General features: G+C 39.0%; 8 protein-coding genes and 1 long non-coding RNA gene across 22 annotated transcripts; 5 read left to right on the forward strand and 4 right to left on the reverse strand.

Moving 5' to 3' along the window:
* Nucleotides 1-245: 245 nt before the first annotated feature.
* LOC134542399 (uncharacterized) lies at nucleotides 246-35,974 on the reverse strand. 2 transcript variants are annotated; one of them, XR_010076795.1, is made up of 6 exons: nucleotides 35,600-35,974; nucleotides 29,905-30,076; nucleotides 25,592-25,783; nucleotides 22,271-22,486; nucleotides 10,001-10,143; nucleotides 246-8,774 (listed from the first exon to the last, which is right to left on the reverse strand). It is a non-coding gene; the product is annotated as an uncharacterized LOC134542399 (long non-coding RNA). The 2 variants fall into 2 exon arrangements; XR_010076796.1 differs by lacking the exon at nucleotides 10,001-10,143 and having other exon boundaries at nucleotides 35,600-35,914.
* A 31,201-nt stretch (nucleotides 35,975-67,175) lies between these two features.
* Nucleotides 67,176-147,383, reverse strand: LOC134542406 (RNA-binding protein 39). Of its 2 annotated transcripts, none has more exons than XM_063386619.1 (11): nucleotides 147,229-147,383; nucleotides 129,106-129,161; nucleotides 114,471-114,535; nucleotides 112,066-112,335; nucleotides 110,066-110,189; nucleotides 109,885-109,977; nucleotides 104,506-104,775; nucleotides 86,174-86,378; nucleotides 69,711-69,846; nucleotides 69,212-69,396; nucleotides 67,176-67,578 (listed from the first exon to the last, which is right to left on the reverse strand). In XM_063386619.1, exons 2-11 carry the CDS (start codon nucleotides 129,157-129,159, stop codon nucleotides 67,466-67,468), a joined length of 1,515 nt encoding a protein of 504 aa, XP_063242689.1. In that variant the 5' UTR covers nucleotides 129,160-129,161; nucleotides 147,229-147,383; the 3' UTR covers nucleotides 67,176-67,465. The 2 variants fall into 2 exon arrangements, with proteins under 2 accessions (XP_063242689.1, XP_063242695.1); XM_063386625.1 differs by lacking the exon at nucleotides 147,229-147,383 and adding an exon at nucleotides 147,087-147,199.
* A 56,431-nt stretch (nucleotides 147,384-203,814) lies between these two features.
* LOC134542419 (anaphase-promoting complex subunit 15) lies at nucleotides 203,815-217,302 on the forward strand. Of its 2 annotated transcripts, none has more exons than XM_063386638.1 (3): nucleotides 203,815-204,104; nucleotides 210,796-210,855; nucleotides 216,530-217,302. In XM_063386638.1, exons 1-3 carry the CDS (start codon nucleotides 203,982-203,984, stop codon nucleotides 216,710-216,712), a joined length of 366 nt encoding a protein of 121 aa, XP_063242708.1. In that variant the 5' UTR covers nucleotides 203,815-203,981; the 3' UTR covers nucleotides 216,713-217,302. The 2 variants fall into 2 exon arrangements, with proteins under 2 accessions (XP_063242708.1, XP_063242717.1); XM_063386647.1 differs by having other exon boundaries at nucleotides 203,821-203,874.
* A 15,755-nt stretch (nucleotides 217,303-233,057) lies between these two features.
* Nucleotides 233,058-740,543, forward strand: LOC134542448 (ecdysone-induced protein 74EF-like). 6 transcript variants are annotated; one of them, XM_063386723.1, is made up of 11 exons: nucleotides 233,058-233,270; nucleotides 280,376-280,452; nucleotides 377,639-377,686; nucleotides 492,454-492,536; nucleotides 561,419-561,449; nucleotides 617,317-617,380; nucleotides 625,432-625,658; nucleotides 630,600-630,785; nucleotides 633,432-633,588; nucleotides 652,594-652,729; nucleotides 739,336-740,543. In XM_063386723.1, exons 7-11 carry the CDS (start codon nucleotides 625,584-625,586, stop codon nucleotides 739,337-739,339), a joined length of 558 nt encoding a protein of 185 aa, XP_063242793.1. In that variant the 5' UTR covers nucleotides 233,058-233,270; nucleotides 280,376-280,452; nucleotides 377,639-377,686; nucleotides 492,454-492,536; nucleotides 561,419-561,449; nucleotides 617,317-617,380; nucleotides 625,432-625,583; the 3' UTR covers nucleotides 739,340-740,543. The 6 variants fall into 6 exon arrangements, 4 of the variants coding, with proteins under 4 accessions (XP_063242793.1, XP_063242785.1, XP_063242815.1 ...); XM_063386715.1 differs by lacking the exons at nucleotides 233,058-233,270; nucleotides 280,376-280,452; nucleotides 377,639-377,686; nucleotides 492,454-492,536 and adding an exon at nucleotides 517,034-517,253 and having other exon boundaries at nucleotides 633,417-633,588; XM_063386745.1 differs by lacking the exons at nucleotides 233,058-233,270; nucleotides 280,376-280,452; nucleotides 377,639-377,686; nucleotides 492,454-492,536 and adding an exon at nucleotides 517,034-517,253.
* Nucleotides 420,594-615,648, reverse strand: LOC134542433 (U7 snRNA-associated Sm-like protein LSm11). Of its 4 annotated transcripts, none has more exons than XM_063386702.1 (5): nucleotides 615,163-615,641; nucleotides 612,764-612,839; nucleotides 593,892-594,013; nucleotides 587,712-587,853; nucleotides 420,594-420,675 (listed from the first exon to the last, which is right to left on the reverse strand). In XM_063386702.1, exons 1-5 carry the CDS (start codon nucleotides 615,343-615,345, stop codon nucleotides 420,653-420,655), a joined length of 546 nt encoding a protein of 181 aa, XP_063242772.1. In that variant the 5' UTR covers nucleotides 615,346-615,641; the 3' UTR covers nucleotides 420,594-420,652. The 4 variants fall into 4 exon arrangements, with proteins under 4 accessions (XP_063242772.1, XP_063242761.1, XP_063242744.1 ...); XM_063386691.1 differs by lacking the exon at nucleotides 420,594-420,675 and adding an exon at nucleotides 477,132-477,535 and having other exon boundaries at nucleotides 615,163-615,643; XM_063386674.1 differs by lacking the exon at nucleotides 420,594-420,675 and adding an exon at nucleotides 527,264-527,442 and having other exon boundaries at nucleotides 615,163-615,648.
* A 153,244-nt stretch (nucleotides 740,544-893,787) lies between the features above and the next one.
* LOC134542430 (ecdysone-induced protein 74EF-like) lies at nucleotides 893,788-973,112 on the forward strand. Its single transcript, XM_063386660.1, has 7 exons — nucleotides 893,788-894,350; nucleotides 932,386-932,580; nucleotides 941,042-941,149; nucleotides 942,496-942,648; nucleotides 963,964-964,212; nucleotides 965,496-965,688; nucleotides 966,757-973,112. The coding sequence occupies exons 1-7, from the start codon at nucleotides 894,143-894,145 to the stop codon at nucleotides 966,863-966,865; spliced, it is 1,215 nt and encodes a 404-aa protein (XP_063242730.1). The 5' UTR covers nucleotides 893,788-894,142; the 3' UTR covers nucleotides 966,866-973,112.
* A 1,257-nt stretch (nucleotides 973,113-974,369) lies between these two features.
* Nucleotides 974,370-996,784, reverse strand: LOC134542462 (zinc finger protein GLIS2 homolog). Its single transcript, XM_063386767.1, has 6 exons — nucleotides 996,274-996,784; nucleotides 988,500-988,591; nucleotides 987,818-987,909; nucleotides 984,561-984,704; nucleotides 982,675-982,793; nucleotides 974,370-980,835 (listed from the first exon to the last, which is right to left on the reverse strand). Exons 1-6 carry the CDS (start codon nucleotides 996,302-996,304, stop codon nucleotides 980,432-980,434), a joined length of 882 nt encoding a protein of 293 aa, XP_063242837.1. The 5' UTR covers nucleotides 996,305-996,784; the 3' UTR covers nucleotides 974,370-980,431.
* An 82,799-nt stretch (nucleotides 996,785-1,079,583) lies between these two features.
* On the forward strand, nucleotides 1,079,584-1,099,897 carry LOC134542471 (uncharacterized). 3 transcript variants are annotated; one of them, XM_063386779.1, is made up of 7 exons: nucleotides 1,079,584-1,079,683; nucleotides 1,088,317-1,088,393; nucleotides 1,088,540-1,088,667; nucleotides 1,092,702-1,092,815; nucleotides 1,093,530-1,094,413; nucleotides 1,097,282-1,097,390; nucleotides 1,098,747-1,099,897. In XM_063386779.1, exons 2-7 carry the CDS (start codon nucleotides 1,088,335-1,088,337, stop codon nucleotides 1,098,884-1,098,886), a joined length of 1,434 nt encoding a protein of 477 aa, XP_063242849.1. In that variant the 5' UTR covers nucleotides 1,079,584-1,079,683; nucleotides 1,088,317-1,088,334; the 3' UTR covers nucleotides 1,098,887-1,099,897. The 3 variants fall into 3 exon arrangements, with proteins under 3 accessions (XP_063242849.1, XP_063242858.1, XP_063242868.1); XM_063386788.1 differs by lacking the exon at nucleotides 1,079,584-1,079,683 and adding an exon at nucleotides 1,079,701-1,079,779; XM_063386798.1 differs by lacking the exon at nucleotides 1,079,584-1,079,683 and adding an exon at nucleotides 1,079,707-1,079,744.
* A 2,231-nt stretch (nucleotides 1,099,898-1,102,128) lies between these two features.
* On the forward strand, nucleotides 1,102,129-1,151,410 carry LOC134542718 (sperm-associated antigen 6-like). The gene is made up of 10 exons (XM_063387195.1): nucleotides 1,102,129-1,102,272; nucleotides 1,103,864-1,104,126; nucleotides 1,106,952-1,107,162; nucleotides 1,122,171-1,122,349; nucleotides 1,130,196-1,130,369; nucleotides 1,130,811-1,130,963; nucleotides 1,134,541-1,134,690; nucleotides 1,137,603-1,137,761; nucleotides 1,150,411-1,150,556; nucleotides 1,151,119-1,151,410. Exons 1-10 carry the CDS (start codon nucleotides 1,102,248-1,102,250, stop codon nucleotides 1,151,258-1,151,260), a joined length of 1,602 nt encoding a protein of 533 aa, XP_063243265.1. The 5' UTR covers nucleotides 1,102,129-1,102,247; the 3' UTR covers nucleotides 1,151,261-1,151,410.
* The last annotated feature ends 2,023 nt before the right edge of the window (nucleotides 1,151,411-1,153,433 follow it).

Below are 1,153,433 nucleotides of genomic sequence, written 5' to 3' on the forward strand. Positions count from 1 at the left end.
TAATGTTATAAAAACTACCACGTCTAATTTTTATCCAGACTACAGGCAGCAATGAACGTGGCAGTAAAGACTACATTAGCAGATATTATTGCCACAGCATTTAAGCAACCAGGATGGTGTGATTTGCATCCAACTACTGACAATTTCTACGTTAAAGAAACATGTAGAAAAACCAGCAATGGTTCTGTACAAGAATGTCAATCCCTGTACTTGTAAGTTGTAATTGGAGTAAATAAAAATAAATGTTTGATAAGCCAGTATTTATTGTACCAACACAACTTTTTTTATAACAACTCTTTTTTAACACTACTACACAGAATTTTAAAATAGTCATGGACTTGGCTGCAGTGCAAAACTATGTACACAGTGAAATCTGTGTCAATACAGTTGTGTACATTTACCGTATTTACCCAAAAATTATACGACCCCAAACTGAGTCTATGAAAAATTTTATTAAGTGAAAATCACAATTTAAACACAGAAATTAAGCATAACTAAAACACTTTTGTGGTGCTACTTTCACCAGATGATACCGTGTTTTATCGCATAATCGTTGCACATTTAATACTAAAATCAAATTTGAAAAGTAGGGGTGAGACTATCATGACAAAAAATGTTTTTGTTAGGTAAAGTTATTCATATAAACAAAACCCATTCATGGAAAGTATGTATTTAAAAAGTAGAGTATGCAAAAGCACGCCAATCAATTTAAATTAACAAGTCATGCAACAAAAACCTTTCTTCAACTTTAAATTAAACAAAATCCGTAACCCGAATGCAAGCCTGAACTAACGTGTAACTATTGACGTAGTAAAAACCACTAAAGAGTGCGGGCCATCAAATGTAGTTAACTCGGCACTCGACAGAGAGCACGTGTTGCATGCAATCAGACAGATAATATTAGACTACTTGTACACGCTCTATACGGGAAGCAACATAACCAAACCTGAATGATTCCAACTAGCGCTGGCTACATTTATATAAGCGGTACACCGCGGCGAAGCAAAAAAAAAAAACAGATAAAGGTTATAACGTTAAAAAAGTCTAAAAAAGAAAATTTACACATCAGACAACTTCGTATTTCCATTAATTAAATAAGTGGTAATGTCCGAATAAATATTAGATTCTTCTTTAAAATACATCGTTTTATACGGAAAAAAAAACCAACACAAAGGGATAGGAATTTAATTATGGGACCAAAAATATCATGGAATGATCACAGGAGGTTTTCTTATCCAAATTTTAACGCCCTAAAATATCGGTGCGATAAAACATGGTAGCCTTTTTAAAAACAGAAAGCAGCAATTAGAAAAAAAAGTTTTATAGCTTTAGTTCGAAAGCCATTGGTTGGAAAACAAAGAATGCTGCAATGTATGATGGTCTGCCTGGAAGGGTGGGAATAATAAAAAAAAAGAGGGGGAGTGCCTTGGCTAACAGCCAGTATGCCAGTAACAAACTCCATTTGGACTCCCTCACCCCATCAAGTTTCCAAAGAATTTTCCTGTCACACTCAACGGCAAATTGGGTAGTTTTTTTTTAACTAAGCGGAGGTTCAGAGACAGCAGTGAGAAGTGTCTTCAGTGATGCAGTGCATGTAGTTTTTGAACTAAGTGGTTCCAGTCACTTTTAATTCACGTTCTCCCAGCAACAAGATACAAGTTGCAATTATAATTAGACCCTCGCTTTTAGTTTCAGCAATTTTGGGAAAATCATAGCATTATTTTCAGGTACGTACGGCATGAAGGATATACATAGAATATTGAACACAAACATAATAAAAGTATATCCCATGAATGAGTTCACTTTTCTGAAAGGTTACTTTATCATTTGAAGTTAGACAGATGTGTATATTTCCATTTCTGTGAAAAATATAATGATTGAATAGCCTAGTTCTTTGAAAACCAGAGTACTTAATTTATTTCATGGAATAATTAGTGTGGAAACAGCTTAATCTTAAGGTCTCGCTTAAATCTGACAACAAAAAAAGTTCACTCATTCATTGGATAGACAATAACAATGAGCTTACAAGCCACTTACATGAGATTCACGCAACTACATACTTTGAATTTTGGTGCTCTTTCAACTGAATGCTTGCTTTTAACATGCTTCTTTGCAAAATATTCTCCCATGACATAACATACTGAAAGAAAATCTATTAACAAGTATGCATAAATCCATTTCTTTTACGCAGAGCAATTAACACACAATGTTTAAAATACTTCCAAAGTAAAATTGAATTGTGAATATTTTAATGATTATACTCATAAAATAACCATGCATACAATTAATGTTGTGCATTAATAAAAGCAGATTTATGTGCCAACTATTTTTTCAACTAACTAACTTTATTCACTCAAAACATATCATACACAAAAATTATATTTTTAATATTTTCTATCCCAAAACTATCCATTAACAATACCTAAGCAATTCAAAATGTATCAATAAGTACTAAATAATATCATAAAATCTATTGTAAAGTTTGTATTAACATTTTTAATAAACAAAAGCTATCCCATTTCTAAAATAAATACTATAAAACATTTTCTTGTTACACAAAGCTCAAAGAGCACACTTTGATACTATCAATTAGCACTCTAAAGAAAGAAATGAAAAGAATTACACTTGAGATATCCTAAATTTGTGTTAATCAATGTAAAACATTTTTCCTGTGAAGTGTAGTCATGAATGCATTGATTTAAATGTAAAATAAAATATACCTTCATAAAACTACACAAATTTCTGGAAAACATAAAAAGGTGGTTTCTTCATATTATTTTGGTTGATCATACACCAATCCCTCACTTAGTATGGCTTCAAAATGCACGAATTCATTTAGCACAATGTTAATTTTACTGCCCCAGTCTTGAATAGCACGTCTGTAAATTTCAGTTAGCATGAAAACGCCACAGGCAAAGAAAAAAGTCGGGCATGACACCAAGAAGTCTGCTTCAACTTCTGTAAACAACAGTTGTACCGTGGTATACAGTTAGTCATACAAGGGAGGAAGAGATGCGTGCGCAGGTGACTACACTATCGGCTGTTGTACAAACATCAGCCGTGGCAAGTTAAGTTGCGGCATGGATTGTAAAGGACCAAATGTTATTTTTAGGTCCGCGTATGCCACCATGCCGTACCGCTGTCGCCCGGCCAGACAGGGCCATGACGAACTTCAATCTAGCCAGTGGCAGGGAACTCGCATGCACAAACACAAAGCAACGTCTTCCTATCTGTTTGACGGTAAATGTATGTGCAGCAAGCACCTGCAGTTAGAATCATATTGGAATAATGGCTTCCAAGTGAGAGTGTAATGCATCGTGTTCAAGTATTTGAGATTGACATTAATTGTTTGCATAGAGATATTTTATGAGCCGGAGAGGGACAAATGCTCCTTTTCATCCCGGAAAAAAAAAAGTATGGTTCCTGTGGGATAGATCTGGAGCGTAAATCTGTATTTATAAAAAAATTGGTTGTCTGTAAAGTCGGTTTACGGACGATAGTTTAACGTGAAAACGTCATAACAAAACATTGATGAATTGATTGCATACTTTTATGAATAAAATTGAATCAAAGCTAGAAGTATTACGGCATGCAGAATGTCAGGAAGGCCACACTTAAAGGTAGTTAAATGAATGGTGCAATGAAAAAAAAAATCACTGGTCTGAAAGGATTGGTGTGAACCTTGCGATGATACATTAAAATGTAAATATCCGGACAGTAATATTGGTTTCACTGCCAGTTAATGATGGTATGGAAAGGTATGTGACGTGAGTTGAAGGTCACGTCCGGGCAGGCAAGTTTAACAGTTGACCGAGGATAAGTACCGTTATTCAATGTCGTATTTAACATACAAAGTATTCGATGGTAGGCTTATGAAGATAAATGGTGTTACATATTTATAGTTGAATGTTATTCTATGCATTTATATTTTGTGAAGAATGTTTCCCTACACATTTTGAAACACATGAAGTAAATTAGCCTTGCTATATATGGAGAGCAACGCTTCGGAATATGAGATTTTGGATAGCACGAACATTTTTAGGACCGCATTAGTCGTGCTAAGTGAGGGATTGATGTACCAACCTAACTCTTCATTTTAGTTATGATCATCTGTTATTGTGAAATTAAAACGCACAATTTCGAAACTAGAAATTTTGGCTTATAACTGAGAAGCAATTAAACTTAGGCTTCCAGTGTTTTTATGATTCACTACAAACAAAGTTGCACATCTGACGCAATGCTGCGCATTACATTTGAAGCTTCAAATAAAATTAAAACTTTCTACAGAAGTCAAATTTAAAATATTAAAAATAGCTTCGATTTGATTCACTTAGTCGAAGCTTCACACAGGTCCAGTAACTGGTAAGATTGTAATCTTAATTTCAAGGTAATCTATATTCATGTATTCATTTAACTACAATTTTTCCTATTACATAGTTACAAACAATTATTCCTTCATTAATTTATTTTCCTTAGAGATGATATTTGCTTAAAACAAATTCATTTATCAAGTCAATAATTTTTCTGACAAAATTTCATACTTAACAAAAGCCAGTAAATTATATATGGAAACAGCTATGCAATCAGAAAATAATTGACCATTATTAAATTTTGGATCTTAGTTTAAAATAAATTATTACATATTACTTTAAAATGTAATAATTTTGCCAAATTAAGTAAAAATCTATTTGTATGTCTTAGGAAACTTGTTTAGACCAAAAAAAGTTTTTTTTTAAGTTGGCTTTTGATTGTTATCTGATGTAAAACTTTACAGGGATAAATGTAAACAATATCAACACAATACAAAACCAGTACCTGTAGTTAGAAAATTATTATACTGTAAAAGGTCAACATCTTCTAAAGAAACACACCATACATACCTATGTACAAATAAACACATTCTAACCCTAAAGTTTTACAGAGTTCAGAATGCATCAAAAAAGAACAACCATATTATCAATAGAATAAAAGATAAAAAAATTGAATAGATGCACTCATTAATAAGATTGAATGATGACTGGTTTTGCTAAAAATTTCAGTATCTCCCTCATGTCTTTAATAAAACAGAGTACATATTTCACAAAATTCTCTTCCAAAGCATTACTTTTTAGACTGCTCTATTTTTGTAATCAATTTTAATATTCTCATTTGGCAGATCAACTTTCAATTTAATTTTAAAAACATTGTGCATCAAAATATAAACTTGCAACTCATGTTTAACTCTAAAGAAACATACCTGTTACTGTACCCTAGTCTGTCTACACTTCACGTTGACTGTACGCTATGTGGTTGGCAACACAAGTTAACAAAGTCGTCGTGAACTCTGCTAGATAAACAATGCGAATAGTAGTGACCACTGTCTCATTACTACAATGCAGAGTGAATGGTGCTGTTCTAAGTAATGTACAGTGGAAAGTCTTTAATGCAACATTCTATGGAGCAGCACATTCTGCGATCCAGCACCAATTGATCAGTTTTCGTTCAGATGGTTAACCTTGGCCGCCATGTCATTTTAGTGAAATGCCAATGTTTTTAGTTAGCTCAGAGTTTATCTTTACTGTCCATTTTCATTTCATTACAGTGATTCCTGTTTTCTAGCAGATTACATTTTACATTTCCGTAATGATTTTCAGAAGAAGAGATCTGAATCGCAGACAACATTATTGCAAAGACCTTTCTAAACAGTAAAGGTTATCTGTATTATCTGTATTTTTTGAAGTGAAACTTCTTTGCTGAGGGGGCTACAATTTTTTAGCGTTACGAAAATTCCGATTGCATAAGGGGAATAGTTAGGTACGTGGTGGAGGAACCGGTAGAGGTGGAGGGGAGAGGTAGAAATGACGCAGCATACTTGCACAATAGCATAAATTAGCTCTCACATACTTGCACACACACACATTTATCTGTGTCCTCAGCCAAAGAGAATTATGTTTCCTATACCTAATAATATAATAAGCAAGAAGTTTCACTTCTGTTACAAGTGGATTCCACACACACATTTTTTTCTTCAATAGATCAGCTTATTACAACTTGTTTTAAATACCATAATAGTGTATACTAATTTTTATTTGGTATTCCTGTTAAAACTATATTAAGGTTTAATAATCCAGCAAAATCTCTAATCAGGCATAATTGAAGTGTGTAACACCCGTTTATCAAAATACGCAAGTACTTAAAGTTATGGTCGTATCATTGTCAGCAGTTCTAATAACAAGAGTCCTATATGTTGCTAAAAATACAAAAATACTAAAACAACTAACTGAAACTATGACAGTTATGACAACAACAAAATCAATGAAAAAAAATTACATCGCCAATTTAATAGTTTATAGAATACCACCCAAACAACAAATAAGTGAACATGACTTCTTGAACACAAGCTTGGCAAATAATGAGCAGTAACACCCCAAGTTGCATGGCACGTGACTTATATCCGCAGTTAGCTTAAATGCTCACTGCCACAAAGGCGTCTGTGAAGGCACTAACTACATGAATGTGCCTGTGGCTGTGCACTGTGGCAGCCCTAGACTTTGCAGGACCCTGGACCAAGAACTTTAGCAAGGTCTAATATTTTGGAGAGGAAAATTACTGGGAGCTCCAGGAGAGGAATAGGCTATGGAATAGCCGCCAGGGAAAATGGGGTTTCAGGGGCATTTCCCATGAAAATTTGGGAGAAAAAATACTCTTTAAAACCACATTTTAAACCAACCTGGAACTTAAATTTCAATTATGGTTTTGATAACTTATCATAAGAAATTTTGTTATTCTTACTAAAGTAATAAATAAATAAATAAATCTTAATAAAGTGCAACATTATAGGGCAATAAAATCTTTAAATGTTTTTCTAATAAAAAATCTTGAAAACTCGATAGAAACCAATCGGCACTTTAAATTACATGCTAATAACAATTCAATTCTTACTTTTACTATTAAAGTCTGTATTTTTCTGAAGGTGCTGGGCGGTCTCTGGGCTTGTCGAATCTTGGACTGCCCCTGGCTGTGCATGTAAACCCAAGCAGCAGTAGCTGCAGACAGTACTCTGCAGTTTCGCTTACTGCCTCACGTAGTTTCCTGTCTGCACAAATTGATGTTTCAGCTGTCAATTATTTACTGCTAGAATAATGCCAAAACTAAAAAAAAAATCTTTAGCCTATAGATTTTTCCAAAGCAACATAACTAGACGGGTTTCTAAGTCAGGGCTTAAGAGAATACCACATTTCTATCAAAACACATGAATAAAAAGAACTTAATATTCATCAACAAATGTCTTATTCTTCTGTGGCAGAGGTTTTAAAATTGCCTTATGTCCCATGGTTTTATTTGCAGTAAAACAAGTGCTGCTCTAATAGGGTAGGCTTTTTTTTCCCCAGTGTGAAACGTAAATATGAGGCATTCATGGCATTCTGTTATGTAATTCTGATACAGGATCCTGCTTTTCCCAGAATTTAGTGGAACTTTGTCCATTTCTGTCTATCTTTCTCTGCGCATGTGCATATCTCTGCCTTTATTGAATATAATATTAACAAATAACAAGATCAATTATTTTTCATTACTACACAAATGTTTCATTTCATCATTCATAGTGAGAATTTGAGCTACAGTCATGAGCACATAAAATAAATCTTATATTTTATGCTATATGCAAGTATATGCAAAAGAACAAATATGCTCTGCCAGAACAAACATACATATTTTTTGAATAAATGTAGCGAATGAAAGAAAGAATAATAAGATAAGGGCTAATGCACAGAAGTTGATAATTAAAAACTAGAACAAGAAACAAGGGGAGCATGTCAACTGTCACATTAAGATGAGATATGTGTCTTCTGTTTATTTTAGGACAAAGAGCAGGGGTCTCCACTACGACCCACGGCAGCAGGCCGGACCGGACTTGCCCATTATCCGGCCCACCATACTTTGACAGTATGTTGGTATGATGAGGTAGCTAGGTCTTTGCTTTTTGGACTTAGTAGAGGAGTCAGTGTGGCCCTTAGACTAAAAAGTTTAGAGACCCCTAACATACGTAGATCACTTTTTATGTCAAAGACCAACCTCTCAATATCTAAGGTTGAAGCAGCTAAATAATCGCAAGGTAGACTATCATAATATGCACAAAACACGAATTTCATCATTGTGGGGATATTTAACTAATAAACAGAACTAATATACCATTATTATAATTCATTTGTTACAAAAAAAATTGAAGGAAACTTTACCTTTCAGAAACTCTAAGGATCAACAAAATTAGCATTTAATAATGACATCTTAACACAAGTAAATATGAAAATCATCTTAACTTGCAGTTTTTAAGAAGGGAAGTGATCAATAATTTAACTTCCACAAAATATAAATTACTTAAATGCCAAAAATGTAAGTTGAGGTGTTACTGTGGTCAGGTGATTATAAATTCCACTATAAACTAATACCCAAAAAATTATTTTTCTAGTTGCCCACACTTCACATGACCATATTTATAAGGAACTATGAACAGCCCAATACGTACTACCCCCAGCTTTAATTTGCATGCTACCATACTCATACTTATTGCTTTCTTGAATCTATGCCAGCAAGAATGTAAACTCTAGAATTATGAGTTGTAATACAAAACTGGTGAAATTTACATAAATTTTACACCCAGAATTATGGTAATTTCTAGTTAGTTCTTCAGCCTTCAACTTGGCCACATTGTCATTTGGATTACCATGTGAGCCATCAAACCATATCCTCATGCATGGTTGGTCATTGGGCACAACTTTCCAAGAGTGATCCCAAACCTGAAAACAACAAAATAAGAAACAAAAATTATTTAACCCTTTAATCTGACATTCTATGGTTTGGCACATTGAGTAATCCAACACCCTTCAGGTGGATTCCAACTGCTGACTTTGCCGCTAAGTTGATATAGTGCTGCCAGCAATTTTGATCCACTCAAGAGATTATCTTTACTGTCGATTTTCATTTCAGTACAATGTATTATATTTTCTGGCGGGTTGATTTTAGAATTTCAAGGGTATAATTCCGTGATTTTTGAAGAGATCTCGGATGTAAAGTGATATCAGAGACCTTTTTTTTTAACAGTAACGTTCAAGCAGCCTATTAAAATTTTCTTTAAGTCATTGTACTGAATATCAATCTTTCATTAGTATTGAAGTTAAAGAAAGCTCTACCGATGTTTGATAATCCAGCAAGATTGCTAATCTACTGGTCAAGGCCATGGTTCAAACAAGGGTCACACTATTAACCTTGACAAATTTTCCCTATTTACCCATCCAACCAAACTTCTTTTTATTCCTGTCTCATCAATTAATTTTGCAATATAACATTAATATATTAGATACAAATATTTGTTGAAACACATTTTTCAACCATAAATAAAATGTCACATTTATTATAAAATCCTTTCCGGTAAAATATAAAATTTGCAATGTTACCATATCAATCAATGGTACCCAGCCAATGTTGTTCGTCTGTGATGTAAAACCACTATATTTTATCAAACTTTGAAACAATACATTATTGATTGTGACCAAGTGAACAACTATTGGCATATTAGAAAGTGCTTCAAATCCACAAAAATAAAGGCTTTTCTATACCACATGAATTTGTGATTAAAATACAGCCTGGTTTTAGAGCATAAAAGGAATACATTAATATTAAAAATTACTTTTCCAGTTTGGCAAATAAAATTTTGTTTTTTTCCCTGTGTTTTTCAAGTTTTGGAGTAATATTTTCAATTCCCAGAGTTTTATCTGCTTTGCAGATTATCCATATCTGCGCGAGCCCTGCCCAAACGTTTCGGCTCAGAGCTCTTTCACGGTACTTAGTCTTTGCCATGATGGCAACCTAATATGTGAATAAATTCAGCTCCACGTCACATATCAAAAATGCACTACCTTGAAAGGAATTCCAAATTTAAGGAATAAATAAAAAAGAAAGAGCCAAAGAGACAAGTTAGACACACATTTTAACTAACAGAAGGAAAACATTTAGGTTTCCCTACCTTCATGCATTCTTGTTCACCATCTACATAAACAGGGTAGGTAGAAATGGCCAATCCAGCGGCCCACCATGTGTAATCGGGTATGTGATTTGACTCAACAAGTAATCACTGTGGTCTCATCTTGCAGGGAGAAATGACGTGCCCTGTGCATAGTTGGGGAAATGTTAATGAATGCCAGTGGAAAAACAATACGTATTATAATACCAGAGAAAATACAATTGTAATTGGTTTTTCAACAGCCAGGCTTATTGTCCTGACATTTCAAAAAAAATTTAAATACTGTATAGATGTTGAGACTTTTTTTCAGGATTGACAAGTACATATTTTTACGGACACACACAATTCACTGAAATTGGTTTGTTGTTTATATTAAATCTAACACATGATTATTTTTTTCATTAGAACCCCATGAGAGCAAAGATTGAATCTAAACTGTTAATTGTGCTACTTCAATTTATGAAAAGCAAATGTACGAGGGGCAACCAAAAAAAAAAAAACCCAGATTTTTGTTATAAAAAATTTAATTATTACCTTTTTTTTTACAAAATCCTTCAGTCACCTTCAAAGTACTCTCCATTAGATGTGATGCACTAAGTCTTTTTTCCCACTGTTTGAAGCACCTCTGGAACAATTCAACTTTGATATCCTCCAGTGCCCTTTGTGAAGCTGTTTTTACTGCCTCCACATCATTAAAACGCTTCCCTTTTAGATTTTTCTTCATTCTCGGGAACAGGAAAAAAATCGCACGGGGCTAGGTCTGGTGAATACGGAGGGTGGGGAACGACAGACCACCACTGAGAGGCCAAATAGCTGTTCACTCGTAAGGCAGTGTGTGCGGGGGTGTTGTCTTGATGACGGAACCAGTCACCTGATCGCCAAAGTTCCAGGCGTTTTCTTCGCACATCCTCTTGCAAACGCCTTAAAACTTCCAAATAAAAGTGCTGGTTAACAGTCTGGCCAGAGGGAACAAATTCCAGGTGCACGATTCCACGAACATCAAAAAAGACGTCTTAACCTTCGACCTCACTTATATTACATTTTTTGGTCTGGGGAGTTGGGAGTCTTCCACTAGCTTGACGCTTGCTTTGTTTCTGGGTCATATCCATAACACCAACTCTCATCATCTGTAATGACTTTGGTCTAAAAGTTTGGATAACTTTAAATTTTTTTTTCAAGTCCTGGCTCAAATTCAATCAAATGTTTTTTGGTCCTGTTTAAGGTTAGGAACAAATTTAGTGGCTACACGTCTCACTCACAAATTCCAAGTAAAAACCAGCTGGCATGAGCTTCAACTCATTCCTGTCTCTTCTGAAATTTCATCGATCGTGAAATGACAATCCTTGATTTTTTGGCAGATTTTTTCTAAGTTTGCACCATTTTGAGATGTTGAAAAGTGTCCGGAATGAGCATTGTCTTCAACACTCATCTCACCACATTTCAAGTGCCCAAACCATTCAAAAACTTGTGTGTGGCTCATAGCATCCTCCTTGAAAGTCTGTTAGAGCATTTGGTAAGCTTCCAATGCTGATTTTTCAAGCAGGAAACAAAATTTCAAAAACACTCTTTGCTCTTTTAAATCTGCCATAACGACTTCGCAGGTGAAACACGAGAACAGTAAGAGAAAAACAATACTACGATCAAACATTAACCTACAAACTGATGCCATCTCGGCAGCTGTTTAGTGAAGGTATATACTGACCCTGTCAATGAATGGCAGAGCACTCTCAGTCCGGTTTTTTTGGGTACACATTTAGCAGACATGCTCAAACATTAAGTTTAGTTGGGGCCAAGGCATTGTAATGGGTCATAAGTCAAGAGGTAACCTCTTAATAAGAAGAAAACACTACTGTACTAAATGTCATAAAAAAGGAATACATATGTGAACTTTTGGGGCTAAAGTGCACGGCACTTAACACTTACTCTGCTATTTTTCTCACTAGCATTGGCCTTTTATGAATGGCTGAAAAACATCTTTAATTGATAAACACCTAAATAAATATTAATTTAATATATTATATAATGTCCACCCATGATTTTTCCTGCACGCTACCTTTGCACGGTCAAAATACCCGACCATTTATGATTCATCAAAAATATTATTCCTTTTGGCATTTCTATTTTCTCCTATTCTTTTGAGTTACTCTATTTGTTTGTCCTACTTCATGCTTTTAGATTAAAAGTAACCATTCGAAAATGGTCTAAAACAAACAATGAAATTTTAATTTTATTTTTCAAGATTTCATTTAATGTTATTGCTGCTTTCAAAACCTATTGCAGTGCATTGCTTATTCCATTGCTTTGCACATATAAAGAAAACACTGTTACGTTACAGAAAAATTATAAATACTCCAACTACCTCAAACTCAAAGCCATCGAGTTAATATTTTGAAGTCGTCTTTCTTTGTATGGTTTAAAATTACATATCACAAGGCACTCTTAAGGCTAAGATCCTGAGTTTCTCCCGAGAGTGCAAAGAAAGAACACGACACACGTAGTTCCAAAATCTTCGATAGAGAGCACTAGCTGTACGGATGAGCGATGGACTGGCATGGATGGTGGTGATGGAGGAGTAGGAGGAAAGAACGTGTTTTTCTCAGAATTCCTTATCGCCCAGCGGGGTGTCATGTTCTTCGACGAGCATGAAAAGGGGGATGGGGGAAGCCAGCCGACTGCCTGCCTCGGAGAGCAGTAAGATTTCCGCTCGGTTTTCTCTGTCAATTCTCCCCAGACTTCTTCGAACGTTCGACCCTCAAAGCGCGTAAGAGAATAAATATTACTATTTTCGGTACATTTCAGTTCTAAACCCGTAAGTAACCGTATGCAACCCAGCAGAATTATAATAAATATTAATTTTGTACATACATATACAAACAAATATAAAGAACACTTCACATATACAATAAACATATTGTACATTTTACCGCGGTGGGTTGGTGGCGAAACTCTCAGATTTGGTCTCTTCTGCAAGTTACGCAAGATCAAGATTTTAGTTATTTATTATAACATATTCAACTAGTTTGACATGCTTATACTTAATAAGCTAATCCTTGAGATGACACAAGAACTCTCGTACACAGCTGACCACCAAAATCAGTGAGGTTGGCCAGTAATGCAGTCTTCCTTCCCGTAACAAAAAGTTTTGTTATAAACTGTACGATAAAGGTTTTGCGCTTCTACAGGTTTTCATGCTTTACACATTTTGTCACAGCTATATGATTGAACATCTAATTACGTGACTTTCTGTTGCAAAGCGGTATTTTTTTATATATGATTAAAATTTATAGTTTTCTGTACGATGATATAAAAGGTGACCTTTTTATACAATCAATTTATATTTATAGCTGAATATATGTACACAAAATATTGCAGCTTATTGCACTAATTTTAGTTGTTTGAATGTATTATGCATGTAAATATGTATACATGAGGATAGAGCTGAAGCATTTTTTTGTTTGCTTTTTTAGTCGACCTGCAGCTTGTGGCTTTCGATAACCCTTCAATTTTATTTATCATGTATGATGTTTGAAATCTATGTTATTAATTGCTCAATGTCCCTGGCATTTGTTAAAATTTATTCTTTAAAAATAAATGATTAAAATTTACAAAATAAGCTATCGTTTAGTAATTTATTATTGCAACATGAATATTGGCGTAAGTATAATTTACGGGTGTCACGTCTGACGAAATTGAGAGCACCTTCATGCTATCCCTATGGGTGACGTCAACCATCACCGGTAGTTCTCCTTGTAGGTATTTATTTACTGCAGGTCGGAAGGCATGAAATAACATATGTTGTAATTAATAATTAATATTTCTATAATTAAAATTTAACTCTGAAAATGTGCAGACCTATACCACGAACCGCCTTTACTACCCAGTCGGAAGTGTTGGAATGAACATATGTAGGGAGTGGGCTAATCATCATAGGTAACAAAGAATATTTCAGAGGTAGCTAGATAAAGTGATACGAGAAGAGTAGTAATTCCCCCCTTCCCCAAACCCCTAAAAAACAATTGACACGTCATCACATGCAAAACGCTGCTTCAGATCTGGACCTGGATCATTTAAGTAGGAAAAAGGCGTGCATAAATTACGACCACTGATGTAATACCCAGAAATCAACCAGAGTTTAAGTGACTAGGAGCGAGGAATATTAGCACAATAAATATAAGTCATGGTCGTAGTTTTATAGTAATTTATACTCACGTTTTAGAAATTGTAATTGCTGCATGCCAAATTTACATTTTATAATTGCATAATAAAGAAAAGTTGAGAAACCGTAAAAATTAGTAAGCTTAGTATATAATTAAATGTCTTCGAATAAATGGAAATAAACCAATTTGAGGACAAATTATTTATTAAATAGCAATGTATTAAGACAAATTTTGTAGAAAAATAACTACACATTCATTGAAAATTAATAAGAAATAATATAATTTTTTTTAGATGTACAAGTATCATTACATTATATTTTCGGCAACTGGTACACATAATTATGCTATGGGCCCTGTCAATTATACATTATCACTTTTTAATCAAGAATACATATGGGCATAAAACGTATGAGGCACAGAAAATAACAAATATTAACTGATTTACACTAAAATCTACCCTGTTTACATGGCATACAAACACCAATACTAATTTGAAAAACATTTTTGGAGGTAAACATAATTTTATTAAAATGACTCTGAAATTGAAGTAGGCTGTAATAGCATTACAACATGAGTACTATAGTGTGGTTCCTCCGAGCTCAGGCTTCAGGCTGAGGATTGAGGATGGGTGGGGTCAATGACCGATTGCTCTGGTCAAGGCGGCCATTTTTGGTGTCAAAATTCCTCAAAAATGACTCAAAATGACTCAAAAACCTAAAAAAAAAAAAATCCTATTTCGAGGGAAACATTCCCGTTTGAGGGTATAGTCCCGTTTTAGTCCTCAAACATTTCAACAGCTTGTAAATTCCTAAAAGCGGCTTAAATTCCTTAGCGTCAAGCCGCTCTAAACTGCCGAGGTCATGACCTTGACAATTAAGATGATATCACCGCCAGTGTAAATTATGTCGTAACTATTGCAATTATCAGTAAGCCTGCCATCTTGAAAATACGTAATTTTTATGCTAGATAATCGGGAAAAACTACAATTTATGAAATAATTTAATTAACGAAATTTAAATAAAAAATATTTAAAAACACTGTTACACATAGTTACGGCCAGTGTTGTTAAGTAACGAATTACAAGTAATCGGATTACTTGTAACGATTACTTTTCAAGTAATTTATACTTGTAACGAGTTACATTTAAAAAATGTAATTTGTACTTGTAATAGGAATACATAACATTAATTGTAATCGATACATTAAGGTAATCAATACTTTATATTTACTTACCGTTACTTTTATTCTCGGAGCGTATAATGAATACAATTAAGAACAAGAAGAACATACATTTTTGTATTAGTAAAGTTTATAATTTTACGCTTGTAGTGCTACGATCGTATGCACAACATCTATGATCAAAAATGACAAAGCACATAAGTGGCTTGTCAGGTTCTAGATATTTTTGCCTTCTTTAACTTCACTTTGTTTACTTTTGTTGTGTCCACTACTTGCAAATGCATCGCAATCATGGATGGTATAGGTAACCGAAGTGATACTGCGACAAATTCAAATGCTGAAGAAGTCGTTAATAATGAAGATAGAATTTTTCTGTTTAGTTACCTTGATAAATATTTTGAATTATCTGGGAAGCAGAGCAAAGAGAATATGTCTGTGAAGTGTAAGTTATGTTTGGGAAATAAAATACTTAGATCAGCATGGAGCACTGCTTCAAATTTAAGGAAACACATCACGGTAAGCAAACTAGATAATGAATTTTATTAATGATATGTATTAACACTGTTTTTTACAACATTTAATGACATTAGCTACTGTATTTCCATGATTGTAATTGTTTTGTATGGTCAATTCCCAAATTTAAAGAATATTACTTTTATTACAGGTAGCTACTTGTATGAAGTCTTTTGATGTTATGTTATTCACGCAAGTTTGTCCTCAAATATTATTCATTTAATTAAAGATAATAAATTTAATCATTACATGAAATATTTTTTTTAACAAAACATATATGTATGTATATTAATGTAATAGTGTGTAAAAAAATTGAATCATAAGTCAGTTTTAAAATGGTAGCGGAAAGTAATTGTAATTTTACTGATTACTTCTATGTAAAGTAATCTTTACTTGTAATTAGTTACATTGTCACCACAGTAATTGTAATTGAGCGAAATTACTTTTTCCGAGTACTTTTAACAACACTGGTTATGGCCACCATCTTGGATTCTAAAAATGTTGCATGTTTTGTTACGCCCACCATATTGGATGTGTATAACGTCATCGTTGCACTTTTTGTTACGCCCACCATTTTTAATTATAGATCTTTGCAATTTTTGTTACAGCCACCATATTGAAAAACATAATTATTGTCCATAAAAAACATAAATGTTTTTAAAATATTTAAAAAATAATAAAAATTTAAATAATATCACTTTGCCATCTTGGATTATGATATCACTACCACCATCTTGAAAATCCGTAATTATTTTCAGATTATCATTAAAATTTATAAAAAAAATCAAATTATAATAAATTATTATTTAAAACCACACTAAATGAAGCTCGGAGTCCTTTGTTCAAACCCGGTGAGAGCAAAAATAAAAAAATGGTGACCGATCCTTCCTCCATGTAAGCTGCTGTCAGAATGACTTCCCACCACTAATGCTAAGGTATATATATTGCCAGCTAGTATGACGTCACGCCCACCATCTTGGATTATGACATGACAGACGTCATCTTGTTTACGTCTGCTAGAGTGCGCTACCGCCATGTTAGATTAATTTTTTATACATACTATAATTGCAAAAGTTATGGCATAATTCAAAATTGCGGTGATGTCATCCTAATTGTCAAGGTCATGAACACAGCGGCTTAGAATGGCTTGACGCTAAGGAATTTAAACCGCTTTTAGGAATTTTAAAGCCGTTGACAGTTTTGAGAACTAAAACGGGAAATTTTCCCTCAAAACGGGAATTTTCACTCGAAACATGATTTTTTTAAGGAATTTTGAACTATTTTTGAGGAATTTCGACACCAAATATTGCCGCCGTGACGTCAGAACAATAGGTCATTGACCCCATCCTCAATCCTCAGCCTGAAGCCTGGGCTCGGAGGAACCAAACTATACTACTACTATTACTACTACATGTTTATTTAGGCCGACCCGAATTCAAGTATATATATGAGCTTGCAACCTTGCGTACTTCACTTGCCCTTGATGAATCTGGACAGATTCAATGTTTGGCCTCTTCACATGGTACTATCTAGCCAAAAAGGATGTTTAAATTTTAATTTTGCACACAATTTTTATTGAGAAAAATATTTTAGCCCAAATTTGTCATTTACAACACTTAATTTCTGTCCCGCGAATTTACGGCAATTTAATTTATTATTTTATCTACGTTTTGTAGTTACGAACAGTAGGCTGTGTATGTGCATGTATTTGTTTAAACTTCTTTGAAAACGTGTATAAATGAATGATTTCAATAAATTTATAATAAAAATAGTTTATGTTTTTAAGTGTTCTTCAATTTTTTAAATCAAATATAACCTACAAATCATTTTTCAAAATGGTGACGTGTTTTCAACTGGAAGTATGTGAGAAGTACACAGATTTGTTTACTTGCGTACTTGAATATACTTCATTTCCAGTTATGCAGCCCTTGTGATGTCACTTCCAGGGACAAGTACGTATAGTATTATATACTTCAGGCCAATACGGACACAGCCTTACAATCTTCAATTTATCTAGAAGAATTAATTTAAATTTAATAGAGTTTAAAATTGATTTTATGAAACACGAAAGGCTATTATAAAGTTTAAATCCACTGCAGAAACACTTGCCAAGGCAGTATTTTTTGTGGTTCTCTGTATGTGTACTTTTTGGTTGTTTCTGGTTCGATAATGAAGTATTTTTTTCATGTTGTTTTAAAATATAAAATGGATACAAAGATAAAAATACAAGGAACTGGATGAATCTTAACAATTTAAATAGTTCTCTGTAGTGACTGAGGTGGTTTATTCATTTAAATCCTTACTGTTCATTTTTTTTTTGTTTAAGTTGGATTTGTTTATTTCTCTAAAAATTAATGCCACAACTAATAGAGTGATTATAAAAAAAAATGCTGTTCGTATGCAATTGTATTGGCATGCATTTGCTAGCCTTTAAATCATTGAAATAAAAGTATTCTTTTTTTTATAGTTAGGTAGATTTCGGAGAAAGACTTCCTATTGTAGCAGTTACCACTGTGCGACTTCCAGAAAATTTCTACAAAGTTTTTCGTTACATGGTTCAGTGTCCCCAATTGTCATCTCAAAACATTATATGTGTGTGTGTGTATATACATATACACACATACATAAATTTTTATGGACACGATAAATACGTAAATTTGCACAAAACATTTCTAAACTAATGCATTGTGAAATCTCGGTCGAGTTTGTTAATGGCAAATATCTGACCAATGGGACAAAAATGGGGACGGTTTAATTTTTTAATAGGACAATTGCTATAACCCCCATATCCGATGAAGAGTTATAATACCTCGTTAAATTCATACCAAAAACTTTTGTCAAAATAACTGCAAGGAATAATAAAAAGAGATTAAACGACAAAAAAAAATTCTTAACTTCCTTAGCAGGCATGCCATCAAATCAGTTCAAATTGTTTGTAAACTTTAGATGTTATCTAAAAAATGTTTATAAAGTGATTTTTGATAGGCTAAGTCTAAACATTGTTGCAGGGAGTTAGAACGATTAGAATTGAAATACAAACAAAAAATACAACATTCTTGCCATATAAAATATAAAATACATTCTTATTTTCTGCAAACTTAATAAATAGTATCTACAGCTTTGGTCTGAAATAATACTTTATACGACCAACAAATACTGTAAGGGATTGAAAAAACAGTGGCTAAAGTAGAGGTGGGTCGAAAAGTATCAACCTGATACTTTGGCACTGATACGCGCCTGTATCAGGAACGGCAAACGAGTACACTTGAAAAGTATCAGGTACTTTAGTATCAGTTCAGAATTCGCCTGGAACAACACCACGGCCAATGTGCGCAGAACCCGATCGCAGATGACGGTCACTTGGGCAGAGCTTGTGAAAGGGGAGGGAGCAGGAACGACGAATAAGGGATAAAGAAGGGAAATAATGTAGGAGAGGAAGCGCAGGGGAAGGCGTTGAAGGAGAGGCGCAAAGCGAAATTGTTACAAGTCGTTTGGCTATTGTCCCACATTAAAGTACGCTCAGAGCGCAGTGCGTGCACAGACTCGTTCAATAATAAAACTAATGAAATTTTAATATTAAAAAGTACATTAATACAAGATATAATATTTATATTTGTGCACCTAACAGCTATGAAAATGCAAATAAATTCTCAGTTGACACTAATAAGAGATGTAATCAACATTAGGACTTTTTTTTCCGAAAACAATTAGTAACTAGTGTTTTCATACATTAAAACATTACGATTTTATAAAAAACTAAAAATTAAAAAAAAAACATACGTACATTAGTGAGCATACTATATCAATGTTTACGTTTCAAATGTTTCTTCAGATTAGTCGATGATGATTTATAACTCAGTTTTTGTTTACACAAATTACAATTAGCAAACTCATCATTTTCCGTAAAAAAATTCCACACAAATGAAGTCTTTTTCGTGCACTTATCCATTCCTTATTTCACTATAAAGATACTAACTACAAAGCATGACAGCCCGCAACAATGTACATGGTGATACACGGCCAGGACGAACTGCAGTGAATGTTGAACTGATTGATACTGGCTGTATCAGGCGGGCATGAGAGTAACAGAGGTAGAGAATTACCGGGCGTGATAAATAATGTATCAGATTCTCCTTCCGGTCGCACGGTCTGCGTACGCGGAGCTTTGTTACTTCCTGGGACCATCTGATACAGAAGTATCAGAGACTTGTAACTAGGTACATTACTGTATCAGTAAAAGGTTGGAACAGATACAGAAAATTGCTGTAACAACCCACCTCTAGGCTAAAGAACAGAACATTTCTTAACTATAACTACCTTACCAAATTCACAACCAAATCTGATACAATTTATCGAAAATCTTCTAAATAGTATCTAAAATGTTTCTCTGAAACAAACTTTTGTGCATTTGAGAATATTTGGGTTTTTTTAAAGAATTACCTTGGAGTCATCCGCAAAGTTAATGAGATACTTAGTTTTACTGATTCTTCCGCATCATTCACGTATTCAATAATAGGACGGGACAATGCTTCCTTGGGCAAACCCGATATTTGTTGTTTGGTTATCAGAATTGACAATGCGGACCCATCATTCAGCTTGAGCAGAATGAGTACTATATGCTTCAAGTCATTAAAATAAAACTGTAATAATATGTGTGTTTTTAAACTATTCCCAGTTAAAATTATTTTTATTCAACATTATATTTTGATTAATTGTGTCAAATGTGTTAGATGCTTTACAAAAAATTCCTATTGATTTATCATCAATTGCCTTGTATCGGTATCTTTTATACAAAAAATCAGCAAAAGCTGTTTCAGTGCTTCTAGCTGTGGTAAATTTGATAGTATTTTATAATTTTCATACATATAATTTTAGCACATTAATTAAATATTATTGCGAAACTAGACGTAACTGCTATCAGACGATAATTTTATATATTGGATTTATTACCTTTCTTATGCAGAGAAATAGTTCTTGCAGTTTTAAGATATGAAATGATTCCAGTAGTAAAAGATGAGTTTATTGAAGGAAATAAAGGAACGCATATACCATTAGAAAACAACCAACTATAAAAAAATTAAATTATAAAAATTACTTTACTACACATAAATCACAAATTTTAAATTGCCAAAATTACAATAACATTCAAAATATTGCGTAACCTGATACAGAGGCAGACCATGGGGCGAAAGAGGACATGTGTTGCTGTCAGAAGTAAAATAAAGAAAATACATTTATGTGGTTTTGAAACCAAATAATTCACATGTGTTAGCAAACACTGCTTGCTTGTAAGCGTACAATTGCTACATTGGTATGGCACAGTTTTGCTAGTATATCTTTCAAAAATTTTCTTAATTAAAAATTAATAAAAAATCATTTTTTGAGAAAATATTTTTCATCATATTTTAAAAATTCAAAGCTTTCTTCACAAAACTATGGCTTTACGTTTGTTTACCTACTATGATATTCACGGCAGAAATAATTTCCCTGGTGGCTGCAAAACTATGGATTTTAGCCTAAATGCTTTACTTTATTTTTGGACAATGGATTGTGAAAGTTATTTTCCCACAAATGCAACAACATTATACTCCACTTCTTGCACGTACAAATAAAGAATTTTTCTTCAAATTTTGAGTGTTTCAGTTTTAACGTCATTGCAATAATCATGCCACCCTTGGAATGGAAACTGTAATACAGTGAATGCAGTGATGCATGCAGATAACCAGATTCACTCATTCTATGTACAAGCTTACGTCCTGATGGTCAGTTTCAACCATAACAGCTACACGTTTTCACGTAGGGCTGTATTGCCAGCAGACCCCATTTTGGCACTCGTGTCCTGGTTATCACAGTCCTTGTATGAGATCAGATGTAATTAAGTCAGTTTTCAAATATCCTACACCAGGTGTGATGTTAAACTACCCCTTTTTTAATAGGAGACAGTGTGCAAACACTGATAAAAAGCTAGCCACTTTGTTTTATGAGGGAAAAAAAAATAACTATTGCACCAATAGCTTTCAAGAACATAAAGAATGGTTGCTATAGATTCTGTGATCAAATTTCCCTGACCACACGTTTCCCTGCGAAAAAAAAATCAGTATTTTTTTTTAAAGTTGATATTTCAAACAAATGTGCACATCAAAATATAAAATATTCAGCTGTTATTTTAGTTTACTCTTTTATTTCCATTTTATAATTGTTGACAATCATAGGTAGTGTTTTTGCAGTCAGGGAATTTTATAGTGATGAAGGAAACTATTACACACTGTATTTCAGATTCAAATTTACAACAAAGGTGGCTGGCTGTTTTCCTCTTGTCTTTCAAAATTTCCCAAACTTATTTAAAATCTGTACCTTTTTAACAGCAGAATTACAAGTACTTATGTTGTGATTAATAATTAACACACACTTCTGGATTGCATACCTTCTCACAGAAATGGCTGGCAGTTTCATAAACTTCTCTGAACGTCCTGCATTCTGTTCCTTTCAAGCAGGAGTTGCCTTCCTTTGTCCAGTTGAAATTTCTTCCCCAGTTATCTGTACATGTGTACTCATCCAAGCATGCATTGAACCAGGAATCACAGTCTTCCTGGCACAGAGGCACGTTAAAAAACCTTTCATTGCGAATCTTCATTTGCACCTGGAGAAAAGAATAAATATTCCAAATAAAAGATAAAACAACTCCATTCAGAAATCAGGCATCCAAATTTGAAAGAATACACAAATGTCAGAACTCTAATATTCTTCAAAAACTTGATAAAAAACATAAAATCAAATTAAGTTTGCAGGCTTTCACGGCCACTGTTTGGACTGACAACTACTACCCTGAATATGGTAACCCCAATGTTGGGAACGATTTCTTCCAACTTAACGTAACAAACATCCCACTAACCAAGCCAACTCATTGAAGTAAATGACAATGTATTATTGAAGCTCAGAATGGATTCCGTGAAAACTTTCATAATTTTTGCAAGGAAATATGCGAGAAGAATAATGTGGTTGGTGCAGGGTAAAAAAAGTTATAGTCAAAATAAGCTGATAATGGGCTTGCATGTTTCATAAATGTTTGCTTACTGATAATATAGTCAGCCCGATCGTATATAGCTAGCGAGTCGGATCTCGTAAGTTAGTGGTGAGACAGCTCTCGCGAGGGGAGGTTGTTGAAGGTTGCAGCTTTGAAGCCTGCCTTCTAGCAGGCATCGTTGTAAGGTCTTACAAAACTATCTCAGTCTCGCACTCTCTATATAGTTTTTCTAAGAGAGGACAGAGGGAAGCAAGCCACAAAAAGGGTCTTCTCCCCAACCTCTTGGCCTACATCCTTGGAACCCACAGCCATGATGTGACAACTAGTCCAAGCCAAACTTCATTGTTTTCTGCCTGCACAGGAAACGAGACCAAAAAATGCATACCTGTGAAAAATTGTCCTAAGCTGAATTTTTGCACTGTGGTAGAGTTGACAATGCTTAATGACATACCAAAGGTTTACCACCATTCATTGTGCATCACACAGAAAAGGTTCCAGTAAAGACCTAGATGACAGCATCTTACAGCATTCCATTAAAATGATTCTTATTAACTCAGATACTAACGTAGACTCAAGATAAAAATACCAAAGTATTATTGAAAAGATTTTGTACACAGCCATGTTGAAACATCCAAAGATTTATTTTAAAAACAAAATATAATTGATAAAGATATGAAATAAATAGTTTTTTCTCAGTTATGGAAATGAATATACAATTTAATAAAAAAATGAAGAAACAAAAGTCAAATTCCTCTGAATAAACGTTTTTGAAGTGAAACTTATTTTCTGAAGGGACTACAATTTTCTAGCTTTACAGAAATTCCAATTGCATGAGGGAATAGTTAGGTACGATGTGGGAGAACCGATAGAAGAGAAGAGTGCATCAGGGCCGAAGCTACTTCAACGCATGCAATAGCGATCGAATGGGAAGCCAGCAAAAGGAGGAGGGGAGGGGGATGGGTACGTAGCGTAAAATGCTATATGCTAGTGGTAACAGCCGGAAGGGGAGACTGCAGGGAAGAAATGACACAGCAATGATGCTATGAAATTCTCGTAATGCTGCTGCTGTTTTTTAATTTGTGATAATACCCACATTCTTACTATTTTCGATTATTATCTCTTGTTCAATAAAAAATACTAATAATTTATCTATATCTGTATCTAATAAGCAAGAAGTTTCACTTCTGTCGCGTGTGGACTCCATGCAGTTTGTTTTCTTATTCTTTTACCTTTAAGACGGAATGTTTACAAAGTGTTAGTTGGATCACTAAAGCTGCTCGAGCATTGCAAAGTGCACCATAGTGCTGCGATGCTGCAGCAGCTCGGACCACAGCAACATGGTACAACATTCATTACAAGTGACCATGAACAAAAATATTTAACAATTTGAGGGTTTTAATCATTATGGGATTTCTGCAAACACATATAGGCTAGTTTATCTGATTGAGTACATTTGAGTTATATTTAAGTATGGTGTATATAATTAATTTCCTAAGCGAAAGTTTTTATATAACTTATAAAATCAAATATTTACTACGTATGTCTTCCGCAATATTATAAATTTGAATGCTCCAAAAATAAATTAGGTATAAAAATTATTTAACATAACTGTTTGTTTTAAATACATTTTTAATTAACAAATAAAATTCTTATTTTAAAATTTGTGTTTTTAATGTGCGCTTTTGTTTTTTTTCCCCTTACCTATATGTAGGCATTAATTTAAATTAGTTTAAAAATTTAAATAATATTGTCAGTCCCTCTCATAACTCTGTGTACATCTTTTTAGTTACAAAAAAATCTAATGACTGTATACATTACAATAGCAATAACAGTACACATGATCTACGCATATTGCATTACTTATAAGGTTTCCTTTTAATTATATTAACAATACAATTGGAATTTTCATCCTATCAGGGTCAAGCCCAGCATTAAAAAATCTCGACACTTAACCAGGTCCATCCTAGAGTCTGACCCTTGGGTATTCACCACCTCCTCCTATACCCTGCACTATACCAATGGCACTTTTCTTTCACACTTCTCTAAAACTTTAGTTAATACTTTGTACTACTTTTTAGATTGCAATAAACTGAAGACTAAAATAAACTACAATCATGAATAATAAATAAATAAACTCCAAATGAATATCACATTACTTTGTATCAGCTCCTTAATTAAAATTAAAATTGCAATTACATTAAATAAATGATTACTGATAAAATTATGGTTTTTATCATATCTATAATGTCTGATGATTAACCTACAAAAGTTCCATCTCTAAATTATTTATAGTTTTTAACCCTACATTGAATAATAATAATTCCAGAATATCAAAAATAAATTTTGTTTTAAAATTTAAAAAAAAATAATAATAATTATAAACCACAATACTCCAAAACACTCTAAAAGCTATATCATTAACAAATATATTGTTTTGTTTACTATGATGTGGTGCACCATTCCTCTTAACATACACAATATTTACAATAAATACTACACAAATTATTGATGCATTATAACAAAAGAAAAGTTCATACAGAATCAAAAGATTAAATTAAATTATGTGGCACAATTTGTGTGTGTAATGTAAATTAAATATAACACATTTTTAAATCAATTAGTAAGTTATATGACCTAATGGCAACTTACGCAATCACTAATCAAAAACTTTTATGTAACTACATTTATTTATGAGTTAAAGTATTAAACACAAAGCCATACCTTCACAACCCAGGGACCAACATTTGGAGAGCATTCGTAGAAACACTGATCTTGAATGAAATGCCTTCTGCAGTCTTGAGATAAATTTTTTACATGTCCACAATGATTGAAATTAAAATTGTACAAGCTGCCATAATGGGCATGCTGTGTGGTGTTGTGGGTGCAACAAGAGCGATCCTTCCACGGTGTACACTGTGACAATAAAAAAATTTCACACATATGATCTTAGATGAACCATAACTGGATACTTAAAAATGATAAATGAGCAAAACATAGCAATGAAACACCACCCACAAGCAACTCTATGCTAGCAATGGACAAGCAAACTTTCCAGCCTAAGTATACTTTGCTTATCAAAAATAAAGACATCACGACATTCAAAGTCTTACCTACCCAAGATGAACACAAAACAACGTTTTAAAACGGCACTTTAATGTATACTTAAGAACAATCACAGAAACAGTTTTCAAATTATTTTTATGTATAAGTTATTCATGATTACTGCAATTGTATACAGTTTTAGGCCTAAAACCGCAATCAACATTTATTTCCAATGATGCCAAGTGCAATCGTAACAAAGTAAAAGACTTTTTCAATCAATGTTCTAGTGAGTCCTCTACAGCTGTGATCACTAACGAGTCGTGCTCGAGTCATGGGTTTGATCCTAAAAACCTGGCATGACTCTTTATTATGAGCACCGAGTCTATACCCAAGAGGGTCGGAATCCACTACAATAATGAATGTCTCTTCACCTTATGACTGCATCATATCATTTTCAATCATTAAGAAAGGACACAGAAAAAGATGTGAGAACCATAGAAGGATCACTTTAATGTGCCATTGTGCAAAGGTGTATGTGAAGATCTTGGAAAAGAAGATAAGCAAGGGCAGCTAAGGTATGGAGAAGGGAGGTCTACCAGACCTGATTTTTGCCATGCGACAAATAATGGAGAAAAGATACGAATTTGGGAAATATCTAGTAATGATATTCCTCGATGTGAAGAAGATGTAGACAGTATGAAAAGAGAGCATGTGTTTGGCAAGCTAAGAAGATGGCATTAAATAAGTGTTAATAAGTAGAGTGAGGAGTATGTATAAGGAAAACAGAAGCAATGTGAGAACTGGGAGAGGGATGGTTTAACCAAGCCAAAGGATTGAAGCAGGATAATGCATTGTCCCCATTGCTACTTATTAGTGTTTGAGAGTATGAAGAGTGGAAGAAAAGATTGGAGAATGAAAGATGAAAGCCATGCTATTTGCTGATGATTAGATGGTCTGAGGAGAAAAGGAAGGTGAGGTGCGAGCAACTAACAGCAAAGAGTGAGGAAATGTGGTATGAGATTCAGCACTAAAAAGAGTGAAGTGATGGTCATGACAAAGAACAAAAATGGAGTAAGGAGATGCATTAAATTAGATGGTGTTGAGCTGAAACAGGTGGAAACCTTCAAGTATCTAAGAAGTGTATTGGAGGGAGGTGATAAAAACAAGGAAGAAATTGTCAGGAGAGGACAACAAGGAAATGCATTCTACAGGTGTGTGAGAGATTTGGTATGGAAGCGGAGGTATCATTAAAATGCAAACAAGTGTTGTACAATACCTCTATGTGCCCATAGTCACTTATGGAGCAGAGGCTTTGACTGTAGATTAGAGAGAAGTTGGGGAGATCAGAGCAATAGGAATGAAGTTTATGAGGAGTATGTTGGCAGTTACAAGGCGAGACAGGATCAGGAATGAGATGGTGCAAGCAAGAGCAGGAATTCAAGACTTGAATGAGAAATTGGAAAAAAGAGAGGCTGCCAAGGAAAATGATGGAGTTGAAGTACACATGAAGAAGATCCTCAGGAAGACCCAGGAGGAGATGGAAACAGCAGATAGTTACACTAGGTGCAATATAACTCCGAGCTTGAGCTAGGTCACACATGAGAAGTAGGGACTGCAACACGAGTGGGGGGTCGGGTGGATGATGAGGGGGTATAAGCAGATACGGCGACCTTTCACAGCAGGTAGAGAAAAGCAGAAAACATTGACCACTTACCACTGACGTTCCAAGCACTACCTCAGTTCTTCAATGCCACTGACTGTTCCATCCGAAGAGTCTGATGTGTAAACGTCATGCTGTCACTGTTTGCATCACCTAACTGAACAATCACTTTATCAATTCCAATGTCAAAACGCACATCCTTATCCCAGTATTCGTTCTCGAGTATCTTGACGTGATTGCAAATCGGTATCCAATCTTCTGGACCCATTCGGTTAAATATCCCCTCGCAGTTTTTTTACATTTGCCAAATTCAAGTAACATTTCTTGAAGCGACTTCTCCTTTAACTTTAGCCCATATGCTTTCTATCGGATTCAAATCCGGATGATAAGGGGGCAGACGAAGTAATGTGTGGCCACTATTTACCAATAGTCTGTCTGCCGAGTACTGCACTTGCGAAGGTTTGTGCTTCTTTATGAGGTTATACAAGTTTGGTTTGAGCATGTCGCTAGTAAAGTAAATATTCTCCTTACTTAACCACTGCTGCATTTCCAATTTTGTCGAGCTGGAGGTAGGCGTTTTATTTATTTTTACATTGTGATAGGGAGCATTATCTATCACAACACTGTTTGGTGGAAGATTTGGTATTAATTGTTCGGTGAGCCATTTTTCATAATTATCTTTATTCATGTTTTTGTGATAAAACCTTTTTCGCCACCTGCGTGAATCATTATTAATCTTTGAACCTTCGCGACTAGTAAACCATTTGAGGACATGTCACTCCACATTTTATTTTTTACATGAGACGACAATATGTACGACTCATCCATGTATATAATTGTGCATTCATCGTTTCTATATTGACGCATACTCTTGAGATATTCTAGACGTTTTTGCCGAATATCTGATTTTTCTATTAAAAGTAAGCGCTGCGATTGGTTTTCTGCCACCTGAATCCTAGCTTCTTCAAAGTAGTCCTTAAGGTTGTATTGCTACCTTGGTAACTTATGTCATTCTTTAGTTTACGTCATACAGTTTAGACAGTCGGCACACGTTTTTCAAGTAAATAAAAATTGTACACATACACACTACGTTGTACCACAGCTTCATCAAAGGTGTCAAGTTCGTGTTTACATGTTTTCTTTCGCTTCTTGTTGGGCGTCTCGAAAGATGTTCCTTCACCAGCTTCATTCCTCTTAGCCTCCCTTTTAATTGTTTGAACAGTCGTGCGAGGCACACCCGTTGCCTTAGCTGTTCTCAGCTGTGCTTTCTCTAGTGAAATGGAGGGTTCCTGCAATCGCGCTTTGTTTCCCATAAACTGCAGAACGTTATAGACGATTTCCCGCGCCTGCACTGCACTACATATGTAACACTGGCTCTGAACAAAAGTGATACACTACATGCACACAAACCTCAGATCCAAACTGTAAACGAATATGTTTAGAAAGTACCACGGATGTGTTAACGAACGTATTCGTCGGATTTCACCGAAGGACTAAGTTTTCACTCTGTGCAGTAGCGTGTAGCGTGTAGCCCCTGTTACGCATTATCGCTTGTTACCGCGCCACGTCTGCCTTCCCCAATGTCGTGACTCACATACACACGATTTTCTAACCGTCACCCCGGCTTGGAGTTATGTTGCGTCTACTGTAAAGAGGTGTAGGAGAGAGGAGAATACTGGAATAGAATGAATGAGGAATGGTGGAGTGATAGAGGAAGCTGGAGGCATTTTACTTTGTTGACCCGGCCACAGGCTGGAATGAATTGATGATGATGATAAATAAAGGGCTCTTCCTGTAAAATTATAATGATAGCTTTCTTGCATTGGTCATTTCTTCATATTTTGCCAATTGACAAAATGTTGTTTTAGTGATTTTAAATCTCAAGTACGAACACTTGCATGACCTTTATAAAATACAAAGTAAATATCTGGTAACAAAGTTCTGATGAAACAAAATGCAAGAGAGCTGTTATGATAAAAATATAACTATAGTCCCTTAAATAATAATAAAAACATAAAAAACAAATAACCAGCATGGTTTTTGCAATAGAGCCTTGAACTATGTAAAACTCTATTATGCATATGAAAATAAGCTACGATCTTAACAATAATTTTACAAAACAATTAAATATCATGTATAAATTACAGTTCATTACTAGGAAACTGACAAATTAAACATAAATGTTTCATCCAACAAAATAAATTCCTTGTTTCTGTCTTTGAGGGACTAACATAAGAAATAAACAAGCATTGCTGAGCAGAAAATATTTCTATCAGTATAATCTGAAAAAAGAAATTACCAATGTCAAGATCTGTGGACCATCATACATTACCTGCTGAAAAAGTTCTGCTTCAGGACCTGGTTTGCTTTTGTGATGTTTGCTATCTATGCACATGTTAAACAGTCGATCTTGATCTGCTGCTACAGCCCTCACATAGTGAACACTGCATGTAATAGCAACACTAAGAAATAATGATGCAATCTTCATGTTGGCTTGGCCAAATCTGGTGGGAGGAAAATATTAATTGTAGATGATCAGTTTGGAAAGTCAACGTAAATATGAAATTGTAATGTTAAATTGAACCCTGTATGTTTTAAGGTAGGTCACTCATTGATAGCATTCCATTCTACTTAGTTTTCTTCATGTAGTGTATCAACATGCTGTCACATGCTTACACAAGCATCTTTGTGTCTTATATTGTGCTGTTTGCAGGCACAATATTAGGGTGGCTTATTTTATTTATTTAACCTTCAGTAAAATATATGTAAATTTTCTATCAATATGTGAATTATTAACATTTCTTCATAGTTAATTTAATCTGTGTTTACTTAAAATCATCTTTAACATTTGGTCGCTTTCGCACTAGCATCTGCGGCATAATTTAAAATTTATTTTAAGTTAACAAATGGTGAACAACCTGCAGTGCTGAACTCATACACATAGTACACATTCAAAAAGTACAATTTGTTTGTTTACTACCGTGCAAGTTGACTGTGTGTACGTAAGGAAGAGAACACCATGCACCCTCTTGCACTATGGCCTGAACACAATCAACATAAATCACAACACAGTACATAACAGTTAAACTCCATTATTTGATTTGGCTTCCTTGCTGAAATTGTAAACTGCAATAGGCATTTACACAAATCCGGTATTAGGATTAAGTAGAGTTTGCTCTAGGTTTAATGGTAACTGTTCCTTGTTGTGAACAAAGTTGTATTTTTATATAAAATATTAAAATAAAGAAAGGATTTGGTTGTGTTTGTGATGTAAAGCTATAGAATTATCAAAACATATTTGATTTTTGAAATATGTATAAAACTTTGAGGAACATTGTTCCCAAGAGCAATTTTCTTGTGTAAAACATTCAATTGTAATTTAATGTAAAAAATTAAAATACCTAAAGTAAACAGTTGAATGATTTTATGATTTGAAACTGGACAATTACATACCTACCAAAATATTTTTAATTTTGAGGATATTTATTATAAAGCTTTTATATAAACTGGATATGCGATAAGGAATATTGTCCCCTTTAAAAATTGTTTCGTAAAACGTACCCAATAGTATTTTAATATAAATATTAAAATCAAGTAAGCAGTTAAATGTTTTCGTGATGCAAAAATGTATCACAACCGAAATAAATTTAATTTAAAAAATATCCATTATTAAACTTTAATTTAAAGAAGCTACGCAATAAGGAACAATTACCAGTTTAACTCTTGAATTGAATGGATCGTTACGCTCACAATTGGGCTTTCACCTGGTGGCAAGGAGTCCTAACCTTAGTATAGTATAGTAGTTTTATTGTTCAAATCGACTACAAAAATGTACAATTATATTGTACATGTAGTATAGGACTCGTCAAGAATATTAAACATTATGAATACACATTTAAGTACAATCATATACACACAAACAAAAATAATAGTAAAAAACAAATAATGTACACCATATCATAATAATAATAATAATAATAATAATAATAATAATACATTTTTAGCATAGTTTTGCTTCCATAAAATCATTAATAGAATAAAAACTGAATTCCAACAGCAAATCTTTCAGTTTTTTTTTTAAATGCACAAAGTTGGTTTTCTGATTTAAAATTTGGTGGAAGTTTGTTATAAAGACATATAGCAGAGTATCTTGGACTATATTATTACTATGATTGTTGATTGGCTTCACAATTTGTGCATCAGATTGATTTGTATGAGAAATTTGATTATGTCTACTAACTGAAAAACAGCTGCCAGAGTACAAATCGTTATTTACACTAAAAAATTCTTTGAAGGAACACTAGACCTAGTTAGCCACTTATCTAATAATGTATATAGGCCTACAGGTTTTACAGTTACTGGTAACACAGTACCAATGTTTCCTACATTTCTCACACCACTTAATACCTTCTTAGAATTTAACCATTTATCTAAAAAAATGAGTTTTGATGCACGCACCCTAAATTCACAAACAGCATCACATATTTTTGTAGCAATTTAAAATTTTCCTTTAATATTTAAATGCAAGCCATGAGTTGTGTACATATTTCTGATCATAGTGTAAGCATCAACATAGGATTTCACATTTGGGAATTTAGCACATAGCATCTTATACTTACAATTTGTATCATCAACCGCCAAATTTACACAAGATGTACTTATGAGATCATGCCTTTAGGGAATATTTACCACGATCACTGATTTATGATTTATTTTTCTCAGATTCTCTTCCAGGCACTGAACAGCTTTCTCTCCATTTCGAGCTACATCAATTGCACCACCAATTAACACTAATATATCATAATTTTTGACACTTGTAGGATCTTTTTGAATGCACCGTAGCACTTCACTTAGAGGCGCACCTGGTTTAGTGAAGCCCACAGCACTGATGTCTGGTTTGATGGTTTTAACCTGCTCAGCAATGCCTTTAGCATGACTATCACCCACAATCAACATTTTTTTAATCTGTTGTTTGATAGGCTTTTTATCTGTTGAAAACTCAACAGTCCCTCGGTGATAGCTCTTAGGCCCATCTATCGATTTTTCTTTGTGCAATTTAGAACTTTTCCTTTGTTTATTGATAGAAATTTTACTGTTGTACATTATATTGTCTTTCCTATCAAAATTAGATGCAAGAGGTGGGAATTCAGATATTGATTCAGCTAAAACAGAATATTTATTATTTAACGGCGTAACAAGATTTTGTGATAACGAGTCATGGTTCACTAATTTACTTCGCCTACCATTTGCTTCACCTGTCCATACCTCTTCCAACTTGTTAGGAGTATTAAGCATCTTACGACTCACAGAAAGATCTTCCTTTAGAATACATATAGGTAACTTCTTTCAGCGAATCAATCTATTCTGTTAAAATCTGAATTTTATTTACATGTTTGGAGTCTGTTGTAGTACATCCGATTTATTCCCTTCTATTCTCACTGGCTTCTTCGCCAAGATGGTTAATATCTTCATCTAAATGGTTAGCACTTTTTACTGAACACATGGCACATTGCCATTTATTTTCCGGTATTTTATTTTCTTCAACATCTCAGCACTTGCTATAATGATACCACATATCACAATTATCACAAAGTATTCCATTACGTACATTTTTTAAGCATTTTCTACATTTAGCATCATATAACACTACATTTTTGTGCACAGTTGATACAACGGACTTTCTAGTCGGCACCATGTGTTATAAATTTGTGGCATACCTGGCAGCCTACTCATTCACCACAATTTTATCCTCGGATCCTTTGCATCTTTCACCGTTGGCATCTCTTCATCCAGCCAATTCCACTCCCTTCCTGTCATCCCGAGGATTTGATGATTATTGTTAGTTCTGTGAATCAGAAGCTCTTAACACCCTACTATGTTGTTTGAGAAGTTTATTTAATCAACAATAAAATATGTGTATTGACTAGATTGTGCCAAATTTTAATTTATTTTATTTAATATGTAAAATATAAAAATTGCATTGGATTTTGACTTTCCTGCACTAGATTTAATTCTGTTAATACAAATTGTTTTTATGATTATATACTATCAACCACAGTAGAATTAATTAGCCGAAGGCTGAAATACATAAAAGAGAAGGGTTAAGTTGTCCGTTGTTATCAGGCCACTGTGCTATTTCTGTTGTCTAAACGTTTATTGCTATACCTAGATGTGTGTTAATACTATGTAGATTGTGTCCAGGTCTTTTAAGTGTTACACATTGAAATTACCTAGACCTTTCATTCCCAAATTATTGAAAATAGAAAATATATTCTTAGGTAAAATACGGATGAATATATATCTAGAATTACAATTATACTAAAAAAAGAAATGTAATAAAATTTATATACATTTTGAGGATGTGGCCATATGGCAAACATTGGAAAACAGAATTTCCTTTATATTTGAATTCACAAGAGAGGTTTAAAATTTGTGTTGCCATATGGTGTCAGACTGAGGATAAGTTAGATTTGAATCTGAGATTCGAATCTGAAAAATTACCGGATGGTACCATAATTATCGTACACACCTTAAAAACCCAGAAATTCGTTCATGCAACAACAGCCTAAGTCAATTCCTTAAATTAATGTGTATAAAATAGGAAAAAAAAAAAAGTATATGCATGTTCATGAACATAGACGTGTTAATGAAATGGTTTGCAAGAGAGATCTTCAAAATTAAATAAAAATATAAATGTTTAATTAGGATAAATAAAATTCGAAACTGAGATTTGAATATGAAAACGAGTGTAATTTTGATATATAAAAATTAAACTAGACAATGGTGCAACATTCGGCTTGGTGCAAACGTTTAAGGAGGCCCTTGGGTACACCACACAACCTTCAGAACTGGGGGATATGGTACCATTTTTTACCACGAGCCCCCCTTTGTGGTAAAAGTGTGTATTTATTTCAGACTTGTTAATAAATAAATTAATAAAAATTAAACTAGACAATGGTGCAACATTGCTTGGTGCAAACATTTAAGGAGACCCTTGGGTACACCACACAACCTTCAGAACTGGGGGATATGGCACCATGTTTTACCACAAGCCCCTCTTTGTGGTAAAAGTGTGTATTTATTTCAGACTTGTTAATAAAAAAAATTAATAAAAATGGTGCCATATCCCCCAAGTTCTGAAGGTTATGTGGTGTATCCAAGGGTCTCCTTAAACGTTTGCACTAAGCCTAATGTTGCACCATTGTCTACTTTAATTTTTATTAATTTTTTTATTGACAAGTCTGATCAAAATAAACACAATCACCACAAAAGGGGGCTCGTGGTAAAAAATTGTGCCATATCCCCCAGTTCTGAAGGTTGTGTGGTGTACCCAAGGGTCTCCTTAAACGTTTGCACCAAGCCGAATGTTGCACCATTGTCTAGTTTAATTTTTAATTAATTTATTTATTAACAAGTCTGAAATAAATACACACTTTTACCACAAAAAGGTGGGCTCGTGGTAAAAAAATGGTGCCATATCCCCCAGTTCTGAAGGTTGTGTGGTGTACCCAAGGGTCTCCTTAAACGTTTTCACCAAGCCGAATGTTGCACCATTGTCTAGTTTAATTTTTACATATCAAAATTACGCTTGTTTTCAAATTCGAATCTCAGTTTCCAATATTATTTATCCTAATTAAACATTTATATTTTTATTTAATTTTGAAGATGTCTTGCAAACCATTTCATTAACACGTGTAAGTTCATGAACATGCATATATAATTTTTTTCCCTATTTTATACACATTAATTTAAGGAATTGACTTAGGCTGATGTTGCACGAAGGAATTTCTGGGTTTTTAACGTGTGTACGATAGTGGTACGATCCGGTAATTTTTCAGATTCGAATCTCAGATTAGAATCTAACTTATCCTCAGTGTATCAGAGGGAATGAAAGGGCTAAACTGAGTGTCTTGATTTATTAGAATCTGATTACCAATTAGCAAAGGTATTTTCATTCAAAAAATGACAGGGCAATAACACAAACTATGAAATAAAATTTGGCCGGTTACATAACATTTAATACTCACCCAATAAAAAATGCAATACAAAACGCAGCACTCAAACTTGTACTGTAAAATATTATTGAAAAACTTACACACACAATTATTTACACAACAAAATAACTTTTATAGTGATATTTTTGTAAGGCATAAACTAAAAGAGGAACATTTGACTAATCATTGAAACGACTGCTAAAGCGGCAAAACACAAAATCATAGACACCAGCTATAAAATGTAGAAACGCAAGGTGATAGAAACTTCGAGATATATCGGTATACTAGGTGATAATCAAAGAATTACGAGTAGAATATTCTTGATTTTAAATCTCCATACTTCCAGTTTAATGAGATTGCTTGTGGACACTTGCTTGCCAGAGTGCATTAATTTCTCGCGACAAAGGGCTTAGATACTGTGTTTTTCAGGTCCACAATCTTCTCTACCCTTCACACTCGTCGACGAATACAATACAAACAATTACACAAAAATGCGAGTGCTTAGTGCAGTGAAATTACACAATTTTCTGTATAGAGTCTTATTACATAATAAATCTTCGAAAAAAGTCGTTTGCATATCTCGTGTTCTTATTTCATAAAATATCAGTGTTTGAACAACCAATGTGAAAATAAATAAAATTAATTAAGTTAAATTCATAAAATCTGATTGGATTTCTATGCGAATTGAATGCATACTTTTCTAATCTGCATCCTGGGAAGAATGCAATCCTACAGATAATTCTCATCCCTAATCATTCCCAGAAATGGCAAAAAAAAAAAAAAAAAAAAAAATAGAATTTCTTCTTTTCTACCAGTGTTCATACAACAAATCAAATATTTATTTTCAACTAACTGCCCGACCCGGATTCGCACGGTTATACCAATTGAAAAAAATTAAGCCACACCTCCCATTTACGGTAATGGTAAATAAAAAAAATTCAGTGAAAATGTATTACAATGCTGTATAATGTACCGGAGAGAAAATGAATAGCACCAATGGTTTCCCGACTCGTGCACGCACGGTTATACCAATTGAAAAAAATTAAGCCACACCTCCCATTTACGGTAATAGTAAATAAAAAAAATTCAGTGAAAATGTATTACAATGCTGTATAATGTACCGGAGAGAAAATGAATAGCACCGATGGTTTCCCGACTCGTGCACGCAAAGTACAACTGATGTACCCGTACTTCGCTACGGCAGTCTACAGGCAGATCACTCTTGCGCCGCTCATTCTACATGCCCCTCCTTGTGGGTACGCCACTGCCGCGCGATGCCCGTTGCCATGGAGATGCAGAAGGCATGAACAATGCAAAATCCTGTTCTCATGCACACAAAGTACCCACTGTTGCCTTGTTTTAACCACCCATGGGATCTAATTTCGGAAAATGTCATCCTGTGTAACATAAGGAACATTACTGTGAAGTTACAAATCTGTAAAATATATATACTTGAAAAAAAGGGCAATTTTTGATATTTAAAGTACCCGCAAAATTTCAACGGTGATGAGGACTGCACTAACAATGAAATAGTCGTTGCCATAGAGACGAATGAAGCATCAACAAAGCAACAGCCGTTGCCATTGTGATTTCCTACCAAAAACTGGAAATTTTGATATATTACGCCCCCGAAACTCCCCTTGGGATCGGATTTCCACAGAATCCGTTCTTAGTGAGCGTCTACATCACAAAATGAGTAACTATGCTAAATTTCAAGTCAATCGGGTGTATAGTTTTAGAGATCTCGTGATGAGTGTGTCAGTGAGTGGTATTTCGCCGGCGCCATCTACTTAAAATGTTGGTTTGTCCTGAATTTTTCCTGAATTTTCTTTGCTATAAACCTCACGGAGCCCGAGACCTTTCCAACGACTGCAAAACCGTGGAAATCGGTTCGTGCGTTCTGGAGTTATAGCGTCAGGAAGGAAAACCCGAATTATTTTTATATAGTAGATAAAATAAAAATCTTGGCGATTTCTTCATGATACTAGTGAAGTGCTTTGCAATTGGATTAGCCATCAACATCAATAATCCAAGGTAACTTTTATCATTTTGCTTGTAGTTGCAAAAGTGCTATGTGCTTCTAGAAATGCTTTGCATGCCAGTGCCTACACATGTATACACAGTAGGATGGGTTCATACCACATATGTTCATCGACAAGTAAGCTCAACTTTCTTATCGTTACTCAGTAATAGGTATTCACAGCTTCATACAAATAGGCGAGTCTAATTCCTATGTTTAGGTATTAGTGATAGTGAGTTTGACGCCAACCGCCGGTGCTCCCTCTGGTCCGCTAAGACCGTTATGTCACAACAACACTTACTCTTAAGTGCATCGAACACGCCCGAGCGTGATGTCCGCCGAGTGAGTGTAAGTGCACCGCGACGAACGCCAAGTCGATTACAGCGCCTGGCCGGGTGTGGCAATGTGCTAAACTAAATCAGTAAATTATTCTTTTAACTCAAAAGCAACCAAATTAATAACAATTAAAAGATAATTAATTCAAGGGAAATTATGTCCAATTGCTCTATAATCATATATTGTGAAATATGTCATTTAAGTCCAAAACTGGTCGGAGCTGTTTTCCCGTGCTTCACGTGTCTCGGCGCAAGGTCGCAGGGCGCCCTCGCGCTCAGTTGCCGTCGGGGACTCGCAGGGGTTGGTCGCTCCGCGATCGCAGAGCCTTCAGATTTCGCGCCTCATCCAAGTCTCAGCAATAGTGTAAGTTCTTCAAATCCTTTAATCAGCTCTGCGCTGACCCCACTCAGTCGCACGTCTTTCGTGCGACTCGTTAACTAATCATTTTATCCCAACAGGGAGTTTTGCATTTATTACGTAATTTTCATGTCCAGAGTTTAAGGACAGCGTAAATAAGTTACGCAGTTTTCCGGCTTCAAAGCCAAGTAATCGTTATCGTCTAAGGCTCCTAGCCAGCCACGTGTGTCGAGTTCTTACTCGTTAATCTACGTATCTAACTTTCATCTAATTTAAATGTGTAACTTCTACGTGTAATCTAACCACATCTTAACTGTTTAATTAGTGACTGTAACGTGTATGTTTTTATCTAACCAGACTACGTACTTTTCGGGACTTTTATGTTTTGCAACAGGTTAGATTGCAACGAACTTTAGAACATTCATTCGTACGTGCTGTTTTACATAATAACGTCAATCTCTGCATAAGCTGTTGCAGCACTGCAACTCCGCGACTATCCGCCATATCTTTCACGTTGATAACGGCCACAGTATAAGTCCACACATACCACTTTGCACACTATCCTGGTCGCGCGCATTATCTACGCATAGAGACACACGTGCCACGACGGTCAACAACAGACGCGGCCAGTACTTGGACCAGTTTATGTAACGGTTCTTAATAAAGTGCAGTGTCGTGTCAACCAGTTTACTATTTATTTATAAGGCGTCCTAGGTGGCCTGAACAGCCCGGGTAGATTCCAAACCGCGACGCGCTCCTGCCTGCAGCCACGAGGCCGAACCCCCGTTAATATCCCTGAGATCACTTTTCAAATTAATAAATACTTAAAAAAACTTAGACAGGCAGAGGGAGTGGCGCCAAGTTCGTACTCATACGAAGAATTATGCAAGCCAACTGATTCACAAACAACATTAAAAATGTACTACACTAATAGCTTCTCAGGCTAAAATATCTTCTGTATAGGTGGCATGTCACTTCACCTTTAATACAGGAAACAAGAGGGAATCACACATCCGCTGAACAACAGGGTACTTTTCAGTGGCTGCATTACGCCTCACATGGCGTATTAAATCACACAATAACACTATAACACACTTAACATTCAGGATAGTCAGATCCTTGGTCTGATCTTCACACTTATACTGCGATCAGCTGTTCATGGTACTCGTGCTCATACTATAACGAGGTATCTTTAGCTTGCATCGGTCTTGTTTACATCGTGGTAGTACTCTTGTATGCCCTTAGCTGCGTTATGTTGTAGCGGCCTACTGGTCGGCGTGTTGCTGGCTCTGATAATGTATAGCAATTCTCCTGCACAATGTCTGTGATGAAATACGGTCCTTCGAATAACAAAAATAATTTCTTCGCTACATTTTCCCAGGCCTTGCTTACTGGAGTTGTCTTCTTCAGTACCTGGTCGCCGATTTCAAATTTTGAAATTTGGATGCTGGCTTCCACTTCCTTTAATATCAGCTTCTGCTGTTAGCTTCATTCTTACAAATTGTTCGACCTCTTCTCCGGTCGGTAATCTCGTGTCTTCAGGGTCTCAGTCATATCGGGGTAAATAATTCGGATCGATCGCCATCGATCTATCCAGGCTTATTGCATCTCCAGGGGTAACTCCAATTGAACCATGCACAGTATAGTTAATTACACACTCAACATATGGCAGTTTATCTCGCCATGACTGCTGCGAGCTGTAGCATAACGTGCGAAGTAGGCTGCCTATTGACCTCATAAGTCTCTCCACAGGATTTCTCTGTGGGTGTCGCACACTTATCGTCGTAGGTATAGCAACTAATCTACGTACACCCTTCTGCCATAAATCACTCGTGAACTGGGTACCTCGGTCAGATAATACCACTGACGTCGTCCGACCGAAGGCCACCCTAAAGCCCGACTTGCAACTGCCAGTATCCAACCCCGCTAATGGAACGCGCCCCTATCCATGGCCCAACCGAGACAGGCGAGCCACCAGCAGACAAGGTAGAACCCGGCCCCATAATAAACAGACTGACATTACAGTCGATCACTTTGATAAAACACACACAGAATATAAACAACATTACGTATAAGTTAAACGTTCGCTTAATGAAAGTGCGATGTAGGAGTGCCCGGGCACTCACGTGTGAAAATGTGTCGATACGTGTGTGAGTGTTCCCCTGGCGTCCTTCTACCTAGATTAGTTAAGTATTTCATGTGACATAATTATTACCCCCCTGTGTTTCGTTATTACCCCCCACCGGAGGAGTCCGGCAAGAGACGAACAGTCTCTGGTGTGACGTATAGTATAAAAAACATAATTCGTAAACATACTAACTCTAAATTGTAGCAGGGGTGAGTAATGTTAATTTAGCCTTAATAATTAATGTAGGAATTTAGCACCCTTAAAATCTCTTGTTAACTTGTTAAATTGGAAAATAACGTAATGAGGTCAACCCTGGCGCGAGGGACACCGAACCTCGGCCGGACGCCATGACACAACGGCAGTACAGCGCGACTCGCGGACCGGGGCGGACGCACGTCCCACGGAGAGACATCATCCATTGTCTGCATTGAACTCACTTCTGGTAATTATAGTCACTTCCTCGAAAACTCTTTTTTATTAATCTCCCCGTGCGTACCCGGTCCAAATTTTCGGTCCAGGACTTAATCCGGCCGCGTAAATTTTAAAACCCCCTGCACCACACTTGGTCTGCGAGGTAGTTTTCAGTATACGGCACGGGCCGCCTCCCGAATCACAGAACTTGAATTAAACCAGTCGCCCCAGCGCTGACAACACCCCGTAAGGGAACTTGGACGAATTAAGCTGTGGTCCGCGCTCCACTACAGTGGGCGCGAACACCGCCTCGAGACATAGATATACGGGATGGGCCGTCTCCAATCGTCCTCACCCCCTTTTGTGTAACCATGCTCAGAACCGCCTAGTGCCACGCTAATACGTAACATTTTAGTAATTTTGTGCGACGCCTTGAACCTGGAACATTCTTGAGTAAACTTGTGCAACGCGCCACCACATAACATTTTGTAAACTTGTACCCTGCCTTCATTACGTAACTTTTCAGAATAACTTCGTGTAATTGTGTAACTTATGTATTGTGTGATGTCACCCTCTGTACGACGTGGTGTGTAATCCACGGTATTACACCAAGCCCACAGTAGCATGAATAAACGACGCACGCCATTTGCCGCATTAATTCAGCGCCTAATCAATTAACCATACAACTCCCAACCACCACCAAGTAGGGAATCCCTCATATCCCACGCAACACCGCCGACGGTCCTAGTGGGCCACGCAGGGGCAACCGACCCCACGACCCACCTATCGACTAGAAATAGAGCTAGTCTGGCGCCCACCCGGAAACACTACATCGACAACAGCCATTCCCGCTAGGAGCCGCACCGGGATTCGAGCCCGAGACCCCGGACGATGGCACCACTTTAGGCGTACCAATTTCCTCGATGAATAGCTTCAACTTATTCATTCCTGCTTTTGCAGTAGGATTCACAATAGCATATAGTCTTGTAAACTTGGTAAACACATCTTGTATAACAAAAATATATTTGACACCTCCCTTCGACTGTGGTAGCACACACACATACATATATATATACATAATATGTGTGTGTGCATGTGTATTGTATGCAGTGCCAACAATTATTAAAATTAATATTTTTCCTTTTGCTAAAAAAGTGAGATAATTCTGACTTTCACTAATAAATGATTAAAATTACCATTGTGTTTTGTAATATTATAATATACCTATTATCAACTGTATACCTACACACAAGCATATGTGCATATATATAAATCTATGTGTCAATAAAAGACAATAAATTATAATAAAAGCAACAACAGTTAAGCTAGTAGCTGCACATATTAAACTGGCACCACAAGCATTGAGGCCATTAATAATTGTACAAAAAAATATGTCAGCCCAACAGTGGGGCCGAAGTGAGTTTAGAGTCCTACTGAATTATTTGTTAAGACCTCAAGTGTTAAGTTGTGTGTTCAATATTTTTAATGTATTATCTTGATTGGGTGCATTTGCACTATTTGGTAATAGTAATTGTGTCAACTAGATTAAATTCAGAAACATGTCTAACGAAAAAAAAAAAAACATATTCTCTCAGGAGTAGCGGTCCGAAAGTGTGTGCGAGGAGTTTACCACTGCACATAGCTCAGGCAGTGAAACCCTAACAGCACCATCTACATGTAATTACCCGAAGGAACCTGTGTAGAGAGGCCTAATGAATACACAGTTACAAATATTGAGAGGTTAGGGCGGCCCATGTCTCCCACGATAGTAGAGCAGGAGGACATGAATGTCACCGTTATCAATACCATGTCATACCAAGACGCCCCTACTAGAAAACCAGTAATATTGGAGGCACTTATGCAGACATTACTGCAAAACAATGCTATTCTGACTGCTAAAATGGACCAGTCTAATGTTAAAATGGACCAGGCTAATTCTCGAATAGAGCAGAATAATGCTACTTTGACTGCCCAGATGGAGCAAAACAATGCTACTTTGACTGCTAAAGTAGATCAGACTAATGTTCATTTTGCCTCCAATATGACTGATTTGAAAAACGAGTTAGAAGCCAGGTGGGAACAAACAAGCTCAAGTATAAGGAGCCTAGAACACAGCATTGAGGTTCGGTTGTCACAACAACATGGGGAAATCCAACAAACAGCTGAACAGGTAGCTCAAAACAACAGCCGTGTGGATGGTCTAGAATCCCACGTGACATCTCTGCGGAATATGATTTCAAATGAATATAGAGGACAGGCTAACACAAGGGAGGAGGTGCGAGGTCACATACAGCACCTAGAGACCAGGCCGGGGGATATTGAAATAGCTACTGCCACCTTACGGGACAGAATGAAACACCTTAGTGTCAACTATAGCCCTGCAGCCGAATCAGCTGACTGCCAAGGCCATGCGCTGTCACATGCGATCCACGAGCCAGCTATTTCGAGCGCCCCTGCAGGCAGACAACAGGGCAGCGCCGAGCTATTCACAGACCATCAGCCTCAAGTAAATACACAAGGCACTTCCAGCGTAGACAGGCCTATGGTATGGGCATTTGTCAACACATTCAACCTTGACCCTGCCACACTTATGCATCATTCTGCTAAGCATTGGGCCGAGCCAATGCCGAAGTTTGCTGGACGAGTCACCGAGAATCCTATCCGATTCTTGAAACGATTCGAGGAATACGCAGCGACATTCAACCTCAGTGACACAGAAGTGCTTAAGTACTTGAACAGCGCACTTAAGGGGCAGGCTTTCTACTGGTGGGAAATACTCAGTGCTACCACCCAAAGCTATGCACATTTCCAGTCTCTATTCCGTCAGCAATACTGGAGCCTGCGGATTCAGAGCAACCTGCATGCCCAGCTCCACACCGAGAAGTACGATCCAAAGAAATGCACGACCTTGGATGTGCATTTGTCGGCTATGTTAGACAAGACTAGGTATCTGGACTTTCCAATGACCGACGAGGAGTTCATCGCGGCGATCCTCACATAGCTGCCCTTGAAATACCAAAAACAACTGTCAGGCCTACCATACCGGGACGTGACAGAGTTCCAGGAACGTCTGCTGAACTACGATAAGTTGGAGAAGCTGGACAGGGCACAGACAAGGAAGGAGGATGCCGAAAAAGTGCCACAGCACCATCGTCAGGCACCCATGAATACCTATTGGCAGAATCGAGATGGCAAACAGAGAGAGCACCGACAGGCAGCTGTGAACACCATGAGCTGGCAGCCACGAGGAAGGGAACAGAGTACATACGGCTGGTATGCTACGAACTATCGAAAGGGCCCCTACCCCAAGAAGAGAACGTGGTGGTCCGATGCCAGCAATTACTCCAGCGATGATGAAGTCAACAACCGAAGGAGGCAGGACGACCGCAGCGACACACGACGTCGATCATACTCGCCAGAGGAACGGCCTCCCAGGGAGTCCCGTGACTGCCGACAGAGATCCTCATCGGTTGATGAGAGGGAGTACGCCAGGAAGTACCGCTGAACTGACGAGCCCCGCTACACCGGCAGGTACGAGGACAACCGCATGCCATACCATTGTGGCCCCCAGACACGCGAGAACAATGGCAGCAGTGCCCATTACAGCCATTTCTCGTACCAAGAAGACAACAGAATGCGACATTTCCGCCACCATTTACGGCACCATCGACATCACAGCAAGCGGTATATTATCAACGAGAATCAGGGAATCCAGTAGCAGCCGAGTTCAAGGCTGCTGTTTCGAATGCCGCAGGACATAAACAGTGGACCCACCACGACGGAGCTACACAGAATGCTTAAGGTGGACGTGCCAATCCTGGCATGTTAAACTAGAACGGGTTTCCGTGCGATCGCCCCGAACAGAAACCCTCTATCCAGGCTCAGGGTTGGACGAAACGACTCCAATCTACAGCTGCATATACGTTATCAGAAGTTTAAGTGCACTGTTATGCTTCGCGAGAGTGAGAGGGAATTTTTGTTTAAGGAGAATGATGAAACTCAGTTCATAAACTACAATCAAGTGACATTAAATGTTTGTAATTGTAATGTAGATGTCTTAATAGACAGTGGCGCTGAAGTCACTTGTATCAGCGAGGAGTTAGTGAGCTTCCTCGAACAGCAAGGTATCAATATACCTAAGATTCCAGTGCCAGCACTCAAAATAATAGGAGTGACCTCAAGGGCCAGCCCTGTGGTCAATAGACAGGTGTTGATTACAGTACACGGCCTAGGAAAACCTAAAGAAATGACTGCACTTGTAGTAAAGGCCTAGCGAAGCCCTTGATAGTTGGAACAGATTTTTTATCACAGTTTGGTGTGGTGATAGATTTCCAACTGTGTGCTATCCACTAGAGTGATTGTGAGACTCCAATATCACTCACTGGCAAGTGGCACGTGAGAAATAATTTTGTTGGAATTTTGTATGATGAACCTATACACCTACAAACATGTAGCAACCAGACCAGCGAGCAGCTCCAGGCATCGCTCGAAGACATTCGACAATCACTGCAAGATGTAAAGAGTATGACACCCAGCCAGCTGCAACAGCTGTTTAACATACTGACTAATTTCCAGACTGTATTTTCCGACAAGCCAGGCCAGAATAAATTTTACCAAGACAAGATTAGAATATACGAAGAGGCACCTTACCACCGGAAATAATATCCAATTCCAGTTAAGTACGTACAGGAAGCTACAGCCTACTTGCAGCTTATGATAGACTGGCAGGTGATTAGGAGGGAAGCTAGCCCCTATTGTGCTGTTACTATTTTCATAATGCACAGAAAGTAATGATTTATTTTAATGACACTATTATTTATAAAGTCTTATTATTTTGATTGCTATTATTATTATGAAATTTTATTATTTAATCTGTATATTGTTCGCCCGCAAAAGTTATTTAAATATATTTTTATTAATTATGTATATCTACGAGAGCTATGCTCTATGACCTGAAATGGACTTAATATGGACAGTCCATTGAGTATACACCTCTAAGGACTAATGAACTTAACGAATAAACGATGATTTTATTCGGGGTATTACTTAAAGAAATTTTCATTGTTGGAAATTTTCGTTTTAAATTTACTGCATTTCTGTGTTTTCAATTGTATTAATAAGTGTTATTTACGGTATTTATATTGTAAATTACGTTAACCGATTTTGGTTTCGGCCAATGAGAGGCCGTGTTTTAGATGGGAGGCTTCTAGAACGTCTTAATTATGCCATCCGACACTCAGGATGAGCTTAAACGACGTATAAATAAATAATGTGTAAGATTATAAGGGCATATTCTGACGGATATGTTATTAGGAGTGAAAATCTGTAAGTAAAGATCTTGCATTTTGTATCGCCCATAGACATACCCAGCTGTATGTAATTTCGTCGTAAATAACTCCGATTTGACTACAAATTGATTAGTTTTCACGTAAAAGGTGTCAATTATCCTGAACTACGTAATGAATTGATATTTCCAAGATTTAAATTATTATTTTATTTTGTGAAACCCAGAGGTGAAATGGGAGTACTAGTTTCGTGTCTCTACCATATAAACTGAGTTAAGCCAAGGCAAATACGAACCCAAATATAAACATAAATAGTAATCATACTAATTAATTGTGCTATGATTTCAAACATTCTTCTGTTATGTAAGAATGTGTCCGTAAAAACATCATTTGATTGATTTTCTGAACTTACACTAACGAACTTTTGTGAACGATTCATGTGTGCTACGTATTTTCCTGATGTTTAATTTACATAAGCACATATCCACGAGTCATATTCAATATCGTTAGGATTGTTTTTCTGTGATTTTATCTAATTATATTAATATTGATTTTTATATCTCTACACATATGTTAGTTGTCCCTGATGAATAGCCATTTTATTCTTAATAATAAAAACCTGAATTATATCCCAGATGTGTTGATATATGTTACCTAGCTACCTGTGTCCAAGAGTGTGTGTTTCATGATAATAACATTTTATGCATGCTTCTAAGGGTCACAGTACAAGAGCATAACAGTACCATTGACACATATATATATATGTCTATATATATATATATATATTTTGAAAAATAGTGACAGCCAGTGTATATCGTCCCGACAACACACACACAACAAAAGGGTCTATTTATAAATCAACGAGTACTATTAATGGTACTGGCGCCAGCAGTAAGCATACACCAACAAGTTTAGCAGCAGTACAGTATACTATGCTAATCCGATAGTGTGTGTGAGCAAGCGATATGGTACAGTGAGACTGTGTCTCGATGCTAGAGAACTTAACAAGATCACTGTGAAAGACAGGGAAAGTCCTGTGCAGACAGCGGAAATACTAAGACTATATCAAGGTGTGAAATACCTAACTACAATGCACTTGTCATCAGGATATTGGCAGATTTCACTAGAGCCTAGCTCGTGCCAATACACATCCTTCCTGTTCCGTAACCAGCAATATGCATTCACAGTCATGCCATTTGGACTGTGCAATGCAGTGGCTGATTTTACAAGATGTTTAGGTGCAACCTTAGGACCCGAGTGCCAGGGATTTGCAAGGGCATATATCGACGACATTCTAATTACAGCATCCAGTTTCGAGGAACACCTGCAGCATGTTGCCACAGTACTGCATAGATTGCAAGAGGCAGGCATGACCGTCAAGATCACGAAATCGGTTTTCTGCAGAGAGGAACTACCCTTCCTGGGACACATCCTCATGCCTGAAGGCATCAAGACAGCCCCAGACAAACTACAGACCATCCAGGATTTTCCTACTCTTAGGAATATAAAACAGCTGAGAGCTTTCCTAGGCATCATTGATTTCTACAGAATCTATTCTAACCAAGTAGCACAGTGTGCAGTTCCTCTGTTTACCTTGCTAAAGAAAGGTCAAGTGTGGGAGTAGACTGAAGGGCATGAACAATCCTTCGTCAGCCTGAAGAACTTGTTTTTAACAGAGCATATCATCTACCATCCAACCGAGGGAAAGGAATTTTTACTGTATACAGATGCTTCCTACACAGCCCTCGGATGCAAACTAGCTCATGAGGAGAATGGTGTAGAGGAAACTGTTACTATGACTAGCCGCACTCTAAGCCAAGCAGAGAGGAACTACACAGTAACAGAGCGAGAGGCTCTTGCTATAGTGTGGGTGTTACAGAAATACAGAGATCTTTTGCTTGGAGAAACTATAAAGTTGTTGACAGACCACCAAGTATTAACATGCCTTAAGGCAGGCAGGCAAGCTATTTGGGAGCCGCCTAACCTGATGGTTTCTTTTACTGCAGGAGTATGACATCCAGATACAACACATTAAGGGATCTACTAACACCACTGCAGATTACTTCAGTCGCCTGCATGAACTACAAGAGAATCCTACTTCAACTCACACTCATCAAAAGGAATTTTTAGTTGCTCCTGTATCCACAGAAGTTTTTCGAAACAACCCTAAGTTCCGAGAGATCCTGAATAACCTACAAGAAGAACAACAAGAAGACGAGTACATCAGGAGCACCACCAACCAGCTTCAGAAGCAATCAGCTGATAACAAGATCCACCAACATTTTTGCCTGTCCCCCCTTTGTGGTAAAATGGCCTGTCACAAAAAATGGCAAAGTGAGTTAAGCATGAAAATCACATATTATAGGACAGCTTCAACTAGTTATGCTGAAAGGGATTGAGTCACACGCACAGGTTAGCTAACATTAGCTAAGGAAATTCTTAATGTACGCTTAAAGGGTTGCTTAGACACAGATTTGTTATTCTCAAATCTGGGTTGCTTGGACTCAGGCCCTTTTTGCATGTGCATATTCAAATGTAGGTAGTTAATTAGGCACTAGACAAAGCTTGTGCGTTGCATGCAATCGGCAAGCTATCAACATCATTATTTGACTACGTGCACGCACACCATACGGTAATCAACATAACCAAACATGAATGATGCCAACTTTGTGTTTTGGCTACTAGCATGTTCTAATTTTTTGAAAAGGATGTTGAAAACAAATGCCCCTCCTTTATCTGTAGTTTCATCACATACCACACATATATCGACCCCTTCGAATTCATCTTTTAACTGTGCTTCCACTTTCTACCCCAATTTTGGAACATATGTTCTCCTAAGGGAACTGGTTGTAGGAAGATCCCCCCCACCCTTTACATTTTTATTAATCCAACCCCATAATTGGGTGTTGTCTAATTTCTGGAGTGGTATGTTGGCAGATATAAAAGCCTCGGTTGTATCCAAAATAAATGTCTCTCTGTCCTCTCGTACGTTTTCCCCGACTTTTGCGACTTCTAGTGTTGCAACATGTTTGACAACTACAGTGTCCCTTCTCTTGTAATCAACTCGGCAATTGCACCATTTGGAGAACAAAATGTTGTAGCGCTGGCTACATTTTTATAAGTGGTACACAGTAACGACGAATATGAACAGATAAAGGTTTTACATAGATGGTAAAAAAATGGTGTAACGATATTTCAGTTAATTTTCGCGAAAAAAACGCGAAAAAAGATTTTTATAACTATGAAACGCGAAATTCTGAAAATCACCGAAAAAAATTGGTTGTCTGTAAAGTCTGTTTACGGACGATAGTTTAACGTGACGTCATAACAAAACATTGATGAAATGATTGATCCAGAAGAAAAGGAAATATCATATTCGGCCTGAGACTGAGCTGTAATAGGCTTTCGCAACCAAATCATTTAGGCATTAAAAATATTATATTCTTTGAGGAAGAAATTTTTTTTAAATTTGAATCATTTTTTTGAATTATCACTATTTTGTATGGATACAAAGGAGTGAAATGAAATGTACAATTTAATTAATAAATTTACTTTTATTTGCATTCATTAATTCAAATATATTTATTACTATTGAATAAATGTTGCGTGCATCGTATTTATTTTTAAAAGTACAAAAAAAAACTTTGCACTTGCCAGGTTTCGAACCGACGTTCTTTGGATTGGAAGTATGCCACGCTGACCGCACAGCCACGAGGCCATACATAAAAGTTAGTAGTCACCAAACTTATTTATAATGTGTTACAATATTTTTTAAAACATTGTGCAAAAGATCCCGGGTGTAATTTGAATTATTATGTGTAACTGTAAAACACCATTGTTGGTTCAAAACGTATTTGAATATTCAACATTACTTTTAAATAACCGTACCGATTGTGCTGAAAATCAGTGGATGATCGTTAAATTACATAATATTAATAATTCAAATGACGAAAATATGATTGAAAAGTCAAATCGATGGTTGTTCCAATCGAGTGGAAGAGAGATGCCACACATGCGTAAAAATGAGCACGAAGAGAGATGCCACGCATGTGTACAATGAGCAAACAGGACACATCCGTAGTGGGACATCCGTAGTGGGACACTTTTTCGTGCGTGCAGCCGGCGTTCATCGAATTATTAGACGTCACGTCAAAAAATTTTAAAATATGAATTATTTGCGACTTTATAAAAGATTATGTGCGCGATGTCACAAAATAAACATTAGGTTGGAAATACCAGTTATTTTAAAACACCTTAGCTGTCTTTTAGCATCTTCCATTTGCCAGAAACATTACGCCTATCAATTCAGAAAATTACCTATCTTCAGCCGCAGCCTCCATATTAACACACAGCAGTCCTTACTCCTTTCCCTTCGCTGCACAATAGAATACAACATAATTTTTCCATTGATTAAATTTTTCATTGCTTTACTCCGCTGCTTAATTAGTTCTTTTCGAATACCTGGTACCGAAAAATTGTTATATAATGTTTTTGTAAACATTTATTACGCCATCCCGAATTCTCAACTCGATATTCGTTCGTTTTCGTTGACGCCAGATTGCAACGGCAGACAATTGAATGCACTAGCAGCGAGCACAGCGATAGTATACGTACCAACGTACCAATTTAGTATACGTACCAACGTACCAATTTTTCGTTAGCAAAACAATGCGTGACGTGTTATCTTTCGGGATACCTAGTTAATTTGCCGTGTTCATTAATATTCTATACTTTTGCAAAAGTTTACACGGGCAGGCAGTTTAAGTAAAACAAGAATCCTTGTAGTTTTCGACTTATTTACTGCTAGGCCCAATATGGCGATGCCAAAATTTAAACCATCTTGCTTATCGTGGGCAACGGAATTTAAATCGGAAGGGCTGTACGTTTCCAACAACATTTTGTTCTGCAAATGGTGCAATTGCCGAGTTGATTACGAGAGAAGGGACACTGTTGTCAAACATGTTGCAACACTAGAAGTCGCAAAAGTCGGGGAAACCCATACAGCACACAATGTTTCAGTAACATGTCTGTGATATTGCAGTAACATTACTATGTTTCGAATAGATTACATTTCATCTGTCATGTTTCTGGAATATTTCATAAACATTTCATTGGAAACATAGTACTCATGTCTATAAATGAAGTTTCAGATACATTTCAGCAAGATTCGTTTGGCAATATTACATTGTGGTTGATTCTGAAATGTATCTGAGACATTATATTGAAACTTCCCATCATGCTTGTTGGCACTGAAGTTTAGAAATCTTTGTCTTTGTGTATTATTTCTTGTTTTGGCGCAGTATTTTGGTACTTGGATTTTTATATGTGGTGAATAAATTGTAAGTTTTAACATTATTTATTTCATGTTAGTTTACTTTTTTTTTGTTTTTACTTCCGCACTTAAGCAAGTACCGGTATAGAAACATTCTTTTATGCGTCTTCGAAATGTGTAAAGCTGTAGGTTAAGGAATGTCTTTTTTTGTCGGTATGCTTAACATTCCCGTGTTATATTTATATGTGCGCTGTTTTCAGTCTGATTTTTTAATTTATGTGATGCATTAACAGGATATTCGCGATTTAATAAAATTGCGAAAGCATCTAACAAGTTTTCTACTTACTGTAGCTATATATGGTCGTTGACTGTAGAACACGAATGCTAATGTATGGGTTATTTATTATCTTTAGTTAAAAATCACACAAATATAGGCTTATAGGTTCCTAAATATTTTGGTTTTAATAGCATTTGATTAAACCAATTTATTTTATTCAGTTATCACCTTCGGGCTTTTATAATATACTTAAGTAAATATATTTCATAACCTATAATATGTAGTTAAGGGTAATTAATGTTTATTTACTGTGCACAACACATAAATTAATTATGTTGTGTTTATTTTAATATAAATATTGAAGTGTTTCATTTTAAATAATTTACAATTCTGCTGGTTAAGTAATTATTTTTATTATTTTCTGCACTATGTAGTAGTACTTATTGTATGTTGTAGGCGTACGTATTACTATTAATGGAAATTTAATAAAGCCTTCTATTATATCTGGCTTGTCATAAATGTAATTTATTGTAAGTGAATGCACTAGGCCTACACATATAATTAGACAGCGGTTTCATTAATTGCCATTTCGTTTTAACAAAGTTATTTCTGCAATCTGGCCTTCATGTTATTGGTGGGCTGGGATTACAGCGCAAAATAATTGAAATAAATTTTATCCTTTCCCGCAGAGAAGGTACAAGTCTTCGAGTTGTGTTGTACTAAGCATAAGCATCATTGGTATTTCTATTTAAATTAGTTTTTCTTATGCTAAATTATAGTAGTAACAAATTATGTTTGATTTGGAGAGTTTGACAAAACCTAATTCCATCCATTATATGACAATAAAGGAAACACATTAAGATGATGATTTCTTAGATTACATGTGTATAGTTATGTAGTGGTAGCAATTTAAATAATGAAAATAAACATTAAATGTGCACTACAAAGGATAATATTGAGAATCTGCTCAAAAAATTACTAGAAATTTTAGAGTATTATTGCACAAAAACATGGGCTGAATTGTAATGATGTAACATCACAGGCACTGTTCACACAGACACTTATTAGGAAATCATTAGGATTTAAATTTAAGTTTTCTTTTAAAACTTTGCTTAAAATGTGTTATTATACAATGTCATGGGCCTCTTTGCATTAACCAGACACCATTAAATTGATTATTAGGAATGTAAATAGCATGTTAAGAAATTCCCAGTGAAGAAGTATTCCTGCTTAATAAGTTTGAAAAAAAAAAAATGCATAGGTTGCAATACCAATTTGTCAATTTTAAGATGCTTTCAGTTTTGAAATTTATCATTGGCATCAGAAACTTTTTTTTTCTGTTTGCATGGTAATTTAAAAATAAATAATGTAACAACTTAGTGTCTACATGTTTAAAAATCTCACATACATGTCATAATTGACCTGAAACAAGTTAAAAATAATTGTTTTTTCTTCTTTTTTTTTCCAGCAAAAATCTCCAAGAACATCTGCATAGAGAGTCAGTTAAAAGTTTCATGTATTGTATATATTATTTATATATATATATATATATATATAGTTTTTTTTTTATTAAAGTCTACTTCTCAGACTACGTTGTTATTTGTTATTGAAAATACCCCTTTGCATCTTTGCCTCTATTGTTAAGTATTCAAATGGAAAGAACCTGGTTTGACCTGGTGTGGCTTTCTGATTATGGTTATACATGGTTCTTAACTTACTTCAGGTGCATTCTTGGCTGGTTTCATAACATAGATCATAGAAGTTACAATCCAAAACCCCATTGTCTGTTTGAATAAGTTTCTCTATCTCTAATGACTTCATTGTTGACGAGTTAGGCCAAACTAGCTACCTTCTATTTTGTACAAAGTATAACTCGCCATTCATATTATTTTAAAATTTTGTACTGCATATTATAAAATTATTTATATTATTTGTTTACAATAAATTTGTGATCTCATTTGAATATAGTTTGTGTGGAAGTACTGTTGTGTTAATATTATTTTGTGTATTTACTTTGAAAATTTGGATTTTAGAGACCCTATATACTATTGCCATATTGTATTTGTTGTTTTATCCTTAGACTATTTAGTCAATTTGGTAGTATTAAAATACAAATATAAAACCTAGCTTAATCCACGAACTTTAGGTAGATTAACATGCTATCTATAGAAAAAATTAAGGAAACCAGATTTTTTATGGACTGCCACTATTTATCTTCAGCAAGTCACTGGCCACTCAATGTTAGGGAAGCTGGATCAATTTGAGCTCTTGTCTGATACAATAAGTCTTTCAATTAGGGAAAGTGACATTGCAATGTTAAAGAGTATTTCTCATTGCACATTTGTTTCATTCCCATTTATATTCCACTACTACACCACCATCTCACTTCATTTAGGCTGGTCAGACAAGTTTTTTGTTTAGTGAGGACAGCCGATTCTAGTCCAGTCTCATTTATGTTGAGCTTGTGTGAAATGGAAAACAATATGTCGATTATAAAGCTATATGATGAAATTGTATTAAGACTGCATTGTTTCATATTTAGACCCTCTGTAAATTAGTATATGTGTGTTTAAGAAGAAAAAGACATTAATTATAACATAAAATTGTTACATGTCTTTTGAGGGTTTTCAAGCGCACATTTTTTTCTTGCAAATGTCCAAAAAACAAGCACCAGCCATATATACTTACTATAGCATTAAATAAGGAGAAAAGTACATCACAATACGAGCACAGGTCAAGTCTCATGGCTGTTCATTATGTTAATACCGGTTTCCTGTGCAACATACAAGTAGGAATTTTCTATTATAATATGTTAGTGTATTGTATATAGGTATATTATTTTTTATTTCTATAACATTTGTTTGAGGTTGAATGCGATTTTTTTTCTTGTGTGTATCAAGTATTTTAAGTTAATGTAATACCACATGATTATCTAGACCACTGATACCGTACACAATAACAGTGTCGTGATTTTTGAGAATGTCAACATCTGGAATGCAATAGAAAACCATACCCAAATTCTCAAGACATTGTTCAAATACAGATAAAGACATCGATGGACAAGTGCTCATTTATGATACTCAAAAACAAACTTGAAGTGGCCATAACACATTGGGTTGTGAAAATTATATTTTAAAATTCTCAGTAATCATGTCTCCTATGCAAGTGGGGTTTGGTTGTTATGGATTAAGTAAATATTAGCATACTTTCTGTGCTGAGCATAAGGAGATCACATCCAGATAGCTTGGGGAGCCTCAATTTAATTTATTCATTACAATATGACATTGTCATTGTATTTAATAATGGAACCTTTGTGCATTAGCTTGTCCCTTTTTCCCCATGTACTGATGTAGATGCATGCCTGCCTGCCACTATATCACATTCAAATTCCCCATTAAAATAAAATGCAATGGACAGGAACCATGGACACCAATGCTGGGCTACCTATTACATTCATGTAAGTTTCATTCACTTTGCAAGCATACTGAAGACTTATTTAAATTTTACTTTTATAACCATAATTTGTTTTTAGAATAATAAAATAGTTTGTAAAATTAATGTTAGGCAAGTCTGGTACGCTGACCTGGGAAAACATCTGATGTCTTTATTAATTAAATTATTTCTTTAACTTGGTTCATATATATATATATATATATATATATATATATATATATATATATATATATATATATATATATATATATATATATATATATATATATATAATAAATTAAGCTCAGTAGGGTGGAGAATATGGTTTCATTAATTTACCTGAATTGTTGGATTTTGTCGGCAGGCCTTTTTAATCTTACATTAGAAATTATAAGTAAATTTTTAATTATTGTACAAGCCAAATTATTAAGTAATATAATCAATTATCATTACATTAAAAACGACAAAAATTTACATTCTATGCCCTACCAGAGCACATCTTTAAAATAATTTCAAACAAAATAATATTACAATATCTATTTTTTTATATAATCAAAAAATGACACATTACTATGGACAAGCAAAACTTGACGATAACAAGAAGATACGAACAAGATCATATCAATCCACCGATTAACACTTTCTAAGGGTGTGGTCAAGGGGCATTATGCAAAAAGTGATCAAGAGGAAGTGTACGAGGGAATGCTGTGATGAATTGGAACACAGTCACTGCACTTCACTGCAACTAGCTGACCAATGCAGCTGTAACATTATGGTATCTGTTAAAGTGCAATACTCTTTTAAATTATAAATATACCCTCAGTCATCCTAATTTCCAGAGGTATTTTGGGTCACAATGATACATTTTATATGTATTTCAGAACATTTATGGAAATATTTCGGTTAAATGTTTCAGAAATATTGATGGGACATTAGTGGAAACATTTCAGAAACATTACCATTTGATGTTGCAGGGAGGTTTCATTGAAACATTTCAGAAACATTACCATTTGATGTTGCAGGGAGGTTTCATTGAAATATTTCACAGGGCGGACATTTGGACGTTTCTGAAATATATCCGAGATGTTTCAGGTAGGTTGCGAAATGTTTCAAACATGTTACAATGTTTCAAAAGTTATATTTCTGAAACATATCTGTAACATTTTGTGCTGTATGGGAAACGTACGAGGACAGAGAGACATTTATTTTGGATACAACCGAGGCTTTTATATCTGCCAACATACCACTCCAGAAATTAGACAACACCCAATTATGGAGTTGGATTAATAAAAATGTAAAGGGTGGGGGAGATCTTCCTACAACCAGTTCCCTTAGGAGAACATATGTTCCAAAATTGGGGGAGAAAGTGGAAGCGCAGTTAAAAGATGAATTTAAAGGGGTCGATATATGTGTGCTATGTGATGAAACTACAGATAAAGGAGGGGCATTTGTTTTCAACATCCTTTTCAAAAAATTAGAACCTGCTAGTAGCCAAAACACAAAGTTAGTGGCATCCATTGTTCTTGATGCAGCAAACCATGCAACATGTTCTAACGCAGTTCTGGACACATTGAACAAGTACAACATTGATTAGAATTCAGTGAAAGCCATAGTAAGTGATTCTGCTCCTTTCATGAACACGTGTTTCACCACACTGAATGGATTGTTGGTAGAAGCTGTTTATGTGCAGTGTTGGGCACATAAGTTGCATTTAGTAGGCAACACCTTCCAAAGTACACTGCTGCTTCTTAACAAGGCAGTATCTAAGGTTAAGAAGGCATTTCTTAACAGCAGGAGAAGAAACCTCTACTTGGTATTCTTGTCAGAAAAATATGGAACATCCAGTGGCAAAGTCAGGGCTTTTCATGAACCAGTTTTGACAAGATGGAATTCTTGGTTCCATTCTGTCACCTTTCTGAGTACTTTGATAACATAGTGGAATATTTTGAAAACATTGATGGCATCTTGGAATCTGAGAACAGTGGCATAAGCTGGTTAAAGGACCGCACTGCTGCAGAGGTGGTTCAAATAAAAATTGAAGCTAAATTTGCTTTAGTCCACTGCAGACAACTGTTTGAACTAATCACATTCCTGGAAGGTTCTGCTTACACATCATCACACATATTAACATGTAAACTTGATGATTTGGTGAGCAAAATGCAGCTGTTAAGTGTAGGGCAAGTTGAGCAGTTTGGTGAATGTATTGTCCGTTCATTGAAGTCTTACACTTAAGCTTAAGGCGGAACAAGTATCCCTTCTGAAAGCAGCAGCTGTGAAGGCACATACAAAGTTACAGGATTTAAAGAAAAAAGATCCAGCAGGAAAATTTTTTTCAAGCATGAGTTCATTACTGAATCCTAGAAAAATAACTCAGCAAACTCCTTCCAATGAAATGTTGCAAAGTTATATGCACAACATTCCATTCATCAAGCAAATGGAACTGCAGACATTTATAGGATACCATGCCATGAAGAATGTACATAGTTGTGGAAGAGCTGGGAAGGCCATTAAACAGGTCTTCTTTGTCAAAACATTTATTGCTTAGTATAAATCGATTTGACTTTGAATAACTCGAGTGTACTTAGACCCATTCTAATGGATTTATAGAATAAAAGCAAAAGAACGAATCAGTTAATATTAATGTGTGGGCACCAACTTCTAAGAAGTTGTACTTATAAGTAAACAATAAAAGTGTGTTAATACGTAGTCTTGAATATGAATGACACAATATACGTATCGTGATCGGAAAATAACAGTTATCAATTTTCAATGACATTCAATTACTACCAACTGATATTCATAATTTGTTTCATACCAGTACGATAGCATCAACCTCATTGAACCTGTTTTATTGCAAGTCTTCGATCAGTGAATGTTTACTATTCAAAATGAATTAATTTTTTTATTATCCTGACTATTCAGTAGGTAGAGCTGGGTATGTCGTGGTAAAATTCGCTAGTTCGTTAGATTAGATGACATACAACATTTAAACATTAACTCAAGTTGTCATCGACTTAAGCATTCTGGTATCGGTGAAAGAGGTATTTAAACTGAGTTTACGTGATTTTAACTATTCCAGTGTGTTAGTTTTGCAAAGCTAGTAAGTTTTACTAGATTCCTTTATAAATATATGACCGACCTGTAGGAATAGTTCAGCGTACTAGAACTATGCATTACGGTTTCTGTCTTCTTTATACGGGAACCCAGCAAAGAATATTCCGCATCTTCATCCTTGAAACACCTCTCCGCTGTTACGTGTCTTCGTCCTGGCATCGCCTCTCCGCCTTTCTACGACTTCGTCCAGGGAACGCCTCTTAGCAATTCCTCGTCTTCGTCCTGGGAACGCCTCTCGTTGTTTCCGGATGGTCTCATACTGTCGATTATTCAGTATATTTCTTTCTTCGTCCTGGGAACGCCTCAATTATTTCTTCCAATCTTCGTAGTTGTGATTCATATTCTTCATCCTGGGAACGCCTCAATGTTTCTTTATAATCGTCGTATAAATCGTAATTCCTCTTCAGGTCAATAAATATTTCCAAATTATCAATATTAACAATTTCTTCTATTATTTCATACTATTCTTCAAAGTATTCAAAATGTCTTAATTTCCAATTTCTTCAGTAATGTAATTTCACGTCTTGCTTCTACGAAGGTTCCTATATCAATTCCCATTTTCGTTTTTCCCTTAAAAATTCCAAACAAACTTTTATTTTTCCAGCAATAGTTTTTGTTCTATCGTCTTCGACCAATACCAGATTGTTTTACAAACTTTTAGTGATATATTAATCATGAAACTTGAAAATACCCTCCTTATTGGTTAAACAAAATATCTCATTCCTTGAGCAAAGAAGTTTTACATTAAAAAGATATACCTACAAAATTATTGACTTATGGTTCATAGAGAAATAAAGACATGTACACTGAAGTGAAATTATAAAATATGACACATTAATTTTGTTCCTCCATCTTGTTATATAAAGTTCCCAAGTCCAACCTTTATAGAATATTGTTCGGACATAGACATGGTAACCATTATGTGCTATCTAAAAAAAGACCACCCACATTTTGCTTCAGTTTGTTTGAAGGCTTTGTGGCTGCCTACAAGCAATGTGGACAGTGAGAGGTCTCACATTATTCACTCGTAGTAAGTGACCGGCGCCGCAGGCTGTTACCAGAAAATGATGAAATTCTGACAATGATTAATTTCAACAAGACCTGAAGTGTGTAGCATTAACATGACTAAAGTTTAACCACTTTTATTGTAACAAAACTTTTGAACATACAGCATTCATTTCTTAATTTTTAATTGTTCGTAATCAGAATAATAGAAACAAGTGCACAAATAAATTTTGTTCTAAATTTGTGATCATCAGTACAGTGCTTTAAACTTTTGAAGAAAATGCCATAAGTACTGGTAGTAAAAAATTTTCTTTTTTTAAATATCATTTTAAAATATGTTTTCCTATAAAATCACAAAACACCGCAATTGCTGATTATTTAAACGAAATTGGCATAAAAATAACACCGCTTTTTCCCATTACTAGTTATACAGTTTGAAAACGTCTTTAAAAGAACACTTTGTATTTTTGTTAGTAAGGGGCATAGCTGCCAACCCTGAGAAATCCAAAATCTTTAGGTATTTTAATTTGTGAATTTTTGCTGTGGTTTTGTGAAAAAATTAAATATATCCAACATCATACGATATTATAGGCACTGATATGTATAAATGCATATTTCACGTCAATCACTTAAAACTGTTTCCAACAATCAATAGGAACAAATGCAAACAACATTAGAAGATCATAATGGACACCTTCACAGTTCACACGTAGGTCTGCACATAAAATAATGTTATTTTAACTTGGTTACATTTGTAGTTTGTTAGAGGAAACCTCCTTATGTACAAAAAAAATATACTAACTGTAAACTAATTTTGATTATGAAATTGGAAATTGAGGTTGGGTTAAGGCCCTGTCACACTGTCAAATATATTGTATCCAATAAATTGGACAACAAAATTTGAAGGGTGATTTTTGATGAAATACGTCTTCAAATATATTGCATTCAATATTATTTGACGAGCAATGTAAAATATATTTGAAGTCATTTCACACTATCAATTTTCTTTGAGTGAGCTCGTTTTACCAAACATTCTGTAGAGAACTGTAAATGACAGTATTTAGAATCAAAAACAAATTTTGGGTCAAGGAACGCGGGCTTTTTTAAGTAGGTTATATTCCAATTTAGGTATATTGTGATCATACACAGTTTAAAATTTACGTTTTCCAGGTGTTTGCAATGCCTGCATTAATAGCATCAAAGTGTTTCAAAAGCTGTAGCTGTAATTGCAATTGTAGCAAGTCTCAGTAAACTAGAAGAGAAATCTAAGAAAAGGAAATGCAGATGGTGGACGAGACAGTGGATACTTTCCCGGCAAACAAATGGTGTTTTACCCCCTTTTGTCATGAACTTCGATACGAAGATGCCGATTCATTTCCGAACTATGTAATAATGGATTCTGAAAGTTTTGATCTTCTTCTTTCAATTGTGGAGTCTCGCATTGCTAAGAAGGATACTCATTTGTGCCAGTCTATACCAGCAAAGCAGAGGCTGGCAGTTACATTAAGATTTTTGGCGACAGGGGAATCATTTAAGTCCCTTATGTTCTCTACAAGTATTCCACACAACACCATCTCAAAATTTTTACCTGAAATTTGTAGTGCAATTTATAGTGCTCTTCAAAAACAATATTTAAAGGTATGTTTAGTAAGAATAAAACATATAATTAAATGAAAATCTGCAAGTAGGCATATCCCTTCTCATTCCCGCTTATTTTCTCACCCAACTAGCTGCTGTTGTATGGACACTTTCACTTGTATTTCATCAAAATTGTTCCTATACTTTAAAGTGAATGTGTTAATTTTTGCTGTGTTTAGAAATTGGCAATTTTGTTTTATTTTGAATTAAGTGTATTTACTGTTACAAACCTCAACCTGAGCCTTTAAGCTAACTTCACCTCAATCACATAGTCAGATAATATTATCTCTTTAAAATAATTTTTTAACGAGATATTAGACCAGGTATGCTTGTTTCGTACAGCCTGGGAAGTATAGGCTTACTGACAAGGATCTGCTACACAAATATTTACATTCACGAAAAATGGTATTACTTTCAAAACTTAAATAATAATAATTGAACACGTAGGCAGAATTTTAATATTTCTAGGCCTTTCTTGCAAATCACCAGAGCTACTTGCTTACTCAGAGATGCTGCTTTAACATAAGTCAGTACCATCTATTGTCAGGAAATTATGAGTCTATATTCCAGAAAATTCCAGACAATACTTACAGAGTAGCAGTTATTGTGAAATAAGGAGAACAATGACTTATAAGAAAGATTGATTGGGTAAGCCAAAATAATTTTAGTTACATTAAGTCTCTGAATTGAAATATTTTAAAATTTATTTTAGGTGTTATTAATTTGGATTTGTAGGTAAAAGTTCCGAAATGCATATCCTAGTTTTGATACCTCATTCCTGATGGCACATTTTGTACGCAATGCTTGCTGTTTTAATTTAGTGTATCAACAATACCTGAACATAAGCAAAACTGGTATAGCAATCAAATAATGATCGTAAGTTGAATAGAAGATGTTTTCTGGTTTAAGGACCATAATATTCCAAAACTACAGTAACTTCTTTTAGTCAAATATATTAACCTGCACTTCCGTACATACAGATTCAATTGGAGGAAAATATACAGTAACAATTACATATTCCAGCAGGAAATAAAATAGTATTAATTCAATTACTGCATTTATTTCCCATTCGCCATTGCTGATATTTAAACTATTACACTTCGGAAACGGAAACAAAAGCGGCCGCTTTATTTTAGATAACTCTGATTGGCTGATCCCATCCAACATCCAACATATTTTAGAACCAGTCCTATAAGTAAAATATTTGAAGGAAACTCTAGACATTCAATCTCTCAAATAAACATGGCTGCGATAGTGACGTTTAACATGACGTCACAACCCTCAAAGATATTGGATCCAACATATTGGAAGGTGTTGGAAGCTAAAATTTGACAGTGTGACAGGGCCTTTAGTATTTCAGCACATGTATGTGCCTACAAATCAAATGCAGATAATTTTCACTTCTTCAATGACATGCATGTTGAAGATTTAGCCTTCTTTAAAAAATTTGCATCAAAATTCTATTCATAGCAAAATCCTTCCTGTGATGATTTCAGTTTGACCAGTTTTAGAGTTGCATCACACATTGATGCTCGGAATTGAGTTCTTTCTTGTTTACTTAATTTGTGAAAAAATCCTTTCACACACTGCATTACTGTGTGGGATGCAGAGACCAGCAAGCATTGCCTTGGAAAGTCTGCTATATTTTAAAGTATTGTCTGGATTTTTAATTTGTCCAACCAATGACCACTTTGTATCCATTCTGCTCTGTTTTGCCACCTCTTCTGGAATCTCTTGCACTTGAAAAGAGCAAAACTCTGTTTCCAATAAATTTACTTCTGAATCCATACTTCTTCACCACAATGCTGGGAAACTTTTCAACAAAGAACCTTAGACTGCAGAAAGATACCACGATAAGATACAGCTTTGCATCACCCTGATTGCTTCCATCCATCACCACTGAAAAAACTTCACTTTTCAAGATCTCAACATTAGTTGCAGGAGTTTTCTCTTCCATTTTTACAATTATAGTTGTTTTTCGTTCTTGCGCAGCTGTATATTTTTTTTTTGCAATTCCGCTGTCCGGGAACATTTTCCTGAACGAGCCCGCGTGATCAACACAACTTATTTGACAAATTGAGTTCCACAATAGAAGACGCAAATAAACATTCTGCACTAATTTTACGATTCTCAGATGTATCAAAAACATAATTCAGCTTATTTGAATCAATGCACTTTACGCTATCAACAGGTTTTTTTTGTTTGGCAGTGTTTAAACACGTCGTTTCTGCCAGCATGCGCGAGTGAAAAATCACAACGGCACGCAACACAATACGCATAGTTTTCACCTTTATGAGACGATGTGCGGAAACTCTTATGCATATAACTTGTTGAAAAATTTTTTGTAGTGTTTCTTCACGCCGCACTGCTGCGACATCATAACACAAACAAAGAATATATATGATAATACACTACATAATCAACAACACAACTAGAAACAACCATGGCCGCCATTAACGATGAAAAGCAATAGGTCAAAGTTATTTGATCTCGAATCGAGGTCGCAAGCGATAATCTCCAACCAATCTAGTGCGATACGATTGTATCGATACAGTTACAACCTACTGACATGTAAACGTACAAGGTATAAAAAAAATTACGAAAAATCATGAGGAAGGGATGTTCAGTCGTGAGGACGTGACATATACCTACAAATAGTGAGCCTCACACCAAAATCGTAACAGTTGGCAGCTATGAAGGGGTGATATCCTAATTAATATTAGATTTAAACTTTAAAATACATTGTTTTATACAGGAAAACTACCTACACAAAGTGCAAGGAATGTAACAGCAGGAACAAAAACAATATGCAACATTTATGCAAGAATTTTTCTTTTACAAATTTTGACCTCCTAAAATAACGGTGCAACGATTATGTGACAAAACTCAGTACCAAACCTCATTTTTAGGAAATGTGCTTTAGCATCACTACAAAAAATAAATTAAACTGCATTTGCAGCAGCACCTACAGTGATAATCATCACAAGCATCTTCTTCGGTTTAACAAATGCGACTGGTACTGCGATGAGAAAAGTATTCAAGCTCGCACACCATTAAACATAGCACTGACTAGGTCAACAAAGCATCATTAATCAAAACCAATTTGGATGCTAAATGAGAGTTGATACTAACTCAGCTGGAAGAGAGGATATGGATGCTCACTCTTCAAAAATAACACCATATTATTTTAAAGTGTGAGAGAAACTGTTATAGCATGACCAATGATGGTTAAGTGGTGGGGAAAGTTAAGCATTTGTAATAAGTAGGGCCTGGAATTTTTCGCGATCGCGAATTTTGCGAAAATTCGCATGAAAACGCGAAAAGTAAGTACAGTAGAACCCTGTTATAACGAATCTGAAGGGAGTAGTTTATATGTTCACTATAGAGGGGAAACTTTATATCTGGGAAAACTTTTATATTGGCAATACATACTCAAAAGCAAAATCTTAACTACACATAGGCCTAAGCCAAGAAAATAACGAATGGAAATACTCAAAGCAACAGTTTAATGTGAAAATGCAGATATTATTTTTAATGAACTATACATGTACAAACTTTCTATTACCTAATGGTTCTTGGACATCGGCGTATTATCTTTTTTTCAGGCATTTAATACTCTGTGACGTTTTCGCAGCTTGATAAAGAAGATTGTTCAGCTTGTTTAATATTGTACTTAATGTAGATGTTGCAATTCCCAGTTCCTTTACTATTAACACGTGCGGGACAGTGGGGTTGGAGTCTATCTTTTCAATAATGTCCAGTTATCTCGCACAGATAATGCCTTACTTTTTTTACCGCGTTTTTCACCCATTTTTATGTACGTATTTCTTATTGAAGCATATTTGCAGCTTAATAACACGAAATTCTTTTTACCGTCAAAAGTAAATAAACGAAAAATAACCAGTCTGGCACATCAAAGATCACTACGTATCATTTAGTATCACAGTTGCTAAATTTGGAACGAAATTTTCTCACTTTCTATGGAAAAATTTAGTCCACAGAGTTCTATCTAGTGGTAGTCTTACGAACCTTACTCGATCAAAATGTCCGAAACGTGAACGATAAAAATGAGACGTAAAAATATTGAATTTGCTGCTATAACGTACATACGTATTTGTGTGGTGGTAATTTATGTTTAATTTTGATAACATATTAAATGTACACGCGTTCGTCCATTCTTTAATTATGCAGGGAAAAATATTTTTTATTTTCACCAAACTGATCACCATTTATGGCTACACGTAGCCTACCGAGGCCACTCAAATACGACTTGTTTTTAATATGAACAGTGGACAATCGAGTAGCGTATTGCCGAGAAAAACTTTAATGTGATCCAGAATAGACGTTTTGTGAAAAAACTTGTAATTATATGAAAATATTTGCGATAAATGTGCATTATGTCGGCAAAATTTGTTCGTGGTACACGGGAAAACGTATCAACATAGACAAAAGTTGTGCGCTATATCCAATAAATTAATACATAACCTCACATCATTTTGCCGGGACTGAGACGGAAATTCACAATATACGGGAATTCATTATAGGCGGGTTCACTATAAACGGGTTCTACTGTACATTCGCGAAAACCACAACATTTCTATATTACACTGCGAATATATCCCCGAAAAGTACCATTACAGTAGAATCCCGCCGATGCGAGCCCCCTCTGATGCGTCCATTCCGTTTATATGACAGTTTTTTGAGAAAACATGAAAAATTTGAGCAGAGAAAGTCGAAAATTTGAGTAAAATCGGCTGAAAAACAAGTCTGTTACACTTTGTTGGGCTCTATGTGTTCACGTTTATCTTGGCGAGAGCTGTACTGTAAGCAGCCAGGCATACAAAAGACGTCTAAAAATAGATACCACCCCTCTAGACTGGCCACGCGGCAGTGTCTAGACGAGCTCGGCGTGTCCATTATCGCACGAAAAGCCGTCTCAGCTGTCATGTTATCTTACCCGCCCGGCGGCTTGACGTCATACGTGACGTGACGCGACGCTTGCCTCTCCCATCCCCTGCTAATTCTTCAAGGCTCATCCCTCCCAGAGCCACAAACCATGTAAAAACAATTTCCCCCCCCCCCCCTCCTTATCCAACTAACATTTCAACACATTCCCTCCCTTATTTCAACCTTCTGCATGAGAAACTGTCAGCGTGTTTTTTTTCTCTTTTTTTTTTTACGCTGCGAAGGGACCTGGAAAAGATAATTGCTTGAGCTGTCAAAATAAACATCGCTGACGGCAAGGGCCGGAGCGCATCCTGTCGGTCTGTCGTTGTGATTATCTACTCCAAAAACATGTCACAGCATTTCAGGACAGCATTGTTCTTATTTCTTTCGTTTATAGCCAAATGTTTTCTACCTGATCCACACAAGGTTAAAGTATCCTTTAACCCAAGTCTTGTGTTTCAGCATAATTACCTTATTTTTACATAAGCCGTGTTCGTGTATGGTTTTGATGCTCAAAATTGATCTGGGGTATAGTTCACACTAAGTTTCTTCTCATTTGTGCGCTGGGGTTTGTTCAAGTGGCAACCTCGTGTTCCTCCACTCCATTAAATACGAGCATATCAGTCAGAAACATGGGTTTTATTGTACTGACAATAGCACAGTGATGTGCAAATTTTGCAACTGTAAAGTTTCATGGGATAGAAAAGATTTCATTGACAAACACCTAAAGTCGGCTAAGCATGTGGCATTGGCAGCCCAAAAAAAAAAAAAAAAAAAAAAAAAAAATTGTAGTTGCAAACATCTATAGCAACGTGTCTGTTTTGTGTAACTGTTTTGGATTTAATTGGCTGTTATTATGCATATTAGCCTATTCCTAGTATACATGGATTGTTTATTAAATATATATAAACTATTATATTCAATAACTGCACAATTTAGTCAACATTTAAAATAACGGTAAAATTTCCATTGCATAACGAAAATACCGACTTTAAACCACAGCTTTTCTAATTTGAAAGTACCGCTTTTTGCATACTGAAAACACCGAAATTTTCCAGGCCCTAGTAATAAGACTTGAGCAGGATGGGGTGTTGGTAGATAAGAATGTAAAAGGGTTCAAAGTCAGCAAGACTAAAGTTATACAAGCATCACTAGAAAGGGCATGAGATAGGAAATGTAGTGTGTTATAATTTGGGGCTTAACTACAAAACTATTTAGAATCATAATATAAGATACACAAACAAATAGAGACTGTTATCAATGACAAAGTATAGCAATGTTGTCACTCTCTCCTCTTTGCACACTTCAGTATTTCTATGAATTTGAAGTAGGCAAATAAGCTCAAAAGTAAACATAAGCAAAATCAAGAAGGAAGAGAAAAAAAAAACACCTTGTATGCTTTTATTACATTTAACTGTACAAAAACAAGTAGAACACAATGTATTCAGCATAATTAACTAATAAAAACAGACAACTAGAGATTTAATGTACATCCGATAGACTTATCACTATAAATGGTACTGTCAAATCTTGATGCAAGATATTAACAGAAACAAAGTCTCACTAGTAAATTATCAAGCCTGTCACGATAAGTAATCAGACTTAATATACAATGTGAATGAACAGTGAAGGCGCACACACAGTGTTCAAGTCAGTTCACCTTCCCACTACCCCATCTCAAAGTCCTCTTCTGGTCGCCGATGGCATTAGGAGGTGCAGCGCAGTCATTGCATCTGGAAAGAGGCTGTGATAGTTGATGATTGGGACGTACGCTGCAGTTATTACACGACCTACAATAAACATCACAGTTAATGTTTGTGCACTACAAGTTACATATCTACACACATTTAATAATCTTTTGCTAATGTCTCACTACTAAGATGCAAAATGCCAGTATTGACATCTATTTATATAGTAAAATATTCAATTGGCTATAAATGTTATCCACATAATCCCAACTGAAATTTAAGTTCTACAAATGAATCTTATTTTCCATATTAGGCTCTGAACATATGTTCACTGATTATGAATACAGTAGAATCTCGTTATAAAGTACATCAATAAAGCCTCAACTTTTATACTTAGTAATGAAAGTACTTTATTCTGAAAGTTACCTTTAAAACGTAGTATTTCTGAATTTTTAAAAATAAAGTAGTAGGGGATCAAATGTTACATTAGCTTGGAAGCAAATATTTGTAAAACAACAAGAATTTTAAAAAAATTACTGATTTTAATACAGTAGCCTAAATTCTAGGCCTACATACATTAAATTTATATTTGTCGAACACAAAATGACAAATGGGTTAAACTATTTTGCAGATATATACATTTATGGAGATAGAATTCCCTTGTTATCTCCTAGGCGAAGTCTCTTGCGACCAGCAGATATAGATGACTGTTCGTACAGTTTAATAATTTTTTCGCGATCTTTTATTATTGTTGACAGTGTAGTGGGCACCAAACCAAACGACCGTGCCACATCTGCATTTTTCCTGCCTTTGTCAACTTCTTTTAAAATTCCACTTTTTCCTTCAAAGTAAACTGCTGGTGTTTCTTTTTATCTTTTTGGCCATCCATCCTGATTAAAATATTCAATCAACAATATTGTTTTCCTCGTGCCATGTCAAACGTAAACAAACCTCATCCATAGATAACCATAGCTCCGCACTAGTAGCGCGCGTCGCGAGCATGGATGTGCCAGGCAACATTCCGACCTTCATGGCAAAACAAAGCGTGTCGGCCATTTTGTGACACCAAACAGTTCAAAAATTAACCTGTTAATTTTAACATTATTGGATTTTCTATTTTGTATGCAAGTTAAAATATAATTTTTATTTAACGTTTGTATCTGCGGTAATTGAAACTTTTAAATCGTGCTCTATAAATAACCAAAAGATGGCACAGCTAAAAACAATTGTCTTGAAGAGGGGCGAGAGAGCAATCGATTGTTTAGATCGTCTCGTGCACGGTGATCCATGGAGGAGGACGAATTGCACGTTATACTGTACTATGATTTTATGAATCGTTGATACAATGTTTGTTTACGTTTTATACTGGTTAACGATGCTTGAAAGTGATAAAAATTAATCATAATGTACATTTATATTAAAGAATCCCTGCGCAAACTCAGTAACTATTATGTAAAATTTTCCTTTTTAACTGGAAAAGAATGGTCGTTGTATTGAAAGGTAGGATACGTTTTAATGTTAAAGTGAAATATTTTTACATTGTTTACATTGGTGTTATGAGCGGGAATTTAAAAACATACTTTGAACTGAAAGATACGTTAGTCTGAAGTACGTTGTAAAGGAATTTCACTGTAATAATAAAACCTGCAAGTTTACAAATTGCTTGCATGCATGTACATATAACTGACATTTATTTCTCTCACGTTGCAACTAAATAACAGCTTATATTGTTCACCTGCAAACCATCTTCCATGCAAAGAATTGACAGCTGCCACAGCAGTTGCAATAGAAGGACATTTGACATATACATGGCCCTGTGGTGAGGCTTTATCCACGTACACATGCAGGACTCCACCATGCTTATTGCACTCCTCAATGACATCATCACGTATTTCCACATCCCACGTAGGATTAGTCTCTCTGAAAAAATAAAAAAAATAACACTCACTTGAGTAAAATATGGCCATGAACTTTTAGAATAATTTTAAAATCTATAATTTTTTATGATTTAAAATATACAAAACTGTTACAGAAATAATCTTGACAAAAGAGTGAGTAAAATTACAGCCTTAGTTTTTAATTTAGAAACTAAAACATAAACTTGCCTAGAGTGACAAACATTAACTATATGTACTTTTTATATTTACACTACACTTAATCCTACTCTGAAGACTTGTCATTGCACTTCTCAGCAAAAATGTTACGTTTGATTTCTATATAAAGGAAATACATACGTGAGGGGGTCAAACATATTTGCCAACATGAAACACTGCGTGGCAATGGGCGGAGTCACTTGTTGCAATGGGATGGTTCCCACTTGATTAAGGTTCAGGGCAGTTGCTGCAGCTTGAGGTATTTGCAGTCCTGTACCTGTTAACAAAAAAAGACCAGAATAATATTTTCGATAGCTCTGAATGAGGGTTATAATAACAACAGTATGCATTTTTGGGGGAAACCAGGAGCATCCCGAGAAAAATCCACCAGCTAACTATCCCACTTGCCCAACATCCGAGTTTAACCCCACTCAGAATCAAACCTATATGCATTGGTGGGTTTGGTAAATAATGCATCAAATGCTGAACTTTCTTTATGGATGTTCCCATGTTGCTGATAGTAAATGAAGCAACGGTAGTACTAAATTTCTGTGCATCTTGTCTGTAATTTATATACAATCACAACATCTTACCAACACATCAGTCACTCCATCTTTGGATCATGTGACTATTTTGAAAGTATGAAAAACAAGACTTCCACTGCAGGAGCAAAGTGTTTATATTATTCGTAGTGAAGTATAAAAAACATTCTGAAACAATGTAACAGCACAGTTATGTAATCCATGGTTCGTACCCTCTTGAGCAATAAAAAATTAAGAAGTTATTAATGACTCCTTAATTCATTGGCTTCAATAATAAAGTCTTTCTTGTGGTGGCACAAGTTCAGAAAGTTCTTGTTTTTATACCATACCTGCCAACTTGTTATGAGTGCAAGCAGTAAGATTTCCAAATTAACAATCTATAGCGTAAATCAGGCATGATGTTTAAAATAAGTGATCTGGAAAACACGTGTTTATTTTGCATTGATCACACCACGTCTCTACCCAAAATACGAAAGTTAAATAAAAAGTTACTGTAATTTATTAAAACTTCATTATCATGGAGACCTTGAAAGTCACGCAGCCTTTCCTTTCTTTGGAGCTTTTTTCCCAAAAAGTAATAAATGTCTACAAGTATTTCTTCCACCCTCACTGCAAACTTGCAGAAGCATTTTCTGCAGACAAATTAAGTGGTACAGACAACCAATGACTACTAAATTTGGCTGCTTTTCTTTTAATACAGAAATAACACCATTTTTAACTCCAACCATAACTGATTCATTATCACAGCCAAAACCTATACAATTATGAATTGGCACATTCATAATTTCAAGTTCTGATAGCAATAACTGCCCAATACTTTTACCAGTAGAAGCACCTTCCAATGAAGGTATGGTAAAAACACAACTAGTTACTAACCTGCAGTCAATGTTGTAATAAGTTACGAGAGGATATAACTTATTACTTGTGTCATTGCTTCCATAAGTAGCTAGTGTATATGGGCAACTTTGCAAGCACTTTACTACTGAAGTAGTAGTATTGGAAGCCATTTCTTTTACTATTGCTGCAGTTTTAGTGTGCCCACAGCTGTACATTTTTGCGATATCAGACCCTGGGAACATTTTTTGAAACAAATGTCGGGCGTGGTCGGCGACGCTATCCTGGGAACATTTTTTGAAACAGATGTCCGGCGTGGTCGGCGACGCTGAATGGAAGGTTATGTTCCACTAAAAAGCTTGTAAAATAACATTCCACCCTAATCACATCACTGTCACTGTTCACGGAAAAGAAACTCCAGTAATTTTTTTGTTTTCTTCTGCAAGCTTCGCGTTATTTGCATGTTTCAAGCTCTTGACGTGATAGGAAATATTGTACATGCCGCCATGGGAAACATTAATGTAGCAATGAAAAACACTACAAAACGCAAAATTAGAGCCTTTTTCACTCTTAGTAATGAAAGGAAATAATTCTGAGTAAGATGACTGAAACACCTGTCAATATTGTTTTTTACTACTTGTAGCCATTATGAAATCATATTATCTTACGTTTCGTACAAGCGCTAACTTACAAAATATTTACCGCACTCGTACATAAACAGTTAAGTCGTTATCACTCGTCTCCAGCCAACCTGCTGTGTACCAACAAAAATCACAAAAATTACTTTCATGACTCTTCCGCACAAAAGATTAGCACTTACAAAAATTACTTTCTTTTCGTAACGATTTTTTTTGACTCCATTATTCTCATATTATCGCGGACGCCATGTTGTTAAACAATAAAAAATGCTGCTCAAACGGTGCATTTATATGGGCACTAAAATATTATACTGCATTTTTGAACAAACAAAAATCATGTTCCGAATTTCCGTACAATCGTAATATGAATTATTTTCCGTACAAATTACGGGAAAATCGTAAACGTTGGCAGATATGTTATACTGTACACCAGACCCATATGGTAATTTGAATATCTTTATGGGAGTTAGATCTCTTTATTCTCTGCTTAAAAAAGTTTAAATAGTTTCTTCTGAAACAGGAACACAGCAACAGTGTTATGTTCCACACAGCCAGATATCACAACAAAGCTCATGTGTTTGATTTTCCCTTCGGAGTCCTTGTAATACACCACTAATGGATGCACAGTTGCTTGGTCATTTGTTCATCTACATCCCCGAGCTTCATCCTGAACCACAAATGAATAATTCTCTGAGAAGTCACAAACCACAGCCAACTCTTGAATGTGACAAATTTTCCTTTATGTATTTCATGAATCAATTTTGTTGCTTTGCAACGAAATCATGATGTAGCAATACTGAGATTATCACAAAATGAATCATCAAACTCTGAGGCAGTTTCCTGTATAGTTTTTAAGTTGCAACGATCTACAAAAAAAAACCACTGACAATAAGTGACAGTTTCAATTATGTTATCTTCAAATGTTTTTTCCACTTGCTGTTTGAGAACTGCAATTCCAGGGCTGCATGCTCACCGAAATAGCAGTCAATAGTTCCTTGGCTGCACATAATTTTTGCTAGACAGTGCTAATAGGTTTTTTTCTCTCTATTTGTAAGTGAAAGTAATCTAGAGTTGTCAATCATCAGTGTGTAGCAGTTTTTATGGCAGTAATTCAGCAAATTTTGAATATCCAACTTTAAGGTCTGGAAATTTTTCTTTGAATAGGTAATACCTATGCCTCTTATATGTCAAACACGCTTAGATGATGCCGGTATTATTTTTCTCTTTCTTTTATTGCCAAAATCTTTGCCATAGCCAGCCATGTCTATTAGTTAGAGTGAGCTATAAAAGAGACTACACAGTCTCAAGTTAGCCTACCACCATTATTTATGTAAATGCTGCCTGTTAGAATTGGTTAGCAGCCTAATTAATAGTTAAAATTAGGGATGGGGCGACCGAATCCAATAACCGCTGAATCCTAAGGATTCGAAGGTTCAGCGGGTCTGATATAGGATTCGTCAAAGGATTCTTTTTACTTTTTACGGGAAAAAAATTACAGTAAAACTCGCTTACGAGGTCCCGCATGGTAGGTTTTTCCGTATAAAGCATTTAAATTGCCCGAGGTCTCATCATTTACGCCATTAAATGTGTGATATAATGTCCGTTAAAATTTTTTCTGAAACTTCCCGTCTCAAATAATGGCGGAATGGAGCACGTAAATATGAAGAAAAGACAAATGAACAACAACATACGAAGAAATATGGATGATGTACCATAACTACAGTACAAACCAAACAGTTATTTTAAGATAATTACCATAAAAAGAACTAAAGATTCTTTGTAGAATACCATAATTACTTCAGAAGCAGGATAGCTACCATATTTGCACTATAGTTACCGTAACAACCGAGATGTATATTTACCGTGATAGTAATGTATTATTTATTTATGACATATTAAATTAAAGAACATTGTTAAAAAAAAAAAAAAAAAAAAAAAAGGATGTTAAACTTTGATATGTACGGTTGGCACATGTTGCTAAGAAATAATGCGATCTGAAAGAATGCAGTACTACTACGAAAAGTGAAAATGGTACTCGTGGATATTTAGGTTATGGCAGTCTCTTTCGTTTTTCAGTAATATCGGCCGAAAATTAACGAGCGTACTGTATCGGAAGTCGGCAGAAATGCCAATTCAACTAAATATTGGCAAAATCTGCTCCTTCAATACAGCTCTACATTTAATGACATGAGTAAACATATTTCAGACTTCAGGATATTGAAAAAGACTAATTTCCATGTAGGTTTATTGTATGTTTTTTTTGCAAGTGTAAATTGAATGAAGTAAAATGCTTTTATTTTTATTACTTTCAATTGATTAAACTTTAATGACCAGTTACAGATATTTATGACACTAATTTTGAGGTTAAGCAATTTTACTAAAGCATTCCAGCCAAGCAGGTTGCCAGTGAGAGACGCTTCTCTTTTGCTGGAAACACTATCTCCAATCGTAGAGCTAATTTAACTCCTGAACGTGCAGAACAAATTATTGTTCTGCATGATAGATTAAAGAACAGAATTTAATACTCTGTGACAATCTCTCTCAGAATTATTGTGCTGAAAAGTGGAAATGTTGAAACAATGTGAATGTACTTTTCAAACAACATGATTTTTGGTGCTAAGTTTGTTGAAGCTTAGTAAGGACTCCAGAAAAATTGACAAGGATGAAATTTTTCCAAAGATATGTTACATTTACACAAACATATACTTGGTTATATTAGTTGGATGATATCAGTTACTAATGAACCAATGGAAACAGGTAAGATTCAATGGAAAAAAATGTTTTTTTTTCTAGCAGTGCAAAATGTAAACACACTCTGTAAATAGTTACCCAAAATTAATAAGCCCACTTCATTTTAATACTTTATTCAAACATTATACTAAGTTTAAGATAAAAATAATTTCCCAAAACTGTAACTGTACCACAAAAGCTTGAGCTCGGCTCGAAGTAAAATTCTTAGGTTTGCAGACCTGTAGCTTATTTATAGAAAAAATCCTAACCGCTAATCTGTACTAAAACTGAAATTTCTCAAGAAAAAATTTCTGTCTTTATATACACTTATACCAGAAATGTACCAAACTACATGTGATAAAGTCAAGGGACTTTTAGTGCAAGCAGAATACATCTCACTTACATTAGATATGTGGACATCATCTATTAAAAGATTCGGGTTTGGGTTCAAGATTCGGCAATTCCAGTCGAGAATTTGAGTTAGGATTCGGATTCGAGGAAATCAGGATTCGCCCCATCCCTAGTTAAAATTTATATTTTTATAAATGTCTTTGTATGTGAGTACTTAAAACATCAATATTCATATTAAGAGTGGTTAAAAATAAATGAAAAAAAATTGGTACTGTTAAATGCCTGTTTTTAACGTATACCATATATTTATGCCTCATATATCATGAACCCATTATGATCCCAAAATGGTTTTTAATACATAAAATAATAGTACAACCAATTTTTGGGAAATTTTTAAAATTGTCACTTTGAGAAACCAAATTAGGAGTTTTCGATTTATATTTACAGCGGAACCCGGCAATTACGTTCCCGCGAATAGCGTTTTCCCGTCAATTAAACCATTTTTTGCTGGTCCCGCCATTTGTCCTATGTTTACAATACATTACATTCGCACTAATCACATGGTAAAATCAAATGCCTTCCCGTGATATACACCGTTGTTGTCATCGAATAAAGCGCTTGTTTCGTGTTGCCAATCGCAACTGTAGTAAGAATACATATTCCATTTCGATTCTATCGATTCCTCGAACATAGCATCGTTCCGTTACGCACATGCAAGTTGTGCACTACGTCGCAAATGGAAATTCGGGTGCTTTTATTACAAATTTTTTTCCGTTCTTCAGATCGTTCCATGTAGTGAAAGGAACACGTCCGCGTAGCACATATATGTACAGTTTCTCGCTCCTTGGCAAATATTGGCAACGTTACTGCGAACCGCTGTGTTCGTGTGTTGGTTTAATACCAGTGATTCTGGGCTTTATTTTTGTTTACCTTGACGTAAATTTTCGCGCTTTATTGACACGTTCTACAGATAATTTATTCATGTTTGTGATTAAATTTTCGCAATATTTGTGCAATGGCGAGTGGTCGTGAAAGAAACGCTTTAACAGTTGAGCAAAAATGTAATATTTTGAGGCAGTTTGACAACTACATTGGATCGCGTGTGGCCTTAGCCAAGGCATTGGATATTCCCGTGTCTACACTAAACACAATTGTTCGTAATCGAACATCCATCGAAAATGCCGCAGAACAAAGTGGACCAATGGCAAAAAAAAATCAAAACTTGAAGGTGTCCAAATACCAAGAACTGGACGGCTTAGTTAAGGAGTGGTTTGATTCTACACGGACAGCAAACATTCCAGTGGACGGCAGGTTGATTCGCGAGAAAGCAACGCAGATTGACTTGAAGAATTATACATCTTCATAAAGTTTTTAGTAAAGTTTTACTTTCCCCTCAATTACACTTTCCCTTGAATAACACTATTTTCAGTTTTCCCCTTGAAAAGTGTAATTCAGGGGTTCCACTGTCTGTCTGTCTGTCTGTCTGTCTGTCTGTCTGTCTGTCTGTCTGTCTGTCTGTCTGTCTCTCTGTCTCTGTCTCTCTCTCTCTCTCTATATATATATATATATATATATATATCTTTATATATATATATATCTTTATATATATATTTCTTGTGTGCGTGTGTATGTCACTGAACTCCTCCTAGACGGCTGGACCGATTTTGATGAAATTTTTTGTGTGAATTCACTGGGATTCGAGGATGGTTTAGATTCACAATTGGATATTTTATCTCGATTCTGAGTTAAGAAAAAACTAAAAAAACACGCTTTAAAAGCAAAAAACTAAGCATTGTTGATAATTAGCCTCCATGGCAACGGGCTTTTGCATTGTTGTTGCCTTCTGCGTAACCATGGGAAAGGTTTTTGGTAACGGCAGTGGCGTGCCCAAGAGGAGGGGTATGTATAATGAGAAGATAAAAAATGTCCAGCGTAGAAATACTTACTGCCATATCCATATCTCACAAAAAGTACATTTGGGCAGGACAATGTCTGTCGGGTCCGCTAGAAAGATATATAGAGATATATATGTAGAAAGATATATAGAGAGATAGAGATATAAATAGAAAGATAGAGAGAGAGATAGAGAATTAGAGAGATAAAGAGAGATGCTTAGTATACGTTTAAAAAATTGATTGAGGCATTGCAACGCATGCCGGGCATTATCTAGTATGTGTGTGTGTGTGTGTGTGTGTGTGTGTGTGTGTGTGTGTGTGTGTGTGTGTGTGTGTGTGTGTGTGTGTATAATGAAGCAACCTCTAGCAAGTCATATGTATTTGAAAGTCCAATGAAAATGCTTTAATATAAGACCTTTTTGAGCTTTCTAACATCAACCGTTACCGAATGACAAATATTTTTGCAGATCAGAAATATGCAAAATTTGTTTTATTTTTTTTTAATTTATTAAACACCCCCTCCCTAACCCACTAAAAAAAAAAACTAAAAAAAAAAAATCATTTATTTTATATTATGTATATAAGCTACAAACCAACAATCATTTAAATCTAAGAGTGTCAAGTAGAATGGGTGAGCTAATTTGACGTGGAATCACCCTATGATCACTAATTAAATTCAAAATGTTTTTATATACAAAATCTAATCACATTGCCCAAAATTCGCCAATTGTACTGGGCATGCACAAAGCGTCATTTGCTGCCAAGTTGGAAACAAAAGAACATTAAAATACCTGCATTTATCCATTACAGTCAAACCTCATTAATACGAATCTGCTTAGTACGAAATTCCTGTTTATGTGAATGCTACTTTCACAGTCCTGGAAAATGAAGTATGCTTTCTTATGTTATTCAGTACCTTTAATACGAAATACGAATTATACCAAGTTATTATGATCCCTATAGTTGCTGTTTACATTTATTAATTAAAGGTTAATAAAAATTTCACTGCCAAAGTTTAAAAACAATCACATTTTCGTTACCATCAAGTAAACAAACGTTTCTCCAAAGATGTATGTACATTTCCTACCACACAAAAAGGTTGAAAATCAGGATGAGAAATGTAACTAGTGACAATGTTAGTAACTAAACTAGAAATGATAACATTTTGTAAACTGAAAACTAAAAGGAAGGTACGCGATACGTTATTTATATTAGTTGTTGGAAGTGTACATAGGAAAAAGTATAGATACAGTAATATTTGGTAAAAAGTTCATGCATGTGTGCCATGACCTGAATTTTGGTTGTGTGTTATATTGTAAAATGACTGCAAAACATTAACATAATGAATGACCTTACATTGCAAGTTAAACTTAAAATTATCAAAGAAGTTGACAAATTGAGAAAAAATAAAAACTGACATCACTAGAGAATTCAACTTCCCGCAATCGTCCTTGTCGACTACATTAAAAAAATTGTAAAGATTGAATAGGCTTCTACAAGTTCATGCAGGTTAACTAGAAAAAGAATAAGAGATCCAAAACATGAACTGGAAGCTACCTTATTGCAGTGGTGTGAAGAAATATGTGCAGATGTGTATGATGCAGAAGAAGGCAGATTACTTAGCATTGAGGTTAGAGATTTCTGACCAATTCAGTAGTGGTTGGCTACAAAGGTTTAAGAATCACAACAATCTTTTTGGCAAAACTATATGTGGGGAGACTGCAGCAGTAGATATGACCAAAATTGGTTAGTCAGTTCAGCCAATACTTTATTAGTATAATCAAGATGACATCTTCAACATGGATGAGACAGGCATATTCTACAACTTGTTACTAAACAAGACATTGGCTGGATAATGGTGAAAATTGCCAGGAAGGGAAACAGCAAGAATGTGTGAATGCTTTGCTGTGTTGTAACCAAAATGGTGGCAAAACCAAACTTCCTCCCCTCGTTGATGGAAAATTCCAAAAACCAAAGTGTTTTAAGAATATCAGCAATCTCCCATGTGACTAAGAAGCAAACTCAGCTGCTTGGGTAACCATCTTTTAGATAGGTGTGCCACTTACTTTACTTCAGGACTTGAGCTGTCACACGTGACACTGATGTATGTACATCCCAGCCAACACAACAAGTTTACTGCATCCTTTAGATCGGTGGATTATCTAGAACGCTAAGAAAAACTAAAGGACTCTCCTAACTTCTTACTTGATTCGCCAGATAGAGTTTAAAAAGAAGAGAAGTAAACTTGAAGTGGAATGTTTTGTGATGTAATGACGTAGGATGCTTCAAATTTATTCAGAAAAGCTGGTATTGATGCCAGTGAAGTTCAGACTCAAGAAGAAGAAAAAGAGGATTGCAACGTGGAAGAATGGGACCTACTTGAGAATCATCTACAATTTAAAGAGCCATTTAGTGAGTTTGTGCAAGTTGATGACAATATGGCAACAAGTGTTGCAGAAACTAGAAGTGACTGCATTGAGTGTTTTCTACAGAGTTTACAAAGTCAGCTTAAATAATTTACATTATGGTTGTAATTATAGGCATTAGAAGATCAATAAATTTTTTGTCATAATGATTTCCCAATAGTCTGGTTAATACAAACCTCATTATTACAAAGTGCTAAAATTATGGTCCCTTCAGATTTGTAATAATGAGGTATGACTATACTTGCTAGCAATCAGTCATAAAGATTTTTTTAAGGATTCTTAGTGAAAATGAAGGCCTTTTAAGGGCCCTTACTAAACTTAAGACATTAAGAACTTTTTAAGGCTATTAAGGTATATAAACCTGTAGCATTGCATAATGAGTATGTTATATACATATATATTTTTTTTGGTGTCATAAGAATATTAAGAATCACTTTGATATGAAAGATAGTAATTATTTAATATGTAGATAATAGGGATGTGCGAAAGTGACTTTTTCCACACGAAATGAAAGTGAAAGAAAATTTATCAAGTTTCGCGAAAGTGAAACGAAAATGAATTTTTCTATGAGATAAATATATTCTTAACGAAAGTTAAGCGAAATTTTTTAATTAACAAAGAAAAAAGTGCCCCAAAATTTGCTCTTCAGTAATAAATTCTATTACATAAATCATTTTGGTACCTTTTGATATATATATATAAATATTATTATTTAATATAATCAACATCCGCCCTAGACCACACAACACAGCCCCATGTCACTCGTAAATTTCAAGAATCAATCCAGATCTTTCAGCGCACAGACTATTTCCTTTACAGTCGTAATGTCGCAGTCTATGATAATATATTTATCATGTGCATGGTACTGATGAAAAAATACGTGAATACTGCGGAACGGCCGCCATCTTGCACCACTGTCACACATGGCTAGCTCAGGAAGCTGTAGACCAGGCAAGGGACATGGTCAAAACAAAACATAACAAATGGTTGCTGCCAAGTGGTCATTACACGCAGTGACTTGTTGACCTTTTTGTCTAATTGGCTGTATATTATGAGGATTTTATATGCCAGTCAGAGTATGTAAAATTTAAATAAAGCAGACGACAATGTTTTTGTTTGGCTGTGCGCGAATAAAAGTAGGTAAGTTCTTTGTTTATGTGTATACGGTAAATACTAAATACTGTACTAACAGTTCTGGAATGTATGTTTTACGAATATAGTACCTACACTACTGTTTGAAAGCAAATGAATCAGGTAATTTTTCAAATATTGCATGATTTTGTTTTGATACCTAGGCCTACTGTAATCACGGTTGAATTTTGTTTACTTTATCTGCCATGTTTGTTCAAATTATGATTTTACCGTATTTTCATTAATGTGAGTTTTTTTCATCACCTTAATGGAAATCTTTTTTCTAATTAATGTCTTTATATGATTTGCATATGTTATTACATTATTAGTAATAACAAGCAAATCATATAAAGACATTACAGTAGAATCTCAGTGCTAAGTACTTACAGGTACCTCAAGTTTTTGTACTTAGTACTGAAACATGCATACATATCTTTACAAAAAGAAAAAATATATAAAAAATTGCTACAGGAGAGCCGCAATGCCATATGTATTAGCAACTGCGACTTGCTTTTTTCCCCTTGTCTAGTTCTCTGAGTATATCCACTTTTTCCTTAAGCGTGAATTGCTTTCGTTTCTTTTTATCTCCAGGATCATTCATATTGTAGCACAAATACAATGCGGTGTCTAAATAACGTAACCTGAAAATAAACTCAACAATAACAATAAACAATCCCGGCACAGACATCAAACAGTATTTTTAGCGTAGCGTAACACTTTTGTCTAACTAATTAATACTTCTCTCAAACTTCCGTCTTTCGATGTATCGAATGGTGTTGTGTTGCTCACGTCGCATACTACGTACGGTATAATCTATGGTTGTGCGCGCAACTGTTTGTTAACTTTGTTTTGAGAATTTAGAGGTTAGAAAATACGTTGCGGTGGTATTTGTGTATCTTTGTTCTACTACATTAATCATTTAGCTGGAAATTTATTTACCAGTTTAAGTAAATTTTGGTGTAGTAATGCCACGCTACTAGTAGAATTTTTACGTTATAGTGAAAATATGATACTTTAAACTGAAACCGTTTTGCATGGCGAAGATACGATTTTTGGCGGGGACTTAAAAAAAATTTGTTAAGTGAAATATACTTTATAATAAGGTACGTTATTGTACCGGTATTCTACTGTACATTTTTATTAAATTACGAGTTCTTTTTCAACTAGAACAAACGGAACTTCGGTAAGCTATTGAACTTTCGTTTGGCTCGAAATATTTCGCTAAAAACGAACTTCGACAGATGAAATTCTTACCGAAATCGAAAATGAAAGTAGCAAAATTTCGATTTCGGTATCGGTATACCGAACATTCGCACAACCCTAGTAGATAAGGATAGTTCAGAGTTGTTAAGAATTGTTATTAATTACTTTGGTTAAATTTCATGGAAAGCCTTAAAATACTTATTTCCTTGAGATACTTAATTATTAATTTGAGGGTTAACTCCAGTTCATAATAATTAATGATTGATAATTAATGATTGATAATTAATGTCAGTAATTAAAGCAGTATAGATTATAATTTTACAGGAAGTCATTTTTAAACAAAAGTTTTTATATGAATTTCAACTTTGTTTACTAAATTTTGTACATTGTATTTGAATTTTGTTGGGTAATTTTATATTCTATTGGATATTGCTAGTGTAATATTTTGAGAATAGTCTGGAAGGTACAGAAGGAAGAGCGGACAGGCGCGACACTGGCGCCAGAAAGCTATTTTTCACTTTGTAAATGCGTGTTTGGGATTTACGCGTCACGTTGTACGCACAGCTGTAGCGACCGTCTGGAAGGGTCTCTGGAGGCTACCACTAGCCAGCCAATCAGGGCAAGCCCTGGCGTCAAGTGATGTGCCCGTACGAATTTCCTTATATGGTCATGTTTTGGAATTATGTGCGCTGATTGGTCAGTTGGCCCACGGGGTTGCCTCCCTTGTTTTCACCTTTACAAGGGAAGGTAATCTCGTCGACCAAGTCACTTGTTGCTCGATCCTCGCCGAACTCGGTCGCGTCGTCGGCAAGTCGCAAGATAAATGAAAAATTACTAAGGGACAATTTAACGCCTAGGGGCTGGGGCCAGGCCGTATTTTTTCAAACTAAGTTCTTTTTTTCGGACTAATGCATTAGAAATTTAGGCCCTAGGCGTCGGCATCGGCCCGACTTCGTGTGATTTCGGTCCGCGATCAACGGTACCTTGAGTTAGGTAATTAACCAAGGGACATTACTAAGTTTTTTTTTTCTTCTTTGGCGAGTGACAAGACTCCTCGACCATCAACGGCAAGATGTACGGTGCTGTGGTATGTATTTGGACCTCATCCTATCAAAATTCAAAGACATCGTTAAAATTTGTATAAGAAAAGACAAAAACTGTGCAAGTAACGAAGTTTCACTAACTAAATTCTTTTGTAAAATTGTGTATTGAGGCCATGTAACAATGAGAAAAAACATTTTTTTTAAAGAAATAAACAAAGATAATTTAACAAACTCTTTTATTTCCAAATAAAGCAGAACCATAGTAATGAAAAATTCCTCAAGAACATTGTTTGTTTTGTTTTGTTAAGTTTCTATGTGTGCTTAGCCGGGCAAAAACATACAACGTAACAAACCTTGTTATCGAACATTGCCCTTGTTAAACATTTGTGTGAAATTGGAATAAAAATCCTTTTTGTTTAAGATTACTTAGCATATTGTTTATCACAATAAACAAAAGCATTTTTTACATTAGTCGTGGTTTTTTTAATCTTTCATGTCGAGACAAGTGTTTTGAAATGCCCTTTACCTGCCAAAATTTAATGCAACCTCCAAAAAAAAAATGCTTCTTGGATTATAGTCAAGAGTAGAGAAGTAACATTGGTCTTTGATACTGCTACTAGCACTCACATTTCAGAAGGGAAGTTCATAGATTTGTTTCTTTAAAAGTTTTTGTTGAGATAAAAATTATATTTATGTACTTAACTGGCAAAATACTCAAAATTGTGGAAATTTTTGAAGCCATTGAAATATTACATGAAATTGTATGAAAGTACATAATGAAACATTCAGTAGCATTGACTAAGCTTGATTCCAGTTCAGTAAATATTTTATTCTCTTTATTAATATAATCCACTAGGTTAATAATATAACTTTGGCAGCTAATTACACAAAATACACAATTAAATTATTTTTCAATTTGTGATATTTAATACAGTCAAACCTCTCTGAAACGACCCCTCACGGTTCCCAGGAATAGGGTTGTAATAGATGTTTTCCAAAATTTTCAGTTCATTTCAACCCCCCCCCCCCCCCTACCCAAACCGCTACTCGCTAACCAGCTGTACAATGGCAGGATGCTGTCACTCACAATGCTAGACAGCTTTGCTTTAAACCCACTTCAACCTTCATGACAAGTCCGTCGCCCTACAGGCCAACTCTAAAGAAAATATGTTAGTTTACATGTACGTTTTCTGCTTTCCGTAGTTAAATACACTAGAACCCCAATGTCACGAACCCCGGATTTAACGAAGCAGTGATTTTACGAATACATTCTCAGGAACCATCAAAAAATTGGATATTTTGACCAAAATGTGAAAATCAGAAAGAAAAAAAAATGAAAAAAAAAATAAATAAATGAAAGATCATGAAAATCTGTTACTTTTAACACACAGCGTATTTTTGTGTCGGCTTTAATACTTCCAATAATGTTCATGTAAGAATAACAGAAAAATAATGGGACATTTCCTTTAAAAATATGGCAGCTGTAGGTTCTGCAACACGAGTGGGCGCACACGAAGCTCGCCCGGCTGGCTGGCGGCAGCGGCTTCATGACGCATAAGCTCACCCCTCCCTCCCCTCGGTACCATTCTTCAAGGCTAGCTCATCCCTCCCAGACACAAAAAACAAACCATCTAGTGTCCTCCCTTATAACACCCGAACTTCGCTCCCCTTTGAAAAACCTTCAGTGAGAAAATGCTCATTTCACCCTCCCTTCTCCCGTAAAATTGGGCTATTATGAATGGGGTACTAAAGCGGCGAGGAAGGGGTCAAAATATGTCTCTTTTCACACCAAGTTCGAGTTCAGTCATCTATGGCAAGGAATTTACAAGCTTTCAAACTTAAATATAAATGTATTTTAATAGCAAGGGTCCTATGAAAAGGAATATACCGAATAAAATCAAGCTGCTGTCACCAAACAGCATAAAACGGCCCAATGCGTGGTTGCTTCGTTATTGCTCACGCGAGAGGTAAGACGTGGAATGTTAGAAGAAAGATAAATGCGAGGGAGACAGACAGCAGCCAGTGTGTTTCCTGCGTGGGGAATAAGTGGCGTAGCTTTTTTTTTTATGCTGGGTGAAGCGACCTTTTTCTGTCAACCCACGGGAAAAGATAATTGCTTGAGCTGTCAAAATAAACATAGCTGCGGCAGTTAAAACAAGTCGAGGCGGGCGTGTATTGTCAACCGATAGTAACAAAAATCAAGAGAAATCCAGCAGGTAGCTTTCTTTGCCTTAACTGAGTACCACACTAGACAATCGCAAAAAGCTAAACGTAAACACGTTGCCACAAAAACAAACCTTTATCTGCACCCTGCCGGCAAGGCCCCTTGCCGTGGAATGGGGGTTGTTAAGCGCTGACAGCGGTCGTAAACACGTTGCCACAAAAACCTTTATCTGCACCCTGCCAGCAAAGGGACATGGAATGGGGGTTGTTAAGCGCTGACAGCAGTTGACAGGAAGTGGTATCTATTTTTAGATATGCGCTGCCTACCGCAGTACAGCACTCGGCAAGAGAAACGCAGTAACACACTACTCACCACAATAAACTTATTTTCTGTCCGATTTTCTTCGGATTTTCAGCAATTTTTCACGGTTCCTCAAAATCGGGTTGTAATAGAGAGGTGGTCGCAATAAATGGGGTCGCAACAAAAAGGTTTTACTGTATAAAACAATAACCCGTAATGTTTTGCATGCTTTAGAATATTGCTGGAATAAAGCAACACAAACAATATTGATATGTTGCAACAATTTTTTTTGGCAGAAACAGTCTTGCCCCCCCCCCCCACCCCCCCCCCCTCCATGGTCTGTTCACGATAAAGAAGACTATAGACAACTTTTTTTGTCAACAACACTCATTGAAAAAAAAAAAAAAGTTCATTTGAAGAATTTTTAACTTGCACCAAGCAGTTTTTGATGTTGTAATAGCCTAATATCATAACTCTGTGGTAAATGAGGATTAAATGTTAACCTATAATCTTTGCCTTGCAGTAACAATAATTTTATATTATCACATTGCACCCACAAAAAAAAAAAAACATGAATTGGAGAAAACGTTTTTACATCTTCCACAGACTTCAAAAATTTCATGCAGTTTACACATTTATTTACCATCTCATATTTGCAATTAGTATAAACTTAAACTTCCTACATTATTCACTTTCCTCCATTGCGTTGACATTTTCCCTTAATCCCTTGAAAGTTAAAAAGCATATTTTCTGTATTTGCTATGTTTGGAAAGGAAATAATGGGACAGTAATTGAAGGTGGAAGAGGAGTAGAGTATATACAGAAAATCCCTGTATAGAAGTTTCTCAAGGTATTAAGATTTATAAACAGGGAAAACTTATTGAAGAGTACATATTGATATATTAAAAGCTCGTGCAAATATTTTAAAATTATTATACAGGAAAATGTTTTTACGTGAAATTTTCTTGAGAGGAATTCACTGCATATCTGAAGCTGACCTCTAATGACTTTTTGATGTTTACCATCACCAGACTACTAGAAATTTATTTGCTAAAAGCTAAAACAAAAAGTTTAAGTCTTGATTTTCCAGTACCAAATTATTCCATGTTTTATTTTATGTATTGGGAAAGAAAAAAAAAACCTCACCAAAATTGCTTGAAAAGTTCACATATTTGAAACATTTTGTGATAAAGTTGACCAAAACATGATTAAATTATTTTTAAAATTCACAACGTTGGACTGGACATCATGAAAACTAAATTCAAACAGTATGAAAACAAAAAATGAAGATATTGATGCCTATAAAAACCAAACATTCTTATATACACAATAGACTAGTGCACAAACCTTCTGCCAATTTAAACATCAGCTGAAGTCTGCCTGTTGCACCTAAATCAATGCCTGTGCGGTCAAGTTCATCAGAATCCAATATAGAGGGACCTTGAGCAGAGTCCGATCTCTCGGTAACATGGCCAACTTTCATTGGCCGGCCAGCAAGCTCAAATCCATTAAGTTGTTCCAAAGCTTTTTTAGCATCTTCAGAGTTGTGGAACTATAACAAAATAAAACAAGTCATGTAAATTTAAAACATAAATAGGTTGTGTCGTATATTTAAAATTTAATAATTTACTTAAATTTTGTTTAAAAGCTTTAAAGAAAAATTATGAGCAATATTTTTACCAAATATTTTAGCAAACTCAGCTGTTAGGTTTGATTTCATAGAGTTTGGCCTAGGATCTAGGGTGTTGGTGTTGGTGTTGGTGTTGGTGTTGGTGAGGTGGACCCGTAGCACTCGCAGCAGCCATCATAGTGCCTAGTCTTGACAGTGCGGCACTTAGTGACAAGGGTGTTTGCAAGCCGCGGAGCTGTGTTCCGGAGCGACACGGGTGGACTTTGGCGCACGTACAAGAGGCGTCTATGGCAGGCCAATGTGGAGGAGGTTACATATGCAGCCATCACCAAGTAACAGGGCAGAACTGTAAGTGACCGACTTTTTTTATATACTTTGGGGTGAAGGAATTTACAGTGCTGCTCTGAAGTTTCAACTGGCAGAACTCTAAGAGTAATCTTCAGTGATGCCATAAACTGTTTTAACTGCCAGGTACTGTGTTTAGGTTATTGGTGCTAGGAAAAAAAAAGGACTAAAAGAATTATTTGCAAATATTTGTTGAAATAAATTTTATTTAGGTGGTAAACTACCAACTGCAGGTAACTGCAAGTGTGTGCAGATAGACGATCATAATAATATTACGGGAATATTTTTTTATGTATATTTTTTTATGGTAGCTGTATATTCCTAATAAAATTACTTACTTTTGGTGAATTAATAAATTATAGTTGTCAGAAATTTGTGAGATCCTTTTCTTATTGCTCAATCCTTAGTTTTTTGGGTTTATTACACCAGGCTCCCACACGTAAGAAGTTTGCTAGTTTTGTGGATATTTTCAGTTCGTAGAATGTTAAGTTTGTTTTGAATAGCGTGTATCTTCTGGTCGGGTGTCTGGTTTTGCAGTACTCTTATCACTAGACAGTTGGGGGTGCTGCAAGGTTTAAACACAATGTAATACAATTCCATAACTTCTGTTTTACTGGAACGAACATTAAAAAACATGAATGAAATATTATTATTAAGATTTACTTTAAAAAACCTTTTTGCAGTTCATCACACTCAAGAATTCTTTTCCATTTCAAGTGAAATAAGTTTTGAATTGTCTGTCTCTGTACCAATTGAGTAAACACCTGATTCCAGTTGGTCTGACTACATACAGACCACATAAAAATTAATGTTAAAAACTAATGTTAAGCAAAAAATTACCATTATTGAAAATTATTTTTTGAATGTTTCATTTTGTTATGACCACATTCTTTAAATGTTACCATTAAAAGTATTTTTTTTTATACTAAAGATTGTAACATTTTGTTGACACAAATGCAAAATTAGTTGTTTTACAGCATCTCAAGTATTTGATGGGAGATAAAGAGACCTTAAAAACTTGTGACCATGGAAGACTTAAAAAAAAAAAAAGTAATTTGTGATGCTATTAAGTTAAAATGTGATAGTCTTAGTTTTTCATCTTTTACATCAATTCCTACACAAATAGGCTTTCATTTTACGAATGCTATGTTTTCAAGATTTTTGCCTCCAAAGCATGTCCAAAACAGTGCATCATCAGATAATAAAACACTTAGAACTGAATAAAACTGTCACAAATTTATTTTCAAACAAAACATCTCTTAGCCATTTTAATTTTATTGGCCATAACTTACAAAGTGCCACATACCAAAACATCAAAAAGAACACAATAATTTAGAAGGTCCCCTATGCTATCTTTCGATGACTAAATTTAACTGAATGATAAAATCTGTGTACAATTTTATTAAATGCAACTGTGATAAGACATTTTATTATATTTTAATTTGTAATATTAAGTCTTCAAATAAAAGGGCAACTAAATAAAATAAGCTCACATTTGACTGTAAATGTAAAAATCTGCTCTTTCCACCATTGTGAAACCTAATTTAATGAAGACTAAAAATGCAATGCATTACAAAATAGCAATACTGTTAGGATAAAATATATCTAACCACATTATGAAATCTTTTTGGCAAGTCTGTAGTATCACACTTAAAATGTATATGTGCGTAAGAAACCAACCAAAAAAGTGTGTATTTTATTTAAATGTTTCATATCTTCTGCTGATGGCTGCAGCCATCTTTCAAATGCTTTCATCCAAAGAAACAATGTATGAATTACTGTACTACAGCAATTTACTATAACTTAATACTAGTGATAGGTTGATGGGTTGAATCCTAATTTTCTCAAATACAAATCTCAATGAGTGTTGAATCCAATCCTTGAAACAAAATCTAGATCTCAAGGGTCAAAATAGAAATAATATACAAGAAATAAAAAGTGTTAACTAATATAAAATGCTTATACATAGCACATGTTGGTTGGCAAGGTTGTTAATTACATTTTCAACTGGTTATTCCTAATGATTTTACAGTATTTTCAATGTAGCTAACCTATATACCAACCAACTCATTTCACAATATCACTGTATTATATTTACATCTAACTTAACTATTTGATAAAATGATAAAACTATTTGAAGTATAACAATGGCCTTCTGCAGAATGATTAGAAAACATACCAGGAAATTAAGAAAAAATCCTTTAAGCCCCCCGCCCCCTAATACAGTTATTCAGAAACTCAAGATACAAAATATATACAGGATCATCTGTACTTTCATAAATTCAACCAAAAAACTAAAATACAAAATAAAACAGTACACTAACTCCTATCATTTGGCACAAATAGGACAGCATCTAATATGTGTAGCAGCTTCTCCTGTAAACAAAGCCATCCTGATTTTTGACTAAAACAATCATGATATGATGATACAAAACGTATACCTTTGGGTCATACACACAGCACAAAGTATCGCATTTGTGGTGTTCTTAAATAAAATGAATGGATGCTGTAGCAGAAAAAAATACTACAGATGAGTTGTATCAAAATACTTTGTTATTGAAATTTGTTTCCTGCCTTAAAGATCTACGACTTTCCAAGTGACGTTTTCAAAACTAACAAAACTAACAAAAACAGCAGTGTTTCATGAAAAACTTAAAAACAGCAGAATTTCATGTTTTTCCACAAATTTGATGCTTTACAAATCCTTGGAGTCCCTAGATATGGCAACTATAATTCTATATTAATTTCTTAAACTAAGCTTTATAGATCAGTACATGATAAGTATTGTAATTTTATTTACTTAAAACATATATATTAAAAGTACAATATTTTGAGGAACTGTATATAATAGGCACAAAGACAAACATAAATAACCATAGTAAACTTTATAGAGTTGCCATTGCTGCAATTTTTGCATCTCGAATCTTTCAAATACGAGATTTGGTGAAATTTGAGAATTCGACTGGCCTATCCCTACTTAACACTGTTGAACACACAAACTGGCTAAATTTGTTTCAATTCAGCCGATACGTTAAAAGTATTCAGTAGTTTAGCATCTGAATGTCCCCCCAAAGCACAAAATTAGATGCAACTCTGGGTCTACTAAGATGCATAAATGTTTACTAAATTCTATAAACTGAGAACCACTAATAACAGTAATTAGGTTAATAATTGTTTGTTCTTTAAAGAGCTTCATATACCGTGTTTTATCGCATAATTGTCGCACGTGCATACCTGTCGCACTGTTATTTTAGGACATCAAAATTTGGAGAGAAAAATATATTGCATAAACGTCGTATGATTATTTAGATTCTGATTGCTTTGTGTAGGTAGTTTTCCTGTATAAAACAATGTATTTTAAAGTTGAAATGTAATATTCATTCAGATATTACCGCTTAATAATTTAATTAACAGATATACAAAGTTGTCTGATGTGTCAATTTTCTTTTAAAGACGTTTTAAAACGTTATAACTTTTATCTGTGTACAGCTTATAAAAATGTAGCCAGTGCTAGTTGGCATCATTCACGTTTGGTTATGTTGATTCCTGTAAAGAGCAAGCGCACGTAGTTGAATATCAATAAAAATAGCTATCGATTGCATGCAACGCGCGCTCTCTGTCTAGTGCAGTGGTGTGAACTACGATAGTTATGCACTCTGACTCACGTTTGCGTCACAGTTTTGGTTTTTCTATGTAAAGTTGAACAAAATGTTTTTGTTGCATAACTTATTAATTTAAACCGTTTGGTGTGCTTTTGTATACTCTGCTTCTTAAATGAACGTACTTTTTTGAATAGGTTTTGTTTTAATGAATAACATTACAGTGAAATTCCGTTACAACGTACTTCAGAATAACGTATCTTTCAGTTCAACGTATGATTTTAAATTACCGCTCAAAACACCAATGTAAAAATATTTCACTTTAACATTAAAAACGTATCCTACCTTTCAATACGACCATTCTTTTCCAGTTATTAGGAAAATTTTTACATAAATAATTGTTACTGTGTTTGCGCAGGGGTTCTTTAATATAAATGTACAGTATGATTAATTTTTATCACTTTCAAGAAACGTTAACAAGTATAAAATGTAAACAATTACTGTCTCAACGATTCATAGAATCATAGTACAGTATAATGTGCCATTCTTCCTCCTCCATGGATCACACACTTTAGTGCACGAGACGATCTAAGCAATCGATTGCTGTCTCGCCTCTCTTCAAGACTATTGTTTTTAGCTGCACCATCTTTTGGTTATTTGTAGAGCACGTTTTAAAAGTTTTAATTAACGCAGATACAAACGTTAAATAAAAATTATATTTTAACTTATATACGAAATAGAAAACCCAATAATGTTAAAATTAACAGGTTAATTTTTGAACTGTTTGGTGTCACAAAATGGCCGACACGCTTTGTTTTGCCATGAAGGTTGGAATGTCGCCTGGCACAGCCATGCTCACGACGCGCGCTACTAGTGCGGCGCTATGGTTATCTATGGATGAGAGGTTTGTTTACTTTTGACATGGCGCGAGGCAAACAATATTGTTGATTGAATATTTTAACGAGGATGGATGGCCAAAAAGATAAAAAAGAAACGCAAGCAGTTCGCTTTGAAGGGAAACGTGGAAATTTTAAAAGAAGTTGACAAAGGCAGGAAAAATGCAGATGTGGCATGGTCGTTTGGTTTGGTGCCCACTACACTGTCAACAATAATAAAAGATCGCGAAAAAATTATTAAACTGTACGAACAGTCATCTATATCTGCTGGTCGCAAGAGACTTCGCCTAGGAGATAACAAGGGAATTCTATCTCCATAAATGTATATATCTGCAAAATAGTTTAACCCATGTCATTTTGTGTTCGACAGATATAAATTTTGTACATGTAGGCCTAGAATTTAGGCTACTGTATTAAGTTCAGTATTTTTTTTAAATTTCTTGTTGTTTTACAAATATTTGCTTTCAAGCTAATGTAACATTTGATCCCCTACTACTATATTTTTAAAAATTCGAAAATACTACGTTTTAAAAGTAAATATATATAGACTTTCAGAATAAAGTACTTTCATTACTAAGTATAAAAGTTGAGGCTTTATTGGTGTACTTTATAATGTGATTTTACTGTACCTAACAAAAAATGCTTTTTTCACATAAACGTTGCACCCCTACTTTTCAAACTTAATTTTAGTATAAAATGTGCGACGAATATGCAATAAAACACTGTAACTACCATAAGTTGTATCAACCTTCAAAATAATTTCATTTGAAGTCAAAGAAGGTTTCAATGGACTTCAGGCCATCTGATTTTCTTTAAACTAAGTTACATATTACAAACTATGTAAAATATTCTTCTTAATTTAAAATTTTACACTATGCTCATTATGCCTTAAAAGAAAGAAAAAAATACACAGAGTATTTGCTTACAGTATTGATACTTTTTGTTCTCTGGTAGTTCCATTCCTACCTTGTCTAAGTTGTTGTGATTCTTGGATATCAGCAGCCACATTTTTTCGTTCAATGAAAATAACCTTACAGTAACCAGTCAAGACTTTTAAAGAGTGCCAAAAAAATGTAACTGATATTGCATAAAAACTCAATTATTTTGCATACATGCTGTAATAAACATTTATGATTATGAGCATAAAAAAAAGTCAGCATTATGAATGCCACAAAATTGGAAACTACTAAATGCTTGTGACACCTGCAAGAAGAGTAATGTGGCAAAAAGTTTTTAATTTCTGAATGACACCAACCAAAATCATATATAACAGAGCTAAATGTAAAATTAAAAAAAAAAAAAAAAAAAACTGGAAGAACCATAACTGAAGAGAAAAAAAGTTCTCATATTGTACTGAAACATTTTCATGTTTGTGAAATTTTTAACATACTGATTACTCTTATAAAACATTAATTCCACGACAATATAATAACTGTATTTAGCAGTTTTAGTGTGTAAAATCTATAGAAACTGACCAGCTATAACACTCCTACAAATTGGTCAAACCCATCCATAAAGTACCCCCATATAAGGTAATGTCCAATTTTTGGTCTTATTAAGTACTTAATAGAGAATTAATTCACTCGACTAAATTTTCCCCTGAAATACAAGTTTACTTTGAATATGCAGGTTGTATTATGCATTGAATAATGCATTAAATAATGTGTTAAAGCAGAAAATGTTGGAACGGAAAAAATATAAGATAATCACTTTCGTTCTAAACCTAGTACACTAAAAGGTTAATAATGTTTAACTGCTAATGAAAAAAAATTGACATATACTCCACAGATACAAGGGTGCTGGGTAATTAAATTTTCTGTACTGCAGAAATCTATTTTTTACCCAATTGAAACAATATTTTCAAAGTCACTATTTGGTTGAGATTTTTTTTTACATACTACAGTAACGGAATATTTGAAGTTCTTATAAATAAATATTTTTTACAACTTTAAAAATTTCTTTTAATCATGCCAAGGCCATGCAGACAGGTTTCACGTTCAAGAGAATATTCTCATGTTTAAGTTATATAATTGCATGAAAGCATATATATATTTAAAAAAAACATTTAGAAAGTGAAACTTAAATACGAAGGTTGTCTGAAAAGTTTCCGACCTCAACATGAAGATGGCAGCACTCATTAACAAAAATTGAGGAATGTGTTGCTCATGTTTTGGATGTACCCTCTCAAATATTATAAAATTTTCGTACACAGTTGTTTTTAACAATCATTTGCACGAGTTGATGTGCATGTTTTTGTGAAATTAAAAAAAATTGCATAACAAGCTGTCATTAAATATTTGTTTATTGAAAGGCACAATTTAAAGATGAGTTGGATGCTGTGCAGGGGACGCTGCAGTTGAATTGAAACGAGATCGTACCAGCTTGGTTAATGAACGTTTAAGATGACCAAAAACTGCAACCACTGACGATAGCATTGCTCAAGTAACTAAATGGAGCTAGACAAGTGTTGAATTATGCTAGAGAGACAACAGATTATGAACATTCCAAATAACGTGTTTGTCAGATATTGAATCAAGATTTAGGCATGAGAAAGATGTCCGATTGTTGGGTACAACGTTTCTCACTCCAGAACAAAAATGTGTTCGAATTATCATTTCCAACACACTGTTGGTTCAGTTTAGGTGCAATAAATCAGAGTTTTGGCACAGATTAATTACTGCAGACAAAACTTGGATCCAACATTTCACCCTCGAAACAAAAACACAATTAAAACAGTGAACTGTGAAAGGGGAGATGAGCTCCAAAAAGGGCGAAGACTGTTCCTTTGGGCGAGAAAATGATGGGGACTGTTTCCTGATGTCATGGGAGTTGTTCCAATTGATTGTCTTGAAAAAGGACAAATCATGACAGGTGCATACTATGCATCATTACTTGACAAGATGACTGCAGAAATTGTAGACAAATTCCCAAATTTGCAGAAAAAAAAATTGTTTCACCAAGACTATGCTCAGTCTCCCACCTCAGTGGTTGCCATGGCAAAAATATATTAATTGCAGTTTGTACTGCTTGACCCTCCTTACTAACCAGATCTATCCTCAAGTGACTTTTTGTTTTGCTCAGAAGACAGATATTTATGTCTAATGAGGAGGCCAAAACCCTTGCAAACTACGATTTTGCAAAGAAAGATACCAAGTACTGTTTTTAAGAGTTGTAGAGACTGAAGCATTGCTGGAAGATTCATATAGACTTATTGGGAGGGTAAATTGTAAAATAAAAATTAATTCAAAGAATTTTTTTTTAGATCTGAAACATTTTAGACAACACCGTGTATAAAATGATTTCTTTAAACTTAAGACGAAAATATGTTTTTCTCTTTATCAAATACTGTGTTTGTAATCTTGTTTTCCATGTATGTATTTTTACTAGGCCTGTGCGAATATTCGAATTTTCGAATATCAAAACGAATAGTTTATTATTCGTATTCGATTTCGAATACTAACAATTAAAAAAAAAAAAAAAAAAAAAACATTTAGTCATTTATGAAAAAGGCTGAGCGGGATCACAGAAACCAGGAAACATTCCGGGATCACGGAGGTTTCTCTCGTTGGGCGGGGGCAAAAGTTCCGCGGGATTCTCGTAATGTTTTAGAGTTATGTATGTGGAGTTATCCACTATATCTGGCCACGTAAAGCCCGTTTGAACACAGTAATTCGGAGGGATAACTAACGTATTTTATGTAGAAGAATGTCGTCAGGTCGCTTAAAATAGATTTGAACTGTCAGCATACTGTTAAAGATAAATAAGTTGTCTGTAAAATCCACACAACCGGGGTGTTATAGGTGACAGTTTTCAGATTAGAGGGTGAAACATGGTTTGTCGACACTGTAATTTCGTTCCGAACATCACGGCGAAGAGAAAGAAAATGTACAGACCATGTGTCAAACATCTGTCCGCATACTCACAGCAAAGACTCCAAAAGCCTAACATGCTACGTCAATGTCAATAGGATAATACACAGTAAACGACCGGATGCAGGCGGCCACCCGCCCCACCCCCCTCAAACCCTTCCCAAATTCCTCGCGTAGTGACAGCTCAGGCAATTATCCTGTCCTGCGCGTGAAAAAAAAAAAGTTACATTAGGAGGGTGTTTATTAAAGTTCTTTTTTTTTTCAGATCCTATTTTGATTCCCATGAGAAATAATTATTTCCCAGCCCGAATTACAGGAAATGAAATTCCATTCCCACAAAGCGTATTTATGAAGTGTAGTTGCTGTACACATACAGTACCTTGTGAGTGTATCTTATAGTAACATTGACTGCTGAGATTTTGAGTGTATCTTATAGTAACATTGACTGCTGAGATTTTATCATTTGTGCAATAAGAAGGTGGCATACATAGCCATTACTTATAAGTACTTGCGCAGTGAACATCAGAATGGCTGATGTTCCAACAGTGGGACGAATTGTGATTTAGAAATTTTTTTGACAAGTCGCAAACAAGTAAACAAGAAACAATTTGCAAACGATGCAAGAAACGTTTGAAAACTCCAAAGGGTATGTATTAAATAGTTATATTATGGTCATTAACGTGAAACATCCATCACCTATGCACGATACCTAGATGATTTTTTTTAACAGTCCTTGAATATGATAAAGGATTACATTGTTATCACATGGATAGGTTAGCACATCTGTGATTGGCAAGTGTAGTTTTTAAGTATTGTTTCTTTGTGCTAAAGTGTGCTTATGTAGATAATAACAGAACTGCACCCTTTCTTAAACCTAATAAAAATCTCACACCTTATTTCAGTCTGGAACTTTTAATATTTTTAAAATTAAGCACCACAATATTAAACACACTCAAGACACTTATAATGATGTAAATGGATATTTCATGAAAATGGCAGATGTCTAGATTCATAGCATTGAAAACTTTTAAACATTCAAGAATTCAAAACTTTTTTTTTGCTTGAAACAAATTATAGATCTGATCTTGATATGCTTAAGTGAAATTAATTTAAAAAAAATAAGTGGATTTATGACAATTGCAATATTTATCTTAGTTAAAATCATGCAGTTTTTATATAAATTTTAATTTCTATGTAATAAAAAAAAAATTCTAATAAGTTTTTCATAACGTATAAATACATTTTCCACTTTTTCAGGGACAACTACTACCATGATTAACCACTTGCAGCTACATTATGATGAATATTCAGATTATCAATCACAAGTCAAGAAACTTAAGGTTACAAGGACACAGATGGAGACTTCTGCAGGTTCATCAAACACAGACAACAATTTCCAGCTTCATTCAGCCAACCAAGTGGGAGCCTTCAACTCTTAATGCAAAAAAACTAACTGACAGGGTAGCAAATTTCATTGTAAAAGGTATGCATCCCTTTGCCATTGTAGATGAACCAAGATTAAGGGCAATGTTGGAGGAAGCACAACCAAAATACACTGTTCCAAGCCGTACAACATTCTCACGCAGTATTGTTTCTAATTTGTACCAAAATTGCAAAAGTAAAATGCAGGAAACATTGGCTAATGATATCCAAGATGTTCAGTCAATGTCATTCACAACAGATTCTTGGACATCAAGAGCCTCAGATTCTTATCTGTCTCTCACTTACCATTATGCAAACACACATTTTAATTACAGGTCTCACTGCCTAAAAGTCAGCAAACTGAGTGGTGCTCATACAGCACTTTCCATAAAAGCTTCTATAGTTGAAACTTTGGAGGAATAGGACATATTAAGTGAAGGAAACACTATCCCACTGTTTACAGTAGAACCTTGATGATATGTTCCCGTTTCAAACATTTTCCCGTGTCTACGCAGATTAATTTTGGTCCAGCCGAAAGTACTATAATTACAATGGTTTTCTTTCCTGAAACATACACTTATAAATTCATTAATTTCCCGTTTCATACGTTTTTACAAAGCGGAAAAGTCCTAAAACTCACAATTTTTTTTTGTTATATTCCTCCTGATAAAATACGTTTTAATGCTTTATTTTGAAAAACGTTCATTGTTTACCTTTGCAAACGTAAGAAAATAACTTTATCGCACCATAGATATGGATAGTATCGGCCAGCACCACCAAGCGAGACTAGTGGCGCAAACTAGCAATGATTATGAAAATGGTGCCGCGCTTTACCAAGCCACGGATCTCATATTTTGTGCATTCATTAATCTTTGAATTGAATATACCCTATTGTAATTGTTTTCTTACGATCGGATTGTTTTGTATTTTACATTTCTCAAGTTAAAATTTTATTGAAAATTGTTCTGTTGCATAAAGTTGTTTGTAAAATGAAACAAACAAGCAAAAATTTCTGATTTTCTTTTTACAATAGCCTAATTTTTTTATTTCTAATTTAGGCTTGGTCAACCCCCCGAAAATGTAGAGCAGCTTGTGTTTCTCCACAAAAATTTAAATTAGCTAATATGTAGTGATGTGACAAGACTTTTTTTAATACGAACTAATTATAAAATTGGAGAACCTTAAAATTTTAAGTACTGTCAGTTTTTTGATTCTACATACATTGTATCAGTAAATATGTACCTGTTATCATATTGTAATGTGATGTGCTATAACATGTTTTATGGGATTTCAATTCTCCTTCCAATTATTCCAACTCAATATTCGTATTCGAGAATAATTTGGTATTCGTATTCAATTCAAACTAAAAAACTCATATTCGCACAGGCTTAATTTTTACAAATAACTAACCATATCGTGTATGGTAACATAATACTTCAATAAATTATTTTGTAAATAACTTTATACAGTAGAACCCCGATTATCCGTGTTAATGAAGGGGATGAGTGAGTCGGATAATCGAAAATCGCGGTTAACCGAGTCATGCTTGCCTCAAAGGTCATTAGCCCACAGACAGCCATCTGTGGACATTCAGAGATTACATATATACACATGCTTTGTGTGCGTGTGCGTTGTTGACATAGAAGCGGACTGCTTAGTGCTGGGCAGCAGTGGTTTTTAAGTCTTTCGTGTGCGGAGACGTGGGCACGCAAGTCGTTGTTGCACCGAGGTGTGTGACTAGCCGCCCGCCAGTCCGAGGGCCCAAGACAGCTGATAGCTGCCAAGGTCACGCATTCTTTTCATCGCCCGTAAGCGACGCTGCCACACTTCGCTCATTGCTCTGTTGTCAGTAACACCATCGGGCTGGTTATTGTTTTACAGAACGACTGCCTTCAAAATTCTTTTCGAGATAAGATTTTTCGTACCAGTGCATTGAGACTTGATTTGATGGTTTTGAAACGGTGTCTCTGTCTCGTATAATTCACGGTGTTTTTATCCCCCTTTATTTATATGAATTTAAAATGTTAGATTTTTTATTTTTAGTTTGCTGAACGTGGAATTAGTGCAAAAACGGCCTATTATGACTTAGTGTTGCAGATGGGTCGGAAATCTTATAACGACCACCTCTCTATAACGACCCTAATCTCGGGAACTGCGAGGGGTCGTTATATCTATTCTCCGTTCACTCTTAGCTGAGTTTTGAAATAAACAAACACCGTCGTATCACTGTGCCGCGTCAGCAAGTGATAGGCTGAATTTATCTTGCGTGCCAAGCACTATAATTGCTACACACACACTTCCGTACAGTCGGTGCTCATAAAATAACGGAGAAGTAATATAACAGGAATATGGTTCTTCTGTCAAGCCTAGTTTTTTTTAAAAAATTTGCGTCTGCTGTGATAAAATTACGCCACTTAATGGTACACCCTCCGACCTATTCTGTTGAAACCATTCAAACAAACAAGCGTCCAAGCTGCTAAATGTGGATTCTTTCATCGTCTTGTGTTTATTTAATCCACTTGAAGTGTCAGCCTGTGAAGCAAACTGAAGGATTTTTTCACGATTTTTTATGCTGTCGCGCACTGTTGTGTTACCGACATCAAACTCAGTCGCAAGTTTGCAATCGTTTCTCCACTCTGAAATCTTTCTATAATTTTTGTTTTGCTGTCGATGGACAGTACCACTCGCTTTCTTTTCTGTTCATTTGATGACATGATGAAATGTTGCGCTCAACACTTCCGCACAACACAACGGTATAATCCGTCGGAATGCAGATCACTGTTACAATACATAAAATTATCACCACCTTGACGCTTCAACAACGTACACTAATGGAATGGACTGTCTCCATGCGCCGGGTAATCTCTGTGGCACGGCGCCGTGCTGCGCGCGGGAGTGTACAGTCCGGTCATGTGGACGTGGAATCGCGCACCAGTGTATAATCTATTCACGTAACATGGAACACAAAAATATTATGTACATACGTATGTATGTACTAGTAATTTTTTTTTAACTTTCTGTGTATATAAACATAACTGAGTCAAAGTACTTTGACCAACATACATTTTGCAAAGTATTTTAACATTTACATACATTTTGAATCATTGGTTATATATAACTAAAAAATTGGACTTGATGGACATAAATCGTGGTTAATCCGCGAATCGGATGATCGAGTCGCGGATAATCGGGGTTCTACTGTATATATATATATATATATATATATATATATATATATATATTGGAATCTTGTTTTCCCTGTATGTATTTTTACACATAACTAACCATATGGTGTATGGTAACATAGTACTTCAATAAATTATCTTGTATATAGAAAGTTATTTACAAACTAATTTATTGAAGAACTACATACTATGTTACCATACACCATATGTCCATATGGTTAGTTATGTGTAAAAATGCATACATGGAAAACAAGATTCCAAACGCAGTATTTGATAAAGAGAAAAACATATTTTCGTCTTTTAAGTTTAAAGAAACCATTTTATACACAGTGTTGTTTAAAATGTTTCAGATAGAAAAAAAAATTATTTGAATTAATTTTTATTTTTCAATTTACTCTCCCTTTAAGTAAATATGCATCTTCCAGCAATGCTTCAGTCCCTTCAACACACACACACATATCTAAAATTAAATATGCAATGTTGTGCCTGAATGCGGGAAAAATATTTTATATTATTGATCTATCAATTCCTCGGGAATTGAGGATTCGCAAGATTCAACATAGAATATGTAGCAATTTGTTCATAAATCAATAAAATTGGTCACAGGCAAATTTTATTCATTGGCATTGAGGTTGTGTTTGTAAAAGAAAACTTGTGATTTGCATACATACCTTAGAAATTTATATAAAGTATATTAAATGCTTAAAAAAGAAACCCTACATTTTTCCAGCTTAACTTACGGAAAAAATAATTCTGTTTTCGTAAATAAACCATCTCAACAGTGATAGCCACAATAACACAAAGGATTAAGTTAGGAACTAAACAAGAAGTGCCAAATACAAAAAAAAAATACTACAGTTTTTCAAAGTCACAAAGTTTGATGCTATGTGTTGATTGATACCACTTCTAAAACAATCACCAGTACACCTATCCCTCACTTAGCACAACTAATTCGTTCCTAAAAATGCTCGTGTTATTCAAATCACATATTCTGAAGCATTCGTTTCCATAAATAGCAAGGCTAATTTATTTAATGTGTTTCAAAATTGTGCAGGAATATACTTTACGTAATATAAATGCGTTGAATAACACTCAACTATAAATATGTCACACCATTTATCTTTATATGCCTCTCATCGCACTTTGTATGACAAATACGACACTGCGTAATGGGAGATACGTGGTTATGTACTTTATCTTCAGTCGGCTGGCAGACTTGCCCGCCTGGGCGTGACCTTCAACTCATGTCGCATGCCTTTCCAAACCATCCTTTACTGACAGTGAAACCGATATTACTATCCGGATAATTATAATTTAATTTTTCAAAAATTAAAGTGCTTATTCGCGTATCACCACCTGGTTCACACCAATCCTGCCAAGCCTTTTTTCTTTTTCATTGTAACACTTATTTAACAACCTTTTCCACGTGAATCATCTGTTCATTTCTGTTCCAGTATCTAATGTTAAATATATTCCTGCTAGTACAAACAACAGCATCAGACTTATATCCAACATGAGCCTGGCCTTCATGACAATCTGTGCGCCATAATACTTCTAGTTTTGTCTCAAATACTTGAGCACGATGCATTATGAGCGATAAAGCAAGTACAGTTACCGGCAGCTGAATGGGCAGACGTTGCATTTTTTTGAGTGAATTCCCTGCCACTGGCTAGACTGAGTTCACGGCACGGTCTGTGGCCAGGCGACAACGGTACGGTACGGCACGGCACGGCGGCATACACACGGACGTAAAAAACATTCAGTCCTTTACACTCCATAGCCGCAATTTAACTTGCCACAGCTGATGTTTGTACAACAGCCGATAGCGTGGACAGACCTGCGCGCAATTCTCTTCCCCCCCTTGTTTGGCTAAATATATTCCACAGCACTGTTCACAGAAGTTGAAACAGACTTTGTGCCGTCGTGCTTGAAAATTTTCAATAGTGTATTTTGATCTCTCTAATGTATTTTCTCTTCCACAGTACAAATTGATGATATTAATGAATGAAAAAAAAAATCGAAGTTGCTATGTGTGTGGTGTTACACAATACAAAAGTTACATATCTTGGATTTTCACATCTTTGGTTATCTAGTAAAATTGTTGGCTGGCTTAGTTTACAAGAAAGACTACCACTAATTAATTTTATTTTTATACCTATTTTTACACTTAATTTAGAACATAACATGACACTAAAATTGCTGCAATTTAAAAGTTGTATAAAAAATTCATTGAAAAATAAAACTGTAACCAGGAAATTACAAAAAAAAATGGTAAAAAAAATTACTGAATGAACCCATGTTATCGTGTGTACCATTTGCATTTTAGTAATATTATTGTTTAAGCTAAGAAATACTTGATCATAGCATGAAAAGACCCTTACATCTTTAGTTGGCTTTAAAACATCTAGAAAAATACACATCTGCCCTGTTTATGACAGGAAGGAGCTGCTACTATATTTAGTATACTCTGTCTACATACTTCAGCAGTAGTTACCTACATTGAATTTTATGAAAGTTATGGAGATAAACTGTAGATGTAGATTAATTTTTTTAAAATATTTTTGGATTTATTAATTTAGTTTAATAGTGAATAGTTCTAAGTTATAATTTGTTATTTTGGGTAAAAACAATTTGATTGCTTGTGAGCTATGAAAAAATTAAAGCTTGCACAGCTTTTTCTGGATATTCAGGTTCAATTTGAAACACTGCAATCTTAGGAGAAAGAAAAAAAACCACCCATTCCTAATTGATTTAAAATCATTTCATTTATTGAAATTACACACATAGTCAGCACAATAATTGTGTTAAGTTTGTTTTAAATCATTTAAAATTACTTTCAAACTGTGTAACATCAAAACAAAACTAAAATGCCATATTTAAAAAAAAGAAAAGTGATAAAAAAATAAAACCATTTTACGGACCTCTGCTAAGCCACTAGCAACTTGACATACATAAATTTATCATAGCAATTTACTATAACTTGTTGAACACACATTAACTGGCTCAACGTTTTTCATTTCTGCCATAAGTAACATTATTCAATACTTTAGCATCTATATATCCCCCCAAAGCACAAAATAAGATGTATTTCTGGGTCTACTTAGATGCATTAATTTATTTTTCAACTAACATTTAAAAAAAAATTGATGAAAACTATTTAAAAATACATTTTGAAAAAAGTGTTTCATGTGAATAGTTGCCAAACACAAGAGGAATCAAAGAATAAGAATCTTTAATTCAATGAATACAATATTAAGTGCAAGAATTACACTATGGGCTAAGGTCTAACAAAATATTTTCCCAAAATATAAAGTTAATGAAAGTACTGTTACTCCCAAATTAATGTGGATATAATTCATGTTTAGAATGCCAGATTCTTTTTAATGCAATTTATAATGTAATAACAACTAAATATCAAAGGACATGATTTCTAATCTAACCACTGGTAAAAAAAATTTTGTATCTATAATTTTCCTCTTATGCTTTTATATGCACATAAATTTCAGAGAACTGATACTATCTAGACACAATGTTGCAAAAATAAGAGTGCCTGGAAAAAAAACAACCTAAGTTTTCACATTATTATCGACTATTTCAATAGCAAGGCACCAATACCAAAGGATTAAAATGATGAATGTAAAACAGCAACGAAAGTACAGTTAAGGGCGTGCCTCCCATGTCAGGTCAAGATTTTATATTTACAGTAATTACTGATAAACTTGTAGACTTTTTCAATTGTTGAACTTTCACGAAATGAAAAATATATACAGCGCATACTTTTTGCATAATTAGCTGCCAAAGTTACTTTTTTTTAAACATTTTTTGGTTGCACAAACAAGAAGAATTTAATTTATTGCAAAACTGAAACTTTTTAGGTTTAACTGCAATGCCACTGGCTACTTCAAGAAATAGTTTGAATTTATTTCAGAAAATATTAATTAATTTTACCTGGCATTTTAAAATTCTCAAATTTGCTACGATTTTGACAGCCAAGAAACATGAAATGAGTTTTTGTGACAGAAATGCAAACCATATCATAAAGTAGCCAGTGGCATTGCAGTTAAACCTAAAAAGTTTCAGTTTTGCAATAAATTAAATTCTCCTTATTTGTATAACCCAAAAATGTTAAAAATGTAACTTTGGCAGTTAATTATGGAAAAAGTATGCTCTGTATATATTTTTCATTTCGTGAAAGTTAAAAAATTGAAAAAGTCTACATGTTGATCAGTAATTAATATAAATACAAAATCATGACCTGAAATGGGAGGCACCCCCTTAAGTTCTGATACACCCTCTACATATAAGAAAGTGAACAACTTTATAATTATTCCATCAATTTTATTACCAAGAAGTACTATACTAATTTATTCATAAACTAGCCATGTGCCCAATGGGAAAGTATCTATTTGATCCTCATTTTTGATGAACCACCAAATATGCTGATACAACTGAGTTATTTATAAACAGAAGTCTTATCATCAATTTACATATTTCTAACCTTAAAAAATGACAAACTTCCATACATTCAACCCCTATATAAACCCCTTAGGGGAAGAATTTTCAAAAAACCTTTCTTAGTGCTCACCTATAAGGAATCCCTTTACAAAATTTCATGCTTCTAGACCTACCAATTTAAGCTGTGCATTGTCTGTCCATCAGTCAGTGTTAAAAGTTTAAGTAGATTCAGTTTTCCAACATCTACTCACTGAAAAAAAAAAAATTTATATACTTACTGTAAGAAATCCATAGCCTTTGGAACGACCTGTCTCAGGATCTGTTATCAACTGAATGTTGTCTATTTTCCCAAATGGTTCGAAAATTCCTCTCAACATTTCCTCTGTAATGTTGAAATGCAGGGAACCCACGTAAAGCCTCATTGGGCCAGTATTTCCCTTAGGCATAATCATATTTGGCATGGAATTACCAGCACGATTCTTCTCTGCTTGAGTATGCTGTACTATTATTGGAATACCCAATAATTTCTGACCTGACAGCCCCAGGGCCTGCAAAAAATAACAAAAAGACACCCAGTTGTTGAATAGAAACACTTACTGTCCCACACAGATTGAAGTGTAGTGGATGGTGCACGGGTTGTTAAAGGGGACAGAGTAGATGCCTTGTAAAATATTTTGTTTGGTAAATTTTTAAAATATCTAAATTCAGTGTGTAATGTAGTTTTGAGTTAGAAATTACCAAATTAATCTAAGTACATTTTGACTCTTAGAATTTCTGAATCAAACAAACTGTGTTAAATGGTACATATAAAATATCACTGTAAAAAAAGTTAATAAATAAAATGTGGGCACTTTGTAGATAAGATTGCATTAATAATAAAACCTCATGTGATCTATTCAAATTCATTATACTTCCTAAAATCGAAAGCTATGAAAATTGTACAACTGTATATATTATCGTTAGGGATGGGTTGGGTCGTTACTTCGGTTCCCCGGTTCTAGGCCCCCGGACCGGAACCATTTTCTGGTACTGAAAAGATCATTTTTTAAAGTTACGGGGTTAAGGTTCATTTTCAGTATTTTCACTACACTTCAAATTTAAAGCACAACCGTTTGGCATAATTATTGTTAAGACGTGTTACAAGGATTTATTTAATGGTGTTTTCCATTACGTATAATCGTATAAATAATAAATAGGTAAATAAAACATTCCACATAACTAAAACAGACAGACGTTACCGTACGTACATACCTCAGGCAACACAATGCGCTTAAGAAAATTGATGCAATCACAGCCATAACTATGTTCTATATTATATTTAGTGCCGGGATAACTTTATTCTGTATGTAAATGTAGCACAATACAGATAATTGAAAAATTTTCCGAAATTTCAGTCTTGGTCATATTGTTATTTTCATTTATTTACGGTAATATGCCGCGGCTTCGCTGCCATGTTTTTGTGAACATAATACCAACTTGCCATGGATTACACAACTTATCATACGTTTTAACATATAAACTGTAAACGTTATTTTACCATTCCAGAATTAAACCATATGGTTTTAAATGTATGTAAAAATTGAAGTAAACAATTAACAGCCTTTTAGATGTTACTTTAACATGATACTTATTTTACCGTAATTTTTCAACACATGCGACCAATAATACCGGGAGGTTGGAACACAGCCAGAACTTCGACGTTTTGTTTTGGCTACGGTCGTGGTTTAAGCGATAAATAATTTGTTAGTGGCACGTAAATTAATAAAGGAAGTAATATTTTCAGCTTTGTGCATGAGGAGTTTGTTTCGTTGCAATAATGTTGTCTGTGTGTGAACATTTTGTTCTTGTTGCAGATGAGAAGTTTGCTATATGCGAACATTGTGGAGCCAGAATTTCTAGAGGTGTATGGAAATCTACATCAAATTTAATTAAAAACAGGATAAAAATAAAAGAAATGTGCCACCTTCACAACAGACACTTAGTAAATTGTTTAAGTCACATGGTGACATAACCTCTTCTGAGGCAGGCGAGAATTCAAATTCAGCAAAGGAACAATTTTCTGCATCTACTTATTCATCATTGTCTTCATCTGCATCAACTTCAAGTGTTGTATCAGGAGATCCAACCAAGTGTAGGCCTAAAGTGTATACGAGCTCTAGGCAACAAACAATAACAGCTAGTTTTGACAAGCAAACCAAATTTCCTCGTGGAGACAATCGGCAAACAGACATTGTAAAGTTGATTGCCAAAATGATTTGTGTAGATGGGCAGCCACTTTCTGTCACAGAAAATCGAGGTTTCAAGGAACTGGTGAACCATATAGAACCTCGTTTTTCAATGCCTTCTCGTAAGAGTTTGGCAAATGAAGTCATTCCCCAGATGTACAATGATGTTCTGAATGAAGTTAAGGACAAATTGAGCATAGAGGAATATGTTGCCTTAACCACAGATCTATGGACATCGGTATCCAATGATGATTATTTGAGCTTAACAGTTCATTATTTAGATGAAAATTTTATTTGGCATCACCTGTGTGTGGAAGTTGTGTTATTTCCAGAAGTAAGCCACATTGCTGAAAATATTTGTTCATTTATAACAGAGGTGTTGGCAGATTGGCAACTTTCAGAAAAAGTGGTGGCAATTATGAGAGACAATGGCCGTAAAATAACAGCAGGTCTGGAGCAGTCTGCATTTGTTCATGTAGCACAGGGGTCGGCAACGTGTTGATCGCGATCTACTGGTAGATCACGAGAAAATATTTAGTAGATCACGAGCGTTATTGAAAATTCACGAATTTTTCCACCCACTACGAACCACTGCAAGTCTTAAATGAAATTTAAACATCAAGAATATAACAATTCTTCATTAGCTGATTGAGGAACAATTAAAAAAAAAAAAAAAATCGTTCGCGAATGATAACGATGATTTACAAATATTTTTGAGTAGGTATAAAGCTGTCGCCAAAGACGACTCTTCAAAGATTTGCTGGATGAATTACAACTGTAGTATGGAGAGCTACTTCTGCATTGTGAGGTGCATTGGCTGAGTAAGGGCAAAGTTCTTCAAGGATTCATTCAAGTGCTACCTGCCATTACAGCATTTTTGAAAGAACAGGAACACTCCATGGCAAATCTTATTGAGGATGCAAGGTGGCTTCATAATTTAGCTTTCTTAGTTGATCTCACAGAAAAACTCAATGATTTGAACATTAAACTTCAAGGGAAAGATAGGGAAATGGTTGGAATGATATCTGAAGAAGATTCTTTCATTGAAAAACTTAAATTTTGGGAGAAAAGCCTAAGAGGAGGTGATTTAAGGCACTTTCCTGCCCTGAAAGCTCAAGTAGAAGCATTGGAGACCCCATATGAAAAAGAAGAACATGTAAAACTTTTGTCTCATTTGAAAAATGATTTTGACTCCAGATTTTCAGAATTCAAAAAGATTTCTCTGATATCCCAGTTTGTCTCTTTTCCACGGGCAAACCTGAATCTTGAGGATTGTACTTCCTCAATGGAGACGACATTCAACATTGATAGAACAGCTACAGAACTCGAAATTATTACATTGAAAAATGACTTGCGTGTGAAAAGTGTTGCAGAACCAAAGACCTGTTCCTCAAGAGAAGTATCCAGTGCTCACTGATGTTGCACTTCGAGTGAGAGCCTTGTTTGCTTCAATGTACCTATGCGAGTCTTCATTTTCCAATATGAACTTCATCAAAAATAAGTACAGGAGTAGGATAACTGATGAACATTTGAAATCATGCATTCGTCTCAGTGTAACCAGCTATTCACCAAACATCAAAGCTATTGTTAAGGAAAGTTCCTGCCAAGTTAACCCAGTAAGTGGAGATATTTTTCAATGTTACTGTAATTTTTAGTGTTTCGTCTCCTTTAATTCAGTTATTTCTATAATTACTTCTTTATGTACTGTAACCATAAAAAGTAGGGTATTTTAAAACTACCAGGAAAAAACCAAATAGAGACTATTTTGAAAATGTGTGAAAGTAAACTTGCTTATGTATAATCAATAAAACAGAACAGTAGATCATTTCAACATGTGGCGACTTAACAGTAGATCACCTACATTTCCAGGTTGCCTACCCCTGATGTAGCATGTATGGCACATACACTGCAGTTAGTGTTAAAGGATGGCTTATTTAGCCATAAAATTGTTACCAACTTGTTGCCTCAATGTAGAAGACTTGTAAGGCACTTCAAGCACTCAGCACGTGCTACAAAGATATTAAAACAGTGCCAAATAACAGCTAGTGTACCTCAGCATAAGCTTATCCAGGACGAGCCTACACGCTGGAATAGCACGTTGCACATGTTAAAAAGGCTACAGGAGCAGAAAAGGGCTATTTTGCTGACAAGTGGCGAGCTGAATTTACCATAATGTCTGTTGAGCTCGATTCTTGTAGTCCCAAACCTATATTCTTGAACACTTGACTCCCAAACGCTGGACTGTAACTGCTGGTTCTCCTCACAAACTGGAATATGGTGCTAGCATCACCCTTGAAGTGGACTGGATCGTTACTAGTTGACTTTACACGTCAGTGATTCTCCTCCGAAATATCAGTTGTCGGTTGCTCTCTGACCTTACGTACTCCAAATATTGCCTTTATAATTGGGCACTCGTAGATACTTTTCGTAAGTCCTGCTATTACGTCGATACCTCCGCTGACATATACTGTATTTGAAATTGTCGAAACAAAATTTCTAATATTTTTGATGTGCGATTTAATATAAGTCAATGACGGTTACTTATTACAATCCTCGCAGAAGTCTTATTTTCTTGAAATATTTCTAGTACAATATCAATCTTGCATTAAATTTATCTGTACTTTGACTTGACTGCTATACCATAAAACTAGGTTTGTATTTCCGACAACACAGAAACACATCTCTTCCATATTATGTTCAAGATTTGATTGCTAAAAGTCCCAAATGAAAACCAAAAAACCAATTGTCCATGGTTAAAAGTGAATTGACCAATCACGGTTTGGCTTACAGTTCACCAATTACCCTACATATTTTTGGTTGAAAATAATTAATACAACAAATTTCAGATGACTTAAATAAAGTGAATACATGCTTCAGTTCTTTAAATACCGTCCACATAAACTGATAATCCACCAAAATTGTAACAGACATTAAAATTCACAAACTCATGAAAAACCATTTCGTAAAATTAACCCTGATTATTAGTTATAATATTATTGAATTTATAAGCAAAGTTATCATTTTAAAAAATGCCATGTAAGGAAAAAAATAACATATAAGAAATAAACGCACTTAATACTACAGATATTATGAATATTAAATGTATTTGGCCAAATTACATGTTATTCTTGTTCTTTGCTAGGAAGGCTGAATGAACTTCTATCACACTTGATGCATTTGCAAAACTTTTATCTATGTATGATCAGACAAAGATAGATTTTGATGTACATCACAATAAGTTACCTACTATAAAGGAAAGAAAGGAAAAAATAAAGAACAGGGTTTTATGCTAACCCAAAAAAACTAGAAACAAATGTTTATTCATAAAATTAAAGACATCCAACCATGAGTTTAATAATGTGACTTTTTCATGACTTCAGTGACCGGTAAACACCCTGCAAAAAAGTAGGTCACAACATAGTACATACTCACCAATGGAACTGAATCTGGATCCTTGAATTCAACATATGATATTCCTTTAAATCTCCTTGTCTTGTTACAAGTGATTAGTCTCACATCCCTCACCTGAAAAAATGTCAGGAATATCAATTACATTAAAAATGACTAAACTAGCATATTTAACCCAAAACTGATATAAATAGTTTTTCTTTACCTTTCCAACTGATGAGAAAAACTCTTCTAGATCACGAGCTCTTATCCTCTGAGACAACTGCATACAGAAAACTGTACGAGCGTCCCGCTCTTCCGGCGATAATTCCTCAGGGGGACCTCCACGGCTGGAAAATAAATATGATCAGCTATTAAATATTTGCTTCTACCAATTTTAAAAACCCTCAAAAATCTTTAGCATAAAAGATACTTACTTGTTCATGGAAGAACCTTGTTCAAAAGTTTGATAATAATTTTATATTATCAGTCACGTAAATATTGTTTTAGACTAGCTAGCTATACATTTTACATACTGTGTCTAATTTCCAAGCAAAATTTTAATACATTATCTTTAAGTAACAAAATGCTCGAGTTGAGTCCGTCAGTACATAAAACAACTTAACACTACTTAAAAAAAATAATTATGGAGTATGACTAAAAAAACCCTCATCCACAGCAAGACCAACTAGTATATGCAAGCAAAACTAGGCCTTGTGGTATCCCAGGATGATTTTAAAGGACTGGCACCGTGGGAGAGACAATGAGGTGTTATGAAATAATGAAGCACCTAAGGGATTGTCCATTAATCACTTGAGGCTCGAAATGGGGGGGGGGGAGGGGGGGTTGGAAAAAATCACGAAATATCACAAAGGGGGAGGGGGGTGTAGAGAGATATCACGTGTATTTATTTTTTCGCACGATTTCTACTAAACCAAAAAGCGACGCGTGACCTTGACTCGCCGTAGCCAAGCAACAAAATCCCCGCCTTCGCAACATGAACCACCCGGCTCGGCTTGCCAGTCGCCAGTAAGACTGTGATTTTGGCGCTGAATACATGCGTAAATCGTTGCCACGAATGTTATGCTTTAAAACAATGCAACAATGTCTAAACTAGTAGATCTGTATAAAGACCTATTTGCAGATTATAAGAAGGGGAAAAAAACCTAGCGTGGCTCAGAAAGAATTTAATGAGTTGTGGGCTAACGTGAAACAAAAATATACCACGAAAGAAGAATTTATAAAGTGGGCGAATTATCTTTTAATGGATTACCATCGTAAGCATCAAGCAAAGAAGTCTTCCAACATTCTCTATTACTGTTCTACTTCTAAACAGGTGAGTTAAAACTAGTACCTATCTATTAAAAATACAGCTTAACGTACATAAACACTATAAATTTCTAGTGTGCGCGAAAATGATGCCGCCGAGTGGCTTGATGAGACCGACGTTGATCTTCAACAAAGCACAGTGCCAACAGCTGACTTGCAAGATTCTTATCCACTTGTTAGTGCTGAAGAAAGTCTCACTAGTCCGTGGTCCGAGGATAATTTACATTAAATATATCCATGTACCAATTTAATTATTAAGTTATATGTTTTTTCACATATAAGTCTTTCCTTTATTATTTTTATGCCAGTGAGAATAAACCTGCAACCTTAATGTCTGTCTGGACATTTTTATCACTGTGCTCAATTTTCCAGAATTAAATTAGATTATACCTATATTAAAAAATAATATTCTGAAATTTTTGAAAATATTTTGTACCAAAAAAAATACACGTGATTTATTGGGGGGGGGGGGGGGGGGGAAGAGTCTAAAACCTCACCACAAATCACGAGGGGGGGGGGGGGGGGGTAAAAAATTTGCTAAAAAAACATCACGTGATTAATGGACGACCCCTAAGGAACTCCACCAGCTCACTGCAAAGTCCACCATGTTCCTCACTTGCAAAAAATGAAGGTTTTAACTTGCCAGGAATTGAACCAGGATCGCGTAAATGGGAGGCAAGTGAACTGAACACACTATCACCATGGACCCATGAGAAATTTTTAAGATGACATTTGTTTTACAGTATTGCAGTTCCCAGGGACACTGTAGCCAGTATTTTCCCTGGAAAATCAGTAAGTACTTTGGCCCTACCCAGTGAAATGCTGCACCTTTTAAATGGAAAGAGAAATGTGGGGTGATTTTACTGCACGGAATCATGACCCCAACAAAGTACTCACAACGCTAACGGGGACGGAGCTTTCCGGAAAGGCGGGAACTTTGGCCGCTGGAGGGCGATCGGTGACAGGCTCCTCTTCTTGCGTTCTTTCTCCTTATCCTTGTCGCGGTCCCGACGGCTGCTGTGGTGATCCTTGTCCTTGCCGCGAACCCGCTCCTTGTCTCGCTCGCGATCCTTGTCACGATGGCGGTCCTTGTCACGGTGGCGGTCGTGGTGCCGTGACTTGCCACTCTTGTCACGCGAGCGACTTCTGCTGCGGTGCTTGTTCTTCCTATGCGCACAGCACAAGTACTTTACAAACTGTAACTTTTAAGAGAATCACTCCAGAATATGTACACCAAAGCAAAATACTACAGCACTTCAATTCGAAGAAAGTTATCAATATTGTTTGCTATATAACATAATTTACTTAAGTGTAGGAAAATACGGCGCACATCTAAGTTCAGAAATGTTTTTATACTTTTTTATAGTAAGACACTTAGAGGGATGTAAGTGAAAATTATAACAATTTCCAAGATGAGTTTGAAACATGTTTAAAATTAGAATATTCAAATGTCAAAGACAAAACTCATAAAAAGATAGTAATGTCTCTTTATAACAGTGATTAAAACTCAAAATATTTAATTTTGCATAATACAGTAGGCCTAAATCCAACTTTTTTTAAATGGTTTAGGTTTGAACTTATAATGTGTCATAGATAACTACAACAATAAAATTGAGACTCATCACCAAATAACATACGTAGGAATTTTAACATGCTTTGGCATTTAAAAAATTACTAATATAATCTGCGTGAATAACTATATAACTGATAAACTAAGTTACCTGAAGTACTGCGATGTTAAACCTTTACTCTAAAAATCCATGGACAACAAGATGTAAATTAGTCAAAGGGCTGTTTAAAACCACAGTTCTTGTAACACCAGGGCAGCAAACTACCTGTACATTGAGCCAACATTCTATAGACAAGCAATGCTGCAATGTGCTGTACCGTTTGGCAACAAGCACTACAGTTATTCGGCAATCATTTAGACCCAAACAATTAATTAAGTCTCTATGAACACTCCTAACATTTAAATAAAACAATAGGTACTACTGTAGGTAGATATTCTGCAAATTAAAAGCCTCCTTTTAATATCTCCTACATATAATATCTGCACTGTAACACCAAAAATACTCCTCCATGTTTTACGCTGTACCAAGTTTTCTGTAAAAATATTACTGCAATGTTTAACCTTTTTTAGAAGATATTCAAGACTAAGTGTTCCTGATGAAATTTTATAACTATTTATATATACCACAGTAAAAGAAAAAAAAAACTAATGCTTAAAGTAATTATGCAACAACACCCCTATACAGCCAGACCTCTACATATAAATGTTCAGCATGTTTTATATATTTTTTGTTACATCCATATACATTTATGCTTTAAATCATTTGTAAATGTGAATGGAGCAAAGATTAATGAAGATATGCAGAAACTGTCTTTGAATCAGTTAAATTCAGGTCTTATAAGCAGCAATTGACAATAACATGATTTTACACTATTTACAACAAAAAAAGAATGAAAATGTATCTTTATTCCAGCTGTAAAAAATGCAAAAATCTGCTAAACCATAACAAATTTGCAAAATCTGTGATGTCTGACTAGGTGTTTCAGTGTTCACAATAAAATGTGATGATGTTTAGCAAAGAAGAAATAATGTGTTGTAACATAAAAATTTAAGACATGCAGATACAAATACTAATTAAAGTCAAACAAAAATGTAACCTGACCATGGCACCACTACTTCACTGTTAGTAGCTTAAACACAATGCCAGTTCCTGTCTCTTAGTGATTGCGAGAAAATGTAGGGGCATGATGATTGACATATTTATCTATATTAGACAAGTACAGAAATATTAAGTACGCAAAAGCGTGTTTGCAAAACCGCCTAGCATGCAGCACCTAATAGAACAGTGTCTCTCTTAATTAAAAAAAAAAAAAGATAAGTAATCACACTTCTATACCTAAAAAAGTGTGTTGTGTTCCGGTAAATAAATAATAGCAAGATCAGATAAGCAGACAACTGCACGTAGAAACATAAGTAAATCACGCTAAGCTTACACTGTAATGCCCTCTAAGAATTTCTATAACTGTAGTTTTCTGTAAGTCACTATTTTGTATAAAAGACCATAGCCGTATTAGGTTAACTTAATAACAAATTTTATAGGTCTGAATTTTAGAAATTTCTTATCACCTATATGACTGTGGATCTACAATGTACATACAACCAGATGTTCCAATCTATGACTGAGAACTTTGAAATTGCCAACGTTCAGGAACAGTGAATCCTGTTGACAGAAATATAAGTTGACGCGACAGTTCACAACAGTGATAAGGTACAATTTCACGCTAAAACTCACCCAGAGCTCCTGTGGCTGTTTGACGACCCATTTTCGTGAGCGATCCTTCCAGCTGAACCATCATCCTACGAAACAGCAGAATTTTGTTGGTAACCCACGGGAACCAGGCATCAACGCAGAAGGGGAGAAAAGAAAGAACACCAGCATTCCATTAATAACTAATTTCAATACTAAATATTTATGAGATAACTGCTATGTATTATAATTTAGTGATGTGGCTTGGTTTTGTCCTCTTCTTTGCTGCACCAGGTGATGAGCTTCTTGATTCTGCACAAGGTGTTGATGCTGTAGGGAAAGGGAAGTGGCCAATTTAAGTGGTAAATGTAGGAGAGAAGTTGGTGTTAAGGTGAGAGGTGTATACCAGCCTTGACAATTACTTACCTATTTCATTATATGGTCCTTCTGTACACCCATTTAGTGTATCACCCTTTAATTCTGCAAAGATACAGCTCATGAAAGATTTCATGTGCAGTTTTCATATCCACACGACCTCTATAACAAATTGTTTAAATGAAATTTTTATGTTGCACGAAACATGTACACAAGTATGCATTAATAAAAAAATGTACACTTGCACTACTAAAATAGTTAAAAATAATGGCTTGTATTTATGACACTGTAAGTTCAAATGCAGTGAATGGTAACAATAGTTTAGTTCATGTTAGCATTTTACAATCCCCAAAACTAAAAGAAAACCTTCACAAACAGCACTGAGCAAAAAACCTCAAAGGTGAACTAAAAAAATGTATAACAGAAAGCCTAGTTTACAGATTACAGTTGTTAGTACTGTTTTGAAGGACCTAAGACAAATTGATTTAAGGAATGATTCTAACAATTTTAACTAATGATAACATCATTAAAATGTAACTAATTTTCTTTCCCACCTAGGCAAAGAATTGAAATGATAACCAGTAACAGGTTATAGGAAGCATAACCTTAAACATATCTGTGGAAATTTCACTTTTTATTATTATTCTGTGATGATAACATACTTTCAGAGAAAATTATATTTTTGATGTATAAATATTTACATTATGAAAACAACCATTCTTAATAAAATATTGCCAACACAAAGTATTCCAATTCTAATGTTATTTATTCCTTTGGGTGCCAATGACAGTTATTTCTACTTAAGGACAGGCATTATCTGCCATGTCGGGGTTATAGGGTTTTCGTGCCATCCCCCCCCCCCCCCCCCAGATATGTATATACTATTAAACTCTATATAAATTACATTTTGTGATCTGTAGCAAATTTTTCAGCAGATTTATTCTACCAGTTATTTTCCAAGGTCAAACAAAAATTCATAATTTGAATTTCTGCCAGAAATGTCATTGTCACTCAATAAGTTCATTTTGTGGATTTTCACAGTGGGATAATGCAAACAAATTAGCTTCTTTAGAGTGACTTCTGAAATATTTCTTCATTAATACTGAAACTAGGAAACTAAAATTAAACATATAGCTTAGGTAGAGCCTTAATGTAAAATATTTAAAAAAAATTGCAATTAATTTGAAACACACATAGCATGGAACTTAATTTAACCATATATAATGATGCAGTACATACCAGTAGATTTTTTTAATTATAAGGATGGTTTCATAATATAGGATCAGCCATGAAGTTTACATCCTATGAATAAATAATTTGTGGTCTTGAGTCATACTGACAGTAATTGATTTTAAACAGTTGTTTACACAGACATGTTTTCAGTAACAGTAAAAAATTAATATAATTGGAATTTGTGGTGTAATTTGGTTCTTTTTTTTCTAAAAGGAAAAACTACAAAGGAAATTTATGAGAGGATTTTAAACCTACATTGAATGTATGTCATTTTTATGAATCTGTTAGACTTTGGGGTAGATGAATTTAAGTGTGGAAAAACAAGCATCGAAGATGCATCACATCCTGGAGTCTTGAAATTAGCTGTGACACCCAAAATCATTGACAAAGTCTACAACTTTGGTTTAACCAACAGACGAAAGTGTGCAAGATAGCAGAGGCCACAGGCATATCACCTGAGCAGGTTTACTTCATTTTGCATTATGATTTTCATTTCAGAAACCTTTGTGCAAGATGGGTGCCACGTTTATTCACACCAGTGCAAAAGCAAATTTACATGCAAACATCTGCCAACAACTTGCAACTGTTTCAGAAGAATCCAATGAAGTTTTTGAGCCGTTTTGCAACAATTCTGAAACTTGGATACATCACTCTCTCAGAAATAAAACAGCATTCAATATAACAGATCACAATTTGGTGAACCAGCTACAAAAAAAAGTCATTTAACCATGAAAATGCAAAGGTACATTGAAGCTGTGTCACTCAGAAAAAATTGGCCAAGCTGCAATTTGTTGAACTGCTTCCACATCCTGCCTAATCACCAGAAAAAGCGCCCTCAAACTACCACCTATTTCCAAAACCCAAAACATTCCTTGCAAGACAATAATTGCAGTCAAATGAAATGGTCATATGGGAAGTAAGAGTATTTTACAAGCCTCAAAAAAACTCATTTCCACAAAGGAATCAAGAAGCTGGTGAAAAGTTGGGGCAAGTGAGTTGAACTTTGTGTGGATTATGTTGAAAAATAAAGTATAATAAGAAACTCCTTTCCTTAATATCAAACCAAGCAACTTATCAAACCACCCTCATTAGTAGGGATGGTGATTTTTCGTTTTCGCGAAATAGATGCGAAAATATGCTAAATTATATTTTTTCCGCTATAAAATGCGAAATCTAGACTATTCCAAGATAAATGCGAAATCAAGGTAAAAAACGTAGATTCGTCTTCACTCTACACAATTTATTTACCGATATTATTTCGTTTCAGTTCAGTATCAAAAGAAACCATCATTTTATGGCATATTCAGCACAAGTATCTTATTGTCACGTCATTTACAACAACTATTGTTCGTAAATATTGAATGAAGAATGGCCATCCATGCCTCGCGAATGTAAACAAAGCAAAGAACAACTAGCTGGAAGATTGTCCGTCATCTTGCAGAGTACACGTTTTTAGGCCACCATATTGCGACATCTCTGCTTCGCCGCGCTAACAATTGTAAGTCCCATTTTCTGGCTGTTATTCACGTGTAAGACCCGTTCTTGTGTAGTCTGTGGAAGGTAGTATGTTTACAAATACGTGCATACTCGTGAATGTGTTGTATACTGTTATTTCTCATGGTAAAAATGGGACAAAATGTAATTTCCATTCGTGATCGCATAAATGAATACAAAAGTGAACAGTTCTACGAAAGTGATACGAATATTTCAATGTACAATTTATGTAATCGCCGTCTGGAGTGGAAAAAAAAAGATGAACTTGAAAAGCACATTAAATCTGAGAGACATCAGGCTGCAAAAAAAAATTCACCGAGAAATCGGATGAAGAAAAAAAGTCGGTAAAACTGCAAGCAATGGTTTCTGGCATGATCGAAATCCAAAAGAAGGCGAAAATTGAAAAAAAAAAAAAATTGCAAAAGCTAGTTTCAATAACATTATTTGTGCACTCTACATCAACTATGGCCATGAACACGACTAAAAAAAATTTATTGTAATTTTAAGTATTCAATTTATTGCACTCATAAATGCTAAAAGTTGTTTGGAAACCTGCCAGATAGGCTATCTTTGTAGTTGTGCTAGATCTGTATTTCTGTGGTTGTTAATAATTAATATGAGTATTATTTAATGCTTTTTAAAAATATACTTTTCTTCAGTAATGTAAAATGAGAGAATTGGTTAAATCTTGTTTTTAAAAATGCTACAAAATGCTAAATTTCAAATTCAAAATGCTAAATGTTATTATTTTTAATGCTATGAATCACCATCTCTACTCATTAGGTTTCACACTTAAGTGGAAAATTTTTCTCAGTTTATGAGAGAGTGCTGTTTGTGATGGTTACAGCCTTTTTTATACTCTTTTCTTTTGAGAACTAAATAATGGATTTACAACAAATTTAAACCATTTAAATCTGCCTATCAACTCCACCAGAAACCACTTTTGAATGTACTGCCCCTGAGTGATGTTTGCCCATTTATTTTGTCACCTACATTAATTACTCTATCATAATTAAAAATAGAATGGAATGTGGAATGCTAGGATGTACTTTAAAATGATCATTCAACTGCATATCCCAATGTAAATTATCACATTATGCAAAAGTTCTGAACACAGACAGTACATATATTTAAAAATTGCTGCATAACTATACCTAAAATATATGTTAAGCTAATTATATGCTGCACCATATAACAATTTAGTATTTTTATTAGACAGCAAGATTGACTTTTCATTTTAAATATAATGTGTTAGTCATTTTTATTGCTACCCATTTGTAAATTATTTTGTACAGAAATAAGTATGTTCCAATTAACCCTTAAACAGCCAAATTTTTCACATACTCTAACCAGTGTAAGAACACATCATCCATAACTCTCACAAGTTAAACAGCAAAAAGAACTACCAAACAGTGCCATAAATACTAAAGTGAGAAAAAATTTCTGAATTAATAGCTGGTAAGTAATGCCAATAACATTTGCAGCAGAAAAATAAGCCACAATAAATTGGTAATGCTGGATTTATTTTCAACTTCGGTTAGCAATATTATCATGTTATTTAAACTGTAATTTTCACGTGATGTTTTACATCATTTAAATATCCGTCAATAAAAATATTATTATTGAATCAACACAGGTTTAAAGTTCAATCTCATTTACAAGTTAACTAACAACTGTCAGCCATGCAAGAGAAAAAACAATTTTAACACATTCAGTAACAACACTACGAAGGATAAGTCAAATGAATGAAATTCATAAAATAAAGTTTTTAAATATTTTGAAAAGCACGCCAAATCCAAGCAAAAAAAAATGGTTAATAATTTGTTTTATCATTGCATTTTGTTATGTTTAAAAAGCGACGTATTAGCAGTTGGCATAACCTTGCTTTGACCAGAAAACTGCTTCTGAATGACCAGACTCCATCCATAGATGATGTCACAATGTGCCTACAATCACTTCTCAGTACTACAGTAGGTCCTGCTAAAACATGAACTTGACTCAATATTTCCTTGCGTGGAATTTGTTTACTAGATCAGTACATTCATTTACTTAGAAGCCCTGTATGAGGCTTAACTTTTTTTAATCATAACCATTTTTTTTTTTAGTGATGAACTGTACTGATACAGTAACTTAACATTTATTAAGTTAAAAATTTATCTGAATAATTTTTTTGTTTGTATGCCAAAATAATAACATTCAGAAACCAAGAAGATAATATTATTAGTAGTACAAAAAAGTCACAAATAATATGAGACAAAGCAAGTACTTGGAAAAAATTCATACATCAGTTTATACCCACATTTAGTTCGAAAATACTTTTGTTAATCTAAAACCTGCTTAAAACATAAGCTTTTAGATCAGCTAGAAAAACTCACGATTGACCAAATGAATTTTGAAAATTCTTGTCTGTGGCAAAAATTGACAAAATTAACTCACCAAACACACACACATATATAAAACCCTGCCTTCAAGTACTAATAAAAAAAATCATTTTTAAAGTATAAACTAGAATTCCTCTAAGAATAAAGCAATAGAAAATCTGTTGCCCACTTTCCAATATTGGCTTACATCATGCTCAAGAGTAGTACTGGTATAAATGTTGTAGCAGGATGGATACACAAAGACCAATGACGTAGCAGAGCTTATTTACTGTACCATCAAACACTTCTGTCAAAAACCAGTCTCATAACTTATAAAATAGATGTAATGTGTTAACTATGTTTGTGTGAGGGAAGTTGTATGATGAAGTGGGTTGTGATATAAAAGTAAAACAAGGGGTAGGATTATACATCAAAAAATGATGCTCAAAAAATCAAGGCTACAGGACCTTTAATATTTTGGTTGGTTCTGAACCACTTGGATACTAATCAGTGCTGACAAATTTAGTTATGCTCCGGCTGGCATAGGACCACTGTTTACCAAATGGGCAAGATCATTGTCATTAAGGCCGCCATAATTCTGCCATTAAGTATGTATGATGCCTATGGTGCGTATGTGTACAAGTGATAAGTAAAAGTGAACTACACCTTACTGCATAAATTTTTTTATTTTCAATAATTTTTTATGCACCTAATTAGTTATATAACAAGCATATATTATGCAGTTTAAATACAATCACAGTATGTGATTTACACCTTCCTTTGAAAAAAATAATGGCTAATTAACATTACATGTTCTGAATTGAGAACAGTATAGACTATTTCACTAACTTTTCCTCAACATTTGTATCATCACAGAACCCCAACAACAACTCCCCACAATCGACAACTATGCAGAACATTACGTTTAAGCAAAACCTCAGCCTCAGAAGATGGATCACCAAAAACAAAAAAAAAAGAAGATAATTACTAAGCTTCAGTACAGATCTTAACACTATTAACATAAAAATAACACAATCCACTAAAAATACTTATCCTACAGTTAAACCTGAAGACAAACTTTTTTAACACTTCATTTTCACACCCTTTTATCAAATAGACATACACTAAGAAAGTTGTTTGGAATAATTAATCATATTTTTAGGTTCCACGCAGCCTCCTCGGAAATCTTCTTGTCCATTGATGCAATCAAGGGACCATTTCATCTCTTGGTTTAGAGTGACTGTAGTTGGAAACCCTTCTGGGTGGGGAATCCTAGGGGGTGACAAGAAGGGGTGACATTCAGAAAAGTTGGCAAACAAATAAAACCAACTGTCATTACCCACAACAATACAACACCACTAAATTTGTTTTATAGATTTTGTTTATCAATTAAAACGAAAAGATAAAAAAATTAAGATTTTTTTCAAGTGAAGGGCTAATTGATGAAATTAATATCACAAAACTATCTTAAGAACTAAAAATGTGAATTTTGAAAGTATTTTAGGTATTAAATAAATAATATACGATATACCTATTTGCAGTACCTCTTTCTTTTGTTGCCAGACGATTTTGGCTAGGGTGCGAGCCAAGCTGTGACATGAGTTAGGGTCTACAAGATACAGAAATGGAGGACTCTGTATCAGTGAGACATTCAGCACTCAACACAATACAAAAATATTCAAACACACACACATTAAAAACACAAACAAATCTCAATTGCATAAAAGCAGCTTTAAAACATTAATAAAAAATCATAAACCCTTAAACCCAAAGATCTTCAAATCCATAACAAAGCTAGTAACCTAATTTTTTAAATTTTTTGTAAGGAGCATTTCATCAAGCAGCCAATATAATTATATTAATCACTTGTAGGGAAATACAGCGTATCGCCTCTCCCGATGAGAAGTTTGATATAATTAATGCTGAAGACCTAAGAAAAGACTAGCGCAGACTTGCACAGTCTGCTAAAAAAAAAAAACTGACTGACCGTGTAAGGCAACCCGAAGTTGGGTCAACCCATTACAAATAATATAATTAATATCAAGATCCAAGTTCATTTTATAACCATACAAACTTTAATATAAAAGTTTAAAATTTCATGACAAGAAGCTCGAAGTTGATTGAAACCATTTACAATTTGATAACCAACATCTGCAAGAAAAGTGTTTGATAAACAACTATAACGGCTACAGCGTTGAACAAAGTGAAAAGTTTTAAGTACTAAACCATAATTTCATTTGATTTACTGTAGCACTCTGAATCATTAAAAATGTGTATCTCATTTAAAAAACAATTTTCAGTACACCACGAAAGTAATTAAAAATGGGTCATCATTTGGCAAAATTTCTGCTTTTAAAACACAAATGTTACACAAAAAAGGGCAGATAAAAAAATTGATTTACATTCTTATAATTTGGCTTACTATTATAATAATGGTACTTGCGTACTAACACCAACGCAGCAGAAGTTGCGCTAAAAATAACATTTTGGACGGTTGGTTGGTTTATTATAGTTATCATAAAAAACTATAAAATATATCTAATGGTTGCTTAGGAATTACCAATTTAAGATGTAGCTATCCTGACCTAACCAACCCTTAATGTGATTTTATAATATTCCAAATCTGTAGCTGCAGTGGTGTTAATACTAAGTACCAAAATAACACATTTAACTTTATCAAAGGAAAAATTTAATGGTTGAAAATGTTTAGTTGGAACCAGAAGGGTACTTACTTAAAAACAATTACTAGTTAAGTAAAAATTTGAATCTAGAGAAAATTTCTGTCAACTAGAGTATTTTTCAAAATTAACTTAATTTGCTCCTACCAACAGTGGTTCTTGATCATTGCTGCAGCGCTCGTTCTTGAAACTCAGAATAATGTACGAAGTACATTTTAAATAAGACAGTGATATCGAAAACGTATTATAAAACATCTAGGAATGGAACGTGATTAAGGGCCGATATTATGACCTCCGGCTAAATCCTCAGGTTAGCTAGCCTTCAGGTTAGGCTAGCCTCCGGTTAACGAACAAGGGGTGTATTATGACCCATACTTAGCCTGCAGTTGGCTAACCGGAACCTGACGAAGCGTGTGGTGTAATAATGGGTGTGTTGGTAATGAAATAAACCAGAATTTGGTAACTTTTGTTGCAAGACAGTTTTTTTTCTGGTAGAATGTTAGTCAGCTGTTTGTATTGTGATTCGGAATGTTTACAGCTGCAGTAAATAAATATGCCACGAACTTTATCTTGCAACAGATATAATTAAATTAACCAAAAACTACTTCGACGTCAAACCTGCTTTGTATTAAACCATAAAATTACAATTTACGATTCAAAACCGTTTGTTTTTAACTTTACTCTTGTATTGAAACTCATGATTTTGTTAGGTTATAGCTATATTATTTTTCCTTCAATATCTCTTAACATTTAATAATTTGATTTTACCTGTATTAATTATGTTTGTATTTGTTTTTTATTTTTGTTAATGACCTAGTTGTTATTGTTCTTATTTCTATATATCTTTGTTTGTCTTGTTTATGTATTTGTGTTTCTGTGTTGTTATAAGCTTTTTTTTTTTGTGTTTTCTGTATTTTGTATTTTAGTTTTTTTTTTTTCGTGCCCACCATAAAAGTGTTTCAGCTGTCGGTGGGCATGTCACAAATACAAATAAATAAAATAAAAAATAAAAATATTAAGCCAAAACTAACGAAGTAATTCTATAGATACAAACAAATAAATAGGGATGACATTTTTGCTAGAGAACCCTTATTTCTTTCATAAATTTATTTCATAATCAAATAATATAGACCCTGTTTCGGGAAAATACTTGTCGATTTTCATTTCACTGGTGTAGGTTTCATTTTTGTACTAATAGTTTCGTATCACGTATCCAAATTAATCCGATCCTGATGGAATTAGTTTGTGGTATAGGATGCTTGCTGTTTTAATTTAGTAGTAGGTCGAGAGATCCTAGACATATTCACTGGGGAAATAATTATGATTGTAAAATGTATACGAAAGAAAACATTTTTACAAGACCTGACATAATTTGTTTGCATCGTGATATGTTGGGTATTTTGTGTTATGTACAGGATTTTTCAACATTCTAAATTAAAACAGCAAGTATAATGTAAAACAAGACCAACATATAAAGGGTCATGCCGATAGGTTCAAGGGATAAACTTGGATACGGGAAACAGAATAATTCCAGTGCTGTTTTCGTTTTGCACTTGCGTAGGAAGGTAGATATTAAGTAGGCCTACCTAAAGGTTTGTAAGATAAGGAAGGGATAATTGGGTAACATTTATTTTCACATTCAATTGTATTCATTGAATTATAACCACATCTGAAGTCGTATGAAGTGCATTTCATTCCCGGCATATGTCCACTGTATTACAAATAAAAATTCACAGATACAACTTCCAACGAAAACACGCATTTTATAGGTAATAATAACACTCGTTTTGCAATTTTAAAATTCACTTATTTACACATATTCTTAAGCAGGAACATTTAAGTTTATATACATTGCATACGTTTATGTACTTTGTGATCAATTAAAGTCAAATAATAATACACGACTCGACGAGAATAGAAAAGCGTGACTACACTTTCATGTCATGTAATTTTTAATAAAACTTTGACGAATACGGCGAAGCATTTTATATTTGGTAATAAATTATTCCATCGCATCCTGCAAATATTCAATAGAATTCCTCAAATAGTCATCATCACTATCAACAACTAACCTCGCCTGATACATCGCCATTTTATTTTCGGTTGCTTAGCCTCCGGTTAAGCAGCTAGCGGCCGGTTCATCCACCCGCTAGGTTAGCCGGAACTTTAACTGGAAGGTAGACGTTAACAGGGAGTCATAAAACCAAAATAAGAGCTAGCCTGCGGTTAAATTTTAGCCGGAACTTTAGCCGGAGGTCATAAAACCGGCCCTAAGTCACTCTAAATCATTATACTAGACTGACAGTCACAACACTCCAATATTGAAGGCTGAGTGATTGATGAACAGACAATAAAAACTGACTTCCATCTGCGCTGAGTGATTGATGAACAGACAATAAAAACTGACTTCCATCTGCTCTCTTTCAAGCTCATATGGCAGTATCCGGTTTGAAATTATGTAACATGATGAACAGACAATAAAAACTGACTTCCATCTGCTCTCTTTCAAGCTCATATGGCAGTATCCGGTTTGAAATTATGTAATATGGCAGTAAGAGATGGTCTCGTAACATGAACAAAATATGTTTACAAATGATAGCTGCATTACCCAGTTAAACTGAACTAAAGGAAAGAGGTTTTTTTACTTCATTTTTTTTACAACTCTGTTCATTGTGTACCATCAAGATATTATTTTGTTGTGAATGCTATCCATTCTTATTTTGCTATCAGTATCTTTGGTTCTCGTTCACACTCAGTTAATTTTTTTATATTAGGTATTTTCGAAAAATTGAAGAGTTCAGCAAAACCCACAAAATTTACCTTCAAAGAAGTTAATGAGATAAGTGCAAAATAAAGTGATCCAGCCAAACAAATGACAAAATTGTATCTGATTAACAAAAATCAAATGAAAACATGAAAAAGAACACAAGATAAAACTTACCTTTATTTATGCTTAAAAAAATTATTTTTTCAGCATCCAAAGATTAATCATCTTTATGCTCTAATGTTTTTTCCTTAAATTATTTAATCCTACTAATATTATAAACGCAAAAGTTTGTGAATGGATTTGAATGAAATTTGGCCTACAGCTATCTTATTACCTGGGTTAACACATAGACCCTATACTAATATGAAATTCCATCCCTAAGGGAGTTAAAGTGATAATTTCATTTTATAACAGAAAAAATCATAGGTCATAGACATACAAATAGTGAGTGAGTGTCATTTCTCTATGTCTGACACGATCATTCACATAGTAAGGTCTGGCAAATTAATATTTTTCTCCTTGCTGAGACCAATCCGCTTAGTGTAGCTCGCAGCGGCTAGCAAAATAAAGGAGCTAATAACAATTTTGTTCTTAACTTCGTCAATAGATAGAGTTGTCTTGAATTTTAAACGCACCATCGTTTGATGCATTTGTCATGTCTTTAATTTTCGTTTGTTTGTGCCGTATGCGTTCCTATACCATTCATCTGATTGCGATGAAATTTTGGTGATTTGTTATGCGCATGCCCATGAAGGTTACTGAGATGGTATAACTATTTTTCAATAGTTGGAGCACGAATCGTGTCAAAAAATGTGTTTAGTTCATTTTATATAGCGGCCCTTCGTCTGTTTTTGTTGTATAAGTGCGCACGCATGACAATTTATTTAAATATAAAAGAGAGATAGAGAGAGAATGAGATAGAGATGGAGAGATAAGTTGAGATAGAGCGAGGTATAGAGAATGAAATGGGTTAGTTAAAGAGATATACCTATAGATGTTTAGAGCTATATAGAGACTTATAAAGTAAACTCTCGATTATCCGGGCCTGGATTATCCGGTTTTCGGGTTATCCGTGCTTGATTTTTTTATGAAGTTGTAAAAAAAAATGACAGGGTGTAGCTACGCCACAACTGCGCTGCATTTTTTTTTTTTTTTACTGCTGTGTCAGAAAGCTATTTACCTGATACTTCAGACCCTCGTTCCCCCGCCACCTTCACCCGTCAATTTGTCACACTTTAAACCAAAAAGGAATGCCTTGACTGCTGCTGCTTCCGGCTCAAATCCCCCCCCCCCCCCTTTTTTCATTTTCTTTTCAAGAGCGTTCTTTTCACAGCGCCCCGCCACGCTAAAAAAAAAAAAAAAAAAGTCCCTCTACCTCTTTTACCTTCTCACACTCCTGACTGCTGGAAGAGGCATTTTTCACGCAGTAATTTACATCAGTTCTCCCAGGCACATTTGTTTTTGTAATCATGTCTGGTAAAAGGAAACGTAAAGTGCTGACAATAGCAGAGAAGTTAGACGTGGGCAGGTTAAAAAAAGGAGAAACTGCCGCGAAATTAGCACAGGAATATGAAATTGGAATCCAAACCGTGCGAAACATTAATAAAAGTGAAGAAAAACTTTTGCAGTTTGCTAGTAGATCAGACAGTATTGCAGGGCCTTCTAAACGTAAAAGCATGAAAACATCTACCCACGCAGATGTTGACAATGCTTTGTATGTTTGGTTTAGGTCGTTAAAAGGGTGGAGGGAGATGCTGAGTTGGGACTGCTGCCGCTCTCCCTCCCCCCTCCCGTAGCAATAAAGGGGACAGGAGAAGGATGGCGGCAACACAGTGCCAGTATTGTTTATGGTTCCTATAAGCTGGGACACGGTATACAAAGCCTTTGCTTGTACTCATAGAATTCTGCTGAAGAGACACTCTTTTGCCAGTAAATACACCATTTTTAAGTGGTGAAACGGATTATCCGTTTTTTTTATGGGCATTCAATTATCCGCATCGGAAGGTCCCAATTAACACGGATAATCGAGAGTTTACTGTATATAGAAGATATAGAGATAGTGGGAAGTATATATGTAGATATAAAGAGATAAATAGAGATAGAGAGATATATAGATATATATAGATGGATAGATGATTTGTATATGTGGAACTACTTCAAACATATTACAAAACAAAACTGAATGAGGCATTGCAATGCAGGCCGAGCATTACCTAGATAATGGAATCTTTTCAATATTAGTAATCTCTTATTTTTCAGCTTTTTTCTATAATGCTCTATAAAGTCTAAATTACATACAGACCAGGTACATAACTATAAACTGGCAAACGTCTGTCGGGATCCGAAAGTGATATAAATTAATTTTCACACTTGACATTCAAATTAAGAAGACAATTACTAACTACATCTGATTTCGAAAAAGGTCCCCTTCACCCTGTGTTCAGCCTGGGCAACGCCGGGTATTGCAGTTAGTACCTACTACCAGGGGCGCAACAACTAAATTTCCAAAAGGGGGGCAATATACCTTTTTATAATCATCGATCCCCCTATTGAAGCGAGGGGTCCGGGGGTCCTCCCCCGGGGAAAAATTGGTATATCAAGGTGGAAAATAGTGCTATTTAAGCAGTTTTATTATCTAAAAACTGATTACACAGCTCTTTATTTGCCCCCGTTTGCCCCCACTTCAAGGTTTCAGAGGGGGGGGCAAAATACCCTTCCCCCCCCCCTCCCTGCTGTTGCGCCCCTGCCTTCTACATATATTAATATAAAATTTTATAGCAATCTATGGATACTAACTGTAAGTATCTAAATAATATTATATGTTCTGTATTTACCTTAGTTACATGTAGTATATTCCAGGGTGTTGTAATGCATTATATTTCCAGTTGTATTATCTTCTACTTTATATTTCAATTATTCACACTAGGTATAACTTCAGATTGTGTGTCTGTTGTAAGTGTCAATGTTTTAATTCATTTTGTTTTGTATTTGTTAATTGTAATTTTTTTGTGTTTGTTTGTTTTTATGTATGGTGGCTACCACCCTGGCTCATCGCTGTTGATAGTCATCTCACAACATTAATAAATAATATGTGATAAACTTTAAACCACACATTAAATTATCCATCATGATAATTGCATTCATTTTCAAGCATGCTTGTTAGGTTGACAGCTCTCTTAAGGTAATACAGATATAAAAAAAAAAGGTTAATTCTTTTAATAAGTATGAAATAATTGAATACAATGGCATTAAATTAATAACTTTAATAACACACAGCCAAAATTATAACTGCATAAAGTTTCCACTAAACATTAGTAATAAAGAATACTGATAAAATATGTTCAGAGGTTTGGCATACTGATGAATTACTCCTTATTACCTGCAAGCTACAAGGAAATTGACATTTCCTTATTAATATATTGCACACTATTGTAAAAAAATACAAAAATATTTGTACAGTCTAGGGAGAATCACTTGGTACTTAAAAGAGTCATGTGTAAACTCAGCCTTATTAAATAAATTAAAAAGTGATTTCAAATTATAAATTTGGATTTGAAGAAAAGTGGATTATGAAAACGTTTATTAGTTACAACCTATTTGTAATATAAATCTTACTATTAATGCATTCTCTTAAATTATTTTATCATTTATATTTTGAACTAGTTTCACTTTAATTTTTGCTGCTTCCCAAAATCCCCATACCTAATGTAATGATACTTAATACTTATTAATTTTAAAACTATTTACAAATTTAAAACATAAAATAAACTTACTCCTTTTCTGTAAGGTGCCTCTAACATAGCCTCTACATCAAACTCTTCAGCCATTTCTGAAACATAAATACAATTTATGAAAGATACAATCCCTAAAAAATTATAAACATAACACTTTAATGGCAGACATTCATAATAGCGCAAGTGTTACTATCAGGTTATGAACATTACTTATAGAATTCTGTACCACAGAGCTCACTAGTATGAATAAGTATTTAATGTGTGACTTCCTCTTATTTAGTGGAGCCCATATACAGTAGAACCCTGTTATAATGTTCCTGCATATAATGTTTTCCTGCTTATAATGACATTTTTAAAGTCTCAATATTTCCCCCATAAGGACAATGTATTTATTTCCTGCATATAACATTCATAAATAGTGTAATTTCCTGCTTATAATGTTTGCTTTCTAACATACAATAAATGGGGAAAAAATGTTTCAAAACCAAATTATTCCAACACTTCCAACCCTTGCAATAATACTTGGTTACGTAAAATTTATCTTTAGACAAAAGTTTTAGACCAAAATTTAGGAAATTGAATAAGAACAGATTTAATAGTGTACATGGTATGGAAATTATGATTTAATTTTTTATTCTACTCTTGTTTCTTTTCATCCCTTTGCAGCAATGGTTTGTTTTATCAAAAATTGTGTTAGACACAAATTTTAGATAAAAATTATACAATTTACAAACAGATGAATCAATTCAATGGTGTGCCTACTAAAGAATTATGAATTTTTTTTGTATCCTGCCAGTATATTCAATCCCCTTGCTGCAATCCCGTTTTATAATAATTGTTTCAGACAAATCTACTATTAACAAACAATAAGAACAGATTCGATGGTGTGCCTATTAGATAGTAAGTTAAGAAGTTTTTTGTGTCTTCCAAGCCCCCCCTTTTTTCCCCACCCCTTGCAGTTATGGTTGGTTGTATCAAAAATGTAACGACACCTGGCTTTCTGAATCCTGTTGCAAGTGATTCCCTGTCGTGACGAGTGCGCCGGCCAGCCTAAAATTCAGGGAGTGAACAGGTTCTCACCTTGTAGCTTACAACAGGGGGCCAGTACAACAGCAACCCCGCGAGCTGTCGGCCGCTCGAGATGCCATTTAGTTCGGTCTATGTCGTTAAGGCACTGGCTGCTAAACGGCGAACCACTCACGAGTCGCTAGCGGCGAAGCGCGCAGTAGCTCTCAGACATGTCCGTCGCGGATGAGAGGCGAGCTACGACTGACTCCCACGCACCGGCGCATGGCGAGCGGTAAGCAGGGGAGGGGGACGCACGAGATGCGTGAGAGAGTATGCGGTCCGGGTCAGATTACACTGTCATTCGTCACACCAGCCACCGCGCTCGGGTGCGCTCACCGCTCGAAGCACCACTCAAAGCACTTTGTTACCCTCATGCCAGGACCAGATGTCAATGGGCAACAGTGGGCCTAGGGACCAGGATGGACACAACAGCTGTTGTCAAATGTATTCAGATATGTGAAAAATTATGGCATTCATTGTGTCCATAAAAATGTGATATATATATATATATATATATATATATATATATATATATATATATATATATATATATATATATATATATATATATATATATATATATATATATATATATATATATATATATATATATATATATATATATATATATATATATATATAAAAACTTTTGAGTTGACGATGTATAAAGGCAATATTTACGCTTTATAGAAAGTAAATATTTAATTTCATGTAATATTTATTTAGTTTCTTTATATTTCATTTCTTATGTTTATTTGGATTCTGTGATCAACCCAGACTGTAAATTTCTTTCATTACTGTTTGTCTATGTATTACTCTATATGTTTATTTTATTTTTAAATATTGTCAAAATTAGTATAGCAGTAGTATTTTGAATTAACGATTAATTTAAAGATAAACACGTCAGAAATGGTCAGTAATTTTATTATCTTCCGTTTTAAAACAAACTAAAGAAAATAGTCTATTAGTGAGGAAAAAATATTATTTTAGAATGAATGGAGACTTGATCGAGACAGCAGCTAAAATGCAACACATTTTGAAATTGATATATAATTTAATACATTTATTCGAAGATTGGAAAAAACTGCTACTTCAAATAGTAGTTGAGTTTGTAAGAGAATAACTATATTTAATCTACGGAAGATTATACTCAAATACCAAGATTTTAAATAATTATTTCTAAGAATAGTAATGGTAGGAAATCCGTCTTCAAGAGATCGTCAAATTCACGTGATATTCTATGACTACTACGAAGATTGAATACAGTTTGTAATACGAAGAAAAAAGAATGCTGTCAAAATGAGAAGTCACAGTTCGTGCCCAGGAAGGATGAACGTTGCGCAGTCCAGTCCTGTCGCAGCCCATATCCGGAAGGACGGAGGAGCTGCACAACTACCGCAGTCCTTGACGTGTTGAACCAAGGAGTCTCCGAGAGCCTACACGTCTCGTGGTTATCCGACATCAAGGTTTGGTCCCTTACCCCATCAACCGAAGATACGCCGTATAGAAGTCCCTGAACTAATTTCAGTTTAAGCGCAACGAACATTGTTTTGACAGATCTAGACTCTTTAGTATTATAATGGATATCCTCTGTAAAGAAAACATTCTTAACTTGTTCATTTTTAGATTTAAAATCAAATCCCGGAATCACGATCCCAATCATGATAGTATGACTCGGTACAGATGGAATTTGGTAGTATAATAATGTGTTATTATCTTTTGCTGACAAGTACTGCTTGAACGTACCCAGTGGTCCACGCTCTACAGGACTGATTTTAGTTGAGAATTGATAACTTACTAATTTTACCTTTCATTTTAATGTGTGACTTTAATTGTACAAAATACTTTAAATTACACTTAAATATTTAACATTTGATAGTGAAAACAACTCACTCAAGTGTTAATGGAATTGTTGAATGCATGGAAATACAATTAATATCTTAAAAAGAACCATAAAATGTAAATTATAACAAAATAAATTTCAATGCTATAAATAGCATAAATAGCAAGGCTAATTTAATTATGTGTTCCAAAAATGTATAGGAAAATATACTTTACGGAATATAAATGCGTAGAATAACACTCAATTACAAATACGACACCGCGTAACGGGCGATACATGGTTATGTACTTTATTGTCATTCGGCTGGTTGATTTGCCCGCCCGGGTGTGACCTTCAACTCACGTCATGTATCTTTCCAATCCATCCTTTACTGGCAGTGAAACCGTTATTACAGTCCGAATAATTACATTTAATATTTCAAAAATTAAAATTTTTACAGTTATTATCACATCATTGGCCAAAAATTTATAATAAGATCAAGTTTCAAAAGTAGGGGTGCAATTTTTATGCGGAAAAAAAAATTGTTTTTATGTAAAGTTATTATTAAAAACATAACCCATTCATGGAAAGTACGTTTATTTAAAAAGTAGAGTATAAAAAAGCACGCCAAACAATTTAAATTAATAAGTCATGCAACAAACACCTTTCTTCAACTTTAAATAGAAAAACAAAATCTGTGACACAAATGTGAGCCTGAACTAACGTATAACTATTGTCGTAGTACACACCACGAAAGAGTACGGGCTATCAAAAGTAGTAAACTTGGTACGAGACAGAGAGCGCACGTTGCATGCAATCAGCGAGATATCAGTATCGATATTCGACTATGTGTGCGCGCTCAATACTGGATGAAACATAGCCAAACATGAATGATGCCAAGTAGCGCTGCCTACAATTTTATAAATGGTACCTTGCGGCGACAAAGACTAGCAGATAAAGGTTATAACATTTAAAAACATCCTTAAAAGAAAATTATGCGCACAGTTGACTTGCTAAAAACTGAAGTGCTACCAACATAAGTGTGGCCTTAATGTCAATCTGTGCGCTGTAATGCTTTTAGTTTTGTCTCAAATACTTGAACACGATGCATTATGAGTGATCAAGCACGTACAGTTATTGGCAGCTGAATGGGCTGACGTTTCTTTTGTTTGTGTGAATTCCTTGCCACAGGCTAGACTGAGTTCATGGCCCGGTCTGTGGCCAGACGACAACGGTACGGCACGGCGGCATACACGCGGACGTAAAAACATTTGGTCCTTTACACTCCATAGCTGCAATTTAACTTGCCATAGCTGATGTTTGTACAACAGTCGATAGCGTAGTCAGACCTGCGCGCGCATCTCTTCTCTCCTTGTTTGGCTAACTGTATCCCACGACACATCTGTTGTTTACAACAGTTGAAACAGACTTCGTGGCGTCGTACCAGACTTTTTTTTTGACTGTGGAGATTTCGCTCTAACTGAAATTTACAGACGTGCTATTCAAGACTGGGGCAGTAAAATTAACATCGCGCTAAATGAATCCGTGCAATCAGAAGACATGCTAAGTGAGGGATAGGTGTATTTGAAGTTTTTAAATTATTATGTCTTTATTTTACTTGAGATGTTTCCCTTTTATGCCTGAGGGCTTATTGAGGTACATCATGGTTGTATAAGCTTGGAGTTCTAAAATCCCCCGACTTTTCCAAGTTTTCCAGAACTTAATTCAACAAATTTTCCTGACCTTCCAGACACAAATAATCCTGCAGAGCCATTCAGTGTTGATGGTTTTTCTGGAAGAAAAAGGTCATGTTACTGGGTGTTATTATGTGTAATTTTAACCTTAAAATGTACGCTTGCCAAAATAAACTAATAATTAAATGATAAAACTTCTTTTGTTAGACAAAGTACTAGCAAACAAGACTTCCCCGTCACTCAAATATATGCTCAAATTTATCACATTGTCAAATTAAGGCCAATGTTTTTGTAAAACATTAAACATATTTAGAAGAGTCCAGGAAAGTCAATATCATAAGTCCTGATGATTAGGAATGAACTAGAACCAGACACTAGGAATGACTACAAAAAAAAGTCAAATTTTTTGTTTTTTGAAAATGATCTAGAAAATTGTCAACCATATAAAAAAACCTTTTATGGACAAAATGAAATAGTTTAACAAATCTTAAATTGTTGGCTTAAAATTAAAACCTCAGATTTAAAAAAAAAATTAACATGTGCGTCGTACCCCATCACCGACACGCTGCATTATAAAGTAGAAAACCTTGAATCTCGAATGTGTCAGCCAAAATGACATTGATAATGTATGTTCTGTGTCCTGGCGAGGAAAAAAGAAAGCACGCTAAGTGAGAAAACCACAATTTCTTGTGAAGTATGCAATTTCTGAGATACAAGATTTCCGTTCCAAGCAGACAATAAAAAGTCCAATTATCAGTGCCCATGTGTGTGCACTAAAACACTTGGCCACTGCAGATTACAGGAAAGTTGACTGTGGGTTAAAGTTTTAAACAATACAATTCCCAATACTTTTACTTTCCCATCAACAAATAAACTAAAACCTGCATGCAGAAAACTTTGTTACAGATGAAATGTAAGTAGGTGTAAAACATGGAAAGTGCTCAGTCCCTACATTTTACCCACAAAGACAATGTTTTTGTACATCCTATGCAGATAACATTTGAACAAATTTCCTGCTTATGTTTGTTTTCTAAGATTCAAGAGAGAAAAAATTGAAAACCTTAGTGTGTTCTATATATCTAAGGTACATATATTGGTAGTTGTGTGTGTAGGCACCTTTAGTCTTAGAAAACCAAATAAATTATTCCACTCCTTGCCATTCTGGCGTGTTTTCAGATGGATATACGTAAGTTCTACAATAATCTAGTTCTGCGAAGGTACAAAGATTCATAATTTTTTTTTTATATTTCTTAAAAATTTGAATTTATTTCATGCATAGATAGTAATACACAAAGGACACATGTTCAAATGGTGAAAGAATTAAACTATCGTTGTGAATTGTGAAACAATTTACAGAAATGTGGCAGTGTGTCCATAAATTAAAAAAAAACCTAAAAGCATTATGAAGTTGAAGGAAAATTGTTATTTCGTTTAAGAAATTTGAGTATAGTGTATCCACGAGTGGTTTTCACATTAAATTTATTTATACACCAGCCCCTCGAAATAACGCTCTAATTAGTTCTAGGAAAATAGAGCGCTAATCAAAAACGTTTTTGCCATAAGAGTGCATGTTATTCAAAATAATTGGTTCTCCAGCCATTGAAATCAGTTTTTTTAATATTCCCTTTATGACTTTTATTTCGTTTAAATGTACGTATTTACATACTGTTAACACATCTAAATACAATTTAAGAAAAATATAAATCTATAAATTGCATTTAAAGTTCAAATAACCTAAAATAATACTATATTAAAATCACAGGCAGCATAATTGAACTAACTTCGTGTACGCATGACTAGGAGTCGCGCAGCCTGTCATGCAAGATGTGAACTAGCCTCGAAAGCTTCCGGCATTTCCCACTAGAGCTGCTACCGAGTTGCAAGACGGCGTAGTATGTATAAACATTAGCTAAACACACGTAGGCGTCGGAAAATGTATTTACGAAATATTATTTACTGTGCAATTTTAATTAGGCTTTAAAAATATGCGATGGAAGCGAATAACTATTACATAAAAAGGTAATAACTTTTTTTGATTCGTCATAAGTTTAAGTTACAAGTGCCGTCTTGTTATTTTTAATTTGTTGCATTTTTTTTGTTACATTGTGCACGTATGAAAATAAAATAAATTATGTGGATAAAAAAGAGCGCTACTTCGAATATATGACCACGCTACTTCAAATCATGCCCTAATTAATTGGCATTGTTACTTCAAAACAGAGCAATCGAACAGCGTTACTTCGAGGGGCTGGTGTATACCTCGAGTCCATTGGTAAAAATTTCAACTGACAAGTGCTAAATTGATATTTCCTACTTATGATTTTCTGCTTATACTGTTTTTCTTTTTGACCCCTTAAAAATGTTATAACACTGTTCTACTGTATTCATTTTCCTAGATCCAATTACACAGAATAAAACCAGTATAAAAACATAGCCAAATCATGAAAATTGTACATAACACCTGTGGTACAGCCTAGGAGTGGTAATTTTAGAAAGTAGAAGCTTTTCTGCAAAAATGGATATCAAGTTTGAAAACAATATTTTGGAGTTTACAGTTATAAACATTTTAATTATTAATTTAATTTCAATATTTATCTCATTTTTAATGTTTTTGCCTCACCCTCTCCCAGGACTGATGGCATCGCATACATCAATACCACCCCTACAATCTTTCAGGACATGTCTGGAAATATGAGGATTTTGTGCAGGAAACTGTAAACACAAATTTTCACACACGTCATGTTTATAATAATTTAATTTTCCGGTATCGTATACTAGAATACGATCTCTCCCGCTCGATTGAATTTTTCATAGAAATAATACGTACCTGCAGAAATTAAAATTTTACGCAGTATCGTGAACTATAAAACTATGTTCTATTTATTACAAATTTTCATGATTCTCAAGTATCAGCGTTGCGATAAATGTCGTTAAATCATGAGGAATAAAATACTGTTACCGTAAAATAGAACAGTCCAGATAGGACTGTATTCTACTATAAGATACAGATAAAATATTTTGAAACTGCTCATTTACAAAAATTTAAATACTGGTATCTGAAACTAGAATAGACTGAATGGGACTAAATTCTAGTTCCAGATACCCACAAAACATTTTGAAACATTTCATTTTCTAATTATTAATTATGGGTATCGCATAATAGAATACACCAGGTGGGACTGTATTCTACTTCACAATGCCATAAGATATTTTTTCGAGGAACACATTTTCACCAATTCATAAATTGATATCACAAAATTCTACTTCTCGATACCATGATTATATTACTTCTAAATACATTATCAAAACCATTAAATAACGGATGTCACAGCTTCCCCATAAGTTAAAATTTATTTCCGAAGGTATCGTGAACACTCATACCCAAATTTTATCCTGAAAAGACTATTTTCTAATTGCTTCTGCTTGAAGAGGAATAAGACTTAATAACTTACATTACAATACCTGTGAATTCATGCAACCGCCCGCATTATTTTTTTACTTGTGTTTTTTTTCTTTTTCTTTGATCACTTTTAGCAACTGTTCGATTACATGAATCTACCTACATTAACAGTACATTTTTTCCACATCACATATACAATTTTATCCCCTGTTCCTGATTGTTTTATTCTGTACTACCTGATGCTTGCTGTTTTAATTCAATTGGTCAAAGTATACTGCAAATTTTTTTAATTTTCTTTTAAACAATCGTAATTTTTTGTTATGTCAAAATTATTTTTTACATGATATTTCTATGTACCGAATTAAAACAGCAAGCAACAGGTACCACAGGATCAGTATTTATAAGGATAAAGCCATCAGGATCATCCCACCACGATAAACACTCTACACAGGTAAACTAGAAATATCTGCAACTTTGTAAATCCACACATTATTACAAACACACATCAACATTGCCACCTCCAATTCTACCAACACAACAAGTCTGCCACGCGTTTCTCTGGAACTGCAGCAAACAATGTGTCAGCTGGCCTGGCTGAAACGCGGTCACGCCTGCGTTCCCAGACAAAGACGTGCAAGACTCGCACTCTTCCAGCCCCGCGGAGACCCAAATCAAACAAAGGTTTTACACCATCTTAGCGTGAGGGAAACCAAGTCCCAAACTAGAGAAAAGAATTTAAAATTGTATTTCCAACAAATAAAATAATTAAATAAATTAATGATAATTTTGAGCCACGTGACATCATGTGACAAAGAAAACATACTTCAAAAAGCCCTGGATGAATGGTATGAATTTAAGGTGTGTGCAGGGTGTCTACCAGATCTAGTAAATGAAATTCCCTGATTTTTCCAGGTTTTCCAGGTCTAAAACTGAATTTTTCCAGGTTTTCTGTAACACAATTACGACATTCCACAAAACTGAAAAAACTGCATAACAGTACATTGACGGGTTTCAAAATATTTCAACTCACTTAAATTATTAAAAAAAAATACCTTCTTCCAGACGTGGCCAAAGTGACTCAATTGATGGCAAATAAAACATGCTGCTACAAATATTTCACACACTAACTTTTGCAAAAACATAAGTAAAAGGAAGCTCCCATCAATTTCGCAGTGACTCAACTTTTGCGTCTATTGCACTTGCTTCAGAACAAGCCAAATCCAACACTCGAGGCTTCTTCAACTGCAATGCCTTGATCTCCTCTTCAACTCTTCTTTTTCTGCCTTCTTCTTGTCTGTAGCTTCCTTTTCTTTTTGTTTTGTTTGCAGGGCTTCCTTACGCCTACAACTAGCATTTATTACATACTGTAACATGGACTTGGTGATATCAACATGCTCTACACCTCCAGAACGTTGAACAAAGTCGTACATCTGTCTTAGTGCGTTCATTATTTCTTCCTGCAAGTTTTCAGTCAGCAGATTAGAATTCACTGAAAATCCTCTTTCCAATGATGCATTTCCATTGGAAAGTACCAACATCATACTCACAAACTTTGGAAGGCCTGTTTTGGCAGCTACTGTATGTGCCTTAAGGATGAGCATCCACAATTGATCAAAGCGCCAGTCTTCTCGAGAAAAAGACGAGAACAGTGCTTCAGAATCTTGCGAGGAACATACCAACTGATATGATCACTCAATGTTATCAGCTTCTTGTCCTGATAGCCACCTGTTTTGAAGACAACATTCTAAACTGTACTTCACACGCTGTTTCCTCACACCCGAATTTAAAGCCACAGACGGACATAAGCAGGAAATTCCCTTGGTAAGTTTGTACTTCAGGGGACTTTTGTCTTGAGTTTTTTTACCATAACCTTTAGACAAGTCCTAACATCATTTTTCAGTAACAGGACAGACTTTAATGGTACTTTCTCTTTCTTGATGGCATGGCATACTGCATAACCCAACTTGATATTGTTAGCAGTCAATAGATTTTCCTGGTTATCTACATCCAATTGAGATACATTGCGTTTCTCCCTAAAGCTCTTCAGTACCTCTGGTTTCAAAAACTTTCCTGCCAAAGTTAATAAAATGTCTACCAATGAATCATAGAGAAAAGGTGCCATGGGTGCTTCACTTTGGAACATTGTAAGAAACAATTCCAGCTCTGATGCCAGAGTAGAAGAATGTCAATTTTACTTCTAGAAGATTAACTTCAAGAGCACTTTCCACTACACTGAAAGACACAGATGAAATAGAAACTTCACTAACAAATTTCTTTAGGTGGGGTAAAGTTTTCATGGCACGCTCAGCAACTGCAGTATTCCATCTGATTGCACAAAATTTCTTGGAAAAAAGCTCTGATCCAGTTATTCTAATGTAATCTGCCCTCCTTGCAGGTACATGCATAAACAAATAGTAACTGTGCCTGAAAAAACTAACAACATACAATTGTATAGCAGAAATTCCAGTTTTGAAAGCACCATGGACCGTATGAAGTCCACAGCTACCAATTTCTAGCAACGATGGTGAATCTTCACCAAAAGTGTCTGTGATATGTATTTTCAAAGCTAACAAAAATGCCCAGTTTACGTTGAGGGCATCCATAGATACTTAAAATTAAATACACCTGTCGGTATAATCCGAACGTGGGAAGCACATGCTGATCCGAACGTGGGAAGCACATGCTGCAGTACGTACATCAGCAGGATAACAGACCAGCTTGAACCAGTTTGTATCACGTGATTTAACGCCACTTCCGAATTCGATGGTAAATAAAAGAAAATGGACGTGGGAACTGTTCGTTATTTTCCATCCAAAAATAAAATAATGGGACGCGATACACTTGATGCTACACCAATGCAAGCAGATCAATAAACAAAAAACGTATTGACAACTACAACCTACCAAACAAAAATTCCCTGATTTTTAACAAAATTCCCTGATTTTTCCCTGATTACAATATTCCCTGATTTTTCCAGGTTTTCCAGGGTCAGTAGACACCCTGTGTGTGTTAAAGGATTGTCATCAACAGATTTATTGGGGGAGGCAATGTCAAATGGTGATAGGTTTCCTGTACTTTTGAAGCTCCTCAAAGTAGTCTCTGTTTTACCAGCATACCTGCCAACTTGTTAGGAGTGCAAGCAGTAAGATTTACAAATTAACAAATCTATAGGTAGCGTAAAACAGGCGCGATGTTTAAAATAAGTGATCCGGAAAACACATGTTTATTTTGCATTGATAACACCACGTCTCTACCCAAAATATGAAAGTTAAATAAAAAATTACTGTAATTTATTAAAGCTTAACAGGTTGAATGCAAAATAAATGATTTAATACACATGTACACAAATTAATGTATATATTTTTTTTTCTTACCGAGATAGGCCTCTATCATAAGTCCTTTAGTTTCTTCCCTTTGGAATACAAATCATAAAATTAAGTTCACTTTAGAGCATGTCATTACTATCAGTTCAGAAAAAAAAATATCACTTCTTGCCAATGTAGTTCAATTTGCTAATTATGAGTTAATGTTAATATGTACACAAAACTGCCACACAAACACACAGTGTAGGGAAAAAAACAGTAACTTATTCCCTAAGACCACTTGACTGTGCACTGGAATTTTGCAGATATTCTGTACAGTAGCATGTTTAGCTCTTTTTAAAAGTATTTCTTCCACCCTCACAGGCAAACTTGCAGAAGCCTTTTCTGCAGCCAAATTAATTAAGTGGCACAGACAACCTATGACTACTAAATTTGGCTGATTTTCTTTTAATACAGAAATAACACCATTTTTAACTCCAATCATAACTGATTCATTATCACAGCCAAAACCTATACAATTATGAATTGGCATTCATACTTTCAAGTTCTGATAGCAATACTTAACTACCCAATATTTTTACCAGTAGAAGAACCTTCCAATGAAGGCATGGCCAAAACACAACTAGTTACTAACCTGCAGTCAGTGTTGTAATAAGTTACCACAAGAGGATATAACTTATTACAGTTATTACTTGTGTCATTGCTTCCATCAGTAGCTAGTGTATAGGGCCACTTTGCAAGCACTTTACTACTGAAGTAGTAGTATTGGAAGCCATTTCTTTTATTATTGCTGCAGTTTTAGTGCGCCCACAGCTGTACATTTTTACGATATCAGACCCTGGGAACATTTTTTGAAACAAATGCCCGGTGTGGTCGGCAACGCTGAATGGAAGGTTATGTTCCACTAAAAAGCTTGTAAAATAACATTCCGCCCTAATCAGATCACTGTCACTGTTACGGTTCACGGAAAAGAAACTACTGATTTATTTGTTTTCTTCTGCAAACTTCGCATTATTCGCATGTTTCAAGCTCTTGACGTGATAGGAAATTTTGTGCTTGCCGCCATGGGAAACATTAATGTCGCAACGACAAACACTACAAAACGCAAAATTAGAGCCTTTTTCACTCTTAGTAATGAAAGGAAATAATTCTGTGTAAGATGACCGAAACACCTATCCATATTGGTTTTTACTACTCGTAGCCATTATGAAATAATATTATATTACATTTTGTACAAGCGCTAACTTAAAAAATATTACTGCATTCGTACATAAAAGGTTAAGTCGTTATCACTCGTCTCCAGCCAACCTGCTGTGTACCAACAAAACTCACAAAAATTACTTTCATGACTCTTCCGCACAAAAGATTAGCAAGATCAGTTGCCATCCAGCCTGCTGTGTACCAACGAAACTTACAAAAATTACTTTCTTTTCGTAACGATTTTTCTTTGACTCCATTATTCTCATATTATCGCGGACGTCATGTTGTTAAACAATAACAAATGCTGCTAAACGGTACATTTATTTGGGCACTAAAATATTATACTGCATTTTTGAACAGACAAAAATCGTAAGATGTTCCGAATTTCCGTACAATCGTAATATGAATTATTTTCCGTACAAATTACGGGAAAATCGCACAAGTTGGCAGATATGTACCAGTTTCAACAGCTACCTGTGAAAGAGGTTTCAGCCAGATGAATATGGTGAAAAACAAACTCAGATCCTCTTTAGAGACAGATAGTTTAGATGACATGGTGAATCTTAATGGACCAACAATATCACAATTTATACCTTCTAAGGCTATAGATAAATGGTATTTCAGTACCAAAACTACCAGGCATGGTCAAGGACACAAACACCATGCCTCTGAGAGTCCATTTGTTAATAAGAAATAGGATAGTGTGGTACAAAAATTTCAATTAATTTCTTATTGTGTTACATTGTTACACAGAAACAAAACAGACTGGTGCATATATATATATATATATATATATATATGTGTGTGTGTGTGTGTGTGTGTGTGTGTGTGTGTGTGTGTGTGTGTGTGTGTGTGTGTGTGTGTGTAATAATATATACCTAAATATAAATAAATGGTATTACGGTATTGGCATAAGATTACAATCCGTGATGCTTCTGACTGGTGAGCCATCCAAATATTTTTCAAGGCCTGGCTATGATCTTCAGTTTCCTAAGGTGTTCGTAAAAGGTAATTTCAGAATTTTATTATTTAAATCAATGAAAAGTCGCAACTTAAGAATTTTACAAATTTGTTTATTTACATACTAACCTTGCAGTACAATCACCCCTTCTGATATCGCTTTCAGATATCAGTACGTTTCAAAACATACTTTCGGTGAATTCGGAAAAGCCCCCAATAAAGCCAAGATATCTAGTATCAGTGGGAAGTCAAAGATACTCAACATTTGTCGGGTCAAGTCTTGTTTACGATACCAGATTTCTGATTGGTTGAGTAAAACGGAGGGTAAATTAATTATATATTAGTAGGGCATAGAGGTAGGGGAAGAAGAGTTTGGAAGTAATAAAAAATTTGTGGAACTGGAGGGCAATGTTTTGATTGTAGGTAGTGTCTAAGTAATGGAAGTTACGGAGTTGGTAAAACTGGAGGTTATTGTTTTGTTATTAGCAGGATCGTTTTTTTGTGACATTATTGGTGGTTTAAACATGTATGATCGTGAGGTAAGTAAAAATCGTTGTTTCATTAATGGAAGATTAAAAAAAATATAGGCTAGGTATATGAAAAATCACAACAAGTGCGTGTAAATTGTTAATAAACAACATTGGAATTGGTTTGAAGAGAAAAGGTGGAGACTAAAATATGTCCAAAAAGAGGCAAGTCTGATGACGGAACAGTTTAACATGTGATATGTTACATTCTAACGAGATGAGCAGGGGAAAATGGAGTCATGGCGAAATAACTGTTGGTGCAATATTTTTTTCATATTTCATTGCAGCATATTATGTGTTTAGGGTGTCCTAAGGAAGAATGAAAAGCTACCCGGTTTAGATTCTGGCATTTCATTATGTGAAAGAGAAAATTTCCAGATAAATCTCGGAATAATAAAGCAAATTGAAGTACCACCCGGTTAAGTCTATTTTGCAATAACAGTATTTAATTTTATTTTCTGGGTATCGTGAAGTAGACTACAGTCCCACCCCGTCTAGTCTATTTTGCAATACGGGTAATTTATTACTCAAAATTTACGACTTTTCCGCAACTTTTATTTTCAAACGCATTAAGTTCACAATTCCGCCTTAAGTTGTACCTAATGTCATTTTGATGATAACATATCTGGGTAAATATTTACAATCGCGGTAGATGCCAAAAATAATGCTAAAAATCTGAAAATACTTTTATTCTGTGCCCTTTCACTTCCTCTTTTCAAAACAACCGGCGGAGGTAAGAAATTCCAAATACTTTAAGAGATATCAAATTTTTTAATTTCATCATATGTAGAGTCGCGGTAGATGCCAAAAAAAATGCTAAAAATCTGAAAATACTTTTATTCTGTGCTCTTTCACTTCCTCTTTTCAAATCAACCGGCGGAGGTAAGAAATTCCAAATACTTTAGGAGATATTGAATTTTTAAATTTTCATCACAATACCTGTGAATTCAGGCGGCCACCATTGTTTCTTGTTCTACGAGACGAGTATGATTTTTTTTTTCCACGACGTAGGTGAACGACTACATTGTTGCTTGTTTAGGAGTATCTATTAAAATCTGAAAATACTTTTATTATAGTTATGTTATGTTAGGTTAGCCACATTAAAACACTATAGACGGTTAGTTAGGTTAGTATAGCTACATTAAAATAAACAGAGAAATATAAATATTAATAAATAAAACCGAGGTTGGCCGAAGGTAAATGGTTCGGGTGTAATCGGGAATGGCAGAACTTTATGTGCGTCTTGATTTACCGTTCGTGAATGCCTAATTAATTAAAATGGTCGATTAGGTCAGGTCAGTTACATTATTAATACTTTCAAACTAAGCAGACATTAAAAATAATATAAATTAATTTTAATGGTTGTTTAGTTTTAAAGTATTTATAATGTAGCTGACCTGACCTAACAAACCGGGACAAAGGATGAACGGTAGGAACTCACGTAATTTTTTTACTTATTACTTGCGCAACAAATAAAACATTAAAATTTGAAACGTTAAAAACTCAGATACGTTAGAGGCGGGTACATTCCTTTGCCATTAGTAGAAAATGATGTAGTCGTTCTACTTACGTCGCGAAAATAAAAAATCATAAACGTAAACAAGCAACAATGGTTGGTTCACCTACGCGGAAAAAAATCAGGTAAATCTGTATTGTACGGATTAGCGCCAAAAAAAATCGTAAAAATATGAAATAACTTTCATTATATGCTATCTTACGTCATCTTTTCAGAACCGCCTGCGGAGATTAAAAATTCCAATTACTTTTGGAGATATCGAATTTTTTAATATTCATTTTTTGGCGATTTTTTTAAAAATGTTTTTAAAAAATCCGAAAATACCTTTATTCTGTGCTCTTTAACTTCCTCTTTTCATTAAACCCGGCGGAGATCAGAAATTCCAAATACTTTAGGAGATATGGAATTTTTTAATTTTCGTGATGTGCACTGATGCGGAGTTCAGCGGGAAGCCTACGATTCACACATCCTTCTGGACATACCCGAATACTCACGTTGGCAAGACTTCTTTTCTTAAAATTAGCAAGAAGTAATTAAAAATACTTTAAAACACTGTGGATGGTTGGTTATATTAGGTAAGTATAGCTACATTAAAAAAACTGTAAAATCATTTTATGGTTGCTTAGCAAATAACTTTTTAATATGTAGCTATCCAGCGCTAGGAAACCGTTAACATGATTTCACAGTATTTTTAATGTAGCTATCCTAACCAAATCAACCATCCACAATGTTTTCAAGTATTTATAATATAGCTAACAATACCTAATTGACCATTAGTTTTCATGAGTTGCATATTTATTTACAATAAACAAAAAAAAAAAAAAAACCGAAGATGCACGATCGGGCGTTCGCCTCTCGTCTGTTGAAAGAAGGCTTGCCAACGTGAGTATTCGGGTATGTCCAGAAGGATGAGTGAATCGTAGGCTTCCCGCGTTCCCATTGTTGCTTGTTTACAAGTATGATTTTTTTTTTTTTCGCGACGTAGTTGAACGACTACATCACGTAAAAAGAAAATTACGTGAGTTCCTACTGTTCATCCTTTTTCCCGGTTTGTTAGGTCAGGTCAGCTACATTATAAATACTTTAAAACTAAACAACCATTAAAATTAATTTTTATTATTTTTAATGTCCGTTCAGTTTCAAAGTATTTATACTGTAGCTGACCTGACCTAATCTACCTTTGTCCCGTTTAGTTAGGTCAGGTCAGTTACATTATAAATACTTAAAACTATACAAGTAACATTAATTGATATTATTTTTAATTTCCGTTTATTTTGAAGTATTTATCATGTAACTAACCTTACCTAATGGAAAATTTCTGTTATTTATGCATTCACGCACACACGGCAAAATATAAAATGGCGCCTGTTGAATGATTACATAGGGCTTGTATTGCAAAATAAGAACGGCGATATCTCCAAAAGTAATTGGAATTTTTAATCTCCGCAGGCGGTTTTGAAAAGAGGACATAAAAGAGCATATAATGAAATTTATTTCATATTTGTACGATTTTTTTTGGCGCTAATCCGTACAATACAGATTTACCAAAAATCATACTCGTCTCGTAAACAAGAAACAATGGTGGCCACCTGAATTCACAGGTATTTTGATGAAAATCTAAAAATTCGATATCTCCTAAAGTATTTGGAATTTCTTATCTCCGCCGGTTTTAATGTAAAGAGGAAGTGAAAGAGCATATAATAAAAGTAATTTCAGATTTTTAGAATAATTTTTCGCAAATACCGCTACTCTACATGTTCAAAATTTAAAAATTCCATATCTCCTAAAGTATTTGGAATTTCTTATCTCCGCCGGTTGATTTGAAAAGAGGAAGTGAAAGAGCATAGAATAAAAGTATTTTCGGATTTTTAGCATTTACCGCGGTGGTAAATATTTACCCATATCTGTATCACAAAATAAACTATAGCAGGAGGGATTCCAGTTTGTTAACGATACCCTAAAAGCATAGAGTTCAAACAATTAAATAAATGAAAAATAGTGTTTATTGTTCCCGCCCAAATCCACAATTTTACCGCAGTTCTCCGGTAGGAATTTAGGGGTTGTAATGACGTAATCGACGCCATCTTGGAGACTCATCAATATTATGGAAATTTAAACAATACTCCTCCCCATTTGTCTTGCTATCAGCGAGTTGATGGAATGAGAATAAGAGTGATCATAAAGTGACTAATAGGTTCATGTAATAAACACGTATTTTGGTAATGCTGTTAAAAATTAATTTATTGTCCAAAATCGTCTTCGGTCTTTGTCCCCATCTCTTATAACAATCTCCAAACACCAATAATTACGTACAATAACTTTAAACAAAAAAAAAGTGTAAAATTGAAGATGCGTAAACTTTCCATAATGAAAATGTGTCACGTCATTCGACGTATTAGTGTCACGAAACGTGTTTCACTATTATCTTGACTTATCACAAAGAAAATTTAATTATTTAATGTAACTAATGACTAATCAATTAGTCTGCGATATACACACATTCAACTCACTCAATAAATTCTGCAGGAATAAGCCCGTAACAATGATAGTTTTGTGTAACACAAAATATATTCACAAAATGGCTGACAAAAGTCACCACACCGAAGGATCATTACACAAAAAAATTTAAGTCTCTAATCAACTGTCACTTACCTAATTTCAGTGTTAAGATTAATAACTTATCATAAAATCACTTCAGTGTCGTATTTCAGCAGAATCCTCCCGAAAATATTACAATTTTATGAAGAGTGCAAATTCCAAGATATCAATAACAACGATCAAGACAAAGATCATAGAAGAAAACTATTAGGAGCAGGGGCTCCACAAGGAAAAAATATTTCGTACCAACTTAGGCGAGAAAAAAATACTAGATTAAAAAAATAGGTACTAAATTATAATTTTGTTATGGTTTTTAACAATTTAGGAAGTTATTATGACATTGCAATGCTCAAACTTAAATATCACACCACACACACACATACATTCCATAGTTTTTTAAAAATAATTACGCTTAATAATAAAACATATTGGAGTTACAATAATATTATTATATTAAAGAAAAATGTACTAGATCTGTACTAAACCACTAATAAAGTTATAAAAGTACTAGATCTAGTACGAAAGTACTAACAGTGGAGACCCTGATTAGGGGACAATACTATGAAACCAGACATAGAGTATTAAAAACACTTAACCATATATCGACCTCAAGAACATTCCCCTCTCACCGGGGGAAAAAATCATAAGTTCTTTTCTAATTTTTTTTCGTATCCAATACCATCTATACCATTCTCTCGTTACAACTTCGAATAAAAAAAATTGCAAATTAAATTTTTCAAATACATCACAAAAAAAGGGGGAGTAAAATACCATTTAACATTTTTGGAATAAATATATTGTCAGTTTAAAACTAACTCAGGCTGGTCTACATGGAAGTATAGCAATAAAGCAGGTGTATATCGGTACCACTGCTGGTTGATGATAATGCCCGGCACCGGCTCTCAAAGGAAAAGCAGCCTCGTTCAGGAAGAAGAAAGTGTGCCAAAAATTCCATCGGATTAGCATTTCCAAAACCTTTTACTTCAATTTAAATTTACTTTGTTTCTCCTAAATATTTGTCATATTTAAACTTTTCCCTTCTAAGGCTCACTCCCATTTAAACTTAAACCAAGCTGCTGGCAGTCCTTTCCCAGGCTCCCTCAGCACAGAATAACTGTGTCCAGCCGACTCTGCAGGACAGACTTTAGTTCCCAACGGCCAGAACACGCCCTGGCGTGTTATCTAGTACCTCCTGATCCATTCTGTCACGAACTCACGTTTTGTTCTGTGCTTCGGCAAGCTTCTCAGGGTCGGCTTCCGACCTGAGACTCAGCTGTGGTAGGCGAGTTAGGTCAGGCCTCTCGGCCCAAGTTACACCCCGGCCAGGCACGTAGCCTCGGGCCGGAGCCCCGTTTTCCCACTGACTGTGGAACACCCCCCCCCCTCCTTACACCCCCATCTATGTTCCGAGAAGTGCTCCTACCAAGGTCTTCCTTTTCGCAGCTATACCGTAAACGGTACCTCTCGGTGGTATCGTGAACTAAAGTTTAAATCTCAATTCTGTCTTTACCCACCTGAGCGCGGCACATTCGCGCTCTCTGCGACCTATGTCTTGACCACGAGCCCATCTACTTCCCCAGCCTCTCGTCTCGGAGCGCCAGTGTCGCCCCTTTGGTCCTAGCTTATGTGCAGTGCCTCCACCGCGATCTCTCGTGGCGGCCTCGGCAACCAACTGCATTTAGTTTCGTAACTCGCCACGAGAGTGCCCCTCGTCCCAGCTTGTTACACCCATCTACGAGTTGCCCCTTCACTGCCGTCAACCTGCAATACACACATACCCCCCTTCCCCCGGTTGATGCATAGGCCCCTAACTGACAGGGTACCAGCCAATCTTTGCCCCCAGGCACCTTTCGGCATTTTAATGTACTGCGCTTCCCATGATGAGAGGAAGTCGTCCTTCTCTCTCGACCGAGCCCAGATCGTGTCCTGGAACGTCGTCCGCGAATTATTTCGCTAGTTAAATTTTGTTTCGAGTGATCTCTCCAGTTGGCTACTTAGTATTGACGTCGTACCGACCATGGCCTTTAAGCCCGTGCTCCGCACCGCCAGTACCGTATCCCGTTTTCGGAGCGCGCCCTTTGCCCAGCCGGATTGAGTCAGGCGAGTGCCTCGGGCGTGACCCAATAAACATAATGAAAGTTAAAGGTACGGAACCCTGGAGACTCGAACCCATAATTCAATTAAAAGAAAATCAATTAGTACGAAATTACTAATTAGCCGACAAGTAATAAGTGCGTCGTAGACACTCCGGGCCAGTACACCACGCACAGAGCAGACAAATAACCTCATTAACAGTCACTGCGGCTACTGGCCTTAATTAAAATGCCCGTGACTATGATCAAGTCAGAATAGGAGAAATCCCTCTAAAACAATTCGCAGTGGGACAACATGTTAGTAAATTTACAGTCGCCAACTTGATGTCACAATTTAAATAATTAAATATATTAAAACCATTGTTAAGCCTTAAGCACCCAATTACCAGGTGCTACATTTTAATTGGGCACCTGGAACATGTTTTAACTGGTAATAGAGTAAATTCAATTAATATAAGTTTTTTGACGCCGACTCACAAAGAAGAGAAAGTTTCTCTTCCTTGCGAGGCGGCCATGTTCGGCAGTCTCGAACCACTCCGCGCCGGGAACAGACGTGTGTCCGTGGGCAGCATCCAAGTTTTCTTTCATTGATCATTTTTACTCTGTACTAAATCTTTAAATTTAAAACCTTTTATTAATTCATCGCTGCCCACGTCGACTCAGCGCGTATTTTACGGAACCGGGCCTACCCCGACCGTCTTCATCGTGATACCGCGCTGCGGATCGTATCAATCACGTAAGTGTTTCGCCGAACTCAGGAGCCCGCTCATCGAACCCCCCCCCCTGCACCCGTTAACTTTCGGCGCTGGCCGTCTCCAGCGAGCATCGACCCACCTCCCGCGAGACTGCCACGGTAACCATTGTCACGTAGTGTTGTGTTTAGTGTTGGTGAGAATTTTTGTAGCGGGACTGAACCGCGGAGCGGACTTGTCACGGCTGAGCGGCCTTCACAACTAAGGGAGAACGATTCAGGTTACATTCAAGCTGTGTACCTGGCGGGGCACGCGGGGGCAGAGTACCCACGTCCCAACACCAACGGCCTAGCAACCCGCTAGCCTGGCGCCCCTCCGGACAACAAGAGCATCGCGACGCCCGTAGCGCCCGTCAGGTACCCCCCGGGCCTTTCACAGAGGTCGGGTGACGGCAGTATGTAGTCGCTTTTGACCCGGGAGTGTTCCCAAAATATTGTATTTTCATTATTGGTTTTAAGCAGTATTCGGTAGTGCTGGAAGTGTATAGTAGTTTTGCTCGACACCCGCGGTCGTGTCACATTTCCCACGATGTGGGTTTAAGTACCACCCCGGGCATCTCCCGAGTTCCAAATTCAACTACAGATGCAACCCTTGCTACCAGCGACCCTACAGCGGGCTTCTCTTTCTTCTCGGCCAGCAATGTTCTCCTTCTTGACGACATGCGCCAGCCAACAGGACTATGAAATTAGTCTGTAATCACTGTTAAGGGCAATAACATTGTTTTGTTACAACAAAAATTGTAAATGACAGCAGTATCTAAATTGATCTGGTTTAGCATGATTAAATAATAATGTTATTTCAGAAATAATTTAATATAAAGGTACAAGTGGAGTTGGTATGGTTAAAATTCGATATTGTATCCTACTTTTTATAATGTATGTTAACTTCCGTTAGATCCCCGGCCCGGCTAGGATAAGTTGCAACATTTGGTAACTTAACGAGAGAGTAACTTCGTAATCACACGATTTCACTTATATTCAAATGAGGTATAAACAAGTTTAAATTAAGACTGCATTGTAATAATGGAGATTTCTGTGAAACAAAAAGAGGGAGAAATAATTGGATCTAATATATATAATCCTATGTCAACAATAAAATGAATATGCTTATAAACTAACACCGTAGTCTTTAAGATTTTTTGCCTTGTCGATCCTCAAACACTCAACCTGTTCTCCAGTGAGTGCTCTAAATTCATCTTGTTTCCACTCGTGTCACCTCTGGGAGATGCTATGGTATTAGGGCTCGCTCCCAACTTTTGCTCAGTGCTTCCAAGCTTTTGCATTTAAGTACTTATATAAACATGTAAGACACGAGTTGGTTACATAATGGTAGCAGATTGTGTGGTTACCGAAGGCTGTGTACGGCCGTGATTACGGGTGTTATAAGCATATCTAGTATCAAAAGAAAATAATACTTATTTTCGTAATTTCATTTAATATGTTTTGTGTATGGCTATTTTAAAATGTTCGCTTGCGCTTTATATTTTGAATTCAACCTTAACTAGTTGCTAATAATTATAAAGATATTTTTTTAAACTAACTTCTTATTGTATATTTTGCTTTAATGTCCGTCTTACACGGAAGATAAGATCCCTTAATTCTGGTCCGCTGAGAGTCCCTTATGGTGAACCGGTACTTAAGTTTATTTTCCTAGTGCGCCGCCATATTGTCAGGGGCGCCAACCGTTTCATTTCAGACTGAGTCGCAAGTTGTGTAAACCCCCCCCCCCCCACTCTTTTAAACTATGCCGGGCGCTCCACAGTCGCGCGTGCGTTATCAGTTGTAAACACCTCCCTCCCCCTCCTCAAGACGGCGACCGACGGCCTTCATTACGTCACGCAACCTTGTGAGATAAAGCTATCTCCGTTCCCCCGCCTCAAGCCCCCAACCGCTCCTCCCCTGGTCTAACCACGAGGACACTGACTCGCTGTCCTTGTGGGTGATTAAAATATGCACTAGTAGCTTATCTACTAACTTTTAAACTGCATCAGTTATTGTATCTTTCGAGTGCAAGGTATTACCCTACTTAACACTCGGTGTTGCTCAGGGTGAGACTGAATTTGGTCAATTCATGATATCATAATAATAAGTACTACACTATTTTTCTAAACTTTAGTTTTAAGAGTGTTGAAGTGTCTAGTGATTAAGTCTAGAAGCCCATCGTCGAGAATCCGGGGCCGCGGCCGTGTGAGGTGTACGTGCTGCCCGGCCCCTGCTGCCCCCGAACCAGACACACCGCCTGAGACGTAAGCCGACCTGCTTTCGCGGGTGCGTGCGGAACAGCTCCAAAACCCAGACACCCAGTCCCGGCTGACCGAGTGCGGGGAGAGAGCGGTACTGGGCCACCGGAACCTCGATGGGGTGCTCCAGACCAGGGGGCCTCACAGGTCGAGCAGGTGGCAGACCCACGTGCCGCCAAGGGCCAGGCATTGGGTGCTGGAATACTTGCACGGCCACCCCCTGGCTGAACACCCCGGAGCAGAGCAGACGCTTCGGGAGATCCGGCATACTTTTCACTGGCCAGGTGACGTGGCAGAGGTGAGACGTTACATCAGAGCCTGCCAGAGTTGCCAGGAACGTAAGTCCCAGAGACCCAACGGCGAGGAGCAACAGATCCCGCGACGGCCCCGGAATCCCTTCCACACTGTGGCGGTGGATATCATGGGGCCGTATCCTCGCACATCCCGCGGCCGGCATTTTATCATAGTGGTCACGGACGTCTTCACCCGCTGGGCAGAGGCATTTGCTGTGCCAAATGTAAAGGCTGGCACCGTGACAGCTTTGCTTGATCGCGTTTTCTTCCCGCGATACGGGTACCCCGCGGTCCTTCTGACGGACAACGGGGTGCAGTTCACGGGGAGACACTGAGGAATGTCCTGTGTGTGGTGGGGGGTGGAGCATCACACCACGCCCACCAACCACCTGTGCGCGAATCCGACCGAGAGGTGGAACCAGGACATCAAAGCTCAGCTCCGCATCCGGTTGGACGAGGACCACACCAATTGGGACCTGCACCTGCCGACGCTGCTGTACTGCCTGTGCCGCCAGATGAACATGGTCACGGGCCACTCTCCCGCCGAACTGGTGTAGAGCCGCAATCTCGCCCTGCCCGATAAGGCAAACACACTCGACGACATGAACACAATGACTGTGGACGAAATACGTGACGACGCCCGACGGCGCCAGGAGCTTTTCCTGGTGGGACGAACGCCGCAGACGACCCAGCCTCCTGGCCGACTTGAGCCAGGAGAGTGGGTGTACGTTCGGTGCCAACACCTGTCGTCAGGCGACAGAGGTTTTTGCGCCGGCCTGGCCCCTAAGTGTGCAAGCCCGCAGGAGGTGGTCACCCGACAGGGTAACGCAACGTACCTCGTCCGTCGCGCTGACGGGAGCACAAAGAAGGTACTCAGGGATGACCTGCGACGGACAGACTCGACTGACGACGATGCACTTCAGAACACCGTGCCTACAGATGACCCGGAGGAGGAGCCCGATCAGGTCGGACAAGAACAGACGACCTCGGGGGGGTACCAAGTGGTGACCGGCCGCCACGCTCAAGCGACGCGGGAGAGAATGACGACTTCTGACATATCCGACGGAGGGAGACCACGGGGTGCTAGCCTGGACGAGCTGGAGCGACTGATGGACGCGATTCTCCCCGACAACGATGACGAAAAACATGAGGCGGACGTCACTATCGAATACGTGACCGCCGACGACACCATCCTCGGAGACCCGACAGACCTGAGCGACCCGACGGTGACGTTTCCGGAACACGGGGTGAGGCGCCGTGGGAGGCCCACACGCCCGTGGGAACGCCGGGTGGAGAGCGTGCTGGCAATTAGACACAACGCGACGACCGACAGGGTGACGATGGGGCTCCTCAGCGGGGAGAGCGACGTTGACCGGGCCCAACCCGTGGCCCTAGACATGCCTTCTGAGTGGATGACGATGGTGATGGATGTGGAGGACAGGCCAGAGGTGCGCCGGTCCACGCATCAAAGGACAGCCCCTCACCACCTCCAGGATTACGAATGGGAGGGGCGATAAAAGTACCGCGACATATGATGGACAGACATGGGGGGACTGCGCTGCAGCATTATGCAGCTGCTGCCGCAGTTCGCCCAACCTCAAACTCTCGACTAGAGTAGGCCGGACTGACCCAACGGACGGGCTGGACCGCGTCTGCCGGTCTGTTCCGACGTTGGTGGGCAGAACGGCCTCGGGGAGAGGGGGGCCATATGACGACAGTCGTAAAGCCCTCCTAGGCTAGAGGCCATTCCTGCCCATCGCCGTGTACCTAAAGGAACACGCCCTGTCCCCCCATCCCCCCCGCCAGTGTAGTGCAGTGTTCACCGTAAGAATGCACCCGAGTGCGCCTTAAAGTGCTAGTGTTTAAAGACCGCTCAAAGATGGACAACTATTGTATATGTGTAAATATTGCTTTGTTAATAGTGTCATGTTTATTAGGGTTCTTGTGTAGTGATGTAGAGGACGCGCCTGGTCCATGGCGAGCGCGCGGTCTCGTTCGTACCGACTTCCCCTCCTCCACCTCTCCCCCTCGCGCGGCGCAGGGCGCGCGCGGGGCGGGAGCAGTCAGTCGCTGCTTGGCAGCCACGGGGTGCAGACCTGCGTCTCCGCGCTCAGTGAATTTCAGCGTCCGCGACCATGTGTGGATATGCGTTTTCTACCAGTATAGTTCGTTAGTCTTACGTATTCGTCAAACTACGTATACGGTCGGTAGTTTTTTGGTGGTTTAACGTTTCCACGGTACTACGAGAGGCGAGCGTTACCGTTACCGCGGGACAGGTGCGGTTAGGGCAAAGGCGGACCAGCCACAATAAACCAGTGTACGAACAGTTAGCGAACTTTACCTAATTTCAAACTGGTTTCCACCCTCCTCAATCATTCCGAACCTCTTCTCCTCAATTTCCGGTCCCGGCCACAACAGGCCTGAACCCCTCCCTACTTGCTGGATTAGCCGGGCAATTTACATTAATCCACATTCCTGACTTTTTTGGATGAAATCGAAACCTACAATATTCTGTGGACAAAGCAATCAAAATATCACCCACAATATCCGACCACTACATCGATTCTTATGGAATTTCTTCAGCAAGTAACCTTCCATCAGCTGTTTGAGATGTTGGGATCAACAAACAGCACGGTAACTATAGCCAATGAGGTAGCCTACAATGTACAAGAGATGTGGACAATACCCGAAGACACCCGAAGAATTCACTTTGGCCAACATCGGGATTTTGTAAATGTTGTGCAGGAATTTAAATAAATCTGTAAGCATGGCACAATTAAACAGTGATTAAGAAAACTTGTTAAAAAATGTGTTAGGAAAAATGATTATATCGTGGGGTTTGTTGACACAGAAGATGGCTAGATTATAAAATTATTTCATAACATGCAGAAAATAATGATCTCGTCGGTATTTTTTCTGAGGATTTGCGATCTTAAATTTGCTATTGGTGTCATTCCAACCACCTATAAGGACTCTCTATGATGAGCACCTATAATGGGAAAAATACTGAACGTGTCATTATTTTTAAAACTTATTTAATATGCACCTAAATGGCAATAATATTTGATGGTGCTATTAATGAAACACTAATTTCATATTTTACATTTCACTCAAAATGCTTACCTGTCATCTGTATTGTTTCCAAAAGATAAAAAATGTCAGCAGCTATTAATAGAATGACTTCATAAATTCCGTTCTAAATGCGAAGTATAGAAATAATTTATCATTAAGTACCTATTTTATGTAATTTGTCCAAAGCTTTTGATATGTAAGTAATTAAATTAATACAGAAATATTATTTAGAACAGGAATAGTTGCCAAACTGTATTACCTACTGTAAATATTTTGTTACTCCAGAACTAATGATGTTACATATTAAGTCGAGTAAGTTCATCCAGTTACCTGCTTAAAAGGACAAAATATTTGATTATTACTTATGGTACTCATTACTATACACTCAACAGCTTTTAGAACAATTTTACATTGTTTTATTGTTGTATGGTCTCTAGACCCAAGAAATACACACACACACACACACAAACACACTTGCTGGAAATGTTTTAAAAACTAAAGAATCACTAACTATGATACATCTTGCATTTGCTTACAGTTGTTAAACCCCCTAAGAGTAATACAAAAAACCACTGAAATATATATTTTTAAGGATTAAGCTAACAAAATCGGTTGTCTGTAATGTCGGTTTACGGACGATAATTTAACATGACAACGTCATGACAAAACATTGATAAAATGATTGCATACTTTTATGAATAAAATTGAATCAATTTTATTGAATTATCACTCTTTTGTATGGATACAAAGAAGGAGTGAAATGAAATCTACAATTTAATTGATAAATTTTCTTTTATTTGCTCTCATTAATTCAAATATGTTTATTACTTTAACAAAGAGATTATTTTAACTTAAACTTTTATACATTTTGACGTCGTACTGACCATGGCCGTTAAGCCCGTGCTCCGCACCGCCAGTAAATGTATTCCATTTTCGGAGCGCAACCCTAGCTCAGCCGGAATGAGTCAAGCGAGCGCCCCGGGCGTGACCCCAATTAATTGAATTAAACATCAGTACACGAAACCCCGGGGGCTCGACTACGGAAAACAATTCCCAATTGAGGCATTAAGACAAAGTTAATTAATCACAAGCAGTGAGCAAGTTTGTCGTAGAGACTCCGTGCGTGTGCGGCACGCGCGGAACAGAAAACAAACCTCGTTACTAGCCACAGCGGCTACTGGCCTTGATTAATTGGCCTGTGATAGTGGTCTAGCCAAACTAAGGGAACCCAAACAGTGCACGTTGTGACAATTTATAGTTAAATTTACAGTCGCCAACTTGGTGCCGCTTTTTAAATTTTTAATTTAATTAAAACAACTATTAAGCCTTACGCAACTATTTACCAGGTGCAAAGTTTTAATCAAGCACCTGGAATATGTTTTTTACTCATAATACAACAAATTATGTTATTATAAGTTTTTGGTACCGACTCACAAAGGAGATGAAAGTTACCTCCCTTGCGAAGTGGCCATATTTCGGCAGTCTCCAACCACTCCGCGCCGGGAACAAATGTGTGTCCGTGGGCAGCATTCAAGTTAGTTTCACTGATCATTTTTATTCTGCACTATACCTTCATAACTAAATCCTTTTATTAATTCACTGCTGCCCACGTCGACTCGGCGCGTATTTTGCGGGACCGGGCCTATCCCGACTGTCTTCATTGTGATACCGCGCTGCGTATCGGATCACAGAACTTACGGTACTGGTCGACTCCAGCGAGAGTATTTTAATTAAGGACGCAGTGCATATGCCTGCCGGCTGCACTCACTCTCCGAACTTAGGAGCCCGCTCATCGAGCCCCCCTTCGCCCATTAACTTTCGGCGCTGGCCGTCTCCAGCGAGAATCGACCCACGTCCCGCGAGACTGCCGCGGTAATCACTTCAGTGTCGCGTAGTATTGTGTTTTTTTGTTTTTTGATTGTTTTGTAAATGTAATTGTGTAACCGCTAGACACTGCCAAGTGTTGGTGAGAGTTTTTGTAGCGGGACTAAACCGCGGAGCGAACGTGTAGAGCGTACCGTGTACTCCTGCGGACTCCCGGTGAAGCTCTTAAATTAAACGTAATTCTCACAAACTTGTGTACAGTCATTTCCGTAGTCTTCCGTCCTCCACACGGCCGAGCGGCCTTCACAGCCAAGGGAAAACCATTCAGGTTAGATTTCAAGCCGTGTACCTGGTGGGGCACGCGGGGGCAGAGTGCCCACGACCCGAAATTAACGGCCTAGCAGCCCGCTAGCCTGGCGCCCCTCTGGACAACAACAGCATCGCGACGCCCGTAGCGCCCGTCAGGTACCCCCCGGGCCTTTCACAGAGGCCAGGTGACGGCAAAGTTTGCTATTTAACTTATTCCAATCTGTATTATTCTGTTAAGGATAGGACGATGATAGGAAAAGTAGGAAACGAATGGGAGTGTTTCAAGTTTAATGTGCCTTGAAAAAGTCAAATCGAGTGAAAGAGATATAGATGCGGCGCAAGCGTACAATGAGCGTAACGGGACACAGCATAATGGGACAATGTGTGTAATGGGACACTTTTTCGTGCTTGCAGCCGGCGTTTATCGATTTATTACATGTTGTCACACCAAAAAAAAATGTTATCACCTGTCCTTGTAAATGGTATTTGTGTTAATTTAAATGATAGCGACAGTACTAATCTTTCTTGTGATGTTTTTAATTTTTTGTGCATATGTGTATAAAAACCATAAAATAATAAATAATATATTAAAATAAATGAAAACAAATATCTCCACACTTATAATCCATAAAAGTTCTACTAAATTTATTACTTCCTATTATGTTACAGGTTAAGTATAGATAATATTTTGTATGTTCAAGGCAAAAAGGTATTGAAAAAGGCTAGAATTTTTTTTTCGGCAGCTTACAAGAAATGTAATCAAACATTTGAAGAATATAATATATATAAATTATCTAACTGATTTTTCATAAACTATCATCACATCATTCTAGGTGTTATGTTAATATTTATTATTTTGACATGACAACGTCTAATAAATCGATGAACGCCGGCTGCATGCACGAAAAAGTGTCCAGTTACGCACATTGTTCCGTTACACTGTGTCCCATTACACTGTGTTCCATTACGCTGTCGGCGAGTGCAGTAATAATAGGTTTTGTTACAATTAACTAAAATATTATGGTGATTCATATAATTGATGATAGATATTTGATTACAGTTTATTTATATGAAAACTTGTTCATAATTATATTTAAACTTTATAGCTAAACACCAGTTTTTAAAATTAATTACAAGTCATCTACACGTGAACTGTTTTGTCGACTGTTTATAAAGTGAAGTGAAAAGTTAATGTGGTTTTCGTTGCTTATTACAACAACAATTTAGGCAATAAAGGTTAATTATTCTTGCATTTTAAAAATCTGATTACTAGTATAATTTCAAGTATTTATTCTTTTATTATTAAAATAAAAATGATTCAATTTTATTCATAAAAGTATGCAATCATTCGATCAAAGTTTTGTTATGATGTCACGTTAAACTATCGTCTGTAAACTGACTTTACAGATAACGAATTTTTGAAAATTAATTACAAGTCATCTGCACGTGAACTGTTTCGTCGACTGTTTATAAAGTGAAGTGAAAAGTTAATGTGGTTTTCATTGCTTTTTAAGCTTGAACTATGGACTGTTTGTACTCTCTTAACTGACATAAGATATAATAACCCACTAACTTGTAATCATTCACTGACTCCAATCCATAGCAATATGGTTTATCAATTTACTCACTCTAAAAGGGTCAGCATACAAAATAAATAGCTTCTTCATCACCTTTTCTCATAGTTTGCTGGTTGGTGAAGTACGCCTTAGTACTAAATTGCAACTTGGAAATTCTTCATGTGTGAATGAGACTTTTGTTTTATCCTTACGTCTGCTGTTTCTGTTAACCTTGCTGCACGAAGTACTCCATGTTTTTATGAATAAAAGTATATTGATTATACTCTCCTGCATTTTTGTCATACTTCAGTAAGACAATTAGTGGTAATGCCTCAGATCTTGTTTTACTGCTCCACTGGAATTTGGGCATTGCTGCTGGTCTGGCTGACCAGTTGAGCTTCACCCATGGGGTTCCTTAACTTCTTTTCGACGAATAGGTCAGAGCAGATAGGTTTAAAGCTTCCTGATATATTAAATATCTTTCTGTGTTTGCTGAGGATGATGCTTGATTAAACATGACATAGGCGTGTTGTTAGTAGTAAAGGTTTTACTGTGTTGCGGCCAATGTACATTGTTGTTTACTAAAGGGATTCATTAGGGGTGACTGATGATCTTCAAAAAACGTAGATCTGGTTGGCCCTTCGGATGTGGTCGAGGCTCCCTGTTGTTGAGACCTATGTCGTGCATCATTTCTTCTTCCTTGTTCGTCGGAATCACTCTCCTCATCCCATCGCTGTTAACCTACCATGTCTTCGATTTTCTATATGGTCGACTATAAGAGTGTACTCTGGGTCCTCTTGATAGTACTGCTGGTCTTGGATTTTCCCATAGAACCTCCATTTTCCTTGTCATTTTCATCTGTAGGCATTGATGTTGATTGTCTTAGGCTCTTGCCATAACAAGCAACATACTATTCGATGGATTTCTCCGGATTCGGCTTCCTGAGGGTTGCGATATCTTCGGGTACGCTGATGATGGACTCATTCTCGTTTCTGGTGGTTCCAGGGCTGCTCTTGAGCGGCGAAGTGATGAGATCTTGGGGCAGATTTCGTCTTGGGCTGACTCGGTGAAACTACGGTTCTCGTCGGGGAAGTCCAGATGCATGATGCTAAAGGGCAAGTTTAGCGGAGCCTGGGCTCACTACCCACATGTGAGCCTGGGGGGTGAGTGCATGAAGTTTACCACCACGCATAAGTATCTGGGAGTCTTACTTGACGACCGGCTCACATTTGCGAAGCACTTGGAGTACGTGTCGCAGAAGGCTGTGGTGATGTTCCATCGCCTCCGAGGATTGTCCCCGACCAACCGGGGCCTATCGTCACCTACGCTGGCATGCCTGTACAGGGGGGTGTTCATCCCAATCATTACCTATGGTGCAGTTGCATGGTGGCATCGATCAGGATTAGTACATATGAGGAGGAAACTGCAGTCGGCGCAGCGTGCTGCCCTACTTGCGGTTACCGGGGCCTACCGTACTGTATCCAATGACTCTCTGCATGTCCTCACTGGGGTGATCCCCCTGGATATGCTCGCGGCTGAAAAGGGGCAGCTTGCTGCCCTGAAAGCTGCGGGCACCCTCAGGCCAGAGGACTACAAAAGGCTCAGGGAAGTGACCATGGGGCAGTGGCAGCTTAACTGGGAAGCAAGTGACAAAGGTAGACATACCTTTGAGATTTTCCCAAGGGTACAAGAACGACTTCAGTGCAAGCATATAGAGCTTACGCGGGCCACGGTTCAACTTCTATCTGGGCATGGCAATTTTAAGGCCAAACTCCACCAATTTGGCCTAGCAGAGAGTCCTCTGTGTGGGCACTGCCACACAGAGGATGATGTCAACCATGTTCTGTACAATTGTGAAAAAATTGAGGATCTTCGAGAACAGCTGAAGTTCCATTTATGTCTGATTGGGTGTGATTATGACCTTGAAAATGTGGTGGTGCGGAAGGAGAGTTGGGTTCTCTTCCGTGAATTTGCTCGGCGAGTCATAGTGAGACTGCAAGTGGCTGATGAAAACGGGCCACCAGCTCCGTGAGTAGTTCTCCCCTTGCAGCTGCCAGCGGAGCAGTGTTCAACCACTAATGAGTTACTTGCCATATGTCCTCCTGGATTAAGGCACGCACAAGGAGCAATTGACTGACTACTGGTAAGTCAGGGCCCTAACGGGACCTGGCCCCAGTGGACAGTCCCCAATTATGGATATACCTGGATTGACTGATGGGTAGCAGTGTGCTGAAGCATGTCTGGCAATATAAGTATAATGGACATATAATGGACATATATAGGACATATAATCAATATATAATGGACATATAATGGACATATAGTGTATTTAAAATAATATATATCGCATGGCAATTAGTTTGCTGGGCTGTGGAAGCACCTGACTTGAACCCTTACCCGGATGTAGCTCCACCTGGGGATTTCAGTCTCCAGGTTCCTGTGAAGCCACTCTTCTAGCCCAGCGGGTGCTGTAGTGGTGGAGGGGACATGTTTTCTGGATCTGGTAGCTTCAGTAAGGCGGGGCTCTGGACTATACAGATCTGCAAGAAGACTCCCAATCTACCCTTAAAGGGCGCACATTTGGGAGGGGCGGAAGGAGGGTGTGTTGGCCTTCGGGCCTCCGAAAACATGTCGATGGTTACCTGGTAAAACTGTTGGGTTCTGGGCAGGTTATTGTGTAGTAGTTGTTTCCTAAACTAGTTTTTGTGCTCTCCAGACTCATGAAATGCTAAGTTCTTACTCATCTGCTCTAAACAATCGAAGGAGAGCAGTTATTCTCTAAATTCGGTGATGCTATTGTAGTTTCTTCCCGACAAGTGCACCTGGTAACGAATTGGTAGTTGCGACAAAATCATTGCCTCATATTCGTCATCACCCCTTGGTAAATCTAAGTACCTAGTCTTTTCGAAACTGGCACTCAAATGAGATTCGAGTGATTTGTTCTTTCGCATTTCGTAGCATTCTGTATGAATTTGGGCCCTCAATTTCCCTTGGATTTTCATGTTCCAGTATTGCTGTAGGAATGTACACAATGAAACAAAATCAGTGATAATGGCTTGTACTGCCTCCCACCAATAAAATACATGGTGTTTTAAATAGGGAATGCAATCTCGATCTCGCGAGATCCCGATCATCCGAGATCTCGCCTCATTTTTCGAGATCAATCTCGAAGCATAAAATGACGAGATCTCGGCCGAGATTGATGAGATCGAGCGGCAGTAGTCAGCGACGCATGACGCGTGTTCTCTGCGTGCGAGCGTGTCGCTGACTGGCGAAGGAAAGTGTCGGACTGCATACGCAAACTATCCAGACTATTCCCGAGTATTCACGATGTTGGGCGAGCGGAATAGAAAAGAATAAGTGATATAGTTCTGACTAGAGTAAGTGAGCGGGAAGATATTCGAGTGCGTGCCGGCACTTGTTTATCTACAATGGTTTTGGTTGTGCAGTTACTGTCATGGTGTGCTTAAATGATGGGTTTTTATGGGTTAATTGAATGAAAATTTGTATTATTTTGTTATGCAAATGCTAGACTGTTAAATTAATACTTTTAAAATGTCGACAAACAATCAAAATTAACCTTACATGGAGTTTAATAATTCATTGCCGATATGGAGATATAAGAAAGCGGTGAATAATTTGACAGCCCAATGCAAAATATGTAAAGCTATTCTGAAAACTACAGCCAGTTCCACAAAAGGAATACATGTCCATATGAAGTCAATCCACAAAATTGACACAAAAACATTTAATGCGGTAGTTCGAAGGATATCAACCACTCTGCAACTTGATGCTGCGTCGTCGTCGTCGTCTCTGCCGTCGTCGTCGTCAGCCTCTACTACAATGTCGTCAGTGCCACCATCACCTATAGACAAAGAGGCTTAAGAAAATAGCGAATGCCAAATGCCTGCTAAAAAGAATAAAATCAGTGATTACTTTCAATTAGACTGTGACGTGACTAAAGAAAACATTATTTCTCGAATGGTAGCGAAAGATGGACTGCCTTTTCGAGTTTTTTGCACATCGGAGGACATAGAGAATCTTTTTGCTTCAAAAGGTAACAATTATAAATTATCTTCTTCACCAAACACTATTAAATTAATTTATTGTGATGAATTATGGTATGACACTCAAAATGAAAGTGGAAGATCTTTGAAAGCTAAAGAACGAAGACTATGGATTTACACTCTCTTTTGATGAATGGACGTCTGGAATGAGTAGGCGCTTTCTGAATATTAATGTTCATACAACTATCAACAACCAGCCTACTTTCTGGAATCTTGGACTGGTGCGCATATTTGTCTTCAGAGTCTTGTGTTCAGCTTTTAAAAGAAAAAAAAAACTCTCAGATTATGATTTATCCCTAGACAATGACATAGTTGGTATAACCACAGATGGAGCCAGTGTCATGAAGAAAATCGGACGTCTAAATGAACCGCTTCAACAGCTTTGCTACGCGCACGGGATACAGTTGGGTGTAACAGACATCATTTATAAAAAAAAATCTAGAACCTAATCCTGAACAAAACACGAATCACAGCACAAAAGAGGAGGAAGAATTGGAAGATGACCCAGATAGTTACGATGGTTTATACTTTTCTTTACCTGTAAGACAAGCTGATCTGGCTTCGGAATACCATTCGATTGTAGCAAAACTAAGAAAATGTGTCAAGCTTTTTAAGAACTCTCTCACCAATAATGATATCCTTCAGAATTACATTCAGCAGGAGACTGGTGGCAAGACAATTCAACTGGTTCTTGATTTTAAAACTCGTTGGTCTAGCCTTTGCAATATGATAAGCACATACAATAAAGTAAAGCAGTGTGTGGCCAAGGCTTTAATCGATCTCTCTCTCAGTTCTAATTCCGATTACTCTTTCACGGATGAAGAACATGCAGTCCTTAGCGACTTCGAAAATACATTCCCGCCAATAAAACTGGCAGTCGAGGTATTGTGCCGCCGCGATACAGATTTAGTAAGTGCAGAATATACGTTGCGGTTCATGCTTCGCAAGTTAGAGGACCAGAAGACTCCACTTTCAGAAAAACTAGCGAAGTCGATGAGCAAGCGGATCTCCGAGCATCGTATAAATGCAACTGCTGCATTGTTGTATTTAAATAATCCGGCTAGTTATCAGGATAATTTAGAACTATTGAAGGGCGACGAAACTTTTCAATTACCTATCAAGTATATTATAAGAAAGGAAATTAAGAATATAATCAGACGATTACATCGCAGCTCTACACAACCAGATACTCTGTATCATGCCTCGACCTCAACTTCTGGTAATGAAATAAATCCCGGTATTGCAGCAAACTTGGCAAACAAGGATGACTTTCTTCTTTCAATGATTGCAGAGAATATTAATGTATGTGCTGCTGTAAGATCAAATAAAAGTTGACGTCAACCCAGGTGTCTCCTCGGCTCCTTCAGGCCGTTATGCCTCGTCAACGTCTTCCCTTGTTTCCCCAGTAAACCATCGGTGAAGTGCGACGGCCAGGGACGCACCCGCGTGCGCCCTAACGTGCCAGTGAGGTTTTCTCTGTGTAATTGTTATTCTGTGTTTATATATTTTCAAACGATCACGGGTCTTAAAAGTATGTAAATAACGTAATTGATTTATTAATTCTGTAAACTTATTGTTGATTAATGTTTCGTTAAGCTGTGTAAATACTCTGTGTTTCCTCAAGTATGCTAGTATGTAATTGCAGCCTGGCACGCCGCGGGGCGGGACCTCTCCCACGCCGGCCGATTTCCCCTTCCCTCCCCGCAGCCCGCGGGCGCCGGCCCGCGGGCGGGCGGGAAAAGTCAGTCGTGTTCAGTGGCTCGAACGAGGACAGTCGTGTACGCCGCTCCGCGCTGCTCGCGAGGTGCGTACCCGGAGCACGTGGCCAACCTTTCGTTTTCAGTTCACGAGTTGATACGGCAGTCAAGCTGCCTTCGCGAGTCATTCGCCGCGTTACTGAATTTACGAGTCGTCGAGTGACGTTACTAGCAGAGTGTTCTAGACAGCGGACGTGCAATTACGGGACTCAGAACTTCTATCGTCGTACGAAACGTTACGTAACAGGGCACGCGCGCACTGCGCTTCTTCACGGTGTAACCTTAAACAGGATCAGTATTACATATAAACACTCTCAGTCTGTGCCAGGACGTCTTAACGGGCTGTACGGTGTTACGGGAGTCTGGGTCGTCGCGGGAAGGGAGCTTGTTCCGCGGCGGTTCCGCCAGGCTGCAGCAGGCTATAAATCGTTAATAAAAGAGGCTTGTGAAATCGTCAACGCCAAATCGTTATTGGAACAGTTTACCAATATTCCTCTCCACCTAACAGCTCCCTCCAGGTCCGCAGTTCCTGGTCCCGGCCACATTGGCCTGGATCCACACCCCACAGAGCAGTACGGGCATAACTGGACAGTCTCGAAAGCAGGGAACCGGGGGCCTCATGCCGAGGGACGTCATTTGGCGCCCAACTAGTTGGGCCGTAAGCACACGCAAACGCACGCAAGCGTACGCAAGCGCACAGGTGCAGGACAGGACGGAAGCAGGTGCAGCCGCACGGCGTGGGAGCGGCGCGAACTCGAGCCGGCGTGCCGGCACGCCGGCGGGAGATAACACGGCGTGAGAGCGATGCGAACTAGAGACGTCGGCGAGAGTTATCAAAGCGCGGGAACGTCGCGAAACGGAGACGTTCGGCGTAAGATAACGTGACATGGGAGCGGTGTGAACCGGAGACGGCGGGCGACGCGACAAGGATCGGTGGCGCGACAGATAACGTGTCGTGGGAGCGCCACGAACCTGAGATCGCGACGCAGCAAGGATCTTCGGTAAAAGATAACGCCGCGGGAAAACACGGACTGAATTACCGATCAGCGAGACGATCCCGATAAGCATGGACGATTTCCAGGAAGTGTACGAGCGCTCTGCACGCACATCAAGGGCGTGCAAAAACTGCACGATACGGATGGCGTGCCACGACCGCCGCCACGCGGGCAACCTTGGACGCGATGCCGCCGCCTGCTGCCGCGCGCGCCGCGAAAGGTGCCACGCCCCTTCGGTCTGTCATGAGGGCCACCTTGGACGCGACGCCGCCGCCTGCTGCAGCGCGCGCCGCGAAAGGTGCCATGCCCCTTCGGTCTGTCACGCGGGCCACCTTGGACGTGACGCCGCCGCCTGCTGCAGCGCGCGCCGCGAAAGGTGCCACGCCCCTTCGGTCTGTCACGCGGGCCACCTTGGACGCGACGCCATCGCCTGCTGCAAAGCGCGCCGCGAAAGGTGCCACGCCCCTTCGGCCAACCATGCGGGCCACCTTGGATGCGACGCCGCCGCCTGCTGCCGCGCGTGCCGCGAAAGGTGCCACGCCCCTTCGGTCTGCCACGCGGGCCACCTTGGACGCGACGCCGCCGCCTGCTGCCGCGCGCGCCGTGAAAGGGGCCACGCCCCTCCGGTCTGTCACGCGGGCCACCTTGGACGCGACGCCGCCGCCTGCTGCAGCGCGCGCCGCGAAAGGTGCCACGCCCCTTCCGCCAGCAACGCGGGCCACCTTGGACGCGACACCGCCGCCTGCTGCCGCCCACGCCGCGAAGGGTGCCACGCCCTTCGGTCTGTCACGCGGGCCATCTTGGACGCGACGCCGCCGCCTGCTGCAGCGCGCGCCGCCAAAGGTGCCACGCCCCTTCGGTCTGTCACGCGGGCCACCTTGGGCGCGACGCCGCCGCCTGCTGCAGCGCGCGCCGCGAAAGGTGCCACGCCCCTTCCGCCAGCCACGCAGGCCACCTTGGACGCGACGCCGCCGCCTGCTGCCGCGCGCGCCGCGAAAGGTACGACGCCCCTTCCACCTGTCACGCGGGCCACCTTGGACGCGACGCCGCCGCCTGCTGCCGCGCGCGCCGCGAAAGGTGCCTAGACCCTCCGGTTTGTCACGCGGACCACCTAGGACGCGACACTGTTGTCGCCGCCCACCTCGGCCAGCCCCATGGCGACGGGTACGGGCTGCACCAACATCACGAGGGCGCCGGACTCAGCAGGTCAGTGCTCCAGTGCCACGGTCCAGTGTATCACGTCCATGTGAGTAAATGAGAGGCGTTGACAGACATAACCGCCTCGTCGGAGGGGGGGCATTTAACGTTGACCCAGGTGTCTTCTCGGCTCCTTCAGGCCGTTATGCCTCGTCAACGTCTTCCCTTGTTTTCCCAGTGAACCATCGGTGAAGTGCGATGGCCAGGGACGCACCCGCGTGCGCCCTAGCGTGCCAGTGTGGTTTTCTCTGTGTAATTGTAATTCTGTGTTTATATATTTTCAAACGATCACGGGTCTTAAAAGTATGTAAATAACGTAATTGATTTATTAATTCTGTAAACTTGTTGTTGATTAATGTTTCATTTAGCTGTGTAAATACTCTGTGTTTCCTCAAGTATGCTAGTATGTAATTGCAGCCTGGTGCGCCGCGGGGCGGGACCTCTCCCACGCCGGCCGATTTCCCCTTCCCTCCCCGCAGCCCGCGGGCGCCGGCCCGCGGGCGGGCGGGAAAAGTCAGTCGTGTTCAGTGGCTCGAACGAGGACAGTCGTGTACGCCGCTCCGCGCTGCTCGCGAGGTGCGTACCCGGAGCACGTGGCCAACCTTTCGTTTTCAGTTCACGAGTTGATACGGCAGTCAAGCTGCCTTCGCGAGTCATTCGCCGCGTTACTGAATTTACGAGTCGTCGAGTGACGTTACTAGCAGAGTGTTCTAGACCGCGGACGTGCAATTACGGGACTCAGAACTTCTATCGTCGTACGAAACGTTACGTAACGGGGCGCGCGCGCACTGCGCTTCTTCACGGTGTAACCTTAAACGGGATCAGTATTACGTATAAACACTCTCAGTCTGTGCCAGAACGTCTTAACGGGCTGTACCGTGTTACGGGAGTCTGGGTCGTCGCGGGAAGGGAGCTTGTTCCGTGGCGGTTCCGCCAGGCTGCGGCAGGCTATAAATCGTTAATAAAAGAGGCTCGTGATATCGTCAACGCCGAATCGTTATTGGAACAGTTTACCAATATTCCTCTCCACCTAACACCTCCCTCCAGGTCCCGCAGTTCCCGGTCCCGGCCACGTTGGCCTGGATCCACACCTCACAGAGCAGTACGGGAATAACTGGACAGTCTCGCAAGCAGGGAACCGGGGGCCTCAAGCCGAGGGACGTCAAAGTATTCAAGAGGAACTAGAAGATACGTTGAAAGCCTGTTAAATTCCTTTCTCGCTGATAGCTACTATTACAGACAGGCTTGAGTCCGTGCTTAAAAAAGAGATGAATCTCTATGAGTGTGGAGGATCGAGGGGTAGATTTTTCAATTTGCATACAACAGCTTGCTCATGCTGATACCAAATAGCGTTGAATCTGAGAGGGCCTTTTCAGCCACTGACTACATAGTGACTGACATAAAATACAGTCATTTGGGGTAACTTTGTTCCACACCATGAACATAATGTGCATTTATCACTACCAAATCATATTCACATATTTCTTAAGACCATAACTATTTAAAGATGATATCAGACTAAAATTTAGCCAACAAATAAAATTCATATAATTTTCATATTTAAATAATAATCATGATTTAATAGTGGACCAAAGTTACACTTATGTTTTGGATAACTTTGTACCAATTTTATATAAAAAAATTTATTTAACAAACAGAGATTTAAAACAATATTTTATCGTATCTAATACGTAGACATATTATTAACAGTGCAAATACAAATGCAAGTTAAATATTTTCTTTTAATTCGACCTTGCTGCACATCTTGGTACCCAAACACATGTGATCATCTACAGTGAAATGTAAAAAAAAAACATGTACAATTTCAACCATTCATGCTTCAATTAGACCTCACAAGTATTTCAAAATATAAAGAAAGGTATTTACTATATACACCAATATTCACAACACTTACTTCAGTTTTCTTTTTCACTAAAAACATAGTTTCTAATTCACTCATCATCATCATCAGAGCACAGAATTGGATGATTTATGCGCATCATTCCTCTTTTGTTCACAAGTTTCATGCAAGATTCGTCAAGTTTTTTAATTATATCTTCTTCCTGGTACCATATGGCATCTTTCTTCTCAGGCCACACCCACGTTTTCCCTTTTCTTGTCATACAGCTTATTTCATATAAAGTTGTATTCACTTGATCTTGTAGTTCTACTGTGATAACTTTTCCAGGGTAATGAGCGCCTTGGTATGAAACTATCACAAAGTCCTCTATATTATATTCATACGTCGGTTTAGCAAGTTGATTTGTCACGAAGTTAAAATTTGGAACTTATGGTATATATTCCAAAGCTGATTCACAGATATCAGTGTCTCGATCTGCAGGCTCACTGGTTTCGGCCACATCACAGTTGTTAACAACTATCTCGGCTAAGAGGTGTGAGTAGTATATATTGGGGGCTCCTGAAACAGGATGCAGGATGTGGTGCTGTGTGTCCGATCCACCATATTGGATTGTGACGTCACGGCGGCCATCTTGGATGAGTGTAACGGGACACAGCATAACGGGACATAACGTAACGGGACAAGTAGATCACGGCGGCCATTTTGGATCCGCCATCTTGGATCCGCCATCTTGTATGACGTCATTTTGTTTTCTCGAAATTTCCGCTAGTTTGTTTTCCGCCATTTTGAATTATGACGACACCGTTGCAATTTCCGTTACGTCCGCCATCTTTAACTTTTTTATTTATTATCCGATTTTAATGAAAAATATTTTAAAATTTATAAAAAAATTAAATTAATAAAATTTTAATATATATATTTTTTAAAAAACTTACTTTTTAGACACGGAGCTCGGAGTCCTCGGTTCGAACCCGATGAGGTCAAAAAAAATTAAAAATGGCGACAGGCTCCTTCCTCAATGGCGGTTGCAGGCAGACTGACCCCCACCACTTTTTACCATGCTTATATATTATCAGGTAGTATGACGTCATGTCCGCCATCTTGAAAATCCGTAATTTTTATGTTAGAAAATCGGGAAAAAATTTAAAAATCAAAAAAAAATTAAATAATTGAATTAAATAATAAAAAATCTTTAAAACCACCGTTGCTCTTTTCGTTACGGCCGCCATCTTGAAAATCCGTAATTTTTATGTTACAAAATCGGGAAAAATTTTAAAAATAAAAAAAAAAAAATTAACTCATTAAGGAAATTAATGATTCCTGACTTTGGTTCGATCCCTGGCCGATACAAATCAACTTTAATTTAAAAAATACCACAAAAGTGACAGGATTGAGTAAATAAAAAACACTGCAAGTACTTTTAAAAACTTTTATTACATAAATTCAATACACTACTACAAGTACAAAAAAAAATACACAGACATAGAACTAAAGTCTTGTGGATTTCTCGATTCAAACAGTCTTCTTATTGTATGGACTAAGTCCTTTACATGTTCGTAAATGTCTATTCAGTCTATCAGGTCGACATAATGGTACACCACAATTTTCACACAAAACCGAATTATCGACTTCATTAAAAGGACAGTGATATATGCCATTGTCCCGGTAACGGAGGCTGCGTTAGCGGGTGAGCCTAGTAGGGAAGTCGGCTGGTATACTGTTCGGTCCGGATGGGCGCCAGGCTAGCATGCAGCTAGGCCACGATGGGTGTGGGTCGTCAGCCCCTGTGCAGCTCACTAGGCTCGCCGGCGGTGCGGAGTTCGCGTCCGGAAAACACTCACATATCTCACTATTCGTGTCTCACGTCTCGCGGTCTCACGTCTCGCAGTCTCACGTCTCGCGGAGTCTCACAGGGTTACACTTCCGTCCTTGGTCGCGTGCGGGCGAAGACTGACTAGTGATGGTGACTGCGCGGAGGAGGGGTGTGAGGGTACATTTCGCCAGCGGGGGCTGGTGCTGGCGGGGTGGGGACCGTGCTTTACTGCCCACGGAGGTACGATGTCAAATGCCCCCCCCTGGAGAAGACCGGTCTTACCCCGCGCTCTGGCCCCCGCGGCGTGTTTGCACCCTCACTGCTGGCAGCAGGTCCAGGTGGGAGGCACCTGTGAGAGCTGCCGCTGGTAGGGTCTGCGCTCTGCTTCCCCCTGTGTCCCTCGTGGTGTACCTGGGGGCGGCGTCTCCAGACGAGGGCCCTTGGGATGTTTCCCATGTGGTATGCCTCCAGGTACCTGGGTGGCTGTCGTACTCGGCGGGGGTGGTCAGGTCGACCGTCTCCTGCCCGACTCCCCAGAGGTTTTGGGCTGTCATTGGTCTTTACGGTGGTTACCCCATATTCGGGTTGCCTCCGCGTTTGTTGCAGATGGCATGGACTCCTTTCCTGCGCTGGGCATCCTACCGAAGGGCCCATCTGTGGGTCCAGTGATGCCATTGTCTCTCTCTCCAGGCCGATTTGGACTGACAATGAACAGTAGGGCACCCTTTCCTGCTCAGGGATACCTGGTGACATGTCTGTATTGTTGGTTTCAGCTGCCTGATAGCACTGGGGACTCCCTGTTTTGCCACCGGGCCATGGGCAGTTCGGGTTTTGGCCTCTTGGTCCGGGTGTTGTGGGCCGGTCTCCTGCATAGTCCTCCACGAAGGGGGGGAGCGGTGACTGTCGGTGTGGTCCGATGGGTGGTTCTTCATCCGGATCGCTCACATACATTGTGAAGGTGGCTCCTTCTAGGGGTGCAAGGTGGCCCCAGGCACCGCGAGTGGGCGACTCCAGTGTTTCTGGGTCTAGCTCCTCCGGCTCAGTCACGACTGGTAGGGTGGGCGGCATGCCATCAGCTTCGGGCTCAGATTCCTCTGCTGAGACATCTGTGATGCTGAATTGCCCCAGGTTTTCTTGTTGAGGCTGCGGTCGGCACGGGGTTTGTACGTCGGGTAGTTCGCTATTCCTCCCAGCGGAGGGTGTTTGCGGTTCATCCGGTTCCCCCTGTGACCTCGTGTCGATGGATGGGCAGTTGGGAGTCGGTGTCCCCGGGAGCCTGTCTCCTGGGAGTGGGGCGAGTCGTAGGTCATCCCGGTGTATTTTCTTCACTCGGCGCCCGCCTAGGCATACCTGGTATGTCGTCTGGCCGAGCCGTTTCTGAACGGTGTAGGGCCCGCCCCATCGCGGGGCTAACCCCGCGCAGTAATTGCGAGGGGCAGCTGACAACGGGTGGACCCGGACATAGACTAGATCCCCGGCCCGCACCCCAGGAGGGGGTTGATTTGTTATAGGTGTGATCTCCTGCGCGTATGCCCATTGCCTCTGGCGTGCGCCCTCGTGTGCGAGGTTGCGACGCTGGGCCCGTTCCTCCAAATCTTCCGCTGTGTGCGGAACCCCATGAGTGGTCCACTCCCCGGGTAGTGGCAGGTTGCGCCCCTGGACCATCTCGGCGGGTGTCATACCGGTGGCGGCGTTCGTCCGGCGCCGGATACAAAAGAGTGCGTCTGTGAGGTGTTGGCCCCGCTGGGCATGGTCCTGGCCCAAACGGATGCGGAGTTGCACTTTCAGCTCCTGGTTCCTGCGTTCTGTGGGGTTGGCCCGCGGGTGGTAGGCAGGTGTAGTGTGGTGCCGGATTTGTTGCTCTCCACACCAGGCTTTCCAACACCGGCCCAGGAACTGACTGGCATTGTCCGTGAGAACCGACTGTGGGTAGCCCCAGCGTGGCAGGAACTCTGTGCTCAAGATCTTGGTGATCGTGGCCGCCCGCACATTCCGACATGGGTAGGCCTCCGTCCAGCGTGTAAAGAGGTCAGTTACTACGAGGATGAAGCGGTGTCCTCTAGGAGTTCGTGGTTAGGGTCCCATCACGTCGAGCGCTAGTGTTTGGAATGCCGTGGTGGGTTCACGGGGCTGCTGTTGTTCCTCCCCATCTCGTCTTCGAGCCTTCCGCGACTGGCATATCTCACACTCACGCACATAATCTCGTACATTGCGGGTGACTCCGGGCCAGTGGTAGAACTGACCCACTGCCCGTCGTGTTTGGTCAGTACCTGGGTGGCCGGCCAAGTCATGGTCATGGTGGAAATGTAGCACAGCCTCCCGTGCTTCGGGTGGTACATATGTTTTCCACTCGACATGTTCCCCGGGTGCTCGGTTCATCAATGTCCCGTCCTGGGTACTCCAGGTCTCCTGATTTCCTTCGGTCACCTGCTGGCGTCGACGGGCAGCTTCTGGTGAGAATTCTTGTGCCTCTAGTACCCGTCGGTGGACATCGTTCGAGGTACACGGAGGATCGCCCTCTTCCAGTGTGTCGGCTGTGATCCGAGTCCAAGTCGCATCTGGGTGAGGTAGCCTGTCTCGGCTGTTGGGGGGCAACATGTCTTCCCACTCTTCTGGGTCGATCAGCTTATTGCGCTTGTCCGGCTCACGGGACAAAAGGTCGGGCAGCTGGTTGTCTGCTCCGGGGACGTGTTCGACGTTGAAGTCGAAGTATTGTAAGAACAACGCCCACCGGATCAGTTTGCCCTTCCTTCCCTGCATTGTATGCAATCAGGTTAGGCACTGGTTGTCTGTGCGAAGTGTGAAGGACTTCCCTTCCAAGTGTGGGCGGTACTTCTTCATCGCCCACACAACAGCCAGGCACTCCGGCTCGTTACTATGATAACGACGTTCTGCCGAGCCGAACTTCGCGCTGGCATAATCTATAACTTGCCGACCCCCATGCTGGTCCAGGTGGAACAGCACGGCCCCTACCCCCAGGGTACTGGTGTCGGTCTGCAAGTACAAATGATGCTCTGGGTCGACCCGTGCCAGAGTATGGCATTGTGTGAACACCATTTTGACCTGGCTGAATGCTTTCTGAGCAATTGCATCCCACCGGTAGCGGTGTTGTGGGGACAGGAGGTCAGTCAGGGGGGCAATGACGTGAGAGAAGTTCGGTACATATCTCCTCAGCCAGTTGACGAGGCCAATGAACCGCTGCAATTGCTTGCGGGTCCGGGGAACCTCGGCCTCTGCGATTTTCTGCAGGTGGCTGGGCTGTGGGCGGTTACCCGCTGCGTCCACGACGTGTCCCAGGAACTCGACTTCTGAAGCGTCGATGTGGCATTTGAGCGGAGCTACCGTTAAGTGGTGAGTGGCCAGCCGCTCCAGGACGAGTGCTAGGTGTTGGACATGGTCTTCCCATGTCTCAGAAAACACAATGACATCGTCCAGGTAGGCCATGGCAAACTGCCCCAAATAGCCCTCCAACACTCGTGTCATCATTTCCTGGAATGTTGCAGGCGCGCACTTAAGGCCGAAAGGCATGGCTCTAAACTGGAAGCGCCGCCCATCCGGGATGGTGAAGGCTGTCTTTTCCCTGTCCCCGTGTCGTATGGGCACCTGCCAGTAGCCGGCCTTCAGGTCAAGGGTGCTGAACACCTTGGCCCGTCCTAGCCCAGCTAAGGCGGCCTCGACACTGATCTGAGGGGAGGAGCACTGACGGTGATGGCGTTCAGGGGCCGGAAGTCGACGCAAAACCGTAATAAGCCATCCTTCTTGGGGGCCAACACCACACAGGAATTGTAGTGACTACTGGATGGCTCGATGACGCCATCTTGCAGCATCTCTGACACCTGCTCCCGGATGGCACGCTGCTCCCTGAAGCCATACCCCCTAGGTGGCTGGTGAATAGGTCATTCATGGGTGGTGGGGATCTGGTGTTCCGCTACTGTGGTGCGTCGGAGTGGGCTGGCCGTGGCGAACACACCCTGCCTCTCGCAGAGTACCTGTTCGATGGCGGCTTGATACTGTAGGGGGACATCGTGGTGTAACTGTCTCAGAGTCAGCGGCTCACTAGGTGGTTCAGGTGTGAAGCCTATGCCATACACTGTGAACCGTTTCTGTATTCCCACGTGGACGCATGCTGACTTTAGCTCCACTACAGCATCATGTGCTGCTAGCCATGGTTGTCCCAGGACAAGGGCCTCATGTAAATCCTCCACAACAAGGGCAGTCACTGTGGTAGTAAGGTCCCGAAGGCTTACCTCAATCTCCACCTGGCCCACCGTCACTCCTGGTCGTGTGGTGGTTGCTAGACGCAGCTCCGCATGGTGAGGCCGGAGTGCCCCTGGTGGTACGAGGCTCGGGGTGATGAACACATGGCTGGCGCCTGTGTCCACCAGCGCTGCGGCCGGCCGGCCATTCACCTCCACCGGTATGCACAGCAGGTGGTCTTGCAGTTGGAACAGCTGGCCCAGGGTTGGCCTGGGGCCAGTTGTGCTCCCAGTAGCCAGTGGTTCCCCCAGTGGTGGGGCAGTTGGTGCCCGGGAGAGTGTTGTGGCAGGTGGTGCCGATGATGTTAATGGTGCTGGGTCTGTGGTAGGTGGTGCCGGCATGGCTGGTGGTGCGGATGGTGGTCTTGTGGGGGGCGGGCTCCTTAGTTCCGCGCCCCCGGTGGCCCGTTTCCCGATGAGGTTGTCGTCGGGTGCTGGCGTTGTGATGGAGGGAGGGGGCACTCACGATGCCAGTGGTATGTTCCGCTGGGACAGCCTCGTTGGCACTGTGGTGGCCGGTCATATTCACGTGGCTGTGAGTGTTCACGGTAGCCCTGTGGGTTGAGTGCCATTGGTGGTGCTCTCGCACCCTCGATGGCCCGCTGTCGTCTGGGCGGGGTTTGCCACTCGGTTGTCCTGACTGGCACTGTGTTGTGAAGTGGCTGCTGTTTGCCCGCTCTGCGGCTGGTGCACCTCGCTGCAAGATTTTCTGCAAGTTCTTCTCCGTGGCCACTGCCTGCTGCACGTAGTCTTCTACTGAGAGGTGTTGGCTGTTGTGGAGAAAAGGCTGGAGCTCGTCACGTAGCAGTGTGGTGATGGTCGGGAGCGCAGATGTCAGATCCGTGTTTGGGGCGATCCGCCAAAACAACTGTACTTTGTGGGCGATGAACAGGTCCACTTGCTCCCCGTCCCGCTGCTGTTCCCCGTAGAATTGGGACGTGCAGAGTACTATCGCTTGGCCGGTGTTGAACCGCCGTGTGAGCCGGTCCACGAACTCGGGCCATGGCATGTCGAACTAGCCCCAAAGGCTCCACCACTGCTGTGCAGCGCCTCGTAGCTGTTCGCTCGTCCGTTGCGCCCACTCGTCAACCGGTACCCTCGTTCGCGCCAAGTGTACGTTGCACTGTCGCAGGAAGGCCCTTGTGTCTTCGTGTGATAGTCCGCTGAACTCCGGTAGCGTGGTCCTTCCGGCACTCATCTCCACATGTGGTGCTGCTACCCATGGTGGGCTCAGGTCGACCAGTGGTGAGTACTGTTGCACGGGCGTCTGTTTGGAGCCGCACTGAGCACAGTTTTTACATAGGGTTGGTTTCGTGTCGATGGGTGGTGTCCCGGTGGAGGGGTTACCAGTGTTTGGGTTTCCTTGGGTTGGTTGCCAAGGAAGTGGTGGCTTCACCTCTGTCTCCCCTCTCCAGATGGGGTTCCCTGGTATGTCCCATGCGTTGGCCACGGTCTCACATTTGGTTGGGACTTTTCCCATGTCCGGTGCACACAGGCACGTGTTGTGCCATGGTAATGTTCCCGTCAGTAGATCCATGTTTTTTGGCAAGGAGCATTTCGCACAGAAAATGGTCATTGTGTGGGGTAACATTGTGTTGGTGTTACTATCAGATCTGAGGTGATGGTCAGTCGAAAATGTTTAATAAAATGTTTAAATTACTTTTAACATTGGAATGTTTAAGAATCAAAACTAATGGAGTGGTGTCTGGTGTTTGTTTTGATCGTAGTTGTTTGTTACATGGTCGTGCGCGCGCACTCTGAAACGAGGGGAGGCGTGGTGGCCCCTTGCCCGGACGACCGCACAAAGAGGAGAGTGATAACTCTTGTGGTGGGGGGGAGAAGTGGGAGGTTGGGTCGTGCTGTAGTTGTCTGCGCGCGCAGCGTCGAGGAAGGAGTGTGGGACGCTGCCCGGACAATCGCACAAAAGGGAGGGCGATAGCTGCCCGGACGATCGCACAAAAGGGAGGGCGATAGCTGCCCGGACGATCGCACAAAGAGAAGGGCGATAGCTCCGACAGGTGTTGGGCCGTGACGCAGGCCAGCAGCACTGCTCGCTCCGCTGGAAAGTTGCGAGGGTGGGGAGGGATGCTCTTTGTTCGCTGCGCTGGTCGCGCCGGCCTGTCTGACCCTAATCACGTCGCGCGCACGAAATGGCCGTTTCCCGCATACAACTCAGCTTGGATGTTGAAAAGTTGCTGTAGAACACTGAAATTTTCTTGATTTTTGCCACACGCAGGGGCGCCAAATGCCGTTGTCCCGGTAACGGAGGCTGCGTTAGCGGGTGAGCCTAGTAGGGAAGTTGGCTGGTATACTGTTCGGTCCGGATGGGCGCCAGGCTAGCTTGCAGCTAGGCCACGATGGGTGTGGGTCGTCAGCCCCTGTGCAGCTCACTAGGCTCGCCGGCGGTGCGGAGTTCGCGTCCGGAAAACACATTCACATATCTCACTATTCGCGTCTCACGTCTCGCGGTCTCACGTCTCGCGGTCTCACGTCTCGCGGAGTCTCAAGGGTTACACTTCCATCCTTGGTCGCGCGCGGGCGAAGACTGACTAGTGATGGTGACTGCGCGGAGGAGGGGTGTGAGGGTGCATTTCGCCAGCGGGGGCTGGTGCTGGCGGGGTGGGGACCGTGCTTTACTGCCCACGGAGGTACGATGTCATATATTTCATGTCGTTTTGCAAGTTGAATAGTTGCTAATGATTTGTTACAAAATATACAGCTTGATTCTGTTGAATGTACAGACAGTCTATCACAATTCCTGAGGTGACGTTTTAATCTTCCATAACGTTTAAACTTGCTTAAACACCTGTTGCACTGATATTTAATGCGTTCAGAGTTATTATTACAATATTGTGTATTACATAATCACGTAATTTCAAGTTTTTGATCTTCTCACAGTACGTACAGTTGGGCGATGGAACACCGTTGGATGCTCCTTCCTTTATCAATGACACTGGAACTGTTGACAACCATTGTAACACTGCTGTCATGTTAACTTCGGAAGCCTTTGAGGTCTGCTTTGCGGAAGATGATGCTCGCGTCGAAATCCCCTGTTGTGCTGAGAGAGCAGGTGTAGCTGTAGACGACGTAGTCATCGTGGTCTGCACTGATGATGGTAGACCTTCGATCCAGGTCGGTGTTGATACTGGTAAAGACGCTATCGAGGTCTCAAGAACAGCTAGATACTGGTCTATTATTCAAGTCTGACTACCCGATGCGTTCATCACCGCAGCCAGAGACGGACTAAAGTTCATATCACCAGGGTCTCACTTATATATTCACATCAGCTGGTACAACACATGAGTCAAAACAATAACCATGTTCATTATACTTGCACTTAACTGTCTCGGAGCATTTTATATAATGACGATGTAAGCTGTCGAGGCGTGAAATTAGTTTTTTACACTTATTGCACTGAAATTGTATTCGTTTCATTAAATTATTCGGACAACTGCTTCTTTCATGTCTGCGAGCGCTTGAAGTGCTAGTAAATGATGCGCCACAGTATTTGCACTGATTCGAAGTACGCTCTTCATTAATTGAAGTCTCCTCTGCAGTCGATATCGGGATCTCCGCGACTGTCGACACCGCAGCCACTGAGCTCTCCGCTGTCGTGGTCTCCTCTGCATCTGGTATCGGAATCTCCGACTCCATCATCATTGCTGTCATCGAGGTCCCCGCTGCTGACGGTAAACAGTCTATCCCGGTCGACATTGGAGCAGTAACTAAATCTCACGAAATTTACTGAAGAGAGCAGGTCCGTACTGCACCGCGGCCAGAGGTATACTGAGGGTCCACTCGTCTGAACTTCGCTTATATACCCGCGGTCTACTGGAATACTACATTAGTCAAAATAATGTCTGTAATTAAAATTAATTTTGATTAGGTACCTAAAAATTGTAGAAATAAAAAACAAACACAAGTTCAGGTTTTACACATTTATTTATAAAAAAATTACACAAATGCATGTTAGGTTAAGGAATCAAGCATTTTCGCAAGCAAAGTCTTTAATGCCGCACGAACTGCCTCTTCGACTCCAGTTCCAACTGGTTCGCAGGTCACGGGATCAGGAACACAGGTTTCCAGCTGGTCATCTTCTGCGATGTCGTCATCTCGAGCGAGACTTGGTCGATGACGTCTGTGACCACGTCTGCGCCTTGGCTCTACTGCAGTGCTAGTTGGGACAGATTCACTGCCTGAACTTCGACGACGTGACGCACGCCGTTTGGAAGTCTGCGTAGAAGCATCACAGGTAGCAAAAGGTTGCAACACGCTCATGTTTGGTGTTACACGTGCAGACGAGGCAACTACCTCAGCGATGCTAGCAGGAAGGATTGTGTGCGGTCTCATGTGATAGACGGCACAGTTTCCAGGTTCGCAACAATCTAATAGCTGCTGAGTCGGTTCGTAGGACACAGGAAAGTGCGAAAACCGCCAATGCTGAGCATCTCCATCACAGGCTTCTGTATATGTACGTAGATACCCGGAATCCCAGTAGCTGTACTCGACACTGCTGAAGCTAGGTCTTGCACTCACGTACACGTTAGCAGGATGAAACGTAATCATCTTCTTGCAGGCCGAACGTCAACTAAAGGCTCGTACGTAGGTACGTCATTTATATGCAGGCTCCTACTAACACTGTGTGTACCATTTCTGCATTAACTGCGAGTTTGTACAGGCACAGACACGTTCAAACTTGTCACTTGGCTGCACATCGTATATTGCACTAAGCTTGCGCAGGGAAGGACAGCCATAGTCGGTCTGTAGGTCTTCAATTTCAACTGTTCCGTCGTCACATAGATCTCGTAGCCATTTCCTCTTTTCAGGTCCGGCAACGTATATTGTTTCGTTTTGAACTAGTAAATCTTGCAGTGTGTTTTTCACTTGGTGGTATGGGATTTTTCCTTCGTCCCACTCTAGTCCGTGATAATATTTGCATAGCCATTCGTTCGAACGTTTACTTTTTTCGTCTAGTAGTTTCCAAGGATACGGAGGTCGGAAGCTGCGGGTTCGAGTCTTGTCTCCGGAGGTGACGGCAATTTCTTTGAGAACAAAGCCGTTTTGACTCTGAAAACCTTGCAGGTTGCAGTACATCTTGTCGCTAGCAATGCTCGATCGTAACTGAATTATTATCGCAAACGAAACAGTATTTAAGTCAGAATTTTCACAAGTTTGTCTCGACAATTGTATGATGCAAGCCGATCGTGAAGTATCAGACAAAAAGCATAGGTGTTTAGTGGAATATTTCCGCTAGTCGTTATCTCGATCCTACAGTCGATGATGTTTGAATTTAATCGATCATCCTGTTTGGAAACGTAAAACACCATTAACGGAGCCTTGTTCTTGAAACTGTCGGGACTCAGTATCGGTGACTGTCTCCGCCCATAGTAAGCTTGCTGAAACTTGGCATACATTTGATATGCGAGAAGAAATCTTCCACTTTCAAAGTCCATGTTCATATCAACGTACGGATAACTTTCGCTGTTTAAAAATATTTTTACATTACGTAATTGACAGTTATCGAATAAGGAACGACTTACTCCTGCATTGAGCTGTCTTCCGGTCTGAAGCCCGACGATGATGTATCTTGGTTTTTCCGTAGCGAAGCTGGACTTTACTATCCAATTGATACGCTGACTATGAGGCAAGCCAGGATAAGTTTCCAGGCTCCAGGATCGGAATGGCACATCGAAGTTCTTGCCATTTTCTATGTTCTTCAACATCTTGACTCGTTCAACGGTGCTCACTTGGATGTGGGGCAGCATCCACTCGATAGACTGTAGTGTTAGCGAGACATCTTGAGGGTTTTCTGCAGCGACGACAATTGCATTAATGTGCGTGTTGGCTAGAAGCAGTACGAGCTCTTGTTTCGAATTAATGATTATATGCCTGTAGTCCTCAGCGAATCCAAGAAGCATGGACAGAGGAACACAAACTTCGAACTTTCCTTCGGCATAAACCGTAAGCTTATATTCATCCTCGAGAGCCCAACCGGCCATCTTTGCAGCAGTCAGTTCATTTGGCGTTAGCGAAAGGTAATTTTTCATAGCAGATGTTATGCCTACATCTCTTGTCTGGTCTACCTCGACGCCATTGAGTACATAAGTAATGCGCTCGATGAGGTGAAGAATACCATTGCAGGATACTGTCGTCGTTGTCGGATGCGTACCATCCGCTTTTGTAAGCATGCCTCTTATACGTAGAAATGACTGTGAAGGTAAAGTACAAATATCTTGGTGCTGTACAGCAATGCGTACTTCCGATGGAAGTGCGTACGGTCCGAGCAGGAAAGGCTGGTACTCGTGCAATTCCATTTTCGTAATGCTGTCATCAAAAATGACCGGATCTTCCACGTTGAGGATTTCGTCTTCCATATTTATTCGGCACTTGACCAATACTAAGAAGATACTTTATGTTGTCAGGTGTTAATGCACCGATGTCTGGTAGAGAACTGTTATTATTCACGTCAATACGACTTCTTTTATAACTGTTCGGTGTTACGAACTTTATGCCCATCGCTTCAAGTGCAGCCGTAATGTAATTTCTTCGTCTTGAAAATTCACCAATCGTCCTCGCTGGTCAACGATTCTGACGACGACTTCGTGTGCGCACTTCACGACGACTGGAACGTAAATGATACTTTGCGGTACTTCGACCAGTTTATATCCTGGCGGGACCATCGGCGAAAATTCGTGCAGCATGTTGCTTAGTCTTCCGTTGAGATACGTTCCACTTGCCAAATTACAGTTTATTCTTATGACATTCACAGGAAAAATGTTTACTGCGCGCGTAGATTCATAAGTTCTTCCTGCATCATACACCTTTGATTCGAATCCTAACATCGAACCTATGGTCCCAGGTTTCGTAAAGTCGACAATTTCACTGCATGTTAGAATGCGTTTTTGAGTGTTTGGATTTCCACGCAGTTGAAAGTCTACATCCTGTGGTAACATATCCCTGATGTAATTTGCAATTTCGTCAATTTCGTAAGATCCAACAGGTAACTGTATTTCATGAGCGGTCCCATCGCTTTTCAGGAAGCAGATCTTGCAGTTTTCTTCGTCGATATTCGGTATGGCATTATACGTTTGAAAATCTACGAGTCCGATACACCATTCTCCGTCTAAATCCAGAGGCGGGAAATGAACCGCCCGCAGCTCAGATGCGTGACCTGTCAAGGTAAGTGTTATCGACATGACTAATAACTTATCATCACTGCACATCCTTTAAGTAGCAATTTTTATTTGTCAGCTAAATTTTTTTTTTTAGTTAAAAAGCGAAGACACAAGTGTCCGCAGTTTGTTTGATTAGGCATCTGTTCCGTTTCGTAATTGTAGAACAGTGTAGTGGTCCGGCCCAGGTACTGTCGCAGTTCTGGCGGAGGCCGTAAATTTCCAAAACTGTCGTAGTAAGTAGCTTTTTTCCCAGACTTTATGTACGCCACCCAGTGCGTGCCGCGACCTGCCGTCGTGTCTAAATTAATTATGGCGCGTACGTTGGTTTTTGGCTTGCTGGGTAAAGTGTCTCGCATAAACACGCCACGGAAGTTTGGTATTTTCAATTTGCGAGCGTACTTTATTAAATCTATGTTGGTGAGCGGTCGTTTCGGCAGAGAACTTAGGATTTTCTCTTTACTCGTTTCTTTTTCATGCCTCGGCCTGCCTTGTGAGGTCGTAAGTACAGTACTGCGCCGTTTTTTTTACCGATGGCAATGGCTTCCATGCTGGCATTATGTCGCTGTGCTTCTTTTAACTGCTTGCGTTCATTCTTCGAAGTGTTGACTGCCCGCACTATACCGCTCGTTGCACCGATGAGGCCGCCGAGAGCACCCAATGCAGGCAAAAGCAAAGGAAGAAATCCTCCTATAATCTTCTTGTCGAGAGTCTGTAATTTTTGCTTGGCTTTTTGCACGCCTGCACCAGTCTTGCGTTTGGTCTTGTGTGAGTTAGTCTTTGACTTGATGGAGCTGGCTCGTTGAGCGCCCAGTCCTAATTTCTTTGCCTTCATGATTTTGGAAACGCCCCACGCTGCGATTTTTTCTCCTAGACCCACATTCGACGATTTACTTATATCTTCGGCTTCCTGTGCCAATGTCTCGTCGGCCCGGTGCCTGGATTCCAGATCCTTGCTTAATGAATATGCGATATCGTGCTGCTTGCACTTTTCGTCCAGAGAATTAATGCCCACGTCATCGCGAGCTAACCTTTTCGCTAGTTTAGTGCCGGGGCCGCAAAATCTGTAGCCGGGAATGTGTAGCTCGAATGGTAGATTGTTTATCAGCGAGTTTACGAGTCCTGTACTCATGTGATTATTGTTCTTACCTCTTCGAGTCATTACGCGCAACTGACCAGAAAGTATAAATACGCTTCTTTTATACAATTACTTTAGTACAATGCAGGTCGTCAAGCAAGATGATTGTTTGCCCGTGCGCATTACGCAAGACGATGTATTTAGTGCACGTGAATCACGACATGGCTTACTGTTGCCTTCTGCCGTACGATGCATAATGGCGGGTCCGTCCAACTGCGGTAAAACGTGTGTTTTACTGAGTTTACTGGAGGAGCCAAACGGTCTTCGGTTCGAGAACGTTTACTTGTATTCCAAGTCGTTGCAACAGCTAAAGTACCAGCGCCTAGCAACTGTTCTACGCTCGGTGGAAGGACTGGAGTATTTTCCGTTTAGCGATAATACCGATGTGGTGTCTACCGACGAAGCAAATCCTAATTCCGTGTTTGTGTTCGACGATGTAATGTGCGAGAAGCAGGGCATTATACAAGAGTACTTTTCCATGGGCAGGCACGCCAAGGTAGACTGCGTATACCTGTGTCAGACGTACAGTAGAATACCCAAACATCTCCTACGAGATAATGCGAATGTTATAGTGCTTTTTTGCATGGACGAACTTAATTTACGTCACGCCTACGACGACCACGTAAACACCGACATGACATTCCAGGAATTCAAAGACATGTGCTCCTTGTGTTGGAAAGAAGAACACGGATTCCTAGTCATAGTCAAGGACTGGCCTCTATATAAGGGCAGGTACAGACGAGGTTTCGATCAGTTTATCGTCAAACATGAGTCATAGCATTTCGAAATTCGGTCGTAGCAGCAGACATACTGTATGCCCCGACTCTGATATCCGCAAATACATTATACTACTGGCTCAAAAAGTAGAAAGTGTGAAAAACGAAATAATAGAGTATCTCGTTGCCATCGACCAGCGTGTGGAAGTCTCGGATTCTCGCATTCGCGACATGATCGAAGTATCGAATGCACAAAGACGTGACGAATTGAGGAGTTTACAAAGTAGTCTGAAAGCATCACTATCGCACTTGACAACTAATTCAGATTTTGCCACACACAAGAAAGATGTTTCTGCGAACGAAACAAAAAGTATATAAGGAGGTCTTGCAATAAGTTTTCAGCCAGTACAATGTCGGACCTGGCCAGTGACCTTCATCGAGCTATACAGTCTGTTCGTGAAAAATATTTACTTGCTAGACGAACCAGACTTGCACGTGAGATGGAAAATGAGGAGATATTTAAACCAATCACTAGTCGCCTCGACGAACTTAAAAACATGGAAGAACCAGCTATCATTGTGAAGACAGAAGTTGAAGATGAAATGCCAACTGTAAAGAAGAGAAAGTATGAACCAGATCGAGAAGAAGAAGACTTAACAAGTACAGAGACCATGCACAAGAAAAAAATACCGAAAAAGGGACATCAAGTGAATGCAATGGTCCGACCATACCTGATATCGTTTACGAGTCGGAATAATGATAGCTGGTTCTTCCATGTTAGCCTCGGCCCGTAGTATGGCTAACATCTCGATCAGCTGACTGTTGGTATCTAAGCAGAGTTCTCCCATATAACGCAATGTTATCGCGGCATATATTTCATAATATTTTCAGTTTTATTGTTACCAAGAAAGAATATACGACTTATTTACTCATTGTAGTAATTAAATGTCGAATCCGTACACATAATTTCCATGAAATACATCAGATGTGCGCCGTTTATTGAATATTATCGGTCGTGAGACAAATGTTATTGTCGGAAGGTAGTGAAAGAAATGAGTTTGAGAAGCCAATTCAGCTGTTTAAAATCAATTTGCGTGGTTTATTGCATACTATAATTTTCTTTTTGTGTATAGAACAATGTTTATGAGCGAGAATTCATTCTTCATTCAACCATTTTATTAAAAAAAAAAAAAAAATTGAACTCTTGAAGATTGCAGGGTTGTTATAATATCGTTATTATATGTACACAGTCTAATGTTTTTTAATTTACACATTTGTAGACCAAATAATATTGACAATGATAAGTTTGTTTATTTATTTATTTTATTTGTATTACATTGAGCCTTCTTTTGGTAGAAACCATAAGGCTATGGACCATGTCATTTACATATTTACATATTTACAGTTTTACATATCCATACAGTTTTACATGTACACAGTTTTACATACACATAACTTTGAAGTAAAACAAATAGTAATACAATTTTTCAGATAATCTGAATTACAAATATAACATAATTTCTTTTATACATAGGTAGTACCCATAAACATTACATGTCAAGCAATTCCTATATTTTTTCTTATAAAAAAAATTAAGCAGGATTTAGGGTATTAGGATATTGTTCTTAGTCATTGTAGCTATACAAGGGAGTCTACTGTAACCAGAATGCTTCCCCTCTTTCAGCAGTATACTCCATAAATTCTTTTAAATTGTAAAATGGATTGCATACAAGTGTATTTTTTTTATGGAAGCTTTGTATTTGTGTATGTTGCTGATTTCCATTATTTTGTATTGTAAGGTATTAAATATTATTCTGCCAATGTGCTCTATTCCGATCTCAAATTGAGTAGTGGTGTGTTGTATGGGTCTCAATTTATTGCAGCCTCGAGTATTATGATGATGGACATCTTTATTTCTTTTAAATTTGGTTTGGTGTCTATAGCAGAAAATTAATGTTCTGTATATGAATTCATTTGTAAATGTTAGTATTCCTAATTTCTTAAATATTTTTTCTGCAACTAGATACATTTTTATCTTTAGTTTGACGTCGTCTGGCCGACGACCACCCCAGAGCCCGACCTGCACCCGCCAGTATACGCTCCCGCTAACGGAACACACCCCTGGCCATGGCCCACCCGAGTCAGGCGACCCGAACAGCAATCAAAGACAAAGCCGCGGAAACCTGAGTGGACAAGAGAAGAACCGTACCCATTCCTCCTAAAACATTAAATTAGGATTTTAGCGACAATAAAATCTCTTCCAGACACACCCGTTTGGAGTCTAGCGTAATGAGGTCACGCCTGGCGCGAGAGAGGCCGAGCCTCCCTCAGACGCCATGCCAGTTCGGCAGTTCAGCGCAGCTCATGGACCGGGGCGGACCTACGTCCCACGGAGAGGCAACATCCTTTGTCTACATTGAAAGTAACGTCCGGTAACTATAGCCACTAATTAACCAAACCCCTTTTATTACTTAACCTCTCCGTGAGTACCCGGTCCCTTTTTTCGGTCCCGGACCTAATCCGGCCGCATCAACTTAAGGACACCCCGCACCACACTTGGTCAACGGGGCTGCTCTTCAGCATACGGCACGGGCCGTCTCCCGCAACATACAGAACTTTGTTTAAGGTCACGCGCACGGCGCTGACCACAAACCCGCAAGGGAACTTGGACAAACTTAATTGCGGTGCGTGTTTCACCACAGTGGGCACAACACCCGCGCCGAGACATTTGCATACGGGATTGGCCGTCTCCAATCGCCCGCCCCTTAATTCAGTGTATTTTTGTATCCCGTATTTTGTACTGCTAACTTACGTTACCCGAGTAACGAGTGCCACGTAACTTGTGCGCGCCCCCTTAATCCAGTGTATTTTTGTATCCCGTGTTTTGTATTGCTAACGTACGTTACCCGAATAACGAGTGCCACGTAACTTGTGCGCACCACCTTAATTCAGTGTATTTTTGTATCCCGTATTTTGTATTGCTAACTTACGTTACCCGAGTAACGAGTGCCACGTAACCTGTACGCGCCCCCTTAATTCAGTGTATTTTGTGTCCCGCCTTTGTGTTACGAAATTACGTTACCTACGTACCCAGTGAGACGTCTGAGACATAACAGCATCCGAGGCCACGTAACGCGGAAAACAAACAATAAGGCGCCACGGAATAACAAGTAAAAACCCCCCGGGGACCTCTGTAGAGTGTTGTATCGTGTACGACTCGCTCCTCTGAATAAAAGGTACGACACCACCACCTCAACTCCACGTCTCTTATTTAAAATCATCTCACGCAACACCGCCGCCGGCCCTAGTGGGCCACGCAGGGGCACATACATCCACGACCCCAAATTCACGACTAGAAACGAGCTAGTCTGGCGCCCACCCGGACAACACAGATAAAGAACCGCCTTTTCCCACTAGGAGCCACACCGGGACTCGAGCCCGAGACCCCGGACGACGGCATTTGGCGCCCGCTGCGTGGGGCAGAAAATAACGTGAAAAAAATTTTTTTTTTCACTTCTGGACATTTTCGAAATAAATTCACCAACAGGCGACAGCGGAGACACGAAACGGCCATTTTGGACACAGGAAGGGTCGAAGGCCAGACAGACCGGCGCGACGAGGCGAGCGGACAAAGGACACTCCAACCACCCCCACCCCCGCACGTCATCACGGCGAGGCGAGCAACGGAGCGACGTCACCACCCCCACTCCGCGCGGACCGTTTTCGCCTCCTCTTTGTGCGGCTGTCCGGGCACCTACCCCCACCTCGTCACCCCGCTTCACGCTCTCCGCTTCGGGCAACCATCCCGATACCCCCACTCCGCGCGGACCGTTTTCGCCTCCTCTTTGTGCGGCTGTCCGGGCACCTGCCCGCCGCCGATCTCAAACCCGCGCGCTACAACACGCGCCCAGACTACGAACAGCCCGTCACAGACGGCGAACTTGAACGTACAACATACAGCTCAACATGCAGGCACCACCTACAGACCTCGTGTGCACGCGTTGCCTATTACCAAGGGAAATAGACCTATTGACGGGATCACTGCCGTGGTACAGGACATGCCAATGCGCGAACACCCGGGACAACGTCACCGAACAGACCTGGGGCAAGCCCTGGAGCGAGATGTTACTCGGCGAGCCGCACACCCAATTACCGTGGTCATGGGCACCGCTTAAGACGGAGGCACAAGCTAACGTCACACTGGGAGGCATACTACCGACTATGGGCCTCACGAGTGCCCGGACCAATCTGGCACCCAAATACATCCCACCACCAAGCGCAATCACCGGACCAAACACGGGGATGCATACACGCAACCCGTGCTACACAGGGAAGTTAGCACTACCCGAGTTCAGCGGAATAGGGCACGAAGTACCCAGAGACTTCCTAACACACTGCGAGGTTAGACTGGCACGGTCCGGAATACCGACCGATGAATGGTCGGGGCGAGCGAGCGAACAGCTGAAGGGGACCGCCCGCCAATGGTGGACCATCTGGGGACGCTTCGGCATGCCCTGGGAGGAGTTTGCCACATCATTCAACCGCCGATTTGACACGGAACACGCACTGGTCCAATGCACGACACAGTTCTATGGCGAACGCCAACGCGACGGCGAACCCGTCGAGCAGTTTCTGGCCAAGAAAATGCAACTGTTCAATCGAGTAGCACCCGGCGCCGCGCCAGCCACCGCGCTCGCAACCATTACCACCCTCCTACACAATGAACTGCAACCGTTCATGCGGTGTTACCGCGCAGAGGAAGTCGAGGATTACGTCCGACAAGCCATAGACACGGAACGGAACATCCGGGGACTGCGACACTACGACCCCCCGAACACCGACCGGGACCTGGCCAGACGCCCAATGGGTCAGAGAATAGCCAGCGTCCAGAACCGGGAAGCAGGGGGCTACCCACCCGACCGCCCGCGACGAGCCATCGAGGACGCACCACCACCTGGTAGGCCCGATGGGTCATCGACACAGCAGGAACCCCCACTACCGCGATGCCAGTTGGGCTGCCCCGCAGGTACCCGCCACTGGCATGTCGACTGCCCACGCCGGCAAACACCACCCTTCACCAACACGTCGGGAAACGCCCACCCGGGGGCACGGCGGTAAAACCCGCGCCTCCGAATAACCCGAGCCAACCCACACCCGCCGCGGAAGCAGCCACACCGCAGATAAACCAGCTAGTCCGCCCTCGCGACGGCCTACTCCGTATCCCAGTGGAAGTCAACGGGCAACCCACGGCGGCCCTGGTAGACACGGGCGCGAGCCACGTGTTCGTGGCCCCCCACCTGGTACCCCCCGGCGCGCTGCAGCCCCACCAAGCCGAGTTACGGTTAGCAACCAGCACGCAACCGGGAAGGACAGTGGGGCAAGCCGAACTCGAGGTACGCATTCGGGACGACGTCACCACGGTAACCGCCCTAGTGGTAGAGGACTTACACGAAGGGATAGTACTAGGCCAACCATGGTTAGCGAGACAAGATGCGGTGATCGAAATGAAACCCAGACGAGTTTACATTGGCACCCGCGAGCGGCTCACGGTGTACGCCATAGGCACTACCCCCGAGAGTCAGGGGGAGAAAGTAACCTTAGACCAGTTCCGCCACAACGTCCCCCACGAGTACCGAGCAGCAGTGGAACGCGTGTTGGCAGAAAGGCAGGACGTCTTCGCGGTAGCCGACCCACTGAAACGCACCACCATCACCGAACACCACATCCCGACCACCCACGACAACCCAGTACACGAGGCCCCGAGAGGCTACGGGTTCCGGGAGCAGAGGGCCATCCGGGAGCAAGTGGCGGACATGCTTCGCGACGGGGTAGTCGAGCCGTCCAACAGTCATTACAATGCTTGCGTCGTATTAGCCCCAAAGAAAGACGGTTCGCTACGCTTCTGCGTCGATTTTCGGCCGCTAAACGCGATCACGATTAGCTCACCCCCACCTCAAATCAGCGTCGACGCCGCCGTAGCCGGACTCGGCCGCGCGAAAGTCTTCAGTACGCTCGACCTGAAGGCTGGGTACTGGCAAGTGCCCATACGGGCGGAAGACAGGGGGAAAACCGCGTTCACGATACCAGACGGGCGGAAGTTTCAATTTCGCGCCATGCCTTTTGGGCTAAAGTGCGCACCGGCCACGTTCCAGGGAATGATGACCCGAGTGTTGGAGGGGTACCTGGGCCGGTTTGCGATCGCGTACCTCGACGACGTGATCGTCTTCTCCGAGACGTGGGAGGACCACGCCAGACACCTGGCGCTGGTCCTAGAACGCTTGGCCACACACCATCTCACGGCCGCACACCACAAGTGTCATATCGGGACCCAGGAGGTCGAATTCCTGGGCCACCTAGTAAGCGCGGCTGGCAACCGACCCCAACCCGTTCACTTGCGCAAGATCGCTGAAGCGGCACCACCGCGGACGAGGAAGCAACTCCAACGGTTTATCGGCCTGGTGAACTGGCTCAGGGGGTACATCCCCGACTTCTCCCGTACCATCGCACCACTGACCGACCTCCTGTCACCACGGGCACGGTACCATTGGGGCGAACCCGCGCAACGCGCCTTCGAAGAAATAAAAGCCGCCTTCACTCGCTGTCACACCCTCACACGAGTAGACCCCGGACGCCGCCTCTACCTTCAGACCGACGCCAGCGCACTCGGTGTGGGCGCGGTGCTTTTTCACACGGACCCGAACGGGGTCCGCGAGGTCATCGACTACGCTAGCGCGAAGCTCGGACCGGCCGAACGCCGGTATCACAGCAACGAGCAAGAGTGCCTAGCCGTAGTCTGGGCCATGAAAAAGTACCGGCCCCACCTGGAGGGGAAGTGCTTCACACTGAGGACGGACAACAGCTGCCTCACCTGGCTGCGTACGATGCAGGGGCGGAAAGGCAAACTCATACGATGGGCGCTATTCCTCCAGTCGTTCGACTTCGACGTCGAGCACGTTCCCAGCACGGAGAACCAGCTCCCCGACTTACTGTCGCGGGAACCCGACGACCGAACAGAGCTGACGGACGAGGACGACTGGGAGGAGATTCTACCCCCGGACACACCACACGGACACGCATCGCACGACTCGGCATGCGCGCGAATCACGGCCGACGCGGACGGGGACGAAGACCCACCCAACACCGTGGCCGACGTCCAGGACCGGGTACGTCGAGCACAGGAAACGTCAATAGACGCGGCAAGACGCCGCCAGCAAGCGACCGCCGGACACGAGGCGTGGCGCGTGCAAGACGGCCTGATTCAGACTCACACACCCGGACACCAGGAAGACTGGAGGACCTACGTCCCGACGGAAGCCCGAGAAGCGGTCCTTCGGTTCTTCCACGACCACGACCTCGCTGGACACCCGGGGACCGATCAGACACGACGAGAAGTCACCCGGCACTACCACTGGCCCCGCGTCACGTACGACGTACGTACGTACGTGCGCGAATGCGAGGTCTGTCAGGCGAGGAAAGCGAGGCGGCGTGACGGCGAGGAGCAACAGCGACCCAGGGAACCCACCACCGCCTTCCAAACGATAGCCTTAGACGTAATGGGCCCCTACCCCCGCACGCCGCGCGGCAAACGCTTCCTCCTCATCGTGACGGACCTCTTCACGCGGTGGACGGAGGCGTATCCATGCGGGAACGTGCGCACACCTACCATCATCAGCCTGCTGACCAGGGAATTTCTGTCCCGTTGGGGATACCCCCAGTCGGTGTTGACGGACAACGCCAGTCAGTTCCTGGGGCGACATTGGAAGGGCTGGTGCGACAAACACCAGATCGAGCACCACACGACGCCCGCCTACCACCCGAGAGCGAACCCGACAGAGCGCCGGAACCAGGAACTGAAGGCACAGCTCCGGATCCGGCTGGGGGCAGACCACACGCAGTGGGACCTGCACGTGGCTGACGCCCTCTTCTGTGTACGACGCCGCACCAACGCCGCAACCGGCCGCACACCGGCCGAAATGATACAGGGCCACAACCTGCCCTTACCGGGAGAATGGGCCACACACGGCACTCCACACCCCGACGAGACGACGGAGGAATGCGACCAACGACGGGTGACTCTGCACGACGAGGCAAGACGTAGGCAGGAGAGGTACGCCAACCGGATCACCCCAATCACAGATCATCCTCCACCCGCCGTGCAGGTCGGCGATCAGGTGTTCGCGCGACTACACCCACTTTCAGCCGCACCCCGCAACTATTGCGCGGGCCTGGCCCCGCGCTGGGGCGGGCCATACACGGTACGGCGACGACTAGGCAGGACGACGTACTTAGTCCGCACGGAGGGACGGCGCCTGAAAAAGGTGCACAGGGACGACATCCGGCTCACCGCCCTGCCTGGGGAGAGGAACCCAGACGGGGACGCAGGACCCCCCACTCCGGACGACAACGGACGCCGTACGCCGGAGAGCGACGCCGTCCAGGAAGAGGACAACTCGCCAGAAGCGACCCCCGCTAGGAGCCGACCCGAACCGCGCCCATACCGCACCCTAGTGTTCACGAACACCACGTCCAACAGGCCCCGCGACGAACTTGCATACACGCCCGGGACATCACCCGCAGAGGCCGCGTCAGACGACGAGGCGAGGCCACGACCACGGCGGTGGCGGCGCCCGCCCACGTACCTCGACGATTATGCCCTTAGCATGGCCACGGGGGACACCGGGGGCGACCCCGCCCACGACGTGCCAGACGAACCAGAAAAGGTCCACGAGAACGCACCGGAGACGGCAGTGGTACCCTGGGAGGGAAGCGGGGTGTACGAGAGCCCCCCACCGCAATGCTACCCACGGGGCGATGAAGCAGAGGCCGTGGAGATCGCCGAGCTGTCGCACAGCATAGGTCAATCCGATGCGGGCAACGACGACGGGCCAACGCCGATCGTCACGCAACCCGGAGAGACCGACCCAGAGATCGCCGCCTCAGCATCAGCCGCCATACCCGAACGGGAACGGACTCCGTACCAGTCCACGAACTGTCAACCGCCGCCGAAGGAGGACCTCCGCGGACCGGGACATCGACTGGGGACAAGCGAACCCGCCAGCGAGCCCGCAGAACGACCCCGACGGGCCCACAGACCTCCAGTTCGCCTGGCCGACTTCGACCTGGGAACAGGGCGCAGGGCCTGTCAGCCACAAGGCTACCTCGACGAGTCAACCCCCGGATGTTCGGCGTGGGACGACCCGGGACAGGTGCTCGGGCCCTACCAACTGCGGCCACCGCGAGCACCACCCGGGTGGAGCTGTTGCCGGAGCTAGGAGGCGCCACGACGCCGCCCCCGGCACGCCTGCCACGACGGCAACCGGGGCGGCGCGCACGTTGGTCCAGTCGACCTTGATCACCAGGTCCAGTGCGCTGACCCTATCAGCCGCTGACCCCACCCAGGCGCCACGACGCTGCCCCCGGCACGCCTGCCACGACGGCAACCGGGGCGGCGCGCACGTTGGCCCAGTCGGCCACGTTCACCAGGTCCAGTGCGCTGACCCTATCAGCCGCTGACCCCACCCAGACGCCACGACGCCGCCCCCGGCACGCCTGCCACGACGGCAACCGGGGCGGCGCGCACGTTGGCCCAGTCGGCCATGTTCACCAGGTCCAGTGCGCTGACCCTATCAGCCGCTGACCCCACCCAGACGCCACGACGCTGCCCCCGGCACGCCTGCCACGACGGCAACCGGGGCGGCGCGCACGTTGGCCCAGTCGGCCTTGATCACCAGGTCCAGTACGCGGAGCCAACCAGCTGCTGAGCCGCGAACCACGCCGGGATGGAGCGGTCGGAGCTAGGGGTGGCCCCATGTTAGCGGGACCATAAGCGGCGCAAGGTCGGGCTTCACAGGGGGGGGGGCGTTTGACGTCGTCTGGCCGACGACCACCCCAGAGCCCGACCTGCACCCGCCAGTATACGCTCCCGCTAACGGAACACACCCCTGGCCATGGCCCACCCGAGTCAGGCGACCCGAACAGCAATCAAAGACAAAGCCGCGGAAACCTGAGTAGACAAGAGAAGAACCGTACCCATTCCTCCTAAAACATTAAATTAGGATTTTAGCGACAATAAAATCTCTTCCAGACACACCCGTTTGGAGTCTAGCGTAATGAGGTCACGCCTGGCGCGAGAGAGGCCGAGCCTCCCTCAGACGCCATGCCAGTTGGGCAGTTCAGCGCAGCTCATGGACCGGGGCGGACCTACGTCCCACGGAGAGGCAACATCCTTTGTCTACATTGAAAGTAACGTCCGGTAACTATAGCCACTAATTAACCAAACCCCTTTTATTACTTAACCTCTCCGTGAGTACCCGGTCCCTTTTTTCGGTCCCGGACCTAATCCGGCCGCATCAACTTAAGGACACCCCGCACCACACTTGGTCAACGGGGCTGCTCTTCAGCATACGGCACGGGCCGTCTCCCGCAACATACAGAACTTTGTTTAAGGTCACGCGCACGGCGCTGACCACAAACCCGCAAGGGAACTTGGACAAACTTAATTGCGGTGCGTGTTTCACCACAGTGGGCACAACACCCGCGCCGAGACATTTGCATACGGGATTGGCCGTCTCCAATCGCCCGCCCCTTAATTCAGTGTATTTTTGTATCCCGTATTTTGTACTGCTAACTTACGTTACCCGAGTAACGAGTGCCACGTAACTTGTGCGCGCCCCCTTAATCCAGTGTATTTTTGTATCCCGTGTTTTGTATTGCTAACGTACGTTACCCGAATAACGAGTGCCACGTAACTTGTGCGCACCACCTTAATTCAGTGTATTTTTGTATCCCGTATTTTGTATTGCTAACTTACGTTACCCGAGTAACGAGTGCCACGTAACCTGTACGCGCCCCCTTAATTCAGTGTATTTTGTGTCCCGCCTTTGTGTTACGAAATTACGTTACCTACGTACCCAGTGAGACGTCTGAGACATAACAGCATCCGAGGCAACGTAACGCGGAACACAAACAATAAGGCGCCACGGAATAACAAGTAAAAACCCCCCGGGGACCTCTGTAGAGTGTTGTATCGTGTACGACTCGCTCCTCTGAATAAAAGGTACGACACCACCACCTCAACTCCACGTCTCTTATTTAAAATCATCTCACGCAACACCGCCGCCGGCCCTAGTGGGCCACGCAGGGGCACATACATCCACGACCCCAAATTCACGACTAGAAACGAGCTAGTCTGGCGCCCACCCGGACAACACAGATCAAGAACCGCCTTTTCCCACTAGGAGCCACACCGGGACTCGAGCCCGAGACCCCGGACGACGGCAAGTTATTATTCAAATGGCTTTTTTTGGAGTTTTTGTATATTTCCATTTAGTTTGGCATTTCCCCAGATTTCAATATTGTATGACATGATTGTATGGAAATATGCATGATACACAGTTTTAATTGTTTTTAAATCGACTAATTCTACAAGGTACCTCAAGACATAGCAGGCTGAATTTAATTTTTTCGCAATATTAGTTGTATGTGTTCCGTAAATTTTAATTGCTTATCAATATATACCCCTAAGAATTTTACTGAGTTAACCTGTAAGATATTGTTTCCATTGAATTTTATGTTAAACTTGTTTTCATTTACTTTGGTCCTATTTCTGAATTTAATATAATCAGTTTTAGAGACATTCAATGCAAGTTTGTTGTATGAGAACCAATTTTTCATACGTTCAATGGCTCTGTTGGTCTCCTATACTGATTTTGAAGTTTCCCCAGTGATTATAACTGATGTATCATCTGCAAAAAGGATAAGCTGACCTTGGTGCCCTGTGGCACCCCATTTCTGACAATTGACCAATTTGAATATTTCTTACCAATTACATTTTTAATTTCTACCCTCTGTTTCCTTTCCTTCAGATATGATTCCATTAATTTGTGTGCTGTGCCCCTTATGCCATAGTGATATAGTTTATCTAGGAGAATTGCATGATTGACTAAGTCAAAAGCTTTGGATAAATCACAAAAAATTCCTAATGATAAGGTATTATTATCCAGTGCATTTAAGACTTTATTTATGAATTCATTAATAGCTGCTGATGTTGTTTTATGTTTTTGGAAACTATATTGACTTCTATTTAATATGATGTTATGGGTAAAAAAAATGAAATAAGTATTTTATATACAACCCATTCAAATATTTTTGCCATTGTAGGTAGGATACTAATAGGCCTATAGTTTTCTGGATTTGTTGGGTTACCTTTTTTATACAGAGGCAGGACCCTAGTTAATTTTAAACAATCAGGTACCACTCCTTCTACCAGTGCTTCCTTAAAGATACATGTAATTGGTTTCACAATTAGGTGTTTGGACATTTTTATTATTTTGTTTGATAATAAGTTAGGAGGAGTTTTTGAGGGCATAACCTAAGAGCCAAGCCATTGAATGCTAGCTTCTGAGATAATTGTACATTGTATTGGATAAAAAACATACACGTTTATTTGAACAATAATCGTAATAACATCATGGTGTACAAGGTTGTTAATCTAAGAAAAGTTGTGAAATGACAAATTCCCAATAAGTGAACTTCAACCTGAAATAGCTTTTTACTGAATTGTTAAAGTTTGACCTAATTCTTTTACATAAGTAACATGAAATTACAATCTTCTTTGGAATAACAAAATATACAATGACCTATGTACTATTAATTTAGGATTCATCATAACAAAACTTAATTTTGAGTGATAGTAATTACAAATTTTTTATAAATAGTTGACAAGAGTTTTCTCCCTGCATTTTCAGCACAGGTTTGTCTTCTACTGTGGCACAACAGAGCCAGCAAAAAACTTTTATAGCAAATATATTTGTGGTCAGTATACCCCGCCAAACGTAAATGTTTGTTATATGTGTACGATAAATAGATGTTAGCATGTCGGCCATTGCCAAGAGAGTTAGGCGCTACCTGGTTCAGTGTTGCCAACTGTGACCTGATAGTACATCCTCCTTCCCTTATTTATTGATCAATGTATACATCAATTTACATCCATTTAAGAAGCTTCCTACATTTACATACAGTTGATACTGTTGACACGTTTCTTAGTTAATCCACCAAAGCAACGAACACAGATTACAAAGAACTTCATAGTTTTCATTACTACAAACAGTTATCTAAAGTTAATTGATTGAAACAGTCTTGAGCCATAAATAACTATTACATGAAACACAGGTTTAACTTAAAGTTAGAAATACAGCGAACCAAATGCAGTGAATTTGTCTGATTTTGCATTTGCATTACATTACTACGTTACCCAATAAACATACATTTTACACAAAGTCAGATATACAAGATTCTCTACGGTTACTCTATGTAGTCTTTCAACCACCTTGGTCTGTTAATGTTCCTTTTTAAGCTCTGCCTCTCTAGTTCTTTGGACCCTCCCTTAGAATTAGTGGCTATTTCTGTTTCCTGGTTATCAAAACCCCTAAACCCTTCTGTACTCTCACTATCCTCTGCATCACTGATACTTTCCAAGACTTTTTCTGTAGGCTGAATGTTATTACCTGGTTTATCTAAAATCTTTGGAGGTATTTCGGAACTTCCGAGTACCTGCCGGTAAGGGGCAGGTATAAGGAACCACCGATTCCTCCTGTAACATCCCCTGTCTGTGTCGATTATGTATGATCTAGGCTCTGGCCCAACCTGTTGGATTCGACCATATCTACGTAAATCAGTTATCCATACCGAATCACCCTTCTTCAAATTTTCTAGGTTTTGACATTATGTCTTTTGTCATACTGCTTAGCCTGCTTGTCTGCTCTTCGCTCCTCCCTTCTCTGAACCTCCCGGGGACTAACCTGCTTAGAAAGTTGGGATGGTAGCAAAGGAAGGTTGGATCGAAGCCTTCGATTCATGAGCAGTTCTGCCGGACTAAACCCATTCTCCAAGGGAGTACTTCGATAAGCTAGGAGTGCAGAAAATATATCCTCGTTTTTTTTAATGAGTTGTTTCGCTACCTTGACCGCTGCTTCAACCCCTCCATTTGACTGGTGGTAGTGCGGTGAGGAGGTCACTGTTTGAAAGTTATTTTCATCTGCAAACTGCTTAAAGCGATGTGACAGAAATTGAGAGCCACTGTCTGCCCTCAACTGTTCAGGAGTACCGAAGCGCGCAAAGACTTCTTTGAGTTTTCTTATTACCACTTTCTCTAATAAAGATGTTATGGGAAAGACCTCAAAAAATCGTGAGTAGTAATCCGTTATGATAATATACCAAGTTTGATATTTGAAAAAATCTACCCCTACTTTTTCCCAAGGGCGCCTTGGAAATTTTTTTTTCAGTAATGGCTCTTTGTGATTTACTCTTTCTTCAACACAGCGTGGACAATTGCGGATCAAGTTTTCAAGCTGAGATGACAAACCTATCCACCAGACTGAAAGCTTGGCCCTTGCTCGACACTTCACAATCCCTTGATGCCCCATGTGAATGAAATTTATGCATTTCAGTTGTAGGCTGGGTGGAATGACAATTCTTGTTCCTTTCAGTAAAAGGCCCTCTCCAAAAGAAATTTCATACCTGAACTGATAATATGGCTGCAAGTTTTCTGGAATCTCGCACTTTTTAGGCCAAGTCCCCAAGGAAAATTCTTTCAATTTTTTACAAATAGGGTCTTGCTCTTGTTCGGTCTGTATGAGAGAAAGAAATTTATCTGTAATAGGATATGTTGTTAGGGTTTGATGCACAAAGGCTTCAACCTCCCGGGTTAATTCTGGATCATTCTTGCTAGCAAACTCTTCTAAAGGATTTCTAGACAATGCATCAGCCACTACTAACTCCTTCCCTGGGACGTACAGGACCGTGTAGTCATGCCTCATGAGTCGGATACGGAACCTCTGAAGACGAGGAGTAAGTTCATCTATAGGTTTGGTCTGTAAAATTTGTAGTAAGGGTTTATGATCAGTTTCCAAGATTACATGCAAACCAATGATGTATTGTTGGAATTTCTCAGCGCCCCAGGCTAGGGCTAAAGTTTCTCGTTCAATCTGAGAGTAACGCTTCTCAGTGGGTGTAAGCGTTCGAGAACCATATGCCACTACTTGTCGAACTCCCGCTTTTGACTGCATAATACAACAACCTAACCCAAAAGAGCTGGCATCTGCACTCAGTATTATTTGCTGCTCTGGGTTAAAAAATGCAAGTGTAGGCGTTTCTGAAAGAAGTCTTTTAATCTCAGCAAAAGCCTTCGCCTGCGACGGTCCCCAAATAAATGAAGTGTTTTTCTTAAGAAGCGAAGACAATGGTTCAAGTGTTTCAGATTTGTTTGGGAGGAACTGAAATGAAAAATTCACCAACCCCAGAAATCGTTGTAATTCACTTGTGTTAGTAGGCTGAGGAAACTCTAACAACGACTGAACTCTTTCTGGGTCCACCGAAATCCCTTTGGATGTCAACACGTATCCCAGGTATTTGACTGCTGTTACCCCAAACTCACTTTTCTCTTTATTTATGGTTATCCCCTCAGTTTCCAGTCTACGTATAACCTCTCTCAATGTAGCATCATGTTCGGAAATAGTAGAAGCATAGACAAGAATATCATCCATGTGGAATAAAACCCCTTGAATGTTTTCCAGAAGCTGTGCAATTTTGCTTGAAAAATACTCCGGAGCACATGCAACGCCAAATGGCAGTCTTTTAAAGAAATATCTACCAAACGGTGTAATAAAGGTTGTGAGAAGCTGACTATCCTTATCTAAGACCATTTGGTAGAATCCTGAATTGGCATCCACTTTAGAGAAGTATTTTGCTTCTTTTAGCATTGCTAGTTTAGTTTCTACGCTAGAAATTGGGAAATGAGGTCTACAAACACTGCGATTTAACTCTGTGTAGTCACCACATAAGCGAACTGTATCCCCTTTAGGGACTACTACTATGGGTGCTACCCAATCTGTCGGTTGAGTAACTGGCTCAATAATATCCATTGCTATCAGCCTGTCCAATTCCCCTTTCAATTTACCTTGCAATGGTATGGCTACTACCCTTGGAACGGACTGAACAAATGGTTTTGCACCCTCTTTCATCACAATTTTTACCTCTCCTTTCATTTTGCCTAATCCCTTAAGTAACCCTGGGAACTCTATCGGGATTTTAACCTTTGTGTGTTCCGAATTTGGGTCTACATAACCTTCATAATTTACGTTAGAAACCTCACAAAAATCACCTCTGAAGTATACAATACCCAACCTTTGCAGACAAGCTCTACCCAATATTGCAGTTTGCAGCCCTGAAATAACAAACACCTTACATCTACTTTCTTGACCCTTTGTTTGCAAGAGCAAATCCAGAAAGCCAAGAACATTTAACTGGTGGCCATCTGGACCAGAAATTTTTACCCTACTCGTTTTAACAACCTTTAAGAAATTCTCTGGCACAACTGAAGTAGGAACACAACTAATGTCTGCGCCTGTATCTATAAGAAAGTCTACTGACATTTCGAAATCAACTATTTTCACTTTAGTGGTCCACTTGTCTATCACTCGACCTAGTGAATTTAGCCATAATCCTCCTATAAATGTACCCTCTTGCCTCTCATTCTCATCTCTATCCCTGTCTGAAACTGTAAAGACTTTACCCCGTGCTGGCTTCACCCTGGCTTTGCATACAGAAGCCCAATGCCCTAATTTATCACAATTGAAACACTTAGCTTTACGTGCTGGACACTTCATCCTCTCGTGTGCAGGTAATCCACAGAACTGGCACCGAGTTTCTTCTGGATGTGTCGGAAATCTGGACCGAGACGAGCCTTGTTGAGGAGAAACACTGCGTTGATTCGACGAACGAATTCCCTTATGGATCCTGTTGACATCACCACTGTATTGCTTCTCCCGATGAAGCACTGATGACTGCTGTGACTGAAGCTCTGCTTGTTTAGCTGCCAAAACCGCCTCTTCTAATGTCAGTTTTGAACGTAGTTGTAACTGCTCGCTAGTCTTCTTGTCCGCCATGCCAACCACTAACCTGTCCCGAATAAGTTCATTTTTAAGGTCGCCATAATCACAGCTTGCAGCCAAGGTGTGCAACGCCGTTACGAATTCACCAACCGATTCACCTTGAATCTGAACTCGAGAATTAAATTTGTATCTTTCAAAAATTGTATTTGTTCTGGGTGTGAAGTACTCACGAAACTCTTTCAACGCTTTTTCCAATGTGTTCGGCGTCGGGTGAAACTGTGTCCATATTTCCTCCGCACGTTCTCCCAACACGTACAGCAATAGATCAACCTTATCTTTACCCGGTTTAGAACCATGCCCCGACACGGACATATACCGCAAAAATCTTCTTTCCCAAGCTGGCCATGCTGCCGGCTGAGTGAAGTCCATTGGCTGTGGTGGTTGAAGATTGTTTACTCGCCCAGGCGGCGAGGCCGCCTCTGACGCGTCGCTATCCATACTGATTTATTATGTAGTAACAGGTACAATGAATAAACCCCGAGCGCCTCGAAACACAACGGAACCATTAACGCTGTTTACCGTTGCCACCATGTACGATAAATAGATGTTAGCATGTCGGCCATTGCCAAGAGTTAGGCGCTACCTGGTTCAGTGTTGCCAACTGTGACCTGATAGTACAATATGGTACAATACTACTTTAGTGCAAAATAAATTATTTACTTAGATTATCCATATTTGTTCACCTAATATTTAATGTGACATGCATCCATTTTTGCACTTTACCTAATAAACTTCTATTTACAATTTGGTCTTGTCGTAATTACACAAAATTGTGCACCACTGAAAAAGTAATGTCAATCTTATGCTGTATGACATAATGTATATAAACATGTGGGGAGACATGTTAACACCTTTTATACACCTAAAGAAAAACTAAGTTAGTAAGGAACTGAATGAAAAGCAGAAAAACCCACAACTCCAATATACCAAGTTTACTGTTAAATATACTATTCAAAATAAAACAGTAAACATTCAGAACAAATTTTTGGCATGACATTTTCAACTTTTTTCTCGTTGCACTAAGTTTCTGCTTCACAACTTGCATAAAAGCCTGTGCTTTTCTTGGTGATTTTACTATTTAATCACTGTTAGTAAAATCACCAATGTATGCTTTCCTTAACGGACGTGGTTTTTTCTTTGGTGGTTCAGCACTGTCAGTGGATGAACTGCTGTAAACAAATAGTTACAAAATTAAAATGGATATGTTACATCACCACACTTTTTATTATTAACAAAATAGTAAACAGTACTTCTAAATCTTTTAATGCAACAAATCATATGATTGAAAATTATCAATTTTTACACAAAACCTTTTCAACAGTTAACAAAACAAGTAGACATGAAAAAAGTGTCCAGTTTAATGCAATAGTTTGTATAAATTATAAAAGGCCTAGTCTTTCATCACCATAACCTGAGTATTAGCATAGCTCATAAAATTATAAAACGATCTTCACATTGACAGGCTCGAAATGTGCTAGAAGGCAGTAGCGGATCCAGGATTTTGGTTTGGGAGGGGCTTGACCCAGCTGAGGCTAGGCTTTATCAAGGCAAACAATAAAACAATAGTGGACTCAGATGCTTTTGGAGGGGGCTTGAGCCCCTTAGCCACCCCTCTGGATCCGCTACTGCTAGAAGGTCTAGTCATATACAACAGATTTTAGTAAGATTAGAGCAAATTACGCTGGAAATAGTCAAATAGGTCTATATAGTGAAATTTATTTAATACAAACCCCAAAGGATCTAAATGTTCACAGTTTGTAATAATAAGATTTGTATTAACACATATCATAAAAAAAATCTCAGAATTACCTAATTCTGATTATTTGATGTAGGCCATAAAAACACCACTTAGGTACCTTTCATGGCTATGTGACAATAATCATTGTGTCAATATTTCTCTTGTATATATTAAATTTACGCCAAATTTTATTCGGTCATTCCTGCTTTTAATTTATTAAAAACGAACTGTCTCTTAAAAGTTTACGACAACATTCACAACTACACTGTGCCATTGTATTATTTCAATACAAATAAACACGACCTTCGTCTTCTCTCATGACTACTACACTCATTACTATCGTCTATTCGTTTTTTAACCAATTAGGAACCTGGTATCGTAAAACTGACTAGACCCGATGAAAGTTGTAAACAATAAACAATGCATCCTTGGGATTACTAGCTAATAGACGTGGTCGTGTTTAATGTAACTATTAGCGAGTGAAACTATATAACGTTATTACGATTACATAGTAGTAATACTGTCTGCTAATAATTCACATTCGATTTATTAAACCCTATAGTAATATAAATATACACAATGCCGAGTGCTGACGTAACTATTAAATACTTAATGGTTTCTTACTAATATAACGTGTCTTAACTCACCTGTGAAATGAAATATTGCTTCCTTTTTTAAATGTTTGCGTACAACCATACGCGACACAAGAAATAACCATTTTAATGATAAAATAACCACGTTGATACACAATAACCCCATATACCCTGTGTACTCGTCACCAACAGTCAGCTGTTGCTCATCTTGCCCTCACAACAAAACGTTCAATAAGCAGTCTATAACTATCTATGGTCTAAGCCGACGATATATGCTCTCTTTTCTATGCCTAGGGTTTTCCAACCTGACGTACGTATGCAAGTTTTGTTTACACTCTGCTGAATATATTGCATAATATTGTTCGCTGGAATAACTCTCTGATTATCCTGGTAATATTTTACCTACGTAAAAGTAAAATGCCAGTTCCGCTCTTTCCAAGCCTTTTTCCGAAAGTCACCGATCCATTATGGTTCAACGTCGACAAGCCATGTGATGATGGAACTGAAATATCTCTTGTTGAGCAAGATCATCAAGCTTGGGTACATGTTTGTAATAAATGCGCTTGAGCTATCTTGCATAATTAATTTTAATGTTACTGTTTGAATAAGTATTTTACAAGTGTTGCTAGTTAAAAAATATTTACGTAAGTTGTATTTTTTTCTCATTATTAACCACAATGTGATAACTTCCAAGATTAGATGCTTTTCTATAACACATTAAAAATTCCAGGAAAAGTATTTTCGAGTACTACTTTTTAATTGGGAGTTGTCTTAGATCCTGATAACGTGTCTGCGATGACGTCATTACTCCCTACATTATTGCGGTAATTTGGGGTATTTTGGTGGGGAGCATTCAAATGCTTGTTTTGCACAAATTACGGTAAATATGTATTGTACGGATTAGCGCCAAAAAAAATCGTACAAATATGAAATAACTTCCATTATATGCTCTTTTACGTCCTCTTTTCAGAACCGCCTGCGGAGATAAAAAAATTCCAATTACTTTTGGAGATATCGAATTTTTTAATATTCATTTTTTGGCGATTTTTTTAAAACAAAATTTTTAAAATCCGAAAATACCTCTATTCTGTGCTCTTTAACTTCCTCTTTTCATTTAACCCGGCGGAGATCAGAAATTCCAAATACTTTAGGAGGTATGGAATTTTTTAATTTTCATGATGTGCACTGATGCGTCCCGCGTTCACTATTGTTGCTTGTTTACAAGTATGATTTTTTTTTTCGCGACGTAGTTGAACGACATCACGTAAAAAGAAAATTACGTGAGTTCCTACTGTTCATCCTTTTTCCCGGTTTGTTAGGTCAGGTCAGCTACATTATAAATACTTTAAAAACTAAACTACCATTAAAATTAATTTTATTATGTCCGTTCAGTTTCAAAGTATTTATACTGTAGCTGACCTGACCTAATCTACCTTTGTCCCGTTTTGTTAGGTCAGGTCAGTTACATTATAAATACTTAAAACTATACAAGTAAAATTAATTGATATTATTTTTAATTTCCATTTATTTTGAAGTATTTATCATGTAACTAACCTTACTTAATGGAAAATTTCTGTTATTTAGGCATTCACGCACACACGGCAAAATATAAAATGGCGTCTGTTGAATGATTACATAGGGCTTGTATTGCAAAATAAGAACGGCGATATCTCCAAAAGTAATTGGAATATTTAATCTCCGCAGGCGGTTTTGAAAAGAGGATGTAAAAGAGCATATAATGAAAGTTATTTCATATTTGTACGAATTTTTTTTGGCGCTAATCCGTACAATACATATTTACCCAAATTACTTTAATTACTAAACTTACTTTCGGGTATTGTCTTCTATACTATACTCTACCTATTCTAGTGTAGATCACAATATTAAACAGGGCCGGTGCAAGGTAAATTTGCGCCCTAGGCGAAAAATCTTAATGCCCCCCTCCACCCCCCCCCCTTCCGACAGACACCCCAAAAAATTTCCCTTGCCTCAAAATACATCACGTAAGCCTAAGATTTTGTCAACAATCAAACGTAAGCAGGCTTGTGTTTTTTTTTTTTTTACATTTTTACTTATTACAAATCATAAACAGGTCACAGTGAACTTTAAATAATTACTTATATCAATATAAACATTCCAAACTGTTACAAAAATCCATTTTCATCTAGTTTCAATAATCGTTAAACATATATCAGCTGTTATGTGTCGTGCTGCGCCGCCCCCAGCTACTTGGCGCCCTAGGCGTTTGCCTAGTTCGCCTATATGGACATGCCGGCCCTGATATTAAAGATATATTTTCCATGGTATTTTATTGTTTACTAAAATCCCAACCAGTGTAGTGTATTTTGTGGTAATGGCGGCTGTGACAGTGTGAAAACACAGATATTGTAATGTAAGTTTTAAACTGATATTTTTCATGAACCAGTAGGAATTAAGAAACCATCCCTTCAGGCTAAATTTAGGGACATGTGTAGTGTGTGAAAACCACTTTTACGATTTTTTTCTTTCCGTTCTAAAAAGCCCCTATATCCGAGTATTACCCCTATCGTGCAAAACAAGCATATGGTTCTTACTCGACTGAAACACCTGTTCCCGCGCTTGTACCGTGAAAACATACAGGTCGTAATTACTTAAGCAAAGCCTTGTTGACGAATTCATCAAATGCCATACAAAATCTAGATGTAAATATATAAAAATTTTTGTAATTAGCTGTCCTACCCTCACCAAACCTTTCTCTTTATTTTTATTACCTCACTGATTGTAAAATTAACCTAGGTACCTTAGGAAAACTTGCCGTTTTTAAAGAACCTAATAATTTTTATGATGGTTCTAACCAAAGAAAATAAATATTTCACCTATCATTGCAAATGAACACAACACACCTTTTTCCAAACAGCAAACAAAATGCAAGTGAAACACTACTACCAATCATGAACATTTTAAAACCATATAACCACTTACACTAATCTAACTTAGTTTAGTAACAGTTCTTGTTTGCTGTCAATATTACTCGTGTTTATAATAAATTAAATTAAAAAATCCCCATCCCACCATATAATTATTTCTGAATCAAGAAAACACAAATCATCACTTTCCTGGTCGCTACTACAATCACCACCACACATTCTTTCTCTACACTGTCACCACCCACCACCTCCGGCTAGCTCAAATTAGGTATGAGTGGAACATACAGTTTGCAGGTCACGAAGAATGAAGAAATTTATAAACAATGTTCAATGTAGTACCTGTTTTTTTTTATTTATGTAAAAATCACACTATATTCCATACAGTAGAGCACACAACAAAAAATTAAATGGTACCTCCATAAAAGAGAAAAACACGTACACTTATTACAAATTACATTATATTGCTCGGATAAGTTCCGGCCAGCGACGGCTGGACAAAACCCTTTGTCGCCTCGCTGTGGGCTTTGCCTACGACTACGGTCAAAAAATTCAAATTAATTTAAATGTCCGAAAGAAAAAAAGTTCTTAGGCGTCGCCCGGACCATAGCCGCAAAGTTGTAATTCAAAATAACATTGCTAAATGATGCGAGCCATCGCTCGACCACGACCTCTCGGCACGGTGCTCAGACAATGACTGAATTTACAGCCTTCTTCTTTGTGCGGGCAGTGTCCTGGGCTCGCTGACGTAATTTTCAGCCAATCACGGCACATGGTAACAGAGGCTTCCACGAAATGCTTCCTTCTGTTCCCACGGCACAGCGATTTTGTATCTTTCTCGCACTCCCGTGACCGTGACTCACACGCCTAGCGTGTGAAACAAAGCCTAGGTCGTGGAAAAAAACGAAGGAAAATCACATCAGCATGCCTTCCCACACAAAGAGGCCAGCAAATAATTATCAGAAAAATACTTGTGAATTTTAAAAATAAAAACAACAAATCCGGAGAATTATTTTCACAATAACTTTGAAAAAAGAAAAACTTTAAATCTAACCTGAAATATTACAAAAAATTTATAACAAATTATTATTGCTGGATGGCATGGGGAAGGCTGTAATCTGGGTTGTTACAACACTGGTCCATTTTATTGATTCAATACAAATAAGCATGACCTTTTATTTCTGTCATGACTTCTACTCATTACCACACACTTCCAATAAAAATACTCATTGTGTTCCTACCTATTTATTCACTTGATAAAGATAGTCCATTCCACTTATTACTTAACTCCTACTTGTATTACAACCGCTACTATCACTCCATAGCTCTTTCTGTCATTCATATTTATTTTCACAATGCTATCAAAACGCTATATTGTCTTTCACTTTTACCAATATTACATACTATATTTTCCTTTTTTCCTCCATTCTAGTTTGTTATTAGCCAACTTCCATGACATTGTAGACTTCCCCATCTTTCTTTCCAACCAATAGTAATGCACAGTATCATGTGAACTTGACCCTTTAAATTTGGCTCTCATAACATAACCTAAAAAAAACAGTTTACAATCCCTTTTGACTGAATAAACCACTTAGCAAGAATTCAGAAGTCTTCAGATTTGCAGGAATATTTTGGCACATGTTAGAACATGGCATATGAATGCAATGTTTTTGGCAATTGTCAAGGAGAGTGGTATGTGAAAAAAAAAATGTGTGTTGTGTGTGTATGTGTGTGTGTGTGTATAAATAATATTATTTCCTGTTACTCTTTTTCAAATTGTTCTGTTAACTGGCATTGCAATATTTAAAGTAGTTTAGTGTTTGAAAAGTTGTTTGTCTATGCATTTAACATTTGAGATTTGCAATTTTTGGCTTGTTTTACTGTGTGGTTGTAAATTTATCTTCTATCTTTGTTCTTTGGGGTTTCTCTATTACATACAGTATAAACTAGCAATGGTTTGTGCCCAAAATAATGTTAATCAATCTTCCCCAATTGCAAGGATCATTTAAAAAAAGTAGGATAGGTAAGCTACATTAATTTAATATAAACATTCATTATGTATTATGTATATTTTATGAATGTAACTGACATAACACAACTTGTGGGAAAAAATAACCTTGGAAACATATATTAAAGAAATTAAACAAGCACCAATAAATACTATGAAATATCAAAAAAAAAAATTAAATAACTCACCCTCACAATGACTTACATACAACCACTCACAACTACTTTGATTTAAAATAATATTTGAGCATCTTCTTTCATTTGACAATTCAAACAGTTCACCAAAACAAAAAATAAAAACAGGGAACCTAGCAGTTCAAAAGTTTAGCAAATGTTTGTCACTGTACATAATACCTTCAATTTTACAATCAGAAACTATTCACAGAATAAATTTAACTATAAAATATCATGTGTCAAATCATCTTAATTAAATTGAACTATGACAACTTTTCATTATAATTATAATTGCCTAAACTAGTAAAAACAAAACACATGCCTAATATTGCCATTTTTCCCACAGTAGGTAAGTACAAATGCTTGCTACAATACAAAGTATAAAGAAATTATTGGTTATATTGAACATAGCGAATATTTTTATCATTTCATTAACATGGAACTGGAAAGTAATTCTACCTCAGGTAATGAGATACCTAATATAATTATAATTTGTCCTTTTACTGAATGATTAGAAAAGTGTTTCTACGTAAAAAAAAAAAATCCAGATAGGTACTTGAAAATTACCACGTTTTCTAATTAATTTTGATAAAAACAGATTTCAGTGCAAAAAAATATATATCTTTTTGATTAATAATAATAATAATAATAATGTTGTTTCATTGTCCTGCAAAGAGCCATTTTCCAATTCCTTCTGGATTCTGAGGTACCACTAATGGGGAAGGTGATAAAGTCTAGGGAAATTATGGATTTAATAGCATTAAGAATTAAGAAAATAATTGAAATGTAAAGTATTAAAATTTGCTGTGACAAGTAAATTACAGCAATTTCAATAATTTTCCATTTATATTTTTATTGTTTCTAGCTAGCAAAACCACATGATTTTCCTCAACTTCAAGGACTTTAATAATTACAAAGTTTTTTTTTAGAATTCTTTTGAAATGAAAATACCATTTTGTGAAAATTAAGACATTGTCACAATTTAAAAGAATTTAAAAAAATCACTGACCTTACCTAACTTAAATTTCACTCTACCTTCCTGAGAAAAAATTTGCATGAATTTTAATACTTAAACAACTACTTGCCTATTATTTATGTATAACTAACAAACCAAGCAGTCACTTTAGTTGTGATCATCTAGATGTGCGAAAAACCTACCCTCTTGGGAAAAGAGAATTGACTTTCGCAAGAATGTAACTATTTTAACAAAAAAAAATTATGTATCATTTATGTAACTGACCCAACTTAACCAACCTTTCACTTTAGTAATGATCAGTTAGAAGTTTGAACACCTATGTCTTCAAGAAAAAAAATCACTATAAAACATACGCTTTGCAGAAAATGAACACAATGGACTATAAACTACAGAAGGACATATGAAAAGCTCATGAATTTCTGAGTCACTATCAATGGTAAGCATTGCTTGTACAAACATTAATATCCATCAAAAAAATATGTGTTGTACCATTAATTCAGCGAATTAGTAAAATAAATATGCGTTAGGTATCACAAATCCACACGATAACTGTTTCGAAAAATCTTTGTAAAACATATTACTGCCTACCACACCCATCAAAAAACTAAATAAATTTTCAAATGTATGTGACATCAATTTAAATGTCAAAGGTATAACGGTTCTGATTCAAACATACCACTTTATACAACACAAATTGACTTAAAAAAAAGATTAAACTACATGAAATAAACATATAACAATTAACAAACAATATTTTATTGATAATTTGATATGAATAATTATATCTAACTGGTAGGTACAATTATCATTCCCACAACGTAAATGACAATAGTATCTTCATTACCACCTTCAACGTGGTGTTAATGCTCAAGCATAATTAATAGTAGGTACTCAAAAATACCATATTTAAAATACATTTATTATATATATAATAATAATAATTTTTTTTTTTTATTCTGAAAAGTAATTCTGTTCAAGAATTACCTTTATGTATATTTTGAATGGCCAGGTTATAGGAAAGATATCAATAACAGTTGATATTAATTATTATGAAACTATTAACACAATAATGGTGAGCTGCTCTGATATCATGATTTTTATGATGATGATAAAAATTCTAGAAATGCATTTATCCTAAGTTAAGTATTAATGGGACTGTTTATTTCTGCAGGTGAGCACTATTACTCATGAAGATAGTGATGTCATTCCGATTGGGAAAGCTGCCTCTGAGGTAGGTTGGTTTTGCTAATTTACCTACTGTCTATAGAATTTTGTAATAAATTTACTTTTTTTTTTTAGTTTCAATAATTGAAAGAAAAAACCTGCATGAAAAATTTGCTTATTGAATTTTAAAAAAATCACAATAAAACATGCAGGTGTCTCACAAATACAGGGTGTATCTGTAACAGAATGTTATTTTTCTTACAGACAAGCATTTTGAAAATTTTTAGTATCTAATATTATTTTCTCCCAATGAATTTTTTTTATAAAATTAATTTTATCATAATGTTCAACATGTTCAGAATATGCTCAACATTTTTCTCACAAAGTGAAATTATTGATTGTCCATACATTTTAACGATTATTATTTAACTGCATGCAATACCAAATTTGAATGAAAATCTCTTGTTTACAACATTTTTTCATCACATACTTTCCACTTTAATGGATAAGCAGTATATACAGGATAATTATAAAGTCCGTGAAACATTTCATAAAATCGGTACAGCGAAATGGAAAAGAATAACGTAACAAATTATATACCGCGTGAAAGAACAACTCTCAAAGTTTTTTTTTAATGTAGTGCCAAAAAGCTATTTTAAAAAACAACCGACAGGGGCGCTAGTGCATGTAGTTGCTGAAAATGGCTGCGAACCAGGCAGAGAAATCCTTTTGTGTGCTTGAATACGCCCGTAGTGAATCGGTAGTGAGTGTCCAAAGAGCTTTCCATGGCTATTTTAACAAAACACCACCAGTTTACAATAGCATAATGAAGTGGTACAAGAAATTCGAGGAAGACGGCTGTTTGTGCGACGCAAAACGGTCGGGTCGGCCAGGCGTGTCACAACTGACAGTGGATTGTGTATGGGACGTGATGGTGCGGAGTCCCAAGAAGTCAACTTATCGGGCTAGTGCAGAATTGAACATCCCTCAGCCAACAGTGTGGAAAATTCTTTGTAAGCGATTAAGAGTGAAGCCGTACAAATTGCAGCTTCTGCAAGCCATCAGCCATGATGACAAATTTCTCCGACTGCAGTTCTGCATTGCCATGCAAAACCGTCTTGAAGACAATGACTTTGCAAGCAAATTAATCTTCAGTGACGAAGCCACTTTTCATCTCTCAGGAAGAGTCAACTGACACAACACACGCATATGGGGGACAGAGAATCCACATGCAACTCTCGAACACGTCCGAGATTCGCCAAAAGTTAACGTGTTCTGTGCCATGTCAAACAAGACAGTTTATGGCCCCTTCTTCTTCTCTGAGAGAACTGTCACTGGTATCACCTACCTCGACATGCTGCAATTGTGGCTTATGCCACAACTTGAAGCTGATAGCAGGGACTTCATCTTCCAACAAGATGGTGCTCCACCTCATTACCACAATGTGGTACGAGATTATCTGAATGAGACGTTGCCACATCGCTGGATGGGCCATGGGGCGGCCGCTGACCAAGTGCTACTCCCGTGGCCACCACGATCACCGGACTTGACACCTTGCGATTTTTTCTTGTGGGGATACATCAAGGATAGTGTTGTTCCACCTCTACCACAGAACCTTGACGAATTGAGACACCACATCATAGCAGCTGCTCTTACCATCACTCCTGATATTCTGGGTCGGGTATGGGCAAAATTGGACTATCGATTAGATGTGTGTCGTGTGACGCAAGGTGGACACACAGAACATTTATAACTAGTGGGAAAAAAAAACTTTGAGAGTTTTTCTTTCACGTGGTATATAATTTGTTACATAATTCTTAGCCATTTCACTGTACTGATTTTTTTTAATGTTTCACGGACTTTATAACTATCCTGTATATAGTGGTATGTTGTGTGGCTAAATGGACTAATGCACTATCATGTATGAGCTTAGTTGTTGGTCTAAGATGTAAACAACCGAGTTCTTTGCTTACAGCAAGCTACATATTGCCTTAGTAAGTATCAATTTTTGACTAGTTAATGCAATACGGTATATTATTAATTGGTAGTGTTTGCTACAAAAGGGAAAAGGAAATTTTTTCTGTACCCCATTTGACTCAAGGCATTATTTGTTAGTGTTCCATTTGGTTTGATTTAGGCAAGGGGCATTAGCTTGGCATAGTGCCAGTAGAGTTATAATTAAATATGGATTGACAATAGTGCTGATAAAAAAGAAGTTTTGTCAAGTGTGTGAAACCTGTTTATTTCCTTCTGTACAGCTGACCTTTATGGCACTATTTAGGTGCCATGTTATAGTACTAAGGTTCCTGTATTAGAATTTTTAATAAACCTTGGATTGCATGATTACTTGTCCTAAATTCCATACAGTTTTGCTCATAGCCATGTGAAAGTGCATTGCCAATGTTAATTTATTTTATCAGTACATTGTGAACTCATTCAAACCGTTTTGCACCAACCACTAAGTATTTGTGAGGGTGTAAACATCCATTGAAAGACATCCGCAGGTTTGTGTTGATGCCTTTAGTGCACGTTTTGAACACATCCTAAACTCTTAACACACCTCGGAAGTGTGCCTTATCCCAAATTATGGCTAATATACTACATTTGCCATAGGGCCACCTAGCTTAAGTATGCAGTTACTCAGCAGAGAAGCTGAATTTACAATGTATTCATAAATGCATTTGGCTTCATTTTGTACATTCAACAGACTTTATTAGCTGTTTTCATTTTAAATGACATAAATCGTAAATTAATCATTAGAATATGCATGTGTGTGTGCATGCGTGTATGTGCATGTATGAGTGTATGTGCATGTATGTGTGAGTGTGTTTGTGCATGTATGCGTGTGTGTGCACACGTGTGTGAGTGTGCATGCGTGTATGTGTGCGCGTATATATTATCTGAGCTAGATATTTTAAAAAAATTGTTGAAAATACCATACGTAGAATGAATCATTTAATTGTTATATAGCCCGGCAAGATACTTGTGAACCTGCAGAGACCCCAATTCGTGGCGTGATGCACACTACCGTCACGTTATAGCCGTCAGGGGAAGTGGAAGAGATCAGTTCCGCGCTTCACTCGGCTGCGTGAGGATTGCGTCAGCACGTTATGCCGGGATCTGGGTTACACGGTACAACAAGCGAGCCTATCCCATCAACCTCGGGAATTAAGTCGAACATTATTCCAGGACGACCCTCGCGAGGACTGGTGCGTGAAATTGTATACAACATTGCGACGCATCTGAAAGAAAAGAAGTTGCTGTACGGTTTAAAATACAATGTTACTGAAGCGACAAGTGCTGCAACGGGTGTGTCTAAATCAACGGTAAAAAGGATTTTGGCTGAGGAGAAAGTAAAAAGTAAAATTGGTCTGAACTTTTCAACACCTACTGGCAAAAAAAAAGAACACAAAAAACGGTTAGAAGTCGACGATTTTACGTGTGATGCTGTGAGGAGAAAAGTGCATGAATTTTACACTGTCAGGAAAACTGTTCCAACTTTAAATAAATTAAAGACTGCTTTGCGAGATGATGGTGTTTTGGACTGCAGTAAAGAATTTTTGAGAAAACTGTTAAAGAGACTGGGATTCCGTTGGACGAAGTGTTAGTCAAGGAGAAGGATTTTGATTGAGAAGCCTGATATAGCAGCATGGAGGGGGCGTTTCCTACAAGAAATGTGCAAGTTTCGAAACGATGGTTGTTCAATCGTTCATGTAGATGAAACGTATATCCATGCTACCCACAGCGTTAGTTCTTGTTGGCAATCGGACAATAAGCTGGGTGTTACAGAGCCAATCGGGAAAGGCCAGCGTTTAATAATTGTGAATGCAGGAGAGGAGGGATTTGTACAGGATGCATTGTTGATATTCCGGTCAAAATAAACAACTGGAGATTATCATAATGACATGAATTTCGAAAACTTTTCGAAATGGGTTACACATAAACTGCTTCCAAATTTGCCTGAATTTCCGTCATTGTTCTCGACAATGCAAGTTATCACAATGTACAGACAAATAAGAAGCCGACTTCCGCTAACACCAAACAAGTGATTCAAGAGTGGCTAAAAATAAACAACGTAACTTTCTCCTCTGACCTAACAAAAGCCAACCTACTATTACTTGCGAAACAAGTGCCCACTTCCAAAACTACATAATTGACGAAATCATTAAAATGAACTCCCACAAAGTAATCAGGCTTTCACCCTATCATCCTGATCTCAATCCGATTGAGTTAGTATGGGGATATATTAAAGGACAAGTGTGCAAAGAAATATCATCCTCACTCGAAGACAAGAAGACATTATGTGAACAGCTGTTCAGTAGCTACTCTAAAGAGCAATGGAAAGAATGCTGCCGGCATGTGGAAAAAATCTAGAATGAATACTGGAACAGTGATAGGTTATTAGATACTGAAATAGATAAGATTATTGTTAATCTTGAAAAATCTACAGACAAAGATTCCTCTAGTGAAACGGAAAATGCCAGCTTCACATCAGACTCAGATTAGGTAAATAACATAATATAATAACTATCTAACTTTTAAAATATTACGTTGGCATCTTAAAATTATGTATCTATAATCAACACACGTTTTTGCGTTGAACATTAGTGACTGAAAAAGTAGTGACAAATCGCATATGTTCTGTATTTTACCTTCAAGAAAATGCTATTTTTACAGAACCTTTAACCAAATGATAATTTGATAACCAAGCCTTCAAAGAAAGAGTTATTTTAACACATGCAGCATATTTGTTTATGATAATATAGTTTTTTCACAGAGAGGTTTTTTATGACTGCAAACAAATAGCGTGACTGTTAGCATGCTGATGTTCTGTTAACTTGATTTATTTTTGTAAATATGTATGTGTTTGAATGATTTGGACATGGGTTAACGATGTAGTGTATTTTCCAGTTGTGATTACATCATGCAGTTTATGTGTTATAACCCTTGTGTCGCGTTCGTGTAAGACGGGCTGACACTCGATCGCCTTTATTTGGAGGGGTCGCCACGCCTTCCCCTCCAGACACTGTCGTTGTGCTAAGGGGTGGTAAAGGGGAAGGCAGCCCATGAGCACAGCGATAAGAGAGATGGTTCAGATTTAACTGTTCCCCCGATACTAATTAGTCCTCCTTTGTTTTGCTAGAAGCAACTTTCTATAACACTAGCACACAATCCTTTTCTCATATAACAAATTGTAGTATTTATATGTCCTAAACCCTGAATAGACCCAATTACTCTCTTTTGGCAGTACGACAGTTTTTTTTTTTTTTTGAAGAAGAAGAAGACAAAGAGACTCAGTTTTACGCTGTCCGTGAGAGAATTTCCGTGTGACTAAATGCATTTGGCCGTTAGATGGTGCCCTAACCACGTGGGGTGTCAAGGTGCGGGCGGCAATTCTCGGCCCACCATGTGGCATAGCTGTAGCCCCAGGTTAAAGCTTCCGTAACTCGGTGCTCTCCGCAGCGGGGAGCTGCATTGTTAAAAAAACTGTTGTGTGGAAGTTGACGAATATTAATCCCAGTACAATAATGCCAGTTTGGAAGAAAGTGTTTCAATAGTTTTGTGCAATTTTTTGTCTGTTGGTATTATTGTAGTGGTATTCATCTAAAACTAGTATCACTTGCATTTTAAAACAAATTCCGTTTAGTCTGAACTTTTGGTGATCCGGACAGGGTCCGGTCCCATCTAGTCCGGAATATTGGGACTCTACTGTGCTTTATTATTATTTGGTGTGTTGACAGCACGTGGAAGAGGAGGAGGAAGACGACGAAGAGGAGGACGACAATGATGACGATTCAGACAGTCATGACGATGAAGAGGACGAGGAACTGGACATGGAAGTGACGTATGAAAGGGAATCGCCAGTGGACGTGGGGATGCAGCTGAGCTCTGGGTCTGGGCATGGTGTGCGATTTATCGCATAGCAGGTCTGCACCTCCTTGATTCAGGATGTTGGTTTCCTCAGACTGCTCTACATTTCAAGTTGTTACAAGAAAATGGTGTAAAATACAACTAAATAACCTAAGGTATTAAATTGTACTAAAACTACAGGCTTAATTTTAATTCAAATAGTGTTCAATTTCAAGTTAATTTTGTCTTATTTGTTTATGATTTTACCATTGGAAATCTATGTGTAGTTGCTGTTTTAAGTTCAAACATAATCAGCAGTTTTACAAACTAGAGGTTGTTTTGAAGCAATTAAAAATATTTTAACTAAAGTAATGTTCATTAATCATTCTTGTGTTTTAAATGAAATTATTGTACCTACAACTAATTTATTTGTTTCCAACCTTTTGGTTGGACATGTCTGTTTATTGTTCGTAAGGACTGAGACGATAGTTATGATTACATAGGAGATGTTCATCATTACGGAGTTCACAAAAATTTATACTAAATATGTTTGTGTGTGTTTGTATGTATGTGTATATAGTATCCAGGATGAAGAAAAAAAAAGGATGGATAGTAAAGTTCAAGAATGATTAGAGTTACACAATAAATGTTAAATGAAGCAAAACATATCTGTTTTTTTTGTGCAACCAGTTATGTTAAATTTAAATTTCATTGAATTGATTTTTTATATACCTTTAGAATAAAATTCCACTCCAGAATTTAATTAATTTTAATGCTTAATTTTTACATTTATATAAAATAGTTTTTGGTTTTTGTTTTCATATAAAATTATTCTTACACCAATAAGAGTTGGAAATACCTATTCATCATGGAATTGCATATCTAACTATTCATTATGTTCATTGAAGATTTTCCCATCCAGCATATCACTTTATTTTCTAGAGTAAATATTTAATTTTGGTGGCCGGCTTACTACACCTGTCGCATCCTACACCAGGCTGGTGGGACCACCACCTATAGACCATCAGGCAAGCCCGTAGTCCTAGCAGTGCAGCAGCCAGTAAAGACGCCTAGTCCATGCCAGCCGATGTCATTCATCTTCAGCTTCAAGCCAATAATGGCGGGAGCTACTTTACCTCCCACCATACTGAGTTTCCAGTAGCATTTCCTCTGCTGGGAGGCTGTGCACCCTCCTAAAAGATCTCCTCTGCCCTAAACTGTTGGACCCTGTAGGGAGTCAGGTTATTTGTCGCCGCCCGACATTCAGTATTGAGTCGCTGGGTCTACTCCTTTCCCGTAATAGATGACTGTGCCAGACATAGTTAACCCCGGATCATTTTACTGTGCTACTGTGTAAAGGTGTATGGAAAGATCTTGGAAAAGAAGATAAGGAAGGGCATGGCAGACATATGGCATGAGGAGCAGCATGGGTTTAGAGAAGGGAGGTTTACCATAGACCTGATTTTTGCCATACGACAACTACTGGAGGAAGAAACTAATTTGGGAAATGTCTAGTAATGATATTCCTGTATTTGGAGAAGGCATATAACATTGTGAAAAGTTCTACATTTTCTGATTTTATCTAACAATATCACATTGATAGTGTAACAGGAAGATACTTTGTTATTCTTCTGTTACAGCAGTGACGAGAACAAAGTGAAAATATCTACTCTTTATTTGGTTAGACTGTTGACAGAACATTTGCGTATTTTAAAAGAATAATGGATACAGGCTAGCATTTTCAGTAAGACAGTGAAAACATTTAATAAGTTGTTTACTAAGTGGGTACCCTGGGAAAGAGTTTTAAGTTCCAAACCTAAATGTTTACACTAAACATGTCATCATTATAGATATTATTTTTTGAAAGCAATATATAGTAGTAAAAAAAAGAATGCACTTAGTAATTTTTTTTTTTTTTAAATATTTAAACATGTTTTAAATTGTTTATAGATGTGCTTGAAATGTTCTTAAATATTTTTGTTAGTTGCTTAAAGGAACAATTTGAAGTAAAAATAAATATTCTATTAATAAAGCTTTAGAACTTAATAAGTTCTTGAAAAAATTTAAGTAGGTACCACAGTTCACTCTTCGTGACTTTTGATAATTTTATTGTGTTTTCTTTTGTACTGTTTTCTTCCAAGTTCGGTCTGTAATTAAAAGGTAGTTTCTATTTATATGTAGGAACTTAATTACAAGGCATACTGCAGCAGGTTTAATAAGAAAATAAAGGAAAGGTGAACTGAGTAACTTTATAAGAAAGCCTGGTGTGTTAGAAGGATTGGTGCATTTAAAACAAAGTCTACATTGTAAACTTGATAGTCAATGAACTTTTAAAAGTAGTTTTGTGATAAAATATTACATTTTAGTGAATACAGAAGTATGTTTCATTGTCGATTGTTTTGATGTTTCTGCTAGTGACTTGACTTTTTTAGTTGTTTGTTTTATAAATAAAGTCTCCTTAATCCTTTCACAATTTATTATGAAAAACTATAAATATATAGTATTGTCATTTCACATACTTGATGTAGGTACGCAAATAGGGTTGTTGACTTAGGGAGCGGTTACACGAGACCCTGAACTACTTCAGGTGAACATGTTTAAGTAAACACGTTTACAAACGCGAAAGTGTACGGTTACACGGTAGTTGCTGAAAAGTGTGTTCAGCTCTAAAACCGATTGTCTACTGTCAATGAATGACACTGTTGTTGATCGGCTCTATTTTGTATCCAGAAAAAGCGGGATTTTCTCACTTGTTTATACAGCATTACCAGTAAAAATGGAATGTGTTTTCATATTACTCAATATTTTTTTACAAATCGGGAAATCATACATCATGCAGAGTAAAATATAAACGTATTTTTTATTATTTTTTGAGCGAGAGTACCTATCTCAGTTTTAAGAAAATTAAGGTCAGGATCAATTAAAAAATATATATATATAATTACCTGTTGATTTTTTTTTGTTGCATTCGGTAAAATATTACTCGAACTTGTGCCAGGAACACTTTCCATCTTGAATTTCTGCAAAGGACTGTTTATATTCTAAACAGCCAATCAGAGGCTAATGTAGAAGATATGTCGATCTGAACTACTTTGCCAACCTGTTTAAGTTAATGGGAAATGGCCTCGAACGAAACATGTTCAGACTGTGTGTAACCGCACTCAACAGCTGAACATGTTCACCTGAAGTAGTTCAGACTCCCGTGTAACCGCGCCCTTAGTCATTGTGACATGATAAAACCCAGGCACAAAGGACAAACCCGTGGCATGGCATCATCTTGTGTTCTCCCACCAAACCCAAAGCAAGTCTGGAGTTCATCCACAAGGCAAGGGTTGTGTTCTGGGACACACTTGGTTCACTTGTTATTGAGCTGTATTCTCATGGTCAAATATGTGAATGCATGTTGCGACTCACCATAAGGATTGAGGAAAGATTTAAAAAAAATTCTAAACAAGAAAAAGAAGTTATGAATATATCTTGGAAATAGATGGTTCCATAGCTATTGTTTGACTGTATCAAATTACAAGCTAAATATTCCAGTAGTAAATTAATAAAGTGTCTGATTCAACTGCTCTAAAGCACAATTTCCTAAAAGGTCATGGTTGAGTGGTCATATTATGCACAAACTTACAAAGGTGGGGTTTGATCATGAAAGGTTGAAGCCCAAAATGTTCACACTTCGTGAAACTTGGCGGATGTTGCCGCTAGTCTCTAGATTACCTTGAGGTGATCCTGTTTTTCCCACCAGCCCATCCCTTCGCCGTTCCCTTTGGCCTTTCCGTCGCTACAGTCTATTTGTGTTTAGCGGAGCACTTTTGAAATCAACCTTTGGCGGAAGTAACTGCTCGAAACTGCAGGTAATTCAATGACCAACATTGCTTGTTTTACATCCTTCCCAAGTTAGTGTCAAAACAGAAGGTTCTCGGAGGTTGTGATCACTGATGTAGGGCCGTGGGTACGACCCCAACCCTTCTGCTGACTCGAACTGAAGAGCATCGAGCTGGCAACCAAGAGGTAGTCTTGGAGGTTCCTTCGCCGTAAGCCTGTGTCAGAGGCATCTTCAGGGCCCAGTGAGATGGCACTTTTCACTTCCTGGTCCATCTAGTTTTCTCTGAAGAAATATAGACACTCAAGTATAAAATCAAGAATTTAATTGAATTGGCTGTAATCTAAAGTTTACGTGTTTTCAAGGATTTCACTGTTCCGTATAATTATGCATTTCACCAGAATTTGATCGTTAGTATTTATAAGAATAACTAGAGATTGATTTGTTACAATAGAATATCAATATTTCTTAAGATAAATAAGCAAAACCAACGTATGAATTTAAGTTTAAGGTTGGCTTGAATTTTTTTTAAATGTTATAAGGTAGTGCCCCTGAAATCTCATTTTATCTGATCGTTATTCCAGGCCTTTGGTAAGGTTCTAAAAATATTTACCCCCCCCCCCCCCAAGTAAACAGACCAGGGCCCTGCAAATTCCAGGAATGCCACCCACTGGCCTGCATGTACAACAGTACGCCGGAACTATGAAATAAAACCAAAGACTCGAGTCTTACTGAACGGCCAGTGTTAAAAATGGTTGGTCACTGAGGTACGTTTATTATCGATATTGATCGTATGAGTAAGATTCGGCATGACAGTAACTTATTCATGTTTGTATACGTGCAATTCTTTTACAGTAATTATCCTGACTTAAATTTTATATTATGTTTGTTGTTACATAGAGTTATACATCTTTAGGTGCATTGAGGGTGAAATTTTAGTACGTGGCGGGAAGTCAGCAATCTGTCTGCGCGCGCACCATGATGTGGAAGTTTAACAGGTTGAAGTTAATGCGCATGCACGTTTCTGCCGAAGTCGTCCAGATAGAACACCGGGGGACGTAATAAGAGTATCGGTGCGCCAAACAAAACTTTGTGATAGCGAAACTATCCTTGAATAGCTACATTTCATAAATTTCAACAGTCACGAAAATAAATGAACTTTAATATTACTTTGTAATACTTGGATAACAATAATTTGTACTTATTTGAAATAATGTTTTGTAACTATTAATTTTAAAATAGTTTATTGAATGAAAATATGTGAGCGAGTCTTTCAGTACTCGCCAAATATGTGTATCATCTAACATCGGTAACGAGCAAATTCGTGTGTTCTCATTTTGTAAATATAATACCAAAATCCGACTCTGAATTTAACTTAAAATTCTTTAAAATAATGCCGAGCGTTATAATATAAGTATGTAAATTAGGTTTTTTCGACTAAATTTCTGGACGCGAATCACGCGTGCTAGAATTCTCTGCCGGAGCAGAGAATTCTATACTACGAATTATTCATTCCATTTGCAGACCGAAATTTTAAACTATGTATTGAAACAGCTCCAATAAAAACGAATTTTTTTTTCTAAACCTCGGTTTTGGACATTATTTTCGGCAAGGATTTTTTTAAAGCTGCTCATATTGTTAAAATTCATTAAACTGTTGATACTGTACTACAAAGTTTACCTTTGGCTTTGTGAACTTTGGTTCGTGCCATCCGCCACAGTTGGCAGCACCGTGGTTACACATTCCGTCCCATTTATGAAATAACTCCCACCAAAAGCCGCAAACGGAGAGCTAAGGTACGAAATGAACAGTTTCACGAGATGGACGCATGCACGCAGGTGACTCGGCCGTCGTGCTGAGGCAGATGTGTGCACGCCATTAGACCAGTTGCTGATCACTCGTCCCGGTTGTACGTTCGAGCGCCACCCGAATCATGTCACTGACGTATTAAGTTCTATTGTGGAAATGTGGAAGGAAGCCTTTGGTCAGGGGCGGATCCAGGCAAGACTTCTCAGGAGGAACTATGGTACAAAGAAAGGTTGCAGTTGCAAAACATCACATTAAATAAGTCAGCTTGGACTTTAGGTATTTACAAATTAATGTTGTCAGATACGGAACCTTAAAAGTTTTATACAACTTGTGATTAAATAAGAGTTTAACACATGAATTTAAGTATTTACGTTTACATAAATATACTCTGCAAATTAATTTTTACAATGGGGTCAGTAGGGGCTATAGTCGCGCCTGCCTGTGATTCTGATAGAAAGAAATTTTACTCGGGGGTTTCCTGTGGAAGGGAGCCACTCAAATCTACACATTGATCTTCGGTAAGTTTTTTTTTATAGCAGCAATAGGGGTATCGTCAACATCGCCTTATAATTTTTTTTTTAAATCCTTTTGCCGACTACAACAATCATGGGGGTTAAGTTTTCTCTCTATATTGGAATAAAAAGTTATATGAAAATACGTTCTAAGTTCGTTTGTAATATTAAAGCTCTTTCATAACGCAGTAGCCACACTACCTGCACTTTCATGATGACAATAACTACTAAGTATTTAATTGAAAGACTTAATTGCTCATAAATTATTTTGGTCATATTAGTAGAGCCACGATTATTTGGCGGATTCATTGGGTATCACAGTAGACTTGAAGTACATATGCGTCTGCTTAAAGTTTGGTGATTCGACTAAAGTGCTCTTGACGAGCCAGTTATAAACAAGGATAAGTGGTGGTCATACAATCGTGTGTTAGCCGCCAAAGGAAGTGACCTTGATTTCGAGGAAAAAGAAGCCTGATTATTTATATGTGTGTGTGTGTGAGTTGAGTCTAACCTGGAGTGAAACTTGTTATTTTATGGGGGATAGAGTGGTATAACCTCCTTTTTCTTTGTCCTTTGACGTTATAAAAAATTATATGCGAGATCTCGGTTAAGGTAGTGTGTCATCTTAGGTGATACAAGGTGAGCTGTTACATCTGGAATCTCGCACCACAAAGACAGTGATGAATGTTGAGAAAGATAATGTAAGTGTCCAAACCCTCCTGTTGGAGTAAGTTTTTTTTTTTTGCAAATATCCTGCCGAAATAAATTTCTGTATCCGCCACTGCTAAAGACCCTGTCAAACTGTTAAATATTTGTTTAATATATTTTGTAATAGATTTGGAAAGGAAGTATTGGACGGGAAAATGGCTTCCCATTTTCTGCATTTGAACATAAAACCACAAATGTGTTTTAAATCATGTCAAGCCGTCGAATTCTAATTTGGTCTGAGATATCTCAAACGTTTCAAATTTTTTCTCAAGTTTTAAATTAAATACTGTATCACGGTGCTTTACCGATTTTTTAAAACTTGTTTTATGTTTATGTATTTTTAAATTTTTTGAACATGAATAAATTTAAAGCACAATAATATTCGTTACATAATGAAATAAATTTTCAGAATTTTTTCTAAAGTTATAGAAACGTAATTTCATGGATACGCATAAAATGTTTTCGCATATGATTCATATTGACATTATTTTGGTTATTTAACTTTTATAACATCTTCAATCGGCCATGTGTTATTCGCCATTTTAAAAAAAAACCGTGAGACGGAAATCCATGTCATTTCTGTTTTCGCAAGGCACGATTTTGATTGGCCGATCGCATCCAACATCCAACTTATTTTGGTACTCGTCGTATATGCAAAATATTTTATGGAAACTCAAGTCATCCAACTTGTCAAACAAACGTGGTTGCGCTAGTGACGTTTTCGATGACGTCATAACCATTCAACTTTATTTTCATTTTATTTTGTCCAGTAAATACAGTATATCATATGTTTTGCACATCACCGTATTGGACATGTCTATACAATTTATTTTACAATTTATTTACAACATATTGGAAGGCGTCTGAAGCAAAAATTTGACAGTGCGACAGGGCCTTAAAGCGTATCATACAATAAGTGAGTCACGTGTATTTCTGGGCTGCAGCGGTGGAGGACAGGGTCTGGGAGGGATTTACGGGGGCGGCTCCATCAAGTCTTTTTCCGGAGAGGTTACGTACAAACAAGGTTGCCGTTGCAAAACATGACATTGAATAATTCAGAGATTGGCCTTGGGATAATATAAAAAGTTTCAGTTACTGAACTTTAGTACTTCCAAACATTTAATTCATCACATGAATTAAAATATTCAGTACATATAAATATACCTTCAGAAATATGTAAATATGTATGCGTGCATGTTAATTGGTCTCTGGAGGGGCTATCACCTTAAACAACCACATGTTTTCCCAGGGCCGCAACTAGAGTCTCTGGCACCCGGGGCATGAATGAATTCATGCGGCCCCCCCCCCCCCCTCTTTTTTTGCACTTACCACACCAATAAAGCGGGGGGTCCGGGGGCCCTCCCACGGAAAAATGGTGCTATTTAAGCATCTTCCATACCTACATGTAACAGTTTATGTGCTACTGTACCTTCCATGCATGAACCCACTATGTCCATAAAGTAGTCCGTATAATCACTAGACTTGTTCATTAAATATTTTGAGACGTTATATTGTAAATCAGATTAGACATTCCTGGCATGCAAGTTAAAAAACTTTTTACCAGTTACCAGTTGTAGTAGGAATTACAAAGCAAGCGATTTCGGCGCCCCCACAGCTTTGCACCCGGGGCGTATGCCCCGCTTGCTCCCCCCTAGTTGCGGCCCTGTGTTTTCCCCTCTTTGGAGCCACTCTTGGGTGTTCGCAGCTGTGGTTGCTGTTTAACATTAATGCTCTGTCACACTATCAAAGATTCGCTTCCAACACCTTACAATATGTTGTGTCAAAGTTGGAGGGTTATGATTATCGAAAACGTCACTAGCACAGCTATGTTTGTTTGAAAAGATGATGATTTGAGTTTCCGTCAATTTGTTTAGTTGTAGAACGGGTTGTAAAATATGTTGGACGCAAATAGCCAATCAAAACGAAAAAAAAAAAAAAAAAAAAAAAAAAAAAAAAAAAAAAAAACGCCCGTTTCCTTCACAACGAATCCTTAAAATGGCGAAGAACACATAGGCGATTTAAGAGGTTATAAAGGTGGAATCACTAAAATATTATTTATATGAATGTCGTGGGCGAAATAATTGTACGTGTAAATGGGAAATGATGTGTACTATATGACTGCAAACATTCATTTGACTATGTGGGTTATATGTATGGACGTTTTTAAATTTTGAAAATGCTCAAAAAGAATAACCAGTTCAAAAATTCCATCCAGCACCGGGATGTTTTATTTAATTTCAAAATAACATTAAAATTAAAATTTTTTATATAGCTCAAAATAAAAAAACGGACTTTGATAGTGTGACGTGATTTAAAACACATGTGATGTGTAACTTCCCGCCCAACTCTGCAGACCAATGTTCGGCGCCTCCCGCCACCCCCGCGCGGGGCGAGGGCTGGTTGAGAGTGGGGGGGGGGGGGGGGGGGGGGGGGAGCTGCGGGGCCTCCAGCTGGCGCGGTCGGCCCGCCGCGCCACAGCAGCGCCTTTGACGAAAATACTTAGTGTTTAAAGAGTGTGGGAGCTGCGCAGCGGGCAGCGCGGCGCTCAGGAGCGATGGCCGCGCCCGCGCGCTCCGGCAGGCACGCGGCCAGGTCCGGACCCCTCCTATCCCTTCCAGGATCAACACACAACAAACAAGAGCGAACACAGGATAAGAAAATTATACCAAAATAGCTAGTTGCAGATTATGTTATGATTACCGCAATCCTTAGTGGGCTGCAATAATGTATCACCCCCCCCCCCCCCCCGGTCCCTATTACAGCCCGACGTGCCTCATACACAGGAACAACAGGAATTGTGTTTCTAAGTAGTCTAAATTGAATGCCGGTTTGCTCAAGTGTTACTGTAAGCATGTATTTTGTACCAGCTTGATGTGTGTGATTTATGTGTTTGATAACATTAAATTTAAGACTTGTTTTTTTTTTTAAAAAAATAAATCATTAAATAATTTACTTAAGAACAAAGTGTTAAAAAACAATTAAATAAAAAAAATATTAAATACTAAGTTTCTTCAAGCAATATCTCCCTTAAATTTATGCTTGTAAAGGTTGGGGTTCTAAAAGTTGACTGTTCCCTGAGATTTGATTTAAGTGTAACCATCAACTTTCTTTTAAAATTTAAAAATAAAGAAAACTTATAAAAATATATAATGGTTGTACTGGCTCTTTGTCCGTCGGGCGCTTGCCAAAACCTTGATCCAGGGTTGCAACAGTACAGTACAAAAGAGACACAGCGAAACTTGTTTGAATGGGTAATATTGTAATTATTTTTCTTCTAGTATTGAGTGTTTTTTACATGATTTTCAATTAATTGATTGTTTACAAAAGGCTTTTTCTACTAACCAAGTCCTTTATTAATGTTTTCGTATAAACATAAATCAATAACAATTTGGAAGTTCCCAAAACCCTGAAGGACACAGATTCTATGGTTTTGGGAAAGCGTTAATTTTATTGATTTAATTAATGATATACTAAAAAATTAAGAGTTTTAAGACTACGGATAAATACTAACGGTTGATCCAAAACTGCATTCCACATTATTGAATGATTTCAGTACATGCTAGGACTGACATAAATAATTGCCTAGAAGTTCATAAAAACCATTAAATAACGACTTGTCTAGTATAATCAAAAACTTTTATAAACAATTAAGAATGGTTATATTATAACAATATTTAAAATAATTTGCAAAAATACGTAATATAAAATAAAAATAATTTGAAATACGTTTCTGACCCAAAAAATTGGTTCAAACATTTTTAATTTTGATTTACATTTGTTTGACTGTTATAGCCATCAACAAATATTTTTATAAATTAAGTCAAATTTGTATATTAGTTTTATGCAGGTTTTAGAAAAGTAGAATTTTAGTGTATTTTACGATGTGAAATAATAAGGGCAAAATAATTTTGCAAGTTTCTCAGTGTTGATTTGCATTTAAAATAAATTTAAAACAAAGAAAATATTAAATAGGTATGTATTTTTTTCAAAATACTTTTGAATTTAACGTATTAACCAAAATTAGCATTGAAAAAAATATATAGGTGTATATTATTAGATATATATGTATAAATATTCCACCATTTTAACTTAGCCAACAAGACACTATATTGAACAGGAAAACAGCTAGCGAACCCTGAAAACCCTGTCGATCAATTACTTAAATTTATAAAAATGTGTTCCGACGGCATTAACGGTAGAAAAAGTATTTAATAAAAAAAACAGAATGGTGGGCTAGCCTCGGTCTTTAGAAAATAAATATTTTGTATTGTATCTATTGGAATAATTTGTGTGGTATTACAACTTGTCAATACGAGTTCATTCGTTCGTGCGATAGACTATGGAAAGTTCGGCCGCTGTATGTGGTTGACTTTGCCGTGCCAGCTGGTGGGGGTTTTCTCGGAGTACTCCCGCCCCTTCCCTCCTTTAAGCATTCCGTCAGTACTAGGTTATCTCATCACCCCTCGCCGTATCTAATGACGCAATTTAATTTCAATACGTTTATTCGTCCAATAAAAGTATGTTCATAAACTACCAATGTCTGGAGTCCGTGATTTGCTTTGAAAGATTTTTTTTTCTTTTCGGGGACGACTTTCTTCCCTTAAAACCTTTTATAGTTTGTCGCTTGTGAACTAAAGGATCACTGCGTAAGGTCCACGGTAAAGGGTTGTCAGCCAACGTTAGTTCTTATTAGAATATATATAAAAGTTAATAAATACTAACTTCCCTTCAAATATGCCAATTTGAATAGTTTAGCACCACATTTAATCAAAATAGGATAAATTGATAAATCGATATATTGTTTCAAAAAAGTTTTTTTCTTTAGGTATTACAAACTATACCATTTATGAACCAACTATCACCAAAATAAGTTTTAATGAATTCATTCAAAAACGACGAAACACTAAATTTAATCGCTTGTGTAGAATTGTATTATATTTAAAGAAGCAATTTTTCAAAACGATGAATGTTTCATGGTTTTTGACATGACAACATCTAATCGATTAACGCCGGCTGCACGCACTAAAAAGTGTCCCGTTACGCTCATTGTCTTCCGCGGAAACCAGGCACTCGTTAATACATATTTTCCTTTGTTTATCGCGAGGGGCGTTATTATTAATGAATTATAAATATAATTTCGTGCCCGGGGCCACAATTGCATATCAGTTTAAGCACTGGAAGACATAAAAACGTAAAATATTCTCGACGAATTTTAATCTCGGCCCCAGCGCACCATGAACGTATGGGTTGGAGATTAAAGCCGAAATTCTTTCTTAAACTTACTAATACTTTTTTATTAACTTCAAGGGAATTTTTATTAAATTCTACGATTAATTTCACGACGAACGAACTTCTTCGTTAAATGTGTAATTGCGAAAAAGCGTAAAACTTTCTCGACTATCTTGAAGTTAGTATAAACATGGCGGCCGACTAGCAGCCGACAATACATTTTTAATTTTCCGCCTACCACTATAATAAATAAACATGGCGGACTACATTGGTTTTTAAAACTTCCACAACACAAAACAAATTTTTTATAAATATATATATATATAAATAAATATATATATATATATATATATATATAAATATATATATATATATATATATATATATATATCTGAAACTATTACTTTTAATATGGCCTCGTGGCCGTGCGGTTAGCACCGCTGACTAAAAAGTGTGTCAATAAAAAACTATTGATTTGAATTGAGTTGACTACCAATCCAAAGGTTGACGGATCGAATCCCGGCCGCCGCGATACATTCATTTTTGTACTTGTAAAAATAAATACGGCGCGCGCGACACTTCAAAAGTAATAAACATATTTGAATTAATGAGTGCAAATAAAAGTAAATTTCTCAATTAAAATGTAGATTTCATTTCACTCCTTTGTAGCCATACAAAATAGTGATAATTCAATAAAAATGATTCAATTTTATTCATAAAAGTATGCAGAGGTAGATTTTATCATACAAAAGATAGAAAAATTTAAAAAAAAATACTTCCTCAAAGAATAACATATTTTTAATGCCTAAATGGTTTGGTTGCAGAAACCTATTACGGCTCAGTCTCAGGCCGAATTGGATATTTTATTTTCTTCTGGATCAATCATTTCATCAATGTTTTGTTATGACGTTGTCACATTAAACTATCGTCCGTAAACCAACTTTACAGAAAACCAATTTTTTTTTTTAAGTACTATCTCAAATATTGTTTACGAAATAATTTTGATCAAATGTATTAAAATCATCTAAAAGCAGAAACACCCTTCAATATGAAATTCGCATCTTAATCAGTCCAGTAGAAACAAAGTTAATATAGACATATACATACATACGTACACAGACATCAGGGGCGCAACAACAGGGGGGGGGGGGGGGCAAGAGTATTTTGCCCCCCTCTGAAACCTTGAAGTGGGGGCAAACGGTGGCAAAGAAAGTGCTGTGTAATCAATTTTTAGATAATAAAACTGCTTAAATAGCACCATTTTCCACCTTGAAATACAAATTTTCCCGGGGGAGGATCCCAGGACCCCCCGCTTCAATAGGGGGGATCGATGATTCTTTATAAAAAGGTATATTGCCCCCCCCCCCCCCTTTTGGAAATTTAGTTGTTGCGCCCCTGACAGACATGAAGGTAATCTCATTAGCAAATGTTTCTTCAGAAATATGATAAAATGTTACTTTTTTTCTGGAGAGACGTTTTTAGTAATGTTTACAATAACAAACAACTGGATTTGATCTCCAAATTAAATAAGGGGGTCACGGTGGTGATTGGTCCTATCACTCGCCTCCCACCTAGGCAATGCAGGTATTGGATTCCCGACGGCTTCCTCGCAAGTGGGGAAACGTGGCGGGCGTTGCCGCGATCAGGTGGGTTTATCGGGGCTATTCCTGTTTGCCCCACACATTCATTCCCGGCAATGCTGCACCAGCATCTCATCACCCCTCATCGTCTTTGTATTGCCAGGGGGGCATCTGTGTTCCTGAAGCGGGATGATAAATGCGACGCTCGTTTGGTGCTTCTAGCGCGGTATCGCCTCTAAGCGCAAGGCTCTGAATTGGCGCGCAGTCTTCTTATCGGGCATATCATTATACAGTAAGGCGGAAAAATGAAGATAAAGGTGTGATGCAATGCCATTGGTTGCCTAGAATCTTTACCGGGCGTTTCATGTCTGAAAATTGTTCTAAAAAAAATGCATTTTAACCCTTCTCACTCTCCTAAGAAAGAATTTTAAAAACTAAATGCGGAAAACAGAACCACCCAACCGCCCTCAGCGCGTTCTTGAATGCTTTTCGTAAACAGACACCACTCGTACATGTTGAGCAGTTTTCAGATCGCGTGGTTTCTTCCGCAGCTCTGCACACCGCACACACGTGCGCCCGTGTAGGCGAGGGCTTTAAGCTAATTCACTAATTTCTTCATTCGTTCCATACAGTGACAACAAAAATTGTATACGTTGACGTGTCTCTTCGTACTGCCACACCGGGCTTGACGTTAGTCGCGGCACAGTGCGGAGAAACTGCCCCGACGTCCCACTGGACAAAATGCAGACATGGCGTTACAGGAAGTTTTCGGCAGGAGAAACAATTGGAGAAAAAAAAATTAAAAATATGAACATGTGTATTAAAAAAAACTTACATTACTATTGAAACAAACGCACTGATGTATGGACTTACAGAAGTAGCCGTAGGTGACGAGGCTTCTCACACAGTTGAAATTGCAAGTATTGTAACAACAGATCACCTTTCATCACCCGAAACGACATACGTCTCCAAAGGAAATAAGGGGTCACTTATATTTTGAAAAAAAAAATTCCCGAATTTGGGGAGGGGGGATTTAATCATCTTATTTCACCTCCCCCCCCCCCCCCCCCCCCCCCATTGCGTCCGCCACTGAGTAAGGATAATTTGCGGAAAGTCAAGATTTATATTTCACGTCACATGGACGCAGGCGATGCGATGCTACTATTGCTTTCGAACTCGATATCTTCAGGATCGATAGCAATGGTCCACTTTTCCCACTCTCATAGAAGTGACTTTTCCCTTCGCTTTAGTTACCGCAGCTCACTGAGTGCAGTCAGCTATGTGTTTGTTTTGAAGATGATAACACATTCCCGTCTTTAACACGCAATGTTATCTCAGTCGCTCAGGAGTTACATTTCGTTGCTGTGCGCATGCGCCCACCACCGTGCGAGTTTCTTAACCTCAGCAAATGGCTGGCAGTTATTTCCCCCTCCCCGCCTCAAATCATTTTACATCATGATTGGCACTAAGTCTTTAAAGAAACCAAGCCCTTGGCATTACTATGATGGTTGCAGGGAGAAGCATTTAGGTACTTTTATGGTTTTTCGTAAGAAATATTTGGACGTTGGTAAAATAACTTTCAGTACTGATGATATATATATATATATATATATATATATATATGCATGCATTGAAAAGTTACGATCTGTGTAATAATGGTGGCAGGGGCACACGCATTTGGGAAGGGGAGGGGGGCGAAGAGATGGAGGATAAATCCAAATAACACACACACACACACACACACACATATATATATATAATTCCCACCAACAGAATGAAAGAATTGGAAAGCAAACAGCAGGCAAAGATGTTCTACCCCCCCCCCCCCCCCCCCCTTTTCTTTGCTATTGTATAATAGTAATAAACCTTGTGTCCTAGGGGTATATTAATTTGAGAAATGATGTGGCAGATGATAAATATTATTTGTTGTTTTGCAAAAACTGTTTTCACTAACTATTTGTTCAATAATGTTGAAGAATAGTGGACATTTCCTGCCTGCCTTCATTTGTGTAGTATCAGGCTGAGATGCCATGCTCGGGCGCGCGGTCTGCGCCCATATTTAGTCCACGTTCTGGCCACGTGCTAATTGCCGCGCTGAATAAGTGCTAAGGTTGCGACCCGATAAAGCGCGGCGCGTGCAGTATCGTCGATTGCGTCAGGCAGCGCAACACCTGACCGTGCCAGCCCTGCAAAGGGGTGAGGTGAACCACCGAAATCAGTCATTGCACTCGCCGCGCGATCGATGAGGTCCGTGGGACGAGCCCGTAAAAAAAAATGAAAAGAAACGCTCTGATACGATATCCCGAAACAGCTGAGCTGGGGCCAGCAACCTTCTCCTCTCCTCCTCACTCCATCCCTCCCTCCCTCTCTCTCCACTGCCCCTCTCTCGCCCTCGCGCAGAGGTGAATGACTGAAATGTCAGCGTGCCGTGACGTCATGTAGCGTCGCCGGACCCCTCCCCTCCTTTTCCCCTCATTCCCGGCGACATGGCGCGCACTCGCTTCTCTCGCCTATCGATTAGTTGCGCAGCTGCTACGAATATGTATATTTTTTGTAATGTACGGTTTACAATAACCTCGTTTCTGGGACGTGCGCGCACGATGCACCTGCCTGCCGACTTTTCCACGGCCGTGCGGCAAACACGACCGGCTCTCGGCGGCGGCGGGGTTCGTGACGTCACGGCGACGTTCGTGCATGTTCGGGCTTCCTCGGCGCCTGCGAGTTTCAAGTGTCGGCAGCGCACGAAGTGGCGGCCAGTGATCTTGCATGCTTCTTCCTACCGAGGAGTGGATTTCCGCGCTCGTGAACCCGGGTGTTGTGGATCGACGTCTGCTGAGTTTAAAAAAAAATGGAAAAAATATCGGAAACGTTTGGGAAGTGACAACCCGTGATTCGTGACGAGTGATAAGTGTTGCCTCGCTTGGACGTGTTCGGATATCGGCGTTGAGGAAACTGATACGTTTTAGCGGTGAGTTTTCTACCAGTTACGAGTGTTGTTTTGGTGTCAATGACCTTGGAGAGGTGAACTGGGAGCGGGCACTTGTTACATAGCAAGGCCCACCCAAAGAGAAGAGAAAGTCGAGAAATCTTCCGCATGAAAGTAATTTCACTGTTTTTACTTTCTTCTTGGAATATATCATGTTAATAGGAGGCAGTACAAATTTATATTAGGTCTGTATAATTTTAACTGACTACATAAACACAAGCATGCAGCACACGTTTTTAATAGACCTATATAAATCTACTATAAGAGATTAATAAAACATTTATTTATTTAAAATATGTTTTAAAAGTAAACATACACACATGTTTGTATTTTTTTAGTACATACACCTAATCATAGTACACTCATACTTCATTACAATTGAATAGGTTCAGGCCCTCGGTATTTCACTGCCCCGCTGTTTTCATTTGCCTAACAGATCAGGTAAGTAATGTCACAGTACACACGTATATATTATACAGACATTAAAGGTGAACATTCAAAAGTTCATGACCGTTTCATGTTATATAATGCCATGTTTTTTTTAATTTGGAATACTTACGCTGTTTTTTTCGGTTTCGTGTAATATGAATGTGTGAGAAAGATTACAATGCGAATTGTTTTTATATGTGATCGTACTTTGAACAATTAACATCAATTCTAAATTTACTTTAAATACAAGACAAACTTTCAAGTGTTCAATTAATTATTGTTTTTAAGTAAAGTATGTCCTTTTTTTTGTTCTAATATTGGACCAAATGCCTTTTTTTTTGTATGTTATGCATTCTGAAATCCACGTGTGTCTATTTCCGTCATTATTAAAGTGTATGTTTTTATTAATATTACTAACATGGCACATTCTTGTCGGTGCATCTCGGAAGAAAGTTAGGCAAATATAAAAAATTATAATTTATACAACTCTATTGTTATAATTTATATAACTCTAATGCTACTAGGAAATAACTCGATGCAAATACAAAACACAACCACGTACATCTATCACACGTATTTATAATAAGCAACTCAGTTCAAAGAAATTTCTAATATTTCATGTTGAAATATATATTTTTTGTGATTTTTTTTTTGTGTTCTGCTTATAACAATTTATTTATAATATTCCGACAAATTAAAATAAAATTAACCATACCGGTAAACCTTTTCTACACTTTTAATATTAAAATCTTAAAACTACTGCATTTCGGTGAATATTCACTGGATATGTTTCAATTGATAAAATTTTTAATCTGCATCAGTGGCGTAACCAGGATTTGTGTATAGGGGGGTGTTAAGAAGCATGCCCGCCCCCCCCCCCCCCCCCCCCGTATTAAAGCGGGTGGTCCGGGGGTCCTCCCCCGGGAAAATTTGGATTTTAAGGTGTAAAATAGTGCTATTTTAGCAGTTTTCGGTACTTAAATTTAAATATTGTAATGGTAAAAATTTATTAATTTTAATATGAAATTTGTTTGAGTGATGAATAAGAAATTAATTAAAGATTTAGTGCTAAGAGGGGGGGGGGGGGTTGAACCCCTAACCCCCCCCCCCCCCCTGGCTACGCCCCTGATCTGCATTGAGTTGTTTTTCAGTAAAATTACACTTATTCCCAGTAATTTTTAACGGTTTCATATCGAAGTGTGTAATCACGAGAGATTACTATATTACGTGTAAAATAGCAGCATAACATAACATTTATGTCAACTGTCAACATTGGTTCTAGAGTTTAGAGATGCTATAATAACATCTGGATGCCAAGGCCAATTTTATCAAGTAGTATTTTATAAAAGTAGACGTGTATCTTTGTGCTTCAAGTCTACCCAGTGAATCCGCGAAAGCATTAAAACTGTCCATACCGGCAGGGCGCAAAACTGTAGGATTAGCAAGATGGGGAGGGGGGGGGGAGAGTTTTGCGCGTGGGTTATGACAGACACAAGTCATCTCTGGTTAGAGTGCTTGTATGTTGTACACTGCCTATATGTTGGCCTATGCAAAAAGCGGAAAACTTTAAAATGTAGGTACATAAATTATCCATAAAACATAGTTTTGACATCTAACCCTTTCCACAGTCACAATTTTGAAAGCGCAAGCGGACCCCCTCAGTGAGGGGCTTCTTAATTCCAGGAGGAGGGGCTGTGCCCCCTTACCCCTCCCCCGGGATCCACGTCCATGCATACCGGGACTCATTTATCGTGCGTGCCAACAGTGACTAAATGATCACTTATTTACTCGCGAGGGGGAAAAAAAAAGTTGAGTCATTTCGAAATAGGCTATACAAACACGTTGCTTCTGCGAATGGGCCACAATTCAGTCGAAAGGACTCTGAGCCAATGAGAAGCCCTCCGCATAAGAAGTGTCGAATCACGGGCATGCCAGTCTTACAAGTCAGTGACCAATAATTAGATTACAATTGTCTAACACTGTAAATTAAAAATAGTTGAAACTGCACTACTAGAATATGTGGATTACTACAGTTTATTTTAGTGAGTGGGTTCCTGATTAAATCAGTGATTTTGCACTTAATTCTCGGTGAATCACCAATTTAAACGTAAATTCACAGTGAAGATGCTGATTCATCAGTCAGTTGCTATCATATCACTAATTTCAATCACAGTTCAAATTTGATTGAATAATCCTATGTAGAGAATTGTGGACTCTCTCCTCGAATGCAATGAACCTGCGAATATTTTCAGCCCATAGCTTTAGGTCGTTTGATTATTACCTTGCTTGAAAAACCTTCATTGAAAGTTTAGAATTTCCTAGAAAAAATACGCACAAAACTAGTGGCGTTGCAGAAAATCATATTTGAAGTAGCAGTGTGTGACGTCGAGGCATCATTCTATTAGTATTATTTAAATATTTTTTTTGAAACATTATATCTATTGCGAAATTGTGTAATGGAAGATTTTGTTTGGCGGTTTTTGTTGACCTAGATAAATAATCTTTTTTTTACTCTCTTTTATTTCCACTTTTCGATAACAAGCCAGCTTCGTCACTACGATAACGAGTATGTTATTTGCGCGTCAAATAGTATACTATTTTAGCAATAAACTGGCTGCCTAACAGAAACAAATGTTATTAAACGGAATGAATTTAAACAGATCATATCGATGTAGTTAACTAGAGGCAAGAAGAAACCGTGTATTTTTTTATTTTTTTTATTTTCCCCGAAAGAATAGTTTGAAGTATGATATGCAAATTCGAGCCTCTATAGTTCGATGCCGGAAAAAGTGACGGTTTTATTTCGTGCCAAGGCTGAACTTCGAACATTTATACCTTATTGCTGCTTCTGTAATTAGATTGCAGTTCATGTGGACAACTGTGTACCAATAAGAGCCCGTCTACAATAGTCCGAACCTGTGCGTGGTCCGTGTCCTTATCCGAATGTGAGTGACGTCACATTGTCTCACCGAAAACTGCCCTGTCCATAATTGCGATGTCCGATGTCCGAATGTATTGATTTCTAACGTTGCTACCAGAGCGCAGTAAATGTGCCAAACCAAAGGTTTTTGTTTATTGTTTTGATGCTTTGTAGTTTGAGATTGAACTTTTGAAAGTTGTGGGAGTTCAATTTTATATATTTATTCAGTAAGGCAAAGTGGCAAATGTAAATGCTAAAAAATGAACTCATATCACAGCAATCGGACAGCACTAATTTAAATGTCGTCTTGCTCTTCAGGACTTACAACACCTTCCATTTCCTTCAATAACAAAAACAGACACCACGTTTTCAAACGGGAACCGGAAATTCAAATATCGTGAGTGTTCTGTTCTTTTTCTGTGTCCGAAGTACACAGGTTGGGACAAAATGTTCAAATTGACGAATGTCTTCGGACCAGGTAGGTTTGGACCTTCGCCCACTTGACGCATGACGTCAGAGGGTCACGTGGACCAATCAGCGACGAGTGTCCTTCGGACACAGTTTAGGACATTTCTATTGTAGACGGGCCTTAACAAACCTTCAAGAATCTGAGACAAGACACCTCAAAAAGTCAGTAGCCAATAAATTAATGGAATGATTACAGATAGACCTACAAAATTCGCGTGTTTTTTTTTTGTATTCGGTTAAACTTTACGCATTTGAACCCAAACAAGTCATTGTCTTTTGTAACTGGCTGCTTCCACATTTTACCTTTCGTCCGGATTGCATATGCTTGGATAATATTAATTTTTCTGTTTTAATTTTGGTTTCATATCATTCGTGTCGTGTCGTGGCCCGAAGAAAATACCATTCAAACGTATAATAAATGGTACACATTCTATCTCGTCTCCAAAAAATAATTATCGCGAATTTAACGTGTCTCTATAAGATATTAATGGGTAGGGGCATGTATTTTCCGCGAAATAATCTGTTCACCCATTAGACTACAATAAGGTATGCCTGAGATAGCTGTTATTTCCTTGTAATTGGCTGCCGTCTGCAAAAGACGCCATTACCCTAATTGTCCGGGCCATTCAGGACTCGTTTGCTCCCGCCCTGGATGACTATGATTGGTGAGCTGACAGTAGACATACACTACTTGAAGTAAACCCAGCCGACCACGAAACACAGACAACGCTACAGAGTTTTAGCACACAGCTGGTCTTGAAATCTTTTTGCGAAAAATACGTGGCCCAAGAAATGGGCCACACTGTATGCATTGTACTTTGGAGTTAAAGTCAAAGAAATTTCATGGACATACGCCATTGTTTGTTTACATTGGCTGTCGTAAAAAAACCAAGAATGGACAACAAAAAAACCATCAAGAATGGACAACAAAGATAAGTACATGAACACACGGAGAACAAGCCAATATCGTCTGATGTCAAATGTCATATGCCTAACCGGTACTTACAATTTTGTGAAGGAATTTAATCAGATAAATAATTACAGTGCAGACGAACTAAGTGGGCTGACAACGGCGAGAAAGTTTCAGTAAGAACAGTAACTACAGATAGATAAAAATAACAGCAACGCACAGACGAACCCAACGATGAAATCAGTCTTCCCCATTGTGAGAATCGTTAAAAAAAACGTACTTTGGAGTTCATCCTGCATTTCACCTGAGTCCGCGAGTTTTCCCACTCCCCATTCATAGCGCTGTGCTCTTTGGCCACTGCCAACCACGGTCAGAAAGCTCCGCGTTATTTAGCTAGACTATACCTCTCTCGTCCGAGGGGTGTCAAATTGTAAAGTATAGTGGCTATAAAGGAATTTGAAGGCTAATGTGCCATCGAATGAACAGCACATGTGCCATATCTATAGACGTAAATTTATTTTTATTTTTTGGGGATAAGCGGGAATGCCCTGAGGAGGATACAATAATTTTTATCAAGAGGGAATTTAAAAAAAAAATATATTTGTGTATTCCAAAACTTACGTCAGTAAAAAGGGGATTGGACAGTTACATTGCCATTCTCAAAATGCATCACTTCTTGTGTGCTTTGGAGTTACATGTGTTGTAACAGCTTACATTTCATCATCCAAAATAACATACTGCCTCTGTACGAGTTGTCGTACTTTTTTTTCTCTTCATAACTCCTAGGGGGCGGGGAACATTTTCCCTGTCCCCTCTCCTTGCGTCCGCCACTGGGGATGCAATTCATTAGACACTTTAACTGCGTTCTCATTGAAACGCCCTGAAGGACAATAAATCAGTATAAAAATTAAAACATTCAAATGACTTAACCACATGCAATCCGGCCGGAGGAAGCAGTCAGTGGATGATGTAAAATCCAGCAATGGGCTGGACTTGGTGGTACAGAGGAGGAATAAGTAGAGGCTGGAAAAATTCGCAGGTTCAATGACCTCCAGGATAGACTGCTCGATACTCTACATACTTGGGCAAACGTCACCTGTATCATTGGCTGTTGACTTGCTAGGCGTCTCGACTACTGGGTAACTTGTGATTCGATACTGCTAAGATTTGAGGGTGTTAAAATGGACAAGAATCTTCCAGATTAACAATGAACCAATAGAAGAAGCACCACAAAGGTATAATTATTTGAATTTTAGAATATCACGAAATGAATCTGCGTCTCTAGGAATAAGAGAGGGAGGGGGTGGGGGTGAAGCCAACCACCCACTCTGACCGTGAGACCAATCTGCCTGGTAGCTAAAGCACCCATTATTTCGCGGTTTCATTGGGTAGCACAGTAGACTTGAAGCACATATAGCCTACAACTGCTTCGCGTTGATCGTTGGATTACTGTGCTCTTAACTAGCTCTTGACGACTCCGAACCAGTTATGAACTAGGAAAATGAGTGTGGACCCACCACGTATAACCCGCCAAAGGATGTAACCATGTTTTTGCAAAAATTTCTTATTGCTAACTATAATGCATTACGATATGTCTGAACCAGCAATTTCCGCCTTGTGGTTGGCAGCCGTCTTGAAGAGGATAGGCCATTTTAAAAGCGTTTGCTTCATCACTGAATTGCTGTTATTTGTGTGCCTATAGCGGGAATGCACCTTAAAGAAACTCAACTTATCACGAAAAATAGACGATACTGCAGTGTTTTAACGCACAACTGGTCGGTCTTGAAAGCTTTTCGTGAAAAATGAACATTCTAAACGGCTTGTTTGAATATAGGAAAATTGAGTCTAACCTGGAGTGAAATGAACCCGCGAAATAATCGTATGTATTTTGAGGTTTGAAAAAGTTATAAATTAAATAATTTGAGGGGGGGGGGGAGGTGAAACAATTATTTAACTCCTCAGTTTCTTTCGACAGCCCTGGCCGTTCATGAGGCATATTTACACGTCTTTGGATTACATAACAATATCATAAAGTTAAATCTTAAGTCTAGTATTCGGTTCTTCTTTTTCTCATAAGAACTTCGGTAGTTTGCATCAAATGTTCTTCTTAGATTTAAGGTGTGTGTACACACATATACACACTCACACCTACACAGTGAATCCATTCACAGTGCAGCTCCGATGTTCCTCCGAACAGGAATGTTGGAGCGGGGCCGAGCCTGTTGGAAAGTTAATAGAGTCGGCACGGTTCACCCAGAAGGATTTTTTCCTAGCCTAAGTTTAAAACTTAAGTGTGATTGGGAGGGGTCTAGGGAAGACTGTAAGTGCGTCTCAGGCTGAAGCCTATACTTTTTTTTCTCGGTTGGAATGCTCTGGTGCCCGTGACGTGATATCTGTGATCAACACCACAGATGTTAACTAGTTTCCAGGAAAATTATTTTTGGAAAACATTTTCCTGTTTCCTGCATAACAGGGGAAAAAATTCCAGAAAGTTATACTTTCACAAAAACACACAAATAAATTGTATCAACGGTTTTATACAAACACAACCAAACAACAAAAGAAGTGAGCCATTAGATGGTGAAGAAAGACAAAATATACTACACAGTTCTATACCTACCTATTTTTAAACTTTAAAGTTTTTTTAAATACATTTACAAGTGGCATAAAAAGTTTGTAATAGAGGGTCAATATCAAACAACATACATTTTTACAGACTACAGTATAAAAAGATTGTAAATCAACATATTTTAAATTATGTAAAACTGTGTTGAATTCGGAAAAAAGGTGAATTTTCTAGAAAAATACGTGGTTAAATTTTTCCAGAAAATTGTCCGGCTCACACCTCTAGTCAACACCTACCATCACGTCTCTAGTCAACACCTACCATCACGTCTCTAGTCAACACCTACCATCACGTCTCTAGTCAACACCTACCATCACGTCTCTAGTCAACACCTACCATCACGTCTCTAGTCAACACCTACCATCACGTCTCTAGTCAACACCTACCATCACGTCTCTAGTCAACACCTACCATCACGTCTCTAGTCAACACCTACCATCACGTCTCTAGTCAACACCTACCATCACGTCTCTAGTCAACACCTACCATCACGTCTCTAGTCAACACCTACCATCACGTCTCTAGTCAACACCTACCATCACGTCTCTAGTCAACACCTACCATCACGTCTCTAGTCAACACCTACCATCACGTCTCTAGTCAACACCTACCATCACGTCTCTAGTCAACACCTACCATCACGTCTCTAGTCAACACCTACCATCACGTCTCTAGTCAACACCTACCATCACGTCTCTAGTCAACACCTACCATCACGTCTCTAGTCAACACGTACCACCAGGCACCACCAGACGCACGAGGCCAGCACACGGACTCACGGACTCACTCCGTCTCGACTCGCTGATTTGCAGCTCCGCTCTAGGACCACCGAAGCCGTGACAAACGTGCGAACTGAACAAGCGAAGTTGACCACGTTAATGCGATGTGCGACTTGTTACAGGCCTGCTACTTTTAATCAATTTTTCTCAAGATACATATGCTAGGAAGACTTTCCACTTAGATTTCTGTGGGTGTTTTGTTTACCTTACATAATCAACCTTCACAGGTACCGCAAATAATATATTTTTTTTTAGATTACATGTTAGGGTATATATTCAGGATATATTCCAGGAAGGTATTGATTGGGGAGGGCATAACGTTCAGAGGACGTAATTGCAAATGTGATTGAATAATATTATATACATGTAAAGCACAGAGACTTTATATATAATTTTTTCTTCAAAAACTATTTTAGATAAATATTTTTTTTTTCATTTTTATTTTAAATTCAATTAAAGAAATAGAAAAAAAAATGATAATCTGGGGAGACGTCCATGTCGAAAGGAATATTTTGAATTGATTTAATAGGGTAGACATATTATTTTTTCATTTAATTACTAGTCATTTCATCAAACGCTTTATGAGATAAAGTTATATGGTGCTTCAGTGCTTCTCTCGCTCTAGCAGGCGCCGAAGGGCGACCGCTGCGTCAGGAGCGCAAATCTCTGCCGCGTCGCGCGTCTGTAAGGGCATGAGCGCGACGCGCATCGCTCATGCCCGTTCTTGATTCACAATTGAAAAAAAAATGTGTCGTGAGCACAATATTTGACAGCTGTTGATTTCGACCTATTAATCCACAATCACGCATTCCTTCATGGGAGGGAGACGTAACTGTAATTTTTGTTGTAAATCGACATGAAATAATCATGTAAAATTACATATATTTGTACATTTGGTATTTTACACGAAAACAACTGTATTGTTACAAAAAAAATTCTTTTCGGCATACATTTTTATTGGACAAAGGTTTAAGGTCACATTGAGATGGTTATTAATAAATTCCGACGAATTCGATACTAAAAAGTTTTATTTTTTTTTAATTTCATAGCCTGTTTTACGGTAATAGTTTATTTAATCAAAAATTGTTTCAGTCAAAGGTTTTGGGATAAAGTTTAGGTGTTTTACAATTAATTATAATGGATTCGATAGAACATCCATTAAAAAAACTAAATACATTTTGTCTTTATAACCTTGTTTTTTCCACCTCATGCAGTAATGGATTGTATTATAAAAATTGTTTCAGATAACAATTTTTGGTAAAAATTATAAGATTTACAAACAATCTGAACGGATCTGATAGTGTACCTACCAAGAAAGTTGTGACTTATAAAATCCACCCCTCATTTTTTCACCTTGAACAATGGTTCGTCTAATCAATAATTGTTTCAGACAAAAGTTTTGGATAAAAATTATAAGATTAATACATAATTTGTACGAATTCGATGTTTTGCCTACGAAGGGAGTTAGGTTGATTTTTTCTTTGTCATCCAAAACTTGTTTTTTCAACCCCTTGCAGTTATGGTTGACGTGTCAAAACCTTTTTAAGACAAAAGATTTTGGTATTCACTATACGAGTTATAATACGTTTAAATGGATGTAATATTTTCCATATTATGGGAGTTACGGCGATTTTTCTGTTTTTCTAAAAACCTTCCCCATTCTACCCCTTTGGTCGGATATAGCCTATTAACGAATTCGACCGAGTTTTTTCCACTACTATATTTTATGTATTAGTTTGGAATTGATTTTTGACAGTTATCGTGTCCACTTTTGAGTTGAATATGGTGTTGGGTCTATGGACCATGAAACGAAGAACTATATAAAAAATTTCCGAAAGTCGCACCAAGGTAACGGCTACAATAAGGTAGTATTTTTTTGAAATCTACCAACAAATGTTTGCAGTAACACTTGGTTCGGATTCTTGCCCGTGAATTGTGCTTTGTATTATCCCAGTACCTACATTAGTTTAAGTTATTTGTAAACTGTTCACGAATAGCTTTCCAGGACTTATTAGTAAGTTATCATAGCTTAATGTAGTTTATGAGTTAAAAACAGTTTTTACAGGTTTCTCGTCAACTTTCGCGGAGATGCATACTTTTAAATACTTATTGACAAGAAATATCAACACGTGTTAGATTCATCGTGATATTTCATTGGCTAAATTAGCGCATAATAATTTAATCGTGAAGCAATTTCGCACATATGGTGCGTAAAGTTGTGTGTAGGGGCTAATTTTAACTCGCTTGCATTTTAATTTTAATTATATTTTTGAAGTTATACTTTTTTAGGCGCGTTATGGAAACAAAAATGAGAGTGAATTTTTACGATGCGCGCGCACCATGCAACGACATTTTCGCAGGAAGATGGTGGACCCACGGGAATGAACATAAACCGATAGATTTTACTTTCATAAAATTTAGGGGACATACCAAACGTATTAGTGTGCCAAATGAAACTTTATGATAGTGAAACTACCCTGGAATATATTTGGTAAACTAAAATAGTCATAGTAGTAAAATCCACAGTTTGTATAATTTATTCGCATTATAATTTATTACATCATTATTTTTTACATTAACTATAATTAATACTTTAGATTAAACATTCATAATATTTATTGATTTTCATTTTTAATTAAAATTTATCTTGATTATTTTACTAAATTAAATAATTATTTTTATATACATGTTTATATTAATATTGAATACTGAGTATTTATTTAATTGATTTTTTTTACAGTAAACTTTCCAAATAGTTTTGTGTCTTGAATCAAAAAGAAGTATAACTTGTAACGCGAGTACACAGGTCCACTTGCGAACACAGCTTAACTCGCGTGTGTTTGTGGCTGGGCGCGCCGAACAAACGAGCTAGCTCGCCGGGCCGTCACGCGCCGTGGAACGAGCCACGAGCGAGACGGGCTGCGTCCTGTCAGAATGCATGCTCGCGACCGACGTCATCTCCGAGGTAGAGAGAAAAAATATCCGGGGATTCCTCTGCGTCCGAATTCTGCGGTGCTGCCGAGTGGGCGTAGTCTTCGCTTTCGATCTGAATCATTGTCAAGGTAATACTGACAATGAACGTATCATTTAGGGGTGTAGTGGTGTTACGAGGAGGGATGGTAAGTGCGACGCTCGCTGGTGCTTCTAGCGCGGTGTCGCCTCTAAGTGCAAGGCTGTGGACTGGTACGCAGTGTAGGGCAACGATGAGATTTGAGAAGAAACCATAACATTATATGGCGGAGAAATTAAGATAAACGTGTATTGCAAGTCCCTTGAGTACTTTCAATAATCCGTACCGGATTTTCATGCCGAAAAATATTTTTAACACGCTTTTTAGCAATTTTAATCCTCGGCGTATTCTTAATTATTTTCGTAAGCAGACCTCAATGAAAAGTTTTCAAATAGCGTGCATTTGTTGGAAATTCTACACACACTATGAGTGTGGTTGGGTAGGCGTTATTTTCTTTTTATCGAGAGGAGCCGACATCTGTGAGTGCTGAATGCGCGTCTTGGTTTCAGCGTGAGGGGTCTTGGGTTCGAGACCCGGATAAGGCACGGATGTGAATATTCAATTAAATAATTAGTAACTCTTGTCACAGTCAATCAAGTTGTAGAAAAAAATTAATACAACCTTGTCGAAAATCAGCCGTTAAATGATTTTTCTCGTTGGTGATGGAACATTCACCAGCGAACCAATCATTTTAACAATAAGGGGAAACTGTCCGTTCACTCGCCTTCCACCAAGGCGTACCGGATCCATCCCCGGATTTTAAACCATTTTTATTGACTGGAAAAAAAACTTACAAAAAAAATAATTTAAAATTATGTGCGTGAATGGAAACAGTCCCTGATCCAAATTTGTACCCTGATTATTTTTTGTAATGTTTTTTTTTTTTTTAGTTGCTCATTTGTGCTTGAGTCGTTCAGTATGCGAATGCCGATAAACCTCCCTCAGCCGTGTGTATTCACCTCCGTGATAGCGGGGTGATGGGGAAGCAGAAGATTCGCAACGGAGGCAGCACTCTCTTTTCTCCCCCCCCCCTTACACCCGCCCATCCCTCCCCCTTCCGTGCCCCGTCACCTCCTGGAGGTCATCCACCCGGAAGCTAGGCAGTGAAGAAAAAAAAACTCGTTACGTACGCGCGAGTACGAGCGCGCCTCACTTTCTTCCCATTATCGCACCGCTTTTACGCCCGCTGCGTGTCTTCACGCGCTCTCTCTCTCTCTCTGTGACCCGCGGCTCGGATTGGCTACACTGCAGCCCGGCTAATAAGAAGCGTTTAGCCAGTCGACTACTGTTTCAGTCGTTCCTCTCAACGCCCCCGCCTGCCTGGTCACACTCAAGGTGCGCGCGCACTTGCGCGAAGCGAGGCGAGGAGAAGAGACGCGATTATTGGCTCCACGCTGTCAGATGCGTGCATGCCCCCTGCAGGCGGGGAGAGGAGAGGAGAGGAGAGGAGAGTAGAGGAGAGGAGAGGAGAGGAGAGGAGAGGAGAGGAGAGGAGAGGAGAGGAGAGGAGAGGAGAGGAGAGGAGAGGAGAGGAGCGAGCTGCGCGACTCGGCCCGTCCTCCTCGGCTACCTTCGGCCTTCGGATAGAAATAATTTATATGGCAAAACAACGTTTGCCGGGTCAGCTAGTATATCTATATATATACATACATATAAACCGGGCATTCGGTTTGCCGGGTTCTTAATTTAAAAAAAAAAAATTGTGGGGAGGGGGTAACCAAGCCCGTGAAGTGTAATTCATTAGGGAAGGGACAAGAAAGGAGTAAAAATGAATACTACTTATAAAAAGTAGAAACGAACGGACAAAGAAACGGACTATAATTGCCCGTGAGAAGAAATCCTAATTTAGGTTAAGCTGTATTACAAGTACGAAACAATCGTTGTTTCCAAAAGTAAAAAGAAAAAATTTGTAACAGCCTACTTGACTAAAACGTTAACTAGTACATACATATGTACATATTTCCAGAATTGTTTGTTGATTCAAGGCAAATTATTAGTTGAATTGTACGTACCTATGCATATCAAATTGTAAATATAATTAATAGTTTTCATAGAAACTGTGTCTTTTAGGTCATTACAAATAATTTCATTCATAAATATTAGTGTCACTTATACTTGTATATTTGTTTTGTATAAAATACAAAATGTTGTTGTATTTTATAACCTAAATACATTTAAATTCGATTATCTGTGATTTTCTCTTATCCGTGCTGATTCCCCCCCCCCCCAACCCTTTTTCCTTTCTACGGGTAATCATGATTCTACTTTGTGTGTGTATGTCTATATATATATACATATATGTATATATATGCAAGGGTAAAGGATTATCTGGCAATGGAAGTTGGTTTAGGGTTAAAAAAAAAAGCTGGTACGTATGTACACGTGTTAGAAGTTATACTTGTGTGGAATGATTAAGAAACTCAGAGTTAACATATATGTTAAAAGTTTATTAAAGTAGAACGATAAGAGGAGTGAAGTGAGATAGTAATAAAAATAAATAATACACATGTATAGGCTACATGCTTATAGCAAGGCGACGTCAGCCCGCGGGAGGAGATAATTTCCAGGCCTGCCAACCATCGTCGGTGGCAGTGTTACTAGGGCAGTCGTGCACCTGGTCGCATGCTGTGTACTAACTACCCACAAACATGTCTTAGCATATCAAGGTAACCGAGTAATTCTTCCTTATGTTCGTGGTGGAATGTTTTCTATCTGATCATTAGAAAGTTCCTTCACCACGTTTTGAACGAACCTTAGCACCGGGCGTGTACTGTTTCACACATACGTGTTTGCAACTGCTAGACTGGTTCTAACAACCATCTAAACAACCTTTCTCTGTTTTGGTTTTTTTTTTAAATTTACGAAGTTGAATGTACAGAAAATAAAAACCTTCCGCCAAAATAACCTTTAAAATCATCCATATAAATACACTTGAAATAATTATAAACAAAATTTGTATCACTAATATTTTAAATAAATAAATGTTTTTAACTATATGGACCAGCATTCTATATCAATCATTAAATTATATGATTTAAAAGCACATACATTTTTATTTGTATGTAGCCTTTTTTCCTCCCGTAAATATTTGTTGCATGCTGCGCACGCATCGTATAAATCCATTCACATAATTTTTTATAACCTGCCTAAAAGTGTATAAATTCAAAAAATTCTTACCTGTGAGATGTTATTAAATTACGGGTATTTTAATTTTCTAATATATTTTAAAATGGTCTGCCCTAGAAAATTTTTAGATAAATTTCATGTTTATATGTTTTAGTGTGTAAAGCTATCAAATAATTTGCACTTGCCTATAAATTATGTTTTTTATGATGAAATAGTACACTTCATACTTAGTTTTATTTTTGAATAATATTTTTATTGGAAATCAGCAATTTGATGTATATTTGCTAAGTACAAGCAACAATAATTCATGAACATTAATTTTTATATTTATATATTTTTAAAACAATTCCAAGAATTATATATTTAAATAATGGGGCTGAAAAACTTTCCTACTACATTTAAGTACTTTTTATATCATTAAACATTCAAAACTTTACTAATTATTAATCATGTTACATATAATGTTTCCTTAAATCAATTTAAAGGCTTTGTCCCAATTTTTGTAGTGCGTCGTACTGCCCGAAAAGCTTCAGTTTACCAGAAGTTGCGGGTAAAAAGACGCATTGCGGTAAGTCTAGTTTTCATACATCCTCTGCAGTACAAATGGTAAAAGCCGCACAAGTTATGTATGCAAAAATAATATTTATAAAGTGGGGTGTCCACAACTGTAATTACATCTCAGTATGTTGTTATTGAACTAAACTGTAAGCTTTTATTTTAAGGTGCGCCCTATTCCGTGACTTTCCCCCAAGCAGTAGCGCGAAGCGAGATCCCTGCTGCACTGCTGGCCCCGCGCCTCTTGGCTTCACGCGAGTGGGTGCGCACCTTTAAGGCGTGCAGAATGTCAGGGAAAACAGCGCCGTTTGAAAACTGCTCAAGATATCAGAGTGGTGTCTGTTTACTAAAAGCATTTAAGAATACGCTGAGGGCATTTCATTAATTCATTTTTAAACTATATTTTTAGAATAAAGAAAATAGCTAAAACGTGCATTTCTATAATGAATTTTAGGAATGAAACATCCGCTACAGAATCTTGAAAGCACTCAGGGGACTTGCATTATACCTTTATCTTTATTTGCCCACCATATAATGTTATGGTTACCGCTCACATCTCATAGTTGCCCTATACACGACAAGAACTGCTCACCAGCTCAGAGCCAGATACTGCGCTAGAAGCACCAGCGAGCGTCCACAGATCATCCCCGCTCACCAACTGAAATACACCCCTGACTAGGCGGGCCCTTTAACAACAGTTTGAACTGATAACGTATTGACGCTTGACTAAAAGAGACAGAGACATATAAATATATATTGATGTATTTTTAATTTTTGTAACCTAACTTAATCCAAGTGTATTTGTTTGGAAGGGGTCTGGGTTAGGGAAGACTCTTAGTGCGTCTCAGACCAAAGCATACACGCCTTAACATGCTGGGTTTCAGCCATGAAGGAAGGGTAGCATGCATCGTGTGCTTTAACTGAGGATTGGCCAGCCACGGGAGCGGCCCATGCCATCACTAACTCTCCTATCTTTATTCAAGACTGCAACTACACAAGATGATCCAGAAGAATAGTTGGGTTGGACAGACATGTTTATATGTACCATGGATTGTTTGGGTGCTCTGAGCGAGAGAGAGAGAGAGAGAGAGAGATAAAGCGAGGGTATTCAGAAGTGTTCAGATTAGCTGGAACGGACTGTACTTCGCTCCGTCTCATTCCCCTCCGCGGGGAGTGGAGGGAGGAAGGGAGCCCGAGCCAACACACGAGTGCAGCCGAATGTTGCCGAACGACAACAAACCCGGCCCGGCGCGCTTGCCGGGTCGTTGAACCCGGCCTCGCCGTGTGTTTACAGCGCTGCCCTGGTGTGGGCAGGGGGGGGGGGGGGGCTCCCGGTTCACACACACGAGCAGCACGCCTTCTCTCGCTTTAAGGGGGCGGGTTCCTAAATTATTTTATTCATGCGATCTTTTGTTTTTGCCAATGATTTAAGTTGTATTCATTAAATAATAATGGTTAATAGTCCATAAATTAATTAATTTATTAAATGACTCATCAATGCATTTCTCAAGGGTGGGCCGATCGATGGCGGAAAAAGGGAGAGGGTTATTGAGCGCCCCACTCAGCACTGTTCGGGCAAACAAAGAGTGCTACATTTTTTCTCTCACTACGCTGGAAACGACAAAAAGTTTTTATCTTTATTAAAATTTTAATTAAATTCAGTTAGGATGGTGAAAATTTGTTTCAACGCGTAGTTGTATGTGTTTAAAAAACATTTGTTCCCTAAAAATTTCCTGTCCAACTATACAGATATCCTTGAAGTTTCATTTTAACGGGTGTGGTGACCATACACCCATTTATTTATTTATTTATTTATTTATTTATTTAGACACGAACAAAATTCAGCCCTAGGCCGGATCACAATTTATCGTGTTTTAACAAAGTTCAAACAAATAATAACTTAATCTAGCACTGAAAATATTACGCCATTCATGTTTATTTTATGAGTTTAAGAATATTTTAAAGTCAATTATTATTTGAATCTTAGCAGGAACTTAGTGTATGTAGTCTTTATCGCAAAACTGTCAAGTTTCGACAATTTATTCATAAATTAGTACAAAAAAAGTTCTACTCGAAATTATGTAAACTTGAGCTATTCATGGTATCTATTAACACCCACGCCCTAATAGAGCTCGCACTGAATCAAACGACCCCACGAAGGCTAACCCCATGGAGTCGCCACGGCCTCTTGAATGCATAAACTGATGAATAATTTAGTTTAGGAAATGACCACGTATCACAGTAGATCGGACCTCGCTGGTGAGGTGGTCAATCCACTAGCCTTGTGCCCGTAGTCACGGGTTCGATTACCTTCACTGTTTAAAAATTTCACCTTCAATTAACGAAGAACGCTGGTGAAAATTTATCCATGGAACTTCTTAAATATGCGGCTCTGAGTTCACTTACTTTGAACATAAGTCCAAAAGAATATTCTTGGTATATTAACCAAACGTTCAGAAACTGGTTAAGTTTGCAGTAAGAACAATCTTCTTTTATCCATATTTGTTTAGAACGAAAACATACAACTTGGAAGTCGAAATACGGCGCAGTTTTTACGAAGATTAAGTTATTTGAAATTACGAGGAAATCTTCGTTTACAGTGTGCGAGGTGGCGAAAACCAGCGGTGGCTCTAGACTTTGCGGGGCCCTAAGTTTTGGAGAGGCGGGGAAGTTAGAAAATTTGTCAGGGAATTCACTTTAAATCCTGGAAAGTCATGGAATTTTCCCAGTAATAGTAATTTGAGGGATAAATATCATGCTCCTGCGTGCCATCACCACGACTGTGAAGGCACTTTTTTTTTATCAGATGGTGGTTTATCACATAGTCACAAACACTATAAAATGAGGTATGCAATGTTCTGTTTGATGGGGCGTGGCAGAGGCTGGATTTTCTGTATTTCTTTCTGAAAATTGCAAAATATAGGTAAATTATTTTTAAAATAAGCCGGAATAGTTTGCAACATTGGTCAGGAATCAGGGAAATGTCAGGAAAATGTTATCAGAGATTTGTGTGGACATCCTGATAGGGGCCACAAACGGGGGCCTGGTTACGGGGGGGGGGGGGGGGAGGGGGCGGCATGGAATTGCCCCAGAGAAAAGGAGGGTACGGGGTCTCCCCATGGAAAATTTGGAAAATTCACGTTTTTAATCTAACTAATTTAAACATATGCCATACCAATAAAAGGCTCCACGTAAAAAAAATATGTGGGCAGATCAGACTCCGATCCGAGGAGGGGGTCTCTACAAAGCAGTGCTGTGGTGTGGAAGCCTAGATTCTATCCATGGACCCCGAGTGAGACGCTAAAATAATCTGCGTTTGTGCTTCTTCTGATATATTTTTTTTTTTTGTGAAACTAAAAGCGCGGGTTAGGTTAGTTTAGGTTAGGCGTGTTACATAAATACAATCCTCACAAAAAATTATTTCTTTATAAAAATTACTAGTTAGTTATAAGGCACCTAAGGCGTTCGTTGAAAAATGATAAATATAACAATCACTGAAAAATTCTGAAACTATCGGCCTCTTAAAAAATATGATGCCCTGGACTCCGCAGCAATGGTAGGAGGAACAGGTTAGCAAGGAGAAATGAAAATGTTTCACTGTAAGTGCAAGAAAATAGAATTCATACAGTGTTACAGAGTCAAGCAGTGAGTCAGTGATGAGTGTATTCATATTATATATTATACGAGACGCAGAGCCGGCGCATCCATATAGGCGAACTAGGCAAACGCCTAGGGCGCCAAGTAGCTGGGGGCGGCGCAGCACGACACATAACAGCTGATATAATATGTTTAACGATTATTGAAACTAGATGAAAATGTATTTTTGTAACAATTTGGAATGTTTATATTGATATAAGTAATTATTTAAAGTCCACGGTGACCTGTTTATGATTTGTAATAAGTTAAAACAGTAAAAAAAAAAAAAAAAACACAAGCCTGCTTACATTTGATTGTTGACAAAATCTTAGGCTTACGTGATGTATTTTGAGGCAAGGAAATTTCTTTTTTGGGTGTCCGGGGGGGGGGGGGGGCATTAAGGTTTTGCGCCTAGGGCGCCAATTTACCTTGCACCGGCCCTGACGAGACGGTAGCTTTCCGTGCGTCTATGGGATTGTAACTAAAATGAAATGGTTAGGTTAGGTAGGTTACATAAATAAAACGTAGAATCGTTGTTGGGAATATCAAAATTTTCACAAAAATTCTTTGTATGTTTTCGCTTGTCTAGATTATTGTAACTACAACTAAAGGTTGTTTAGGTTAGATCAGTGAAATTTATACTATCGCAAATTGGTTTTTTCTATTCTGACCACAAAGTTTCACGAGCGAGTTGCAAACTTTGACGTGTTAGGGATATTACCGTGTTTAGTAATTCGTAAGCTTCCCTTCCCTCCCCCCTAAAAAAAACAATCTCCAAATCCAAAGATACTTTTATTTCAATTAGAGTAATGAGAATTCAAGTTACCCACGCTGAATGTTTTCACAACTAAATAACAATTTTAATCGCCTGACGTAATCCGTACAGGGAACAGGAAATATGCATGACGCTTAGAACCCAAGAGCCCTTTCACACGGGCAACCGAGTTGCAGGCGACCGGTCGCTCACGAGTTGCCGGGACCTGGCAACTGCAGTTGCCGCGCCGGGAACCTTTCAGCGATAGTTGCCCGACTGCTGAGGAGACCCCAGTCAGTAGCACGCAGTGTACAGCTGTTCGCTGAAGTGAGCGCCGCGCTCGTGTGCTGTGGGCGTTAAACACATTTTAATTGCATTGATAATGGGCCAATGTGTCTACAGGAAGGGGGGGGGGGGGAAATGTGAGCTTCCGATCGCCGGCAACTCAGTTGCCCGTGTGTTAAGGTTTTCACCGATCGATTAATTTATCGACCCATTTGGCATGCATAACGTGCTTCTGAGCTTGTCCCAATATTAATAAAAATAAAACAATGCAGTCGGTCGCAATGTTTTTGACGGACAATGAAAGTCAATACTCCGTGATAAAGTAACAATAAACCTAAATACAGGCAGACAAAACGACGCGTAATCATTTAACATTTTAAACCCATTCTTTAAACCAGTGAATCTGTATCAGTGACAAAACAAGTTCATCCAATGGTAAAAAGGTTCAATAACCAACCCTTTTATTATTATTTTTATTTACTTGCAGATTGAGTTAATATAAGTAGTTAAGTGAACAAATTTTCCTAAATTTTGATATAAGATGACGGTGTTGTACTAAGTCTAGTATATTTGCTATTTAATAAATTACTGCTCCTTGTATTATAATTGCGAACCTGACTTTCGCACTAGGTAGGTGAACCCTAAATTGGGAAGGTGGTTGCAGAGCTAACTAGATATAACGCTAATGGAAAAATAATATATTTGGGTGCTTTTAGATTACATACATTTTCTTTAAAGTATGTAGAGTGTTGTAGTTAAAGAAAGCTGTCGAGACAAACTAGACATTCCATGGAACACAGAAACACATTCTTTGTGACTTTACTATTTGAACTTTTATAGTTATGTCGCGTTTGATACCTAAAGTCTGTGCTTGCATAAATATAACGTATCTTAAGAGACTTTTTTAATATTGTGAACCAATAACTACACCTTTTGTAAATATATATATTTTGTATTAGGTTTCTCAGAATTACATATGTTCTACATGTCCTCTCCATGCCTCATAACGGAAAAATTATTTTATGGAACACAATTATTATTTTATCAAACCTCTTATCGCCAATGGTCTGAAAAGTGAGTTCGAAAATCTCGTTAGTTCCTAACTTAATTATATTTAGTAGTATACAAATGGGCATACTGGGACTGGCTTCTGGCGGTGGTGGTGGTGTCGGCGTCCGCCATCTTGGATTTGTGACGTCACGGCGCCAAAAATTCCTCAAAATTCCTCAAAAATGACTCAAAATGACTCAAAAATTCCCGTTTTAAGAAAAAATTTCCCGTTTTCGAGGGAAAAATTCCCGTATCGAGGGAAAATTTCCCGTTTTAGTCCTCAAAAATCCCAGCGGCTAGAAATGTCCTGATAGAGGCTTAAGCATCCTTAACTCAAGCCTCAGTTAAGCCTCTATCAGGATGTGACCTTGACCTTGGACCTTGACCCCGACGGCCATCTTGGATCCACCATCTTGGATGACGTCATTTCGTTTTCTCGAACATTCCGGCATTGTGTTATCGGCCATTTTGAATTATGACGTCACCGTTGCAATTTCCGTTACGGTCGCCATCTTTAACTTTTTTATTTATTATCCGATTATAATGAAATTTTTTTTAAAAATTATAAAAAAATTAAATAATAAAATTTTAATAAATTATTTATAAAAAATATACATTAACGACACGGAGTTCGGAGTCCTCGGTTCGAACCTGGTGAGGGCAAAAAAATAAAAATGGCGACCGATCCTTCCCCCGCGGTGGGTGCTAGCAGACTGACCCCCACCACTTTTACCAATGCACATATACCATCAGGTAGTATGACGTCATGTCCGCCATCTTGAAAATCTGTAATTTTAATGTAGATATTTTTAAAAATTATAAAAAAAATCAATTAATAAAATTTTAATAAAAAATTAAAAAAAACTAGAAATGTTCCCCATAGTGGCTTAAATTCCCCATGGTCAAGCCGCTCTAAGCCGCATGCTGTGGGGAGCTTCGATCGCGACCTTGGCGACCATATTGGATTCTAGATCATCGCTCATTTTATTACGGTCACCAACTTTAACTTTTTTATTTGTTATACGATTTTAATGTAGATATTTTTAAAAATTATAAAAAAATCAATTAATAAAATTTTAATAAAAAATTAAAAAAAAACTAGAAATGTTCCCCATAGTGGCTTAAATTCCCCATGGTCAAGCCGCTCTAAGCCGCATGCTGTGGGGAGCTTCGATCGTGACCTTGACGGTGTACACAAACGTGTACTTGTTGAAACTAAGATTTTCCATTTTTAAATTACTCGGAACATTATTCCAGGAATTAATAATAGGGCGCCAGAGGTAATCAAGAATTAACAACAAAATAACACAATAAGACTTATTTTATTGTTTTAACCATAATGAGAAACCTCGAGTCATGGAAATAATAACCAAACAAACAAATATTAAATAAAGTCTATGGGATGTCGTAGATAACCTGACTCTTGAATAAAATAATACAAAATAAATAAAGTTCCTGAAATTGTTCACTGAGTAAAAGTTTTGGGGTTTTGCTCCGGCTAGCTCGAGCATGAAACGCCTAACCTAAAGACTTCTGGACTTGTGTACATATAGTTTGTGCTAATGTGAGTAAATTTGCCGTTAATCGCCGAAAGTCAATGTTCAACTAATTTTATGATAATCCAAAGTTTATACAATTACAGTTCGCATACGTTGACGGTAAAATTTACGTCAATTTTATTATATAGCGATGATGCAGACCATACCTTAACTCTGGATGATTAAGGTCGCTCGTAAAATACTTCGTCACTCACGTGAATTGAATGCGATTCTTCTGCATTCATTTACAGGGCGTCAATTAATATTGCCCAGTATTTTGACGTAATTTCCAGAACAATAACGCCGAAATTAGCATCGCCACGAATAAAATATTCCCAGAGGGAATACACTACCACACGCACTAAATGGCGTCATTTTCCACTCTTTTTCTTCTCTCTTGCCGAAATTAAATTGTTAATTGAAAAGGGCCAATCACGGCCGCGACACGTTAGCGTCCTTTTTAATGAAGCCAATGAAATGTCAATATCAATCAAGCATAGGCTCGTTAAAGCTGTTCCAAACGCCGCGCGATTATTTATTTTAGCAGTTGTCATGACGACGCAGCACGAGCTGCGCGCGCCGCCATGCGTGAAACAAAACAAAACACTGCTGAAAGTATTGGGAAGCGGTATTAACCTCGAACGTAAAACAATAACAAACAGTTTCAGTTAGTCTGATAATACCGTAGTATTACAACGGACATATTGGATTCTAGATCATCGCTCATTTTGTTACGGTCACCATCTTTAACTTTTTTATTTATTATCCGATTTTAATGAAATTTCTTTTTAAAATTCATAAAAAATTAACTTATTAGAAAACGGATTGATTAGATCGATTCCTGCCCTTGGTTCGAAACCGGTGAGGGCAAAAAGAAAAAAAACATCAGATCCTTCCTCCACGGAAGCTACCTACAGACTGACTTACCATCAGTAACAAGGTATATATCGTAAACAGATATGACGTCATGTCCACCATCTTGTCTTCATACGCTGGAGACCACCATCTTGTTTTTGTCTGCTATAGTGTGCAGGCGACATGTTAGAATAATTTTCTGTTCACCATACCTTTAACCTCGACTGTTGGCATTGAACATTGACCTTGACCTTGAACTTTGACCTTGACCTTGAACTTTGACCTTGACCTTGAACTTTGACCTTGACCTGGAAATTTGACTTTGTCCTTGTCGACCATCATGGTTCCGACATTTCAGTACATGCTACCAGGAGCTACCACCTGCTAGTGCTCATTGCCACCATCATGTTTTCGTCTGCTGGTGGCCACCATCTTGTGTGTACTAGTCTTACCATCATTACCATCATTACCTTCATGCTAGTTTTATTCTAACCCGCTAGAGTACGTAATCATTTATTATTATTACTGAGGTATCCGACATCTTAAAATTTGGATGTCATCTTGAAAATTCAAAATAACTAACACACAAAATAGGGTATAATACCAAAATTTATTAAATAAATTTACCATCAATAAACTGATAAATCAGGTCGACTTAGGTCCTTGGTACGATCATAGTTGATAAAAAATTAAATATAAGAACGATTTAACATAATAGTGACAGGTTCGAGAAATAAAACAACACAAGTTCTTTCACAAAATAAACTTTATTACATAACTTCTACTTTACTACAGGATCACTTGCGAAAGCCAGCAATCTTATAAACATTTAGGTCCGCATAGGCGTGAAATGACTAATTCTTAGCTCCAATCTGCTTACACTAGAAAGAGTCCAGCCAGAACCTTTACAGACATAGTCCTCTTCTTGACAGAGTTTCAGGATACCATTTTTAACAGTTTGCTTCACATCGTTAGAACTGTAAATTACTGCCGCCGATGTCTTGAATGCACACTTCTTCACTTCGTCATCGAATAGATACGGCTTTCCATATATACAGTCCAACCACAAGTTATATTTTAATGGACCGTTTGTTGCTACGTCATCAGTAAGCTGATTGATTATGTTCTGTCTGATATCGTCAAGAAAATTACAAATGTCTTTCGACTCAGCTAACGTATTTAGATAATAGTAGTCTTTCAATGTTCCACGAAATGCAGACTGCGCCAAGTAGAACCCATTATCATTCACTTGTAATGCGCCGAACACAGTCTTATGTTTATTTTCCTGTTCAGACGTCATACCAATCGGTTGTTGCACATCGGTTTTCTTGCTTGTACGCTCACGAGCCTTCAACCTAAACCGAGGAGTCGAAATTTCTGCAGGTAGTTCAGCAGTAGGCACACGGACTTCACCTTTACAGTTTTTCGCATGTCGTCGCAAATTATCAATACGTGTAAACCATTCATGACACTCATCACATCGAAACTTCATGCGAGATGGATTCTTCGTGCATTTGCTCCGCTCATGTCTTCGTGCATCATGAGCAAATGCGAACGACGTATCACAGTAGCTGCAAGGATACCGTGGTGATGAAGACGAACCTTTCAGACCCGATCCAGATACTGACGTTGCCGCAGTTGCACCATCTCCAGGCATACTCTTATAGTAGTATAGGAAAGTATGTCCGGGGACTGGGTTCTGGGTGTGGATTGTGATTGTCGGTCCGCCATATTGGATTGTGACGTCACGGCGGCCATCTTGGATGGTTGTGACCTTGACCTTTGACCTTGACCTTGACCCCGGCGGCCATTTTGGATCCGCCATCTTGGATCCGCCATTTTGGATGACGTCATTGTGTGTTCTCGAAAATTCCGGCGATGTGTTTTCCGCCATATTGGATGATGACGTCACCGTTGCAATTTCCGTTACGGCCGCCATCTTTAACTTTTTTATTTATTATCCGATTTTAATGAAATTTTTTTTAAAAAATATAAAAAAATTAATTAATAAAATTTTAATAAAATATTTATAAAAAACCTACATTAACGACACGGAGTTTGGAGTCCTCGGTTCGAACCCGACGAGGTCAAAAAATTAAAAATGGCGACAGGCTCCTTCCTCAATGGTGGGTGCTAGCAGACTGACTCCCACCACTTTTTTTAAAGCATATATATCGTCACCTAGTATGACGTCATGTCCGCCATCTTGTCTTCGATGCTGGAGACCACCATCTTGTTTTCGGCCGCTAGAGTACGCTGACGCCATGTTAGTTTAACTCTTACCCGCTAGAGTGCAGTAATCATTTATTACTAAGGTGCCCGCCATCTTGAAATTTGGCCGCCATCTTGAAAATCCGTAATTATTTAGCTAGAAATTCGGGAAAAGTTCCAAAATTCATTAAATAAATCACTCATTAACTTACATATTGATTCGATGGATTCCTGTCCTCGGTTCGATACCCGATCGATGCAATAATGTTTAATTTTATGTAAAAAATAATAATTTCAATAAACCATGTTCAAAATTCATTAAATAAATTTGTAATCTATATACTGATTGATTAGATCGACTAAGGTCCTTGGTTTGATCCCAGGATGATACAAAACAACTTTAATTTTAAAAAAGTACCACTAAAGTGTAAGGTTTGAGAAAATAAAAACACCGCAAGTTCTATTTAAAAAAATTTTATTACATACATACTACACTAATACAAGTACAAAAAAAAAATACACAGACAAATTACTAAAGTCTTGTGGATTTCTCGACGTCTGCATCTGCCACCCACGAATTGAAGCGAGGTGGAAAGCCCCACCACTTGACGTAGGACAGTCCATTTCTTCGTTTTATAATCTTCTCCACCAAGTACGTATCGGGATACAACGTAGGCTGAATCTCTTCGGCATAGAAGCCGCCATGGATAGGTTTGTGGTCCAAATCTTCGAGGTAGTAGGTCCTAGGCTCTGATTCACGAACATGTGTCACACGGAAAAGTTCGGGACTCCAGTTCGCAGTGAAACCTTTCTCGAAGATACCTTTCTGCTTGGAGATTCGCACAATGTCGCCGACGTTAGCTTTACGCTTTCGTGGATCTTTCTTCTTCGTGTTGGGAAAAACTGTTTGAAGCAGGCGATTATCCTTTACGTCCTTTGGCTTCATTTTCGTGGTAGAATGCACAGTGGAATTATACTCGCTTATTAGTTTCGGCAAGATGTCAAGCCACTTGTAATTTCCGTTAGCCGTGAACTGCCGCCACATCTTGGAACGCAAAGTTCTGTTAAACCTTTCGACAACGGAGGCTTTGACGTTACTAAATGTAGAGTAGTGTTTGATGCCATACTTCTTCATCAAAGCCTTGAAGGTCGCATTGTAGAATTCTTTCCCGAGGTCCGTTTGCAGGTGCGACGGTACACGTCCATCACGCAAAATATTGTTCATGGCCTTGGCTACGTCAGTTGCAGTCTTTGATTTGACAGGTCTAGCCCAAGCGAACTTGCTATAAACATCGATGACTGTCAACATGTACTTGAAACCTTTATTCAATCGGGAATACGGTATCATCTCAACAAGGTCCGCCTGGAATAAATCATCAATTCCACGAACTATGACTTTGCGACGAAGGTATTTCCGTCTAGCAGGAGCATGAAGTTCGCGAGCGATTCCGGTTCGACTCATTGTATGTAGCCGGCTTCCTTCAGTTCTTCAAGTATGGAGACTATCTCGTTGATGTGCGAATAGTTTCCTACACTAAGCGATGCATGTAGAATTCTAAGGCGATCAACTAATTCATTAGGGTCGTCCCAATATACATAGTCAAATGTCTGACCACTTTCTAGCTTTTTTAAACCTTCGCCATGTATTGTTAGTTCACTGAAGAGATTAGCGAGAATGTCGATTTTTTCATGATCTACGTCTTTATATACACCACTATCTGGATCGTTATCGCGAAAATGTGCATTGGTTAGCTCTAGCAGTTTTTTGTACTCTTGTAAGTCGTTGTGAGAATATCCTTTAGGCTCCCTGCGAAACAGCAATTCGTACAGACCCGGAGTCCCGCGCGTTTTGAACTCTGCTACGCGCACGATATTTCCTGGTAGAAAGTCTATTTCTTTAGCACCAAGGAACCATTTATTATGTTTTCTGTACACTCCGTAGGTCGTGTCATTATTCCGGCTCGTAAACGATATCAGGTATGGTCGGACCATTGCATTAACTTGATGTCCCTTTTTCGGTATTTTTTTCTTGTGCATGGACTCTGTACTTGTTAAGTCCTCTTCTTCTCGATCTGGTTCATACTTTTTCTTCTTTACAGTCGGCATTTCATCTTCAACTTCTGTCTTCACAATGAAGGCTGGTTCTTCCTTGTTTTTAAGTTCGTCGAGGCGACTAGTGATTGGTTTAAATATCTCCTCATTTTCCATCTCACGTGCAAGTCTGGTTCGTCTAGCAAGTAAATATTTTTCACGAACAGACTGAATAGCTCGATGAAGGTCACTGGCCAGGTCCGACATTGTACTGGCTGAAAACTTATTGCAAGACCTCCTTTTATACTTTTTTATTCGTTCGCAGAAACTTCTTTCTTGTGTTTGGCCAAATCTGAATTTGTTGACGATTGAGATAGTGATGCTTTCAGACTACTTTGAAAAGTCCTCAGATCGTCCCGTCTTTGTGCATTCGAAACTTCGATCATGTCGCGAATGCGAGAATCCGAAGCTTCCACGCGCTGGTCTATGGCTACGAGGTACTCAAGTAATTCCTTTTTCACCCCGTCTATTTTTTGAGCCAGTAGCGAAATGTATTTGCGGATAACGTCGTCATGAGACTTGAGAGCAGTACGTAAGTCTCGACTGCTACGACCGAATTTCGAAATGCTATGACTCATGTTTGGTGATAAACTGATCGAAACCTCGTCTGTACCTGCCCTTATATAGAGGCCAGTCTTTGACTATGACTAGGAATCCGTGTTCTTCTTTCCAACACAAGGAGCACATGTCTTTGAATTCCTGGAATGTCATGTCGGTGTTTACGTGATCATCATAAGCATGGCGTAAATTAAGTTCGTCCATGCGAAACAAAACTATGACATTTGCGTTGTCTCGTAGGAGATGTTTTGGAATACGACTGTACGTCTGACACAGGTAAACACAGTCTACCTTGGCGTGTCTGCCCATGGAAAAGTACTCTTGTATTATGCCTTGTTTCTCGCACATTACATCGTCGAAAACAAACACGGAATTGGCTTTTGCTTCGCTTGGAGGTACAACATCGGTATTATCGCTAAACGGAAAATACTCCAGACCATCCACAGATCGTAGAACAGTTGCTAGGTGCTGGTACTTTGGCTGTTGCAACGACTTGGAATACAAGTAAACGTTCTCGAACCGAAGACCGTTTGGCTCCTCCAGTAAACTCAGTAAAACACACGTTTTACCGCAGTTGGACGGACCCGCCATTATGCAACGTACGGCAGAAGGCAACAGTAAGCCATGTCGTGATTCACGCGCACTAAATACATCGTCTTGCGTAATGCGCACGGGCAAACAATCATCTTGCTTGACGACCTGCATTGTACTAAAGTAATTGTATAAAATCAAACACATTTATACTTTCTGGTCAGTTGTGCGTAATGACTCGAAGAGGTAAGAACAAAAAACACATCGGCGCAGGACTCGTGAACTCTCTGATAAACAATCTACCATTCGAGCTACACATTCCCGGCTACAGATTTTGCGGCCCCGGCACGAAACTAGCGAAAAGGTTAGCTCGTGGTGACGTGGGCATTAATTCTCTAGACGAAAAGTGCAAGCAGCACGATATCGCATATTCATTAAGCAAGGATCTGGAATCCAGGCACCGGGCCGACGAGATATTGGCACAGGAAGCCGAAGATATAAGTAAATCGTCGAACGCGGGACTAGGAGAGAAAATCGCAGCGTGGGGCGTATCTAAGATCATGAAGGCAAAGACGAAATTAGGACTGGGTGCTCGTCGAACCAGCTACATCAAGTCAAAGACTAACTCACGCAAGACCAAGAAGCGCAAGATCGGTGCAGGCGTGCAAAAAGCCAAGCAAAAACTACAGACTCTCGACAAGAAGATTATAGGAGGATTTCTTCCTTTGCTTTTGCCTGCATTGGGTGCTCTCGGAGGCCTTATCGGTGCAACGAGCGGTATAGTGCGGGCAGTCAACACTTCGAAGAATGAGCGCAAGCAGTTAAAAGAAGCACAGCGACACAATGCCAGCATGGAAGCCATTGCCATCGGTAAAAAAAACGGCGCAGGACTGTACTTGCATCCTCACAAGACAGGACGAGGCATGAGAAAGAAACGTGTAAAGAGAAAATCCTAAGTTCCCTACCGAAACGACCGCTCACCAACGTAGATTTAATAAAGTACGCTCGAAAACTTAAAATACCAAATTTCCGCGGCGTGTTTATGCGAGACACTTTGCCCAGCAAGCCAAAGACACGTGAGTGCGCCATAATTAATTTAGACACGTCCGCGGGTCGCGGCACGCACTGGGTGGCGTACATAAAGTCTGGAAAAAAAGCTACTTACTACGACAGTTTCGGTAATCTACGCCCTCCGCCCGAACTTAGGCGGTACCTGGGCCGGTCCACTACGTTGTTTTACAATTACGAAACGGAACAGAAGCCTAATCAAACAAACTGCGGACACTTGTGTCTTCGCTTTTTAACAAACAAAAATTAGCTGACAAATAAAAAAAATTGCTACTTAAAGGTTGTGCAGTGACGATAATTTATTAGTCATGTCGATAACACTTACCCTGACAGGTCACGCATCTGAGCTGCGGGCGGTTCATTTCCCGCCTCTGAATTTAGACGGAGAATGGTGTATCGGACTCGTAGATTTTCAAACGTATAATGCCATACCTAATATCGACGAAGAAAACTGCAAGATCTGCTTCCTGAAAAGCGATGGGACCGCTCATGAAATACGGTTACCTGTTGGCTCTTACGAAATTGACGACATTGCAAATTACATCAGGGATATGTTACCACAGGATGTAGACTTTCAACTGCGTGGAAATCCAAACACTCAAAAAAGCATTCTAACATGCAGTGAAAATGTCGACTTTACGAAACCTGGCACCATAGGTACGATGCTCGGATTCGAATCAAAGGTTTATGATACGGGAAGAACGTACGAATCTACGCGCGCAGTAAACATTTTACCTGTGAATGTCATAAGAATAAACTGTAATTTGGCAAGTGGAACGTATCTCAACGGAAGACTAAGCAACATGCTGCACGAGTTTTCGCCGATGGTCCCGCCAGGATATAAACTGGTCGAAGTACCGCAAAGTATCATTTACGTTCCAGTCGTCGTGAAGTACGCACACGAAGTCGTTATCCGAATCGTTGACCAGCGAGGACGATTGGTGAATTTTCAAGACGAAGAAATTACATTACGTCTGCACTTGAAGCGATGGGCATAAAGTTCGTAACACCGAACAGTTATAAAAGAAATCGTATTGGCGTGAACAAGAACAGTTCTCTACCAGACATCGGTGCATTAACACCTGACAACATAAAGTATCTTCTCAGTATTGGACAAGTGCCGAATAAATATGGAAGACGAAATCCTCAACGTGGAAGATCCGGTCATTTTTGATGATAGCATTACGAAAATGGAATTGCACGAGTACCAGCCTTTCCTGCTCGGACCGTACGCACTACCATCGGAAGTACGCATTGCAGTACAGCACCAAGATATTTGTACTTTACCTTCGCAGTCATTTCTACGTATAAGAGGCACGCTTACAAAAGCGGATGGTACGCATCCGACAACGACGTCAATATCCTGCAATGGTATTCTTCACCTAATCGAGCGCATTACTTATGTACTCAATGGTGTCGAGGTAGACCAGACGAGAGATGTAGGCATAACATCTGCTATGAAAAATTACCTTTCGCTCACGCCAAATGAACTGTCTGCTGCAAAGATGGCCGGTTGGGCTCTCGAGGATGAATATAAGCTTCCGGTTTATGCCGAAGGGAAGTTCGAAGTTTGTGTTCCTCTATCCATGCTTCTTGGATTCGCTGAGGACTACAAGCATATAATCATTAATTCGAAACAAGAGCTCGTACTGCTTCTAGCCAACACGCACATTAATGCAATTGTCGCCGCTGCAGAAAACCCTCAAGATGTCTCGCTAACACTACAGTCTATCGAGTGGATGCTGCCCCACATCCAAGTGAGCACCGTTGAACGAGTCAAGATGTTGAAGAACATAGAAAATGGCAAGAATTTCGATGTGCCATTCCGATCCTGGAGCCTGGAAACTTATCCTGGCTTGCCTCATAGTCAGCGTATCAATTGGATAGTAAAGTCCAGCTTCGCTACGGAAAAACCAAGATACATCATCGTCGGGCTTCAGACCGGAAGACAGCTCAATGCAGGAGTAAGTCGCTCCGTATTCGATAACTGTCAAATACGCAATGTAAAAATATTTTTAAACAGCGAAAGTTATCCGTACGTTGACATGAACATGGACTTTGAAAGTGGAAGATTCCTTCTAGCATATCAAATGTATGCCAAGTTTCAGCAAGCTTACTATGGGCGGAGACAGTCACCGATACTGAGTCCCGACAGTTTCAAGAACAAGGCACCGTTAATGGTGTTTGACGTTTCCAAACAGGATGATCGAATAAATTCAAACATCATCGACTGTAGGATCGAGATAACGACTAGCGGAAATATTCCACCAAACACCTATGCTTTTTGTCTGATACTTCACGATCGGCTTGCTTCGTACAATTGTCGAGACAAACTTGTGAAAATTCTGACATAAATACTGTTTCGTTTTCGATAATAATTTAGTTACGACCGAGCATTGCTAGCGACAAGATGTACTGCAACCTGCAAGGTTTCCAGAGTCAAAATGGATTCGTGCTCAAGGAAATTAGCGTCACCTCTGGAGACAAGACTCGAACCCGCAGCTTTCGACCTCCGTATCCGTGGAAACTACTAGACGAAAAAAGCAAACGGTCGAACGAATGGCTATGTAAATATTATCACGGACTAGAGTGGGACGAAGGAAAAATTCCGTACCACCAAGTGAAAAACACACTTCAAGATTTACTAGTTCAAAACGAAATAATCTACGTTGCCGGACCTGAACAGAAGAAATGGCTACGAGGGCTGTGTGACGACGGAGCAGCTGAAATCGTAGATATACAGACCGACTACGGCTGTCCTTCCCTGCGCAAGCTTAGTGCAATATACGACATGCAGCCATGTGACAAGTTTGAACGTGTCTCTGCCTGTACAAACTCGCAGCTAATGCAGAAATGGCACACACAATGTTAGTAGGAGCCTACATATATAAATGGCGTAAATACGTACGTGCCTTCAGTTGACGTTCGACCTGCAAGAAGATGTTTACGTTTCATCCTGCTAACGTGTACGTGAGCGCAAGACCTAGCTTCAGCAGTGTCGAGTACAGCTACTGGGATTCCGGATATCTACGTACATATACAGAAACCTGTGATGGAGGTGCTCAGCATTGGCGGTTTGCGCACTTTCCTGTGTCCTACGAACCGACTCAGCAGCTGGTAGCTTGTTGCGAACCTGGAAACTGTGCCGTCTATCACATGAGACCACACACAATCCTTCCTGCTAGCATCACTGAGGTAGTCGCCTCGTCTGCATGTGCAACACCAAACATGAGCGTGTTGCAACCTGTTGCGACCTGTGATGCTTCTACGCAGACGTCCAAACGGTGTGTGTCTCGTCGTCGCAGTTCATGCAGTGAATCTGTCCCAACTAGCACTGAGCCAAAGCCCAGGCGTAGACGTGGTCACAGACGTCATCGACCATGTCTTGTCGGAGTTGTCAACGTCACAGAAGATGACCAGCTGGAAACCTGTGTTCCTGATCCTGTGGCCTGCGAACCAGTTGGAACCGGAGTCAACGAACCAGTTGGAACCGGAGTCAACGAACCAGTTGGGACCGGAGTCGACGTGTCAGTTCGTGCGGCATTAAAGACTTTGCTTGTGAAAATGCTTGATTCCTTAACCTAATATGTATTTGTGTAATTTTTATAAATAAATGTGTAAAACTTGAACTCGTATGCTTTTTATTTCTACAATTTTTAGGTACCTAATAAAAAATTTTTAAATACAGACATTATTTTGACTCATGAGGTATACCAGTAGACCACGGGTATATAAGCGAGGTTCAGACGACTGGACCCGCAGTTCACCTCTGGTCGCGGTGCAGTACGGACGTGCTCTCTCCATTAAGTTTCGTGAGATTTAGTTATGTCGACCGGAATAGAATGTTTACCGACAGCAGCTGGGACCTCGATGACAGCATCGATGATGGAGTCGGAGATCCCGATACCGACTGCAGAGGAGACCACGGCGGCGGTGGAGATCCCGATACCTGCTGCAGAGGAGACAACGATACGTGCTGTTCCATCATCAGCTGAAGTTTCACCATCTGCATTACAGACTTCAATTCATGAAGAGCGTACATTGCGTCAGTGCAAATACTGTGACGCATCATTTACTAGAACTTCAAATGTGCGCAGACATGAAAGAAGCAGCTGTCAGAATAATGCTCAAAGAATACTGTTTCAGTGCAAAAAGTGCAATAAACTTTCACGTCTCGATAGCTTACATCGTCATTATAAAAAATGTTCCGAGACGTATAATGAACATGGTTATTGATTTGACTCATGTGTTGTACCGGCTAATGAGACTATATAAGTGAGACCCTGGTGATATGGACTTCAGTCCGTCTCTGGCTGCGGTGATGAACGGCTCGGATAGTTAGACTTGTATAACATAATGGACCAGTATCTATCTATTCTTGAGAACTCGATGGCATCATTACCAGTATCAACACCAACCTGGATCGAAGGTCTACCATCATCAGTGCAGAGCCCGATGACAACGATGTCTACAGCTACACCTGCTCTCTCAGCACAGCGGGAGATTTCGACGCGTGCAACATCTTCTGCAGAGCAGACCTCAACGGCTTCAGAAGTTAACATGTCAGCAGTGTTACAATGGTTGTCAACAGTTCCAGTGGCATTGATGAAGAAAGGTGCATCCAACGGTGTTCCATCATCCGGCTGCACGTACTGCGAGAAGATCAAAAACTTGAAATTACGTGATTATGTAATACACAATTGTAGTAATAACTCTGAACGCATTAAATATCAGTGCAACAGATGTTTAAGCAAGTTTGTACAATATGGAAGATTAAAACGACACCTCAGGAATTGTGATAGACTGGCTGTACGTTCATCGGAATCAAGCTGTATATTATGTAACAAAACATTGGTAAATATTCAGAGTGCACAACGACACGAAATATATCACTGTCCTTTTAATGAAGTCGATAATTCTGCTTTGTGTGAAAATTGTGGTGTACCAATATGTCGACCTGATAAACTGAATAGACATTTAAAGTCATGTAAAGGACTTAGTCCGTATAGTAAGAAGACTGTTTCAGTCGAGAAATCCACAAGGCTTTAGTAATTTGTCTGTGTATTTTTTTTGTACTTGTATTAGTGTAGTATGTATGTAATAAAATTTTTTTTAATAGAACTTGCGGTGTTTTTATTTTCTCAAACCTTACACTTTAGTGGTACTTTTTTAAAATTAAAGTTGTTTTGTATCATCCTGGGATCAAACCAAGGACCTTAGTCGATCTAATCAATCAGTATATAGATTACAAATTTATTTCATGAATTTTGAACATGGTTTATTGAAATTATTATTTTTTACATAAAATAAAACATTATTGCATCGATCGGGTATCGAACCGAGGACAGGAATCCATCGAATCAATATGTAAGTTAATGAGTGATTTATTTAATGAATTTTGGAACTTTTCCCGAATTTCTAGCTAAATAATTACGGATTTTCAAGATGGCGGCCAAATTTCAAGATGGCGGGCACCTTAGTAATAAATGATTACTGCACTCTAGCAGGTAAGAGTTAAACTAACATGGCGTCAGCGTACTCTAGGGGCCGAAAACAAGATGGTGGTCTCCAGCATCGAAGACAAGATGGCGGACATGACGTCATACTAGGTGACGATATATATGCTTTAAAAAAAGTGGTGGGAGTCAGTCTGCTAGCACCCACCATTGAGGAAGGAGCCTGTCGCCATTTTTAATTTTTTGACCTCGTCGGGTTCGAACCGAGGACTCCAAACTCCGTGTCGTTAATGTAGGTTTTTTATAAATATTTTATTAAAATTTTATTAATTAATTTTTTTATATTTTTTAAAAAAAATTTCATTAAAATCGGATAATAAATAAAAAAGTTAAAGATGGCGGCCGTAACGGAAATTGCAACGGTGACGTCATCATCCAATATGGCGGAAAACACATCGCCGGAATTTTCGAGAACACACAATGACGTCATCCAAAATGGCGGATCCAAGATGGCGGATCCAAAATGGCCGCCGGGGTCAAGGTCAAGGTCAAAGGTCAAGGTCACAACTATCCAAGATGCCCGCCGTGACGTCACAATCCAATATGGCGGACCGACAATCACAATCCACACCCAGAACCCAGTCCCCGGACATACTTTCCTATACTACTTCTTATGAACATCAATGCATCGTTGTTGCGCCGAAACCTTTACTTTCTGCCGAACAGCAGGACCTTTGCATGCCTTCATGTGCGTTTTCATATTATTTTTCTGGCAAACTGCTTATGACATTTCTCACAAACAAACATTTTACGATATAGGTTCTTGGCACATTCTCTATTCTCATGTCGTCGAGCATTGCTGTTGTTTGAGAAAATCTTGTCGCAGTAACAGCACCGATGTTCGTTAGTTGTTGTCGATTCGGCATCCATTGAAGTCTCCATTGATGGCGAACCAGCGTTCGCCGAGTTTCCCTGTGCAGCCAGCACTAGCGGCATTAAAGTCTCTTCTGCTGGCGGTACCACGTCTGTTGAAGTCTCCTCCAGTGTTGTCAGAGGCGTTGCCAACGGGATCTGCTCCAACATCGTCGGCGCCGACGTCATGGTTCCCGTAGTCGATGGTACATCCTCCATCGAGTACGACGTTAAAATCGGTAAAGATGCCATCGAAGTCTCAAGAACAGGCAATTACACGACTTATGCACCAGATGAAATAATCTAGGTGATCCTTACACCGTCGTCGACAGTAACAAACTGAGTGACCTGCTGTCTAGGACTCGCTTATATACATGCACCGGATGGAATAATACTACGCTAGTCAAATCAAGAATCATTTACAATAATACTAGAGTCAAAACAACATTAAAAATAGAAGGACCATCAACGAAAAGGCAGCACATTTGGAAGCACCGACAAAGAAAAGGCAGCACCGCCAACGAAAAGGAAGCACATTTGGAAGCACCGACAACGAAAAGGCAGCACCGCCAACGAAAAGGAAGCACATTTGGAAGCACCGACAACGAAAAGGCAGCACCGACAAAGAAAAGACAGCACATTTGGAAGCACCGGCAACGAAAAGGAAGCACCATCAACGAAAAGGCCGCACCGCCAACGAAAATGAAGCACATTTGGAAGCACCGACAAAGAAAAGGCAGCACCGCCAACGAAAAGGAAGCATATTTGGAAGCAACGACAACGAAAAGGCAGCACCATCGACGAAAAGGAAGCACATTAATTTGTAATTGACTCCAATATTCATTGGCTCCAATATTCATTGGCTCCAATATTCATTGGCTCCAATATTCATTGGCTCCAATATTCATTGACTCCAATATCCATGAGCTCCAATATCAATTGGTTCGAATTGCTCCAAAAGGTTCCATCAGCCTTTTGGCTCCAACAGTCTTTTGGATCCGATAGTCATTGGCTCCAATAGTCATTGGCTACAATATTCATTGGCTCCAATAATCATTGACTGCAATATTCATTGGTTCCAATATTCATTGGCTCCAATATTCATTGGCTCCAATATTCAATGGCTCCAATATTCAATGGCTCCAATATTCAATGGCTCCAATATTCATTGACTCCAATATTCATTGGCTCCATCAGTCATTGACAACTACAGTCTTTTGGTCCCAAAAGTCTTTTGGCTCCAAATATATTAGGCTAGAATTCTTCGAGTCTAAGAGACTATGAGACCACATGGCTACGAGTCTAAAATTATCTAGCTGGTTACGAGTTATACATGGCTTGCGAGGCTACAGAGCTACGAAGTTTCTAGTACACAGGTTTACATGACTGCGAGGATACAGGACTACAAGTCTGCAAGAGTATTTGACTACGAAGGTACTCGTCTACATGACTCCAGTTACCGCATCTGTCTTCGACGGAATTTTCTCTTTTGCTCCAACTGCTCCATCAGCATTATGTTATAAGATTACAAGGCCTCTTGCTTACGTAGCTTCAAGTCTACGAGCCTCCAATGCATCATGACTACGAGACTACGAGCCATGAGGTTACGAGTCTATGTGATTGCGAGTCTTCTAGGTTACGTGATCGCGAGGCTATAGGACTACGAAGCTTCCAGAACACATGGTTACGAGACTGCGAGGCTACAATTCTACGAGGTCCCAAGACATCCTGGCTACGCGACTACGAGCCATGAGGTTACGAGACTACGTGACTACGAATCTTCAAGTTTACGAGACTGCGAGGCTACAGAGCTACGAAGCCTCTAGTACACAGGTTTACATGACTGCGAGGATACAGGACTACAAGTCTGCAAGAGTATTTGACTACGAAGGTACTCGTCTACATGACTCCAGTTACCGCATCTGTCTTCGACGGAATTTTCTCTTTTGCTCCAACTGCACCACCAGCATTATGTTATAAGATTACAAGGCAGCTTGCTTACGTAGCTTCAAGTCTACGAGGATACTTGGATACGTAGCTTCAATTCTACGAGGTCCTAAGACTTCATGACTATGCGACTTTGAGCCATGAGGTTACGAGACTACGTGACTACGAATCTTCAAGTTTACGAGACTGCGAGGCTACAGAGCTACGAAGTCTCTAGAAAACGAGTTTACGTGACTGCGTGGATACAGGAATACAAGTCTGCATGAGTTCTTGACTACAAAGCAACTCGTCTACAAGGCTCCAATTGACACATCTGTCTTCGATGGAATTTTCTCTTTTGCTACATCCACACCATCAGCATTTTGTTATAAGATTACAAAGCTACTTGCTTACGTAGCTTCAAGTCTACGAGGCTCCAATACATCATGACTACGAGACTACGAGCCATGAGGTTACGAGACTATGCGATTTCAAGTCTTCAAGGTTACGTCATCGCGAGGCTATAGGACTACGAAGCTTCCAGAACGCATGGTTACGAGAATGCATGACTAATTGGCCGCATGGCTACGAAACTTTATGTCTCTAACTGACTACAATAGCACTATTCAGTGGTGAGAGTTAATTTATTTCATGCAAAGGTACTTGCTGCAAGCAGTTCCGCTTTTCAACATCAGATGACGTCACGTTTTGCTTGCAGGTAAAATAATATTTATTTATTTTATGCGGGATGCGGGTTGTTCACTATCGATCGCATAAGAAGAATGGCATCGATAGTCTTCAAGGAGAAGGAAGTTCGTCCTTCCTGCTCGTGCTTCTCAGATTTCTAACGGTCCGCCATCTTGGATTGCGACATCACGGCTGCCATCTTGGATGGGTGTGACTTTGACCTTTGACCGAAACCGCAGGAATGATCGCAAGCACACGGATTAACCATCAAAATATTGATAAGAATAATCAGGAGCACACGGAGAAAACCATCATAATATTGGCAAGAATAATCAGGAGCACACGGAAAAAAACGACACATGTTTTCTTTGATGTCATAAAATTACAGAAAAAAAATATTTAAAAATAAAAATAAATTAATAAAAAAATTTAAAATAAAAACAAAAAATACATAAAATTCTGGCTTGTACTAGAATTCTATCTTTGCTCAACAATGATAAGTATACAAGCTAGCAGAATCTGTTTATGTATTTTTTGTTTTAATTTTAAATTTTTTATTAATTTATTTTTATTTTTAAATTTTTTTTTTCTGTAATTTTATGACATCAAAGAAAACATGTGTCGTTTTTTTCCGTGTGCTCCTGATTATTCTTGCCAATATTATGATGGTTTTCTCCGTGTGCTCCTGATTATTCTTATCAATATTTTGATGGTTAATCCGTGTGCTTGCGATCATTCCTGCGGTTTCGGTCAAAGGTCAAAGTCACACCCATCCAAGATGGCAGCCGTGACGTCGCAATCCAAGATGGCGGACCGTGAGAAATCTGAGAAGCACGAGCAGGAAGGACGAACTTCCTTCTCCTTGAAGACTATCGATGCCATTCTTCTTATGCGATCGATAGTGAACAACCCGCATCCCGCATAAAATAAATAAATATTATTTTACCTGCAAGAAAAACGTGACGTCATCTGATGTTGAAAAGCGGAACTGCTTGCAGCAAGTACCTTTGCATGAAATAAATTAACTCTCACCACTGAATAGTGCTATTGTAGTCAGTTAGAGACATAAAGTTTCGTAGCCATGCGGCCAATTAGTCATGCATTCTCGTAACCATGCGTTCTGGAAGCTTCGTAGTCCTATAGCCTCGCGATGACGTAACCTTGAAGACTTGAAATCGCATAGTCTCGTAACCTCATGGCTCGTAGTCTCGTAGTCATGATGTATTGGAGCCTCGTAGACTTGAAGCTATGTAAGCAAGTAGCTTTGTAATCTTATAACATAATGCTGATGGTGTAGTTGTAGCAAAAGAGAAAATTCCATCGAAGACAGATGTGTCAATTGGAGCCTTGTAGACGAGTTGCTTTGTAGTCAAGAACTCATGCAGACTTGTATTCCTGTATCCACGCAGTCACGTAAACTCGTTTTCTAGAGGCTTCGTAGCTCTGTAGCCTCGCAGTCTCGTAAACATGAAGATTCGTAGTCACGTAATCTCGTAACCTCATGGCTCGAAGTCGCATAGTCATGAAGTCTTAGGACCTCTTAGAATTGAAGCTACGTATCCAAGTATCCTCGTAGACTTGAAGCTACGTAAGCAAGCTGCCTTGTAATCTTATAACATAATGCTGGTGGTGCAGTTGGAGCAAAAGAGAAAATTCTGACGAAAACAGATGCTGTAATTGTAGCCTTGTAGACGAGAAACTTCGTAGTCAAGTACTCATGCAGACTGGTAGTCCTGTATCCTCGCAGTCACGTAAACCTGTGTACTAGAGGCTTCGTAGCTCTGTAGCCTCGCAGTCTCGTAAACTTGAAGATTCGTAGTCACGTAGTCTCGTAACCTCATGGCTCGTAGTCGCGTAGCCAGGATGTCTTGGGACCTCGTAGAATTGTAGCCTCGCAGTCTCGTAACCATGTGTTCTGGAAGCTTCGTAGTCCTATAGCCTCGCGATCACGTAACCTAGAAGAGTCGCAATCACATAGACTCGTAACCTCATGGCTCGTAGTCTCGTAGTCATGATGCATTGGAGGCTCGTAGACTTGAAGCTACGTAAGCAAGAGGCCTTGTAATCTTATAGCATAATGCTGATGGAGCAGTTGGAGCAAAAGAGAAAATTCCGTCGAAGACAGATGCGGTAACTGGAGTCATGTAGACGAGTACCTTCGTAGTCAAGTACTCTTGCAGACTTGTAGTCCTGTATCCTCGCAGTCATGTAAACCTGTGTACTAGAAACTTCGTAGCTCTGTAGCCTCGCAAGCCATGTATAACTCGTAACCAGCTAGATAATTTTAGACTCGTAACCATGTGGTCTCATAGTCTCTTAGACTCGAAGAATTCTAGCCTAATATATTTGGAGCTAAAAGACTTTTGGGACCAAAAGACTGTAGTTGTCAATGACTGATGGAGCCAATGAATTTTGGAGTCAATGAATATTGGAGCCATTGAATATTGGAGCCAATGAATATTGGAGCCAATGAATATTGGAACCAATGAATATTGCAGTCAATGATTATTGGAGCCAATGAATATTGTAGCCAATGACTATTGGAGCCAATGACTATCGGAGCCAAAAGACTGTTGGAGCCAAAAGGCTGATGGAACCTTTTGGAGCAATTCGAGCCAATTGATATTGGAGCTCATGGATATTGGAGACAATGAATATTGGAGCCAATGAATATTGGAGTCAAATACAAATTAATGTGCTTCCTTTTCGTCGATGGTGCTGCCTTTTCGTTGTCGGTGTTTTAAAATATGCTTCCTTTTCGTTGGCGGTGCTGCCTTTTCTTTGTCGGTGCTTCCAAATGTGCTTCATTTTCGTTGGCGGTGCGGCCTTTTCGTTGATGGTGCTTCCTTTACGTTGTCGGTGCTTCCAAATGTGCTGTCTTTTCTTTGTCGGTGCTGCCTTTTCGTTGTCGGTGCTTCCAAATGTGCTTCCTTTTCGTTGGCGGTGCTGCCTTTTCGTTGTCGGTGCTTCCAAATGTGCTTCCTTTTCGTTGGCGGTGCTGCCTTTTCTTTGTCGGTGCTTCCAAATGTGCTGCCTTTTCGTTGTCGGTGCTGCCTTTTCGTTGTCGGTGCTTCCAAATGTGCTGCCTTTTCGTTGATGGTCCTTCTATTTTTAATGTTGTTTTGACTCTAGTATTATTGTAAATGATTCTTGATTTGACTAGCGTATTATTTCATCTGATGCATAAGTCGTGTAATTGCCTGTTCTTGAGACTTCGATGGCATCTTTACCGATTTTAACGTCGTACTCGATGGAGGATGTACCATCGACTACGGGAACCATGACGTCGGCGCCGACGATGTTGGAGCAGATCCCGTTGGCAACGCCTCTGACAACACTGGAGGAGACTTCAACAGACGTGGTACCGCCAGCAGAAGAGACTTTAATGCCGCTAGTGCTGGCTGCACAGGGAAACTCGGCGAACGCTGGTTCGCCATCAATGGAGACTTCAATGGATGCCGAATCGACAACAACTAACGAACATCGGTGCTGTTACTGCGACAAGATTTTCTCAAACAACAGCAATGCTCGACGACATGAGAATAGAGAATGTGCCAAGAACCTATATCGTAAAATGTTTGTTTGTGAGAAATGTCATAAGCAGTTTGCCAGAAAAGATAATATGAAAACGCACATGAAGGCATGCAAAGGTCCTGCTGTTCGGCAGAAAGTAAAGGTTTCGGCGCAACAACGATGCATTGATGTTCATAAGAGTATGCCTGGAGATGGTGCAACTGCGGCAACGTCAGTATCTGGATCAGGTCTGTTGCAACGGTGACGTCATAATTCAAAATGGCCGATAACACAATGCCGGAATGTTCGAGAAAACGAAATGACGTCATCCAAGATGGTGGATCCAAGATGGCCGTCGGGGTCAAGGTCCAAGGTCAAGGTCACATCCTGATAGAGGCTTAACTGAGGCTTGAGTTAAGGATGCTTAAGCCTCTATCAGGACATTTCTAGCCGCTGGGATTTTTGAGGACTAAAACGGGAAATTTTCCCTCGAAACGGGAATTTTTCCCTCGAAAACGGGAAATTTTTTCTTAAAACGGGAATTTTTGAGTCATTTTGAGTCTGTGGCCGGCAGGGCCACATTTTTACTTGTAATTTATTTTTGTTGCTGGTCTCTAGTTTTATATGGTTTTTTTATTTCACGTATTTTTACGCCTTTTTTAATTAATGTTAATTTATCTGTAAATTTTTTTTAATTATATTTGTTTCTGTTAATTAGTTATACGCAGTTTGGTAGCTATCGATTATGAGTTTAAGAATATCGATTGTGTTTCACGTAAATACCACTTGGTGAGCGCCCGGCGGTTGGCTGATGACGTCAGACATTCGGCTTGCCGGGAAGAAAAAATCAGCTGGGCCGGGGAGTGCGTGCCGAGCGACCGTCGAGGACAGAGCCATGTGACGGCGCGGACTGGTGTGCCGGACGGCAACGGGCGACGAAGAGTATTGGGATGGAGGCTCCACGCTGGGTGACAGGGCAATGGATTGCCCTGTGATACTGAACTTATCAAGGTAAAGAGAGGCCGCAATTTTGATTTTTACCCTCGTGGTGCTGCAGTGGTTTTTGGCAAACCTAGTGAACTGTGTATTTTCCCATACTAAATTTTATTTGGACGGAACTTTTATTAGCCAGTTTGGTGAAGAGGCCCATTTGTTTTCACACGTTGTTCCAGTGTGGGATTTTTTTAAAAAAGGTCGCCCGTTTGCCTGTAGTTGTAATAAAAGTATAAGTTTGGAAGAAACGAACATTTTGCAATTTGTTTTTGAGAGTTTGTCTTCGGAATTGGCATACTTAAAGTTGCATTTAGCTAATATATCAGCTTGTGCAGTATTATTAAAAGTATGTGATCGGTATTGGACTACATGCGCAGCCTGATGTTGGTTGGTGCGGCCATTCTACGTTTTTATGAAATCATTGGCAAGTTAATAAAGAAGTAAGACTTTGTTTGAAGTATATGATAAAAACTTCGGTGGTAACATAGTTATGTTACGTGAAGAGTTTTTGCTACATTTCCCTTAAAAAAAAAATAAGATAATTTTTTTTTGGTCATCGTTCACGCCTTTGTGAATTCGTACCTATGGCCCGGCGTGGCATTAGACTCTGGAGTTGGTGAGGAAGGTCAGGAAGCCAGCGCACGCCTAGGATATTAACTTTGTTTTTTTGGCAAGTCTTTAGCAACGAACATCTGAAGAAAGACTAAACCGTTGATTGAGAGTTTAAGAACTTTATTTAAATAATTTGTTTGTACTTCAGTATTATTTTTGTAGATTTTTTATATATTTGTATTGATTGTCTTGTTTGATTTTTGGTATTAGGGCAGTCAGTAAATTTTGATATTTTATAGTGGCCACGCCTCACGCCCTTATATATTTTTATACTTGTTATCAGTATTTATATTTTTACGATTTTTTAAAGGTTATTGTTAGTATCGTAAATGGGGATAAGATGCTGCCATTATTAACGTCAGCTTTTGTAACTAAGCTTGTATGGTTATGTATAGTAAAAATTATTTTTGCAAATTTCTATTTTTTAATAACATACGTCCAAAGTCTTGCCTCTTGTTTGTTTAATGGGTACTCTGCTATTATAGCCTTTGAATTTTTTGGCCTGACCCCTGGGCAGTGGTGTGGGGAATTTATATTGTTTAGCTTTTTATGCCTGGTTTTAATATTTATTTTTTCCCTTCGCGCCCAGAGTGAGTCGGGGACGCAACCCCTCTTCCAATTAAGGAGGAAGAAGGGTTACAAGTCATTTTTGAGGAATTTTGAGGAATTTTTGGCGCCGTGACGTCACAAATCCAAGATGGCGGACGCCGACACCACCACCACCGCCAGAAGCCAGTCCCAGTATGCCCATTTGTATACTACTACTATATTTGTTTTTAATGTTTGATTGAATTCTTAATGTAAAAAATTCACGTATTGCTTTAAAATAAGCACTCATGAATTTGTGTTATCTTGCCTAACATTAGTAAAATTATAAAAGACAATTCAAACAAAGGAGTTTGTTACAAGGTATGCAAATTGTTACAATCAGTAGTAAAGTTGGAGTTACTAGTTTTTATTAGTTTCTTCTGTATAATTTGTCATAATTGGCTTATCTGACGATATACTTCACATATTAAATATGTATTAATCCATTGGAGTCATGCATGGGCGTCGCAAGGATATATATTTTGGGGGGGACTGCAATTGATTTAGTTGTTAAGGAATATCCATCCTCTGGGAAAAAAAGCGGGGGGTCCAGGAAAATTTGGGGTTTGAAGGTGCAAAAAGTTGGTTTTTAGGCATTTTTCTTTCCTAGATATTCTAATTATAGTTGGTTGCAATATATAATTTATTTTTTATAAAAAAATATTTTCAGAGAACAAATTTGTAAAAACACAGTGCTCACATTACCACGATTGGACTAAATGCACCATGCGCAACATATGGATTATATCACTGAAATCATATTTTTATTATAACTACGAAACTAAATATATTATTGGAGGGGACGAAGTTGAAGACTTATTATTGGGGGGGACGTGTCCCCCTCGTCCCCCCCGGTTGCGACGCCCATGGAGTCATGTATAGTGCCCATCTTTGAAAGGTTATATTTCGGTTTCGTAACGAAGATTGTTATTCTTTCAGTCTAGAACTTTATTATTGTTCAGTATATATCTGTCTTTATGAATCAACTGATATAACATGCAGTTTATTCACAGTACCAGTTTCATTGTATAACTGTAGGAGAAATTAAAACATTTAAATTTTTTTTCAAAGAGTTGAGTAATTAAAACAGAAAATAAACACAAACGAATATTTTAAACATATTTAATTTCCTGTGTCAATTTAATAAAACCATATATAATTTTTTATTGTGTTATGTCGTCCTTAATCACGGGCGTTTAAACACATAATTCATGTTAGTTACTAATTTTGCGTAAAAAACCTAGAAAATTTTACGCAATACGTTTATTACAAAAATATATTTTCTAAATAATTTTCAATGTAATTGAGTTAAAATAATTGAAACAAACTCTTTTTGAAGGCAAACTAAAATTTAATCCTTAATATCACTGACGGTGTAGTGAAATGTACCATCCCTTAGATATTACATGATGTTAAAAATGAATTTCGTCTAATATGATGAGGTCAGACCCACCTGAACCCAACACTCACTGCAATTTACCAACGCTCCAACATTCAAGGTAAAACTTGCTTGCCCAGCTGGGGCCTAACCTGCATATTTAATTAAAAACAGAAGGAAAAAAAAAACATAAGTCCAAAAATTCTGAGGGATGGGCGAACATCAACAACAGGATAGCGTATGTTTTTTTTATCTTTCTATTCCTTTAGCGAAAATAATCATAGCAAAAATATATATGATTTATAAATATAGTTTTTATCTCTGTCTTTTAATCTCAGGTACGTATAATTTGTTATCACACACAAAAGTATATTTTATTGTACAAAATAAGTATAATTAAAAGCTGTGATGGTAATCACAATATAAAAAAAAATAATTATATCATCAGTTACTATTAAAACATTAATAAATGGAAAAGAGTGGTCAAGAAAAACAAATCATTTGAAACATAATTTTTAAAGATAATTGTAAGGTATTTGAAGAGTTAAAGTATTTTTCCTGAAACAAAGATGGCCATCAAAACAACTTGCAATAGTTAGTGCAAAAGGTGCAGAAAAGTGCAACATGAAATCCTAACTTAATGAGTACCCATGTAAAAAAACTCTCTTATTTTTAACAGATGCATCACACAAATACAAATAAAAATACATAACAAGCAAAACACAGTACCTCTGAAAAACTTCTGGCCATTTTTGAACAATTAATACATTACCATACTTAGCTCTCCAAAACTGCATTATGTTCGTGACCTCCCTCCACCTTCTCACTCTTATTCTCTCTCTCTCTCTCTCTCTCTCTCTCTCTCTCTCTCTCAGCGCGGTTTATCATGTGTCTGTATCACGATTCTCTCTGCCTAAACTGCTCAAAAACCAAGTATATATATACTCTACAATCTCTCCCCTTTCCCTTCTACTGCCCCTAAAATCCCCCGGGAAATCAGAACGGCTGAGAAGTAACTGAAACCTTCTTGATCATTCTTCACTATTATGTATTATGCTCGGCACAATCGATATCAAGGTGATAATTCCGCTTTTATTCTTTGTCTTTATAAGCTCTCGACCTGTCAGGTTGGTACCCCTGAGTCCTTTTCATGTTGGAAACAAAAACCTTCACTCAACCTATCTACCTATTTTATGGTCGCTCTGAATTTTTACCGTTTTTGTAGCGCACAGCAGTACCCTATTTATGACTTCTTGATAATGTTTACGACGACACATGTTTTCGTTTTCCCCACACTAGTTCTGAGAAAAGGTTAAATATACTTATTTATCATGTCCCAACTGCATTTCTAATGTATGAATAATAAAAACAAAATATCTCAAATTTGTCGTGACCTTACATACGGTACAACGATCAATAGTTCCGAAGTTATTACAACAAACATTGCAGCCACACTATATATTTCCTCGTTAACGCCGGTATTTATACTTGTTTTTAGGTTGGATTATTGACACAAACTACTTGAGAATTAACTTGTAAAATTTTAAAATAACATAAAAAATATATATTGTAACTTTATTATACGTATACTGTTTCTTAATGCAAAAATTATTTGCTTTCAGGAACTTTTCTGACGTCAAAAAAGACGAGCGACATATGAAACTCGAGTGAAGACTCAGTGTTGTCTACAGCAGTTAAGGTAAACAAAACTCCTCTCTAAAACAGCAGATATTAGTTTTGTTGCTTGATCGAATACTATTCCTTTACTTTGTTGTAAGTAAAATAGAACCTCAATTACAGGGAATTTTTGTTTTATATAAAATAACTTTCAAGGTTTCCAAGTAAAAACTCTTTATTGATGTGTAACATCTTAGCTCTCGGTATATGGCATTTAACGGAAGTAATTTCGTGAATGCGACCAAAGTCAAGGAACGGAAATGTGTAACAACCACGTTGCTGCCATCTGTGGCGGATGGCACAAACCAAAGTTCACAAAGTCAAAGGGAAACTTTATAGTATAAACTGTGTAGTGAAATTGAACAAGATGGGCAGTATTGTAAAATTTCCGGTCGTAAAACTGATCCAAAGCCGGCGTTTAGTATTTTTTAAAGTCTTTTTTGCTTGTACCGGAGTCGTTTCGTTATATAGTTTAAAGTTTCGCCCTGCAAATCGATTGATTCGATAGTCGACGTTGTTGCTCCGGCAGTGATTTCTAGCGGTAGGTGCATAAATTACGTGTTATTCGCGTCCAGAAATATAGTTTAAAACACAATTTATCACGCTCGGCATTATTTTAAAGAATTCTGCATTAAATTGCGTGTCAGTGTTTTGTACTGTGTGTTTGTAACATGAGAACACGTGAATCTGCTCGTTACCGTGGTTAGATGTTACACAAAACTGGCGAGTTATGAAAGACTTGTTAACATTTTTTATTTAATTCGTACTTTATTGAAAATGCTTAAGGTATCGTGATGATTTATTAGCCGTTAAAAACTCTACCACATTTTAGCGCTAACCACGTGCCTATATTTGGCGATTAACATATTGCACGGCTTTTTATGTTGATGCGTTCTGGGGCTAGTGATGCGTTGAAAAATACAGTCTTTATTGGCGTGTTCTAAAACGACATGCAGCCAGTTATTTGCGAGCTCGTGTATGTCATTAACCCATGATTAATTAATATTTGTAAATACTTATTTCCCCCCACATAAGTGTCCTTTATTAATAAAGCTGCGCTTGTAAAATTAGTCCTCCCAGTTCTAGCCGTACGGATGTCCGAGAATCTACCAATAAAGTATAATAAAGTTTCATGTTATTTTCAGAAGAAAAAAGGGTGTTGTCTGTAAAGTCGGTTTACGGACGATAATTTTACGTGATAACGTCATAAGAAAACATTGATGAAAAATTGCATACAAACCACATTAACTTTTCACTTTACTTTATAAACAGTTGACAAAACAGTTCACGTGTAGGAGGTTGTGTGCTGCCGCTGTCATTCTTCTACTCGGACGCATCGGCCGATGGAGTAAAAGAGAGATAGATGCGTCATAAGCCGATCGTGCCTCTATCGCTTGTTCCGCGCTCTCGCTTGCACGCTCGGCTCAGGCAGAACGTGACAATGAGTCATGCTTTTTCGTGCGTGCAGCCGGCGGCGTTCATCGATTTATAAGACGTTATCACTTAAAAAAAAATAGAAGTATATATAACGCCTGTATGACGGTGTACCAGAGCCATATTTTATTTTATCTTTAAGACTACTAAGTTAAAAAAAATTACACACATTACAGTTCAGTATGAAGGTAGAAGTTCAACTTCCTAGCAAAGATTAAGAACAACATGTAATTTGGCCAAAGACATTAGGATATTCATCATATCTGTAGTATAATCGTATATATTTCTTATATGTCATGTTTCTCTTAAATTATATCTTTGCTTATAAATTCAATAATATGATAACTACCAATCAGCATCTATTTTACAAAAAGATTTTTCATAAATTCGTGTTTTTTAACGTATACATATTATAAGTGTGTTGGACTAGCAGTTTATATGAATGGTTTTTAAAGAACAGAGGCAGGTATACAAATTATTGAAATACTCTGAAATTTTCTGTATTAATCATTTTCAAACAAAATACTTAATGTTCTGAAACTGGAAGCCAAACTCTGATTGGTCATTTTATTTTAATTGCAGAGTATCGATTCATACGAATTACAGTTTTGTGTCTGATTTAAAATCACGAGAGTCACGATAAACAATGGATGATAGGTTTTTTGTTTGGAACCTTTAGCAGTTGAATCTCGAATACGATAAGAAATAGACGTTTTTAACGTTGTGTCGAGGACCAATTTAATTTAATTTGTATAATCGTCGAAACAGTGATCAACTCTACTCAAGAATGGGGAAACTATTAATAATGTTTGTAGAAGATAATAGTTCTACGAAGATTATAAGAAACTTAGAATAAATCGTCGTCGACTGATGTTTAATTATACTTCAAAACATAACAGAAGACAATTGCTGTTCGACGATTTACAATCCAGCGTATACAAGCAAAGTAATTGAACTGATATTGCTAATCCACGAGAAGTAACTACGAGTGCAATACTTGAAAGATCCGAAGACATGCTTACACGGGAGTATTGGGACGTGCATGAGGGCTCCGAGGGCAGGCCAGCACGTGAGGAGGACCAGCAGACGCAGTGCGGGGTTCGGGAGGCCACGTGGTGAGGCCACTGTGGCGTACGAGACGCTCCGGGGATGAAGCCTGAGGGCCTGCCTAGTCGACCAGGATGTTATTAATATTGTATTAATTTATACCTATATATAAAATATTCTAAAGTCAACACATACTTCTATTAGTTTGGTAATTTATAACTCTACAATACTTTACTGCTTGATTTTAGAGATTCGTAGAAACTGATCAACCATATTACTTCACAGTAGTAAATCTGGTGCCTAACGTGAGGCACACGATAGTTTTGACATATCAGTGAGGTTATTTGAAACTCACACAAGTTAGTATCAGGCTTAGAGATTAGATTAAAGAATGACGAAAGAAAATAGGGTTTCATATTTATTAAGAGTACAAGCCATACATCAGAATAATATCTGACTGAGACAGAAATGCATAGGGAAGGAGAATTGCGAAGCGAAGAAGAGACGAATGAAGACCTCAGTTGGACACAATCACCGCAGACACTAAAGGCTTCAACACAGGATTTCGAAAAGTTACTGAGGTTTATGCAGCAAGAAAAGGAGGAACGTAACCGGAAAAAAAACGCAAAGAAAAGGAAGAACGTAACCGTAGGGAACACGAAACCGAGAAACGACTAGAAAACATAACACTCATTCTAAACACAGCACTGAGTAAGTTTTCGACAGAAGCGGAACAGATTCGTGGAGACGTAAACAAAATGCAGCAGGAAACAGATCAAAACTTTTCTGTAGTACATGATGGACTAGAACAGCACCAAATACTTTTAAAACTTTTCACACAAAATATTGAACCGACTTCAAAGGTCAGGATTACGTACCTCTAGTTATCTCTACAGTTCTTTAAAAGTTTTTTAAGGAGGGGTAAAGATGAGTTGGAAGGCCTCTCACAGGGCCGCCACTCAGGCCAGAGACCCTCGGCAGCAGAGTGCTTCCCTGAAGACGGCGACTACCCGCGGGAGGAGCCGCCCAGAGGAGCGATGGTCGCCCTGCCGGGGTCGTTGACCGTGAACGTGAAAGTGGCACATCTCCCGGCGGCGGCGAGATAACGCACCCCCGAGGGCGTGCTCTTATCAGCCGGCTCCGAAGCGCGGCTCCGAGCCCGAGCGCGCCAGGGTTGTCCGTGTCTCGCGACTCGTCTCAGAAGTGCTACGAGTTCCTCTTCCACTGTTGCTCCGTCAATGGCGTTGGCGAACAAACATCCTGTGGTGCTTTGCAAGTGACAATTGCTACCACTGATGCTTGTTCACGACATGACGTTGTTGACAGCACTGTTGCCAGAAGGAAAACATAAGGCAATATGATACGTAGACTACTTGAACTAGGGACACATTTGCATAGCCCCTAGCCTAGTGTGCTAGATTTGCATGAACACTAGCATTGTAAGGACGTGCTATTAAAAAAAACTATTAAATTTTTTTAAAAATAAATCGGTACCAATTAAAATAAAGCTTGCGTATTTTGGATTCGGCTTCCTTTAGCTGCATCATAAATATGCGAAACAAATTATTAAATATAAACTTTTCCAACTCAGTTTCATTCACTGCGCGGTCGTTATGAGGATAGCCTAGGCCGGTGTCACTGTGCGGTTGCTAGTTTCTTCGACGTGACTCATTCCAGATCGATTGTTTACATGTTCGAGTTTGATGGGCATTCTAGAGAGACCTGCAGTGTTATCATTATGTTGCATGTTATCCGTCGCGTGTCATCGTTACGTTAATCCCGTGACACGACACGGTACGAAGATGTTGGAATTCCCATCGTGTAATTCATCCCTTACAGCGTATACGTATCAGAAACAAATGTTACATTCCGTAGATGCACCAGAAAGGCAGTTTATCAGTAGCCATGAGCACAAATTAACTTGCAGTGGCCGCCTTAATTTTTATATTTATCTCGCTTAGAAGAAGAAGAGGAAATCACCTCGATGGTGGATGTCAAAAGTATTTTACAAGTAAGTACGGAGCTGTACTGTGGTTCGAGTTTGTTGGCAGATTTAAAGTTTCAGGCAGTGAGTGTAGACTGTACAAGAACTTTACAAGAATGCATCTGACGGAATTAGAATTTTTTTTTTTTTCTGTTTAATTTGGGCTGAAAAATTAAAGGACACGCGCGTCACACTGCAACACTGGTTCTCTCGTCGAGCCGTAACTTCGTTTGGTGTGACGGCGAAAGACCGATAAATGACGGATCGAGCCCGTTGCGTATCTTCGTGTCAAGTTTCGGCGCGCAACGCTGCAACGAGTCCCGTCCACACATGCACATCTTGGCTACGCAAATGGGCTGTGTTACGATCGTTTAGAACAGTGGTCGGAAGAACACGAATCCCGAAAGCGCTGCAGCAGTTCTAGCCGCGGCGGGAGAGACGCAGAGTGTGGCGCGGTCCTGGACGACGGCGGCGATGCGAGCTCTCGTTGCACGGGAGACATCTTCCGAGTGCTTCTGTCCCGAGTCGCGAGCAACAGCGCATTCCAGACGCATTCCTCTCCCTTCCAGGCGCGTTCCTCTCCCTTCCAGGCACATTCCTCTCTCAGGCGCCACAGGCGATTGAAGGAGAGAAAGAACTACGGCTTGGTGTATCGTCGACATCTGGATCGTAAACCACGAGGGGTGACACTGTGAGAATGGAGCGTCGACTTGGGAAACAGGAGACCCTAGAGAAATTCTCACCGGCTACTGGCAACGTCCGCCATGTTTCTCATCTGCGATCAATTCGGGTTTGAACCCACCGGGAATATAACACCTTGGTGGGAGGGGGAGGCGAATTATCTGAACATATCGTAACACCTGTCGAAAATAGTAAACAATTTAGCAGATTTGTTATGGCTTGGAACTACTTACCCATGTGGCCGTTGTCCGAAACTACATACCCACGTGAATGTTGTGCGGAACTACCTACACATCTAGACATTGTAAGGAGCTACATACTCACGTGGAAGTTTTCCGAACATTTCCACATTTTTTCCACATTTCCACAGTTTTCCGAAGTTTTCCACATTGACGTGGTCCGGACCTACATACCCATTTAGACGTTGTCAAGAACTACATACTCTATTACTTACCCATAATAAAGTTGTTCTAAACTACCCACATAGACGTTGTCTGGAACTATCTATCCATCTGGAAGGTGTGCCGGATTACCTACCCACATCAACGTTGTTAGGAACTACATACTCAGTGGCCGTTGTCTGAAACTACCCGCTCATTTGGACGTTGCGTTGTTCGGAACCACCTACTCATCTAAACGTTGTCCGGAACAACATACCAATCTGTATGTTGTCCGGAACTACCTACCCATCTGGACGTTGTTCGTCTCGATACTGCATTGGTTTTATATCAAAGATTGGCAACGATGGTGCATAGTATCGATGGAAACGATAACTGTGCAAAACGTGTATTGTGTGCAAAAGACATGTCGTATGGCCTTGAAATATGTCTTGATAAATATTTGTAGTTTTAACAATATTTGCTTGTCTTTCGAGTTTGATTGATGAGAGAGGGGGAATATACATGGTAAACTCAGGGAGATTTCTTAGTAGGAGTGGGAACCCTGTTAATATTTTTTAAAAATATATTTTAGTTGTGTTTAATATCTCGTTGGCAGCGCAGCCATTAGAAACAACAGACGACGTCGTGCGCCTTAGCAATGAACCTTCCCAGCATTTGAATCGAGTTATATTTCGGGAAATCCAAGATGGCCGGTGAAGGGATTCGAACCCTGATTCTACAGGATGCTGGTCTAGTGTTTTTAGGCCATGTCGCACCGTGTAACCTTCTCTCCCAACACCTCCCAATGATGTTGGTCGAATCATGTCTTGGGATAGTAATGACGTCGCCTGAAACGTCACTAGCGCAGCCATGTTTGCTCGACAATCCATCAAATATCAGCCTGACCCGGGCGCCGAACTGGAAGGATGTTGGTAGACTACAAGACGTTTTATTAAAGACATATAGCCTAGAAAAAAATATTATTCAATATCTACAAATATTTTGATTTAACTAATTAACAGTAATCATGTTTTCAATGGAGATATTTATTTTATTACTCAGTTTTCGCAGCATACAAAACAAATTATGCCTTATACGTTTATATTTTTTTTATGTGGCCCAGGAAGGATGGGGGGGGGGGGGGGGGGAGGTGAAAGGGAAAATCACAATTTCTGCGCCGGGTGGCGAATAGACGCAATTATCTAGTCTGAATCATCCGACACACTACTCTTTAAAAAGACGAAAGACACATGTAAGACTCAACAAGTTATTAAGAGAACACAATGTAAATATGAACGTCGTATGTGAAGTAATTTATCGGGAAAAAGTGAATGGTGTGTATAAAAATTTTTAAAGATCGTAGAACATTCATTTATCGTACAACGAGCAATGATGCAATTCCAATTTAGTATCATTTTAAAAATTTAAAAGTGCATATAACATATAATTCATATAAAGTCCAAATTTTCTATCCACAACTCTGATACATTATTTTAGTTTTAAAATAAATGTTAAAAAGTTTGAGCAAGCTCAGTGGAATAGTAAACTCTGATAGTGTGACAGGATTTCAGATGTGTTAGGTGTAATCTGTCCAACTATTTGGTGGATAATATTGAAAACTATTTCGTTCAGTATTACCTCTCAAAAATTTGTTTTGAAATATAATTAGAGAGGAAAATCTGCCTGCGTGTCAGGGCCTTTCCCGCCGCGTCACCCCGCTCCGCTACACAACCCCCTCCCCACCATGTGAGCGCTGACGGGCCGGCAAACCTTCCGGGCGCGGGATGCAGGTCTGGTCAGTGCTCCACGCGGCTCTAACTTTAGCCGCTCGGCTTGGCTCGTGCCCTCTTCGGGTCGTCCCGTCCCCCTCCCCCTTGCTCCTCGTGCTCTAGGTGACGTCACCGCCGCGCGAGTCGGTCGTCGACCCCGCAACCTTGCCGGCCCGCGTCGCGGTCGCCACGCAGGATTGTTGTGTGTGCCGTAACCACGGTGTATTATACCATTATTACGGTACTTGTACCAATACCGAGCCTTGTCTGCTGTGTTATGCGTTATGATGAAACACCCATGGTGTGCTAATGTACCAAATTTTGACACCCGTCGAAAATTTATTTGTGCTTATATATATACATATATATCATATGGTATGTGACGCATTAGTAAGCCACTGGACTCGCATTTTCCATATTGTTCTCCGAAATAACTCCAGGCTGCTTCCTGCCTTCCTTAATTCATGCCGTGGCTGACTCCTCTCTCCAATATCCCTTATCTGTGCCGTCGTGCGTTGCCGACTCTGATGACGTTGTCAACGAGGAATACTGCACAACTTGAAATTAAGGCCCCTGCCTACCCGGGCACATATTATATGGTGTGCAATTGCGCTTGCTATCCGAGTGGAGTCTGTTTGCGAAAAGCATTTAAGAATACGCAGAGGGCGGAGGGATTGTTCTGATTCCGTATTTCGTTTTTAAGCTGTATTTTTTAGGGAAGTGAAAATGGCTAAAACGTGTGTTTTCAGAATAATTTTAAGGCATGACACGGTACAGATTTTTAAAAGCACTCAAGAGCATTATTGCATTACACCTTTATCTTCATTTCTCCGCCATATAATGTTATGGTTACCTAAATCTATTTCGAATGTTTCATGTTTAAAAAAAATATTCTGAAAATACGTGTTGCAGCCATTTTAACTTTCCTAAAATTACTGTTTAAAAACTTAATACATAAACAGAACTATTCATCCGTCCTCAGCGTATCGTAAACAGACACCACTCTGGTATCGTAAGCAGTTTTCACATAGTGTAGTTTCTTATGAAGCTCTGCGCACGGAATGTGTGCCCGGGTAGGCGGGGGCCTTAAAATAACATCAATGACGCCTGTGAAAAGAAGGGCTAGGGGACGGGGGAGTTGTGAAAACATTAGTGTTGATACCGGGCTTAGTGGCCTAGGGGTCAGCGTACCTGACGTATGACCATCGGCTCATGAGTTGTATCTCACAACAGGTCTTTCTAATTAGCACAGTTTTGAACTGGGTTCGCTGTCGACTGAAGGGTGACACGCGTAACGAAGGGAGCGGTGACCTCATGAACGACCCCGCTGGGAGGGCAGGGTCTGGAGGGGGAAGAGAGAGGGAAACAGCTGTACCTCCGCGGTAGCCCACCGGCTATCGGCCACGGCCTCCATGCGAAACTCCGGGGTTGACCTCGTCAGGAGTGGGATCCAAACCGAATCGGTAACAAGAATTAATATCATTATATTTTTTTCTCGAGACGAGGTGGTTGTGTTTTGAATGGGGTGAGGAGAAGGAAATATGTATGATTTCAGATGCTGACTACTTCGAATCGTTATATTTCGGGATGGCAGATTTTCCTGCAGAAAATTAAGTTTAACGACCAACACCACTTGTAAATTTAATTAGTATCAGTAATAAATTTCCTCTCTTTGGTAAAGGTAACAAGTACACCTGTCGTAATCGCCATTACTCCTTGAACTGGTGGCGTGTGAATATAATTTTGACATTTATGAGCCGTCATTCTCTCTCTTCATATGTTCATTGCCAGACTGTGCTTTTGTTGTTGGAAAAATTAAATCGTCATTAAGTCACTGATCATACGACGTAAAACTCTGCCATTGCCCTTTTCCACTAAGGGCTTTGAATTTTAAATATTTTTAGTGTGACGTAACTTTGATTTATTTTCTCGTTAATGATATTTATGCACTGTATTCATACGGTAAACTCACGATTCAGAAAAAAAAAGTGAGCCAGAGATGTGTAAACATCTAATCTTAGTAACGAGCAAATTCATGTGTTCTCATATTGCAATAACACTTATAATACAAAACTTGGACATGAAATTTAACCTATAATTCTATAAAATAAGGTCGATCGAGATAAATTTACGCAAATTGTGTTTTCAACTACATTTCTTGACGTGAATCACCCGTAGTTTCCGCATCCATTGCTAGAATTCGCTGCCGGAACAGCTATGTCGACTATAGAATCTTTTCATTTGCAGAGCGAAGTTTTAAACTACATGTATATAATGAAACGTCTCCGATAAAAGCGAACGAAAAAACTTGAAAAAAAAAATAAATCCCAGCTTTGGACCTGATTTGAGACAAGACCTGATTAACAAGACCCCTCTTGTTAAAATTCATTAAAAGTTAATGCTACAAAGTTTCCCTTGGCTTTGTAAACTTTAGTTCACACCTTCTGACACAGATGGCTACAAAATCCCATATACAGAGAGCTAAGATGTTTATATATCAAAAATCGAAAATATTGTTTTTTGGTGCCCTCGTTCGTTGGAAATTGAAGTAAGTTTCTTCTTCTACCTCGGTGAATTTGAGCTGGGTTTAGCGGGAACAGCTGGCGCCTCTTGTCAGAGACAAGGCCAAGAGAAAGTGTTTGGCGAAATGGACGCAAGGTGAAATGCAGCACGTGGTTTCGGAACTGCGATAGAAAAAAATGCAATGGTTACAGCCTCGACAGCGATTGCGAGGTCACCAGGCTATATTCATTGAGTTCAGGCCGCTATGTGGATAGGATAAGACAACTTCAACTCGCTAGTGTCAGCCCACTTGCTCAGTACGTTGCAGGTTTCATTGGTTTGAACGTTTCCCGCAGCACGGTTTCGCAGATTAAAGAAGGCCATGAACCACTTGAGTACCATCTGTGTTCGTTAGCGGTAGCGTATACGGGAATATATTTCGGGAAGGAATTATAAAAAAATTGTATTAAAAAATCTTGCGTCAACAAGGGGTTTGGGACAGTTGCATTGTCGTCCTCAACATGCATCACAGCGTTTGTGGGTTTTGAATGCAGGTTCTGTAACACACCTTGCATAATCCAAAATAACACCGAGATAGATGTCGCATTTCTTTTTCAATATTTCGTTGGGTTTGGGGGGGGGGGGGGGGCCGTAAGTAAGTCTGACTCATTACTGTACGTCGGGATCAAACCCACGCTTTCAGTCATTTTGGCCGACAGTCCTCGGTTCCAAGGGGCCCGCCTCGTCAGGGGTGTATGTGTGTTAGTGAGGCGGGATGATAAGCGCGACGCCCGCTGGTGCTTCTAGCGCGGTATAGCCTCTATGTGCAAGGCTCTGAACTGGCGCGCATTCGTCTCGTCGTCACAGGATAACTGTGAAATTTGAGCGGTGACCGTAACATTATATGGCGGAGAAATGAAGATAAAGGTGTTATGCAAGCCCCTTAAGTGCTTTCAAGAATCTGTACTGATTGTTTTATGCCTAAAAATTACTCTGAAAACACGCGTTTTAGGCATTTTAACGCTTCTAAAAATACAGTTTAAAAACTTAATCCGTAATTAAAAGTACTTTTCGGTCCTCAGCGAACTCTTAAATGCTATTCGTAAATAGGCCCCACTCGGATATCTTGAGTAGTTTTGAAATCGCGTTGTTTTTCCTGAAGCTCTGCACACCGTATGTGTGCCTAGGTAGGCGGACCCCTTAAGACTCCAACGAAAAAGCTCCAATGAGACCTGTTATTCTAATCTGCTTGCAAGTAGCTTTAGCCCGTTCGTGTATAACGTAAATCCTTGATACTTTCCAGAACCATTGACTTGCTAACAAACGAAAAGCAACAATAATAATAATCATCATCAAAGACTGGCGTACACCTATTACGTTTAACTGTCTAGAAAATTCACCAAAAATACGTTATGACACAACTGTCTTGCCCTCCGAGAGGCTTTCGTATTCTCCTCGGAGTATGACGTAATGGTCTTAACCTTCCTCACATCTTCGAGATGATTCCCCTTTGCAGTGGTGGCCGCGGTGAATGGCTGGGCTGTCAGTCATCTCCTCCCACCCCTTCACTTTTCTCCCCCCCCCCCCCCCTCATCCTGTCAAGCTGCGAGGGACTATCGTAACCATGAAATGAAGTTGAAACGTACATTAATTTTGTATGTAATTTTCAATATTTCCCCTATACCCTGCGGACAGGATGAAAGATGATGAATGAATGGGGGTTTAATGACTGGATGATCAGTTGAAACCGGGGACGATTGCCGCTGGAAACTGCGCTAATTTCACACGTCTTAAAATACTCGCAATACAAACAATTTCGTAGGAGCACCTCAAACTTTTACCTGTCCTACTCTGAATTTTAGATAGTGACTGTCTTCTTGTTTTATCATCTATTTGGTGTTTAAAACAGTTTGCGTATTTGGAATGTTTTTTTTTTTTTTTTTTTTTTTTTAAATATCTGTCCAGAAAATACAAGACTTTCCCAAAGTTTATCAGAAAGCCATTCTACTCTTCTTCTCTATTTGACAACTTCACAGTGATTTCTTTTCCGCACGTTTAACGCTTCGTAAATATCTTCCTCGCCACTGAAGCGTTGCAGATTGCCATAAAATGGCTTTCCATTTTTGCGGCTCCCAAGTGAAATTTATGGACAGCGAACTGAAAGTAGCACTGTTTTTCACGAGAGACTTTCGTTCTGCCAATGTTCGTTCCACTTCTGGTACATTGATGTGTCGTTATTCACAACCACTTCCTGAAGCGCCAAAATGTTCGCTCGAATACATTTGAATTGAGTTCTAACGAGAGCTTAGCATGGTTAATAGGCCGCAAATGACATCGCTTAGACATTGCTTTTTGCATGAGTGTCAATATGCTATGCTGTTGCAAAACAGTGAACTTAATCGAATCTTTAGCATAGTTACTTATTTATAAATCTGAAAAGTTCAGTTTTCATTTACCCCAAACGCTTTTCGTAGTTATGTTTATCATAACGCTTTTCATCAAACTCAGACAAACTAATATTTTAAGTAAGTAACATAGTTTTCAACAGTTTAAGATGGGAATTATATCTTATTGCATTGAATTAATTATTATTCCCTAAATTATTGTATCGGTAACAGACATTATTTTTACTTTGTTAATAATGACTTAGTAAAGTATTCCAAAAAATCTTATTAATAAATAATTTAAAATAAGTCTCGTTTTTGCTATAGAGATAAAAGAAAATTCACTTGACTAAAGTTCATCGTTTATTTTGTGAAAATACGATGCCATTTAAAAATTAGTTTATGAGCTCGAGTTTTTTCTTTAAGCCCCTGTCTTCTTATACCACCTTTATAGCATATTTACTTTATAATGTTTGTCATAATAACTTTAAAGATCCCATACATGATCTAGATCACTGTTTAACTCATTCGACATGTACGCCTAAGTATTCTACACTGATCAGCATTTCATGCTTCTTTTGAATTCATAAACAAGTCATTTATTGAGATACTTATATTGTTAATGTATTCTCAGGAAGAAAGGAAAATTGTACCACTTTTTTTTCTTCAAATCGCTAAAAGCGCGTTTTTAAACGTTATCAAAGCGTTGTTAACGGGAAACTTAGCAATTAAATATTAAATTCGAAACAACAAAAATATTTTCTTCTTTCTATTTTAAATAAATGCGTGAAGTTGAAACCTCGTCCGTCGCAGTACAATTTCAGAAATGTGATCGCGCGAGAGAAAAACGGCGTTCGCTTTTGCAAGTCACACAGACGAAGATGAGCTCCCCCCAGCCGAGTTATTTAGTTTACACTTATTTGAATTCCCACATATATATAGCTACTATATATATTTCAAAATTGTAATGTAGTTAAATGACACACGTCTCCACACGGACTCAAGCCACGGCCGAAAGCTCCTCAGCTACTAGTAAAGTTGAGTCGGCCGCTCTACCCGAGGTACAGCCCTGACGTTACGACCAGCCTGAGGAGATCGCGGGGTGAGATGATGTAAGCTGTGGAGCATCTGACGGAATGAATGGGCGGCGGGAAACGGGAGTACCGCGAGACCACGTTTCCCCGCTCGCCTTGATGGCAGGCGAGTGTTCGTCCACTCGACCACACGAAGTATCCTTTCAACATCCATCTCAGAACTGGAGGCAGTGGGCGACAGCCCGTCGCCTTGCTGACCTTGCGGTTTTCGATGTCGTAGTCCTGACGTTCGGACCACAAGGTTCCGCAGCAGCAGTTTTCAAATCGCGTGGGTTTCTTCTCAAGCTCTGCTCATTGTATGTGCGCTCTAATAGTAAGTTGCAACTTTACAAACACCATAGTTAAAAAAAGTAAAGTCTGTTAACGTTACCTTCTCCAAACTGTTTACATGATCTGCGCTTATCTCATTACTTGCAAAGTTATGTAATTTTTAAGTCCAAATAAGTAAACATATTCCCAAGGGTTCTCCCCCCTTTCTTTTCTCTTTTACTTGACGGTCCTTTTCACAGCGACACGTGTTTACTGGTTCTGTGAACCTACTGATTCTGCCACCACCAAACCTTGGATCGGACACGAGATTATATCAAGCGAGAGTCCATTTTGGAATACAGTTTCATCGTACCTTCTTCTTTTGGTTTGCCACTCTCTGAGCTCTACAGATTTGTGTTTTTTAAATTCATACTACTTAATAACTACACTAATTTCAAGCAATCAAATTAGTGTGTGTGTGTGTTTTAAGGAGGGTAGGTACAAGTCAAGTATGTTTATTTCCCGTGGCTGCATCACACGTTCAGCGTGTCTGACGACACGGCATGGTCTCGGAGCCGCGGGGCGTCAGTCAGCACTGCCACCGAGGTCAGTGGGTCAAGAGCTGAAGTGGCAGACGCGGGGATGTGGGTGACCCACTTAAGCAGGACCACGATCCCCCCTTCCCCTTCCCCCCAAAAAAACTGCTAGGAAAGTGAGCCAATGTCGCCGGGTGTCAAGGGCGGCGGCGTTAAAGGTTGATGGGCGCTGATTGAAAGCGCGAGTAGACCGGTTTGGCGGGGTCCCCCCCTCCCTGCCCCCCCCCCCCCCAACACACCGACACTGCACGGCACACCCGCGCTCTGCGCGAGGGGGCAGCGCCGAGGTCGAACCAAGCAGGGAAGAGCATGGAGGAGGGGGAGGTGGGAAGCATGCATTTTCCCGTGAAAATATTTCCAGACCAGACGTGCGTTAAAACTTTGTGGCATTGTCTGTTTTTCGCGGTTGGCTTGGGTTTAGTTACACGTCTACTGTCAGCGGAAGCAAACGCGTCCTGAATGGCTCAGCCAATTGGGGTAATGGCTTCCCTTGCACACGCAACAACGCAGGCATGCACCTTACTGCAGTCTAATGAGCTATCAGATGCCACTTCTTGTCCAGCTGATGACCTGCGCCATGTTTGCGGGGCACCCGAAACTTTGATTGAAGTGCTGTTTCCGCACTGTGAAAAATGTTTTTAAAGACTGTGTTTGATGACGGAAGTTCTAGCTCAAGCTCATTAACTATCACCAGACGTGGTCAAACAACATTTTCGAGTAGACACGAACCAAACACAGTCACCAAGAAGGTGGTGCGCATTTTCTTATATTGCCTGGTACCCTTTATTTTTGAGTTCGAGTGAACACGAATTTAATACTAGTCACCATGGAGGTGATACAGGTTTCTTGTATTGCCAGGTATGCTCATTAGCACAAACGATGCGATGTTTATGGGCGTTGAAACTTGGCGATGGCGAGGGAGGAAATGATTCCAACTACGTCACAGCATACCATCTTCATTAGAGGCGTAGCGTCCCGCTGGCCTGCAGCAGTGGCCTAGTGGCGAGTGTGATTGCAGAAGGTTTTTCGTAAAAGACGCGAAGTAGTTGCTGTATTAATTTTATATATAGGCCTACACTCTCATTTATTAAATGGGAAAGTATTCAATAAATAACTGTAAATCCCCAAGTAAAATATTTTAAAATACAAACTAATCAGAGAATATAGGTTAGAAACCTGTTTTACAATTATAATATAGTATACACTGTAATTGTTTGTACTTTTACAAGGAAAGCCCTTGGAAACTCAATTGTCAACGATATCACTTGTAAAACAGAGGCAAAGCTTTGTACCATTTGTAATTTTACAAAGCTCTGCTTTGTAGTTTTACATGTGATATCGCTAGCAACTGAGTTTTCAAGGAATATTGTTTGTAAAATTACAAAAATTTGTTTAAAATGTAGGTTGAACAATAATTTCCGCCATGTGTTACGATATAATCGTTGTTAAATAATGTGTTAACTGTATTATTTATATTTTTAGAATTTAAATTTTTATTTTAAATGCTTAAATATTTTTATAGAACGATAAGATCCTGTAAATCTTTATTTAATTGATTATTTTATTTTTTGGTTTATTTATTTAAGATAATAGTTATATTGTACAATACAATAGTTATATTGTACAAATTATTATAAATTGCTTTTTTTCTCGAAGTATTAATTATTTATTAATTCCATTTGGAAAAAAAATTCACTACGATGCACTGATTTAACGAATCGCTGTACCCTTTATATTTTTGCTGGCCAGTTGGGGCTCTTGTTGGACATCCTTGAAAGGCTTAGAAGTGTGTTCTGAAGGTGAGGGGGTGGATGTCCTGCTACTTCCCCACACCTCTTCATGCTTCCATGGAGAGGAATGCAGTTGTAAATGTTCGTTCATAAATTAGGTAGTTTATGTTTCACCAGTTAAATTTGCTGCATTCTATATTTTTTAATTCAATGAAATTTTCAACCAGGATATTAAACGCAAGTGAAAGATCGTTGATGACAAATGTATGTTCATACACGTACAGACTAAATCCTACATATATTCCTGATTTAAAATAATTACGTGGACATATGCCAATGATGGTACATAGAAAAAACCCTCACGAGTGGACATTAAAGGTAAATACATAAACAGCACAAACGAGCACAATGGCTGACAACGACGAGACAGATGCAACCTGTGTTCGTCTGGACTTATATTTTTTCTGTCTTAAGGGGGTAGTATTCTAAATTATTTTGCTTCCATAATTTCGCATATTTGTTCATTATTTTTAATAATTTCATAAATTAACTATTGTTAACTGTCTATAAAATGTATAAATTTAATAGGTATTTATTTAATGGTTTTTAGAAAATTCAAGGCCAATTTTTATGTCGATCCTCGCATGAACTAAAAGCATGTAATCGTGTTATATGCAGTTTTAAATTAACCGTTTGTATGTAGCCCTTGATACTTAATTTATTTCTTATCTGTCATATCTCAAAAGAAATTTCGTTTTCCACAATACACAATACTACCAGCCTGAGTTTTCCAAAACAGAAACACGGATATTCCACGAAATCTTTTGGTAGCAAGCTATACTGCCAACATGTTTACGTTTGCATTACTTTGATGATCGGATCACAACTCTCTCGCCACTCTCCTCTACACTGTGGGCCAGTCAACCAAAGACCAACCAGCAGTAGAGGCCGAATCAAATCGACCCATTGAAAAGAAGGGGAGTTCTTTTAGTAAGAAGAGATCAGCCCACCAGGGGGCCCCGGTTGTGTTTCGAGATTTTTTCTAATACTTGGGATTATCCTGATAGGACGAAAATTAATAATATATATTTTAAATAAAATTCACAACTAACCTTACACGTTATGCTGTAAGCACAGATTATTTTCATAGTTTTGGTGAAAGTAACATTGAACGACTTTAGAGATATATTTTTTAAATCTGTGGGTCCCTCAGCCCTTTGATTCTCTCAAAGAGTTCGCGCGGGGGGCAAACAAAATGACGCTCGATTTGCCCGAGAAGGTGACTCCACGCCCCACACCGTCTAGAAAGTTGCGAGCTGAACTCAGCTGCGCCTCCCGACACACCCTCCCCCTTCAGTTCTTACCGCGAAACCCCTTCGCGAGTGAAAGTAGCGCTACTGAAGCGTGCAGGCTAGGCGCATGTGTGCTCGCCGCTGCACACGAGGAGCTAAAAAAAAAAGGAAAACAAATAGAAACGCGTCCTTCACGCAACCTTGCACTTTTTTTATATTGTTACGAGTATACTCGTAATTTGGGGAGAAAACTGGGTTCGTAAGGAATAGTACAATTAAGTTTTATTACTTTTTAATTACTAAGATTTATATTACTAATAAATAATTGTACTTAAAAAGAGTCTGATCACCAATCACTTGCACTTAAAAATGTTTATTCACAAGTCACTCAATGTTTGTCAAGTTCCGCAGTTCGCACTCCTCACTGGAGCCAGGCTCGACAGTGGTTCGCCCCTTACCTCACGCCTGTCCTCACACACACAGTCTCGCACCACTCAGTCGCACTCTCACGGTCCCGTCGCTCCTCGTCGCGCCGCTTTCAAAGGGCTCTCTCACCATCTTCGCACTTTTCTTCACTCGCGGAACTCTCCGAACTCTCGGAACTTCCGCAGAGGCCGGCGTCGTAGCTTATATATCGGTAGCGTTCCTTCTCGAAGGGGCGAGAGCAGCTGTGACATGTTGCGTCATCCCGGGCCAGCCCGACGCCCGAAACACCCAGAACAGCGATGCTTATTCACGCCACTCCTCGCGGTGGCCTCTGTAAGTCCGGAATTCTCAGGCCGCTAAAGGTGATAATATCCCGAGGTGGGACGATGCGCATGGGCAGGAGGGGGAGGGGGGGCGAGGACCCTTGTAATCCGGCCAGGCACGCGTGGCATGCCATACGTCAATGGACGGCGCATGACGTCAGTGGCCGTGCGGGGCCGCCAGCCAGCTCCGAACCTGGCGAGCGTCGAGGTCCTGTCTGCGTTCGTAACAATATGTAAAAACTTAACTCTCGGTATATGGCATTTGGAATGTGATAGAACGGAAGTCGCATGGGAAAAAAAAGGGGAACCACAGTGCTGCCATCTGTGGTGGACGGCGCGCTTCAAAGTTAGCATGTACAACGGGAAACTATATAGCATTAACTGTTTAGTGAATTTTAACAAGATGGGTAGTATATTTATAAAATTCTTTGTCGGAAATCAGGTTCAAAGTCGGTGTTTAATATTAAAATATAAATATTTTTTTCGCTTTTATCGTAGCCATTTAGTTATAAATTAAAATTTCGCTCTGCAAATGGAATAATTCAATAGTCGACTTAGCTGCTCAGGCAGCGAATTCTAACGGCGGGTGCGGAAACTATGTGTAATGAAATACAATCGAAAACACAATTTGTGTACATTTATCACGCTCGGTATTATTTCAACGAATTCGACATTAAATTTACTGTCTGAGTTTCGTATTATAAGTATATTTGCACCTGTGAACACAAGAATTTGCTCGTTGCCGAGGTTAGATGTTACACATCTCTGGCGTTTTTTTAAATTTATTTATTGGATTACATGTTCCAAGTGTCTTCCTGGTTCGTTGTTTCGAGAGTGCGGCACAAAACTGACATCACACTACTAATGCCAAGGCAAATATTATGTCAGCCAGTATAACGTAATGGCGGCCATCTTATTTTCGTCTGCTGGAGGTCGATGCCGACATATTGTTTTTGTCTACTAGAGTGCGCTGCTGCATATTAGTTAATTTTTTCCCGCTAGAGTGCAGTATTTCATTGTCAGGTTGTTCGCCATCAGGAAATTTTGCCGCCATATTGAAAATAAATCATTTTTAAGCTTGAAAATCGGAAAAATATTCCAAAAATATTTTTAAAATTTTAGAAATTTATTTACTGGCTGATACAAATACCTCGACTTGATGCTTGACTGATGAAAAAAAAAGTTAATTTTAGGTAAAAAATTATTATTTAACTAAAATTACCAAAAAAGAAATGAATGAAAAGAAAATAATATTACAAATAAAAAAATTATTATGAAATTTCTACAAGTACAAAAACAAACCAATCACTAGCCTTTCTCGTTTTTTCTACAGTCTTCTTAGAAGGCAAAGCGAGACCTTTACATGACTTGACATGTATTTTCAGGGCAATTCTACATGCCAGTCGATTAACCATGCACATATATTCAGTAGGTGGCCAATCAAATCCAGTTGGTAGCCAGGTGCATTCAGTAGGTAGTCAAACACATCCAGTCAGTAGCCAAGATATATTTTTCGACGATACTTGCCGAACATTTAAACAGGTCATGTTCAATGTCAGGCGTTCAGACCAGGCATCACCGAACCACGAGATAATCATGGCCTGACTACAGTCTTGTCGATGCACATAGAAATAAAAGGAAGCCCATTAAAAAAAGAAAGCACATTGGAAGCACATTTAACGAAAAGGACATAGCATTGGTCCAAAATTCAACTCAGTAGGATACAATATCGTCGCAGGGATATAATATCATCGCAGGGATACGTTTTCGTACGCAGGGATACAGCACAGGGATACGATCTCATCGCACGGATACGATCTCATTGGAGGGATACGACGCAAGGATACGCCACAGCAATAAGATCTCGCCACAAGGATATGATCTCGCCACGAGGATATGATCTTTCCACAAGGATAAGATTTTATGATTGGAGCGTGATAAATATACGCAATTGAAAAAATACTTAAAAGATAGCACCGATTTCGTAATGCTTTAAGAACCAACAAAATGTTAAATATTTTTAACGCCTTGTTTGTTCCTACACAATTTTCCTGACTAATAAATTGTAGGTATTTTTTTAAGTTGTGATTACTAGAGACCTGTAAAATTCGCGGATTCATTTCGCGATAGGATAGAGTCCAAATACTTTTGACATTATTTTGCTTCAGTGATTGGGCCACAGTTTATCTGAAGGACTCTGGGCCAATGAAAAATCTTTAACAGAAGAATTAGCGTATCACGATCATTCCAGTCAACAGGTGTTACGAGTCGGTAACCAATCAGCAGATGTAATTTTCACGAGTGCATAGAGGATCATGAAGTCTATCCTTTAGGGATTTGAAATCGCGAATTTTACAGGTCTCTAGCTGATTACATATTGTTACGACTGTTTAAGTTTACAAAGTGTATTCCAGGATAGTTAAACTACCATAAACTTTACTTTGGCACTCCAACACACTTAGTACAGCCCCCGATGTTCTCGAAAGTTAATATTTATGGATGCATGTTTCCACACGTGGGCCCGCCATATTGACGACTTCGGGGTCGTGGCTATAGCAGATTCTGCATGTTTGCGCACTGGACTTATATTTCTTTCATTGCACTAAAGATCAGGCGATGATCATACCGGTCTAGGAGGAGATGTCTCATGTTCAGCGTTGAGGCATGTACTTGGGACGGGTTCGGTACTCCTGTTGTTCAGCTAGCTCTCAGAAATCAATAGTACCATCTTGTTAAATAGAATTATAGTTAAATTTTGAAAAAGGAGAAGAGTTTTACTTTTTTTCTTCTAAAATGATTACTTTTCGTATGTTTATCCCGCTCGTCATTATTTTAAAGAATTCTACTTGTACGATTATCGCATTATGTGTATTTGCAACATGAGAACACACGAATTTGCTCGTTACTGAGGTTAGATGAAGCGCACTGAAAGTCTCGCTCACATCTTTTTCTCGAGGTTGGTATCAGTTCAGGGTGGTGTTGGCTGGGCCCGGCTTGCCCGTCGTGGACCCCGGAGAGCGCGCGAGAAAGTTGCGCCCTTGGCTGCCGGCTGCATCGCCGGAGAAGATCGCCGGAACTGGACCTGTGCAGTTGCATCACGCTTTCCCTTCCGGACACTCCCGCTCGCTCGCAGCCAGCGTGCTGCACCGGGACAGCTGGCGCTCGGCCATCCGCGCGCACGGCTTCACCGCTCAAGACTCAAGATACCCGAGTGGGGGTCGTTCGCGAGTAATGCTGAGCTCTGGTCACGTATTTCGTTTTCAACCTGTGTTTTTAGAAGAGCGAAAATGGCTGCAACACGTGTTTTCAGAAAAGAAAAAAAAAAAACATTTTAAGCATGAATCTCCCGGTAGAGATCCTTGAAAGCACTCAAGAAACTTTCGTTACACCTTTATCTTCATTTCTCCACCAGTTAACGTTACGATCACCGGTTGAATCACATTTTGGTCCTATGCACGACTACAAGACTGCGCGCCAGTGCACAGCCTTGCGCTTGCTAACGCGCTAGTAGCACCAGCGAGCGTCGCGGTTATCATTCTGCACGAATACACTACTGGCTCTGCGGTGCCCTTAACGACGAAAATGCTGTTTCACACTTATTAATAATCACCAGGCGTGGCTAATCACAATTTCTGCAATGTTTCGGATATTGTAATATGGCCATGGTGCGGTAGAATTTACGTCACTACAACATGCTATCTCTTGAAAATTCACAATTATATGTTTAAAAGCCAAGAAATAAGGGAAATTTTTTAGACATGTGTCTTTAGAATTTGGTTCATGACTTTAACCCTCATTACACAATTAAAATGTACGTATTCCTTTTACCTTCGGTGTTCTAAACTTACAAGTGTAATTATCAATTTCCAGTCTATCATATTCGTAATAAATTTAAAGAAAAATTATACTTTTTATTTGAATCTCATAATGTCTCTCACCTAACGCCGCATAAACAAATCTTCTGGTAGGCTTCGATTGGTTTTCGGAAATCTGACCCTTTGAATAAACATTACGTTAAAATTTTCGAAAACGTACAGATGCCAGACTAATTTTACTGTGTAGATCTCTATTAAAATTTTGTAACTTGAGAATCAGTTAAATTTGAATGAGAATGTGTTAAACACTGATCCGTTGGTAAGTCAGTTTGGACCAGTTTCACAGTTTTTACCGTCTTGATGTTCGAGTGCAGGTATAGGAGTCAAACTCATCAACTTTTAAGTGTAATGCAACGTCGATCACAGTGTCAATTTGATAACAGTGCTATTTAATGATTACTTCACCAGTTAAAACTCATTTGTTGATTGCACCCCAGTCTAGTGCCTTTCACATATAGTCGATAAGTCTTTTTTGTGGTTGCACTATTTTCATCCCTAAGCTTTTCATTGCTCGCACCTTTTATTTGTGAAAGTTCTTGGGTGCATTAAATGCAACCTGAAACTCACATTTTTCTCTTCCTCCACAGATTTGAGTTCTCGTCAGTGGCTCCTCTGTGTACCACTTTCACGCCTTCGATTCTCCTCTTTCATTTTGTCTCGCAATTTAATTTTCTATACTCACATTATACACAAATATGTGTTAGCAAAGCAGTAAACTAGCAGCACACTAGAAGTACACACGTCTTCACGCTCTATTGGTTATTCTGGCGTTTGTTTTACTTTCCTAAACAGAGCGATTAATTTACGACCAGAATTGATTTGACAGATTGAAAACTAACAACCTCGAGAAGTATGCCATGGGTTTAAACGCTGGATAATCCCAAGCCATAACTAAAAATTTTATGATGCCATAATTACAAACATCGTGTTAAAGGTTTTAACGCTTAAAGTAAATGAATATCATGTTACATTATTAAGTTTAAAATTGTTTTTTACAATTGATTCTCTTTCTTTCAAATATTAAGTAGTAATTTGTCGGAATGAATATTCTCAGGCCCAAAAACCCAAGCACACCGCCGATAAGACGTTTACCGTTAAACACTTTAAACTGAAGTCAAAACTGTAGTCGAAATTTTTCATAAGCTTGGGGTATAGTAAAATTAGTACTTATATTGTGATGGCGCTGATAAGAGTCAAAATGTAGTTATTTTGGACTTTTGAGTTACATAATTTTGAGGTATCGCCAGGAGGCTATGCTAAAATGTTAATAATTATATTATTTGCTTTTACAAAATTTTGAGTCAAATTTTTGCATTTGTTGAAGGTACTGAAATTCCACACAAAAATCCACGCAGTAACCCCCGGGTTTAGTTAGTCAAAAGGAACCACACGGTGTTTTCGCTCTAGCTTCGTGTCAGGCTGGCCTCAGAAGTGACGACAAAGGAGTAGTTAGGCCCCATAGGTGGTTCTGCTTGAGTCGACGATGCCGTGGTTACTGCCAGGAGAAAGGGCGACTGGCGCGGGGATAGCAGGTGTGTTTCCTAAACAGCGGCATACTGCGGACTCGAATGTTTTAATAGACCGTCACACGTCGCGCGCGGCCACGTCGCTGCCAGCACGTTTGGCGGCTTCTAGCGAACCCAACACAAGCTAGTGTCGCGTCGCGGACGTGCTGTCAGAAGCTGACTGGCAATTAACTAGCGCACGTTCACTTCGATATTTCATTAACACTTTTTGTGAGTGCTACTCGGATGTTATATTAGTTAAACTTGATGTACGTATGAAATGTTCTAACTTAGTCATACTCTCTGTAAATTTTTGTGTTGTAAATGGAACAGAAATGTTCATGTAAAATTACAGGTATTTGTACATTTGTACATTTACATGAAAAAAAAAACCGTAGGGGAAGCCGGGGCACAACGCAACAGGGACAGCTCAATTTTCTCGGCGTGTATCAAGACAAGTGGCGGCACAGTGCGATGAGTTGTGCTTCACGTGACAAAGAAAATTCGATTTTTGTGTTGGTAAGTAGAAATTTTTCTTTCTGTAAATGTTTTGTTTAACCAATTGAACTTGTAATGTACAGGTGAAACACAGTAACTGGGTGAAGCTTATTTATAGCAGTAGGTATTCATGATGTGAATTTTATTTTTGTGTTTATAACTGTACACTACGGGGCACTTTGCAAACTTTGCAACTACGTGTTGCATCTTACCCCAGTCATGTTGCAACATGCCCCATGCAGTGTCCTGAACTATATATATATATATATATATATATATATATATATATATATATATATATAAATGAAACGTTTATTCATGTTTCTAGGTAACCACATAATTTAACGAGTATTTATGTGTCATTTTAATATTGTATAGGGTAGTAAAAATACTGAATTAAGAATAAGTATATTATTAGTAAATGTTAGATAAATGATGTGGTAGTAAACATTTCCTTAAATAATTTTGCGCAAAATTAGTTTTATTTTTTTCTGGTCTTCATTACATCATATATAACAGAATAAATTTATGTGGATTTTATTACTTCACTACAACATGGCTACGTTTTTGTTATTTAAATTATGTTTTTATAACATACATTAAATATAAATGTGCCCAGAAAGTTAAATTATTATATTGATTAAGCACCTGGTTTTGATTATCTTTTTTTGTATCTGAAAGTGTTAATAGCCTGTATGCAGTATTTATGCTGCAGCAATATTAATAATTAATTCTATATGCATTTTAAAGTCATCAGTAGTATATAATAGTTCCTTCGGGCACAGGGTGCAGGGTGAGGTGTGAGGCGGGGTCAATGACCGACCAAGTCTGACGTCACAGTGATTATCTTGGTGTCAAATTTCATCAAAAATGACTGAAAATTCCTCAATATTCTTTTAAAAAATTTCGCTATTTTGAGGGGAAAATTCCCGCTGTGAGGAAAATTTCCAATTGTATTCATCAGAAATGTCAATGGCTTAAATTCCTTATCGGCAAGCCGCCCTAAGCCGCTGAGATCAGAATCTTTACCTCGGTCACCGTCGATGCACTACACTTTTCGTTAAGGTCACCATCTTGAAATTCAGTAATTTTTAAGCTATAAAATCGGGATGAATTTTAAAATTAATAAAAAAAATACTAATCAAATATTTATAAAAACTTCCGCCATTTTATAACAGTCATTAAAATCAATAATCACCATCCGATTTTTATTTAAAAAAATTTAAAATTAAAAAAATATATTTAATATGAAATTTTAATATGAAAATTTTCCGCCATTTTTTAAAATCGTCCGGAATCTTGAAAATCTATAATTACTATCCGATTTTAACTGGGAAATTTTCTAAAATTTATAAAAGTTATTAATTAAATTTTAATTAAAAGACATCCGCCATTTTGGAAGTCGATCGCCATATTGAAAAACCGTTATTATCATGCGATTTTAATGGATTTTTTTTAAAATTCAATAAAAATTTAATTAATTAATTTTTAATTTTAAAACATGCCTATGCCATGAAGTTCTCTGTTCAAATCTGGTGCGGTCATTTGATTAAAAATGGCGGCAGATAATTCCTCCATGGAAGCTCCCTCTGACCTCCTACCACTAATGCCGAAGCAGATATTATGTCTGCCAATATGATGTCACGGCGGCCATCCTGTTTTTGCTGTCATATTATTCAAAATTTTACCCTTTAGAATGCATTAATTATTTATTACCAGGGTGCCCGCTATATTATCGGCCATCTTAGCCGCCATATTGGAAATCTTTATTTATTGAGCTAGAAATTCGGGGAGGATTCAAAAATTCATAAAAAAATCACTTATTAAAATAATGTTTGATTCGATTGATATCGTCCTCGGTTCGAAAACTGGTCGCTGCAAAAATGTAATTTTAGGTAAAAATATGTATTAAAAAAATATGGTGAAAAATCCTAAATAGCAGTTTAGGTTCCTAGTCTGTCAGCCTCCAGTAAGCCAGTGATGACATATTGGTCACCATCTTGAAAATTCGTAATAATTAACCTATAAGTTTGGAAAAAATAATAATCATAATAAATGTTGTCTATTTATGTATGTAAGATTGAGTCAGTACATTCCGTCATTGGTTTGATTATCGACCACTGATAAGAGTACCGGAAGCTTAACATATATTTTAAATTCTGTTTTTCATTACCTTTCATGGAGTTTATTAATCATTCTCTACAAGATTCTATACAAGATACCTGTCCGGCGAAATAACTATGTTGTTGCTGTGCCTATCACGTAAATCTAATTTTTCGATACTTGGAATCCTTTCAACCAGGGCCTGTACAATGTTAGGCGTATAGGCCAAGTGTCTTCAGATCACGAGGCCAGATCATGTACAATGTCAGGCGTATAAACCACACACAAACCCTTCTAGAACAATACTTGCTGTATATTATAAAACAAGTGTAACATTTTTCAAGCAGTCAAGACAGTCACTGTCACACCTAAAGTATCGATAAAATCAATTAAAAGCAATTAGACCAACGCAACATGTTTTCGTTCACTAAAGGACCAAGAATCCCTAAAAATGTTTTTATCAAGACCAAGAGGTTTTGAACCAGTAAACATTCAGAGTTGACTAAAGACTTGACTACGCACATTTAACGAAAATACACACATTCAACAAAAGAAAAGAACACACAATACACACACTTGAATGCAATACACTCATTGGACAAGCAATGGACATGCAATACACACACAGGACTCGCAATGAACACACAATACACACACAGGACACGCAATGGACACACTGGACATACAATGGATACGCAATACACACAGGACACGCAATGGACACACTGGACATACAATGGACACACATTACACACAGGACACGCAATGGACACGCAATATACACACTGGATATGCAATGGACACGAAATACACACACTGGACACGAAATTGACATGCAATTTACACATGACAAGCAATGAACGCGCAATACACACACAGGACTCGCAATGAACACACAATACACACACAGGACACGCAATGGACACACTGGACATACAATGGATACGCAATACACACAGGACACGCAATGGACACACTGGACATACAATGGACACGTATTACACACAGGACACGCAATATACACACTGGATATGCAATGGACACGAAATACACACACTGGACACGAAATTGACATGCAATTTACACATGACAAGCAATGAACGCGCAATACACTCACTGGACACACAATTCACACACTTGACATGCAATGCACACACCGAACATACAATGAACACACAATGCACACATTTAACACACAGTCGCGAGAACTCAGTCTTAGTTAGAAATCAGAAATGTATGTATAAACCAAAATATAATTTATTTTATTAATTTTATACAAATGCAGGTAAAAGAAGTCATAATTATATCTAGCCAGTTTTCCTTTTAGTATTTTGAGTATGTAGGCTACTTCGTTGAGGTGCGAGTAGTTTCCTCCACTAATCAATACCATCATTAGTTCCAGGCGATCGACCAATATGTTAGGATCTTCCCATGATGTATATTCAATATCTTCTGATATCGTCGTCTTCCTGTAATGTTTGTTATTAATATTTTTAAGATAATTATCTTTCCAGTGATCATCGTAAGCTTGATCAGAATAATTTATTTTATCACATCGTTTCCATCGTTTTAGTCAATCTTGCCAACTTTGAATGCTTCATTACAGTCTCCGATCGTGTCACCAGCTTCAGAGTCACTGTCACCATCATCTTAGAAATCATAATCTTCACCTGGATTACTGTAAGAATTCGAAATTGTTGACCTAGAAACTTCTTCATCGTCTAAAAGCTTCCGTTTTAAGTGTCGGTCAGTATTACTCTAAAGTATGAAGGATCTACTTGATATGGGCTTCAGTGTATTTTCAATTTTCACAGTGTTGATATTTCCATTCATTTAAGTCATCCTTAAACCGCCTGCTTCCTTCAATTGAATTTCTGTGCTGAGATCAGGAGAGATATGAACATGATCACATACAAAACAAGGAAAATTAGTTACATCATGTAGCGTACTCTTCCTTAGTGTCGTGGCTTTATTTTGTCCTCTATCTCGTAAGTGGGCTTGGCTTTACAAGTTCTGCAGCGTAAACAACAATGATACACCGAACACAACTTGTCATTTTGCTAGTAGGTTTTTAACACAGTCATTCTCGTGTTGTCTGGCATTCTTTCTCAGGACAAAATTCTTGCTGCAGTATCTACAGCGCTGTCCTTCCGATACAGATGCAGCCAATGAACCAGCTTCTGCGACTAATGCCCGATACAAACAGATTTTTAATTAGAAACAGATACTTAAATATAATTTTTAATATTTCGTCAGCGAGAGTTTTTTTGACGTGATAACGTCTTATAAATCGATGAACGCCGGCTGCACGCACGAAAAAGCATGACTCATTGTCACGTTCTGCCTGAGCCGAGCGTGCAAGCGAGAGCGCGGAACAAGCGATAGAGGCACGATCGGCTTGTGACGCATCTATCTCTCTTCCACTCCATCGGCCGATGCGTCCGAGTAGAAGAGAGACAGCGGCAGCACACAACCTCGTTAATGTGGTTTCCATTATTTATTACAAGAACAATTGCTGCAAAAAAGGTAATTAATTCTTGTATTTTAAGAATTTGATTAGCGATATAACCTCATATATTTGTTCTTTGATTATTAAAAAACAAGGAGCATCGGTCGGCGAGTGCAGTAATAATAGGTTTTGTTACAATTTTGACTAAAAAATTATTATCTCATATAAACGATCGTATAAAAAGTCAACTGCTTTTATTTAGTATTCAATGAAAGAAATGATCGTGCGTAGCTATTGATGTAATATTAAAAATTAATGTTTAACCTCACACATGTCATAACAATGTGTTTAAAATGACAATTTGAACCGGCCAACCACCGTGCGAGGAAAATCTTCTATAATATCAAACAGGTTAAGGCGGGCTTTTTAAAAGCAGCAATTTAAAAAATTTGATTTTTTTGTCCAATTTCGTCATTTCAAATTAACAATTTATTGACATTGATTTGATTTCATTTTATTTCTATAACTAATTGTTCGTGATTATATTTAAACAAATTATTTAAATTAAATTTGCAAAAAATGGTAAATAATATTTGAAAATTAAAAAGTATGCAATTTTACATCAATGTTTTCTTATGACGTTATCACGTAAAATTATCACCCGTAAACCGACTTTACTAACAACCCCCCTTTTTTCCAATTTTGAAAGACTCATGGCCAACAAAAAATAACGTCACGTGTTGTTTTGAGGTATATATTATTTATTTTTTTATGTGGGATGCAGGATGCTCACTCACGATCGCACAAGGAGGGCTACGCTAGACATCAAGGAGAAGGAAGTTCTTCTTGCATGATAACATTTCTCAACTGTCTCAAGACATTGTAATCGACTCAGTATTGAATATTTTATTCAATGTGTAAACAAAAACAACTGTTTTTATGTTGGATGCAGGATACTCTCTCACGAATACCAGAGGAGGGCTTCATCAAGGAGAAATAAATTCGTCTTTCATGATAGTGTTTCTCAGCTGTCTCAAGGCATAGTAATCGACTGATTAATGAATCTATTTTGTTTGAATTTCACAAAAAAAATATATATATATATATTGTAAGGGCTGAGTTAGTAATATGAATTCAGCAATTTATACGAAACTCTGAATAAAAATGCTTGTGTCATTACGAAAAAAAATTACATGTCGAGATTGTTTTCTCAGGAATAATCAGGATCACACGGAGAAAACTAATGCACGTTTTCCTAAATAAAGATCAGAGAAATTTAAAAAACAATTACAACACAACTTCCTTTAGCTTGCGAACTTTTCCTTTGTTCAGCAAATATAGTTTTTTTTTAATTTATTTTTATATACTGGGTACGGATTCTTACCCGGGCATTTATGGGCTGTGTTTTCCTAGTATCTACAATAGTTAAAGTTTTTGTAAACTGTTTCCTGAATAATTAATAGCTTTTCAGTATTAACTGCGCTCATAATAAGCATGATACAACAAAATAAAGTCCAATTGTTGAATATTCGATTATCTTTTCCATGGTTTAAAAAAAATGCTTGAATAAAACATCAATTAAAATACAAAATTATGCGCCAATTTTCGTAAAAAAATACTCAGTATTATTTCGAAAAATGTATTTTAAACATGCAAAAATAACCATAGCCATGGGTTGAACAAAATTAAAATATATTTCTTGTAGCAATACAAAATATTTCTTGACAACTGGTTTCCAAAAGAATCTTTTGTAAAAGTACAGAACATTTTTTTCTGCGCATTTACCTTTCCATATTTTATATCTTGTCTTTCAAATATATAGTGCCAAAAATCGGATTTGTCAAAAAGTCTAGTGGCCACTTTTTTTTTAAATGTTGTAAAACAAATAGTTTCAGAATGACTGTACTTACTGTTTCCGGGAAGAAAAGGTAAACTTTATAACCAGCCAGCAAATCCGTAACAATTTATGGGTATTAATTATTTCCTTGTAATAGCATTTTTCATTTAACCTCCTCTTGCTGTTAAATTATCAGAACTATTATTACTCTTTGTAGCCTGTATGATTCGTGTAAAAGCCTACTTGTTAGTTAAACAGTTTTGGAAACATCCTTAACACATCTTTGCTTATGTTGTCTCGGTTTTAATCTCCGCATTTCCACACAACCATTCTGCACGAAAATGAGAATATTATTTTCCAAAACAAGTTATTTCTGTCAAGTGTCACGAACTGTTTTCAAAGAAGCATATACTTTTTTCCGACGTGTGACACGTCTCTCGGTTTTGGTTTCTTGAACACCACTGGAGTTCCCAATCCTACCTTTTTGTAAACTTAGTGATTGATAGGTTCAGCCTTTGTTACAAAATTAATTATTTTCTTCAGACAGGATTTTTTTCTCTGATACCTTATTAGAACAATTTTATCGTAGACCTGTTATGAGACTCCAGTATCCACTCAACTTGTTAAGCTAAGAGCCTTAGGAAAAAAAAAAGAAGGGAAAGGTTAGAACTCAATTAAAAAATAAATATTACAACTGATTATTTTGTTCAAACTTGGTTATTTGTATAATCTTGTACAAATTATGAGATGATAACTAAATTGTAAAAAAATTTGCAATCGCTTACGTTAGGTGTTTCGTCTGGATTCTAGCCAGAAGTAAAAAACTTGTTACAGAGGTGTGGGTAAAGCTGGGCTTCACCGGGGTGCTGTCACAACTTAGAAACACACAACTTAGAAACACATAACTTAGAAACACACAAGATAGAATGTTCTAAGCTGTGTGTTTCCAAGTTATGACGTTTCTAAGGTGTGTGGTTCTGCGTTGCGTGTTTCTAAGTTATGGCAGTTTTAAGTTGTGTGTTTCTAAGTGTTGATAGTTCTAAGTTATGACTTTATAAGTTATGATGTTTCTAAGTTGTGTGGTTCTGCGTTGAGTGTTTCTAAGTTACGTGTTTCTACGTTATGACAGTTCTAAGTTGTGAGTTTCTAACTTGTGAATGTTCTAAGTTATGAAATCTAATTTTTGTCGTTTCTAAGTTGTATGTTTCTACGTCGTGTGTTTCTAAGTTATGATCGTTCGAACTTATGACAGTTCTAAGTTACGTGGATTTTTTCGAGGTTTCTAAGTTATGACTGTTCTAAGTTGCGTGTTTCTAAGTTATGTGTGGTTCCCGGCTTCACCAGCCATGTTTGAATTTCAGTTTTTGGCTATTTAAATAAATTTATGCAGAGATATTTTTCAAATATGAGACTAAATTTTACGCTGTACTTGCTGGGAAACTGACTGTAGACGCCACCAGTAAAATAGGGCGTAGAATATATTTGGGGACGAAATTGTAAACAAAAAAATACTGTACACAATGCTTGTATATCTTGTTCCTAAGTTTTCGCGATCAGACCAAAAAACCTACGATCAAGATTTAAGTCTGTGTGTCTTGGTGATTCCAGACAACTGGATAACCTGAAATTCTACTCAGCAGAATCCTGATTGGCCAGACCATCATTCAATCACGGCCACACATACGGACTAATTACATCTTGGCTGTGAATGGCCAAGATGTAAATACTATACCAAGTATTCAGTTGTTAATCACCCTTGAAAATGACTGAAAAATGGAAAGCTGAAACGTCAGGGCACATCATCATTTCCCCGGACCTCGTATTAACCAAAAATCCAAGGAATGCGTATAAAATGGGCTTAAATTACCCATCTTTCGGGGTAACACAGAGTCTTGATTCTTGTATACGTTCTCTAACATTTTCTTGTAGGCCTAATCACCGGTGAAACTTGAATCTGGAATCGGTCTTGTGACAGAACTATCGTACATGAAGAGTACAGTTGCAAAACATGACATTAAGTGGAATATTTACAAATTAGTGGTCTCTAATACTAAATCTCGAATGTTTCATATACCTTTTCACGAAAGAAAAGTTTAACATACGCAAATTTTTGGTATTTAAGTTAACACGAATTTACCCTCTAAAATAAATGAAACATTTGGGCCCGAGAGAGATTATCGCACCCTCCACTTTTCAATTTGGAGCCGGAACTGAGCTGGGTTTGCAAAAACCCGAGACTTTGATTTTTTTTTAACCCAACCCTTTGGGGTTTTTTCGGTTTTTTAAAATAAAACCCGAGTGTTTTTACATTACCTGTTTTTTTTTTACGTCTGAATTTTGGTGGGTTTTTCTGAAAATTATGTTTTTTAAAATAAAGAACACAGTCTTGAACATCAGTCGTCACCGCTGCTGTTTTGACAGACCAGAAGTTTGACCTCCTTCCACTTGGAGCCACGGATTTCTCGTTGCGTTGTTACGAACGACGGGAATACGGGTACATCTGCAGGTGCGCGCTAGCCTGCTGGCTGCCAGGGTGGACGTGGGTAAATTACACAACCTTCTTAGAAAATGATTAAGTATAGACAGCAAGACTATATCCCATCGGTATCTAATTTCAACCGAAGTGTCAGATTACAAGGTCAAAAGTACAAAGTTGTCACATAAATACAAGTAGCGCTCTGACTTGAGTTTAGTACAAAATTGTTACATGCATGTAGAGCCCTCGTTCAAGGAGTAGGCGGGTCGAAAAGTTTGGGGGAGGGGGGGAGGAGGTATCTTTCTTGGGTCTGGAAACCATTTTCGAGATTTTTAAGTAGATTTCAAAGAAATGATACCTATTGTAACCGTTACCATGGTGCAACTTCGGAATTTTTTTTATGTAGTTTAGGTTTCATGGTCCAGAGACCCCAAAACCATCGTCAACTCAAAAGTATATATGTATATATGTCACAATTTTGTGGATACGATAACTGTCGCAATTCTTCTCAAATCACTTCCAAACTGATACATAAAATCTAGTAGTGGAAAATCTCAGTCGAGTTCGTTAATGGGCAATATCCGACAAAAGGGGTAGAAATGGGGAACGTAGGAGCAATGCCAAAAACTTTTGTTTGAATAAGTTTTTGAGACGACCAACCATAACTACAAGGGGTTGAAAAAACAAGGGTTGGCGGACTAAAAAAATCGTAACTCTGTTCGTTGGCAAAAAAAAAAAACGAAATCGTACAAATTGTGCGCTAATCTTATATTTTTATCTAAAACTTTTGTCTGAAACATTTTTTGATTAGACGAACCATTGCTACAAGGTGTTGAAAAACATGAGGGGTAGAATTAAAATATATATATATATATATACTCCCTTTGTAGTTACACTATCAAATCCGTTCAGATTGTTTGTAAATTCTATAATTTTTTACCTAAAACCATTTTACCTGAAACAATTTTTGATAATACAAACCATTAGTGCAAGGGGTGGAAATAACAAGATTAGGAAAGCAAAATGTAATTACTTTTTTTTAAATACATTTACCATCATATCCATTATAATTTATTGTAAAACGCCTAAACTTTATCTAAAACCTTTGGCTGGAACAATTTTTGATGAAACGAACTATTACTGTAAAAACAGGGGTTGAAATTTTTAAAAATAAACATTTTAGTAGCAAAGTGTTCGGAATTTATTAATAACTATTTTAATATTACCTTAAAATTCGTGAAAAAAATTTATACGGCCACGTATTAGTGCAAGGGATGAAAAATAGTGCTTAAATATCAAAAATAGTTGCATGACTACCTTACTAGGCATATTATGAGATTCTTTAAGACATTCAATGCTGGATGCATTAAGTTAAAATCATGCAAAATATTTTTGCTGCGTGGAATTTAAGACAATGTTAAATCGATCTTTTTTGAATATTAACGAACATTATAAAATGTTATGTCGGCTACATTACGTTCTTTAAATGTTCCAAGAGTATATAGAAGTTTCCAAAATATTTCAAAAAAAGAATTAGGTATTTCGAAAGGGAATTCTTTAGTTTATGTTTGAGTTTATTATTATAGTGGAATGAAAATTGAAAGGTTATTGCTAATATAAATCATTTGAATCTTTACAGATTATGTTATTCACTATTACTGCCGGTAACGTTAATTTACAACCTTTAGTTTTTTAATTGTGAGGTAAAAGTTGTACATTAAGTGACGGGGAGAGAGCCGGACAACATTATTGGCCCCCGGGCCCTTGGTTTCTCTGGAAGCCCAGCGTGTCTGAAACACGGTGAAAGTAGATCGTCACAACACGTGGTTTAATAAATAAATAAATAAAAAGCTAGTTCTCTTGATCTGCGGCACTGTCTCTCTCACACAATCTGCCGCGTGCTCCTGTCGTTAGAATCCCGAGCCAGCTTCCAGCCTTTTTTCGTTGAACGGGGCCTTAAGACGGAATGACAATAGTCCGTCCGTCATCACGTGACCTGCAGCCAATAAGATGGCCAGAAAAATTTCATCCCTTAGTCCGTCAAAAGTTCGGTAATTTCATACTTTTGACGGACGGGCGGATAAAATTATAACCTCCAAATGTCAGTTGTCAAATCCTATTACAGTAGACGGTATTGAAATATTTTTTATTGTTTAGCTGCTTCCATAATTATTTTTTTAACTTACGTTTTAACACATTTTAAAGACTGCTTTTTTAAACAAAAAAACTTCCAAGTTGTAATTAATTACGCATAACTCTGGAAATATTTAAATAAATACCAGAGTGAAAAGAATAGTTTTTTGAGTTATAAGTGCTTACCTCGCATGATTGTTTAACTAATCTAATTACATAAGGTAAATTTTCTCAAAAATTTAAGTTTTCAGAACAGTTCGCTGTCGTGGATAAGTCAAAGGCTGCTCCAAGATGCTTGTCGAGAGGGGCTATCTTTCAATGAATTATGCAGTTGCAAACAATGACATTCACTGTCAGAGATTGGCCTTGGAATATTTGCAATTTCATGGTCTCAAATACTACATCTTGAATGTTTCATAACACCTTTTGACGAAAGAAAGGTTAATCACATGCATTTAAGTAGGGCCTATTTAAGTTTACATAAATATACCCTACAAAATAAATGAAAAATCAGGATCGGGAGGGACTATCACTCCTTCCCGCTTGTTTTACCCTGGAGCAGCAACTGTGAGCAGGTTTTATTTTAAAAAACCAACCCATGGTTTTTCAGGTTTTTAATATAAAACCTGGATTATATTTTGGCATTCCACGTTTATTTTCAAACCTTCTATAATTTTAGTTGACTTTCTCAAATTTATTTTTTAAAAACCAACTAGTGAGTCTTAAGCCTGTCAAAAACCTTCTGTTTAGTTTTCTAAACTCTTAGTTATTTTAATCGAAATATTATTTAGCTATTACTTGTATACATTTCTAAGGGATTAGTTATAATAAGCTGAAATCAGCCTATATTTTGTACTTTTTATGCATCTGTTATGTACGTAGGTATTTGCTTTGTATGTGTTATTTATGTGTCGACGCCGGGGGTGACGAGATGATAGTGTAGCATTGTAAACTAAATTCAAGTATGGGGGAAACAAGAATGTTCAAAAGAGACTCATAGGCTCAATGCCACGTCCGCCACGTTTCCCATTTGCGGAAAAGCCTTGGTTTCGAATCGAACCGAGATTGCTTTGGTGGAAAACATGTGGGAAAAATGTTCGGCTCGTTGGTAAACTTCACAACCATCGAGCCAACGATCTCCCCTTTATGACTTTTTGAAGAAACGCATTTTTAAAATTTAAAATAGTAATTTTGAACGTACGCCATTGCTGGATCACACTTGTTAAAAGCAAGTAACATTTGTCATCAATTGATAGTGGCTTAATTTCCTTGTGTTTATGTATACATCTTTGATGTCCATTCTTGAGCAGTTTTTTCCCCTTGTGATATCCAGCGTGAATCAGTAATGGATGTAGGGTAGCCTAAGGTTGACACCTGTCCATTCAATTTTTTTTCCTAACCTAACAAAAACCAAATGTATTTGTAATAGGGGTCCGGGTTAGGAATGTACCTATATGCGTTTCAGGCTGGTGCCTATACGCCTAGACATGCTGGGATTAGCCATGCAGGGAAGAGTCGCTCGCATCGTGTGCTTTGTTCGGGGATTGGCCAGTCATAGCAGCGATTGAAGCCATGACTAACTCCCCTATCTTAAAAATAGCTTCAAAAAATGCTAAGTTGGTCCCAGGTAAAACCTGCATAGACACAGGAAACCCCTGGGCACAGGCATGCGGGAGTCAAGGGCATGCGATAATATCGTAGGAGTGTACAGGATACAGAGGATGGCATGGATGTAGAGTTGGACAGAGTAGAAGAGAGTCTACCATGTGTGGGGTTGGGTACTAGGACGCGTTGTATTCTTTCATGTTTGTATACATTGCTGGATTTATGACCAGGGCGCTCGCACACCTAGTTGTGAGTGGCTACCCTGGCCACTCACTCCGCTGCCAGTCAGCACCTAAAACTAGAGGAGAAAGGAAACCAGACAATCTTACATACGAAACACCTGATTAAATAGTTTATACGTATGCACAGCTCACGGCCAAGGCGTGGGTGTACATTGCTTAAAAATAGACGTAATACAATATACTAAAACTAAATTTATAATGTTTAACCTGTCCATTCCGCGGCCAGAACAGTTCTGGAGTTCACCGAAGATGGCCGCTCGCTCTTGCGACTTCGGTTGGCACCTATTGTAGCACAAAAACACACGTGAAAGATGTCGATATCGTCTTTTATAGAAAAATCAGATAATTGGCCAGCTACACTAAAAATACGTTTAAATAGTGTGCATGTTTGGTTAGGTTAGCTACATTACAAATAATATATAATATATAGGGCAGTTGGTTACGTAAAGTTTGCTTTATTTAATTTGGTAATTCCTACCATCCATTAATTTTTTTTCCTAACCGATCATTTACACATTATCACAATTTTTTTAAATTTTTTCACCTAACCTAACCACTCATTAAAACATTAAACTACTAACATTTTGGAATATTTTTTTTGTTTTGTTTTCAGTTAATTAAATTTCCTTAAGAATTTCCAATAAACATAAAACTTTTAACCAAGTAAAACACATACGCTGTAAATGGAAATTCAAATTCAAATTATCGACTTTTTTATTTTAGGTAAACAGGGAAACAAAAAAAAACCGAACATATACGAACGTGGCCTCGGAACAGACTAGTGTGAATCTTTTGTATCCCAATGGCTTTATGTCCAAAATATTATTTTTAATCAGTCTTCCCCTTTGTGAGTATTATTCAAATAACGTTATTAATTATTTAACTTGATGGCGTTATTCACTTTGACGAATTGAAAATATGCAAGAACCCCTTGTGCCAAACTACCTACGTCACGGAGGCCGGCATATCTGCCGAGCTGAGCACAGGAGTGGTATCAAAAAAAAAAAAACATAGCTTGTGAAATCCTTTATTTACAATGAACTAATGAAGTTGCTACAAATTTAAATTTAAATTTCGTGTTCAAGGTTAGGTATAAGTTGTATTTGAATTAGGATAAAGAAAAAAAAATTGTTACTGATATACGTACCACTTTGAAACGCAAGTAACATTAGTAAACAACTACATAATGAAAACTGCTCATACCACGTTATTTAAAAGTATATTATCCCGTTCCTATACCACCATGAAATGTTAGCGTCGGACAGAAGAAATGCCGGAGAGCCATCTGCCGGCAATAACTAGATGTGGTCAGAAGAGCTGAAGGTGCCAAGTCTCGACGGAGCGAGCGGAGGCTTGTCGCCCGGGCCGGAGCACGTACTCGCGGGGGCAAGGGGGGCAGCCCCGCCAGCCGCTGAGTTCCGTCAGACGTGCCGCAGTGTTTGGCGCGACGTGTGGCGCTTGGTGCTGGTTGGGATCAGGCTCATCACATTGACTTATCTACTTGACTAACCGAGATTCGAACAGTGCGAGAAACACTTAATGAATTTAAAAAAAAAAAAAACAGCATATTAATTAGTAAGAAATGCTAAATTTCTGGTATGCCACGCCACAAAATATGTGGTTAGAAAAATAGAGTGAATTATATTTCGCTGGTTTGTTTACCTGATAATAGCTTGTGCATTACTCCCCACTATCACTATAGCTAGCGGGTGAGCCCAAAACTACTTCAAAAAACTTGGTCTCAGTCTCAGAAATTATAGTTCCTCTCGCATGAGCACCGTCGGCGGGGAACGTCCAGGTGAAGCACAGACCAATGGCTGAGTGTTTGTGTCGGTAAGACGGGGTGATGTCGCTGCTGCTCGAATAGTCTGTCTCGCGCTTAGACTGCAGTGCAGAGTGAATGGCGAACACTGCTGCCAGATTGACACTAGCTTGTTTGTAAAATTTAATGTATTATTTTGTATACCATCGTTAATCATAATAATTTTTAATATATTTTTATTGTATTTATTTTTGATTTTTAAAAGAACATAAAATAGTGTATATTGACATTATTATTACAGTTGTCATTCTGATAGAAACAATATTATTTCACAGGAGAATTTATTTTTAACAGTCAGTCACTAATAATAACAAGGCATTCCATGAAAGTATATGCATTGCTGAAAACAGCCAAACTCATAAAAATTAAATGATATAAACAAAATGTTAACAGAAACTGGTTGAAACCAAGATGGCGTCAAATGTATTTACACAATTCTCATTACAAATTTCACCTCACAAAATAACATTTTTCCGACACATTAAACAAATGTTCATTCAATTACAAAGTTGTGTCTGAAACTTATGCGCTCTATGGCGTTCCACTGCAAACTGAAACTAGGACAGCGCTAATAGCAGAAATTGTGCATTGGAAAGAGAACGTAAATGCTCCTTTAAATGCACACTGCGATCCAAGGATGAGATGCTGTATAGTGCTGTATCTGGCTCTGGACTGGCGCGCGGTCTTCTCGTAGTGCATAGGACAACTATGAGATCTGAGCGGTAACATTAGATTGCGGAGAAATGCAAGATGATTGGGTGCTTTCAAGAATCTCCACCGGTTCCTTCGTGCCTAAAAAATAATCTGGAAACACGCATTTCAGCCACTCTCACTCTTATAAAATTACATTTTGAAAACTAAGTACGGAAACAGAAGTACTCATCCGTCCTCGGCGTATTCTTAAATGTTTTTCCGTAAACAGACCCCACGCGGAATTCTCGAGCAGTTTCAAATCTGTGTGTTTTCTTCCGAAGCTCTGCGCACAGTCGGCGGGGGTCTTAACGAAGCAGTCCTGCCGCAGCCATGCTAGGAGCAGCTGGGCTGTACCGCAGCACTGTGGGACCCCGAGGCCTGGAACTCAGACTTGGTTCGAACCCCGGAACCCGCCGGCAGTACCAGGCGGTATGATTATACACAACACCTCGAGTTTCGAAGCTAAACGAATTACTTGTTTGTTTTTTTAGTAAGAAATATGCTGGAAGTTTGTGTGAAATTAGTAGGGGTTTAATTTTTAAAAAATTTAAATTTAATTAAAGAATGTCTAGTGTTGGAAATGTGTTCCGTGTTTGTTGATTAGTTTATCTGGGGAATGGTTGATGTGTTTTACATGTTCAGTGAGTTTCCTGAGACCGTGGGCCTCCATATTCTGTTTTGCCGGTAGCTGGGGCCTCCGTCGGGAGAGAACGTTCAGGGGTAGCGCTAACACTGAGGCAGTGGGCCATGCGCAGAGGGCTCGGCCACGACTAGTTGGGGGCTCTGAACCACTGACGTGATCGACTCGGTGCCCGCAGGTATGCGAGTCGCGCAGGGTTGTTGGGATCGAACCCGCGACCCCTGCCTCACGAGTGCGACGCCTCAAGTTGGACTCGCAATGATCCGTCACGTCCGCCATACGTCCGTGCGTGAGCAAGCCGAGCGAGTCACAATGATCCGCACGTCCGTCAACTACTTTTAATCATAGAAGGCTTAGATAGTGGTGAACATGTTTCTTATATAGGTTGACGATCATTAAAGTTAAGTACTTATATTATTTAACTAATTTTTTTTCGCTGTTATTAATAAATATAAGAGCAAACAAATAGTTTAATTTAATTTAGTTTAATATTTTATTTTAGTTAAATTAAAATTTTCCTGGCCTTCTGATTGGCTGCAGAGTCACGTGATTGACGGACGGACGGGTGACGGACGGATGAGACGTATCTATTTACACACTGATGGAAAATTTCCTTCGCAGGTTCAGGATCGAGTGTTGTGCTATCCTTAAGTTACACACTGTTGGAAGTGGCGGATAAAATATATTTTTTTTTAAGGAAGGGAGATTTTCAACAAAAATATATATCATTTAGAATTTAAAAACGTGTATTACAAAAAATTGAAACTAAGACACTGACACATTGGCATACAGAAGTAGTTGTAGGCGACGCGACTTCTCACACAGTTGTAGTTTGCAGGTGTTGTAACAGCTAACCTTGCATCGCCCAAGATAACATACTGCCTTCACAGATATTTTGCAAAATTTTTCCTATCTTCGGGTAACGGGTATGAGTTTATAGTGTGTTATGAGTGTATAATGAGGACTATGACCTCTGAGTCCGCCATTAACGGAAGGCAACAGTATCGCTCTGTCATGAAAACCTCATAAAGTCATAAGTAAGGCGCTCGGATGAATATAATGTAGTGTTTAATGTTTCTTTGGAATTGAGGTCGTCACGGAGTGAAAAAGACTAAAACGCGTGTTTTCAGAGTTATTTATAGACATGAAACGCCCGGTAAAGATTCTTGAAAGCACTCAAGTAACTTGCATTACACATTTATCTTAATTTCTCCTCCGTATAATGTTATGGTCACCGCTCAAGTCTTATAGTTGTCCTATGCACGACGAGAAGACTGCGCACCATTCCTCAGCCATGCTCTTAGAGGCGATTCCGCGCTAGAAACACGTGCGAGCGTCGCACTTGTCATCCCGCCTCACTAACCAAACAAACCCCTGACTCTAAGGCTGGACCCTTAAGAGTCACTATTTCCCAAACAGTCTCGAACATATCCGAAGTTCGCCTCTCTCTCTCTCTCTCTCTCTCTCTCTCTCTCTGCAACTTCGTGGTCAGGATGAAACAATAAAACACCATTTTGCGAGCATTCATACATCTCCACGATTTCAAGTATTTCAAAAGTCGGTGACCTAACACAACCAACCTTTAATTATAGTTATGATCACCCAGGCGTGCGAGAAACTATTTTTGAGGGGGGGAAAAAACGAATTTTTGCAAAGATTTTATTTACGTAACAGCTAACCCAAGACCTATAACCTTCTTCTCACTTTCTCGCAAAGGGGAGGGGTGGGGGATTCCGAAGATGCACGAACGCGGATTGTTCGGGCTTTCGCCTCGGGGTCAGCGAGTGTTAGGTTTCTCCAGCCGAAAAAATAACACGCTGGGGAAAATCACGTTCTCGTCGGTAGGCCGGCTCCACAGTTCCTTCCAGGGGTTCGCAGCGGTGGTATATTGGCCTGGTTGGGTCTGTCTGCCATTCCCACCATCCCCAGTTCCTGATTTACTTGCTTTATAGAAGTCACTCCAGACAACTGTTAAGGTCCCCACACATGATCAGTCCGAACTGACATTTCTGACTTATGTAGCAGTGGGAACCGAACAGTCTGGGAACTGCCGTGTGTGAGCAAGGACGGTGCACTTATCAGTTGGAACTGATGGACTGACGAACAAACTGCCGTGTGTGCGAACAGCTTCTCGCCAGTCAACCTGTCAGTCCACAAGAACTGAGTGTCGTGACAGACATCTTTGTTTATACTCTATGGTTACTTTGCAATTTCCCCCACCCCCACCCCATTTTTTGCAACTAAAAGTAGAACGGCAACTGAAAAATCCTAAACTTCTTCCATATTCTACAATGAAACGATACATTTATCAGCAACCGCAACCACAAGACTGATCGTTAAGTTGAGAAGGGTTCAGTCCAAACTGTCAGTTCCTGCTGAGCAGTCTGAACTGGGAGCTTGTTTGATAGCGGAAAGGGAGGGGGAGGGTTTAGTTTATTTGGTAGTTTACAAAGCCGGCCTGGCGGGGAAACTCGGAGCACGGAAACGCACTCGGCCCAGCTACCAGACGGTTCAACGAGCGTCATCAGCGCATTCCGTCGCATTCCGTCGCAGGGACAGCATTAGTGGCTCGCGTGACTCACCCGGGGTGCTCTCGCCTGCTCGGTCCACCAACCCCGAGCCGCTGATGGTATCTCCCGCGGGAGGCACAGGACTCCGAGGCCGGGTTCGTCCGGGACTCTGCCCCGGGGCCCGCTCCGGCTGTGACGGCTGCCCGGGACTGCTTCTGAGTCGCCTAGCCTCCAGTATACGGGCTACCCCAGAACTCAGCGTTCAAACATTTTGAATTCTTGCAACGCGCTATCTTTTCAAATAACCAGCCAAGTTACCAAAGTACTTTTTTTTACGGAATTAATCAAATTTTCTCGATTAAAATTGTTTTCCTCATGCAAAATTTATTTTTATTCCAAAAATGTAGCATAATTGATTTTTTTAAATTGTTTTCAATGGTAGGGTTATCAGGATTGCGTAAAAATTTTTTAATGAAATAATATGGACATTTGTAGTCACATTATATTCTAATATGGTAGAGGTGGAAATGTTAAAACTTTTGGATAACTAAGACACCTTTTAAAAAGTTAAATCAGGATCGCCACTGTCTTATAAATCGTTATTAGCTTGAAGTATAGTTCTGGAACATTATGTAGATATACTTAAACGTAGGCTGTTTACCCACAATTGACATCACAGGCTGTCCAAATTGGAAGCAAAGTACGTATGTAGGTATGTAATTAAACGAATCTGTATACTTAGCCATTTTTAAAAGCGTTTTGTATGTTATAGTAGACTGAGAACCTTTATCTCATGAAATAATTTTCACTATTTCTTACAAATGTTAACATTAATTAAATGAAACAAAATACTATTTTAATATATTTGTTTATAAATACGTTTCAATAAATATATGCAAACATAACGATCGTAATTTACGAACCAAACATAAAAAATTAAGAAAATTGCCATAAATTCGTTAGAGTTTATAATTGTGTTTAAATGCTTTCTATTTTTAACCAAAATTTCTGCTTGGATTAAATTTATTTATTGAAAAAATAAATGTTAACTTTTTTTTTTGACTGGCTAATACTGTTTTAGAGGCCAAAAATTATACGCGTCCGAATTGATCTGGTACACCCCAAGGGCAAATTAAGTACGCGTGTTCACAAATACATAACTATGTACTTGGATTTCAGACACGGCCTTATTTAGCTTTTACTGGTTACTATGGGTGGGTCCGTCCAACTCTCGAGCCTTACTTTAGTAATGAGCTACCGTTAATTCTGGGTCCCATTTAGGTTGTCACGCGGTAAATAAAACACTTTAAAACCCTTATTTAGTGTTTTGTTTCTGTCATGAGATGTTTCAATAAAAAATCACTTATATATATTTTCAAATATCATGGCTGTATAGCTGCGCGTTTGCGAGCGAAGATGATTTTCGAGAGTTGATTCCAGGTGTTCCGATTTGATTTCATGTCGTAGGGCTAATCAGAGGGCGGCTTTAATAAATTATTAATTAATTTATCAATGGAGGCCCAAAGTCGTGTCGATATCGAGGTCATCAGGGAGGATGAAAGATGATTAGATGCGAATAGAGCATTACGAGACAAAAGTGTGAAGGAAGCGGAAGTACCCCGAGTAAACCCACTTGATCACGGCAACGTCTGCCACGTTTGCCAATTGCAAAGAATCCGGGTTCCATACCGACGGGAATATAACCTTCAATCTAAAATTATCTGGCCACTTTTTTTAAAAATTTTTATCAATTTTTTTGTAGCTTGTTGAGGCATTTTGAGTTATGTGAAGTGTCATTTTACATTCAACACAATTTACACCCACGACCTTGCTCGAGACCAGCGTACATTCGGCTGTGCCACGGAGATGGAGCGGATATGCCGGAACGAATCAGTGACTGGTAGCAGGATGCAAGAGCAGCGTCTTCGCGAAATAAGCGTTACGAGGCTTTATTTATATATTTTTTTAGGATGCAATTTTTTTTTTAAATTTTTATTTTGACAGCAAAGTCATTAAATACGAGATTTAACGAGAAAAAAAAAGACCAGATGGCGACCCACCCCATAATTGGCCTGAAGTGATTTCCGGAAATCACCAGCCCGTACCGAATCGTCCAGTAGCTAGGGTGGAAGATAGTGGAGGGGAGGTGTATGGCTACCCGCGGCGGACTATGCTTCGAGTTGCTGCGGGTCACGTGAGCTATTTACCGGTTCTCGTCAACTGTTTTTTCTTCTTTGCTGCTCGTTCCTTCTCGCCCCCTCGCGGGGGCTTCCACCGCCCCCTCCCCCCCCCCCCCCCCCCCGGCACCAAGGCGCGGAGCAAGGACGCGTGTTTGTTTGGCCTCGACGCGGCGATAACGACTGGTCCGGCCGAGCGCCGCAAGAATGGCGAGCCCCGAGGTCTATTTCGAGGCGCCCCGCACTTCCTGTATACGAGCTATTTTGGACGAGCCTTTAAACCCGTCTCGGCCCGCGTGAACGAACTTTCTTTCGGCTAGGGCGAATGGGGGGTGGAGGGAAAAGAACATTCTACGCGCTCTTTTTTTAGAAGAGGACTTTCAACCCATCATGCTGACTGTTTGGCCTTCACGCTAATAGCAGATTCTCAAGACTCGATCGCACATGTCATGTTTCCATCTTAGCTCTCGCTAAACGGCATTTGGTGGGAGTAATTTCGTGAACGCGACGGAAGTAATGGAACGGAAATGTGTAGCAACGGTGCTGCCATCTGTTTACAAAGTTAGAGGGAAACTTTATAGTATTAACTTTGTAGTGAATTTTAACAAGATGAGTAGTCTTTTTTTATAATATTCCTTGTTGAAAATCAAGTCCAAAGTCGCCACGCTGTTATCGGAGCCGTTTCCAATAGTTTAATATTTCCGTCTGCTAATCGAATGTTTCGATAGTCGATGTAGCGAACGTGCTGCTATCTGCGAATGATGGTGGCAAGCCAAGTTTGCGATTCCGGCAGCGAATTCTAGCGGCGGGTGCGTTAAGTACATGTGTGAAATGTACCTGTTAATGTATTTGGCGTACATTTATCACGCTCGGCATTGAACAGCGAGACGCATTGCCATGTGGCTTTTCTAATACGTTACAATACATAGTGATACACTGATACGAATTCACTCCCGGAAGATATTTCTATAAAGTGACAATGTATTAATAAAAAAAGTTCTGTAACTGAGATTATGATATATTTTTAAGATTTAAGGTTTATTATCATTTTAGAAATGGTACATATAAAATTAAAGTATTAATTATTAAACCAAAACAAATAATTTCCTTAATACTACAACTAATAGTATTAATAATTGCATTAAAAATTAGTACTGAATTAGTTAAGTCAGCCCAATCAGTATCCGACTTTAATATTTTATCAATAATTGTGCTCGTTACAGAGTTAGATGTTACATATCCTGGTCAGTACTGAAAGACTAGCTCACAACGGCTAGCTAGGAGCGTATCTGTGTTAGTGCAGCGGGATGATAAGTGCGACGCTCGCTAGTGTTTCTATAGCGCGGCATCTCCTCTAAATGCAACGCTCTGTCGTACATGGGACAACTATGAAATTTGGGCGTTAAACATAGTATTATATGGCGGAGAAATTAAAATAAAAGTGTAATGGAAGGCCTTTGGGTGCTTTCAAGATTCTGAACCGGGCGTTTAATGACTAAAAATTAGTCTGAAAACACGCGTTTTAGCCATTTCACTCTCCTAAAAATACAGTTTTTAAAAACTAAATACGGAAACAGAACTACTTATCTGCTCTCAGAGAATATTTAAAAGCTATTTATAAAAACGCCCCACTTGGATATCTTGAGCACGCGTGGTTTATTCTGAAGCTCTGCACACCGTGTGTGTGCCCAGGTAGGCACTACCTGATTCACTTACTGCTATCCTAACTGACCAACTTGGCTCTTGGTCGTAGAGGGACGTGTCCAAATAATTGCGGTCCAGTAATGAATTTGCATTCTAGCTTTCGAACAAATTAATCCGCAAAAGTTCTCTACCTCTAATATTGGGAAAGCTTGCTCTGGCCATACATCGTAGCTGCTCCGAAACTATAGTGAAATGATAGCGTAAGACTGCGATATTATATATTTTTTTCACCAACCTTTGGAGAAAAAAAACAGTCTCACTTTCAAAATATGTCATTGTGTTCGTCCACAAGACTTTGGGCATCATATTCTCTCAAAAATTCAAAAATTGTATTTGCAATTTATTATAAAAATCTCACTTCCCCAAGAGAATAGTTCTTGTTCTTTACAAATAAAAAGTATTTCAATCCTTTGAAATTTTTACATATTAGTCATTAGTTTGGACAGTAATTGAGATTTATGGCTATCAGAAAAAAATTCTTTGTAATACGTCGAACCTGGCGTAGTTTCCATACGGAGACTTGTATTATGGAACTACGAATAACTCTTTGTTTACTTGAGGTGCATTGTTCGCTGTAATTTATGACAGTGTACTGATTGGTCTTATGCTAGCTTACAAGTGTAAAATATTAATCTGACGTCTAAACTAATGTTGGGTATATCTAATTAAGATAACATGGTAATGTGCACCGTTAGACTACCCTTGTTCGCTAACTTTGTGAGGAGCCCATTTCTTTGAGTTTTCCACGTGATTGCCCAGAGAAAAAGATGCTGACTTTCACAGAAGTTCCCCTGTGTTGTAAGGCTTCTGCTACCGAGTAAAGAGTTTTCTTTAACGACATTCTCTGAAATCAAATCGGTAACATTAAGATCACTGTGGATTCAGGGGCTTTCTAACCCAAAATTGCACAGTTTAGGAAAAGTAAAATATTGTATAATTTAGAAAACTTTGCAGTAAAATTTATTATATTAACGCAATATGTCTATGTTTGTCATTCATTTGGAGATATGATAAGTCCATTTGTTCAAATAAAGCATTAGTTTTTTCAAGAAACGGAAACTTAATGTAAAATTTCAAACATAAACTTTACTATATATATATATATATATATATATATATATGAGTAGCTAGTAGGTATGTCACAAAGTATTCTTTAGTATAACTTAACAAATATTATAGTGTGTTGCGAATGAGAGATGAATGCGGAAATACAATAAGTCCAGTAAATGAATGCTGAAAAAGAGGCTGTAGGTGGAAATGGAAGGAACACAATTTTTGACTTTGGGACTTTGCTTGGACTAGTTAGGAGGTAAACTTACTAAAAGTCCTCACTCCTAGAAGGTAAGCGGGTGGTAGGGGCACATAGAAGATTCCTTTTTTCGGTTTTCCTATGTATCTCGGAAACTATGCGTCCTAGTGATAAGATGACTCTGTACCAAATCAAAGCAGACAAAAATGTGCTAAAAGATTGAATCCGTTCATTGAATCCATCCATAGTTTCGGAGATATCCACCCTCAAAGTTCGCTAATTAAAAAAAAAAAAAAAAAAACATTTTTCGGCTCACTTTTTTTGCTTTACATATTTGTCTACCTAACTCTTCAGACCTTCGTCTTAAAAACAGCCAATAGAAAGGAGGCTATAGAGAATTACATTTATAGCTTGCTTTGCTTTTTTTATCTTCAACAGTTCAAAGGTTAGAGCAATTGTAACGCTTTGTGTAAATTCCGAGATTTTGCATAAAATCATAACTTTCGTATTTTTCTTTATTCCACTGCTCTAAATATAAAATAAAATTTACGTATTTACACATAAAAATTATATGTATTATATAATAGGTATATTTTCAGATATGTGTAGTTCTTAACAATAATATTGTTTGGTTTTGTTTAATACTATTTTCGATACCCTGAATATAATGGAAGCGCTTTCAGAGCACTATATTTTATCCTTGTAGATATACAGTGACCCATTGTATCTCTGGTCATTTTTGTTCTATCAGGAAAGTTCACACACAGAGTGATTTCTGTAGTGTCTGCTTTCGGGCTGTTCCCTCGAACCCCGCTTACAATCTGTCTTCAAAACTGACAACCAAACAATACAACAAATTAGTAAATAACAGTTACTTGACAATGTGGAGATCTGATCGCGAACCGATATGACCATCCAGACCACCCTCATTCGAGTGTTTTCAAGCCGGGGTGGCATGACCCATGGTAGAGGTGTGACAAATAGTACACTCAGCAAATGGGTAATTGGAATATGTGTGACCCATGACATTTGTACCTCTCCAGAAGAGTTTTGTGGGGTTCTATTCCCGTCAAGTGAGCGACACAGATATTTTGGACAAGCCCGCCAAACTAAAGATGCAGCTTATGTTACCCAACTAATTGAGTGGTTTGGGAAATATTCTCCCTTTCTGGTTACTAGAGAATTCATGTCTATTGCGACGGGGATGGTTATGACAAAGACAATCACTTGCTACAACGCTGTTACAGTTGGTGAACAAGTAATAGCTAAAATGGTAAATTCTCCAATTTTAGATATCAAACTGTCTCGGAAAGATCGAACACTCCCCCTTTGACTGTAAGCTCGTCAGTCAAGATCAACGACGGAAATGTGTATTTGGTCCTTTCTCGCTATTCCAGTGCATATCCATAAGTAAGAAAACCTACGAAAATTTGAAAACTTATTTGCAATGTGAATAAGCCCCTTTCCATTTGGCCTCCTTCAATGAAGGTGGTATGTGGAAATCGAAGAAGTAAGTTCTCTACAAAGAGCTCAATCCAACAAACAAAAAATGTATGTGTGACACACTTTGACACCGTTATGGATGGAGGACTTCCCCACAAAGTTATTTGGCAAAAATGTTCCGCGATATCTGCCATTTGTGATGGGTTCACCAATATTGTGAACAGTCACTATCGTGGAAGGAGTTGCACTGTAGTGTTTGATGGGTAAACGAGCTTATAACCAAGTACCAAGGTTGCTCAACAGCAAAGGTGGTATATCCTCAACAAGTCAAATCTCATACTTTTCATTCAGGAGACAGTCATAACTATGAATCAAGAAGTCTTCCCGTCAACCATCTACAACAAAAGTCGGCTGATTAACATGCTGAAATTCTCACTACAGGCACATGGAAGCAGAACTCTTCACGCACAGAACAATGTAGACATCCTCATCGTATACACGGACATGGCGTTGTCACATGCCACCGCTGTTGCTGTTATTGGTGAGGATGTCGACCTAATAATACTGTTAATGGCCAAGACACCTGGTGACCGGGACATATTTTCGTCAAGCCTGGATGTGAAAACAAAAACTTTATTAATTGTTTTCTACCCAAAAGCTTCAAACCCAGAGGGTGTGAGTCATATTATTTTCACACGCCTTCACTGGATGCGATACCACCTCAGCAGCTTTCAGAAAGAGTAAGCTGGGATTTATCAAACTGTATTTGAAGTCTCCAGATGTCCAGGGAGCTGCTGCAGTTTTCTCAGACCCTTCCTCAACCAAGGATGATATAGAGGAAACTGGGAAATTGTGTATTTTGAGGTGGTACAGGACCGCGCCTAAGGAAAAATCTCTGAAAGCTTATCGTTACCAATCCTTTGTTAAATCGGTAGCAATATCAAACTAAACACCTCATACCTACCACCAACTGAGGGGACAGATAAATAACATTCTATGAGGACATATCATCAAGTTCAGATGTGCTTGGGACATGAGTTGCTCCTCAGATGTGTGGGTGGTAGCTAACCACCAACATATTTCTAACCCTGGTGCATAGTAAGAAGCAGGCTGCACCGAAAAATATAAAAAAAATTTTTTTTGTCGGAGAACAAAGGATTGTGCCGCCACCAAATGCGGATGCAGAAAGGCCTCTCTCACGTGTGCCCCTGCCTGCCAAAACTGTCAGGGGAACTGTCTTAATGGACAATGAGGATCAAGAACTCGACATCGATCCTCTGCCAGCCATCCTCGAAGATTTATCCCTTTCTCAACGGATGAAGAAGAAAACGAAGCAGAACCCACTCCAGGACTAAGTTCCATGAAGAGTAAGGACCCTTGCGCCCTAAGGGAGCCAGGAATTGATAACAATTTTTACTGTGAAAGAACATTTACGAGTTATGCGATGATAAAAGATACATTTACGAGTTGTGCACAAATTGTGAAATCTGGAATCACCCTACCCCAATGTATTTCCGGAACAAATAAACATTTACTATATGTGATATATATTTCAACAGTACATTATATATTATATACATTAAATACAAATCGTATAGGGTTATTATGGCTCCTAATTGCACTAAAGATTCAGTGATCCTCGATGAATTGCCAATTTATAGTATTATTAGGAAGTTTCGATAGTATATTGTTATTGTATTTCTATAGGGGGTGAGATATGGAGCTCTCAAAGTAGTGCAATTAGATTCAGCGTGTCAAATAAAGTATTCAACGACACCAAACAATATTTATTTTAAGAACTACATATATACCGGAAAATATATAATATAGTAAATAAATACATATAATTTTTAACATGCCATACACAGGGTATACTACTTATACACATAAATACGTATATAAAGTTAAAATTGCTCTAACTTTTCAACGGTTAAACATAAAATAGTCAAATAGATTATATTATTGGAGGAAATGCAAATATTACTTTCTCAGGACATTTTTGCAAGACGAAGGGCTAAAGAGTTAGCTCGTAAAATAAGGAGAAAAAAACGTGAGAAAAAAGTTTTTTTTTCTTTCAAACTTAGCCAAATTTAAGCGTGAATATCTCGGAAAGTTTGCGAAATAGCGAAGCAACGAATGAAATCAATATTGTGTGAAAATTTGCTAGCTTTGATTTTATATAGAATGATCCTATCACTAGGACGCATAGTTTCTGAGGTATAACGGAAAAACAAAAAAAAAGGGACATTCTATGTGCCGCCTAGGAGTGAGGACTTTTAGTGTGTTTACCTCCTAACTAGTCCAAACGTAGTCCAAAAGTCAACAATTGTGTTCCTTCCATTTCCCTCTACAACCTTTTCTATGACCGGACTTAATTCAGAGCCACAACAAATAATTGTAGCACCGAAAACCTAACAAAACGGTGACTCATTGTGTATGTTCACGTGGTAGCTGAGACTGAGTTGAACAGCACCACAATTGTTTGTGAACTATTTTATGTTCTAACTAGTAGTTCGATAATTTCTTACCATAAATGTTCAGGGTATTGCGTAACGGCGCGAAGGCACGCCTCGTGCGATAAACAAATTAGTGTGGACATTGACTCGTGGTCATTTTTTTTGCCTTGTGATTGTGGTACTTCCCCCCCCCCCCCCCCCGGGTCAACAAATGGAATTTTCAGGAAAACAGCGCCCAACATTGAGGGGGAGAGGGTGATTGTCAGTGTACGTCACTACTAGTAACAAGGTCTTGTGTTCTAGTCTGAGCCCTGGCGTGATGTTCATTTTTTATGGTTAATATCTTTGCTTTCTGTATACGGCATTTGGTTGGAGTAATTTCGTGAATGCGACGGAAGTAAAGGAACGGAAATGTGTGACCACGGTGCTGCTAACTATGGCGGATAGTGCGAACCAATGTTCATAAAGCCAATGGGAATCTTTATAGTCAGTTAACTGTTTAGTGAAATTTAACACGATGGGCAGTATTTTAATTTATTTCCTTGTCGAAAATCATGTCCAAAGTCGAGGTTTAGTATTTTTTCAAGTATTTTTTGCTTTTATCGGCGCCGTTTCATTATATCGTTTACAATTTATGTTCTGCTAATCGAATGATTCGATAGTCAAAGTAGCTACTCCGGCAGCGGATTCTAGCGGTGAGCGCGGAAATTACTTGGTATTCGCGTTCAGAAATGTAGTTGAAAACACAATTTGCGTATATTTATCACACTCTGCATTATGTTAAAGAATTCTACGTTAAATTTCGTGTCCAAGTTTCGTATTATAAATGTATTTGTAACTCAAGAACTCATGGATTTGCTCGTTACCGGGGTTAGGTGTTACACATCTGTGGCGAGTACTGAAAGACTCACGATTAGTTTCTGTTCGTGAGCCGTCACGTCACACGCTGGTCAGTCCCCCCACCACTCTCGCTGGCCTGGTGTGGCAATGTGTAGATATCACATGTGTATGTATATGTACATATCATATGTATGATATCACGGCAATGTGTAGATGTGTAGCTACATATCCTGCATATTTTATATTATTTGTATATACACTTGTATACTCATATTAACATATAAATTCATACATGCAAATATTTACATATATACACATTTACACACATATATGCATGTTTACATTTACGTATATACCTATACATATTTAAACATACATATGCATAATAATATTCGCAGGCTTTCACGGCCATTGTCTGAAGTAGCTTGGCTTCTGGGTTGTAGCCGCGTCCTTGGCGAATAATTCACCGACGTTTCGGTCGACATTGCAGTCGCTATCATCAGACACTAATTTTTATTCTTTCACTAATATGTAGATGTATAAAAATAGTTTGTACCAAGGTTTAAATAATATTTATATGTTTTAAAATATATCCCAACAAATTTGATAGTAAGGAAGTATTGATTTTTTTATAACCCCAGTTTTGACGGTAATAGGTCGTTTAATGAAAAATTGTTTCAGCCAATTTATAGCTCCAATGATAGATAGACTGCTATATGTAAAGAGCAAAAATAGGGTCTTGAGAATGATTACCGAGATTGTAAAACAAGCGTTTAATGGATGTACGTGCGTGATGTGATACAATCTTTATGAAATGGTAGTGTTTGAGACCTAGCTGTATAACTGCTGACGGCTCCACGTCCCGCCACGCGGAGTGACCGGGTGTGCTTGCAGCTCGCTGTCCTGGCGCGGCGCTGCTTCGAGCCTCGCGGCCGACCAGGTCACAGGGAGACCTAACTCTTCCCTTAGAAGCAGTGCGTGCGCCCATCTTCGAGACAGGGTAGCTGCAGATATCGCAGCTGTAACTGCGGACACGAATCAGAACACTTGGAAGGAAATTTGGTAACGACTAAACATCACGCCCATATCGAAGTGTAGGTACTAAACTAGGTATAAAACTTCAAACTTTTGTGATAATTTTAAGACAACACATAAATACATCCTTAAAATAACAGTTTAATATCACGGCATTTAATCTAAGTAGTTAATTGTACAGATAAACCACTATTACCTTTCAATGATGGTAATATGTGTGTATATACATATATATCATCCTGTTCCTCTACACTTATGAAATAAACTTCTTATAAATAATGACTTTAGAAATTCCGTCTTATTTACTTCAAACCTTTTAATTATTTAATTATTGTCTAAAACATTTGTCTTGAGTAAATCTTTATGTAGCCAACCATTACTGAAAGGGGTGAAAATAACAAGGGCTAAAAGACAAAAAAATTATAAATTGTCTGGTAGATATACTGTAAAGTCTGTTATAATTCATTGTAAAATTCTATCGTTACCACCTTTGGCTGAAACAATTTTTCATGAAACGACCTATTACCGTCAAAACTGGGGTTATATAAAAAAAATCAATACTTCCTTACTATCAAATTTGTTGGGATATATTTTAAAATATCTAAATATTATTTCAACCTTGGTACAAACTATTTTTATACATCTACATATTATTGAAAGGGATAAAAATTAGTGTCTGAAAGTCAAACAATTCTTAACTACCTTAGTAGGAATAATATTAAATTAGTTCTAAGCTATACAATGCTGGATGCATTAAGTTAGAAACATTCGAAACACCTTTGCTTGTTGAATTATAAGAAAAAGTCTTATCAATAATTTTGGAATAATAGACAACATATGGAATGTCACGTACATTAAGTTATTTCATTGTTTCTTAAATATATAGAAATTTTCAGAACGTTTCCAGGATAAATAGGTACTTCTAATTCTATCTACTCCTGTAGGCTGTGACAAAAGGGATTTTTTTGGTTTTCTCATTGTTCCCTACAAAATGGCGAATGAAGAAAGAGAGATGATAATAGATATTGTGGAATGTTTTATAAATATATCAACGTTTGAGAGATGTAAAAAAAAGCTTCATTCTCAACTAGCGATACTAAGGAACGTGGTCTTCTAGTTATTCCATCAAAATGCCACCATTGACCTCACTTTATGGTCTTTCGCTGTCTGCGTGGTTCGGTTCGAAAGTGTTCTGGCGTCTTAAGCGATCTGGTGCGGCGTGAAGGCGGCGTTGTTAGTATCCATGTAAAATAAATTGCCAAATAAGTTATACACTGTGAATTCATACACGCGAATTTAATTTTTCTGATGAAAGTTTAATTTTTCTAAAGAAAGCGAGGGCGGCGGAACCGCCTGATAACCTACAGCAAGGGCCAAATTTCACTGCAGTATTTTTAGACTCTGTCTGATCTGATGTTTGTTTGCCAACGATAACAGTTCTCACATTAAAACTAAAATAAGCGTATACGCGTCATGCAAGCCTTAAGGGCCCCGACTATCTAGACACATATACAGTGTGTGCAGAGCTTCAGAAAGAAAAACACTCTATTTGCAAACTGCTCAAGATATCCGACTGGGGTGTGTTTACGAAATGGTTTTAGGAATTCGCTGAGGGCAGACGAGTAGTTCAGTTTCCGTGTTTAGTGTTGAACTTGTTTTTTAGGACAGTGCAAATGGCTAAAACGCTATTTATCAGAGTAATTTTTTGGCATGAAACATCCGGTACAGATTCTGGAAAGCACTCACGGGACTTTCAGTACTCATTTTTCTTCATTTCTCCGAGATGTAATGTTATGGTTCAATAGTTGCCGTATGCAGAACTAGAAGACTGCGCGCCAGCCCATAGTCTTGCATTGAAGTTGTAATCTGTTATTTTTTAAAAAAGTATTTTTATATTGCAGTGACGAGGTTTTGAACAACGGTGTCAATTATTCCTTTGACACCTCATCCGTGAGCTATACCACTACGCTATCGAGACTGACAAGTGCTACAGTGGAGACTAAGTATTAATAATATTAAATGCATTTTACCTATTTTAAAACTTGCGATTACTTCTTTCTACAATTTTTTTAGTTTACCAAATATATTTCAGGGTAGTATCACTTTCATAAAAATTCAATTGGTGTACCATTACGTTGGTTACGTCCTCTAATGTTTACAGAAGGGTCTAGGCCTATAAGTGTTTATATTGCTAAACGTGGGTCCGCCATCTTGACGACGTCCTCTCGTGGGCATAGCAGAAAAATATATCACGTTCTATTACGGTTTTGGCTAAGACTTCGGGTATGAAAACTTTTATACTCAGAGCCAGACCCCTTGGAAGGGAGCTGGAATGTTACCTACACGAGAGCAGGCACACTAACAGAAAACAGGTATGAAAACTGTTAAGGAAATGGGTATCGTGTGGGGCTGGCTGTAGGAGCGACACCGCTCTAGAAGCACCAGCGAGCGTAGCAGCATCGTCCTGCCTCTCTAACACAAACACACACCTGAATAGGCGGGCTCCTTCATGTAAAATACGTTAGCAAGAATACATTTCTGTGGTATTTTGATACTTGCTTGTATAACTTTCAGTTTTAAGTTTTTTTTCTTTCAATTTTGCAGAAATTTTTATATACATTGCCTATCTTAAAAAAAGAACAAATTCCTGTGGTACTATATGGAAGAGTTCGGATGCATTTGTTTCAAAATCCAAAAACATGAAATCCTGGTTGATTGTATTGGAGAGTCGAGGCTTCAGTCGGCACCCGGCGGCGGCGCGGAGTTCGGGTCCACATCCTCCCCCGGAGGTCCTGGGTTCCACCTGCTGGGTTGTTTCCCTGTCGACCCTCTACAGCCATCTTGCATGAGGTCGGAGTCGACGAGAAACTCCAGTTAGTTAAATGATTAGTTCTGATCCTCGGTCTGTGCATTCAAGAGCACGATGAAGGTGCAGTTGACATCCCAGCAGCAGTCCTGTGGGGCTCCCCGCCATAACTCTCTTAGAATTAAAAGAGAGATTGTTTACACCGGGACCTTGAAATAGGTTAAATGATTTTAATTTAATTTAAAATATTGCATTATACCACAGATTTGGTAATGAATTCTCAAGACGTTTTTCAAACCCTAGAGACACTCCATCTAACCGGTAGGTGTTTCAGGCCACCCGATACCCTCCAGTCGCCAACCTGCCACAATTCTAATCTGGGTTCGCCATTGTGACGTCCAGGGCCAGGGCTGAGGAGATCCTCCAGATGCCTTCCGCAATGCAGCCGTGAAGGGTTAAGGTTGTGGCACCCCTAATTGTTTTGCTTCTACTATTTCGTGTTTTTGCACATGATTCTAAATAAAATCATCATATAACCACAATTAATTCTTTACATCAAACAAGTCCCTATTTTATGACTTTTTATGAACTTACAAGGGCAAATGTTTTTGTCAATCCTAGCGTTCACTGAACGCATTAAATCATGTTCTACACAATTTTGGATTAACCGCTCGTATGTAAATTTTGTTTTCAAACACTTTGTTTTTTAGAATACCATTCATCACATCAATAAAAATTAGATTTTGTCCAAACTTATTGATACCTGAGTTTTTTTGCAGGGTTTTGCGAAAACCTAATTTTTGTTGATTGATGAATGATATACTAAAAATTAATAGTGTTAATATGAAGACAATATTTGAGCGATTAATCCAAAACTTGACCACATAATTACATGCTTTGAATACTGAGATACGACTGACATAAAAATTTTAATTTAAGTTCATAAAAAACGTAACATCGGAAATTGTTTAGTAGAAAAAAGATTTTTATAAACTACTAGCGACCCGCCCCGGCTTCGCAAGGGTGCAATGCTGATACTAAATATACTACAGAATGTCTTTATATACAACGTTCACAGCTATTTTGTCATTAGACAATACAAACATGTTTCTTTAGAGGTTACTCTTGAAAGAGCGACTTATAATTGGCCATGTGAAAAACACTCAACGCTCAAATCTAAGCCTGCAACGTTGAAAGTTTGACCCTGCGATTTATTAATGGTCATTGCAAAATATATCTTTACCGGAAATTGTAGGCGTTTAAATTGGAACGGTAAATCCGATTGTATCAGAGGAATTCGGGGAATCAATACATCTTTTCCGGTACCATATTATTTCGCGTAAAAAGTAAAGGATAAAAAATGGTTATTGTTGGTTATCCCTAAGAGATAGACATATTCCATCGCGTACTTTTTTGTAGACCTTTTTAAGGTGTACAATACTGTAGTACATTATTTTGATCTATCTCGTAGGGTTCAGCCATCGTTTGCAATGTAAGCGCAAAAAAAAATGTGTTTATTTACGACACCACATTAGAAACCTCTAAAATTATCAGTGTTTCTCTACTATATTATGCATGCATTATACATATAAACCTTCCTCTTGAATCACTCTGTTAAAAAAAAACGCATCAAAATACGTTGCGTAGTTTTAAAGATCTAAGCATACATAGGGACAGACAGACAGCGGGAAGCGACCTTGTTTTATACTATGTAGTGATTCAATGTGGTTGTATTATGAATTTATTCGAAATCGTGTACAAAAATACGAAATATTAGAAGCTAAATAATTTAGGTTACTTCATCCGGTCTTGGACACAGATAGGAAACTTTCGAACAAATGAGAACTCAAACCGGCCGGAATATAACCCAGAACTAATGACCCATCTGCTAGTAATTTGCATTACCAATGATATCTTCTTTACTAAGTTATTCATGTACGATTCAATTGACCGATTGACACGTTCTTTGATTAGTAACGTGCTTTTGATCATATTAAAGAAAGTTACAAAAAGTATTACAACAGTGAATTACCCGGAACTCAAACCCAGAACCTCTTTGCACCGAAAGCTGGCATTCAACAATTTGCGTTACGTTGGTGGGATAAATTCTAAATGATAAATACTGTGTGTTTATTGGGACGTGCATAAGTTCTATGTAAATTCATCACGATGACCCACTTGCATTTTTTTTGCATATATTTGCTAAATATGATCTGCTAGCGGTGAAAATTCCCGCATGTGTTCATAGTTATGACAACTTGAGTGAACTTTCACAGCCCCAATATACTGTTTAGAAAAATATGTTTTTAGGAAGATTGTGCTCCAACAACTAACGCAGCAGAGCTATCGAAGCAAACTGCAAGGAGCAATCCCTGAGCCAAACACTTGAAAAAAAATAAGAAAACGGAACCACCAGCGCGGCGTGCGAGACTGCGCCTTAATTACAGGCCTCGTTGTTCCCCTTCAAATGTCTCGATGTGTTATCGATTCTCGCACCTCGGCGAGTCGTTGACCCTGCTGATGGACCTGCCGGCGCGGGAAGGGGAGAGAGGGGAAGGAGGGAGGGGGAAGGGTAGGTCAACAACCCGTGTCGGGCGCGTGCGTGCGTGCTGGAGGGAGGTTGAGGTTGGTCGGGCACGCGGGTTGGGGGCGGGGCGTTCACCTCTCCCCCCTCCTATTCACAGTACTCACCTTTACACCCGCCCTGATCGGCGTAAACACAGGAGCCGCTTAAAGGTGTTGCACTCCTACCAGCTCATTAACTGTAGACATTAACCAGCGTAATTCTCATCAAATAAACACGTTCTTTGTGCACGTTTTGCATTATTATATATGTATTATTATCTGTCGTACTTTAGGCAAGTATAATATATTTCAAAAACATTAAAAAAATTATTTAAAAAAAAGTATTTCATTTTATGTTCTAGAAATGAGAATCACTTCATTAGTAGTTAAAGGTTTGTTTATTTTAAATACTTAATTTTCATTATGGGTAGATCGCCAAACTTTGGAAAAATATGATATTGACAGCAATCTATGAAAAAAAAATATCAACGAAATTGATGTATTTACATGCACTAAAAAGTTAAGAAGCTAACCAAATTACGACGTAATTATTTAATAATGAGTGGTTCCCACGTAAATCTTTATCTCTATATGTATAAAAATCAATTGCCGTGCGTTAGTCTCGCTAGAACTAGAAAACTGCCCGACCAATTTTAATGATTTTTTTTTTTGGTTCGCCTCATTAGAGGGATGGTTTAGGTGGGAAAAGCATTAAGAAAAACCCAAAGGAACAGCCGAAAAAAAAATTGGTTGTCTGTAAAGTCGGTTTACGGACAATAGTTTAACGTGACAACGCCATAACAAAACATTGATGATATGATTGATCCAGTAGAAAATGAAATATCATATTCGGCCTGAGACTGAGCCGTAATAGGTTTTTGCAACCAAACCATTTAGGCATTAAAAATATTATATTCTTTGAGGAAGATTTTTTTTTTTTTAGTCAGCGATGCTAACCGCACGGCCACGAGGCCATATTGGAACTAATTGTTTCAGATGTTATATATATAAATATATAAAAATTTTGTTTTGTGTTGTGGGAGTTTTAAAAACGTATGTAGTCCGCCATGTTTATTTCTTATAGTGGTAGGCGGGAAATTAAAAATATATTGTCGGCTGCAAATCGGTGGACGATCGTTAAATTACATAATATTAATAATTCAAACGACGAAAATATGATTGAAAAGTCAAATCGATTGTTGTTCCAATCGAGTGGAAGAGAGATGCCACGCACGCTTACAATGAGCATAACAGGACACATCCGTTGTGGGACATCCGTAGTGGGACAATGTGCGTTACGGGACACTTTTTCGTGCGTGCAGCCGGCGTTCATCGATTTATTAGACGTTGTTACGTCAAAAAAAATCTAGTTTGGTAATTTTGTATGGAAATTGCCACTTCGAATCATTTTTGAATGTTTCTATGTTTGTTCTCTATGCGTTCCTAAACCACTGATCCGATCTCGATGCAATGTTGCACACTTGACCTTCGAAACACGAGGAAGGTCACTGTCTAGGTGAGATTATAACACCAACCCATAAAGCAGAATTTAAGGTGGCGCGCGAGTCGCATGGATAGTTACCTGTAAGTATTTAATAGTATTTCCTCTTTGCTATAGTCTGAATAATAACGGTGGGAGGGAGGGTGGAACAGAGGAAGATAGAGCGAGGGGGAGAGAAAGGGAGAGGGATATATAGAGAGATAGAGTTAGGTATAGAGAGAGAGCTATACAGATAAAGATAAATATAGAGTTATAGAGAGTTTCAGAGAGGGATAGAGATAGAGTGGGATAGAGACACACTCACACACCCTCTGTTTATGTATACCTACTTTTAAAAATTTGGAACAAAAAATTTAAAGGATAATTAAAACGCATGCGCGGAATTAGTTAGTCTCTATAAATAAAAATCAATTATTGCAGTGCGCTAGACTCGCAAAAACTCGATAATGGCTCGACCGGTTTGAATAATTTTTTTTTTCGCCTCAATACTGGGGTGATTTAGGAAGGAAAAAAACATTAGGAAAAACCTCAAGAAACCGCCGATATAATGAAAAACTAGAAATTGGTAATTTTATATTAATATCGCACTTCCGATTACATTCAATAAATTTCGTACGTTGCACCTTTCGTTTGACAGCTGCGCCATGCATAACTGTTTTTCATTCCTTGCGGTTGTGTGAACTCTATTACATTTAAAATTGTTTTTTTTTTTTTTTTTTCGCTAAAGAAGGGTAGTGGATTTTGAGAAATGATTTGGTTAAAGCGAATTAAATTACATTTTGCGTACATTTATATTTGATCAGTCATTCTATTAAGGCAAATTGACTTTGCAGGCTCAGACATAATCACAAATTAATTCAAATATGTTTTAGCAAAATTCGAGGAATAAGTTTGAGGTTAGTAATAATTTTCATTTAATAACCAAACAAAACCCAAACAGTACACGATGCGGCTAAATTCTCGATCTCAATGAATTGGAGTTGGAAGGTTGATGAGGATTGATAATCGCTTATGAAGAATTAGAATCAAATTAATTTTAGGTGTTACGAAGTTCACCGGGTCATCTTGTATATATACATACTGTATATATATATATAATTTGCCTCTACGTCTATTGAAGTTAATATAGACTTAAAGATACGACAACCAGTACAACTTGAGCAGATTGGCAAGGAGGGGGAGGGGATAGGCCATGACTTATCGTAAGAAACCAGTTAGCATTGATTTCCAGAAACCATTGAAAAATATAAACAATGATGCTTTGGATTATTTTCCTATGAAATATTCTTCGCGTGTCCTCTTTAAGCCTTATAACAGATAAATTTTTCTATGGATCTTAATTCCCATTTTTAGCAAATATTTTAACTCCTATTGTCAATCTTAGTAGTAGTATCTTCTAAATGTTTCTCTATGTTATACATGTTTTGTCGGATTGCATGAAATTTGTTAATCAAGAGAGTTGCCATATCTGAGCATAAAATTATCTTAAGAGTAACTTGGTTGTTATGTATAATAATTTTTAAAATATTTTAAGCAATTAGCAATATTTACCATTTTTATTTATACACCAACAAATAAAATGTTTCCAAACACATATTCTCTTAGTGGTACTTTCATGTATAATACCCATTTTATATGTTTTTTTATATATATTTCGAGCTTTACCGTGAGAAACACATAAACCTTACAATTTATTTTCCGTGATTTTTTGCGGAACATAGAATACGAATTTTAATCTTTAAATTTAATTGGTGATTGTGAAATGAAATGTAAAGGGTTGGGCTTAAGGGGATTGGTGCACCAGCATCGTATTAAAAAAAACAATATATTTGTTAATGATTCAGCTACTAGAGAAGATTTGAACCATTCTGGTGTAAAATTATTTTTTTAATTTTTTTATTTTAATTAAGTTATTGCTGATTTTCGGGAATTTTTTAAATTCAAGCTTTATTAATAAACTATAAAGAATTCAGTGGTAAAACTTTCGCAGATAAATTTTCAGACACGGGAGATATGACTGTGACCATTATTTTATCTGTAATCATTATTAATTTAACGTATTTACAATTTGAATTTTAATAAATGAGCTGCTACGAAATTGCGTGATATTCATTTGCGAATTTAATAACATTCGCGTTTTCATTTGTAATTCAAACGCCAATATATCTGTCGGCTGAATGATTGACTTTATTTTAGTCTTTAGCTTATTGCAGTCGGACCTAAAGTAAAAACGTAGCTGTAGAAGTTTGAGCAGCGTGCAAGCTCGGATACGAGAAATTATGGAGCGCGCTGGACAGTAGTGACACCTTGCGACAGTTTCCCGAACTGTTTGCAGCCAGTGTTTTCTCTCGTTCCCACCCTGCCTCAGCTGTCTGCTGTTTACGAAGGAGAGACGGGATTTCGCGCGAAACTGATATGAAGGTCAACGTACTCATTTTCAGTAGATAAGAGAACGTGTTTGGTCTAGCTCGGCGTATAATTGAATGGTTATTCTCTGTTATTATTTAGCACAGTGATTTAGCTAGATGTTTTTTGTTGTAAGCGTGAGATTTATTCAGGAATAAAATGCCGAAGAAACCTCCACCAAGCATAGTACACAAAAGAACAAAACTATCGAAAGCCATTAGAGCGCTTAGAAAAAAGAATAAAGAAAGATAAGAGATTATTTCATTATAGCTTTTTTACCATACATTTATTTTTCAGAGTTGCGTATGTACAACGCGATGGACGCGATGCGACAACAAAAAGATGTGTAAAATTGTAAACATGCTTCTTTTTTTTCCAGCAATGCGTGAACCATTCATAAACTATACTCAACATGTATCCGTATAATTACGTTTGAATTTTTTTTTATGACAGGCATCAATGTTAACAAGTTTATTAAGCCACAATATACTTTTTTTCAGAAAAATAAGTGTAGCAGAAAACACTCAACATAGTCTCACACAAAATCAGTTTACATGAATGCAGTTTAAAGAAGTAAGCTACGTAAATAATAGTTAAACATTATTTAATATCTGCTGGTAACGTTTCCAAAGTATCAGCTTCGCCTTCATTCACGAACAATATTCGTGGCCTTATTTATTTATTTTGCTGGCGTTTCGTTGGTGACTGTTAGGACTGCTAAATTAGTAAACATTTTTCACCTTATCCTGAGTTAAATCTAAGTGTGCGCGGTTAGATGAGGACCAGATGTGTATCACGCTTACGCCTTTACACTCTACTCAGGGGTGCCCACAAGGGGGGGGGTAACGACGCAGACTGCGTCATTAAAATTTCATGGGGGGGGGGGTGGTTAAAAGACGAGAAAAATGTATATATTATTTACATAATTATAGCTTCTAATGTGAAAATACGATTCTGGTGCTTTGATAATTGAAAGGGATCTTGTAAATCAAATTGGAAACCCCGCACTTTCCTCAACAAAAGCAGTTTGGCATCTGTCGGTTCAGGATGGAAATATTACCTGATATGACCAAAATTATTATTAGAAAATCAGTTTTAATTAATGTAAAATGTGATAAAATATAATACTAAAAAAGTATAATATAAAATAATTGAGTAAATCATTTAGAAAATGGCATAAAAAAATTCCGGGGGTGGGGGGGATCATTAGTTTAGGGGGGGGGGGGGGAGGTGGGCACCTCTGCTCTACTCATGCGGGTATTAACCATGCGCGTAAGGGCGTGTTGCCAATGACCTGTACGATAGTCAATCCTCTACGGACTCGAAAAATGTCACCTGCTCATTGGCTACTTGACTTGTGACAACTGTTTGTTATAATGCCTGTGATTCATCGTTGATTTTGTTGATGAGTTTTCAGGGATTCAGAGCCTCCCATTTAACTGTGGCCGAATTGAAGAAGCAGTACAAATGTTACATTCTTGAATTCATAGCGAATGGAAAACACAAATATTTACTGATGTAGTGGTTGGTAAAAAAAATATTATTCGTATCGCGTCCATCGCTTCGCGCCATGGTGGCTCCTATATTATATGGATTTACAAAATATAACGATTCATTTACGACACTTAAGATAAGGTGTGTAGGATTTTAAGAATTCACTTGAATTAATATTTAAGAACATATTTCAGGATAACTTATGTAGACGCTCGTACAGACGGCACCGGTTGTGATGACTCATTGTTACCAGAGCAGGGGCCACGCATGTGAAACCTCAACACAACTCGAAAATCAGTAAGTGTTACATTGAAATGTGTCCGCTACAAATGTTCAGGAATTATAATTTTGAAATCGAGTATAAATATTCCTGCAATTAGCATTAGGTATATTTTAATAGACATTGAAAGCGAATCATTAAGTAGCTTCAAAATCCAAATACCAGAATACAGATAGTCGGTAACAATACAGACCTCACCGACTAGATATGGTCCAGATTGTTAATACTAACACATATGAAAAAAATTGACTAGTTACTGAATATGTTGAAATTTTGTAAACCTGTTACTTTAGATGATTGGTGATGTAATAATGTCTCTTGGAGACTACATAAGATTTTAACTGCTGTTATTTCTCCATAAATCGCAAATCACCATGGCGGCCATTTTACGATCACGATTTAGTTCTTAAATTTTAAATTAGTTTATTTGTTGAGAGCCTGGTACAATGTGTCTGACCACTAAAGCGATCCGAGCCGCGTAGTGTATACTACTGCGAGGTTGCCGAAGTAGGCTCGGGTCGGGACGAATTTCGCTGTGAAGAAACAAAGGTTTTTAATACATGGAAAATATCCCAAAGCCGAAAATTTGTACAGTAGTAGAATGAACATTTCTTAGTAACACGTCAAAAGTTTAAGTACTGCCGCAAACCTTGTGCGTCACACCAAAAACAAGCAGTTAATTCCAAAATGACAATTTTTTGCAACGATCCACAATAATGGATATTGCAAATGCAGTTTATGGAGTAGACCGTCAGTATGGAACCCAAATAATTTAGAAACATTGCCCTATCTGAGGATAGTGATAAAAAGCACAAAGTTTAAACATGTTTCTATAAAATAGACCATTCAAATCATTAAAGTTAACGAATTCCCTTTCATTCAATTTTAAGGAAATATAAAAACATCTTACATAAACTTAAAGAGCCGAACGTGGAAATCGCTTAGAGTAAACGTTGTTGCATATTTATTCATCTTTAAATTGGTATATTTTTAAAGTGTCTCATACAATTAGTCTGACCACTAAAGCGATCCGAGCCGCGTAGTGTATACTACTGCGAGGTTGTGGAAGTAGGCTCGGGTTGGGACGAATTTCGCTGTTAAGAAACAAAAATTTTTAATACATGGAAAATTATCCCAAAGCAAAAATTTTGTACAGTAGTAGAATGAACATTTCTTAGTAACACGTCAAAAGTTTACCGATGAAACCTTGTGATCACACCAATAATGAGCAGTTGAGTCCTTAATGATAATTTCTACAATGATCCACAAAAATGTTTCGTAAATTTAATAACTTTAATACTTTTTTAAGTCGGTTCTCATTATGGTACCAAAGTAATATAAAAGAATGTCCTACATGGTAATTGCGATAAACACCTCAAAATTTAAACGTCCTATTATTAAATTGGTAATTTTAATCATAAAAAGTAAGAAAAAATATATTTTTTATAGAAATTTGACTACATGTTACATAAATATGTTGAGCGTAGCGTCAAAATCACTTCATAAATATTGTCTGTTTTTTTAAGGTTTAAATGTGTATATTTTGAGTGTCTGGTACAATATTCTGACCACTGATGTATTTCAAGCTGCGTAGTATGTGTGCGGCAGTGTTAAAGTCGCTCGTGCTGGGACGTTTTTTGCTCCAGAAAACTGCGGTTTTTAATGTATGGTAATTCCAGACTGAATTTTACTCTGAAAGAATAAAAGTTTCCTAACTACAAGTGATTTTTGCTGCAAACGTAGATAAAAATCTTCCAGGATGCGATTTCCTTAGGTAAAAATGTTAGTATGATCGACTCTTTAATTTCTAAATTATAAATAAATAACAACAATAGAACTTCCCAGAAAGTTGTGATAAACTGACGATAATGCGCGAGTAGCAGACCCGTACGTGACTACAGAGAAAGGCTATTTTCCTTGACCGTTAGGATTTCTGGGACGAACACCCTCTCACAGCTAGAGTCATAAAATACGGTCAAACTCTTGCAAAAACATCCACCACCGCTCTTTGCCACTAGCAATTCAACGAAGTCAGCTAGGCGCAGCACTCCAATAAATTAAATTAGAAAAAAAAATAGTAAATATGTAATTCTATCAATACATTTTACAACACAACTTATGTTTTATTTATTTTCTGGAAAAAAAAAATTATCATACGAATTATGTTATAAAAGTGACAAAACTCAATAAGTAAATTTACGGTGTATCGTTTTCTTCAATTGTTATGTAGTAAACTAACTTTATACAATTAAAAATATATATTTTTATAATATAGGCTACATTAAAATTTTGCATAGTTCTGATCGAAAATAATATAATGTATTAGAAATAAAAAATAATTATATTTTTTTTGGTATTAAAATAATTTTTAATAATAAAATTTTTGTAACGAAATACGAACACACTTATATAAAACCAGAGGTCCTCTAGAATTTTGATTTACAAGTTCCAAGCAGAAATTGTTTATTGTTAATTTTATTGTATCAAAAATCATTCATATAAGAAAAAAGAATATGTATATCTCAATAGATGTAACATGAATACACCTTATCATATGCATTAAATATATTTTAAGTAATCCTTAAATAAGACCAAGTTTATTGAGTGTCGCAGTACGCAGCGTGTTTCAAAGCACGCCGGCCGTGAAAGATCAGTACGGCCGCAGTACACTGCAACGCTCGGGCAGCTTTAATGAGGCAACTAATTATGCTACACTCTCTATAAATATACTATCTTAAAGCTAAAAGTACAATTATAAACATTTATTTAGACATTTTTTCGCATCGGGCTCTTCAAATCGATGTAAATCGTATTTTTATCTGGGTGGCAAAGATAAAAAAAATATATGTCGTGAATTAATCGCTTTATATCATATCTTAAATATTAAAAATTTTAATTTTTTCTTACATTAATGGGTGTATTATAGTTTCCAGATTATTTTGGTAAGTTTACGGACAGTCAAAATTAAAAACTGTATAAATGGGTAGCATTTTAATGGACTGATGTGAGTTGCTGTCACCTAGGACTTAAATGCAAATTTTCGGTGATAACGCACAAGGTCTACAGCGGTAAACTTTCGGTATGTTATTAAGCATAGTCAACTCTACTACAGTACAAAAATTCAGCTTTGGACAAATTTTTCACAGGTTTGTGCCTTTTTAAGTCTTGGTTTCTTGGTAACACGAAAGTCTACGCGGGGAAGGACGGCTACCTGATCCGAGAATGAAGGAAAGGGCGAGATGGGAAGCGAAGATAATAGCTGGTTATCGCGGTTCGCTTTCCTTCCGTGTTGGAGAGAGAGAGAGAGAGAGAGAGAGAGAGAGAGAGAGAGAGAGAGAGAGAGAGAGAGAGAAAGGCGATATTGTGGAAGACCTTCGAAAGATTCCCGCTAGATGGCAGGCCTCAGAGCTGCAGCCTTCGACAACCTCCCCTCACAGAAGCTCTCTCGCCACTAACTTGCTAAATCTCACCCGCTAGCTTATATACGTGCTGGCTGGCCTTACAGTAGTAATAAACAAGCATTCATTAAACACTTAAGATCATTTCCAACAAATTCTGACGAATGACTGTTTTTTGTCCTGCACCAATCCCCTTAACGTCTTGGTCGACACCAGGGTCATTTAAGGCGATGGAAGATGGCGGAATGAATGCGTGTGGGAAACGGGTGTGCCCGAGATAACCCCCCTGCTGGCGGCTACGTCCGCGAGGAACCCGGTTCTGAACCGGCCGGGAACAGAACTTGGAACATCTCGGTGGGAGACGAGTGTCCCAGCCACTCGACTTACGTGGCTCCAGGCACTGACGAACAATAACTGTCACTTCGATCTACAGCTATATTTTAATTTAAATGATATAGGATTTTTGCAATACTTTGTCTGTGAATAATCATTTTTTATACTGATTAGGACAAACAAACGCTATGCCCTAGCATAATTTTATTTATTGTGCTATAACTAACTCACTGTAAAAGGCAGCTGGGTATATCTCGGCTAGAGTTGAAAATTGACCACCTGATTCTAAACCATTTAAACCATTCATTACCTCGTAAAATAATTGTAAAATGCCGTCGACAGATATCATTCTAAATAACTTGTTACGTGTAAATATTTTACAAATTCCATTGTGATATATATATATATATATATATATATAGTAAGAAGAAGCAAATACATATTTTAAGTATTAGCCACTACTTCGGGAAGATAGGTTAGCAAATTCAAAGTATAAAAATATTTTCTACAAAATATAATGTTCAACGCTCATGGGACACGTCTAGTTTGACAGTTCTCAAATGTAGTACCAATGTAGTCTAAGTATCTTTCTGATACTGTTGTTCTGTCAACAGTCATTGTAAAACTCTTAATGTGGTTGTAATTTTTCGTGAGCAAAATCATGCGATGCTTTGTAAGTGTGTTAGAAAATATTTGCCAGTATTAATAATACTTTTGAGAATTTTTAAGTTTTGAGACACGTTAAACGAATTAAGTAGACTATAAATAGAAATACTTACGATTTGCTCCTATAAGTTTTATTTATTCGGGTTTGGGAAAAAAAGGAGGGGACGTGAATTTGAAAAAAAAAATTAAATTTGAACTTGTGTATTTACATACTTTCATTACACTCGACACTAACACAGAAGTAGCCGTAGGCGACACGGCTTCACACAGTTAAAATTGTTAGTGTTGTAACAGTTCACCCTGCATCGCCCAAAATGACATACTGACATCGCTGATATTTCTAAAATTGTTTCTAAAATTTATCGTGGGATTGTATCCCCCAATCCTCCCTCCCTGCGCCCGCCACTGTCCACACTGGTACCTGCTTCTCGAAAGTCACACCCCAGCGATTGCAGTTTTGGGACGCCATGTTTTTAGCTTGCCTGTAATGGATGGTTGTAGCCACAAGATTTGAATTGCCCGACTAGAAGAATACAGCAAATTGAAATATATTGTGACTTTCTACAGCATTTGGCAATGATTATTTTTGCATACATGAAATATGTTTTTCGAGATAATACTGAGTATTTCTTACGAAAATTAGCGCATAATTTTGTATTTGAATTGATGTTTCATTCAAACATAAATAAATTTAAAATATGGAAAAAATAATCGAATATTCAATAATTCGACTTTATGTTTGTTTTATTATACTTAGTACCTGCGCAGTTAATACTGGGAAGCTATTCAGGAACGATTTACAAATAACTTTAACTAAGTATTGGATGTACTGGGACAACACCAATCATAAATACCCGGGTAAGAATCCAAACCCAGTATAACTGCGAACACTATTTTGTAGTGATGTAGTTGTTTTCATATAAATGTACAAATTCTGTATTCTTAGATGAATATTTATGTTCCATTTACAAAACAAATTCTGGGTAGACTGTATTTGGACTACAGCCGCCAGGGGTTTGTTTCATGAAATTCCTTCGCGATGAACGGGAATGTTGTAGTGAAATAAATAAAATAATTTAACAGCATTTATGTTGCTTTATTTTTGGCGTGAATTCGGCGAATATCTTACTTGACGGTCGGGCGGCCACGCCAGAACAATTGCGACACCAAAAACATGTTCTTTCAGAGGCTGTTATTCATAAACAATAAATGGTAGGCAAATAAATATAATTGCGTTATATAAATCATTACGGTGTCGAATTCATCTAATCATCGTATAGTTCATCGAATTCACGTCAAAATAATTAGTTTACCCAGAAATTGTTTATCGGCCGTCGAGTATTTACTGCTACTCTCAATCGTCTGCTCTAGCCGCGACAGACTCGGCCCATCAGTCACAACCACTGGCTCAACTGACTCCGTATCAACATCAGAATCATCAGAGAACGTATCCAAGTCCATTATCAAACCATGCTCTGCATTCTCGGTCGCATCTCACGAGGTAGACGGCTGAAGCTTGCTTGAGCGCCAATTTCACGCCTCGTTCAGGGACTCGTTTTGCTCCACTGGCTCATTTCTATTGGCTACTTTTTCCTATTCGATACCTACGACACTTTTCTGCATTTTTGATTGCTTCTGCTCGGGTGATTTTGCTTGTTTTTCTAGTTTTCTCCAACATAACCCGTTTTCACTTAGGCATTTTGCGATTAATGGCTCCAAAACCAAAGCTTTATAGTTATTCCACTCAAACTAGAACCACTCAGTGCTCACTCACGAACAAAATAAAATGTTTAAATTACGCAAATCGGTCTATTATTTCGGAGTTAACTCTCACTGACTTCAGTTCGACGCTCCACAATAACGCTCATTACTTCATCACTGCAAATGATAACCGGGGAAGTCATACGAAACGACAACGAACGATGTCTGCTCTACTAAAATATATATTTACTTCACCTCTGTAGCTTTCATAGTTTACGAGTGTTAAACGGTGTCGAATACTCAACCGAAGTGACGACCAACACGAAATTAGACATTCATATTACTGTCGGAAATTCATGTCAAAAACGTTTACGGTGCAGTTGGAAGTATGTTGGATGACCGGCGCGGTTTGAGGTTAGGCTGGACGTGGGATTCACTCACCTCCCCGCTGCGGGCTGCGCCTGCGCAGACATTCAGGGTGCGGTCTGTGCCTGTCCCATCTCCGAGGAACTCGCCCTAGCTCACCTGGAGTTCCGCCCAGTCACCACCGCACCAGGGCTCTAGAGCGCGGAGCTTCACCCTTCTGCCTCGCCAGGAATCCAGCCGCACTGTACTTCATTCTTGTACATGTAACACAAATATTCAAATACAATTACAGATGATTGTAAACTTGTACACTTACCATGAAAACAACTGTACCACTACAAAATAGTGTTCGCAGTAATACTGGGCTCGGATTCTTACCGGGTATGTTGTCCCAGTACCTCCAGTGGTTAAAATTATTTGTAAACCGTTCCCAGAATAGCTTTCCGATATTAACTGCGCAATTAAATAAGCATTATGCAACAAAATAAGGTCCAATTGTTGAATATTAGTTTATCTTTTCCATGGGTTTAAAAAAAAATATATCTTAATGAAACATCAATTAAAATATAAAATTTTCGTAAGAAATACTTTGTTTTATCTCGAAAAAATGTATTTCATTTATATAAAAAATAACCATAGCCGTAAGTTATACAAAGTTACAATATCTTTCTTGTAATCTTACAGGCTATATCTTGGCAACTGGTTTTCAAAAGAATCTTTTGTAGAAATACAGAAAAAAAAAATTGTGCGCAGTGTTTATTTTGATTTATTAATATTTTCCTTAGAGATATCGATACCATGCACGAAGGTCGGTAGTGGATGAGCAGACACAGCGGTTGGACGAGCCCCAGTCGTTAAGTCCGGACTGAATTTACGGCTGTTGTTAACCGCGAACTAAGAAAACATAAATTCCGCGTAGGAAACCGGTTCCTGGGGTACCGTTCAAAGAATGTAATAACTCACGGACTTCACATTAACAAGGCTTTAATCGGGAAGGGTACTGGCTCGAATGTGATTTGCTCGTTTTAGTAAACTGCATCATTCTGGCGAGAATGTGACGACCACAGTATCGTCAAGAATTTTCAAGGAGAGACACTTGTGAAATGAGTATTATCGAAGCCTCATACCTATATATATATATATATATATATATATATATATATATATATATATATATGTATATATATATATATATGTATATATATATATTAGCGAGTATTCGTTTGTTGAATATTCTTGTATGACTTAGGCATTTACAAACCACCTACTAGAAGATCCTATGCAATCTGTTGGTACGCCATTTTGTGCCTCAGGTATTTTTAAAGCAATGTTTCATGCAGTAGGTTTTTTTCTCCTTCATAATTCTTCATTGTGCTAATACATATATGAATTCTACAATAACGACGTTCTGATATAAAGTTTTTTTTTTTTTTTTTTTTTTTTTTTTTTTAGTAACAACAAGGCTCAATATGAATCGACTTGAACTTAGGTAAATGTTTTTAAGTGGGATAAGTGTATGCCAAAATTTGTTGACTTCACAGTTGGTCACGCCAGCTGCCGTCCCTATTCTACCGGACAACACTTGTCTCGCTGTCAGTGCAGCCAAAGGGAAAAATACTCTACATAAGGCTTGAATATTTAATCTGTACTCAGAACACCGAATTTCACTGGACAATGGGAGATTGTGCGTTGTTTGTGAAATCAGTGCCCGACGGATGATTTGAAAAGTGGAATTTAAAAATATGTATATATAATTAACAGGAGTGCAGACTGCAGATAAATGTGCATTAAATCTCTTTCTTTGGGTTTCACTTAATATCAATAGGTACAAGTAGTTTAAAAACTATCAAATCATTGACCAACAAAAATGTTGGATGTTTACTGGTAGCGCTACATTACGCCCGGTATCTCTAAGCATAAGTTATTTATTTATTGCTCATCAGGCGTATCAGAAGATTTTCAATGATTTCCTGATAGGAAAAATAAAAGGGGGATGAACCACCAGAAACAATTTTTCGAACACTCGTTTCGGTAACTTAAATATACCATTGTAGCTAGACCTATGTAGTTAAAAGTGTATTGTATTGATGTAGTCTTACTTGACGTATTTTTTTTTTTAAATTTATGTCTTCCATCAATTATAAGTTTAAATTTTATCAACATAGAAACAGTGATACTTATTTCTTCAAGTGAAAGAAAAGAACAAATTTTAATTTTGAAATGTACACAGAAAATAATTTTCTGTACTTATACGAAAAATTCCTCTGGAAACCAGTTGCCAAGACATATTGAGTATACTACAAAAATATTATGAACTTGTACAACACATGGCTAAGGTTATTTTTACATATATGAAATATAATTTTGAGATAATACTGAGTATTTCTTACAAAAATGGGCGCATAAATTTATATTTTTATTGATATTTCATTCAGGCATAAATTTATAAATCATGGCAAAGATAATTGAAATTGCAATCGTTGGACTTTATTTTATTTTATTATGCGGTTAATACTGGAAAGCTATTCAGGGAATAATTTACTAATACCTTTAACTATTGGAAGTACACAGACTAGACAAAGTAATAGTATCCGGGTAAGAATCCAAACCCAGTATTACTGTGAATACTATTTTGAAGTGATACAGTCGTTTGCGTGTAAATGTACAAATATGTGTAATTTTACATGAATATTTCTGTTTCATTTACAAAAAATACAGTATAACAGAAACATTAGTTTTATTAGCATCCCATAAATAAAAATATTAAAAATATTTGCTGCGGATGACACTGTGAAGTCTTGCCCAGCATGCTTCTACGCAGTGGGCAAGTGACTAGAACCGGGTAGCATTGCAGTTCTGGTGCACTAATGCACACGTAGGCTATTGTGGCAGAACTGAGCGCGCGACAGAAAATAAAAATGATGATCCAACAAGAAGTCCTCCAAAGGATCAATGACCGTTGAAGTCTGCAAGGGAACAAGGCGAGATAAGAGAAAAGGCTCAAAACTTTCGTCTGTCCTTTTATTGAAGGGTTTTCTTATAATTTTCCAAGATCGGGTTTTAGGATGGTCCCGAATATTTGTTCTGAGTTGGTTTCCTTGACGCTTTTCCAGTTGGTTTCCCGGACGCATTTCCAGTTGGTTTACTTGACGCATTTCCAGTTGGTTTAGTCGAGTTGAGCGAATCAGTTTTCCTTCAGACGCTAAGAAAAACGTTACGAAGTACAGCCAAATGATGAGGCGTTTATCGCCACCCTAAAAAAATGTAAACTTTTAAAAAACTTTAGAGGAAGAAAATCATCCACAGTATATTCACTTAAAAAAATTGTCAGCAGTTGTAGAAAAAAATTCAGATGTATTCAGTATATATCTTGATATTGTTTTATAAATATTTATTTAGATATTTATGCTGTTCGATAGCTCAACTTTAAGTGCACGTACAGGCCATCCGGTTTTTTATGTGTAATTCCGTATATGGAACGGAAGTGTATTGGAACGGAAATGTGTCCATAAACACGGTGCTGCCATCTGTGGAAATCATAGAAATTTCGAAAATATGGCCGACCCGCGTGATTCATCCGTATATATTAACTTACGCGAACATTTGGGGATGTATTAAGCCTTATTTATGTGCCAAATTATACTTTATAATATTACAACTATAGTTTAATTCTTCGAGTTATAATTTATAGTTACAACAATAAATAATGACAACTTAAAAAATACGCATTACAATTTTGACAATCATTTAGTTAATATTGAAATGCAGAGATAGCGCAGCGTTCCACATACTGTAGAAACAATAAACTGAGTGCCTGCATATATTTGACGCTATGTTAAATTAAAAAAATTCGTGATAAAATTTTTACTGTTAAATCTTAAATGTCGAATCAACTCAATAAGGTCAAGGTTGATTTGTAGGAAGTATTTACATACTAATTTCTGTCGTTTAAGCAAAAAAACAAATATACATACTTATACTTAGTGATATAATAAGCGATTTAAAATGTTTCAGTTTAATTTTGTTATCTATTGTACTGCAAATTTTATTTTGAAAAGTACTTAAAAAATAGCGCCGCGTTCGCAAGCTTTAGAGAATCAAAAATGTGTTCAGTATATTTGTTTCTTGACGCCATGTTTGTTTCAACATAATTTTCCTGGCTTCTAAATTATAGTTATTTTTAAAGTTGCGATTGTATTTTGTTATGACTATTCAAGTTTACAAAATGTATTTCATGATAGTTTCACTACCTTAAAATTTATTTTGGCACACCAATAGGCTTAGTACATCTCCTGATGTCCACGAAATCTAAAATATACGGATGCAAGTTGCCACACGTGTTGTACCAGTCCCTCCAATAGTTCAAGTTATTTGTAACCCGTTCCCTGGATAGCTTTCTAGTATTAACTGCGCACATTAATAAGCATGATGCAACAAAATAAAGCCAAAATATTGAATATACGATTATCTTTTCCATGGTTTAAAAAGTATGCTTGAATCAAACATTAATTAAAATACAAAAGTAACACTCAGTATTATATCGAAAAGACGTATTTCATACATGCAAAACTTACCATTGTCATGTGTTGTACAAAGTTACAATAACTTTCTAGTAGCATTTTAAAAAATATTTCTTGGCAACTGGTTTCCAAGGAAATCTTTTGTAAAGAACTTTTTTTTCTTCTGTGTAGCATTCTCCCTAAACACGTATTTAGACGTATTTAGAAGTAATCATAAGAATTCGCAGTGTAAGGATCTAACAAGTACTTAAGGACCCTTACATAGCCTTAAAAAACGCTTTCAAGCATCAAGTATTTAAAAAAAAAACCAGGGAGCCCCTCTGACCCTTCCTTTAAGGGTGGGAATATTATCCATACCCTTAGCCCTCCCTCCCCCTTTCCCCTCTTCACAAATTCTGGCTACGCCCATGGATAAAGCGCACAATAATCTAAGCAAGCAGCGAACCACCACGTGTCATTGAACCGGCGGGTCGCGGGCCACTCACGGCCCGTGAACAAAGTCTCAGCGAGCGCCACTCTTCTCGCACTCCGCACTCACCAGGCGGGCCTCGTGCAAGGAAGACTTCTGATGGCCCTTTTGTGACTGCTCATCTTCTGTTGGATGCAGTTCATAACGAATGCAAGAAATCTTGCCTTAGTTTTTCATTCATCAAATGAGCGAAATAAATTAAACCGTAAGGAAAAAAAAAAGTTTTGAAAATTTTTTATTGTCCTTAACAGGAATTGTAATTAAAATTTAATACTTTTTTTCTATTTTTAGTATAATTTTCTACTACAGCTTCTTGATTTAAGAATCGTATTTTATAAACATTGAAAAATATTGGTTGGCATATCGACAGTAAATAATAGTAAAACATGTTTTTTTAAAATGTCATTTATTTGATTTACGTTACTTTTTCCATTTTGCAAAAAAACCAACAAATCCTCTTGGAAAAAACAGTCATCCTAATGCATATTATGGTGTGTGTACGAAATGGTGCAACTACAATACATTAGCTGAGGAGACAGTTATTGAAGTGTGTCTGTCCAAAAGGTTATATTTACTCTTCCAAAGATAATAGTTTTTTTCTATCAATTACGTAGTAACGATAAAACCACTATAATATGCGCTAGATTCACAACAATTGTGCCATAAAACATAAGGGGTAAATTCTAATTGTTTTTATTTTTCGTTTATTTCGTTTCTGACAACATTTTAAAGAATGGATACAGCACATTTTGACTAAATCCTAATGTCATGGGATTCAAAAATGTTTGAGGACCACTGTCTTAGATGTTTTTAGATAGCATCATAGCTAGTCTCTTGTCTTCGTTTCAAGATATGTCTTAAATACATACGAACACACTTTGTCTGTGTAGTTCACACAATAATTTCACATCTATAATTTTGGACATCCTGTTTATTTTGGCACACATTGTTTGTATATACACAGCTATAAATGCCCTTGATACTTTAGAAGAAAAATCAAAAACTTAAAATCAACAGAAAAATGGGCATAAATTTTGCCCGCTAAGCCATAAACTTTATTAGGGGAGAGTATGTGACCCATTTATAATCAGTCGTAAATATTGTCGTATGGTAGTATAAATTTGTGATTTTTTATAAAGAAGTTGTAGATATATATATTTTTGTCGCACCAGTCACTTTTATGAACATGGTAAATATCTTCAAAATGTGTATTCCTAAATCAACATATGCCTAATGAATGTGATATTTTTACAACTAAACAGCCTGGGGCCTGTTTTTTTCAGTTGATATTAAAAACATACATTTTCCAAATAACACAATGCAGTTTATGAATGAGCCAAGTGGATTGGCGTCCTAAATTATAAACATATCCCTTTTATAGAAAACGGAAACCACACCATAAGTTGTGCACAAAATACGTTACCAAATCTTCAATACTCATTTCTACAGTTTTCGGACATGCTTTGAAATATAGAAAAAACTTGTGATTGTTTTATAAGAAAGATAACAGGAAATATTATTAAATACTAACATTTTTTATATGAATTTGGTGATAGTAAAACCGTTGTTGAAATCTATTGGTTGAATAAGGATCTAAAGAAGCCAGTAAAAAAATGAATAAGCCAGTTGGGAGTTTAAAAAGATGGGTAAAATGCTCGTTAAGTCCAAAATAAAAGCAAGTGGTGCAGAAAGGTTCTGTGACTTTAAGCGTGTAAAACATCACTGAGCTGATAATAAAACTTTTCTCACAATTAATCTGTACTCCCGACTCTGGAAAATGCGATCGAGAGGAATTCACCTGGAATAAGTTCTAGGCTCTTCACAAAAGGGTTTTATTAGTAATAAATTCCAACGCGATTTCCTCATGGAACAATTTCACAACTACTATTTAATAGTCATTTTTCACTGCTTACCTATGGTTACAAAAGACAAAAGGTTCACAAGTGCATATGCTCCGAGGTACAGCAACTAAGAAAGAACCGAGGTGATAATGATGTGACGAATTTTCACTACCTTAAAAAGAAGAGCACGTGTAGACCAGAACATTATTAGATGGACTCGTCGATCTGCATTCGTTTAATAGTAGTCGCAGTTTGATTACAAACAAAGATCCTAGGACACGAAATACTCCTTAGCGTGTGTTTGTAAACAGTCAGTAATTTACATAAAAGCATTCATACAACGTAAGGAAAAATAAAATTTTGGCCTTTAAGTATCATGCATAGTAACGCCAAATTGTATTGTTTAATCTATCGTAGTGTAGAGTTAATTCACTGGCATGTAAATAGTTAATGATATTTATGTATGCATAACGTACAGTATTTAAACACACTTTCGTGTCATGTAAAATTAAGAATACAGTAATCATTTTTATGGAGATTTTGGTTTTATTTCGTTGTTTGAAGTGTATATCATTCATTTAACCAAGCCTCTATCATCAGTCAGCAAAACAGTGACAGAAAGCCGCTCCACAAACCTTCCTGTGAAAACTATATGATTCTTTGCACTTGGTGGTTTAAACAAATACCGTCACGATGTTTGTTAGCATTTGAAATCAATAATCTTTTATTAGGTTTAGGAAAAAAGTGCATTATGATAGTACACTCTCTTTTTTTTTTGCCATCGTTACAAGAAGCGTTTAGTCGTACACATAGAGGATGGGGCAAGAAGGTTAAAATAAAGGGGGGGGAAACAGTAATAATCTGTAAACTGTGAAAATTGAATTCCGTGGAAAGATAAAATTCATTAATAAAATAATGAACTGATGGACAAGTATTTCCACACAAGCTTGTCTAAGTGGATGCGCCGCCGCTTTAAGAGCCACACAAACTATAGGTATATTTTTAAACACACATTTTGAACGAACAATAAGTCGCCTTGGGAAACGGAACATCGAACTTCAGCTTTTCCGTAAGCCATCATATTCTTTACGTTATAACGGATGAAAATAATAGTAGGTGCGTGAGCAAGCGACTGGTTTCAACATCAAAGATACAGTGGTTAGAAACTGAATAAATACTTTATGAAGCTTCGCTGGAACATTAATAACTTCATTAATTTTCCGCCACACAAGCAGGGACTATCACATGAAAGTCAATGAAACTGTCGATTTTTGAAAACAACTACATTTTTCTGTCATGTTAAAACTTATAAATATATTTTAGTTAGCTAAAAATATGAAGAAAAATAGATTACGTGGCAAACGATTTTAAACGCTGTGCTTTACATACTTTAATTTGAACGTAGGAAAGTAGTCATGTATCAAGTCCTGTTTGAGTTAAAATAAACGGGTAGGGAGTTCCTTAAATTTTTGGTTACAAGAATGCTTTAATGAGTGTCCATGCTTAATTAATAACTTTAAACGGCTGCAATGGGGATTTTTTTAGTTTTCCAGAAACCATCCTTATTTGGTCCGATTTCGCTCATTAAGGAACGTTTTAGGGATTAAGAAATAAGAACATAATCGTTCCTCGGTAACGAATGCAATAGGTAATATTTCTTCAAAATCCACCAAAAGAAATACTTTAGGTAACATTTTTATTTCCAATGCAAGTCACTGTAAAGTCCAGCATTTTCTGATCTTTGTTATTGAAATGGCGCCCGTGTGTTATTCGTCAGCCAAGACGTTGGCATGGCGAGAGGAAGCGAGCAGGGAGGTGAGAGTACGGCGTACAGCCACGCGCACGAGTCGTGCGGCGCGCGGGCATCGTACGTTAACCCTCGGCGGCCGGCGCGGGATGCTGCAGCTCGTCTCGCCGCGACTGTACGTGCCCCGGCGAGGTTCAACGGCCGGCCGGCAGTTCGGGAACAACTCGCTAGCGGCTCCCTCTCTCTCCCTCTCTCCCTCTCTCTCTCTCTCTCGCTCGCCGAGTCGTTACGTCCGCATCGCGCAGCCGGATTATGAAATCTCGGGAATCACCCATTCTCTCTCCGATTAAGAAAGCAAATCAAGGGACAGAAATAGGATCTCAAGATACACAATCATGATTTCACCCGTTTATAGGCATTAACTAATTTGTATCGCTCGATTTTTTAAAATTGGCTTCGTTAAAGCATAGTTTATGATTTACTCTTAGAAATTCCAGTATATATTTACGAACGTTTCGACGAATAATTAACCTTAAATAAACGAAGAGTTATTCGTAATTTCAGATAACTGGATCTTCGTGAAAACTGCTTCGTATTTCCACTTCCGAGCTCTGTTTATGGGGTAAGAGCACACGTAGAAGAAATAGGAGTGTTTTTGTAGGAGTCGTAGCAAGTTTTTGAATGTTTGACTATTATACCAAGAAGATTCTTGTGGATTCATTTTCAAAGTAAGTAAACACAGCACCCGTAATTTAACGAAGAAACCCGTAAGTTTACGAAGATCCCTGGATTAATTGTAACCGGCGTTCTCTGTAAATTTAAGAACATTTTTTACAATGTTGCGGTTACAACATGTTTTCACCGTGAATTATTTTGCGTTTAGTACAGCTGTAGTAATAATATCATTAAACATATATTATAAATATTGTAAATCATAACTATAAATATAATTTTCAATACTAAAAAAATATAAAAATTGTTATGGCTTGAAAACCGTAGAACACCAACATGGCATAATCGGTTTCTATATCTTCTCCTTAATGTGATCGGCACTGACACGTGTAAGCACTTAACGTTAAAATTAGATCAGCATTTCCTAAAATTCGACTCTTCGGCTTATCTGAAGTTTTAAAATACGTTGCGTTCGCTGACCTAATGATGTTGCTCAATGACTTAAATAGCCATAATTTTCTTCAATATATCATACGTATATTTGAAAACTGCATGTTAGAGTTGCTTGGCTTCCGGCTCTTAGCCGCGTCGAAGGCGAAGATTTCACTGACGTTTCGGTCAACCTTGCATTCGCCATCATCAGGGTTTCAGTTACCTGCAGTTCGACCGATAGGTCATTGAAATCTTCGCCTTCGACGCGGCCAAGCCACTCTAGACAAAGGCCTTGGAAGTCTGCGATCTTTGTGTGTCAAGAATTTGTCTGGCGTGTAACTTATTTAGTTCAGACACAGAAAAACAAGAACTGTTTTGTTATATGAAGTAAAACTTTCATTGGATTTATTTTTGTGTTCAATTAAAAAAAAAAAACATGAAATGAAAATGAAAGCAAAAAAAATATTGTTCACTCTAAATAAACTTTAATATGTATAGTATGTTTAATGCAATTTTCACTTTTTTTCTGCACTTAATCGATTTGTGTGCGAAAAACATATATTTTGCAATAGGTATATAATATGTGCTCATGCAAAGCAGCCAGTATAAATTGAAATTTTTGATATGACATAGTTCACACATTAAACAAAACATACATTCATTTTAAAAAGATGGACTAATCTTATGACCTAAATTCTAGTATGTTAAAATATTAAACTGTTTAAAAAAAATTAGAGTGATATTATAGCAAATTTGAGTTTTAAAATGTGTATTAATAATTTAGTAATTAGTATCTCTTAGGTTGTAAATATGAATTCCCGTTGCCGTGTTTACAAGTTCAAAAAGTTTTTTTTTTTTAAGGAATAATGACATTAAACACATTTTATTTGCTTTCTGAAATGAAAAAAAAAAACCTTGTTTGTGCTCCAATTTTTAAAACTTTACCTCCTGTTTCACTTTTCACAGAGGCTATTCTACATGCCAGTAAAGGTTCGCACACTCTCATTCATCTGCTACTGCTGACGAGCGCGGTTCAGCGTGGTCTCGTGCGGTGCCCCTAGCAAGTACGCAACCCGTCGCACACCAGCGCTGCTCGGAGTAGTAGCGGCTGCCAGGCGCAGGAGCGAGCCTAGCACGCAAGTGCAAATGAAGACGTATCGCCTGGCATCATCAAAGGTTCGCGTCACTTCTCGAGCTGGAATGACAATATCGCGGGGGTGCGGCGCAAAAAAAAAAAAAATTACAACCCATCATGCTCGTCGCTTCTGCGACATCAGCGCGACAACGTTTGACTATCAAGATTTCCTATTGGCATCGAAAAGTAGTGAAATAAGCCTCGGAATATTATTTTTTCCCAAGAATATTAGACTGGTGTATTGATAATACGGTTATTTTTCGGGTATTTGCTAAGGTTTAGCTTACTAAACTGATACGAGAAACCTTTTAAATGTGTCCACGCAGAATTTTTTTCCGAATCAATTTTAAATCTTAGCTTTAAAAAATTATTACAAAAACAACGATTAATATTTGTTGGTTGTTGTATGTTTGGTACGTATGAAATATTTTATATAAAATCGTTTATATTTGTTTGTCGCGCGTGTATAAACCAGTTTGTTCACAATAACGGATATTTTGCTGTCACGTAGCGGCCGTAGTGTCATTGTGAACGCAGCGTTATTATGAATGCTGGTTTGCGAACACAAGGGGGAAATTAACTACTGTAATTTTCTAAATCGTGTGTACGTTGATAGTTACTTTAAGCTTGATTTGAAAAGTCACAACAGGCCTGCTATACCGTTGCTGATCGTCACGACAAAATGATGAGTTCCGTTAAAATACCAAGCACACTGATGAATGTATTGGTCGGTACGTCTGTAGTGGTAATTATTATTGTTTTTGAAATGAAACTTCTGAACTGTCGGTAGGGTAAGTCGAGGCGATGATTCATAAGAGCGTGATGAATCGAAGGGCGAGGGGGATATCGAGCGCTCCCACGCATCAGTTACGCTGCTGACTCTGCTGACACACTCGTCCTGCCGACCGCCGCTCCTCGCTGGAAACAGCGACGAACCCACCCAGGCGTACCCCAGCTGCGCATTTCCTGGACTTTGTGGTATTCGCTGTGAAACAAACTGTGCACTGAACTGTTTGGTGTTACCGTTAAAGTGAATTATTGTTAAGAGTCCTGGAAATTTCGCGGATTCCTCTGGCCTCAGGATAGAATTCAAAGTTATAGGTGTGCTCGACCCATGTTTACTTTCCCATTGGTTGATTTCTTAGCGAGAACATTTTTATCCTTGTTATTTGGCACTACCTGATTCGCTTACTTCTCTCCTAGCTGGACATCGTTGGCTCACGGTCGTAGAGGGGCGTGTCCAGATAACTGCGGTCCAATCATGAACACAGTGCGACAGTGTGGAGGTTTGCATTCTAGCTTGCGACTAAATGAATACGCGAAAATTCCGTGGCTCTAATTATTGTAAATGTTGTTTTATTGTTCAAGTGTGTTACTGAAGCGGGAAGTTTCGCTTCTATCGCACGTGGTGGCCACGCGCCCATTTCTCGCACATAAATACCTAAAATACCCTAATGGGTTGAACCCACGCTTGCCGGGTATCTTGGGGATAGCACACGTGCATCCACCACAGATTATTGACGCCGTTGCCAGATTTGTGACCACTTCGCACGGAGCCAACGTTAGCTCACGATTCGACAACATAGCTGACAAAATAAGCTTATCTGTAAAGAAATGACACGTCTGTTTACTTGCATCTGTCACTCCAAAAGAAATACGCTTTTTAAGTCGTAAATATAATTAGAATATCACAATATCTTTAAAATATTGCTTAAAAAAATGGTAGTGTCTCTTACTGAAAAAAAAGTGAACCTATGGCTGGATAAATGAACTAATAAAGATATTTATTGACTAATTAACTAATTTTTATGTACTGTCTAACTTAAGTACTTGTACTTTTTTAAGTATAATTTTTTACTTTTTATTTATGTTGTATTTGAATTAATTGATCTTTTTAACTTTAAACTTTATTAACTAATTATGTAAGACTTCTGAATTTTTTAATTTATTTGTCAATTGTTACAATTTTTAATATGTTTAAATTAGTCAAAATATCGTACCTGGATCAAAGTTACTAGACGCACTCATACACAAGCTTGCTTTTGTGAGTGCTAAATTTCCTGTTTAATTTAGTGAATTATTTCAAAGTAAAAAAAAAGAGAATATAAATTAAATAATTCGACGTATTGTCAAAGATCTTCGAAATTCGCCCTATTTTAAATAGCCAGGCAAGACTTCACAAAAATGTGCATAAAAATGTTGATGTCACGTGTTCTTTGGCTACTACCACATTTCACATGTTTCTCCGGGGTGCACGTGATCCTGTCGAAAAATTTTCCCAGGCGTTTTTCATTGGTTCCTTGTTAAATAACCCGTTATCCAGTGACAAGTGTCATTCAATTGTAGAAACTTTTGCAATCTAGACTGTTTCCAAATAATAGTATTTCATGTAAGAATACAGCTACTAGTCATTAGTTATCAAAAACTTAACTGTCGTGAAACTCGGACATACGTGGTAAATGAGTTCGTAAATCGAACAAACCGAGTGAGGTAGGACCGGCAGCCATGAACCTGAACCACGGGTTTTGAGGCGTTTTTTTTCAATAAAGCCCAGTTGAAAACTAATGTAAATAAAAATGTAATTATAAAACTAACATGTTCTATTACAATTCACAAAGTAAGTATACGAAAATGATAAATGCACACTAAATTACAAAATACAGGCTGATTTCAGCTTATTATAACTAACCCTTTAGAAATTCATAAAAAATAATATTTTATTTAGAAAAACTAAGAGTAAAGACAACTAAACAAAAGGTTCAATAGGGTTAATATTAACAAGTTTATTGGTTCAGAAAAATCACCAAAATGCAGACTTTTTGAAGAAAAAAAAATCAAGTAATATCGAAAAAACGGGTTTTATTAAAAAAAAAACACATTTTTTTTTTAGATCGGGTTTCCGCAAACCCTGAGGTATTGAACAGTTGACTCGCATTTCTGGAGACCCGGGTTCGCACTGTTTTCCAGCCATTCTGGTTTTGGTTTATCGGTTGTTTCCCCCCTGCAATCACTACAAGGAAGTGCTGAGTTTGTTTCTTGCAACAGGCAAAAGGCTCGGACCTGGGAAAATCCGCGGGTTCAATGACCCACACAGTACCTCTGCACGCGCTGGGCAATGACACGTGTTCCTAGGTTCATGACTTCCGAAAATTCTCAGCTGGGTATCCGTGGACTGGATGCTTCACTGACAGATATTTATTATCTCACAGCCCTCCAAATTAACGCATCGTAGAAGAAACAAAAGGGTAAAAATCGTTTAAATTGTAGTCAATCACGAGAGCTACAGAAATTTCGCGGATTCATCTGGTCGCAAGTTGGAATGCAAACCTTTATACGCTTTCATTGTGTTCGTGTTTGGACCGCAGTTACTTAGATACGTCTCTCTATGACCGTGAGTCAGGAGCTAGATAAACGTAGTAGTCAGGTAGTGCCAACTAACGACAGCAAAACAGTTCTAAGAAATAAGCCAGTGTCAACTATTGGTAGAGCAAATATAAGGCTCTGAATTTAGCCTGATGCCAGTTCACAAAATTCCCGGGTCCTATCAGTTAACGAAATTAATACGCAAATTTTTGCCGATCTCCTAGTCGTAGCCGATGCCTTCTCCCAATTTTCCCTGAGGGGCATCCATTAATTACGTGACCTCATGATTGGGGGGGGGGGGGGGTGGAGGTCCAGAAAAATAGCACCAAATGTCATTTAAAGAGAAAAAGGGGTGGGGGTTATTGGAGATCTCAAGTAAACTTTTTAATTAAAATATATACATTATTATTACCGATTAAAATAATGAAATTTATTATTTTAAGTTTTTTTGGAGTACCTACTCCATTTTACCCGTATTTTGTTTTTCATGGTTACGGAAATGTTTGTTATTTAGAGAATAAATAAAAACGTTTAGAGTTTCAAAAAGAAAAAAAAGTTTTGAGTTCGAAGAGATTGATTTTGTATTACAAAAGCAATCTTGGGTATAGTCAGTATTAGTAAATTTCTATGGCCATAACAAGTAGCGCACAAGTGGATATTACATTCGGAAAATTCCCCGCTACGCAGGTTATTAAAATTTTTAGTTATTTAGAAATTACAGGGTAAAATTCACGTGAGGCGGATGGATGTCCCACCACATCTCATGAAATCTCACCAAGGTGAAAGGAGGGGTCCAAATTCCAAATTAAATTAAAAACACCTCTCGTAATTAATGGATGCCCCCTAACGAGTATGGAGTAGGTTCTTCTCTGACACCTCGCTGTCGACTATGTATATGTAAAACCTAAACAAACTATCCGCGTTCGCCGTGCACACATCTATTGGCAAGCAAGATATCCAATATTTGGTCTGGAATCATTTATCGCGTAGCTCCACCTCATCCCTAGACCCCTGTGCAATTCGCGCTATGTTCTGTCCCAGGCTTAACTCGGCACCTTTGCGCACAAATAAGTCGAGGTGTTTCGTTCATTGGATGCTGCTACATCCTGCTACACTCCTATGTGAATGTGTTATTACAGCCCTAACTTCCAGGGATCAATCATATGTGAGATTACAAGAAATACAACCAAAGTGTTACAATATTTCATTATTGGTTTCATGTCCTACGGGACGTGTCATGACCCAATGAAAATGCCATTCAAACCTATAATGGTAGTCATAACGCTAACTTTGCTGGTCCTTTATTCATCGCTAGTCCGTAAGTACGTCTGTTATCAGCGCTGTTACGGGAGTGTTCGTCCCCGGGGAGAGGTGAAAGTGGCCCCGAGGAGGGGGGTAGGGGGTGGAGGGGCAGACCCTGCAGAGGACGCCGCAGTTCGTCGACCCCATCCCCTCCCCTTCTAGCGTCCACCCCACCCCCTACCCCCCGGCGGTTTTAATGACTGTAATCACCCGCGCTGCGGCCGCCGCCGCTTCGTCTGCTGCCCCGGACACTTTCTTCTTCTGCGCGCGTCCGTCACTTTCCCGCCGCGCGGAGAAAGCCTGTTCCTCACCCCCCTCCTCCTGCTTCCCCACCAACCTGTTCCACACACCTCTCTGTCGCTCCTCCCAGCAGAGTTGCGCCGCGCGGGATGGCTGAACGATCGTGACTTCTTCGCTCGGGAGGACCCATGTTTGTGCGATTTGCTTTCCTTGAGTCCTATGACTTCCCCCGGATTGCTTTGAACTACAGAGTTCAGCGCATCCGTACCTAATGACCTCATTTGTCGAAGAGACGTCGAAACCAATAAAGAAATACATGCTATTCGCACCATTCTTTACACTTCTGAAATCAACCGTTGGTTTCTGTAACCCTTGTCCTTTTTTAGTCATCTTAAAAAAATCTACGTGATATTATTTGTCGACCCGGGTTTTAAAACATCAACTTCCGTAGATGCCTTCTCACGACGCGAAGCTTCGTGTCTCTCGCGCCTGGCAGGTAGGCAGTTCTCAATGCACACAGCGACCGCCAAACACCTACCTGAGAGGCTGCTCCTAGCTTCATCTGTTTTATTGTTTGTGTTGATTTTAAATCCAAAACATTTTTACACGCAATCTTGCAGCGGATGTTAAAACTGAAGGCTGGTTGCGGATGTTGCAACGTCACTGCACCAACCGGCGGACTCTTGTATCGTAAATGCCAAGTTCATTCTTAGCTTTGTTGAACACCTCGAGTATCTCCGCGGTTACCTTCGAATTGAGGTACCACGGAAATGTCGGAGAAACGACTGGCGGTCAAATGACATTATGTTAAATGACTCTCGGCCACTTCCGTGGCCCCGATTCAAGCCGGGGGAACCCCGACGTGAAGGATGTTGCCCGCGGCTCGTGAGCGCACTGCGGTGTGCCTGTCCACCAGGCGTGAGGCTGGTCCCGCTTCACGATGCGTCTAGCGCCTCATGTCACGACCAGGGGCACGCAGGATCTCGCTGATTCATTCCGCAGCAAAGTACCTTAAGGAAAGAGCTTTTTTAAATTCTTTCAAAGCTCTCCACGGGTGAGTTGTTCATATTTGTGAATACTTTTGTGCGTATTAGATTTTTTACTGTGGTTTAATAGAAAAAAAATTGTTATTATCGGTTTAATATTGAAAGTGAAATTATTATTATTATTTAGCCAGTGGTTAAGATTACTTATTTACAATTTAGACATATTTAGACACTACATAGATGATCAATCTTTACTAATCTTTTTTTAAAATTTCCATTACATCAAACACAAAATTTCCAAGCATAAATCGACACGAACTAACTCATCAAAATCTTTCGACAGTTGCCATGAAACTCTACCTCACACGTACTATGCAGTATGGAATAAATGAAACCGCCGAGTAGTAACTCGTCTTGTTAAAACTAAAAATATTATTTTGTGTACCGTCTTCAATAATAATTTTTATTTTTTTTTAATTATGCTTATTTTTTATTTTTCCAAGACCATAAATTAGTTTCTATTGACGGTATTATTACAGTTGTCATTCTGACAAAAAATATTAATTCAACGCTAAACACCAATTTTATTATTTCACAGGAGAAACTATTTGTAAGAATCAGTCACTATCAATAAGAAGGTATTCTATAAAATTATGTGCTGTTCTCAAAATAGAAAAATTTTTGTTATAAAATGATATAAAAAATATTGAAAAAACAGTTGAAACCAAGATGACATCTCTCAATTACGGCTCATTAGAAATAAAAAAAATTGAATATTATCAAATTATGCTCTTGATAATTTTCCTTTACAAAATACAATGTTTCTAATATCTTACACAAGTCAATATAGCGCAAAGTTTTATCTTGAGGGCGCCGTCTGGTCGGGGTTTATCTGTGTTAGTGAGGTGGGATGATAAGTGCGACGTTCGCTGGTGTTTCTAGCGCGGATCGCCTCTAAGCGCAAGGTCTTGAACTGGAGCGCGTCTTCTCGTCGTCACAGGAAAACTGCGAAATTTGAGTCGTGACTCTAACATTATATGGCGGAGAAATGAAGATACAGGTGTAATGCAAGTCCCTTAAAAGGCCGTTGACTGGTTGCCAAGAACTCCAGTAAAATATGAAAAATTGCCTATCTAAATGCACGGATGTATGACAAGTAGCATCTTCTGAATTTTCAGGCGAATTTGGCCTTACAATCCACCTTTGTCCCTCCAGGCTAATGACACGCCTTGTCGACCCTTGTCAACACAGCTGGGTGCTTCACTAATGGGGATTATCGTAATCCCTTGTTTGAAAAGAGGAAAGGAAGCATCTCATGCTGCTTGTCCTGGGGCGAGTCGAGGTGTTATGGGGAGCTCAGGAAAAACAAATGGTGGAATTCGTGAATTCAATAATTTAATTCAATAAGTTATAGATATCAAAATGCTACACAGAATTTAAAAATAAATACTTTGATATTGCGAACTCTGCAAAGTGGTACATATAATTAAGTTTTCACAGTGCCATATGTGTTTATTTTCTCTTGCTTGTTTGATATACATCTCCGTTGAACATGCCTGTAAAAGGCGTCGTACACATTCTATGTGCGACATCATTTGAAACTAGAAGGTCTTTTCAAAATAACACCGAAAGTTCGCGCAGCGACATTTAGGCCCTACATAGTCTGCCTGCCGATGTTGCAGTAAAAGAAATCATAAATAGTAATGGAAGGCAACGCATACGTGTATTAATTTATGTAGGGCCTATATCTACGCGTATCTACAATTCACCTTCGATATTTCTAGAATTACTGAGTATGTCTCCGTGTATATCTCTGACAAAAACAAGTTATTGTTTGAACGCAGAATCAAGGCTTTATCCCTGTGCGTAGTTGGGAAGCTTTCAGTCACGTGGAGTACACATTTGTATTCTAATTTATAAATGCATCACAGTTGCTTATAATAAAAGCGTCGTTTTTAAGGCACGCTAATTGAACTTTTTAATTAGCAGTTTTTTTCGTTTATGCCAAACCTAAATAAAATTGCCTACATGAAAAGTTTATTAAATTAGTGGTGTTTTTCTTTCGGTAGCCATTCGATTGTAGTTGCCTCGAGTAAGATATACCTACGTTTTTTTTCTTTGTGGCATAATTAATTCCATATGTCTTACTAAGTTGTGTGATATCCACTTTATCAGTTTTTATGCCACGCAGGTGGTATGGATTTATCACCTAATTTCCTGTCTGGTTTTTTAGCATCGTTCGCATTTTACTGCAGTTCTCTATCTAAGGCGCTTCCGTGATCACTATAATACTGTACTTGTACTTTTAAAAAAATGCAATACATGTCAAATTTCCAGCATCTGTGAGATTAAAAGTAATTAATGTGGCATTAAAGTATGTCAATACTAAATTACCACTTATAATTATGTAATATTTGGTGTAATACACAACAAGAAATTATTGAAAAAAATTTTGAATTTTATTTGACTTTAGTTGTAAATATGTCGCACGACTGTGGTATTACAGTTGTTTATAGGTGCCGCAATGTAACTTCAACGTTTTTGTTAGATCTACTTCTGGCTTAGATCTACTTTGATGCGTATTTTGCATCTTCCGATTGAAAGCATTTTCTTGTGGTAGTCACATGGCATTTCCTGCATGGCAATACTATTGTTAACGTTTGGCGGAATTATACATCATTAGCCTGAAAAAATATCTAAACCAGAAGCAGATATACCACAAAGGCTGAAATTGCCACGTGGTATGTAAAGCGTGAGTGAATATTCCACCACTGGATTTTTATAAGTTATTACTGGTGAAATAATCGTTTGTGTAAATAAATATTCAAACACTTCCCCTATTTGTTTAGTCCGTAGGCTGACTTTGTGGAGGTAATGAGGATGACTTAGTAATCAAACATCAACCTGACATTAAACACTCCCACCACGCTCATGCATGTCGCACGAGAAACTCGAACCCATGACCCCACCCTCCGCAAGCTGGCGAGTCTTCTACAGCGAAACGTATTTCAGCACTGTAATGATCCTTCTGACACTAGCAGAGATGACTAAAAGATCCTTAATTTTCTGTACCTGAACCAAACTCTACTTCGTACAAACTCCCACCAAACTTCAATTTAGATGAGCACGTACGTACTGTGCTGTAAATGTTATATTATTTACTATATTTTTTCATAACTGGTCATCCAGATATTTTTCGTAAGCCTAACTGTAAATAATAAGCTTGTGTAAGTGTCGTTTAAGAATAAAAGTAAAGATCAGTACTTAACTAGTCCCCAAATATATATACTTGAATTGTTGATGTTTACGTTTTATTGCACATTATAGGCAATTAACTTCCGAAATTTCGATTTGAATTTGAAGTGAAGACATTGAACAATGAAGCCTTCCTTTAATCCACAGTCAAGTTAATGACAACGTAGTTGGTTTGGTTACATCTTGTTGTATATGTGTACTTGAACGTGGGGAAGGATACAAATGGGCAGAGACGCACTAACTTTCTTGAAGACTTACGACGAGCGAGCTACATATCAATACCCTACTATTAAAACGGCATTGTTCATGTTATAATTTGCTATTTGAATTTGGAAAAACATTGTTTTCTAACTTTACGTGACAAATGAGACTTCTGTTAATCCAATAATGAGTGTATTAAATTAGTGAAAATACACTAATTAAGTGAGGATTATTTTTGTCTCGTGAAAAACAGTTTTAAATATTTAATACAATAATTTATTCAGAAATGAGCTGACCTAAAATTTTATACGGACGGAATTTCGATTATGCAATAGCACAGTGCGTTTAAAAAAAATAATAATAAATATGGGCAACTGTGTTATCATTGTATGGTTCAGGAGAGTAAAAAAAATAATTTGCAAGCTGAATAAAGTGTACAGTATGCAGCATACATATAATCTTTGCAATATTATTTTAACCTTTTATCATGATTATAATTACACAAATATATAAATAAATATAATTATGTAATTCTATTAAATTTGCATTTATACTGATATTGTAGATACACACATTTATTATACGAGCATACTTCAAAACTGTTTCAAAGGTCACCATAATGAGCAAGAAATTTCTTCGCTAGTAAATTTCCCTTTCGGTGAAATTCTTATGCCTTCGAAACAAAATTTAATATGCCAACGAATTACAGAGTGTACTAAAGTAATTTTTAATAATTTTTTTCATTAATTTTTCTGTTAAAAAAAATTACTGTTCATTCCTGCAAGAAACATAAATCCTTTCTCTTACCACAGGCATAATCTGAAACACTTGCACGACCTAAGACAAATCTTTGTACCTAGTAATCGTTATTCCGAAGTCGGCAAAGCCTGAAGAAATCTACTTATAATTTATATAAGCAAATAAATTTTTTTATATGTGATTTAGAAGTCATCACGTTATTGTGTAGTTATTATTAATTCAGCAACAAGCCACAAAAACATGTTGAAAATTGATTTTCACAAAATTTTTTTTTACAGAAGTTGATCAGAGAATGTGCGATGTAAAAAGGAGTGAGAGAGAGAAACACGCAGGCTTTTAAATTGCGTTATTAGTTACTTTATCGGTTGATAACCTTTTTTAGGCATTCAAAAACAAACATACCTACAATATCTACAATATGCCTACATATCTGTACATAAAGTACACGCATATAAGCTACACATTACCTCCCAAATTACATCAAATACTTTTTGTTCTTGTTTTATGTTTGTCAAGCTGCAGTTTCTTCTTTGCATCTTGAATGTATGGCTGATCTTTGATGCTCAGCCCTCGAGCTCTCCGCGAATCTATTATTTCAGGCAGAAGACACTCCTTGTAAAATGTCTGAAGTTTTGGAAGCACTTTACTGAACCAAAATTCTCTACTTATTCTGACTTCGTCGATCAGTAAACCTGTAAAATAATCCATATTTTTTATATGAAGATGAATTGTGTTATGAGTGCAACTGAAACATACACGGGACTTGCAATTTATCAGAATAATGGCTGTTAATTGTGATTAACCAAAAGAATTCAAATATAATAATTTCATCTATATATTGGCCTACTATAAATTGGGTAAGCACTATTATTTTTAGATTAAGAAATATAAATTAAAGTTTAAGTGAGTTGTTTTATTATTTGTATGGCGTATGTCCAAAAGACTTCACTGAATCAAGATTTACCATTGCATCAAACATTCAAAGAACGTATTATTTGTATAGTTTAATAACTTTTGTCTGATTAGATATTCACTTATTTTAATAATAATGTTTGTGATTAGTTCGTGAAGTAAATGCAACATTAATTTAAATATAACTCGCATATAAATTATATAACTATAACTTGTTCTATGTCCTCAGATATATTATGCTAATGTATGTATATAATGTAGGCATGTGTGTATTCAGTAGCGTAAACTTATATTGCTGAAATAAAGAACGATGCGACGCACATATGGTCCCGGTCCTACATTTTACTGTACACTATAATTCTACACTCTTCGCAATGCTGCAAAATATTTACAGCAATGTAAGTTGTCGTATATTAATATATATATTTATAATATACAGACAACTGGAGCAGTGAAACATATACGTTTAATGTTTAATTCCGTATTGGTATACTTTTTTCCTCCTTTTTTTAAATATGAACGCAACTGAGCGTAATAAATAATTACGTAGTTTTCTGGCTGATTTACCAACAATACTTGCTTTGCGCAATTAAGGTGAAATCATTCAAACATTGCAAAATAGTTTTCTCACTGACCCTACAATAACAGTTATGTATATGTTGTCAGATAACACGCAGGCCCAATGTACTAACGGTTTGTAAGCAATTTTTTTATTTGTATGTATGCTCACTCGCCAAGATTGCACGCGTAATCACACTTAATCTGCTAAATATAATAAATATTTCATTTCTAAATAAGTATACGAATTCGATAGAGGTATTTTAATGAATACTACTTACTATGTTTAAGTTTGGAAAAAATATCCTACTTTATCGGTCCCTAGTTAAACGATATGACTATATAATTTGTTTTCAGATATTTAACATTTTGTTTACCATATATATTATTAATGATACATATTTTCAATCCATTTTAAGTCCGCGATGTGTAAATAAAGCAGTTAACGAATGTTATGCTGAAGTTGTAATAACTTTGGCTATTCATTATAACTGGTTTATAATCAGTGTCACACAAATTGCACACATAGTAAATTACATAAATCTATTTGCATCGTCAGTAACATGGTAATATACACTTATAATTTGGTGTCCCACACTGAAGTGATATGGTATACCAGTTCGCGAAATCTGTTTTAGGGTCTAGGATTCAAACTGAGTCAAGTCAACTTGTCAAGAACGAAGGGGGGAAAATATACCAGAGTTTCGATGCCGTGGTGAGTCACGACCTACAAACTGTAAACAGCTCCAGGAAGGGATTAGTACCACCCCCCCCTCCAGTCATCAAGGCAGCTACCTGACAGCTTGCCTCCCTTCCTGCCCCCCTCACCCAGCTAGCCATCGCTCATCTGAGATATTTGCCCCTGCCAAATTATTTCAATAAAACAAATATAATATTATAGCTTTCCTATTACAGATAGAGACATGCGGTCTGAAACTTTTTTGATTTAAATAATTTGCAGAATATGCCTTAATATTCATTTTATATATAAAACGGGCAGCCTGTTTACAATGGAGTATTGAAAAATGAACAAGTCATTTAAAAACTATGTGAAAATGTTATTAAAAAATTGGGTATTAACGCAAGTGTATATCTGCATTATCTGCGTTTTGGTTTTTATTTCACCTTTTTATCTTATTTAGTGCCTACATAAAATGTAATTTAGTTAACATTGATTTTCCTATAATGGCAAGATGCCAGCGCCCGACCATCCAACAGCCTTAAGAGCTTTCATGAATCTGTACCGGTTGTTTTAAGCCAAAACATTACTCCAAAAACACGCCTTTGAGCGATTTTCACTCTTCTAATAACACAGTTTTAAAACTTAATCCGAAATCAAAAGTATTTTTCGGCTTTCAGCAAATTCTTCAATGCTTTTCGTAAACATTCCCCACTTGGATATCTTGAGTAGTTTTGAAATCGCGTTGTTTTTCCTGAAACTCTGCGCACCGTGTGTGTGCCCGGTTAGGCGGAGCCCTTAAATTGTTGTGCTATTTGGTGTATATCTGGCCACACAGCACTCAGAAACTAGGATAGCGCTAATGGCGATAATTGTTCATTAGAAAGAGAGGGAAAATGCTCATCTAAACGCACAGTGCAAACTAACGATGAGACGCGCTATAGCTGTACACGCACCTGAGACTAATAAACAAGGAATAGCGATGCCGGACTGATCCCAAGGTTGAGAAGATACAGCGCACGCGTGATTGTGTGTGGGGCGATTGAGTCCAGCGAGCATCCAAGAAAGAAAGGGGATCACTCCACCACGGGTAAACAAAACTGGCGCTACGTTCTGCCTGTTCTCTAGGCGAGGCTTAGTTCCGACAGTAACCGCGCCGCCGCAGCACACGCGCGCTTTTCCTTTCCCTCGCGGCTGAGGAAAGTAAAAGGCCGCCGCACTTTCTCCGACGCGCGCGAGCCGCGTAATACTAATCGCGGCGGGGAGCGACGGACGATAAGAAGCCACGCATCACGCTCCATGCTATACACCGTCTCACTCTTGGAGTGCAGTGCATGGCTCATGGCGCGCGCCGTTGCCAATCTCTACACATTACAAATCCCAGGAGACGTGTTTCTTTGATATTGTGATTGCACGAGAAGCATTTAATAACTCATTTCTTAATTTATTATATTTTTACTTTTACGCTTATAAATTTGTAATAAATCTCACATTTTTCTACTTTAGCTTACAACAAGAAACCGTTCACACACAATAGTGAAACAAATTCATACGATAATTGAAACGTAAACTTGATGACTGGGATAAATTGGATGAGGCTGAACTTATAAAAAACCTTTCCTCGTCATTTTGAAGTTGGTCAGCTCTCTGCAGCTCTTCTTCCATGTCCTCCAAAATTTTTCCAGTTTTTTTTTTTTTACGCGTGAGGCTAACCTTGTGTTATTGAGGACTCCATTGCTTGCGTCTTGAAAGTTGTGCTCATGAATGTTTACGAAGGCGCCCGGGGAACTCGTGCCTAGAGTCCGTGTCACGTGTCTCGTATAGCATCTGTTGGAAATTACAGGAAATTCACGTTCATTTCAGCGGAGAATGCTCCTAGAGTAAACGAAGGATTGTTCGTAGTTTCAGAAGACTGAATATTCGTAGTCACCCATCCGGTGTCCGATATCTGTGTTCCGTTTTAAACTGGGTGATCTTGAACGTTAAAAATGAGTGTCTTTGCTGTAGACTACAATTTTTTGAATTTTTAAATTAACGCTCCAAGACGATTCTTGAATAATCGTTTTCAAATAAAGATAGTTTAGTTGTTCATTAACATAAAAATAATACCCGTTAGATTACAAAGATGCTTTCGTAAATTTACAGTTAAAATGTTTAAGCGTGTCACGTGCAAAGCAACATTTCGAGTTTTCTTACGAACTCTTGACAACAAAGTGAAGTTTTTTTTCAAACAATTTGAAAGGAAAATAGCGGTAGAAGAATACGTGGTCCACTGGTACTACTTTTGTGAACTGTTTAGTTTGAGATAAGTTAAACAAAGCGAACAATACCACCTGAATGTAAAATCAAACCACAATACCGCCCCCCTTACTATACCTCTAATATGGTCACGTTAATTATGGAACATTTAACGTTACACCTTGAGTTCATACAATTATTTTTTTATTTTCTCTTAAGCCAAATTACTTAGAAAGAGGTTTTGCAGCCACGATTTTCCATTGCCCGTCGTTGAAATTTATTTATTTATTTATAAATGAAGAACATTTAGCACTATGCCGATTTACCTTTGTTTTGCGCTCTTTTACAGTTTAAAAAAGTCTTAATATCTCGTATATCCTAACACTGAAATTTTTAAGCCATTCTATAGAATAAAACACTGCCGCAGAAAAACTTAATGGATACAATTTTGTACATAAAATATCATATTTAAAATAATTAAACATCATGCAAAAACTTACACCTATATATTATACCTCATCTTATGAATTTTTTGTGACAATAGTTGCTGGGTAGTTAGTGTCACACTTCCATTACGATTTCTCTGTTAATCTGGTTGGCATTACGTTTTTTGACAATAAGCCATACGCAAAATAATACATTTGCGCTGTCTGTTTACTGTGTCTCTCTTTGTGACATTTGGATTACGATTAACAGATTGGCTGAATTACTTCCGTGAGTATGAGAAAGTATATAGTCGTAATTTTATTTCCATGATTTAGGATAGTATTGTGTGGCTGTTATGGTCTGCTACAAGTGAACTACCGAACAGATGCTTTGTTGAATATTGAATTAAGAAAACATTTTTCAGAAACATATTTTACCCCCTCCAGAATAAGACATTTCTCTCTGAATTTAAGCGTAACAACTACCCTAGTACTGTAGCGTATTACCCCCTCACCCAAAGGGCCATCATTTCATAGGATGTCTGGAACCAGATGTCACTAGTCATGAAGGTCTATATTCAAGCAAGGCGGTACGAGTACTGTCACAACTAGTGCAGACAAATCCTGTAGCATGCGGGGTGATCTCTGCACTCAGTGAATATTTTTCATTTTGTATTAAAGTTTTGTTCACGAATTAACAAAAAGGTAATTAGCCTGTAGTAAATTGTTCATACTCAAAACCAAGCCTTAATGACCTGCGTTTATTTTGTTACAGGTGTTGCAGCCAGTAGTGGGATCGACCGTACTCGTAGCATCAGTACAGGTGAGACTTGAACTTAAGTTATGAGGTCATGAATTCTACAACCCCCTCAATTATTTTTCCAGCTATATCCTTGAAATAGGGGGTGCTTACAGGACATATCACATAATGCAGAGTGCAAAACTAGTATGCTATGCTGCAGTTAGTACAAACTGTTTGCAATCAATCGTTCTTCGTAAGACGACACTATTTTTTATATTAATTTTTATAAAAACACATGCAATTATGCGAGTGTATGCCGTTCAAAACGCTTTATCAGAGAACATTTTAAAGCAGGTTCTCAACCTAAACCTAAATTTGAATGTTTGTACCTATTTTGTTTGAGTGTTACGTATCGTGCCACATAAAGAATAAAACATGATGGAATGCTAGAGAAACCCTCAGAGTATTTTTAAATGCTCTTAAAAAATAGACATCACTCGTATATTTTGAGCAGTTTTCAAATATGGTTCTTTCTGAAGCTCTGCACACCGTATGTGTGCCCGGGTAGGAGACCTTACTATTGGCTGGCGATAATCTAGCTCGTGTTAGATTCATTAAGGCCCAACCACACAATGCGAAAACAACGCGCAGATTTTTTTTAGGATGAAATAGCTAGAGGTGTTTTTTTTTTTTGCGAGAAAGATTTCAAAGCTCATTAGACCGCAATTAGGTATGTTTGCGCCAGCTTTTTTCCCCTTGTGATTGGCGACCGTCTATAACCGTCTATAACAGAAACCATTGCCTTAATTGGCCGGGCCATTAATATGTATTTTTATAAGAGTTTTAAAAGGGCTGAAACACTTTTTTTCAGGGTAATTTTCAGGCATTGCACACCCGGTAGATAATCTTGAAAGCACTCAATGGACTTGTATTGCACATTTATCTTCATTTCTCCGCCATATACTGTTATATAGTTACCGCTGAAATCTCACAGTTACCGTATGCACGACGAGAAGACTGCGCGTCAGTCGACAGGCCTGTGCTTTAGAGGTGATACCGCTCTAGAAGCACCAGCGAACGTCGCACTTATCACCCCTTCTCACTGACACAAATACACCTCAGATCAGGCGAGCCCCTTAATCGTTTAGTCATCATGCGAATCCCGCGTGGAGCAGCGATATACTGAAATGTCATAAACACTGTTAAAAATTTTCACCTTAAATTTACGAAGAACGCTGGTTACAAATTATCCAAGGACCTTCGTACATTTAAAGCACTGAGTTAGCTTATTTTAAACATGGATCAGCAATAATCATCTTTTCATATTAACAAAACCATTCAAAATATGTTTAATATACAGCAAAAACGTTCTTTTATTTTTTACATCCACGCTTTTGTTTGACCTGTTTGCTACGAAACACTCAATTCAGAGTCGGAATCAGGAGTAGTTTATACTTTTACGAACGCAGACAGGACCGCGATGCGCGCCAGGTTCGGAGCTGGCTGGCGACCACGCACGGCCACTAACGTCACGCGCCGTCCATCAGACGTAAGGCATGCCACGTGTGCCTGGCCGGGTTACAAGGGTCCTCGCTGCTTACCTCCTTCCACTCCCCGCGCACATCCCGCCTCGGGCTATTGTCACCTTTAGCGGCCTGGGAATTCCGGGCTTACAGAGGCCGCCGCGAGGAGTGGCGTGAATAAGCGTCGTCATGCACGATGTTTCGGGCATCGGGTCGGCCCATGGATGACGCGACTCGTCACAGCCGCTCTCGTCGGTTCGAGAAGGGAGCCACAGGTACTTAAGCAGTGACCCCGGCCTCCGTGAGAGCCCCGCGACGAGTTCCGAGCGAGTTCAGAGAGTTCGGAGAGTTCCGCGAGTGAGGGGAAGTGCGACATCGGCGAAGAAGGTGAGAGACCTCCTCGAGAGTGGCGCGACGCGGAATGACGGGATAGAGAGAGTGCGACTGAGTGACGCGAGCCTGCGTGTGTGGACAGGGACGAGGTAAGGGGCGAACTACTGTTGAGCCTAGCTCCAGTGAGAAGTGCAAACTGTGGAACTTGACAGACATTGAGTGACTTGCGAATAAACATTTTTAAGTGCAAATGATTGGTGAGCTGACATTTTTAAGTACAATTATTTGTTAGTATTGTAAATATTAGTAATTAATAAAAGTGTAATAAAACTTAATTGGGCTATCCCTTACGAACCCAGTTCTCCCCACATAAATCGTAATACGAACATACAGTTTCCTGAGATAACAAAGAACACTTTGTTTACATCAGGTAGTTTCTTCGTCGAAAAGTCAGTAAATTTGCTGTAATTTCTAACAGCGAATCAAGGGCCTCGATTATTCCGCTGATGTGTCTGACTCAAGGCTAGACTAGCATAAAATCAAGTCTTTTATGTTTGAAGAGTCATTTATCGATGACGAGGTCACTTGGCGGTTACTCGTGACTGTGTGACCACTTCTTCTCCTTGTTTATAACTGGCTCGGGGTCGACAAGATTATAAGCATATGTACTTGAAGTGTACTTGGTCGCTCCATGAATCCGGGATATTAACGCAGCCCCGCATCCAGAACAAGCGACGGCCAATCGACAGTTGCACAGATATTTTTTTTTTTTTGTATTTTTACAAAACATTTCTTTGGAAACCAGTTTCCAAGAAACATTTTGCAATACAAGAAAAATATTGTAAATTGGTGCAGATAATTGTTTTTTAATTGACAGTGTGGAATCAATACTGAATATTTATTGTCGCCATTACGAATATTGGCGCATAATTTTAAATTTTTATAGATGTTTTAAAAATATAAAATTATTTAACCATGAAAAAGAAAGTGAAATTATCAATAATTATGCATAATTATTTTCCGTGTTGATACTGAAAATCTATTCAGGAAACCTTCTCCTATGACACAATTCACTTCCCCTACCTACTCCCCCCCTATCCTTCGCCCCAGGCCCAATTAAGCTTTCTCAGTTGTCGCGAAGCTTCAGCGGCGGATGCGAAGCGCGCGTGCGACCCGCGTCCACAAATGCAGTTGGAAACAGCCGGAGTGCACTTGTCCCGCCCGGCGTAGAGCCTGTCCGGCCGGCGATGCGGGCCGCCGGGAGAAAGTGCCCGTCCCTCGACGCGCTCCTGCAGTCGTGCTGAAGTCACGGCTTCAGGCTGAAGGCGACACTGTTCCCACAGGCGCTTTACTGCTGGCTGCGAAGCTGCTCCTTCTTCTTCGGGCTCCTGGCTGCTGGCTGGCAGATAACTGGCCTGCAGGTGTAGAGGGAAGTGTCCAAAGAATTCCAGTCCGATCATCAAAGCAATGCAGTGGGTATGAATGTTCGCAGTCTACTTTGGGACGAAAGGAATCCGCGTAATTTCCGTATCTATATACCGATCACTAGAGTTTGGACAAATTCGCGGATTCATTACAAGGTAGGCTAAAATTCAAATACGTGTACCTTTGAGATGCTTTCTTTTATTGGTTCGCGGGTTACCTAGAGGACTCAAGGTCAATCAGAATTCCTCAACCAAAGCAGAATCGATTCACGAACAACCAAGTTTTGACGTAGGAACACAAGTCAGCAGCCAATGATCAGCAAGCTGGATCCTGGATTATGGGCAGGGGAGGGCCAAATAAATTTTTTTAATACAATTTTAGTACATTTAGAATTTAAATATTTAGTACATTTAATTTGTTGTTCAAAAACGACCTATTATCTATAGCACCTCAGTAAAATAATACTTTAGTTTGGTACACTATAATAAGGAATATGGAGAAAATCTGAAAATTATTCAGGGTTCAGCGGGAGGGGGCAACCCGCAAGCCCCCCCCCCCCCCCCCTTCTTTATGGATACTCCAATGCTGAGCAGGGGATGTTTGTTCATGCATGCAGACGACTGTGGCGTCTATCCCAGATGCAACTGAAACCGCGAAGTTTTCTGGTCCCTACCAATCACGTTCCACACTTCTTTGACGCCAGCGCGACAAAATTGGCGGACGCAACAGACTTCACGATTAGACATTTTTCTTTCTACTTTCCATCGTGTCGCGCGATCGGCGTTACTGAGATGCGAGTCAGAAATTTTGTTTTCGAAAGTTGTTAAAGTGATGCATTTGTAATTTTGTTGTTATTGTCGTATTTTTAAGGTTAAGTTAACTAAACATATCTGTGAAAAATCTTAATTGTTTTTACTTACAGTGATTTTTTTATAAATTAATGTTAAAGTATTAAATAAATTACTCTCTCAAACACACCTATTTAACAAAAAATTAAGAATTATTGGCTGTCGTGTGTAACAGTAAAAAACTTTTATATAAAATCGTTAATTTTTAAGTTTCCACAAGGGTAATAACTGTATGTTAAAAATAACGAAATAATTCGCTGTCTTATCGCGCCGTCGCGTTGTGATTCCAGCATTAATGTAGGGTTGTATACGCCACGCGTTTCTGCACATAGCCGTTAAACATTACAAGAGACCCCGGAAATTTCGCGAATTTGTTTGGTATCACGGTAAAATTCAAAGCCTTATATTTGCCCAACCAATACGTATGTTTGCTTTTCCACTGGCTGATTTCTTAGCGAGGATCTTTTTCGTTCTCTTTTGTTGGCACCACCTGACTCGCGCACTTGTCTCCTAGCTGGGCATCGCTGGCTCACTAGCGCAGAGGGGCGTGTCCAAATAACTGCGGTCCAATCATGAACACAGTGCGAGAGCGTGAAGTTTTGCATTCCAACTCGCGAAATCTTCGGGCCTCTTAAACGTTACGTTTAAGGCTCGGTCCGACACGCCATGTTAGCTCTCTTGCATTTTCTGCTTGGTCACAAACTTTGTAACCAAAATGTAACTTGATAGCTACGAAAAAAAGTGAATGTTCATAATTACATAATCCCATTTCAGGTTAAAATTTTATATTTACAGTAATCACAGTTGAACTTGTAGACTTTTGAAATGGTGTTACTTTCACGAAATGAAAAATACACACATTGCATACTTTTTTGCATAATTGGCTGCCAAAGTTACATTTTTAACGTTTTTTGGGACGTACAATTTGGAGAATTTAATGACATATAGAACTGAAACAATTAGGTTTAACTGCAGTGCTACTGGCTATATTATAAATACACTCATTTTATGCTGCTTGGCTGTCAAAATCCTCACAATTTGAGGATTATGAAATGCCAGGAAAAATTAAATAATATTTTCAAAAATTAATTCTTACCATTTCTTGAAGTAGCCAGTAGCATTGCAGTTAAACTTAAAAAGTTTTAGTCTGGTTTTCCAGTTGGTTCTCCTTATTTGTACAATCCAAAAAAATTAAAAATAATTCTTTGGCAGCTAATTGCGCAAAAAGTATGCGAAAGCTCGAAAACAACATTTAGTAAACATCTAGGGACAAAATCACCCACCAAACAACAAATGCAAAGGAGTTATCGTGATAAATACTACAAAAATAACCTTGTGAGCTAAGTAAAGAGGAAAAAAAATGTTCCACATGCCACTTCAGATCGAATCTAAAGCGAAGACTGCACCTCTGACCTCTTCTTAGTCCCGGAAAACTTGATCTTCTTGGACACAACGCCGCGTATTTACTTCCGAGCTGTGTTTTTGGTTGGTAAGGTTTTGACGCTCGGACGGATGGAATTTCCCTGGAAATCTGATTGGCTGCATAGTCATCTGATTGACGGGCGGACGGGTGACGGACGGATGAGACGGATCATTGTAAGTCCAGCTTTAGACTGCAAACCTGTATATCTTTGAATTGCTTTGATGTCTGGATCACAAGTTTTACAACACTCCCCTCTACGACCGCGAGCCAATCAACTACCAGCTAGAAGTAGAGATATCGAGTCGCATCTAACCAATCAAAATAAAAGGGAAGGTTCTGCAGTAAAAAAACCAGCCAATAGGAAAGCAAATGTGGGTAAAGTATTTATAGGACTTTTAATTTTATTCTGACGCCCAATATGAATTATACCAAGGTGATTCTTGATAGTTCATGTTTAAAGCTGTAAAGTCAAAATTCGTAAATTTCCGAAGCTCTTTTGGATATTTTCTAAACAGTTCCGTTCGTAAAATTTAAGGTGGTACTTTTTTTCAAAAGTGCAGAGGCGCATCATAGCAGGCCTGAGACCGTAATCGGGTTTCGCTTTTGCAAACTTTCCTTGCCAACCACGGCCAAAATACGAATAACGAAGATATATATGTTTATTCTTCATTGTTATACATCATCTTTCGGTACAACGTATTGATTAACTTATCATGCAAACAGTCATTCTATGCACGACTACTGTGTGTATGATATACGTTCGTATTCAAATAATTACTGAAAAATTTTCCTGCTGTGATCCTCGGGGACTAACCGACAAATTCTCTAATAAATAATAACATCTTGTAACTAATTACACAGAGTAAATTTGTAAAGAATTTCTTAAACAGTGAAAAAAAGCTCATGAATTGCTTTTTAAAGAAAATTAATCGTTTGTGTTTTGTCCACAAAGTACAGTCATAGTCAGAAAATAATGAGCGTTCGTCTCTAGAAAAGGAGGGTAGCAACTCGGAACACGCGAAGCAAAAACCAATACTGACGAAATTCCGACTGCGTCAACACCACTCATTCTTTCATTGGTAGTGCCTCTTGACCACGAGCGACAACACCTAGGCGTTAACCTTTCATTGATCGGAGGGCAAAAGCTAGCTTTTCAGCCAAATTGTCACAGTGAGTGGAAGAACGACATACTATATCAGATTTGTGTGGAGTGTAGTATGAACATATAACAGTGGAGGGCGTACGGGTCACGGAATTTTCATGGCCAACATCTACAATGCCTAAAACATACATGGCAGAGATGTTGAATAATCAGCATCAAGTATTTGCTCCGAGAAAGAAAAACCGCGAGAAACTGAATTCATTTCTTTTAAACACAACTATAGTAATATAACTCCACCTGGAACTCAAAACCGCTTTTAAATATCACTATCTGGTCGTTTATTTGCATTTCACCAGAAAAAATATATCTGCAAACAAACACATATCAATAAAACAAGTTATACAAACCTGTAAATACTCTAATATCACAAACTTTGGCTCGGATTTCATCATCATCTGTACAGGGGAAAAACGTTTTTTGTAGGCACGATACGGCAGATCTTGGCGTGGGCGCAATGTCACGAACTCGCGCTGTACCGATATCTACTCTGCGGCGTGAAGTGTACAATAGTTAATTAAACCAATTGAAGAAATATGTCCAAGCTAACAAAAGACACGAAATACTATTTTTTTTTTAAATCACATATAGCTAACAAGTGCTTATCATTTAACTATAGATTCTTGACTTTTTTTTACACTTTCTTACCCAAACTTTAATTACATTACATAACTTAAAATTTATTTTGATATTCGGCTTTTGACCTTTGTCCCTTGTCCTTCAATACTTAGCTAGGCTTATCTCACATAACCCCTAAACTATAATTTCTTAACATTTGTACAATTTTTATAGGTCGTATATTTACAAAAATAAATATTTGCCCATATTTAACATTAAATAAATACCAAAAATTGAAATAAAGTCGACCAAACGTAAAAAAAATTAGCAATACACTGTTGCCCAGATTTTATATCATAAAAAACCTTATCTAACCTAAACAAATACTAACCAAACAAAACTTAACCAAAAAACATAACCTGAAAACCTAAAAGCATAGGCCCTACATCTAAATAACAAAACCTAAGAACCTACACCTAGTAACCTACACCTAAGAACCCACGCCTAAAAAAATACCCAAAAACTTACACACAAACGGGCATTTCTCTGTAAACTGGACGACCTTTCTAGGAAAGCTGTCTAGGCAACTTTTTTGCGTATGTATTTCGTAAATCTTATTCAGGGGATATATATCCACCTATTTATTAATAAACGGCAGATGAACCAAAAATATTTTCATTACTTTAGAAAATAATGAGCATTTTCTGAAAAATCGATACAGGGGACAGTTGCTTTCATTTTATTAACACACTTATGACATTCTCTAGACAAACACTTCTCATTATAGCGGTCACAACACAGCTCCTGAAGCAATTTCTGATGGCTGTTATAATTAAAGATCTTTCCATCAAATAAAGCTGATAATTTCAAGTCTATGTTGGCGTGGTTAATGTGCACAAACAAGTATCACGCTTATCAACTTTGGGCATGACAATCCAAAAAGGTCGGAGTCTACAAAAGATTTGATAACTTAATTTGAAATTGCTCTTTTGTTGGAATTTATTGTATAAGCCGAGTAACGAGGAGACAGAAACAGACCCCTGTCCTGTTGAGGGGCAGGGCACTGTTGACAGGGGACAGTTTAATTTGATTTCATTGAAAAGTACGAGTCATGTTATTTTACTGTACATAGGAAATATTTATCTATTATAACGATAGGAAGTATCTGAGGTTTAATATAGTACAGTAAAAATGAATATAAATGATCCTCACCAGAGTACTGTTGGCTGTCAGGTTACATGACCTCCACGGAGGGACGCTCGTGCAGCACTAAACAAATGGCGTCCGGGCGGTAATGGCTGCCACCGAGCTAACTTCAGATCGTTTGCTTTCTGTTGCACGCAGCGCCGCCATTGTTTAACCTTTAGACTACGTGGTGCGTAATATTAAATATAGACAAGAGGACTGTTCACAAAATGCGGAGACAAAAATTAATTTACCTTTTTAGTATGATAAAATAACAAAAATAAAAAAATAAACATGTTCCATTAACAATGATATAATATTGTTTGAATAATCAAACAATTAGATTGATTCCAATAGTTATTGTCTTAATTAATTTAATCTTAAGTGACTGTACTGCTTCGGTGACATGCCATGGGACTATTTTTTTGCAATCTATAAAAACGTTTTTGATACAATAAATTTATTTTGAAGGATATTGTATGCTTAGTAGAGCTAGATTAGATTATTATCTTTTAAAGTTATTTACGAAACATTTATGATTTGAACTTTTTTTATACAATATTGGCCTGAGACAATGAGTTGCCCAGTTTGCAGAGAAATGCCCAAAAACACATAATCAAAAACCTACAACCTAAAAACTTACACTCAAAACCTACACTTAACCTATTCCCATGATATGTATACCCAAAATCCTACACGCAAAAACTTTCACATAAACACAATCGCAACTAAATATAAACACCTAAACCTACATATCTAAACTTAAAATTTCTAAATTAAATATCTAAACCTAAAAACCTTAACCTTAACCTAATAAACCGAGGTTAGGTTGTAATATAAACTCAAATAATTTCCTCAGAAAGTAGGATTTTTGAAAACCATATACTATAAATCTTACAAATTAAGCATATTTTTTACTCTGATACGCTTACTTTAACTTGGAAACTGCTGAACTCATTTTTGTAGAATTGCATCTGTCGCATCCCGGGCAAGAGAAGTAAATGTCATATTATCACTGTTTCTGTTGCATTAATACTAAGATATTTGCTAAACTATACAAAGTATGTGCAAACATCCTCAACTGTGGGTTAACTCTTGTGTAAAAGTAAATGTGTAAGTCAAGATTGTATAAATTTTGAGTCACATGACATTAAATCATACTTACATTCATTCATTTTTATTTATTTTTACATTCATACACAAAATAAGTTTTTAATACTACAAAGTTATGTAAAATTTACTGTAAAACCAATTTTTTTTGTTGGGCTGGGTGTGAGTTGTGTTCCCCTGCGTAAAATATACCGGAAATGGTTTACAAATGTTATAATACGCCCACAATATTATACATACTGATTGATTTTATTTCTTGCAGAGTAAACTTGATAACTGTTCGTAATAATGAAAAAGTACACACTATTTACGTGTGAAGCGAATTTAACTGCAGCAGCCTAAAACAGGAATAACTTAGGCAAAAGAAACAAGACATGAAATGAGTAAAATAGGTAGCTACTTCAAAACTAGAATCAAGCACAAACGAATTTTTAACATATTTACACTTTTAAATGGTATGCAATATACTTAAAATTATGGAAAGATATTTAATTAAAAAAAGTTAAATTGCAATAGACTTGTATTGAAACTAAACGATCTTATTTAAAAATATATTTTTTTTTTCACTTTGCACAAAAAATTTGATTTTATAGTAGCAACTTAAGTCCTTCACAAAACCTGATACGATTATTAGTACTCTTTACAAACATTTTGTTTACTGTAACAAACCTTTTGATGTGTAAAAATGTTAAACAACAACGGTAGCGCAATCTGTGACGGATGATGCGAACCAAAGTTCATAAAGCCATGAGTCACGTAATTTAATGTTGAGTTACTTTTAAATTGCGTATTTCTGCTACCAAACCATCACTAAAAAAATTTTTTTTATTAGGAGCAAATCAAACAATAAACATCCATTACTCAGTCTAATAATATGCCTTGAGACAGTTGAGTAACACTATCATGAAAGACAAACTTCCTTCCTCTTAATATCTAGCGAAGCCTTCCTTCTCTTGCGATCGTTAGTGAGCATTACGCATCCCACATAAAAGAAATAAATTATTTTTACCTCAACACAACACGTGACGACATCTGTTGGCAAGAATCGGCACTACTTGCAACAAGTTCTTTTGAATGAGAGATAAATTAACTCTTGCCGCTGAATGAAGCCAAAGACAGGTAGGAGCCATGTATCCTCGTAAACTTGTAGCTATATATAGTATCGTAGCCTCGTAGTCTTGCCGCTATATATAGTCTTGTAGCCTCGTAGACTTGTAGTCTAGTAGCCAGTTGAAGCCTAGTAGTCTTGTAGTAATGTAGTCTTGTAACTTCGTAGCCTTGTAGCCTCGCGGCCAGTTGAAGCCTAATAGTCTTGTAGTTTTGTAGTCTCGTAGCTTTGGAGACTCCTAGACTAGTAGCCAAATAGTAGCTAGGCTGTAAGACTTTTTTTGGAGCCAAATACTTTTGGTGCCATTGACTTTTGGAGCGAAAGACAGTTGGTGTCAAATACTGTTGGAGCCAATGACTGTTGGAGCCAAAAGACAGTTGGAGCCGATGTCTGTTCGAGCCAATGACTGTTGGAGGCATTGTATCCTATTGTAAAATTGACGATCGCATCTTACTGAGTTGAATATACCTGAATGTACCTCCTTTTCGTTAAATTTGCTTCCTCTTTGTCGAATTTAAGTACAAATGTGCGTCCTTTTTCGTTAAATGTGCTTCCTTTTAGTCGATTTTTCGTCCAATCGTCCGTCCTTTTCGTTTAATGCTTGTTCTGCGTATACATTACGTTTTCGGTGTGTAAAATGAATGTTCATTACATGTTCGGTGTGTACATTGCGTGTTCATTACATGTTCGGTGTGTACATTGCGTGGTCATTACGAGTTTGGTGTGTTCATTGCGTGTTAGGTGTGTACATTGCGTTGTCATTGCGTGGTCATGGCGTGCTCATTGCTTGTCCAGTGTGTGTATTGTGTGCCCATTTATTTTTTCGATTAGCTTCCGTTTGTACTTCCTGTTTTGAATGTTGCTTTGACTCATGTAGTGTAGTAATTGGTTTTTGTTTTGACTCACATATTTTTTTCGACCAGTTGCGCGTATATAAGATAGTTCACAGACGGCGGGACTTTCAGTTTGTTACTGGCTGCGGCGTTGTAAGGATCACCTAGTTTGTCTCATATGGTGCATAAGTCACGTAATTACCTGTCCTTGTAAACCTGATGGCATCTTTACCGTCTTTAACGTCGAACTCGATGAAAGTTGTACCATCTTCTACGGGAACCCTGGCGTCAGCGTCAACTATGGTGACGTAGATCCCGTTGGCAACGTTGACGAAAACACTAGAGGAGACATCAACAGTTGTGTTACGACGATGTACGACATTTCGCTCTCGATGGAGTCTTGTATGTTGCGTGTGCTCGCGTTGGCAAACCATCAAGTTTGTTCATTTATACACCCCAGGGACTGACGGAAAACATTGTTAATCAACTCGCATTAAGATAAAAACAAAATATACTTTATTTCTTTTAGTAGTACCTAGTAATCAACGTTTATTTCAATACTTTATTTTTTACATTAGTAAAAATATGACTGTCATGGAAATGATTTGAGTTGTTTCCTTTGTTTGCTATTATTTAGTCAAAATAAAAACCGTCCAAAATTGCTTCAAGTGTTATTGATAAGGCGTCGTATTCCTCTGCTACTCGCAGTCCATCATTGGTGTACATATAGTCAGAGTTGCAACAACTAAATTTCCAAAGGGGAGGCAATATACCTTTTTATAAAGAATCATCGATCCCCCCTGTTGAAGAGGGGGGGTCCGGTGGTCTTTCCCCGGGAAAATTTGTATTTCAAGGTGGAAAATGGTGCTATTTAAGCAGTTTTATTATCTAAAAATTGATTACACAGCACTTTCTTTGCCACCGTTTGCCACAACTTCAATGTTTCAGAAGGGGGGGGGGGGGGCAAAAAACCCTTCCCCCCCCCCCCCCTTGTTGTTGCGTCCCTGCATATAGTTCAGTGGAACCACAGCGTAGAAATACTTACCACCAATCTCTCGAAAAGTACGTTCGGGCAGGTCAACGTCTGTCGGATCCGCTAGTATTGTATGTATATATCTTGTTACCTAAAGGTTGTTGATAAACATTATTAACATTAAATAACAGCTACCGCTTCTGATTGAAAATACGAGTGCTTCGGAATCGAGTGCATAGCTTTGAAAGTAAGTCATTGTAGATGTAAAAGTACAGTTGGAATTTTTTTAACCCCCCCCCCCCCCCCCTTTTTTTCTGATTTCATGCATTTATTTGTATAATATTTCAGAAGCTGTATCTTGTTGCATACAGGTTCGATTAGCAATTATGTTGAGCTTTTAACGGTGCTTGTACGAAAACTTCCATCGTGGCATACGGGCTTTATCATTCCGTTTATATCTGTATATGAAAACATACATATTATAATAAAAATACAAAGGCTCCAGTAAAACCTTAGATTTAAATAAATACATAATCTAAGACAATTAATACGAAAGAACTGTTTGTAAAATACGAAGAAATGGAAGAAGTCCTTTTGAGAAAGTAGATAAGCTTAACTTAACCAACTGCACAAACGCTTACGGTTATTTGTGGACAAGTCAAAGTGAACCGAAAGAGATTCTCTCCCCCCCCCCCCCCCTTCCACTGGACTGTTTTTAAAAAGAGGAATAAATGACGATATAAGTTGATTGTAGGAGGAACCGTTCGTTGCATATTGTGATATTTATACTTTTTATTTTATCACACGGACTTCTCGCCGTCCTTGACACGTTACCACATATCACTCATTTCCTTGACTCATAGGGCCAGAAGATAAAAACAGCCAGCCGCGATTATTGACACAAACGATTCCACTGACTCTTATCAGATATCTGCCATTGACCAAACTATTAAATGTTGATGAGCATCTTTGGAGCTAATGCCAATTGCTCTGATACGAAAGTTTAAATAATGCAACAGTTACATGCATAGGTATTATTTTAAACAATTTAAAAAGAATTAACATTTTCTCATCCCAAAATCATTATTTTTGACAGATGAATATAATAATATATACAGCCCTATGTGTGCGACTCACTGACTCGGAGCTAAAGACTTTAAAATTCGGCCCGTTACTAACGGGACAATTCCATAAAGTTAAAATTTTTAATTATTAACACCCAAAAGAAAAAAAGAAAAATGGTGACACATCTTCTAGGTTGGTGCAGACCTTTCTTCCAAGGTCCACAGTGGCCAATAGAAAAACCTATGAAAAAACTGATTACACCATCGTATCGCTTTTAGCAAAATTTAAAACTTCGGCTCCTTGTTTTTTGTCGTATCTCTATCGGTTTTACCTCAAATAGGGCCACATGTTTAGCTCAAGTGAAAATTGTGCGCTTCTCTCGCGTAATTATTCGATGATTTTACACATTTAATGGATAGCCAAAATCAGCAGTTCTACCCACGTCGAAGATATTTAAATTTTTCCGATCATTTTTTTGACGTATCTTAATTGGTTTTACCTTAAATTGGTTTAGTGAAAAATTTCACACGTTATTTTATGCTTTTCCATGCTCATATGGCAGCTGTAAATATCAAATTAGGAGTGCTTGTGGCCAATGAACATAATGCTAGCTGTCATACAGGTGAGTAAAAAGTTATATTTATGTATAACTAGATTAAGTACTCGGCATTGCCCGGGCTAAACATATAATATAAGGAACAACACTATTGAGTTTCAAGTCTGTAGAACACTTGAAAACGGGAAAATTTGAATTTAAGTTCCACTGATTGCACAATCTTGGTGCATCGAGGCTATGCATCAGCAAAACCGGGACGCTAATCTTCAGCTTCATTATGTGGGAAGGCAGGTAACCCCTAGGAAAGACGTGACGGACGCACCAAACGAGATCCAAATTCAAAGCAACGCCATATATTGACTAAGTTCTAAATTAAACTATTATTAGAGCCTTTAGTTCGCTAGCTAATATAAAGAAGAAGGTTTTGTGGTTCGGATACATCTGGTATATACATCTGACATTGTATATGACCTGGTCTCGTGGTCCGAAGATGCTTGTCCTGTACGTATAGCATTGTACATGAACTGGTTGGAAGGTATTCCATGCATCGAAAAAAATAGACTTCCATTATAGGCAGCGCGAAAATGTATTTATTTCGTCGGACAGATATATTGTCCAGAGTTGTTTTTCGTAGAGTGAATGATTAATAAACTACACGGGAAACGGAACTAAAAATGTTATTTTAAGCTTTAGTTATCCTCATCACTGGTCGGGAATCAAACCAAAGATGGAAAGCTATCGCATCAATCTTTATTTTGGTAAGTGAATTTTTGATGAAATTTGGAATTTTTCTCGAATTTATATGTTAATTATTAGAGATTTACAATATGGCGGACATATCGGCTTACTAAAGGCTGGTTGGCTAGGAAACTAAGCTGATTTTAGGTTTTTAAACATTAATTATTAAATAAGTATTTTTTAAATTCAAATTGTTTGCTTCGATTAAATATCGTTCCAAGGACAGGAATCCATCGATTCAATCAGTTAATGAGTGATTTTATGATGAATTTTGGAATATATCCGAATTTATAGCTAAATAATTACAAATTTCCTAGATGGTATCCAAATTTCAAGATTGTGGGGCGCCATAGTTATAATTAATAATTACTGAATTCTAGTTGGTAAAAATTAAACTGTTATGGCGGCAGTGTACTTTAGATGAAAACAACTTTGAAAACAAGATGGTGACCTACAACATATGAAAACAAGATGGCGGACATGATAGTCTGTAATATATATATATACATTATTGGTGTGAAGTCTGTCTGCCGGTGGCTTCCGTGGAGTAAATATTCCATCGCTTTTTTATTTTTACTCTCACCGGGTTTGAACAGAGTAATCCATGACATAAGTGTATTTTTTAAAATAATAATTGTTAAAATTTGATTAATAATTTTTTTATAAATTTTAATTATTTTCCCATTAAAATCTGATAATAATTAAGGATTTTCAAGATGACGACTGTGACATCTAATCCAAGTTGGCTGAGTGTTTTTATTTAAATTTTATAATTCTTTTATAATTTTTAAAATTTTTCCTGATTTTCTAGCATAAATAACACGGTTTTTCAAGATGGCGGGCGTAACGAATGTTAAAACATTCTGGATTACATTATTGTGTTCGTAACTAAATACGCAAATATGCGTTATATTTATACAAGATGGCGGGCGTAACGAAATGTGCAACGTTTCTAGAATCCAAAATGGCGGTCGTAACGAAATGTGCAACGGTGTTTATTAAATAATATTTTATTAAAATTTGATTAATTTTATAAATGAAAAAAATCCGATATTGTAGCATAATAATCACTGATTTTCAAGATGGTGGCCGTAGCGAAAGTTGCAACATTAGGGAGTGGGGCATTAGATTCCTTTATGGCGGAATGTTCTATAAAACAAAATGGCTGAAATTTCTATAAAACAAAATGGTGCAAAGTTATAAAAAACAAAATGGCGGATCCGTGATGGTCGCCGGGGTCAAGTCAAAGGTCATGCAAAATGGTCGCCGTAACGTCACAATTCACTATGGCGGACCCCGATACCTGACGATAATCTGTGCTCGGAGAAACAATGTAAACAATCATCGATCCACATCCAGAAGCCAGCGCTCGGAGGAACTATTCTACACTACTATCGGCGACACATAACTCTTGCAGCACAAAAGTCTCGTTCAACTCGACCTAAAACATGATAATGCTCAAATGAACTGACAACGAATTTCACAGTTTGTGTTTCGAAATCTCAATACTGAAGTTTCGTGGTTGGATAAGTTCTGTGTTCATTACGAACATAAAACACCATGGGTACTCTACTCTATAAATCATCCCATACATATCTTGAACTTTGATGTTATCCAAACTTACTGTATTTAAATATTAAACTGTCTAAATTTAATTACAAGACAAATATCCAAATTTGTATGGTCTCTCTTATATATTTATGAGTCTCAAGACAAATTCACGACGAACACGCTCATTTAAAACAGCATTCTAGCTCTGTTCTGGAACCTTCTTATTCAATGTTCGAAAGAACAAACTTTTTTTTTTCGTTTTTAATGACGCTTTTCTTTTTACACGCTTTATAGCATGGATAAAATCAAAAATACACACCGCCAAAGATATTACTAGAATGGCACGTTCAGTGTGCATAGCAATTATCTGTCTTAGTGTATTCAGGTTTTTGTAATTACATAATAAAATATGTCTCCTTATCTTGCATAAAGTAATTAAATTCTCCTTTTTTATGAAATTCAGTACAATATATTTACACCTCCACCTTCCTATTAAATTATCACTCAAGTTAAAATGCCTTGCTCATAATGCTGGCATAAGTGCGCAAAATGTCCGTTTGCATGTGTCCCACGAGAATCATGGTTTAGTGCCGGAAGATTAGGTATGAGAATACTATAGCCCTTATTCTCTTAGCCGTAACCTTGGTAGTGGCGATGGAAGCAGAGAGTTCATATACCTACATGTAACCTATTACAGATTCAAGCTGGAAGCCTAGTTTAGTTTAATTCGGTGATTTTAAAGCTTTGCTACGAAGTTGATGTTCGCAAGTCTTTAGTACATTTAGAAAAATTAACAGTATTGTGAATATAGACTCCGTCAAATATTTTGTAGTGAAAACTTAATAATTTGTAGACTCTATGAACCATGTAAAGTTTGGAAAAGTCACCGCAAAGTATTTGGTGTGGTCTATATTAACAAAATATTTTTTTAGTGGCCACAAAAGTGTTTTTTTTTTTTTAAGCGTAAAAACAGAAGCATTCCATTTTGGGTAGGTTATTACTCTAACAACTCTGGCACATTTGACTATCGGACGTACCGGTTAGCTTTATTGTAATTATGTTGTTAAAACAAATTATAAGTTTCCCCTCTTTTTTCTTTTCTTAAGCAGGCTTTATGTTTTCGAACACTTGCAGTTATTATTAAACAGTGTCCCTGGATTTGTCCCGCGCTTGCGCCACGCCAAAGCGTGCCACTCGGCAGCGCCGCCACGCACGAACGCACTCGCAGTGCAAACAGTTGAAGGCTGTAATAACGGGAGAAGGCGGTCGCAAGGTTGCCAGATTGGAACCTGGCTTTTGGGAGGGGAAAGTTCCAGCGACGACGCACTCGCAGCCTGACCCGCCGGTGTGTAAGTGGTGGGTTCGCGATCACAGGAGCAACTATTGCATCAGGTTATCGTAAACCAGTTCAAGGCCGAGGGCTGGTTACGAATTCTCTCCGAAAATGCGACGATGGCGGACATGCGAGAACAGGTAACGAGTTTTGCAAATAAATTATTATTACTGTGCGATACATATTCCGTTTAAACCGAGAATAGTGAAGATAACGGAGTTTGATGACGTCTACACGGAACCATGGCAACGCTCGCGTGTTTAACCACAAATATTCTGCCAGCGCGTTATTTTTATTTGTTTTTCGTCCGTCAAGAGGAATGGAAGCGCGCGCGCGCACACACATACACACACACGCCTACACACATACACAAACACACACAAATATAAATATTATATATATATATATATATAGGTAAAAGGACGGTTACGTGAGTGAATTAAGGGAGATGTTTCGGAAACAGTTAAAACATTACAGCAACATTTTCTTTATTTACTTTGCATTGCAATTAAATGATGGCTACAAAATGCTGATGGAAGTTTTTTTAAACACTTATTAATTTTTTTCAAATCAAAAATATTATTTCAATTACTGTCCCTTGCGCAAGTTAGCCTGCAAGTGACTAAGTTCCAACTTGGGAACGATTATTTCTAAGATATTTAAAAGACAAAGTAATGCTTTTCTCTATCTATACAGTACAGCAACAAATTGATTATTTTTAAAAAGGAGCTGTAAGTTTTAATAAAAATAGCAAGTTTTCGCGGCCATTGCCTACTGAAGTTCACTGATGATGGTTACTTCAGTGTGAACTCTTCGCCTTCGACGTGGTTAGAACAAACAAGCAAATCAACTGTAGGTTTGAATACCAAAGAAAGAAAAAATAACTGAAAGCGGAGTGTCCTAATGCATTTTTTTTGCGTGTGTTTTTAATACCTAGTTCTAATTTTTATAAAGTGATGAAACAGAAATATTGAGCAAACCACGAAAAGGTCGACCATAAACAAAAACTTTACTTTTATAATATATTTCTTTGAAAATCAGTTGCCAAGAAATAGTTTGTAGTAGCCTACTACAAGAAAGATATTGTAACTTTGTACAACACAATGCTGTGGTTATTTTTGCATATATGAAATTCGTTTTCCGAGATTATATTGTGTAGGCTATTTCTTACGTAATTTGGCGCATTATTTTATATTTTAATTGATATTTCATTCAAACAAAAGTTTTCCAAACCATGGAAAAGATAATCGCAAATTAAATCATTATTGGACTTTATTTTGTTTTTAATGCTTAGTATTGTGCGCAGTTAAAAACTGGAAAGATATTAAGGGAACTGTTTACAAATCACTTTAACAATTGGAGGTACTGGGACAACACAGAGCATAAATTCCCGGGTAAGAATACAAACCCAGTATTACTTCAAATACTGTGTTATTATAAAAAAACAAAAAAACAGCTATATAGTAGTTTTCATGTAAATGTACAAATATATGTAATTTTACATGAATATTTGTGTGTTTCAATCACAATAAGAAAATGCCATTGCAGCGCGTCTCGCCCCGCGAACACAAGACCCCGTCTCACGCCGTGTCTCCCGGGGAGCGGGCGACTCGCGTACTGCAGCGCCCAGCGCCCGGGTTCGAGTCCCGGGTCACTCCCCGACACACTGCGGGAAACTGCTGGCCTGGATGGCCATGACGTTCACTCATCTTCAAGGGCAGTTCACAACTGGAGCCTGGTGTTCCGGAGCAGAATTCGCATGGCCATTCACAGCCGCAACCTCGGCTGTGCATAGCTTATGGGCTCTCGAAATTGCCTTGCGTAACTTTCCATCCTACATACTTATTTATTTATTTTTTTTATTTCGGTACTCACACATTAAACTTTCCCACGGGTGTTGAAGCTCGTGTAAAGCAGTCCAGGCACGAAAAAAAATAACCGCGCTCACAAAATGCGATGGCCACCGATGCGACGTCATCAAATTCCGGAATACTTCTGAATAATAACGAAGACATACAGGTTCGTTCACGTGTATCTTCCCATTGCGGTTATGTACTGATGATCACGTTACTAAAGTATGCCGTTATGTGGAGCACGTACTCATCCCGCTTAGAACAGGTCATGCGAAAACATTTCATTGTTTGATTATTTTATATTTACAGTATATGAGAAGAAAGCTATCAACATTGCAAACAAAGAAATGCTTTTATTTTTGGGTAGAGACCGTAAAAATTCGCGATTTCTATTACCTATAGGCTAGAGACTCCGTGTTCCTCTATGCACTCGGGCAAATTATATCTTCTCATTGGCTACTGACTCGTGCCACCTGTTAACTGGGATGCTTGTGATTCGATACGTATTTAAATTCTAGCTTATCGCGAAATGAATCCGCAAATTTTTCAGGTTTTTAGTTATGGGCAGTGCGTAATAGTAGGTATATAATTTTTTTCTAAACACCGGACTCTTACGAGAACTTGATACTATAAGTATCTACTTATTAAATCTAAGTGACGCCACATCAGTAGTTTGCATTCGTGCTATGTGGTTGTGGCTTCCCAAAAAGAGACACAACATCGGTGTGTTCGTAGTGCAGGTGCAACTATTTTGTTTTGGGCCTGTGAAAATAACGCCGATATTGAGGGATATTTTTTTAGTAATTAACTTATGGAAATGTCAGCTATCAAAGTAAAATATGTATTTTAATTTAACATTTTACATCATCTGATTTTGGGTTGTGTTTCTGTCTGTTTGTGTATTCATCTTTCTTTGTCCGTTCTTCAGAATTTCGATCTGACATACATTGAAAAATAGCAATGGCGAAGACTATGTCTAAAATAATGATTTCAATCTTTGTTTTACTTGCTTTGAACATAAACTCGCAAAAATTATCCTGGAACAGTGAAAAAACCTTCAAAACATTTGTTCGGCATACTGTATAAACATTGTTATTCCTTACACGTGCCTGTTTACCTTGTATACAACAGACGTACAACAGGGGTAGTTATATTGTGGAGTTGTTTCTACGAATATGTAATTATCTGTAACTACAAAGAGCGCTTCGTTTATTTGAGAGGCATTCTTCGTTGATAAATCCGTTTATTTAGGCCTGCTATGTTTTCAAACACTGCATTTAGGAACACACTGATACAAGTACACTAGCGTCGAGGCCAGCGAGCCATCTCACGCGTCTGCCTGCGGGAGTGGTGCGGTGCAGGCAGCGCTCGTCCCTCCATTACCGCTACACGCTCATCCGATCAGCAGCGGTGGCCGCATTCCCAGCGTCCCGTCTGCTAGGACGCCATTATTCTCAGAGCTGCCAGTGCGTAGTCGGGTGTTCTAATGAAGTGACGCTTCCAAGCGCTACGAGACCTGTCTAGAGCGAGGCTGAGAGGTGTAAGGGCAGTGAAGTGAAGAGGATGAGTTATCTCTTGGTGAGCGATAGCGGATGGCGAGCGACGGGCTTCGTGTGCCGGGGATCAAACGTGTGGGACGCTGTTGTGTGTGCGGCGGACGAGTGAGTGGTGCGAGGCAGTGTGTTGGGACAGCGGTGCGCGGTAAGAGACACTTAAAGCTAAGCTACAGTGGGACGGTAAATAGTGGTTAATTTGTAGGCAGACATTTAAATTGTTGTAATTTAATTAATAGATTAATATTAGTTAGTAAATATAACTAAAATGAATTATTTTATTATATTATTTTATTATATTATTTTATTATATTATTTTCTGGACCTGTTTTCCCACTCATAACAATATTGTTTGGTTTTTGGTCTGTTTAAAATCGCTTGGTTTTCTTTTCCGTTTAAGTAAAGTTATTAACAGTCTATGTTATTCAAGGAAATTTCGGATTTTTATGCATTATGTTGAAGTGATAAACTTGAAATATTTCATACCGTGTTTGGACATACAAGACTTAAAATGTTCACGCACTTTTTTCCTAGTGTAACAGGTTAATAAATTATAATAATGTGTAAATTTTCCATGGTTCAATAAAAATAAAATTTACAGGCGAAAACTCTTAAATAATAGTGGGTGATTAGTGTTAATAATATTTTGTTGTTCACATCGCCATAGCGAACTGGCCCTCCAACCAGGACGACTTCCAATGTCGATCGTCAACATCCGTCATTTTTTTTTATTTAAGTTCACCATCTCGATGTGGATGACCTCAATTAAGATGCTAAGTTGTTCCGCTTGTGCGACACTGTTCATGCCGTGTTGCGGTGGCAGCATCGTGCAGTCAGCCTTCAGACCCTCGCCTGCCCACGCGCTCGTGGCATGTGCAAGGCCTCAGATGAAACCGTGCGATCCAGATGTCCGACTTGTGTCTGTTTACGAAAACCTGTTAGGAATACTCTTAGGGCGGATGAATAGTTCTGTTTCTGTATTTCTTTTCTAAACTGTTTTGTTAGGAGAGTCAAAATGCCTAAAACGCGTGTTTTCAGAAAACATTTTTAGACATGAAACGCCAGGTATAGATTCTTAAAAGCTGCCAAAGGCCTTTATTTCTCTGCCATCTAAATGTTTTTTTCTCAAATTAAACAGTTGCCCTAAGCATGACGAGAAGACTGAGCTATAGTCTAGAGCCTTGAGCTTAGAGGCGATACCACTCTTGAAGCACCATTGAGTGTCGCACTTATCATCCCGCCTCACTAGCACAGATACACCCTTTACTAGGCGGACCCTTAAGCTGGGTTCAAAATTTGAATAACATAAGCAAGTGCATATCAGGCTAATCACACTACTGTGCGAAATCGGTTCAAAATTGAATTCTCACTTAAAGTATTGATTTTAGCAATTGGAATTTCGCGATTTATCCGACAGGTATTTGCAATTTAACTTTCTGGTAATCATTTTGCGACATCTGGGCGGCAGCCAATGAACAATTCTACCCTCATGACATTCTTTGTTGTTTTTTTAGTTACATTTTTTGCCTATTACGTTTCTCTAATTATTGGCTCTCTCTCTCTCTCTCTCTATCTCTCTCTCTCTCTCTATATATATATATATATATATATATATATATATATAAGGCAGGAATTACATGATAAAAATAATATCGACGATTTCTTGCTACCATAATATTTTGTCAAGAAATATTGTCTATATTATTTATCTACCATATTATGATAGATAATATAAACAATACTAAAAATAAATTTGTGCATTACTCTGCTCTAGTTGGTTGTTTCGCCATGCGTCCGTAACAAAAATAAACTATATTTATTTCTCTCCCACGCACACGACCGTACTATGTCTAGTTGCGAATCAGTAGGTTCGGAAACATGGCGATCAAATCTTAGTACGCACGTTCCATGTTCTTTGTTACTTAAAAAAAACCTGGGAATCCTACTTCAAGGAATGCACCGGTCACGTCTTCGACGACACGGGAAGTTTTTTTTGTCCCTCGTCTCGAGGAAGGACTTTTTTTCACGTTGCTTTTTTTTTTTTTTTTTTTCCTCGCTCGCTGTATCCCGACGTGTGGTCACGCCACTTCCTGTGTGCCCCCTCGCCGCCCCCGGTGTTTACACCGCGCGGCAGGCCCGTGTGTCGCGCGCCGTGTGCCGCAGACACTAATGCCGCGCCCTCCCCTCTAATACCTCAACCCCCGCCCGCCCGTCCACCTCGTGTGTCACGCCGACGCGACGTGGTGAGACGCCACAACTCTCGGCGGTCTGCGATCCGAGTCGAGCTACGTGCTATAACCACCGCGGAGTGTAGGAGCACGCTTACCTTGTTTACAGAAGTAATCTGAGCGCAAAAAAAAAGTTTCCAAACACGCAATGGAAATTATAAACTTATGCATCCTTATAAATTTAATATATTTTCTGAAAAATGTGATGTATTCGTTGGAAACATCTTTTTTCTTATCCCCATGTAATTGTCAGTAAGGTGGAATGATAAGTGCGACGCTCGCTGGTGCTTCTAGCACGGTATCGCCTCTAAGCGCAAGGCTCTGGACTGGCGCGTAGTCTTCTGTCATAGGACAGATTTTTATGACGGAGAAATGAAGATAAACGCGTAATTCAAGTCCTTTTCAATGTTTTCAGTTTCAAAAATCTGTTTTGAGTGTTTCATGCCTAAAAAATTATTGTGGAAAAAAAACGCGTTTTAGCAATTTTTCACTTGTCTAAAAAAGACATAGTATTCTTAAATACTGTTCTAAAATTTGACAGTTTTCAAAACTGCAGTTGTTCTATCAACAATGCTTGTAAACATTCTACATCGTAACTAAACGAAATGTGGATTATGTTGGGTCGGCAACGCGAAATTGATTGAGCGAGCGGCGAACTGCGGATTTTTTTCGGGACTGATCGTGAGGGACCGATGAATCGTGAGCTTTCTTCCCAACATGATTATCTCCCTGGCGCTGCGATTTTCTAAGCACGCAACCTGGCGGAATAATAATAACAACAACAACATTGTGATCTTTGAATGATTCTTGCTACTGTTTTTGTCATAGAACGCCTAATGTGTTTGTCCTGCTTGCGTCGTTGTTATCACCCAGATTATCTGTTTCATTTTATCACTGGGTTTGTCTGTCACTTTTCATCTGGTGGTTTTTTTCTTCTCTCTTCTTCTGTATTTACTCTTTTGGTTGCAACTGTCCCGTCGTTGTCAGCCTGCTGTGTTCATCCGAGACGTCGTTTTTTATCTGACTAAATTCCTTCCGTGGATTATCTGTGTTGTCTAAGCTTGTAACATTTGACGTCAGCTAACACTTTCTTGATTTCCGTTATTTTATATATTAATATTTGTTTTTTATCCCTAAAGGTTTTTTTTAAATTGACTGTGACAACCGGTGATAAAACATAAATGGCATTATGTTCAACATACGTTAAATAAAAAAACAATTGCGTGAATCTTTTAGTAGGTACTCACCAGAGACATGCAACACCTAATCTCGGGTAAGAGCAAATTAATGTGTTTTCATGTTTCAAATACACTTATAATACGAAAAAAGGACACACAATTTAAGTAGAATTCTTTAAAATAATGTCGAGCGTAATAAATAAATTGATAAGGAAAATAGTCTCTTTCCAAATACCAAATTTTCTGTATGCGGAAAACAAACATACTTTACGCGCCCGCCGCTAGAATTCGCTGCCTAAATCGTAAACTTTTTTTTGCGACTGTCAAACGCAAATTGCAATTAGCAGCACGAAACAACAGGAAATTTTAAACTATTATAAACGGCTCCGATAAAACCCATGCTTTCGACCTGATTTCCGACAAGAAATTTTATTAATATACTTCTATTATTGTTTAAATTCACTAAACAGTTTATACTTTAAAGTTTCCGCCCACGATAGAAGTTATACTTCACTGGAATTATTAAAACATTTAAAAACTTATGGTATAACATTAAGTATATGTATATTTGTTTTTGTTCAAACGACTGAAACCAGTCTGTAAAAACTTCCTACAAACAAAAATTTACCTTATTGAGCTGATTTAGCATTATTTTTATATTATATTGTTTTTAAAAAGTATTAAATTTATTTTTCCAGGGACGGACTTTGAACACCACAGTGCTACTAAGCCTATTGGGAATTTATAAGGAGAATATGTATTACAATCATTGCGATGCCAGTTTCTTAGGTGTTTTAAACCTTGTTATTACTTTTACTATGACTATTTTAGTTTACCAAACATATTCCAGGGTAGTTTCACTATCATAAGGTTTCATTTGGCACACAAATCAGTTTAGTATATGCCCTAATGTTTACGAAAGTGACTATATACGGGTTTATGTTGCTACACGTGGGTCCGCCATCTTTGTGACACATTTCCGTTCAACGAATTCCGTTCCAATTTGAAGACTCTGCTCCTGCCAACCGCCGCACGCCGAGAGCTGAGTGTTTGCACGGCAGCAACACCGGCCGCGACTGCCGACACCCGAGACGCCTCGCGCCGTCTGGAGCGTGTTTCCCTCGCGTGTCCCGGCCCGCGGGTCTGCCATCTGTCCCTCCCCCTCCCCCTACCCCCGCGCGTGCTTCGTGTCACCCGAGCAAACAAGCCCGACACCGCCGCTGCCCCACACCCTCCGTCCTCCGTGTGTGATGCATATCTCAAACAGAGACTGATGTATAACGCATGCGCAAACTGAGCGCTTAAAAAAAAAACCGTGGCCAACCTGGGCACTCTACACGTTGTGCAGTGCTCCAAGAAAAAACCGTGTGATTTGAAAACTGTGTTTGTTCACGAAAAGCAGTTAAGAATACCCTGAGGTTGTTTCAGAATTTTAAATTTTAAACTGTATTTTTAGACGAGTGAAAATTGCAAAAACCTTTGTTTTCATAATAGTTTTTAGGCGTGGAATATCCGGTACAGCACTCGGTGGGACTTGCATTACATCTTTATCTCATTTCTACGCCATATTATGGTATGTTATGGTTACCGCTCAAATCTCACGTTTGCCCTATGCACGACGAGAAGACTGCGTACGCGCCAATTCAGGAGCCCTATCCTTGACGCTGTCGGAAGAATTCCTCTAGAGGAATGACTTAAATCCGCGACAGAGATTTGCTAAACCTTATTCTTGAACACTCGCTAGCGGAATCATGCATTGAAATGACGTTACAAACTACCGGAATTATTCCGCCATTTCCTTTGCTGGCGGAATAGCAATCATACTAGAGATTTGAGAGTTTTTTTGTTTTTGTTTTTCGGAACTTCGATTTGTTGCAAATTGAGGCTCCATTGTGGTTCTGAAATACTTTAAATTCGTGTGGATGGTTGGTTAAGTTGGGTTAGGTATATTTAAATTTTATATAGTGGTGTAGACGCTTAAGTTACATTAGGTTAGCTACATTTAAAAGCAGCAATAAATTATTCACTTATAGTATGTGATGTATATTCACATAAAAATATGCGTGGTGATACTGAAGGTAGGCCTATCACCGAGTCGTAGGTTATATTTAATTGAAGTTTAATTTAATCCTAAAGAGGAAAATACATTATTTATATAAGCTTATATGCGATGGGTTTTGAAATATGTCCAATTCACTGTATTTAAAAATTGCAACTTTCGTGTCATTCCAACCTTTGAAATTCGTATGTTTGTGAGAAATAGCTATGTAAATGAACAACATTTTAAAGTTAAAGAATATTGCATTTGAATCTGCGATTTCCATTCAAAAGTTTCTTAAATATTAACCAAAGTATATTTGCATTATTTCTTTACGTTACATTTTACCTACTTTACATGATAAATATAGAAATTTTCGCAGTACTATTGCGTGGTTCCGTATAACGTAATTCGTTTTTCAAAAAAAAAAAACAATGGAAAAAGTGTTATGTTTTGATTTTATCATAATTATAGTGGTAGGCTTATATAGGCCATGAAAATTTATTCGTAAAACTGTTTACGTATTGCGGGATTGAAATGTATTCCAAATAAGTCCATTTATGTATGCATTATGCTCAATATGATAGAAAATATGATTGCTCAAAGAAATTTATTTAATAATTACATTGATTGTTCCCCAGACGCCGCTACTCAAAACAATTACCAATTTTCTCCCAAAATAATTGCCAAGAAATTGTCCATAAAATTATCATTTATAGTGACTTAAGTGATTATAAATATCTCAAATTACATATTCATAACTAACTATTTTGAACCAATAAACACTGCACAAAAATTATTTCACTTTATAGTATACTCAAAAGTATGATACGAGTTGAAGCCAATTAAGCAGAAACTGTAGACTAAAAATGTTGTTTTTAGAGATAAGAGTTTTTTTAATACTAAAAAATCTACGAATCAGTCAACATTTTCTTAAATATTTATGTTTTTGGAGTACTTTTTCAACAATAAATAAAGATGACATTAGAATTACAGGAAAATATATTTCCGTTTTTAAAACATCATTATTTTTCATGTAAATCATAGAATTTTCCATTTTTCGGGCGTAACTTTACAATTATTTTTTAATTATGACTTATCAACTGATACACATAACGTCCACGTACATAAACTAGAAAAAAGAAGTGAATGGAATGAAAAAAATTAACATTTTTTCATAAGAAATTCTCCTTTCCTCATTGTGATTAGCCTTCTACCAGTAACATCAACACTAAAAGCAACGTTGCCACACTTCCAAAGAGACTTTTCGTTAACCCCACACTGTTGATTCCGATGCCCGCTATAGCAGTTTCAAGAATAGGCTTTTAGCTCTCCACCGGAATGGAACTATCGGACCATTCATCTAGAGGAATTATTCCGACAGCGTTTAGAATAGGGTCCCAGAGCCTTGCTCTCAGAGGTGTTACCGTGCCAGAAACTGCGTCGCACTTATCATCCCATCTCACAAACACAAATATACCCCTGACCCACATATCAAAAACGTATCTCGGGGCGGACGCAGTTAGCACTTTGTTGAAACAGTAAAAAAAAAAAAAAAAAAATCTGGTATCGCTCAGATTCCTGATGAATAACCTACGTTAAAAATTAGAATGTTAAAAAAATATCATTATAAATTTACGAACAACACAGGGTTCTGCGTGAATTTAAGGATATCATTCTGAGTTTACGAATTCTTTGGTTACTAAATTTGAACACGAACTCAACCTTAAACATCTTTGAGAGTAAAAACATTTGTAAGAATGTGTTACACATCTACAAAGAAACACTCTTCTGCCTTTTACGTCCATGTTTTTTTTTTTCTGTTTGTAAACGGAACAAAGAACCCGGAAGTCGGAACTCAGCGTAACCTCTACGAAGAAGCAGTTATTGAAACTACGAGGAACCATTCCTTGAAATGTTCGTAAATTTACTGACATTTCTGACAATGTGTTGTTGTTTGCATCCGTCGATCTTGACAGGTCTATTGACCATACACGCCAGTATATTTGTTACTTTAGCTTTATACCGATTGTAAAAATAAACCAAACGATTAACTGAACTGAACGTTTGTAGCAACTGTTTAGTTTCTTGTCCAGTTTCTCCAGTTTTTTCCCCCTTCAGTTGTGTCAGGTTCTCCTGAAAGACGAGCGAAAGTTGTTTAATTTGTTTTTGTTTTTTATTGCCGATTTACGATTAGCATGTGGTTCAGTAAATTTTAATTTGCCTTCGATTACATCGTACATGGCAGTCTTTTTTAGCTCATTGCTGCTAGTTAGCATTATCCTAATACCACAGCTCGGGAAGGAATGTAAACGTTTTAATAAATGAAAGGAGGCTCTCCCTTTTCGATTCGGCCATCGCGAAATGTTTCAAGCAACTGACGGGACTAATGGCTAGTTGCACCATTCTTCTCTTCGATTCGCGATCCAATGAACTTTGGATCATTCCTGTAAACATCGCTTCAACACATACTTAGACTAAACCATCGTCTCTCATACACTGACAGTCTGCCACAATAGGTAGCAGCTGTGTCGAATAAATTTTAGGTGCATTTTTATTGGTGGGCTGGAATGAGTCGCTACAATCGATTGTAACACAGCTAGCCAATGATTAATACTGTTCACACAAGACAGCAGCACATGCGACCGCTGACTCAATGTTAATAACGACCGAAAACTGTTGTTTAAAATATAATATAAATCAAAGCAATTTGAAATATTAATGGATTTTGTATAAAATGCCTCTATTTTATATAGAAAGTAATTATAACGAAATTAAAAGTCTTATTACAGCACTAAACAAAGTAACAAGCATTTCGAACACTTAAAATAGGGTCTTTAACGTCATAAGTGGTTGTTATAACATTATAATAAGTCACAATTTTGATACCTGCCATGAATGGTCTGAGATTTTGTAAAATAAGAACGCTCTAATATTAACGTCTGATTACATTAACCTGCATAAAGTCCATAAAAATTCCGGACATGTCTGCTCACGCAGTGTCGATACAATATCATTGTTCATGTACCAGTGTCGGTTTGTATCGAAGTTCCCGATGATCTTCTTTCAGCATTCAAAACTCAATAGTGCAACAGAACAACGATCAAACTGGTTTCTGGCGATAGATCACGCTTGAACTCTAAGGGTGCAACTGGCCATTAGCAATCACCTGAACGACTGTCAGCTGACCGGAGGGATCTGAGGTCTCCGGCCGAATATCGGAGGTTTCGCAAATCTGCGCATTTACTTCAGTCACTCGTCTAGACATGACCGTCGCACATGGAAAACCCTACAGATAGACTAATCGTGCATCGGGGCCTTAAAACGTATGGCCAGCGGACATAGACATAAGGAAAGACCTATACATTGCTAAGATTTCAGATATCAGGCGTGGGGTTCTTCCTCGGGAGCGAATCAGGATCTTTCTTTGTCCTTTTTATCTTCTCCTGCTTCAAAGTGACTGGTCTTTTAACAATCATTGCAGTGAGAGTAAAAGATTAAGTGAAATGTTGAAACATGTATCTCTGCGTAACTACACTGGTCAAAATAATTAGGGGATCAGATAAGATGTGTTTTCAGCAGTAGTATGAGCTACAAGCAGCGACTATTACTTCCAGGAAAATAAAACTTCTATTCTCGTAGACATTACGTAACCTTTGCACTGGTGATGTCACAGGATGGTGAGGAAGTGTGTGTGTTGTTGTTGTTGTTGTTGTTGGTGTGTGTGCCAGTCGTCTGAGTGTAGCGATAGCATTCAGTTGGAGAAGTCACTGCCGCAACAACGTGATTTACCGGAATCGATGAAGTTGGGCCGACACAGTGTGAGATAGCACACGTCATTGGAATGGCTATGGACTTTTTTTCAAACGACAGGAAGTGTTCGCAGAAGGCAAGGCCAAGGTCGTCCATGAGCAACAACATTAAGGGAGAACCACTAACTCTTATTGACAGCCCGTCGCAACAGGGGGTTGAACGCAACGTGACTTGCAAACAGCAATAAGACCCAGGTGTCATATCAAACTGTCCGTAATCGTCTTCCTGCAGGTGTCCTCTATGTACGAAGGCCCGTGGCGTGTGTCCCATTAACAAGAGAGCACCGTACAGCCCGGAGAAACTGGGCGGAGGAACATCGTGGATGAGGGCACGCCGAATGTCGATCCGTTCTATTCTCCGATGAGTCCCGATTCAGTGTGGAACCTGTAATCGACGTGTTGAATCCATAGGAAACGTGGAGAACGAAACAACTTAACTTTTGTGAAATAAAGCGTCCCGTATGATGGCTTTGGACTGATGGTGTGGGCAGGAATCAGTTTTTTGTATACATATGACCTTCACATCATCCGATATGGCATATTGACAGCTCGAAGATATAGAGACGATATCCTCCGAACTTGTGTCGTTTCTTATGCTAGTGCCAATGGTGAATATTTCCGTCTAATGGAAGATAATGCTCGTCCACACATAGCTGGATATGTGGACCACATGCGTCTGCCGTGGCCAGACTAAATCCAATTGAGCACATCTGGGTTGCATCCAGCACCTCCCACAACCCGTGCAGAGCTGGGAAATGCACTTACGCCTGAGTAAGTAACCCGATACAGCTCATTGAGTCCATGCCTCGCAGGGGTGCAGCACTGTTGGCCGTTCGGGGAGACCATGCATGCACCATGCTAGAGGTCTGTGGCTGTAGTGTTCGTGTCTGTTTTGTGAGCTGTCATGCTGATGTCGTATCCCGTGTCATGTCAATAACGAGCATGTCCTTCTGTATCTGTCGGCATAACGTACTGTAACTAGTCTCTGTAAAGGATCTCGTATTAATCCTCCAATTATTTTGTCTGATCCCCTAACTATTAGTTAATCTATAGATATGATTGAAATTTAATAGATATAATTGATATCTTTGATTTAGGTGGATTTCCTTGGTAAATGATGTTTTATGTCAAAGTTTGGGTCTCACACGCCGAGTTGGTTAGATCAATTTCTGGTAATCACTATCATTTAAGGATTTTTCCTATAAATTAATTTCATCAGCTCTTTTGCATTTATTGTTGGGTTACAAGTTTTCTCGCCAGACATTTACTAAACATTATCTTCGAGCTGTAAATATCCACGCAAGCGATCGTAATAATTAACACGTCATGTTTTACCGCTACTAAATAATATTTAATAAAGATCTGTTAAGAAAATGTAATACGAAACCTAAAATTCAAGAACGCTATTGTGATGAATTTACAGGAAAAACCCTCAAATAATAGTAATGCCAAGAAAATTAAATAATAACCACCATGGTGTGTATTTGACCGAACTTTATTTGAGACACTTAAGAGCCATAGGCTGCATGTCATCCAAAATCATTGTTACAGTCATGTGTCGGAGATGGCAGCAATTAGAAAACTCGTCTAACCATTTGGTCAATGAATTTTGATTTCTATCGAAACTAAATTGGAAATGATATATAGTCTGAATTCCTCCTTTTCCAAATTTCTATGTTATCTCTCTTGAGCCATCGAACCGGTTTCTATACCACATATTGTAGATGCGAAGTAAGGGCCTCTCCGAATATGTTAGTATATTTCGTTTCTACTATGAGTCCATTAAACAAGAAGAAAGACATAATATGCAGAATCAGCTTGTATTTAAAATACAAGCCATACGTAGCAGAATTATTCGAGTGGGTTGTGAATATTTATTTTGGATAGTAGGCCAGTTTTTTCTATTCATTCTACTGAATATCTGTTTTTTCGAGCCCCGAACGCCAGGGGCGTTTAGCCAAAATCCGTCTTGACCCACAAACAGCAATGTATATTGTATATAACTGGTGACTGGTTCCACTTCGAACACTCGCGTGCCACTGCCTGTCTAGTCAGTCTTCTCGTCATGCATATTTGAGCGGTAACCATAACATTAAATGGCGGAGAAATGAAGTTAAAGGGGTAATTCAATGGTTTACAAGAATCTGTACCGGGAGTTTCGTGCCTAAATATTATTCTGAAAACACGTGTTGTAGCCATTTTCACTGTTATAAAAATAAAGTTAAAATGAAATACGGAAAAAATAACTCATCTGCTCTCAGCGTATTATTCAGTGCAGACAACTCGGATATCTTGAGCGGTTTTCAAATCGCTTAGTTTTTTATGAAGCTCTGGTCACCGTGTGTGTGTCCAGGCAGGTCGCGGTAAACACGTGCGTTAGGAAAACAAATTTTCCAATACCGGTAGGCTTACTTCAGTATTTATTTGTGTGTAGACGTGCACCTAATAAAATTAGTTTACAGATGATTTGGAGAGAAAGCACACAACAAATATATATTATTACTATCCATTAGTGGTATCACTAAGTCACAAACCTTATCATTTCTTCAGCAATCAATCATCGGAAGACTGCAGCTGCAAACACTGACGGCTCAGTGTATCAAGTCACGTTTATCTGTTACCGTGCAAGCAAGTAGTAAAAAAGGAAACCTGTAATGACCTCAGTCGGTCGCCATTGGCGCTGACCGCTGACCTCGTTGGGAAGGCCGGAACCAACTGTATCCATACACGTTTTCTCTGTGGCAAGGACGGATAATTTCTCAGCAATTAAAGCAAACGTTAGTCTTTAAAGTCTATTATTAAATGAAACGAAAAACACGAATTTATATCATTTCTGCCCTTTAACATCTTATCTCCACATGCTGGTAATAATTTTTATTTCAATGCAAAAATGCAAAAAAAAAAAAAATAAGTATTACAAATTCTCTTACAAATTTATTGATGTTAACATAAATTCTGAACCTCAGAACCAAACGAGTCCGTCATAATTAGACAAATTTACAAGAGAGTCTACTGTGCTTAATATTAGCCTCCATGTACTTGTAATTAGCCTTAAAGAACTTATAAAGAACTAATTTTCATAAATATAGGGGGATTGTAACTTGACTTACATTTATCGGGTTCAAATAAATTTATGGATTTTTGAGCGCTTTAGAAAAAAATGAGTGCGTTATGGTACTCTGGTTCGATAGAATACGAATTTTTAAGACATAATCAGCAATAACACAAAGATGCCACATTTGAACTTGGCTCTGTAGGCTCAGAGCTGCAGAACTACGGTGTTCTAAATAGAGCATGGCTGAGAAACGTCTGGGGATTTCGGTCAATTTATGAAATATCCGAAGTACTTATTCTTATAATTGACAACAACTCATAATTTTTACGTAGGAAAAAAGCGTAATCACATACATAATATACGAGGAAGGATTTAACACACTTGAATTATTTTCTTTCTAGAAATTAAATATAATATAATTTTGAAGATCCCTGAGATCGTGTACGCCAATCTCTAAACCCCGTTTATTAGACTTGACTTTCCACATCGAATTTTATTCAAATACTGAATAAGTATCTTGTAAACATTCACTACACAGTCAAACACTATAGTTTCCTTTCGTCTTTGTGAACTTTGGTTCACGCCATCTGCCCCAGAAGGCAGCTCCGTGGCTAAACATTTCCGTTCCTACGACTCCCGTTCCATTCACGAAATCACTCTTACCAAATGCTGTGTATTGATAGCTACGATGTTAAACATTAAAAAAATATAGTAACATGGCGTTTAGACCGAACCTTAAGAGACGAGTCATGTTCGACGAAGAGCAGGCACGTGGTCAGGGTCCGGACCCCTACCTTTAGGATTTATATATATATATATATATATATCCTTATCCTTATCCTTATCCTTATCCTTATCCTTACTAATATTATAAATGCGAAAGTAACTCTGTCTGTCTGTTTGTTACCTTTTCCCGGCTGAACGGCTGAACGGATCGTAATGAAATTTGGCAAGGAGATAGATTATATCCTGGGGATAGACATAGGCTATCTTTTGTCTAAAAAAAATAAATTTTAAACGGGTTAAAAAATATATCTTAATTTTATCTAATGTGTGTCATAGATATACAAACTGTTAGTGTCATTCCTCTATGTCTGCCGAGCAATAGCTTTCAAGCCATTACGTTACGTTTTGCTATTGTAAGGAACTAAGTAGAGAGTAAGAAAAAAATAAAGATCTTGACAGTTTGTAGTGTCGCCATATTTGTTTCAATTTTCAATACCGTTTTTATATTATTACAATTTAAATTGCAGAAAAAAATCATGTTTCATAGACACATTTATATAGTGAGTGTGTGTCATTTCTCTATGTCCACGAGGTACCGCCGCGTCAATTTTCTCCTTGGGGTGAACCCGTAAATTAAATGAACAGCTTTTATCGTTTATGATTTCATGATTTATTTCTTGAAGATCTGCTCTCTTAAAAAAGTTAGTTTTATAGACATTCAATAGGTCTCTCTCTCTCTCTCACTGAAGATCAATCTATGAATCGTTACAAATTTATTTCCTTTATTTTTTTAAGTTTGATTTTATACAATATGATTTCACTAAAAATCAATTTCTACCCCTTGCTATTTTCATTTCCACATTACGAAGTTTCACTTCTTCCACGCGGAGGGACTCCACGCAATATTTTTGCATGCAATTAAAAACTATTTTTTAATGATGCCAAAGAAGTATAACTTCTCATGCGCGTACCTAAGTACACGCACCCATTTTTTAAAATTTAATTTCTTCTATATATTTTTTACCTCCCTACCTAGGGCACTCATAATTCTTTTAAATTTCACGTGTATGTTTTCAATGTCATTCGAGTTGTATAATTTTTTTTGTCAAATTGGTCATTATTTATACTTTGTTTCATTTTGGAAACATACGTATTTTAGGTATTATGACAAATAAAAAAAATAGTTTAACTAACATTCTTAGGTTTTTATTGTGTGGATAGTTTCAAGTTTAATATTACGTATATACATAAATTCTTAAACTTATAAATTTCTTCGAAATTTATTCATAGGTTGGTAGGGCCTACTAATATTTTCTATTTGTCAATATTGTTATTTTTTTTACAGTACCTACTTATTTGCAAGGAGTTTGGTTTAGTGTTTATAATTTATCTGCTGAGCGTCAAGAGTCTTAGGGCTGCTGAGACCGAAGACCAGAAATATTTATCAATTATGTAATATATTGTTGAAAAATTTGAATTTTACTATTTCAGGAAAGTTGATTTTTTTTATTAATTAGAATAGTTACGTGTAATTGCCATCTTCCTTTATTTCATATTAAACATTATGTTTGGTTGAGTGTGAGATAATTTTATTTATGTATGTTTTAATTTCATTTAATTTCTTATATATATTCTTACCTTCCTACTTCTATTAAATTTCAGGTGGATGTTAACATTGTCATTCCAGTTGTATAAATTTTTTTGTCAAATTAGTTGTTATTTATACTTTTTTTTCATTTTGGACTTTTTTTTTTTACTTAATTCAAAGACTTGTGGTGTATACAGGGAGTGATATCTCTATTAATTTCTATACTCCTTTGGATAAGCAGAATATAGCCACCACAGTTTTACTATAAACAAAGCCTACAAATGTTTTAAACATTATGACAAATAAAAAATAGTTTCACAAACATCCTTAGTTTTTTTTTTGGTGTGTATAGTTTGAAGTTTAATGTTATGTATGTACGTAAATTCTTAAACATACAGTTATTTATTAATTTATTTAGATAATTATTTAGGTAGGTAATAAGCTTTCTATTTGTCAATATTGTTATTATGGTAGATATGAGTACAGTAAATGACTACATTCTTTCTCTTTTCTATGCTTATATTCCTTTATATCTCTTTCGATTTGGAGTGTTTCTGAGCCATTCGGGGTCCTCAACATTAACCACCCCCCCCCCCCCCCCCCAGGTGGTTAAAGCACCAAAATTTCGAAAGTTTAAAAATTTTTAAAAATCTTTCTCTTTCGACTTTAAGGGTTTTCAAGCCATTCAGGGGCCTCGAACCCCCCGCCCCCCTCTGGGAACAAAGCCCCAAAATTTCGACAATTTCAGGAATTTCAAATATATATTTTTTCGAGATGGAGTGTTCCAAACCATTCGAGGTCGTGAACATCCACTTTCCGCAAAAGTGAAAGCCCCAAAATTTCGAAATATAAGAATATATATAATTGGATGTTGGCATGTATGACGTCGATAAACTCTTACACCGTTTGACCGATCGCCATTAAAGTTGGCACATCGAAGTGTTTTTTTTATCATGGAGAAGGTTTTTATGCTATCCATTTTTTTGTAACTCGCCGCTAGATGGCGCTGTAGCGCATCAACTTCTAAACCTTTCAACCGATCGCCATGTGTAAACAGAAAATCATAGGTCACAGATACACAAACAGTAATTATGTGTCATTTCTTAATGTCCAACACACTGGACATATTGCTATCCATTTTGCTGTAACTCGCGGACAATATATCACCCGGTGTTCAGCCCGGGCAAAGCCGGGTACTGCAGCTAGTATATATATATATATCCTACTAATATTATAAACGCAAAAGTTTGTAAGTATGGATGGATAGATGTTTGTTACTCTTTCACGTAAAAACTACTGAATGTATTTGAATGAAATTTGGCCTACAGCTAGCTTATAACCTGGATTAAAACATAGACCCCATATTAATATGAAATTCCACCCCGAAGGGAGTGAAAAAGTGATAATTTCATTTTATAACAGAAAAAATCATAGGTCATAGACATACAAATAGTGAGTGAGTGTCATTTCTCTATGTCTGACACACGATCATACACATAGTAAGGTCTGGCAATTTAATATTTTTCTCCTTGGTGAGACCAGTCCGCTTAGTGGAGCTCGCAGCGGCTAGCAAAATAAGGCGCTAATAACAGTTTTGTTCTTAACTTCGTCAATAGATAGAGTTGCCTTGAATTTTAAACGCGCCATCGTTTGATGCGTTTGTCATGTCTTTAATTTTCGTTTGTTTGTGCCGTATGCGTTCCTATACCATTCATCCGATTGCGATGAAATTTTGGTGATTTGTTATGCGCATGCGCATGAAAGTTACTGAGATGGTATAACTATTTTTCAATAGTTGGAGCACGAATCGTGTCAAAAAATGTGTTTATTTCATTTTATATAGCGGCACTTCGTCTCTTTTTGTTGTATAAGTGCGCACGCATGACACAATTTATTTAAATATAAAATAGAGATAGAGATAGAGTGATATATAGATAGAATGAGATAGAGACGGAGAGATAAGTTGAGATAGAGCGAGGTATAGAGAATGAAATGGGTTAGATAAAGAGATATACCTATAGATGTTTAGAGCTATATAGAGACATATATAGAAGATATATAGATAGTGGGAAGTATATATGTAGATATAAAGAGATAAATAGAGATAGAGAGATATATAGATGTATATAGAGATAAATATATATAGAGATGGATAGATGATTTGTGTATGTGGAACTACTTCAAACATATTACAAAACAAAACCGAATGAGGCATTGCAATGCAGGCCGAGCATTAGCTAGATAATGGAATCTTTTCAATATTAGTAATCTCTTATTTTCAGCTTTTTTCTATAATGCTTTATAAAGTCTAAATTACATACAGACCAGGTAAATAACTATAAACTGGCAGAACAACGTCTGTCGGGATCTGAAAGATATAAATTAACTTTCACACTTGACATGTAAATTAAGAAGACAATTACTAACTGAACCCTGTGTTCAGCCCGGGAAACGCCGGGTATTGCAGCTAGTGTATGTATGTATGTATGTATGTATGTATGTATGTATGTATGTATGTATGTATGTATGTATGTATGTATATATATATAAGACAGAATAAGAAAATTACAGCAAAATCGCTACATATTGTAGAATATATTATAAGGATTATTGTAATCCTTAGTGGGCTGCAATAATGTATTCCCCCCCCCCCCAATTACAGCCCGACATGCTTCACAAACAGAAGCAACAGGAATTGTGTTTCTAAGTAGTCTAAATTTAATTCCGGTTTGCACAAGTGTTACTGTAAGCATGTATTATGTACCAGCTTGATGTGTATGTTTTATGTATTTGATAACATTAATATTTAAGACTTGTTTTTATAAAAAATCATTAAATAATTGTCTTAAGGACAAAGTGTTGAAACAATGATATAAAATGGTATATAAAATGGTATAAAAGTTCAGTATCTTCAAGCAATAACGTCACGTAAATTTATGCTTGTAAAGGTTGGCGTTCTAAAAGTTGACTTTTACCTTAGGTACTATCATTTAAGTGTAACCATTATTTTATTTTAAAAATAAGAAAAAAAAAGAAAACTTACAGAAACACACACGTGCGTGTGTATGAATGTGTATACACACACACACGCACACATACATGTAACGGTTGTACAGACTCCCGGCTGCGACGCTGCCAGGGCGACAACTCTGCGCTGGAAGGCGCCGGGGCCCGTGTAACGATGTTACTCGCGAAAGTGTGCAAAATGGCGGTCGCGCGCGGCCGGGTGTGAAGCGATTCGCCGGCGACTACGTGAGAGAGAGTTGGAGGCGACCGTGGGAGCATCATCACCCCTCTCATCCCCCCCCCCCCCCTGCATCATCGCCGCTTGCATGCAAGACGACGAGACAAAAAGAAAAAATAACTGCTCGCTCCGAGGAGACAGCTGTGCTAGCGCCAGAGTTACTGGGATATTGTAACTGTGTGCGACACATGGCTACGGTTATTTTTGCACGTATGAAATACGTTCTTCACGATAATACTGAGTATTTCTTACGAAAATTGGAGCATTATTTTGTACTTTAATAGATGTTTCGTTGAAGCATAATTTTTTTAGCCATGGTAAATATTTTCAAATTTTCAACAATTTGACATTATCATTCTTATTGTGTGCACAGTTAACACTGGAAAGCGGTTCAGGGAACGGTTTACAAATAACCGTTGGATGAGCTGGGACAATTTAAAGCATAAATGCCCGGGTAAGAATCTGAACCCAGTATTACTGCGAATACTGTTTTGTAGTGATACAGTTGTATTCATTTAAGTTTACAAATATCTTTTTTTATATGAATATTTCTGTTCTATTTGGAAAAAATTTCGTGCAGCGTTGTATACGCTGTGTCACGTGTCTTGTCTCAAATTTTGACGGTTCTCAATAAGCGGCATTAGTGGGGTTTCATTCTCCCAAATTGTTACTTGCAAGAGGCCCTCTTTATTAATCATCCATATGTTTTTCGCTATTTTAAAGATTTGTTGAGACTTAAACGAACGCCATTTCCGTTTTCGTTAGGTACGATTCTGATTGGCTGATTCAGTCCAACATCTAACAATATTTTAGAACCCGTCTTATATGCAAAATATTTGACTGAGTCTCAAGTCATCCATCTTGTGAATCGAACATGGCTGCGCTAGTGACATTTTCGGTGACGTCATGACTCTCCGACAATGTTTGACAAAGCATGTGGGAAGGTGTTGGAAGCGAAAGTTTGACAGTGCGACAGGGCCTTAAGCAACACGTGAAGGGTTATTTACGAACGCTGAAAACCATAATGAACACTGCTGACAGAACGATAGTGGCAGAAATATACGTAGATCATTGGAATTACGTCTGATAACTGTCAAATTTTGAACTATATCCAACCAATTACATGAAGTTTATGTGTGTAACTTGTACCAAGGGTGCAAATCTGTAGGATTCCCAGAGGAGGGAAAGGTAAAAATATGGGGGGAAGGGGGGCTGAATCTGCGGCCCAAGTTTTTTTTTTTAATGATTTTTTTGCGAGAGTAGGGTAAACTTCATACTGTACATCTCTCCAGACGGTCAAAAGTTTTTCCTTAAAACAAAGTTTTGGCGTTTATTATTGCGTTCATCATGCCTGTTCCGCAGTTACGATTGTTTCCTCGATGAGGGGCACCCTACTGTATCAGCCAAGGTCTATTATACAGGCGGCCCTAATTAAAATGAGCACTCTCAAAATTCAAAGTAAAAAATTTATTGATATGTGACTGCATAACATTGTACACTTTAATGGTCAATTTGGTAGCAAAACAGTCAAAATATTATATTAATTTACTTAAATGTCTCTGACTTTTATGCAATTGATTGTAAGGCATACTCTCACCCGCCAAGTTGATTTATTAATCTTTTTACGCGATTTCAGTTTTGAAATCACGAAAGCAGAGCTTTGCTTGTATGCATAGCTCGCCTTTTTGAAACATGTTTATGTGTAAATGAGTTTCGCCCAACTTAACACCGCAGAACACCTTGAGAATACACCACGCGCTACTCCTCTTGCGTGAAGGACATCGCGGTAGAAGGTTCACCAGCATGCGACGAATGGACAATGTTAATTCGTGTTGCGTGCTTACGACCACTGCTCGCTGGTTTTGCCAAATTACGGAAGTTTTGAAGCGGCCACGAAGATTGTCGTCCCTGCGCGTCTTTTTTTTTTTTCTACGATTTCTTTGTATGTGCTGGAAATGTATATTTTATAGCATATTTGAAATTTGGGTTGTACTCATTTACATAATTGTAGTAGGAATTGTGTTCTTACTTTGAATATATTTTATGTTTAACTAATTGGCGGTCCTTTGAATAGTACGAACTAGATGTTCTTCATTAAGTGCGAGCACTGAAGTTTATACTCCTAGAAATCACAGTGAAACTATTTATTTTTCAACGAAGATTTTACCTCGCATAAACGATAATTCCAGATGATTGGTTCTTCGTAAACTACTTCGTATTTCCACTACCGAATTGTGTGGTTCATTGTAATCAAAGTAAACACACACGTAGAATATTTTTTTTTCTTTTGGACTACAATTTTTATAAATTATTTGTTAATATACTATAATTGTTCTTGTAGATTCGTGTTGAAAGGTAAATAATTGAACACCGGCAAATCAACTGCATATCAGAGGTGATGCTGGATGATCTGTCAGCAGTGTTGTTCGTGGACTCGAGGAGAACCTCTCCCTCCGCGGAGCAGCGCGCCGAGCGTCCTCGCTCCCGACTTGCAGCGGCCCGGCGCCGACCGCGCTGCTGAGAAGCGCACTGTCAAAAATATCATCAAATAACGTACACAAACGTCTATAAAATTTACAGATTTCTTCGTGTTGTTTTGAAAAAAAAACAACTAAAACTAAAATAATTTCCTATACAAGAAATAGTTTGGAATACTACAAGAAAGATATTTCTACTTTGTAACAACACAAGGCTATGGTTATTTTTTCCCTGTATGAAAACTAATTTTGAGATGATTCTAAGTATTTCTTACGAAAATTGGCGCAAAATTTTATATTTTTATTGATGTTTCATTCAAGCATAAAGTAAAACATGGACAAGATAGTTTAAAATTCAATTATTTAGTTTTTATTATGCTGTTAATACTGGAAAACTATTCATGGAACGGTTTACAAATAACTTTAACTATTTGAGGTACTGGGACAACACAAAGCATACAGTAAACATCCGGGTAATAATCCGCACACAGTGTTACTGCGAACACTGTTTTGTAGTGATACAGTTGCTTCTATGTACATGTACAAATTCTGCATTTTTTCTTACATTTTTACTATATTTCTGTTCCATTTACAAAAAAAAATTACAGTGCAGTTGGTTAGAAAAAAATAATTGTAGTACAGACTTCGGTAAAAAAAAAATACACGCATGTACATCTGTTATTACTAGGGACCGGAAAAATTCGCGGATTCAATTACCTCTAGGATAGCCTCCATTATCCTCTGCACTTCTCAAGTAAACACGCGTGTTCATTGGTTACTAAATTGTGAGTCGTCTCCACTGGGTAGCTTGTGATTCGACGCTTCTTTGGTCGATAGTCTCTCATTGGCCCAGAGAGCTCCAGTTAAACCGCCAGCCAATAGCAGAACCAGCAGAATTGTACACATGTTTGAATTTCAGCCTATCACGAAATGAATCCGCGAATTTTTTCGGTCTCTAGTTATTACAAATACTGACATAAAAAACTAAACTTTTGGATGTACAGATTAAATTACACATAAAAATTAATCAGTGTTCTGTTTTTTTGTCAATACAGTGTACATGTAGGTGCATACAAACACCATTGTAAAGGTGCCAATTATTTGTTAAAGGAAAATAACAACTACCAAGTAACTGCAAACAATATATAAGGTATTGTTACCATTTATGAGGGGGGGAAACTGGGTTCCTAAGGGATAGCTTAATTAATTAGTACAGTTTTATTTATTACTAATGTCTACACTATAAATTTATTACTGACTCAAGATCTCTGTCCACAACAATTAGTCTTACACTTATCATTGAAACAATAACACTTTTCACTGGAGCTTGACTCGACAGTGGCTCGCTCTTCTGTCAGCCTCTGTCCGCTTCCTTCGCACACTCACCCACACCGTGCCGCAGTACAGTCCCCAACTATCGCTCGTCGCACGGGTATCGCCAGTACTTCCGAGGGGGAGACTCTCCCCTACTCTGAGACTCTTCGAACACTCGGAACTCCGCGGAGGCCGGCGTCGTTGCTTATATACCCGTGGTGACCTTCTTGAAGGGGCGAGAGCGGCTGTGACGTGTCGCGTCATCCTGGGCCGACCTGACGCCCTAAACACCCAGAACAGCGACGCTTATTCACGCCACTCCTCGCGGCGGCCTCTGTAAGCCCGGAATTCTCAGGTCATTAAAGGTGACAATAGCCCGAGGGAGGAGGGTGCGCGGGGAGCGGAGGGGGCTGGCGAGGACCCTTGTAATGTGGCCAGGCACACGTGGCATGCCTTACGTCTGATGGACGGCGCGTGACGTCAGTGGCCGTGCGGGGCCGCCAGCCAGCTCCGAACCTGGCGCGCATCGCGGTCTTATCTCTCACGTTCGTAACAGAACTGTACGAATTTATATTGACAAGGCCCCATAATTTACATTAGGTCACGAAAGGTTATCTTCCCCTTACTTCATAGTTAAGGGTCCGATACTTAATTCTCTTATTTACTAAGATCGTTATAGGAGTTATAGAACAATTAAAAGTTAAAAAATTAAAATTTTATGTAAAGTACTCATTGCTCATTAACAAAAGAGTAAATAATTTTGTACGTAGGGCTTAGTACAAATTGACATATTCATTGTTCAAATAAGTTTACTCAACGATGCAGTAAAATTAACTGTAAGTTGTGGTAAATTTACACATGCATGGATTTGTAATTTTTATACATCACAGAGTAAAAATAAAACAACAGCTATGACATATTTACCAAACCATATCTAAAAAAGTTTACACATTTGATAGTATTTCGACGTGAGCACAAGAGTAAAAACAGAGAAACACATGTAGGAGTAAAATTAAACTAACATCGGTGGAAACTCTGCTGCTACATACATTTAGTGTAAAATCACACAATTTTTTGTGTATCATCATAGCTCTGGGTATACGGCATTGGGTAGTAATAATTTAATAAATGATTCGGAAGTCGCGTGGACCAGAAATGTGTAACCACGGAGCTGCCATTTGTAGTGGATGGCGCGACACAAAGTTCACAAAGCCAACGGGAAACTGTATAGTATTACCTAACAGTTTAATAAATTTTAACAAGATGGGCAGTATTTTAATAATATTAATTATCGTAAATCAGGTCCAAGCTAGGGTTTAGTTTTTTTCAAGTCTTTTCTACTTTAATCGGAGTCGTTTTATTGTAGAGTTTAAATTTAGACCTGCAAATGATTCAATTGTCGACGTAGTAGCTCCGGCAGCGAATTCTAGCGGTGGGTGCGGAAACTACTTGTGATTCGTGTATAAATGTAGTTGAAAGCACAATTTGCGTATATTTATCACGGTCGCCATTAGTTTAAAGAATTATTACCTCATATTTCTTGTCCAAGTTTTGAATTATAAATGTATTTTCAACATGAGAATACACGAGTACGCTCATTTCCGAGGTTAGATGTTCTTCATCTCTGGTGAGTACTGAAATCTAGCTCACTTTTTTTAAGTGATGACTCGACTAATCGGAGCTCCACGTCGGCGTCGCTTACGCAAAGCAGGAGTCAATGTTTATCTGAGTGAACGTGCGGAATCCCAGTTACATTAATAGCATGCATGCATCGCCACTTAGATAGCAGAATCCCTTGTAACCAACTTTAAAAATAAATTTGAATCATGACAATTATGTTGGGTTGTGATTAATGCGTAACTATTATCTAGCTCGAACAACTCATTTTAATTCGTGGCCTGGAACGCTCACTTTTAATGAAGTTATGGCACTTGCGCCGAGAGACGCTTGCTCAGAGATGGAATTTATTGGCATTTGCCTAGAGAGTAATGGATTCAAACAAACCAATAAATACGATTATTGTAAACAATGATAATTGCGCGGAGGCGCTTAGGTGTGAACTAGAAGGTGGAAGTCGCTTGGGGGGGGGGGGGGGATGGGATGGATAGGGGCCCCCTAAAGTTGTAAAAAACTTAAGCGAGATCTCGATGACGGCAGTATGTTATTTGGGGTGAGGCAATGAGACGTGTTACAGCACCTGGAATCATGTATGTTGATAATTAGATTGTATGTGTCCATACTCCTTCTTGTTGACGTAGGATTTTGAATATGAAAATTCTCGCATCCGCCAGTAGCGTTCCGTTTGTTTTATAGCGGTGAGAAGTTTTCAACGGTAATTAGAGATGTGCTGTTTACGAATAGTAGGCATGTTTCCTTTACCCACGCAGCCTCAAACCAAAGGATCCTTTTGATTCCAAGGCTGCAGTCATTGAGAAACTAGACGTAAAAGGATACCAAAATTCTTTTGACGTTTACACAGTCTGATGTATCAACAAAATAAATGCATTTTTGGCAGTTAATCGTTTTCTTTTACAAAATTTTTCATTTACAAATTTTCATACGCACATTAAAATTATTTGACATTAATAAGTAAGCATAAAAAGGTGTAGACAGCAGTTGGATGGCTAAGAAACAGACTATCGGCACAGTTTGATAAACGATAGCGTCCCGAAACCCTCAAAGGCCACAAGGATGCGTGGAAAAGGACACCGGCGACTCGTCCTTTCACGAAAGGTTGCACCGGCGATGATGTAAGTATCCTTGCAAATATTCGGAAGGTCAACAAAGGGTTTGACATCCTGTAACTACACTTTTCAAGGATCGTTCAAGCTAAAGGATCGGTCAAGGAGGTATTCTGAAACAGCTAACCTAATCCAACCTAACGAAACTTGGTGTTTCTCGGGATTAACCTATAGTCGGCTACATTTTTCTTAAATGTCAATGCGTTTATTTTATTTGGTAGTATGTATAGTGGGCTTCGCAGTAGACTACCAATTTCTATTTTCATGTGCATTTCTAAAGTGGCTGGTGTGGACGTTTTACTGTCCGAGGTTGGCGGTCGCTTGAGTTGACTTCGTTTTGCTGTCGATAGTCATCTCAGATTTAACACAATTCTTTGGACATATGCCATAGCAGTTTTGCGCTGTTTGCCATGGGAAAAATTCAAGAATTTGGTCATAGGAAGCCAACTTTGTTCGTCAGTGCAGTCGTCGTTGTGTTGTGTGTAATACCTGTTTTAATTTTCATCGTCGCGTTCGTATGTTTGCTGCGTTGACCAGACTGTTGTCTTTTTGCATTTACTGTTCTTGTTGAAACTGTCTCGTCGTTGTTAGGCCGCTGTATTCGTCTGTGCTGTTATGTTTTCACGACTAAATTCCTTCCACGGAATTTTTGTTATGTCTTATATTTAAAGTTTTAGTGTGTTCATTTGTGCTGTAGTCGATTTGTTGTCCATAATACCTGTTTAGGTTCATCGTTGGGTCCATCTGTTCGCATTGTTGTCCAGGGTTTCTTATTTTCGTATTCTTGAATTTTTCCATGACAAACAGTGCAAAACTCAAATGGCGTTATGTCTGAATAATCGTTTTAAATCAAAATTCCCCATTGCATGAAACATTCAAAGAACGGATAGTCATTTCGCTGTACTTTCACTCAGCTCTCGTTACTCTACCCCGGTTGGTCGGTTTCAACGGAGCTGAACCTCTTATAGATTTTGTTTCAAATCAAACTGAACGCAGCGCAACGTATCCGCCGTTGAACCATCGTATTGGCAGGCGGGACATTTCGTGCGCGCGAGGCCAGAAACCGAGGTTTATAGAGCTCTTTTTTTTTTTTTTTAAGATGCACCCACAGACTTGTAGAACCACTTCACAAAAAAAAATTATGTACATTGACAAAAGATTCCTTTGGAAACCAGTTTCCAGGAAATAGTTTTTTTTTTTTTTTTTTTTTAATTCTGCAAGAAAGGTACAACACATCGCTATGGATATTTTTCTTGTAGGTATGAGATAATACCGAGTATTTCTTACAAAAATTGGCGCATAATTTTATAATTTAATTAATGTTTCATTCAAGAATATTTTTTTTAAACCATGGATAATCGAAAATCAAACATTATGACTTAATATTGTTTTATCATGCTTATTAATGTGCGCAGTTAATATTGGAAAACTATTCAGGGTATGTTTGACAAATAACTTTAACTATTGTAAGTACTGGGACAACACAAAACATAAATGCCCGAGGAAGAATCCCAACCCAGTATTACTGCGAACCATATTTTGTAGCGATACAGTTGTTTAATGTAAATGCACAAATTTACCAATACCTATAATTTTGCATGAATATTTATGTTCCATTTACAAAAAAAAATTTTACAGTGTTTGATCAACGGGCGGGGTGCGTATCACGTGGGATAAATTAGGCACACGGGCCTGATGGCGTATTTGTTGTGTAATGCTAAGTTATTGACGTGGGTGGGCGGTGCAGGAGGAAAGACACACAACACGCTAACTGGCGTGTTGTGTAAAGGACCCCACACACGATCAGACTATCAGTCGGAACTGCCGCGTGTGTGCAAGGACGGCGGACTGATCAGTCGGAGATTATGGACTGACGAACTGATGGCTGCCCATCGAATCGGACTGTGGGCTCGAGATACTTCAGTCCGGACTGACGTGTGTGGGAACAGCGTCTCGCCAGTCCAAACTGTCAGTCCAAACAATCAGTCCGTCTGTCCATCAGCTGAGTGTAGTGGCAGACATCTTTGTTTATACTGTTTATGTTTTTTTTTTCCTTTCCCTAACTAAAAGTGCAACTAAAACTGCAGCATGCAAACAAAGTTTCCTCCATATTCTGTGATGAAACTCCTACAGCAACAGCAACCACAAGATTGAACGAGTGTGGGGAGGGCTTCAGTTCAGTCCAGACTGTCAGTTCGGGCTGTTCGGTCCGAACTGAGCACGTGGACTTATCGTGTCAGTTCGGACTAACCTGTCCGCACTGGGAGCTGGACTAATCGAGTGTGGGGGCCGCAAGTGTATGCTGAGACTCGAGGGATGTACTGTACTGCGGTGTGGAGCTCCAAGGCCGCGCGTGACGGTACTCTCCCAGGCCAGTATGAGCCCGGCCAGTCGCTCTCGGATGCGCTACTCCGTGTAGAGTGTAATTTCGCCATTTGAACCGGGTTTATAAACTACGCAAGAAATGCAACTACGCAACAAACGCAAGAAAATCACAGTCGTTTGTAAAACACGCAAGTCGCAATACGTCACCAACCCTATTACTTAAAATTGTAAAACAGTAGAAAACCAATTTCTACTGCGGGCAGTTTTTTTTGTTACCAAGAAAATAAAAAAAGTCAATAATTTGATTTTAAACAGTTACTTTCTTTCACTGTGTAAAAGATTAACAAGTGTAAACATGATGTAGGTAACACTGTGATTTTCCATACATGTAATGGCTGCGTCTTAAAAAGTTTTCGGAATTTTTCTTTTCAAATTGGCTGTCTAAAATGCAAGCCAAAATGCAAGAAGGGCGAAAGTTAAACAATAACCGAGTTCGTTATTAAGCCTTGTTTAATTTATAAATCGGTAGTCTAAAATGTGTTTGCTAGACATTGTGCACCTGGGCCGGGAGGAACCATCGTGACGTCACCTGTGATGCGGCGGGGAAGTGAGGGAGGGGGTCCCCTACGCGCACACGTAACCACGCGGCGCACGCGTCCTACACCTTGGCCCGCTGACACACTTGCCGCTGGTACATGACCCACTTGCCGCGTCTGGTGCAGGTACGCCCTCCCCCCCCTCCCCCGGCCAGTTCCCCCACAAACCACAGGCACGCTGGCCTTCGAGGCGACCGACCACTCCTTACCTAAGGCTTGCTAGTTGAAAAAAAAATAATTAATCGGTCAAGTTGCTCAGAGCACTCGGTAATCTTACAGGATCCATCGCCTTTCCCCCCCCCCCCCCCCCCCGTTTTTGATTGAGTTGCATCTTAGGTCTCGGTATACGGCAATTGGTGGAAGTAATTTCGTGAATGCGACGGATTTCAAGGAACGGAAATGTGTGACCACAGTGGTGCCATCTGTGACGGATAGCGAGAACCAAATTTCACAAAAACAAAGGGTAACTTTATAGTATTAATGTTTTATGAATTTTAACAGATGGGCAATATTTTAATAAAATTCATTGTCGAAAATCAGAGCCAAAGCCGGAGTTTACTATTTTTCAAAGTCTTTTTCGCTTCTATCTGAGCCGTTTCATTAAATAGTTTAAAATTTCGGCAGCGAAGTAGCGGCGGGTTATTCTTGTCCAGATATGTAGTTGAAAACACAGTTTCCGTGTACTTATCACGCGTGGTATTATTTTAAAGAATACTGTGTTAAATTTCATGTTGGAGTTTCCTATTACAAATATATTTGCAATTGAATTTGCTCGTTACCGAGGTTATATGTTACAAATCACTGACGAGTACTGGAAGACTCGCTCAGTTAGTTTTTGTTATTACTTTTGTTTTAATGGCTATTTCTAAAATTGTTATCATATGCAGCCTTTGCATTTGTTGTTCTCCCATGAATATTGCCAACAGATATTAACTTAGTGAAACATCATGGGTGTGAGAAAGGCGCTCAGTTCTTCGTAATATTATCATCACACGCGTGACATTTTTACACTGCGGGAGGTCGCGTCGCGCCTGGATGAACGGCGTCCGTAAAGCAGTCGGCAACGCACCGGGTTGCGGTGCGGGGGCTCTGGGTTCGGACCCCGGGTAAGACATGGATGCAATTTGTGTTGGCCTGAAACTTCTCCTTGGCGTTTACCCATACACAAACAACTACAACTACAACTACACAACGACTCGGGGTTGCCTAAATAAATACACCATTAATGTGGGTAAGGGATGATTGGCTCACTGGGGACCGTCAAACTTGCCGGTGTGCCATTCATCTTTTTACACACGGCCCCTGCACCAGCACGCGCGCACTCGAGAGCACGCAGCCCGGCGCAAGCCGCCCTAGCCGTCAGCACGTGGATTTTTTTGTAAATTTAATGGAATATTTATGTCAAATTACAGATATATGTAAATTTACTTGAAAACGACTATATCACTACAAGTTAGTGTTTGCAGTACAGTGCAGTGCACGCACATCTACTCACCTTGGTAATCAAATCTCTGCGTGCGTAGTGGCACTACAGTAACATATAACATATCTCCACAAATCAATCTAAATGAATATGGTGATATCTCCTGATTTAGATAAGCACTAGAGCAAGAATTAAGTAATAACCTATAATGATGAATCTTTGAATTGCTCCGTTAGCACTCTATGAAATAAAACATTGTAATGTTAGGCGTAGAGCAGTAATGTTGGGTTCGGATTCTTATCCAAGCATTTATGCTTTGTGTTGTCCCAGTACTTCCAATAGTTAAAGTTATTTGTAAACCTTTCCCTGAATAGCTTTCCAATATTAAAAAGCATAATAAAACCAAATACAGTCCAATTATTAAAATCGGATATATTAATCATAGTTTAAAAACATTATGCAGTTAACTAATTAATCATTTAAAATATAAAATTTTGCGCCAATTCACATAAGAAATACTCAGTATTATCTCTCAAAATATATCTCAAATAAGCAAAAATAACCATAGCTATGTGTTGTACAAAGTTACAATATCCTATTTCTTGGCAACTGGTTTCCAAAGGAAACTATGTATAGGTATATAAAATAGTATGTTGGTGTGTATTAGAATGATAAACTCCGACACCGTTTGACCGATCGCCATGAAAGTTGGCACATCAAAAAATAATTTTGTGGAGAGGTTTTTTATGCTATCTTTTTTTTGTAACTCGCCGCTATATGCCGCTGCTGCACATAAACTTCTAAACAGTTCAACCTATCGCCCTGGATAAACAGAAAATCATAGGTCATAGGCATACAAACTGAATTTGTGTCATTTCTCTATGTCCACCACACTGTCATACAGCGCTATCTATTTTCTTTAACTCGCGGACAATATATCACTCTGTGTTCAGCTCAGGCAACGCCGGGTACTGCAACTAGTCCTTTGTAAAAGTACAGAAAAATTTTTGCTGTGTACGGAACGTACACAGATATATCAGAGACCAGAAAAAGTAGGGATTTGCATCTCGATTGGTTGAAATCCAAACACTCATATCTTTACGCGGCTTCTGCTATTGAATCTGGAGGACTCTGCGCCAACGATTGACTCCATATCAAAGAAGTATCGAAAAACAGGCCACCTAGTTACGACGTTTCACAAGTAAACATCTACTGAGAAAGCGATATTTGCCTGAGTATGCAGATGAATTCACTCGTATAGGTAATTGAAACCGTGTATTTTGTCGGTCACTACGAATTATTCAAAGTCATGGGACTGCTCAACTCATGTTTGCTTTCGCATTGGTTGATTTCATAGCGAGAAAATTTTTATCCTTGTTAATGGTCACACTTGATTCGCTTCCTTCTCTCCTAGCTGGGCATCGTTGGCTCACGGTGGTAAAGGGGCGTGTCCAAATTACTGCGATCCAATCATGAAAACAGTGCGAGAGTGTGAAGGTTTGCATTCTAACTTGTGACGTGTAAACCCACCAAAGATGGTGACCTCTCTATCGACAAATGAACATTTAAAATAGTTTTATTATGTATAGGCAAGTTTAGTCTATCCCGAAGAAAAAATTAATCCGCGAAATGATCGTGACTCTTACTATAGTTTTTTTGTCGTTGTAATTAGGATGTGACACAAATTTATGTCTACTGTATAAATTTTAGGAATTTTTTTTTAGTGTTTTTCAACCCGCGAAAGTTGGATGAAAAGATAAAAATCAGGTCTTTACTCGACAGGGTAGTTTAAGAGAACGGCTTCGCCATTATCATAACGGGTTCCAAACTTCTTTTGCACCGACTAGTGGCTGTACCGGGGTGCAGGGATCCAACCCATGGAAATACTGCACATCAGTCTATGTGGCGGGCCTAGTGGTGAGACGGGACGATAAGTGCGACGTTCGCTGGTGCTTCTAGCGAAGTGTCGCCTCTGAGCGCAAGGCTCTGAACTGACGCGCAGTCTTCTCGTCGTCATAGGATAACTGTGAAATTAGAGCCGTGACCGTGACATTATATGTCACAGAAATGAAAATAAAGGTGTAATGCAAGTCCCTTAAGTGCTTGCTTTCAAGAATCTGTACCGGTTGTTTAACGCCTAAAGACTACTCTGAAAACACGCCTTGTAGCCATTTTAAGTCTTCTAAAAATATAGTTTAAAAACGCAATCCGAAATCAAATGTACTTTTTGGCCTTCAGCGAATTCTTAAATGATTTTCTTAAGGAGGCCCCACTAGGATATCTGGAGTAGTTTTGAAATAGCGTTGTTTTTCCCGAAGCTCTGCGCACCGTGTGTGTGCCTGGGCAGACGGCGCCCTTAAGAATAAAAAAATCAATACAAACATTACAACATGCAATCCTGTCGGGAGGTAAAATGTGGAAGCAACGGATGGACAACATAAACGACTTATTTGTGTACAAGTATCTGGAGTTCATCCTGATACCAGAAAATTACGGGAATTTACAGTCATATTTTCTGTGTGAGGCAGAGAGGCTTTTTATTCGCAAAAAAGAATTTGCACGCATTGCTTTTCAGTCTAACATCAGCAATTGTAATATTCAATTTTCCAGAGGTTTTTTTTTTTTTTTTTTTTTTTTTGCGTTTCGGCAGCTACCACGTAAAAATTTTATGAATGGCCTTCTGTTGAATCCTTTTTTTATAAACTGTTTTATGTTAACAGATGACTGGAAAGAATGTCATTGTCTGTGATGGAACTTTGAGTAATTTCTGCTTCCTGGTGTGTGACTTTTCATTGGTAACTTACCATTTGCGAATATTTTGTTTCACGTGATTGCGATCTGTAATTATTCTTTCTTGCCTTACTTCCGGTCATTGTTTTTCCTCATATATCTGCGCGTTTCATTACGTGTTTTCACGTTTTATGCTGAAGAACTCATAGGATATAGTTTTTTTTATAAAAATAAAGTTACACTTAGCTCTTAGTTTACGCAATAAATTTAGGATTTTCATATAGCACTTTTAGATATGCTGGTTGTTTTAGTTAATATATTAATTGCTTAGAAAAATCACTTCATGGCCATGCGTCATTGCTAGTTAACAGTGGTGTCTTAGAAAAACCTCACGAATAAACAACAAAGACGAAATATGAAAACACTAGCTTTTAACCGCTGCTTCGCTCGCGTTATGTCCTTAAGTATCAAAGATCACTGCAAAGAAAATAAAATAATATGGGAATTGTTTTTTTTATTGCGTGACTGGAATCATTAGTATTTAAAAATTCTAACATCCCATTTAGCTTAAAAAAAACTGTAAACATGCTTTATTGAAATATGTTTCACTATAAAACAAATTTTAATCCTAACATTTTAAAAAGTTGAAAGTATTAACGAAGAATAAAAAAAAATATTCTGCCCCAATTGTGTGATCCGAAGCCTCGTTCCATTACAAAGTGGAGGAGCATCTATATTTCGTATAAGCTTAACTTGTATATTTAGTTTAATTTGAAGTTTATGTGAGGGTACACCCGAAAGTTAAAGTGAATTTAAAAACGCCGCAGGATATGAAGTGCTTTGTTCTGAATTCATGATTGTATCTATTGACAAATACTCCTTCATTTCCTCTTGCACACATTAAAAAATATGTGTAGATTTTATTAACGATATAAATTTTTTGGCGCCAATATCGCTCTTGCGTACAACCACCGATCACTATTCAAATTTTGCTGCAAGTCCGGGAAAACTTGAGTAATTAGATCCACATCATTTTCACTAAATTACAAAATTATCTTGAAAGTAAAATATAACCTTCAACATCAATGTCCAAACAACAATCACCGAAGAAAAAAGACACCTAAACTCAAAAATTAAAAAAGTTTAAGTATTGCTTGGCGGTGACAGAAAAATAAAATTGAATAGTAAATTTATCGTAGGTATTTATATTAATAAATTGGCGAATTATTTAATTTACTTATTGAAACGTCAGATGGCGTTAAATTTCATTCAAATTACTCAAAACTCGCAGTCGGACGATCACACATACTAATATCAATTTTTTTTTTGCCCTTCGGGAAAAAACTATTGTTTTTTTTTTCAATAAAAATTATTCTATGTTACTTCTAATACCTCCAAGAAAATGTGTACAAAGTTTCATGATGTTCGGTTAAGTAGTTTTCGCGTGAAAGCGTAACAAACAAACTTACATTCACATTTATAATATTAGTAGGGATAAACACACGGAGAACAAATCAGTATCAACTGATGTAAAAGGTTACATAACTAGACAGGACAAGTAATTCTTGAAAGGAATAAAGTCAGAAAAAATAACAGCACCAAAGAACATAGCGGGCTGAAAACGTCGATACAGTTGCAACGAGAACAATAAAACAGAAAAACATAAAAGTTTGAAAACACATTAATTACACTAAGCTTATTTTGGAAAGCGCTTAAAACGTTAAAAAAAAAAATCCTGGCAATAGATAGGTGATGAACTTTAACTTCTCCAAATGAACGCAGTAGTTCCAAGTGTGGGTATAAAACAACAAACCTTGGATTCTGAAGCTATAGAGTTCCGAGTTAAAGCTTTCCGGATTGGTAACGTTCCAAGAACAATCACACATGCAACACGCCGTGTAGTGACGTGTACAGTGTTTAAAGACACGCATGTCCACGAGGCACCAAGGACCTCTTTGGCTTCCGTAATGTCTACTTGGGTAGCAAATGGTTTGTGAACTCGCTGGGGCCTGTTTCGTTAAACTACAAGAGTAGTACATTATAGTGGTTCCTGCGGCTGGAGTAGAAGCGTGAAGCCGGAGCCAGGTGTTTGATTGCTTCTCTATGTGCAGGAGACTATCCTCGCACGGATGAGAAAAACTCCATTCTTGAAGTCCTGAGAGAAGCGAGTTTCATAGAATTATTGATATATATATATATATATATATATATATATATATATATATATAGGTTGACCGATTATATAGACTTTTTATATTTGTAGGTGAATAAAAAATAATAAATCAGTATTCCGAATTTTATGTGACCTATTGATTAATGTGTGTTCAAATGTGTGTCATAGATGACGAATGTGTGTATAAATGTGTGCTTAGATGGAAAATGCGTGTCATCGTTGTTGAATTGTATCAAATGTGTGTCATAAGATGACGAATGTGTGTCCAAATGTGTGTCCTAGATGACGAATGTGTGTCCTTTTGTTTAATGTGCGTCCATTAGTGTGTGTCCTAGATGACAAATGTGCTTACTTTTTGTTAAATGTGTGTCCAATTATATGTCTTAGATGAATGCGCGTAGTCAAGTCTAGACAGGACTGAAGATTTAACGATTTAGAACCTCTTGGTCTCGTAAGCATGAAACTAATTTTAGGGGCGCTTGGTCATATTGTAAGCGTAAAACATGCTTAGTTAGTAGGCATATGTGCTTGTAATAGGTTTTATCCATACTGGTAGTTTGAAGACTGTGGTCTTGTATGCTGGAAATAGGTCACTGCTGGTTTGAAAGGTTTAACAAGTATCGAAAAAGATGGCCTTGTGGTTCGGAGACGCTTGGTCTGAACGTCTGAAATTGGCAAACTGCACATGACCTGGTTGAATGGTATGTCATGTTTCGAAATAGAAGGCGTAGTGGTTTGATTATGTTTGGCCTATAAGCCTAACATTGTACATGACCTGGTTGAAAGGTATGTCAAGTATCGAATTAAAGGGCCTTATGTTTCAGATATTCTTGGCCTATATGCTTGTTTTTGGAAGTCTAGTAGTTATAATGTATGCTCGAATACGACCACCATGGTAGGTATAATGCAATTAACATAATTATTCAGATGGCCAGTTGTCTTTTATAGAGCCCTTTTTCATAGTGACGAATATTAATAGACAATTGGCCTGTATGTGTGGCTTTGTACATGAACGATTTATAGGTTATTCAGATTATCGAATAATTAGACTTTCATGTAAGGCATAGCGGTACTGTATTTAATTCGATGGTCAGGTATATTGTCTTGAGTTGTTTTTCGTAGAGTGAATGATTAATAAATTCCACGAAAGGTAATGGAAAATAAAATATAAAATATATTTAATATTTAGTTACACCTGTCACTGGTCAAGCAGTGCGTTCATTACTTCTGGAACTATTAAGCAAAGTATAATGTTATTTATATCAATTTTCTCTTTATTATGTATTTCAGAGTATATTATACTCTATGTAACTTGGATGTCCAGGTTCGATCTCAAGACACAATGCGAACATGCTTAGGGTTGGATGGTTGATCACCTCGTTCGAATGTTGGAGGCCGCCAGCTAGGCGCGTGATCGTTCACCAATAGAGTCATCACGTCAAGTTTTTGTAGACATAACCTCAAATCATCCTGCTCGTGAAACCAATGTTACCACCAACCATCGTTAGTAACGATGCTGTCGAACTACTGCCAATTGCATCTCGTCAATCACCTCCTACATCAATTACAGAGAGGCCATCACCTCCATCAATTGTGGGGAGACCAGCACGGACATCGCATCTCTTGCTAGGAGCGAATCTAACGTCTAACTGTATGAACGAGGGTGAATTGTCAATTAACATCTCATAGAGTATAACATACAACTGAAAATAATTTTAACAATAGACTGTTCTGATAAATGCTCTACTCTATGGAATTGCATAACAGACATATTTATCCAAGTGATACATATATTTTTAAATACGACCCTCGACTCGTGCGATGGCAGTCGAGCTGAAACTGTGGTGGTGTAAGGACCTACCGCAGAAGTAGTTAACAGAGATGTCTAACTTTCAACCGAACAGGATATACTCCAGTGTAACACCTGGGCTAGGCACTGTTGATTATAGTGAGTGGATCGACGGTGTTTTAAAACATTTTTCGGAGAGTTGTGACGCTGTGTTTCACGTGAAACAGGTTTTAAACCCAGGACCTCAAGATACACCTCTAGAAGTTATCAACTGCCTGGGCTATGGACATTGTAGTGTGAATATGATGAGAGACGATATAGTTCTCCCTGCAACACCTGAAGAGGTTTTCGCACATGCATTCAACCTACCAGCTATTCGGTCACCGCCAGCATCTGCATGTGGCCAGACTTCGCCAGTACAGACATCAACTGCCTGTACCCAGATGGGTGCTACATCGCCAGCACCTACTACATCAGTAGCAGTCCAGCCTAAACGCCGGCGTCAGCTTCGCCTTCCTACATCTCGCAAGAGTCGAACCCGAGATCTCAGTCATCTAGGTCCGATCAGTGAAGACACCACTCAAGTATGTTCCACAGAAAACACTAGTGATGAAAGAACTGTTGAGATTGCCCGTGTAGCTGTACGTTCATTACTTCTGGAACTATTGAGCAAAGTATAATGTTATTTATATCAATTTTGTCTTCATTATGTATTTCAGAGTATGTTTTTACTCTATGTAACTTGTAGTTATGCTTAATATGTAGGTATTGGGTCTCTGGTTTATGTAAATAGGTTATGTTGACTTTGTCACTATGATGTGCAGTGTGTGAATATTATGTACTTTTATTACTCGTTATTTACTTCTTTTAAATCATCGATTGTTCTTACCCCTTGCTGTTTGTAATAAGATTTAAATAAATATGTGTTTAACATTTACGTTGTTTGCTTTAATTTCAAAACATTTAATTGCCGCTATTATTGAATTGTAACTATAAGTTATTAGTCTCCTCAGCTAGAGTGATTGCTTTAATACATAAATTCTAACACTACCTTCGAGATGTCTTCCGCCACTACGAGAAGAAGAGAGAGTCTCTACACAACACCAATATTTTATAAATACTCTATCATATTTAATAAACATACATTATTAATTAATAATAATATGGCTACAGGTTCCAAACTTATCCCGACTTGTCTAGACTGACTACATAACACTTGGCGCCATCCGGCAGTAACTTTAAGAATTAAAGATGGCGACGGTGGCGCGCTCCGGCGGTAACTTTAAGAATTAAAGATGGCGACGGTGGCACACTTTGGTAGCAACACTAGGAACTAAAGATGGCGATGGTGGCGTAATCTGGTATCGATTGTATGAACTAAAATATTGCGACGGTGGCGCCATCTACCAGCCAACTTGAGAACCAAGATGGCGGCGCCTCTGGCAACTAATTTTTGAATTTGGCGCGCGATACTAGCGACATCTACCAGCCAACTTGAGAACCAAGATGGCGCGCGATACTAGCGACATCTACCAGCCAACTTGAGAACCAAGGTGGCGGCGCCTCTGGCAACTAATTTTTGAATTTGGCGCGCTATACTAGCGACATCTACCAGCCAACTTGAGAACCAAGATGGCGGCATGCGACACCTGCCTGCCGACTCCCTAACTAATATTTGAATTTGGCGCCATCTGGTAGTCTGTGCTGGAATTAAAGATGGCGATGGTATAATAATAATTTGAATTTCATGCATTTGGGAAGGCAAAGACACCCTCCCCCCTTTTATCATAAAACTTGACGTCAGTACGTGGCATATATAGATTATTTATTCCACCATATCCCAATTGGTCTCGTGGTCTAGTGGTCAAGGTGTCCGCCTCGTAACCACGACATCCTGGACGTTTTCACGTCCCATGGATCGAATCCCAGCCTCGGCACTGAAATTATTTTAGTTAAAGAAAAAAAATAAAATAATCCCTGCTGCTATCTGGTGGCGACCTACAGAACTATATGACGTCGCAAGATGGCTGCCTCCAGCAGACGAAAACAAGATGGCGGCCACCAGCAGACGAAAACAAGATGGCGGTTGATGTTTACATCGAATTTCAAAGTTCGAAAAAAAAATTCAAATCCAAGATGGCGTCCGTGACACAAAGTGCAACGGTGACGTCACGATTCGAAGTTGGTGGAAATTTCTTGAAATACAAAATGGCGGATGGATTAGCATGGATTGGCATACAGATTAGCATAGATTAGCATACAGATTAGCATAGATTAGCATACGGATTAGCATAGATTGGCATAGATTAGCATAGATTGGCATAGATTAGCGTAGATTGGCATAGATTGGCATAGATTAGCATAGATTGGCAAGGTAAAAGGTCAAGGTCAAAGGTCATGATGACGTCATCCAAGATGGCCACCGATGACGTCATCCAAGATGGCGGCCGATGACGTCATCCAAGATGGCGGCCGGCTCCTGCTCCTGTTCTTGAACCCCCTATTTCCAACTACTGTAACGGGACATTTTTTCGTGCGTACATGGCTGATGAACGTAACGGGACACTTTTTCGTGTGTGCATGGTTGAAGGAAGTGACATAATCCCTAATCCCCAGCCCCCAGCCCCTGTCCTCATACGAACCAAATACATCTACTAATTACGGATTTTAAAAATGTTTGAACACAAATAGTTGTGACATCATAGACCAAGGTAGCAGACGTTTGTCACAATGAAAAATTTATGGAAATTTCTAGAAAACAAAATGGCGGCTGCAACGTCGTATTCCAAATTAGCGAATTACAAGATGGCGGCTGAGGTCGATGTAGTCTAAGATGGCGGCCGTGACGTCACAATCTAAGATGGCGTCCATGGAGTCAAATCTAAGATGGCGGACACCAAGTTCGCTCCACACTCCGACGACTTCAACCGCAAGTTACCTACATGTTGCATATTTCAAGGAAATATTTTACAAGTCTAATATACAAGTGCTTCATAAAGAAATTCTTAACCACATTAACAATGCTAGAATAAAAATGATATTACCCACATGCCTCTTAAAAACTAATTGTTTAGGATTGAAATTAGGGATACGGATTCTCGTGACTTTACAAGTGCGTGATAATCAGAGACCGGAAAATTTTGCGGATTTGCATCGCGATAAGCTAAAAATCAAATACTCATACCTTTGATTTGCTTCTGCTATCGGCGCATTGGTTATCTGCAGGACTGTTTCAATGATGGATTATCTAGCCGTCAACGTATGAAACACGTCGGAATATCTTGGGACGTCTTATTTTTAGACGTTCAGAATACAGTGCAGGTTTAAAATGTAACTCAAAACATAACACCACAACTTTGAAACTTAACCGTGAGCAAAACACACGTTCCCGTCGATCTTCTTGCAATGCCAAACGAAACTCTGCACTAATATTGACAGATTAATGCTGTGCTTATCACCAAATTTTTGTAGTGACAATATAAAAATGTTAATTTAATTTCGTAAAAAAAATTGTACTGTTTTTTATTAGGCTAAGGCACAATCCTATAGTCAATGTAAAATACTAATTCGAAGCTGGACAATATCCCTACCTATATGAGGAATGTAACCCGTATTTTTACAACTCTGCGGCTTGTCTGATGATTTTTTGTGGAGGTTTGTTCTACATTTGGAACGTTTTCCAAACGCGTTACGTGTTAGCTTAAAATATGTTTTATGTCTAATATGTTGATCAAATAGGTACTTAAAATTTCCGAAACAGGAAAAATTCAAGAACGGAATTCGTCATAAAGATATACAACAATTTTGAAAACCTGGGTGTAAATTTTTAATAAACATTTCTAACATCTCAAATTAATTTTATCGAATGACTCCAAGCAATGCAGGCTACAATTTCCTGTGGAATCTTTATATCGCACCCGTGGGAGTGAAGGTGAGATTTGACGGCGATGTCCCGTGTGTTTGTTTATTTGCAAGTCACCGTGCAGTGCCGATGTCGCCACCGCCAGCACGTCAGCGCGATGCACTGGCTGTTGCGTCATTATTGACATACTTGTGGCTCGGGAGGACAGGCGTTTTGAAACCGCGGCCGGGGGCGGGCGGCGAGACTCGCCAGCTCCAGATCACGTGTAGCGCGTGTAGCGCGTGGAGCGCGTGGATCGCATTTACTCTCTCTTTCCGACGCGCGATCTCTGCCACTGGCGCTGTCCTTGTTGCCCTGTGCCCTGTTGCCAGGTGCACGCCGTAGAGCGCAGAAGTTTCACACACGACTTCGTAATTTGATACAAATTTATTTAATGTATCGGGAAACTTGTGTTTTGCAAGGTAAAATTCGGAGCGAGAATTGTGGCAATACATTTTTTTCTGGTGTGTTTCATCACAAGAGCATCAGCTGATAATTTCAAATTTTTTTCTTTTTCTTATGAGATGTAATTAAAAGAAGCAATTTTGGTTTCAACCGGTTATGTTAAAATTTTGTTTATGTCATTTAATTTTAAGAAATTTGGCTCTTTTGAACATTGCACGTACAGTAGAACCTTGATTAACTGAGTTAATTCGGGGGGGGGGGGGGTGGTGAAAGGTCAGCACGGATAAGCGAATCCAAATGTATTTAGGTTATAAATACAGCAAAATTTCGTACGTAATATTTTATACACGGGCAATTCTAGTCCATTTCTTTGTCCGTCAATTTCTACTTTTAATACGTAGTTTTTAGTTCTACTTCTTTCTTGTATCTTCCGCTATGAATTACATTCAGCGGGCTTCGTTGCTCCTCCCCCCTCAAAAAAAATATTTAATTTTTAATTGAGAACGCGTTTAATCGAATGCCCGGTTGATCGGGTCACGGATAAGCAATGTTCTACTGTACTTTCATAGAATGTCTTGTTATTACAAGTGACTGACTGTTACAAATAGTTTCTCCTGTGAAATAACAGTTGGTGTTTAACATTTAATTTTTTTTTCTGTCACAATGTCTACAACTGTAATAATATTGTCAGAACACACTATTTTTTGGTCTTAGAAAAATCAAGAAATACTATAATTTAAAAATGTATTAAAACTTACTATTAACGATTGTATACCAAATAAGGCTTTTAATTTTACAAACCCGGCTAGTGTTGATCTGGCAACAGTGTTCGCCATTCACTCTGTATTGCAGTCTAAGCGTGAAACGGATTATAGCTACCCTATGCTTAGAGACCGGAAAAATTCGGAATTCATTTCGCAATAGGCTAAAATACAAATAGTTATACCTCAGTGCTGCCTCTGCTATTGGCTCACAACTCACCTGGATGACTCTGGGCCAATGAGAAAAACCCGACCAAAGCTTTATCGAATCACAGACTGCTACGTTAGGACGTCTCACAAGACAGCAGCCAATGAGTGGGTGACATTTGACCGAGTGTACGTAGAACTATGGAGTTCATCCTGCAGGTCATTGAACCCGCGAATTTTTCCGGTCCCTACCTATGCTACGATCCTACTGCTGTATGCGGAAGCTTGGTTCGGAAGAGTGTCCAAGTTTTGTTTGAAGACATACGTTGCACCACATTCATGAACAGATGAACGTCTTTTATGTAAGTATACATGGCCACACATACCCAAATAAACGGGTCTTTCAGGATGGTCACCAATATCATTTTGTATTAATCTTTGTAACCACAAAAAGCTTCGTAGCAACATGTGTTTTTTACAAACATGTCGTGCAAGATAAAAAAGTAAGGACACGCAATAAAAAATACTTTTTTCTATATAATATATTCGGAAGTTTCCGGACCACTGCGCTAAATGACAGGATGAGTACTATAAATTGGCCAATTAAATCCTCAAACTCTCAAATACCATTTAATATTTTTTTATTCGGAGATGAGATATTCAGAGAAAACATAGTATAATAACTGTATTTAAGCAAGAAAAAAAATCAAAATTTAAACTCTTGACACCTGCTTGGTTGACAAGGACTTCGTTAGTTATTCCTACAGAAATTATCTTACCAGCTGTATGCTCTGGGAATTTTTATTTAGCATTTAAGGGAACATTTCTGACACAAGAAGAATTTGTCTGTATCCTAAACATATGGGTATTTTTTTTTTAGCTTAATAGCTATAAAATTTCATTGATTTTTTAATGTTTTTTAAAACTTATGTTTGTGTGTTTTTTGCTCTATGTTATTTTATTCCTGACTCTTAAGATCGGAATTTATAATCGAGGCGTTCGTTCATAAATCAAATTTCATATTTGGATTTGAGAAAAAATGTAATCTATCCACCACTTCTTTGTACTGATCACTCGAGTAGAATTAAGGGGAAATAGACCTTGCCGTCTTATAATTTCAGATATTTTGATACCCCTTGCAATAAAGCTTTTATGTTAATTTTTTTGGTTTGATATGGCACAGGACTTAGCTTTTTCTGCTTGTTGAAGTCAACACTTGTGAACTGATGTGATTATCATGATAGTTGTAGTCGCCCGCGTGCAACAATAAGACAAACTCTCTCATTTATTAATATAGATAATTTAATAGAATGCCTGAAAATGCTAAAATTGATGGCGTTTAGTACTTATTTATTTTTGGTGATGACTACAACTGCAGTAAAACTGTTAACGGACCCTATGTTATTGTGTTTGCAAATCCTTAATCCCTACTCCTTGTCTCGAATCGGACAGATCGCAAAATAAGTTAAAGGTTTTTAATCTGACATGTTTATGGTTATAAACATTCTGTAATCCTGTACCAATGGAGTCGCTCGCAATCAGATTTTGTTTCGGGCCGTATTCCGGCTGGTGCCATTGATCGCAGTTCGCAACATACAACGCTGCCGGCAGTTTTAGTTCGCTCAGAGTTCATATTCACTTTCGGTTTTGCATTTCAGTACAGTTTTTTCTTCTTCAAAAATGTTTTACGTTTGGTACTGCCGTTAAAACAACATCAAAGTTCGATAAATCAGGTAATCGCTTTATCCGGCACGAGCGTGCCGGATTAAAGACCGTTCACTGCAGCACCAATGGCCTGCGTATGACTTCCGCCACCGTTGTTCTGTCGACAGAGTCCATGAGATGGTCAGTTCTCGTGAGATGGGATACGGGTGCCGCAGGCTGTGTACGTACATCCCGCCATCTGGGAATCAAACCCGCCCCCTTTACTGTGGGGACGCTCGTAACTGTGAGACGGAGATGATGAACACAAAAACAGCAACGCCAGAACCATGTTGTGAGGTAAACTTACTGGCTGTGGCAAAGTTCCCCGGTTACTGCACGCGTATACACAGGCACAGGTTCGCCCAGTGTCGCTTGTGTGCTGGTGATTCCTTCCTGCTGGTCCCTGCGAACCCCGCAGATTCCTGTTCTTGCCGCTGGCACTGCTATCGAGGGGGATTGTCGAACTCCGAGACAAGCCGATTATTCCTTACGGCATGTTATCTTCCAGCTCCTCTCAGATGTAATCCCATTAAGGGGATGCATGGAAATAGACAGCCGAACTAAGTTCAGCAATAGTTTTAATTGATGCTGGATCATTATATTTAGCCATTACGATGCATTTAAAGAGGCTGTTTGCAACATAAAATATTAAACGTGTGTGTGAATGTATAAATATTTATATGTGTGATTATAAAAATATGAAATATATAAATAAATACGTTTAGCCGTGTGAATAATTAATGTACAGTATGCCCATAAAATAATGTCCCAATATTAAATGTTTATAGTATCGACTGTAAGTGTTGTAAAGTTTTGTTTCAAGGTACTGCTTTGTTGTGTTCTCGCTTGCAGCGCCACCTACGCAAAATGGCGAACCCTGAGCGTAAAGCAATGTGTGTTCTGCAATTTCCTAAGAGTAACTCTGTAATTTAAGGTTGGAGCCCCTCCCCAATTGGAATCTCTTAGAACGAGAGTGGTTGATCGTCTAAGTCCCTGACCGTTGGATTGGTAATAATGGTCGAGACGACAGAGATATCTCTTTCTTCTTCACGTTCACCTGACATAACACCATGCGTTTTTTTTTTACTTTGGGGCTTTATAAAAGATCGTGTCTACGTTCCGCCAGAGTTGAGACACAGAGTTGAAGAGGCTATTGCTTCCATTAACCAAAGTGTGGGAAGAATTTGACTTTAGGTTGGATGTGTGCCGTATTAACTAAAGGAGCACATATTTAACATTTGTAAGAAAAAAATTGATTAGTTTCCTTTCAATCGTATTTATTATTTGTTTTAACTAGCCTAAATTTAACTGTTGTATTATACCGTTGAAACAGGGACGTTATTCTATGGACAGCTTGTACTTAAAAGTGCACCAAAGTGGTTTAAAAGAAAAACAGAAGACCTGAGAAACATACGAACACTGCGTACAAGAAAGTAAACCCCGAAGCAAGCCTCATGACGCGGAAGAGCGGACGAGGCAGGCGCGACGTGTTGCGACGTGCCGCGCTGCGGGTCCCCGACATGGCCGTGTCCCCCCACCACGTGGGACGGCATCCGCCTCTTCGGCTTGGGACTTCAGTACTCGCCTGGGCTGTGTAACGTCTAACCTCGATAAAGAGCAAAGTCATGTGTTCTCATGTTGCAAATACACTTATAATACAGAACTAGGGCATTAGATCTACGTAGAATACTTTTAAAAATTGCCAAGCGCTATAAATATACGCAAACTTTGTTTCAACTAAGTTTTTGGACGCGGATCACACGTAGTTTTCGCACCCACCGCTATAATTCGCTGCCGGGGGCAGCTACGTTGATTATCAAATCATTGAATTTGCAGACAGAATTTTTAAACTAAATAATTAAACGGTCCCGAAAAAAGCGAAAAATGACTTGAAAAAATACTTTACCCCGGCTTTAAACCTGATTTTCGACAAGGAATTTTATTAAAATACTGCTCAACTTGTTAAAATCCATCATACAGTTAATACTATAACTTTTCCCTGTGGATTTGTGAACTTTAGTTCGCGCGATCCGTCACAGATGGCAGCACAATGGTAACATATTTACATTTCCTTGTTTTTGTCGCATTCCCGAAATTACTCCAACCAAATGCCGTAATCCGAGAGCTGAGATGTCACACATAAAAACAAAGAAGTCTCTTCAGGGGAAGATAAGAAGACAAGAGTATGTCCATCCGAAGTGTTAATATCGTGTTTTTCCTTTTGTTATTGTTAGGGACTAGGTTCAATGGCCTCTAGGAAGGAATCCACACTTATTCGTATTTACTCGGGAAAATGTCACCCTCTCATTGTCTGCTGTCTTGTGAGACGTCCCAACGTAGTAGCCTGTGATTCGATACAGCTTTGGTTGAATGTTTTTCATTGGCCCAGAGTCTGCCAGATGAGTAGTGAGCGAATAGCAGGAACAACACATAGGTGGGTACAACTGTTTGAATTTTAACCGATCGCGTAATGAATCGGCGAAATATTTCAATTCCGCGTTATTGTGTATTAGAACATGGCTAAAAAGCTATATTGGTGAAAACAGGTTAAATGGGTTAGCCACGCGAAGCATTCATAGTCACTGGGTTTTAGCAGATAAGGAGAAAGAAGTTATTTTTTAAAAAAAATTGTAACTAACTCACAAACCATTGTTAATTTTTTAAAAATTAAATGACTCTTTCCCTGCATTATTGCTTTTAATTGTTGGGAATCGTGGACTCTTAAAGAGTTGGAATTCCGAAAAATCCCTCCCTTTTTATTGTTTTGAGTTGGATACGCCCTTGGTAAAAAAGGGGTGGGGAGAGTTAAGTGCCGAACGATGCCGTTTTGGCTTAAGACAATTTTAAAGGAGAATTTTTTTTTATCGTTTGATTTAAAAAATTTAGTTTCGTTAAAGCATAGTATAACTTTTATGAAAATACCTGAAGTTAATAGTGATTGGTCGCTACAAATTCTGCCATAGAGTAAAGAAAGTATTGTAACTGAGTGGAAACTCAGTGCTATTGAATCTTCGTGTCTTCGTGTCTTTTTCCGTCATAATATTGTGCTACAAGATAGCAAACTTGACAAATATGAATGAGATTTTGTCACAATTTTAATTTACAATAAACGGGCGCAAGTCAATAAATTATGTATATTATTCATAGACTATATGTCTAAATGATATCCTTAGATGTAAGTATACAATTAATAGTCAAGAAGCATATAAAATGGCATGTGGAGTAGCAACAGAGCATTTTACTAGGGCTTTGTGCCTTTGTATTTAGTTGATACTTCTATGGTAGACAGGAAGAGTGAAGAAAAGCCTATCAATGCTGTGTCGTCTTCTGTCCTTGTACAACACATAGAATACTGTACATTTAAAATTAAAGCATACTTCACAAAAATTCATATCACAGAATGACATTCCTTGCAGTTAGCACGCCGATCACTTTCGCCACGTCATGTTATCTTATACGTTTTGTCATGATTCAACACGTAATAAAAATTAATAAAAAATTCTGTTTATCATAATTTAAATAATATATTTGGAGGTTTTATAAATTTGAAAATAAATTAAATAAATTACATTTTATAATAAAAGGTTAACTACAATAACTTGAAATGTTTTAATTATTTTTCTAAGGTTTAATTAGGCGATTAGTTCTAAGTAAAATAGGCTTCTTGTTCCTTATAGTGTCCACCCCCTGGGTGTACATTTAGCTGAAGAGTATTGTTGTGGAAACAGTTTTGAATGACTGTCTTTTATGGCAGTGAATGTGTTTAAGGACGGAGATTCTAATTCTCTATCCATCATCAGACGTGGTCAAGCACCATTTCCAGCAATGTTTTGGGCGTTCCAATATGGCGATGGAGAGGTAAGAAACTACGTCACGGCATGCCGTCTCTACCTCCGCGAGCCAAAGGCACTCGCCACACCGTGTGTGGCTGACTGGCGGCGCTGCGACTCGCAACTGCGTGCGCGCTCTCGTTGTGTAACGCGCGCGCTTCAGTAACGATTCTTGCCAGGCTGCAGTTTTTCACCCGCAGTTATTTAGGTTACAAAGGTCGCTCGCTGCTATTTAGGCTATAAACCCTGTCGTAACAGTCCCGCAGTTTTTTCTTTCCTTTCTAACACGGTCAGAACAGACTGTCAACTGCAAAACGACCACCGTGGTTTGTAATTATATTGGCGTTAGCCAACTCTCTGCTTTTATTTTGTTTTCGTTCGTTATGGATATTGTGCCATTTTTAAACTCATTGTGTGCCAAGACCTCGACTTTTTTTCTTTCCTTGCTTTCCTTTCTATGATTTCTTCATTGAACCACTACTTAGCTGTACACCAGCCGAACTGCATGACCTAAAGACGCGACTACAGGAGTCCGTTGAAGGAAAAATCAACACGTGTGGAATGTTATCGTGCTGATTAACAGAACTCTTGATATCTTAAATGTTAGTAGAACAGTGAAAATACCTTCACAAACACTGCATTTTAACGTCGTTATTTTTTGTTTCATTGCAGTTTGTACGGTTGTTTCACTATATTTAAGAAAAAAATTGCGCTATACAGTTTGCTGTTCTTTTGCACCAGATAAAATACCCTACGCGTTATATTCTATTTCTAAACACCTAGTCATACATTCATAAATACATTTTTGTTCTGACTCACTGCATCAATCGTGGCCACTCAATGGAAGTTAATGTTCTGTGTTTGTACAGCCGGGTATTGCACGTAACTTTACTTGTATGGTCCCATTTCCGTAAATATTTCATCATGGGAGTCTAGAACTAACAAATATCAAAGATTGCAAGTATGTAAACCTGTAATTCAAATTGTCGCACGTGTGCGTAACCAATATGGACTCTAAAACACACGGCTATAGGTTACAAGCTTAAATTAACTTACAATAAGTATTAATAATTTGCGCTGCACGCCATCTTTCTTTCCACAGTTTTAAGCACACGTGCTGACTGGCAGCAGCAGGGCGACGCCAGGAGTACCAACCCAGACGCACACACACCCAGCAAGGTCCAAGCTCCCGACTCCAGCACGGTTACCCAACTCTCTCCCTGGACCATGATTCTTGTCCTGTATTCAACCTGCCTGATTAATGCTTGCCATGAATGAGCCCATAGTTTTCCTTACCTGGGCCCAACTTAACTATTTGAAGTCTAGATTTAAGATAGGGGAGTTACCCATTTCATCAAATGCTGCCATGGCTGGCCAATCCCCGAACAAAGAACATGATGCATGCTTGATACCCTTACTCAGGGGCGTAGACAGGGGGGGGGGGGGGTTAGGTGTTCAACCCCCCCCCCCCCTTAGCACCAAATCTTTAATTAATTTCTTATTCATCACTCAAACAAATTTCATATTAAAATTAATAAAATTTTTACCATTACAATATTTAAATTTAAGTACAGAATACTGCTAAAATAGCACTATTTTACATCTTAAAATCCAAATTTTCCCGGGGGAGGACCCCCGGACCCCCCGCTTTAATACGGGAGGGGGGGGGGGGCATGCTTCTTAACACCCCCATACACAAATCCTGGCTACGCCACTGCCCTTACTACGTAGATGTAACCCAGCATGATTAAGAGTATATGCTTCGCCCGGAGACACACTTAGAGTCTTCCCTAACGCAAAAACCCCTCCAAAACAAATATACTTAATTTTTAATTAGGTTAGGAAAAATAAAATAAAAAATGCCAACAGGCTGGCACATCAACACTAAATTGGTCCACACTGTAATTCATGGCTTCCCACGGACAGTATAAATGCTGCCTGTAACTACTTTTGAAAACCAAAATTAAATGCTGGACGAATTAATTTTTAGAAGCATCTGGCTAATATGTAATGTATACGTACCAAATAGCCCCTACTTTTGTCACAGAGGATATCTCACGTTAAAATTGGCATTTAGTTGGCCATTGATCATTAATATTTCTACAAAAAAACGTTTTGGACTGAGGTGGTTTTTCACGTGCATAGTAAAAACAAAACATATTGATGAGAAATATTTGTTGAAAAATGTTTATTGAAGTTGAAATTTTAATTTGACAAGCAAATTTATACGGTGTTGTGGAGTTGCACAATTTTTTTTTTGTAGCATAAAGATGAGCAAGTTTAAATTAGTAGAGTTTCTCCGGGTCAATTCCCGGTAATCTGTACTAACAATAAAACAGTTCGAGGCAAAAAGTCTGCACATTGGATGAAATTATGAAGGGAAAAAAAACCTATTGGAAATGGCAATTTACATTATTGAGAAATCAAAAATATAGTTTTTAATATTTTTGTATGTTTATTAGAGCAACAATCGAAAACTACTGGACAGATTTTGATGAACTTTTTTTTTTTTTAATTAGAAAGGTATTTGGCTAACTTGATGACTATGCTATATATTTACAGAATTCCACCCCTAAGAAGTGCAAAAGAGGTAGGAAAGCTTTTAAGATTAACAATTTGACCTCCGGATTTAATTAAGCATAACAAATGTTTTTGTTTCAAATAATAGAGATACGAAAACTAACAATAATAACTTTTATATTTGGCCAAATTCAAGCCCTAAATAATTATATTTCCGAATTTTAGTTGAACATAATAAATTATTATACTGGGTACGAATAATAAACATACGAAAACTACCAACCACAAATTGTGATATTTTGCGAAATTCAACCCCTAAGGGGTAAAACAGGGGTAAGTATGATTTTAAGATTAATAATTATATCTTTGATTTTAATTAAAGGTAGTAAATAATTTTGGGTACCAGTAATAAACATATGAAAACTATCAACCACAATTTTTATATTATGTGAAATAAAAACCCTTTAGGGGTGAAAAAGGAGTAAGTATGTTTCTAAGAAAATCCATTATGTCTCCGAATTCAACTAATAATAATAAATTATATTGGATACAATAATAAACATAAAAAAACTATTAACCACATTTTCTTTATATTTTGCGAAATTCTAACTTTAAGGAGTGAAAAAGTGGTACGTATGTTTTTTAATATAAATAATTATATCTCCGAATTTAATTAAGGCAATAAATTATATATAATATCAATAATAAACATACGAATAAACACCAGCTACAGTTTTTATATTTCGCAATATGCAACCCGTGTGAAATAGAAAATTGTGGTTATAAAATTAATAATTATATCTCCGAATAAAATTAGGCATTATAAATTATTTTGGGTACCAATAATAGACAAACAAATATTACCAACCACAATTTTACCAGTTTGCGAAATTTAAACCATAAGGTTAGTAAAAGGGGTAGGTGTGTTTTAAAACAAAAAATTTAACACTTCAAATTCAATTAGAATCTATACTAATATTATAAAGTTGAAGAGTTTGTTTGTTTGAACGCGCTAATCTCAGGAACCACTGGTCCGATTTAAAATATTCTATCAGTGTTGGATAGTACATTTATCGAGGAAGGCTATAGGCTATATTATATTATCAATAACATTAAGGATCCTTACTAAAAGTCCAATTTAGAATCAAATGCGTTGGAGGGGGTTAGATACAACATGCAGTACACGTACGAAGTGTGTGTTGACGATGCCGCAGGCGCTAGAAGTTAACGACTATTTCATTGTTAGTGCAGTCCTCATCACCGTTGAAATTTTGCTGGTATTTTAAATATCAAAAATTTCCCTTTTTTTCAAGTAAATATATTTTACAGACTTGAAACTTCACAGTAATGTTCCTTATGTTACGCAGGATGACATTTTCTGAAAATTAGATCCCATGGGTGGTTAAAAACAGGCAACAGTGGGTACTTTGTCTGCATGAGAACAGGATTTTGCATTGTTCATGCCTTCTGCGTCTCCATGGCAACGGGCATCGCGCGGCAGTGGCGTACCCACAAGGAGGGGCATGTATAATGAGCGGCGCAAGAGTGATCTGCCTGTAGACTGCCGTAGCGAAGTACGGGTACATCAGTTGTACGTTGCGTACACGAGTCGGGAAACCATCGGTGCTATTCATTTTCTCTCCGGTACATTATACAACAGCATTGTAATAAATTTTCACTGAATTTTTTTTATTTACCATTACTGTAAATGGGAGATGTGGCTTAATTTTTTTCCATTAGTATAGCCGTGCGAAGCCGGGTCGGGCAGCTAGTAGAAGTTATAAACTTAAACTTTCCATGTAGAGTTACGTATTGCGTATTTTTTGCGTTTATTAAAATTCGTCGTTAATGGGAGTGTAAGTTGGGTAAGTTTTCATTTATTAAAAAAAACTTATAATAGAAACTAATTAAGACGTAAATTAATGGTAAAAATAATAAAACATTAAATAATCATTTAACTTGTGTGCAAGATTCCGTCTCTAAGAGGTGTAAAGGGGTTAAGTTAGGTTTAAAGAAGAAAAAAAGTATATTTCTGAATATACTAGATCTAAGGGTTAGAAATTAAGAATGAACATTACGCATGTAGAGTTAAAAATGATATTTTTTAAGTTTCTCGGATTTCGTCTTTTGAGGTTGTGAAAAGGGAGTAAGTTATGTTTTATCATAAAATTTCATATCTCCGTAGCAAAAAAAAAGCTATAAGTAAGAATCTTAGATTAATAACGTAAATAATTAATTATGCAATGTAGCTTGTGTATATTTATTTATAAAAAAAAAATATTTTTGAAATTAGACACGTATTTTTCTTTGAATGATAAGATTTCAGCAGTACTCTTAAACTGCGTGAGCGAAGCTACGTGTTTAAGCTAGTAATAATAATAAAATACTTTGTAATCTGTAAACTAAGCGAACATTCCCAAGGACATCAATAATTGCATCAGGACTTACTTTGTATTTTCGTTAATATTATAAGTTGGTATGATTTTTGAGTGTCTTAAATTTCACAAAATGATAGAAATATATATACATCTCATGACATGCGTTTTTTTCATTATTTGCCGTCTACGTTACATTTTTAATATTATTGGAGCGTACAAGCAAGGATAATCAAATGGTTAAAATAACTTAACTATTTAGGTTTAAATGCAAGGATATTGGCTACTTCATTATTTGGTTTAAATTTATTACAAAAAAAAAAAAGTAATTTTATTTTACTTGGATGTCAGAGAAAAAACCTCACAAATCTGAGTAGTTTAAATGGTTAGGTAAAATAAAATAAATATTAAAATCCTATAATAAAGTAGCAAGGAGCATTGCCTTTGAATCTAAAGCTTTCAGTTTTTTTTAAATTAATTTGATCTCACTTGTCTGTACACCCAAAGAAAAGTTAATAAAGTTACTTTGACAGCTTATTATGCAAAACAATATGTGAAATGTATTGATTTTTATTTGGTGAAAGTTAAGCAACTCAAAAAATATACAATCTTAAAAGTGTTAAACGTGAATACAAACTAGTGACCTGAAACGGACCACGCACCCTTAATAGTAATGTTTCAGAGCGAGCACCAGATAAAACCACTGGCGTTGTGGCGCCTGGCTGAGCCATGTGCAGAGCTCCGGGCCTCAATGCTCCATTTACAAGTCGCTCCAGCTTTCTTCAAACTAACTGACTGCAAATAGCATTTAAGAACTATTGAACTAGTCCATACAAGTTTCGTTTCATGGTTTCGTCTTTAACGCGGTTTTTTTTTACAGTGAAAATGTCTTCACTGACTTTTTAAGTATGAAAAATTCTAAGCACAGTGTGTATAGGGACTTGCAGTGAGTGTTTATCTTTAACTAGCTGCCCGACCCGGCTTCGCACGGCTATACTAATAGAAAAAAATTAAGCCACATCTCCCATTTACAGTAATGGTAAATAAAAAAAATTCAGTGAAAATTTATTACAATGCTGTTGTATAATGTACCGGAGAGAAAATGAATAGCACCGATGGTTTCCCGACTCGTGCACGCAACGTACAACTGATGTACCCGTACTTCGCTACGGCAGTCTACAGGCAGATCACTCTTGCGCCGCTCATTATACATGCCCTTCCTTGTGGGTACGCCACTGCCGCGCGATGCCCGTTGCCATGGAGACTCAGAAGGCATGAACAATGCAAAATCCTGTTCTCATGCAGACAAAGTACCCACTGTTGCCTGTTTTTAACCACCCATGGGATCTAATTTTCGGAAAATGTCATCCTGCATAACATAAGGAACATTACTGTGAAGTTTCAAGTATGTACTTGAAAAAAAAAGGGCAATAAAAATCAAATTAAACACAGAGAGAGGAAAAAAACAATCGTTTATGTTTGCGATTTAAAGTGATAAAAAGTATTTAAACACTAATTGAACTCTTATGATGGCAATGATTGCTTCGTTGTTAATATCACACGGGTGTTTTTTACTTGTATGGGAAAATTAAGAATGATAAGGCATCTAGTGCGTGGCAACAATGTTAATAGGCAATAGCGCCTGCGGCATTGTCAACACACACTTCGTAAGTGTACTGCATGTTGTATCTAACCCCCTCCAACGCATTTGTTTCTAAATTGGACTTTTAGTAAGGAACCCTAATGTTATTGATAATCTAATATAGCCTATAGCCTTCCTCGATAAATGTACTATCCAACACTGAAAGAATATTTAAAATCGGACCAGTGGTTCCTGAGATTAGCGCGTTCAAACAAACAAACAAACTCTTCAGCTTTATAATATTAGTATAGATATCCCAATTAAAATTTCATGTTTCCCGCACAAATTCCCACAGAGTCGCGTTACTAACGCTAGGACCGCATGCCAGTTCGGTGACCGGCGCGTAGAGGCGAAGAGGCGTGTGATGTGCGAGTCAGTGTCGCCCTTAGCGCCCCCGCGCTTTTAGAGCTCGTGCGGCCAGCCAGGCGGACACCTTAACAGCCATCATTTAACTGTCCATGCCGCACGTTTCAACGGTACAAATGTTTTTTTCTTTTAGGCGATAACGTGTCGTGACTCATCAGAAACTCTTGTTGTTTCGGTATCTTGCAGTGCCACATACACTGCATCGCAATTTTTTTTTCCCCGTCAGGTCGTAAACGTCTGCGTGTACGAAGACGTATTGCTTTCGTAACACCGTTTGGAGCTGTCGGGCGCAACCAAGCAGCTGTCTCCTGCACGTTGTTGGAAATTAGTAGATGTCTAATCACTGCGTGTTACCACAGTCCGCTGTTTTCCTTCCTACAATAATGGCAGGCTTTAATTGTATCAGGAGATCCCATGTTTTAGTCTAACACAAGAAACGTAAATATCTTATATTTAAATATACATGTAAACAGTACAAAATGTGTCATGTTTCTTGCGTAAAATTTGAAAGTTCTCAATAGTAGTACCAATAGTACCATTTCCCAAACATTACTTGAAAAAGCTATTAATAATGTTTGTTACTAACGTTGACAATTACATGTAGGATTTTACAAACACTGTTTACAGAAACAGTGGCAGCAATATACGTCGACCATTGGTAACCTATCACTTTTGTGGACTGTTAAATTTGAGAAAAGTTACAGCACACAGACTTTAATATTATAACACCGTGTGTACTTTTTTATATGTACCTTAAAATGATCTATAAATAAAAAGAAAGGTTATAATTATTTTTACGAATAAAAAACTTCCAGTACACAAATATAAAAATTTTAAGTGAATTATTTAAATTTTAATGCTTGCAACATTGCTATACAAAACTTCCTTACAAATCAAGCATTCGTGGTGTAGGTATACGCATTTATCTGATTGAATAATTACGGAATATTTAGAAACTACTGATGCATCACGTAGTTAAATCTACATAAAATAAAGTTATATGCATTGTTAGTTGTTCGTAGTAACATTTTCATAAAAATTTAGTTTTATTTACAACTCTGAACTGTGTACAGTCGGCAAAGCGTTTAAATCTTGATTGAATGGCACATCTCGTCACTGAAACGTATCCACGGCCATTTTATCTTTCAAGAAATTAATGCTAGGATTACAAACTGTGATTTTCTTTTCGGTCATGATTTTTAATGTTTTCGCGATAATCGTATGTGTCCAAAAAAACTCATTTAACATTCACAAATTATTTAAATTCATATTTGGTGCCTTAAAATAAAACAGTACATACCCTAAAGTATGTAAATAGAATAATTTCAATAAGTTCCGAAGTAGGATAATAAACCGTAAATAAACTAATTTTTGAAAGGAAATTGCTATCGGCCGCTTGACGAATCGTTCACGATCCGTTCGCGCTCCGTACGTGTTCCGTTGACGGGTGTCGTGGCAACGCGGCGGGCTGCACTCGCGCTGCACTGCGGCCGCCACGCGCACTAGCACTGCACATGCACCGCGGCCCGGCCAAGGTCGCTCGCGACGGCCGCGGCTTTGTCTCTGCGTGCGCAGAGGGGCCGCCTCCCCTCCCCCTATCCCTCTCTCCCACACCCATCCCGCTTCTAGGCCACGGGGCGCGAGTGTGCGTAGTGGTCGGCTCCTGATGAGCAGGGGCGCACCAACAGGGGGGGGGGGGACAAGGGTATTTTGCCCCCCCCCCCCTTCTGAAACCTTGAAGTGGGGCAAAAGGGGGCAAAGAAAGTGCTGTGTAATCAATTTTTAGATTATAAAACTGCTTAAATAGCACCATTTTCCACCTTGAAATATAAATTTTCCCGGGGGAGGATACCCGGACCCCCCGCTTCAATAGGGGGGATCGATGATTCTTTATAAATAGGTATATTGCCCCCCTTTGGAAATTTAGTTGTTGCGCCCCTGCTGATGAGCGCTGCGAACCGCCCTATGCCGGTTCTACCGCAGCGATTTTCGTTTGAATATTTTTTCGACCACTTTAACAACAGAGCGCAATTCAACAATTCACAAAGTAAATTTATCAAAATAGAACATTAAGCAATTGATCTAGAAGAAATAACCGTGTCTTTTTTTCTTATTAGTTTGCAGTGTGCAGTAAAATGGAAATTCACTCTCTCTTTCCAATACACGATTTCTGCCACTAATTGTTTCGGTGTGCACTGTTGCCAGATATTCACCATGGAGCACAATAGATTTAGACAATCCTTTGTAATGTTTAAGAAAAAATGATTACGTTGCTGAGAGTGCGCGAAAAGTCTTTGATAAAAAAAAAACTCTGAATTATTGTATGTTGAAAAGATAAATTGTGAATAAGTATTTTGAAAATAATGCATCTTCATGTTGCATTTCGTCAAAAACATTACACACACACACAATTCTAAGTAGACAAAACCGAAAGTTGCCATCTTCGTTTCAAATGCCTTCTTAATAACCCCCCCCCCCCCTTTTTTTTTTTTACCATTTAATATTAACATTTTGGCTTTGTTCGAGCATACCACATGGTTAATGAAATGTCTGAAATTAATAGACAGGTATTCTACAAATAGTTTCTATTTGAAATAATTTCGTTTAGTATTGAATAAGTGTTTTCAGAATGACTGCAAATGTAATTATAGTCTTAAAAAGATTGAAAAATATTATAATCTTAAAATTTTAAGTTTTTATATAATTTACGAAGGGGTACAAATTAAATTTTTAGATTAAATAAGCCATGTGATTGATTAGTGGAACGCAACTAATCTATGTCGCCGAGTATTATAACCCTGGCAACAGTGCGCGCCATTTACTCTGTAGGCTGCTGTAAACTAAGAGTGAGACACTCTAGAGGAACTGGCAACTCTCCGTTTCAACCGCACAGTGTGATACCGGGTCTAAGGTGGCACGCGCTTTGAGTAGGCCACCTGTCTTGCTGGTGACGCTCAATTATATTTCACACGATCATACTTCCGTTGAAGTCAATCCATTTGCACGCGTGAATGCTGTTCAAAGATTTGATTCAATGAAATTTGAACACGTTTATTGAAAGCTATATTTCACGCACTATTCATAAGCACTTCAAATTTGTGTAACTAAATTCTGTATAAAAAAAGAGTTCGGCATTTATGCTCAATGGTTAGAGCTTCTGGTTGTGTTGAAAATACATTAATAGTTACGTGTGTCTGTCTAGCTGCAATGTGGCATCCCTCTCACGTACCACGAAGTTTCAAAATATCTGTGTATTACATTAAACCAGTGATTGCGTACTACAAACGTTAATCTACCTTCAACATCGACAGGCTATAGTAGAGGATCAATCCATACTTGGCTGAAGAATATTTCTGACTGAGGAGTACATTTCCCTCTCAAGCTAACTTTTTTATATATTACATTAACCAGTGAAAATGTGTAGGTACTAAAACGTTAATCTACCTTCAAAACTGACAGGCTGATAGTAACAGTCTGTACTTAGTTGAAAAAGATTTCTAACAGTAGCAAATCAGTCTGCAGTTAGCTGAAGAATATTCATGGCACGTTTTCCTCTCAACCTAACCCATTGTATGTATTCCATTAACCAGTGAAAGGGTAGGTAAAACAACGTTAATCTACCTTCAGCACTGACAGGCTGATAGTAAAGGATAAGTCTGTACTTGGCTGAAGAAGATTTCTGATAGTCACGGATCAGTCTGTACTTGGCTGAAGATTTCTGATAGTCACGGATCGGTCTGTACTTGGCTGAAGATTTCTGATAGTCACGGATCGGTCTGTACTTGGCTGAAGATTTCTGATAGTCACGAATCAGTCTGTACTTGGCTGAAGAAGATTTCTGATAGTCACGGATCAGTCTGTACTTGGCTGAAGATTTCTGATAGTCACGGATCTGTCTGTACTTGGCTGAAGATTTCTGATAGTCACGAATCAGTCTGTACTTGGCTGAAGAATATGTATGATAGTAACGGATCATTCTGTAACTGGCGAAAGAAGAGTTGTAATAGTAATGGGTCATCCTGTACTTGGCTGAAGAAAATTTCTGATAGTCACGGATCAGTACTTGGATGAAGATTTCTGATAGTAATGGATCAGTCTGTACTTACCTGAAGAAAATTTGATAGAATCTGTTCGGTCTGTACTTGGCTGAAGAATATTTCTGATGATAACGGATCGGTCTGTATTTGGTTGAAGGACTGAAAGGTTTTCCTCTGGACAAGACGAGACGACGAGACGACGAGTTGCGCAACCCGGCGCGACGGAAGCAGCCCCGCACAGTGGAGTGCGTGAGGCTACGCAGCTGCGGATCCACGAAGCCGCCGCCTCGTGGCGAGGCTTGCGAGGAAGCAGCGGCGTCGCGGCCAGCTGTGGGAACCGATCCGCGAGTGAAAAGGTGAAAGCGAACTCGTCTGCGGTTCGTGTGAAAGGTGTTTTTGTCGAGGGGGAGCTTTTAATTAATCCGCGCGGTTCTTCGTATTCGGCGCGAAATTTTTCGTTCACCATCACGGCTGTTCGGATTTGCTGATGTTAAACTTCTCCCTGGTAGATCTGCAATACATTCAGTTTTCAGTTTTATGTAGATTGCGAAGACAGACTCGCTGTTGTAGCCATTTCCATAATGCAACTTCCGAAAAAAAATTTACTTTTTTTTTCATTTCATGGTCCATGAACCCCAAAACCTATTATATATATATATATATATATAGAGAGAGAGAGAGAGAGAGAGAGAGAGAGGGTAAATACGTATATCGCTTATTTATGGACACGATGACTGCCGTAATTTGGCACAAAGCACTAATAAACTGATACATAAAAAAAGTAATGGAAAATCTTGGTAGAGTTCGTTATTGGGCAAAATCCAATCAAATGAGTAAAAAATTGGAAAATTTTATTAATACAGTTTGTAAAATAAAATTATTTTCATCTTGAAACTAAAGAAGAGCTTTAATTTTATTGCAGGCTTTTGCGACAATTCTCTGGAAGTGATAGATCGTACCGATGCCGATTTCTCGACCCTGAAGATGCCAGTTAAAATGTAGTGTGAAACGTCGGTATACCTAATCTACCACTACAACGCAGCTCAGCATCAAAAGCCAAAATAGTTATTTTCGGTCTTTCTTTAAGCGCGAATATTCGTAGAAAATAAACTTTTGGTGCCTAAATACTTCCCTTTTTTTCGAAACGAGTTACGACCGTCGTATGACGGTTCCAAAATCTGAAGCATCCATTGTAGCAGAGTAGGTATGCTATCTGAAGACTTTCGCATACTGGGTGATTTTTACAGCGTTTTTTTTACGCAAGGAGACACTATAAATTATATACATCAAATATAAATAAATATATAACTTATATATTAGCTAGTTCTGCAGTAAAAAAGAAAGAAAATATTGCATATTGTTTTTCTAGTATTTTCGTAATTCTTTCAAGCGGAGACAGAAGTGGCTTTGATTGACTATAACCAATATTCGCTGTTATAATATTTTGTAAAGTGCATGTGCGGATTTCTGTTTTCTTTTATATATAAATATATATTTATTTACATATCCATGCTAAAACCATAGTGCTGAGATTTGGTAAGAAACAGTAGCTCTTCATCATAAAATAGTTTAATTACATTAAACGCAAGTCACTGCGTAGGTTTGAAAAGAAAATAGCTTATTTTTCCGTAACAACTTCGACTAATTTAATTACTAAATTTATAAACACGTGTGTGGAATCACAAAGTAATGTCCATTAATTTTCGCTAAATAACCTTCAATATCATTTTAAAAAATAGATATTAGCATAACGAATTTGGCTTAAATTTCATATATTTTTGAACGAAGGTGCAAAATAGGTTACAAGCGTGAAACTATTATATATTTAGTAAAGCAACATATATCTTAAAAATTTGTTGTCGCTTGGGTACTTTAAAAATAATCTCGCTTGCTTATAGTTTACTGCTTCATTCTTGGTTCTATTTTTCTGCTCTCAAGAGTTGTGGTAGTAATAACATTTTGTCATACAGAAACCTTTCAACGTGAGCTTTCACCAGCTATGTAATGCAACAGGAATAAAGATAAGCAGTTAAATCGTGAGTTGAAATCTCCAGCACTTGGCATCATTGACACTTTTGAAAGGAAGAAAAATATTAAGCTTTTTCAACCGTACTTTTTAATGTAAGTTATTCTGGTGATTCTTACAAAAAAAATACTGTTTATTAAAGCGTTCTTAAATAAAAAAAATACCTTCCTTACATTTCCTTATACTTTGTTACATCTTTCGTGAGTGAATTCTGTAAACCGTTGTGTACGTTTTATGAAAACAAACCTAAGTACAGCGAATACGTGATTAAAGATTCAACATCAACATGAAACGTGCGCCAGCATTGGTCAACACGGCATACCTACACGTCGCAAAAACATTTTTCGTTGTCACGTTTTGAATTTACTTCGCACTTGATATGAGCTTATTAATTAATGTAAGTTGAATCAATGAGAGCAGAAAAGGTTTTATGAGAAATAACCATCTATTATTAAATTAACGGCGAGCACAGTAACAGATTTATTTTTGGGGAACATTTTTTTAGATGTTTAATAGTTATTTGGGACTTTGTTTTGGTACGTCATCCGACTCAGCATTCACACGACACCTGTGGCTCATTTTATCATACCCTTTGATTGCAGTACAAACAAAACCTCAAATGTAACAAATTTCACACAGGTGTGTGTAAAATGTATGATTAGTTATATCACACAACATAGGGGCCTTGTTGGCTAAATATTTAAACCACACAGACAGTTCGGATTTAATTTCCAGCATGCTCGTAACAGGATTTTTCTTTGCATTGGGAAACGTAGCTGACGTTTCCATTACCCGGGGGGTTTGGTCGGCGTAGGCTCTGTCTCCCGTGATATCTGAGCTTTGCTCTCTCGTAAGTGTTAAGGGGTCCGCCAGGTCAGAGATGTATTAATGTTAGTGAGACGGGATGATTAGTGCGAAACTCGCTGGTGCTTCTAGCGCGGTATCGCCTCTAAGCGCAAGGCGTCGTGCGTAGGGCAACTATGAGATTTTAGCGGTCGCCATAACATTAGGTGGCGGAGAATGATGATGATGGTGTAATACAAGTCCTGTACCGGGCGTTTCATGTCTAAATATTATTCTGAAAACACGCGTTTTAGCCATATTCACTCTACTAAAAATACAGTTTGAAAGCTAAATACGGAAACAGAACTACTCATCCGCCCTCAGCGTATCATTAAGAGTTTTTTGTAAACAGATCCCACTCGGGTATCGAGCAGATTTCAAATTACGAGACTTCTTCCGAGGGTCTGCACACCGGATGTGTGATCAAATAGGCGGAGCCCTTAATTTATGATCACCGAGCTGGTACACAAAAGTTGTTAATTCGGCTGTAGATTAATCTTAGAGCTCCCGTCGTCTTAAGTCTCTCTTTTGCATTAGACCATCCCTTATTGCGTGTGTTTATTCATTCACGGGTGACTTGGTGGCCTCGGGCAGTAAGCGACATTACCTCCAAGCTTTCACCAGCCATCAGGCATGACCATTACAACGCAGAGACTCGAAGACGCTAATACGCGGCTTTGTGATTACCGATTAAAACGAATTTAATGGCCACGCCAGCGTGTTGAGTTTATGAATAATTGTTCCTTCACGATCTAAATAACTTCCCACAAGCTTGGAAGTCGGGTTTTACATGGTGTTGGAGGTCGCCGTCGTTCACAGGTTGTTAAGATTTTGCTGGTATCCATGAACACACGCTTAAAATAATACTTGTCTTAGATCTTTGCGAAGCCATGTTGACTATTTAATAGAATTTCTAGGCAATTAAAGCTTTTGGTGTATTTGAGACGATAAAAATAAAAACGGAACATTAAATCACGCCAGCCTTGCAAAACATTAACTGTTTTACATCTGAACTGTACTGACGTTTATCTCTTATTAAATAATACATAAATGGAATAGAAACTACGTAGTCTGTGGAAGCGAACAAATACTGCCGATGGCCATCGTCGCAGTGGGAGTACGTCGTTTGCCCTACAGGCGTTTGCCCTAAACGCATTTTCGAAGCATATTCTCGCATTCCTCATTCCATACAGGCGTTTGCCCTAAAAGTGTTTGCTCTAAAGGCGTTTGTCCTAAAGTTGTTTGCCCTACAGGCGTTTGCCCTACAGGCGTTTGTCCTACAGGCGTTTGCCCTAAAGGCGTTTGCACAAAATGTTTGATAATCCCATTCGGACCAAGCTCCGGCATTTGCCCTAAAGGCGTTTGCCCTAAAATAAGTTTTTCGACTGTCGTTTGCCCTACAGGCATTTGCCCTACAGGCGTCTGACCTAAAAGTTTGTGTGGTTTCGTTAATCCAAAACATAAGTGCTTTCCGGCGTTTGCCCTACAGTCGTTTGCACTAAACGGCATTTGCCCTAAAGTCGTTTGCCCTACAGGCATTTGCCCTACGTTTAGGGCAAACGCCTGTAGGGCAAACGATGTGTACCCGTCGCAGTGACTTCGGACAAAAATTTTTTTTTTCAAAAGCTTGCTTGTGCGTAGTTGGAATCAAAAGTTCAACCAGTTATGACAGATGGTATCTTCACAGCTGCCGCTGATCAGGATTCAACATTCAGCAGTCAGCGGCCCTGGACAGAAGGCCACTGACGAGACAATCCAGTGAGCGGCTTGCTCGCTAAAGGCAGATACACTAGAGACTCATATTGGAGAGTTCGAAGGTTTTTGCAAGGAAACCTGGCGTTGTCAGCCCAAGTCACCAGATGGCAGTATGTTATTTTGTACAGTATAAATAATGCATTTATTTTAAATAGATTGTACAAACATTATGGTGACGAAGACTCATGGTTAGTCTCTCATAATTAATTTTTTTATAGATGTCTAAAATTACCTTAGTAAAAACATACACTAAGTGGTCAAATTGCGTAGTTGCAGTCACTTTCTAAATCACTACTGCCTTATTGCATCCTCTGAAACATTGTGGAATTAGTGCTTTGACCACGCCTGATAAAAAATGACAGTATTAAATTTTCTTCATAATGCAATTACTATACTTCAGCCAATGTTTAGGGTGTGCCGCAAGCACGACGCACACCATTAGCAGAACATATAATGCAGTATCCATGTATCCATGCGTTACCACAGGATAAAAAAGAATGTATATAATTTAACATTTATTTATAAATTATTGTTGTAGTAACACTACCTCCCGCTAGGTTATTTGACGCGCTATTGCCTATGTTATTAGTATAGAGTTGTCCGGTATAGGTTAAAGAATTCCTAAGAGAGTCTCATGTGTTAAACTGTTAGTATTTTTGTTTCAGGTAGACAGCTACTATCAGAATTGGTCTTCACCATAACACTTGTGAAACATGTGGTCCCGCATTTTTACCGTACTCACTGAACTTGGTAACATAATGCGTAATCAGAGGAGTTTGTCCTGCAACCTTAAATTTTCAGCGGAAATACACCTAACTTCCTGTTTTGGGAGTGGAAAGTTGAGGAAGAGAGGGGGCCGTCATTTTACCCTTTTAAGAAACACGTCCTTCGGCGTTGTTGCCGCCAAAATAATTTCCGGGAGACACTCAACATGTAAACGAGGTCGCCACATCCGTACCGCCAGATATAGACTGCGTCGTATAACTTGTCTCAAATTGTGTTCGTATCCTTCTGCCTCTGTTCTTACGTCAAAAGTGTTTGTAAACAACCTCGTGGTGGTTATCAACGTTCTTAAACAAACATCATGTAATGCTTTGCAACTGACAGTTGGGAAACAGGCACCACTGGATATTCTTTTTAAGCACTATCATATTTGAGATGTCACATGACACAGACCTATATCTTTCTCCTGAAAGACTTGTCAGTCGGACATTTGAATAGAGGCGTGGGAATTGATGGCGAAATTAATGAGTATATTCCATCACTAAGCCCTTCTGGCCGAAAGAAAAAGTTAGAAAATAAAGACGGGAGAACATAAAGGAGGGGTTCGGTGTGTCTGCTCCCAAAATTTTGTCGAAAGTGCTGGAGTATGGACACCACTCGGTGGATTCAGCGATTTCCCTTGCTTGCAAAACACTGAAGGTTCCACTGAAATAACTACTGCAAATGGCATTAGCTAATTGAGCAACGGTTATTTGTTTTGGTTTAATTCTTGTATTACTCTTTTTTTGTTAATTTTAAAAGTCATTTGTATGCATATGTGTATTGCTGCAGTTCTTACAATGGGAATATTAAAAAAACAACTAAATATTCGAAAACAAGTTTTTAACGTTCCGAATATCGACTTATAATTCTTATTCATCAAACAGTAGAACAGTATATATACTTTAACCTTGAATATAATATAATTTAAGAGCTTCGCCTTAGACCTATCACAGCCTAACAACGGGGGTTATTGGAGATCGCCCGCGCTAGCAACCACTGTGGTGCGGAGCGAGGTGTCACATTGTTTACACACTGACCTCCCAATGTGGAAGACGCGGGTTCGAATCTTGGTCCGGCCATCCCGTTTCCGGATTATACATGGTTTCCCAGAATCACTCCTTTCCCAGCATCGCTGACATGCGTCGTTGGTTCACCGACTGCAATCGCCTCGTTTTTGAGCTCTGCTACCTGAGCTCACATTCTGTGCGTAGAGCTTCAGAAGAAATCGAAACCAAGCGATTTAAAAACTGCTGAAGATATACGAGTGGTGTCTGTTTGTGAAAAAAAAAAATACAAATACGCTGAGGGTGGATGCGTAGTTCTGTTTCCGCAGTTTGTTTTTAAACTGTATTTTCAGAAGAGTGAAAAAGATTCTTGAAGGAACACGCACCACTCATATATGCTATGGTTACCGCTCAAATCTCATGCTTGCCCTATGCACGACGAGGAGACTGCGCGCCAGTCCACACCCTAGCGCTTGGAGGCAGTGCCGCGCTAGACGCCTCACTAACACTAACTGAGCGGGCCCCTTAACTCCTTACTTATTTTGCTCGCTATGGGCAGGCTTCTTCATTCGCCAGCCAATTAGCTGGCGAGCTGCAAAAAGACGCTGGCGTGAAGTCGCTGCGCCCAGTGGTCCTTGCGGTATAGAAGTTGACCGTGTTTTAACTTGACCGCCCGCTCCAAGCGATAAGTCGACCGGTATCGTCACCGCCGAGTCAAAGCGGTAACTGATGAACCAGGGGGTGACTGTCGAGATGCTGGGCGCTACGTCCAGCCAAAACATAGTTGTTTTTTTTCTGTTGTTCCTTCTTCCTGAATTCGGAATGCCGCCAAAGCTCGAGCACACAGCGCAACAGTTACTCCGAAGCAATGGAAGCGTTTGGAGCTACTTCTCCGCGAGATTTCTTTCAGAACGCTGGCGACTTATGTAGCCCCGTCCAAGCGGTTCACCGCCAGCAGGTCTGCTCGCCGGCAGCCCGCCCCAGGGGCCGGCGCCTTGCCCGAAGAAGGCGCGCGAAGAGCGACCCTCGCCAGGAGGCCGCCCTTGACCCGGATCGCGACAGCCAGTCACTTCCGCGCGTGCCCTTGGCGCCGGTTGGGGAATGTGTGTCAAGATCAGCGGCGACGGGCCTCGGACGCCCCCTCCCCCCTCCCCCCCCCCCCCCTCCTCAAGCCGCGGCGATTAGCGGCGATGGATCCGCCAGTGATACACCGCGCCCGTCGTGGCGGCGAGGCTGCGTGCGCGCCGTGACCACTGGCTCATCAGACTGCAATGATCTATGTCCGTGCAAGAGCTCGGTCCGTTGCTTTGGCGGCCGTCCGCGAGAGACGCCATTGCCCCATTTGACCGGGCCGTCCAGGACGCGTTTCCTTCCGCACTGGATGGCCATGATTGGCGCGCTGACATTAGACATGCGCCTGAAATAAACCCAGTCAATAACGAAACACAAACAATGATACGCTGATCAGATAGAATATCGCTCCTGACATAAGTCTAACAATGTGCATACAGACGGATTCTTGTTCTGCGCGCCATGGATGAACTAGTCCATGGAGTGAGTGTCGGTTTCAAAGTTGAAGCAAATACACTAGAAACCAGCTCTAAGCTGTCAGTACAGGCGAGCTTGCGATGAATAACCTAGTGCCATGGTGTGACACTCCAGCAATTTTTGTATTAGTTAATACTTAAGTGTAGTATTATATTATCTGGCGACAAACATTTTTCATTTATGTTGGGAAATCCATACACTGGATTTTTTTTTCCAATCAATTTGTATGAGGTAATTCTGCATATATACATTTCCATCTATTGGACAGGTTTGTCGCACAAAAATCATGAAGCTCCCCTGTATTGGATTATAGTGTATTTGGTTGAAGTCACTCTGGTTAGTAAAACAAAATCGTTGTTTGTAAGTCTTGAAAGGAACTCACTAGAAAAAAAGTGAGCCAGTCTTTCAGTACTTGTCGGAGATGTGTAACACCTAACCTCGGTAACGAGGAAATTCATGTTCTCATGTTGCAAATACACTTATAGTACGAAACTCCGACACGAAATTTTTATGCCGAGCGTGATAAATATACGCAAATTGTGTTTTCACACGTAAATTTCGCACCCGCCGTTAGAATTCGCTGCCGGAACAACTACATCGTCTATTAAATCATTTGTTTAACATGCCGATATTTTAAACTATATAATGAAATGGCTCCGATAAAAGCCACTTTGAACCTTATTTTCGATAGAGAAATTTATTAAAATACTGCCCATCTTGTTAAAATTTATCAAACAGTTAATACTATAAGTTTCCCATTTGTGACAATTTTTTTTATAATCCTGTATTTTGTATTTTTGGTATTTTTGTGCCCTTTCATTTTGCAGCTTGAAGCAGAGTGCATTGCATCCGATTAAATATATTAGCATATTACTTATATTTGAATTTGGTTGCAATACGATGAATACTAATTCTGTGTCAAAGGTATTTAATCTTAGCACATGCTTACACGTATGTATTTTTTGCAATAGAAACTGAGGTTAAGATTTTAACACTAATAATTTACGGCTATGTAGTTTTCAATTTTTGAAACAAAATATAAAACATTTAAATTTAGTATTTTGGGTGTTCTGTATTGAAAAATGAATAGTCTTAAACATGATATGTTTAATATTACGGTCATATAGATAGGTCTTACGATTTCCTATCCTTCGCATTGGCGTTTATTGTCCGCTTAGTGAAGCTCGCGGCGGCTTGCGAACTAACGGCACTAGTATTAGTTCAGCTCATCATTAGTAGTGTGCTAAATGGGAGGTTCGTATAAAAATAATGTTATTCCTTATTCGGTCACAATTTTTTAATTTTTTTCCTAGCTAACTATTTTTTCATTCGTTTGGGTGTTTGGTAAATGCCTTATTTGTACCAATGCCTTAAATTTTTTCCAGATTTATTTGTTAAGTTGAAATTTTGTTTCAGGGATATATTTGAAATTATTGTTAAGTCGGGGAAGAGGCTCATTAGTCGAAAGCATGGCCTGGTAATCTGCCGTCTCAGGTTCGATACCCATGGTAGGTACATTTTTACATTTACATTTTTTTATTTTTCACAAATTTAAACTATAAATATATTTTAATTTCTATAATTAAAACAGTTAATTGCATATATTTAAACAGGAATTGTTTTAGATTGTACAATTTTAAATTGTATTTACTGTAGAGCGTGGTTTGTGATTTTATTTAATACATTACACAGTTATATTGTCACGATCCACCTTCAGAGGGGGGGGGCGAGAATCGTAGCTCTTTACATAGAAACAACTCGCTTGGCATCAACTAGTCTTAACTTCATAAAATACTTTACTGTACCTAGGATCATAGGTTCGTCATCCCGTACAGGATGTCTGGTGAGAGCTGAACTAAGGAGATTTTGCAAAATAACATAATACTTAATTAAAATTATTTTATTCTTAAAGTCAAATACTCAACATCATTTTAAAGAACATTTAAATAGCGGGATTACAATTTAAAACAATAATCTCTTTACTTCCTTAACGATTGAACGACCTTACAAGAGAGAGAATGAGAGAACTTCACTAAACACTTCCCTAGTCCTTCCGAATACCTCAAATCATAATTAATACTTAAAATTAAAACAAAGATAAGTCCATACTCACATTTTCCGAAAAGCCTTTCTTGATCGATTACTTAAAACTAACGTAGGGGCCTCTCCTGCCCTTAAAATCCGAACGAACATTACATTTTAAAAATTATAACTAAACGACTAGTGACGAAGGCCATTGCCTCCGCCCGAAAGCTTGAAGATGACTACATTATGACCTAACTTAAATTAAACGACTCGTGGCCTCTGGCGTCGGCCATAGCTTCTGCCCGAAAGCTTGAATTCCTACATCACGAACGAACTAACAACTCGTGACCACAGGTGAGACGCATAGCCTCCGCCTGAGTGAGCCCCGAGTCACCACTCACTTGCGCTTAAATTCGCGCGCCCTGCCGCGCCTACCATAACAAAAGCTCGTTATTGAAGTCAAATTTACTAAACAACTAACTAGAACATCTGGGAAGACTACCCCCCCTCTACCCCAATGTGCAGGCCACACCGCGCGGCTTGTTACGACAGCGCGCCCCAGTAACTGCGGCCCGTGGCTGCGCCAGCGCGCGGCCAAACAAACAAACAAAATTCTGCAAGCCCGCAGCGCGCCGCGCCGGCCCCGTGCCCCAATTACATGGTCACGCCACTTGCGCTGACGAGTGAACAGAGCAGCCAGCCCAGAGTCCCGTCAGTAAAGTCCCTAAATTTGATTTCAACAACCCTGCAAAATTTCAACCCGCGACATAACCCTCCCCTCACAGAGCTCGAGCCCCATCGAGCTACCTCAAAATTACAAATTGTCTTTTTCCATTAAACCATAACTATAAATTCCTCATTTCACAAAAATAATAATTTTCTTAGTTCCTTGCTGTCTGAACATACATCTAGATTCTGCATAAGATTTATTTTAAAACAACAAGTATTCATAAAATTAAATGTAAAACTTTTATCTGGTTTGTTCTCACAGGAACCTTCAGAGGCTCGAGTTCTCAATTCTAAAAAAATTGTTCTGTTAGTGAAGCTCTCTTTACAAATTAAATTACTGTTCTTAGTTTCTCAGTATTCGTTAAACAATGTGCAAATTCTTGATAATTATTATTATTTTTTTTTTTCGGTTTCTGTTTATTACCATACTTCTTTCGTTCTTCAAAAAAAATTAAGTGTCCTTACAGTGTTTCAATTAATTAAACTCTTATCTCGTGAAGGTTGGTGCAACTCCTCGAAGTCAGTGTTGTCGAGAAGAGTAGCTCCCTGGGCTGGCCATCAGCAAACACCACTCAACTCCAACAGCTACTGGACTGGCTTCCAGGGCAGCTCACAACTTCTCCCCCCATCTGCTTCGGAGTTGTGCCATCCTCATCACGAACAGATTACAATTCTGAAACATCATCAACAGGCATTACCATCACGCCTGACAAATACAAAACTAACTACTAAACTGCAATCGATGGGCAAGGATGCAAACACACAAAAAAATAAAATTAATTAATTCAACTGCTAACATAAAGTATCCCACCCTTAGCATAATCTAATCAGGCAAATAATTTGATAGGAAAAACTTAAGGAAGGGAAACATGACCTCCAATGATTTTCCCTAACTCTTGAGTCTTGATCTTCTCTATACAGCAAATAGTCCCCACGAAGTAACTGGGTTGAAGGTCAGTTCACATGACCCACCCATAACCTCTTCTACTCTTCTTTTCTTCTGGGGGCAACCACAATGCCCACCAATCTCTCTCCATGGTGCCGAACCAGCTATCCCATGAGAGTAAACAACGTAGTCAATAGAAGCGCAGAGGGGAAACACCAATCTCTGGCTTGTCGAGTCATAAAACTGCTTTATCTTCTTCTTCTTCTGAGTAAAAATATCTGACTAACCTTGCTACTATTCTTCCAAACAGTAAAAGTTCATCAGGTATCTTCATGAAAGAAACATTCTAACTAATAATTCTTCATTTTTCTTCTTCTTTATTTCTGTTAGTTGTAATAGAAGGCCATGTTAGGGAGGTTATAGGGAAAAAGAGTGGCCAATTCCCACCCCATCACCCACCTAGATCATGACTAATTAACTTTTAAACTTTCTATTTCAAACAAATAAAAAAAAAACATTTTTTTTTATTCAAACTTTTAAACTATAATTACTTTTACTTCATAACCTCAAAAGCAAATCAATAATTCTAAATGAAATTGTGATTTACTGCATCCTTGTTCCATCCGATCTGTTTGTTTATAACCTTTCTGGTAAAGTATAAAATTTTCAAACATTACTAATTCAAAAAAAAATTAAATTCTGGTGTCCTTTGAGTTACAATTAAATTTACTATTTCTTAGCTTGAAATAATTTAAGTTTTCAAAACTATTTCATTGTCTAATTCACAACACCTAAAAATCAACTCAAAACAACAAATCATCAAAATCAATAAGATCATCTGACCTACCTATCAGTACTGTGAACTTGAACTGTTCGTACACATTTATAATAAGCTATTGTATTTAAATTCCAACCTAAATAAGGTTTAAAAAAACTACTAATCCCTCTGTAAATTAAGAAAATTAACTTTAAAAATTAAACTTAAGGTATTAGTTCTTTTTGACAGCTACCACAACTCACTAGTTCCATTACATTACTATAACCTAAAAAGTTCTGTAAATAATGTTTATAACAAAAAAAACTCCAGTTACTGTCTTCCATAAAAAAAAATAAAACTTTACATGACCTTATTAATCTCCACTTGTAAGTCCATGGCTGCCAGCTTTCTCTTCTCTTGAATCTTCAGTCTTGGCTCTTGTTTCAGTGATCTTGTATCTTGTCTCTCGAACTCTTGTCATCTTGTAAACTGGACTGCTGCTCAGCTCATCTTAAGGAATCTGTAACAGTTTCAAAAATACATGTTAATTTAAATTACATAATTCCTGTTCTTTGGTCCTAAAAAAAAAATTGTATTATTAGTACACATTACCCTGAAACAACATTATTATTCATTGTTTATTACTTAAAAAAAATGCTTTACCATAAAATCCTTTTTTGTTCTTTTCATTAGGCCTATTTATTTTCCTTCTTCTTAATTAAATTCTGCTTCAAATGTTAATCCTAACTTAAGACCTACCATCTATTTATTATTCATTACCTACATTATTTATGTTACCCTAAAATTCCCATAAGTTTCTAATACTTCCTATCAAAGACATTCTCTCTAAAAAAAAATTTACTTGTGACTCTTAACTTAACAAACTTAAAAAAAACTTTTACACTAGACTTAACTTATTATTCATTCTTAGTTACTAAATTTCTATATGTAAACTTTAGTACTTACAAACAAAAACTGCCTATTTCTCTCTACCTCTTAATCTCTTTCAATTATTACAATAATAATGTTACCTTGCATCTTTAAACTTTCTTCTTTTCAATTAAATTAGACATCTCATAACAATAAAAATTCTGCCTATACTCTTCTTATGGGTGTACAAACCAACAACAAAATTTCAAATTCTCAAGTTTCCTTATATTTAAATTATGCAATGCACATAACCTCTGTGGTGCCTGTACCCTTTTAGGCCTACCACCTTCTTCTCATCATGACAACTACTATTCCTCGGGGTCTGTCTTCACTGTTCCAAATCAAATTTCTCAAAAAAATTAAAAACAAATTTATTATTTTAAGAAAACAAAAATTTACATTGAATTTACTATGGAGCCTGGAAATCTTAATGTCTCACAGCAGCTAACATGACTAAATCCCATGGAACCCCAGGTTTACATAACCTGTGCCCAAAAATTTAAGCATACCAGGCTTTCCCTGCACTGGTTTTACAGCATCACACACTATTTAGGGCCCCTGATCTGCCATCAGTCCCAAGGAGCTTTCCCACAACCCCTCTCTACACAAGCGCCTACCGCATTCCTCTCAATTGGCTATCGGTTTTACGGCATTCTTTTGGGATCCGACCATCAAGTTAGGGCTAATCGAACATTAAACCTCCATACTTCCAAACTAATGTAAATCAATTAAATTTTCTCTGTAAATTCTAAAAATCAAAAAAAATTATTCCAACATGCCAAAGAAACTTCCAAAAAAAATTCATAATCTTATCTTCAAACCATTAAAATAAAAATAAATAGATTACTCTGTTTTCTCCTTAATAACTGTAAACTGTCAACAAATATCATGTCGTAAATTTTAACTATGCTTACTGACTCTTAATCATAAAATCTCATTTGTCCTAATTAATAAACAACCGATTTCCTTAAAATCTCACTGTATCTCTCACACTCAAACTTCACTGGCTGAATATCTCAATAAATTCAAAAACAATTATCTAAACTCTTAAAGAAACTCCTCCCCAATTATTCAAATTACTTCACCTTATTTTATTTCATTACTTAAAACACCTTACTCAAAAAAAAATTAATTAATTATCTAGCTATCTTCCATTATTATTTATTTACCGAACAAAACTTTCTCCTAAATTAATTTAGTAAAATTCAATTTCACATTAGGCAAGTACACTAACTCTCTACAGCAATGTTTCTCATTTCCCTCCTTCCTAACTGAATCCAATCTTACTTAACCTCCAGGGAATTTACCTCACAAAATAACCAAAAATTTCACTGTAGTGCCTATCTGCTATAGGCCCACTACACAGGGGGCTCTAACCCCACCAACAAACTTCATTGAAATGGTACCCTATCCCATACAGGATAGCCACTTCGGTACTACCATGGGGAACTCCTGCCCCAATTACTCACAACTCTCAGGATTCTCCTGACCCTTAATTCCGTAGTCAGCCCATCTCCTATGGTCTGCGCTACAATTCCCTTTCTTCCCAGGGACACAACGCCTCACCTTAGGGTCCCTCGCCCTAATGAAAACATTAATTTTGTCTCTCTGTTCTTTTGGAGTAAATTCCCTCTACACACAAAATCTAGCCTTCCCATTTTTCTCAATGCTTATCGATTTTATAGTGTACCTCCTTATTACTGTTTACAAATCCCAAAAAAAATATTTTTAAAACCGAGGTAGAATTTAACTAACAAAAACATAAACAACTTACAACGAAACACTTCTAGCCTATACATCATACACTTCTTAAAATAAATTACTTACATACTGAAAGTTCCTCTTCTCCTAAAACACACTTAAATTTAAATTTATTTAACCAATAGTCTATTTTCTTATCGCTAAGTTACCGTACAGCTGATCAAAACAAGGTCACGGCCTGTCCACGTCTCCGTATGAGCCCGTGACGTCACCGAATTCCATCAGGTGCGCCAACCCTCGCTTGCGGTTCCTCCGTTCTCCGCTAGGTCTCAGCACCTCCCCGTCACGTGTTCACTCTGCCACGTCCACTGACGTGTCGTTCTGAAACAACTCTCAACATTTTTCTAATTAAAACAAAACATCACTATAAATTCTATAACTCTCTTTTACATAAACTCTCGTTTTCTCTTTAATTCCTTTCTAACGTTTATCCTTCCCTCGACTGATTTAATTCGTACGTCTCGTCTCCTACGCGCACGAAAACAAAACAAACTTCTCTTGAAAATAATTCCTATTTACGACAAAAAACTTTATTTTAAATTATAATTCTCTTAACCTACAATCTTAAAATGAACTTCAATTAAATTAAACCACTTGCATTATCTCTAATAAGCATTTAACTTATAACGTATTCTCCTCACGTAATAATCCCCGATATAAATCTACAATAAATTCAACGACTTAAAACAACTTATCACTATAAACTTTATCCTTACAAGTATACTCAAATAATCATCTGTTACGTCAAAAAAAAAATCTCAAAGACTTCCTCCACTTAGATTAAATTCCGTAATCCTCTCCTCAAGTAAACTCTTAATAACCTGCTATCAGAAGCTGAAACTAACTTAATAATAAACATAAAAATCTACCTCTCTCTCTCTCCAGAAATAGAACCTATCCGGCGAACTCTACCATTTCTGTCACGATCCACCTTCAGAGGGGGGGGGCGAGAATCGTAGCTCTTTACATAGAAACAACTCGCTTGGCATCAACTAGTCTTAACTTCATAAAATACTTTACTGTACCTAGGATCATAGGTTCGTCATCCCGTACAGGATGTCTGGTGAGAGCTGAACTAAGGAGATTTTGCAAAATAACATAATACTTAATTAAAATTATTTTATTCTTAAAGTCAAATACTCAACATCATTTTAAAGAACATTTAAATAGCGGGATTACAATTTAAAACAATAATCTCTTTACTTCCTTAACGATTGAACGACCTTACAAGAGAGAGAATGAGAGAACTTCACTAAACACTTCCCTAGTCCTTCCGAATACCTCAAATCATAATTAATACTTAAAATTAAAACAAAGATAAGTCCATACTCACATTTTCCGAAAAGCCTTTCTTGATCGATTACTTAAAACTAACGTAGGGGCCTCTCCTGCCCTTAAAATCCGAACGAACATTACATTTTAAAAATTATAACTAAACGACTAGTGACGAAGGCCATTGCCTCCGCCCGAAAGCTTGAAGATGACTACATTATGACCTAACTTAAATTAAACGACTCGTGGCCTCTGGCGTCGGCCATAGCTTCTGCCCGAAAGCTTGAATTCCTACATCACGAACGAACTAACAACTCGTGACCACAGGTGAGACGCATAGCCTCCGCCTGAGTGAGCCCCGAGTCACCACTCACTTGCGCTTAAATTCGCGCGCCCTGCCGCGCCTACCATAACAAAAGCTCGTTATTGAAGTCAAATTTACTAAACAACTAACTAGAACATCTGGGAAGACTACCCCCCCTCTACCCCAATGTGCAGGCCACACCGCGCGGCTTGTTACGACAGCGCGCCCCAGTAACTGCGGCCCGTGGCTGCGCCAGCGCGCGGCCAAACAAACAAACAAAATTCTGCAAGCCCGCAGCGCGCCGCGCCGGCCCCGTGCCCCAATTACATGGTCACGCCACTTGCGCTGACGAGTGAACAGAGCAGCCAGCCCAGAGTCCCGTCAGTAAAGTCCCTAAATTTGATTTCAACAACCCTGCAAAATTTCAACCCGCGACAATATAATTTAACTGTTTAAACGTATTTAAATTCTGTGATAAATAGTTTGATATCGTGAGAAATAAAAATATTGAAAATGTAAAACGAAGTACTGTACCAGTGGGTATCCAACCCGAGCCGGCAGATTGCAAGGCCTTGCGCTTGACCACTGCGCCACGCCATTCACTTGACGCGACATTAAAACATATTCCTCAAATATCACTTCAACTTAACTAACAAATTCGGAAGAAAAAAATAATGCTTTGGTACAGGTGAGACATTTCCAAGTACCTAAACGAATGAAAAAGTAGTAATCTGGGAAAGAAATTCAAAAATTGAGAGGGAATTAGGAATGATATATCTTATACGAAACTAATTTAACACAATGTTAATAATGGGTTCAACTAATACTAGCGCCGTTAGTTCGCAGGCCGCCGTTAGTTCGCAGGCCGCCGCGAGCTTCATTAAGCGGACGGAGAAAGAAGGTAAGTTGCCAGACCTATATATATACTAGATAATGCCCGGCATGCGTTGCAATGCCTCAATCAATTTTTTAATTTATTAATAATGTAATTTTTTAAACGTATACTAAGCATCTCTCTTTATCTCTCTAATTCTCTATCTCTCTATGTATATCTCTATAACTCTCTCTATCTTTCTATTTATATCTCTATCTCTCTATATATCTTTCTACATATATATCTCTATATATCTTTCTAGCGGACCCGACAGACATTGTCCTGCCCAAATGTACTTTTTGTGTGATATGGATATGGCGGTAAGTATTTCTACGCTGGACATTTTGTATCTTCTCATTATACATACCCCTCCTCTTGGGCACGCCACTGCCGTTACCAAAAACCTTTCCCATGGTTACGCAGAAGGCAACAACAATGCAAAAACCCGTTCCATGGAGGCTAATTATCAAGAATGCTTAGTTTTTTTTCTTTTAAAGCGTGTTTTTTTAGTTTTTTCTTAGCTCAGAATCGAGATAAAATATCCAATTGTGAATCTAAACCATCCTAGAATTCCCGTGAACTCACACAAAAAATTTCATCAAAATCAGTCCAGCCGTCTAGGAGGAGTTCAGTGACATACACACGCACACAAGAAATATATATATAAAGATATATATATATATGGTGATATTAACCACGGTCATATATATATATATATATATATATATATATATATATATATATATGGTGATATTAACCACGGTCATATATATATATATATGGTGATATCACCATCAAATAACGGGGAAGCCTATGATGTACATTCTATATTGCACTGACCCGAATACTCACGATGGCAACCTTCTTTTCACAGACGAGAGAGCCAAACGCCCGATCGTGCATCTTCGTTTTTTTTTTGTTCATTGTAAAAAAATATACAACTCATGATAACTAATGGTCAATTAGGTTAGGTTAGCTACATTATAAATACTTTAAAACATTATGGACGGTTGATTTGGTTAGGATAGCTACATTAAAGATACTGTGAAATCATGTAAACTGTTTCCTAGCCCTGGATAGCTACATATTAAAAAGTTATTTGCTAAGCAACCATAAAATGATTTTACAGTATTTTTAATGTAGCTATACTTACCTAATATAACCAACCTTCCACAATATTTTAAATTATTTATAATGTAGCTAACCTATCCTAATCGACAGTAAAATTTAATGCCACACCGATTTATACAATGAGATAGAACGGAAGAAAAAAGCGAGCATGAACTTCGGGGAACTTCGGGTTTGGCTCTCTCGTCTGTGAAAAGAAGGCTTGCCAACGTGAGTATTCGGGTCTGTGAATATATAATGTACATCATAGGCTTCCCCAAATAACGACCACAAAAAAATCAAGGTTGCCAACATTTGCTTTCGAAAAGTTAACTTTCAGGTTGTTAGGTTGCCTCTAAATCCCGCACAGTTCTCGGATTTGCAAAGAAAATAAGAGCGTTAGATATTGCATTGAGTTACCATTCATTTATCTTCCTTGCTTTGAGTCCATGCATCGCTATGGGGTCTACACTGGCTTACTTTTTGCCCAAAAAACTGGACCACAGGCTCACCTGACGGCCTGCAGGAGGCAGTCCCACCAGCCTGGTGTAGGACGCGACAGGCATAATAAGCCGATGACCTAAATTAAATATCTACTCGAGAAAATGAAGTGATATGCCGATTATGCTCAATATCCTTTATTTGCGTCACTGTGTGTTACCGTCCTTAGTGACCTCCTGAACACGAAACGTTAAGCCTTAATAAAATAATCTCTCTTTACTACGTTGATGGACTAACCTTGGGCTAGTAGATTCGTGTATTATCATATTAAGATTTTAAAAAAAGCTTTAATGGTCGTCGAATATATAGTCAAAGTGTGGAAAAACATTAGATTCTGCGGGAGTGAATTTTGAAGCATTTTTAAAATTATTATAGATACCGACATTTGTGTGAGGTTAAATGACAGGATAAACAAGTAAATGTGTAAATAAACGCTTGTAAAACGAGAATAATGCGGTGCATACAGTACAATTTGAAGATCGAACATCTAGAATATCGTCTGTTACTACTCCATTAAGCCGCAGAACAGTTTTATCGAGCGAGTTGGCAAGTTTGAAAACCTCTGCGAATCGACACGCACTTAGCTTCAGCGGCAGCACGCTCACTCGCGCGCCACTTTTTCCCCCTACTTTGCTGGAAAGTAGTTTCTGCCTTAGACGCATTCAGTGCAGCGCGGAAGGATATTCTGGCCCCAATTGTGTATATGTAACCACGACCACGTCCGGAAAGGGCTACAGTTTAATTCATTGGTCAACCGTTGTGCAATCAAGGGCCAATTGTTTACTCACCTAAGGCACGTTCTACCATGGCACGTAAACTCAGACGGATCGCGTAAACGGAGAACGGATTTCCCAGCAATTTTCACTATCGCGTCTGCTGCTTCCACAGAGCACGGAAACGTAACAAATGGCAACCAATGCGAATGCATTTCAAAGTTACGAAATATTTAATTATAAAATTAATAAAATGCTTATAGATCATAGCACGTTTATAATAAAAATAAACGACAAAGTAATAATAGAACACTAGGTATTCTTGTACTTGAAATCCTTTTTAACGTATTTATAACATTAAAGGAGTGGCTCTCGCAGCCAATTACTGTCTACTACTGGGTGCACAAAGCAACGTCGATGAAACATACAATGATTGGTTTTTATGGGGATTTATTTCCCGTTATTTTGCAAGATGACGAAAACAACATACTTCAAATCACTTGCATTTAAATTAAAGTTTTTACGTTATTATTATTTCTACTAATCAATACTTTTTCAGCGTTTATAAAATACATTCCAACACAAAAAAATATTTGGTTCCAAAATTATTTTGAAACGTAATAGAATAAAGTGATTGAATCTTAATTTGACACTACAATTCATGTTTAAAAAGCAAACCATTCCACAAGAACAATGATTTATTAATTTTTTCATTCATTGTAATATATTTCTATCTTTTGATGATTGAAACGAATAGGCAAATTTTCTTTTTCCATCAGTTATAAAATGCATCCAGTTGGCAGTGGGCAGTCACAAAGGTGCCACCAGACCGTGTTATTTAGACGTACTCGTAGGGGTTAGAGGAAGTAATAAAGCTCGCTGAAGCTTGTCCGTGGACCGCACAGCAGTCCTCCCCTGGCTAAGAGCTGCGCAGTGGCGAGGTAGGGCGCACTGCCGTTACAGAAGCAAGGCAGCGGGAAAGTGGGTCACTCCAGTTAGCAAGCACAACTGAAACTTGCCCTTTCGCGCCGTCTTCATTCCCGATACCGCTTCAACTCGTTAAAGAAAGCTAGCTAGTGAGGCAGTGGCGCAGCTAAGGTGACTGGCGCCCCTGGCCAGAACTGAAAATGGCGCCCCCTCTTGGAATAAAAGAGAGTGGGGGGAGGGTTCAGTAACGCTAAACCGTCGCGCCCCCCCCCCCCCCCCTCTTACACTGCTCCGGTGGGCCATTCCTGCCACCCGCTTTCTACGCCACTGTAGTGAGGGGAAATGCAACTATTTTGATTAGTATACAAACTTTCATTGCTGCTTAACATACCTATTAAAAAAATGCGAGAATTCTTGGTGTTCACAGCCCGTGTTCTTATTTATCAACATGATTTACGAACCTGTCTGAACATGACCTACCTTTTCTGATGAACATCCGAACATTTACTCACAGGGCCAAAAACCGGAACAGCATTACTTCACTAATTTAATAAAGCGTGTTTACTTAAACATAATGTAAGATAAGGAAAAAGCACTAGAAAATATAGCATCAACAATTAACAATGATTTGCTGTTCTTGATCAAAATTGTAGTTAATTAGAGTTATATATTTTCTTCAAATTTCTCAAAATGTCCGATGCAGAAGGTCGATAATCTTGACTTTCCGAAGAAAGAAAGGACAAACACAGACGTGGTGGCGTTGGCCGGTATAAAAGTATTGACTCCAAGTCCAAACAGAAGATGGAACAGACTTGAGGCTGAGCGGCCTGCGGCTGCGCTTCACGCTCAGCCCGGCATGGCGAGGCTCAGCCCGGCATGGCGAGGCTCAGCCCGGCATGGCGAGGCTCAGCCCGGCATGGCGAGGATAGCTGCGGCGCCACCCGCGAACCGCTAAGAACACAAATACAAAGGAAAATACGCGTCAATTGCTCCCAACAACGAGTACAGAGCATAACCATACTTACCAAACAAAATTAAACCTACCCCGAAGGCGATATTTAACGAAGATGTTAGATAACTGTATTGCTAGTTGTAGACCATAAGAATTTAAGCCATGTTGAATGATTCAGGACACAAAAAAAGCCGAGAGAAATACATTTAAAAGGTTTACCAAGCAAAAATCATAAGCCAATAATAAAAATTCAAATATAACATAACTGAAACGGAGCACTCAAGCACAAGCTAACGACACCAGCGAGTTTTCGTTTCTTCAAATTAAAAAAAAAAGTATTAGTGCAACATTTTAATATTACCAAATATTAGTGAATTATAAAGCATGATAAGTATAAAGAATGGTAATTAAAATTTGCATAAGAGAACAAAAAAAATTAAAATAACACAACATTTTTGACATAAAATAAAATAATATGTGCCAGAGCGCTCGTATCACAGTCTGCACACACTGAGTTCATTGGCATGAAGCATTGCACGGAACATGTCACGTGACCTAAAATCTTGAAAAGCTTCGGCAGAAAAGTATGCAAATGAGTGTGCAGTGTGGCAAGTCAACTTTCACCGTCCACACTTAAAGTACATTCGACACGCACTAAAAACAGCGCCATTATTTCCAGGAAACTTTACTGCCAAACCTTTCACGTATTTAGTGAAAAGGAAAAATATTTTGCAGCTGACTCAGTTTGCATGGGTGGTGAAACTTATAATACGGAATCGTTTATTTACGAGTTATTCGCTAGTGTACCTTACTGTATTATTCTATGATCAGGGTATGAAAATAGTTTGGAAATTTTTAAAATTTACTGAAAAACTCAATTTTTACAACACCTGGCATTACTTTGGTTCATTTAGCAATGTAGTTAAGCAGTATGAGAAGCAGTGAGTAAAGTTAACTGTAAGGAGCACAGTACTTTCGGCAAGCTAACCTTCACAAATTAACTGGTCCTGCCTATAATTCGCTGTACAACGTGTGTTTACAAATGAATATATGCATGTGTGTGTATGTGTGTGTGCGTGGGTATGTAACTTTCACATCATGACAAACTTTATTTTAGCTTGAGTATACACATATTTAATACCATTGCATGGTTATAACCATGTTTTTAAAAATAAATAAATAAGTTTTGTCCATGCCACCCGTAGCCTTGACGTTCAAGGTATGCTTATGAAGGAAAGTGTGCGTGAACCGAAGAATACAATGAACCGAAATGACGTGGTTTTCCTGTTGTAATAATTATCCACAGATTGTCTGCATGTGACTGTAGCCTGTTTCCTGATTGGCTAGTCGCATTGGGAAGAGGGCTCGGCATCGGCTGGAACACAGGTTCTGAAGAAAGGAGAACGTATGATTACAGAGTTAATACAAAATACACGGCGAAACTTTGGTTACAAACGCAGGACACGTGGAAGGAACAGAAATATCAGTGACCATAGTTCCGGAATGCCCCTGTTTATCGCTAGAGTCGTTGCCGTTTACATAGAGATGCATTTACTGTATCCCAGTTATAAGGAATTCCAGATACTCGGGAACGTGTGCACGGTACACAAAAAAAACACCATATATGTATAGTTAGTTGCGTATCTCGCCGAGATGGCATTCCATACAACAACATGTATCCAGTGTATCTACTTTCACACGACGACGATGACTCAGGAGATAAACAAAAGCATTTCCTGACATTATTATCTCATCTATACATGCCCTACTTTATGTGAGCTAAGTCTTAACGTGTATTTAAGATACATGTTGTAGAATTGTTGAAGGTAAGGTAAGGTAAGGTGCCACCGAGTGCTGGCGCTCTAGGTTCTGAAGAGACTGTAGTCCGCAACGGATGATAGTAAATGAATAAAACTATTTCTGAAGTATGTCTTCGACCCGCAGAAACGCTCGCACGTCCCAGGAGAGAACTGGTGGTGTGTCTGTGTAGTGAGGAGGGGTGATAGTGCGATGCCCGCTGGTGCTTCTAGCGCGGTATCTGGCTTCTGACTGGCGCGCAGTCTCACGTCGTGCAACGGCCAACAATGACATTTGAGTGGCGATCATAATATTACGCAAAAAGGAAATTTTAACCGACGGAAATTTTAATGACGGAGAAATGAAGCTAAAGGTGTAATGCAAGTTCCTTGAGTGCTTTGAAAAATCTGTACCGGGTTTTCATGTCTAAATAATACTTTGAAAACACGCAATTTAATCATTTCCATTCTTATAAAACTTCAGTTTAAAAACTAAATACGGAAACAGAACTACTCATCCGCCCTTAGAGTACTCTTAAATGCTTTTCATAAACGGATACCTCTCGGATCTTGAACAGTTATCAAATCCCTTGTTTGTTTGTTTTATTATTATCTGAACCTCTGCACTGAGTATGTGTGCCTGGGTAGACAGGGCCCTTTGTACTCGATCTCATTGGTATCAGGTCAGGAGCGACGAGATTAAAAAGGGACACTAAAACGGGAGAACCACGAGAAATAATGTGGTCGAGTCTTTGAGTACTCGCCAGAGATGAGTAACACCTAACCTCGGTAATGCGCAAACTCATGCGTTCTCATGTTGCAAATAACTTATAATACGAAACTCAGGTCTTGGACACGAATTTTTAACGTAGAATTCTTTAAACTGGATGCCGAGCGTGATAAATATACGCAAGTTGTGTTTTCAACTACATTTCTGGATGTGAATCACACGTAGTTTCCGCACCCGCCGCTAGAATTCGCTGCCGGAGCAGCTACGTCGATTATTGAATCATTCCATTTGCAGCACGAAATTTTAAAATATATAATGAAAAGGCCCCGATAAAAGCGAAAATGACTTGAAAAAAAAAATACTAAACCCCGGATATGGACGTGGTTTTCGACAAGGAATTTTATTAAAATACTGCCGATGTTGTTAAAATTCATTTAAACAGTTAATAGTATAAAATTTCCCTTTTGTCTTTGTGAACTTTGGTTCGTGCCGTCCGCCACAGATGGCAGCACCGTTGGTGTTACACATTTCCGTTCCTTGACTTGCGTCGCATTCACGAAATTTCTGCCACCAAATGCCGTATACCGAGAGCTAATATGTTACACATAAAAAAAAAAAAACAGATCCGACCTGCTCGCGGCGACGTCCGCCACGTCTCCAGCTTACGAAACACGGGCCGCGGGTGCTCCTCGCCGCTCGGGCTGAAGCGCAGGTCGTGCAGTCGCGCGCTGACCTTGTTCGCGGCCCGCACGCCCACGCGTGCACTGCTGGCGGGGGGAGGGGGGGAGGGGTTAAGTGGCACGGGGAAAGTGCACGCCCGCAGCAGCGGTGCTTTCTTCGGGCGCCCTCCGCCCCTCCCCAGCCGGCCTGCCCAGCCTGCCCAGCCTGCCCCGTGGCACGAGGGGACCGATAGCGTCGCCGGAGCGCGCTCGTTTCTTCTCGCCAGAGCCATTCGTCTCTCGCGCGCGAGTACCGATCACGTGCCACGATCGCCGCAGCTCTCAGTTCCTGGTTCACATCGTTTTGTCTTCTGACAATGTTATTTTTCAACAGGAAAAAAATTTATACATTTGTAGAAGTTAGGTCAGACATAAAGGGGAACTAGTTCTCAATGTTTTTAAATTATTTTTTTTTGCTACACTTTCCATATTTTATCTATTAAGCTAATTTTTGGAATGTCGTGGTGCCATTCTTTAACAGCTTGTAGAAATATGATACTTACTAACAGCTGGGAGAAAATAACTCATAACGTTAGGAGAACGATTACAATCGTCATAATAACCACCCTTGTACAAATCTGTTCCATGTCAAACCAAATAATTTAATACGTTGCAAGTTGTATAAAATATATATTTGAGAATCCAAGATGGCGGGGCCTAATCACCCCTTAAGAGTGCATATGTCTATATTCTTACAAAAGTACTTATGAGAATGTTTGAGACGCAAGTAAGTGAATCGAGAAACAAATAACTGTGTAAATTTCAATGAGGTTAATCAAGTTTATTTTGAAATCAGGAAATTGCCTGACTATGATACCAATTCTCGTATATATTATAATGTATATGCTATAATGGAATCACATCTGCGGAAAGTTCTCCGGCAATGGGCTAGCCTCGAATCGTCAGTGGGTGATTTAAAACAAAACTAGCTATTTCCTTTAAATACTTGAGGAACAATGCATTTTTAAATATTATTCAACACTATATATCAAAAATAGCTTGGATATATACAGCGGAATTCTACCAATCAGGTTACTTCGTTTCGAACGAACACTTTCCCAGGTTATAATATCACTATATCACTATGTACAAAAAAGAACTCGCGCTTATTTTAAATGACGGAATGGAAGCTGTTGCGTATACTGAACGTATCTATGATAATTCACAGATAAGCAGCTGAAATGGAGTTACTTCATAATTTTTTTTCCATAAGATAGTATAATAAAAAATATTAAATAGAATATCTGACATTTTGAATTAGGAGAGCGTCTTTTAGAAACCATTAACTATGAAGATTACAATTTTAATGGTCATACGAGAAGAAATATTAACCTAAAGGACTTTGGTGTGTTAGGAGAAAAAAAGAGAGAGAGAAACTCAGTTGGGGAAGGATACTTTATTTTTAGTATATCATTCATAAATAAATAAAAATTGTTCCTCTAAAACTCTGAAAAACTAAGTTTTTTTTTGTTTTTGTTTTTATCATTAACGAACGGTTATTTCAAAACTGTATACCACACGATTCCTTGCTTTCAGTACATACATACAATTTTTTTTCCTTTAAGGTAGTTAAAATTGTCTTGTAGAAAATAATGTTTTTATAAACAATTTACTGATGTTATAGTATGAATTAATTAAAAACCGTTTGCAAAACGCAAAACATTTTAAGATACTAGCCCCTTTAGAGGGATTAGGCCTCTCCATCTTGCAATACATTTTCCGTGCAAAATTTATTTTTGCTTTGACATGGCATAGGACTAGCTAGCTTTGACTACTCGCTAAAGTCAACACCTGTGAATTGGTGTGGTTATCGTGACAGTTGTAATCACCCGCGAGAAAAAAAAATGTTATTTTTTTTTTCGCAGAGCTTGTAAACATGTAGTCGTGAGAAGGCGTAGAAGGTCCGGGAGATACGGTATGTGATTGGGAGGGATAGTTGGAACGAGCCAGACGGCGGGTGGCTGGGGGGGGGGGGGGGGGAGTCGCCCTGGCCGCGACTCCGCGGGTGAGTGCCGCTTCCCCCCCCCCCCCTCCTCCACAACCCAGGGAGCAGAGGACAGCGCGCAGCCGTGCTCTGCGCAGGGACATTAGTCCATGTGCTTCCACAGAAGATTCCTTTGGAAAACACTTGCCAAGAAGTAGTTTGTAGTGATACAAGAAATATATTGTGGCTTTTGCACAACACATTCCTATGGTAACTATTGCATATATGAAATGCGTGTTATCTAGATAATACTGAGTATTTCTTACGAAAATTGGCTCATGATTTTTATACGTATTTTAATTGACTTTTCTCTCAAGGTATTTTTATAACACGGGAAATATGATTGAATAATCAATTATTTGACTTTGTTTTTCTTTTATTATGCTTATTAATGTGTGCCTTTAATACTGTAAAGCTATTCCGGGAACGGTTCACAAATAACTTTAACTATTTGGAAGTTTTCTGTACATAAAAAAAAAAAACTTTTCAGTGTGGCTGCAGTGGTGACTGGCAGACCATTTCACGACTCTAGTTGAAAGGAGCACCAGACAATCGTTAACTTCGGTCCCATTCATCATTACAACACGAGACATAAGAACTCGCTTAAGGTAGCAAACTTCACACATCAATTTACAAGCACCCTTTCGTCCATATGGACGTGTGAGATGTGGAATGATCCACATGGAGAGATAAAAAAAAATATTTCACTTGTGTCCTTCACGAAAAAGTCCTTCCTTCTACAAAACCACCAGCTTAATAGCAGGTAACGATAAAATTATTTTGTGCAATATTTTTCATATAATGATTTTGTTGTTTTAATTGTATCGTACTAGCGTGTAATTAATCTAATATTTAATTATTTGTTTTTATACGGTGGTGTATTCTCAATGCAAATATTTCGTCACGTACCAACTGTAAAACACGTGGATTGGACCCAGAACAAAAAAAAATAGCGTGAGATAGTCTTTTAGTACCTTCTATTAAGCTTGTTTTGTAGAAGGAAGGGCTTTATTTTCGTGAAGGACGCAAGTGAAATATTTGTTTTTGTATCCCTCCCTGTGGACGACCCCGGGGCGCCAGGGCGCGGGGCAGCCGCCAGCGCTGCGGCTGCGACCAGAGCCGAGGCCACCCCCTCCGCCTGCCGGGAGCACCCCGAGGCTACCCCCTCCGCCTGCCGGGAGCACCCCGAGGCTACCCCCTCCGCCTGCCGGGAGCACCCCGAGGCTACCCCCTCCGCCTGCCGGGAGCACCCCGAGGCTACCCCCTCCGCCTGCCGGGAGCACCCCGAGGCTACCCCCTCCGCCTGCCGGGAGCACCCCGAGGCTACCCCCTCCGCCTGCCGGGAGCACCCCGAGGCTACCCCCTCCGCCTGCCGGGAGCACCCCGAGGCCACCCCCTCCGCCTGCCGGGAGCACCCCGAGGCCACCCCCTCCGCCTGCCGGGAGCACCCCGAGGCTACCCCCTCCGCCTGCCGGGAGCACCCCGAGGCTACCCCCTCCGCCTGCCGGGAGCACCCCGAGGCTACCCCCTCCGCCTGCCGGGAGCACCCCTAGGCTACCCCCTCCGCCTGCCGGGAGCACCCCGAGGCTACCCCCTCCGCCTGCCGGGAGCACCCCGAGGCTACCCCCTCCGCCTGCCGGGAGCACCCCGAGGCTACCCCCTCCGCCTGCCGGGAGCACCCCGAGGCTACCCCCTCCGCCTGCCGGGAGCACCCCGAGGCTACCCCCTCCGCCTGCCGGGAGCACCCCGAGGCTACCCCCTCCGCCTGCCGGGAGCACCCCGAGGCTACCCCCTCCGCCTGCCGGGAGCACCCCGAGGCTACCCCCTCCGCCTGCCGGGAGCACCCCGAGGCTACCCCCTCCGCCTGCCGGGAGCACCCCGAGGCCACCCCCTCCGCCTGCCGGGAGCACCCCGAGGCCACTCAGCCCGTGCAGGGAAGTGCGGGGGTCACGCGGCCTCGCGCCTTCCAACAAGCGAGCCTGTGCACTACCTCAGGTCAAGAATATAACAACATTTCACTCTATGGTTTTTGGTATCAATCAATTAATAACCGTAACAAATCTTTAAAAAAAAAAACCTATTAAGTGGTTTCGAAATTCAGATTACGGAATTTAATAAAAATATTTTAAAAAATTACCGTTGTCTTGTGAGATGTAATTTTTTTACTACATAAAGTTTGTCCAAATATGCTCGATTATTTCCAAAACCTTTAAAAAAAAACGTACGTAATTATTTCTGCAGTAATTATTTTCTATAATTTGGCCAACTTTCCTTTGTTAAAGATATCACTAGGTAAATTAGGAATGATTAATAAGTAAATTAGGTATACCAGAAGCTTACAACCAAAATATTATCATCTTAAATCTACTGATGGTCGTAAAGTTTTGGTGGTACCTGTTAGTGCGGGTAGTAACGCAGTGTGCAACTACTCACCAACTGTACACCCACAACAGTCGCCTTACATCCAGCTTCATCCCCATGGAAGGTGTTCCTGTAGCTTCGCCGCGTTTGTGCAGGGATAGATTCAATCACACAGAAAGTGTCCTGAATTTTGCCGCGTCACGTTGGATTCAACATTAACAGCGTTTTGCCCTACATTTAAGCAAGCGTATTTATTGCCCGAAAGCCATGTGCTGAGATATAAGGTGACCCTTTCTAGCTTTCTTTATACGCTGGGAAGCTATTAGTAAATTGGCGACGAAACCGCCGGTGAGTTTCGAAACAGTCAATCACCAAGTCTTAAGAAAGACAGTGTAATTTTTTACAGTTATGTGTGATATTTGAATGTTTGTTGCTATATGGGTGGATAATTTTGAAAAGAGTGATGGACATTATATAAAAAGTCGATGTTATATATAAGGAAACACTTGGTACTCCTTGCAGCTTCTGTTCGGCTTTCAAACTCTGGCAAAACCTACTAACCAGGGGGTGGCCACACGTCTACGTGATTCACGTGGTAACTGTGTAAAGCCATATCGGTTAGACGCCCAAAACACTGGCTGAAGTATAGCCCTTGCTCGCATCGTGGAAACAGTTTTAAATTACTTTGTTTGAATGAACGTGTCTTGTTTTTAACGACGGAGATTCTAATCCATAATTACTAACCATCATAAGATGTTATCGAGCACCATTTAAGCTATGTTTCGAGTCGAACAACGTGGCGATGGCGAGTTAAAAAAGTTATTTAAACTACGTCACAGCATGCCGTCTCCTAACAATTCCTAGCTCCATGTTGAAAACATTAAAAGACAGAGAAAATGAATACACAAGGCACACACAGAAAACAAGCCAAAACCAGCCGATGTTAAATGTTAAATGCATAGACAGCACAGAGAATTAAATGGAATTAATTGGTCATAGCAATATTACAGCACAGACGAACAAAGTGGGCTGACAACAACGAGAAATTTGCAACAAAGCATAGTGGAAACAGACAAACAAACCCTTGGACAACACAGCGACAAACAGAGGAACCCAAAGATAATATTAAACAGATAATCTGGACTTCTTAATGGCATACTGTGTAAACTAGCAATTACGTTTGTGCAAAATAATGTTTGAAATCAGTCTTCCCCTTTTCAAGAATAATTCAAAAACGCATCGTCCAAAAAATAATTTCAATAATATCCAAAACCATATTCTGATACTGAGATTGTTTTTCAAAGGCAGGTGATGACAATGATCATACAACTACAAATTATATCAGATGCCCATATCAATTTCTGAATATTTATCTGCAAAAATGAATGTTAAGGCACGCAGTTTGTGATCCATATTATGCACAACAATAGTTGTGTTAAATCCAGTCGTTGTAACATTGCAGCATTTTTATTCACTCATAAATACGAAAATTTTAACACTTGATGTGTATTATTCTGAGGCCTGGGTAGTTTACTGACTAGTTCGTTAACTTTATAAGTGATTCCTGTCGTGTCTTATAAGGAGCGAATGATACTCACATTCGAGACAAGACCGCGACTCCCTATATGAACACAACCGCCAGTTACATTAATCTTATTAAAAATATAATGTTTGATAAGAAGGACAAAACTGCATAATCTCTTCAGCAATTCACTCTAGCGTTCCTGTCCAGACAGGAGCAGGTTTCAGTTCCGTAACAAAAAATACTATACTGTATCCACACGACCTAAATTTTAAAAAATAAAAAAATACTTGAACTATCACTCTGTAAGTTATAAAAGTGAATAATGGTAAATTTTATTCTCGTGAATTTAATATTTCGGTGAAGCGTTTCCTTTGCAGCACAGATATAACCAGGCCACTTCCACCTGTCATTCTTATTTATACTTAGTTTATCGATAGTCGTGTCAAGGGTGAACATTCACGCTCGGTCTTCGTCGTAGCTCATGTTGACTCATCAGCACCGAGTCAGATGATGGACGAGCACTTTGGCAGACGAAAACATTATGGCGAATCCAATGTGGCCGCCATGACGTCATACTGGCTGTCGTAATATATACTTCTTGCTATTAGTGGTAAAGTTCATAGTAAATAATGCGGAAGAAGGACCTGTCGCAATTTTGTTTATAAATTATTGTATACACCGGGAATCGAACCGAGTACTCAGTACTCGATGACATAAGTATATTTTTACTAAATATTTTTCATAATAATGGGTTAAACGTTTTTTTTTTTAAGATTTAATGCAAAAATGTGAATCAGGTGTCAAATTACACATGAGGAGTCATGATGAGGGTCAAAGTCAATATCCAGGCTCATAGGCTTGAATTTACTTTTTAAAATAATTTTTTGGGGGAATCGAAGCCTTTTTAGGGGAAATTTACCCCTGTAGCATTTTTTGAAGGAAAAAGTGGGAAATTTTCCCCTTCAAATGGATATTTTTCTCTCGAAATAGATGAATTTGTTTGACATTCTGAGGATTATTTTTAGTCGTTTTTGAGGACTTTCATGCTATTCTTGGCCGCAGTAACGTCACAATCCAATATTGCTGCCGACACCACGACACCCCAACCTTGAACCTGGCGCCGGAATGGCGTAGCCAAAATGAACATCTTCTCATTGCTATAGCGCATTGTTTAAGCATTTTAGCTTAAATATCTACGAGAATTCTCAAAGAGCATGCGTGTAACTTCGCTGCGCATGTCTTGACGGTACAATCACCGTGCCCGCTCGCCGCCTTGTCTGCGTCCACCTGAGAGGCCTCGAGCGCGCTCAAATAGTTCCAGGCATCCGGGTCTTTTCGACATCTGCCATCTCGGATTTATTATTTTGTTTGCTATTATTTAAATTTTAATTCATCATCCGTAGAATTATTGACCCGAAACACTATTTGCACTGGAACTAGTAAATAGCTGGGAATAAATAATTGAGTATTTCTCGTGGTCAGCCTGTAGTAAGACACAAATGTTGAATTCAACAAGAGAACAAAGCATTGGTGTGCCCAAAAGGGGAGTGTGTAGATGGGAGATATTCCCAACTAACAAAGGGAAAGAATTTGAAAGCAAACAGCAGACAAAGTGGATCTATTTCTCCCTCCCCTTCCCCTAATCGAAATAAAATATTACGTCTGCCCTTGGTCCAAAGCTAGGTATAATACTCTTGTCTATTTTTGGCAAGCTATGGTTAAAATTTAAAAATACGTACTCAGAGAAGCGTGTGACTAAGGAAGGCTACACGGTCTGTTTCACTCTTGTTTTCCCGCCGGAGCCGCTACTCGACATGCGAAAGCGCTGGTTTCGCGGGCCGGCCGACAGACAACCACCTGACGAGGCCACGCTCAGGGAGGGGGAGGGAGGAGCTGTGGCAATCGGGGTAATGAAGCCCTCCCCTCGCTCCCGAGCCGCGACACTGGGCCAAGTTCGGCGCGGACAGTGGGTCTAGGTCCCGGTGACGTCACCGCGCATGCGCGCGGGGGGAGAAAGTGCGCGAGAACGCTGGGTCTGGCCACGTGACCGCGCCGCGTTGGCCGCGGGTAGCGCAGATGCGGCGGACGCCACAGACTTCCCGATCAGAAAGATTTTTCTATTTGCATCGTGCCACGGGCGTTACGTTACTGAACTAAGCATTAGACTTTTGTTTTCGAAATACATATGATCAGACTGGTTCATTAGTCTTTTCTTGGTTAATATCTGTGCAATTTCAATATTTGTTGAAAATAAACCTGTGGTGATTAGGATTGTTAGGATTAAACCTAATATTAATCCAAAATGTTCTCTTGTTGAGATATTGGTTGTTTTAATACAATTCTTTGGATATACGCATATGCAGCTTTGCACTCTTTGTCACGGAAAAATTTCAAGAATTCAAAAAAAAAAAACACTCTGGATAATATAGCGAAAAGCTGGGCCCAACTATGAAACTAAACAGGTATTACGGACAATACAACGACGATAGCACCGCCGAAAACAGTAGGCTTCCGATGACAAAACAGTTGATGACAGACAGTCTGTTTATGCCTGATGACGGGATCAGATGCAAGTTCCCCAAACGTCGCGTTCATCAGTGCTGCCGTCGTTGTGTTGTCCATTATACCTGTTTAGTTTCATTGTCTGGTCCATCTGTTCTCTGTTTTGTCCAGGGCTTCTTTTTTTTTTCCTTCTTGAATTTTTTCAATGATAAACAGTGCCAAACTGCAGTGGCGTATGCCCAAATAGTTCTATTAAATCAAAATACACCAGTGCTTGAATCATTTCGAACAACAGATTGACTGGTGTTGGTACCTGGCATCCCTGACAGCCTCGCCTAACCAACTGTAGCAGCCGCGGCTTGCTCGCTGAGGAACTAACTGCACCGGAGAGAGCGGCTGCCCCGCGACAAGTAGCGACGCGGGCGTCAAGGCAGTTGTGATAACAGCAATCCGTCACGGTTCCGTCGTCCTTTGATTCACGGCGACCTTAAATCACGCTCCGGGAGGGAGGCGCCCGCCCGCACTTCGTCGCAAGCCCGGCGAGGGGTGTTATTCGTGTCGGCGAGGCGGGATGATCAGTGGGGCGCGCGCGGCTGCTTCTGGCGCGGTGTCTGGCTCCGGCCTGGCGCGCGTGGATCTCAGCGGTCCCCCGAGTGCCTTTCAAGAATCTCTACCGGGAGCACCATACCTGAAAGTTATTCTGAACACATTTCGTTTTTAGCCAATTTCACTCTCCGAAGATGAAGTACCTGCGCAAATAATACGCGTGGCCTCGCGCAGGTGATGCTGCAGAGCCTTGTCTCGCGACGTAACCAAACAGCGTATAAAAACGTACGACTCGGAACCATGCCGAAGAAAACACCCTCGCGCGATTAGTTTAGATATCAGAAACCATTGAGCAAAATGCCACAAAAAAAACTTTTAGTGAAAATAAATGAACAACCCAAGGATGGGATGGAGACAAAGAAAATATAAAGTGACAATAAAGTTATCAGCTGGACTTGAATTTTACGAACAAAATTTCTGGTACCGTACTTCAGTTTTTTTTTAAATTGGTAACTTAGTGGATATTTAATGACATGTGTTGCCTCTTAACACCCAACAACAGCCAACACATCGTGTGACGATGTCATTCTGACCTCAACATATTCTTAAATAATATTTTGTGAGTGGACACCATTCATACATCTCGAGCAGTTCATAAAGGGCGAGGGTTCTGCTGCATCTCTGCGCACGGCGAGTGCCTGATGAGAAAGGGGGGGGGGGGGGGGCTGGTCCCACTAGCAGAAGCATCGTGAAGCGACTCTGGGTTCCCGCACTCAGGTCGTGAACATCTTTGGGACGGTGTGCTTACTGTCGCGCGGTAACGCACAGCGGCTTCCGGCAACTTGACCACGATATACGAACTCAGTTCTCGTACGTTAGAGTCACGGAGGGGTGCCTGGTTCGAACCCACGTCGCAAAATTTAGTGCTTTTATCTTATGTATTATTATTTTACTAAGTATTTATAACGTATTAAAAAAAACCGCATGGCAATTCGTCTGGGTACACTTAGGAAAATTTGTTTTAAAATATTAAAATGGCTGTAACTGTATTCATTTTAGGGGAAAACAGTAAAATAATTTCACCTATAATCTTAATATTTTAAGACGCCATACGTGTTTATCCATTAAATACTTATTATACAATAACTGTTTAGAATCTCAGCAATCATTCTCGATAACTCTGTGGCATCTTCATGGCACTGACATATTTTTCCTTGTTTAATTCTGTTGTGTTAATATTAACGTATTTTAATTTGCCTTGTTTTCATGTATATGAAAAGAAATCTTTGGTTAGCGATTTTAATTTAACTTTTGTATTTTATTTTACCACTTTCCTTGCGCTTCTGTTTACCAAAGGTTGGCTCCAGCAGGCGCTAAAAGATTTATATTTTGTAATTTTAACTAGTGTGTATGTTTGTAACTTTATACATCAGTCTTTTGTAATATTTTTATCATTTTTTATGATTATCTGTGTGGGGCGCAGATTACTGTTCGATTATTTATTCTACGTGTGAGACCTTTGATTCGAGTCTTAATCGTGTGACGCGCGACACTAGCGCCCGTGCGCAGTGGTGGCAAGAGAGAGATACTGGAAATGAGGAGTCGAGTCGCGCCGGCCGGACTATACACATACACACATAGGCGGAACTTCGTGCGGCGCGAGTAGAAGGGTTTTACTGGGCGTGCCTCTTGTTCCGGCCACATGAAATGTGTTTAAATAGTTTTGGAGCTGCACGGTGGTTTAGGACTTCACGAGTGTAGAGAGTTCATGGTGCCAGCGCATCGGCTGTTCACGAGGTGTGTGTACCGTGCACTGGTGATGCAGTAGAGGGAGGCCCGAGTTGACTTCGTCATGGCTCTACTCGCAGGCTTGCTAAGCAGGGATCGTGAAGTGTGAGGGCGTTAGAAGAAGGTGGACCATGCTGAGGTTCGTAAGAAGGCTCCACGCCACGATGACAACCCTGGACTACAAAAAAGTGGATCGCAGTCTAAAAACCTCCGCCCTTTGCGCCGCAGTTCACCCATGCGTTTGCCCTTTCGGCATTTTGAATGCTCCGTCAGTGAAGTCACCTGTGACTGAACGTCTTCAACGTATATCGTAGAACTGTCAGCATAGTGCAGGGCTGTGTACGAATATTACTTTTTTTTTGTGAGAAACTGTTTTCAAATTTCTTTTGCTTGTCAGCTTAATGTCTCGTTTTAACTTTTACAATTAAACTGCTGTTTTCTTCGGGTCTGCTACCCATTACTCTTATTAACTATTTAAAAGTCTTGATTATATTTAGTTATGAAATTAGTTGTAATGTGGTTACTTTATGGTAGTTATTATTTTATGTTCTTTGCTTCAATATTTGGGGCCTGTTTCTTTTTTATGGAGAGATCGCGCGCCATGTTCGTGTATTTGTTCGCGCGTTAGCGCCTGGTAAAATACATTTCATAAATTTAAATAATTTGTTGGCTTGGAATTACTTTTTAAATCTCACTGATAATTGCGCAACCTTAGATTTTGATTACTCCACTCATTACTTTTGCCCACTCCTGGCATCTAGTCGGAGACGTATCTTCTTTACGGAGAAACGGCCAAGTCTGGGAGCGGAGACGGGGGTAGCTAACTGTGTGGAACAGTAGAGGGATTTTTTAATATATACCCTCAACCCTTAATCATGATTTAACTTGAATAAAACAAGTTTACGTGTATTTTGTAGACTTAATCACGCTGCAACACAAACAGAACCTTGAACTTGTGTGTTTCAGACGGCTCGGTGCTCGACCGAACTTCTCCGCCTGATCAGAGAGCGAGTGCCGCGTGAGACGCGACAAGCCTGGCGTATTTGAGGGTACGTTATTAAACATTCATGATACATACATACTAGGGTGATGCTTAAAAATGTAAAAAAAAAATTAATGGTTCACCCTCTCATTTTATTCTCCCACATGTAAAATGGTCTAGAATTTTTTTTGGCTGTATTTAAAGCGAATTTAGGGGTCGCTACCAGCATTTAAAGTTTATAAAATTACCAATATTGCAGCACATGAATTTTTAATATAAGGAAATAAGTAATTTTAAAATACTTGAGCAACCAACCACCACTTTGCACATTAAAGGGAACATTGTCGTGCTGAGACTCCCCTCCAAGCAACCTCACCCCTCCCCCCCTCCTCAAAATACCCCCTTTACACCCCTCAAACTAACCCACAGCCGAGGTCATGTGTGAGTTGCCTGTCAGTACCTGTCTGGGCAGTGTGCCTGTCTGATCTGTGCAGTTGTTCATGTAGCTTATCCAGAGTGTTTTTAAAAGTAATTATGATTGTGAGTGTGTGGTTAAAGTTGGTTATTGAAAGTGATTTTGGTTTGTGAATTCATAGTAGTGTTTTTGTATTCATTGTTTAAATAGTAAACCAAATAATTACACAACAAACTAAAAAATATTATTTACTTGAAAAGTTTTTATCTATGTAGGCTGCAAATTTATGAATTTAAACTGAAAAGTCATATAATTTATGGTTACTAATTTTATAACTATTAGTATTTACCATGGAACATAGTAAAAACTCTGCAATTTCTACAAGGAAAAAGACAGAAATATGGTTGGTCGGACAGATGTCTGAAACGTTCATTCATACCAAACTTCCATCTAAACGGGAAGTACTGTCCGTATTTTTTTATTATAAAGAACAAGTAAAGCAAAAGATTCGTGAAGCTGCTTATTCGACCTCTAAAGATTTGCTAGCCGTTTGGAATAAGGCTAGGATACCTACCAGACAGCAAATACATGTTGTTGATAAAGTAGAAAAGTTATTCAAAGAGTGGCAGAATCTGAACAAAAAAAAAGAGAACAAATCTAAAAGATCAGCAGTATTAAGACTAAAAGAAGAAACATGGAATTACAATTTAGATTACTTATTTGATGTAGCGCATGCAAAGGCACTGAAAATTATTCAAATTCAAGAAGATAGAGACTTTTTAGTGTTGCAGCGTGAAAAAGGACGTCAAGGGAAAATAGGTGGCATTGACAAGAAACTATCCAAGAAGGAAGAAGAGCAAGAGCGTAAAAAGGCTCGAATGGAGGTGCTTAAGACAAAAGAAAGTGATAGTATTAAGGCAATCACGTGTAAATAAGAAATTCCTAGCATTTTTTCCGATGATGAATCCTCACATGATTACGACAGTGACTTTGAGGGGCCTTCAACATCTATATCTGGGGAAATACAAAACATAGGACTAAAGAAAAGAGGAATAAAAAAGCTGCTTAACAGAGAATTGACTACAAGCTTGGATGTTGCAAAAATAAGTGATCGCAAAGCAGCTCTTGTCCTTACATCCACTTTAAATTGGCTGGGATGTGATCCTGCAAAATATAATCTAAATTTTTCTTCTATACGCCGTCAGCGAGTTGAATGCAGACAGAGTATAGCAGAATATATAAAAAAGGAGTTTTCAGCTGCTGTACCTTTAACTGTGCACTGGGATGGGAAAATGTTAGAAGATATTACAGGACAGGAAGTAGTCGATCGTCTTCCAGTTTTAGTTTCAGGAAAAGGAGTGGATCAGCTCCTTTGCATACCAAAACTTGAATCTGGAGAGGGTGAAAAAATAGCATCAGCAGTTTATGACTCTCTCATTTCCTGGGGTATAATTGATAAAGTGAAGAGTATGTGTTTTGATACAACTGCATCTAATACTGGATCACGCAAAGGGGCTTGTATTTTACTTGAACAGAAAATGGATAAAGAAATGCTTTGGCTACCATGTAGGCACCATATTATGGAAATAATGCTCGAATCCATCGTACAAAACCAATTAGGACCTTCTTCATTTGTTATTCAAGAGATTCCAGAAATGTTGGTCATCGTTCAATAAAGAAGAATATCCAACAATTGAAAATGATGTAGAATCTATGGGCAAGATAAAGAATCTTAAAGATGAAATAATTGCCTTTTCTCAAAAACAACTAAGTGAATATCAGCCACGAGATGACTACATGGAACTGTTGCAGCTAAGCATAATATTTCTAGGAGGAGTTCCAGAAAAAGGTGTATCATTTAAGAAGCCTGCAGGTCTTCACCGTGCTCGATGGATGGCCAAATCAATTTACTCTCTGAAAATATTCTTATTTAGAGAACAATTTAAATTGACGAAGCTCGAAGAAAAATGATTGCTTGAGATCTGTATGTTCTCAGTCATTATTTACATAAAGTTTTGGTTCCAAGTTCCATCAGCATGTTCGGCACCAAAGAACGATTTAGAGCTCCTTAAAGAGTTGAAGAAATATGAGGAAGTCAAGTGTTTTTAGCAAAAAAGGCATTGAACAAAATTTGTGGCCATTTATGGTACATTTCTGAAGAACTGATTGCTCTATATTTTTTTGATGATAACGTTGCAAATGCAACAAAGAAAAAAAATGGTGGAAGCACTGAATAAAGAAGGAGCTGAATTCTCTCCAAAGAGCATCACTATTGACCTGGACACTATTAATAAGAAAGGGCTGGAGGATTTTGTCAGCAGTAATACAAAACGATTATTTTCCATCGCCGGAATCGATTCAAAGTTTATTGGAAAAAAAGTTGAAGATTGGAATAAAGACGAAGAATATGTCAATATGAAAGAAATAGTGAAGTCATTCAAGGTAGTAAATGATACTGCAGAGTAAGGAGTGTCCCTTATACAAGAATATAATAAAATTCTTACTCTTAATGAAGACCAGAAACAGTACATTTTATTACTTGTAAAATCATTCAGGCAGAAGTATCCAGACTACAAAAAAAATCCACATTGTTGTCTGCCTAGTGGACTATAGCAGTTGGTTAGGTTTGATTTGAATAGTTTTTAAAAGACTCTGTGTCTGTACGTATTTTTATTGCATCATTACGTTAAAACAAAAATTTATACTGTTCGTTAAGAATCTAATATATATATATATATATATATATATATATATATATATAATTTCAGACAGACACTTTATCACAGCATTACAAGACCATTTTGATATCTATTTGTAAGGAAATGAAAATAAAAATAATTATTTTCAAATTGTGTTTTTTACCATTTACCAGTTATTTTCTTATGTAATTAAAAACCAAATAGAGATAATTTTAGCATTTAAATTAGGTTTTAATAACATTTTTATACTGAAAAACCACAAACAACTGGGTTGTAATAAAAAAATATTAATTCCTTACAAAAAAAAATTGTTTTTGAAAAATTTTATTTTTGCAATATTTTTTATAACTTCGAAGCTTGGTAGCAACCCCTAAAAATTGTTCAAAAAAAATTGAAAAAATTATATTTTGTTTCTCTCATCAGGTAGAACAAAATGGTGTGGTGAACTACAGCAAAAATAAAAAAAAATTTTTTTGTCTTTTAGGCATCACCCTAATACATACATACTGCCAAAACAATGACAAGAAACACTGGCATCCATGAGCACGCTTATTTTTATAAAATTAAAAAATACAAAGTATAGTTCATTCCTAAAAATAAAAACAAAAAAGTGCGTGAGTCGTTTAGTACTCGCAAGTGATGTGCAACATCTAACCTCGGTAACGAGTAAGTTCGTGTGTTCTCACGTTGCAACTACATTTCTTGACGCGAATCACATTATGTTAGAATTCACTGCTAGAGCAGCTATGTTGACTTTCGAATCATTCGATTTGCAGAACGAGAGATTAAACTATATAATGAAACGGATCCGATAAAATTTTAAAATATTTGAAAATTTTTTAAACCCCGGGTTTGAATCTAATTTTCAACAAGGAATTTTATTAAAATCGGCCCATCTTGTTAAAATTAATTAAATAGTTAGTAATATGAAGTTTCCCTTTGGCTGTGTGAACTCATAGTTCACGCTATCCGCCACAGATGGCAGCTCCGTTGTTACATATTTCCGTTCCATTCATAAATTTACTCCTACCACTTGCCGTATACCGAGAGCTAAGATGTTACACATCGAAATTAACTCTGGTGCAATAATGCAGTGCTAATATTTGCTTTATTGCAATAAAAAATAATCATATTAAATAAACACATTTTTTTTTTAGAAAAATTGAATAGCTAGGATATAATTCATACTCGAGGCTTAAATATCTCAATATGTCTGTGATGACGAAATAATTAAATATATATAGTTTTTTTTAAAGGATGTAACACCTCTTCAGTTTAAAATATTTGTAGGGGAATGGAAAACATGAAATTTCCTTTTGGGTCTACCTTGAAACTTTAAAACAAGTGGGTTCAGTGACTATATTTTTATATATTTGTAGTATAATAATTAATAGTCTATAAAATAAAATTGTAACACAACTTATTGTGTAGGTATGCAAGGTAATGAAGTAGATCACAAACTTGGTTAACATCAGTGCAGATAATTGTAAATTTATTCACGAATATTAACTCACGTGGTAATGATCTACACGTGTTTTAGGTATATAGCTAGATTAAAAAAAAATATTTTTTACCTGTGTAATACAGTGAATGTGTGAATTTTTTACTATATATCCAATGGCTTAGAGGTTTGCTTACCATCACAGTTTAATGTAGTTGCTTCATTAATTTTAATTTTTAACGACTCCTTTCCTTTAAACCCGTTTGCTTGTGCCTTCGGAAACTTTTATTATTATTTTTTTTAGCATTGGAGAAAGATTTTTAGATAACAGTTTGAGAATTTTAAGTTCATGAACTGCACTCCAGATTGGTCTACCGGCATGAATGCACGAGTTTTAATAGGCCCAAATAAAAATAACGTTACCCTAAATGAACTCGTCACCTCAGCAAATTTAATTCATTCAAGCCAGACCTTGTTGGAATCTCCTTCTGACACGCGCCAATTGTGAAGTTTGCTCCACAAATCAGAAATTTTTCACCTGCAAAATAGTAAAAACTGATTTAGGAGATGGCTCGATGGCTTTTTATTTCAACCCGCTGATTCACTGATTTCATTTCATTCCGCTGAGGTTAATGGCAGCTACTCTTCACTTCACCTCCCTCCTCTTGGTGTTACAGTATTTTCTTACTTCAGGCCATTAATACGACGAGTATTTCAATAAAATCACGATTGTGTCAATATCATACGGTATACAGGCTGTTTCAATATTCATGACTCAGATGGAGTGATAGAACACACTAGACAAGCAAAAATAATCATACGTTACACTTCTAGAAATTGCAGTAAGTTTATGGACTTTTAAAGGAAGACTTAACCTCAAATAAACGAAGAGTTCTTCGAAACATCAAATAACTGGATCTTCGTAGAAACTACGCCGAGCTCCAACTTCCGAGTTACGTATTTCGTTTTGAACAAGGAAAATACTCACGCGGAAGAAAAAAAAGTTTTTTTTTAAAGACTCAAAATTGTTTTTAAATTTTTGTTAGTATAATAAGATTATTACTGTTAATTCATATTCAAAGTCAGTAAACTCAACATCCATAAACTTACGTAGATAACCGTAAATTAACAAAGATCCTTGGATAATCTGTTACCAGCGTTTTTCGTAATTTTACGGTCAATTTCTCTAACAGTGTATACATCCGGCACTCAAGCGGTGAAGCGCTAGAGGGCGGTGCGTGCTGTGCTGTATGAAAGGACGGGGAAAAAAGACAGAAAGAGACGAGAATACAGGACACAGATGAATTTAAGAATAAAGTTTTATTCGACATCTTCCAATCATACAGATCCCACATCACATCACTTGGTAAACATTGCGACCGCCAACAGCGATGTGGGTTTCACGCTGGCGATGAAGTGACCGCCGTTCATTGGCGAAAACGAAAATCTTGGCAATAATTTACACTTGCAAGAATCATTCAAAGAAATAAATCCTTCATCTGAATCGATGGGAGTTTCATCATCATACGTTCCAAGAGGGGGGGGGGGGGCTGGGTACAGGAATGGGTGAGCGCGTTGGAATACGCTCTCCTAGCGCTTAATCGGTCCAGCTCCAAGCAAGCATCGTAGCATGGCTTGTGTCTATTTAGTTGCATTCCGTCACTCCTTATCGTATGTACCTATCACGAAATTTTTGAAACATGCTGTATAAAAATGTGTTCATAATGATGAACACCTAAAGAAATTTTTTTACCGCTACAGGATAACATGTAGTACAGGTAAACTAGTGGTGAGAAAATTTAAGATGAAACATAAAATGCGATTGTGTTATAGAAATAAATTTATTCACGAAAACCTGAAATATAGTATAGATAATAAAATGAAATGACCAACTCGAGCCTTACATTGTAAATTTTATTGCCTATGAAACAAAAACATTCATGTAAAATTACAGATATTTGTAAATTTGTATATTACATGAAAACAACTGTATCACTACAAAATAGTGTCAGCAGTAATACTAGGTTCTGATTCTTATCGGTAAATTTATGCTTTGTGTTGTTCCAGCATTTCCAATAGTTAAAGTGATTTGTAAACCGTTTTCCTGAATAGCTTTCCTGTATTAACTGCGCACATTAATAAACATAATAAAAATAAGTAAAGTCTTATTATTTGATTTTCTATTATCTTAGACCATGGTTTTAAAAATTTATACTTAATGAAACATTAATTAAAATATAGAATTATGCGTCATTTTCATAAGAAATACTCAGTATTATATAGAAAAACGTATTTAACACATGCAAAAATAATTATAGCCATGTGTTTTTACTGAGATACAATATCTTGCTTGTAGTATTACAAACTATTTCTTGGCAGCTTGTTTCCAAAGAAATCTTTTGTCAAAGTACAGAACATTGTTTTTCTGTGTAAGACGCACAAATCCCACCCCCCTTAATAATATAAATAGATCAGGATATGCTCTCTGCATGCCTTGAGGAATGTTATTTTCCAAGAGCCGACGGCTGCCGGCGGCGAGATGCCGACCCGAGCAGGATGGCTGGAGCCGTCTTGTTTTCTCACGTGTGGTCGTCACCGAGGCCCCAGGGATTAAAGGCTGTTTCCGTAGACTAAAGATGAACCCTTAACTGATACAGCCTTAACCCTACGATACTTTATTTGCAAGACTGTGTTCGGTGAAAAACTAAAGCGCGTCTCATCCTTAGATTGCAGTGTGCTGCACTGGGCATTTGCTCTCTCTTTCCAATGCACGACTTCTGTCATTGGCGCTGTCCTTGTTCTGGTGTTTTTTTTTTTTTGCCCGAACTACACCATCGAGCAAAAATGTTTCAGGCACAACTTTGTAATATAATCAAATTTTTTCAGTATGTAAATTGTTAGGTTAGGTCGATCCGAGCGCAGTGGCTGGTGGAAACGAATTCGGATTCGTGACTTTTAACCTCTGACGTTACCTCTAAATTTCCTAGAAATTTTCTGTTTTTCCCTCACAACTTCCCATTTCCCCAAAATTTCCCATTTTCCCACAAATTGTCTCATGCTCTATCATTCCACTTATTATGTAGCCATTTACGTCTGCCATTTTAGACTCTTGAACTTTCTGAAAATTTTAATTATTATATCACACCCACTATATCGTAATCAAGTGCCCAACTCCTATTTGATGAACTTTTCGTTACAATGACATCATTGAGCACCCACACAATCCTTTCCGTTACACTTTTTTCGTTATGGTTATATCGTAATTATTGATTTTTTTTCTGGATGCAGCCATATTGGATTTTTTCACAATCACCTTTGACTTATGACATTCCGACCGCCATTTTGGACCTTGTTATCATCACCAGCATCATCTCAACCTATGACATCTTAGACTATGGAATCAACATCTTTGAAAGACATCTACTATCTAAATACTCTTAGTGAGAATAAATACATTTGCACTTTCCTCGAAAATATTAAGCAGAATAATACATCAGCTTACGGATGATGTAGCAACACAGGGACCTTTAAAATATAACTTGTAATTGGACTGTATTTATAGCAAACCGGAGCCGCGCGATAATCAATTGAGCAAGCGAGCTTTCAAGACATTGGCTGCTGCAATTTACACTTCAAACGACGTGAAGTAGTCAGTTAAAGAGAGTATCGAAAATCTCTGCTTGGATGAAAATGAGTACATGGGTAAAGGATCACGCAGACTTCGGTGAACCATCTGGAGCAGAGAATTAGTCACCTCGACCCACTACATAAGTAGATGTATATTGATATGCTTATTTTATGTAAAACTATGTAAGATAAAAATATGGTAAATAAATTTATGTTAAATATTTATAATGTTTTTATTTCGCTTAGTTTGAGCTGATTAATATTTTATAGTGACAATTATAAATATAAATATAATGCAGGTCATAAAGTATATTCTACCAAACCTATGCTGAAATATGAATATTTTTTGGATGCAAAATGAGTAAATATACTGATATATGCAGGGATATTAATAATGATCATTTGTACATGTATAATATATATATGGTTATTACAATAAATAAGTAATTGTTCTAGCATTACTATGTTTTCTAGTTAAAAGGTCAATCGAAAAGGAAATTAGGAATTGGTTTTGAATATAAGAAATTATTTTTAAATAATTTTTAATTAAAGTCGAGTAAATAATGTTATATTTTCTGTAATATGTTTTTTAAGTTTGGTGTGTGATGTCAAATGCTTGGTGCTTATTCCCTTATTCCCGTTATGATAGTTGAGTGTCCTGTAATACTACGGTATTATCAGACTAACTGAAACTGTTTGTTATTGTTTTACGTCCGAGGTTAATACCGCTTCCCAATACTTTCGGCAGTGTTTTGTTTTGTTTCACGCATGGCGGCGCGCGCAGCTCGTGCTGCGTCGTCATGACAACTGCTAAAATAAATAATCGCGCGGCGTTTGGAACAGCTTTAACGAGCCTATGCTTGATTGATATTGACATTTCATTGGCTTCATTAAAAAGGACGCTAACGTGTCGCGGCCGTGATTGGCTCTTTTCAATTAACAATTTAATTTCGGCAAGAGAGAAGAAGAAAGAGTGGAAAATGACGCCATTTAGTGCGTGTGGTAGTGTATTCCCTCTGGGAATATTTTATTCGTGGCGATGCTAATTTCGGAGTTATTGGTCTGGAAATTACGTCAAAATACTGGGCAATATTAATTGACGCCCTGTAATTGAATGCAGAATAATCGCATTCAATTCACGTGAGTGACGAAGTATTTTACGAACGACATTAATCATCCCGAGTTAAGGTATGGTCTGCATCATCGCTAAATAATAAAATTGACGTAAATATTACCGTCAACTATTGCGAACTGTAATTGTATAAACTTTGGATTATTATAAAATTAGTAGAACATTGACTTTCGGCGATTAACGGCAAATTTACTCACATTAGCACAAACTATATGTACACAAGTCCAGAAGTCTTTAGGTTAGGCGTTTCATGCTCGAGCAAGCCGGAGCAAAACCCCAAAACTTTTACTCAGTGAACAATTTCAGGAAATTTATCTATTTTGTATTATTTTTATTCAAGAGTCAGGTTATCTACGACATCCCATAGACTTTATTTAATATTTGTTTGTTTGGTTATTATTTCTATGACTCGAGGTTTTTCATTATGATTAAAACAATAAAATAAGTCTTTTTGTGTTATTTTGTTGTTAATTCTTGATGACCTCTGGCGCCCTATTATTAATTCCTGGAATAACGTTCTGAGTAATTTAAAAATGGAATATCTTAGTTTCATCAAGTACACGTTTGTGTACAGTCCTGAGACTACTATCCTTGATATAAATTATTTTTAATTAGTATTTAGTATGTTTAGGTGATGGACTCCTATGTTTTATAGATTGCTTTGGTCTTTGCGCAATGGATGAAATAAACAGTACCATTTGTTATGCAAAGTCGGTTATCGTAAATAACGCACTAAATGATGACTGTTGAACTAACATTATTGAACAAACGAATAATACATCAGCATACTCTAGCAGAGTATAAATAATATAAGTTAGACCTAGGCTATGATTAAATAATTCAAGATGGTTTTTGGTGAATGAGATGATGGGGAAATGAACTACCAGATGGTGGTTGAGTTTGTGAAATGAGAGAGCTTGATCAGACGAAATACAGGTGGCAGCCACATAAGTACAATGAGAGCATTCGTAAAGTAAATCCAAGATGGTGGATGTATGAGCGAAACGGAAGGAGAATAAGGATGCTGACTATTTGGTGAAGGTGATTTTACCGTCAATGTATCCGAACTGTAATTGTATAAACTTTGGATTATCATAAAAGTAGTTGAACATTGACTTTCGGCGATTAACGGCAAATTTACTCACATTAGCACAAACTATATGTACACAAGTCCAGAAGTCTTTAGGTTAGGCGTTTCATGCTCGAGCAAGCCGGAGCAAAACCCCAAAACTTTTACTCAGTGAACAATTTCAGGAACTTTATTTATTTTGTATTATTTTTATTCAAGAGTCAGGTTATCTACGACATCCCATAGACTTTATTTAATATTTGTTTGTTTGGTTATTATTTCCATGACTCGAGGTTTCTCATTATGATTAAAACAATAAAATAAGTCTTTTTGTGTTATTTTGTTGTTAATTCTTGATGACCTCTGGCGCCCTATTATTAATTCCTGGAATAACGTTCTGAGTAATTTAAAAATGGAATATCTTAGTTTCATCAAGTACACGTTTGTGTACAGAAGGGAGTAAGAAATTACAAACCATTTTTCTGGTGCACGAACTGTGGGGCCGATAGTGTGCATATTTGTATTGTGTTTTGTGTTGTAAGTTATAGCAGTAAATATGGAAACTAGGGGAAGGAGTAGACGTGTCAGTCAGGACAGCTCCAGGGACAGTAGTGTGGAGTCTACACACTCTGTAGATGAATCTGTTCCCACATCACCTAGCCAAGTACATAACACAGATTTTGTTTCCCCAGTAACACATGCTGGAGCGGCTAGAGTGGATGTGACACAACCCCAAGCTACCACCACACCACACACATCTTTTCCTGTATTGCCAGCTGCAATAAGTAATGAAACAAGTGCTAGCTTGCTCATCATGCTGCAAAGCATGTGGCAGGAAGTAAAATCTAACCACCAACAACAACAAGCTAGTTTTCAAGAACAGAATGCTAAGCTGGAGGATAGTATTAGGAAGCAATTGGGAGAACAACAACGAGAACAGAGTGCTAAGTTAGAGGAGAGTCTCCAGGGCACTAGTGCTAGATTGGAGGAGAGTCTCAATAGTACTAAAGATAGTATCAAACAACAACTGGAAGTCATAGATAGCACCCTTAAAAGTGAAATGGGTGAAGTCAAGAGTAGTGTGTCTGCTATTTCTGTGCGGTTGGCAGAACACGAAAGCTACACTGATACACAGTTGCAGTTAATACAACAGCAGTGCAGTAGTACTACAACTAGGTTAGCAACAGAGTTGACTACCCAGACCAGCCAGCTGAATGACAGGTTAAACCAATTAGCTGAGCAAGCTGCTCAGAACAGCTGTGGCCTGGAACAAATTCAATCTACATGCCAGACCATGATTGAAAATGTGGTAATCAATCACACCACAGACATGAGGGAGCAGGTGGACACATTAGTAAAAAGGCAGGCCGAGTTTTCACTTGACATAGAGCAGCAGGTAGGCAAGCTACAAGAGAAGGTATTGCAGTTGAGGGTAGACAATCTTACTCACACCTCCAGTCACCATGTAGCATTGGCCCCAGCCCTGAACACCCATGCCAATGAAATCCTCAGTAGCTGTGATTCACCGCAGGTTGAGCAACCTGAGATCCCAATCACACGCTCCAACCCCGCTAACACACACACCACCTTGGATCCCGTTGCAGTGATGCACCACCCGGCACGCCAATGGTCAGAGGCGATGCCTAGGTTCTCTGCTCATGAAGGAGAGAATCCAATGAGATTCCTTCGACGTTTCGAGGAATACGCTGACATGTTCAGGCTAAGTGATGCTGAACGCCTGAAATGCATGGCAACTGCACTGAGAGACCATGCGTATTACTGGTGGGAGGTATTACAAAGTACCATCACTTCCTACCAAGAATTCAAAAGCCATTTCAAACAGCAGTTTTGGAATGTGAAAATACAGGGAACACTGAGGGCACGTCTGCATACCGAGCGGTATGATAACAAGAAGAACCGAACTCTGGAGACCCACTTGTCTCAAATGTTCGAGAGGACGCGATACATCGAACCAGAGATGGGTGATATTGAGTTCATGGCGATGGTGACTTCCCAGCTACCCATCAAGTACCAAGTACATTTGACCGGGCGTAGCTTCAACAATATCACAGAGTTCCGCGAACAGGTCCTCGCTTTCGACCGGCTGGAGCGGCTGTCCAGGAACAACAATAGTGAGGTGGAGAAAGACCTCAAGCCTACACATCAGAAGGCAGCACCACTCTACACACCCTGGCAGCGTGGTAACGACGGCGGCAAGGCCAACGTCCACTGCACGTCATGGCAGCCTGCGAAACAGTACCGGACAGGGAAGTGGAAGACCAGGAGGGAATTCCAACCTCAACATCAAGGAAACCGCCAGCCGAAGAAACCCTACACCCACAACCAAAACCAGTGGTGGGGAAAGCATTACCGTCCTGAAGATCCAAATGGAAGGCCACCCAGGTGGGAGTACAGGAGTTACTCAAACCGTCAGCCGCCCAACAATATGCAACAGCATATGTTGCATCCCCCTGTAGCAGACACCGCTCCTGTGAATCAATCACCAGCGAGTTTCTCTACAATCAACCATCCTCCAACCACATCGTACCCCATGCAGCGTGGAAACTTTGCTCGGCAGCAGCCGATCCCGCCCAACTGCACTGGAACGCAGCCTCAGCAGACTGCGAATTGCAGCTACTCTCAAGCTGTAATTGAGGAGCATCAAAATAATTATGCTCAGTAAGGTTGTAGTTATTACCACCAACCTTATACCCGGAAGAGACAAACCAGAACATGACATGGAGGGGCTAACAACTCAGGAAGAAATTGAAGAACTGGTACGAGACAAATTAACAAGAGAAGCCGACCTTAGGAAGAAAAGGAAGCCAGCATCCAGGATCAGTAAATTCACTGTAGGAGACTTAGTTCTACGCCGTACAGCACCAACTAGTAACAAGTGGGCTCATCTAGCGAAGAAACTATTTTTATTGTACTCAGGTCCCTACAAAGTAGTAGCTGTTGAGAAATGTAACTGCTACACTCTACAGGACCCTGATACAGGAAAAATTGTAGGGAATTACAACTTAAGTCAACTTAGGCCTTACAAAACACCTGTGGTGGATTAGAACACCAAATATGTACCATTATTACTTGTGTTATGCTAAAAACCATTGTATTGTTTATGTTGCTAAGGAAATTTAAATATATATATCCTCGTGAGTTGATAGAGGTAATCCAGGTGTATAGGTACCTCATTGCTTCGATATGGTAATTTATATTCGAAGAATTAGGGTGTTTGTCTGTTGATGATTTTATTCCAACTGATATTTGTGCTTGGAGCATATGTGTTGCCTGAGCGTTGGTTTGGTACATTGTCCTAGAGGGACATACCAAATATTATGTACTGTGTGTACAGTTACTGTGTTGAGACACAGTTATTATCACCCTATTAGTCGAGTTCGACCATATTAGCAATGGATATACACGTGAGGTTTAAATAAAATTTGGCATAAGATGTGTACAAACACTATGTGACATATTACAATGTATAACTAAGGCAACACACAACTAAATACTACATATAATTAATGGCCTAAAAGATTAGTTGACTAATTTCCTACTAAATGAACACACTTGTTGGCATGAGTACTTACAGTTTGATCCAGGCTACTGCCTTGCCCCTACCTATGCTTCTTCATCGTCTAGTAGTTAATAATGCACTTTAATTGGGTTCCCACAGGACACCCGAAACTATAAGTGGATATCAACTTCATCCACACTCTTATTAATAGGATGTAAAAACACTCCACTTTATATTGAGAAAAAGAAGAAATGAAAGATAAAGAATTTTAAAGATTGTCTTTGATGAACAGCTTTAAAAACATAAACACTATACACTAGCACTCAAACAATAATATTTATCTTGAAGTTATTGTCATTATTTCATAGCTGAGTAGCAAATAATGTCTCTTCTTGTAAATAAGTGTAGCTATTGTATAACATGTGATGAAGGACAATATTCACATATGATATGTGAGAAGCATATTAAATATGCTAATATGTTATTGAAAGCCCAATATTATTGACAAGTCTCAATTAAGGAATTGAATGTAATTATTTACTAGGTGAGGATATTATGTTGATAACATCCATAAAATATATTTTATTTATTCATCACCTACAACAAAGGTAAACAATAACATGTTGTTATTGCAAAGTACTATGCAATGTTATTGTTGCAAATACTGTTTATTTATGCATTATCTTATTATTTAACAGAGTTATTATGTGTTCAATTAATGTTTATATTTATTATTAAGTTGTTATGAATTATTAATTTTATGAGTTTGAGGAATCTCGAGTCATTTAATTTATGTTAGATTAGGGGAGCAAGAGAAGAAGAGGGGTTAGTGATAGCATGAGGCACGATCACAGGACGCTGTATATTCATATCGCGCGAGTGATAAGAACTGTTATAGGACGTGTGTTTAACGTGTGTGTGTCTTCTGATTGCCGACGAACTGAACGAGTTTTGTTGCGGTCCCCTTCGACACCGTCTGCAGCAGTAGCAGCAGCAGCAGCAGCAGCAGCAGCAGCAGCAGCAGCAGCAGCAGCAGCAGCAGTAGTCCAAGGCACATGTAGAGTCATGTGTTGGACATTTGACTCAGCAGCTCGTACCGGTCGGTACGACCCCAGCGAACACGCCGCAGACCCGGTGGGTCCGCATCAGCACGACACCACGGCATCCATCGTGATGTCATGGGTGACATCAGGTGATGCGATCATCGATGAACAGCACACTGGTCCAGCAGTCTTCACGACGTCGATCGCCTACAACAGGGTATTGTTGGCTGAACCGCAATCCCAGCACTGTGGTTTACACCGCAGTCGACCTCTCTGCTCAGCTGTCACTTACCATGTGAGATTGGTGAGCTGTCTTCTACATCCTTGCTTCGCCTAATCAGGTAACTGATACTCCACAACATGTAGACAGATCATGTTTACAAACAACAGTGCGACTGTCAAGCCTACGAAGAGTAGTGTCGTTTGGCAAGAGAATAACGTTTTTCAACTTTCATCGCAATGTTGCCAACTTGTGAAGTAACCAGTTCCAGTTATTTGTTTTAACGATCTAAATTGAATTTAACTTTTTGGACAGTGAAATATAAATTTATATCGGGAGCGGCACTGTAATACTACGGTATTATCAGACTAACTGAAACTGTTTGTTATTGTTTTACGTCCGAGGTTAATACCGCTTCCCAATACTTTCGGCAGTGTTTTGTTTTGTTTCACGCATGGCGGCGCGCGCAGCTCGTGCTGCGTCGTCATGACAACTGCTAAAATAAATAATCGCGCGGCGTTTGGAACAGCTTTAACGAGCCTATGCTTGATTGATATTGACATTTCATTGGCTTCATTAAAAAGGACGCTAACGTGTCGCGGCCGTGATTGGCCCTTTTCAATTAACAATTTAATTTCGGCAAGAGAGAAGAAGAAGAGTGGAAAATGACGCCATTTAGTGCGTGTGGTAGTGTATTCCCTCTGGGAATATTTTATTCGTGGCGATGCTAATTTCGGAGTTATTGGTCTGGAAATTACGTCAAAATACTGGGCAATATTAATTGACGCCCTGTAATTGAATGCAGAATAATCGCATTCAATTCACGTGAGTGACGAAGTATTTTACGAACGACATTAATCATCCCGAGTTAAGGTATGGTCTGCATCATCGCTAAATAATAAAATTGACGTAAATTTTACCGTCAACTATTGCGAACTGTAATTGTATAAACTTTGGATTATTATGAAATTAGTAGAACATTGACTTTCGGCGATTAACGGCAAATTTACTCACATTAGCACAAACTATATGTACACAAGTCCAGAAGTCTTTAGGTTAGGCGTTTCATGCTCGAGCAAGCCGGAGCAAAACCCCAAAACTTTTACTCAGTGAACAATTTCAGGAAATTTATCTATTTTGTATTATTTTTATTCAAGAGTCAGGTTATCTACGACATCCCATAGACTTTATTTAATATTTGTTTGTTTGGTTATTATTTCCATGACTCGAGGTTTCTCATTATGATTAAAACAATAAAATAAGTCTTTTTGTGTTATTTTGTTGTTAATTCTTGATGACCTCTGGCGCCCTATTATTAATTCCTGGAATAACGTTCTGAGTAATTTAAAAATGGAATATCTTAGTTTCATCAAGTACACGTTTGTGTACAGTCCTGAGACTACTATCCTTGATATAAATTATTTTTAATTAGTATTTAGTATGTTTAGGTGATGGACTCCTATGTTTTATACATTGCTTTGGTCTTTGCGCAATGGATGAAATAAACAGTACCATTTGTTATGCAAAGTCGGTTATCGTAAATAACGCACTAAATGATGACTGTTGAACTAACATTATTGAACAAACGAATAATACATCAGCATACTCTAGCAGAGTATAAATAATATAAGTTAGACCTAGGCTATGATTAAATAATTCAAGATGGTTTTTGGTGTATGGGATGATGGGGAAATGAACTACCAGATGGTGGTTGAGTTTGTGAAATGAGAGAGCTTGATCAGACGAAATACAGGTGGCAGCCACATAAGTACAATGAGAGCATTCGTAAAGTAAATCCAAGATGGTGGATGTATGAGCGAAACGGAAGGAGAATAAGGATGCTGACTATTTGTTGAAGGTGATGTTAAAGGGGTCAAAAGTTGACAATGGCGTAATCAAAGATGGTGATGGTGATTTCATGAGTAAAAGATGATGATGACAAAGTCCAATATAGCAGAGCTGATATCATAGCTCAATTTGATGATTAAACAGTCCAAGATGGTGCTGGTGATGACGATGTAGTCCAAGATGATATCAGTGATGTCATGAGTCAAAAATGATGAGACATAATCCAAGATGGCGGAAAGTTCTAGAATTCAAAATGATGGAAATAAATTATGTAATTCAAGATGGTGGAATATTCAATGTGGCTACAATGATGCCTTAGGTCAAAGGTGATGATGCCATAGTTCAAGATTTTATAGGTTGAGATGATACTGGTGATGTAGACAAGGTCCAAGATGGCGATAGGGATGTCATAAGTCAAAGGTGATGGTGAAAAAAGCCAATTTTGTAACGGATAGAATTGTGTGGGTGTTAGATGATGTCATTGTAACGAAAAGTTTAACAAACAGGATTTGTTCACTCGATTATGATACAGTGGGTGTGAAACATTAATTATAATAGTCTGAAAGTTCTAGACTCCAAAATGGCAGACGGAAATTACGTAATCCAAGATGGCTACATAATAAATGGAATGATAGAGCAAAAGAAAATGGAATCCAAGAAGGCGGACGGAAATGATGTAATTCAAAATGGTGGTCTATGTTCGTTCACTTAAACAGTATAGGGATGTACAAACCATAGCTATAATATTTATAAAGAATATAATATTAACCTATATGATGGGAAACTCTGAAAAAAATATTTAATGTATGAACCGATAAATCAGAAAGCATACTCCACACCCCTATAGGTTTATTGGGCGGTTGGTAGAGGGAATATAAACCTCTTTGGGGAGACTAGGGATCATTTAGAAAATGGGGCAAATGCCAAATTTTATAGGAAATTTTAGTGGGAAAGGGTGAATTTTTGGGGAAAAGGTACATATTGAGGGAAAACGGGAAAATTTTAGAAAACTTGGGGGCAAATAGGAAAATTTTCGGGAATGCGGTGACGTCAGAGGTCAAAGGTCACGCATCCGAGTCCGATTGCACGAGCCACTGCGCTCGGATCGGCCAAATGTATCCGAAACATTGTATTTTGTAAGGTAAAATTTTCAATCAGAATTCTAGAAATACTTTTTCTGTTTTATTTCGTCAGTAGCATCATCTAATTATATTAATAATTGATTTCTATGGAGTGGTAATTTAAATACGCCATCGTGTTTTCAAATTTTTCAACAATTTTTAATATAATATATATTTTTTTTTTGCTGTTTGGAGCATAGTGCATAATTGTATGAAATGTCTTGTTATTGATAGTGACAGACTGCTTCAAAAGGTTCCTCCATTGAAATAATGAATTGGTGTTTAGGTTTCTATTTTATTTTTCAGAATGACTACAACTGTGCCAATACTTTCAATATACACTAACGTATAGTCTTAAAAATCAACCAATTGTAAATTTGAAAAATATTTTAACTTATTATAATTAAATATTTTTTATCAAACATATTTAATGTTAACAAGCCAAGTAGTAGACCTATCAATATAGCAACAGAGATTGACATTTACTTTGTTGTGCAATATAAGCATAAGACAGACATTAGCCGTAAAAGAATATCCGAATTATTTCTCCAAGTTAACACAAATTGGTGTACAATTGAAGAAATACTTCTTTTTCTTTGGCAGTTATTTGGTTGCGTTAAAAGAAGAAATATTTTACACTCTACTATGAGGCATTTTTTTTTAATTTTTTACACTTTCCAGTTGATAACTTGACAGTTTTTATTGAACATAAAAGGGCGTAGGCAGCAGTTGGCTGGCTAAGGAACATGCTGTTTTAACATTTTGGCTAATAGAAAGCGCCACAAACTCCTCAAAGGCCACGAAAGGACGCGGGCGACTCGTCCTTTCACGAAAGGCTGCACCGACGATTATGTAAGCATCCGTGCAACCGTTCGGAAGGTCAACAAAAACGTCCGACATCCTTTAAGATGCACTTTTCAAAGATCGTTTGGGCTATAAGGTATTAAGTAACTTGGGGGGGGGGGGGAGGGAAGGAGACATTTTCATCCCAACGGTGTTTACCCAAACAGAATAAAAACATGGTCCATAGTAACCGCAAAAAAATTTTTATTATATTTAAATGGCGTGCTTCGTGTGCGATGATGACCTTAATTTTAATGACTCAGCGCAGATGAGAGAGTGGTGCGTCTGGCGTTTGGTTTACTTTGTGTTCTGCCTCAATACAGACAAGTAAAATTTTACTTTTTCTGTACTGTCTACCGTAAAGTGGTTTGAAAATATGTGGCACTTAGGAATTCGTTGGGTTACAATATGCACAATAAGATAGTGGAAAAGAACTTATTGCTATGAAAGAAAAGAAAATCATGCTGGGTTCCGATTCCGAGCCCTCCCGTGTGATCCCGAGTTACGCCCACTTGCGGAGTGGGGGAGGTGGAGGATCCCATCTTACGTTCTAAAAATCCATACATGTTTATTTACTCTGATCGGTTGCATGCCAATAGAAACAAGTAAGTTTCAAAATATTCACAGAGAAAAAAGTTTGATCGCTACAAACAAATAATTTTTGCATGTGGCGAAACCATGAAGTTATTAGTCTCTAGGAGTCGGTGTCCGTTCTAAAGTTGTAGTCAACTGGTTAGCAATTTGTTAGCAAAACAAAGCTTAGCTGTATAAAGGCTAATCTGTTCTAGGAAGAAACGTAAAAAAATGTAAAACTGAAGCAAGTAATGTTAAATAAACATCGTAACAACACGCCTGCAAGGAGTTAGCGTTAAACTTCATTATAACAAAAAAAAATTATATCCAGATAGGAAAGGGAGGTGGGGGGTCGTTCTCATTTTGACTTCAATTACTAACGTGCAAAAGATGGCACACAACTTGCTTAATTCTTACCTCCATGGCCGAAACAAATATTTACTTGCTGCAATAAAATATTTTGTTGGCCTAACAAAATTTCACATTTAGCAAAATGAATTTTGCCCATTAAAATATAAAGTGGAGTCGACGAAACCATTTTGTTGGGTCAGTCGAATTTTTCCTTCAACAAAATACTTGTTTGAATCAACTGTATATATTTGTTAGTCACAAAGAAACAAATGTTTTGTTCAGCCAAACAAACCTTTCTCTCTGTGTATATAATGGCGACTTTGCAAGCGGTTCACTAGCGACAGTCAGTCGTTCTCCCGCGAAATTCTCAGAGGCACCCGTGCTACTGATGCTCTCTTGCAATTTCTGAACGATAAAAAAAAGATGGGATTTTTCAGCGCATTACTAAATGAATGCTAAACGGTGCCTACGACCAACCAAGAGGCTAATATAGTTTATCTGTCAAGAATCATGGCTCTAACCAGTCACCTAATTAGTGTGTCCTTGAGACTTATTCTAGCATTGAAATTAGTGAAAATAATTTTCGGATGTGTGCCGTAGTAAATCTTTGTTCCGTGTTGCAGAGAGCCTGTGTTGATCAGTGGCATACAACAAAGCTATGCATTAACGTGTCCATACATTTTTTTTTTTAATCCGTGCTCTGGGTTCTTTGAGACTAGTGTTCTCCTGACATCTGGGTTCCTGAAGACAGCTTCCATAAACATCAACTTGAGGCAGGACTCAGTAATCGGATTTCGCCAGGTATACTACCTTCCGCGGGCGTGGGAATATCTACCAACGAAATTCAAATCAAATTTTTAATTGAGTAGGTATTGAAGGCATTTCTTAAGCTTGTTTTCCGTTTGTAATTTGTCACCATGTTTCCACCCATTACGTTAAGTGGAAGTCTCAGGGGCTATTCCTGTAAATTAACACTATATAGCTCTCTTACCTTGGTTGTTATGTCACAAATATTGTTAAACTTTAATCTAATGGATAAAAAGTCGTGCAATTTTTTCGTAAATATTTTCACTTTCGCGGCGTTTTACAGCTCGCAATGTTTATTGAATGACTGGACATAAAACTTGTCACCAGACAACAAATGCAAGAAATCTATAGTGATGAAATTTACAGAATTGGCCCTTAGAGCAAACAATGCCATGAAAACTAAACCATCCAACTTCTCTGGTGAGACCTAGCGTAAGAGGAATTAACCAAGCTCGCGAAATTCATTTTTAAAGGCCAGCACCCGAGAGGTTGACGGGTTCGTGAGGCGCATGTCTGCCTTCCTCATCATGGCGTAATGTGGGTCAGGCATGGTGGTGTATGGTCAAAGAGACAGGAGACCTTACAGAGAGCACAATGCTCAGGGCCTCTCGCGTGTGTCAGTTCTGGCAGGACCTAGGACTTAATCTCACAGCGTGAAGACATTCCTCCGGTAGTGGTTCTCCAGCCGGTATTCAGTTCCAACTAACTCGTGTTAGCTTAGAGGTCTGGCTCGCAGCCCGACAGCTTGTAAAGATCACGATCCAAACGAGAATTACGCTGGCTTGCACAGTCGTAGCTTGGGGCAAAGTAAAGTATTTCTCCATCTGATTAACCTACAAAGCTTTTGCTTGGATTTGACTTACCTTACTCTGCAAGCGGCCGTTGGCGCCTTATTATCTACAATGAGACCTGATGCCATTGAAATTGATGTGCCATTCTTCATCGTGTCTAGGACTGGATCTCAAGCTAGAGGAGTTGAATCTAATGAGTAGAAGAACATTATCGATCCTTTCTTGGGCGTGTAACCCATTCTCCTTCCCGCAGGAAAATATAAAGAGTTGAACTCATGCAGACCACTTGTTTGGGGGGAGAGAGAGAGAGAGAGAGAGAGAGAGATATGTATGCTTCCCGCCTCTACGAACGTGTTCTGTGACTAGTCATAGTCCCTGTAGACCACACAACGACCTTGTCTCTGGCAGGCTTCACGACTTCCCAGAAGACAGCTCCTCCCACCAATAGCAACATGTTCACTATAACCTGTCTCACGCTTAGACTGCAATAATACAGAGCAAATGGCAACCACTGTTGCCAGATTGTTACTACCCGGCTTGTGAACATTTAAATTAATATTTGATATACTATCAATAATTATGAAAAGTTTTTGTATATTTTTTAACTTACTGTTTCTCGATTTTTCTAAGACCAAACAATAAAGTCTATTGATAATATGATCATAATTGTATAAATTCTTAAAGAAAAATTTTCAATTCTAATCACCAATTATTATTTCACTGGAAAAACTATTAGTAACATTCCGTCACTATTAATAACAAGGCATTCCATTTATAATTCCATATGATCAAGCAGAGCCAACATTTAAAATTTTAAACTATATTTAAAAAATTGTGAACAAAAACTGTTGATCCAAGATAGCGTCCCTCAGTTAAGATTCCTTAGAAGTAAGAATTGAATATTATCAGATGATGTTCTTAATGAAATTCAACAAGAAAGTATATTTCCGAAATTCTCATTCCAGATATTCCGTTTAAAAATAAAACGTTTTAAGTAGATTTAAAGTTTTTTCCATGACATTACAAAGTTGTGTCTAATGTGTTAATCTGTTCGGGTATACGTGGCTACAGAGCACACTGAAACAGACAGCGCTAATACCAGATATCATGCATCAGAAAGGGAGAGTAATTGTCCATTAGACCTAGCCTTGGTTTGATTGACTCCATTCGGGTTCGCGGAGAAGATTCCCTCGCGCATGTTTGCGGCTACACGCGTCTCTCGTCTTCTCAGGTCGGTATTCCATGACAGGTGTGGCATATTGAATATGCTACACCTGTACCCTAACCATATTCCTAGTGCACGATAGGGCACGGCCAGTCCCTTATTTTTAGGCAACCGATTTTTTTTGTCATATCTGTTTCCGTTCTGTTGCGAAAATTACGCGCATGCGTAGAACTCACTTTTTCGTTTATGTCGTCCAGATGGCTGAATTGCATCTGACGCCATTAACTCGTACATGGTAATTTTTATGGTGATCGGGGGACGTACCAAACGTGCTGGTGTGCCAAATATAACTTCATGATAGCGAAACTATTCTGGAATATGAGTACATTTTGCAAACTTTAATGGCCATAACAACAAATGATCGCAACTTTAAAAGTACTTGAGAGAATTAAAATTACACAATTGAATTTGCGCGATAGTGCTGCTATCTGTAGAATATTTGGCGTAGCAAATGTATCGATGGCTGCCAAACTTCCGCTAGAATGCATTGAAATCAGTTTCTAGTCTCGTGCAGTTTATTAAAACGGTTGCTTTTTCGTTACCTAACAGGGACTGGGTTTGGACACGTTCTGGAATACGATCTGCGAGTTAGGTTACAGTTGTATCACAGCAAGGTAGTGCTTATTCGCTACCTTACCCGACTGTCTTGGATTGCCGCCCTAAGTGCCGGTGCCTGGAGGCGCGGGATCAGGATGTCAGCTCCAAGCCGCTGTCTGACATCCATACACATACACGTCATACTCAAGGTATCTAGAGGTGTTGAATGGGTATGTCCCGCTCTAGGTCATTATTTTATATTTACGTTTACCGCGTTTAATCGTGTAGACTTTTTGAGTGGCCGAGCTTCAACAAAATGAAGAAAAAAATTGTGCATACTTTTTTTTTATAATTATATGGCAAAGTTAAATTTTTAAACTTTTTTTGCAGTATGGATAAGGATGACCAAATTTAATAAATAACTTATAATTTATGGGTTTAAAAGCAATGCTGGTAGATATTGAATGATAGATTTAATTCTTATAGAAAATTTTATTTAATTCTTTTTAGTTTTTTAAAATAATAAAAATACATAGAATTTTAAAACGATTTGCTGAAATAAATGAAACCATATCACATAGTAACCAGTAAAATTGACTTTAAACCTAAAAAGGTTCAGATTATATGCCACTTCATTCTCCTTATCCATTCTGCATTAAAACGTTAAAATTAAACTTTGCTAGCTAACTATGCAAAAAGTTTGCGAATATATATATATATATATATATATATATATGTGTGTGTGTGTGTGTGTGTGTGTGTATATATATATATGTGTGTATATATGTGTATATATATATTTATATATATATATATATAAATTTTATGAAAGAAAGTTCGGCCACTCAACAAGTCGGCAAGTGTAACCGTGTGTAATGTAAATATAAAATAACGACCTGGAACGGGGCATGCACTCCACTGTGTGTCAGATGCAGTGCTGGGCCGTCAACCCATCACTGTATCACTGGGAGGGGACATCCCTCAAGGTCTCCTCCGGTTCAACTGTGTTGTGTGTCGAATGCTGGTGATTCACCCGAGCTGTTTCCCCGATGTCGCGCACTGCCGGCGGGGCGGGTGTTGTCGGAGGGCGGGCACGCCGGGGAGGTCAGCGCCAGGACCCGCGAAAAAGAGATAACCGCGGCCGGCCCGCGGGTCGGGCGTCGTCGGCGGCGAATGGGGGCAGAGCAGGGGAGGGCGAGCGTGGCCTGGCCTTCCCGCTGGTCCCTCCACGTGGCCCGCCCCCCTCCCCGGCGCTGCCCGCCTCCCCTCCCGCAGCCTTGCCCCGGGACGGCCGCGGCAACCAGTGCTGAAAGTGAAGCCTCGTCGTTCCCATGCGGGGCTTTCCCTCCGTGGCTCTCCGCGTCGCGCTCCCCGTGTTGTGCCCGCGTGTGCTCCGCCAGTGAACCAGTGCCGGCCCAGTGGTGCCGTGTGTTGTGTTTGTGTGAAGCCCAGGCGCCCATGTGTGTGGATTATCAGTTCCCCGTCGCCCCGGAACACCAGCTTCTCTCCGCCCGTCCTTCAGGTAGGAGAAAGTATTATGTTTCTAATGACAGCCATGGATTATGGGAGAAAGGCGCCAGCTCCTGTCTTATCGTGGCGGTCGGGAGAAAGTGAGGTTATATTCGCTGTCCTCGTGCAAATGTTCTTCGGTGGATACAATGGATGAAATGTCACGAACTAGCTTATCACACGAGTGTTCCATATAAAAAAAGATTTTAATTTCTATGTTTCAGTGAATATTGTCATTGGACGTCGACTGACTAAACAGACAGACATGCCTAGGTCAGGGTCCAGCCAAACTTTTCGATTGAACAAACTCTAGCTTGCCCATAACACCAAGTAGGCCCTAATTGAATTTATATAGGCATGCGTTATATGTTAGTTATATGGTCTTTTGTTGGTACCGTAAAAAATTGAACAACTGACAAGTACAGCTTTTAGTTGAAGAAAAATTTCAAAATTAAAAATATATATATTTGTACATTATTTCGGAACAAATACCCACGAACTATCATTCACGAAAGAAACATTCAACACTTAATTACTTAGGCTACTAAAACTGCAAGTCATGGTTGACTAAGCAAGTCGAGGATTATTTTGTCTTCGTCAAATTGCAGATTTTTTTTTGCCATAACAAAATTTAGTGATTACGTTTTAGATCTTTGATGATCTGCGACAATCTAGGTTTGAATTAAGGTGAATCATCAGTCTCTTCAATGCTAATTTTGAAACAATCCGGTTCATTAAAATCGCGGAAATTCCTATTGCAAGAACATGCTTAAAACACGTCTGAAATACTGAAATAAATCATTTTCTATACTATCGTTCTTGGGGATAAAAAAAATATAGTTCAGCTTAACAATTCGTCTCTTTTTTTTAACAATGAAGTATTGTTGCAGTCAAAAAACGCAATAGACATACGTGGATAGTTCCTGCATTTGAAGTTTTTAAGTTTAGTCTCATCAGAATGCCACAAACTTTACTCACCCACGTTAAAGAACGCGTTTTACGTTACGTCAAACAAACCAAATACATCTTTTAAGTATTTCTGGTCTCTTACTATACTTTTTTTTAGGTAGCTGCCTGTATACAGCGTGCTGGCGTTAAGATAAGTGTCTCAGATATGACTGTCCGCAACTGTCACTTGCAGAGCAACACGTGGTGCTTGTTTACGAACACTGACAGTCTATTTACAAACAATGTTGACAGAAACATGTGAATACGTTGTACTACTTTTGAGAACTGTCAAATTTGAAACAAGTTAAATGACAAAGACAACATATATAAAACTATTAATTTAAAAATTACTCAAAATTTTTGAAAAAAGCCCAGTTATGTATAGCATATATTTGATATTCGGTTTTCGTTTCGTTACCAATGCATATTTTCTGAAATAGTGAAAAATTTTAACTTTTAAGGCGTGGGAAATTTGGTACAGTATGTGACATTTTAAGTGGTGCGAAGATGTGCAATGAATAATTTTATTTTTAGATCGTTATATAATTCTATGATCGCCATTGAAAGTCCCACGTGGGTGGTTACAGACGAGCTAGCTCGTGTACACAGCCGAAGGGGCGGGTGTGTCCAGCGCCTACACACGTAGAGCACCCCCTGGACACTTGAGCTGGTCGGGTGGCGGCAAGCGCTTCCCTGGGCGGGGGTGAGATGCTCGAGCTATAGCCTGTCCCACGCTTACAGTGTAGTGCCCTGTGTCGCCAGACTGGTACCACCCGGTTTGTTTTCTATACAATGGTTATTTTTTATATGTTATTTTACTATTTGTTGATTTATCCAAGGTCATAAAATAGTGTCTATTGACAGTATTATAAACTGGTGTAGTCATTGTGAAAGAAAAGAAAAAAACCAATGCTAGCACAATTTATCATTACACAGGAGAATTTATTTGTACCAGTAGGTCACTATTAATGTCAAGGTATTCCATTTAATTAGGTGCTATTCTCAATCAGATCCAAACTTTTTAATATTAAATGATACAATACTCTTGTCGACAAAAATTGTTGAAATTGAGATGGCGTCTTTCAGTTACGTCCCCTTCGAAGTAAAAGTTGATTATTATGGAGTTGATATTTTTTTTTATAAAATACAACCAAAAATTTATTTTCAAATTTTCTTTCAAAAAATACAATGATCCGGATACATTTTTAGAAATTTTCATTACATTATGAAGTCGTGTCTAAGACTTGTGTGCTCTGTGGCGTAGGTATATCTGGCAACAGAACTCTACTGGCAGAAGTGCTTAGATACACGCTGCAGACTAGGAGAGACGGCGTGTGTCTGTTAGCCGCGGTCCTCGCAGTGCCTTGCGCGCTTCTCGCGTGGGATGCACTGACACCTGCGCTCGAACTCACGCGAGTATTAAGTCCTAATCGACAGTTTAAAATTCGAATTTTCTGTAGACAAACGATGCAATGCAAATTTTATATCTGTAACATCTTAGCTCCTGGTATGCAGCATTTGGTAGGAGTAATTTCGAGAATGTAAGTCGCATGGAACGTCGTGAATGGGAGTTGCATAGAACGGAAATGTGTAATCACGGTGCTGCCATCTATGGCGGTTGGTGCGAACAAAAGTTCACAAAATCAAAGGGAAACTTTGTAGTGTTAACTGTTTAATGAATTTTAACAAGATGGGCAGTATGATAATAAAAATTTCTTGTCGAAAATCAGGTCCAAACCCGGGGTGTAGTATTTTTTTTTTCAAGTCTTTTTCGCTTTTATTGGAGCCGTTTCATTACCTAGTTTAAAATTTCGGTCTGCAAATGGAATGATTCGACAGTCAACGTAGCTGTTCCAGCAGCGAATTCTAGCTGCGGGTGCGTAAACTACATGTGATTCGCGTTCATAAATGTAGTTGAAAACACAATTTGCGTGTATTTATCACACTTGGCACGATTTTAAAGAATTCTATGTTAAATTTCTTGTCAGAGTTTCGTATTATTTGCAAAATGAGTTCACATTAATTTGCTCGTTACTGTAGTTAGATTTTACACATCTCTGGCGAGTACTGAAAGACTTACATTTTTTTTTCTCAAATCCGGCTCGGAAAACAAAATATTCTGTTGTAATTAAAAAACAAAACATTTTACAAAACATGAAATTATTTATTAAAATATTTTACTGGCATAGCAAAATGGGTATATTACATGGTAGGGTATTGCAGAAAAACCAGATAAACGTGAAATAGAAAACATAATTAAACAGCATGCCCAATTATCCACTAAGCATTAGTAGAGTGTGTGACTGCTGAAACACGTCGCTTCCGGTCATGTGTTCTCGTTCGGTAACGACAACCTTGACCTTCATCATATCGTTGTTGTTGTTGCCCAGTATTTTTAAGGCACTTCCGCCTCGCCAGACAAATGTCCTCCAAACATTTCCTGAACATTTTGTATTAAGTAATTCCATATTGGGATATTGTAAGAACATTACTTTAAAAAAATAGGGGTGCGTGTACTTATGTACGCGCATTATAAGTTATACTTACTTGGCGTAATAAAAAAACTGACTGTAAATTAGCATGCAAATATTTAATAGATAACAAAAGGACTAGAGTCATATCTAAATACGGTTGGTAAATTATAAACTAGATCAAATTTAAAAATGTAAATAAATACTCAGTATTCAATATTAATATAAACACGTGCATAAAATTAATTATTTATTTAAGTAATATAATTTAGATGAATTATTATTAATAATTAAACTCAATACATATGCGGAAATTTTATTCTAATATATTAATTTTAATCATGCATATAATAATAAGGTAATAATTTATAATGAAAAATTATACATACGGGAACATAACCTCAAAAAGTATATAAACACAGTTTCTATTACTAATATTCACAATAAAAATGTTTTTAGATATATGGACCAGTATTCAATACCAATCTCTAAAGTATAAGATTTAAAAGCATATAAATAATTTTTATGTGTATGTATCCTTTTTTCCCATCCTGTGAAAATTTCGTTGCATGGTGCGCGTGCATTGTAAAATGTCAGTATTAATTGTTTTCATAGAGTCCTAAAGAAGTATAACTAAAAAAATACATATTTCAGTTGTTACCATGATGCGACTTAACAGAACAATTCTACCTAAAGTATTTCGTTTCAAGGTCACTAGACTCCAAACCCATTGTTAACTCAAAATATATTCTGTGTGTGTGTGTGTGTGTGTGAGTGTACATACATATATAAATGTCGGGCGAGTTTTTAGTCAATTGGTGACATCAGACCAAATGAAAGCTGAATAACCATAATAATTATCTTAATATAAAAAATATTGCAAAATTTTGAAATTATTCCTCCGATCAGAAGCACTCAAAACCAATGTTAGAAAGTTTATTTTAAAAACACGAACCATTTGCTAAAAAAAAAAAAAAAATATTACTGCCTTAGTAGACACAATATCAATCCCGTTGAAATTGGTTGTAAAATATTATAAAACCTTTTTCATACTGTTTTTTGTCTGAATTATTTTTAACGGAAAACCTTACCGCAAGGAACTCGTTACCATGCCATTCTTATAGAAAACTTTCTATAAATCAATGGAAATGCCGAATGCATTGAAGAGAAACCATTAGAAACGTTTTTTGTTTGATTGGAATATCCAAAAATGTTCCATCGATCTTTTTTTGTAACAGTCGAGAACTCATAGAGTGCTTTATACTAAAGTTTTCAGAATGTTCCGGAGGCTTCTAGAATGTAAGCAAATTAAAGAAAGTTCAAAATGATATATTCACTTCGAAATCTACCTGTGCCTTTGGGCCAAGCCGAAAGGAAGGAGGTTTGAATTTCCAAAGAAGTTTACCTTCTATCACATGACACGTGCTCTTTTTTTCTATTACGTTTTACATATTGCCCATTACGTATTACACATGCTGGCAAGTGAGGGCAATCATTTACTGTTGTGGTGATCCATCTGTGTGAAAATTATTATAGACTAAAAAGGTTAATATTTTCTAGTTTTCTTTAACCTACATAGTTTATAGAATCACTCAAAAATTAAATATTGACAAACTAACTCAATTCAATACACACAAAATACTGTTTATTTGGTAAAAAAATATTTTTAGGCTGAAAAAGGTTTTCATTTAAGAGAAAAGACCATCTTGATTCTGATAATCTTTACACGTCTGTAATAGCAGCAGGCTTCATCAGAAGTTATGATGTTGAATATCAGAGAAAGTACGACAGAACACTGATAGAACTTACAGTAAATACCTATACGGAATTTTCAACGAAGAATGGACCTCGAATAAACAAAGAGCTATTCGTAATTTCAGGTACCTGAATCTTCGTGCAAACTACGCCGGATTCCAAAACCGAGATTTGTGTTTCGTTGTAATCAGGGCAGACATGCACGTGAAGGGATGAAGAGTGTTTTTGCTGTAGACGTAACAAGTTTTCGACATTTTCGTTAATAATACCGAGATTATTCCTGTGGATTCGTGTGCAGAGTAGGCGAACGCACTACCCGTAAATCTACGAAGATAGCCTCTAGTTTACGAAGATCCCTGGATAATCTGTAACCAGCATTCTTCGCAAATTTCAGCTGAACGGTCTTATGAGAGTGTGGTCTGCACTTTAACCCTGACATGATTCGTGTTCGTTGACGAGCGCTGGGTCGTGGAAGGTCGAGCTGGACACCATCTGGCGACGCGCGGCCAGGCTGGAGGCTTCGCTCCGGCACTTCCCTCGCGAGCGGCACCACGGCACCACGGCACCACGTGGCGACTGTTCCCGCGCACTAACCGCCAGCTCCCGCTTGAAACGAACTTTTGTCGCACCGGCGCTGCACTTCAAATGTTCTTTTTCTTCGTAAATGGAACAGAAATATTCATACAAAACTCTACAAAATAGTGTTCTCAGTAATACTGGGTTAGGATTATTACCCGGGCACTTATGCTTTGTGTTGTCCTAATACATCCAAAAGTTAAAGTTATGTGTAAACCGTTCCTTAAACTGCTTTCCAGTATTAACTGCGCGCATTTATAAGCATAATAAAACAAGATAAAGTCAAATTATTGAATAATCATTATTTAATCCAGTTTTAAGAAATGATAATTGAATGGAACTTAAAATAAAATATAAACTCATGCGCGAATTTTCGTAAGAAATTCTAAGTATTATCTCGAAAAAGGTATTTCATGCATGCTAAAATAACCATAGCCATGTGTTGTACAAAGTTACATTATTTATATCGTATTATTCACACTATTTCTTGGCAACAACTGGTTTCCAAAATAAAGTTTTGTAAAAGTTAATAAATTTATTTGATGTGTGCTACCACGCAGCAAGAAAAATTAAACTGTGAAAAGATTGCGTGCTGAACAGTTCGGCCGTGATAATCGCTTCGGATGGGGCCGAATTGGAGGGGATGGGAGGGATTAGTTTGAACTTGTATGCATTGCAACACTGTACTTCAAACGGCTGTTTTGTCGTTGTTTAGGAGTGCACGCCTACTGTGCGACAGTGAGGCAGGGGACCTGTCGCTGTTCACAGGTGAAGCATTCGCCAGCGCCTCTGCTGTTAGTTGTGAGCGCGCTACGTTCAGTTCGTCTGCACGACGTAGCATCGTTAACTAACGTATTTCTTTTTCTATAATGATATACATTTCGTTATTTTGCAGTACACTGGGTAGGACGTTAGTATTAGTAGATCTTTTGCCGTAATTATTTCTAAAATTCAATGAGTAACTTTTGTTCAAGCTACTATCTATATCTCCTCACAATTTTCAACGTGTTTTAAGATGATACAAATGAATGACGAGAATATAAAAACAATAACAAAATCTGATTTGACAGAATTCGATGTGGTTTGTTTCGTCGGCTGGATATTTGTATGTACAGTTTAAAAAAATGTAGACCGTTTTTCATAAAAACGGACTTGAAACCAAAAAATAAACAAATATGAAAAAATTTGACTGTGAAATTATTTTTAAAAAGAAGAGAAAAACCTCTATAGAAACCAAATCTTACAACGAAATATATTTCAATGATTTTCTTTTAAAATCGCATAACAGAATGTTTTAAAAGTTTAAATAGCTTAAAATTGTAGTATATATATTTCGTTACAATATTTGATTACTATGGAGGTTTTTATTTTGAGATTTGAATAATTTACAGAAAATTTTTTTTCTTTTTCTTTTTTGGGCTCAAGCTCTTATTTTATGAAAAACAGTTGGCATTTTTTTTTAACTTTACACTGTATTGGCTATTTCTATACATTAAGATTCCGTAATGAAACTATCTAGCCGACAAAACAAACCCTGTAGAATTCTTCCAAGTATTTCGAAATATATGTATTGATTTTAGATTCTCGTCATTGATGCACGGTCCTCCTAAGTCTGCCTAGTCTTGTAGAGCTGCCTTCTTGGTTAGGGATGACGTGAAGCAGCCTCCTAGTTGCTCACACCGCCCACCGCGGCGCAGCTGCCAGTGCCGGGAGTCGCGGGCTCGCTCCACGCAGCATGCCCTCACAGGTCGCCATGCAGGTCATTGGAGAGCGGCCAGATGGAGCGTCTCTGCGACGTCCGTCACGTCTCCACCCCGATGTTGAAATCCATCTTGGTGGTGGGTGAGTGCTCCGACCACTCAGCCAGAGATACAAAAACTATAGTTAGCCTATATGTTTAAAACAAATATATATATGAGCGGGTCTTTCATTACTCGCCAATGACGTGTTACATCTAACCTCGTTAACGATCAAGCTCATGTGTTCTCATGTTGCAAATACATTTATAATACGAAACTCCGACGCGAACTTTAACCTAGCATTATTACTAATAATGCCTAGCGTGAGAAATGACTCAAAATGTGTTTTCAACTGCATTTCTGGACGCGAATCACACGTAGTTTCTACACCCGCCGCTAGAATACGCTGCCGGAGCAGCTACGTCGACTGTTGAATCATCTTATTAGCAGACCGAAATTTTAAACCATATAATGAAACAGCTCCGCTAAAAGTGAAAACTACTTTAAAATATACTACAGCCCGGTTCTGGAGACAATTTTTGACTGCCCATATTGTTTGAATTCATAAAACTGGTAATACTCTAAAGTTTATTTTGTCTTTGTGAACTTTGGTTCGCGCTCCGCCACAGATGGCAGTACCGTGGTTGTTACACATTTCCGTTATTGACTTCGGACGTAGTTACAAAACTACTCCCACTACCGAGAGCTAAGTAAAATGTTTCATATAAAAAATTCCTTTGCCATTACAAGCTAACTATACAGAATAAGTGAGAATTCGTCCAACCAACTTCAGCTGTAGGCTCGTCAAGAAAACATAGGGTTAAAAACATAGATATGATTGATAGCATAAAGTGCCTTTTTAAGTTGGAGATGAATGATTTTTTAATTGCTAGTTACAAATTAAGTATTAAGCTGGAACACTACGTCTAGATAAATTTTAATGAAATAAAGTTCTACAAACACAGTAAGTTGTGTCGCTGTTGAAGTTACAGGCTGTTATTCCAGAGAAATCATTTTACGAAAGCCTGAATATTTATTTCGGATGTTTTAACATTCTGTTAGCTGCTGAGAAGCTTTGACCTACCACAAAGAGCCGTTCTGGCTCTCTTATTTCGTGGCGTTTTAATGCTGAATTGTGTATCGTGTACTGTGATTTTTTCATCCTTACACTCGTCATATCGACGTTACATATGTAGATACTATTAAAAAAAGAACCTTGGGTCCCAATGTCAAAATCTGTGGCGGACAGCCGACGCGGCCAAGAATAACGCTGTTTGCTGGATTAAGTTTTTGGAAACTGGCCACGTCGTGATTCACGAAACGCAACCACGCCGTTTGTCCGAGGACGTATTTTGGAGCGTGGCTCTTTGTGGCTATTAGTAGCTCTTTTTGCGCCAACGTGAGCGATGGCCAAAACGTTAAGCGAATAAAAAACTACTAGTGTGGCACTAGAGAATACCGCAACGTCCCGAGGTCAGGTTTAATCTCGTCGGGAGAAAGCTATTAACTTTTGAAAGAGAGAAATCGGGAGAGTCTCTACAGACTCAGGAAATAACGAAGAGCTTACTTTAATTAGAAAATGAAAAATCTGCACGGAGGACAATCAATGCAGGATATACGACCAGGTAAATAGACAGCATGGCAAAGCATCGACGTGAACACTGTTAAAAAATTTTACCTTCATTTTACGAATAACGCTGGTTTAGAATTATCCAGGAATTTTCGTAAATTTAAGTCTATCTTCGTAAATCTACGGACACTGAGTTCACTTTCTTTGAAAATGAATCCAAAAGAATATTCTCGGTACATTTACAAACCTCTCAAAAACTTGTTACGAACACTGATATTTTGAACACGTGTTTGTTTAACTTTGCTTAGAACGAAACATACAACTCGAAAATCTAAGTACAGCGTATTTTCTAAGAATATCCGGTTATTTTAAAGTACGAAGAACAACTATTCGTTTATTTGAGGTTAATTCTTCGTTGAAAAGTCCGTAAATTTACTATAATTTTTGACAGTGAAGTGGGAGAGCGGTCTGAGAAATGTACATCCATCTCCCGTATGTAATCTCATCAATTATGTTTCCGTATTTCAGTTACCGTTTCTACAAGATAATTTGTGCTTAAGTCGCTGTCACATATCAAGCATTAAGGGGGTTTGTTTAGTCAGATGTGTATTTGTGTTTGTGAGGTGGGATGACAAGTGTGACACTCACTGGTGCTTCTAACGCAGTCTTCTCGTCGTGTACAGGGCAAGTATTATGAGAAATGAAGGTAACGGCGTAACGCAAGTCCCTTGAGTGCTTTCAAGAATCATTACCGGGTGTTTCATGCCTATATATTATTCTGAAAACACGCGCTTAAGCCATTTTAATTCTACTAAAAATACAGTTTAAAACAGACATACGTAAACGGAACTATTTTATCCGCCCTCAGCGTATTCTTAAACGCTTTTCGTAAACAGACATGACTCGGATATCTTGAGCAGTTTTCAAAAACCGAGGTGTGCCCAGGTAGGTACCGCCCTTTAGTGATTTTTTTTTATTTGTGATGGTTTACCTTGACTAGTGTTAAAATGCTGCGTGGGATGGCCGGTGAGAGAGACAGGAACGAAGGCTGACGGGGACCTCCCAGACGTCGCGGGCCACAGACCCCTTGCTCGCCGGCAGGTGCTCGGGCGAGGGTTGTCGGCGCGGACTCCTCGCCACACGCTGCCGTCCACAGAATCCAAGGGCCCAGGGGCAAATAATTTTGCTTTCGTGGTCCCCTCCCAATCAAATAATAAACAATTTTTAAAAAACCAAAATTTAAAAAAATAAATAAAGACTGGTTAAAGTTACTGGTAAACGTGATCTGTACGTACCGCATTACTTGTAAGGTTTCCAATTAAATCCACTGCTAGCTTTAGACGTGTGATTTACTTCCTCTATGATTAAGTCAAGAATTTAGAATTTTTTTTAACTCAGCCCGGGGGGGGGGGGGGAGAGGAAGGCAACTAGGTGGTCCCCCCTCCCCCCCTCGAGTGCGCGCCAGCTTCCCGACCCACGCGGACCGCACAAAGACTCCCTTCATCGCTGGTCGTCTCTCGCCGCATCACTTATCTCGGGCGCTCCTCCCCCCCCTCCCCCTCCAGCGCGTCACAGGACGCCGTCCTTGCCGAGTGGGGACGCCGGACCTCGAGTGCGGCGACGCCCTTCAAGAACATAACATCCCGCCGTCGAAGCGCCTTCGCTTCCGGCACCGCCACTAAACATCCATCGTCCGGAACCCGATACGCGGCGCGACTGGAGGGAGACGGCACTTTTTGTGCTCGCTGTGCGCTGGGAAGTGGCCCGTGGTGCGAGCTGGCTTCCGCCCACCGGGGCTCTGGCTGGCTCGGTCTGCGTGCCTGCGGCATGTACATTTAGCTCGTTAGACTGCAATCATCTATGTCCGTGCTAGAGATGTTACCCTTGTAGCTGGCGGCCGTCTGCGAGAGAAGCCACTGCCCTATTTGACCGGGCCATACACGGCGCGTTTTCTCCCGCACTAGGTGGCTGTGATTGGTGTGTTGACAGTAGACATGCACCTGAAATAAACCCAGCCAACCACGAAACACAGACAATGGTACAAAGTTTTAACACACAGCTGGTCCGGAAATCTTTCCGCGAAAAGTGCGTGGCCCTAATCATTAGTAGGGACCGGAAAAATTCGTGGGTTCAATGACCTGCAGGATGAACTCCATAGTTCTACGTACACTCGGTCAAATGTCACCCACTCATTGGCTTCTGTGTTTTGAGACGTCCCAACGTAGCAGCCTGTGATTCAATAAAGCTTTGGTTGGGTGTTACACATTGGCCCAGAGTCATCCAGGCGCGTTGTGATCCAATAGCAGAGGCAGCACTGAGGTATAACTATTTGTATTTTAGCCTATTGCGAAATGAATTCGCGAATTTTTACGGTTTCTACTCATTAGTTATTTTATACTTAGGGGCATGTATTTTTCACGAAACGATTTCGAGACGAGCTGGGAGCTAAGACACAGTAGCATAATTTTTCATGATTGGTCGAGCTTCTTTCTAGTGCATGTCTTCATGCTGTCGGCAGACCATTCACAATAAACACGTTCCTGAATGGCCGGTCAAGTAAGGCAATGGCTTCTTTTGCAGACGGCCACCAATTACAGGCGGTAAACCGCTGGGACGGTCGTACTTCAGATTTTTTTTTTCGCTAAAAATACATGGTCCTGAGGTATTTGAAATTTAGCCTATCGCGATGAGAATTCGCTAATTTTTTTTCCGGTCCATGCAAATAAGTTGTCTAGTGTAAATGTCCTGGCGCGCGTACTTGCCTGCCTGCTAGGTCTTCGTGCCGGGGCAGGGATGGAGGGGGGAGGTTTGGCCCGCATGCACGTGCGAGGCCCCGTGCGCACAGGAAGCAGCGTCCACGGCACGCGCCGCCATTGTCGCTCAGCCGCGCGGCGAAGCGAAGGTCGCGGCCCTTGTTGTGCAGCGCTTCCTTGTTCGCACGTCCCTTATCTCGCATAGGGCGTGGGCGTGTGTTGATGCCCCCCGCCTACCTGGGCACACGTGCAGAATGTGATACGCGGTGTGCAGAGCTTCAGAATGAACACCGCGATTGGGAAACTGTTCAACATATCCCACTGGGGGGCTGTTTATGAAAAGCATTTAAAAGAATGCGCTGAGGTCAGATGGGTACTTCTGTATACGTAGTTCGTGTTTAATTTGAATTTTTAGAAGTGAAAAGGGCTAAAAGGCATTTTTTCCAGAATAGTTTTTAGACGTGAAATGCCCGGTATAAGGTTTTTTATTACTCTTTTATCATCGTTTCTCCGCCTCCTAATGTTATGGTTGCTGCTCAAATCTCATAGTTGTCCTATGCACGACGAGAAGACACCGCGCCAGTCCAGAGCCTTACTCTTAAAGACGATAACGTGCTAATAAACACCTACGAAGGTCGCACTTATCATCCCGCCTCGCTAACTCAGATACACCCCGGACTAGATGGGCCCCTTAATAAATGAAATCCAAATTTGATAGCTAATGCCCAGCGTTGCAATGACTCATTCAATTTTTTTTTGTAATTAGTTATAAGTAGGTAAACATATTCAAAGCATCTCTATATCTCTATATACCTCCCCATATCTCTCCCTATATAACTTTAACTCTCCCTGTATATCTCTCCCTATCCCTATAATATCTATATCGCTCAGCATCTATATATACATATCTCTACATCACTATCTTTCTCTATTTCTCTCTATCCCTATATCTCTGCATCTCTGTATACCTCCCCATATCTCTCCCTATCTCTATATCTCTCAATTTTTATCTTACTATTAGTATCTATATCCCTCTACATTTCTCTATCTCTCTTTATCTCTCTACCTCTCCATGTCTCTCAATCTCTCTTTATCTCAATCTCTATACGTCTCCATCTATCATTAGCCGTCTCTCTAGCTCTATATTTATTTATCTCTCTTTATCTCTCTTCCTCTCCATGTGCGTCTATGTATCTCTCTTTATCTCTCTACATATCGTTTTGTCTCTCTATATCTTTTTTCTTTCTATCTCTATATCTCTTATCTCTCATATCTCTTACTTTCCAAGTGTGTCTATTAATCTCTCTTTATCTCTCTACCTCTCTCCATATATATTTCTATCCCTCTCTTTCTCTAGCTCTTTTTCTTTATCTCTATCATCTCTTTTTATCTCAAAACATCCCTGTCCCTCTTATTCTCTCTTTTTATTTATCTTTATATCTCTTGACTCGCGTTCCACCATTATTATTCGTATACTCATGCAACATATTAAATTGCAATGGATACGCAGAAGGCATAAACAATGCAAAAGCCCGTTGCCATGGAGATGAATAAGGCGTCACCAATAAATTGGCGGCATTTCGTAAAAAAATTTAATTTGTTTCAAGGGATGGTTTTCTTGAAATCTCACCTAGCCAGTGACCTTCTCCATGTAACTAGAGTGATATATCATCAGACCGCATTGATTCAAGTTGAGTATCACAATTGCGTCTAACATGCTTACAAAAAAAATATGTAAATGTTTCCGTCTACTTGGCTGCGCGCTTAGGTACTGCACGTGTTGCTCTACTTGGTAGCGCACGGCTGACTTCGACTACTGTAACGGCATGGATAGTAGTGCCTCACGTGTCTGTGCAGACATCTGGTAAACAATGTCCATCATCCATCCATCCATCCATCCATCCATCCATCCATCCATCCATCCACGCGATACGAATTTCATTGTGAGGCAATATAAGTAAAAAAAAAAATCGGATTTAATCCGTAAAAATTTGGGAAAAGTACTCTCGTTGATATTACAATCGGCTTAAAATGATGTCATGAATCAGATCCGTGAGTGGTGGTAACTCCTCTTGAATCAGCCTGTACGTAGGTACTCGTCTCTTGCTGTCATGTTGGTATCGGTCGGCTTGCAGGCTTACGCATCGCGGGTGTTTGCGGGGAGGGGGTCGTTTATGTGTGAAAGGAAAGGGGGGGGGGGGGGGGGGGAGATGAGCAAGCGTTTCTGCATCGCCAGCGCGAGAAGTGGGTCATCTGAGCGGCCGAAGTTTCTCAGGACATTCTTCCAGACCTCTTGCGCCGTGACGCTATACGCGGAGAGATTACGGTTCGAAGCCCGAGTTAGGCCCATGTCTAAAAATGGTTGAAAGTATGTCACTAGTCAAAATAATCGCCAGTAAGTAAAATTGCAACGTCCAAAACAATTCAGTAATTAAAGAGGGGAAAGATGGACCATGTCAGTTCCAAAGAAATTCTTTTCTATACTTTTACAAAATATTTCTTTAGAAACCAATCGCCAAGATATACAAGTTTGCAATACTAAAAGGAATACATTGTAATTTTGTGCAACACATCTTAATATATATAAATCTCGTGTCACAATGTTTGTCCTCAATGGACTCCTAAACCACTTAACCGATTATAATAAAATTCGCACACCATGTGCAGTTCGATCCAACTTGAGAGATAGGATAGTTTAAATCTCAAATTATAGTCGCAATTTTAATTTATTGCGATTTATAAAAGCGAAATATCACTCACTGACTCACTCATCACGAGATCTCTAAAACTATAAACCCAATTGACTTGACATTTAGCATAATTATTCATTTTGTGATGTAGACGCTCACTAAGAACGGATTCTGCGGAAATCCGATCCCAAGGGGAGTTTCGGAGGGGGGAGGGGGGGGTAATATATCAAAATTTCCATTTTTTGGTAGGAAATCACCATGGCAACGGCTGTTGCTTTGTTGATGCTTCATTCGTCTCTATGACAACGACTATTTCATTGTTAGTGCAGTCCTCATCACCGTTGAAATTTAGCTGGTATCTAAATATCAAAAATTACCCTTTTTTTTCAAGTATTTATATTTTACAGACTTGAAACTTCACAGTAATGTTCCTTATGTTACGCAGGATGACATTTTCCGAAAATTAGATCCCATGGGTGGTTAAAACAAGGCAACAGGATTTTGCATTGTTCATGCCTTCTGCGTCTCCATGGCAACGGGCATCGCGCGGCAGTGGCGTACCCACAAGGAGGGGCATGTATAATGAGCGGCGCAAGAGTGATCTGCCTGTAGACTGCCGTAGCGAAGTACGGGTACATCAGTTGTACGTTGCGTGCACGAGTCGGGAAACCATCGGTGCTATTCATTTTCTCTCCGGTACATTATACAGCATTGTAATAAATTTTCACTGATTTTTTTATTATTTACCATTACTGTAAATGGGTGATGTGGCTTAATTTTTTTCCATTAGTATAGCCGTGCGAAGCCGGGTCGGGCAGCTAGTATGGATATAATTATTTTTACATATATGAAATATGTTTTTCGAGATAATACAGAGTAATTATTACGAAAATTGGAACATAATTTTATATTTTAATTGAAGTTTCATTCAAGCATAATTGTTTAACCATAAAAAGGGTAGTATAATACGTAATAATTGAATTTTATTTGGTTGTTTAATGCTTATTAATGAAGGCAGTTAATACTGTAAATCTAATCAGGGAACGGTTCACAATAATGTCTTGAACTGTTGGCAGTACTGTGAACACTATTTTGTAGTTTTTCAGTTGTTTTCATGTAAATGTACAAATTTCCAAATATCTGTAATTGTACATGAATATTTCTGTTCCATTTACAAAAAAAAATACAGTTTTGGTAATGAAAATTACCAGCGAATAAAACAATATGGAAAGCTATGTGGTTCGAACTTAACGTTCGCACGTGGAGTAGAAGGGACATAACACCATTTGATTCAAAAACAAGGAAGGCAATCGAGTTTAGATTCCCCCGACTCAGCTGGGAATCAAAAGGCCCGAGACTTTTGGTCCCTAAGGTCAATCCTCGAGTTTGGCGACTAGCAGAGGAGATCGCAATATTTTCTCCGGCGGAGTGCTAGGACTCGACGACATGGCGAGGACTCGACAACAAGGCGAGGACTTGATGACAAGGCGAGGACTTGACAAGGCGAGGACTTGACAAGGCGAGGACTCGACGACAAGGCGAGGACTTGATGACAAGGCGAGGACTTGACAAGGCGAGGACTTGACAAGGCGAGGACATGACAAGGCGAGGACATGACAAGGCGAGGACTCGACGACAAGGCGAGGACTTGATGACAAGGCGAGGACTTGATGACAAGGCGAGGACTTGACGACAAGGCGAGGACTTGACGACAAGGCGAGGACTCGACGACAAGGCGAGGACATGATGACAAGGTGAGGACTCGACAACAAGGCGAGGACTCGACGACAAGGCGAGGACTCGACGACAAGGTGAGGACTTGACAAGGCGAGGACTTGACAAGGCGAGGACATGACAAGGCGAGGACATGACAAGGCGAGGACTTGACAAGGCGAGGACTTGACAAGGCGAGGACATGACAAAGCGAGGACTTGACGACAAGGCGAGGACTTGATGACAAGGTGAGGGCTCGACAACAAGGCGAGGACTCAACGACAAGGCGAGGACTTGATGACAAAGTGAGGACTCGACAACAAGGCGAAGACTCAACGACAAGGCGAGGACTTGATGACAAAGTGAGGACTCAACGACAAGGCGAGGAGTTGATGACAAGGTGAGGACTCGACAACAAGGCGAGGAATCAACGACAAGGCGAGGACTCGACGACAAGGCGAGGACTTGATGACAAGGCGAGGACTTGACAAGGCGAGGACTTGACAAGGCGAGGACATGACAAGGCGAGGACATGACAAGGCGAGGACTTGACAAGGCGAGGACTTGACAAGGCGAGGACATGACAAAGCGAGGACTTGACGACAAGGCGAGGACTTGATGACAAGGTGAGGGCTCGACAACAAGGCGAGGACTCAACGACAAGGCGAGGACTTGATGACAAAGTGAGGACTCGACAACAAGGCGAGGACTCAACGACAAGGCGAGGACTTGATGACAAAGTGAGGACTCAACGACAAGGCGAGGACTCGACGACAAGGCGAGGACTTGATGACAAGGCGAGGACATGACAAGGCGAGGACATGACAAGGCGAGGACTTGACGACAAGGTGAGGACTTGACAAGGCGAGGACTTGACAAGGCGAGGACATGACAAGGCGAGGACATGACAAGGCGAGGACTTGACGACAAGGCGAGGACTTGATGACAAGGTGAGGACTCGACAACAAGGCGAGGACTCAACGACAAGGCGAGGACTTGATGACAAGGTGAGGACTCGACAACAAGGCGAGGACTCAACGACAAGGCGAGGACTCGACGACAAGGCGAGGACTTGATGACAAGGCGAGGACATGACAAGGCGAGGACATGACAAGGCGAGGACATGACAAGGCGAGGACATGACAAGGCGAGGACTTGACGACTAGTCGAGGACTTGGACGACAGCGAGAGGACTCGACCTGCGCGGAAAGTCACCCGCCGCGGGACGTGACTCCACGCGCACGTATTTCCGTGTTTGGAGGACAGCTTTCCGAAAACACCGGCCGAGCGCGTGCCTCTTCGCCGCACCGCTGTCCACGCGCGGGGGTTGCCTTTCACCGCCTTCCCGCTTCCTGACTTTTCATACAACACCTCCGATGCCTTTTATTCATACAGTGCTTATTATCGTATATCTCCTTTCACATTTTTTATCTCTTGATAAATAAATTAAAAAAAAACTCCTTTAATAAATCTCTATCGTAGGCTTTCGTGGCCAGTCACTTAAGGGGCCCACCTACCTGGTCACACACACGGTGTGCAGAGCTTCAGGAAAAACAACGCGATTTCAAAACTACTCAAGATATCCGAGTGGGGTATGTTTACGAAAAGCATTTAAGAATTCGCTGAGGCCCGAAAAGTACTTTTAATTTTGGATCATGTTTTTAAACTGTATTTCTAGAAGAGTTAAAATGGCTGAAACGCATGTTTTCAGAGTAATTTTTAGGTGTAAAAAAAGTGGTGCAGATTCTTGAAAGCACTTAAGGGGCTTGCTTGCATTACACCTTTATCTTCATTTCCCCGTAATATAAAAATACGGTCACCGCACAAATTTCACAGTTATCAATTGACGACGAGAAGACTGCGCGCCAGTTCAGAGCCTGGCGCTTAGAGGCGATACCGCGCTAGAAATACCATCGAGCGTCGCGCTTATCATCCCGCCTCACTAACACACATACACCCCTGACGAGGCGGGCCCCTTAACTACTTCTGGTTTGTGACATGTCTTGTTGCAGCCATCTTCAAGGGCGAGTGACAAATGACTCTCTTTTTTTTAAATCACGAAACGCATGAAGATGCTACAGTGTTTTAACACACAGCTATAGTCTCGAAACCTTTGCGCGACAAATAAATGCTTCACCTGATGAACGTTTCGTAATATATATTTTTTGTACGGAATATAACCAACTCAACCTTTTTATGCTTAGAAAAGATTATTAATTTGTAATTCATTATTAACTAGTCATACAAGGTCCTATGTGGTTTTTGCGGGCTGAAAACTTTTTATCAGTGTTTTGTTTCACTTCTGCGAAGTAACTTTTGTCCTTCAAAGCATCTTCCTCAGATTGTCTGTGACCTATTATAAACGAAGGCATTTTCACACTTTCGAAAATTTTTACCAAAAATTTACGAAGAACTTTGGTTAAAAATTACCCAGGCACAGGAACGTGCGCAGAATTTCTTTTCAAAAAGTGGGAGGGGGGACGATTGAAACACTTTTCCCGCTGTTTGTTTTCAAATTATATACATTTGTTGGTGGGAATGAAATTTTGGGGGAGAAGGATTGTTAATATATACTCCCCATTCCTCTTCCCTTCGTACGCCCCTGTGAAAGAAAATCTTCATAAATTTGCGGATAATTAGTAAGTTAACTTTTTTGATCGTGATCTCGTAAGAATTGTTTCGGAGCATTTGAAACAATCTTCAAAAACCCTTCAAACCTACAACAAAAACTTTCTGCTTGCTTACACTCGCATGTTTACGTTGTTTAAATCGAAACACAAAATTGAAAGCCGGAACCTCCACAGGAAACATTTTCTGTACTTTTACAAAAGTTTCCTTTCGAAACCAGTTGCCAAAAAAATACACGTTTGTAATACTACAAGAAAGATGTTGTAACTCTGTACAACACAAGGCTATGGTTATTTTTACATATATGAAATAGATTCTTTCGAGATAATACAGAGTATTTCTTACGAAAATTGTTGCATAGTTATATATTCTAACCGAATTTTCATTAAAGCATATTTTTTTTTATCCATGGGAAAGATTACCAAATATTCAATCATTTGACTTTATTTTGTTTTATTACTATGCTGTTAATACTGGAAAGTTATTCAGGGAAAGGTTTACAAATCACTTTAATTATTGGAGGTTCTGGGACAAAACAGAGCATAAATTCCCGGGTAAGAATTCGAACCCAGTATTACTGCGAACACTATTTTATAGTGATATAGTTTTGTTTTATGTAAATGTACAAATTTACAAATATCTGTAAGGTGTGAGCCGCTTACTACAACTAATTCCATTACTCATAACTTTATTCGTGTATAGGCTTAGGTCGGGTTCCATTAATTACACCAAAGCACGAATGCGCATCCCCGCGATTTGTCGTTCCGTAACTCCGTGCGCTTGTTTTCGAAAGAGTTGCTAAAAGGCAGGCTACCGCGCACTCGTTTGGTCGTTTCGTCTTCAACATGGAGGCAAGCACACGCTTAAAATACCTCTCCATATGTTATGTCTCCAATTATCACTCTGTGATGTTCTTTTCTTATCTCGAGACTTATTCTTCTGTATCACACATAGAGATCTGGCTAGAGGAAAATAGCGGAAGTTGCCGTGTCTGGTGGATTTTATCGGGCCACTCCCGTTTCCCCAACTTATTTGTAAAATGTTTCATTCTCGTCTCATCACCCCGAATTAGATAAGACGTTACGTCCTAATTCAATCACTTACTTTACTTGTTTACAAATTAGTAAATGCTTTATATTTGTTATCCATAGCTTCAAGACTACGTCGATTGTGTGGTTCTACATAGTTGTAATTTCCTGTTTTGTTTGATCTATTTATCTGTTGTCTTAAATTATTAACGTCGGAAGTAACTGTGTTAATTATAGCACATAAAGGTTTTTTTTTTTTTTTTTTCAAATATAGGTGAGCTGTTGGCCCTAAGTTTTGTTCGTGCTCACATTTAAGAATCCATCCGGGAAAATTTGGGGGGGGGGGGGGGGTTGATTTTTGCGAGTTTCTGTTTCACTTTGAGAATGGAGTGCATTAAAACAAACATGCTTCATCACCGTATTCTTCTATTCCTCAGTTCCATTCGGATGTGACGCAATCGAGAAAGTGCGGCTTTGAATGAGGTCAATAAACTTACCTGATTGCAAAATGAAATAATACTTCATGTAATTATTAAGTTTTAAAAAAAAAAACAAATCAATAGCTCAGAATGCGTTTCCAAATTACTTACCCGCCGAAGAGCATTCGCAGAAAAAAGGTGGAGGATATATTTTTTTCCTTTGTTTCTGTGTGTATAGCCTAAGCCATGTTTTAGAAAGTAGGCAATGTGCGTAACTCAAAATTGTCTGCTGTCTACCTGTAATGAAATGGTGGTAGCACATTTGTATAGTTTTTTTTTCAATATGTCTGTTTAAATTTGACGCAATGTCATGCCCGGTGCGAGAGTGTGAAAGTTTGCATTCTAGCTTGCGACTAAATGCATGCGCGAAATTTCCATATCTCTAATCATAGGTGTAAAAAGGCGCGCAAATATCCGTAATGATCATCATCATTTACGCGCCTTTTTTACACACATATTGCAGTAAGTGAACGTCTGTTGAAAATATTTGTGGCAGAACAACGAATTCAAGGGAGGTGTCGAGTTAAAATGTTGGAAACAGCCCACAATGTGACGGTAGGAGAAACAAGCACGGCCTTAGAAGGAAGGCTGGAGGTGTGGGTGAGAGATGAGGGAGCAGGCCGTCAGCGCAAGAGGCGCGGGTCCGGCACAACCCGGCTGGGCGCGCCGCCGTCTCCGACACGTGCTTAACAGGATTCCGAAGAAGCCAGCCGCCGCCGCTGCATTAGTAGTTTTGTTATCGATCCCTGGAACGACTTTGTTGCGGCTGTCAAGGGTGTGAAGAAAAAAACTCATACGGTTTAGCAATGCAGGTTCATGGCATAACATTCCTGGTCAGTTATCCGTATTAAACATGTTTTTTTTTCTCTTCTGTATACAAAAACAAATTACACGTGTATTCTTCGGTATATTGCATTTGCACATGGTGTGATAAAAAAAATACGGTGAATGAAGTTTTCTAGTAGCAACTTCTGCTGTTTAAAGTAACAAGCCCGATAGCCTGATCCGTTGAGCTGGTCAATGTCGAGTTTGAACAAGTTGTGACTTGTCAGTCGGCTTGCAGGGCCGGAAGAGTGAGGTCGTGTTTGCCGTGTCTGCCGGACATCAAGGGGAGAGACCCGGAAATTTCGTGGATTTTTTTGACCTCGAAGTACCTATAATTCAAAGTCATAGGTGTGCTCAACCAATTTTTTTCCTTTGGTTGTTTTCTTAGCGAGATCAGTTTAAACCTTGTTAATTGGCATTACCTGACTCGCTTGCTTCTCTCCTAGTTGGGCGTCGTTGAATCACGGTCATAGAGGGGCGTGTCCGAATAACTGCGGTCCAATTATGAACACAGTGCGAGATTGTGAAGGTTTGCATTCTAACATGCGATTAAATGAATTCGCGAAATTTCCGTTTCTCTTATCGTGAATTTCTAAAAATGCATTAAGTTTGGTTTGCGGAACGGAGACCAGAAATATTTGCTTCCTACTTCACCACGACAACGCGCTGTGCCAGACCTCGCTTCTGATCCGCAAGTGTTTGTACGAATGAAAGGTTCCTGTCTGTCCACAACCAGAAATATCTCCAATCATGGAATCAACATTTGAATAATTGCGTATCGCTAGACGAGGAGAGTATTTTGAAGGAGACGAGTTAAAATATGACGTAAGCTTATTAATTTGTTCGGGAGAAGATTTCCAGACCAGTTGTGCGTAAAAGCACGGTAGTTCCTTCTGTATTTCGTTATTGGTTGAGTTTCTTTAAGGTACACGCCCACTATAAGCACACAAATTACATAAATTCAGGGAGGAAGCATACGCTTTCTAAATGGCCTTGCCACAGAAGGCAATAACTTCTTGTGCAGACCGCTGCCAATCACAAGGCATAAATTGCTGGTTCAGACATATCGTATGGAATTGTATTTAAAATCAGATTGTTTAGTGAAAAATCACCAAATTTTTTTATCCGCGTCGTAGATTTCAAATAAACCAATACCGACAACTATCTCGCCTTGTTGTTTGTTTATTTATTTGTTAGGCTTAATTTTCTGTAACACAAAATCTCTCCGATGCCATATGGCCGTAATTTTTTATCGAGTTACCTAGAACCACAATTGTTTAGTGAATTTTTTCTCTGTAGGCTAGACTCAATCGTTCTATACCTACGCAAGCCACAGCATTATTGGCTGTTACCATTACCGCAGACTTTCCATCCTTTGGACTGGGTTGCCTATGATTTCGGCTACACTATTTCTGCATGTTTGTTATTAGTTCGCGGTACTTACGGGCATTTAAAAAAGAAATTCGGGCCAATCATGAAGGCAGGACGTAACTATAAAAGTAGGAGGGGGGCAGACTGGTCTAGTGCCACGGACTCCACATTTGGGGAGGGGGGACGGCGCTAAACTGGTAGAGTAATTTTTACTATCGTAGTGTTAGAACACAGAAATAAAAGTTGTAGGGCAGATGACCTGAATTATTGTTATTGGAAGATACATACACGTATATCGTCAAATGTTTAAAAACTAGTATTTTTCACGAACTATCCAACTTGCGTTGTGTTAAAAATGAAATGACTTCCAATAAATATTAATTTATTATTTAACTTCATTATTATTTGGAGTTGTGGTATTTATGTGGTGAAGATAAGAGGTTGTTGTCGGGAAAGGTTTTGGTTTCCCTTTCCCCGGGTGGAAATTCTAGTTACGTTCCTGATGTAGGGGCCTCGATGGTTGAGTGGTCTGGTCATTCCCCTTCAACGAGGGTTCGGTTCCCGCCGGGAATGTTTCCGTGAGAGGTGAACGTGACAGACGTTTCTATGGGTCGGTTGGTTTTCTCGAAGCATTTCAGTTTCTCCTCCGCCCAATGCCCCGTTGTCACATAATCGCCGCTTATCGTCTCTACACAGTGTTACTTTGTACAACACATGACTATGGTAATTTTTGCCTTCATTAAATATGTTTTTTGAGTTAATACTGATTATTTCTTACGAAAATTGGTGCATAAGTTTATTTTTTCTTTAGTGTTTTATTGAGGCATGTTTAGTTTTAAATCATGGAATATTCGAATCTAATATTCAATCAGTGGACCTTATCTTGTTTTATTGTGCTTATTAATGTAAGCAATTAATACTGGAAAACCATTCAAGGATATGGAGGTACTGGGACAACACACAGCATAAATTCCCGAATAATAATTCGAACCTAATATTTCTACGAACACTATGTTGTAGTGTTATTTGTTTTTATGTAAATACACAATTTACAAATATCTGTAATTTTACATTAAATTCTCTGTTCCATTTACAAAAAAAAAGAGTAATGAACTACCATGGTTAGAGCCACAATCATCTCGCGGATTCATTGGGTAGGAAAGTGGACTTGAAGCATATATGCGTCTTCGCGTTTTGATGATTGGACGAGCTTGAGCCAACCAATTATAAACAAGAATAAGTGTTTACGTGTAACCCACCAAAATACATGACCTCTTTATGGACGAATGGGCACTCTAAAAAGGCCTGATTATTTATAGGTAAGTTAAGTCTAGCCAGAAGTGAAATTAATCGAGGAACATAATACATTCATTCGAGCAATCAAAAACGTAATACAGACACTTTGCTACCGAATGATTCCAATAACTGAACGATAGAATTAAAACGTCGTCGAGTAAGCAGTTCCTGTGCTAAGGTACTGTACTCGCATTCCAGAAGATTTTCCACGGATTTCCGAAATCACTCCACGCTAATGCTGGGGTGGTTCCTTGTTACAGGCCACGGGTGATTCCTTCCCCAACATCTCTGATCTGTGTTGTTTTGTGATATCGTGTCTAGTGACCTAGCTGTCAACAACACATTAAACCCAAAAATGTAATCACATCTCTTATTTTTGTATTTCATATATTTAATTTTTTTGGTCATAAATATTTCTTCGAGATTACAAAAATCTTGGCTTTTAACCTAACACATTTTTGTTCTCTTTAAAGCCACGGTAGCTTATTTCGTTATAAAAAATGTTATTATTTTGTTCTTTTTAAGGTGCCCATTTACCTGGACACACACACAGTGTGCAGGGCTTCAGATAAAATCACGCGGTTAGTAAACTGCTCCAGATATCCCACTGGGGTCTGTTTGCGGAGGACGGATAAGTAGTTCTGTTTCCGTATTTCGTTTTTAAACTGTATTTTTAGAAAAGTGAAAATGGCTAAAACACTTGTTTTTAGAATAATGACTAGGTAAGAAACATCCTGTGCAGATTCGTGATAGCTATGACCATGTATTTTTCGCGAAAATATTTTGAAACCAGCTAAGTGTTAAAACAATGTAACATCGTCTGTGTTTCGTGATTGGTTGATTTTCTTTCAGTTGCATGTATAACTTGTCGGCGCACGAATAGCAGTCAACCAGTGCGGAAGCCAACACTTCCTGACTGGACTGGCCAAATAGGGCGATGGCTTCTCTTGCAGACGACTGCCAATTACAGGGGAACAGTCTGTAGTTCGGGCATAACGTTTTGCAGTTCAGTGAGCGGCCAGATTTATTCGCGAAAAATACCTGACCCTAGAGCACTCAATGGAAAATTTCTCCGCCATATAGCTAATAATATGGTCACCACTCAAATCTCACAGTTGCCCTATGGACGATGAGAAGACTGCGCGCCAGTTCAGAGCCTTGCGCTTAGAGGCGACACCGCGCTGGAAGCACCAGCGAGCGTCGCACTTAAAATCCCGCCTCACCAACACAAACACATCCGTGACTATACGGGCCCCTTAGATGACAAAGGTAGTGTGCTTTCACTGTAAGTACATCACGCGTTGTTTAAAAATTATGTTTTCAATAGTATAACGTATCAATTTGTCGCAAGAAAACATTTGCTGCGGGCAGTAGTGGTCGCAAGAAGGAGGGAAGGGGGATATATAGTCGTCCTATCCCCTCCCCCCTCTCCGCAAAATTATGAAACATATTGCGACTTTTCAGTGAAGGCGGAATGTTATTTTTGGTGATGCATTTTGAGCTTTTTGAAGATCTGGAACAACATACTATACAGGAAGTGACACATGTTTAAAATGATGTGACAATATAAACCCCTTGAAGTCGAAGTATTTTTTTAAATACATAAATTATATATAATTTTTTTTCTTCTTCCTCCACATTTCTTTCTTTTTTGCTGAAAAGATGTCATTAGTTCTCATGTTGCAAATACATTTATAATACGAAAATAGCACACGCAATATAACGTAGAATTCTTTAAAACAATGCCGAGCGTGATAAATTTAGGCAAATTGTGTTTGCAACTACATTTCTCGCGCGAAACACTTAGCTTCAGCACCCACCGCTAAATTCGCTGCCGAAGCAACTACGACGACTATTGAATCATTCGATTAGCAGAACGGTATTTTGAACTACACAGTGAAACTGCTCCGATGAAAGCGAAAAAGACTTGAAAAAAAAAAATACTGAACCCCGGCAATGGGCCTGATTTTCGACAAGGAATGATAATAAATACTGCCCAGCTTGTTAAATTCAATTAAACAGTTAATACCATAAAGTTTTAATTTGTCTTCGCGCCATCTGCCACGGATGGCAGCACCGTGGTTGTTACACATTTCCGTTCCTTGACTCCAGTTCCATTCAGGAGATGACTCCCACCGAGGGCCGTGCACCGAGAGCTGGGACGCTGCACATCCACAGTCGCGGCGCGTGAAGCAGTTGTCCTTGTAGAGGGCGGGGCGGGGCGGGGCGGGGCGGGTGTGGCGCGCGGCGGCGGCTGACTCACGGCCGCCCTCCGAGGGCCGGTGCTCCGCCGTGCTCCTCGGCCCGCCGTGCTCCGGGGACAGCCCTTCTGGACTCATCCTTCCACGTCGAAATACACCCACGATAGTTAACGGATTCATTGGGTGGCAGAGTACCCTTGGAAGCGCACACAGAGTTCGCGGTTTCCCCGCGAACTGTAACCCGCCATAAGAAGTGGCCTTGAAATCGACCAATTACTAACCATTCTAAAATGTCTTGATTTTAATTAGGAAATTTGAGTCTAGCCTGGTGTGAAACGAACCAATGAAACAATTGTAGCTTTATCAATAGCAGTCTAATCGCAAGTGATTTTTTTTTTTTCGAGAAGATTTCCAGACCAGTTTTGCGTTAAAACACTTCAGTATTGTCTTTGTTTCGTGATTGGTTGAGAATTCTTCAAGTTACACACCCACTAAAGGCATTTCCGTTATGAAGCAAACGGTTTTTAAATGGTCTTATCAAATAAGGCAGTGACTTCTCTTACTGGCAGAAATTGCTGGTTCAGACATGTACTTATATCGTATTGCATCCTAGTTAGCAATCAGATAGTTGCGCGAAAAATCACTGTCTTTAGTCAGAAGTCAAAGTGAAACTTTTCCAAGTTATAATTCGTATGTTTGTTGTAACGCGGGGGTTGGTAACTCTGAGTAGAACGCCGTGGACATACCCAATGACATAAAAGTAGAGAGACCTCTGCAAAGTCCACACTATTATTTGGAGACAGGCTCTAATGCAAACCATAATATGACGTTTGAATTGCATCATTGACTCATGGGTGGAGGTACGGAAATTTAGCGGACTCATCTCGTCGAAATTTAGAATGCAAACCTTCATACTCTTTCATTGTGTTCATGTTTGGACCGCGTTACTTAGATACGACCCTCTATGACCGTGAGCCAACTATGCGTAGCTAGGAGCAAAGTAAGGGAATCAGGCTTAGTTCCAACTAACGAGAAAAAAATGCTCTAGCTAAGAAATCATCCACTGGAAAAAACAAATGGTGTTAGAGCAAATATAAGACTTTAGATTTTAGCTTGACGCCAAACGAATTCGCAAATTATTTGGGTCTCTAACAACCGTTCAGAAGGCCAAGCTGAAGCCAGCCATGTGATCTTTTTATTGTTAGCTGCAATGCTGAAGGTTAGCATCCCTGAGAAGAAACTTTGTGGATACGCCCATAAAAATATATATAAAGCCACACTATTCCACGGATTCATTGGGCAGCAAAGTAGACATGAAGAACGTATGCATCTGATCCACGTTGATTATTGGACTACATCTAAGCCTTTGACGGACCCTGGGCCAGTTATAGATGAGGAGAATTGTGGACCCACTCTTCGTAACCCGCCAAAAGGATGTGACCTTGTTATTGACAAAAAGGGCTTGATTATGTAAAGGCGACCTGAGTTTAGCCTGGAGTGAAACGAATCCGCGAAATAATTGTGGCTATATCGATTACAATTTGTTAGCAAACAAATTTTAAACATTTTTAATTGATTATTTGAACGTTTGTTGTAGTTAGAGGGTTGGTAACTCTGAAAAGAAATATTATGAACAAATCCACAGAGATAAACATAGATTGACCGACATTATACAACATTATGATGGATTTTTAATCCTTCATTGATTCATGTGTAGATACCTGCAAAATTCGTGTTGTTATTACAGACCGGAAAAATTCGCGGGTTCTTTTCGTGTTATGTTAGAATCCAAACACATGTACCTTCATATTGTTTCTGTGGTTGGCTCACAGTTTATCTGAAGGACTCTTGAGCTAATGAAAAACCTTCAACCAAAGAAGTATCGAACCGGAAGCATCCCAGTTGGCAGGTCTCACAAGTCAGTAGCCAATGAGCACATGGTATTTGCCCGAGTATGAAGGGAATTGCGGAGTCTATCCCAGAGGTAATTGAAACCGCAAATTTTTCAAGTCTCTACTTATTATCTGTTAACAGAAACATACTGCAGGCCATTACATATTTCAAAGCCTCTGTCACTGGCTCGTGTGCCGGGCATATGTCGTTTTGGCTAAAGGCGTTTTGCCTAATTTTAGGCAAAACGCCGTTCAGAAAAAAGCCGTTAGGCAAAACGCCGTTAGGAAAATCGCCTATAGGCAAAACGCCGTTAGGAAAATCGCCGATAGGCAAAACGCCGTTGACCAAAAGGAGTTAAGCAAAACGCCGTTAGGCAATACGCCGTTAGACAAAACGCCGTTAGGCAAAACGCCGTTAGGAAAATCGTCGTTAGGCTAAACGACTTTAGGCAAATGACTTTAGGCAAATCGCCGTAACGAATTCATGTTTAGGCAAACCGCCTTTAGGCAAATCGCCTGTTACTCCGTGTGCCGTGTGCTCCTTTACACTTCATGAAGAACTAGAAACAAAAAAAAGACTATTAGGAACCAGGACAGAGGGTGAAATGAGGCAGTCAGGCAATCATCTAACAACACTTCCTGGTTACGTACAATAATAATAATAATAATAATAATGTGTATTCTACCCTGTTGCCACATGATAACATGAATTGAGCAAGTCTACGCCAATCACTAGAGCCACAAATATTCCACGTATTAATTGGGTAGCAAAGTAGACTTGAAGCATGCACACATCTTCTTCGCGTTGATGATTGGACTACAGTTTACTGATGAGTCCTTGACGACCCGACCCGGTTATAAATTAGGAGAAGTGATCACCCAATAACGTTTATCCTGCCAAAGGATGTGACCTTGTAATAGACCAATAAGTAGGGGCATGCAGATTTCGCGAAAAGATTTCGAGACTAGATGAAAGTCAAAACACTGTAGCATCGTCTGTGTTTCGTTATTGGGTGAGTTTCTTCCAGGTACATATCGATTGTTACAACACCAATCACAGTGATTCAGTGCGGGAGCAAACGCGTCCTTAGTGGCTCGGTCAAATAAGGCAACGACTTCTCTCGCAGACGGCCGCCAATCACAAGGAAGAAACCACAGGTACGCGTACACCTTGTTGCAGTCCAATACGCATTCAGATCTTTTCGCGAAAAATGCCTGCCCCTACCAATAAGTAGAGACCTGTAAAATTCGCGGATTCATTTCGCGATAGGACAGAGTCCAAATACTTTTGACATTATTTTGCTTCAGTGATTGGGCCACAGTTTATCTGAAGGACTCTGGGCCAATGAAAAAACTTTAACAGAAGAATTAGCTAATCACGATCATTTCAGTCAACAGGTGTTACGAGTCGGTAACCAATCAGCATATGTAATTTGCACGAGTGCATAGAGGATCATGGAGTCTATCCTTTAGGTATTTGAAATCGCGAATTTTACAGGTCTCTACCAATACGCATTTGAGAAAAAGGCTTGATTATGTAAAGGCAAGTGGAGTCTAGCCTGGAGGGAATATCGGCCCATCAGCTCACCAGGATGGCTGGGTTATGAGCAGGCAGGAACCGCGACATGATCGCAGCGCTGCTCGTAATAACCCGACTCTCGCCCGTGTCCTCGGCTGCCGCAGCTATGACGTCACGTCCACGCGACGGCAGAGGCCAAACCACTGATGGCTCGAGGCCAGCCGCCCACTTGACTACTTATGCGTGCCGACGTGGAGATTTGAGTGGTTCGGAACCCCTTTGCACCGTCTTGTTCGCTGTCAGATGATGCTAGAGCCACGGTTATCGCGACGATTCATTGGGCAGCACAGTAGACTTGAAGCACATATATATCTGCCTCACGTTGATATTGACCCGCAGTACTCCTGACGAACCTGAGCAGGTTATAAACAAGGAGAAGAAGTGGTTACCGTCAAAGGATACGCCCTTACAATCGACCACTGAGTATGGACATGTAATATCATCGCTCAGTAGACTGCAGTAAGGCATGCCAGTAGTAGCGATTGTTCCCTTGTAACTGGCGGCCGTCTGCAAGAGAAGCCACTGCCCTGTTCGGTCGGGCCATTCAGAGCGCGTTTGCTTCCGCACTGGATGGGTGTGATTGGTGCGCTGACAGTAGACATGTACTTGCAATGAACCCACCCAACCACGAAACACAAGACAATGCTACAAAGTTTTAACATACAGCTGGTCTGAAAACCTTTTCGCGAAAAATACTTGGCCTTAGCAATAATTTGTTTATATGTTCAAAATAAACCAATAATTTTAATTATTGAGGTTAAAATCATCATGGCGCTATAGTAATTTTGTATTTCGTTGGCTTGTGAGTTTCGTTAGATGCTAAATATAGGACAACGAATTTACGACAGACGTAATTATTAGAGGTACTGAAATCTCGTGGATTTATTTGGTTACAAGCTTTAAAGCAGATCTTCATACTCTTGCACTGTGTTCATGTGGAAGTGATTTTAGGGGAAAAGATTTTCTGATAGTTTGTGCATTAAAACAAGGTAGTATCGTCTGTGTATCGTGATTGGTTGAGTTTTTTTTTTTGAGGACACGCTCACTAAAGGCTCACAAATCGCAACAATTCAGTGAGGAAGCAAACTATTTCTAAATGTTCTGTCCAAATAAGGCAAAGAATGACTTCTCTTGCAGACGGCTACCAATCACAAAGCAGAAATTGCTGGTCCAGACACACAGTATTGCATTCTAGTTAGCAATCAAATTGTTTCGCGAAAAGAAAATCACTGTATCTAGTCATTAAAAATAAAATAGTAGCCCAACAAACACGTGCGAAGTGGAAATGAGGATTGCCACGCCCGCGGTACGCTTTTGCGCGTTCGCAGAGTGCGACAGGAAACAAATGAAAGAATGGATGCATGTGCAGGGGTTTTACGTCTCGTCGACATCGGGACCATTGGAGACCTCGAGGGACGATGAGATGAGAATGGTGCGTTGACATAGTTAGTGGGAGTCCGAGCGGAAGAACGCAGAGAACACGGACCGGGAATCGCGAGGAGGCGAGTGCTCCGACCTCTGGACCACCGCGGCCCCTGGCGCCGCTCCAGCGCCAGCTGACACGGCCGGGCCGCCAGCCCTCCCCTCCAGGGGGGGGAGGGAGGGGCTGGCAGCAGGCAAGGTCGCCCCGCGCGCGGCCTGCAAGCCCGCCAAGGCCAGTGCATCGGCGCGCTCCTGCGGTGTGCCGCAAGCAGCCTCTCCCCCCCCACCCCGCATTGCCTTTCATATACAACAACAAAATAAACTTTTTACAAGCGTAAGAAGTTATACTTACTTGGTGTAATTAAAAAAAACTAACTTTAATTTTGCATGCAAATAATTAATAGAAATAAAATAAAATGAATGGAGTGATATTACAAATAAGGTTGGTAAAGTATAAATCCGATCTAATTTAAAAAAATAAAGATGGTACCTCGTCACCGACCAGAGCGCACTGTAAAAAGGCGAGGTCATGTATGGGTCAGTTGAGTCTAGTCTGGAGTGGAATGAAGCCGCGAAATAACTTGGCACCTATAATTAGGGACACCTGTATTTCGCGAATACATTTCGTGTCAAGGTATTTCACCAAATACTGTAGCTTTTTTCCTGTAGTTATTGCCATTGACTGAGGTCGGTGAGAGGTGTCGTCCCGCTCTTGACGGGACCAATTAGAATGTGGTCATCGTACTGCTGCACCCTCACAATTTGCCTTGATGACTCTTACAAAAAGCTACAGTGTTTTAGTTGCTTCCACAGTGAGTGGCTGTGATTCGTGCATTAAAAATTGTACCTGAAAGAAACTTAACCAATCACGAAACACAGGCGATGCTACATTGTTTTAACTCTTAGCTAGTTTCGAAATTTTCTCGCGAAAATATATATACCTCATATCCATCACGATAGACCTGTAAAATTTTCGTTATTTAATAGTTACAGGTTAGAATCCAAAACATTTTTCGTAATCAAGTCAATCACAGGTGTGCATTGACTGCTGTCACATTTAATTTTCTCTCCTCGTTGCGCATGATCCAGTAAGAAGATTTTTAGGTGTTTTCGACATTGACTTCTTGTCCTTAAGGCGTGTCAAGTAAACTGTGCTCCAATGACGAGGATAGTTCAGTGTACCAACATTTTCAGTCTAGACTGGCACCAAATAATGGAAATTTTGCATGAATTTATTTATACATTGAGGGAAACGTTTTCTTCCTCAACAAAACATTTGTTTGTGTATGGCCAAATAAATATATTTTGTTGATTCAGACAACTTATGTAGCAGGAAAGATTTTGTTGACGCAACAACCTGATTTTGTCACCTCAACTGTCTGTTTTTTTTTTTTGATGTAACAAATATATTTTGTTACTCACCAAATTTGGCTAGGCCAACAAAATATTTGGTTACAGCAAGTAAATATTTGTTTCGTCATATATAAACAAATATTTGTTTGATTCAAACAAACCTTTTTGTTCTCTGTGTCGCGAGTCACTTTCGCCAGAAAGAACAGCCTGCTGTCTGCGGGGAGCCGTGGAAACCTGGCTCGCTCAAGGCCTCGCGGAAAGAACTGCGGGCTGACTACTGAAGGTCCTTGATTCGAGCTGCCGACCAAGGTGACAGATACTTTTTACACAGAACTGGCTCCACTTCGTTTCGCGTTTCTGCTGTTGTGTTGTTTGCAACGCATTTATGCACATTTCTTTTGTATAATTTTTTTTTCCTCAAATACTCTTATCCCTTCCGTTTTACGTAGATTTCGCAACAACAAAAAAAAAACACTGGCGACAACAAAGTAATTGTGTGTTCTTAGCAAAAACTTCAATTCAAATTGTTTTTTGTTGTCAACACAATGTTTGATGTGATCTACGTTGACCGACACGTTTCAGGTTTAAATATAATATGCTGCTTGATCCCAATTGACCACTGCAAAATCAGTGCACATCGCTACGAAATTAGTACCTAATAATAGTGTTTAACAGAACAGTTCGACACACACAGAGACAGCTGTGTTAGAAGCCGCGACGCCTACGGCCTATATGTCAGTGTGTTGAGCGCGCGCCTTGAGAAACGAAAATTCCCTGTGTTATGTTTGTGCACATAAAACTAACCATTTTTATTTTCATATTTTACCACAAAACATTACGAAATCCAGTCTTTGACTAATGCCACCTAACCTACAGTGGCACATTTGTCATGAATTTATTTCCAACAATTTTTTTTGGTTAAATTAATTGAAAATGATCAAAAACGTTTGGCCCCATGACAGCTCATTTCTGCGAGAATCATAACCTTTTTTTACAAATTGCAAGAGTTTTTGATGTTTTTCACCGTATATATGTATAATTAATATTGTTAGGTTATGTATCCTACAAACCACTTCTACTTGGAATTGACACTTGTTATTAACTCTTGTTGCGGACACTTGTAACGGACAAGTTTTTTTTTTTATAATTTTTACTGACAAATAACTTGTTTTCTCAAAGATATGTGAAACACTTATTCGTGACAACTTGTGATCACAGGTGCTTATTTCTTACAATAATTGTTACTTACAAGTTACTTTGTGAAACAGGACCCAGGCGTATCGGGAAGGGAGCCGACCACTGCATACACATACAAACCTGCAAAATTCACTTTGTTTTTTTTTTTTGGTTCCAGGTTAGAATCCATAAACGTGTGCGTAAACAAGTCAATTTCAAAAGTTCATTGTCTGCTGCCACATTTCACCTTCTCTCCGGGAGGTGCATGATTCGGTCAGTACTTTTCGTAGTTGTTTTTTAATGAAAAATTTTCTGTACGTTTACAAAAGATTTCTTTGGAAACCAGTTGTCAAGAAATAGTTTGCATTACTACAAGAAATATATCGTAACTTTGCACAACACATGGATATGGTTATTTCTGCATTATGAAATGCGTTTTTCGAGATAATACTGGGACTTTATTACGAAAATTGGCGCATAATTTTATATTTTTAATAATGTTTCATTCAAGCGTAATATTCAATAATTTGACTTTATTTTGTTTTATTATTCTTATTAATGTGCGCAGTTAATACTGGAAAGCTATCCAGGAAAAGGTTTACAAATAACTTTGACTATTGGAGGTAGGTACTGGGACAACACAAACCATAAATGCCAGGATAAAAATCCGAACCCAGTATTACTGCAAACACTATTTTGTAATGATACAGTTGTTTTCATGTAAATGTACAAATACACAATTGTTTGTAATTTTACATGAATATTTCGATTCAATTCACAAAACAAAAATTTACAGTGTAGTCCTTTAAGGCATGTCAAATAATCTTGGTATCTAGGAACAAATGCCCATCAATCTCTAATCTAGACTTTGGCCAAATAATAATAATACGTTGTGGCAGGTATTTTTTCGCGAAATATCTGAACTTTCATTAGACTGCAGTGAGGTATGGGGTTTACTTCCTTGTGATTGGCTACCATGGGCAAGGGAAAACATTGCCCCCCCCCCCCCCCGCCTTTTTTTTGGTCGGGCCATTTAGGACTTGTTTGCTTCCGCACAGCATTGCTGTGATTCATATGCCGGCAGAAGGAATGTATCCTACCCACAGCATACATGTTTAAGGACCCATCCTAGCATTAGCCTGAAGTGGTTTTGGGTATATCACGTGCAGTGGCGGATATAGAAATTTTTTTTTTACGTTTGGGAAGGCGATTTTGAGAAAATTAAAAAAAAAGTACAAAAACTTGAACGAGTGTATTCAAGAACTTACATCACTATCGAGCTTAGGCGACGCTGTTTCTCACACAGTTGTAGTTGCAGGCGTTGTAACACCTCGCCTCGCATCGCCTAAGATATTTTCCGGACTTCATCCCAGCTCCTCCGGGGAGGGGGGGGATATCCCCCCCCCCCCTGTGCGCAACCTGGAGCTAGTGATGGTCGGAGCCGAGTCCTCCGGAGCGCAAGTCCAGCGACTCGGGCCTGCTGGCCGCCCGCGCGGCCTGAGCCGTGCGCCGCGGTGCTGCGGTGCTGCGGTGCTGCGCCGTGCTTTATTAATGCGTCCGTCGCGCCAGCCGTCGGCGATCAATCCCGCGGCGAGGACGTTACATCGCCGCTGTGCCGCTGCGGGGACGGGAGCGGGTGTCGCGCACGCGCAGCACGTACCTGAACTCAGCGTCAAGACGAGAACATTTATCATGCCTATTAATGACGGTTATGAATTTAAAAAAATTGGTTGTCTGTAAAGTCGGTTTACGGACAATAGTTTAACGTGACAACGTCATAACAAAACATTGATGAAATGATTGATCCAGAAGAAAAGGAAATATCATATTCGGCCTTAGACTGAGCCGTAATAGGTTTTTGCAACCAAACCATTTAGGCATTAAAAATATTATATTCTTTGAGGAAGAATTTTTTTTTAATTTTTATATCTTTTGTATGATAAAATCTACCTCTGCATACTTTTATGAATAAAATTGAATCATTTTTATTGAATTATCACTATTTTGTATGGATACAAAGGAGTGAAATGAAATGTACAATTTAATTAATAAATTTACTTTTACTTGCATTCATTATTCAAATATATTTATTACTTTTGAAATGTTACGTGCGTCGTATTTATTTTTACAAGTACAAAATAAATTTCGCACCTGCCGGGATTCGAACCGACAACCTTACAATTAGAAGATAGCGCCACTGATCGCTCACCCACGAGGCCAAATTCGATAATTAATAGTTCACGGTAGGGGAATAATATTATTTCGTTTTTATAACTCGATTTTATAACAAATACGCATCCCAAATACACCAAACTTATTTATAATGTGTTACAATATGTTTTTAAAACATTGTGCAAAAGATCCCGGTTGTAATTTGCATTATTATGTGTAAATGTAAAACACCATTGTTGGTTCAAAACGTATTTGAATATTCAACATTAATTTTAAATAACTGTACCGATTGTGCTGAAAGTCGGTGGACAATCGTTAAATTACATAATATTAATAATTCAAACGACGAAAATATGATTGAAAAGTCAAATCGATGGTCGTTCCAATTGAGTGGAAGAGAGATGCCACGCATGCGTAGGCCCTACAATGAGCATGAAGAGAGATGCCACGCATGCGTACAATGAGCAAATAGGACACATCCGTAGTGGGACATCCGTAGTGGGACACTTTTTCGTGCGTGCAGCCGGCGTTCATCGATTTATTAGACGTTGTCACGTCAAAAAATATAGTACTTTTTCGAGATGTAGGCTAATTCTTTTCAAAACCGCACCAAATTATTAGATAATATAACTTCAAATTGCCATCATTATCCTACTATTCTATTTTTTTTGTAAAATACATAATTATTATACTATAATCATTCAACTATAAAAAAATTTGTAGTACAGATTTATTGGTGATTTACGAAAATAGAAATGAAATGCCTCAATTTCCTACATAGTTTCCTTAAACAGAAATACCTACATTTTCAACATCAGATAGGAAGCCTTTTGATTCCTTTATGAAAAGAAAAAAAAAGATGGTTGCTCCAGTAGCCAATTGCGCACGTACTGTTCGACTGCAGCGTCGTTTTCATATTTTTCCCCTTCTGATGCCTCCTTCAGTGCTCCAAACATATGGCAGTCGCGTGGGGACAAGTCTGGACTGTATGGTGGGTGTTCAAGAAGTTTGCTGGATGCCGTTTATGGCTTTGATGTTCCACTTTATCACGACCATTTCGAAACTTCTGGGCCTTGGGTTTCACTCAGAGTAGCATCACCGAACTGTGCTGGAGTCTCTTCACAATTTCACTCGATTTAACGCATTTTGTTACCGAGAAAACTAATAAATACGCGTTGCGCAACTGGCGCTGGTACGTTTTGTAAATCATACTGTAAACAAAATGTACTTAGCTAACTTGGCAATTTATTTTAAAATATGGCTCATTGGTAGAGACCTGCAAAATTCGCGGTTTCGATGGCCTTCAGGATAGACTGCACATACCCCTGTACACTCGGGCAAATAACGCAAGTTCATTGGCTGCCGACTTGTAAGTCGTCTTAGCTGGTTTGTCTGTGATTCGATCCTTCTTTGGTTTAGGGTTTATAACTGGTTAAGATTCGTCCAGATGAACAGTAAGCCAATAGCAAAATTATCTAAGAGGTATATGTGTTTGAATTCTAACCTATCACCGAATGAATCCGCGAATTTTGCAGGTCTCTACTCATTGGTTAATGCTTATTTTAATAACAGTTCAAACACCACCGCAAAACTTGGCGCTGTCGTAAAAATTATTTTCACTGAAATAATTGGGAGTAACGTGTTTACTTCGCCATAAGCTAACGTCCGTGCGTCCACTGTTGTTTCAGACTAGTGTGTTTCTGCGATGCGGGTTGCCGTGTGCCCCAGGCAGAAAGAAACGCCCGGTGTGTATTGGCTGTATCGCGCCGAAATATATTCATTTAAAATTGACGGTATCAAGTTATGTCCATGCTTTTCTCTACAAACGGAACTTGTTTTTTATCGTAGATCTACTCGGTGTATTTTTAACGTTCGGCGTTTATTCTCTCTCGAACGCTATCAACAGGAACGGGCATACGCATTTACAAGCTACGTGCGTTACCACATAAGTACTTCACGGACGTGAGCAAACCAGCCTTTGGCAGCAATCGATTTTACGCCGTTCGACTATCGACCGGGCATTGGCCGCCGAGCAAAACCCATCGCGAGAACGTGACGGCAGTGAATTAAAGATGTCGGAAACGTGTCCGCCTTGTTGTGATCCGACGGGTAAGAAACGGCAATTAAATATTAAATGATCCGTCTGAGTGATCATTTAGATCGCGCTTTTAGCGTGTTGTGACGCTGCGATTCGGCCGCGGGACCATACAGTGTGACGGCCGCAGGTTGAAGACATAGGCTGACTCACAGAGAAAGTAAAGAGAGATAGAGACGCCACTCTCATGTTGGCGAAACTTACTTATTAGATCGTCTCTATTGGTGGTGGGGGGGGGGGGGGGTGAATAGTCTGTCTCCGTATACCTACCAGCCTCCGTTAATAAATGCGGGAAACAATACCATCAAATAATATGAAAGCAAATAAGCACTTTTAAATTTTAGCAGTGCTTATATTCTACATACTTGTGACAATACATTCGTGTTAGAACGCTTAATGTCTTATTTTTGTCAAAGTCAATTTTATATCTACATGATCAAAAAACATGGACTATTTTATGCAAGGTAGCATTTTCGTTAAATTTTTTTTTTTTTTTTTTTACATAAGCTAGTTATTTTCTCAATAGTCCATCGGTTCGTTTCAGGGAAGTTTTAATTTGTATCTATTCCAACCCATTTTTTAATTTTCGAAACGAGTTCAATTAAAATTTTCAAGTTATTTAACAACAAAAACCATGAAAGAATAAACGTGCGTAAGAATATAAACATCTGCAACATCTGTGACCACCCTTTCGAATAGTTTTATACATAGTTTTGTACATCCACAATAAAGGTGATGATTTAGATACACTAAAATTTAATAGCTGTATGACTATCAAATATTTAAAGATGCATTAGGTTATCGGAAAACAATTATTTTCATTAACATACAAAGCATAACGTTAAACCATACGGGTTAGTGCATTATTTCAAGGTTGGTAATAGCATAGGGACTAACCATGGGCGTAGATCCCGGGGGCAGGGGGGCTATCTCTCCCTCCCCCCGGAACTAAGAAGCCCCTCACTGAGGGGCCCCGCTTGCGCTGCATAAGCGTTACTGTGAAACAGGGGTTATGTCAAAATTATGTCCTCCATAAACGTTATGAATATATATATATATATATATATATATATAATTTTCTGCTTATTGCATTAATATAGACTGAAATGTGGGCAGTATTCAGCATACAGGCACCTAACCAGAGATGGCTTGTATCGGTTAACACCACGTGCAAAACTTTCATGCAACCCCCCCACCTTTTCCGTGTTTCCATATTACTCTCCGCGGGCCCTCCTTGCAAATCATACTGCAGTGCGCCCCTGGGACTAACTTCAGATACGCGCTTCGTGGTCGCTATGTAGTGTCAGTACCCTACCCTGGGCCGGCTGGCTCAGTCGAGACTTGAGGCCAAGTAAAGCATTTCTCCGTTTCATTGACTCGCACAGGTTTTGCTTGGATTTTAATTACTTGACTGCGAGCGGCCCATACACTTAAATATGAATAGGTATAGACCGTGCGCCCGAGCTGGCACAGGATATTATTTTTTTATTCTGTGATTGGACTATGTTATGTCGAATTCCTGTGTCATGACCAAAAAAAAAACAGCTCGTACTTTGTTGAGTTATAAGACCTGGTACATCTTTGTTTGTCCTAAGTTCATTGGAGTCGGAGTTTGATATTTCATTACAAGTGAAGTTTGGTATGTTCTGCATTACTTGTATTACAGTTGTTTTTCAACAAATGTTGAAGGATTATTTGTAAAATGACGCACGTGTGTACAGTTGCGGTGGGCAACTCGCGAGCGCGCATCTCATCCCAAGTGTTTGGTCGGAGGTGGTTCGTCACGAAGTTGCGTGAGAGATGGAGCGAGGGCATCAGCGGGGGTGTGGGCCGAAGGGGGGCGGGGGTCGCGCGGAGTCACTGACCTCGCGGGGATTTTGGGAGGGGGCAGGGGAAGGGAAGCATATCGAGCGGGCAGGTTCGTCCAGTCGGGCGGGGTGGGGGGGAGACACCCTCGGCGGTCATTAGCGTCTTCTTCTGGGTTTCTGCTTTCACCTCATCGCCGCGACAAGTCAACATCCAGCACCATGCCCTGCCCGTGCACCCCGCCCCTCACCCCTCCTTGCCCAGTTGATCTCGGGGATGACGCGGTGTTTCATTACAGGTCGCCAAAGCTGGCAAGACCCCCGCGTTTCCGCCGCTTCCCTCCCAGGCATTGGCGGTCAAGGCACGAGGGTTATGAACAAAAACAATGCATGTTATTTTGGGTGATGCGAGGTGCTGGAATCACAAACCACAAGTACAGCGATACGTGTTGAGGATGGTAATATAACTGTCGAAATCCCTTTTTGTTGACGTATGTTTAATGAATACAAAATCCTTTTTTGTTTTTTTGTAAAATACCCTCCCGAAATAAATTCCCGTATCCGCCACTGCCTCCCAACCTTCCTAATCGCGTCAGTTTTTTTCTTTTTATTCTTTCCTGAGACGTAATGAGACAGTGGACTCGTGTAGGCCTACATACTCGTACGTACTTGCAGCCCCACAGTCTCAGTAAAGATGACGTATCCGAAGACAAGCTTAAACACTACTAGTCGAATAAAATTATCTACATTAAACAATTATAAAATTTGAAGGAAATAATAAATTTTGAAGGAAATTATAAATTTTGAAGTAAATTATAAATTTTGAAGTAAATTATAAAATTTGAAGGAAAATTGTAAATGTTGAAGGGTAAGTATGAATATGTTTTTATAAAATTTATTTATTTTTATCCCACTGTTGCAAAAAAAATCTTAGATTTGTTTGGAAAACCAATTTAAAAGTTTCGTGAAAATATTTACTGAGTTATTTTGTTCATCGGCGTTTGAAAACGCTCGCTCTTAAAAAAATCGGTGTGTCCGCCAAAAAATACTTTTGCCGATTTATACCTACTTCCAAATATACCTATTGTGATGACTTTTTTTAAAGTCCACCAGGCTGCTAATTAGTGGTATAGATTTTCTGTTGTCATTAATAAATAGTTTTGTTGAAGCTCCAACTTTTATTGGTGTCACCAAAAAATATTTGGTGGGGTCTACATCATCAGCAAAACTAAACAAAAAGGATCCTAAGATGCACAAGCGCGGTTCATTCAGGCGTCCGACTCGGGGTCAGTGAATACAGTTAAAAGTCGGCACGTTGGGGACCACGGTCCTGTCGGATTAGCGTGTTTGCCAGATTATAGAATTTTAACTGGAATACCAAATGCGAAATATAACCAGCTACCAAACACGGAAATGGAAACAGATGGTAACGGTAACCTGTGTGTTCGAACTAAAGACGAGGGCAGCGCAGTAATGCGACTTGGCGGCTGAGGTTCAATAAAAAAATTCTGAATGCGAGCGGCTCGAAATTTGCCGGATCACAGAATGTACCGAACAATAGAAAGCCGGAATCAAAGACGTTTCACGGTAGTAGGTTTCCTGCGTAATGACCCACACGAGAATCACGAGCGCAGTTTAGATTAATTCGGGGTCGTTGTGTGTAGGTTGGCTTCTCTGGGCGTTTGCCGTCACTACGTAGTCGAGTAAGCGATAATCTAGTTTGTCCATCTGGTCGGTTGAACACGGCTAGCGTGGGATCGATTCCCTCGCGTTGCAACTGCCGTGTTTTATAGCTTCCCACGGGCGTGGTTACAACTAGACTATACATCGAAGGCTTGGTGTAGGTGACGATAGTAACAATCAACCTTTAACTTTTATTATTAAAAAAAAACCTGTGAGTTGGTCTTTCAGTAGCTACTCGCCAGAGATGTGTAACATCTAATCATGGTAACCAGCAAATTAATGTGTTCCCATGTTGCAAATAAACTTATAAAATGAAACTCGGACACGAAATTTAAGGAGAACTCTCTAAAATAATGCCAAGCGTGATAAGTATACGCAATTTGTGTTTTCAAGTACATTTCTGGACGCGAATCACACGTAGTTTCCACACATGCCGCTAGAATTCGCTGCCGAGCAGCTACGTCGACTATTTAATAACTCGATGTGCATTGTGTTATTTTAAACTATATAATGAAATAGCTCCGATAAAAGCGAGAAATAATTAAAAAAATACTAAATTCTGGATTTGTACCTTTTTTCCACAATAAATTTTATTAAAATACTGCCCATGTTGTTAAAACTCATTAAACAGTTAACACTTAAAAGTTTCCCTTTGGCTTTGCGAACTTTGGTTCACGCTATCCGCCACAGATGGCAGCACCGTGGTTAGATACACATTTCCGTTCCGTGCGACTTCCGTTCCATTCACGAAAGTACTCCTACCAAAATGCTGTATACTGTGTAAGTGGCCTGTTTTCATGTTCTATTAAAAAAATTTAGGCCGAGCGTAAAATAACCAACCAAAGCGCTTATGTTGTGAAAGGTTCTAAGGTCACGAAACACTTAAGATACTATGTTTTTTTTTATGATTCGTACACTCAAAATAAAATTGAGGACATGATAAATAAGAGTAATTAACTCTGCAAAAACGGTGAACTTTCAGAACAACCATAGAATGGATAGACGGGTTGAGTGAAGCTTTGCGAGTAGTTTTTTTTTAGAGGTAATGAGTTTTGCTTGTTGTAATGCTGGAGTTTTCTACGGATTTGTCTTTGTGTGATGCACTTGTTAAAAAAAAAGAGTTAGTGGTTTTATATGGGTGCTCATAAATTTAGTTTTCATGTTGCACTTTTCTGCGCCTTTTGCTCTAACGATTGCGAGTTGTTTTGATGGTCACCTTTGTTTCAGAAAAAATAATTTAGCTCTCCAAATACCTTATCATTATCTCTATAATTAAATACTTCAATTATTATTTTTTCTTGACCAATATTTTGATACAGTCTGATGATTGAATTAAATTTATTTTAGTGTGATTACCATCACAGCCTTTAGTTTTGCTTACTTTGTTCAGTAAAATACACCTTTGGGTGTGTAATAATAACAAATCATATGTATCTGAGATAAAAACGATATATATGTTTGCTAAAAGTAAAGAAAGATAAAAATAAAATTCAAACAAGCATACCTCATTTTTGATGTTCTGCCACCCCTCCGAGTTTTGGGACTTACGTTATTTTCCCTTCTGTTTAGAATTAATTAAGCAGGTTAGACACTATCTGGGCAAGTAAGTTTTTCCTTAATTGTTGAAGCTTTGGTAAATAAAGTTTCTCTGAGTGTTGGGTTCACGTGGGACCGGCCAGCTTAATTTGTACAGCATTGTGTTCCGATCATGGCATGCGGTCTGGCTGACGTTCCAGTAACATAAATAATTTGCTATCAACATGTTGAGAATGCTGATTGGAACTCATGTGTATTTCTTAATTTTGTTGATTAATTTTGCAGCACTAAGCTGCTAGCGTTTTAATTAATGAAGGTAAACTATATTGTTAATCAGTCTTATATAGGATTAAGATATCTGTTAGAAGAAAGGTCATTCGCTGATTGGTTGCTTATGTGCATTGTTTTAAATTTTAAAATATTATTTTTAATATAGTATGAATTTATCAAAACATTTAACGTAAATTTTTAAAAATATGTTTTCATCTTATCATCTCGTAATTAATACCTGCCGGACTTTCTTCAGGATTTTCGAAAACAATCTGTACATATAGTGATAAAAAATTATAAATGTTCAGTAAGTAGTGCTTCTATTAAAATAGAACAACAGTTTATTAATCACAAATGCGCATACGTGCAGTAGGTACTATAAGAGTGTTGGTCATGGTTAAATACTATAAGCCTATATTATATTTGTTATCGTTGAATAACATGGCATAAATAAATTTAACATTTGACGTCCCGTTGACACTGAGTTAATCAGAGGAGGATTAACGATGGAACAGCGGAGGAATGCATGTGTGGAAGAAACGGGAATACTCCCGAGAAAACTTATCGACTCACGGCAATGTTTCCTACTTACCATAGTTTTCATTTGGGAATTATTTATATACTTAGGTACACTGTTATGACAAAAACCCAAACAAACTGTCAACGTTTGATGGCTTTCACTGTTACAGGCCCTCCGTGTTCTTATAGGGTAGGGTATCTTAAAAAGTATAGTCTATGTCTTGTAACTTGTGTCACATTCGAAAGTCCTCAATAGTAGTAGCAATGGTCTACGTATCCTTCTACCACTGTTGTTCCGTCAGCAGTGTTTGTAAACAGTTTATTATGTTGTCAGTGTTCGTAAATAATTTGATACTGTGTAAGTGACATTTGGGAAATGGTACCACTGGTAATAATTTCGAGAACTAACTAGTTATATGATATACTATAACCAGCTACCCCGCGCATTCCAAATGGGGAAACATGGCATTACCAGGCCATCACTACAGCTCTAGAGAATTGGTAGTTCATAATGTCTTTCAGGATTCACCCCCGTGCCCATACGTTAGAATGTATGTGATTGCCCTGTATGCTAAATCTACACAGTTTTACCATCTACGGAAGTTCTAACGATGCTCTCTCTGATTGTTTCAGTGTCCGGGCACGTCGCTCTGAACTTGTTTGGGTAAGTACAACTTACGTGCCGTAACTGCATATAGGCCTAGGTAATTTAAGCCAAACGTAAGTACACTTAAGCATTTGATGCGTATGTCTGCTCATCTCAGATAATATCACGTTAGACTTTCGATGTAGTGGCTCTCCTGTATGATTACTGGTTGACAAAGTTACAGGAAGATCACTTCAAATCGGATTTCATGTGGACGGTTTTCCACGAGTTTGGATATAAGAGAAGCGGTTTTACTGTATTTTATTTTTTCAAGACACGTAATATTTTATCATACTTATTTATAAGTATATTTTCATATAGAGACTTTTTTCGAAGTGATTAATTTTATTAAATGCATAGTATGATAAGTTCCTGGTCGAATTACAGTTCTGATAGTTTCAATAAAGACTATGAATGGTATTAAAACTGTAGGGGTTCCTGTTGGTACTAAGTGTGTAAATATACTAACTATATTTTAAATCATCCAAATAGAATTAATGATAATCATAAAGGTAGGTATAATGACAGAGTTATTAAAGTCTTGTTCTTGTAAATATATGGGAATAATCCTAGAATATTATTAATTATGATTATTATATACATAATGAAACATATTATTTATAAATTTTGGTTTCGTGATTCTTAAAGTCAATTTCGCCATACATTTTTATTGACTTAAAAGTGTACATTCCTTTAACATTTAGTTATTGTTTTAACGTCTTGGTACCGGAAGGAAATGTAGATTTTATTTGGACTTAACGACATAGAACAGGGATGTTGAGAAAGGCACCGGCCAGGGAATGCCATCAGAGCATTTGCCTGGAGTGCCAGGATGGTCGTACCGGGGTTCGAACTTTGGTCCTCTAAGAAACGAATCCAGTGGCACGCCAATGCACCACCTCGGTACATCCGGAAAGGTAGATTAATGACGCCGAGATGCCTTCACAGTGTCGCTCGTGCGGTCTCGATCGGCTGGCATGAGGCAGCTGACGTCTCCATGTGCAGATCATGTCCGGGAAGTGACATCCCCATCCTCTCCCCTGGCCTCAGTGACCTGTAGGTCGCGGAGGTGTAACCTCACACTCGTGGATTCAATGCTGTTGCCTCCTCGTCTTGTTCGCCTTTCTTTGTTTTGATGGACGGTGAAAGTAGCCTTGCCTTGATCCCAATTCCTTACCTGGGCATGGCAACGAGAAGGTGAAGGTCTCTCACGTGGTGTTCAAATGTTAAATAAACTACGAAGGTTGCAGTGACAGTTGCACTATTTTGCCATAAATATAAACTGTTTTACAAAATAATTCTCGCAGAACAGTTGTTGTGGTATCTGAATGGTTGTTAGCCTCAGTAGCGTAGTCGGCAACGTTCCGGGAGCTCTGGGTTTGAATTCCGGGTAAGAAATGGATGTAAGTGGTATTGTCCTAATCGCCTCCTTGGCGCTTACCCATACACCAACAACTACAACAACCACAACTACACGAGTTGGAGTTACATAAAAAAAATACAACATTAAGTTGGGGGGGGGGGGGGGGGTGATTGGCTCCAACTGTGAGGAACTTGCCAGTAAGCCACTCATCTTTTGAATAAAAATGTCTGCAGGCCACTTGCCTTCCACCAAATTGACCTGGGTTCAATTCCTGACAATTTATGTAGAACCCGGATGATTTTTAAGTCGCCTCGTTCTCATTCCATCGCCCTTCATCGTCTCTAATGACCCCGATGACAACAAGAAGTTAAGCCATAATCGTGAGCCAATGTAGGCCTTGAGCGCAGAGGACAAAAATCAGGTATCCCGTCTCCCATTAACGTATGCAGAGGGTGGTCGAGCATACAGTACCTTCTACATGAATAGTGCGTGAAGCCGTGTTGTCCAACTGATGGTCTGCGTCATGCTTACGAGAGACCCTAAACATTGTTGTGAAGTGTAGTGTTTACATTGCGGAAACAGTTTCAAATACCTGTAGTTCATGGACGTGGCTGTGTTTAACTAATTGATACTTCTAATGTGGCGATGTTGACGTAGGAAGCCATTTAGTTTTTAATGGCTTTGCTGCCGAAGATGTCGAAGACGCCGTCTCCTGGCAATTCCTAACTCCCAAGAGTGTACGCAAAAATTCCTTTCGGGTGACAAGGAGTAGGACGGGTGCAACCACTTTGCCCGCTGTTTGCTTTAAAATTCTTTCCTTTTGTTGGTGAGAGTGATATATTTTTATAGTAGTTTTTGGGTTTCGGGTGAGGGGGGGGGGGGAAATATCCCCAATATAACTCCCTTCCTCCCCTACGTACGCCGCTGCAAACTCCATACTTAGATCAGATTCACGAGTTTTAGCACGATCGCGAGTTGCGGGGCAAGATGGCCGCCGCGCGTCACTGCAAGGGGTACCAACCTGCGCGCTCTGCGGGCGGTGAAAAGCGTGCCGCCGCCGATCCGCGCCAGAGAAGCCGTGGCGCGGAGGAAAGTGAAAACGTGAGATAGTCTTCCACGCGATTACATTCTTGGGAACGAAAGTGAAGACGCTCAGCCACGGGCGAGAACACGATAAGAGCTCTGGATAGTCGGTTGCTCGCGCGCGCAAACCCACACGCACGCTGGCTGCTGTTCCAGTCGCGGTCAGTGCCGTTCCTGTCGGGCTACAGGATGTCCAAAAATAATTGGCGAAACAATTTCACCAATTTCTCACCACCTTTTAGTAATAGTTTATAAAGTAATTTTTTTATATATAACAGGACATTATTGTATACAGGTTTTTCCAGAACTTACCTTTTAGCCAAGAACAGTTGATGAGCCAATTAATTAGACTTCAGAAGAAAAATTGAAAAAAGTGTCTTAGGTTTTGATTTAGGCTATAGGCATTCTTTTTTGAAGGTTTTAAAACCAACCTTACACTAAATTATTATTAGATTCTGAAACTACAAAATTTTGATACGCAATCATAAATAACATAACTATTGATAACAGTTTTTGATAAAATCAAACATACGATTTTTGGAAATTAGGGGATTCTTTCACGACCTGTGCGGAAAATTTTTTAATCGGCTAACTTTGTCTATTCATACTGTAAATATTTATTGAAAAATAATGGTTGCTAATAAAATAACTTGCTAAGTTAGCATAGCAAATTTTTTACATTATGAATAATCAATATTACCCGATTAATAATTTTTGTCGCATAAGTCGCGCAATGAATTTCCCCCCCCCCCCCCCAAAAAAAAAGTATAGCATTGATTTTATTTAGAATTATTATCAATATTAGGTTTACTCATGATTACGTTGTAAAAATTTGTACTCATTATCATATGGTTTGATGCGGGTGGGGATTTTACATTTTACGAAATAATGTCTGCCTATAAATTAACATTTTGGTTTTTGATTCAGAGCCATAATTAATTGGCCATCAACTTTTCTCGGCTTGACGTTGAGTGCTGGGGCATTCTGTATATGCAATAAGCAAAATAAAACACTTACCTTGTTTTTAAAACTAAGGGGCCACTTAATCACACCTCGCTCATGTTTTACGCCAAGCAACTGATTCCTACTTTATCATACAATCTTGTAGAGAAACTTTAGATGACCATTTCCGTTCTGTGTGCAACAGCATCGGTTGTTCTGCCTACTTTATTTATTTTTATTATGATGGACTCGAATTCCAGAGGACTCGGGTTAGAACACCGGCTATTCTAATGTATTTCTATTGTTTTTCTAAAAATAAAAAAAAATAAACTTTTTCAGGTAAGAGGTGAGATTGTTCCTTAATACAATCCATAACAGATTCCTTGCCAAATGTCCCTGATTTTTTTTATGGTCTTGCTGCCGCAAATGTATGGGTTTTTCAAGCTTATCTATGTCTAATTTAGAAAGGTCCCAATGGTAATTTCAGAAGCATTTACTCGGATTGTTTTTTTAGATCTAGCGATCTCAATAAGTTGTTACTTGCTTTGATTGAGGGGATTTAATATGACGCTTGCCAGAAGCGAAATGAGTTGAGTGTTTCTCTTTCTCTCTCTCAAAAATATATTTCGAATAAGTTGGCGTGGTTCTGCCAGCCTCATGTGCTGTAGGGGTCACTGTTGTGTCGAGTGTTCGTGTCCCTCCTCTGCTGGCTGTTTTTTTATTTTATTTTTTTTTTAAGGATGAGTTAGTTTATACGTCGTCACTTCACAAATCCTCCTTCCTGGCACGAGACTGGTGATTTTTTTTTGTACTTAGCGTGTAGTCTAGCGAGGTCATTAGAGGCAGGTATAGATTGTGCCATGTAACTTGTTTTTAATTTTACAGCCGTAAAAATTAATACTAATGGTCTAAGTGTCCTTCTGCCACTGTCTTCAGTCAACAGCGACTGTGGTCAGCACATGTTTGTAAAAAATTATGTGAAGGTTTGCAAGAGACGTTTGTGAAATGGGTACCACAGGTAGGCCTACTACTTTCTTGAGGACTGTCGGAATTTGAGAAAATTATGTGACACAGGCTATGCGCTCGACACCACGGTCGAATGATGCTGGGGCAGGTATCGGCCGTGAGCAATATTTATAAATAAGTAAACATCCCAGTATTTGCCTGGAGTTATTTCTGGAAAGAAGGGCAAGAAGAATACGGAAATGAGGATGGCGGGTCTGGGACTCGAACCCACGGTCCTCCTGGGATGCCAGACCAGTGACGTCCTCGCTCCATTCCAAATAAGAACAACAAATTTGGGTGGGCTGAGTCGGGACACGACCGCAAGTTATTGACGTGAATACGCGTGTGAATGGTAATTGGAAAACTAGTCCGGGCGACGTCCGCCATCTTAGCTTTCTTCCTCTCCCAGCTGAGTCTGGTCAGTTCGGCGTCGGTGAGAGGCTCTTCTTGGGATCTTCACAAGCCCTTCTCTCTTCTTATCGTCGTTTATTGCCATTCCGATTGTAATAATTCGTCATGTTCGCGACACTGTAGTTTTTTAGCATTATTATTCGTAATTTCGTCTCACTGTAAACTTTTTTTTAACTTTTCAAACAAAATTAATTGTATTTTATTCAAATTGGTTAACGCGGGTGTCCAATATGTGTACTGAAGGTAAAAGAGTCACCCGGAATCGAACGTTCGAAAAACTTGCCTATTACTCATAGTGACCTGTAAATGTTTGAAAAAAAAAATAAAAAAATTATAATGATACTCGCGTATACGTTTACCCTATTTATGAGCAAGTGGAACTCGATATAGTAATCCCAGTTTAAATTTTATATCGTTTCAAAATCTATCTTATTTTCGCAGTGGCGTTCCTGGAATTTTCGGGGGCCCTGAGCTATTTACTTTGGGGGGGGGGGGGGGGGGGTTGCCCGTAATATTTTTTTAGAGGAGCCTTACCAGAGGCGTGTACTAACCTGAGATAAAATGAGATTTTAGGGGCACTACACTAGAATATTTTGAAAATAAACTCTAAAAACAATTTACTAACGATGGTTCTGCTAATTTATCTTAAGAAATATTGATATTCATTCGTAACAAGTTAAACTCTGGTTAGTTTTATAAATACTAACTATAAAGTTCTGATAAATTCACACCACTATATGAGACAGTGAAATCACGTAAACTTTAGATTACATGCCAATAAAATCCAATTCTTATTTTTTTTTATTTGAATGTCCATATTCTTCAGAGAAAACTAGACGAACAAGGAAAATGAAAATGTAAAGTGCCGTCTCGGGGCCCTGGAGCCGCCTCTGCATTTCCCTTACACTCCGCAAAGGGCGTGGATACCGATGGAGGCCAGGGGGCCTGCTTCCCCCCCACCCTTCCGAAATTAAGAAGCCCCTCACTTAGGAGACTCGCTTACGCTTGCAAAATCGTGACTGCGAAACGGGATTGATAAATGCAAACGTCAAAACTTGTGTTTTAAGGAAACATTTCTGTGTATTTTGTATATTGCACGCATGTAGGCCAAAATATGGGCAGTACACAATCTATCCAGAGATGACTAGTGTCGGTGTGCCCAGAAACTCTCGGGCCGCGCGGAGTAACCCCTGCACGGCAACCCAGTGTGGCTCTATGCCGCACGCGCGCCCCTAGCCGTGACCCGCTGGCTTCCCGGCGGTCGACGGCCCCCCCCTGGCCTGGGGAGGAGGGTTGAGGGGGGAGGGGGTCACGCGCCGGCGCGGTCCGCCCGCTCCGAGTCACGGCCAGTCGCGTGCATTCCAGGGAAATCTGCCCGCCGCGCGCTGCAAGTAGGCCCGCGCAACTTTCACCCGGCCCCGTCCGTGTGACCGAACCCGCGAGTGAAAGTTCTCCGATGACGTCGAGGCATAGAACAAGGAGAGGGATATTGAAGTGCGACCATTACAGTGGAAACTGAAACCTTGCTGCTTTTGCGCGACATGTGACGCTATCTGTTGGGTGGACCCATAACTACTAGCAAAAACAACACGGGCGGGAGGTTCAAATCCAAAGTGTTGGGTTTTTATAATGTTCATTTAACGACCTGGCGGCTAACTGCTTAGCAGCTGAGGTTTAAGCTGTGTGAAAAACACTTACAGCTGTTTTGTAATAAAAGGGCATGTCCTATATAAATGAATAGGAGATGCAAAATTTCTTCTATGCCACACCACAAAATCTGTGGCTGCCAAAATAAAGTTAATTTAATTTTCACTAGTTTGTTTGCGTGATAATATATTGTGTACCTACCTATTATGTACTTCTCACGGTCAATGTAGGTAAGCTACTAGTAACATATCATGAAAGCTACTGTCTAGCGAGCGGGCCCGATACTACTTCAAAAAACTAAACCACTTCAAAACTACTTCAGTCTCAGCACTAGAGTTTCTCTCCCACGGCAGGGGGAGGATATTGCCCCCCCCCCCCCCCACCCCCTTAACCCTGCCGGTCGGAGGTGACGTCGACAGCGACACGGACGCGCTGGATTCGCCAAAAAAAAAAAAAAATGTATTAACTTGCGCTCTTCTTTACGACTCGTCTACCAAGTTTACATGCATGCCTATTTATTGCACTGACACATTTTTCCTCCTTAGTCGGTTGCTAATTGAGTTACGGCTCTACAGAGGTACCAACCCCCGCAATTGCAACAAACATCCAAAAGATCACGTGGAAACTCTTGACGTCTTTCTTTTTCGGTTTAAGCATGACTGGTTTACTATTTATTCTCCTGGCTTATAACTGGCTAAGGGCTGCCTTAAAGGTGCACTGAGGTCCAGTCATCCGCGTGAAGTCAGCGAATGTGAGCGTCAGGTCCCTTCGCTACACAACGGATCCTCGAAATAATCGTGGCTCTGCCTACAAGCAACGGGGAAGGAATTCGCCATGGCCTACTGTTGTCAACTACCCCGGCATTTTCCTTGAAAGCTTTCGGGAAACAAAAAGGTTGGTAGATGGGCTGGGATTCAAACCCGTGCCCACCCCGAGTGCGACTCCAGTTGTTGCCTTTGCCACTGCGTCGCGCGGTACATGGTGGCTGTTAAATATATTAAAATCAGCCATCATTTTGTTTTATGAGTAACATCTTATCTCTATGTATACGGCATTAGGAAGGAGTAATTTCGTGAATGGACGGAAGTCGCGTGGAACGGAAATGTGTAACCACGGTACTTTAAAAAGATGGACAGTATTTTGATAAAATTCCTTGCCGAAAATCTGGTCCAAAGCCAGGGTTTAGCAATTTTTTTTTTTTTTCAAATTTGAACTGCTTTTATCGGAGCCGTTTCATTATATATTTTTAAAATTTCGCTATGCAAATGGAATGATTTTATAGTCGGCGCGGCGTAGCTGCTCCGGCAGCGAATTCTAACGGTGGGTGTGGAAACTACGAGTGATTCACGTCAAGATTTGTAGTTGAAAACACAATTTGCGTATATTTATCATTATTTTAAAGAATTCTAAGTTACATTTCTGGTCCGATTTCGTATTATAAATGTATTTGCAGCATCAGAACACACGAATTTGCTCGTTACCGAGGTTAGATGTTGCCTATTTCTGGGAAGTACTGTAAGACTTACTATAAAACTTATAAACCTATAAAACTTATTTGTTTTGCTTAGAAATTACAATCACAGTTATTTGTGCCAAAAATTTAACGAGAAACACAAATTCAGTACAAAATAATTTTGAACATTTTTCAACATGTGTTTAATAAATCTTAATGTTTGATATAATACATTCTTTAATGAAGGCAAGGTTTTGAATATCACAGTATCGACCATAAATAACAAACATCATGTATTATACACACAAAAAAATGATCATGACACTACTCAAAAACTAACATACCAAAGTTGCATTTACTGTATTGGTTTATCAAAAGTTCACTTTTCACACCTAATCACTTTAATAACAGTAATAAGTAGAAAAACCACACTCTAAATTACTTTAAGGTCGTCAGTTTTATTTTCCAGTCTTTTAAATAATCATAAACAAAATCTTCTACATTACATTACCTCTATGATTCACACGTGTAGCGAAAGTAGAATCAGGAGTTCCTCCCATATGATTTCGACCTACAAACTTTGGCTGCAGGTTCAACACGAAATAAATGAATAAATAAAATTGAAAAAATACATACGACTATTTTTTGCGAAAAGATAAGAAAGCTCACTAGACTGCAATATGGTATGCACGCGCCAGAGGTTTCTTCCTTGTGATTGGCGGCTGTCTGCGAGAGAATACGTTGCCTTATTTGGCCGGGCCAATCAGGCGCGTTTGCTGCTGCGCTTAGGGATCGTCCATTAATCACGTGAGGCTCGAAAAAGGGGGGGGGGGGGGGGGTCGGGAAAAATCACGAAATATCACAAGGGGGGTGGGGGGGGGGGGGGTGTAGAGCGATATCACGTGTAGTTATTTTTTTCGCGCGATTTCTACTTATACGCCTTTCCTTTATTATTTTTATGCCAGTGAGAATAAACCTGCAACCTTAATGTGTGTCTGGACATTTTCATCACTGTGCTTAATTTTCCAGAATTAAATTAGATTATACCTATATTTAAAGATAATATTCTGAAATTTTTAAAAATATTTTGTACCAAAAAAAAATACACCTAAAACATCACCACAAATCACTAGGGGGGAGGGGGGGTTAAAAAATTGCTAAAAAAACATCACGTGATTAATGGACGACCCCTTAATTACTGTGATTGGTGTGCTGACAATAGACATGCACCCGAAAGAAACTCAACCAATCACGAAACACAGACGATGCTACAATGTATTAACGTTCAGCTAATCTCGAAATCTTTTCGCGAAATTTGCATGCTTCGCAAGCCTGGTATACCCCTTTGAAGTTTGAGCTGGAAAACTGTTTTACTGCAAATAATATAGAAAATATTTCAAATGGAGCACTAAGCATTTGGATAACGTTTAACTGGACGAAGTTGTACAACAACCGTTTAACTTGTTGCTGTAGAATAATAATTTTATCATAAACCACTTTCTTCAGCGTCAAAACGTGTTTGAGAAAACCGGGTACCGATTTCCATGAAATAATTTTACAACATCAACAAGTTTCGCAGTGGTTGTAGAACATTATTTGTTTTTAAATCAAACGTTATACAGGACTTTAGGGCCGCTTGCAGTGTCAGGTAAGTAAAATCCGAGCAAAAAACTTTGCAGATTAATCAAATGGAGAAATACTTTTCTTTGCCTCAAGTCACAACTGTGCAAGCCGGCCTTAGTGTTTCATCTTAAAAAAATTTCTCTGTTATTTGCAATATATAAGTTGTTCAGCTCCAACTTGAAATGCGTATAAGCCTCGGGAAGCCCTTTAGACGTTTTCTACATATTTTTTTGGTGATGAACCTGTAGCTGAAGTTAGTCGGTCGGATTCAGACTCGCACTGTCTTTCTCACTTGAATGAGAACACGCCTAAGTTGAATAACTACTCAGGCCTGGAGTGTCACAATTCGCGACTGTACCACGTTATCGGTGTCGGAGAGAAACACAATTTACAAACTGGGACATACACACATGCACTGAATGGCTAACTGTGATTCATTTGTCGACATCATGATAGCTCATTTTTACCGACTGGGAAATGTTGCATGTTCAATTACCTACAGGCTAGATTCAATGGTACTGTTGGGCTGCTTGTCCTCAAGAGAGGATGTATCAACCTCAAACGACCTGGACTTGATTCGACTCGTCTGTTGTTGGCTTGTTGATGGTTCACACTTGCTAACTTCGTGTTCGGACAACTGTGGCCCAATTTTAAAAAAAGGAAATACAAGTGTTCAGAGTTTTAACTTGTTTCGCATTTAAACTCTTTCTTAACTGGTGAAATCCACTTATATTCTGTGTCGCGTAACTTGTCTCAAAAGTATCACCAATCAGTGTCGGATGCTAAAAGTTAGGGGAAAAATTTTGAAAAAATATCAATGAATTTTGGGTGATGCAAGGTGAACTTTGCACCTGCCTATACGGATACTTCTGCAGGCCTATTAGTCGTGTGTGTCAGTGTCAATGTAATGTAAAGTTTCTTGACTACACTTGTTCAAATTCTGAATTTTTTTTTTTTTCAAATATTTCAAATTGCCTCCTCCCCCCTACAAAAAAAAAAAGAAGATCGCTGTACACGGCAAGAAGAGCGCAGACCGCAGAAGGAGGTGGAGGGCGGCTAGCTGCGGTCGTGCACGCACACCAGCGCCACCTGCTCGCCGCGCACCACCAGCTGGCCCACGTGGCGCTGGCACTGCTCGCGCGCGCCGTCGGAGCGCAGCACCGTCACCCGCGGCGGCTGCACGCGCCTGCGCACCGGCTGCTGGGCCCCGCCTGCGCCGCACGTCACACTCCCCTTCTTCCCCTGCTTCCCCTTCCTCTCCTTCCACATTACATATCGTCGGTCTAATTAGCAAACCTCGTAACTCCACTTTTTGTCAAAAATTGGTTTTTGGTACTACTATATACTCAGTTATGTGCTCTATTACCATTCCAAAAATCATAACAATAAACAATCCCTATGGGCTACAATCCTATTTTCAGAAAACCTCTTATCTCCAGCTGTCGATTTCCTGCATATTAGCATACCTCGTAACTCCATTTTGTTAGTAAAAAACACAGTGTTATTGTTGCACTGTCTATTAATTGTTTTTAAAATATTTTTTTAGTTGTTTCGATATTGTTGGTACATATGGAGCAGGTACATTTTATTATTATCTCACACTTTAACTATTGTCCATCGGTTATTTATGCATACAAAACACTTATTACAATAAATTATACTATTCAAACTTTTGTAATACAGGCCATAATATAAAATGTTTTTGGAGGTAATGTCTAAACTATTTTATACGATTTAGCTATCCATTCTTCATTTCAGAATGTCAAGAGCCAAGAATGATTTCGGCATGGATCTCATGAGTATCCCTTGTAGAACATCATACATTCTTTACGATATTGGCACTTCCATTGTTTTCTTTTACTGTTTTCGATTTGAAAGCCAAAGATGGCTTCTGTTATCTGTGGAACGAGACTGAGAGGGGCCTTGGTTCAAATGAGTTTGCTACAATAATTTGCAACTTCATCTTGTCGCAACTACCTTTGAGGAACGATGCCGACAAATTGATACTTTATAGTGATGGTTGCTGCTATCAGAACAGAAATATGACTCTCGCCAATGCACTCTTACATATATTGGTGACAAAGTGTGTAACGATAGAGCAAAAGTTTCTGGAGGTCAGACACAAACAAATGGAGGCAGACTCCATGCACTCGAAGATAGAAAATAAGCTGAAAAACAAGAAGATTAATGTTCCAGCTGACTACATCGCAACTTGCAGGGAAGCACACAGAAATCCAAGTCCATATGAAGTTCATTATTTGACTCACAGTTTTTTTTATTAAGATTTGATCATGCTCAAGTGTATAGCTTTATCAGACCAAGCAGAATAGCTGGGGATCCATGTGTTACCGACATCAGAGCCTTGAAGTACACTCCAGATGGGGTTATTTCCTACAAGTTGGGTTTCACAGAAGAGTGGAAGAACTTGCCTATTCGCAAAAAACATTACTGCTAAGCCATTTGATAGTTTGCCAGCACTGTACACTAAGAGACTGAAGATAAATAAATCTAAATACGACCATTTGCAGTCCCTGAAAACAACTATGGAATCAGACTATCACTTATTTTATGATAGCCTTCCTTTTCAAAACTGAAGCAGTGATTTTCTGAGGGGTAATTTTTTTTTTCTTTTCCCAATTTGTTGGAGCAATATTTATTGCCTCATTTATCAGTATTTATAAACTAGTTTTATCTTGATGTTCTTTCAAACGAATTCATAGTCAATGTTGATTTTATGTACCTACTATACAATATTGCTGTTGTGTATTGTATACTGTCCTTACTGTTCAATATCGGAAATAACCCTTGTATTGTTAGAGATACTTTTTTATAATACACGAATAAATTTGGTGCTATAATTATTCATCTCAAAATTGTTCTAATATCAATATTAAGTTTATGCCAATAAGAAGATTTATATCTTATCAAACCTCGTATCTCCATATTTAGTTTGAATTTATGATTGTAAAACCTCGTAACTCCATTAAAAAAAGGTTTAATAATTAAAAACTGACACAGAGTTTATTGACAAACGTCAGGGGGTGTTTTAACTATTATGTGATGAATTAAACACATATTTAGTACAAACAAAAAAGTTATTCAGTTTTTTTCTTCTCTTGTAAAATTTGTCTTTAGGGAGTTACGAGGTTTGCTAATTAGACCGACGATATGCAACATTTTCATTTCATTTGTTTTCGTACCCGTGTACTTACCAGTGTTTTTAAGTGTACGTTTTAATTTACGTACAGTATATTTAATTTATGTTAAATTAAAAAAAAAAAATTGTTTGACAAAGTACAGACACTAATATTTTACTGTTGCAATACCTAAATCCTAAATCATATACATATACAAGGTCCAATAAAAAAAGTTATGATAAGAATATTGATACAGAATTTTCCGTCACTTAGCAGATAGTGCATAATATATTTTTTTTTAATGTTCGCCTTGTAATTCACACTTTTTTTGTAGTCTTCAATGATTTGTCGTCCCATCCTGCGCTCCCTCTAACCCGGCGCCCCGGACAGCCTCCCCCCCCCCCTCCCCCACTTACCTTCCTCCCGACAGCCAGCAAGATCCGTGCATGTGGTCACCCACACTTGCATTCTTAGGAAACCAGCTACCAAACAGAGATCTCTTTGGCTTGATGGATTTTAGCCGCGTCAACAGTGAAAAGTTCACCCACGTTTCGACAGACATTGCATTCGCCATCATAAGGGTTACTCTGCAATATCGACCGAAACATAGGTGCACTCTACTGTAGGGCCGCGACGTCTTGGCGGGTGGACTCCCTAGAGCTCAGCGACCTTGTAATCGACACGTCCCGCCTTGTCTGCTCCGCAGATAGCAACGGCCTGGAAGTCTTCATGCCGTTCCGAAAACATTGGTCGAGAACAATCTCACGTACGGTGCAACACAGCGCAGATCTTAATGATACAAAGATGCGATAATGTTTTACGGTAATTTATTATTTAAAGGTAGTGCACCATTTGCTCGACTGGGCAGCTTAATTAAACATAGTTAAACATAGCTATACAATTCTTTAAAGTTAAGAACTAAATTTGTAATTGTAGGTTGCTGTAGGAAATACAATTAATTATGACTTGCATGTAACTCCCTCGCTGATGCTTTATTTTCCATTTGGTTTGGCTGAAATGTGAAGACGATCGCCATGACACTTTCACGCACTTCAAGAACCTTACCACTTTTATGCACACGGGTTGGTATTTTTTCCATAACAGCACTCTGAAAGAACCATTTTAGTCATTTCGAGCGGGCCGAAAACCATATTTATAACAAACCATCCTCGCGTATTTTATAGTTTCCTGTTGTTGTGCTTGCTTTATAAACAAGAGAGGCTCCGGGAAGGAAGCCCTCCTAGAACCAACGCTTACAACTATCAGTCTGTGCATTTCCTGTTGCCATTACACCTTCAAAGTCACCTTTCTTTTGCCAATATTTCTGAAAGGTTAAATAAGTGTCAACCCAGGATTAATCCATGTCAAATATCTTCTTCCCAGCCTCCCTGCACTGTTTCATCTGAGTCAGGTACTGTGATCACCAAGCCAGGGGCGCAGCCAGGGGGGGGGGGGGTGGTTAGGGGTTCAACCCCCCCCCCCCCCCCTTAGCACAAAATCTTTAATTAATTTCTTATTCATCACTCAAACAAATTTCATATTAAAATTAATAAAAAAAATACCATTACAATATTTAAATTTAAGTACCGAAAACTGCTAAAATAGAACTATTTTACACCTTAAAATCCAAATTTTCCCGGGGGAGGACCCCCGAACCCCCGCTTTAATACGGGAGGGGGGGGGGCGGGCATGCTTCTTAACACCCCCCATACACAAATCCTGGCTACGGCACTGCACCAAGCAACAACGTCAGATCTTTCGAGAAGAAGTATTCGCTTATTTTGGCTTCTTTCCCACACAAAACCCATTTATTTGAGTATTTAACGCAGCGATGTCATTCCCCAACTCAATTCGATTTTTTCTTTCAAAACTGGCAGTAATTTTCTTGTTGTGGGAACCACTTTTTTTACTGCATAAAATTCGTGGCTAGTGTCTCTGATCGCACTTCTATCAAAATCATCAACTGACAACAAACGTTTCCCTTTTTTTTTTTTTTTTTTTGGCTTGAAATGAATAATTAAACACGAGAGGCTGTTTCACGGTCAAATAAAGGAGTGTTACATATATGTAAATATAAACATATAAATTGTAAATAAATAATATATATCATAAAATCATATATATAATAAAATATATAATGCAATATATAATGTATGTGTTTGTATAATGTATGTAATGTAATATAGCGTAATATAATATCATGTAATATAATGCAATATAATGTGTAGCAATATTGGCTACACTTGTAGCTAACAAATATTCTAACAAGCGGTGCAGAAAGTTTGGAAAATTGCCAAATGCAAAACAAACAAACCGCGGGTGAAATTACGGGGAATGCGTTTAAAAACGTATAATGTTGTTGTTTGTTTTTTATTTGGCGTCTCTCTGTTGTGTTTTCGGATGCGCGAAACTGATCTTTGGCTTATACCTGTGTATCGCGCAGCTCTTTCGGTTGCTTTTGCAAGAGGTACTAGCAGACATTTGTTGGCAGCTTCATCACAACACTTGATTACACTAATTATAATTCCCCTCTCCCCACTATGTATTACTTTATTGTATCTTGAATGTCCTGCGTCGGGCTCCATTGATCACTTCAGACTTTGAGCGTGGCGCCTGATGTTTTTGCTATGAACCGCATAGCGGCTGATGTGCGCGCGCAGCTGCTTCCCCTCTCATTTACTCTTCCCCGCTTCCCCGCAAAACGACACGCCAAGACGTCGCGGCCCTACAGTAAAAGACCCACAAGCCGAGAAAACTCAGACATTTGGCCGTGATAGTCTGCAATCCTTAACGTGAATTAAAGAGCAAGAATAAATAAAAGAGAATAAAACAAAGTGCGAAACGGAAACATATCACCAAAGATTATAACTATATAAAAGGTAAGGCGTTCAGTGGCGTGCCCAAGATTTTGCTCTGGGGGGGGGGGGGGGTCAGGCAGAAGGCTAGGGCCTTTCCGGGGGGGTCTGGGGGGTATGGAATACCCCCTAGCTAGGCGGGGGGTCCGGGGGTCCTCCCCCGGGAAAATTTTGAAAAATTCGTGTTCAATATTGCTGATTTAGGCTATCTAAAAATACTGGCCGTAACTTCATAAAAGTCAGTTTTATGAAGTCAGTTTACTCCAACATTCTTTAATTGTGAGTGTCATTGAATTTATTTTAATATCATACTAAATATTTATTTTTTCATTTTATAAATTTAATATTAAAATATTTTTAGCCCTGGGGGGGGGGGGGGGGGTCCGGTCCCTCTCGTCCCCCCCCCCCCCCCCAGGCACGCCCCTGAAGGCGTTGGCAAGACGCCTGCAGTGCGAGCAGGTTCAGGCGCGAGTGTAGTGTGTAGAGGAAGTGGGCAGTGGCGGAAGCGCTGTCCCAGAGGCGACGCGGCGGACCGCAGATCGCGCGACAGCGGAGACGGCGAAGGCCACGCGCATGCGTCCTGCAGGCCCTGACCCAGTGTCCCGCCTCCCTCCGGCCTTGAAGTCTCTCACCCCCCCCCCCCCCCCCTCCGTCTCACGCCTCGCGCCACAGCCCGTCCTGTCGCAACCACGTCTGCTCGTTTTATAATGTTGTCTATCATTTTGTTTTATCTTTACGAATTTCCGCCCGGCCAGTCGGGGTTGTATTAGTGTTAGTGCGGCGGGATGATAAGCGCGACCGTCGCCGGTGCTTCTAGCGCGTAACCACCTCTAAGCGCATGGCTCTGACCAAGGCAACTAGGGGATCTGAGCGGTAACCGTGACATTATTTGGCGGAGAAATGAAGATAATGATGTATTACAAGTCCCTTTGAGTGCTTTCAATTTCAAGAATCTTACTGAGTGTTTCATGACAAAAATATTCTGAAAACAGGCGTTTTAGCCGTTTAAGGCTCGGACTCAACAGCTATGCTGAATTTTTTTCTTCTTTTTCGTCGATCAGGGTTCCCAGACTGTGTTCAATCATTTCCCCTGACTCATCAGTCAATCTGGTTACGAAACCGATTTATTATCAAAACAAACTTCAACAAACATACGTAACAAGCAGAATTGAATATAAAATGTTTTCCTGCGCAATATATAGGTTGCACTGACCTCTTAATCAACACCGGTCTGAAAAAGAAACTTATTTATTGGTTTGTTCCAACTTTGAAAAGTTGACAGTGATCAGATATATAGATATAGATAGGCAAATAAATTATTGTGCTTCAAAATTAATACACTGTTCTTTGTATTACTTTACGTTGAATGTTAGTAGAAATCAAATACGGATTATTAACTGCAGAAGAATTTATATAGGTACGTAATTAAAATACAAACCGGTAAAACGACAAAATATTAAATATTGCCTCTACTGTTTTTTAACCAATACATTGTACATTTCCCCGTGTTTTACCAAATATTTAAGGCACATTTTCCTATTCATGAGTTTACCCTGTTTTCCAGATTTTTTCCTGTCAGCGGGAACCCTGTTGATTGCACATTTTTATTAAGAAATGTTTCTAGAATGAGACTACAGACTATGTCTTGACCAGCTGAGAAAATCCAGAATATGAACTGCTGGTGTGTGAACTCAAAGCAATTCGCCAAACAAGATTTTAATAATGTATAGCTATTTGCCATGACATTTTAAAAATATCAGATAACGAGTAAAATATATACTTGGCGAAAACATCTGTTACAGAATGCAAAATACACTGCTTGTTTAGTGTAACATCCGAGTAAATTGTCTTGAATAAAAACATAGCTTAAAAATTCAATAACGCCACATGGCGGGTGAACCTCTTCACCCGCCATGTGGCGTTATTGAATTTTGAAGAGCCTCGCCTACTGGGGTAGCCATACGGTGTGCAGAGAAAAAACACCGAAAAAGCCACAAACACATCCGGGAAAAAAAAACACGCTATTTGAAAACTACAAGATATCAGAGTGGTGTCTGTTCAAGAAAAACAATTAAGAATATGCTGAGGGCAGATGAGTATTTTGTTTCCGTATTTCGTTTTTAAACTGTATTTTTATGAGAGTGTAAACGGCTTAAAAGCGTGTATTCAGAGTAGTTTTCAGGCATGAAAAAGTTGGTGTAGATTTTTGAAAGCACTCAAAGGACTTTAATTTTATTTTTATCTTCATTTCTCCGTCAGATACTGTTTTGGGTACCGCTCTAATCTCATATCTGCATTATGCACGACGAGGAGACAGCGCGCCAGCTCAGAGCCAGACACCGCACTAGAAGCACCAGCGAGCGTCGCACTCATCATCCCGCCTCACTATGGAAGCTTTCTAGTGAGCTAGAAAGAAAAAGAGGAGGCCTTACTTAACGTGACTCGTTAGCAGAGAAAAAAAATATTTTTATAGATGGATGCACTATTTTTTTTCTGGTACAAATTCAGCGAGAGAGATGAACAATCGTTGGGGAAATCCCGTACTATGGAACTTGGGGAATTCACGAATTGTGGAAGCAAAAAGCACGTCATTGCAATGTCTGTGCTAGATTAGACGACCTCACTGAGAATCTGTAAGTCCATGCAGGCGAAGTTACTCTAACTGGTTATCGTAACGTGAGTTAATGAAATCAATATTTTATTTTAATTGAAGTGTTTGCATGGAAAATATTGCCAAAGCAAATTCTGGTAGTTTCCGACTTTATTTTTACGTATTATATTTTCAATTCAGTTTCCGATTGGAATATTTTTGTTAACCTATAGGAAACCCTGGCAGCACACACCAGTAATCCTCAGTTAGCATCCTAGCCTATCACAAGTTCACCGCGTCAAGTAACTATTACATTTTCAAAAGCGTTTCCTTCTTTTAAGGGCACCGTCTGCCCGGGCACACACGGTGTGCAGAGCTTCAGAAAAAACAACGCGAATTGAAAACTGATCAGGATATTCGAGTGGGGTCTGTTTACGAAAAGCTGAGGCCCGAAAAGTAATTTTGATTTCGGGTTAAGTTTTGAAACTGTGTTATTAGAAGAGTTAAAATGGCTAAAATGCGTGTTTTCGTAGTAATATTTAGGCGTAAAACAACCGGTACGGATTCTTGAAAGCACTTAAGGGACTTTCTTTCCGCCTTTATTTTCATTTCTATGTCATACAATATTACAGTCACCGCTCAAATTTCACAGTTGCCCTATGGACGATGAGAAGACTGCGTGCCAGTTCAGAGCCTTGCGCTTAGAGGCGACACCGCGCTAGAAGCACCAGCGAGCGTCTCGCTATCATCCCGCCTCACTAACACACATACACCCCGACTAGATGGCGCCATATTTATATATATATATATTTTTTCATTTTTACGTCATTACTATTATTTAAGGGGTATTTCTGAATTTTTAACACGACAGCTTTCTTGAATTTGTGGCTGTTACAAATATTTCCAATAGATATTCACTAAGCGTAATATAATGGGCGTAAGAAGTCGCGAAATTGTATTTACAATCATGAATATATTTTCTAACTTTAAAGACATTGTATGGTGACTTGGAATAGATTACATTGGCAATACTTGAACTAATATTTATATTTTAAAGTTATATGAAAGAATATTGCATTAATGATTCTAGATTACGAACTGAAATGTTGCAATTTTTGGTTCAATCGAAGCCATGTGTCTTTATTTCAAGTAGGTACATAACCAATTTCAGCACGGATAAAAATGTAATATTGAACAAATTATCAATCCGCAAGGATTCCAAACTGAAATGAACTTCAAAATGTAGGTCGATAACGTACAAATACAAAAATTCAGCATAATTAACCTAGCTACTTTCTCACCCGTTTTTATGAGCTGTAATTAATGACCACTGATTCAATCATAAACTGGATATTACTTATCCATGTGCTGTCAGCGTACAGGTTATTTTTTTTTTTAATTCTGAAGCCCGGGAATGCCACATGCTGCAGATGACTGCAATGTGCCCAGCAGAGAGTAGCTGCCGCGTGGACCGTCTGGGAGTGGCCCAGGGTCAAACTGAGCCGGAAGAAAAACCTTGTGCAGTAAGTAGCCTACAGTAGGGACACTTTCGAAACCAAAATCATTGCGCGTAACTGCACATAATCAAACTCAAGTATAACCAGTTTTAAACCCTGTCAAGTTGGCAGAAATCAAGAAAAGTACTTTCGCAACTTACGGCTGGGTTGTTTTTGTCTCATTTACTTGTCATTGCTGTTAGTTGAGAGCTTTTCCTGTAAATTTCTTCCGATAGATCCCCTTGTTATGTGTCGTCCGAAATTTTCTCTACAGATATTAACATTATTATCTAATAACGGTAAAAAAAAAAATCAGGCGTGTTGTAAATTATAATCACTTGCGTGAACTTTGGCAGTTCTAAAACAAAGTTTAATAAATACGTTGTGAGAAAATTTGCTACCCAAGAACAAATACATGAAAACTACAGGAATAAATTTACAGAAAAAATCCATAAACTAATAGTATTCACAAGCAAATAAAATAATATGACGCGTTAGCCCTAACCTTAACCACTTGTTGACGGTGCTAGGTTAAAAAATGGCTGGTCGTTGAAATTATTTTATTTTCGTGAAAAGTCACATATTTATATTTGAGACAGTGACACTACTGACATCAGTAACACCAACCAGCAAATCACTCTACAGCTAGTAATATCCCTCATTGCTAGTGAGTTTCTCGTAAAACTTTAAAATACATAAATACATTAAATTATATAAATTTTTGTCTTTTTTCAGCTTACGGATGACAGTTTAAAATAATAATAAAAAACCTTGGCGTTTCTTTATACGTTCATTTGTGATGACGCAGAAGACAAACCGCTTCAGTCTTCATTAATGTCATAATCTCCTGATATCGTTATAGTGGACACACGTGGTACAATTAAAATATAACTAAAATAATTCTTATAAGCTACTCTTGAATAAGTCAAGATTCGACTGGGCTGTTATTATGTGGCGTATAGCCTGAACCAAAGTTTACAAAGCCAAAGGGAAACTTTATAGTATTAACTGTTAAATGACTTTTAACAAGATGGGCAGTATTTTAATAAAATTAACTGTCGAAAATCAGGTCCAAAGCCGGGGTTTATTAATTTTCGCTTTTATCGAAGCCGTTTCATTATTTAGTTCAAAAATGTTGGTGCTAATCAAATGCTTTAATAGTCGACGTAACTACTCTGGCAACGAATTCTACGTTAAATTTCGTGTCCCGAGTTTCGTACTGTAAGTGTATTTGCAACATGAGGACACATGAATATACTCGTTACCGAGGTTAGATGTTACACATCACTGGCGAGTACTGAACGACTCGCTCACAATTTAAAAAAAAAAAAAATGTCAAGTCCAAAATTGCCGCGAAATAATGTTTACTTCTCCTAACCTAAGTAAAAGTGTTGTTGGCTTGAGGGCGGTCCGAGAGAAACGGGAGTTGGCAGCACTGGGACCTGCGCGCCACCTGCCGCGGCAGATGGGACGGGATGCTGCGCGCGCAGCCGGCGGAGGGCATGATGGGTGGGGACAGTGAGGCGAAAGAGGCGGGCGGAAGGTCGGCCAGTCACCCAGGAAGCCCGCGCGCACCCGGAACGCGCGCTACGCGACGGGGAAGTACGGGGAAAGAGGGGGAGGGGGAAAACTTCTCGGCGGTGAAAGTGCGGGAGACGAACAGGCCGTGTGACGCCGCCGCGCGCTGATCAAGGTGACGCGACGGCAAGATAACGAGACAGCGTCGCGTCCTTTTTTTTCTACCCCCGCCTTTTATCTTTGACATCGGACAATCTCAATCACCTAAACAACCCACGCGCAGTCACTTCATATCCTTCCGCTTTACAAGTGAACCAGTTTTAGCGAACACGCGTTCGCATCAAATAAAATCAATTATTACCAACGTCATAATTCTTTTACGCTATTCCGTTTTCAAGTTTTCATTCCATCTCAATGAAACCAGATTTTTTAAAATCTTTTTTGAGGGGTGGGAATAGTGTTACGTCATAATTTAACAGTACCTACATTTAAAAAAAAATACATTTTCGTTCAGCGAACACGAATCAAAATGGTAATAAGTTGCCACTAAAGCCCTTTCGGCATGGTACGAATGTCTTGCTCCTTGTGTATAGTTGACTCTCCGAGGCCTTACCACGAAGTTCGTAGTGCCGTCACTCGACGCGACGCGCAGTATTACTTTCGCCAGTCGGTTCAGAAGCCGCGCCCTCCCGAAGGTCAGGACCCTAGCTCGTCGCTCCCTGCACTTCCTCAAACAACAACCCTCCCGCCTCTCTCCACGTTGGGTGACTGCATTTCCGTGGCATCGTTCTGTTCCTGTGGAAAATGTCTACCGATGTTTCACCATACAACCATTGCATAGGCCCATAATGTTTAGTAACAAATTTTGTCACTTTGTCAAATTTGAGCGCTAATGTTCGTGTTTGTGTTTCCGGACGTGTGTTGCTTGTTTTGGCATTCCCTGTCGCCCATTAAGATTCCGAACAGACTGTACTGTCTTTGCTTCCACACAACACCTTCCAAGAAATCTTGCAAGGAAATTAACATTGTGGCATATCCGCTTGACACCCGACAGAGCCAACGTGGATGGTCTTGTTGAAGACAGGTGCGCCGTTCACGATGCCTCAATATTGGGATGAAAGAGGGAGGCGAGGACTCGTAAACACTGCTTACTCATGTTTAACTGTCCTTTCTTCCCCTTTATCCCCTTTTTCAGAAAAATTGTACGAACCATTTTCTCCGCAAATTAAGTAGAAAAGCAAAGGGTTAGATTAAATCCTTAACAATAACTGAACACTCAAGTTTGAGGAACGAACACTTTCCACCAATGTGTGGTGACTATATTCGTTAAAGATCGGAATACTAGGAATGAATCGTTGTCTGAAGAATTTCTTGAATGTCACTGCAGGAAAACACTACTTCTTGCTCCCCCCCCCCTTCCCCTATTAAACTCACTCCCAGACAAAAGATAGTGGTGGCCCCAACCACCCTCTCAGTTAAGAGCTTCCGTCGCCACTGCTGGGACAGACCTGGCTTTTCCAGCTGTACAAGAGAATGGATGATAATAGAAAGAAGATGAGAACGGGTGGGGGAGGCAGCAAAGATTCTTTGGGGTGGAGTGGGACAGCGAGGTCATTAGACACAAACCTACGTCACAGCTTCGGGGAAAATGGGGGAAGGAAGAGGCCATTGCCCGGGCGAGGTACCGTCCCGCAGTTTGCCTGGGAGATCTGAAACAGCGCGGCAGTAGCAGGGCACGAACCTGGGTCCTCTACAGCCTGACACACGCGTAGTTGGCAGTTAAGAGACTGTTGCTTGACTCGTGCCGCTGGTTAACATTTTAATATTAATTCCTATACCATTTTAAAATATAATACTTTTTAAATTTGATTAAATGTTGATTTTTTAAGAACATTAATTAGTGTCCATTGACAGTATTCACATAGAGGTAATCATTCTAACAGAAAAAATAATCCAAATTCAAACATAAACTATTATTTCACAGGAGAAACTAATTGTAGTAGTTCCATAAAATTATGTATTATGCCCAAAAGAACAAAATATTTTCATATTAATGTTGTAAAAAAAGATGAAAAACAATTTAAACTAGGTGTATTTCAATTATTACTCCTTAAAAAAAAAAATTATATTTTGGGAGTCTGCTCTTGATGAAATACAAAACGAAAATATAATTCCGAAATTCTCATTCCATATATTACTTTACAAACTAAATTTTTTTTAGATATATTTCAATGTACTTTCATTGCATCACAACGATGTGTCTAAAACGTTTTCGCTCTGTGGCGTACATCTGGCAACAGAGCACACCGAGGAAAGGGCAGCGCTGGTGCACTGGAACGAGAGCAATGATGAGGAGACGCGCTAAGATGAGAGTTTCGAGTTTAGTTTGGTCTGCGACCCGAGGGAATACAACCGCGTTTCGGGAAACGTCCGCCACGTTCTCTCGCTCGCCGACCACCGAGGATCATAGCCGGGGCCGTCGAGAGGGAGGCCCCTGTTGAGTTTCCAGATTTTTTATAATTAGTGATGGGTCAAATCACAATTTTCCCGAATCCGATACTCCAATTCGAATCCCCCAGAGTACTTGGAATATACCCTTCGAATCCGAATCTAGGTCTCAAGAGTCAGAATAAAATAATGTACAAAAAATGAAAAATATTAAATATGGTGTTGAAATAATTGACCCTTTAAAAGTTTTATTCATAAAAATAGGTTTCCATAATCAATACGCATTGTAATTTGATTTATATAATTACCTACATCTTTACAGTACAATATCTTGGGGAATGGTAACATATTGTTACGAATTATTAAAATTAAATATTAATCGTTGTTTGAAAAATACTGGGTTCATAAATGGATAGCCCAATTAAAGATTCTACAACACAGTTTTATTGATTGCCAATGTTTACATCACTAGCAAATAATCTTAAAAAGTGTTTATTCCCTAGTCACTCGTTTTTTACACGCCACACACCACGCTGGGCCGCACCTCTGGAGCAACTCTCGCCGCAGCACTCCTCATGGACCTCCGTCACGGGACTCCGTCGCAGCAGCACTCCGCCGCCGCCGTCGCACTTGCCTTCACCGAGGATCTACTCGACACTTCGCTCGGATCCGCTCGACGCTTCGCTCGGGACTCTCGCCGCACCCGCGGCACTATCGCACGGACTATCGCTCAGACTCCGCCGCACCCGCGGCACTATCGCCCAGTCTATCGCCCAGTCTATCGCCCTGGAACTGAACTCTCTCGCCGAGGAACTCTGCCGCACCGCGACACTATCGCGCGGACTCTCTCACCCCGGAACTCCGCCGCACCTGCGGCACTGTCGCCGCGGGAAAAAAAACTCTCTCGGAGTCCGGCGTCCGGGGCTTATATAGGCCCAGGCGCCACTTCTAGAATTCACGAGCGCGGTTGGGGCCAGTCGCGTCATTCCGCGCCGACCCGACGCCAGAATTATCGAGACAGGCGTCGGCAGCTCGCGCGGCGACCCGCGGAACTCCCCACAGCTGCCAGGTGTCGGGTTAACGGCGCCGAGACAGAGCGCCGCGCGGGGAGTGGAGGGGGCAAGCGACGCCCCTTGTAATCCACCAGGCACGCGCGGCATGTCTCACGTTGTGCCGGCCACGTGACGTCAGTGGCCGTGCGGGTCCGCCAGCCAGCTCCGAACCCGCGTGCACCGCGGCCTTGCTTACGTTCGTAACAATACTATGTATGAAGAAAAAATTGACCTAGTACAGTTCAGAGGTTATCAGTGTTGAATTTTTTAAATTACATTATTGCCTCTGATATTTTTCTTAAAGTCCTTTTTCTCGAATAATAAATCCTTCGAATACTAAGGATTTATTGGTGTTTTGAGTATTTGATTGGCCCATCCCTGATTTAAATTCAAAGGTCCACCCTGACAGGAGGAAAATTAAAAGTCTGTTGTTAAAAGAATTCATAGGAAACCTTACAAGTAATTGAATACGCACAGGTATATATTGGAGGTAGGTAGGGTCTGAAAATACAAGTGGCGGGGGGGGGGGGGGTCTCCCCCCGCGACAAGCAGGCCCGTTGTCTCCATGCGAGGGCGGACATGAGGCGCGATGCACGTGGGTGGTCGCCAGGCCGAGACCCACACTCCGCTCCCGACGAGGGAAGGGCAAGGAGAAGCGGGGTGTCCGAACCCGGGTGGTTTTTCTCCTCTGTTCACCCCTGGCTCCTGTGAATTCTGCCGGTGCTCCATCCCCCCTTCATCCGTCAAGATACGTTTTAATAGTCTGTAATCATCTCGAAAAATTCTTATTTAAATATTAAAAGAATGATATTTTAGAAACGAAATATTTTTTTTAAGGAAAGAGGAGGGGGGAAATGTTATATGCATTGCCTAATATTAGTACACACTTATGGTCCTCCTTCAGTATTTAACTGTTTTGAGCAATCATCACGAAAGTCATTATTCTACAGGAAAAATTATTTTAGGAACAAATTCGTTTCAATATGGTTGAAGACAAAACGTTTGCTATAGGTAAGTAAATGGAAAAATATTTGTTTACGGCAAAACAAATATTTACTGGCTGCAAAAAGCTTTTCTAGCAAACTTTAACGGGTAGTAAAACTGATTTTGTTCTCTGCCAAATATACATATATAGTTGACTTGGTAAAATCACTTTGTTGGGTCACAATTTTATTTTATTTAAATTTTTCTTGAAATGGGGAACATTGATTTAAAACATTAATTGTCAAAATCAGGTCCAAAGTCGGGGTTTAGTTTTTTTCCCGAGTTTTTTTTATCTGAGCCGTGCTGCTATCTGCCAGTGATGGTGGCACGCAACGTTTACGATTCAGGCAGCGAATTCTGGCGGCGAGCGCAGAAAGTATGTGATTCACGTCTAGAAATGTCGGTTTGTACTTGAAAAGCGAATATTTTATTGATCAATACCATTATCACGCTCGGCGTTATTTTAAAGAATTCTACTTTCAATATCGTGCCCTAGTGTTTCGTATTAGGTATAAATTTATTGCAACATGAACATAGAACACGTGAATTTGCTGGTTAGCGAGGTTAGTTGTTCACGCATCACTGGCGAGTTCTGAAAGACTCTCTGCTACGAAAGAACTGCACGTATGTATCTGGCCGAATGCACAGACGTGTTATGGGGAGATGTACGCACCCAGCGCCGGGGGAGCCTTCCTCTTCTTCTTGCGGGTCCAGGTCTCGGTGACGTCCTCCAGGGCCAGGTTCCAGTGCTTGTCGAAGGCCGCCAGGTAGGCGACGCAGTGGCCGCGGATGCCGGCCATGTGCCGCGTGTACACCTGGCGAACAGCGCGGGCACACGGTGCTGGGTGCTCGTCTGCGCGACGCGACACGACACGACACGACACAACACAACGACACAACGACACAACGACACAGTCGTTGCCCACGGTAACAAAGCAGCGTTCGCCCGGGGAGAACGTGGCCCAGGGTGTTTACGAGAAACCACAATAAAACCGAAGTAATGACAACCGGTCCTGGATTAGAATCCCAGTCCTCTGGGATGCGAATCCGACGTCTTACTGCTACGCCAACTCGTTGCATTGTAACGTGTTAAGGGCCCCGCCTACATGCAATAATGACTTGTTTCACCTACATTTGTATAATGTTGAGGAATAAAATAAATAATTTAAATTACAAAAATTAAAAATATAATTAATTTTATTCTGATTTCTAACTAAGCCTGTGTTCTCGCTACTGTGTTTTCGTTCCCGTTCCGATTCCTGTGTGTACTGTGTGTTCGTTCCGATTCCTGTTTGTACTGTGTGTTCGTTCCGTTTCATGTGTGTACTGTGTGTTCATTCCGTTTCCTGTGTGTTCATTCCGTTTCATGTGTGTACTGTGTGTACTGTATGTTCAGTGCGATCTTTTGTTGAATGTGTGACGTTTCGTTAAATGCACGTATTCAATGCTGTAGTATCTCTAATTTTTAATAGTCCAAAACCTCTTTGTCTTGATAAATACTTTTTCAGGGATTCTTGGTTTTCTTGTAAGCGTAAAACATGTTACGTGGGTTTAATTGAATAATTAGCTGGAATCGAAGAAGGTCATGAGGTTCGAATAAGACTGGTCTATATGTCTGACATTATTCATGACCCGGTCTCGCGGTTCGAAAACGCTTGGTCTATGTGTGGATGGCTTTGTACATGAACGGTTTAGAAGTTATTCTAAGTATCGAAAAACTAGACTTTCATGTAAGGCATAGCGGCACTGTATTTATTTAGTTGGTCAGGTATATTGTCTTGAGTTGTTTTTTCGTAGAGTGAATGATTAATAAATTCCACGAAAGGTAGTGGAAAACAGAATATTAAATTTATTTAACATTTAGTTACACCTGTCACTGGTCAAGAATCGAACAGAGGACATGTATCCATCGATTCAATATGTAAATTCATGAGTGATTTTTTTCGGTGACTTTGGGAATTTTTCCCGAATCTCTAGCTAAATAATTACATGATTCCAAGATGGTGTCCAAATTTCCGAATGGAGGGCACCTCAATAATAATAAATGATTCCTGCACTCTAGCGGGTTAGAATAAAACTAGCATGATGGTAATGCACTCTATAAGACGAGTATACACACAAGATGGTGTCCTCCAGCAGACGAAAACAATATGGTGGCAATGTCCTCTAGCAGGTGATAGCTCCTGGTAGCATGTACTGAACACAAAATGTCGGATCCATGATGGTCGTCAAGGTCAAAGACAAATTTCAAGGTCAAGGTCAAATTTCTAGGTCAAGGTCAAAGTTCAATGCCAACAGTCGAGGTCAAAGGTATGGTGAACAAAAAATTATACTAACATGACATCGGCCACTCTAGCAGACGAAAACAAGATGGCGGCATCCAGCTTACGAAGACAAGGTGGCGGAAATGACTCATACCAGCTGACGATATATACCTTGGTACTGGTGGAGGGAGGTCAGTCTGTAGGTGGCTTCTGTGGAGGAAGGATCAGTCGTTTTTTATTTTTTCTCTTACCGGTTTCGAACCAATTGCGGGAATATATCTAATCAATCAGTATTCTAATAAGTTAATTTTTTGATGAATTTTGAACTTTTTTTCATTAAAATCGGATAATAAATAAAGATTTTCAAGATGGCATCCGTAACGATAATTTATACAGTGGTGACATAATTCAAAATGTGGGGTGTGACGTAAGACGTTTTTATTACTTTTTATTGATAATTTTTAATTACATTAATAAATTACTGGTTTACTCTCGCCGGAAATCGAACCGAGGACCGAAATCGTTTAAATAACTTAACATTTGAAGTAGGCAATTTTTAAAATATTTTTTGGAATTTTTTCGGAATCTAGCATTGAAATAACGGATTTTCAAGATGGTGGCCGTAACGATAGTTGCAACAGTTACGTATTAATACAAGATGGCGGTTCTGTCTCGAACAGGTAAAGATATTATTACTCCAAATTTAAAAAAAATTTCAAGTCCAAATATGCATTTATTTTTTTATAAACCTTATTTAATTTGCAGTCTGGTAATTGTTTCGATGGTCGTGCGGTTAAAGGTGTATGTTTTTCAACCTAAAGATCAGAGCGGCAATGGTTCAAATCAGCACTTCCAATATATTTTGCATAACAAATTAAATTTAATATGTCGATAAGGACCATAATAGCTCTGGTAGGTAATGGAACATCGGTTTTATGTGATGAGACAGAGAGATGCTGGCGCTCTCTAGGAACAAACAGCAGAAACAAAGTCGACGGTATCCAAGATGGCGGCCTCCAGCGGAACAGAAAAAAAATCAAGAGCGATGCTGACGCTCTCTAGGAACAAACAACAGAAACAAAGTCGATGGTATCCAAGATGGAAGCCTCCAGCAGAACAGAAAAAATCAAAAGCGACGTTGGCGCTCTCTAGGAACAAGCAGAAACAAAGTCAACGGTATCCAAGATGGCGTCCTCCAGCGGAACAGGGAAAAAATCAATATGGTGGTCGTGACGAAAATTTCATCAAGAGTGAGTGGGGCGCTCGATTTAAAGATGGCGGATCCAAGATGGCCGTCAAGGTCAAGGTCATCCAAGATGGCCGCCGTGACGTCATCGGAGATGTAGGTTTCAAGGCAGAAGAAACCGCCACACAAAAAAAAAAAACCGTACACTCAGCTCCTCACCCTTAACCCTGTGCCCGGACATACATTCGTATACTACTCCAACACACTTTTATTTCAACGAAACTACGTATTTTAAAACGGCAACAAGCTTTTAGAAGTTAGTTCAATTAAACATTAAACAGAAGCTTAGGGTGGTATTCCAAGATGTTAGGGTAAGGTAGCGAATAAGCACTGCCTTGTTGGGATACAACCGTAACCTAACTCGCGGGCCGTATTCCAGAACGTGTCCAAACCGTATCCCAGCAAGGAATCAAATCGGCAACCGTTTAAATAAACGATTCCCTGCGCGAGGCTAGAAACTGAGTATTCAACAGATTCTAGCGGGAGTTTCTCAACCATCTATACAATTGTTACAGCAAAAAATACTAGATGTAGCAGCACCATCGTACAAAATATACCCTGTTTCTAATTTTCTCAAGTACTCTTTAAGTTGCGATTATTTCCCTATCATAAATTTCATTTGGCACACCAACATGCTTGGTACGTCCCCCGATGATCACGAATGTGACCTACCTATACACCAGTTAACGGCGCCAGACGAGGGGTCCGCTATCTGGACGAAATCAACTAAGAAGTGAGCTCTTACGCAGGCGCGGAATTTGGGCAACAGATCGGCAACGGATAGGACACCAAAATCCGTTCCCTTCAAAGGGAAGCGAAGTAAGGTACTGGCCATGTTCTATCTTGCACTAGGAATACGTTTATGGCACGTAAAGTGTAGCATATTCAACACCAAAACCGTTATTTTTGTGTCTTGGAACACCGGCCTTAGTGTTGAAATGGCCAGGGGCGGAGCGGGGGGGGGGGGGGGGGGGGGTTAGGGGTTCAAATCCCCCCCCCCTTAGCACCAAATCTTTAATTAATTTCTTATTCATCACTCAAACAAATTTCATATTAAAATTAATAAAAATTTTACCATTAAAATATTTAAATTTAAGTACCGAAAACTGCTAAATAGCACTATTTGACACCTTAAAATCCAAATTTTCCCGGGGGAGGACCCCCGGGCCCCCCGCTTCAATACGGGGGGGGACCATGCTTCTTAACACCCCCCATACACAAATCCTGGCTACGCCACTGGAAAGGGCCGGGTGTCGAGTCGCGACTTGAAAGGCGTGCAGGCTGTGGGCCGACGGCGCGACACCCGTGGCAGCAGCCTCTAGGAGGATGTGCTCGCTGTCGGCGCCCGGCCGATGGCTCGCGATACGGCGGGGAACCACGGAAAGCTTTCACGGGGACCCCCCGGGCCTCTATTAGCCGCTCCCGGGGATATCGCGAGACACGGCCCGATGGCAGGTGGAGACAACCTGGCCGTCGCCATACAGACCACTCGCCATACGACCAGAATATCACACGCGATATGGACATGCGCCATTGCTGGTGTTCACTCTTCCGTCATGGAGAGACCACAAGAATGGACAAGAAACACGAATACAAGCCCAAATCGGCCGATGTCAAATGTGCGAAAGCATAGGCAGCACAGAAGGAAAAAAAATATCACGGCACAGAACGAAGTAGGCCCTAAGACGAGGCAGTTGCTCTTAGGGAAACTACAATGTTCGTCTGTGCCGTCGTCGTTGTGTTGTACAGAATATACGTTCTTTGTATCATCGTCGGAGTCGTCTGTTTGTCGCTGTATTGTCCAATGTTGTTGTTTGTTTTTTTGTGTCTCGCTTGTATTTCACTGACTCGTCGTTGTCAGCCCACTGTGAAGAAATGTTGGTCGGGGCAGGAAGTTTCAATAATGTCGGGGTCGGGAGCTTGGACGAACTCGTGGAGTGTATGAGATGCTAGTAAAGAGTGGAAACTCAATTTTATTAAATCTTCGTGTTTTTTCTTCGTAATTGTGCTACAGAATCGCATACTTGACAAACATGAATGTGTGTTTTGTCAAGCTTTTAATTTACAGTAAATGGGTAGCAAGTCAATAACTTGCCTGTTTTATTCATAAACTATATATTTAAATGCTATATTATGTAGGTATACAGTTAATAGTCAAAATATGATGTATGCAATCTGTATGAAGAAACTAGGGATTTTTTTTCGTTAGCATGTGGATTATCAGCCACGCAATGTATTTACAGGGCATTTAACATTTTACTTAGCTAATATGACGATGGTATATTGAATAAAAGCATATCAGTGTTGTTTAGTCTTCTTTTCTTGTGACATACTGTAGATATTAAATTCACGTATATTTCACAAAGATTGCTATCATTGAATCCTTGCAGCTAGCACGCCAGTCACTTATATCACGCCATGTTGTCTTCTTCGTGTTGCCAAGTTTCAACACGTGATAAAAATTAAAAGCAATTAAATTTCTCAAGCTTAAAAGTAATAAAATTTTGAGGTGATTTAAGGGTTGAAAATAAATAGAACAAAATATTTAATTTCTTAGATATAAATAAAATACAACACCTTGAAAACATGTATTTTTATTTGCAATGTTCCATTTAGCGGTAAGCTCTTATGCAAACTTGTTCACTGCTACATAGGCCGGTATTCCAAGACACAAAAATAAGGGTTTACGTTTTGAATATGCTACACCTGTAGCATAAACGTATTACTAGTGCACAATAGGACAAGGCCAGTCGCCTATTTTTAAGGTACATATTTTGGTGTCCTATCCGTGACCTATCTGTCGCTCGAATTCCGCGCATGCGCAGAGCTCACTTTTTCGTTGAATTCGTCCAGATGGCGGACCCGCGTCTGGCGCCACTAGCTTGTACATAGTCATTTTTGTGATCATCGGGGGACGTAAAAAGCGTGTTGGTGGTGCCAAATGAAACTATATGATAGTAAACCTATTCTGAAATACATTCTGTACACTTTAATGGCCGTAACAAGAAATACTAGCAAATTAAAAAGAACTTGAAAAAATTAGGAAAACTATTCCATTATTTTTGCGATGGTGCTGCTATCTCTAGTGTATTATTTCCGTAACAATTGTATCGATGATTGCGAAACGTCCGCTAGAATGCTTTGAAACCAGTTTTATAGCCTCGGGCAGGGCACCGTTTATTAAAACGGTTGCCGATTTGTTTCCTCATTGGGATTCGGTTCGGACACGCTCTGGAATAGGGCTCGCTCCCAACAATGCGCTACAGAGGCAGGGGCAGCAGGGGCAGCAGGGGCAGCAGGGGCAGCAGGGGCAGCAGGGGACAGCGGGGACGGGACAGCTCACCTTGACCCTGGCGCGCCGCACCATGCAGTCCCTGAGCACGGCCAGCGGTCCTTCCTGCGGCTCGTCCATGCGCGTCAGCACGTTGCGCTCCCGGCGCTGCGGCCGCTGTGACGTCACCGGCCCTGCGGACAAGCCACGTGCCGCGTCCCGCGCTGTACGGCTACTCACGGTGTCCAGTGCTTTCCACTGCGCGTCGGGATCACGACATGTCAGCCGATTTTATTTCCTTTCACACTTTTGTGAAACGCGGAAGTTGGGTGTGATGTTTAAAGCTGGATTATTGTATCTCCTACTGATACAAACGAATTTTTAATTAAGTTTGTTTGGTGTAATCGTAGTTTTCTTTTTAATTTTTACCCTGTCAAAATCAATGTTATGATTGTAGTTCACTTACGTGCCAAACACATATAAATCAACTTATTTGAGCCTTCAATGTTAGAAATTTTCACCTTAAATTTACGAAAAAAGTTGGTTACTAATTATCCATAGATCTTCGTAAACTTAACGGTTTTTTCTTCCGCGTGTGTGTTTACCTTGTTTACAACAGAACACAAAACTCGGAACTCCGCATGTCAAAATCAACTTTTATCATTGTTTTCTTCAAAGCACAACACAAATTTACGTCACCATATTTATACTACATGTAGTATTTACAATGATTTTACACCAACCTTTAACCTGACAACACCATTTTTCGCAAGTGGCTGGAATAGTCGTATCCAACGTTTACATTATCTCTAACCACACGATGACGCCCTTTTGAAACCATATGCACGGTTCTTAGCAGTAGAGCCAATATTGCTTTTAAAATATAAAAGGTTATGTTGTCACTCTATTATGATATATTTGTTTTAAAGAAGACCACGATATATTGTTACCATACTTTTTTTTGTATGTACCTGAATAACGCCCGAACTGACAACTTCTTGTACCCGAAAGTACCCGAATTTATAGGTGTGTCCTCGAAATGTGTGGACTTTAGCTGGCAACACTGCGCGCTCCTCAGTTGCCAGGCGGTGTGCCTGTGGTTGTCAAGCCAATGCTTTTTCTATTAAGGATAAATGTGATTTTAAGTTAATACTATTATTTGTTTGAATATTATTTTCTACCAAATTTAAATATTGAGAGTAAGGCTGAATTGAAGTGATTTGTTCACGTTAGTAGATACATATCGCAGTAAAAAAAATTGTAACACATAATTTTTATCTTTTTACGTTTAGTCACTAAAACTTGTTTAATTGTTCAAAACTAACTATCACTACTTCAACCACAGACTGCTCCACCGTTAATTTTAAATAAAACTGCCTAGTACCAAAAATACTCTCGGTTCCGTTGAAGACTAGTGCCGAAATGCCTGGTTCTGCAAATCGGTGACGGTTCCGAGTCCGCACCTCCCACCCCGCGGTCCCGCCGCTTCAGGCGATGACGAGGTCTGTTCCACTGCCGACTGAGCAGCGAGCATGTTGGAGCCAACTTGCGAACCTGTACATTACGTGTATCACTGACAGCGCTGATACAAGATATTAGAATGCACCTAGCCACGAGCCCAAAGTAAGAAAACAAAAAAAAAAAGAAGGTACCTGCATATTTAAACACGAAGAACCAATTAATTTGTAGAGAAGTATAGAAGTTATCAGTAAAATAATAAATAACAGTTGCTATTTTACTGAACGACAACACTAATATTCTCCATTTGTAGATTAAATTGGTCCAATAAGACGAGGCAATGATGCTTCTTTTTTATTAAACTTGTTTTTTATTTGTTGAATGCAATCGATTACGATACTGCCATTTTAAACTGAAGTAGTTTAATAAAGATTAAAATAGAGTAATTTTTTTATTTCAGTAGAGGGGAGGGGTGTTTAATACTGTTGACTTGTGGAGTTTGAAAGCTAGGGACACTTTATTGTCGAGAGACACTTTTTTTTACATAAACTTTTAAATTCCCCCTTCTCCCAATTGCCCCGCCGTCCGCGAGGGATGTACATTCAATAAAGGCTACGGTGATGAACTTCCCTTGGCCTTATTTCGCACCGGTACGTCGTGTCGAAACCCTCGTCCGCAGAGTAACGCAACGTCAGCAGCGGCGGTAAACAAAGAATCCGAAAACAACGTACACAAAACAATGGGACCCACATATCAAAACAAGAGTTGTCAAGCACACTGATATTCCTTCCAATGAACGGCCCAGCCTGCCCGGGCGCACACGCAGTGCGCAGAGCTTCAGAAGAACCAACTGATCGAGATACCCGAGTGGTGTGTGTTCAAGAACACGCTGGGTGTTGGCGTATTTCTAGAAGAGAGTAAGTGGTTAAAACACGTGTTTTCAGAATAGTTTGTATGCGTGAAACACCCGGTAACAATACTTGAAAGCACTCAAGGGACTTGCATTACACCTTTATGTTGATTTCTTCGCAATATAATGTTATGGTTACCTCTCAAATTAAATAGTTGTCCTGTGCACGACGAGAAGACTGCGCGCCAGTACACAGCCAGACACCGCGCTAGAAGCACCAGCGAGCGTCGCACTTATCGTACTGCCTCACTACACAGATACGCACCTGAACAGGCGGGGACTGGGTCTCGAGGCCTCATTCGCTATATTAAGTTATGCCACTTTCTTTTTTTTTCTTTTTAAAGGGCAATTCCTACCGATGGTTTACTATAGGTATAAGCATTGTTTTATACGTTTTGTTACAAATTTTATCACCGGTTATATCTTCACGTTATATGTTTCTCGCCTATTTGTAGAACGTCATACTTTTGGTGTGACTAAATGCGTCGCGGCACTCTTCAGAAGTTCGTTCTCTGTGATTCCGCTGCTCGATAATGCGCGCAAGTTAATTTCCACTGTCCCGTTTCTTAATAAAAATCTGTAATCAGTAAAAACACAGGAAATTCAACTCGGCAGTCGTAAAACCATTTTCCATGCTAATTTCCGACATGTTGTTACTTCCAATCATATCAAAGAAAACATTTTGCGACAGCGACAGTATTTGCAGTGATTATATAAATTTGTACAGTTAAACTTAATCCATACGCTTATTGTTCCATTTTTTTTTCTATTATTTGCAATAAGCCAGTTTTTCCAGATTCAACTTCAGAGTCGTGTCAAGTATCTACTTTGTTTAGACCACAAGTCGTATTAAAGTTTTCAACTACCCAACACCGTAGTTTGTTAGTCGATTTGAATCAACCTCTTTACTCTATCTCTCTTCAATTGTCTCGTCAAGGCGGAAGTAATTAATAGGAAACATGTCCATCTTGACTTCATTAAGGTTGCCTTATTCACTGACCAAGACTCTTTTTACCCACAAATTTTTATGAAGAAATGTTTCGAAACTGGAATTATAGAAGTAAACGTAATAAATAGCTACTAATGAAAATTGAAAACAGCTACTAATGAGAATTTTCCTGACTTTTACATACATCTGGCGACAATTTTTTTCTACAAAATTCGAAATTTCACGCTTGTAGAGTGAAACAACGGTAGACATAGTCGTAAATAAAAACTAATAACATGTTAATACAACAACCCATCGTCGGGGGTAGAGACGAGCCTTAAGACACGGAGGTGAATGCTTTTGATATAGAAACGAGTCTATTTAAATAGTATGCAGTCATTTCTCCAGGTTAAATTATGAATCCAGCCCAAGGTGCATCACAGGGCCGCGCATCTGTTGCATTCAAAGGGGAGTTGGGGGAGGGGGGGGGGGGGGGTTAAATCAACGCAAGTAAGATTTTTTCGTTCTCTTAGTACATTTTTCTTTGTTTTTTCTTTGTTTGCTGACCATATTCCTGTTTCGGAATATTTTGTGGTGTTCATATCCTTGTTGACAACAGCAATTGTTTGCTTAATTTTGTGTGTTTTTTTGTATCTTTTTTTGAGAATTTTTATTTTTATTTTTATTTATTTTATTTATTAGTTTTTCTTCAACAGAAAAAGTTCTTAGCAATGGCGTATGTCCAAAAACTTACATCAAGTAACGCAAGTAATCGCTGGATAAGGAGCTTGTAGCAAAGAACCAGATGGTTACGCAATTATTAATAATATTTTTACGTACAATTTATTCCTGTTTAATGAATTTTAAATATCTGCTAACATCGATACCGGCCAGGGAGGGTGGGCCCCTGCAGAACCGACAACTGGAGAAGTGCTCGTTCGTGCAGCGGCGCGGGCGATTCGGACAGCGAAAGTCAGGTCCCACCCTTGGAACGAGAGCACTTTCACCGTGTCGCTGGGAAGCAGCCGGTCGCACGGAGCGAGCACGCCCGGGTGACTTTCCTTCTATTCCTCTGGCGCGGGGACGCTGCCGTGGCGGGCTGCGCGCCGACTGCACTGCAACCAGCAGGAGCCCTCCATCGACTACGTCATGCGGTACCAACGTTATGACAAGGGAAAATTATTTATTTTTTATTATTAGAACTTTCTTTTATTATTATTATTCAGAATAGTGGTAAAAATAAACCCCCATTAAAAAAATATAACCATACTTGACGCAAGATAAAATAATGTATAATATAACTATAAATAAAAACATTTTTGTCGTCACACCCCTTGCCGCTAGGATATTTTTCACTCTCTCGCCTGCGGGTATTAGTCTCTAGTGCATTTGGTATTATATTCCACTAACGGACTGGACTACACGCGGTCAATTCAGGCTCGCTTCAACAATTAAGGGACCCGCCCAGTCAGGAATGTGTTTGTGTTAGTGAGGCGGGATGATACGTGCGACGCTAGCTTTTGCTCCTAGTGCGGCGTCGACTCTAAGCGCAAGGCTGTCGACTGGTGCGCAGTCTTCTCGTCGTGCATACAACTATGAGATCTGAGCGGTAACCATGACTTTACGTGGCGGAGAAAGGACGATAAAGGTGTATTGCAAGTCCCTTAAGTGTTTTCAATTATATCTATCGGATGCTTCATGATTCAAAATCATCCAGAAAAAAACACGAATTTTCGCCATGTTCACTCTTCTATAAATACAGTTTAAAACCGAAATACAGAAACAAAACTACTCATCCTCCCTCAGTGAACTCTTAAATGGTTTTCGTAAACAAGAGCCCACTCGGATATCTCGAGCAGTTTTCAAATCGCGTGTTTTCTTCTGAGGCCTTGAACAACCTGTTTGTGCCTAGATAGGCACATGTCTACAGACCACTCAGCTCATGGTACTGCTATTTGGACGTGCGGCAGAAGGATTCTGAAAATACATCATAATGGGGAGATAGAAAATGAATGCCGTGAAATTGGTTGTAGCTAAAGCAATTATTTATCGTTTATTGTTGAAATTTTGCTTCCGTTAAATCATTGATCATTCATTAAGAGATTTGTCAAAGTCCTTTAATATACGTAGTTATAATAGTATTATTTTACAGTTGATGTCATTCCAAAACATATATTTAAATACTAAACGCAAATGACTTCGACAGTTACTATTATCTTTAGACATTCCATTAAATTATACACCATGTTTTCAGTGGCGTAGCCAGGATTTGTGTATGGGGGGGTGATAAGAAGCATGCAACCCCCCCCCCCCCCCTCATATTAAAGCGGGGGGTCCGGGGGGGTCCTCCCCCGGGAAAATTAGGATTTTAAGGTGTAAAATAGTGCTATTTTAGCGGTTTTTGGTACTTAAATTTAAATATTGTAATGGTAAAATTTTTATTAAATTTAATATGAAATTTGTTTGAGTGATGAATAAGAAATTAATTAAACATTTGGTGCTAAGGAGGGGGGGGGGTTGAATCCCTAACCCCCCCCCCCCCCCCCCCCCCCGGCTACGACCCTGCATGTTTTAACGAAGCCAAATTTTGAAACTCAAACGACAGAAAATAGTAATAGTCTAAGAACTGTGATTGAGTCTTTCGGTTCTTATCTCTCCTCCTTACGCAAGGCTTCCGAAAACTGTTAATTGAGACGTGGAAATGCTGTAGACGCACACACACAGGGAGACTGGCCACCGCTTGAGTAAGACGCTGATTTTCTCGTGGACACGAACCACGCGGATTTGGCACATCCTACAGCGGTATTCCAAGACGTTCTGGTGAGGCAGACAATAAGCGCTTCCTTGTTGGAATACAACTGTAACATAACTCGCAGGCCGTAATCCACAACGTGTCCATACCGTATCCCAGTAAGGGACCAGATCGGCAACCTTTTAATAAACGGTGCTCTGCGCGAGGTTAGAAACTGGTTCCAGAGCATTCTAGCGGACGTTTCACAACCACTGATACAATTGTTATGGCAAAAATACAGGGATAGCAACACCAGCGCACAAAAATACAACCGCCTTTATAATTTGCTCAAGTACTTTTAAAGTTGCGATCATTTGTTGCTATGACCATTAAAGTGTACAGAATGTATTCACGGATAGTTTCGCTATCATAAAGTTTCATTTGGCACACCAGCACGCTTGGTACGTCCCCGATGTTCATGAAAATGACTATATACGAGTTAATGGCTCCAGACGCGGCTCCGCCATCTGGACGAAATCAACGAAAAAGTGAGCTTTGCGCATGCGCGGGATTTGGACAAAGGATCGGCAACTGATACACACCAAAATCCGTTATCTAACAATACTGCACTGGCTGTGTCCCATCGTGCACTAGGAATACGGTTAGGGTACAGGTGTAGCATATTCAACACCTATACTCTTATATTTGTGTCTTGGAATACCGGCCTATGAGTCTTTTTAAGGCTCGATCTCACACGCCATGTTGATTTTTCTTTACTTTTTATCGCAATTACTATCAGTCAAGGTCTCTTTCTGGAATTCCAACACGATACCTCTCTTGGATTTGTTCTTCTGTCACCAGTATTTTTAAAGCCTGCGCGATTTTATAAACTCATTATGTTACACTTAGTAATTATTCATTGAAAATACTAGTAATAAAGCAAAAAATTCAAAGGAGATATCATGTTTAAAGTTCAGAAAGAGTCCTTAAATAACAGTAATTACAAGAAGGAGAAAAAAAACTTTTCGTTTGATATCAAGCCTTAAAGACGGCCTTGCTCGCGATGTTTAAATTTAATTTTGTTGGTTCTAGATTTGTATGCCTTAAGGCGTGGTTAAAAAAAGCTATAGAAACGGGTTCGCCGTGTTATCCAGCTGTAGAAACACAGGATTTGAACATATAATGAGAGCAACCATGGCACAATTAGTCACCTGAATTTTGTTTTTACAATCAGCGGCTAATTTGTGGAAAAATTAGCAACAAAACATAATTCAAATCCTGTATAGTGGAACATGGAACATACGTAAAAACCGATCTAAAAATTTATTTCAAAAGAATTTTAAAAAATTTGAGTTTTCATTAAGTTTCGTCTTTCCTCGCCATATCGGTTTATAATAAACTATTTTCATGAAGTTTTTATATTATTTTTTAAAGACAAATTCTACTGATGTCTCACTACTTCTGTAGCGCATGTTATGTTTTGATTCCAGATAATTGCTAATATTGTCAATTATTCAGGAACATGTTCAAAACCAAAACATGATATTTTTACTTTTTCGTCGTGATCACACAATATAAGTTCGTTTTCTGTTCCCACCTATGGGTACAGTCCACGATACTTAACTTTTATAGTCTCAGTTTTCAAATAATTTTTTAAGAAATTCCCGCGCGAAGTGATTTTAAAAAAAATGCAGCCCAGCACGGGCTGGAATGTGCGATGGAGCAGAATAATGGAGCGTTGGACGGAACGAAGACAGGTCTCCGCGGAGAGTGCGAGAGAGAGACCCACATCAGAGAAGGAAAGAGAGAGAGAGAGAGAGAGAGAGAGAGAGAGAGAGATGGCATCGTCGGAACCGCAGGTGTGAAAGCTTAGCTCCGAGCACCGCCAAGACTGCGAGTGAGAAGCGACATTCCTAAGCTGCAGAAAGATACAGCGCTGTGGTGCTCTCGTTTGGTTTTTAAGTCACTTTATGACTTGCAAGCAAGAGAAATATCAAGTGAGTCTTATATCAAGGTGCCCACACAAATCTGAAATAAAATTTCCCTGACCTTCCATGACCAACATTTCAACCTTCCCTGATTTATATATATATATATATATATATATATATATATATATATATATAAAGTAAATTACTTATTTTGCGATTTTATGAAAGAAATAGCCAAAATACAGCCTCTACCATTTCCATAGCTGGTCGAGAATTTTAGACCAAAAATTAAAGTTCAAACATAACGTTGGATACTCCATTTTATAGTGTGCATGACTATGCTCTAAAACACCCTCTCAAAAAATTATTTCACAGTCTGGGTGATGGCAGACGGTAGCATGAAATTTACACCTAAAATTACTACCATTGGGTAATTTACATGACTTTTACAGGATCCCAGGTACTTTACCTGACTTTTCAGAATTTCGACAGCCTGCATATGAGTTACAGGTCAAAGTGGCTTGAGCGCAAACTTACAAAATAACGCCTAGACTAGGGGGGGAGGGGGGTAGTCTCGTGCCAAACTTACACATAGTTTTATGTAAACTTAACAGTATTAAATTCTGCCACCACGCCCTTTTTATTTTATCTTTAATTTTCAGAAAACTACAGATTAATATTATATGGTATTATTTTCACATCTCTATTTCCCCTTCGATTTAAAAATTATAAGCAAGTTTCGGTGTTTTCGTCATTTACAAATACATAGCCTACTTAGTATAGTTCAAAAAATATTAGTTTTTACTTGCGCAAAAAAATTTCATCACCATATCTGCAATAGTATTCAAGTGATTACATTAATAAGACCATCGTTGTTATCTCACTTAAGAGATGTAACCGTAGAACACTCTTTAAGTTGACGTACGCACTAACACATAGTAGCAGCAAACTAGAGCAATAGCCAGTAGCACCAAGCATTCTTGCCATAGATGGGACTTGAACCCATTCCGTTTTAATAACTCATACTGCTTGATGGTTATTGTCATAGGCAGACATTTCATATGTAGTCATATTCCTCAAATTTCTTTACAAACGAAAATGATACATGAATAGTTCACCGTCACTAACAACTTTATTGCACTGCAGATGATATGAACTGTTGTGTAAGTTTTGACTAACGTCATCAATACAGAACACAAACGTAATTTTTAGCCCTCTTCGTGGAAATTTTTTACTATTAAAACTCTGTCTTAACACGTATTTACGAGCTCGAGCTCGAATTCGCAGTGTCACTTCTCTCTCTCTCTTTTTCTTTCTTTCTCTTTCTCTCTCTCTTTCTCTCTCGCTCTCTCTCACTCCCCTCGGGGTGAGAGTTTCTCTCGAGTCACCGCTGCTGGGTCACGTGTTGTTTCCGAGGCGCAAAGGAGCCGCCTTCAGCGAGTCTGACCTCGAGCACGGGCGTAGATAGCACGTCTCATCCTTAGGTTGCCGTGCGCATTTTCGTGGCCATTTACTGTCTCTTTCCAATGCGCAATATCTGCTATTAGCGCTGTCCTTGTTTTAGTGTGCTCTCTTGCCAGATATATGCAAACAGCACAAAAGTTTTAGACACAACTTTATAATTTATAAAAAGTTTTTAAATGTATTAAAGAAAAAAATTATTTTTATGAGTAAAATATGTAATGAGAATTTTGGAAATAGTTTCTTGTTATACTTTATCAAGACAATTTATCAGAAAAACGCCATCTTAGTTTCAACCATTTTTGTCATGATTTTACTAAATATATTTCAATATTATAAAGTTGTGCACTGATCGACGATAGAAATTAATTAATGGAATGTTTTGTTATTAATAGTGACCGATTGCTACAAATAGTTTGTAAAATAATAACTGATGTTTAGAATTGATTTTTTTCCTTCTTTCATAATGTACCTATACATCTGTAATAACTAACAAAAAACACTATTTTATGGTCATAAAATTTGGTAACATTTAAAATATACCAAAACTTATAATTACCGATAGTATACGAAAGAATAATGGTGATGTTAACAAGCTGGGTAGTATCAATCTGGCAACAGTGGGTGCAATTTGCTCTGCACTGCAATAATAAGAGTGAGACAGACTAGACAAACCATCCCCGTCCCCTCAACACAATCCTCACAACTAAACTTTCGCGGCCAAGCAATTTTCAAATCTACTAACGCCGCCAGTTTCGTCTCGTTAGCTCACCGTCTGGACGAATGCGTCACATATTGAAACGTCACATAATGTAAGCTTCCCTGAGGGGGAGGGGGGTAGACTCGGATTAAAAATAAATTTTTACAATAATGTGGATTTTAAAATGTTGTGTAAAAGTGAATTTATCTTACTTATATAAAATTATTTTATTTTTGAGCAACATTCACAAATCGACCGACTGGGCCTAAAGAACCTTTAATAGTCGGGCAGCAACTGTGGACAGTCCTGTCCAAGGCCGTCGCGGTGGAGGAGGGGGGAGGGGGGGTTGAATTCCGAAATATTTTTTATGCTTCTGTTTACCTTGATAGGATAAAAACTAAAATTATATTGCCAATAAAATTTCTTTAGAAACCTTACATACAAGTTATACTTTTTTTTTCAGATCACATTTACAGATTACGTTTGCATAGTAACTTTAGCTTATTTTTTATTGTGGTGTTTGAGAAATTGTACTAACTCTATCAGTGTATTTCTAAACTTTATTCATAAATGTGGGATTGCTTGCCAAGAGGCACGCACGCAATGGAACCATAACTTAATTATTTATTTCCCGTCCACGCTCAAGAGGCAGACAAGGGCGTAGTCAGGGAGGGGGGGGGGGGGGCAGAGCGGCCATGCCCACTCCCCCTCTAAAGAAACTCATTAACCAGCTTCAAATATCGAACATATGGCTCAATTTATAGCCACTGAACAAGTATTAGGACACAATCATAAGCAGTAGTACCAGTGTAAGAATCTACTATTTACAAGTGTGTCGTTTAATTTAAAAATATGTCGTTTTGGAAAAAGGTCATCAGATAGCCAAAAATATGTATGAAAGCATCATCTTTTGAAAATTATTCTGGAGAAGAAACACCGAACCAGCCACTGCTTTTCTGTGAACCGCAAAGGGGGAGAGGGGTATTCTTGTTATAGCTTGTTATACGTAGCTTGGCTACGTCCACGGAGGCAGAAAGGGCACAGCGACGCGGTCCATAGCGGAGACGGAGCGATGCAGGCGAGCATCGTGTGAAGTTCAGCTCCGAGAGTCCGACCGGGCCTGGGGTGAATGACACCTAGCGCTGCGCTCCCGCGAGCCGGCCCCGCGCCCGCCCCGCCCGCAGGGGTGAATGACACCCCGCCTACTGCGGTGCTCTCGCCCGACGCCAAGCCTTCCTGGCAACGAGTCTTCCACGTTCTTGGGGCTACAGCTTAAGATGCTAGTATTTCGTGTTTTTGCACATCATTTTCAATAACTTCATAATATAACAATATTTAATTGTTTACAAAAATACCTTAATGTTTTTTTTTACGAGTGTAAAGGTAATATATTATGTTAGTCCTAGCATTCAGTATAGTTTTGGATTAACGGTTGTTCTGTTATCTTCGACTTAAAACTACTTATTTTTAGTATATTATTCGTTAATTCAATAAAAATTAGAGTTTCCTGAAACCACAGAAACCTGAGCAGCTACTTTAGGGTGTTGGGTAATCCTATTTTTTATTGATTTATGAATGATATATTAAAAATAATGAATCTTAAGACGAATACCATACACTAACAGTTAATCCAAAACTATATCACATGATTTTATGCTTTAAGTACGTGCTTACTGTTATGAAATAACTGCATATAAATTCGTAAGAACCATTAAATAAGGACTTGTTTGGTTAAAGAACTTGTGAAAATTAAATATGATTATATTAAGAATTTATTAAAACTATGTGCAAACACGAAATATTAGAAGTTAAATGATTTAGTATACTGCGTCTCTCATGCCAAGTTAGTTAGCTTATTTTCTTGCCTTTACTTTTAAGATATTTTCCTGTATTTATTCCGATAGCTCTATTGCTGGGTCACATATTTCCTCACTAGACATTTACTAAACGCTATCTCCGATCTGTAAACGAACTCGCAAGTGATCATGCCAATATTAATTATTAATAATCAATATTAATTAGCCACGACACTCGATTCACGCGCAACTCTATGCTGGCCATGCCCGCACATTCATCCAAGTGTTTGTCAGGATCTGCAACCACGAGTAGCAGGCTCTGGAATGAACTAGACCAGGCGACAAGGCAATCAAAAACCTAGCTAATTTCAAACACAGGCTGAAAAAAAAAATCTTCGAAACACCTACATTGTTACACTTTGCGACTTACCTACTGTTTCTATCTATGTGTGAATGTGCGAGTGACTGGTTTAAAAGTAATACTTATAATCTTTTTTTGTCAACGCGGGATTTTTTTAAAGTGTTAATTACTTTCCAGCACGTGTATGCCTATGCTCAGCTTTTAGTTACCTATAAATGAGCTATTTGGTTAAAATTTGGTAATGGTTACCTCTTATCTTTAAACATTTAGTTAAAGCTTAACTTTGCTTTCTATCTTATTACCTATGTTATCATCTGTTATGTTTATGTTAGGTTTATTTTTGAAAAATTTTAATGTATGATGTAATAGCAGGAAATGTGGTTAAGAGTAAGAAAAGGCGTATCGCCTTAACTTCGCCACCAATAAATACAATAGTAAATAACGAACATTGTCATGACTTTTTACCGCTATTAGCTATATGATATTTAGTAAATATGTTATGAGAAAATTTGAGACAAAACATAAAATGCAAGAAAGCTATCAAGATAAGTTTATAGGAAAAAGTTCTCAAATAACAGTTATGACAAGATAATGAAATAACCAACATGACTTGTGAGACCGTAAGATGTTTAGTCCGTTAAACGTAGGGTCGTTCAGTTGAGTAACAAGGAGATGGCGCCTTTTGACGTCTTTTTTGCGATATCAATCTACCCTGTAAAGGAGAAAACACAACACGAGGTACAACTTACATATACCCAAGACGTTGCATCTAGAGCCGCTAAGACAGCGTGACCTAGCGGTCAGAGCGTGTGATTACCACGATGGCGCCTCGGCTTCAAGTCCACTTAGTATTTTTTTATCGATTTTTCATCGATAACGTGAACATTCATATTCATTTGAACTATATTAACAGCATTTGGAAAAATGTATCGTCTCCTATGTTAAAAAAGATAAATTTATGCTCATCATTGATTCGTGGGGCGGGCATGATGAGATTTTTCACAGTGATAGTGGCGAAGCGACTTGCATCCTCAGATTCATCCCACCAAAGTGTACGCATCTTTGTTTGCCGTGCGATGTGTATTTTTTACGCCAGATTAAACGTTTCATGAAAAAAAATTGAAAAATGCCCCTATTACAAGAACAGCGGTAAATAGTCTCGCGCGAAGACACCATCAAAATAGTACATTCATTATTTCTTCGCCAACTGAGCGCTCCAAAGTTTACTAACATGTTGAAATACTCCTGGTGTGCTGCAAAACTGATGAAACCACGAATCACATTCCAAATGTTATTTGAAATATGCTTCCCTCTATCTTATTAAAAAAGGGGGGTTGTCTGTAAAGTCGGTTTACGGACGATAATTTTACGTGATAACGTCATAAGAAAACATTGATGAAAAATTGCATACTTTTTAATTGTCAAATATTATTTACAGTTTTTTGCAAATTTAATTTAAATAATTTGTTTAAATATAATCACGAACAATTAGTTAAAATGTCCGCCTTAACCTGTTTGATATAATAGAAGATTTTCTCGCACGATGGTTGGCATGCTCGGCTCAGGCGGAACGTGAAAATTTTTCGTGCCTGCAGCCGGTGTTCATCGATTTATAAGACGTTATCACGTCAAAAAAAGAATAGTTCATGCAACTCTGCCACAGCTATACAATGCGGTATGCTGCAAACAGAACATTTGATTTACGTGTTTTTATGATAATTATCACCCACAAGTGTGAACCAAATTTGTAGAAAATAAAAGTGACAGAAATGTAAGTATTGTCACACTTTGGCATGTGTTTTAAACAAAGAAATATTTACAGTGGGATCGAACCCCCAGCGTCGTATTCAGACGCTCTAACTAATGGGTCACGCTGTCTTAGCGACTCCAGTTGCAATGTCCATTTTTGGGCACATTTAACCATAAACATGATCATCGTTTAACGTTCTTTCTAGTGGCACACAACACTAAGTATACGATATGTCCAAAATGTACATATTTTGGGTAGAAAACAGTTGAGTAAATAAGTGAGGTACTCTTCAAAACTCTTTAAAATGCTCTCATGAAAAATATGGTTTTAATGTGACATAGTGTATTACGACTCCGAGTTACAGATATAAGTTGTGCCTCTTTTCTCGATCGGCTATTCCTCAAGAAAAAAAATGAGTTAATTTTTCTACTTTACATGGTAAGTTGCTATTGGCAAGTACTTCACTCTCGCAAAAGCTCATAGCAAAACAGCTGGAGCAATTCAGATCTTGGCATTCTTCAAATCCTAAAAATGCTTCAAAGCAAAAAAAAAACTCAAAATTAAAAATACCAGTTATGTACTCAAGCTGCTGTTATTACAAGCCAACACTAGATGAAATGCTGGCCAAATAAAAAAAAGTCCTCGTATTGCTAAAAAAAAACTACATGACACTATCGGCCGGCACTAATACGACACATAAACTATCAGTCAGGCCACTTAAGCGACTTAAATACGACCTCTGAAGAAGTCATGATGGCTGCAGCGATAACGCCACTAAACCCTTCGAATCGGCAGGGTTTGAATTAAGATTGCAAGAGCCGTTCCCCATGAAAAATCAGTCGATAGTGTGCGTGTGGTGAACATGTTCCCGCTAACTTGGATTATTTTTACTTATTACGCCACATCTCGCAACATGTCAACACACTGCGTGCTACTTGCCAGAGATGTGTAACATCTAACCTCGGGTAGGAGCAAATTCATCTGTACTCATGTTGTAAATACAATTATACAAAACTCGGACACGAAATTTAACGTAGAGTTCTTTAAAATAATTCCCAGCGTGATCAATACACGCAAATTGTGTTTTCAACTACATTTCTGGACGCGAATCACGCGTAGTTTCCGCACCCGCCGCTAGAATTCGCTGCCGGAGCAGCTACGTCGACTAACAAAGCATTCGATTTGGAGAGCGAAAGTTAAAACTATATAATGAATCTGCTCCGATAAAAGAGAAAAATACGTTTTAAAAATACCAAACCCCGACTTTGGACCTGATTTTCGACAAGGAATTTTATTAATATACTGCTCAGCTTGTTAAAATTCAGTAAACAGTTATGCTGTCTTTGTGAACTTTGGTTCGCTCCATCCGCCACAGATGGCAGAACTGTGGTTGTTACACATTTCCGTTCTGAGTGCCGTCGCATTCAGGAAATTACTCCCACCAAGTGCCGTATGCCGAGAGCTAAGATGTTGCACATCAAAATGTTTTCAGCAGCATTTTGATGTGTACGAGATAGCAACTCCCGAATAAGTCTTCACTGGGGCCGCTGATACTGTCTGCATCTGTGAGTCAACCCCCGGGATAGACGGACAATGTCGCCCACTTGAAATGTGTCTACACTCAACTTACTGGGCACCGGCCGACTAGTCGTAATGGCGGCATTTCTCCTTGGAGACGTTCGGACAAGGCTTGGCCGAATATGACATTTCATTGGCCCTGTTATAACCGCATCCATCTCGGCCTGGGAGGTACTCATTAGCTTACGATACACCAGGCAGATGTGTGTCTGACTAGCTCACCGAGAGTGCCGTGCCATGGGTACCAACACAAACAAGTAAATGTTTGCTCTGACCTTGTAAACTATATGAGAGTATTTTAGATAAATAAGTATAATACTTTAAATAATCTTTTAGTATCACGTCCCTAACTGTAATGGAAGTTTTTAATTCGAAACAATATTATGGGAAGAACGATGACTTGGTAATTTGATTTCCGACGGGGTCGAACCCTATTTTTCGCAGGTGGGAAACGTGGCGGACGTTGCCGTGGCCGGTGGGTTTTCTCGGAGTAATTCCATTTCCCTCCACTAATTTCTTCCGTCGCGTCGTTTCGGCAAGCTGGTTGGAACGACATATCTATCCCTCGGTAGGGCAGCCAGCTCCTATTAGTGTCAACCTCATTCCATCCATGTAGACCCTGCGTTATTGTACAAATTTGTACTTACACAACCTATTCGGTACTAAATTTTTTATCTTTTTTTACCTCCCTTCTAGATAATTTTACAAAATTCCATATTTATTTATTCAACCCCAACTAGAAATTTTTTTACTACCAACATCTCCAAACACTGAATTCGGCCGGCCTTCCTCGGCAATAAGGCCATTTTTTGATATATTTTACATCTCTATCTGTCGCCGGATTTTAACATGTTTAACATCCCTCCAACTGTCGCTGGGTTTTAAGACATGTTTAACTTCATCAACTGCCACTGTGCTTTTGAACATATTTAACATTTTTCCAACTATTGCTGAGCCATCGGCAGCCGTGTTCGCAGGAGTGTCGCTTGGCCAAATTAAAGTCAGTGTTCCTAATGCTCAGCACCCTCCATAGCTCATACTGGCTGTATCCGAATTCATAGGGATGCGTCCTAGCACAAACATCCCTACATCCCTCAGAAAATGCACCACCTGTTGACAGTTGATCGTACTAATGTGCACGTAGCCATTTTGAGTCGCGATATCTACGAATATTCCGCAAAATATAAATAACAAAGACCAATTAAAAATTTTTAATGTAGCATAGGTGTTATAAATGTTAACAATCAAAATATTTTTTTTAATCCCAAAATATTAAAAAAAGTACTCATAATGAGCATTAAATTCCTCTATAAATTTAAGTTCACCTTTTGGTAATTTTTATTAATGTTTTTATTTCTCTGAATTTGAGTTATCACTTACGCTTATTCTTTTAAACAAATTTTATGTCAAAACTCTTGAAAGTAATATTTTATACAAACAAAATAAAACAAGATTCCGAAACTAATGGACGTAGAGACGTCCCTAGACATTTCAGGTTAGTGGACGTATGCAGGGATGCATCGGCATCCCTTGTGAAAATTCGGAAGCAACGCAAAGATGGCCGCATCCACTACGATGACACGGAAACGTAAACGGATCTCACGAACAGAGTTTATACAATAACACGGAGACGGATCACGGATACGGATCAAGTAAACGGATTTCACGTAACAGAGTTTCTATAATAACACGCAGACGGACCTGTACGGATTAGCTCGGCATTGCTTAACTCTTCCGTTTACTATGTTCCGTGCGACCAGAAGAAGTTGAGTACCTACTTGGCTGCGGTGGTAGCCATGTTTATTTATGTTATAAATACTTGTTAAAAATTGTTTTAAGTACACTATCTAGTGCTCTATTATTATTTTGTGGTTTATTTTCATTATATAAGCACATTTTTACCTTTAAATGCAATCTCATTGGTTTCCATTTGTTACGTTTCCGTGCATTGTGGAAGCATTAGACGCGATAGTGAAATGTACCGTAAAATCCGGCTTCTTGTCCGTGCCATTGTACAACTGGCCTTAAGCTGGTATTCGGTTGCAGCCAGTGATGAGCGCAGAGTCGGTGACCAGGTTCTTCGGGGCTTACCGTCTGGTAAGTCTGAAGCGACGATTAAAGCGAGGCACGACTCGGCCGAGGTCTCGGAGGTGCGTCATGCACGTATACTTCGCAGGCCTTGGTTCAAGCCTGGCCTCGTACACCAGTTAACCTTCGGCGCAGCAATTCCCGCTGGAAGGCCGCGCGATCGTCGATGACGTTCACCGCAGTCATTGGCTGTTGCGAACCAGCCGGTGACCAACTTATTTCTCCGAAAGTCGGCATACAGACACACCTTGTAGTAATCGAAGCCACTATTGTATTGATTTCGTTTTTACGCTCGATGCTGTTAACGCCCTACTTTCAATGTGACTGACGGGTTGAGTCTATCTGCCGTTTTACGAGTCTGCCAAATGGCGCGGCCAGATAAAAATGGAAAAAAGGAAGGGAGGTGGATATTTTTTTTTCGGTACATATTCAATATTTTTCAAGGGGGAGGTCAACCTTACAACTTTTCACGGATACCGCAGTGTGTCTATTTCGTAATTCGTTTCTCTTTAATTGTTTGAATACCAGAAACCAACCTGTTAATAAACAGTTCTGAAATTAGTGGTTATAAAAATTTTATTCCATCCACCCTCTCTATTAGTCATTGAGTCTGCCTGACAGTGGGTTTAAATTAACTTCAGGCATGGTAGTAGCATCTATAGGGAGGACATTAATTACAATAATGGGGCATCATTCTGTTGAAAACTATTTCCATTGTAAATACAAAGTTAATTTATTTACTTACATGACATTGTAAGATATCGAGTGCAGAAAAACATGAGGCTAAACTTAAGTTTCAGGCGCATTTCTTGAGCGAGAAACGTACAGTCTCCCCTCTGGTACATTCCACAAAAAAAAACTTTCCTTCTAACAAGCTACGCTGGTGATTACTCAAAAAGAATCCCCTAAACACAACATTTATGCCCTGGCAACAGAGGCAGATCCAGGGGGGGGGGGGGGGGGGGAAGGGGGGTGAGCTGAAGCAACTTCCATTCAATATAATGATGTTTTCTGTAGAAAATGGCAGGGGAAAAAAAAAATTATTTTCTTCACAAGCTTCTGGATCCCCAACTAAAGGCTACTAATGTTAAATAAGGTGACTGGTGGATTGTTTGGTGACTGTTGTATGTTCTTCCTTTGTGACATTATAGACAACGCTGTGTTAAAACACATAATCATATAATATATATAAAAACTTGATTAAACAGTTTTACTTACTGTACATGTACATATGTTAATTAAGATAGTGTACCTTGGTGAGGCAGAAATCTACGCACTGGTGCCGCATCTTGTGATGTAGAAGCTTCTGGTTGTGATGTGGGCGTTACCTGAAAATGTGTGTGTAAACATACATTTACGAGTTTTATTGCGTGAAAACTTACATTTATAAGTTGTATGCAGGGTCTGATGGATTACCTACATGGAGAGGTATGGATGAATGGAGAACAATAAGGATGTTTAATTAATCAATTATTTAAGAAATACTAGAAATAATATAGAGACTCATGTGTTGATACATTAATTAGCATAATATACAGTAGATTAAAATTATTAAAAATAGACTGGGACAATGTATCAGAGGAAAAAAATGGGGTTTTAAGAAATTAGCTATTGGCTATATCATTCAAACTGGATCAATAATTGAGAAAAATTTGGTTAGGTTACAAAGTATCACATGAGATTTAAAAAAAAAAATAAAGTTCAGTTTCAGTGTTGAGAAAAGTGGATTGGATGGAGTTTAACGAATCATTTATTGATCTGGTTACAAGGATTATAGAAAAATCTGGGCTGTGATAAAAAGAGGGGGTGGGAATACCTGCTGAATTTTCAGCACCAAACAATAACATAATATCAGATAAACTCGATTTCTGTGGAATGTGGGATAAGATGAACAACCAGCCTTAAGTTTTCATATATATCAGCCAGACAGTAACACTCTTCTACAAAAAAAAAATAATTGTATTTTCTATATCTAGGAATATTGAGTATGGTTATATCGAGAATATGAAGTATGGTGTTTCCTGGGTTGGTTCTGTTCACTGTGCTGAATTCATAAGTAATTGTACAAAATTATGTCAAAACACAATAATATAAAACCATTATATTTTAGCTTTGAAAATTAAAATTCGTACTAAGAAAGCAAAACCACTGTAACTAGAAAATATATTTTAAAATGTAGGTTTCCATAAGTGACATGTTTTTCTTAACTAATTTAGTGATATCTAAATTCATGATTAAGCAATTCGAAGCAAATTTTCCAAGTTGACATCAATCCAATTCCTTAGTTTTGACTGTCATCTTAGCCAATATTTTTTGACAGCTGTAGGTACGGCCAAAGAGTAAATGCTATGAACAAGGCATGATTATGGTTTGAAAAAATTTTTTTATATACTTTGAGTAAAATGTCAAATAATCTACATTAAAAAATTTATCTTTCAAATGTTTAGGTATTACACTGTAGTTCAACAAGCTCAGTTTGAAAATTACTGGAAGTGTATTCAATATTTACACTACATGGAATGGTAATATTTTAACAAAGTTTCATTGGATTTGAAATATTGAAAAAGCAAAACATAATTGGACCTTCAATCAGATAGTGCATATTCATGTTTATCTTTATATTATATTACATGGGAAAGAATTGGGAAAAGAGAAGAAGTTGTAATCAAAAATAATGCTCATTGGAACATTGTCTTTTAACTGCGGGATGAACACCACAAGTTAAATTTATGATTTGCAGTAAACAAATTATTTCTTAAGTATGAAGAAATATAGATAGTGCAGTTTATAACACAAAATGTAATGTAAACAAAGCTACATGTTAAGTACTAGAGAGAATGAAATTAAAGAATACACAGACACAATAGTCTACAGAAAATACATTCTACGTTTTTAATTTATTTGTATCGTAACAATGTTAAGAAAAGAGACATCATATGCACTTTAAAGTTAAGGATACCATTTCGACAAAATTCTACTTACGTTTATTAAACTTTATGTACGTGAAAATACAAATATAATATTACTAGTCTAATATAGAATAAAAATCAAAAAAAAAATCCACTGGATTTGATAAACAAAACTAATCACACCTACTTATCACTTTATGACTCAAGCCATCATTAACTGTAGTGACATAGTTGATGACATGACACAAAGGTTGAGAATTTTCTCATAAATTGCAATTTTTTTTCTGATCTGTAGTGATGTAGGCCTACATATCATAAAGTAATTTTTGATGAAGTGATGATGGAATCAACTGTTATTCACCTATTAACTGCTGGGTTAGTAACATCCAGTATGATTTACAACTGAAAGTTTGGTAATTAAAATTTACAGCATTTTACTGATGAAAGAGATGTTATCAATAGTCTCTGTTATTTTACCACATTGACTAGGTTTGCAGTGTAAAGTGAAAACATGTGTAGTACGCAAATAAATTGTTATGTATTCTTGTACTGATGCATTAGGCCATTGTGTAGAATAATGAACACTTAAATAAAACAACACAGGACACATCTTAGACACATGTAGCTATCCACACAAGTGCGCTTTTAATAAAACCAAATGCACATCTGTATGTGATTTATATTTTTTGTCTTTTGAGGAAATTTAACTACAAGATTTTCAATTGCGGATACACAAACGTACCTTCTTTTGCTGTTTAGCCTGTGGATTCAAAAATTTTGAAGCATATTTATTTAGATTATCAAATAATGGTGCACTTGGGCAAGGTAGTTTAACACGAGACGGATTTAATAATGCCTTTATAGGATTAAAATTGTTTGAGGTTAAGTCATATTCGCTTTCATCGCTGTCGCTATCACTTTCCATCGTAGTGATTTTCACACTATCACATACAAATTTCGTTATTCATAATACGGCATTACTACATTTTCGAAGCTAATTTCGTAAGATACTTAGCAGCATAACAAGAACAAAAATAAGCTAATCAAGTTTATTTATTTACTTTAACATCGTCCGGCAGTGACGAGATTGTTACCATTTGTTACAATCAGAATGTGAAACATCACAGGTAGAAATATACTTCCGAATAAAACATGTAATACATGTTACTAAATAAATTATTCCATTAAAATTAGACATAAGTTAGACTTAAAATAACGAAAACTATTTGTTCCTTCTAAACCAAATGAATAAATAACATTATTGTGCAAAAATTACTTTGATCTAATAGTTCGCGTTGAAAATGGCAGATAACACTACCAGTCGAAATTAAACTGTCCTCTTCGAGGAGAGAGCGCGCCGTACAGCAGACACGGAACTAGTGCTATCTGTGAGGCTTGTAAGAACTTAGACCATTGGCCAAAAGGAAATAAAATCATATATTTAATTAAATGTTATACCGCGTCATGCTAACACAGATTAGATTTGTACATGTGAAATGTATTTCTAAACCAATTATTGTATAATTAATTAGTTTACTTCAATAAATTTATGCTTTTATTTTATTTGGGAAATTTATTAATTTTGTTGGTAGATTAGTATTTCATACGGTTTTGTTTTAATATACATTTAATTTTCTTAAGTTGTAAAATATATTTATATAGTATTTATCAGAAGGTTTTTTAATACTTATATGATAAGAAAAAAATTATGTTTACATATTTATTTTTAACATCATAACAGCATTTTCTAGGATGTTTAATAAAATATTAAAGAAAGGTATTAACACTCAATATTGGAAATAATATAGAGATTCCTGTGTTGATATATCAATTGGTAAAATATATAGTAAAATATAATGATCAAAAATAGATTTTCTCCTTAGATTTGATAAGTTTTTGAAAGTTTTTTTAACACCCAGAGATTAAACATCACTTATTATAGGCCTAGACTAAATGATATTTGTAGATTGTTCAGTTTTGGAAACCATTGTGAGACTATTTTATTAAAATGACATCATAAAATTATGTGTACATTAGCCTCTGTGTATTATTTCAATTCCTACTTGACTTCCCAAAAGGGTACCTACTCAACTACTTACTTCTTTCCCATTTTTGTCACTTATTTGTATTACAGCATCATTTTATGATGGAAGCATACAGATCTTAACAGCCTAGTTGGTCTTCATAGCTTTTAAGGTGCACTCACCATTCATTGTTATTTTTACACGTACTTAAACACCAGGAAATATATTTTAAGCTGAATCAGTATTTACACTTAATATGGTCCGTGGTGGAGGTGTTACCGAAATTTTTTTACTTAAATGTTTTACATAATTAATTAAATACTTTCTGGTGATTGACAATAATTTTTTAAATAGGTAACGTACATAATTTTTTTTTCTAAATTTCTAACTTTTAATATGTAAACCACTCAGCAGGACAACTAGGGAAGCCAGCATCTAGGTTATAATGTAGCCAAGACTAAATTAAATACAATTGCCATAGTCGGCTTGGGCCATCTTTTTTTATTAACAAGAATGTTGTTAACAGTTATGGCAAATGACTATAATGTTCTCTAAAAAAATTAAAATAAAATAAAATAATGTCTTGATCTTGAGGTATAGGTACCAAATATCTATATGTGTACTTATGTGTAGTCTCCAAATTCAACAATACTGACTGTATTTTTTTATAAATTTTATCTATAAAGTTCAGATGTTTAATACATGTAATTTGAAGTGTCTGTGAAATAAATACCACTTTTTCAGTACATTTACCACAACAAAGCCATAAAGATTAACTGAAATGATATCAGTGCAGAATTGACGTGTAATTAGTAATTAATTCTTTACTTACTACCAGTTATTCCCTACATTTTGTTCTTTCTTTCTTTCAGGAAGTTCCAGAAAACCGTTGTTCATGTTTTGGATAAGGTTCCAGAAACACCGTGATATTGCCAGGTAAAAGTTAGTTCCATAGCACTACTCGAAATGCACTCATACAAAGCTGTTCAGATACAATATAGATGTATGTATATTGCAACAATACACACATGAATAGGCCTAAATCTTCGGCTCATACTGGAGTAAAGAATTGCCCTAAAATATAATTACTTTATTTATATATTTACAACTAATCTCATATATATATATATATATATATATATATATATATATATATATATATATATATATATATATATATATAGACACACACACACACACACACAAATCTTTTCAATTAGTTTGATACAATTATCATATTATTTCCTTTTTTCTTTAACATCAATTTTTTGTAAATTAAAATTTTTTTGCAGAAGCTTAAGTACTCTTGGCCTAATTCAATAATATCTGCTTCCTTGTGACTAACATATTGGGTTAGCATGAATGGATCCATAGTGATCTATGAAACAAAAAATTTTTGTTGAGCCAAAAGGAAAATGTTTCACATCCAACTTAGTTAGGAACATTAGTTTTATGAGCACGGAGCAGGTACCTTTTGGTTAGGAACCCACTATAATTTAGAATGCCCTGTTGCTTAAAGCCATTCTGTACGTAACCATATAAAACAAAGTCCTGCTTTGTCTTTACCTTCTTACAGAGCTCGTTCCACTAGTGCCCTGTGTTCAGAAGTCCTCCATCTTTGGTTTGCCAGCTGGAAAAAAAATCCTAAAAGAGTTATAGTTACAGAAGTCATATATTTTACTCATGTCTCTTAATTCCTTTTTCAAATAAAAAAATTGCATTAATTATTAATATTATATTTAGTCGTCTTTGTCGGAAAGCATAGACTTAAAAATGTTCACACTATCCCATCACATTTGAACTCGAAAAATTTGCTGTACGTAGCCTTCAAGCAGTCCAATGGCAAGGATGCATGGCTGGGTCAAGTTTCATTCTGACTGGCTTGTTGAAAATCAGTTCACTTCTCAAGGACAGATCTAAGGAGAGCAGGAGGGCAGCCTGCCCGGGCACCGGGTCACAGGGGGCGCTAGATGGGCCAACTAATTTATTGTAGACTACAGATTGTGTGAAATAAAAATTGAATATAAAAACATTACTATTATACACACACAAAAACACACACACACATGATGAGTCTGAATGCGACTGACAAACTTCCGCTACAAGTTCATCACAACAAAATGAGTTCTATACAGTGGCGTAGCCAGGATTTGTGTATGGGGGGGTTAAGAAGAATGGTCCCCAGTGGCGAGGCGTGAGGTTTACATGAGGGGAAGCAATAACTCCGTTCACACCAAAACATGATGAGGTTTGGGGGGGGGGGGGGGGGTTTTGGGGGCCCTCCGCCGGGAAAATATGGATTTCAAGGTACAAAATGGTGCTATTTAAGTAGTTTTCTTAACTGAACATTGACTATTCCACAGGTAGAAAAATTGACATTTTTTTTAAATACATTATTTTTTTAAAAATAATGATTGACTTACATTATTCTGATAGTAAAATACCTACTCTACATTACTTATATACTAAATGGGAGTGTAGTATCATCGTTCGCCCACAAATCCCCCACGCACTGCCAGCCAACAGCCCGCGGGAGAGATGCGCGCGCCCCGAGAGACGACCGCCGACTGAAACGCGACATCGCCACCTGCCGTGCCGAACTGTACCGGACATAGCCGAAGCAGTCGGCGGAAGAATTCCACCGTCTGCTTCGGCCATGTTCGCTCCAGTTCGACAAGAAAGCGTTACCTTCGTAGCTTCTACCACGTATTTTTCCAGCCAATCCCCTCCCTGAACCTTTGTACCATGCCACCCCCCTTCCGAAAGGAAACTACTGCGGCAGCCTTCCTGCTGAAAGCGATCCTACCAGCACTTCTAAACCTAGCAATGCTTCTAAAACAGCAAGTTTTTGTGTCAACGAGTTCTTTTTTTATAGCGCACAGCGCACAGTATTGGGTCCCAAGAAGTTAGTGTAAAAAATACATACACCTAACTGCACGAGCCAAATTAAAATACTATTCTAAATAAAATATTTATTTAAAAAATACAATGTCTGGAAACTGCCTGGGCAAGCACTGCTTGCCTTGCTTGCCCTGACGAGATGCCACTGATGGTCTCCCCTCCCCCTATTAAAACGGGGGAGTCTGGGGTAGAGGTGGGTCGAAAAGTATCAACCTGATACTTTGGCACTGATACACGCCTGTATCAGGAACGGCAAACGAGTACACTTGAAAAGTATCAAGTACTTGAGTATCAGTTCAGAATTTGCCTGGAACAAAACCACGGCCAATGTGCGCAGAACCCGATCGCAGATGACGGTCACTTGGGCGGAGCTTGTGAAAGGGGAGGGAGCAGGAACGACGAATAAGGGATAAAGAAGGGAAATAATGTAGGGGAGGAAGCGCAGGGGAAGGCGTTGAAGGAGAGGCGCAAAGCGAAATTGTTACGAGTCGTTTGGTTATTGTCCCACATCAAAGTACGCTCAGTGCGCAGTGCGTGCACAGTCTCGATCAATAATAAAACTAATGAAATTTTAATATTAAAAAGTACTTTAATACAAGATATAATATTTATATTTGTGCACCTAATAGCTATGAAAATGCAAATAAATTCTCAGTTGACACTAATAACAGATGTAATCAACATTAGGACCTTTTTTTCCGAAAACAATTAGTAACCAGTGTTTTCATACATTAAAAGATTACGATGTTATCAAAAATTAAAAATTAAAAAAAAAAAACAGATACGTACATTAGTGAGCATACTATATCAATGTTTACGTTTCAAATGTTTCTTCAGATTAGTCTGTGATGATTTATAACTCAGTTTTTGTTTACACAAATTACAATTAGCAAACTCATTATTTTCCGTAAAAAAATTCCACACAAATTAAGTCTTTTTCCTGCACTTATCCATTCCTTATTTCACTATAAAGATACTAACTACAAAGCATGGCAGCCCGCAACAATGTACATGGTGGTAATTAATACACGGCCAGGACGAACTGCAGTGAATGTTGAACTGATTGATACTGGCTGTATCAGGTGGGCATGAGAGTAACAGAGGTAGAGAATTACCGGGCGTGACAAATAATGTATCAGAGACACCGACACCTTTTTATGCTGGTGATGACGGCACGGAGGATGTGTACCCTGTAACGAGAATGCTGATACCTTGTCGCTTCCTGGGACCGCTACTGAACTGATACAAAAGTATCAGAGACTTGTAACTAGGTACATTACTGTATCAGTATCAGGTTGAAACAGATACCGAAAATTGCTGTAACAACCCACCTCTAGTCTGGGGGTCCACCCCCGGAAAAAATTTGGATTTTAAGGTGTAAAATAGTGGTATTTTAGCAGTTTTGGCACTTAACTTTAAATATTGTAATGGTAAAAATATTATTAATTTTTTAATAAAAAAATTGTTTGAGTGATGAAGAAATTAATTAAAGATATTTTTATCAATCCAAGTGCCTTGTTTACGTCCATACAAAATCATAAATCATGCTCGAAGCTCGACAATACAAAAAAAAAAAAAAGAATAAAAAGGATTGGGTTTCGGCAGAACTGATCTATTCCTGGAAACAATTAGCTTCAGCTTGAAGAGTTCATGACACAATGTTGTCAACTCAATTCTATATACACACAGCAATCCTTACACTTTTGGAAGCCCAGTCAACACCTGCTTATAATTACCGCGCTGGTTAAATACAACAGGTGTAAGATATTTGAAAGCTTGGGACCCGTCATGGCGTCACAACCTTATAGCTTCTGCTCGCGACAGGGGTAGGGGAAGGGAAGGAGAATCGGTAGGGCTCTCTTACTCTTCCCCACCAGTGCAGTGGCCGGTGATAGCAGTAAGACACCCAGGCTTTTAGCTAACCTGCTTTCAGATAAGAAAAAAAATTGGGAGCTAAAGGGGGGGGGGGGGGCTTAGAACCCCTAACCCCCCCCCCCCCCCTGGCTACGCCCCTGGTTATATACGACTTATGGTCTAAAGTGCTTCCTAAGGCTGGTATTCATCTTTGAAGTTAGGGCTGAACAACATTTCTATTGCAAAAAACAGAGAAAGTATTTAAGATGGAACACTGAGTGTCTCGATAATGTTTAATTGAATAAGGTTCTACAATCACCGCACATTTTTCGCCTTAGCAAAATTATTTAATTGAAATAACTGGTGTGACATCTTTATTTTCTAGTTATTTTTGTGGCATGTTAATACCGCCAATTATTTCAATTAAATAATAATTTTTTTTTACAGTGACAAAATTTGTTGTGGTTGTAGAACATCATCCAATTAAACTTAATAAAAATACTCAGTGCTCCATGTTTAATACTTTCTCTATTATTCACAATAAATACAGTTGTTGAACTTCAAAGATGTATACCAGCCTTGGGAAGCACTCTAGATCATAAGTTTGACAAGGCCGCGGCTAGTCCCTGTTACTAGTGGCGTGTCTCCGGCTGCTCAGGAGCGGTAGAGTAGGGTTCGTGCCTCGTGGCCTAAGGGATCTAGCTTGCCCAGGATGATTTCAGGAAATAAAAGTCAGCATGAAGTTTCCGGGTTTTATGTATGATAAAACACACCCTTTACATGGGGCTACCATGGTCCCGCCTGTGGCAATCTCAATAAGGGCGATGCCCGGTTGCGCGTGCTTTGGTTTCCCCGCACACTGCAAGGGGCGTCCCATCCGTACTGTAATCGCGACTAATAACGGCTAAAAAGAAACATTAAGAGCTATTATTAATATCCAGGAAGCGCTCCTAGACAGCGTCCCGCGACCGACACAGATTGGATGGCGACTTGCTGCGTTGCCGATGCTGGCCTCACCCGAGCTGTGGAGCGACATCTCCAGCATCCACCTCCCTGCGTCTCCCGAGCGCAACTGACTCCCCCACGTGCCTCGACCGCGACTCCCCTCCTCCGCGAGCCCGCGGAACGCACGGATTGGCCACAGGCAGAGAACCACGACCTAGGTGCCCGGTGAATAATATGAATAAAATAAATAAAAAATAAAATGAACTATAAAAACAAATAAAATGTAAAATGAAATACAATACAAAATAAGTACCTGCAAAAGAAAACACATGTCTACACTGCACCCTCGGCGAGTAGAACCACTTCCGCGAATCACCAATTCACTTTTCTCATGTCTTACAGGATCATGATCTCAAATAACTTGTGCTATAATCATTGCAGCAATCACAGGATATCTTCACCCAGCCTTAGGGGTAGCAAACCTTCCAACCTACCCATCTATTTGTTTTATTGCATGATGATAATTGTAGGTGTATATTATACTGATTAAGATTTCTACCATTGCTATGGCACTATGCAACAATTTTTGTTTAGCATCATGCTACAGGGCATTTCACATAGCATTTAACATTTTAGTATCATCTTCTGACAGTCATTTCTGTTAACACCTACAGCCTGTTGTACTACTGTTTAACTGACAGTTATTTTGGACGGGTAGATTCATATATTAATGCTTTCTTAACTGAGAGGAAACACTTGGCAAAAATTCTAAAATTTTCAGATTAGGTGGATTGCAGTTTAGTTGGAGACTTGCAAAAAAAATGTTTGTGTGTGTGTGTATATAATGCAAAAAAAAATTGTCAAAGTGAACACCATATAACACAGAAATGCATGCTAATGCATTGTTCAGAATGTATAAGGTAGGTTAAATCATGAATCTATGCAGAATTTAAGCTAAACTTAGCTCAAAAGTATATATATTTTAATTTACAAAATTCTATTAGTCATCAAAGGTGGTCCTGGCCTTTTCCTTCGGGGCTTTGGGACATTTTCTTTCTCAGGAACCTAATATAGAATGTCCCAAAATTCACGTTTTAAATTGTGCCACAATTGTGTTGTAAAATTTTGCCAATAAAAAAAAACAGCTTGTCAGCTGACAGTTCAGAGTCAGTAAAAATGGAGCGCTACATTAAAGAGCAACACTTTTTCATTGTTGAGCAATATTTTAAAAGTAATGAAGGTTTTGGCAGCTACAGTTGGAAATTACATCTTGTGTGAATTTTATAACCTTTATTTTGCAGATGAGACTTAACTAGGTGAGGGCGTACCGGTGTTGAGGTGAGAATATCGGTGGAAATTAATGGGCGCCACCACGTGAGTGGGCACGTGGACCCGGCTGAAAGACTCTAACTCAGGGCGTTACGTGGCCCGTGTGCGGCGAGATATTAGCCCTCCTGATGTTTTACTCAGCTCCTGTCCCTACCTAAGCCTGCTCTCAGCGTCGGGCACGCTCCTAATTGTCGCAGTGGGCTCTCAGGGCGTCCCACACGCCGCCGACCAGGTTAAGGACCCACGTGGTCCCCCCCGAACACAAAACACGTAACTCAGTTAATTGGTTTTTATTCTACTCACGGTACACATCTTTACACGATCCTCCGTTGATACAACTATAAAACGCCCGAGGCACGAATCAGATTAGGTGAGGAGGCGAACCACGCACGTGGCCGCCTCAAGCCGTTACTTAATACACCGATGAGATAAAAACTCCGAAGAGTAAATAATTATTACTTATGCAGTCTCTCCGACCGAGAGAGGCCCCGAGGATGAAAAGAAAACGATTTGGATAAATTAATTTACAGAAACTACTAATCGGTGAACCAACGGTGATGTCCTCGGGGTGTCTGCAGAGACGTCCGCTCTCGGCCGGCTGTAGAAGGAGACTGGGGTGAGCTCATGGCTTGCGGGAGGCAACATGGCGCCCCTTCGCGCCGAACACAATTACCGTTACAACTTAGCTGTGGCGTGCCCTGGGTTACTATTAGAAAATACATAAATTATTTTACAAAAATTATTAAATTACTTCCATGTCCAGACCGTCTGTAATAATTACTTATAAGAATAAAACATGGTTCAAATGAGTTGCATGCTAGTTCCTCCGTCGCCCGCTAGGGAGCGTCCTTGTTCGTGCTTTCACTTATTAAATAACAAAACATCATAAATTCGTTAATTAAAAGACACTCACATGCATAGCCATCGTTACACTGTTTTGGGACGGAAAGAAAAAGGATTACAATATTTATTAATATATATTAGGGGTGCGGCGCACTGCAGCTAAGCGCCCTCTTGCCGGGCTAGCAACACACGCACACACGAGCGGGAGGTTTGAACAGAGATGGTGTTTGGGCGGTGGAATATCGGGCTCAAAGGGGCCGCAGGCCCGGACGACGTCATAGGGGTTAAATAAAATTTCAACTATTAATGTATATGTTAAAAGTATAATAAGAAAAAGTAATATTATTTTATTATTATTTAATTTTGAATAAATTATGTTTACATTATATAATGAACAGGACTCTACAATTTAATGACAAACATTATACATTTCAGGTGCATTAGCATTTAAAGGGCTGGTGCGAGGCTCTACTAAAGTGGCGGGGCCTGGTTTGGTTGACCTTGAATCCGCCCCAGAATGTCATTATTTTAGACTGAAGTCCGTACCAAAACATATAAAATAAATGTACCTATGGAAGAAGTTCGATTTTTCTTTGTTTCATAGTGTATCACTTAATGGCCTATTTTTTCATTTCTGATTAAAGTGCATTTTTCAAACACAAATATTTACAGATTTCATTTTATTGTTTTGAATAAATTTGTTCTAAACTATTTTATTATGATTACTTTGTTATAAAAATGCAGCCTGTTTCACAGTCAAAATTGGACGTAGTTATGCAAAAAGGAACCAACCCACATGAAACCTATTCTGAGTATTTTGAAGTTAAAGTTAATTATAAATTGTAATTTTCGTATTGATAACATAATGTGGGTATAATTTTAATGGTCTAGTATAAATACTGATATAATAATAGCAACAACGGTACGATCAACCTTGTACTATTTTAATTTATTTTCAAATAAAATATAACAAAATTGTGGGTTGGTTCCTTTTTGCATAACTACGTCCAATTATACTATTTTGGTGAAATGATTATTACAATATTCACAGAATAGCACTGAAAGAGTCTAAACATAAAAGGGTAAACTGCAGCGTGAATGTCGGGTTGCCGAAGGTCCCTGCTGGAGGAAGAGAGGGGCAGCGTGAGGTAACTCGGTCCACCCACCCTCCACGCTGGCAGACGCACTGCTACCCAGGCTGCAGCCCGCGGGCCAGGCCTTCTGCGGCGGCGGCGGCGGCAGTAGCGGCAGTAGCGGCAGTAGCGGCATGCCCTTCATCGACGACGACCTGCTGTGGTGCCCCGACAACGACGGCAAGATGGTGGACCTGTCCCAGTGCCTGGCAAGTCCACTCACATTCCCCGGTCGCAAACAAAAACAAAAGATGCGTGTCCCTGAGTGTTCAGTCGTTCTTTGTAGAGGTTGCTGTGGGAAGATGTGATCCTGGTTTAGTCTAAACTCTTCGCACTCAACTCCTTTTCAGAGTATTGACACAGTCATAGTGTCTAGTACATTTTATAATGTATTTGATGTGTACCAAGTGGTATGTCTTGCCCGTTTCTCTTCATAAATCAGGCCAGAGGTATATACCAAAATTCCAGCGAATACAAGTATTCTGCCGTTTATAGTTGCATTTCAAATACTGTGTACTGAATAATGAAGTTCAACAAAAATTTTCCCTCTTGAAATAGGTAATAAGCCTGCATATGCATCTGGTTCATTTATTTCTCAGCTTGCTCAAAACTCAGAAGTGTTTACCATAAGAAATAAAAAAATGTATATAGGTTTTATTACCTCCTTAATCACTATCACTGTGCAAGTAGTTTAAAATATGCCAGAAACGCATACAATGTATTTGTATTTAAATGATCACTCAAAATTTTCGAAGGTGACGATGGTAGACAAAGCGACAAAGTTTCTTATTGATAGTAACATAATGTCCATATTCAGATGGAATTGAGATTAATCCATACTTATTATTTTTAAAAGGTTATTATTTTTTAAAAAGGTTCCCTTTAATATGTATTAATAATTATTAATTAATTTTTGTACAGGTGATTAACCTGCAATAGTCCTATACTATCAATAGTTAAATCAGTATGTGATGCAATCACTTAACAGTAATGAAAAATTTTACCAGAACATTAAGAAGTTAGTTAAACAATTTTGTAAGAAATAGCTGAGAAAGTATAATTAGGTAAAACTAATAAACTGTAATTTGTTTAATGTCAGTGGCATCTTGGGTGTTCAAAATGTTTTACATTATCAATCACATCTGTCTGCTCTCTTCTGACACACACAAAATTTATATCCAGAATAATTCTAATTTTTGAAAAATGTAATTTTTGTTTTAAACAATGGAAACCAATAAAAAAAATCTTCTAAACCAGGATGACATTTAACACTCCAAAATATAATGTGTTAAGTGATTGGGTCAAGTTTGCATGTTACATGTAAATATTAATACGGCATGACTTAGCTTGAATTTAACATCGTTTGTTAAAGTTCAGTTAGTTTTTAATTATGTTTCATAAAACACATCAGTATATGTATATAAATGCACAACAGAACCACTTTCTCATACTTAATGTATTTTTGCTAAAAATATTTGGCATGCCAGAAAATTATGCATGAAAAGATAAATTTCATGTGTTTAAATTTATTTATAAATTGCCTTTTATGTTACTTCTAAACACTGCTGTCCTTTTGTTTGCTAAAGATACGTAATATTGCAGTAAAACCTCCATGTTGAACTTAAGTTTGTTTGGTGAGGAGTTCTATATGGAATGATGTTATTAAACCTTGTACCAGTGTCATATTCTTAAAGAAAATATTTTTTTTTGACATACATTATGTAGCATTTAATCTAGTCACGAATAAAACATAAGTAAATTTTTTGTTATTAATATCTTGGCTGTGGTATACAGCATTTGGTGGAAGTAATTTTGTAAATGTGACGGAAGTCAAGAAACAGAAATGTGTAACAATCATGGTGCTGCCATCTATGGCAGATGCCACAAACCAAAGTTTACACTGACAAAGGAAAACTTTATAGCATTAACTTCTTAATGAATTTTAACAAGATTGGCAGTATTTTATCAAATTCCTTGTTGAAAATCAGGTCCAAACCTGAGGTTTAGTTTTTTTTTCAAGTCTTTTCACTTGTCGGAGCAGTATATAGTTTAAAATTTCGCTCTGCAAATCGAATGATTTGATAGTCGACGTGCTGCATGACAGCTAATTCTAGCTGCAGGTGTGGAAACTACAAGTGATTTACATATATTTATCATGCTCTGCAATATTTTAAATATTTCTATGTTAAATTTTGTGTCTGAATTTCGTGTTATAAGTGTATTTGCAATATGAGAATACAAAAATTTGTTTGTTACCGAAGTGAGATCTTATATAGGCCTACATCACTGGCTAGTACTGAATGACTCACTCAATTTTTTTTTATTTTTTGCAGTGATAAATAAATTTTTACTTCATATTATTCAGGGCCCTGCCTACCTGGTCCAACATGCTGTGCACAAAGCTTCAGATAAAACCACGCAAGATATTAGAGTGGTGTCTGAGAAAAGTATTTAAAAATATTTAGAGGGCAGATGAGTAGTTTTGTTCTGTATTTTGTTTTTAAACTTTACTTTTAGAAGAGTGAAAATGGCTAAAAACATGTGTTTTCAGAATATATTTTAGGCATGAAACATCTAGTACAGATTTTTGAAAGCACTCAAGGGACTTGCATCTAATGTTATGGTTACTTGCATCTAATGTTACTGATTTATGGTTTCCATATGCACGATGAGAAGACTGCACATCAGTTCAGAGCTTTGCGCTTATAGGTGATACCACACTAGACACATGAGCAAGCGTCACTTTTATCATCCTTTCTCACTAACACAAACACATCTCTGACTAGATGGGTCCCTTAATGTAGTAGAACATTTACCAGGTTTCGATTCCTGCACAGGTCGGAGATGTTTCACTCATCGTTCAAAACTGTGTGTCGTGTTGCCCCTTCACCTCTATACTGCGAGAGGCAACTATCACAGAATCACCTCACCTAGTATTTTCAGGCGACGCCGTGGTCAGCTCTCCATAGCATCCGCAGGGGGTCAAGCAAACCTGCGGCTGTTCATCCAGTCATCAGTAAACTATTAATGGCACTAATTATCTTAACATTATATCAAAAAATCTTCTTTGATAAGAAGTTACAGGGCCGCCGAGAGAAACTAAAGACCCAGGAGCAAATAATTTTTTTGTCCCCTTCCCCAATACTTATTTTACAAGTTTTCAAAATACACAATTTTAAAAAAATGTGAGCCAGTCTTTCAGTACTCGCCCGTGATGTGTAAACATCTAACCTCGGTAACGAGCAAACTCATGAGTTCTCATGATGTTCATGTTGCAAATAAACTTATAATACAAAACTCAGACACAAAATTTAATTTAGAATTCTTTAAAATAATGCTGAGCATGATAAATAAACTGATAAATAGTCACTTTTCAAATAACAAAATTTCTGGATGAAAATCACACACATACTTTCTGTGCACGTTGCTAGAATTCGCTGCCTGAATTGTAAATGTTGCTTGCCACCATCAAACACATATATCAATTCACAGAACAAAAAAAAGTAGATTTTAAACTATTAGAATGGGCTTTGATGAGAGTGAAAAAGACTTGAAAAAATCCTAAACCCTGGCTTTGGACCTGATTTTCAACAAGGAATTGTATTAAAATACTGCCAATCTTGTTGAAATTCACTTAACAGTTAATACTATATAAAGTTTCCACACACATTAGAAGTTATACTTCTATGGCATTACTAAAATGTTAACCTGAAACATTTTAAAACACACATTATAACACTAAGTATATCTTATATATAAATTGTAAGTTAATATAATTTTTAATGAATTTGTTTAAAATAAATCTGGTTTTTATTACTTAAATCAGCCATGTACATTACTTCTTAAATCAGCCATCAATACTGTTTTTTAAAGTTAGAATGTCATGATGAGGAATCTTCTTTCCAAACATACCATTGGGAAATTCATACTTTAGGCTCAGTTTCACACACACTATGTTAAATTTTAGTTTTTTTTTTTTTTTTTTTTTTTTTTTTTTGAGTTTATTAGATTTACAAAGAAATAATTTAAAACCCAGAAAATGGACTTCTAGTAATTGGTAACGATGCAATTTTCAAGGTAAAAATTTTAATTGTGACTATTTTGCTGACTTTTTTACAAATAGCAGATAACTTTCAGAATAAAGCTGATGACAAAATTTGTTGCAAAATACAATACTTATATAGTGAAATCAGTAGAAATTTTTCTAGTTGAAATTTTGTGGCATAAAAATCCAATAACCCCAACATGGTGGGTATTGCTGAGCCTTCACTAATTATATACTTTTGAGCTCCCGCTTCGAAATTTGAAGCTCATTAAAGGTAGGATTCTCGTGAAATATCTAGCTTCGAGCGTAGGTCTACCCCCATTAGTGGTTACTCAATCTTAGCTTGGTTGACTTCCTTTTCTCATCTACATGGAAAATTCCACATCATCACACACGTGGGCGTAGCCAGGAGGGCAGTCCGTGGTGTCTGAACCCCTCTCTTCCAGGTTAAAAGGAGAAAAAAAAAGCAAAACAGAATAAGAAAATTACAGCAACCTAGCTACATAAGTTTACAGTTGGAAGGATTGTTGTAATTCTTTGTGGTAGTATTTTCTCCACATTCAAGCCCGACATGCCTCATACACAGAAGCGGCGGGACCGTGTTTCCGAGTAGTCTATATTTAATGTCGGTTTGCACACTTGTTACTGTAAGCATTACGTTTTTCAAACAAACTTGACGTTTGTGTTTTATGCATTTAGCAACATTAATGGATATGTATTTATGACTTGTTTTAATAAAATCATCAAACATGTGACTTAAGAAGTAAGTTTAAAAACAATTATATAAAAACCAAAATATAAAATGTTCAGTTTTCTTTTCTCAGGCAACATATTTACTTAAATGTCTCATGTGTAAACGTTGGAGTTCTAAAAGTTAATTCTTCCCTGAGATTTTAGTGTGAAAATCAATTTTCCTTTATATTTAAACTATAAAGAAAAGTTACTCATAAAAAAAAAGAAACAGTGGTTATACTACTCCGCCCCCTCGTTCACAAAATCCTGGCTGCGGCTAGGCATCAGCCAGTGAAGTGTCACAGTTAGCGAGTAGAGGGCTGTCTGGCTGTGTGTGTGGCCAGCGTGGAGTTGACTGTGTGGTGTGTTCTAGCAAGAGGGAGCTAGCGGGCAGCAGCAAGACCCGGGCGGGGGGCCCCAAGGCCTGGGGGAGCTGTCCCAGTCTGATCTCACAGGGCTCGTGTCCAGCCTGGACGAGGAAGAAGACGACTTGCTATTCAAGCAGCTCGACGACTCCAGCTTCGAACTGGACAACTTCTTCACTGACCTGGAGGAAAAGGTGAGCTGTTCATCAACTGCATCACATCACGTAGACAACGTATGTGTACTACTTACATCAGCTGACTTGTGTCACGTTTCCTAATCGATAGATGATTTTATTGCCTTATTTTTTTTTGTTTTAAAAGTTCTTGCTGTACCTACTCAGCTTTACAAATATACAGCTTCGAATGTTAATGAAGGGTCTTGTGCATGCCTTTGCAAACAGTTAAATAAAATTCAAGTTTATGACTTAAGGTATGATTGATGTGTGCTAGGGGGTACAGAATCTTTCTGTGGAATGTGAAGGCTGCAAATATTTTACAGGTTCATAACAAGTAGTAGCATGGGCATAGATCCCAGGGGGTCAGAGGGGGTCCTGACCCCCCTGGAATTAAGAAGCCCCTCACTGAGGGGGTCCTGCCTGCACTTGCAAAAACCTTGACTGTGAAATGGGTTTGATGTCATAACTATGTCTTATAGAAAACTTTCTGTATATGTTAAAGTTTTCTGCTTATTGCATGCATGAAGGCGAAAGTATGTGCAATATACAACATAAAAGCACCGTATCCAGAGATGATGTGTCAGTTAACCCCACGGTTAAAACTCTTGGGCTGGAAATTTCTGCGAGCCCCCCTTGCAAATCCTACAGACTTGCAATCCTGAGTAGTAGTAAACTAAATTCAGAAATCAAGGCCCTAACCTTTTACTTAATGTATAATTATTCCAACTCCACATTGGTCATAACTGTAAAGATGACCTGCATGTATTTCATGACTTATGAGTTTTCCAATTAACTCTATTAGCAATAGACTTGTAATTTTCATTCTACTAGCAGGGTAAACTAAGTCAGCAAAAAAATCTCAGAACTCAAGCGGGGCCCCACCTGGTTCCTGGGCTCTGGGGAGTTCTCCCCCCCCCCCCCCTTTATTCTCTCCCCTCTTGACTGTCTGCAGTAATGCTATATCTCCTCCGTTTACGAGCAGCCTTTATGCCCCTGGTGAATAAAGCAGAACAGAATAAAGCACCCACCCCAGGAAAATTAATCCATATCTGTCCTGAAACAACCTCTGCATCTTGTCAGCAGTCCCCCACCTGCTCAGTGGGAGAGCATGAGTTTCGTAGCTAGAACCTATCTCTCTCAACAACTGTGTGGTATATCTTGCCTGTCACATTCACCATGGATGGATTAGTTGAAATCATTGGCCATAGACTATTCGCACAATGGGTGTTGTAGAGGTTGGTCATGAGGTTGGTACTTGTGTATGGGAACCAGTCCTTGGTTATGTCTGTTATGGAGGTGTTTAGAGACTGGGATAACAGTGAGTATATACTTGTCAGACAAAGAATATTATTCAAAGTATCTGTTCAAGCTCAGAAAGGTTACGAAAATAATAATAAGAACGGTGAACACTCAGGCATTTCTTAAAAAGCACTATAAAAGTTGAAGACAAGGGTTTATTAAAATATTTGTATGCCACAGAGACCTAAAACATGGCCTTTACTAAAAAATTCTGTTTAAAATTTCAGAGATTTAGTGATTTTCAAACAGGCCAAAATGCATTAACGTCAATAAGTGAAATTTGCTTGGTGGACATTTGTTTTTGCCTACTATGTCAAGGCCGTATGTATGAAATGTTTACTGAGATTTGTTTTCATGCCAAACATATTTAACTATCTGCAAAAGTCTGTGCAATCAATGGTCATTTATCACATAGTTAGATGGTTTCTGTAGTGGTTAAAAATGCATGTATTTTCTACCTGAATAGAGAACCATTCAACTGTATGAAGGTAACATTAAAGTTCCTAAAACTTTTCATAGTTGAAAGTACTTTTATTGCCTTTCAGTAATTTTAAACTATGGCCTATAAACGTAATGTGAGAAGTAATTTTTAAAAGTCTCAGGTGTGGTTCTCTTTATTTGAGAATCCTAACTTAATCTATTAGTTATGTATGAATATACCTTGTTTAAGTGCACTTTATTATTTTTTATTGTAAATATACTTTTTGTGGTTGCTCCTACCAAAATGGCATTTTTTTTTATTACATCAAATTGCGACCAAGTCTATAAACAATTAGCTCTTCATAATGTGGAGAGCCAACCGGACTTAATAAGTTTAATAGCGTGCACGCATGGACTCACTTCAGTCTAGCCTTGCCGTCACCCAGCATAACCATTGGCCGGTGATTTAGCACATGCCTGGGGTGATTTCAGGAAACCATTGTATTCTAAAATCAGGATGGTCCAACTAGGAGTCGAACCTAGGCTCTCTGGAACGTGAGTCCAGTCAGGTTCGTCTCCAGGAAGACTTTTCAGGAGGGGCTATAATACAAAGACGGATGCAGTTGCAAAACAAACTAATAAGTCAGAGATAAGATCGGCATTGTTACAAATGGATGGTCTCAAATACTGAACTTTAATAATTTCTTACAACTTTTGATAAAAGAAATGTTTAAGACATGCGTTGAAGTACTTACGTTAACATAAATATGCTGTACAAAATAAAAAAAATTATAAAAATTTTGCTAAGGAGGGGCTATCGCCTCTGGAGTTGTGCTTGAGTCCGGTGTCCCACCTCGTGATGTGATGTGAAGAGTTCAGGTCGTGGATAAAGTGTAGCATTGTAAGTATTCATCATGACAAATAATGTAGCTGGTCTTGTCACAGGAGGAGAACAACAACAACGTGGTCCAGGGCGGCGGACGTGGGGCGGCATCGGCGGGAGATCTCGTCTCCAGCAGCACCCCTTCTCCCAGCAAGGCGTCCGAGGCCCGTGCCGCCTCCAGGAAGCTGAACATCGTGGCGGCCAACCCCCTCCTAGCAGGTCCGTGCCGGAACGCGGGTAACTTCCTAGACACTACTGATACCTGATAGGCTTGTGTGTGCAGCTCTGTGGCTGTAGACACTGCCACTTCACATCTGCGAACATCGTTATGGTCCTATCTCCAGGGAAATTGATCTACTTCCAACCGTCACTCAGTTTTACCGTTAATTAGGTACAACTTGCCACAAATGTCACAGGTGTTGCAATGCTTCAAGTAAACATGTATTATTTTTATCTCGGAAAGTTCAAAATAAAATAAAATGCTGAGAAAAATGTTTTCACTATTTAAGAGTTATAGTTTATCATTATGGTCAGTTTTGATTCCTGTTTTCTAGCGGGTTACATTTCACATTTGGTATTCCCGTTAAAACTATATTGGCGTTCAATAATCTGGCAAAATCACTAATTCATCATTACCATGTCCCCAAACGACTGGACTAAAAACCTTTCACTGTATTTATGTGAAACGTCCAGTTAGAGAAAATCTTAACAGCATGCACAACACTTCAGATGAAGTTTATACACAACATACAACATTATTATAATGATTCCATATGTAGTGAGTTGATGGATTTGAATTCAACTCCCAGTAGTGTCTTTCCTCACCCAGGAACGACTCTAGATATACATCACTGACTGTTAGGAATCTGTAAACATTTTTTCTTTGTGCATCAGCTCGAACCAGGCCCAGCTTTACTTTAGGGCAAACAAAACAAGCATCATCAGTTTTTCTGTAATAGTTTTTATTTCAGTACCTACCCTACCCAAATTTACTATTTAATTTTTGGCTGTGGAATTTTCCTTATTGACGTAGTACAGTTGCTCAGGTCCGAATCTCGCAACACTCCTCTTGGTGTTATCACAGTTAAGTCTTGTACACTCCATGATACTGCAACCATGCCTCACTCCTGCCGCTCTTGCTGTCTCTCTCCAGCAACACTAGAACTCCACACCACATCTCTAGCGCTGCCACTTGTCAAAACTGTCTTGAAAACTGTAACTTAACACCTTAATATAAATTTACCTAACATACAGTATAAATTAATTTTTGTGTTTATAGTAAAAAACGTTTCCATTTACAGTCAATTTACATACAAGTATAATTTTAGGACTACTGCATAAAATAATAAATTTTTTTCAGCATTTTTTTGTGTAACTTATTTTACAGTCTTTATTCTGAGGCATTGTAAAACAACTTTAAATAAAGTGAATTTCAGCAGCCACATATATAAAATTAAAATTTCTATAAGTGTAGAATTTTAATGGAACAGAGGTTACAAGTACTTGTGACAAGTCCTGTGTAAGAATCTGTGTAAATTTTTACCTATCAGTTTTATACTTTGCGAAAATGCATCAAGAGACACAGCCGTCAGCTCAGATAGGATATTACATGTTAAATTCTTATTGTTATAATTCAGCCATCTTTCACAATCTCTTTAAAAACAAAGACATATTGTACTTTGCAAAAAAATTACAGTAGAACCCTTTTATAACATTTTTCAAGGGGGAATTACAGTAGAACCCTGTTATAACATTTTTCAAGGGGAATTACAGTAGAACCCTGTTATAACATTTTTCAAGGGGGGAAAAAGAAAAAAAATTACTTTATAAGCAGGAAAACGTTATAAGAAGGAAATATCAGTTTAGCACTTGTCAGTGTTTGAACTTTTTATGAAAGGACTCATCAAGCTATGTAAACTAATTTAATGTTAAAACCACTGATGTGTACACTTGATGCTCGAATTTGTTTAACCAGGCCAACAATTTTTCTTCAATTTCATCCTGCGTCTAACTTCTATTTTATTGATCTCTAAAAACACACTGCCCCATTTCTGTAAAATTTGTCTCACGATTCGTGACGGTGATGTTTAGTGTGAAAATGTCTATGTCTAATTCCTTCACCACTTATTAAACATGTGTTTTTTGGGATTCAACTCTCTATCAGCAATAGAAAAAGTATTTTTTTTTTATCTTCGCTGAATAGTTTGCTAACTGAAAACACACCAGAATGGCAAGAAAAGAAAGGATTTCTTTGTATTTTTTTTTCAAGACAAGGGTGCCAACAGACACATAACTGTGAACATTACATACCTTAAATATATTGAATACGCATTTTTACCAGGCACTAACTTGTAACACTGGTGTTCTAGTACACTTTACAATCTGTTTCTGCACACAATCATATTTTAACAATCTACATCTATGGTATAACAGTGATTGAAAACAAAAATGTACTATGTAGATTGTAAAGTAAACTGTTTAACATGTTAAACTTTACAGATTGAATGAATGTTCAAACATTTAGGTTTTTAAAAACTTTTTTGCACTTATTTAATTTAAGAATGCAAACATTATATGCAGAAAATGCACCCTTCATGAAATGTTATACACAGGAAATAAATATGTTGTTCTTGGGAGAAATGTTAGGAATTAAATGCTATGGTGTTATAAGCAAGAAAACATTAAAAGCAGGAACATTAAACCGGGTTCTACTGTACTGCAAATTTGTGTTTCTATAGTTATAAAACTTGAAAAAAAAAAACTGAATCCTAAAATAACTGAAATAAACTTTTCTTGTAATACTTGTATTTTCCAATGCTCCTTATGGTTTTTGTTTAAAAGTAATTTTGTAAATGATAGCTAAATCCCACAGAAAATAAAAGCATCAAAATGTAAAACTCCAGCTAAGTTCGTGGCTGGGTCTCTAGATAGACAGGCCCATTAGTGACTTATTTAAGGTGCTTTCCACATACAGTGCAATATCATTGCAATTTACCTGGCTAAAACCTGCAGTTTTATTAATTAATAATGAAATTACTTCATACCAAACTTTCACTTAAGCAGGGTTCATAAACTATGCAAGAAACCCCAGAATGCAACAAACACAAGATGCAAAAAGTTCAATAAGGACTTTTTCAAATACCCATTTATAAACTACGCGTGACGCAAAAACTCAACGCGAGCATCAGCCAACTTTCAACTTCTTACATTTCGGCTCGTGTTTCAGCCATCCATACTTGAAGTGAGGTGTTCCAAGAACTTTTAAAGTCGTAGAAGTTATGTGTAGAAGTTATGTGTAGAGGCCACTATATTGTTTTTTATTATGTGCATCATGTTTTTGCTTGTACTTTTGCACAGTGAATAAAATTAACACTTTATCAATCAAATTATGGATGATTTTATATGTTTTCATGATAAACATGAACTATCAAAAGTAATCTACGGAAGAAATGTATTTTCTTCTATTTTCTCATCTCAAGTTATATGATTGGTGAAGTCTTACGACTTGCTTGCTTTATAAACAACCATAGTTGGTTGTGTCGTCGTGTTCTTGTGTGGTTTATAAACCCAGCCTGAATCTCTAACATTTTGTCGGGATCTCAAAATATATATTTTAAAGTGAGGTACAGTAAAGGCTCTTTTATCTATCATGGACCACGGCCTTATTACTGAATGTCAATGTAGTGGTGACGGAAATACTAAAGAAAAATTAAAATACAGTAATATTTAAAACAAGTTGTAAATATCTTCTCTGTGGCAATAAAAAATACACATAAGCTTTACTGTTAAGAAATTCTATGTCACATTGGGTCTGCTAAGAAATATCTGAATCCTGAAAAAAATGAACGCAAGCAGTTCAATTGATGCCAAATTACAGAATGTGTCAAACCGAAGAATAAATATAAGAGTACTTTTTAACGTGATTCCACTGTAGATACATGGGCTTCATTTGGTTGATAAGTTTATTTCTCATAAATTTTTCCCTAAAATTTTATATTTTTATTAGGTAGTTCTTAAAAATTAAAATAAGTTTTTTTCTATTTAGTTGATTTAACATTCATTACAAAAATAAACTTATGAAGCAGATGAAGTATTTTCTTTGCTATAGGCCTAGCTACGAAATTAATGTTTAAATAGTCATGTCTTTTATGTAGGTAGGTACTTAAAAAATCAATAACAATATGAATACTTTTTGCTCCAAATATTTTCTTATCTGTCAAAGCAGCTGACACACAGAATAAAATTGCTAATGAGTGGTTTTAAATTCTGGTATACCTTAACTTCTAAAATAAGTGCTTTCAAACATAACACATCATTAATACGTTAATGGCAAGTCTCAAATGTTCATGTTAAAAATTTACCTCTAATGCAATCTGCTGGGAGGTAATTAAGTGTTAAGACAATTGTTTCACATCTTTGACTGTTAAATTATTTATGTTAACATTATATTGATTAAGCACAGCAGTAGAAAAATTTACATGGTTTGAATTTTGCAATGTTATAACTTTTATTGTTTGAGGAATTCAGTTATAATTTTAAATTATCTGTTTATTCCATAGATTAGAGCTTGGGAACTGTTGCAAATAACAGAATTTCTTTATTATCTGTTTGGAATTTTTTTTTTTGCTATTTTGAAGTGTTCATGAGAGACTGCAGAAATATGAAAGTAAAAAATTGTTGCTATTTTCTAAGATGGCCATTGTAGTATAATATACCTACACAAAACACAAATATAGATTTTTGGTATGTCATTACTGAGTAATTAAGACCATCTTGCACAGTCAGATAAGGAAAATCTAAGCAACAACTTTGTAGGTTAATCAAGTGGAGTTTTATTTTCTTTTGCCCCAAGTTGCAAATATTCAAGCAGCCCTAACTCTATGCACATGCGAAGTTTGCATTTTAGAGTAATTATTTCCAATCAAGAAGGAATATTATTTTCCTAATGTGATAGGATTATAAATGCTTAACTCTAAGTTAAAAATGTTTAGAATTGAGCCATAACAAAATTACCAAGCAAAGCTATTAGTTGTTGCAGCTGTGATAAATGGGTTAGAGTAGAGTATGTTCTTATGTTTGCAGGACTGTTTGCTGTAATTCAGGTTCTGACTGTGGTGTTTTCGACAATGGCAGCCGGTATGGAAGAACACAAATGCACGTGAACACCCATTTTTTTAAATGTCTGTAAATGTGTTTTTATATATGTGATTTACGGCACAGTTTTATTTCCAAATGCGTACTTTTTTATGACAGATGTCTGAAATATATACCTACTCTATGACCTTTACTGACACGTACACAACAGATATGTGCACATTTTCAGGGCTGTTTGCACGTATTCATGACAGAATGACTTCATCTCTTTTGAAGTTTTACACTGGGGAGGAGCACAGTTTTGAGGTCGTGTTTCTGTTGGCACCATTGGTGTTGTTTGATTATTTTAACCTGCAAAATGGCAAAAACACACAATTTTTTTCTACTAAGTTGATGTATTGGGGGTTGTACATTATTATTATGCCCCAAATTCAGAGGGTTGTCGTGTATATTGGATATTACTCATAACATCGTCTGTCAATCCTCTTGTAAAAGCGCTTGGATCAGAGCCGTGACGTGACCCATGTGGGAGCTGTTGGAGGAGTTTCATAAGTTGGACACACTGGATAGAAAATGTGATGAAGTTAGATAATGTAATGGTGACTGTTGTTATGTAGTACAACAGAATATGTAAGAAGTTATTAAAGTGTTTTAAGTAATGTAAACCCTAAAAGGGTTCTGTAAACAGTGCTAAATATGTTGATATAATAAACACATGCTATGGAAGAAAACATTGGTTATGAACTTAAACATGGCGCAGTCGGTGTCGACCTACGCGACAAGGAACGAACACCAAGACCACCATGGTCTCAAATCGCTCGTCAAGTGTTGCATTCATGTGTAGTGATTGTGATATCAACATTCGTAAACGAACGTAAGTTATAATGGCGGAACTTGCAGGTGCTGGGTGCCTTAACCTCCCACCCAAACTTGCCCTCGATAGAAATGTACATGAAAATTGGCTTCGTTTCAAAAGACATTTCCAGGTCTATATGGGAGCGAGTGGAAATGACACAGCAGTGCCAGTTGAAGCTACGGCGGCCGACAAGAAGGCAGCATCAAAACGGAAGGAAATGTTGTTGCTGAACGTCGCCGGGGAAGATGCTATAGACTTGGCCTCAACATTCGGCTTGAGTGACGAAGACCTGGATAATTATGATAAACTCATGGAAGCATTTGATAATATTATGCAGCACCTAAGAGAAATGAGACATACGAGCGGTATATCTTTAATCAGTGCTGCCAACAGGAAGAAGAGACACTCGACCATTTTCTCACGGAAGCTAAAAAGGCAATAAAAAACTGTGGGTACGGGGATCAAACTGACAGTATGTTACATGACCATATTGTAGTGGGAATACTAGATAGTAAACTTTGTAAAGCCCTACTAAGGGTAGAAAACCTCACCCTGAACCACGCAATTCGTGATTGTTGAGCAGCAGAGCAGAGTAAGATGCACAGTAGGAAATTGGAAGAAAAGGATCACAAGTCCGTGGCTGTGGACGCTGTACACACTGCTAGATGGAAACAGCAAACAGGCGCATAGTGGTGCAAATTTAACGGTAAGCCCAATCTGAATGACAAAAGTGATGGGAGTACTCGTAAACACCAAGAAGAGAACTATTACGGGCACCAGGTATGTGGGAAATGTGGCAGGTCACACAGGTACCGAATGTGTCCAGCATTTGGAAACGTGTGCATGAAGTGCCAAGAGAAGGCGAATTTTTACAAGCAGTGTCGTAAGTTCAAGCAAAATTCTCAAGTACACGCAGTGTTTGAAGACAAGAGCTACAACAACATGGGCGACTCATTTTTCTGCGACCACATTTGAGTGGAGACAGTGAATGAGATTCAGCAGAAGGAGAGGAGGCAAGCTATCAGTGTTGGGGGACATACAGTGTTATTAAAACTGTACATAGGTTCCGAAGTTAACATTTTGCCAGAGCACATATTTAGGTCTATCAAAAGTAACAATAAAATGTACCAAACTAGTGCAACTTTAGTTGCTTATGGTGGTACTAAACTAGCACCATTGGGTATTGTAGAATGTGAATGTGTTATCAGTGGCGTGAACCACCCACTAAAATTCGTTATGTTAGAAACAAATTCTTGTCCAATCCTTGGCATTGAGGCTTGCATTGAGTTAGGGTTAGTTCAGCACCTGCACAATATTAGTGAGACTGACAACATGTCTACTAAAAGGGAATTCATAACAGCTAATAAGGATGTGTTTGTCGTCCTGGGTAAATACCCAGGGCAGTGTGTTATTGTAACACAGCCCAACTCAGAGCAGGTCATACGACCAGCAATGCGTAAGCCGAGGGTTATTAATGAACGTTTAAAACCAGCTCTCAATAGATTGGAGGCTATGGGTGTCACAGAACCAGTGGATCAGGTAACCTCAGACAGCTTCATTAGCAATCTGGTTGTTGTAGAAAAACCTAATGGCAGCTTAAGAGACTGCCTGGATCCATTAGACCTACACAAGGTCATAAAGAGAACGCCATATCCTATCCCTACTCTAGCTGACATTAGTGATCACCTTTGTGGAAAGAAAATTTTTACAGTCTTTGACATCAAAGACGGGTTTTATCATTTCGAATTGGACACACAGTCTGCTAACAAATGTTGTTTCTCAACACCTTTCGGTGTATATAGATTTTTGCGTCTCCCATTCGGTATAACTAGTGCTCCAGAAAAGTTTCAGAAAAAAATGATACTAGGTATATTTGGGAAACTTCCTAACGTCATTGTGTATTTTGATGATATTGTAGTATTCGGAGACACAGAAAAGGAACATGACGATGCTGTTCAGGAAGTGCTGCAACAAGCTCGTCAAAACAATGTAAAATTTAATGACCAAAAGCTGCAGTACAAACAACAATGTGTCCGGTACATGGGTCAGATATTCTCTGAAGTAGGTAAACAAGCTGACCCTGAAAGGGTGAGGGCTTTGCTAGATGTCAAACAGCTAAAAGACAAACAGGATTATGGGTATCAGAGTTATGGGTATGTTTAACTATGTAAGGGAGTACATACCAGGTTTTGTGAAAGTTGCAGCTCCTCTTAGGGACTTGCAAAAAGCAAAAGTTGAGTGGAATTGGCTAGAATGTCATACTAAAGCGTTCCAAGATCTAAAGAGTGCAATTGCAACGGCTGCAACTCTGAATAAGTTTGATCCGGCTCTCCCCATTACTATCCAAGCAGATGCATCCAAACTAGGCTTAGGCTGTTGTTTAATGCAAAACAACAAGCCTATCGCATACACATCTCGTAGTCTCACTGAAAGTGAAACTAACTACGCACAAGTCGAAAAAGAAATGTTAGCGGTAGAATGGTCCCTAAAAAAATTTCACAACATTGTTTATGGTTACCCAGTCACAATGATTATGGACCACAAACCACTAGTCCCTCTAATGGAGAAGGAACTACACAAGATTGGGTCTAGCAAACTAAAACGAATGCGTTTGAAATTGTACAAATATAATGTAGCCTTGGAGTATAAACCGGGTAAGGAAATGTATTTTGCAGACATGTTGTCTAGGGCATATTTAGCTGATCCTGTAGAAGATGATCCCAGCATGCTCAAAATGGTACACTCAGTGCAGTGTTTACCATTCAGTGGCCGTGCAAGGGACGAAATGAAAGCGGCCACTCGTGATGACCTGGCGTTGCAGGATGCATCTGGATATTACTATCAAGGGTGGCCAAAACATGTAACCCAACTGTCAGATAGAGTGCAACCATACGGGAAGCACAGACAAAATATATTTGTAGAAGACAGGATTGTATTGTTGAATGATGATGATAATGGTGTTAGAATAGTTATTCCCACACAACTTAGGAGTAAAATGTTTCATATATTACATACAGGTCACTGTGGCAGGGACAAATGCATAGCTAAGGCGAAGCAAGCTCTATACTGGCCGGCTATGAATGATCACATAAACATGTAGGCTATATAAAAATGTGCAAGATATGCGAGGTTTCCCAACCGGCTAAACAGAAAGAACAATTACTTAGCAAACTGCCCCCAATGCTAAGATGGGAGCAAGTGTCAACTGACATACGGATTTGACGATTTCGGGCCCAGTTACTTAACAATTGTTGACCATTTTTCACATTGGCTTTAAATCATACCAATGAAAGACAAAACGGCTCGTTCAGTTATCGAGGCATTCAAATCTGTTACTATCACGCATGGTAACCCAAAAGTAGTGTTCTCTGATAATGTTCCATTCAAGTCGTATCAATTCAAACAGTATTGGATGACATCCAGTGCACACTGGTAACATCCAGCCCACGCTATCCCCAAAGTAATGGGCAGGCTGAAAAGGCTGTAAGCATCGCTAAGAACATATTTAGGAAAAGTAGGTTGGACTGTAGGGATTGCCGAAATTTGTTACTTGAATACAGGAATACTCCTATAATTGCACTACAAGCCTCCCCGGCACAGCTTCTAATGAGTAGAATGCTACAGTCGAATTTGCCAACAACCCACCATAATCTAGAACCCAAAGTTCAGAGAGATGTAACTGCTAGGTTAGAAAAGTATCAACTAACAACTCAGCAGTGGTACAATCAAACTGCTTGCAGTACAACACAGACTTTCAGCCCATGAGAACCCGTTATAATAAGCACAGGTAGGAGAGAAGGGTGGGAAAATAGAAGGATCATAAGAAAGCATGAAACACCCCGCTCCTATTTAGTAATGACTAGTGAAGGTAGTGTTGTCAGGAGAACTACCAAACATATTCTAAAATCATACACCCAGTCATCAAATGAGGGAGTACATAGTGCCCATGAATTCATAGAGAGTTTTCAAGGCAATTTAGCAGAGTGTAAAAGTCTCAGTAGCCAAAGTGACTGTCAGAATGATAGGCCAACCCCAAACACAAGATGTACACCACAAGAATGTCAATTAGGAGAGTCATCCCAGGCAGAGGAAGAGGAAACATTCAGGGGATTTAGTGAGGAAGAGATATGTTAAGCTTACAGGGGCTTAGCTAAGGAAGGAATAAGATCAGGTGAAAACCCCACTGTGACACCTTGTGGGAGAATAAGGAAACCACCACAATGCTTCATTCAAACATCATAGTAAAGGGGGAAGGTGTTTGAGGAGTTTCATAAGTTGGACACACTGGATAGAACATGTGATGAAGTTAGGTAATGTAATGGCGACTGTTGTTGTTATGTAGTACAACAGAATATGTAAGAAGTTATTAAAGTGTTGTAAGTAATGTAAACCCTAAAAGGGTTCTGTAAACAGTGCTAAATATGTTGATATAATAAACACATGGTATGGAAGAAAACAGTGGTTATGAACTTAAACAGGAGCCAGACTCAAATTCCCCCTATACATCCAACCACAGGGTCCGCTATCAGTGTCGGGAAAGCTACTTACGGTTTACAAAAGATAAATAAATACATGGGCTCTTTAGTCGTCTCACACGCCTAAGCCTCTGAGTCGTCGAACACGTGGTTGTTTTAAAGATACATCATATTAACTGGCATGATTTTGTTTTATTTGGCACAGCTCTCATAAATTAATAAGTTAATTTACAATGCAATTAAAAAGTGTTTGAAAAGGGGAAACAGCACAGAATCAAAATACATTGTGGTCCAGGACACCACGTGACTCAAACTAATTTCAGCGAAATTCAATTAGATCAAAATTTCCTTAAATTGATAAATATTTCAGAAAAGCAGTCTACCACAAAAATTAGGCGTTAAGGAGAAACTAAAAGATTTATAAATTACTTAGATAAACGGCTGATGCGAACAGATCAGTCACGAAAGAGTTGATGTCCTCAGGGTGTGATGAGCATCCTACCTTGGGTGGCAATCTCAAAACGAGATGGGGCAATGACTGGAGAAAAGTGTCAGGCCACTGAACTTAATTATCGTTAGGGCAATTTCAAAACCGTGCCAATGGCGAAATAAAATAAACCATTCAATAATATCCTTAAATAAAACCTAAACCATTTTCAAATAATATTGTTTGGTTATTTAGTTACTTAAATTTAAACATTTGTTCAAGATATTTCAGAATGGGGTGCGTTCCAAAATCCTACATGTGTAGCACAGCATCCATAACTTTTACATGCTAAAAAAGAAATCATGTACACTTGGGGTGGCAAATGAAAAAAATGACAGTATTAATTTATGTTTATAAACAAAGGAACATGGCATTGGCTTTAAATGATAGGTACGTAACACACACATACACATGTTGGCGGAAGGTTTAATCACTGCAGAAGCATGATGAAAGAGTGGCTGTTGGTGGATCACATCGGGCTTGTAAGAGGGGGATAGACCCTGGTCAACATAAAAATATCACTAAATGTTGACAAAATTACATATCTGATATAAATAATTGCAGTAAAATATTTTTCATTCAAAATTATTTTTGTATTCATCCATAAAACACTAAAGTTTACAAACATTAGGTAAAAGATACAGGATAATATAAAATATAACGAAAAACAGATACAACAAAAATCACTCATATTTTTGACCACTTGGTGGCCTTCATTTGTAGTGACTTAGCATAATGGCAGCCTGTAGAAAATTTAGTCATGGATAACCATAACTAAAGAGAAGTGAACATTGAGCCGTTTAACAGATGCCACACGCCACTACCAACAATTTTTGAAGTCTGTGGGGCATGCCAGTAAGGGCTTGGGTTGATAATACATATTTAGAATAAACTACACCGTGATTTTTGTTTAATTCCATGAAAAATTCAATTTAAAATGTTAAATCCTAGTGTCCCCTTTTTCTCATTTGTTTTTAGGTAGATTTCAAAGAAATTATATCTATTGTAGCCATTATCAGTGTGAATTTCGGAAAATTTTGATGTTTTTTTGTTTCATGGTCCATAGACCCCAAAACCATAGTGAACTCAAAAGTTCATGTGTGTGTGTGTGTGTGTGTGTATCACAATTTTGTGTACACAATAAATTTTGCAATTTTTCACAAATAACTTCCAAACTGATACATAATTTATTGTAAAATGCCTGAACTTTATTTAAATCTTTGACTGAAACAAACATTTTTTATGAAATGATCTATTACTGAAAAATTAATACTTTCTTAGTATCAAATTTGTCAAAATTTATTAATAACCATCTTAAGGTGACCTTAAAAATTTGTCTAAAATCCATTTATGTGACCACGTATTAGTGCAAGGGATGAAAAATAGTGTTTGTAGATTAAAAATAATTGCCTAACTACCTTAGTAGGCATAATATGAAATGTGTTAAGACATTCAATGCTGGATGCATTATGTTAAATACATTCAAAATATTTTCGCTGCATGGAACAAGAGAAAATGTTAAATTGGTCTTATTTGAACATTGGCGACCATATAGGATGTTATGTATGCTACATTAAGTTCTTAAAATGTTCCAGGAGTTTATAGAAGTTTCCAAAATATTCTCAGAAGAAACAGGTACTTCGAAATCTACCTACGCCTGTAGAATGTGCAGAAAGGGATTTTTTTTTTTACTTAGTCTCAACCCCTTTTTTTTAACTTTTAAGCTTTAGACTGTTCCAATGATTACTAACAATATTCTTCATTAATAATTATATATAAATATATATTTTGATTTTATAAATCAGTAATACTACCACTTTAACAATACAAACTAAAATTAACAATTAATAATTTTACATAATACTAATCACATAAAAGATGGCCTCCCTTTTGATTAAACAATGTTGTTACAAGTTAAACTACCAAAAAAGAAAAAAAAAGTAATGATTTTTGCTGTTGTGGGCCAGAATTCCCATGATTTCTACTGGGGTCTTAAATGTAACAAAAGTCTTGATGATGAACAAAAAATGGCAGATACGAGCAGATCCCACCTGATCCTGCCTAAACACCTTCCTATGACAGGTACTTGCAGACTCGAGTTCACTGTCACAATGTTTGGAGCACTCCACGGCTGTGCACACCAACTGACACTCCCGCAGTGGATCCACCTTGTCACCAAGAATTTCTCTGTATAAAGTATTTAATACCAGCAAGAAGTAGTGATTAAAACCTCTCATTGTCCCTTAAAATCTCACACAGGCTTCACTTACATGGACCAATCTTCTTCTGTATATACAGTATAAAGAAATTTAACAGTACACTAAAATTTCCTTTTTCCTAAACATGGTTCCCTGCAAAGTGATTAGGCTAATTGCATTTTGACAAAGAGAAATATAACTGTTTGTGTGTGGCTAAAATACTATAAGAGAAGGTTTCTGAAAGTGAATAATAGTCATAACCACACAAAAATTTAGCAAAATAATCTACTTGCTAAGCAATATTGTTGTGATATCAACCACACAATTTCAAGACCAAGAAGTTATTCCACAAAAAAATTGTTCCACAACTGCCCGATCCTGGACACAGTGTACACTACCCATACCTTATTGAATTTTCCTCCAGTTGGCAATTTGGCTGAGCCTCATTTTACTGCGGCCACGTGTTGGAATCTCGCTGTCTGGAACTGGTCTTCCACTTATACAAATAAATGTTTTCCTCCTGAAGTCATTAATCTTGCAGTGGCTGCTGGTAGAATCTAAACTGCCAAAGTTGCCTTCGCCGTCGCATAATTCGACTCTGACCAGCACCTACAAAATACTGCAGTCGGACTTGGCTTTTAAGAACTCGCAGACCTGCAGCAAAATCCTCAACCACCTTGCTCATTGCAGTAAATCACCGCACACGACCTAAAATAAGCTTAGCCCTTTTCACTGTCAGTCATCGCGCATGACTCCTTCCGACTATCCTGCTGCAAGACCCGGCCAGGGTTAGACTGTCCACAACCACCTTTCTCGGCCAGCTCCTTCCAACACACTAAGGTCAGTCATCACAAGCTACTTCATCTGTGATTCTCGCACAACTGCTCACAAAAACCTACACCAACACTGCACTTGACGCAACAGACGCAACAGCACAACATACACTAAGCAAAACCCAACCACTGCTGCCACACAATCTACACAATGCGAAACTTCACGAGACTCCACACACCACAAAGCAGTGTGTTCAAACTAAACACAAAGCAGGAAAACCAAATAAAAATAAAATAATAAAAATAAAGGTAAAGGGTGAGAGCACCAGATAACCTACAACCACCACAGAATAAGAACAATAATAATACTGCCAAAGTTAGCAAAATAAATGTTTATAACTTACCATCAATTATAATTGTGAGGACATTGTCAGCTCAGCGGCTAGAATACAACGTGGTGCGTCTGTATTAAGTGTGTTTACGTATGAATTTAGTTACAAGCTGGGTTCAGAGATGAGCCATGCTTATGGTTTGTCATGATTACCCAGGCCAGGGGTGGGTTAGTCTATTTTCATCATTGCATCTTTTCATGACTTCTCATCGAGGACTACTTAGCTAGTTTAACACATGATGACTGCATGTAAGTTAAAGTATTGTAGCTTTTGCTACATGAATTGTATCTTTCAGTTACTCAGCAGCTTAAACCATTTGCAGTAAGGAAGCATGAGTTGTCTTTGGAGCAGCATCCAAGAGTGTTGATAAACTAAAACGTTTGCTTCAGCACCACCTAGGGATCAAAATTTTATGAAGTTAATGTAATAGCATTTGAACATACAATTCGATATGTTTCAACATCATGAGGTTTGTCAGTCAATCCTAAATTCTGCAGTCGTGACTTTGGCCAGGAAGGAGGTGGTTGAGAGAAAACCTAGATTTGGCAAGAAAACAAAAGTTTCTGTTCGCAGCAGATGTGTATTCAAAATTGGTGGAAGTGTTAACAATGTCAACAAGAATAGCTGCACATACATTGGGGAAGTTGCAAGCACTATTTGCAGCCTCTGGATTGCTGGAGGTTGTGTTTACAGAGGAATTTGACAATTTTTTGACGTTAAAGAGATGGAGTGATGGTGTTGTGGTTTAAGCAGAAGCAAGACAGCAAACGTGGCATAACTGAGTGTGCAGGACAGAACTGTGATACCACCAGGAGGAGTGTTACGTGATTCTGGCCTGAGCCTGTTTTCAAATCTACTACGTAAAAAAGGAAACATATAGAGATTTAACTGAATAGTAAAATTAGACAGGGAAGTACTGAATTAAGTAAATGAGTTAAGCTATCCGCAGTATAATCATCCATAAGACGTGTTTTGACAAGAAGTATTATACTCTTTTAAATTTAATGCAACAATCAACTACAACAAGCTATTTGATATGATGAATCAGAACACCTATTAATCTCAAGGCAATATATTAATCCTGATATGTGACAAGTTATTATAAGTCTGCGTAAATATCCGAAACAAAGTTTCTGGGCTAATCGAAAAAACAGCTCCAAGCTAAAATTGACATGAAAATGATAGCATGAGTTTGTTATGTCAGAAGCAAACACATTTTTTTTTGTATGCAGAAATTATCAAAATTTTGTTCCAAAAACCAATTTCAAGTTACATGCCGTGTACTACATATAGTATTTTCCTTTTCATTTTTAAATTGGTTGAGTAAACTTAATTGTAGTGGCTTCATGTAACTAATGTGTATGGCATTTGCACTTTTAAAATTGTGATGGTTGTGATGGTTAGAGGGTAATTGGTTTTTAGCTAAATGTACAAGATAATATTTACAACATTCAAGTACAAACTTCAAAGAGAAAAAAATGTGAGCAAGTCTTTTAGTACTTGCTAGTGATGTGTAAACATCTAACTTTGATAACGAGCAAATTCATTTGTTCGCATGTTGAAAATAAACTTTTTATACGAAACGCATACACAAAATTTAATGTAGAATTTTTCCGAGAGTAATAAATGATATGCAATCTGTGTTTTAAACTACATTTTTTAAACGAAACTTGCACATAGTTTTTGCACTCACTGCTAGAATGCGCTGCTGGAGCAGTTTACGTCAACTATCGAATCATTTGATTCACAGAGCGAAAGGTCAAACTATATAATGAAACTTCTCCGATAATAGCGAAAAATACTTCAAAAAATACAGAACACCAGCTTTGAATATGATTTTCGACAAGGAATTATTAAAATACTGCCCATCTTGCTAAAATTCATTAAACAGTTAATACTACATAAAGTTTTACTTTGTCTCTATGAACTTTGGTTCACCACATATGCCAAGATGGCAGCACCGTGGTTATACATTTCCATTCCATGCAATTTTCGTTCCATTCACAAAATTACTCCCACCAAATGCCATATACCGAGAGCTAAGATGTTTACACATCAAAAATCACACTATTTTGTTCATGCACTAAAACAAAACACACAATACTTATACACCGCAAAATACATGCAAGAATTCTTACTAAGGTACTGTCGGGCTGCACTGCTACCAACAGAAACTTGACTTGAAACTTAATTTCCACAAGAAACGGGGGACAAGATTATAAGCACACTTCAAACTATACACCTCTCCAAAGCTCACAAAATTTCATATCAGATAATGACACTTTATATTGCATATGTGCAGACAGCTCTAAAAATATATACAAATTAATTGTGCACATTTGTTGCAGCTTAAAGGCATAGCATGGATATTTTATACATCTGCGGTGAAAAGGAATGTTATTAGAAATACAGTGATGCTGCAAATCACAAATATATGAACACATTTTATAAACGTAGATATTTTTTTTTTTTTTAAAAAACTGGGTTTTCATGTGCATTTATAGGTACTGGCTGCTACTGAATGTATGCTTCCTTTGTTAGTTTGTAAATCACAATTGGGAAATTATTAATGAATGTGAATAACAAGAAGGTAAACTAGATATTGGTAAATGGTGATGGCAGGAAAGGAATATTTTGATTTCCTTCGTGTAGTTTACCTTATGTACTGGGACAATATCAAAATTCTATGACCTGTTCATTTTTCATAGTATATAAGTAGAAAGTATGTAATTATATCATACTTATTTTTAGCCCATATTGTATACATTCTGTTAATGGTAAACATGTTAAAATTTATAACAGATATGTGAACCCTAAAATATATGGTTTTAAATCTGTATGAACTAACTTAAGTGCTAAATTTCTGAGAATTGTTATATTTTAAATTTTTTGTACATATTATTGTGTTGCAAATGTATATTTCAGTTTCTCGATATCTCACTTTGATTTTAGCATGCTTTTGGATATATAAACTGTAAATATTACAATGATTCATGTTCAAAATTGACTTGTTCCATAGCTGTATGGAACTTAACGTAATTAAGGGCTTTATGAAATGCATGAATAAATAAATAAAATGAAACAGTAAAAACTTTTTAATTCGGCTCGATTGGGACCATGCCCGTACCGGATGAGCAATATTGCCGAATTATCAAATGTTAATGTAGATTTAATGGGAATACAAAAAAAATAATAATTTACAGTACAACGATTTTTAAAACAAGATGGGATCAGAAAAATTCTGATTACAAGCAGCTTAAACACCAGATGACAGAATGTGCAGAATCCAACAATGCTGGATTTTAGAACACCAACTGTACTACAGTATAATTTGTTTTTAAAAACTGAATGGATACAATATTTCTTTTTTTTAAAAATATATATATATGCATGTAAGAAAATTATTTTCAATCACGAAAGAAAATTGATAGGATGACTCAAGTAGCATGGACTTTTGCAAGCCTTTTTGCTAATAAAAATATAAACTATTTCAGCTACACTCATACATCTAACTGTCTTTACTTCTAAGTGTCTTTTTCAGTCTTGAAAAAGATAGAATATAAGAATACAACTTTTTATAAATTATTCTCAATTTCCATTATTTAAGATATAACCTTCAATTGAATTTCAAGTTATGTATGTATAAAAATACCCAGTTTTTATTTACATTTTTCAAATGTTTATTGTGCCCTCCACCGGAGGCATGGCGCGCGTCTGAACAGTGGTCGGACACGTCCCACAATCTTGTGAGCAATTCACGTGTACTGCAGCCTTTGGTGTTTCAATGCGGCGGTGCAGTCCACCCTCAGTTGTTGGTAGAGGAGGCACATGGACGGAGTCTTAAACAAACCTTCTAACAAAAAAAATCACATATGCTGAGATCAAGCAACCACGGAGGTCACCATTACGGCCAATCCATCGTTCAAGAAGGTCATTTTTGAGACACTGTTGTTGAAAATTTAAATCCTCAGATTGTGCTTGCTTCTGTGGATCTTCAACATATCCAGATATTAAAATCTGGCAACAGTGTTTTGTACGAAAGAGAATGGACCATAAACCTGCTGTATGTCTTGCTTGCTCAGGCACACATAAACAACCAGTCTCTTCAAATTTCTGGTGCCACCATCCAGTCAACTGTGTGGTAGCAGGTTCATCACCATTATGTTGATGGTATTCAGGCTGAACAATTGTAATTGACTCACATGTGTTTAAACTGAGAACGCCAAACACTGTTTGTTGCTGTGTTTTTGCCATCTCGATGGATACTGAACGTGCATGCTAGAAGCACCAGCTGTCGCTGCACCAGTGGGACGCCTATCGGCAACGTGCTACATGAGCCACAGAAAATTGTAACATTTTGAGGTTCTGTCACCATTCATGTAAAACTTATAGCCTTGTAAAATTGGATTAATCATTTTGAAAAACACTTATCAATCTAAAGAAATTAAATTACAAATAAGATTTTAATTTGGTGGACACACTCAAATTATATGAAATAGGATGACAAGTATTTCAATCTTGCTTTAAGTCAGTCCATAAGGGCAGCGTATAAGCATGATAAAACTATATAATTTCAAGTGATTTCTTTAGAAGGTATAGTTATGAAGAACACGAGAAGTAATTAAATAGCAAGCCCATGAACAATTAAAATATTTCATAGGAGTATAAGTATTTTTCTATGTTATGAAATACTGGAATTTTTAAACTTTAATTTTAGTTGATTCTAAGAGCATTAAATTATAATATTTTTGTTGGAACTTTAAAGCATACATATTTAGAATACTTTTTATCACCTTACATACTATAATTATTATATTCATTATAATAAATTAATGACAGCTGCAAAATTATTGCTGATGAATGTGAAGGTAAAATTATGTGCATGCATTGAAGTTCTTTCCTAGTCAGCTCCGTGCGAACAGTTCTGACTGCAGTGAGTCTGATTACAGAAAAGCTGGCCGCCCCACCTCCGCTTATTCCGATCAGACCACCGTCCGCAGTTCCACCGCCCATCCCCAGTAATGCTGCTACCCCCGTACCGAGTGACGGTGAAGACGGAGTGCATCGTCGCGGACACGTGTACAGGTGAGTGCCGGGACCTCTCTGTTAACTGTGCTCTGGGCAAATAATATTCAGCCCCCCCCCCCCCCCCCCCCCTAAATTCCTTTACCACTTATCACCAAACATCATAAAATTGTTCAAATTCATGCTTATTTACTATCAGTTTTATAACAGCACATTTATAACGGGACATAGGCTGTTTGTCTTTTTTCTTATTTAAATGTATTAAATGGTTGTTGCAGTTTTACAAGTAATACAACATGAGTTATAGTATACTGTATATTGTTAAACGAGTTTAAAATTGATTTCTAAAGTATTTGGTTTAAGGCCTAACATTTTTTAACGCACTACAATATTTATAATAAACTAACATTTCCCCTTGAATCTGTCTATGGCAGTACTCTGTGGTAATAAATAATGTTTTTTTACAAAAATAGAAACATTACCATATGTTAAAACAACTTATTTTTCTCAGCCCTCAAATGTTTTTGTGCTTATATTTTTTTTACACCTCAAATTCTTCCGCCTCTTAAAAACTGTAGCTGTGGGCAAATGCCCAGTTAACCCGTTTGTAAATCGGGGCCAGAGTGGGCTTCGTGTCACTGATACAGACAGCTGCAGTTCGCAAGAAAAGGTTCGTGCCGAGTCATTTCTCAAGGTACTATTGCCTTTTTGATACAGGTATGGGTGTAAGAACAAGTTATTTTCAGGCAAATAATGTGCATGCAGTGGTTCAGTAACCACATTCACATTGGTACAGTCAAGTGCAGAAAATCATTTCCAATGACCAATCGCAGTCAGTAATAAAAGCTGTGCAAAACATCAACACAGTATGTCTCGATCCTTACAAGCAGTCAAATGCAAACTGTTTCTAGCCATTAAGTACCTGAATCAGTGCTTAAGCTACTACTAAATGGTTTGCACAGCATATGACACATTTGGTTCAGGGTGAAAATGTGTTTAATCTGTGTCGTATAGATGAATAGGAGATGAGTTTCAAAAGATGTGAAAAATAAAGTGTCAGATGTATTTCAAATTCATGATTGTTTAATACTCTGCCAGATATGAGACAGATATGTCATGAAAAATTTATGAATGTTAATTCTCACGACTATTAACAATCATTTTGCTAGAACAATCAGAATAAAACATTTATACAAGAAAGCCTGATGTTGTTTGGTGTGTAGCTTATTTGAAAGTAAATATAGCGAAACGGTGACACTGCCTGAAGCAGCTGCAATTGAAGCCAAATTGTGTGTCCTTGTGATCCGTAAAACACAGGTAACACAGCGGTGCATAGCAAAGAGACACAAAGCATGTTGAGGAATCAAAGTATGTATATATTTTTGTTGCTAATAGCAGCAGCGGCAGAAGTTACAGTTTGAAGAATGTAAACAATTTTATACGTGTGCGCTCGTTTTGACAATTTAAAAACTAACAAACTTTACTGTGGTTAACATGCAAGGCTTATATTTTTTAACATTTTTTTAGAATTTGTTTTTTAAAAATGTTTTTGAATCAAATCTTGTTCTTGTATATTAGTATGCTACGTAGTTATAATTATAGAAATTTGTTATTATCAGTCGTAATATAACAAAATACATCTTAGAATAGTCTGCAGTTTAATGCAGTGTGAGCAAACATGTTAGAGAAAAGGTTTTGTCCATATAGTGTACGAGTACAAACTGACAAAAACCTGCACTCATGAGAATTGTCCTAAAAGGTTCCTGTTTAGCAGAATTAAGATTAATGCATTTTCCTTACTTGTATAGCACTACTAAAATCATATAAAAATTATGTTTTCATTGTGGTTTTAAGATATTTATTAATTATTTATTTTGCAATGTACATCATTGTAAACATTAATTAACTCTTAACTTCTTTACCGTGAAATTAGAAAGTCTACATATTACAAACATTCTACATGCAATAGCCTCCGCATGATCGGTATACGGTACAGCATGCAACACAGGCTCATAGGTAATGATGGCAACATACAATCATATGAATATTTCATTTATTTATTTTTCCAACTTAGCAAATAACTTTATTGGAAATGAATGTGAACACACACACATTGTGTTTAAGCTATCAGTGGGTTCCCATTTAAAAAATTTGGATTAAATAAAAAATTATTATGTTAACATTAAACTCACAGAAATGAGCATATGAAAGTAAACATGCATGAGATTGATAACCTGTTGAAAATATTACGTATTTATAAAATGCATAATGATAAATATGAAAAATTCATTACAAGTATTATTCAAATAAGTACATTCTCTCGAAATAAATTTCTATCTACTGTTTACATAACATTATTATTTTTTTTTTTTTTTTTTTTTTAGTTTTTGCTTCAGAGTGCTGGTTTTTAAAGATTGTAAAGGTATTGTTATATCATCCTCTCCACCCTTTCTAGTAGTTGACAAATTCTCGTAGTGATAGTACAGCATCTTTTGTTGTTTCACTACTATTTAAGAAAATTTTCTCTTTGTAAAGGCAGTCATCTGCTTTCATACAGTTCAGAATTTTGTCTATCAATTTATTGAGAAAGTATAAAAATATCAGTCTACTTCTTGTCGCAAGTTTTTCCATCTGTATAGCCATATTTATATTATAAAGTAATGAGGTATACCTTATTGTACGCAACGAAAATGTTTTGTTTGTATTATAACAATGATGACTTCCTTAGCTTTCTGGGAGCAGAAGACAATTATTGACCCTTTTTCAAGGAGATGTTAAATTTAGTCGAGGTCAATTAGCATTGTGGATTGGAACCCTCTTTGCTTTTTCGTACCTCCACTCCCTTCACTCTTTATTGAGAGAGAGCTCCATTATGACTGTCTTCCTTGAGCCTTCTCTTGTTCTTGCTTTGTACCTGTACTCTTTTTTCTTGTTTACTCGTGAAAATGTATTTGTTCTCAAGCTTCAGCCAGCAATCAGGCTGACGTGTGTGGGTGTGCTGTTTTTTGTTTATGTGGCTGCCAATTAAGTGATATTTCTCTCCTCAAACTCTTTATGCATTTGTCCGCGTAGTTGTGGTATTTAACATTTGTAAATTTAATGTTTCAATTTCACTTAGGTTTGCGACCACCCAAATTTTGCAAAGGTCTTAGTTTGAATTTAAATTTCTTCTGTAACTATATTGGCAGTGCATTTTGTATTTATTTATGTAATTATTTCACTGTTTAAGAGTCAAAACATAATATATTTAATTCAACAGCACATGAGAATGGGCTACTAACTGTGTATTTTATATGGCACATTGTAATTCAAACTTTGGCAAGTCTTTAGTTCATAGCAAGAGGAACTTGATTTTTAATTATTTTCCTAGTAGGTTCTTCTGGGGCTTTACAATTTTGTTAGTATCTCTAAGTGACTAGAGTGACGAGAGGGTCTTTTTTAGTTCTTTGTCACATATTTCATTGGTTCCATTATCCTTGTTTGAAAATCTTGTGAATTCATTAGATTACTTTATTTTACTTGTAGTTTAATTCAGATTCTTTGAATGTATGTAATTTTGCTAGTCCACATGACTTTGAAGTGTGTATTTTTTTGGTAAGATTACACATGTGTGTTTTTGTTCTTCATACACTTTATGTAAGTCCTATACTTCAGCACAGTGGTTAGGATTTTCTGTGGTTAAAAAAATTTGTTTCTGAGGTTCAGGCCAGAATGTTGTGTCATTCCTTCGCCTTCATACTGCAAAAGGTGGTTTGAGACCATCGCACGTTGGCCCAGGGCACACCATTGACAACTCCCCACAGCGATGGCTGATATTCCTAAACAACCTTAGGCTTATCACCACATTTTTGTCTCATTTTGTTATTAAACACATACTTCTGTTTGATCCAGCACTAATTAATAAATCAGACTTTGTTGATAGTAGTTATTAACTAAGACTTGTTAATGAAGATTTTGGTATGTTTCTCACTTATTTTCTGTGATGCTTTTGAGATGTTAAGTTAATGTGAAATTATTTTTAATAGTTTAATATTTGTAAAATTATTTTCTTGATTATTGAAAAAAAAAATTATATTGCATCAGCATTGACTATTAATTAATGAATCCTTTGCTTTACTGAAATTGTACATTTTGAAAATTATTAAAATCAAATTAGAATTTTTTTTAGATGCAATCAACTGATTTATAAATTACACATGTCTTTATTTCTAATTTTTACAACAGAATTTTGCTACACAATAATGTAGAATGTGACTTTGTGATCAGTAATGTGAAGAGGGAACCCTGTAAGACACTTTGTTCTTATTTTGAGTAGCATATTACGTATGAACAGTGGCATAGCCAGGGGGGGGGGGGGTTTTAGGTGTTCTAACCCCCCCCCCCCCCCCCCCCCTTAGTCACAATTATTTTTTCTTATCTGAAAGCAGGTTAGCTAAAAGCCTGGGTGTCTTACTGCTATCACCGGCCACTGCACTGGAGGGGAAGAGTAAGCGAGCCCTACCGATTCTCCTTCCCTTCCCCTTCCCCTGTCGTGAGCAGAAGCTATAAGGTTGTGGCGCCGTGACGGGTCCCAAGCTTTCAAATATCTTACACCTGTTGTATTTAACCAGCGCGGTAATTATAAGCAGGTGTTGACTGGGCTTCCAAAAGTGTAAGGATCGCTGTGTGTATGTAGAATTGAGACGACGACATGGTGTCATGTAACTCTTCAAGCTAAAGCTAATTGTTTCCAGGAATAGATCAGTTCTGCCGAAACCCAACCCTTTTTATTCCTTTTTTTTTTTTTTTTTGGTATTGTCGAGCTTCGAGCATGATTTATGATTTTGAGTGGACGTAAACAAGGCACTTGGATTGATAAAAATATCTTTAATTAATTTCTTACTTTATCACTCAAACAATTTTTTTATTAAAAAATTAATAATATTTTTACCATTACAATATTTAAATTTAAGTACCGAAAACTGCTAAAATAGCACTATTTTACACCTTAAAATCCAAATTTTTTCCGGGGGCGGACCCCCGGACTCCACCGTTTTAATGGGGGGGGGGGGGGGGAACAAGCTTCTTAAACCCACCCCCCCCCCCCCCCCCCCCCCCCCCCAAACACAAATCCTGGCTACGCCACTACGTATGAAAGTAGATGACTGACCACACACAAGTTTCATATCACCAAACTAAACATGCAGTGATTTAATTTTAGTTTTATTGTATGCACTACATTATTTCACATCATAATTTTTAGGCATACCAGTTTTTATTTCATGAACACAAACATTTCTCATTTTATTTCTAGTAAGCAGAATCAACACATTTTCTTTCCCTCACATGTAGTGAAAAGGTTTTTCTGTATTGTAAGTTGACACAGTTAAAACAGTATTATATGAGGTGTGATTAAAAAATACGTTGAATGAATGTTTATAGCAGCAAATTCTACACTATATATATTTGAAATAAGCCCGTCAGCCTGATCCTTTGAGATAATCAGTGTCAAGTTTGAACAAGTTCTGACTTGTCAATCGGTTTGTATAGCCGAAGAGTGAGGTCATTTTTACCCTGTCTGTCATGCAACATGGATTTTGAACAACGCGTTAACACTAAATTTTGTTTCAAGTTGCGAAAAAGAGCCCAAGATGCTCATGAAATTTTTAAATCAGTGTATGATGATTATGTGGTGACTCTGAAGACTGTTTAAAAGTGGTATGAGCAATTTAAAAGCAGAAATGAGTCGGTTGAAATCAAGCAACCATTGTGACGTCCTTCAACATCAAAAACAGACGAAAACATGCAAAAAGTGGCAAAAATGGTTAGTTCAAACAGACGATTAACTATTCTATAGTTTTCCGAAGAACTGAACATCTCGTATAGGGGTGTGCAAAGCATTTTAACCGATAATTTGCAAATGAGACGAGTGAATGCAAAATTTGTTCTCAGACTTTTGACTGACAAACAGAAGGAAAATTGTGTGTAAGTTTCCACGAAATTGAAGGATATGCATGGCCAAAATTATAACTGGAGATGAAAGTTAGGTGAATGGTTATGATCCTGAGATGAAAATTCAGAGTTCACAATGGAAAGGAGTGGCTATCCTTACCTTAAGAAGACAGGTCAGTCAAAGTCAAATGTCAAGGTCATGCTCATTTTTTTTTTCGATAGTGAGGGCATAGTGCGATCAGAGTTAATTCCAAGGGGAACAACTGTAAACTCTGAATATTCTAAATATTACAAGGGAGTACAATGTACAGAGAAAGAAACCAGAAAAATGAACCAATGGCTTCCTCCTTCATTATGTCAACACGCTGTACCACACCTCACTTCTTACCCACGAGTTTTTGGCTGAACAAAAGGTTTCTGTCTGTCCACAAACACCTTACTCTCCGGGTTTAGCACCATGCTTCTGGCTCTTCCCAAAAATAAATACTGTGCTAAAAGGAAATCATTTTGACACGATTCCCGACATTTAGAGTGCCATGATGGAGCAGCTGAAGGCCCTTTTGAAAGAATCCTTCCAGAAATGTTTACGATCATAGAATCAACATTGGAATTGAAGTACTAGCCAAGGTGAGCATTTTGAAGGAGATTAGTTCAATTTTGATGTAAGCTAATTATTTTATTCATAATAGAATTATTTAGCATCTACCTAGGCTAACCTCCATAAGAGCAAATAAAATCTGTTTCTGTGACACACTGCCTTATCAAACAGCTTCCCTACTGTAAACTAACTGGATGGACACAACTTTAACTGCAAACACTATATTTTACTGCCAGACTATAACAGTTTTATATAATATTTTAATAAACTACCTTACAGCTAGAGAGTTGTTCGAAATAACCTGTTTGTTATTTTTTAAAACATTGTGACAGAACCTATTTTTTTGACGTGACAACGTCTAATATATCAATGAACGCCAGCTGCACGCACAAAAAAGTGTCCCACTACGGATGTCCCACTACGGATGTGTCCTATTTGCTCATTGTACGCATGCGTGGCATCTCTCTTCATGCTCATTGTAGGGCCTACGCATGCGTGGCATCTCTCTTCCACTCAATTGGAACGACCATCGATTTGACTTTTCAATAATATTTTCGTCGTTTGAATTATTAATATTATGTAATTTAACGATACTCCACCGATTTTCAGCACAATCGGTACAGTTATTTAAAAGTAATGTTGAATAACCAAATACGTTTTGAACCAACAATGGTGTTTTACAGTTACACATAATAATTCAAATTACAACCGGGATCTTTTGCACAATGTTTTAAAAACATATTGTAACTCATTATAAATAAGTTTGGTGTATTTGGGATGCGTATTTGTTATAAAATCGAGTTATAAAAACAAAATAATATTATTCCCCTACCGTGAACAAAATTTTTATATATCTTTATATAACATCTGAAACTATTAATTATCAAATATGGCCTCGTGGGGTGAACAATCAGCGGCGCAATGTTTTTTTTTGTACTTGTAAAAATAAATACGGCGCACGTAACATTTCAAAAGTAATAAATATATTTGAATAATGAATGCAAATAAAAGTAAATTTATTAATTAAATTGTACATTTCATTTCACTCCTTTGTATCCATACAAAGACTCCTTTGTATCCATACAAAGTAGTGATAATTCAATAAAAATGATTCAATTTTATTCATAAAAGTATGCAGAGGTAGATTTTATCATACAAAAGATATAAAATTTAAAAAAAAATTCTTCCTAAAAGAATATAATATTTTTAATGCCTAAATGGTTTGGTTGCAAAAACCTATTACGGCTCAGTCTCAGGCCGAATATGATATTTCCTTTTCTTCTGGATCAATCATTTCATCAATGTTTTGTTATGACGTTGTCACGTTACACTATCGTCCGTAAACCGACTTTACAGACAACCAATTTTTTTAACTAAGTAGCAGTATAACTTTGATGAAAAATAGATCTTAAATTTGTTGTCAGTCTTTTACAAAAAAAATGACACGCAGTGATGCTGTTAACCATATCCTTTTATTATTCAGGGCCGCAACTTGGGGGGGGGGGGGGGGGGGGGGGGGCTAGCGGGGCATACGCCCCGGGCGCAAAGCTGTGGGGGCGCCGGAATCGCTTGCATTGTAATTCCTACTACAACTGGTAACTGGTAAAAAGTTTTTTAACTTGCATGCCAGGAATGTCTAATCTGATTTACAAATATAACGTCTCAACATATTTAATGAAACAAGTCTAGTGATTATACGGACTACTTTATGGACATAGTGGGTTCATGCATGGAAGGTACAGTAGCACAAACACTGTTACATGTAGGTATGGAAAATGCTTAAATAGCACCATTTTTCCATGGGAGGGCCCCCGGTGTGGTATGTGCAAAAAAATAGGGGGGGGGGGGGGGGGGCGCATGAATCCATTCATGCCCCGGGTGCCAGAGACTCTAGTTGCGGCCCTGCTTTTATTTACATAATAACAGTCATTCTCCCACACACCTTTTCCTCCAATTTCTAACTATCTGAACTAAAGCAGTGCTACCAACTCGGTAGCTACAACTATACCTATGACACAAAATATCTTTATTGCCATAAAACCTCCCCTCAATAAAATATTTTTAAGAAACAAACTATCTTTTCCTAAATTTGTCAAACAGTAGGCTACACCACCAAGAGGCTTGGTAAAAATATCACCTAGTTGGTCACTGGTATTAACATAGTCCAACCTAATGATGTTTCAAACAGTTTCTCTTTTACAAAACACTTCTTAATCTTTAGATGTTTGACTCTAGAGTTGTCAGTGGCCATATGTGCCAGCGTTATAGTAGACTGATTATCCTCTAACAGAGTGATGGAACCAACTTCTATTTTAAAATCATGCAACAAGTCTTTCAACCAACAAGACTCACTGGCAGCTTGACTAAGAGCAAAAAATTCTGCTTCAGTGGATGACAGAGCCACTGATTGTTTTTTTTTTTTTTTTTTTAAAACAGATAACAGTACAGCCAAAAACCTTAAAGCAACAACCAGTTGTGGACTTACAGTCATCACTGCCTCCCCAGTCACTGTCCACATAGCCTACTACATCATCATTCCTGTTCCCATAGTAATTTAAACACATATTTAACCTACCCTTGATATACCTAAGAACATTTTGCAGAAGTTTGTAAAGTAAAGTGCTTGTACAGTTCTGATATATACTTAAGATTGTAACAACAGCACACCAAATCAGGTATTGATCCCATTGCAGCATACATGAAGGATCCAACTAATTTTCTACACTTTGACTATATTTCCTCATTTTCTGAGCATTCCTTTTTCAATAACTCAAACTTGAAGTTTCTGTCGATGGGCAAGAACAAAGGTTTGCATTCTGACATAGGTACCATACAACCAGGGGCGGCAACAACTAAATTTTCAAAGGGGGGGCAATATACCTTTTTATAAGAATCATCGATCCCCCCTATTGAAGCGGGGGGTCCTGGGGATCCTCCCCCGGAAAATTTGTATTTCAAGGTGGAAAATGGTGCTATTTAAGCAGTTTTATTATCTAAAAATTGATTACACAGCACTTTCTTTGCCCCGTTTGCCCCCACTTCAAGGTTTCAGAGGGGGGGGGGGCAAAATACACTTGCCCCCGCCCCCACTTCAAGGTTTCAGAGGGGGGGGGCTAAATACCCTCCCCCCCCCCCTGTTGTTGCGCCCCTGCATACAACTCAAGTAAGTTCTGCAGATACTGTTTCTGACTTATGGTTGTACGATTACTAGCTAAATCCTGCTCGACATTAATACCTAGAAACCTTTTTACACAACCCAGCCCTTCATTTTGAAGGTGTTACATAGTGCATCTCTAAGATGACTGAGCTCATTTTTACAATTTCCAAAATATAGAATATCATCAACATACACCAACAAAAACGTTTTGGTGTTGCCTTTACATTTAGAATAAACACAGGCATCTTTGTCAGAATGTACAAAACCAAGTGATGACATTACTTTATCAAAATTAGAGTTCCACAATTTGGGAGCATTTTTAAGACCATAAATAGACTTATTTAGTTTACCATCAGGATACTCTGAATTTACACCCTCTGGTAATTTTAAATAGAGTTCCTCATCAATTTCACTGTTAAGGAATGCACTGCATACATCCATTTGTTGTACTGGTAAGTTCAGTTTGGTGGCCACACTCATAAATACTCTGAAAGTTTTAAGTTTTGCCAAAGGAGCATACAAATTATAAACATCACATTCTTGCTCGAAACCTCTTGCCACTAGTCTTGCCTTGTATTTAGTTTCCCCAGTTTCAGTCCCATTTTTTGTGAACACCCATTTTGAACTAACTACTTCTTTTCCTTCTGGAACCTGTGGTAAGGACGTTCAAGTGTTGTTTTCATGTAACTGCTGAAGCTCGGCCTTAATTGCCTCCACCCAACATTGTGAGTCTTCCCTATTCATTGCCTCTTTGTAACTCTTCAGTACCGCATCAGTTGCTACAAGTCCTAGATCATACTCTGAGCATCACGCTGGCTTTCTTACACTCCGTCCACTTGCTGCATCCTCAAACCCTTTAAAGGGAGAAGACATTCCTTCACTTTGTACTTCTTCCTCATCAGTACTGGAATTTGATTTTATTTGTTCATCTTCTTGAGTCAGGTCTAGGCCAATCATTTCAATCTCTTCTACTTCATTTTCAGCCCTTGTTTCACGTCCCTTTAGTCTCACAAACACCACATCCCTTTTTATTTCACTTTCTTCTTGTCTTTGAAGTAAATTCGATACCCTTTGGAATCTTCGTAACCAACAAAAACACCTTTCTCTCCTTTTGGGTCCCACTTCAGTATCTTTTCTTTCGTTATATGGACAAATACCTCTGTTCCAAACACATGAATTAGTTTTGTCAAATCAACATTTTTCCTTTCCCAGACTTGATATGGTGTCTTGTTATTTTCTCGAGCCTTTGAGGTCCTATTTAACACATACACAGCTGTATTTACTGCCTCTGCCCATAGCTGTTTGTTAAGCCCTTTCCCACTGAGCATGGACCTAGCAGCTTCCACTGAGGTGCGAATGTCCCGTTCTGCTCTTCCATTTTGCTCTGGTGTATAAGGTATTGTTGTCTGGTGTTGTATTCCGTGGTCCTCAAGCAGCGCTTTCACTTTCCTGATTCACAAAATTCTCCCCCATTATCACTTCTAAGCACTTTCACAGGCAGACCTGTAGCTTTTTCAGAAAAATGTATGTAGTATTTCAGCTTCTGGGACACCTCAGATTTACTCTTGGGAAAGTACACTTGCCGGTAATTTGAGTAGTCATCTTTCAGTAGCAGAAAGTATTGAGAAACCCCCCCCCCCCCCCACCCCCCCCCCCCACACACACACAGACTCTACCTCCATTGGTCCACAAACATCAGCATGTACCAATTGCAATGGAGCATCAGTGTGTTGTTTGCTTTCACCAAATGGTAATTTCTTCATTTTTCCCTCCAGACATGTTTCACATGACTCACTGTTATCTGAGTACTTAATATTGTTTTGATTCAAGACACTTTTCACATAGTCCAGCTCTCGCATCGCGTCTTTCGTGCTATTGTGACTAGCATAAATGAGGAATGGGTATGGAGAGGTGGCGCCCTAAACTACAGGCCAGGGGTGTACTGTAGGGGGAGAATGGGACGGGGATATATTCCCCCCTCCCCCGAAGCCCCGAAGTCCTGATAAATCCCAAACAAATCAAGTCGTAAGTGAAAGGTCTTCTTCCAGAGTATAATACTGTTGTATGTCTGCTTCCGAAAAAATTGTAATGTACTTAATTAACTATTTTATTATATAAATGTATCTCGAAGCCAGAAAAGTAATAGCATGAGTTACGTAGAGTTTTATTGGGTGTGCGATACGCTCCAGCCCCCGGCAACAGTCCCCGTACTGGTTAGGAGAAGGAGGGGGGATCCATGAGAACGCGTGCGTTGGGGTGGGACGAGGCAGTCGGCATCGCGGAGGGATATTTCTGAACCCGCCGCATCGTGCGTCACCCACCGGCGACCTTGCACTTGCCCAAAACAAACACACATGCGCGCGAGCGAGTGAGCGGGCATCCGCCGGCTGGAGTCCGTGCGGCCGGAGGTGCGGACCCCGGCGACGGAAATAGCGGCCGCCATCTTGTCGGTCGGCGCGAGAGAGGCAGGAATGCTCGCGAGTGGGAGGGGAGTTATTTATAACGCTTTTTTTTTTTTTTCGCGTCTGCTGTCCGGCGGGTCTCGGGCGGAAATGGCGGGCTTTGCGGCGCGGGGCGTCACGACATCGTGATGTCACGACACCACTTTCGTGACCCAGCACAGGAACTCTTACAGTTGGTTCATCTTTACGGGGGAGAATTAGGACCCGCAAGGCGCTACATTGGATTTCAGCTTTATTGCTAAAATATTTTTTTTTAAACCATATAATATTGAAAGTTTTCTCTGGACTCACATACGGTGTGTTCAGCTCCAGAAAATACCTCGCGATTTGAAAACATTTAAAGATAACCGAGTGGGTCTCTTTGCGTTAAACATTTAAGGATACGCTGAGGGCGGATGAGTAGTTGTTTCCGAATGTCGTTTTTACATTGTGTTTCAGAAAAGTGAAAATGACAACTAAGCGTGTTTTCAGAATGATTTTGATGCATAAAACTCCCAGTAGTGATTCTTGAAAGCACTGAAGTGACTTGCATTCAAAGGGTGGATACATAATGTTGAGCAGGAGAGGGCTAAATTAAATTTTCTTATACAATTTTAGTTCATTTAGAATTTAAATACTTAAATACTTATGAATTTTCTTTGTGGTTCTAAAACGTCATGTTATCTATATCACTGCAGTAGAATACTACTTAAGTAAGTTTGGTAAACTATGATAAGCCATTAGGAAAACATTTAAAAATTATTCAGTGTTCAAAAGGGAGGGTGGGGAGTATGCCGTTATGCCCCCCTTGGATCCGCCAATTCTTGCATTACCTATAACTTTATCTTCATTTCTCCGCCATATAATGAAATGGCTACCGCTCAAACATCACAGTTGTCCTATGCACGACGAGAGGACTGCGTGTCAGTTCACAGCCTCGCGCTTCAATGCGATACCGCGCTAAGAGCACCAGCGAGCGTTGCACCGGTGACAATATTAGCAGGAGCGTACGCAGAATATGTTTTTTTAAGGGAGGGGATATAACCACTTTGCCCGTTGTTTGCTTTCAAATTCTTTCCTTTTGTTGGTGTGGATGATAGATTTTTTTAAGGGCTTGGGGGAGTGGTGGGTTTACACGCTCCTGAGTAATGTAACGGATGAGGTCGTTCCCTGAAATCAATTAAATACTGAAAATCAATGGCTTCACAATGGATTCTATTCGTAGCAGCCAGTCGCTATTAACTTCAGGCATTCTACTTCTTTATATATCTACTGTGCTTTAACGATAGAAATCAGTTATGACATATAACTTTTTTTTGGAATAAAGATGGCGTCTTTCGGTTTGTATCGTTTCCCCGTAATGAACATTTTTTGAAACCTGGTTAAAAATATTCTTTAATTACGTGACTGAATTCGCCTTGACATGTATACTTATACGTACTTTTCCCCGAATGTGATATCACTAGGGTTGTCCGAACTGGTATTGAAGTATGCATGTGTGCAAGTAAAGGAATCTGTGTACTTCTCGTCTACTACGAATAAAATAAACGTCTCTGTTTTGAAAAACATTTTACAGGCTATATTCGATAAAACATTTAAGCAATTGTCACGAACGTAATGTGTTTCCTTCACACCAAATCTTAACTCAGTTGTTCTTGTTTTGCTGCCAACTTGACCAGATGTTTACCTATGACTGCGTTGAATTATGTAATTACGGGCAGTGACTTTTTTCCCAATGGTGGGTTTCAAAAGGATCTGTTTGTAGCCAGGTACCACAATTATAGCTTAAGATCAGTGGTGGATCCAAGAAACGCAACTTGCAGTAGATATAATAACTTTATTTTCTGGGGAAAACATTAGTTCCTAATTACGAGAACATTTCTCCCCCTCCCTTTACAAGATTCTTGACTGTCACTGTCTCGGACACACGCCAGCAAAGGCTTGCCATTGTCCTTTTTATTATTATTATTTACTTTGCTTGGTTCTTTTTCTTTCTTATCTACGTAAAAAATTATTGCTTCGGATCAAAAATTATGTTTAATGACTGCATTTTGGAAGCTCCAAAATAACATTTTATTAATGTTTGCTTTAATATCCACCCGGAGAACGGTTGGCCATTAAGTTAGTATCAAACATAAATCCTATGCTTTAGGAGCTCGCTTCATGGATCAAACAGTTGTGTGCAGCGGTTTAAATAATTATTTGAGAATATTTCTCCGTCGTTGAGAATTTCCATCCAATTTCCCCCGCCAACACCACCCCCACCAATGTCAAACAAAGATGTCCAACACTGGTGTGAAATTTTTCTTGAATTAGGAATGGGTAACGTTGCTGATTTTTTTTTTCATTTGAATTAGATTAAATTAAAATATCTGCATTAAAAACTAAACAATTTATTGTTAGCAGGAAGTTTTGATAAATTGTTCTACTTTTGTCGTTACAACAGGAAGATGATTAATTTGTATCGCCGTGGATATTTACGTAAATTAAAGACGGAATGTTATTGAAACCAGTGAAGACATAGTATTGTTTATGTTAATTTTTTTTTTTAATGTATCTTTTCTGCTGTTTTGTCGCTAATATCAATAAATCGTGGCCAAAAAATTAAAATCTGAAAACAATCCGACCGTGAACTACCATGTTGGCGAGCGCTGGAGTCGGAGTGCATTTATATCAGGGCAGGTACATAAAGTACGCAAGGAACGCGACGACGAAAAAACGCAACACGCAACCAGCGCAAGAAAATCTCGGATCGTTTATAAAGCACGCAAGTCGCAACACGTCACCAACTCTACAACTTGAAATTGTAAAACAGAAAACTGTTTATTATGATAATTTGCCTTTAACTGTACGAAAATTTAATAAGTGATGACATAATGCACGAGCGCAAATCTGTAGGATTCGCGAAGTGGGGGGGGGGGGGGGGGGTTATGGGGCGCCTCCCGAGAGTTCAGTGTGTGGGTTATAACCGACACAGATCATCTCTGGATAGGGATCTTGTATGTTGTATAGCCTCTATGCATGCAATAAGCAGAGCACTTTATACAGAAAGGTTTCCGTAAAACATAGTTTTGACGTTTACGTTTATCAATCCCATTTCACATTCACGATTTTGTAAGCGTAATCGGGCTACCTCAGACTCAGTGAGGGTCTTCTTAAAATCTACGCCCAACGCATAATGTAAACAGTAAAACAACATCGTGGCACATAACGCTTGCGTTTTGAAAAGTTTTCGGAACACCTTACCTCAAATGTGGACTGCGGTAACGCGAGCGGAAACGCAAGAAGTTGTAAGCTGGCCGGTGCTCGCGCTGCGTTTTTGCGTCACGCGTAGTTTATAGACGGGTATTTGAAAACGTCTCTCTTACGCAGTTTATGAACCCGGCCTTGGTGAGACAACGGAAGCGGGAAAGTGGTGCTGTCTGTGAAGTAGAGGCGGCAAGGAGATGGGAGCGGGGGCGTGCTGGGGAAATGGGAACAAGGGAGGATGGAAATGAAGAGCGGGACGGAGCGGGGCAAGAAGGAACGGGGAGAGGGGAGAGAGATGGCCCGCCCTTGACCCCTGTCCGGGGGAAGTGAGCGGGGTAACAGGTTCTCAGGCTGTCTGGAGGAGGAGCCCTTTGTCTGGGGCGAGGGGCGACCTTCAGCCGGCCGCTGGAGTGCGACAGCGCACAGCCGTGTCCGCCGGCCCCTCGGGCGGGTTGCCGCTCATGTCCCTCTGGTATCTCATACTTGGGCATACGCCAGTGAAGTTTTGCACTGTTTGTCATGGAAAAATTCAAGAACGCAAATTAAGAAGAAAAAGACAGTGCAAAACTGCAATGGCGTATGTCCAAGAAATTGTATTAAATCAAAATCCCCCATTGCATGAATTATTTAAAGAACGAATCCCACTGGTATCTGTTAAAGGAAAGCAATTAAGATACGCTAAGGGCGGGTGGGTAGGTCGGTTTTTTAACTTTATTTTCAGGGAAGTGAAAATGGCTAAAACGATTTGTTTTCAGAATATGTTTTAGGAATGAAAAGCCCAGAAAAGATTCTTTAAAGCACTCAAGTACTTTTCATTATACCTTTATCTTAATTTCTCCGCCACGTGATGGTATGGTTACCGCTCAAATTACATAGTTGCCCTGTGCACGACGAGAAGACTGCGCGCCAGTCCAGAGCCAGACGCCGAGCTAGAAGCGAGCGTCGCACTTATCATCCCGATTAACCAACACAAATACACTCCGGATATATATACAGTTAATAAGGGTGTCCACATTCCGGAAAGTCAGGGAAGTTAGAATTTATACGGAAATGTTTTTCAAATATTGGATAACAATCGTGGAAATCCCCAGTGTTAGTAATTTGAAAGAACTATGTCACTATCGAGTTTTCCAACACCCAGACTATGAAAAAAAAATCAGATAGTGTTTTAGTGCATAGTCAAACACACTATAAAATGACATTTGCAAGGTTCAGTTGAATGCAAAAAGGATTAAAGCAAATGAGAAAGCACTAGGCCAGCTATGAAGATGGTGGAGGCTAGATTTTCCTTTCCTTCAGAAAGTGGCAAAATAGTTAAATTATTATATTTTTAAATAGTCACTAAAGTTTAAGGGAAAAGTAAGTAATGGAAATTTTACCACAGATTTGTGTGTACATCATTTTTGATGACGTTTGTAATGCTTCACACTGATTGGTCCCCTGTCGTTGACCATTGCCTGATATGTTTCTACAAATATCACTTATTCGCTAAAATAAAAATAAAATCAATAAATAACCAGCCATATATTGGTACTGTATTTCTATATGGGTTTAAGTGACTACTTTAACCAAAGTATGTATTATTTTATTGCTCAGTATAGAAAAGATAACACTCGTAATTCTGAACATAGTTACCGATATTCAACTCTATGTAATTCTTTAAAATTGGTTATTGCACTCATTGGGACTGTTTACTGGCCTAAACTGATCTATTATGATGTTTAGAATTAAATTTACACATGCCAGAATATTCTTTGTTACGTTTTTTTTTTCTCATCGCCAAAATGTGGGAACACATTTAGCCAAACCAGTCCACCTCGTATGATGCTTATTCTTCTCATATAATATATAAAACTATGACCCAATATAATGTAAAACAGTTTTAATTTCTGCGTTTTAGAAACTCTTTGAAGAACTACTCTGATAAGGTGCAGGTATAGGAATCAAAGTTTCTAGTAGTTACACACTACGAACTATGTCGATGATTTACGGGAAGTATCTTGTTTGCAAGTCGTAATTTCTTACTGCGCCCAAAATTTTATGGCGAAAATTTCCGAACAGTTTCGTTGTGAGTTGACGAACTCAGGAAATATGTCCTGATAAAGAATTTGGCCCCGCGCTGCCAATTTTCATTTTTTTTGCTTTCCTTTTTTGTCTAGTTTTATGGGAAATATTGACATTAATGGATAATATATGTATTAAATTTTCATTACTGTGTAATTCAAATTACTGGTCAATAAATTTTGATTTCTGTTCATTTTTCATGATTTCGCATAAAATGGCACGATTTCACCGATTTTGACGATTAGGTAGTATTTATGAAACTTAGCCATTGATAATTCGTCATGCAAGAATATCAAAGTTTCTTAGCAAAATCATGAACGAAATTTAAGTTCCAGGTTGGTTTGAAAACGTTGTTTTGAAGAGATTATTTTTTCCAATTTTCCGGGGGAGGCCAATAGAGAAGGGGGGGGGGGCTGTTCACCCCCAGCCCCCTCCTCAATAAGGCCCCTCTGCTGAGCTTGTAGCGCAGGGCCGCCGACACGGGGATCCCGGAAGCGGCGGTGTTTGTCCGCAGGCGAGCCGAGTGGCAGGGGACACGGACTGCGGGAAGCTATGCTGTGCAAGACTCCTCATCTTTCGACCGAAGCGTGCCCGCCATCGTCAACACATCGCGACCGCGCCGGGCAACGATGTATCGATCGCTCGACCCATGTGAGCGATGGCGACGGTCATCCTGGTGAAACCGTCGCGCCGGGCGCTGGCATGTCGCGCGAGGCACGCGAGCACGGAAGTCACAATGTTATCGGAGGAAGTTACGAAGTTCGGCATCGGCCTTTTTTCCAACCCAAGACACGGGGAGCTCTGCCAAGGCCTGCTCTTTTGTTCTCCGCCACAATGCGACGTAGCCACGTGACATGAATCTCTTTATGCGGCCGAACTCGCCACATGCCACGTGGACTGACGCTTCGACCTGTGCCTTGCGGAAATGAGGATGCGTTTGAGAAATTATTGAATTAAAGCTTCTTTACAGTCCAGGCAATGACTAATCGGAGCATAACTAAAAGTCAACGCTCTAGAGTCGGTTGCTTGAGGGCGGAAAGGGAGGACTGGAAATATTTAGTGCCCCACCCCTCATTTTTGTGCACATTTCATTGAAGCGACGCTACAGTGCTGCATTTATCGTTACGGTGGAAACAACAAAATAGTTTTCTCGGAAACCCATTATTTCATTCTTAGATTCCACTGAAGATATAGGAACTAGAGACGAAATATCTCATTTCAACGCATATTTACATGAGTTTCAAATATTTGTGTACCTTACAAATTTCATATCCCTCTAACTGTGAAGTTTCACTTCTAACCCGCATGGTGCTCACGCAGCTATTTGTTTTACGTTAGTAAAAATCTTTCAGTATTTCGCCAATAGTTGGTTGATCCTGGTAAAAAAGGGAATTTGGATGTTTCTTTTTTCAAAAACTGTTATGTTTTAAAAGTACCTCCCACACTTTATATTATTTATACGGACAACATAAGGAGACCATAATTTAATTTTATATCATTTTGCCATTATTTTTCGTTCCGATCGGGGTTCGTTTTATTACAGATCCGTAAATATTCAGACGACCCGGAAGAAACATGATTAGGCAATAAAAAAAATTATTTTTGATTGAGCTCGTGACTCATTCACACTTCATTAATCAGTCTGATGGACAGAGAAGTCAGTCAACGAGCGACCTGTAAAGTAGAGTGCCTACTGCACGTACAAGGGTGAAATACGGCGCTCCTTTGACGTCGTGTTGCGAATCCCAGCGGCCCTTGCGGGTCGGGGGAAGCAACCGCAGAGGATCGCATGTCGAGCGAGTTGCATACTCTCTCCGGGAATCATCTGTCGTGTGTTTGGCGCGTATGGGACAGCAAGGCGCAGTTTATGTGCGAGTATTTATTTTTGGTTGTCACGCGTTTAAAAACCTATGTTAACAATAACGCGATATTTGCTGTCGCATCGCCGTCTTTGCATTGCGTCGTCGCGTTATTATGTTTTCAGCATTAACCTGCATAGACTCAGAGTTTGGTTATTCGCCATTCCTTGTACGATTATTTTTCTTTATTTAGTTATTATGGTCTTCATGGTGGCGAAGTTGCGATACGCCTTTGCTTACACTTAACTACATTTACTGCTATTATGTTGCTACAGGTGGGTCCGCCAACTTGGTAACACATTTCCATTCATTGAAGTCCGTTCCATTTTCAAGAAATTACTTCAACTAAATGCCTTATACCGAGAGCTAAGATGTTTACACATAAAAAATAAGTTTAACATAAACATAAAAGATGATAAAATAGTTAATAGTTTTCTGTGATCGTCAGATGAAAACACAGCTCTACCGAATCATATGAACTGTTGTTTAGCAGATGTTACTGCGTACAGTGATAAAAAAATCCTTCCTTCAATCTTTTTTTTCCCTCATTGTTTATTCGCCACTATCATTGAACTAATCATCATGCGAATTGGCCCATGCTGAAAGAAATGTCTTCATTCAGTAGAAGTTCAATCCGAAAAAAAAATTCAAGGGATTATGTGGAAAAATCTTGCTAAAAATATATTTTATACATACATAAAATTACAAGCAACTGACACATCAGTTAAAAAAAACAACTTCAAATTATATAATCCTATTCTGTATGGACTGATTCATATCATGCTGCGTTTACGAACCTTATGTTGTTCATGATCCAAACTTGGTGTGAGCGTCTTTCCTTTCCATTACATTTCAGTGCACTATTTGAGTGCTCGTGTCCATATCAGAAGTTTCCAATTGTGCTGCTGAACATTTTTGAATTCTTCTTGAGGGTTTACTTTCGGTCAAGGAAGTGTTACAACATGAGAAAACTCTTCACTATAAACAGGGGTGGGTCAGGTTATTTTTAGGCTCGGGATCACACTCCAAGTTGGTAATTTAATTTTCTCTTCATTACTATTATTTGAGGTATTTTCCGGTAAATCAATCATGATAGCTCTCTTGCAGTTTATGTTAATTTTATAATTTTCTCTGTAAACATTTACTATCGGTAAAAAAAAAAAAGTTACTCGAGTGTTCATTATTAAGATTACTTGCGTGCCCACTTTGACAGCAGTAAAATATCATTAAGTGAATATCTTGTGAGAAAATTCAAGACCAAGCGGAATAAATTTTCTCGGAATAATCCCTTAAATATAGCAGTGACAAAAAAAATGGAATACGTCGAATGCAGTTTGGTTGCCGACGGTAGTGGCTGTCGGAAAGTGCAGACGGAAGTGGCGAAGTGGCGAAGTGGGGAAGGAGGCAAGGAGGCGAGGGAAGTGTAGTGCGATCCGGCGGCGGTTGGCGGCGCTGCGAGCGGCGAGTGACGTCAGCAGGGGAGGGGGGCGCCCTCTATATTTACCCGGGTTGGCTGTCCGTGGCGCGCAGGGGCAGCGCTGGCCTTGGGAGCGTTGCCAGGCAACGAGGGTTCGACGGCCAGCCGGCCCGCGGTTTTTTTGCTCTTCTTGTTATTATTATTTCCTCTGTCGCTCGGCTCCCCAAGGTTGAAAGGTCCTCGGTTCAGAGCCACAACGTCTCATAGCGCAGTCACGCGCCAGGAACTGTTAGGCGGCGTGCGTGGGCCCGAGCCAGTGAGGGGAAGGAATGGGTGTTGATCCCGGGGGGGGGGGGGGGGGGGGGGGGGCACCTCATTGTGAGGGCTCGCTTGCGCTTACAGAATACTGATTGTGAGTTGGCTTTGATAAACGTTAACGTCAAAACTATTTGAAAAACCTTCTGTATATTTTAAAAGTTTTTTGCGTAGGTATTGTATTGATATGGACCGTATACAACATACAAGCACACTATCCAAGAGATGATTTGTGTCGGTTCACCCCACGCGCAAAAATCACGGGCTGCACGCCTCTCCGCTCCCCCCCCCCCCCCCCCTTCCCATGCCTCCGCGAATTTTCGCGGATTTCTTGCGAATCCTATTTATTTGCGCCCCTGGTAAGGGTGGACGTGGAACCATGAGCTAATTGGGGGGGGGGGGGGAAGTAACCCCCCTTTATTTTGAACTGGGAGAAAACAAAACAGGGAAAAAAAACAATTTTCAAACTATGTTTTTTTACTGGCATTATGGAGCCTCCCCCACTTAGCCACCCACTTGCCCTTGCGTGGAGCAATGCTCTACTGTAAGGTCATCACTAACCCTCTGAACAAAATTCATATATTTACGTATTTTAGGTGAAAAGCAGTAATTTGTATGGGTGTGTGTTTTTTCCTTCTCTGTAATATACATTATACATGCACTGTATATACTATGAGCCAATATTTTTTTTTTTTTTTTTTTTTTTTTTTTTAAAAAAGCTGTTCTGCACACAAAACCTATTATCAAGCTTGCGGCCGTAAGAGTTATTTCAGTGGTTTCTTTCGTGTGGTTCGTGTGAAACTAGCGCGTAGCGTAGCGAGTAGCGTGGTGGTAAGTATCCGTACGAATTGTAACCAATCACGAGCTTACTTCGTGGAAGTCGTTTCATCCGATTCCTCTTATTGGGATAAAAACAAGCACCAATAGTGCTTAGAGCTGATGTGCTTTTGCGCAGTTAAAAAAAAAAAAAAAAAAAAAAAAACACGATTTACATAAAGTTTTGTTCCAGTTAAGGCAAGCATTTATTTTGTTCGATTAGAGAAGGAAAGAAGAATTTGACTTCTGTCTAAAAACATTCTTTTTTTTCACAACAAGAAAACGTTGTATGCTACAATCCGAGCGGGGTTGTGCAGTGGTTTGCTGGAAGTATTTCCCGTGCGACTCGGTGGGGTTTTCTCCCGGTGCTCCCAGTTTCCTCTTATCTAACGTTAAACAAGAGCTTGTTCTTTAACAATCGTGAGCGTAACGGTGAAATTCTTAATTTTTTTTATTTTACAATTTTTTTTAAATAAGTTGTATATAATTCTTAATACATCTGTGGTTTATTGCTAGACAGTGTTAGGATTTTAATAATCGTTTATTTAGTGGTTTGGAGGAACTTAAAGACTAATAAAAATTTTAACCCTAGCATGAACCTAACATGTAATCACATTTTGTACAGTTTTGAATCAACAGTTCATATATAGCTTGTGTTGTATTCCCCTAAATCCTAGAAATTAGAGTTTTTCAGGGTTTTGGGAAAAACCGAAAGTTTATTAAAACATAAATGATGTCCTAAAATGAAGGGTTTTAACGACAAAAGCTACTACACACTGTTTATTCAAAATTGTGTAACACACATTTCCATGCTGTTAATGAATGCTAAGACTGAAATATGAATTTGCCTTTTTTGTTCTCCAAACCATAAACTAGACATTTATTGGATACATAAAGCCATTTATACACTATATATACACACTTTAATACATAAAGCCATTTCTACACACAATATTATTAATTAAATTATAATAATCGTTAAAAAATATAAAATTATAGAAACAAAATAATTTAGGAAACGACACCCATACAAAATTGATTCTATTTTATCTTTTATATCTCAGCAAGAACCTACCTACCATAAACTAGCAAAGATTTTGGTAAGTGAAATACGTCATCTTAGACAGTAAAACGTTATGTTTTTTCTTCAAGTTTTTTGTAAACATATTAAGTTACTATATAATTCAAAAAATATTTTTTGTACGTGATGTTCATAGTTTGTACTTTGGTTTGACTGTCAGTCGTAGTCATCCATAGTTGGATTTTATCCTAGCCCTACGAACTTAACACTACTTCTGTTGCGACCAAATTCTTTTTCGTTTCTTTTAACATCCGTAATTGAAAACCAGGCTTAAGGGCTATTAGTACCCATGAAACGAAATTTTTGGTATGGCAAGGCATGAAGGATATCTTCCCAAGCTTTGTTATCGTGTTTAATTGTGATATTTATTAACAAACAACAGTCACTAGCCACCGGCCAACAAGAAAGGGCGTATCCAGGAAGATGAGAAGTGGAGCAGCTTTCTCCACCCTTTTCCGAAGTGGAAAGGAAAAAAAATAAAACAAGGAGCTAGGAGCTGTAGTTACAAAATAAAAACATAGTAACTAATCTTCACAAACTAATTTTGATTTTTTTTTAAATAATGTTCTTTCTTTGGTTTTTTTTTGTATATTATTGTATGGCACCTTCGACCCTCCTTCCCCATGAAAGAGGTTTATTTTCGAAACATGCCTCCCCATTTTTTTAGTTTTGAGTTGGGTACGCACCTACCCTACAAGTGTGGAAGACTAGATAGTGTGCCCTTTCAAGAAGTCAAATGTACCTAATACGGTAGATGTGACAAACTATTTTTAAAATCCCAGATATAATCCCTAGATACCCGCAAAATTCCCGTTATTTTCTGGTACCAGGCCAAACACAAACAAGTCAAAGTCTTTTGTTGATTAGTTGCTGCCACATTTTACCATCTGTCCGAATTTCATGTGGTTGGCTCATAGGAAATTTGATTTTTTATTGCGTGTCATGACCCAATGAAAATGTAATTCACATGTGTAATGATATGCATCATAGCTTGTCTCCAAGTAGTAACTCGAATTTTGCAGGTTTTAATGCTGAGTCTCATAAGCCATGTTGATTATTTAATTTTCTTGTCCTTACGTTTAAGGACACTTCTTGTAATTTTATCACAAAACCTTTCTGAAAAAATATTTATTAATGAATTTTTAATAGCGGTAAAAGGTTTTTACATCTCGAATTTATTGGCTAGTAAACATATTGTGAGGGGATTAGTGACTCATCAACAAATGCGAGGAGCAATCGGAATTGATTTACAGGAAAATTCCCTTAATTAATAGTAAAGAAAAGAAAATTGAAATATCTAACTCGGCATGTGAGACCGATCCTTTAATATGTTTTGCCAGACAACCTTTTTATTTGCGCGCGCGTGAGAAAGAGCGAGAATGTTAACAGGAAGAGAGAGAGAGAGAGAGAGAGAGAGAGAGAGACAGGAGAGGAGGAAAAAGGTGTGTTTGCGCGGGTTTAGGTGGGTCCGCGGAGGAGGGGGAAGAAGCAGGCCGCCGTCTCGTCTTGGACGGGGTCCAGAAAACACCCGCGCGGCAGATAATTGGCCGCCACGAGTCCCCCCCTCCCCCTCCCGCAGGTCGCCCCATTGTTCCCGGCGAGGTCCCGCCCCAGCGTAGCCCGATGGTGCGTCATTATCACTGATCCTGTCGCCCGTCTACGACACCACGGAGTACTGTTCATTTATTACGGAAACAGAGAAAAATGATTTCACGCCTGAAACATTGTGTGTATCAGCGTTTAGTACTTACACTAAATAAATCTGGCTGCTGTAACAGAAGGGTAAACTTTTTGTAAAATAATTAACATTAATAGAATTCCTGGCACTTGTTTTATCATTTTAAATGTTTAGTGGTTTGCATACCTTTTTTTAAAATTAATTAAACTTAAATGTTATACCTGAAAACTATAAAACAGTATAATTTTTTTAAAAAATTATTTAATGGCTTAGTTTGCTAGTTACTGTATAGTAAAGAGTGTTATTTTGTAGAGTGTAGTATCTGGCGTGAACTTCATCGCATTAGTTTGACACGTGTTCTGCTGTATGAATGACTGTGATTACCGATGGTCGTGCCAGGCAGGTGGCAACATTGCTTCTCCGCCTGCGCTTATGGCCAGTTGCACCGTTAGGCCTCTCGTTCGCAGGACGAGGCAGGACACGTAAAGACGCGACATTTGCCTCGTGGTAGTTCACTCCCATGTATTTATGTAAATCATTGCACTTTCGCGATCAACAACGTTGAATGACTGCTCCAACAACGTCACAAGCAGACTGGCGGCTGTAGTGTTATGCGCATGCGCGAGTATAATTTTTTTTTTTCAATTTTCATGTTTAAATTGAGTGAATATTCACTTGTAAAGTATTTTAATTGATTGACCACCCCATCCCCCCAACACACGTATGTTTGGTACAGGAAAGACTTATTTCAGGTAGACTAATCCATCTTTGAAGGAGTATCACGACAACAATGTAGGAAGAAATATCGCAACGTAAACACGACGTGAAGCTGTGGCGAGCCACGGCTTTGAGACTGCGTGTGCGCCCGGCCTCAGAGCTGGAGCGTGACACTGTTAGAAATTACAGTAGATTTACGGACTTTTCAACGAAGAGTTCTTCGAAATTACAAATAACTGAATCTTCTTAGAAACTACGCCGTATTTTGATTTCCGAGCTGTAGGTTCCGTTCTAAACAAAGATAAAACTAGCAAGTGGACTAAAGGAAGAGTGTTTTTAACAAGTTTTTGAAAGGTTTGTTAATATACAAAGAATGTTCTTTTGGACTCATGTTCAAAGATTTTTTTTTTCCCTAAAAGTGTATTTTGTAGCAGGGGTCCGGGACCTAGGTGCGTCTCAGGCTGAAGCCTATATGCTTAGGGCCGAATTCAGAGAGCTCTTTCGACGGTTATCCACACACCGAAAGGCTTTTCCATTGAAGCTGCTCGGCAGAGACGTTTTTCAGTGGTTGGTTGACTGTTGGATAAGGAGAGCCAACCACTTGAAAGTGAATGTGGTCTGAAGCTCATTCGAATGCCTGTTCAGTTGAAAATCGGCGGAGCAGTTGATGGTTTTAATATATAATTCCCACATAAAAACGTGTTCATGTATGTTTGTAATTGTTTAAAACATTTTTGTCATATGGCAGATATGTAAAATATGGTTTGGAATTAAATATGCGTTTTTAAAGAAATCGTTTCGCCCGTAAAGTGTGCATCAGACACGTGTTTTGTAGCGATGGCAGAAGATTTGAATGAATTTCCAAATCACATTGACGAGGTTTTTGAATTTTTTGATGATCTTAAAAATGAAAATCCAGTTCCGCGAAGGTATATAAGAAATTTAGCAGACCCGTTTTATTTTTGTCGGGATCAAGAGTTCGAAACACAATTTTTTTTCTCTGTAAGAAACTGCGTCTGTTTTTTTTTTTGTTTTTTTTTCGATTACGGTTTTGTGATTTCTCACGAGATCAAAAATAATCGCTTTTTCATCTGGAGAAAACACTATAATTTTAGGCAACGTATCCATCTTAAGAACATTTCTCAACCTCGTGTAGGGTTACCAGACGTCCGGCAAAAGGAGAACATGTCCTCCTTTTTATGTATTTTTTTGCGTCCGGCCGGATTTTCTTTAATGCTCCAAAATGTCCGGCTTTTTTATAAAGTGAGATAATTCCTGCAGTTACACTCTGGGCAAAGCGCGCGCTGTCCGAAGAGTCATCCCACTAGTAAGTAGTACTATGACAGCTTGACAGGTAGCAGCACATGCAGAAGCACGTGTTTTTAATATGCTATATATGCGTAGTTTGTTTGATTCTTTATACTGAAACTGTATTAAATGCAAAAACATTGTAAAATATCGTACTCCATTGTAATTAATTCATGACTTTTTTAAAAAATATATATATTGTCCTCCTTTTTAGTGAAATGTCCTCCTTTTGCGAGATGAATGTCGTCCTTTTTTATTGTCAGTGTCTGGTAACCCTAACCTCGTGTCCAATCCAAACAAAATATTATTTTTAGCGGGAGAGCAAACAAAAGACAATCGAAATTAAATAGGGCGCTTTTCCACACACACTCCAAGTACTTGATCTAAGAAAATTTTTGTGCCATGTTGCCAGATCTTCACTGAAAGTGGATGGGAACAAGCTTTCAGCTGGCAGTCATTCGAAAGGCGTTTTTGAAGTATGAGAGGTGGAGAGTCTGCCAGATGAATGAGAGTTGGATGCGCTTTCGAAGGTCAACTCTGAATTCGAGCCTTAGTCATGCTAAGGTTAGTCATGCAGGGAGAGGGTCGCATGTATCGTGTGCTAGGAGGTTATTGCCCAGCCATGGCGCGTTTTGCAACTTGAATAACTCCACTGTCTTAATACTATCTTAAAACTATGCTAAGTTGGTCCGAGGTAAAACCTGCATAGAGTCCAATACAACCCTGGGCATAGACATGCGGGATGCAAGGTAATGAATTAATTGCGTGGGAGTTGTGCAGGATACTGATGAAGAGTTGGACAGAGTATAAAAGAGTCTACCATGTTGGTGGTGGTGGCGGTGGGCATAGTCCGCTTTGATAATGATATCCATTGCTGTATTTGTGAGCAGGGGCTCTCGCACCCCTGGTGGTGAGTGGCTGCACTGGCCACTCCGCTGCCGGTCAGCGATGTCTTTAAATTAACGAAGATCTGTGGATAATGTGTAAGCAGTGAAGCTGAGAATGGTTGACAGTCGACCCGGGACCCGGAGGCCGCCTTGACCTCGGCGCTGGCCGAGTCCCGGCTGCCCGCTGCGGCGCGTCTCGTCTCGGAGTGCATTTGCGCTCTTCGCAGCGCGATTCTTGCCGTCAGATTAGTTATGTGATAGCCACTTACTAGAATATCGTGTTTTGTAAAGTAACACTTCGAACGAAAATCATGAAAATACATTTTAACATTCTATTTCATCAAGAGCCTCGTCTGATAATTATTATTATTTATAAGGAGTCGTGATTGAAAGGCGCCATCTGGCTTTCAATTGTTTATATATATATATATATATGTGTGTGTGTATATATATATGCATATATTCATTTTGAGCATAGCACACTATTTTATGGAATGCCTTTTTTAAAATTAATAATGATTGACTGCTACAAACAGTTTCTCCTGTGAAATAATAATTAATTTTTAGAATTTAATTATTCTTTTTTTTTGTCAGAGTGACTAAAACTGTGAGAATACTGTCAATAGACACTAATTTATGGTCTTAAAAAAACAGCAAATAGCAAATTTTATAAATTGTTACAAAAATTAAAAATATAATATGGTATACAAAATAGTATTCTTAATGTTAACAAACTGGGTAGTTATTTCTAGCAGCTGTGGTCGTATGCTGTCTACTACAAACTAAGTGTGAGGGAGCCTATATCGCTGGAAGGACTAAATGTTTAAACGAAGCCGGCTGAGTTCAGAGCGTGGCGTGAGAGTCATCGTGCGTGACCTGGCGCGGGTCAGGGCGGCTCCAGGGCGAAGGAGGACGAGGCTGAGGGGGAGGAAAAGAAAACATGCTGCTTGAAGGGCCCGAGCGTCGAGCGAACGAAAGCGACTACCGTGCGACGTCTCGAGTCTTGTTGGTAATCTGTAATCCCCCACCCTTCACCCCGAGGACCGGGCACTGGGGCCGCCTTCCACCGAGCGTCGAGCTGGACTCATGTCTAATCCGAATTTAACATGTTCGTAAACGTATTTAAAAATTTCCAGAGTCTAATTTAATAAAAAAAACTATAAAAAATACACAGGTAATAATAGTAATACCAATGCACCAGTCTAACCATCTTTCTAAAACAAAATTCTGTCGCTCTTTTCAGTAAATTCGCGCCCGCGATGCGATGAAAATAGAAAAAAAAAAAATCTGGTTGGATGTATGTCACGATCGGTATTTTGTTTGTCGCGCTGACGTCACGGAAGTATCGAACACTTATTTTATTCTCGTCGAGCGCGTCGCATCGCGCCTGTCGCACCGTCGCGACACCGACTGTCGGGGAAAGTAGGCGGGCGAGAGTTCGACACGGCGCGCGAGCGGGAACACCTGGACTTACAGGCGACAACAAGCCATCAATCCAGCGCCGCGCCGAGATGCTGTGCCCTGGTACTGGCCCGCTGTTTCCCAATAGTGAGCGCGAGGACGTGAGTGTCTTTTGCCGATGCAGCCTGTATGTGCAGAGCTTCAGAATAAAACCACGCGATTTAACATCCGTGCTCAAGATATACGAGTGGTTTCAGATTACGAAAACCATTTAAGAATATGCTGAAGACGAACGAGTAGATCTGCATCCAGATTGCGTTTTTAAACTGTATTATTTGAATAGTGAAAATGTCTAAAAGGCGCGTTTTCTGAATAAATTTCAGGCATGAAACATTCTCTATTGGATTTTTAAACGCACTCAAGGGACTTAAATTACACTTTTATCTTCATTTTCCCGCCATATAACGTCACGAGTGCCTCACTGACACAAATAAACCTCTCGCTAGGTGGATCCTTTAACTTAAGGATTCGTCACTGTGAAGGCTGCAACCAGCGAGAAACCAGCCGTCAATGTATATCCGGATTATTTCGATACTTAGGCCGTCCACATCCGTGCCACTTCCCGGGTGAAGGAGTTGGAACTCGCCAACGGGGCAACACGAAAGCAATCTATCGGCGATCCACCCCGCCCGCGTGCTCTGAGCAACCAGGGCAACCTGCAGGGAAGCGTGCACCGAGGACGTGATTCTCACATCGACTGTTGATGAGAAGGCGTTTCATTTAAAATTTGCCGGCCCAAGACACGCTATAAATGCAAGAAATTTGGCGGAACGGAAACAGAGCGAGCTAGGTCGGACCAGTTACAGTAACCCCGTAATTACACACTCGCTGCGCGCGGCTTCTTCTTCGCGGGAGATGCGAGGACCACTTTTCACAGGCCACTTTCTTCCGTCGCTGTCGCTACTTTCCTCGTCGACTGCCTCGCGGCTCATCCCGCTACTTTCTCTGGCCCTGACCTTGAATCAGACCTCGGCGTCCCATGCAGGGAAGTAGAGCACACAAATAAACCTTGACCGGGAGCATCTGTGACAGGTGTTAGGAAGAAAGCAAGTGTCTAATGTTTGCAATGAAGCCATCTCTTCACTTCACACAGTGTGCATGTTGTCATTAAGGGGCCCGCCTAGTCAGGGGTGTATTTGTGGTTGTGAGACGGGATGATAAGTTCGAAGCTCGCTGGTGTCCTAGCGCGGTGTCGCCTCTGAAATAGCGCGCAGTCTTGTCGTTCAGAGGACAACTAAGAGATTTGAGCTGTAACCATAACATTATATGTCGGAGAAATGAAGGTATACATGTAATACAAGTCCCTTGAGTGCTTTCAAGAATCTTTATCGGGTGTTTCACCCCTTAAAATTATTCTGAAAACACGCGTGTCGACAATTAATCATTCTGTTGGGAAACAAGCTCGTTTATTGTTGGAATCGGAATTCGTCCTGTGCCTGCGTGACGTAAAGCTGAACGTCTGCGCTCCGTCGTGCCATTGAAAAGAAGTGGGTGGTGAATCCCCTCTTGAGCGGACAGACGCAACCCTAGCTGGCGTGCGTGTGGCGCGGGATGGTAAACAACGAGCCCGCAGAAGTAAGGAGAGATCTCTCCGACGTTTACTGGTCGTAACTGTTGCCCTCCTCCTGGGCCGGTGTTTGGGCTCTGTACCGAGAAGGGCGCCCGGAGACGTCTGGCCTCAAGATGGCGCCGACAGGCGGCGGCAGTCGGCAGGTCGTCGAGAGTGCGTGTCGCTGGGACCACTTGTTGCTGGAGGGACCAGCCCTGCGCTCCGGCGGTCGGCCTCCGTCACGAGCACTGGCCCCGTTCTTTGTCACGCAAAACAAGGTCGCGGACATAGGCCATAGCTGCCTTTTATGGCATGTCAAAGAGAAACCACAAGAATGGACAAGAACTATGAATACCCAAGCAAACAGATTAACAAAAAAAATCGGCCGATGTAAATTGATAAATGCATAGACAGCACAGAGAACTCCGTGGAAGGAATCATTCGAGAAATATATCCCGGCACAGACGAATAAAATGGGCTGACAAAGATGAGACAGTTGCAACATAACAGAAAATACAGACAACTGTTTCGTAGTTGTTAGCTGATTTTTTCCTTGTTTATCTTTGTGTTTGTGTATTCGTCTTTCTTGTCCATTCTTGTGGGTTCTCTATCACACAAAGTAAAAACCAATAATGGCGTATGTCCACAAAATAGTTTTTAATTAATCCAGTCATTGCATAAATCATTCAAAGGGGCGTGAAATCATGTAACTACGAATTCATGGAGATGGGAAAATAAAATTTAGCGAATTCATTTTTCGCGTTAGGCTGGAAAATCAAATAATTTTTACCTCCGTGCTGCTTCTGGAATCGGGCCACAGTTATATCCGGAACGACTCTGAGCCGATGGGAGCCAATGGGAAACTTTCTCAACAAAAGCAGTATCGATCTAATCACAGACATCCCAGTCAACAGGTCTCACAGTTCAGTAGCCAATGGGACGAGGAGAACTTGTGTTTGATATAATATATTTTCGCTTATTCGACACTGGCCGCGATTGCACGCCCTACAGCTTCATATTCCAACGGTTTTTTTTTATTTATTTTTTTGCTCAGGTGGTTCACGGCTTCCTCCGTCCTTTGATAAATATGACGGACAACCAGGAAACACAGATGGGATAGCACCATCCCTAAGTCTGGGTCTTGTTGGTGTAACTTATAACAGTCTCCCTTTTGTTTCGTCATAGCAGCTGGTTTTCCAAAGAACGTCAATTTCTTTGAATTGCAAATGACAAACCTATAAAATTGAAATACATTGTTAAGTTTAATTTTAGCCTAAAGCATGTTAGACAAAATGATTACAGTTATAAGCTATTCTCGGTATTTTCACACATTATAATTAGGCTTAAAAGGGTACAAAATTACCCACGAATAAATTATTATTTATTTGGTTGATTTTGTTTATCACATAGCATTTATAATCCCTCTGATAATAAAGTACTGTGCATTATTTATTAAACGGAACTTCCATAAAGTTTAGTTTAAACTATCATACATACTTTGCAAAAAAAAGTCTAACATTAAACGGTTCTAGAAAATGAATTGTAAACTATGGTTAAGAAATATTTATTTTGCAAATATTTTAAACGAAGTTTCCGTATGATATTTGCTATGAAACTGTTTCGTACCGACATAGTTATGTTTTCATTTAGAAGTCTTGAGAACACGTTCCATTTTTATTGCGATGAATAATTTAGACTGTTAATTTAGTGCACGGATGCTGTGCAGCAGGAAAAGGGGGGCGGGGGGTTGAACATATTTGATCAACGGACACGTATTGTTGTTTTTATCATTCATGACATTTTTACAGCAGTAGAATATATATCATTATATTAGTTACTTATAAAATTAAATAACATTAATTTCAACACCTTAAATTTTTTAAAAAGTTTCATACTCTTCTATTGCATTCGCACACTATTGGTTAGAGACCTGGAAAGTTCTCAAGCTTTGCTCATTCGAGAGAAGAGACATTCTTAAATGGTATTAATTTGATTCGACCGTTCAGGAGCTGTGTATTTGTTATTGACTAAGACTAAATTTGAATATGTCAAAACTATGCCCAGTTAAAGATGTAACATAATAAAATATTCGGATTTATCCTAGATTTCTGGGTACCTGGTAACGGTTAGGCCCTATTAGTTTCAGACTAAGAACATGTCACGTCCTTAATGCTTTAAGTATATGACAGATAAGTAAGACATGTCTTTTAAAATAATGTAACGTTGAACTTTGATGGTTGCCACATAATCACATGCCAGTGCTAATGTGGTGAAAGAAAAGGGTTGTTAGCATTTAAAAAAAACTTCGCCAAAGCTGTAGAATTGTGTGAAAATACTGTAAATGGATACAACAATGCAATTGTATTTAAAACATGTTTATGGGATTACGCCATTGCAGGTATGGCGTAGTCCATAAAAATGTTTTTAATCAATCTTTCCCATTGCCAGGATAATTCCAAGAACGAATGCAATTGCAGACTTACAAAAATACGTTACTTTGAGTCATTAAAATGTAATAAAATAATAAAGATATTAAATCTTGGGTTCAAAACCGTGTAACATCTAAGTATGATTTTAATAGCTTCCATTTAACTAGCAGAAAATAAAATGTATACACATACATATTAACTCTACGTCAAATGCGTTTATTCGTTGAACGATATCAATGATGATTTGATATAAAAGTCCAACGATTGTCATGGTTATTTTTCACGTATTCATAACACAAGGAAAACTTTATGCTAACACATTTTCTAAGTTATCGTAACTTCTGACCAAATTTAAGCCAGGTTATGTACTTATGCCCAATAAATTTTATTTTGTCTAAAAAATTTGGATGACATTTCATATTTAAAATAAATGTCTAATTGGGATTATTTTATATTTTCTGAAAAGTGTTGATAAACAAAAGAATAATTAATAAGTTTTAAACGAGGTAAGCAATAACGCACAAGATGTGTACGTCTTCAGGAAGGTATAGGCTAGTGCAAAAAATAGTGTATCTTTAATCGTTGTTCACAAACACACCACTTTAATTCCGCATTGAATGACACAGTTCGCAAACATTATAGATAAAACTGTAGAACAAAATATTTTTTTTTCTTGAAAAATCTAAATATATATTTGCCCAAATGACTGTAAACACATTTCAAACTTATATTTATGTATTCGGATGATTATCTAAATTGATTTATTTATAACAACGTTCTTACAATGGTTGTGAATTAAAATATCTCAGACTATTTAAAATATATTTCTTAACTATTTTTATAACTCGTATGAAAATGCAATTTTAATCATCATATTTTAAAGATGAACAGTTAATATAACGTTATGCATTTCATAGAAAGAAAACTGATTAAAACTATATCAATTTAGTTTTAATCACACAAAAAATACCAATCGGAGCAGCATGGAGACTTGAACTAATTAATTTTTACATTTAATATATTTTGTCTAAATGAACGTATTAATAAATGCTGATTGAGTTAACCACATCTGGTTTAACCGCAGTGCGTTTTCACCTTTGAAAAAAAATTCTTAGTACCATGTACGTAGTGTAATAGTACTATTACTTTTTAACAATAGCTACTGTTATTATCATTAGTGCCTAACCATAACATAACATTTAGCAGCACATATTATTTTTTAGCGCAATGTAAAATTTTGAATCACAGTTTTACTAGGAAATATCTACATTTTAAAACTTAAAAAAAAAATGTGTGAGCTTAAAGAATTAAAAACGATTTTTTTATGTTTCGAAATAAGAACTATGTATCTACAGAATAATTATCTTTTAAAATAAAAAACTAAAGTTTACATAAAAGTAGTTCTTACTTTCAAAACTAAAGATAAACACTTACTCGTGACCGTAGACTTGGTTCAAAATTTTCTCTTGGAATAGCTAAAAGCCGTTTCTTTTTAGCGTCTTCATCTTTAGGAAATTTAAAAACGTGTAGTGTTGGTTCTTTGGTATAATTTCCTCTGCAATTTGGAACACAGCACTTGTAGGTACACCATTTAAAAATATTATTACATTGCTACGTGCACTTGAACCTCCAACACTATACGCAAACTGCCGACTGCCACAGAAATCACAACACAACAACGCGTCAAGGCAAGTACAAAATGACTGCCTCGCTCGTTCAGGTAGCAGGGCTAAGGGTCCGGCCAGGGGTGTCGGGTCGGCCTACTGTGCGAGACGTCACGCCTTCAGCTTTCACCAGCGCTCAGGCCTTGTCATAAAGTCGGTGTTGGTTGTACGCTGTTTGAGAACGACGGCCTGCTATGAAGACTACTACTGGCGTGGGTAGTACTACTTGCTTGCACTGACGGATGCATGAATTAATTTTAAGGGGGATTTTAAAAACATATAAAAAATAGTGTCTGTAAATTCAAAAAACTTACGTCAACAACAAGGAGTTTGAACTGTTACATTATGAGTCTCAACATGAGTCACTTCCTGTGTAGCTTGTTGTTCCTGGCGCTGTGTTAGCTCATCCTGCATCGCCAAAAAAAAAAAAAAAAAAAAACCTGTTCACTGAAATAGCGAAATAATTTTCATAACTTCGGGGGTGGGATAGGCTATATCCCCCAATTGGGGTCTTTGCTGCCCGCTGCTTGGACTCGGTTAAGATCCGAGGAGGATAAGACGACGCCAAGAGGTTGGCCCAAAATAGAGAGGAATGGAGGTCTGCCACAAGTGGACCTGCCAGCGGGCAAGATCGTCGTTTTTATGACGGCTGTCATGATGTGCATGTCGTTTGAATGCCGAATGACACATATTGTTACTAACTTTAATTATTTAAAGTGAAATAAAAACATTCATTATTGCGTAGAGGATGTAGTGCGCTTGATGTTGGAATAAAAAATAAAACTTTTGTCGTATCGTAACGTTCATATTTTAAACGTTGCATTATGCAGCTCACTATAATATTGGCAGTACCGTCACATTAAGCCTATGTGCATGACTATGCGAAGTAAAACACAAACACGTTACGTTAAGGCAATAACATTTCCATAAATACGTTCCTGTCTTCAAACATTTGCTGTAATTGTTTGTAATACCTTTTCCCAACATTTTTATCTTTCAACACATTCAAGTTATAGAAAAGTTGAATTGTGGTACATTTTTACTATGTAGGAAAAATTGTGGACAGTTAATTTCCTGGTAACTCAGTGTTTTATATTATTTTTAAATTTCTTCTTGGTATGTATTTTAAACTAGCTGCCCGACCCGGCTTCGCACGGCTATACTAATGGAAAAAAATTAAGCCACATCTCCCATTTACAGTAATGGTAAATAAAAAAAATTAAGTGAAAATTTATTACAATGCTGTATAATGTACCGGAGAGAAAATGAATAGCACCGATGGTTTCCCGACTCGTGCACGCAACGTACAACTGATGTACCCGTACTTGCGCTACGGCAGTCTACAGGCAGATCACTCTTGCGCCGCTCATTATACATGCCCCTCCTTGTGGGTACGCCACTGCCGCGTGATGCCCGTTGCATTGGAGACTCAGAAGGCATGAACAATGCAAAATCCTGTTCTCATGCAGACAAAGTACCAACTGTTGCCTGGTTTTAACCACCCATGGGATCTAATTTTCGGAAAATGTCATCCTGCGTAACACAAGGAACATTACTGTGAAGTTTCAAGTCTGTAAAATATATATACTTGAAAAAAAGGGCAATTTTTGATATTTAAAGTACCCGCAAAATTTCAACGGTGATGAGGACTGCACTAACAATGAAATAGTCGTTAACTTCTAGCGCCTGCGGCATCGTCAACACACACTTCGTACGTGTACTGCATGTTGTATCTAATCCCCTCCAACGCATTTGATTCTAAATTGGACTTTTAGTAAGGATCCCTAATGTTATTGATAATATAATATAGCCTATAGCCTTCCTCGATAAATGTACTATCCAACACTGAAAGAATTTTTCAAATCGGACCAGTGGTTCCTGAGATTAACGCGTTCAAACAAACTCTTCAGCTTTATAATATTAGTATAGATGTAAAATAAATAAACATAGAAGGGAAACAGTTGTAATCAGTTTTTTGAAACAAATGTTTAATTTAACATTTAAAGAATGTGCTGAAATTCAATAGTCTCACTAGATTGGAAGGAAAACACAAACCTCAATCAATTGAAAGTGGCCAGTAAACGGCGACGCAGCTGCGGGCTGTTTATTTCTTTCTGTCGGAGACGTGTTTGTTTGTTGTGTACCGGCGGAGGGGGCTGCTGGACCCAACTGCGGTGATGCGCGCCTCGGGGACCAGAGCCTGCGTCATGTGGGTCGGCGGCGGGCGAAGCGGGTCGCGGGACTTTCCCTGCCGGAAACACACTTCCCCTTGTCCCTTCCCCCGGCGCAGTCGGTGCGGCCAGAGATCCCCATCCCCTCCGCCTTCATACGCCACTTCTCAGGGAAATAAAATAAAGTAAAAAGTAAAAATCGCACAAGTGATAGTAATTACCAACACTTGCTCGGCTATTTTACTTAGTGGGTATCTGTTAAAAAAAATTGGTATTAAAACAATAGATGCTGAAGGGATATCGTTTTGAAAGAAAGACTCTTTCAATAACAGTAATTAGAACAGTAATAAAAATTTAAAAAAATCATGGGTGTAAAGTATATTTTTAAAATTCTAATTTTTACTTTTTTTTAAAATAGTTTAAATAATTTTTTCCTTCCATTTTTTTAATTTTAATTTGAAACTGATACACCAGGAAATTTATTGTGTCTACATTTTTTCTACATAATAAAAAAGGTACCAAAATATACTTTTTAAAACTTGTGAAATTATGTAACTTGCAAACTAATAAACAGATTATTATAATTTAAATTCATATAAATATGTGTTGATTGCACCAAATTGATATTTAGCTATAGTTATGTTTACGTTTGCAAGCAAAATATAAAGTAAAAATATAATTCCATAATTATTTTATCTCTTTCGATAAATAATGACTCCGTCATCATTTATCTGCCACTCGCGTATTTGTACAAATTTCGTGTTGGTCATAAACTACTGACGGGTACGTATTTATATTTAGTGAGATTTATGACTCATAGACATTGTAGTAAGAAAGAAAGAATTCTCGCAGATACGTTTAGAGATAGGCTAAGTTGAAAACACGCTAATATTTGTGCTACTTTTCTTTGATCGACTCACGAGGTTCGAGCGAAAAGAGACCCTCGACCATAGAAGTGTCAAATCAACCACTGACAACCTAGTGGAAATGCCTCACGAGTCTGCAGCCAATGAAAAGTGCATTCAGAAAAGAGAACTGATGCTGAGTATGTATGAAAGGTAACTAAAAACTAAGTGTTTTTGTAGGAGGGGCCCGGGTTAGGCAGGGACCTAGGTGCATATCAGGCCGAAGCCTATACGCCTAGTCATGCTGGGATTATACATGCAGGGAGAGGGTTACATGCATCGTGTGCTTTGTGCGGGGATAGGCCAGCTATGGCGGCGATTGAAGCCATGGCTAACTTCCATATCTTAAAACTATGCTAAGTTAGGCCCAAGTAAAACCTTAATGGACACACGGGAAATCCTGTGCACAGACATGCGGGATGCGAGGGCATGGATTGTTGTAGTAGCAGTGTACAGGATACAGAGGATGGCATGGATGAAGAGTTGGACAAGTAGAAAATATTTTACCATACCGCGGGTTTATTTCCAATAAAGGTGAAGAAAAAAAACAAAACAAGACGACACAAATGATAAGGACATCGGGGTGAGGAATCGTCCGTAGAACTTCATTTATAATGAACCACCCCAGCATTTGCCTGGAGTGATTTCGGAAAAAGATATCATAGAAAACCTCAACGCAGGAATGCATGTTGTATGTTTTTAATTTTTTTTTGTGTATTTTATAATGACACGGTCTATCACATTATCCCCTAGTACCTTTTCCGATAGTATTACCGCTTGAGTGACAGTCATTATTTCTCACGTGAGATAAAAAAAAAAAAAAACGTGTGCGAGTCTTTCAGTACTTAAGAGTGATGTGTAACATATGAACTCGCTAACGAGCAAATTCATGTGTTCTCATTTTTCAAATACATTTATTATGTAAAACACGGACACGAAATTTAACGTAGAATTCTTTGAAATAATGCCGAACGTGATAAATTATACGAAAATTGTGTTTTCAACTACATTTCTTGACGCGAATCACACGTGGTTTCCGCACGATGCATGATAGTGATTCTCAGCTGTCTCAAGGCATCACAAGAATAATCAGGAGCACACGGAGAAAACCAACCAAATATTGAAAAGAATAATCAGGAGCACACGAGGAAAACCAATAGAAGTCTTGAAAATCCAGTTCAGTGAATGTTAGATTCAGACAATAGTATGCCTTGCATAATAATATGTTTAGCATATATCTGTTACAAATATGAATATGCATAAAATGTATATTATATCAAACATGGAAACATATATCTAAATGCATTCTCTGAGCTGGACTTTCATGTCTGGTATTGGTTTGCTCAGTGTGCTCCATATTATTCATTTTAATATTTTGTTGGTTTTTTTCTGTGTACTCCTGATTATTCTTTTCAATATTTGGTTGGTTTTCTCTGTGTGCTCCTGATTATTCCTGTCAATATTTTGGTTGGTTTCTCCGAGTTCTTCTGGTCATTCCTGGCGAGACTTCTGTTTTTCTCCGTGTTTTCCTGCTTATTCCTGATGAGACTTCTGCTGATGTTCTCACAGTGCTTCTGGTTATTTCTGAGAAAACAATCTCTGCGTGAAAATATTTTCACCTAATGAGACATGCAATTTTATTGAGAGTTTATTTTAATAATAATATCTTTATCAGGTGGAATTCAAACAAAAAAAAATCATTAATCGGTCAAATAATATGCCTTGTGACAGCTGAACCCTTGGATCGCGGATCGAAGAGCAGAATGGTGCAACAGGCCATAAAAGTTGCGATGAACGTACTCCCCAGTTTCTGCACTAGCAGGTGATAGAAAAACTTCAGTCACCGCTGATACTATCATGAAGACTCGAGGTATCCAAGGTATCTCCCTGACAATGGGCGCAAATCTGTAGGATTTCCAGGGGGGGCCCGTGAATTCTGTGGTTTAAGAATTTTGCGCTAGAGGTCAACTGAAACAAGTCTTCTCTGGTTGACATGCTCGTATGTTATACACTTTATGTTTACGTAAGTGATATTAACAATAAAGTAGAGCAACATAAGTTTTAGTAATTATTAATTAATGACTATAAGAAGTGATCTCTCAAACATGTTTGAATAATTTGCTAACCTAAATACATAAAATATCCATGAAAAAATTTATAAAAATAATATACGTGAATATAATGCAAATTGATAACACCCCACCCATACATTTCCATTTTCCAAAAGTGTTTATTATAATTTCAATTTAAAAATAAATGATTAAATTAAAATAAAACAAATATTTAAGGGGGGCTCCCATGCAACAAACGTGAAAACAGAATAAAATTTCACAAATGATGTATTTCTGTTGCCGCTATAACAAGAAATACTAAAACAGAATAAAATAAATATTTAAGTGGGGCTCCCATACAACAGACATTATTTTTTTTTGCCGTTTTTATAGATAATGGTACGGAACCCTTCGTGCACGAGTTCGACTCGCACTTTGTCGGGTTTTTTATGCCACATCACATAATTACTGCCATTCGAATGCTGTTCATGAAATTCTTTGTTCACAGTTTTTGATGCGCCCTAAAAACCCAAAGCACCAAAGCTAATAAACGGATCAACATCAAATGAACGATCGAATCATATTAAAACCCTTAAAGACTATTTTATTTAGTAAAGGCATCAACAAGGTAAAAAAGAAAGAAAACTTAATGGCACAAATGAAAAATCTCGGAGATAGAACTATGAAATTTATCCAACAGCTAATTGGAACCACATACATTTCTCGGCTTATATTTAGTATAATCAGTATTTTGGCAGTGAATTATTTAGTTAAAATATGCCACTTGATTAGTTATTAAAGAGACGCGTTTGCTTCCTTATTAACTTAAATACGGATGTGTAACGTTTAAATACGTCTTTCTCACTCTTACTTCTGTTTACTCATGCAGTGTTGCAGTCATCAAATAACAAATGTTATAAAGTGATTATCGGCAATGAATTGTGAAAATTATCGTTTGATAATAAAAGGGGAGTGATTTCAAATTCCATATTGACGAGGAAAAAATTATTTCCTGTATATTCACTTGTAACGTACAGAGCAGCTAGCCTTACAGAATGGAGATGAGCTAAAAAATTCCAGAAAATGGTATATAAGTTTCAGTTCGTAAATAAACTAAATTTTGCTATAATTACTGTTAAAGTATTAAGTTGTTTTTTTTTTTAAAAATAACGTTACATAATCACTTAAATAAAATATATTACCTAAATAATAGTCACTACTTATAAAACAATCAAGCTTACCAGGTGAGAATCAGATTCTGTTTTCCGTTTCTTCTGCGTCACGAACTTATCCATGTTGATGTTTGCCAAGAAAGCAGAAGACTGGCGCACACGAGAGCAAAACCACTTTAAAAACAGACTACCTGAAACCTATAATACTATCGTTTCAGAGGACAAGGTAGTGTGGGTAACAATGGGAAGGAAATGCTAACGGAACCCTACCCTAGCTTCGTCCTTTGAAATAAACGGTTTCTAGGAATTAAGGGTTTCAAAGTTCTCACTGGAAAACTCCATACCATGGCTTTCGCAGAAGGGGTAAGGGAAAATAGCTACGGAACTCGAAGGTAGGAGTGTAAAGCATGTCAAAGTGTCTGTCGTTGTAAATAATAATCTTATATATATATATATATATATATATATATATATATATATATGTGTGTGTGTGTGTGTGTGTTGTGTACACCATTAACTTTAAAATCACGAAGTGGGCCCCCCCAAGGAGGGGCCCATTAATTCCAGGGGGGGCCCGGGCCCCCCTGGCCCCCCCGGGATCTACGCCCATGTCCTGACTACTGCGTATGTCAGCGCGGGGCTGACATCACACACCCAGAAGTCGTGTTCTCACTCTCTGTAACTCGACTATCTCGTTCTGCAATACATGTCTGGGCATAAGTTACCTACCAATCCAACGAGAAAATACGTTGTGAATAAAATTTGCTGATTCTATAGCGTTCACAACTGCGTTGGAGTGTAAATTACGATGGAATACGTAAAATTGAAAAGAAATGACCAGACAATATTATATGATTAAACATAAAGCTGCGGCATTAAACAAATGATTACGGATGCTATTAAAAAATAAATACGATTAAGTTTTCTGAATGCTTACAGTCCATTGATTTGCCTAATGATACTTGCGCCGTGGTAAAATGATATTCAACCAGGCTTTGCTGCAAGAAGAAGAGTAGTTGGAAATAGGGGGTTCAAGAACAGGCGGAGGATCGAGGATCCGGCGGCCATCTTGGATGACGTCATCTAATCCGTATGCTAATCCATGCTAATCCGTATGCTAATCTATGCTAATCTACGCTAATCTATGCTAATCTACGCTAATCCATGCCAATCTATGCTAATCCATGCCAATCTATGCCAATCAGTATGCCAATCTATGCCAATTCGTATGCCAATCTATGCCAATTCGTATGCCAATCTATGCCAATTCGTATGCCAATCTATGCTAATCCATATGTTAATCCATGCTAATCCATATGCTAATCCATGCTAATCCATCCGCCATTTTATATTTCTAGAAATTTCCACCAACTTCGAATCGTGACGTCACCGTTGCACTTTTCGTCACGGCCGCCATCTTGGATTAGAATTTTTTTTTCGAACTTTTGAAATTCGATGTAATCAGCCGCCATCTTGTTTCGTCTGCTGGTGGCCGCCATCTTGTTTTCGTCTGCTGGTGGCCGCCATCTTGTTTTCGTCTGCTGGAGGCAGCCATCTTGTGACGTCATATAGTTCTGTTGGTCGCCACCAGATAGCAGCAGGGATTATTTTATTTTAACTAAAATATTTTCAGTGCCGAGGCTGGGATTCGATCCATGGGACGTGAAAACGTCCAGGATGCCGTGGTTACGAGGCGGACACCTTGACCACTAGACCACGAGACCAATTGGGATATGGTGGAATAAATAATCTATATATGCTACGTACTGACGGCAAGTTTATGATAAAAGGGGGAGGAGGGTGTTTTTGCCTTCCTTAATGCATACCTAAGGCGCCACATTTGAAATTAAAATTATTATTATACCATCGCCATCTTTAATTCCAGCACAGACTACCAGATGGCGCCAAATTCAAATATTAGTTAGGGAGTCGGCAGGCAGGTGTCGCATGCCGCCATCTTGGTTCTCAAGTTGGCTGGTAGATGTCGCTAGTATCGCGCGCCAAATTCAAAAATTAGTTGCCAGAGGCGCCGCCATCTTGGTTCTCAAGTTGGCTGGTAGATGTCGCTAGTATCGCGCGCCAAATTCAAAAATTAGTTGCCAGAGGCGCCGCCATCTTGGTTCTCAAGTTGGCTGGTAGATGGCGCCACCGTCGCCATATTTTAGTTCATACAATCGATACCAGATGACGCCACCATCGCCATCTTTAGTTCCTAGTGTTGCTACCAGAGTGTGCCACCATCGCCATCTTTAATTCTTAAAGTTACCGCCGGAGCGCGCCACCATCGCCATCTTTAATTCATAAAGTCGCTACCGGATGGCACCACTGTCGGCCATCTTTAATTCAAGGTATTGTCGCCGGATGGTGCCAAGTTTGAATTTAAAAACCTACAAGTGTTATGCAATGTGTAACCAGTCGAGATAAGTTTGGAACCTGTAGCCATATTATTATTATTATTATTTATTAATGTATGTTTATTAAATATGATAGAGTATTTATAAAATATTGGTGTTGTGTAGAGTCTCTCTCTCTTCTCGTAGTGGCGGAAGACATCTCGAAGGTAGTGTTAGAATTTATGTATTAAAGCAATCACTCTAGCTGAGGAGACTAATAACTTATAGTTACAATTCAATAATAGCGGCAATTAAATGTTTTGAAATTAAAGCAAACAAAGTAAATGTTAAACACATATTTATTTAAATCTTATTACAAACAGCAAGGGTTAAGAACAATCGATGATTTAAAAGAAGTAAATAACGAGTAATAAAATCACATAATATTCACACACTACACATCATAGTGACAAAGGCAACATTAACTCGAGACCCAATACCTAAATATTAAGCATAACTACAAGTTACATAGAGTATAATAAACTCTGAAATACATATTAAAGAGAAAATTGATATAAATAACATTATACTTTGCTCAATAGTTCCAGAAGTAATGAACGTACAGCTACACGGGCAATCTCAACAGTTCTTTCATCACTAGTGTTTTCTGTGGAACATACTTGAGTGGTGTCTTCACTGATCGGACCTAGATGACTGAGATCTCGGGTTCGACTCTTGCGAGATGTAGGAAGGCGAAGCTGACGCCGGCGTTTAGGCTGGACTGCTACTGATGTAGTAGGTGCTGGCGATGTAGCACCCATCTGGGTACAGGCAGTTGATGTCTGTACTGGCGAAGTCTGGCCACATGCAGATGCTGGTGGTGACCGAATAGCTGGTAGGTTGAATGCATGTGCGAAAACCTCTTCAGGTGTTGCAGGGAGAACTGTATCGTCTCTCATCATATTCACACTACAATGTCCATAGCCCAGACAGTTGATAACTTCTAGAGGTGTATCTTGAGGTCCTGGGTTTAAAACCTGTTTCACGTGAAACACAGCGTCACATCTCTCCGAAAAATGTTTTAAAACCCCGTCGATAGACTCACTGTAATCAACAGTACCTAGACCGGGCGTTACACTGGAGTATATCATGTTCGGTTGAAAGTTAGACATCTTGGTTAACTACTTCTGCTGTAGGTCCTTACACCACCACAGTTTCAGCTCGACTGCCATCGCACGAGGCGAGGGTCGTATTTAAAAATATATGTATCACTTGGATAAATATGTCTGTTATGCAATTCCATAGAGTAGAGCATTTATTAGAACAGTCCATTGTTAAAATTGTTTTCAGTTGTATACTATACTCTATGAGATGTTAATTGCTGATTCACTTACGTTTATAAAGTTAGACATTAGATTTGCTCCTAGCATGAGATGCGATGTCCGTGCTGGTCTCCCCACAATTGATGGAGGTGACGGTCTCTCTTTGATTGATGTAGGAGGTGATTGACGAGATGCAATTGGCAGTGGTTCGACAGCGATGATTGGTGGTAACATTGGTTCACGAGCAGGTTGAATTGTAGGTACATCTCTAAAAACTTGATGTGCGGACTCTATTGGCGAACGATCACGCTCAGGGGATCGTCCCCACGGCTCTTCACGTGACCAGCGTCGCCCATGTTGTCTGCAGTACTCGATTTCAAACCAATTGTGTAGAAATGTTTTCTCATCCTCTGCTTCACTTGGTATGTCCTCTAAGGGTATGGTCCTAATACATTCACACGTATTCCGCCACAAGCTGTTGAAATCATTGTCATAGCGTGAAGACATAATAACAACCGCACGAACCTTCAAATTGCTTCTTAGCTTACAAATTTAACTGAAGGGTGTGAAGCGGTAGAGTCTACACAGTAGAAAGCTGCAGGATGTGTACCAATGATGGTTAACGTAGGTGGTGTTGTGAATAAACCCGTCACACTGTTCCTTCCAACTAATAACTGCCTCCGGATCGGTGTTGCGCCGCAACTCGCACCTTACTGAGGAATAGTCTGGTTCCGAGCTTATAGTTTCAGTCGCTGATGCAGCCTTAAGCGCTTCTAATGTTGTAGGGAATGTACTGTCAGGTCTTAGATAATGGACGACACAATCTACCTTGTTGCAGGATGTCTCGATGATGTCCGGAGCCTCCTCGTCACAATCACTGGTCCAGTGATGACCGAAGTTGCAGACCTCTAGTTGAAAGTATCCATCCTCGGTGATGTAGTTCACACGGCGAAATCCCGGCGTTACTTCCGCATACTTTGCAGACGGATCGAACGGCATTTGCTTGAATTTGTAGCAGCAGCACTATACCCACTCGACTATGAGTTGACTGCTGTGTCTAGGGTGTTGATGTCAATTTATACCGTTAGGACCCCCCTCCAGTCCAGTCACATGTACCGTTGCTTCCGTTGTTGTCCCCACCGCCTTGCTGACGCCCTCCAACATTCCAACGCGGTGATCAACCATCCAAGCCCTAAGCATGCTTGCATTGTGTCTTGAGATCGGACCTGGACATGTATTATTGCACGTGTACAATTTATTTAATTCTTTCAATGATGGACAGTCATATTCTGCTTGTACATCTAATATTAGCACATGATGCTTACAAAAGCTAGCCAGCCACCGTTTCTGCTCTATTCCTACAACCAATACAGGTCCGGTCAGATGACTTGTCAATATGTTGGGTATTGAAGCATAAGGAAAGAGTCCGTGTTCCCAATGTAAACCATGAAAATTTCTAGTGAGCCAAGCATTTGTTTTTTGATGCTTCCTGGTGAGATATCGCCATTCAAATGGAGGTTGAAAGTTACGTGTTATTACATTTCCTTCTTCATCTGCAATGCTAAGTTCCTTGATAATAAACCCATACTGACTTGAGAAGCCTTGGAGGTTTACACATTTCGTCATGGCAGTCGAGACGAGACTAAGCCAATATCCTTTCTAGGTCAGTATTTTAACAGTTTTGTCTCTTGGGTTATACGATACAAGTCTATCATGTAGTATAATCGCAAAGGCTTGAGTTAAAGCAGGGATGTTCCTTGAAGTTGTAACTTCAATTTTGCAATCTATTACATTTGAAGCAATCCTTTCATCCTGGCGAGATACATCAAACATAAACAGAGTTGCTCTGTCTTTGAAACTTTGAGGAGTCAAAAGCGGTGCACATTGCCGTCCATAGAAACTCGACTGGAAGTTTGCATACATGTTATATGCAAGTAAGTAATATCCATTAGTGAAATTGTTTTCTAAATCAATGTAGGGGTAGCTTTCTGAGTTGAGGTATACTTTGATATTCTTTACGTCGCAGTGATCAAATCTCGATTTATCAGCATTAATGGTGTTATGTCTAGCAGTTTGAAATGCTACGATTATATACCGTGGCTTCTCTGTGGAAAAACTCGATTTCACATTCCAAGAAATTGTTTGAGCATGTGGTAAACTAGGATATGATTCTATGCTCCACGATCTAAAAGCTAGGTCGATATTTTTTCCCTTCTCCACCAGTCGAAGAAGCCGTGTTCTTTGGGATGGTGAAACAGTGATCTGTGGAACAAGCCATTCGAAGCTATTTAGAGTTAATGACACTTGTTGTGGTTGGACACTTACATCTACAATGGCATTAGTAAATGTATTTGCCAATACTATCACTAGCTCTTGCTTTGCATTTATGATAATATGCTTATAGTCTTCTGCGAATCCGAGCAGATGGTTTAGTGGCACACAAATCTCAAACTGTCCAGCTGCAGTAACAGGAAGGCTGTAGTTCTCTTCGAGACTCCACCCTGACATTTCACTAAGTCCATTTTCATCACTTGTGCGTGACAAGTAGTTTTTCACGGTAGATACAGTCCCCACATCTCGACACTCATCAATCTGAACACCATTCAGCTCATATGCTATCCGACTCATCATATGCATTATTCCATTGTTTATAATTTTTGCATTATCCGGTGCTGTACCATCTGCCTTGGTGAAAGTGCCACGTATGCGTAGAATGCTCTTGGAGATTAGAGTGTAGATATCAGCATTTTGTATTGAAATTCTTACCTCAGAGCTTGCTTCATAGGGACCATGTAGGAATGGCCTATAAGAATGGTATTCACTTTTGGTAATGTCATCATCGTATTGTATCGGCTGTTCAATTTCTAAAATACTATCGGCCATTTTGATTAACTTTATACCCCAAATTCTTAAGTAAGCGTACGTTTACACGTGTTAGTCGCTTGAGGTCTCGTGATCCACTGACTCTAGGTTTCGTCACTCCCCTACCTTTATACAGATTAAAGTATTTCACGCCCATATTTCCTCAGATGTAGACGTAAAGTGATTTGTTCGTTTCGAAAGTTAATTAGGTAACCGTCCTGGTCAACAACCCGCACAATCAGTTCCTGTATTCTCTTGACGGTGACTGGAGTATAAATGAGACTTTTTGGTAGTTCCGTTATTTTATATCCGGTTGGTACAAGTGGAGCAAACTCATGTAGTGTGCTGTTTACCTTTCCGTTGAGAAAACTGTTGCCGACGATATTGGTTGTAATACGTATGACGTTCACTGGAAGGATATTCACAGCCAGTGTTGATTCATGTACTATTCCTTCCTTGTAGATTCCAGCTTCAAAGCCAAGCATGCTTCGTAGAGTATCATTTGCACGAAAATCTATTGCTGCATCACTATACATTGCACACTGTAGTGTGTTGGGGTTGCCTCTTAGTGTGAAGATGATGTTAGCTGGTAGCTTTTGTTTCACATACATCTCAATGTCCGCAATTTCATAACTGCCTGTTGGTAGAATCAGCTCGTGGGACTGCTCTTCACCCTTTAAGATATAACGAAAATAATGGTTTGTTTCATGTACATTAGGAATGCTATTATAGCTGTGAAAGTCGACAAGAGCCATTTCCCACTCTCCACCACTAAGTTCCAATGGAGGAAAGTGTGTGGAACATAGTTCCGAACTGTTTCCCGTTAGTATTAACGTAATCGACATTTCAGGTTATACGATTACGTCTCTCTATGTGGTGCCACTTTCCCTCGTTTTTGAACTGTGAGCCTAAACTCTCACTTGTGTTTCTTATATACAGAGAGCAGAAACTGTATGCATAAATGACCACAGTTCCATGAGTTCATTCTCTGCTGCCTAGTATAGTTGTAGGTTATATTTGATGGATTCAAATATTGTCTTAGTTCCAGGGGTGGAGGTAAATCTCCAAAACTATCGTAATATGTAACATTCAGACCCTTCTTGCTAAAGGAAACCCAATGACTTCCAGGGCCTTCAGAGGAATCTAAATTAATAATAGCACATTCGTTATGCCATGGTTTTCTTGGTAGGTTGTTCCTCATAAACACATCTCTAAAGTAGGGAATTTTTAATTTTTTTATTGCTATCTTTAAGTCTACATTGGTAAGAGGTCGTTTCGGTAAGTTATTTATTATTGTTTCTTGTTTCCCTTCTTCTTGCTTCTTGGTTTCTGCCTTCCTCCTCCTCCCATCACTGGGTAAGGTTGCAAGAAGAGGCCGGACCCGTTTTTTGAAATGTGTGCTAGTGCCTGCATTTTAGCATTATGCTGAGCATTTTGACTTAGCAATTTCACCTGGTTCTTAGCAGTGTTAACAGATTTGGCTATGCCTGCAGCTCCACCAATCAAACTACCTAGCGCAGCCAATGCTGGGAAAATAAAGGGCAACAGTCCACCCTTCTTTATGGGTGCTTTCCTATTCTGTTTTTTCTTCATAGGTTTGTGTCTTATGCCCGATCCAAGTTTACGTTTAACACGCATGATTTTATTTACACCCCAAGCCGCAACTTTCTCCCCGAATTTCGTCCCTGAATTCTTTGCAATTTGCGCAGCTGTGTCTGCTAATATACCATCTGCTATGTGTCTATCACTTAGATTATTGCTTTGCGAATAGCTAATATCATGCTGCTTGCATGCTTTGTCTAGAGAATTTATGCCTGAGTCACCACGTGCTAGTCGTTTCGATAATTTCGTCCCTGGACCACAGTATTGATATCCTGGCAGGTGTAGTTCAATTGGTAGCTTGTTAATAACAGAATTTATTAACCCTCCACCTTTCTGTACCTTCCTTCTTGCTCGAGTCATAACAACGAACTGATAGTATTCTTTATAAGTATGCCTGTTTTATAGGTTTACACTCAGTGTCATGGAGCTCGTAGCACAGAGCGAGTCGTTACCAGTATGCATCACTAATGATGATGAAGTAGATGCTTGTGATTCGCGACATGGGTCTTTATTACCCTCAACTGTTCGATGCATAATCGCAGGCCCATCCAACTGCGGAAAAACGTGTGTACTACTGAGTTTACTAGAGGAACCAAACGGTCTTCGGTTCGAAAACGTGTACCTATACTCGAAATCACTACAACAGCCAAAGTACTTGCGCTTAGCCAATGTTCTACGCTCGGTGGAAGGAGTGGAGTATTTTCCATTTAACGATAATACCAATGTGGTGCCCCCTGACGAAGCGAAGCCTAATTCGGTGATTATTTTCGACGATGTTGCGTGCGAGAAGCAAGGCATAATTAAAGAGTACTTTTCCATGGGCAGACATGCCAAGGTAGACTGCATATACCTGTGTCAGACATATAGCTGTATACCCAAACATTTGCTCCGCGATAACGCGAATTTTATAGTACTTTTCCGCATGGACGAACTTAATTTACGTCACGCTTATGATGATCATGTAAACACAGACATGGCATTTAATATTTTTAAAGATATGTGCTCATTATGCTGGAAACATGAGCATGGGTTTCTGGTGATTGTAAAGGACAGTCCCCTACTTAAAGGACGATATCGTTGCGGTTTCGACCACTTCATAGTTGTGCATCATTGAAGAATGAACAATAGCGTCTCCAAGTTTGGTGGTGGGAGTCTTAAACGTCAGTATGAGTCGTGTTTGATTCCTACATATGATGGACAATGCAGTGCGGATGGTAAACGTTTGAAACGCGTGGCTACACCTAAAGATCCTGATGATGCTGTTAATAAAAAATATGTTGACGGTATTTCCGGATTGATTACTCATGCCTTAAGAACCATTTCGGATGAGTTGAAGCAATGGTTTACTGGACTCAATAGCTCACTCACTAACATGAGAAGTGTACAATTAGAGCTTACCAACTACTTGCATACTATGGAAACGAATAAGCAGCACTCTGTGGATCAACTGAATAAAAATCTTTCTGAAATGCTAATAAAATTAAGTGACATGTTTACTTCGGTGTTGGAAAATAAGCTCTTTTCATTTGAAGGAAAGTTGCGTGAATCGATTTTGACTAGTGTTAAAGATGTGCTAACATCAAACTTAACAGATGCTTTCCAGACAATAAGTGTAAGTAGCATAGATAACACTCAGCGGTTTACACAAATGGCTCGCACTGTCGATAGCATGAAGAATGATATACATAAATTACTTTCTCTCATCAATACAGGTTCGAAGCCTGCTGCTCCTAAACCAATAGCTCTACCGAAGCCTGCGACTCCTAAACCAATAGCTCCCCGTACTAAGCCTAAGACATCGTAGGATGTAAAGCTGGGTACACAAGTGCGATTGCCCTCACTTTTATCGGTTCGGGTTTAGAGCTATATAAGACTTCAGTTATCTCGTTTGTCTTCAGTTATGTCGCTCGAGGCAGATAAGCTAGACCACGTCATTAAGAATGTACGTGCTAAATATTTATTAGCAAAACGAGCTCGCCTAGAGCGTAATGAAATCAATGAAGCTATTTTTCAACCAATTACTTCCCGACTTGAAAAGGTAGCACCTGTGCCCATTGTGAAACAAGAACCCTTACAATCTACTTTTAAAAACCCTCAACCTAAGGCTACATCTAGTAGCAGCGATGATGATTTACCACTGAATCTATGGTATAGGAAACATCAGAATTCTGAACCTACTACATCAGATGAATCCAATACCGATGAAGCACAAACATATCTAAGTAATTTTAACCCTAGAGTAAATGATGTCATATATGGATTATATCGTCGCAAAAACAGATGGTTTATAGGAAATTCAGAAATATTCTTTCTCCCAAAAAGTGAGGTACATGTGAATGATGAAGTTTTTCGGGCTGCACCTGGCTTATACGAACTACTATTCACACGAGATCCATCTGTATACTCCGACATGGCCTTAAAACAGTATAGACATTTACTTGAAATCACGAATGGATATTTTAAAAATAATAATGCTTTGACTGGACAGTATAAGACATTGGAACATCCAAAATTCGGCATTATATACCACATGTTTGGAGGTATCGGGTCGCAGTGGAAAGGTAGTGGACTAGTGCAAAAAACATTTGATTTGAAGCGCAAAAGAGACTATATTTACTGGGATGATCCAAACGAGTTAGTTTCTCGACTTCGCTTGTTACTGGCTTCACAATCAGCCGGACATAGTGGTCACGATAACGAAATACTCTCTATTCTGGAAGAACTGCGTGAAGCAGGTTACATATCATGAGTAAAGCTGGGATTGCCCGAGAGCTTCATGCTCCTGCAAGACGGAACTACAAACGTCGTAAGGTTATAGTGTATGGTCTTAATGATTTATTTCAGGCAGACCTTGTTGAGATGATTCCATATTCACGAATAAACAAGGGCTTCAAGTACATGCTAACAGTCATCGATGTGTATAGCAAGTTTGCCTGGGCCAGACCTGTACAATCGAAGAATGCAGCCGATGTAACCAAGGCTATGGCAGACATTCTGCGTGATGGGCGCATACCGTCACACCTACAGACAGATCTTGGCAAGGAATTTTACAATGCAGCCTTCAAGGCTTTGATGAAAAAGCATGGTATCAATCACTACTCCACATTTAGTAATGTTAAAGCTTCTGTAGTAGAAAGGTTTAACAGAACATTGCGCACCAAGATGTGGCGTCAGTTCACAGTTAATGGTAATTACAAATGGTTGGATCTTTTGTCGAAACTTATAAGTGAATATAATTCCACAGTGCATTCTACCACGAAAATGAAGCCTAAAGATGTAAAGGATGATCGTCTGCTTGGGACTGTATTCACCAACACGAAGAAGAAAGATACACGCAAGCATAAAGCTAATGTTGGTGACATTGTGAGAATCTCCAAGCAGAAAGGTGTCTTTGAGAAAGGTTTCACAGCGAATTGGAGTTCTGAACTTTTCCGTGTGACACATGTTCGTGAATCGGAACCCAGGACCTACTACCTCGAAGACTTGGACCACAAGCCTATTCGTGGTGGCTTCTATGCTGAAGAGATCCAGCCTACGATGTATCCGGACACATATTTGGTGGAAAAAGTTCTCAAACGAAGAAATGACCGGTCTTTTGTGAAATGGTGGGGTTTCCCGTCTCAGTTTAATTCGTGGGTAGCAGATACAGAAATCGAGAAGCGCTAAAGGTGAATAACACCTCACTTACATTTTTTTTTTTCAAGTACTAGTCATGATTATTGTTTATACATACATTACAACATTTAAAGTATGATTATCGCACAGGAATTATCTCATGTCATTTATGAAGTTGGGTAGTCTAAATATATATTTGGCTATTCAATTGTTCTAGCTCCTGTAGCATACGCCTGTTTTGTCTGCTGCGGGAGTGACGTCTGTGCTCGGGAAGAGGCTTTCATAGCAGCGCGTGTTCGGGCAGGAGGAAACACGCAGAGCCACTCAGGGTGTTTGTGCCGTCAACCATAGGCTACGTCATGTTTTTGGAATGTGTTGTGCAGGATATTTCGAGCGAGTTCTGGGGTCTCACAGCATCGCTCCACTAAAGTGGTAGTCCAAACTTTTAAAGACTTATGGAAACCGCCTGGATAAATGTATAAAACTGTATGGCAAATTCCATTGTGCTCATTGTAATGTTCAGCTACTTAAATTCTGGCTATTCGACCACCCATACTACTATGTATAATTGGGTCTCGAGTTAATGTTGCCTTTGTCACTATGATGTGTAGTGTGTGAATATTATGTGATTTTATTACTCGTTATTTACTTCTTTTAAATCATCGATTGTTCTTACCCCTTGCTGTTTGTAATAAGATTTAAATAAATATGTGTTTAACATTTACGTTGTTTGCTTTACTTTCAAAACATTTAATTGCCGCTATTATTGAATTGTAACTATAAGTTATTAGTCTCCTCAGCTAGAGTGATTGCTTTAATACATAAATTCTAACACTACCTTCGAGATGTCTTCCGCCACTACGAGAAGAGAGAGAGACTCTACACAACACCAATATTTTATAAATACTCTATCATATTTAATAAACATACATTAATAAATAATAATAATAATATGGCTACAGGTTCCAAACTTATCTCGACTGGTTACACATTGCATAACACTTGTAGGTTTTTAAATTCAAACTTGGCACCATCCGGCGACAATACCTTGAATTAAAGATGGCCGACAGTGGTGCCATCCGGTAGCGACTTTATGAATTAAAGATGGCGATGGTGGCGCGCTCCGGCGGTAACTTTAAGAATTAAAGATGGCGATGGTGGCACACTCTGGTAGCAACACTAGGAACTAAAGATGGCGATGGTGGCGTCATCTGGTATCGATTATATTAACTAAAATATGGCGACGGTGGCGCCATCTACCAGCCAACTTGAGAACCAAGATGGCGGCGCCTCTGGCAACTAATTTTTGAATTTGGCGCGCGATACTAGCGACATCTACCAGCCAACTTGAGAACCAAGATGGCGGCGCCTCTGGCAACTAATTTTTGAATTTGGCGCGCGATACTAGCGACATCTACCAGCCAACTTGAGAACCAAGATGGCGGCATGCGACACCTGCCTGCCGACTCCCTAACTAATATTTGAATTTGGCGCCATCTGGTAGTCTGTGCTGGAATTAAAGATGGCGATGGTATAATAATAATTTTAATTTCAAATGTGGCGCCTTAGGTATGCATTAAGGAAGGCAAAAACACCCTCCTCCCCCTTTTATCATAAACTTGCCGTCAGTACGTAGCATATATAGATTATTTATTCCACCATATCCCAATTGGTCTCGTGGTCTAGTGGTCAAGGTGTCCGCCTCGTAACCACGGCATCCTGGACGTTTTCACGTCCCATGGATCGAATCCCAGCCTCGGCACTGAAAATATTTTAGTTAAAATAAAATAATCCCTGCTGCTATCTGGTGGCGACCAACAGAACTATATGACGTCACAAGATGGCTGCCTCCAGCAGACGAAAACAAGATGGCGGCCACCAGCAGACGAAAACAAGATGGCGGCCACCAGCAGACGAAACAAGATGGCGGCTGATTACATCGAATTTCAAAAGTTCGAAAAAAAAAATTCTAATCCAAGATGGCGGCCGTGACGAAAAGTGCAACGGTGACGTCACGATTCGAAGTTGGTGGAAATTTCTAGAAATATAAAATGGCGGATGGATTAGCATGGATTAGCATATGGATTAGCATGGATTAACATATGGATTAGCATAGATTGGCATACGAATTGGCATAGATTGGCATACGAATTGGCATAGATTGGCATACGAATTGGCATAGATTGGCATACTGATTGGCATAGATTGGCATGGATTAGCATAGATTGGCATGGATTAGCGTAGATTAGCATAGATTAGCGTAGATTAGCATAGATTAGCATACGGATTAGCATGGATTAGCATACGGATTAGATGACGTCATCCAAGATGGCCGCCGGATCCTCGATCCTCCGCCTGTTCTTGAACCCCCTATTTCCAACTACTAAGAAGCTACTGTATTTCGAGAAATAGCTTGCGTTGCGGTGAAAGTGTTTCCTACGAAAGAATGGCGTAATTGGTGTCGTGCTGATCTCGGGGCCACAGCTGTGCTCGAGCGGACAGTAGCAGGGCGGACGCTGTCAGCATGCGGGGTTTCCCCAAAGTCATCTGGGTCACGTGGTTGTTCCCATAAGGCGATCTCCCGACTCTACTCCTGGGGGCCGATTCTTGACGCTACCGGAATAATTCCGCTACCGGATTAATCCGCGAGTTTCATTCCGGTAGAGAGTAAAAAACCAATTCTTGAAATTGTTGTAGTAGCTACCGGAATCAACATTGTCGGGTCAACGAAAAGTCTTTACGGAAGTGTGGCAACGTTGCTTTAACTGTTGACGTCACTGGTAGAAGGCCAATCACAATGAGGAAAGGTAAATTTCCCGTGGAAGTGGATGAATACTGAATGTTTTGTTTTGTTTACTCTTTGCAAATATCCTCGTGTTGGTGTAAGGGTGTAGGTTGAAGATCTACATATCAAATTGAAATGAGCTGTAAAGTTACGGCCGAACAACGGGAAATTTTGCTATCATTCATGGAAAAAAATGATTCTTTGTTCAGAGGAAAATTTAATCCTGAATTTACCAAGAAACGTGCTGATAGTTTGTGGCAAGAATTTTATTAAAATTTACAATTCTTATCCCTTAAAAGTAATCGTTTCTTAGTTTGTTTCTGCTTATTTTGCCGCAACTTTTTATGTTAGTGTAAAATTTGAGGTGACAATAAATTTTATGCGGTGTTTCTTGATTCAGCAAACAATTGTCAATGTGTACATTAAGATTTTTATAACTGCAAGTCAGTACAAAATTATAACATTTTATGAACATCATCTGGCAATTATCTCATGGTGCGGGGAGAAATGCGTAAAAGTTCCGTATTGCGTATCCAAGTTAACCTGTGATCCTGTTGGCATGATCCTGTACACCTGATCCTGTGGTACATAATGCTTATTTTTTTAGCAGTGGGCAGGCGCGTAGCGCCGACGCATTTCGCGCGACAGCGCGAAATCTGAAGTTATTCCAACTGATAAGAAAGATAAGCATCATAGAACACAGGATCAGGTGTACAGGATTATGCCATTAAAATCAAAGGTATATCTAGATACACCTGGATAAGCAAAACGGAACTTTTACCAAAGTTTGTAATTGTTTGGTGTAGGGGCTTCTTGAAAACAATCTTATGAATTTATCAACAATCTTTCAACTATATCTCCTTCCATCATTTATTTAATAATACTTGTGTGGATTTTCATCGGTGTGTGTTGTTTTCAATCATATTATTTGCGTGGTAGGAATGTTGGCTCTGTTTGCAAGATAGGGAAGGGTAAATAGGATAACCTTTATTTTCACAATCACTTATCACTCTGGGAAATTCATATATAAATGGACTCATTTCGAGTACTTTTCAATTATTCCGGGATGGATGTACTTTTAACGAATACATGTGCATAAACTAACTACCACTATAGTTTTGTTCCATCAAAACATGACACACGATTGCAATATTTGGTGTCAAAAACGAATTACGTAATATGGAAACTACGTTACCGGTATTGTATTTATCACAATACACGTCAAATAAGCCACAAATTTATACACAGGAAAAATTTCAATGTTTTTTATGCTAAGTAGGTACAATATTAAGTACTTAATGGAAGATGGTAAATATAACTTTCGTAACGTAATATTTAAATACCTGCCATTGAAAATCACACAAACAAAAATGTAATACTTAAAACATTAAATATTAGTTAAATTGTTACAAAAGTTTTCTCGCCACGCACACACGAATTTTGAAGGTTGAAAGCATCACATGGCGTATTTTTATCTGAATAATCACATAACATAATGAGACGAATAAGTTATTTCTGGTTTTAAATGAAGTATTATAATATAAGTATATAAACACACGCATTATTAAACGAGATTTAAATGTAACTAACCTAAACTAACCAAACATACAAACGATTTAAAAAAAATTCAGAACCATACCAGAGACTCCATTTTGGACAAATCATGGTTTCAAATAACAAACAACGTTTAAATCTCTACCGGAATTGTGATTCCGCCAGCTCACGAGGTGGCGGAATAATTCCGGTAGTTTGTGACGTAATTCCGATACATAATTCCGCTAGCGAGTGTTCAAGAATAGGGTTTAGCAAATCTCTGGTGGAATCAAGTAATTCCGCTAGCGGAATTCTTCCAGCAGCGTCAAGAATAGGGCCCCTGGAGGGCCCGGCTCGTGACTCCGAGGAATGGGAGGGGTTGATAGCCCGGGAAGGGAGGGGGGATAGCCCGAGTGGAAGGGGGGGGGGGGGAGAGTGAATCGTGACGCATGGGGCACCTTCCTGTGGTCCTTGACACGGTTCGCTTACCACAAGCAGTCTCCCAATCGCACATGTTCTCCTGGCGTGCCATGTGTCTGTGTGTTGTGTGTGTGTGTGTGTGTGTGTGTGCACATTTCGTATATTTAGTCCGTATACGGAGTGTTTATTTATTTATTTATTTTTAATAATCTGGCATCATCAAAGCACAAATAATATTGAGACCATTAGAAAATGCATAATTTTTAACTGCAGCTATTTTCCCTTTTTTATATGTATATCTAACATGACAATGAGGTATGACTTAGACAAAATTAGGTCATTTAGGTGAATTCCATTGCTTTTTTTTTTTGTTGTGTCTTGCAGTTCGTGTTACGCGGAGGTATGTCTTCAATTTCGTTGTAATTTAGGTTTTATCGAAATACAGTTAAACCTCGTCTATCCGGACTTAGTGGGACCAAAGGCAATTCGGACAATTCAAAATCCTGATAACCCAGGTTACATGGGTAATAAGGAAAACAAAATCCTTATATAAGCAGACTTACAATTTGCTACGATAAAAAACTATGTTTTTTTTAACGAAACTACATAGTATACATGCCTTATAATGTTTACAAGTCGTTAAAAATATAAAAGTAACTTTTCACGTCATTGCTTAGCAAAGAATTCGTCAACTATCTTCTGTTCCAAACATGTATGGCGTTTGAATGAAGCACGGCCAGACACATTGTGGTATACTAAGTGTCTTTGTTTGCATAGATGTCGAACACAATTGTCAATTTTATGTTAACATTAAATAAAATCTGATCCGGATTACCCGGAGATCCGGATCAACGAGGGCCGGATAAACAAAGTTTTACTGTACATACACCTTCTACTCTTGCCTTCACATAGACCATTTCGTGGTAGGCTATATGTTACCAACACGTGGCCCTACAAACATCTGTTTCCACGTCTTGTGTGATTGAACCATCGTTAACTCTGACATGTGCTCGAAGACTTGGAACCAACAATCATTACCCATTGGTCGTGCGGAACCCATGCTCATTGGAGACGGCGTGTAACAATAGCGGCAGGACCGCACTGCATTATGCCAGGTACATATTTCCCCCCAACATTTATTTAATGGCTTATTTTACAATGGAAATATCAAAAACAGGTGTTACTGACAAATTTCTCTTCTTGCTAGACGTATATTCCGTCAAATAACCTTATTTAGTAGCTGGCGTTAAAATTTATCGATGTTTTTCTAAACGAAAAAAAAAAATGTTTGAGACATCACCTGTCCCTACCTATCTGTGAGTCTGGTAGTGCATATTTTTTTATATGTGTGTGTTTCCCTACTAACATTATTTCTACCAAATGGACTTAAGTAAAAATAATATCGATGGGTTTATCATTTTCTAGATTTGACGTTTGTGTACACTACCTATTTGTTCAATAAAACATAGGGGGTTTACTCGTATAAACTTAAATAATTACGTTTTGGTTGGTCACGGCATATTTGACAAAATGGCGTACATGAAATGCTATTTACTGTTGGTTCCTACAGATTTTTCTGCAGAATTTACACAAAATTGAGGTTGGAAGTCCACTACTTGTGCAGACACGAGAGTTAGAATATTTTTTGTTAAGGACTTTTCACAAATCCCAAAATGGGCCACACAAACCTGAGAAAAAAAACCTTCAAAGATTCGTAGCTCAATGATGAAGTTGGTGTGTATGATATTTCGCTAATATCTAAGACTTTTATGAAGAGTTTCTTAGAGTACGAAAGTGCCCAATATCTCACAGATATAGGTGAAATTACATAAACACAGGGCGTATCTAAACTTAGTACAAAAAAATGGAATCGCGTCATCTGTGAAGTAAATACCAAACAAACTGGGATTTCTATATGTACACAATGTTTCAAAATTTCACGGTACCAAAGTTATGGGGTAAGAGAATGAAACTACATTAGACAAGCACATGTAATTATACAACGTATGCTCGGAACTCAATCAGTGAAGCGGTAGAGGGCGCTTTTCAGCGAACTAAATATGCGCGCAGCTCACAGAAAACATCGTCATTCTGTACACCATTTCGCTTTGAAGTGCTCCACTAAAAGATACAAAAATATCCGATGTCCCGTTCAGAGCTCCGGTTGTCAGATTACAATTTTAATAGCCAATGCACGTTTCTATGGTATGTTCTTTTAATGTTTTCGTTTTCAAAGTGTAAACCTTTTTTACAGTTTTTAGGTCTTGGTTCTCAGTATTGTAAGTTGGACAGGTATTATATTTCATATTCTACCGTAAAATCATAGGGTGACCGCTTAAAGCCCTTTAGAGGCGCGTCACCTACGAGGAGACTCCACGCCAGTTCGTTGTATGGCGCATAAAGGCGAAGAGGCGTACGAAGCGCCCGCCAGTGTCGCCCTTAGCTCGTGCACCCGGCCGGACTGCGCGGGACGCACACATCACTTAGAAACACACTACCTACAACCTGCAACTTATTACTTAAGATTACAGAAACCCATAACTTAAGATTACAGAAAAATCACAAGTTATAACTATCATAACTTAGAAACACGTAACTTAAACACCCGCAAATGAACTACACGACCAGTAAACACACATAGTAAATTAAAAAGCATAACTTATAACTATCACAACTTAGAAACACACAACTTTGAACTGTCATAACTCAGAAACACGTAACTAAAAAAACATAAAGCTGAACCACACAGTCTATAATCGTCATAACTTAGAAACAAATTCTCGCAGGTTAGAAACACACAACTTAGAACTGTCATAACTTAGAAACACGTAACTTAGAACATAGGTTACCAATTTTTCGGCCAGGGAATATATGATCAACTTACTTTTGGCGGAACCCCGACTCCTTCAAAGAAATTTATTTGGCAATTGTGCCTGCTTTATACGACATACGTCCTGACTCCCGTAAGCGCTGTGACCCTGCCACAAAACCCCAATCCGCGGAACACATTTTAGGAACCGCTGACCTAAAAACACACAACCCCGAACCACATAACTTAGTAACATACAACCAAAAACAGGCATAACGTAGACAATGCTCTGTTGTGTGTTTGTAAAGCTGACTCACAATGGTCCGTCTCATCCATCCGACTGTCAAAACCTTATAGAGTTTTAACTTTCGACGGACGGATGGATTTAATTACCTCCAGAATTTTAGCAAGATACCTATTGCCGGCAACATTTACTATCTTAAAACGTTTTTAAGTAAGTTTATTCTTTTAGCTGCTGCCATTAAATGTTTTTAACATACGTTTGAACAGATTTTTTAAACACTGAAAATATTTTAATAAATATCAGAGCGAAAAAAATTGGGTTTAATGATTTATTAAGTGCTTTATTTCATTATCGCCATCTAATATACTTATAATGGTTCAATTTTCACCACTCTTTAAGCCTTCTAGTCTGTTAGCAGCACCAAAATGTAAAAGTAGTTGGACGTGCGGATCATTGTGAGTCGCTCGTCTTGTTGACGGACGGGCGGATGGCGGACAGACGGATAGCGGAACGGACGCGTAGGATCATAGCGAGTCTACCTTAAGGGTGTATGTTGCGTTCCAGATTATTATTGTATATTAACATTTACACGATTAAACTTGTAGAATTTTTGAGTGGCCGAACTTCATAAAATTGAAAAATATATCAAGTGCAAACGTTTTGGATAATTAGCTGGTAATATCTATTGAATTTTTAACATATTCGTGCAATATGGATAAGTAAAAACATGTGGAATAAATAACTGAAAATTTTTGGGTTTAAAGGCAATGCGTGGTATGGTTTAAAATTATTTCAGAAAAATCTAATTATTTTTAGCCTTTTAAAATCATAAAATTTCTGATGATTTGAAAAGGCTAGATAAAATTAAATAATATTTTATGAAAGAAATTAAATATCACATAGCAACCAGTAAAATTGACATTAAACCCAAAATGTTCGGTTTTATATTCCATTACGTGCAGTACGTGGCGTTGCCCGGGCTGAACACAGGGTGATGTATTATACGCGAGTGGTGGAGTAGAGAAATGACACACAATTTCTGTTTGTGTGTCTATGACCTATGTATAATTTTCTGTTTACCCATGGCGATCGGTTGAACGGTGTAGAAGTTGATGCGCTGCAGAGCCTCCTAGCGACGAGTTACAAAAAAATAAATTGACGTGCCAGCTGTCATGGCGATCGGGCAAACGTTGTCGGAGTTTATCAACGTCATACATACATACATACATGCATGCATACATACATCCTATTTTATATGTATAGATAATTCGTTCTCATTATCCATACTGCACGAAAACGTCATAAATGCAATTTTGACAGCTAATTATGCAAAAAGTATGTGATATATGCATTTTCGTTTTAATTTTGTGAAAATTGAGCCAGTGAGAAGGCGGGCGAGTGAACCGCGTGGAAGAGTGACCTGCCGGCGCCGCGGGTCGCACCACGGGCAGGTGTCGAGGCAGCTGGTCGCTCGACGGGCCTTGGCACGGTTAGGCCCGGGTCGCCGCCCGAGTTGCGAAGCCAGGCCGCCGCGAGCGCGCGTGTCGCAACCGCGGTCCAGGATCACGTCATCAACTAGCTGTATCCGTGTTCCTTTTCGGTATCGTCTTTTGCTATAGAATTTGGCCTCAAAGAGGTTTTAAAATTTTAAATATTTCACTATTCTCATAAATTTAATTGCTATATATAACTTATTTTTTGTAATTGATAATGATGCTTTTAAAGTGCAGTTTTAATTAATTATGTTGTCGGATATCGTGCGTTGATTTCTTTATAAATATGGATTATTTAAACAAAAAAAACTTATACGTAGAAAACCAGTTTTATATAAGATTTAGAAGAAATGCTGCTTATTGTAGCCGTTAGCATGGCGCGACTTCAGAAAATATTTATATATTTTTTTCATTTCATGGCCCATAGAACGCAAAACCATCGTCAAATCAAAAGTTTATTGTGTGTGTGTGTGTGTGTGTGTGTATATATATATATATATATATATATATATATATATATATATGCCTATAATCACATTTTTGTGTACACGATAACTGCCGTAATTTTTCATAAATCACTTCCACACTGATACATAAAATTTAAACATGGAAAATCACCGTCGAGTTCGGTAATGGGCAATTTCCTACCAAAGGGGTAGAATTGGGGAAGGTGATTTTAAAATAAAAAAATCTTTATAACTCCCATAATATGATTAATATTACATCCGTTTGAACGTATTATAACTCATAGAAATAATAACAAAAACGTTTCCTAAAAACATTTTTGATAAGACCAACCATAACTGCGAGGGGTGAAAAAAACAAGGGTTGGATACAAAAAAAAATCGTAACTCCCTTAGTAAGGATACAATCGAATCCGTTCAAATTATTTGTAATTTTTTAGTTTTGATATAAAAATTTGTTTGAAACACTTTTTGATATGAGCCATTGTTGCAGGGGGTTGAAAAAAGGGTAGAATTTTTTAAAAAATCATAATTTCCGTACCATGGAAACTATCAAGTTCGTTCTAATTTATCGTAAGAACTTGAATTATTATATACAACTTTTGTCCGAAATAATTTTTTTTATTGACCTACCTTGACTGCAAGGGATGGAATAAACAAGGGGTTGATGACAAAAAATGCATAACTCCGTTAGTAGGCACACTATCAAATCCTATCTAATTGTGTGTAAAACATATAATTTTTATTTATAACTTTTGTAGAAAACAATTTTTTATAATAAAAACTATTATTGCGAGGGATTGAAAAAACCTGGGGTTGGAATAAGAAAATACATAAAACTTTCCTACCATGTACACTATCGAATCCATTCTTATTATTGTTTAACTTTCTAAATATTTGCTTACACTACTGTTAAAATAAATTTTTATATAACCAACTATTATCGCAAAGAGTGGAATTAACAAGGTTTGAAAGTAAAAAATAATCATTACTTTTTTTAATATATATATTACGAAATCAGACAGGACCACAACACGCGCCAGGTTCTGAGCTGGCTGGCGGCCCCGCACGGCCACTGACGTCACGCGCCGTCCATCAGACGTAAGGCATACCACGCGTGCCTGGGCGGATTACAAGGGTCCTCGCTACCCCCCTCCCCCCAGCCTTTTGCTCCTCTCGCACCGTCCCGCCTTAGGCCATAGTCAATGATCCTATTAGCAGCCGGAGAATTCTGCAGGTTTCCCGAGGCCGCCGCGCGGAGTGGCACGAATAAACACCGCCTTTCTGGACTTTTCGGGCGTCGGGTCGGCCCAAGATGACAGACACTTCCAACCCCCCGAGTCGGTTTCAGAAAGTCTATCAAGAGTATAAAAGCAGCGACGCCGGCCTCCGCGAGAGTTCCGAGCGAAGAGCGGTGCAGCGGAGAGAGTCTCCCCCTCGGGGAGTGATACTGTCGATACCCGTGCGATCAGCGAGAGGTGAAGAGGGCAAGTGGCCCTTGCTGAGCGAACCGGATCTATCGGGAGGCGATACCTGCGAGTGACGGTCTGGCGAGCCAGTCGGGTGCGACGAGCGATAGTTGAGAACTGTGCTGCGGTGCGGTGTGCGTGAGTGTGCGATGGAAGAGGACAGAGGCTGACAAGAGCGAGCCACTTTAAAGATAAGCTCCAGTGGAAAGTGTTAATGTTTCAATGACCAGTGTACGATTAATTGTTGTTGACAGACATTTTGAGTGCATTAATTCAATTTATGGTGTAGACATTGGTAATAAATAAAACTGAACCAATTAATTGTGCTATACCTTACGGACCCATTTTTCTCCCTACATTATACTCGTAACAATACTATCAATTCGTTATAATTTATTGTATAAACCCTAAATTTCACCTAAAACTTTGGCAGAAACATATTTTGATGAAACGAATTATTACTGTAAAAGCAGTGGTTGAAATAAAAAAAATTAAAACTTTATTAGTACTATCAAATTCGTTCTAATTTATATTAAACCAAAAAAATTAAATAATTATCTTAGTTGGCATAAATATGAAATGTGTTCTAAGCTATTCTACACTAGATACACTGAGTTAAATATATTCGTAACATTTTCGCTTCATGGAAAATGAGCAAATATTTAATAAATAATTCTGTAATATTGGAGAACATAAATATGTTATGTACTTTAAGTCCTTAAAATGTTCCAGAAGTTTATAGAACTTGCCAAAATATTTCCAGAATAAATAGGTAGGTACTTCGAAATCTATCTACGCCTGTAGGCTGTGCCGAAAGGGATTTTTGATACTTTGTGATAGTTAATTTTTAAAAGATTTTTTAATAATAATGATTGTTATAACATTAACCAAAAATCATCAGATCCTCCAACATTAAATATGACTTAAGTGTTTTTTTTTTTTAATTGCCTGTATCCGCGTATCTTGTGCTCACTTGAAAATGTAACAATTGGAGGATGTTAGATCCGCGGACCTACCATACGTCAAAGAGTACTTGTTGCTCGGGACACGAACGATAAAGTCGGACTATACTAGGGTGCGTCTGAATTCGACCGACAAGATTCTGCTGCAGGTTCATCACAACAAACTAAGTTGAAATTTGTTGATAATCATGATATAATTTCAATGATATAATTTTGCTGCATACAGAAAATTCGAGTTGTAGAACGTAATTCATACGCTCAGTGATCCATCTTAAATATTTTCTCCATTATTTACAACCAGCCCCAACCTCACAGACGTATACCAGCCTTGGGAAGCACTTTAGAACATAAGTCGTATAAATGTTTTCAACATATTTTGTTGAGATGAACCTGCAGCCGAAGTTCTTCGGTCGAGTATAATCTTTGTACCGTCGCGTCGCCTGAATAACGTTGGAAACCGTGCGTTGCAAAAACCTATATCCCAAACAATTTAACTGTTTCATCACGATGCCAGACTGTCCTCCAAATATATATATATATTATGTCTGCTTGTACAGTCGCGACGTGAGGCAAATAAAAGGGGTTCTCTATTTGATCAACCTGCAAAGTTTTTTTTTTCCTTAGATGTTAATGGCCTGACTCTGTAAGCGGCCCTCAGTGTCTACGTGTCGTGTGATTTAACATTGGTTAATAACGTCCCAAACTAAAGAATCATTTTATTTTACTCGGGTTTAACGACTCGTCCGTCAGAGAAGCCATTAGAGACAGCATCACACAACGACGCAGAAGGACATATGGAGAGGAATCGTCTCGGGCCTAAGGGACCACCCCAGTACTGGCCTGGAGGGATTCCCAGGAACCACAGGGCAATCATAAACCAGGGAGGCCGGACACCGGTATTCGAACCCGTGGTCCTTTGTAGTGCGAGTCCGGCGTGTTGCTGCTGCGCCACCTCGCTCCGTCCGCGCTCACGGATAGCATTCAACTGTTAAGCTGTCTGATTACTGCATTCAAGAACCATTGCATGTTTCTTTACAAGTTTTGTTGCATGGTTTCGTCTATAACGTGTATTTTTTTTAGACAGCTTGAAAAGGCTAGAACGGGTGTTTTCACGAACATTTTAGGTATAAAAAATTCACCACGAAAATGATAGGGTCACCGCTACAAGTCTCACAGAGGCGCGGAGACTGCAAGCCAGTTCTGTGCCTGGAGCGTAGAGGCGAAGAGGCGTGCGATGCGTGAGCCAGTGTCGCCCTTAGCGCCCCCGCCGCGTCCGTCCGACATACGAAGCGATTTACAAAACGGCTTCGTACGCCTGTCAAAACAATTTCCCAAATCATTGCAACCAAGATTTATCTCGATGCTGTTTGCTATTTATGTTGTGTTTCCGTTCGTATTATATTAGCAAAATCTTGGGAAAATACAGTTATGTGTCAATTTTTCGGACCTGAGTTTCATAGAGACACAATGTTACTATGCAAAACACTTTACCGAGAAAAAAAACGCCACAGGCTTGCATTCTCAGAACAGATGCCTGCCGCAACCAACCATAGATATAATTCCATCCGTTCATCAGTCGAAAGTGTGAGTTTGGCAGACTTTCGACGGACGGACGGCTCGAACTTTTCGGACAATCCGATTGGCTGGAGGTTACGTGGTTGACGGAAGAAGGCGACGGGCTACTGTAGTTCCGGCATTAGTCTTTCCAGTTCCGTGAGTTCCGTGAGACCCAAGGATAATACGGAGAGACGTACATGAGAGGCAGCCATTGAACAGTTCGTCATGTCTGGAGTATGTGTAGGGCCCAGTGGTCCAAACACTCTCCAGCAACCACTTGCAAGGCTAAGCTCCGGTGCTGCATCTCGTGTTACCTCGTGCGTAGAGTCAGCGGTTCCGAAACTAGATAGCGAACACCAGTGTTGAGTGCTGCGTCTTTCTACTTCCGGCAAATCTCGGACATCATCCGCAAGTGTTTCATACCCTGACATCATAGGGAGCGAACGTTTGGTTAGCGAGTTAATAAGCATTCGAATGTTTATCGAAACTAGAGCAAGTGTGTTGCATACTTTCAGGAGACTCGCGGTGTCAGAATAACATTATATAGCGAATATTGCAGTGAAAGAATTTTGAAAAATGTGTGGCCTTCAATTCTAAAACAAAACTAAACGAGTAAACTGTGAGCCATTTCTTGTCTCATTCTAAATCGAACGCACGTAGTTACGGAACGACAAGTCGCTGGTATGCCACCTCATACTTTGGTGTAAGTAACGGAACACGGCCTATGTGTACACTCTGTTCTAGATGAGATGGTACTTTTTTTTGACAGATGCTTCAGCAATCATTCAGACCTTGACAGATAAAATATTGTTAGAAAATTAACAACTTAATGATTAATACACGATTAGCTAGTCTGCTGCTATATGAATCGGTGTTTGTTGGGTTTATTGCGTAAGACTATTGATCTGTCAAAGTGTGAATGTTCACTGAAAAATGACACCTTGTCTCGAACAGAGTGTAGCGTGTTGGTAGTGTGCTCGCTACGACACAAGCATGGCTAAAGATCCCATTCATGATCAGTTGGAACTGCCGTGTGTGAGCAAGGACGTTGGACTGATCAGTCGGATCTGATGGACTGGCGAACAGATATCTTCCCATCAAACTGCCGTGTGTGTGAACAGCTTCTCGACAGTTCAAAACGTCAGTCCAAAAAATGAGTTCATCAGTTGGGTGTCGTGACATATATCTTTGTTTCAACTCTTTGGCTACTGTGCTATTTTTTTCTCCCTTTTCTAACTAAAAGTGCAACTGCAATTGCAAAATCCAAAGTTTCCTCCATATTCTACGATGAAACGATACAATCACCAGCGACAGCAACCACGAGACTGATCGAGTGTGGGGAGGGCCTCGGTTCAGTCCAGACTGTCAGTTCGGGCTGGCCTCTCGGGGCAAGGCGGGGCTCGAAGGGCGACACCAGGAGGAAGAGTGTCCGCGAGACGTCGGAGCGCCTCTGTGCCCCGGCGACATCTCATATTACACTTCACACTGTCTCAGCGCACCACTAACTGCGTGCAATGCTGCAGTGCAACTGCGTCTACACACCACACTACCAGCAAGTCGCCAAATATAAACGTCTTAAATATTATATAGTAAAACAAGATTCAAATTAATTATGAAAAAGGAGTACCGAAGAATCATAGGTAAATTCAGGCTTTTTTGTTTCCGCGCTCATAATTTTTTCCCCGTTTGTATATATCTGTTGAATTCAAAGATTTAATATTATATATATATATACGTTATTAACCAGTGAGTTAGAATAAAAACGTTTATAGTTAAAGTTTAAAAATTTATTTATATATATATATACGTTATTAACCAGTGACATCAATAAAAAAGATGATAGTTGGAACTTAAAAAAATAATCTTTTGGCAACCAAGCACGCCGGACAAGCTTGCAACTGGAACTGCTTCCACTCACGAATCTCATCCATTTAATTTCCTTCCCGTCTCGGACTATTTACAGTAGTTAATGTTTATGGCGCCTGCTGACTGCTACTTCGCTTAATTAAACTGAAATTAATGATAATATTTCATGAACGCAATTATAACTTCGAGTTCCACACATCATGGGTAGAGGCAGTGGACGAGGGCCCGCGATTCGATGCCCGGGTCCGGGTGTCGGGTCACGAGACAGGGCCAGGCCCAGTGCCCCGTCCCTTGCATGTCCCGCGCCAGCCCCTTCAGTACCGACGCATCTGTTTCTCATTCAATCCTAGAATCTAGTCACTATATAACGTCAACGTCATTCATTATAATTTTAATAACGCTATAAATCATATTTATTGTTCTCATTATTTATTTGTTGTATTTTGAACTATTTTTAACATTTTAATTAATTATGAAAACCATCGTCGATATTTGAGGTACTCGTTGGCTTAAAAACTACGTATAAAGAGTTTATTTAGTGTAGAGGACTATTTCCTCGGTAAAAGTCATCTGTAAATATTATGCCCTCTAAAAAATTAACGAAACGCAAAGTCTAGGGCCGTCACTGCCACGAGGCTTGCTTGTCTAGTTCTCTCTGTAAAATATGGGCTTTAATGAAACAAATTGAAATATTTAGTTGTTATTAGCATGCATTTTAAAGCTTTGGTCAATATGTTTTGGATTTCAATTGCGTTTTCATGATTTCTTACTATAAAAACTTTAAAACATTTCATTGTCTCGTGTAATTACGCGACTTCACCGGAATTCGAAAATTAGCATTTGTAAAACCAACTCGAGTATAATATTAGGAAAGAGGATCATAATTTATTGATACAAATGAGGGAAACGTTCGCCGAAATTAAAGTTCGAGTTTGGTTTGAAGACGTTGTTTCAGTTAATTGTTGAACTGTTCCGGGGAAAGGCTATTCCGAACCCCCGGTAAGGCTCCTCTCCCGCAGAGTCCAGGGCCGCCGCGGTGTGTCCGAGCAGCCCCCCCCCCCCCCCCCCCCCACACGGCCTGGCGGGAGGCGGCGTGACGCGAACAGGAAGTGGCCCGCCTATATTTAGCTGGCCGACCTTGACATTACCGCCCTCCTGCCGGCCCGCCAGACACCGCCAGAGCAAGTCTCTGTCCGAGTACCTCTTCATTGGTGTATGCCCCATTCCCTATTTAAAAAAAAAAAATTATTAATTGCGTTTAATCTTCTCATCATTTATTTCTGGCTAAAGATGACGTATGGTTAAAGTATCTTCAAAATCTCTGTCGACTCCTTGTACAATGAAGCCTTTAAATTTAGTTTATTGTCCCAGATGAGAAAAATAGCATTTCAAGCATCTACTAGACGTGTTCTTTAACGGGTATTAGGCCTCGCCATATTGCGATTCCAAATATCTCGGTACAACTTGCAATAAAACTTCCATGTTAAATTTTTTGTGGCTCGACATGGCAAATGACTTAGCTTGTCTACTTGTTAAAAGTCAACGTTTTTGAACTGTAGCCCATTATAGTTTTTGAGACCCTATCGCCTCAAGCCTTTCCGCATAACCTTGTGACTTAAAACCCTACTTTTACTTTGTTAAAGCTTTCACGTAATTCATAAAACACTTTCCATTTATGTAGTTAGTTGGCCTCTACTAGCTTTAGAACGGTGCCCGCGTTTCTGTTATAAAATTTAATAACCATACGGGCATGTCTCAGCATTTAATTTGGCTGTATCCTTACCAATCCAGATGTTGCTTTTATAGGCCCGCTCTGCAATGTAACGGAAGTGGAGACAGATCACGTAAACGGTGACGTATCTGTCGGAACGGAGTATCTACAATGGCACGCACGCGGACACTTAAAAGTACGAATTAGCTCGGCAATGTTGAGCTCTTCCGTGTAAGTTACTTCGTTAGACATATAAAAGCCGAGTATTCGGCTGCTGTGGTAGCCATGATTGTGTATGTCCTAAATACGTTAAAAAATGGTTTCAAGTACCCTACAAACATACCTAGTGCTCTATTATTATTAGTTTTTGGTTTATTTTTATTATATATGTAAATCCTGTCCGTATTATGATCTTGAAGCTCAATTATTTAAAATTAAATTACTATTTTGTAATCGTGAATTTCAATATCATTGGTTGCCATTTGTTACGTTTGCGTGCGTTGTAGAAACAGCAGACGTGGTAGTGAAATATTCCGGGAGATCCGTCTCCATTGACGTGATCGTATCCGTATACGTGTCATTGTAAAACGGGCCCTGCCGCTTATATAGTTCGGTGGTTTTGTTCGGAGACGCAAGACGCAAAGATGGCTCTAAATGTTGCATGAAGCGGGGGGTGCTAGAAGACTCCAGCTAATTAATTAATAACGAAACAGGCGTGGGCTAAAAAAAAAGTTATAAACTTGTTTCTCAGCCGGCTCTAGATAAAAGCCGGATATAATAATTGAGACGGATGGTGGGGTGAAATGTCTGACACATTTGCGGTCTCGGAGAGGGGGTTGGTTGTGTCTGGCGGCAGACTCCTCTCGGCTCGGGGTTTTTTAAGTCTGTGTTAAGGGCGGTTGGCACCTGTTGTGCACGTGGGGGTCGGGAGACAGGAAGGGGTTGTTTCCACCCTCTTTAAGTGCTACTCATACGGCTCGTTTCCTGCCCCCTGGAGCTCTCTCTGTGCGCCCGCCGCCGCCCCTAAAGGCGTATTAATGGCATACACACACCCTCGACGTGCTCTGATGATTTATCACCAGCGCCGTTTGTGAATCGTCTACTGTCAACACTGCGTTTTCGACGCGCGCTGGCAGCTGATACAGCTGTTGTCTTCGAGTCGCTTCAAGGCTCGTCTACAATTGCAGTGCCCTAAATTGTGTCCGACGAACACTGATCGCTGATTGGTCCACATGACACCTCTGATGGGTGGTGTGGGCGATGGTCAGAATTCCCCTGGTTCGAATACATTCATTAACTTGGATTTTTTGTCCCAATCTGTGTCCTTCGGTAGCATAGAAGAACACTCGTGATGTTTGCTGTTTCTGGTTCCCATTTCAAAAAGGTAAACGGAAAATAGTGGACATTTATTTGCATTTACTTTTGCCTTACAGAATAAATACATATTATTGAACTCCCGCAGCTTTTACAAGTTAACTTAATATTGAAAACTTAGCTGCGTACTCATTTACAAAGTATGAAAACAGTAAACAGAGCAATTATTTTGGCGCTCTGTGTTTACTGCACAGTGGTAACTACTTTATAAATCAGTATACTCGGACATCGGACATCACATTTGTAGACAGGGCGACAATGTGACGTTATTCACATTAGGATAAGAACACGGACCGCCCACAAGTTGGAACTATTTTACCCGCACCTCCCTGACATCACTGACGCCTCCATGACCATGGCTGTCTGTCCTGAAGTTCAGTCACTTCGGTTAACAGTCAGTTGGCAAAACAAACGATAACTGTACACATGTTAATATCATACGTTTGTTTATTTCTAGATACGAGTCCAATGTCTCACCACCTTCTGTGGTGAGTCACGGTTAGGAGGTTTAGAAAAATTGTTCGTCTTGAATGTAGAAAACACAGTCTTTACATAAATTCATATTTAATTTAGTAGTAATATTATTTTTAATTTATGGAATTATATGAGTCAGTTTTCTACTAAGTACCAAGAAAATGTTCGTATGTGTTTTTTTATACTTGAAACGTGAGTAATTTACGCACGATATTTTTTTTATTATTTACTGTAACACTCAGTAAACGCTGTTATGCAAGTTTTTTTTAAGTTTTTTTTAATGTATGTAGAGTATTTTCGTCTGTTGACGGAGTAGTTTCCGCCTTAAAAAAAGAGGACGCGAAAACTAAATTCACTTGTGCTTCTTCCCCGTGTAGAGCTCTCTCTCTCACTCTGACAGTGTTTTTTTTGCCATGTTGGTTCGTGAAGGGGAGATACTTGGCAAGGGGTGAGACGCACGAGAGGATGCCAAGGTTGTTTTGCTGGGGTGGAATGCGAGGCGGTCGGAAGGCCGCCTTTGAAGGTGCCCCCACAACACCTGTCCGGGTGCCCTCCCACTCACACACACACACACACACACACACACACACACATGCGCGCGCAGCTCTCTGCAGACTCCGTGGCCCCAGGGGAGATCCCTGGTACTTCCTGCCCTTCGAACCCCTGCACCGCATGCGCTAGCTCGGCGCGGAAAAAACACTTGCTCTATAGTCAAGAAAAAAATACCCAACTTATTTATTGTTCTGCTTGAATAAATATTAAACTAACAGTACAGGTTGTCCATAAAAGAATGTCCCAGTTTCAGTGGTATATTATAAAGGTTTAATCTACAACAAATCATTAATCAAATTGAGATAAACTAACCTAGTTTTTTTCTTTCAAATTTTTCAATTTGTGCACATTTAGTTATATGGCACACATCCAATCTAAAGTCAAATTATCTCCACACTTTGGTTAGCACGTCCGGAGTAATGGAAGCAATAGCCTCGTCAACTCTGTGTCTCAATTCTGGCGGAATGTAAACACGATCTTTTATAAAGCCCCAAAGTAAAAAAAAACCGCATGGTGTTATGTCAGGTGAACGTGAAGGAGAAAGAGATATCTCTGTCGTCTCGACCATTATTACCAATCCAACGGTCAGGGACTTAGACGTTCAACCACTCTCGTTCAAAGAGATTACAATGGGGAGGGCTCCATCAGGTTTCCAAATAAAGTTTATAGGTTCACCCTCTACTAATTGCAAGCGAGAAAACAACAAATCAATATTCATGCATGCGCTTATCTAAAACTGTTTGAGTTACTCTTTACTTGTGGCCTTGAACCAACACTCTACAACGCTTACAAATGTATAACTGGGTCATTATTTTATGGAAATACTGTGTTATGATCATTGCCTTTAAAAAATTCATTTGAGACATGTCGTACAGGTATACGCTAATGTTTTTTTGAGGCTATAATAGTTTTTGCCTTGAATTTTTTTTTTGACATACGCCATTGCTGGTTTGCACTGTATGTCATAGAGAAATCCCGAGAACACGAGATAGGATCAGCTGACGTCGGAGTATAAATGCATAGATGCAGAGCACAAACTGTTGAGTATGCGCCTCCGCGTTCACAACCGCGACCGGCGTTAGCCTGAGCTCTGCGACTTGTCAGGGGCATACAGCCTGAGGTAGATTTGCTAAGGCGCCAATATGTTTCTGTTACTTAATCTCTGTGAGATCCAAGCCCTACTAAAAATGTTCGCATGGCGATTCACCAAGGAACAGTGTTCTTACCATCCAGCAAAAGGCTTTACGGAAAGGTCAATTATTTGTATCGCTTTCTGTTATTCAATAAAAGTTATTTTTTATTCATGCTGCTATCAGAACCCTACAATAAAGGCCCACGTGTGCACTGTGAATCTTAAATAGTTTCAAAAGCTCTAAATCAGTGGATTTCGGCTGTAATTCCATTAAAATTGATCCACTTAAATCTGTGAGTTCCTGCAATTTTTTTTAAAGTGACTAATGCCCACTGATTTATTGGTGGCTTCCACTTATTTTCCAGTGAATTAATATCTTCAAGCACAGATTTACATCGAAGCCTGTTGGCTACAACTCTCTAGCTAAATTTTCAGTTACTGTGATTTCACTATTTCATTCAATGATTCAGATTTAAAGTGTATACTTACACTTACAGCAACCCGGGTAACGCCAAATGTACCTAATTTCATCGTATTACAACTAGGGTATTCTAAATTCTCAAACAGTGACTGAGAGAAATATCATTACTAGACGAATATAATAAAAATTATGGCAATATTTTTAAAAATTCGCCCAAAAATTAGTATTTTAGCGATTGTTATAAGAATATAATTTCACAGCTTTAGTTGAGTCAGACAACTTTAACTCTAGCAACAATGTTATGCACCTGTGACACTTGGTAAAAAGTTTCCCCGTTTGAAGAATTTAATTACTTCTTCTTGCCAGTCCAAGGCATACGTAAGGTGATGGAAAAGGCAGTATCGTTGAAAGAGTAGTTTTTTAACCCCTGTGTAAAGTTGGCCAATAGTGACTTAGGCTCGTTTGGTTGTGAGGTACAGATATTATACTGAAAAGGCCTTTGATACGGCACATTCAGGACCTCGGCCATACCGTATTAGCGGTTTTGCCGGATTATCGAACGTCAGAATAGTTTAAACGGGACTACCAAATGTGAAAATGTAAATTATGAAAAGTAACCGGCTAAAAACAGGAAACACTACACTTAAATTAAAACTGTCAATAACGATAAACTTTTAGCGAACTAAAAAATTCCGTCAGCACAGTAATACGACCTGTTGGCCAAGTTCAACCACCGCAATATTTCCGATAAAATCTGAACACGTGAGCTCGACTGATGGCGGACTACAGAATGTGCCGAACCATAAAATGGAAAATTTAAAAAAGAAGTGTGTGATTCTTTCAGTACCCGTCAGAAATGTTTAACATCTAACCTAATGAACAAGCGAATTCATGGGTTCTCATGTTGCAAATACACTTATAATATGAATCTCGCACACAACATTTAACTTCGAATTCTTTAAAATAATTCCGAGCGTGATAAATGTACGCAAATTGTGTTTTCAACTACATTTCTGGTCGTGAATCACACGTAGTTTCCGTACTCTTCGCTAAAATTCGCTGCCGGAGCTACTACGTCGGCTATTAAATCATTCAATTTACATACAGAAATTTTTTTTAATAAAATAATGAAACGGCTCCGATAAAAGAGAAAAAGAACTGGAAAAAAAATCTCGCATATAAGTGATTATATTAAAAACTTGCTCATATTGCTAAAATTCACTAATCAGTTAATACTATAAATTTTTCCTCTGGCTTTGTGTAATTTGGTTCACGATATCCGTCCCAGATGGCAGTACCGTGGCTACACTTTTCTATTCCTTGACTTCCGTCGCATTCGCGAAATTACTTCCCACTAAACGCCGCATACCGAGAGCTAATGCACTGGGTTTTTCCGACTTCATTGTTTCAGTGTCATGTCAAATCATGTCTTAAAGACAGGGGTATTGTCGCGCGAGGCAAGTGGAAGTATCGCCGCGCGACGCCGATGTGAGCCATGCACATGTCCGCGAAGGTCACTCGGCTGGGTCAGCGGCGATAAGGCGAGGGGAAAACACTGCGCGGTTACCCAACGTTTCCGGGTGAGGCGTCAACAGTCGGCCTTGAACTCAAAAGGGTCTCTCCTCGCCATCCGATAAGACCGCCATGACGCCAGAAACTATAGCCATATTATCTCCCTGCATTTTCAAAGAAATTAAATTATGAAGCGTATCCAGCTCAAAACAAAAGGAAGAGGGGATATTATTTTTGGAATCCGAAAGGAGGGTGGGGGATTCCGAAATTCAATCTCCTTCTTGTGGATGAGGGTCTGTGAAGCCGTACATGAATAAACAATATTAAAGGAGAAAACATTATACACCGGTATTTAAAAAAAATAATAAATAGTAGTGTAATAGGATTATTTTAAAATGTTCTCTAACTGCAAGGTCTTTCTCCTGGTTTTGTTTACTTTTTCCACTTCAGAATACGTCCATGTGGGTATGTCTACAACAAAATAGGTGAAACATGTTCCTGGTGGATTGAATATAAACTTATATGGACTTCCCCGTTGGAATTTAAAGGCTTTTCGTTGATGACTTAGCCTGCAGATTCCGCAGCTGTCCCCCCCCCCCCCCTCCCCCCCTCCCACCATCACACACACACACACAATTTATTTTCATATCTGCGAATCCTGCAGATTTTCTCCCTTGATTGACAATGATGTTTGTGTTTTTTTTTTTTGTCTAGCGAAGTTTCTTTTACGGTAACAAACAAAACCACACGGAACTGTGATATCATTTTGCATTACTCAGAAATCTATAAATTACTGGCAGAGCATGATATATAATATTCCCGGTGACACGTCATATACATTCATTTAGTTTTTCGTGTCTTTGTAGGCATTCGCAACACATTTGTTAGAATATGTGGAGCGTACGCTTATGATATTATGATGAAAACAAGTCACTCTCGGCGGTTTTGCTGTTGGCCTCGAAGCACGTAAATGAATCTGGGTCAATGCTTGGTCGTCGGAAGATGCTGGGAACAGCTGTGGCTGGGGGAACTGCCGCGGTTTGCCTGAGAGGCTGATGTGGCTGAGTCACATCCGTGCGCCTTCACCTCGTATCTGGTTGTGCGAACAAAATCTCCGCGCGTGTTCCGTTTCGTGCACGAGAGGTTCGCACAGCCTACGTGAGTAAGCAAGCGGGTATGGATTTTTTCATGTTGACCTGGAGAAATCTATAACTAGAGACCTGAAAAATTCGCGGGTTCATTTCATGTTATGCTAAAATTCAAATAATTATACCTTAGTGCTGCTTTTGTCATTGGTTCACTGTTAATCTGGAGAACTGAGGGCCAATTAGAGACCCTCACTCATAGAAGTGTCGAATTACAGGCCACCCAGTCGAGACGACTCACAAGTCAGCAGCCAATGAACAGTTGGCATTTGCCAGAGTGTGTAGAGGATATTGGAGTCTATCCTGGAGGTCATTGAACCCGCGAATTCTTCCGTTCTCTACCTATAACTCACGTCACTTCTTTCACAACTGTATTTTTGGAATATCTCGTGCAAAACTATGCATATTATTTATTATTTTCACATAAATATACAGTTTCGCGTTGTTTAAAATAACGCTGATCATTAACCCTATATTATATCCCTGTAAATACATACCACAAATATTTGACTGGCTAAAATGCCCACCTTGTAAAGAAAATATTTCAGAGAAGACTGCCGTTGAGAAATTATCAACATTTATTTAAAACAGCAAGCGGTAGAATACTTCCCATATGACATTTCACGCTAGTGGCCTTTCAAGCTTGTGTGGGATATTCCCAGGAACCTTTTATAGTGTTCACATGAGCTTCACATGGTAATCCACTTTAGGTGGTACCGTTTCCTTACGCGCGTATGATGGCGTAGGTAACGGAACAACTATCATAAATTGGTTGTTGCATTTTGCCAGCAGAATGGAGGATGAACGCTTTTCGTTGTACTGCAGTAATTATATATCCATACTTCTATACTAATATTATAAACCTGAAGAGTTTGTTTGTTTGTTTGAATGCGCTAATCTCAGGAACCACTGGTTCGATTTGAAAAATTCTTTCAGTGTTGGATAGTACATTTATCGAGGAAGGCTATAGACTATATTATATTATCAATAACATTAGGGATCCATACTAAAAGTCCAATTTAGAATCAAATGCGTTGGAGGGGGTTAGATACAAAATGCAGTACACGTACGAAGTGTGTGTTGACAATGCCGCAGGCGCTAGAAGTTTATTTCCTATTGCCTATTAACATTGTTACCACGCACTAGATGCCTTATCATTCTTAATTTTCCCATACAAGTAAAAAACACCATTGTGATATTAACAACGAAGCAATCAGTACCCTCATAAGAGTTCAATTAGTATTTAAATACTTTTTATCACTTTAAATCGCAAACCTAAACTATTTTTTTTTCATCTCTCTGTGTTTAATTTGTTTTTTATTGCCTTTTTTTCCCAAGTATATATATTTTACAGACTTGAAACTTCACAGTAATGTTCCTTATGTTACGCAGGATGACATTTTCCGAAAATTAGATCCCATGGGTGGTTAAAACCAGGCAACAGTGGGTACTTTGTCTGCATGAGAACAGGATTTTGCATTGTTCATGCCTTCTGCGTCTCCATGGCAACGGGCATCGCGCGGCAGTGGCGTACCCACAAGGAGGGCCATGTATAATGAGCGGCGCAAGAGTGATCTGCCTGTAGACTGCCGTAGCGAAGTACGGGTACATCAGTTGTACGTTGCGTGCACGAGTCGGGAAACCATCGGTTCTATTCATTTTCTCTCCAGTACATTATACAGCATTGTAATAAATTTTCACTCGATTTTTTTTATTTACCATTACTTAAATGGGAGATGTGGCTTTTTTTCCCCATTAGTATAGCCGTGCGAAGCCGGGTCGGGCAGCTAGTCAGTAATATGTTTCGCATCATATTCTCTCAGCACCTTACGTTGAGGCCAGAAGATGTCCGGCTCTTCTTAACCTCTATTTATGAACTTTTTTAGCTAATTTTATTTTAATTGTATGATCCTTACATACTTTTTTGCAGGGAGTCCGTTGGTGGCGGAACCGGATGACCTCTCAATAATTTGATTAAGAGTCTTATGCTGGGATCATGATTACTTCACTTAAAAGGAAACCGTAAAAATCGAGACCCTTGCGTGAGATGTATAAGATTGACATGTGAATTCCTGTGACACCAATGTTAGGTTCATCTCAAGTACTTAAAACGTACGTTTACTTTAATGAAAGGAAGCAGTAACGTTTAACTTTGACGGCCTCTTTCCTCGTGCTAATGTTTAATATTTCAGGCTATCCCATTCTACCCAAGCTTGTGATATGGGTTACGACAAGCGAATTGAACGAATCTGTGTTATTTGTGAACCATTAATTAAAAAATGTATAGTTTTAGGAGATTGATACTGTAGACGTGTTTAAAAGTATAAATTTAGGATCTAAGTCAACAACATAACCAGGTTATGGCCTTATTGTATAGGCCTACTTTCCAACACGGATTCTACTGGAATGATTTTTGTCTCATGTGGAAACCCTTCATTGAGAATGCAAACATTTTAACTACACCACAAGCAATATCAGTAGAAATTGATACATTTTACGAAATATGTTCATGTGAAATAAATAAAATGTATTTCTCATCATTTATTTATTCACGAGTTGCGTTCATCCTAACTCCCGTTACAGCGGAATAATATATGATACAAATATTCTTGTAGCATATGTATTAAATTAATTTTAAAACTCAAAATTTTCAAAATTTTTTGACAAATTCAGCAAACTTTTAAGGGCCAACGTGAAGCACCGCGATATGATAGTCGACATGAGTAAGTGAACTTAAAAGTAAAGGGTTTACTTGTTACGTAAAGTTATCGCTACCCCGACCTTAAGATTAAACACGTTAGTAAATAAACTTATAGTTTAAAAAAATATAAAAATATATTTTATTGTTGAATAACTAAAAATTAAAAAATAAAATTTATATTAATTTTTTTGCCCAATAGCCAAATTGTGCCCCACATCTCTGTATAAATAAAAGCGTGGGTGCTCTCTGCTTTCATTTTCGTGATGACTATATTCTAAAATTTTTGTAATTACTATATCCTAATATTAGTGATAGAAAATGTAAGACGAATGTTAGCAAGCACCCCATTACTATTTTTAAGTTCATATTGATATTAATTTCATATATTCATTTTTGTAATGACTACATCCTAAAAAAAAGTGATAGAAAATTTTAAGACAAATTAAATCAAGCACCCTACTCTTTTAGTTATACAGAGTTATGGTGCATTATTTGGCTGTTGGACAAAAAACGTAAACTAAAATGTTTATTTTTTTAATTTTTAATTTATTCAGTGATAAAAACTTTTTTAAACTATAAGTTTATTTTATTCTTTTTAGTCTCAAAATAAAATGTCGCCATGTTTTATCCAGTTTGATCCTACTTTATTGTTTACCACAGCACATTAGCACTACAGCTCTACCACAGAACTGCAGACATTAATTAATTAATAAAAATTAAAATGACAATGGTCTTAGATTACCAGTTAAAAATCATTATGAAATTAAATAACAAACGTTTATGGTTTTGAAAAACTAATTTAAAGTAAGATTGGTCTAAATTTGTGAGTTCTAGTAAAATGAAAACTCTTGACCGTCTTCCAAAGTAGGTATATGTCTACAGACTTGAAACTCGGCAGGGATGTTCTTATATTAGATACACATTAACTGAGCGCGGGGTTTTCCTAAAATCAGCCTCCAAGACGGGTTACGGGAGCGTTAAAGATTTTGGGGCTTAAACCTCTCCCCCCGCACATTTTCCACCATAACCCAACCTTTTGGATCGGAAACACTCCAAATCGAAAGAAAAAAGAAAAAAAAACATTCATTTTTTAAAATTTTTGATATTTTGAGTCTTTTAACCCCACCCGGCCAGGGGCACAGTCGACCTCGGGGCAAATTGACTCGACCTCATGGGTACACAAAAAGCATGGTTATTACCCATAGCTCGAAATTAGTGGTTTTTAGACCCTCTGACCCCCCGCCCCCCCACTCCCCCTTAATTATAAGGTCTTACGTTATCAAAATATGTATTTTCAGAGGTTCTTTATATGTATGCAAAATTTCAACACACTCGGACGTCGAAAAGTTGGTAAAAATTGTATGGAAAAATTTTATTACATAATTCATTCATTCAAACAGGTCAAGCTAATAAAAAAGCGTGGTAAAACATAGGCATTAAGATATCCGCTAATGTTTCAATTTAAAACATAATCATGGTAAAATATCCAACAAATGCAATGTTTTGAAGCTCGACTCCCTTACGCCACTCTCGCATGAAGCTAGTGTGGAGTGGCTCACAAAATAATCTTATGTAATTTTACAGTTTGAAACCCAAACGTCATGCACATTCATGACGTACCTGGGATTTAAATCCAGAACTCTTCGCACCTAAGTTGGTGCGTCAACCAACTGCGCCACGGTGCTTTCTGTATGTGTGACTCGTTGGTAATGAAAACAACCAACGAGCCGACCATCCTCCATTTTTTAAGAACTTTTTATTGGCATTAATTTTGTTCGGATTTGGCAGTTAATTGTTGTATCCACCTTTTTTTTTGTGGCGAATATATACTTTACAAATTCAGGCTCTTGCCTTACCCAATACTCGAACATAGAAAGCCGACCTCTGGAGCTGGGTTGATTAGGTCGAAATTTCTAGCTTAATTACGCGCGAACTCGACCCCACGACCGAGCGAGGGACGACCAGGCGTGACGCAGTGTGCGTAGCTGTGGCGCCGCTGGAGCCGCAGAGGGCACAGCGCATTGCTGTTTGTCACCACGAGGGAGCGGGGAGGGGGGGGAGGGTAAAGTTGTGATTTGTCGAGTGCGGCGCCACCCAGCGTCGCGGCGCCTCCGGGCAAGCACACTGCATCACGCTCGTGACTGTGGCACAGCGTTCACACGACTTGTGTCATATAGTGCGGTTGGAAGACCGGAAAAGAAAACTTAAGTAACACACACAGATATTTTCTGCTAAGTGGCCTGTTAAAAAATACTGCATCCCAAACTTCTTATTTTTATTTTATTTTGGAATATGACAGATTTACTTCCGAGATGTTATGTGCGCTACTACACGTCAGTAAACTCCCAATTATTAGTTTTAAGTTAATCAGTTAAATATAACACTTGAAGTGAATGTAGACTTGAAAATATGTTTTCTGGGTAGTTTTTAAAAAATTATTATTTTTTGTGGTATTTGTTAATAGCTTTCTTTGCTGTAATCTAGCTGTTGATTATCACAAAAGTGTTTGTTTGGTAAAGTAAGTGATGCAGGTATAGTTAGGTGCTTGGGGGTGGGGGAGGGGCAGTGGGTCACCTCCCCTGACCGGCGGGCCCGGGTGCCGCGCGGGGGAGGCGTCCTGGGACAAGGCGCCGCTCGTTGCGGGCGGCCTCGCGCGCCGTAGCCATGGCGACGCCCCGCGCCGCGACGCCCCAGACCGGGGAAATGTCAAGGCTGGCCAGTGACCCGGGCTGACCTCGGCGCCGCTAGGGGAGGCCGGGGCGCGGCCTTGACGCCCGGCGCTGCGGCGCGCTGCAGCTACCCCCGTCCCCGCGCTCTCCCCGCTCTCCCACTCTCCCCACTCTCTCCACTCTCCCCACTCTCCCCACTCTCCCCACTCGCCCTCGATTAGCCATTCACCGCGAGTGCGTACCGGCCCCGGCACACTGGCGAATAAGTATTTGTCTCCAACTATATCTCACAATAGTTTACAATTTTATCCATACAATAAATTTGGACAGATAACCTCAAATGGGTTTTCAACGTGTATAAATTTAACTCACGATAATACCTATTCGTTACATAATAAATGTTCAGTGATTTTTTTTTCAAGTTATAGAAACATATTTTTTACTCATAAAATTATTTCGCATACAACATTCTTATTAACATATTTTAGTTATTTCACTTTTATAACCTCTCTAACCGTCCATTTGATTCGTCTGGCTGCCACCTTGATTCCGTGTGTTCTTCGGCATTTTAAAGATATGTTGTGATGGAAACAGATGTCATTTCCTTTTTTTCTTGGCACGATTTTGATAAGCTGATTGCATCCAACATCCTACATATTTTAGAACCCGTCCTATATTCAAAATATTTGATGGAATCCCTAAGTCATCCTTACTTGTAAAATATACATGACTGCTCTTAGAGACGTATTGGTGAAAGTTGGGCAGTGTGGCAGGGCCTTAAGGACCCGGAAATGGCGCTGTTTCGCTTTGCCTCGTGGCCCTGACTGAATTCGAATACCTCGGTCCTTGCACTTTATTGGCTGTTTTATTCTGGGGGAGGGGTAGGGGAGAAGAAACTCGCAATTATTGTTGCTAACGAACATACTCATAGAGTGTATGGTTTAGCTTCCATAACATGTTCACGAGCAGAACATTACAGTTTTCAGAATGCTGTGCTGAGATTGTGTACACTGAAGCAGAGTTCGCACATTTAAAACTTTTTTTCTGAACAATTCATAACTTACTAACCGCAACATTGTATGGGAAATTTTCCACACAAGTATGATAAATTTCCAATGAATTTTCCTTTTTCCTGGACAATTACAATACAGAAAACTTGTGTTCATTGGAAAATGCTTTACCATTCGTAATTTCGTATTTCGCCCCAACGTTTGTACGGTAAATTTTCGAGAAATCTTTTATAGTGAAGCTAAGTATATGCAGTTGTTTCTGTCAAAGACTGAAAGGTTCGTTACTTTTTCTCCGAAACGATGTAATTTTATGAAAGGCAAAGAGCATCGGTCACAAATAAAGCGAACTAGACACTATTGTAGTGAGCACTGTGCTCCAAATGGAGATAATCAATTTAACCAGCAGACTTTATGTACAGACTTTTCCTCTTGCGTCAATCGATGCCATTAATGCCCTTCGGATAGTTCAGTTTTGATTTGATTCGTACTGCTCTGCATAGAGTCCTAATAGAGTATTATCCTAAATTATTTTGCTTCTAATATTTCTTGTTTGTGCACGTTTAGTCAGGCCCTTTTCAATTTCAAGTAAATTCATCATATAAAGAATTTAATATTTATAACCGTTTTTTCACTAAACAAGTCCTTATTTAATGGTTTAATTAACGTAAAGACACATTTTTTTTTATGTCAATCGTAGCAAGTAGCCCTACTGAAAGCATGAAATCACGTGGTATACGGTTTTGGGTGAACCGTTCGTGTATACCTTCGTCTAAAAACTCTCTATTTTTGGTATAGCATTCATTAAATCAATAAAAATAAGTTTTCTTTAAAAAACCACGGCAACCTGAATTTTTAAGGGTTTCGGGAAAACCTATTGTTTTTATTCATGACTGATATACAAAAAATGAAGAGCATGAAGACAAAAGGCTACATACAATCGGTTAATCCAGAACTGCATACAAAATGATGTCATACTTTCAGTAAATGCTACAATTGCCATAAAATTTTATTTTTAAGTTCATAAAAACCATTCAATAAAGACTTGTTTAGTAGTAAACACCTTTTATAAACAAATATAGTTATATTATGGATTGATTTCAAATCATACGCAAAAACATGAAATATTATAAGCAAAATAATTTAAGATACTACCACCTGAAGACGAGGAGACCTGCGAGGTTTTATTGGGCCCCGAACCATTCGTGTAATGACTCAGTGCTCATGGCTGGACACAAATACCAGTCCGCGCAGATAGGTTTGTGAGAAAAAATGAACTGTGTTATCAACTCAGTCCAATACATAGATGTCAGAACGTATGCGTGGTAAAAACATCGTGTGTATTTAAAAATAGTGATAATACCGACGTTTTTAGTTATTTTTTATTAATTTACATAATCACACTTAATATTTCCAGGAAATGTAACAATCACAAAAGTACGTTTGTGTTCAAATGTTGCTATTTTCCTATGCTACGTGCGGTATTTTAACTTTACTAACCACTTCACAAACATGAAATGTTAATATTTCTTAGTCAACCAAAGTTTTTTTTTGTATATTTTCGAATTTACGGTGGCAAATACCGTCAGTTTGTCATATGTAATCAGTGTTTTAAAAAAATATGTAATCAGACTATAGACAAACTTAACAGCTTGTAAAATGTTACTGCAGTTACATATCTTGCCATTGGGGTAGTTTCCGCTCTTTTTCCCATGTGTTAGTAGGGAGGGTAGCTCATCTGGCGACATGGCGGAACCCCAGAGCCCTCCCTGCTGCCCCCTCCCAAAAACATACTGGTTCGGATCCGAACCAGAGTTCAAACTACCCGCAGGTTGATTTTTGTTTTCAAACCTCGAGGTTTTTAGATTTGCCCGGAGTTTTTTTAGTCAAACCATAGGGAAACCGATATCTGGATGGCTGGACTCTGAGATCGAGCCTGGCCACTCCTGCGCAAAAAAAAAAAAAAAAAAAAAAAAAGTCATTGACAGGATGTATGATTTAGACTTAAACTTTGAAAACACGATTTGAAAACGTTAAGAAAATAATCTTTCCCATGAAAGAGTGCATTTTTTCTACATTAAGCTCTAATTTCACACAAATTGTGTTATTAAATAAAATAAAGGACTTTGTTGAATAACAAAGCTAGACAACAATTATTTTTTTTTATAATAAATTATGGAAGAATATTCAGCTATCTAACTTAAAACTTTTTTCAGTTACCTGTTGGATAAGTGCTCTCGTTCATGAGATATTCTGCAACAATAGTTGTTAACTTTAAGGACAATTGTGTGATCATTAAGGGGCCCGCCTATCCAGCCGTGATCTTGTGTTAGTGAGGAGGGGTGATAAGTGCGACGCTCGCTGGTGCTTCTAGCGCGGTATCGCCTCGAAGTACTCTGAACTAGCACACAGTCTTTACGTCGTGCATAGGGTAACTATGAAATTTGAGCGCTAACCGTAATATTTTATGGCGTAGAAATGAAGATAAAGGTGTAATGTAAATGTCTTGTGTGCTTTTAAGAATCTTTACATGTTCTTTTTATGCCGAATAACTATTCTGGCAGCACGCGTATTCAAAGTACAGTTTTAAAACGTCATCCGTAAACAGAACTACTGTTCAGGCCCCGGCGTGATCTCGAATGTTCTTCGTAAACCGACACGTCTCGGATATCTTGAGCAGTTTTGAAATGGCGCTGATATTTCTGGAGCTCTGCACACCTCGCGTGTGCCCATTTAGGCAGAGGCCTTAATTCGCAAATGACAATTCCACCGGAAGAGTGCGAGTCGTTCCACTTGTTCTGTAGTTATCTCCGTCGAGACAGCCTAGGGCCTGCTCGTGGTAATCTGGAACAGACGTCTCGCGGGGGGAAGAGGTGGGCTAGTCGGGCGGGAAGCCTATCCAACGTGGTGCAGGCGCGCCCAGGTCTGCAGGGGCCCGCTTGGGAGTTACTGGCACTCTTCGCCTCCAATTTCCAGGGTTATGACGTCACCGAAAACGTCTAGCGCAGCCATGGGCTTAGATCCACGGTGGCCAAGCCCCCCCCCCCCCCCAACTTGAATTAAGAAACCCCTCACTGAGAGGGGTGTCTGCCTGCACTTGCAAAAGCGTGACTGTGAAACGGGTTTGGTGTAAAAACTACGCCTTATGGAAAACTTTCTGTGCATTTTAAAGTTTTCTGCTTATTGCGTGCATGTAGACCTAAATACATACAGTATACAACATACAGAGATGACGTGTCGGTTACCTACACTTGCAAAACTCTCGTTGGCGGCGACCCTCCCCCCCCCCCCCCTCCTCCTCTTGTAAATCCTACAGATTTGCGCCTCTGAGCGCAACCGTGTTCGTTTGACAAGTTGGATAACTTGAGTTTCCTTCAAATATTTTGCAAACAGGAAATAATAAATACTAACTCGCTATTCACTAAATAAAAGTGCTGCAGGCTTAAATGCAATATCGTTGACATTTTAAGGAATAAACTCTTTATATATCCGCAGGGAATTTGTAATAAAAATGGTTCTTGGATTGTTAGGTTGTAGAAGAAAGACGAAACTAAAATTTTAACAGGCATTTTATATTTTAATACGAACAAATGAGTGTCTTACTGATAATGTAAATACATTTTCGTTATTAATGTTTCGATAGATAAGGTTTTTTTTAAAGAAAGAAATATTGACAATTTTCGATTAATAATTTTTCTTTGGTCTGTTTCAGGTGAGTGCCGACGCTTTTCCTGTGATGAGTTTCGCAGCTTCATTTAGTAAGTAATTTTGAAACATTGTAATTTAATGATTATTAAATTCAATCAACAGTTGTCAGCTTGTTTGTACATATTTTACTGTATGCAATATGGTTAGCCGTTAAATCCCAGAAAAATAGTTTACAAAAAAATAATTCGATTTTTATTTCTTCGCAAACACTTTCGTTAATGCTTTGCTTCATCCCCAATGTTATCTTTATTTTAGTGTGAATCATAAGGATGTTTCGCTATAAAAGTGTTGCACTTTACGTCAGATGTATCTTAAACTTATCAGCAATTCACAAAATTTCAGGCAAGCATCCGCATTTAAAATGTTTTCCTGGAAAATTTCGTCCTGGTCACTCTCGAGAGTTTCATTTTCTGTGATTCCACAAATGTTTTCACGAAAGAAACGTACTTCTATGTTCCCAGTCTCTAAAAATTATTCCATAAATATTTTTCCACTGAAAAATTAACTTAATTACCAAACATGTTGGGTGAAGCCACATATTATCAGCTTTGCTAAGATGCACCAAAAACCCTTTATGGTAATTTGGACATTATTTGGGCCCTAACTGTAGTCCACACAATCCCGAAAAAACACACACCTGCAGAAATAATGTATACTGTGTATATAAATGCCTCAAGTAGTCGTTGCTTCTTGGAAGACAAACTATTAATTTTTTTTCTCATAGAATGCAATCATAATAACTTTCTGTGAGTAATCTGGGGAAAATTCGAAAATTACAAACAGAATTGCTGTTCTTTGCATTACATTAATTAGGATAAATAAATATTTCCTTTACTGCCATTACCACATACGGTGTGTATGACTGATCTGAGTATTTAAAAAGTGCGTGTGCCGTTAAAAATAAAGGATACGTACGGAAGAATAAATTAATGTATTAAAATAATTTTAGTTTGAACGTGGGTTTAGGATGTCCTATTTCACGCGTTTTGCGATCCCGCGCTATGTGTACCACAGATAAGTGGCTTGTTTTTTGTTTCCTTATGTAGCAACAGCGCGCCTCGCGCACGAGTCGTCGTACTTGACACCAATCCAGTCGCGCCGTCGGCTCCGGGCGGCCGGCGGAAGTCTGGGTTGCCCAAGTCCGAGTCGCGCAACGTGTCCCGGGGCCGACACTTCTCAGCACAGTGCACCTGTCTCGGAAAAGTAACGAAACTGAAAGAATGGTCACGAAAGTCCCGAAAAAGTAACTAAACTGAAGGCATAGTCACGAATCTCACGAAAAAGTAATGGAACTGATGAATTTTCACGAAAAAGTAAAAAGACTGAAGGACTACCCACGAAAGTCATGAAAAAGTGACGAAACTGAAATAATGGTCACGAAAAAGTAACGGTACTGAATAAATAGTTAGGAAAAATTAACAAAATCCGGAAGGACTGGTCACAGAAAAATCAGAAAACGGAAGGGCAGGTCACAAATAAGTCAGAAAACTATTGACTGGTAGTAAACTGAAGTACTGATCACGAAAGTCGCGAAAGAGTATCGAAACTCAAAGACTGATTACGAAACTCAGTAAAATGTAACGCGACTGATTGGCTGGTCATGAAAGTCACGAAAAAGTAATGAACTGAAGGACTGGTCACGAAAGTCACGAAACTGATGGACTGGTCATGAAAGACACTAGAAGTCCCAAATAAACTGTATCGGTGCTAATTCAGGAAACTTTGATTAGCATTTAATTTCTTTTTTGCTAACTTGCATTTCCTTTTTTTAAATCTTACTTCAGTGTTTTGTCACGCATTAAACATAAATAGTTGCAAACAGTGAACTTAAATTATAAAGATATTTCTTAAAACGTTTTAAAAATCGGCACGTTTCTGTGCGAGTAGTAGATATATTTCGTATTATGTTTAACATTGCTTATTACTTGGGGCGTGTATTTTTGCGAAAAGATTTCGAGACTATCAGTGTGTAATATCTCTGTGGCATAGTCAGTGTTTCGTGATTGGCTGAGTTTTTTTTTCAGGTAAAAGTCTAATTTCGGTACAAGAAATCACAGCCATTCAGTGTTGTAGCAAACGCGTTCAGAATGGCCCGGCCAAATGAGGCAATGGATTTTCTTGCAGGCAGCCCCCAATCACAAGGAAGAAACCGCTGACGTGGGCACAACTTATTGCTGTCTAATCAACGTCATATTTATTCACAAAATAAATACGTGCTCCTAATTATTATGTGTGTGTAAGAATTACACTATGATATAAAAATTCGCAAGTAAATTTTATTTAATGGTCCTGAAATAATCTTGAAATTTGTTCTCTGGGTATTTGTGGACGCACTGCAAAAGTACAGTACTAGTGGCAACACATTTTCCAACTGTCACTTGCAAGTTTTGACATGATGTTTGTTTACGAACACCTTCAACCACGTTAACATTGTTTACAGAACAACGATTCGTTGACCTTTACCACTACTTTTGAGAACTGTCACATTTGAGACAAGTTACATGACAAACAACTGCAAGCGGCCTTTGGGCAGGTAGTGGGGCAGGACGAACTATATTTGAGGCGGGTTCAAGTATAAACAATATTAAATATGTTGAAAAAAAAATGTATTGACATTTCAAATGACTCTTGAATTTTCCAGTTGTTTTATTACATGCATATGCTTATTCGAAACCAGCCAATTTTAGGCCCATTATTCCCTGCTTCTGTTTACTTGACATTTTTCACCTAGAAGGACCAGTAAGAAACTTTTTTTTTCCCTTTTCGGTCCAGGTACAATGTTCGGCAGCGTTTAGCAAATTGTTTCGCTCAGGAATAAAACTGGATTCTACACTCAAGGGTATTTCTTGCCCATACTCTTTCCGAGAGTTCCTATCAGGATTTCTCACCCCAGTCCGGGTTGAAAGTTCATTCTAAACGTAATACCTGCATGTATATTTCTGACCTTCAGTTTCGGTGTTTGCGTCACAAGCGAGCTGTTAACTTGTTTCCTGCGCAACTTCTTGGGAGTTTGCCAGAGACTCGTTCCCGAGTGCGGCGAGGAGGGGGGAGGGGGCTAACGGGTGCTGGGACTGCGTCGCAACGTTTTTTAAACCCGTATTTTTAATGTAAAACTTTGACTTGAATTTGTAAACTGTGTTCTTACTAAATGAGCACACAGTTATCCGAGAGATAAATGGTTCTTTCGAATCTTAACGCGTTCTAGAAACACTCAGTTTTAACCATTCATTTGGTTTTTTTTTTATCGTACATTTTTACATACTAAAATGTAACCGGTTAGATGTTGCTACAAACTTCAGACATGTAAAAACTACTTATTTTATTCTGGGTAGAGTTCGTCTGTAAAAAAAAAAGTCGATTTGCCCGACGTTTCGGCATACATTGTTTCAGACTTTTTCAAAGGAAGTTAACAACTGTTAAAGCCAAGAACCCAAAGTTTATACCTACACGCTGATTGATACAAGGACTGCACGATAGTTATCGTTCCGCCCCATCGGAAAAGAAACAAACCCCTAGCTGGGCGTGGAAGGAGAGAGGCCGCCTGAATAAGCATGAAGACCTCGCTGAGTGTCTCCGCTCGGCGCGCGGGAAGCCTACAACTCATGTAGTTTTGGTTCCCTACCACGTTTTTGCAACTTCGGATTTCTCTCAAAAATAGAAATTTAAAAAAAATCGAAGGGTTAGGTTAGGTTAGGTCAGTCACAACATGCTTGTTTTCATTGGAAACTTCTGATTTAGCGGCTGAAGTGGCGTTAATACCAAAACGCAAAACTTCGGAAATCTTCGTAAATTCTTGCAGATAACCGAAACTACGTGAGTTGTAGGCTTCCCTCGGCGCGCACCGAGAGCAGGAATGTGATCGCCTCGAGCTTGCGTCGCGGGGAACCACTGCGAGCCTCGACCCCCAGCGGCAAGCAGGTGCCTATTGCGAACCTACCCGACACCGTGCACACTTGCCCGGTAACTGTCGCAGTTTGGTAAACGACACCCGGCTGTCGTGCTGTCGGCGAGGGAAGTCGGCGGAGGCAGTGGGGCTGCGAGCAATCGGAGAACACATCTAGCCGTCACGTGCCGTCTGTAGGCTGCAGAAAGAAGAAGGACCATTGATTCTGGATCAATGTAACTGAATAATGAAACTGATGATAATTAGCATGAAAAATCAAGTACCAGTGGCCCGTAGAACATCGAGATGATAAAGAAGGTAGGTGGAAGATCAAGATGACAGTCTTGGAAGAAGAAAAAATGATATATGTAATTTTACTATGTTTTAATTCGTTCGTAGTACCGTTTGTAATCCCGTGTGTGTTTGCAGCCATTATTTGCTCATATGTTTTATTTGTAGAATTTATGAAATTAATAATATAATGAAACACCGTGTAGCCCCAATAACTCCAGTGGATTACCAACATTGCAAACAGTTAAATGGCAGTGTGGGACGGAATAATAATCATAATGATAGCAAGAAGATACAGAACTGCTAGTACGCCCACACTGGGGATAATGTCTGGGAGACAGCGCGGTGGGGTGGATGCAGCTCGTGGCTGGACAGCCGGGTGGGTGTGGCCTCAGGGCAGCGCGCGCGGCCAGGGACCTCCAAGGGCATCGCTGGCAGCCGCCTGTAGACGGTAGCACGAAGGGACACCGGAACCCGCTAGTTAGTCTCTCCTTCTTTATCAGAATCAACCAGACAAAGCGATGCACACTGCAATTTTTTTCTTTGTAAATGGAACAGAAATATAATGTAAAATTACAGATATTTCTACATTTGTGCTTTTACATGAAAACAACTATATAGTGTTCGCAGTAATACTGGGTTCGAATTCTTACCCGGGCATTTATGCGTTGTGTTGCCCCAGTACCTCCAATGGTTAAAGTTATCTGTAAACTGTTTCCTGAATAGCTTTCCAGTATTAACTGTGCGCGTTAATGGGCATAAAAAAACAAACTAGTGTCAAATTATTGAATGTTCGATTATCTTTTCCATGGTTCAACCAGTTATGCTTGAATGGATCACCAAATAAAATATAAAATTATGTGACAATTTTTGTAAATATACTTAGTATTATTTAGAATATTTTTAATATATGCAAAAATAATCATAGCCATGTGTTGAACAAATTTACAATATATTTCTTGTAGTGTTACAAACTGTTTCAAGGCATCTCGTTTCCAATGGAATCTTTTGTAAAAGTCCAGAATTTTTTTTTCTGTGTGCTCAATGTTCGTAAATATCAGTTTGGGGATCGAACCAGCGACCCTCGCCACATGAGCGCGGCGCGTGCAGGATCACGTCGAGGGCACGGGCGCACACGTGTGCGAGTCTCAGGGCGACCCAGGAGTTTCCCGCGAGTCCTCTCAATAGGGCGGTCTAGGCCTTTGTGCGTGCAATCAGCGGGCAACTTTAAAATAATCCACAAGTTCTTCTTATACTGTACATAGTTTTGGCGTTATTATTAAATTCGTCAGCCTTATCCGTAGCCACAGTGAGGGACCTTTTTGAGGATTAGACCTCGCCATCTTGCATTTCAAATATTTTGACACGGCTTCCAATAAAGCTTCCGTGGCTAAATTTTTTTTTTGGTTTGACATGACATGAGAATTAGCTTTACTACTTGTTGAAGTTATCACTCGTGAACCGGTGCGATTATCATGACAGTTGTTGTTGCCCGCGTGATAATAAGTTTTTTTGCTCGCGACGCTTTACAGACCGGAGCCTGTTAGTAAACAGTTGGTTACTACAAGGTAAATAAGGTCTGGCAGGTATGAATTATGCGTTGACATGCCAGTATCTCGGATAGCAAAAAAAAAGTAAAAGTCCAAGATGGCGGGATGTATCCCAGGAGGTCGTGGAAGGACCCGCCTGCGCGCGGGTGGACGGAAGCAGCACCCTCCTGACGGCGAGGTAGCCGCGTGGCGCGGCCAGACGGGCGGGCGACTGCTGGGGTTCCTCCTGGGTGAGGACCTGCTGCCCGCCTCCCCGCTCGTCTCCAGGCTTGTGTGGCTCCAAGTCTCTGTGCCGGGTGGCCGTCTCACTCGTTGGGGCGAGACGCTCTCTGCGGGGGCTTCCGTGTTGCTCCTCGTGTTCAGAGTAGTGGGGTTTGTAGGACAATCAAGAACTTGCGCATCACGTTACATATCACAATCACGATCTTTAAATGAAGTATTTTTGTTAACTTTCATTACTACAGGCTATGTAGAGTACGTTCGTATTGACGATCTTACATTAAAACACATACAACTTAATTTGATTAAGCTCTCATTATTTGTGGCACGATATTAGGTATTGCCTAAGAAGGGAAATTATCGGGTAAAATTTGCTTAATTAACAGCCTTTGAGTAATAGTAATGAAGATAAAATGAATATAAAATCAACATGGCGTATGAGACCGAGCCTTAAAAAATTTTATTTACCCATACTACCCGTGAACGTAAAATTCTAGATGAAATTTCATTGCCGAAAAGCAGAGACGCAAATCTGTAGGATTCTCAAGGGAGCCCGCGGGAATCCTTGTGGTTAGGGGAGGGGGTTTATAACCGTCAAAAGTTATCTCATGAGGGTGCTTGCATGCTGTATGCTGCCCGTATGTTGGCCTGCATGCATGCAATAAGCAGAAAACTTTAAATTATAGAGAAAGTTTGCCATGAAACATAGTTTTGACGTTTAAGTTCATCAATCCCGTTTCACATTCACGATTTTGCAAGCACAATCGGGTCCCCTCAGTGAGGGTCTTCTTAGTTCCAGGAGAGGGGGGGGAGGGTAAGGCCCCCTGCTCCCTCCTCCGAGATCCACGCCCATGCCAGAAAGTAACGCTTACTATTTCAATTGTGAAGCAACTTGGCGCAGTCGCGTGCGTAGCTTGATTTTTATTATGAAAGAAATGGCGAAGCCAGAGCTTCGGTCGCACCTCGCGCGCGGCCCGTCCAAGGCCAGCCGGTGCATTCCTGTACGGCACAGCGTGCAGAGTCAACGCCTGCGCCCAGGGACGTCTCCCTGCCGGCCGCGCGCCGCCCGGGCACGCACCTCTGGCGTCTGCACGTCAGGACACTTGCTGCACATCTGCTTATTGCGTGCACGCGAGCACCCCATCCAGGGATCACTTGTGTCGGTAAAACCCACGCGCTAATCGCGTTGTCCAAATTATCTGTTTGCCCCCCCCCCCCTTTTCTCGTCATCCATGGGTTCGTCTGTGCGTCACTGTGTTATCCAAGCAGGGGCGCAACAACAGGGAGGGAGGGTATTTCCCCCCCCCCTCCCTCTGAAACCTTGAAGTGGGGGCAAACGGGGGCAAAGAAAGTGCTGTGTAATCAATTTTTAGATAATAAAACTGCTTAAATAGCACCATTTTCCACCTTGAAATACAAATTTTCCCGGGGGACGACCCCCGGACCCCCCGCTTCAATAGGGGGGATAGATGATTCTTTATAAAAATGTATATTCCCCCCCCCCTTTGGAAATTTAGTTGTTGCGCCCCTTTATCCAAGAGTGTTGTTTTTACGTGTTTATCGTTCTTATCGCAACTGTTTCATCGTTGTCAGCAAACTGTTCTCATCCTTCCACAAAATTCTCTTAGTTATTGAGGTATGTAACGTTTGACCTCAGCTGGTAATAGCTTGTTCTCCGTGTTTTAAAGTATTCATCTTTGTTGGCCATTATTGAGGATGTTCTATTATAACCAATCTTCGATATGCAATACTCATCAAAGGAGGTAAAATAACGTAAATTACTCTCGCAAAATTCGTATTTTTAAATTGCACTGTCAATGACTTTAGATGGGAGATGAGATTTTACTGTTGTAATCCTAAGTTTCTTGTGCTAATGTTCTATCAGAGCCCGAAATGGCATAGGTAATAAAGGCGAATGCAAGATATAAACGTGACCGCTTGAGTTTAAATTGCTTTCTAATAGTCTCTCGTCAGCCCCGGCATGGGCCGTGACCTCGCACAGCTGGTCCGGCCTGTGGCGCCACCGTGCTCCTGCCATTCTCAGACATGTCGCCGAGTGTTCTAGCTCTACTCGCACTCGCCCTAACACACCACTCGCATCTCACTAACAGTTCCGGCGGAGACAAACCTAGCTTTTGATGTGCAACATCTCAGCTCTCGGTACACGGCATTTGGTGGAAGTAATTTCGTGGATGGAACGGCAGTCACACGGAACGGAAATGTGTAACCACGGTGCTGCCGCCTGTGCCGCGGATGGCACGAACCAAAGTCCACAAAGCCAAAGGAAAACTTTTGTAACCCGCCCTCTGTGGAAGAGACGTCTGTTTCGTCTCTGCCGCGGCTAGGCTCAGGGTATGATCACGAGACTGGCTGGAGATCAGACAAATGAAAAAAACACATGAATTTAAAAACGGCCACTCGTAAAAACTTGGCTGCAAGAGGTTCAATTTATGACGAAATTAACATATTCATTATTCATTTACCGTAAGGATTCTATCGTATCACGGATGGACTTATTATTCAATAATCAAAATATCTCTGTCCCTCCAAATGCCGATACAAAATCCCTGGGATCGGCGTTCACTCTTCAGTCCCTAGAACTGGACACGTCAGTTCGCCTCCGAGGCTCCTCCCCGCGGGTGCTGTTCGTGCCCCGTGCTCCCCAGGTCCACCAATCATCGCCCGGCAAACTCCTGGGCTCCGCCCTCGCAGCCGAACTGCATCCTTGTGTTACTTCAAACATATCAACATTTTCCTAATACATACATCCATTTATAATCACAATTAATATAAAATAATGAAATGGCCGTGTCTCACTTTATAGTATTAATTGTTCAGTGAATTTTATTAAGATGGACAGTAATTTAATAAAGCTCTTGTATAAAATCAGATCCAAAGCCGGGATTTAGTATTTTTCAAGTCCTTTTAACTTATATCGAAGTCGTTTCATTATGTAGTTTAAAATTTCTGTCTGCAAGTCTAATGATTTGACAGTCGACGTAGCTGCTCCGGCAGCGAGTGTGGAAACTACGTATGATTCGCGTCCAGAAATGTATTTGAAAACATAATTTGCTTATATTTATCACGCTCCGCATTATTTCAAAGAATTCTACGTTAAATTTTGTGTCCTGGTTCCGTGTTATAATGGTATCTGCAACGTGAGAACACATGAATTCGCTCGTTAATTAGGTTAGATGTTACACATCACTGGCGACCACTGAAAGACTCACTCACATTTTTTTTTGCTAGTAAAAAACGTGATGGACGTGATTTTACGTGCCCTAACAGTTTTTTTTCCTTCCCATTCATCCATTGATTCTGTCAGTATAGGTACCATTCTTTCCATTACCCGTCAGCGTTTTGAAATGACCCCGTTGTCGAAAAAACTTTGAGTTCTAATTCATTCGTTTGTTCATTGCCGTCAGTTGTGACAGGCGTAAGACAAACTAAAGTTTGTCTCATCTAACTTGTCAGCAACTTTGACAGTCTTCAAAAAGAAGTACCAGTAGTAGTCATTCCCTTAATTTATCTTGCAAAGCATCACACGATGTTTGTTTAGGAACACTGGCAACGACGTGAAGTTGTTTACAAAAACTGTAGATCATTGGCACTTATGTTGATAACTGTCAGTTTTAAGACGCGTCACAGAGCACAAGGTGTATGTTAAAGTTTTATTTTGTGCAGTTATTTGCATGAAAGACTGCCAGATGTCGATCCTATAATGTCCGGATTAGCTGTAAAGCACTGCACACACATCGGCGATGAGTTGTTTTTTTTTTTTAAATTGAAACTTCTTTGCACCCGATGACGCGTACCGTAATGAAGGTTAAACGCTCAGGAGTGGTGCGTTCGATGACATGTTCGCACTGCAGCGCACTCGCGTGTTTGCGCACTTTTGGTGCGAAGTTTCACTTGTAACGCACCTACGTGTGTTTGTTCTGGAAACAGAACAGGCGGCGTGGCCTTTTCCACTCCCTCCTCCTCCCCCCTGCCCCCGCGCCCACCGCGGCACAAGGATAAGGCGGCACGCACTTTGCGTCACGACCTGTGCGCCATCGAGACTTCCGCCGGCGGCGGCGGTTCTGGATTGGTGTCAAGAACGACGACTCCGGGCGCGAGGCGCTGCTGCCTGCTGCCGGTGCTCCGTCGCGCGGTGAGCCGACATTTAACACTGTGCGGGCCGGTGCTTATCGACATGTTTCAGTGTAATGGGGCAACATTAGGACTGGCGAAGCATGAGACACTTCAGTGCATTGCTCTTAAGCTATGTTCCACTCCACGCCGCTAGATGCCCCTATCGTGTAACTGGTTTCACGCACTTAAATGTACGTACACTCCGCACCACCGGGTTTGCTGACATCACTTCTCTCGAGTATGTCTTACTAGTTTTCCCATTTGCAATATTTGGTGAAATTTAATACTGACTCGAGAAAAAAAACAACAAAATGTGTTAACACATTCCAAATATTTCACAGATAAATTTAGTTAAAAAAAAACTTAACAAATAAACAAATAATATTATTAATTCCAATGCACCAGTCATAACATCTTTCAAAAACACAAAATTCCGACACTCACTTAGGTAGCGTCGCGTCATGCGTCTCAATGTAATATATATATATACATATATATGTATATATACATATATATACATATATATGTATATATACATATATATACATATATATATATATATATACTAATATTATAAAGCTGGAGAGTTTGTTTGTTTGTTTGTTTGAACGCGCTAATCTCAGGAACCACTGGTCCGATTTGAAAAAAATTTTCAGTGTTGGGTAGTAAATTTATCAAGGAAGGCTATAGGCTATATTATATTATCAATAATATTAGGGATCCTTACTAAAGGTCCAATTTAGAATCAAATGCGTTAGATACAACATGCAGTACACGTACGAAGTGTGTGTTAATGCCGCAGGCGCTATTGCCTATTAACATTGTTGCCACGCACTAGATGCCTTATCATTCTTAATTTTCCCATACAAGTAAAAACCACCCGTGTGATATTAACAACGAAGCAATCAGTACACTCATAAGAGTTCAATTAGTATTTAAATACTTTTTATCACTTTAAATCGTAAACCTAAACTATTGTTTTTTTTTCCTCTCTCTGTGTTCAATTTGTTTTTTATTGCCCTTTTTTCAAGTATATATATTTTACAGACTTGAAACTTCACAGTAATGTTCCTTATGTTACGCAGTATGACATTTTCCGAAAATTATATCCCATGGGTGGTTAAAACCAGGCAACAGTGGGAACTTTGTCTGCATGAGAACAGGATTTTGCATTGTTCATGCCTTCTGAGTCTCCATGGCAACGGGCATCGCGCGGCAGTGGCGTACCCACAAGGAGGGGCATGTATAATGAGCGGCGCAAGAGTGATCTGCCTGTAGACTGCCGTTGCGAAGTACGGGTACATCAGTTGTACGTTGCGTGCACGAGTCGGGAAACCATCGGTGCTATTCATTTTCTCTCCGGTACATTATACAGCATTGTAATAAATTTTCACTTAATTTTTTTTATTTACCATTACTGTAAATGGGAGATGTGGCTTAATTTTTTTCCATTAGTATAGCCGTGCGAAGCCGAGTCGGGAAGCTAGTTAATCTATAAACGTTATGGAAATTTTTCCTTCCGAGTATGATACATTGCCTATGCGATTTGCTTTTTTCTATACAGAAAAAAATCTGTGTTTTTAAAAAAATGTCTTTGAAAACCAGTTCTCGAGAAATTTATTTTGATATTACTATAAATATATTGTATCTTGGTAAAACACATGTTAAGGTTATTTTGTGCATATATGAAATACGTTTGTCAAGATAATACTGAGTATTTCTTACGGAAATTGGCGCATAATTTTATATTTTAATTGATGTTTCATTCAAGCATAATGTTTTTAAACCATGGAAAGATAATCGGATGTTCAACAATTAGACTTTATTTTGTTCTATCGTGCTTATTATGTACGCAGTTAGTACTGGAAAGCTATTCAGGGAACAGTTTACAAATGGCTTTAACTATTGGAGATACTGGGACAACTCAAAGCATAAATGCCCAGGTAAGAATCAGTACACAGTAATAATATAAATTATTAAGCTATATATTTTTATAGAAAATTCAACATACGAATATGTTACATTTCCTATGCGGTTGTCTTTTTCATAAACAAATGTAGGAGGTGTACCAAAAAATCATGAAAAATATCTTTGTCCCAGAAAAAATTTATAACATCCATTAAATGTTTTGGAATGTAATCAAAATAATTTTACTATGTAGTTTAAACAGCCTATGTATTTACACAATGCATAAATATGTCTATTACAAAAGAATTAGTAGTAGAACGATGCAGAGATGCCGTAGATGAATATCCGTAAGGAGTGTGGTATTACATCCTCTGGGTTTTATGTGGCGTGCTGGTAGGTGTGCGCCATCTTGTTGTTGTGTGATATGCCTGTTGGGGCATGGAACTAGGAATTATTTCAGTAGACGGCATGCTGTGACGTAGTTGGAGTCTTTTTTTTTTTTTACCTCGCCATCGCCGTATTGTCACGCGAAAAACGTTGCTGGAAATGTTGCTTGACCACGCCTGATGATGGTTAGTAAGTGTGGATTAGAGTGTCCGTCGTAATACACAGTCACTTCCTTGAAATACAGTCATTTAAAACTGTTGCCCCACACTTTAGCCATTTTTTTTTCGCTTACTACCAACATGGTGCAGGCCTTAAGCAGGGGAAGAAATAAAGCTTCGCCGGTTGCCAAGTTATGATGCAGACGTGAGGTGGAATGAGCGAGTAGCGAAAGCTGAGCGTGGTGATTATCTCGGCGGGTCGTGGCGACAAGCACTCCGTCGCCGGTGAAGATAAGGGGGGGGGGGGGGGGGTCCACATTTTTTTTCTTTCGCAACTTGGTGGTTTCCGCGGTCTGGCTCGAGAGTCGCGATTCCCCCGCGCGGGTGGAGCCTGCTCCACTGCTGCCCAGGCTCTGCGCCGCTCATTCCAGTGTTTGTCCAGCCGGGTGTGGAAAATTAAGTATTGAATTGTTATTACTATGTCATTCAAATTGCTGGTCGATACATTTGTATTTTCGATTCATTTTCCACGATTTATTATTATCAAAACTTTCAAAGATTTTACTGCCTCATATAATGACGCGATTTCACCGATTTTTTCCCGTTAGTATTTATAAAACTTTCCCATTAATAATTCATCAGGAAAGACTATCAAAAATTTCTCAAGCGAAATAATTGTCGTTGTTGGATTAATAACGTTGTTTTAAAGAGTTTATTAATATTTTTTCTTCTTCAATTTTCCAGGGGAGGTTCCCTAACCCCAGTATTCTCTGGGGGATATTCCACACCCCCAGGACCCCCAATTAGGCCCCTCTCCAAAATAATAAGGCACCGCTGTGCGTGTATTAAACACACCTCTGTCAAGGCTTCGTCTCACACGCCGTGTTGATTTTTCTCATTAATTTTATGTAAGTGTTATTTATAACATTTTAACGCCATACCTCCCTTGAAATTGTTGTTATGATATAAATTTTTTTACAGATATTCATTTAGTGCTAAATAATGTGTACAAAAAGTCGCGAAAGTCTTCGTAATTATCATCACTTCCGCGACTTCGAGTTTTTAGAAATAGCCCTTTAAAAATGTAATGATGAAAAACGAAAAAAAAAAAAAACATGACGTTTAAGCCTAGCCTTCAGGGGGGACTAAACCCCGCAATACATATTTTTTTCAGATATTAGTCCTGAAGCCGTGTAGCTTTAGCGTGTTGCGGCTCGGCATGGAAGGTAACCATAGTTGCCGACAAGTATCGAAGTCAGTTCTAATGTTCTGTTGCGATTATTATTTCGCTGTTAATTATTATCGGTTTGTAAGAACTTAAGTAAAGAGTATAAGAAGATATGAAAAAAAATACATCTAATAAATAACACAACATTTAAGATATAGCAACACGTACAAATCAAATCCACATGGAGAGAATGTAAGAATTTTTGGTACCTAGCTGCTGATTTATTTAACATTCACATGTAACATTTATCTTCTTGATGACTTTGTGATAAACGTTATTTTCATAAAATTTAAAAAAAATTAATGAAAAAAAATATTGCTGACTACCTGAAAGGAAAATAACTGGATTGCAGAACTAAAACATCCAGTATAAAAGTTAGTGATACTGGCAACTCCAACACGTAATTATTATTGATCTAAGGTAAAATTAGATAACTTTATTCAGGTATCACTCGCTCTTACGCGTAAGACACCGAACTAGCGTGCAGCGTCGCCGTTGACAGTTATCCTCTGTAGAGATTTCAGCTGAGACGGTTATCATGTCATGTCGCATGAATGAAGACAATGATTTAGTGGAAACGTCTCTACTGCTTGCAATGTTTCCTCGTCAGAATTTTCGTATCTAGGAACGACCAGAAAAACACTCGCTTTTAGCCATTTTAACTTTCTAAATAGAATGATTCAGAGACGAAGCGTAAGAACAAATACTAGCATTTCACATCGAGTGCTTATTGAATGATGTGTGTAATAGAGTTAGTTGCGCCAAGACCGTACATAAGTATTCTGTATTACATAGTCTGTGATAAAACACATGCAATAATTTGTTGACAAGTTTCGTCACAAATAAAATGGTACCGACCCATATTATTTACATGATGACGGTGAATTCTGCAATTAATTACGTTATGTTTGTGAATAGCTTGGTTTAATGCATATTTGACGTAATAAAAAACTAACTTTACTTTCGTATGCAAATAGTTAATATAAATAAAATAAGAGAAGGACTGGAGTGATATATTAATACAGTTAGTAATGTATAAATTCAATAAATATTTGAAATAAATACTGTATAGTCAATACTAATATAAACACGTGTATAAAATAAATTATTTAATTCAGTAAAATAATACAGATAAATTTTTATTAATAATGAAAATCAATAAATATGCTGGGTGTTTATTTAAATTATTAATTTGGATTATTTTCATTAAAATGTAATCATTTGTAATTTATGATTCAAATAAATTATACATACATATTAGGTGTCGATGATTCAAAAGGTTTAGCTAAGGGAAGGCGTTGGTAAGCAGGGTACTTAGGCTCGGACACACGCCATGCGATTTTTCCCCCCTTTTTTTCGTCGCTGCTCTTATTTAATGGCTTTTTCCTAAAATTTCACCTCGATACCTCCCTTGCATTTGCTGTTCCGCCACAAATACTTTCAACAGATATTCACTTAGTGTAATATCGCGGGTGTAAAAAAAGTCGGGCAAGGGATGATAATTGCGAAGACTTGCGCGTCTTCATCATCCACACTAATGGAATGTGTTGAAAATATTAGTTGCAGAACAACAAAAGTAAGGGAGTCACCGAGTGAACATTCTGTAAAAGTAATGGCGAGATTGAGGGCGGGGTGTGGGGTGGGGGGTGGGTGGCACCCTTCCGGCGAGGACCGGGCGTCTGCGCGGGGTCACGACCTCGCCCTTGCTCGAGGGGAGGTCACGCCTGTGCGTTGCCCCGTCGCCGGCCGTTGCGACGGGCGACAGCCTGCCCCCCGGCTCCCACGCCGCCGTGTCGCGCCGCGTCGCGCCGTGTCGGCAGGCGAAGCAGCACGGAACAGCACATCCCTCCCTCCCCCTGCCCCCTGGAGCAGCTCAATTACCTGGCTGCATACAATCCTTCAAGCAAGTTACATGCAGTCACTATTTAAAAAGGTGTTGTTTTTAGTCATTATGCGTGCTACTCTTCTTGCTCAATACATTTAGAATAAGATTGGCTGGAAAAAAAAAATAATGTTAATATATAAATAAACCTTTTTTGTTATCAAATGTTGTGTAAGTTAAAATTAGTGCACTATTCAAATATATAACACATACAAAACATATTTATTTTTATTACTCAAAATTTATTGCGAAGTAGACCATTTTTACATTTCAGTGAACAATATTTTAGCCGTTTTGAGAAAATGGATCTAAAATGTGCGCATTGCACTGCATGTGCATTAAAAGACATCTGGCAAGATTTTAGTTGTAATTCCTGAAGAGTATTTCGTACGTGGTTTGTTATGAATCACGCACTTACGCGCGCTTTCACACATGCGATAGCTACATCGTCCGTTAGGAGACCTCGAGCAATGCTGGAGACGTACCGGGCAGGCAGAAGGTTAAATTAAGTATTTTTAATACCTACATGATTACGCAGATATAGTTCACTCAGGTTACATGTCACCTTTTGAGATTTGTTTTTGATACTGTGTTATCGGCTTAGAAGCTGGTGTGGGTCCCCAACCATCTGGTCCGCACCAAGGGAGATGATTCTCTGGAGTTTCACCATTACCTTTCACTAAGGGCTTATCCAGGGGAGTTTCCCTTCCCCACCTCGCCAATGAAATACAATCAATCAAATTTATGAAAAAAAATGTACAGGTTGGTTGATGGGATTTAAACATACTGAAAAATAACTAGTTACGAAACAATAAAAAAAATAGTCATCTGTGAGAAGTTATAAGAACAACTCATGAAAGAGGTTGGATTAAAAAAATCCTCTCCCTTTTTAATTTTAACCTGTATACCATGCATTAAATAATTAAAATTTAGCTTAACAAAACCACAGAAAAATACGTTTATTAGGGTTTTGAGAAAACTCCTTTTTTTTTTTTGTTAGGTTTTAATGGTATACTAAAATATACAGTTTTAAAACAAATATTACATAAGAAAGGTTAATTCAAAACTGTCTACCACATGATCTCATTTTTCAGTATATGCTAAGACAGACATAAAAAAATTGACTTTATGTTCACAATAAACAATTAAATAAAAACTCTTTTATTGGAAAAAAATTAAATCTCTAAATAGTATAAAACAAAGTCGCTATCCACATCTGTTTGTTCGCTTACTTCTTCTAAACTAAACAATGGATTGTGATGCGGTTTTCACCTTCATTAAGAGAATTTCTTCCCGGAGGGTTTGTGTATACAATGCATCTATATTAAATTTTAAGATACTAGAGATTGTAATTTTTTAATCAAGTCGTTAAATGGCGCTTTTAGGACGCCTACGTGGCTTACGCTGTCTTATACATAAAATTAATGTACTACCAAATTGAAAGTCTTAGAAAGGAATATGTTTGAGCGTTGAGTGCTTTTCGCATGGACAGCTAAATGTAGCTCTTTCGCGTGTGACTTCCAAACAAAATCTGTTTGTGTTGTCTCGTGAGAAATTAACTGTCAACATTGTTTACAAACAATTTATTAGTCTTGGACAGTACGTGTTAGAATGTACATAATTTTTGAAAACACCGGACACCTACGAGAACTTGGTACTAATAAGAACTTACTTATTAAATCTAAATGATGCCTCATTAGTAGAGGGCTTGCGTGCGAAACAGGGGCGGGTCGCTAGTATGGTTGTAGCATGGATGTATTAAAAATCATGGGGAAAAATACGAAATGATAAGACGCATCGGCCTCCAGCACGTTTGCTTCGAGTACTCTGTAATTATTTTGTGAATGAAACACAATTATTCGTGTCAAATTACAGATATTTGTAAATTTGTACAATTACATGAAAACAACTGTATCACTACAAAATAGTTTTCGCAGTAATACTGTGTTAGATTCTTACCCGAGAATTTATATTTGTATTGTCCCAGTACCTCAAGTAGTTAAAGTTTAGTTGTAAACCGTTCCCTGAATAGCTTTCCAGTTTTAACGGCGCGCATTAATGGGCATTATAAAAAATAAAGTAAATTATTCAATATTCACTTGTCTCATTTATGTTTTAGTAAAAAAAATATGCTTGAAAGAAACATCAATTAAAATATAAAATTATGCGCCATTTTTCGTAAGACATATTCATTACTATATCTAAATATGTATTTCATGTATGCAAAAATAACCATAGCTATGTGCTGTACAAAGTTACAATATCTTCCTCGTAGTATTACAAACGTTTTCTTGGCAACTTATTTTCAAAGAAATGTTCTGTAAACGTACAGAAATATGTTGGTTTTTTTTTTCTGTGTAGGCGCACAGATGTGCAGGGGGACGCCAGACCTCACAGGGAGGAGGATGCGAGGTGATAAAACGCCGCTAAATGTTTTAGAAGCGCGTTCGTCGTCACCGTCGTTTGTTTTCGACGACGACGCTCGAGAAGGAGGGCGGTGGTCCCCAGTCCGCGGGGAACCACCGAGAACATCAGGATTCAGCCCTCCTCTCCGCTGCTTGCTGTTTTTCCCGCCTCCTTCGCGCAGCCTCCGTGTGTGGCAGCCACGTGTCCTGGGTGTCGAGTGCCACGTGTGGGGTCCACGTGGCGGAACACCCCCTCCCTCGACACTCCTATCCCCTCTCCACTCTCCGCCTGTGACGACGTGCACTCGGGCTTGTTAATCGTTAGCTCGTGGCATCTGTCTGCACTTGCAGTTCACGGAAACTCATCGTTGCGACGGATTAATCGCGACTGATGACGCGTTATATATAGCCTTTTTTTTATGGCCTGGAAATTATAATCCAGTAATTTTAGCACTGCATGGCAACCACTGAGAAATGAATGTGGTTGTAGAAACCAAATTTCGCTACCCTCAGAGAGGGGCTTTTAAAACCCAGGGGAGCAGCATGTCCCCTCTTCCCCCTCTTTTTGCGGGTATCACGCCCAGGTCCACAACATATGTCTGTCTAATGACTAGAAACCAGGCCCCAAGTTAGACTCAAGACAATGTATGCATAATCAAGTGGATGTCGTGTTGGTTGGCTGTTATCACATTTCACCTTTGCCCCGAGTCACACGTAATTTGATTAACTGTTTATATTTTTTTATTATTCGACTTTTGTTTGATGCATTTAAAGTGTGTACGACTTATTTTACACTGAGACACAAACAACGTGTAATTAGTTATATCTAGGAATAAAACATAAAATTACATACTACAAGTTACAAATTACAGTAATCTCTGATGAATCATCTACCAATTTATCATCCAAGATTAGTACTAACACAAACTATATTAAATATTCTATTATATATAAAAATATAAAAATATAATTACTAACCTAAAACATATAAAATATTGTTTTGAATATTAAAAAAATTGAAATATAATTAAAATTCTTATCATGATACCATCATTCTCTCGCCCACTCACACACACATTCCTCAAGTGTAAACATCTATCTAAACGACTTATTGTCTAAAGTGCTTCCCAAGTCTGGTACACGTCTTTGTAGTTGGAGCTGAAAACATTTTTATTGTAAATGAAAGAGAAAGTATTTATGGTGAAACACCGAGGGTTTGGGTTATGTTTAATTGAATGTGGTTCTACGACCACCGCGAATTTTTGTCGATGCAGCAAAAATATTTTATTCATTATTTCAATGAAAAAATTTTGCTGCAGTGAAAAAATTCGCAGTGTTTGTAGAAATTCATTCAATTGAACATAATCCAGATGCGCAGTGTTCCATCTTAAATTCTTTCTGTTTTATTTACAATGCAAATTGTTGTTCGACCCCAACTTCCAAGCTGTATACCCAACTTGGGAGGCACTTAAGGCCATAAGTCGTTGAAAGGTCTTCAATTTATATTGTCGTGATGAACCTCCAGCCAAAGTGTTTCGATCAAATTCAGACTCGTATGTGTGTGTGTGTGTGTGTGTGTGGGTGTGTGTGCGAGTGTGTGTGTTAGTATATGTCAGGACCTCTATCATCAGCAATGTGAAAAAGACGGCGGGTGGAGCCGCTGCCTTTGTCTGGCCGCTGACTAGACCAGAGTGCTTTGCTCCTGCGAAGAGCGGAGAAGGGGGTTTCGCACCTTGACCTTCAGGTTCGCCCGCCAGTCCTTGGCCTTGGAGCTGACCACTCGTTTCCGCGGCAGGTGGCGGCGACGCGAACAGCCGGCAGCTGGCCGCGGTCCTCTCGTCTGAGAGAAAAAAACAGCTTTCTTTTCGTTAGGCTCGGCGTGAGCGTAGGCACCCCTGATCATGCAACGCTAAGAATAACTAACACTTAAGGGACTGTAGCAGTGACGGCCAGGACCATGTATTTTTCGGGAAAACATTTTCAGACCAGCTGTGTGTTAAACATTTGTAGCCTAGTCTGTGTTTCGTGGTCGGCTGGGTTCATTTGAGCCACACGTCTACTGTCAGCGCACCAATCACAGCCATCCAGTGCGGGAGCATTCACGTCCTGAATGGCCCGACCAAGTAGAGCAATGGCTTCTCTTGCAGACGGCCGCCAATTATAAGGGAACACTCTCTCATGCAGGCATACCTCACTGCAGTCTAATGACGTACCATATTTATTTAGCGAAAAATACATCCCCCTACTTATTAGACTCTTTACATTTTTTTTGTCTTATAATGTAAAAAAATACAATTTTTGGCATAAAATGAGTAAACAAAAAATAACTCCCTTAAATTTAGTTAATAAAAAATAAACAGAACTTAAGATCTAAGAAGAATTATCACGCAACAATATATATTACACAAAATAAGTGATATTATATAGGCATTTCTGTTAGAACATGATGGCTTCCGAAAAGTGTCTGCTAACAACGTATTTCTACATACTGTACGTGCAAACAAAGACTGGATATCCAATATAGTCTACGAAATAATAGTTGCTTGTTGAAAGATTCTTTAAGTGGGCCACATAAAATGATGTGGGCTGGATCATAGTTGGCTATAATTTACCTATAGGTAGAGACATGTTTGTATGGTTTTATTTTTAGGCCGATTTTGTTTTTAAAACAAGAGATTTCAGTGTTATTGTTTTTAATTTTTATTGTCTCTGTTTATAAAGTAACTCTGTTCAAAAAGTTAATAATAAAGTAATAATAAGTTAATAATAATAAAGTTAATAATTATTATTTAATAGGTTAGCTCCATTTCCAACATATAAGACACTTACTTGTTCAATAATACTTACTTTACCAAAGGAAGTATCATTGAGTTATACATAATGCAATTTTACAATATATTAATATTTAATAAGCATGTCAAACAACTGGGAACAATACAAATTAATTTACAAGTATATGAACGTTCGAAAAATGTACCAATATCGTAATGGACAAATTTGTTAATAATTACAGTTACAGTATGAATAACTAAAAATGTTCCTCTTTATTTATATTTTAGTACTAACTCTATGCTGAATAATTTACATTTATTAAATTTAATATCTTAAAATATTACGTTTTTGTAATCTGAGTTAAGGTTTGATTAAAAATGCTGATTAATGTCATGATTTTTTGTTGCATTTCAGTGCTTTATGGTGTATTACTTTCATTTCGTGTTATATTGTGTATTGGCATGCTTTTCAGTGTTATTCCGGCTTTATCGCAATTTACCATATAATTAGGGACCGGAAAAATTCGCGGGTTCAATGACCTGTAGGATGAACTCCATAGTTCTACGTACACTCGGTCAAATGTCACCCACTCATTGGCTGCTGTGTTTTGAGACGTCCCAACGTAGCAGCCTGTGATTCGATACAGCTTTGGCCGGGTGTTTCTAATTGGCCCAGAGTCATCCAGGTGAGTTGTGAGCCAATAGCAGAGGCAACACTGAGGTATAACTATTTGTATTTTAGCCTATCGCGATATGAATTCGCAAATTTTTCCGGTCTCTACATATAATCTTGTCCCTACAGATAGTCTCTACATTCGTCTGCACTCTTAGGCCAATGTCCCCTTCCCATTGGCTGTTGATTTGTGAAACCTCTGAACTAGGTAACCTGTGGTTGAACACTTCTTTGGTAGACAGTCCCTCATTGGCCCAGAGTCCTCCGGCCAACCCATGCATGAGCCAATAGCAAAAGCCGCGCATAGGTATGGGTTTTTGAATTTTAGCCTATCGCGATGCAAATCTGCGAGTTTTTCATGTCCCTACAATTACTGAAGCTAGAACGATTCCCTAAGTTTATCGGCATTACTTTATGCATCTGTAAAGCTGTTATTGTATTAACCTCGAATCAAAAAAATAATTGTAAGCCACTGAAAAGTTACATAATAATAACTGTGCTCCTGGCTTCGCAAGGGTGGATACAGATTAGGTAATACCAGAACGAATTTTCCTGCAAGTATCACTTTAAAAAAAAAATTGATACCGAAATCAATGTAAATTTCCAGATAGTTTATCTGGCCTTCAAATTCATATTCACTTAGTCAATACTGGTCAATGTGATGACAAATATAATTACAGAAATAACATTTTAAGTTCAGAGGATTATCTTTGGCGAGATATACATGTAGGTGTGTAAGTAGAGGTATGTATTTTTCTCGAGAAAAAAAAATCTGTTTGCCTATTAGACTGCAATAAGGTATGCCTGCGCTAGTGATTGTTCCCTTATTATTGCAAGAGAAGCCGTAGCAATATTTGTACGGGCCATTCAGGACGCGTTTGCTTCCGTCCTGGATGGCTGTGATTGGTGCGCTGAGAGCAGACATGCACCTTAAACCACTAAACGCAGACAATTCTACAAAGTTTTAACACACAGCTGGTCTGGAAACCTTCTACCGAAAAATGCATGGCCCTATGTACAAGATATCTCGTATAAGGTATATAACATATGTTTCGACGCGAAATGACGTTATTTTATTATACCTATCTATAATGGCTTAATCAGCGTAGGAAAAAAAATAGTCAAGGTTTTTTTCTACGGTTTAAGTTAGACATTTTTCTATACCTTGTGGAACCATTAATAGTTTATAATAAAACATAGCATAAATACATCTGAAATGTTGTAGCTTTATAACAGTAAATTAAGTTTTGAAATCATTGCAGTAGTGTTCGAGTTTACCTACTTCTGACAAACTCGTATTTTCTATTTAACGTATCTAATATTAGTATGGATCATAATCAGCACTTTTATAGGTTCCTCAGAATATACTTATTTTTATATGTGATACCATACAAACCTTTCATTGTGACATAGATACAGTATGCAGGCCTATGAGCATTCAAAAAATTGTTATTGTTCTCCAAGGAAAACTAGCGCTTCGCAGACGTGAGTCATCTCATCTGATGTTCTGGCGGCTTTCAAGAAGACGACCGCGCGCCAGTGCTTGTATCCCTCCCCCCTCTCCCTTTCGTTCCCCTTGTAATATACCATAAGAACTATGCGAGACACAGACAGCTTGAAATTTTTCTTATCCAAATATATTTTAGTATATTTTGTAACAAATATAGTGACACCGATGAAGGGAAATTAGTTAGTTTTGTAACCTTTAGAACAGAAATACGTTCGATGATCTTAAAGTTTTTTTTTTTTTTTTTTTTTTTTGCTTTAAAACAGTTAGAATTTATTTTGTTATCTTTAGGAAGGAAAAATTATTTAACTTCTCATTATGATTATTTGTTTACAAACATTATTTGTATGATTGGGTTTATTTATTTTTAAAGGGATGACATTTATTTTCTTTTTCATACATTATTTTTTTTTTTAGAAAAATAGGTATTTACATGTAAGTTTTTTTCTAGTTGTGTATTGCATTATTCAATATTAAATATTGAATTATTTTTTTATTTATGTTGATGTGCGACTCCGTCCCAGTGCTGGTCACGTGATGACGGCGGGCCCCACTGTGCGGGCGCTCGCTCGCTCCTCGCGTCCTCCCGAGTCGCGATCTACCCACACTCATCTCTGGTCATTTACGGGTCTCTATTCGCAAGAATTAGCACGGTGTGCTAACGAAACATTAAAAAAACGTATTACATGTACGGGGAAATAAACACTTTTCTGTATGTTTACGTCCACAACGGAACACCGTAGTTTCTACAAAGATCCAGCTTTCTGGAACTACAAAAAACTCTTCGTTGAAAAGTCATTGAATGTCCTGATTTTCTAGCAGTGTATCAATAGTCTCGGCACCCAAAGTGTTACTTATTTCTTACTTCTTGTTATTACTACACTGGCTCTAACTAAATATACTTATGTTTTAACTTTATACTTAATACATAAATATTTGATTACGTCAGAGTTTTGGCACCTTAAAACTATGTATGTAAAACTTCTTAAATTACAAGGGAACGTTGAGCATCAATAAAAATCCTGACTAATTGGCTTTCCTAATGGGACTATCAACATGTAATTAATTAATTTGAAATGGTTCATCAGCGAGGCCGCAGATAGTCGACCGATAGTCGTAATGGTTCGTGCGCCTTCGTGGTGTCAAATGCTTTATCGGCTGTCCTCGTGACAGAGCTGGCCTGCAGGTTGATAACGACCTTCGCACGGAGTGGAAGCGGCCAGGCAACAAATGAAACAATAGGCTATGATCACGTTTGGACTATCACTGACCCAGAATACGGTTACCGTTTTGCAGTCATCAGCTGGGTAAAATACATTCCACCAACGAGTGTACTTATCTGACATGGAGCCTAACTTTATCATGGTTTAGAGCTTGACAGTTGGATATTCTTCCGTAATTCCTGAGAAATAATTACCAGTAACTCTCGCTAAACTCGTTATTTTGGAAATAATGAACTTTGTTTTATTTACTGGAATAATTTGTGTGGGATTACAGATTAATAGATGTGTCACCAAAAGTGCACTCGTTCGTGGTGCACCTTCATAAGGTGGTGTGACTTTCAATGTTATAAATACGATTAAATTATAAAATGTTTTGTTTAACGTTCCTAAAAAATTTTTGGACGTAATTACCGTGTACAGTTGTTTAGAAGATTAACAAATGCTATTACGGTATCTCTACTAAACTTGTTAGCGTCAGATGAGTAGGAAATGTAAATTTCCATCACATGTTTTAGAGCGATATCACGAATCCAGGTAAAATCGACTGGCTCTCTCCTGCATGGTGGTCAAAGTTCGTCTCATAGAGTAAAAACGTACCTACTAGTAAAAAATGGACACTTCAATACCAATCAATCATTGCAAGATTTTTCCTCGTAGTCCAACTACAAGATTGCAAACTTGGTAAACATTAAAACAGTTTCAATATGCTTTTAAAAATACGATACACGTATCGTAAGTTAATCTATTAACTATGGTATAGTTAAATAATATGTCTAAATAGGTATTCAGTAAATAGTTAGAATAAGTATCATATATGTATGAGAAGACTAGGAATTTTTTCGTTAGAAAGTGTAATAGCAGCTCTGAATATATTTTTAGGATTTGTAACGTTTTATGATGTGTAACCATCTTAGCTCTCCGTGTACGGCATTTGGTAGGAATAATTACTAATAAATACTCAAACCTGTTACATTGTTAAAATTGTTTCTCCTTAAATTAATGAACTACTCTTCTTACAGAGTATCCAGTGATCTTCATAAATTCACTAATGTCTTCCTTGTTTACGTTCTCTAAGTTTACTTTCGTGTTGGCGTTAAAACAAAAAAAAACTTTTTACGTCCACATCAAACCAATTTCTTCTTTTCACGTTGTACACTTACACAGCATACAGTTTGGTAAAAAGTTATGTTATTTAAATTTTATTTATTGTTTGCATTCATTAAGGTGCAATTCTGCGGCCGGGATTTGCTATTCCTTTGCATGCCTGTGCTATGGCTAAGTTTACGTTTTGGACGGTACAACAATATACGTCAAAATTATATCTAGGGTGCCAGGGAAAAAGAGTATAAGTCACGTTTTGGGGAAAATGAGATAAGTCAGCAGGCTACTCATAGGAAGGTTCCGCACATGTGGTCTAAGTAGTATAGTCAGCACTGCAAAACGTCTAATGTGTTGCTTTTGATCTCAGAGGTATAAGTCAATTGACGTGTATACAGTTTGAGAAAAACAGTATAAGTGTATTTTTGACTTATACTCTTTTTCCCTGGCACACTAGATATATGGAATGCAAATTTTATAGTAAAGTGATAAATTGAGTTTATTTTTTATAATTAGGTTTTATTTGGTATTTTGACGATGTGCGTTTAATCTCCAGGCAGATGTGGTGACCGGGTTGGCTTGCTCATGAATGTATTCGAAGTTTTTGAATTGCGTTGTTATGGTGGAAATTTGTGTTGTTTTACGAGAAAGGAGGCGGATTTAAAGAGAGAGAGACAAAGATTCCCGTTTGTTTAGGCCAGTCTGCGTCTCAGGTCAGAGGGAAAATTAATTGCGTCCAAAGACACATTTTTTTAGGTTGGTTCGTTCTGCATAGACTCAGTGGATTAGACCTTTTTTTGTGTGTTTTACTGGGATCATCTTCTTCAGATTGGTGAGTCACTCAACCACACTGACGCCGAACGAGTTTGACATTTTTTGGCCCAATTTTCGCATTAGTTTTGCTATTATAAATCGAGAGCAGACTGTAAGAAATAATTTTACTGACTTAATGCGATTAAACCGTCATTTACTGATTATTGCACTTCAGTAAAACGTGCATCAGGCGTAGAAAGTCTGTAGGTCCGGAGTGTCTAGACGATCAGGCACTGTTGAGTTTTGAGCTGGTGGACAGACAACATATATATATATATATACATACATACATACTTTTTAACCTTGTGATCTCAAACATTTTGTGTAAAAGTTTAATAAATGGTAGTGTTGCATTTTTTTTAATTTAATATTCTTCCAGATACTTTTGTGTTATTCGTATCCAGCATATAATTTTCACTAGCTCCTTTTATCTGATCCTTATGCATTGGAATGAGTTGGCAGTAATTATATATTAATGTTAAAGTTATTTCATAATTTGATTTAATTGAATTACAATTTTGTGTATTTTTTTAGTGCAGTCACTTTTTTTTTCAAATTTGATGTATGTGATTTAAAAGTCAATTTAATGCATAATTATTTAATGCAGCAGCATTACAATGAATATAAAAGCGAAGTTGAACACAAAAATGTTCTTGTTATTTTAAATATAAATATATGACTTTGGTTATTCTGAATACAAATCAACTTGATTCATTTTAATGCTACTTTTTTTTCAGTTGAAACAATTAGTAAAGTACTTTTAAATTGTATATTAAATATTCTGATCAAACACTGTTAATTTTCTGATTTTCTGTTTCACCAGCTGAATTTTCCTTTTCAAATTTCATTTCAAAGTTTTGTTGCTATAATAAGTAACATTTTAGCTTACATTTCTGTGAATAGGTTAACGGTAGGAAATGTTTAATACTAGTGCTGATATACGCCTGGCAGAAGATAATCCCTACACTAGTGTGAGTTTTACATTTAACGGGAAATTGTTTCGTTAATTTTAATAGTTGTTTAACAGTTATGCTGAGTACTCCATTAATACCTATATTTTGGTTCAATTCTGACCATAGTGTATATAAAAACTACTACACACAAGGTGCATGTTTACAGTGTTCAAAATGGAACGCAAAACTCGGAAGTTGGAATACAGCATAGTTTCTACGAAGATTCAGTTATCTAGAACTCCGAAGAACTCGGTTTCAGTTAGACACATTCTTCATTGAAAAGTCCGTGAACCATGCAACTGGAGAGCAACGTATCATGAGATGGCATTATTTCCCTTCATTTCTGAAATGTTTTATTAATTAGAGTAAAATAGTAACTGCCCCCCTCCCTTGCCCTAATCAGTGTAAGCGTGTTTTATTTCAAACAGACTTTTTTTTATGTGTAACATCTCAGCTCTCGGTATACGGCATTTGGTTGGAGTAATTTCGTAAATAAAACGGAAGTCAAGGAACGGAAATGTGTAACAATCACGGTGCTGCCATCTGTAGCGGATGGCGTGAACCAAAGGTCACAAACTTTATACTATTAACTGTTTCATGAATTTTAAGATGGGCTATCTTATTTTAATAAAATTCATTGTCGATAATCATAATCAGGTCCAAAGCCGGTATTTAGTATTTTTTCAAGTCTTTTTCGCTTTTATTATAGCCTTTTTATTATATATTTTAAATTTTTGATCTACAAATTGAATTTTTCAATAGTCGATGTAACTGCTCCGGCAGCGAATTCTAGCGGCGGGTGCGGAAACTACGTACGTGTAATTTGCGTACAGAAATGTAGTTGAAAACACAATTTACGTATATTTATCACGCTCAGCATTATTATTATTTTTTTATAATAATTTTGTCTGAGTTTTGTATTGTAAGTTTATTTGCAACATGAGCCACACATGAATTTGCTCGTATCCAAGGTTAGATGTTACACATCTCTGGCGAGTACTAAAAGACAACTCGGTCACGTGTTTTTTGTTAATAATTTGTGGAAGTAAGGTGTTTAGGAGCGGTGGTTGTTTGTTTGACGGCAGTCCAGTTGGTCGTGAGAAGACACTGCTATAGCTTTGTTCAAGCGGGGACCCACGCAGTTAGCCTGCTCACCACAATCACCGCCAGGATTAAGTAATTGCAGGAAGCAGCTACGCGGACATTGTCAGTAGTTTATTGGGCACTGTTCTGGAGGCGCCTCCCCCCCCCCCCCCCCTTCTTCGTTTTCTCTTCGTCCTTCCTCGAGTCTGCTTCCGACTGTAGAACGGTGGCACTTCCTGTTGGCGCTCGGGGTACTTGAAGTACTTGGCGGCCATTGTGCCGTACGAACTTGCAGTGCGCGAGGAAATGATTAAGGCTCTCGCCTAGTCAGGGGCGTATCTGTGTTAGTGCGGCGGGATGATGTGCGACGTTCGCTGGTACTCCTAGCGCGGTGTCTGGCTGTGTGGTGTTGGACTGGCGCGCAGTCTTCTCGTCGTGCATACGGCATCTGTGAGATTTGAACGGCAACCATAACACTATTTGGTGGAGAAATGAAGATAAAGACCCTGAGTGATTTCAAGAATTTGAATCGGGCGTTTCATATCTAAAAACTATTCTGAAAACATGTGTTTTAACTATTTTCACTCCCTTAAAAATATAGTTTAAAAACATCAGCCATCTGCCCTCAGCGTATTCTAGAATGATTTTTGTAAACAGACATCAGTCGGATATCCTGAGCAGTTTTCAAATGGCGTGGTTTCTTATGAAGCTCTGCGCACTGAATGTGTGCCCGGGTAGGCGGGGGCCTTAAAGGAACTGAGCTCACAGAAAACACCATATAACAACAGCCTTGTACATTTCACTAAAAGATTTCCAGACCAGCTGTGTGTTAAAGACTTTCTAGCATTAACCGTGTTTAGTGGTTGGCTGGGTTTATTTCATGTACATGTCTACTGTCAACACACCAATCATAGCCATACAGTGCGGAAGCAAACGCTGTCCTGATTGGCCCGGCCAAATAAGGTAATGGCTCTTCTTGCAGACGGTCGCTAATTACACTGTTAAACTTGTCACCTTAAATTTACGGAGAACGCTGCTTACAAATTATCCAGGGATCTAGGGATCTTCGTGAATGTGCGGTTATCTTCGTAAATTTATGGGTACTGATTTCATTTTCCTTGAACAATAATCCATAATAATAATCATGTTACACCGACAAAAACATTCCCTTGCACCTGCCTGTTTACCCTGTGTACAGCGGAGCACGGAACTAGGAAGTTGGAATACGCAGTAGTTTTTACGAAGATTCAGTTGTCTGGATCTAAGAAGAAAATAAATCTTTGTTTAAATTCTTTTTTTTTTAAGTCCATATAAGTATTTAATGTATTTTCCAACAGTGTACGAGAGAACATTCGCTAGCGCAGGCATACCTTATGGCAGTATAATGAAAATCAGAAATCTTTTCGCGAAAAATACGTGGCCCTACACAGGAGCGCAAATCTGAATGATTCGCGGTGGTGGGGCGGGGGGGGGGGGGGGTTGCCCGAGAGTTTTCGCGTGGGTTTTAACTTGTAACCGACACAAGTCATCCCTGGATAGTTTGCATGTATGTGGTATACTGCCTATATTCTTGTCTTCATTCATGCAATAGAGAGAAAACTTTAAATTATACATAAAGTTTACCATAAAACATAGTTTTGACGTTAAAGTTTATCAACCCCGTTTCACAGTCACGATTTTGCAAGCGCCAGCGGCCTCCACAGTGAGGGATTTCTTAATTCCAATGGGGCCCGGGCACCCATCCCCTCTGGGATGCCCCTACATATAATGATGTAGGCATGGATGCAAATCAGCTGCGCGAAATTCTCATTTCAGACGGCAAGTGGTTATTTTTATTATTTTTTTAACGCTGACGTTGTCCGCCCAGCGCGGTGTTGTCGCTGACTCGCTCTCAGGCACGTGCTGTTTGAGACGCGATGCCCGGCTGGAAACAAAACAAGCCCGGAAACCTCTCCAGCAGCGAGAGACTCCCTCCAGCTTTGCTTTGCATCTTCGGAATCATTCTGCTGTTAACTTGTTTCGAATTGGACAGCTTTCTAAAGTAGTACCACACTGTACATTTTTTTTTGTAAATGGATCAGAAATATTAATGTAAAATTATAGATATTTGTAAATTTTTACATTTACATGAAAAAAACTGTATCACTACAAAATAGTGTTCTCAGTAACAGTAGCGGATCCAGAGGGGGGGGGGGGGGGGGCTAAGGGGCTCAAGCCCCCTCCAAAAGTATCTGGGTCCACTATTGTTTTAGTGTTTGCCTTGATAAAGCCTAGCCTCAGCTGGGTCTTTGAATATATTCAAAGGCTGGGTCAAGCCCCTCCCAAACCAAAATCCTGGATCCGCCACTGCTCAGTAATACTGGGTATTGGATTTTTACTTAGTAGATACCTCTAATAGTTAAAACTATTTTTAAACAGTTACTTAAAAGCTTTCCTGTATTAACTGCGCCCATAAGTATGATACGACAAAAAAAATTAAATTTTTGAATAATCGATTATTTTTTACGTGGTTAAAAAAATATGCATTAATGAAAAATCAATAAAACATACAATTATGTGCCAAAGTTCGTATAAAATACTCTGTATCATCTCGAATAAAGTATTTAACGTATGCAAAAAAAACATTGCCATGTGTTTCCTCTACCTAGTTTTTATCTTTTTTAATCAATCATTCCAATTCCCTTGTAGGCGATAGAAAGAGAGTTGTACTATGGGAGAAGGATAGGGAATGAACTTCTTGAATGTACAGTCCAGAATTCTCAAATAAAAAATTGAAGATTCTGTGTACAGACGTATTATGGTAAAAATGAAATAAGTTCCCAGATTTGTGTGCGTTACACAGTTTCTCCCCCGTGAATAGATTCGATAACTCGATTATCCCAACCCTACGATCTTTGCCCATCGTACGCCGAAATGTTGAGCTCGGATGTGAAGCAGTGCGCGCGTGGACAGACGGGCCACTGTTGCGTTGGTCTGGAGTCTGGACCGCGACCGGTGCGTAGTTAGCACCCCCACTTTTGAAAACTAAAGTTTTCTTTACGTCAATCGTTAGATCATCGTTAGATCAGTTTTGATCAACAAAAAGTTTCGTTTGATCAAGTTTCAAACTTTGACAATTAAGCATGCTTTAAAAAATGCGTAGTTAGCACCCCCACTTTACTATATCAGTGAAGGAAATGAAAATTTCAGAGTTTCTCTACGTCAATCGTTAGATCATCGTTAGATCAGTTTTGATCAACAAAAAGTTTCGTTTGATCAAGTTTCAAACTTTTACAATTAAGCATGCTTTAAAAAATGCGTAGTTAGCACCCCCACTTTACTATATCAGTGAAGGAAATGAAAATTTCAGAGTTTCTCTACGTCAATCGTTAGATCATCGTTAGATCAGTTTTGATCAACAAAAAGTTTCGTTTGATCAAGTTTCAAACTTTGACAATTAAGCATGCTTTAAAAAATGCGTAGTTAGCACCCCCACTTTACTATATCAGTGAAGGAAATGAAAATTTCAGAGTTTCTCTACGTCAATCGTTAGATCATCGTTAGATCAGTTTTGATCAACAAAAAGTTTCGTTTGATCAAGTTTCAAACTTTTACAATTAAGCATGCTTTAAAAAATGCGTAGTTAGCACCCCCACTTTACTATATCAGTGAAGGAAATGAAAATTTCAGAGTTTCTCTACGTCAATCGTTAGATCATCGTTAGATCAGTTTTGATCAACAAAAAGTTTCGTTTGATCAAGTTTCAAACTTTGACAATTAAGCATGCTTTAAAAAATGCGTAGTTAGCACCCCCACTTTACTATATCAGTGAAGGAAATGAAAATTTCAGAGTTTCTCTACGTCAATCGTTAGATCATCGTTAGATCAGTTTTGATCAACAAAAAGTTTCGTTTGATCAAGTTTCATACTTTGACAATTAAGCATGCTTTAAAAAGTGCGTAGTTAGCACCCCCACTTTACTATATCAGGGAAGGAAATGAAAATTTCAGAGTTTCTCTACGTCAATCGTTAGCTCATCGTTAGATCAGTTTTGATCAACAAAAAGTTTCGTTTGATCAAGTTTCAAACTTTGACAATTAAGCATGCTTTAAAAAATGCGTAGTTAGCACCCCCACTTTACTATATCAGGGAAGGAAAATAAAATTTCAAATTTCCTATATGTCAATCGTTTGATCATCGTTAGATCAGATTTAATCAACAAAAAGTTTCGTTTGATCAAGTATCATTCTTCGCAAAAAAAAAATTTTCTGTGAAGTGCAATGTTGAAATAGATGTCACGGAATTTTTACGTCAATTTTTTATTAGATATTATCAACAATACATTTTTTATTATGTATTTTATTTCTTTCCCAAATAAACTTGTTGAAATTGTGGAAAAATATTTATTTTGTTGAATGTGATATTCTTTTTTGGATCAGATATGTTCGCAGTGCTGCCACAACTTAGAAACATGCAACTTATAAACATATCACTCAGAAACACACCAAATGGAAATTTTTTACTTATTTGACTTCTAAGTTGTGTTTCTTATTTATGATTCTTTTTCAAATTGTGTGGAATGCGAATGAACATTCAGTTGTGCATTATGGCAGAGATTTTATACGATTTTTCATTTTGTCCCTTTTTTACATCGTCTAGTTGAAAATTGATAACCAATTTGGCCATTAGTGCTCACGTCTGAGACAATTTTTTTTAATCTAGTTTTGTTTATCCACTTATTGCCTTTCCATATATCAAATTCATTTGAAGACAAATGTTCTATAAATATAAATAACAGAAAATGAAAAAAAAAATTTAGCATTTCCCCAATTCAAGCAAAAATTAAAACTATGATCTGAATAATTGGCGTGTGTTATTGGAAGCGATTTCTAACTAGAGTTTTCATAATCTTAGTTTTAAAAATATCTATATTTGAATATATCTAAATAAAAATAAGAAATAATAACGGCCATTTAAATTAGCTTTAATTAAATTATAACAATAGCTATTTCTGAACTTAAAATACAAAACATTTGTTTCTCAGAAACACAAAATTACTGGCTTGATTCTATTGCATGGTTATTTGTAATAGTGAGTGATATTAAAAAACTGGTACTTAAAAATTTATTTTAGAGTTATCTAATTCGTTTTATTGATAAAACTGCGCCAAATTAGTCGTTTGTGAAATGGATAAATAAATGCACAATCCAATGTTTAAAATTTTTTTGGTTTTGAACTTACGTGCAATAAAATGCATTCATGGCTACGATTAGTCACAATGTTATAGCACTTACATCGTTATTCCAGCAAAAAAAAACAGCGAATTAAATACAGCAAAACCTTTTTGTAAAGATGTTGCTATGCACAACTCAAAATTAGTCTTTTTTAATTTTAAATTTGGAAAAAATATACGTTCCTAGTAATATTTTTAAGTACGATTAGATATGGTACGAGTTTATATTTTGACAAAGGTTTGAAGGTAAAAAAATTCATTTGTCTTACCTGGAAGTGTTTGTTCATGTATGCAATCAAAGAACTTACCCTCAAAGACAGGCTAAAGAAAGAAAAAAGGAATTTTCATAGGACTTCGTTAAAATGACCACTTCGTGGCTTATCTAATGCATGAATAGTTTGTGAAAACATGTATAACTGGTGCATATGCAATGCCATTTTCTTTTCTCTCTCTTTTTTTTTTTGCACTGGAAACGTGTCGTGTTTTACCCTTATAAATTACAGCAGGTTTATGCCCGTACTAAGTTTAGAGTAATACGTGGATTAATTTTGTTTTGTATTTGTAGTGTAAACCTATTGTTTTAAGATTTTACCTAGCATTGAAAATTCGCCATCATATTATTACTTATATTATCATGAACTCGATCGAATAAATGGACAGCAGTGTTGTAGTTGTCAGTCAGATATAATTTTCTGCAGCACCGTGTATTTATTGTGTGTCAATAGTTGAGCCAGAAGAAGCATTTAGAGCAGAAGACAAAAACCCCAGCCAGATGAAGGCGCGCCTCCATCCCGTTATTGTTGCTAAGTTCCCTGCCGTGACAAGTAAATCCTTTCACACACACCCCCGCCCCCTTTCCACCTTAATCACTTCTGTCATTGTACTCATATTCAACACATTTTGACCTGCTTTTCTCGGGAGGGAATGTTGTCCCAATATTCCTGGAAACGCAAAGCTCCTCGCGCCTTAGACCCCCTGTCGAGTTTCTGTGAATAACTTGTGAATGGGATCGGGAAACTCCACCTCCCTCCACCTTTAGCTGTAAACGTATAATAATTGTTCGTTGTTGAAGCTGGAAAACCCACCCAAAAAGAATGAACGGTAGCCCAGGGGAATATCCCTAGATAGGGCCTGCCTACGCTGTGCTTATCGTACACTAACGACCCCAAATGTTCCAAAATCAGAATGTCATCCTTTTCAGTGCTGTTGTATAGTTATATTCCACGATATGACTTGTAAAAAATGTTCCTTTTTCTTTTCTTAGGGCCGATATTATGACCCTCGGCTAAATCCTCCGGCTAGCCAGCCGACAGATAAGGCTAGCCGCCGGCTAAGGAACGAGTGGTGTATTATGACCCATATTTAGCCGGCGGCTGGCTAACCGAAACAACACGAAGCTTCTGGTTTTATATTGCGTATGTTGGTAATAAAATTAACTAGAATTTGGTAACATTTGTTTTATGAGTGTTACAACACAGCTCTCTCCTACTGTGTTGATAGTCAGCTGTTCGTATTTTTTGTATGTGTGATATAGGACTCGTAATTCTGATTTTTGCGACAAGAAAATTATGTCGTAAATTTTATCTTGAAACAAAATTAGATAACATCATGATTTTAAAAAAAATATTACATTGACATGTAACTTTCTTTGCATTCCTTATAACTTTCTTTTACCTTGTAAATTATATTCCTGTACCTATTTCGAAATACTATCTGTGTTAGGTTATGCTACGTTAATTTAAAAGACCAAGTAAACTAAGTTTCTACACACAAATATGTTTCCGTTTGAGTCTCTCTAATATTCCATTAATGTAGACCTTGTCCCAAGATACTACATTAGTTTAATTTTCACTTATGTGTATTTTGGTGTGTCGTTTGTGTACTGTGAAGTTAGCTCTATCGGCCGGCTTTATCCGGCCGCCCGAAGGGGTCAGGTTTGGAACCAAAATGGCATGGTATGTTATTATCCACACGTAAGGCAAATTTGATGTAGAAATATAAAAAAATGCGACAGACATTGCCTTACGTGTGGTAAATAACATACAATACCGTTTTTGTTCCAAAACCTTCGGGCGGCCGGATAGAGCTGGCCGATAGAGCTAACGTCAACAGTGTTTGTGAGAGTGAGAAAGGACAGAGGAAGGGGGAAAATATTCTTTATTTTCACATTTAATTGGAATTTGGCAAAATTGATCCACATCTGGCGTATTTTAGAACTACATTTGTCCCGAATATAAATATTGTAACTACAAATTCACGAACACACGAGTAGGTGTATTTGGTTCATCCTGGGACAGGGGTGTGGGGTGGGGGATCCGGGGATCCGCGGCGGTCATCTTGGATTACGTCAGTTCCGGCGGCCATCTTGGATTACGCCACTTCCGGCGGCCATCTTGTATTTGACCTTGACCTTTGACCCCGACGACCATTTTGTTTTTCTAGAACATTCCGCCATTTTGTTTTCTAGATCATTCCGCCATTTTGAGTTTCGTCCACCATCTTGAAAATCTTTATGTATTATCCGATTTTAATGGGAAAAAAATTAAAATTTATAAAAAATTAAATAATCAAAATTTTAAAATAAAATTTAAAAATATATTATTTAATACAATTTTAATTAAATACCTGCGCATCGAACACCCAATTTCTCTATATTATGTATACACCATCTAGCACCCCACTCCTATGTTACAATGATATCGTTATCGAACACCCCACTCACCCCTGTTACAATTTTTCGTTACACCGCATTCTTTAAAATAAATTTACTATCAAAATAAAAAATATATACCATCGTTGTCTGCCGGAGGCAGCCATCTTATTTATTGGAGACCGCCATCTTGATTTCATCTGATGGATGTTATCATCGGGTGTAGGTTTCTAAAGTACGTTAGTGTATGTAAGGTCGATTTCCTATCCCGTACCAGCATTATTATGACCCTTATAGACGAAAACCTAAATCCACAGTCATTTTGCTGTTGTAACCACCATTTTTTCTTAAAGTCTTATCATTTATAGGTTTTAACTAAAATATATGTTATCGATACTATCTTTGTGGATGCGATAGTTAAAGTAATGATAATTTAAAAAAAAAACATTTATTAACCCATCATAGTGGACCAGAAATTTTTCAGAGTTCTAACTCACAAGTAATATTCTCTTCTCTTGTTTGCGTACTCGTATTTAAAAAGCTGCATGGTAGCAGATATTTTAAATGTCTGTGTATAATTACATTCCTAAACAAGTCCGTGTTTGCGTACTCGTGTTTAAAAGCTGCATGGAAGCAGATATTTTAATGTTTGTGTATAATTACATTTCACCATTCTGTAAGATATTTATAAGTATCAGTACCTCGTGGGATATAGGTTCTATATTAAAAATAATAAACAATATGTAGGTAAAATTGTATTTATTAAATTAAGAACATATTTTACACAACAAAAATGGAGCAAAACAGAAACTATACATCAAAAAACTTAAACTTTACAACAAAAATGGAAACTATTCAGCAAAAACACAAACTGTACAACAAAATGAAAACTATAAAACAAAAAACAGAAAAAAACTATACAACAAATGGAAACAACTACCAAACTGCCAAACTATTTAAATCAAAAACTATTTACAGGAAAAAAAAATTATTCGTCGCCTCATACATATCCGTGGGGGACTGTGTGGATACCATCTTCGCAGATCAACCGTTTGTCGTCCTCCCACGTTATGGCCAGCTTATTGCTGTACTCAGTATAGAGTATGTGCTGACGGGAGCGAATTGCTCTAACGCCTGCCCTCATTGTGCGGTGGTCTTGCAGGGCATCCAGGTAGTCGTCGAATGTTATGTGTTTTTTGACCACACATCGCTGGATGCCCTTGGCCTTTTTCTCGCTCTTACCACCACACCTGTAGGCGTAGAGTTTGGCCCGTAGGCTTACAAACTCCTCCATCACTTCTCCCCCACATTCATCTTTGAATTTACCGACAACTTTCTTGTTGATGGGGGAGAAGCATGGGTGGTCGGAAGGGTAGCAGCTGGTGTCGAATTTGGCCATCAGTGTAGGGTCGGCTTTGAGGTCTGAGTAAAAGTCTGTTGTCTGGATCTCATACACAAAACTGTCTGTATCCATATACATCAGGTGAATATTGTCATGGTAACGGGGTTTCATGGTATTGTAGTGGAAGTCGTACATGAGAGTCTTTGAAAGATCTAGTACGGCCAGTCCGGCATAGATCGGCTTGTCGAAAATGATGGTCTCGTGATTAAGGTGGACTAGAGACAAATTCGGTTCGTACATTGTACGGTCCTTGAAGGACGGACGACACACCAACTTCTTGAACCTCTTCTCGGAGCACACCAACTCCATTTTGAGCCTCCGCCTTTTATTTTCCATCAGTTTACCAAATGTCGAGTTCACAGCGAGCTTAAAGAACTCCTTCTCGAACTCGTTGGCTGCTGCTTTCCGCTTGTTGGTATTCAGCCGAATATAGGGCTCCAACCATGCCGACTGCTCAAACTGTAGGACTCGGTGTATCTTAGTCACTCTCAGCCCATGAGATACTGCTTGCTGTAGATTTTTGTAGTGGACAATGTAGTGCTCTTTATTTTCAAGAGTTGTCATCAGCTTTGATTGCTTTGAGCCGGGCGGGCACTGATTTACGGGGAGAAATGGCAGGTCTTTATGACTTTCGTGGAGCTCGGGAGGGTACTCCACATCACACTCAATAATGTAGCCTGTAGGAGAATCATCTGGGACAGACACGACATCAATTGATGTGACTGCCCATTGGAAATGCCGAATTGGAAGCGGCAGAGACATCGCCCACCCGTACAAATTATTTGCATCAATGTACTCCAGGAATGTGGATGGCTTGGATGCATCATATGTCTCAGGTATGTAGGAGTTATTGGCTACGCAATGACGTTTAATGCTTTGCGCTACTCCTCCCCTAATACCAGCCTCCACAAACATATACATGTCGTAATCTGTGAGAAGCTCTAGCTGTACACCTGTGGTTCGAAGCATCGCATCGAAAGCGAATCCAGGACAAGAAATATAGTGAGACGGATCTAAACTATATGTCTCCAAACATATGGAACGGAAATTCTCGAATACGTCCGCCAAAATCAGAACATCCGTCTTTAGGTACAAGTCAGCGTACTCCCCCAAAGTAGCACACTGAAACTTATCCCAGACTTTCACTGCATGAGCGTACTCCATCTCTGAAATCATGGAATCAGTCAGACTATTGTAGAAATCGCCGATAGGTGGAAGACTAGTATCATCTAGTCGAGCAAAAGAATCGACAAAATCATACGGGAAGACACCCTTGCGGGTAACCAACTCCATCTCATCAGGCGCGAAAAACTCAGCAGTACTGACAAACTTGTCTGCCGGCAAGAACTCAGCGAGCGAAGCAAGACCCCGACTCATGAAACGGAACGTATCGACAAACTGAATGCTGAACTTATCATGCAACTTCTTGGAAAAAGTTATCAGCTTCTCCTCTGAATTCGGGATTATGAAGATGTCTTTACTGTCGTACCCCAACTTCCTGATAATGAAGTTCTGGTCGTACGCCAGGTTGTGGAAGAACACAATTAACTTCTTTGGTCTGCGCCTGAGAAGGTTGCAGTCATTACATGCAGGTCCCAGATATTCACCGGTAAAGTGATTGTGATCACGAACTTTCATTGCAGTTCTTCCGAACTTTCCTCCACAGTAGCAACACACACCTGCTTGCAGAAAAGCAGTGTTCTGTGCATGTGTGAGCAGAGTCATAGGAACAGATGTAAAAAATATTTTTTGTACATCATGACCAATCTCCACAATGCGAGAAATGAATTTATCTTCTGCGTCACAACCGCGATACAATTCAGGCTCTGATGGAAGTGCTGAAGTGAGGTGTGCTGGAATGACTGTATTATCTTCTTTCACATAAATGCAGTAGCTGTATGCTTTATGCTTTTGGTACTGCAGCGTGTATGCTTCATCAGGATTTGGGTGACACATATGGATTTTCTCCAGAATTGCTTCAAAGTCGCAATAAACCACGATGGGCATCTTATCAGCATGGTGGAAGTTTTTGAACTGCAGAACAGGAGGCTGGCCATTTTCATCAAGCTGAGGCATCTCCATCCGAACAGAAGCATGCTGTTTGCAGAGCTCACGGTGTTTTTCCAAACACTGAAGACCAGTGAGCCCGCTAACCCTATCCCGATCATCATAATGCTTGAAGCATCTTTTGCAAACATGAATAGCATCATGATGTGTAGTTATTTAGGACCGAACAAGGGCAGAAAAATTTTTAATGTAGGTGAAATGGGAGGAATTGTCATTGACCAAGAGCAGAAGGTCGAAATGATGTTCTTTTTCTTCAGGAGCGACTCGTGCAGGTACAACATTCAGATTCTCGTCGATGCTGTAGATGTTGATGGAGACTCCAGGGTTCTGTTTTTCGAACAGCGGTATTTGTCTGATTGGAGTAGGAAACTCGATGTTCGTGAAGTTGAATTTCTCTTCCAAGTCATAGTATCGCTGGTTGACACGCTCTGGATGCTCTCCTTCCACGTACTTCACAAGAATAGACCACTTAAAACACATGTGGTCTTCGAGGTTTTGTGGATTTATCACCGCATGTCTTGACTCGATGGTGGTAGGCAGTTCGATGTAGGAGCTGGCACGGAGTGGATCGAGCTTGTTTATGCGAAGTTGAAGTCGCTTAACGGCCGACAAAGTCCATCCGGACCCTTTTCCCATGTAGTCTTCCTCCTCCTTGCAGATCTTAGAGATGGATTCAGTTACTGCTTCCTCCACCTCATGAACTGCATAGAGGGGCACATTAATGGTTTTGAATGCTCTCTTGTCTTCGCTGACATCCACAGGTTTTTCGTAATCACACTCAAGCACGATGTTGAATTTGAGTGGACCGTTCTCCTCTATCTCCTCTACCAGTTGGCTCATTATTTTTGCCTTGATGGAGTTCAGATACGAGCAGATATCCTTGGCAGTACTTGACGTGTTTTCTGCCACATACGTCTTCAAGTTGCCCTTGAATCCTACTTCAGCGATGATGAAGCCATGGAAATTGGCCAAACCAGTCCCAGTCACCACCTTTGTTCGGCTGGTCGAAGGCTTGGGCGTAACTGCAGGCTTAACTGCTACCATCCTCTGCTTCTTTGTCGGAGGTGGAGCAGGCCCCTTGCATATCTTGATGTGGGCTTTTAACTTATCAGCCCTGGCGAACTCCTTAGTGCAGTTTAAGCAGGAATTCACTATGCGGTTTGGGTTAAGACCGCAAGCCGACTTCTCATGTAGTCTGGCGACATCAGCACGGGCGAAGGCCTTGTAGCAGAAGCTACACCGGGTGCCTGATGTCGTGGCGACAGCTCCAGTACATGATGCAAGGTGCTGCTGCATCTTATCGCTGCGTGCGACCATCTTTCCACATAGGTGGCACTGCTGGTGGTTACGATGCTGGTTCTCAGCACACTGACGCTCGTGCCGGTAGCGGTTGTTGCCTGCCGTGAATGTAGCAGAGCAGAAACGGCATTTCTGGACGGTAGACGCCATCACGACAATCGGTAGACTGGTCTCAACGTACGGAACACGCGAAGGAAGCTCGACGTACGGAGAACTATAAAAGAAGAATTAAGAATACAATGTAGCTAGATGTTACATGAAAACAAACATAACCTCAAAACTCTAGCCCTCAAGCTTACTAACCTAAACTGATAGCAATGTTACTAAATAAAAAAAGTTGCAAACATAACCTCAAAACTCTAGCCCTCAAGCTACTAACCTAAAGTGTTAGCAATGTTACTAAATAAAAAAGTTACAAACATAATCTCAAAGCTGCTCCTTCATGTACAATCCTAAAAATGGTAGAATTTTTAAAGTACTGATAAAAGTTAAAGCTGAAAAAGTATTCAATGTTAACTAAAAATGATTGATTACATAACCTCAAAACTACTCTAATGCACAACCCAAAAATGCTACAATATTTAAAGTACTGTTAAAAGTTTAAGCTAAACAATTCCTGGCTACCCACACATAAGTGTACAGAGAAAAAACTAGCTAGCTGATAACCTACGAAAAAGCTGAGAAACATTCAATGTTAACGAAACATGTAGCATACCTCAGAAAATAATGAAGTGGAGTTGTAGAACACGAAGTAGCGTTGGTGGTAGAAATCGTGGTAGCAGCGAAACACACACGAACTAGCTCTCTCAAACTCCAAGAACACAATGAAGCTCCGACAGCTAATCCCGGCCTTTTATAGCCGCGGACCTGCTTGTTCTTGGAAAAAAAACAATTAGGAACATAGTATTTTTACCGAACCTACCAATAGGAATGTAGTATGTGGAGGGGAAGTACCATTGTCTTCGGAAAAACCCAGCATGACTCATGCGCAGGTCGTAGCAGGTCTGTGAGGGGTTGGAGGTAGAAATGTAGGTAATAACTTAACATAGGAAACCACTCTCGGGTAAAACCACTAATAGCCTAGGTATTTAGAGATTAGGTCGCGAGGCACTGCATGCATCGTGACTCATCACTCAGGAATGTCGTCTCGCAGTGCCGAGGGGACCCGAACAATAGACTTGACCGTGCATGTCACAACAGATCCATTAGTCGCCCGACTTTGTGGCGCCATGAGGTGCTCAGGTAGCAGTCATGGTCTATGGCAACAGACTCGTTAAAGTGTCATTACGAAGCACTCAAGCTGCGTTCGAGGAACATACAGCTAAATATTCATTATAGATATGTAAGGAAAGAAATAAAAATTAATAGGGTAAGTTTAATACATTTATTAAAAGTAAGAACACATTACAAAGCTATAACATTAAAAATTTATTCTACATTAGTTATGACCAACATTCGTTTAAAAATTTTAGCATTTCATTGCGAACAATCAGTTGAACATCCATAGTATGACACATTTTGCTGATGTTCCAGGAACCAACCCGTTTCACAACCATTTAAGGAGACTTTCCTTAAGCTCTCTTTTCATTGGTCAAATAAAACATCTCCCTCTCTTCCCCTCATACAATGATGCTGCTTCACCATCATGCTAAAATTCTGCAAGACCAAAAAAATTTGCTTCCCTTAAACCTTACGGTAGAAATTTCATCCTAGGATGCTGTTACTGCATCTAGAAATTAAAAATTATATTATCTCATACAGGTTTTATTTACATGTTAGACTTAACCATCCTACCACACACATGCACACACATGCACACACTTACACACACATGCATACGCATGCATGCACTGAGATGAAATACATACTCGCCCACATAATGTACTTATTTTTACAAAGGCAACATATTAAAACACATAATATTTAAATTTTGTGTAGATTGTATGGTACCAGAAACCATACTGCAAAACGAGCGGACAACACTAGAGTCTTTACTAGGATTGGGCTGATGGATTACCTCTGGAACGCCCTTGTTGCCTTCAACGACTCAGAATTAATACTTTTATCCATCAAAAAACAACAACAGTTTAACTATGCAAACATACACCCCACACCCCTCAAAAAATTGTTATTACACAAGGCATTATTTACATGCCAGGAGACCGCACATACGAAGTGCGCAGCTTCAGGTTAGAAATATTTATTAAAATAACCGCTAAAGATGCTAATTTGTTTATGAAAAAATTGCACATGACATACAGACACTTGGTTATTTACACACACACACACATACATACATACACACACCCTGCACGGCTTCAGAAGGAAACAATATTTTGAAAACCACTCAAGACTTACATCTGTTTATGAAAAGGAGCTAAAAATTAATATTTTTTCAAAGTTAATTTTAGAGATGAAACCTCATGTGCAAGTCCTTGCATGCGAGAACATTTTATTACACAATTATCTTCATTTTTTCCAAACCATAGGTCTGATGTCTGGATACCACACAAATCTCATACTTAACATATGAACTACGAGATGACTGCATGCCAGTCCAAGCCCCCTACGCTTAGAGACGAAACTGCACTAGAAGCGTTAGCAAGCATTGCAATTATCTCTTTTCACTAATGCAGTTTCACCTCTGACTAGGTGGACCTCCTGAAACAGCAAACATAGGACAGTGAAACACATTAAAATAATGCATTTCAAAATAATTGAATCATATAAAACACTGCATATTTCTCGAAAAATCACCACGCAACTGACAGCCCTTTCAATCACAATTCTGCGAATGCTATCACAGAATGTTAGATTTAGAAAGAAAGGATCATTCATTCCTTAATTATGGAACACAGTAATACATCACATGAAGAGAAACAAAAAAGGCACATACTTCGTTCTTAGACTCGTGCCGCCTCCTTGACAGAGAGAAAAGATTTTACACATAAAATAGTATATATTTCTTTTCCAGCGATGAAGCTGTACTAATATAACCTTGTTAAGCTTAGATGATCTAGGGAGAGACAAAGTAAATAAATATATTAACAAAAAAAGTCGGCTAAAAATCATTTACAAACAAAATACTTAATGTTCCTTCGATTACATATTTTTCTCAATTTAATAAATGAGAGAACACAAACATTTGCTTAAATCACTATTTATCAATTTTAAACTCTCGTGTACATTAGGAAAAAATTTATATTATCATTCATTATTAGCTGTAATGTAAAAAATTCAAAACAGTTTCTTTGTGGGATGTAGAATGCTCACTCACGATCGAAAAAAGGAGGGGTCTTCGCTGTAACTCAAGGGGAGGGGGAAACCATCTTGAAAGTTGACGTTTCTCATATATTTGGATATATTAGTAATCAAGCAAGTAATAACATTTGGTGGTATAATCTCCGTCTGATTAAAGTTTATTTGCTAACATGAATTCACAAATTAAACGAATCTGTGAGTACATTTGCATATATTTTATAGAAAAAAATGCACAGATTGTTTTATCATGAATAACCAGGAGCACACTAAAAAAAACCAACGAAATTCTCGCCAATAATAACCAACAGCACACGAAAAACAGAAAAAAAAAACGATTTGTCAGTAATAACATGCAGCATGCGGAGAAAATCACCAAAATATTGTCAAGAATAAACATCAGTACATGTAGAATACCAATAAATTCTTGACATGAAAAAGGCTGAAGTGCACGGAGAAAATCATCAAATTGTTGTCAGGTAAAAAAAAGCAGAAGCACATAAAAAAACCAACAAAATTCTAACACAGTAAAGTTGAAGCACATAATCTATCGAAATTTCACGTGAAAAAATAGGAGCACTTAGAAAAAACCACCAGGGAGAAGACGTCGTTTAAAAACATCATAAATTATCAACTTTTTAAAAAAAGTTCAAATTATTTCATGCTAGAACTCTCATGTCGCTTAAGCAAAGAGTTCACAAACTGGCTTGTGCCAGAACTCTCATGTTGCTTAAGCAAACAGTTCACAAGCTGACTTGTGCTAGAACTCTCATGTTGCTTAAGCAAAGAGTTCACAAGCTGACTTGTGCTAGAACTCTGTTTTTGCTTAAGCAAAGAGTTCACAAGCTAACTTGTGCTAGAACTCTGTTTTTGCTTAACATGAGAGTTCTAGCATGAAATAATTTGAACTTTTTTTAAAAAGTTGATAATTTATGATGTTTTTAAACGACGTCTTCTCCCTGGTGGTTTTTTCTAAGTGCTCCTATTTTTTCACGTGAAATTTCGATAGATTTCTACATGTGCTTCAACTTTACTGTGTTAGAATTTTGTTGGTTTTTTTATGTGCTTCTGCTTTTTTTTACCTGACAACAATTTGATGATTTTCTCCGTGCACTTCAGCCTTTTTCATGTCAAGAATTTATTGGTATTCTACATGTACTGATGTTTATTCTTGACAATATTTTGGTGATTTTCTCCGCATGCTGCATGTTATTACTGACAAATCGTTTTTTTTTTTCTGTTTTTCGTGTGCTGTTGGTTATTATTGGCGAGAATTTCGTTGGTTTTTTTTAGTGTGCTCCTGGTTATTCATGATAAAACAATCTGTGCATTTTTTTCTATAAAATATATGCAAATGTACTCACAGATTCGTTTAATTTGTGAATTCATGTTAGCAAATAAACTTTAATCAGACGGAGATTATACCACCAAATGTTATTACTTGCTTGATTACTAATATATCCAAATATATGAGAAACGTCAACTTTCAAGATGGTTTCCCCCTCCCCTTGAGTTACAGCGAAGACCCCTCCTTTTTTCGATCGTGAGTGAGCATTCTACATCCCACAAAGAAACTGTTTTGAATTTTTTACATTACAGCTAATAATGAATGATAATATAAATTTTTTCCTAATGTACACGAGAGTTTAAAATTGATAAATAGTGATTTAAGCAAATGTTTGTGTTCTCTCATTTATTAAATTGAGAAAAATATGTAATCGAAGGAACATTAAGTATTTTGTTTGTAAATGATTTTTAGCCGACTTTTTTTGTTAATATATTTATTTACTTTGTCTCTCCCTAGATCATCTAAGCTTAACAAGGTTATATTAGTACAGCTTCATCGCTGGAAAAGAAATATATACTATTTTATGTGTAAAATCTTTTCTCTCTGTCAAGGAGGCGGCACGAGTCTAAGAACGAAGTATGTGCCTTTTTTGTTTCTCTTCATGTGATGTATTACTGTGTTCCATAATTAAGGAATGAATGATCCTTTCTTTCTAAATCTAACATTCTGTGATAGCATTCGCAGAATTGTGATTGAAAGGGCTGTCAGTTGCGTGGTGATTTTTCGAGAAATATGCAGTGTTTTATATGATTCAATTATTTTGAAATGCATTATTTTAATGTGTTTCACTGTCCTATGTTTGCTGTTTCAGGAGGTCCACCTAGTCAGAGGTGAAACTGCATTAGTGAAAAGAGATAATTGCAATGCTTGCTAACGCTTCTAGTGCAGTTTCGTCTCTAAGCGTAGGGGGCTTGGACTGGCATGCAGTCATCTCGTAGTTCATATGTTAAGTATGAGATTTGTGTGGTATCCAGACATCAGACCTATGGTTTGGAAAAAATGAAGATAATTGTGTAATAAAATGTTCTCGCATGCAAGGACTTGCACATGAGGTTTCATCTCTAAAATTAACTTTGAAAAAATATTAATTTTTAGCTCCTTTTCATAAACAGATGTAAGTCTTGAGTGGTTTTCAAAATATTGTTTCCTTCTGAAGCCGTGCAGGGTGTATGTATGTATGTATGTGTGTGTGTGTAAATAACCAAGTGTCTGTATGTCATGTGCAATTTTTTCATAAACAAATTAGCATCTTTAGCGGTTATTTTAATAAATATTTCTAACCTGAAGCTGCGCACTTCGTATGTGCGGTCTCCTGGCATGTAAATAATGCCTTGTGTAATAACAATTTTTTGAGGGGTGTGGGGTGTATGTTTGCTTAGTTAAACTGTTGTTGTTTTTTGATGGATAAAAGTATTAATTCTGAGTCGTTGAAGGCAACAAGGGCGTTCCAGAGGTAATCCATCAGCCCAATCCTAGTAAAGACTCTAGTGTTGTCCGCTCGTTTTGCAGTATGGTTTCTGGTACCATACAATCTACACAAAATTTAAAATATTATGTGTTTTAATATGTTGCCTTTGTAAAAATAAGTACATTATGTGGGCGAGTATGTATTTCATCTCAGTGCATGCATGCGTATGCATGTGTGTGTAAGTGTGTGCATGTGTGTGCATGTGTGTGGTAGGATGGTTAAGTCTAACATGTAAATAAAACCTGTATGAGATAATATAATTTTTAATTTCTAGATGCAGTAACAGCATCCTAGGATGAAATTTCTACCGTAAGGTTTAAGGGAAGCAAATTTTTTTGGTCTTGCAGAATTTTAGCATGATGGTGAAGCAGCATCATTGTATGAGGGGAAGAGAGGGAGATGTTTTATTTGACCAATGAAAAGAGAGCTTAAGGAAAGTCTCCTTAAATGGTTGTGAAACGGGTTGGTTCCTGGAACATCAGCAAAAATGTGTCATACTATGGATGTTCAACTGATTGTTCGCAATGAAATGCTAAAAATTTTTAAACGAATGTTGGTCATAACTAATGTAGAATAAATTTTTAATGTTATAGCTTTGTAATGTGTTCTTACTTTTAATAAATGTATTAAACTTACCCTATTAATTTTTATTTCTTTCCTTACATATCTATAATGAATATTTAGCTGTATGTTCCTCGAACGCAGCTTGAGTGCTTCGTAATGACACTTTAACGAGTCTGTTGCCGTAGACCATGACTGCTACCTGAGCACCTCATGGCGCCACAAAGTCGGGCGACTAATGGATCTGTTGTGACATGCACGGTCAAGTCTATTGTTCGGGTCCCCTCGGCACTGCGAGACGACATTCCTGAGTGATGAGTCACGATGCATGCAGTGCCTCGCGACCTAATCTCTAATTACCTAGGCTATTAGTGGTTTTACCCGAGACTGGTTTCCTATGTTAAGTTATTACCTACATTTCTACCTCCAACCCCTCACAGACCTGCTACGACCTGCGCATGAGTCATGCTGGGTTTTTCCGAAGACAATGGTACTTCCCCTCCACATACTACATTCCTATTGGTAGGTTCGGTAAAAATACTATGTTCCTAATTGTTTTTTTTCCAAGAACAAGCAGGTCCGCGGCTATAAAAGGCCGGGATTAGCTGTCGGAGCTTCATTGTGTTCTTGGAGTTTGAGAGAGCTAGTTCGTGTGTGTTTCGCTGCTACCACGATTTCTACCACCAACGCTACTTCGTGTTCTACAACTCCACTTCATTATTTTCTGAGGTATGCTACATGTTTCGTTAACATTGAATGTTTCTCAGCTTTTTCGTAGGTTATCAGCTAGCTAGTTTTTTCTCTGTACACTTATGTGTGGGTAGCCAGGAATTGTTTAGCTTAAACTTTTAACAGTACTTTAAATATTGTAGCATTTTTGGGTTGTGCATTAGAGTAGTTTTGAGGTTATGTAATCAATCATTTTTAGTTAACATTGAATACTTTTTCAGCTTTAACTTTTATCAGTACTTTAAAAATTCTACCATTTTTAGGATTGTACATGAAGGAGCAGCTTTGAGATTATGTTTGTAACTTTTTTTATTTAGTAACATTGCTAACACTTTAGGTTAGTAGCTTGAGGGCTAGAGTTTTGAGGTTATGTTTGCAACTTTTTTTATTTAGTAACATTGCTATCAGTTTAGGTTAGTAAGCTTGAGGGCTAGAGTTTTGAGGTTATGTTTGTTTTCATGTAACATCTAGCTACATTGTATTCTTAATTCTTCTTTTATAGTTCTCCGTACGTCGAGCTTCCTTCGCGTGTTCCGTACGTTGAGACCAGTCTACCGATTGTCGTGATGGCGTCTACCGTCCAGAAATGCCGTTTCTGCTCTGCTACATTCACGGCAGGCAACAACCGCTACCGGCACGAGCGTCAGTGTGCTGAGAACCAGCATCGTAACCACCAGCAGTGCCACCTATGTGGAAAGATGGTCGCACGCAGCGATAAGATGCAGCAGCACCTTGCATCATGTACTGGAGCTGTCGCCACGACATCAGGCACCCGGTGTAGCTTCTGCTACAAGGCCTTCGCCCGTGCTGATGTCGCCAGACTACATGAGAAGTCGGCTTGCGGTCTTAACCCAAACCGCATAGTGAATTCCTGCTTAAACTGCACTAAGGAGTTCGCCAGGGCTGATAAGTTAAAAGCCCACATCAAGATATGCAAGGGGCCTGCTCCACCTCCGACAAAGAAGCAGAGGATGGTAGCAGTTAAGCCTGCAGTTACGCCCAAGCCTTCGACCAGCCGAACAAAGGTGGTGACTGGGACTGGTTTGGCCAATTTCCATGGCTTCATCATCGCTGAAGTAGGATTCAAGGGCAACTTGAAGACGTATGTGGCAGAAAACACGTCAAGTACTGCCAAGGATATCTGCTCGTATCTGAACTCCATCAAGGCAAAAATAATGAGCCAACTGGTAGAGGAGATAGAGGAGAACGGTCCACTCAAATTCAACATCGTGCTTGAGTGTGATTACGAAAAACCTGTGGATGTCAGCGAAGACAAGAGAGCATTCAAAACCATTAATGTGCCCCTCTATGCAGTTCATGAGGTGGAGGAAGCAGTAACTGAATCCATCTCTAAGATCTGCAAGGAGGAGGAAGACTACATGGGAAAAGGGTCCGGATGGACTTTGTCGGCCGTTAAGCGACTTCAACTTCGCATAAACAAGCTCGATCCACTCCGTGCCAGCTCCTACATCGAACTGCCTACCACCATCGAGTCAAGACATGCGGTGATAAATCCACAAAACCTCGAAGACCACATGTGTTTTAAGTGGTCTATTCTTGTGAAGTACGTGGAAGGAGAGCATCCAGAGCGTGTCAACCAGCGATACTATGACTTGGAAGAGAAATTCAACTTCACGAACATCGAGTTTCCTACTCCAATCAGACAAATACCGCTGTTCGAAAAACAGAACCCTGGAGTCTCCATCAACATCTACAGCATCGACGAGAATCTGAATGTTGTACCTGCACGAGTCGCTCCTGAAGAAAAAGAACATCATTTCGACCTTCTGCTCTTGGTCAATGACAATTCCTCCCATTTCACCTACATTAAAAATTTTTCTGCCCTTGTTCGGTCCCAAATAACTACACATCATGATGCTATTCATGTTTGCAAAAGATGCTTCAAGCATTATGATGATCGGGATAGGGTTAGCGGGCTCACTGGTCTTCAGTGTTTGGAAAAACACCGTGAGCTCTGCAAACAGCATGCTTCTGTTCGGATGGAGATGCCTCAGCTTGATGAAAATGGCCAGCCTCCTGTTCTGCAGTTCAAAAACTTCCACCATGCTGATAAGATGCCCATCGTGGTTTATTGCGACTTTGAAGCAATTCTGGAGAAAATCCATATGTGTCACCCGAATCCTGATGAAGCATACACGCTGCAGTACCAAAAGCATAAAGCATACAGCTACTGCATTTATGTGAAAGCAGATAATACAGTCATTCCAGCACACCTCACTTCAGCACTTCCATCAGAGCCTGAATTGTATCGCGGTTGTGACGCAGAAGATAAATTCATTTCTCGCATTGTGGAGATTGGTCATGATGTACAAAAAATATTTTTTACATCTGTTCCTATGACTCTGCTCACACATGCACAGAACACTGCTTTTCTGCAAGCAGGTGTGTGTTGCTACTGTGGAGGAAAGTTCGGAAGAACTGCAATGAAAGTTCGTGATCACAATCACTTTACCGGTGAATATCTGGGACCTGCATGTAATGACTGCAACCTTCTCAGGCGCAGACCAAAGAAGTTAATTGTGTTCTTCCACAACCTGGCGTACGACCAGAACTTCATTATCAGGAAGTTGGGGTACGACAGTAAAGACATCTTCATAATCCCGAATTCAGAGGAGAAGCTGATAACTTTTTCCAAGAAGTTGCATGATAAGTTCAGCATTCAGTTTGTCGATACGTTCCGTTTCATGAGTCGGGGTCTTGCTTCGCTCGCTGAGTTCTTGCCGGCAGACAAGTTTGTCAGTACTGCTGAGTTTTTCGCGCCTGATGAGATGGAGTTGGTTACCCGCAAGGGTGTCTTCCCGTATGATTTTGTCGATTCTTTTGCTCGACTAGATGATACTAGTCTTCCACCTATCGGCGATTTCTACAATAGTCTGACTGATTCCATGATTTCAGAGATGGAGTACGCTCATGCAGTGAAAGTCTGGGATAAGTTTCAGTGTGCTACTTTGGGGGAGTACGCTGACTTGTACCTAAAGACGGATGTTCTGATTTTGGCGGACGTATTCGAGAATTTCCGTTCCATATGTTTGGAGACATATAGTTTAGATCCGTCTCACTATATTTCTTGTCCTGGATTCGCTTTCGATGCGATGCTTCGAACCACAGGTGTACAGCTAGAGCTTCTCACAGATTACGACATGTATATGTTTGTGGAGGCTGGTATTAGGGGAGGAGTAGCGCAAAGCATTAAACGTCATTGCGTAGCCAATAACTCCTACATACCTGAGACATATGATGCATCCAAGCCATCCACATTCCTGGAGTACATTGATGCAAATAATTTGTACGGGTGGGCGATGTCTCTGCCGCTTCCAATTCGGCATTTCCAATGGGCAGTCACATCAATTGATGTCGTGTCTGTCCCAGATGATTCTCCTACAGGCTACATTATTGAGTGTGATGTGGAGTACCCTCCCGAGCTCCACGAAAGTCATAAAGACCTGCCATTTCTCCCCGTAAATCAGTGCCCGCCCGGCTCAAAGCAATCAAAGCTGATGACAACTCTTGAAAATAAAGAGCACTACATTGTCCACTACAAAAATCTACAGCAAGCAGTATCTCATGGGCTGAGAGTGACTAAGATACACCGAGTCCTACAGTTTGAGCAGTCGGCATGGTTGGAGCCCTATATTCGGCTGAATACCAACAAGCGGAAAGCAGCAGCCAACGAGTTCGAGAAGGAGTTCTTTAAGCTCGCTGTGAACTCGACATTTGGTAAACTGATGGAAAATAAAAGGCGGAGGCTCAAAATGGAGTTGGTGTGCTCCGAGAAGAGGTTCAAGAAGTTGGTGTGTCGTCCGTCCTTCAAGGACCGTACAATGTACGAACCGAATTTGTCTCTAGTCCACCTTAATCACGAGACCATCATTTTCGACAAGCCGATCTATGCCGGACTGGCCGTACTAGATCTTTCAAAGACTCTCATGTACGACTTCCACTACAATACCATGAAACCCCGTTACCATGACAATATTCACCTGATGTATATGGATACAGACAGTTTTGTGTATGAGATCCAGACAACAGACTTTTACTCAGACCTCAAAGCCGACCCTACACTGATGGCCAAATTCGACACCAGCTGCTACCCTTCCGACCACCCATGCTTCTCCCCCATCAACAAGAAAGTTGTCGGTAAATTCAAAGATGAATGTGGGGGAGAAGTGATGGAGGAGTTTGTAAGCCTACGGGCCAAACTCTACGCCTACAGGTGTGGTGGTAAGAGCGAGAAAAAGGCCAAGGGCATCCAGCGATGTGTGGTCAAAAAACACATAACATTCGACGACTACCTGGATGCCCTGCAAGACCACCGCACAATGAGGGCAGGCATTAGAGCAATTCGCTCCCGTCAGCACATACTCTATACTGAGTACAGCAATAAGCTGGCCATAACGTGGGAGGACGACAAACGGTTGATCTGCGAAGATGGTATCCACACAGTCCCCCACGGATATGTATGAGGCGACGAATAATTTTTTTTTCCTGTAAATAGTTTTTGATTTAAATAGTTTGGCAGTTTGGTAGTTGTTTCCATTTGTTGTATAGTTTTTTTCTGTTTTTTGTTTTATAGTTTTCATTTTGTTGTACAGTTTGTGTTTTTGCTGAATAGTTTCCATTTTTGTTGTAAAGTTTAAGTTTTTTGATGTATAGTTTCTGTTTTGCTCCATTTTTGTTGTGTAAAATATGTTCTTAATTTAATAAATACAATTTTACCTACATATTGTTTATTATTTTTAATATAGAACCTATATCCCACGAGGTACTGATACTTATAAATATCTTACAGAATGGTGAAATGTAATTATACACAAACATTAAAATATCTGCTTCCATGCAGCTTTTAAACACGAGTACGCAAACACGGACTTGTTTAGGAATGTAATTATACACAGACATTTAAAATATCTGCTACCATGCAGCTTTTTAAATACGAGTACGCAAACAAGAGAAGAGAATATTACTTGTGAGTTAGAACTCTGAAAAATTTCTGGTCCACTATGATGGGTTAATAAATGTTTTTTTTTTAAATTATCATTACTTTAACTATCGCATCCACAAAGATAGTATCGATAACATATATTTTAGTTAAAACCTATAAATGATAAGACTTTAAGAAAAAATGGTGGTTACAACAGCAAAATGACTGTGGATTTTGTGGTTTTCGTCTATAAGGGTCATAATAATGCTGGTACGGGATAGGAAATCGACCTTACATACACTAACGTACTTTAGAAACCTACACCCGATGATAACATCCATCAGATGAAATCAAGATGGCGGTCTCCAATAAATAAGATGGCTGCCTCCGGCAGACAACGATGGTATATATTTTTTATTTTGATAGTAAATTTATTTTAAAGAATGCGGTGTAACGAAAAATTGTAACAGGGGTGAGTGGGGTGTTCGATAACGATATCATTGTAACATAGGAGTGGGGTGCTAGATGGTGTATACATAATATAGAGAAATTGGGTGTTCGATGCGCAGGTATTTAATTAAAATTGTATTAAATAATATATTTTTAAATTTTATTTTAAAATTTTGATTATTTAATTTTTTATAAATTTTAATTTTTTTCCCATTAAAATCGGATAATACATAAAGATTTTCAAGATGGTGGACGAAACTCAAAATGACGGAATGATCTAGAAAACAAAATGGCGGAATGTTCTAGAAAAACAAAATGGTCGTCGGGGTCAAAGGTCAAGGTCAAATACAAGATGGCCGCCGGAAGTGGCGTAATCCAAGATGGCCGCCGGAACTGACGTAATCCAAGATGACCGCCGCGGATCCCCGGATCCCCCACCCCACACCCCTGTCCCAGGATGAACCAAATACACCTACTCACACGAATTAGTTAGAATTACATACAGTAGATTAACACACGTTTTTAGCCTTACACATGTACATTTACGTATTTATAAAATGATTAAGTATATATACAGATATTATATTTATGATGTCGCTTTCCTAGAAATATTAAACACAAAATTATTTTACGACTCGGCGATAGGCAAACATACATACATACATACATACATTATCATATCACGTAATTTTTAACCGAACTTAGATGCACGAACAAATGCATTTTGAGCACAGAATTAAATAATTTCGCCGAATCCTGCATAAACTCCGCTGAAAATTCCCAAATAGCCATCATCACTTTCACTGGCAACAACTAACCTCGCCTGATTTCTCGCCCGCCATTTTATTTCTGCTACTTAGCCGCCGGCTAAGCAGCTAGCCGCTGGTCCATCCTCAGTATAACGTAGCCGAAACTTTATCTTGGAGTTAGGCGTGAGCTGAGGGTCATAAGACGAAAATAAGCGCTAGCCGGAAGATAAATTCTAGCCGGAGGTTTAGCCGAGGGTCATAATACCGGCCCTTAGTGTGATTTGACTTGTACAGCTTTTTCATATAGAGGAAACCATTTTGTAGATGTTTTAAAATAAAATTGCTTATCAATGAATGTTTCACTGTCACTTTGGTGTACTTGTTTACTTAAGTCGCGTTCGTCAAACATCTTTGTGCTATCCAAGTCTGGTTGATGTGTTTATGATTTATTTTAAGTTATAAATTGAATGCCTAACGATTAAAAATGTGTCAAGCCTCAAATTTGAAGTTACCGGGAGACCTCGGTAAATGTTTAGGCTATGTACAAATACAAAAATTTATGTTTATATTTGTGTGTCCAAGTGAGTTTAAGTGTAAGAGTTTATTTGTAAAGAAACATACAGTTTTTTGACATGTTTTATTTACAGTTATAAATTTAAAATAAACTATGCGTGTGTATTGTATATGAAAACTATATTTGTGTAAGTGTATTGTGATTAAAAACCACAAAGGGTTAGAAAAATATGTTACAAAAATATGTTAACCCGACTTTCTTAGTTTAACACTTCCTTAACATTCAATACAACCTCATTAGACGCCTTTATTTGTCTATGACTATCAAGAGACGAAAGTATCGTTTTAAAAAATACATATAACAATGAAACATGCAAGTAGGTTATGTACATCTAAAACCAGAGTCCAAGAATGGTTAAAGCTAACTTAGATCGTAAGTTGTTGATTTTGGGGACAAATAACATTATATCAAAAAAAATGTTTAAATCTTTCATTTATGTATAAAAATAAAAGTAGAAAAAACTTTAAATTTAAGTAATTTTTTCACCAGTGACAAATTATACAACAACTCTGATTATGGTAATATTTTTTAATAAGTTTAATGTAAGAATAAAGTAATAAACAAAACCATCAATTTTTAAGTAAAAAATAGGGCATGAGGTGCTCTCTTCTTTCATTCTCATGAGACTATCCAAACGAATAGATATTAATGGTAAAAAAGCACCCCATGCCTTTTTTTCCATTCAAATTAATTGCTTTGTTTATTACTTGTTTCTCAATTTAGGTTATTCAACAAATTTCGTTATATAGTTTTTTAATTAATTCTGTCACTATTGTAAACATTGGACACATTTCCGTATTTTTATCACTATCATCTGTATTAATTTAAATCGTAAATACGTTAAATTGTCAATTTATATTGTCAACTAGATGACCCGGTGAACTTCGTACCACCTAAAATTGATTTGATTATAGCTCTTCCTAAGCAAATATCAATCCTAATCAACCATCCAACTACAATTGAAATCGATAGCATTAGCTGCATCGTATACTGTTTGATTTTTTTTGTTACTATAAGAAACTGTTTGTAATTCAAACTTTTATTTACAAGAAAGATAAATGCACTTAACATTCAACGCAAAGCTTTCTGGTACACTTAGTTTTGTGTTTGTTTTCTGGTGCATAAATAAACAAAGATAATGGTATTCTGGCATGCAAACGTGGGAAATACAGTAGTCCATGCGCGAAACACAAAAACTCATAGTTTATCCCGCCAGCTTAAAACGACTGGCCTTGTAATTTGTAGATGGTATTCGCAAAGGCCAGACGCACGGGGGCGCAACTACAGGGGGGCAGGCGGGGCTTGTGGCCCGGGCGCTAAACTGCCATTGCGATTTTTACTGGAGATATTTATTTGAATATCGTAGTCTAAAACACATTGGAGGGCAGATGAACTGAATTACTTGTACTGAAAAATACCTACACGTTTAGCGTAAAATTAAAAAAAAAAAAAAACTGGTATCTTTCGCGTACTAGGCCTATCCAACTTGCAGTAATTTAAAAAAATGCATTAAATCTACGTATTCAAAAAAACGTTGAAATAATGGAATTCATATGGGTGACGATAGGAGTTTGGTGGGGTGAAGGGAGTTTTGGTTTGGTCGGTTTGAAATAGCAAGAAAAAGAGGGGGCGGGGGAGGAGGGGCGCTAAGATGAGTTCTTGCCCCGGCTAGAAACAAGCCAAGTTACGTCACTGCCGAGACGCATTGTAAATTGCAGGAATTTAAAATAAAATTTGGCTGTTTTAGACGACCTGTGTCTACTCGTCTTCTCCTTAGCATTTTAATGAACACTACAAACCGACTTGGGATTGTTTTCACAATCACTGAAATTGGTCAAACTTAACTTGAGAAATGTACAACATTAAAATACGCAGACTAATACACTGAGTTTCGATAAAACAAGTTTGGATTAATTTGAAAAGTAAATTTACCTTAATAGAATGGCTCATCAAAATTCAATGTTCGCAAAATGTAATTTAATTCGCTTTAAGCAAATCTGTTTTCACAATACTTTTTTTTCAGGGACAATACATACGGGTGCATTATTTGGCTGTTGGACAAGAACCTTATTTTAAATTTTAGTTTATTAAATTTTTTAATTTTTAGTTCATTAAATGATTAAAGTACACGTTATCTAGACATTTCAGCGAATGCGTCAAGTTGAACCCACCCCCAACTCCTTCTTACCAATAAAGCTTTAAGTTATTAAAATGACATAGTCCATTTAGGCATGCAATTCAAATTAATTTAATTTTCACAATTTTGGGGCTTTACACCTTACCTGGCACATTTTCCACGATAACCCAAACTTTTGGAACGGAAACACTTCAAAAACTAAAAAGCATTAATTTACCAAATTTTGGAAATTATAGCATTTCACCCCTTCCCCTTAAACCTGTAGGGGCACAGTATATCTATCTCGGGGCAAATCCTTACCATGGTTATGGTTATTACCCACAGCTCCCACAGTTCTAATGAGTATTTTTATTTATTATTATTATTTTTACTCACTGACTTCCTTTATAATTGTGTTTTGTGTTTATGTGTAATTTTCTGTCTTGATCTCTATCAAAGTTAACGACTAAAATATTTTAGGGGTACATTTTAGTCAGGTCAGAGTCTGTAGAGACTTTGATTACAGATATAGAGGTTATAGAGTTATAATATTTACACGATTTTTTGTTTCTTTAGCTACCTTAAACTTGACAAATGAATGACTCAAGATTGAACTATATAATGTACTGAAAACTGCTAAACATATATAAATTAATTCAAATTAACTTACTTAAGCAGGTACACTTGCTTCAGAACTTAGTATGGTTTTCGTGCAAACATTCAGTAGTCTATTAGTAGTACTAATTGATTGTTTAGTTTTGTGTAGTGCTGCATTATTGTAGTTCTTAAAATACGCGTTATAGTAAATGTAAGTATCTGTTGAATGTTCACACTTTTAGTTAAGCATATAATTTTTTGTTAATAATTAATAATAATTATTGTAAATTATTGTTGTTTTGTAATGTAATCATAGGTATCGATACTTCTCAGTTGTGTAATAAAATACTTTCTAAAAAAAACCATAACGTTTTTGCAAAAAAATTTTATTTAATTTGCATTTAATTTTCGTTAGTGTTGGTTGTTCATTAGGGAAAGGTTTAAAATAAAAACTTTAATTTTTTTCCTGCAAACGTCTAGCCCACATAAAATTGTTGTGTCATTTATCTGATAATATTTAATAATAGGAGGGAAAACATTTTTACTTTATATTTATCCTAATAATAATATTTTTAGAAGATGTAACAACATAATTACTAATAAAATCAAGTTAAATACTTATATTAATTATTTAACAAAACTTGGTTTTCTGATAAGTAACAATGTATGATTTCAATGTAACTGTGATAATTATATTAATCAATAAAAATTATATCTGGAAAAAATTTTCAAATCTTTGCTTGATACCATTACGAATCAAAATATTTAATACTAAGTATTTTAATGCAAACCGTTGTCAAATATTTCTAAAATTCAAAAGTTATATCTAGAACTAAATACATTCACAATGGATTTTCGGTTTATGTAAGGCTGGAACCAAAATGTTGTTGATGGGGCTATATTAATTTGTGTCACATGGATGACTGAATCCCGACACCTCTATGAGAAACCCGCCGTCCCATAAGAGTCTTGTTCCAGCCAGCCTGGAAAATGCATGAACTGTCATTATTCTATGCCATAATCAACAAGTTACCTAACTATACATTCTTAAATTTATGTAAAATAAATTGTTGATAATAGCCTAGGACTTAAAAATACTAAACAGTATTTTATTTCACATATATTTAGTAGTACCAGGCGTCCTACATGTATATGTGTGCTTATACACATGCATATAATATGTACATTTAAATATATGGAATAAAATCAAAAATTGTGTTCACTAACGTGTTCTGTTATGATCGGTGCATCCGTCTGTGCATTTTAATCAATAAAGGTATTGTAATTGTAACGAACGACACACAAAAAACTCTGCTGATATGCCCGACAAAAATTCCTGAATTTTTTCGGTACAAACTATATTACTTTCGAGGTAGAAATGAAACACAGTAAAATAAACGTAAAGTTAAAAAACTAAACAGACATAATTTTATCGTTGAATAAACTAAAAATTAAATAAAAAACTAATATAAATTTAAGTTTCGTCCAACAACCTTATAATCCACCACAAATCTGTAAAGACTGATTATATCCTGAAGTATGTACGATTAGTTATTTTAAGTTCATTATTATTATTAAGTTCATATAGTTATGTTCGTAAAACATTTTCGAAATGACTATATCATAAATTATACGTATTTACTATATTCTAAATTTAAAGATTGAAAATATATTACACATCATATTGTTACTACTGACAGAAAATTTAAGACGAATGATATTAAGCATCCCACCTTTAATTAAACACAGCTGTGATGCATTATTTGGCTGTTGGACAAAAACCTTAATTTATTTTTAATACTTATGTTATACTTTTTAGTCCCAAAATAAAATGAAATTTTGAGTATGAACCGAAATACATATAAAAATATTAAATATGAGTAATATTATTTCTTATATTGAAATTTAAATTATTCAATGTTCTCAAATCTAGTGATTTCCATTTAACGGTCAAGTTGATAAAACCCTCCCCCGCCCAACACACCTTACCCTAAAAGGTCTTAAGTTATCAAAATTATATAGTGTATTCACACATACAGGTCAATCTAATAACTTGAATAAAAAGTCAAAACAAAATATAAATTAATGTTTTCCATTTACGGTAAAAGCACTACAAGGAGGTAGAACAAGTAATTATAATCTTTAGTTCACAGTTCTCATTCACAATTTAAACGACTGTGCTCACGATGGGAGAAAACTAATATTTTGTGCTACATAAAATAACTTATTTTTTTACATAAAAGGTAAAAAAAATTAAGTTTTAAAGCTATATGTTTCTAAAACCTCTCGTCCAAGCATTCTGAGTGTTACAATATTATAACCCTATGATGGCCATAAAAATAAACTTTGTGAAACATTTTGTTTTGAAGTTACTTTTGAGTCTGTTAGTTGATAAATTATAAAATGGTCTCAGTATTCTCATAAAACAAGACGGAAAATGCCAGGAAAATATTTTATCAACCAAGAGCTAACACTGACAATATTTGATACCTGAAAATATGTATTTACGTTGAAAGAAATGTGTGCACACCTAAAACCAATTCGTTTCTCAAAGCTTTTTGTGCTATGCTCAAAAACGTTTAATCTGCAAACACAAAATAAATATGTAAAATTTAATACTTGAAAGCAAGAATAGAAATAAAATAAAATCTGGATTGTAATTTAAATCTGTAAATATTATAACTGTATTATTTACCATAGTCCATAATTTATACATTTGTTATGTGAGAGAATATCATAATATATTTTCACACCTTATGGAACCAAAATACATCTGGAAGAGCTTCAATTAGTAAAAGTATTCTAATTTTTTTTTGTATTTCACATTTTTACTTTGTAGTAACCAGCTTTAAATTGTTATTACCTAATATACTATTGAGAATTTTGACAAAACAAAGTCAATGGCAAATAAAATCTGATATAACAATGATCTAACGACTGACGTAGAGAAACTCTGAAATTTTCATTTCCTTCATTGATATAGTAAAGTGGGGGTTCTAACTACACACTTTTTAAAGCATGCTTAATTGTCAAAGTATGAAACTTGATCAAACGAAACTTTTTGTTGATCAAAACTGATCTAACGATGATCTAACGATTGATGTAGAGAAACTCTGAAATTTTCATTTCCTTCACTGATAAGTATAGTAAAGTGAGGGTGCTAACTACGCATTTTTTAAAGCATGCTTAGTTGTCAAAGTTTGAAACTTGATCAAACGAAACTTTTTGTTGATCAAAACTGATCTAACGATGATCTAACGATTGACGTAGAGAAACTCTGAAATTTTCATTTCCTTCCCTGATATAGTAAAGTGAGGGTGCTAACTACGCACTTTTTAAAGCATGCTTAATTGTCAAAGTATGAAACTTGATCAAACGAAACTTTTTGTTGATCAAAACTGATCTAACGATGATCTAACGATTGACGTAGAGAAACTCTGAAATTTTCATTTCCTTCACTGATATAGTAAAGTGGGGGTGCTAACTACGCACTTTTTATGCATGCTTAATTGTCAAAGTATGAAACTTGATCAAACGAAACTTTTTGTTGATCAAAACTGATCTAACGATGATCTAACGATTGACGTAGAGAAACTCTGAAATTTTCATTTCCTTCACTGATATAGTAAAGTGGGGGTGCTAACTACGCATTTTTTAAAGCATGCTTAATTGTCAAAGTTTGAAACTTGATCAAGCGAAACTTTTTGTTGATCAAAACTGATCTAACGATGATCTAACGATTGACGTAGAGAAACTCTGAAGTTTTCATTTCCTTCACTGATATAGTAAAGTGGGGGTGCTAACTACGCATTTTTTAAAGCATGCTTAATTGTCAAAGTTTGAAACTTGATCAAACGAAACTTTTTGTTGATCAAAACTGATCTAACGATGATCTAACGATTGACGTAGAGAAACTCTGAAGTTTTCATTTCCTTCACTGATATAGTAAAGTGAGGGTGCTAACTACGCATTTTTTAAAGCATGCTTAATTGTCAAAGTTTGAAACTTGATCAAACGAAACTTTTTGTTGATCAAAACTGATCTAACGATGATCTAACGATTGACGTAGAGAAACTCTGAAATTTTCATTTCCTTCCCTGATATAGTAAAGTGAGGGTGCTAACTACGCACTTTTTAAAGCATGCTTAATTGTCAAAGTATGAAACTTGATCAAACGAAACTTTTTGTTGATCAAAACTGATCTAACGATGATCTAACGATTGACGTAGAGAAACTCTGAAATTTTCATTTCCTTCACTGATATAGTAAAGTGGGGGTGCTAACTACGCACTTTTTATGCATGCTTAATTGTCAAAGTATGAAACTTGATCAAACGAAACTTTTTGTTGATCAAAACTGATCTAACGATGATCTAACGATTGACGTAGAGAAACTCTGAAATTTTCATTTCCTTCACTGATATAGTAAAGTGGGGGTGCTAACTACGCATTTTTTAAAGCATGCTTAATTGTCAAAGTTTGAAACTTGATCAAGCGAAACTTTTTGTTGATCAAAACTGATCTAACGATGATCTAACGATTGACGTAGAGAAACTCTGAAGTTTTCATTTCCTTCACTGATATAGTAAAGTGGGGGTGCTAACTACGCATTTTTTAAAGCATGCTTAATTGTCAAAGTATGAAACTTGATCAAACGAAACTTTTTGTTGATCAAAACTGATCTAACGATGATCTAACGATTGACGTAGAGAAACTCTGAAATTTTCATTTCCTTCACTGATATAGTAAAGTGGGGGTGCTAACTACGCACTTTTTATGCATGCTTAATTGTCAAAGTATGAAACTTGATCAAACGAAACTTTTTGTTGATCAAAACTGATCTAACGATGATCTAACGATTGACGTAGAGAAACTCTGAAATTTTCATTTCCTTCACTGATATAGTAAAGTGGGGGTGCTAACTACGCATTTTTTAAAGCATGCTTAATTGTCAAAGTTTGAAACTTGATCAAGCGAAACTTTTTGTTGATCAAAACTGATCTAACGATGATCTAACGATTGACGTAGAGAAACTCTGAAGTTTTCATTTCCTTCACTGATATAGTAAAGTGGGGGTGCTAACTACGCATTTTTTAAAGCATGCTTAATTGTCAAAGTTTGAAACTTGATCAAACGAAACTTTTTGTTGATCAAAACTGATCTAACGATGATCAAACGAATGACGTAAAGAAAACTTATGTTTTCAAAAGTGGGGGTGCTAACTACGCATCGGTTGGACCGCGCCGTGGTCGGGGAAGGGTCCAGGAAACCAGTTATCCCTCCCTCTCCCCTTCGGCGATCGGAGAGCGCGCGTCTGGACTCTGGGAGTCGGAGGAGGAGTCCCCCCGGAAGACTGGCGACCCCTCCTGCAAGACAGCCCGGCGGTGGCGAGGGGCAGGAGGGGGTGCCCACAGCGAGACTCCAAGGCCACGGTGCCTTCGACCCTCCAAGGTGAGCCTCCCCCCTCCCGGCCGCCGTCCCCCTTGTTGCCAGCGTGGTGCACGTGTCGACTATTGTCATATTTTAATACAATTCCAATGAGTGCTCATAATATTAGTAACACCTCTAACATCTCCAGTTACAAACACGAAATAAAGTATTTTCAATGTTAAGAAATGAAACAAATTTAGGGAGACAAATGAAAAATATGTTTTAATTATAATTTTTAATACAGACGCCAGACTATCATTTGAAATCAACCTCTGCGTGTATTAAAATAAAACACAAGGAAAAATATAAACTCTTAGCAGTAAAAAATAGTATCATTTTACCAAATAAATAAAACACCATACATACAGTAAATAACCCAAGTTCAACAATAAATAAACCAATATAAGTTCTTACTTGAATTTTTATTTTAAATTTAATTAAGCATTATAGTTAAATGTACACAAGATTCATTTTTATATACACCTGTCAAGAAATGTGCTTTATCGCGAAGCACTCTGGTCAATCTCTTTTTTCCGTATGCTTCAGTGTAATTAAATTACAAACATTCAGTAAATTAAACTCGGAGGTGATTTCTCTGTCAGCTAGCAGTAGATTCTTGTGATTTAGAGTTTTTTACAAACGTATCAATGACTTAAATATATAGCTAAGTAAAATAAAGACCGGTCGGCTAATGTATACATCCTTAGTGCAAGTAGAGACCTGCTAAATTGCGGTGTTATAATGGTATTTTCATTGGGTTATGCGTAATTTGGCAAGAAACCAGTAGAAATATACCAAAATTATTATGCTCCAATCATGTTCAATTCGGGCAGAATATAAAATGTGGTAGTGTGAACAAAAGTCATTAACTCGTCTGTGCATAATTGTGTGGAGTCTAGTCTGTAACTAGACATTCACGCGAATTTTGCTGGTCTGTTATGATAAGGGACTGAAAAACTCTTGGGTTCAGTCACCTGTAGGCTAGCCACCACAGTCCTATGTGACCTAGGGGGAAATTTCACCTATTATTTGGCTATTGACTTGCGTAACATGATGATTCTTAGGGAACTGAATTTTTCGTGAAAAAATCTGAACGATCATTAGACTACAATAAGTTATGCCCGCACCAGATGTTTCTTCCTTGTGATTGGCGGACATCTACAAGAGAAGCAATTACCTAATTTGACCGAGCCACTCAGGGCGCGTTTTCTTCCAAACTAAATGGCTGGGTTTCTTGTACCAACAGTTTAAATTAACCTGAAAAAAAACACATCCAATCACGAAACCCGAACGATACTACAGTGTTTTAATTCAGCTAGTCTCGAAATCTTTTCGCGAAAAATACATAATAAAGGGTCTCTCAATGGGTAAACTGATGGGTCACGTGTTATATGCGGCGCTTGCTTGAATTGTATAGCATGCCGCGAATAAATCGAATCCGCGATTTCCCCCCCCCCCCCCCCTGGTTTTGCCTAGTGATGTAGGCGACAGTAGTTCACTCGTTATTCCCCTCTGACGACACTGTTGAGATCGCTGATTGGCTAACAGCGTTGCCAAATGGTGCGCCACTGAAGAGCCTTGTGTATAGATAAATACGTTAGTCTCTTAATACCGGTCATCTACACGCAGGGCCGTGTATTATTCGCTAAAAGATGTTTAGAACAGCTGCTTGTTAAATATTTGTAGGATTGTCTATTTCGTGGCTGTCAGCATACCTTACATTGCCTTCGAGTGCGGAAGCAAACGAGTCCTGAATGGCCCGGCCAAACAGGACAATGGCTTCTCTTGCAGACGGCCGCCACTTACAAGGGACAGTCCCTAGCGCTGGCATACCTTATTGCAGTCAAATAAGCGATCAGAATTTTTTTTTTGCTAAAAATACATCGCATCAACACAGGTGAGCGAAAAAAAAAGTTGGAACAGGTGTCACTATAAAAATATTTTATAAATAGTATATTCATCTGTTTAATAATTAGTAACAAGAAATTTGAAATTTTTTAATGTTTCTCTTACAAGATTTAAAGCACAAGAGGTTTAATTTTACTGTATATAACAGCAAACAAATGTTGATTTCACTGACATAATGTTGGTACTGCGGGAGGTCTTTAATGAACACGGCCATGCCAGGTGAAATATTTGGTCGTGCTATCGAACATGGGAATGCCGAAGATAAGTTAATATACAGTACAATGGCGTCTAAAACAGTTTTTAATGAGCTGGTCTATTGATTCAGACGAACGTTTGTCTTCTTGCATTATCATTACGGAATGTTACACGTGAAATGTGAAATGAAGCCCGCTATAAAACAGGAAACACGGCATTGAAATGAAAACCGACAGCGAACTAACAACCTCATCAGCTCAGTAATGCGACCTGGCAGCCTTGTTAACAACTGGAATCCTCCAGGGAAAAAATATTGGAACACGGGTGCATGAATTTGGTGCCGGATTACAGTATGTGCGGAACTACAAAATGCCTGATTGAAAACCTTTCACTGCATCCTATAATTGGAACAAGTCAGTTGTTGAATACTGCAGAGAGAGAAAAAAATTATGTACGTTTACACAAGATTCCTTTGGAAACCAGTTGCCAAGAAATAGTTGGTAATTTTACAAGAAAGATGTAAATTTGTACTACACATGACTATGATTACTCGAGATGATACTGAGTATTTCTTAGGAAATTAATTGATGTTTAATTCACGCATAATTTTTTTAACCATGGGAAAGATAATAAAATATTCAACCGTTTGACTTTATTGTTTCATCATGCTTATTATGTGCGCGTTTAAGGCCGGAAAGCTATTCAGGGAACTGTTTACAAATAACTTTAACTATTAGAGGTACTAGGTAAGAATCCGAACCCAGTATTACTGAAACAACTATATTTTTTAGTGATACAGTTGTCTCCATGTAAATGTATAAATGTACGTACATGTAATAAGCACCTGGCGTGCTTGTTTATAATCGCAGGTGTGTTGTCTGGGTTGGCGGTGGACGCCCTGATTGGCTGTCGAGGTCCTGGAGAGAGTGTCGGCAAGGGGAGGGCGCGCAGCTCGTCGCGTGCGCCGGCGGACCGGAAACTCCCAACAATTTCTCGTTTCCTTTTCCCTTCACTCGAACAATCTGGATCCTCCTCCTGCTCCTGGTCGCTCCTCAAGGTCGCGGGAGCCGCCCCGAGTGGCGGAACAGCGGTCTATCCGCCTCGCCTCCGTCGCCTCTGTGCAGTCTCGTTGCCGACATGTTCGCAGAGCAGCGATTATTCCTAGGACTTGCCTATACATCATCAGGCCCTTTTACTAAAGTACTCATTGGGACGGACCGGAAAAATTCGCGTTTTCAACTACCTTGCAGTCCTCTGTGCACGCGGACAAATGTCACCTGCTCATTGGCTACCAACTGGTGAGTCATCGCAACTTGGTAGCCTGTGATTCGATAATTCTTAGTTGAGGGTTTTCTCATTGGCCAAGAGTATTCCCTATAAACCGTGTGCCAATAGCGGTAGCAGCTTATAGGTATACACATTTGAATTTTATCGTATAAAGAAATGAATCCGGAAATATTTCCTGTCCTTACTCGATGTAAGCTTTTGGAAATACGCCCTTGCTTAGCAATGGCTAGAGACCGGAAAAATTCGCGGGTTCAATGACCTCCAGGATAGACTACAATATCCTCTACACACTCGGGCAAATGCCAACTGTTCATTGGCTGCTGACTTGTGAGTCGTCTCGACTGGGTGGCCTGTGATTCGACACTTCTATGAGTGACGGTCTCTAATTGGCCCTCAGTCCTCCAGATTAACAGTGAACCAATGACAGAAGCAAAACTAAGGTATAATTATTTGAATTTTAGCATAACACGAAATGACCCGCGAATTTTACGGGTCTCTAGCAATGGCGTATATCCAAAAGCTTTCATCAAGTCATGCACTCCCATTGCACAAATCTTTCAAAGATAATACTGTCCTTACTCGTTGGTCGAAAACAAGGTTACGTGTGATTGTGTAACCCCTTTTCTGCTAACTGGCTCAGCTCAGGTCGCAAGAGAAGGGACCATGTATTTTGCGCGAAATAATATGATCGGTCATTAGACTGCAATCATGTATGCCCGCGTTAACGATTCTTCCCTTGTGATTGGCGGAGAGAAGCCGTTACCCTGTTTGGCCAGGCCATTCAGGACGCGTTTGCCTCCGCACTGGATGGCTATGATTGGTGTGCTCACAGTAGACATGTACCTGAAAGCCAACCACGAAACACAGATAATGTTACAAATTTAACATACAGCTGGTGTGGAAATATTTTCGCGAAAAGTACATGGCCCTACAAATGAGCAACGTAAAGCCGATTTGTATGCGCTGAAGTCTCTCTGCTACCCAATGAATCCGGTAAATAACCGTGTCTCTGTTAGTGGCACATTTATTGTCGATATATCAGCATCACTTGTCTCTTTCTTACATCAAACCGGCGAAACAAACTTTTATACGTCCAAAACTGCACGTTTGAAGCTCCCTGAAAAACAGGAAGGCAACATTATTTTCTGTCACATGTATGTAGCAGGTTGAACTCACAGGGTCGTCGAGAGAGGCCTAGTTAACATTCTTGGTTGTTTTAACGTGTAAGTAGGGACTGGAAAATTGTGTGGTCCCAGTGATCTCTGGGCTGGACTTCACAGTCCTCAGTGTACTGGGGCAAGTTACACCTGCTCATCGGCGAAAGACTCGTGGCACCTGTTAACTAGGATGCTACGTGATTCGATCTTTCTTTGTTGATGGTTCATCATTAGCTTAGAGTCCTTCAGATTAACTTTGGTCAGATCACAGAAGCAGCAAAAGTTAACCTGTTTTTATTTTAACTTATCGCAAAATGGATCCGCGATATTTTTCCGATCTCTACGTATGAGTTTACACTGATAGAACAGGGAATTATAATAAACATTAGAACCCTTACAAATAATGCAATACGCTCAGATTTACTCCTGTGGCCACGTTAACGATTTGAAGTCTTATATATATAGTGACGGTTTTGAAAATTGTGCATAAAGTAGGTACCTAATGGGGAGGGGCCCGACCAAATTACTTGCAGCAGCCCCCTCCCCGGCAGTTTTTCTCTTGACGACCATGACTCCACACGCGATGTCTGCAGTTTTTAACTTATTATTTTCGTAGGATGATGACAATAAAGTTTTAAGAGGCCCAGCAATTAATATTTGTGTAACTAACATATCTGCAGGTATTATTTACCTGTTGATGCTGCGTTTATGTGAAGGAATACAAAGCCGGTGTCAGAAGCAAACCTTGAATTTATTTTCCGCGGAGGAGGGGGTAGAACCGCTTCCCCCGCCGTTTTCTTTCATATTCTCTCCTTTTGTTGGAGGGAATGATTGATTTGGGGGGGGGGGGGGGGAAGCGGGGAAGCCCCTGGCAGGTGTTTGTGTACTCGAGGCAGAGAGGGGTCGTACTTCCGAGTCGTAGAGGCTGGGCGGCTCGCCTCGCTCCGAGACACTTCCTGCGGAGTCGCCGGGCCGTGTCCTGTGCTCGGCGCGCCGGAACTCTCTTCCTGTCCTCCCCCTGCCACGGCTCGGTCAGGTGCGCGCCGCCCCGCTTCTTCCCCCCTCCAGCCGGTCGGCCGACCATGAAGCAACCGTCGCCCCTTCTCGCGGTCATGCATACGGTTGTGCACACCTTCAGAGACAAACTGCCCCAACCAATCCGAGTGGTGTTTGTTTACGAAAAAGCTGAGTGCGGATGAGTAGTTCTTTTTCCCGTACGGCTAAAACGCGAGTTCTCAGATCAATTTCAAGGTATGAAACTCCAGGTACAGTTGTTTGAAAGCATTCAGCTGGACTTGCATTGCACCTTTGTCTTCATTTCTCCGACATACAATATTATGATTACCGCTCAAAACTCATATATAGGTACCCTATGCACGACGAGAAGACTGCGCACCAGTCCACGGCGTTACCGTACTAGAAGCACCAGTGGGAGTCGCACTTATCATCCCACCACCTCACTAACGCAGATACACCCCTGATTAGGTGGACCCCTTAACATGTTAGCAGTTATGAATATTAGTTTCCAATTTACATGTGTATATTGTGTAAAATTTTGTTTGATATTATTATCTGAAATTTATCATTTCAAGACGAAATCTTCGTCTGTTTCTCCAAAACTTTATTTACGAATGATACATGTTGCAAAAAATAAATGCTTAAAACTTTTTTTTTTTTAATTTTCACCTGTCGTGTCTAACCTAGTGCCGTCTTCTCCCTCGAATTATTCTGTACGGAATTCAAAAATACATTTTCTTTAAGACTTGCACTATAGCAATTTTTTAAATTTATGATATAACTAGTTTACCCACTGAAACTTTGATCACAAACAATTAAAATTTATTTTGTTGCTGAATGTCGGTCTAAAATTTCTAAGGCGGGCCTCTGCGTCCCCATTACTTATTTGGAAGTGGTCGTTGGTTCTAGTCCCACGTTTAGCGCACCATAAATAACTAGTTTTTTTTTTAGGCGGTCTTCACATAAGCGTTACAGCATGGCTTGGATATGTAACTATTAGCTAAGTAAATGATATGTACACATATAAGTACCAGGAAGGTAAAATAAATCAAGTTGTGCGGAATACAGGCTGTCGCGGCTATTGCCTGAAGTTTCTTGGCTTGTGCGTTGTGGCCGCGGCAATAGTGAAGAGAGTTCACCTGTATTTCGCTTGACGTTGCAGTCGCCATCAGCAAGGCTGACCGAACAGCTGGTGGACTGTTCTCTGTTGTCGTGGCTCGAAGCCACAAGCCAAGTAATCTATGTGGAACACAGATTACTTCAGACGAATTCTTCACTTTTACAAAAGATTCCTTTGGAAACCAGCTACAAGATAAAGTTTGTAATACCACAAGAAAGATATTGACACTTTGTACAACAAATTGCTATGGTTATTTTTGCATATATTAAATACTTTTTGGAGATAATACTGAGTATTTCTTACGAAATTTAGTGCATATTTTTGTATTGTAATTAATGTTTCATTTAAACATTTTTTTTTGAATCAGAGAAATGATAATCAAATATTCAAAATTTTTATTTTATTTTGTTTTATCGTGCTTATAATCTGCGGAGTTAATACTGGAAATCTATTCAGGGAACGGTTTACAAATAACTTTAACTTTTGGAGGAACTGGGAAAACAAAAAGCATAATTTCCCAGGTATGAATCCGAACCCAGTGTTACTGCGAACACTATTTTGTAGTGCTGCAGTTATTTCATGTAAATGTATAAGTTTACAAATATTTGTTATCTTTTATTAAAATTTTTGTTCCATTTACAAAACCAAAGTTACATTATAGGTTGGGGAGTGGGACTTTGAGCCCGAGATTAATATACAAAGAAGGTGATCATGCAGACACACACAAAAGAAACTGAAATAAGAGGATGTTAAAAACTAAAAACGTAAACATAGTGTTTTTTTGACATCGGTTGATTTTATCCGGTTTTCTGTGTCTGCATATTTTTTGAGGTTTCTTATGACATACAGTGTAACCAGCAAGGTCGCGTGTCCAAAATAACATCTTGAATCAGTCTACCCCGCTGCAAGAACGCAGTGTCATTTCAACTACTGCACGTCCCTGCACGGCGAGTGGCGGGAGAGCGAGGCTAGTCGGGACGAGGGGACGAGGCGCAGTGACGTCACGGTGGGGGCTACCACGCGGTGCTGCCGTGACGCGGCCGGCGTGCAGACTTCCTCCTCGGCGGCCGTGAGAGCGCCACGTCTCTGGGAATTTCACGTTTTACTTAACAAGCGAATATTTAATGCACTGCAATTTTTATAAGACAATTAATTTGTAAATTTGTATACTAACATGAAAACAACTGTATGACTACAAAATAGTTTTCGCAGTAATACTGGGTTCGGATTCCTACCGGGGTGTTGTCCCAGGGCCTCCAATAGTTAAAAGTTAACTGTAAACCGTTCCCTGAATATCTTTCCATCATTAACTGCGCACATTTATAAGGATAATAAAACAAAATTAAGTCATTCTATTATATATATATTGTTACGATTTACCACGGGGGGGTTCGTAAAGGATAGCCCAATTAAAAGATTTTATTTCACACACACAGTTTTATTTATTACCACTACTTGTCACTTACAAATAATCTTCTAAATTGGTAGATAATTAATTACACGTAAAAAAGGTCAATTCCCCAGTCACTCGTTTCACACACCTCGCTGGACCGCACTTCCGGCGCAACTCACGCCGCAGCACCCCTCGTGGGTCTCCGCCGCGGGACTCCGTCGCCGCACTCCGACGCCGCCGTCACACCCTTCGCCGAGATCCCACTCGACGCCTCGCTCGCCTCTTCACTCGGGACACCGCCGCGCCCGCGACTCTATCGCCCGGAAACTCCCGACTCCACTGAACTCACTCACTCCCTGCCCTGGAACCTTCGTCCAAGGACTTCGCCACTCTGCCGCACCCGCGGCACTATCGCCCGGAAACTCCGCCGCGGGAGAACTCCCCACTCAACTCCTCTCTCTGACTGACTCGAAGGTCGGCCCAACCTCCTTAAATAGCCCTTAGGTTCCCATCCAGAACAATCGGGCATGTCTCCGAGATATCGCGCGACCTTCGCCGTCGAAATGCCCAGAAACGCATCGTGAGTCCTCGAAGGACGCGGTGGCTGCTCTAAGAACGCCGATAAAGGCGTCTGAGTCATTTTATTCCGCAGTGCGGCCTCTTTTAAGTAACCCGATCTGAGGCAGGTGCGCGCTGCGACGGTCAGGATGTCGCGAGATAGTATGGCACGAGATACCAGGGAGAGGATGCAGGTGGAAGGGGGCGCAGACAGGCCGAACGAGCGCGGCGACGCCAAGCACTGCAGCCAAGCGCGATCGTAACATTGCCCCCTCCTTAAACCTGTTCGTCCCGAACAGGTAATGCATCTCCTCCTGGAGGTCCCCATGCTACTCGAAGTTTAGGCCTCCTGCCTTTTCTCCATCGCGGGCTGTACAGTCTCACCAGGTAACCCTTTCTCGCAGTAGATGTTGCTTCTCTCGTCACCCAGTGACACTTCTGCGTTGCTGATGACCAATGTCGTTCAGTCAGCTGCCCGAGACGGGCCGACCGTTGCCTTGGACGGACCCGATTCTCTTGAGAGCATTGCTCGTTGCCTCCCAATGGTTCGCTTGTTACTTCCCTTTTTCTCTCTGTTCGTTCTCTCGTAGCTACTTGTTCACAAAGCATTTCTTCCCAGCTCTTCTTCGTCTCTTCTTGGTTCCTCATTCCCTCTTTGTTCTTATGAATATCGTCTGGACTGCTTTCAGTTACTCCTTGCACCATCTTCTTCACTCTTTTTGTTTTCATTTTCTCTTCTCGGTCTTTATTCCCCTGTTCTTGGTCCTTCTTCACCTCTTCTTGGTCTTCCTGTGTTTCTTCTTGGTCTTCCTTCGTTTCTTCTTTGCACTTCTCTATCTCTTCTTGACTCATGTACATCTCTTCTCGGCTTTTCTTCAGCTCTTTTGTGAATTTTGCCCTCTCTCTTTGGTTTATCTTCATTTCTTCTTGTTCAGTATTCTTTACTTCGTAACTCATCTTCACTACTTCTATGCTTTTCTTCAGCTCTTCTTTCATCTTCATGTCCTGGCTGTTCTCCTCTCCTTGGCTAATGTCCTCTTCGCAGTGTTCTTCGCTGTTCTCTTCACTGTTCTTTTCGCTGTTCTCTTGACTGGTCTCCTCTCGGCAGGTCTCCTCTTCGCTGGTCTTCTCTTCGCTAGTCTTCTCTTCGCTAGTCTTCTCTTTGTGGTTCTTCTCTTCACTGTTATTATCTTCACTGTTCTCTTCTTGGCTGGTCTCTTCTTGGCTGGTCTTCTCTTGGCTGGTATCCTCTTGGCTGGTCTTCATTTCTCTGTTCTTCTCTTCGCTGTGCTTCTCCTGACCGGTCTTCTGTTCGCCGTTCTTCTCTTCGCTGTTTTTCTCTTGGCTGTTCTTCCCTTCTATGCTTATCTTCACTTCGGTCTTCATTTCATTCCTCATTTCTTCTTGGCCATGCTTCAGTTCTTCCTGACCCTTCTTCATTTCCTCTAGGCTATTATTTGACCCGCTCTTCTTTTCTTCATGGTGGTTCTTACTCTCCTTCCTTCCACTCTTCATTTCTTCCGTAAATTTCTTTATACTGGTTACCATTTCTTCCTTAAAGTTCTTTGTACTAGATACCATTTCTTCCTTAAAGTTCTTCATACTGGCTAACATTTCTTCCTGACCCTTCTTCATACTGGCTAACATTTCTTCCTGACCCTTCTTCATCTCGTCCAGCCTATTCTCCATTTTCTCCTGGCTACTCTTCATCTCGTCCAGCCTATTCTCCATTTTCTCCTGGCCATTCTTTATTTCTTCCCTGTTACTCTTCATTTCATTCTTCATTTCTTCCCTGTTACTCTTCATTTCATTCTTCATTTCTTCCTGGCCACTCTTCAGTTCGGCCAAGAATGCCAGGACATTCTTAAGCTCATCGGCAGCCATCTTTCTTGTCCACATATACTACAAGCCTAAATAATTTTTTTTTCTAATACTGTTCTTAATTTTAAATGACCTAGCCGAACCTTCTAATTTAACTAACAATAACTCTATTACATTCAAAACTAACACTGACTACAGTATACTCAAACTAACTGTAGAAAATTTCAAATTCACTAAAGTTCTAAACACTAACTATTCTCGTAAACTAAATTCTATCCTTAACTAGTATTCTAATGATGTAACAAAATCCAAAATCTGTTAATTAGGGCTATCCCACTTCTGACACCAAAATGTTACGATTTACCACGGGGGGGTTCGTAAAGGATAGCCCAATTAAAAGATTTTATTTCACACACACAGTTTTATTTATTACCACTACTTGTCACTTACAAATAATCTTCTAAATTGGTAGATAATTAATTACACGTAAAAAAGGTCAATTCCCCAGTCACTCGTTTCACACACCTCGCTGGACCGCACTTCCGGCGCAACTCACGCCGCAGCACCCCTCGTGGGTCTCCGCCGCGGGACTCCGTCGCCGCACTCCGACGCCGCCGTCACACCCTTCGCCGAGATCCCACTCGACGCCTCGCTCGCCTCTTCACTCGGGACACCGCCGCGCCCGCGACTCTATCGCCCGGAAACTCCCGACTCCACTGAACTCACTCACTCCCTGCCCTGGAACCTTCGTCCAAGGACTTCGCCACTCTGCCGCACCCGCGGCACTATCGCCCGGAAACTCCGCCGCGGGAGAACTCCCCACTCAACTCCTCTCTCTGACTGACTCGAAGGTCGGCCCAACCTCCTTAAATAGCCCTTAGGTTCCCATCCAGAACAATCGGGCATGTCTCCGAGATATCGCGCGACCTTCGCCGTCGAAATGCCCAGAAACGCATCGTGAGTCCTCGAAGGACGCGGTGGCTGCTCTAAGAACGCCGATAAAGGCGTCTGAGTCATTTTATTCCGCAGTGCGGCCTCTTTTAAGTAACCCGATCTGAGGCAGGTGCGCGCTGCGACGGTCAGGATGTCGCGAGATAGTATGGCACGAGATACCAGGGAGAGGATGCAGGTGGAAGGGGGCGCAGACAGGCCGAACGAGCGCGGCGACGCCAAGCACTGCAGCCAAGCGCGATCGTAACAATATATATATATATATATAGTTACGAACACGAGAGACCAGACCACGATGCCAGGTTCGGAGCTGGCTAGCCGCCCTGCACGGTCACTGGCGTCACGCACGTGTCACGTGCCGTCCACTGACGTAAGGCATGCCACGCGCGCCTGACCGGATTACAAGGGTTGTCGCTACCCCCTCCCCCTCCTCTCCTGCGCATCGTCCTTCCTCGGCGCTGTTATCTATCGCTGAGCGTCCTTGGGAATTCCGCAGGCTGCCGCGCGGAGTGGCGTGAACGAGCGCTGTCTTTCTGGACTTTTCGGGCGTCGGGTCGGCCCGGGATGACGCGACTCGAAACAGCCACTCTTGTCGGTTCTGGAAAGACGACCCACTAGTATAAAATGGCGAAGCCGGTCTTCGCGGGAGTTCCAAGCGAGTTCCGAGCAGTTCCGGACGAGTTTCGAGAGTTCGGTGAGTTCCGCGAGTGAAGGGAAGTGCGACATCGGCGAAGAGGGTGAGATACCCCCTCGAGAGTGGCGCGACGTGGAGCGACGGGATCAAGAGAGTTAGACTAAGTGGTGCGAGATTGTGTGTGGACAGCTGCGTGGTAAGGGACGAACCACTGTCGAACCTAGCTCCAGTGCGGAGTGCGAACTGCGGAACTTGACAGACATTGAGTGTTTTGCGAATAAACATTTTTAAGTGCTTATGATTGGTGATCGGACATTTTATGTACAATTATTTATTATTAATGTAAATATTAGTTCTTAATAAAACTGTAATCAAACTTAATTGGGCTATCCGTTACGAACTCTGTTCTTCCCATATAGGTCGTAACATAATATAATGCACCAATTTTCTTAATAAAAATACTCAGTATTATCTTGAAAAACGTATTAAATGTATGCATAAATAACTATAGCCATGTGTTGTTAAAATTTGCAATATCTTTCTTGTAGTAGCCCTATTACAATCTATTTATTGGTTGTTTGTTTCCAAAGGAATATTTGGTAAAAGTACACACTTTTTTTTGTGCGATTGTGTGACAGCCAGGTGTACCTACTCAAACCAAGAAAACGCCAAACTGTATGGTATTTTTTTTGTAATGTATCCTAAACTTGTTTTGGAAGTTATTTTCCATTACAACTGTAATGGGAAGTTTGCCATTAAAATATATAACATTTTCTTCTCATTTGACCTTTTTCAGTAACAAAATTAGAAATGAGACCCTATATTTGTAGTAAATGTCACATACAATTTAATTGCTTTATTAATTTGCATTGTATGTTTAGGAATGTTACAAAAACATTTTTAAAGGCTCTATTCTTTATGTAAAAACTGAATGCGCGACCCAAACTGGACATGACCACCAATTCGCTATTCACATTCAAGCTATATTTATATTTTAAAGTTTTCTATCTCGTTTCTTTTACAAATTATCACTTCCTCACCATTTGCACTAGGAGGTCAGAGTAACTCTAACATCTACCTAGTCGGTATTGTGTCTCGTCTCAGCGTACATAGGCCCCTGTAGACTTAGTTTATATGTCCAGAAGTTGTGCATTAACGTGTCAACTTCTGGCCGACACAATGATCTAAGACTGTGTGTTACATGTATAGCTGTTAGACGGTCCACTTGTCCAGAATTGATTGTTTACTTTTAGTTTGGAAGAAGATGCTTCGCTTGAAGTGAATGTTTAATCCGTATGTTGCCTGACTCGTGTGTTGCTTCCATCGTTTTTGTGTACAAAAACCTTGCTGATCGCATGTTCGGAAAATGTTGAACGTCCGTAGTTGTCAAGAGCAGTCACGACTCGAGATATTACAGGAATTCTTCGCTTCGACGTTTTTTTTTAATGTTTCCTCCTTAATAAAAACGATTCTCGAGTGTTTGTGGATGGCTGTGCAGTGACCGTGATCTATCGTTTGCAGATAAGAATGTCATTGCCTTCGCCACCGGGACATGAGTTGCGCAAGGCCAGCTGCGGAAAGAATTAACAAGCGTCATGATCCGCCCAGTTGGAGCGTGTGAGCCGGACTACGCTTCTGCGTCTAAAGCCTGTCTCACACGATGGAAGGTTGCATACATACTCCTCTAGAAGCTTCCAGTAAAAAACTGCTAGCCAAGCCTCCATGGCAGCAGGTGTCGATGTTTCTGTGTAAGAAACAATCACTTGTAGAATTTTGACTTGTGTAGCTTGTTCAAATTGTTGTATTATTATAGTTAATACTTTTTGTATAGTACAAACATGGGTGTTTATCATAATTGTCTCATTATGCTGTAACTGCTTCAACAGACCTCATGTTCACCGAGTTTCAAATCATTCATCAAGATACCTTGAATCCCTCTAAAATAAATTACCATTTTTAACACTAAGAACACACTACCACACTACAAAACCTTCCACAGAAATTCGAACACGACCAATCAAAAATATTCCATGAAAATCGCCAGTGCTCTGCTAATTCTTCCACAGAACCATCCACACCAGCTGCCATGCGGCAAGACTTTAATTAATTAGCATCGAGTCGGTACTCAAGAAGTTGAGTCCACTATGATCTTTCCTTTAAACTTGTGACTTGAAAACAAATCAAAATTTCAGAATATTTACACTCCATGAATGTTACCGTGAAAACGATTAATGAATTAGTTAGATATTATGGGAAATGTTTGAATTCCTCCGCCGTATTTGTAACAGTTATATCTGTGTGCATTGAATACCTGCTGGTTTTTGATTTGTAGAATGTAGTTTTTGCGATTGAAATACTGCCTTGTGTCTCACTGCGACAGCCAAGGGCAAGTAATAGGCTTTCCAGCGAAAATGCCTAAACATGACTAGGAGAGACAATAGGAAGAAGACATTTATGCTCCATTTCTTTAAAAAAAAAATTGAGTTAAACCATATTACATTTTACTAGAGACCAGCAAAATTCGCGTTGTTATTATTATGAGAGAGGCTAGAATGTAACTATGCCATTCATTTTACTTTTGAATTGCATTTTAATTAGGTCTTTGGTAGTTTGACACGCCTCGAAGAAGAATAAATGAATTATAAAATACCAAAATACCTTCCGGACATAAGGTAAAAATGTAGCTGCAGCCGTTGAGTTAAAGGCATTGCTGATGAAAAACTCTCCGTACTTAGAAAATAATAATTTCCGTGAAACTTCGTTGAAGTGAGCTAACGAGATTATAATGCGATTGTTGGCAACCGCGAGTCTTTATAAGCTTCAAAGTGACATGTTCACAAAGAAAATAAATATTTAAAAATTTGAACATAATTTTTTTGAAAAATAAAATTATTTAAATAAACCGATTTGAATTGATACGAAATTAAATTATTTTAACGATTTGAATTGAAACGAAATTAATCAAAAGTAAAGAATTTAAATGTATTGAAATGATACATAACTCTATATATCAAAGTGAAACAAAGGAAATAATTGGAAACGAAATAAATGGAACCAAATGAAATGAAATTAATTAAAACCTAATGTATCAAACAAAATGAATTAAATCCAAACAAATAAAAAGTACCCAAATGTAATGAAATAAATGAAATGAAGTGATACAACATGAAACGGAATCGAAAGAAACCAATTGTAATGAAATAAAACGATTTGAATTGAAACGAAATTAAAAATGGAAACTTGTGTCTGACTTATTCATCATACATTGAAATATAATCAGTTTTCATATAAACGCCTCTTTCATTTCTACTTAAATATCCATCTAAGAAACGTACATCTTCAGTGTTATGATAGTTATATTGTGTAGGCTAGAGCCACGAACATTAAACAGAACCATCTAACGTGGAATTGTGTCACGTTAGAAGTGACACTGGGAGAAGAACCTCAACTTCAAGTTGCTGAGAGACTACATTATGTGGAAGAATTTCTGTAGATTAAAAAAATCCACAGAGAAGATGGATGGGAAATATTTAAGGGCACTCTAATATTTAGAAAACGCGTAATCATGCGTTGAAAATATGCCTTTACGTACTAGTGACTGTCCGTGTCTTCAATGGAATCCAAGCATAAATTAATGGGTTTATTATGGCTCAAATATGATACATAACCATATTGGAAATGTTGTATGTCACTATTCTAAAGCTTAAACCGGATACATCAGAGTTTAGAGTTGCGAATTACGAGTTGCGAAAGTATGCAAAAGTAGGCAAAATTAGGCAAAACTAGGCAAAACTAGGCAAAACTAGGCAAAAGTGTGCAAACTATCAAAAATTATGCTAATGTATGCAAAATGCTGTCACATCTATAATCTGCTAATAAGATTATTCAATTGAAAACATTTTTAAAATCCCACGTCATCGAGAGATAATCGTTACATTAATTAACTTTGATAACTTGGTTACCTACTCACGTTCGTTACCCTGTGATTCTGATGTTACTCTACCGGCTGTAAAAATGTTTACTTCGTATTCATTCATAACTCCAAATTTTAACTCTACAACAATCTCAAGTAATGCAAATTTCAAACTTGTTAATTACCTATACGTGCGATTAATGCTGGATTCGCACTAGCGTAGCAGTTGCAATGGACACGACGCAAATAAAATAATTTTCTAACCAATCATGTTCCAGACATCTATGACGTCAGAGCGAGAATTTTCGCTGGCGTGACGACGTTAGTGAAATACACGTCAGTTTTGTTTTCGAATATGGTGGGCCTGGTGCGTTGGTAACACTATTTTACTCGTATATTTTTTAAATGTTTTTTTCACTTAATTCATCTGTGACATCTTTAAAATATGATCACGCACAGTAATTTTTTTCCACGTGAATGTCAAATTTGAATGTATCATATTAGTTTTAAAAATGTCGATCTGTGAGCATTTGATGGTTGTATTGGTGCGTGTGTAAAGACAGGAAAACAATATATTCATAATTTTTTTTGCTCGTCGCGCGGGTGTAATCGGATGCTCACAATAACGCGATATTTCACGGTCGCGCTCATCGCGCTGTTGTGATTCCACCATCAGACAAGCACGCGACAGGAGCTACAGTAGAGGCGCTTTGCCCTTTGACGATGCCTCTACCTGCGGGCATGCCCCGTCCAGGACTGAGGCATAGTGATGGAAAAACTTATCAACACATCGATATATAGGTCTTTAGATATATCGCTTTAATTATAACGATACCTCTAAATATAGGCGTGAAAATATCGATGTTTTACATGTATCGATCTATTATAACACACAAACTTTTACCCGTGCTTTACTTATTATAATAGGCCTATTATTATTATTTAAGTATATGTTATTTTGAGTTATTGATGCGTCTAAGTTCATATAAAGAAATTACCTAATACAAGTTTAGCTCTTTTAAGCAAAAATGAATAGAGCTAATTTTTTTGTAATTTTTTCTTATTATTCAATAATAAAGACTATATGTTTCAATATTTATTCCCAGTAATTTTTGTGGTTTGTTTTTACTTGAAAAATCTTTTTTTTTAACTTCGATACCTACTATCGGAGCAAAATAACGATATAAAAAATATCGATATCAAATTATCGATATTTACCTGAAATATCGATATTTACTATGCATCGATATATCGTTGCCATCTTTACTGAGGCAAGAGCTGGCGGTTGGTAGGATAGCGTACCACAACGGCCACATCCGCAGTCCGCGTCGCCGTGCGGCTACAGTGTGTCTCGTTCTTATATTGCAGTATGTGTTTAAATGGGCATTTACTCTCTCTCTTCCCAACACTTTGTTTCAGTCAGCTCTGGTGGTAGATACACGCAAAGAGTGCAAATTTTTTAGGCGAAGCTTTATAATGCAATGAATTTAAAAAATATATATATTTTATAAAAAAACATTTGGATTGAGAATATTGGAAAGACATGCTCTGTTTGTATTTATTTGAGAAATTCAATACTTACTTCTAAAGAAACGTGACCGAAAAGTGCCGTCTTGGTTTCAACAATTTTTATCAAATTATTTCATACAATTTTATACCCACTGCTATAAATAAATTCTCCTGTGAAATATTAGTGTTTATAAATGGTAAATTTTTTAGAAAGTGGAAAACCGTACTAATACTGTCAAAACACTGTTACGAGTTTAATGTAGAGGAGAACTGGGTTGTAAGGGATAGCAAATAAAGTTTTATTAATTACTAATATTTACAATACTAACAAATAATTGTACTTAAAAACGTCCGATCACCAATTACTGGCACTTAAAAATGTTTATTTGTAAGTCAATCAATGTCTGTCAAGTTCCATAGTTCGCACTCCTCACTGGAGCTAGGCTCAACAGTGGTTCACCCCTTACCTCGCGCCTGTTCACACACACAGTCTCGCGCCACTCAGTCGCACACTCTCTATCCCGTCATTCCGCGTCGCGCCACTCTCGAGGAGGTCTCTCACCTTCTTCGCCGATGTCGCACTTCCCCTCACTCGCGGAACTCTCCGAACTCTCTGAACTCGCTCGGAACTCCCGCGGAGGCCGGCGTCACTGCTCAAGTACCAGTGGCGTCCTTCTCGAATCGACGAGATCGGCGGTGACGAGTCGCGTCATCCTGGGGTGACCCGACGCCAAAAACATCGAGAATGGCGACGCTTATTCACGCTCCTCCACGCCGTGGCCTCTGTAAGCCCGGAATTTCCAGGCTGTTAAAGGTGATAATAACCCGAGATGGATTATACGCGTGGAGTGAAGAGGGGAGGTAGGCAGCGAGGACCCTTGTAATCCGGCCAGGCACACGTGGCATGCCTTACGTCTGATGGACGGCGCGTGACGTCAGTGTCCGTGCAAGGCCGCCAGCCAGCTCCGAACCTGGCGCGCATCGCGGTCTTAACTCTCGCGTTCGTAACAATACACTATTTTATGTTTAAGAAAAACCAATAAATAGTAAAATTAAAAAATAAACATTGAAACTTATTATAAATATTTATGGTATATAAAACCATAATTTTAATGTTAAGCCAAGTAGTATCAATCTGGCAACAGTTTTCTTCATTTCCTCTGTACTAAAAACTAAGCGTGTGACAGGCTATACGATGTGTTTGTCAAAATTCAGCCAATTGGCTCTTCTCAATCTCAAATTAATCTCTATATCCACGGACAATTTTTCTAAAAATTGTTTACAATATGTAAGGTTTTCAGTGATAACGTAACTGTAACTGAAATTTTAAATTCTAAGGACTGTTCCCGTCCCTACAAAGATCCCTACAAAGATCCCTACATGTCTGTTATGTAAAATAAATTTGTAAAGAATAATTTTTTTCAGATAGAAAACAATGCTAAGTGAAAAGTGATAGCCGCAGAAACCCAGAGTGATATTTCAGAGGTCCAAAAGTGGCCTAAGGTATCGAACCTTGGTTTTTAATTCTTATTAACCAAGAACTAGAAGCTATGCTGTCATGGCCAATGATATGCGTGCATGCAAAGTCAGGAATTCGAACAATTGCATTCTGATTTTAGCCGGGAATATCGTTCCTGCACCAGTGATGGCCTTGCTCAACGACGGAAAAAAAAATCTCCGTCGCGAATTTTTTTTATTGTAAAGATAATGTGAAAACTTCGCCATTTATCACGTGGCCTTTGATTCCAAGCAATTACGTCGAGTGACAGAAAAATAAATGAGGCATTTCAAGTGTTAACAACATTATTATATAAGTTTGAAATTTTCAGTGTTTCGTGTGATTTTTATAGTTTGAAAACTACATGGCCTAGCCCGAAACATTTCAGCTCTCTCAAATAACAATAAAAAAAGGTAGAAGCCACATGCTCCAATTGGCCAATGAGACGATGCCATAGATGACTGACCGAAAGTAGCCAATGGCAGAAGAGCTGTCCGTTGATTAGCTGGCACTAGAGCCAATACGAGGAGGTCTCTCGTGATTGACTAATCGAAGAAGAATGAGTCGGAATCCAACCGACAAACTACGGCTGCAGGTTCATCACGAAAAAAAAAGTTGTAAACATAAACAACATAATGTTAGTAAGTGACTGTGCATAGATTTAATGGGTGGCAGTGAATGCCAGAACAAGCAACTTTTGTTAAGGAACAGATGTCCGAAAACGCAACCGTGCAAAGTTACAAACACGAACACTAGCTCGCAAATTTGAATTTAGCGCGCATTAGGCACTAAGCTACTCCACTGGCCGAGGTGCTATAATGTCAGCCTGTTATGTTCGTATGTGATGCAGTTTTTTTTTCTGGCAAAATATCACACATACACACCCTCCCTCTTGACCAGGATGCTCAGAGTTGTCTAGAAATGTTGCATTTATTGTCAATTCAACAAAGCTATTTTTTCTTATTAAAACCATCGCAAACAAGCAATGGCATATGTCGAATATATGATGTTAAATCGATTTTTTCCCTTGCTAGAATCAAAGGACTTTAAATGAACTGATCCTGAAACTTTCGTTGCGTTCATTTTATTTAACAAATTAAAGATAATTCTTTCTCTGAAATACCTTTCCATTCTAACCAACATATGTGGCTTCTTCATCTGAATCAATCACTTAACACATCCATTATATGTATTTCACACAAAAATAATTCATCACGAGAATTTTAATTCATAAAATATTTTTCCAACTTTATTTTTCGACTTGTAATGTGTTTTAGAATCCAAATGCCTTGTAATAATTATTATTATCTACAAGTGTTTTCTTACGAAATATGTTTTATGGAACACAACAGAGTATTAACTTTTATGAAACGGTTGTAAATGTTGAATATTGCACGTGGTTTGTAGATTCCAAATGTACTTTTATGAAACAAGCTAATTCACTTGTGAATTGTGCGTGTGTGATATCCACGCAAGCGGCTCCCATCAGTACATAGGCTTCGTGCTTTCGGCCAATGTAGCCAAATACGCTAGAGACAACACTGGACAGCTCCAAAAGCTTTGTGTGAAAGCCTGGTGTTGTTGTTACGTCAGTCAAATAGATGGCAGAGGGTATGCCAAGTGTGAAATCTGTTAAATACATGTGGTACCAACATTATGACAACGAAAAGAACAATTTTTTCTCTTAGTTTTTATTTTTTATTTTAATCGTCATACTGATTTAAGGGAGGAAATAAGCTTTCATTGCTTCAAATTTCTTAAAATAAAATAATATTTGACACCAGATGATATAATTTATAACAATTAATGTGTAAAATATTTTGTAGTCACATCTCGTGCCGGTTGTTAGTATCTGTAGAGCACTTGGATATTGCCGCCTCCGACTATTACGGTCCCCCAGGCGGTTTCAGCGAGAGAGGACGAAGTTGAGTGCTTCGCGCTCCGGGTGGAGTTGGGGAAGGTCTTTGCGCGCTGCTATTGGGCGCCGGTGGGGGAGGAGGCGGGGCCTTCGGGATGCTATCAGGCTTGCAAGCGGTGTCCTTGCCTCCCATTATAAACGCCACGCTTGACAGCAAGTCGGTGTCGTGTTAAGGGGAAAGGGGGCGGGGTGATTCGATGTGGCATGCTAGGAGGTTGTCAGGTTCGAGCTGGAGGAGGGGTTGTGGAGGGGGAGAGGGGAGCCGGCTGGCTGTATCGACACATGCCCGACGTGCATGCGCGGGAGATGGGCTTTCGCGGAACGAGGAGAAGGTTGTGCTACGCCGAGTGGAGGGAGGAGGGAGTGAGAGGGAGTGATAAACGGGGAGGGGGAAAGGAGGGGAGGGAAGGGCCACCGAACTCGTCCAAGGTCGCGAGCGCTCAGTTTGCACACACGTACACTCTCACACACAGTCGCGCTACAGGCGGAAACAGGGGTGGCCAAAATCGACGACGTGGCGATGCCGGTTTTTCTGACCGCAGGTCAAACTTTTTTTACATTGGACCTTTCTCTTTTTTTTTGTTTATCTTCGTTTTTGTTCAGCAATAAAAACGTTTACCCTCCGTTTTCCGTCCGAGATCCTGGTCGATTTTTAAAATTAATTTTGAGCGAGTTTGGAGACGAGTTAAAAAATGATATTTCCAAATTTCGTTTGATGTAACGACTATTGTCTTTGTCTTTTTTGCTTGTAGAATTATGTAGCACACTTTATTTAAAATATGTTAGCACACAGCAAAACAGAACTACGTCAATCCAAGAGGTTTTTTTTAAATTTAGTTTGGTACAACTGAATTGATCAAATAATTTACCAAAGACAAAATCTAACAAGATAATCTAGTTTTGAATTGCTTTTAGTTGATAGCCATGAATGTTATCGTATTGTTTGCATTACTCGTTGGACCTGTCTGATTCTCAAAGTATAATCTTACAGTATGGTAAATGGCATTATTTAGATACTTTGAATTTGGAATTTCAGTCGTGCATTGAAAAATTAATAATTTTGTACAAGCTGTAAATAGTTTGCACACCAGGTTTTCCCCTTATACGTCATGAAATATACATGTTAATAAGTGTATTACAAAAGAACATGTGTAAAATAATATGTGAACAAAACAAATACTCGTCTCAGTGATCAACATCGGAGCCACGACTTTCCAGCGGTCTTATCCTGTCTGAACAAGTATAGCTTTTACCTTTTCATCGTTAAGTTGCTATGTTAATTCCGAAACCACAAACTTTAGCACATATAACGTATTTTTTGTTACTCGTTCGTTGTAATCGAATATTGATGAGTTGTGAGCTCCACATTTCTACAGTTTGCGATCCGCTATCAAAACGGAGCGTTAGATATCACGTGGTATTGAGCTGATGAGGACAGGCAATAGGAATATATAGCAAGAGAATAATGAAGATTATTATGTCAAAAATAAATTTTAGCATTTCTGTTAAGTGGTTGCTGAGTGAATGTTAGTCGGAGTTGACGTCAACAAAGGCCGTTCGAACTGGAAGTGAAGTACGCAGGTGTACTTCTTGCGTCTTCATAAAGAAACGTCGCCATTTAGAGAAGAAAAAAAATGTTTTCTAGGTTTGGTATGAAAAGTTAACGGGTTTATAAGGAAGTCTGGACAAATACCTGCACATTTAATGATCGTAACTTACGGGGGATAAAAAAAAGTTGTAAACTTAAGTTAATTGCCGTAAATTCGTGTGTAATCGAATGTAAAATTATTTACTATTTTCAGTTAAAAATTTCATCTACGGGTGGCGGGTCAGCACTCGTCTGGCGAGGCGCCGCTCGTCGCGTCTCCGAGCCGCCGCGCCGCCCCCAGGGGCGTCCAAGCGGGCGCGTGGCTGGCAGCTGCGGCGAGCTCTCGGAGGCACAACACACTATGTCACATTCGTGAGAGCCGTTTACTACCTCGCAATATTGTACTCAACGATTTTATACCCAAAATACGTGCATTTTTGGCATATCGTAGATCTTAAGAGTTGTACGCCACCAGAAAGAACGTCAAGCGAAGCTCAAGTGCATTTTGACCACAAGTGGACACAATGTATTATGCCTACCAGGTGCATATATATGTATATATATGTGTGTGTATATTTACATATATACATGTGTATATATGTACCTGGGAGGCATAATACATTGTGTCCACTTTTGGTCAATATATGTATATATATACGTGGGAGGCATAAGACATTGTGTTCACTTTTGGTGTGTGTGTATATATATATATATAAAACCAACCGGTTGTGGTAATATATATATATATTACCACAACCGGTTGGTTTTTGGTATTTCAACACTTTGAAAGAATCTGGTTACGAAAGGAGATAAGATAATTTGCAACTAATACTATTGAAAATACAGTCAAATTTCACACTATTAATCAAGTTATACAATAACTGTCTGGCCGCATATTAATCATTCTTTCATTAAGTCCACTATTCACTCTCCCCACTGGAGCTTGGCTTGACGGTGGCTCTCTCTTCTGTTCGTCTGTTACCGCGCACCTCTGTCTCAACAGACTGCCTCGCATTACTCACTCGTCCGCCGCACACGCAACACCCAGATGCTTCGGTCCCCGGTGCACCAATCCTCGCACACGAAGCCCACCGTTCGCCGTCCACTATCGCTCATCACGGGGTCACTCTCCCTATTCACTTCACTGCCCTCGCAGGTCACTCCGAGGATACGCCGGTGTCGCCACCGGCCTCTGTCACTCTCACGCTGCTCGTCGCAGGTCGGCCCCCGTCTTACATGCCTGCCAAGTCCCGGCCTCCGAAGTGTCGCGTCATCAGAATCCAGAATAAACACTCGAAGCTACGAAAAAAAAATGGTTTCCTAATTACTCCACTCCACGCAGACGGCTCTGGGAACTTTCCGAACACTCGAGAGACATATTATTCCGACCTACGGCTGACATTCTCACATTCCCCTCCCACATATGCGCCCTATAAGGGTAGGGTGGGAGAAACCTCCAGTTCGTTTTATATACATTCCAGAGCTTATTTCAAACAGAACTGTTAGGGATCACTCCCTGTTGTTTGATCGGGAGGGGATTAGAGCTTCAGAAATGAGCAGCGGCGGGGGCCACCAACCCAGCATAGTCACCGCCTCAGCCCCGCACCTCACTCAGCTGACCAGACAGTTGGCTGTGTCCTGAGCCGTAAGACTTTATCAGCACTGCTGGAGCCTTCCCCGATCTCCCACATCACACTGGGACCCCTCAAAACACCCAGTGAACCCGTGGTCCGGTGGAGGCCTATCCAACCTCTGCTAGCTGTCCAGGCTAGTACCGGAGCTGTGTCGTCGCTTACCACGTCGACTCCGCATCGGGCTAGAGAACCCTTGGAGTCTGCTCCAAGTGATTGGAGCACCACAACCAAGTACGAGTCCTACCCAATCAGAATCCTGGGTCTTGGAGAAAACCTCATACGGACACCATTCAATCTTTCATGGATTCTTCCCGTACTACTACCAACTGGGTGTCTATGCGGCAAAAGACCGTTCGCCAACAGGCTGACCGACCGCCACTCTTCAGAGTCACTCCTCTGGATGTCCTCGTCTCCTCGGACTACCTCGGCCCGACATATTTCCAACCGATTAAGGCCCGGACGTGCCTGAACTCATCCGGCGGCGACCGCAGAGAGCCCTGGCTAGAAATGACAATCCGGTCATGCGTGGGCTGGAGGGCCTCGGGGTTATCTCGGTACCTCCCCGGCCTCTGGACTAGGGGAACGTATCACACCTAGGCGAGCAGTTTACAGCTCTTTTTTTAAACCCGGGTGCCCCGAACATTCCGGCGCCATTCTCGGTCGTTTCCATTACCATAGGCCTAATCCATTCATTATGGGGCCCTTGGGACCGAGACACCGAGGCTCGGCAGTCGAACCCCCCAGAAAGGCTTCAAACGCATCTGCTGTTGCCCGCAGATTCAGCCAATTCACCATTTATGGTCCCATACATGCAATTGAGGATGCACTGCGGCAGGGTTACGCCCGGCATTGTCCTCTTTAGTTAAGGCGATGATATGACTAGAAGTTGAGACTACCCATCCCAACATAGTCACTACTATTCGCCCCCAAAAGCGGTGCCCACGTGGAGGCAGAGGATTTTTCACTTAGTGCGGAGAGGCTGTGTGTTCACATCCTTGCACCCATTCCGTAAGCCTGTTGGATCATGTCTCGGATACTAGAGCCGGCAACAGCTCCGACACCTCAGGCGACAATCACCTTCCCCGCAGGGTCAGGTCCACTCCCTCCTACTCGAGAGACAGGAAGAGAGGCGCAGCTCCTAATCGGATTCCCTGGACCCCCCGCTGATCTGGCTGGCATGTCGAGTCGTCTGACCTGCCTCGGTGCCTCGCCTCTAGTATCCTCGTAACAATACTTAATTTGCGTATCCCGCACAGAAGTGAAATTTTTCGTATTAGCCTATGAGCAAATTTGAGTTTACTGTAATTTTCGTAATAAATAAAAACTGCATTTTGACGATGAGTATTAATAAACAAAAGAATCCAATAAATACGTTTAAAATGTCTATTTCAACAAACAATTACAATTATGTCAGTATTCCTCCATTTAACTAAATTAAAATAATTTACATTTTTTTAAAACTTGGTACAAATTTTTTTCTAATAGTTAAACGAGCGTTTCAAATGTATGTTTAGCAAATTTTTTTTTCAGTGTTTGAGAAACGCTAGCCAGAGTCATGGAGGAGATTGGAGAAACATAGATTCTTGCAATGGATAACCATACTATTTACCCTCCACGGAGCACGTCCTAATATTCCGATAATTGTTTTTAAGAGTTTATGAGGACAGGGATAGTGTGGACTAATAAACGTTTTGTTCGCGAGATTAGTTTTTAGGTAATCTTTTTGTGTCACTGTGTCACAGATGTGTTGTTCATACAGCACACTGAATCATGAAAAATACTGTAATCCAAGCATGCCCCACTAGAGATTTCGTACTTCATCCTGATATTTTTTTCCGGCGAAGATAGTGGATATCCTCGTAACTAATTAATTATATCCGCCTGAGTCACAGAAAGCTTAAAATTAGGCCAGATATGACGCATCAATTTATACCGTAAGTATGCAGGAAGTAAAAACAGAGCTTTAGCACTACTAACCTACAATTAAGACTGTGTATTAAGTAGTTAACACATATTTTTAATGCAAATACTGTTCTCATATTTCTAATAGGTAGTTCGTCCGACAGGATACGAAATATATGTACAATGAAATTTCCGGTGAGATCCTGCACATTATTTGATTGATAGTTGTTTATATTTGCGAATCTTAGATCTACCCACACGATTAATTTCCGTGAAGTATGGTGTTTCTATTGTGATCGTGCAGTACCATAATACTAATATCGTTAACGTTGCATCTAAGAATCGGATAGTGCACCTGGAAACTTTACAGATAAAATAGATCTAAAATGAAACAATATTTTTTTACAAGTAAACGAGGTTACATAGTAAACGACTTTCACGTCTAGCGTGTGCTACAAATGACAACGTGGGGTTAGAAGCTGTAATCTCGTACAGCAGAGACTTGCAGTGTATCTATCTGTACGTGCTACATTTCTGTTACCTAATTACATGATTCCATGAGCGTGGCTGAAATCAGTCGCCGAGTTGTCAAAACGCCCCATTAGTGAGTTATGCGCTCGGCACTTACAGTGACGTCAGCTGTACGGAAAGTGGGCCAACTTCACCCGGTTGGCAAACTGTTACGAACAACCGAACGTCGGCTATCGAGGCGAGGTGATGTAAATGCCAATTAACCTCAAGTACGACCACACAGGATATTGGGAAGCCTCTTCCTGCCTCCAGACTTCTATCGAGGCCCACAACAGCTCCGTTTTTTCATGATGAAGTTGATTACGTTTAGTTAAACTCTTTCGGAAGCCCTGCTATCGCCTTGAGTCAAAGATAACGTCTTCATACACTTTGTATCCATTTATCAGTCACGTGAAACTTTCATAATTATTACACTGAGGAAAATCTCGTTGCAGGCTACGAAGCTCTTATTGTGTGTAACATCTTAGCTCTTGGTACACGGCATTTGATGGGAGTAATTTTGTGAATGCGACGAAAGTAATGGAACGGAAATGTGTAGCAACCATGGAGCTGCCATCTGTGGCGGTTGACGCGAACATAAGCTTGCAAAGACAGAGGGAAACTTTATAGTATTAGCTGATTAAGAATTTTAACAAAAATATACAGTATTTTAATACAATTCCTTTTCGAAAATCAGGTCAAAATTTGGGGTTTAGTATTTTTTCGAGTCTTTATCGCTCTTATCGGAGCAGTTTCATTATGTAGTTTTAAATGTTGCTCTGCAGATCGAATGATTCGTTAGTCGACTTAGCGGCGGGTGAGAAAACTACGTATGATTCGCGTCCAGAAATGTAGTTGAAAACACAAATTGCGTATATTCATCACGCTCGGCATTTATTTTAAAGAATTCTACGTTAAATTTCGTGTCCGATGCCACAGTTTCATATTATAGGTGTATTTTCAACAAGAGAAGACATAAATTTGCTCGTTACCGAGATTTAACTTTTCACTGAAAGACTCGCTTACATGTTTTTGAAGTTAGTCCCCCTGCAAACACTAACCTCGAAATAAAGCACCAACCTGTCTTGATTCTGTTAGTACTAGGTCTGTTCGTGTTACTCACGGAATTATTTAAAAACTGTGATTTACAATGTTCTTTACACATATCGTTCTGGAGCTGGTACTATCGTTTGGTTACTTCTACTTGGCAAACGTAAAATGTCGATACTGGACAGCTGAAGCAGTTTTGCAGGTAAACTTCTTTGGTCGAGGGTTGCTTGTTGGTCCAGATAGGCTTTTTGCGTTAACTGCGGGCCAGTAGCAGAAACAGCACACAACCGCTTCGTGTTGGTGCGACACGCTTTCCGACTTGGCCCGGCCTGCGCCGCCTATCAGGCGCCTATCGTGCGCCGAGTTTCAGAAGACAACCAAGCGACGTATAAACCGCTTAGACCAGAGTGCTATTTGTTTACGGAAACCTGAGTACGCTGAGGACGGATGAGTAGTTCTGTTTCCGAATTTCGTTCTTAAACTGTATTTTTAGAAGATTGAAAGTGATTTGATCATGAACTCACAAGAATCATCTCGGAGTATTAATGAAACTTGAACATACATACATACATACATACATACATACATATATGTACATATATATACATATATATACATATATATGTACATATATATACATATATATACATATATACATATATACATATATATATATACATATATATAGTTTCAGTCTGCAGAAGAAAAAAAACATCTCCTACCTTCCACGGCATGCCTAACCTGTTCACAACGGAACACAGAAGTGTCAAAATGGAATACGGAGTATAGCTGGTGGTATTTAACACGGCATTCTTCGTCTCGGCACATTCTGTAATCCGGTTACGTAATTTGCGCTCGAATATTTTTTTCGGGTATATTCGGGAGTTAGTTGATTTTAACCGAAACAATTTAAAAAAAATAATACAAATCTTTTATTTATTCGTTTTTTTTGTATTAATAATAAATAATCTGGCAGAATAACTTATCATGGCTTGATGCCAGATTAAAGACCCTTTGCTGTAGTTAGAGACCCGGTAATTCCGCGCATTCGTTTGGCGTCAGCTTTATTTTCCTATTGGCAACCTGTTTGTTTTCAGGCACTACCTGGTCGGCTTAAATTTCTGCTAGATGGGCGTCATTGGCTCACGATCGTAGAGGGGCGAGTTAAAACATGAACACAATGCGAGAGTATGAAGATTTGCATTCCAGCATTGACCAAAAGAATCCGCGAAATTTCCATTCCTCTAAGGCTGGTTTTCCAAGACACAAAAAGGGTTTAGGTGTTGAGTATGCTACACCTGTACCCTAACCGTATTCCTATTGCTTTATAGGACACAGTCAGTCCATTATTTTTGGGGAACGGATTTTGATGTCCTATCCGATGCCGATCTGTTGCCCAAACTCCGCGCATGCGCTGAGCTCACTTTTACGATGATTTCGTCCAGATGGCGTAGCCGCGTCTGGCGCCATTTACAAGCGTGTAGTAATTTTTGTGATCATCGGGGGACGTACCAAGTGTGTTGGTGTGCCAAATGAAACTTTATGATAGCGAAACTATCCTGAAATACATTTTGTACACTTTAATAGGCATTTCTAATTTTTGTGCGATGGTGCTGCTGTGTCTAGTATTTTTGCCGTAACATTTGCATCGATGGTTGCGAAACGTTTGCTAGAATGCATTGAAACCAGTTTCTAGCGTCGCGCAGGGCACCGTTTATAAAAACTGTTGCCAATTTGTTTCCGTACTGGAATTCGGTTTGAACACGTTCTGGAATACGGCCCGCGAGTTAGGTTACGGTCATAGCCCAACGGCAGTGCTTATTCGCTACGTTACTTGAACGTTTTGGAATATAGCCCTAACTGCAGTTGCTGGATAGATAATGAATTGTAACTGTCAAGGGTGAGCTGCAGCAGGGCCGTAGCCAGGATTTTGTGAAGAAGGGGGTCCAGTATAACCATTATATAAGTTTTCCTTATAATTGAACTTTTTAAAGAATCTTTATAGTCACCCTTAAAATCACCTTTAAAATCCTGCTCTTACTCATAGAAATTTAAGTAATGAGTTTGCTAGAGAAAAGAATATTGGATATTTCATACTCTGGCTTTTACTTAATCTCGAGTGTAAACCGTCGTTAAATGTAGGCTAATTGAAAAAAAAAATCCGTGCTGTTTCTGTGTTTGAGGCATGTCGGGCTATAATGAGGAGGATGTAGGGGGCGCAAATCTGTAGGATTCGCAAAGGAGGCCCGCGCGGGTCGAGAGTTATACATGTGGGGTTAACCGACACAAGACATATCTGGATACTATGCTTGTATTTGGTATATTATCCATCCATGTGTTGGCCTTCATGCGTGCAATAAGCAGACAACTTAAAAATATATATTTTTTTGTTTCAATGAAACATAGTTTCGACCTCAAACCCGTTTCACAGTCATGCTTTTGCAAGCTAAAGCGGGCCCACCTCAATGAGGGGCTTCTTAGTTCCAGGGGGCGCTGGACACCCCGTCCCCCACGGGATACGCCCATGATGAATACATAATTGTAGCCTACTGAAGATTACAATAATATATATGTAATGTTAGGAACGTAAGTTGCTGTAATCGTATTATGTGCTCGCGTGTGTTTGTTTAATCCGGGGAGGGCGGGGTCCGAGCGGACTGCGCGCGCGTGGAGACGGAAGGGCGGCGGAATGCGCTGTCGGCGCGGCAAAGCACCGCAGTTGCGCCACAAGCCTCGTGCGCGGCGTGGGGAGACACCTCCACTCCGAACCACACTGCAGATTAAAGTGCTGTGGAGAGATATATAGATATTGAGATATCGTTAGAGATATGGCGATACATATAGGGAGAGTTAGAGCGATATAGGGAGAGATATAGAGATGCTTTGTATGTGTATCTACTTAAAACTAATTACAAAAAAAATGAGGCATTGCAACGCATGCCGGGCATGAGCTAGTAAATACTAAGAATTATCTGGAAAACGTATTTAATATGTGCAAAAATAACCATAGCCATGTTTGTACAAAGTGTTTGTATTATTACAAACGATTTATTGGCAACTGGTTTCCGTAGGAATATTTTGTAAAAGTACTGAATTATTTTTTTTTTTGTGCTCGTGCGTCCCTGTTTCCAATCGTAATGTCACCGCCGTGATATACCGTCACTTCTTCGGAGAACGTCTCGCGCTCGCGAACTCTCTGGGTTCCATGAACTGAGCACTGCTCGTCCAGCACACGCTGTCACTACAGCTGCTGTTCCTGACTCGCACTGCCAACATGCCGGATAGGAATTCTTCACACTCGTACCTTCCCTGTGCACCGCACTCGCACTCAAATACCCAGCTTCGAATTGTGGGGAGGGTTTTATGTTGTATGGACATAAGTCATCTCAATAGTCGGTTTAGGCCTGTATACATGCAGTAAGCGGAAAGCTTTCAAAATTAAAATCATTTTTCTTAAAACATAGTTTTGGCGTTATTGTGATGTTCATCTTCACAGGAACGATTACCTCGGCAATGAGGGGCTCGTTAATTCCGGGAGGAGCCTGTATTCCTCCCCCTCACAGTCTCAGGGCCACAGCGTCCTCCTGAGGGCCTGGCCTGACGGGACCTGGGTGCGCTGCTCGCGACCTCCGCGCAGGCCTCGTCCAGAGCTGGTCCGCGCAGAGGGTGCGGTCCGGCCGTGCTGAGGCCAGTCTTCCCCGCCGGGTTCATGCATTACGTAAGGAACGTTCGGCGACCACATTTTAGAGCACCCGTTTGTAAACTACACAAGGCGCAATAGCGCAACGAAAGTATTGTTCAACTTCCAACTTTCTTGCATTTACGACGGCCACATTGGAAGCAGGCCCGGTGCAAGGTAAATTGGCGCCCTAGGCGAAAAACCTAAATGTCCTCCCCCCCCCCTCCCGGGCCGGACACCCCAAAAACAATTTTCCTTGCCTCAAAATACATCACGTAAGCCTAAGATTTTGTCAACAATCAAATGTAAGCAGACTTGTGTTTTTTTTTTTTTTTACTTTTTTACTTATTACAAATCATAAACAGGTCACCGTGGACTTTAAATAATTACTTATATCAATATAAACATTCCAAACTGTTATAAAAATCCATTTTCATCTAGTTTCAATAATCGTTAAACATATCATATCAGCTGTTATGTGTCGTGCTGCGCCGCCCCCAGCTACTTGGCGCCCTAGGCGGTTGCCTAGTTCACCTATATGGACGCGCCGGCCCTGATTGGAAGTGAAGTATTCTGAAAACTCTTAAGGACCAAGTGTTATGTGCATAGAAGGCCACAATGTTTTTTTCCATCATAAACATGACTTTTCAATTTCTTTAATCTTTCGCTTCTTTAAACTATCATTGAAAATTTTCAATTGTTATCATGATGAACATGGATAAAGAAAAGAAGCCCGGGAAAGAAATTTGTTACCAACTGTTTTGCAATTTTCAAGTTGTCGGATTGGTAACGTCTTGCGACTTGCTTGCTTATAAATGACCATGAATTTCTTGGGGTGTTTGAGAGTTGCGTTATTTCGTTGTTAATAAATCCGGCCTTAGTCCGTGGAGGTAGTGCCTGTTCTACAGTTCAAGTCACTCTGGTTAGTAATTGGGTAGCAAAACAAACCGTAGCTGTACCAAAGCTAGTGCCAGAAGTTTGTTCACTAGCTTGAAAGGAGCACGCTAGTCATCATGAAGTGACTATTGCTAAACAAAGATTTTTACACATCAGCTAGGGATTGGCGTTAAACTTTTCTATAACCAAAAACGACGAGTGCGAGTCATTCAGCACTCGCCAGAGATGTGTAACATCTAACCTTCGTAACGAGCAAATGTGTGTTCTCGCGTTGCGAATATAATTTATAATACGACACTCGGACACCTTTAACGTATAATTCATTAAAGTAATTCCGAGTGTGACAAATATATGAAAATTATGTTTTTAACTAGATTTCTTGACGCGAGTCACACGTAGTTTCTGCAAATCGCTGCTAGAATCCGGCTGCCGAAGCAGTTGTCGACTATCAAATCATTTGATTTGCAGAGCAGAGCAAATGGTTAAATTATATGACACTGCTCTGACGAATGCGAAAAGACTTAAAAACATTTAACCCCAGTTTTGAACCTAATTTTCTATAATGAATTTTATTCAAATACTGCCCATCTTGTTATAATTAATCAAACATTTTATACTATAAAGTTTCCCTTGGACTTTGTGAACCTTTGGTTCGCGCCACCCGCCACAGATGGCAGCACCGTGGTTACACATTTCCGTTCCATGCGACTGTCGTTCCTCTGACGAAATTAGTCCTACCAAATGCAGTAAACCAATAGCAGAAATGTTACATATTAAAAAAAACTATCCAGATGGAAAACAAGTGTGTGGTACACTCTTGTTTTTACTTAAATTATTAACATATCAAAGACTGCCCACATCCACTCCTTGACTGCTTTCCTTAATCCCAGCAATCACTCCAAGCAAATACTGAGAATGTTCTTTGCAATAGGCTCTAGCTGAATTCGATACATTAAACCTCGATTAAAAAAACTATATTCTGAGTGACTCTACACACGGACACATCTCAGTGCCTTGAAATAAACTTGAACACAATATTGTGTTCGTTAGCTTTGTGGGCCATAGTAATGTTTAACTTGGCCGAAGGCTAAAACTTTATTTTGTTGGTGGTTATCGTTGTTTTGTTGTGTCTTTTTTTGACACTGCCAGTGAAATCAAAGTATATAATGCCGACTAAATAAATGACGGAGTCACATCAATCTGCATTTTATTTATATATATTTTCAGAGTATGAAAACTGTGACAGATGATTTATCAACCAAATTTATCTATTTTTAAATCCTAGAAACAGTATTTAAAATATGAAGCTTTCTCATATTTTAAAATGTTGACGGGGTTAAATTTTATTTACTATGTGTACATTTAATTTGTAACTATTGTTTGTATAATTCCTTAACTATATTCTTAGGTACATCGTAAGCTTCCTAAATGGTTATTCATGCTTGAGTGCCAAATATTTTTATTTAATAATGTACGTATTGTGTACAGTAATATGTTAATAGATCTCAAAATTCTGTTCATACTTTCCCTAAGTACATCGCTATACTGGAAACGCATTCGGCGATTTGCAATGTGATTTTTGAATGACATTGTCCCCAATGTTCATTAGATACTATTTATCAAAAGTATTTATCAAGATAACATATATCTGCCGATTTTGGACAAGAAGATTACCTTCTTAATAAATATTTTTTTTGATTAGGCACAGTCAGTATGCCAAGTTCATTTTTCAATCATTAATAAACCTTATGACAGAGTTATGATACGTATGTAACATAGAAGTTATGAAATGCCTATATTTTAACGTTTTTTATCATCTATTTTATTTTGTATTGATAGAAAGATGAGGAGACATCTACTGCAGCAGTATATATAAAAAAATTGTAGTCTTTTAAAACTAATTCGAAGTATAGCTAAGCAATACAAAAAAAATTTCAAAACATGCTTTCTCGTGAAATGGTGCTTGGGTTCAATCGGTTGTCCAATTTTCTCATTTTGCAACATACACACAAACACATGCATTTATTTTCTTCACAGATCCTTTACTAAAGGAAAAAAGGTTTTATTATATTGCACTGAAATGTTTGCGTTCAGGATTTAAAAAGTTGTGCCAAGTATAATTTGAAAATACATAACTGATGTATTCGATGTGTTGTTGCATAGCGTAGCCGCAATGGCAGGTGGTACGTAGGGCGGGGAGGATGCTGGCGGATTGCGCGCGGGTATCTGCCGGGCTCACTTTCCCCCTCCGCGGCGCGATCGATGCTCCACACTTTCCTCCCCGTCTAGACAGCGGGTTAACCCTGGGCGAAGGGGGTAAGAGGGGGGTGGTGCGATCGATGCTCGCCCGGGGAGTCTGCTCCGTGCAGCCCGCGCGACCTTCCGCCGCCCTCGCGCAACTGGGTCACTGGCCGACACGGCGGTGACCTCGTTCCTGCCGGCCCTGCCCTGCCCTGCCCTGCCCTGCGCGCGCGCCGCTTCTCCCGGGCCGAGCCCTGCGCGGGTGTGTTCCTTACGCTCCGTGAACATCCACCAGCAACTCATTTCACTGAGATCAACTCTCCCGGGTTAGGGAAGCTTTACAATTCGGTGTAGTAAGTAGGAGAGTGCACTTTATGTAGACTTCCATAGCGAAGCACGGGTGCATTAGCTAGTTTATATATGAATTATTTACGTATTTACTAACGACTTCATGGTTCATTTAAAGTTTTTAAACCCTTTCGTACACTTAACAGTTTGGCCATCTACACAAAATCACTTTACATAATCCTTCACACACACACGTGTCTACGTGTGTACGCGCGCGCGTGTGTGTGTATTCATGGCAAAGTAATGTGATGAAAATTAAATCATCCACATTCCGTGTGAGAACAAGCCTGTGACACTGTCAAATATTCGCCAGGTTAAAAACAAACAAAAAAAAATATTTAGTTTGAATGCCGTAAGTAAATTAATTTATTTTAAAAAAAGTTTTGTGTCCCCTTTTAAACATCGCAGAGCATTTATTTATTGTGCAACGAGTGAATATCCGGTTTACATTTACAATAGTAATAAAATTTGTAAAATGCATAAAACTTATAACAATTCAAAATCTTCCATTCTACCCTATGATGTTTTATTTTAATTTTTAAAAAAATTGAGCTAGCTCAGTCCAATAATATATTTCGATAATGTGTCACGGTTAAAACATGTTTGAGGTTATCTGTACAGCTTAATTTGATGGAGTAAACTGGAAGCCATCTTTCCTCCAATATTTCCTTTCAAATTTTGGTTTTAAATTATAGTTAAGAGACAAAATTTGACGGTTGGTCTGGACCTTAAGGAAGGCTGTCTGGTTAGTATTCAGCGTGAAGCCATTAACAGGTGATGGAGTGATGTCGCACCACCAGTCTGGGATAGCGAATGTACTAAGGCAATACAAAAAAACAGAAGGAGCCGAATTTAATGCCGTGTTACGTTATTTGCAATTGAGGTGATTATATAGTAATACCTATATATAAATTTTGCGGAAACCTATGCGTTTTTCCTAAAGGCTGTTCTTGTTTCATAGGGGTCAGCGTGTGTGGATGTTATCTGCGCGACAACTTCGTTTCCTGTTCGTTATCGGTTGCTAGGGTTACAGCACACAACTAGCAGCCGCGGGCAGGGATCCTGGTTACCTTGACTCACTTCTTGTTACTCGGGGGAAACTTACTGCGGGGAGGAGGTGAGGTCGTGTCGGCGCGTGTGCAGCCGAAAATGTCCGATGGCAGAGGCGGACTCAGGGTGATGGGGTAGACTCCCCCCCCCTCGCCCCCCCCCCCCCCACAGAAGTTAAGAAAAAATTTCCAAAATATCAGCGAACACAGCATGTTACCGTGTGAGAAGTTACTGTACGCCCATACTGTATGTCAGTCATCGTGTTAGTAATGTACACTGTAATGTACACTGCAATTTTTGTTTGTAAATGGAACATAAATATTCATCTTAAATTACAGATGTATGTACATTTGTACATTTACATGTAAACAACTGTGTCACTACAAAATAGTCTTCACAGTAATACTGGGTTTGGATTCTAACCCGGGCATTGTTGTCCAAGTACCTCCAATAGTTAAAGTTATTTGTAAGCCGTTCCTTGAATAGCTTTCCAGTATTCACTTTGCACAATGATAAGCAAAATTAAAGAACGTAAAGATAAAGTCCAATTATTGAATCTACTATTATCTTTTCTGTTATTAAAAAATATATGCTTGAATGATACATGAATTAAAATATTAAAATATGCACCAATTTTCGTTAGAAATACTCAGTATTAACTCGAAAAACTTTTTCATGTATGCAATATTAACCATAGCCATGTGTTGTACATAGTCACAATATATTTCTTGTAATATTACAAACAATTGCTTGACACTTGGTTCCAAAGTAATCTTTTGTAAAAGTATAGATTTTTTTTCCCTGTGTAAACCTTTTTAATACATGTTCAAATTTTATTTTATTTTTCAACCCCCCTCCCCAAAAATAATTCTTGTACCCGCCACTGTCCGACGGTCACCCGGCCAGTGAATGCAGCGCACAGGACGATTCAGAAGTCCTTAGAGTAGGTCAGGCTTGCAGAATCAAGTGAAACATGCGGTCGCACATGTCTGACGACGAGGCACCCGCCGATCAAGATAGCGTTGTGGACGCTCTGCTGCGTGGACATTTCCTTTCGCATGTCTTGTAAAGGAAAGCCATCTGCCGTCTCGTGACTGTAACTTCTCTTTTCGTACACCGGCAACCACTCGCTCGCACAGAGCTCCCCTCTAGCGGGCGCCCTTTGCGTGTGCTAACCCACCTTATTTTTTTAAAAAAAACATGACTGGTTTGTGAGTGCGTCATCCACCCTCAAAGGTTGTCAACAGCGTTTTGAATCATCATGTGTACAATCAAATATGTTTGGGCAAGATTTGCTCTTTAAGACTTTTTGATTAATCTGTGTGGAGTAAAAAAATATTTTATTGTTGCTTATCAACAAAAACAAATTACCGGGTGACCTTTTTAGTTTACAATTAACTTGAATTATTGGGAAAGCCCGCGAGTAATAATCCGAACCCAGTGTAGCTGCGAACACTATTTTGTAGTGGTACAGTTTGTTTTCGTGTGAATGTACAAATGTGCATGTAATGTAATCAGTGGCGTAGCCAGGATTTGTGTATGGGGGGGTGTTAAGAAGCATGCCCCCCCCCCCCCCCGTATTAAAGCGGGTGGTCCGGGGGTCCTCCCCCGGGAAAATTTGGATTTTAAGATGTAAAATAGTGCTATTTTAGCAGTTTTAGGTTATTAAATTTAAATATTGTAATGGTAAAATTTTTATTAATTTTAATATGAAATTTGTTTGAGTGATGAATAAGAAATTAATTAAAGATTTGGTGCTGGGGGGAGGGGGGAGTTGAACCCCTAACCCCCCCCCCCCTGGCTACGCCCCTTAATGTAACGTAATGAGACAAAGAAAATGTAGTTGAAGACGTTGTGTTGAAAGGTCGCGAGGAAGCAGATAATCGTCGGAATGTGTCCCCCCGCGGGGGTTGCGCGCGCGGGAAGCGCTGCCTTTCCCTTCCGGCGCGGCGGCGCGCGAGAGGAGTTTCACCGGCGCCGGCACGGGAGGATGCCCCGGCCGTGGTACAGGGAGGGAGGGAGGGAGGGGACTAACAAGCGCGCGATTGGGGCTGGCTCCCGGGGGCGCGCCCCAGTTGCGGCCAACTCTTACTTTCCGTGCGGCGCTCCAACTGGGTCGCGCCCCGCTTGGGACACAGCGGCGGCCGCGCGCAACAGCGGCCTCCGTGCCGCGCTGCTCCTCGCTTCCAACTTTAGCTGTTGCTTCTTGTTTTACCAAGCTCATGTGTGATGGCATCCAGTCAGTTTAGTCTATGTGCGGTATTTTCACTAATGTAAACATTTTAAGTATGTTAACGATTGATAGTTAAATAAAAATAACTTTATTATTTCAAATTAATTTTATATAGCTAAAAGTTCCAAAGAGCAATTAATTTAAATACAAGATAAATTATATAATTGTTTCAGAAAACATCTATACATAAATATACCATTCATATTTTAACTAGATAACACCATTAAATTTGTTTTGTTCTGGCACAAATTATTTTCAACATATAGTTAATACGTTAATTAAATATAATAGGTGTAATATGTCGCGTAATTCTTCGTAATTATTATCACTTATGCGTCTTTTTATGCCTTTTATAATTAATTCACGTGTGTAAAAAATTGCGTAAGTGATAATAATAACGAAGATTTACGCGACCTTTTAGACCACTATATTACACTGAATGAATATCTGTTGGAAATATTTATGACAGAAAGGGAAGGTAATGAGTTCAAATTTTAAAAATTTGTTCTTGAGTTAAAGTAATGACGAAAAATTAAAAAAAAATCTATATGTTGTGTAATACCGTACCGTCGTATTGTCACTAGAAAAATACAAGTACTATTCATTAAGGTATCTTTACTTCCGTCGATGTGATATATATATATATATATATGCATATTATACCGACATTCAAGAAGTTTCAAAGTGCTGGATTGAATCGCTTCGTTGTTTTTTCAAAGTTAGTTATGAATGTGTTTGCTAATAGTCGAGACAATTGAGGCCCCCATTTTTGAATGAGAATATTGTTCCTCTACGAAAAGACTAGATTCCCCACAGTTTCCGCCAAATATGTAAGATTTCCTGGCTGCTAGGGTTCCGCCTGCCCGGCACACACGCGGTGTGCAGAGCTTCAGAAGAAACCACGCGATTTGAAAACTGATCAACATATATGAGTGGTGTCTGTTTACGAAAATCATTTAAGAATTAGATTAGGGGGGATGGTAGCTCTATTTCCGTATTTAATTTTGAAAATGTATTTTTATTAGAGTAAAAATGGCTAAAATACGGGTTTTCAGAATATTGTATTGGCATGAAACAATTAAGGGATTTGCATTACACCTTTATATTCATTTCCCACCATATAATGTTATCGTTATCACTAAAATCTCATAGTTGCCTTATACACGCCGAGAAGACAGATCCTTGCGCTTAGAGACGATGCCGCGCTAGAAGAACCAGCGCGGGTCGCACTTATCATCTGAAGTGTTTCTGAAACTGAGACTTCTGTGAACCGTAAAACTACATCGAAACTGACAAGAATGTCATCGTTTTTCTATGACTAGGTTTTGTAGGGATTCTAAAAAAAAAAAAAAATTGCTGAGTTTTTGAACGTGAAGTGAGGTAGAATCGGGCAGACGAGGTTGCTGAAACATCTGGTGTTGGAGAGCCTGTTGCGCTGACAGCAGGGAGGAGTGACTTTCTGGCCGCGGCTCCACTTGAAAGTCAAGACAGTTTATTGAAGCGGTGCCCATCCCCCAATGATGATGGCGCATTTACCCCTCCGCCGCTAAAACCAACAGTGCCACCTCCCCTCCCATACAATACAATACAGCTTTGAGGTATTGTCAAACCAAGTGGTCCTAGCCGAGGAAATTTGTGAAAATTAGCTTATCAAAATCGTATTTTAATGTAAATCTAACGCTGAAATATTAATCGAAATACTGCACTTTTGGGCCAACTAATAAATTGGTTTTTGTACTAATCAACTTTAAACAATGTACATGTAAGGGGGATATTGATGAACTACGGACATTATATTCGTCGTTTTGTAGTATAGAAGAAATCGAAGCCCAACTTGGATTACAGGTTTTTTTTTAATACTATAGCACAAATTTGCAGATAAAAGAAACATATAAGATTCCCTCATCTGAAGAAATCAGATTTTTTTTTTTCATAGAATGGTTGTTCTGATCTGAGGCGACGACATTACGAACACAAAGGTTCTCGGGTTTAAAAGTGTATAGAACTCGGTGTGTTTTGTCAGGTCGTTAACGGTCGCCACAGGAGCATATCGCACGAGAGGAGTGCTGGAGGAATACAGATTCCTTTCTTCGCCCCACCCTGAAGAGTTCCCTCGTTGATTCCAAGGTCAAGCCGGCAGCGACTCCTCTCAGCAGTAACGTGCAGCGATACGTTAAACACATCCTCGCCATTGTTGGGACATCATTGTCTTGGCCGTGGCAAATACTTTTTTAAAAGCAGTAACACTCGCAAGGCAAGAAAAGAATGGATGTGTGAAGAGTCCATCGCGCAAAATGTTAAGTTGTGGCAAGTGTTGCAGACGGTTTGCTCGAACAGATAATTTAAAAAGCTATGTTATGGCGTGTAAAAATGAGACAGCTGGTGTGCACAAAACCAGTGGTGGGACACGGCCATCGAAGATGTGGAAAAGTTGAGAAATTCCTGCGTTTATGACAATGATGTGGTCCGTGTGAAGCAGAGGCGCAAATCTGTAGGATTCGCAAGGGGGGGGGGTGATAGTTTAGCGCGTGGGTTTTAACCGACACAATTAATCTCTGAACAGTGTGCTTGTATGTTGTATACTGCCCATATGTTGGCGCCTATATGCATGCAATAAGCGGAAATCTTAAAAATATACAAAAAGTTAGTTTTCCATAAAACTTAGTTTTGACGTTTCACAGTTACGATTATGCTAGCTCAAGAGGGCCCACTCAGTGAAGAGTTTCTTAATTCCAACCCTCCTCCTCCCCCCCTTCAATCTAGTAAACACGTAAGCAGCTTTGCAGATCAATCTTATGGATTATGTAATGTAATGTAATGTAATGCAATGTAATGCAATCTTATGTAATGTAAAAGTAGAAATGGGTTCAGAGAATTGTGGAAACGGCGAAGGGAAACCGTGTTCCAACACGGGAGCGGAGCGGGCCTCGTGTTCCGAACACCAGAGGCTCGCGTCGAGCCGCGGGCCTGGAGGCGCGCGTTCATGGTTCATCGCGGCATGGTGGGTGAGCACTGCGTGCTGGTCCCAACCCTCGCTGTGCCGAAATGTGGAGGAGGTCCCGCCTCTCGACTGAAGGCTAGCCACGAATTCACGGGTGTTGATGCCAATTCATACATGCACGTGGAAATTTGAATGTTTATACTGTAATTTCTTTTGTAAATGGTACAGAAATATTAATGTAAATTTACAGATATTTGTAAATTTTGTACATTTACGTGAAAACAACTGGATCACTACAAAATAGTGTTCACAGTAATACTGGATTCGGATTCTTACCCGGGCATTTATATTTGAGCTGTCCCAGTAACTCCAAATAGTTAAAGTTATTTGTAAGCCGTTCCCTGAATAGCTTTTCAGTATTAACTGCGCACATAAATAGCATTATACAACCAGATAAAATCAAATTGTTGAATAATAGATTATCTTTTCCATAGTTTAAAAATAATTATTCTTGAATGAAACATAAATTAAGTATAAAATAATGTGACAAGGATTGTAAGAAATACTCAGTATTATCTCAGAAAAAATCTATCACATATATGCTCAATTAAACATAGCCATTTGTTGTACAAAATAACAATATATTTCTTGTAGTACTGCAAACTATTTCTTGGCAACTGGTGTCCAAAAGAATCTTTTGTAAAATAACAGAAAATGTATTTCTATGTACATACTCTGAATCGCTCTAGGTAAATTGTATTTGTGGTGGTAAGATTTTTTAAGCGGGTAAGGTTTGGCAACCCCTAATCACCGAGACGGGGCTGTCCCTTACTAAATATACCTAACACTCTCTTCTCTTTCGTCCTTTTCAAACACAGCACGAGATATGTATTTCGTGATCTTTCTGCTCTCTTATACTACCGCTTTTTTTTTTTTTTTTTCCCCATTTGGGACTAAATCCTCTCTCGTTGATAAAATGGAGAAATATGTGGAGACGATGTGAGATGAAACATTTAAAATAATGGTTTCAAAATTTGACCACGCGTGCATGTATAACTAAAATACAATCTTAAGCGCCACATTTTGGGCAGCCTACAGTGTAAAAAATTAGTGCACTGATTTTATTTTTTTTGTAAATGGTACATAAATATTCATATAAAATGCAAGGGAAGCCATTTCCTCTTTTGGCCGGGCCATACAGGACGCGTTAGTTCTCACATGTACATTAAATAAGCCCAGCCAACCACAAAACACAGACAATGATACAATGTTTTAACACACAGCTGGTCTGGTCAATGATGTGATGTTTTGTTAGTGACTGTTGTGGAAATGGGCACGGTGATTTTACCTGTTGGTTTGATAGCAGAGCATATAAACATTCCTGCTGCTGTATTTCTCCTGGCTCAACCCGTGCTGCCCTGCCCATGGGTGAAAAATCTCTGTTATTGGCCAATTAGCACGTCTAAGCTCCATGAGAGAAATACCAAATACGTAGGGCCATGCACTTTAGCAGACCAGATATGTGTTGAAACTTTGTAGCATTGTCTGTGTTTCGTGGTTGGTTTTATTTCAGGTACATGCGTACCCTCAGCACACCTATCATAGCCTTCAGTGCGGAAGCAAACGCGTTCTGAATGACCCGGCAAAATAGGACAATGCCTTCTCTTACAGACGGCTGCCAATTACAAGGGAACAATCGCTAGCGGAGGCATGCCTTATTTCAGTCTAATGAGTTATCGGTATTTTTCGCGAAAAATGCATTCCCCTACGATTACGTAGAGACCGGAAAAATTCGCTCTTTCATTTTGTGATATGCTAAAAATTAAATTAATTATATATTTGTGCTGCTTCTCCTATTGGTTCACTGTTGATCTAGAGGACTCTTAGCAATTAAATACCATGATAAAAAGTATCAAATAACAAGTCACCCAGTTGAGACGCTTTACAAGTCGGCAGCCAGTGAACAGGCAATGTTGGCTCAAGTATGCAGAGGATGTTGGAGTCTATCCTGGAGGTCATTGAACTGTGGAATATTTCCAGTGATCACAAGTACAAAATGACACATTGGCTGGAGTGCAGTTGGCGGGGTGAGCGCGTTGCGCCCTTGTTGCGCGCCGCGGATTATCCGATGATGAAGCAAGTGGCCGCACTCACTGAGTCACAGCTTCCTCGCCAGTGGCCTCTCTCGGCCCCCGCCCCTCCCCGGGTCTTCACTCCGGCGCCAGGGTCCGCCTCTGTAGATACGCGGCGCGCTCGAACAATATGGGGAATTGATTTTCTTATTAATGTTCTTTATTGCGCATCCAGTTTTATTTTCAAATAAAATATTAAAATAAAAAAATTGGTTGTGTTTCTGATGCAGAGTTGTATAAATACCAAAATATATTTTAGGAACATAAGTAATTGTTTATGTATCGTATTAATATGTCCAATTGTATTTTAACGTAAAAACAATTTTTGAAGTAAGTTGTGATTGTAATTAAAAACTATACACTTACCAAATATTTTTTTATTTTTTTTTTTTAGGATATTCGTTAAAAGCTTTGATATATACTGGATACGCAGGAAGGAAGGAAGGAACAATTACAAATTTGTATTGCAGCAACTGCTGGTGCTTCATCTATTTGAAGTAATTAGCACGATGGTCTGATCCGTTGAAATATACCGTTTCTAGATTGTCAAGTTGTGAGTGAGGTCGTGTTTACAGTGTCTGTCGCGCATCATGGATAGAAACCTGGAAATTTCGTGGATTCGTCTAGCCTCAGGGTAGAATTCAAAGTCAATATGTGTGCTAAACCAGTGTTTGTTTTCCTGGTTGTTTTTTTATCGAGAACATTTAAATCCCTGTTAATGTCACACTACATGATTCGCGAAACTTCTCTCTTACCTGGGAATCGTTGACTCACAGTCGTAGAGGGGCGTGTCCAAATAACTGCGGTCCAATCAGGAAAACAGTTCGAGAGTGTGAAGGCTTGAATTATAACTTGCGACAAAATAAATCAGCGAACTTTCCGTATCTGTAGTCTTGGATTTTGAACAACACGTTAACATTAAGTTTTGTTTTCGAAACGAATACCAGAGAAATTGGTCGTGTTAAAACGAAAAAAAAATTGACACCACGATGGAGCAGCTGAAGGCCCTTCCAAAAACCTTCCGGAAATGCTTCCAGTCATGGAATAAACATTGGGATGACTGCGCATCGCTAGCCATAGAGCATTTTGAAGGAAATTAGTTCAAATTTGATGAAAGCTTATTACTTTGTTCGTAATAATTATCCACCGTATGTTTTCATCACATCTCGTATGAGGCCATTTTTGTTGGTGCTAAGGTTGCTCTCGGAGGTCCCACCGTCCCAAGCCTCTGCACTGTATTTTTTTTTTTTTTTGTAAATGGGTCTTTGAGCATTTTTACGTTTGTATGAAACCAACTGTACCACTACAAAATTGTGTTCGCTGTAACCGAGCATTCTTCGTGTTGTTCCAGTTCCTCCATTGTTATTTATTTGTGAACCGGTCCCTGAATAGCTATCCAATATTAACTACGCGCATTAAAAAACACACTAAAACAAAATAAAGTCTAATTATTGAATATTCTATTATATTTTCCATTGTTTAAAAAATTATGCTTGAACGAAACAAAAATTAAAATTAAAAAAAAGTATGCGCCAATTTTTATTAGAAATACTTAGTATTATCTCTAGACACGTGTTTCATATGTGCAAAAACAATCATAGGCATGAGTTGTACAAAGTTACAATATTTTTCTAGTAGTATTGTAAACTATTTCTTGGCCAATGGTTTCCAAAGGAGTCATTTGTAAAAGCACAGAAAAAATATTTGCTGTGTGACGTGAAACCACAGCGTCTACCACTATTGCCCCGTCAACTTTACCTTTCGCCACAGTGAAAACCATTAATTATGTACGTCAGTAATGGATGCCATCCGACGCCTGAGACTGTTCGCGGGCCCGTGGTGCCAACACCTGTATGGCAGAGCAAGCTTCCTGACGTGAGGGCCATTAAGTGTCATTGTAACATCAATTATTTTGCTTCTAATAATTTTTTGCACCATTATTTTAAATAAATTCTTAGTATTACCATATTTAATTGTTTACAAATATTTTGTCTACTAAAACAGTTCTTATTTAATGTTTATTTTTGAATTATGTGGTAAGTATACTGTTTTGTGTTAACCGTTGGTACATAGCCCTCGGCTTCAAACTGTTTATTTTTAGTATATCATTAATATACATATAAAAATTAAGGTTTCCCAAAATCATAGAAATCTGTGTTTGTCAGGGTTTTAGCAAAACATAATTTTATTTATTTAATGAACGACATACTAAGTATAAAAAGTTTCATACGAAGGCTACATACTAACGTTTAATTTAAAATACGATTCCATGCTTTCAGGATGTGTTAGGATTAACGTAAAAATTTACCTTTAAGGTCATAAAAACAATTAAATAATGACTTTTTTTAGTAGGGAAAAATTAAATATGGTCGTATGAATTTATTTAATGCCAGGAGAGAAAAACATTAGAAGCAAAATGATACATCCGTTATGATTGACCCTTTGAGGAACTACATGTGGAGCTGAAACAAGCCGTGCCCAGGGGGGGGGAGGCACCAGGGGGCCCCACGGGGAGGTAGACGGAGCACATGTGAAGGGCGCCGCGCGGGAGTGGGGAGGAGTGCAGGAGATGTAAACACCCCACACGTGTGTGTGTGGAGGAGGGGGGGGGGGGATGGACGTCTACTCGCGCAGACTCACAAAGGGAGACATTCTTCCCAGCCAGACTGCCGCGGCGACCACCGGCTGCACATGTGCGGCTGCGACCACCGGCTGTTGAGCGGCTACTGCACTAACGTCAACTCCCGTTCCCTCGGCTGTTGTTCTGTCCCTGGCGCAGGTCCGGGATGACGGGGGCCTCTCGCTCTCCAGCTTACTCTTCACCTTCTTCTCGGCCCACATTCATATTGCAACACACGAAAGAACGTTTCCTAACAAAACACTTACATACAATCGTTATACATAAACTGTTACAACTGCATTACATTCACGTGCTTGAAGCAAATATGATGAATTTGGGAGATACAGAATTGTAGAAGCCGCGAAACTACGTTTATCATCCCAGTTTCACAGGGGGCTTTTCAATTATAGCTTCTCCCCCTCCCCAATTCCCCGGCTTGGATTTACGGCAATGATTAACAGATTAACACGGAGTCGTAATGTTGCGCATCATGTACAGTATGTACTTGTAGCACCAGTTTCGTCGCTAGCTGTTGCAGGATCTCTCCTGAGTCAGTCTGCCAAGTTCTGTGTGTCTTTAGTGCACTCGTGACACGATCTTTTACTCGGCAAGAATGCGCCAGAAATGTCACAGCTGTATGTTGTTCGTGAGCTTCAGCCACTGCAATATTTAAGGAGTAATCTATTTTCGAACTCGCGCTATGTTGAATGATGTTTTTAATACAGGGAGTAAATAAATAAATTAATAAATAAATGTGATTGGGGCACTGGATTGGAATCCCTGTTCACAGAGCCGTCGAGAGAAATTATTATTTATTTATCATCGTCTTTATTAGTGGCGAAGTCAAGGTGATGCTATTACGTCATATTTTGAAATTTTACAATAATAAAATAATAGATGACAAAATAAGTAATAAGATAGAAAGAAGATGTTTAAAGATAAGAGGTACCCTTAACAAAATGTAACTAAAGATCAAGCATTGACATACACGTGCGGGAAAGTAATTACCACCTAAAAAATCCGGCGTTGTCAAAACGAGATGATAATAATAAGTAGTATCACATAAAAACCTCCGCCTCGGGGTAAATAATGTAGTTATTAATAATATTCAATTTTTTTAAAATCCTCATTTGAAATAAAAAAAGTTAACACTTTAAACATAACCGTGACCATAACTGTAAATGAGACCTGTGGTTTCCAGTGACTTCTGATAGTAACAGACTTGTTGTTTCGCACTACTGTTGGGGTGAGCGCGTGCAGTCTGGAACCTCGACTTCCCGCTGACGTGCGAGGATAAACGTGGCGGGTTTTCCTCGGTGCGCCGATCCGCGCTGCGACACGGCCTCGGCGCCCGGGAAGCCCTGGCTGCGCGCGACACCCGGGGGAGTAGCTCCGCCATCACTCGGGTCGAACACAGTGGTCTACCAAGAGACAGTTTCAACAAGAACAGCAAATGCTGACAGACAACTAAACCTGGGCAACGCAGCAAAAAAAAAAAATCGAACACAACTATGAAAATAAACCGGTATTACGGACAACACAACGCCAGTCACACCGGCGAACACAGAAGGTTTCCTATGACAAAACAATTGGCGACGTTAACGGGACATGGCATCTGTTCCCGTCATCACGTACAAACGTACTGTTCGTTGTTAGCTTACTAAGTTCGTCTTTGCCGTAAATTTTTCATGATTAATTTCCTTTCTCGGAATTCTTGTGCTGTTTCGTAATTAAAGTTTGAATGTGTTTTTCGGTGCTGTCGTCGTTGTGTTGTCCATGATACCCGTTTAGTTTCGTCGCTGGGTCTATCTGTTCGACATCAGCTGATTTAGCTTGTTCTCTGTGGGTCAATGTTTCCATTTTTATTTCTCATTTTTGCATTCTTGAATTTCTCTATGACATACAGTGTAAAATTGCATTGGCATATGTCCCAAAAAATTGTATTTAAGCGAAATGAGTGATATGACGAAAGGACGAAACACTCAAGTAACGCAAGAAAAACACGGTTGTTAGTTTATAAAGCACGACAGTCAGAATACGGCACCAACCCGACAACTAGAAATTGTAAAAATTTATAACACAAATTTATTCTCTGTACTTTTTGCATAATTTACGTTTGTAGTAGAAATGTACGAAATTATCAGTAATTATATTTGTAAGTATTTTTTTTTCAATGTGCGAAGTTGACCAAGTGAAAACTTCATTCATACAGAAAACATCGTAGCATAATGTCTGCGTCTTTAGAAGTTTTCGGTACTCTTCACATCAAATATGTGAGAGGGAAGAAACGCAAGAAGTTGAAAGTTAGCCTATGCTTGCGTTGTTTTTGCGTCTTGCGTGATTTATTAGCAAGTACTTATTTGAAAATGTCGTTATTTAACTTGTTGCGTCTTGTATTGCTTGCATGGTTTATATACCCAGCCTCAGTAACTCAAAATTTGAATCCAAAATGTCTAGATTAGATAATTATGCAATTTGTAGGCCCTCCGTAAACTTAGCCGAAGGTGTTTTATTATATTTTATTTTTTATTAATAGAATTCAGATTTTGACAGCGATTTATCTGGAGGATTTGCTTGTTTTGATATCTGGAATACGCTGAAACCCAAAATCAGGACGCCGTATCGGGATTAAAAACCAGCAACCAGTTCCTTCGGAACGCGCGTCCAGTGTTTTTCCAATGCGCCACTTGAAGCGCCCGGAGTACTTACTGCAAAATATATTGACATAGTTTTGTTTCGCTTCTTCAGCTTGTTTTGGCTGTGGTAGACGTAATCGCCTAGTAGTTAAAGTGTTCAGTTTTGTTTTGGTAATACTTCGCGAAGCGGTTCGTGGCAAAACCTCAAATAAATAAATATTTTTAACTCACTTTGGGGAAAAAAGATGCGCTCTGATTTCACTTTATTACAAGGCCTTCAATACCTTGTCGTTCTTGGACTTTCGCTGCGGGCTTTCACCGTCTTCTCTTGACTTCGCCACATCAAACCGCATCATTTTTCTTCTTATTCTGTGTATTTTACCACCGCATCACAGCTCTAACTTTCGTGTGCAGTTAAATCATTACCAGAAATTTTCCACGCTGGCTCGACGAATGCCGTAACCTCGTTAGCCAACCAGAATAATAAAGAATAACAGCCAGACCTAGCAAGGCTGCGTGGTTTTCCATGATTGAAACTACCGTGCCGTCGGTCACTTCAGCGAATAATATTAACGTTATGGAAGAAAAATATTTATCGTGGAATTATTAATGGGAATGAATGGAGCTATGTTAACGTAAACGTTCGTTTGAGTTCTTATTATAATTCTTTATAATTGTTTTTTCACTTTTTTTTATGGATTTATGGTGTCTTACCGAACACAACTGATGAAATAAAGCTGGCAGGCGTATTTCAATTCCATTCCGTTGATTTGACTCCATAAGTTCTGTTGTGGTCAGAGAACTAGTCACTGCGATCGGGGTACAATTAGCTGCAGGGTTTTCCGAATTTTCATGGGCTGATGGGTTTCATCGGCATAATCTCCTTCCCTCGCCTTTTAATTTTGTTGTGACTCCATCCTGTGGGAATAGGCGCTAGGATTCCACGGGTTCATCCGGTCGCACACTGGAGTTGAAACCATTAATTGAAGCCATTAACCAACAAGACCTTTCCACAGGATATTGACACTTGAATGTTCCTGCTTAGCTTTAAACAAGCATCAATTCTCGAACATAACATATCCCACGAACAAGTGCACTTTTCTGACAGGTGATTTCACCACCGTTTTCAGTTTGACACTTGAATGTTCCTGCATCGTTCCTCGGGTAAATACTGACAAATGTTTGGCTAGCCTTATTCTTTGAGAAAATTTTATTTTATTTAAAGGAATATATATATTTTTTTTTTTTTGGGATTTCAGATTAGTACCTAGGGATAGAAACAATTCGTTGATTCATTGACCTCTAAGATAAACTCCACTGTCCTCTGCACATTGTGGAAAATGCCATTAGCTCATTGGCGGGTGACTTGTAAGACCTCTTCACCGGTTAGTATCTGATCCGAAATTTCTCTGGTTGAGGGTTTCTCATTGGTTCAGAGTCTTCCTCCTTAACTGTGAGCAAATAGCATAATGGTATAAGTATTTCTAGTGAAATTAATCTGCGAATTTTTCCTGTCTCTGTCCCTAGAATCAAAAAGCCTATACTGTGGAGGTAATAGGAAATGGGAAACTGGGATGATCAACCGTTTTTAAGGAAATATTTTTGATTATAATATCGTTTCTCGCTAATTGCATGCACATAGACCTATACCGCCTGGTGAGATTACTTGTGTCAGTTACCGCCACGGGCAGTAGATACCCTCGTGTGCTGATTTGTGGGCCTCTCTGCGAATCATACAGATTTGCGCCCTTGCCTGACAGGCTAATCTCTCGGGATGTAGTTGCTCGGATTGTGGATTCTAACCGAGACGAAGGTGAAGATTTCACCGACGCTACCTCCAGGCAACTGCTACCCTGAGGATCACGACATATACGTCGGTGGAACCTTCGCCTTCGACGTGCTTACAGAACCCACAAGCCATACATCTTCAGACAATGTACCTGAAAGCCTGCGGTTATTAATGACTCTCGGGATACGCGCACGTGTGAAGTTCAGACACGGGCCGTGTTCGCGCTCTGAGAGGTTGTCTCGGCGGTAAGGATCCCACCTACTTGCGCACAGGAGAAACCACTCGATTTGAAAACTGCTCGAAGATAACAGAGTAGTGTTTGTTTACGAAAAGCATTTAAAAACACGCTGAGGGCGTATAAGTAGTTCACTTTACACATTTAGTTTTAAAGCGTAATTTTTAGAAGATTTAAAATGCGCGTGTTTTCAAAATAATATTTTAGCCATTAAAGATCCAGTAGAGGTTTTCGAAAGCACTCGAGGGACTTGGCCGTGCAATGTTGCGGTCACCGCTCAACTCTCATAGCGACGAGAAGTAGAAGACCGCGCGCTAGTTCAGAGCTAGAAGCAGCAGCGAGCGACGCGCCCTGACGAGGCGAGACGACCGGCGCGAAGTGTGTCAGGAAGGGCCCGGCGCGGCGTTCACACGTAACACGAGGCCACACCCGGCGCAGTGCCGATCTAGGCCTTCCTTGCTTCATAGAAGGACTCGGTTCCACTTAACGCGCTGACTAAGGTGGGGGCGGTCTCCGCCACGTGTCGCAATGCACACTCGCGCTGTGTGCTGAGGTCACCCCTCTTCTGTTGAGTTCACCGACCCCTCCGCTGTCCAACTATCCCGCCTGTGTCATAACTGATTTCCTCCCCGCGCTGATACGTTGTTTATGTTTATGTTTGTGTGGCCTAAATGTTCCTGCGTGCTTCAGGAAAATCGCATATGTGTGTTTCCTGACACTGCGGTATTTATGACATGTTCGTAAACATCGTGTTTCATGAAGATACTACTCGTTCCTGTGGCTCCACGAGTAATGTAAATTATGTTAATATTTACATATTATACATATTAGGAACTTTTACTTTTAGCAACCAGTTACACTAACGCTTCAATACAGAATTAACTTCATTATCTACAAGAAAAAATTTGATTTATAATTAAATACAAACCATTTCCTTTTTGAGCCGTGAAAAGTTTCATGTTCGTACCCAAACACGTTTTACATTTTATTGCTACTTATATTATTACCATAATATATCATTTTTCAGGCGTATTTACAGATTTTATTTAGTGAAACTCTTCTCCTCTTTGATAATTTGTCATTATTTACTCTTTTTTCTCTTTCTATTAGTGTTTACTTACAGTAAATACATATAATTATTTGTTCGTTATAAAAAATGATTTTGTTTGAAATGACTTTGGTTACAAAAGATAAATTCCTTCATTTTTTTTAAAATCCACAGTAGTGTTCTGTGTCATTTGTACAAATTTAACTGTCAATGTGTCATTTTATCTGGTATCATCAAAAATAATAAGTCTGACGTGGTGGATAAATTCAAGTTGTGATTCATTAACGATAGTGAATAGGATTCACGATTATAAAACAAACTAAAGAAAGTCTCTGTACTATTTTCTTAGTAGTCAGAGCTTCTGGGTGGTGATCTACAGGTTCTGGGTTGTATTTCCAGCTGGCTAAGAACATTTCTACCATTTTTTCCCCCGGAACCACGACTGGTTGTGGTATGATGTCACGTGTTCATCTCCATGCTACGAAAGGCAACGGGAAATCTTTCCCTTGCACGTGTCACTATGTTCTTGACAGCGCCGTTGCTGGAGTGCGCCTGCCTTCAGCTTAATATCAATAACAATTACTGAGGTATTTTTAGTATAAAAGTTTGTATTTGAAGTTTTTAAAAAGTAACGCAAAGGAATATCCTAAATGTCTGAAACCAGTAGCTTTCTTCAGTTTAATGGACGCTGACTGTACCAGACGTAGTTGTTAATTACTTTGTGTAGACGTTGGGACATTATCCTGCGTGATCAAGTCCTAGACAACCTAATCATCGATAGAATGGCAAGAGCTGACGTCGAAGATGTCTCATTGTGTCAGCGTCTCAGTTAGTGCTGTGCACTTGATGACTTCATTGTATTTTCGTTAAGGTTTATGTTTAGTGGTTGGTCAAATCCCAATTATATCGAATTCTAATCTCTAATTAAAATTGCATCAAGTACCGAATCTAGGTTTTAAGACTCAAAAATAAAGTAATGTACAAACCATTAAATATTATCTATGCTGTAAAAATATTCTACCCTTTAAATGTTCGTTCCAAGAACTCAGTTTCACGAATCAATACACAATGTGTATTTGTTTACATGATTTTATACTAAAATACAACCGCTTTATGGAATGGGTTCAAATAAAAGTAAAAATATACGTAGCAAACTTCAGAGTTTTCAAATGTTCAATTTACTTCATTTCCTCCACTATAATCTTATATTTTTTTACAAGAATTTCAAATTTTTAGTGTAGTTTTGAAGTTATGAGAGAGTATGAAGATTCTACAGGACAATCCCTATATTTATTTTTAATATAAACCTTACGTGCAGTAAGTTCATTGAAGTCTTCCGTATTCACCGTGTGTTTACTAAGCGACTGTACATATTGAGGTGATGTTGCAACCGCAGTCCAACACCTGTCCGAATAAGACACTCCTGTTTGCGTAAGCGAGCTGGTCACGAATATGAGCTTGTGAACGGTCCGTGAGCACTCCTCGCTGCTGACCACTTATGGTCGGGCTGGCCTGTCACTTGACCAAGTCTTTTGTCAGTATCCTTCGAAAATGTTTTGCTAATTAGGCTCAATGTGATAAACGAACAAATGTTTTCAAACAAAATATATTTATTTTTAAACCATCGTACCAGTGCAGCCCTTTTTTTGACGTGGCAGTTTTTTTTTTTTTTTTAGTTATTTTAAATTTCAGTATTTTACTTTCACCAGAGAGCAACTTTTGACTTTGTAGCTGGCTTTCCGTGTAACCCAATGACTTATGAAATTCAGATTTCGTAATTTTTTCCTACCAAATTATTTAAAAAATTAGCATCCGTATTTACTAATAAATACACTTAGCAATTGAGTTGACGTTATTATTTGAAATAATAAATATTTGAGAGTTGTTCCTCTTAAACAAAATGAACAAGCTTTAACTTAAATATGGCGTGGTTTGGCACTTATTCTCAGTGACAACATATTGGATGAGGCACGTAACTTTGCGAATTCGTCCGGGAGCAGAGTCGACTGTAAACACTTACACAGTTGCTTCACGCTGACCGCAGAGGTCTCGACACGTCCTACAACACGCTGAGCCGGCGACAAGCTGGGAGAAACAGTGAGAGCGAGTCTCGCGCCGCTAAAGGAAAAACAGTCTTTGACCTTAGTATGGGCCAGGGAACACACGAACGTGGCCTCAGTGCGTATATTACATTTGAGTCTAGCCTGAAGCGAGAAGAAACTACGAAATAACCGTGGAGTTACATGCTAGTCATATTACGGTGGTCATCCTAGCAACACAGAAAAAAAAAATCTGTACTTTTTCAAAAGATTCCTTCGGAAACCTGTTGCCAAGAAATATTTTGCAATACAAGAAATATATTGTAACTTTTTACAACATATGGCTATTTTTTTCATGTATGAAATACGTTTTTCGAGATAATACTGAGTATTTCTTACGAAAATGGGTGCACAATTTTATAATTTAATTGATGTTTCATTCAAGCATAATTTTTTAAACCATTGCAAAGATATTCGAAAATTCAATAATTGGACTTTATTTTGTTTTATTATGCTTATTATTGTGCAAAGTTAATACTGGAAAGCTATTCTAGGAACAGCTTACAAATAACTTTAACTATTGGAGGTACTAGGACAACACAAAGCATAAATGCCCGGGGAAGAATCTGAACCCAGTATTACTGAGAACAATATTTTGTAGTGATACAGCTGTTTTCATGTAAGTGTAAAAATGTACATACCTCTGTAATTTTACATGAATATTTCTGTTCCATTTACAAAGTAGAATTACAGTTAATCGACGGGAGACTAGGGCGCTCGTGGAGGAATATTATTGCTAGTGTTAAATCTCCGGGGATGCTTGATCCACCAGCCACTGTGACAACAAACAGATTGGACAACATGTTGATATTTTAACACGGTATTGACTGGAAGGAAACACGTAGTCAGGATTTTAGAGTATTCAGATGAAGCTGCGTGATACTGTGTACAGTGTGTCTATTCACTGCAAGTAGTCACATCTGAGATGTCCCATAGCAGAGTAGCGATTTTGACGGAAAAAACCTGCAATAGCTGCGATATAGACACGGAATGGTTTGAAATTACTCCGAAACTTTGGGATTTCTCTACGCCCCAGTGAATACGAATGGGTAGGGGCATGCCCTTTCCACGAAAACATTTCCAGACCAGTTTTGCGTTAAAACTTTGTGCCGTTGTTTGTGTTTTGTGGTTGTCAGGGTTTATTTCAAGCACACGTCTACTGTCAACACACCAATCATAGCCATCCAGTGCGGGAGTAAACGGGTCTGGAATGGCCCGGTCAAACAGGGACGGCCGCCAGTCACAAGGGAACGATCGCTAGCGCAGGCATGCCTTATTGCAGTCTAATGGACTTGAGGATGGAGAATGTTGATCAGTTGCCGGTTCGCGGGAGCTTCCCCGCGGGCGGACGCCTGGGGTGTCGTGGTTTCCGGCGGCTGTGACGCAACGGCGCGCCGGCCCGGGAGAAAGTGGAGCAGCCAGCCTCCGGGCGAGATGTCAAGGTTGCTGGAGGCTCGCGGAGGGGGAGGGGAGGGGGGAGATTCCACCGGCTCCCTGTCCCGCCCGGCGAGCATCGCGGGCACGAGGGGAGTTGCTGCGGTCGTGCGTGGTGCGGCGCGCCATCCCGCGGTGCTGGAGTTATCACGCGCCGTTACGCAATCCGCCGACGGCCGGGGGAGTCTCGTCGAGATACCGAGAAACCCGCTCGACGTCCTCGTGTTCCCGCTCGCGGACCGTAAACTCTCAACACTGTTCAGCTGAGCTGGGGCGTCGTAGCTCTTCCTCGAGCACCTGCGAGTCGCATCCTTTCCCAGTCGCCTCAGGAGGCGCAGTCGCTGGTCCCGCAACAGATTGTGTGGCGTGTAAGGGATCGTCCATTAATCACGTGAGGCTCGAAAGGGGGGGAGGGGGTCGGGAAAAATCACGAAATATCACAAGGGGGGAGGGGGGGCGTAGAGAGATATCACGTGTATTTTTTTTTTTCGCCCGATTTCTACTAAACCGAAAAGCAATGCGTGACCTTGACTCGCCGTAGCCAGGCAACAATATCCCCGCCCGCCGCAACATGAACCACCCGGCTCGGCTTGCCAGTCGCTAGTAAGACTGATTTTGGCGCCGAATACATGCGTAAATCACATATAAGCCTTTCCTTTATTATTTTTATGCCAGTGAGAATAAACCTGCAACCTAAATGTGTGTATGGACATTTTTATCAGTGTGCTTAATTTTCCAGAATTAAATTAGATTATACCTATATTTAAAGATAATATTCCGTAATTTTTAAAAATATTTTGCACCAATAAATACACGTGATTTAATTGGGGGGGGGGGGGGGGGTTTTGTCTGAAACCTCACCACAAATCACTAGGGGGGATGGGTGGTAAAATATTTGCTAAAAAAAAATCACGTGATTAATGGACGACCCCTAATTGAACTGATGCGTTACTGAACGCAGCGGAACGGCGGAATGCTGTCAGAGCCCGGTGTCACTCTGCGGTTGCCAGTTTCTACCCCGTGATTTCTTCTGTATCAATGGTTTACATGTTAGATTTTGATGAATTTGCTTGGTGCATTCTTGAGAGACGAGCATCGTACACTCTAAGAAAAGCTGTCGAAAGAATATTCAGGCACAAAAAAAAACGCCGTGCAAGATGAGGCCGCAGCGGCATAAACACACAGCGCGACACCGGCCTCAGATGTTATCACGAGAACGCGCAGGACCACACATCGGGTCTGGCAGCTGACACTGATTTCCTCTCCTGTGGTTTACAAATCCGGTAGAGTGAATGTAGCAGTAGGTATAGGAACGTCCTACACAAAAATGTGGCACAGCCGTTGAGTAATCAAATCAAGTATCAAGTGCCGAAAAAGACAACAGCGGGAAACATAATTAAAATAATCTGTGGGTTTCACATCTATTCCTAGGCATAGCACCCCGAATTACCAAAACTAACCATGCCTATAGATGAATTGTATTTTTTTTTTGTAAATGAAACAGAAATATTCATGTTATATTCAGATATCTGTAAACTGGTACATTTACAGGAAAACTACTTTATCACTACAAAATAGTGTTCGCAGTAATACTAAGTTCCAGTATTAACTGCGAAAATAATTTCCCAAAAGTTTTAAAGTTCAAATTAATATCTGTGCACAGTGTTTTACGCCACTGGATGGGCTAGAGAACTTTCATGTCTATTCATTACTAGTCGATGCACCCGCGCTTCGCTGCGGCAGTCTACGGGCAGAACTATAGTGCTCTGCTCATTGTGCATGCCCCTTCTCATGATTACGATACTGCCGCGCCTCGAACCGACTGCCGCGCCCAGAAAAAGCTAATTCGAATTTCGAAAACTAACTTGCGAAGGGGGAAGGAATGGTAAGGGATATAAACCAAAGATGCCTTCTTGGATTCTGAAATTATTTTTAAAGCCTTCAAATTCAATTTTATTATAACCAATACCGTGTCAATATGATTGCAAAAATAATAATTACCGTGTCAATATGATTGCAAAAATAATAATTACAAAATAATGGATTAAGATCCGAAAGTGAATGAGACAACAATAATGCAGCAAGTAACCGTTGCCGGAAGACGAAGAAAGCATCATCAATCACGCAACAACAGTTTCCATGGAGATAATCGGAAATATTTTATTGAAAATCGCTGAAAAAAAGTTTTAAACTAAGACGAATTAAAAAAAATCTCGTAGGTGCTGACGGATCCCCCTGGAGGACTCACGTGGCAAATTTCACGGCCGTAGGCTTCTCCGCCTCAGCTATCTGTTATTAATGTGAGAGCTATAGAGAGCGACCCAATTACCCGCGCTCCGGAAGCCAGGCTGCTGACGGAAGTGCTCTCCCTGGCGGGCTTGTTCCCCGCCCCCGCCCCCGCCCCCCGCAGTCGCGCGACCCATTTGCCGGCCCCGCCGCCGCCGCGTAAACACCGCCGCCCGCGCGCGGGAGAGCGGCTTATTCGCAACCCGGCTGGAACAAGGGCGCCCTGGGGCCGCGCTTATCAAGTGTCGCTCCGGACACGCGCGGCCTGCCAGCTTTAAGAGAAACCACACACAAGTGGAGGGCGGATGGGTGTGTCCGTATTTCGTTTTTAAACTATTTTTAGAGACTGAAAAGGGCTATAAAAATCGCGTGTTTTCAGAGTTATTTTAGTCATGGAACGACCGGTACAGATTCTTTAAATCACCCAAACGAGGTCCTTCCATTACACCTTTGTATTCATCTCTTCACCATATACTGTTTTGGGTACCGCTCTAATCTCATATCTGCTCTATGCACGACGAGGAGACAGCGCGCCAGCTCAGAGCCAGACACCGCGCTCGAACCACCAGCGAGCGTCGCACTCATCATCCCGCCTCACCGACACAGATACGTCCCTTGACTTGGCGGGCAGCTTTTAATGAACAGGTCGTTTGAAGCAGATGTATTCACAAGTCAGGCCACGCGGTTTCTTCCGCTAGCCGCATCCTTGTGTTGTTCGTCACACGCTGCGCATGCTGATGGTGGGCGGTGACGTCACTTGCAGCTGTTGGACGTGACGTAGCCCTACGTCTGTGCTGGCTGCGCTTATTGACACTGTTGCACTCGCTGGTGTGATTGGACGTCCGTCGTTAATCCATACACAGTGAAAAAAAGTACTTTTACAGTATATTCCTTTGGAAATCAGTTGCCAAAAAAAATTGTAAATTTTTACAACACATTTATATTGTTATTTTTGCATATATGAAATACGTTTTAGAAAACAATACTGACAATTTCTTGTCATTCTTACGAAAATTGCAAATATTATAAATAATAGAAAAGATAATCCAAATTCAATAATTGGACCTTATTTAGTTTTGTTATTATTAACGAGTGCAGTTATTACTGGAAAACTATTCAGGGAACGGTTTACAAATAATTTTAAGTACTAATGTATGTACTAGGACAATACGAACCCAGTATCAATGCAATTTTTTGTTTGGTAGCGATATAATTTATTTTCGTGCTAATGTGCAAATATAAATAACCCTCTGTAATTTTGAATGATTACTTCAGTTCCATTTACAAAAAAATGTTGAAGAGCATGCGAACGACCTCTGTCCGCGAGGCTGTAGAGGCTTGTGAGCTCCACCGGGAGCAGTCAGCATTCAAAACTAGGTCGGATCGCCAGCCCGACGCGTCGAGGAAGCAGCACGCCAGTAGTTCTGCAGCCTCGCATAGGCGAGTACTTTCCTACGAGTGCGACTTGCCGAGATAACGGCGTTCAGCGTGTGCGATCCGCGCGAAATAGGGTCGTGGAATGAAGAGTCTGACAAAAAAACTGTACCCCGTAAAAAAACATTAAGTGAAGATTCAGTTACTACTCACTTCGCAAAAAAAAAAAAAAAAACATTTTATGTGGTATTTTCCATCTTAATGAATCATTTCCTGTAGTTCTATAACTAAAAATGTTATGATTGACATATTAATGTTTCAAAGACATTGACTTAATAGTCGTATTCTTGTTAATCTAGCTAAGAATATTCGCCGGTGACAGTAGTTAACTTGTAGTTTTTTCCGTCCATAAAAAATTTGATGATTTTGAATAGTAGAATTGTGCTGTGGAAGTTAATCTTTGGTTTTCATTACGTAAAAAAAAAAAAAAAAATCTGTACTTTTACAAAAGACTCTTTTGGAAACCAGTTGTCAAGAAATAATTTGTAAAACTACGATAATGATATTGTAACTTTGTATACAACATACGGCTATGTTAATTTTGGCATATTTGAAATACGTTTTTCGAGTTATAACTGAGGATTTCGTACGAAAATTGGAGCAAAATTTTATAATTTTATTGATAGCTCATTGAATTATAATTTTTCAAACCATGAAAAATATAATAGAATATTCAATATTTGGGCACTGTTTTGTTTTATTATGCTTTTTAGTGTGCGCAGTTAATACTGGAAATCTATTCAAGGAACCATTTACAAATAACTTGAACTATTGGAGGTACTGAGACAACACAGAGAATAAATGCTCGGGTAAGGATCTGAACCCAATATTACTGCGATCACTATTTTGTACTGATAGTTATTTTCATGTAATTGTAAAAATTTACAAATGTCTGTATTTTACATTAATATTTCTGTTCCATTTACAAAATAAAATATTACAGTGTGTAAGATAAAACATTTTCATCTATCCTTTCCATCATAAAATTAATGTTCAGTGCCTCTAATATGCGTGTTCAACAAACATTTTGCTCACTTAAGGTAAAAGAGACAACTCAGACTTCCAGACGAAGATTTTATATTTGATAATTTTTGTGCACGTTTTCACTCGTGCACTTGGTCTGGCCGCCGAGACAAACGTGGCTTTTATCGCCAGTTAATCAGGCCTCGTAATTTCGCCCTCGCTCGCTCCGGCGTGTGTTTTGCAGAGATAAGACGTCTCAGCACATTCAAGGATAGATAACGCGACGTGACGCGAGTGGATTCGCAAGGCGTCCAAGGTCAGCCCGGCGGAGGGGCGTGTGGTGACGACAGCAGCAGCTGAGAGGCGCGGCGTGCTGCAAGGGGCTGCGTGCAGTCCGCGGAGGACGCAAGCGTGCTTGTTCGGGATGTCAACCTTCCAAGTTAAAAAAATTATAGAATATGGCTGACAATTATTTTATGTCACACAAAATTACAGCACAGTTCTGAAACGTTTAAAATTAGTTACTTAAAAATCGTTAAATTAAAATATAATTAGAGGCTGATTATGAACTTTCTCCGCATTTTATTGCTAATAATCACCTTCATTTTTTTTGCGAAGGTGGTAAATGTGCTTAGACACATAAAATATTAAATGTAAAATTGAAATGAGCTCACAAAATGTTTCTTGTATCGTTACTTTTGCTCAAACTATTAAAAATTGGAAATTTAAGTTAAATACCTAAAATACATTTGCTTTAATTCTTGGAAAAACGTTTAAACGTGCATTTGAGGAGCATGCATAGTCATATGATGTTGCCTTCTTGTCGTAAAAATTAAATTATTGTACAAATATTATAAATACATATCGTGTTAATTAATAATGTTTTCTTAAAAATATAATTTTGTGTACTGTAATGAATTTCCAATAGTGTCTGCATCGTACAAAGCTATTAATTATGGTACAGTTGCTATAATTATAATACGATTCACATCCCCCCCCCCCCCCCACAGGCTCGTTACCTACAGAAGACTGACTGTATGGTGTTTAAGCGCCTTGCTCGTAGACGTTAAAATTCTTGTGATGCGTGACGCAGCGCAACGCACATTTTGGACTTAATACGCAACCTTAATTTACGTTTGTATGCAATTCTGTTTTACAAAATGTTAGTCTCTCTCTATCTTGTCAGATCATGCAAACAACAAAATCAAATAATCTTATAAAGTAAAATCTGACACTACCAGGGCGAGTGCTCAGACAATTTGCAAGTCTTGACTCGCGCCGGTGAAAGAAAAAGTAACTTACAGCATGTCAGCTGCGCAGCTCGGGACCGCTCGTCATCAGTACTAATGTATAAAATGCGCGGTCATGCTCCCCCTCAGTTTATAAGTGACACTAGCGTATGGATATCATGACAATCTTAAATTTATTTTGTTCTGTTAATTAACACAATTCTGTTGGCCTCATAGGTGAGTGTTTGTGTGCATTAGTTAACATTTGTCTTGTTTATTTTTTTTTCTGTACAATTACGTATTCATTAAATTGATTTTAAAACTCTGACATTTTTTAAAACGTCTAAGGAGAAAAAAGAATGTGTTTGTAATATTGTGCGAGTGGTGATTGAGGCGGAGGTCGTTGAAGCGGATGCCTGTGGGTGTGGGTGTGAAGGTCACCCTGGCACGCGGTTGTCCTGGACGAGTGTCGCGTCGTTAGCATCGGAGATGGCGGCGCGGGCGAAGGAGAGCTCGTGAGAAAATGGAGGAAGCCGCCGACGGGCGCTCTTCATTCCGACCGCTCTCCGCGAATTCTTGGCTTGAGGCAGGCGGGAATGGTTGATTAAGAGAGCTCGAAGAGGGAGGGGGGAGAGAAAGAAAGTGAGATAGAGACAAGATGGGTGACGGAAGGACGTGGCGAGAAATCTTGAAGAATCTCTTCATATCTGGAGGCGTCCTTCGCCGTTGTTCTAGGCCGCGCGTTGCTTCACTCTCGTAGGCGCTTACGATTATAGCGGCGGATTGCCTTCGTCGGCTGAGACACACTGTGGTATGCCGGGAGTTCCTCTTCCAACCCCCCCCCCCCCCCAACTCTCCCCCCCCACCCCTTCCTTTTCCCCCACCGTTTGCACTTCTTTCCCGTTTCCATGCGCTGGCTGAAGTTTACCAAAATTTTCATTTTCATAATTGAGTTCTCCAGACAATTGCTTTATCGTTCGTAAGTCGAGAGCAACAATTTTCCTTTAACTATGCTTTTATTTAACGGTAGTCGGTCGAAGACCAGTGTCACGATATCAATAGCATCAATCTAATGGCCTTATGGCATACAACCAAAAAGCAGGGTTGGGTATGTTTTGTCTTTTCACCAAAAACGTTTCAGTGAAAAAGTCTTAATCGAAATCATACACGGACTGTACGTTTTAATCGTAGCAGCACTAAATATATTTAATGGCAGATTCACATTTTGTTTAAGGCCCCCACCTACTTGGGCACACTTTTGGTGTGCAGATCCGAGTGGGGTCTGTTTACGAAAATCATTTAAGATTACGCTGAGGACAGATGAGTACTTCTGTTTCTGTATTTCGGTTTCAAACGGTATTTTTTTAAGAGTGAAAATGGCTAAAACGCGTGTTTTCAGAATAATTCTTAGGCATAAATACCCGATAGAGATTCTTGAAAGCATTTAAGTGACTTGCATTACACCCGAATCTTCATTTCTCCGCCTATAATGTAATGATTACCGTTCAAATTTAATATTTTCCCTATTTACGACGAGAAAATCGCGTGCCAGTTCACAGCTTTGCGCTTAGAGGCGATACCGCGCTAGAAGCAAAGTGAACGTCACACTTATCGCTTCTCACCAACACAAATACACCCTTGACTAGGCCGGCCGCTTAACGTCTCGTTGACAATGAGGCCATAAGAAATGGAAACACACAATTCAAATCTGGGGTACTTGAAAAGGAATCGCCCATGTTATGTTGCAAGGAAACAGTCTGTCATTTTCCTGGAGAGATTTTCAGGAAATCACGGAATCCCGTGATCACGACGGCCCGATCACTCAAACCTGAGCTTCCTGATCGTGAGTCTACTGTCTTATAGCCAGTTGCACTATTCTGCTCTTCGATCCGCAATGCAGTGATCGTATCCCGAGAATGTTGTATGGTTCATTCCTTTGAACGTTGCATCGACACATTCTGGGACTACACGAACTTCGTTCGCGTGAACTATAGTTCATACATTTCCAATCTGCAACAGCAGGCATTAGCAGTGTCGAAGAAATTTTAGGTGCATTTCTATTGGTGGGCTGGAATGACACAAGTCGCTACAATAGTGTCTCGGCGAACAAATTGCACAAGTTGCCGACTCATCTTTTGAGTTTAATAACAACTGAAAACACATATTTGTATTTGAAAGTCAATACAAAACGAAGCAATCGAAAATATCAATAAGTTTTGACATAAAAAAGCTTATATTTTACATGGAAAATAATCATGACGAAATATTATTAAAAACATAAAACTAAAATAACAAGCATTACAAATATTTAAAATATGGCCATTTCGCGTGAGCAGAGGTTGTAACACTTGTAAGTATTGATAAGTGTGTTACTTATGATTTGAAATAATATTTATTTACGTCTGGTTAAATCAACCTGTTTGAAGACTGTGAAAACGCTGACATTATCTGCTGGCGCACAGTCGATCCGAGATCATTGCTGTGAACCGACCCGAGATTCAGTTCAAATCGAAGTTCCCAATGATATTCTTTCAGCGCTCAGAACACAAGGGCGCAACAGAAAATGTGGTCGAAATATGATTAAACCAGCTTATGACCTGAGATCACGCCTGAACTTTAATGGTGCAAGTGGCCATTACTGTTACGCAGTCTCGCTGCGTAGAGAAGCAATGTTTAATGATGATCACGCAGAGTTATTTACAGTTTTAACATTGTAATATTAGACATATTCCATTGCTAATTCACGCTGGTTAGCACAGAAAAAAACCCTCAGAAATGGACACTATCAAAAAACACGGATAATAAGCCAGTATGAGCTAGTGGCAAATGTTACTTGCCTACACAGCATAGAGAATACCGTGAAAGGAATGTGTCGGAAATTTGGCAGCACATACTAACACACAGCATGCCGAAAACGAACAGAAGACACGGTGAAACAACGCCAGAAAACACAACGACGCACAGATGAACCCAGCTGTTATAACTTGTTTTCCGGGTGTTCATATATCCACATTTGTTGTCCATTCCTGTCAAATGGAACATTTTCATAAATTATTTACGTCTATCATCTAGTATTTTTTTTGCCAATGATTCAGATTAATCAATAATATAACTATAGTTGATAGTTTATTTATAGTTTTGTCACGTTAGTAACAGTTATTTAATTGTAATGAGAACATTAAATGCCAATGGATATTTCAATGCTAGTATGAATTGGGAGCGTGAAATGGTGTTTCTGATAAAAATAATTTTTTCCAAAAACCCTGGAAATTTCAGGCCTCTAGTCTGTTAAGTAAATCAGATATTCCATGATTAACGAATTATATCCTATAAATAAGGAGTTTTACAACGAAGGCTACATACAAACTTTTTATTCTAAACAATTAAATATATACTGTATGGTCATACTAGGTATTAAATATATTAAATTGGTCTTTCAGTTTCTCAAAACACAGGAATCAACAGTATTAAATTGATAAAACCGTTAATAAACAAGTACCCATATTTCATTGTTACATTATGAATTTATTAAAATTCATGTTCATAAACACGAACTTATGAAATTATAATAATTTAGGATACTATACTATACTTGGGTGGCGAACCGCGGGTGATCTTTACGAGCATAGGCGGTCAGTTATTTGAACTTGTTTTCAAACAATGCAGAATTTCTTTAAGTATGTTGGTCGGCACTAGTTTTCTGTTTGGTATGGTATTCGTGAATATATTTTTAGAACGTACCAGAGTTAGTAGTGATATAGTCTGTGACACGTAACTTGGCTCAAGTTTGACAGTTATCAAAAGAAGTTCCAGTGGTACCCATTCCCCTAATGTAAATTGCAAAGCAACACACGGTGTTTGTTTACGAACGCTCGCAACCACGCTAAGTCGTTTACAAACTTTGTTGACATAAACACAGTGGCGGAATATACGTAGACTATTAATGATACTACTTTCGAGAACTATCAAATTTGAGACAAGTTTAACGACACAGGCTCTATCTGCACAAATGTTTTTTTTTTGTACTTTTACAAAAGGTTCCTTTGGAAACCATTTATGAGAAATAGTTTGTAATATATCAAGAAAGATATTGTAACTGTTTACAACACATGGCTATGTTTTTTTTTTTCATCCATGAAATTCGTTTTACGAGATAATACTGAGTATTTCTTACGAAAATTGACACATAAATATATTTTTAAATTGATGTTTCATTAGGGCATAATTTTTTTAAACCATGGAAAATAACATTTAATATTCAAAAATTGTACTTTATTTTGTTGTATAGTGCTTATTACGTGCGCAGTTAATACTGGATGGCTATTCAGGGGACGGTTTACAAATAACTTTAACCATTGGAGGTAAAGGGAAAATACAAAGCATAAATGCACGAGTAAGAATCTTAACCCAGTATTACTTTTTTCCCATGAAAACGTAAAACAATTTACAAATATCTGTAATTTTACATGAATATATCTGTTCTATTTACAAAAATAAAACAAATGTACTTATAAACGTATGTTCTTATCCACTATTGTCGGAAATTTTCCTCTTAAAATCGTCGCATGGCAGAGAGGCGTATCCACACGCATAATAATCATTTTTTGTTTCAAAAATGTATGCTGGATTTTTTAAAACTTGTTGTGAAGAGCCTTTAAATAATTAATCGGTATTTTGGTGGTCTAGACAAGTGATTACCTTAATGCATCAGAAGGATCGCTGAGGAAGGCTTACAGGCTTAAGTTACTTATTTTAACTCTAATTATTTCGTCCCCTCGAGGCTTGACCATGTTCCTTTAGTAAACTTGCGGATCATTTTGTCACGAGAGGACCTAACTATGTATGTAGGTGGGTTTATTATGACTTCCCAGAGTTGAGTCAGATATTTAGTTTCTTCACGCAGGCTGATGATATTCGATGCCGCACTTTAATTGGAATCTTCAAAATATTTTTGGGAAGAATGGGACAGGGGTTGAGAGGCAATGATCCAACTAATAGACGAACTGGAAAGTTTTACGTTGCATAAGCTTGCAATGAAAGCCTTGATGCGATCATAGTAGGCTCCTAACCGTCTGATCACCGAACAGGTGTTCATAGATTGATATGAGTCACGCCGACGGTTTGCCTCGAAGCATCGACCTTTGGTTCGGCAAAGCAAATTATCGTTTACACGCGGAACAATCAAGGACTCTAAGTTTGTCAATTCATGAAATGTTTCTCATGAATTCTAGAGTGATTATTGACGTGTAACTCAGCTGTCGGTATACAGCATTTGGTGGGACTAATTTCTAGAATGCGATGGAAGTCGCATGGAACGGAAATGTGTAACCACAGTGCTGCCATCTGTGACGGATGGTGCAAACAAAGCTCACAAAAGTCAAAGGGAAACGTTATAGTATTATGTGTTTAATGAATTTTAACAAGATGGGCAGTATTTTTAATAAAATTCAGTGTCGAAAATCAGGTCAAAAGCCGAGGTTTAGTATTTATTCAAGTTTTTTTTACGCTTTTGTCGGAGCCGTTTCATTATTTAGTTTAAAATTTCGGTCTGCAAATGAAATGATTTGATAGTCTACGTAGTTGCCCCGGCAGCGAATTCTAGCGGCGAGTATTGAAACTACTTGTGATTCGCGTCCAGAAATGTAGTTGAAAAAACAGTTTGCGTATATTTATTCTACGTTAAATTTCTTATCCGAGACACGAGTTTCGTATTATAAGTGTATTTGCAACATGAGAACTGATGAAATTGCTCGTCACTTAAGTTAGATGTTATTATGTCATTGGAGAGTACTGAAAGACTCGCTGACATTTTTTTTACGCTCGTTTTAGGGCGATGCCCTCAGCCATCTTGACGCGTCAGAAGACTAGGTATTTTAAAACGTCACAGGAGGTTCGCGGCCTGAAATGTCTCCCGGAATGGTCTTCCGTGACCAAGCCATCTGGTCGCTAATTGGCGGACTGCCGCCTCGATGGCAGCTCGCCTCCGCGAGTCACGCGCGCCCTCCCTGGCGGCCGGCGACGTCACTCGGCCGGGCGGAATCTCGTCGCTATCGGGGTCGGCATTCTCCGACCAGAAAATACACTTTCTTTGGTCATTTTTTTTTTCGTCCAACACGAGTCTTGATTTCGAATTTTTTTTTTGTCTTTGCAATTGTACAAAGAGGATAGTCGCAGTTACGTCATTGAAGTCTGCCTTTTTTTATATATTATTTCCTCCTGTTCGTCTGCCATCTTACCACCTCTTAGTTGCATCAACGCAAGTTCGTGCTTCGTGATCCAAGCGTGGGTAAGATTTCTGTTTCGAAATGCGATGGCATCATACATGGTCGTAGATCCGGGGGGTGGGGGGTCTCCTTCCCCTGGAATCAAAAAGCTGCTCACTGAGGGAGCCCGTGAACTGTGAAATGGGAGTGGTAAATGCCATCCCGCGGGCCCCTCCAGATGGCCGCCCATGGCCACTGCCGCCGAGTGAAGTGACCGCGCGGCAGGAATGCCTGGGTGAGGGCAGGCTCTTGCAGTGCGGGACCCGGAGGTGTCCACGAGGCGCGCCTGTGGATGGAGCATTCACGGGATAAACTGGCGCGTGTTTGCTTGGCAATTAAGAAAAAAAAGGAGGGAGGAGGAAAAACCCTCGAGAAAACTTGCCTGCTCACGGAAACGTATTAAGTTTCCCTCTTGCGAAAAAAAAAATCCGGGTGTGACTCGACAGGGAATCGAACTTGGATCGCCTTCGTGGAAAGCAAGTGAACAGACTATTTTTTGTAATTATATTTAATGGTGGCTTGTTGATGTTGGCATTTTGGCAGTGTTTTACCAGGGGGGTAGCCACGTCTGCATGTTTACATATTAACTCTGTGAAGACATTTTTTTCCTTCACCTATTTGTTGCGCCATATTGTTGGACGCCCAAAACATAGGCTGAAGTGTAGTGTTTTAATATACTTTTTTTAAAAATGAAATTAACTGTTACCAACGACGGGGATTCTAATTAATACTTACTAAACCTTATCAGACGTAGTCAAGCACCATTTTCACAACGTTTTTGGCGGAATAATATAGCGATGGCGAGGTTAAAAAGTGAATTTAACTACATCACAGCATGCCATCTCCGTGCAGTTCGTAACTCCATGGTGTTTCGGCTGTTTTATCGATTTCCATTATTTGTTTTCCTGGACAATTCGGACGATGCAGATTCCCAGCCATGCCTCGGCAGGGGCTCGTGCGGCAGAGCCGGCAGACAGACGGGGTTGCGCAAGGCGGCAGCGCAACTGTGTCATTGAGAACCAGCGGGTCGGGCCGGCGACCGCTCGCTCGCGCGCGATGACGGCAGTTTCTCCACGAGGCGGGCTCCCCTCGCCAACACGACAACCTTGACACGCTTCCCGGCGCCCCTCCCGGGTTCGAGGCCCTCCGCGGCCGCCACGCGCCCGGGCGACCCCTCCTTGCTTGGAATTCATTGCAAACCTTACAAATTATGCAATCCGTGCAAGTCTGTAGATTTGTTTGGTTATTGATTTTCGGGGTTGAAAAAATATTGCATTAAGTAGTGGTTAGGAGGCCCGACAAAATTAATTGCCCCAATTCGTATCGACAAAGTTAAGATGTAAATTAACCAAACATAACGTATGGATAGTTTGTATAACTGAAAACAAGGAGGTTCAAATAAAACTGTGAGCGAGTCTTTCACTACTCGCCAGAGATGTGTAATATCTAAGCTCAAGTAACGACCAATTCCATGTGTTGCCATGTTGCAAATACACTTATAGTACGAAAGTCGGACACGAAATTTGACGTAGAATTTTTAAAAATAATGCGAAGTATGATATATGGACGCAAATTGTGTTTTAAACTACATTTCTGGACGCGAATCACACGTAGTTTCCTCACCCGCCGCTAGAATTCGCTGCCGGAGCAGCTACGTTGACTATCGAATCATTCGATTAGCAGCACGAAATATATAATTACAACTATATAATGAAATGGCTGCGATAAAAACGAAAAATACTTTTAAAAATACTAAACTCCGGCTTTGGGCCTGATTTTCTGAAAGGATTTTTATTAATATACTGCCCATTTCTTCAAATACTATAAAGTTTCCTTTTGTCTTTGTGAACTTTTGTTCGCGCCATTCGCCACAGACGGCAGCTCCGTGGTTACACATTTCCGTTCCATGCGACTTCTGTTTCATTCACGTAATCACTCCCACCAAATACCGTAGGTATACCGAGAGCTAAGATGTTACACATCACAAATTAAATTTTTAAAAGAAAATAAATGTGTGCGTGGCCGCCACGTATGTTAGAAGTAAAAATTCACAGATATAGGGATAGGTTGTGTGTAGGGTAGAACACGTGAACAAGTGTTTAAGTATACAAGCATACAGGTGAGTGTACATGTAAGTGATTGTTTAAGAATGTGTGCAAATATCGGAGTGCGGAAGTATGAGCGTGATTAAGAATGTGAGTGAGTAATTATGCTAATTAACAATTATGGAAGTGCGCATATTTGAGAGAGTGCAAGTATTAGATTGCGCTAGTTCATAAGTGTGCAAGTTTGCTTTAGTGAAAAACATCGAGCGCTGCTGCTGCAGTGTGTGTTTTCGGCAAGTAATTAGAATGTTAAAGTATGGTACGGAGTACCGCCTTCAATTATGTACACGATGGAGGTTCACAATCGTAAAAATACCATCAAAACCTTAGTTTTTAATGGATTCGATATTCAAGGAAAAATATTTGAAGAAAAATATTAGAGGAAATAAATTAAGTTAAAAAAATTCAACAGTGATAGGTAACCTATAAAGTTAACTAGGTGTTTTTTTCCTTCATACATATCCTGTTACTGTCCCCCAAGATAATGTGTTTAAAAAATATATATATAAATAAAAACACAACACGCCCACCTTCCTGGTGGACGCCTTAAACGCACCACCCACACATACACACACGCACGCACACACCTCCGTGAGCCCAGGTCTATATACAGGTACTTGTGGCGTAAATTGTTTTTATCGTCATCAGGATGAGTCATCAAACACTGTAGATTTTTACGGGTAGTCTTTATTTTGTTTTTCATCACTTAGATGATATTTATTTAAAACTGTCCGAATTTTTTGATTCATTTTTTAGGCTTAAATGTAAAAATGCAATAGTTACTTAACCTCGATAGTGGGGTTTATATTCATATTAAAATGTAAATTTTTGAAGAAATAAGGGAATGACTTATTGTTTGTATAGTGTAGGTCACTTTTAATTAATTTATATATTTTTTTCTCCTTGAAAGTTTATGCATGTACATATCTCTTATATATCAGATTGAATATTGTATACAGTAAATTTAATTTTATCAAAACTATTTTCTTCAATTTTTTCCTTAACACAACATTGGTAACTTACGTAGTAATTATCGTTGCCTGGTGAATGATGTTGTATACTGTTGTGTTACATGTCGGAGCTTGTAAAAAACATCTACAACATTAATAATTGCTCACTAGTTGACCTCAGAACCCCTCGAGGCATCAGTGAACAAGCTTACCCGAGCTCTCCCGAGTCCGCTCGGAAATACCCGAGCTGCCGTTCGTGTAACTTGAGCAATCGCACACTTGACTCATGCGTGTCAAGCATCTGTTCTGATAAACTAACAGAATTCGAAAACAGATGCTTACATTTTTGATAAAATTTAACTTCTGCCATTAGTTATTATATGAGTTAAGTACAAGGAAATAGCGTGTAATAAAGAAAATTATACACGACACAAAAAAAAAAGTTAAGTCAATTTTTCACTCTAATTCGTATTTTAGATATAAAGAACGCCATTTTTTTTTCTCTTTCAAATTGCTGCGACTCTAGAATAAGAGATATTTAATTATTCATAACTGACTTGTTCAATCGGACGTCCAGCTTCAAACATTTAACAGTAACCTTCTTTTTTTTTTTAATCGTAGACATAGTGAGTCACAATTATTGGCACTTCTTGTTCTCCTAGACAGAAATGCGACTGTCAAGTGTTGTACGCTGTTGTAGGCTGTAATTAAAATAAATTATGCTGTTATGTTTACGTAGTTACAACTACCCTAAATCAGTTAAATATGTGCTTTAAACCTTGGTTATTTTTTCAGTGCATGTATGAATTCAATCGATTTACCCACTTCGTTACACTGGTCATATTAGCTAACATCAGTTTTGACTTAATTCATAGACAACCTTATCTGACTGATTGAAATTAATGACTTGGGTTTGGTTCGCGTGATGTAGGTCCATCTGACGGACTCTGCAGCCCGCGTCGAAGAGTCTGTGTTCATTAGCTGTGCGTTGATCGTCCATCGAGAGAGTTAAAACCTGCAAACGAAGCCAACTTATATACGACATTGTTAGCGGAGGGTCGCGGGGGCCCTGCCTAGTCAAGGATAAGTGCGACGTCCGCTGGTGCTTCTAGCGCAGTATCGCCTCTAAGCGCAAGACTGTGGAATAGCACGCTGTCTTCTCGCCGTGAATAGGGCAAATATGAAGTTTGAGTGGCAACCATTACATTATATGCTGAGATATGAAGACAAAGGTGTAATGCAAGTCCCTTAAATGCTTTCAAGAATCGCTACCGGGTGTTTTATGACTAATAATTATTCTGAAAACGTAAATTTTAGCCATTTCACTATTTTATAAATACAGTTCAAAAACGAAATTCCAAGACAGATATACTCAACTGCTATTAGCATACTCTTGAATGCTTTTCGTAAAAAAACACCACTCAGATATCTGGAGCAGTTTTCGAATCGCGTGATTTTAGGCCTATTTTGTTGAAACTCTACACACCGCGTGTGTGCCTAGGTGGGCGGGGCCCTTTAAGGCTCCGCCTCACCCACAATCTTGACATTTTTATTGCTAGTAACAGACTTGTACCTATGAAGAAAATTGGCACTGTGGAAGCTACATTGCATGCATCACCCAACTGGGGCACCGGAAAAAAATGAACTTCTGGTCATTAACCACGAAACAGTCAGATAAAAAAAAAAATTAATTTTTGAACATTTACCTTAAATTTGTACAATGTGACAATGTGAAGGAAAATCATAATTTTACCCCTATTATAGCCAATTTCGGTACTATAATACAAGTATATGGACAAGCGCGAAAAACAATTTATGACTACTTGAAGAAATACGAAATATGTAGCCTATGCAATCTGTCTGACTGTCATTTACGTAGCGCTGAAAAAGAAAAAAAAACCTAGTGCAGTGAGATTTGTTTATTATAATTTCCAGGTAGGGTCCATATCCACAATGAATCAATTTTTTCAACGTGATTAATTAATTATTATTTTTTAAATTTCATATTTAGTGATTTTTGACCCTCGCTATTCTGTCAAAACTGTTTCATCCAATATGGCGTCTGTGTGTTATTTTTCTTCCATATAAATATGTTCATACAATTTTTTTATAAGTTAATTTTTAAAATTCTATTTAGTTTTCTTTTCTTTCACTCGAGACGCGGCTGTGGCGAACACTCGAGGAGGGGTGTTTGTAATGAGCTGTTTTCTGCACGTACACTGCCGTAGCTACGCGCAGGCACATAAGCTATTATTACACAATTTAGTACAGATAATTATTGTGTACGAACTAAATTTGAGCGGATAAGGAAAGGCGATGGCAGTTGTCTGGCGCGGCGGTCAGCCGGCTGGTGTTGTGAGGCTAGGTGCTCGTCACGTGAAAGGCAGGGCGTCCCTGACACTGTTGCCACATGTCATGTTAACTACCCACCGTTTCGGCCACACGCCGGCCATGACATAGTAAACAAGCTTGTGCTGTCCGAGAGCTGGCGCACGCTCCTCCCTCCCTCCCTCCCTCCCTCCCTCCCTTCGTCGTACTCGCTGAGCTACCTCAAGAACCCTACCTCCTACTCCTCCACGGGTTGCCTTCTGCGGCACACGTCCTGGGAGAGATAGAGAGAGAAAGGCCTGGCCATGCGTATCAACACATGTAGGTGGAGATTCTATTATTTAGTGGTGTCTCTGACAAACACTCTGGTCTCCAGTCGCATCCGCCCGTCAATGACGTGACCTGCAGCCAATCATACACCGCGAATAATTCCGTCCGTCCGTCCGTCCGTCCGTCCGTCCGTCAAAACCTTACGAAGCTTTAACTGTCGACGGACGGACAGATGAAATTATAACATTGAATTGTCTAAACGGCATTGCCTTTATTTTAGAACTATTTTTTTACTTCCATATACCATATTATGTTTTAAACTTGCGTTTATGTTTTCAACTTTTTCAAGTTTCATTTCATATTTGGAACAAAAAAAACTACCGAGACACAAATGTGTAATTAATAACGCACGGTAACTCGAAAATTTATTTAAATAAACGTTAGAGCGAAAACAACTAGTTAAAACAACTAGTTTAATTAATTATATATAACTTCTTAGCGTACATGATCATCTAAATAATAAACATTTTCAAGAAAAAGTTTCTCACAAATTTAAGCTTTCTGATCAGTTGGCAGCATCCAAGTGGAAAAAAAATGTTATGAAGGACGCGCGCATCACTGTGAATTGCTCGGCTTGGCGGACAGATGGATGGCGTATCATTGATAGTCCGCCTGTAGGCCCTACTCACACTCGAAAAGCGAAGCCACGCAGGGGCAGCTCAGACCAGTTGCTTGACGATCTGACAACACTGCGACAAAGTGAGTTGCAAACTGCGTTGTCAGCATGATCGGGTGATACAGATGTCAGTGGCAGGAAAGCCTCGCGTGATTGGCTGTCACCGGAGCCAATAGGAGGTTTCGTTATTGGCCCCTGAAGAAGACATCTGACAAGCATGTACGGAGCGCTACCATCTTCTAGCTCTCAGTTGGTAAATCAACACGAAGATGCTTTGCTGCAATGCAGGGCGAAACCACTTCGACACGACTCGACCTTGAAAACCAAGGTGGTTTATTTTTCAATGGCCGCGAAAACACACAGTATTCTATATAAAGTTTATTAGCTGCCACATACCCGAGATTTAAATGTGCACCATTATTGTCTCGAGTTGTTAAAGAGCAACGGTCCACGCTCTTTGAATGATTCATGCTATGGGAAGATTGACTAAAATTACTATTTTGGACATACGCCTTTGGTAATTTGCACTGTATGTAATAGAGAGAACCCGAAGAACGGACAAAGAAATATAAATAAACAAACACACAGAAAACAAGTCAAAATTTATAGACCGCTCATAGAATTCCGTGGAAGGAATTTGTTAGAACAATATCACAGCACAGGCGGACACAGTGGGCTGGCAACGACGAGACAGCTGCAAAAAAAGAAAACAGACAAACAAAAACCTTGGACAACACCCAATGTTGGGTTCCTCTGTCTACCGCTGTGTTGCCCAAGGGTTTGTTTGTTTATATTTACTATTTTTATTGCAACTGTCTCGTGGTTGTCAGCTTTATTTGTTCCTCTGTACTGTGATATTGTTCTTATTTATTTCTTCCACGGAATACTCTGGGCTTTCTGTACAGTTAATATTTGACATCAGTTGATTTTGACTTGTTTTCTGCGTGTTTGTATATTCATCTTTCTTGGTCCGTTCTTCGGGTTCCCTCTATGACACTCATTGCAAACTAGCAATGGCGTATGTCCAAAATAATAATTTAAATCAACAACAGCCCAGTCGATCAAGGCGAAGACACGCCCGGATGTTTTGAAGGGCAGCCTGGTGGTTTGGTATCCAGGCCGACTACAGTCGGTTTCTCCGTCTCCAGAGCCCACGTGACGTGTTTCAGACCACGCGAACTGACGTGCTTCTAAACGCATTCCTCACACTCACCTCGACACTTTCACGGGCTCTTTAATATCGTTACACTCTATTTCTCCCGTGCTCTTCGTTATGTTTCGTTCAGGCTGTCTTACTTTCTCACCACCTGCAGTTTCACTCGTTGACTTATTTCATAATTAAGATTGATGATTTACCTTGGAAAAATTCGACTGTTAGGCTCCAGAGCGCTTTGTTGTTAGCAAGATTTTTAACCATGATGGCTTTTTTCCCAATGAAATAAGGTTGTATGGTGGCTCTTAAATGGGCGAATGAGAACGTAGCTGTGGCATTGCAAAACGGCAGTGAATCGTCTGAAAATAACTGCGTCATGTCAACAAACTAGTGCGTAAAAGTTGCAGTGTTTTGTGTACTATATAAATTTACCTTAAATAATTTTCGTGACAAATAATCATTTCTAATTATAAGCTCTGTGTTTCCGCCGATGCTGTAGCGTATCAATCAGAAGCTCATGTTCAGAAACTAACTTTTTTCTCACCCCCCCCCCCCCAAGTAATTTTATCGTATGTAAGTTGTTTTCAGTTAAATATAGGGCCCTTAAGCTCTCCTTGAATGCACCGCTGCATCCATGCATGAGGAATACACTCGAATTTTGCTAAAATTAGATAGTCACTAGATTTCATATTGTATCGTCGTGTTTATTGCAAATAATTGAGTTAATCTGTCACTTAGTTTTTTTTAAACTTCGTCTTCTTGCGGGTTGTCACTTGTGTTCAGAAATATGCTTGATCAAACAGTTGTAGCGATATAATTTAATTTTGGGTGGCAACACTCGTAAGATATAATTTAAGTGGAAAACGACAAAAAGTATTTTATTCAGGTATTTTTTTTTAAATTTAATTATGAGAGTCTTAGTACAGACACTAAGTGTTTTACTGTAAACTATATAACATATTCTCATTAGTTATTTCAAGTATAGAGTTGCAACTGCTGATTGAACTTTTTTTGCTTGAATGCACAGAAAATAAGATTTTAATGTTTCAAAACTGTAATTGTGTTGAAGGTTATGTGGTTTTCGTGCAAAAAATACAATAATTAAATCATTTGTAACAGTAGCGCTTCTTTGAAGTGTCTTGTGTTTGCATTGCAGCTACATGTTGTTTTTGTTCTTTTTTTGCAGGTGAGAGCGCGCTGTTGAGTGTGAATCCTGCCAGAGAGTCTCGACCCACGGTATTGTGACGCGCCTTTTCAACTGTTAACATTCATCCAGAACCCCTAAGGATAAACGGATAGCTTGCGGTACACAGTGATGAAAGTCACAATCAAAACCAAAACCGTTCCGAAGTTTACAGAAATAAAAGGTTATGTTAGGTTAGGTCAGTGTTTTTTTTTCGAGGGGGGGGGGGGGGGGGGGAGGTTAGTTTAGGTTTGGTCAAGTTAGGTTATCTGAACTAAAATTAAAGGTTGGTTAGGTTATTTGAACTTTATTTAAAAGACTTTATGACCGTAAAATATATAAATCCTTACAATATAGTGTTTTTTCACGAGCAATCGGAAAACTTCGGAACTGTTCGAGTGTGGCTCTCATCCCCGTGAAAATACGACTGCCAGTTATACCAACATATTAAATTCAAAATTTTTGTTTCAGATTGTATTGACATTTATGTATCTTTCATAGGTTTAGTAGAAATTCTATTGCAAAATAATGAAATACTACTTGAAACATAAAACCACACCCAACTCCTTTTCTTGTGTAAATAACTGTCCATTCTTATTTTTTCTATCATATTTAGCATTATACTATGATTTTCCTTTTAAATCTCAACAAAAGGAACATAGTAAAAACTATTTGATAGCAATTACTTGATAGCTGCAAAATTTCGACATGATTTGTATCTTGGGCAGTTTGATTCAGCCCAAAGGTTAAGAAAAAAACAAGAATATGATCCGAATACACGCAATCCAGACAGGTGGTAAAATGTGGCACCATCCACTGAGAAAAAGACAGTCCTGACTTGTATGTTCATACGTGTGCAGTCTAGCCAGGTACCAGAAAATAACGCTAATTTTGCAGGTTTCTAACAATCACATTAGTAGTTATATGTAACGTACCTGACAATCTTCTACTGAAAAACCATGGCGAATATCTGAATTCAATGTTTTTATCTGCTTGGGTCGTGGTTCAGGACTATCGTTACGGAGCCTTACCAACACACGCAAATTCTGAAAAACTAAATTTCTTTAGCCCTTGGAAACTTGCGAGCCAACAGCTCCTTGAACCACATCACGTTCCTGGCGCAGTGCTGTTTGTCTTTTTTGATTCAAAATAACTTCATGGACATAGACATTGCTGGTGTACACTGGTTTTCTAGAAAATACTTCAAGGATAGACAATAAATATGGAGACAAACACACGGAGTTCAAACCAATATCGGCTGATTTAAAATGTAACATTCCTAGTCATCAAAAGTGATTATAAAGTGTGTGTGTGTATATATATATATATATATATATATATATATATATATGTTTCGTCTAATGCTTAAGTCTCTAAATTAATTTTATAATATAAATACTTTGCGTTTTCGTGAATAAGGTAGGTATGATTACGGAGCCGTACTTAATAGTAACATTATATGGTCTGTTGGCCATATGCTGATATCGCCTGTTGTGGATTCTCCTCTGGCAGAGCTTGTCAGCTCTTGTGCCGGCGAAGGAGGGGGTACGTATAAGCAGTGACCACATTTTTGTCCTTGTTGTATATGTAGTGCCCACCTCTTAAATAGAGCTTTTGGGATTAATTTTTTTCTGTAGGTAATACCAGTAAAGATTTTTTTTCTTTTTTGGTGCATTTCTATTTTTGAAGTCGGTTTTATTTGTTGTAATATTAATTTATAAACTTAAGCAAGCCTTTTGGTGTACTTATGTCATTGGCCGATACCAATGTCAGAGGTCACACTATTACTGCTTGTTTGTTTCTGATTCGTGGTAGTCCAGGTCTCCAAGGCGTTTCGAGAGAACCATCTGATTTGCTAGCGAATGACTCCACTAAGTCTTTGTGCCTCTTGTGATTGGTGTTTTGGATAACACAAAAACGTAATTTTAAAATTTTGTAAATATTTATGAATGTAAAACCGTAAATAAAACTAAGTTTCTGAGAGGTTTGTAATAACAGTTTTGCAGTATGTAGGCTACTGTGAGGTGAAATTTGAGGAAACGTGGAGCTAGTATGCTAACCCCTGACGAAGGACTACCACTGAATACTTCCACACAGAAAACAAATAAATTTTACGTACTTTTACAAAATATTTCATTGGAAACCATTCTCCAAGAAATAGTTTGTAATACTACAAGAAATATATTGTAACTGTGTGCAATACATGGCTATGAAAATTTTGTATATTTATATGAAACACGTTTTTCAAAATTATATTGGATATTTCTTACAAACATTGCCGCATAATTTAAATATTTTAATTTATGTTCATTCAAACATAATTTTTTTCTAAACCACGTAAAATATAATAGAATATTCAATAATTGTACTTAATTTTTATTTCATTGTGCTTGTGAATGTGCACAGTTTAATTTTATTAATTATTTTATTTTATTTTATATACGAAAAAATTCAGCACTAAGCCGGTTTGCAATTTACTCGTGTTATTACACTACATTATAAAAATAAAACACTTTTACACTGAACATTGGGACCACACCATCGAATACAATAAATTAAGGAAGCTTAATGAATAATATAAATTAAGAAAAAAACACTAAAAACTATTCCAAAAAATCATTTGGAAAAATAAAACATAATTGTAAGGGTTCTTAGTTAGCTATACAATACAATATGCTACATCTGTAAAAATAGTCTGTTGTAATATTTACTGGGTAGGTCACATTTCCAGTGTGCAGTCACCATTATTACAGTTGTATTGGAAAGCTATTCAGGAAACTTAAGAGTAAAAATAAAATAAAACTTTTACTATTGGATGTACTGGGACAACACAAAGAATAAATTTTCGGGTAAGAATCCGAACCCAATATTACTGCGAACACTATTTTGTAGTGATACAGTTGTTTTCATGTAAATTTACAAATTTACAAAAAAAAACAGTGTAGTTGTAGATTATTCTGGCGAGTGCTGTGGCGGAAGTTTAGTGAGGCGTTAGTGCGAAACCAGGAATGTGTTTTGTTGGAGTGCGACCTTGAGCCTGTCGCCTTTAGTCACGGTGCCCAAGGGCATGGAGGGGGAAGTGGTTGGGATAACTGTTTGTGGGACATAACGGGACCCAACTCACCAGGCGGGGGAAGGGAACACTACCTGTGACTTGAGAAGGGAAACAAAGTTCTCTAGATCTGGTTCAGTGAAGTGGGATTAGGCCTAGCCATCTTACTAATTCAGATATTTTGAAACCGTTTGCAATAAAGCTTCCGTAGTGAATTGTTTGGTTTGACATGGCATAGTACTTAGTTTTCGATACTTTTAGAAGTCAACACTTGTGAACTTGTGTGATTATCATAATAGTTATAATCGCCCGCGTGAAATAATAACAGACTATATCCTGTTAGTAAATAGTGGTTTCAACAAGATGTAGAATGTCCAGGAGATATGAGTTATGTCTTGAAATGCCAAAATTTTCGATAGATAGTTCAAAATTATAACTCTAGTAAAAAGAGGGAAAAGTCCAAGATGGCGGGGCCTAATACACCTTAAACCTGGTGCCTAGTATCCGGGCATGTTGCCTCCCCTCCTTCCGCCCATTCTCTAGACGGCCCTGTGTGGCGTTCAACCTGCTATACCAGAGAATAATGTTGGCTTCCTGTATTTCAGGGCGCTTCAAAAACCCACGATTCAATGAAAATGCTACTAAAATGTATTATAGACTAAGTGAATCGAAGGCTATCAAAAAGTTGGTTTTCCACGGTAAATCACTATCTCTAATTATCGTACGTGCAGTTGTGAACAGAACAGATGCGTCTAGCCCGGGGCAATAATCGGGGCTCTATTGGTTGCTGTTGGCTTAATATTTGATGCCAGCTGTAAAAGGCGCAGATGTTCAGGATCTGCAGGGAGAGGGGTAAGGGTGGAATCAGCGGCTCAAAGATATTGCTCGTGGGGATAACCGACACTAGGCCTATATGCACGCAGTAAGAGGCAAACTTTATAGCAGTGGTTCCCAAACTTTTTCAGCTGGCGACCCGCCTTTCCTTATAGGAATACCTGCACGGTCTATCGGTCCATGGTGGAGTAAAAAAACCTTATTTGTATCGTATCCCTTCCTTATGTATATATTAATTTACCATCAAATATTGCAAATATATATATGCTTTTTTAAGATACCGATTGATTATTGATAAACAATTTGTGTTCTGATTTGAAAATGGTTGACATAATATAAGCACTTTGTAGCAAAACAGTTATTTATTTAACAAGTCGATTAGTTTCAATTTTTCTTATCACCCACTAGTGGGTCGCGACCCACCGTTTGGGAACCGGTGCTTTATAGCATTCAAAACGTTTTTCTTAAAACATGTGCGTAGTTTTGACGTTATTACTTCCGCTGCCATGAGGCATCCACGTCTGCGCGGCGCGGCCTCGCAGGAGCGCAGCGCCGCACGACGGCGGACACTGACGGACCACGTGCCGCGAAACAAAGCTGTGCGACTGTTTTCGCCCGAGCGCAGATAGCGCAGCATCGGAAACTGCGGCGGCCGAGGCGGGACGCGCGCTGTTTACAAACTGCTGCGAAATGCCGCCCCAACAGTGTTATCGTGTCGACCGTTCTCTGTTTACCAATTCCTTGGCGACTTGGGCTGGGCGCGTGCGCGCCCTCCCCGGGTGTGGCGATAACCACGCGTGCTGCACTGGAGTAGCTTTTTTTCTATAAATGGAACAGAAATATTTATGTAGAATTACAGATATTTGTACATTTGCACATTTCCATGAAAACAGCTGTACCACTACCAAAAATAGTATTCGCAGTAATACTGGGTTCGGATTCTTACCCGGGCATTTATGCTTTGTGTTGTCCCAGTACCTCCAATAGTTCCAGACATTTGTGAACCGTTCCCTGAATAGCTTTCCCGTAAACTGATCACAATAATAAGCAATATAAAACCAAATATAATCCAATTATTTAATATTTTATTATATTTTCCATTGGTTTAAAAAAATTATGCTTAAATGAAACATTTATTAAAAATATAAAATTATGCTCCATTTTTCGTAAGATATACTCAGTATTATCTCGAAAAAGGTATTTAATATATGCACAAATAACCATAGCCATGTGCTGTACAAAGTTCCAATATCGTTCTTGTATTATTACAAACTATTTCTTGGCAACTGGTTTCCAAAAGATTATTTTGTATAAGTACAGAATTTTTTTTTCTGTGTGGGAGAGTGAGCAGGGAGGATTCAAGTCCTCCGTATCGTCGACAACGGGGATAGCAATAGGCCACGTCTTAAAGTTAAAGGGGTGTCTCGCATTTCAGGTCGTTATTTTAAATTTAAACACTGGTCAAATGTAGACTTTTAAATAATTTACTTTTACGTAATGAAATATATGACCATTGCATAAATAGCTGTCAAATTAAATTTTTAACGTTTTTAGGGCCTACAAATGAGAATAAACTGTAAAACAGAACTGATACTTTTAGGTATAACGGCAATGCTACTGCTACTTCAAGAAATGGTTGGAATTTCTTCATGAAAATTTTAGTTAATTTTACCTGGCTTTTCTTAAATTTGTAAATATTTTTACAGTGAAGCAAAATAAAATAATATTTTGAAATAGAAATGCAAACCACATCTTGAACTAGCCAGTAGCATTACAGTTAAACCTAAAATGTTTCAGTTCTGTAACCAAATTTATTATTATTATTATTTGTACGCGCCAATATGTTAACAATTTTAATTTGACAGCGAACTATGTAAAAAGTATGAGATGTAGGTACATATTTTTCAATTCGTGAAAGTTAAACTATTGAAAAAGTCTACAAGTTTATATGTGATTAACATAAATATAAAATCATGATCTGATATAGGAGGCATTCCCTAAGGACTATGTATTTTTCGCGAAAACAAACATGAACGCTCATTAGACTGCAATAAGGAATACCTGTGCCAGCGGTTTCTTCCTTGTTATTGGTGACCGTCTGCAAGAGAAGCCATTTATTTATTGCCTGAGCCATTCAAAACGTGTTTGTTTCCGCACTAAATGGTTGTGATTCGTGTACCAACAGCAAACATGAAACTGGAAGGAACTCAACGAATCACGAAGCACAGAGGATGCTCTAATGTTGTAACCTAGTCTCGAAATATTTTCGCGAAAAATATATGCCCTTGACTATAGTAACAGCTAGAGATTTGCAAAAGTATGGTCATTTCTGGTTTATTATTAACCTCACACGCACGTACACAAATAAATCTTTGACTATTCCGCCATTGGTAGGGCTGTGTTTTTTCGCGAAGAGATTTCGAGACTAACAGCGTACGTCTTATTTTTCACACAAGCTGATATAGTTTTATACCCATTTATTGTACCGTTGTAATAAACAATACCTATGGCAGTTTATAAAAGAATTTTGAACACCTCAACACGCTTAGTTTTTTTTTTTAAATTAAGTTGAAGTACACCATTTTTCTATTTGGTTTCATTTTTCCAACTTTATGAGTTCAAAACTAATTCTTTAGTCGTTCATTACATCTAACATTGCCTTTCATAGATTAAGGATGCGTCAGGGACAAAACGTAAATTAAAAAAAATTAAATCTAAAATGCGCGACAAAACAACTATAGGGGTTTGGAGGTCAAATTTCGGTCAAGCGTAAGAACAATATTTAAAAAAATTATTACAAAAAATATTCAACCCCTAGAAACTTTTCGCTCAATATATATTTTTAAAATGGGTCCACCAACACGCCCGTTCAGTTTGTCTAACCCTGTACTAATCATTCTGTATATATAAATATGCTACTAGTTATCTGAAATTGAAAAGTTAAACAATTTACATTATTAAAATTTCTGCTTGACTGAATGTGCCATGGTCACTCACTGTAAGTCATTTTCTTAGTGTTCACAGTTGGAAAATGCCAAACAAATTTACATATAATGTCCAATTTTGAAAATATTTATTCGTTCAAGTTTGGAAATGAGCAAAATAAATAAAAATCCATCATACATCGAGTTGGTTATTTAATTTTCTTGTGGCCCTCTTGCATTTATTGCTGGTTCACAAACTTTCCCACCAGATATAAACTAAACTTTATTTCCTAGCTGTAAAAAGTGGCGTAAGTGATAGTGCAATGAAAATTTGTGTGACATTTTATGTCATTAGATCATATTCAGTAAATATGTGTTGAAAAATTTCGAGACGAAACATAATACGGATGAACGAAATCGTGATAAATAACAGAACTGACAAGAAAATGAAATAATCAATATGACGTGTGATACGGAAACTTAGGGTGTGCAGAGCTCCAGATTAAAAAAAAACACGTGATTTAAAAACTACTCAAGATATTTAAGTGGTTTCTGTTTACGAAAAGCATTAAAATAGTCTTTGTTTCCGATTTGCATTTTTGAATTGTATTTTGCAAGAGTAAAAAAAAAGGCTGAAACGCATGTTTTCAGAGTTATTTTTAGGCATGAAACTGCGGGTACAGTTTTTTGAAAACACTCGAGGGACTTGCACTACACCTCTAGCTTCATTTCTCCGCCATATGAAGATATGGTCTCCACTGAAATCTCATAGTTGTCTGCACGACGAGAAGAATGCGCGCCAGTCCAGAGCCAGAAGCAGAGCTGAAAGCACTGACACAAACACACCACTAATCAGTTGTGTGTAAGTGTGCAGACGCGCCCCAAGTCGAGCCGTGTCCCGTCAGCAGAGCGCTGGACTGCGCTGGCTGGCGTGGCACGTGTCGGCGCCAGCTGGCGAGCTCTGCGGGTGTAGTAACCGCGTGCCCGCGCCAGGCCGGAGCGCCGTGGGTGGAACACCTGTGTCTCGCCAGCACGTCCACATGTCCCTGCAACCACGGGCAGGCGACCCGTGTTTACTCTTACATTCTGACACACCTCACATCAAAAATAATAGTTATCAACTGTGGAAGCCAGATTTCATTAAATAGTTTGTGAATTACAAGAAAGATGTTGTACTTTTTTTACAACACATGGCTATGGCTATTTTTGCATGTATGGAATACATTTTTTTTGAGATAATACTGAGTACTTCTTACAAAAATTGGCGCATAATTTTATATTTTAATTCATGTTTCATTCAAACATAATTTTTTTAAACCATAGAAAATATAATCGAATATTCAATAATTTGACTTTTATTTTGTTGTATCAAGCTTATAAATGGGCGCAGTTAATACTCTAAAGCTATTCAGGAAAATGTTTACATATAATTTAAACTATTGGCGGTACTGTGAAAACGCAAAGCATAAATGCCCGGGTAAGAATCCGAATCCAGTAGGTATTACTACGATTAATTTTTTTTAGGGATACAGTTGTTTTCACGTAAAGGTACAAATTTATAAATATATGTAATTTTACATGAATATTTGTGTTCCATTTACATTTTCAAAAAAAAATCAGTAATGGCCTTGAGCCCGAGACGACTGACTGGAAAGCCAACTGTATCAGCCGCGAGGAAACGGCGTATTAGTTCCCGCAGAGCTGCACTGACAAGTATGAGTGGCGATACCTGCATGGATGTATGCTATGATTAGCATAGTCCATAATGTTTAGTATATGATTCTTAATCATTAAATTTTTTTAGTATCCTGATACTGGCCATGGCAGTAAGAATACGCTAGAGTATATCATGGCGCGTGATGTTTACTCGAAATACGAAATACACGCAGGTGTCGATAAAAATATTTTCTCAGTGTTTCGCGCGGATCGTTTGCCTGTAAGGCGGGTGTGTAGGCAACCTACACGGCGCGGGCGTACTGCGGCACGGCAGCGTGGTCATCTGCCAGGCGCCGGGTCGGTTTTCCTATTGGCCATTGCGTTGTTCGATCCTGCGCGTTGCAATGGCTTGTTTTAAAGTAGGTTGGGAATTTTTGTTCTTAACCTTACTAAAAACTAAAAGTCTGCGTTAGTGTAGACTAAGTGCGTCCCCGGCCGAAGGCTGGGTTTCAGCCACGCAGTAAGGGTAGCTAGCATGCATCATGCTCTTTGTTCGGGGATTGGCCAGCCATGGCAACAATTTATGCCATGGGTAACTCCCCTATCTTAAATCTAGACTTCAAATAGTTAAGTTGGGCCCAGGTAAGGAAAACCATGGGCTCATTCATGGCAAGCATTAAGCAAGCAGGTTGAATACAGGACAAGAAGCAAGTGCTGGAGTTGGGAGCTTGGACCTTGCTGGGTGTGTGTGCGTCTGGGTTGGTACTCCTGGCGGTGAGCGACTTCATTCGTCGCCCTGCTAGCAAGGCTTGCCTAGTAACACGAAGGTTTTGTTTTCGTGCTGGGTGGTTTTAATTTAAGCTAAGTGTTGTGATCTTGGAGGATAGTTTACAAGACAGTAATTAAATTTTTCGGTAGACATTTTTTTTTATTATTTTAGATACATGGCTCGAAAAACCACGGGTTTAAGCTTTGGACAGTTGTTGACGTTGAATTTCGTGGCGTAGTGTAACTTGTACGTCTGCTGCGGTCGTACTAGACGAATGGTTTGAATCAGCACAAGGGGTGCACAGCGCAGAGCCGATCGTAATGATATTATTTGTTGTTCGGCCAGTTGTTCGCGCAGGCTGGACACGGGGGCCGCAGGAGTGTGGGCTCGCCGCGGACAGCGTGTAGTGCGAGACTGCAGCGCACGCCTCGCGCGAAGGAGGTGTGTGCGGTGTCGGGTCGCGCTCCTAGTGTTTCGCTGCCGCCAGCCGTTCCGGCGGGGTCGCGCGGGGTCGCGAGCTGGCGGGCCCCTGGCCTCGACTAGGGCAGGGCGTTTCTTTCTCAGGAATTATACCTCTTGCGTGGTGCCATGCAGTAATATTCAATAACAAGGAGGTAAACATTAGTTATAAAAAAATGTTTTTATCAATATTTTTTTAGTTAGTTTGCGGTTGCACGGAACGCTGAAGTACTTCAGGTGAACAGGTTTAATTAAACATTTTTTTACAAACGCGAAAGTATGCGTTTACACGTGTGTTCAACTCCAAAACCGATTGTCCACTGTCATCAAATGAATGTGTTGTGTAGCCCATTTATTTTGTATGTAGAAAAACGTGTTTTTTTTAAATTGTTTTGTACGGTAATGTAAGAAGAGATGGAATTAATAATATTATTAAACAAACGCACTTAGAGATTTTTGGAAATTTGTTGAGCAAGTGTACCTCTGATAGAGAATTATCGTTAGCATCTATTTTAAAACAATAAAAATTTTACCTTTTGATCTTTTTTGTTGCAGTTGGTAAAATATTACACTAACTTGTGCCACGAACATTCTCCACCTTACGTTTTTCATAAAGGACTGTTTTACTCTCAACACACATCACCCAACCAGAGGCTTATGTATAAGAGATGTTGTTCTGAACTGCTTTGCCAACTTATTTAGGTTGAATGAGAAATGGCCTCGAACGAAACATGTTCATACTTGTGTATAACCGCACGCAAAAGTTGAACATGCTTACCTGAAGTAGTTCAGAGTCCCGTGTAACCGCGTCCTTAGTTACAAAGTTTCTAACAACTCCTAACACTTTGATTGCGAAAACCTATAGAGCATTTTAGCCATATTGTATTACACAACAACAAAATGAAGAACACCGTGCCCTCTCTCCTCTTGGATTTGCCCTTGGTTTAGATGCACATACCGAGCGAGGTGGCGCGAATCAAAGCTTGACTCACCTTCTAGAGGATCCGTGTTTGAACTTCCGGTCCGGTTATTGTGGCGTCGCATTTCCGTGTGTTCCTTGGACCTTGGACAGCGAAAGAAGGGTAAAACGGGTGTTTTAAAAGGCGATTCTATGTATAAAAAATTAGTACACAGTGTTATAAGCAGGATAGGTACGTGTAGGGAAACTTCATCATTATTACTCCACCTTAAAATTTTTTGGTCACCTTTTAAAATCCTATGGAGGCGCATTACTGACGCTAAAACTGCACGCCAGTTCGGTTCCTACATGCAGCGCGTAGAGGCGAAGAGACGTGTGGAGCTCGAGCACGGTGTCGCCCTTAGCGACACGTGCTTTAAAATCTCGTGCGCCCAGCCAGGCGGCCTCCTTTAACACGGATAAGTAAAATCAGAGATGGACCAGGCGGGGAAGCAGGTCACTTCCAGCTGGAGCGAGAGGAGTGTCGGCCGGGGGCGAAGGGGGGGGGGGGGGGGGGGTGGCTGGTTTCGCGCACGCGCAGTCGCCACTCGCCGCAGTTTCTCCCGCCCTTGAGTCGCGCCAGGGATGTCGAGGAGACGTGTATGGCGCAGGGGTTGGTATCACCGTCCTCGACATCGGTTAAAGCCCCCCGCCAACCTCCGCACATGTGCGTTGTGCAGAGCTTCAGAAAAAACCACGCGATTTGAAAACTTCTCAAGATATCAGAGAGGTGCTTGTTTACGAAAAGCATTGAAGAATGCGCTGAGGGCGGATGGGTAGTTCTGTTTTCGTATTTCATTTTTAAACCGTGTGTGTAGGAGAGTGAAAAATATTTGAAACGCATGTTTTCAGACTAATTTTTGGAAATGAAATGCTTGAAAACACTATGGAGCCTTGCATTACATCTTTATCTTCATTTTACCGCCATCGAATATGATGATTACCGCTCATATTTCACAGTTGTCCTAAGCACGACGGGAAAACTGCGTGCCAGTTCAGAGCCTTGCGCTTAGAGGCGATACCGCGCTAAAAGCAGCAGCGAACGTCGCACTTATCATCCCGCCTGACCAAACAGATACATCCCTGACTAGACGGGCCCCTTAAGGGGGCAGTGCCCTAAATAATAATACTTTTTTGTATTTCATGTTTTTGCAAAGGATTTAAATAAATTCATAATATAGCCATAATTTATTGTTTATGAAAGGTTTTTTCTGCAAAACAAGCTATTATTTAATGCCTTTAAGACAAATCAACAAAAAGTAGGTTTTCTCTATACCATAGAAACCTGTGATTCTCAGGGTTTTGAAAAAACTTAATTTTTATTGATTTATGATATATATATATTTAAAAATATTTTAAAACAAAAGCTAATTACGAACGGTTAATCAAAAACTCTATCCCTCATATACCATGCTTTCAGTACATGCCAGGACTGACAAAAAAAAATTACCTTTCACTTGATAACAATCATGATATAAAGACTTGTTTGGTAGAAAAAAGTATCTTATAAACAATTAAATGTGTTTATATTATGTATATATTTAAAACCATGAAATATCAGAGGCAAAATATGAAATATTAGAGGCAAAATATTTTAGGTGTGACTTTAATTAGGCTCCGCCGTCTTGAATGTTTGCATGTGTTTGTAATAATTCTAATTTTGAACTATTTATCTCAATTTTTGTCATGTCAAGGCATAAATAATATCTCCCAGACCTTCTGACCTTGTTGCAACCACATATATACTAACAGTCTCCAGTCTGTAATCGTCGCGAGCAAATAACTTATCATTTCTCACGGGCGACTACTACTATCAAGATAATCACACCAGTTCACGAGTGTTCACTTCAACAAGTAGCCAAGGCGAAGTCCTATGAAATGACACTCCAAAAAATTAATACGGAAGCTTTACTGCAAGCAGTATCGAAATATTTTGAATTGCAAGATGGCGAGGTCTGATCCCCCTGAAGATCGGAGCGGCGGCTTCACTGGTCCGTGGCGTCTGGCGACCGCCGGCGCGCGCAGCCTTGACTCTGGCCGCCCGCGCGGCTGGGCCAAGGTCTCCGCGCCGGGAGGTCGCCGATCTGCGCACGCGTGCCCTCCCGTGCCCTCCCGTGCCCCGTGTCAGGGGCTAGCGTGTCGCAGAACATGGCGAACTGAGTGGCGCAATCACAAGCAGTGGCACACACTGGCGCGTTTTTAACCCAGACACTTCCTGCCATATAGCTGTTTCTTCGAGTGGTGGCGGGATCCAGTTTACACACCGAAATCCTACTTTCTTTCTCCAAATCCATTTTTTGTACTAGCAACTGGCGCGCTCGCAGTGGCTTGATTGAGACCATTCTTGCGCGTTTTCCTGCGCTGGGGCGCCTATCCGTCTCCAGTGACCCAGCGAGGAGCAAAAATAATAGAGATGGACTTGTAATGTCCGCAAATTTATAGTCTCAATACTGTTGATAGTTACAAACTACTTTTTAACACAAGAGTAGTATGAAAATGTTCCTCCGGCGCCTGGTGCCGGTGCGTGATGGCGGTTGTGTCGACCGCCAACTTGGATTATGACGTCACGGCGGCCATTTTGGTGTCAAATTACCTCAAAAATGACACAAATTCCCTAGAAATTTCCTTATTTCGAGGGGAAAATTTAACAAAAATTAAATTCCCGTTTTTTCCCTCAAAAATTCGAGATTCTGAATACCTCAAAAGAGGTCACCTTGACCTTGACTGTTAACTCGAAAACCTTATTTTTTGACCAAACTATTCCGAAAAAATTCCAAATATATATATATAAAAATTGCTTACTTCAAATATTTAACTACGCAATCCATCTCAGTACTATGTTAGATTCCTGGCAAGAGTAAACATGTCATATATGTAAAACAAATTAAAAATGCTTAGTTACCATTAAAAAGAATAAAAATTGCTTACGTCACATCCGCCATCTTGGATTATAGAAACGTTACACTTTTCGTAATGCCTACCATTCGGAAAATCCGCATTTTTATGCTATAAAATAGGAAAAAATATTAAATTTAATACAAATTTAATAATAATATATAACATTCTGCCATCAATGATTATGACGTCATGCCCGCCATCTTAAAAATATGTATGTATTATCGTAAATATTACGAAAAATTTTAATATTTTAAAAATTATTTAATACAATTTTAATAACATTTTAATTGAAAAACGCACTAACAACATGGAGTCTTCGGTTCGAACCCAGCGAGAGCAAAAATATTAGCGACGGATCCTTCCTCCACGGAAGTCAGCGATAGACATTATTATTATTATTTTTAAGATTTTCTCCGGATTTTCAAGATGGTGGGCGTTACGAAAAGTATGACGTAAGAAAATTTTAGTCTTTTTAATGGTAATTAAGAATTTTTAAATTTTGTTACATAAATTACATTTTTACTCTTGCCAGGAATCGAATATAGGACTGGGATGGATTACGTAACTAAACATTTGAAGTAAGTAATTATTTAAATATTTTTTGTAATTTTTTTGGATTTTTTTGGTTCAAAAATTAAAGTTTTCGCGTTTTTATGGTTACGGTCAAGGACATGACCCCGGCGGCTAAGGGTGGCTAGCTTTTAGGAGCCTTAAGCCACTTGTAGGAATTTTGGTGCTTTCAAAGGCAAAAGTCTTTTGAGACATTCCAAATTTCGTAGTTTTGAATTTTTAAGGGGAAAAACGGGAATTTTCCCTCAAAACGGGAATTTTCCCCTCGAAATAAAGGACATTTCTAAAAAAAATTGTGTCATTTTTTAGGTAATTTGACACCAAAATGGCCACCATGATGTCAGAATCCAAGATGGCGGTCGACACCAACGTCACCACGCAATGGCACCAGGCACCGGAGGAACATTAATTTACATACTATTCAGATGATTTAAAAGTATTTTTGTTAACATAAAAATACAGTAAAAAATAAAAATAAAAACAATTTGGTTGTCTGTAAAGTCGGTTTACGGACGATAGTTTAACGTGACAACGTCATAACAAAACATTGACGAAATGATTGCATACTTTTATGAACATAATTGAATCATTTTTATTGAATTATCACTATTTAGTATGGATACAAAGAAGGAGTGAAATGAAATCTACAATTTAATTGATAAATTTACTTTTATTTGCACTCATTAATTCAAATATGTTTATTACTTTAACGAAGAGATTATTTTAACTATAACTTTTATACATGTTTGCTATTTAACTTCTTCCAATCTGTGTTATTCTGACGATGATAGGAAAAGTAGGAAACGAATGGGAGTGGTTCAAGTTTAATGTGCCTAGAAAAAGTCAAATCGATGGTTGTTCCAATCGAGTGGAAGATAGATATATGCGGCGCAAGCGTACAATGTGCGTAACGGGACACAGCGTAACGGGACAATGTGCGTAACGGGACACTTTTTCGTGCGTGCAGCCGGCGTTCATCGATTTATTAGACGTTGTCACGTCTTCTTTGTCTTTGTCTTCACTCCTTCTTTGTATCCATACAAAATAGTGATGATTCAATAAAAATGATTCAATTTTATTCATAAAAGTATGCAATCATTTCATCAATGTTTTGTTATGACGTCACGTTAAACTATCGTCCGTAAACCGACTTTACAGACAACCAAATTTTTTTTTAAAAATTGTTTTTATTCCTTCCTCGTCCCTGTAACTATTAGTTTCAACTGACAAATACGAAATCTTGTAGATCTGGTTTCGCGTTTCCGCGAAGAGTTATTTTGCAGTTCCCTCTCGGAATTGTTTGTCCCCCTTCCGCCGCTCCGTGACCAGCCGGACGCGAAATGAAAAGGATGGAAATAAAATTAAAAAAAAAAAAAGTAAACGAGTTTTCCTCTTTTCCTTTTCCTGTCGCCGTTTCACTTTTACCGGTCGCGCGCCCGCGTTGTCGGCGGACCGCGCCAAGCCAGCTCCCGACGGCGCCCGAGACGAGCCGAGCGCGGCCGAAGGCGGCCGAAGCGCGCCCGACTGGGAGATGTGAGTCAGTAGGACAGCTCCGTAGGTAGTTGGCGTGTGGAAGCGACACCGCGTAGTGGTGTTTCGCGATCCGCCGTGACGCTGAGTTTTTGTTTTGCTTTCTCGCGCGCTCCCGTGTATTTCGTCGTGCGACTATTGGACAGCGCGCGTGCAAGTGGAAAATAACTTTTTTTTTTCTCTCGTGGAGTGCATCGCCGTCTTTAATTTTTTTTTTTTAAATTAATTTTTATGTGCGCTGGTGTGGGGTTTTGTGTTGTATCGCGGCATGCGGGTGTTCCGAAAAGGCAGCAGTGTCGACTGATCGCCGCCCTGGTTCGCGAGATGACGTGTCGTTGGTGAGCGGAGGGCAAGCGGCCATGCTGTACGACGTACCGGACTCCTCGTGTGTGCCCCTGGACCTGAGTTTGAACTCGGCGCGGGGCAAGTGCGTCCCTTCCTCGACGTCTCCGCCCCTGAGCCCGTCATGCCGGGACTACTGCACGGACTCGGACGACTCCGACGGACAGACCTTGCCCGGGGGGAAGCTCTGCAAGGCGTACAAGAAGCGGCTCATCACGAGATACCGTGAGTAACCTGTCGGGACCTTGTCAAACACACCGAGTCCTATAGAAGTCCGTGGCAGCAGGAATCATCAGTAGTGCAACAATGCTTCGTGTTCAGAACATTCTAAAACATACGTTCGTTGAATGATTGTTGCACTGGGAAAGATTGCTTTGAAGCATTGTTTTGGACATATGCCATAGCTGGTTTACATTCCGTTACTGAAGTTATATTGGTTCGACTAATTCCTTCCACGAAATTCTCTGTGCTATCTTTGCGCTTAAACTTTGGCATCGACGTTTTCCTAACTTTATGGTTTTTTATATGACATAGGTACTGTGTAAACCGGTAATGGCCTATGTTAAATTCCAAACTTTATTTTATAACATTCAATGTGTACAATTTCAGTCTTTTTGGCTCGGGAGTACCGAAATTTTTAACTCACGATACATTTTTTATTCACCGTTTCTACATGTTGTTAGTATCGCTTATTAGTTACCACTGAGCGACTGGAACACAAAACCCGTAACACGTTTGCTCAGCTGTTTTGACGATAGTAAAAGTTTTTACTGAGAGTCACGACTCTGATTAAAGCTAGCCTCAAATATTTAAGTATTAGTTTGCAAACAAAACAATTATGTTCGTTCCCGGAGCACAGAAAAAAAATTAAAGCGACTTATTTAAATACAATTTTTAAAATTGGAATTCCTGTTTAATGTAAAATAAATTACGTCAGTGGTTGACTATTGTTCATTGTAGACACCCAACTTACACATAATTAGTTAATTAATTAATACGTTCAGTATTTATTTTACGTTAGCTTGTACGGGTAACGTCAATTGTCGTAGCTGTGATTGAAATCATCTTCGTATTTAATAAATCGAAAACTCAATCAAAGTTGTCAATGAAATAAATTTATTGAACATTACCGCTAATACTCGTGTGCGGTATATAACAAAATCTCTACCACCACAATTCAACTTTTTTTTTCAATCTGTTTTGAAAAAAAATTGTTGCAAAAATAAATTTCCTTCATATTTTTAAGCGTATCAGTTTTTTTTAGAATGTTTAAAAACATTTCTTTCTTGAAAAAAAAACTTTTTCCTTAGAATTATTTTGTGCGTTTTTTTGGAACAACTGGTTACAATTTACTCCTTTGTGCTCCTTTGACTTGGTCCTTCCACATATAATCAAAATCAACTAACACAACACTATTAAGTTGCGCGTAGCTTAAATTGAACGTTTCTATTCAAAGGCAATTCGGCAACCAAAATTAATTTATTTACATTCCTTAATAATGTTTGGATTGTAATTTATGTTCGGTTTTTGTTTGTGAATTCTGCATGTTTAATTTAAACGAACTAACATCTTAAAAAAAAAAATGTTTTTTCCAATTATGATGACCCATTTGGTAGGGATTGTCTAGAATTTCATTTTTCTCTGACTAGATTGGTCTTCGAAATTCCTCTTTGTGTTCCTTACTTCTCGTTGGAAGAGTATTCATTCAAAATGACTCAGTGCTTTCTATTTTGTTTTGATGTTTAGGACATTGTACATAATGAGATTAGGCTTAATAATCACTGAAGCTATTTGGCAAAGACAGCATTAGAGATAGTTATGTAATTCCCATTTCAATGCATAATCATCACATGAGATCTGTTGAATGAGGATGAAGGCCGCGAGTTACGTAGTTATGTAAGTTAACGCTTACGGGCTTGGGATGAACTAATTAATCCTAGACTATGTCTCGTCTACAATACATATACAATTTGCATATAAACGCTGATTTTATGCAGTTTAATGACAGCGTTCACAATTAGCTCGCGCCATAGCAGTGTTGGCGGTTGTTTCACCTTATGAAAACCCATAATGTCCGCCAAAAAGAATGTGAGCTTTCAAAACAAAAAACGAGATCGAACCATGCTTAACAAACACGGCTGTGACTGACCGTAAATGTACATGCCGATTTAAAATAAACGTTTGTAGGTAGTTAATTACAAGTGATTTTGAATGTTATCGTAGACCCTCTAAGAGACAGAATGAGAACAGTGTAAGGATGTAATAGTTCCACACGTATAACGGCAGGCCTAGTAATTGTTTATGGGCTAAAAGATGGACATTATTTTATTATTATATGTTAATTTTATTATATTTTTAAAACATTTTTAGTATTCCGCAAATGTGAGAAATTATTTTTTGTGGATATGATACGTAACGGTTACAGTGCCTCCTATTTACATCTATTTCCTTCAACTATCAGAAAAATGCAAGTTCCTATAGATTGTTAATTACTTTGTAAAAGCCTACGTAGTTCTTTCTTGTGCACAGCGTGTGTCCCGCTTCATTTCGAAAGTAACATTGTTGCAGTAATGGGCTAGTGACGTGTTTAGATGCGCGATCCGTTGTGGGTATATAAAATAAAATGCGCGATCAAGTTGCGCAGTAATCAGGTTTTTATTTGGCAGCAAAATTGCCGTGGCACACGTTTAGTTGGCACGTTAATAGTTCATTTTCATTGTAGTAAACGTTTAATAGTCGGTGACGGGTATTTGGAAAAAGCTTGCTACTGTTCAAAATTCGCCATATGTAAATCAATGACGGATGCGCGCGCATAAGAAGGAAAATTAGTACCGGTGTAGGGTCGTGGGTTCGAGCCCAATTCCCTAGCAACGCTCAAATTGCAGACCTGTTAACTTTCGTTTGAATTTGAAATCCCTTCCCCCCACTCTCCACATGGCGAGAATGCAACGGACGCCTCTGAAATTAAGTCCGTTACTTGTAACTTGTCTGAGTTGAAATTGGTACCAGCGGCAACTATTTCCCGAATGTCACACGATTATTGTTGCCAGAGAAACAATGGTAGAAAGGTACGTAGATCATTGCACTACATTTAAGAACTATCAGGTTTGAGACAAGTTACACCATGCAGACTGTACACCACTCAAACATGACCGCGTGTCCGGCAGAACTCGGAACTCGTCGACGGCCGCTGGAAGCGTCCTTGTAGCTCGTTTCCCGACGGGTCCGTCAGCATTCTCGTCCGTGACCCGAGGACGTCATAATATTTATCTCACCCCCTTAATACACCTGTGTGTCATTCACGCCAGCGACACCTTCCTGCAGGCTCTGTTTTGATGGACGACACGTGCTGAAAAACAGTAGCGCATTGAAACAAAGGCTTGTTTCTTGTTGCAACCACTTACACCGCCGCGGCACCTTTGTAGATCCCGGAAAAGAGGGGGGGGGGGGGAAGTCCCGGACCCCCATGGAAGTAAATAATACCCTTTCTGTGGGGGCAGTCGTAACTGTGAAAGGGACTGATAAACACAATAATTTACGTCAAAACTATACTTTAAATAGGCCTAGACCGCATAGTAAGATAAATTGAGTCGGTCACCCCCACGAGCAATACCTCTCTCCCTGTCTTCTCCCGCGCGAATTCAACAGGTATGCGTGCCAAAGGTTAAAAACCTACAATTAGCGAGAGCCAATTCAATGTTTGAGATAGCGAACCAATTCTTATATATATTTTATTTGTTAGTATAGTTTAGTTTAATCTCACTTTTTTGTGGATAAGAAAAGTTGGTCTAAAGGAACACAGTTGAGAAGTATTATATACAAATTGAAAATGGTTAAGAATGTTTTATCTTATTTCTTTTCTATTTGTCTAGCATTCGATTAGTTATGTCATATTAGTGTGGCGTGTCGCTCCCCGAGTCTCGATGGCCCGTGGTTAAAACTCACACCACTAGTAGAGTGTGTTTCAGGTAACTAGTTTCAAATTTGACAGTTCTCAAAGAAGTGGGCCTACGAGTGGTAGGTCCCATTTTCCGACTATGACGTGCAGAGCAACATACGGTATTTTTATTACGAACACTATCAACCACATGAAGTCGACAGTCCAGCAGTGGAAGGAGGATACGTGGACTGTGAAACGTTATACGACAGTCTACCATGGGCGTAGATGCGTAGATCCGGAGGGGGCAGGGGGGCTTACTCCCCTGGCATTAAGAAGCCCCTCACAGAGGGGCCTCGCTTGCGCTTGCATAATCATGTCTGTGAAACGGTTTCATAAACGTAAACGTCAAAATAATGTTTTATAGAAAACTTTTTTTTTTTTTTTTTTTAAGTTTTCTGCTTGTTGCATGTATATAGGCCAAAATACGGGCAGTATACAACATACAAGCACCATATCCAGAGATGACTTGTGTCTGTCATAACCCACGCGCAAAACTCTCGGGCAACTCATCCCCCCTTTGCGATTTATGCCCCCCCCCCCCCCCCACACTCTTCCCTCTTGCGAATCCTATAGATTTGTGCCCCTGGCAAATACTATTCGGATACATAGAATACAATATAATTTTTCAACTATATGATTTTTCTGTCATTAATACTTCCGTACACATGTCCAAGGATAATTTTTGCGCGTGTTCGTTTGCTTGCACATCCGGTTATGACGCACATGAGCTGATTGGAATTCGGCGATGAATAAAAACTAAACAAATTCTTAAACGAGACATTAACAGCTAAAACTATGCTGACCCGAAAAACCTTTGGAAGTTGTATTTTAGTTGTGACTAACGATTTTGGAATCGTTTAGGTAGCAGTTGATCCGTATCGTAAAATTGTAGAAAAACTATCGTGCCATTTATAAATCGGACGTGCACCTGTAATTTATTGTTTATTACTCGTGTTCCATAACATTAATTTTTCATATTTACAATTGTAGCCTAAGTTTTTTTTTCTTCTCGTTTCTACGTGGGTATGTATTTCTTCCTTGTTTTACTTTTCAACTATTCCTTCACATTTAGAAAACTAGAGTAGCCTTTTCAACATATTTTTTTTTATTCGGGAAGTTTTTTTTATAGAATTCTAAACTGCTTGGGTTTCTCTTATGATTTTAAAATGTTGATCTGATTGATTTTAGTTTGCTCACAGTAACAATAGGCTACAATGCTGTAAGAAAAGCCAGATCGTTAATCTGCTAAGATATAAGTTTAAAATAATAATAAAAAAAACCGTGGTCACATTTATCGAAAATATTTCAGCCGTTGCCATTCACTTTGAACTCTGCGAATCTCCGCAGTCTTTTTTTTTCGTTTACCGGACTGTACTTTCCCTTTCTCACAATAGTCAGGGTGGAGGAGGTCGGTGCAGGCTAGGGGTTGACCTGGTTCCAGGTATGTGAGGGGTATTTTAGGCTGTGGTTGGGGGAGGGGCTGGAAGTGCGTTGACAAGTGAAATATTCAGGTATCAGGTAAACTGCAGGGGGCGTCGGGGGCTGCGGCGGCCATGACCCACCTAACAAATAAAGCCCTAAAGGGGAGGGGGTTATGGTTTGCCGAGGTGCAAGCTACCTGTGTAGCTCTGTCCCCTCCCGGGGGGGATACCTTTTACCTGTTCGCAAGCCATAAATAAAAGAACGAAAAGAAGACCAGTTTTTTTTTCCGGTTCCTTTATTTCATTGCGTTCCGTGGGCGGCCGTAAATCTGGCGAACCGCTGGTGGTACAGTCTGTGTCACGTGACACGTCTCAAATTTGACAGTCCTCAAAAGTAGTACTGGGGATGCCCCATTTCCCATCTGTCGCTTGCGAAGCATGTTTGTTTACGAACTCTGACAATCACGTGAAGTTGTTTGCAAACAATGGTGACTATTACAGTTACTACAGGCAAGTAATTAGATTTCAAGCTCAAAAAAAAAAGTAAGGGGGAGAGCATTTTTTGGAATTCAGTCCCTTATCGGAGATGAGGGTGTTTCGACTTCTCACAGATGACACAATTAGTTAAATTTTATGTGCTTATACCAGCAAACAACTTGTAAGTAAATTTGTTGTTTATTCACATTTTTTGTTTTATTTTTTTACCACTGCAGCAAGAGGCAGCCCCACCCCTCCCCTGGTTATGCCTTTGGTTAAAGAAGGATACGTATACCATTGGTATTACTTAAGAGAACCTAAAACTGTGAGACAGTTTCGAGGCACACATTATGTCTTGAAGTCTTAAAAAATATGTTTTTTTTTTTTTTTACTTTTCGATTGTTGATATTTCCCAGCACCTTCCCCTCACTATGTTAATTTATTGCATTTTCAGGTAATTTTTTTATTAGGACTTCGAATGAATGTTCCACTGTACACTGCATTGCATTATGGGTTTTTCAAGTTCATATTCTAGGTGCCCACAGCTGGACAATGCATACGAATTAGCTTTTTTTCATGTAATTTTTTATCAAATATTCATTCTAAAAAAAACATGATAGTTGAAAGCAAGCTCTGCGATCATTTTTTCTCGAATAAAACCAAAGAATTTGTATTGCACTACTGGCATTTGAGTTCGTCCTCGTTGATATATGTATATGTTTTATGCTCCACTCTTAATAGTTACTGATTAATAATTGCGAAATCATAAGCTGGTAGTCTATTTTAACCTACATAACCGAGTTTCCCCCCCCCCCCCCCAAAGTAAATGAAATATACAACATATAAGCGCCCTGTCCATAGATGACTTGTGTCGGTTGTCGGTTAAACTCACGCGCAAAACCCTTGGGCCGCAGATTCCAGGCCCCTACGCCCCTGAACAGACACTCCTGGAGAGGCGGAACCAATAAGGAGTTTGTTGGACGCAACCCACACGGAGGCTACCCCTGGGCCGTTCGGCTCGATACCGAAATAGGGTCTCGTGGCGCGCTCGCGAGGCGGGAACCGGCTCCTTGTTGCGCTGAACGCGCCGCTGGCTGGTTGTGAAAGCCCCGGCCCGCCGATGTAGGTCAGTAGTTTAGGCGCTGTCGGTTTCAATTGGCGGATCTCCTCCCCCTCCTTCCTCTCGTGCCCAACCGTCACACCTCCCACTCCACTCCCCGGTCGGTTTCATGCCTCGCCTCTTTTTTTCTTTTTCCTCCCCGGCGGAGCCAAGGACGGAGTATCTCGCGCTGCCAATTGCCAAACTGTGGCGGGCCGCGTCTCTCTCGCAATGACGCCGCGCGCTGCCAGGTAGAGGCGGGCTGCCAGCTGTTCATCCCCGCGTCACGTCTTGTGCGCTGCTTCTCGTCGGCCTCGTTCCTTGGTGAAGCAGTAGCCTCCTGCGTTCGCAGTTGGGACAGGGCTACAACTGGCACCAGCTAGGGTGTTTGAAGATGGTGTCATACCCAAGCGGTAACAAATGAACAAACAGATCACCACTTCCAATCTAGCCTAGTAGTTAAACAATTATTATCGTCTCCTTTTATAATTTAAATTTGAAGTCATGTTTAAAAAAAAAAAAAAACTGGTCCCGCTGGGACATAAAATAGTACTGAGGTAGCTCTTAAATATTCTTCATTTTTTTCTGAGATATTTTTGTTTCATTATTAACAGTAATCGAAGCAAAATTGTTTCTGTTTTTTTTTTTTACCCCACAGAAGAAAAATACTAAACAATTCTAAGCATTAATTCTTACGGAGAAGTTGAAACTAATAGTTGTTTTGCGGGTAAGTTAACTGACCTTACATCTTGTCGGCAACGAGGTCATTTGTGACTTACCCACCACACATACAATTAACGCAATGCGAAGGAATTGAGGAAGGAATCGCCCATGGCCTATTATTGTAAAGAACTACCCAGTATTAGTCCGGAGTGATTTTCGGAAAATGGCGGTAGACGAAATCAGGAATAGACTAAGATTGGAACTAGGTTTCGTGGCAACTGCAAAAGGTGAATTTCAGTGTGTCAACAGCCGGGAAAGTGGAACGAAAGACGGGCAGTCGGGCAGGAAGAAGGAAGGGGGGAGGCTGGAAATATCCCGGGATATAGGACAGACAGCCCGCTGTCTCGCAACTTCCCCCGGGGTAACCCAGATCGACGGCTGGCGCGCGCCGGACGTGTTTGTACCTCGCGTGTGCCGTTTCGTCACCGCCGCCGTCCGGCCCCGCGATTAATTACCGCCCTTCCCTCCTCCCACCTTCCTTCCTTCCTCCCTCTTTCCCTTCCCTTTTCCTCACCACACCTCACCAACCACCGTCCGGAATGTCTCAATCACCGCATTGGCCTGTGCACAAACAGACCAACTCTTGGAGAATTGAGGTTGCTTGGCTAGTGGGTTTCTAGTCGCGTCGTGGGCGAAGAGCTCACCGACGTTTCGGTCGCCGCTGCAGTTGTCATCTTCAGGGTAATAGTGTGTATGCGACCTATGACATGGTAACCGTAACTAAACATTGGTTGTGTGAATAAAAATGGAAAAAAAAAATCACTCTTATTTTTTGTTTCTTCTGCACAACACCACGACAGCGTGTATTAAATTTCAAACTGAAACCTGAGCTACGCCTAATTCCTACTAGGACAGATGTTTTCAAATCATTTAGTTTTATGAGTAAAATAAAGAACTTTGCTAGTATTCCAGGATGTTCTGATTACTTGGAATGCGCTATAGTTGACGCTATCTACCGTTGCAATGGCTTTACAATTATGTTCTCCATACTTTATTCATTGCCGCTATTTCTAAGATAGCTATGTTTGGACATCGAAGAAAATATGTATTTGTGGTATGTATCGCTAACACTTCGAATGGTATATTTTCCATATGTAAGTGACCTAGTTTTGTCATTGCTATCCTAGGCTCATATTCAGGCATGCCTTCAACAATGGTTGTTGAGTGAATCCACGTCCGCGACCTTCTGCAGCGGTCGGAGGGCGAGTCCTGTCGTCTGCAGCCAGCCCTCTCTTCCGCGTCCGGGTGCGACCGCTCGCATGTGCTCACGTGACTCATCCTCGCCCCTGCCCCAGGGACTGTCTCCTTGGCAACCAGGCCGCGTCATCTCACCCCCCCTCCCCTGCACCAGAGAGAAGCTGTGCTCGCGTGGAAGGGAGCGTGCACTGCAACCTCGCTGGTCGGGGGACCTGCTGCGCCGGCCATCTGGGCGCATGTGGTCGCCCCTGTCTCCCGGAACATTGCACTGTCGCGTCTGCTGCTTCCACATAACAACAGGCAACCAAGGAGATGGCATTTCAAACTTACAAAATATTCATTTAATTTTAAAAAAATTGCTTCGATACCATAGCAGGTGCCGAATTTACATAAATAATAAAAATATAGTAGAACGCTAGATATTCTTGTACTTGAAACAATTTTTAACTTATTTAGAACATAAATAAACATGGCTGCCACCGCAGCCAAGTACTCCGCTTCTATTGGTCACACGGAGCAACGTAAACGGAAGAGCTCAGCATTGTCGAGTTAAATCCGTATGGATTCATCTTCGCATGCAGGCTACTGTAGAAACTGTTCCGTGAGATCCGTCCCCGTTTACGTGCTCCGTTTCCGTGTCATTGTAGAACGGGCATAAGGACGAAACTGGCTCGCGCATCGCACTGGTGTTTGTTTCTACGCGCCAGGCACCGAACTGTCGTGCAGTCTTCGCGTCGGTAGCGCGCTCCTGCGGAACATTAAGCGGTGACCTTATCATTTATTAATGGACTATCAAAAATAAGGGCTCCTTGCACGTTCCTATACAGCTTACAACAATGTGTTTAAACATTTTCATACAAAAAACTACGCGAAATCACCAGTTATAGTTTTTTTTTGCTGTCCAAAAAATACACGTTAAAGTCAAAACCGTATTCAGGCACTTTCAAGAAATTTTAAACAGTTCGTAAAAGGTGCGTTAACACCCAGAACTTTGAAGCCGTTTGGTGACCCCCACTCGGGCACACATACGACGTGCCGAGCTTCAGAATATTTCACGCGATTAAAAAAAAAAACTTCTTACGATATCAGAGGGGTGTCTGATTACGATAAGCGTTTAAGAATACGCTGATGTTGGATGTGTAGTTTTGTTGCAAATTAGTGAGTTTTGTCAAGAGTACGGAATATATTTAGTGGGGTCTGGATTGGCAAAAATAGTTTGTGACTAGCAAAAAACTGTGTTTTCAGTAAGTACATCGTGCTCAGCTGCAGTGTTGTACGAAGAACGCTGGTTACAAATTATTTAGCGATTTTCATAAATTTGCGGATACAACCGTAAATTTTTAAATACTCAGTATACTTACTTTAAACAAGAACGCTCTGAAGTATCGTCTTGGAGTTATAGAATCATATTTTAAAGTCTACAGTAAAACAAAACTTTCTTTCCACAAGCCAATTTATACAGGGCTCGAAAGTCCTTTAAGGAAAATCCAGCTGTCTAAACTACAAAAACGCTTAATTTATTTTAGGAGCGGTCTATGTTAAAACGTCCGTAAATGTCCTGTAATTTCTAACAAGTCTGGGAGTAAGCGAGGCCTGAAGACGTCCAGAAAGAAACAAAACATAAGCCGTACTCCAAGACACAAAAATTAACGCTGTTGAATATGCTACACCTATACCCTAACCGTATTCCTAGTGCACAAAACCTATCTCCAATCCTTACATAGGACACGGTCAGCCCCTTAATTTTAGGGAACGGATTTTTTTTTGTCCTATCCGTGACCTATCTGTTCCCAAAACTTCTGCGCATGCGCAGAGCTCACTTTCTAGTTGATTTCGTCCAGATGGCAGACCCGCATGTGGCGCCATTAACTCGTATATATTCATTTTCATGAACATCGGGGACGTACCAAGCGTGCTGGTGTGCCAAATGAAACTTTATGATAGCGAAACTATCCGTGAATACATTCTGTACACTTTAATGGTCGTAACAAATAATCGCAACTTAAAAAAAGTACTTGATAAAATTATAAATGCGGTGTAATTTTTGTTCGATCGTGCTGCTATCTGTAGTATTTTCGCCGTAAAAATTGAATCGATTGTTGCCAAACGTCCGCTAGAATGTTCTAGAACCAGTTTCTAGTCTCGCGCTGGGCACCGTTTATTAAAACGGTTGCCGATCTGGTAACTTACTGGGATTCTGTTTGGACACGTTCCGGAATACGGCTCGCGAGTTAGGTTACGGTTGTATCCGAACGAGGAAGTGCTTATTCGCTGCCTTACCCTTAACGTCATGGAATACCGCCTCTAGTCGTAATTTCAAAAGCCAGCAATCCTGTCTGTCACCGGAAAGGTCGATTAACGACTTCCTGCCGTCGCCCCTCTCCCCCCTCGTCCTGGCTCCGTCGCGATACCTTACGCAACCTCTCGAAGCCATCGCGACGTGCGGCGCTGGCCTTTCACTTCCTCCGGCCGGGAGGAGCCGGGGTTCCCCGGAGGTGCGTGTGTGCGAGCGCTGGCACGCCGCGGCAGCCGAAACAGTGGCTGGAACAACACCTACGCACAAAAATAGTTACAAGCTGTGTTATTTAACTCTTTTTTTGTAACCATCATACACGAACTGGATAACTCAATTAAACAAACATCTGGCTCGGTATTGGGCGAGACTTTAAATAAAAGGCAAAGACTAAAAAAGAACAGTAACAGGATTGCATAATTTACTTCCTTATTGAACTTTTGACTGGCCTAAATAATCCAAGAATTGAAACTTTGACAACTTTCTTGCACCGACTTGAAACACAACTCTTACTCCACCTGGGCCAATGTCCTGCCTCAGGTGTTTTAATTTATTATTTTTTATCCTTAACATTCCAAGCACAAATTCAGTTGTAGGCAAGTGTTTATTTTTAGGTCGTAGTCTTAATAAACAATGTTCCTCCTTCATTTAAATGAGCAGTTCTGTTTAAACGCCTAGCAAATGCACCACTATGTGTTCTTGAATTTCTGTTTTTAGTTTTAATGTGTTCTTGATAACAAGGCATTTCCCCCGCGGCATGCAGAAGCGGCATTTATCGCTCGTAACCCGCGTAAGAACCCAGGCTTTGTCTTCGCTATGACGTCACTGATACTGACTTTTTACCGTGACGCGCGCACTCGGATTTCTCTGCTGAGCGGTTAACATCACGTTCAACGATTTATATCGCTGCATGCATATGTTGACACAGGCGGATGCGGATATTAGTCAGGGAGGGGGGAAAGCTGTGGGTGGGGGTTGAGGTTCTCTATCGCAGGCGGTCATGAATGATTTTAGTTTATAAAAGAGAGAATTCTAGCTAGACTGAACATTTTGTAATACACGCGTAACTATGTAGTCATTTCCTGTCAGATACACGAAACTCAACTTCAACATAATTACCATACCGGTGACAACATACGAAAACCCATTGTTTCATTTTTAAAAGCACCACGGGACCCGCCCAAAGTGAGTTTTGTTCACATACGTTCGTCAACACAAACAAAAAATCTGAAAGTTAAAGATCCACAGGCTTATGGTAATCCGAGTGCAGTGTGTGATAGGCCAGTGTACTGCCGGCAAGACACGAGGCTTAAGGGTGTTGCAACGAAACTATTTGTTTTACATCCTTTGCAGTAAATGATGGTCGTATATAATTTTTTTTTGGCAGTATTCACCCCGGTGAAGGGGGGGAGGTATCCGACATTTCTCCCGAGTCTTGGACTTATGGTATACACGCCATGAGACGTTAATGTCCCAAATCGCCGAGAAATATTCAAAAGCATAACCCTCCGGCTAATACATAAGTACCCCCCTCCTGTTAAGCTATGCATATGATTCTCTCATCCCTCTTTCAAACTGTTCACGCTGATTTGGAACTCATTGATCACGTACTGACTTATACCTTGATCCAGTTTAAAGAGTTGTAAGTTACATTTTGTGTTGTTTATTCATCAACTAGTATGTATGATACACTCGTAGATGTTCAAAAATTATCTTATATATAAAATTCTCGTGTCACAGTTTTCGTTGCCATACTCCTCCGAAACGGCTTGACCGATTTTGATGAAATTTTTTGTGCTTATCCGGTATCTATGAGAATCGGCCAACATCTATTTTTCATCCCCCTAAATGTTAGGGGTAGTCCACCCCTAATTTTTTTTTTATTTCCAGTTTTTGGTAGGAAATCACCATGGCAACGGCTGTTGCTTTGTTGATGCTTCATTCGTCTCTATGGCAACGGCTATTTCATTGTTAGTGCAGTCCTCATCACCGTTGAAATTTTGCAAGTACTTTAAATATCAAAAATTGCCCTTTTTTTTTCAAGTATATATATTTTACAGACTTGAAACTTCACAGTAATGTTCCTTATGTTACGCAGGATGACATTTTCCGAAAATTAGATCCCATAGCATAGGTGGTTAAAACCAGGCAACAGTGGGTACTTTGTCGGCATGAGAACAGTATTTTGCATTGTTCATGCCTTCTGCGTCTCCATGGCAACAGGCATCGCGTGGCAGTGGCGTACCCACAACGAGGGGCATGTATTATGAGCGGCGCAAGAGTGATCTGCCTGTAGACTGCCGTAGCGAAGTACGGGTACATCAGTTTTATGTTGCGTGCACGAGTCGGGAAACCATCGGTACATTATACAGCATTGTAATAAATTTTCACGGAATTTTTTATTATTTACCATTACTGTAAATGGGAGATGTGGCATAATTCTTTTTCCATTAGTATAGCCGTGCGAAGCCGGGTCGGGCAGCTAGTATATATATATATATATATATATATATATATATATATATATATATATATATATAAAACCTCTGAGGCCAGAAACACTTGGCTGGCGATTGTAAAGCGAATTCTCAGCACGACACGCGTTCGATTCAAGTTCGGCTTGAGCACGACGCTACAGATGGCCGCGCTGTGTGAGAAACGCTGCCGGCACAGAGGAATAACGAGCAGACAGTATCAGTTCCGTGTGTTGCAGAATCGGTTACGTGGTACCAGCTGTCCATCATAACTTTCTTTACATTTACTGTCAGTATGGGTTGTAGGTACCGAAACTCAAGTAACTTTATTTCTTATTGTCACTTGCTTAATGTTTTTTCCCCCTCAGAAAAAAATAAAAGACGAAAAATAAGAAAATAATTGCTCTAAACGCCATTAATTAAAAAAAGTGAAAGTTTTAAAAATGTATTTTGTGCAGTCTGTGAGTAATAAATATTGTGATTAGCTGGAATGTACCATGTATTTCGTGTATGTTTGTCACTTGATGGAATGGCCCCGTCCCGATAGTCGCATACGGATACTTAAAGGGAATTTTTTAAAATTGTTTTTGATATAATTTCCATTTGAATTATCTGTATAGATTTGTGGCAATGAAAAGTATGGTCAGTAACCTCTTATGCATGATAATAGTCTGTAATTGTTCTGCTAGGCTAGTTGGGGTATAATTTAAAAAAAAAAAAATCTTAACCATCGCTAGATGTTATGTCCCACAAGCAATTGACGACCTTCTGCAACAGACGCCTTTGCCTTTATTGGGTCAGGCCACTCAGACGCGCTTGCTATCGCACTGAATGGCTGTGATACGTAAACCAACCGTAGACATGTTCCTGAAAGAAACAAAAACAGCATTACAGTGTTTTAAGCAAACAGCTTGTCTTGAAATCTTTGCGCGAAAAATACGTGAGTGTTGACTTCCACCAGTGTCCAAAGCTGGACCCTGAAGTTTATCAAGCCAAATATTAATAAATAAGAATTATGTACAGCACGATATGGCTAATGTTTAGGAAATCCAATAAAATTGACTGCCTGGCGTGGCTTTAATTTTTTTTTGAACTTTGAGAGTATGGTGAGATAACGCACAAACTTTCTTCAGTTAATCAGTTAGTAACGTTGGTGAAACATACATTTCAACATGAAAATATACTTATTTAGAATTAAAGACTTTTACTAGCTTGAAAGCGTTGTACGGTTTTTTATCACGGTTTTTTCCATTGAACTCTTGCGACATCGGAGACTAAGCGTTTGAAGAGTTAGCTCAGCTCTTTAGCTTGCAGATTTCGTGCTTTCCTTGGGAATCGCTTAATCATGTTTTATCTCGCGACGAGTGTTGGTTCTCGCAGCACCAACTTCACGTCTTGTTAATTTTCATTACGACAGTTTTGGTCTCGATCGTTGCCCCGACAGTGAGTTAAGCCCAACCGCTATGCCGACGTTGAAGACGATAGCGTCTGCCGAAGTGAATAACATGGCCAAGGCTCGCTTCTCGCTGGGTGAATTTTTGTGAGTACTTATCGACATGTGGCGTTATAGAGCGTTTGTCGCAAGAAAACCAATACTGACTAAATATATGCGTTTGTAGAATAACACAGTAAAAAGGCCAATAATAGATTTTTTACGAAGTAGAAACTAATTCGGTAGGACAAAAAGAATCATTAACCCGGAAATCAACTGAACAAATTACTGTCGAGAGGAGAAAAAAAAGCTGTGAACTATGCAATAACGAGAAAACTCATCAGGCCTACAAATAAGAACACAGCGAAGACGACACAGTCGAACATAATACAACGATTACAGTTGCTACAATAAACATTTCGTGTACTTTTTACAAGGAATATCCTTTGGAAAAATCGCTTGTAAAACTTCAATGTAGAGCTTTGTAAGATTGCAAATAGTACAAAGATTAGCTTTGCAATTTTACAAGTGATATCGTTGGCAACTGAGTTTCGAGAGACTATTCTTGAAAAATACAGAACTACACGGACAGTGTAGATGTCGGAACTCGATCAAGCAGAAAGCACTGGTGGTGTTGGCTTGGTCGATCACGTCACGGGGGTAGGGAATGGAAACGACAGTGACCGTTCAAGGCATCTCGATCGGGCGCGGCAGAAATAGCCTCCCCCTCCCCCTCCCCCTCCTCAAGGAGGTGCTGCCACTCGCACCACGCCGCGGCCTGCACCCGACCCCCGGTGACGTCGGCGCCCTTCATCGATTCGGCGGCGCGATGACGTCAGAGAGGACCGTGTTCGAACAATGCCTCTCTCGCGGCGCTCTGGAGCAGGTTGCAGGCGAGACGCGCTCGTTTGCAGTCGGCTTGCGGCTTCGTTATCAGTCGTTGTTACTCCACAGCTGCGCTGACAGAAGTAAACACTGCATTCAGCGGCTTCCAAACTCAGCGTGCGACTCCAAGGACTTTACTAATAGTTCAGTGTTTGTGACCACACATTTTGTACATGTAGGTAGCATGTGGCCAGTCTCTGACTTATGAAATAACATTGTTTGCAACTGCATCCTCCATTGTACGATAGTCCCTCCAGAAAGTCTTCCTGGAGCAACCCATTAAAATAATCATGTTAACAATGTCTGGAAAATTGGGCTGTGTATTTAAATTTATTATGAGAGTTGTGGTGGCTTTATGCAGTTTTGATTATTCATTGCCGTCATGAGCTAAGCATGAAATTAAGATAAATCGTATGTTTCGAAAGTTGAATAGGATAAACCACGGATGCTTGTTCTGTTGCTCCGAAGCAGATCATCGCTGAAGGGATGAGCTATAATTGTACGTGTGTGTGACCCTAACCACGTCTGGAACCATGGAACATAGACAACCCACATCGCAGCGTCGAAGTCGTGGTGCTCCCGCAGACGAGCGGCGGGCGCTATCAGATATTACAAGCGCCGTATCAGCTTCGCGGACAACCTTGGCGATATCTGGAGTTGTGTTTATCGTCGCGGGCGCTATCCTTGATACCGGCTGCAGTGCGCTCTTGATAGCACTGTTTGTTTGTATTTTGTCCCTCACTTGCGCTGGAGGCGTGTGTACGATGGTTAAAGAGACGCTAATCGAGACTGGAGGTGGGTTCGTTCTGTGGGGTTTGCATTTGTCGCCGTGCGAACAGTCTTGCCACTGGTATGCATGTTACCTTCAAAAGCTTTGTTAATCTCGAAAACGGCGTGCTATACAAATATAGTTCATACCTTCAGCGATTGTTTTCATCGAGGCTTCTGAACAAGAATCTGTGGTTATCCTACACTGTGTGTGTGTATAAAATAACAGATATTCGCAAATTTGTACATTTACACGAAAACAGTTGTATCACTAGAAAATAGTTTTAGCATCAATACTGGGTTCGGATTCTTTGTGCTGTCCCAGTACCCCCAATAGTGAAAGTTATTTTGTTAACTGTTTCCTGAATAGCTGTCCAATAAAAATTGCCCACATTAATAAGCACATTAACACAAAATAAAGTCCAATTAACGTTTTCACAGTTTAAAAAATTATGCTTGAATGAAACATGAATTAAAATATAATATTATGCGCCAATTTCCATAAGAAATTCTTAATATTATTTGAAAATAGTATTTCACATATGCAAAAATAACCATAGCCATGTGTTGTACAAAGTTACTATAAATTTTTTGTAGTATTACAAACTATTTTTTGTTAACTGTTTTCCAAAGGAATCTTTTGTTAACAGTACAATTTTTTCCCTGTGTGATTAATGTCAATCAAAACTGTGGCGTACTTGCTGCAGTTTTTTTTTAAGTTATTTAGGAATTGTGGTTCTTGTCAACAACCTCTTTGACGGGTGTTGCCTCGTTACAGTGAAATGTGTTAAATCCGGTAGGAATGCCGGATTGGCGATTTTGCCTAAACCTCAGTAAGTCTTAACAAACACCAAAATGTGAATTGTAACACGCTAAAAAAACAGGAAACCCAGTAACTACTGAAATGAAAACCAACAGTAACGATGAACTATGAACTGACTAAAAACGCGGGCAGCGTATAGTAATGCGACCTGGCAGCCGGCACCCGCGCCAAATATCTGAACGCGAGCGGATTACATAATGTCCCGAACTATATATATATATATATATATATATATATATATATATATATATATATATAATGCCCGAGTAAAGACTTTTCGCAGGTACTGTTCGTTTAACGAAGCCGAAACTTTTAAAAGTAAACGATAGAGGATTAATACAAACCTGTTGAAACCAAGATGGCGCATTACGGTTGCTATCACGTCAGCGTGAACCAGCTCCCTGCTCGCACAGGCGATCAGAGTGCTCGCTGTCGCTGGCAGTCTTCAGCGAGCCCCGATCACGCGAGATCAGAAGTTTTCTCCGGCGACGGCGAGAGAAACCGCAGCGTGGCAGGTCGCCGCAGGGAAACTCCTTCGGCGTCGATGTGGGGCGGACGCGGCTGTGATCCAGGGCAGAACACCGCCGACTTCACGGCTCTCGGCGTGCGTGCGTGCGTCGGCGCGGCTCTCTCTCTCTGCCGCCGAGCAGCTTAGTGGCGGCTACTCTGCCAGCACATGCTTTTATCTATAAGAAAAATATATATTTTAGTTAGCTGTACCCATTGAGTTCTGTTCTTTTTAGCCCAATTCAGCCAGGAAAAAATTTTCTATTATGTATTTTGTTTCATATATTATTGTGGGTATATAATTATATACATATACGAATTTGAGTTACGAAACGTTCTTAAAAATCGTTTAATTTATCCTTCTGAATTGACTTACACGTAAACACAGGGACTCGATCAGGCCCACTGCTGAAACACACAAACCCCGGCCCCGCGGTCGCTACCACCACCATCACCACCACTTTTTTCCTCAACGCAAAAAGAAGAAATTAAAATCTTGTATGAAACTTGGGGTCGTTATATGGTTAATGGAGTTTTCATTGATACGTTCGTCACGGCATTTCCGACTGGCAGTGCATTTGTTCGGCTCAGCTTAGCTCTGGCATCGAAGCGGGTTCGCACTGTGAGGGGGGGAGGGTGAGCAGGGGGGGGGGGCCGCCGACCCCACCGAGCGCGTGCTGCGCATGCGCGCGTCTTGTCACGCGACGCCCGGCGACCTTGGCCGATAACAGCTGGCGCGACGGCTACACGCCACCTCCGCAGCTGTGCTGCCACCCTCCTCCCCTCCATGCCATCACCTTTCCCCCACATTATACCTTTTCATACACAAGACAACGCTGATAAACAAGGCCATGTAATTTTCGCGAAACGATATCGAGACTAGCTGAGAGTTAAATCACTATAGCATCGGTCTGTTTCAAATTAGTTTAGTCTCTTTCAGGTTCCGTTTAACGTTGGTACACACAACCCAGCCATTCAGCACGGAAGAAAATGCGTCCTGAGTGGCTAAGGCAATTGCTTCTCTCGCAGACGGCCGCCAATTACAAGGAAGAAACAGCTGACACGGGCATACCTTATTGCAGTTTGATAGACGTTCAGATTTTTTTCCGCGAAAACTACATTTCCCTAGTGATAAATAACAAACAACTAGTGATACGCATTTTTCGTGAAAAAATCTGATCGCTCATTACACTGCAATAAGGTATTCCTGTGCTAGCAATTGTTTCCTTGTGATTGGCGGCCTTCTGCGAGAGAAGCCATTTTCCCTGTTTGGCCGGGCCATTCTGGATAGGTTTGTTTCCATAACCACCAACTCTGGTTGGTGTGCTGAAAGTAGACGTACACCAGAAGTAAACCCAGCTAACCACGAAACACAGACTATGCTACAAAGTAAATGGCGTCTACTGTTGCCAGACTGATACTGCCTCACTTGTTAACAGTAAAAATTATATTATATTTATATACCATCATTAATTATAATAGACTTGAATATTTTTAATTGTACTACTTGCATTTCTAAGACCATGAAATAGTGTCTATTGGCAGTATTATTACAGTTTTAGTCATCCTGAAAAATAACACCAATTATTATTTCACAGGAAGATACTATTTTAGCAGTCAGTTACTATAAACAACAAGGCGTTCAATTAAATTATGTTTTATGCTAAAAAAAGTGAAATTTTAAATGATAAAAATAAATTTGTTGACCTAATCGTTTGAAACCAGGATGACGTATTTCAGTTAGCTACTTCTCCTTAGAAGTAAAAGTTGAATATTATCAGATGACGCTCTTGATGAAACACAGCCAGAAAATTGTTTAAAACTTTTATGCGCTATAGCTTATGTCTAGTAAAAACCACACTCATAGGAACACAGCGCTAATGGCAGAATTCGTGCATTGAAAAGAGAGAGTGAATGCTCATTTAAATTCACGTTGTAAACTAAGGATGAGTCATGCTATAAAGACCCGATAATATCCTAACATATTTGCGACATTTTAAATTGGGCTATAGTTTGGTTTCGGTATGGTCCAGTGTATTCTAAACCTATAACAAACCAACAGTCACTGAACAGTCGAATCACGTTCAAGTCATTCAAGACTTAAATATTCTTTCTTGAGGACATCAGCCAAGTGAACAAATTAAGTTCAGAGAAAACAGCACCATCGCGTCTATTTCTGGGTCTCTAAATTCAGGTTTCGTTGTTTTTATAATAAAGCCATGCAGTTGCTAATACGCCACCAATGTTACCCCTTCATTTAAAAAATAAAAATAAGTTATCAAACAGAAGGTTATTCTGGTGTGCAAGAACGGAAATATAAACCATTTTGAAACAGGTAATAAAGACGTCAAGTTGAGTAACTACGGGTCTTGTGCTGTCAACCTGCGTGTGTGCCGGAACATTAGGCCCGTTCTACAGTGACACGTAAACGGAGACGGATCTCACGCAACAGAGTACCCACAATGGCACGCAGACGGTAGCCATGTTTGTTTATGTTCTAAGTACGTTAAAAATTGTTTCAAATACAAGAATATCTAGTGTTCTATAGTTCCTTTGTCATTTAGTATTATTATTATTTATGTAAATTCTGCCCGTGCTATGATTTCGAAGCATTATTTTTGTTTTTAATTAAATTATTATTTCATAACATAACAGTTGGTTGCCATTTGTTAGGTTTCCGTGCTTTGTGGAAGCAGCAGACACGATAGTGAAATGTTCCGAGATATCTGTTCTCCGTTTTCGTGCCGTAGAATGAGCCTCACAGTTCTCGAGCAGTGAGTTTTTGTGGAAGGTTGATTTGAAAAGTGTTCATGTAATCTCTGCGGAAGTGTAGTGGTTCCGTCCGGAACTGGAGGTGAAGTGGTTGCGGATTGCAGCCGGGTATCGATTACGTGTTTGGAGGGGGGTGCGATAGGAGAAGGGTAGGAGAGGAGGGGGCCCGTGGACGCGGCGGTGGTGGGGTTTCACTTTCCGCGCGGGTCTGCGGCCACAACGGGGTCAGTGGGGCAGGGAAAGTGCGCGCCGTCCGGTGCCTCTTGCCCCTTCGTCATCATCCTTGGCGTTCCATGCATCCGCCGTGCAGGGATGCGCCCAGGCTCGTGAGACGTACCATTACCGTGGTACTGGTGCCATTATCTTGGTACGTCTACCATTAAACTGGTACGTGTACCGTAATTGAGCCTTGTTTCCCATGAGCCACGATTATGCAGTCATGGTACGCAAACTTATCATTATTTGATAGCAACGGAATTAAATAGGCATGTAAATTATATATTATTTTTTCGAAATGGTGTATTGTTTAACATCCTTTAGCATTTTTTAGTCAGTTCAGCCTTTCGTTGAACGGCATTTGTTCATATTTTCTCAGTAGACATAAATCAGGTAGTAGTTAAATAATATAATAATAAAATTCATTGGTAACCCTACAAGTTATGCAATTTTTCCATATGACGTTCGAGTTATAGCCACGGTAACTTTAAAGGTAGGTTTACGATTGAAAAAACTTAAGAATTATAAACGTAACCTGTACGCCGGCCGACGAGCATAGGTTAAGTAATATCGCGAAAATCCAGTTTATGATTGAATTACTGGTCGTTAATTTCCGCCAATGAAAACGAGTGAGAATGCAGTAATGCTATGTAAGCTGCATTTTTGTATTCTTAGATATCGTCGGCGTTTTTGAGTGCATTTCGGATAGAAATTGTTGCTGATTCTTAATTTGTTCAACGAAACATTTTTATCTATGGTATAATTGGTTATGTAGGCCCTGCCTTCGTGTGTTTTTATTTGCAATAGAAACTATGCTTATGATTTTTAACACGAATACTTTGCAACTTTGCTGTTTTGAAACAAAAATTAAGATTTAAACATGTTTTGGTTGTCCATATTGTAAAATAAATCATCTTAAACATAATATGGTTAATATTCCCAGCTACGAACCACCACAAAAATCTTAAGCTGACAACATTTACTGTCGAAAAGTTAACTACTTTTTGGCTCGTAGGTTGCCAGGAAATCCCGCACTAGTTATAGCATTATAGCAGTTATTGCCACTCTTTATCTTCCTTACTTTGCGGTACCTGGAAATACCAGCCATATAACTACGATTGAACCTACACATTGTTTGCAACATTTCAGATCGTAACCAAAAATTCGTACACCAATTAGAATCATAAATATTTAAATTTAAATATTATTTCATGTAGCGCTAATATCATCTATAACAAGCTACCAAAAAATTGACGTAAAGTTAAATATATAAATTTTTATAGACTCAAATAACAACAAAATCCAACCAGAACACCCCAGGGTAAATAACTTCCGAAATAATGAAACCAAATAAATATTCCCATCAATATTTTTTTTAATATTTCGTGCAATTTTCTTCTAAGTATCTTATCGTTTCTTGACATTATATAATACGATATATATATATGATACTCCTTTCGTTCTATATCATAACCTGCTTTCCCAAAGGAAACATTATTTCACGCCACCCACATTCTAATGTACTCTGATTGGTGCTTCCCATAATTCTTAAGGAAAAATATACAATATAACCAACTCTATTAATTATTAAGTCAACAAATGATTCGCTGACGACCCGTCAAAACTCATTCACTACAATCATAAAACATTTCACTAGTGTACCGAGTCATGTCTTAAGTACAGTACTAATCATTAATACTTAATTTTCAATAGTAAACCCACCTTAAGTCTCTATATATATATTTTGAAAATCTTGGGGTTTGAAATAAAGCATTGTACGTTAAGTAATGAGGTTAGTTTCTCTGGACGGCCCTGCCCGGAAGGCGTCGGTGTTGCTGACGACACAGCGGTTACCGGCAGAGCTGCTAACCGCCTTCCTCCCCTTTCCTTCCCCTCTCCCACGCGCGCCTATTGGTTTAGCACCTCCGGGTCGCGCGTCACGTGGCCACTTCCTGTTCCGGCCAGCGCCGTCGAGGGTCCGCCCGAAGCACGGCAGTCGCGCTGTTCATTTTTCTTTCTTTTAATTAGTAACGTACCAGGTAGTTTCACGAGTTCTTTGAACGACGAGTGGAACTCCTGCGACGTCTTCAGCTGGGCCACAGTTTTGTTCGTACACGGTCCAGCACATTCGAGATTAAAATATTCTCTCTCTCGAGGGCAGTAACCAAGTGAACATATTAAATTTCGAGAAAAACCATCACCATTGTTCGGTTCCGTTGCATTTCTAATAAAACAATGGAATTAATACGCTTTTACCTTTACTAACCCCTTTCCTCTAGTTTTTTCCCCTTCAGTTTAACTCAAGTTTTGCCTTCTCGGAATCTTGCACCCAATTTTCATAGCCAACACTTAGGTACTTTAAAAAATACCTTTGTTTCTGGAAAGGGACTGAGTGAGAGAATTTGAATTCTCCATAATCCTCGAGATCTTTCTAAGCAATGGATGAAACGGCTAAGTGAACAAGAAAAAAAGTAGTCCACTTTTGTTTCGTATCAGCCAAATGGCGCTGTAATACTCCACGGAGCATGTTTCTGAATTATGTTTCACAGTGTATCACTCCGACCTTTGTGTGTGTGGGTGCAGAGGAGACGCTATAAAAGGTAGGAATATAACCAGCTGACACAAGTCATGAGTTGGGGCATGCATTTTTCTTTTTCGCGAAAATCTGATCGCTCATTAGAATACAATAAGGCATACCCGTTTTAGAGATTGTTCCCTTGTAATTGGCGGCCGTCTGCAGGAGAAGCCACTGCCCTGGTCATTAGCAGAGAGCTCGAAATGTGCGTATTTTTTTTTCTCACAAGAATGAACTCCGCATAAATAAGTCGGTGTCTATTTTCCATTGGTTGATGTCACATTTCGCCTGCCGGTCGGCCTGCGTGCGATTGAGTGATTTGAATTTTGTAATTTTTCGTCTTATTTCTTTGACCTTGGAGGGGGTGTTAAAACTACCGTTGGCCAAATGGTAACACAATGCAAGTGCATAACGGTGTTCATTACAGTCTCTCGTCAAAACGAAAACTTGAATACCGCAGGTATTTATTCATGCGCTATGATCGTTGGACTGGAGATCTCACGACGAAGACTCGAACCAGTGAGTTCTAATCGGAGTTTCGGCATGCGAGCTATCAACAGGGCCATGTGTTTTTCGTGAAAAGATTTCCAGACCAGTTGTGTGTTGAAACTTTGTAGCGTTATCTGTGATTCTTGGTTGGCTGGGTTTCTTTAAGACAGAACACCAATCTAAGCCTCCTGATTGTTCCGGCCAAACAGGGCAATTCTCGTGCAGACTGCAGCCAATTGCAAGGAAACAATCGTTGACATTATTGCTGTCTAGTGATATATCAGATCTTTTCGCTAAAAATACGTGCTAGCTATCAGCGGTAGCTGGCGTGGAAGGACGAGGGTGTGCAGGAAGGAAAGGGGGGCGGGGGGCAGGGGGCAGAGAAAGGCCCGTGGGACTGCTGATAGCACTCACTTCCTACCTGTCCTGGGCGGCGGGGGAACTGGGTAAGTGGGTCAGTCTGCCGCCCAACAGCGGCTGTTGGCTCCCGAGCTCGTGGCCTGACGCGGAGGCCGGTCTGCACGATAGCACGGGGGAAAAAAAAATGTTTACAATTGGTCACTCACTGGTAAATCAGTGGTCTTAATAATCAAACTGCGGAGCGACGATTATTTGAGAGAATTCATTGGGTCGCGATGTAGACTTGAAGACACGCATTTTTCGCGAAAAAAAATCTGATCGCTCATTGCACTGCAGGAGAGATTGTTGATCCTCGCTAGCGATTTTTCCCTTGTGATTGGCGGCCGTCTGCGAGAGAAGCCATTTGCCCTCTTTAGCCGGGCGATTCAGGGCCCAGATTGTTGTGGTACAGACATGCACCTAATAAACTCATTCAACTACGAAACACAGTCTCTGCTACGAGGTTTGAACACACAGCTTGTTTTTCGCTTAAAATACATGGCTTTACCAATCACATGTAACCCGCCAAAGGATGTAACCGTGTTATCGACCAATAAGCATTATCAAAAGGCTTTTATTGTATAGAGCCTGAAGTGAAATAAATCCGCAAAATAATCTTCTCTCTATAATATGCGATAAAAGCAATACAATTCACTGAAAATTATGTGAATTTCCTAGAAAATCTATTTAATAACTTGCAAAACAGTGGACATTAATCAATGAAATATCGCTTATTCTTTTGGGCAGTTTGGGTCTACGTATCTTTCTGACGCAGTTCTGTCAAAAGGGTTTTGTGAACAACTTCACGTGGTTGTAATTGTTCGTGAACAAATATAACTCGCTGCTTTGCAGTTGACAGTTGGGTACTGTTTAATTTCAAACAACAGACTTTAAGCAGTTCATCGCTACGGATCTGAAAAATTCGCGAATTCATTTCGGGATAGGATAAAATTCAAATATGTACACTTCTAAGCTGCTTCCGCTATTGGCACACAATTTACAGGGAATAATTATCTTGGCCAATGAGAAACTCTCAACTAAAGAATTACCGAATCATAGGCTATCCAGTTGAGACTTCTTACCAGTCGGCAGCCAATGAACAGGGGACAAGGAAGGGATTGTGTAATCTTTTCTAGAGGTCATTGAAAACGCGAACTTTACCGGTCTCTATTGATCGCTTGTATATATGAGTTACTATTATTTATTTGTCGTTTTTATTGGTGGCAATACGCCTTTTCTTACACTTAACCACATTAAAAGGTTGTCTACATTAACATTGCATATTGAAAATAATAATGTATAAAAATACTCGATAAAGAGAGAGAAAAATATATGAAGGTTAAATGTCCATAGATAAAATGGTAAACAAGAAACCGATCCATATGTAACTCGAAATTAAGAGTAAGTAAACACGTGCATTGTCTCGACAGCGTAGGAAATAAATTTGGGTACACTTCTAAAGGCCAGTTTTAGTAACTTAGATGCCTTTGTTTTTAATTGTAGTGCTACAAATAAAAACTTATCATTTTATAGAATATTCTGTGGCATACAGAATGTATCTTGACACAGACTATAGATAGAAGGTTAAATGAACGCTTAAGAATTATTAACAGTACTTTACACTCCTGTAAATATCATGCATTCACTGGTGCTGACTTGATGTGACGTCGCTATTGTCTTGCCCGTGATTCGGTATTTCTTCAGTTAGGGCCTGTCATAGTCGCACAGGCCTTCAGACAAACTGCGGAACAGTAGCAGAAACAACCAGAGTCTGCGATATTTTAAATTCTAAAATTTAATTGGTCGAATGTTTACCATAGTTAGTAAAACAGTGATATTTTCTTTTTAAGATAAAACAAAATAGTTAAACAAATTCCACGGAACGGCACTGTGAAAATTACGCTATTCTGTTTATAGATTTAAGAGGAAAATATTCTGGAAACTATTTCCAAATAATTTGTTTAAGAAATTACAAAACAAAATTTACATTATGCCAATGTTTACTGACATTTCTCTTTAAAAAAGAAACTAACAGTCCCACTTATACTGCTGGCGAGGAAGATATAACTATGAAACGGTTGTTACGGAATTCCAACCCCCCGGGGAAGAAAAAGGGGATGTTTTAATCTAGCTGTTGAACGATAGAGCGGAGAGAGCAGGGAGCAGGTGTGGATTGTCTGTTTGGGAGGGCTCTTTCTTTCTTCCCTCCGATGCCTCGATTACCGCCGGCCGTATCATTAGGGCGGCTACAGTTAACCGCGCCAATTAAGACGAGTGACTGACGATCAGCTGAGAGCCCTGCTTTCAGGGGGAGGGGAGAGGTTACCTGTTGTCGGGGGCTGGTAAAGTCTGGGCGCAGGGCTGCGTCTCTCGAGACTAGCTGTCGCCTCTCGCCTCCCTGCTTCCTTCCAGCTCACAGAACCAACAAGGACAGTTCTGCAAGGCACTCATAATGGCTAGAGCATTTTCACAAGTTCACAAGTGATTTACTTGTGGGCTACTATCAAAACCAAGCTGATCGACACTAGCACCTTACAAAACCTGTAGCTGATACTTGTTTACTACAGTGTTGCCGAGTTTTACGGATATTACTTAGTTATTACTGATTTACTCACCCTCTTACGAAAATACGGAGTGTCATGCATTTACTGCGGAAACAGAGAAACTTAATGATACGTCTGAAATATCGTGCTGTCAGCGTTTCGTGCAATAAATCTGGCTCATGTAACAAGAAGGTAAACTTTTTAAAAGTACCTATACAACATAAATATAAATCCTAAAACTTATTTTAAGCATTTGAAATACTAAATGGTTTGCAAACTAGTATGCATTAAAAAAATATATTTAAACGTAAATATAAATTCCGAAATTTATTTTAACATTTTAAACATTAATAGATTGGCATTCTTGTGTTTTTTTTTTTAAATTATTCAACGGATAAGTTGGCTAGCCATTGTGTAATAGTGAGTGATAATTATTTTGTAGAGTCTAGTATTTTGAATAAACTTTATCGCATTTGTTTTACACGTGTTACATTATACGAACGAATGAGATTACTGATGGGTGGTACAATCAGATGGCAGTACTGTCACTACTAATTTCATACCTAGCTCACACCTCAGGTAGGTTACGTTTACAATTTTTCTAATAATTCTTATAGAAATATATTGTGGTCTGGTTCTTCCCCCGAATGAGTTAAAATAAGAAATACAGGTGAAGCAGAATTATAACCCTTAGGCCATTGATCTGATGTAATTTAATTTTTTACGGTGATTGATATTGATCACATATCCTAGCTCCTAATCTCTTTCACTATTGCACCCCAGAAATATACCTATGTGCAACAGTCTCCACAAGCAACTGATTAGTCGAGACAGTTGATTACTTTTAAGAGTGTTTGATAGTTTTCAAGTTCAATGTGGTTTGAGCGTAAAAATTAACACTTTGGCTTTGTGGAGTCTCACGCAAAACTTACCCAAGATTTTATTGTAAACTGAAAATTAAAAGTTTACTGATTTAGGTGTTATCGTCTTTAAAATAAATAGCGTTGTCACAATATGAACAAGTGTTCTAGTGTTAATAAGAAAACAGCCCAATTATTTTATTATTTAAGATGAAACAATGAACCTCTAGAAGTCGTAATAACGTCAAGTGAAGGGTCGGGTCCTCCAGTGCACGCTGAGAGGCGGGGAGTGGAGGCGTGAGGGCGGTGCGAGGGACGCAGCACGCCTCGCCGGGACCGGGGCACTGGGGCGGGGCCGCGCGGGGCGCTTTGTTTACACCGCCGGACCGCCGCCGCCGTGTGCCAGCGCTGCCGGCATTCAGGTCGCGCGGCAGCCCTGATCCAGTCGCGCCTTTGGCACCGCCACCAGCACCTGGCGTGCAGCTGCACCGGGATTACAACCCGCGAACCACAATCTCAATCAACTGTTTGCTCCCACTTTGCCCTCGGCAGGGCGCGGATTTGAGTCCTGGCTGCAACCCCTCTTAATTGTTCAACTCACACACACCTCAGGGTTACCAAACACCGCTATAACCTCACAGCTATGGTCACTACTAGAGGCAGTGGGCGGCAGTGCGCGGGTCCGTGGTTCGATGCCCGGATCTGGCACTCGTACCCCGAGCCCCGCAGCGGCCGTGAAGGCGCTGTCTGACTGAGCAACTAGCTCAGAGCCAGAGCTACTAGCCTCCAAGAAGTAGTAAACGTCTTTGTATAAGGCCAAATAAATATACAAGGTTTATTCAAACAAATACAGTTTTGTAGGGAAGATTTGTCTGACCCGACAAAATGGTTTCCTCAACTCATCTATATATTTTGTTACGAGTACAAAACAAATTTCGCCACACACAAAATTTGGTTTGGCCAGCCAAATATTTTGTTACATGGAGCAAATATTTGTTTCACCAAATACAAATATGTAGCCTACAAACCTTTTTTTCTCCGTATGTTTACGTGTTTGGCACTCATGTGAACTGCAGTAATAACGATAATTTTACAAGGTAAAGATTAAAATTACAACTACAGTTAGATTGTTAAACTTGTTAAAGATTTTGCTTTTTTATGATGCACCTTACATTTTCTCGGATTTTCAGGGAAGATGTATGTGTGGGGAATGTGATTTGAAGGGGCCTACCGAATTTCTGCGCTGGCCTATGTATCACAAGTTTGTGGTCTAAATCGGCGAACTTCAACCAACCTGGCCGTTACATTGCTGATGGAAACCTTACAAACTGTAATATTGTATCTGGACTCTTAGTTTGTTTATTTAATTATTAGAACTAAAGACGGACACAGGCACGTTAATTTTGTTCCGATCGACTGAAACCTGTAAAACGACCACTAATACTTTTTTTTCCTCGCTCCCAACTTAGTTGGTCGCTTTTTCAAGCTACTTCGTTCGAAGCAACAATGTTGTATTCTCCTTTAAAAAGTTAATCCAAACAGTTCTCGCTTTTAACAAGGCGTCGTGACCTGAAATTACTTGCCCTAATTAGGCAGTTATCTCGTTCGTTATCACACCAGCAAGTGGAACAACAATACAAATTTTAATCGGCTTCGTGCGACAGGGATGTTTTGAATGTAGCACATCGTTGACTTACTTCTCACCATACATCGGCCTAGTTTGTGTTGGCAGCAGCGATGTGGGTGTAACCCCATGAGATCACATGTGAATATCGCTGGCGAATGCTAATCTTCTACGAATCCTATTTTTTTAAAATTTGAATCGAATATCAACTATTTTTCTAATAAAAGTTAAACATCATACTTCACAGAGTCCAAGGGAAAAAAAAACTATTGCCAAATATTGTATAATAAAAAACTATAGGAATATATCATTCATAAACTTGATCATGTGTTATACATAAAAAGTATGTAAGTGCTATGTTGTAGAAAGCAAAATGAAATTTCTGAATAAATCTTGGCTTCATACATGTTTTTTGTGTGTGAGTTACGCTTGCTTTGTATCGGTAAGGAATAATTAAGGGTGAAAACCAGTTGAAATGTGAGTTTGTAATAGGAAAGTATTATCCGCAGACTTGAGGCGAGTACAGAAGGGAAGGTTGTCCCGGGCAGGTGGGCAGGGGGGCAGGGCGGTCGGCGCTATTTGCGGGGCGAGTGATTGGCGCCGCGCCACGCCGCTCACAGTGTGGCACAAACTGTTTTCTAATCGCGGCGGACACTGCTGGGCCGCCGGCCAACCAGGCACTCTTTTATAGCCCCCGACCTCGCCCGTGTGTGCACCTAGCGCGGTTCTCTGAATACACACATAGGCCATTGAAATGTTACTTTTTTTTTTTTGGGCTTAGTGTGCGTTTGTCAGAGGACGCAATTTTTTTTTTTTTTTTAGATATGAAGGGGGGGTTAGTGTAAAGTTAAATACACGTTTGTGGGGTTGCAACCCTTGTCCCACGGCCGCCATCTTGTAAAAAGAGGTTCAAATGGTTTTACGGTTTATCTGCCAAACTATAGGTCTCACAAAAAAAAACTTATTTGATATTTTCACCGAGGAGGCCAGCTTGCGCTGGTGAAATAGTAACTGTGAAACGGGGTGGATAAATGTAAAGGTCAAAACTATGTTTCTGTTTAGGCAGAACAAGGGCAGTACACAACAGACAAGCACCCACCCTGCCCAGAGAGGACTTGTGTCGGTTAAAACCCTCGGGTAGGTAACTGCTCCCTAATGATGGTGACTGAAATGTCGACCGAAACGTTGGCGAATTATTTGCCAAGGACACGGCTACAACCCAGAAGCCAAGCTACTTCAGACAATGGCCGTGCAAGCCTGCGAACATTATTAAGATAAAATTTTTGTCTCGTCGTATAATGTAATTGTTGTCTCGTAAGTCGTGTCGTGTAATAAACCTCCCCCCCCAAACCCCCAAAAGTAAAGCATGTTTAAATGTATTTTGAATTGGTATCAACAGTAGGGTTATTTATGATTGCGTAACAAAACCTTTTTGTAACAATATCTAATAATTTGGTCCTAGTAGGGGATCTGAAAAAATTGGGTGAAAAAGGTTAATACTCGAAAAATTGGGCAGTTTTATTCAGAACGGTATTTCATTGGCCTATAAACTGTTGTCGGCTGGACTTTGTAAGAGTATCCAGACGCTGGAGTCGCAACGGCAACTCGAGTCCAGGTACACACGTCATGCAACCCGTGTGTGCGGTCCGGGCGAGTTGCGAGTTGCATAACCGGCGCGGCGCGGAGCGGAGCGGAAGGGAAAGTGGCGGTTGGCTGAGGCCTCACGGCTCACATCCCGCCCACAGGAGACTCCTCTCCTTGACCCACATTCTCCCGGGAGAGGGTGTCCCCCTCCCCCCTGCTCCGCACTGCACACCTGTTGGGCTGCCCCTCCTTCCCCGCGGAGCGCTACCTGGCCCCGGCTACCTGCCGCTCTTCCGATCCCCCCGAGGGAGGTTCTTACCCCTACTGTCTGCCCACCTCAGGGGACAAGCAAAAAAAAGGGCAACGTTGAGAAAGTTTACACTTTTTTTTTTCAGCCGAAATAGCGACGGCCTTGTAAGATTATTTTTTCCGCATTGAACAGATGAATTTTTTGTTATAAACACCCCCCCCCCCCCCTTCTTCGTGGAGATGCGACATGGGGACTCCCGCCAAGTCGATCGTGGTTGGATTCCCAACGGTGTTTGCCGTGAGTGGAGGTTTTCTCGGAGTAATCCCCTTCTTTCCCCGTTACTTACAAATTCCGTCAGTGCTCCACCCCACTTCTCGTCGTCTGTGATGACCCAGAAGTCGAGCCGTCGTAAGTTCCTTGGTGGTTTCGTGCCGCTGCGAGGCTCCCCACACTACAGTTACTCTCGTTAGACATCCACGCGCTCTTTCCGCTGCCCGTCTGCGTAGGATGGTTGCCTTTTTTTTTTTTTTGTTTTTTTGTGTGCAAATATTGCAGGTCTGTGCTCAGTGCTGATATCGAAGCAGAATGCTTCCTTAAATTATCAGTTTACTAACGGCCGTTACGTGATCGAGTCTAATCGCTTTCTAGCATTATCGTAGCGTCATTCCTTTGACGTTCTCGTTCTGGTATTCTAAATTTTTCTATTAGCAACGGGTCAGTTTGCTTATTGTTTTAGTTTACGCCTCGTTTTCTATCAATAATACTGTTTATTTATTATACATATGCTCAACCAGTAGTAACGCTTTTGTGTTTCTCAACACCTTCCGAGGTTGTGAGAACAACCATAATATGAAAGTTAACGTTTACTGGTTTCATTCCTTCGCTGAAAATACGTCGCAAATGCAGTTAGAGCTAGATCCGGTTTGTTTACGTGTTGCACTTCCCGTTTCTTATTACGTTTTTTACGTTTGGTTGTTCTGAGTGTGTATGTATGTAATATAAATATATGTATATGTATCTGTATATGTATATATGTGTGTGTGTACATACATATACACACGCGTATACGTAACAAGCTCAGGTTAGCAAGGTTTATAAAAAATTGTATGATAGAGTATTATTCGTTTTAAAATGCTTTCGTTAGGACAATAATTTAGGTCTAAACAAAATTTTGTACGTTCTTAATGTGTAAAATTATCAACCGAACATTTATGTTAAAATATTTCTCGCTAATCCATGGTATATTTCTGCCATTTGTTTAGGAAAAATTTAAATTGTGTAATTTTATTAACAAAATTCCTATCGTAAGTTTCGTGGAATAAATACAGTTATAAACCGAACCCGCAAACAGCAAAGTTACTTTTTGATTCCATAATTTAATTGTTTGCGTGCCAATAGGATGTTTGTGTGTGTATGCATATATATATATATATATATATATATATATATATATATAACCAATGTATAGTTACCAATGGACATTATATATATATATATATATATATATATATATATGTGTGTGTGTGTGTGTGTGTGTGTGTGTGTGTGTGTGTGTGTGTCTTCGAGGTTATATAATCCCGTGTCACTCAGTACCAAGTGTTTGATATTTCTTTATAATATAATTTAAATATGTTGTGTGTCAAATTAATACTTTATATTTACAAATTTAATTAATACTATGTGTCTTCTCTTTTGGTGTACCGTTAGCAAACCCACATGGCTTAGTTTTCTTCAGTTGAATTTGACAGTTCTTTTTTAAGATCGTAATTCAGTGACATCCGATATCCCATGCCGCCTATGAGTTAGTAACTTCCAATACATGTTTATAAACGTCATGAATTATGTTTGCTGTGATAGCAGGAAGACCGGGACCTCTATTGCTGTGGTCAGGCCGACGAAAAAGTCCCCCCCCCCCCCCCCCCCCTGCTCCGCACCGGAAATCCCGCAAGAGTTTGTGACAGAGCCTAGCTTGATGGTGGGGGAGGGGGGGGGGAGACTCTTTCATAACTCGCCGGCGATTCGCCCCGCCTGGGCCCTTGCGCAACTCACAGGTATAGTCCGTGCCACGTGTCCCGTCTCAAAATTTGACAGTTCTCCAACGTAGTACAAATTCAATAGTTTTCGTCAGGGACTGGGTGCATGGTATATTTTCCATGTTAATAAAATAGGTCAACTCACCTTTGGATAGCAAAACATTTTAAAGTTAGAGCGAATCTTAACGCTAATTCCTTGCTGATGTGTTGTTAAACATATTTGTGTAATAAAATACTCATTTCATAATGACACTTTTTTTTATGATTATTCCGAGAGAGCTCCTTTCAAGCTATTTAACAACTTCTTGTTTTAGCCCCATATACAGCTGCATTTTGTTAGCAAATTGCCAACTAAAAGGACTTTAGATTAACAGACACCCACGCTTTAATTTCCACACATTGTTTCTGTCGGGATTGTTTGGAAGAAATCATTTTGCTACAGCGACAAGTTTTGCAGTGGTTGTAAAAATTTGTTTTATTAAACATTATCCAGGAGCTCAGTGTTCAATCTTAAATTATTTATCTGTTTTTGCAATAGAAAAAAGTGGTTCAGCTCCAACTTCAAAGGGTAAACACTTTAGACCATAAGTAGTATTTTTCATCTATTTGTTTTCTTTATGAGCCTGCAGTCGAGGTTTATCGATTGAATTCGTGCTGTTCCTGTATAGGGGTGTGCAGTCTACGAACGCAGGGTGCAGAAATCCCGGTAGAACCCGTACTGCCTTCAGCTGTTAGTCACCATTACGGCCACGTACTACCAATATGAGTCTCGAACCTCGAGTATTCTTATTGCTCTCTCTCCCCCTCCTTCCCCCCTTCCTTCCACCAGTACCTACGACACGTGTGCGCCCGTGATTGCCGCCGGATTAGGGCCAAGGGCTAGGAGAATAAGGAAAGTAGTTTTACGAAACCGTTTAGTCATTGTACATATGGTGGTTAAGTTATCTATAGCAATAAATAAACACGCGCGCGTTAGTAGTGAAACTTCACACACAGAAATACGAATGTGCACAAGTATGCAAGTGTGCAAAAATGCCATCGAACGCTCCACTCCCGGGGGCGTAAATCTGTAGGATTTGCAAGGGGCCCACGGAAATACGTTGGGAGGGGGGGGGGGGATGAGGCAAAAGTTGCGCGCAGGTTTTAACCGACACAAGACTTCTCTGGATAGGATGCTTGTATATTGTATACTGCCCATATTTTTGGCCTATATGCATCCAATATGATTTTATGCAAGAGGTATACTAATTTTTTTTTCGTTGAAAAAACTGCTGTTGAAGTGTGCGTGGAACAGTTTTTAAACGGAGCTGAATGCGCGCTGTTGCCACGGGCGGCAGTCTCCGGAGCGCACCTTGCGTAGGCGCGTCGTGCACTGTCCCGACTCCCGCTACCCCCTCCTACCTCTTCCTCATCACTCTCTGCTCTGACATTTCCTCATTCTCCGCGCGCGCGAGTTCCCTCCTTCCCTTCGCTTCCTGTTCCTCCCGGCGCTCGTGCGAGAGGGGGGAGGGAGTGGGAGAGAGCGCACGGCGTTGCCAGGTCCACGCGCACGGCAGGGCGGCAACACCGCCGCGTCGCCGCCTCCGCGGGAGTAGTAGAGGGAGGGGAGGCCCTTTCTATCTCGTCAAGGTTATCGGGTGGCGCGAGGTCTACGGCCGACAAGTGGGCTAACCTTGGGACGGCGCGCAGGAAGCAGGAAAGCACGTGGTGTTGTGACGATACCTTAGCCCCGAGGCCCGCCCTGCAACTCTAAAATACCAACACAGGCGAGGATGTGCCTAGCGGTACCGGCAAGAGGCGCGACTACAGAAATATTTTACACTTACATTATTAAATTAAGTAATATGTAGGACCATGCATTTTTCGCGAAAATATTTCGAGACTAAGGAAGAAACAACTGGCGCGGGCATACCTTATTGCAGTTTGATGGACATTCCGATTTATGTTATCTGATGTCAAGCATGATTACCGTCTTGTTGAGAAATATAACTTCTTCTAAGTTAAAGGAAAGTTATTTTTGTTGTCATAATGTTGTTACAACATGAATTAAAGATAGTTCACTCTGGGCATATAGTCTGCCATCTATCGGACTGACGTAAATAATCAAGAAACAAGGCTCTTTAGTTAAAGAGCACTTGTAACTAATCATCACAAACTATTGTTTATTTTTTAAAGTAAATGTTTTTACTTTTATAATTGTTTATTATTCTATGGCCCCAAGAATTCTCTCCCCCTTTTCTGTTTTGAACTGTACACTCCTTGCTTCTGATCGTAGTATTGACCTATTAGCATGCCAAATGGCCATGAGTACGTATAGTGGATTCTAAATACGGAACTAATCATGGCTAATTGTAGCCTGCCTAATAATCGCCGGTCCCAGTCTGCGTGGCGCGGGGAAAGTGTCGCCTGGTGCGTTAGGCCGCCCCTACGCGCCAGTGCGTCGGGCAGGTTGCGTCTCGCAGGCGCTCGTCATCTCAGCGCGTCACACGGCGCGGCGCGGGAGAAATCTCCATCCCTCCTCCTGTCTGTCACCGTCTCTCTCCGCGGTCCGGAGCGCCCGGAAAAAAGAAACACCGTTTTCTATTTCCGTTCCGGCATCCGCGGCCGCGGCTTCGTTTTCACCGTGGAAACAAGGACGGCCGGCCTTTTCTGTGTCGCCCGCCGCTCTCGCTGGCCTAGTCCGTCCCGAGGTGCTTGCTGGCCGTGGATAGGCTAAACGGGGGCTCGGGGAATCGGAAATGTGTCTTCAATACATGGGAAAAAAATTAGAAAATCGTCAAATTCATAACTACCATAAAGTACCAATAAAATTCCATACTACTCAGTAGTGGGTGTAGAGAGCTCCAGGAGAAACCACTGTTTTAAAAACTCATCGAGATATCAGAGCGGTGACTACGAAATAGCAGTTAAGAATACGCTCATGGTGGACGAGTAGATCCGTTTCTTTATTTCATTTTTAAACTTTATTTTTAGGAGAGTGAAAATGGCTAAAACGCGTACTTTCAGAAAAATTTTCAGGCGTGAAAAATCCGGCAGAGATTCCTGGTAGCAATCGAGGGACTTGCATTACACCTCTGTGTTTAATGTTATTGTTACTACCCATGACCCATGCACGACGAGAAGACTGCGCGCGAGTTGGTGTCGCACTGTCGTCCCGCTGTACTGATTCAAACACACATACACCCCTGACGAAGCGGGCCTTCAGTCACTCGTCGCGCTGCCGTGGCTTGGCGACCGCGCATTTCGTGACGACACCGCGGAGTCCCCGCGCAGGTTTCTCCGGCGGCGAGTGCGTTCCGTCACGTCCTGCTAGCTTCTGCTCGTACTCTCGTGAAGACGAGCCCTCGATGCTTGTCTCCGAGCGCCTCAGTTTGCAGCTTGCTTTTGCCTTCCGCATTTGTCGTTATTAGGGGCATGTATTTTCCCAGAAAAAAAAATCTGATAGCACATTACATTGCAATAAGCGATTGTTCCCGTGAATTTGGCGGCCGTCTGCAAGATAAGTCTTTTGCCTTATCTGGCTGGGCCATTCAGGTGCGCGTTTGCTTCCGCACTGGATGGCTATGATTGGTGCGCTGACAGTAGACACAGCCAATCACGAAACACACGCAATGCTACTGAATTTTAACTCACTTCTAGTCTGGAAATGTTTCGCAAAAAATACAAGACCCTAAACAATATAGACCTAACAAAAATTATTTTGACGTGGTGGTAACAAACAAACTTATATTACATCAGTAAGTTATGGAATGGATTTATTCCAAAGTTATTTTCACCTGATTAGCTTAATGCTATTTTTTACCCACGTTATTTTGTTGTTCCAAGGTAGTATCTAGAAAGGTGTGCATTATCAGGGCGATGGTATATAGTCATTGTCTGTTCTCACATTTCACCTCTCTGCGTTACGATTCGGACAAATATTGTTTTATATTATTTAAAAAATATATCTTGCTGGTTTAGTAATTGGTTTGGAATGTTTTATGGGTTGTCAATAAGCCGTGGTCCTATGACTAGGGACCAGACTGCAAAATTTGGTTTACCTTCTGTCATTGAAAGACTGTAAACAAAGTGCAAACTTGCGAAAAAGAAAGTGACCCTATAATGGGGACCAAAGTAGAGTGTACAGTGCGGTAGTCAACCAATCAGCAAACGATACTGACCTGAGCACGTACCATCACGAGGATTCTACCCTGGCTTATAGAAAACAACACGAATGACAAGGGTCGCTAAAGCGTTCCGACAGATACGGTGAATCGTATTTAATCCGGCATTCTATGTTTCGGTACATTCTGTAATCCGGTACTAATAGAGTTGTTCGCGTTCAGATTTTTTCCGAGTGTATTCCGGATGTATTCTTTGCCTCCAGGTTACGTCACTGCGCTACCGGTGTTAGTAATACACCCAGAGTTTATCGTTACTGTAGGCGTAGGGTGTTCACTTCAGTAGCTTACAGTGTTTCCTGTTTGCACATTTCACGTTTACATTTTCGTAATGATTTCTTGAAGATGAACGCTCGACTGCACGCGTTTTAAATACTATTGCACTGCATATTAATAGTTTTTATTTTGTATTCACTTTGAAACTACATCGAATTTAATGATGCGGCGAAATGGCTGATCCAGTTGTGACGCTGCCCTCACTGCAGTAGGCGAGTGTGGCGGGCATGGCCGTTTAAGAGGTGGGGTGGGGTTGGATTTCGAGATTATTTTTGATACTTGGGTTTACCCTGATGGGCCGAAAATCAAAAGGATATTGTTTGTTAATAGGAAACTTGACAAGTTTTTGCAACAAGTGTAGATCACGTTGACTGTTTTGGCCATTGTAAATAATGTGGTTGGGGGCGGGGAGTGACGCAGGCGTGTGTGGTGTGCCGCAGTGAACAACTCGGCGGAGCTGGGCGTGCTGGAGCTGCCGCACTCGCCGCCGCCCGTGAAGCGCGAGCCCGGCGACTACAAGCCGCTGCTGCACGGCATCCTGAGCCAGCACCACGCGCACCACGCGCACCACGCGCACCACGCGGGGCTGCTCACCGCGCACCGCACCTCCGCCTACACCCCGCACTCGTCCACAGGTCGGTCCCAGCCTCCCTGCTATCTTATAACTTACAACTAGAGACCCGTGAATTCCGCGGGTTCATTTCGTGTCGTGCTAAAATTCTAATAATTGTACCTTAGTGCTTCTTCTGCCATTGGTTCACTGTTAATCTGGAGGACTGAGGGCCAATTAGAGACCCTCACTCATAGAAGTGTCGAATCGCAGGCCACCCAGTAGTCGAGACGACTCACAAGTCAGCAGCCAATGAGCAGTTGGCATTTGCCCGAGTGTGTAGAGGATATTGGAGTATATCCTGGAGGTCATTGAACCCGCGAATTTCACGGGTCTCTAGTTATAACTCATGACAGTTGTCAGTTACATTAATTTTAACTATACACCTGCAAAATTCACGTTATTATTTGGAGACAAGTTAGAATGTATGGAATTATACGTTGGGTTATTAAGAGGGACTGAGAAAATTCGCGGGTTCGATAACCTCCAGGATAGACTCCACGATCCTCTGCATACTTGGGCAAACGTCACCTGTTTCATTGGCTGCTGACTTGCGAGGCGTCTCGACTATTACTGGGTAACTTGTGATTCGATACTACTTTGGCCTATAGTCCTCCAGATAAGAGTGAACCAATGGACACTACACAAAGGTATAAGTATTTGTATTTTAGCATATCACGAAATGAATTCGCGAATCTTTCCGGCCTCTAGTTCTTACACACCCTGGAGGACATAACTCAATTATAAAATAACAAAAATTCACGTGACTCAACAATATGCAATCCGGACAGAATATAAATGTAGCAGCAGCCAGTCAAAAAAATACATTGACTTGTTTCGGTACAAGTCCGTAAAGTTTAGCCCTTTACCAGAAAATAGTTTTTGTATTTCTAAGGTATGATGGTTCTAAGATTTCATTTCTTAAAATATGGTTCTAACGTCAGTGTTTCTAACTCATGATAGCTCTGATTTACGAGAGTAAAAAGTTATTTGGTTTTTTTTATTCAAGCCGTCTCGAAACAGATTCTTCAGCACAATTAAAATTAAAAATATAAATATGTTAAATACAGCTAAGCAATTTTTTAGGGAACCAATTTTAGTGTCGTACCGGTGACCTATGTGCTGTCCAAATTCCACGCATGTGCTAAGCTCACTTTTTCGTTGATTTCGTCCAGATGGCGGACCCGGATCTGATGCCATTAACTCGTATATATTCAATTTCGTGAATATCTGGAACACATTTTGTACACTTTAAAGGTCATAACAAGTAAAAATCGCAACTTAAAAAGTACTTGATATAATTATAACACCACCATTTAATTCGTGCGATGGTGCTGCTATGTGCCGTAACGAGTGCATAGATGCTTGCCAAACGTCCGCTAGAATGCGTTGGAACCAGTTGCTTCCCTCGCGCAGTGCACCGTTTATTAAAACTGTTGCCGATTTGATCCCTTACTGGGATACGGTCTGGACATGTTCTGGAATACGGCCCGTGTGCTAGGTTACGGTTGTGTCCCAACAAGGCAGTGCTTATTCGCTTCTTACCCGAACGTCTTGGAATTCCTCCCTTCCCGGCGGTGGAGCCTGGGTGATGTGGGAATTGTGGGCGAAGCAACCGCCCCCACTCTGTTGTTGCCTGCGGGGAAAGGTCGCGTCTGGTTGGTTCCACTCGTCGCTTCAGTTTCCCTAGTGTTCGAGTTCAAGGACTGGCGTGTGAGAAAGGACACTGGCCGAAGCGTCTGTCCCCCCTCCCCTCCTCACAACCTTTTAAAGGCTTTGGCTCGCGGCGGGTGCCGCTTCCTGCCCCATTTCCGGCTTATCGTGTCCCTGGAAACCGCAGTTGAAAGAACGGGCTCTCGCGTCGCTGCCTCGCTCGGGAGGAACTTTTAACGGTTTAGAAAGCCCATCACAAAGAGACTATGCCCGTAAAACGGGGGCTGGAACGTGCTACACCCAGCAGGGAAGGGGGGGGGGGGGGGGGGCTCTGAACGGCTTATACCGAAATTTAATTATACCGAACCCCCTTCCCATAGAGCATGTCGGCTTGACTGTGGGTTCGCTGATGAGATCACGATGAAGGATTGCTCTCTTTCTGCTGACCGCCCCACAATAAACCTACATACACCTACCACGTCGTGCGGCCACTATGGGAAGTCGTACATTATGATTGGGCCTACATAATTCACGTTTTTTTACCAGTCTGGATTCCACACACGATGTATTTTGTTAATTGATTGCTGCTACATGTTACCGTCTGTCCATATTGCAAATGGTTGTATCATATGAATTTAGGTATTTTCTTATTGGTTTCTTGTACTTTGGGGCGTGTCAAACTAACCATGACTCAATAAAAGTGACATTTAAACGAATTTTGGTACGTCAAGTTAGGCCTGCGAATGTTTCTCGGATTTTCTTCGTGATATGCTTAAATTAAAAACACTTTTTTCTTTGTGCTGTCGATGCTATTGGTCCATAGTTTATCTGGAGGATTTGGCGTCAATAAGAGCCCACTCTCTTTAAGAAGTATCGAATTAAATGCAACCCAGTTAAATAGGTGTCGCAACTGAGCGGCCAAAGAAGAGGATGAATTCTTCTCGGTGTGCATATGGCTGCATATTCTATCCTAGAAGTAATAAAGGTTTTAGAAGTGGAAATATTTGCGTTTCCACGGTCCTCAACATTTTTGGTCAACTGGCACATGTTCATTGGCTACTCACTTGAGAGATGTTCTACTGTGTTACCTGTGATTCGATACTTCTTAAGTTGAGGGTTTCCCATTGGTAAAGTAATTTCCCTTGTGAACTGTAGGCCAATCGCGGAAGCAGTCCAAAGGCCTCGAGGGAACCGTGAATTGCGCCGGTTGCTACTAGGTGCCTGTAGCAGCGGTCAAGGTGTCGGCAATGGTCGGAACGCGCCGGAGCGCTGACAACGCGAGCTCCGTGGACTCGGTGGTGGGGTGACTGGCGGTCCCCCAGACCTGGGGCAACACTGCAGAGAGACCCGTTCGCTCTCCCCCTGGAGGCAGTACCGGTCGAACCGGGTCCCCCGCGCGACTTGCCTCGCGGGAAAGGGGGGGGGGGGTGCTGACCAGTGTCCGGCCTAACCCCTGACCCCCTCCCCTCCTTCCCCGCGGTCATTAATCGCGCCCGATGATGGGGTCGCGCAAGGTCGCCGGCTGACCGGTTCGCCGTCGACCGTTGAGGAAGAAGCGCGCACGCTAATAAATTGCAGCTCTTTTCAAAAACTTCCTCTCCCCCCCCCCTTTCCTTTTACTTTTACCACGGCCGGCTCTCCGTCTTTTCCCACACGTCTCTTTTGTGCCGCGCCCCGGAGATAAGATGATTATTATTTGTGTGTTGATTCCCGTCTTTCCTCCTTCGCCGGAAAGGAAACGGGCAAACCTGATCGAGGGTATCGAGGGAGGGGGTTGTGGGGGAAATCGTTACAAGACATCACCCGCTCCTGCCTGGAGCGTTGGGTGGCCAAGGGTGGCAGCCCTTTTGTCCGGCCGCGAGACGCTCCCTCTGCAGTTGACATCTTGATTCATTCCTTCCTCTCGTCCGCGACGCAGCATCTTTGTGCGTCCGGCGAAGAGAGCAGCTCGCAAATTAACTCCCAAAAAGGAGCGCGACGCCCCGGGGAGAGCTTAACCCCCCCCCCCCTTCCTCCCTCATTATTCTCCACTTGGAGCCAGCGGCAACGGTCACTGGGACCCGCGCGAGTGGACGAGCGTCGCGCCATGGATTCTCCGAAAGCCCCGTCTCGCGGTCTTGGGGAGTCCGCTTTCGTCCGGAGAACCCCTGCACCACCACTGCCCCGGGAAAAAAGAGCCTGTTTACCCGTCACATGTAGACTTCGTCAAATATTTTGGAACCACAGCAGAATAAATCTGTAGCCTTAACGAGATCATATATTAGTGACGACAAAAATTCTTCCTGTCACCAAATTGGACTTAAGAACATTTTGTTTCTGTCAACACACGATATTTGGTGTATTCTGAATCGACAAAGAATGTTTTGTTCCGGTCCCAAAGCTGTATTTGTTTGTGTACCCATTAAATAATACGACATCCTCACTCCACATCCTTACTCATTGTACAGATTATATTAAATATAAAAAAGTTTGCTTAGCAACGCTTTTTGTTAATTTTATCTGTTACTCTAAACGGGTTGTTGCCAAGTAAAGAGAAAAAAAATACTTTTTTTATACCAATTACGTCTGTCTCATCAATTGCTTCTAACATTATGGCTGCAATCATTTTGTGCGAAATTTGAATAGAAACATTTTTTTGCAGAGTTTTTTTTTAAATTTAATTCAGTTTGTTATATTTTCCTCAGAATACGCGTATAATTGTTTTAACTGAAGAACACTCTGAACTTAACCGTTTCCGGTGCATGAGCTATTTGAAGGTCTGATCGTGTATATGTCTAAGAGTCTGTAAAGGCACTGGATCAATTGGACTTGGCGTTAAGGTTTTACGCATGGTTCCGTCTAACATTAGCCGAGGCAAAACTAATAATTATGTAGGCCTACGTAGATTAGTACGGATCATGGTTTTACTACTTGTTAAGCTAACGCTTAGTTTTTTTAAATAGGGGTTTATGTCAAAAAGTTATGTACAGAGGCTTATGGGGCGCTAGTCAGGGGTGTATCTGTTTTATTAAGGCAGGATTATAAGTGCTACGCTCGCTGGTGTTTCTAGCGTGTATAGCCTCTAAGTGCAAGGCTCAGAAATGGTGCACAGTCTTGTCGTGTATAGGGCACTTGTCTGAGTGGTAATAATAACATGGGTGCCAACCATATTATGGTTGAGAAATGAAGATAAGTTGCAGTGCTTAAAAATAATTATGAAAACGCGTTTTAGTGAGACGGTTAAGAAATGAGATACGGAAACAGAACTACTCATCCACACTTAGAGAATTCTTAAATGTTTTTCGTAAACAGACCCCACTAGGATTTTTTGAACAGTTTTCAAATTGCTTGGTTTCTTTTGAAGCTCTGCACACCGTGTGTGTGCCCGGGTATCCCTGGGTTCCGACACATTAGTCATAAATGTCAGTCACACCGGGGTGAAGTGATCGAACCCTCGACACAAGAACGGGACGTGTTTGCGATCCCGGCTAGCGATTGTGCTTGTTCGAAGTTGCTTGAAAGCTACAACGTTTCTTAATCCAAGCGAAAAATTGCTGTGGTGCAAATTGCATTATTTCCTTTAAATTCTCTTTAAGCTATGTGGAGATAAGGTTTTACATGGTGAATATTAGACATTTTTCAAAATAAATCGTTTTTGAACAAAGATAACACTGTGCATCACAGTGAGGCGAAATTGTGGCTATGGAATGTTATATTAGATTTGTGCTTCTTCGTTTTAAATATTTTATCATTTCGAAACACATCCTAAACACACTACAGTGCTGTGTTTGTTGTAAGGCTGGCAGAAGGGTCAGAGCAGGCAGATCACCAACAGACGCGTGAGTCACCGCCTTGTTGTCGGGAGGTGCCTCAGTGCCGCACAGTTGCCGACCCGGGCAGGCGTGTTTACGCCCTGGAGCCCAGCATTGCGAGGAGGGGGGGGGGGCAGCAGCTGTGCCGCGCGGGGCACGCAACTCCGCACAACTGCTCACGTCACCCGAGTGACGACGCTGTTGCGTATGGACGCAGCTGTCCGTCGTCTCCGGTTTCCCTTCGCCCCGACGGGCAAACAACCCTTTTCTCTCTCCTCTCTCCCCGGTGCGACCTTCGTTCGCCGGAGTTTTCCAGAAAACTCGCGAACCCTTCTCCCCCTGCCAGCTGCGGCCATTATCTTCGGGAAACGTTGCGCGAGTTTGCAACCCCCTGTTTGGCCGCCGCCGGCAAATAAAGACTTGTTTTGCGGCCGGGCCGGGGATGGCATCTGGCCTTGTTGTGGTTGTTGCAGCATTTCGCGACCGCCTGCCCCCACCCCCTCCCCCCTCCCTTGCACCAACTGATCCGGTGCGCGCGCAAAGCCACGCCGACAACACCGACCCAGCTGCGGACCCTGGAGCGCGTCAACACCCGCGCAACGCCAACTCAGCCCTTTCTTCGCGCCTGTGCTCTCGTCTGTAGTTGCTGGTCGCCCGCTATGACACTGAGGTCTCGTCGCCTAGACTCCGTGCATGACTGAGCGACGCACAGTCCTATCAAGCAAACATCATGTAGGCACTAGCACATGCTCATATATCGAAACGTCTGTATTCCTATGCTTGTTCTGAAAACTTTATATCAAAATAAGAGACGAGGAGATTACGGCGGTATGCCTCTAACAAATATTTTTTCCCCATGTGATGAATTATTATTTGCTCATTTTAGTATTTATCGCTCAGTTTAGTTTTGTTTGAAATTAAGACTAATCTTCACGTAGAAAAATCTTAATTCAACCAATTGAGAATTAAGGAAGTTATTTCACTTTAAATAAATATATTATTGTGTTTGGCTTGGTTGTTATGTTTGTAAATTTTTTTCGCTTATTCTTCTGCATTTGTGATATGACGTAAGCTACATTTTTGATTTTCACAACTACTAACTAACAATCCTAAGGAATAAGTGTATAACTATCAGACTTGATTTCGCATGTATGTTCTGTGGCTAAGGTTATGAAATCTAACTGAAACTTTGTGAGAATCACTGAAAAATCAGTGTAACTGAATCAATGGATAACTCTGTGATAGGAATGTTCACTCTCTGAAATAACCAAAATCTCTGAAATAATGATTTCACGGAGTTCAAAGGAGCAGCTACAATTTATTTGCATCAATAATGGTCTGTTTTGAAGGGAATTTCTGTAATTAAATACAAAATATAGTTGTGTATAGTCTGTGCGTATAACTTGTCCCTAAATTTGAGAGAGTTCTCTGGAGTAACACCAGTGGTTACCGATGTCCCAATGGTGACTTACAAAACTACAAATGATATTCTGTTTACAAACACTGACAACTACGTGAAGTGGTTTACAAACACCGTTGACATAAACAATAGTATAATAAAGTTTGTTTCCCCCCCCCCCCCCCCCCCCCCGAAAAAGTATTTTTGGAAAAAGTTTTTGTAATTTACTGGAAATTTGTTTACAAAACCGGACAAATTTCCAACGAGTTATACTTTCAGAGAAATCGACAATTAAATTTGGTCAACCGGCTTATGCAAACATGATTAGATAACAAAATAATTGAGCCTTTAGGTGGAAAGAAAGTCTAATTGTAGGTACTGCTCAGTTCTATACCTAGTTTTTAACCTCATTTTATTTTTTACCTGTATTGTAATATAATGGTTGGTAATGCAGACCTGCCAACTCTCACGATTTTGGTGTGAGGCTCATGATTTTAAGGTCCATCTCACGCCCTCACGCCAAAATATTGTTTCCTCACGATTTTTTGGGGCCCCAAGATTTTGTTTGTAAAAGTTACAAAACAAGTTTTACGAAAGCTTACAGTAACGAGTTTCCATCAATACTCGAGTCACGTAAAGGAAGCAATTTTGCGTTTTGTAGCGTGTGCCGTGCTGATTTTTCTATCTCGCATAGTGGAAGAGGAGACATTGTGAAACATGTCGCTACAAAAAACACAACTAACACGTGAAGTGTATTGCTTCCAATAAAAAAATTAATTTTTAATTTTGCTGTGAACAATGATAATAGTGTTACACGAGCAGAATGTTATTTTACATCTTTTTTAGTTGCGGCCCTGCATGATCACTACACGACAGCGCTAAATTATGTTCAAATAAATTAAATCTGTTACCTATAATTTGTTGAAATAAATTTTGAAGCAGAGACCATGTAACATATGTACAGGTATGTCACTTAAATTTAAAGATTCTCATTTGTTGTTTTTTATTTCAAACCTGTGTTTATGGGCCTGAAAATTTTTATCGAGGACCTCATGATTTTTTAAATTTGAATGTTGGCAGGTCTGGTAATGTAAAATTGTACAAGTGATATAAAAAGTTGGTAATAGAGGATAAATACTAAACACTATACACGAGTTCAGACTAAAGCATAACAATATTGAACTATCATCTTAGTATATCAACATTTGATAAATTACGTAAATCTAAGTAGGTATTTTTGAAAATTATCCAGAAAAATACATGGTTATATTTTTCCATAAAATGTTTTTGAACGGAATATTTTACCATTCTCATCTCTAATCATTAGTGGGGGCCATGTATTTTTCACGGAAAAAAAAATCTGATTGCTTATTAGAATGCTGTAAGGTATGCCTGCGCTGTAATTGGCGGCCGTCTGCAAGAGAAGCCATTGCCCTGTTTGGACGGGTCATTCAGGACGGTTTTGCTTGGTGTGCTGACAGTAGACGTGTGCCTGAAATAAACACAGGCAACAGTACAAATTCTGGTCGCGAGGAGTGCGCGGCCCTAGCCTGAGACAAGCTACGCCCAGGTGGTGACGCCGGCTTGCCTCGCGCGCGACGCGGCCCTGATGTGACACTCACGCGGTGTTGTTGTTGCCGCAGGTTCGCTCCCGCCCAGCCCCGCCGACTCCGGGGTGTCTGACGTGGACAGCAGCAGCAGCGGCCACACCTCCAACGACGAGCTGAAGGCGAGGCTGCAGCCGACGCCAGGTGAGCTCGCCACGTGCCTTCCTCAGTCCGAGGTCAGCTCTCGTGCGTTTTACGATTCGCCTCAAACTTTCCCAACTTATGTATACTATATATATTCCAATAGCGGTAAAAAGTTGCGCAAATATTTATAATTACGATCACTTTCGTCAAGTTATACGGCTAGACAATAAAGTTTAGTAAATGTCCGGTGATAATTTGTCATCGAAACAACAAATGCACGATAGCTATCGGAATAAATTTACATGTAAATCATTTAATAAATATTAGTGTAAATATAATAATAATAATAAAAATAATTCGGCGTGTGAGACCGAGCCTTACACTATACAGTTTCGCAGCGCCAATGCGACAACGTTTGAAACCATACCGAAAAAACAAAAAATATCATTGCGCTTTATTGTGAATGAATATGTACCTCCTATGTGCACGCAGTCAAGTTAGTAGCAATTTAAGAGATGTGTTCCATGTCTCAGCACACATTTAAAAGTCGCATATTTATGTTTGAGACACTAAAATCGGATTTTTTTTTGTTTAGCGCCAATAAAACTATATATTAAAATTGGAGTAATTGTTACATATTTTGGTTTATTTTAATTTACTAAACTCAAGCTAGCTATCATTTTCTGCATTGAAAGGTGGACGTACAAAGAGCTACGTTATAATCTAAAACTTCATTAGCGTTCAAAATTAATTTTTGTGAAGGTTTGTTGAGATGCAAGCCGTCCACTGTCGGGACATGAGCTAACTACTGCGCAAATCGAGTGCGCACTCCATTCAAGTATTCACTGTAATATTTGAACATAAATTACATCAATAAAAAGTATTAATAAAATATTTTTTTTAATAAAATACAAGTCAATTTATTCATGTTATGGTCATTTTACAAAAAAAAAATTTTTTTTTCGTGAATACCTAAATGTCTTCGTAATCAATGGAATGGTACTATGCCTGAAACTACGTGATAAATATATACGAAAATTGAATTTTTTGCCGGAACAGATAAGTCGACTATTGATTAAATTTGATTAGCAGACCGAAATTTTTTAACTATATAATGAAACGGCTCCTATAAAAACTGAAGGGGGGGGGGGGGGGGGGAAAGACTCGAGAAATTACTTAACATGGAAGTTTCTTAAAATAATGCCCATCTTGTGAAAATTCACTAAACAGTTGGTACTATAAAGTGTTCCTTTTGACTTTGTGAACTGTCTCGCGCCACCCGCTACAGAAGACAGCGCTGTCTCCCACCGTGTGCTGTGTGCCGTGCTGGACACGAGGTCCGCGCGTGTCGGCACGCGGCACGTGGCACGTGTGGACGCGGCAGTGACAGGGGCGTGTGCTCGCAGGGCTGGCCGCGCGCACCCCGGACAGCCCCGGGCCGGGACACCCCCAGCAGCACCCCGGGTACGGCGTGCCTCACGGCGGCTTCCTCGCGCCCTTCTACCACCCGCACCAGCCGGCCAGGGTGCCGCCGCACCACTACGTGGGCAGGCAGCCTCGTGAGTACCGCTCTCCCTTACCATGCCTGCACGCATCGCGTGCTTTGTTCGGGAATTGGCCAACCAAGCCATGACTAACTCCCCTATAGCTTCAAAAAATGCTAAGTTGGTCCCAGGTAAAACCTGCACAGATACAGATAAAACCCTGGGCACAGACATGCGCGATGCAAGGGCATGCGATAATATCGTAGGAGTGTACAGGATACAGAGGATGGCATGGATGTAGAGTTGGACAGAGTAGAAGAGAGTCTACCATGTGTGGGGTTGGGGACTAGGACGCGTAGTCTTTCATGTTTGTATCCATTGCTGGATTTATGACCAGGGCGCTCGCACACCTGCTGGTAGTGAGTGGCTAAACTGGCCACTCACCAGGATAGCCTACAGTTCACATGGACGAAGCCACAACTACAATCCGAACAGTACCGAATATTACCGAAGTAAAAGTTAGGTTCGGTCAGTGTAATAAATAAGTGTTTTTTTTTTGGAGGGTAGGTTAGGTTATCGTAACTAAAATGAAAGGTTGGTTAGGTTAGACTAACGGTATTTAAAGTAGGTACTCTATGACTGTAAAATATATAAATCCTTGCAATATGGTGTTTTTTAGACGAGTGATCAGTAAACTGAACTCCGGAACTCTTCGGGCATGGCTCTCATCCTTGTGAACTGTGGATTATTCCCCTGACCAAGGCTGTCTACACCGAAGAAAAACAATCACTGTCGAAACGTACTTTTTTTTAATCCACCTACCTTAACAGCTAGAGCGATCGGCGTTTGTATGTAAGTGTATAACTTTGTCCGACGATAATTCCCAACCGTTCATTGGATTTTCATAAAACTTGTTAGATCGGTGGGTGTGGCCAATAGAATTTTTTAGTTCGTGTACGAGCAAAAACGGTTAATGAGTTTTTGATATGTTTGATAAATACATACGTAGCTTTCAAAATAAAAACATTGTTTTCATTTCTTGCTTTCTTTTCTATGCACGTAATCCAAACAGGATAGTGTCCATAGAGATCAAAGTAAACTAAAGAAAATAAGCAGTTAATCGTAACTGAAATTTAGCTGCTGTTTGTAAGAATGTATTCGTTGCGTTATCTTGTTAAAAAATTTGCACAGTTATCTACCTTTCGATTTATTCAGTTGTTAGTTTGGCGATTATATTGCAGTTATTAGTTATGGGGTTAAAGTATACGAAGGCACTAAAAACGGAACATCGCGAGATCTTAGTTCGGGACGAACTACTAATTTATTTACGGCCAAATTCAACCATTGGCTGTTTAGTTTGATTATGTATAAATACAATATATTTAAAACACTAACAATATCATGGGCAGCTCCAGTAAAACATTTTAGTGAAGGATGCAACGAAGGATACAGTTTAATATTTATTCAGAAATTGGCGTTCTAATATTTACAAAATTTATAGCTTCAAATACAGAACTTTTGTTGATGTTGGAGGAGGGGGGGGGGTGTAATTCCATTGGACCTATTTTTAAAATCGCCACTGGTGCCAGGCGTAAGTACTCACAAGGACTTCACAAGCTGAGCCGTGAAACAGTAGTGGAGTGCTGTCGCATATCGCCGGAAGGGCATCGAATGTGGTGGGCGCTGTTTCCGTCCTTGGAACATGTCCGGCCACACCCTTTCCGTTTCTCTCTCTCTCTCTCTCTCTCACACACACACTCTCTCTCTCACTCACTCTCTCTCTCTCTCTCTCTCTCTCTCTCTCTCTCTCTCTCTCTGTTTGGCGTGCCGCGGCCAATCTGGGCGCCTCTTCTCATCCGCCGTGTTCATTATTAGGTACGTTTAGCTAAAATACCCGATCTTCATGAACTTATGTGTGCAAATTGCGATTGACTAAAGAAGCTATTTTTCGTTCCAAATCCAGCCTTGGAGAACAAAGAAACTAAATATATACCAAGTGCAGACTTGCCAACCTTTACGATTTTATCGTAAAATGTACGAAAATCACGTCCGTATTACGATTGTACGAGGATGTCTGCATTTTTTACGAATTTTAAGTACGAGACGTTTATTAAAGCACGTATTTTTCGTCTGCCTTAAATGTTTTATTGTATGGTTTGTGAAAGCTGTTGCCATGTGTTGTTGCTGTGGAAACGAGTGCGGTAATTGTGTTATTGGTCGAAGGCCAGCGAACCACGTAATTTGTTGTTCGATTGTATATCTTTCCTTATTGGCCGCCTGAGTTACATTGATGCGCTTACAACCAGTCACGAACCAGTTTAAATAGCATTTTTAGTTTGGCAAGATGGTGTCGTGCACAAGCGTATGTTGTGATTCTTCAGTTAAAGTTGATCCAATTTTGATTTTGTTTATTACAGGTTAGGAAACAAATTTATTGCATGTTTTTAATAAAAACGTGTTATGTGCACAATTAACGGAAGTGGAATCAAGTGAAGAAGAAAATGCCCCCGAAACGTGATACACATTATTCTCAGGCATTTCGTGATACATACACGCGGGATTTTCCGTGTATTCTTAAATCAAGCAAGGGAACACAGTTCGCAGTTTTTTCAGTGTGTAGATGCGACATCAACATTGGGCACGGCGGAAGATATGACATCAATCTCCACGTGAACTGTTCAAAACATCTCGCAAATGTTAAAAGTGTCGCAGTCAGTTCAAAGGTTAGTGATTAGTTCGCTAAAAGTAACAGCACAGAAAATGCTAAATACGTGCAGAATGCATGTTTACAAACTTTTTGGTTGAACTTAATATTCCTTTAAATGTTTCGGATCACGCCGGCCCGTTATTCAGAAAAATATTTTCAAATTCTGAAGTAGCAAAAAAATTTGGTTGCGCAAGAACAAAGTCAACGGCTATCGTGAAAGAAATGGCAACAGATGCAACTATAAAATTGTTTGTAATTTACAAACTGGCATTTTCAGTCGCGACCGACGGCAGCAATGACTCTGAATCCAAATTATATCCACTAGTAGTAACATTTTGTAATGCAAGTTTGAAAATGATAGTGTCAAGGTTGCTTTCATTGCCAGTACTCCAGGGAGATTCTACTGGAAGTCAACTGATATCAGTGTATATTGTAACAAAGGTACACTCTGTTGATTTGTAGGGTACCACAAGGAACGAAGTTTTTTTCTTTGATGTGATACTAAGCAAAAATGTTTCCATAATGGCAAATAATGAGAATGATTGTTGGTCTGAAATGTTAATGTTTGTTAAAACGATTACATAATTTCGATTATTAGAAAAAAAAAAGTGATATGAAAGTTTATTAATTTTTCAATTGCCGCGAGCAGTTTACGCGTGTTATATATATTTTTTTTTTATGTATTGTACTAATTGAGGGTTTCAAAAGTTGGCAAGTCTGCAAGTGTTAACGACACAGTCAAGCAAAAAAGTTTTATTATGAAATAAAACCTAACTTTCAATCATGATTTGTTGCTAATTTGTCACCATCCGGTGACAAGACTTTGAAACCTCTCATAATGCCCGATATTTATGAAGTGACTTGTTCTATAAAATAATAATGAGAGTTTGAATTCCCCCACCCTTTTATTCACCCCCCCCCCCCCCCCCCCGGCCACATACACGTCGCAAATTATTTGATATTTTTGTTAAAAGTCGGGCAATATTACCGTTGAAACTTTTCTGTTTGACTAACTATTTAATATTAATGTTTACCCACTAGAAACTTATTTCATTTCGTTTCCACAACTGCATAATACACACAAAGACTCGCAGGGAATGGGCGGAATCTATTGCCGAACTGTTTTTGCGCGAGCGTTTGGCCAACACTGGGTGGTATACTTGCAATAAGCGGAATACTTTATAACATTAAAAAGACTACCTTAAAACATAGTTTTGGGGTTACTATCATGTTTATCATCCCCGATTCACTGGTAGAATTGCCTCTACACGAGATGTGGAGGTGCAGGCTGCTAATGTTGCAATGAGGAAAGGAACATGTGTGCGATGCGGCGTGTGTCGCAAGAGTCGCGCGTATCGCGACACGGCGCTCCGGCCTGCGGGCGACGAGTCTCGCCGGTGCTCGGGCACGAAGCCTAGATTAGCCGCGAGCGTGTCGACCTTGTGGCCCGAGCGGTGTTGCCATACCTCCCCCTCGGCTGCTGAAACCTAACATATTACAAACAAAAAATAAAATCCTCTGTGTTTTCCATATAAACGTATGTATATATTTGCTTCGTGAAAATGTCACGAATTACCCATGATCTGGCAAAACTGTTGCGTTTCTGCGTTATCTTTTCTACCATAACCCCTTCACACTGGCCGCATTTAGTCCACACCCTGCTACGTTTGGCTCTATTGCTCGGATAGAGGCCCTAAAATTGGTTTCATTTAAAAAAATAATAATTTGGAAACAATTTTAAGCTTGCAAAAAATGTTTCAAATGACTGATATAACGTTAGTTACCGAAAGCAGTGGCTGGAAGCTCGGGTTGTAAACCTCATGACGCCGGGCGCCGACTGCACCCAGGCTGTGCAGCTGGTGGCAGCGAGGCGCGCCTGTAGCCCTGTAGCAGTTTACACAAGAATTTATTATGTTTCTGAACGTTGCACGTTTTATCGCCACGAAGGCTGCGCTGAGGGGCACGTTTTGGCAAGTACTTACCATGCCAAATATTTGCTGTGTTGTTCACAAACCAGGTTTGTGCAATTGATAAAAAATACTTGGCGACCGCTACAAGATGATTATTTTGTTGACACAAGTAATTTTTTTAAAGGTGAAAATTTACGACTTATAAACCTTTTTTTTTTTGCGAAAACACAAATGTTTCTTCCCCCTACCCCCCTTTTTTTATGTGCCTTGAGAGTACGTCTTGTATCCCATTCCGTGTCGTTTTGTTTTTAATCTATTGTGCATGATTCCGCTTCTGTCAATTCGGTGAGATACAATCCAAGTTTTTAGTTATAAATATATATTTTTTTAATAATGGTTATTGAGTATAATGTATATAGTATTTTTTTTAATATACCTCGTTATTTGTTCTATAGCCCAACAGTAGCTACCTATTCTTTCCGAACAAATCTGTTATAGTTTATCACAAACAAAATGCACTTTTCTGAATTTTGAGTTTGTCAGCTGAATATATTCCCATGATTTTGAAGAAAAGTAAAGCTGAATGGTTGGTTAGCATATTACTCTGCCAAAACAAGTACTTTATTTCATATAGTGGATTTTTTTTTTTTGCAGAATGATAGCTTAAATGCATTACACAAAAATGAAAAAAAAAAAAAAAAACATTTATTCTTGCAGTGGAATATATCGTGGATGCATTTTAGACAGCAAAATGTTGAGTGCGCGCGGCGGCGTGTATTGGTGTTAAGGTCGTCGCCACACAATCCATGTCAGCGGGGCTCGACCTTGTGAATTATGGATGCACGCCTGGGTTCCCGGAAGGAAAAGGAGGGGGGGGGGGGGGGGGGGGGTGCAACAACTGGACATCCAGGGACGCTCGCAGTTTCGCCGCTCGGTAGTTCTGTCGTATACGTATACAAAACATTCCTTTGGAAGCCAGTTACCAGTAATAGTTTTGTAATACTACAAGAAAGATATTGTAACTTTGTACAACACATTGCTATGGTTATTTTTGCATATATGAAATAACGTTTTTCGTTATAATACTGATTATTTCTTACGAAAATTGGTGCATAATTTTATATTTTAATTGATTTTTAATTCAAGCTTATTTTTTTAAAAACCATGTAAAAGGTAATCGAATATTTAATAATTGGAATTTATTGTTTTTTTAATGGTTATTGATATGCGCAGTTAGTACTGGAAAGCTATTCAGGGAACATTTTACAAATAACCATTGGAGTTACTGAGACAACAAAAAAAACAACATAAATGCCCGGGTAAGAATCTGAACCCAGTATTACTGCGAACATTATTTTGTAGTGTATTCTTATGTAACTGTACAAATTTACAAATATCTGTAATTTTATATCAATATGTCTGTTCCATTTACAAAAAAAATATGGTGAAGTGACTGAACAGTTTAGGGCGATCGTACTGAGCCATATTTAACTATATCATTTTTTTATATAATCCCAATATTTTGATATACCTAATTATTGGCCCGACAAGATATAAATAACATATTCCGTAGCTTTATTTTTACGCTGTAATCGTCTGGTATAGTCTGTCTCATGTAACTATGTATTCTCATATCTGACAGTTCTCAAAAGTAGTGACAGTGGACTGACTTTCTGTCAACAGAGTTCGTGACAACCTCATGTGGTCGTCATTGTTCGTTAACAAACATCATGCGATGCTTTGCAACCGACAGTTTGGATATGAATGGTTACCACTGGTGGCACTTTTGAGAACCGCCAAATATGGGGTAGTTTACATGGCACAGGTTATAAGTGGGTCAATGTATCACGTGAATAAAATATCATGAGCCTATAGGTGCCACGCGTCCATTTTTTTTGTTTTGAAAAATATATTAATTTACTTCGCGAAACATGATTTAGTTTTTTTTTGTGTGTTGTGCTGGTTACAGGGAAAATAACAGATTATATTCAGTGCAGAGTTATAATTATCGACGTCATCAGAGAACATTAAAATTGGTCAGCGATCTCTTCACAAAAAAATTAATTTGGTGTCAATGATAATTAAATTTTACTTTTCTTTTGTAGTAACTTGTGTATAAATTATACACATTCTCCCAAATTCAAAAGAAATAAAATAATAATGCGTTTTAGTAATATGTACGTGCTTTCACAAACGTTATTACGACACAAAAACTTTGATTTCTGGCATTGATTTTCTTCTTAATATGATTGAAAGAGATATGATTCAGTGTAACATGAAACCCTTAACCATTTTTTTTTCTTAAAACCTTTAACGACACTAAACAGTTTCATAGAGTTTAGATTATGTGTTTAATATGAAAACATTTTTATTCCGACTAGTTTTAGTGTAGACATGTTGCCCTTTTAAACATATCGGAATTATTGAGGGGGGAAATCCTAAGAATCAACTTGTAAATGTTTTATATTCTATCACGCAGCTGCTGCGAAATTATTAAATTTCGATTTTCAAGCCAGAACACGCCTAATAACAATCTTCATTACTGTGCTCGAATGGCACATTACCACGACCTTTCACTATTGAGAGTGACATTACAGTTTCATTATGCAGTTTTACAAGGAAATTTGACCGACTGTTACTCTTAAATACACTTACGGTATTAATCGGCGTGAGGCTTTCACGCATTTCATTGGCCCAGAGAGAAAGTTTATTTCTGTACCACTTGGACGCCTGCGATACCAACCGTTGCAGTCAGTGTTTTGAAAAACAGCTTTGCAATTAACGTTTTCGCGAAATACAGGTATAGCTACTATTATTTTTGATACGGAATAGACTCAGCTGGTCTATGCATAATCAAGCCAATTTGATGTGCTCATTGGCATTTCATCCTTTTGGACTGCATTTCACGTGATGATATTGGCACTTCTTCTTGCTTATTACTGACTCAGGGCGTGTCAGGAGAATTGTGGACCAAAGTACAATGTTATATATGCTTCGAGTCGACTTCACTGCACAATAAGCTCGTGATATCAGCGTGCCTTAAAATTACGGTAGGAGCATAAAGTCGGATTAAAAAAAAATGTGTTGTAATTATTTCACCTAAAAGAATATTGTTGAGTGTGTATTATTGCCGTCATATTGGGAAGAGAAATTGTTTGGTTTGTTTGGCCTCTCCTTTGCTATTACATGCTCCATCTGGACTCTTCCAACTATTTGCTCGAAATACAGCCGTGTCTACTGACGACGCTGCACCAAGGGAGGCGGTGCTGGCACCTAGCGGCCGCGCCGCGCACCGCGACCTGGGGCAAGTGCCGCCGCGACGCGCACAGCGCTTCGTGTTGCTCCGCCGTCGTTCCTTCTCACTCTGTTTTACCAACATTTTATTCAATTCCAGCAACTTCAATCTGCTATGCTAAATGTATAAAGGAGACGAGTGTCTTATTCTTGACCAGCACTCGCCCCTTCGCATTCTTGCGACTTTCGTTCTATTTTATAATTTTTTTTATAGGGATCGATAAGTATTCTCAAATTAATTAAAAAAAACTATTGTTTTCTACTGCGCATCGTGCAGAAGAGTCGTGTTGTCTGCTAAACCAGTTTCATGAATGTGTTAACTCGGTTCGGTTGCACAGGTGTTGCGAATCACGCAGAATCGTTCCGTGCCGGGCAGCGGAGCGTTTTGCTTCTTGTTCATTTTTGCCGTGCGAGATAATGAAGGCGGACGGGAGTGTGTGTGTGTGTGTGTGTGTGTGTGCGCGCGAGCGAGCGAGAGAGAGAGAGAGAGAGAGAGAGAGAGAGAGAGAGAGAGAGTCTAATAAAAGCGGTGTTGTCGAAGCCCCGCCGCTCGCTGCGCACGCCCCGAGCCAACTTGACCTTCAGTCGGTCCCGGGAAAGTCAGTGTGTCGTTGAACCAGGCCATCACACGGACGCGGCCTCTCACACACACACTCTCCCGCCCGCCATAGAGCATTGCGGAACTGCCACGTGATCGCGCCTCCTCCACCTACCGAGAGTGAGAGGGGGAGCAGTGGGCGGGGCCCGCTTGGAGGGGAAGCAGAGAGTGAAATGTGAGGGGGGAGGGGATGTGATGCGATGCGCAGTGCGGGCTGCGCACTGGCTAGTGTTGCGCCCGCCACCGACGTCGCCGTAACTTATTTCGGTAGGCGGCGGAAATAACTTCCCGGTAGCGTCAGCTCGATTTTTTTTTTTTTTTTTTTTTGCCACGAGAGGGTACAACTTGTAACGAAATTCGTGCTTAGTTTGCGTTACCTACGTGTCCGTCCGCCGGGCACGCTGCGAAATGACATACACGTTATTATAATAACATAAATAAACTACCGATCCTGAAAATTACTTTGAACACTTGTCACTTCTGTTAAAAAAGAATTAAAAGCAAAAACTCTTAATTGAAGATGGCATTGCCGCTGATCTCAGACGAGCTGGTTGCATTAAAATTGATTATGTGAGAATAAAATTACAATTATTATTTCTGATTACTTGCGGTAATGTCGTGAACCATACTAGAAATGTTGAAACATTTTGTTATTGTCATTTTAACAAGTATCGTCTAAATAGCTGCGATTTTCTATAGTTATTATTTAGATAACTTACATTTGTGATGGACAGGCAAAGTCTAAAACAACATTTCTTCATTTGGTTTTGTTCATGAATTCTACCGGTATATTATATTTTGGAAAATTTAAAAATTAGAGAAAAACTAAATTAATTGCCATCACATCTTGGGTTTACATACATGCTCGTAAGGTCGGGTCGGTTCCGCAAATACTACAGATTTGCGCTCCTCTGTGCATAGATTAGTTAAACAGTATAATACATTCCAAACACGTGTACTACTTATATTCAAGCATGTTGGTTTATCCTGGAATAATCACGAAAGCAGCTGGAGGTCAATTTTTTGTGTGCGACATGTCTGGTCAGATATGTACACTTAAAAAAAAACGCGGTTGCTTAACTTTATGTTTTCATTCACTAAGTCTACTTCCCCCAGCTCCTTCATTTATTTGTGTTTCAAGCTTTTTTAATCCGGTGCTATGGTGAAATCTGTCTACGAACTAGCGGAACTCCCCGCGACGGTTTTTCAAGACGCAGGTATACATTTCTTTACAATGCGTCCTTGTGTATACTTTCAATAGTCCTTTAGCCTGTAATGGCGAGGACTTGAACAATAACTTTATACTCCTGTTGCATTCAGTAGGAATAACGCGTAAGCAGGTTAAGGTTATTTTCTGTGATTGTGCGTGTTACCATTTTTATTATGCTGCTGCTCCTAATGCTAAAAAGTAGTTCATAGTAGCAATCCCCCCTTTTTTTCTTTATCTTCTCCTCCCCATTACGTTTTTTGTATGGGCTTCTTATTGCTTTGGCGGGTATACTTGAAGTAAACATGTCCCAACAACTGAAGTTCAAGGTTATTGAGATAAAAGAATCAGTGCAATTTGCCCGAGTCTGATAAAGTTGATATCTTGTTTTTCTGTCTGCGCTTTTTTTTAGTGTATTAGAATATATTTGGGGGCTTTTGTGAAAGCCCAAGTAAACTGTCAAGTAATATGAAAATTACCAGCATGTCTTGATCAGATTTTTGCATAAGTTTGGTCTGCTCTTGTTTGTAAAACCAGTTTTCCACCGACGTGTTTCCACACCTATTTTCCTGGATTTCTTCCAGTGTTACAGGCCCACTCACATGACCTGGTAAAGGTCACTCAAGTGGACTAATACATTTTTTCCTCATGTCACGTATCAGACCGCCATGAGGCTCACTTCGACGGATCCTGTAGCCAATCAGAGATTTCTCAAGTTCTAACTTAACATTAAAAAAATACTCAAATTACGTAACCACGCGAGTCTTCATTACAGCTTATTAGCTACTTGGTTTTTAATCAAGTTTTGGTAACATGGGTGACGACCAAGGCTTTTCTTTCACGAGAGAAGTGTTTAGCACCCTCACTCCCCCATGGTAGATGATAACCTGTTAGTAACTGACAGTCATCACGTTTTCGAAGAACTCTGTTTGCGGTTTGACAAATCACTAAGAGTTGAACAGGAATAAAAAACAAGGTTGTAGGTAGTATTCTCTGTGTTCTTGACTACAGGTTGAATTTTTCTGACATGCAGGGTTGATGCGGGCATGAGAATTTACGAGACGTGAAGCAATGCATGAAGAGTTGTCACAGTGGTATTTTGTATCAAAGTGATGATCGTGCCATCATTGTAAAGCCACTTTAAGATTGAAAAACCAAAGCTCTGTGAAAGCTTCGTCTTGGGTTGGGTGGAGCGGGGAGGGGGCGAATTTATCACGGAGGTCGAGTGGTCAGATTTATCGGAGTATTCTTGGTTCCCTCACCCATTCATTTCGCCAATGCTTAATTTTTATCTAATGACCCCTCATCGATGTCGACTAGAAGTTAAGCTCATGAATATAACTTCAGCCTCAATGACTAGCAATTATGTATTATGGCACAGCAAGTGCAGAACGAAATTGTTTCGCCGATCGGCGGCAGTAAAGAAAGAAATGCTAAGACATGAACATAGGTATTCGATGACTAGTAAACAATAAGATTGACACGCGACGAATCAGTGCTTCCAAAATTATTATTATCTGTGCCGTGGGAGATGGAGCTATGCAAGACGAACGCTTGTCAATTTGGATTGGACGGCACGTGGAACTTGAAATCGCGACCCGTTGATATCTGGCTCATGGCGAAAAAATCTTGACATGTCGGTCTCGACGTATCGATCGCACCAATCTTTCAAAACCCGTCGACGTGCTACGTGACGATGTCGACCGCGACACGTCGCACAGCCTGAACGGCGAGCAGCGGGGAGCCTCCGGTGAAAACTTGTTGCTGCGCGCGTACCCGGCCCGGCTCGGGCGGAAGTCTGGGCGCTTGTCTCGTTTTTGATTGGTCACGCGCTCTGGTCTGCTGCGGTCATCCTGTAAGGCCGGAGAGCCTGCTTGCCCGCCCGCCCGTCCGCCCGTCCGCCCGTCCGCCCTTCCGCCCGCCGGGTAAAAATAATAATAAAAACGACGCACTTGAACAGGAAATAGCTGTGCCTCGAAAAACTGCTTACTATTCTAACTGCCCGACAAGGTGGTTTGAATGTTTTCCACCTGCATTCACTTGTGCATTGCCAGGCATGATATGTTAGTCGTACTTGCATAAGTTTCCAACGTTGAACGGCTTGTCCGCTAGTACAGTTGTAAAATAATATACCCGACATTGATTGTCCATATTTGTTAATTTTAAAACTAGAGACCTCAAAATTTCTGTTATTTCCTGGCTACGTGTTAGAATCCATATGTGTGCGCGTAATCCAGTTGATTTCTGGTGTTCTCTGGTTGCTGCCACATTTTACCTTCTTTACAGGTCGCTCATAATTCGTTCTGATGTTTTTATAAACATGTCCATATTCTGTAAAGTCAGGGAAAATTCAGGAAAGTTTGAATTGGCCAGGGAAAGTCAGAGCATTCACTTGGAATCCAGGAAAAGTCTTGGAAATTTCCTAGCGATAGTAATTTGCGGGCAAAATCTAATGCTCCAATTTGCCATAACCGAGGCCGCGAAAGCAATTTTTTTAGAGTATGTTTTAGTGCATGGTCATATACACTGTAAAATTAATAGTGTATGCAATATTTTTTTTGTTTCATAATTATAGTCTCAAGTAAGTATGCTGATTGCGGTGGCAGCTGAATTTTCTTTATTTCTTTCTTTCAGAAAATTGCAAAAAAATAGGCATATTTTTGATGAAATTAGTTCGGAAAAATGTATTAGGAATATATGTGGATACCCTGTTATGAAGTTCTCGTCCTTCACGATATCACGTGATCCAACTATGTAATTCACTTCGGGGGTAGACACGGTTGCATTCTAGACCGTCGCGAGTTAGTAAAGCGCGCCGCCGGAATTGCTACGGTCTCCGGCCGCGGGTCCGGGTCGCCGGGAAGAGGCGGGTTTCCGGGAGACACGGGCCCCCGGGCGAGTGACTCACCGCCCCCCTCGGCGGGGCAACTTTCCCCGCGCCTAAGGGCGGCGGGGGAGCGCGCGTCTTAGCTCCGGTGGCCGGCGTTGCGTCAGAGACCCCCGCGGAGCCCCGCTTTCGCCGCCGACCAGCCGTGTCCGGGTCTGCCGCCCGCCGAAACTGATCCTCTCGCACCCCCGCTTTTGGAAACCTCAGTTTCCTTTATGTCGTTCGTTAGATCAACTTTGTTCAGCAAAACGTTTGTATCATACTTTGCCAAATAAACATTTGGGTAGGGCATTGTGACGGGAACGGACTGTCGACGGAGTGAATTGTGTGTTTCTATGAAATAATGTATAACTCTTTGAAATTTTTCCGGTTTAGCAGAATTTTTTCTTGTAAATTAACGGGAAATGTTCCCAAAAATACTATTCTGGAAAACTAACATCTCTACTGACTTAAGTACTAAATTTCACTTTATCCAACGAAATAAATAGGTAAAAACATGTATTCGAGTACCTTAAATGGAAAACGGCAATGGAATAGCAAAATCCTGAACGAGAACTCGAATAACTATAATTAGATAAAACAGCTGGCTCGAAAGATAAAATGTTTAATGCCTTTGGTAGATCGTTCAGCCTACGAGCCTAGAGTGTTGACGGGAATCGGGATGCTTCTACCATGAAAATTATTTTGCATGAAATAAAATTTCTGTCTCGAAAATCTAAAGGCAATACCCATTATGTCTGGAATATCGTTTTTCATGGTCTTCATGGTCCAGTGATCTGCCAAGTTAATAGTAAGACATTTTATTTGACGAGGAGGGAGGTTTTATTGACTGAAAAGAACACGCCAACCATACGCTTTGTATGTTTTTTGCACGTTTATTTCTTCACCACTACACCTTGCCGTTGAGTAAATATTTCTCACGTTAGGAGTGCTACTTCTCAAAGTAGATAGTCAGGCAACTGCAAGACTCTGTGTAGGTTTAGCCTCCATGTTCAGTTCAGTTGTGAACTTCCATTGCGTAATTTTTTTTTGTCGTTTAAACGCATGATTTTTTTTTTTGTTTTATCGTTAGGTGGATTATTGCGGACACGCTGCCTTTGTATTTCGAGTGTATCGTACGATTTAATAAGCCATTATTGGAATGTTGTTCGCCCGCCGAGCGCGGAGTGAGAGCCTGGCCTGTGGCCGCGGCGTGCGGCTGACGGCCCCGCAGATAACAGCCGCGGGCAAACAGGAAGCCTTACAATGGGAGGACACGGGGCAGGTTCTGCCCCCCCTCCGCTCCCCTTCTCCCCGCCAGTCATCGCCGCGTCGCGCCACGCCACGCGCTGCCGAGGAACTACATCGCCGACCCGCCGGCGCCAGTGCTGCCACCCGCCCGGCTTGCGATTACCTCAGCCGCGATCTCTACACGCAGGGATTTTTCGCGAAACAATCTCATTTCTCATTGTTAACTGGAATATGCAATACGATATGTCTGAACCAGCAATTTCCGCCTTGTTTGGCCAGGCCATTTAGAATCAATCGCGAAACATATACACTTACACATACACAACTGGTCTGGAAATCTTTTCGCGAAAAATCACTGCATCTAGCGATTATTTCGCGGGTTCATAGGGTAGCAAATTATACTTGAAGCTCATATACGTCTGTTTCACGTCTGTTCTTGATACATCCATTATCCAGTTATAAACAAGGGATCAAAAGTAGTTACCCAATCACGTGTATCCCGCCAAATTAAGAGTCCTTTGTTTTCGATCGACGAGCACTCCAAAGATGCTTGATTATGTCTAGGCAAGCGGAGTCTAGCCTCAAGTGAAGTGAATCATGGAAATTCTCGTGTCCCTAATAATAACCAAATCTAATAATTCAACGTTTATATCGACTGTCGTTGCGATGCGCAAGCTTTTATACAGGCACGCGCGGCATCTAGTGGTGTCATGCCTTGAAGGGGAACCGCGTTTCCAACAGTTGCCAACTGTGATCTGAGTGGTAGCAATATTGTATTTGTTGCCCTTCCGATAACCGCCGCCGGTTGTGTCTAGAACCGTAATCTAAGGACGCGCCTGTGTGATTTGCTAGTGTTTTCTGTTTGCGTATTTCTATTTAAATAATAATAATTAATAAAGAAGGCGATTTATCACTAGGGCCATGTATTTTTCGCAAAACGATCTGATCTATTGTTTCCTCGTAATTGGCGGCCGTCTGGAAGAACAGCTCTATTTGGTCGGGCCATTCAGGACGTGTTTATTTCCGCACTGGATGACTGTGATTGTTTAGCTGACAGTAGACATGTTCTTGAAATAAACTCACCGAACCACGAAACACAAACAACGCTACAAAGTTTTAACACACAGTTGGTCTGAGAATCGTTTCGCGGAAATATGTTGCGCCAAGATATTTTCAAGTCCTTCAAGCTGTATCAGTATCATCTCTAAAACTGTTTTCTCACACGGGATGGGGAGCGGGTGGGGGTTGGGTTGGGGAATAGTGTGAAACCCTTAATCGACTGGTTTGTCGTGGCAGGGGAGAGGGATGGGGTTGTCAAACTCGAAGTTGGAGGGAAATCCAGAACAGGAACTGTGTGGTCCACGCAGCCCAGCCGAGAGCTGGAAGGGAGTCCAAGGGAGTCCGCCTCGCTGGTTGGGCCGCGCTCAGCCAACTCAGGGAATAGCGGAAGCCCCTCTCAATCAACACGCCGCAGTAATCTCACCCCCTCTCCCACCCACCGACCAGAAATGTAGAAGTTTCAGTTTTTAATAAGTTCCGGAAGTATTAAAAAAGAATTTCTTAACTATCTATCGGCATCGTTATTTTCCGAACTGTAGGCGTTTGTAATATACGATTATAGTCGACGTGTCGTGCGGTTCTTATAAAGTTCTTGTAATGACGTGAACGCAAGGTTGAAACGCAGGCATTGATGTCGTATCATTGACGATGATCATTACAGTGTGGTAATAAACGAGGGGCTCTAGAACATAGTGACAGATTCGAGTTTGCCATACCAAATTGTAATATGAACGTTTCAGAGGTGAAATGTGTAGCCGCACAATTATTTGCTTGCATCATCGCACCATGGTTCCAAGTTTCATCGCCGCGAAGAAGGATGGTGAAAATTTGTTGGGCTCGGTGTACCCGGGCGCGTCGCGTTACCTTGAGCCCGTGCTTCTTTGTGACGCAAGGCGGGAGATGCCAATGACCAGGAAACGCTCCGGCTCGCCGCTGACCTTCGCTTTACTTCACTTTCCCCCCTCCTCTTCGACGTCTCTCTCTCTCTCTCTCTCTCTCTCTCTCTCTCTCTCTCTCTCTCTCTCTCTCTCTCTCTCTCTCTCTCCAACGCTTCCCCCTCCCCAGCGTGTTCTTTTCCCCCTTCTTCAACGGCGCTCTCTCTCGGGCCAGATGGCGTGATGGCCACCCCCTCCTACACTTCCCTTTTTGCTTCTTCGCTCGTCTTCCTTACTAACTCTTTCTTCCTTGAATCGCAGGAGGTGGGGGAGGTGGGGGAGGAGGAGGAGGAGCAGAAGGAGAGGAAACCCTTAAAAAAACGGGCAAACAAGAATGCGAAGTGCAGGCGCGCTCACGCACGTACAGGGACAGTCGTCCCGGCTAACAAAAATAGACGAGAGACTTGCCGGATATCTGCGAAGCTAGCCGCCATGGAACAACACCCTCCTCGCTGGCCGTCCGAGTGCGCTAGTACTCGCCGCGCTGAGTTCTGGGCGGCTCGACTGTGTACAGGCTGGTACGAAAAAATCCAAACATGAATTTCAACCCGCCAAAATTCGTTTCATTCGCTAAGAGTTTAAGGTTTTTCAGTTAAAAAAAAAGCCTACGTGTTATACTTAAATATGTTTGTCACGGCATTCTCTTTTTCTTCTTGTTTTCTTTGTTACCGTCCCCTCTGATTGTGATAACATTGTCCTGTTTTTCTGGCCAAAGAGTGGCGTTACGTATAGATAGTGGCGAACGCAGGAGGGTAGATAGGTGGCCAACCAAACCGTTGCGCGTGAGGAGTCCATCTTACATGGTCAGCAACGACGTAACTCATGCATTTCATTTCATCATTTGACCACGCTCTAAGCCACTTAATCATGTCTCAGAATTTAGAAACCGATTTTCTAGATCGGATGGAGTCAGTCGAAACAGTATGGCCATTATGGCATAGTGTCTTGTTATTTCAATTTTTTTGTTTAATATTGTGATTAGTTTGAAAGTTTATGTATCGATTCGTTGCTTGAACCATAACTATTTGAAAATTTTAATATATATCTAAATTTAAAGGCTTATTAAAATTCATGGCTGAACAAACTTATATGCACCGAGTCTAATTACGGCATAGATAGCTAAAAAATTACATTTGCGCCGAGATTATACCGAAGTGGTTTGGAATCCATTATACATGAATGTCCCGCTTCAAAACATTGAAACAGGCATAGCATTTTACCACTGTGCGTAAACAAAGGGGGGGAGGGGAGCTAGCAAACAATTAAAATACTCACCAATTCCGAATCACATGGACATCTTTCCCCACTGTCTGTATCTCTGGCAGTGTCCCTGTAACTTGAACATCCGAAACTTATTATTATTTTATCAATTTCAATGTCAATCATCCCGTCACTTTTCACATAGTTCCCTTCAATTATTTTTTACGTGTTTGCAATACTCTTTCCAGTTGTCCACAGAATAGCTGCTGAACTACTCCTCGTACAAATTTTCTTTTATCTTGCGATGAAGCGATTCATTCCCGGATTTTGTTTTTGATTTCTGCCCATACCAGTTCAGTCGGGTTCGAGTCAGCTGGCATGGAGGCGGCGAGTGACATCATGGCCATGTTCTGTGATTGACGCATCTATTTTAAATGGTTTTGTTACTGGCGCACTTTTTACTAAAAGCAAAAGACTTGCTTTCGTCATTGTTGAAGAGAACGAAATGTTGCCTGTCAGGTAGTTTTGGATGTCTTGTTTTATGAATGATGCGGTAGGTTTTTTGTTCAGCTGTACATTATGATAACTGGAGTTGTCCATTACTACAACACACTTTTCAGGTAAATTTGGCAGTAAATTTACTTTTCACCCACATTGAAAAGTTTTCAAAATTAATATCGTCGTGGTAGTCTCCAGATTTCCGTTTTGTCTTAAAAATAATTAAAGCATTCGGAACAATGGATTCTGTGACGCCTATTTCCGTATTTCCCTATTTCCCTGCCAACAAGAACTTACGCTGTGTGTAGCATGGACATAAGTTTCGCCAACATAAACTACGGTTCTGCCAGCCGTGAAAAATTCACTTATTTGTTCAAGATAGCGCCCTCTCCAAATAGCTATTTCTGGCTTTTCAATAAAAATCTTTCGCATTTACACTTGTTCCATCGGAATCCTAGCTTCTTCAAGTTTTGCAAGTATTCCCTGCTACACTTCAAAACTCCGTCTTCTTGCAAAGCCTTAATCAACTATTGAATGTGAGAACCTTTTTTCTTACAGTATAAAACTTCTTAATTTTTCGCCGCACAGCACCACATGTAAAAACGTCTACTTGTATTATTTTCCTGTGCTATGTTTTCTGACCCGTCAGTGTCGAAGACGTCAACATGGTTTTACTCTTTTCCTTACCCTCTGCTAGAATTCGTTTAACTGTTGATATTGCTACACCTGTGGTAGTACATGTTTCAGGAACATTGTACATCAATATAACATTTTTTTTTTTGTTCACAGAAATGTGTTGCAACATTGTAGACTATCTCCCGAGCTTGTCCCCGCAGTGGCGTGCCAGATTAAACACGCGATTTAAGCCACAGCGTAGACCGGTTCGTGTAGTTAGGACTGCCAGACAGCCGAGCGCCATCGGTGTTATCAACCAGGAAGCGCTGCGTTGCTAATCTCCTTCCCCACTCGACGCTCTCGTCACGTGATCACCCAGAGACCTTGGGATCTGCGCAGGCTCTTCTGCTTCTTATCGCACTATAGTTTTCATACATTTTTGCGGAAAAAAGGACTTGCAATGCGCGCGTCACATCAGCAGTGTTGCCACTTCGGACCAATTACTACTTGTGTGACGACAGTCACCTGCTTGTTGATTTGTTAACTAGAGACCTGATAAATGCGTGGATACACTCCGCGATAGGCCTAAATCACATAAATATAATGTTCGTATGGCCATGGAGAGAAACCCTATTATTATTAAGTGTCTAACTTTTCATACTTCACAATTAATACATATTAAAGATGGACCAATCAAATCCTCAAATACCATCATATCCTTTGTACTCGAAGGATTCGATATTCGAGGAAAAAGATTCGATATTCGCGGAAAAGATTAGAAGAAAAATATTAGAGGAAATAAAGTAAATAAAAAAATTCAACACTGATAAGCTCTGTGAGTTTACTAATTCATTTGTTTTCTTCATACCTATCTTGTTACAATTCCCCAAGATATTGTACTTTTAACATGTAATTATATGACTGAAATTACAATATGCCTTATTTCTGGAAACTTTTGTGAAACAACCAATTAAAGCATAGAATGTTTCAACACCATAGTAATCAATTTTCATTTATTGTACATTTGTTTATTTTTGACACTCGACACCTAAATTCGGCTTCGTGGGGTATATTCGAGGTACTCTCTGGGATTCGAATTCGAGAAATTAGGGATTCTACCCATCTAATATATATATATATGTATATACATATAAAGACTGTAAATTATGCTGTGGCCATAACTGTAAACGTGATCTGTGAATATTTCATAGCTTGTAAAGTATCCTATGAATTCTCTTAATAATAGACTGGTAATTTTCGGCATATCAGGGTAAACCCAAGCATTAAATAAAATCTAGAAACTGAACCCCCATCCCCCCCCCCCCCGGCCAAAGCCTTGTTCCGGTTCTGCTATTGGCTCACAATTATCAGTAGAACTGTAGGCCCCTGAAGACGGTGGATTGTTCCCCGACTCGGCGGACGACTGGGGATTCTCTGGCAGTCGTTGAACCCGGCCCGTGGCTGCAGCGTCGACAGAAACGACGGGCGTCAGTTGTCGGGTCCTCGGCCGGGGCGGAAGTGCCCTGAACCGTCTCCGGTCCCTCGGCCCTCCCCTAACAGCAGCCCAGCTCCGCCCTGAAACACATACTATCTCTTATCTCGCTCTCAGAAATTGTTTCTTGGGGGGGGGGGGGGGGTGATAGGTGGGGTGGACAGCTTCTCTTTCCAGGTCGTTATTTCATTTGTTTAACATGGCTACATTTGTAGACTTTTTAAGTGGCCGAACTTCAACAAAGTGAAATATTATATATATATATATATATATATATATATATATATATATATATATATATATATATAGCATATTTTTTTGCATAGTTAGCTGGCAAAGATGAATTTTTAACATTTTTGTGCAGTATGGATAAGGAGAACCAAATGGAATAAATAACATGATTTTATTTTTATTTTTATTTTTTTAGTTTAAATGCGATAATGGTTGTTATAGCGTGATATGGTTCAAAATTTTTCCAGAAAAATTTATTTAACTTTATTTAGCCTTTTAAAATCATAAAAATTCTGATGATTGTAAAAGGCCAGGCAAAATTAAATAATTTTATCTGAAAGAAAAGAAACTATATCACATAGTAACCAGTAAAAAAACGTTCCTGTGGAAGTAGTTTATTTATGAATGGGTCAAGATTAGGAGAAGTATCGCCTACAAAGACGTTAAAAAAATAATGAATAAATTATAAGTAAACAAGAATTTTTTTTTTTGCAAAAACTGTGTTCCCGGGTTCCAGCACTGGAAAAACTATTTGTAATTGTTTGTTTTAATATTAAATATATATATGAGCATTTTTCTTTCAATTTGTTTGTTACATGAAAATGAAATCACGTGGTACGTTATTTATATTGATTTGAACACAGCTGGACGAATTGCAAAGAAGAGCGTACGCAGAATTTCATTTATTGGTTGTTTTTTTTTGTTTGGGGGGGGGGGGGGGGGGGGTTTAGATAGAAATTTTTTCTTCTGTGGGTGGGTCTGATAGATTTTTTTTTTTTTAGGATTTCAGGGGACAGATTTATACACACGCACACACGTATACATACATACATACATACGCCCCTGAACACGCACGGGCATTGTAATTCATCCTCTTAAATTTCCATCGAATAGTGTGAGCGTATTTCGTAGCATTTCACTTTGGCCACACCTGAAAAAGTTTAACTTAATGATAGAACGTGTGTCACATATGAGAGGGTGAAAAAGAGTAAAGGCCGATCCTTAACCTAATGAAAATGACGTCACAGTGTCTCACGGAAAACTGCGAAGTCTACTGATCCATAAAGTAGTCACCGAAGCTTAGTAAATGTATAGCGCCAGAATAAGGTTTTTTTTTCGATATTTTGTACATGCAATTTGAATATTTATTTGACTTTGTTAAAGTTGTTGGATTAATATTGAGTTATTACTTGATCTTCCTTTGTTGGAAAGGTAACTGTGACGAGCAGGGGCGCAACAACTAAATTTTCCAAACGGGCCAGGGGGGGGGGGGGGGGAAATACAATTTTATAAAGAATCATCGATCCCCCACAGGAAAATTTGTATTTCAAGGTGGAAAATGGTGCTATTTAAGCAGTTTTATTATCAAAAAATTGATTACGCAGCACTTTCTTTGCCCCCGTTTGCCCCCACTTCAAGGTTTCAGAGGGAAGGGGGAGGGGGGGGGGCAAATACCCTGCGCCCCTGGCTGACGAGTGTTGTATGCGCGAGGAGACGTGAGGAAGGACGCGTGGCGGTTGTGCGCAGTGGCGGACGGCTACGGCGGCTACCAGCAGGCGGGGCTGTACCACCAGCACCAGCAGTTCGCGGCGCCGCCCGCGCCGTCCCCGCCCAGACCCGCCGTGCCCACGCCGGTGATCCAGCCGGCCACGTCCAGCGTGGGGCCCGACGACCTGTACCTGCTGGAGCTGGGCTTCCAGCCGCGGCCCGCCAAGAAGAAGCTCAAGAAGCCCAAGGGCGGCGAGCCGGGCTCCGTCAAGCGGAAGAGTCGCGAAGGTACCTTACCATTTTACATTTTTTTTATTTCTTCTAAGATTTACTTATTAAAGAGATTTTTCTGATTTTCATAATTACACAGCCAGCATTTTTTCATATATTTTTTTTTTTGGTTACAAGTCCTAATTTTATGAAAAAACCGTTTGCATTTTTTAAAAAAATTAGATGTAGTATTTACCATTTTACATTCGGGTCTTTGCAGTAAAAAAAAAAAAATCTAGTTGACAAAACAAATCCCATCTAATTCTGTCAGACATTCAGATTTGATTATTGTTTTAATGCAGGATGCAATCTTTCCAATACTCTTGATATTAGACTTGTTGTTTCTGCCACACAATCTAGTGTTAGCTAGAGCAATGTTCTGACCTCTCGATCATCATGCGTACTAACAAATCACTAAGTGTTGGGAACAGCACTGTCAAAACAATGTTTTCAACTAATGCCAAACAAACAGTGAGAAATTTTTTTTTTTTTATGAGTTTGGTCTTGGTGAATTTACTCCGATGAATACAGTACACTTTTACAGTGACCTATGTTATCAAAAACTACAATGCAATAATAAAGAGTACATTAATTTAACGCTTATCATATGTGTATTCTCACAAGTTCAAAAAAAATGTTATTGTAATTTAACCAGGCCTGTAGTACTGTAGTTTGGTTTTCTAGGAACAATTATTCACAATTACACAATTATAACTTGGTTTTAGAGAATCACACAATGCTTGGGTTTTACAAGCATAAAAAAAAATGAAACTAAACAGGAGCCGGTCCGGGGGTTTCCTCTTGCTCGTTTCAAAGTTTCAAATATTAGAGTACCTTAAAAATTTACTATCCCAATTATCTCTGAAGTTTCACTTTTAACGCGCGGGGCGACCACGGACCCGTGTTTGTTTTTTATGTAGCTTCGGAAATCAAGGTAAAAAAAAACATTACATTCTTGGCCGACGAAACTTCGAAAATGCTGTTCAGTGTATGTACCCTACCTAAGTCAGGCAATTATGAAACAATTACAAAAACAAGATGAGGACATATGAAACCGAACTTATACGTCATCGTTTGACTGTCAGGATCTCATCCAGCGGATACATGCCACTGCCCCAAAGACTAATGATACAATATGTATTCATTGTCTTATGCGCACGAGGCCAACTCTGGCTTAACAATTTGCCGTCAGAGCTGTCGAAATCATATGCTGCAATTACTGGCATGAAGGTTTGATTAGATATTATAATGAAGTCTTGCTGGGTGATGTCGGTGGCTGAGGTGCGTGTGTGGCCCCGCAGGCTCCACGACGTACCTGTGGGAGTTCCTGCTGAAGCTGCTGCAGGACAGGGACTACTGCCCGCGCTACATCAAGTGGACGAACCGCGAGAAGGGCGTGTTCAAGCTGGTGGACTCCAAGGCCGTGTCCAGGCTGTGGGGTCTGCACAAGAACAAGCCCGACATGAACTACGAGACCATGGGGCGAGCGCTCAGGTGAGGCGGGCCGTTCCACTTCCTCAGGGGCTGGCCCACAAACAGATCGGGCTTGCAATTATTTCAAATTTATGGTCTCAAATACTAAACTTTCATACTTTCAATACAACTTTCGAAGAAAGAAACGTTTAAATTTATAAATTAAGTAACCATTAATATCCCTCTGCCTGATGGCAAATAAGATTTCCATGTGGCGAGTGACTTGCGTGCTACACATGGATCATGTGAAACTATCATTAAAAATAAGTATGTTGATTATACATAATCTCATTCCCTAGTGTTCATAAACAAAAATAAATCATTTCGGTGACCAGTCATTTTTAACATAGCACTTTCAAAATGATGCAGGAGTACTTCCTTGTTTTGCTGCCAACTTGACAGAGTGTAAATTGAATGTTAAGATGAACCTGAATGTACTGTGTCTACACATATGCAGTATGCCATCTGAACCACAGTAGCATCAATCCCTCAATCATATATATTTGACTGCTTGTGTGCATTTTGATGATTGATTCTGGTGATTGTTTTCCTGATCTAGTGTGTTCTGATTTTGATTTTGTTTGATTTTTAACTTGAACCTTTTTTGATGTATTTTCTATTTTTGAAATTGAAGATTCACATGATTTGAATTAAATCATTGGAAGTCACTGGAAAACTTTGTTAAATAAGTAAACTACCCTTACAAATCATAAGTGGATCCAGCAATCTTTTTACATCTAAAAATAAATACTGAAATGATAAAATTTTGGTTTGAAAACTTCGTGCTAGGCTGCATTTTTTAATTATCCTCTCATGTAGTGATGCAATTTTATATTCCATGTCTTATTTAGCTATATAGTTCAGTACTTGTGAAGTTAACTAGAGTTAATATCCTTGCTGTGATTAGAACTGCTTTTGTAAGACCAGTAATGTTTCCATACTTATTCATCATTACGTGGGTTAGTTCACATGTGCAGTATCATTGTTTTTCCTTATTCTTGTCACCTGCTGATTCAAAACATGTACAATTGTTTTTCCTTATTCTTGTTGCCTGCTGATTGAAAACATGTTGGTGCGTGGCTGCCGCAGGTATTACTACCAGAGAGGCATCCTTGCGAAGGTGGACGGCCAGAGGCTGGTCTATCAGTTTGTCGACGTCCCCAAGGACATCGTCGAAATAGACTGCACCGGCGCGTGACCTGTCGCAGCGGCAGATCTTGGCCCACGCTCTTGGAAGAGTACATATCGTGAGTGAACTGGAACTCGGGACACCTCCCTGATTGATAGTGCCTTTTGGAAACAAGTGCACACTTGCGTGTTGGACCATTTTTCTTTCGCTGCTGGATGCACACTCGGAACCTGCAATGTCGTCCATCGATTCCTGTGCCGGACGTTGCTCCCAGGTGTTTGTTACAACGCACCTGCTTTGTTCTCAACGAAAATTTTTTTAAGATGGAACAGAAAATTAAATAACTTAATGTTTTTTAAATGTACGTATGCCTCATTAAAAAAAAATAACAATGAAAGAAATTAATATTTTACAAGATCTCAGGAACTTCTCCGACTAAAAGAAATTCTTAAAAAAAATGATTTTGAAAAGAAGCTTAGCTATATTTTTGTAAGTGTTTGACTTTGGTGCTGGGTGCATGCAAAATGTCATTTTTGTAATGCAGTCTGTGAAAAAATATTGTGTTAAGAAAAAAAATCCTATTGTGGTCCAATAAATTCCAGATACCTTGATTCTTGATTTGATTCTACCAAAACTAATTTGAGTTTTCAGTAAAAAAATGTTCTTCTGTTTTTTAAACACTCATTTGCATTGCATTTTATGTGTCACTTCAGCTACCATTACTAAATATAAATGTTTCCAATACCCTGTACCGTCATAAGAAATTCTTTCGCTCAGAGAAAATATTGTAAGAAAACATGTGGGAAAAGAAACAGTTTGCCTCTAAATATGTAGCAAAGAGTTATGTAATATCTGTTGAAATCTTGTAACTCACTTATTTTGTAATAACTGAAATTGTAGGGCCTAGGTGTAAGGTATTTTTACTGTATTCAGCCACAATATGACTGTGCTATATTTTTGATCATGGAAAAAAAAAACATTTTGTGGTCATTATGGAAAAGTTATTAGATTAAAGAAAAATGTACTCAAATTTAATGTTGAGTGTTGCAATGCTTTTTCGCAGCTGGAACATAATATTTGCCATGTTTTTTATTCTTTTAAGCAATTTAATTCAGAATCAGTTGTTGAGATAAGTCAGTTATCTCTTGCAACCAGCGTCAACCTGCCCTTGTATCATAATTTTTGTAATTTGCCTTTCAAGTGCTGTGCTTATTGTCAAATACTGGGGAGCCTATCATGGTTGTGACTGTACTTAAGTAGTGAGTGCACTTGAACGTGTGTGTTTGACACACGGGTGGAATGGTCTGTTGTATTAGAACAGTGCTGAATAGTTGTACGTACACTGAAATGCAGATAGTAGTGTGTAAACATGTGTGTTTGGAAACTGTGATCAGAAAATAATCTTTCTTTTTTTATGTTCATAATTTTTGTTTGTATAATTTTGAGAATGCCTTTGTATTGTGTTGTTGATATTTTCTAAAGCCAGTTTTCTATAGGTGTTTCATTGCTGGTGTTTAAATGTGCTTTATGTAATGTATCTTCTTGTGTGCACATAATTTGTACGAAAGTATGAAAGTAAGTTCAGCTATGCCATCAGAAACACCAAGTAGGGTTGCCAACTCACTGAATGTACCAGCCATTTAATGAGAAGTAAATAAACAATCTGCCACTTGATATACTTCATTATAATGACTTTCATGTAATATTACTTCAAAAAATCATTACATGTAGGTACTGATGTAAAGTTTTTGGTATTGTTAACAATTCATCCCTCTGTAAGAAACAGTGAAGGTTGTAAAAGAAACATAATTTTGAATTTTAGAATAATTTTGAACATTTTTTTGTATACATAGAATATCAACTTTCAAGAGCTCATAAACACATGTTTGGCAACCCTGTTTTTTAGTGCAGGACTAAATTTTGATATGGGAGAGTTGATGTAACCATAACTAATATACCAATATTTACTCTTATCTGTTTCATGTTCAGAACTGTAATGTAACAACATTGTATTTTACTGTTTCTGTATTGGAATTAATGACATTCTGGATTAGTACTATACTAATAACTAAAATTTGATATTAAATATATATCTATGTTTCTGTAGGTAATGAAAGTTTTGCTGTATGTTTAATCTTGCTATGCAGTTGTCTTGTCTATACTGTCATACAATTTTTTTTTTTACACATAGTTGAAAATCATTGAAAGAATGAAATGCTTACACATTTAGTTAAAATTAATTATCAACTAAACATTTGATTATTTTTAATAGGATTTTGATGAGTTATTTATAGTGTAAATTCAGTTGTGAATATTTTTAGGTACTTCAAACTGAAATGCAAATGCTGTAGTTAAAATATTTACCTCTGGTTTTGTATTTTTTCATTCATGGTTTTCAATCATGAAAAATAATATATCGTACTCATTACATATTAACCATCTCTGTGCACATTTTTATGTCTTTCTCATCAGAATTGATGTTTTTGATGTTGTAATGATGCATTGATGGATATTTAATGTATGCAATGCACAATAATCCGGCCATTTAATGAAATTGCAAACCCCTTTGTTGACTGCAGAGTATTTAGTATTTTGTTTGGTTTGGAAAACTTCCTCATATGTATATGTTGCTAACAGAATAAATAGCCTATATTGTTTTATGAAACAGAAAGTAAGTTTAGAGTTTTTGTTTACAATGGATGATGGCAATATTCAACATTAACATCATACCTTAATGCAATGGAACTAAAAAAATCATTCACATTATCATTTTATACTTGAATGACTAGCCCAAATTGTGTGGACGTGACCAATACCTTTATCATTACAGCATTTAGTTTTACAAATGATTCATGATTTATTTAAGTATGTAGTAGTAGTAGTAGTAGTAGTAGTAGTTGTAGTTTTCAAAGCTAGAACATTCCAGTTGCATAGTGTATAGTCCACAACAAAATCTATGAAGATTGTATGCGGTGCTAAAGTTGTACATTGTCACAATGCACAATGAAGTACATGGTCATTAAAAACAATATTCAAAATGCTTTGCAGTCTACTTGTTGCAATTGTTGTGAATTATTTTTTGTAAAGTTAAAATTTATTCTAAAATTTATTTTCTGCCTATGTGAAATTCATTAAAGTTTCAAAATGATTCTTTGTACAAAAAATGCAAACATTTCTGTGATGTATTGAAACGGGAAAAGCGGGGCAGCCAAATTTGTGGTTGTTGAAGGAATACTTCTGGTGCTTTAAAACTGTGCAGTGTAGTTTTGTGGTGAGTGGGGGATAATCTCTCTTGGAAGACGTGACTGACAGAGTTTTTTTTAATATTGTAGGGTTTTTACCTGTGCCGTGCTGATGGTTCTAACTCCATCATTGGTGCTGGAAGGAAAAAGAAAATTATTTTTAATGATGAGAATTATTACGTAGTGAGGCTAGTTGATTGTTAATGCATGATGGTTTGTAAAAAAAATTGCGTCCATAATATTGTGATGTCATTTTTGAATGTTCATGTAGTTTTGTGGAAATAATTTTTTTTAAATAATGAATCCATCTATAATTTTAATTTTCTGCACGCAATGTTTGGAATTTTTCTTTTGAATCAGTGCTAGTTGCAGTTAAGAATTTTTCTCTCCATCTTGCATATGTCAGTAATACCACAAAAAAAGTAACTTTACCAGCTTTGGAATGGCTGTTTCCTCTGGGTTCCTATAAAAATAGTTTCTCACTTGGCAGTTTGTAGTTTTGTGTAAAGCCCAGTCCTAGGTCTTGTTGCTACTGAAAATGAAATCACTTTTATTACCGCATTTCTTTGGAACAAAGCAAAGTAATTAAATTTAACTTTTGAAAAAATCCTTGTTGAATAAAAAAATTGGAAGATAAAATTTTTTAACATCTCTACTTCAGGATTAATATTCATTTCAGGTCCTGTATTTTTTTTGAAAATCATTAGTACCTTCTTTTATCGCATAATTGTCGCACGCGCATAATCATCGCACCTATATTTTAGGGCGTCAAAATTAGAATTAAAAAAACCTCTCGCGTAAATGTTGCATGATGTTTTTGGTCCCACTATTAGATTCTGAGCTCTTTGTGTAGGTATCTTTTCCATATAAAACAATGTATTTTAAAGTATAAATCTAATATTTATTCATAAATTACCTATTACTTATTTAATTAACGGAAATATGAAGTTGCCTGATGTGTAAATTTTCTTTTAAAGACGTTTTTAAACGTTATAACCTTTATCTGTTCATCTGCGTTGCCACGGTGTACCACTTATAGAAATATAGCCAGTGCTAGTTGGCATCATTCATGTTTGGTTATGTTGCTTCTCGTATAGAGCGCGCACATGTAGTCGAATATCGATACTGATATCTCGCCAATTGCATGCAACCCGCACTCTCTGTTACGTGCCGAGTTAACTACATTTGATGGCCCGCACTCTTTCGTGGTAAGTGTCTACTACGACGATAGTTATGCGTTAGTTCACATTTGCATTCACATTTTGTTTTTCTATTTAAAGTTGAAGAAAGGTTTTTGTTGCATGAGTTATTAATTTAAATTGTTCGGCGTGCTCTTGTATACTCCACTTTTCAATAAACATACTTTCCGTGAATGTGTTTTGTTTTTATGAATAACTTCACCTAATAAAAAAATTTTTTTTTTGCGCTTTTGAATTTGATATTAGTATAAAATGTGTGACCATTATGCGATAAAACACGGTATTTTACTGCATATGTTAAAAAAAATGTGTATAAGAAATAAAAAAAAAACCTTTTTTTAAGTGACCTGAATTTCTAAGATTTCTTAGTGACTAAGCATTTAATGAAAAAAGTCAATAAAAGTACACATTGTATGACACCAAGACACACTGTATTGTAATAACCTAACCAAAACACAACCAGAGCTCAGAAAATTATACACATGCTTTAAAGATAATTGAGTGGGGGAAAAGATTTTTTAAGTAGTGACTTAATGCCGCAAGATAGACTGGGCCTGAACTCCAGCACCAAGATGTATTGTAGTGTTATATTTCTTGAAGTCTTGTACTTTGCCTTGGTAGTATTGTGATAACGGTTACAATTCAGTCATCAGACTTCACTTTTTTCTGGAAATTATAAACATATATAAATAATATTGTGCCTCTGTATCGTATTAGCAAAAGATTAATAGTAACACATAGATTCATCAAGTATAAACGCAAAAGAATGTTTGATAAACTTAAAAAATTATGTATTCTGCATCCGTGATTAAATTACGATTATTTAATGTCTAAAAACTTCTTTGATACAGCAAAGGTTATATTACACTGTACCTGTAGTACTCAATGGAAAGACAAACTTACTATGATAATTAAGACAAATTTCTTAAACAGCTTATATATTAACTACTTAGTGTGCACAGTTATTCTTCTGGCTGAAATCATTTTCAATACCATCTCTATCCTCTGGTATTAGCTTTTTTCCCCTTCAAATTTAATGATTATCCATAACTGCAGTAACTTATTCATGATATTGCACTTGGGCTGTGCATTTTCAATACTGTTTACTTCTTTGCTTAAAAAGTTTGCAAAGCAAAATTTTTCTATGCTGGCAAAGTTTTTTTTTTTCTTTCTTTCTGAACTGAAGATAACTACAATTATTTCCTCTAAAAGTGATGCTGTTTTAAAGTAGGTCTTGTTTCTAGTAAAAATCTCTCTTTACAGTTCTGAGACACTATAATAATTTTAAGAGATAACTTTATGCAGAGTTTCCTCAAAATTTCTACTGCAATTAAACAGAGAAATGAATGTACGTGCATGTGTGATCATTAGCATCAAGCAAATGTACTAATATAGTTGCGGGGAAGCGAGCAAAGTGCATTTTCTTATTTTTCCGTGGGTACCTTAGTGGGTATTGTGTCATCCTGTTTGTACTGCCGAGCATATGTTAGTGCAATGATGGACTTGGCGCTCAGTCGAGTTGCATCGACAGAGTGCCAAGACTTCATTATATGCAACTGTCAGCTGATGATTTTCAAAGGGAAGAGTTTTAGGTTGCGACGAATCAACTACCTGAAAGAAATACTTAATTTTAAGATACTGTATGTATAAAGCAAGATATGTATAAAACATTATTAAATTATGGTTATTAAGTGTTATGGTGATATTTTCTTACACACCATTGTAAATATACAGGTTGCAACATCTGTGCAGCAAGAATTCCTGTTTTCTGTACAATGTAGAATGTATTCTATTAATAATTATACATGTTATACTCAGTTATGGAGTTTAAATGGAATCTTTTACATGATGTGAAATAAAAGTTTTACCACTCAATCCAGCTGGTATCATTTGATATTGTATTTTAATTACACTATTAGCAAATATTTATCAAAACAATATTTCAAAAATATTTATTATTACTTAAATTAAAAACAAGTGAAGCAAAGAATTGATTCATAAAGTATTTTACTTAACTAATGCCGAGTTTTGTTAACATGCACTATGTAGAACCGTTGTAGTGGCATATTTAGAAAATTTATTTTTCGAATAATCACTTGAATTTAATCACTAACTTTGCAAGTTTCTACCATAATTGTAGTGTTTTGTAAATTATGGCTGTGTGCTGGATAATGCTGATTTATGACTTAGAATGAAGTTTAGATTCTTTCTGTAAGTAACGTACTTGGTTGATGAGGAAATAGCAATTTATGTTGCAGTTCCACAGTTATTAATGGTACAGTATACAAAATTATTTATATATGTGAGCCAGAAAGCAAAACGGGACCTCTTGTTAGCAATGTCAATTTTTCAATACAGTCAAAACTAGTGGTTTGAGTCAAAATTATCGATTTTTGTGATTTATCATAGTTCATTTTGTCCTTTACATCTTGTAATTAATACAAAACTTTTTTTTCATACCTTAATTATTTCTTAAATGTAAAAAAATTAAGATTCTGTGTTGTTTTGAATTTTTAAGTGTGTATTTCTCAAAATGTTCATTTTCATTTAAAAAAATTTAAATGCCTGTAACTTAAACAAGAATAATCATAGAGACATTATTTTTGCACCAAATTTGCACTAAAATTTGCTGTGCAGAATTTAGAGCTTATTAAAAAAATATTGATAGCAAAAAATGGGAAATTGCTGACAAGAAGTCCCTTTTTGCTTTCCTTTAAAAATTACACTATCTTAAATTAAATACAAATTTTAAGTAGATTTTTTTTGTTTGCATATTTTTTCTCGTCTGTGTTTGTATGAAATTCTGGAGAAGCAGTGTTCCGATATTAGTTATAATTGTTCAGGAACAAAAATTCTGCTCTGAAACAGTATTTACTAATTAATCAGAAAAAAAAAATTTCGACTAACTATGACACTAGTTATTAAAAGTATGACTTTCAAATCTAAAAAGAAAATAAAAACTCAGCAGTTTTTGAATCATTTTCAGATGTTATGAAGAAAGTCACCGAGTTCCAAGTTGTCAACAGGTTAGGAAAGTGCGAAGAGAGAAACGTGACAACTGATGTTAGGTTCTTTGAAAATTGAAAACTGATACAGAAATATATTTTTGTACATTTATTAACAATAACTCTATTTTCTTACGCAGTAAGTTTATTCAATATAATAAGAACTACACCACAAAACAACAAATGAAGTCCATAATATTAGGATTTTCAAACACAGGTCAATTGCAAAGTCAAACACACAGAGCTATAGTATATTTGTATAGTACATGTCTTCATTTAACATCCGTAATAATTAAACAATTGCCAAGTCAGAATCAGATTTTGGCTGATGACATTTGTTGAAAAGTGAATATGCAAAATACTGAAAAGAAAACTAATTTTTTTTCTTCATTCAATTCAAATTCATGAGCATGTATTAAAAAAAATATTTCTTCAAAAAACTTTGTCCAGTTTGAAGGTGACAATTATTTAAATGAAACCCTTTTTAAAATATATATATATTTTTTACCCTCAAAATGAATCTGTAATTTTAACAGGGATATGTAATTAATGATACTCTTGAAAATTATTTCTTATTTATGTATAGCACACTTTGACAGAGGAGCAAAAAAACAGTCATTCATGGATTAAAGGTAAAAGTAAATAAATATAGGCAACTATGGCACGACCCCAAAAGTAGTAATACAGGAGCTAAGTATGTACATCACAAAAAAATCACTAGAGCAGGTAACTGCCTGCAATAATTCTAATTTTTGTAAAAGGCATTGGAAGAATGATTGCACAAACATTCAAAACACTGGTAACTGTAGGACATCCCAAGTGTTTTATTAACTTTGTGGTTATATCCCTTTAAATAAGTAAACTTATGAAATCACTTGCCATGGTGCCAGTCGTGGATGGATTGGGTTCATTTTTGGACGCAATGTGTTACAGCTACATAAGCATATGGAAATATGTAACTATGAAAATAACATACCCACTATACCATATAGTTGTAAACAGAATACTACTTTTTGTTTTTCTTTAAACTGTACTATAAAATTTAAAATTAATAAGATTGGAAAAAAATTATTTATGGAAACTTCAAACCTAGGCAGTAGACTACATTTATGTATTTGCATCAATGCTTGGTCCTTACTTGTCGCTATTGTCGCACTACGAATATCTCTGTGAATGGAATTTAAGCGCTATTTCCTAAGGAGCTGTAGGTGTATGGGATGAATTGTATCCTGTTTTAATCTAATTTAATCCATAAATTTATTACATAAATTAATAACTATCAGTTCAATTGTAAATACTAAAAAACAACCATCCAAATTTTTACAAAAAGTAGGATGTGCTAGTCCACTTTATCTAATATCTTAATGATTGATTACTTTAGCTACACAAGTTTTATTACAAGACAAAACTTACCCCATTTCACCACCTTAGCAATTGAATTTTGAAAAATTAAAAAGACAAACCATGTAACTCTTTGAGTTTGTAATCATGCTCTCTTTCTTGCCTTCATCTTCGGATTATTTGTGATACAAATATTTCCAACAAAAAAAACTAATTCCATTTTCACCATTTTAGGGATGTAATTTCAGAAAATGGTGAAGAGGAGTTCAAAGTATGAGTATTTTAATTATGGCTTGATTAAACTAATATATATACCTATATGGGTTTTTCTATAAAATCAACACAACCACCCTTTCACTCCCATAGGTGAGGAATTTTAGAAAGGGTTAAAAAGTAGTTTGTAGTTGTGTGTATTATTTATATTCCGATAATATTAATTCCCAAATTATTATCTTCACAGATATGATTTATAATTATAAAACCAAACTTACGACCTTTACACACCCTTTGCATATAAATTTCAAGATAATAGACCTGACACATGACATAACTCTTAAAGAGTTTCTCAACTTCCACAGAACTGGTGATATGAGATACTCTGTATAGAACCAAACCCACCCCATTTCTACCATGTTAGGGGTGTAATTTCGTAGAGATATTTAACCTATGTGTTAATCCAGTATGTATGTTGTGTGTGTTTCAATTTTTATTGAAATTGATTCGGTAGTAAAGATATGACTCAGTAAAAACAAATCCAAACTCACAAACTTTCAAATTCATATTAATAGGAAGTTGGACAAAAGTGATTATACTCCATTAAAAAAGAATTTCAGGTACGTAATTAAAAGTACTGGTTGTCTATTGTTTACTTGTGGTAGGACTGTACAGGAGTCAACCACAGTTTTTTAGTAGAGACATTATTCATGAAGTCATTCTAATATATAAATATGAAAGTTTGAATGTCTGGAACTTTGTTACTCAATTACTTCTTTACTAATGAACCAATATTGAAAAGATTTGTAAAATAGTAGCCAATATATTATATTAAAATTTAATGTAGATTTTAACCAATCACAAAGCATATAACTTTATGTAAAACCCATTCAAATCAATTTACAATCCACCCAGCAACATGGGCTGCAATACAGGTTTTCAGCATACTGTCTATGTTTAATGTTTTAAAAATCCATTTCGGCACAGCCTACAGGTATAGGTAGATGTCGAAGTATCTGTTTCTTGTTCTTGAAATGTTCCAGAAACTTTAATAAACTTCTTGAACATTTTAAGAACTTATTGTACATAACATCATTTATGTTCTCCAATATTCCAAAATGATTGACAAAATTTTTTCACATAGGTATTCCATGTAGCGAAAATTTTTTGAATGTTTTTAACTCAATGCATCCAGCATTGAATAGCTTAGAATGAATTTAATACAATGCCTACTAAGGTTGTTATAATTTTTTTTTAATTTTCAAACACTATTTTTCATCCCTTGCACTAATATGTAATCATTTAATAATTTGTTTTGGACAAAGGTTGAAGATACTATTTAGTACTTTTACAATAATTGTAATGGATTTGATAGTACACCTACTAAAAAAGTTATGATTTTGTCTTTCAACCTTTGTTGATTCCATCCCTTGCAGTAATGGTTGGTTACATAAAAATTAACTTTAGACAAAAGTTTCAGATAATATTTCGGAAGTTTAAACTAAATAAGAATGGCATCAATAGTATGGTTCGTCTTATCAAAAATTGTTTCAACCTAAGTTTTAGATTGTATTTATAAGGTGTATAAACAAATCGAACACATTTAATAGTGTACTTTGATATTTTGTCCTTCAACCCCTGTTTTTTTTAACCTCTTGCAGTAATAGTTGGTGGTATAAAATATTATTTCAGCCAATAGATAATACTTTAAGGTTTTACAATAATTATGATTGGATTTAATAATGTACATGGAAAGGAAATAATGAATTTTTTTTAAATACTACCCCTATTTTGTTTAACCCCCTGCAGCAATTATTTGTCTTATCAAAAATAGTTTCAGACAAAATTTTTAGATAAAAATTATAAGATATGTAAAACATTTGAAGAATGGATTCAATGGTGTGCCTACTGAGGGAGTTATGAAATTTTTTCCCTCAAAACCCTGTTTATTCCACCTCTTGCAATTGTTGATCGTATTATAAATTTATTTGGACCAATGTTTTGGTATTACTCCTACAAGTTATAATATGTTCAAATGGATGCAATATTTTACATATTAAGGGACTTATACTAATTTTTCTGTTTTTCAATAAACCTTCCCCATTTCTATCTCCTTTGGTTGGATTTTGCCCATTAACGAATTCAACCGAGATTTTATATTACTATAATTAATGTATCAGTTTGGATAAAAATGTTATAAACACACATACATAGACACACATACATAGACACACATACATATACTTTTGAGTTGACGATGGTTTTGGGCTCTATGGACCAGGAACTGAAAAACTATATAAAAATTATCCGTAAGTCATACCATGATAATGGCTATCCGATATAAAACTTTTTGTACTCATTACCATTTAGTGTAAATTTTGTAAAGAGATAGATCTTTAATATTTTATCACAAAGTACTCTTTGTATGTAGTAATGGTACTGTAGATATAAGTTATTTTCATAGCTACAAGTATACATACAAAATGGAAATTGAACAAGTTTACGATGGTACCACAGTTAATCAGGAGCATAAGCAGAATTTCATTTCAGGAGGAACGGGGATAGAATCTGTTTGCCTACTGATTGGTTTCAAATTCTTTCTTTTGTTGGAGGGAAAGATAGGATTTTTAGGATTTATTGGAAAAGGGGGAGGGGGGTAGGGGGGTGGATATATCTTTCTTCCCCAACATTCTTTCCTTATACACCCCTGCAACTAGTATATAATATTTTATTTTTTAGTGTTGCCTCGTTTCTTACCTTTCACTTAGGTGAGAATGCAAAAATATTAAGAGAGTTTTGAAGTTTTTTTTTTATACGTTAGGTACCCAGATTTTTAACTTCTGCTTGATTAGCTTTGGAGGAACAGTTTTTTATTATGAAACCAAACTTACTCCCTTTTCATCCCTTAGCGATAAAATTGTGAATAATTGAAAAATTTTCACGTTACTCTTTATGCATGTTATTTTCCTTACTTTTTTACCTCTTGTTTGATAAGCTTTGGAAATATGTTTTTTTTGTTATAAAAAACTTAACCCATTTTTCACCCCTTTAAAGGCAGATTTTTTGGATATGGCTTATAAATGTTTCCTGATTTAGTATGTTTATTATACAAATACAATTCCTTAACATCAGCTTTATTATTTTGGGAAATATATATTTTTACTATAGAATTAAATTATCCATTTTACTCCTTGGAAATGTTATTTTGAAAAGTGAATAAAATCGCAAATTACTTTGATGTAACTTATTTTTCTTACTTTTCCATAGTTTCCTTAACACTGCTTGATTTACAAATTTTTAGTTATTTCATATCTATTCAATTAAATTTTAATAATATGTAATTATATATTTATTATAGCAAATATGAAGAAATATGATACAAAATATTAAGTTCCCACAATCAGGAAGTTAAAAATGGCAGTGTGTATGCTTTATTGAACCAAAATACTTCGGCTATCTTAAAACTTTTTGGGGTAATTAGTCTGTACATTACATGAAATTATGATAAAAATAGTAGCTAATTACTTTTTACATTCTTAAGATTTTAAATATAAAGTTTTTAGGCTTTCTGTCACTTTGTTTGTTCCCACATTATGTGAAAACCACCAAACATGTTTCTAAAAAACCTCATGTATTAGTAAGGTCTTTAACTAAATTTTTACACTAGCTATGTGTCTTTACGAAATTGTACTCCTAAAGGCATGAGAAGGCGGTAGTTGTATTTTATAATAATTAAGATCTGAAGCTCTGAAGCTAATGAAGCAAAAGTTATTATATAGGTTATGAATACTAAACATATAAAAATTACCAACTACATATTAGTTTTTTCAGAAATGCCACACTAATGGGTTGAAAACAGGGTAGTTTAGTTTCATAAAGTGAAAATTCATTGCTATTAATCTAATAGAGCAGGAGGATTGCTCTATTATTGTAAGTAAAGGTCATTATTAGCATTAGAAATTTTTGTTTTACCAAAATTTTCATGTCTTAAAAACTTGTTATGTTTTATATGGTTGTGCAGCTATGTGACAAAGCTTTGTGGCAGTGTGGATATGAACCATTTAAAGATTAATAGAATATGAGTATGGTACCCTAATGCTAATGGATGAATATAAAAAATATAATTGAAATATATTATTGTGTCTCATTGATAAAGACAAGCACTAATACTAAGTTCTTCATGGCCAAATATTTAAGCAAATTACTATCAGTCTTTGAAGCCTTCTAAGAAGTTGTTTTTGATTCATAGTACGAATCAAAAAATTTGGTATGTAGCGTGAAACCAAAATCTCAAAATAAACATTATTAATATCATGAATAAATGCATATTAAGTCAACAATGAGTCACACAGAAAATGAAATGCTTTCAAAACAGTTTATCATGTTAGACAATGACTAAACAACACAAATAAATAATTAATATAAAAACAATTATTAAAAAATACATTTTAATTTTAAAAAAACAACCTTTATCCTACTGCAATGTTCGGGAGATGCTAACAGTCCGAGTGGATCCAGGGGGTGGGAAAAACTGGGAAAATCACTAGTTTCCGGACCGCAGCCCTGCCCTTGCTGCACGAGATTCAGGATCCACTGCCGACAGTCAGTTTATCACAAGGTGCTTGATCGCGAACACTACGTGACGGTGCCGGCGCGGTGCACGGTGAGATCGAGGGGCAGCTCGTCGCTGCTCACCTCCGCCCACATGGACACCCCCCACGGCAGGGGAGGGGTGGCCCCTCCCCGCAGCCACGACCGCAGCAGCAGCCCGTACCTCGCGTCCTCCTCGCCGCGTCCCCCCAGCCACTCCGTCCTGCCCGCGGCGCCCCCCACTTCCTCCTCCGGGGCGTCCGGGAGGTGGCGGTACGTCTTGACGTGCTTGCGCAGCGAGCTGGGGTCCGTGTACCTCTTGGGGCAGCCGGGGACCTTGCAGCAGTACGGCTTGTCCACCGAGTGTGTCCTCGTGTGCTTGAAGCGGTCGCTGGAGTTGGAGTAGGCCTTGCCGCAGCCCGGGACGGGGCACACGTACGGTCTCTCCCCTGGAGTTGACACAACGTATCCATCACACTGCTGAGATGTTCAACTCTCACACCATGCTCAGTGCATGCTGGGTCAAGGAGTGGGCTTACATTCCAGAGGAGTCGGGTCATACTGACTCAGTGGCGTAGCCAGGATTTGTGTATGGGGGGTGTCAAGAAGCATGGTCCCCCCCCCCCGTATTAAAGCGGGTGGTCCGGGGGTCCTCCCCCGGGAAAATTTGGAGTTTAAGGTGTAAAATAGTGCTATTTTAGCAGTTTTCTGTACTTAAATTTAAATATTGTAATGGCAAAAATTTTATTAATTTTAATATGAAATTTGTTTGAGTGATGAATAAGAAATTAATTAACGATTTGGTGCTAAGGAGGGGATTTGAACCCCTGAACCCCCCTCCCCCCTGGTTACGCCCCTGTACTGACTTGTTTTACATGATTACCCAGAAATTTCCCAGGTAAATGTTAAAATGGTTCCTTAACTTATGCAAGTGGTTCTCAAAGTGTGCGACCTAGGGGATTTTTGGGTGCGCTCAGATTTAAAAAAAAAATGATAACACGTGAGCGAGTCTTTCAGTACTTAACAGAGATGTGTAACAACTAATCTCGGTAACAAACAAATTCATGTATTCTCATGTTGCAAATACATTATTAATACGAAACTTGGACACAAAATTCAAGGTAGAATATTTAAAAAGAATGCCGAGATGTTAAGTTAAGCAATATGTGTTTTCAACTACATTTTTGAATCAAATCACAAACAGTTTCCGCATCCGCCGCTAGAATTTGCTGCCAAAGCAGCTACGTCAACTATCAAAATGTTTAATTAGCAGACCGAAATGTTGAACTATATAATGAAACGGCTCCGATGAAAGCAAAATGACTTAAAGAAATACTAGATCCGGTCTTTGGACCTGATTTGCGACCAGGAATTTTATTAAAATACTTGCCATCTTGTTAAAATTCACTGAACTGTTAATACTATAAAGTTTCTTTTTGGGTTTGTGAACTTTGGTTTAAGCCATCCGCCACAGATGGCAGCACCGTGGTTACACATTTCCGTTCCATGCACCTTCGTTTCCATTCACGAAATTACTCCTACCAAATGCTGTATAACGAGAGCTAAGACGTACACATAATAAATAAATATAGTTAATCTATTATACCATTTCACTACTGATATACCACTCTTTTTGTTAACACATCATTATTATTTGTTATTTGAACGACTCTACAGGTTTTGTCCGAACAGTGATTTAGTTATGTTTGGTGCTGCAGTCGCTTTATACTATTTGTGAACAGGAACTAAAAGTATGTTTCATTAAACTTTTTTGTTATATTATTTTTTTTGCAATATTGGACTTATTTAATATAAATTATTTCTCAGAAGTTTGAATATGATAAACCTAAAATAATTTGCAGGGTTATAAATGTGTCCTTTTTTTTTCAAAAAATTTGAGATGCACTCATTCCTCAATATTCTTGGTGTGTGTTTCCCATTGCTAATGACTTTGCTGTTGACAAGATGGCAGTATGTACCCAGCCAGCCACCAAGAATGAGGGGTTGAGCCTAGCCACATCAGCCACCACACACACACACACACAGACATACGAATCCAAGTCAGAAAATTTTCTGGCCCGCTCATACCTGAGATTGAGTCCTGGACTTCCAGAAGTGTTAACTACTCGACGTCCTTTGGTCCATCAAAGAACTTATCACATCAACATGCAATGTTTTAAGAAGGAAATAAATCTTACACCACTGCAGCAGGGCTGCTGGTAAATACAACTGATAATATTGTACACAAATTAGAATGTTCAAGTAGTTAAGTCTGCGCGGTCACAAACCTGTGTGGGAGCGTGCGTGTATCTTGAGGTTCTCCGCCCGGCTGAAACTCTTGTCGCACTTGTAGCAGTGGTGAGGCTTCTCGTTGGTGTGGGTTCTCACGTGCACCAGCATCTTGTACCTTCGCACCAACAAACACACCTTCCAAATAAACCTAGATACAAAAATAATTCATTTATTTTGTTTCCTGACAAATGCCATTCAATTGTGTGTAATATAATAAAAAGACAAAAAAAAATCAAATATTGAGTCATTTTGTTACATAAAGGGATATGTCTGACACTCTATGATTCCACAACACTGTTACAAGAAAAAAAAATCCTACGTCTGTGTATTTTAACCAAAACCAATGCAGTTTTTAAATGTGCTAGTTAAAATAATTAAATGGGTTGAGACAGGTTCGTGGGTCAACACAGATGGAAGACAAACAATATTTGAACATTAAGACTGGGTAAGTAGAGATGCGATGGAGAAGCCAAGTAAGGTGAAAACCATGGTTGAAAATAAAAAGGAAGAAGGGTAAAATGTGCACAAGAAAGAAACATGTTCCTGCAGTGTCTACCTCTAAGTACTTGTGACAATCTGCAGAAAAATTAGGAGTAAAATAAATAGTAGGATTTCTTAAAATAAGCAGCATTATAGACTTTCAAATAGTGACCTCTATGAGGTAGTTAGTTCAAGTGCAAGACAATTTTGGCAGGAAGGGGTTCTGGTTTCAAAACTAGTAATGAATTTGTGTATCTTTTAGAAACGTTAAAGTGGATTAAATTTTATTCATGTTTTGTTTTCCAACCAGCTTATTAGCATGAAAGTAGAGGCATTATAAGCTCATCAATAATAAATAAAATACATAGCTAATGAACACTCACATTTTATTTCAGAGCCATCTAGTATTAATTTTATGAGGGTGCTATAATGTAAACTACTGTGTAAGCATTTTTTTTTGTAATATGCAACCAAAAAGTTAAATACTACTTAGAAATATTTCCAAGTTTATACTGTAAAAATTGTTGCAGTATTCAACTGTGGACTTAAATGACCGATACTTGCATAGCTAACTTCAGATACTTGGTCTTAAACTGTGTGCTCTCCTTACAACCTATTGGTTTAATTATAAAATTGTGCTAAAAAAAAAAGCTACCAGAAACTGAAAACGTTTAGACAACAATATTTAATCCAAATCTACTTTAGGTGGCAATTAGTTCATAAACATATTGTAAAAATATTTACCCAAATGTCTGTGAACTCTTTGCCTATGATTCAGCTCGAACAAGGGCATACACAGGCGGGAGATGGGGGAATATCAATTCCCAACCTTCCCCCAAATTCTTAGAAATCTATCATTCCCACCAAGAGTTTGAAATCACACAGTAGGCAAAGAGTTTCTATTTAATATCTCCTCCACCTCCCTTCCCCCTACGCTCCTGGGCTGAAAGCCACAAGCCAAGCAACCTCAGACAATGACCGTGAAAGCGCGCTATCCAGGGCCGGTGCAAGGTACATTGGCGCCCTAGGCGAAAAAACTTAATGCCCCCCCCCCCCTTACCGGACACCCCAAAAAATTTACCAACCTCAAAATACATCACGTAAGCCTAAGATTTTGCCAACAATCAAATGTAAGCAGGCTTGTGTTTTTTTTTTTTTTACTTTTTTACTTACTATTACAAATCATAAACAGGTCACCGTGGACTTTAAATAACTACTTATATCAATATAAACATTCCAAACTGTTACAAAAATCCATTTTCATATAGTTTCAATAATCGTTAAACATATCATATCAGCTGTTATGTGTCGTGCTGCGCCGCCCACAGCTACTTGGCGCCCTAGGCGGTTGCCCAGTTCGCCTATATGGACGCGCCGGTCCTGGCGCTACCCTGCGACCCACCTGGCGTTGAAGCCGCGGTCACCCCTGGCGCAGCCCTGCCAGCCGCAGTAGAAGAGGCCCCTGAGGCCCGCCGCGGCGTGTACCCGGGTCACGTGGACCGCCAGGGCTTCCAGCTGGCTCAGCCACAGGCCACAGCCCGCCCACCTGCAAGGTCGGGGCACGCCACTCCACGTCACACACGCGTTTGCAACCATTATCAAGGATGGTATTCCATTACAAATATTTAGTGAAGCATTAAAATTATACAGAATGTCTACAGACACCTGTTGTACCAATTTTAGAAATTTTTAGTAAGATTTTCCTACAATTGTTTTTTTTCTATTAAAGGGTGGTTATTTAAAATAAATATGTAAAAATAAATTAGGAAACAAGAGCAGATATAATAGTGAAATCATCTCAAATTTGCACAAATGTACAGACATTTTAAGTTATAAAGCAAAAAACTTTTTAGAGATATTTTCCAAATGATTTAAACTGATATAAACTGAAGACAAGCATCAATAAACAAAATGCTGCTGGAAATTAATGTTGCTTGACTTTCAGCAACATTACTGCTTATTTAGGGGCTTTTTTGTGACTTTCATGACCTGTACATCTTGTTACATTTTTTCTCTCTCTCAAAATATCTCCTAGTTAGAGCGACAGTGCTAAAAGTGTTGCTATGAAAATACAGATCAGTTCAGGGTCACTGCAACATTATAAGTTTAGAATAAATCTGCATTGTTCTTCAGCATTATTGGAAAACTGTGGCCACGATAACAATGTAGGACACATCCGGGGTGTACAGACTTGGATCCATCACGCCCTTTCTGCACTCACACCACCGCTGTACCTTGTAATCCTGCACAGGAGCATATGCATCGTTTCATTTCGGTGTTTGCGGGGGAGGGCGGGAATAGTACCTCTTTGCTTGCTGTTTGATTTGAAGTTCTTTCTTTTTGTTGGCCGAAATAATAGTTTTTTTTTTTTTTTTTTTTTTTTTTAGGAGTTCTTAGGATTTTGAGGGGAAGAGGGTATAACCCCTATTCCCCTTTCACCATCATTAAAACACAATGTCACACATTAACGTACACAATAACACTAATCTCAACACACAACTCAATATATATTCGACACACAAATATACACTCACCAAAAAACACTCTTCGACACACATTCACCATCATCGATGTACAATTCAACACACATTCGTTATCTTAAACACACATTCACGATCATCAAGACACATTAACACTCATCCACGCACATTTTAACGAGCATATCAACACATATTCATCATCACTTACACATAATTCAAGACACATTCGCTATAACATATCCCCCCCCCCCTTCACCGTGTACGCCACTGATCCTGCATCCCAGACTGGGGTAGCAGCAAACCACACTTGAGGATGTTACAATCACAAGTTTATAAACCGAGGCTTAAGGTACCACCACTTGCGAGACAGAAGTAAACTCCAAACCACTTCGGCTGCCAACTCGGCGCTTGTAAATTTGTATTGTGACTCAGGGTCGTAATTTTGATCCCAACCTAACTCTTTGAGCACGACGTACGGTTTCCGCCACGCTTCAGTAGTAACAGAAAATTAACAGTTGAATCATTTGGTCAATAAAGCATCACTCCGAACTGTTTAAACTTAAACTGTACCTCAATGTTTAAATGTAACGAATGAAATTGGGAATACCACATCCCAATTAAAAACAAAACATTTGATATAAATAAATTAAAAATAGTTATTCTTGAACTGTCATAGCTACTGAAAAAAAAATTGGTTGTCTGTAAAGTCGGTTTACGGACGATAGTTTAACGTGACGTCATAACAAAACATTGATGAAATGACTGCATACTTTTATGAATAAAATTGAATCATTTTTATTGAATTATCACTATTTTGTATGGATACAAAGAAGGAGTGAAATTAAATCTACAATTTAATTGATAAATTTACTTTTATTTGCACTCATTAATTCAAATATGTTTATAACTTTAACGAAGAGATTATTTTAACTATAACTTTTATACATGTTTGCTATTTAACTTCTTACAATATGTGTTATTCTGTTAAGGATAGGACGATGATAGGAAAATTAGGAAACGAAAGGGAGTGTTTCAAGTTTAATGTGCCTCGGAAAAGTAAAATCGATGGTTGTACCAATCGAGTGGAAGAGAGATAGATGCGGCGCAAGCACACTTTTTCGTGTGTGCAGCCGGCGTTCATCGATTTATTAGACGTTGTCACGTAAAAAAAAATTAAGTTAGTTTGATTCCAAATAGAAATTAATGAAGGTTGTTTATAAAATACACCCAAAAATATATATATATATATATATTTGACCCTTTCATGCAGAAAGTGCAGCTCCTTGGATGGGGGAAGGTGGGTGGGTGGTAGTGGGGGTGATAGCTCCATCGGAGATCAAATTTTATTTATTTTTATTTTGGAGGGCATATTTTTGTATGTAATTCATAAACTTAAGTTTTCTTTAATCAAAATTTGTATGAAAGTACATAAATTCAGCCTTTGAGAACATTAGTTTACAAATAATTCTTGACCAATCTCAAAATTATTTAATGTCATTTTTTGCAGCTGTACCCTGTTTTGCAGCTGTACCCTCCTTTGTATCATAGCCCCTCCCAAAAAGTCTTCTTAGGGCCGACAATTCAAAACTGCTTATGTTGAACTAGTACACTTTCACCCAATCTATCTCTAAGTACCATTGGTAGCTATATAGCCAGGATATGGAATAAACATTTTTTGTGTGTCGGAGAAAAACTCATTGGATGATTATTTACAAAAAATGTGTCCTATAAAGTTAGAGAAATGATTGAAATATAATAAAGTTATAACATAAAAGCTCACTATTATGAGAGTAATTAATCAATTTAAGTACCACACTACTTAATTTTAACAAGAATTGTTGATTATAGTATTAATAACCTAAAAAGAACTTGTATTAATATTGTATTAAAAACACTGAACTTTAAAACATTAACTAAACATTCATAGTTTATATGGTCTAATGCAGCTAGCAGTAGCACTAGTTATGGTATTGTATCCTAGCATAACACTTGAGGCTAAGAAGGTAGGTACTTTGCATTCACAATATTAATACAAGTTGTCAGTATTTCCAAAGTAATATATATGTTACATAGGTACAGCATCTGATAGTAGGTACTCTATACCCAAAAGAATGCTATGGTGGTTTTAGACTAACGTGGCCCCCAAAGATTTAACAATGTTTTAACAGATGTTTGTTACCTGCACTTGACTCCGTGGTATTTGTCCCGCAGGGAAATGTGATCGAGTTCTGAGCTCAATTCCACGCTGGAGTTACTTGCCTCAGTGTCATTCTGAAATAATCAGAGACAATTTTCCTTTATTAGCCATACTTGCAACTGCTAACCAGCACCCTAATATCTAATGTCTGGTATTAAAATTGTTTAAAAACAGGGGTCATAAACAAACAGAAGAAGATTAATGATAAACAACATACAAACTGCTGTGAAAAGTAGTAAATGTTAATAATGTAGGTAGGTACACACTAGCACCTATTTATGATGAGTTTTTATAGTGAGAAAAGAACTTACTAATAAGTTTAAACCATAAATATATCAGAAAAATCTATGAACATTTTTTAGAAGTTGTCGAAAATTTAAATTCCTAGTAATTTCACTTTATTTTATTTAACTTAAATTATTTAACTATAATAACTATTCGAAAAGTCACTTTAGTACTTTCTTATGATGAGAAGAACAAATTTGTATAAAAATACAAATTTCTGCAATCAAATGTCAGCTCAGCTCAACTTAACATCCTATTCGTGAACTCAGGTGCCAGCATGATAGATACGATTTGGATTAAAACAGATTACACAAACACATTGGATTAGTGTCGCAAAGCCAAGAGGTATTATGCGAAGGGATATAAAGTAATGGCGGACCTGCAGGCCGAGCAGGGCAGCTGCCCGACTGTCGGCTGGAGTCTCGCCCATGCTGGACCGCCGCGGCTCGGCTCTGGACAGCTGCCACGCTCCTGCAACACCCCGGCCAAGCTGCGTCAACAACCTGCCTGCAGTTCATTCAAAGGTCCATGCAGCAAGGAATTATCCTTGACGTCACGAGAGGACCGAGAGTGTTAAGGGACCTTCCCGAAAACCATTTAGTTTCAGTCAGTGCAAGATACATTTTTGTCCGAGATATATTTCTTGAATATATAAATTGCAAGGTCTGTACAACCAAAATAATTAATGATAAAGAGGATGTCTGCATCGTCGAGGTAGTGGAATTAAGGCAATATACTAGACGAATATTATGATCTCGAAGTATGTGAAAATGTTTATTCTATACTAACATCCCAAATCTCACTAATGATTTGGAATTGAAAGCTTGTGAATGTATTTAAAAAAGGAAAAAAAAAAGTCTACGAGCCAGCATGTTCACGACCACGGCCATGCCAGATTAGCGATATTGCCGGATTATGAAAAATCAATATACCAAAGAAATTGAATTAGTGCCTCAATGATATTTAAAACAAGTTTTAATAAGCTGCAAATAATATATATAAATAAAGATGAGCATTACTGTTTATGAACAGTATCTGACATCATACTGAGTTTGTGATTCTGATTTCTTCTTCAAAAAAATTACAGATACCGCACAAATTTAGTGGCTCGAACAGTGCTGGATTTCAAAATTTGCCAAACCGAAGAATTACAGATTAATGAGCTCAGAATGCAATAGCCGAAATTTTGCCAGCGCATAATGCTTTAAAGGCTTTTTTTATTTTTACTTTTATTTAAGGGCTACTTATAAAATTTTAACTCAGTATGTCCCTTAAATTTTTGTGTTCTGGCTCAAATATTTTTAAGATATGTTCACTCAGTGTAATCTAATAGGTGTGAAAAGTCGTGAAAGTGATAATAATTACAAAGACTTATGCAACTTTTTACAAGCACTATAGTACTTTAAAAACATATATGTTGAAAATATTTGTGACAAAAACAACAAGTCTAAGGGAGGTATTAAGTTAAAATGTTAGATTAGGCCCTTAAAAAAGTAATGATTATATAAAAAAAAATTATTAACATGGCATGTGAGATGGAGCCTTAAGGCATTCTGTGTCAGTTATGATTCAACTAATGGTTTAGTAGGCACCTGTTGTTGGGAGTGCGTCGTTTGCCCTACAGGCGTTTGCCCTAAACGCATTTTCGAAGCATATTCTCGCATTCCTCATTCCAAACAGGCGTTTGCCCTAAAAGCGTTTGCCCTAAAGGCGTTTGTCCTAAAGTCGTTTACCCTACAGGCGTTTGCCCTACAGGCGTTTGCCCTAAAGGCGTTTGCACAAAATGTTTGATAATCACATTCGGTCCAAGCTCCGGCATTTGCCCTAAAGGCGTTTGCCTTAAAATAAGTTTTTCGACAGTCGTTTGCCCTACAGGCGTTTGCCCTACAGGCGTTTGCCCTAAAAGTTTGCGAATTTTCAATAATCCGAAAATGAATGCTTGCCGGCGTTTGCCCTACAGTCGTTTGCCCTAAAGGCATTTGCCCTAAAGTCGTTTGCCCTACAGGCGTTTGCCCTACGAACCTTTTCGAAGATAGATGTCCTTACGTGTGTCACCCCTGTTGACAAATGTTGGAACCATTCTCCAAATGAGTACAAAGTACAAAATTCACAAATTAGATGGCAGCACATACGGTTTGCTTTCCCAACGTTGAAGTCTAAGAATGCAGCTGGTAATTGAACCTTACAACAGATGAATCTCAGTGACTGGATTGTATTTTTTAAATCATTTTTATCAAAGAGGTTGATGATGTAATATTTTCCAAGGTGGGGGGCGGGGGGTTAACTAGCGAAGGATATTAACTTAATTTAATATTGATGCTATATATAAAAACAAGCGTTAGCAAAAGAAGCTTACAAAATTTTATTATCCTTGCCTGCTGGAATTTTCACTTAAAGTCGTCCTAAAAACGATGACCCTAAAATAATTTAAGGCAGAAGATGATACATATGCATTTATAAAAACATTTTCAGTGTTTAAAAGTTACTGTTAAAATAGCCTCCGAGACCTTCATGCCTATTTTCAATTTTTATATAACATGTGCCCAACTGAATCTGTCGTTTTATTAATATGTTTGTAGAGTGCGGTGAAAATACTTCCATCGAGAGTGTGCATATTTTGCTAATTCGCCCAGACCATCTATAGCTTAACCCCTAATAAGTTTTATGGGAACAAGTGAAGAATAATAAAAGGCTGATTTTATGTGTGACAGCCAATGAAATGTACAACATTTCAAAATGCATTTAATCATATCATCCATATTGCCACAATATTTGAATGAATGTCATAGGTATGAGTGTAAACTAGGAACGATTTTGATATGTCTTGGAATTACAATAATGAATTACGTAAAAGTATAATACACAAAGAAAGATCATTAAATATAACTCTGTTTCAGATGCTAATGAATCAGCAAAAATAGTGCAATTTTAGTTAATATATTTTCAAAACAATTTAGTTTCAAAATTGCTTCGATCTCATTTTTAAACACTGAATCAACTTCTCTATATTTTTTGCAAGTGAAGATTAGAAAATAATATTTAAAAAAATAATTCACCGAATTACATAATTTTCAAAATAAACCCTTGCAATTATATTTAGTTAATTACATATTTGTCACATGCCCACAAACAGTCTTACGACTTTAACAGTGGGCACGATATATATATATATATATATATATATATATACAGTGTTGTTAAAAGTACTCGGAAAAAGTAATTAGGCTTAATTACAATTACTGTGGTGATAATGTAACTAATTACAAGTAAAAATTACTTTACATAGAAGTAATCAGTAAAATTACAATTACAATTACAATTACTTTCCGCTAACATTTTAAAACTGACCTACGATTCAATTTTTTTACACTTTGTTACATTAATAAACATACATATATGATTTGTTAAAAAATGATTTCATGTAATGATTAAATTTATTATCTTTAATTAAATGAATAATATTTGAGGACAAACTTGTTTGAATAACATCAAAAGACTTAATTCAAGTAGCTACCTGTAATAAAAGTAACACACTTTAAATTTTGGAATTGACCTTACAAAACAATTGCATTTTAAAGTTCTCATCAGATATATTCCCTCTCTTGATGGCAAAAACATCTTTACCAACACTAAAAAGACGCTCAACGGGAGAACTTGACGGCAGCGATGTGTTAAATTTTAAAAATGCATAGGGTAATGTTGGAGACACTGCAAGTCACTTTGGCTTTTCATTTTTGATCATAGATGTTGTGAATACGATCGTAGCACTACAAGCGTAAAATTATCAACTTTACTAATACAAAAGTGTATGATCTTGTTCTTAATTGTATTCATTATACGTTCCGAGAATAAAAGTAACGGCAAGTAAATATAAAGTATCGATTACCTTAATGTATCGATTACAATTAATGTTATGTATTCCAATTACAAGTACGAATTACATTTTTTAAATGTAATTCGTTACAAGTATAAATTACTTGAAAAGTAATCGTTACAAGTAATCCGATTACTTGTAATTCGTTACTTAACAACACTGTATATATATATATACATTATTTGGTTAAATGTACGCAATAGGTTTAGCCAACCCGACTTGCTTGCCTTGGTCGGCAAATATGTTGGCTGTTTTCTCTGTTAGAACTCTGGGTATCGTGTGTATGGAGTAATGAATTCTTTCTTCACTTCTGCTAATGAAATTTATATACCCACTTTTATACCCATGGGTATAATAGAATATAAAGCAGAAATTGGACGTCGTGCGGGGCGGGCTTACAGGACAGCAAACCATAACAAAAACTGTTAGCATAACAATCATGTATCAAAAAAAGTATTAGTTGTGCACGCGCAGTTCATCTCCACAAATTAAGTTTGTACGTGACTATAATTTTTTTTCTCCTGAGATCGTTTTTAGGTAGATTTCGCAGAGCGACTTACAGAAAATTTCACGATATTTTCTCCTATCTAGGTCCTCTGAATTTCAGAATTTCTAATTGAGGTAAATATGAATGTCTAATGTATTGTTGGATTGGATTTATATCTCATACATATTGTTGAGCCAACAATTAATTTGCAATTTATTGTTACATAGGATATTCTAGAAATATTCATAAGATTTTAAATAGTTATTGAAACTTCTGGAATTTTTCAGAAAGTTTTTTTTATATTGGTAGGCCGCACGGCGAAATCTACCTTTCCGACTGGCTGCCATCGGGGATTTTTCATTTATAATTATGGGATATATGATTTGACACTATTATGCACACAGACGATTCATATCTAAAACAATCTTGTTCAAACGAAAGGTTTTTAATTTTTTAATAAGACTTTTTTTTTGTGACAGATATCTCAAAGAAAACAAAACCAGTAATTCGGCAGAATTCTATACGAGCCTCGTTGCCAAATTTAATGGACGCAAAATAATAAATTACCTACACACATACACAGCGAGACTCTTTTCAGCGTAAATGTTACATGGCAGGACAAGATTCAAGAATAGTTTAGCTTGGGAGAAGAGTCCTTTCAAAAAAATGTCAGGTAGGAGCCCTGGTTCAATACACAAGAAAGTCATTCGTAAAAAGATTCGACACGGCACAACTCGGCGTAAACTGGCTTACCAAGGAGATAGTCGGTTGAAACTAAAACGGCGTGATCTCCAATCGACTAAACCAAATGTTGACTATGGATCCTCATCAGGGCAAGTTACTATTGTACAAGGGTGTGATCTTCCTGAAAATGATTAAGTAAGTGTCACTGCAAGTCAGTTTGGAAGAAGGAAGGAATATTGTGGAACAAACAAATATGCATACAATCCCGCAAGGAAAGTCGTTCTGTGTGCGGTGGGCTAAAGTCACATTATTATTATTATTGAGAAATACCATTACGTATCTTCATTATTTTATTTTGGGAATATAAGTGGAATCCACTATGTAAATATGGGAAATATTATGAATGTATTTAAATATATATTATATTACGGATATAGCCTATTAGCAAATTATGGAAAACCCAGAACAAAACGAACTAGAATACTTCTTCATTGTGTACTTCAGGTGTATGTTGTGTATACATTCCAGAATAAAATAGTATGAACAATATGTAGGAGTTTAACCGCATTAGTACTATTATGCTAATTAAGAAAATGTTTAACAGCTAGTAGTCGCATTATTTACCTATATGATCGTAATATTTTAAGTAATCATAGCGTAATGCGCGTCTGACAGCTGAAATTGAAATAAGCAAAGCCCCGGAAAAAAAATTGAACCTTTTTCCAGCGATATTTTTGTTAAATCGCCATTACTGTTTTTTTTATTATACGATTTCTTTTTTTGGTCGAAGACCTTACATCATCTAATGTTCCGAAATATTTTACAGAAAAAATATTCGATAACATTGAACTTAGTGCAGGGAACCATCTGTTGGTGAATCTAGGAAGTTCATACCACATGAATTCCCACCAAATCTCGATATAGGCTTACATAAGTGCCATCTAGCGACGGTTTTGTAAACTTTGCATTTAGAGGGAAAACATTTATTTAGGTACTGCCACCTGCGGAGGAAATATAAACTACGAGAACACTGTTTGAATGGATACATAATTGAAAAAACCTACATTACCCAAAATAACCTAAGCTTCGTTTACCCTAAAGTCATTTGCCCTACAGGCGTTTGCCCTAAAGGCATTTGCCCTACAGGCGTTTGCCCTACAGGCATTTGCCCTAAAGGCGTTTGCACAAAATGTTTGATAATCCCATTCGGACCAAGCTCCGGCATTTGCCCTAAAGGCATTTGCCCTAAAATAAGTTTTTCGACAGTCGTTTGCCCTACAGGCGTCTGCCCTACAGGCGTCTGCCCTAAAAGTTGGTGTGGTTTCGTTAATCCAAAACATAAGTGCTTGCCGGCGTTTGCCCTACAGTCGTTTGCACTAAACGGCATTTGCCCTAAAGTCGTTTGCCCTACAGGCATTTGCCCTACGTTTAGGGCAAACGCCTGTAGGGCAAACGATGTGTACCCCTGTTGTTGATGCATCTGACATATTTCTCAATGCTGTTGCGGTAATAAAAACCACAGCACTCTGTAAGTTCATACTGCATACAAAAACAAATTCTAAATTATTTAAAACTATATATTTTTTAACTTGAGGGGCTCTGCTGGATAGTCCTGCTTAGGCACGGATGCATGGCCACTGAGCAGCACACGTCGCCGGCAGCGCCCCTAGGAGCAGAGGCTCACATTTCCGAGAACCACCGGCGTCGTTGCTCGATGCCTGACTGCTCATTGCAGTGCGTTTTGCAAACCTTTGCAGATTGATTCCTCAAACATTTACACCATGAAAAACTTAAAATAAAATTGAAAATATTGTTAGTTGCTATATTGTTACAGGTCTCATTGAAATGCATACACGAAGACTTGATCTAAGATGTATCAATGTCACAAATATTATGTAAGCCTTTGATACATTACAATAACGCTGTTACAAGCACTCCGCCATCCGATGCAAATGATTCAACAGAAGTGGGAAGTGCATCAAGTAGCGGATTTAGTGTAGGTTGGGGGGGGGGGGGGGGGGGAGGATGGTCTACATGACACCTCTCAGATGATCATAAAATTCATCATCTAAAATAATATCAATTTTTTTAAATTTGTATTTCATAACAGCAAACAACCCGACCCAATAATGCTTCATTCATGATCTAGGTACAAATCCACCTCTGTGATGCAACATTTTTTACTTCCACCAGAGATTGTAAGAAACAGTTGTGATGATTGTGCGGCTTTATTTATTACCATTGCAAATGTTTGAATTTGAATCGCTGAGCACTCGGTACCAAAGCTGTCGAAAGACAGTAAGGGTCCAGGGGCAAAAACAATTCAAGGAATACAGCATGAATCTTAAACCTATGCTAGTAATATGTTTTTTTATGTAATAACTTTGAGAGTTTTATTCCATTCTGTGTCCTCTCCAGGAAGTAATCCTGGATCTGCTGCTGGGTGCATCTGAAATGATATGAGGCAGTGAGCTGAGGAAACCTCAGTTCCTGGTCTCACATCGCAATCAATACCTAATACTACACTTCAGCACTACAGGTAGTGGGCCACTTCAACTCCTGGGTCTCTGCGCGGGGCCCCTGGGATGCAATGCCCAGGCCCATCAAGAAGAAGGAGGAGGGGGTAGAGAAAAATCCCAGGGCCCAAGCAACAGGCAGGTCTTGGTGGAGTTAATACATCTCTTTGTACTTGGGTTTACCCTGCCTGATAGATCAAAAATTACTTATTGCTAATGGAATTCATAAACAACCTTAAAAGTAATGCAAAATGCACAGATCACATTTACAGTTACCTAAATTTACCATATTAAGAATTTTGTTTTTTTGAATTGTGAGATTTGAATATTTTTTCCCTTAAATAACAGGTAGAGGCAAGGGCGTGAATCTGTAGGTGGGCCGCAGAAGGAGGCCCGGGCGTTTTAAATGTAGGGTTAACCAATATGTCGTCTCTGGTGCTTGCATGTAGTATACCGTTCTTATTTTGACCTATATGCATGCAATAAGGGCAGAAAATTAAAAATCTACAGACAAGTTTTCCATAAAACATAGTTTTGACATGACTATGCTTATAAACCCCTGTCGCGAGTGCAAGCGGGCCAGAGGGCCTACCTGGGGCGCAGCAGCGCGCGAGGGTGCCCATGCTGCGGCTGGCGGCGCGGCACTGCGCTGCGGGACTCCGGCGGTGGCGGAGGGTCCAAGGTCGCCCGATACGTGCGAGTTGTTGCGCGACCCCCCTCCTTACTGACAACCGCCTCGCGCCGGTCGCAGCGCGGCTCGCCTTCCCCTTGGCCCGGCCGCCGCGGGGGTCGCGGGTCGTCGGCTCGAACCGGTTAGCGGCCGCTGATAAACCCTCCGCCTGTTTGTGCTCTGCGGTGTTTGTCGGGTGGCAGACTGGTGCACGTACCGTTATCGTGCTACGTACTAGTCAATGGCGCATACAGGATTTTTTTTCCCGGGAGTGGTGGGGGATTTTGAAAAAAAAAATATATATGTTAGAAAAAAAATAAATATTGAACACACGTACTAAAAAAAAAATTAAATAACTATTGACACTATCACAATGGCAACGGTGACTGCTGTAAATTGGTTGAATTTCGTATAACAGTACCTCGGAGCAACAGGTAGTCTAATTATAAATTTAGCAATTTCTGTTTTAAGATATAGCCTACCTCGAAACTCTGTTTCCCACTGAACCGTAATTATTTATTTGCAGCTCCCTCGCATTTGTAATGCAGCTTTCATTGAAAGTCGGGAGCTGCAAAATCACCTCACCGGATGTCATTCGCAGACGTAGTATATAATTTTCTTTAATGAAGACAGACTAGGTGTGACCACTATAACAGAAGACCGCCAACACAACATCCAATAAAAGAACTCGTGGAGGTTTCTGCTAAATACAAATTCAAGGCCAATACAGTTTAACTTTCCCCTACCGTCAAGTACAAACCTGTTTTTCCAATACCTATATAAAAGAGTAAAAACCAGCTCCCTCAAAATGTTCCACTCAGTCTGCGCTGCGCGCGGCAACTGTCGACAACATCTTATAGCAGTGTGTGAAGACAGAGTGCAACACAGCCTTAGAAGCTCAATGTACCTATGTTCAACACGCTGACAGCGAATCAGAAGGTGAGTCAAATGATTATTGGACAGAATACTTCGAAGAAAACATAAACTATCCACCAACACCACCAAATTCATTAATATCATTCTGCTCTGACGAAATACCATCATCACCAGAACGAAAACAAACTACTTTAGAATCATTTCAACATGGAATTCATATGGGAGGGCCAATCGGAAACGGATCAAAAATGCCCGTTGAGAATAAACAAACGGAGAATAACATTTCAAACACCACCACGCCGCTACAACATAGTAAAGTACAAATCGTTAAAATACCAAGATCTCCCAGCCCAATGCCTGATTAAAAAAAAAGAAAATAAACGAACTTCACAAACCAAACGAAGACGATCCACTCAACGACCTACCAAGTCACTTTCAAATACTATGACCAAAAGAAAAAGAAACAGCATATCTCCATCCAACAAACATATCCAGCAGAATACAAATAAAAGAAATACACAAATATCAGTGATTCTACAACCATATCAACCAACAGAATTAATCATTCAAATGATTAAAATTATCAAACCTCCACTTCGACTTCTGGTCAACAATCTACTACAACTGACGGAATTTGCTCTTCTTCCCTTAAACAAAATACCACAAAATCATCGTCTACCTCTCACCAACTATCCATGGACTTCTCCATCAACATCCTAGCGAACCATCTACGTCCAACAGCAGAACACAACATCAGCACTACACCTTCGTCATCAGATACTCTCAGGACGAATATATCAACCTCAGATCAAGAACCCTCAACAGAAAAAATTCCCCGAATTTCATCGCCTGATTCCACGGAGACCACCTCCACGTCATCTACACGTCAGCAACATCAAACAGTGCCAGAACAATTAAACGACTCATCCAACCTTAAGCCAAGCAGTACTGTATTTAGAGAAATATCGGTCGTGGAGGCATCCTACACAGGGGAAATGTCTCCAACGAAATAACAGACTTATGCAAAGAAATTGACACGACCGATACGATTGACCCATCAATATGTCAACCCTACATAGAAGAAAAAAAAGGAATCTTTCGACAAACACCATATTAATCAACTACAAAAAACAAAATCATCAATACAATAAACCATTTCTTAGATCAATACAAACCAAAAAGTTACGAAAACTTTATTTCTACAAATCCAGTACAAGATACAACCCAATTACTAGGGGAAATGACATAGGCGGGTAAAATGGCACACTCGCTTTTCTCCGAAACCAAAGACAAATTAGTTCCGAAAATGATGTGTAGATGGCCGTTTAGTTATTTGTCGCAACCTGTTCCGTCGTCAGTGGCGTCCGTTCAGTCGCGTGAGGTGGACACTAGTTTGTTTGATTTTTGCAGTCTCGAGATTTACTCAGAAGGATTTGGTTTCTCAGTAAAAATAAGAATTTTTCCACTTTCATTTTTTTTATTGACTTGAGTTCATTGTAAAATTACTAAATAACTCCCAAAATGTGTGGAAATCTCAAAATTCATATCATATTTTTAGTTATTATTTTCTAATGTTTGAGGTTATAATGACAAAATGACAAAATGACCTATTTTTATTTTTCCAGATAATAGAACAACATGCCTCGCAACTATTCTAGAAAGACAGACAGCCTGGGTTGGGACAAATCCTCCATGGAAAAACTATTTAAGCTATGAAAAAAAAATATGGGCTGGTTGATGGCTTCCAAAGTGTTCAAAGTCCCACAATCGACTCAGAAGACATGCTCTGGAACAAAATAAAGTCTTAGCTCCAACAACAAAAGTATGGGTACTTAATCTTTTCCAGACTTTCGTGGCTTGTTAGCATGATAAAAACGCATATAATCGTGTACCTTATTGTTTTAGAAATGGGTTGATATACGAGTGTTTTTACATATGAGATAGAACGAGAGCTGGTTGAACATATTAAGCTACTGGAAACGAGGTTGTTTGGATCCACACGGAAGTTCTGCAATTAGCCTACCAATTTGCAGACGTGAATAATATTCCTAATAAGTTTAATGAAGAAAAGAAAATGGCAGGCAAAGAATGGTTAACTGGATTTCAACGCAGACACCCGGACATATCTATACTAATATTATAAAGCTGAAGAGTTTGTTTGTTTGTTTGTTTGAACGCGCTAATCTCAGGAACCACTGGTCCGATTTGAACAATTCTTTCAGTGTTGGATAGTACATTTATCGAGGAAGGCTATAGACTATATTATATTATCAATAAGATTAGGGATCCTTACTAAAAGTCCAATTTAGAATCAAATGCGTTGGAGGGGGTTAGATACAACATGCAGTACACGTACGAAATATGTGTTGACAATGCCGCAGGCGCTAGAAGTTTAGTTCCTATTGCCTATTAACATTGTTGCCACGCACAAGATGCCTTATCATTCTTAATTTTCCCATACAAGTAAAAAACACCCGTGTGATATTAACAACGAAGCAAGAGTTCAATTAGTATTTAAATACTTTTTATCACTTTAAATCGCAAACCTAAACTATTGTTTTTTTCCCTCTCTCTGTGTTTAATTTGTTTTTTTATTGCCCTTTTTTTCAAGTATATATATTTTACAGGCTTGAAACTTCACAGTAATGTTCCTTATGTTACGCAGGATGACATTTTCCGAAAATTAGATCCCATGGGTGGTTAAAACCAGGCAACAGTGGGTACTTTGTCTGCATGAGAACAGGATTTTGCATTGTTCATGCCTTCTGCGTCTCCATGGCAACGGGCATCGCGCGGCAGTGGCGTACCCACAAGGAGGGGCATGTATAATGAGCGGCGAAAGAGTGATCTGCCTGTAGACTGCCGTAGTGAAGTACGGGTACATCAGTTGTACGTTGCGTGCACGAGTCGGAAAACCATCGGTGCTATTCATTTTCTCTCCGGTACATTATACAGCATTGTAATAAATTTTCACTGAATTTTTTTTATTTACCATAACTGTAAATGGGAGATGTTAATTGTTTTCCATTAGTATAGTCGTGCGAAGCCGGGTCGGGCAATTAGTCTTTAAGAAAACCAGAAGCTACTTCAGCTGCGAGAGTCCAAGCCTTCAACAAGCCGCAAGTAGCACCGTTTTTTAACACCTAATGAGACATAATGCAGAGCAATAACATTTATCCGCATAGGCTCTATACTTTATCAACAGTTCAGAGACCCCGAAAAGTGTTTGCTACTACTAGGTGTAAGCAGGTTGGGACTTTAACTAGTGCTGTAAAGGGGTCTCATGTGACAGTTGTTTGTTGCATGAGTGCAAATAGCCCGCCGTGCTTAATTTATCCAAGAAAAATCATGAAACAGGAGTTGATAGATGACGCTCCAACCGGTTGTTTGGGCATTGCATAGGAATCAGGTTGGATGGCAACAGTTGTATTTCATAAATGGTTTGGTGCACTTTCAGTCGCATGTGCAGGTGTGCCAAAACAGACGAAGAGATTTATTTGTGAACTCTGCATAGCGAAATAATTCCAGACTGATTTCCAGTACAAATATGGTATGCCATTTTGTTCGCACCACGTATGTCATTTTACCCACCTAGGGCGGACAAAATGATTTTTATCAAAGTTTTTAAAAATTATTCATAATTCTTTTTATATTGATATAAGTTGATTGATCTCTCGGAAAACCATCATCTTTGTTTATTTACGCGTCGAAAAACAAAACGTAAATTGTAGTTTACCAGAAAGCTTTGCATTGAATGTTAACTTCATTTATCTGTCATGTAAATAAAATACATTGAATTCATTTAAATTACAAACGAGTTTTATTTAATAACTAAAAAAAAAAACCAAACCGTACACGATGCGGCTAAAATTCTCGATCTCAATGAATTAAAGTTGGAAGGTCGATCAGGATTGATAATCGCTTATGAAGAGTTACAAAATTTATTTTAGGTGGTACGAAGTTCACCGGGTCATCTAGTGTGTCTATATATATAAATATATAAATATATATATATATATAAGATGGTTAGATCACTTTTATCACAGCGAGCGGTCCGGATTAGATTGTTGGCCGGCTGGAACCCGGATTGATCGCAAGTGGGGATCGTGGCGGATGTGGGGTCAGTGAGGCGGGATAAAGTGCGACGCTCGCTGGTGCTCCGAGCTGGCAAGTATAGAAGTAGTCTTCTCGTCGTGCATGGGACAACTATGAGATTTGCACTGTAACCATGACATTAAATCTCGGAGAAATGGAGATAAAAGTGTAATGCTAATCCCTAGAGTGCTCTCAAGAATTTTTACCGACTGGTTTTATGCCTAAAACGTATTATGAAAACACGCGTTTTAGACGTTTTCACTCTCGCATAAGTAAAGTTTAAATACAAAATGCGGAAACAGAACTATTCATCCGCCCTAAGCGTATTCTTAAACAGACACCACTCGGCCATCTCGAGCAGTTTTCAAGTCGCGTGTTTAATTTTCCTGAAGCTCCTCGCACCGCACGCGTGCCGAGGCAGGCATCGGCGTCACGACGCCAGCGCCGAGGCGTCGACGCATCTCTGACAGAACTTGCTTCTCGCAACACGACTCCTCTATCAGCGACGAGGGGCGACGCTATGTCGCAAGGGTTCCGGATACATCCGGTGCGCGTGGTTTGCGCAGACCTGCGCACTTTGCTCGTGTCGAATCAGATAACAGAGGAGCGGCGCACGGCTATACATAGAAAGGTTAAAAACTGTGTGTGTGTGTGTGTGTGTGTGTGTGTGTGTGAGGGGGGAGGGGGGGGGGGGGAACTCCCGACTTCGTCTTGATTACCGGCTTGCTTATCGCGGACGGCTTCGAGCCGTGGCAGCAGGGCGGCTCGCGGCGGGCCAGCCGGTAGCCACCCCGGGCGCGCGTCTGTTCGTCTAGCGTTCTGTTCAAATATGGACATTCACGGGAAAAGTAAAATAAAAGTTGTATCAGCATGTAGATTAAAGTGCTGGTCAATGAAAACTTCAATTCATAATTTCGTATCAGAAAAACTTTCAAATATTTTATTGCTATGTATTATTAGCCTACGTGATTCCACGTGATGCCGAAATAAAAAATTAAAAATGTTTTAAAACTTCATATTTGAGTTTTTACAAACCTAACGTAAAAGATAGGTTTCTAAAATTTTTTTTCATCATTTCATGTAAAGTACAGTTTTATTTCCCCATACAGTTTTATTTATAATAAAAATCAGTAAGATTGTGTGCTCTCCTCCTCCTTAGAGGACGAACACACAATCCGTACACTCCGCGCGAAGCATCACAAATATCCTCAATTATTTTACCAATTTTATATAACACCTTTTTAAAGAGAATATCTCCGACGGGGGTCGGGCCAACAAACAGAGCTGAAAGTATCAAACTAAAACTGTGCATTTGGATTGGGCAGAGAGTACAAAGAAAACAATCGCTAAACAATTTCCATCTACTGTTTATTTTATAAGCACGATCGTAAAAATATAAGTTCTCGTACTCAAACCGCCTAGCTGTGAATAGGATACTTGACTATAAGCATTCCTTAACAAGACTTTATACTGATATTATATTATAAAAATACTATAAGTACATTACTCCGGTACACGTTTTTACGAATTTACAAAATATCATAAATTACCTGGTGCCAGAATTTTTAAATAACTTTGTAGGCTATATAATAAAATGTATATATAAAAACTTAACTAACAAGTGATTAAAATAAATAATTATAAGCCAATGTCTATATTTACTATAAAAATTACAAAATTTAAAAGAATTTTTATTATAAATTATTACATCAAAACTCAAGTTCATTGTTTATTCTTAGTGGGGCTCATTTAAAATTACTCATTTAACAGGCGGTGTCACTGACTAACACATTATCTGTTTATTCGCACGAAAGAAAAGCCAAATTACTTCCTGATGACTTGTTTTGGGAGTATGCAAGAAAAGTATTCAAACCAACGATATATAATTCCGGAGCTAACTTCGTGCCCATGCTAACACAAACACTAGCCGGGTCCCAAGGTTAGTAGAAGGGGAGGTTGCCTCAGACGCGCGCGCATCTTTCTGCGCAGGCAGCGAAGTGACGTCACGTGCAGTCCACCGCCTCGACCTTGCTCCCATCCCGTCCCCCAGTCAAGACGCGCGCGCTTTCACAAATTTATCTTTCCGTCCCGACAAAACTGGACGCACTGTCATAGAGGCGATCTCATGACACGCGTACTTCTAGTTTCATCTTCATGTGCACGACGAATTCAGCTACTTTATGTGTACCTCGCGTGTGTGTTTAGAGTTTTATTTCCTAGCCTGATAAACGTCAACTTGTGCAGTGTTCGGCGTTTGAACGAATATTTTATAACATTAATGCAGCTTCAATACTAGTTTGCTGTGTGGTAAAATTCCCGGGACTGGGTGTGCTGTAGCTGTTTGTAAAAATCGTCGTGAAAAATCAAAAAACGTCATATACCACAGATTTCCAAAAGAAATTGTGTTCAAAAGCCAATGGGTGCAACGCTGCAAACGACAAGATAAATTCAATCCTGATACGTCTTATGTTTGTTCAGATCATTTTATGGTCGAGGACTATGAAAGAGATCTACAGGCTGAACTGTTAAAAACTGAACCGAAGAAAGTTTTGAAGAAATCTGCTGTACCATCTGTAAAATTGTTGTCTAAGGATCATATTCACCGGGAGGATACAAATTCTGTAGAACGTAATTCTCGGTACAATTCAAGACAAAACAAAAAAATTGCAACAGAGCTGATAAAAGAACCGCAAGAAATAAGTGTAATTGAATCTAGCAGCCTCAGTGCTAGAAATAAGGTAGAAAATAAAGAAGAAAATCTAAAAAAAGAAAATGAAATTCTGAAACATAAAATATTACTATTAGAAAATAAACTTCTCTCAGACGCCAAAAATATTAAAAAATTAAAGAAAGAAAATAATAACCTGAAGAGAAAGAATGTAAAAGATTCTAAAGAATCAAAAAAATGTTTCCAAGTGCTGTCGTCATTGTTTACGAAAAATCAAATAGGGTTGCTTCTTGGAATAAGGAAACATGTGAGGTGGACTAATGAAGAAATATCTTTGGCGTTCACATTAAGGTACCTAAGTAAACGTTGCTATCTTTTTCTGAAGAAAAAAATGAATATCCCTTTGCCAGGTATATCCACGCTTCAGAGGTGGGCATCATCTTTGGAAATGCGTGAGGGCCTACTTCAGCACATGTTTCAGTATCTTGAAGTTGCCGGATCAAAACTGATTGATAAAGAACGCATAGCAGTCCTGCAATTTGACGAAGTTAAAGTAAAGAGAACTCTGGAATACGATGTGAAAAAAGATGAAGTTGTCGGACCTTTTTCATACATGCAAGTTGTAATGGCTAGAGGCTTGTTTTCTAAATGGAAGCAGCCACTTTACATAAATTTTGACACAAAAATGACGAAAGATATTCTTCTGTCAATTATTGATAAGCTTCGTGGTGCAGGATACGTGGTGAAAGCCATAGTAAGTGATCTTGGGGGAGGAAATGTAGGCCTATGGAAGGAAATGGGAATAAGTACAGACAAGACATTTTTTAACCACCCTAGTGCAGAAACCGAGAAAATTTATGTGTTTGCTGATCCGCCACATCTTTTGAAACTCATCAGGAATTGGTTTTTGGATACAGGGTTCAATTTACCTGGTAACATACACATTAATAAAGGACCAGTCGAAGCCCTTATAAATGCAGAAGAATCCTCAGATCTCAAAATATGCCACAAACTAACAAAGACACATATATCGGTGGAAAAAACGCAGCGGCAGAATGTAAGGAAAGCAAGTGAATTATTGTCACGAACCACTGCTATCGCTTTGAAAACTAAAATGTCCGGAATGGACAAGAATGTGGCACAAGCAACTGCAGACTTTATTCTCCTGTGTGACCAATGGTTTGACACCATGAACTGTTATATACCCCGTAATATTGGCGAACCATCCCGAAAAGCATACGGCCAAGAATTAACTGCTCAAGACGAAATTTTAAACAAAATGATTGAAACAATAAGTAAATTGCGTTGCTGCGGGAAAAAAACTATGCATTTTTTCCAGAAAGGTGTCATTGTGTCTACGAAATCATTACAGCTTCTTTACAGAGATCTAAAACTGACACATAGTATTAGTTACATATTGACCCATCGTATTAATCAAGACATTATTGAAAATTTGTTTTCGCAGATTCGCACCCGTGGAGGATTAAACGATCATCCCACGCCTTTAGATGCACTATACCGCCTGAGGATGATAATTTTAGGAAAAAACCAAGGTGTGCTACGGACGAACACAAATACGACCGCTGCTTCAGATGACACGGAATTTGTGGCAAGCAAAGTGCTTAAACTTAGCGGTCTTTTTGATTCAGTAAGTGAAACTGAAAAATCAAAAACAAATTTTCTTAAAGAAGAAGGCAAGTCTGAAGGAAACGTAACTGCGGATGATATCATTACAACACAAACAGAATTTAAATTTTCTACCGATTTAGAAGAAAATGCTTTTGAATACCTTTGTGGTTGGGTGGCAAAAAAACTCAAATCAGAGTTCTCCTACTTAGAAAGTAGCAATGAGGCGAATACTCTAATACCAACTGAATCATCGTGGGTCAATCATCTGTCTTATGGGGGATTGTGTATACCGTCTGAACTATGGTTACGTCAAGCAAAGCAGCTTGAGTGTGAATTCCAAAATTATCATGGTAAAGAACTTCTAAAAGGCCCAGGCGTCGTGACGAAATTGGTGGATAAGATTGCTCCTTCCTTAAATAATATTCCAAAGAAAATTATCAGAGCCTTTGTTCTTCAAAGAACATTCATAAGAATGAAGTGTCTTTCAGAAGAATCCCGAAAATCTACCAAGAGAACTTCTAGTGCCATGTCAGACGACGGGAGGAAAAAAATTAAAAAATACAAAAGAATTGTTACATGAAGTACTTAGGCATTTAAGACCTGAATTTGTATGCTGCATTAAATAGCTGACTTCTAAAGTGACATTCGGAATATTTTATTAGGTCTAGTTTTGATCAGGATGACCGAATTTTTATTTATATGGTGCATTATCAACTAAACAATTTTTTTAAGTTACACGTGTGTTAAAGCAATCTCTCAAAAACTTAATGCTAAATGATTTTTTTTATTTTAATTTTTTATTTTCCAAGAGTAAAGAAATAATCCGACATCGGAAACTACGGACGATCAATGAGCTAACCAAATATGCAACGGTTGCAATGTTTGGTGAGTACCGAGATATTTTATTGTTTCCACATATGCTTGTTTTTTTTTTTTGTGTATTTCTTGCAAGGTACTCACAATCATCAGTGATGTGGAATGGTTTTCTATGTACATAATAATTTTTGTGCTTATCATAATAATGGAATCTGTTTTTCGCGTGTTAACTTACTTTATTGCGTTTTTTTTTTTGGGGGGGGGGGGATAATATTTATAATAATGGCAGCCATATCAGTATTAGACCGAGTATAAATATAATGGAACAATTATGGAAGGGTCGTTGTAATAGTGTTAACAACGTGTTCGATCTATGAGTTTATTTTAAGACGCGACACTTGCTGCTGTGGCCGGACGCGGCAGACAGATAACGGGCAGGCAGCTGCGGGACTGCTAGTGACGTCACCCACCCTCGGCCGGCTGGCTACACAGCGCTTACGGGACCGAGGCAACCTCCCTCTACTAACCTTGGCCGGGTCCCACCAACAATATCGGACCAGAATGCATCGCAGTTTGAGAAAAGCATAATGTAGATTTTGGGATTTTTGGTTGTTTGTTACTTAATGACACATTTATTATTGAACCGATTTAATAAATTAATGGAATAGTTGACAAGATGATTGCATTAAAACATAGATAACTTTTCATACTGTAAAAATCTCACTTACTTAAGAAATTACCATAAAAATATATTTATAAAAGTAACATATGGTGACACGGGCCGCAATAGCGAGCATGTGGGCAGCGAGAATTAATTTATTTGTATATCTAAATATATACACAACCCAATGTACGACTCACTGATTTTCTCACTCATTTAAATAAATTCTAACCCACTTCAAAAGGAAATTTTTACATTTTTACAGTATGTAGATCTCATTCATTTTAACCCACGAAAAAAGAAAACTATCAAAAACTATCAAAAATCTATCAAGCAAAGCCATCGTACTATTGTTATAGAAGAATCGTCAACGCAACACCATTGTTAGAGACGATGATAAATCGTCCAGTAACTATATAAAACAAAGATGGCGTCTCGGCCTCCAACATATACTGCTAATTATTCCTTCATATTAAAAAAAAATACATTTCCGAATGTGTCATTTTTATATATACTTTAGTTATGGTCAAATGCATAGTTTTCGATACCAGAGGTCCACCATCCTGTCATGGTTCGAATCACCTCGCTTCCAATGTATTTGGTAAGTATAAAAAATTAAATTTAATATGTCTTTCAGGGTCATAACAACACTGGTAGTTAATGGATCAACATTAAGTAGCACGATGCTGGTGCACTCTAGGAACAAACAGCAGAACCAAAGATGGCGCACATGATGTCATCCAAGATGGCAACTTCCAGCAAAAAACCATATGGTGGAACTATATAATCCAAGATGATAGCCTCCAGCAATCGAAAACAAGATGGCGGTCACCAGCAGACGAAAACAAGATGGCTGTGCTGCCAGAATACAAAATGGTGGAATCCAAGATGGAGGAAAGTTCTAGAATTAAAAATTGCTGAATTTAGGTCAAGGTAAAACAAGATGGCCACCTAGCCGTCACAATCCAAGATCGCGATAGGTATCTCTGGCATTTACTGGTGAAACCTGGCACCGGGCCGACATATCTATATTTCTAACGTCAACCACAAAAAATTCGGGTGTGTAACCCCACGACATTGCCTTGATGGATTAGTTTGTGATCACACAAACACCGTAGGCCCGGTCCACAATCCTCCAACACATTGCTTAACGCACGATGGGTTCGGCACTGTGGACTGGTTATATCAGCAACTTCTCGGAAACGGGGAGTTCCCCCAATATGGCTGGGGTACTGCATTTTTCCTCGCCAAAGTTTAAAGTGCGTCAGCTAGAGCAACAAACAGAGCCACACTATTTGATGCAGTGCAAATACGAATTTTCCAAACACGTTCTGATTTTATACTCGGCCATAATAATTGCTATGGACTTAAAATGATTTCGTGCACATTACACTATTGCTAGTTCACATTGGTTGACATAGAAAAACCTCAAAATAAACCACAAAGATAAGTTCATAAACACGCAGAGAATAAGCAAAGATCAGCTGATGTCAAATGTTATATGTCGAGACAGCACAGAGAATTCCGTAGAATGAATTTAATCAGAAAAAAAATATTACAGCACAGACGGACAGAGTGGGCTAACAACGACGAGATGTGTAGCACATGACCTCGGTAACGAGAAAATTCACGTGTTCTCCTGTTGCAAATACCCTTATAATACGAAACTAGGAACTCAGACACGAAATTTAACGCCGAATTCTTTAAAAACAATGCCGATCGTGATAAATGTACGTAAATTGTGTTTCAACTAGTTTACTGAAGCGAATCACACGCGAATTCCGCAACCACCGCTAGAATTCGTTACCGGAGCAGCTACATCGACTATGGAATATTTGATTAGCAGACATAAATTAAAAAATATATAATGAAACGGCTCCTATAAAAGTAAAAAAGGCTCGAAAAACACTAAAACCCGACCTTTGACCTGATTTTTGAGAAGGACTGCTATTAAAATACTGCTCATCTTGTAAAAATTCATTAAAAAGTTAATACTATAAAGTTTCCCTTTGGCTTTGTGAACTAAAGTTCGTGCCGTCCACCACAGATGGAAGCACCGTGGTTACACATTTCCGTTTCATGCGACTTCGGTTCCATCCACGAAGTTACTCCTCCCAAATGCCGTATATACCACGAGCTAAGATATTGCACATCAAAAAACCAACAGCCTTGGACAACATAGCGACGCACAAACGAACCCAGCTATCAAACTTCGGCAACCAGTCCAAACCATCAATGGCCATGTCCATAAAATTATTTAAAACCAATACTCCCCATTGCTAGAATCAGGAAGTGGCCACAGTTTGCATGATCACATGGTAACCGGGTGATGATTTTTTTTTTTTTTTTTTTCATTTTCAGCTCATTGTCTACGCCATGTTGGTTAGACGTCCAAAATATTGGCTAGAGAGTAGTGTTTGAATTGTGGAAACAGTTTGAAATGATTGTATCTTATGGAAATGACTGTGTTTAACGATGGATATTCTATCATACTTACTAACCATCATCAGATGTGATCAAGCACCATTTCCGCAATGTTTTGGGCGCTACAGTATGGTCAAAAAGTGTATTCAACTACGTTACAGCATGCTGTTCCTGTAAATTCCTAACTTCATGGCAAGAATCATTGAAAGAACGTATGAAAAGCTATGGAGTTTGATTAGCTAGGCAACATGTGAACTGAAAGCGCCGTGACTCACAGTGCCTCGACAGCTGTTGGCAATAAGTCTTCCAGCGCGAGACCCGCGACAGAGCACCCGCTGTGTCCACCCGACCGCGCTCAGCTCCGAGCTGGCCTGAGTGGTTTCAGCGATGGCCGAGCACCGTAAAAATGTTGAACCTCATTCAAATGTAACAGGCGTACGAATCCAGGAACATCCATCCAGGGCCGGCGCGTCCATATAGGCGAACTAGGCAACCGCCTAGGGCGCCAAGTAGCTGGGGGCGGCGCAGCACGACACATAACAGCTGATATAATATGTTTAACGATTATTGAAACTAGATGAAAATGGATTTTTGTAACAGTTTGGAATGTTTATATTGGTATAAGTAATTATTTAAAGTCCACGGTGACCTGTTTATGATTTGTAATAGTAATAAGTAAAAAAGTAAAAAAAAAAAACACAAGCCTGCTTAGTTTTGTTTTTCCCATCCATCTGTTCCTCTCGTCACTCTAGGTAAATGTTTTGATTATTCCTTGCTGTACTAACTGAAGAATAATAAGACAGTAACAGTCTTTTTCTTATTTTGAAAAAAATAATCTCTATTGGCCTTGCTGAAGGGCAAGGCGTAAAAATTTAAAAATTAAAAAAAAAAGTATGTGATACACGAGAATTGGGGAGGATACAGCCATGGCACGTAGTAAAACACTTATATAAAAAAAACTGATTTTATGGTTGAATGAAAATAAAATTTAATTTTAAGTTTTTTGTCTAACAGCTAAAATGTATGAACTTAATAACAATAATTAACTTGAAATTAGTAATAGGGTGTTTCAGGGGCGCAAATCAGCAGGTTTCGAAATGGGGCTCACGGAAATTTATAGAGGGAGGGGGGACAGAGAATTTTGCACGTGGGGTTAACCGACACGTCATATCTGTATGTGGTGCCTGTGTTCTGTACACTGCCCATATTTTGGTTTTACATGCATGCAATAAAAAGAAAACTTTAAAATATACAGATTCCATATGACAAAGTTTTGGAATCACACACGTGTCAGAGTCCCGCTTTTGCAAGTGCAGGCAGGCCCCCCTTAGTGAGGAGCTCCTAATTCCAGGGGGGGGGGGGGCTCCTGGGTGCTTCATATCATTTCTCTTACATTTTCTATCACTATTTTTTAGGATATAGTCATTACGAAATTGAAAGAAGAGATGACCCCACGCTTTTATTTATACATAGTGGTGATGCATTATTTGGCTGGTAGACAAAAAACTTAAATTTAAATTTTATGATTTTTTATTTTTAGTTCATTTAACGATAAAAGCAGTGTTATTTTTAGTTTTTTTTAACTATCAGTTTATTTTATTCTTTTTAGTCTCAAAATAATATAAAAATATTGAATATGAGTAAGTGAAACAAATTAAAATACTAAATATTAAAGTATTTAATTGTTAGTATGAATTTAAAATTAGTCGTTAATGTTCACGTAATCTAGTCATTTCAGATAATGCGTCAACAGTACATGGAACATTTCTTGTTATCTTAGAGCAATCAAGTTCTTCTACTTGGAGACCATCCAGTGACTTTACGCGACTAAGAGCTACATAAGCCTGCCCGGCAGCAAAGAGACGCGATCCCAAATAAACAACTGCATTATCTACAGTGCAGCGTTGCGTTTTATGCACGGTAGATGCCCCACTCAGCATTAATGGCAATATTCGGCTTTTAAGCAGTACTATAGCTGTATTTCGCTGGAAAATGAATAGCTAATGGTTCAGTTATAAGTACACCATCTGTGCCGAAATCAACACGGACTAATGGAATGTCCGTATCACGCCGGAAGAGTGACCAGATAATGTCAGATAAAGTACCTATATTGCCATTAACGAACCCCGGTTACATTTTCCACCATAACCCGACCTCGGAAACACTCTAAATTGTAAAAAAATTTATTTTAGAAATTTTAGAAATTTACCCCTTTACAGGGGCTCGAAATTAGTGATTTTTTGACTCTCTGACCCCCTCTCCAACTCCCCCATAACACTAAGGTCTTAAGTAATCAAAATAAAGTATTGTCAGAGGTTCTTTGTACGTATGCAAAATTTCAACTCATGCGGACGTCGAAAAGTGGGTAAAAATTGAATGGAAAGATTTTATTACATAGTCCATTCATACATACATACAGTTGAAGCTAATAAAATCATGGTAAAAAAAGATGCTTGAACTCACGTTAGAAGTTATGATTCTTTATTTATTTAATACACTAAACTATTTTTTTAATTTATTGCTACAAAAATTATAAAAAATCAATTACATAACTTTTGTAACAGAAAAAAAAATTACTGCACAATGAATCTAAAGTTAAAGGTATTATTGTTGACCGGGCTTCACCCTGTTTACACGAGATTTAAAAAAACAACCCCCATCTCAATTCTCCTCTTCAAAGAACAATTTTGGTAATTCTTGATAAAATTTTGTATTATTGTCTTTCCAAATTAAGGTACAAAATATGATTTACATTTGATTTAGAAAAATATCCCCATCCCTCCAAACAAACCTATTCATTCATTCTTTTTCTACTTCAATGTGACATTTTGTACATTTCTTTTTTTAAAAAATAAAAATTATTTTTTTCGTTTGTTTTTGAAAAGAAAATAAAGGTTCCCTTTTCCTTATAATGAAAAATGAATCTTCTCTTATTGAAGCCCGGGCAATTTACTCTATATCCATTGTTCTGTAAATTATATATACTTTTTCTGTTACAAAAGTAAATAAATAAATTTTTATAATATTTGCTTCAATTAATTTCTAAATAGTTTAATGTACTTCGCATTATTATATAAATAATTAAGTTTTAACGACTCGTCCGTCAGAGAAGCCATTAGAGACAGCATCACACAACGACGCAGAAGGACATATGGAGAGGAATCGTCTCGGGCCTAAGGGACCACCCCAGTACTGGCCTGGAGGGATTCCCAGGAACCACAGGGCAATCATAAACCAGGGAGGCCGAACACCGGTATTCGAACCCGTGGTCCTTTGGAGTGCGAGTCCAGCGACTTCCCAAGTTTACATCTTCTCTTTTAATTTAAAAAAAAAGTTTGCTGGGTTGGTAATTTTCGTCACCATCGAGCTAACCATATTACGACACACTTTAGTTTAATTTGACAATAATAATGACCGTAGACAACAGGTGTTTTTTATGAACTTAGACGACAAAAACTGAACACCCGGGACTCGAACCCAGATAGCCTGGAACAGAAAGCCGGTGCGCATCAAATCGCTCCTGGTTCCGTGTGAAGGCCTATAATAGCATGAATGTATTATGAAGTTACAGACCATTTCAGGAGTTCCGGAGATGTACTTCTTTGGAATACAAAGTGCACGAGAAGCATTTAAAAAAAAAACACTTTAATGATTTAAAATGTTTTATACGATCACGCTTATAAAACTTTTATAAATCTCCTTAAAAACAAGACATAAGCCACATGTCCATTGATACGACTTCACGCGAAAATTGTAATGTCAAGTTGATAAGGAAATTAATAACACCACATCCCTTAAATTTGAAATACGTGTGATGTTTACCAACAAGCGCACTCGGAAGCAAATGCGGCGCTCAGGGCAGTCAGAGAGCAGTAAGTATTCACCGGCTGGAGGAAGCGAGACGAGGTCCGTCGTGCGAGTAGCTACAGCAGGAGAGAGCACATGCAATGATGCACAGTAAGTATTCACCGGCTGGAGGAAGCGAGGACGAGGTCCGTCGTGCGAGTAGCTACAGCAGGAGAGAGCACATGCAATGATGCACAGTAAGTATTCACCGGCTGGAGGAAGCGAGACGAGGTCCGTCGTGCGAGTAGCTACAGCAGGAGAGAGCACATGCAATGATGCACAGTAAGTATTCACCGGCTGGAGGAAGCGAGGACGAGGTCCGTCGTGCGAGCAGCTACAGCAGGAGAGAGCACATGCAATGATGCACAGTAAGTATTCACCGGCTGGAGGAAGCGAGGACGAGGTCCGTCGTGCGAGTAGCTACAGCAGGAGAGAGCACATGCAATGATGCACAGTAAGTATTCACCGGCTGGAGGAAGCGAGGACGAGGTCCGTCGTGCGAGTAGCTACAGCAGGAGAGAGCACATGCAATGATGCACAGTAAGTATTCACCGGCTGGAGGAAGCGAGGACGAGGTCCGTCGTGCGAGTAGCTACAGCAGGAGAGAGCACATGCAATGATGCACAGTAAGTATTCACCGGCTGGAGGAAGCGAGGACGAGGTCCGTCGTGCGAGTAGCTACAGCAGGAGAGAGCACATGCAATGATGCACAGTAAGTATTCACCGGCTGGAGGAAGCGAGGACGAGGTCCGTCGTGCGAGCAGCTACAGCAGGAGAGAGCACATGCAATGATGCACAGTAAGTATTCACCGGCTGGAGGAAGCGAGGACGAGGTCCGTCGTGCGAGTAGCTACAGCAGGAGAGAGCACATGCAATGATGCACAGTAAGTATTCACCGGCTGGAGGAAGCGAGGACGAGGTCCGTCGTGCGAGTAGCTACAGCAGGAGAGAGCACATGCAATGATGCACAGTAAGTATTCACCGGCTGGAGGAAGCGAGGACGAGGTCCGTCGTGCGAGTAGCTACAGCAGGAGAGAGCACATGCAATGATGCACAGTAAGTATTCACCGGCTGGAGGAAGCGAGGACGAGGTCCGTCGTGCGAGCAGCTACAGCAGGAGAGAGCACATGCAATGATGCACAGTAAGTATTCACCGGCTGGAGGAAGCGAGGACGAGGTCCGTCGTGCGAGCAGCTACAGCAGGAGAGAGCACATGCAATGATGCACAGTAAGTATTCACCGGCTGGAGGAAGCGAGGACGAGGTCCGTCGTGCGAGCAGCTACAGCAGGAGAGAGCACATGCAATGATGCACAGTAAGTATTCACCGGCTGGAGGAAGCGAGGACGAGGTCCGTCGTGCGAGCAGCTACAGCAGGAGAGAGCACATGCAATGATGCACAGTAAGTATTCACCGGCTGGAGGAAGCGAGGACGAGGTCCGTCGTGCGAGTAGCTACAGCAGGAGAGAGCACATGCAATGATGCACAGTAAGTATTCACCGGCTGGAGGAAGCGAGGACGAGGTCCGTCGTGCGAGTAGCTACAGCAGGAGAGAGCACATGCAATGATGCACAGTAAGTATTCACCGGCTGGAGGAAGCGAGGACGAGGTCCGTCGTGCGAGCAGCTACAGCAGGAGAGAGCACATGCAATGATGCACAGTAAGTATTCACCGGCTGGAGGAAGCGAGGACGAGGTCCGTCGTGCGAGTAGCTACAGCAGGAGAGAGCACATGCAATGATGCACAGTAAGTATTCACCGGCTGGAGGAAGCGAGGACGAGGTCCGTCGTGCGAGCAGCTACAGCAGGAGAGAGCACATGCAATGATGCACAGTAAGTATTCACCGGCTGGAGGAAGCGAGGACGAGGTCCGTCGTGCGAGCAGCTACAGCAGGAGAGAGCACATGCAATGATGCACAGTAAGTATTCACCGGCTGGAGGAAGCGAGACGAGGTCCGTCGTGCGAGTAGCTACAGCAGGAGAGAGCACATGCAATGATGCACAGTAAGTATTCACCGGCTGGAGGAAGCGAGACGAGGTCCGTCGTGCGAGTAGCTACAGCAGGAGAGAGCACATGCAATGATGCACAGTAAGTATTCACCGGCTGGAGGAAGCGAGGACGAGGTCCGTCGTGCGAGCAGCTACAGCAGGAGAGAGCACATGCAATGATGCACAGTAAGTATTCACCGGCTGGAGGAAGCGAGGACGAGGTCCGTCGTGCGAGTAGCTACAGCAGGAGAGAGCACATGCAATGATGCACAGTAAGTATTCACCGGCTGGAGGAAGCGAGGACGAGGTCCGTCGTGCGAGTAGCTACAGCAGGAGAGAGCACATGCAATGATGCACAGTAAGTATTCACCGGCTGGAGGAAGCGAGGACGAGGTCCGTCGTGCGAGTAGCTACAGCAGGAGAGAGCACATGCAATGATGCACAGTAAGTATTCACCGGCTGGAGGAAGCGAGGACGAGGTCCGTCGTGCGAGTAGCTACAGCAGGAGAGAGCACATGCAATGATGCACAGTAAGTATTCACCGGCTGGAGGAAGCGAGGACGAGGTCCGTCGTGCGAGCAGCTACAGCAGGAGAGAGCACATGCAATGATGCACAGTAAGTATTCACCGGCTGGAGGAAGCGAGGACGAGGTCCGTCGTGCGAGTAGCTACAGCAGGAGAGAGCACATGCAATGATGCACAGTAAGTATTCACCGGCTGGAGGAAGCGAGGACGAGGTCCGTCGTGCGAGTAGCTACAGCAGGAGAGAGCACATGCAATGATGCACAGTAAGTATTCACCGGCTGGAGGAAGCGAGGACGAGGTCCGTCGTGCGAGTAGCTACAGCAGGAGAGAGCACATGCAATGATGCACAGTAAGTATTCACCGGCTGGAGGAAGCGAGGACGAGGTCCGTCGTGCGAGCAGCTACAGCAGGAGAGAGCACATGCAATGATGCACAGTAAGTATTCACCGGCTGGAGGAAGCGAGGACGAGGTCCGTCGTGCGAGCAGCTACAGCAGGAGAGAGCACATGCAATGATGCACAGTAAGTATTCACCGGCTGGAGGAAGCGAGGACGAGGTCCGTCGTGCGAGTAGCTACAGCAGGAGAGAGCACATGCAATGATGCACAGTAAGTATTCACCGGCTGGAGGAAGCGAGGACGAGGTCCGTCGTGCGAGTAGCTACAGCAGGAGAGAGCACATGCAATGATGCACAGTAAGTATTCACCGGCTGGAGGAAGCGAGGACGAGGTCCGTCGTGCGAGTAGCTACAGCAGGAGAGAGCACATGCAATGATGCACAGTAAGTATTCACCGGCTGGAGGAAGCGAGGACGAGGTCCGTCGTGCGAGCAGCTACAGCAGGAGAGAGCACATGCAATGATGCACAGTAAGTATTCACCGGCTGGAGGAAGCGAGGACGAGGTCCGTCGTGCGAGCAGCTACAGCAGGAGAGAGCACATGCAATGATGCACAGTAAGTATTCACCGGCTGGAGGAAGCGAGGACGAGGTCCGTCGTGCGAGTAGCTACAGCAGGAGAGAGCACATGCAATGATGCACAGTAAGTATTCACCGGCTGGAGGAAGCGAGGACGAGGTCCGTCGTGCGAGTAGCTACAGCAGGAGAGAGCACATGCAATGATGCACAGTAAGTATTCACCGGCTGGAGGAAGCGAGGACGAGGTCCGTCGTGCGAGCAGCTACAGCAGGAGAGAGCACATGCAATGATGCACAGTAAGTATTCACCGGCTGGAGGAAGCGAGGACGAGGTCCTTCGTGCGAGCAGCTACAGCAGGAGAGAGCACATGCAATGATGCACAGTAAGTATTCACCGGCTGGAGGAAGCGAGGACGAGGTCCGACGTGAGAGCGGCGGCTGCGGGACTCCGACTGTGTGCTGCCGCGCGTCGCCTCACGGGGCTTGCCCTGGGGGGCGCCGACTAAGAATACGGCCGGGAACCCCTTGGGAGGTCAGCGGTCCTCAGGTGAGCCCTCGGAGCTTGCCCCATAGAGTCTGGCAACTGGACCATCCAGCCTTTCACTCACAGCTTATAAATCATTCATACACATTTTTTGACTTAAATTTCTGACATGATTATGAATGTTTTTAATTTCGTGTTGGTTGCCACTTCGGTTGAGTATTCGACACCGTTTAACACTCGTAAACTATGAAAGCTACAGAGGTGAAGTAAATATATCTTAGTAGAGCAGACATCGCTCGTTGTCGTTTCGTATGACTTCCCCGGTTATCATTTGCAGTGATGACGTAATGATCGTTATTGTGGAGCGTCGAACTGAAGTCAGTGAGAGTTAACTCCGAAATAATAGACCGATTTGCGAGATTGAAACATTTTATTTTGCTCGTGAGTGAGCACTGAGTGGTTCTAGTTTGAGTGGAATAATTATAAAGCTACTAACTTTGGTTTTGGAGCCATTAATCGCAAAATGCCTAAGTGAAAACGGGTTATGTTGGAGAAAATAAAGAAAACAAGTGGATTCACCCGAGCAGAAGCAATTAAAAATGCAGAAAAGTGTCGTAGGTATTGAATAGGAAAAAGTAGCCGAGAGAAATGAGCCAGTGGAGCAAAACGAGTCCCTGAACGAGGCGTGAAATTTGCGCTTCAGCCTTCTTCCTCGTGAGAAGCGACGGGGAATGCAGAGCGTGGTTTGATAATGGACTTGGATACGTTCTCTGATGATTCTGATGTGGATACGGAGTCAGTTGAGCCAGTGGTTGTGACTGATGGGCCGAGTCTGTCGCGGCTAGAGCAGACGATTGAGAGTAGCAGTAAACACTTTCTGGGTAAACTAATTATTTTGACGTGGATTCGATGAACTAGCCCATGATTAGATGAATTAGACACCGTAATGATTTATATAACGCAATTATATTTATTTGCCTACCATTTATAGTTTATGAATAACAGCCTCTGAAAGAACATGTTTTTGGTGTCGCAATTTTTCTGGCGTGGCCGCCCGACCGTCAAGTAAGACATTCGCCGAATTCACGCCAAAAATAAAGCAACATCAATTCTGTTAAATTATTTTATTTATTTCATACATAACATTCCCGTTAAGCGTGATGGAATTTCATGAAGCAAACTCCTGGCGGCTGTAGTCCAAATACAGCCTACCCAGTTTTTTCTCTCTGAAGTAGGCCACTAACGGTTCTGACATTATCAACCACACATCATCAAAACAAAGAAATTTAGTTTTATCCCCCACGATATCTTCTCATCGTGATAGGACACCAATGATATTCTAGTGGTAACTATAACATTAGGTGGCGGATAAATGAAGATAAATGGTGTAATGCAAGGCCATTGAGTTCTTTCAAGAACTTGCACCCATTGTTTTGTGCTAAAATAACACGTGTTTTAGCCACTATCACTCTTACGAAAAATACAGTTTGAAAACGTCATACGGAAACATAACTAATTACGCCTTCAGCGTATCCACGCGGATATCCTGAGCAGTTTTCAAATCATGTGGTTTCTTCTGAAGCTCTGTTTAACGTATGTGTGTGCCCAGGTACCAAGGAAAAAATAATATACAGTATTATCTGCAGTCCCGGCGTTGCCCGAGCTAAACCCAGGGTGAAGGGGAATATTTTAAAATTGGTTGTAGACAGTAATTGTCTTCTTAATTTCAACGTCAAGTGTACAAAATTTGATGAAGAGTTGCCCGAATTCTGATTTGAGGAATAGAAAAGGTAAATGTAGTAAGGAGTGGGGTTAGGGGGAGCTGGAAGAAAGCAGTGTTTCAAAATCTTTTGTATTCAATCAACTTTTTGTTAAAATCAGATGTAGATAGTAGTATTCTTCTCATTTTTAACGTCAAGTGTGCAACATTTCATCAAAATTGCTCACTATATTGGAAGATGAGCGCTACCGCACATGTTAGAATTAGATTCCCTTTCTTCGATAGCCGGTTATCAGAAACCCAGCAACTTAACGAAACGGTTATTGCTTCATAACCTATGTATATACCGGTTGTCGTAAATACCGCTTATATCCAATAGCAGCAAAAAAAAAAAAAAAAAAAAAACTGGAAATTTTAAACTACTAGAAATGGCTGCGATAAAACTTCGGCTTGGGACTTGATTTTGTTAAAATTCACTAAACAGTTACTACTATAAAGTTTCCGCACACGTTGTAAGTTGTACTTCTATGTCACTACTAATATAGTAACCTGAAACATTTTAAAACACACATTTTTTAACATTAAATATATGTTTGTAGTTTTGTTTTTGCTTAAAAGACTGAAATCAGCGTGTAAATACTTCCTACTAGCAAACCTCAGCCTTACTGAGCTGATTCAACATTATTATATAATATTATTTTATTATAATGTAATTTAAAAAAGTGACGAGATATGAACCACATCCCCTGAAGTTAACAAGCACACGCTATACCGCTGTGCTACTAAGCTAGGAATTTAGAAAGGTAATATGTATTACAATATTTGTAATGTCAGTTTTATTAGGTATTTTAAAGCTTGAGATTAATTAAACTATGATTTTTTTTAGTTTACAGAATATATTGCAGGGTAGTTACACTATCATAGTGTTTGATTTGACACACCAATACGTTTGGTATGTACCCTAATGTTCACGAAAGTGACTATATACGGGTTTATTTTGCTACACGTGGGTCCGCCATCTTTGTGTCCAATTTCCGTTTATAGACTTCCGTTCCATTTTCAAGAAATCACTCCTACCAAATGCCGTATTCCAAGAGCTAAGATGTTTACTCATTATAAAAAAAACAGTTCATATCTAGCAATGTTTGAGCAGATATTTAGATTGAAATATAAAAACTAGTCATGAGACTACTGCTACCGAGCTATCAAAGCTGTGTTTTAGTTAGATACTTCGGGCTCTTTTTTTTTGGTCAATTGATTGAACTCATGCGGATGTGCATTTACTGAATTCGTTTATTTAAAATCGTGCATCTTATCCTGTATGAAGGGTGAGCGTGCGTATATTAGTTAAAGGTATTAATGTGTTCTGCCGTACATGTGCACGTAAAGAACCTACATGATTACAGTGCCTGGTTTTTTAATGTTATTTACGGCTGGAACTAAAAATATTTTTCAGTCTCCTTCGGTATTCGCGTCAGTCTAAGTGATTTACATTGTAATTGTCATGTATTGCAATATTTTGTATCCTCGATAAACGCCGCGTTTTATCACTTTCCGTATCTTTTTAAAATGTCTTATGGTTTAAACAATATTATTTTTTATTATAATGATACACCATTCGTACCATTAATGCGTATAAATCGTCTAGGCCAGTGCGCCTACAAAATTGTAGAAATATGTGTTTTTCTCAGGTCATATTTGTATGTTAACAAAAAATATTGCTAACTGATTTTTTTAAAATTTATCAGACATTTTAATGGAGAAAAGATTAAAATACATATATCATCCCTATTATGTACTTACTATGAGTGCAATTAAAGTAAAGGCAAGTTTGACTTGTCTTTGTTTGGTTTTATTCTAGTTTTGTTTTTATATTTAATTATTCCATATTTTATTTAAAACTTTTGTTTCAAGAGATATAATTTTATCAATGTTTTGTATGATTTCGCCCAAATTTGTCTCAATAGAATTTGTAATAAAATCAAAATATTGATATATTTTTTAATTTGGTACAGAAAAATTACCCCCTGTTTGTACTTACAAATCAACTGTATTTGTATTTAAGTGTGTAATTATTTGGGATTAAATAACACATGGATACGCTTAATAAATTGCTCAAATTGTCATTTATTGGTATTAAAAATAAATAAAACTTATTTAATTTTTACAAGAGAATTTTTAAAATCATGAATGGATATAATGTAAAATAACTGTACAAACAACTAATATAGGTCTGTTAAGTTGCAGATACACATTAAGGGTTTCTCTCATTTTTTATTTTTACCTGCTCTATGAAATGTTGGACACGTCATGATGGCCACTCTCATATATGATGTGGTAAATGGTAGCTGAACAATCTAGCGTTCCTGAACTGGAACAACCAAGACAGTTAAAATAAAGGATTCTTTATTCAACCCAATGGTAGGGTAGGGGGTTTGAGACAGTTTTAAACTTTTTTTTTTTTATATTTTCTTTTGATTGATATTGTTTTGACTTATTTGATATAATGTTTACAATACTAATGAATTAAAACATGTTTTAGCAGTGATTTGTTGGACAAAATTTTATAAATTTATTTTATTCTCTAAATTACATTCATCATAATACGTGGTCAAAATGTAAAAACTGGATAGTGATTGTCTTACTTAAGGTTTGGGAATTGTTTCGTAAGTCGGATATGTCTCAAGTGAGAGCAATGACCTGCAGGTTGAAGAAAACACGCTTCTTAGGGCGGCAGTAGTGGAAGTTTAGAAACACCCTATGACGGGTTGCGACTCTTCATGAAAAGGGGGAGGGAACTGAGGGCCCCCGGTGCGACCACAGCTGCAGATCAGTTCCAGCCCAGGCCACTGTCGCCCTCCAAGACGACCTGGCCGACGAGCGAAGTGTCGCTCATGCTGTCAGTGAACTTATTTATCTTGAATTGTATGTTCCCGATAAATTCCTTTTTCTTCTTTTTTTTAACGTGAACTGTTCAAAAATCAATACTAATTACAAATGTCAAACAAATTTTTTAAGGGGTAGTAATGTGAAAAATGAGGGGGGGGGGGGTAGTTATTTCTAGAATTCATGTAGCCAGGAAAAAGGGCAATTTTAAAAGTAATTTTATTTTTATTTTTAACACGAAGCAACAATTTCACCAAGGAGTGAATAATTCTTCTTAATGGGGTGAGAAAGGAGGATGGAGTGTTTTTTATTTAGAAATATCATGTACTAGCTGCATTACCCGGCGTTACCCGGGCTGAACACAGGGTGAGGGGGACCTTTTTCGAAATCAGATGAAGTTAGTAATTGTCTTTTTAATTTGAATGTCAAGTGTGCAAAATAATTTATATCAGTTTCAGATCCCGACAGACGTTGTTTTGCCAGTTTATAGTTATTTACCAGTATGTATCTAAATTGGTGGTCTGTATGTAATCTAGACTCTATAAAGCACTATAGAAAAAATCTGAAAAATAAGTGATTACTAATATTGAAAAGATTCCATTATCTAGCTAATGCTCGGCCTGCATTGCAATGCCTCATTCAGTTTTGTTTTGTAATATGTTTGAAGTAGTTACACATATAAAAATCATCTATCCATCTCTCTAAATATATATAAATATGAATAAATTTCGAAGAAATATATAAGTTTAAGAATTTATGTACCTACATAATATTAAACTTGAAACTATCCACACAATAAAAACCTAAGAATGTTACTGAAACTAATTTTTTTATTTGTCATAATACCTATAAAAAAACGTATATTTCCAAAATGAAACAGAAAGTATAAATAATGACCAATTTGACAAAAAAATTGTACTACTCGAATGACATTGAAAACATACACGTGAAATTTAAAAGAATTATGGGTGCCCTAGATAGGAAGAAAATATATATAGATGAAATTAAATAAAAAAAAACATAGGTATATAAATAAATTTACCTTGCGATCAACCAAACAAAATGTAACTTTTCTTTTCCTAACCTAACTAATAACTAAGTGTATTTGGGAGGGGTCTGGGTAGGGAAGACTCTTAAGTGCGTCTCAGGCCAAAGCCTATTCGCTCTAAGCATGCAGGTTATGAACCATGCAGGAAAGGAAGCATGCATCATGTGCTAGGAGGGGATTGGCCAGATTACGTATTTTTAGAGGTATTTACAAAATTCCACTGGAACCGCACATATGTCACTCTCCAGCCCATAAATTATCTCTATGCAAAATTTCATGGCGTAGCAAACAAACACATAAAATTAAGATATATATAATTTTTAACCCGTTTAAAGATTATTTTTTAGACAAAAGAGTAACAATTAATAAAAAAAAACTAACAGTGACATTTACTGGTGTATTGAGGTACTACGATGCAGAGATTTAATTTTTCTTACTCTCTATGCAAAATTTCATGGCGTAGCAAACAAACACATAAAGTTAAGATATATATATTTTTTAACCCGTTTAAAGATTATTTTTTTAGACAAAAGACTAAGAATTAATAAAAAAAACTAACAGTGACATCTACTGGTGTATTGAGGTACTACGATGCAGAGCTTTAAATTTTCTTACTCTCTACTCAATTCCTTACAACAGCAAAACGTAACGTACTGGCTTGAAAGCTATTGCTCGGCAGACATACAGGAATGACACTAACAGTTTGTATATCTATGACACACATTACATAAAATTAAGATATATTTTTTCAACCCGTTTAAAGATTTTTTTGAGACAAAAGATAGCCTATGTCCATCCCCAGGATATAATCTATCTCCTTGCCAAATTTCATTACGATCCGTTCAGCCGTTCAGCCGGGAAAAGGTAACAAACAAACAGACATACAGACAGACAGAGTTACTTTGCATTTATAATATTAGTATTGATTCAATAAACATTTTTTAAAATAAAGCAGTGCTGTTCACAAATTAGAATCATCCCATTTATCTTAACAATTGGTTATGGTTGTTCGCCGAACGCCTTCGATTCCCTCATTTTTCTCTGCCCTTTTGCAATGGTTGCAGTCTACCTAGCAAGGTCTTCGGGAGAAAGCGTCGGCATTGCTGTGAATTTGGTCTCTCCTGTGTTCTATCCGACAATCATACTGCTGTATCAGTTAAAACCACCGTTAGATGTAAACAGTATATTTCTCATCTTTTGAATATCAAGTGTGCATGATGTTCATCAAGTTTTAGCAGTACTATACTTAAAGTGGTGGTAAAGGTAGACGGGGGTGGTTTTTCGAAATTCCATGTATATAATTTGATGAGGGCAAATTTTAATGAAATGTGGACAGTTAATTTGCTCTTAACTTGAATGTTGCCGCTCGTGCTCCTCGCCGAACTCGCACTTCACTCACTCGCCTGTACGAACCCTCGGATCTCCCGCGGAGACCGGCGTTGCCGCTTTTATACCCTTGGTACTCTTTCTGGAACCGACTGGAATGGTTATGAAGTGTCGCATCATCTCGGGCCGACCCGATGCTCGAAGCATCCCGAATAACGGCCCCTATTCACGCCACTCAACGCGGAATTCCCGGGCCGGCAGAGGATAGGTAACAGCGTCAAAGAAGGAGGGCGCGGGGGCAGGGGGGAGGCCCGGCTGCTGTAATCCCCGAAGCCTGTTAATCATATCCTGGAAAGATTTCGCAAATGTTCGTTCAATGTATTTCCCACCACAATAATGTCATCCAGGTATACTAGGCAAGTTTTCCAAGTCAAGCCATGCAGCACAAATTCCATAAGTCTTTTAAAAGTTGCAGGAGCGTTACATAACCAGAATGGTAAAACAGTGAACTGGAGCAGCGAACTCACTGCTCACTGTTAAGAAAGCAGTCTTCTCTTAATCCTCGGGGTGCTGCTCCAGTCAGTGGCGTAGCAAGGTTTGGAGCGCCCTGGAGCAGAAATGGCTCAAAGAGTTCCCCCCCCCCCCCCAACCAACGAACATCACCCTAGGGCAAGACACATTCACTCCCATAGCCCCGCCCATTTTTTTTACAGTATTGTAGTCACTAAATTGCGTTTTTATCGTTTATTATTAGTAAACAGTATACAAGGTATTATATAGTATCCGGCATGAATTCTGAAGCTTGGCACTTTCGTAACTAAACTTAATGCTTATTTATCTTTATTAACTTCTTTTAAAGGAAATAGTAAAACATTGAGATTGAATGATCATGGACAGATTTGACATCCGTTTTGGGAAATGTTTGTAAAATGATTAATACCACATTAACTGCTCAGGACAAAGCTTCAGAATTTGTGCCACCTATTATATTTGATTAATTTTTTGTTTAGCTGTCGTAAATTTACACAAAGAATACTGTGCTACAAAGGAAATCTGCTTTTATATGAAGGCATAATATTATAAATTAAGCTATTCTTCTTTTCAAATCATCCTACTAATATTATAAACACGAAAGTTTGTAAGTATGGATGGATAGATGTTTGTTACTCTTTCACGTAAAAACTACTGAATGGATTTGAATGAAATTTGGCCTACAGCTAGCTTATAACCTGGATTAACACATAGACCCCATATTAATATGAAATTCCATCCCTAAGGGAGTGAAAAAGTGATAATTTCATTTTATAACAGAAAAAATCATAGGTCATAGACTTACAAATAGTGAGTGAGTGTCATTTCTCTATGTCTGACACACGATCATACACATAGTAAGGTCTGGAAAATTAATATTTTTCTCATTGGTGAGACCAGTCCGCATAGTGGAGCTCGCAGCGGCTAGCAAAATAAAGGCGCTAATAACAGTTTTGTTCTTAACTTCGTCAATAGATAGAGTTGCCTTGAATTTTAAACGCACCATCGTTTGATGCGTTTGTCATGTCTTTAATTTTTGTTTGTTTGTGCCGTATGCGTTCCTATACCATTCATCCGATTGCGATGAAATTTTGGTGATCTGTTATGCGCATGCCCATACTGAGACGGTATAACTATTTTTCAATAGTTGGAGCACGAATCGTGTCAAAAAATGTGTTTATTTCATTTTATATACCGGCCCTTCGTCTGTTTTTGTTGTATAGGTGCGCACGCATGACACAATTTATTTAAATATAGAGAGACAGAGATACAGTGATATATATATATATATATATATATATATATATATATATATATATAGAGAGAGAGAGAGAGAGAGAGAGAGTGAGATAGATACGGAGAGATAAGTTGAGATAGAGCGAGGTATAGAGAATGAAATGGGTTAGATTCAGAGATATACCTATAGATGTATAGAGCTATATAGAGACTTATATATAGAAGATATAGAGATAGTGGGAAGTATATATGTAGATATAAAGAGATAAATAGAGATAGAGAGATACATAGATGTATATAGATGTAGATAGAGATAAATATATATACATAGAGATGGATAGATGATTTGTATATGTGGAACTACTTCAAACATATTACAAAACAAAACTTTATGAGACATTGCAATGCAGGCCGAGCATTAGCTAGATAATGGAATCTTTTCAATATTAGTAATCTCTTATTTTTCAGCTTTTCTCTATATTGTTTTATAAATTCTAAATTACATACAGACCAGGTAAATAACTATAAACTGGCAGAACAACGTCTGTCGGGATCTGAAAGTGATATAAATTAATTTTCACACTTGACATTCAAATAAAGAAGACAATTACTAACTACACCCATTGTTCAGCCGGGCAACGCCGGGTATTCCAGCTAGTAGTTTATAAGTAAACAATGTATTTCTCTTTGCATTTAATTGCGAAATCAATATAAGATGACTAAATTTTCTCAGGTAATGAATAAAAACAAGCAAAGGATTTTCATTGTATAAGAGCGATTCGAAAAGTCAATAATAACATTTTTACACTAGAAACAAATATATATATATATTATATATATATATATATTATATATATATTATATATATATACACACACACACACTCTCTCTCTATATGAGGCTTGCTTAACTAGTCACAATTTAAAGGGTTTTTAGTGAAGCATCTTTCGTGACTTGGCACTTGCAAACTGTGTTATATGGTGTCATCTAAGTCAATGGTTCTGGCTCTAGCACGTTCAATAGAGATCGTTGATAAGTAGTGTGAACTGTCGCGTATTCCCCTTCCTCGGTCGGTCACAGTGGTTATGGTGGTGGCCAATTGTACAAGCGCCACGATAATGGGTGTCACTGTGAACTATTGGGGTTCTTTCGGGGTAGATATTGTTAAAGTCTACACTGCCAATAATTATTATCATAAAATATGAATATTCTCAGGGTTTTGTCGCCTATTCTCTCCGCAGTAGATCTCAGGAACGCTGCTGCTGGAGTGACTATCCAGACTGCTAATCCAGCTAGCACGTCACTGCATTGTATTACTGGCAAGAGAAAAAAAAAAGAAATTTGGTAGTGTTGTGTGACGAGTGAAAATTTGCATTACCTATGACCAGGTCTGTTTTAGACGTAATTGACATTTACCATAAATAAAATAGGAATAGCTTGAAAACATGCGATTTTAATGTATTCTTAGATATTGACGTGAAGTTACTGTCAACATGCAATTCAGCGAGAGGAACAACCAAAATCATTTATAATGTATGTTAGCATTTTTGTCAGACCTATGTGTCATTAAGTAAATGTAAATGAGGTCACAGGAACACATCGACTACCATGCCGGGTCTAGCTAGAAGCCGTCGGAGGCTTGAGGCTCTCTTCCTAGGACCTCCAGGTGGTCTACCGCGACGCTGGAACACTGGACGCTGGAAGCTGAAATTGGCGAGTTACAGAAGATCTGATATCGCCGGTTGTCTGGCTGAAGAATCGACTTCCCTCTCGTCCTAAAAAGTCTGTTTTAATTTGGATCGGACTCACCAAACGTCGTGGCCGATCGTAGCTGGCGCTGACATCAGTCGTCCGGAACCACTACGGGGACGAACGGGACCGACGCGGAAGTTGGCACTAGATGTCGCCGATACTCCCTATCTGAGACTTATTCAGTCCAGAACTATTCTTGCAAATCATAATATGGAGAATTCTGTATAGCACACGACCGCGGATGACGCGAGTCTTCAATTACTCGGGCGGCAACCAAGGCTTTGGTTCGCCCCAGCCCGAGAAACGTCTTCCCGTTGCAAGATGGCGATGGCGTCTCTTTCTTCTTCCTTCTCACTATTTATTTTCCGTCCCTAGCAACCAAGGAGCTATAGGGCCATCAGCAAACCAAATTAGCTGCATAGTGAAATAAAACTTGGATATTAGCGTGTAAGAGTGCTGAACTAAGGCAAATGAATAAAGTTTCCAAAGAATAGTGCTTAGATGACCCTGAAGTTAAAAAGTGTGTTGTCTCTGGCAATTAGATGTGTTATATATGTTAAACTTTGGTTGTCCTCTTTACAATAAAATTATTAAATACATAAGATCGGCTCATGAAATATACGATTAATGTTACAATAATAATCAAAATAATAATAATATGACTGTAAACAGTTGGACTGGTTACAGTAGCTTAACCGCTCTTGCGACATTGTGCTTCTTAGATAGTTCTTGATGATTTTCAGCTTAGAAAATGACCTCTCGGCACTTGCAGTAGTAACAGGTATTGACAAAAAAATTAAGCACGCATTGGCCAGATCAGGAAAGCTGGAACTAACTTGTACACGCACTATTATAGCATCCGCTAGGTCCCTAACGCTTTTCATTTATTCAATGTGTCTTAAAAAACAAGTTTGAAATCTAACAGCTTGTGGGCCTAGGTTGTAAGAGAGATCGTGTTGGTAGTTTTGTACTAAAACTTTGCAAGATTCTAATATTTGTTCATCATTTGAGTCCTTTAAAAACGAGGGCCTCAAGCACTTAAAAGTTGAACAGATTTCACTGACCGCGATAAAACGCTCTGTAACCTGGGTACTTATTATGTCCAAGCTTCGGCTGGATACTTCATCTTGAAAACGCTTCTCTTCATCTATAATTGGGTCATAAACACGCACTTCATCAATCATTCTTTTCTTCCTTCTTATTCTTGAGACGGGAAAGTGGGGCGGAACATTACATTTCAAGCAAAGCTCAGTTGCATCACTTTTTTACGGTTTGCCACCCTTTTCTGAGTTTACTGATTTTTGTTTTGATATTTGATCGCATCTTGCTTGCATATTCTAAATCTTCTTCAACACTTTGTAGTTTTTTGGAGATAATGTCAATTTATTCTAGTACAACACTTTCTATAAAAATCAAAATTAGTGTAGGAAAGTGTTCAAAATATTTTAAAAGTGATTTCCCTTGATCCATCTCTTCTTGGTCTTTACCATCAAAGCTCAATAGAGTTAGTATTTTCATAATATCAAAATAACCACTACGAAGAGCGTCGATGGATTGATTTCTCGAAGACCATCTAGTTGGGCACATCTTTTTATGATTTTTTCCTAACATCGCTAATTTTCTCAACAATGCCCATCTTGAGATGGCTTTTAAAAATACATAGAGATTTTGAACATTGTCGAAAAAGTTTCTGATATCAGGAATACTTGTTACACAATCATTAATTACAAGGTTAAGTGCATGAGCACAACAGTGCGCATATTTTGCTGACGAATATTTTTCTTTGATTCTCGCTTGAAGGCCTGAATAAACACCGCTCATATTTGCGGCTCCGTCGTATCCTTGACCTAGAACTTTAGAAACATCCGAGAATTCTTCAATTATACTTAGTACAGTTTTTTTCCAAATACTCTGATTTTTGTATACCTCAGTAAATACACAAAAAGCTTCTTCTATTACCAACTTTATTGGTTTTTCTTCATTGTCAGTTTTGGTTGTCACATAGCGAAACACCATGCTTAACTGGTCAATTTTTGCAATGTCTTGAGTTGTGTTAAAAATTAAAGTTACAAAAGGGTTTTCCTGAATTTCGTCCTTAATTTGTTTTCTTATTTCATTGGCAATGAGACTGACCAATTCATTTTGAATTTGAGGACTGAGGTAGTTGACACTTCGTTTGGGTTGTTTTATTAAGTCTGCTAGGACTTGGTCATATCTTGCCAACATGTGAATTATTTCAAGGAAATTTCCGTTGGATACAGTTTCGTCAACTGACACCCTATGCTCTCTCAGTGGCAAGTAATTTGTAGCTAAAGTTATAATTACGTCTACAACGCGTTTTAGCACTTTCCTCCAATAATCAGTAGCTTTTTTAATCTCTTCTAGATTTTCACAGTCAACAGTCAGAACCTTTTGCCAGCGAAAGTATATTTCACTTGAAATTGCGTGACTGTATGATTGTTCATGGTTTGTTATGTTTCGTCCTAAATGTGCCCAATCGGATGTAACATTGGTAAACCCTACTTCACTACAAGACATTATAAAAATGCAGTAACAAACATTTAGGACTTTTGAAGAGCATAAAAGGCTATGTTTGACTTTTAATTGGTTGTTTTTATTTTTCTGGAAATACAATTACTCATTAAACTCCCTATTTTTATTTCTACCGTCTTGGTCTTTCGAGAATGGACCTTTCGGCTGGTGAGGACCTAACTTTATTATTAACCTATTTTGTTCTAATGTGAGGGTTTCTTCAAAGTTTCCTCTATCACATGAAATAGTCTCTTTGCCATCCCGTTTTTCACCTCTGTTCACACTTTACCTTTTCATTTGCAATCTCAAAACTGTGCCACTAGGCCCTTGAACAATCACAGACTCGCACTCTGAGCTGGTGCTGGGAACAGTGGGAACGGGTGAAGTAGCCGATGTTTCAGTCTGTGTTACTAGTTCATTATCTCCAGGAAACTGTTTCTTTAACGCCTCACTTGTTTTCGAAAAATAATACGATAACTTTCTTGTTTTTTTTCCCCCAGTTCAATTAGTTCTGCACTTTATTTTTCCTTCGTTTGCGGTATTCTGCACTACACTTCTTTGACATTTTAAAATGGAAATATAACTCATTATTACCCATTATCACAATATATAACTTTACCGTGTAACTACGGTTTAAAACTAAATTGCACGTACTGTATATATTAGACCAAATAAAAAAAACAGCAAAGCAATCGCAAAGATCACAGAATTACGCGACACTGAGGACTCACTAAGTACTCACTACACAAGAATGAGCACTAACGTGTAGTTCGTTGAACGAGTGAAAACCCAACAGATGAGATGCGCAGTAGCAAACATCTAGTGCGCATGCGCCGACACACCGCTAGACAGCAGCCCTGCAACAGGGCTCAGTCTACATCCAAACCTTGACAAACCTTTTGGTGGGGATTCAGCTACAAATATTATACTTTATCACAATTTTTTAATTTATAATATTTAGTTTATAAAAGAGAAACCTGATTGAAGAAGAGCCAACTTTAGTTATATATATCCGATATTTGTAATAATAACAATAATTTTCTGTAAGAAGTTCCGCCCCCCAGAGCCTTCCGGCCTGGAGCGACTGCTCCACTCGCTCCACTGTCGCTACGACACTGGCTACACTTGCCAGTAACCATCATTCAGGTTCAGTGTATCGAACCATCCAGGGCCAGAGAGTGTATCAAGTGTGTCATGGATACGTGGAAGGGGGTAGCTGATCTTTATGGTAATGTCATTCAGCTTTCGGTAGTCCACACAGAACCTCAGTTAGCCATCCTTCTTTGCTACAAAAACGACTGGGTAACCCAAGTGCTCGCTGCTTGTTCTATTACACTGACCTTCATTATACCTGCAATCAACTTCTCTGATTCTTATTGTTCAGCTAGAGGCAGCCGCCGAGGTGCTTGTCGGATTGGTTCCGCATCGTTTGTGTTTATGTGATAGTAGACTAGGCTTTTATCCCAAGGTCAGTATCCCCTAAGGAAATCACATTCTGGTTGCTTACTAGAAAAACACTAACTTCTTTTATTCCTTCGTCTGTGAGGTTATTTTGGCATCACCTTAACAACTGTTCTAGATTGAGGTTCAGTGGCTGCATGGAATGTCTTATAGTTAAAGAAGATTCACACTGGCCTACCCAAGAGACTGGTTCACAGCTAGCTATTGGGTCTCCCTGTTTCAGAACCCTTGTTCGCTAATCGAGGTTGGCAATCCTGACTGGTACAAGCTCACCAGCTTTTGCAATGCTTCGAGCGACTAAGAGCTTCTCCAATCCTGTCATATCTCGCTCAATCAGATAGAAAATGTGGCCCATAGGATCTCCCTTTATCCTAGCTGATATTATCTACTCATGATTTGCTGGAATTGAAATGGATTCTCTAACTACCACTTGTATTACAGGAATTTCCAATTGGTCGTGGGTAAACAAAGCTACCTATTCCCCTCTTAAATGCAGTATCAGTTCTTCCATTACAATAACGAATTCATATCGATTCAATATGTCCAATTACTCGTTACTCTGTTGATCTTCCTGATTCTCTTCCTGTTGGATGTCTTCCGGCATGTTGGGCAATCCCACTGAATGTGTCCTAGTTCTTTGCAGACGAAGCACCATAGGCATCCTCCTGCTCTTCTGATCTGGGTACCTGGGGTGCCATTCAGTTACTTCTTCAATGCCCTGATAATATCTTCTACATTAGTAGTGTATCTATCATTTGCTTCATTGTAGGGTTCTAGACCAGCTCTCCTCGCCCTGATGATCGTGTTTCCTGAGGCACTGCATTCTGCCTCAATTTCCAAGGCATGGACCATGGCATCACAGCTCTTCTTGTGCCGGGCCAAAACAAAGAGTTTGCTGAACTTCTGCATCTCTGAGTCCATCTATAAAAGCACTGGTAGCCAGCTGCTGGCGGAACTCTGTTTGTGCTTCTGGGTGCACGAGTCACTCGATGTCGGCTTCGAATTCTTGGAGTGTTTCTGAAGATCGCTGTTTACATGTCTTCAGGGTTGTTCTATACACCTCGCCCATGTGTTGGTCACCAAACCTCAGCTCAAGGGCCTCTACTAATACTACATAGTCTTTCTGGTCTGGAACTGGTATGGTCTGCAGCAGCTCTGGTGGATATCCTTGCAGGGCCAACACGAGGCCCGTAGCCTTTTCTTCCTCGTCCCAACCATTCACTTCAGCAGCTGCCTCGAACTGTCGCCTGTAGACAGCCCACGACGATTGGCCATCAAAGTGTGTGGCTTGCAATTTAGGTGACCAGTTGCGCCTTCCACCTTCACTTCCCCGAAAGACCGCCTTCATTTCGTAGCAGCTGTAGTTTCCTTGATTATTTCCTTGGCATTCTTCAGTTACAGCTGTCACTCGCTGTTCGATGACCTGCTCGAGTTAAGCTAGCTGTTGCATCACTTGCTGTTCGGTGGCCTGCTCGAGTTTTGCTAGCTGTTGCAACATCAGTTCTTCATGTTCTGCTAGATGTTGCTCATGTTGTGCAAGATACTGTTCTAAACATTGCACTTTCCCTTCCACCGGAATGCTGGTTTCAACCATCTTCTTCATTAATTCCTCTTTAGCAGCTAGCAATTTGCCTCGAATTTCTTCCTGACTCCCTTTTTAATTCTTCTTGAGCTGCCACGAGTTCATTACGCATATCTTCCTGACCCCTCTTCATTTCATTGTTTCAGTCTTCATGGCAATCTTCATCTCTTCTTGGCAGTTTTTCATTACACTCTTCATCTCTTCTTGGCTATTTTTTGTTTCACTCTTCAATTCGATCTTCATCTCCTCTTGACCAGTCTTCATTTTTTCAATTTTATTAATCATTTCTGCCAAGAAAGCCATTATTTTTTTAAGTTCAAAAAATCATTCGCATTAAAAAATGTCCATTCATTAATCACTCAATATCTTTTCAGTCCATAGTTCACACTCCTCACTGGAGCTAGACTCAACAGTGGTTCGCCCCTTACCTCACGCCTGTCCTCACACACACACAGTCTCGAGCCACTCAGTCGCACTCTCACGGGCCCGTCGCTCCTCGTCGCGACGCTCGGAAAAAGGGGGGGGGGGGGGGGTGTCTCTCGTACTCCTCGCCGAACTCGCACTTCACTCAACTCGCCTGTACGAACCCTGAGAACTCCCGCGGAGGCCGGCGTCGCCGTTTTTATACCCTTGCTGTATTTCTGGAACCAAAACTGGAGTGGTTGTGATGTGCCGCGTCATCTCGGGCCGAATCGACGTTCGGGGCATCCAGAATAACGGCGTTTATTCATGTCACTCCACGTGGCATTCCAGGGCCACCAGGGGATAGATAACAGAGCCGAGGAAGAAGGGCGTGGTGATAAAAGGGAGGGGGGGGGGGGACGAGGCCGGCCCTTCGTAATACCCGAAGGAATGCACATGTGACATCAGTGTCCATGCGGGGCCACCAGGCACCTAGCGCGCGTCGCGATCTCCCCCCCCTCCTCCCCACGTGCGTAACAATGCAGATATATATATATAGTCAGTATTATAGCCACCACTATATATAACAAGTAAATTCGAATGTATTTTATTTTAAAACATCACATATCGTGATTTTAGTAGCCGAAGATGGTTATAGGTTAACATGACATACTTACTTTAACATCATTATCGAACATAACTCTTGGTATCTTAATAAAACCTTATGCGTGCCTTTAATTATTTTTCATGAATATCAAACCACGAAAGAATAAACTACACAATATTTTAATAATAGTACAAATATATTATTTGGCCCTACGTAGATCCTGAGCCCGAGTAATGTGTAACTAAACTAGATCCTGATACCGTGCGGGATGAAGCTAAATTTATTTGGTTTTATGCTGTGTGGTTGGTAGTGTCAGAATCATTAGTGACCTACTTGAGAGAAATTTTTTTTAGGAATTATGTTTAACCTGTGAGCGAAATGCTTCTTGTTCCATCTGCCATATGTACATATTTCCCCGTGATTAATAATGTTTCAGAACGAAATTCCTCCTCCACTGCCTTCCCCCCACCACCCTACCTCTGTACCATCACCCCCCCCCCCCAACCCCACAAGCGTGCTCCGCTACCTGGTGACTGGCCGAGACGATGCGGCGACGTGGGTGGCGCCGTGCCCCCCACAGCGGGAAAACTTCCTCGAACAAAAGGGTTTCGCTAGCAGAATACATCAGCCCTGCGTGTTGTTATGTGTAACATCTCAGCTCTCGATATACGGCATTTGAAGGGAGTAATTTCGTGACGGTGCTGCCATCTGTGGCGTATGGCGCCAAGCAACGTTCTCAGTGACAAAGGGAAACATTATAAGCATTAAATTTTTAATGAATTTAAACCAGTTTGGTAGAATTGTAGTAAAATTCGCGGTTGCCAGTCAGGTCCAACGACGGTGTTTAGTATTTTTTTCAAGTCTTTTTCGCTTTTATCGCAGCCATTTCATTATATAATTTAAGATTTCGGTCTGCAAATCGGATTATTCAATAGTAGACGTAGCTGCTTAGGCAGCGAATTCTAGGCGAGCCGGTGGGGGAGGGGGGGGGGGGGGCGTGTGTTTGCGGAAACTACGTGTGATTCCCGTCCAGAAATGTAGTTGAAAACACAATTCGCGTATATATTTATCACGCTAGGCATTATTTGAAAGAATTATAGAATTATACGTTAAATTGCTTGTCCAAGTTCCGTATTATAAGTGTTTTTTTCAACATGAGAAAAAAAGAATTTGCTCTTTAACGAGGTATAAATGTTATGACGAGTACTGAAAGACTCGCTTACTTTTTTTTTTTTTTTTTTTTTTACTCTGATGAAAATGCTCCAGACCAACCAGAAAATATCATTCTTATTCATATATGTGCTGGTTGAGAACTTACACTCGATGTATGGTGTTAAGTTCTCCCCAAGGATCGTGTACGCCTTTCAAGTAATAAAAAAAAAAAAAAAAAAAAAAAAAAAAAAAAAAAAAAAACAGGTTTTTGAGAGGAAACAACATTATTTTCCATACATAGTTTAGAGAACTGAAATTTCATTATCGTTCATCTAATCCACCAATACAATAGACATTTTAAACACTAGTAAGCCTAGTACTCTACTGACTAAAGCCACTATCACAATGCCGCCTCCGTCCGACATCCGTGGGTCCGATACTCTTTCATGCGTCAACGCCACGCACCTAGCCAAGCGATTAACCAATTGACTTCATCAGTCCGTCAAAATATTTTCTCAAATAAGTTCTGCCAACACTCAACTTTTTCTCTCAAACATTTGTATTGTTACGAACGCAGACAGGACCGCGACGCTCGCCAGGTTCTGAGCTGGCTGGCGGCCCCGCACGGCCACAGACGTCACGCGCCGTCCAACAGACGTAAGGCATGCCACGCGTGCCTGGCCGGGTTACAAGGGTTGTTGCTACCCCCTCCTCCTTCCGCTCCCGGTTCATCGTCCTGCTTCGGCGCTGTTATCTATCGCTGAGCGGCCTTGGGGGATTCCGCGGGCCGCCGCGTGAACAAGCGACGTTATTCTTTATGTTTCGGGCGTCGGGTTCGGCTCGGGATGACACTACTCGTCACGGCCGCTCTCGTCGGTTCGAAAAAAGCACGCGCGATTTCGTCTGTGTGGACAGGCGCGAGGTAAGGGGCGAACCACTGTTGAGTATAGCTCCAGTGAGGAGAGCGAACTGTGGAACTTGACAGACATTGAGTTATTTGGGAATACAAATTTTTAAGTGCCACTGTTTTACGATCGGACATTTTTAAGTACAATTATTTATTATTAATGTAAATATTAGTAATCAATAACATTGTAATAAAACCTAATTGGGATATCCCTTACGAACCCAGTTCTCCCCACATTATAAATCGTAACCATATCAATGTTGCTAGCTATAATTATGTCGTGTTCCTGTACATATTGCATATCTTAGGAAAAATTCAGTTATGATTGTATTGTTTAGACGTTGAGTTTTAACTAACGTAATGTTATTATGCAAAACAACTCCACGAACAAATTACTAACTCCACAGGTCTGAATTTTTGCAAACAATTAACTGGTGGAACTAAACCATAAATATAATCCATCCGTCCTTCCTGCAAAAGTATGAAGCTGAAATTACAATAGCCCGTCACATCTGTCCTTCATCCGGCCGTCAATCACGTAACCTGCAGCCAATCTGATGGCCCGAAATATTATATCAGTCAGTCCGTTTTTAGTGTATGCTAATACAATACATACAGGAACATGACATGAATAGCAAACTACATACATGCATTTTTCGCAGAACCTCTTTGGAAAAATATTCTGACGGACGTATGAAGTCATGTTGTAAATCGCGTGGCTGGATGCGTGGCGTTGATGGACAGAAGTGCGACGGCGGACGGATAAAATTTTTCTGATTGACGGCAGGTTACGTGATCGATGGATGGATTACGGACGGAGACGCATTTTCGAGGGTATGAAATCTTGTACCATTTTTTTGTATCAGAATTTGAACGAGTATTTTAAAAATAATATTATAGCCATAGGAATATGTACGTCCACGAAAAATTTTTTAACCAAACCCAATCTTCCCCATTGCAAAAACCATTCAAAGAACGCTTGAACGAGCAGGTCCAAGTACAGTGATTTAAATCTACAACTTTACGTTTAGTAATTTTATCAAAGGTACTTGACTGATGACATAACATTTGTAAACAAACCTAAATGTAGTTGTTTACTGTTTATCTGATTTTTGAGAATTATATTGGCGTATCGAGGTCGTGATCTAAAGAAGGTGGTCCCATGCAGTAGCGGATACAGGGATGGAGGGGGGTGGAGGGATGATTTGAAATAGAATATAAAATATATATATGAACACGTGTATTCAAAAAATTTACATCACTACTGACATTTACACACTAACGTATAGGCATACAGAAGTAGTCGTATGCGATGCGGCTTGAAATTGCAGGTTTTGTAACAGTTCACCTGGCATCATCCGAAATAACACGCTGCCTTCAATGATGTTCCTCATGTTTGTTTCCCAAGTGCGGAGGGTTAGGTCCACACCCCCTCCCCCTCCGGCGGGCGAGCACCCCTGGAACTGCCTCCGCGCGCTACTGGGGGTTCCTCGGGGGGCTGCGTCTCAGTATTTTGTGTTTATGCGCATGGTTGTTAATAAATTCATAGTACAACCATTATTGATTGTTTATAAAATGTATTTATTTATTACTAAAAACGTACTTATTTAATGGGTTTTGTGAACTTAAAGGCAAATATTTATGTAAGTCCTAGCGTATACGTAAATCATATAATCTGGTATACAGTTTTCGATTAACCGTTGGTATGTAACTTTCGTCTTAAATTTCTTTATTTTTAGAATATCATTCATTGAATCAATTATAGTAAGTTTTTTTTTTCAAAACCATAGAAATCCGAGCTTGTCAGTGTTTGTGGAAACCTATTATTTTTTTTACTTATTTTTAAATTCTACACTAAAAATAAAGAGTTTTAAGACGGAGGCTACATACGAACGGTTTTTCGTAAATTGTATACCGCATGGTATCATTCATTCTTTTAGTATAAACTAGAACTTATATAAATATTTTCCATTAGTTCATAAAAAACATTAAATAAGCACTAGTTTAATAAAAAAAATTATTTACAACTAGTGTCACTAAACTTCACCACCGCCGAGTCTGTGCCTAAGTGGTTTGGAGTCCAATATAATACGCAGGTCCCGTCAATTCACAAGCCTCTGTGCATGGGCGTAGCCAGGGTTTCTGGGGAAAAAGAAGGGGGAGAAGAAGAATATATTTTGGATAGGCCTGTTTCTGGGGGCCAGTAGGAAAAAAAAACCGAGGCTTGAAAACACATTTTTAGGTTACATATCTGAAGACTCTTGTGTGCTTTTGCAAAACCTGATATTCTTTTGTACAAATTACCACTTCTGAAAAGTAGATACTTACACTGCCCCTGCTTATGATTATGTTGTAATATTTACGTGTTTACAGAGAAGGCTACTCTCTAATTCTGCATATTCAGCGGCCATAAATTACGCCATGCGTTAGTGATTTTAAACTGTTTAATGAGGTGCATTATTATCGAAAAAATAATCTGGCTCCGCGTTACCCCTCCCTGACATAACCGCGTGACGTCAAACAATTCATCCATTAAGGCTTGGTTTTACATGCAATGATTTTTTATCATAATTACTATTATTTAAGGTATATTTATACAATTTTATTACGATGTTTCAGTTGCATTAGTTGTACTGTAACAAATATTTTCAACTGATAATAATGAGTATAAAAGTTACGATAACTTGCGTGACTTACTACAACTTGCATGTGTTAAAAATATTTGTGAGAGAGTAACACATACAAGGGAGGTGTTAAAATTTCAGTTGTAGACCTTAAATAATATCAATGATGAGAAAAAAAACTCAAAATGGCGTGTGAGTCCGAGCTTTAAGTATCTACTCCAACAACTCTCTCTACGGGGTGAACCTCCCTTTCCGAAATTCACCCTCGGTCTGTTTAGCCACGAGTCCCGATCGCAGGGGGCGTAGCGCCACTTGGGTTGCCGTAATACCGAGGGTCCTGTGTTCGACTCTCGGAGTCAGGCACCGGCCGACAGGCCACCCGAGCAGTGTCACTGTGTGGCGCCTGTCTGAGTCGGCAAGTCGGCAAGTCTTAAGGGCAGTTACTTTCAATTGCAGAATATGCCTTGGGCATGGACGTAGTTTCCACAATCAAATAACCTCTCACTGCGGTGGCAATCTTAACTGTGAAACCAGTATGATAAACGTGACAATAAAGTTAAAACTATATTTTAAAGAAAACTTTTTGAATGCTGTAATTTTTTCTCGTTTTTTACCGCAAAGTGAGATGACTTGTATCGGTATCCCCGCGCGCAAACCACATGGGTCGCCGCTTCTGATGCAACCTCTCTTCCCGACCGCGTTTCCTACAAGTTTGCGCCCTTGCTTTGGACATCGAGGTACTTGCATGGACATAAACACGTAGATAAAGGCACCCCTTTACTTATGTTTATGATTGAAGACATCGAAAGTGGACATTGAAGTAGTGTGCATATGCCGGTTCTGGAACATGTTTCAAGCTGTGGTGCGTTGTGCGGGTCAATGACCGAAGCCCGGGGTCACCATCATAGTGACCTTGACTTTCGAAAGTCCTCAAAATTCCCTAAAACAGAAAGTTCCCTAAAATAACTAAAAATTCTACATTTTCGAGGGAAAAATTCTTACTTTGAGGAAAAATGTCCCAATGTATTCTATAAAAACGCAGGTGGATTTAAATTTCCACAAAACGAAAAGGAAAGTTTTCAGTTTTTTCGTGGACTTTTGAGGTATTTTAAGATGGTTTCATTGATTTAAGACTTTTTGTTGGACAAACTCCATTACTGGTTATGTTCAAAAACATCTGAAATCGTGTAATAAATAAACTGATAAAATAAAATAGTCGCTTTTCAAATACCAAAATTTCTGGATGCGAATCACACACATTCTTACGGCGCCCGCCTCTATAATTGGCTGGCTGAATCGTAAACGTTGCTTGCCACCATCAAACGCAGACGCAATTAGCAGCAGGAAATTTTTAAACTATTAGAAATGGCTCTGATAACAACCGACCTGATTTTCAAGGAATTTTATTAAATTACTGCCCATCCACACGTTAGATGTCATACTTATATGGCATTACTAAAATATTAAAACATATATTAAAACATTTTAAAACATATATTATAACACTAAGTATATGTTTGTATATTTCCTACAAATAAACCTCAACATTATTAAAGTGATTTAAAATGAGTATTATATTATTATGTTATCAAACAAAATAAATAAATGCGGTGAAGAGATTAGAATCACGCCCCTTAAAGGTTACAAAGCGCGCGCTCTACCGCTGTGCTAGTAAGCATCTTGGGAATTTACAAGGAGAATATGTAGTAGTCTATTATAATCAGTGCAATGTCAGTAACTAGTGGTTACTTTTTACTATGACTATTTTAGTTTAACAAATATATTCCGGGTAGTTTCACAATCACAAAGCTTCATTTGACATACCAATTCGTTTGGTATGTCCCCTAATGTTTACGAAAGTAACTATATACGGGTTTACGTTGTCACACGTGGGTCCACCATCTTTGGGATACATTTCCGTTCATCGACTTCCGTACCATTTTTCACGAAATGACTCCTACCAATTGCCTCATGCCGAGAGCTAAGATGTCCACACATGAAAAACAAGTGAGTCGGAGCGCGCCAGAGTTGATCTCGCCCGTCGACCAACGAGCGTCCTCCCAGTTGCCCCGGGTCCACAGTCCTGCCGGCGAGGGGTCACAGCTGATACGTGCGGCCCCCTCCGGCAGTCGGCCAATCAGCTCGTGCCGTAGCCAGAGCGGCGGGGGAGCTGAGCAGACGGTTTTTTTTTTAATTTTTTTATTTATTTGTTTAGAGACCAGTCCCCACGGATGTTTCACAATGCATGCATTACATCTTGTGGTTTTTAACAAATTTTGACGTCAGATATGGTAACATGTTTCATGCTCATTTTAAAAGTATGAAGTCAGGCTAATCATTAAAATATTCGTCTGGTTATTACAAGCGCAGTGGTCAGTCCACGGTAAACGCCTGATCTATAATCTTATTTTCGGAAATAATTGTTCATAAAAATCTACAGTTTTAGAAAGGAAAAAAAATTATCAACAAGCCATGTAAGTTAGTTCATTTTCTCGTGAGTACTATTATTTAAGGGAATTTCCTGAAAATTTATTGCAATAGTCGATTTGCATTTTAGGTTTCGCTTCAGATTTCCTCAGCAGATAATTATTGAGTGATAATTTGCGTTATCTTTCAGAGTTCGTAAATACCGTTTAGCATGTAGGTATCTGGTGAGGCAATTTGTTACCAATCAACAACAAATACAAGCTGGCTGGCTATCCTGTACATTTACATATGCAGGAAAAGCCTTCAATTAAAAACACTAAAAACATAATTTATACTAATACAACCAGTATGGACTACCCGGGCACATATACGGTGTGCCGAGCTTCAGAGCGATTTTAAAACCATTCAAGATATCCGTACGCATTTACGAATGCGCTGATGGGTGGATGGATGGTTCGCTTTCCGTATTTCGTTTTAAACTTTCATTTTTAAAGAGTGAAAATGGCTAGAACACGTGTTTTCAGAAGAAGAAAAAATAGGCATGTAACACCCGGTAATGTTTTTGAACGCACTCAAGGACTTGCATTACGCCTTTATCCTAATTTCCCCGCGGTCACACAAATGAACTCCAGCCCAGGCCTCGAGCTTTGAATATATATACTGTATAGAAGTCGCGAGTGGATAGGATTTACTCTACGTTTATCAGAAGCGTATGATGAGCAGCTTGGGAACTTCACCGCTGCAGTGCGCTGCCGTAACGCCCTGTATCGTCTTAGTTGTTATTTACACGTTAGAGCGCAGCTCTGTCGCCCGCTGTCATTCCCCGCACCCCTGATCCATCATTCACTGCAGCTCTAGGTCGTTCAACGGGAGGGGGAAAGGGTGTTTGAAGAGTTCGACACTTGTCTCCTAGGGACCACCACAAGTCGATGCCCTAGAGATGGTGGCGATTGCGGCGGTGAATTAACCAACTACCTCAAAACCGTATTATAAATTTTAACCTGGGCTGGCGACTTCTATACAGTATATATATTCAAAGCCTCAAGCGTGTCTCGCGCACAGTCAGCTCCGCGGCGACAGTGTGGCTAGAAGCTCCGGCGACCTCCGGAACCAAGGACCACACAAGTAACCGAGATACCGCTCCCAGGTTAAACATCTTCCCTTATTTCCCCCCCTCTGAATTCGGCCAGAAACAATTCAGACGCTACCAACCACACGGCATAAAACAAAAAAAAATAGTTTTGTCCCGAACAATGTCACGAACTAGTTTTTTTTTTTTTTTTTTAATTTTTCTTTAGAACTCCACAGGGTTCAATATCTAGGGCTCTTTAATACATTCATACGTTTTAATAGAATACCGTCTAATTTGTATTTCCGTGTCTTGATATTCATGACAAAAAAATTAAGGATCTTCATAAGATCTTAGAGACTAAAAATCGGTGTTCTTTGATGGTCTAAAATAATGTTAGGTTAACCTAGTTGTTTCGCAATTCATAACCATCTTTAGCTTCTAAAATCATATTTACTTACATAAATGCCCATCTATTCAAGATACACAAGTTGGCTTTAATTAAAGAGGTAGCTATAAATACCGCAAATACGCAAATAAGAATACATAATTAGTGCCGTCAAAGAGTCGTTTGTTACATTCAAACACACATGTCCACACAAATATTTAACATAAATTTTGGTATTTAAACACAAACATTTACCGAGAATTCCAGGTTCCTTTACATTTGAGGAGCTACACTTTATTTAATAGTTACCTATGCATTCTATTTATTAATTTAAATCATCAGAAAGGCATGTGCAAAACACAACTATCTTGCTACTAGCGCTTTTTTTAAAAAAAAGAAAAGCTCCTTTGTTGATTCGCACCTTTATTTAAAAAAAAATTATAAAATGGTTTCCTTAACACTAAAATTTTGTACCTACGAGACAAAAATATCAAATTAAGAAAGTAAAATTACATTTTATCCACTAGTCACAATAATAAATTTGTCATTATTTAGCTCTAGATGTGAATACAGACGAATTGTTAGTGTACAATAAGCGCATCGTAGGCCCTATCTAGTGTCAGCCCCCTGTCCATAATCGTGCATGGGGTCGTGTTTGGACCAGCGGAAAGCCGCCCGTGGGGGATGAATGTTGTCCGGAGAAGCCGACCATAGCTGCCTTTGCTGGAGGTCGTCAACACTTGCTGTAAAAAGACTGCCAATTATAATAATAGGCTTAGAGTTAATGAAGTAATTAGTAACGGACGAGCGTTATCACACGTTTAACTAATTATATAATTCTAAGATGAAACAACTGTTAAGTGCCAAATTCATGTTGAATTAAATAAGGAAAAATTTCTGTCAGTTATTGGCAGTTCGATCAGTGGTGGGCGGGGCGTGTCAGGAATGTCCAACCCTGGTTGGTTGGCCAAAGTGCGGCAGGGAAATCTCTGTGGAGAGGTGGGGTATTTCGGCAAGAGCTCTGGTAGCGGAAATAAGCGGAGTTATCAAACACTCATCAGTCAGTCTGTCGATGTTTGGTGTCGCGAGCTGGCGGACCGTCGAGTGTTCGACTGATGCTCGACGCTCTTCCTCTCAAGCAGGAGTTGTGAGCATAGGCCGGTGGCATCCTCCCCCCTCCCCCTTTTAGTTACGAAAAATTAAGTAATATCTCTGTGAAGGTAAGGTGAGCTGCTACAATAATTGAAATAACAAACCACAAAGGCAGTGATGAATGTTGAGAATGATAACATAACTGTTCAAACCCCTTGTTGTTGTCGTAAGTTTCTTTTTAATAAAATTCAAATCCCCTTCTAAAAAAAATTCCTGTATCTACCACTGGTTGTGAGGAAAAACTTCAGCTATATTTATTGTTTACAAGGCAACAAATGAAAATCGAGGTCATTAGAGAGAGAAAGAGAGAAATGGGAGAAAGAGTAAAAGAGAAAGAGAGAAAGATAAAACGAGAGAAAGAGAGAGAAGGTGCTAATGGAGGACTGACTGAAACAAAACCCACACACCACACGGCAACGTCCGCCACATTTCACACTTGTGCGAAAAATCCGTGTTCTACTTCCACCGGGAATCGAACTCTGATCACGTTAGTGGGAGGAGAGTGATCGAACCGCCCCACGGACAGACGTCAATACCTAACTTTTTACTTAAGACGTTACCCAAGGAAAATATGCATTTCCATGCATTATTTCCGGGGCACGAATCATCCTACTAATATTATAAAAGCGAAAGTTTGTAAGCATGGATGGATGTTTGTTACTTTTTCACGTAAAAACTACTGAATTGATTTGAATGAAATTTGGCCTACAGCTAGCTTATAACCTGTATTAACCCCTAGACCCCATATTAATATGAAATTCAATCGCTAAGGGAGTGAAAAAGTGATAACTTAATTTTATAACAGAAAAAAAATAGGTCATAGACATACAAATAGTGAGTGTCATTTCTCTATGTCTGACACACGATCATACACATAGTAAGGTCTGGCAAATTAATATTTTTCTCCTTGGTGAGACCAGTCCGCTTAGTGGAGATCGCAGCGGCTAGCAAAATAAAAGCACTAACTTCGTCAATAGATAGAGTTGCCTTGAATTTTAAACGCACCATCGTTTGATGCGTTTGTCATGTCTTTAATTTTCGTTTGTTTGTTCCGTATGCGTTCCTATACCATTCATCCGATTGCGATGAAATTTTGGTGATTTGTTATGCGCATGCCCATGAAGGTTACTGAGACGGTATAACTATTTTTCGGGGACGCACCACAACGCCGAAATACCACAACGCCGAACGTACAATAACGCCGAATACCATAACGCCGAATTCCAAATTGACCACAACGCCGACGACCCGAAAACTGCCGTGTACCACAACGCCGAATGACCACAACGCCGAAATACATTAACGCCGAAAAATGTCATTGCAGTACTGCCACAAAAACAAACTCAGAAGAAAGTCACTAAATATACTGAAAGAGAATTCAAATGTACAACAACGCCGAAATACCATAACGCCGAATGCCACAACAACGAATCTACAATATGACCATAACGCCGAAACCATTATATGACCATAACGCCGAAATTCTAATATGACCATAACGCCGAAACCATAACTTTTTGCCTACCTGCCAGGCATTGAAATGCTGTATTCGTAAGATAAGCGCACTCTCTTGCAACTGTGAAGCTAAACATACAGCCAACATGTTTATCTTTTTGCACATTCAATATCAGTACTGATTTTTCCCCTAGTTAAAACATAACACTTTATTATTTTTTATAGGGCAAATGGAACATTGATCGAAATGAAATATATTTTTGAAAGAATAATTTTTTTTTTACAATTCAAGGTCAAGTTGAAGGTTTTTTATTTCGAAAATGCGACGTTTTTACAAGGGTTTCGAGAAGACGAGGCGGCCTTTTGAAATGTCAGCTCCTTAGAGTTGATTTGAGGAAATAAATTAGATATGAAGTAGTGCCGGGAATGATGGGCAGGAGAAACACGAGATCCCGAAAAATTTGCGAACTTTCGTTGAAAATCTGGAAGTAAATTGGACCCGGATCGCCTAGGTGGGAGGCTAATGCTGTAGCTAACCTCCACTCTTGCAGTTACTAATAGGTATATTATTCGATCCAGACTTACGTAGTTATAACAAAAATGATAGGGTTACCGCTTAAAGTCCCGTAGGTACACGCTGCACAATGAAAACGCTGCATGCTCGTTCAATTGCTTGTGCGTGAAGGGCGACTCAGAGTTGGAGGCACCGAGGATAAGGGCGGTATATCGATTTAGTCTCTCATTCACACAAGTCACCTGTAAGTGGACGAGCGTCTTAAACATTTGTCTCAATAAGTGTAGTAGTTTGTAGTTCGTAATTTACACATAAAGTATTTTTTAAAATGTACGCTTTTTGCAAATAGTGCACCACTTGTCTGCAAAAAAAAAGTATTATACCATTTTAGGCTATTTTCATAACAATATTTACAATACTTTAGGTGCATAAATTTAAAAACTATTTGATTCATTGCTATAAAATAATGTAAATAGGCTATACATAATTGTATAATACTGTCGAAATAATGAAGAGATTCTTTAATACCAATAAGCCTACTATATTTATATTTAAAAAAATTATAACCACTGTAAAACTAACTGGCATTTCCCTAAGGAGCTCGCCTACATGTGCCTAAACTGCATTGTAGCATGTCAGAATAATTTTTTACAGATTTAGTAAAGTATCTTTATGCTGTTTATCTACGAAAAAAAAACACACACTTCTTTCAAGAAAACATGCGCAATATAAACACCTTTTAGGTCGCGTCTAAATAGCCAAAACTGGGGTGTTTAGGGTGCTATTTCAGAAAATGTACTAGCTGGATACAAATGAACTTAAGGGCGTTGCAATAGGCGGGCCCCTTAAAGGCGTTCAAGTGTGAAATATTCACAGTTTGATGTTTATTATAAATATCGTTAATTCTGTATACATTAGTTGTAAGCATAGTTTGCATATTTTTCTCAAAACAGCTTGTTAAAGACAAAATATGCATGTTACACGAGCATACAATAAGTAAAAACCAATATTAAATTATTCAGAATGAAATTACATGCGATAGGCAATATGCTGAAATATACCCATAACGAAATAGTTTCTTCTTTTTTTTTATAATTGCTGAGTTTTCGAATTTTTTTTGTAAAATACGAGGTTCTTCTGGTATTCATGTGATATCTTTGGGTTATTATATCCAGTTACGTGAAGTTATTTAAGGTGGTCGTTTAGATTATACTATATACTGTGCAGAGCTTCAGCACTTCACGTATCACACAAGTGTACCGCGTGTGTGCTCGGCACTTGCTACCAATACCACTTAACATATGTTACACATGTTCCTAGACCATTGATGCCAGCTTATACAATCCTCTATATAAATAACCTCTTTTGGAAGCTGAAAATGGCTAAAATGGTTATTTTCACCGTCAATTTTAGGTTTGAAAATGAAGTTTCACTGACTTGAAAATGGTTTAGGAACGTGCAAAAAACCTTCATATTTAATATTTCGTCATAAAATGATAGGATCCCCACTGAAATTGCCTTAGAGGGGAGTCTTCGACAATGTTGCTGCATGTCAGAAGACCGCCTGGCGGATATAGGCGTTAGGACCTTGATGCGCGTGTCTGTATCGCTCTTAGCTCTCCCGCCCTTCCCACACCTCGAACATTAAAAACATACCCGCTATCAGGCGGCCACTTTAAATCGTTGCGCAATATTTAGGATTCCTGCGTAGAACTGTTTCACAGCGGAAAGTTTTCAACATAAATATGTTAAAACTTTCCGCTGTGAAACAGTTCTACGCAGGAATCCTAACCCAACAAAAATTATATGTCCGAAACCTCCACGAAATATAATATTGGTTGGTATTCAAATAGTAGTGATTTTCAAAGTGTCCACTTTACCGTGAACGGCCTACCTTGAAAATGAATTATGTAACATGTTAGAAAAATATTAGGTGTACTATGCTTTTTTTTTTGTTAAACACATTTATATCGCATTTAAGAACGCATTTGCGGCTAGAACAAGATTTATTCTTAACATGAAGAAATTCACAAACCCCTGCGATATGTAAGGAATTTATGAAATGTAATTTTCAAGACCCTAAAAACGCTCGAATATCTCAACCGCGCCATTTCAGCATTATCCTTTCGGGAAACCATTGAAAACCGGAATCAATGTTTAAAAGTTGGACATTGTTTGGTACAAATATAAAACTACAACTTTTATTGCGTCCAAACCACCTTAATACAATGCATAATTATGTTATGTAGTCATCTTGCAAGACTTAAATGTTTTCCAAGCATTTGAATAGCTACTTCAGTTATATGTACCTCCACAGTGCACAATGAAACTTAGGCATGCGGGTTAATAATGATACATGGAAGTGAGTTTAAATGCTATCATGAAATGATAACGAAGCATTAACTGAGGAGACAGCTCGAGAGGAATGATTTTATAAATAACTATTCCGTTCACCAAGTATCCGGGGCTACTAATCATCGCTAACAATTCATATAATAACTGACAATTATAACTTACTTTAATTAATTGTGCCACTTTACAACTACAGATAAGATTCTAAACTTTGCTGCTTTCGTTATAAAGAAAATAAGTTTCCAAATACTGCGTTTAGGTTCCTGGCTGGTAGGCAACACGCTAGGGATTCGGCGCTGTGGTCAAATACGGATTCGGCGTTGTGGTCAAGTATGGATTCGGCGTTATGGTCAATTTGGATTTCGGCGTTATCGTCAACATTGAATTCTGCGTTATTGTCAATTACCGATTCGGCGTTATGGCATTCGGCGTTGTGGTATTTCGGCGTTAAGGTACTTTTGAGAAACACACATAAATTAATTTAGTTGTTTTCAGTTTGCTCATTTGGCACTCCCGCAGCAACATTTTTCGGCGTTATGGTCATTCGGCGTTGTGGTCATTCGGCGTTGTGGTACACAGCAGTTTTCGGGTCGTCGGCGTTGTGGTCAATTTGGAATTCGGCGTTATGGTATTCGGCGTTATTGTACGTTCGGCGTTGTGGTATTTCGGCGTTGTGGTAACGACCCCTATTTTTCAATAGTTGGAGCACGAATCGTGTCAAAAAATGTGTTTATTTCATTTTGTATAGCGGCACTTCGTCTGTTTTTGTTGTATAAGTGCGCACACATGACACAATTTATTTAAATATAAAAGAGAGACAGAGATAGAGTGATATATATAGAGTGAGATAGAGACGGAGAGATAAGTTGAGATAGAGCGAGGTATAGAGAATGAAATGGGTTAGATTCAGAGATATACCTATAGATGTATAGAGCTATATAGAGACTTATATATAGAAGATATGTAGATATAAAGAGATAAATAGAGATAGAGAGATACATAGATGTATATAGATGTAGATCGAGATAAATATATGTAGAGAGATGGATAGATAATTTTTATATGTGGAACTACTTCAAACATATTACAAAACAAAACTGAATGAGGCATTGCAATGCAGACCGAGCATTAGCTAGATAATGGAATCTTTTCAATATTAGTAATCTCTTATTTTTCAGCTTTTTTCTATATTGCTTTATAAGGTCTAAATTACATACAGACCAGGTAAATAACTATAAACTGGCAGAACAACGTCTGTCGGGATCTGAAAGTGATATAAATTAATTTTCACACTTGACATTCATATTAAGAAGACAATTACTAACTACACCCTGTGTTCAGCCCGGGCAACGCCGGGAATTGCAGCTAGTATAAAATATATTTGTTTGAATAGGAAGATAGGCTAGGTAGTAATACTAAATTATATTTTCAATATCAATACCAGGCTAAAGACTGTCGTATTTGGGTTAGGCGATTGTCTCAAAAGTGTTCGTCTGGCATCGAAAAGGTTGAAATTTGACCCGGATTGTTTTGCTCCGGATCTTCGCGACCCCCGAGGAGCATATAGTCAGTGTCCTGTAACATGTTCTCAAATTTGAGAGCTCTCCAAAGTAGAACCAACGGTACTCAGTTCCCAAACCTCCCTGGCAAAGCATCGCGTGGTGTTTGTTTACGAACACTTAACAACCACACGAAGTTTGTTACGAACACAGTTGACGGAACAACGGTGGCAGAAGGATTCGTAGACCATTCTTACTACTTTATAAGCCTGTCAGATTAGAGACAAGTCACATGACATAGATTCAGTGAGACTGAGGCGGCCTCACACGAAGAAGAGGCCGTACAGAGGTTGAGGTCCGCTAATTAGGCACACACGTCAGAAAAATACGCGTCTTCGCAGGCGATTGAGTGAGAACACTGATTCGCTATACATTTCACCTTTAGTTTACGAAGATAATCGCTTACAAGTTATCCAGAGATAATCGTAAATATATACGGTTATGTTCGTATTGAGTTCCCTCGCTTCAAAAATTAAATCTGGACACACAATGATCCGTTTCATCCGTCCGTTGCCCGTCCATCCATCAATCACGTAACAATCAGATGACCCAAAAAAAAAATGCCACCCATCCGTCCGTCAAAATTATGCTAAGCTTTAAGTTTCGACGGACGGATGACATTTAACACCAAAAATGTCTGAAAGGCATTGTCTTGGTTTTAAAAGGTATTTTAGTTTGTTTATTTGTTTATCTGCTTCCGTAATGTATCTACGAACACGTTTTAAGTTTACTATTTAAAACAAAATTTATCTGAGACACAAAAGTAATTAATAATGAACGTTAATATATTTCAATAAATATTCTAGAACATGTTGAAAAACGGATGAGTGCTTAGTGTACATGATCGTCAAACTGGTAAACCTTCACAAAATAAATTTTTCAAAAATTAAGTTAGTTGGCAGCATTCAAGTGGAACAATATGACGGACGGCGTGTCATTGTAAATAGCTCGGCTTGTTGACGGACGGACGGATGACAGAAGGACGGGTGACGGACGGTCGTGACGGATCATTGTGAGTCTAGCTTGACTCACAGAAATCATGTTGGAGTTTGAGAAAACATTCAAAAACTTGTAACGTGTACACCGGAAATACTGCTTCCTACCACGTGCCTGTCTAGACAGTTTCTACCTCGTTTACTACAGAACCAAGAAATAGGAAGACGAATTCTGGCGCAGTTTCTACGAAGACAGAGTTATCTGTAACAACGAATAAACTGCCATCTATTTGAGGAGCATTATTTTTTGAAAAGGCCAGTAAATTGACTGTAATTCTAAACAGGTAGCTGTAGGCGAGTAAAAACTCACGATGAACGCGCGTAACATATTTCTGATCGAGACTCCGTATTATTTACGCATATTAAATTCTAAAAACAATCAGATATGTGGGGTGTGTTATAATGTACTCATTACCAATAATAGCAATAATATATTATTTAAAATCATTGATTTTAAATAAGAAAACACACACAGTAATGTAAATTTTATTTAAGTCTTCCGTTAACCTCCACACTTCAATTAGAGCTTGAACAATTCAATTTTAGAAAAATTAGATAATTATGTACTTGGCTGCCAATTTAGTGAAAAAAAAAATCAGATTTAAAAATATTATCTTGTTAAAATATCATTCAGAGCGGCTTACGTTTCATCAATTTAATTTCCTCGTTCCTCTTAAAACTTTAATTTGTGTTGAAAATTCTAGACCCAGCGTTTCCTTCATTATTTATAGATTTGAACATTTCCCCGTTTAGAATATTTAATGTACCTAGAACACACCGGTAACATAAGAACATTTACAGATACACCATTATAGCGGAATCTTGCCGACGAAGAGACTGAACGCTGGGGTCACAATGCTATATGAGGCACGTGCCTACGTCATCCTTAGAAGCGCTCTATCTCTGGCGGACCTCGAACCTTCCGTCATGCAGCATAATGTGCTATGTCTCTGTCTTGTAATTACCATGTGTACAGTGTTTGTAAACAACTTCATATAGTTGCCAATGTTATAAACAAATAATATATGATGATCTGCCAGTGACATTCAGGGAATGAGTTCCACTGGAACTATTATTGAGAACTGTCAAATATGATGCAAGTTACATTACACACATGCCAATTCATCAGCAGCAACTGCCGTAGCAATTTTCTTTAGGTAAAACCCAGTCATGAAATAAACCTAAAATCATTGCACTCCGCAAGTGACATTTGATCATTCAATGTATATAAACTTTAACGAGCATTAAAGAAATCACGAACACGTGTAAGTGTCGTGCAAACGCTTTTTGGAATTATTTTCAAAGCCGCATCTTACGCAAGAGTGTTTACTAGTTTTCCAGCAGTGACTTGAGGCAAAGGAAAACATTAATAAATCTGATTAACCTGCAAAGGTTTTTCCTAGCTGTGTGTCAGGTAAGACGCAAAACCGCACCGTTAATTTGAGTTTTTTTTTTGGTTCAAAAATATTTTGACGTTAATTTTTTTCACGGAAATTTTCTCTCCTGCTTTCGAATGACGTGCCTGCTTCTCGTCAAGGCATAAAGAAGAAATGAAGAAGGAGGAGGAGCGGAGGAAAGGCATTGTCGTCCTGTCTGACGGCGACGCAAACAACTCGCTTGTCCGCGATGCTCTTACCTGGAGGAAGAGACACGCCGCGCGCAGTCTCCAGGCCCCGCCGGCGTCGTCGCAGACCAGATCTTCAAACGCGCCGACGGCAACGACCGCCAGCCAGAGGAGCCCTCACCTCCTCTGGAAGCACCCGGCCCAGCCCGCCTCACCTCGCGATGCTCGCCTGTTTTCCTCCCCCTTTTGGGCGCGTATTCCGCGCCAGCGACCGAGGAAGGGACCTTCCTTCTTTTGTCTCTCCCTCCACCGCCAACCCTCACGCGGTCTTTCATCCTTCCTCTTTGCCTTTTTTTTATTCCTTGGACGGAATAAAAAAAACTGGTAACAGTCATTGGGGGGTCTGGTAGTAGTTCTGGCGGGAGAGCGAGAGAGAAGGGGAGAGAGAGAGAGAGAGAGAGAGAGAGAGGTTTATTCGCTGCTGGGGGCAAGTCGTGGCCGTGGTGTTGTAGGGGAAGTAACGGGTGTTCTGGAGAGGGGGAAGGGAGGACCTCCCGGGAAGAAGCGATGATGATGCAGAGCGTTGACAACAGGTGGTTGCAGCGCGCAGCGGGAAACGATAGTCAAAAGTCTGGGAGGAGGGGGGGGGGGGGGGAGGCGCAAAAGAGAGAGAGAGAGAGAGAGAGAGAGAGTGGATAGAGAGGAGGCGGGCTAGTGATACGTCATGTTTAGTTCAGTTGGAATCACGCAGACGAAGTTGGAATTTAATAAGTCCTGCCAAATAAGGCGTGTCTGATTTATCTGCCTAACCTTGTTTTCGACCTTGCTGTCTGATACTTTTTTTACAGCAGCGGGCCACATTCACCTGTCATATGCCTCTGTTCCACATCATAATACACAGAGAACAGCTCGGTAGATTGCTATAGATTTTTATTAGCTTGGCTTTCCTCGAGAGTTCTATACAAGATAAAGATTAATGGAAAAGTGTATCGATGTAAATTTCTATACATTTCTTAGCAATTTTACCAAGAAATTAATAGTATACATAAACATGTTACTTTCTTGGCTACATATTTTTATTTTGTATTTGCTGGTATTTCATTTACCATTTCAAATCAATTAACGCAAAATAAACACAACAAAATGGTGCTAAATATAAAAATAAAACGTTTGTTAGAAAAATTTTATTTTAGCGCTATGTAACGGTTTGTACTCATCACGCTTCTCATTGCCGAATATTGTTCATGACATCTTTCCGTCTAACCTGCCTGCCCCCGAAAATTAAATATTGCCAGCTCTTGTCAGGCAGATCTGCTGCACGCGGTTTCCACCATCAACATCTGAAGCAATCAAGTGCCACTTCCGCATCTACACCATCAGCTCCGATACATCAGCCAGATGCGACTGCGCGAATATAGCCCACACGACATGTTGTTAATCTCAGTTTTAATGTTAAATGTTATTCCTGTAACTGTATCACAATAACTCGCTTTTATTGTTTGGATGCTAATTTTATCACTGGAAATTTACTAAACATTATCTGCGAACTGTAAAACACCAAGCAAAGTGATAATAATTATGAAAATTTGCGTGACTTTCTACAACTATATCAGGTTACACTCGGGAAAGTTTGTCTTAAACAAAAAATGCAAGAGAGTTATTGTGACGAATTGTTAGAAATAATCGGTAAACAATAACAATGACTGTAAAATGAAATTACCAAAATAGCGAGTGAGATGTAGCTCTAGGGTCTCTCACAGGAGAGTTCGGGTTTTTCCCGTGCAATATACACTTTGCACTAGCTAGTTTCCATACATCTCCATGCACATGGGCTCAAACATTGTGACCCCACCAATATTTGAAATACTTATGTACAGTACGTACACTTGTCCACTGCAATAGATGAGGTACATTACTTATCATTGTGCAACGTAAAACTACATTTTTTCATGACCTTTTAATAACAAATTATTATTAATGAAATTACTCTAGGAAATTATTCGAACTTGCCAAATATCATAGATTTGTTACAAACAAAAGAAATAAAAAAAAAAACTTTGTCTTTTTCAAATCCAAATGTGCAAGAATGTGAGAATAACTATGAAATTTAATATTATTACAAGTGGGAAATACAGGTTCAGAAAGGCTAGCTTAAATTAATTAGAATTTATTTATCAACTACTGTGTAAACTTCCTTTTTTCTTACATTTCAACAATCTAAATGATAGTCCACAAATTAATCACACTTTCATAATTAGAGCTCGGCTCGACAGTGGCTCTTTCTATCGTTTGTCTTGTACTCTAAACCACGGTTCCAACACGCTTCTTCGCACTACTCACTCGTCCACCGCGCCACGACACCGTCCCCAATTCTCTCGTCGCCTGCTATCGCTCGCCAAGGGGTCACTGACCCTCTTAACTCCACTGCAGCTCGCAGGTCAGTTTTTTTTTAAACATCTCAAGTCCCGCCTTGGAAAGGTCACATAGCACTCCGAAGTGTCGTGTAGTCAAAGTCCTCTGACTTAACACACTACGTAAGCTGCGAGCAGAATGGCATCCTAGTAACACCACTTTAAGAGACGGGGCTCTAGGGCCATGACAAATCCTCGGGTACACGTCGTTTGTCCTAAAATCGTTTGTCCTAAAGCGTTTATCCTAATTTCGTTTGTCCTAAAAATTAGGACAAACGACTTTAGGACAAACGACGTTAGGACAAACGACTTTAGGACAAACGACTTTAGGACAAACGAATTTTAGGACAAACGACGGAACAGCTTCAAAATATTTTTACTCTGAGTTTTAGGACAAACGACTTTAGGAAAACGACATTAGGAAAAACGACTTTAGGACAAACGACTTTAGGACAAACGACTTTTAGGACAAACGACGGTTCCAGTATCGATAAATCCTTACTCTGAGTTTTAGGACAAACGACTTTATGACAAACGACATTAGGACAAACGACTTTAGGACAAACGACATTAGGATAAACGACTTTAGGACAAACGACATTAGGACAAACGACTTTAGGACAAACGACATTAGGACAAACGACTTTAGGACAAACGACTTTAGGACAAACGACTTTTAGGACAAATGATTTTAGGACAAACAACATTATGAAAAACCAAGTTAGGACAAATGACTTTAGGACAAAAAACTTTGAGTCAAACTATTTTATTTAAAAACCACAGAGCATGTGAGAACTTACAGTAAAAGAAAACGTTTGAAAAAATAATGTTATATACTGGGGAAATACTTTACATTCTATGTAAAAAAAATTCAGCGTTTACGATCGTTACAATTTTTAGACATCTAGGAATGGACTACTACTGTTTCAACGAGTTAAATCTGTTTTTTTTTATTTTGCCATCTTGGATCCGCCATATTTAAATAGAGCGCCCCACTCATTATGATGAAATTTTCGTCATGACCGCCATATTAAATTTTTCTGTTCCACTGGAGGCCACCATCTTGGATGCCGTCGACTTTGTTTCTGTTCTTTGTTCCTAGATAGTGCCAGCAACGCTCTTGATTTTTTTTTGTTCTTCTGGAGGCCGCCATCTTGGATACCGTTGACTTTGTTTCTGCTGTTTGTTCCTAGAGAGCGCCAGCCTAGCTCTTTATTTTATTTTATTTTGTTCTTCTGGAGGCCACCATCTTGGATACCATTGACTTTGTTTCTGCTGTTTGTTCATAGAGAGCGCCAGCGTCGCTCTGATTCATCACATAAGGTCGATGTTACACCATAGCTATTATTGTCCTTATCGACATATTAAATTTAAATTTTTTAACAAAATACATTGGAAGTGCTGTGATTCGAACCATTGCAGCTCTGATCTCTAGGTTGGAAAGCATACGCCTTTAACCGCACGGCCATCGAGACATTTACCAAACTGAGAATAAAATAAGGTATATATAAAAATAACATGCATATTCGGACTTATAATTTTTTTGATTTGAAGTAATAATAGCACCACCTGTTCGAGACAGAACCACCATCATGTATTAAGACGTAACTGTAACAATTATCGTTACAGTCACAATCTTGAATATCCATAATAATTATTGTTTTGTTAGAAAATCGGGAAAAAATTTAAAAATCATTAAAAAATTAATCAATATAATTCAATAATAAAAACCTTAAAAAAAAACACCGTTGCACTTTTCGTTACGGTCGCCATCTTGAAAATACATAATTTTAATGCTAGAGATTCGAGAAAAAAAAAATTACTTATTAGAATACTGATTAATTAGTTCGATTCCTGTACTTGATTCGAAACTATTAGAGCAAAAAAATAAAAACAGATCCTTCCTCCACAGAAGCCACCTACGGACTGATCTCCGCCACCAATAGCAAGGTATATATATCGTCAGCTGGTATGACGACATGTCCGCCATCTTGTCTTCATCCGCTGGAGACCACCATCTTGTTTTCGTCTGCTAGAGTGTGCTGATACCATGTTAGTATAATATTCTGTTCACCATAAATTTGTCCTCAACTGTTGGCATTGCACTTTGACCTTGACCTTGAAATTTGACCTTGAACCTTGAAATTTGATTTTACCTTAACGACCATCATGGATCCGCCATTTTCCGTTCAGTACATGCTACCAGGAGCTACCACCTGCTAGAGGTCATTGCCACCATCTTGTTTTCGTCTGCTGGAGGACACCATCTTGTGCGTGTATTCGTCTTATAGAGTACATTACCATCATACTTGTCTAAGTTTTACCCGCTAGAGTGCAGTTATCATTTATTATTACTGAAGTGCCTGCCATATTTAAATTTGGGCGCCATCTTGGAATCGTGTAATTATTTAGCTGGAAAATCTGGATAAAATTCCAAAATTCATCGAAAAATTCACTCTTAAAGTAATGATTGATTATATCCATTCCTGTTCTTGGTTCGATCCTTGGATGATGCAAAAAAATTATTTTATGTAAAAAATAATTATTATAATAAATTATTATCAAAGTCCTAAAAGAGACTTAAAATCATATATTACCATCATCCTTTAAACCATTACGACCGCCATTTTAGATATTTGTATTTATTGACTTATTAGTTCGGGAAAAATTCAAAAATTCACGGAAAGATCACACACTATTTTACATATTGAATCGAAACTTTCTTCGATATATGAACGAAGCTGAAAATAAATTTAATTTAAATACCAGAAAAAATGTCAGGTTCAAGAAATAAAACACCGCAAGTTCTTTTACAAACATAATATTTATCACATAATTTCTATCCTACTAAAGGATCACTTGCGAAAGCCAGCAATCTTATAAACATTTAGGCCTGCATAGACGTGAAACGACTAATTCTTAGCTCCAACAGCTCCAACTGCTCCAAATGCTCCAACAGCTCCAACAGCTCCAGAGGCTCCAAATGCTCCAAATGCTCCAAATGCTCCAACAGCTCCAAATGCTACAATGGCTCCAAATGCACCAAATGCTCCAAATGCTCCAACAGCTCCAAATGCTCCAAATGCTCCAACAGCTCCAAATGCTCCAAATGCTCCAACAGCTGCCAAATGCTTCAAATGCTCCAACAGCTCCAATTACACCAACAGCTCCAAATGCTCCAACTGATTTCAATTACTTTTTTTTATCGAACTTGACATGATTAAATGCATGACTTTATTAGTATACATTTTGGATGTCAGTGGTGACTTTTTTACACCTTTTAGTTATAAATTTATTTAGAAATGAGCTTTCGAGAAATGATAAAATACATTTTTAAAAAATCTTAATTTTTCTTCAAGTTTATACACATGCAATTAATGGAAACCATTATTTTATGTAGCCAGCTTCCCTCAGTTCTTTAAGTATGAAGAATATTTCTTTGATGCTCGAATAGATTCCTGCACAAAGCGAGCCATGTAGAAGTTTTAGCCTGTCAACCAATATGTTAGGATCTTCCCATGAGGTATAATCAATCTCTCTGCTACGTTCATCTTCCTTGTATGTTTATAATAAATATGATTATCCCTGGTGTCTTCTGATTCAACACCAACCACAAGGTCACTTTCGTCATCAAACCAGTGATTATCACAAGCTTGATTAGGATAATTTATTTTGTGCCGGAAATTATGCATTTCGTCACCTTTTTTAATTTTTCTATAATTTTAAATTTTATTTTGAAAATCTTATTTTTTTTAATTTATCTAGTTGTTAAGGGGGTGATTTACTCTTTGTTAGGCCGGTGTACGCCATGTGTTTAAACTTTGTGCCAGTGGACCGAAGACCCCTTTCCCAGGGGGCCTATCTGATATTTTGCTGTCAAATGTGGACGTGGGCAGCCCAGTTGAAATTTCTCTCGCCTGCAGTCACGTCCCGAGTTTGTAATTTTATTTCTCTTCATGACCAAAATTGCATAGAGCAGCTTCTGGGCTGCAAGCTGCTACTTCTTAGAGGCCTGCTGAGAATAGCAAGTCTCGTCACGAATGGGTCTCCAGTGGACCTGTGTTCCCACCTTAGTGGCTATTTCTGTCCCCCCTTCCTCTCACTCCACGTCACCTTAGTTCTGAGAAATCAAGTCGGGAGCAGTGACCTGACGTGAACTTAGCCAAGACGATGGGCTTCAAGGACTTTCTCCCTGGTCTTTCAGAGACGCCCACGACATCTAGTGGCAGAAAAAGTAACCGCGGGCCTGGTCGCCAGCGTACAGAGCTCACCCTCGTGACACCTGGTGGCAAGTCAGCTCACCGCCTCAATTAGTTCCACTTTACGCCGCTAGAAAGCAGCGTCGCAGCGCCATAAGGCACTATGTTTCTTCTCGCGGCCTGTAGAAGACGATTGTTTGTTGCCTTCTGTACTTGCCGGTAGAGAGTGTGCATGTCTGTGTTCTTGTCACGACCGCCACGGACTCCTTCGCATGTTTTCGGCCATGAGCCGAACCTTCCCCCTCTTTTTTCCTAGGGCCGACCACCCGATTTAATTAGTAGCTATGACCGTCATCGCCAGGACTTAGTACTCTGACCTCGGCTGCTGACCACATCTTCTCGGCATCCTCTGTGGGATAATCATATTTATTATAAACATACAAGGAAGATGAACGTAGCTGAGAGATTGATTATACCTCATGGGAAGATCCTAACATATTGGTTGACAGGCTAAGACTTCTACATGGTTCGCTTTGTGCAGGAAACTATTCGAGCATCAAAGAAATATCCTTCATACTTAAAAAATTGAGGGAAGCTGGCTACATAAAATAATGGTTTCCATTAATTGCATGTGTATAAACTTGAAGAAAAATTAAGATTTTTTAAAAATGTATTTTATCATTTCTCGAAAGCTCATTTCTAAATAAATTTATAACTAAAAGGTGTAAAAAAGTCACCACTGACATCCAAAATGTATACTAATAAAGTCATGCATGTAATCATGTCAAGTTCGATATAAAAAAAAAGTAATTGAAATCAGTTGGAGCATTTGGAGAATATGGAGCTGTTGGTGTAATTGGAGCTGTTGGAGCATTTAAAGCATTTGGAGCTGTTCGAGCATTTAGTGCCTTTGGAGCATTTGTAGATGATGGAGCATTTGGAGCATTTGGAGCTGTTGGAGCATTTGGAGCATTTAGAGCATTTTGAGCTGTTAGAGCATTTGGAGCATTTGGAGCTGTTGGAGCAGTTGGAGCATTTGTAGCATTTGGAGCCTTTGTAGCATTTGGAGCTGTTGGAGCATTTGGAGCATTTGGAGCCTCTGGAGCTGTTGGAGTTGTTAGAGCATTTGGAGCAGTTGGAGCTGTTGGATCTAAGAACTAGTTGTTTCTCGTCTATGCAGGCCTAAATGTTTATAAGATTGCTGGCTTTCGCAAGTGATCCTTTAGTAGGATAGAAATTATGTGATAAATATTATGTTTGTAAAAGAACTTGCGGTGTTTTATTTCTTGAACCTGACATTTTTTCTGGTATTTAAATTAAATTTATTTTCAGCTTCGTTCATATATCGAAGAAAGTTTCGATTCAATATGTAAAATAGTGTGTGATCTTTCCGTGAATTTTTGAATTTTTCCCGAACTAATAAGTCAATAAATACAAATATCTAAAATGGCGGTCGTAATGGTTTAAAGGATGATGGTAATATATGATTTTAAGTCTCTTTTAGGACTTTGATAATAATTTATTATAATAATTATTTTTTACATAAAATAATTTTTTTGCATCATCCAAGGATCGAACCAAGAACAGGAATGGATATAATCAATCATTACTTTAAGAGTGAATTTTTCGATGAATTTTGGAATTTTATCCAGATTTTCCAGCTAAATAATTACACGATTCCAAGATGGCGCCCAAATTTAAATATGGCAGGCACTTCAGTAATAATAAATGATAACTGCACTCTAGCGGGTAAAACTTAGACAAGTATGATGGTAATGTACTCTATAAGACGAATACACGCACAAGATGGTGTCCTCCAGCAGACGAAAACAAGATGGTGGCAATGACCTCTAGCAGGTGGTAGCTCCTGGTAGCATGTACTGAACGGAAAATGGCGGATCCATGATGGTCGTTAAGGTAAAATCAAATTTCAAGGTTCAAGGTCAAATTTCAAGGTCAAGGTCAAAGTGCAATGCCAACAGTTGAGGACAAATTTATGGTGAACAGAATATTATACTAACATGGTATCAGCACACTCTAGCAGACGAAAACAAGATGGTGGTCTCCAGCGGATGAAGACAAGATGGCGGACATGTCGTCATACCAGCTGACGATATATATACCTTGCTATTGGTGGCGGAGATCAGTCCGTAGGTGGCTTCTGTGGAGGAAGGATCTGTTTTTATTTTTTTGCTCTAATAGTTTCGAATCAAGTACAGGAATCGAACTAATTAATCAGTATTCTAATAAGTAATTTTTTTTTTCTCGAATCTCTAGCATTAAAATTATGTATTTTCAAGATGGCGACCGTAACGAAAAGTGCAACGGTGTTTTTTTTAAGGTTTTTATTATTGAATTATATTGATTAATTTTTTAATGATTTTTAAATTTTTTCCCGATTTTCTAACAAAACAATAATTATTATGGATATTCAAGATTGTGACTGTAACGATAATTGTTACAGTTACGTCTTAATACATGATGGTGGTTCTGTCTCGAACAGGTGGTGCTATTATTACTTCAAATCAAAAAAATTATAAGTCCGAATATGCATGTTATTTTTATATATACCTTATTTTATTCTCAGTTTGGTAAATGTCTCGATGGCCGTGCGGTTAAAGGCGTATGCTTTCCAACCTAGAGATCAGAGCTGCAATGGTTCGAATCACAGCACTTCCAATGTATTTTGTTAAAAAATTTAAATTTAATATGTCGATAAGGACAATAATAGCTATGGTGTAACATCGACCTTATGTGATGAATCAGAGCGACGCTGGCGCTCTCTATGAACAAACAGCAGAAACAAAGTCAATGGTATCCAAGATGGTGGCCTCCAGAAGAACAAAATAAAATAAAATAAAGAGCTAGGCTGGCGCTCTCTAGGAACAAACAGCAGAAACAAAGTCAACGGTATCCAAGATGGCGGCCTCCAGAAGAACAAAAAAAAAATCAAGAGCGTTGCTGGCGCTATCTAGGAACAAAGAACAGAAACAAAGTCGACGGCATCCAAGATGGTGGCCTCCAGTGGAACAGAAAAATTTAATATGGCGGTCATGACGAAAATTTCATCATAATGAGTGGGGCGCTCTATTTAAATATGGCGGATCCAAGATGGCAAAATAAAAAAAAACAGATTTAACTCGTTGAAACAGTAGTAGTCCATTCCTAGATGTCTAAAAATTGTAACGATCGTAAACGCTGAATTTTTTTTTACATAGAATGTAAAGTATTTCCCCAGTATATAACATTATTTTTTCAAACGTTTTCTTTTACTGTAAGTTCTCACATGCTCTGTGGTTTTTAAATAAAATAGTTTGACTCAAAGTTTTTTGTCCTAAAGTCATTTGTCCTAACTTGGTTTTTCATAATGTTGTTTGTCCTAAAATCATTTGTCCTAAAAGTCGTTTGTCCTAAAGTCGTTTGTCCTAAAGTCGTTTGTCCTAATGTCGTTTGTCCTAAAGTCGTTTATCCTAATGTCGTTTGTCCTAAAGTCGTTTGTCCTAATGTCGTTTGTCCTAAAGTCGTTTGTCCTAAAACTCAGAGAAGAAGGATTTATCGATACTGGAACCGTCGTTTGTCCTAAAAGTCGTTTGTCCTAAAGTCGTTTGTCCTAAAGTCGTTTGTCCTAATGTCGTTTGTCCTAAAGTCGTTTGTCCTAAAACTCAGAGTAAAAATATTTTGAAGCTGTTCCGTCGTTTGTCCTAAAATTCGTTTGTCCTAAAGTCGTTTGTCCTAAAGTCGTTTGTCCTAACGTCGTTTGTCCTAAAGTCGTTTGTCCTAATTTTTAGGACAAACGAAATTAGGATAAACGCTTTAGGACAAACGATTTTAGGACAAACGCCGCACTCCCCAAATCCTCCTGAGACACCCGGACTCTATGGGAAGGCACTGGGTGAGAGGGGGTGTGTGGTTTCCGGAAAGCAATTGTTAATTTGCCCTTTTAGTTGTAAGAGGAGGGGAAGGGGAAGACATATGCGCTACCTTCGTGGCACTCTTCTCACAGACGGGCGCACCAGCTGGTTGGCCGGCCTTGTCGCTAGCAGCTTCGTAATAATTGTAACCGGCCCTGTGACAAACTCTGCTTGTTGTCTTTTGCTCCGGCTGCTACTGGGTGAACACGAGAGTGGTTGCGGGGTTCAGCGAATATAATAATTGTAGTATTGTAAATGGCCGCTTACATAATTTGGCTGCCATGGCTCAGGTTTAATCTATGTTCGTTTCCATCTAATTTGCGTATCATTAAATAATTGATTATAAAATGTCCTACGGAAACTGATAAAATATTCTGGGGCGACTTTTACGCTGCAGCCCCAGAAATCTTAAAACTAGAACTATGCCGTGACCCTTCGAAGGTCGGACATGTCCTTCTGCCTTCGAAGCTTGATTCAGACTCCCTCCTTATTGTCTCTCCTGGAGGCCTGTTCGGTGCCCCCGGACCTCTCCCGGTCCACCAACCAGAGCTCCTGGACTATTCTAGGTCCCGTACTCATAGCCAATTTACATGATTGTGGGCAGAGTTTTATTTAGATCTTTATGAATTTTTGCATAATTTACATTGGTGCACTTTAACATTATCTTAGTTGATTATATTTTACAATTACTTGTCAATTACTTCAAGAATTAGTTTTAAAAGTTAAAAGTGAATTGGCCTTTGATATTAATTCCTTATTGGCCAGAACCGAAGAAAGAGACTGGGTCAATCAACCCTTTGGACCGTTAGGCGGGGTAGCCCCACCACCTCCGAATGCAGGTCAACAGGTAACCCAGTGACAATGTAGTTTCGTTCGGCCCCGCACTGCATGGTTCGAATTGTTACATTTAACATATTACATATAACTTAAAACATAGCATAAATCAATTTCTATCTCAAACAATAATAATAAAACATAAAATAAAATTAAGGAAATGGGCACATTACACTTGATGATCTGAAACAAAGCTGACACTGCAAACTGAGCAACTATCACCAAGTGCATGCATCTTTTTTTTTTATGTTAGTGAGCATAGATTATATCTTGTAGCATCGCTATATATGCTATTTATCATGTTTGATGGATATAGCTTTATAAATAAAAAATCTGCTGTGGATATGTTGGAAGGCAGTAACTGTAACCAAGATATCCATGAAATCCATAAACACAGAAACATCACATGGTACAATTGCAAAAAAAATCACGTATACTCCCCTCTAAACATGCTGAGGCACTAAGGGCGACACTGGTTTGCGCAGCACACTCCTCTTCGTCTCTATGTGCTGGGCACAAAATTGGTATGTCGACTTCGCGTCAATAATGTTCCTCTGACTTTAAGTGACCTTGAAAATTTATGGTTAAATATTAATCCCTCCTGACTTTGATTTTCCATGGTTTCCCGAAATCACCCGAAGAAAATGCTGGACTCGATCCTTGCTACAGGCAATTCCTTCTCCAAGTTCCCTTAATTGAGCTAAACATATCCATCTATAAGGATCGGTTTCATGCTACAATGAAATTTGTATGGCTAGTTTCCAGGGCCATTGAGGATTGTAGAAGGTAAACAGAGGAATAGGGGGTGAGTTACAAAATCCCGGGGCCTGGGAACCAGGTACCAGGGGGCTCGGTTGAGTTTCGAGATTATCTTTTGCTCGGAATTACCCTTACAAAAATTTAAAAACTATTGTTATTCAAATTCATTGGAAACCTTACTAGCAATGTGATAGACCTACACACAGATTGCACTTACAGTTATGTCCACAGTGTTGTTTACAGTCTTTGGATTTTTTTTTTTTAATTTGTGAGGTATGAAAAGTTGAACATACAATTGATGCCGTCCCCGCTGCCTGTCCTGAAATTATTATAATTAAATTATGTTAACTAGACTTTGGTCTCGAGGGCGGGGTTCTTTGCCTCATGGCTGCAGGCAGGGACGCGTCTACAAAGGGCCCCCCGGGCTGTTTTGGCCACCCAGGACGCCGTAACTATTGAAAAACACACGTAAACGTGACTGGTTTTATTGCTGCGTCACACGATACAATACTTCACCTTGTACAGTATGTCTTCACGTGACTGGCCGTATCATCGTCTACCTTTTCATCTCCGCTCTCACGGCCCTCGATTGGCGTACTGATTAGCATCTGGCGGTGTTCCGGAAGACTACCACATCGAGGGGTGCAGGCTATCCTGAGAGTGATGGCGACGACGATTATGACACGACCGATTTTAGTGGTTGGGAAGTGGTAGTCCAGATGATAAGTTACAACGAAAGTACACTAGTCACTAATTAAGGAATTAAACAAAACACTGAAATTACAGTTTACACATGGCTGTGGGCGAATACTAACACTAACACTTAAACCCGATACACTAATATTTACTAAAAGAATGTCCCGAGGCTCAGGATGATACTAGTCTCTCCCGTTCAGGGAAATTACGCGATAAACGAGGGCTCGTCCTCGTGGTGGCGTGGGCCACGTTAAGCTGGGTACGGGCATGGAGGTACCTGATGTGGTAACTCACCCGCGACCGTGGCACATCCCAGGAATTGATGCGTTATACAGTTCGTGGTCGCTTTAGGCGAAAAGCTGCCCTGCGTGGGCAAAGTTCAAGTTCTCCATACGGAACGATAAATGCGTGAAGCGCAGGCACCTCGGTGGGCTGCCTAAAAACACTATGAATTACGTAGAACACTAAAACGACTCGTAGTCGAGTCACACATATTTATTGTAGAACCGTACGACACGTCTTATGGTCGGTTTAGGGCCGGCCGTGGAGCAGATAAAAAAAGGATTTGGAAATATTACCTATTGAAGCTACATGCTGTATCTGGCGCGAAAAATGGTGGCTCCACGTGCGCGGAGCTGCCAGCCCTGGTGAGTGCTGGAGTCTACTGACGACTCTCTCTGGCAACCCGGCCAGGGAGGGGAGAAAATCCGCGGAAAGTTACAGAGCATGGGAAGATTATGCCGGCCAGTTTTGTGTACCAAAACCATTAACAATTACATTAATTAATAAGAAATATTTGACATATTAAAAGTTTTAGTTAATGTTTGTAATTTAAATTGCATATGCACTGAATCCCCTTTTGCGCATTGCCACACCCGGCCGGGCAGTGGCGGATTCAGAGGTTCACCTCGGAGGGGGCACTCTAGGATTTCAGAATAGCCAGAGAAAAAATGTCTTAAAATTACTAAATTTGTATTTAATCTACTCACACTACACATAACATCCAACCACCAGATTTTATGATTCTACAAGAAATTCATTAATTATTATAAAATATTTTATTGGTTTCAGAAACAATCATTTTTGTCGGCAATATTAATGTAGCAGACAACTGGTTTTTCGGGGGGGGGGGGGCACTTGCCCCTGGTGCCCCCCCTTGGATCCGCCACTGTGGCCGGGTGCTTCGTGTACACAGCCGGCCGTGACTTACGTCACGCTGTTCGAGGCACTGCTCCCCCCTACACTCTGCTGCACGTGCGGGCGTGTTCGTAGCACTGGCCCTAATTCAGGTGTTGAGGACACATAACGGCCTGAGCTCTCAGAGGGAGCACTGACAGCAGCATCACAATAGGTCTAATAAAGGGGGTCCGACAAAATTATTTTCTTCGAGGCTCCTGGTTTCTCTCGATAGCCTTGCTTGTTTCCAGTAGTGGTATACATACTTGGTGATAGTTATACGTGGTGGAGGAATTCAGTATTAACTTCGGTCCATGTATGTGTCACTTCACAATGAATCATTTATTCAGACACAATATTGACAAAGTGTATTAAAATAATTAATTCCATTAATCATTATCTATTATAGGCAATACACCGAAGTAAAAGAGTTGTGTAAACAACTCATATGATCTGAAAATTAATTACTTCAAGATAGCTCCTGTTTCTCCCTTGAAAAATATTAAAAATTGCGCTAAATAAATGCAGTTGCATAAAGTCCAAAAAGGACCAATTATAAGCTGTAGCTCGTAGATGTTGATGATACACTGACGCGAACCCCGCTACCTCTATGTGAATTTAAGTGACTTAAGTATTGTTCGGAATCTCAGGGTAGGTTCGGCCTTGTGGCTAGAGGCAGTGGTTCGACACAGTAGGGCCCCCCGGGCTGTTTCGGCCACTCGGGATGCCTGAAAAGAACAAGAAAATACCGGCTGATTTCTTATTAATTTATTCCGGCACAGCCCTATACAAAGTGCTGCCCATCCTGGCCGTAACGGTTGTCCCGAAAAGAATCGTCACACGCGCGACCACTCACTTAGTGGTGGCTCACGATTTTACTACCCGGTAAGGTCATTCACTTTAAAACACGATGCGTTGATTACAAAACAAACCCTAACATAACACGCTAAAATCCTGAGCAAGATTACACTTCACAATTATAATTGCGTAGTACACTGGGCTAAGAACGCGTAGGCCCATAACTCCGGCGACGCTACATGAATCTTATGACTGTCCCAGAAATTGATGCGTTAGTAAGATGGTTTGTTACGTGTTGCCTACTGGCTGCCCCGTGCGGGCTGCAACTAATTAGCCGATTAGCTAGGATATCGCGTGAAGCGCCGACGTACCATCTCGCAGTTCGTACCTAGTACTTACGTATCACATCGAACGCTCGTCTTGGAGCACTGATAATTAGGTTACATACCACTCGGTAAGTCGAGGCCGACCACGGGACTGGAAGAAAAGGTTTACGGATTTATACAACTATTGAAAACTACATATCAGCGAAAATAAGAAATGCTGGTCCCGTGTCGCGCGGAGGCTGCTGGCCTCTGTGAGCTCCGGAAGGATACTACCGCTCTCACCACGCGCGACCCCCCTCCACGCCAGCCGTCCTGCGGAAAACGCGTGATTTTCACGGGAAACTGAACCGGCCAGGTTCGGGACAAGGCGCACGGTGAAACATAATTTTGAAAGAAATAAAGTGTTAATCAGTGAAAATAAAGTCTAATATGTTCCTGTGGAAAAAATTCATAAACACTTTTGTAGTTCGGTGGAGGGATATGCCACATCCGGCCGGTCTCCTCCGCCGACATGGCACTAATTATGTGGCGTTCGCCCCGTTGCACTTTCTACACTGCGGTGCGCGCCCGAGCGCGTTCGGTGCACATGATTTCGTGAGGCATTGATGAGGCATAGCGGTCTATGCGACAAGAGGAGCATTAGCGGTCGGCGTCAACACTAAGCATTTTTTTACTGAAGCAATTGACGCCGTCCCCGCTACCTCTGAGTATTTAGACGTGATTTTGTTCAGTTCGTGATCTCAGGGAAGGTTCGGCCTTGTGGCTAGAGGTAGGGGTCAACGCAGTAGGGCCCCCCGAGCTGTTGAGGCCACTCGGGACGCCTGAATAATAACACAAAACTTCTTCAGATAGTTCGTGAATTTAATACAGCACAGCCCAATACATGGTGCTGCCCGTTCTGGCCGTAACGGTTTGCCCGACGCGACTAGTCACACGCGCAGCTCACTTCCTCAGTGGCGGCTCACGATTCTTATGCGCGTGAGGGGCAGACTCGTTTACGTGATGCGAAAGTTACAAAAGACACTCTGACATGGCACACGATATTTTGAAGCACAATACACTACACTAATACCTAGCTCTGGATTAAGTTTGGTGGCGCACTGCCGTACGACGGTGATACATAAGCCCTGACATGACGAATTACACTTAGGCGAACAACTATTCCACTAATACATTACACTTGATAAACTGGGCTAGCAGCACGTAGGCCCGTGTTTCCGGCGACTCTACGTGGTGTCTAGGTGTGACCCAGGGACTGAATCGTTATTAAGTCTGATAGCACGTGTCGCCTGCTGGCTGCCCCGTGCGGGCCAAAACTAAATAGCCTGTAGGCTAGGTTGGGCGTGAAGCGCCGACGTGAAACCACATAATCTCCCCACAGTACTTACGTATGACGTGGAACACTCATCTTGAGCACTGATTGAATTAAGTTAAGTACCTCATGGTAAATTTAGGCCGACCGCGGAACTGTACAAAAAGGTTGAAAAGAAATTACACTATGGAAAACTACATGTCGGTGAATGCAAAGTTTGAAGGTTCCGCGTTGCGCGCAGGCTGCCGGCCTGGTTGAGCTCTCGAAGGACACTACTGGTGTCGCCGCGCGCGACCCCCCTCCCCCGCCAGCCCTCCCGCGGAAACGTGTGAATTTCGCGGGAAACTGAACCGGCCAGGTTCGGGACAAATCGCACATTGAAACATGATTTTGCAAAGACTTAATTATTAATTAATAAAAAATAATGTTTAATAAAATCCTGTGGAAAAACATAATTATAACAATTTGTTGTAGTGCGGCGGAAGGATATGCCACACCCGGCCGGATCCTTGCGCCGGTGTAGCACTCGTTGTATGGCGTTCGCCTCGTCGCACGAACTGCACTTTGCTGCGCGCACGGGCGCGTTCGGTGCACACGCTTTTGCGAGACGTTGATGAGGCATAGCGGTCTATGCGACAGAGGAGCATTGGCGGTCGGCGTCAAATGCCCCCCCTTCTCTGAGACCGCTATGTGCATCAACGCCTCGCTTCACACGCTGAGCACTTCACTGACGTTCGCCGCACTGCGAGCCCTACACTACGCGGCGGAGTGGTGGTGTGTTGTGATGTAAACATTCTGCCCTGAATACCTCTCCCACTCAATGAATGATAAGGGGTTACGCCCTGACCCGTGTCCTTTCCCCCCCTGGGACTGGGCAGCGACGTGCGCCTCTTCTAGCTCAATATGGTGACAAGTGGGTGGGGGGGTCAGTGTGGTCGGGGTGTGGCAGGGTGGTGGAATGGATGACGTGGGCGGGGGGAATGATAGGGGTCCGGCCACGAGTGTTGGCACACCTGGATCGCCCCTTACGGGCCGCGCCCGGGTGGAGTAGCTCGACGGGGACCTGGACCACTCGTAATCCGCCAGGTAGGCCGGGGGTCGGCGGGCCCTCTGTGGTCGTGTGGTGGGGACTGTGCTGGTAGGGGTCTCCACTGTGCAGAGTGTGGTAGGTCCCCTCGTGTCCGGTTGGGTGGTCGGGCAGCTCGCCTCCATGGCGGGGACAGGAGCGAACTCTACCGGCTCGCTGTCGTCCGCGCAGTACGTCCTGACCGGGGCCCGACGTCTGCGGGTGGGGCGCCTATCCCTACTGTCCGGCTCCTCCTCCCCCTCCTCGGGCTCGTCCACGGATACCCGGAACGTGGCGTCCGCCAGGCTGAGGTCCAGCGGCCACAGTGGCTCGACGTCCTCCTCCTCACAGACCTCCTCCCCCTCCTCGTCAGGAAACCAGACCAACGGATTCCCCACCTCCTCGGGGACGTGCGGAACTGTGGCCAGCGGCACCGGGGACCTGCTCGGGGTGTCCCGGAGGTCGGGTTGGTTGCACTCATGTGCCTGATCAGGGCTACCCACGTCTGTGTCGCCCGTGTGCATGTCCCCCCGGGTGGTGGGTTCAGGTGCTGCTCCTTCCCGCGGCGTATCTGTGGCTTCCTGGAGTGTGGGGGATGGTGAAGTGGGGGTCGTTGGGCCAACTCTGACCCCGTGCGCGACTACGCGCAGGTCGTCCCGGTCCCCTTGGCGTCCGGACCGCATAGGATGAGGGGCCCGTCCTCCACAGGACCTCCCGCGGCTCCGACCATCGAGGCGCCAACCCCGCACAAAAGTTACGCGCCCCGGACGACAAGTGGTGCTGCCTGACATATACCAGCTGACCTGGCTGGATGGGGGGTGGGGGGTGGGGGGTGACTAGTCATGGGCGTGTGGGCCGCCAGGAATTGGGCCTGCCGTTGTCTGGCGTGCTCCCTCCCCTCCTCATGATTGGGGCGCGCCACCGTGCCCATGGCAACATCGGCCACCCTGCTTTCCCCGGGCAAAGCCAAGTTCTTCCCGTACAGAAGCTTGGCAGGGGAATGACCGGTGACAGCGTTGGTGCGGCGCCGGAGGCAATACAACAGCTTCGGCAGGTGGACGTCCCATTTGGAGTGGTCGTCCCCCAACCTCAGCCGCAGCTGCGCCTTGACCTCCTGGTTCCGCCTCTCAGTGGGGTTGGCCTGGGGATGGTAAATGGGGGTGGTGTGGTGGTCGAGACCCCAACGGCGACAGTCAGCTCTCCAGCGCCTCCCGCTGAACTGACAGCCGTTGTCCGTCAACAGCACGCGCGTGAAACCATACCGCGGGAATATCTCGTGGTCCAGCAGGGCGGCTATGGTTCCGGCGCGCACGTTGGACACCGGGAAGGCCTCGACCCACCGGGTGAAAATGTCTGTGATGACGACCAAGAACCTCCTTCCCCGGGTGGTCCGCGGGTAGGGCCCCATTATGTCCAGGGCCAGGGTGTGAAACGGGTCGCGGGGCCGTCGGGGGCGCTGCTGCTCCACCCCGTCAGACCGCCTCGTCTTCCTCTGCTGGCACTGCTGGCAGCGCCGCACCAGGTCCCGTACGTCCCGCGTCACCCCCGGCCAATGGAAGGTCTTACGGATGTCTAACTGGGTTTGGTGCGCACCTGGGTGTCCCGCCAGCTCGTGCGTGTGGTGGAAGCCCATGACCTGCTCGCGGGCACCGAGCGGCACATGAAGGCGCCAGGCGTCCATGTCCCCTGGTACCCGGGTCTCCAACACCCCGTCCACGCACCTGTGGTAGGGGTGAACCTGCTCCCCACATGACCGCACCTCGGCCTGTGTGGGGTCGTCTGTCCGCTGGGCCTGTTTCACGAATTCCACTAATCCGCTCAGGGTCTCCACAGGCAAGACGGCGGGATGATCGGGGGCCCTTGGGATGTGGAATAAAGTTGCGGGCGCCTCCCCTGGAGTGACCGGCGGCGCGACTCCCCCTGGCGGCAACAGCCCCTCCCAGTCCTGGTCATCCTGAAACGTGTTGTGTGGGTCGGGATGGCGCGACAACTCGTCGGCGAACTGGTTGTCCCGTCCAGGGACGTGCTCGACCGCGAAGTCGAAGTTCTGGAGCATCAACGCCCACCTCGTGAACTTCGACTTGCGGCCCTGGGCGGAGTCCAGCCAGCGGAGACACTGGCTGTCCGTCCGCAGCGTGAACCGGCGGCCCTCCAGGTGGTGGCGGTAGCGGCGCATAGCCCAAACGACGGCCATGCACTCCTGCTCGTTCACATGGTACCGCCGTTCGGGCTGGCCGAACTTGGCGCTGGCGTACTCCACCACCCGGCGCACGCCTTTGTCCCCCACCTGGTATAGGACGGCCCCCATCCCCTCCTGACTGGCGTCTGTCTGAAGGAACAGGGGAAGGTCAGGCTGCAGACGGGCGAGCTGGTGGCACTCGCGGAACTGCCGTTTCACCGCATCCAGGGCGGCGTCCGCTTCGCTGGTCCACTGAAACCGGAGCTTGGGTGACAGCAAGTCCGTCATCGGGGCGGTGACGCTGGCAAAATGCGGAATGAACGAGCGCAGCCAGTTGAGAAGGCCCATCAACTTCTGCAGCTGCTTGCGGGTTCGAGGGGCGGGTTTGGACTCAATAAGGTTCAGGTGCTTTGGCAGAGGGCGGCAACCCTCCGCGTCCACCATGTGCCCTAGGTACTCCAGTTCAGCCGCGCCCACGTGGCATTTCTGGGGGGCACACGTGAGGCCGTGTCTGGCCAGCCGCTCAAGGACCAGGCCGAGGTGCCGGGCGTGGTCCTCCCACGACCGTGACCAGATGATGACGTCATCCAGGTACGCGGCGGCGAACTCGCCCGCGTACCCGTCTAACACACGCACCATCATGGCCTGGAAGGTCGCGGGGGCGTCCATCAGCCCGAACGGCATGGCACAGAACTGGAAACGCCGGCCGTCAGGGGCAGTGAACGCAGTCTTCGGGCGGTCCTCTGGACGTACCGGCACCTGCCAGTACCCGGACTTGAGGTCCAGGGACGTGAAGATGCGGGCGTCGCCCAGCCCTGCCAAAGCGTCTGTTATGTTGATAAGCGGTGGTGGGGCGGGTATGGTTACTGAATTGACTGGTTTGAAATTCACACAAAAACGCATGGAGCCATCTTTCTTGTTCGCCATGACAATCTGGCAGTTGTATGGCGACTCACTGGGTTCGATGACTCCATCGCGTAACATTTCCGTGATCTGGGTCTGGATGACGTGCCTTTCAGTGGGTCCGAACCCGTATGGTTTTACGAACTGGGGTTGGTGAGGTCGGGTGGGGATGGTGTGTTCCGTGGTTGTGGTACGGCGGAGCATATCTGTGGCCGCAAACACCTGTGGCTGTTGAGACAAGACATTGTTTATGAGCTCTACATGGGCAGCGGGCACACCGTTCCTCAAGTCCGCGAGCGTGATGGGTGTCCCCTGCTCGGCGGGTGGCTGATAGCCCAGGCTGTAAACTGTGCGCCGCTCGTGGTGGCCAACGTGCAAACTCCCCTCCCTGACTTCCACAGTGGCGTCCTCCTGCGCCAGCCAAGGCAGACCTAGGATCAGCATCTCCCGTAGTCCCTCTACTACTAGTGCTGTTGTGTGACTAACATGGTCCCTGATGGAGAGGGTGATGTTCGAGCGGCCAACGATACGCGCTGTCGCCCCCTGCGTCGCTAACTGTACCTCCTCCACATCTGAGACAATGTCCCGTACGCTCGAGCATTGAGCCGACACATACGTGTGGCTGGCGGCCGTGTCGACAAGAGCATGCACCGGCTGTCCATCCATCCTGACGGGAATCCGGAGTAAATGCCCCGCCCCAGGTCCCAACTGCCCTAATTGGAACGACTCACCACACTGCTCCCGGGGCGCTGCCGCTGCCGTCAGGCGGTCCGCAGGTGCTGCCGGTGTCGCCGGGGTCACCTGGTGTCCGGTACTGCTCGCCGACGACCCGGTGCAGACCGCTGACGAGTCGGGTGCGCCGCGCCCGTCCGTCCTGACAGGGCGTGCCGGTGTATCAGCGGACACCGCAGGTGCTGCCGGTGTCGCCGGGGCCACCTGGTGTCCGGTGCGGCTCGCCGACGACCCGGTGCAGGTCGCTGACGAGTCGGGTGCGCCGCGCCCGTCCGTCCTGACAGGGCGTGCCGGTGTGTCAGCGGACACCGCAGGTGCTGCCGGTGTCGCCGGGGCCACCTGGTGTCCGGTGCGGCTCGCCGACGACCCGGTGCAGGCCGCTGACGAGTCGGGTGCGCCGCGCCCGTCCGTCCTGACGGGGCGTGCCGGTGTGTCAGCGGACACCGCAGGTGCTGCCGGTGTCGCCGGGGCCACCTGGTGTCCGGTGCGGCTCGCCGACGACCCGGTGCAGGCCGCTGACGAGTCGGGTGCACCGCGCCCGTCCGTCCTGACGGGGCGTGCCGGTGTGTCAGCGGACACCGCAGGTGCTGCCGGTGTCGCCGGGGCCACCTGGTGTCCGGTGCGGCTCGCCGACGACCCGGTGCAGGCCGCTGACGAGTCGGGTGCGCCGCGCCCGTCCGTCCTGACGGGGCGTGCCGGTGTGTCCGCGGACACCGCAGGTGCTGCCGGTGTCGCCGGGGCCACCTGGTGTCCGGTGCGGCTCGCCGACGACCCGGTGCAGGCCGCTGACGAGTCGAGTGCGCCGCGCCCGTCCGTCCTGACGGGGCGCGCCGGGGTGACAGTGGAGGCCGGGCTAGGGTTCCAGGGACAGTGGCCAGCCATGGCACTACCCCCTAGCGGGCGTTTCCCGACGTAAGGCCGCCCGCCCCACGGGCTTGCCAGACAGCTGCCCGCGTGGGACAGACGTCGTGCCAGTGGTACCGCTCCTCACGGCAGTACTTGCAGCGCGGAGCCCCCTGGTTTGGTGCCCCGGTGTTCTCCCTGGGTGCGGTACGTCGGGACGGCTGCTCCCCCTGTTGCCTCGGCACTGGCTCCACGTACGGTACCAGAGCCCTGGAGACCTCGGGGGCCGCCAACATCGGTGGCGACGCACCTGGCCGTCGGGTGGGCGGCTCGCGGCTGCGACGGACAGCTTGCACGTCGCGCTCCACCTCGTTCGCCAACCGCACGAACGTCTCCAGTCCCTTGTCGGTGGCGGCCCTAAGGAATGGCCGCAGTTCGGGCAGCATCAGCTGGACGACTACCCCTAGCATGCTGCTGTCGTCCTCCCCTTCCGCCAGCCGTCGGTGGAGCCGCGCCTTAGACCTGATGAAGGCCTCCGCGCTCTCCCCCGCCTCCTGAGGCCGGCAGAACAGTGACTGTTGACACCGGGCCCGGGCACGGGTGTCGTTGAAACGCTCCTCCAGTCCGTTGGCGAAGTCACCCCACTCCATGCCGTATTCTCCGGCTGTGGTCCACCAGTCAAGGGCACACCCCCTCAGCTGATCGCACGCCTTCTCCGTCCACTCATCTGTAGGCACCGCGTATCGTGCCAGCCTGTCTCGGCATGTCCGCAGGAACTTTGCGGGGTCCTCGTGCTCCTGCCCTCCGAACTCCGGCAGCTTGAGGGTGCCGCCGGGGCGCGGTGCGACAGGGGCCGCCGGCGTCGCTGACGGTCTGTCCAGCGCGAGCTCGCACGCGCGGCACATGAATAGCCCATTCCGGAAGTTAAGGAACTCCCGGGCCTCGGTGCACGAGCGGTGCCTCACGGTGCCGCACTGGTGGCAGAACGCCACCTCATCGGGCCGCCGATGACATCCCCTCGCGCCGCACTGAATTGTAGACGTCGGCCCTGATTTTCTGTCGTCAAAGTCTGTTTTGTGCTTCCTATCTGTGTCGCAGGTACAGGTGGCGAAAACCCCTGCCGCGGCATGATTTATTGGCAACCCTGGCAGAAGGCATGCGTGGCATACCCCTTCCATGTCTATCTTTACCGCTCCTTCACGGCTCATGTTCGTGCTCCTGTTCGGCGCGTAGCAGCTGCGCAGCTGCGCCACCTGATCCGTGTGCGAGGCGCGCGGACTTCCGCTCCCACAGCCGTTATCTCGCCTGACGCGTAACTTGATGCGCGTCTGGCGTGTAACTTGACGCGCGCCTATCGCCAGGTGCCCGCTCCTTTGGCTGTCTGCGCGTCGCGTCCGTTTCCGCGCGATTCCCGACTTCCTACGCGAGCCCTTACTGGTACACTAATTTGAAGTATAAAATTTGAAAAATTTGAGAAAAAATTTGAAAAATTTGAAACAAAATTTGGAAATTAATTTTTAGAAAATTAAAGCCACACTAGTCGGGCGCCAATTTGACGCCGTCCCCGCTACCTCTGAGTATTTAGACGTGATTTTGTTCAGTTCGTGATCTCAGGGAAGGTTCGGCCTTGTGGCTAGAGGTAGGGGTCAACGCAGTAGGGCCCCCCGAGCTGTTGAGGCCACTCGGGACGCCTGAATAATAACACAAAACTTCTTCAGATAGTTCGTGAATTTAATACAGCAGAGCCCAATACATGGTGCTGCCCGTTCTGGCCGTAACGGTTTGCCCGACGCGACTAGTCACACGCGCAGCTCACTTCCTCAGTGGCGGCTCACGATTCTTATGCGCGTGAGGGGCAGACTCGTTTACGTGATGCGAAAGTTACAAAAGACACTCTGACATGGCACACGATATTTTGAAGCACAATACACTACACTAATACCTAGCTCTGGATTAAGTTTGGTGGCGCACTGCCGTACGACGGTGATACATAAGCCCTGACATGACGAATTACACTTAGGCGAACAACTATTCCACTAATACATTACACTTGATAAACTGGGCTAGCAGCACGTAGGCCCGTGTTTCCGGCGACTCTACGTGGTGTCTAGGTGTGACCCAGGGACTGAATCGTTATTAAGTCTGATAGCACGTGTCGCCTGCTGGCTGCCCCGTGCGGGCCAAAACTAAATAGCCTGTAGGCTAGGTTGGGCGTGAAGCGCCGACGTGAAACCACATAATCTCCCCACAGTACTTACGTATGACGTGGAACACTCATCTTGAGCACTGATTGAATTAAGTTAAGTACCTCATGGTAAATTTAGGCCGACCGCGGAACTGTACAAAAAGGTTGAAAAGAAATTACACTATGGAAAACTACATGTCGGTGAATGCAAAGTTTGAAGGTTCCGCGTTGCGCGCAGGCTGCCGGCCTGGTTGAGCTCTCGAAGGACACTACTGGTGTCGCCGCGCGCGACCCCCCTCCCCCGCCAGCCCTCCCGCGGAAACGTGTGAATTTCGCGGGAAACTGAACCGGCCAGGTTCGGGACAAATCGCACATTGAAACATGATTTTGCAAAGACTTAATTATTAATTAATAAAAAATAATGTTTAATAAAATCCTGTGGAAAAACATAATTATAACAATTTGTTGTAGTGCGGCGGAAGGATATGCCACACCCGGCCGGATCCTTGCGCCGGTGTAGCACTCGTTGTATGGCGTTCGCCTCGTCGCACGAACTGCACTTTGCTGCGCGCACGGGCGCGTTCGGTGCACACGCTTTTGCGAGACGTTGATGAGGCATAGCGGTCTATGCGACAGAGGAGCATTGGCGGTCGGCGTCACAATTATCATGGACTAATGAGATAGACCACTTCAACCGAATTTTGTACTTTATGGGATATTTCAGTTTGACATACTAATAGTTTGATTTTATCACGAATGTTAACTTCAATAAATTTTTGTGGAATGTTTAAATATAATATTAAATTGCCGTCACCCGCGGTCTCGTGATCGAGACTCGGGACGGTCCTAGTGGTTTTAGTGGCTCTTAATGAAATCTCCGGCGGGCGCCAGGTTAATTTGAGTATTAACCGAGGTGGTCGTGGGTTTTTGCCCCTGCGTGTTCCACTAGGATCGGCGGCTGTTGATGGTGGAGGGGAGTCCCTGATTTTAATACGCACTGGCCCTAAACAGTGTAGAGGACTGTTTCCTAACTGTTCAGGGGACGTCTATGAAATAAAGAACACGTTAATTAGGTGCTGGTTTTTAATCCCGCATCTCACAAAGTGTTGATGGGCACAAGTTATACAATTACACTGGACAAATACGCTGACACTACACACACTCGCACTGAATAATTAATTACGTGTTACGTTGCGGCACTTGCAAATAAGATCCCTACATGAGCTTGGGGGTCGTCGAAGAGTTTGAGTGGGTTAACGGCCACTCCCGTGATAAACTGGAATTAGTTTCGTGCCCGGGCTCATCTGTGTGAGTCGCGGGCCCACAAAGGTAATATTAAAAGAAAAGTCTTTACGTTTATAGCCGGCAGGCGTCTGCTCGGCGAATTAAATTAAGTTCTGTTCGCGGGAGTCGGCCCGGACCGTAAGGTGACTGCGTCGCAAACCGTTGTTGCGCGACGAGCAAAAATTAACGCGGCCGGGTTAAGCCCTACACCGGAAAAGGGCACGGGGGCACGCGGGGAGAGGAAAAAGGAGGTTTTAATGAATTATAATATTTACCAGTATGAAGAGATCAGTAGCACAAAAGTTGAAGTCTCCCCGCGGGATCACGTGTCCGCCCCGGCCCGTGAGTAAATATCTACTGCCGCTTTGTGCCGGCTTGAGGGTGGGGGGGGGGGGGGGGGAGGAAGCGTCATGACGCGCCGAACTTTCTAATGTGCCGTTATTCCAAATTTATAATTATAATTAGACATTATTATTTCTAGAACCCTCGTAATTTAATGACATCTGTCTGAATTAGTTGGCGGAAGGCCTATAATAATAATACATAATAAAATTGAGATTAATAATATTTGAAAATAGAAAGTCAAGCTGGAGACTGTCTGTCACTTGTTGACTACTCCAGTGGCTATTTGCAGGTGAAAACGGGGAGGTTAATTAGGTTGATTTATGCTGTTGTTAATTATTGGCGGAAGGCCGCAAGGGGTGTTCCGAACGTTTATTAATTGCGGTTTCCCACGGGGAAAACCGCTGCACCCCTACGACTCACTTTCACTCTTAAGGGTTGTTTTGATAATTAAAAATCACTTAATTACTCCCCGTAATTAATGAAGCATAAGAGTTGTTTGGTGGAGTTGGCATACGGGCGCAATCTATTTAAACACTCACCGACGTCGTCGGCTCGCTTGACTCACGTGACCTGGGCTAGGGTTGCGTTCCGTTAGCGGGTTTAATACTGGTGGGTGGAGGCCGGGCTTTATGGCCTCCGGACGGACGACGACAAAATATTATCTCATACTGGAACATGCGAAGCCATGCAAATACTGCTACATAGGTACTGAAAGAAGCCGTTCTTGTTCAGCTGATGGTGTCCGTCATGTTTAAGGGATACATGCTCAAAACATTGGTTGCGTGTGGTGTTTAAATTAAAAAAAAAGTTTTAAATCAGTGTATTTAACGATGGCAAGTATAATTCATACTTATTAACCATATTCAGCTGTGGTGAAGCATCGTTTACACAATATTTTGGGTGTTGAAAAATATCGATGATAAAGTATAAAGTGACTTCAATTCAACTAAATCATAACATTCAATATCCTGAGAATTCCTAACCCCATGTACTAAAAGCCGTTGCAAATTAAAAAATCAAAGATGGCGGAATATAATCTTTCTAAAATGTTGGGACCAAACATATTCTACTTTGCAGTTTGTAGTTGTGACTGTATGCTCGTTGATACATACCTACTCTATGAGTAAGTTAAGCGGGAGAAGTCAACAAAATAATATTCCAACAATTTTAAGTTTTGCAACAATATTTGCGTTAACTTCTTTGAGGAGAGGTAATAATAAAAATATGGTTTATCTGAGTATCTGTTTTGATTTGTGCTTGTGGAAATTTAAGTGTGTTTTTATTTCTCATTTAGTAGTATCATTAAGTAAGCTTTATAAAAATAGTAAATGAGAAGTTATGTGATCTTTATTGATTTTGGGGAATTAAATTGATAATTTTATATTACTTCATAAAACTCAAGATGGCAGATGTTTGTCTAGGTTAAGTTATTCTACTAAAATGTGAAATGCCCTTTATCTCAATTACTTATTTAACAATAAACTGAATCTTATCTAGCCATATTTCTCTTGTAGATAGGAATCATTACGGAAGTTCAGACTGAGTGTATTGTTGATAACTGTATCACATATGTATGTTCATCCATTAAGTTATAGGTTAAGAGAGGGTAAAATTTCTGAGGTCGGCTCTTTAAGCATTGTAGTGGCAATGTCTCTCTCAAATGCCTTCACAATTAATATTGCTGTCAGCCGGGGTCTCGAGCTCGATTCCCGCGGCGAGTCTAAGGGGCTGGTTGTGGATTATGGTTTGATTTTCCGGGAGGGCGCCAGGCTATCTCGTGCGTCTAACCATTGGTGTGGGTCGACCGGCCCCAGCGTGCTTCCCTAGACTCGGTGGCTTGGATTTAATTGTGTAATCTAGCTGCTAATGAAACATGATGGCACTCCCTATTCAGCATAGATGGCTGGTGCCTAACTACGTAACGGAAACACTCTCATTTGCACTCGTGAACGTGGTTTACACGTATTATAGACGAACATGGATTGTACACGGCACTAGACTGGATTAGTTCTTTGGACAGAAATGGATACACGAGAATTACACGACACTATACTCTTGATTGTGTTACGAAAATCTCTCCCTAGGGCAGTTCGTCATAGGGGAGGTTTAGTGGTCACTGGGAGTAGGCCACGTCTGTATATTAAAGATAACAGGTGGTAAGCCTAATTCGCGTGTGCGAATTATTCACATTAAATTAGTCCCGAGGGGATGTGGTTGAGGACGGCAGACCTTTGCTCGGCTGCGTTAACTAAAGCTCTGTCTCCTGGAGCCGGCCAGGTCCGGATAATGGCTGTCCTTCAAGGCGGCCCTGTGGCCTGTGGCCTTAAGGCAGAAATTTACGACGGTCAGGTTAATCCCTGCACCGTAAAAACCGATCCGGGGTCGCGTGGGGAGTTGACGGTAAAGAAGGTTTGAGACATGACTATAATTACCTGTGTGAAGAATCAGAGAATTGCAAGTTGAAGGCTCCCCACGGAACGAACACTTTCGCCCCGGGCCGCGAGCTGATCAGAACTGCCGGAGGGGGCTGTGTTGCGATGGGGGGAGGGGGGGGGGACTGTTCCGCCGCGCGCCAAGCCACGAGTCTAGAAAGAGATTACTGTTATTTGGTTTAATATTTGATAACTTACTCACTAAATGTACATGACCCTTGTGTGATTAATTATTCAGGTGATAATTTAATTTTGAAACATTGACTAAAGTTGTAATTGCTAACATTGAAACTTTATTATTTTAAAAAATGAGTCAAAGGAAAGACTCGCAATCAAATGTTAAAAACCACTCGTTCTGTTTATGTTTGTGGTTTGTTCTGAATGTTGCTTCAGCACTTTACCTTACATTAATTTAAGCCCTTGGGCCGTGATGAAACTTAAGGGCGTTCATTAATTACTGTGCCCTGAGGGGGCTTGCACTCGTGTGCTACGACGCACTTTTTGAATTACGTGTTGATTAAATGGGATTGTTTTACGAGTGCATTCAACGATTAATTGACGGTTGTTCGTGTTAGGTGGAGTTCTGTGGCAAAATTGTAACACTGGGAGTACTTGCCTCACAGCTCCGCGCTTGACCTGGGTTGGGTTTGCTAGGGGTGCATTCCACCAGCGGGAGCCAATACTGGCGGGCTGAGACCGGGCTCGGATGGCCTCCGGCGGTACGACGTCAATATAATTCTTATTATTATGTATTAAGGTTTTAAAAAAGTATTAACTAAAAAGTATAAAAATAAAGTATTCTGGATTTTATTTGTGGTTATTAATTTCTCATGAATATTGGAGTAAATGTATTAATGTATCTGGTGAAAAAGCAGCTTTGAAGCTAGTCGATTTGGCCGCTTGGTGTCTTGAAGCAATATTGTGGCTTCTCAATTTTCGTCACACTCATTCTGTCATAAATCAGGAAATAAATATGTATGCTTTATTGCTGTGCTTAAATAGATTTTTAGTCAACATTAATTCCTAATCATTTTATATGAAGATTTTTTCTAATCCAGGAATCTGATTTTTTTAAATTTGGTCTTGGAAATTGGACTTTGTGTAAATTTCCATGATCGTGTTTAATTATTGGCTGTATATTCACTGAATGTATTTTAAGTGAAGTTTCCAATTAATAAATTTTATGTTTAAACAAAAGACCAGTTATTGTGATAGGGGCAGGTGGGGCAAATGTAGATAGGGACATGCTGTACTTCTAAAAGTCAGTGGAATGGTTTAACTTGTAGAATATGTTAGCGTCAACCTTCTTCTACTCCATAAATGTGTTCGAAAATTATTAAGTCCTTCATAAAATGCATTGCACTATGTTTATTCAAACCCCTGAAAAAACCTTGTTTTGCTTTATGTATGGCCATTGTTTGAACAATTTTATTTTAAGGAAATAGTGGAAGAAAAATTACATAATTAATCAAGTGTGCAATTCAGTAGTTGCTCTACAATGTCTTAAGTGGTATTTGTTTTATATGTTTTCACATTATTGATTAATTAATGTGTATACATATACCCCATTTTTTTAGAAAGTTGGGTAATTGTACACAGTTTGTGTGGGGTCATTGGAGACTAAAAAAATATGTTACGGGGTAATTGTAGACATGGGGTATATGTATACACTGCTATTGGGAAGATAAATATTAACTGTGAAGAATAATTTTTTTCCGTTTAGGTACACCAAACACTGTGTGACTAGTGACCAGGATGCAGGATGCCTATGTTCTTGCTTTAATAACAAAGGGAAAAAAATAGTGTGTGTGAATGGTGAGCTGGATTTGTGCTTTTTGAACACTTTGTCACGAAAATGCCAAGGACATATGTAAAGAAAAGGTGTAAACCCAGTTACGAACCTGCAAACGTGAAGGCGGAGTGTGAAGTGGTGCGCGCTCATTGTATGACTTATCGGCAAGCAGCAAAAACATTTAATGTAGATTGGGGTGTTATATATCACAGAATAAAAGTTAAGTGCAGACTCCTATAGAGAAAGTTAATAAAAAATGAAAGAAGAGTTTCTTTCACCAGCGGGTTCATCAAAGCCACCAGGCAAACAAATAAGACTAAAAAAAGATGCTTATGGGGAAGTTCTCTCTAGTGATGATGTGATGCAATGCCTTTTGGAAGAACAAAACAGAAGGCAAAAGAAGATCAAACCTGCAACATCTAAAATAGCTAACGTCAAGTCAGTAAACTGTAAACCAAAGTTGAACACAAAGAAAAGAAGATTGGTTTCCACTGATGAATCGTCATCCGACTCTGAAATTGATGGTGAACTAGAGCTAATACAAGAACTAAATAAAGGAGACCAAGATGGCACTACTCTCAGCCCTTTGTCCTCAGATGATGAAACTCTATGTGTGACTAGCAGTATGAAACGTGCAAAAATCTCAAAACCTTCAGCACCAGAGAGTTTCTCAAGTAGGCCTATAGAAATAATTCCAGACAAGTACTATGCAGTTGACTTTGTTTCCAAGTGGTATATTGGCAGAGTAATCTTCATTAATGGTGATAAAGTGGAATTGAAGTTTTTAGAACGCATTACAGATGGCATGTTTAGATGGCCCACACGTGACAATATAGACAAAGTTAGTAAAAGTGCAATTTTCTGTGGACCTATCACAGTCACTGGTGTGATTATTTTCAAAATTGACCCCAACCCTAAAAACATCCAGAAGATATGGTTAAGTTGTAAAAATAAGTGTTAGGGGAATTTTGTAAACCAAGAGTCCAACAGACTTTACAGTGAGATAAATTATTTTTGAATAATGAGGCCAAATAGGATCTAATTAATAAAACTACTTAATTTGCATATTTTGTACTTCACTTCAGATTTTTAGGTAGTAGTCTATTAGGCCTATTTTTCTTTTTTTGGGCAGCCTTCATTATAACCATTATGGCTATTTACAATCAGGAGGTTTGGTCTAATTTTCTAGAAAAGATTTTGTGTAAGTTAATGTCAGTTTTCTTTGATTGTGTTTGTGTTCAATCTTTTTGTCATACATCATCATATTTTGTGTAACATGTCATTTTTTCTATTATTTCTTTCGTTTAATGTAAACCTCTTCTCGTGGGATTATTTCAAGGCCATAAACATGTTTGTAAATGTGTTATATTGAGAAATGTGATTTAGCATGAATATTGTATTCAAAGGCCTGATATACATATCTTTCAAAGAACACATCTTTTTTGTTATTAGAGATAGAAAGCTGGGACAAGTGGGGTCTTACAGAGAAAACTTAAATCTTTGTCACTATTTACCCCACATACTGGCCAATGCATACTAGACTGGAGCAGAGTGGGTGTCTACATTTACCCCAACGATGGGGTAATTGGTGACACTTAATTAAACAAATAAAAATAATAATTTTAAATTTCTGTAGTATTGATTACATATTTTAGCTACTAAAGATATTCATAAGGTCATTGCATGATACTACCTGCATGCAAATTTGTACACCTTAGAAATATTTTATTTGGAAGCAGCAAGCTATTAAACAATTTAATGTACAAAAGTGTTTACATTTACCCCATCTGCCCCTACAACTAGGGATGGGTAAATGTCCAAAATTTTATCTATCTGAAATTTTCATGGAAACTTTCCAAAAACCGAAAAACATAGGAAATTATAGGAAACTTTGATGTTGGTTTATAAATAACCATTTCAGAGAATTAGACATGTGACTGTCTCTACTGTATGAAATTTTAATATTGTAAAATACAATATTCATAGTTGCAGTATTAAGAGGACATTAAAATATCTTTCATTAGCGATGTAGAATTTACTGTGGGTGCTGTTCTAAATTAATTTCAACATTTAGGTGGAATTATTCTTTTTAAAAATACAGTTCACAAATTCATTGCAAGTAGGCCTAATCAGTTTTTAAATCTGTAAATTATTTAATCAGCTGCTTTCAACATTACAAAAAGCTAATGTAGTGGAAGAAAAATTAAGGTAAAGAATACTTAACTGCAGATTTAAAAGAAATGATTCCTTCTGAAAAAACAATTACCTGGTCAATAACAGTTAAAATATTTGACTACATAGATTTGAAAATATTAACACTATATTATTACAATTTATCAACTGATTGGAAATAAAGACAAATAAGCTGTAACAAATAGAACACTAAAAAAAATATTGATCAACAATTAGTTGCATTCATAATAAGAAATCATACATATGTTACAGTTTTAACTGAATTGGAAACAAACATGTCTTTATTTAAGTCATATTGGGTCTTAGAAACCAATGAAATCATCATTGTCCTCATAACTGAAATCACTGTTTTCTTCCTCTTCAGTTTCATTGTTAGAACAAGATGCACTGTCTTCTTTTAAAACACACTGTGGTAGTTTTTTCTTCTGCTATACTTTCTCACATTTGTCTTCCACAATGACAGTAATAGAATCTTTCCTTTCCAATTTTTCAATGTCCTCCAGGATGTGGTGACACAATTTCCAGTTATGGGCAATGAATGATATTTTACCTGCTCTTTCAGTGGTCAAGCGGTTTCTTAGTTTTGTATGTATACTACAATGTGTACTGAAAGACCTCTCTGTAGCAGCAGAGGTTACTGGCATACCTAAGATTCTGTTTGCTACTTTTGACAGCTGTGTATGACCACACAGACCTTTCCACCAAGTACAGGGTTCAATTTTACCTTTTTCAAGCGCCATCCAAAGAAATTCTTTGGCCCACATACCTTCTCTACTTCGGTACTGAGCTAACTCTGTTAAAACTATACCTTATTCAATGTGTTCCATATCGGTTGAAATTTTGCATATATACTCAACAGCACTCAACTGTTACAGCTAAAAAAAATTCAATGTTTCCCAATGTTTCCACTTTTTTTCAAAGTTTCCATGAGGTCTGTAAATTTTCCATTTTTGAAAGTTTTCGGCAGGAAATTTCAGACTGGAAACTTTCCACTACCCATCACTACCTACAACACATATTTTTAATGTATAACTGGTACCAACTATAATCTATTCAACTCATTTTCCATTGATTTTCTATTTTATATGATTTTTGATTTGTTTACACTATTTAAAAAAGATACACATTTTTTGCATGACAATTAATTTTATATCATTGTAGTGTGTGCTTAACAGCTTTTATTTCAATTTTCTTTTGTTACGGATGTGGAGGGTTTTGTCAGAGAAATTTTGCGTGATCTTTAAATAAATAATTTTTAGATTGCTACCAACTTTGTCACTTCTTCCAACAATATTCACAATGTAAACATCATTTTTGACAAGTATCAATGAATTTCGAAAATAATATTATTAAAATTTAATTTTGGTAGTTATTGGACGTCGCGGCTCTTTGAAACAGAAATTTAAAAAAAAAATCAGAAAACATGGTTTTCACAAACATGTCCCTAAATTAAACTGAAGGGATGGTTTCTCAATACCTACTAGTTTCTGAAAAATAATTGTTATGGTTTACATTACTATACCAGCATCGGATGTCGCGGCGGCGTGGAACAAAAAGTAAATAAAACTGAAAATATGTTTTCTAAGTACTAGAGACGTTCCTAAATTTACCCTGAAAACTTGATTTTTTAATTCCTACTGGTTCGTGAAAAGTAACAGTTTGAAGCTCACATTACAATAGCTGTGTTTTCTCACTGTGGCACCAGTTATTGTTTACCTGCTATCATGTATCTCTTTGCTAGGACAACTGTAGCCAACTATGGACAATTAAATATGTGTTATTTTTTCCATTTTCTATATGGAAGTTTATCCCTGGATCCCGAAGGTTTGATCCTGATGGCATGATCCTGTTGTACATGATGCTTGTTTTAGTTCAGTACGTCGAAAGATCCTGATGGTATGATGCTTGCTGTTTTAATTCAGTGTGTCATAAGATCCTGTACATAAAAAATATTGTCATAAAATGATGATTTATGATCGTAAGTCAAATAAAGGTTTTTTTTAACCTACAATCACAATTCTTTCTTATTTCGCGATTTCTGTGCAGTATCTTCCAATGATACTGAAATAAAACAGCAAGCATCTTGTACCACAGGATCAAGCCACCAGTATCATGCCATCAGGATTAAGCCTTCAGGATCCATGTATAAACTGCGTTAAATGAAACATCAGCTATATCAAACAAAGAATACACAATGTCTGTAAACAAATAATTTCCTGGTAAGACTGCAAAATTCAATGTGTCAGCTACTTCTGTGCACAGCACGTATTCCTCACAGAAAATTAATGACATTAAAAATTTAATTCAAAGTTTTGGCTCCTATTAGACTCATTCATTTCAATGTTACTCAAAATAGTATGTACTTTAAATTAAATGTAACAAAACAAACATTTCATAATACAATTACTTGTTCTACTAAACAACAAACATGAAATATAAGCATTAACAATGCCTTACAATTGCAATACAGTTATTATTTAAACAAATTTAAGTATTACAACACCTACATTGACTAAAGTTCTTCAAAAAAATTTTTAAAATATTACATGAATGTTGGCGATTGCGTGAATACATAGGTATTGTAATTTAAGCTGTAAACTGTAATTTTTTTCACAAACCAGTAGGAATTAAGAATCCTTCCTTTCAGGGTTTATTCAGGAATGTCTCTAGTATATGGAAACCATATATTCCTACTTATCGCGGGTAAACAATAAATTGCGGCTGCAACGTAAAAGCACAGTTATTGTAATGTAATATATAAAATTTTAATTTTTTCACAAACTAGTAGGAATTACTAAATGATCCCTTTGGAGGAAATTTAGAGGCATGTATAGTGTGTGAAAACTAGGTTTTCAGATTTTTTCTTACCGTTCTAAAAAGCCGTAACATCCGATAAGTACCTTAATTTTTGACATCATATACTAAAATAATAAATATAATTCATCAAGGACGGCTAGAAGCTAAGTTAAAATATTCTTGTGTTGTATACTTGGCACAACAGAGGAACTTAGAAGGAAGAATGATTAGTTTTGATTTGAATAATGGAACTGAAAATCATTTTCCTGCTAAAATTTCCTTGCTATTGGTAAAACAAGTCTTGACTTAGGTTTTTTTTAAAGCAGCTCGCAGATCTGGCAAAATTAGGTCATTATTTCCTCAACTACTTTTTGGCTTCTAGGTTGAGACCATGTCTCTCTCTCTGAAAATGATGTAACTTTCCACTGGTTCTGCATGCATTGTTACCACTATCTTTAGGGGTGATTTTAACCCAGAAGCCAAGCACTAGGTTTTGACTCTGTTCACGAAAACCTATGATCTATACTATTGCCTTGTCTACTATAACCGTACTGTAGTAAAACATTTGTGTGAAAAATAAGTTTTAGTAGCTATATAATGTAATTAGTAATTTGTAAATTATTATTTCAGTGTCGCAATGTGGTTAAGATGATGGTGGATTCAAAACGTGGATCTCTAAAGTATTTTGGAAAACGAGGATGGCGAAAGTAAGTCTATAGCTCTTACTATATAACTGTTTTTGTCTGTAAATTTTTTATTGTAAATTTTATGTTTCAATCTTGACCTAAGAATATAAGTGTTAGAAGGTATTCTTATTTATGCTCTTAAGTAATATTTTGTCATTTGGTTACAGGAATGCCAATTATTACACTCACGAAGAAGATATTTTAATTATAAATGAGGTGTTATTTAGAAGTGAGAAATACCCTATAGGTGGTAACAACATTTGGATTTCTATTGAAGAAGCAGGAGTTATACCGGGTAGGTTAGTTAACTACTGACAGTGTGTGACACTAATGTTTAACGTATAAACAAATAATTTTGTAAAAATAAGTCACACATTTTGCTTGTTATTAAAAATTTATATTTAACAAATTAAATAATTGTAATAAGGTTGCTGTATTTTTTATCATATGTAAACATTGTGTTTGGTGATTCACTTTATCATAAAGTTGACATCGCTATAAAAACGCAGACTAGTGAAAGTTGGTTGTAGTAACACTTGGAATAAAATTTAGGTATTTTTAATACAATTGAAGTTTAAAAATTTTACTACAATTAGTGAAAAAGTAATGTTTGTTAACTTATGAGTTAAAGCTTTTACTCACTGCCAGTTTTTTCATATTATAAACCATTATTAATTGAAAGTATTTCTAATTAATTAAATAAATTTTTAATTAAAACATTACCCTATTAACCACAAATTTCATATTAAATTATTAAATTGAACACGGCACAGATACCCTGATTGGTACAAGGCAGCAGTATTGACTTCTGTATACCAGAAACCCATTCAGTTACAAGAAAATCAATAAAAATGACATACGGGAATCAGTATGTTCATATCTTATCAAATGCAAACACAAAGTATTTACAAGAGTAGATGATATTCACCAAATTTTCGAACCTCACACGTTGATTTAATTCTTTAGCATAATTTTCTTCAGAAGAAAATTAAAACTGTATTTCTTATTTAATATTTTATTTACACAATTTCATAAATAACTCTTGTCTCTTTATACTTTTTACTCATTAGTCACTTAACACAAAAAAAGCATCCACTCTTCTCTGGTTATAGGTTTGCATCTTGTGCAAACACATTCCTTCGCGTTATGATCTTGAGAGAAGAATATGTCCAGAAATCTGCTCTCACACCAAATATTGATAATTCTAAACATATTTGCCTTTTCAAATGAACCTATCAGCAGTAATTTTACCTAACAGCAGTAATTATATATTAATCATCTCTTTCTGTAGGTAGTGTTTCGAATGATGTATCATTTTGAATGTACATATATATAACTAGCTGCAGTACCCGGCTTTGCCCGGGCTGAACACCGGGTGATATAGATATTGTCCGCGAGTTACAGCAAAATGGATAGCGATATGTCCAGTGTGGTGGACATTAAGAAATGACACATAATTACTGTTTGTGTATCTGTGACCTATGGTGATCGGTTGAAAGGTTTAGAAGTTGATGCGCTACAGCGCCATCTAGCGGCGAGTTACAAAAAAATGGATAGCATAAAAACCTTCTCCTTGATAAAAACACTTCGATGTGCCAACTTTCATGGCGATCGATCAAACGGTGTAAGAGTTTATCGACGTCATACATGCCAACATCTAATTATATATATTCTTATATTTCGAAATTTTGGGGCTTTCACTTTTGCGGAAAGTGGATGTTCAGGACCTCAAATGGTTTGGAACACTCCATCTCGAAAGAATAGATATTTGAAATTCCTGAAATTGTCGAAATTTTGGGGCTTTGTTCCCAGAAGGGGGCGGGGCGTTCGAGGACCCTGAATGGCTCGAAAACACTTAAAATCAAAAGAGAAAGATTTTTAAAACTTTCGAAATTTTGGGGTTTTAACCACCTGGGGGGGGGGGGGGGGGTGATGTTGAGGACCCCGAATGGCTCGGAAACACTCCAAATCGAAAGAGATATAAAGTAATATAAGAATGTAGGCAATTACTGTACTCCTATCTACCATAATAACAATATTGACAAATAGAAAGCTTATTACCTACCTATGAATAATTATCTAAATAAATTAATAAATAACTGTATGTTTAAGAATTTACGTACATACATAATATTAAACTTCAAACTATACACACCAAAAAAACTAAGGATGTTTGTGAAACTATTTTTTATTTGTCATAATGTTTAAAACATTTGTAGGATTTGTTTATATGTAAAACTGTGGTGGCAATATTCTGCTTATCCAAAGGAGTATAGAAATAATAGAGATATCACTTCCTGTACACACCACAAATCTTTGAATTAAGTAAAAAAAAAACATAGTCCAAAATGAAACAAAAAGTATAAATAACAACTAATTTGACAAAAAAAAATTTATACAACTGGAATGACAATGTTAACATCCACATGAAATTTAATAGAAGTAGGAAGGTAAGAATATATATATATATATATATATATATATATATATATATATATATATATATATATATATATATATATATATATATATATATATATACTATATATAAGAAATTAAATGAAATTAAAACATACATAAATAAAATTATCTCACACTCAACCAAACATAATGTTTAGTATGAAATAAAGGAAGATGGCAATTACACGTAAATACTCTAATTAATAAAAAAAATCAACTTTTCTGAAATAGTAAAATTAAAATTTTTCAACAATATATTACATAATTGATAAATATTTCTGGTCTTCGGTCTCAGCAGCCCTAAGACTCTTGATGCTCAGCAGATAAATTATAAACACTAAACCAAACTCCTTGCAAATAAGTAGGTACTGTAAAAAAAATAACAATATTGACAAATAGAAAATATTAGTAGGCCCTACCAACCTATGAATAAATTTCGAAGAAATTTATAAGTTTATGAATTTATGTACCTACATAAGATTTAACTTGAAACTATCCACACAATAAAAACCTAAAAATATTAGTGAAACTAATTTTTTTTATTTATCATAATACCTAAAATACGTATGTTTCCAAAATGAAACAAAGTATAAATAATGACCAATTTGACAAAAAAAAATTGTACAACTCAAATGACATTGAAAACATACACGTGATATTTAAAAGAATTATGAGTGCCCTAGGTAGGGAGAAAAATATATATATAGAAGAAATTAAATTAAAAAGATGGGTGCGTGTACTTAGGTACACGCATGAGAAGTTATACTTCTTTGGCATCATTAAAAAATAGTTTTTAATTGCATGCAAAAATATTGCGTGGAGTCTCTCCGCGTGGAAGAAGTGAAACTTCGTAATGTGGAAATGAAAATAGAAAGGGGTAGAAATTGATTTTTAGTGAAATCATATTGTATCAAATCAAACTAAAAAAATAAAGGAAATAAATTTGTAACGATTCATAGATTGATCTTCAGAGAGAGAGAGAGAGAGAGAGACCTATTCAAAGTCTATAAAACTAACTTATTATGAGAGCATATTTTCATGAAATATATCATGAAATCATTCAACGATTAAAGCTGTTTATTTAATTAAGTGAACGGGTTCGCCCCAAGGAGAAAATTGACGCGGCGAGACCTCGTGGACATAGAGAAATGACACACACTTACTATTTATGTGTCTATGAAACATGATTTTTTCTGCAATTTAAATTGTAATATACCAAAACGGTATTGAAAATTGAAACAAATATGGCGACACTACAAACTGTCAAGATCTTTATTTTTTTCTTACTCTCTACTTAGTTCCTTACAATAGAAAAACGTAACGTAATGGCTTGAAAGCTATTGCTCGGCAGACATAGAGGAATGACACTAACAGTTTGTATATCTATGACACACGTTACATAAAATTGAGATATATTTTTTTTAACCCGTTTAAAGTTTATTTTTGTAGACAAAATATAGCCTATGTCCATCCCCAGGATATAATCTATCTCCTTGCCAAATTCCATTACGATCCGTTCAGCCGGGAAAAGGTAACAAACAAACAGACAAACAGACAGAGTTACTTTCGCATTTATAATATTAGTAAGGTTAGTGTATGTTTACAAAGTGTTAATTTTAAATTGAGCACATTTACAAAGTAAGGTGTAATATTATTATTTTGTAGCTACTCCATATAGTATGTAATTATTTGAGTCTAATAAATTGCCTGTCTTCATGTTGGGCTTTGAGACAGTAGTTTACTGTAGGTTAGTGCATTCCAGCACATTATTTTACCAGTATAGTTAACCCATCTAGATTTTATTTAAAGGTGATAAATAACCTTTTTAAGTGTGTGGAGTGTAATGTCTTGTTAAAACAATGTTTACAGATCGAACATGGCAGTCTCTAAAGGAGAGATTTCGTAAAACTATCGTTCCAAGGTTACATAAATACAAAATCTCCGACAGTGACAAAAAAATCCTAAAAGCTGGATTAATGAAAGGTAATAATACATAGTTTGTTATATTGAATTAATCAGATGTAGGTATATAATTTTAAAACCTTGTTTTGAACATGTGAACATGATGTTTTGCTTTGCAGTTTGGTATTTGTTTGAAGATTATAAAGTATATGTTTTATCACATATCAAACAAGAGAATATTTATTGATGTTTTTTATGTTTATTGAGAAGCAGATGTTTTGCTGTACAACATTTTGAACATGCTTGATTTTTTTAGAAGCAATAAAAATTATATCTTTGACATTATACAAGCATTTTATGCAGTTTAGCAGCTGATGACACTTCATTCTACATAATGATATTCCTCCATTTGTTGCACTTTAAATAATTTTTTGTATTTGTAAAGTATTTTATTGCATACTCTGTCAAATTTTGGCAAATGTAATTGTTTAGATGAACAATGTTTTTAAAAAATTTTTTTTGCTCTGAATCATGTAAATTGACTTGATGTAAGTTTTTGGACATACGCCATTGCTAAGAACTTTTTCTGTTGAAGAAAAACTAAAAAATAAAAAATAAATAAATAAAAAGACAATTTTTTTTATTTTTTAATTTTTTTATTTTTTAGTTTTTCTTCAACAGAAAAAGATCTTAGCAATGGCGTATGTCCAAAAACTTACATCAAGTCATGCACTCCCATTGCACAAATCTTTCAAAGATAACATGTAAATTGACTTGTTTGTGCTTATTTTTCAGTGCATATCAATTCTCGAAGGAAAAAGGTGTACAGTTTAAAACTTGGAAGGAAAACTGAGACGCAGAGATTGAGGAAACCACGTGGCGAGAAGAGTTCGTCTTCCCATTCCTCTGTTGAGATCGAAGATGACTCAGACTGGGACGAAATGAACCACACGAGTAAAGCAAATAACCCAAAGCACAAGAAACGGAAGCTGTTCTCAGAAGAATCAATTCTGAATCCGACGACTCCAATAGCAGCGTGTGCTACGCATAAAGGTGTTCGAATGCGTGATTGCAAGGTTAAACTAGAGAGACTTTTTGCCGGGGAGGATGTTTCCGCATCGTCAAGCTTTGCAGTGCACTCGAGGCTTCGTCCCCAGCGCGTGAGTGATGTTGGGGATCTGTTTAATGTTTCAGAGAGTTTGGGTTCTTGTGATAGTGTTGGAGGTAAAAACATAACTGGCTGCAATAGCCAGCTTGTGACCGCTGGAACACTTGAGGACGAGGTAATGACGGACCTTTGCAGTGGTGTTGTTGAAGCGGTGGCATCTAGAGAAAAGGAAGCATGTAATGCTGGTGTTTCTCTTGAAAGTCAGAGTGGTAAAACTTTAAGGTTACCTGAACAGATTGTGAGTAAGAAAAACGAAATAACCACTAGTGGATCTAGGGCAGTTAGTTCAACCGAGTCGTCGGTCTCGGTGGAGCAGGTGTTGTGTCAGAACAATGCTTCAGCATCTGCAGGACATTCGAAGCAGGCATCAGGCAGTAGTGCGGTTGAACTGAGGCTTTTGAAGGACTCTGCCAGAGGAGATCCGTCAACCTTCGAGGATAGCAGTAGCAGCATCATATCCTTTGGTTCTGTGGAGAAGCGCCTGTGTGAAGAAGTAGAAAGTGAGGAAGATGTAAGTAAAAATACTTAATTCAAATAAATCTGTTGTTACACAGATAGTAAAACCAATGGCAGTAACTAACTTTTAAATACTGTAACTTATGTTTTAAAATTTTTAATTAATTTAAAGTGATTTTTGATAATGTTGAATTTTTGTTATAGTTGCAACATTCTAAAAGTGTTTCTAACAACACTCACCTAATAAATAGATGCTCTTTTACTGTAGAATCCAAATAATACTTATAATAACACTTAATGCAAATAGTAGGTGTGTGACCGTAACTTAAGTAAATCTAATTGAATTAAATCAAACATGAACTGTGTAATAATTAGCATAAAAAAAATAGTCTACACTTGTTTTAAAATTTGGTTTTCCAATTACAATTGAATTCTACTTGTTTTATTAGCAAATGTTTAGGCTTAGAAATTATTTTATTCAATTTTTATGGAACTTAATAATTATATGTTAAATAGTGAAAAATACTTTTCACGTTTTCTTTAATCTGAGTCTTTGCAGTAAAAGATGTACTCCTATGCAGAGTAATGTCATTGGCTGAGGCTTCCTCTGCCACTATTTAATGTTACAAACGTAAACAGTCGTGTAAGTTAGATGTTCTGCCGCATGATTAAACTGATGTCCTTAATATGTACCTGTAATATTGCATTTTAACAATATGTGCTTCTGCTGTGACTTACACTTTGTACCCAGCTATCTATAGTTCTTCATAAGTGTCTGTTGCCATTTAATCTGAATCTTTGAGAAATATTAACTATATATTTTTGCATAAAAGATGAAGTCACCATCTTGCAGTCTTGCATTGATTGTAATTCTAAGTTTGAGAGAGACAGTACTAGTACCAGTGTGTTTTTTGGTTTGCTTAGAGGAAAATTTAAACAGTGGGGCATTAATGAAGTATGCAGCACAGGATTCAAGCCCAAAAGTTTGCGTAGAGGAAACATGAGAACCTTAATAAAGATTTGAATGAAAATGTTATTAAAATAAATAATTACAATCTTAGCTTGAACCAAAACAAGTTTCTTGTGATGAAACAATTCTGTTAGTGGAACAACTCGTGAAAACATAACTACCAAAAAAAAAATTATGTGTTGACAGATTGTTTTATTATGTGCAGCAGAGACATTACGATAATAAATGTTTTTCAAAGAGTTAATGTGTTAGGCTACCTGGTCAATTTCAAATTGGTTGTGTATTGTTCTGTCCACTGTTAGGTTACGGCGGTACATTCGGAGCAGCTCGGTGCATAGAACTGTGAGGTCCAGCTCACAAGACTTTTGGTCCGCACTGTTCAGTACTTGTATAGTTATAAAATGAGTCACACATGTTTAAATTTTCTTATTGTTTTAATGTGAAACACAGATGGTGCTGCTTTTTAGTGGGGCAGCAGTTAAAGGATTTCAAAATCAGTGAAAAAATATACATATCGTATTTTCCAATCTTTTTATAAACATTCTCATTAAATTTAAGTAGCTTTTTTTTTTTTCGAAGATATAGTTTTTACATTTGTATATTTAGTCTTTTTTTGTGTGTATGCGTGCGTGTGAGCCTGTGGCTCGGTTGGGTGCATGCGTGGGGGTGGGTTGGTGTGTACGTGCATGTGTGCGTACGTGTTTCTTTTAATTGTGACAAAGACCAAAGGCAGATTTAAGGGATTGGCAATGGTAACTGGTCCTTTTTCTCGTAGAGATAAACTGTAGAGAGACATATTTTTAACTTCTAATGATAGTAATACAACAGTATGAAGCTAAATTCATGATACCCAAATGTTTCATAATAACTTACACTCCATATTCACAAATTTACCCTCTGCCTTTCAGCTAGATATTACGATAGTGCTTCTAGCGTACTGTTACAATCCAGAGTTGGCCTGGCTCGGCAACCCGGAATAATAATGAATACAAGTGAAAACACTATTAAAGTTTTGTTTATATTTGAACAAAAATAATTTCTTGTTACAAGTTACATTTTTTTTTACAAACTGCTGCTGGTACAGCCGCACCTTGGGCCGACCGGATGTCAACGACCACTACTGACTGACTCACGACTGCTACTTCACGACTGCTACTCTGATACTGAACATGCACCATGCAGTTACCGTCCCTTTACAAGACAAAACAAAGGGAGGCAACCCCGTGGGCAAAACTGACCAATCACATTATTTTCTGAAAAATACTGGCATGGGGAGACACATCACGCCACCTCAAGGTTCGCCCTGATTGGCTGGCAAGACTGCGTCCAGCGAAAGTTCCAGTTTCTTGGTGCGCAGTAACACGTCCATGTGCTGGGATTTTTCAACGACGCACTATCTTCAGGTGTGACAAATGACGTGCTGGTGACAGTGTGTCGCGCCCATGTCCTTTCTTTTCACTCCTTCTAGTATGTTCTCGAAATTTACCGTCCAACTATCCATACTATGCTTTAAAATATATACAGAACTTTAATAATGCACATGTTAATTTTAAATTATAAAGTAAACAAATAATAAAACACTACTAAAAATAACCTAAATTAATAATAATCATTAACAGAATATTAAAAATAAAAATAATTATAAAAATATTCACAAAAACATTAAACATAAAATAGTCTCATTCAAATGAGTAAAATAGTAGGGGGTGGGAATTCTGCAATGTTACAGTGTACATAATATGTTTTGTAAAATAATCCTTCAGGTATATTACCAACTGCTTTTCAAATGCCTATAGTAATTGATGGAATTTGTAAGAGAATTGTTGTGCCCTAATTATTAACTGCTTCTTTCCCAAGGTACTTGTCCCCCCTACCTTTGCGCTACCTTATTGGGTACTTAAATCTGCCACCGGTGGAGACAGTTGTTTATAAAATGTTTTGGTAATATTTCAGGTGAGTAGCGACTGTGAAACGAGCAGAGTATCAAATACTACAGACACAATGCGTGAGGAAAATGAAATTTCTAGCCTTACAGATGAAGATAGTTTATCCGAGGAGAGCTGTAAGATGTTTTTTTTTTTAATACCATAACCTTTTCAGTGTATTGTCAAATTAATTTTTTTTGTTTAATTGCCATGTTAGATTTTTGTAAAAGAGCAGTTACAGTGAAAGGTCAGTAATCCAGCACGTCTGCGAACACGACCATGCCGATTTAGCGATTTTGCTGGATTATCGAACATCAGAATAGTTTTAATGGGAATACAATAAAAAAATGTGAAATGTAATTCTCTGGAAAACAGGAAACACTTTTCTGAAATGAAAACTGACTGTAACAATCAACTCTGAACAAACAAAAAATGTCATCAGTGCAGTAATGCAACCCAGTGGCCAAAATCCACCTGAAAAAATCTGAATGCTAGCGGCTAGATTCGTGTTGGTTGGCAGAAAACGTCAAACCATAGAATTTTGAATACCTTTCACTGTACCTTGTGCACTGAAGGAATTATCCAACATTAGATTTTAAATGAGAACCCCATGCTCATTTTACCATCACTTCTTCCCTATTCTTATCAAATATTAATTGTATAAAGTTTAATATATTTTTTTTGATGATTGCTCAGGTTTTTCTCACCATACTCAATGGCATGCTTGTGCTCTTACTGTCTGACTGCTATATGTTTTTACGTGTTCATGACTACAATGGACAACATGTGATGGATTTCATTGAAATTGATTAAAAAAAATACTTTTTGAAAACTTATTTCAAAAGTAGACAAGCATAGTTATTTGCATGAAAAACAGTGTGGACAAAATTATTTACAGTTAAAATTGTGTATTTATGTTGTGGTTATCATGTAAAAGTAAAATGTTCCATTATTGGTTTTGACGTCCTAACTCGTAAATGGTGGCTGCTTCATTACATCACAACTGTAGGCTAAATTCTAGATATCATAATTTGCCGGATTGAAAGACAAGTTGTATCTCTCCCCTTCCATCCCTGTCATTCCATCAGTTTACCAAAACTATCAAACTGCTTGCGAGTGCGTGTGCGTGTGTGCAAATGGTGAGATTGACTGCAGTTTGAAACTTTTTTTTATGCTCCTGTAATCTGTTAAGTAATTTTTTGTCCTTAAAATTAAAAAAAAAATTATATATTTTTAATCTTTTTTATTTTATAAGCTTTTATAAAATTATTTTATTCTAATATAACTGAAATTTTATACTTATGAGTGTATAGGTAGAAAATTTAGCAGTATAAATGTAAATAAAAATATAATCTAATTAGGTAGTTAACTGTACGAGAAGGCATTCGATGTCTTAAATTCTCACTTTCTGAAGAAAGACAATCTCATTTAACATTATCACTGCTAGCGTTTTAAAATGTTACCTAGTAATTCAATGACTTGTATCATTTCAGGTTTTGAGGTTCTTTCACAGAGCCAAGCCAGTGCTACCCCGACAGCATATGTCGTGTCGAGAGAAGAGGATCCGGTGAAAAATGATCAGGCCGATTACAACAGTAACGATACCTATGAAGAAAAATGTTGTCTGCAGTGAAGAATGACAAGTGGCTAGTATTTTCTCCTACTGGTTCAGACCTTAGATGCGATGGAACGTTTCATACCGTGTAATATTTTTTCAATGAAAATATATTGGTTGTTGCCCTTTTTTTTACACTAAATGATTCTGAAAGAATACGGATTATAACTGGTACAGTAAAAACTCTAATCGTTTTTGGACCACAGCCGTGTCGGATTAGCAATTCTGGTGTATTATGGAACATCAGATCCTGAAGTAGTTACTGAATAAACTTAGAAGTTTGTTTGTGGTTGAAGCATAGTATATTAACAGTTGGTTTGTTATTGATATTTAGAGGTCACAATTGCCTTTGCAACAGGAGTTGAAAAATATCTTGAAGGCAACATGTTTTTGTCCGTCATGTGAAAGCAAGAACATGAATTGCTGTGATTGTGGTAGTGGCGTTATCTTTTTCAACTCAATTTTTATGCAATAAAATATTTCCCTTTTATAATTAAAAAAAAATAGTAACTTGTAACTTTATTTCATTATTTGTTTTATTAATATTTATCATCTGGTGGCTTTTTGATTTGAGTGATATATTTTCATCAAATAATTTTGTTACATATTATATGTGTACAGAGTGACTACCGCTCCTGAAAAAGTAAGTGAATGGAAGTACTGGTTACAGAAGTCATAAAAAAGTCGATGTATCTGTGAAAACGATTTAGATTTCTACATAAAAATTGGCATGTCCTGTGAATAGTAAATCTACTTTGTATTTATGTTTAGTAAATTTATTAAAAGGTTTTGAAAGAGTGCTGCAATTGGTTCACCATGTATTTATCGACATGTTTTTATATTATAAATATTTTAATTTTCTACATTTTATAAACTAAGAAGGACATGTGTGTTCTTATGTATATCTCATGTGTACTCATTATGTTAATGTTACATGCTCAGGATAGATTTTATATTGGTGTTATTAAAATAACATTTTGTATGGAAAATTGAATGGTCATTGAATAAAAGTTTTGTAACTGTTTTAAATGTTATCTTTATTAAATGTTAAGAGATTGTTGGAAGATAGATTTGAAGATAAAAGCATTTTAATCTTGCCTCTGTTTTAAAATGTGATTTTTACCCTTTTTAACAACTTTTCAGCTCCTTAAATTAAAATTGAGGTCCAAAATACTTCATGGTTCTTTAGGCAATAGTATGAAAAAGCAATTTATGCAAAAATCAGTAAGGTTATTCATGGGTACTAAGCATGGGGCAAGGAATTGTCAAGAGACTGCATGCTGTGACGTAGTTAAAATCATTTTTTTTACCTCGCCATCGCCATGTTGTCCCGCCCAAAACATTGCGGAAATGGTGCTGTACCACCGCTTATGATGGTTAGTAAGCATGAATTAGAATCTCCGTAGTTAAAGAGAATCACTTTTATAAGGAAAAAGTAATTTAAAACTTTTCACAATGCAAAACACTACATTCTGCCAATGTAGCACAACAATTAGCTGAAGAAACATGGCTTAACATACTTAACCATATAATCATGCAGATATGGCCACCGCCTAGTACTAATGTAAGTGATATTGAATGCATTAGAAGTAAAAAAAAAGTAATACTTTTCTCTCTTTTAAGGATGTAAATATTAGATTGTATCCCTTAAATTTCATGATTTTAGGTCCAGTGTTTTGGTATGTGGAGGTGTTCACTCTAAAGTTGAAGTGTGTGTGATAACAATTGGTTATCAAAACAAATTGCTGCATAAAGTCTAATGCTAGAAGTTTAATAGTTTGAAAAGAACTTGCAGGAAAAATTGTCATAATGCCATCATGTAGATTATTAAACAAACGTGACAATAAATCAATCAGTAATCAGCATTAAACACCATTATAACAAATTCACTAGAGACTAATACCGGACAGCTCTAGACTAACAACACAGGGGAGAGTGAAAAATAACCTAGTGACAAGATGTGTGACTAAAAAATATTTTATAGATAATTTATTGTATATGATATATTATATTATCTGGTTTCAGACATAAACGTTTTAAGGAATTTGATGCACTGGATGTTAATTTTCCCCCACAAATCTGTACAATGATTAAAAACAGGAAAGAAAGTTATTTTTGTTTTCATAATGTTGGTACCAAATGTATTAAATGGATACATTGTTTATACTGAGCATACCATTTGCTATCTGTCAGACTGACATGACAACAATGCCAGGTTTTCACACACAAACCCTGGAGCTTTTGGTTATTAGTCTCTAATGTACTTGATAATAACCAAATACTATAATAGGACAGAATGAGAAACACTGGTCAATTAGCATTGGCGAAACGCGAGACAATTTACTGCAGTGCTTTCAAGCTATTTTACACTCTATGCCACTATTGTAAACTAGTTTCACGCACTTAAAAACGTAGGTACACCCCACACCGCCAGGTTCGATGACATCATTTGTCTCGCACATTACTTAACCAGTTTCCCATATTGTCTGTATTACAATATTTGACATAACCACAAATGTTTTGTTATCCAGAAGGGAAAGGTAACATGGAACAAGATGGGAGCTATAGAAGTGCAACCCTTACAGTGGAAACTGAAATCATATTCTGTGTGACATGTGATGCCATCTGTTGTATGGGCCCATAAGTACTAGCAAAAAAGTCAGGAGGTTCAAATCCAAAGTGATAGTTTTATAATGATAAGTTAACTACTCACAACTAATTGCTTAGCAGGAGGAAAAAAAAAAGAACACTTAATTCAGGTTTTTTTATAAAAAAAAAAAGTATTTTCTATATAAATGAGTTGGAGGTGCAGTATTTCTGGTATCCCACACCACAAAATATGTGGCTATCAGAATGAAAGTGAACTAATTTTTCACTGGTGTGTTTGCCTGGTAAAAGCTGATGCATAACTTCTCTCAATAAATGTAGCTATGTTGGTAATATATTATGAAAGATACTATCTAGTGGGTGGGCCCAAAAGTACTTCAAAAACTATGTCTCTGCAATTACAGTTTCTCTCCCATGAAATGGAAGTCATTCTCATTTTGATATAAGTTATTAACATGGCAAGGATTGAACACTTCCTCTCTCTAAAATCTTACTTCCATGGCTTTGTAAGTGTTGCTGTGTCAATTAAAAATTCACCTATAAATTTAAGTTTATTATAAATAGTGATTTATTAGCATATAATCCTTTTCTCCATGGTGTGTTTCACATTGTCTAAGACTTTGTGCATCCTTAATTTATTTATGTAAAGAGGTGATTTGTTTTTTTATGGATATTTGGTAGTTATTTCCGAAAGGTATTTTTATATGTTCTTTCATTTTTTTGTATAAAAATATTGTGTGATTTTTGTATAATTTTTCTAAGAAGCTTTTAAATGACTCCAAAAAAGATTTTGCAAGGTAAGTTGCAGTATAATTTTTTAATTGTTTACCATTAAAATGATAATGTCATTGTAAAATAGCCACTTGACAGCAACTGAAATGAAAGAGTTACTTCAAACACTACCTTATAGGAGCATTTTACAAATTTGAATAATTTTTTTCAATCTGTGTATCTTTTTAATGATTACCTTGCATATATTGTCTTTATCATGTTGTCAGTGTTTGTAAACAAACTTCGTATCATGCTTTTCAAGTGATGACACAGGTAATTTTGATAACTGTAAATTTTAAAACAAGTTACATGACATACTATATTAATTACCTGTCTTGGCAAAAGATTTGCTCTGCACGTTTGATATCATCGTGAGGAAATTTTTTAATCCACTTGTGTTGTCTTCCTTCCCAGAAATCATGTCAGTTAAATATATAAAGTGTGTGTGTGTGTGTGTATGTATATATATATATATATATATATATATATAGAGAGAGAGAGAGAGAGAGAGAGAGAGAGAGAGATAGTAAAAATATTGTAATTTTTAAAAACCCATTATTTATAAGCCCATAAGTAGGTAAAATCATTCCATTCTTCGTTTCCCAGTTTCTCTTCAATTCTTTTAACTCTTGGATAAGTAGTGTTAGAATTATTAGTATTATAAGTGGACTAAAAATATACGTACATTAAAATCCTCTTGAGAAAATCTCTTTTGAGAAAATTTCCTGCTTAATTTAAAAAAAATTTAGCGCTTACAATTTGACACTTATAATAATATTTTCCTGTTAATATGCAAGTCTGGATTTCGAAGTACTGTCCTAAAAACTTATCACTTCCCATTATTTGTTTTGCAGCAGTAGCTAACCATCAGGTATTGTAGGTAATTTAAGAAATTTGTTTTGTGATAAAATACAATTCTGTTTAGTAATTACCATTTGTTAACCTAAAGAGATAGAATAATTTTATTTAGCATTAAAATGAGGATGAAATTTTGTAACTATAATGACAATTAAATGTGAGTGAGCAGCTTTGGTTATGTTGCTCATTAAGGTAACAGGAAAGAACAAGAAAATATTTTTAATGGTAATGTAAACTCTACCTTTCAATGTATTAGTATGCAGTATTTTGGACTACTTTTTTTTTAAGAGTTCCACCTAGTCAGGGGTGTATTTATGTGAGGTGGAATGATACGTAATGCTGGCTGGTGATTTTAGTGCAACATTGTCTTTAAGCGCAAGACTTAGAACTGGTGCACAATGTTTTCGTCAATAGGGAAACTATTAGAAATTGAATGAGTACCCTAACATTTTATCACATAGAAATTAAGATAAAGATTTATTGCATTTACCTATTTAGTTTTCAAGAATCTGTACAAATAATTTATTTCTTAAAAACTATGCTGAGGAAAAAATTTGTTATTTAAATTTTTAATAGTTACATTTTAAAAACTAAGCCTGGAAACACAACTGCCTTTACAACCTCAACGTATTAGATAATGCTTTTCGTAAACATACACCACTTAGATATCTTAGCAGTTTTTAGAAGCTCTGCACTCTGTATGTGTGTCTTTAAGGTTCCTTTCTATTTTTAACCTTCCATGTTATTTTTCTTTTGTAGTGTTTGAGGACTATCAAACAGCACGACATAGTTTTGTTCAGAATGTTGGGAAGCTAGCGTCTCGTCCTAGCAACATAGTGCTTTTAGAAGGCGCAAGTGTTCTAGAACTATTACAGCCACTTTTGAGCGATGTTTTCGCTCCCATCAAAGCAGAAGCCATCAATACCATCGGGAAGCTTGCCACTTCTAGTCAGTCCTTGTCGGAGAACATTGTGCGAATGAACATGCTACCGAACCTGCTTTCTTCACTTCAAGCTGGGAATGTGAGTATGTAACTAGGAGAATGGCAGCTTAGCACCAGTAAGCTTCGCTTTTCCCACCCACCACAGGGAAAACTAATTAAAAATCAATTAAAATTTTAATTGTATGAATGATGATATCTTTGTTACATCACAGTACTTGATTCAATGTTAAAAAAAAAGAAATGAAGAAATAAATTTATACAAACTTTTATATTGTTGGCACTTCTGCAAGAAGCGACCACGAAAATTGAGTTTGAATGACTTGAGTTAGTTAAGTTTTAAGAACTCTGTATTCAAACCGTTAAAAATAACACATAATGAGAAAAGCTGTGAGATGGAGTAAACTGTATGCACTGGTAGAAAAAACAGGAGTACCTTGAGAATATTTATGGAAACCCATCATCTTATTTCAGTGAAAGGTTTTTGATCCACCATGTATTGGACCATGGCTATGCTGGATTAGCAAACGTCGATATAGTTTTAACTGGTGTGTGCCAAATGTGAAATGTAACCCTCTAGAAAACAGGAAAACCAACAGTAAGGATAAATTCTAAGTGAACTAAACATGTTGGCCGTGCAGTAATGCGATATGGTGGCCTTGCCTGCCAAACCATCATGACCCACACAAGGGCTTGAAGGTTGATGAGTGTGAGCTATAGACTGCGCTTGGATATAGACCGTATGTGCAAGTTGTGCAGTTGGAAGTTTCTGAGCCCAGTATTGAATTGCTTGTTTGCCAAAGGAACTATTAAAACAAATGAGTTATGGCAGACGGCAATCGACACGTTTTTGAGATAAAATGTCTCTCTTTGAATGTCCGAGTTTGTTTCATACTTAATTTTGAGCATATTCAAATATGTTCTAGATAAATTATAGTACTTTCTTTGAACTAATACCTTTTTCTGAGGCTTAACTTTTTCAACTTTTTACTTTGACAGCTTAATATATTGTTACGAATAAATCGTCGTGGGAAAACGGCTGGGTTCGTAAAGGATAGCCCTTTGAAGATTTTTATCACACACAGTTTTATTGATTTCCAATATTTACATCACTAGCAAATAGTCTTCTAAAATGCCTAATAATTAATTACACTTAAAAATGTTGCTTCCCCAGTCACTCGGTTCTTACACACTGCACACCTCGCTAGGCCGCACCTCTGGCGAAGCTCTCGCAGCAGCACCCCTGTGAACCTCCGTCGCAGTACTCCGACGCTGCACTCCGCTGCTGCCGTCGCACTACCCTTTGCCGAAGATCCACTCGAAGCTTTGCTCGGAACTTCACTCCGAACTCCGCCGCGCCCGCGACACTATCGCCCGGAACTGAACTCTCTGCCCTGGAACCTTTGTCCAGGGACTTTGCCGCTCTATCGCCCAGAAACTCCGCTGCGGGAAAACTCCCAACTCCACTGAATTCACTCCCCGCCCTGGAACCTTCGTCCAAGGACTTTGCCTTTCTGCCGCACGCACGACACTATCGCCCCGGAAACTCGCCCGCGGGAAAACTCCCAGCTGAACTGAACTCTCGGAGGCCGGTGTTCCGGGCTTATATATCGGCCCAGGCGCCCTTCTAGAATTCACGAGCGCGGCTGGGGCCAGTCGCATCATTCCGCGCCGACCCGACGCGAGAAATCTCTAGACACGCGTCGGCAGCTGCCAGGTGGCTCGCGGAACTCCCCAGCTGTCAGGTGTCAAGTGTCAGGTTATCGGCACTGCACGGGGAGCGGAGGGAAGGAGGGGGGAAAGCGACGACCCTTGTAATCTACAGTCGCGCTCAGCACGTCTCATGTTGCGGCGGCCACATGATGTCAGCCAGCTGTGCACCTGCACGTGTCGCTGCCTTGCTCACGTTGGTAACAATATTTTTTTTTAAATAATAAATAATATTGGCTAGCTTTAACAGAATGATCAGTGTGGAATGGCAGTTTTAATGCTTCGCCTGAATTTGTACACTCTTTCATGAGATAGACTACATATTTACTATTCAATAATTTTAATATAAGTGCATGTTTGAGGAGTAGCCTCCGTAAACAGATAAATATGGTAGTGTTCACACCAGCTGGTTTTGACAGTACTGTCAGGGAAATGGCAAGCCAACGGTGGCCTCGTGTGCAGTCAGTATCATACTTCAGTACTGTGGCGGTGGCAGTCAAGCAGCAGCTGACGGAACAGTGGGGCAGTTGGCTTGTCGCACCAACAGGAAATCAATACTTTATTCATATACTACTTAAAATCAAATAAGATAACACATTACTGCAAAAAATTTATTTCTTTTACTTTTCAGTTTCTATGGATTCTGCAAACCAAAATATCTCACAAAATTTTTTTTTTTTCAATATACACTGTACCAGTGGCTGTCACCCAAAATTATGAGTGTGGTTTCTCTGGTAGTTCTGAGTGTGTGTGTCTTAAGTGCACTTGTGCACTTGTGACATGTAAAAATGGCTGAGTCTCACGAACAACGTGTAGCTGTGAAGTTTCCGCCGTGTTCTTGCAGAGTAAAAAAACAAAACGCTGCATGTTGTTCGTGAGAATCAGCACTAAAGACACACACACAGAACTGCCAGATAAACCACACTCGTCGATTTTGGGTGATGCCACTTGGCAGACTGACTCAGGAGAGGTCCTATAACAGCTCCCTAGCGGTGAATACTGGTGCTGCAAGTGCGTGATGTGCAACATTATGATTCCAGATGTTTTGGGGTACCCCCTCGTATTGTTACTGCATTAATGAAGTGTGAAGTTTCACATCTAACACACGTGGTAGTCACGCATCCATATTTTTCCGTGAAATGTGTGTGATTGGCACCCTGCTATCTGAAGGTGTCCATGGTGTGAACGGCTTCCCAGAAGTACCACAAGACGGCGGTGCTGAGCCTGGTGCGTGCGGTGAGCAGCTACACCCCGGAGACGGCGGGGGCCGCGGTGCAGATGGGCGCGCTGCAGGGCGTGGTCGCTTGCCTCGAGGACTTTGAGCCGAACGTGAAGACGGCCTCTTGTTGGACCATCAGCAACATCGCTCGCCACCGCAAGGACCTCGCGGAGGCCGTGGTGGATGCAGGTGATGCCTCGCTGCCTTTTTCCAAGTGAAACCTCTTTACAGCCGGTAGCTCGCCAGGGCTTAACTATTAAATGCAACATTCAGGAGTGGGGTGCTCGATGTTGGAGAGGGTAAAGGGGGATAACGAAAAACGTAGGAGTCAGCTAACTATAAGACTCTTGTAGTACAGTAGAGCACCCCTCAACCGGAATCATTGGGGAGAGGTCTATTCCGGTTATGGGAAAATTCAGGGTAAGGGGAGTTGCGGTAGGGCCGGCCTCCTGGCCGGTTGAATGACCTTCATTCTAGCAAGCTGTCAGGCACGTGTTTCTTATCTCTGTGGGTGGGTGCGTGCGTGAGCAAAGAGGAGGGTGAAGAGGGTTCGGGGGAGGAAGTAGGACTACAGCTGCAGTGTTGTGTTACTTCTGTGTTGACGTGCTAGTGATTCATTCTTCCGGAGAGTGTATAGTCACTTCCACGCACAGTTTACATTTCACATACACAAGAATAACACTTCAAGCATCTTGTTTAAAAACACAGATATAGAGAAATACAGGTAAATGTAGACTGTTTAACCATATATTAACGTATAAATATGTACATAATACATATTTGTACACTAAATTATTATCTACAAATTGAAAGCATCACACGTTGGAAGTAAATGTTACTCGCTATCACGTGTGTCAGCGTGTGTAGTGGGAGTCGGTGTACATACTCTCGGGCCGGCCGGAATTTTCCGTTTACTTGACATAGTGAAACAATAAAACTACTTATAGCATAAACATCTTCATGTCCGACGCGAAAAGCAGCGGTGTATTTACGCAATGCGCGGGAAAGACTGGCTATAATTAGCTCTCTGACAGACATGCGCGCGCGTGCCTACAAGACATGTACAGTCAGGCAAAAGCAAAAACGCCTCGTTCCAGTGCTGAAATGTTTTGGAGATGTTTTGTAATGTTTTAAAGTTTTAATATATTTTTGGAAAATTAGTTCCGGATATCGGGAGTTCCGTTTGTTAGAATTACGGTTGAGGGGTGCTCTACTGTATTTCATTGCCATGTTATTGTGAACCTACAAAGTGAACCTTTATTGTCTAAATTTATCATTCAGGTTAACTATTAAATATTTGGTTTTATTGTTCAAGGGGATTATTAATGTGAGAAAGTTTCACAACTAATGCATATGGTGCCCATGCACCCTTTTTGTTTTTGCTCTTTAAAAGGAGCAAGAAATTACTTCAATTTTGTGTGGGAATGCAATAAATCTCATTCAAATAAATTAGGATTACGGCCACTATGTGTTTTCCTGTTGTTTGGAGGGCCGTGTCCGTAGAAAATAAATTTTGGTATTATTTATTTTTATTTATTTATTTATTTACATATTGTCAGATGCCCATTAACACTCCATGGGAAATTGCAAGGAATGTGCACAATAAAAACAAAAATAAGTGACAAATGATACAAGCTACAGAGAACAAATACAACATAAACAGAAACACAAACTACAACATAGACACACAGCAACGTAAAAATGACAAAAAAACAAACAAATAAAATAATAATGACATGAAACATACAACAGAAGTATCATGTTATGTGTTAAATTAAAAAAAAGTTAAAGTTAAAGTCAAAAAGTTAAGTTCACAGGACATGGATGAAAAATATATTATCTTTATTATTACATGATTTTATTTTATAGTTAATCATGTAATTACGTACTTTATTTATTTAACACTTGAGAATCTAAGGATGAGCAGAAGTAAAAACTTTTTTAATGAATATTCTATTATTTGTTGTCTTTAGGAATTCATCATATTTATTGTAATTGATAATTAATCTATAAGCTATATCATGTGTCTTATATAAGGTACATAAAAAGGGGTTTTATGACTGGTGAAAGAAGAAATTTTCATCCCAGTAGTTTCAAAAATTGTGGGGACAAAACAGTTTATAAATATAGCAGTTATGAACAATCATTGCATCTAGAATATTCCTTCTATCAGAAAGATCTATTAAATTGTTTTTTTTTTTTTTTAACTATATATTTAAATACTTTGTTTTGTATTGAATTAAGTTTTTCACTATCAGTACTAGTAATACTATTCCAGATTATTGATCCATATTCAAGTTTTGATTGAATCAGAGCTGTGTAGAGGGATAGTATAGAATCTGGATTGGATGTTGTTGAGTTTACTGTTACACATTTTATTCCTTATTGTAGGTATTTATTTGCCAGTTTACAACACAACACGATACATGACGAACGCCATCATGCATCCTGACTCAACTGTCTTCCACACAACAAGCACACCAACTCCGCCTCCTAAACAGTGGTGCCAACACACCACATTTGTCACCAGTCCACAATTACCCTACATACACAACACCCCTCCCCTTTTACATGACACAGCCCTTCATCCAGCCTGGCTTAACAGATTCTCTGGCCGGTCTGGTCCGTTTTGGTGTACGAGCTTCGCTTGTTTCCCTTGCAGCTAGTGGAGACTGGAAGGTGCTTTGTTGTTCTGCAGCCATGGGTACTCTTGGCGAAAACCCTTTGAAGTCTGCTTCTTCACCTGGAGACGGTGGTGGTAGGTCCTGACTTGCTCTCTCCTCCGCTCCCTGGCCTTGTACGGCCTGGTCCTTTTCTTCCTCTACTGCCATTGGTGACCTTACTTCACTGCCTGCATATGGGGTCATTTCTATGGCTTCTTCCGGAGGGTGGGCATGTCTGGACCGTAACTGGTCAATGTGCCGCCTCATCAACACCCCATCATTGGTGATTACCTTGTATGATAATGGACCGGTTACTTCAATGATTCTAGCAGGCAACCATTTCTGCCCACGCCCCATGTTTCTGACGTACACCAGGTCCTGTGGCCTGAACTTCCTTGGTGGAGATGTAGTCATGCTGTCTTCTTGTCTTTGCTTCATGTCCTCTGCCAGATCTGGGTGCACTTTATCCAAGCATGTTCTTAGCCGACGCCCCATCAGCAGTTCCGCTGGACTTGTCCCTGTAACTGCTGTAGGTGTTACATGTTGTGTTATCAGCATCCGAGCTAAACGCTGTGAAAGGTCACTGCCGCTCATCCGCTTCAACATCTCTTTTGCCGACTGTACCATCCTTTCTGCTTGTCCGTTGGATGATGGATGGTACGGGGCAACTTTAATAAGCCTGATCCCATTGTTATCTGCAAAGGTAGTGAATGCAGCCGAACTGAATGCTGTTCCATTGTCACTCACAATTGTGTCTGGAATTCCATGGGTAGCCATCAAAGACCTCATTGCTGTGATAACGCTTCTAGCATCTGTGGATGGCACTGGAAGCACCTCTAGCCATTTAGAATACGAGTCAACGACGACCAGAAACACCTGCCCCTGAACAGGGCCAGCAAAATCTACATGTAGGCGTGACCATGGTTGCCTGGTCCATTCCCAGGGGTGGTTTGGGGCCCTTGGTGGTGCATGGCGCGTGGACTGACAAACCTCGCATTGCTGTACCATTTCTTCGATTTCCTTGTCCAGTCCTGGCCACCACACATAACTGCGAGCCAATGCCTTTGTTCTTACTACTCCCTGGTGACAAGCATGTAAAGTTCGCAGAAGGGGATTTCGGCCCTCACTTGGGATGACTACCCTCGATCCCCACAGCAAACATCCACGGTGCAGTGATAGCTCATGCTGCCGCCTCACATATGGCTGGAATTCTTCCCCTAACTTGTCACTTGGCCAACGAGTTCCCACCCACGAACAAACTCTAGATAGAATGGGATCTTTCCTAGTCATACCTGCAATGTGATGTGCCCTGAGGGGGGGAGTGTCTAACACTTCCAGAAGCAGCACTTCCATGGGTGCTGGTACCTCCATCTCTGGGGTTGCTCTTGGTAGCCGACTGAGGCCATCCGCATTCGCAATACTAGATCCTGGCTTGTACACCAACACAAAATCGTACCCACTTAGTATTACACTCCAGCGAAGCATTCGGGGCGAGATTATGTTTGGTGTGACTTTATCGGTCATGAACAGTCCTAATAATGGTTTGTGATCAGTGCGTATTTCAAACTGCCGACCATAAACATAATTATGGAACTTCTTGACCCCCGCTATAATGCTTAAAGCCTCCTTGTCAATTTGGGCATACTTCCGCTCTGTTGACGTCATGGTTCGTGAATAATAGCAAATTGGCACTTCTTCCCCCTGATTATTCGGTTGGCTAAGAACAGCTCCAATTCCATACTGAGATGCATCACACGTTAATATAAGTGGCTTTTGTGGGTCGTAGTGAGCTAGTAAAGAGTTTGAGGTTAACAGAGCCTTTGTAGCCGCAAAAGCTGCATCCTGCACCGTGGTCCATTCCCAGCGAGCGTCTTTCTTCAAAAGCTGATGCAAAGGTTCTGCTACACTAGCCTTATCCAACAGAAATGCATGGTAAAAATTAAGAAGACCTAGATATGCCTGTAATTCATCTCTGTTTGCTGGTGTTGGTGCATCGTGAATGGACTGCACCTTGTCGGGGGTGGGCCGTAACCCATGTTGATCCACCACATAGCCTAGAAATGTAACTTCTGAAGCCCCCAGCACACATTTCTCTGCCTTGACATGTATACCAGCATCTCTGAAACGCTGTAGTACCTGTCGCACATTGATGAGCAACTCTTCCATGGATGTGCCCTTCACTAGTACATCATCAAAGTACGGCACGACGTTCTCTAGCCCCGCCAGTAGGTCTTCCATGAATCGTTGAAACTTCCCTGGTGCTACTCGCACCCCAAATTGCAGACGATTTACTTTGAATGCCCCCTTATGTGTGATGATAGTTTGCGCTGCTGCCGCACTCTCATCCACTCGTAACTGTTGGAATGCTTGTGCCAAATCAATTTTTGCAAATACTTTGCCTCCACATAGTTTTGCAAGCAGTTGGCTGATTGGTGGAACAGGATATAGATCCTCCTTCAATGCCTTATTCAATGTGCTTTTATAATCAGCGCATATTCGCACATCACCATTTGGCTTCAAGACTGGAACAATGGGTGTGGCCCAGTCTGAGTACGTGACCGGCGTATATACCCCTTGTGTTACTAATCTTTCCAGTTCTTTTTCAATTTTCGGTAGCAGGGCGTATGGTACTGCACGAGGTTTTAACCTCACCGGAGCCACATTAGAGTCTAGTTGGAATCTTATAGGTTGTCCCTTAAATTCGCCCAATTCTTCACTAAATACCTTGGGAAATTCTGAGACTAACTCTGATAGCACCCCCGTTACTTTTAACACCCCCTTCACTTCAATCCCTCACGGTTGCATCCAGTTTCGGCCCAACAGAGAGCGATGACGCCCCTTGGAAACTATCAATGAAAGCATGCACCTCCGCCCACCATATGTCACCTGAACCCTGCACGAGCCTAATGTCTCAATAGAATTTTTGCTATAGTCATACAGCACACAAGTGGTTCTAGACAGTGCAGGTTTTCTGTTTGCATAAATTGCCTGGAAAGTCAATTCATCTATAATTGACACCGCAGCCCCTGTGTCTAATTCCATTTCAACAGCCTGACCATCTATTAATACAGTTGTGCACAATTCCTCACATCCTGCTGCTGTTATCTTCCATAAGTTGTAAATATCTGGTTCAGTACTACCTGTCACTGTGCCCAACTGCACCTCCGGGACTTCCTCCACTGTGTGAACATTACCCTTAGAGTTCATCTCACGTACCTTCTGTCTACATACCTTTTCCAGATGGCCAGGCCGTTTGCAAAAATAGCATTCCACGTTCCTGAACCGACAAGCAGCTCGTAAATGTTGTCCACCACATCCAGTACATCTTACCCCTTGTTTGTATCTGGGAGGTTGCTTAACCTTGCTCACCCTGTCGACCCCCGCTGCTTGTTGCACCCCATTACCCTGTGGTGCTTCTTGCCCTACGTAGTCAGTGTACACCGGCTTGGACACAGCCCCCCGGATGTCTCTGGTATTTTGGTTTGCTGCCTCCGCAACAAGGGCTTTCTCCTGTGCCTGTGCGAATGTCAATGCCGTTTCTGCTAATAGCCGACGTTGCACTGTCTCGTCCTTCATCCCGCACACAAATCGATCTCTGAGAGTTAGGTCCAAATTAGCGCCGAAGTTGCAGTGTTCTGCTAGCCTACGCAATTCTGCAATGTACTCTGCTACACTTTCATCGTCCTTTTGATCGCGACGATGAAATTTGAACCGTTGGTAAATCTCCGACGGCCTAGGGGAGAAATGATTTTTCAAAATTTTCATAATATCCGCATATGATGTGGAGGCCACAGAAGCTGGAGAATTAAGCGATCTTACTACCGCATACGTTTTCGGACCGCACACACTAAGAAGCACTGCACGTTTCTTCTCTTCGCCTATAACCTCGTTTGCTTGCATGTAAAACTCAAGACGCTCTGCATAGGCATCCCAACCTTGCGGATTTGCCACATCAAATTCTTCTATGTTGCCTAACAAAGAAGCCATTGCGGAGATGCCGATATAACGACTCGTTAATTAAATACTAGGGCGAACCGACGCATGCATTAAGCACTGGGGCACTTCAATCCCATCCTCGTCGCCAGATGTTGAGTTTACTGTTACACATTTTATTCCTTATTGTAGGTATTTATTTGCCAGTTTACAACACAACACGATACATGACGAACGCCATCATGCATCCTGACTCAACTGTCTTCCACACAACAAGCACACCAACTCCGCCTCCTAAACAGTGGTGCCAACACACCACATTTGTCACCAGTCCACAATTACCCTACATACACAACAGATGTATAGGAGGTAATGAATTTTATAAGTCCAAGAGTTTTTCTTGAGTGAAATACAAGGGAATCTCTATGTAATTGAGAATCAAGTAGGATGCCAAGATCTTTCACAAAAGGGGACTTAAATATAGGTAAGTTATCTATTTTATATTTATATTTTATGGGAAATAATTTTCTAGTGAAAGTTATTATGGTGGTTTTATCTTTGTTAAGATGAACTAAGTTTAAATTGCACCATTCAATAACAGAATTCATGTCCAACTGGAGTAGATAACAATCATGGATGAATTTTCTTTTATATTTTTAGGTTGTCTGCAAAAAGAGTGCCAATCAAATGATTTACACCAACAGTTACGTCATCAATATACATAAATATTAAAAAGTAGAAGTGAAAGTGTACCACCCTGTGGTAAACCAGAACTAACCAGATGTAGATCAGAGTGTGCTTTTTGTATTGATACAAAAAATTTTCTGTTTTTTAAATAACTAGTCAGCCAGGATATATATTTATTACATGAGCCAAATTTAGCACATTTATATTGAAGAATTTGGTGATTTACAGCGTCAAAAGATTTTCTAAATCAAAATAACAAGCATCAACTTGATCACGAGTTATTACTTGAGAATAAATAGGGTAAAGAAACTAAACTTAATTGGTAGTAGTGGTTTTACCAGTTATAAAACCATGTTGAGCGTCAGTCAGTTGATTTTTTAAGTTAAAGTTTAAATGTTTAAATATTATTTTGTCAAAAACTTTAGCAAAACCATTTAACAGAGAAATTGGCCTGTAATTAGAAACGTTTAACTTATTACCTTTTTTATTTATAGGTCTAACCTTAGCTAGCTTCCATTTACAAGGGTAGATACCATCGTTAAAAATGTGCATAAGGACAGGAGTATAGAGTAAAGAACAACCTTTTTTAAATAAAATTAGGTATATCATCTTGTCATGTTGAAAAAGTAGATTTTAGAGTTTTAATACTCCATAGAACCAGACTTTCTGAAATGTTAGTCATAGGAATGAAACATTTAGTAGAATAAGAAGTGGGTAAATTAATATTTGAGGGTGGAGTAACATAGACACTTGAAAAGTATACAGCAAAACAGTTTGCAATGATAGCAGGGTTATTTATAACTATCATTGGTTCTGAGAGAGAGTTGTTGATTGTAACCCTTTCTCATGATTCGTACTAATTCCAGAATTTTTTTGGATTCAGTTTAATTTTGTTATTAATATTTTGCAGCCAAAATTTTTTATCTCTTTTGATAAAAGTAGTTTTGAATCTCGACGTGATTGAGAATATAATAAATAATAGTAGGGATTTTTATTTCTTTTGTATAATTTATGATAGTGTTTTTTTTTTCAATTTTAATGACTTGATCAGTTGATAGACGAACCAATGGGGATATTTAGATGTAGTTTTCACAATAGTATGAATATACAAATGTATAAAATGATTCATTGTAGATGTCAAATGATCGACCATAAAGTTAACATCACAAGTATTATAAATAGGTGACCAATCATGTTCTTTTAGAGCATTGTATAAACCAAGATAATCACCGTTCTTATAGTTTTTAAAACATGAAGAAACATTTTGAAATAATTGTTCTATGTTAAGTTCAATGTTAATCACAATAGAAGGATGTAGTGGATCTTCTTTGACGAGGGAATCCAGAGCTTTGTTAACAGTACAATGATCAAGATTGGTGAAGCAGAGATCCAGTAGCTGATTAGAAGGTTGAGTGAAATTAAACTGAGATAAACCCAATGCTGAAATGAAATTGATTAAAGTCCGTGCTTTATAGTTGATACTTGAATGAAGAATTTTTAGTGTATGAAAGTGTGACCAATCAACGCCAGGCACATTGAAGTCGTCCAATATTAATAAATTAGCAAACGTATTTGTCAGTTTAACTTCAATATCATCAAAATAACATGCATATAGAGAAGGAGATGTTTGTGGGAGAATATAAATATTACCAATGGTTAAAGACTTTGATTTCTGGGTTTTTATTTTTATCCAAACAGCTTGAACACCTGGGTGATTGAAATTAAACAATTGCATTACATTTTTTAATTTATATTTATTTACTGCAATCAAGATGCCGCCACCTCTTTCCATCAATGTTAGGGTAGGGTCTCTATCTGACCTGAGTATGAGATAATTATCGTTAAAATAATGAGAGTTGATGCTGTTGTTGGTGAACCATGTTTCAGTCAGACATATTATATCTTGATCAGTACTTAAGATACTATTTTCAAAAAATTCAACAGCTTTTGTTCGTAAATCTCTGACATTTTGATAGAAGATTTCACATCAGAGGACACAGACACAGTCATAACAGACATGGGCTAAAGTGATCCTCCTGCCACCTTCATGGAAGACGTTTCTTTCAGGCTGCAAGCAGTACTGCTAGTTGATTCTTGACTCTCACTGGTTGATTTGTGGATAACAGGATTGGTTTATATCAGGTTTGTAGAGATTGATGTAGTTTTCCGTAAAATGGACTAATGAGACATCCGTTGGGCCAGGAAATGGTGTTATAAATTCTGTTAAAATCTTCTTCCAATACCAAGACGTGGAAGGAAGTGTAGGTGTTGTACTTGGAGCAGAGTTTAACTACTTGAACCTGAGTAAGATTAAGTTCTTGTGTAATGTAATCAACTTCAACTGATGGGTCAAAGCGAGTTACATAAAGCGCTTTAGTTCTTTTGACTGAAGGCTTAATGATAGTTTTTAAAGAGGAAGTATTCCTGATTCTAGCTTGCATAGGTGATATTTTCTTTTCACTTGTAGAGGATAATGGAGCATGGTTCACGTTTGAGTTGGACTTGCGAATGTTTTTCACTAAAGTGAAACCTTGGTTGTCGACCTGCTGGTTGTTGTTACGGTTGGGCAGGATGTTATTGTCAGCACGAGAGTCCCGCTGAGTTGTAAGTAGGTCAGCCGTTCGGTTGCCGTGTGAGCCGACTGAAAACGTGACATGTCTTGACGCCTGATCATGTTTACTGATGGCACTCGCTTTCGTTACAACTTGACTATAAGACTTTTGAAATTCCTTTTGACGATTCAGCTGTTGCTTTACTTGAACTAATTCATTTTTTAAGTCACAGATTTTGTTTCTCGAATCATTTAGAAGCATTTTTATTTTTTATTACTTGATTCTCACTTATCAGTTCGTCAACTTTACTACATAATATTTTAGTGAGATCCAATAATTCAATTATCTTACTCGATTCCATTGTAGGAGGTATAAAGGCGGCCGTTGAAGATTATTTCCCGGTTAATAAACACTTCAGTGGAGAGTTCTTGTTTTTAGTAATATCTTCATTATAAATGATGGTACAGGGTAAAGATTCATTATACTGGGGCATCGAAAACCCCAGAAATTCCTGACATTAGATTATTGACGAGTTAATCTTATAACTATCACTAATTTGTGTTAGAGAAAAAAGTTAGTAACTGCCAACGCGGGAGCGCACAAGTATAGCGACCATCATCGGCAGACGTAAAATTGATATAATTTAATTTAATTTGTAACATGCCCACCAACAGCAGTATACATGACAGGACATGACATGACATACATAACTATACAGACATAACAATATAAAATAACATAACATAAAACATGATTGGACATTGTATGTCATTACCCACCCTGCATCGGTACCAAGAGCAGCCAAGCAACTGCCTGGGGTGGGAACCCCAGCAGGTAGGCATCACCGCAAAAGGCCTACGTAAGGGAGGTAAGTAGCCACACAGAAGTAGCGACCGGTTCCTGGAAAAACAGTTATACATATATAAAATAAAAACTAAAAACAATTATAGAGATGTGTTGTGGCCAGGGGTTGTTCGGACGGCTTTAAGGTGATATGTTAGTGGGCGCCACCACGTGGTGAGGCACGTGGACCCTGTGAGACTCCTAACTCGGGGCGTGACGTCGCCCATGTGAGGCGTGATTTTACCCCCTGAAAACACCTAGCACTAATTCCTGCCCGCTCTCAGCGTTGGGCACGCTATTATCTACGCAGTGGGCTCTCAGGCATCCCACACGCCGTCACACTCCACGTGGTCATACATTTTTAAATAATAAAATAATACGTTAGATTTACACACCTGATTTATTCGACTAATTCAACTCGCACACGTACATGATTGAAACTATAAAACACCCGCGGCACGAATCGGTTTAGGTGTAAAGACCCTTCACGTGGTCACATCTCAAATTACGTAATACATAGAAGAAAAGACCGTTACTGGTCATAAGACAATTAATTAAACAGTCCCCCGACCAAGAGGAGCTCCAAGGACGAAAAGAAAACAATTTGTAAAAGATTAAAGTTAAACAGAATTACTTAGCGGTGAAAACAAGCGGTGAGGTCCCCGGAGTGCTGAAGCGTCTACTCTCGGTCGTTGATGGCGGAAGACTGGGCTGAGCTCATGGCTCGGCTCGACTAACATGGCGTCCTCCCGCCGAAACAATTGCTGTGTAAGATATTTATGAATTCGTGCCACGGGAAACTAAAGTAACATGACAAGAATGATTTAAAAATTACATGACATTTTCTGAATAATGCAAAAGAATACTACAAATTACAATTATTAAGAATGACATTTAATTATTGTCTGGCTTCGGGTTTCCTCGGGAATGTCCGGAAATGCTATTATATTTTGATACCTTATTTTAATTAAAAGTACATAAAACCCTCCCGGCCGGTCTGCCGTCACGTTGTACTTGGGGAACATAAAAACAAATAACACAAATACATTTAATTATGCATTAGGGGTGCGGCGCACTGGCTCTTGCCGGGCGAACACACACGCACGCACACGTACGCACGGGTAGGCAGGAGGTTTGAATGGCGGGTGGGTGGTGTTTGGGCGGTGGCTTATCGGACTTAACAGGGGCCGCAGGCCTGGACGATGTCAGATGATAAGCTTTTAGATAACAACAGAAAAGGTTTTTATTATACAATATTTAGAAAAGAAATAAAGTTAATAATAAATAACAGTATAAATATAATAAAAAGGTAAAATATAGATATAAGTGAACTGTGTGTCTGTGGAGTGTTTGTGTGTATGTTGCATGTGTGTGTGTGGGGTGTGTGTGTTTGGGGGAGAGGTAATGTGTTGCATGCGTGTGAGGAGGGGGGGGGGGGGTGGTGTGTGTGGTGCACTTATGTTGTGTGTGTGGGGTGTGTGTGTGTATTTGGGGGGGGGGGGGGGGGGTTTGTGTGTTGCATGTGTGTGTGTGTGGGAGGGGATCATTTGTGTGGGTGTGTGTATATTAAAAATGAAACAAAGAAAATATCTAATAAAAGGATTTCATATCAAATTGGTTATAGTTATTGACAAGTCTGTAAATAAGGTCATTGTTTTTTAGCACTGTGCCTAGGGTAGATTTCAGACGGCTATTGATCTGAGGGATTTTCAATCCTGTATTTTCAATAATGTACTGAGATTTTATTTTTTAACAGTAGCAATTATTTACAAATAAAGCATCTAGGTAATTTTTTCGATCAAAGAGGGAGATCAAAGAATTTAAAGTAAAATTTTTTTAGTTGACTTGATCAATAATGTTATTTTGAATTGAAAGTTGATTGCTATAATTCAATGAAATATTGTTCCAGACTATGGAGCCATAGTCTTATTTTGATCTAATCAGAGCAAAGTAAAGAGAGAGAATGGAATCCAAATTATTCGCAAAAAAAGTAATGTATTTAATTAAGGCAAGAATTTTACGTGAAGATGAATACACGTGGTGTACATGTTTGTGATAAAATAATTTAGAATCTAAGTAAATACTACCAAGATCTTTGATGAAATATGTTTTAGAGATTAAGTTATTTTTTAAAGGGTAATCAAATATAATAGGGTGATATTTCCTGGAAAAGGTTATTATCTTGATTTTTGTATTATTAAGGTTAACCAGATTATCTTTGCACCATTGATTAATGGAATTAATGTCATTTTGTGATAACAAGCAGTCATTTAGAGTGGTAATTTTTCTATAAATTTTTAGAACACCTGCAAATAGTGAGCTTGTTGAGTGATTAAGGACCATTATTATATAATTGATGAAAATATTAAAAATCAGGGGTGACATACCTCCCTGGGAACACCAGAACTGTCATTAAATAATGAAGAATTATGATTAAAAATTGATACAAATAATTTCTATGTTTGAGATAGCTAGAAAACCAATTAATATAATTATCGCACAGAATGAAGCTTGATAATTTAATAAGTAGTAGTGAATGGTTTACAGTATCAAAAGTTTTTGCTAGGTCAAAACAGCAAGCATCAGCCTGTCCCCCCTATATGTTACTTTATTGTAGGTAGGATTGAGAAATGTAATTAAGTTAGTAGAGGTTGACAAACCAGATCTGAAACTGTGCTGATTATTAGATAGTTTATTACTAATATGAAAATTAAGAATTTAGAATATAATTTTTTTCAAATATCTTAGAAAAACCATTAAGTAAGGATATTTGTTTATAATTAGCAACATCAAGTTTGCTTCCAGATGTATAGATTGGAATAACTTGACAGTTTCCCAGTTGCTAGGATACACTTTCGATTTCAAACTACTGTTAAATATACGTTGTAATAGTGGTTTGGTGCTAGTAATTGAGAGCGACCCTTGTGAATAAAATTGGGTATACCATCTGGACCAGTTGATTTGGAAGTTTTAATGGCCTTTATACCCCAAAGTACAAGGCTTTCATAGATGAATGTTATAGGGATAATCCCAAGGCATAGGTCAGAGACAGGCATCTGGGGTTTAGTACTCGCAGAAACATAAACACTAGAAAAAATTGAGCAAAAACATGTGTTAACACAGCTGATTCGTTAAGAGAGTTAAGAGAGTTCATAATAACCATCTTTCATGATTTTTAACATATCTCCAAAAATATTTTAGGGTTTTGTTTGGTGTTGTTATTGATCATCTGAGTGCATTGAATTTTATCATGTTTGATTAGAACTTTCACTTTTTTTCTATAATGAGAAAATGGAGAGTATTAAAACATTTTTTGGATCTGCTGTATAATTTTAATTTTTTTTTTTCCATTTAGAGCGTAAATTAACTCGTTAGAAAACCATAGCGGATATTTAATGGCCATTTTTCTTGAAATTGGCATGTAGATGTTATTTTTTTCACTTGTGTAATTATGTAATTGCTCAACAAGATAATTTACATCAGAAGAGTTATAAATGTCAGTCCAATTGTGGTTTTTAATTGAATTGTAGAGATCGAGACAATTACCTTTTTTGTAATTATGAAACTCAGTATGTGAATTATTCTTGTGTGAGAAATTGTCCATTGAAACAATAATGTTTAAAGCAGGATGGTACAGGTCTTCTTTGATCAACACATTGTTCGCAAAAGTTACAGAACATGGAAAAATATTAGAGAAGCAGAGATCTAGAAGATTCTTGGATGGTTGGTTATTATTGCAAGGTATTAGCCTTAGGGTAGTTGTAAAATTAAGTAAATACTGAGCCTTGGTTTTAACGTGAGGATGAACAATGTTATCAGCTGAGTTGTTCGCCCAGTCAACACCAGGACTGTTAAAGTCTCCAAGTATAATGAACATTAAAATAGTTTTTGTTTAGTTGTAACCAACATAAAATGAGTCTTATTTCTAAAATCATGAAACTTATTTTTCACATACTCAACTGGTTATTGCAGGTAATTTATTTTCTGCAAACATTTATTAGTATTTTTTGTATTTTTCAATTTATGGGCCACACACACACCCTGCAGGCCACCTGTGCACGGCTCTAAGGTGAATGAATCATGGTTTTAACATCTTGTCAAAATCTGGCTTATTAGAGAGGTTAAGGCGTGATGTGATGAGAATGGAAAGTTTAGCACTGACAGAATGAATTTGGAGGGGTAGGGGTAATGGGAGTACCGCGAGAATGAATTAACCACCTCATGGCAATGTCCACCACGTTTACCATTTGCGAAAAATCCGGGTTCGATTCCCGACGGAGTGAAACCAAGTTTTTTCGCAAGTGGGAAATGTGGCGTACATTGCTGCAGGCCGGTGGCTTGCATTTCCCCCACCCACTTAAAATGCCAATGCTGCAGTCTCTTCTCATCACCGCTCATTGTATCTAATAACCCCGGTGTCAATTAGATGTCGCTCCCGGTGGTAGGGGCCGTCAGGTCCGTCGCGTCGCACCACGGCAAAGGGAGCGATGGTTTCCGACAGCAGAGCTCTCGCCCCTAGGAGCGGTCCCGCTGCTGGTGCTCTGCTCCCAAGAGCCGGAGGCGTGCTTGAAGCAGGGAGCGGCCTCCGCGCTGGGCGAGATAGCCAGGCACGCCCCTGAGCTGGCCCGGCTGGTGGTGGACGCCGGCAGCGTGGGCCCGCTCGCCAGAGCCGTCTGCAGCAAGGACACCAAGCTCAAGGTATCCACACTGCTGCGTCTACATTGCACGCTTATGCACGGAGGAGTGAGGCAAGACGGCTCCAGGAAGGCTTTTCAGGGGGAGATACAGTTGCTAAACATGACTTTAAATAAGTCAGAGATTGGTTTTGGAAAATATACAAATTCATGATCTCAAATGCTGAAACTTAATAGTTTCATTCTACCTTTGAAAATTTAACAAATAAATATAAGCATTTAAGAATATAATAAATATACCCTCCAAAAAAAAGAGCCAGTTTTTCAGTACTCGCCAGAGATGTGTAACATCTAACCTCGGTAACGAGCAAATTCATGTGTTCTTATGTTGCAAATACACTTATAATTTGAAACTCAGATGCTAAATTTAACGTAGAATTCTTAAAAATAATGTTGAGTATGATAAATATATTAAAGTAGTAATTTTAGGGAAAAAACAGTAAAAAATTATTCCCCTTATTTAAACCTAACTATAATTCTGTTTAACAAGATATTTCTTTCGTTTTTGAGGTTATAGTTCTTTATTATGCACCAGAAATTCAATGAAATATGTGCGCATTACACAATGGAAATCTGACAGGTTGAAAGTCTAATGCACATGCATGCAGTAACTACTATAGCCATGAGCTGAAAGTTGGACCCATGGGGAATGTACTAAGTGTATTGGTGTGCCAAAGTAAACTTTATGGTAGTGAAACTATCCTGGAATACATTTAATAAACTTTAATAATCATAAAATATAATAGCAACTTTAAATATACTTAAAATTTATTAGCCAGGAAAATGGCATCAAAGATATTTAACATTTTGTTGGTACTCTTAAGGCATTTTGAATGTGGTGCTTTCTTTGAAGTAGTTTTCAAACTAAAAGTTGCTGTCCAATAGATCCCGGATTTGGACTTGATTTTCGACAAGGAATTATATTAAAATACTTCCCATCTTGTTTAAATTATTTAAACAGTTGTTAATACTATAAATTTTCCACTCTAAAATATTAACCTGAAACATTTTAATACTCATAACACTAAGTATATGTTTTTTATGCTTAAACGACTGAAAACAGTCTGTAAATACTTACTACAATCAAACAAACTTATTGAATTTATTCAACATTATTATTATATAATATTATTATATTATAATGTTATTAAAAAATTCTTCTTTAAACAAGATTTGAACCACTGACCTCATGCTTACGAAGCATACACCTTACCACATTGCTACCAAGACCATTGGGAAATATTGAGAAAATTTATTATAATCATTGCAATGTCATTAATTTTTGTAATTTAAAACTTGGGATTACTTTTTATTTAGTTTACTAAATATATTCCAGGGTAGTTTCACTATCATAAAGTTTCATTTGGCACACCAATGCATTTGGTATGTACCCTAATATTTACCAAAATGACAATATACAGGGTTATGTTGCTACACGTGAATCCACTATCTTTTTGAGGTTTCTGAGACTTCTGCGCAAATGCAGCACTGTTGTCTTGCATTTCTGCTCCATTTTTACAAAATTGCTCTTATAATCCGGCAACTTTGTTTTCGACCTGCACAGACCCCAGTGTCAGGCGGCGGTCATGTGATTCTCTAGCGGAGTGGAGTGGAGGGGATCAGTTGACGGTTGTGCTTTCTGGATACGCCGCTCCCGAGATAGTGCTTCGCAGGTCGGTTTACACGATACGGTTTGCGTTATGGCTTCAACTTCAGGAATTAAGAAACGCATTTCAGCCGGTACACCATTAAGTCGACAAGCAAGGGAAATCGTTTACAATGTTGTAACACATTTAAAAGAATAGAAACGTTTATATGAATTAAATTACAACGTCACAGAATCGGCAAGTGCGGCGACAGGTGTTTCGCAATCAACCATTAAAAGTATAATTGCGGAAGGTAAAATTAAAAGTAAAAGTAGTTTATCATTTTCCACACCCATGGGTAAGAACAAAGACCGAAAGAAAAGAATTGAAGTAGATGACTTTTCCGAATGTGCAATTTGTAGGAAAATTCATGAATTTTATGCCGTTAGAAAAACAGTGCAGACATTAAAGAATTTGACAAAGTCCTTACGAGATGACGGTATTGTGAACTGCAGCAAAGAATACTTGCGCAAACTGTTGAAACGTCTCGGTTTTCGATGGAAAAAATGTCAGTCTAGAAGAAAACTTTTGATAGAGAAACCTGAAATTACCGCATGGAGAGGAAAATATTTACAAGACATTTGTGTGTACCGAAATGCAGGGCGGAATATAGTATACATATCTACACGCTACTCACAGTTAAGTACTTGCTGGCAATCCAGCACTGAACTGGGGGTCACAGAATCTATCGGTAAAGGGCAACGATTTATAATTGTGCATGCTGGTGGCGAACAAGGCTTTGTCCAGAATCCGTTATTGATTTTTAAATCAAAACAAAAATCCGGTGACTATCACGATGATATGAACTATGCAAATTTTTCGTTGTGGCTAGAACAAAAGTTACTACCAAATTTTCCAACGCACAGTGTCATTGTTTTAGACAATGCTAGTTACCACAATGTTCAAACTAATAGAAAATCTTCATAGCTTCTCTTAAACATGACATTCAAGATTGGCGTAGGGAAAAAAGCATCCAGTTTTCTCCTGACATGAACAAAGCAGATTTGTTGTGTTTGGTGAAACAGCATCCTTCCCCAAAAATATTCAAGGTAGACGAAATCATAAACAAATATGGCCATGACGTGATTCGATTGCCCCCCTACCATCCGGATCTAAATACGATCGAGCTAGTTTGGAGGGACATCAAGAGGAAGGTCTCTGAGGAAATAGGTAACTCGTTGGACGAAAAAAGAAAACTATGTGAGAAATTGTTTGCTTCGTACTCCGTCGAACAGTGGAAAAAGTGCTGCGAACATGTTAAAGGTATTGAAGCTGAATATTTCAGAAGTGATTAAATCATGGACATCGAAATCGACAAAATTATTGTAACCTTTCAATCATCATCTGATGAAAATTCAAGTGGAACAGATACTGCACATAGCTTCGACTCGGAATTCGACTCGGACTAGGTAAGGTTAATATTTCCTATGGTTATTCAAAATATTAATTAATTTTTCTAATGGTTCTTTTGCAGCTGTATGTGATAACTATGCAGGTTGCATAGCCTATGCGAATTAATGTTCTATTGGCTTGATATATTAATATTACTTATTAAGGGGAATGGTGTACTTATACCTGACAGCAAACATTTTGACTCAACTTGGTTGTCAATTTTGTTTACATTTAATTGACACTTTACGATTTCCGGGTGCATGTGATGTATAGTTTTTTATGTCCAATGCTCTAAATAGACATGCAGTTGTTTCTCAGAGGTCCCAATGTCCTATGAGACTTTCATCGGTGCCAGTGACATTTCATTAATGGGATATATTTAGAAAAGTTAAGTGCATGCTTCTATAGATGTGCCCGTGCATCTGATCAATATGTTCATCTAGATATAGAAGTGGGAATGAATATGTAGTTTTCGTAATTTTGAGGGTTTCCAAAATACATTTCAGGAGTCTTTTCCCCCTCGATTACCAATTTCGGACGTAGATTTCATTATTGCATCAACCAAATGACCCCCATAATGCTGCGTCAAACGCAACAAATATTTCGTTAGTGCGAATACCTTTCAACCTCACCGCGAAACGAGTGAAGTGCGTTCGTGTAAGTTGTCCTTGAGGGAGGAGTGGCTCTCCCCTACCTGCAGACAATTCGGAGGGGTAGGAGGGGTGGAAGTTAGGGAGGGAGGAGCTGCGCGGAACAGAAACATACAAGGTCAATTACTAAGTTGCTGGGCTATACCAAATGCAGTATACTGAGAGCTAAGATGTTTACACATCAAAAATTTGAGCTCAGAAGGGGCTATTGCTCTCACCGCCTCCTCCCTTTAGGATAGGTACTGGCCTCAAACCACTTGGGTACTAACACAGCACTCATATATTTTAGCTGTGCCGGTAGGCTGAATCAATCCCACAACTCTTTCCAGGTAAGCGCAACGCATTAGCGCTCACTGCCACAAAGGACTCCGCTGAATGTAGTCAACGCATCTGCCTATAAGTGCCTTGTGTCATTGTGCAGACATAGACAATGAGTCACTCTTGGCTGGAAACATCCAAGTTCAAGCGGGATTTAATTTTTTTTCTCAATATTTTACAAATATTTTATTTTATTTTAATAAATAGCTTGACACCCATTACTGGCTAGTTATTATAGAGGTAGGAAGAGAAGAAGATATATTCTTAGGACTCGTGTTAGCATTTGTCTGAAGGAGGATGTTTTAAACTTCTGGAATACAAGCCAGACGTGATGTTGCATGACTGAACACGCTTAGCACCCAAAACACACTCAAATATGTTTCCATGCAGTTAGTTTGAATTTAAAAAGATCATATTAAGATACAGCTGTGCTGTAATTTTAAATTACCTCCTTTATTAGTATTTAAAAATATGTGTGTATAGATAAACTTTCTGCTAAAGCACATTTCAGCAAATTCCTGTAAACAAATATGTAATATGAAGATACTTAAAATTTTAAATGACTCCTTTTTCCTAAAACAAAGCGAAGTGCCGCAGTGACAAGGCGCCGTCCTATCTGCGAACATAAACCGTGTGGAGATCGAAACTGTTCAAGACATCAGACTGGTGACTGTTTACGAAAAGCATTTAAGAATACGCTAAGGGTGGATGAATAGTTCTATTTGAGTATTTTTTTTTTTAAACTGTATTTTTAGGAGAGTGAAAGTGACTAAAAAGTGTGTTATCGAAATAACTTTTAGTCATTTAACACCAGGTACAGATTTTTGAAATCACTCAAGGGACTTGTATTACACCTTTATCTTCATTTCTCCACTATATAATGTTGTGGTTACCACTCAAATCATAGTTGGACAGTGCACGGAGGGAAGACTGCTCGCCAGTTCGGAGCCTAAGAGTTGATAGCGCCCTAGAAGCATCAGCGAGCATTGTATGTCATCACACCTCACTAACACAGACTAGCACTAACATGACTCGATGTGCCCTTAAGGCAAATGCTAAGTTAGTTCTTTCTTATGGGACATGGCTGGTTCCCAACTCGATCCCTGAAGTTTGTTGTTGGGCGTTACAGCCTCCAGTGACCACTTTGTCAACCAGAGTTAAAGCCAAACTAAGTAAGCAATACTTTCTTGCGATGCTGTTAGATTTTTCAAGCAATACATTTCAATATTCCAAAAAGTTTTTTTTCTATCTCATCACTATGTAATGAGAATAAGACAAAATTTCAATATGATTCCTACAGTAACATTTGTTGTGATTGGTACATTGGAGTCTTTGTCGGGATCATACATTTTTACTAGGAATTTTGTGCATTTAAATGAATCATTTGCTAATTGGATACACACTAATTAGAAAGTTTGGGAGGCAATTATAAACCATAGCAAACCAGGATGTAATCTTACATCATTAATTGAAATTGTTTTGGATAGCTGTTGGTATGAGTTTTCAACAAAGATAATGTGTAGTTAATTGGAGCTGAAATTTCTTCCTTAAACCCCCTTGTCATCAATTTGACTTTTACCATCTTTAGCTCTGATGTTCATGCTGAGTGGATGTATAGGATGATAAGATATTTAACTGGTTTCAAAATTTCTTTCAAGACAATTTACACCCATTCCATAAACTCACCACAAACTGCCATCTGTCTCTAGAGTTGGCACTCTGGGCCTTGTTTTACTTCAGTATGTTATTAATGACTAACTTGTTATACTTTTTTTTTTTTTAGAATAGCTTAAGAGTCACATATCATCTGTTACATGCCCAAAGATCTGTGTTCGTGAAATTTCAGAATTTTTCTGTTGGTGAATTAATGGATTGACCTGAACTACCCGTCACTTGAGTTACTATCACTTGGACCTGCAAGGGGAAAAAAGAAGCAAAATTCCAAAATTAAAACATTTTGGTGTGGAATTAAGGTTAAATGAATCTTAGGCTACCTATCACAAGATCATAGGCATAATTGTAGCTTATTAACAGGGGTGGCAAGATGCACGGGGGGCCGGGGGTGCTCCCCTGGGAAGTTTTAAAAAACTAGCATTAAATTCTAATTTTTTAAAGCTTTTTTCAGACTATTTTCACCACAAATCAAAAAATAATTGCTAACATTCTCTATTTTCCTAAAAGATTCATTGTATGTTACTTTAATTAATAGCCATACCATATGTAAACACAATATATTTACATATACACATATATTTACACACAACTCAAGAGTTTGCCTGATCTTTTATCATATAAGTTTGTAAATTATTGATATTTTTACTTCAAAATAGGGTGGCTAAATATTGAGTTGACCAATTCTGGGTGGCAACTGTCACCTTTGAATTACGCTTAATGTACAAGATTGATTGCTTCCTTGTTGTGATTGTAGCAGAGTACTGTGCAAAATTTTCACATAGTAATTTAAAAAAAAAAATTTGTAGCGTGGTTAGTTTCTTGCAGCATAAGTTTATTCATTATGACCTTACTTAAGGCTTACAATGATTATATGTCTTTTTTTTAATGCATGTCAAGAAGTTGTAGAGAAAAATTAACTTTTTGAGGGGAAAAAAATGTAAAGAAGCTTTACTTCAATTATTGTTTTTGAAGTGCTTGCCAAGTGGTTTCACTTCTCATATTTTGAATTAAAGTTAATGTTAAATTAAGTTTAACTGCTTTACAGCTTTTTTTTAAAAGCTTTCTCAAACTCAAAATAATATATCACTGCTAATGATGCTGTTATAGAGTTTTAATATTATTGCTCTAGGAAAATAAGAAAAATGTGTCCCAAAACAAAAATAACTAGTGATGTGATTAATTAGTACAGTGGCGGCCAATCCACGGCCAGCGGGCCTTTTCCACCCGCCAAGGCTTCGCTAGCGGCTCGAATCATTAATATGGAATCATCACTCATTTGATAAATAAGTTTAAATCGAACAAGATGTTATTCTTACAAAATTTCAATAGGTAAATCATACTACATAAATACTAAATAACTATTACATAGGTATGTATGGGAACTGTGATTTTCCTGAAACAATGCCAAGTAGAGTTTATTTATGTTCTTTCACAAGCCAAAATAACATAATATCAAAGAAAAAGGTAGAAGGTATTTGTTGTTGATACTAAAATGATTGTGTGAGGTACAAGTTCGCCTCTTGATATTTATGAATTTTAAAAATTGAAGAGTTCATATAAAAACAAGTGGTTTGCACTAAAAAACAACCATTGTCACAGTGTCCTGTCAGAATCAGGGATGCATGACAACTTGGCGTAATGTATGTAAGCACAGATGATGATTGCAAAACACAATTCAGTAATTGTTATGTATCATGTATCATACATCCACGTTTATACCTTGATCCTGATGGCATGCTCCTGTATAAGTGATCCTGTGGCACATGATGCTTGTTGTTTTAACTTAATTGAAAGATCCTGGCCATTCAAAAATATAAAATACAAATTGTCAGGTCTTGTGGAATTTTTTTTTGTATTCAATTTTAGATCATAAATTATTATTATATCACAAATTGTTGTTATATCCAGGATATATTAACATAATAAATGAAAAAGCAAGCATCATGTACCACAGAGCAATGTATACAGGATCATGCCATCAGGATCTAGGGATCTACTTGGATGTGTTATACTGAAATTTTACAAATAATTTGCTACATCAATAATTTGGATGAAGTTGTTTCCTGAACGATTACGTTTTTCACGTGGGTTGGCCACTACTGTGTCAGTGAAGTGGGCGGCCGTGGGAGGCGACGGGCAGTCTGGTCATGAGGCGAGGGGTTTGTTCCAGAGGCATGTTTTTGCAGCTCTGGGGAACATAGCCAAGCACTCGCCGGAGCTGGCGGAGGTGGTTGTGGAGGCGGGGGTGTTCCCCGACACCCTGCTGCACCTCGCCCACACGGACGAGAGAGTCGCCAAGTCCGCGGCCGTGCTGGTCTCCGAGGTCGCCAAGCACAGCCTGGAGGTGAGCTCACGGCGGGTTCCGCCCTGGCCGGGTCAGCACTCCAGTCTTTGCAAATGGGAGACGTGGCAGGCATTGCATTGAGACAGTGAGTTTTCTCGAGGTACTCCTGTTGCCCCCACCAGTGCATTTCTTTTGCAGCTTCTTGTTATTGTTTTCTCTTCATGTCTTGACATTCACAAGATATTAAACCTAAATTAATTTGTATACTCTTTTTATATGTTAGTAAAAACCAAAATATAACCTTTGGTTCTTACATATTTGTCTTTTATACCTGGTTTTTGGTTAATTTCCTGTATGGGTAATGGGTAAAAAAATGTTACCTCTGTAGTCAATTTTTCAAAAAAACTGTTTTATTCTAAAAAAAAAAAAACTGAAATGAACTGGAAAACCACAAAATCCCGCAGGTAGAGCCTCGAGTGTGCTGGTGTTTGTTGGTGACAGATGTGTGAACTGCTCGTCCATCTGGGGGCCATCGGAGCGCTCATCGAGGCCGTGGGGAGGAGCGGGAGTGACGTCCAGATGTACGGCATCATGACCCTCGGCTTCATGGCCGCCCACTCGGAGCAGCTGGCTCTGGCCATTATCGAGTCCAAGGTCTGTCGCAGCTTGGAGCAAATACCACCCTCTCTTGCCAGCCTGTTAACATTACAAATATCATATTCTGTACCATCTTTAATTATAAAAAGTTTGACTTTTTTTTTTAATTTTGATATTTGTTAATTTTATTCTAAGACCATGAATTAGTGTCTAATGACATTATTTTTTACAGTTATAATAATTCGGACAAAAAAATAATTCAATGCTAAACACCCATTTATCATTTAACAGCAGTCAGTCACTATTAATATTAAAGTATTCCATAAATTATACACTATGCTCAGAAGAGCAAAAAAAAATTACCCATATTAAATTATTTTAAAATTATTGTTGACAAAAACAGTTGTAATAAAGATTTACGAAATTATCATTAGAAATTATTCTTGTATAAAATACTGTATAATGTTTCAGATAAATTTAAAAAAAAATTTCATTACACTACAAAGTTGTGTCTCAAACTTTTATGTTCTGTGATGTAGATCGGGCAACAGAGCACACCGAAACAAGGATAGAGCTAACGGCAGAAACCTTGTATTGGTATGAAAGAGTAAATGTCCATTAAAATGAAAACTTCAAACTAAAGACATGACATGCTACAGACACGAGCGCATGGCAGTCGTATTTTGGTTGTCAGCGTGCGAGGGCAAATTTGTTTATGGAATTAGGTTACATTCTTTGAGAGTGATTTTTTTCCAGTTGTAGGAATAGAATTCCTCTCGGTTAGATGGAAAGTTCATTATCTTGAAAAATATAAGGCTTTTTTAAAACATTTATAACATTATTATCAGAACTATGGATTAGATTTTTTGGTTATCCCTCCATTTTTATTTAGTTCTATGGGGGTTACGATAGAAAACGTGTTGTGCCACCAATTAGTATTTTTCGGCACAATTGTAAATTTGAATTTTAAAATTATTATTTTAGCAGTAATTTTGTAGCTAAACTTTTTCCACTCACTGCACACTCCCACTTAATCTTTGTCAGGCTAGTTCTCCAATTTGTTCCTAGCGACATATGTGATTTTTTCCAACCGTCTAACGAGCCAGCAGTTAGGCTCGTCTTATTCAAGCTTTGGTGCACATCTGGCACGGTAACAGAGCCCTTTCACCGTGACCAAAGCCACTTGTTCCTGCAGTCTCCCATGACCTAGCTTTTCTCAGACCTCCTTACGCAAGCAACTTCAGACATGTCCAAGTCTCAGTTTCCCTAACGTTCTGGCATGTCCTCAGGCTCTGTAGAGCTAGTTTCCCACCGTCGTTGCAATTTCCACCTCCCCCCCCCCCCCCCATCCAGCCTTTCCTGGGAACACTGTCCAGAGCTTTGACTGGTCCTTAACCCCGACCAGCGACGACCTGTCTCAAGGTTTGGACACAAGCGTTCGAATGTACCACCTCTTACCTCTAGTGGCGGTTTTGTGAGTTATTTCTCCTGGGTGTTTGAACACTCACTAAACGCCTGCCCCCTGGCGACTCATGCCACAAGCAGAGTCCTGTAATTCTTTATAAAGCCATTAGAGCGCTCCACAAGTCTCCTCCATAAGCCCCATGCTTTTGAAACAGCCTAGTGTGTGAGATTCACAAATCAACTTCTCGGTTCGGCCACTCCTCAGTAGATTGCGCTGCGATCGTACACTAACGTCGAGATATCGAAGTTAGTATTTCTCGACCAACCTCTCGGAAGTCTTCGGAACCTTTCGGACCTGAAGCCGAAGTCCTCCCTTTATTTCTAAATCAAGCGCTTGTTTTTAATTGTCACCTCGCACTACCACGCACTTGTTGGCACGACGTCAGACTGACTACTTTGTTTCTCGGCCCTCCACTTCCGTCATTGTACGAGAATGTAGTCATCTCATCAAGGGATGTTTCCCTAAGTTAGATAGTAGTTAGTCAGTCTATGTGTTCTATGTAGAAATTTTTATTTTTTTTGGCTTAATTTTAATAATTATAAATTATGACTTTATGAGTGCTTCCGCGTCAACTGCACTTGTTTGGTATTGTCTTCACTCACCTCCCGGCGGGCCCACTTCCTTAGTGCTAGGAGCAACACCCTGTTTTGGTGAGTTTTCGACAACCTTTCTCTTCCCCGACCATCACCGTTTTTGTGGGAATGTTTCCTCGTTTAATGTATGTCTGTGAAGTAGGTCTAATTCTTTTGGATTCTGCTTGTTTACAGACAGGGTCCACAACCTCTTCCTCGTCCTCGGTGACTAAGGACTACTACGGTGCCCTGGTAGCCCATCTCTAGTATAGCATCATCCTCGGCCAGCTAGTTTCGACCATCATACCTCCAAATTCTCCATGATATCTACAGCTTGCCAGTTAGGCTACTACTTTGACAATCCTGAGAGATTTGACAATTATATAACTACAGGACTTTAATTAAGCTATGTTCTAAGAATAAAATTATGGGATTGTTTATTTTTATTTTTATTGTTTTACTAAGACGAAGAAAAATCTTAATAATATTTTGATTAGGGCTGGCCCATATACCAAATTTTATAGTATCCATGTATTAGTAATCACTTAATCAGGTATTTTTAAGTAATCAACTTTTTTATCAAACCCATGTATTGTTAAGATAATGTTTTGGTGTATTCATCTTCCCTCATCTATAAAAGAAAAATAAATAGAAGCACAGATATTGACGAAATTGCACTTGTTATTTATGCATTTGAAATTTAAAGATCCACCTTCTCCCAAAATGTACCCAGGGAGTGTATCAGCATCCATCAACCCACCCATAGGGCTGCCACTGGTATCCTGTCTGGCTTGTATGTATTTCAAAGAGGTTTCTGTATTGCAGACTTCTGGCTGTGTCTCCTACTCTGAATCATACATCATTTGTTCAGAACTTTATGCAAAAACTTGTTGCTCTAGGTTGTCCGTGTTTAACTTTATCGTATATTCATTCATATTATATTTTTGTTCTTTTATTGTCCATATTTGACTTTATATTGTAATCAAATTCCTACTATATTTTTGTTGCTCCTAATTTTTTTTGTTTGGGTAGAATTGATACAATTTTAATATTTTAATTAATTGTTAAAAAATTTTGTTTAAAATTAGGAGTATTCGAGAAAGAATTGGTGGCATCGAAGAGTCTATTCAACTAAATTGTAGTGTTATTTTTGTGTTGTTAATTTAATTTACATTACCATGCATTTAAAATATAATTAATTTTGCTGTATTCGTGTAAATAATGATAAGATATGTTCATTATTTCTGTTATAATTTTTATTCTAAAATTGTGCCCTAAAAATTTATAGATTGATTTTTATTTAAAGTAATAGAACAATTTCTCCTCAACACAATATTGTTTATCTTTCTTACAGTCTATAAATTCAACCGAACGTAAAATGTTCAGAATGCTTATGCTAATATTGATTTTAAAACACTTTGTTAACAGTGTGTTAAAAGTCACATACAAATAAAATTTGAAAATCAAATTGCCTGCTTGCATGGTTCCCCTGTATGTATTAGACTCTAAGCTGAGTGGCTGATACGTGTACCTCCAGATGCATTGTCGTTCAGACAGCGGAGAGTAACGTGGTTGATGTCGGTGTGCTTCTTCGCAGTGCGTGACGGAACTGTCTTGTCTTCTCTGCGAGGACACGGAAGATCACGTCATGGCGACGGCGGTCTGGACCCTGGGACACATTGCCAAGCATTCCCCCCGCCACTCCCAGGCAGTGGCTGATACTGGCGCCTTCACCAAGTTGTTGCAGGTGAGCTACGTCTTGACATTGTCAGTCAGACTAGCAAGCCGCGCAACTCCCTGGTGACAGATAACGTATTACTGCAGACTCACAAGGATACTGTAACTTACAATATGCATACATTGTTTTGTAACTCATTATTCATTTTCATTGAGAAAGTTAGTAAAACAAAGCAAGACTGTTTACTGAAAAATAATTATTACTTGAACCTTTTACATAAAGAATCCAAACTAAATGTTAGTTAAATTCAGGAGGTACAAAGATTTTCAGTTCACTTTTTAGACTATTAGAGTTCATAGGTTACCTTGAATCTGAATTCTCTTGTAGTGACTTATGTGACGTAATGACCTGAAGTTCTTAGAAAAAAGTGAAGAATATAATTCTGTCAAACCTCATTCAACAATGTACAAATTTACAAAAATTTGAGTAATGAGGTTTACTAATAGATAGAGACCGGAAAAATTTACGAGTTCATTTCGCGATAGGCTAAAATACAAATAGTTATACCTCAATGCAGCCTCTGTTATTGGCTCACAACTCACCTAGATGACTCTGGGCCAATGAGAAACACCCAACCAAAGCTGTATCGAATCACATGCTGCTACGTTGGGACGTCTCACAAGACAGCAGCCAATGAGTGGGTCACATTTAACCGAGTGTAAGTAGAACTATGGAGTTCATCCTACAGGTCATTGAACCTGCAAATTTTTCCGGTCCCTACTAATAGATGATGAAATTTATCGGTGTTAGTAGCTGTGTTTGATGGCTGTTTACAATTTTATTTATTGTTTAGTTAATTTATTGTTGAGTGAGATCATTAAAGAGAGAAACATTAACAAACTATATCGAGGAAGAAATTGGCCATGACCAATAAGTAAATATCCCAGCATTTGTTTGGAGTAATTTCGGAGAACATTGGGAAACCTAATTCAGGATGGTTGGACCAAGAATCAAACCCGAAACCTGAATGTGAGTCCAGTGACAAATGTACCACCTCACTGCATGTTTGTTGATTTCAGTTTCCGAGTTTTCTTTCATGTGCCATTACTGACACATTTTCTACTCATTCTTACATTACAATAAACTTTGTGGCCTGCGATAAACCATTCAATAACTTTTAATTTATTAGTTAGTGCAATGCACACTTTCTCTCCCAACCACCTCCATTCACTCCATTCACTCATCCCTTTCTCTCTCTCTCTCTCTCTCTCTCTCTCACACACACACACACACACACTCACACACACTCACACTCACTCACTCACTCACTCACTCACTCACTCACTCACTCACTCACTCACTCACTCACTCACTCACTCACACACACTCAGCCTGGGTTTTCTGCAACACACAAAATACATAGCTAACAAAAACTTGCGAAAATGGTGCAGAGAGTTTAAAATTGAACATACAGGTGTCCATGATAAACAAAACAATTGCAAAAGTGAAGAGAGTAATTTTTGAAAATCAACGGGTGAAGATTCGAGAGCTTTGCGAATTGATCCCTGATGTCAGTAAGACTACTATTGACAAGATTTTGACAGAACATTTGCATTATCACAAGGTGTGTGTAAGGTGGGTGCCCAGAATGCTCACCGGAGATCACAAATGGCAACTGATTAAAAAGCAGCCCACGAATCTCTTGATTACTATGCAGAAGAGAGAAAGGAATTCTTGGATTCAATTGTCACTGGTGACGAAACCTAGTTGCATTACTTGACACCACAGACAAAAGAACAGTCTCGTCAGTGGCTGCATTCAAGATCGCAGAAGCAGCAAAAGTTTAAACAAACATCGTCTGCCAGAAAAATGATGACAACTATGTTTTTGGATAGGAAAGGGATTTGTTGTGCGAGTTGGAGGCTACTCTCAAACTTTGAAGAACCTTCGCAGTGCAATTCAAAACAAAATAAGGGGTATGATGACGAAATGAGTGAATTTTCATTAGGACAACGATCGTCCCCACACTGCCCGTGCAACAACTGACCTTATCAACCAATTTGGATAGGATAACCTTACACATCCTTCCTACAGCCCGGACCTGACACCGATTACCATCTCTTTCCTGCATTGAAATCACACCTGGGTGGGATGAATTTCAGGACCGATGTGGGTTTGAAAAAAGCGGTTGTACACTACTACCTGCATGCCACGGCGGGAGAGTTCTATGACACTCGTGTACGAAAAATGGTACACCGCATGCAAAAATGCATCAATCACAACAGGGATTATGTAAAAAATAATAGTATGAAGACCAGGCTTTCCAACAATGTATAGTTCGTTGTAAATAAATGTGTGTTTATTTTTCAAAAATTTTGAGACCTTATTTTACGACAACCTTCATACTATCTCTGGGAACCATGAATGTTATAAATAACACGTTTTATTGGGTGTACAGTGTCTCACATGTGACACTAAATAATAATCTACAAATCCTCCAAAATTCTCCCTCTGGTTCTCTTCTGCAACTCAATAAACAGCAAACATTTAAAAGATAACTGTAAAAATATCAACACTTACAAATCACTTTCAGATTTGCTTACTTCCATCCCTAAAATAGTCAATATGAATAACTGCTAGTAAAAGCATGTTCCACATGTGGCAGCTGGTGTTTATTTTTTTACCCCTTGTTCTTGGGAAGAAATTAGTATTAACTATAGCTAAAATAAATAATGTTAATCTAATTTCATGATATTATAACAATTTTAAAATGGTATTTAATGTATTATATAAAATTTAACCGGGAAATTGAGTTCAACTTACCTACACATGATGGTGGAATCACCCTTAATGGCATGCGTTCACAATTTTCAGGATACCATTTTGAATGATGCGGAGTCCTATTGTTGTGGCAACTCTGTGTATACGTTTGCCCAACTGGCTGGTTTGCAGAAAATGTGTGTGAATTTTGCTGCTCACAGATGTTTTTGAACCCCAAGAGTTCGGAAGATCTGAAGCAGAAGTGCCGCAAGACCCTGAAGCTGGCCCTCCAGAAATGCATCGACATCGCAGCCCTCGAACCTCTGCTGTGCAACGCACCAGTCGAAATCCTCAAGTACATTGTTGGCCAGCTGAGCAAGGTGAGGGGGTCACTTTTCAGAGAATTTAATTTGTTGGGTAATTTTCTGTAGATGCGACTTTCTTGATGAGAAAAATGTGGGAGATAATTATACTACTATAATTATAATTAATTTTAAGGCTCTTAAAAGTAGTTTTTTGCAGGTAAATGTGAAGTTTATTGAGAGATTAGATTTTTTTTAAGGTTAGGGAGCAGCATTCAAATATTTCCAAATGTAATAGACTTAAAAATGTGTTTTTTTAGAATAATAAAGTGACATAGTAGGTTAAAAATATATAATTTCAGAATTTTATTTATTTATTTTTTTTTTTTTTAAAGTAATAACTAGGAAATTAACAGTAATTTTTGGGATCACAGGAAAAGGGAAGGGGCTAGTCAATATTACTGGCAACTACTTTGTGGGGTTTAGACCAGGGTTCTGTTTATTCCGCAGGAGGCTTGATGACAATCTTTAGTTTCTGAAATCACAGAGAACTCTCTCATTCAAATCTATCACGCTTAAGCAACCTCACTTGCGTTTTCAGTAAGGTTCCTCTGAAACAGGTTTTGCGGAAGTTAGTTGATAGTTTGCTCACAGGCTCAAATATTAGTACTTACTCTAGGCAGGTCAAGTTTGTTCTCAAGTATGTAAATTAATAATGATTCTCTAATATTTTCATACTCATACGAGAAGACTTTTAACAGACATTTTTTGGAAGAAATTAGAAATGCTTCAGCAGCATTTATGAGGATTAATTTTAATGAGGTATGTTCATAGTGAGTATCCCATGAATCTGACAGGTAATCAAAAAACATAATCATAGTTTATAATTTGACCGAATATTCTTACATAAATTTTGATAAAAATATGTAGAGATTAATGGTTGACTAGGCTTAAGTAACTTGCCAACTTGTACGATTTTCCCGTACAATGTATGGAAAACGACTTACTTGTATGGTTTACGGAGACGTGTGGAAATCTTCCGGATTTGTTCCTTTCTTAGTGTATGATGGTGAAAAATCTCTTGCTCGCGCTCACGTGTCATGTTTAGGCTTACCGGTAAGTTTTTTTTATTATTACTGCTGATCATGCCGTACCTTGTTTGCCGCCAACCAATACAAATCTTGTCACAAAAAGAAAATAGACTGGTAAGTTTTGGATAATTCACGTTGTTATAGCGCGATAACTCAGTGGACTGTATACGAAAACGATTACAGATGCCATTATACCACAACAATTTAACGGTGAGGCTACACCATAGTACTACTCACCGCCATGATGAAAAATATGACTGACTTCCGGCTGGAAGTCCAGGGCTGCCAACTATTGGCAGAGATTGCTGAATAATGGCTGCCACTACACAGCAGCGCGGGAAATACAAATTTGAAGTATTCAGAGACTTCTCAGAAGCACTGATTACGTCCAGGTCGAATAAATGTTACTGACACAAAATAACACACACTAATATACAGTCCGAACATTCCGCCCACCTTGAAATGTCATTTCAACACAATGGTAGGGGACAGAGTTTGACCACTGGGCGTTTGAGAGATCCAGTGATGGTGCGCACAGTAGCCACTCTTGCCACACCATCCTTTCTAGGGTGAAGGTTCTGGATACGCCCCAGGCGCCACTGAAGAGGTGGTGATCTCTCTTCTTTCAGCAGCACGAGCTGATGGGGTACAAGAGGCGTTGCTGGTTTGTGCCACTTGTGTCGCTGTTGCAAAGTGTGCAGATAGTCTCTGTGCCAGCGATGCCAGAAATCCTGCTGTAGCCGCTCCACAAGCTGCCAAAGATTTAGATGATTTAGCGGAACATTCTGAAGATCAGGCTCTGGCAATGTTACCAATGGTTCCAATGTCAAGAAATGACCAGGAGTCAACACATTGACGTCGTTGGGGTCGCTGCTCAATGGACACAACGGTCGGGAATTCAAGGTGGCTTCCACCTGGACCAGTACACTGTACAACTCTTCATACGTCAACACCTGCTCACCAATCACTTTCTGAAGATGGGTTTTGAAAGACTTGACTCCAGCCTCCCAGAGGCCTCCGAAGTGAGGAGCGGCAGGTGGGTTGAAGTGCCATGTAATACCGAGCTGAGACACGGCATCCGTGATGGCTTGTTGATGACCAGGTGACGACACTAGCTGTTGAAGCTCCTTGAGGTGATTGTGTGCTTCCACAAAGTTGTGCCACAATCTGAGTAAATGTCTGAAGATCTTCCTCGCCTACCAATGAAGCGCTTGTAAGCAGCAAGAAATGCCTCAGTAGATAGATCAGAGGCCAGTTCAACGTGGACGGCTTTGGTGGCACAGCATACAAAGATACAAAGGTAAGCCTTCAAGATGGGTGCCCTGCGCACTCTAGCAAGTTTGATGGGAAATGGTCCAGCATAGTCGACTCCTGACTTAGCAAAGGGCTTGATCTGCTGAACCCTCATGGCTGGAAGATCTCCCATCCGAGGTTGAGCAAAGGAGGGTCTTTGCCTGAAGCAGCGCAAGCACGTACGCAGTAAGCGAGTAATGGCATCCTTGTCACCCAAGATCCAAAACTGTTCCCTCAGAATACCTCTGAGTGTCTGAACTCCTGGATGATTATTTTTGTCGTGATAATGGTGTACGATGAGATCAGTCAGAGGATCGGATTTCGGCAGAAGCAATGGGTGTTTGTGCTCAAATGGGACTGTAGCTTGAGGCAGTCTGCCACCCACCCTAACCAATCCATGCTCATCCAGAAAGGGTACTAGTTTTTGAATTTGGGAAGAAGTGCAACGAGCTTTCTGAAGAGCATCAATGTCCCCCTGGAATGAACTAGATTGAGTGCGAAGCAGCCAAAGCCTTAACGCATGATTCAATTCCAAGGGTGTGAGGCTCCCATATACGCGTGCTGAGTGGGAAGTACGCAAGTTGTGAATAAAACGCAACATCAATGCTGTGACCCTCAACAACTTGGTAAGACGGCTGAATCTGGTTACCAGATGTTCTAAGTCACGATTGTGGGTCATTGTTTCCAACGTCACAGCCTTGTGTTCCAGAAGGGCTGGGTCCGCTTCAACAGCGTGTTGGGATTTTGGAGGCCAATACTGAGTTGGCTCTTGTAACCATAATGGCCCTGTCCACCACAAGTGGTGGTTTAGCAACTGAGTAGGTAGAAGACCACGGGAGGCACAGTCCGCCGGATTGTATTCAGATGATACATGTCGCCACCAGGATGAGGGTGTCAAGTCTTGAAGCTCACTTACTCGGTTGGCAACGAAGGTTTTCAACTGGTGCGGAGAGGAGTTAATCCAGGCCAAAACCACTTGAGAGTCTGTCCAAGCTGTAACTGATGACAAACTAAACTCCTTTTGATAGGTTGCAACAACAAGTTTGAGCAAGCGTGCCAGCAATAAGGCACCACACAACTCTAGGCGAGGCAAAGACTGGACCTTGACTGGTGCTATTTTAGACTTTCCGACTAACAAACGAGTGCTGATTCTGTTGTTAGCTTCTATGATGCGTAAGTACACAACAGCGGCAAAGCCTGTCTCAGAACTATCCGAAAAACCATGGATTTCATATATGCAACCCTCAGAGCCTTGTAGGTGACGAGGAATAGCAACAGCTGTGAGGCAAGGGAGCTCCTGTCTGAATTTCTGCCAACGTTCTGCCAGCTCAGATGGAAGATCAGCGTCCCAATCAATAGTTCGTAACCAGAGAATCTGCAGCAAATGTTTGGCGTACATTAACAGAGGGCAAAGCCAACCAAGTGGGTCAAATATTCTAGCAATCGTCGAAAGGATGGTTCTTTTTGTGGCATGGTTGGAGCTATCCTCAATTTTGTACGCAAATGTGTCTGACGCTGGGCTCCATTGTAGTCCTAAGATTTTGACAATAGCCTGACTATCAGGATCGAAGCTCAACATCTGGGGTGTTTCAACATCTTCATGTGGAAGCCAATCAAGAAGTGCAGGGTGATTGCTCATGAACTTCCTTAGTTTGAAACCACCTTTGGCAAGACAAGAAATAAGTTCCCTTTGAACATCCAGGGCTGAATCAATAGAACTGGACCCTGTGACAACATTGTCTACATAAATGTCAGATAACAGGACTTTAGATGCAAGCGGAAAGGTTGCAGCCTCATCCTTAGCCAGCTGCTGTATTGTACGAAGAGCTAGGTATGGGGCTGCAGATACTCCATAAGTCACCGTCTTCAAGCGATAGTCTTGAACAGGATCAGTGTCACAAAACCTCCAGACAATGCGTTGGTAATCCTGGTGCCTTTGATGGATAGAAATTTGTCGATACATCTGTTTTATGTCTGCAGTGAATACTACCGCATGGGACCGAAAGCTAAGTAAAACATCAATTATTTCTTTCTGTAGTTTGGGACCAGTAAGTAGGCAGTCATTCAATGATCTCCCAGTGGAGCGACCTTAGCCGAGGCATCAAACACCACCCGTAACTTGGTGGTAGAACTGTCAGGCTTAACTACAGCGTGGTGAGGAATGTAGTATGATGGAACTGAATGTATTTGTTCTGGAGGAACCTTCTCCATGTGTCCTGCAACCAGATAGTCCTTCATGAAGTCAGAGTACATTGCTGATACATCGGGATTCCGTTTAAGGCGCCTCTCCAAACCAAGCAGGCGATTTATGGCTTGAGCACGAGTGTCTCCCAACTCAGGGGATGAGGTGTTGAATGGCAGACATACATTGTAGCGCCCATTCTCCATGCGCTTGTGAGATTCAACAAACATTTTCTCACAACGCGTATCTTCAGGTGAATAATGCTTGATGGTGGGGTACTCCTCAACTTCCCAAAATTTCTTTATGACTTCTCCCAATGGAGGGGAGGAACAGAGCAAGGAGACAGTGAAGGACTGTGAGTACGCAGGAACTGGCTTAGAAGCTACCCTTCCCATCAAGATCCAGCCAAACACTGAATCTAATGCAACAGGTGGGCCCTCTATACTGCCCCCTGTAACCAATAGGGGAAACACATCTGCACCGATAAGCAGGTCGATGGGGCCAGGCGCATCAAATGAGGGATCCGCTAGTTTTAAGCTCGAGACTGCCTTGCGTACATTGGGCGATACCACCACACTCGGCAAATTACCAGTTATCCGTGGAAACGAGCCTTAGCAACGTTCACTTGGGTGCCTGATAACCCACTGACTGGTAACTGGGTTCTTTCACGATGTAGCCGCAAATTCTGCATGCAGTGCTCAGTAAGGAAGCTAGCCTGACTTGCTGTGTCCAACAAAGCCCTAACAACAATTGGATTACCCGCAGCATCTAAAATCTGCACCTGAGCTGTTGACAACAGAACAGTGTGATCAGCTCTCGCAACGGCTGACGTGACTGAGGAGACTGCGGATATAGTTTCTCCAGAAGAAGCTTGGTCAGCATCTGATACCTGTGCTACTTTGTCATGAACTGATCATTTTCAAAATGCAATAAGGTGTGATGTCTAATACCACATTTATGACATGAGAAAGTAGATGTGCACTGTTTCGAAAGGTGTGTTTTACCAAGGCAGTTTAAACACAACTTTTCTTTCTTCACAACAGCAAAACGATCCTGAGGGTTCAGGTTATGAAAGTCGGGACACTGGTGCAACATATGAGATGCACTGCACATACAGCAAGACTGCGTTGAAGTAAGAAAAGCATTAGTACGGTACTTAGATAGGGTTGGGGGTTTCTGCTTAAAGGGCTGTCTCCCCAAAGTTTTAGCTTGAGATGCACCACAGACTACTTCCTGGGCCCTACAGTGCCTTTCCAGAAATGTACAAAAGGAATTAATGTTGGGAAACTCACGACCTAATGTCATCTCCCACTCTACCTGAAGCTTAGAGTCTAGGCACTTGCTCAGTATAGGGAGCAAGATCATGTCCCAATGGTTTACCGGGGCCTGCAATGCCTTAAGTGCTGAGATATTTTCAGAAATGACTGTCAACAGCCGCCGTAGAGAACTTGGTGAGTCTACTGAGGCTGCAGGTGCATGCAGTAGGGCCTCAACATGTGCCGATACAATCAAACGTTTGTTCTCATAGCGTTCCATGAGCAAGTTCCAAGCTACTTTAAAGTTTGCCTCCGACAAGGGTAACGACTGAATCATCCCAAGCGGATCGCCCACAAGAGCACCCTTCAAGTATGCCAATTTTTCTACAGATGACAAAGCAGTGTTGTCTGAAACTAATATGGAAAACAAATTAGAGAAATTTGACCACTGCTGCGGAGTTCCGTCAAAGCTGGGAAGTGTGATTTTCGGTAATGCAACGTTTAACTTACGGAGTTCTGAAGCACTGCCTTCAGGCCCGAGTGATAACCCAGGCTTCCTGTTCACAGAGTTGACGGCGGCCATGACTGTGTAGTACTGCTCTTCAAAGTCTATCAAACGTCGCTGATGCTGTACACTGTTGAAATTATTTCTTTTTTCAGACAAAGCTTCTACGTCGATGAAATCCGCTTTGTAGTAGCGCTTCACGTCTGGTAGGTCACGCACACTGGCAAGAAGCAACGGGACCTTGGTCGCGTCACTCGCTGCCGCTTTTGCTAAGTCACACGCATGTTTCACCCGTCCCTCCGCTAAATGCAGCCGCAATCCCAGCGCTTTAAGTTCACTCATAATGAGACTATTTACGTGATTTCCCGCTATTAACCTCAAAATTGCTTACGCGAACACGCTGTAATTTAATGCACGCACGAACCAACTAAGTTACACCGTTCGTGCAGCAAGGTACAACACAACCAGATCAACGAACACGGGCTTGTAATCACTTCAATTCACGTAACATATTTCACTGAACAAAGGCGGTCCCGGACACGAGAAGCAATGTTCACGCATGTGCCACGAATCACAAACGAATCTCAAAAAACAGTAATTCTAACACCAGAACGATCCAACCTAGATGGACCAAAAATGTTATAGCGCGATAACTCAGTGGACTGTATACGAAAACGATTACAGATGCCATTATACCACAACAATTTAACGGTGAGGCTACACCATAGTACTACTCACCGCCATGATGAAAAATATGACTGACTTCCGGCTGGAAGTCCAGGGCTGCCAACTATTGGCAGAGATTGCTGAATAATGGCTGCCACTACACAGCAGCGCGGGAAATACAAATTTGAAGTATTCAGAGACTTCTCAGAAGCACTGATTACGTCCAGGTCTAATAAATGTTACTGACACAAAATAACACACACTAATATACAGTCTGAACACACGTACTACGAATATGTTTGTATGTCCGTCTTTTGTTTAATCTGTAAGCAGCGACAGCTGTGCGCGCACAGGTCAGTGTAAACAACATGGCATCTTGCGGCGCATGCCTATGTTGATCGTCAAGGTTTTTGTTGGTTTTATATGCATATTTTCTTTGCCAACTCATGTAGAAAGTTCTTCTGTGCAGTGGTTCTGGATCTGGTTTACATTTTTGTGTGCACATTTTTCGTTCTCCGCCCGTGAAGATTTAATTTCCATCATGTAAAAATATTGGTGATAGTTGAAGACGCTTCAAATGGAAAATGCCGCAAAAAAAACAAAAAAAACAGTATATCCAAATTTTTCTTGATGTTTACGCGAAAGATTTTCCATTTATGATTAAATTTGGAAAACAAATAAACTTTGTGTTTTGTTCGATTTGTAGGTGTGACATAAACATCGGACATGGTGGCAGAAGTGATATAAATGCTCACTTAAAATGCACAAAACATGTTTTGAATGTTAGGAATGAGACGAGCTCAAAATTACTTGACTACTTTGCTAGGAATGAAAAATCTGACAGTGCTGTGATAAATGCATAATGTTCTTGTGGAACATAATATTCCGTTAAGTGTTTCTGACCATATCGGCCCACTCTCTAGGAAAATGTTCCCAAATTCTGAGACAGCCAAGAGATACGGTTATGGTAGAACTAAGTCGGCAGCTATCATGCAAGAAATGTTTGCATCTGCCACTGAGGTTATTATTTCTTTGTTACAGTCAGTACCATTTTTGATAGCAACGGATGGCAATAACGAATCAAAATCTAAACTATATCCTTTGGTATGTAATTACATTCTATGATGTACATTTGAAGTCTGTAGTGTCCAAATTGCTTTTGTTGCCAGTTTTAAAAGGGGATGCCACTGGCCAAAATATTGGCAACCTATTAATTTCAGAATTGGAGCGTTTGAATGTCCCTTTAACACACTTGCTTGCATTTTCTGCAGATAATGCTCCAGTTATGCTGGGAAGCAAAAATGGTGTAGCTTCTGTGTTGAGAGAAAAACAAGAAGCACTTATTTTAGTTGGGTGTCTCTGTCATCTGATTAATTTGGCAGCGGATAAGGCAGCTGCTGGCCTCCCTTGTAATGTCCATGACATTTTGATAGATGTCTACTACTATCTGAAAAAAAGTTCAAGAAGAAAAGTAAAACTGCAGACATTTCAGATTTTGCACAACAAAGAAGCACGAAAGATCCTTAAACATGTGTGCACTAGGTGGTTGTCTCTTGGAAAAAGTCTTCTTTGTTTTGTGGATCAGTGGGATCCTTTATTAAGTGTTTTTAAAGATGAGGTTACTGTTCAGAAGAATGCTTCATCTCTTCAAACACATACAATTCCTAAACCAAGTACTAGTGGTGCACCCAAAATCCCCATGTCTTCAACACAAGTTTCGCCATTTCTAGTTGCCACTTCTAGCAAAACAGTAGGTCTATACAGTTCTGATGTAAGGAAGCCTGTTAATGAGAAGGAAATTAAGTCCAAATCAATTGAAGCTTCAAAATCAAAATCTGGCCTGTGTGCAAAAAAACGTGAAATAGATAAAGACATTTCAACTTCATTTGGAAAGAAAAGAAAGTTGGATTTAAACCAGGAAAGTTTGACTCATTCTTCACCAGGTAATGCTAAGCAGAGCTTTAAAAAAAAAAAAAAAATTCAAATCTCACAAGGGAAGAAAAAATACTTACGTTTTTATCCTCACCCTTTGAACAGAGCCATATGTTATTTTTTACTTCATGTGACACCATCTTTTGATAAAGTAAATGTCATTTTGCAGTCAGCGACTCTTCAAATACATGTGGTCAGGAAATTACTTTGTGGACTTCTTCAGGAACTATTATCCAAATTTGTCAAACCAGTAGCAATCAAGAACAAACATGAAGTGAAGTATCACTTGCCTGGAAACCAACTAGAAAATCCAGAAATAGTAGTTGGTTGTCAAACTTCAAGGGTTGTTGACATGTTGAGTGAAGCTGACAAAATCATTTTTTTTCACATCAGTTAAAAAGTATTTGATAATTGCCTGTGACTATATGTTACATAAGTTTCCACTAAATGAAGAAGTGTTGCAAAAAGCAGAAGTTGTAGATGTTGACGGGATTGAAAGGGCTTCATTTTCTAAGGTAAAATTTTTCCTGGAAAAATTTCCCTTTCTAGCCTGTAAAAGAAATTGAGAGTAAAGACTGTGCAATTGACGAGCTGAAAAAACAATTTATTTCACTTCAGCTAGAAGATGTATCTTCCATTATAGATAAGGAAGACAGAATTGATGCAAAGTGGGTTAAATTACATTCTGTTGTAGGTGCTGATGGACTGCCAAAATATGATAGATTAGCGAACGTAATGCTGTCAGTGTTGAGTGTTCCTCACAGCAATGCTGAATGTGAGCGGGTATTCAGTCTCGTGACCAAGAACAGAACTAAGTTCAGACCTCAACCTTCAGACAAATCTCTAGAAAGTTAGCTGGTTATGAACTGCATCAGGTGTTTGTAATGAACAGAAATTTTCTGATGACTTTTTACAAAAAGCGAAGAAAGCTACTGCAGTTTCTCTGAAGAAGCAGTGATTTTATATAGTTATTTTTTTTAGTGATACTGTGAATGTGTGTAACTTTTAAAAACTATTAGGAAATTGAAAACTGTAAATAAGTGTTTAAAATTGTTTGACTTTAACTAAGAATCCACTTAATATTCAACCAAACACCATTGGTAAGTTTTAGCACTTTTTAGAAGTTCTTTGTAGTGGGAAATTAATTTAAGTGTGCCTTGAGTTGTATTTCTTAATAAGTTAAAGTTTTAACTTGTCACAGTATGATAATTACTTTTTTTTTTTTTCCCAGAAAATTTATTTGAGCGCAAAATTTTGTATGTCAAGAAGCTGCTCAGCAGGTCGTGATGCCATTCAAGTTTTGATAACACCTCTATAAGAACATCAGTTTTTACAGATACTTTAATCCAAAACTTCCGCAAGCATTTTACACACTTTTTAAACATTTTTGCTTATTGTTCTATTTGAGAATTTTAAAAGTTGGCAAGTCTGAGTATTGTAAAAGGTCTTTAATCTGCATTCTACAGTTCCTGTAATTGGGTACCAAGCTGCTTCGGTTTAAGTACTTTTGCACTGTGTATTAATTTTTCTGTATTGATGTTTGATAATCTGGCAAAATTGCTAATCCAGCATGGCTGTGGTTCCGAATAATCCAGATAAGACCTTTTGTTGTAATTGGTTGGCTAGGCTAGTGCCTTGTAAATAATTTTTAAGTTCTTGTAATAATATTTTTGGAATGACAGCATAGTGCGTCATGGAATGGACTTATCCATACTTGCATGCAGTGATGACTAGGGACAATATTATATGGTGACTTGCAATAAAACCGAAATAACCCCGAAAAGCATGCGAAACACCACATAAACCCTAAATGCAAGTTAATAAATACATTATTTAGCACCAAAATACAAGTTGTATTATGGAATTAAGTAGTGTGTAACCAAAACTTAATTCAAATCATAAATTAAGGAATATTATAATGTTTGAAATTCAAAAAGTGTCATTTCCAGACAAAATGCTTGGATCAGAAAACTTAATTTAATTTGTTTTACACCTATCCCTCACTTAGCACGTCTTCAGATTGCACGGATTTATTTTGCGCGATGTGAATTTTACTGCCCCAGTCTTGAATAGCATGTCTGTAAATTTCAGTTAGCGCGAAATCTCGGCAGGCAAAAAAGAAAGTCGGGCACGACGCCACGAAGTCTGTTTCAACTTCTGTAAACAACAGATGTGCCGTGGTATACAGTTAGCCAAACAAGGGGGGAAGAGATGCACGCGCAGGTCTGTCTACGCTATCGGCTGTTGTACAAACATCAGCTATGGCAAGTTAAATTGCGACTATGGAGTGTAAAGGACCAAATTTTTTTACGTCCGCGCGTATCCCGCCGTGCCGTACCGTCGTCGTCTGGCCAAAAACGAGGCCGTGAACTCACTCTAGCCAGTGGCAGGGAATTCATACAAACAAAAGCAACATCTGCCCATTCAGCTGCCGGTAACTGTACGTGCTTGATCACTCATAATGCATCGTGTTGAAGTATTAGAGACAAAACTAGAAGTATTACAGCGCGCAGATTGTCATGAAGACCACGTTTATGTTGGTCGCACTTTAGTTTTAAGCAAGTCAACTGTGCGCACAAATTTCTTTTAAAGACGTTTTTAAACGTTACAACCTTTAACTGTTAGTCTGCATCGCCGCGGTGTACCGTTTATAAAAATGTAGCCAGCGCTAGTTGGCATCATTAATGTTTGGCTATGTTGCTTTCCATATAGAGCACGCACACATAGTCGAATATCGATATTGATATCTCGCCGATTGCATGCAACGCGCGCTCTCTGTCTTGTGCTGAGTTTACTACATTTGATAGCCCGCACTATTTTGTGGTGTGTAATACGACGATAGTTATGCAGTAGTTGAGGCTCGCTTTTGGGTCACAGATTTTGTTTTTTTATTTAAAGTTGAAGAAAGGTTTTTGTTGAACGACTTATTAATTTAAATTGTTTGGCGTGCTTTTTTGTACTCTACTTTTTAAATAAACGTACTTTCCATGAATGGGTTATGTTTTTATGAATAACTTTACCTTCCAACAATTTTTTTTTCGCATGAAAAACACACCTCTACTCTTGAAGCTTGATCTTATTATAAATTGTGCGACGATTATATGTGATAAGACATGGTAAGGACTTTAATTTTTGAAAAATTAAAATGTAATTATCCGGACAGTAATATCGGTTTCACTGTCAGTAAAGGATGGTTTGGAAAGATACGCGACGTGAGTTGAAGGTCACGCCCGGACGGGCAAGTCAGCCGCCGACTGACGATAAAGTACATAACCACGTATCTCCCGTTACGCGGTGTTGTATTTGTCATACAAAGTGCGATGGGAGGCATATAAAGATTAATGGTGTGACACATTTATCGTTGAGTGTTATTCAACAGATTTATATTACGTAAAGTATATTTTCCTAGACAAGTTTGGAACACATTAATTAAATTAGCCTTGCTATTTATGGAAACTAATGCTTCAGAATACGCGATTTCGAATAACACGAGCATTTTTAGGAACGAGGGATAGGTGTATAGTGCATCTCATATCAATTTTAAACCACAAATGCTCACTAATTTATTTTTATAGTTCTGAATATATCCCTTATAGACCTATTTATTAAAAATTATTTTACAGTAAATATGCAGTATATAAATTATAAATTTTACCCCTATTTTGTAGGTATTACAAAACAACTTTTATAAAAGTAGAATCAATAATCTGTTTTAAAAATGAAACTGGACAAAAAATAAAACCATAAAATGTTGTCTCCAGTAATGACTGTTCTGTTACTGAGTGTGTGCTTCACCTTGCAGGTACTGCCCAACGACGCGAAGGCCCGTCGGTTGTTTGTGGCCACCGGCGGACTGAAGAAGATACAGGAGATTCCTGCAGATCCTGGCACAACACTCATGGAGTACATCACGATCATCAACTGTTGCTTCCCGGAGGACGTCGTTAGGTACGTAGGGCTTGCTTCTTCACGGTTTGGTTATGAATGTAGTGTCAACGGCAGTTTTTTTTGTTTGTCTCTCTCATAACTACAGACACTATTATGTCAAGCTGGATTTTATTTTAACACCTTTACATCTGCCTTGTTGGTATATTTTCATTTGGGCCAATAAGGAATGAAAGCTGCCTGTCCATGAGGCAAAGCAAAGAAGTTTGCTTCTCTGTCTACTACTTAAGCACTCTCTGTGTGTGTGTTTTTGTATGTGTTTGTGTATTTGGGAGTTGGGCATGATAAATATGGCATGCCATTAGCCTTTTTGTTCATGGTCCTAAATTTCGGCAATGAATACATGTAACAACATTGTTACTAATCAAATTCCATTTTTATTTTAATGTACACTGAAATTAAATGACGTGACTGGTCAAAGATTTTTTTTTGTGATAGCATGATGCTACTAAAGTCTTGTTAGTATAACATTATGTGGCAGTAACACGACATGGATGTTTTTGAGAAAAAAGCTTATAAAGTACTGTTTGTTACTTTAATTGATAATACTTGTTTACCACCACAGGTATTTCTCCCCGGGACACGAAGAGAGTCTGCTGGACAGAGTAGAGCAGTATGAACCCAATGTCCTTTGTGTGGGTTCGCAAGGGGACGGAGAAATAGAAGATGACACTGTGAACTCCGACGACACTTATCATGAAGCATAATTTATGAGGTCAAGAAATGTTAGGCAAAATGTTCATAATTGTTTGTAACATTTAAATGTTGAGATATTCATGAGTGTTCAAAATTACATGTGTGTAGTGTATTCTGTAAATAATGTTCTATAAGATCATTAAATACCATTAGTGTCGAAACTCTCCAGATTGAATGAAAAGCTGGAGACTGTCCTCAGGATTTAACTATCCGATTTAAGGGGTGCCTACTGGGTCACGAAAGTCAATACAGAGGAGCACTGATTGTCCGAATACCAATCAATTGAAAAATCAATCAACCTAAAGCGTTTCAGTTGGAAAATTAAAATTTGCATGTCACTTAGTTCCGCCAGCGAGCGTTAGTGCTGTGGTGCTTTCCGCCTCCCTGCCAACCAACCTGCGTGACAACTTGGCACCATTAGTGGCTTGAGCCTTTCACGTTGCTACTACGACTTAATTTTATCATAATGATCAGTTATCAAAATAAAAATAAGCTATCTGAACACCCTCAGTCCGGAATTTTTTTGGCTAATCGTTATACTGTAGTCTCAATATCAATGGTGTTCTTAATAGTGAATGTGTACTTTTTTGTAATCAAACAAACCGCACTGAAAATAACTAAATGTACGTGTTTATTAATGTACCTCCCATTGGTATTAATTAATTTTTTTCTTTTAACCTTTTTGGTAACAACTAGATTTTATGAAATGCTCAAGTTTGTTGCACAAACTTTAGTTTCTAAGAACCTAATTTGCAGATACTGTGTGTAAAAAATTTGTAACATTTAACTATTGTGCTAAGTCACTCTATTTTTATTCATTTTTGATGTGTAAACATCTTAGCTCTTGGTATACAGCATTTGGTAGGAGTAATTTCGTGAAAATAGAACGGAAATATATGAACAGAAATGTGTATCAAATGTATTGGTGTGATAAATGAAACTTTGGTGGGCAGAAAAAGTATTTGTGTGATTTGCATACAAAAATTTTGTTGTTGGAAAAGCAACTATTTTATTTATCAGTTTATTCATTTATTTCAAGACTTTTATTGATGTTGATCATGCAAAACTATTCTGGCACATAGATTTTGTCCTCAAAAACATTTAAATTCCCAGTGCACGTGATTTATAGAATTGTGCTGGATTCATATGAGGCACCATTTCATGGTCAAGCACTCTGGACTATCACCTGCCCTAGCACCTCCGGAGGTGAGCACCATCGTGTGATCCAGTAGATGGAGGTTGGCGAGGATTTTGTAAAGCGTACATATGAGCTGCAACGCATTACTGTGAGAACACTGAAACTGCATTACGATGCAAGAGGTGTGAAATAAGTAGTCAACGATTCCATTTGCTTGAATATTGTGTAGGTTCACATGAAGCTGTCATAATAAGTCTTATAGGGTTCACCATTATCAAAATATTTATTGCAACTACAGATGGTTGTCTTACTAGTAAGGACAATATTGTGGTGGATTTTGATAAAACCGAAATAACACCAAAAAACATGTCATAACACCACATAACACCAAAATGCAAGTTTATTCACCATATTGCAGCACTGAAATGCAAGTTATATCATATAATTATGTAGAATTTAATCATAACTTAATGCAAATCATAAAAAAAAGTAATCTTTTAATGTTTATGAAATTCAAGGACTTGTTATTTCCGAATAAAAAATTGTACCAATATCAGAAAAATTACTTTAATTTTTTTTATTGTGCATCTCTTATTGAATCACTTTCAAACCACAAATGCTTGCTAATTTATTTTTATTCTGAATATATCTGTTTTAGACATATTTAACACTACTTATTTTATCATAAAACTACAGCACATAAATTTTAACACTATTTTGGTGGAGTATTACAAAAACAGCTTTTATAAAAGGAAAAACAATAACACCAAATAACAGTATTTTAAAAATGAAATTGGACTAAAAGTAAAACCATAAAATCTTGTCTCTACTTATTAGATGCAATCAGTTAGTATTCATTCTGATTATCAAATAGCAAATTAATTTATACACCTTTACAAAATTAAAAATTCAAAATATATCAGAAATTAAAAATTTGATAAACACTTTCATAGCATAGATACTCGTTTCAGTGTCGCAAACCTTACCATTAATATCACTGGTTGAAAACTCAAAATGTTATTTTTCATTTTGTTCCCAAACTCTAG

Source organism: Bacillus rossius, chromosome 1, assembly GCF_032445375.1.
Source record: "Bacillus rossius redtenbacheri isolate Brsri chromosome 1, Brsri_v3, whole genome shotgun sequence".
NCBI lineage: Eukaryota > Metazoa > Arthropoda > Insecta > Phasmatodea > Bacillidae > Bacillus > Bacillus rossius.

Bases quoted from the DNA above. Each gene is read 5' to 3' on its own strand.
- LOC134542406 (XM_063386619.1), bottom strand. From the start codon at position 129,159: ATGGCTGAAGAGTTTGATGTAGAGGCTATGTTAGAGGCACCTTACAGA. The intron at 104,776-109,884 runs GTGAGTATGTAC...TATTTTTTGCAG, and splicing joins ATCCAGATTCAGTTCCATTG to GCCCTGGGGCTGTCAGGTCA. The intron at 67,579-69,211 runs GTGAACAATATA...TGTTTATTGTAG, and splicing joins GCATGGAAGATGGTTTGCAG to GTCGTGTAATAACTGCAGCG.
- LOC134542419 (XM_063386638.1), top strand. From the start codon at position 203,982: ATGCCAGTTCCGCTCTTTCCAAGCCTTTTTCCGAAAGTCACCGATCCA. The intron at 204,105-210,795 runs GTACATGTTTGT...TTATTTCTGCAG, and splicing joins AGCAAGATCATCAAGCTTGG to GTGAGCACTATTACTCATGA. The intron at 210,856-216,529 runs GTAGGTTGGTTT...GTGTGTTGACAG, and splicing joins TTGGGAAAGCTGCCTCTGAG to CACGTGGAAGAGGAGGAGGA.
- LOC134542433 (XM_063386674.1), bottom strand. From the start codon at position 615,345: ATGGAAAGTGATAGCGACAGCGATGAAAGCGAATATGACTTAACCTCA. The intron at 612,840-615,162 runs GTACGTTTGTGT...ACACATTTTCAG, and splicing joins AGGCTAAACAGCAAAAGAAG to GTAACGCCCACATCACAACC. The intron at 594,014-612,763 runs GTACACTATCTT...GCTTGTCCGCAG, and splicing joins TAGATTTCTGCCTCACCAAG to GGCCGGTGACGTCACAGCGG.
- LOC134542448 (XM_063386715.1), top strand. From the start codon at position 625,584: ATGCCCTTCATCGACGACGACCTGCTGTGGTGCCCCGACAACGACGGC. The intron at 625,659-630,599 runs GCAAGTCCACTC...GGTGTGTTCTAG, and splicing joins TGGACCTGTCCCAGTGCCTG to CAAGAGGGAGCTAGCGGGCA. The intron at 630,786-633,416 runs GTGAGCTGTTCA...CAAATAATGTAG, and splicing joins TCACTGACCTGGAGGAAAAG to CTGGTCTTGTCACAGGAGGA.
- LOC134542430 (XM_063386660.1), top strand. From the start codon at position 894,143: ATGCTGTACGACGTACCGGACTCCTCGTGTGTGCCCCTGGACCTGAGT. The intron at 964,213-965,495 runs GTACCTTACCAT...GTGGCCCCGCAG, and splicing joins CAAGCGGAAGAGTCGCGAAG to GCTCCACGACGTACCTGTGG. The intron at 965,689-966,756 runs GTGAGGCGGGCC...TGGCTGCCGCAG, and splicing joins ACCATGGGGCGAGCGCTCAG to GTATTACTACCAGAGAGGCA.
- LOC134542462 (XM_063386767.1), bottom strand. From the start codon at position 996,304: ATGGGCACCCTCGCGCGCTGCTGCGCCCCAG. The intron at 987,910-988,499 runs GTCCGCCATTAC...TGATTATTTCAG, and splicing joins CTGCCCTGCTCGGCCTGCAG to AATGACACTGAGGCAAGTAA. The intron at 984,705-987,817 runs GTAACAAACATC...CCGACCTTGCAG, and splicing joins TACCACGGAGTCAAGTGCAG to GTGGGCGGGCTGTGGCCTGT.
- LOC134542471 (XM_063386779.1), top strand. From the start codon at position 1,088,335: ATGATGGTGGATTCAAAACGTGGATCTCTAAAGTATTTTGGAAAACGA. The intron at 1,088,394-1,088,539 runs GTAAGTCTATAG...ATTTGGTTACAG, and splicing joins GGAAAACGAGGATGGCGAAA to GAATGCCAATTATTACACTC. The intron at 1,088,668-1,092,701 runs GTAGGTTAGTTA...CAATGTTTACAG, and splicing joins AGAAGCAGGAGTTATACCGG to ATCGAACATGGCAGTCTCTA.
- LOC134542718 (XM_063387195.1), top strand. From the start codon at position 1,102,248: ATGACTCCAAAAAAGATTTTGCAAG. The intron at 1,122,350-1,130,195 runs GTATCCACACTG...GGTTTGTTCCAG, and splicing joins GCAAGGACACCAAGCTCAAG to AGGCATGTTTTTGCAGCTCT. The intron at 1,130,964-1,134,540 runs GTCTGTCGCAGC...GCTTCTTCGCAG, and splicing joins TGGCCATTATCGAGTCCAAG to TGCGTGACGGAACTGTCTTG.